The sequence below is a fragment of the Schistocerca piceifrons genome, chromosome 6 (assembly GCF_021461385.2).
Source record: "Schistocerca piceifrons isolate TAMUIC-IGC-003096 chromosome 6, iqSchPice1.1, whole genome shotgun sequence".
Taxonomy (NCBI): Eukaryota; Metazoa; Arthropoda; class Insecta; order Orthoptera; family Acrididae; genus Schistocerca; species Schistocerca piceifrons.
This window is the reverse complement of record NC_060143.1, coordinates 138,182,271-139,065,700: the sequence shown is the minus strand read 5'-3', so window position 1 is coordinate 139,065,700 and position 883,430 is coordinate 138,182,271. Positions and strand designations below refer to the sequence as shown.

The 883,430-nt window shown below is 42.6% G+C and overlaps 2 protein-coding genes and 1 non-coding gene across 9 annotated transcripts; 1 reads left to right on the top strand and 2 right to left on the bottom strand.

Moving 5' to 3' along the window:
• Positions 1–18,219: 18,219 nt before the first annotated feature.
• On the top strand, positions 18,220–622,967 carry LOC124802531 (dystrobrevin beta). Of its 7 annotated transcripts, none has more exons than XM_047263382.1 (20): positions 18,220–18,298; positions 107,216–107,314; positions 259,550–259,613; positions 491,194–491,352; positions 509,434–509,647; positions 515,283–515,368; positions 522,744–522,895; positions 522,981–523,089; positions 527,164–527,330; positions 527,422–527,546; positions 529,226–529,324; positions 529,399–529,519; positions 544,896–545,017; positions 554,900–555,092; positions 563,572–563,797; positions 573,808–573,951; positions 600,307–600,354; positions 618,277–618,428; positions 618,511–618,567; positions 620,073–622,967. In XM_047263382.1, exons 4-20 carry the CDS (start codon positions 491,211–491,213, stop codon positions 620,208–620,210), a joined length of 2,295 nt encoding a protein of 764 aa, XP_047119338.1. In that variant the 5' UTR covers positions 18,220–18,298; positions 107,216–107,314; positions 259,550–259,613; positions 491,194–491,210; the 3' UTR covers positions 620,211–622,967. The 7 variants fall into 7 exon arrangements, with proteins under 7 accessions (XP_047119338.1, XP_047119340.1, XP_047119339.1 ...); XM_047263384.1 differs by having other exon boundaries at positions 527,419–527,546; positions 529,417–529,519; XM_047263383.1 differs by having other exon boundaries at positions 527,419–527,546; positions 544,896–545,011.
• Positions 622,968–625,379: 2,412 nt separating this feature from the next.
• Positions 625,380–713,670, bottom strand: LOC124802882 (ATP-dependent RNA helicase DDX24). Its single transcript, XM_047263928.1, has 10 exons — positions 713,405–713,670; positions 693,600–693,911; positions 693,388–693,520; positions 643,211–643,368; positions 639,063–639,208; positions 638,470–638,741; positions 637,327–637,661; positions 631,095–631,212; positions 630,792–630,969; positions 625,380–625,774 (listed from the first exon to the last, which is right to left on the bottom strand). Exons 1-10 carry the CDS (start codon positions 713,555–713,557, stop codon positions 625,480–625,482), a joined length of 2,100 nt encoding a protein of 699 aa, XP_047119884.1. The 5' UTR covers positions 713,558–713,670; the 3' UTR covers positions 625,380–625,479.
• On the bottom strand, positions 702,872–702,946 carry Trnas-cga. Its single transcript has one exon. It is a non-coding gene; the product is annotated as a tRNA-Ser (tRNA).
• Positions 713,671–883,430: the final 169,760 nt, after the last annotated feature.

The following is an 883,430-nucleotide window of genomic DNA, read 5'->3' as shown; positions in this document are numbered from 1 at the left end:
TTTAACATTAGACTGTCACTTTTAATTTCTATTTTTTATTATCTGTACTTGGATTTCATTTATTAATTACTGTAGATTACTGGTCTTCCTCAGCACTATTTCATTGTTTTCATACTTTATAACATCTTGTGTCAAACTTTAATTTTAAAAGCTTTTTCAAGATGCACAGATAGCATTAAGGTATCCAGGTTCCTCGTCTGTGTTTCTTTTGTCACTGAGTACTGACCATTTACTCTTCTTGTAGTTTATCTTTTTTGAAATCAAGCCAATATCCACAAAGCACTTCTTTCCTTTTCTACTTTTAACTCTTTTTGCTTCTAGCCTAGATTTCACAAGCATGAGATGTTAAATAAATTGTTGGATGATTTTTTTCATTGAAACACATCAAAAAGAGAAATCACTTGGGAAAACTGTTAAATTACAAGAAGACAGAATGCCTGGCTGAAAGCTGGGAATAGAGTTTCAGTTTTAAATATACTGGAATTTTGGTTTATGTAGGTAAGCACTGGCCAGCCATTCTGTCTCTTTGCAATTTTCTCATGAGTACCTCAGTTGTCTAATGACAGTTTTCTTCTGGAAACCTGATAACAAGTGTCTCGTTATATGATGTTCCCATGAATTATAACACAGTTAGCACTTCTCTCATAGTGTATTGTGATGAATGATACCATCAGATGTAAAGCCAAAGATACAAAATCCAAACTCTGATTTAAGACGAACTGACTCCAGAGATAAGAATCCTCAGTACATCATTGATTCTCAACATAGTCCCCACCTTGGTCAGTCTCCAGGGATCACCAGCTGAATAAGGCTTGCCATCAGTTAACTGTCTTGGATGTGTAACATTATTGATCCTGTTGAACATCACAGTTCATTGAAACTAATATCAATGATTAACAAAAACTCCCACAGTTTTATTATTTAATAATTTATTGTGTCATGACCAGTTCTGTTATTAGATCATCATCATCAGATTGCTGAGTTCTGCCAATGTCATATGTAACACAAAGAGATAAAACCTGTAAACAGTTATCACAAACATTCTGTGAATCGCCTGGGGAAAGCATGGCATGCCATGTCAGCTCACTATGCTTTTGCCAGGCAGACAGAAGAATTTTTGTAGTCATTGTTTACAGGTCTTATCTCTAACATTACAGATGATGACAAGACCATTTACATGGTGATATTGGCATGACTTCGCAACAACATGATGATGTTCTAAGAATGGAAGTGGTCATGACACAATAAATTGTGGTGGTTTTAATTAATCATTGACATTATTATCATTTGCCATTTGTACTTTGTGATCTTTTCCTTCAGATAGTCTCTATACCCTACCCTTTGATCTGTAGGGACACAGTCATTTACATATAATATGCATACATGGGACTAACAGGGAAATAAACTCAATTTTACTGTACACAGCCACAAAATACATATATGTAAGCATTAGCAACAAAGAAAATGAGAAAATCAAGACATACTTCAATTGTCACATATTGATTAGTCAATTATGCCACTCCCATAGAGGACCCCCCACCCCCACCTAAAGTGTGGAGCACTGGGGAAAAAGGAGTGTTTAAATTTGACCTTTTGACTAGCCCATGTGTGGACAGCTGGGAGTAAAGGCCATGAAAATGAACTACACTTGGTGACACAGCTGGATCCGAGGCATGGAGGTTTAGGGAACTGCCAATGGCCAGAAACAGTGGATGATGGGTGTGAGGTCCCCTGGCGTCATTGTGCTTTCAGAAGGTGATGGTGAAACCCAAATGGGCTTAACACGCTCTTTGGAGACTTCGATGTACTTGCTGTTTTGGACTGTATCCATGGTGTGTTCATCTTGTCGTAAAACCAACTAGAGTCCTGAGCGGGGTAGTTATAATGGCATGTATACAATGCCCGTTTGAAGAATGAGTGAGAGCTGCCTGCTAGTGCCTTGTGTACAAAGGATGAGTGAAACCCATGGTGTGACACTGGAGGGAAACATATTCATGTTAAGTGTTTCTGCAGTTGCAACAGCTGCGGAAGCTGTTGCTCATCTCATAGTGGTGAGGGTGAGGAATTTTGATGGGATGTGCAAGGGGTTGCCCTTGTAGAGGCTGTGCATCATTGTGCAGTAAGGTGCAGAAGTGCATAAGTCACACAGTGATTACACTTAGACGTAATACCTTTGAAATCATTTATGCCTTGTTTTATACAATTATTCTGTTATTGTTTTTCACATTGATGTGTTTTCAGATTGCATTGTATGAACACTTTATACAGTAAATATTGCCTTAAAGTTAATTTCTCACAAGCTGCAACATTTTTGGTGAACCCAACGTGATTGTAGATAACAGACAATGTCAACTAATGTAGTATCCATGCTATGTCATTCCAAACATCAAGTGCAAATGAGCCACATACTGCACCACCAACAGACTTCAAATGTCAGCTGCACTGTACACAATACGTGTATTGAGATTTAGCAATGTCAGATCCAGCACCATCTGTCAACATGCCCATGAATGCTTCATTTAATTGAGTCACTGTCAAACCAACACCTTTTTGGCTGGAGAACCCCATTCTATGGTTCAAGCAACTCAAGAGTCAATTCGTGCTCGCCGACAACACAGCTGACAAACCGAAGTACATTTATGTTGTCACCACACGTAACAAAGAAATGGCTATCAAAGTGCAGGGTATTTTTGCCTTACCACTGAGCACTGACTCTGAAGAATGCCATGCAACATGTCTATTGCAGTCTGAGGCAAAATGGCTTGAGAAGTTGCCGGGAACAAAGGAGTTAGTAGACCAGACTCTTTCACAGTTGCTGCACCATTTACGAATACTAGCAAGCAGTGCTATTTACTAAGACATTTTAAGGAACATCTGGCTCTCATATCTCCCTCCAAGGGCACAGAAGATCTTTACAATCTGTGCCGGAGACCTTAATGTGCTAGCACAGACCATATCAAGGAGATGTATCTGCCTGCAGTGATAGCAACTGTCAGCTCATTGCCCAATACTGTCATAGCATCACTACAGATGCAGATCATGGAGCTCACTGTGCAAGTCACTGCACTGTGAATATGACATTCCAGTCACTGACATCAACAACATCACTCACTTGGAAAATGCAACCAATCGCCTTTGTCAAAGAAGATCTTCTGGTACCACAGAAGGCTTGGACCTCATGCATACAAAAGCAAGCTGTTATGTGAGAAGGGAAATGCGACAGGAAGTCAGTTATGATGACAACTGGCTTTCCAAACAGCAGCCAGTGACTGTTCGTCACCAACCTCTATACCAAACTCAAGTTCTTGGGGGTACCAGTCTGGATGTGGTTGTTTATCCATCCATTCATCTGCCTCACTCTAACTATGATGGTTGTCACTTCTTCATTGCCAACAGGTCTACATTAAAGATATATGGTCACATGACACATGCACTAAACCAAGGCCTACATTGTAAGTTCAAGAGCAATTTACTGTAGAGAATGTGACATCCCTGACTTTCTGTCATTTTATGGCCTGCTATCAAACATAAGACATTGTCAAGTACTTGATATGACTACCACTCTGGCCAGTCAAGAAACTGCACATTGTGTGAATGGTACAGCTTCTTGGACAATCGTTGGTGACTCTCCCTAAGCAGAACTTCTTGAACAGTTCCTGGAGGTCACTAGCCAACTACCAACCCTAGCACCAGTAAGCCATTTGACAATGAATATATTCGTACAACTCCCTGACCACCAATCCATGCTTGATCGTGTCACTTGGCACCTGAGAAACTGAAAATAGCTAAGCAAGAATTCTTTCTCATGCTTGTGCAGAGTGTCTGCCAGCCCTCAACCAGCAGCTAGGCCTCATTGTAACATGTAGTTCCCCAGAAGAACAAATGATGGCATCTGTACAGTGATTATCGACAGCTAAAGTCAAGGACAATTCCAGACGGTTACCTGGTACCGCACATTGAGGACTTCATCTTAAACATCTATGGCAAGCACATATTCTCCACCTTAGACTTGGTGTGTGCATATTATCAGGTACCAGTAGCTCCAGAACATATTGCTAAAACCACTGTCACCACTCTGTTTGGCCTCTTCAAGTTTACAAGAATGCCATTTGGGTTGTGCAATGTCACACAAACATTCCAGTGTTTCACGGTCGAAGTGATGAGAGATTTGGACTTCTGCTATGTGTACATTGATGACATATTAGTTATGTCCAGTTGAGAAGCCAAACATCTGTCCCAGATATTCACACATCTTTGTTCGCATCAATCTAAACACGTCTTCAGAGATTTGGAAGTCCGCTTTCTGAGCCACACAATCCGAGAAGGGATATTTCCAGATAAACTCAAATTACTTACAGTAGTACCTGCATACAAAAAGGGAAAGCACAACAACCCTAACAACTACAAACCAGTATCTTTAGTATCAGGCTTCTCCAAAATATTAAAAATTCTCATGCTAAACAGATTAACTGCTTATTTGGAAAAACATAACGTAATAACTCCAGCACAGCACAGATATCAGAAAGGGTTGGTTTGGGGGGAAGAGACCAAACAGCGAGGTCATCGGTCTCATCGGATTAGGGAAGGACGGAGAAGGAAGTCGGCTGTGCCCTTTCAAAGGAACCATCCCGGCATTTGCCTGGAGTGATTTAGGGAAATCACGGAAAACCTAAATCAGGATGGCCGGACGCGGGATTGAACCGTCGTCCTCCTGAATGCAAGTCCAGTGTGCTAGCCACTGCGCCACCTCGCTCAGTATCCGAAAGGGAAATCAATGGAAACAGCAGTTAAATCATTAACAGAATCAATTGTACAGGCCTTGGACAACAGGACAGTAGTGTCTGGAGTTTTTCTTGGTCTATCCAAGGCATTTGACACAGTTGAACATACAGTCCTAGTAAAGAAACTAGAGAATACTGGTATTCGTGGACATTCAGTAAACTGGATAACATCATATCTAAGTAACAGGGGTCAATATGTAGCCATTATTAACTTATACAGATCAGAAGTTGGAAGTATTAAGTATGATGTACCTCAAGGATCTGTAATGGGACCCATTCTCTTCAATTTATTTGTGAATAATATACAAACATGTGAAAATGAAATCAAAAAACGTTATGCAGATGATGTGACTGTGCTAAAAGTTTCCAACAATTTGGAGGCACTTGAGCAAAATACATTCATATCAGTCAGTAGAACAGCACAATGGTTCTCTGAAAATGAGTTAATTATTAATCTGAAAAAAAAACTATGTACATGGTCTTCAAAAATAAACAAAAAGAAGAACGTATGGATGTTTTCTTAGATGAAAAACGACTGGAAGAAGTAGCTTCAGTTAAGTTTTTGGGCATTACAATAGACAGTGAGCTAAATTGGAAACAGCAGATAAATACTGTTTCCAGTAAGCTAAGCTCAGTGATATTTATAATGAAACAACTGGCTCAGTATACTCACCGAGACCTCTTGTGCACTGTCTATCATGACTTTTTGAACCATACATGTGATATGGAATCACAGTGTGGAGGAACTCAACTATCACAAGAATTAAGAGAATATTCACATTACAGAAGCAAGCCATTCAAATTATATTTAAAAAGAAGCAAAAAGAATCATATAAAAGTTGTTTCAAAGAACTAAACATTCTAACATTTCCATCATTGTATATATTCAAGACCATTGTGAGTGCATTACGTGATCACACAAAACTGGAGACTAATGAGACTGTTCATACACACAACACAAGGAACAGAATACAACTGCAGTGCATTTCACATAAACTTAAGATTTTGGAAAAGGACCCAAATACTCTGGCATCAAGTTAATACAAGCAAAATGCCAAAGGAATCACAAGACCCCAAAACTGATAAAATGTTCCCCACAACTCTAAAAGTTTTTGATACAAGGAGAATTTTATATTTTAGCTGACTACATTAGCAAACGTTGATCAAAAGTTCATCCTGTGAGTGATAAATCTCATGTATTGTAAAAAGAACTAGCAAACAGAAATCAGTGTTAAAGAAATTAACTATAATTAGGAACCACTGATGTATAATATAAGCTAATTATATTTCACAATTTTTTTTGTATGTATCATGTATCATAAGTCATTTTGTGCCATGTAGTATTATGAATATACTGCATCATTAGTCATTGTGTACAATGTAATATTATATATATACTGTGAAAGCTCCTATGTATATTTAATGTGTAAGCTATTTTATATACTTTTATATTTCATATTATCTAGATTGTAAGCTTAATGACCAGTCCTATTTTAGAAGTACATATCTGTACAAAAGGTAATTTACAGGACCAATAAAAGCCACAATCACAATCACAATGACCATGGAATTCAGCAACCACAAGACAAGATAGCCTCAATAGTTATTTACCCATGACTGATGACTGTTCATGAACTGCAGAGATTACTAGGCATCACCGGCTTCTACCACTGTTGTTTGTGGAACTGTGCATTCTAAGCCACTCCTCTGAATGGTCTACTGTGCAGCTCTCACAGACCAACCAAGAGACTGATGTGGAGTAGTGAAGCTGAGACTGCTTTCAACAATTTAAAAACTGCTATCACCAAAGCTGCTTTGCTGATGCACCCTATTCTGCAAGCACCACTCAGCTTAATAAGTGATGAGTCAGCGACAGCAATAGGTGCCATGCTACAACAGCAGATAGATGATTAGTGGCAACCTTTGGCATTCTGTGATAAAAAGCTATCCCTTTACAGCAGAACTGGTTTAACTATGACAGCAAACTGTATATGGCATATGCTTCCATCAAGAAATTCTGAAACATGCTTGAAGTGAGACGCTTCTCTCTTGTCATGGACCACAAACTGCTGACATACGCATTTTGTTGATGCACAAACTACGCTTCACCATGCCAGCTTTGTCATTTGGGCTTCGTAGGACAATTTATGACCAACATTGTACACTTCAAGGGAGAACTTAATGTCTCAACAGATGCTCTCTCTTACGATGATATGATCTTGAGTGCAATCAATTATGGTGTATTAGCCTTTACACAACAGTTCGATGATAAACTGCGAGATGTATTGATACAGCCATCTAGTCTTCAGCTCCATCACATTCAAATGCCACCAGCAAACATGCTGTTATACTGTGAAATCTCCATGCCCATTTCACTTGAGCCACAACACCCTAAACCATCTCAGTAGATGTGCACCCTAGGTCAGTATTGAAAGCCATGCATAGTCCTCATTGTCCTAAGAGCACTATAATCAAGGCAGCGTAATATAATCCCTGAGAGCTCATAGTGCTGTTGCCAGCTTTCACCCAGAGACCACAAATGGCTACTGTGGCAAACAGTAGCCATCTACAGAGCTGTAACAACAATGAGGCATTGGCATAGAGACATTTACAGAATAATTGTATGTTTTTTGATGAGACAGGCTTGCAAAGTTGCTGCACCCTGCCCCTGCAGCTGTTAGAGATCAACTTACACTGACTCAACTATAGCGGTAATGTTCACATCCAGGTATAATTGTGGCACATTAGTGCAGCTTTTAAAGTGCAATGCCATCTCTCAACTATGCCGTTGCTTTCCATGTGGTAGCTTGTGGTCCAGTGGCACTGGAACCCTCACAGTTTTGACAGTTTATTGAAAATGCTGGAACCTGTCTTCTTTGGTCAGTGATGATGACAAGAGGGCAACTGAAATGTGACGAGATCTCAAACACCTTAGCAGTCATCTCAGTTATATGTCCTTGATTGGAACTGCTTTTGCCCACCTCGCGCATCTGTTCACCACCATAAAGATGTATATATAACATCAAGATTGGGGGGGGGGGGGGGGGCGGGGGAAGGGGGGCAGAAGGCAGTCTGAATAGGCCAATGTGGACGTGGTTGAAATTCCCTTTTGAAGCTGGAAAATGTCCCTCATTTGCATGTACATGACTTCCAATCTTGCAGTGTTGGCACCATACGCATGTGTGAGCCCAGGTGCATGTATCTTTTCTGATAAAAGGCCACACGAAATGATCAATACCTGTTTCACTGTGATGTTGGTTCTGGTGCTAGATTATGGACATTGTCAAAAACTATCTGTGAGACTGAGTGATGTAAGGCCTTGGATTGTTTGCAGGTACATCACACCATACTTTTTCCCTATCCCCTGGTGCAGCCACCTGTTGGAGACGTAGAAGTTGTTGATCAGGAAACTGAGCATGGGCAAGTTTATTGCTGGTGTTAAGCTGCTGATGCGAAAAAAAAGTTGTTGGCTATGATGATATTGGTGCCATGAATGTGGCAGACATTAATTGTAAACTGGCAGACATATTCAATGTACTCATATCTGAATTGGTGTAGAGCACTTGTCACTGATCTTTTGGAATGGCAATATGATAGGTTTCTGATACATGTAAATGGTGATAGGATGGGCCTTGACAAGAGGGCAGAAATGTCAGATGCTTTTGTAGATCACTAAAAGCTCCCTGTTGTAAGTGCTTCAACATGTTTGACTGGGCTGCAGATTTTGGGAGAAAAAAGTCAGTGGCTGTTACTATCAATTCACTCTCTGGTGTAGTGCTGCACTGATAGTGTGTTGGCTGGTATCAACAACCCAAAGCTAAGTGAGCCCCAGGGTGGGGTGGGCAAGCTCCACCATGGTGGCAAGGCTGTCCTGTAGTACCATGAAAGCAGTTTCCAGTTCCTGGTGTCCACTGGAGAGGGCACTTATGTGTTGTGTTGAGGGCTGCTAGTGTGTTTGTGAATGGAATTTGTATTTTTGCAGTTTCTGGCAGGTGGTGGTGGCAAAAATTTACCGATCTACATTATTACTCTAAATCATTACTCAGCAATTCACACTTGAGTGTCTGGCAGAGGGATCTTTGGACCACCTTCTGATTATTTCTCTACTATTCTACTTTTTAACGGCGCATGGGAAAAATAAACACTACCATTTGTGTGAGCACTGATTCTCTTACTTTATTATTGTGACCATTGCTCCCTATGTAGTTTGGGGACAATAAAATATCTTCAATTTCAAAGTAGAAATCTGGTGACTGAAATTTCATAAAAAGATCTCGCCACAATGAGATAAGCCTTTGCATTAATGACTGCCACACCAACTTGCTCATCATAATTGTGACACTTTCTCCTCTATTTTGTGATAATATGAAAGAAGCTGCCCTTTTTTTTCTTTTTTTTTCAGTGTCCTCCATAAATCCTCTCTGGTAAGGATCCCATACCACACAGAAACACTAGGAGAAGATGAAGACGCATAGTGCAGACAGTCTTTTTATAGACCTGTTGCATCTTCTAAGTGTTCTGCCAATAAAACACAGTCTTTGGCTTGCCTTCCTCACAAAATTATTTATGTGATTGTTCTATTTTAAGTTGTTTGTAATTGTAGTTCCTAGATATATAGCTGAATTGACAGCATTTAAATCTGAGTGATTTATTGTGTAACCAAAATTTACCAGATTTCTTTTCATGCTCATGTGAATGACTTTTCCTTAGTCAGAAAAAATTGCTACTTTTCTCACCATACAGGTATCATGTCGAAGTCTTTTTGCAATTGGCTTTGATCTTCCAATGATTTACTAGATGGTAAATGACAGCAGCATCTGCAAACAATCTAAAGGGACTGCTTAGATTGTATCCTAAATTGTTTACATAGATAAGGAACGTTTCCTTGGGGAATGCCAAATATCACTTCTGTCTGACTCAATAATTTTTTGTCTATTACTATGTACTGCAGCCTTTCCAAGAAAATGTCTAAGTTCTTGAAAATTTTAAGACCAACGGAAGGCATGGAAAGTGTCCAGTTTGTCAATTAAAAGCGTGATGCCATGTGCTGAAATTTTGTAGTGTAGTAAGGTCACAACAGGTTCATCAATGAAACATGTGTCTTTGCTCAGTGCAATTCTGTAGTCTGTAAATCTTTGTTGAACCATCCTAACTGCGGTTCAAATGACTGGGCATTTTCAAAAAGTATGAGAATGTCATCAAGGCTAGGCGCTACAGTCTGGAACTGCGCGACCGCTACTGTCGCAGGTTCGAATCCTGCCTCGGGCATGGATGTGTGTGATGTCCTTAGGTTAGTTAGGTTTAAGTACTTCTAAGTTCTAGGGGACTGATGACCTCAGCTGTTAAGTCCCATAGTGCTCAGAGCCATTTGAACCGTTTGTCATTAAGGTAAAACATCAAAAGGTAAGCAGAGCAAAATGAGAGGCCCATTGAAATACCCATTCAAAAAACATTGCCACATGTGGGCTGTGTTTTTAAGCCCAAAAGGCATAACCAAAAATTCGAAAAATCTAAATGGAGTTGTCATTGCACTTTTAGGTACACCCTTATCTGCACAGGAATTTGATTGTAAACCTTTCTGCAATCTAGCACAATGAAGCTGTTTGCACCGACAAAGAACTTGTGAAATCCTGAATGTTTGGTACTGGCTATCTATCCAGGAATACTCAGACATTCAATGCCTGATAACCACCACATGGGTGCCAGGTGGAGGGGTGAGAGCCAAGGGCTATCCAAACAACATCTCTTCAAAAATTGCTTTGGTGTCAAGTGGGCATTTCGGCGCAGTCCAGTGGATACATGACAAAACCACCCATGGGTGGGAATGGCCACACCCTGTGGCTTTATGGGGCACTGTTTTTTTTCTGAGGGCATTGTTCTGAGTGGAGCATGGTTGCATTTTGGAGGCATTCTAAGCTGCTCTAATGTTTTGCAGGTTCCAAGGAATGGAAGTCTGATATAAAGTTGCAGTGATAGAACTCCCAGTAATTTCATTCGTCATTTGAGGCAGTAACACTGTTACCGCAAGTTACCCACCCTGTGTGTGATGTATGTTATCAAGCAACACTTTACTTTAGGGTAGTATGATCATCAACATAGTGTATCAGGAAGTCATTTAGTAAATCCTTACTCAAACTAGCCTGTATGACGAAATCAGCACCAAGGTAAGCTGAGCATGTCGGTTAACACGAAAGTCCATTTGCAGCTATCGGCCAGACTGTTGTCAGAGTCCGAAGTCTTGTGAACATATATGCGTAAAACAGGATCATCAACTGCCATTAAGGGCCATACTGTGTTGCTTTGCCTCTGGGTAGTATGTAGCCCTCAGCGTGCTGTCATTCAATTTCGTGTTCACTGAAAATGCTAAGCACGAAGAGTGGTTAGTGATGACCAGTCATTGTGATTTGGTGGGGTGTGATCATGTAGTAGGTGGTAGCATCAGAGTTGTGTTGCAGCTGGTGATATGATGAGCACTGCTACTATGCCTATTTGACGTTGGACAACGATGTGCTTAAATGGTAGGCACTGTAGGTGTGTGCCACGATCTGTTGTGCCAAACCAGATCATGTTGGCACTTGGTTGCAAACATGGCTTTGTGCACTTTTTTGCCAAATGAATGAAATGTCTGGGGAACAACCAATCATTTGCCTGAGTTGTTTCACGACTACGAGACAGGCACTGGGCAGCATGGGAGGCACATGTGCTCTTAGCCGCCACGGTCCATAAGTGCAATGTTTGTAGCAGTTTGCTTCTCTACAATGGCATACAGAGTTCATAGGTCCTCAGGAATACTTGATGATATTCGGGTGGAGGTGGCATTGTGGCAAAGCAGTGGCGAATCAGGCTCTCTCAGGATGGCTCAGCTCAGCAATTTGAAACAGCTTGCACAATGACTGCTCTTCATGAGCAATTAAGTTTAACTGCACCCGGGGTAACACTTGTTGTTGCCAAATGTGTAGCAGCAAAACATCATTCTTCACAAATGTCTCCAGAATTCAGATGGTGTCTTGTCACCACAGCTCTCACAGTACAGGGTTTGTTGTGAATCTTTGGCCTATTGTTTTCGTGCAATGAGAAATCAGCACCATCTTTAGAGTGTTCTACGCATGCTGGAGAGAGGGCATAATATAATACCTGACACCACTGAAGTAGCTTGTTGATTGAGATTACTTACCACTGCAGGATGTCTACAGATTTTCAGAGGATTAAATTCATGAAATTTTCCTGACTTTTCTGTTACCTCTTTAGTTGTATTCATGACCTCTGAAAAATATCATGGTTCAACAACAAAAACACTTTTTTGTGAACTTGTAAGCTGGTTGAACGAAAGCTGAATGTAATAATTCTTTTATCACTTACACTGTATGTCAGCAGTTATAAAGTAACTACATATGATTTTTAGTATACCCTTCATCAAGTGCTATAAAAGCATTAAACTCTCACATAGGTGGGGGTATGACAATTTTCAGATATATTTATCATGACATTAACTAAAACACAAACTGTTTGAACATAATATTGTAATGAAAACTTACAATTTTCCTTAAGACAATACAACAACTTCGAAGGTACAAAATGTATGCAAAATGTCAAACTTCACAATTATGTATTCAATGCTTAAGTTTCTTAGCTAAATTTGAAATTTCAACATCTGAAATCACAACTTCTTCTTTTAGGTTTTCTATAAACATTCCTTTTTATTGTTGAACTGTTTTATTTCTTGACTGTTCTTCTTTTGGGATTGACCACTTCATTTTCAGCAGTTTTTCTTCTTTTTAAGGCTCCTACTACTTTTGATGAAGCATTCTTCACAGGTGTTGTTGTGGTCTTCAGTCTGAAGATTGGTTTGGCACAGCTATCCATGCAACTCTGTGCTGTGTGAGCCTCTTCAGCTTTGAGATGCGGTTTCTAGACCAAAAATTTTGAAAAATGAAAAACTTGCAATTTAAATACTTTTGGATTAAAGGAGAAGCAGAAGTATTGAGTCATGGGTATGCTTGGTTGTAGGGTACCATCTGTCTGCTTTGACCTGTGACGTAATTGCGCTGTCCCGCAATGTGTTGTGTGACGTTATCGAACCATGGTGTGTTTCTTTTCGAGTGGAAGTGAAATCCTGTTGTAGAGGGCATGTTGTGTGGAGAGGTGGCATGCTCTAGTGGTTTGATTATGTGGTGGGTTCAAATGGTTCAAATGGCTCTGAGCACTATGGGACTCAACTGCTGAGGTCATAAGTCCCCTAGAACTTAGAACTACTTAAACCTAACTAACCTAAGGACAACACACACATCCATGCCCGAGGCAGGATTCGAACCTGCGACCGTAGCGGTTCCAGACTGTAGCGCCAGAACCGCTCGGCCACCAGCAGCCGGCATTATGTGGTGGCAATGTGTTTGTGAGATACATTATTGTGTCATTTAGTGTGCTACAGTCGTCATGATGTGGGCTGAACAAAATTACATGGCAGCACAATGGAATATATTATGCAGAATGTTCTCATATAATATCGTACATATGATTCAATAGTCACATATTCGATATATAAACATTGAGCCACCTACCTACTCCCGTGATTTAATTAAAATACATTGATCCAATTACGATGTTTATTGAAAACTATTTTCTCATGGGTTCACCCATCTTGTCCTGCCTGACTCAGTATTCATCGTGCATACTGCAACACACAACAAAAAAGTTGTGGACACTGTAAGTGCAGTTTTACTCTAGGGTTGAGCTATACAGGAGATGTGGAGATTGGGATATTGGCTTTTGTATTTGGTTGGCGTTGGGCATTATTGGGATCTTGGTCTAAGGGTGAGCTATATAGGTGAACTGAAATTGTGGTACCAGCTTTTGTCGTTGTAGGGGGAAGGGGGAGGGGTGTTTTGGTATCCTGGTAAGGGACTGAGCCATACAGGTGAACTGGAGACTGGGATACCAGCCTTTGTAGTTGTGGGGGAGGGGGAGTTTATTGGTATCATGGCCTAGGGTTGAGTTATATTGATTAACTGGAGATTGGGATATTGTGATCTTATGATGTGTTTTGTGTGCTTTTGTCAGGTATTATTTTTTGCCAGTTTCAAGTGTTTTGGTTTTTTTTCACAGTGTTTTATCTTGAATGATGTTTTTTAATTGTATTTTAAGTTTATGCCTGCCAAAACCCCCTTTCCCCACAGTCGTCCTGATAATTGCATTGGGTTTAGTCAGTGTATTGGTTCACGTGGCATTTGTATTTCTTCAGGTGTTATGATCGATATTCTTGTCACTATATTTGATACACTTGAAATAGGAGTTCTCAGCATGGTGATGACATCACTGCTCAAAACAGATGGGTGGCATACCAGTTTCCAGTAATCCCGAGTCATCGATAGGCACACACAAAAAGGAAGAATATTCGCTAGGTTTCAGAGAAATCTCTTTTTGAACTAGAGTAATATACATATAAGCACATGCACACACATACTGATCAGAAGTCAGGCCACTGTGAAAGCAGCCATGTCATATACCAAATTTGCTGTAATGATTGCACAATTTTTATATGTCAGTATTAGTACCTAGCAACTGTCCACCACGACAAATGACCACCACCAAACTACTGTCAAGAGCAAAGAACAGCCAGTGGCACAACACGCATCAAAGCATAACATGCTCAGTTTCAATGGCTATTTCGGAACCTGGGCCATCTTGAACCTTCCCTCCATCACCAGATTCTCTGAGCTACACAGATGGGAGTTATCCTTACAACACATCCTTCTCCCTTTTAATTGCCCTGACTCTTGACCCAACAGTTTCCTCTTGCTTCGTCCTGTCATTCCCTCTCAATTCATGTCCTGATGTCACCTTTAGTATGCACCTTTCCACATTGGCCCCAATAACCATTCATCATATGCCTAGTCTGTGTACCTGCCACACCTCTCTCCCACAGTCCAAGCTGGCAAACCGACTGCCTCCCTCTGAGCTGCTAGCCACTTACCCCAATTCCTCTCCCTGTCTACTGCCTCTCTTTCCCTCTATCAACCATCTGCCAAAGTGCAACACTGGCACCATGTAGGGGCATAAGTGTGGGTGAGGGGGTGACTGTGTAGCTAGAAAGTTTTCTTTCTTTCAATGATTCAATGTTTCCACTTTTCGGTGAGTGGTTACCTTTAATCCAAAAGTATCTACATTCTACAAGAACTTCCGTACAATGTTTAAACCTAGAATTTACAAAGAAAACAAAGACAATAGGTCCTGTATTGCTTTTCTTTGTAAATGGGAATATAAAATACTAAAAAACAATGATATTATTTATGTCCATTGGGGACATATATTTGGAAAGGCAAGGAGATGTAAAGCACATTGCTAAAGAAAACTGTTAACTGACTGTTTTTTTTTTTCAAAATTGTTGTGCAAATAAAAAGTTGAAAAATTGTCACAAGAGTTGGGAATGTCTAAAGTTGTAGATTAGTGTTGCATACAACTGAGACAGAATGAAAGAATAGTAATTGTATCTTCTGCTAGTTATGATTTGTTTGCTATGTATTCATCTTTGGTGAAGGAGATTCTTTGACTTGTTCTGTACATTGAGTGCATTTGTTGCTGTAAATTGTGTCTAATATATTGTTCTTTTTTCATTGAATAAATTGATTAAAATGAAAGTTTCTTGCTTGCAACCTCACTCCTGCTGCTAGTTTTTATTCATCAATGCCTCCCCATCCCCAATATGGAACCATATTTAACAAAATTTCACTATAACAAACTTGTATAGATAGATGGTATGGTGTAAGACATTGAGACATAACTGCTGTTTTTTCCACAGTTCTTGGTGATATTGGAGGAAAGTGACGTTACACTGTACTGAATAATCTTATATCCAGCCTGTCAATGATACATGGAATAGCTGATCCATTTCTAATCTGTAGAAGACAGTGGAATTTCTGCTTGACAAGTGCACATCATAACAAAACATTCCATCAGCAGACCTGGTAGACTTAAAACATCTGAGAATATGAGATTACGTAAGTGTTCCTGGTGTATTATCATATTCTTGTTGGGTCTGCAGCCAGATCATGCAATCATATTGACACATCACTTTAGCAGTCCACTTGGTTCCCATCTTCAAATGAGAGTACTCTTTGCCACACGCCACCCGATAATGGCAGCCAGATAGAAATATTGAGTCACAGACAGACACAACAAAAAGACTTACACAAGTAAACTTTCAGTCAGGAAGCCTTACACACACACACACACACACACACACACACACACACACACACACACACACACACACACACACACACACACAAAAAGCACCCCTTACACATGGCTGGCCTTGGCAGCCTGAGACAGTGGTCATGGGTGTGAAAGTTGCATTTACATGAATGTTTGTTGTCTAGTTCGGAAGAAGGCCTTTTGGCCAAAAGCTTCCTTGTTTAGCAGTCTTTTTGTTGTTCTTTATGTGGTAAGTAGCAATCTATTCTTTTCATAATACTGTCATATTCCATCCTGGATTTTCCATTGTTTGATTTGGTCAGTACATGAAGCAGTCATAACTATGAAATACAATAAACTGACGACTGCAATTGTATCTTCCACTTTCTAATAGGTTCCTTATATGCATTATAATGAGCCATATTAATTGTGCAAGCATAGTTTTGCAAGGACTCGACATGACCTCAGCAAATACCTAGCCAGTGTTCTAGCTTAGTCATTCACTCTTTGATATTTGCCAAAAGGCTGGGAACTGATATTTCCCCACCGTGTCCCCACAGTCAACAGCATTTCATAACTAGAAATATAAGCTGAAGGATGACAACAGCTTTCGGATGCGGAACTGCAATGTGAGTTGGCTTCAGGGTGACAGTTTCCTAATCGGACATGACAGAAATTGCTTAACTCTTTGTGACATTGGTACGTCATGTTTTACAAAGAAATATTACTGTCTGAATTTCACTGTTAGGGAAATATCATGTTGAGTTGCAAGGTTTCGGAGGTGCGTTTCATGCACTTTGAAACGGCGTCATTGTTACTGTGATCAAACGAAAAAGAGGTCTGTATTAATGCTGAAACAGTGGAAAGTGACTAATGCAATGAATCAGCGATAATTATATTTCATAAAAGTAAATAAATGACCGCTAACATGTTTTTACGTATTATATACCCATTGAAGAATGGGAAAGGAATGTGAAGACAATAATTATATAAAATGTATCTCACGCATCTTATAGGGTGAAATTTTTCCATCTGTATTTTTTAATAATTCTTAACACATTCTCATGCATTTTTGTTTATTGTGCGATAGTATATTTTTATCTATTCCTCCCGGCTACCCCATATATTGATGCAGACACTCATCATGTCGCAATGGAAGTCAAACGAACAAGTACATACTATGGTAATCCTACTAGGAGCGTACATTATTGATGCAAAATATCCATAAGATCTGTTCGAAATGTTTGCAATATTTAGGCAGTTAGTTTAATATTTATTTATTTCTAAATGCACAAATGCGCATCAGAATAGCTACCCACTACAATCTCTGTAAGATACAAAAAATTTCGGGCACACTGATGCAGTTGCTACCTTAATTTTTTGAAAATCTTACAAGTTAAATAACTTTCCTTTACTTTACGTCTATGGTCACAAACTTTTTGTCAACATATTACCGGTTTCGGTCTTTAAAGACCATCTTCGCGACGATGTCGCAGGTTGTGAAACTAGTGCCATGTCTAGCTTACGACCGAGCTCTGTAAACTGACGCAGCTAACCAGTACCGAGGTAATGAATATTAAGATCAATATGCAGTGTCTCGCAGCTGGTGTCACCATCAGACCTGAAGATTGTCATTGTAGACCGAAACCGGTAATCTGTTTACAAAAAGTTTGTGACGATAGACGTAAAGTAAAGGAAATTTAATCTATATTCAGGTCACTGTTTTATTCGCGACAATGTCGCAGCTTGTGTTACAAGTTAAAGGTTGATACTTTTACTTTTTAAAAAGCTTAGAAGCTACAACGAATACCGTAAGAAACTATTTCATTTTGTTTTATATCATCTGAAGCAAGCATTTTCTGTAGTGTATATAAATTAGCCAACAGATTACGACTGACTTCGAAGAATATTTCTGTACACGTCATTAACAATTTAAATTGAGCGCATTTTAGCGTTGTCAACGAATAAAGCAAATACATGAGAAATCTCAAGAAAATAGTAATACTGACTGATGGTGTTCTTAGCTTTGGTATCATTATATACTAGCAGTAACTTGTCTGCTCATGGTCAAACTGAAGCTTTCTTCCAACTCGCCTGCATACCATCGCGTTGGATAGTTGGTGCACTTCCGTATGCGGTTCAAATATGGCGGGACGACGCCACCATTACCTCTATGCTCTGCTGCTGCACTCTACGGGCAGCTAGCTTAACTAACTTTGAAGTGCATCACAGTTTGTTTATCGACTTGTGGTTTCAGGAGCGCCGAAATGTTTGCCGCGAGAAATGTTAATTCACGTCTTGTGCTACACTGAAAATCTAGAAAATACGTAAGTTTGTTGCGTCCTGTGAAATTCATTTCTATAGTTCTCGGGTTAAAAACATCTGCTTTGCTGTGTAAGTTGTGAAGCTGTGGAAGCTCAGATAGCGGCATTTGACAGCTACACTTTGCACTATGAAATTTAATTATTTAGGATCCTGAAACAACGGTTAAAGTCATGACAGTTTAGCAAATTAATAGTATAACGACGCTGTCAGGTAAGAAGTTGTTTTGTCTATATCTATTACTGATAAAGCAGCACGGCGGCAGGTGGTATAAATTCGAAACTGTGTTCTGTAAAAATTGCTGCATTTGCTGAAAGTTTTGCTGTTGTGGCGGATGGAGAAAAACAGCTAGTTAAAATTGATAAAGTGTATTGTATTGTACCGATAATGTTGCCCGAATGCTTCTGCGTGTAGTTTGAATGACACCACATGTGGTACCTGTAATCGCGCGGTGATTTAACTTTAAAAGCTGTAATCCTCTTGCAATATTTTTTATTTGTAACAATCACAGTTCCATGCTTACATGTGTTTGAGAATTCCGTTTAAGGAATTCGTCAGCTATTACGGACTGCTTAAATTTGTAATTAGTATAGTGAAACGTGTAAGAAGCAAGTAGGTAGACTGGCAAGGGGTGAGACGTATTTCATGTATACCGAAAAGACTGCGGTTGTTTGCTTCATTGAGGAACTCTGCTCATAAAAGCCCCAGCACTAATATATGACTCATTTTTTTGTACTGTGTATTGAGAGTTAGTCTGTTTCACTTGATTTTTACCATTCGGTGAGACTGTAATCGCCGGCCTTTTCGTACATCTGTGCACGTACGTGACACGCGAGTAGAGTAAGATAAACACAGCTTATTTACGTACCTTTGTTTTAATCACCAGTCTTTTTTTAATATACTTTAAGACTTAGCCGTACGTAAAACGAAACAACCGTAGCCTTGTAAACTTGGTCTCTCATTTTAAGTCATTTGTAATTTGGTACGACTTGGCAATAGTTTACGACGGATTCGGTGAAGCACTGCGCTCAACTGTACACATTATCAGACAACTGTCATTGTTTGCATTTTTTATGCTCCTTTAAACATTAAGCCATACTTGAAGCTGATAGTTTTAGCTTTTTCCACTGTGTACTGTAGTTGCACAGTTGCATAAAGTTTTAGCATAATAAGGAAATCTGTTGTCACTGAAGGATAAGCCAGAATAATTTACGTACAACCAAAGTACCGCCCTAATAAGTGCACACCCCCTTCCCCCTCCTATTCCTGTTTCGAAACCGTATACACCAGTCTTTTCTCTGTGTCAGCGTAGTTTAGTTTCAATCCAGATGATTACGCATTTGACGCTGTCTTTCTTATTTTTAACTTGTAAGTTACTACGTAAACAATGTGATATTTTTTGCGTTTCACGTTTCTGTTCTCTTTTTTTGAAGAGACTTCCCCCAATTTTATTTTCTATATGTTTTATTGAAGTACCTTGTGTCGTCTTGAATTTTAGCGAAGGTCTTAACAAATTGCAAAAGCTTCCGCATTTTACAATATCGGCTGCTCCGCGGTGCATACGTTTCATTTATCATTCAGGTTCACGTTTGGTACCGTACGCTTCTCATTCATTACTATGGATACACGTCTGTAACTATACAGCGGCATCAAAAATCGCCCTGCAGTGTATGGAACGTGAATGTGATGTAAATACGCCAAAGAAAAAAAAGAAAAAAGAAACCTGTGACCATGGTGTTTAACATTTCTATTGCCGTTCATCTTTGCGTTATGAGACTTTCATAGAACTTTCAGCTTTGTACTAAAACAGTTTTTCATTTTCTGTCTTCTGATAAGGGACGGTGCTTTTGGTTACCCAGAAGTCGTACTGTCTACACAACGCATACATGTCTTACCAATTGACATAAATGTACATAATGCAGTTTTAAACGTCCGAAACGCTTAGGTTACGGCACGTAAACTTGTAGTTCCCATAAAAGATGTAGTTGTTGACATTATCATACTACCTTACAGGGTACGGATTTAATTATGCAATCATTCCTGGCCTTAACAAAACAAGGAGATGCGAAAAAGACTAAGTTTTGCGGTTATAATATTTGTCGTCTTAGAGGTAGTAAAAATGCATTAATAGTTGGGCGAAGGTCTGCACGTTTTTTGGCACATCAGATACAATGTTCTATTTGTTCGTGGTGCTGCTGCTTGATAGTGACATCGAAACCCTTGGCAGAGAATGAATTTGAATAAAATTAACAGCTGTAACTGGAAAATGATTACTTTTGAAATATTGTAGGCAAACCAAATTTTAAATTTTAAACACTATTAGTATTCGCTTCCTAATTCCCAGATTCTATAGTACTAACAAGCCCCTTTGTATTTTATCGAGCGCGAAGATGGTGCAGCCGCAAATAAGTGGACGTAGGTAAACTTTGTCTCTAGTTTTCACATACCGTTAAGATGGTAGTTAACCCAGAAAATATGGAAACTTGACAAGCACACGTGATCAAGTTTTTGTGTTCAAGCGTACAAAAGTTCCTTTCGCCTAAACACAACACAAGAGCGCATGAACAGTGATCAGTTTGTTCCTCAGTCGAGCTTTGTCGACGGAGGAAACTAGCGCTTGCATTAGCTGGCATTTGCCTTTTTGATGCGGAAAGCAAAGGAAAAATATCGTGTAAATGTTCTTTAATGATATTAGAACAAATAAGCCCTCGGTCACAAATATTAAGTTAAAATTGACCAGGTTTCGACGCTACTATGAGCGTCGAAACCTGATCAATTTTAACTTAATATTTGTGACAGGGCTTATTTGTTCTAATATAATTCTGACACGGTCACTGAAACTTAGCAGCTATGTTCAAAGTTCTTTAATGAAATGCAGAGCTTATTTCTGTATTTCCTTACTCTGCTAGTTGAAGATGTATGTGATTGGCATAATTGTCTTAAAATGAAAGCAGAAACGTTTTGCGACTTTCTTTCCTTCGAGTCTGCTGATAATTAAAAGCTGGATATCACAGTGATAGAAGTAAAAAATACCGCACGAAAGAATGACAACAACATTGCAATTTCTCGATTTAGAAAACCACAAACGCGTTACTGAATTCGTAATATAACGTCTTGTACTATGTATACCACGCTTTTAGGATCAAAATTATGAGACTGCTAGAGGATCCTAAACTGAGTTTGTCGAGATAAGGAACATAAGGTCGCAATTGAATGTTAAACTTTTTATTGACATAAAGAACGTACACCCTACATTAATAATTTCTTAGCAACTTTTCAGTGAAGACCTTCACTCAGTACAGGGTGTCCACGAAGTAACTATTTTCTTGAAAACGATTTATTTCAGACGACGTACGTTTTCTGTGCACTACAGACGTCTTTTACATTGTTTTCCGTTTACTACACTTCACTGATTCAACATGTCGTCGTTATGTCTGTGCACACTTCCCATCTGTAAACGGTTTCACGAAATACATTTCATAGGTGTTGCGGTGTGATTAGAGACACATCATCATGGACTGTATCCGACAGCTCATCAATGTTAGCCACTTTCCTTGTGTAGACTTTTAACAAATCCTCTTACAAAAATGTCTAAGGGGGTAAAGTCCGGGGACCTTGCTGCTCATGATCTGCGGCCGCCTCGTCCTATCCACCGGTAGGTATGGGGTACCATCATATTGGTAAACAGGTGTCTAAGATACCGTCTTGTTCCAATTGTGGCTTCAGAAATTCCGTCAGCATATCTAAGTAATAGGCACCATTAATGGCTTTCTCAAAGAAAGAGAATGGACTGTAGATCTCTGCCCGCGTAATTCTCATCCACACATTCGTCTTTGGACTCCCCAGATACACCCAATGAACTCAGTTGGAGGTGTGGGGCTCCAAATGCGACAGTTACGCTGGTTGACGTGTCCACTTACTTGGAAGGTTGCTTCATCACTAAACAACCCGTGTGGCATTGAATCACGAGTCTCCACACACTCCAACAAATCTATGCATATCGCCGTGCGTTCAGCTGAGTCCTCGTCATGGAGTTGGTGTAACACTTGCAAATGTTGTGCACGCTTCTTCAGTGTGAATTTCAGCGCTTAGAACACTGTTGATTTCGAAATTTGCAACTGACGTGAAAGATATCATACAGTTTTAGGATTCCCTTCAATTGACTCTCGTATGGCGTCAATGTTAGCTTTACTCGTGGTAGGCCGACCTGGTCGAGACTCGTCAGCAACAGTGCCTGTTTGTTGACACTTATTCAACAGTTTCCATGCGGTTTTATTCGTTGGTGTAACCTTCGAAAAACTGTCTTCGCAGCTCGTCGTACGGAACACTCTGTAGACGCCATGTGACAATGGCAGTACCTTCAGGAATCGTCAACAATACTCAGTGATCAGCCTGTAACAAGTCATTCGCAACTTACCGCAAACATGAAATGGTTATTCTATGGACACTCGGTGTATCCATTAAAACGTAATCCTTTGACAGAACTGGACGCACCATACAAGACTATGTGCTCCATTTTTTCGCCGGCCGCAGTGGCCGAGCGGTTCTCGGCGCTTCAGTCTGGAACCGCGCGACCGCTACGGTCGCAGGTTCGAATCCTGCTTCGGGCATGGATGTGTGTGATGTCCTTAGGCTAGTTAGGTTTAAGTAGTTCTAAGTTCTAGGGGACTGATGACCTCAAATGTCAAGTCCCATAGTGCTCAGAACCATTTGAACCATTTTCCATTTGTTTCGCTTGCTGTTTGATAGGTGTGTAATTTCTCTTCCAGTGTTACTGTTCAAGTGTGTTCACAATCCACGGAAAAGTTAACGGGTGCTTATTGGTGACTCTTTCTCACGCGATCGAACGCAAAAACCTCAGATTCTATTTCACGGACATTTCTTTATCGAGAACAGTTGCAAGTCTGTTTCTTGTGCATTTCAGCCGCATGTCGCGAAACTTTCCTCTGTACTTGCGTTCGAGTTTCCGGATGCCACATACTGCTGCTCCATACATTACGTATATGTCTGCAAGTACCTGTTAATGAGCTATGCTCTTATCTTCGGCTACCAGTCTGTTTGCAACGGTAAACGTCGTCGTGAACACATCGCAGGCGATTGCGTATTGTTTCAAGTTTAGCGCCGCCAGTTTCGATGCAGTAACTAGTGTTCGTTACGAAACATAAGCAGTTTGCAAGCACGTGCCTTCCACGCATCCAGGACCTCGTACGGTCTGCATATTCATTGCTGACCGTTGTTTCTTCATCCGGGAATACTTGCTTTAGGCTCCTCAGCCGCACCAAACAAAAAAGTGTGAGGTCTTCCACATGAATAGAAAAAAAATTCGTCAGTTGCTGTTGCAGGTTAAATAATACAAATTGAAAGATTGTAGATTCAACTAAATACGTAGGGATTGCAATCACAAGCAACTCCAACTGTAACCCCACCACATAGAAAATGTTATGGCGAAAGCAAACCAGTGACTGCGTTTTTTTTTGGCAGCATATCTACGTACATAATCTGCAAGCCACCGTACATTGCATGGAGAAGGGGAACCTTGTACCACTGCCAGTCATTCCCTTTCCTGCTCCAACCCCAAATAGAGTTAGGGAAAAACGACTGTCTATATGCCTCCATACGAGCCCTAATTTCTCTTACCTTGTCTTCGCGGTCTTTACGCGAAATGTACAGTGGCTGCGGTCAGCTGCAAATGCCGGTCCACTGAATTTTCTAAATAGTGTTTTGCGAAAAGAACGTCTCCAGCGATTCCTGTTTGAATTGACGAAGCATCTTCGTAATACTCGTGTTGATCGAATCTGCCGGTAACAAATGTATCAGCATGTCCCTAAATTGCTTCAATGTCTTTCTGTAATGGACCTGTTAGTGATCACAAACACTCTAACAGTACCTAAGAATGGGTCACAGTGCAGTTCTATACGCGGTCTCCTTTTATATCTGCGCTAAACTTTCCTAAAATTCTCCCAATAAAAACGAAGTTGACCATTCGCCTTCACCAGTACCGACCGTAAAGCGTCATCAGCAAATAACCGCAAATTGCTGCTAACACTATCCGCCAGATCATGTATGTATTATAGACCACAAGAGCGGTCATGTCACAGTTCCCTAGGGCACACTTTGAAGATGCAACAAATCTACTGGAGACATTACCTACACTACGCTTTTCGGCCCTTTTCTGGGATCATTACTAGATAGGGATGACTGAGGCAATGTAAACAGCTGAAAGGGCGGAGAGTACCACGGGTATGACAACGCGAGTGGGGTCGCAATCATTAAAGCAGCAACGTATTTCGTTCCAGAGAGGTTTTCACGACGTTTCTGACCAGCTTTATCCTACGAATGTCATATTTTGTTGACTCCCGGCTACATGGGAGATATGATCATCGCAATAAATCAAGAGAAATCAGAACTCGCACGGAAGGTTTTTCACATTTCCCCACATACTGTTCGAGAGTAGAATGTTCGCGAAACAGTCCGAAAGTGGTTCTCTGAACTCTTTGCCAAACACTTTTGTTAATTGGAGGGTATGTAGATCTATAGTTTTGACGTTACACGTTTTTATCATTTTGTATGTATGTGAAGCATACCCACATTTATGAATCCTTACAGTTTTTCTTTCCCGTTCCCGTACTTGTTCTTCAAGGAATTTATCATTTTTACGACATCTTTCCCTCTGGTAGGGTTAGTTGCTGCCTGTTATAATTTTAGATTTAACGCGCCAGAATAGATGCCGAGTTCGTAGGCTCGAATAAACTCTTCTAGCAATCAGCTAATTACTTGCTTCAGCTCTCTAGACAGGGTGTCCCTACAAGGTCCGCCTCAGGTATGAAGAATACAGGTACAAGCCCCAGAGTTGATACACACTTTCAAGTATGTGTATTTTGTTATTTTTATACAAGCTTGCATAATCGAATATTTATCAAGCCTCAAACAGCGTGTGCACATTTGAACATTGGCCCGCAAACCTGCTTGCAGCCGCGCGGGATTAGCCGAGCGGTCTCGCCGCTGCAGTCATGGACTGTGCGGCTGGTCCCGGCGGAGGTTCGAGTCCTCCCTCGGATATGGGTGTGTGTGTTTGTCCTTAGGATGATTTAGGTTAAGTAGTGTGTAAGCTTAGGGACTGATGACCTTAGCAGTCAGGTCCCGTAAGATTTCCCACACATTTGAATTTGAACCTGCTTGCACCAAATGCCAGCTAAGCCTATAGGTACAGGGGGTGGACAAAAATACGGAAACTTCACAAAAACTACACAGCACTATGCCTAATGCGGTGTGGGAAGACGTTGGCATTCAGAACACTTCCAGTCGTCTGGGGATGGAGAAATGCAGGTCTTTTACGGTTTTCGGGGGAACCTCTTGCCACTCGCGGCAAAATAGTGGCAAGTTCTGTTAACGAAAATGGAGGTGGATGGCGACACGCACCCCTCTCTCCAAAGTAGACCACAAAGGCGCAATGATGATGAAATCTGGTAACTGTGGTGGACAGGAAAGAAGCGAGAATTCATCCTTGAGGTCACAAAGCCACTCCTGGGCGATGTGAGCTTCTCAGAACACCATTGGGGAGCAAACACTGTACAGTGGGATAGACCTGATTGGCCAAAATGGTCACGTAATCTTAGGCAGTAATGCGAGCTTGGCAAGTAACTATGGGGCCCATGGAACATCACGATATGTCAACCCAAATCACAGAACACCGCCACGCTTCGCTCTTGGGGCGTAAATTCGACCAGAAGTTGGAAACCGTGTGAAATAAGACTCATCCGATCAAATGAGTATCTTCCATTGCTCCATAGTCCAGGTTTAATGGCTTCGACATCACGTTTTCCTGTTACGGGCATTTGCTTCATTGTTGAGTCTTTTTGGAATCCTCTCTCGCCTTGCAATTATCTGCTTCTGGAGTTCCCGACGTGTTTTTGATGCTGAAAGGGTTCTTGCAGCTGTCGTCATAATTATCGTCACAGTCCTCTTCAGTGTCCTTCCGTCACGATCATTCAACATACACTTTCGTCTGCGTTGTGACTTAGATGATCTTCTGCTTTCCCTGTATGCGTTATAAACCTTTGATACGGTGCCTCTTGAATCAACACACACTTCGGCTGTCTTGGTTACGAAGCACCCACCATACGAGAAGCAACAATTTGGCCACGTTCGAATTCACCTCGTGTAGCTCGTTGCACAGGTGACGTTCGTCGTCAAATGCAGAAGCGTAACCTGCAGGCTAGGCTGGCATCTATGTTCAAGCATGCATTTCTCTCTGTTTTTCTGCATTTTTCTTCAACCCTTGTCCTTCCGTAGCCCCTGCAATATTCAAGGCAGTAATTATGTGGTACAGCTCAATGGTTTGGTGCAAGTCTTTTAAGTGGACACCACTTCGGCGACTGGCTTGTCCCTGAACCAACGGCACTCGGTGTTTCCAGGCCGTCAGGCATACGAATATAGGGTGGCGCAGTTAAAAGTCGCCCGCCTCCCCTTTGAATGCCAATGCAATACTTATTTCGACTTCTGAAATAACACTAAAACAGTGGACGGTTTTATGCAATATTCGATTATTAGCATTCTTTTGTCAGCATTTCACTTTATTTCGTTTCTCTTTGCTCTGTGCAAAATGAATTTCTCGATAGAAGAAACAATTCAAATTGTGGAAGCATATGTGAAAAAGTTTCGATTAAGGAAACTCGCAAAATTTTCGGGGTCAAGTATCCGGGTAGAGAACTATCAGCAAAGAGAGCAATACAGAGTCTGTATAAAAATTGGCGCACCTACGATCTGTTCAAGAACGACAAAGAATTCTTTCAGTTCGCACCTAAAAAGTTATTCCATACATTCGCTGAAGAATTATTCATAGCCCAAACAAGTGTATACGTAAACTTATCCAACAGGCGCGTATGAATAGGAACAGTTACCAGTGCGTGTTGAAAAGTCTCCATTTCAAGCCATATCGTGTGACAGTTGTGCAGCGATTTCGGAAGGATGGCCGCCAGAAACGTGTAGTTTACTGCACGTGGCTCTTGAATAACATCAACGATGGTCTGTTAGACCCTTTACATTACATCATGAGTGATGAAGCATGGTTTCATCTTTCCGATCATCTGAATTCACAGAACACGAGGTACTGGGCAACGGAGAACACTAACAGTGTGTCAGAAACCACCCTATGATCAAAAATTGGCACTTGGTGCGGCGTTACAGGAAGGACCTATATTTTTTTACATCACCCTCAACACGGTTGCAGGTAAGGAAGTTTTTGATATATATTGTGCTCAACTATTAAAGCCGGTAGTGCTTCTTCCAGCATATTGGGGCAATATGTCACAATGTAAGGTATCTCTGGGATGAGTCCATGATGTCTTCACTGAGGAACGAACTGTCAGCGAACATGTCTCCGGATTTAACATCATGTGGTTTCTTTCCTGTGGAGACACTTGAAGAGCAAGGTCTATGAAACAAATCCACACACCATATAGGAACTCGACATAAACAATATGTCTACTCATGTATGCAGACGACATGGCATTAACCTCAGTTTCTGAGGATGCAGTTATTGTATTGGGCACGAAAAAACGACCAAACCTCGAATGAAGAGAAGACAGTCTCCATGACTTTCAGAAGAGGAAGACGACCTGACACTTTCTACGTTGGAGAGAGACTGCTAAAGTCAGTCACCAGTTTTACGTACCTAGGAGTTACCGTTCAGTCACAGGAACGGTATTCACACGCCACATAAACTACAGAGCCAGCGCCATAAATGATACCAAGTCTATAGGCAAACTCTCCCTGAAAACAGCCCTACGACTGTTTGAACTCAGAGTTGAACCTGTTGCAATTTACGGACTGGAAAACATAGAGATTCGTCTGAAGAAGACATGTCTCGAAAAAATAGAGGCTAAGGCTACTTACTTAAAAAGGGTACTGAACAAAAGAGGAATCAAAACACCCCCAAAGAGAAACAACATCAAACAAAGGAATAAGACAGTGTACGGGAACCTCTAAAGGAGAAGATGTAAAAGAAGTAATAAAAAAATGAACAAGAAAGCAGCAGGACCCGATAATACATATAATGAACATATAAAAGATGCGAAAGAGGCTCTCCAACACGTGTGGATCAAACTATTCAACAAATGCCTGGAACGTGGAAGAATTCCGACCCAATGGAGACACTCGATGATAAAAATTCCCTACAAAGGTAGAGGAGACCCAATGGACACAAATAAGTACAGAGGCATAGCCTGGAAAATACTCAGTTCAAGATGTTTTCAAAGATAATTACACAAAAAATCAAAGCCTGTGTAGACAGTCACCTCCTAGAACGACAAATGGGCTTCAGATCTGGAAGATAAACACTTACGGCAGTCGGGCTTCTTCTGAACATCATCTACGAAACGCTACAAAAGAAACAAATGTTCTACACAGTGTTCATAGACTTTACCAAAGTCTTTGACCTACTGAAAAGAGATCTCATAGTCCTAAAACTGGAAAACTCAGTGGGAGAAGATAGCGTATGGGCAAGAATAATAAAGCCAATCCTCCAATACGACGTAATCACAGTATCAGACAACCTCTCTTTTTCGAACCGCATTCTGCTATCGGAGTCTTACAAGGGGACCCAGTGAGCCCTTTGCTGTACATTCTTGCCACTGAAGAAGCACTGCGAACTGGAGAAAATGAAGATGTACATATATATGCATACGCTGACGACATAGCCGTAGGATCAACAGAAATACAGAAGCTGCAGAAAATCGTTGAGAAAATAGATAAGTGGTGTAGTGAATACAAACTGCGCATAAACATAACAAAGCCAGAAACAATGATTTTCAGAAAAGGAGGCAAAACACCCAAGAATGCGGAAATCAATATCAGACTTTAAATACCTAGGGGTGACACTGCAACCAACAGTCAAATGCTTCACAGAACATGCAACACAACGTGCAGCCCAAGCAATAATAGCAATACAGGACATCAAAAACATCCGCCTACTCAGTCTAGAAACGGCCATGAAATTATTCAACGCAAAAATCTTGCCAATCCTGGCCTATGGGATGGAGGTTATATGGGACCATCTGACAAAAAAAATCTAGAAACACTAGAAAAGGTAAAATGGACTTATCTAAAAAGAGCTCTAGGTCTCTCAAAGACAAGAGCTAGACTAGTGTACCTGCCTGCGAGAGAGACATTCCTAATTGAAGACATCAAACTTCGATATATGATGCCACACACCAGGGATTCTAGAAATCAACTGAAGATCATGGAGGATAAACGAGAAAAAGTATGGCCAGAGTTCTATGGCACCGAAGCAATGACGAACCGCTCATGGACAGCACCAAACTTCGAACTGCGACATATCGTAACTAGATTATCTATTCACGGCTTTCATCATCTAATTTGCAAAAACAAAACTTATCATGACCCAACCACAACGCGCGCGTGTGTGTGTGTGTGTGTGTGTGTGTGTGTGTGTGTGTGTGTGTGTGTGTGTGTGTGTGTGTGGGGGGGGGGGGGGGGGGGGGCACGGAGCCTGTGAACGATATCACATAGAACTGTGCAGTAAGAGTGAAATCTATAAATGAATATGCAAAAAGGTAAAATATAAATGCAAAATTTTAAGCAAAGTAACTGTATATGGCTATTTGGCTGCAATTTTTTAAATAATATTAAAAAGGGTGCTATGTCTCTCCAGCTACACACACTCGCGGCTTGTGTATGAATTGGCCACAGGGCCCTTCTTCATAGAAGAGCTGCGACTGAAGTACTTACTACCAGTGACGACAGCCTACCAATACTTATTGACGGAACTACATGAGAAGAACCGCAAGATATGGAAGGATTTCTATGTTACAGACGCCATGACAAACCGTGAATGGACGCAGGGAGGATACGAACTGCGCCACGAAGTGATAAGACTCTCCGTGCTGCATGGATTTCACCACCAACTGTGCAACACCCAGAGTTTTCACGAGCCCAGCACGAGCTGTGTATGTGCGAGGTGCTGCGGTGACCAGTGTGTGAGACATAATGTGTTGATCTGTAGGATGAGAACAGAATCGCTGGTGAAATTCTGTAGTGACTCAGTGGGAGAAGATAGCGTATGGGCAAGAATAATAAAGCCAATCCTCCAATACGACGTAATCACAGTATCAGACAACCTCTCTTTTTCGAACCGCATTCTGCTATCGGAGTCTTACAAGGGGACCCAGTGAGCCCTTTGCTGTACATTCTTGCCACTGAAGAAGCACTGCGAACTGGAGAAAATGAAGATGTACATATATATGCATACGCTGACGACATAGCCGTAGGATCAACAGAAATACAGAAGCTGCAGAAAATCGTTGAGAAAATAGATAAGTGGTGTAGTGAATACAAACTGCGCATAAACATAACAAAGCCAGAAACAATGATTTTCAGAAAAGGAGGCAAAACACCCAAGAATGCGGAAATCAATATCAGACTTTAAATACCTAGGGGTGACACTGCAACCAACAGTCAAATGCTTCACAGAACATGCAACACAACGTGCAGCCCAAGCAATAATAGCAATACAGGACATCAAAAACATCCGCCTACTCAGTCTAGAAACGGCCATGAAATTATTCAACGCAAAAATCTTGCCAATCCTGGCCTATGGGATGGAGGTTATATGGGACCATCTGACAAAAAAAATCTAGAAACACTAGAAAAGGTAAAATGGACTTATCTAAAAAGAGCTCTAGGTCTCTCAAAGACAAGAGCTAGACTAGTGTACCTGCCTGCGAGAGAGACATTCCTAATTGAAGACATCAAACTTCGATATATGATGCCACACACCAGGGATTCTAGAAATCAACTGAAGATCATGGAGGATAAACGAGAAAAAGTATGGCCAGAGTTCTATGGCACCGAAGCAATGACGAACCGCTCATGGACAGCACCAAACTTCGAACTGCGACATATCGTAACTAGATTATCTATTCACGGCTTTCATCATCTAATTTGCAAAAACAAAACTTATCATGACCCAACCACAACGCGCGCGCGCGTGTGTGTGTGTGTGTGTGTGTGTGTGTGTGTGTGTGTGGGGGGGGGGGGGGGGGGGGCACGGAGCCTGTGAACGATATCACATAGAACTGTGCAGTAAGAGTGAAATCTATAAATGAATATGCAAAAAGGTAAAATATAAATGCAAAATTTTAAGCAAAGTAACTGTATATGGCTATTTGGCTGCAATTTTTTAAATAATATTAAAAAGGGTGCTATGTCTCTCCAGCTACACACACTCGCGGCTTGTGTATGAATTGGCCACAGGGCCCTTCTTCATAGAAGAGCTGCGACTGAAGTACTTACTACCAGTGACGACAGCCTACCAATACTTATTGACGGAACTACATGAGAAGAACCGCAAGATATGGAAGGATTTCTATGTTACAGACGCCATGACAAACCGTGAATGGACGCAGGGAGGATACGAACTGCGCCACGAAGTGATAAGACTCTCCGTGCTGCATGGATTTCACCACCAACTGTGCAACACCCAGAGTTTTCACGAGCCCAGCACGAGCTGTGTATGTGCGAGGTGCTGCGGTGACCAGTGTGTGAGACATAATGTGTTGATCTGTAGGATGAGAACAGAATCGCTGGTGAAATTCTGTAGTGACTAAGAATAATAATAGTGAATAGAGATTGATTCCTGAAATTCACGCACTAAATGGCCAGTTTGGCTGCAGTAAATCTATTACAATATAGGAACTGGAAGACAACGTAAGCCGAGAAGTTGCCGCCATCGATATTCGAACAGTACGCCGGGCGTATCTGAATATGCTTAGAAGTGCTCAGCTGTGTGCTGATGTTCCAGTGTGTCATTTTCAGCATCTAGTATAAATGTATTTTTCATTGTAAATAAATGGTAAGGTCATTTCAGCTCTTCCTGTCTGTAATTTAATTGCATTTCCTGTATGCTTATTCTGTGCTACCCGGGCCGGACGTTGCTTAACTTCTGTGAATGGGAAAGCGCCAATGTATGCAATGTGGCAAGTCCAGGCAGAGGTATTTATTGTGACTGCCTCCTCTTTCCTGTACTCTTATCCGCTATATGTTCGTAAGATCTTTCGCTTCGGATTTGTTGATTACGTTTGGAAACTTTATCTCAAGTTGTTGTGTCTGTACACAGATATTTGTTGCTCTTCTAGCGGACTGCACGAGAAACATCCAGTGAAAGCAGTCGGTCATAGCGTTCGCGTTTTAAAGGAAGCCTTGTTTGTTTTCACTGTACTGATGTTTGAAAGTTTTGCTCCACGTGAATGTTCTGTGTACTTCCCGCAGCATGGAACGTGATAAGTTAGCATGTTTTTTGAACAAGTTAGCATATTGTCTGCAGTTCCAGAAACCACCGACAGGAAGGTTGTAATCACTAGTAAAGAAATAAAATCATCATTTGCGGAGTTTTCTTATGTACTCCTTTTGCGTACAGTTTGTGCTACTAATAAGTCGCTTCAAAGAGAGTAAAACAAATGTACATTTTACGCCATGTGATTATATAATGATATAACCTAGTTGTATGACGCTGCATTACTTTCAAAAGACTTAGTCCGCGTCCTTGAAATACATGAAATACAGTAAGGTGTCAGACTAGAGCCATTGGGTATAGGTTGGTACTGCGATCGAATTGTTTGACTCAGTCACCCATTGATACTGCAAGAACACTGATAGTTCACTCTCCTTGAGGTCTTATACGAGGGTAATCCCAAAACTAAGGTGTCTTATATTTTTTTTATAAGTACCTGTTTATTTCTACAATGGCTTACATCAGTTTACAGCTTGAACATTTAGCTATTTTTCGACATAATCACCTTTTCTGTCGATGTATTTTTGTAGACGCTGGGGCAGTTTTTGTATGCCCATGTCGTACCAGCTCGCCGCCATGCTGTTTAGAAAGTTATGAACCTCTTTTTTCACCTCGTCAATTATGTCGAAAAATAGCTAAATGTTCAAGCTGTAAACTGATATAAACCATTGTAGAAATAAACAGGTCTATGTACTTACAAAAAATAGACCTTACTTTTGGGATTACCCTCCTACTATTAATTTTCAATAACCCGTCCTTGAAAACGTGACACACGATGTTCCTTGCAGTAACTACGAAATTTTATTCGCAAATCACGAAGCCATACTGCTTCAGCTGTACTATTTACTAGCGACACATGAAAATTTGTATTGGATCGGGACTCGAACCAGGATTCCTGCTTATCGCTAGCAGTCGCCTCAACCACTTCGGCTATCAGTGCACACTTCCTGGGTCGACCCAAGCCTCCATATGCCACACTTGTCCACGTCATCTAATGCTCACAAACACGTTATTGTGATTCTCGCAATAGTGAGGGACATTGTGATCTTTGTTTTAAGATGGGGCGTGTCTGGCATAGGGAAGTTTGGGACTGTCGGGGAGGCTTCCATGGATAAGTGAATTGGTTAAGGCCATAGCTCGCGATAAGCGGGAAGTCGGGGGTTAGAATCCTGGTCTTGCACAAATTTTCATGTGTCATTAATAAGTAGTGCATCTGAAGTCAGTTTGGATTGGCAATTTGCTAATAAAATTTTGTAATATTTAAGGAGCAGCTGTGGATCGTTAGTGTCAGACAAGCATGTGTGTCAAAAGGTATAATGTGTAATACAATGTACAACAAAATAATAAGTTTCTTGCAATGTTGAACCGCTGTCGTGGACGGTCAGTCATATCCAAACAAGTTTCCAGAAAGTTGTAATGTTCTCAGGCTTTGCGTATTTTTCTGTCTTGTTGCCGGCCGGTGTGGCCGAGCGGTTCTAGGCGCTTCAGTCTGGAATCGCGCGACCGCTACGGTCGCAGGTTCGAATCCTGCCCTGGGCATGAATGTGTGTGATGTCCATAGGTTAGTTAGGTTAGGTTTAAGTAGTTCTAAGTTCTAGGGGACTGATGACCTCAGATGTTAAGTCACATAGTGCTCAGAGCCCTTTTCTGTCTTGTTGATAACTGCAAATTTGTCTACGAAGTTATTGAGTGAAGGTACTTTTCAAACGAAACTTTTTTTTTCTTCTTCTCCTTTCTTCTCTTTCCTCAAGAATACTCAACAGTTTCAGAAGAGTGCTGTACACAATGGGGGCTAAACCTTATCTAGCACTTGTTCTGCAATTTACAAAAGGTGAAGATCAAGATTGCCAGTAGTGCAGTTTCAACGTACGGCAGATTTTAATATATTTGCTCAAATTGCGGAAAAGTTGCATTGCATATAGAAGCAATTTTTATACACTGGTGTGCAAAGCTTAAGGACGAAAGTAACTTTCGCATTATGTGTCACTGCCGAGTAACATACCTCGAGGGAATGCAGAAAGGCTACATTACACAGAGGTGAAAAAAGTCGTGGGATTCCTCCTAATATCGTGTCGGAACACCACCTTTTGTCCGGAATAGTGCAGCAACTCGACGTGCCATGGGCTTGACAAGTCTTTGGAAGCCTCCTGCAGAAATACTGCTCTGTAACCGTACGTAATTACGAAAGTGTTACAGTGCAGGATTTTGTGGTCGAACTGACATCTCGATTATGTCCCATAAATGGTCGATGGAGTTCATGTCGGGCGATGTGGGTGGCACATCATTCGCTCGAATTGTCCACAGTGTTCTTCAAACCAGTCGCCAACAATTGTTGGGTCTGGTGACGTGGTGAATTGTCATATTTAAAAATTCCATCGTTTTTTGGGAACAGGAATGGCTGCAAGTAGTCTCCAGATAGCCTAACGTAACCATTCCAAGTCATTGATCGGTTCAGTTGGACAAGAGGCTCCAGTCCTTTCCATGGAAACACAGCCCACATCATTACGGAGCTAGTATCAGCTTGTGCAGGGCCTTCCTGATGACTGGCCCATGGTATTGTGGGCTTGCGCCACCCTCGAACTCCACCATCAGCTCTTACCAACTGAAGTCGGGATTGATCTGACTAGGCCACGGTTTTCCAGTCCTCTAGAATCCAACCAATATGGTCACGAGCCCGGAGAGTTAATGCAGGCGATGTTGTGCTGTTCAAAGGCACTCGCGCCGGCCGTCTGCTGCCGTAGTCTGTTAACACCAAATTTCACCGCTCTGTCCCCACTGATATGTTTGACGTACGTCCTACATTGATTTCAGTGGTTATTTTACCCAGTGTTGCTTGTCTGTTAGCACTGACAACGCAATGCAGACGGCGTTGCTCTCTGTCGTTAAGTGAAGGCTGGCCCCTGCGATGTCCTAGGTGAGAGTTAATGCCCGAAATGTGGTATTCTCAGCACGTTCTTGACACTGTGGTTCTCGGAATATTGAATTCCCTAACGATTTCGCGTCCAAAGTCTGTTAATTCCCGTCGCGCGGCCGTAATTTCGTTGGAAACCTTTTCACATGAATACAAAAGGTGGGACACGGTTGGGTAATCACCACGGCCAACAGTGCATGCTGTGGAATGTGCTCCCATGCTGGCCAGAATGTGATGGGTTCTCATGGTAGGGCGTTCTATTCCTCCTCCATCGCGGTTGACAACTGCTGGAAGGTCTAAAAACGTAGGCTTCCGCGGCCGGTGCCATAGTGATTAAAATTCTTCTGGGTATTATGCCGCGTCATTGCTAAAAGCTAACAATAATAAACTAAAACCGACGTTTCGGCCGAATTGCAACGACAGAGGAAGGCCGTTGCAATTCGGCCGAAACGTCGGTTTTAGTTTATTATTGTTGTTAGTTTTTAGCAATGACGCGGCATAATATCCAGAAGAATTTTAATCACTATGCAGGAAGGTCGTTGGCGCATGTGGGGAAGAGCTCTATTTCGTCTCCCTAACGCATCCCACACATGCGCTATAGGATTTAAACATGGGGAACGGGCAGGTGATTCCATTCGATGAATATCTTCTCCTTCCAAGAGCTTCTCCAACTGCACAGTTCGGTGCGTTCGCACGTTATCATCCATAAAAATGAAGTCGGTGCTGGATGGATACCTGAAAAGTCACACATGGGGGAAATACTGTGTCACAATAGCGTTTGCCGATGGGTGTACCGTGTTCAAAGATTTGGAGGTCAGTAAGCCCATGTAGTATTACGCATCTACACACCGAATCAACTGGACCACCAAAACGTTCATGTTCGACGATGTTGTTAAGTGCATTACGTGTTCCTACCTCTCGCCATACCAGGGTACATCCAGAATCTTTGCTCATACTGAATCTGCTGGCATCTGAGAAGAGCATGTGACCCTTCTTTGTTGGTTCAGCCCCTATGCTCTCTGCTATGCCTTCGACGTGCAGGCAGGGACAGATTTTGGGGTGTGGTGGGGCGGGGTGCAGGGGCACGTTTCTTCCCTCCCCCCCCCCCTCCCTCCTACCCCCTACCCCCCCTCCCTCACCCCTTCACTCCGACAATTAGAGAGAGAGAATGAAAAGAAATGATTTATTGCATTTATTGGCCAGGATATCACCTTCGGGGTTCGGCCGCCATATTGCAAGTCATTTTAGTCGACGCCACTTCGGCGACTTGCGTGTCAGTGTTGATGAAAATGGAAACACAACACACAGTCCCCTCCTGGGAATCGAACCCGGGCTCCCTTGCGTGGTAGGCAGTGACGCTACCGCTGCTCACGGAGGCGGACACACACACACACACACACACACACACACACACACACACAGAGAGAGAGAGAGAGAGAGAGAGAGAGAGAGAGAGAGAGAGAGTGTGTGTGTGTGTGTGTGTGTGTGTGTGTGTGTGTGTGTGTGTCTCGGGGCATACTCAAAATTTTTACTTACGGGCAGCACGTAATTGTGAGTTTAAAAATTGCAGAAAGCCTGGAATTAACGGAACGTAACTATGACTTCTTATGCCTTTATTTCATTGCTTCTTGTTTTTTTTGCGAGAATTTAAGATGAGAGGGCAATAAATATGACTTCGTTTGTCGTTCCGTGATTGCATAGTAGATGAACTTGCTATTGTGTAGGTATTACTCGGTATGCAAGTAAAGTTAAATCTTGTACTTTGTGAAACATTTGTAAATTTTTAGGGTTCTCTCCTCACACATTCGGATATTTCCGGTAAATATGTGATCTCTCTGAATTCTTTTCTTAGATAGAAAGAAATAGTACTGCCACCAGTTAATATAAACAGCTTTATTTAAAGCTACACGTTTCGATTTTGCATCGACGTCAGGCTTCTTACAGTCAGTACATTTGTTGTTCTATACTCCTTGACATTTTACCGAAGTCTTCTTGCTGGTGAATAGTACCTTGTGTCCGTTTGGTGTTCTTTTTTGCATCAGGAAACATCGTATTTCAGTCATGGTGTAGCACTTCTTGTTGAAAGGTATAGTGAGTAATCCATAAGGTCACCTTTTCACGGCTAAACAACTGAATCTAATTTGATGAAGTTTGTTGTGGATTTGTTGTTGTGGTCTTCAATCCTGATACTGGTTTGATGCAGCTCTCCATGCTACTCTATCCTGTGCAAGCTTCATCATCTCCCAGTACCTACTGCAGCCTACATCCTTCTGAATCTGCTAAGTGTATTCGTCTCTTGGTCTCCCTCTACGAGTTTTACCCTCCTCGCTGCCCTCCAATACTAAATTGGTGATCCCTTGATGCCTCAGAACATGTCCTACCAACTGATCCCTCCTTCTAGTTAAGTTGTGCCACAAGCTCCTCTTCTCCCCAATTCTATTCAGTACCTTCTCATTAGTTATGTGATCTACCCATCTAATCTTCAGCATTCTTCTGTAGCACCACATTTCGAAAGCTTCTATTATCTTCTTGTCTAAACTATTTATCGTCCACGTTTCACTTCCATACATGGCTACTCTCCATACAAATACTTTCAGAAACGACTTCCTGACATTTAAATCAATACTGGATGTTAACAAATTTCTCTTCTTCAGAAACGCTTTCCTTGCCGTTGCCAGCCTACATTTTATATCCTCTCTACTTCGACCATCATCAGTTATTTTGCTCCCCAAATAGCAAAACTCCTTTACTACTTCAAGTGTCTCATTTCCTAATCCAATTCCCTCAGCATCACCCAACTTAATTCGACTACATTCCATTATCCTTGTTTTGCTTTTGTTGTTGTTCATCTTATACCCTCCTTTCAAGACACTGTCCATTCCGTTCAACTGCTCTTCCAAGTCCTTTGCTGTCTCTGACAGAATTTCAAAGTCATTGGCGAACCTCAAAGTTTTTATTTCTTGTCCATGGATTTTAATACCTACTCCGAACTTTTCTTTTGTTTCCTTTATTGCTTGCTCAATATACAGATAGAATAACACCGGGGATAGGCTACAATCCTGTCTCACTCCCTTCCCAACCACTGCTTCCCTTTCATACCCCTAGACTCTTACAACTGCCATCTGCCTTCTGTGCAAATTATAAATAGCCTTTCGCTCCCGGTATTTTACCCCTGCCACCTTCAGAATTTGAAAGAGAAAATTCCAGTCAACATTGTCAAAAGCTTTCTCTAAGTCTACAAATGCTAGAAACGTAGGTTTGCCTTTCCTTAATCTTTCTTCTAAGATAAGTCGTAGGGTCTGTAGTGCCTCACGTGTTCCAACATTTCTACGGAATCCAAACTGATCTTCACCGAGGTCGGCTTCTATCAGTTTTTCCATTCGTCTGTAAAGAATTCGCCTTAGTATTTTGCAGCTGTGACTTATTAAACTGATAGTTGGGTAATTTTCACATCTGTCAACACCAGCTTTCTTTGGGACTGTAATTGTGGATACAGGCTACTTAAAAAGTAAAATTAGTAGGCAGAGGTGACGGTAGCCGATAATAATGAATCAAGGCAGCAGAAAATTTGTTGGCAATGGACTCCTTTTGCAATAGGTTGCGCAGGCGATAACAGCGATCTCAAAAAGATCTACAACAAAGTCCGCGAGAGCATATGTTTATCTTGCACGGTTCACTCTCACTGCTTTTGTCTTCTGACGCAGCCAATCCGAAGATAAAAATGGTGATTGTGGGTGAAAAATAAGAGAGAAACATATGTTCTCGCTGATTTCTGTAGATATTTTTGAGATTTGTATTTTCTTACGACATCAAAATAAGTACCACACTGATTAGGTAGCGCATTGCTTGTATGGCTTGTATAGTAAAATTGCCGGTGGCGGATCATGCAAGGTGTGTGCATTATGTTTGGACGGCGTGAGCCGCGCATAAATGATGTGAAACTCGGAAAGTTAGTGGCAAAACCGGAAATTATATAAGAAAGCCGTAGAAATTCTCACACCACGAGAATACCAAAACCACCAATTTAATATGATAGTGTCTCACAACTTTCTGATTATGATGGAGGGAAGCCTACGGATATTTTTGTCCAAATGAGATCCCACGAGAGCAGGTTATATAGAAGAGAATCATAAAAGATATATGCGCATTATAAAAATGATTGTATTATGAGGAATGTAAAACACTGCATTAAGAGGACACAGGGATCACGGTGATTCGGAATGGGAAAGTTATCCTGGAGAAAGCAATTTCAGAGCTTTGTCGAAGTTCCGAATAGCTGCTGGAGGTGAGATACTATTCGACAACGTGAAAACGTGTGCTATAAATGCTTTCTAATTCCTGCATTAGCAAATCGACGCAAAATCAGTTAGCTGAGAGCTGTGGCCAATTGATAAGACAAAGCAGTAGCCAAAATTAAAAATGTAAATATTTTTGTATAATAGCTGATGATACTACATATATTTCTCTTAGTGAGTAACTGTCCATTTGTATTCGCCATTTCGATGTGGATACCAATGAAATAAAGATGATTTCATCAAGTTTGTCGTGATTGTGGATCTTACAGGTGAAAACATAATTCAAAATAGTGCAGGAATAGCAACACCTGAACCTAGACGTTTCACTATGTTGGGGACAAGCATACCATGGAGAGGCCAGTAAGAATGGTAAAATAAAAAGTGTCAAAGTGTGCAGATCCAATATTCAACCTGTAGCGTTTTATGCTCATTGTGTAAGCCACCGACTTAACTGAGCCAACAGTATTGACTGCAGTGTACCTAGCCTAAGAAATGCTGTGGAAGTTGTTTCAGCAACTTTTCTCTGTGTGTCAGATGGAAGGATGCAGTCTTCAAAGAAGAAATTCAAATTCATCTCCCATGGAAAAACAAAATATACTAAAAAATGCGTGAGACAAGATGGATGGAAAGACATGAGGTGATTTTGACATATGTTGACTACTTCCCATGTCTCCCTCTTATTCCGCAAAAAATGGCTGATAAACTAGACGAACGTGCTACATCTGCATTTTCTGTGCTCAAAGCTATAATCTCGTCGCAATTCATAGTGAGGTTTGTCAACCTCGCTGACGTTTTGGGAATAACTTTTCCTTTATCTCAGTCGTTACAGGGGACCGAAACTGATATTTTCGGCAATAAGGCTTGTCAACATATCCATAAAAACCTCCAAAAGGAACGCGAAATTGACATAGATGCATTAAAATAATTTTCAATAGGTCTGAAAGTCAGATGAGACTGACACAGAAATCACAGTCCTTAGGTCAGCAACTGTCAAACCAGCAGGCACAATTTTGACACAGTCTGCAGAAGAGCATAACCGCTTGTCAGTGTTTATACCATCTCTCATTTATTGTTAAATGAAATGTCATTAAGGTTCCCTAAAACTCAGCTACAAAGAATCTGACAGCTACAAAAATTGCTGTCGCAGAACAAAAGTGATAAACATATGGAGCTCGTTTTGTAGAGTCGTCTTGAGGCATACAAAGACGATCTCCCTTGTTTTGTAGCTTTGAAGGGATAGCCACAAAATTGGCAACAAATGGACAAAAATATGCTAAAGTCTCCAGTGGAGGCACATAAAAGAGCAACAGTGCTGCCAAATATTAGTCTTGTCAGTTGTGCACATTTTCTGTACCAGACTGCACTGGAGAGAGATATTTATCAAACTTTTGTAGGAAAACAAGGTGAAACTTTCACTTCATCACGTCTAATGATGACTGCAATAAAATTTATTACAGTCATCATTAGATGTTATGCAGTGAAAGTTGCCCCCCTGTGTTACCTACAAAAGGTTGACAAGGATCTCTCCCCAGTGCTGTTTGTTACAGGAAATGTGCACAACTGACACAAGACTCTAATATTTCGCAGCACTGTTGCCCTTTTGTGTGCCTCTGCTGGAGACTTTGGCATATTTTTAGATGTATCCCTTCTGATCCTTGTGCCCCTCCCTCCAGAAAAAAACCGTGTAGCCGCCCTTGCGTACAGGTGTCAACGGTATACAACATACTAGTGATGGGACAAAGAGACCACCCCCACTTGGCAGTCGCCCTGCCACTTTGGAACGTAAGGTTGCGGTCACAGTGCCCCGATATAGGTGGATTCCCACGCTGGCCATCATCGGCCGGAGACGGCCGATCTTTTCAAATCAGTACACCACGAAGTGCGCGGTCACACTGTAGCCGATTTTATCGCCCGAACGTACATACTTCGGATGACAATCGGTGAAATTGAAATAAGTTTGTTTACTTCGGTCAAATAGAACAACGTTCTCGCACACGAAATATGGAGCATGAGGAACTGATAAGTTTAGTCCAAGAAAGAGAGAGTTTGTGGCATCCTGAGGATGAAAACATCATAATCGGGATATAGTTCGGAATCTATGGACTAAAATCGCAGATTTATTCGAAACCACAAATAGGCAAAAACTTTATTAAAAATTTTAGGCATAGATTACAACCTCAAAAAATGAAAGTTCAAGTGAATAGGGTGGCGTCTTCTATATGCTTATAGGTACTGTACCAAACTTTGAGGTTCGCCGATAACATTGTAATTCTGTCAGAGGCAGCAAAGGACCTGGAAGAGCAGCTGAACGGAATGGACAGTATCGTGAAAGGAGGATATAAGATGCACATCAACAAAAGCAAAACGAGGATAATGGAATGTAGTCTAATTAAGTCGGGTGATGCTGAGGTAATTAGATTAGGAAATGAGACAGTTATAGTAGTAAAGGAGTTTTGCTATTTGGGGAGCAAAATAACTGATGGTGGTCGAAGTAGAGAGGATATAAAATGTAGACTGGCAATGGCAAGCAGAGCGTTTCTGAAGAAGAGAAATTTGTTAACATCCAGTATAGATCTGTCAGGAAGTCGTTTCTGAAAGTATTTGCATGGAGTGTAGCCATGTATGGAAGTGAAACGTAGACTATAAATAGTTTAGACAAGCAGAGAATAGAAGCTTTCGAAATGTGGCGCTACAGAAGAATGCTGAAGATTAGATGGGTAGATCACATAACTATTGAGGAGGTATTGAATAGAATTGGAGAGAACAGAAATTTGTGGCACAACTTGACTAGAAAAAGGGACCGGTTGGTAGGGCATATTCTGAGGCATCAAGGGATCAGAAATTTAGTATTGGAGGGCAACGTGGAGGTTAATAGTCGTAGAGGGAGACCAAGAGATGAATACACTAAACAAATTCAGAAGGATGTAGGTTGCAGTAGGCACTGGGAGATGAAGCAGCTTGCACAGGATAGAGTAGCATGGAGAGCTGCATCACACCAGTCTCTGGACTGAAGACCGCAACAACACCGGATTTTTTTGCCGTAGGTTGTCATTAGTTGTCGACAAATTGTTACTGCTTACTGGCGTTTTATGGCAATAGGATGGTGATTCTGTTAATATGAAATGGCTTGTAATGTTGTGTACAGTACGTATTTCCACTTTTAAGTGTTTTGTTTTCAGAGTGTCTTATGCCACTCTTTATGCTTGTCTGTCACTCGAGTGCTAAATGACTGTCATTCAATGTTAATTGACGTACGTCTGCACAAGTTAAAATAAATACTGCGAAACAGTGTGTTTATAACTTGCTCTTGAAGGTCACCAGGGAATTACCTCCAGTTTCTCCCGTCATCTCATGTATTCGTAAAACTTGTCTGGTTATTCTGATAGCTGAGGGCAGAGTCTGTACTACTCGCTACGTTTTTTTGCGAGACAAGGAAGCTCATTCACATGTATTCGACGTCTCTCTAATTAGCAGAAGCAGCTAAGCGGCACTCGTGTCCGAGCACACAGCCGTCGTGGTATCCACACCACCCTTACGGGTTAAAAATCTAACCTACTTCATACATAGAATAAATTCTGACATAACCTAAATTTCTTGACCCTGCCAAAATATGACGGAGGAGATCGGATGCATCGTTCGATGTTATCAGGCGATGGTATCCGCCGACCGTTGTCGGTGCCACTTCGAACGCAGCCAAAGACGGCACCTTTTACATGTCCGCCAGTTGCACCGCTGTTTGACTTGGGTCCTTTCATGCCTGTTGCACGAAGTAGCGGTCATCTGCTGATATAGTTGACCGTGGTAGACCACCACCACCACCACCACCACCTGTCCATCGGGCAGCAGGCGTGGTTCGGAATCCCTTTCATGCGCGGGAACAACCCCGTGGGCCGTGAGCAATACTAAATTCCTGGTTTACAATCATCACGCTTCGACATTCTTCCAGGTTCCCGATGATTCTCCCTCCAAATGTTGCCTCCGAGCCAAGCTGTTATGAACACAACACCACAGCGCACCGCAGCTGCTTGCTGATTGACTCACACTGTCTTTTCCCGTTCCTCCAACTGCCTCGCGTTGCGAGGCCAGCGCCACTGAGCGCTGTAGTCACACCGACCTCACGCCATGTGACGCCCAGCTTTCTGTGCGACTGGGAGACGTCTGGCAACATGCTCCCGCACTTGTTCCCGCCCAATAGTTAGTGTGTGACTTCAGTTAGTTAGTCTTTAAGTTTTGCAGAGCAGTGTACGATTCAGCACGTAATCGAAAATGGTGCTTAACTATTTTCAGAAAGAAGCCGAATCCACTTTCGTTTGGCAATGTTTCTCGCGCACTATCACCTTAACAACATTTATTTACAGAATAGCGTATATTAATCAATCTTGCGTCTGAGTAATGCACGGAGGATGAGGCGGAGGAGATTAGAGTTTAGCGTCCCGTCGACAACGATGTCATTAGAGACGGATTAGGGAAGGATGGGGAACGAAGTCGGCCGTGCCCTGTTTTAAAGGAACCATCCAGGCATTTGCATGAAGCGATCAGGATGGCCAGACGCGGGTTTGAACTGTAGTCCTCCCGAATGCGAGTCCAGTGTGCTGACCACTGCGCCACCTCTTTCCGTGAGTTATGCAGGGGCAACTTTAATGCCTCATTTTTTCGTAAGAATACAGTGTTGAATAACTTCTTTTAAATTCTCTCACCCACTCAGGGATTGTTTGTTTTGACACCTCTTAAAATAAAATCCCATAATTTTTTTGAGCGTTTCGTTGTTGGCATTCAACTGAAGTTCCGTCTGACAAAAGCTGGGAAGTTTTCGCAGATTTGGTTATTCTTTTGATTGCTCATAATATTGCAGAAATTGCTGCCTAATAACAACTTTATTCGTATTGACAACTGATTATTAATTATGTGCTCTTTGCATCTTCTTCCTTGAGGGTCATAACAGAATCCTTCTGACGAGAGGCCCGTACGAACTTCCCCTCACAGATGTGATTCATATTGTCAGGGTGTGTAGGGCACTACTTGGAGTTAAGCATATGTAAATAGGAAGACGCAACTCTCAAACTTTTTCGAGAAAATGTGGTTTGAAACTTTCAGGCGCACTTGTATGCTGTGTGTGGCACTTGTATGTTGTGTGTGAACAGTAGTGTTCATGGGATCCGCAGCCGAGAGGTTGAGCTCTTAGTTTCATAAGCGCGAGGTCTCTGGATCGAGCCTTGCTGGAGGTACTACCTTTTTCTGTTTTTCATTCCCACGTAATTGTAACAACAGATTTGTGTGATCAGCGAGAACCGTGGATGACTGTTAACAGCTTGCTCTAAGGCAGGTGTCTCCGAACTACTGCCCGCGGGCAGAAACCGGCCCGCGTTAGCTGGCCGGTCATCGCCGGTATCCGGCGCGCCAAATATTAGAAGTGGTACCTATTCTGCCAACAACTGAGTTTCGAGGCATATCGCGACCAATACACCGCGACATTGTTGGAGCCTTATCTTTACAAAGCGGAAGGTCATGGTTAAACTTGTGGCTATCCAAAATAAACAGACCATTCTCTGTGCGATAGTGAAAAAAAACGGTTAACAGAGTATTTTGCCGAAAACATTTTAAGTAAAAAAATTCTTTGCATTTTATTCTACTCACGAGTCTGGTGCAAGTCTTTCAAATGGACGCCACTTCGGTGACTAGCCTTAGTAATCAATCATTATGGAAGATGCTTCTTAAGCGAGGTTTCACTTTCTTTTGATTACGTTGTAAAATACATATAGCAAGTAATCGTATAAGATATTTTTATGTAAAGGCAATTTAAAGAAAATACAATACCTAGTGTGCATAATGATATTGGATATTTTAGTTGTAACTCATGTATAAAAATAACTGTAATTAATTTATATCTTGAAAACACAGTGTTAGAGTATTCACGTAAAGAAATTTAACATCTTAGTGATAATTAGTGACTTTTATGTAGCTGTAAGTTTCCTTTCATAATTACCTCCAGTTGTGGTTCAAGTTTACTGGTAGAGATAGTCATCAGAGACTTCAAATGCTCATCACTTAATTTTGATCTGTAAATACTTTTTGTATGTTTCATTTTGGAGAAAGTTTTTCACACAAATAAGTAGTGCCAAAAGCGGAAAAAAATCCACTGGCAAATTTATGTAAATAAGTCGCTACATTGCAAATCAATAATTTCAAACTGAAGTTCTGCGGGTTACGCTTCTACATCGACGTCAAAGGAATTTTGAAATATCTTGATATCGTTTGAATTTGTATCGATATCTGAAAAACGTGATTCAAAATTAATTTTTAAAGCACCCAAAGCTTCAATTGCGAAAGTTACAGGAAACTCTCAGTTCGCTGACTGAATGTTTGGCATGTATTAAAATGCGTGAAGCATACTTTGTTCGTCGGAGATTGAAACAAAGGACGTAACATGCGTATAAATCAGGCAGAAACTGGTTTTTACCTTGCAATTTTAAATTGTCATTCATATGTTTAGTTAAGTCTGTATAAAATGCTAGTTCCGTAACCACTCACCGTTCCGCAACTCAGACAGAGGGCGATTCCTATCTTTCAAAAAAATTTCAATTACTGTTCGGAGTTCAAAAAAACAGGTCAGAACTTTACCGCAGCTAATCCAGCACTGCAGTATAATATGGCAAGTCGCTTTATGCTGTATTCTTTGCTTCATTGCAAAAATAGACATTGGTTTGTTGCTTGACTCCACAACGAAATATTGAGATCCCCACTGCTCTTTAAAAATTCTACATTAACTGTCAACCTTTCGTTTCTTTTCCATATTTGTACAAACTTCACAAAAAATTGTAACCTGAAAATAAAATTGTGGTATTGAATACTAATAAAACTAGGGAGAGTCTGCCTAAACAAAATGCAATGAATTTATTTTTAAGGTACTTTAATTACTAAATTAAGTACTCACAATTACACTGTAGTTCCACTAAAAAATACAGTGGTAAAATACTCAAGTCGTGCTATACGCATTTCGATTTTCATATTTTCCTTGTCTCTTCGAATTCAAACTTTGAATTGTCCCACACTTCGTCGTCTCACCTACTAGTGCAGCGAATAAAACACTAAAAACCTAGTGAGACACTCGCAACATACACAATCACGCAACAGAACAGAGCTCTGGCACTGCTACTCGCTACAAGACTACATAACTAAACTTATTGTTGCGTCGCTTGAAATAACAATGCGTTGACGTACTCCATCTCTGTTACGTCTTGCAGTAATAGTGTTGTTAACAATGATTTTGAGATTTCGTTAACTTTGCAGGACGCTTTCGTGAAGAATGTGCAGTGACATACTTTTTTCTAGGTGAAATTCGCCAGAATAAAATACGCCAGAATTTCGGTCAGGTGCGTCCACCAATCAAAATTATGTAATTAAATAAAAATCGTAGTTCGTTTCAATGCTAGCTATTCCCACAACCTCACATTTTTGCGATTTCATCTTTCCTTTAGTCTTACATTACGGTGATCATGGAGTGCTAGGGTGCCTTAATCCCACTAAGTAGATCTTGGCACTTATGACTTCGTGGAGGAGTCAATGTGGCCCGCGGACTAAAAAGTTTGGAGACCCCTGCTCTAAGGGATAACATCGCGCACTAATCTGAACGAAACGTGGCGGTAGTTATTGTTAGGTACGTGACCACGTTAATGTACATTGTGACCGGGTCCACGGTTCGCCTTGTCGACTGATACAGAAAACATGACTACTCAATTGTGTGGATTTGAAAAATGGCAGTCAAATGAACAGGGTGTCTTTGTCGTTACAGGATATACTATAATCTATAAATCAGAAACTATTAACAATCTAAATGTTTTGTTTTCTTGTCTAAGGCCTTTAATCAAATGTGAACGATTATATCTAATTGAAAAAGTTATAAAAAACTGTAAATGCTTGCAGCCGTGTAGATATTATTTTGTTTCTTTATTTGGTTGTATAGATGTGTTCCATGTTTGTTCTGTTGACACGTTCCACATCATAAGTTTATCGTGCATTTGACATATGGAACAAGTAACTGACAGTATACACCGAAGGTTCGTAGTTTTTATCTTATACATTGATCTTCCACTTTCATTGTCAGAAGATGAAAAGTTTGCCCTTTTGGAGATGATACAAGCATAGGAACAAAAAGTAGCACCGGTCTCTTACTGAAAAGGCAACGAGTGAAATATCAACATACGCTTCACTCAATTAGATTATGATTAAATGTTCACAAAAATCACTACAAGCAACTCAGTTGCTCTGTCTGCAAAAAGTGTTTATACGAACAATAAAATACACACGCACTGCTATGTTTCTGGGGATGCAAATGAATCACAAATTCAAATGTGTAACTCTGAGACTTTTCTCTGACTTATAACCACGTAGAGACACCTCAGCAGCTATGCAGTCAAAGAAGGAAGGAAGATTAGAGTTCAACGTCCCGTCAACAGCGAGGTCATTAGAGATAGAGCCCAAGCTCGGATTAAGGAATGATTGGTTAGGAAATCGGCCGTGTCCGTTCCAAAGGAACCATCTCGCCATTTGCCTGGAGCTGTTAACGGAAATCACCGAAACCAAAATCTGGATGGCCGGACGAGGATTTGTACCGTTGTCCCTCCGAATGCGAGTCCACTGTGCTAACCACTGCGCCACCTCGCTCGATGTTGTGCAGTCACGTCCCACATGCACAGACTGAGTTTGATTGCGTAATAATCATGTTTCCAATCGCAGATTCATACTGCATATGTAATCACGGGCCTATTGCTTGATTCATTAAAAAAAGGTCGATAAAATTAATCTGTCAATTTATGCATTAATATCCGTTTTCTCTGGCCAACGGAAATCACCTATGAGTTGCCTAAGTAGAGCACCGTCGAACGGTGGGGTAAGGGGCGGATCATTTTTCATGTTCACCGATCTGTCAAGGGCAGAGGGTACCTTCTATCTCCATGATATTAAATTGACTGTTTTACATTGTGCCTCTTCTGAAGAAGTATTAGCAACATAACAGTGACGTTTTTTCACGTGCATTTATTCTGTTTGCTAACAAGCTGACAATTTTTAAGGGCTAATACATTAAAATTGTAATTTTGAAAAATACAGTGAAAGTGGGGCCCATAGGGAAGAAGATCCAAGAGAGTAGGCTAAGATGGTAGGACATGTGCAGAGAAGACGGGAGTACTACGTGGGGAGAAGACTTAAAACCCTAAAAATCGAAGGATCAAGGAGAAGAGGAAGACCGAAACTGAGATGAAAAAACGTAGTAGGGGACCTACGGGAGGAAGGATGGCTCAGAGAAGCAGCAGTGGGTAGGCATTTATGGAAGAGAAGGATCCAGCAAAGCAACGCCGACCCAACATGACGTGGGAAAAGGCTGAGATGATGATGATGATGATGATGATGATGATTTATTCACCCGTCTTGGGCATTCTTTTTTTAAAAGTCCATAGATTCTTTTATAATTAAACTAGAAAACTAAAAAAATCAGTTCGTGCACTTGTACTAAGACAGTAGACTGTTAAAATTTCGTTGTTCTGGGGTAAATGGTTTCAGAGAAGAGGTACATTAGGCTAGAAAAAATAAGTTACGGGAAATTGAGTTTGAAGTTTTATTGAACTTAAGTGTCTTCAGTACATTCCTAATATCACTCTTAATTTGAATTCACAGCTTCTTTCACTGCATTTGTCGTAGAGTCCCCTGCTACTGATTTGGAAGTTGCATGCAATAAAGAATTATATTTGTGAATTTTTGTAGGAGATTATGGTAGGTTCATAATGGTGCATAAAGTTTTCCCTGCTGTTAACCTTTTCCAACAACACGTATGTCACACACACCGAATATTGTTTTAATATATGTGGCGTCTGTTCTTTCGGGTATGTCCGAAAGAACAGACACCATATACATAATTAATGGGGAGTTGGCCAATGACCCCTTCAATGCAGATGCACGCCATGCTCAAGCACTTACGGGAATCGGCGAAACACCTCGAGTAATGAGGATAATGGACTTAGTGTGTGGACATGTTGAGAATTTGGGTCTGACGGGAGGCGTGCTGGTGTAGTTCGTGCAGCGGCGATGATCGCTGTTCCCGGATGGCTTAGTGGTCAGAGCATCTGCCTAGTGAGCAAGAGACCCAGGTTCGAATCCTGATCGGCATAAATTTTCAATTTCACCATTGAAGAATTCCACTGTTTTATGCAAATGAGTTTATGTAACGATAACTGTAGTAATCTGTGTAATTTAAGTGCATCCACTGTTCGTCTGGGGCTGGGCTTACAGCCAGATGACATTTAGAACCATATATCGCGTCATGTACAACTTTACTGAAAACTTTCTGACGGCACCTTGCGGTACATAGCATGCGATAATGGCTGCTTTGTTGTGAGTCCAGTCTGCTCAGTAACACACTGCACGGATCCGCCAGTTTTGGATTATGGTAGGTAATCGGCTTCGAGATCAGGCTGTCGTGCTGACGAGAATTGGCACACGTTGGTAAGTCTGTACTGTGCGGACGTCCGGAACCCGCTTTATAGGTGTGAGGATGGTTCCACAGTCCACTGTTGAAAGCTGCGACACGTAACCGATACACGGTGCGGACTTCTGAACACTTGTCTAGAGTGACGAGGGCTCAATTATCAGAAATTCGCAGCTGCTCAAAGACGGCTTACCCACACATGGTACCTAACAACGATGATTATGACGTCATTTTACAAATGGTTTCATTACTTAGATGACATGTCGTGTCTTGTTAGAAAAATAATTGAACAGCCAGAAGCTGAATTGAGGACGGTTAAAAATGCCATGATGCATTGCTTACCATTAAAATTGCAGCACCATGAAAGCAGGATCACAGGATAGTGTGCTTACGAAAAGGAAAGGAGAGGGCGGCTCCTTTGATTTGTATGAAGTAAAGCGTTGCGCTCGACGCTATGTAGAAACGATAGCTGCTTACTACTACGGCTCGAAATGAACATTATTACGAGACAACTAATCTAACCGACTAATGGAAACTTTCACTGATGGAAGCGCTACTGCAACAAGTTGTGATAAATCTGTTGTTAAAAACTTACCACATGAGCTTTCGGATTCATTACCGCTCACGTGTGCAAGCAGTTACCTGCTATTAGCTTCAGTTGATAATGAAGCTACTTTGTTTTGTAAATATCGGTTTTTTCCTTGCAGCAGGTTTGTATTACTTAATTTTTTATTTTCTGGCATTGTTCGCTGATACATCGTCACTTCCACCAGAAACAGCGAAACAGCTGTTGAGAGACACTGTACAGGTGTTGGTGTTTGTACCAGTATTGGAATTTTTATTCCTGTTTTCAACCCAACTCACTGTATAGGTATCACTCTAAATGAAGACAGTAGGCTGCATTAAAATTTAATTTATACAAATGTTTTTAATTAGGCCCAGTTCTGTAAGTTGACTGTAACGCATTGTGAATCATTAATTTAAGTCGTGAAGAAACTGTTGTCAAGCTTTATCCCAAATACAAGATGTGTTTCAGCATTTTGATTTTGTAACTGTTGGTGCAGAATGTCATCATTTTCTTCCGGCAGTAAGTAGAACGGTAAATAGCGACCGTTAATGGGAGGAAAGTGCGTGTAGCGGCACAAACTGCTCTCGACTGAGCTGCAGCTTAATTGCACGTGGCGCACTTGGGCAGCGCGTTCTTGTGAAATACTTTAATTTTTATTTTCTCCATACTGTAGCAAAATACGGCTTTAGTTACAACTCTAAAACAATTTCGATATGTTGGCTCCATTTCGCACACAGCAATGTATAGCCAAAAATGAATCTAACATAAAGTAGACAGCGACCACAGTTTCCACTGCAAACCCTTAGAATTTTACGCTACCGAGTACTAGGAAATTATCACAGTACCTAGGCCCAATATTGAGAAAGACGGCACTTCATAATCAAACCGTGATACAGGATACGAAACAAATTAATTTTGTGTGGCAGTTACTTCCCTCAGAATCGACTGAGAAGTATTGTATACAATAGTGTAGAAAAAGCGCAAAAGCAAAACACGTTTTCAATTTTTTAAAGGTTTTCACAATGTAATGAGCTTTTATTGTTCACAGCTATCAGCCACCTCCTAGAAACCACTCGTTACTTTCCTGTGTGATCTTCTCTCTTACTATATTTCTAACTTCTGCAGTATATCAAACAATTGTTTACCTGTAGGTAAGCCCATCAGCTGAAATACACAATTAGTGAAATAAACAAAAAGTATCTGTTCAGCTTTGGCTGGCTTCAAACACAGCTATTTACTCTGTTTCAATATGACAGACTCAACGGATGCGCACTAAATTTTGGCGCATGAATTCCAGCCGAAGTTCCCTTTTGTATACTCCCTATTCCGTGGCAGCATGCAGAAACCTTCAAATTGCCTTAGTGTCCTACGCGCTTGAAATATGCAAATGATAAGCATTTCAGTGCAACTACACGAAGTAGGCGGGAATAACGCCATCTAAATTCTGTATAGAAGGAACGGCTGCAATTCGGGTTTCTAACCTAGAAATTGCATATGAATGCTGGTTGTTTGTGAGAAGAGCGTGTTACGTTTCATGAAAGCAGGAACGTCTTCCAGCACGTGGTGGAATTTGACAGCATCAGGGTCGTGGCCCATCGAGACTGCGATTTTATTGTACCGTGATACTGCTGGTCACGTTCTTCGGGATCTCACGACTGGCATGGGGATATGGAAGCTCGGATTCAGCAGGGCCATACTTATGCCACGCAGGATATCGGTGACCCCGAGTGACTAGCGCTTGAGAGAGTACAGACTCGTTTGTCACTCGGTCAGGCAGGATCATGTAGCTCTGTGACATACCTTTAACCAGGAAATTATCCTGCCTGCAGCAAAACAAGTCTCAACATAGACTGTGCAATGATGTCTGGAACACTATGGATTGTCAGCATTGCTGCAATTGCAGTTCACCTTGACGCACATGCCATTGGAGGGCCACCACATTTTTTCAGAGTCACGGTTGTGCGTACAATATAAGGCTGTACATATCCGTGCGTGGAGGCCCAGAGAAGACCATTTCCATATTGCATTTTTCATCATACGGGCTCAGTATTACAGTGAACGGTTTGGGATGCCTTTGCAGGGTGTCCAGCCGATCTTGAAAGCATGAAAAGCTGGAAAAAGCCGAAAAATTTCATAATCTGGGATAAATCGGGAAAAACCCTTGAATTTCATTTAAAACCTCAATTTTTTAAATTTTTTCGGTACCCTGCCCATATTGATATATTATCATTTAAACTGTCTGATATTTCAAATACACTCCTGGAAATTGAAATAAGAACACCGTGAATTCATTGTCCCAGGAAGGGGAAACTTTATTGACACATTCCTGGGGTCAGATACATCACATGATCACACTGACAGAACCACAGGCACATAGACACAGGCAAGAGAGCATGCACAATGTCGGCACTAGTACAGTGTATATCCACCTTTCGCAGCAATGCAGGCTGCTATTCTCCCATGGAGACGATCGTAGAGATGCTGGATGTAGTAGTCCTGTGGAACGGCTTGCCATGCCATTTCCACCTGGCGCCTCAGTTGGACCAGCGTTCGTGCTGGACGTGCAGACCGCGTGAGACAAACGCTTCATCCAGTCCCAAACATGCTCAATGGGGGACAGATCCGGAGATCTTGCTGGCCAGGGTAGTTGACTTACACCTTCTAGAGCACGTTGGGTGGCACGGGATACATGCGGACGTGCATTGTCCTGTTGGAACAGCAAGTTCCCTTGCCGGTCTAGGAATGGTAGAACGATGGGTTCGATGACGGTTTGGATGTACCGTGCACTATTCAGTGTCCCCTCGACGATCACCAGTGGTGTACGGCCAGTGTAGGAGATCGCTCCCCACACCATGATGCCGGGTGTTGGCCCTGTGTGCCTCGGTCGTATGCAGTCCTGATTGTGGCGCTCACCTGCACGGCGCCAAACACGCATACGACCATCATTGGCACCAACGCAGAAGCGACTCTCATCGCTGAAGACGACACGTCTCCATTCGTCCCTCCATTCACGCCTGTCGCGACACCGCTGGAGGCGGGCTGCACGATGTTGGGGCGTGAGCGGAAGACGGCCTAACGGTGTGCGGGACCGTAGCCCAGCTTCATGGAGACGGTTGCGAATGGTCCTCGCCGATACCCCAGAAGCAACAGTGTCCCTAATTTGCTGGGAAGTGGCGGTGCGGTCCCCTACGGCACTGCGTAGGATCCTACGGTCTTGGCGTGCATCCGTGCGTCGCTGCGGTCCGGTCCCAGGTCGACGGGCACGTGCACCTTCCGCCGACCACTGGCGACAACATCGATGTACTGTGGAGACCTCACGCCCCGTGTTGAGCAATTCGGCGGTACGTCCACCCGGCCTCCCACATGCCCACCATACGCCCTCGCTCAAAGTCCGTCAACTGCACATACGGTTCACGTCCACGCTGTCGCGGCATGCTACCAGTGTTAAAGACTGCGATGGAGCTCCGTATGCCACGGCAAACTGACTGACACTGACGGCGGTGGTGCACAAATGCTGCGCAGCTAGCGCCATTCGACGGCCAACACCGCGGTTCCTGGTGTGTCCGCTGTGCCGTGCGTGTGATCATTGCTTGTACAGCCCTCTCGCAGTGTCCGGAGCAAGTATGGTGGGTCTGACACACCGGTGTCAATGTGTTCTTTTTTCCATTTCCAGGAGTGTAGATTAGAATATTCAAAGGGGAATCTAATGTTGTACACATAATATCCGTTGGTTGTCAAATATTTCTCAATGATTCGTAAGTGTTTTATACTCGTCGAGCTGTCGCATGAGGCGGGGATCCGAGGAAGCGGATTGGTGCTACCGTGTGAGATGTGGGGAGAGACGGGAGAATTAATTGCCTCGAGGTCTAGCATAAAGTACAGATCAGCTACTATGGCAAAAAAAAACAAACAAACACGGAAGTAATAAGTTTTGTAAAAGCGTTGTATAGAGAAGTCCATACTCAGTTTACTACAATGTTCAAAATTATGTAATGCTGTAACGCTTACTATATCAACTCTTAGATCGTTATAGTTGGCAGCAGTCGAAAACAAGACATCATAGTTACAAAGAGTAATTATTGTACCAATATGTATCGAACAGATCTATGGGGCTGAACGAGTGCTCGACGTAGCAGACTGACATAATATTATGAACGAAGTAGTTAAAGCTAGCCGTCGGTTTTACCGTGGGATAATTATCTATCTGATGTTCATAGATTTGTAGCTTGTGAATGCTTGCTCGGCCATTTCGTCGAGCGGAGTGCAAAAACCTGTAGTAATATTGTTGCAACACAGTTACCGAAGGAGACGAATGAATTTTAGACATTTGTAATTGCCTCATGTTACAGCATTTATACAATTATCGGTATTAAGTAAATATTCACCCTTTTCTAAAATGTAGGCTTTTCTGTAAGCTCCGAACTTATAGTTGAAAATTAAACAGAAGAGAGACTTATTGCTCAAAGATACTTGCATGACGCAATGCAGGACGCAAATGGAGTTGACGATTTCAACATCGACAAAAGTCTTGTACACTGTTTTCCCAATGCACTTTCTTTGAACAAAGTCGATGTGAAACATAAAGTGAAGAAGGTGAAAGAGAAAAGGAACAAACGAATGCAAGCTGTAATCAAATAATTAGAAACAAAAAGAGCACATATGTCTAGAGTGAATCCTCAAAGAAGAGATAGAAAATTTAAATAAATGATTTATTCATTTTTATCATGACTTCGTTCTCTTGAATCGACAAGGTACAATTTATATATGTTTGTAAAACAGAATTTGTATTTTTTATTTTTGTATTGTTTATTGTCTGTAAATCAAAATATAGTATTTAATATTTTAAAAATATTTTAGTTCGTATCTTTGATTTGTACTAATAAAGAATTAATACGTAATTAATTATGCGTGTTCTAATAATTATCAATTTAAAGTTTGGAGAAAGGGTGTTTGTCTCAGATTTAAGTAAAAGGTAACAGAGAAAAAAAGTCTTGAAAATGCTGGATAAACCTTGAATTTGAAAATATCAATCGCTGGACGCCTTGCTTTGGATCCACAACATGATTGACTGTGATTCGCATAGTTACTAATTTTACTGTGTTGAGACTGTTGGTTATACACTGTCCTCAGGGTCTCCATGATATTATCATCTGACGAGATAACACGAGACCTGTTTTGATACGGAGGGTGTTAAGTGTTCCTCTGTCCTGTACGTGTACCAAACATCGCCCCCAATAGAAACATCAGGCTATTAGTTGCTGAGTGACTGGCACACCACCGCTATCCATTACGATCGACGTACTGTGGCATAGAGTTAAAGAAGCAAGGAATGACCTACCGACGTCTGTCCTCTAACCCAGGTTCGCCTCGACGCCCAGTCGGGTTAGAGCTATTTTTGCTGCTAGAGGTGACAGCTCTATGTGCTAAATTGCGCGTTTGTATTTACCATTATCCTTCCTACCACACTGTATATGAACAGTAAGTGAAATTTGGTTATTATTTGTCCGTCCTAATCTTGAAATTTTAATGACAGGTGGTGTATTTCGCATACCCCCTTACGAAATGTGTGGCAGCAGAAGAGACGTCTGAATAAAAACTGATGCCTTCAAATTTAAAATCTAGTAACATCTGTCGAGAATAATGTACATAGTTACAATTCTTGGCGAGCCTGTACATATTACGAGTATATTGTTTGGGCATGACCAATTAAAACTACTTCATTGACAAAAAAACGGAAGGTTGAAAGTAAGCAATATTCGGTATACAGATAAAGTCAAAAACCATATTATATAATAGCCGTAGAAAACAAAAATTTATAGCCTTTATAGAAAAATATCCAGAACGATCAGTGATATGTCAAAAACAATTTTTAGAACAAGTATCATGTAGTTCTTCTTCTTGAGTGTGATGTCCTCTGCGATCACAAAAAAGGGTTAACAGCAAACGACGTAAGTAGACGTTACGCGACACGGTAAACAGAGCATTTAGCAACAAAATTCTACAAAGCAAAGATACTCAAATATGGTCATACGACTGTAAATCGTGGACTATGTTGAAACAATGTAGGCAAGAAAAGTCAGTCGAGACGAATTTTTTTAAAGAGTGGAGCATATGTTTTTGATGACCAAATAGCAAATAACGGTATGAAGGATTGATAAAAAAAAAATTTGTCCGAAATGAGAAAGAAAACGTAATGAAAGTATGACTGAGAATAGATACAAATCAAGTTGTAACCTGCAAACGATGCGGTAGAAGCGCTGATGAGACTACGAAAAGATGGCTAAAATAAAGACGGAACAGGCTTTTACCTTAATCTCTAAAGCGAAGCCTCGTGTATCTGTGATAATATTTTTGTTGACTTTCATTATGTTGGCGTGTATGGTTTAGGTGAGTTTTTAAAATGTATCTTAAATGTCGCTTTGATGTATATCTTACAAAGTTTACACACACTCATAGCATTTCAGTACAGATTGTAGGACCCTGCTGTCGAGCGATTCCACATATCATCATCATCATCATCATCATCATTACATTATTATAAAATTGTCTTAACTTAAGGCTGCGAACGCATCATGTTGTCAATCTGAAGAGTAAAAAGGAATAAAAAAGAACCGTTCGCCGCAGTTTCAAAAATTGACGCGCAAGGCAGTCGTGAAACAAAAAATTCTCTGGAAGGGAGAAACATCGCATCATTCTCACTAAAATGCAAATTATTGAGAGCTTATTATCTCACGGTCATTGTCTATCGGCATACCAGCAGATACAAAAATTTTAGTATGCGGAGCATATTCCGTCAGCGACTAATTGAAATTTGGAATAGAAAGAAAAGTTTTATATTTTCCAGTGTACAATTCCTGGAAGCAGGCGGCTGAAGCCAAAATTCACTGTTCGATTTCCGGTGCGGAACGCAGTTTTTAATTATCCGCAGTCGGTCGGATGTTGCAGTTATTTCACGAGTTATTTCCGCATATCGCGTTGTGTGTAATGAATTTGCTGACTGTAATGCGACTGCTGGCGAATAATGTTTCAGCGCCTGAACGTAAACGCGTGTCTACACTTTGAAAGATTTGTGACTAGAAATACTATACTAGTTGGTAAAATACCTATTAAAGTTTGGTACGAAATGTAAACGGTTCCGATTCGTCCACATGGCACTCCTTTTCCACGACTCCACTCAGTGTCCTCAAATGACAAACTCAAATAGCAACAGTGAACTACAAATAAAAAATGACAATCGATAAATCGTCCCATGTTGTTGTTGTGGTCTTCAGTCCTGAGACTGGTTTGATGCAGCTCTCCATGCTACTCTATCCTGTGCAAGCTTTTTCATCTCCCAGTACCTACTGCAACCTACATCCTTCTGAATCTGCTTAGTGTATTCATCTCTTGGTCTCCCTCTACGATTTTTACCCTCCACACTGCCCTCCAATACTAAATTGGTGATCCCTTGATGCCTCAGAACATGTCCTACCAACCGATCCCTTCTTCTGGTCAAGTTGTGCCACAAACTTCTCTTCTCCCCAATCCTATTCAATACTTCCTCATTAGTTATGTGATCTACCCATCTAATCTTCAGCATTCTTCTGTAGCACCACATTTCGAAAGCTTCTATTCTCTTCTTGTCCAAACTATTTATCGTCCATGTTTCACTTCCATACATGGCTACACTCCATACGAATACTTTCAGAAATGACTTCCTGACACTTAAATCAATACTGGATGTTAACAAATTTCTCTTCTTCAGAAACGCTTTCCTTGCCGTTGCCAGCCTACATTTTATATCCTCTCTACTTCGACCATCATCAGTTATTTTGCTCCCCAAATAGCAAACCTCCTTTACTACTTTAAGTGCCTCATTTCCTAATCTAATTCCTTCAGCATCACCCAACTTAATTCGACTACATTCCATTATCCTTGTTTTGCTTTTGTTGATGTTCATCTTATATCCTCCTTTCAAGACACTGTCCATTCCATTCAACTGCTCTTCCAAGTCCTTTGCTGTCTCTGACAGAATTACAATGTCATCGGCGAACCTCAAAGTTTTTATTTCTTCTCCCTGAATTTTAATACCTACTCCGAATTTTTCTTTTGTTTCCTTTACTGCTTGCTCAATATACAGATTGAACAACATCGGGGAGAGGCTACAACCCTGTCTTACTCCCTTCCCAACCACTGCTTCCCTTTCATGTCCCTCGACTCTTATAACTGCCATCTGGTTTCTGTACAAATTGAAAATAGCCTTTCGCTCCCTGTATTTTACCCCTGCCACCTTTAGAATTTGAAAGAGAGTATTCCAGTCAACATTGTCAAAAGCTTTCTCTAAGTCTACAAATGCTAGAAACGTAGGTTTGCCTTTCCTTAATCTTTCTTCTAAGATAAGTCGTAAGGTCAGTATTGCCTCACGTGTTCCAGTGTTTCTACGGAATCCAAACTGATCTTCCGCGAGGTTGGCTTCTACTAGTTTTTCCATTCGTCTGTCAAGAATTCGTGTTCAACAGGAATACCAACATGCAAAACAAAAACGTTACGAAGTTGTGCACCAACCTGGTTCTACAAACCTAGGCGGGCATACCACCATAACATCGGTCCCGATTCCTGTGTCTCATTCTGTTTGCGGGATTCCAAGTAATGATGCGAGCATTAGGTGATGAATTTAGTGGACTGCGACGTAAGGATGTAAACAGGGTGTCACGTGAAGTTTGGGTCGGTTTGAGGAGCGTGCACGGATAGCCGAAGTGCTTAATCCGACTGCTCACGACAAGCGGGAAATCCGGGCTAGAGTCCGGATCTAGCACAGATTTTCATATGCCGCTATCGGAGAGTAGAAATACACTTACTACAGTTGCTGTCAATATTAACTTGACACACAATCAGTGTGTGTTCCACCTTTTCTTGGTGATGATCACGTTTACGCCCGTTGAATGGCTTCCGGTGCTGGCAAACATTGCTCCTGCTTCCATACGTAGAGAGAAAGCAACCCAGGACATAGTAGAAAAAATTGAAGCAAACCCAAGGCTACCCATACATGCCGACATGGGAGGACCCACGAGACTAAGTCCAGAAAACCTATCGTCTGGAGCAGAACCTTGGGCACAGAGGGTCTCGAAGCTGAATGGAAGAATGCATGGCAGGGTCTGAGAAGAGGCGTCGTGGACAAACCATCACATAATCCACGACCCAACCAAAAGGGTTGAAGGCTTCAATCTCAACAGGAAACACTGGTCGGCTCTAAACAGGTTTCGCACAGGAGTTGGACGATGCAGACAGTAAACAACCAAATGGGGCTATACAGACGATTCGTGTTGTGACTGGCGAGGTACAAACAATGGACCATCTTCTGGTTTGTGACATTCATGGTTTCAGAGATGGCTCTCTGATATCGCTCCACAAGTTAACGGACATTGCCAGGAAATGGCTCCATAATCTTAATGTTACTGTGTAACTAATTGTCTTAAATTTATGTGATTTGTGTTCTATTTAATGTAGTTTCCGTGACATAATTGTATTGTAATAACTGATATAATTTGTTTCCACGTTGTAAGTTCCAAACGTTTATCGAGATTAATATTAATCTTATCTGTTGTTTGTAAAATGTATCTGGCAGATCGAACGAGAAATAAATAAGTTGGTGTCAAGGAATTCACAGTCAGCGAATAAATTTCGAAGGATGACGTAATTGTAACATCGTCCGCCGACGTGCACGAGTTTGGGGGCGTTTTTTCGCGCGCTGGCTGACAGTAAGAGCGCTCCCGAGTGAAGCTCCGCAGACGCGACCGCAAGCAGTGCGGCGTGGATGGGCGTGCCCCGGCCGAGTGCTGGCAGCTCGCCACGGCGGCGCGCGCGCCGTCTGTCTGCGGTCTGCTCAGAGCTCCGCCACTCCCAGAATAAGCGAGGCGGCAGCCCCGGCACCACTCGTGCCTGTCTCCTTCCGCTGGCGTTGCCTGGCGCTTCAGATGGCGCTCCAGATACGTGCCGGCGCTAACCGTTGTGGACTGTCAGCTGGATGAAAGCAAGGCCAGGACGGAACGGCGCAGCTGTCTGCTGACCAGTGCACGTAAAATAGCACAAGACGAAAATAAAAAACTATACTCCGATTAAAATTACTTGGTAGTTGGCATTTCAGAGCGCTCGACGTCACAGCCGTTGCCGAACTGCCACAGCATTTGATCAGTTCACTTCCAATTTCTTGACCTGCTTCCCTTCGTGATGTGTTTACATCCCCAGTCCTGGGTTTGGCCCTGTTAATTTCGCGTTTCATCGCACATGATAACACCACACACACACACACACACACACACACACACACACACACACACACACACACACACGCGCGCGGCACTAACGAAATACACGTTTCCTACACAGCACTAACCAAACGCCACTGGATCCTCCCGCACAAGAAGCGATTCCGCGTCATATACAGGGTGGTCCATTGATCGTGACCGGGCCAAATATCTCACGAAATAAGCGTCAAACGAAAAAACTACAAAGAACGAAACTTGTCTAGCTGGAAAGGGAAACCAGATGGCGCTATGGTTCGTCCGCTGGATGGCGCTGCCATAGGTCCAACGGATATCAACTGCGTTTTTTTTTAAAAAATAGGAACCCCCATTTTTTATTACATATTCGTGTAGTACGTAAAGATGGTTGAAATGGCTCTAAGCACTATGGGACTTCACATCTGGGGTCATCAGTCCCCTAGACTTAGAACTACTTAAACAAACCTAACCTAAGGACATCACACACACCCATGCCCGAGGCAGCAGCGACCGAAGCTGCAGCGCGGTTCCGGACTGAAGCGCCTAGAACCGCTCGGCCACAGCGGCCGGCGTGCTAAATTGGTTAGTGGAGTATTCTGTTAACTCTGAGGCCAAACCCTATTTCTTGCATTTGTATACAGGGATTAACTAACTTAACTTCCAGTTCACTCTAGAGGGCAAACGGCTACCCACTTTGCTGAAGTTCACATTGCCGGCAGTACGTAAAGAAATATGAATGTTTTAGTTGGACCACTTTTTTCGCTTTGTGATAGATGGCGCTGTAATAGTCACAAACTTACGGCTCACAATTTTAGACGAACAGTTGGTAACAGGAAGGTTTTTTAAATTACAATACAGAACGTAGATACGTTTGAACATATTATTTCGGTTGTTTCAATGTGACACATGTACCTTTGTGAATTTATCAATTCTGAGAACGCATGCTGTTACAGCGTGATTACCTGTAAATACCACATTAATGCAGTAAATGCTCAAAATGATGTCCGTCAACCTCAGTGCATTTGGCAATACGTGCAACGACATTCCTCTCAACAGCGAGTAGTTCGCCTTTCGTAATGTTCGCACATGCATTGACAATGCGCTGACGCATGTTGTCAGGCGTTGTCGGTGCATCACGATAGCAAATATCCATCAATTTTCCCCACAGAAAGAAATCCGCGGACGTCAGATTTGGTGAACGTGCGGGCCATGGTATGGTGCTTCGACGACCAATCCACCTGCCATGAAATATGATATTCAATACCACTTCAACTGCACGCGAGCTATGTGCCAGACATCCATTATGTTCGAAGTACATCGCCATTCTGTCATGCAGTGAAACATCTTGTAGTAACATCGGTAGAACATTACGTAGGGAATCATCATACATTGCACCATTTGGATTGCCATCGATAAAATGGGGGCCAATTATCCTTCCTCCCATAATGCCGCACCATACATTAACCCGCCAAGGTCGCTGATGTTCCACTTTTCGCAGCCATCGTGGATTTTCCGTTGCCCAATAGTGCATATTATGCCGGTTTATGTTACCGCTGTTGGTTAATGACGCTTCGTCGCTAAATAGAACGCGTGCAAAAAATGTGTCATCGTCCCGTAATTTCTCTTGTGCCGAGTGTCAGAACTGTACACGACGTTCAAAGTCCTCGCTATGCAATTCCTGGCGCATAGAAGTATGGTACGGGTGCAATCGATGTTGATGTAGCATTCTCAACACCGACGTTTTTGAGATTCCCGATTCTCGCGCAATTTGTCTGCTACTGATGTGCGGAATAGCCGCGACAGCAGCTAAAACACCTACTTGGGCATCATTTGTTGCAGGTCGTGACTGACATTTCACATGTGGCTGAACACTTCCTGTTTCCTTAAATAACGTAACTATCTGGCGGACTGTCAGGACACTTGGATGATGTCGTCCAGGATACCGAGCAGCATACATAGCACACGCTCGTTGGGCATTTTGATCACAATTTCCATACACGATATCGACCTTTTCCGCAATTGGTGAACGGTCCATTTTAACACAGGTAATGTATCACGAAGCAAATTGCGCAGTGGCGGATGTTGCGTGATACCACGTACTTACGCGTTTGCGACTATTACAGCGCCATCTATCAGAAATCGAAAAAAATGGTCCGACTAAAACATTCATATTTCTTTACGTCCTACACGAATATGTAATAAAAAATGGCGGTTCACATAAAAAAAACGCAGTTGATATCCGTTTGACCTATGGCAGCGCCATCTAGCGTGCCAACCATAGCGCCATCTGGTTTCCCCCTTCAACCTAGACAAGTTTCGTTCTTTGTAGTTCTTTAATTTGTCGCTTATTTCGTGAGATATTTGGCCCGGTCACTATCAATGGACGACCCTGTATGCAGCTGTTATACACAGAGGCGACAAGTCATGGGATGCATCCAGATATCGTGTCGGACTTCCTCCGGTGTATATATACATGAAAATTACGTAAAAAATCTGTCTCGCTGGACTGTATTCACGCCGAGTGCATATTAATGATACCGACCAGTTCAAATAATTATATGCTCCCCGACGTGTGCGAGCACAGCTACCCGTAGTTGCACACCAGTGGCTATCCTTGTACGAATTATGGTTACAGTCCATGCGCAGCAATAGCTTCTCCGCTCAAGTTTCCAGTTTACGTAAGCTTATTAGTTCGAATCGGTACAATAACTGTCTACCGCGACAAAGAATATTTATGCATTATGCGCTCCGTTATTAATCTATGTCGCCGCACAAATAAATACTTCATAAACACACAATATTGAACGGTTTGAAAGAAATGTCACACAGCAAATCCCATGCTGGTTTATTCAATACTATTCACGTCCTATCATTGTATTAAGGAAGTAACGTTTCCCTAAGCTGGGGGGAATTAGTCACGTAAGTTTCAGTCAAAGAGTTTGTAACTAGATCCAAATTTCATTTGCTACTTTAACGAAACTTCAGTATTGTCTCTCAATTCAGTACCAATGTTCACTTCCTATGTCGGTAAATTGCTAACAGTCTATTACTTTGGGGCAAAGATCAGTCTTCCCTGTATAATAACCAATTAAGACAAGTTCGGGTCTGTTCCTCTCTTGGCTTTACGTAATGATATATCCAAGGTTGCTGATCTACCTATTTCAAGTTTGATTCCTAGCAGATCGCAAAATTTCCAAAAATGCACAAAAACAATCTCGTCGCGCCTACGTACAAGAGCATACGTTGAGATACGACCTGATCCAGCAAGCGCTAGCAGCACATTAACAATGTACGATTTTTTCCTTCTGTGTTACGCAGTGTCCTCAAAGAGTACTCACAAAGAGTATTCTTTGAGTTCACTCGTTTTATTCCGTGATCTATAAGTACACTACTTTGTGATCTATTATTTTAATTTGAAACTAATGGATTCTATTTCTTTTCTTTCCCTTTTCAAAACATTAAGTCACTTTATACTAGATTTCTTTTCTATGTACTTGCCACTATTCCAGTGGGCCTTGAAATGTGGATCTTTGATTTTGGGGCTTTTATTGGGTCTTGGGTACTATTTTATATTTTCAATTTTGCGTCCAAAGGAAGCGGCGTTACACTCTGTAGTCGTCCATAACAGCATGATTTTGTGCACAAACTGACCTCTCGACTACGTCCCAGAAATGTCCGATCGGATTCATGTCGGGCGACCTGGACTGCGAGATCATTCGCTAGAATTGTCCAAAATGTTCTTCAAACCAGCCGCCAACAATTGTGGGCCGGTGACGTATTTGGATTTGGGACATGAAGTCCTCTAATGACTGACCTCCAGGTAGCCGAACATAACTGTTCTCAGTTAATGATCAGCTGGACCAGAGGACCCAATCCTCTCCATGTGAACACAGCCCACACCGTTATCGAGGCACCATTAGCTTTCACAATGCCTTGGTGACAACTTGGGACCATGGCATCGTGGGGTCTGCGCCACACTCGAACCCCAGCATCAGCTGTTACCAACCGAAGCAGGGATTAATCTGACCAGGCCACGGGTTTCCAGACGTCTGGGGTCTAACCAATGTGGTCATGAGCCCCGGGAGAGACTTTGCAAACGATATCGTGCTGCTGACAAAGCCACTCGCATCGGCGGCATGCTGCCATAGTCCATTAACCCCGAATTTCCCCCCCCCACTGTCCTAACATACACATTCTTCGTTCATCCCACATTGATCTTTGCGGTTATTTCAGCCAGTGTTGTTTGCCTTTTAGCGCTGACAACTCTACACAAACGCCGCAGTTCAGTCATTTGTCACTTAAAATGAGCTGGTGACAGAGTATTTCGCATTTCCGTCATACTTCGCGGAGGCTCCTTCGATGATTGTTCCGCGTTACACATCAGTAGCATTTGGGAAGCGACCCGCCTTGTTTCTGCATCGCCTATAACCGAGCGATAGCCGGCAGCCGATGGGTCAACACTACAGCGGCAGGTGACAGGAGTCAATTGTCAAACAATTGTACTATAATAATAAAAGTGGTTATAATTAGGTGGGAATTAACAGTTGTAGACGTCTCGGTATAGACGAAATTATTACTGTAATTGCGGCTGGAAGTCTGCCTACATCTTTAATCTGCAAGCCACTATACAGTGCTTGGGGTAGATAGTGCTACTAATATTTTCCATTTACTTACCCGATCCATTCGCATATTTAGCGAGGGACTAATGACTAAGTACCCCCACGCAATCTGATTCAAAGTATTCGGACACCCCTATGTAATGCGGAATTGAGCGCTAGATGTCGCGAGAGACGGCGTAAAAGAAGGCGCCTGCTCTTTTCCTAAAGACAGCCCTAACTATCTGATTTTGTACAGGCTAAGTTTTGTGCAACTGTTCATGTATTCGCCCAAAGTGTGTGTTTATTTACCTAACTCTTGTGTTTGTCTTCTTTGCGTCGTGAGCATTGACGCGTTTATATTCTGCCTACCTGATTGCTGGAGCAGGTATAAAAGGAGGCGGGGGAAGTCTGTTGTCAGTAAAGGAACAGTAACAGCAGAATGGGCCGGCCAAGAGAGCTCAGTTACTTCGAACGTAGACTAGCCGTTGGACATAACTTGAGTAACAGACCAATCAGGACATCTCAACGCTTTTTGTAAAGACCGAGCGAGGGGGCGCAATCGTTAGCACACTGGACTCGCATTGGGGAGTATGACGGTTCAGACCCGCGTCCGGCCATATTGATTGAAGTTTCCGTGATTCTTCTAAATCGCTTCAGGGAAATGGCAGGATGGTTCCGTTGAAAGGGAACGGCCGATTTCATTCCTCATCCTTCCCTGACCCGTGCTTGTGCTCCGTGTCTAATGACCTCGTTGTTGGCGGGACACAGCCGGCCGCTGTGACCGAGCGGTTCTAGGCGCTTCAGCCGTAACCGCGCTGCTGCTACGTCGCAGGTTCGAATCCTGCCTCGGGCATGGATGTGTGTGATGTCCTTAGGTTAGTTAGGTTTAAGTAGTTCTAAGTCTAGGGGACTGATGACCTCAGATGTTCAGTCCCATAGTGCTTAGAGCCGTTTTTTTACTTTTTCTTTTTTTCGTTCTTTGGCGCGACATTAAACACTAATCTTCTCCTCGTACTCATCCTCCCATCCTCCTCCTCTAAAGCTGCCCAAGTCGACTGTTGCTGATGTGACTGTGAAATGGAAACACGAAGGAACAGCCGCAGCTAAGCCGAGACCACACAGACCTCGTCTACTGACTGACAGGAACCGTCCAACGTTGTGGAGAGTGGTTGTAGAAAAAATCGCATGAAATCAGCGTATGGAAACACTTTAAGCTCCGAAGTTCTACTAGCAGTCCAGTTAGCGTAGTGGCTGTGCACAGTGAAAAATGTGACACAGAGGTCGAGCAGCTCCCAATACCACACATTTCTGTAGTCACCACTAAGCCACGCTTGAACTGGCGTAAAGAACGACGTCACTCGACAACGGATGATTGGAACGAGTGTTTTGGAGCAATGAATCACGCTATACCCTGTAGCAATCGGAGGGAAGGGTTTGGTTTGAGGAATGCGTCGAGTACATTACCTGCCATCGTGTTAGTGCCAACAACGAAGTACGAAGGAGGTGGTTTTACAGTATGGGTGTGTTTCCCGTGATGGGGCTTGGTTCCCTTATTGCGCGTAAGAAAACGATAAATGCGCGAGTGTATGAACACATTCTACACCATTATGTACTGCTTACAATAGAACGAGCAGTGTTTCGTGAACTGAGGGCATCTGACACTGTTGGTGCTGATCCGTACGTTGGGTGGCGACTGTAATGCCAGAGTGTGAAGGGCCAGTAGGGTGGGTGGAGGAACTGAGTTGTTAGTGTCAGGAAGCCGCAGCGTCACACAGGCGGGAGAGTGATGATGGCACCGAGCCCGCTGGGGCGCTGACCGTACCAGTGGGCGGCAAGCAGTTTGCCCACACTGCACCGAACGAGCGCGCTGAGGCGCAACAAATTACGCCGTGGTCCCAGCGTGGACAGGCGGCTCGCAGCAGCGTCACTGTCTGCCCACACAGAGGCCGGCGGCACGAGTTTGCACGCACAAGCATTGGCGGCTGTGTGGCTTTCCCAGACTTGAGCTGGAACGGTCGACACCTAGCGTAGGAGGGCGGCAACAACTGATGAAAGCGCCCAGGTTGCCTGCAGCTTCGAGGGCACTACGTCCGCAGCATCGCACTTGCCGTAAACAGCGACGCCGCAGCAGCTAGTAGTGGCAGAATCCGAAGGTGACGACTTGTCGATTCGTGTAACCTCGTAGACCATTGTAGGTCCCATCTCGGGAAGGGTAGTTTCTTTGCTACATGATTTGGTTTGCTACATGTAATCTACAACAAACCGTGGCTCAGACGTGAAGCAACCAGGACACCCAGACCGCTGTGGCTCCGCCTTTCTGCTGCGTCATTGCTATTCTGCTTGGTGCCTCCGCTCGCAGCAAGTAGTAATTGACCCGACGCCTTGGAGCCGGTACTTGTCATACCGTCAGGTAACCCCTGTTTTAACTGCGTCTTGGCGGCTGCTATCTGACCCGCTTCCATGACCTTTTTCATTAGCTGCGGCAGCGGTATTTACTCACCGTGCCAAAAAATAGTGGAGTCCGTGAAGGTAGTTAAACTGTTAGTTTTGGATACGTCCTCATCTCTCGGCATACAACGCAGACATTACTGACAGTACACACACACACACACACACACGCACACACGCACACACACACACACACACACACACACACACACGACTGTATCAACAGAAACGGCCGGCCGCTGTGGCCGAGCGGTTCTAGCCGCTTCAGTCCGGAACAGCGCTGCTGCTGCTGTCGCAGGTTCGAATCCTGCCTCGGCCATGGCTGTTTGTGATGTCCTTAGGTTAGTTAGGTTTAGATCTAGGGGACTGATGGCCTCAGATGGTAACTCCCATACTGCTTAGAACCATTTGAATTTGAACCAACAGACACGCTCGCTCATGAACGGAGTGGATAGGGGCTATTATACTGGGTGCTTCAGAATGAATATACGGATTTTGAGGCTTTGTAGTATTTACATTCAACTTAGTATTACATCAAATCAGTTGTGTTTGCACACCTGCGCGCAAAGGGAAGATTATGGAACGACCAAGAGTGACATGTTAAACGAGTGAGTCTTTCAGGCGTAGCCCCAAGAAATCTGTTCGGAAGACTATTGAATTAGCAGTTCCAGTGACGTCTGCGCGGAGACTTTCAAGGAGACGCTTACAACGACGTCCTTCTCGTTTGCAGTTCTTCCGTTTACGTGCCTGCTTTGCAAACGAAATGTTGCTGCATGACGAAAATTTTCTGAATCGTGTCGTCTTCAGTCATGAAATGACATTTCATATAAGTGAAAATGTGAACACGTACAATGTGAGCATCTGGAGGTCAGAAAATCCGCACGAGAAGGTATAGTTGAAAAGAGAGTCCCTTAAACTGAATCTTTTTTTGTGCTTCATAACGGCGGAAAGTTCATGGGCCTTTCTTTTTCGGTGAAGCAAATGTAACGGTTGTTTCTTGTCTTGATGCGCTAGAACTAGGGTTCTCTTTTCAGTTGGAAGAAGCTGAACCACGGAACTTTTATTGGGAAGGAAGATAGTGCCCCGTCTCACTGGCGTAACTTAAGTACGCGATTGTTTGAACGACCTTGTGCCCCACCGCTCTATTGGCCGCAAGGGGCTGGATGTCAGAGCTTGTTTTGCATGTCCAGGTTCACACACGATCTGCCGCCATGCGATATTTACCTTTGAGGGCTCATAAAAGATCATGTGTATGTGCTTCTGCTATCAACTTATCTACCCGACACCAGAAACAGGATTGTAGCAACAATTAATCCCGATACACTGATCAAGGAGTGGAAAGAACCCGCCTGTCAACTCGACGTGTGACGATTGGTGCTCAGTTGAACCCTTTAAAGAAATACTGTTAGAGTTGCTGTTATTTGTAAGTTGAATGTAATGAATGCAACAAAGTCTTAAAACCCGCGTATTCATTTTGAATCTCCTGGTGTGTGGAGGAAGAAAATCCTTTATCGTTAAGTTTCCGGAATCTCCCAACAAACAGTGCTTCACGTCTATTTCTCCGTTTCCTTATAAAAACCTGTAATCAACCTAGCAATGAGCGTCCATGACCCTGTACAAAACAGTCATCTATACCGAGCGCTGTCAATACTGAAAGTCAATATAAAAAAGTGTCTCCTGTATTGTCAACTACCATTCCACGGCGTCTTATTTCCCTCCACAATGTCACACGTCGTCTATAATACAGAGTTCCATATCTTCAAAGGCAAGAATCTGTCATTGAAGGTTGTTTGCGGCAGCTCCTTAGCGCACCAGGCCCACGCTGAACGTAGTTTCAGAACTTTAGTAAGAAATGTTTAGCGTTTCTGCATTGCATTGTGGAATGTAAAGGCACACTTTTCATACTTAAACAGCCGGATAAGCAAGTATGATACACGGCGTGGTGATCTATTGATTACAAAGCTAAATTAGAAAAATGGTTCAAATGTCTCTGAGCACTATGGGACTTAAAATCTGAGGTCATCAGTCCCCTAGAACTTAGAACTACTTAAACCTAACTAACCTAAGGACATCACGCACATCCATGCCCGAGGCAGGATTCGAACCTGCGACCGTAGCGGTCGCCCGGTTCCAGACTGAAGCGCCTAGAACCGCTCGGCCACTCCGGCCGGCTAAATTAGAATCTTGAGAAATGAGCGAGCTAGGACACCAGGTGACCAAGGAACACAAAATTAAATATTTCTGTGTTGACTGTTATTTTCCTGTTGATTTAGACAGCCATGCAACTATGGAGGAGTGGCTAAGCCAGGGCAGGGGTGGGGGTGGGGGGGAAGGGGTGAGGGTTGGGGAAGGAGATATGTTAAGTTCCGGCTGGTGAAGCCAATTATCCGGTTGTGGCATACCTCGTACCGTAACCTCGGCAGGATCAAGTCACCCTTACCACATCCAGAGAGAATACAGTCTATCAACACACGGCGTCATATTTCAGTAGAACGACCCGTGTGTGTGACGCCTGTAGTATAAAAGAAGTCACGTACGCCACATTTGTAACTGAGTGCGTTTTATATTTTGAAGAGAAGACCAAAGCGAAATCAAGCGGGTCTCTCTCTCTCTCTCTCTCTCTCTCTCTCTCTCTCTCTCTCTCTCGTTCTCGTGTGTGTGTGTGTGTGTGTGTGTGTGTGTGTGTGTGTGTGTGTGTGTGTGTGTGGCTAGCATGAGGAAGAACTGGCCCTTTACTCTCTAAAAATTCATCGCATTTGAGAGGGGCTCTGGATATTTTAGAATGACCCTGCATGACTCAACTTCTTGTAACGAAGTACCTCTTCCATTGCATGTAGTAGTAAGGATGCCTAACGCTGAGGCTTCCCTTATGCAGGTGTTGACAAGCTATGGAAGGAGCGGGGGCGGGGGTTAAGGGAAGGGGAACGCCGATGTGCGATGTCAGCATGGAGTACGTGATTGCTCGGTTGGTTAGCAGCTTGCATAACTGGTTTCCCAGGCGGTCCGTGATCTGATCTCTCTCGCGCGTTTGCAGGCAAATTTGGGAGGGGTGGAGAACGGTGGTGGGGGGGGGGGGCGATAGGGGTGTAACTGTAGGCCGCGCTGTGGTATTCTGTGCCTTTGGGTTAACCTGTTGAAAGTGCTCACGGACAGCCATCTCTTTGGATAGCACTTCTTTACTAATTAGGAGATTTTACGGAAATCTTGAGCTGTGAAAGACATCCGACCACATCTCTTTTAATGAGACAGACAAGTAACAGTTCTTGCTATTATCAAGGTAAAAGTCTTAATTGAACTTCGTGTTCGGTTGCAGAACAGTACAGAACTCTCGACATGTCTACAAAGGAAACAACTTTTTCAAATTTGTGTGTGACATATATCTTTATGGCAGCACTTTCGAAATTCTGTCTTACAGTATAAGGTGGAATGATCTCTCTAAACAACGAATATATAATGTGACTGTCCAGTACAGCATTATTCATAAAATATGCATAAGTGTTGCCACAGCATCTCAACGGCACAGCTCCAGTACTGAAAAACTTATAAAAAAATATTTTCCTTTATGGTAGTAACTGCACTATTCCAATAAATTCAGTCAAATTGAAATGTCCAGTTAATTGTCGCATGTCCTTTCATGAATTTATATTGTGAATTTCCAGTATCATCGGAACAAATGTAATTCATGCCAAACAGCCAAAATTACAAAATGTGGGAGTTATCTGTTATAAAAAGGAATCTTCCGTTTTAAATAACATGGATTTTTTCCGCTTGTGGGCGCGCGCTCGCACACACACACACACACACACACACACACACACACACACACACACACACACACACACGAGCGCGCGCAGTTTAGTCTATTAGCTTTTGATTTACATAATCGTTAATATTATAAGTTATCTTTTTCTTGTATTCTTCCTTTTGTCCGCATAACATACTATTTTACATGTTTTTCTACAGCCCTCTCCGCCAGAAGTTTCTCAGAAAGACCTTAAAAAAGAAATCAGAGAAGAATCGGATTCCAATTTCAGTTCGGGTCTAATTATTATGAACAACAATTCCACTGTTCATTGTTACGCTATTCTTTTCACTCACGACCTTCGGCAATGAATTGCCTTTTCTTTGAAAACGGAAAGATCGCTGACGCAGCGATGGTGCTATCTGTAGCCCTGGCAATTACATTCGTCTCGCTGGTTTCTTTCCAATGTTAACTGATCGCGCTCCTGTCGATTAGTAACGTTTCTCAGCGGCTGTGTCACGTATTGTTACACAAAAAAGAAAATAGCTCGTTTCTTGGATATTTTCATGTCCCTTTTTATAATGTTTCATTAATTAATCTCACAATTTGTTCCCAAAATGGACACAATAATCATTACTTTAAAAAACGGTAGTAGTGCAGGATATTGGGACAAAGTGTTCCTCGATAATATCAGTGCTTGTAAATGTGTTCCAGTGGTCGTAATCATCTGGACCGTTGGCAATAAAAGGCTTCTGACGACCGGAATTGTGGTATTCTGAGATTTCAGATAGTACCCTATTTTCAAGGACGAAATGTGCCTTCTATACGTGACACTTATATGAAAAGTAGTTACATTCTATTAAGACGATCAGAGTTGTTTTCCATCAACCAGAACAACGTTCAGTAGCCTGTACGCTGTAATTTGTGACGTTCGACGGCCGCTACCTCTACTCGTTGAAACGTGGAGGTATTATTATGTATCCAGAGCAACTCAAGAGCCTGCTTTGTGTCAGTTTGTGAGACAATGTATGATTAAATTGTTTCCAGTGCGCGTGCTTGATATAAAATGTTATAATATTTTCTTTCTAATTTGTAGAAATTTTGTTGAAACTTGATTTCTTAGGTGTATGGGTGTATTCACAAATTAATTCAGTCCTTGTACGTAACAAAAGTTGCTTGTAAACACGTGTACGTGTAGTGTATAAAACTGCTTGAATTTAACAAAACTAATCTTCGCATGCTTCCCGGTTTCACCGCCAAATAATATCACTTCTTGATTTCTTTTTGTTTTAAAGACGGGAGACTAGACTCTCATTGGTTAAGATTCCACATTGTGCAGTAGGACCCCCATAATGATCATGGTCTCAGAATGAGGAAAGACCAAGCGCAGAGCGCCACTAGTCCTGTTTGGATTATGTCAGTGCTGTGGGTCCACAACTGTCTGTGTGTGTTATTACACAGGTATGTGACTTCTCTCTTTAACCACGTCTCACGTCCCCCTCCCCCGATCACCTCAATTACATCTTTCGTGTATAAGTATGAGAAGAGAGAGACTTAGCCCGCACAATGCAAATCTATATTTATTATGAAAAATAAAAAGGGAAAAGAATTATAAAAACTTCAGTTTTAAAAAAGCCCGTCAGGTAACCAAAGGCATGACCAAGAAAAGATAGGTAGCAATCTTCACACCGCGCTAACCAGACCTCAGCATCGGTTGGCCACAGACAGCACATAATTTCGGCAAAAGGCTCCAGCTACCAAGAGCATTGAGATCAGAAGCGAACATTTCAGTTACCGCGCCCGCGAAAAAGGCCTATCGACGTAATGTAAAACACGTCAATTACTTACACGTAAAGTCCCTAAAATCGTAATACGTCTTGTTGCTTATTAGATATTAGTTATTCTCTTATTCACACAAAATAAGATTTTAATAAATTTTGCCTTATTAGCGTATCTCAATTATAACGTAATTTTAACGTTCGGAAATTAATAAGAAATGTTCTCAGTGAGCCAATGACACCTTCAGAAACTTCGGTTTGTAGTCGTGAACGCCTTTTATTCTTGTCTCTTTTTTTGCATATAATTTTCTTTGACGCCTACATTTCTTTAACAAAATGTTTTACCACAAGGAACACAGTTTGACTGGGACGATAAAAAGTGAAGACAATGGACACAGGACTTGTAATTGGATGATACTTTTGCAGACCGCAAACCGTTCAGTGGTTAAAAACGTAATTTTTGCTTCGGATACGTAGTTGTTTCTCAACAGACGCAACGAGAGGCAAGTTGGTGTGCGAAACACTATGTTGAAAGTCACACATGCGCTTTTACTGGGCATTCAGCTGCAAGATCACTAAATTCTTAACAACAATCACGGCAGTCTGTGTATGTTCAGGCTGATACTCTAAATTGGGTATCGGGTACCCAGTAACGTGGCCTTCACCGCTTCTACCCCGAGTGAAATTCTTAGCGACGAGAATGATTAAAACGGGGGAACCTTTTTAAAAATTACTGATACTCTCTGTTTGTATTCAAACACAAACTTAAAATTTGATGTACTGACATACGTGCTCCCCAAACGGACCACTCCTCCCCAGGAGTCGAAAGTGGTGGATGAGGGGACAACCAGTATTAATATGGGACAAGCGGCAACAAAACGACTATTCAAGTTGGTGTGTGGTGTATGAGACTAGCGATATGCCGTCAGACTTTCACAAAAGCATCATACACGCAATTTCGAAGATGGCAACAGGCGACAGTGGTTAACAGCTCATGCGTCTAAGCTGCTAACAAGAATAACATACAGAAGAATGGAAAAGAAAATTGAGAAACTGTTAGATGACGATCAGTTTGGCTTTAAGAAAGGTAAAGGCACCAGAGAGGCAGCACTGCCTCTTCTATTGGCAATGGAAGCAAGACTGAAGAAAAGTCAAGACACGCTCATACGATTTGTCGACCTTGAAAAAGCGTTTGACAACGTAAAGTGTTGCAAGATACTCCAAATTCTGAGAATTATTGTGGTAAGATATAATGAAATATGGGTAATATACAATATGTGTAAGAACCTACAGCGAACAATAAGAGTGGAAGACTAAGAACGAAATGCACAGATGAAAAAGGGTGTAAGACAGGAATGTAGTCGTTCGTCCCTACTCTTCAATCTGTACACCGAAGAAGCAATGACGGAAATAAAAGATTCAAGAGAGGATTAAAATTCAGGGTGAAAAAATTTCAATGATAAGATTCGCTGATGACATTGCTATCGTCTGTAAAAAAAATTACAGGATGTGTTTGAATGCAATGAACAGTTCACTGAGTACAGAATATGGGCGTAGAGTAAATCGAAGAAAGACGAAAGCTTTGAGAAGTAGCAGAAATGACAACAGCGAGAAACTTAACATCAGAATTAGGGATCACGAAGCGGAAAAATTATGGAATTCTGCTTCCTAGGCAGCAAGAAACCCATTACAGACGGAGCAGGGAGGATGTAAAAAGCAGACTTTCTCTGGCAAAAAGGGCAGTACTCGTCAAGAGAAGTACGTCTTGATTTGAGGAAGATGTTTCTGAGAATGTGCGTTTGGAGCACAGCATTGTATGGTAGTGAGACATGGAATATGGGAATCCGGAACATGTGGTGCAACAAAAGAATGTTGAAAATTATTTGAACTGATAAGGTAAGAACAATATAATTATTCCAATCCCAAAGGAAGCAGGTGTTGACAGGTGTTCAGAATACTAACACGAATTGTTTACGGACGAATGGAAAAACTGATAGAAGCCGACATCAGGGAGGATCAGTATGGAAATGTTGGAACGCGTGAGGCAATACTGACCCTAAGAACCTTAGAAGAAAGATTAAGGAAAGAGAAACCTACATTTATAGCATTTGTAGACTTAGATAAGGCTTTTGACAATGTTGACTGAAATACTCTTAAACATTCTGAAGTGGCAGGGATAAAATACAGGGAGCAAAAGGCTATTTACAATTTGTACATAAACCAGAAGCCAATTACAAGAATAGAGGGGCGTGAAAGGGAAGCAGTGTTTGGGAAGGGAGACAGCGTTGTGGCCTATCCCCAATGTTATTCAGTCTTTAAATTGAGCAAGCAGTAAAGGAAACAAAAGAAAAATTTGGAGTAGGAATTAAAATCCAGGGAGAAGAAATAATCACTTTGAGGTTTGCCGATGACATTGTATTTGTCAGAGACAGCAAAGGAAGAGCAGTTGAACGGCATGGACAGTGTCTTGAAAGGAGGATATAAGATGAACATCAGCAAAAGCAAAACAAGGATAATGGAATGGCGATGCTGAGGGAGTTAGATTAGGAAATGAGACACTTCCAAAGTAGTAGATGAGTTTTGATATTTGGACAGGAAAATAACTGATGATTGTGGAAGTGTAGAGGATATAAAATGTAGACTGGCAATGGCAAGGAAAGTGTTTCTGAAGAAGAGAAATTTGTTTAACATCGAGTACAGATTTAAGTGTCAGGAAGTTGTTTCTGAAAGTATTTGTATGGAGTGTAGCCATGTATAGAAGTGAAATGGACGGTAAATAGTTGAGACAAGAAGAGAATAGAAGCTTTCGAAATGCGGTGCTACAGAAGAATGCTGAAGATTAGATGGATATATTACGTAACTAATCAGGCCGTACTGAATACAATTGAAGAGTAGAGGAAGTTGTGGCACAAGTTGACTAAAAGAAGGGATGGGTTGGTAGGCCATGTTCTGAGGCATCAAGTAATCACCGAGTTAATAATGTAGTGCAGCGTGGAGGGTAAAAATCGCAGAGGGAGACCAAGAGATGAATACACTAAGCAGATTCAGAAGGCTGTAGGTTACAGGAGTTACTCGGAGATGGCAGGTAGCGCAGAATAGAGCAGCATGGAGGGCTGCATCAAACCAGTCTCAGGACTGAAGACCACAACAGCAAGAACAAGGTAAGGAATGAGGAGGTTCTCCACAGAATCGGCAAGGAAAGGAATTCATGGAAAACATTGACAAGAAGAAGGGGCTGGATGATAGGCCATCTGTTAAGGCAACAGGGCATAACTTCTGTAGTGCTAGAGGCGGCTGCAGGGGTTAAAACCTTTCGGCGGAAGACAGAGATTGGAATATATGTAACAAATAATTGAGAACGTTGGTTGAAAGTGCTACTCAGAGATGGAGATGGTCACAGGAGAGGAATTTGTGCCGAGTCGCATCAGACCAGTCAGAAGATTGATGACTCAAAAAAAGACACTTCTGTCACAAGGGGTGACGGCGCAGACGAGTCATTGCTGTCACTGTTTGCACTTTTTCCTGCCCCCCTTCATGTCGAGCATTTTTTCCTCCTGATGCATCGCACCAAACAGAAATAGTGTCCAACTCGTGTTTAATCTCCCCCGCCTCCCTCCCCACTCCTTACAATCAACAGACTATGATACTTCATTGCAGGCGACAGTCTCATCAGCAGTCTCAGATTTCTACCTGCTCTTATCCGATAGCAAGAAGAGACGTGCACATGATAGACAGGTGTGGAGAGCTGCATCAAACAAGTGTTTGGACTGAAAACGACTGCTGCAACAACAAGCAGGAACATGACGTGAGAGTCATGGCGGGTTACGGAGTTCCCGGGAGGTGTTGTAGTTACGGCAGGCTGCAGGCTGCTCCGAGTGTTTTGCTGGCAGCTCTCCAGCCGCAGCGCCGGCTTCCGACAGCGGTTACAGCACAGCCGCTGCGCAATCCCTGCTGACTGCTGCAGGCTAGGCGAGCGCACGGCCGCAGCCTCAGCACACCGCAGTGGCCACGGCACCTCTGCGCTCTCTCTCTCTCTCTCTCTCTCTCTCTCTCTCTCTCTCTCTTTCTTTGGGATTGGCCTTTTTGGACCTCACCTCGCCCGCGCTGTCGATACTGCTTATCGTTGCGGGCTTGGAAATATTTAAGAGGAGTGAGGGCGCCTGTCGATAGTTTCGTGTGTATTTACAGACTTGCAGGGATGGAGAGAGTATAAACTTTGAGCTGCTGCGACCAAAGAGTTACTGGACCTGCTCAAACGTCTCATTACGGGGGCCATAAGTGAGCTAAATTAATAGCCGCTCGTAAGAATGTCGACAAAAAGGATGTAGACGTGGAAAGACGTGAAGACAACGAAAAATTTCAGATAGCTTTCGAAATCTGTCTTACACAGGGTGTTACAAAAAGGTACGGCCAAACTTTCAGGAAACATTCCTCACACACAAATAAAGAGAAGATGTTACGTGGACATGTGTCCGGAAACGCTTAATTTCCATGTTAGAGCTCATTTTAGTTTCGTCAGTATGTACTGTACTTTTTCGATTCACCGCCAGTTGGCCCAACTGAAGGAAGGTAATGTTGACTTCGGTGCTTGTGTTGACATGAGACTCATTGCTCTACAGTACTAGCATCAAGCACATCAGTACGTAGCATCAACAGGTTAGTGTTCATCACGAACGTGGTTTTGCAGGCAGTGCATGGTTTACAAATGCGGAGTTGGCAGATGCCCATTTGATGTATGACTTAGCACGGGGCAATAGCCGCGGCGGGGTACGCTTGTATCGAGACAGATTTCCAGAACGAAGGTGTCCCGACAGGAAGACGTTCGAAGCAATTGATCGGCGTCTTAGGGAGCACGGAACATTCCAGCCTATGACTCGCGACTGGGGAAGACCTAGAACGACGAGGACACCTGCAATGGACGAGGCAATTCTTCGTGAAGTTGACGATAACCCTAATGTCAGCGTCAGAGAAGTTGCTGCTGTACAGGGTAACGTTGACCACGTCACTGTCTGGAGAGCGCTGCGGGAGAGCAAGTTGTTTCCGTACCATGTAAAATTGTACAGCGTGTGCAGGCACTATCAGCAGCTGATTGGCCTCCACGGGTACACTTCTGCGAATGGTTCATCCAACAATGTGTCAATCCTCATTTCAGTGCAAATTCTCTCTTTACGGATGAGGCTTCATTCCAACGTGATCAAATTGTAAATTTTCACAATCAACATGTGTGGGCTGACGAGAATCCGCACGCAATTGTGCAATCACGTCATCAACACAGATTTTCTGTGAACGTTTGGGCAGGCATTGTTGGTGATGTCTTGATTGGGCCCCATATTCTTCCACCTACGCTCAATGGAGCACGTTATCATGATTTCATACGGGATACTCTACCTGCGCTGCTAGAACATGTGCCTGTACAAGTACGACACAACATGTGGTTCATGCACGATGGAGCTCCTGCACATTTCAGTCGAAGTGTTCGTACGCTTCTCAACAACAGATTCGGTGACCGATGGATTGGTAGAGGCGGGCCAATTCCATGGCCTCCACGCTCTCCTGACCTCAACCCTCTTGACTTTCGTTTACGGGGGCATTTGAAAGCTCTTGTCTACGCAACCCCGATACCAAATGTAGAGACTCTTCGTGCTCGTATTGTGGACGGCTGTGATACAATACGCCATTCTCCAGGGCTGCATCAGCGCATCAGGGATTCCATGCGACGGAGGGTGGATGCATGTATCCTCGCTAACGGAGGACATTTTGAACATTTCCTGTAACAAAGTGTTTGAAGTCACGCTGGTACGTTCTGTTGCTGTGTGTTTCCATTCCATGATTAATGTGATTTGAATAGAAGTAATAAAATGAGCTCTAGCATGGAAAGTAAGCGTTTCCGGACACATGTCCATATACCATATTTTCTTTCTTTGTGTGTGAGGAATGTTTCCTGAAAGTTTGGCCGTACCTTTTTGTAACACCCTGTATAACCTGACTTTACAGAACATTTCTAGGAGTGGATGGGGCCTGGGGCGATGGCTTATTGGTTGCGATGTGCGGGGTAAAATGGAAAAAAATCCAGAAAGATGGGAAGTAAAAGCGAGGCTTCGATAAGTTGAAAGAACCAGAGGATGTTGAGTTTCAGAGAGCTTTATGTAACGATTGACTGAAACGGGGGAAAGAAGTACCACAGAAGAAGAGTGGGTAGCCTTAAGAGATTAAATACTGAAGACAGCAGAGGATCGAATGGGCAAGAAAAATGAGGCTCAGTAGAAATCCTAGGGTAACATGAGATACCTGTATATTGAAAGTAACTGACGAAATGAACAACTATAGAAATGCAGCAAATGAAGCAGGCGAAAAGGTGATACATACATGTAAGGAACGAGATCGGCACAAATTTTAAATTGGCAAAGCTGGAATAGCTTGAGGAGAAACGCACAGTTGTACAACGGTTAAATGATAATGGCGTCGTCTTGCGTAAATATTCCAGAGGTAAAATAGTCCCCCATTCGTGTCTTCGGGCTGGGACTACACAGGAGGACGTAGTTATCAGGAAAAACAAAACTTGCGTTCTACGGATTGAAGCGTGGAATGTCAGATCCCTTATCGGGCAGGTACGTTAGAAAATTTAGAAAGGGAAATGGATACGTTAAGGTTACAGTGTGAAATAGTGAAGTTCAGTGGCAGGAGGAACAGGACTTCAGCTCAGCTGAATACAGGGTTGTAAATACAAAATCAAATAGGGGTAATGCACGAGTAGGTTTAATAATGAGTAAAAAATAGGAACGCGGATAATCTACAATGAACAGCATAGTTAACGCGTTATTGTAGCCAAGACAGACACACGTAGCCCACGCCTACCATAGTAGTACAAGTTATGTGCCAACTAGCTCTACAGATGATGAAGAGATTGAAGAAATGTATGACGAGATAAAAGAAATTATTCAGATAGTTAACTGAGATGAAAATTTAATAGTCGTGGGGGACTGGAATTAGATAGTAGGAAGAGAAGGAATAGTAGGTGAATATGAAAGGGGGGGGGGGCGGCAAGGAATGACAGAGGAAGCAGCCTGTAGAATTTTGCACAGAGCATATCGTAATCATCACTAACACTTGGTTTAAGAATCATGAAAGAAGGTTGTATTCGTGGAAGAGACCTGGAGACACCGGAAGGTTTCAGATTGATTATATAAAGGTAAGGCAGAGATTTAGGAACCAGGTTTTAAATTGTAGGAATTTTCCATGGGCAGAGGTGCACTCTGACCTCAATTTATTGGTTATGAACTGTAGATCAAAACTGAAGAAACTTCAAAAAGGTAGGAATTTATGGAGATGGGACCTGAATAAACTGAAAGAACTAGTGGCTGTAGAGAGTTTCTCTGGGGGCATTAGGAAATGATTGACAAGAGCAGGGAAAAGGAATTCGATAGAAGAAGAATGGGTAGCTTTGTGAGATGAAATAGTGAAGGCAGCAGAGTATCAAGTAGGTAAAAAGACGAGAGCTAGTAGAAATCCTTGGGTAACAGAAGATATATTGAATTTAATAGATGAAAGAAGAAAACATAAAAATGAAGTAAATGAAGCAGGCGTCAAGCATGATGTAGAAGCATATATCACTAGGGTTAAGACAGATGGCGCCTAGAGAAAAGTTAAAAAGACCTTTGGAGAAAAGAAATCCACCAGTATGAATAACAAGAGCTCATGGTAAACCAGTCCTAAGCAAAGAAGGGAAAGCAGAAATGTGGAAGGAGTATATAGTGGGTCTGTATAAGGGCAATGTGCGTGAGGGCAATATTATGGAAATGGAAGAGGAGGTAGATGAAGATTTTGCATCTCGTGGGTAAGATGTATGAGACAGGCGAAATACCCTCAGACTTCAAGAAGAATATAATAATTCCAATTCCAAGGAAAGCAGGTGCTGACAGATGTGAAAATTACCGAATATCAGTTTAATAAGTCACGGTTGCAAAATAGTAACACAAATTTATTTACAGGTGAATGGAAAAACTGGCAGAAGATCAGATTTGATCCCGTAGGGAATACTGACCCTACGACTTATTTTAGAAGATAGGTTAAGGAAAGGCAAACCTACGTTAATAGCGATATACTTAGAGAAAGCTTGTGACAATGTTGACTGGAATACGCTTTCAAATTCTGAAGGTGGCAGGGGTAAAATACAGGGAACAAAAGGCTATTTATAATTTGTGCGGAAACCAGATGGCAGTTATGAGAGTCGAGGGGCATGAAAGGGAAGCTGTGGTTGGGAAGGGAGTGAGACAGGGTTACAGCCTATCCCTGGTGTTATTCAATCTGCGCATTGAACAAGCAGTAAGGAAACCAAAGAAATATTTAGAGTAGGAATTAAAATCCATGGAGAAGAAACAAAAACCTTGAGGTTTGCCGATGACATTATAATTCTGTTGGAGACAGCAAAGGACTTGGAGGAACAGTTGAACGGAATGGACAGTGTCTTGAAAGGAGGTATAAGATGAATATCAACAAAAGCAAATCGAGGATAATGGAATGTAGTCGAATTAAATCAGACATTGCTGAGGGAATTAGATTAGGAAATGAGACACTTAAAGAGAGTAGTAAATCAGTTTTCTACTTGGGCAGCAAAATTACTAAGGATGGTCGAAGTAGAGATGTAAAATGTAGACTGGCGATGGCAAGGAAAGCGCTCCTGAAGAAGAGAAGTTTGTTAACATCTAGTATAGATTGTCAGGAAGACTTTTCTGCAAGTATTTATATGGAGTTTAGCCATGTATGAATGTGAAACATGGACAATAAACAATTTAAACAAGAAGAGAATAGAAGCTTTCGAAATGAGGTGCTACAGAAAAATGCTGAAGATTAGATGGGAAGATCACGTGACTAATCAGAAGGTACTGAATATCTTTGGGGAAAAGAGGAATTTGTGGCCCTACCTGACTAGAAGAAGGGATCAGTTGGTAGGACACGTTCTGAGGCATCAAGGGAGCATTATTTAGTACTGGAGGGAAGTGTGGAGGGTAAAAATCGTAGAGGGAGACCAAGAGATGAATACACCAAGCAGGTTCAGGAGGATGTAGGTTGCAGTAGTTACTCGGAGGTAAGAGGCTTGCAGAGGATAGAGTAGCTTGGAGAGCTGCATCGAACCAGTCTTTGGACTGAAAATAACAACAACAACTCAATCATGGCTACGTTAATGGGGCCACCTAGAGCAAGATAATAGGAGCACATTTAAGAATATTGAGAGCTCAGGTGGCAAACCATAACTTTGCAAACCGGGAAATGTGGAAGAAATATTAGGTTGCTGCATAAGTTAGTAACGTTTTTGTTTTTCGTGATGGTACTCCGGTTTCAGTGTGTTTATTTATCGATTTTAATTTTTTGTTGAAGTTCACTGTTGCTATCTGAGTTTGCATTTTGTCATTTGGAGATAGTGAGTGCCAAGTGGAGAAATCGGAACATTTCCCACATATTATGCTGTTGAGTTCTGTAGAAGGGTGACAGCAGTAGAGGCAGCCAGAAATATAGGCATTGTTTATTGGGATATTGCCATTGGACAGAGCACAGAAGGAAATGCCTTTCGCGTTTTAAGGAGGATCGTTTTGACCTGTAGTACTCTCCACTTTCAGGAAGACCTTCGGAGTTTGATGAAGAGCGTTTGAACGTATTGATTCACAATGATCCGCATCTCTGTACAAATGTGGTACGCCACACTCTAAGCCAAAGTCACAGAAACGGGCTGGTGGCCATATATGCATCTCTGCTCGCTCGTCATCAATTGGTTCATGAATGACACCGATCATTTATGTTCTGTATCGTTGCTGGTGACGAGAAATGAAATGGTGTCTTTACGCTAACATGAGGAAAGGCTAAGCAATGCAGAAATTCCCCATACAAAGACCTGGTGGAACAGTGACGGCGTGGTGTACTACGAATTTCTTCCTCTAGGTCTAACGATCACTGCTGACATTTATTGTCAACGTCTTGTAGACGCAGTCCAAGAGAAACTACCAGGAAGAGTGCGTGAAGTGATGTTACTCCGCGATAACGCCTGCCCGCGTTGTGCTAGACTGACAAATATGCTACACAGGAAGATTGGGAAGTCATTCTGCACCCACCATATTCACCAGATCTTGCGCCCTCAGACTTTCACCTTTCCCGTTCTCTGTCGAAATATTTTCTCAAGGTATTCGTCTGCATTGAACCCTTGTACGGAAGTTAAAAGTAGACAATAAGCAGCCCTGGCAGGGAGATAATAGAAAGGCGCGAAGATAATATATTACTATAAAGAACTGACTTCATTCACAATCTTGATTTTATTTCAATGCACGATGCATTTCGAGCCTTGTGGGGGCTCATCTATAGGTTCTCTGACAGTCTACAGCGACTTCTTTTTCTCCAGATTTAGGTTAACTCTGGTCCTGGTAATATTGCAATGGTGCATTACAAAATGATACACAGTGTATATGAGTTTGCAAAACTAATACAAATCGAAAAATAACTTACTGTTTCCAGTTGTGGCTACATGTACTTCAGAAACAAGTAGCCACTGCTGGAAACAGTTATTTTTCGACTTGTGTTAGTTTTGTAAATTTATACTCAAAGTGTGCCACTTTGTGATGCAGCATTATAATCTTACCAGGAACACAATTAACCTAAATCTGGAGAAAAAATCGCTGTAGACTGTCTGAGTACCTGAACATGAGCCCCTAGGGATCGAAATGCATCCTGCACTGAAGTAAAATCACGGTTGTGACTGAAGGCAGTTGTTCTTATTTTACGAAAGTAATACAGCCACGGAAAAACACTGGCAGCAATGGATAAAATTAAGATGAAAGAAGACTTCGAAATGTGATACTAAAGAAGAATGGTGAAGATTACATGGTAAGATAGAATAATTGAGAAGTTATTGGACCGAATTCCGAAAGAAAGAAACTTTACTAAGAAAGGGGTTCATTGATAGCACACATCCTAAGGCATGAAGGAATCGTTTTTGTAAGGAAAGTAAGGGGATAAAAACTGTAGAGGAAGACAAAAGAACTGAATACAATAAGCAGGTTCAAATGAATTTAGGCTGCAGTAGTTAAAGAATGTATTGCTTTCTCCTACAAATACCTGGCGAAAAGACCATGGGGTAAAAATAGAAAGGTTCTAGCTCACGGGGAGGCTTACCAACAGTCGTTCTTCCCGCAGACAATCTGGTAAGCCAAAGGAGGGAAAGGACAGTGGTACAGTAAGTATCGTCCGCCACACTCCATGAGATACATTTTCGTTTGTAGATGCAGACGTAGAATGTACATGCATATATTACATTCCCACTTTACGGGGGATGTTCAGTAAGTAATGCAACACATTTTTTTTTTCTGAAAACAGGTTCGTTTTATTCAGGATTCCAGCAAACTATATTATTCCCCACTCTCTTGGCTAGAAAACCCTATTTTTGAACGTAATCTCCGATCAATGCGACAGCCTTACGCCACTCTACTGGGAGGGGCCTGTCTGCTCGCATGATACCACTCCGCTGGTCTAGGTTGGAGCCTATGCCTTGCTGCATCAATAACTCCGCATCATCCATGTATTGCTTCCCGCGGAATGCGCACTTCATTGGGCCACACAAATGGAGGTTGGAAGCTACAAGATCCGGGCAGTTGGGTGGATGAGTGAGAACAGTCCAGTGAAGTTTTTTGACCACCTCTCGTGTGCGCAGACTTACATGAGGCCTTGAGTTGTCATGGACAAGGAGAAGTTCGTTTGCATTTCTTGTGGCGAGGAATACGCTAAAGATGATCTTTGCACTATCAGGGAGGACATTAAACATAATAACCCCATCAGAGTTCCAGAAGATCGTCGCTGTGACTTTACCGGTTTCGAACTTTCTCTTCCGCGGAGAGCACTGCAGGAGTCACAGCTCTGTGCGACCGGTCGGCAGGCGGGAGATCGAATAGTCTTGCGAAACCTTTTTGCGGTGATGATAGACGCCTCGCACAGCGACTTACCATGCTTTTGTTCACTGCCGAGTCTCCGTAGACATTTTGCAAGCGCCTGTTAATATCTGCGATGCTCTTCTTTTCCACCAATAGAAACTCAGTGACAGCTCTTTGCTTGGAACGCATCTCCGTTACCGACGCCAGTTTGGAGAGTACATATAGCGCTGCCATTTGTCGGAGCTTCATGAAACTATAGGTGCTGAAGCGGGAGTATTTCATGATGTCCCACAACAAAATCCGCATTTTTAAAACATGAATTGGCTGAGAAAAAAAGCGTTACATTACTTATTGATCGCCCCCTCGTAAGCAAGCAGCAGGCAAAAAACCTTATCATAGACAAAATTTTAACTGGACAAAACTACGTGTATCACGATGAAAAAACTCATTGAAGTAGTAGTTTACAGCATGAAACGTATCTTAGTAGCTCAGTAAATATGATTTTATGCTGTACCCAGACGTGCAACTGATGTGCAACATATAGTATGTCCATTAAGGAAAGGGAGGTATTATACTTTATTTTACTTATCTTTTGTTCGTCACCACGGAAGTTGATTCTAGCCTCCATGATGGTCCTATGGCGTTCGTAATTTGTGTAGCTTGCAAGTGGAACTGATGATTTTTGATTACCTCTTTGTCTTCCATTTTCGTCAGACGCATTTATTTGCTGTTAATTACTTTTGACTTCAGAAGTAAACTTCACAATGGGTTCAGGTTAAGTTCATTTTCGTTCTGAGTCAAAACTCTCGACACAAATGCGATCGCTGAAGATGGCGTACTGTCAGCGATATTTATATAACGCAAAGATATTATATCAAGTGTCCCGAAAAATAATCTTTCTGAATAACTGAATTACAATTTACATTTTTGCATATGTTTAGATGTATTTAAATAAAATTAACCTTCTCAGACGTGACACAAAAGCGTTTCACACAGCTGTTACCTGAAAATGAATTTTCAGTTATATAACTGAACCCCATGTTAAAATTACAAAAGAATTTATCGATAATTCCTCGCGATAACCAATGAAGAGAGCCGATACCCGACGGAACGAGATCCTGTAGCTTTGAAAACATTGCGATACGTAGTATAAATATAAACAATTTTTTTTACAGCAGCTACTGATACCGCGCGAACAGATGAACTATTCTGTATCAGCACGTTAAAGAAGTGAGATGATTTCTACATCTACACACATACTCCGCAATCCACCATACGGTGCGTGGCGGAGGGTACCTCGTACCACAACTGGCATCTTCTCTTCCTGTTCCACTCCCAAACAGAACGAGGGAAAAATGACTGCCTATATGCCTCTGTACGAGCCCTAATCTCTCTTATCTTATCTTTGTGGTCTTTCCGCGAAATAGAAGTTGGAGGCAGTAAAATTGTACTGCAGTCAGCCTCAAATGCTGGTTCTCTAAATTCCCTCAGTAGCGATTCACGAAAAGAACGCCTCCTTTCCTCCAGAGACTCCTGCCCGAGTTCCTCAAGCATTTCTGTAACACTCGCGTGATGATCAATCCTACCAGTAACAAATCTAGCACCCCGCCTCTGAATGGCTTCTATGTCCTCCCTCAATCCGACGTGATAGGGATCCCAAACGCTCGAGTAGTACTCAAGAATAGGTCGTATTAGTGTTTTATAAGCGGTCTCCTTTACAGATGAACCACATCTTCCCAAAATTCTACCAATGAACCGAAGACGACTATCCGCCTTCCCCACGACTGCCATTAGAATGCTTGTCCCACTTCATATCGCTCTGCAGTGTTACGCCCAAATATTTAATCGACGTGATTTGATGTGTTTAGATAGCTCTAACCTCGATAATTGCATACATGGCAACGTTTTTAGAATGACACGTACGCTTATCCTCTAGAACGCGTGACAGTGCGCGTCTTACTCCTTTGCCGTATTCCCGTCACGTACGTTGTGCGCAGCGGCTGACAGTAGAATGCGTGCCACGACGACTACAACTGTTTGCGTGCCAAAGCTGATCGAATGTGCAATGAGATTGGCTATCATAATATTCAGGTTAATCAGCGTGCAATGCAAGTATTGTACAGTCGTTGCTCAGAAATTACGCCAGTTCGTAATTTGTTCATGGTTCCGTTGCTGTCTACTGAGGTTGTGATCGTAGCAGGAAGGGAGCAGCACATAGCGGGGACAGCTTTGCCACGTAGCTGATACAGAGTGTGGTCTCCAGACACCCCGGTGGGTACCTCTCCGGTGGCCGGGCGGGATGCAGACGGGCAGGCCGGCGCTAGCTAGGCTAGCGGCGTGGAGCCATCGGACCGGAAAGTAACGGGCCGTCCGGACCGCGCGTACACAAGCCCGAGAGCTGGCCCGCTCATCTCTGTAGCTGGTCCAGTGGTAGAGAGCCATCGTGACTCTCTCGCTGTTTGCGGTTTTGACTCGTCTCGGCTCGTTTCGCTGAAGATAGCTCGTGCCCAAACAGGTCGACCGATGTGCCACAGGGGACACATTTTATTTTTATTTAAAATAAAAATGTTTGATTAAAATTATGATGCCGTCTTTGTGAACATTTCCGTCTGATAAAAATACCGTTTAAAAAGGGGCAAAAAAGTTGCTACTGTGGAGAATCACACCAGCGTCTTCGCAATTACTAGACTTTTCATGTTATCCGATCAGCCACAGGCCATTTTCTTAACATGCTTGAAATCTCTTGTGGCATTTGACGAATATTCGGGAGCAGCTGTACTCAAATCCCTAACCGTCCAAATGTACACTACTGGCCATTAAAATTGCTACACCTCGAAGGTGACGTGCTACAGACGTGAAATTATACCGACGGGAAGAAGATGCTGGGATATGCAAATGATTAGCTTTTCAGAGCATTCACACAATGTTGGCGCCGGTGGCTACACCTACAACGTATTGACATGAGGAAAGTTTCCAACCGATTTCTCATACACAAACAGCAGCTGACCGGCGTTGCCTGGTGAAACGTTGTTGTGATGCCTCGTGTAAGGAGGAGAAATGCGTACCATCACGACTTTGATAAAGGTCGGATTGTACCCTATCGCGACATTGCTGCTCGCGTTGGTTGAGATCCAATGACTGTTAGCAGAATATGGAATCGGTGGGTTCAGGAGGGTAATACGGAACGCCGTGTGGATCCCAACGGCCTCGTATCACTAGCAGTTGAGATGACAGGCATCTTATCCGCATGGCTGTAACGGATCGTGCAGCCACGTCTCGATCCCTGAGTCAACAGATGGGGACGTTTGCAAGACAACAACCATCTGCACGAACAGTTCGACGACGTTTCCAGCAACCTAGTCTATCAGCTCGGAGACCGTGGGTGCGGTTACCCTTGACGCTGCATCACAGACAAGAGCGCCCTAGATGGTGTACTCAACGACGAACCTGGGTGCACGAATGGCAAAACGTCCTTTACTGGGATGAATCCAGGTTCTGTTTACAGCATCATGATGGTCGTATCCGTGTTTGGCGACATCCGCGGTGAACGCACATTGGAAGCCTGTATTCGTCATCGCCATACTGGCGTATCGCACGGCGTGATAGAATGGGGTGCCATTGGTTACACGTCTCGGTCACCTCTTGTTCGCATTGACGGCACTTTGAACAGTGGACGTTACATTTCACATGTGTTATGACCCGTGGCTCTACCCTTCATTAGATCCCTGTGAAACCAAACTTTTCAGCAGGATAAAGCACGACCGCATGTTACAGGTCCTGTACAGGCATTTCTGGATACAGAAAATGTTCGACTGCTGCCCTGGCCAGCACATTCTCCAGATCTCTCACCAATTGAAAACGTCTGGTCAATGGTGGCCGAGCAACTGGCTCGTCATAATACGTCAGTCACTACTCTTGATGAACTGTGGTATCGTATTGAAGCTGCATGGGCAGCTGTACCTGTACACGCCATGCAAGCACTGTTTGACTCAAGCCCAGGCGTATCAAGGCCGTTATTACGGCCAGAGGTGGTTGTTCTTGGTACTGATTTCTCAGGATCTATGCATCCAAATTGGGTGAAAATGTAAATACATGTCAGTTCTAGTATAATAGATTTGTCCAACGAATAACCGTTGATCATGTGCATTTCTTCTCCGTGTAGCAATTTTAATGGCCAGCAGTGTACGTAGGATTCCCTAAATAAGTTCGGGCGAATGCTGGGATGATTGCTTAATAGAAACTACACCCACTTTTCTCCCCATATGTTTCCGTTTTCTTGTGCTCTTTAATTACTATATCGACGGGACGTGTAAACTGTAACCATCGTTCATAAGCACGAAAGTGTGACTCTATAGCGCTACAAGAGGTAGGCGCGAGGTATTAATTATCATTCCAAATAAATAAAAGTACCGCCATTAATTTTTAGTTTTTTGCAGGTACATGCTCGAAGTCCAGGTAAAGATTGTAATCCACACACCACACTGCTGTAGCACACTTCCAGAGAAGCCAAAATATAGTGCCGATGTCCATCTCCAATTTATCTATTAGCGGCGCCACTATGATTTGGCTCTTCTGGCCGCTGCTACGAGAGTCTGGCGTGCATAGTTCAGTCTGTACCAGGACTTCAGGCATGTACCTGCAAACAACTAAAAATTAGTGACGGTACTTTAATTATTGCCTTGAAAAATATAACTTACAGGGGGACCATACAGACTGAGGCTGTTTGGTTTTCTTGAAATTTAACAGATCTGAATACTAGAGCCTGTATATCAATCTCCTAAAGCATTATGTTGCCGTTCTAACAGGTATTAGAAATATTACCTTTTAAGATTAGAAGATTTCCGAGCGCAGTTAAGTACAAAAGATTTCAAGCATGTTACGAAAATGGCCTGTGGCTGATCGGATAACATGAAAAGTCTAGTAATCGCGAAGACGCTGGTGCGATTCTCCACACTAGCAACTTCTTTGCCCTTTTTTAAACGGTATTTTTATCAGACTGAAATGTTCACAAAGACGGGGTCATAATTTTAATCAAACACATTTTTATTTTAAATAAAATGCGTATAAAAAAGTACAGGTGGAGCGTGTAGCCCAAGCCTGTGTCCAGGCTATTGGCTTGACTGCAGGTGTAGCGCAGCCTTTGTAGGAAGGGAGGATGTCGATCCCATTGCCCCGACCACCTTTCAACCCGGGGAAAGATCCCCAGTGCTCATTTGACAGCAGGCTGAATGCATGTGGCCGTCCTGGAGGGACTGGAACGACGAAAAATCTTCTCCGTTATCAGAGATTGAACGTGCGATCTCCAGGGCTGCTATCTAGTGTACTTCCCGTAGTGTACTAGAATATCATGGCCACAATAAAGTGGGAATGTTCACAATAAATTAAAATTTGTTACAAAAACGCGAAACATAAAATAGGATTTTTTTTTAAAATTTGCAATGATTGAACAGTGTTATTGATATAATACGAGGGTCGGAACTTTAATAGTGGCAAATATTTATTTACAGCTCGTACAAAATAGATACGTGTTTCAAAGTTTTACTCACCTTCAAAGTAGTTACCAGCATTGTGTAAACCCTTTACCAGCGATGTGGAAGTCGTAGGATACTCTTAGCAGTGCCAGTTGTGTTGACTGTTCGAGCGGCGTGGTCTATTGCCCGATGAATTTGTAGCAGTTCTGAAGCGAATGCCGCGAAGTGTTTCCTTCAGTTTAGAAATCGAGTTGAACTCACGAGGGCTTAAGTCAGTGGAGTGCAGCAGGTGGTCTAGCACTTAGTAGCCCCATCAGTTAACAAATCAGTAACAGCTTGCACTGTATGTGCCTGAGCATTGTCCTGCAAAATGATAGTCAGATCCTGCAGAAAGCGTCATCACTTCTGTCTCGATGCTCTTCATTTTTGGAACACAACCTACGACCAGCAACGGGGTATACACAATGCTGGTGACTACTTCGAAGGTGAGTAAAACTTTGAAACACGTATCTATTTTGTACGAGCTGTAAATAAGTAGTTGCCACTATTAAAGTTCCAACCCTCATGTATTTCATTTAACAGTATGGGATTTTGTACCCTGAATCAAATTTTTTCATGTTATGAGCAGTTAAAAATAAAAAGTTGTTTTTATCTAATATTACAGTCCTGTATCGGTTGATTAACATTTTCATTTGATAGTAAATAGGCAATTTAAAAGAAAATAAAAAACGGTTGCTACTAGCGAAAATCGAACCAGCGAGTTAGTGATAACTAGATTTGACCCTACAGAATCAGCTGCGATCATTTTGTTTAAAAGCTAGAAATTGTTCTTACCAGAGTCTGGAAGTCATGTAATCTTCGAAGTCGATTTTTTACAATCATTTTGACTATTGATTTACTAAATTGGCATTGAAGTTGAAATGCTAAAATTATGAAGCAAATCGGAGAGGACCAGTCCGTAAGAAGGCTCCTTGTCAGACTACTCGTACAGAAACCTCGCTGTTTCCTTACCAGTGTTCTCCGTACAGATTCTGCCTCCGTAACGGAGCTCGTGAAATCGTAGTTTCGCTGGAGCTGGTGGTAGAAGCTGATGGCCAGAATTTATTCGACGAGGGACAGAATACGTGCCGGCGATCATTTGCTGACTTAGTGGATGTCATCTTCAAACATTTTTACACTTCCTTATTGCGTGACGTAAGACAAAATAGTTGACCAGTCCTCGAGTGAGCAAATTTACATCCACTTGGTGCTGTTCGGGAGTACTAGACAACGTCATCACACCGTATCTAACTTCCAGTAACAGCGAGAGCAGCACACGTATGAAGCACTAAGGTATCGTTTAATCTTGAACGCTTCTTGTACACCGTAAAACTGTTAACTCTTTGCATAACTATGTTGAGGCTATTTTTTGCTCTACTGTAAAGTGCATCACCTAGATATCAGATACTTCGTCAATTGTATAACTGCAGGAAGTTTAAGATCGCCTTCAGTCACAATTTTTTCGTGGTCGACTGAACCGCACGATGCATTTAGTACCCTGTGGGTCCATCGTTAGGCGCAAATAGTCTTAATATATCATTTACTCCTGTTCTTGGGTGGGGTGATGCGAAATGTGTGTCCACTTATCATAAGGTTAGATTTTAGGTTTTGTATTTCGCGCATCAAGTATGATGAGAAACAGTGAAGAACACTGAAAAAATTACCGAAAATTTCAAGGACCATTTTTAACGTTTTAATGCCAGCTGATGTTAGTTTATCCGTTCTGTAGTCACACATCACGTCACTCAAGGCGCATACTTGGTTACACTTTCCAGCACACTTCACAGAAGCGGTTTGACATGAGATGACTAAAAGAGGAAGTGAATATGTAGTGTCAGAGATCTGAGTTGTAAATAAATTTACGTATGCAAAGAAGTAAATCTGTTTGCTTTTTTCAACTTTGATACCGGCTTTTCGATTTTATAGAGGTATATTTCCAGTTGTTCTAAGTGATTTAGGGTGTTACCATTGGTTTATTGTTTAGTACTACCAAACTGTTTACATTGCTGTTGATAAAGCGTTGGTTTCCAGCATATTTCGTGCAATGACTGCTATTCCAGAGTGGTTGAGTTTGAAAGCATTCATGTGTTGTTAGAGGGTTTTTTTGAAATTTCTACCTGTTTTCCCTATGTAGTAGGCAGAGCAAATGGGGCATGTTACTTCACGCACTCCACTTGAATTTTTGGGTCTCTGTTTGTATGTTGTGGGCTGCTAGGCGTTTAATATGATAGTAATGTAGTAAGACAATTTGCATCTGACGATGGAACCACAAGGTTCGAAATGCGTCGTGTAATTCAATAAAACACGAAAATAGCTCCTATCATGGTCACAACTTCAAAATATGCATGAAATGAAATAGTTCATTTCGTGGGATGTAAATAACTTGTAATCGAACCAGTACTTGTGCGCTGCGGGATTGTTTAGAGCTATTTAGAAATTAATTTTCAGTGTGTTGTTCGTGATAAAAATTCTATTGCCAAGTAGCTTTTAATTCGTGAATAAATTCGGTTCTACGATTGTTACAGTGAAGAATCACTTAGCTTGCTATTGACTTTTGGAAAATTTCTCCAAAATGTATCCGTAGCAGCAATAATGAATAGAGAATGGATTGCGGGTAGGCATTGTCGAGCTCGTTTTAGTTCGTTATGGCTATCAACAGGATTCACGAGATTGGTCGTTTTATCTAAGCCATCGTATTCGCAATAAGAACGCTACACTTCAGTCAATAGAAGTAAGCGGTTGCTGTAACACCTGATGAAAATCCACATGCCACATCTCATAAAATACAAATTTATATATTTCATGATCAGGCCTGTGTATAAGAGTTTTCTTATACCGCATAATAAACATTTATATAGACATTGGGTCCACAATTCTTTCTTCAAATGTGTCGAAGACAATACACGACTCTCCTATCTCGGCTGAGTACTCGTCTGTGTAAGTACGGTATAAATGGGAAAAGTGGTAGAATCCGACTCTCAGAGAACTATTGGAATACAAGAGACAACACTGTCACTACGACCTACGTTAGAAGATAGCTTAAAGAAAGCCAAACTTAGGTTTATAGTATTTGCACACTTCCAGCGTTGACTGGAATATACTCTTGAAAATTCTGAAGATAGTGTGGGTAAAAAATGGGCACGAGAAAGCTTGTTTACGACTTTTACAGAAACCAGACGGCAGATGTAAGACTCGGAGGGTATGAATGGGAGGCAGTAGTTGAGAATGGAGTGAGTCAATGTTGAGCCTATCTAGATGTTACCCAGTCTGTACATTGAGCTAGCAGTGAGGGGAACCAAAGAAAAATTTGAAGAAGTTCGGGGAGAAGAAATAAAAACTGAGGTTTGTCGATGACATTTTAATTCTGTCAGAACAAAGGACTTGAAAGAGCAGTTGAACAGAATATGAACATCAACAGAGCGAAACAAGAATAGTGGGATGTAATCTAATTAAACCAGGTGATGTTCAGCGAATTAGATTGGGAAACAAGACATTAAAAGTAGTAGATGATTTCTGGCATTGGGAGAGCAAAAGTAACTGATGTTTTCCGAAATAGATAGGATGTAAAATGTAGACTGGTTGTAGCAAGGAAAGCATTTCCAAAAATGATGATTTTGTTTACGTCCCAGCTGAATTTAAGTGTTTAGAAAGTTTTTTCTGAACATATTGGCAGTCTAACATTGCACAAAAGTGAAATGTGGACTATAAACAGTTCAGACAAGAAGTTAATGGACGTTTTGAAAACGTGGTGCTACTAAAGAATGCCGCAGTTTAAATGGGTAGATCGGGTAACTAATGAGGAGATACTGAATAGAATGGGGGAGAAGAGAAATTTGTGGCAGAAATTTGGTAAACGAAGGGATTGTTCAGTAGGGCACATTATGAGACACAAAGAATCACCAGTTATTGGAGGCAAGTGAGCGAGTTAAAAATTGTAGAGGGAGGCGAAGATTAATACAGTTAGCAGGTTCAAATGAATGTAGTTTGCAATAGTTATATAGAGATGAAGAGGTCTGCATGGGATGGTCGTACGTTGCATCAAATCAATCTCTGGATGCAAGATGGCGACGACGATAACAGTATAAATGTGTAAGTAGCGTCATTCAGTCTGGTTTCACAATATCGAAGATGTATTGCTCGTAACTCTGAAGATATGCATTTCAGAGCACATGTTTGCTACACTTTCTTGCTGCGAAAGATCGTTCCGGTCATATCCTGAATACTGACCATTCCTCCTGGGACATCCTGTATAACAGCCTCGTCTGAGAGTGGCTTGAAGGAGCTTCTGACGTTCTCCACTTGGGAATTCCTAGGTATTGTGAACTCTAATACTCCTTTAAAACTCACTTGACGTGAGCAGATATTACTTTTACGTCTGGAGATTTCGCTCTGTTAAGAATGACTTGCTGGTTTGTCAGGATGTCTTCACTCACAAAGCTGCTCTGAAACATATACGCTAATATTTTGTTCATTAGAGGAGAAGTAAAGTCCACCATGACAGTTCGAGCGTAATGGGCGAGTAATTGCAATATACCACGTAGTTAGGGAGAAGAATGTGCGCCCTGTCGGATCTGGTTGAAAAAACAAGAAACGCTCAAGAGCCATGGATATCTGCTCAAATGCCGTCGCCACAGTCCCTTGCTGACCTCCAGAGGTTGTTCTCTTACCTACGGAAGATTTTAGCGCAAGCCATGCTTAACTGCCTGATGCAGAGTGTAAATTGTCTTAGTGAGGAATTCATCAAAGTATTTTACAAAGCTTGACAAAAATTATTTCTCCGGCCGATGGGGAAGTAGTAATCTCATTGAGTCGGTTGTGTATTATAGTCGACGATTGCTTGACGTAGAATAATTTTTATGCAACTTTCTTAAACGTTTCCTTTAATTTGTCTATGGTCACAAACGGTTTGTTAACAGATTACCGGTTTCGGTCTTTAATGACCAACATCAGATCTGCAGCAAAAATTGGAAAACATACACTCGCAAACTGTCTACAGCTTAAGAACAATACATAGACCATAATGAAAAGTAGTACTGACAAAATTTACATTTGTGCGCTTTAAATATGAAGAGGCATACCTGTTTCATAAAAACAAAGTCCTACTGTACGGCAGCTTGTTTTAAACAGTAGTACTACTGACAATATGACTCGTGCATATGATGTTATTTATATGTATTTGACGACGCTGATGCTGACTCGGCATTTAACATTTGACGATGCCAATATGGCTGCAGTGCATTAGGACTTTGGTTTTATGAAACAGGTATGCCTCTTCATATTTAAAGCGCACAAATGTAAATTTTGTCAGTACTACTTTTCATTATGGTCTATGTATTGTTCTTAAGCTGTAGACAGTTTGCGAGTGTATGTTTTTCCCATTTTTGCTACAGATCTGATGATGGTCATCTAAGACCGGAAACGGTAATCTGTTGACAAAAAGTTTGTGACCATAGACGTAAATTAAAGAAAACTTATTATACATATGGGTCACTGTTTTTTCGCCACGATGTCGCAGCTTGTTGTTTCTTAAACGTGTTTAGTTATCTGCCTGCGTGCCATTTTACTTCCGATCCAAAAGTGTAATTTTACACGAGATTTTTCTAGTTGTGTTTGCACCAAAAATACTCACCTCTGTTTTGTCATAACAGCACTGTAGTATTGAACGTTAAGTGTTATGAAGGATTCGTGTCGTGGTTCGAGTGGCAGAGTGACTGTCAACTTTCAGCGCTCACATACCGTCCGCGCGTCTGTAAAGCCACCTAGGTGTCGAAGAGTAAGCATGAGGTGTGTCTGTCGGGGAGTGAATCAGCGGTTACAGCGTAATGTGAAGTCTTAGCACGGCGCGTGCCTGTGCCTTGAGGGGCTCTAGCCGCATTCCTGCCGCACTGTGTCACTGGTACGTCCTGCTAAAGTGCAACGCCTGAGGCATACACAGCGGCGCATTCAGCGCGTGCCACGGCTGCCCGGCCTTCGTGCACCGATTGCTTGTTCTCGCCTCTGGTATAGCTGCTTCTGAATGAAAACTTGGAGCACTGTGTGTGTGTGTGTGTGTGTGTGTGTGTGTGTGTGTGTGTGTAAGTCCTTCCATGAACTCGTGATGTAAAAACTGCATGGTCCTCTCACATCGTTACGAGGATGAATTTCCACCTTCGCAACTCCAATGTCGATTCACTTTCTCATCTTCGCTACCAGCAGGAAGTGCTACGATGACGTAGTAAAAGGAACTAGAAAAGTTCTGTACCAATCAGCTCAGGCATTTCTGTTACCTCACTGAAAAGCTACTTGTTGTCCTCGCAAAACCCATCTTCCAATAATGAACCAAATCATTATGAGCACTGCTTGATACCCTGTTGGTCCACCTTTGGATTGCAACACAATTCCGATTCTGCGTGGCATTGATTCGAAAAGTAGTCGGTAGGTTTGCTGACGTCTACGCACAGGTCAGGCAATTTCCGTAAATTACGAACCGGTGCTTTGTGGATGCGAAGCTGGTGCCTAATACATCCCAGATGTATCCCATCCAGTTCAGATCAGTCCGATTTGGTGATCCCACTGCAGTCGTGGCTGGCGATGTCATTGGGCCAACACGGAAATACGTAGGGATCATCTGCTGTTGAGCACCATGTCCAGCGTTGTGGCACGAAACACTTGTGCCTGCATCAGCATTGCACTCTCCCGTCAGATCTGCCTAGGATCACCGTCTCTACTGCCTTACAGAGTGGACAAGCTTCCGATGTCCACGTACGAGGGTTGCCCAGTAAATAATGCCCCATATTTTTTTTCTCCAGAAGTATTTATTCCACAACAATCAAATTTACATATGTGAAAGACTGATGTTTTGTCTACTTGCTTTATTTTTCCACATAATCTCCTTCAAGTTCGACGGCCTTTTTCCAGCGAGACACAAGAGCGTGTATTCCCTGCCGGTAAAAATCTGTACTCTGCCTGCGGAGCCAGGTTGTCACTTCGTGAATCACTTCTTCGTCATCGGCAAAACGTCTTCCACGAATGAAATTCTTCATTGGCCCAAACAAGTGAAAGTCTGAAGGAGCCAAATCGGGGCTGTAGGGTGGATGGGGTAACACTATCCAACCCAGTTTCGCGATGTGTTCACAAGTCCTCAAACTTGTGTGAGGACGAGCGTTATCATGCTGAATCAAAACATCCTGTGGGTTAACATGACGCCCAAGGCGCCGGAAGCGCTGCTTAAGTTTGTCTAATGTTTTGACATAAGCCTCTGAATTAATGGTACTGCCTTTTGGCATCACATCAATGAGAATTACGCCCTCGCAATCCCAAAACACAGTCATCATGACTTTTCCGGCTGAAGGAACTGTTTTGAATTTTTTCTTCTGTGGAGAATAAGCATGACGCCATTCCATCGATTGTTTTTTTGTTTCGGGCTCAAAATGATGCACCCAAGTTTCATCACCTGTCACAATCCGTGACAAAAAGGCCTCCCCGTCAACGTGAAAGCGTCGCAACAAATCGAAAGAAATGTCTTTTCTTTGGGATTTGTGATCGACAGTAAGACACCGAGGAACCCATCTTGCACACACTTTTGAGTATCCAAGCTGATTGATAATCACATCCACACTTCCTTTGCTTACTGACAACTCCAGTGCCAATTGTCGAGTCGTAATGCGTCGATCCCGTCGAATGAGAACATCAGCCCGCTGCAACATGTCAGGCGTGACAGCCGTGGGAGGCCTTCCCGACCGCGGCAAATCTCGGAGCTCCGCAGCACCGCCCTCTGATGCTTTCACCCTCTGTGCCCAGCGACCAACAGTACTCCTATCGACTGCAGATGTTCCGTAGACTTTGCACAAGCGTTTATGAATATTGTCCACGGTTTCTTCCTCTGCTACGAGAAATTCAATCACTGCACGTTGTTTATGACGGATGTCACCTGCAGACGCCATTTTAGAACATTCCTACACCACCGCTCTCTGTCGGAGGAAATTGAAACTTTGCGTACACACGCGGGAAACTTCAAATAACTCGCACCTAAAGTGTCACATTTCTAATATTTTTTATTTCGGAGAAAAAAAATATGGGGCATTATTTACTGGGCAACCCTCGTACTTCGATAAGGCAAGGGCGTTGAACACCTTACCGTGGTTCCGCCGTCCTACAGGAACTTTCTGTTGATGGACATGGTAGTAGCACGCAAGAGCTGGCCAGTATCATCGTTTCCTAAATGCTAGTTCCCAGGCGGTGGATCATAACAATCTTTCCTTTGTGAAAACCACTTAGGTCCGTTGATTTCCCATCTGCGGCCTGTATTGTCTCTGTTCCACTTACCTACTTTCGTTGCCGCATCACCTGCTTGCAACGTCACTAGACGGCATTCAGCTCCCGGTGCGCAGAGTTCATTATTTTTTGCCACATTAGTGTATATCGTCTCCCCTCCCCCAACCACTTTCCTTCGACTACAACCTGATTCACCACCGAATGTGACAGAGTTAGTACGTTTTTATTATTTATTCATAAATTATTAATGTATGTTAAATCAGTAAATTTTTTTTACACTTCGAAGGTACAGGTTTCACGGGAGCTCGAAATGTAGTGCGGACGCCAATGCGAGATGCTTTTAATAGTTTCCACAATGAAACATCGTCTCAAAATATGGTAGAAAACCCAGAGAGATTCTGGTATGTAAAGTACACCAGTGGCAAAAAAAAAGAAAAAAAGTCAATACCGTCACTGCGCGATAGCGATGGAAATGTTACCGATGATGGTGCCACTAAAGCGGAGTTACTAAATACAGTTTCCCGTAATTCCTTCACGAAAGCAGACGAAGTAAATATCCCAGAACTCGAAACCAGAACAGCTGTTAGCATGAGTGACATAAAAGTAGATATCTTAGGTGTTGCGAAACAACTCAAATCACTTAAGAAAGACAAGTCTTCCGGTCCAGATGGTATACCAACCAGGTTCCTTTCAGAATATGCAGACACAATAGCGCCTTTCTTAGCAATCATATCCAACAGCTCACTTGACGAAAGGTCTGTTCATAAAGACAGGAAAGTAGCACAGATCACACCAATATTCAAGAAAGGAAATAGGAGTAACATATTGAATTACAGACCCACATCACTGACCTCAATTTGCAGCAGGATTTTGGAGCTTATACTGTAGTCGAACATTGTGAATCACCTTGAAGAAAATGACTTATTGATACATAACCAACTCGGATTCAGAAAATATCCTTCTTGTGCAACACAGATAGCTCTTTCTTCCCATGAAGTAATGAGTGCTGTCGACAAGGTATCTCAGATCGATTCCATATTCCTAGATTTCCAGAAGGCTTTTGATACCGTTCCTCACAAGCGACTGTGAATCAAATTGAGTGCATATGGAGTATCGTCTCAGTTGTGTGCCTGGATTCGTGATTTCCTCTGAGAGGTCACAGTTTGCAGTGATAGACGGTAAATCATTGAGTAGAACAGAAGTGATATCTGGTGTTCCGCAAGGTTGTGTCATAGGCCCTCTGCTGTCCCTGATTTGCATAAATGATCTAGGTGATAATCTGAGCAGCCCCCATAGTGTGTTTGCAGATGACGCTGTAATTTACCGTCTAGTAAAATCATCAGACGATCAATTCCAATTACAATATGATGTAGAGAGAATTTCTGTATGGTGCGAAAAGTGGCAATTGGCACTAAACAAAGAAAAGTGCAAGGTCATCCACATGGGTACTAAAAGAAATCCGATAAATTTTGGGTTTACGATAAATCTCACAAATCTAAGGGCTGTCAATTCGACTAAATACCTAGGAATTACAATTACGAGCAACTTAAATTGGAAACGCCACATAGATAATATTGTGGGGAAGGCGAAACAAAGACTGCGCTTTGTTGGCAGAACACTTAGAAGATGCGACAAACCCACCAAAGAGACTTCCTACATTACACTTGTCCATCCTCTGTTGGAATATTGGTGGGCAGTGTGGGATTCTTACCAGGTAGGATTGACGGGGACATTGAAAAACTGCAAAGAAAGGCCGCCAGTTTCGTGTTATCGCGCAATAGGGGTGAGAGTGTCACTGATAGGATACGCGAGTTGGGGTGGCAGTCACTGAAACAAAGGCGGTTTACTTTGCGGCGTGATCGACTTACGAAATTTTGACGACACCCACCTAAGTAGAGAGAAATGATCATCATAATAAAATAAGTGAAATCAGAGCTCGAACGGAAAGATTTAGGTGTTCCTTTTTCCCATGCGCCATTCGTGAGTGGAATGGTAGAGTAGTAGTATGAAAACGGTTCGATGAACCCTCTGCCTGGCACCTAAGTGTGAATTGCAGAGTAACCATGTAGATGTAGATATAATTCAGTATCAAGTATATTGAGCCGATTTGATATTCGGGACTCTCCATTGCATCTGAATCGCAACATTATCTCCAGTTCCATATTGCTGCGTCGGAGAATCTACTCATTTCCACACTCAATTTGGCAAACAATGAATTAGAGGCAAGAACGCAAGCAATGGTAATGTACGACCATTATATAGCCAAAAGATCAAATGTTATTCTTACAGCAAACCAACGTGAAAAATTACCAAGAAGCTTCATAAAAAACATATGCGGGAGATGATTAGTTTTACTCATCAAAAATTACATGGAAAACTTTGGAATACTTACCACGCCATACATAGGTAAGGAAAACAAATAGAAATGAGCGTAAAAACCAATGTTACAGAACATAAACGTCTGTCCTCACAGTAAAAAACACTAGAAGAAATACGAAACCAATTACTTTTTGTATAAAAGCGTTGAATTCTTCATAAATACACTTTCGCACCAGATTTTGAATTCAACAGGGGCCTTCTATTTTGTAACTTTAAGCTCCTTCGTTTTGATGTGCATAGCACCCACTTAGCCTCAAATCAGTGAAGAAAATGTACTTAGTTCTCGCCAAACTCTGCTGGGTAAGTGTAGAGAACTTGGTTGCAAAAAGACTGTACGACCATTATGCTGTTACTATCGTATATCTAACAGTAGGGATCGTGAAAAAAAGATTAAAATATTACAGTACGTAACAGAACCATGTAGTCAATTTCCCTCAGTCAGTTCGCAAATGAAATAGAGTTAATCGATATTATTGGATAACAAGTTTTGTTGTCCGTCTACATTAGTATAATTTTCTTTAATGATCGGTTTTGGTTTCTCATGAACCATCCTCAAATCTGATTTTATCGATTACAAGATTAAATCGTGCAACTTATCAACAACTTGGTGATACTTTTGACGCGTTACTCGTGTAACCTATACAATCAGATACGCCCATTGAAAAAAAAAAAAAACTGTATAGACGGGAAAAATAATCTGTTTTACAACAAGTGACTACAGTTGTCTGAAGACAATATGTTTGCATTTGGGATAATAATGGTACGATGTTCATTGCGTCATGGACTGTGTACTGGTTTGTGGAGTGTACGAGGCGTGTGAGAAAAGTAATGAGACTGCCAACATTGCGAGCGGTCTGACAACATCATGTTGTTCTACTTGTGTAGGCCGGTATTTTCATCCCTTCCGTATGCGCAGTCCGAGTTTCAGCTCCATGCAGCCATCAAGGTGGTTTTTTGATAGCGCCACTAGTGAAGGTGTGTTTTTGTCGTGTGTTACGAAAATGGATCAACCTAATTTATAGCAAAGTTATCCCATCAAGTTTTGTGTTAAACATGGGGAATCTGCCAGTCAGACCTTTGAAAAGTGGAAACGGGCCTGTAGGAAGCATAACTTATGGAGAGCACAAGTTTTTCTCTTGCACAACTCAGTTTTGGAAGGCCGAGAACACGTTGTAGATGTACCTTGCTTAGGGAGACCTTCAACTTCAAAAACAGACGAGAACGTCGAAGGGATGCGTGCTCTTGTGAGATCAGACTGACGTTTAACAATTACGGTGACGGATGACCTGTTCAACACTTCCACTGTACAGCAAATTTTGACCAAAGCAGCTATTCACATGCCACAGGTTTGTGCGAAAATGGTGCCGATAAACCTCGCAGTTGAGCAGGACGACAATCGAAGTAGTGTGCGCTGATCCCGAGAGGATTACCAATAAACAAGGATGGTTCAGTCTTGCGATGGATTTTTTAGTACGATCCTGAGACAAAGTTGCAAAGTGAGGAGTGGCGCACTGAGACATCTACTCGACCGAAAAAAGATCGAATTATACATAAATAATTTGTTCCTCCAGGGCAAACTGTCAACCAGGTGTTTTACAAAGATTGCCTCGAAAGGCTCAGGAAAAGGGTGACTCGAGTGAGACTAGAAATCGCGGCCAAGTGGAAGCTGCACCATGACAACATCCCAAGTCACACGGCCACTTCCATCACATAATTTCTGACCTCAAAAGATATTCCTGTTGTTCCACGACCCCCACCTGATTTGAGTCCTTGTGACTCTTTTTGTTTTCCCGATAATGAAAAAGTCTTAAAAGGGGTAATTTTGAGACTGGAGAACATTCAAAAAAGTGTAACTGACATGTTAAAGGCTCTACCAGTTGAGCCCTTTCAGTGCTGCTACCAAGACTGGGAACGACTCCGCCGGTGTGTAACTGCCGGTAGTAACCGCTTTAAAGGGTACAATACTGTTGCTTGAAGAAAAAAAATGGTAGATAAAAAGTCAGTATCATTTCTTTCCTCACATACTTCGTATATATGTTGATACGTCAGTATCTGCTACGCTTATAAATTCGAAATAAGGAGCTATAAGCTACAGCAGAAAAGGCTTCTACAGCGTATGAAGTGCTGTCGACGAAACCGTATTATTGTTAAATATAAGAATGTGTTAGGCCAGTGGAAGATAGATGAAAACACGAAACGCGTCCTGGCGTAAATGAAGCTAGACAAAATGTAGTCGTTAGCTGTATTTGATTAATTAATTTAATGCGCAACCAAGCAGCTCAGCTACAATTAACATCTACTAATTAATGCAAAACGGAAGAATTTGGAAGCAAAACCGCCACAGAGGTGAAAATGAAATTCCAAAATATTGTCATAGTTAAAAAATGAAAACAAATTAGAAACGATTGTAGCTGTTCAAATGAAGCATTGGATATACAGGGTGGACAAAATAAAGTGCCCCAAAAATACACTCGAAGACAAAAACAAAGTCGTACAGTGAAGGAATTATCCGAAAGGGACAGATACCGGATGATGTGATGTACAAACAAATGATTAGAGTTTCAGAAAAATTGGCTGATGTCTTCTAGAGAAAGACCTTCACAAATTGTGCATGTTAATAAGGCGTTGACCCACCGCTGGCCATTATGCTAGCGGTTATTTGGCTTGGCATTGACTGATAAAATTATTGGATGTTCTCCTGGGGATAACGTGCCAAATTCTGTCCAATTAGCGTCTTAGAACATCAAAGTCTCGAGCTGCTTGGGGGAGCCCTGCTCATAATACTCCAACCGTTCTCAATTGGGGAGAGATCTGACGACCTTGCCGGCCAAGATAGGGTTTCACAAGCACGAAGAGAAGCAGTAGAAACTCCCTAACCTTATCTTGCTGAAATGTAAGCCCAGGATGGCTTGCCATGAAGAGCAACAAATCGGAGCGTAGAATAGCGTCCAGGTACCGCTGTGTTTGAAGGATTCCTCGGATGGCAATCAAAGGGTCCTGCTGTGAGATGACATAGCACCCCACACGACCACTCCTGGTTGTCCGGCCATATAGGGGACAACAGTCAGGTTGGTTTCCGACCGCTGTCAGAGGCATCATCGGGATTACGTTCGAAGCGGGACTTAGCACTGAGGAGAATTATACTCTTGACAACGAGATCTGAGGCCACATAGGACAGAATTTGGCACGATATCCCTCAGGACAACCAATAACTCTGTCAATTAGTGCCAAGCCGAATAACTAATGCACTAGGGTCAAATGTGGACCAATTCGTTACTGACTTGCTGAATTTTCGAAGTTCTTTTTCTTGAATAAATCGTCCAATTGTTCTGTAACGGTAATCATTTGTTTGACTGTAAATGTACATTACATATAACGGTTTCCATCCCACTCGGGTAATTTCTTCGTAGTGTGTTTTCTCCTCCTCCTCATTTTCAGTGTGCGTTTCATTCGCCTCGAGATAGGAAGCCTAACTTACATCGCCTGTCCCGGCTGCAGATGACATAAATTGCGTAGCCTGTCCTGGGGTGCATCAAATATTTTCCCCATCCTGTACATGCAAAATAGAACACCAACGTAGGTATTCGTAGAGCAAGTGACATAGACTGCGCCTGCTATATTCGGTTCGTTTAGTTTTTTTCCCCATCTGCTTCCCATTGCTCTCCGTCCCTATAGGAAGTACAGATGCGGTGTTAACTGCAGAATTGTTGACTCATCGTCCCCCTTTCTGATGAAGATTAAAACAATTAATAGCATGCGTTAAAGGAAAATGAAAAAATATAAAGTGACAATGTATCTCCATCTTTCATCGACTTCTAACTGATGACTTTTAGTTGGATGTAAGTGAAACAGTTACTTCACACACCCTTAACAATGTGTTGTTGTTGTTGTTGTGGTCTTCAGTCCAGAGAACGGTTTGATGCAGCTCTCCATTCTACTCTATCCTGTCCAAGGTTCTTCATCTCCCAGTACCTACTGCAACATACATCCTTCTGAATCTGCTTAGTGTATTCATCTCTTGGTCTCCCTCTACGATTTTTACCCTCCACACTGACCTCCAATACTAAATTGGTGATCCCTTGATGCCTCAGAACATGTCCTACCAACCTATCCCTTTTTCTAGTCAAGTTGTGCCACAAACTCGTCTTCTCCCCAATCCTATTCAATACCTCATTAGTTATGTGATCTACCCATCTAATCTTCAGCATTCTTCTGTAGCACCACATTTCGAAAGCTTCTATTCTCTTCTTGTCCAAACTATTTATTGTCCATGTTTCACTCTGATACATGGCTACACTACATACAAATACTTTCAGAAACGACTTCCTGACACTTAAATCTATACTGAATGTTAACAAATTTTTCTTCTTCAGAAACGCTTTCCTTGCCACTGCCAGTCTACATTTTATATCCTCTCTACTTCGACCATCATCAGTTATTTTTGCTCCCCAAATAGCAATACTCATTTACTACTTTAAGCGTCTCATTTCCTAATCTAATTCCCGCAGCACCACCTGATTTAATTCGAATACATTCCATTATCTTCGTTTTGCTTTTGTTGATGTTCATCTGATACCCTCCTTTCATGACACTGTCCATTCCTTTCAAGTGCTCTTCAAGTCCTTTGCTGTCTGACAGAATTACAATGTCATCGGCGAACCTCAAAGTTTTTATTTCTTCTCCATGGATTTTAATACCTACTCCGAATTTTTCTTTTGTTTCCTTTACTGCTTGCTCAATATACAGATTGAATAACATCGGGGAGAGGCTACAACCCTGTCTCACTCCCTCCCCAACCACTGCTTCCCTTTCATGCCCCTCGCCTTTCGCTCCCTGTATTTTACCCTGGCCACCTTTAGAATTTGAAAGAGTATTCCAGTCAACATTCTCAAAAGCATTTCTGTAAGTCTACAAATGCTAGAAACGTAGCTTTGCCTTTCCTTCATCTTTCTTCTAAGATAAGCCGTAGGGTCAGTATTGCCACACGTGTTCCAACATTTCTACGGAATCCAAACTGATCTTCCACGAGGTTGGCTTATATCAGTTTTTCCATTCGTCTGTAAAGAATTCGCGTAGTATTTTGCAGCAGTGGCTTATTAAACTGATAATTCGGTAATTTTCACATCTGTCAACACCTGCTTTCTTTGGGATTGGAATTATTATATTCTTCTTGAAGTCTGAGGGTATTTCATCTGTCTCATACATCTTGCTCACCAGATGGTAAAGTTTTGTCAGGACTGGCTCTCCCAAGGCTGTCAGTAGTTCTAATGGAATGTTGTCTACTCCCGGGGCCTTGTTTCGACTAAGGTCTTTCAGTGCTCTGTCAAACTCTTAACAATGTGTATTTATTCGATATGTATTATGGTAGACTTTCAGAATGAGACAGTTTACAACCTCTGACTATATGTATACGTCGACTGCACAAAGAAAGTTAGACACGACGACGTCTGTGTGAACGTAATATGCACTTTGCTATCTTGTCCGCAGGTTGTTGCAGCGGCCGGCCAGTGCGGAGTCGACTTGCTCGTCGGGGCGACGCACGCTGTCGCCTGCCTGCGCGGCGAGGCGGTGTGGGGCGGCGCTAACGTAAGTACAGAGAAATGAGGGAGGTCGCGACGAGAAACTGCCGTGCCACGTTTTCCCTGTACAGATGCTCCGTGAATTATACGCACTTACCACACAAAGGTGTTGGCACAGCTGATAACTGACCGGACAAATTATGAGGGGGATTATTCAAAAGAAAATCTACGAAACATCACTGTGGGTGTGATTGAAGTCTGTATTCATAATTAACCACCAGAGGCCTGAGCACGACGACACCACTGTTTCACGAACCCAAGGATTCCCTCTTCCCAGAAGTCATGTGACTCTGACAGGTGTCAGTCCTCCACTGTGTTTCGCTAAAACGGCCGATACCACAGACGGCAAACCCGAGCGGGAACGTAAACAGTTAAAAATTGGCATTCCGCCAGGAAATGGCAGACAGTTAAAACTTGGGCGAATGTGCACAAAGTGTTGGGGGAGCGCCACTTAAATGGCGATGGCTAAAAAGGTAGTGCTCTGTACGCAACCTAGTTAAAATGAACTCCTCCCGGCGGTCGTCCAAGCCGCTGGAGAATCTTAATAACCTAGAGCTTATTCCCGTGAAGGAAAGACCAGTGGCGATGCCAAAGTGACACCACCCCCTGACAGATACTTATTAGGTACTTTAAAACAATTAAAATTGCACCTGTAATAAGATAATGTCAAAGGGGTGTCTCTTATTCCGGATTAATAAGTTAGCTTCGTAATATATAGCTATGAAGCTGGGCATTGTGTACCCTTTTGCCTATGTAATTAAGTCTCTTACACTACTGGCCATTAAAATTGCTACACCAAGAAAAAATGTAGATGATAAACGGGTATTCATTGGACAAATCTATTCTACTAGAACTGACATGTGATTACATTTTCACGCAATTTCGGTGCATAGATCCTGAGAAATCAGTACACAGAACAACCACCTCTGGCCGTAATAATGGCCTTGATGCGTCTGGGCATTGAGTCAAACAGAGCTTGGATGGCGTGTACAGGTACAGCTGCCCATGCAGCTTCAACACGATACCACAGTTCATCAAGAGTAGTGAATGGCGTATTGTGACGAACCAGTTGCTCGGCTACCATTGACCAAACGTTTTCAATTCGTGAGAGATCTGGAGAATGTGCTGGCCAGGGCAGCAGTCGAACATTTTCTGCATCCAGAAAGGCCCGCACAGGACCTGCAACTTGCGGTCGCGCATTATCCTCCTGAAATATAGGGTTTCGCAGGGATCGAATGAAGGGTAGAGAAACGGGTCGTAACGCATGTGAAATGTAACGTCCAATGTTCAGAGTGCCGTCAATGCGAACAAGAGGTGACCGAGACGTGTAACCAATGGCACGCCGAGTGGTACGCCAGTATGACGATGACGAATACACGCTTCCAATGCGCATTCACCGCGATGTCGCCAAACACGGATGCGACCGTCATAATGCTGTAAACAGAACCTGGATTCATCCGAAAAAATGACGTATTGCCGTTCGTGCACCCAGGTTCGTCGTAGAGTACACCATCGCAGGCGCTCCTGTCTGTGATGCAGCGTCAAGGGTAACCGCAGCCATGGTCTCAGAGCTGATAGTCCATGCTGCTGCAAACGTCTTCGAACTGTTCGTGCAGATGGTTGTTGTCTTGCAAACGTCTCCATCTGTTGACTCAGCGATCGAGACGTGGCTGCACGGTCCGTTACAACCATGCGGATAAGATGCCTGTCATCTCGACTGCTAGTGATACGAGGCTGTTACGATCCAACACGGCGTTCCGTATTACCCTCCTGAACCCTCGACCAACTCGAGCAGCAATGTCGCGATACTATAAACCGCAATCGCGATAGGCTACAATCCGACCTTTATCAAAGTCGGAAACGTGATGGTACACATTTCTCCCCCTTACACGAGGCACCACAACAACGTTTCACCAGGCAACGTCGGTCAACTGCTGTTTGTGTATGAGAAATCGGTTGGAAACTTTCCTCATGTCAGCACGTTGTAGGTGTGGCCACCGGCGCCAACCTTGTGTGAATGCTCTGAAAAGCTAATCATTTGCATATCACAGCATCTTCTTCCTGTCGGCTAAATTTCGCGTCTGTAGCACGTCATCTTCGTGGTGTAGCAATCGTAATGGCCAGTAGTATGTGTTACAATTTTCCATAAATGGTAAGTTTCAGCGCAAAATTATCGGTATGCAGTGTCAGAAGCCGGGTAAGAACCTTTCAAACGATACCTCATTCATTCCTGTACGATTAGTATTTGTTGAGAAAAGGGATACTGACTTGAGAATAATATTTATAATTATAAGAAATCAGGAGGTGGCATACTACATTATAATGGACTGGGTTACTGTTAGCAGCTAGTTACGGCAGTCTCAATCAGTCCATGTATTCCTGCTTCGTAGTGCCCTAACAGTTTGAACCATCATCATCATCATCTTGGACAGTTTCCAGCCACTGGCTGGGTCTGTCGGGAACACAAGCCTCTCCATCGTGTTCTGTCTTTCCACCATTCCCCCTCTTCCACCTTCGTCCAGTTCTCTCCTCTTCTCATCACACATTCCTTCACTCCCTTCACCCATCTATCTCTTGGTCTTCCTCTGGGCCTCTTCCCCTCCAGTTGCAGATCAAACATCCTCTTTGGAATTCTTCCCTCATCCATTCTCTTCATGTGTCCATACCACTGCAGTCTTGATTTTTCTATCCTGTCCTGTACTGGTTCCTCCTTTAGTCTTTCCCTCACATACAAATTTCGCAACCTGTCTCGTCTTGTTACACCCAACCTGCTCCTCTGGAACTTCATTTCACTAGCCTGTATTCTACTTTTGTCGCTTTTGTGCATTACCCATGTCTCACTTCCGTATGTCAATATGGGGACAAAGTAGGTTCGGTATATAATTCCCTTGGATTTCTGTGGCACCTCCTTGCTCCAAATAAGCCCCCTAATGCATTTGTAGAACTGCCCTGCTTTTCTGCACCTTTCATTTATTTCCATTGCGTTTCCCCCCTTACTTTCAATCACGCTTCCCAGGTACTTGAAGTTCTCTACCACTTGTAGTTTTTCCCCTCCACAAGTTATATCCACATTTGGCCTATTCTTCTTCCTTGTTGTGACGATTATTTCACTTTTCTTTGCAGAGAAATGCATTCCATATTGTGCTGCCGTTGCCTCCCATGCATCTAACTGCTCTTGCACCTCCTTCACGCAATTTCCCCATAACATCAGGTCATCGGCAAAAAGCACTGCTTTCATTTTATGATCTCCAATTGCATCTGATACTTGCTGTAGGATTTCATCCATAACAATAATAAACAATAAAGGCGAAAGTGCACTTCCCTGTCGCAGCCCATTTTCCAACTTGAACCATGCAGTACGTTCCCTCCCCACTTTCACACAACTCTCACTTCCCTCATACATTTTTCTGACTTTTCGTGTAATCTCTTCATCTATCCCTTTTGCGTTCAGCACATCCCAGAGCTTGTCCCTACAGATACTGTCATACGCCTTCTCAATATCCAAAAAGGCCATGATTAAGTCCTTCCCGTACTCATAGTGCCTTTCCTGCAGTTGCCTTACCGCAAATATGAGGTCCGTTGTTGATCTTCCCGGTCTGAAACCGTACTGCTCCTCTTGCAGTCTACTTTCAATACTGCTTCTTATTCTCTTCTCCAGCATCTTTTCATAGATTTTTCCACAGTGGCATAGCAGGGTGATTCCTCTGTAGTTCTCACATCTCCTTTTATCCCCTTTCTTGAAGATCGGGACTATAATTCCTTTCTTCCAATCCTCAGGAATTCTGTTCTCCTTCCACACCACCCTCAGCACTCTGTATAGCCACTGGGTTCCTACTTCTCCTGCTGCTCGTATCATATCCACTGTTACTTCGTCCCAACCTGGTGCCTTGCCCCCTTTCATCCTCTTTATGGCTTCTTCCACTTCATTCCAAGTTAGATCATCAATTTCCCCACTATTATAATCGTCTGCTGCCTTAGGCTCTCCATCGCTGTTAGTTACCTGCTTGGCAGCATTCAACAGATCTTCAAAGTACTCCTTCCAAATCTTTTTGAGCTCATGCATTTCCTCCACAACTCTTCCATTATTATCCATGATCCTCAGGCACTCGCTTCTGTCGTTCCTCTTATTTCTTACCATGGTGTAAAGTACTTTTTTGTTCCCTTCACTGTCCTCTTCTAACATTCTTGTCCATTTTTCCATCCACTTCTTCTTCTCCGCCCTTACTATGGTCTGTGCCGCTTTCTTGCTTTCCTTATATTTTACCCTAGCTTCCTCTGTTCGGGTCTGGAACCATTCTCTGAAGGCTTTGTTCTTTCGAAGTACTGCCTCTTTACATATGTTGTTCCACCATGGGGTTTCCCTACTTCTCCTCTTTGTGCTAGTTCTTCCGCACACAGTCTCAGCTGCCTCAACTAGAGCCCTCTTAAAATCGCCCCATTCTTCTTCCACTGTTCTCTGATCTTCCTTTGGCAGCTTCTTCCTGATCAGTGTCTGGTACTGGGTCCTCCGTTCATCCTCTTTCAGCATCCATGTCTTCAACCTTTTCTCCTGTATATCTGTTGCCCTCCTATCTTTTTTCTCTCTCAGGGTGGCTACCAACAGCCGATGGTCGCTGTCTAAGGCCTCAGATGGTATGACCTTAACATCTGTGAGGCTGCTCATCATCTGCCTATCCACTAGTACATAGTCTACTACTGAAGTTTGGGACCAGTCCCCACTGTACCAAGTTATTTTGTGACTACTCCTCTTCTTGTACCACGAATTTGCGATCGCCAGCCCATTCCTCTTGCAGAATTCCAGCAACAATTTTCCTTCTCTATTTCGGTTCCCCCAGCCCTCTGGTCCCATTATCTCCTCGAATCCTTTCCTGTCTGTGCCAACATGTGCATTGAGGTCCCCTATTATAATCTGATTTCCTCCATTTAGCTGCTTTTGCATGTCATCTTCAAATTCCTCCTTCTCCTTTTTTGTACACCCCACCTGTGGGGCATATGCTTGGATGATTTCAATGCTTTTTCCTTTCACCCGTACTCTGGCTTTTATCATTCGATCATTGATACCTTCCACCTCCTCCTGCAGACCCTCTCTGACCACTATTGCCACTCCGTTTCTTCCCCTCTCATTCCCTATCCAGTACAGTTTACATCCTTTACTTAGTGGTTTTTCACCAACTCCTCTCCACCTAGTCTCAGCAAGTCCCAAGATGTCCAATTTCCTCCTTTCCATCATTTCTACAATTTCTTCTAACTTCCCAGTTAGAGTCCTTACGTTTAAGGTGCCCAGCCGTAAACCATCTCGTAATCCTTTTCCATTGCTTGGTCGGTTTCCTTTAAATCCGTTCCGTGATCCGAGGCATGTTCCCTTTTTGAAAGCAGTTGATTTATCCACTACTGGCTTGCTAGGCCTATCGCAGCTTCACCAGAGCCCCGTTAGCCGTCACGTTTCAGGGTTCCCATAGGGCCTTCTCAGCTACCGTAGCGGTCCTGGGGCACACAAAGTCCCCGCTGTACATCGCCCCTAAAGGCAATCCCCTACTTTGTGCCGTTGCCCATCTCCCACGACTTGGACGAGGGGTTGGACTTATGGGAGACGCCCTAACAGTTTGAACCAAAAACTGTAAAAGTTTTAACCATGTTACACAGTTTTTATTAACATGCACAGCGTTTTTTGAGGGCTTGTTATATTTTAAAACTAACCAGAATAATAATAAATGTTTGGTATCAGATCGGATAAACGCACGAATACAATAATATGTATGTACCAACAAAGCAACTCTAACCTGACTCAATCCGTGCGACTGCTGTATCTCGTACTAATGATGTATGGAAGACGTTATAGTCAAACTATCATGTAAGAGATCATACGTTGCGGGCATGTGGGCCTATCTCTCTATGCTTGTTCCATTTTTCAGTTGTAATGACCCTCTAATACAGTTGATTGTGAACGTAGCGGATACTAGCCGGTAGCTGATTGTTCATGATAGCATTTTTTTCAGTTAGTACGGAACAGAACCATTTTGTTGGCAATGTGATAACATAACTGGTGGGATGGGGAGTTGTCCTTGTGAATATATTGATGTAAAGGATACAAGATCTGCGGTGGCTCGTCGCAGAGTATACAAGTATTCATTTCATTTGGGCACCAACGGGTTACTCGCAGTAGCAGTTCAGTCGCCAGATACGAAACCAGTGGACATCTTCTTTTGAAGGACGTGTGAAGAGCCCACTTAACGAGACTCCTGTCATTACTCTGCCGGCCGCCGTGGCCGAGCGGTTCTAAGCGCTTCAGTCTGGAACCGCGCTGCTGCTGCGGTCGCAGATTCGAATCCTGCCTCGGGCATGGATGTGTGTGATGTCCTTAGGTTAGTTAGGTCTAAGTAATTCTAAGTCTAGGGGACTGATGACCTCAGATGTTAAGTCCCATACTGCTCAGAGCCAATTTTTTGTCATTACTCTCATGGACCCGGTTGGTAAAATTTTCACAGCCGCGGAAGCACGTTAAACCACTGGGAATCTGAGCGTGCAAAGAACTGAGTGGTGCGGCGCTGTACTGTCTACCGTAATCATGGTGGTCGGCATTTTGTATAGTACAGATAAGACAACAGTTCTGCATATCTGCCGGCCGCGGTGGTCTAGCAGTTCTAGGCGCGCAGTCCGGAACCGCGCGACTGCTACGGTCGCAGGTTCGAATCCTGCCTCGGGCATGGATGTGTGTGATGTCCTTAGGTTAGTTAGGTTTAAGTAGTTCTAAGTTCTAGGGGACTGATGACCACAGATGTTAAGTCCCATAGTGCTCAGAGCTATCTGCATATCTTACGTACTGTACTGTACATTGACGGAATAGGTTGAACGCGCTGTGATAAAAATGTACATGTTTCCTTTACGGGTTGTTGCATTACTCTGTCTTCTGCCGCACATTTCAATCACTACATATTACAGGCGTTTGTTCTGTTGTGAGAGTGTTTTCACAGAAACACAGGTAATGCGGGTTCGAAACCGAATTAATCATAGTTACCTTATTACTGCTACTGATGAATCTCGAAAATTGTCTGTATTTTTGTTCGTCGTGTATAAATATACGGAAGCCTGCCCCCCCCCCCTCCCCTCCCAAACTTGCACCATGTATGCCTACTCTAGCACATCGTACCTCATGCTTACTTCTCACGGGGTATCGCTTCCCTTCCGGAAAAAAGCATCACCTGATTAAAATACTGTAATGCAAAAAAAGTACGAAACGGCGTTTGGGACAGCAATTTATTCCAGAGCGCACCAGAGCGCCGAAATATCCCTCGTGCATATAGGTTACCCCAAAACATTCAGAAAACCGTAAACTCTGTATAATAAACAGCGCGAGGGCCGTACATCTAGCTGACGAACTTGAACTGCGGCTTTCATTCCAGACGTGTTTGCGTTTCTGCTGCCAGACGGTACGGTAAACAAAGCTGTGGCGGCGGCAGCAGCTACCGGGCCAAGTGCACGCCTTGTTTACATTCCGCGCCGTGCCACGCTGCGGGGCGTGTGGAATAGTGCTGCGCGTGTTTGTGCAGCCACCCGTGGACAGTAATGGGAGCGTTGCGAATTACTGTAGTCAGATCTACGGACAAGTCGAAGACCTGTTACTGGTTTCCAACACACAGGTATCGTAAACGTTGCGTATATGCACTTTTTCTTATCGAACACTTAACCCTGCTACCGTCGAAGGTATCTGCGTTTACTTGTTACTGTAAATCGCACTGCACACCTCTAGAACTGTCAAAAAATGTTCTCCATAGTTGTTCCTGAAAATAAGCCAAAACTTAATATGTCAACATACAGAGAACGGTATGGGACAAAATTACTTTAATTTAAAAAACAACAAAGAGATAGCTCGCATTACCTGTGTGTGTTTTCTTTCCAAAATAGAATCAATCGTCAGCTGCACAGTTGGACTATTTTATTGCAATTAACCGGTTTCGACGCATTGATCTGTCATCTTTTGCCGTCCATCAATTTTAGGAAAATACAGATTATTAGAAAATGACCATATGTAGAGGTAAAGTACAAGAAGTGAGTAATGTGAAATTTGACGTCTGCATGTTGTTGTTGTGGTCTTCAGTCCTGAGACTGTTTGATGCAGCTCTCCATGCTACCCTATCCTGTGCAAGCTTCTTCATCTCCCAGTACTTACTGCAACCTACATCCTTCTGAATCTGCTTAGTGTATCACCCTCCACGCTGCCCTCCAATGCTAAATTTGTGATCCCTTGATGCCTCAGAACATGTCTTACTAACCGGTCTCTTCTTTTTGTCAAGTTGTGCCACAAACTCTTCTTCTCCCCAATTCTATTCAATACTTCATCATTAGTTATGTTATCTACCCATCTAATCTTCAGCATTCTTCTGTAGCACCACATTTCGAAAGCTTCTACTCTCTTCTTGTTCAAACTATTTATCGTCCACGTTTCACTTCCATACATGGCTACACTCAATACAAATACTTTCAGAAACGACTTCCTGACACTTAAATCTATACTATATATTAACAAATTTCTCTTCTTCAGAAACGCTTTCCGTGCCATTGCCAGTCTACATTTTATATCCTCTCTACTTCGACCATCATCAGTTATTTTGCTCCCCAAATAGCAAAACTCCTTTACTATTTTAAGTATCTAATTTCCTAATCTAATTCCCTCAGCATTAGCCGACTTAATTCGACTACATTCCATTATCCTCGTTTTGCTTTTGTTGATGTTCATCTTATATCCTCCTTTCAAGACACTGTCCATTCCATTCAACTGCTCTTCCAAGTCCTTTGCTGTCTCTGACAGAATTACAATGTCATCGGCGAACCTCAAAGTTTTTATTTCTCCTCCATGGATTTTAATACTTACTCCGAATTTTTCTTCTGTTTCCTTTACTGCTTGCTAGGTATTCATGTTATAAACTAATACTGAGTTAGCTTTTTTGCAATACGCTTCTTGTACTTTACGTACATGTATGGTCATGTTCTTATGATCTGTATTTTTCTAAATTTTGTAGGCGTCCGAAGATGACAGATTAACATGTCGAAACTGGTTAAGTGCTATAAAATTATCCGATTATGCAGCTGACGACTGATTTTATTTTGAAAAGAATATACCATTGTTGTTGGAATAGTGACAACTATGAACGAAATCATAAAAGTTCTACTCTCTTCTTAATGAATGCTCCGCAGAGAGATAGTAGGAGATGTTTGCGGACGTCATCTTGAGTTTCTTGAGATTAGGGTTACTCATCATATAAGTACCATAATGTTGAGTGATCACGACGAACAGCGGGTAAAGAGACCATCGCCTCGTCTGTCTTGCCATGGCGGCAAGAGGAGACACTTCACATCTCATGGAATCAGGGGTACAAAATAATCATTCAATGCAAAATTCTAATGCATGGTTTTCTGTCACTTTACTAAGCCGCGGGTTTAGCCTACGTTGTGTTGCTGCATCGGACGGGTCGTAAATGTGGTTTAAGTGAATGCTGCCTAACGTAAGTTTGTCGGCCGGTCATTCAGTTGACGGTAAATTATTCAGATTTCGATTAAGACTTACGCACACGTTTTCAGAACGGTGCCAAAATAGTCCCCAAACTGTGTTTTGTCACTTCCTCCTACTCTCTCTCTTATCGAGCTGCAGGAAAGGACCGGCCCAAAACCACAGTGCACGGACGTCCCAAGACAGCCTCCTCCTCCTCCTCCTCCTCACACGCGAGTCAGACATAATCACGTTTGTTGTATACCTAGCCGATATCCGTCGTCAGGTTCCCCAAGAACTTCTCGCTCCTTATCCGTCCCTTTACGACTTAATCACAACAGTAACTACTGTTCGTCCGTTCACGGCCTACACCTGTGGTGACGTGTTTGGAATAACTCTGTTCTTCGTGGCAGGGCTGTTGTAGCAGTCTCTCAATAACACAGTAATACAGCATAGGTGTTCATCTGTACACCAAACTATACATGTCGGAAGTATTACGTGCTATTTTCACAGCAGAATTGAAAAAAGCTGCGAAAATTTCATCACTTTCGATAAAATGTCGTGTACAAGCATTCGACACATTCTATAGCTAGTCAAGGTGAATATAGAAGTAACTTCGACATCCCACTGACATGGGTGCTGTATAAATCACTTGACTTAGGCGACCTCATAGGATAACATTTCAGAAGAGCGTCTTCGGAGCATCTGCCCGCCTAGAAACTGGTCCTATGTTAACAAGCCAGATGCGATCGTCCATCTCGTTTCTTACCATGTAAATGAAGTGTGGTGGAACCCAATCATTCATAAACCACTTGCTATATTTTGGTTTCAGTGACACGTCCTATAGCAAGTCTGGAACAGTGTTTTGAATGAAATCGTCGGGCCGGCCGGAGTGGCCGTGCGGTTCTAGGCGCCGAGCGACCGCTACGGTCGCAGGTTCGAATTCTGCCTCGGGCATGGGTGTGTGTGATGTCCTTAGGTTAGTTAGGTTTAATTAGTTCTAAGTTCTAGGCGACTGATGACCTCAGAAGTTAAGTCGCATAGTGCTCAGAGCCATTTTTTGAAATCGTCGGAACAGTATTTCGAATAAAATCGCTGTAGACGGCTACTGTATGACGTATTGGTAGAAGATATGAAGCTCGTGGGCAATCACGTACAATTCCGCCCACAAAGAAGCAGAAGCAAATACAAATAACTATAATTGTCGCATCATTTTCCGTGTAATTTTTGTTGCTTCATACTATTTTCAACATGGTCTCCATTCAATGTATGCTCGCATGGTGCCACTCTACTGGTCGACGTCGAAGCGAACGTATTACTGGATCAATAACTTCCCCGTACTACACTTACTGCTTCCCACGGAGTGCATCCTTCATTAGACCAAACAGATGGTCCTTGCTTGCTCTTTTTGGTGTGTTAGGCGGCGAGGACCCAAGCAGGCACACACATTTGAGTACGATTGGTGTAAGAGTATGTCAGCACTTCCAACAGAGACGTTCCAGTTTAGCAGCGAGGTGTTGGTGATCCGTCGATCACCTCGACTGAGAGTGTCCGCACGTTCCAGCATTGCAGGAGTCGCAGCTGTGTGCGGCCGGCCGGCACACGGGCATCGGAAAGGTTTGCGCGAACTTTTTGCCTTCAATGTAGGCACCTCCCCAAGGACTCACCGTGCTTTGTTCACTGCCACGTCTCCATAGACCTATTCATCTTCAGTGCTATGGTTTTGCGCCAAGAGAAACTCAATGACAGCTCTCTGCTTGGAACGCACCTCCATTACAGATGTCATTTTACAGACTCCCTATATCGCCGCTGCCTATCGGAACTTCATGGAACTATAGGGACTGAAGCGGAAATATTCCACTCTGTCCCACAAAAAATTCCGCATTTTATCGACCGAAATTAGCCAAGACTGTGATGTGTTACTTATTGAACGCCTCGTATAGTTCCACTTTTATGATTTTACTGTTTTACTGTTCCATATCTTTTACAGTTTCACGATTCTACACACCATATTTTTCTACTAAGAGAAAATCTGATACGCTCATGGCATCCTCTGCTCCCTGCCTTCTCTGTCCTATTCCAATCCTTGGTCCCTCTCCCCCTCTCCGCCCTCTCCGCCCTCTCCGCCCTCTCCGCCCTCTCCGCCCTCTCCGCCCTCTCCGCCCTCTCCGCCCTCTCCGCCCTCTCCGCCCTCTCCGCCCTCTCCGCCCTCTCCGCCCTCTCCGCCCTCTCCGCCCTCTCCGCCCTCTCCGCCCTCTCCGCCCTCTCCGCCCTCTCCGCCCTCTCCGCCCTCTCCGCCCTCTCCGCCCTCTCCGCCCTCTCCGCCCTCTCCGCCCTCTCCGCCCTCTCCGCCCTCTCCGCCCTCTCCGCCCTCTCCGCCCTCTCCGCCCTCTCCGCCCTCTCCGCCCTCTCCGCCCTCTCCGCCCTCTCCGCCCTCTCCGCCCTCTCCGCCCTCTCCGCCCTCTCCGCCCTCTCCGCCCTCTCCGCCCTCTCCGCCCTCTCCGCCCTCTCCGCCCTCTCCGCCCTCTCCGCCCTCTCCGCCCTCTCCGCCCTCTCCGCCCTCTCCGCCCTCTCCGCCCTCTCCGCCCTCTCCGCCCTCTCCGCCCTCTCCGCCCTCTCCGCCCTCTCCGCCCTCTCCGCCCTCTCCGCCCTCTCCGCCCTCTCCGCCCTCTCCGCCCTCTCCGCCCTCTCCGCCCTCTCCGCCCTCTCCGCCCTCTCCGCCCTCTCCGCCCTCTCCGCCCTCTCCGCCCTCTCCGCCCTCTCCGCCCTCTCCGCCCTCTCCGCCCTCTCCGCCCTCTCCGCCCTCTCCGCCCTCTCCGCCCTCTCCGCCCTCTCCGCCCTCTCCGCCCTCTCCGCCCTCTCCGCCCTCTCCGCCCTCTCCGCCCTCTCCGCCCTCTCCGCCCTCTCCGCCCTCTCCGCCCTCTCCGCCCTCTCCGCCCTCTCCGCCCTCTCCGCCCTCTCCGCCCTCTCCGCCCTCTCCGCCCTCTCCGCCCTCTCCGCCCTCTCCGCCCTCTCCGCCCTCTCCGCCCTCTCCGCCCTCTCCGCCCTCTCCGCCCTCTCCGCCCTCTCCGCCCTCTCCGCCCTCTCCGCCCTCTCCGCCCTCTCCGCCCTCTCCGCCCTCTCCGCCCTCTCCGCCCTCTCCGCCCTCTCCGCCCTCTCCGCCCTCTCCGCCCTCTCCGCCCTCTCCGCCCTCTCCGCCCTCTCCGCCCTCTCCGCCCTCTCCGCCCTCTCCGCCCTCTCCGCCCTCTCCGCCCTCTCCGCCCTCTCCGCCCTCTCCGCCCTCTCCGCCCTCTCCGCCCTCTCCGCCCTCTCCGCCCTCTCCGCCCTCTCCGCCCTCTCCGCCCTCTCCGCCCTCTCCGCCCTCTCCGCCCTCTCCGCCCTCTCCGCCCTCTCCGCCCTCTCCGCCCTCTCCGCCCTCTCCGCCCTCTCCGCCCTCTCCGCCCTCTCCGCCCTCTCCGCCCTCTCCGCCCTCTCCGCCCTCTCCGCCCTCTCCGCCCTCTCCGCCCTCTCCGCCCTCTCCGCCCTCTCCGCCCTCTCCGCCCTCTCCGCCCTCTCCGCCCTCTCCGCCCTCTCCGCCCTCTCCGCCCTCTCCGCCCTCTCCGCCCTCTCCGCCCTCTCCGCCCTCTCCGCCCTCTCCGCCCTCTCCGCCCTCTCCGCCCTCTCCGCCCTCTCCGCCCTCTCCGCCCTCTCCGCCCTCTCCGCCCTCTCCGCCCTCTCCGCCCTCTCCGCCCTCTCCGCCCTCTCCGCCCTCTCCGCCCTCTCCGCCCTCTCCGCCCTCTCCGCCCTCTCCGCCCTCTCCGCCCTCTCCGCCCTCTCCGCCCTCTCCGCCCTCTCCGCCCTCTCCGCCCTCTCCGCCCTCTCCGCCCTCTCCGCCCTCTCCGCCCTCTCCGCCCTCTCCGCCCTCTCCGCCCTCTCCGCCCTCTCCGCCCTCTCCGCCCTCTCCGCCCTCTCCGCCCTCTCGCCCTCTCCCCCTCTCCCCCTCTCCCCCTCTCCCCCTCTCCCCCTCTCCCCCTCTCCCCCTCTCCCCCTCTCCCCCTCTCCCCCTCTCCCCCTCTCCCCCTCTCCCCCTCTCCCCCTCTCCCCCTCTCCCCCTCTCCCCCTCTCCCCCTCTCCCCCTCTCCCCCTCTCCCCCTCTCCCCCTCTCCCCCTCTCCCCCTCTCCCCCTCTCCCCCTCTCCCCCTCTCCCCCTCTCCCCCTCTCCCCCTCTCCCCCTCTCCCCCTCTCCCCCTCTCCCCCTCTCCCCCTCTCCCCCTCTCCCTCTCTCCCTCTCCCCCCCTCTCCCCTCCTCTCCCCCCCTCTCCCCCCCTCTCTCCCCCCTCTCTCCCCCCTCTCTCCCCCCTCTCCCCCCCCTCTCCCCCCCTCTCCCCCCTCTCCCCCCTCCCCCCCCCCTCTCCCCCCTCTCCCCCCCTCTCCCCCCCTCTCCCCCCCTCTCCCCCCCTCTCCCCCTCTCCCCCCCCTCTCCCCCCTCTCGCCCCCCTCTCGCCCCCCTCTCGCCCCCCTCGCCCCTCGTCCCCCCTCTCCCCCCTCGCCCCTCGTCCCCCCTCGCCCCTCGTCCCCCCTCGCCCCTCGTCCCCCCTCGCCCCTCGTCCCCCCTCGTCCCCCCTCTCCCCCCTCGTCCCCCCTCTCCCCCCTCGTCCCCCCTCTCCCCCCTCGTCCCCCCTCGTCCCCCCTCGTCCCCCCTCTCCGCCCTCATCTCCCCCCCCCAGGGGGTCCACAACTCTTTCGTGGATACGTGCGTGGCGAGCACGGGGCCCCGAGCCATTGCAGCCTTCTTTCTCTCCCGGGCTGCATTTCCTTTCCCTTCCCCTCCTTTCCCCTCCATACCCCTTTCCCCTCGCCCTCTCCTCTCCCTCTATTGGTGTCCTTGCTTATGTTGGCCCCCGCTATCCTCCTGGTTCTGTTGGTTTTACACTCTGGCTTTGTTGCGTAATCATCTCCTCCTTTTGGCATTCCTTGGTCCCCCTCTGGGGTTTGACCTCCATTCCAAAATTTCTCTTCCGTAGTGTGAGCCATTTGGGGAAGAGCACCTTACCTAGTGTCTCCGACGTGTGCCCTCCTAGTATATTCCACCTTTCCTTCTACGTCGTTGTCTGATGCTAGGGTGCATAGCCAGCACGGTAGCCAGCCCGTGTAGTGGGGTCGCTATGTACCCTTTTGGTTGAGCCCCCTGAACACACAGGGATCACACTTCTGATACCTGAGCTGTGACCTCCTCATGCATGCCTTGGAGTGGTTGCTCGTCATCCTGGAGCATCGGAACTCCCGGCAATGGCCGCCGTGCCAGACGGCCCTTGCCGTGGCTGGGTGGCGCCCGTGAGGAGAGCCCCTGATCAGAGTGGGTGGTATCAGGGCGGATGCTATGCAGATGAAACGCATAAGGGTCCAAACCTCTGGCCGCTCTTCTGCGGCCGTCTCTCTGCATGGTACTGATTCCTCAAGTGCTGCTTCTCTTGCCCCTTCGGCCTTCCCTTCCGTGGCTACCCCCTGGGAGGAGGGTCAGGCCCGTCGTCTAGGGGCAAAACCTTTCCCCCGTTATCTAGTTTGCACCAGGACTGATGGAGATACTTTCACCAGTGTCAAACCTTTATTCTTTGTGGAACACATTGAAGACAAGTTCGGCGAAGTGGACTCCCTGAGCAAGATGCGGTCGGGTTCATTACTGATAAAAACTGCTTCGGCTGCCCAATCTGCGGCCCTTCGTGCCTGTACCCATCTTGGCACAATTCCCGTGTCCATTACCCCTCACCAGTCTCTAAATATGGTACAAGGTGTGATTTTTCACAGAGACCTCATCCTTCAAACTGATGAGGAACTTCGGGACAATCTCGGACGGCGGGGTGTTCACTTTGTTCGGCGTGTTCAGAAGGGTCCTAAAGATAATCGTATTGATACTGGTGCCTTTATCCTGGCCTTTGAAGGGGATACCCTTCCTGAGAAAGTTAAGATTATGGTCTATCGCTGTGATGTGAAGCCGTACATCCCACCTCCTATGCGGTGTTTTAAGTGCTTGCGTTTTGGCCACATGTCTTCTCGCTGTACCCAGGACCCTCTCTGTGGTGACTGTGGACGTCCACTCCATGAGGGGAGTCCCTGTGTTCCCCCTCCTGTATGTGTAAATTGTCATGGTAGTCATTCTCCACGTTCAGCAGATTGCCCAGTCTATAAGAAAGAAAAAAAGATACAGGAGTATAAGTCTCTTGATCGTTTAAGCTACACAGAGGCCCGTAAGAAATATGCACGATTGCACCCTGTGTCCATGACATCTAGTTACGCCTTGGTTACATCTTCATCCCTTCCTCCCCCTTCCTTACCCCCGTCCCGGACCCCTCTCCTTCCCCCCTCCCCTGCGGCTCCCACACCTTCTCCTCTGGGCGCCGCTCCCCCTCCCCAGCCGGAGAAGTGTCCCACTCCTTCGGCGTCTGCCGGTCAAGGGCGCCTCTCCCGGGATGCCCCTTCCCGGCACCTTCCAGGTCAAAGGTCTGCTGCAGCGCGGCGACCGCGAGAGCCGCGGTCTATCGGCCCCCAGGTCGCCCGATCTCTTTCTGTTCCTGATCTTGCTGCAGCTGGCTCCATTATACCACACAGCCCTCCTCGATCTCAGCCTGAAAAGAAGAAGAAACATAAGTCCCGGGACAAAGAGCCTCTGGTGTCACCGGAGGTCCCTTCCCCGGCTTCACAACCGGATTCTGACCTGTCGTTTATGGATGTCGCCCCCTCCTTGTCGGTGACGGGTGGGGACCCGGCGGTATGACTGGATTTAGCGTGTTCAGCCCTCATTTAAACCATCGTTCTGTGGTTCTCCAATGGAATTGTAATGGCTACTATCGTCACCTTCCGGAATTGAAATCCCTTCTTTCGTCCTACTCAGCAGCTTGTGTGGTTCTCCAGGAATCTCATTTTACTGATGCTCACTCACCGACCCTCCGTGGGTTCCGTGTTTTCTGTCGAAATCGGGTCGGACCCTTGCGGGCTTCTGGTGGCGTTTGTACGTTGGTCCGTACAGACATTGCTAGCACGTGGATTCCTCTCCAAACTACATTGGAAGCAGTTGCTGTTAGGGTCCACTTAGACTCTGCAGTCACAGTATGCAATCTTTATCTCCCTCCTGACAGGACTCTTACAGCTGCTGCCTTAACCACCCTTCTTCAGCAACTTCCTCCTCCCTTCCTCCTCCTTGGGGATTTTAATGCTCATCATCCTTTGTGGGGCAGTGCCTTTCCATCTAGACGAGGTCTTCTTATCGACCACTTTATTGCAGACCACGACCTGTGCCTTCTTAATGATGGCTCCCCTACTCATTTCAGTGCTGGTCATGGTACCTTTTCTGCCATTGATCTTTCTCTTTCTTCTCCTTCTCTCCTCCCTTCATTACACTGGTCGCCACACGACGACCTTTGTGATAGTGACCATTTCCCGTTGATTATCACGCTCCCTTCCCGCTCCCCGATGGAGAGGTTACCTCGTTGGTCTTTCCACCGCGCCGATTGGCCTCTATATACTGCACAGGTCGAGTTTTCTCCCTCTTTGTCGGGTTGTATTGATGACGTCCTACGTGACGTGTCTGACGCGATTGTTCGCGCTGCTAACCTTGCTGTCCCGCGCTCATCTGGACCATTTCGTCGTCGGCAAGTCCCGTGGTGGAGTACGGCCATTGCCATTGCCATCCGTGATCGCCGTAGAGCTTTGCAACAGTTTAAGAGGCACCCATCTGTAGCCAGCCTTTCTACCTTTAAGCGCCTTCGCGCTAAAGCCCGTTATTTAATCAAACAGAGCAAGCGGATATGTTGGGAACGATTCGTTTCTTCCCTTGGTTCCACTGTCCCTCTGTCACGGGTATGGGCTACACTTCGCTCTCTCCAAGGTTGCCATCGGCAGTCCACCCTCCCAGGCCTTCACCTCCCAGATGGCATTTGTACGGACCCATTAGTTCTCGCAGAACATCTTGCGACCCATTTTGCAGTGGCATCAGCGTCGGCCTCCTATCCAGCTGCTTTCCTTCATCAAAAACGGCAGGCTGAAGCTGTCACCTTATGTTTCACCACTTGTGAGTCAGAATCTTACAACGAACCTTTCACTGAATGGGAATTTCTTTCTGCTCTATCTGCTTCTCATGATACGGCTCCTGGCCCAGATTCCATTCATAACCAGCTGCTTCAACATCTCAGTGCTCCACAACGGCACCATCTTCTTCGGGTGTTTAACCGTATCTGGCTCCAGGGTGACTTCCCTTCTCAGTGGAGGGATAGCATTGTGGTTCCTGTCCTTAAGCCTGGTCAGAACCCCCTATCTGTTGACAGCTATCGGCCAATTAGTTTGACCAATGTTGGTTGTAAGTTACTTGAACGGCTGGTAGCCCGTCGGCTCACTTGGGTCCTCGAATCTCGGGATCTATTGTCCCCTTACCAGTGTGGCTTTCGAGAGGGACGATCTCCAATCGATCATTTGCTTCGCTTGGAATCCGCAGTTCGGCAGGCTTTTTCCCAGCGCCGCCATTTGGTTGCAGTGTTTTTTGACCTTCGCAAGGCCTATGACACGGCCTGGCGCCATCACATCTTACTAACCCTTCATCAGTGGGGTCTTCGGGGCCCACTCCCGATTTTTATCCGCCAGTTCCTGATCCATCGGTCATTCAGAGTTCGAGTTGGTACTGCTTTTAGTTCTCCACGGACCCAGGAGACGGGCATCCCACAGGGTTCTGTCTTGAGTGTCCTTCTTTTCCTCATTGCTATCGATGGACTTGTGGCCTCTGTCGGTCCCTTGGTCGCCCCTGCCCTGTATGTGGATGATTTCTGCATTTGGGTTAGTTCCTCCTCGATGCCATCTGCAGAACGGCAGCTCCAGGTGGCCATACGGCGTGCCTCTGCATGGACCCTCTCCCACGGGTTTCAATTCTCTCCTTTAAAATCGCGGGTGGTCCACTTCTGTCGCCGTACTACGGTCCACCCTGATCCAGAGCTCTATCTCGCTGCACAAAGATTGCCTGTGGTTCCACAGTTTCGTTTCCTAGGTCTTCTTTTCGACAACAAGCTCACTTGGCTGCCCCATATCAGACTCCTGAAGGTAGGATGTTTCCGTAAACTCAATGTCCTTCGCTTCCTTGCCCACTCCTCCTGGGGTGCGGACCGTTCCCTCCTCCTCCGTCTTTATCGTGCTCTAGTTCTGTCACGTTTGGACTATGGTTGTCAAGTTTATGGTTCAGCTGCTCCTTCCACGCTGCACGTGCTGGATCCAGTCCACCATCGTGGTATCCGTTTGGCCACCGGTGCCTTCCCTACTAGCCCTGTTGATAGTCTCCTGGTAGAAGCTGGGATCCCCCCCCCTTTCTGTTCGGCGGTCCCAGCTTCTGGTGTCTTATGCCCTTACTATCCGTTCTTCTCCCGCTCATCCTTCCTATTCTATCCTATTCCCAGACCATGGACGTCGCCCGCCTGACTCCCGCCCTCGGGCGGGTTTACCGGTTGGGCTGCGCCTTGCGTCTCTTACCCGTGATTTTCGGCTTCCTTCTTTGTCCTGTCTTCCTCGCTCCCTCCCCTCCACCCCTCCTTGGTTAGTTCCTCGGCCTCGAATTCGGATGGATCTCCGCCGCGGTCCGAAAGATTCCATCCCCCCGGTGGTGTTCCGTTCCTTTTTCCGCCAAATTTTATGGGAGTTTCGGGATGCTGTTGTTTTTTACACTGATGGCTCTAAATCTGCTGATCATGTTGGGTATGCCTTCACGTCCTTTGTTGGAACGGAAAATCATCTACTGCCACCCTCATGTGGGGTGTTTACTGCGGAATTGATGGCAATTTCCCGGGCCCTTACCTTTATTAAACAATCCCAACACAACCGCGTTTTGTTATGTACGGACTCGATGAGTGGCCTTCTTGCTATTGACCGGTGTTTTTCGCGCCATCCCTTGGTCTCTGCCATCCATGACCATCTCGCTGATCTTCACCGTGCTGCTTGTTCCATTGACTTCCTATGGGTCCCGGGCCATGTGGGTATCCCGGGTAATGAGCTCGCTGATCGTTTGGCTGGGGGAGCAGTTACTTACCCCCCCGTTTTCTGTAACCCCTCCTGCAGCGGATTTACGGCTTCACATCAAATCCCACTTTGCACAGTCATGGGCCAATTCTTGGGAGGCTACTCCACTGTCTAATAAACTTCGTGCCATTAAGGTGAATACAGGCCCATGGCGTTCTTCCTTTAGCCTCTCCCGCAAGGACTCGACCACACTGTGTCGTCTCCGCATTGGCCATACCAGGCTGACCCATGGTTTCCTTTTGCGTGATGAGCCACCCCCGCTATGTGGTTGTGGAGCCTTCCAGTCAGTGGCCCACATTTTGGTTGAATGCCCCCTTCTTTTGGCTCTGCGTGCTAAGTACAGACTCCCCCACACTTTACCTTTGATGTTGGCTGACGATTCCCGGATGGTCTCTCTGGTTCTAGGTTTCCTCCGGGAGAGTGGTTTTTATTCTCAGTTTTAAAGTTTTTAATCTCCCTCTGGTGTTGGGTCAGGGCGGTGAGTGTTTGGGTGTCTCCCACTGTAGGCAGTGTTCAGAGATTCCCGATTCACCTCCCTGATCGGAATCCTCTTTTCTTTCCCTTTTACTCTGTTTTTACCCCTTCTTTTTAAGGCTTGGTTAGTTTTTCTATTCCCATACGTACTTTCTGCATTATAGCAGTTGTACCTTTTAAGTCACAGGTGGTCTTGCCTATGCTGTTTCAGCATAGTGTTGGGTTCGTTCTCTTGCCAACTTCCCTCATTTATTTTTACTAATGACAACGTGACTGCCCTTTTACGTTTCCCCTTTATCCGTTTTATTTTTCTGACTATACTGAGATGTCCCGTTAGCAGAATGGAGTCTATTTGAAACAAGGGACTGATGACCTTGCTGTTTGGTCCCTTTAACCTCAAACAACCAACCAACCAACCAACCCATCATCTCCCCATCATCTCCCCATCATCTCCCCATCATCTTCCCCCCCATCTGCCCCCCCCCCATCTGCCCCCCCATCTCCCCCCCATCTCCCCCCCATCTCCCCCCCATCTCCCCCCCATCTCCCCCCCATCTCCCCCCCATCTCCCCCCCATCTCCCCCCCATCTCCCCCCATCTCCCCCCATCTCCCCCCATCTCCCCCCATCTCCCCCCATCTCCCCCCATCTCCCCCCATCTCCCCCCCATCTCCCCCCCATCTCCCCCCCATCTCCCCCCCATCTCCCCCCCATCTCCCCCCCATCTCCCCCCCATCTCCCCCCATCTCCCCCCCATCTCCCCCCCATCTCCCCCCCATCTCCCCCCCATCTCCCCCCCATCTCCCCCCCCATCTCTCCCCCCCCATCTCTCCCCCCCATCTCCCCCCCCCATCTCCCCCCCCCCATCTCCCCCCCATCTCCCCCCCCATCTCCCCCCCATCTCCCCCCCATCTCCCCCCCCATCTCCCCCCCATCTCCCCCCCATCTCCCCCCCATCTCCCCCCCATCTCCCCCCCCATCTCCCCCCCATCTCCCCCCCATCTCCCCCCCATCTCCCCCCCATCTCCCCCCCATCTCCCCCCCATCTCCCCCCCATCTCCCCCCCATCTCCCCCCCCATCTCCCCCCCCATCTCCCCCCCCATCTCCCCCCCCATCTCCCCCCCCATCTCCCCCCCCATCTCCCCCCCCATCTTCCCCCCCCATCTTCCCCCCCCATCTTCCCCCCCCATCTTCCCCCCCCCATCTTCCCCCCCCCATCTTCCCCCCCCATCTCCCCCCCCCATCTCCCCCCCCCATCTCCCCCCCCATCTCCCCCCCCCATCTCCCCCCCCATCTCCCCCCCCCATCTCCCCCCCCCATCTCCCCCCCCCATCTCTCCCCCCCATCTCTCACCCCCATCTCTCACCCCCATCTCTCACCCCCATCTACCTCCCCATCTACCCCCCCAACTACCCCCCAATCTACCCCCACCTACCCCCCCACCTACCCCCCCTCCCCCCCGCATCTACCCCCCACCTACCCCCCCATCTACCCCCCCCCATCTACCCCCCCATCTCCCCCTCCCCATCTCCCGCCCCTGCCCATCTCCTGCCCCCCATTGTGTGTTCCCATGTGCCGATGCTATTAGCGCCAGTTTTGTGTAGTGCCAGGTTGTGTGGCACCACATTCTGCAATTATCCTTAATTTATGGAGGGAGGGAGAGGGTGCGTGGGATGGATGGAGGGAGGGGGTAGGGAGGGGGGGAAGGAGGGAGAGGGTGTGGGGGAGGAATTAACGATAATTGCAGGATGTGGTGCCACACAACGTGGCACTACACAAAAGTGACGCTAATACCATAGGCACATAGGGAACACACGACACAGATCGGTAAGTCCACGGTATTGCTGGTAAGTTGAGAAAACCGTCCAGAAACTCATGTGCTACAAAACGCTGCTGTTTCCTGCGCATGTACCCCGACATAAATATGGGATATGATCACCGTGCACATATACACAGGCTGCACAACGGGTTGGCATACTCTGGATCAGGTGGTCGAGCAGCTGCTGGGGTATAGCCACCCATTCTTGCACCAGTGCCTGTCAGTGCTCCTGAAGTGTCGTAGGGGTTTGAAGACATGGAGCGATACGTCCACCGAGAGCATCCCAGACATGCTCGATGGGATTTAAGTCTGGAGAACAGGCAGGCCAATCCATTCGCCTGATATTTTCTATTTCAAGGTACTTCTCCACGTTGGCAGCTTGGTGGGGCCGTGCGTTATCATCCATCAGGAGGAAGGTGGGACCCACTGCATCCCTGAAAAGGTGGACATACTGGTGCAAAATGACGTCTCAATACACCTGACTTGTTACAGTTCCTCTGTCAAAGACATGCAGGGGTGTACGTGCACCAATCATAATCCCACCCCACACCAGCAAACCACGACCTCCATACAGGCCCCTTTCAAGGACATTAAGGGGTTGGTATCTGGTTCCTGGTTCACGCCAGATGAATGTACTGTGTTCTTGACACCAGGCTTTGCGGGCTCTCCTGTGACCAGGGGTCAGTGGAATGCACCTTGCAGGTCTCTGGGCAAATAAACCATGCCTGTTCAGTCGTCTATAGACTGTTTGTCTGGAGACAACTGTTACAGTGGCTGCGGTAAGGCCCCGAGCAAGGCTACCTGCAGTACTCTGTGGCCGTCTGCGGGCACTGATGGTGAGATATCGGTCTTCTTGCGGTGTTGTACGCTGTTGACGTCCCGTACTGTAGCGTCTGGACACGTTTCCTGTCTGCTGGAATCGTTGCCATAATCTTGAGATCACACTTTGTGGCACACGGAGGGCCTGTGCTACGACGTGCTGTTTTTTGACCAGCCTCCAGTCGCCCTAGTATTCTACCTCTCATAACGTCATCAATATGTGTTCTTTGAGCCATTTTCAACACACAGTCACCATTAGCACGTCTGAAAATTTCTGCACACTTACTCGCTGCACCGTACTCTGACATGCACCAACACACCTCTGCATATGTGGACTGCTGCCAATGCCACCGTCCCCCCTGCGGGTCTGGGGATTAGAATAGGCCCGAGGTATTCCTGCCTGTCGTGAGAGGCGACTACAAGGAGTCCCTCCCCCTCAAGGGGGTAGTTAGCGCCTGCGTCCGGAGACGGACGGTTCCACGACCTCTATTTGCGGTCATTTTGGTTTTTTCACTTCTCGTTTCTTCCTTCCTTTGGTTGGTTCCTTTCTTTGCTCTTCTCCATCTCACTGTCTTCCTTACTCTTTCCCTTGTCTTCTTCTCCTTGCCTTCTCTGGTCTCCACCTCGGCGTTTGAGACAGTCTGTCCTCTCTCTCTCTCCCTCTCTCTCTTCTTTTTCCTCTTCTTCCTTCCTCCCTGTGCGCGCCTGAAGGCCGACCCACGCGTTCGCACGCGTAGCCGGTGACGGGGTAACGCGTAATTCCCCGCCCTGGGTAGACAAGTAAGGCACGCACGTACCCCCTGGTAAAGGCCAGGACCAGGGAGGGGTGATTGCCTGAGCTGATACCTTCTGACCATGCCGATTGGTCCCTCCGTCTGTTTCTCGGGAGGTGTGACCTGAGGTGTAAACATTCACCTAAGGCGGGAGTGCCCTCTGAGAGGGTCCCCACAAGGAAGGAGCGCTCCATCGGAGACGCTGGCAATCATGGGAGATTCCTCCGCAATGGATTTCTCTTCTTCTCTCTCGACTTCTGCCCATAAACGGAAACTTGACCAGCCACCAGTGACACAAGTACTACCGCCTGCCCCACAGTTCCTCGTAGTTTCTCGATCTGAGGACGGCAAGGATTTTTCCTCTTTCAACCCTTTCGTTATCCAGAAGGGTGTAGATGCCATAGCCGGCTCTGTCAAGTCGTGTACCAGGTTGCGTAATGGTACCTTGTTACTAGAAACTGAGAGCGCCTTTCAGGCACAAAAACTGCTTCGGGCCACACTCCTGTACACGTTCCCTGTCCGGGTGGAGGCTCACCGCACTTTGAATTCGTCTCGTGGTGTGGTATATACTCGATCACTCGACGGATTGACTGACGAGGAGATTGTCTTTCCTCGCTGAGCAGGGCGTGACGGCTGTCCATAAGGTCATGAAAAAGGTCAACAATGACCTTGTACCGACCCGGACACTTTTCTTGACCTTTGCTAGTGTTCAGCTGCCGTCGCGTATCAAAGCGGGCTACGAGGTTATTTCTGTTCGCCCCTATGTCCCGACACCTACGCGCTGCTTCCAGTGTCAGCGTTTTAATCACACTCGCCAGTCTTGTTCCAATGCGGCTAAATGTGTCACTTGTGGCAGGGATGCCCATGAGGGTGACTGTCCACCTCCGTCTCCTCGTTGTGTGAACTGTCAGGGTGACCATGCAGCGTCCTCCCGCGACTGTCCCATCTACAAGGAAGAACGCTGTATCCAAGAAATTCGGGCCAAAGAGAAAGTGTCCACCTAGGCTGCTCGCAAGCTATTTGGTAGTAGGAAGCCCACGCTACTCCCAGCGGGAAAATACAGTGCTGTCCTCGCCTCTCCTCGGACTACCAGGGAGGTGGCGACGCAGACATGCGATCTTACCTTCAGCACCACGGTCGTCCGTTCGGCCAGTGCTAAGATCGCGCGGTCGACGTCTCCTCTTCCTCCCGCCACCCCTCCAACACAAGCACCTTAATCAGCTTCTGCCAAGACGAAGACCCAGAAGTCAGATGCGCGGGCCTTCAAAAAGGAACCGTCCCGTGCAGACTTCCTACGTACCTCGAATTCCCAGCCGTCGACCAGTACTTCCACTAAAAGACCTTCCAAGAAGGCTCATAGGAAGCACAGTTCCCCTTCTCCACCACGGCGCATTTCTTCTCCTGCGCCACCCAGCGGTTGCCGCCCCAGGCCGTCATCCGTTTCGCCTGGCCGCACCGCTGGTAGCCGAACATCTGGCCGTCCACTGGCGGAGGAAGCTCCTCCTCCCGGCCATCTTAACGAGATGGCCGATGAACCTATAGAACCAATGGACGATGACTGTCCGCCTACTGATAGCGGCGGCAGTACTCGCTCGAAGCCAGGCCCTCAGCGGCCTTCGAGGTGACCCCTTCTTTCATCTTCCTTTTCTTCTCACGATGGCACTTATTCACTGGAATATTCGCAGCATTCGCCCCAACCGAGAGGACTTGAAGTTGCTGCTCCGCTTGCACCGTCCGCTCGTCGTAGCCCTCCAGGAAACGAAGCTACACCCATGCGATCACATTGCCTTGGAACACTACACCTCTGTGCGTTTTGACCTACCCCCTGTGGTAGGTATTCCGGCTCATGGAGGGGATATGTTGTTGGTCCGGGATGATATTTACTACGATCCCGTCACATTTCACACCGGCCTGCAGGCAGTTGCCGTACGAATTACTCTCCCCACTTTTACATTTTGTATTTGTACCGTTTACACTCCATCGTCGTCTGCCGTTACCAGGGCAGACATGATGCAACTTATTGCTCAGCTACCTGCACCATTTTTGTTAACTGGAGACTTCAATGCCCACCATCCCTTTTGGGGCTCTCCAGCATCCTGCCCGAGGGGCTCCCTGTTAGCAGACCTTTTCAACCAGCTCAATCTTGTCTGCCTCAATACTGGCGCCCCTACTTTTCTTTCGGACACATCTCACACCTATTCCCATTTAGACCCCTCTATATGTACTACCCAACTTGCACGCCGGTTTGAGTGGTATGCCCTTTCTGATACATATTCGAGCGACCACTTCCCGAGTGTCATCCATCTCCTGCATCACACCCCCTCTCCGTGCTCAGCTAGTTGGAACATCTCCAAAGCAGACTGGGGGCTCTTCTTTTCCAGGGCGACCTTTCAGGATCAAACCTTCACAAGCTGCGATAGTCAAGTCGCACACCTCACGGTAGTCATTCTCACTGCTGCTGAATATTCCATCCCTCACACTACTTCTTCTCCACGTCGCGTACCGGTCCCCTGGTGGACCGCAGCATGTAGAGACGCTTTACGTGCTCGTCGACGTGCTTTACGCACCTTTAAACGCCACCCTACGGTGGCGAATTGTATCACTTATAAACGATTACGTGCGCAGTGCCGCCGTATTATTAAAGAAAGCAAGAAAGCCAGCTGGGCTGCTTTCACAAGCACCTTCAAGAGTTTTACTCCTTCTTCTGTTGTCTGGGGTAGCCAGCGCCGTCTATCTGGCACTAAGGTCCACTCACCAGTTTCTGGCTTGACGGTCGCGAATGACGTCCTTGTGGCCCCTGAGGATATCTCCAATGCCTTCGGCCGCTTTTTCGCAGAGGTTTCGAGTTCCGCTCATTACCACCCTGCCTTCCTCCCCCGAAAACAGGCAGAGGAGGCTAGGCCACCTAACTTCCGCTCCTCGAATCGTGAAAGTTATAATGCCCCTTTCACAATGCGGGAACTCGAAAATGCACTTGCCCGGTCACGGTCCTCCGCTTCAGGGCCTGATTCTATTCATATTCAGATGCTGAAGAACCTTTCTCCTGCGGATAAAGGTTTCTTCTTCGTACTTATAATCGCATCTGGATTGAGGGACATGTTCCCGCATGCTGGCGCGAGTCTATTGTTGCACCGATTCCTAAGCCGGGGAAGGACAAGCACTTGCCTTCCAGTTATCGCCCCATCTCCCTTACCAGCTGTGTCTGTAAGGTGATGGAACGAATGGTTAACTTTCGTTTGGTTTGGCTGCTCGAATCTCGACGCCTACTTACCAATGTACAATGTGGATTTCGTAGGCGCCGCTCTGCTGTTGACCATCTGGTTACCTTGTCGACCTTTATTATGAATAACTTCTTGCGGAAGCGCCCGACCGCGGCTGTGTTCTTTGATTTGGAGAAGGCTTACGACACGTGTTGGAGGGCGGGCATTCTCCGCACCATGCATACATGGGGCCTTCGCGGTCGCCTCCCTCTTTTTATTCGTTCCTTTTTAATGGATCGACAGTTCGGGGTACGTTTGGGTTCTGTCCTGTCGGACACCTTTCGCCAGGAGAATGGGGTGCCACAGGGCTCAGTTTTGAGCGTCGCTCTCTTCGCCATAGCGATCAATCCAATAATGGATTGCCTCCCAGCTGATGTATCAGGCTCCCTTTTCGTAGACGATTTTACCATCTATTGCAGCGCGCAGCGTACATGTTTCCTGGAGCGCTGTCTTCAGCGTTCTCTTGACCATCTTTACTCCTGGAGTGTCGCCAATGGCTTCCGTTTTTCTGCCGAGAAGACGGTCTGTATTAACTTCTGGCGCTACAAAGAGTTTCTCCCACTGTCCTTACGACTCGGTCCCGTTGCTCTCCCATTCGTGGAGACAACAAAATTTTTAGGTCTTACATTTGACAGGAAACTTAGCTGGTCTCCACATGTCTTATTTGCCTGCCCGTTGTACCCGTTCTCTAAATGTCCTCCGTGTTCTCAGTGGTATGTCGTGGGGAGCGGATCGAACCGTCCTACTTCGCCTATATCGGTCGATCGTCCGCTCAAAGCTGGATTATGGGAGCTTCGTATACTCCTCTGCACGGCCGTCCATCTTACGCCGCCTCAACTCCATACAACATCGAGGTTTACGTCTTGCGATCGGAGTATTTTATACTAGTCCCGTCGAGAGTCTTCATGCTGAAGCCGGTGAATTGCCACTGCCCTACCGGCGCGATATACTGCTTTGTCGGTATGCCTGTCGGCTACTGTCAATGCCCGACCACCCGTCTTATCGTTCCTTTTTTGACGACTCTCTCTATCGTCAATACGGGTTGTATGTCTCTGCCCTGCTACCCCCTGGAGTTCGCTTTCGTCGCCTCCTTCAACACCTTGATTTTTCACTCCCTGCAACCTTTAGAGTGGGCGAGAGCCACACACCACCTTGGCTCCAGGCTCAGGTTCGCGTTCACCTTGACCTCAGCTCGCTCCCAAAGGAGGTTACCCCCGGTTCGGTATACCGCTCCCGTTTTGTCGAACTTCGAACGAAGTTCATTAATATGACCTTCATTTATACAGATGGCTCTAAGACCAATGACGGGGTCGGTTGTTCTTTTATTGTCGGGGCACAAAGTTTCAAATACCGGCTCCATGGCCATTGTTCGGTCTTCACAGCTGAGCTCTTTGCCCTCTACCAGGCTGTTCTTTACATCTGTCGCCACCGACATTCTGCTTATGTCATCTGCTCCGATTCCCTGAGCGCCATCCAGAGCCTCAGTGATCCGTATCCGGTTCACCCTTTCGTGCACCGGATCCAACGCTCTCTTCAGCATCTGGTGGACGACGGTTCTCCAGTTAGCATTATGTGGGTTCCTGGCCATGTCGGTATCCCTGGGAACGAAGCTGCAGATGCCGCGGCCAAGGCTGCGGTCCTCCAGCCTCGGACAGCTTCTTGTTGTCCCCCTTCATCAGATTTTAGCACGGTCATTTGTCGGCACATTTTATCGCTGTGGCATGCCGATTGGGCTGCACTTACTGACAACAAGCTTCGGGCCTTGAAACCTCTTCCCGCGGCTTGGACGTCCTCCTCACGCCCCTCTCGGCGGGAGGAGGTAGTTTTAGCCCGGTTACGAATTGGACACTGCCGGTTCAGCCATCGCCATCTGCCGACGGCTGCGCCGGCGCCGTTCTGCCCATGTGGGCAATTGCTGACGGTCCGCCAGATTTTAACGTCCTGTCCGGATTTTACTACACTGCGTCTTGATCTTGGCCTGCCATGTACTCTCGATGCCATTTTAGCGGATGACCCAGGAGCAGCTGCTCGCGTTCTTCGTTTTATCAACTTGACCAACCTGTCTAAGGACATTTGATTATGCTGTTTTTTTAATCCTATGCCTGTCGATCTTTTATCGTGTTTTCCCTTTTAGTTGCTGTTTTAAACTTGTGCCTCGCGGTGCATTCCTAACGTAGTCCGGGCGCTAATGACCGTTGAAGTTGTGCGCCCTAAAACTACAAAAAAAAAAAAAAAAAAAAAAAATGCCACCGTGCGACTACCGCAGGTCAAACGCACCGCATGGTCATACTCCGAGGTGATTTAAACCCGCAAACCGCCCACCAGAGCGTTGTTTCACCATGTATCAGCATTATACTTGATTTATGAGTATGGGTGTGGTTTATACTACACTGTCCAGTCACATTGATGACACCACTTGCCGAAAGCCTGAATAACCACCTTTTGCAGCGCGGACCGCTACGAGACGTGCAGAAAACGTCAGTCAGGCTCTGGAAGGTACCAACAGGGGTATGGAGCCAAGCCGACTCCCTGCCGTGGCCAGCAGCGCTAATTTTCTCGCTTGAGGCTTCAGCGCGAATAACCCGATCGTCGTGGTCCCACAGATTGTCCGTTGGGTTTAAATCAGAGTTTGGTGGCCAGGGTAGTATGGTAAACCCAACCGGATGCTCTCCGAACCACGCACGTACACTGCACATCACGCCGAGGGAAAACGAACTGCATGTAGGGGTGGATATGGTCCCTAAGGTTAAATGCATACTTGTGTTGATCCACTATGCCGTCCAGAATGCCACGTAGACATTCCCCAGACCATAACGCTCCCTCCGGCCTTGGACCCTTTCGACGAGTGATGCAGTGTGTTAGTTTTCAGATACTTCGTGGCGATGGAGCATAAAATGTGATTCATGTGAAAATACCACCTGTCGCCACTCATACGAGGGTGAGTGAAATGAAAATCTTAAATATATTTTTAAATGTTATTTATTGTGCAGAAGTGGTACAAAGCTGTATCACTTTTCAACATAATCTCCCCCGCGTTCAATGCAAGTCCTCCAGCGCTTACAAAGTGCATAAATTCCTTTAGAAAAAAAAAAATTCTTTTGGTAGTCCGCGCAACCACTCATGTACCGCGTGGCGTACCTCTTCAGCAGAACGGAACTTCTTTCCTCTCATTGAGTCTTTGAGTGGTCCAAACATATGGAAATCACTTGGGGCAAGGTCTGGTGAGTATGGTGGATGAGGAACACACTCAAAATGCAGGTCTGTGATTGTTGCAACTGTTGTACGGGTAGTGTGGGGCCTTGCATTGCCATGTTGCAAAAGGACACCTGCTGGAAGCAATCCACGTCGCTTTGATTTGATTGCAGGCCGCAGATGATTTTTAAGGATATCTGTGTATGATGCACTGGTGACAGTGGTTCATCTAGCCATGTAATGCTCCAAAATGACGCCTTTTTCGTCCCAAACGAGTGTCAGCATAACCTTCCCTGCCGATGGTTCTGTTCGAAACTTCTTTGGTTTTGGTGATGAGGAATGGCGCCATTCCTTGCTCACTCTCTTCGTTTCCGGTTGGTGGAAGTGAACCCAGGCTTCGTCCCCAGTAACGATTCTTGCAAGGAAGCCATCACCTTCTCATTCAAAGCGCCAAAGAAGTGCTTCACAAGCATCAACACGTCGTTCTCTCATTTCAGGAGTCAGTTGCCGTGGCATCCATCTTGCAGACACTTTGTGAAACTGGAGCATATCATGCACAATGTGGTGTGCTGACCCATGACTAATCTGTAAACATGCTGCAATGTCATTCAGTGTCACTCGGCGGTTTTCCTTCACTGTGGCTTCAACTGCTGCAATGTTCTGTGGAGTCACAACTCGTTGTGCCTGACCTGGACGAGGAGCATCTTCCACTGAAGTCACACCATTTGCGAACTTCCTACTCCATTCGTAGACTTGCTGCTGTGACAAACATGCATCACCGTACTGAACCTTCATTCGTCGATGAATTTCAATGGGTTTCACACCTTCACTACGTTGTGAACCAGGTGCCTTCTGCGGAGGCCCGTAAGCAGCAATGTTCGCGGAATTGTCGTTGAGTAGTCTCTGTTGGTTTCCCCCTGGTTCACCTGGGCGGTCGCTTGCTGAACAGTTGCACGTCTCCGCAGCCGTCGTTCACCCCTGTCATCGTTGGTCCATGGTGCACCACAGTCGCCTCAGCGACGGTTTTGGATAGCGCCACTTTGCCATGAACGGTATACTTCAACGACGGCGGTCTGCGAACAGTGTACAGACATAGCCATTTCAGAAATGCTTCCACCCATAGCTCATGCCGTTATAGACTTCAGAAAAATCGCTCAGTTTCCTTATTACGACAAATACTGCACTGTTTGCCCCTCCCTCCCCCCGCCCCACCTCCACGTTTTATCTACCTTCCACTGCTGTTGTCACTTGCCGTCTGTGAGTCGTTATTGCACGTTGACGTCGAACATAGGTGGTGGTCACATTAATGATTGGACCTTGTATTGGGTTCCCGCGCAATGCTGCAGACAGCTGTTGCTCGTATGTCACACACCCTGTAGATGCAAAGCTACTTCGCTGTATGTTACACTGCCAACGTGCCTTGCGTATAGGACAGGCCATCAATATTCGTGCGGACACGGAACCCCTGGTCAGCTGACAGTCGTGAGTATCGACAACGTGCCACAGTACCCGTCAGTCGCCAGCCTGGTGAGACGATAGGCTTCTATAAGCGTGACCGTCACGGATCGGTCAGCGACATCCCGTGTGTTGCAGCAACCTATGCTACCAAAGGTCAGTGCCGTCTCTTTCAAATAAACTACTACTCCTGTTTCCTCGTTCCCACCCTACCACTGAACCTTGACCACTGACTGTGCATATGTCCGAACACAAGTGTGATGTTATGTTTTATATTTTGTCTTCAGCAAAATGCACTTCGCTTATTAAAATACCAAAAATGTTCAAATGCGTGTCATCAGTCCCTAAGCTTACACACTACATAACCTAAATTATCCTAAGGACAAACACACACACACCCGTGCCGGAGGGAGGACTCGAACCTCCGCCGGGACCAGCCGCACAGTCTATGACTGCAGCGCGTAAGACAGCTCGGCTAATCCCGCGCGGCTGTTAAAATACCGCTCGAATACTGTTACACTGTTGTTTGGGGAACGGCGTTTGCGTTTGTAAGTCAATCAGGCTCGTTCCAAACCGGTTTCGTGCCTCTGAAGTGTCGTGGGGTAACACTGTCACACCTCACTATACCGTGAAGGCTGTGTATAAACAGTGGTATATTTGTGCGAAACTGTCACCGCTCGATATTCAACGAGATAATAACCGACGTCATGTGTATCGGATTACAGATATTCAGTGAACGGCGGATGCCTGCAATGCAGCGTATGTGGAATTTTCTTATGTGGAGTCAAACGTATGTGATGGCTCTGCGCTCCTTACCAAAGTACTGTGTGCATCGATTGTACCTTACAATCCCTATGCCTGTTACTACTCCCTATGCCTGTCACTACTCCCTATGACTGTTAACTACTGTCTTAAACTTTCTACATATTTGTGAATTGGGTCGTTTTCCTTAAATGTTTTTCTTTTGTGCTATTAGAAGTGATTCTGAAACCGAAGACGTACACAGCTAGTGCCACATGCCACCCCTCCTCCTCAAAAAGGAAAATGTACGATCTTCTCACATCTAACTTACACCCTTCCCCTCACACAACCGTAACTATCAACGAAGTACTACTTTGAAGAGAGCCAGAACATGGATATCGAGTGGTAGCAAGTGTGGCTACAGAAATTTGTAGTTATATCTCAAAACTATGACGTCATTTACCACTGTTCTCCTTACAGCTCAAAGCGCCAAAGGGCTCTGGGGTCTGAAAGCTTACAGTACCATTATACCTTCAGTTTGCGATATTTTTTCTTGTTTTGCCAATCATGTCAAAAACTACAGAAATACGAATATTGAAAGTATTCTTAGGCGCCTGAACATTACCTACCGAACAGCGATATATAAGGTGCAGGTCACATACAAGCTATAGTCTCTGAAGTAAGTACATTTTACGCAGTAGTTACTTATTATGAAATGGTAGCATTTAAATGTTTGGAGATTAACAAGTAGATATTTATTATTGTGACTTTTATTGTGTTATATATTGGTTACTTCCCTCCGTTCTTCCCCCTGCACGCTCCGCTCCCCCCCCCCCCCCCCCCCCCAAAAGTCAAATTCAGGTATTGAGTATGTTAATGGTTGCGAATGTCATTAACTAGCGATGATAAGACACTCAAATGTGGTACAATCATGAATAAATTTCTCGTTTACGCTGTTTGTAGGAGTACTATTTTCTCAGGCCGTTTGGTCGTAGGGTAATTTCTTCAAGACACCCAGGAACACTCTTTTCTGAAAGACGGTATATTTCTTGGAAATGTTCCATGCTGTTGCGTTCGAGATTACCAATACTTCTGACGATGACTGACATGCGCTTCCTATTCCTCAATGGTAGTGCACAGCTTCACGATGCTGGTACAATTTCTCCACTTTCTGGGCGAAGACAATTTTCCCGACAAAAAACCAGTAACCACTGAATGAATGAGTCTACGTCTATACTCTGCAAGCCACCCTACGGTGTTAGGAGGAGGGTACTTCTGCTCTGGCTATCTTTTCCCCTCTTTCCGAATGGCGCGTGAGAAGAAAGACAGTCGATAAAGCTCCGTATGACATCTAATTTCCCTGACTGTTCGTTGTGATCATTTCGCAACATATATGGGAGTAAGTAATGGTTTTGCCCGCCTCTTCTTGAAACTTAGATCGAGAACTGAAATGTTGTTCAGTCTCTGAATGCGCTCTCGAAGGTAGTACAAAAAACAAATGGTTGCACCTCATTTGAAAATATATGAAATAATGCATTCGAGTTGAAAATAACTTTTCTAGTTATTCTCACGGTACGCAAAGTGCCGCAGATTCGTTGACGAAGTGTTGTTTTCTTCAATTTTATCGTTATGTCGCCTATTTGAGCGTTTTTATGGGCCATTAAAGGTAACACTGTGAGAAGTCTTCCATCAAGGAAACAACCGATGTTGTTCACCCGCCACGAGGGAACTGGCGGAAACTGAACCGAACGTTCATCCCATCAATTTGCGATTCTGGGTTAATGTGGTCGTTTAACATAGCCCGCGGATATATTGCTATCGTTACGAGCCGTCGTTTGACGTAAACCGGACGACGATGTACAAACTAACGGGCTTCAACACTGGTCTGGTCTGGTGCTTCTGCAGCATAGACGTGATGTATTCGATGAAACTCAGTAGCCTAGGTGGAACGAATATTCCAGTCCAGACAGAGTAAGCATACCTCAAACTCGTAATGTGAGAAACGGCACAGATGTCAGCACGTAGTATAGCGATGCTCGCCTCCCTCGAATACACACGTTCCATCTCTTCCAAAAACTACAGCCATTCTAGTAATTATTCCTATCTCAGTGTCCCGAAGCAATATCTCGTTGAACACTGCGAGTGCAAATTTTACAGTAGTACTACCATAACTGAGAATTTGCTTCGATTTGTTCCTCATATCAGAACAATAGTCAATGACGAATTCGAATGCTCCTTTCTTCTTTAGGCTTCGGTGTAAATACAAGCCGCCACATGTTTCGCTCTGCCAACGAGAAATCATCTTCAGATGTTGATCACCTGACTGCAACGTGTCGTGACGTTCAGTGCTACGCTCAGTACCTTCGTTAAACACCATGTTTTTCTTGTCTGTGTTCGGAGATCGGTATTCACCAGCCCAAAATTGGGCCACATCATATACTTCCTTGCTATTCTGCCGCAGTTCATTGAGGGAACATTTACTAGCCAGTTAGGACAGATTAGGAGATGCTTCACATCCTGATATTCGTCACCATCACACATATAATAATGTCTCACTTGTTCGGCTTTGCCTTCATAATGCTACGACTGTTCTGATGCGGTTCAGCTCCTTCCAAATCTTCTATCTAAAGTTCCCACCTTCGGTAGTGGAGAATAATCGTTTGGAGTAAGTTCTTTGTTGAAGACAGTCTTGCGAGATTTAAGTGTCCCGGGTCGACAGGGAAAGGCAAATAAGGGGTGTACCTTTCGTCAAAGGTATGCTTAAATTTCTCAGTGTGTTTCTGACCCGCTCTTCGGGAGTTCGGATCCGAAAATCAGATCACTTTGTGTAGTTTATCGAGCGGCGTGGGTTCCATGCAACCGGTGTTATTAGTTTCATTTAATATTAAGTTGACCTATACAAGTATAAATCTCGAACGCACTGCGCAAGCAAATTTTGTCGTGGAGAAACACAGTGCCTGGACTGTAACTGTCAGCACCTTTTCTCTAGCGCTGCATTTGTTGTTAGCCAATTTCCTCAGTATGTTATTTCTTGCTGTGACTGTGACGGATATTCTCTGTGACGGGTTCAGGTGTGTAGCTTTACCTTTGTGTTCCAGAAAGATGTAGTTCCAGGTTACCTCCAGCTTTGGGTATGCTTGTATTGGTTGAAATTGGAAGGCGCTAACTTGACAATAAGACCTTAGTTTAGGGGGATTTTCCTGATAGTATGTGACATAATGCTTAGAGCGCCTCCCAAGTTTTGGTCTGCCTTCTCAAAACCCTTATTTGAGCTGCGATGGCCAGATCATGGCGTATATGAAGCGGGTCGTGTAATTTGGTGTTGGTTGGACGCTGCTGTATAGGCTGAGTGGAAGGGGTGCCAAGATGCCACCTGAGCGAGCCCGGTTATAATCACTGTCTGTCAACGGGTCCAAAAGAAATAAAGTAGAGGGTGTTTCTTCACGAAACACACACAACTAATTCCACTAAATATTACACAATGGTGTCATTGAATAAATTGTAAATTAACTATATATATTTCGAGGTTTCTCTCCTTTGTTTTAGGAACCAAGCGACTGCCACAGCTCTATCTGCCATCTTAAAAGGGCGTGCTGCAGGGTTCGCGATCCGGCGCAGGTTCCACTGGTAGTAACGAAATTTTAATTTAGTTGCAGTGGTACGTGTTGTGCAACGTAACAGTAGTGTCAAGATGATCTTCAGAATCTTTTTCTTTATACTGCTTTCTAAAGTGGTCGTGCTGTGTGTGTGACGTTCAGATGAATCAGCTGAACATCGTGCCGCCATTAAAGGTTCTTTCTTTTTAGATTTATCATAAACGCAGCGTCATCCAAAACTGGAGGAGGTTTGCAACGAGGATGCTCCTTTGTTTTCAACATTTAGAAGTGGATGGCATAAATTCAGACATAACCGTGCTTGTTTTGAAGGTGATCAAAGTGAAAAGCATCCCAAAACTGCAATCGCAGAGGAAAACATCTAGAAAGTGGGCAGTATGGTATTAGATGGTAGGAGACTACAAGGTACGACACAGTAACCACATAAGATGGGAAACTAACATAAATTTTACGTAAGTAATTATCCGTGAAAGAGATTTGTACGAAGTGGGTGCTGCATTCGTTCAATTCCGACCAAAACCAAATAAGAAAGAGAATGTTCGAACAATTTTAAAACGAATCTGATTTAATGAGTCGGTTTGCTACTACGGATGAGACGTGGGCCCACCACTGAGCGGTAGAAATGAAGCAGCGAAGTCGTCGTAGAAGCCAGTGACCCTGCTCCAAAAAAGGCAAAGATAATTTCATTTGTCGAAGAGGTTATGGCAATGTTTTCCGAGGTGCAGAAGATTGGTTTATGATCTTGTTAAGTCAACAAGAAATGACTACTACGAGAGACGTCTCCTAAACCAGCAGAGTGGAAAAAATGAGACACTTGGCCTGGATTGCAGCAGGAAAAACCTAAGGATAGTGCACCTGCCCGCAGAGCTGCTTTGGCAGTGATAAAATTGAAAATTTGAAACTTTACAACTGTCAAAGCATCCGCCCTACGAAACAAGTTTGGCACTCTACCACTTCTACATATTACCACATGTCAAGAAATTAGTCTGGAAAACATTTACTTCGTAATTCTTGAGTAGGATAGATACATTACTGGACAATGCTGGGGAATTAGCTCGTAATAACATTTGTGCGTAAAACCATTTTCTTCCACCTGTAGTTCATCGCGTGTCATTGGGACGACGAAGCGTACTGAGCGATTTCAAAGAGGCGCTCGTCGTTCACATTGTCAAGAGTTTTGCGGCAGACCTTGCATAGCTTTTATATCGCTTACGCCAGTCTGTTGTAGAATTATGGAACACTTTCGTAGTATTATGACCTCTTTGGAGAAAGAAAACACTGTGTAGGATCAACATGGATCCTGCCGCGATCGTGGGAAACTTTGTTTCTCCATGACATTAGATGCAGTGCCCAGTTTGACGCTGCGTTCCCTCTGTTCCAGAATGCATTCGACATTGTTCCACACTGTCGCCTAGTGAACAAAATACGGGGTACGAAATATCAGACCAGCTTTACGAATAGCTTCAGGTTTTCGTAGTTTAAACTCGATGTACTGATCTTACAGGGAAATTCATCAGTTGTTGATGTAACTCCGGTTGTAGCCCAAGAGGCTACTATAGGATCGTAACTGTTACCGATAAATAACTTGATGGCTGTCGGAAGCTCCGCGAGGTTGACCTACACTATCGTGCAAAACGTAAGAAGAGAAAGTAACTTGCGCACGATATGTCACTACCTGGTAAAATAGCTAGATGATCTTGGACCATACGTGGAAATAACTGCTACAGAATAGTACAGAAGGTAACTGAAAGAAATACGCAATGAGACGAACAGAAATGACACTTCTGTTCAAAGTCAGTAATAACACTGAAGTGACCGCGATTGATGATATCCCCTGGGCATTACAAAAGCCGGGACATGATTCTAGGGTTGTGTAATGACCACGAACAGCAGTACATGCTCTGCAAAGTGCTCCCATACTGGCCAGAAGGTTGGTAAGATTTTTCTGGATAGGGCCTTCCATTCCTCCTCCAGCGCCGTTGACAACTGCTGAATGAATGATCGTTGGTGCATGATTGTTGGTCTCCCCAACGCACCCCACACGGCTTCGATGGGATATAAATCGCTGGAACGGGCCAAATATCCTTGGTTCCAAGAGCTCCTCCACGTGTGCTGTTCGGTGCAATTGCGCATTGTTGTCCATAAAAGTGAGACAGGGCCGCAAATACTCCTTGAAAGACGCACTTGAATTTGGTGATCCAGGTGTAATGATGTGGGGAGGCATATGTTGCTGGAGCGAACTGACCCTCAAATCTTTGAGCAGGATACACTCACCGCTCAACCTCGTGACTTTGCACTCCTTCGCCATGTGCGTCTTTTCAGGGGTACTTTCGGCCCTGACTTCATTTTTATGGATGACAATTCTCGACCGCATCGAATAGTGCAAGGGGAGGGCTCTTAGAACGAGAGGATGTGCGGCGAATGGACTTGTCAACCGCGCTAGTGGAGGAATGGAAAAACTATCACAAGAATTGTTTACCAACCTTGTGTCCAGCATGGGAGCATGTTCCAGAGCGTGCACTGCTGTCGTTGGCGATAACACACCCTACTAAGAACCATATCCCGCTGTTTGTCATGTCCAGGGTACCATCGTGAATCGCGGTGACTTCAGTGTATTACTGCCTTTGAATAAAAGTGTCATTTCTGTTCGTCTCATTGCGTATTTCTTTCGGTTACCGTCTGAACTGTACTGTAGCACTTCTTCCTGTGTATGGTCCAAATTTCATCCAGCTTTGTTACTTCGTAGTGGCACATCATGCGAGAGTTGGTTTCACCCTTAACTTTGGCACGCCAGTGTATGTTGGGAAGTTGCAGCTCTAGAAAACTGCAGCGAAATGCAGGAAGACCCTCAGAGCACCAACACTTTTGGTGCATCAACTGGCGATATATACTCAACGTAAGTAAAGATAATTTCACTGCACATATATACCGTGTGTTAAAAAACAAACGGAAATCTTGTATTTTCTCGTATTCTGTTGGTCTAATTCTGTACGGTGATAGCCTAATTAGGTATAATATTTAGTCTGTTGTTACCTGTCAGAAAGGGAACATGTGTTTTAGTAGTTCGGCTGTTGTTCATTTTTTGTAATAATGGCTCGGAGAATTTGTATTTTTTTTCCGTAGGAACAGAATGATGTGGCCCTAAGTATTACAAATGTGATCTATTACTTTCGGTGAGTCTGCAATGAGTAAAACAAGAGTTTACAAGTTACAAATAAGCTTTTCGGAGGAGACCGCGACGTCGTTGAAGATGGCGAGCGCCCTGGATTCACCGGCACACCATTGACCGATGAAATCGTGGAGTAAGTGAAAGAAATGATTATGGATGATCGCTGACTGTCAGAGAAGCCGATGTTGGTTCATACCAGTAAATTTTTTCCCGGATGATTTCTGTGTAACAGCATAATTTGTTCCAAAATCGTCAATTTTTAACAAAAACGGCTCAAGAGTTGCTAGATGGAGTAAACAACGATGCAGAATTACTAAAATTTGTCTTAACAGGGGACATGGTATTATGGATGTACGTCGAAAGAAGGGCTTGTACGGTAAGATCTGAAGGTTGTGGTCAATGTGTTAGGTTTTAACTGCGTTATGGACTACGAGTTCCTATCGCAAGGTCGAACGGTCAGTAACGAGTACTACCTACATTCCTCACCCCCGTCGCGAGGGTTAGCCGTGCGTCCTTAGACGCCTTGCTACGGTTCGCGCGGCTTCCCCCGTCGGAGGTTCAAGTCCTCCCTTGGGCATGGGTGTTTGTTTTGTCCGTAGCGTAAGTTAAAGTTAGATTAAGTAGTGTGTTAGCCTAGGGACTGATGACCTCAGCTGTTTGGAAATTTGTGGTAAGTTCTATGGGAGCAAGTTCCTCACTCCCGTTTGCTTGAAGCAATCCGAACGAAAATTACGGATTTGTGGCGAAACAACTCACGGCGTTTAAAACACTATAAGCATATGCTCACCCCTTCCAAGCATAATGAATTTTTGCCCAAAACAATGTTATGATAACCCAGTCTCCATACTAACCAGACTTGGCCCCATGTGATACTTTTTGTTCCCAAACATGAAGAATACCTTAAAAGGATACAGTTTTAAAAGTAGAAATGAGATTAAAATGCATCGCTGACAGAGCTAAAAGCTACCGCAAAACGAAGTTAAAATTGGAAAAAGTGCTGTCACAAATGTATAAAATCTAACGATGAAAATTTCGAAGGGGATGGATCTAGACGACTACAGAAAATCCCCTCCAGAAAACAAACATCTCCGTTATTTTTTGAACATACTTAATAAACAGGCGGTTACGCTGTGGGCTGAAAATAGCTGGAAAGAGTAACAAGCGTACCTAGGAGTGACCGCCTGGACTGAACTAAAGCGGAATAACATGAAACTACGAGTAATTGTGGGAACACCAGATGTCAGTCTAAGATTCATTGAAAAAAATACTAAACAAATGTAACTAATCCAAGAAAAAAGTTGCTTACAAAACACACGTTAGTTCGATTCTGGAGTACTGCTAGTCTGTCTGAGACCCTTTTCAGAAGCGCTTGATAGAGGAGATAGAGAAAATCCAAAGTAGAGAAGAGCGTTTCGTGGTAGGTTTGCTTAGTCAAAGGGAGAGCGTCGCAGAAGGGCTCATCAAACTCCGATGCGAGATGGGTTGTGCCTCGAGAAGAGTTTTAGTGTTCGAGAAGAGCCTAGCAACCTATTACTTGAAGCGAACTGACGATGGCGGAAAAAGTCGTACGAATTTGAGCCCATACGGAGGATTACCTGCAGTCATTCCACGCGGACACAATATCAAATGCAAAATGAAAGGGGAAAAAGATTTTGGTTCCCGATATATTTAAGATACCCGTGGTGTTGCCTAAGCGCCACAGAAGTAAAAAGCTCAAAATTTTTCGCCACTTACGTATGTACAAACGACTGGGAGATCTGATTCAGGGGTAAAGAGAGTGCAAGATAAAGCCTTGGAAAAAAAAACTTTACTGTGAAATAAAGAACGCAATAACGGAAATTAGGCATTTTGATGTAACTCTTCAGGCTTTCCCGGCGATCTAATGACATCTTGGGTTGTCGGGTGTTCTGCCAGATATCAGCGTCGTACTTGCACGATATTTCGGTAACGCAGCTCGTAACCTACATCAGGTGCGACCTGAGATTGCTCCTCGAGTGGACCTGGTTCATTATTTATGTCTGTGGCCATCCTCCCTCCACAGACATAAATACTGAACCAGGATGGCCACAGACATAAATACTGAACCAGGTCCACTCGAAAGTACACATACTTGCACATCTGTGAAATCAAATTCTGCCACTGGTCTGTGTTGCTTGGATCATTGTTGCCCAGCTGTCATCGAGGTGGTGATGCTGCTCAAGCCTGCACCAGTCTTCGACGGTTCGACAGCTGTGCTCCTTGGCGTTAGCCAGTGTGAGGAGAGCTCCTGCGACGAGGAACTGCAAGTTTCAGCTGGTCCCAAACGTGCTCAATCTCCTTCGTATGAGCAGATACGGCTTGCCATTCTATCCGATTGATTTCTGTCTTTCGGAGGAAGGTGTTCACGAGTATAGGGGTGGAGAGATGGGAATTGTCATGAGGGACAAGTCCATCGCCGAACTGTTGATCTAGGGCTGGAGGATCCTGTCGCAATTCTACACACTCCTCAGATTACCCTCGATGGCCATGAGCAGTATCAAGTAACCTTGCAAAGTACCAACCCAAAACATAAATGATTTATTTCCCTGTTGAACCCTTGGAACCGCATGTCTCCGACGCCCCCATGACGATCAAATCCCGCACACGTTGCTGCAGAGAACCCGAGACATTTTCCAAAGTTCCCTTCACTGTCTTACAGTGCACCCTCTCTTCGCGCACCACGCTGTTGGGTGTTTCCCACTACTGTTCGTAACGGGCGTCCAAAGACCAAATATGTTGTTTTTGTCTTCAGTCCTGAGACTGGTTTGATGCAGCTCTCCATGCTACTTTATCCTGTGCAAGCAGCTTCATCTCCCAGTAACAATTGCAACCTAAATCCTTCTGAATCAGCTTAGTGTATTCATCTCTTGGTCTCCCTCTACGATTTTTACCCTCCACGCTGCCCTCCAATACTAAATTGGTGATCCCTTGATGCCTCAGAACATGTCCTACCAACCGATCCCTTCTTCTGGTCAAGTTGAGCCACAAATTTCTCTTCTCCCCAATCCTATTCAATACCTCCTCATTAGTTATGTGATCTACCCATCTAATCTTCAGCATTCTTCTGTAGCACCACATTTCAAAAGCCTCTATTCTCTTCTTGTCCAAACTATTTATCGTCCATGTTTCACTTCCATACATGGCTACACTCCATGGCTACCAAACATACCACTAGAGAAAGTTGATGTCTGTCTGGATCGATCCAATCCTCCCAATAACCAGCAATGAGGCAGCGCGCAGTTCTGTTGCATTATTTTCGGAATACCCACGAGCTATACTTTGAAGGTAGTGGTCATCAGCTGGTGTTGACCGCGGACGATTACTACGTGGCAGATAGTCAATGTTTTGTGTCGTACGATAGCGGCGTTCAAATGACGCCGCTGAGATTTGCTCGAACTTCAGATGAGCATTCGAGGCGTGTTACTCGGAACAGATGCCTAGCCACATCGCTCTGTTCAAGACTGGTCACGCAGCGCCTCCACTGAACTTCACATGCTCACTACTACCCCCATTACTCAAGTGGTTGTACAGAATGAAATACCTTCAGACGTCAACAGGAATGTGATAACACCAATTCCAAAGAACGCAGGTGTTAACAGGTGTCAATATTACCGAACTGTAAGTTTAATAAGTCATGGCAGCAAAATACTAACACGAATTCATTACCGAAAAATGGAAAAAGTGGAAGAAGCTGACCTCTGCATGGATCAGTTTGGACTCTGGAGAAATGTAGGAATTTGTGAGGCTGTACTGACCCTACGACTTACCTTTGAACATAGGTTAAGGAAAGGCAAACCTACATTTGTAGACTTAGAGAAAGCTTTTGACAATGTTGACTGTAATACTCTCTTTGGAACTGTGAAGATAGCAGGGATGAAGTGCAGGGAACGAAAGGCTATTTACAATTTGTACAGAAACCAGACGCAGTTGAGAGAGTCGAGGGGCATGAAAGGGAAGCAGTGGTTGAGAAGGGAGTGAAACAATGTTGTAGCAAGTCCTCGATCTTATTCAGTGGGTACACTGAGCAAGCAGTAAAGGAAACAAAAGATAAAATTTGGAGTAGGAATTAAAATTCAGGTGGAAGAAATAAAAATTTTGAGGTTTGCCGATGACCTTGTAATTCTGCCAGAAAGCACTTAAACACCAGTTGAACGGAAAAGAGGGTATAAGATGAACATGAACAAAAGCAAAACTAGAATAATGGAATGCAGTCGAATTAAATCAGGTGATGTTGAGCGAATTATATTAGGAAACTAGACGCTTAAAGTAGTAGATGAGTTTTGCTGTTTGGATAGCAAAATAACTGGGATGGCCGAACTACAGAGAATATAAAATGTAGACTAGAAATGGCAAGAAAAGCATTTCTGAAGAAGAGAAATTTGTTAACGTCGAATATAGTGCTAGGAAGTGTTTTCTGAAGGTATTTGTCTGGAGAGTGTAACGATGCGTGGAAGCGAAACATGGACGATAAACAGTTGAGACAAGAAGAGAATAGAGGCTTTTGAAATAAGAAGCTGTAAAACAATGCTGAAGATTAGATAGGTAGATAGGGTAATTAATGTGGTGGTCCTGAATAGACTAAGGGAGAAAAGACGTTTGTAGCACAACGTGACGAAAGTGAAGGATTGATTGATACGACACATTGTGTGACATCAAGGGATCACCAATTTAGTGTTGTAGGGAAGTTTGGGAGGTAAAAATCGTTCAGGGAGACCAAGAGATGGATTTAGTAAGCAGATTCAGAAGGTTGTAGATTGCGATAGGTACTCGGAGACGAAGACGCGTGCCAGGATAGATTAGTGTGGAGAGTTGCGTCAAACCAGTCTTCGGACTGAAAACCACAACAGCAGCACCATCAACAAGAAGCTCTGTGTGTGGTACTCTGTTAACCTCTAATATTTAACATTCACGGAGCGTCCAATACATATTTCTGTTCAGATGTAGGCAGATCCGGAAATTATCTGTTACGGAGTTGTTTTCAATATGTACGGAAGTAGAGTCGGGTCGTCCGTGTTCCCTTGCTGCTTTATTCGTTGAACGAATTTCTACAAACTCGGCATTCCTCTAACGGGTTACATTGGTGAAAGTTGCTGTAAATCATAGTAATAACGTGAATGTCGCAGTTTCTATAGCAAAATGATTTCGAAAACTTATAAATTCTTGCATCACATATCACATATTACCTATGCCTTCATCGAAACGCACTGAGAACATACTTGAAATGCTGCCAACCTTAATAGAGTGGTTGGAATGAAGTACTTTTTTTAAAAAATTAGCCCTGAAGCATGAGAGGTGAGGATGATAGGGGACTGGAGGCGTCAGCATGTGTTGTGAGCTTGGAAGCCGCACATCGCCCGCCGGTGTCTTCCCGGAGCCGTCTGGCTCCTAATGTGATTTGGCCCGCGACGGCTTCCGTGGCGGACGGCACGCCGACCTTAGGTCATTCATTACTCTCTCTCTCTCTCTCTCTCTCTCTCTCTCCCTCCCTCCCCCCCCCCCCTCTCTCTCCCCCCCTCTCTCTGCCCTTTCGCATTCGCTTCCGAACCGAATTTACGGTTCTGGATGTAGAGTTGTAGGAGATGCTGAGGCCATGAGCATTGAAGGAAATATCTCGTTTGCCCTGTTTTCTCTACTGCCCTACATCACGAAAGATGTATTCAGTAGATAAGTGATTCTGGAAATTAGTGTTAACATGCATCATTGTCAGTGACTAAGAAGTCTAATCTGGTGGGCAGCAGGTTATGTTTCAGTTCAAGGGAAGGAAGAAGTTGGGGCAGTTTGCGGGGATGTTAGTGAATTCATTGTGGTAAAATACATTAACTTCTGTGCAAGCACCGTGCCTAGTAGTCCAATGAATAGCGGCCTCGCCTAATTTAGAAGCGCACTGCCAAATGGGCACGTAAAAATACAGATTTAAAAACGATTTCTAATGTAACGGGAAACAAGACGAGGCTTTCTGTTGTCAATGGGCGCCTCATGAAAGATGTGACGAGCAGTGATTGTTTGGGATGACTCCAGTTACGCAACGTAAAACTAAGTTGGAAATATCTGCTGGAACACCGGAGAAAATGCGCCTGATGACTCTTAGGTGAGACAGCCTGCATGAGTCATTTGAGGCATTTATGTATATTAAAGTACTGCGTCAAAAAAGCTGTAGAAATCTTCAGTCAGATCTTGATAAGGTATCGAAGTGGCGGAAAGATTAGCTACCCGCTTTAGATGTTCATAAATACAAAGTGCGCACTTCACCAGACGAAAAAACTTAGTATTCTATAACTATGGCTCTAAGCACTATAGGAGTTAACATCTAAGGTCATTAGTCCCCTAGACTTAGAACTACTTAAACCTAACTAACCTAAGGACGTCACACGCAGCCATGCCCGAGGCAGGATTCGAACCTGCGACCGTAGCAGCAGCGTGGTTCCAGACTGAAGCGCCTAGAACCGCTGGGCCACAGCGGCCGTCTATTTTATGACATTATCCGTGAGTCACCTTCGGAATCGGACAATTCATACAGATTACCTGGGTATAACAATTTTTAGGAATACGAAATGGCATGATCACAAAGGCTTATTCGTTGGTAAATCAGGTGGCTAACTTCAGTTCATTGATAGGAAACTGGGAAGATGTCTTACGTCTAGGAAGGAGATTGCTTGCAAGAAAGCCGTGCGAGTGTGGAAGACCCGTACCAAATAGGACTTCATGTAATATGAAACGTATACAAAGAAGACCCAGTACGTATGGTCACAGGTTCATCTGTCCCACGGGAGAGCGCCACCGAGACGTTGAAACACCTGAACAGGTCGACGCTTGAAGATAAACCCCCCACGACCCCGTGAAAGCCCACTTAAAAAGTTTCGAGAACCTGTAAGTAAGAAATCTAGGAGTATCCTACAACCGTCTACGTATCGCTGCCGTAGGAACCACGAAGTCACGATTAGATAATTACAGGGCACAAAGATGGGAGCGACTAAGCAGTCATTCTTACCGCACTCCCCACGTGAATCTAGTGAGAAGCAATACGTGGGGCAATGAGGAGTTGCCTGTACTCTCCGCCTCCCAGTGGTTTGTGTTATCATCATTCCATCGTCATTCGTGAAAGTGTCTAGATTGGACTGTGTACAGATTTGGGATTTGCATGAGCGCTGATGACCACGCAGTTGAGCGCCCACAAACCAATCATCATCATCCCACTGGTTTGCAGAGTATTAGATCTAGAGCGCGTATAGTCACCAATGCCGTCCATATTCAGCCTCAGCTCTTCTGCCAGAAACACAGACAGGAGCGCTCGAACGCCGTGCTAGCTGTTCGTCTACCAAATAAGCACGCACGTGCGTATTACGTAGGTACCTGGGACAGAATCATTTGCTCCATCGGAACATTTCTCTGATTCCCCTCCTCTCTCTCTCTCTCTCTCTCTCTCTCTCTCTCTCTCTCTCTCTCTCTCTCTCTCTGTGTGTCACACACACACACACACACACACACACACACACACACACACACACACACACAGTGAGAACATACAAATAATTGCGCACCTCGCCTGCAGTGTTAACGACAATTTCTTCGTTAGCCACAGTCAGCCGTCAGAGATAACATAAGGCCTCTTCCTCCATTAGCGTCCAGTACGTCCATTTTAAAAATATTTCGTACGTACAATTAAAAACTGTAGTGTCCACTTGCACCACAGTACGCACACCTCCAATAATTGCCTGGGACAGTTACAGTTACCTAGAGGTCGGAGTAAGGCAAGGCCATGTTACCTCCAATAGAAATCTGTGAAAAGTTGTCCGACGGTTCAGATTCCATCAAATTACTTTCAAACCAATTTTTGTCCATTTTATACAAAACTCTGTTGCTTACTCCAGAACAATCAGTAGTATATAGTACAATCATGGTACCCTCTAGCACAAACTTCATCGCGATTTGCAGAGTATAGACGCAGGCTTATACGTAAGAGGATGAAACCAGATGAGCTTCAGAATCATGTCCGGAACTGTGAGAGGCCCAAATAACGCTTTCAACGTATGCCTGCGGGCTATCAAAAGCACATGAAATTGTGGAAATATCTATGACAAGCGCCCGTTAATGACAACTAGTTGCTGGAAAAGCTATATTCACTGTGCTAACAGAATCACTCCTTCGACGACTTTTCCACTATTCACAACTGTGAGCGCAGTCAAACCAAATCAGGCGATGCTGAGAAGAAATTATATTAAATGTCGCAGATTAGTTTTGTTATCTGGACAGCAAAATTAGTCACGATAGCTGAAGTAGAGAGGGTATAAAATGCAGAAAACAGAAAAAATTTGGAAAGATAAATCTGTTAAAATAGAATACAAATTTAAATGTTCTAAACTATTTTCGGAAGGCATCTGACTGGAGTGTAGCCGTGTGCGGAAGTGAAAAGTGGATGACAAACAGCTCAGACACGAAGAGAATGGAAGCCTTCGAAATGTGGCGCTACAGAATGTTTAAGATTAAATTAGTAGACCATGTAACTAATGAAGAAGTACTGAGTCGGATTGGGAAGACGACAAATTTACGAAACAACTTGTGCAAAACAAAGCGTCGTTCATAGGACTTATTCTTTGGCATAAGTATTATCAATTTGGTAATGGAGGAGAGTTAGGTGGAGAGGGGGGGGGGGGGGGGGAAGGACACCAAGGCTCGAATAAAGTAAACATGTTCGAATTGATTTAAGTTGGAGAAGTTATACACAGATGACGAGACTCGCACAGGTAAACCTACTGAGTGAATAGCTGTGTCAACCAATGTTCGGACTGAACACAACAACAAAAAACGTAAGTTTTGCTTTGTTGAGCTGGTTCTAGTTACACTAACCGTCACTCATTCACACAGTTCGCACTAACGACCGACCTTGCGACAGCACTGCCCTGTCCAACGGTCACTGCTTCCGTCAAGCATCCAGCGCACCTGTTTATTCTCTGTGGTTTACTGTCCCTGTTAATACATATCGATAAAACGAATATCGGCCTAAATTAATTTCGGAGCGCACTGTCGAATGGGCACGTAAAATCCCGCTTTAAAAATCATTTTCTTTGTAATGGGAAACAAACTGAGACTTTCTGTTGTCACTGGGCTTCGCATGAAAGACATGACGAGCAGTAATTGTTTGGTATGACTCCTACGCAATTCAAAAAACGAAATTGCAAATACACCGGTGTCCAAAATTATAGCAACAAACGGAAATTTTGCAAGATTCCATTTATTTTGCCACAAAGCATTATAAACAAGCTATAGTAATGTAGGAACAATGTGTAGAATACAGAAGGTATACAACTGCAACAAGCATAACGATGGACAAAAATTTTCTTCTTTTTTCGGACTTAACGGATTTGCGCGCACGTTCCGACAACTGATTAATGTGATCAACACGGGGTGTGGCCACCTCTGGCAGAAATACAGGCTTGGCTTAGACGGGGCATGCTGTGAATGTTATCATCAGTCTCATGTTGAGGCAATAAGGAGTCTTCTTGCAGAACTGCTCGCAAGTCTTGGAGAGACGTTGGGATGCTGACGTGATGCTAGCCGTCCGTCTAGTGCAACCCAGACATGCCCTACGGGATTCAACTCGGGAGAGCGAGCAGGCCGCGCCAGACGTGGAATATATTCCGTTTCCAAGATAACATCAAGCACCCACGCATTATGAGGTCGAGCGTTTATCGTCCTTGAATACGAAGTCTGATCCCACAGCACCTCGCAACAACCGTACGCAAGATCTCGTCACCATACCTGACAGCAGTTAAACCTTGCCGACTCACCCGTACAATTTCATAAATAGGTGTCGGAGTGGCCAACATAATCCCTGCCCACGCCATCAGGGATCCTCCTCCATAACGTTTTGAGTCCCCCAAATGCGAATCCATTGAGGATCACGCTCCAGACCAAATCTGCACTCATCCGTAAAAATAACATTGGCCCTCTGTTCTGCCGTCCAAGTGGCATGCTGACGGCTCCAACCTTGACGTCCTCGTCTGTGAAGACGCATCGGAGGCAAACCTACAGCAGGTCTCCGACAATAAAGGTCACTCTGCCGAAGCCATCTGTACACCGTTTGCCTCGGTGCAGCATGTCCGATGAGTGCTGCGAGGTCAGATGCCAGTTGCAGTGCAGTACTAAGGCGGTACGTCGTGCCCCTACAGCAAAATAACTGTTCTCTCTTTCTGATATCACACGTGGTCGGCCCTGCCCTGATCTTCGGGATACAGTTTCGGTCTCTCTAAACTGTCGCGACATCCGAGAAGCAACAGAATGATTCACATTAAACCATCGGGCCGTATCAGTTTGCGGTTGTCCTGCTTCCATTCTTCCTACTCCCTCCTCTGCAGAGTCTTCTCTCTGTCATACTGCACCGTCTGTGGCAGTGCACGCTGTAATTGTGGCTGTGGGACTACCTGGCATACACAACACCTTTTGATATGTGCCCTGACTTCGTCGTTGGCGTGGTTGCCCGTTGACCGGAATGCCATCTTCCGTGCAGAACACGATCCTACGAACATCTGTTGACAGCTTTTATGACTATATCGCGAATTAGACGGAGATCGGGAAAATGGCGGTTTGTTGCTTTAATTTTAGATACCAGTGTATCTGGCGAAACACCAGAGAAAATATGCTGACGACTCTTAGGAGAGATACCCGGTTTATACAGATGTCTCTCCATCCAGTCACATACGCCAGAACTTGATTCTGAGTAAATGCGAGAAGTACAGTACCAAATACATACAGGAGTCTGCCAAATTTTATCAAGCAAAGTTACCAGAACTTTCGGCTGCAGATGTAGAATTTGCCGTTTAAAAACAAAAATAGCTTAAAGAAGAGGCAATTAAGAGACCAGAGAATGCTTTGGTGGCGTTAGATATGAAATTCAAAGTTTTCCTCCTATATTAGAACTCTGTTCCAAATTCTAGTCACGGTCCCAGTGTCTGCAGCAACGCCAGAAAGGAAATTGTTGACTTTAAAACCTTTAAAAACCTACCTAAGGAATATTACCACTCAAAATAGGATGATCTTGCTCTCTGTGCATGGCAGCATTCCACTTGATCCAAAAGAAGCAGCGACTCACTCTTCCACTCTACCTCGCCGGATAAATACATGGCAAAGTGAAATGCTAGCAGCTATTCTGTGTTCAACTGTTTTCTTAAAGTCGATAAATTTTTGGGGCCGACATTAAATAGTGAACATTGTGGGCCTACAAGATTCAGACATAATCCTTTCAGGAAAAGAAAATACTGAATACACACACGAAGGCCGGCATTGCGCAGCGGCACAATTTGTTGCAATGAGGAGCGCTGCTTGCAATGTACACAACCTGCCGCGGTGGACCGAGGCGAGTATGTTTACAAAACTGTATTCTGTGTTTGCGTTACGCGTTTCGTTAGGCTGTAAAGGCATCTAACTCAGGAGCACCTCATTCAGTCACTTCGGCCCGTAGTACCAGTTAACTGGATTCTTTCACAACAGACGGGTTTACACGCTAGTCTATCCTGCGCAAGTCTCTTCACCTGCGCGTAACAACTGCAACAAGCACACACACACTTCCTTTAATCACCAAAATGACGATTTCTTGATATCTCGGGATCTATTTTATCAGCTGAACCCTTCCTTTAGTCAAGTTTTGCAATAAGTTTCCTTTTTTTTCCAATTCTATAACCTCTTCATTACTTATTCGATCTACCCATCTAATCTTCAGCATTCTTCTGAGCAAGATATTTCAAAAGTTTCTATTCTCTTCGTGTTTGCACAGTTAATTGTGTACGTTTCACTTCCGTAGAAGGCTATACTCGAGACAAATACCATCAGAAATGTGTTTCTAACAGTTTTCATATATTTCATATATTTATGAAATTTACATCCGATGTTGAGAAACTTCCCTTTCTTATTGCGGGTTTACGTTTTATATCCTCTCTACTTCGACTGTCATCAGCTACTTTGCTGCCCAAATAGGAAAACTCAGCGACTAGTTCCTGATCTAATTCCCTCAGCATTACGTGATATAATTCGACAATATTCCATTGTTTTGTACATTTTTCTTGGCTTTCCATTCCGTTTTTCAACATCTCTCTTAACTATCCGTCCATTCAACAGATTTTCCAACTAATTTGCCGTCTCCGACCGGACTGCAGTGTTACCGGCAAGCCTCAAATTTTGTATTTCTTCTGCCTCAACTTTGTCCCTTTCCATATCTCTTCTTGGTTTCCTGCTTAGTGTACAGATTGAATGACATAGGGGAGAAACCGTGTCTCAATCCCTTTTCAACTACTCCTACCCTTTCGCATTTTTCGACTCTTGCAACTGCAGTGTGTTTTCTGCACAAGCTGTGCGTTAACCTTTCGCGCTCGCCATTTTATTCCTGCTACGTTTAGTATATAAGGGAGTGTATTCCTGTTAATGTCGTGACAAGCTTTCTGCAAATCTTAACATAAACGCAACGAGTTGTTCGTCACTTCGTTGATGGTCCCTCTTTTAAATCACTACATATTCATTACTTTTTATACACATTATAATGCGGTTGTAGTAGGAAAGTAGCTTTTATTACTTTCAGAAATGATTCATGCCTACGCTGGAAATCACCAATAATGGTAAAAAAAAAAAACGCCGCCACGTTGGCTTTACATTTTGAAGATCAATAAAAGTTATATAAAGACGGATAAGAGAAAGTCAGCAGTTTCAACAGTAGTCGGCGAAACGGCTATGTTTGGATAGCGTATTCAAACAAAGCTAGATGAAATAGCCTCGTTTAAGGCAAATGCTGGGATGGTTCCTTTGTGAAGCACGCACCCGAATCCGTCTATCCTTCCCGCATGCGAGCTAGTGCCCACCTCCTCGCCGATGGGACGTTAAACCCTCATCTTTCTCCCATCTTCGAAAGAAGCTTTCAGCATGAATGTTCGTTCGATTCCGACATAACCAGTAGCCGTCCTGGGAGACTTGAGCTCCTGTGTGCGAACCTTATCTGTGGTAGCACTTTCAATAAGATCGTGGTGGCACAGTGGAGGTGCACGCAGCGGCCCGTCCGTCCCGCTCTGTCCGCTCGCGCTAGTGGTATAGCGGAGAGCGCCTGGGCCCGCGTGCCTATTGATCTGAAGAACCGACAGTAGCAGCGGCGGACGTGCCGCCCCGACAAAGCCTCCTGAGGCCGCTCGCGGCCAACTGCTAAAAGCCAGAGTGCGAGTGCATTCGCTGCCGGACCAACTGATTTTTCAGTCTGTAGGTACGATCATACTAAAAAGAGCTTCGTCGTGTGGCTGTATCTGCATTGTCTGACAAAAGTATCCATACAGTCCTATGTAACGTGGAATTGTCCAAAGGATGTCACAAAAGGTGGACCGGTAAGGATAAAAAGAGGCTGGAAGTATTCTGTTGCCAGCAGAACGGTCCAGGAGAACTCGTTGAGTTCGTACGTGAACTAGCCATTGGATGTCACCAGAGTAACAAATCCATCGGGACATTTCAACCCTTATAGACTGTCCAAGCCGGCTGCTGATGTGGTCGTGACATGTAAACGCTAAGGAAGACCCACTGCTAAACAAAAACCAGGCACACCTCATATACTGACCGACAGAACCGTGGTGCATTGCGGTGGGTGCTTGTAACAAAAAAATGCGTGAAATTGCTGAGGGAATCACTCTTGAGTTCGAAAGTGGGGCCAGTAGTCCAGCCAGCACAATGAGTATACGTCGGCAGTTAGAAGGAATGCGGCGCAGTGGTCGAGCAGCCACTCATTTCTAAACTCAGTGCCAAGCGACGCTAGCGGTGGGGTCAAGAGCGATGCCGTTGGACGATAGACGCCTGGAAATGAGTGATTTGGAGTGACGAATCCGATGGAAGGGTTTGGCGAACGTTACCTGCCATCATGTGTAGTCCCAAGTGTGCAGTACGGAGGAAGTGGTATTAAGGTATGCGGGTGTTTTTCGTAGTTAGGGGAAGGTCCCCTTCATGCGGTTAAGAAAACGCTGATTGCGGTATGATATCAACACATTTACAGCACTGTGTACTCCGTACAGCAGACGAAACATTCGGAGACGATGAGTGATTGTACAGGGTGTCTGGAAAGTCTTTCCCTGATTACATAAATTGATAACTCAGGCTAGGTGTGTGATACAAATATGAAACTGGTGTCTAATTGTTTACAAACTATCAAAGTTTTTTTCACACAGCATAAAACTTCCACATGAGCACCCTTGGTAGCACTTAGCACATCCAGGCGATTTCAATTTCCGTCCACACATTAGCCAACATCACTGGAGGGATCGATTCAACGACTGTGGTTATCCGTTGCCGCAGGGTTTCAAGATCTGGTACACGTGTTCGGTAGACCACGTCCTTGACATAACCCCATAAAAAGAAGTCTAATGGGGTTGTGTCAGGAGAGCGTGGAGGCCAAACCGTTGACCCATTACGACCAATCCATCGCCCAGGAAAGGTTATATCGAGATAGGCACGGACGTTCAAACCCCAATGAGGCGGTGCACCGTCTTGCTGAAACAAGACATCGGGGTGATACTGAAGCAGCTGAGGAACAGCATACAGTTGCAACATGTCCAGATACACTGCAGATGTTATGGTAGCCTCAGCGAAGAAGAATGGTGTGGCGTTCGCTGTTTTATTCAGTGGTTTGGTATTTAACTAATTTGTAAATGGAAATGATAATCTTATTTTATTACATTGAGTAATTACTAAATAATTTTTCTCCCGGCTAAAGATTTGATCAAGTTGCTAAAGAACTCTAAGTTAACGTCGTGTTAAAGTGTTGTCTGTAAGTTGTGTGTCACTAAATCACAGTTCATACAACGGATTCTATACAATTATGGATTATGATGGAAATAGTTATCTTCAGCAAAATGATCATTAAAACCACCGAATATCAGCCGCGCACAACACTGACGTATGTTACCTGAAACAATATTCTTCGCAACTCGTGCGTAATTAATTTCGGCTCCATACATCAGCTACAAAAATTTCTTATAAGGATCGTGCTATGAGCACTGTTTTTAAAGAACCAATCTGATTCGAATCGTTTTCATTAAAATGAGTTCGGGACCACCGGCGCACATTTATTTTTACACATTTGTATTACGTTCGGCATTTATGTCTGCAGAGTTGCGTAATTTGAATTTGCCGCAGAGATAATTGTTAAGATGGCGGCAGACAATTTATAGAGACTTTCTATTGTTAGAGCAAATAAGTAAATATTTGAAATGCGTATTAAACGCTATAAAATATACTTTCGTATTGTGCACTATTTAGACTTCATCAAGCAAACAGTTGATTTGTTTCTGAGGAAAACACAGACAAAAATGCGATACAAATAGCTATCATCAATGGCTGCGCTCGTTGCAGCGGAAAGAAATACTTAACACACATAATGCTTACTGAGAGAGGAATTAAAGTTACAAATAATTATTGACTCATATTTATAATAATAATAATGAACTATTTTCAAGTAATAATCAACAAATAATTACAATTTCTTAACAGACCTCAGTTCGATATGCGTCCGCAACTTATAAAAGCCAACCAACAAAAGGTAAAAACAAAGGAAGACAAACGCAGATCATAAAAGGAATTTACAATTATCGTTGTCTTTGTACGACACACATCGATATGTCTAATTACATCATAGAATATTATATAAATAATTAATATTTATAAGTTTTCACTGTTTTTTCATACGTCGAATACATAATGTTATAACTGTTGGAGGCGTAATTTCCTCTCGTAGCCAAAAATTTATCACGTGGATGTTACAATGGCCCGATAATTCGATCGTGCAATAGCGCGCACCAAACATTCACGTTTGGACTGCCTCTGGTGCACTCCATGACCTCGCCAGGGGGTTGTGAACCCCAAATGCGCACATTATGGCGATTCACTACTCCACTGACAAAAAAGGTCGCTTCATCGGAAAAGGCAATTCGTCTGAGATAACCATCATCGTCCTCGATAGGTGATAGCATTTCGACCGCAAAGTCATATCGACGTCATTGGGCAATAAGGCCTGAACGATTTGCACTTTGTATGCACGATACAATAAACGTTTGTGTAAAATGTCATGGAGAGAGCTTTTTGGCATATGTAATTCACGTGAGGCCCTGCGCACCGATTTCTTCGGACTTCGCAGAAAAGAGTGCCTTACAGCTTCCACCCTGTCTGCTGAGGTTCTTGGTCGGCCAGACCTCGGAAGGTCAGAAACCGATCCTGTGTTCTTGAACCTCTCATACCAGGCTTTAATGCTCTTGACGTCAGTTGGATTCCTTCCAAATGTTGTCTGGAAGTCTCTCTGCACTGTGGTTGGTGATCGTGTCTCATGGTACCAAAGGACACACTGTGCCTTCTCCTGAGTGGATAACATGGCTTCTTGGGCACTGCATCTCATCCACTACTTACGTACTGCGAACGTAAAACAGAAAAAACTTTGATAGTTGTAAACAATTCGACACAAGTTTCATATTTGTATCTTACTTCTAGCCTGAGTTATCAGTTTATGTAATCAGGGAAAGGCTTTTCGGACAACCTGTACTTTGTCATGGCGCAGCATCTGTGAGTTAGTGCTATGTGGACAATAACATTCCTGAAATGGACTGGCCTGCACAAAGCCCCAACCTGAAGACCTTTGCGAAGTGTTAGAAAGTCGATTTCTCTCCAGACACCAGCGTCCAGCACCACTACGTTCTCCGATTGCGGCTCTTGGGGAAGATGGACATTTAGGCACCTTTCCGGCAGTGTCCAAGCAGTCATAAACGCGAAGGGTCTAATGTCCACTAACAGGTGTCTAGATACTTCTCATCAGTTAGTATACGTATGACAAACAGTAAGTCAAACAACACAACTGATAAAAGCAGCAAGGGGTTCTGATGTATACCTGCCACTTATCGATGCGGTGTAGTCGGTAAGCTATTTGTAACGAGTCACTCCCAGCCGCGCCTGTGTGCGTGTCTTGTTCGTTGTTGTGGACACCAGAGCCGCTATCTAGTATCCAGGGGAAATGACAGACATGCCTTGGGACAAGCCTTCTGAATGGGTGATAGTCAAGGCCTACAAGCTTGGTTCAAGAGCTTGTGAGTTTAACTTGACAACAGATATCTTCCAGCACCCTTAGGAAAAAAATAAAAATAAAGCTCTAACGGGAACAGCACTTCACAGAATTCTATATTAAGACATAATTGTCGTAAAGGAGTGTGACTATAATATAAGTTAATTGTTTATTTGGTACTACAATAGTGAAGCCATAGTCACAGTACATAAAATTTTCCTTTAAAAAAGAAAGGGTTTTACATTGTCGGTTTCAACGAACTACGTCGTCATTTTCAAGTGTAAAACAGCAGTTGGAGAATATGTAATGGGAATTGTGACCATACATATGACAACAGCTACGAAAAATGAGACCATGTAACCGAAGCAATGGTGGAACAACCAGTCACTACAGGTTATGCCCATGATGCCCACAGTTCCTTCCATGTCCTAATGCAGAATAGGTAAAACCTCACCGGGGTAAAAATTACCAAGGGTTCTTGTAATGTGTCCTGCAGCTACACACCGATCGTATGCCTGATATAAATTCACAAGTCGTAAATGTATCAAGCACGGTAAGCTTCCATGCTGACTTCAGCACATAAGTTTACTATGTCCCAAAAAAGGAATCTCAAACATGAGAGTGCATTGTCCAACACCTGCGAATCCGAGAAAAGCCATTTGGAACGATGGTAGTTCGCGGTTTCCGCTGTACGTGGTTGCCGGTAGATGGTGAAGAGGCGCAGGTGTCTTTAACGGCGTGTTCCCTTACGTAGGTGTGCACACTGCTGTTGCCGACAAACATTTAACGGCCGCGCTGGATTAACCGAGCGGTCTAGGCCGCTGCGGTCATGGACTGTGTGGCTGGTCCCAGCGGAGGTTCGAGGTTCGAGTTCTCCCTCGGGCGTGTGTGTGTGTGTGTGTGTGTGTGTGTGTGTGTGTGTCCGTAGGATATTTTAGGTTAAGTAGTGTGTAAGCTTAGGGACTGATGACCCTAGCAGTTAAGTCCCATAAGATTAAAAAAAAAAAAATTAACGCCTTATGGCAGAAGAAAATGTGGCATCTTATAGTTTCTCATAAATCGCGTATACTTATATATATGTAAGTTTGATGTGTGTGTTTAATGGAAATTATTGCGTCAGAGAGAGACCACAAACTGTTAACGGCTTATAAATACAATTATTTTATGTGAGTCTTATAAGTGGAGGTGGGAATTTTTATTTAACTTTGGCATACAGATTGTTACAAACTTAGCGTAATTTCGTCACTGCATGTGGACTTAACATAGTTGCTTTGGCTCGGCTAGGGTTTCATCGGTACTTTATAGTGCGACAAGGAACTGAATGTTTTGAAACTGTGTTACAAATTTCTTCTCTCCTGGAAACATTGCTATGTATGTGCTCCTAGTACTCAGCTCCAGACCTTCCTGGAACCACCATGTGTATACCGCAAGATGTACACCGTTGGGCCGAGCGGTTCTAGGCGCTTCAATCTGGAACCGCGCGACCGCTACGGTCGCAGGTTGGAAACCTGCCTCGGGCATGGATGTGTGTGATGTCCTTAGGTTAGTTAGGTTTAAGTAGTTCTAAGTTCTAGGGGACTGATGACCTCAGATGTTAAGTCCCATACTGCTCAGAGCCATTTGATCCATTTTTGAAATGCGACAACTCTTCAATAACTACGGTAAGGCAGGTGGAGAAAGAAAGAACAGCTTTCTGGAAACAGTGGCGTTCTAAGCTTAACGAACCGCAGCCAACCCATTACATAGTATCCTTGCAAAGCTAAGGGTTCCGGGCAGTAATCCAGTCGCCTGACAAATATGACATAATTCAAAGGTTCAAGGTATCCACAGATGATGGTGCAGTACAAGCTTGCACTGTACATTCTTGAGCATTGTCCTGCAAAATAATGGTCAGGTCATGCAGAAAGTGTCATCACTTCTGTTTTATGCCGTTCATTTTTGGAACACAACCTACGACCAGCCTAGAGACAGAAGTGATGACACTTTCTGCAGGATCTGACCATCATTTTGCAGGTCAATGCTCAAGCACTTACAGTGCAAGCTGTTACTGATTTGTTTGACTGATGGGGCTGCTAAATGCTATACCACCTACTGCACTCCCTTTACTTAAACCCTCATAAGTTCAACTCGATTTCTAAACTGAAGGAAACACTTCACGGCAATCGCTTCAGAATTCCTACAAATTCGTCGTGCAATAGACCACGCCGCTCTGTCAACACAACTGGCACTGCTAAGAGTGTCCTAATTCTACATCGCTGGCAACGGGTTATACACAATGCTGATGACTACTTTGAAGGTCAGTAAAACGTTGAAACACGTATCTATTTTGTACGAGCTTTAAATAAATAGTTGCCACGGTTAAAGTTCCAAGCCTCGTAATTTGGGACATTTCGTGCCTTTCGCAACTTCTGCCAGTGTATGCCATCACAACTTTTCAGCGTTGCAGTGAGCAGTCGCTCAGTGCGCTGTGAGCAGATATGTGTTTGTTTCTTTGTGTTTGTGGTGTGCTAAGAATGTGTACCACATATGGAGATAAACAGATGTAAATATGCGCTTTCTCTGCCGTGCGTCTTTTGCCCCACAACAAGCAGTCGGCACGAAGCGCAACCCGTGAGCGTTGCAAGTACTGCGAGACCTCTTCTTATCACATTGCAAACGTTTCGTTTCTACTTCACTGACTGGTTCCATATTAATGGCTTTGTTGCTGAAGATGGTTTCACGTCAGAAACACGTATGAGTAAGTCTGATGTGTGAAATACACGTCGTCATGGATGAAAAACATTATGAAAAGTGTTGACTTCTTCTGAAAATGTGTGGAAACGGCGCGGGGAGTTGACGGTGCCTGAAGTATTCAGAAAGGTTGGCAGAATCCCTGGAGCTGGCCCTGCTGTAAATCCAAACTGTGACGTTGGTGGTATACTGATTTCAGATGTTTAAGGAGCCATTTGCATACCATCTTCCCCGAAAGTGACAAGAATGCTGGCACAATTCGAATCGGACAGAAAGTGGACGGTATTTATTCATCCCCTTTCTACAGAGGCTTAATTTCAGCGCATGTTACGCAAATAAATTAATATTATACTAAACTCAGAAGAACGCTCTTTAATTAACTTTATTATCTTACAATAACCACTATAAGTTTTTGCTGGACCTGTGACTCAATAACAGGCCCTCACGACCTCGATGTTACTCGCTGCTGTAAAGATTAGATTTTTCTGTAAAGTTTTAAAGCGTGCATAATCGTTCCTCTGCGCAAGCGTACTTGCTGTCCATCGCGGAAGCCATGACACATTCACTACGTTTAGGTGCGACACATCTTCCGGAAGACGAAAACCAAATTTTTGGAAACCGTTTTTCGCTGTCGTATTTACATGTTACGGCCTGAAGCGGATTTGATAGCCCAGTTAAATATGGCGGCTGGAAAAATGCTGTTCCAGTTTTTGATTCAGTCAACACAGTCCTTATTTCCCTTCACTTAAATATTACAGGTAGACAGTTTCCCGCTCAGTCTAATATTTCTGCTCTCCTTCACTGCACGGAAGGTCCATATTAACCGAATATTCTGAAACCAGATGTAACTTGACAACCCAAGCACGTTTCAAAACCGGTTGCGTTTACATGGCAGCGAAAATAGTTTGTGGAATTGGAAAACCGGCAACCTAAGCTTCTACATCCTTACATTTGTCCTCTAGCCATCCTGCTTAGCCATTTTGCACTTCTTGTCGATCTCATTTTTGAGACGTTTGTATTCCTTTTTGCCTGCTTCACTTACTGCATTTCTGTATTTTCTCCTTTCATCAGTTAAATTCAGTATCTCTTCTGTTACCCAAGGATTTCTACTAGCCCTCGTCTTTTTACCTACTTGATCCTCTGCTGCCTTCACTATTTCATCCCTCAAAGCTACCCATTCTTCTTCTACTGTATTTCTTTCCCCCATTCGTGACAATTGTTCCCTTATGCTCTCCCTGAAACTCTGTACAACCTCTGGTTTAGTCAGTTAATCCAGGTCCCATCTCCTTAAATTCCCACCTTTTTGCAGTTTCTTCAGTTTTAATCTACAGTTCATAACCAATAGATTGTGGTCAGAGTCCACATCTGCCCCTGGAAATGTCTTAAAATTTAAAACCTGGTTCCTAAATCTGTCTTACCATTATATAATCTATCTGAAACCTTATAGTATCTCCAGGGTTCTTCCATGTATATAACCTTTTTTCATGATTCTTGAACCAAGTTTCGGCTATGATTAAGTTATGCTCTGTGCAAAATTCTTACAGGCGGCGTCCTCTTTCATTTCTTAGCCCCAATCCATATTCACCTACTACGTTTCCTTCTCTTCCTTTTCCTACTGTCGAATTCCAGTCACCCATGACTAGTAAATTTTCGTCTCCCTTCACTACCTGAATAATTTCTTTTATCTCATCATACATTTCATCAATTTCTTCATCTGCAGAGCTAGTTGGCATACAAACTTGTACTACTGTAGTAGGCGTGGGCTTCGTGTCTATCTTGGCCACAATAATGCGTTCACTGTGCTGTTTGTGGTAGCTTACCCGCAATCCTATTTTTTTTATTCATTGTTAAACCTACTCCTGCATTACCCCTATTTGATTTTGTATTTATAACCCTGTATTCACCTGACCAAAAGTCTTGTTCCTCCTGCATCCGAACTTTACTAATTCCCACTATGTCTAACTTTAACCTATCCATTTCCCTTTTTAAATTTTCTAACCTACCTGCCCGATTAAGGGATCTGACATTCCACGCTCCGATCCGTAGAACGCCAGTTTTCTTTCTCCTGATAACGACATCCTCTTGAGTAGTCCCCGCCCGGAGATCCGAATGGGGGACTATTTTACCTCCGGAATATTTTACCCAAGAGGACGCCATCATCATGTAATCATACAGTAAAGCTGCATGCCCTCGGGAAAAATTACGGCTGTAGTTTCCCCTTCTTTCAGCCGTTCGCAGTACCAGAACTGCAAGGCCATTTTGGTCAGTGTTACAAGGGTTGATCAGTCAATCATCCAGACTGTTGCCCTTGCAACTACTGAAAAGGCTGCTGCCCCTCTTCACGAACCACACGTTTGTCTGGCCTCTCAGCAGATAGCCCTCCGTTGTGGTTGCACCTACGGTACGGCTATATGTATCGTTGAGGCACGCAAGCCTCCCCACCAACGGCAAGGTCCATGGTTCATGGGGGGAAGCCGATATGTTCGAAGTAAATAATAAAAGGACTCTGAATAATATTAAGTGGATATAAACAACTTAATTATGAAAATGTGTTAAATTAGCTTCAAGTAAAGACTATATCGATTGCAATGTAATAAAAAAACATTATTTATAATAGATGAGATTGTAGTGTTAACGTTCTCGAAACTAACATTATGTATAAGAGAAGAATGATATTTAAAATCACTTCGAGTCAGATAATTTCTTCTGCTGTATGTAAGGTACGCTTACTATTGTAAAGCGGTAGCTTTTTTGCTCTCGTACGTAGCGAATAATTCAAGTGTGTATTCTGTGCTTAGTGGAAATATATTTAAAATAAGTGAGTACATTGTGTTACTTTAAGAACCCATGCAAACAATTCTTCCTGAATTAATAATTTCATTAAGTTATTTAGCATTTTTTCAGTCTCTGCGAAGCGAGCAGCGGTGATCTTTGACTGCAACAATTGACCACCATTACGCGGCGTATTTTTTTTTTTTTTTTTTTTGTAACATATCACCACAGCCGGAACAGAAAGAATAATTTCAAGTTATTCAATTAACTAAAGTGCAAAGCTTTACTAATTTTATTTCTTCAAAAAATACATACTGCCAAAGATACGATTTATTCTAGGTCAGTGAACTTAGCCTGCATTACATTTCGCCGAAAGCATTTGAAATAATTTGTAGGGAGCGTGGCGCTCATTTGAAACGTAATTTAATATTTATCTTTGGCCACCTAAAAATCAATATATATATTTCTTATATTATCACTTTCTTGTGTTTCACTTAATAATAATAATAATAATAAATAACCACAGAAAGGAAGGGATAATATAAGTCCTGTACTTGCTTATCATGCAAATGTGATACGCTACAGAATACACAAGTGTAAAGATTTTACGCCAGTACTAAAAAATTTGTGTTCGTGAATTCAGAAGCAATAACGCCCAAGGACCGACGGACACAGGTGGTGAACAGGAGAGCTGGAAACCCCCGGCACGATACAGATTGCTGCTGTCGGCGCGGCGCGCGTGTTTGCGCAGGGCTGCCAACGACAGCTGCCGCGCGCCGGCTGTCAGTGTCGCCAGTAGGCGGCGAGCACCCTCTTGGCTCGCGTGGGCCCTGTCTCGTCTACTGAGTGCTTCCACTTAGGCAGGCCGACGGCCTTGCGGAATGCGGCAGCGATGCGACTTACGAATCAGCTAAAAAAGAAATGTAATATTGTTTATTGTAGCGTGAAGGCAGATTGTAACGCATCGTTCTCGCTTGGGGGGCAGGTTGTGATTCCTAAATGCCGGAGAATGATTGGCGAATGCTCTTGTGCGACGAATTTATAGGTCTGTAATTCTGCCTGTACTGTATGATAAATAACATTAGGAGGAGGAGGAGATGAGTGTTTAACGTCCTGTTGACAACGAGGCCATCAGAGACGGAACACAAGCTCAGATTGGAGGAAGGACGGGGAAGGAAATCGGCCGTACCCTTTCGCGTTCCGGCTTTTGCCTTAAGCAGCTTAGGGGAATCACGCAAAACCTGTATCAGAATGGCCGGTCGCGGGTTTGAACCATCGCCCTCCCTAAGGCGAGTCCACTCTGCTAACCACTGCGTTACATCGCTCGTTAAATATTACCAATATAGGCTCGAAACGTATTCTGCTGATATTCGCTTAGTGGGTGTTTTAGCCTATTAGCCTATTTTCTCCATTTCACTACTCGTTTTCTCAAACTGTCATGCTACCGTCTTGCGATACATTTAACATGGGATTGGAACCGCGCAACCGCTAAGGTCGCAGGTTCGAATCCTGCCTCGGGCATGGATGTGTGTGATGTCCTTAGGTTAGTTAGGTTTAAGTAGTTCTAAGTTCTAGGGGACTGATGACCTAAGCAGTTAAGTCCCATAGTGCTCAGAGCCAATTGAATTGGAATAATTTTTCGAAGATTGCACTTCATTTCGATCACGCAATACAATGAAAGAATCTTTCAGTGCGCAACGGTGCATGCTTCGATTTGAGATTCCTGGTAGATTTTTAAAACCGATATTAGACCACGGAACCTTTGCCTTTCGCGGACAGATGTTCTACGACTGAGTTATTCGGGCTTGAGTCACGATTTACTCTGCCAAAATACGTCTCTCCTACCATCCAAAGTGCAAGTCAAGACACACTGTTCTGTATAGTGAAAATCCATTCTGGAATAAACCCCTACGCTTTGGTTAAGACATTTCTCCGCAACATCTTCCCAGGAGTAGTGGCCCGCCAGGTGTGCCGGAGAAGTTAGGTGAAGTTTGGCGGGCAGAAGAGGGGAGCTGGAGGAAGTAGAGTTGTGAGGGCGGCTGGGTGAGACGTGCCGGGATAGCTGTCAGTAGAGCACTTGCCCACGAAAGGCAAAAGTTCAGAGTTTGAGTCCCTTAGTGGTACACAGTCTCAATTTGCAAGGAAAGTTCCAGCCCGTACGCAGTTGATTCTGTGATACATCTCACACCGTAAATAGCTCTAGCCTGAGTAGACCATCTTGGTGCTGTTTTCTGAGGAAAAAAGGTCCGTAATTGCCAGGGTCTATATATGAAGAGAGGAAATGACAAAAAAATGTTCCATGTATCATTTTTTTCACAAAACGCGTTTTCAGTGCTACTGTGTTCTTGGTACTCTCTAGCATGTTCCTAGACTTGTTCCAAGTGTCAGATCAAGGAGAAAGTGATTCCGACTTTCAATACTAGATGGCGCATGGCCTTTGTGCCAGGCTGCGCTTCCGTCAAGAGTTCCCCAAGTGACTGCGCCAAGGTCTCCTACAGTTAGCCCGAGATGTTTTGAAGAGGTGACACCCAAGTTTTTGGTGAGTGGGCACAGCTTTTTGAGCGATGATAAAGTTTTTGCGATTATGGAGAAACGAAGAGAGGTAAACAAGGCCTTTGTACCGCAAGATTTACACAGGATTGTTCAGTCAGGTAAAGCTGGGAACCCATTTCGTGTAATTGCAGAGCATATAACTGACTTTTTTTGATTGTATTGTTCCTGATGAAGCGTTGCTGTCAGTGGATGCGTGTAACGTCGCCAAATGCAATATGGTGATCCATCTTAAATAGCTACTAAAAAAATCTTACCCTGAAACAAATGAATGGAAGAAGTCAATGTATTCAAAAGACGAAAGACCATGGCTGATGAATGCCATACTTGATCTGAAAGACCCCCCGTGTTTATCATTTGCAAAACAGGAAGACCTTTTGGCGATATTGCCATTCTTCCTCAACAGCACAGGTAAAACATGTGAACCCGAGAATAGAGTGAGACACTTTTTTCTTGAATTTAATTTTAACCTCTTATAAGAAATATAAAAGATATGAGAAATGATTTTTGTTGTTTACAGTTTTACTATTTAAAACTTGCGGCCTCATTATAAGGCATTTGAAACAAAAACACTCTTATTGGCACTTGGAACCAGTCAGTTTCCTGGTATGACACAACTTATTAAGGAGTTATTTTCTAATTTCTCATTTCTTACGGTGATGAGGTGAGCCGCATATTCTCTGATATGAGAATACCTTCTCAATTTTTTGGCTACAAATAAGTTATGTACAAAAGAGCTAAATTATTTTTTGACGATCCTGACAAATGTGAGATTTGACACTTAAACCGTTTGACATTCACAGGTTCATAAGTTTGTATACTTGACTGCATTTTGTTTGGTCCCCGGTAGAATATGATAAATTAAATTGACCGCTATGTTGTTGAATGAATTTCAGGATCAGCCTGAACGCGTCGCGGAAACTAAGTTCAAGGAAAATTAAAATGACCGGACGGGGATTTCAGCCAGTTATGTGGTTGTTTTTCGACGATCTGTAGTCGTGTTGTAACTTTTCGATTACTACATGTTACGTTTTTGCCACTGTTCACTCGTTAACACTCATCCTTGATTGCACTGCGAAATTCTGTTGCAGATACGACGTAACGTTAGGGAATGATGCAAACGTTTGCGAAGATGATGATTTTAGACATTTATATTCCAACAAACAAGTCTGATTGTGAAAAAATGAGACATTTATACTGCTCATACCCTGAACACTGTGACTGTGAAGACGGGATGATAGTGAACGAGCCCTATCAGTGTGAAGTCACTATGTAGGCGCAACTAGACAGAGCGGGACGGCCCCAGAAAGGTGAGCCTTACCACGTACAAAAAGAAAATATTCGCCAACATTTCAGACACATTAACATCGTATGTCAATTTGCTTGCTCGACATTTAAGTCGTGAAAGATGAATGGTCTTTTAATACGGCCAGTCGTCATCGACGGATCCCCAGATGCAAGTACTGACGCCTGGACAGTTTTATAAATATAGGAAACTGCAACGGGTCACATATTTGAAATGTTCACGTATTCCTGTTCGAACCTTTGCAGTCTCATCTTCAGACGGTGCGCATGTAAGTTACCTGTTCATTTCCGTAGCGTAGAGCTGGGATGGCACTGTGACAGAAAGATGGACAAAAAAAACAATGTATTGCCATAAGTAAAAAAAATGAATTCTGTTGTTGCGAACGTATAGGCGGCTTTGTAATTGATATTCACCTGGTAGCTTCCATTGTGATTGCAAATTGACCAAAGATAACTCACTTTTACTATGAATGTAAATATATACCGAACGTCTCGAGAAATCTGCCAGCATCCAGCGTTTGCTGTACAGCCTGTGCATGTTACAAAGATACTCACTCAAAGATACGACATACTTCACTCAAAGACAAGTATTTTGTTTCTTGTGCATGTAATACAGTCGACATGTAGGCGAATAGTTTGATCTGAACTGGTTTTGTTCCGTGCTGATGGCAGAATGACTGTTAGGCAAGATGATACGTCCAACTCGTGTTTGATAAGATTGTTAAGAAGATTGCATACATGTGTTTCTTGGATCTTGTTGTTACGCTTCTACTTGTTTCTACAACATAGAGGCTTGGACATGAGTTACAAATGAGTTTGTGTGCGCATTCCTTTTATATTGTTGCATAGTAATTTGGGTACTGCGGATGATTTTATTTTGTATTTTGTTGGTGGTGAAGCAGCTTGTTCTTATGTCGTTTACCTTAAAGAGGTTGGCAGTTTGATAAAAGGCCTTCGCTAGGAAAGATCGGCTTAACACGTGGTTTTTTTGTTCGTGAGTGGTTGTTCAGCAAAATGGTACTTTTAACTTTGTGGTATGAACTAATTTATCTATTACAGCATGACTGCTGGAGGCTACTGATTTTACAATTTTTGTTCCTTTGTGTTTCATTTCTTTCGTTGGGATATTAAGCTTGTGATAACCATCGATCTGAAGAATACTTTTTTATGTTGATCTTGACAGCAAGATGATTTATGACTGTTAATCTTGTTAGTTGTTGACTTACTGAAAATTTAAAATTATACTTTCCATTTTTGTTAAAGATATTTAAGTCAAGATAGTTAATGCCATCTGGTGTTTCATGTTCTACAGTGAATTGAATCGTGCAGTGTAAAATATATATTGCGTGTTAATAAGCGTGCAAGACTACTTCCCACTGCCAATATATCTTCCCAAATGTAAAACTTCTTATTGAACCGGTAGTAGCTGAGTGTGAATGTAGTGATAATGTTTCATGACAGTTAAAGTTCACATCTCTAATGACTTCCTTATTTCTGCTCTATGTTTTGTTCCATGTTTTAGTATGTTTCTTCTTAGTATAATGATTATTTCTTTGCGTATATATTGTTTATTGACACCAACAGGGCTACGTGTCGAAAATTGCAAATTTATGTGAGACTAGTATGGGGATATTTTTTATGTTGTTGATAGGCTCATAATTGTTACTGACAGAGAAATTGTTTTCAAATATGTATGTCTTATGGACCATGTTGTTAAGCTTCCCGGTGATTTTATAACTTGGACTTATGATGGAATTTACAATGAGAGATATGGGACAGTCTGGGTTGTGGATTTTGTCATCTTAATTTCAGTGTTGTAGATTGCAGGTAATAATGTTCTTTGCGACTTGGGTATCCATTATGGCTAAGCTTAATCAGTACCGGTACCTGTCTAGTATTTGCGGGGCACTTTTAGTACTTTACTTCAGCGACTTTCTGGTCAAAATCGACTACTCATGATTGGTGTGCGTCTCATGCCTGTGTGTAAATCACTGACCAACCACGTCATGACTGGGTCAGTGACTTAATTGATGAATTGATTGTGCTAACCTTACTGTTACAAAATCGTGGGTATGCTGCAGACTGCACATGCACGGAAACAGTTCACTGCTGTCACCTGTTATCTTGCCCTGCACACTCACGTTATGATAATGGGTTTTATGCTTTTCATTCTTCTTAATCCATATATTTTTTTGCTTTATTTTCGTGACACTTTGCAAAGGTAGCACGAGGACTCCCACAAGAAAGAGCGAATATCAAAACAAGTAGTTACTTGGGTGTACAAAACCTGAATAAAGAAAAAGTTTGCACTGTGTCTGAATTAGAACGTTAATAGATAAAACATTTTCCGATGAAAATTTTTCAACAGTGGGAACGTCGGAGCTATTGAATGAAAAAAAAAAGTTTCGTATGTCAATTGGCACTACGAAAAAAAAAACAAATACAAAGGATGAAGCAAATAGGCGCAAATTACTGCCGTATAGCTAAATGTTCTTGAGGACAATATTATGGAAATGGAAGAGGGTATAGATGAAGATGAAATGGGAGATACGATACTGCGTGAAGAGTTTGACAGAGCCCTGAAAGACCTAAATCGAAACTAGGCCCCGGGAGTAGACAACATTCCATTAGAACTACTGGCAGCCTTGAGAGAGCCAGTCCTGACAAAACTCTACCATCTGGTGAGCAAGATTATGAGACAGTCGAAATTCCTTCAGACTTCAAGAAGAATATAATAATTCCAATCCCAAAGAAAGCAGGTCCTGACAGATGTGAAAATTACCGAACTATCAGTTTAATAAGTCACAGCTGCAAAATACTAACGCGAATTCTTTACAGACGAATGGAAAAATTGGTAGAAGCCGACCTCGGGGAAGATCAGTTTGCACGAGACCAGGAGATGAATACACTAAAGCAGATTCAGAGGGATGTAGGCATGGAGAGCTGCATCAAACCAGTCTCAGGACTGAAGACCACAACAACAAAACATCTAAATATTGTTTGATATGATTGTATGTACACATTTTCTCAACAAATAAATGCTAACATTTTGAAATCTTTGGACAAAACTTTTCCTATTTCAGCATTGTGAAAAATTTACCACATAACCTTCATCAAGAACATCCACTACGGAGTTTGGTTTCGTCGTTAATAAACTCTTGTTATCATTGCTAGCTCCTCAATTCTGTTACCGTATTTCAACTTTTTGTGTGAAGCACGGTCCGTAACCTCACTGTCAAATAGCACAGCAGACATATCTCAGATTGCTGGGCTCCTGCCGTGTTATTTGTGTACTGTCTGTAGCAAACCATGTGCCAAGAGTGGTCGCTTACTGGCGTCAACCGACTTCAGTACGGCCTGCTGTCATGAGGAGGGCTGTTGCAAGCTGTAGGTACAGTGCTTGGTGGCACAATTGCTGAGCTAGGTCTCCAACTGGCTATGTAACTGTTCTGAAATGTTATGTTCAACTGGCTATTAGACATACATAAGATTCTAAACACCCACATAAGATTCTAAACACCCACCATAATAAGTTTTAATGTGAAATGTAAAACGTTTTTGTAGGAAGATCTTGATAAGTTGTTGCTGTTGCGTCTCCCATTAGAAAAACTTTCGGCCAACGTGGAAAACGGTCAACGGTAACGGGCCGATAATGTCTACGGGAACATGACCATGTGCTGGGTTTGGGGGAGTGAAGGTTACCCTGTGGATTTGCAATGTGGCGATGATCCTGTTATGTTCAGAAGAGTTGCATCTGCAAAAGAAAAAAGTGTTGCAGCCTCTCTCAATACCGGGCTAGAGGAATGCTGGCTTGACCAGGCTTACAGCAACCCATATCAGTGGTGCTAAAGGCATTGAAGTAATGAGATGGCTGGCCGACGAATTTCTGAATGGTCGTATACTTGACACGGAGACGTCACAGTACATCCCTGCGCTTGAGTTTGCTTGTGTGATACATCGAAACTGCAAAGGTGGTGGGTCAAAGAGGAATAGTACGATGCGAGTCACGTGCGTTTTTATGACAGCCACGTAACCCAGACATAGGCGTAATACCTTCGCCACGTAAAATCCGTCCTTGGCGATCATTCTGATGGATGCACTGAATACTGCCTCGGCTACAGTCATTACACTTTGGAATCAGTAGTTGCAAAAACAGCAAAAGTGCACGCTTTGGCCAAACTGAGTTATATGCAGGGTGGCCTTCGTGGAACATAGAGGCAGCTTCTGTACAAAAATCAAACGTATCCTACACATGTTAATGCTTTTACAGGCATACTTTTTTCAGTGTTCTTTGCAATAGCTACATGAGTCCTGAACACGCGAGGTATTATTGCAGAGAGTGAGAGAAACATCACTCCTGGATCCATGTGGTAAATGCAATTTCTATCAGTTGGCATTAATATTCGTGTATTAATACGTTTTAGATTTAAGAAACAGTGTTTCAAGAGAATTTCTGAACATGAACAAGTTGACATAGTAAATAAATTTCACGATTTGGGAATTAAGAACACACAAGATGGAATCTTGCAGGGCAGATCGAAAAGAGGACGTGGTCCTTTGACGACCACGGAAAAACGATGGCCCGCATAAATATGTGAAGAGCACTAAATTATTGATATCGCGTGTTGACTAGAGGTGCTTGGCGGGTCGAGGTGTGCAAACAGGCCGTTTAGGCATTACAGATGAACACATGCGACGAATTAAACTGTGTGGAAAATAGTGTTCGACCATATGACAGGAGAAAATGTGCTACTTCAAGCATTGCAACAGGCGAATCTATAATGTGCATGGCCATTCATTTTAGCGTGTGATCGTGCATGTGCTTGCGTAAAACGTGCGGTAAGAAAACAAGACAGAATATATTATTTGTATCAATCTATCAAATGTTCAAATAAAGCTTGTTAACACAGATTTTGGATTACAGGAAATGGTGGCCCAGTTTTTATAAGCGGTCATGTTTGACGATAGTTATGGAAGGTATGTGAACCGGAACACTAAAGTTAAATTCACAGTATCCTCACTTATGAACTTCCACCACAGCAACATGTTAATAGGGAAACGTGTCACTGTCATATTGATGGTCTCATTAAATACCGCTTTTCACTCGTTACAGACAGAACAAAAGTTGCCTGCGGAAATGGTATTTAACAACAAAGTTGCAATTAATGTCACAAAATTGAAAGATATAGGACAACTAATGCATTATACTCCTGAAGAAAATAAAGGCTATTTTGTGGAATGCCTTCCGTGGACATTCCTCCAGATGATTCATTGAGAAATCTGTTGTTCAAAATAACCCTTATGTATTTGTTGATAGATGGTCCTATCATTACTCTAGTGGTGAAATACGAAAATTAAGTTCCAATATCGCGATTTATATTGTTATATCTCCAGCTTTTTCATACACTGTGTGTGTTTATTAAGATTTTTGTCAATGTGTAAAGGCATCCTAGAAGTAATATTGTATGTTGAATTTACGTAATAAAGTAATTTTTGGTTACATAAACTTTGGTATTAGAATGTTAGCACAAAATTTTCATCCTGCAATAACGACGTTACGTCCATAAAATTTTTAAAAATAATACATGCAGCGTGGTAATTTTGAGTTCATTAATTTGTTGTTAAAATTTAACTATGAATTTGATCTTAAAATCAGTGAATGTATCCTACACTCCATCATATAATCTGTATACAGTTTCTCGCTTCTCTCGGAAAATTTACTTTTTTGGCTAACGTCGTTTCTGAAATTACCTGTTTGGTGCAAAACACTACCGAAAACGAGCACAAAGTACGATGCTTTGGTCGGAAAGTAAGTGGGTTTTTAATGCCCAGCTGGATTTTTTCATCGTGTACACGAAATTCAACGCGCTCTCAGTAGCACTTCTTCGAACAGATTTTCGGAGTACAAGAATGGATTCGGACGTGCTAAAGCGTACACCTTACAGGTGTGTTAGCAGAGATCCAGAACTGTTGGAAGACATGGTTACAGAATGTGAAAATAAACTACGCCTCTTTGCAGATGGATCGCATCCAGTTGAAATGTGGGTAGCAGGTACTACAATGAAAAGACGCTAGGGAGGAACTATAAAGATTTGACAGTTCTGTGTGAACAGCAGAACTAAGACGACTAACTCATGATGAAAGCGTGAATAACGACGCAATCATTATCATGACACTTGCGTTCTGAGTTGGTACCGTTAAATAACTGTAGACAATGACACCATCAATTACTTGGTATGCCAAATAGTAGAACGGGTTGCAGAATGACGTCGTCGTGATGAAGACTATACAGGATGAGGCAGCTAAGTCATAAAACCCTTTGTATCTCGTAGCCGGCCGCGGTGGTCTAGCGGTTCTAGGCGCGCAGTCCGGAACCGCGCGACTGCTACGGTCGCAGGTTCGAATCCTGCCTCGGGCATGGATGTGTGTGATGTCCTTAGGTTAGTTAGGTTTAAGTAGTTCTAAGTTCTACGGGACTGATGACCACAGATGTTAAGTCCCATAGTGCTCAGAGCCATTTGACCCATTTGAGCCTTCTATCTCCCCCGACCGTAATAGATACAAAGATGCCGTTTGGACAGTGAATTGCAGGGACAGGGGCTACTTGAATACATCACATTTCATGTTTGTGCTATTTTTTATTGCGGAGATATGAGGCCAACTTCGGTTTTTTAAATGGAACCCTGTGTTAAATTTTAGCGTAACATGATTGGCATAAAAAGACGGTTTCAAATATGTGTATATCATAATTTTTAAGCGAATAGTTTTTGAGACACATATATTCTCGTATCGTGTTCATCCTTCGAAGCGGCGTTGTCCAGTGCGACATTTCCTGTTGTGTAGAGTCCATGGTAAACGTCGCGAGTACGTCTTTACACAAACACGCCCATTTACCCGACAGTAGTAATACATAATGCGATATTTTGCGCAAAAATTAACTGATGATATCGCGCAAAAATTATTCAGTTATTTGACAACTGTGATAACAAAGTAGTAGACAACATACAGTATTAAAAAACTTCAAGATGTTAATACATTTTAAGTAACAGAAATACAAATGTAAATGAGGCGGCCTTTATTGGTCACAATTATTTCGTACGTATTTGTTTTATATTTGAAAATATTTTCTGTTGATTACAGTACGAAGCAAATACACACAAAGATGCAAAACACATACGGTACATGATACAAAACTTTACTGAAGCATATACTCAAAATGCTTCCCCTCTACTGCAATGCACATTTGTAGTTGCCGTTCGAATGATTTGTGAACGGCTGCGAGGGTGTCACGTGAGATATCAGCGCACGCTTCGATGATACGTTACTTCGTATCGTCTGGCGTAGTTGGTATTTGAGTGTACGCTTTGATTGCTCCCCACGGAAAAAAATCAAGAGGGGTCAAATCAGGAGACCTGGTTGGCCACTTCAGCACGTCGTCGTATCCAACAATCCGGGAACTTTTCATTTAACACCTCTGTAGCCACACGGGTAGAGTGAGCAGGACAGCCGTCATGTTGGAACCATATGCACTGACGCGTAGTAAGTGGTACCTCTTCCAGCAAAATGGGCAGAACGTTTCGCAGGAACTGTGCATAGTTATTGCCATTTAGTATACCCGGAATGACGTACGGCCCCACAATGACATTTCCGACCATGTCGCACCACACGTTAACACTCCACGGTTGCTGATGCTGTACCTGTCGAAGCCAATGGGTGTTCTCTACCATTACCATGGTTGGTGAAAGTCGCTTCATCAGTAAAAAGCACCCGTTGAAAAAACGTTGGATCATATTGTAGGCGCTGCAGAGCAAAGTGGCAAAATTCCTGGCGCCATTCGAAATCCGGAGAACGCTTGATGTAATGAGAGGTGAAACGGGTGAAATCTATGCGGATGCAATATGCGTAGAACACTTCTCTGACTTATACCGCATTCCGAGGCGATACGCCGCGACGAAACAGTAGAGTCGTTATGCGCCAACGCTAGAACGCCCTCTTCATGTACCTCACCAGTTGCAGTTTTCTGCCTTGTCCTCTGTATAGGGTTCCATGATCCCGATTCAAGTAGTTTCTTGCAAATACGTGCAAGAAGCTGGCGCGTAGGACGATCAGGATACGGATCTCCATATCGCTTTATTACTCTAACAGCATTTCTTCTGCTTTTGCCATACACTAGAAGCATATCTAACTTTTCTTCGTTGGTGTACGTGTCTGATCCAAGATAGTGCGACGGAAATGCGATGTCTCATTACCCCAGGAGCACATTTATACTTAGTGCACGGCTGAGAAGATTAGGGACTTACATTAAAATGTAGTTTTAAGAATCCACTGATTTTTATCTCCATGCATTAGAAGCTAGTCAAACTGAATAAAATATTTTAAAAAATCTTGTTTACGAAATGACTGCGAAACGTCGTCCGTCGTTTAGGCGTAATGTCCATGAGGTGCGTAAACTTGACAAAGCATCACACAATTTTGTGCGTCATTGCGCGGGTGAACAAACACGTGCAGAGGAATTAGGGCACTACTACTGCAGACCATACGGTAGTCCGTTCTCATGCGACCATATACAAGCTTCAGATAAGTTTGTATTTTCCGAGCCGGTCTCCCGACGTGGTGATAGATTGCGAGAAGCTAATCAGCGTAGTGCAAGCAAGCAGATGTTTATCGGACCAGAAATAGCCTCAGTACCACATGAGCAATTTTACTTGCAAGTTGTCGGAGGAGGTAGCAGTGGAATTTGAAAAAAAAACTAGTAATGTTCTTTGTTCTCGTGTGCTTAGTGACTAATGACGGTTTTATAAAATGTGATTCCCATTAGTTTGTTGCAAATTCATAAAAGCGTTTCGTGTTCTATTTAGAGAATTTTTATGATAACAACTCTTGCTGATGTTAAGAGAGTCGTGTAGTCTCAAGAGTTCTGTTCCCCCTCACCTGTAAACTCTCTCAAGTAAAAGTTAACCAAGGCAAAATTCTTTCTTAGACCGCCTCTGAAAGAATCTGAAAATGTTGTGTTAAATCCCATTTGTTTCTAGACTGTAAGACACCGGACGAATTTTCTAATAACAAAAATGAAGATACTTTAAAGTTTTATCTTTAGTTAGAAGATACGGTTATATAAGGAATCTTGTTGCGTAACCTAAGCTAATGGGACAATTAATTGTCTGGTGAAACACTGCTAATGTCTTCTGCAGTGTTCCACGGCAGTATTTTGTTTGACGTATCTACAAATAAGTTCCATTTTACAGTACGATACATATGTAAACGATTATTTAATTATAACAAATGATTATTTAATGTTTATCGAGTGCCTGATAATTGTGATTATAAATTTAGTGACTCGTTGTGTAGGTCCCTCGACAGAAAGTGTGGGAAACATTTCCCTCACGTCTGATGCCAAAGCAGTAATTCTACTATGCGATCTGCAAAGTGGTAAAACTCAGTACGGATTATTTGTTTTAGCTGACGCCGCTAAAAGTTTGCAGAGACTTCTCTGTATAACTCAGTGTTGAGTAACAAAGTAATATATTTTACAATGCAACAACAATACATAACGGGAATACGTCTAAACAGTGGGCGTTCATCACTCAGATGTTCTTGCTGACGGGCATCAATCTAAACAACGCTCAAAGCAGCGTTTACAATTAAACGCAAAGCTCTGCTTCTGATGACGAAGATGTGGAAAGTAATGAGATTAACTCGAATGTAACTTGTCGCAGTGAAGAGCGGTTTACCAGTAACTGAGGTCGTTTAGATGGTATAGATAATATTCAGAGAAATCTGTCGCACTCTGAAACCCAGGCAACGCCTACAGTACAAGAAAAAAGTTTCAAGTGTCCGTGCAGAAATAATATTCAGAAGATGAGTTATGATGAGGTACTGCTTAAAATTGAAAATAGGAATTTGCCTTTTTCAAATAAAGAAATCGGAGAGTAAAGATAGTTAATACCAAGTTTTGATGAATACCTTGCTACGTCTGCGTGGCCCTGGTGTGTTCAGTGCATACATAAAAAGTAAATCGGAAAAGACATCAGATCTCAATCGCCAAAAGGCCGACTGTACTGATACGGTCAGACAACATTGTCTGCGAAGGACGCGCGATAAGTGAGGCACAACAATGTGCGACGGTGGGTCGTACATTTACGCATCCAGAGGACTTGACAGTTTGCAAGTGAGCCTCCACATTCGAAAATAATTCGCGACTTGTATTTTATCAGTTTTCTTTGTAGAAAGAGCAGTTTATAAATAAACGTATTTTTTCAGCCAGAGGAATAAAACTTCTCCTGAACGTACTGTACTGATTTATATCTTCCTATCTGCCCATAGACGCACAGTAAAGCGCTCAGAAATACGTACGTAATTGTGTCCCCCAGAGGTTTGCTTCTTCGGGCAGTATTCAGTTCCCAAAGGAGACCTTCCTCCCGAAAGCCGCCTCAACGCTGCATTATACGCTGCAGACGGAAGGAAGGTCGTCTTGGGAATATGCTAGCCATTTCTTGCCGTTATCGCGACCCGCTGCGTCGGTAACCGGTAGTGGTGGCTCCATTTGCATATTTTGTTGGGCTTATCTGTGCCGGCAGTGCGGTGTTTTAGCCGGGCGTTGGGCGCTCATTAAGTTTTTAACCGCACGGCGGAGCATCCTCGTAAAAGACGAGCAAACGAGGCTGGCCGTGTTGAGCGTTGGCCCCGGACCTCCGGCGTCGTACGGTGCCTCGCCGGCCAGCTGAACAAGCAGCGCCGCTCACAGACACCCCTCTGCCACCGACGACTGCACTCTCTGCGCACGTTGCGTAAGCGCAGCATTCGACATCAGCTCTCTGTTCTTTGCAGTCTGCGCGCTAAAGAATTAGCTCATTTTTCTACCCAGAGTACGTGTAGCGAATGAGTGCGTGAAAACCATTGCCCTCAAGCTATAGTAGTTTCCCCCACTAAAGATCGCAGTACTCTCTTAACGCGACGGGAGTGAGGAGACGAAATAATTGAGACATGGTCACGTTCGTCCGACCAAATTTAGTTTCCGTGGCTTCCCTATATCAGTTAAGGTCTTCCGGCGTGGTTCGTCTGAATTACTTCTTCCTTCTTGTCCAATCCTGAATGTAATCAATAATTAGTATCGTCATTGTCGACAAGATCTAAATGTGGACCTCTCCTCCTTCCTTCTCCCCTCTCTTCCTTCCTTCCTTCCTTTCTTTCTTTCTTTCTTCCTCCTCTCTCTTCTCCCTTCCTTTCCCCTCTCTTTCTCCCTTCCTTTCCCCTCTCTTTCTCCCTTCCTTTCCCCTCTCTTTCTCCCTTCCTTTCCCCTCTCTTTCTCCCTTCCTTTCCCCTCTCTTTCTCCCTTCCTTTCCCCTCTCTTTCTCCCTCTCTTTCTCCCTTCCTTTCCCCTCTCTTTCTCCCTTCCTTTCCCCTCTCTTTCTCCCTTCCTTTCCCCTCTCTTTCCCCTCTCTTTCTCCCTTCCTTTCCCCTCTCTTTCTCCCTTCCTTTCCCCCTCTCTTTCTCCCTTCCTTTCCCCTCTCTTTCTCCCTTCCTTTCCCCTCTCTTTCTCTCCCTATCCTTTCACCGAGCGAGGTGGCGCAGTGGTTCGACACTGGACTCGCATTCGGGAGGGACGACGGTTTCAATCCCGCGTCCGGCCATCCTGATTTAGGTTTTCCGTGATTTCCCTAAATCACTCCAGGCAAATGCCGGGATGGTTCCTCTGAAAGGGCACGGCGCGACTTCCTTCCCCATCCTTCCCTTAATCCGATGAGACCGATGACCACGCTGTCTGGTCTCCTTCCCCAAAACCAACCAACCAATCTCCCTTCCCTCTTCCCCCTCCTCTTCCCTCCTTCAAACCTTCCAAACCAACAAATCCCACCTATCCCCCAATCCCCTCACACTTCCCCTCTCTTCTCCTCACTTCCCCCAACTCTTCTCACTTTCCCCCCTCTTTCTCACTTCCCCCCTCTTTCTCACTTTCCCCCCTCTTCTCACTCGCACTTCCCCCCTCTCACTTCACTCCACTTTCTCACTTCCCCCCCTCTTTCTCACTTTCCCCCCTCTTTCTCACTTTCCCCCCCTCTTCAACAGCTATCCCCCCTCGATCTCACTTCCCCCCCCTCTTTCTCACTTTCCCCCCTCTTACTCGCACTTTCCCCCCTCTTCTCACTTCCACTCTTTCCTTCCTCCCTTGACCCCCTCTCTTTCCCCCTTTCCCCTCTCTTTCCGCCTTCCCCTCTCTTTCCCCCTTTCCCCTCTCTATCCCCCTTTCCCCTCTCTTTCCCCCTTTCCCCTCTCTTGCCCCCTTTCCCCTCTCTTTCCCCCTTTCCCCTCTTCCTCTTACCCCTTCCCCTCTCTTTCCCCCCTTTCCCCCTCTTTCCCCTTTCCTCTTCCCCCCTTCTTTCCCCCTTTCCCTCCTTCTTTCCCCTCTCTTTCCCCCTTTCTTTCCCCTCTCTTCCCCCTTTCTTTCCCCTCTCTTTCCCCCTTTCTTTCCCCTTCTCTTTCCCCCTTCTTTCCCCTCTCTTTCCCCCTTTCTTTCCCCTCTCTTTCCCCCTTTCTTTCCCCTCTCTTTCCCCCTTTCTTTCCCTCTCTTTCCCCCTTTCTTTCCCCTCTCTTTCCCCCTTTCTTTCCCCTCTCTTTCCCCCCTTTCTTTCCCCTCTCTTTCCCCTTTCTTTCCCCTCTCTTCCCCCTTTCTTTCCCCTCTCTTTCCCCTTTCTTTCCCCTCTCTTCCCCCTTTCTTTCCCCCTCTCTCCCCCTTTCTTTCCCCTCTCTCCCCCTTTCTTTCCCCTCTCTCCTCCCCTCTCCCCCTTTCTTTCTCCCTCTCTTCTCCCCCTTCTTTCTCCCTCTCTTTCCCCCCTTCTTTCCCCTCTCTTTCCCCCTTCTTTCCCCCTCTTCCTTCCCCTTCCTTCCCCTCTCTTTCCCCCTTCCTTTCCCCTCTCTTTCCCCCTTCCTTTCCCCTCTCTTTCCCCCTTCCTTTCCCCTCTCTTTCCCCTTCCTTTCCCCTCTCTTTCCCCCTTCCTTTCCCCTCTCTTTCCCCCTTCCTTTCCCCTCTCTTTCCCCCCTCCTTTCCCCTCTCTTCCCCTTCTTTCCCTTCCCTCTTCTTTCCCCCTTCCTTTCCCCTCTCTTTCCCCCTTCCTTTCCCCTCTCTTTCCCCCTTCCTTTCCCCTCTCTTTCCCCCTTCCTTTCCCCTCTCTTTCCCCCTTCCTTTCCCCTCTCTTTCCCCCTTCCTTTCCCCTCTCTTTCCCCCTTCCTTTCCCCTACTCTTTCCCCCTTCCTTTCCCCTCTCTTTCCCCCTTCCTTCCCCTCGCTTTCCCCCTTCCTTTCCCTCTCTTTCCCCCTTCCTTTCCCCTCTCTTTCGTCCCTTCCTTTCCCGTCTCTTTCTCCCTTCCTTTCCCCTTCTTTCTTCTTTCTTTCTTCCTTCCTTTCCCTTCTTTCTTTCTTTCTTCTTCTTTCTTTCCTTCTTTCCCCTTCTTTCTTTCTTTCTTCTTCCTTCCTTCCTTTCCCCTTCTTCTTTCTTTCTTTCTTCCTCCTTCCTTCCTTCCTTCCTTCCTTCCTTTCTTTCCCCTTCTTTCTTCTTCTTTCTTTCTTCCTTCCTTCCTTCCTTCCTTTCCCCTTCTTTCTTTCTTCCTTCCTTCCTTCCTTCCTTCCTTCCTTCCTTTCCCCTTCTTTCTTTCCTTCCTTCCTTCCTCCTTCCTTCCTTCCTTCCTTTCCCCTTCTTTCTTCCTTCCTTCCTTCCTTCCTTCCTTCCTTTCCCCTTCTTTCTTCCTTCCTTCCTTCCTTCCTTTCCCCTTCTTTCTTTCTTTCTTTCTTCCTTCCTTCCTTCCTTCCTTTCCCCTTCTTTCTTTCTTTCTTTCTTCCTTCCTTCCTTCCTTCCTTCCTTCCTTCCTTCCTTCCTTTCCCCTTCTTTCTTCTTTCTTTCTTCCTTCCTTCCTTCCTTCCTTTCCCCTTCTTTCTTTCTTTCTTTCTTCCTTCCTTCCTTCCTTCCTTCCCTCCTTACCCCCTTCTTTCTTTCTTTCTTTCTTTCTTCCTTCCTTCCTTCCTTCCTTCCTTCCTTCCTTCTTCCTTCTTTCTTTCTTTCTTTCTTTCTTTCTTTCTTTCTTTCTTCCTTCCTTCCTTCCTTCCTTCCTTCCTTCCTTCCTTCCTTCCTTTCCCTTCTTTCTTTCTTTCTTTCTTTCTTCCTTCCTTCCTTCCTTCCTTCCTTCCTTCCTTCCTTCCTTCCTTCTTCTTTCCCCTTCTTTCTTTCTTTCTTTCTTTCTTTCTTTCTTTCTTTCTTTCTTCTTTCTTTCTTTCTTTCTTTCTTTCTTTCTTTCTTTCTTTCTTTCTTTCTTTCTTTCTTTCTTTCTTTCTTCCTTCCTTCCTTCCTTCCTTCCTTCCTTTCCCCTTCTTTCTTTCTTTCTTTCTTTCTTTCTTTCTTTCTTTCTTTCTTCCTTCCTTCCTTCCTTCCTTTCCCCTTCTTTCTTTCTTTTTTTCTTCCTTCCTTTCCCCTTCTTTCTTTCTTTCTTCCTTCCTTCCTTCCTTCCCCCTTCTTTCTTTCTTTCTTTCTTCCTTCCTTCCTTTCCCCTCTCTTTCTCCCTTCATTTCCCCCCCCTCTTTCTTCCTTCCCTCCCTCCCTTCCTTCCTTTCTTTTTTTACTCACCACATCCTTCTGTCAATTCTTGCCTTCCTCCCTTTCTTCAATTCTTGCCTTCCTCCCTTTCTTCAATTCTTGCCTTCCTCCCTTTCTTCAATTCTTGCCTTCCTCCCTTTCTTCAATTCTCCCCTCCCTGCTTTCCATCAATTCTTCTGCCTCTCCCTCCCTGCCTGCCTTCAGTCCTTCCTGCCTTCAGTCCGTCCTGCCTTCAGTCCATCCTGCCTTCAGTCCATCCTGCCTTCAGTCCGTCCTGCCTTCCCCACCTTTTCCTTCTGTCAATTCTTTCCCCTCTTCCTTGTGTCCTTCTCTATGTAATATCCCTTTCTAAGAAATTATTCATTTATGTAACATTTTGTGTAAAGGTTTGTGACCAAACAATATATACTCATAGGTATGTTATCTGTCCAAATAAAAGTAGGCACGCTCTTCATTTTTTTTTTTTTTTTCCAGAGAGCAACTAGCAGAAGCCTGGCTGTTCGCATTTGTCTTTCCTCTTCCAATTATCAGAATGTAAGCATCGTGGGCGCTAATTATTAACGATTTATAATGTATAAATTGATTTTGAGTTAACATGTTGTATTTTATTGATTCAGAAGATCGCATGCTTATGGTAATATTTAATGTCGTAAAAGTTTTTTAGCTTTTCTCGCGGAGAGGACGCAACGCTTCCTTGTGGCACCGATCCATCATTGGCGTGATTTCATTACTAATTCGCAAAATTCGTTTTTGCTTATCTCACGATCAGAGCCTGCACTCATTCAGAACAGTAGTCAGAGATTTTTTATTCCATAACGCAGGATAGAGCGGCCATGAAATTGTGATATGTGTTTTACATTTCCTAAAATTACATCGGTCCACATCCTCTGTTGCGCCGCTCCGAAAGCCACTCTTGCGACACAAACTCCATTCTGGTAAAATTTTAAACTGGCGGAGGTGGAGGGCAACTCTCACATTCCTTCCTCATTTCCTTCAGTTCTTCCATCTCTCCCTCCCTCCCGTCCTTCCCTTCCCTTCATTTCATCACTCCTTCCCCCCGTTCGTTCGTTCGTCCGCCCGCCCGTCCGTTCCGTCTACACGCGTCGCACGCGTGTACGGCCGCTGAAGTTAGAAGAGACATGCGAAGCCTCGGACTGTTGTCCTGTGCCAGCGCTCTTCCATTCCTCCTGTCTAGTATTCCATTAACTCACCTATTCATCTTGAAAGGGTTTTTTTCTTGCAGTATTTTGAGTACCTCGACGCTTCACTGGAACACAGTCAAAGTGTAACTGAGTTGTCCTCGTATTGACTGTGAGCCTTAATATTTACTTTTTGGGAACTGACGTTAGCATTTTTCCACCACTAAAAGTATCAGTTTCAGTCTTTTCTGAGATGTGTACAAATGTGACCAAAACTTTCATTTTTGAATTTCGTTTCCATTCAGTAATAGACTTTATGGACAACACTTGCCCAGAGTTTCATTTTCGAAATCATATGGGAAGTGATGGAAAAAAAATCTACATTGTTAGATGTTTTCCACCCATGCTCCCCTTCGCAACTGTCCGTGGAATAACAATTTCTACACCTACAAGAAGTGCATTTCTGAATGTGTAATGTATGTCATTAAGCCCACATTTAGTTCCTGGCAAATCCTGACCTACTAAGGAAGTGTGTTCAAGGCAAAACTTGAAATCCAAATGAGTCTGTAAGTGCGCTTATCTGGAAACATTGCAGCAAGACATCATTTGCATCACCTGCAGTTGTAAAACTTTCTACGTATGACGCTGTAACTGTTTTTAATCGTGGAAACAAATGTAAAGTGCTGCAGCGTTTGGGCTTCAGGGCTGGTACATTCATTCTGACAGTTCCTGAGGAAGTTGAATACCGTCGTGAGCCTAGACCTGAAATATCTGTCCACGACCTAGCAACGGAAACAAGGCAAAAAAAAACTTATAAGACGGGTCTTGAAGACAGAGATGATCAGGATTACAGTTCTGCAGCATTCTGAGAAGGTACGATTGAAGGAAATATAACTTTATCTTTAAATTCATTTTCCCGGAAACTACATTTTCTAACACGTAACTTTTTCTACATCTACGTGATTACTCAGCTATTGGCAATAAAGTGCCTGGCAGAGGGTTCAATGAACCACATCCAAGCTGTCTCTACCGTTCCACTCTCGAATGGCGCGTGAGAAAAACGAGCACTTAAATTTTTCTGTGCGAGCCCTATTTCTCTTATATTATCGTGATGATCATTTCTTCCTATGTAGTTGGGTGCCAAGAGAATGTTTTCGCCATTGGAGGAAAAACTGGTGATTCAAATTTCATGAGAAGATCCCGTCGCAACGAAAAACGCCTTATTTTAATTATTACCACTCCAAATCACGTATCATGTCTGTGGCACAAACTCCCCTATTTCGCGATAATACAAAATGAGCCGCCCTTCTTTGAACTTTTTCGATACCATCCGTCAATCCCACCTGATGCGGATCCCACATCGCATAGCAATACTCCAGGATAGGGCGGACAAGCGTGGTGTAAGCACAATCTTTAGTAGACCTGTTGCACCTTCTAAGTGCTCTATCGACAACATTATCTATGTGATCGTTACAATTTAGGTTAATTTTAACTATAATCCCTAAGTATTTAGTTGCGCGTAATCGAAATTTAGCTGATTTCTTTTAGTGCTCATGTGAATTAACTTAACACTTTTGTTTATTCAGGGTCAATTGCCACTTTCCGCAACATACAGATATCTTATCTAAATCCTTCTGCAATTCGTTTTTGTCATTTGATGACTTTACTCCAAGACGGTAAATGACAGCATCATCTGCAAACAATCTGAGGGCTACTCAGAGTGTCTCCTATGCCGTTGCTATAGATCAGGAACAATAGAGGGCCTATAACACTTCCATGGCGAACGCCGGATATTACTTCTGTTTTACTCGATGACTTTCCGTCTATTTCTACGAACTGTGACCTTTCAGATAGGAAATCACGAATCCAGTCGCACAACTGAGGCGATACTCCGTAGGCACGCAGTTTGGTTAGAAGACGCTTGTGAGGAACGGTGTTGAAAGCCTTCTGGAAATCTAAAAATATGGAATCAATTTGACATCTCCTGTCGATAGCGCTCATTACTTCATGAGTACAAAGAGGTAGTTTTGTTTCACAAGAACGATGTTTACTGAATCCGTGCTGACTACGCGTCAATAAATCGTTTTCTTCGAGCTTCTTCATTATGTTCGAATACAGTATATGTTCCAAAACCCTACTGCAAGCCGACGTAAGTGATATGGGCCTGTAATTCAGCGTATTACTCCTATTTTCCGTTTTGATTATTGGTGTGACTGAAGCAATTTTCCAGTCTTTAGGTATGGATCTTTCTGTGAGCGAGCGGTTGTATATAATTGCTGAATATGGAGCTATTGGATCAGCATACTCTGAAAGGAACCTGACTGGTATTCAATCTGGACCGGAGGCATTCCCTTTATTAAGTGTTTTAATCTGCTTTGCTACACTGAGAATATCTATTTCTTTCTCATCTTCGAAGTTGTTCTTGATTGGAATACAGGATATTTACTTCGTCTTCTTTGGTGAAGGAGTTTCGGAAAACTGGTTTTAATAATTCTGCTTTAGTGACACTGTCATCAGTGACTTCACCGTTGTTATCGCTGGTATGCTTTATGTATGACCAGGCTCTCTCTCGGTTTTCTGCCAGACTCCGAGACAGAGTTTCGTTATGGTTGCTAATCCCTGTATCCGTCACGGTACTCCCTATTTGTTCACGATTATTTGCTGCTAAGAGGTCAAGTATGCTTTCGCAACCATTTACGCTTCGAGTGGGCTCATGAACTAATTGTTCAAAATAATATTCTTAGAAAGCAATCAGTACAATTTCTGAGACGTTTTATGCCTGCTGCCGGCTTTAAACGTATAGTTTTTCCAATATATCGGGAGTAGATTGAAGTCACCACCGACTATAATTCTGTGAATGGAGTACCTATTTGAAATGAGACTAAAGTTTTCTTTGAACTGTTCAGCAACTATGTCTTCTGAGTCAGGGGGTCGGTAAAACGATCCAATTAATTGCTTAGTACGACTGTCAAGGAACTATCTACTGCAATTTCACAAGGTAAACTACTTCTGACAGCAGTAAATACTCCGTCACCAACTGTATTTAATCTTTCCTTTCTGATCAGTGTTAGGTCGTTTGAAAAAATTTCGGCTGAACTTATTTCCGGCTTTAGCTTGCTTTCTATACCTTCAGCTATTTGAGCTTCAGTACTTCCTCTTACGGCTTGGCGCTCTGGTTCTTTCCCAGCACAGGTACGACAATTTACAACTACAATACCGACTATTGCTAAAACTGCCTTACTTTATTTTATTTGCCCCCATTTAGACGAACGCTGTTTGTATGGTTTCCTGAGACCCATTAAGTAAAAAACCGCCCACTCCCTTCCATACAGCCCCCTCTACGCGTATAGCTGCTTTCTTTCTTCGAGCATCTGTATATAATGCCTTTATGTGTTTCTTGGAGTGTGTGGAATTTCCTATACCGATTCCTACCAAAAATATGTAAAAGTTGTTAGGTGTCTTTCTATCAAAGATGTTTAAAACTGCTTATACACTGATGAGCCACAAAGTCATGACCACCGTCCTAGCATCTATATAAACCGGTTCAAACGATAACAACGTCGCCTGGCGAGGAATGACTGCTAGTCAGATACACGCATGGTGCTTGTAGTACCAGTGAGCGTGCTGTCCGTGTATAGAACGGGGAAGGCGCGCGATCTAAGTTTGACGGAAGGCAGAGTGTGGTGGCCGGGAGGTCCGGAACGAACAGTTGGGAATCTGCTCACTTGTCGGGTGTTCGAGGATTGCTGCGGTGTCTTCAGCCCGTAGTGAAACCACACCCATACGTTGTGGGGCCGGGCGGCCACCCTTCATTATAGGTATCTGACGTATAAGGCTGGACAGACTGGTAAAACAGTAGAGGCGGCGAATAGTGGCGGAACTGTCATCAGAATTTAATGCTGGGCAGAGTGCAAATGTGTCTGAAAACGCAATGTACCAAACACTCCTAACGATGGGCCTCCTCAGCCGACGACCCATGCACGTGCCAATGTTAACACCACGACATCGACAGCTGCGACTAAAATGGGCACGTGAGCATCGGCACTGGACGTTGCATGGTCTCGTGAAAGCAGGTACCTTCATCGTGCCGGTGGAAGGATGCAAATCCGTCGTCTTCCGTGGAACAGCTCCTTGACACATTTCCAGTGGGAGGGAGACAAGCTGGCGGCGGCTCCGTTATGCTCTGGGCAATATTCACGTGGGAATCCATGGTTCCATTGGAGTCGTGCAAGGCGCCATGGCGGCCAAGGAGTATCGAACAGTGGCTGGTTCAAATGGCTCTGAGCACTATGGGACTTAACATCTGAGGTCATCTGTCCCCTAGAACTTAGAATTACTTAAACCGAACTAACCTAAGGACATCACACTCATCCATGCCCGAGGCAGGATTCGAACCTGCGACCGTAGCGGTCGCGCGGTTCCAGACTGAACAGTGGCTGGAGACCACGTACACCCTTTCATGACGAACGTGTTTCCTAACGGCAGTGGCATTTTTCAGCAACGCAATGCGCCATGTCACAAGGCCAGGAGTATGATGAGTGGTCCGAGGAACACCGTGACGAGTTCCAATCGATGTGCTGTCCCCCAGCTCGCCAGATCTGAAATAAGTCGAACACGTCTGGGATGTGATTGAACGTGGCGTCAGAGCTCATCGCCCTATCCCCCAGAATTCACGGAAATTAGGTGGGGTGTGTGTGTGTGTGTGTGTGTGTGTGTGTGTGTGTGTGTGTGTGTGTGTAGATGTAGTGCCAGCTCCCTCCAGCGACCTACCAAGGCCTCATTCTCCCATGTCACCGACGAGTCGCCGCTGTTTATCCGTGCAAAGATGCACATGTAGGCTGTGAGGAAGGTGGTCATGATGATCTGACTAATCAGTCATATAACTTGATCCTTCAACTTCTCCCGGCGTATTTCTTGCTCGAACAGTCCACGGGTGTACTGCCGGTTCATAGTGTCCAACGGGCACAATGTTTCGGCGATCAGACATGTCGCCATCGTCAGGTGCGCTGACGAACTGAGCTCCTTAGGACGGCCGCCTGCCCTCAGGAGCTCAGTTCGTCAGCTCACCTGACGATGGCGACATGTCTGATCGCCGAAACATTGTGCCCGTTGGACACTATGGACCGGCAGTACACCCGTGAACTATTCGAGCAGTTATATAATTGTTTATATGGAAGTAGACATGTGGAAGTTCAACTTCGGCAGTGATTGCTTTAACAGGTTATAAGGAGACAGGAACATCAATAATTACAAATGTATTAAAACTGATATTATTATTATTATAGTAATTTGTAAATTCGAAGAAAAATTTTGAAAGCTGAGTTTAAAGTTGAATTATGTGATTGCTAATGATCACATAAAATTCTACCTATTCATCTTTAAAATTCTAGACACGCTGTTTGATAACAAGAGAGTATGCGTTTTATGCAGCCCCCTCCCCTTTCCTGTTAACGGTGGACCAGTTCGGAAGATGGACGGCGGGTGTAGCCAGCAGCCAGGCTCTAGGTATGGGACGTGGCTGCGACTGCAGCCTGACCGCCGTAGCCGTCCCCTGGGAACGGGGCGCCAGTAGCCGGCTGGCCGCAGATAAGAGCGGGCGCTAACTCACGCTATCTGTGACAGCGCAGCCGCTAATAGGCGCAAAACAAGGCGCACCGCGCTCCTTATCTCGTCCGGCCAGCCGCCGAATCCCTCTGCTCCTGGCTCTGCGCATGCGCGTGCACCGACCAACAAACAAGGAGGCATCTGACGTCTTGCGAATACGCTTCGTGACATTCTTAAGAATGTTCGAAGCGTCGCGCGTCAGTGCTTTAACATTCTAGTGTCAGTAACACTAGTCTCGAAAATATGAATCAGTACAGCCGTAAATGGCATATAAACACAAAAACTTATATGCAGTTCTAATTAATTTTCTGTTTAACTCAAGATCGGTTTTATTGTAGTTATTTAAGACTTGCTGTTGTTGTTGTTTTGTATCGCGCCTGGAAGGCGGCGCGTGGGTCTGCTCCTGTAAACTGAAGGGTAGGCCGAATGTAGGAAGCCAGTAGGAGCAGGTGAGGTAAAAATCTCGTAACTGCTTATACAGTAAAAGAGGTTTTACTCTAGGGAAGACAGTAAATACAGGGTTACATTACTTTGGCCATGATGAGCACATAGATGCGAAGCCAGATGTATCAAAGCCAACAGGCAGAATCTGTAGTGGCTCGCCCACTATGAAAATGAAACAATGTTGGTTGGTCGTCAGCTCGGAATCGAATGGGCTGAATCCGGAGCGGCGCTGGTAGAGCTGCGCAGCGTCGGGCTAGGAGGGCGCTGTGGTCGACGTCGATCGTTCGCTCTCGTGGTGCCAACCTAAGAGAGCGCACCTACGTTGTGGCATCGTAGCTATCGATACCACAATTGTAAATACGAAGACTGGTTTGATGCAGCTCTCCATGCTAGTCTGTCCTGTACAAGCCCATTCATATCCGAATAATTACCGCAAGCTAGTCCATTTGTACCTCCTTAATGTATTCAAGCTGTGGTCACCCTGGGTCCATTTGTACCTCCTTAATGTATTCAAGCTGTGGTCACCCTGGAAAACTTTTATGCCCCCTCCCCCCTTCCCCGTCGTAATTTTCTCTTTTCCCATGAGATATTCGATCCACCCATCTAATCTTTATTATTCTTCTCTAACACCACATGTCAAAAGCTTCTATTTTCCACTTGTTTGAATTGCTTATCGTCCATGTTTCACTTCGACACACCGCCACACTCCAGAAAAAAACCTTCAGAAAATACCTTTTAGCACTCAAGCTTGTAAGAGTTCTGTTCGAAAAATTCCGGAACTTTGACCACAACATTTTTCTACGCTTACCTTTTATTTATTGTGCACGGTCTCCTTCGAAATACTGTCCTCCACAACTGATACACCACTTCAACGCCGTTTCCACTTCGAGAAACAGTCTTGGTACACCTCTTGCTGGATCGCGCGATGCGCCGTTTGCTAATTTTCTTTTATCTTTTTTTAAATTAAAAATGAAACTCCTCCAGCTGTACTTAAGATTTTATATTTGGCTACTAGTTTCGACGTTACGTCAACGCTGTCTTCAGGCCCGTACACTTTGACGAAAGCAATTGTGTGTGCCTGAGTACTAGAAGACCGCGGTGAGTCCAATACGTGCCCTTGTTTATCGTCGCAAATCTTCGTCCTTCCAACGGTGCTTTCAGCTGTATAAATAAAAAATGTCCGCAGGGGCCAGGTCTGGAGAGTTCGGAGGATAAGGCAGCACAGTGGTTTCGTTTTTTTTTTTTGTGCAGTTTTCACGCACCAACAGAGATGAATGTGCGGGTGCGATATCGTGATGCAAGAGCCATGAACTGTCTCGCCACATTTTAGGCCGTTTCCATCTCATATTTTGTCGCAGGTTTCACATGTCCCGATAGCACCATCGATTAACAGTTTCTCCCTATGGCACGAATTCATGATGAACTAATCGTTCAAAGTCAGAGAAGGGCGTCCTGAACGAGGATCATCTTTAACTTCCGTCGGGCATTTTTAAACCTTGTCAACGAGTCGTAACACCGAGTATGGCGTAAGCTCTAATAACCGTAGGCTTCGCGCATCATCTGGTGCGTCTCTGTAAAGGTTTTCTTGAGTTTCACGCAAAATTTAGTGCAGACGTTTTGCTCCTAGCTCTGCCATGTCGAAATTCGAAAATCGTGCGACACAACGCTCTACTCAATAAAGCACTGAACATTAAGAGACATACAACAATGAAACTTCCTGCAGTTATACGTTGAACATAGGCGTGTGCACGGATGCCAACCGTATTTCCTGCCAGCACACCATTGGCGCGAAATTACGAATATTCTAGAATTTTTTGAACAGACCTCGTATTAGATGTTAACACACTCCTCGTTTTCAGCCCTACGTTTCTAGCCATGGCCCTTCTGCATTTTGAATCTTCCCTCCTTCGGCCATTACCACTTATTTTGCTACCCAAATAGCAAAAGTCATTGTCTACTTTTAGTGCCCCATTTCCTAATCTAATTCCCCAGCATCGCCGTTATCCTCGTTTTATATTTGTGTATGTTCATCCGGATAGTCCCTGGCAGATTAAACCTGGGTGCCAGGCCGAGATTCGACCTTGGCGCCTTTGCCTTTCGCAGACAAGTGCTTTCGGTAATTTCGTATTTCGTATCAGTGTACACTCCGCTACAGAGAAAATTTTAATGGTCATCTCATAATTTCTTTTCAAAACACGATCCGTTCCATTCAACTGTGTTTCAAAGCCCCTAGCCGTTGCAGACAGAATAACAGTACCACCGGCAAAATGCAATGTTTTTATCTCTTCTCTCTGAACTTTAATTCAATTTCGAAATATCTCCTTGTTTTTCTTCATACCTTGCTCACTGTACAGATGAAATAGCATCATTCTCAATTACTGCTTCCCTTTCATGGCCTTCGACTCTGGTAACTAATCTGATACCTACACAAAGTGTAAATAACTTTGCGGTTCCTGTAATTCACCCCGGATATCTTCAACATTTCAAAGAGAGTAGCCCACACGCTCGAACGCTTTCTGTAAGTCTACAAATGCTATAAACATAGTTTTGGCTTTCTTCAGTCTGCAACTTAAGATAAATCGTAGGATTAGAGTTGCATCAAGTGTTCCAACATTTCTCCGGAACCCAAACTGATCTTTCCCAAGATCAGTCTCTAACAGTTATTCCGTTCTTCTAGACATCTAAATTTCTGGGTGTCATCCTCGATCGGATACTTATTATGTAAGAAGCACTGCTCGAAACTATCAAAGAGGCATGGCTAAAGAATCAGTCAGACTCTCCACAATAGCAGAGTATGACTGGAAAGCAAATGTAGATATGTAGCGGATAACTGTGTTCACTTCTATACTCAGCTGCTGACTGTTGTTCCCCAGGTTGGGGAAACAGCTCACCTATGTTTGAATGAAGCGATAAGGGCCATTAGCAGCACTGTCAGGTCTTCTACTGTTCAGCGATTAATTGTTCTGTCGAATATGACTCCTCCAGATCTCAGAATAACAGCTGCCGAGGTGCAAATTCTTAAGAAGACATAATTCCATAAGATCTCAATTCCAAAGTAGCACTTTCCAGAATTCGCGAACTATTTGCATGAAGTCACGCAAGTCATCTCTGGTCACAGACGTTTTCAACGTCACCGAGAAGTGGAGAGAACGCTGGCATGAACATACACTTCAGAACACTAGGTAATTAAAAACCCGACGAGGAAGGTTGCAGGGTTTGAGCTTCCCCTTCGCAACTCGCCACATGCGAACGGGACAACGGAGATGAGGCCACCTGTTGAAGTTGGGCTATTTTGAAAGTGCTGCGTATGACTGTGGTGCAGAGGAACAGACAATGTTGCAAACTATGGAGAAGTGCCCACTCCATGCTTTTAAAAGTGGTCTCAAAAACTTGGATGAAATGACACACAGTGCTGCGATGAGGGTGGCATCTTTAATTTGTAAATACATTGTGTACGAATAAGTTCTGTGATGCTATACGATTGATGATGATGATGATGATGATGATGATGATGATGATGATGATGATGATGATGATGATTTTTGTTGAGTGTAACTTTTTGCCCTGTGTTGGTATTAGTGTTGTTGTTGTTGCTGTTGTTCTTGTTGTTGTTCAGTCCGAAGATCGGTACGATGCCGTTTTCCGCACTAGGCTGTCCTATAGAAGTAACATCATCTGTGCCAAATACATCTACTTGAACCTGCTTACTGTGTTCAAACCTCTCTCTTCGTGTACAATTTCATTCACACTGCCTTCCACCGCCATTCCTTGATGTCCAAGAAGGCTATAATGTCTTTTTAAAGGACAGAGAAAAGTAACGTTATACCTGCTTATGTGTTGCAGTCAGTCTTCGTCATGAAAGTCCCTTCGCGTACAATATGCAAGCATGTTGTAGCGTTGTTCATTGAAGTGTTTGCGTTACAAATGAATGAAGATTCGTTTCTGAACACCGTCACCTCTTTTACAATTCGAAAAAATTTCATGCAGCTCAGCAATATTCCAGTGTGTGCTTTATGCTGATGCACGGGGAACCTCTAGTATGAATAACGAGGCTTTGAAGACTGCAGGGATAGTCTTCTAATGGACGAATGTAAGACAGGATATCTCGGTATTAACGAGGATCAAGTAGGCGAAAGAGGTCCGGTTTCGGCACTAGTTGGAAACATGTGTTGCGAAAATGTAAAAGGATTTTAAATTCATGGATCCAGTTTTCGCAGAGGATGTATCATATCAGGACAGCCAAGCCAGGAATCAATTGGAGGCAGAAATTGAGCTACACTGAGCTAATCCAATCCATAGTCGATTGTGCTATTTGGAGACCTTCAGTTAGTACGCAGAACCAACACTTCCACGATCTCCTCGCCTGTGAGAGAAATTTCTTCATTGAAGCGCATGATGCGTTAACTGAAGCGCATGATGCGTTAACTGACGCCAGTGGCGAACCCGGTAGTCAGGTGCTGAAGTGTAAAACATCCCAGAGAGAAATACCAAACAGTGTAGACTTGATGAGAACCAAACATCTGATGTGGTCTTGTCATGTCAGAATGGGAGTCCATTAACTGCCTGTGAAATATGGGAAATTTTATTCGCAGGGGAAGGAGGAGGGCAGGAAGCAAGTGGACCTGTTACGAACTGACTGCTGAAAAACTAGTGGAACTGGTGCCTTGGGTTTAGAACCAGCTAATGCGGACAGGACGCTGTTGGTTCGCACTTGCATTCCATTGGAACAGATTCGTAGCGGGAGGCTGGTCGAGGGAGGGAGGGATGGAGGGTAGGTGGGAGGGAAGGCCTCTGTCAAGGGCTTAGGTATAAAGGGGGTGCAATGACTGAGTAAAAGACGGTTTAAGAACTAATCGGGAGAGGTACGTGAATTGAGATGACCTACCCTCTCGTGTTCGATTCTTCTGCCTGCGAGAAGAACCATTTCCCTTGGCTCGCGATAGTAAACGCACGATATTGGCACAGTGTTCTTTCTACAGAGTTATTTCGTCCAAGTAGCATGATTAAGAATCGATCGTTGTCGCTAACATGGTTTTCCTGGCAACAGCGCGCGTGGTTCGCATGGTTGCCACATACACAGCTCGCTCCTGTTCAACAAAAGAGTTCTTGCAGCTACTTAATACGGTATTGTAGGCTCTCAAATGTCGACAAGCATCTGATGAAGAAAATAAGCGGTTCGACCCAAACCTTTAGATTTTTGTTGACTGAGGTCTGAAGGTGGAATCCTTCAAAGTATTTGATAGAATAATGATTGAAACGAAAACGGATCTTCCGTACATGACGCCATTTCAACTACCTCTAATTTCTGTCAGGAAACGCCTAAAATGAAAGCATTGGGATATTTATGGCAATATTGCAGCATCTTGTGAACGCAGTTTCAGCAAATTACAGATGGTAAAAAATGTGTAAGATCAAATATGGGGGAAAGCAGACTGTCAGATTTAGCTATCTTGTCCATAGAATATGTAACAACTGCTCAGCTTAACTTCAGTGATGTAATGAATTTGTTAGTTTCGCTCAAAACAACGAAATGCAAAGTAAAATTACAGTAAAAATGTAATTTTTTGTTAATTTTTAATTACAGTTCCTTTAATATATACAGGGTGAGTCACCTAACATTACCGCTGGATATATTTCGTAAACCACATCAAATACTGACGAATCGATTCCACAGACCGAACGTGAGGAGAGGGGCTAGCGTAATTGGTTACTACAAACCATAAAAAAATGCACGGAAGTATGTTTTTTAACACAAACCTACGTTTTTTTAAAATGGAACCCCGTTAGTTTTGTTAGCACATCTGAACATATAAACAAATACGTAATCAGTGCCGTTTGTTGCATTGTAAAATGTTAATTACATCCGGAGATATTGTAACGTAAAGTTGACGCTTGAGTACCACTCCTCCGCTGTTCGATCGTGTGTATCGGAGAGCACCGAATTACGTAGGGATCCAAAGGGAACGGTGATGGTCCTTAGGTACAGAAGAGACTGGAACAGCACATTACGTCCACGTGCTAACACCTTTTTATTGGTCTTTTTCACTGACGCACATGTACATTACCATGAGGGGTGAGGTACACGTACACACGTGGTTTCAGTTTTCAATTACGTAGTGGAATAGAGTGTATCCCGACATGTCAGGCCAATAGATGTTCAATGTGGTGGCCATCATTTGCTGCACACAATTGTAATCTGTGGCGTAATGAATGTCGCACACGCCGCAGTACATCTGGTGTAATGTCGCCGTAGGGTGCCACAATACGTTGTTTCATATCCTCTGGGGCTGTAGGCACATCACGGTACACATTCTCCTTTAACGTACCCCACAGAAAGAAGTCCAGAGGTGTAAGATCAGGAGAACGGGCTGGCCAATTTATGCGACCTCCACGTGCTATGAAACGCCCGTCGAACATCCTGTCAAGGGTCAGCCTAGTGTTAATTGCGGAGTGTGCAGGTGCACCATCATGCTGATACCACATACGTCGACGCGTTTCCAGTGGGACATTTTCGAGCAACGGTGGCAGATCATTCTGTAGAAACGCGATGTATGTTGCAGCTGTTTGGGCCCCTGCAATGAAGTGAGGACAGTGTTTCAAGCGTCAACTTTAGATTACAATATCTCCGGATGTAATTAACATTTTACAATGCAGCAAACGGCACTGATTACGTATTTGTTTATATGTTCAGATGTGCTAACAAAACTAACGTGGTTCCATTTTAAAAAAATAGGTTTGTGTTAAAAAACATACTTCCGTGCATTTTTGTATGGTTTGTATTAAACAATTACAATAGCCCCTCTCCTCACGTTCGGTCTGTGGAATCGGTTCGTCAGTATTTGATGTGGTTTACGAAATATATCCAGCGGTAACGTTAGGTGACTCACCCTGTATAAAGAAAAATGTAAATGTTCGCTTGTTCAAAATTGTATATATCAGAGTCCGCAGCTTGTGCTTTAGTGGCTAGCGTTACTGCCTCTGGATCACGGGGTCTCCCATTCGATTCCCGGCTGGGCTGGGATTTTCTCCGCACAGGGACTGGGTGTTTGTGCTGTCCTCGTCCTTTTATCATCATTCGCAAAAGTGGCGAGACTGGACAGTGAAAAGATTGGGAATTTGCACGGGCGCTGATAACCACGCAATTGAGCGCTCCATAAACCAAGTATCATCATCGTCATAGTCGTAATCATCATCATCATCACCACCACCCATCGTCATCATCATCTCCGAAAGTTTTTGACCGATTACTTTGAAATTTTGACACAATGATGAATTCTAATTCGGGCGTGTTTTTAGTTCAAGGGAAAATAATGTTACCTAAAATCTTAAAGTGTACCTTTCCGATTTACTTCAAATTTTTATACGTTGCTGTAATAAACTGTAATAAACATGTGAATCGTTGTTAGCAAACAGAAAAGCTGTATTTATAGCTTATGGGTTTATGATTAGAATGCGAATACAGAATCTGAATTTCAAATTTGAAGTAACTATAAACAAGGTCCAAGGACTTTTTGGGGGGGGGGGGGGAGGGGAGTGGAGATGAGCAGAGGTGTAGGAGGAAATAGACATTGAAACGGGAAACTGGACATTTACAGACAAAGGGTACAGGAGGAGCTGGAGAGAGGGAGAGGGGGAGGAGAAGATGGACAAAGAAAGGGGGGGCGAAGTGATGGACTGGGGGGGAGGGGGGGAGGAGACGGACAGAATTAGGGAAGAGGAGGAGATTAGGACGTATATCCAATTCCCATACATACAGTAAAACTTCACTTTTATCAAACGTACTTAAAACATTGTAATATTTTATTCATCTGTGTAGTAAAAAATTGCAGGAAGGTAGTTTTGTGGCATGGTGGGGTCGGATCATGGGTGGGTAGTTATGCCAGGAGCACAGGGTCAACTCGGTACGGCTATACCTATTAGAATGCTCTTTCGTGATGCTCGTTCCCTTGTGTTCGCTCCGATGAAAATCAGGCTTAACATCAGCACCTCTGCATAATCCGGCTCCTGTGTAGGAGTAACCTGGGCGAGTTGAAGTGACAGAAGATGGAGGCCGAGCGGCAGCCGCGCCGCTGTGCTGCAGCCGGGTAGGCAATACGCCGAGCTGCGCTGCGCTATGGCGTTTTGCGTCGGGCGCTGCGATAGCGCCAGCCGCCAGCCGCTAGCTGCAGCTGACAGCGCCTCCTTTCAGCCGTAAGCCGTGACGGCCTTTGTAAGGCGCTCGCTAAAGAACAAAGTGCGTGCGCCGCGGTGCCCGGCGGCCTGCCGAACAATAAAATGCGTACCTCACTGTGCGACGGGCTTTCGCACCGGACACGCTTCTGTTCGTCGCGTGGAGTTACCTACGTGGCGTTGCGATATGAGTTGATCCGGTAGCTGTACGAATCTTTTTGCTTTTATAGGAGGTCCTGTGTCCTAAAGAAACCGCTCCCACACTGGGAGGATCCTATCTGTCGTCCCTGCGCTCATTAATTTCCTCTATCAAAATTAACATGGATTCCGCAAACAGAGATCTAGCGAAACTTGTCTCACTCTGTCCTTCTATGAGAGCCATAGAGCTGTAGATAACTGCGCTCGGGTTGACAACGTGCTCCTTGACTCCAGGAAGGCATTTGACACAGTCCCGCACAGCCGGTTAGTGAAAAAAATACGAGCTTACCGAGTATCGGACCAGATTTGCGACTGGATTCTAGACTTCCTTGCAGGTACAAATCAACACGTCGCTCTTAACGGAACAAAATCGATTGTTGTGAAGGTAATTTCAGAAATACCCCTAAGGAAGTGTTATAGGACCGTTATATATAATCTAGTAGAAAGCGTCGGATGCTCTCTAAGGCTGTTTGCAGAGGTTGTCTACAACAAAGTAGCAACGCCAGAAGACAAAATCCATTTGCAGAACGATCTGCAGGAGATTGATGGTGGTACAGTCTCTGACAGTCGTCCGAGGACGGAAATAAGTGTCATACTTTGTGCATCATAGGAAAAGAAATCCACTACTGCGCAACTACGCTATTGATGATAAGCTGCTGGAAACAGTTTCTACCGTAAAACATCTTCGAGTAACCACTCAGAGCGACATAAAGTGGAATGAGCACTTAAAACAAGTAGTAGGAAAAACAGATGCCAGTTTCTCATTCATGGGAAGAACTTCAAGGAAATGTAACTCACTCGCGAAAGAAGCGACTTAGAGTATTGTTCATCAGTATGGGATCCTTGCCAGGTAGGAGTGATAGAAGACATAGAAAAGATCCAACGTAGAGCGGCGCGTGTCGTCACGTGATCCTTTAGTCGGCGAGAGAGCGCTACGGATATGTTCAACATACGCCATTGGCATAGGTTACGAGAGAGGCGTTGTGCATCATGGAGAAATTTACTATTGAAATTTCGAGAGAGCACTTTCGTGGAGCGGTCGGTTAACATATTACTTCGTCCCACATAATTCTCGCATAGTGACCATGACGAGAAAATTTGAGAAATTAGAACCAAACAGAAACTTGCCGGCAATCATTCTTCCCATGCGCCATTCGAGAGTGGAAGAGGGTAGGAGGGGATCAATTAGTGGTATCAAAAGTACTCTGCATCACACACCAGTAGCTGGCTTGCGGAGTATGATGCACATGTAGATGCAGGTTGATACCATCACGCGTTTGCGCTCTTTACACGTCGTTAAATCATACATCTACATCTACATGATTACTCTGCAATTCACATTTAAGTGCTTGGCAGAGGGTTCATCGAACCACAATCATACCATGTCTCTACCATTCCACTCCCGAACAGCGCGCGGGAACCTTTCTGTTCGAGCTCTGATTTCTCTTATTTTATTTTGATGATGATTCCTACCTATGTAGGTTGGGCTCAACAAAATATTTTCGCATTCGAAAGAGAAAGTTGGTGATTGAAATTTCGTAAATAGATCTCGCCTACTCGCGTATCATATCTGACACACTCTATCCCCTATTACGTGATAATACAAAACGAGCTGCCCTTTCTTGCACCCTTTCGATGTCCTCCGTCAATCCCACCTGGTAAGGATCCCACACCGCGCAGCAATATTCTAACAGAGGACGAACGAGTGTAGTGTAAGCTGTCTCTTTAGTGGACTTGTTGCATCTTCTAAGTGTCCTGCCAATGAAACGCAACCTTTGGCTCGCCTTCCCCACAATATTGTCTATGTGGTCTTTTCAACTGAAGTTGTTCGTATTTTTAACACCCAGGTAATTAGTTGAATTGACAGCCTTGAGAATTGTACTATTTATCGAGTAATCGAATTCCAACGGATTTCTTTTGGAACTCATGTGGATCACCTCACACTTTTCGTTATTTAGCGTCAACTGCCACCTGCCACACTATACAGCAATCTTTTCTAAATCGCTTTGCAACTGATACTGGTCTTCGGATGACCTTACTAGATGGTAAATTACAGCATCATCTGCGAACAACCTAAGAAAACTGCTCAGATTGTCACCCAGGTCATTCACATAGATCAGGAACAGCAGAGGTCCCAGGACGCTTCCCTGGGGAACACCAATCGCCATGAAATTTCTTGTAACCTTTCTGAATAACAAAACCTAACTGCTGCATTATACCTAAAATAATTTCTCAGGCATTTAAAATGCCCTAAAAGTTTATTTCTATAACTTCCCATTACAAGCAACCCCCCTATAAGTTTGTTTCAAGTAGTTATTAAGAGGTATTTTGTTCTTAAAATATAATTACTTTATGACTTCAGTTTCAGTAATTATTATTTAAGGTTTCTTGGCACTATTATTTTCGTCTGTTATGCTGTTACATTGACTCGGGGAATGAAGGCAGCTTGTATGTGACGTATTAATCTTAAAATTTGTTAACAATTTATTATTGATGAGCATGTGAATCACACTGTGCAGTCGTGCAGTGAGCAACATACGTGTAGTGAAATGCTTATTGCAAAGCAGCCGATTTAGGTATTCTGCCGGCCGTTGTGTCCGAGCCGTTCTAGGCGCTTCAGTCCGGAACCGCGCTGCTGCTACGGTCGCAGGTTCGAATCCTGCCTCGGGCATGGTTGTGTGTGATGTCCTTAGGTTAGTTAGGTTTAAGTAGTTCTAAGTCTAGCGGACTGATGACCTCAGATGTTAAGTCCCATAGTGCTCAGAGCCATTTGAACCATTTTTTGAAGTTAAGGTATTCTGATCAGAAGGTCTTTACGTAGGTTCTTAAGATACATAAAGATGGGCTTCTTTTGAGTTGAACTGCTTTTCGGAAAGCAGAAATTTGGGTGTATGATGAAAATTAAAATCGTTAATGAGGATTGAACAGAAGGGGAAGTACCATGTCGTCTGAGAAGAGCTATAAAGCTGCCCGGATCCAGTATGCTGCAAGCAGTGAGAGAGGAGAAAGATTACACGGTCTGGAAGCGGGACAGATCTGCGCGCACTCGTTGCGAGGAGTGCAGGTTCAGCTGTAGTAACGTGCTCTAGAGTTTTGTGGAAATGTTCTAATTTGCTTTTTGCTTAGAAGTTGAGTAGTTACGAAACTGATGAGACTTTAAATGAGATTGTAAATGACGTTTCTGGAAGATTTCGAAGTTATAGTTGAAATTGCGACATCATCCGGTGGGCTAAAATTCGGCATGGCGTAGTGTGCAACCGTATTTCAGAGACTTTAGGTGACTGAATAGTGGTGAATTCACAGCACTGAACGTGCATACTAAACTGAAGGAAATGTCAACTTTCAGTGTGTTCATTCACTCAAAGTTGCCGTTCTTAGGAGAGCAGGTCGCGAGTGTTGTGCGTAGGCTGGCTGCTAGTGGAGTGACCATGCTGTTTGAATTAACGGAATAATGATAAGGTTGGTTAAGTAACTGATTTTACATCAGGAACTGTGTATAAGAGCAGATCTAGTTGCATAATGTATACTACTGAAGTGATAGTAGAGCACATACATTTTATTGAAGAACGTGTTTTATTTAGTAGCCACAGGCGGACCTGATAAAGTGAACTCTCTTTTCAGTTATGAGAGGTATTTTTATCCTTGCTGCTGACACATATAATGCAGCTGTTTTCTAAATCAGCTTTTCCAGGTTGAACAACATTTTACGTCACTTAAGGGCAGGTAGCGGCTCTGGGGAGCTTACTGAGGTAATTCTCGGTGCCACAAGGCCAGACTGGCGCTGCTTTGTTTTGGACACTAAATTCGCCTGATACGAACCTTAACAGAAGACAGGTGGGACGCCATAGGGCGCCAGCCACCCGCCCTCAAACACCGACCCATAATTTACGGAAATTGTTTGACTTCTGCGTGAACATATGATGCCGCATAACTGTCAAATATTACGGATTGGCTGTAATTTTTTTAACAACAGAATTACGGAGTCATGGAAAGTTACTAAAAAATTGCGGAAATAGACATTCTAAAGTTTGATGTTCGTAAAAAATCGTAAAAAGTGCTGCTTTTTCGCTAATGACGTGCTACTAAAATGTTGTATAGATTGTAATGATTTCCTTTCTGAGAACTCAGTAAACCTGCATGTGAATGACTTCGTCAACACGGCTTACTAAAGCCGCATTTACACTGAGTTCAAAACATGGTATGCAACATTGTTCGCGATAGTACTGGACTACCGATTTTCGCACCATGCTGTCAACATCTGTGAACGCAACACCTGTGTTTCACGGCTGTGTCGGTACAGATCCCGGTCTACCACCACTAAATGCCGCTACACAGCGCGAGGGTTTTTGTTCTGTCTGTAGTGTTGTGTGTTGTTACGAGGTTGCTGTACGAAATGGAGTGGGCAAGAAGCAAAATTTACGAATTTTTCACTCGCTGTGAGCCAGAGTAGTGCCTCTGGACTGTTCGGAGTCGTGGTTACCGAAATATTAAACAGAAGCATGACTTTCAACCAAATAAAAGCTTCGTAGCTTCGCACCAGCAGCAGAGACGTAGGTAAAGATCATTAGTTTTCCCATTTCCCAATATCGCAGCAACAACAGAACAACAGGATTCGTTATCTGACTTCGGATCAATTTGTTGTCAACAAGTTACGTGAGCTGCCGCCATAGAAAAGAGCGATGAAAAACAAGAAATTACTTTTTGTTTAGGCTCAGAAAGTCAAAGTTTTCCGGCGGGGCGGGGTCGGACCTCCCCTCCGACATATTTGGAATTGATTACCAATAGCCTCTTCTCATGGTTGGAAGCTATGGTGCCGCTTACCTCCGGAAAGATACGAAGTACTTGTCCAATCCATGCCATGTAGAATAGCTGCTCCATTGCGATCCAAAGGTGGACCAACGTACTGTTAAGTAGACAGAATGTTTTGGCTCAACAGTGTAGGTAGTGAATGCTCAAATTTAAGAGCGACAGAGAGGGGGGAGAGTGCATGGAGTGAAGTAAATAGGTTAGGGTCCGTTTGCATTTTCCCAGAGTTACACACAGTTTGAGACAAGAGTCGGAGCCCAGTCTTGTGTCGTGCGGGGTGGCTGGAGTGTGGAGCGCGCGGTCCCACGGCCCCTGGCCCTGCTGCAGGTCCAGGTACCGCTCCGGCACGTTCCGCCCACGAGCGCCGCTGGAGCCCAGCTGGAGTCTGGAGTCAACAACCTCGGACTGGCTCGGCTCGGCGCTGCTCAGCTCCTCCACGCCGTGCCGTGCCTGCGCTCTGCCCGCGGGCCTGGCAGGGCCCTGGCGCGCGAACTGCTCGCCCGGAGGTTCCCGCTGCCAGCGCCAGCGGCGCGCTGCGACCGAGCGGCTCCGTTCCACGTGTCAAAGCGCTGACTGTTGGCAAACGGACAACCTTGTTAGTGTGGTAGTCAGTCCGGAGACTGGGCTCATGCAGTTCTCCTTGCCACTGTCTTCTGTGCGCCTTTTCATCTGTGCACAACTGTTGCAATCTACACACACTTGAACTTGTTTACTGTATTCATTTCTTGGTCTCTCTCTCTCTCTCTCTCTCTCTCTCTCTCTCTCTCTCTCTCTCTCTCGTGCGTGTGTGTGTGTGTGTGTGTGTGTGTGTGGGGGGGGGGGGGGTGCCCTATCAACCAATCCTTTCTTTTCGTCAAGTTGTGCAACAAATTCTGTTCAGTACCTCCTCATTCGTTACGTGATCTTACCCATCTAATCTTCAGCATTCATCTGTAGCACCACATTTCAAATCCTTCCATCCTCTCTTCTTGTCCGAACTGTTAATCGTCAACATTTCACTTCCATACAAGGCAACACTCCAGACAAATACCTTCAGAAAACACTTCCTGACACCCAAATCCGCAAAATTCTCTTTTTCAGGAGCGCTTACCTTTCCATTTCCAATCAACCATTTGTGTACCCCCTCCGTTTCGACCAGCACCTGTTATTTTACTGCCCAGATAGCATCTGATGAGACTGACGGAGGACATCGAAAAAGTTCAGAGAAGGGCAGTTCGTTTTGTATTATCGCGAAATAGGGAAGAGAGTGCAATGGACGTGATGTAGAGATGGGCAAATTTCTTCATCCTTGGGAACCAGTTCACTGGTGATCGCTCTTTTTTGGGAACCGTTCATTTTTACTCGTTCACCGTTCATTTGTGCTTGGTACACGGTTCTTATGAAAAATTGAAAATTAGTAGCATAGGTGACTGAAGATGGAAGGCGCCAAGAGGGGACACTTGTCTGCACCCTGAGTACAGAATTTTTATTCATAACAGAAATCTCTCACACTTGTAATTTTCTTGATTCTGCGCAAAACATCTCATTTAGCCAACTGTAGCGTTATGTGGCTGATCGCAGTGAAATAATATAAGGAGGCGCACGAAAAACCGGCCCCGAGCACAGACTGCTCGCCAATTACGCAGGATTTGTTGACTGCTACGAGCAGAATAGATAAACATGTAATAATTAGGCAGTTAAGAACTAACAAATAAGCTAATGCAGACTCAACTTCCAAACAATTGATGACAATTGGTAGGTGATAATGAGCAGTCCAGTACTCGGGGCCGATTTTTCGTTCGCCACCCTGTACCACTGAAATAATATTGTAGAAGTTGTTATATTCTGTTTACAAAATTTGACGCCAGACACTCGATTATGGAACGCGGACTTCATTCGGTTGTAAATCGGTCTGCCTTCGATAACAATGAACATACTCTTTTACCTTGGATAAAAAGAAGACGGAAAATGGCGACTCGTGTGTGGCGTGTCGACTTCCTTTGCATGTGTAATAAAAAAAATCTTGCCTTTTTACTAGTATTTCTTCTGCTGTTTATCGAAATAGTGAAGTAAGCTGATACGCCGTTTTGTTACCTGAAAAGGTGTATGTATTACATGCCATGTAATTTTATGTGATGTACATAATTATAAAATAAATTTTAATTACGGTCTTGGACGCTCGATAGAATAAGAAAAGAACTAGAAGTTCAGAGTTCAAAAACAGGTATGAAACATCTAGAAAGGGCGTGCGCATCGAACGAAACGGACAACTCGATACAAAACTATGAGCAGTCGGCAGTGGAACTGCGACGAGTGGCCACACGAAAGAGGACGAGTCCCTTCCAGCGAGGCCGAGGAAGATAGGATCGGGACCGAGGCTGGAACGAGACGGGCCGAAGTGCCGTTGCGGGAACGAGATCAACCGTTTCCCTTTCCCGGGAACTATAAGTAGAAAGTCGCGACCGAAGTCAACTGTGAAAGACCGTTCCTTAGAATTCGTTCATCGCTCGTTCCGTTCGTCTTGATGAACCGTTCCGTTGGACCCGTTAGTTCGCGAACGACCCATCTCTAACGTGATGCATTAATTAGGGTGGCAATCATTAAAACAAAGGCGTTTTTCGTTGCGGCATAATCCAACCGTGAAATTTCAGTCACCAACGTTCTACTCCGAATGCGAAAATATTCTGTTGGCTCCCACCTACATAGCGAGAAATGTGATCACAATTATAAAACAAGAGAAATCGGAGCTCTCACAGAAAGATTTGAGTGCTCGTTTTTTCCCGCGCGCTGTTGCATAGTGGAACCGTAGAGAAATAACTTGAAGGTGGTTCGATGAACCCTCTGCCACGCATTTAATTATGAACTGCAGAGTAATCATTTAGATGTAGATTTGTCGACTCCTTTTAGTGTGTCATTTTCTAATCTAATTCCCTCAGCATCGCCTAGTAATTCGACTACTTTCCATTCCATTGTCTTGCTTTTGTTGATGTTCATTCCATTGAGCTGCTCTTCCAAGTCCTTTGCCGTGTCTGACAGAATTACAGTGTCGTCAGTAAACCTCAAAGTTTTTTATTTCTTCTTCATGAACTTTAATTCCTTTTCCAAATTACTCCTTCGTTTCTTTACCTGCTTGTTCAGTGTACAGGTTGAATAACATGGGGGGATACTGTACAACCCTGTCTCACTTCGTCCTCATATCCCTTGACTCTTGTAACTCCCTTCTGGTTTCCGTACAGCTGTATTCGAGCCCCCTAGAATTCACTTACACTTCCCCTTCCCTCTCCCCTCTCCTACTTGCTTCCATTACCAAATTGACGTTTTTTTAATATAATTTTTTGATATCCTCCTGAGGAATATCGTGCCATGTTCTCTCCAACTGACGCGTCAGATCGTCAAAATCCCGAAAAGATTGGAGGATCCTGCCCATAAAGCTCCAAACTTTCTGAGTTGGAGAGAGATCAGGCGACGTTGCTGGCCAAGGTAGGTTTTGGTAAGCGGTAAGACAAGCAATGAAAACTATCGTCTTATTGGTTGGGTTGTTTTGGAGGAGGAGACCAGACAGCGAGGTCATCGGTCTCATCGGATTAGGAAAGGACGGGGAAGGAAGTCGGCCGTGCCCTGTTGAAGGAACCATACCGGCATTTGCCTGGAGCGATTGAGGGAAATGACGGAAAACCTAAATCGGGATGGCCGGACACGGGATTGAACCGCCGTCCTCCTGAATGCGAGTCCAGTGTGTTAGTCACTGCTCCACCTCGCTCGGTATGGCCTTACGCTTGCGGGCATTATCTTGTTGAAACGTAAGCCCAGTGTGGCTTGCCATGAAGCGCGACAAAGCAGGGTGTAAAATGGCGTCGCCCTACCTCTGTGCTGTAAGGGTGCCACGGATAACTACCAAAGGGGTCGTGCTGTGAAAAGAAACGCACCCTCAGATCGTTTCTTCCGATTGTCGGGCCGTATGGCGGGCGAGTCAGGTTGGTATCCCACTGCTGTCCAGGGCGTCACCAGATACATCTTCGCCCTGGATTCACTTTGACTGAAGTAGAATTGTCTTCGGTGAGGAGTCCCGTTTCGAATGGAGCCCCGACGATCAGCAAAGACTTTATTTTTCGTCTTAGAGTGCATATTCCTACCAGCTCTAGTTTCTCCTCGTAGTCTTACCATAACGTTGTTTTATTCATTCAATATTCACTGCTTTCACTACGTAGAGGATAACGTCGGAAGCATCACGAGGCTCTCCGCGGACGTGCGATTGCAGGAAGGTTGCTATTCGAATAGACGGTACCAAAACGTAGGATGACCTTGCATTGACACTTGGCGACTGGGAACAGAAAATGAATGTAATTTGATACGCGGTTGTTGTACGTGCAAATTTTGTCCATCACATGATTGGGCAAAATCACCACCCTGCCGACTTCCGGAGCCAACATGATCAAAAGACAAAACTCTGTATACTGGATGCCTCTTTCAACTGACTGTACATTCTGTAAATTTGTTTATCGTATGATACTCTTCCTCCTCTCTTCTTCTTCTTTCTTGCTTCTTCCCGTGTCTTTGCTGGATCGGCACTGTTATATGGCTTGTGCCAATGTTAGTGATAGCAGGTGGCCAGTTGTCCTTCCCGACGCAATATCGTATGATAACGATTAGTGAAGTTAATTTTAAGTTTAAAGATTCCACATTCTTGTAGCGTTCAGTTAGTAGTAAAACTGTACTGGTATTTACAACTGTGATGCCGTGTCCTGTGCTGTGCCACTCGCCGGTAAGAGCACTGCCTGCAAAAGGCAAAGGTTCTCGCGCTTGAAAACCGGCCTGTCACCTAGTTTCAATGTCAGGTACAGCAAGCTCGCGCTTATCCAGGTTAATGCAGGCTGTACGGATAACATAAAAACATGGTGTATTCGTTGTCTGCAAAATTCGCCTGTTCTTTAATATTTTTTCGTGCCTCCACTATTTGTATACTTATCACATATTCCTGCGAAAGTTTTACTGCACATTTGAGCTCTACTGATCTATAGCTTCTATTATTTTGTTTTGTCATCAGAACAACACTTCTGCATTTGTCATTTCCTAACTGATGTAAACAGTCCGCAAGTTCAATAACAAGAAATGCGATACAGGTTAACGCCCGTAATCCGTTTCAGAAATCTATAACGGGCTGCCAAAGTACGACCAGAAATCAATTCCTCCTATCGGTTTTTAACAGTATGCTTTCTTTTCGTATCAATAAAGAACAAGATTTGTAAAGGGGTCAGTCCAAAATGAAAAGTGAAATAAGTTCCTTTTACTATTGGCTTTGAGCTGGAAATTAACGCCTTTCAGCTGCTGGGGATAGGAAAAGACAGGAAACCACCTGCGGACATGGTGCAAGGGTCGCGTTCCCGGGTTTATCTGAAGATCGAATGAGAAACAACGGAAAAAAATTCAGATGTGTTCGACGGAGGGACTGAGGCCCACATCGTCGCCCGGCAGTAAGATATGAGTGTCTTATGAACGAAAATATTCGTTCTAATTTCACCAGCATACTTCAGGATTCGCTTCTGATTTTTCAAAAAATCACCACAAACCAGATAATCCGTACCATGATAAACTGGAGCTTGCTTTTGTTTTCACAGATAACTAGAGAGTGTAAAATTCTTCCCAGAATCATTCCTGATTCTTCTTCAATTTCGTCTTATGGCTGAATAATTTGTTTCTCGAAAGTGGAAATTTAATGTTTTTTCTCTTTTCATTCACATCCATTTTTTCATTGCTTAATATTAACTGCTGCGTGTCCGCTGATTTGAATAAGGTGCCCTTTCACGTTGTATATTGATGAACTAAAATAATTTTCGTAAGTTTAAACGACCGTCTTCTTCAGCGGTATGAGCCGCAGGTAAGCAAAACAGCGTGAAATTATACGTCTCTGAAATAATCTGCTATACATTGTTGATTACCTTGCTTTTAGCAAGTAATAGTAATTTAATTTCGTTCTTGTAATATGATACACATGAAAGACGTCCCACGGAGACCATATTTCTTGCGGTCGAAAGCAATATGTAGTAACTACTAGCAAGGTGACGGAGCCTGTCCGTGCCGGCCGCGGTGGTCTAGCGGTTCTAAGCGCCCAGTCCGGAACCGTGCGACTGCTACGGTCGCAGGTTCGATTCCTGCCTCGGGCATGGATGTGTGTGATGTCCTTAGGTTAGTTAGGTTTAAGTAGTTCTAAGTTCTAGGGGACTGATGACCACAGATGTTAAGTCCCATAGTGCTCAGAACCATTTGAACCATTTTTTGGAGCCTGTCCGTCAGCGCCGATTTCATCGAAATTTATGTTATATGCAATGCTTGGCCACAAATGAAAGTGGCAGAATTGGGTGGGTGCAGCAGGTGGCTAAGAGTTAAAAAGTGCCATTTTTCGCTCGATTCAAGCGACGCATAACCCACTTCGGACAGCGTAGTTTCCCCCGGCAGCGGTTCGCGACGGAAAGAGTACAGAATGATACGGAAAGAGTACAGAATCATAGTGCAAGATTCGAGGGATCCAGTCCCTTTCCAGAAACCTTATTTTCAATTTTTGCGTTACTTACAGTGGAAAGAAATCGATATAATGCTCATCAATATTTTTCATTTATTAATATTTCCATAACGCATATGAAAAGCAAATACAAAGGAAAATTTGGTGGATGAGCACATGGAAAAGTACAGGAATGTCGTCGTCATTTCATCAAAATCATTTTTACACCCATCTTGCACAAAAATTTTTTGTTTGATGTGGTGAAGCCTTACATGCAGGAGAACACATTTCTTATGTTGACTTGTGGGAAGGACTGACAGTTGCACAACTACACGACGAGATTTTTCAAGGCGCAGAAACATTGCCATCACGTACTATGAAAGTAATTCCCCTCCCAAAAGCAATTGTTAGTGCAACCCTACGTCGTCGATTATAAAAATAGACGTCGGGCAAAAAGTGATGAAAAAACTTCAAAATTGCTCTATTCGCACCGAGAGAGAGGAATAAATCACATCCCGAAAATACATTCCATTGCCAATATTTGGTGAAATTGTGCTTCACGCAGAACCGCGGGACTGCTACGGTCGCAGGTTCGAATCCTGCCTCGGGCATGGGTGTGTGTGATGTCCTTAGGTTAGTTAGGTTTAAGTAGTTCTAAGTTCTAGGGGACTTATGACCTAAGCTGTTGAGTCCCATAGTGCTCAGAGCCATTTTTTTTGTGCTTCACGCATGGTCTGCGTCCATACTGTGTGATAAGAGAGAACCTTTTATTAATGTAACCAATTTTTATTTTCTACTGAAAGTTTAAAACCGTCATGTAATTGTACAAATGCGGCGTTCGTGGCTTGTGCTGGCTGACAAGAAAATGAATGATTCCCCCGTTTTTACGATAAATAACACCCAGCATATCATGAACTGTAAAATAATAAAAGTAACTTTTTATACGCAGTTCTCTTGTAAGGCTCACAACCCCTTCTGGGTAATTTATTTGCAATCCCAGATTTTTGTTGACTTTTTCTGTCCATGCTGCGTATGAAAATATTGATAAATACGATACACAAGGTGAAAAAGTCATAGAATATCTCTTAATATCATGTCGTACCTCCTTTCGCCCGACACAGTGCAGCAACTCGAAGTAGAGTGCTCTCCACAAGTCGGAGGAGGTCCCGTGCAGAAATACTGATCCATGCTGCCTCAGTTGTCGCCCATAATCGCGAAACTGCTGTCCGTGCAGGATTTTTGTGCACGAACTGACCTCTTCATTACGTCCCGGTAAATGTTCGATAGGATTCATGTCGGGTGATCTGGGTGGCCAATTTATTCGCTGGAATCGTCCAGAATGTTCTCCAAACCAACCGCGAACAGTTGTGCCCTGGTAAGATGGCGCATTATCATCCATAAAAATTCCATCACTGTTTGGCAACATGAAGTCCATGAATGGCTGCAGATGAGTTCGAAGTGCCCGAATATAAGCATTTCAGATTAATGATCGGTTCGGTTGGACCACAGAACCCAGTCCATTCCATGTAAACACAGTTTAACATGTTAATGTTCGGATAATAAGTTGCCGTCTCTCTCTCTCTCTGGTTAGGTTAGGTTAGTAAGAATAGATGATGAATGCAGCTAGCTGTTACCTCTGTGTAATGTCTTGTCTGTATAGACGTGTATCTGTTGCTTTTAAGATACCTTCACACACAAATCTATACAGTAAAGTAAGGCCCTCCCAGTTCTTGGCTGATCCGTGAGAAGACAGGCGAAAAATTAGACTAATGGAGGATTATTAGTATTATCTCTATTTTCATTCGCTCTCTCTCTTTCTCTCCGTTATCTATGTACAGTTTTTAATATAATATTTCATTACGTGAAGTCAGCCAAATAGGATCTTAGGTGGAGTCCTTCGTCTTGGTAATCAGCGGCTGGCTTGCTGTAAGAGATCTTTACATTTATTATTACTGTCAAACACTGCAGTCAGTCGGGAGAATCAATCGTTTGGACAATTTTTTCCTTTTACGAAAGATTGCAAATTCCAGATGTGTACGAAGCCTTTTTGGACGATTTAACACAGACTCAGTGATTGCAGGCTCTCTTCGACACAGCTGAAACTTCCCCACTAATTACATGGCCAACGTGATCATCAAATGATTCAGAAAAAACTCATTCGTTCATTCACTCCAGAACAAAAAAGTCACAAACCTTATTTATGGAGGAAATTGTGCATTAAATCCATCTCCATTACACGTCCAGATCTCCGGTGATTCCACGCCTTAATTATTTTCCTTTTACAGTCTCTTTCTCTTCAAACAAACCGCTAGCGGCACAAATGTTAATTGGCTCGCTTTAGCGAGAAGAAAAGCAGAATATGTATCTCTCAGAAACGCGTCAATCCCTCAACAGATACTCCAGAAGCTGTTCTCGTTACCACTCTAACAACCATGGAGAATGCATATATGCATCTCTGTTATTTCAAAGAATAAACGCACTAGAAAATACTTTGGCGTCGTCGAGCTGTCGCCGCATATATTACGAGAAAATCAGATCAGATAACTTTTCCAAAGTGAGTGAATGTGGATGGTTTGATTGAAAATGCTTAATTGGTGCGTGGTAGAGTGTATTTGCTGTGGGGACATTACAACAGCTCACAGCATCATGGAGACTCCACCAGCTTGCACAGTGCCTTGTTGACAACTTGCGTCCATGGCTTCGTGGGTCTGCACCACACTCGAACCCTGTAATTAGCTCTTACAAACTGAAGTCGTGTATCATCTGACCAGCCCGCGGTTTTCCATTCGTCTCAGGTCCAACCGATGTGGGCACGAGTCCAGGAGAGGCGCTACAGGCGATATCGTGCTGTAAGCAAAGGCACTCGCGTCGGTCGTCCGCTGCCGTAGCCCATTAAAGCTACATTTCGCCTCACTGTCAGAGACGGATACGTTCGCCGCACATCCCACATTGATTTCTACGGATATTTCACGCGGTGTTGTCTGTCGGCACCGACAACTCTACGCGAACACCACTGCTCTCGGTCGTTAAGTGAAGGCCGTCGGCCACTGCGTTCTCCGTAGTGAGAGGTAATTCCTAAAATTTAGTATTCTCGGCACACTCTTGACACTGTGGATCTCGGAATTTAACTATTTCGGAAATGGAATGTACCATGCGTCTAGCTCCAACTACCATTCCGCATTCGAACTCTGTTAATTCTCGTCGTGCGGCCATAATAACGTGGGAAACCTTTTCACACGAATCACCTGAGTGCAAATGGCAGCTCTGCTGACGCTCTGCCCTTTCATACCTTGTGTACGTGAGACTACCGCCATTTGTATATGTCCATATCGGTATCCCGTGACTGTTGTCACCGCAGTGTTTATTGAAAATCATTTCGGTTTATTTGCATTATAAGTAACAAAAAAAAGTGAAAATAAAAAAAATTCTGCGTAGAGATTTGACCCTACGTCCCTGAGATTACTGTGACATACTCTTTCCGCTGCACCAACAGCTGCCTGGAAAATCCCGTCTGAGAAATGTTCTCTCTCTCTCTCTCTCTCTCTCTCTCTCTCTCTCTCTCTAAACGCCTGGCAACCTGGAGCTCCCACGTCTCACTTCTATATTTGGCCAAACCCTGCATACACCATAAATTTGGTCGAAATCTGTGATGACGAGTAGACGGCGTCTCCTTGTTAGTCGTATCACTAGTCATTATATCCTGTGGTAAACGGCATGTGTGTTACTCTTTCTTGATCATAATGTGTTATAGATTATCATCATTCGTTTCATTCTAATTTCATTTAGTTTCGTTTCAGGAGTTTTCAGTTTAGTATAACAAACTTCTGCAGAAAATATATTCCAGAACGTTTTTCTTAAACTGATTAAAACGGTTTGTTTTTAGACCTATTACAAATTATACCTTTCACCAGCATTAACACATTACAGTAAACGATCTGTGTCTCTTCACAAACAGACGATTAGTAACTTGTTCTGTACGTTACACTACAAAGCTCGTTTAGAGTGAATAATTACGTTTTCGTGTGGTTTTAATAATAATAATTGCGAGTGGCTCAAGGGCCTGGTGCAAATCCATCAGTGTGACCCCAATTCGGCGATTTTCGTGTATTTTAACAATAAAGTGCGTAGAATATGTTGACAAAGCAGTCTCTGACCGTAGTCTGAAACGTAGAGTTGTCCGGCATTTCGAGGGCCCGCCTCAGATGATAAAGACTATGCCACATTGTCACGATTCCCGTCAGTCTAAGATGAAATACAGAAGAAAAACATTTGAATGAATATAATAAACGTGAATATATTAAATACTCACTCAGGACTATAAAACAGGAGTGTCACCAGCTTTAGTTCGTGGCACAGCCGACAATAGAACTGCTTCAGAGACCTCTTGCCATTATAGCTTCTTCCCAAGATTTAAATGATTCACCCGCAGCACTTACTGTGAATTATACCGCTGGAGTGTGTTGAAGCTTGCGAGGGTAAACAAATACTGACTTGTCAACCCGTACCATATTGTAAACACGTACCATATTGTCAACCCGTACCATATTGTCGACTCGGGCTTTCGAACCACACGGCTGATGCAGCTACGCACAATTCTTCCCTGGCAGCGTATTTCCATTCCCCAACGGAGGCCCCATTTCGTGATCCGCACGTATCCTGGCGTAGCGTGCGCCCCGTAGATATATTACATATGCTGCGGCGGTGCGTGCAGGCCGGCCATGTTCCCGATGTTCCGCACGTGGCGGTCCCACTCCAGTCGATGGCTAGGAACCCGCAAGCCACGTGGCCCGCGCCGCCGTCTCTGTAGACCTACAGAGGTTTCCCACACTTTCTCATAACTTCCTACACCAAACGCTAAACTGTGCATACGTTTTGACGATGCTACTGCCACGTCTCCTGTACAGTTTCCAGTTAGTAACAGAAACATGGCTGACGTTTATGTCCGAACACTCTGTCTCTTGAGCACTTCTAATTGTACCATAACATATTACAGCTTGTCCTTGTTCCATACCGCGGCAGAGCCTGGAGAAAATAAAAGCTCGCAGGTGTGTCTGTCTACATCATACTCTGCAAGCCACCCTAACCGTGTGTGACGGAGGGTACTTGTAGTCTACTGATGCCCCCTCCCTCTCCCCTTCTGTTCCACTCGCGAATGGTGTGTGAATGATTATCGGTAGGCCTCTGTATTATCTCTAATTTCTTGTCGTGCTCAATTTGTCAGATGTATGTAGGAGGAAGTATTATTTGTACAACTCCTCCCAGAAGGTGCTCTCTCGAAATTTCAGTAGTGAGCCTCTCCGTGATTAGACAACGCATTTCCTGCAACGTCTGCCAACGGAGGTTGTTGAGAATCTCGGCAACGCACTAGCCCGACTAAGCGATCACGTGACGACGCGCGCCGCTCTTCGTTGGATATTCTCTATCTCTTGTATCAGTCCTACCTGGTTAAGGATCTCATACTGATTAACAATGCTCAAGAATCGGGCGAACACGTGCCTCGTAAGCCACTTCTTTCGTGAGTTAAATTTCCTTAAGATTCCTCCTATGAATCTGAGACTGGCATCTGTTTTTCCTAATATTTGTTTTATATGCTCACTCCACTTAAGGTCGCTCTGGATAGTTAATCCTAGATATTTTACGGCAGATACTGTTTCCAGTAATTTGTTTAAGCGAGCAGTTACTAGTCTTCCTTTTACTTCCATCCATAGTTCACAGATCAAAGGTTACCAACCTGAGAATAATCCTCCATGAGTGCTAAAGTGAAATTTTATGAGAGGTAGGTACACTATACTGATTTTGGGAGATAACAGAGGAACAGAATGAAGAGGAACATTCATATGGGAATTGCGGAAAGCAATTCAGGAGCTCCGTCGAAAGAAAGCATTAGGATGTGACAGAATACCACTGGGACACTGAATGTCTTAAGTACAGATTCAATAGCCAGATTCACTGATGCAGTAAAAAGAATTTGACACAGGATTGTGGACCAGAGATCTACTTGCGACCATTCTAGTTCCGTTACCTAAAAATTGCAACAGAAACAATGCAGAGACCATACAATTACTTTTATCTGTAACGTTGCAAAGGCTATAATGAGTGTCTAATAAGGAGAATTGGAAAAAAAATAGCGGAAAATATTGGAGAAAACCAGCTTGTGTTCATAGTTGGTAAAGGAACTGGAGATGTTACAGGTTGTCTGAGGATTACTGGTGGAAGGATGATAGAAGTGAACAAGGACGTGTATATTTGTTTTATCGACTGAGAGAAGGCATTCGGTAGAGCCAACTGGATCACAATACTTGGAATTTTAAAGCATGTTGGTACAGACTGGAAAGATATGTCAATAAAGGAAATTTACACACAGCAGGAAGTTATGAAGTAGGGAATGAGGAGACGGAAGAGAACAGTATTAGATGCGGTGTAACGTAAGAATGCTCAGTGTCAATGAAGCTGTTGAAGTGGCAGGTAAGGCAATAGAGCACGCAACAGGCATTGCATTTCCAGGAGAAAGGATAAAGGCTGTAAAATGCGCGGGTGGTCAGGCAGTGATAGCGGAATTTGAAGAGGAGCTACAGCACGTGCTGAACAGTATTGAAAGGAGGCGGCGAGGAGTATGGTATTGAGATACTCATAGGAAAGACAAAAATGATGAAAATAAAGAAGGAAGCGCCAGTACACAAATTCTTAGGTGGACGAAAGATAACACAGTTAAAGTACTTTATATGGAACGGAAGCTGCACAGAAGGAACCAGGAGAAGAATATCTAAGGGTAGAGACCATTTAGAAAAGACCGGGCAGTTACTAACAGCTAGAATAACTCCTTGGGGAGCAGGAAAAGATTTTATAAATGTTATATCTGAAGTCTGCTGTTACATAGCAGTGAATCGTGGACGGTTAAAAAGAAAGAAGAAAAAATTTAGCAAGTTTTGAAATGTGGCTGTGGATAAGAATGTGATGTGGACAGGCAAATTTAAGAATGAAGAAGTAATGAAAAAAATAGAGGAATGAAGAAGATAGTTGGAAGTGATCAGAAAGAGGGCCGGCCGAAGTGGCCGTGCGGTTAAAGGCGCTGCAGTCTGTAACCGCAAGACCGCTACGGTCGCAGGTTCGAATCCTGCCTCGGGCATCGATGTTTGTGATGTCCTTAGGTTAGTTAGGTTTAACTAGTTCTAAGTTCTAGGGGACTAATGACCTCAGCAGTTGAGTCCCATAGTGTTCAGAGCCATTTGAACCATCAGAAAGAGGAAAAGTCTTGACTGTGACGTACACTGCATAGGAGTTGTCTACAACAAGGAGTTGTAGAGGTGAGAGTGAAAGAAATGAGTTTGAAAGGTAGGAAGAGAATTGTAATGATGGATGGCATTAGAAATGGACGTATATGCTGGTACAAACAGATGTTTCCACGTGAAGACCGTCACCCACCGCTACAAATCAAAACTGGCAATATACAATGACACTGAAATTTCAGTTTCGCAAGGGGAACCCTCCATTGGTCACTCTTTGATACAGTCAGCGTGAAAGATGAAATGGACACAGCAGTTTGGATTAGGTGCCGATGCTCAAAAGCTGCCGAGAAAATAAGGATCGAAGTCGGATCAAGGCGTTTGTCGTTTCTACTTCTCTACTTACCTTCGTTGTGCGATGAGAACAGTGCACTTCTGTAACCGGTGAATGTAATGCTTCCTCTGTCGCTAAAGTATACGTCGCAGGGTTCATAGAACGGCATAGATTTTTGTTGAGTACTTTTTAAATGAACACCTCGGTATTCAGATTTATCGACGAACACCCACTCAGTGCGACAATAATGTATAAAAACGGCTCCGTTTTTGTTTAGCTCCAGGAAGCCAGTGGTGAATTTGATCCACAATCAATTAAAGGCCCTTTCGAGAAAAATGTTTAGATGTGCGTGATTTGCCGCGAAATTATCGCCATCACTGTGTACTAGTATTCAGGAACGTCAGGGAGGTTGCTTTTCTTAATCATACTCATATTAAAAAATGTGACTAGGCCATTTGTGCCCACGCACGTTACTAATGCTGCTCCGAATATTTGCAGCTACTTACTTAGCTACCTTTAATAGTATTTGATTTTTGAAGCATTTTTAATTTTTCTATTGTGTTAATTGACAAATGCTACCAAATTATCAATTAATTTTCTAATTTCATATATGACTCATTATTATGCCTCAATTAAAATTTTGTCTTTGAATTGAACAAACAGTTACAAAGGATAAAAAAACTAAAAATGTGTGTATTTATTATACATATCTGAAGATACACTCCTTTCAGCACATTTTAGATGGCGCGACATGTCTCTGGAATTATTTTGCCAAGAGCTTTGGGTGATATTATGGTGCAATATTTGAGAGATTCGTACGATCGACCCGTTGCTAGAAACCTCAGAGTAGCTGTCAGTCGTTTATGGGCAGAAATAGAAGGTCTCAACTGTATTTTTCCTTTGTACTAAGGGAGTCACAAGCGCCAATAGTTTTTGGACGACGTCTTCATTCATCCGCAAATAATAACGGTAATCTGAAGGATCTGAACCCAACACTCTTACTAATTTCGGATGTGTGGAAGGGGGACCGGCATTACGTGAAAATACCTGTCGCCCAGGAGTGCTTGGAGTTACCTCGCCGGAAGCAGTAATCGATTTGTTTTGGTGGTCACCTTGCGCATAAGTTGTATATATATATATATATATATATATATATATATATATATATATACTCCTGGAAATGGAAAAAAGAACACATTGACACCGGTGTGTCAGACCCACCATACTTGCTCCGGACACTGCGAGAGGGCTGTACAAGCAATGATCACACGCACGGCACAGCGGACACACCAGGAACCGCGGTGTTGGCCGTCGAATGGCGCTAGCTGCGCAGCATTTGTGCACCGCCGCCGTCAGTGTCAGCCAGTTTGCCGTGGCATACGGAGCTCCATCGCAGTCTTTAACACTGGTAGCATGCCGCGACAGCGGTGACGTGAACCGTATGTGCAGTTGACGGACTTTGAGCGAGGGCGTGTAGTGGGCATGCGGGAGGCCGGGTGCACGTACCGCCGAATTGCTCAACACGTGGGGCGTGAGGTCTCCACAGTACATCGATGTTGTCGCCAGTGGTCGGCGGAAGGTGCACGTGCCCGTCGACCTGGGACCGGACCGCAGCGACGCACGGATGCACGCCAAGACCGTAGGATCCTACGCAGTGCCGTAGGGGACCGCACCGCCACTTCCCAGCAAATTAGGGACACTGTTGCTCCTGGGGTATCGGCGAGGACCATTCGCAACCATCTCCATGAAGCTGGGCTACGGTCCCGCACACCGTTAGGCCGTCTTCCGCTCACGCCCCAACATCGTGCAGCCCGCCTCCAGTGGTGTCGCGACAGGCGTGAATGGAGGGACGAATGGAGACGTGTCGTCTTCAGCGATGAGAGTCGCTTCTGCCTTGGTGCCAATGATGGTCGTATGCGTGTTTGGCGCCGTGCAGGTGAGCGCCACAATCAGGACTGCATACGACCGAGGCACACAGGGCCATCACCCGGCATCATGGTGTGGGGAGCGATCTTCTACACTGGCCGTACACCACTGGTGGTCGTCGAGGGGACACTGAATAGTGCACGGTACATCCAAACCGTCATCGAACCCATCGTTCTACCATTCCTAGACCGGCAAGGGAACTTGCTGTTCCAACAGGACAATGCACGTCCGCATGTATCCCGTGCCACCCAACGTGCTCTAGAAGGTGTAAGTCAACTACCCTGGCCAGCAAGATCTCCGGATCTGTCCCCCATTGAGCATGTTTGGGACTGGATGAAACGTCGTCTCACGCGGTCTGCACGCCCAGCACGAACGCTGGTCCAACTGAGGCGCCAGGTGGAAATGGCATGGCAAGCCGTTCCACAGGACTACATCCAGCATCTCTACGATCGTCTCCATGGGAGAATAGCAGCCTGCATTGCTGCGAAAGGTGGATATACACTGTACTAGTGCCGACATTGTGCATGCTCTGTTGCCTGTGTCTATGTGCCTGTGGTTCTGTCAGTGTGATCATGTGATGTATCTGACCCCAGGAATGTGTCAATAAAGTTTCCCCTTCCTGGGACAATGAATTCACGGTGTTCTTATTTCAATTTCCAGGAGTATACATATATATATATATATATATATATATATATATATATTGTTGCTTAAAACGTCCCCCATGAACTATATATATATATATATATATATATATATATATATATAATTGTTGCTTAAAACGTCCCCCATGAACCATGGACCTTGCCGTTGGTGGGGAGGCTTGCGTGCCTCAGCGATACAGATGGCCGTACCGTAGGTGCAACCAAAACGGAGGGGTATCTGTTGAGAGGCCAGACAAACGTGTGATTCCTGAAGAGGGGCAGCAGCCTTTTCAGTAGTTGCAGGGGGCAAAAGTCTGGATGATTGATCTGGCCTTGCAACACTAACCAAAACGGCCTTGCTGTGCTGGTACTGCGAACGGCTGAAAGCAAGGGGAAAATTACAGCCGTAATTTTTCCCGAGGGCATGCAGCTTTACTGCTTAAAACGTACTGCAGGCCAGAAAGCTCTCGCGAAATGCGTTTTACGTTTATTGACAATACATATTTATTCAGTTTCTCTTCACCGTTTGAGATAACTATTTTATTTTTATTGGGAGATTTTGTATTAGACGTTGTATTGCACACATTCATTTGCTTAATTTCTTCTCGACTTTTGAGATCGATTTCTTTTCGCAAATTGCAATCATTTTCAAGAACATAAGTTACAACGTGAACAGAGATACGTAAATACGGGTACAATCTTTTGAACATGTATGTGAGTTTATCGGCAGAACTCAAAAAAAGGAAGAGATATAAGAGCCAACATTCATAAAACAATGGCAGTAACGATTCCGGCATATGAGATTAAGACAGATACTTGAACATTATCCGAACTGGTGACATGAGATTTGAAATAAGTCTAGGGGCACTCTTGGTTCTGGGATAAATGTTCACGAGATACAAACAGAATTAACGGTTATTATAATTGGAACAAAACTGTAAGAAAGTAGGAAGATATGGGAACACCAATAGAATTTGAGAGAGAAGAATTTCGAAACTAATACAAGGGTACAGATCTGAAGAGCAATCATATGTTAGAGACTTGGGATAAAGTTGGGAACAGTTCTGTGGATGAAGCTGGAACAGGCTGTTCTTTTCATGTCCGTATAGAGTTAAACAAGTTGTTTTCAGAAAATTGCTGGTGAAATGACATTGTTATTATCTTTATAAAAAAGATCTTCAGGTTTATCTTCATGGAACATCCACCACTGTTGACATTCATCATCAGTGATACGATTTGCTACAGTTGTAAAATTTTTATTTACTGAAAGGGAAGCATAACCCGATTTCTTGACCGTGCCCAGTCTTCACATGCATATAACATTTTACAATTGTAGCGGATCTTATCTTCAGGAATCTGGTGTGCATGGCTCATACTGCAGGGGCACTGCCTTAGGTGACTTGGATCGTCTACCTCGCCACTCTTGCTGAGAAAATTTGCCACATCAGGGACAAGGCCCACTTCTACATGCTGGTCTCGCAGCGCGGCACTCCCATCCTCATCGTGTTCAGATTTCTCTATGCACGGTATGGGAGCTCACTGCCAGAGCCTCTTTTGTTGTGAATATGTCCAGGTCTCCATTCCTATCCTCTCATCTTTCCACCGAGCATGGGCACCTACAAGGACATTTCATGAAGCTTTTTCTAAAAGCGGTTTAGGGCACCATGTCACGTACTGCGCGGCCCGTCCCGAGTCCTCCCTCCTGTGCGCGCTTGTGTGTGTGTGTGTGTGTGTGTTTTGTTCTTAACAAAAGTTGGTTTAAGTAGTGTATCAATTTAGGGATCGATGACCTCAGCGGTTTGGTACCTTAGGAACACACACACACACACACACACACACACACACACACACACACACACACACACACACAGTCTCTGTAGGATGGTTTCCACGCCAGAGATGTTGACTCTTTGATGTTTTACCTGCTCCTCTCCTACACTATGAAGGATATATTCGAATTTTTTGCATTTTGCATGTTAAAATTTCCTTATTACTAGATATTCTCACAATATTGATATCGTCACGAGGTCTGGAAGGGTCTGTTGTGGTTTATTCTGTTAATTCATCTTCATCATTTTAAATTCTTTGCTGGTTGTGGAAGGATCAGCTGCTGGCACGAGGACGATAAAAATCATACCTTTTGATAGAAGTGGTGTTATTGCCTTGTTGGCGCTAGCCTCTGAGTCTATGAAATTAAATGAAGGTACAAAAACACGAACACCTACAGATAAATGTCAAATCTTGAAAGTGCAGTTTTAAAAAAAATGAAAAGCCGAGATAAAATTAAACTAGTGTATACTTGTAGTCCAAGCTAGATTCCAGCTTCTTCTGACGGTGACAAAAATGAAACATTTGTCATTAGAACAAGAAGAAAGAGAGAGACAGTGCCCATAAACACAACGGATTTGTTCCCGATAAAGACCATATATCGTGAAGGTGCTTTCAAATCTGCAGGATATTTTAGTAAAAAACTGGTGATAATATATTAAAAAGGGTCCGCCTTGATGCAAAAACTCAATTTTTGTTTTGTTTAATCCCGAAACTTATTTCATGACAACTGCGGTGTCCCAGTGTTTTTTCCTCATGTTTCTTTCTTATTTTTTAAAAATTGTGCGTGCTCTGTGGTTTCCAACTGAAATCAGTTACAAATCTGAATTAATGGAGCATATTTGACTTGTCCTTGTTGCCTGCGAAATGTGTTGATGTTTTTATATCTAAAATGACATATTGTCGTGCTCGTTGGTGAATTGCAGATGATGTTACGGTGCTGTGGCTTAGACCACTTTCCATTGCACAATTTACATGATTGCAAGAAGGCATACCCTCTTTAATTGGTCATTGTTGTCTACAAGCGCAATAACGGAGCATAATATTTCATTACGATGAAAAACTGATAGCTGCCAGTAACAACAATCCGTTGCGGATCAGTAAATAATAAGAGGAGGGACGTAGACGTTAAACTGGACCAAATCAAATGCCGGTGCGTACCACGCGTACGTGCTGGTTGTGGGTCACAGTGCGGATAACAGGCGAGGTCGGATGCGACCCCCCCCCCCCCCCCCCCCTCCCCCCAGCGACACATTGTCTTAGTTGGCAGCCCGCGACCGGAGGCACGCGGAACAGCGATGAGGTCGTGACGAGAATGCTGTTTTGCTTCCACCCGCTTCCCCTCCCCGCTGTTGTGTAACGGGCCTTGGTGCCTCTCACCCAGCTCTCAGCGGAGTACTTGCGGTGTTCTCTTCCTTTTTTTTCCATCCATGTGGCCTTCAACTAACGCATACTATACGACGCTGCTCTCTGCAGCCTGCAGACTTTCCCGGTATTGTAGACCATAAAAGTTCGTGACGGTGCATTTCTGCTCCTCAAGACCAGTGGTTTTGAGGTCAGTATGTGAAGGAGCCGGCCGGAAGAACCCGTTGTACATGTGGCTGAGCTGCTTCGTGCTGCGTCATTCTAGTATGCATTTGGGCTGTACCGTTTTACATACAGCAAATCCCGCTCAGACAGCAGTCTTCTCTGAGATTGTATAACGGCACGACACGTAGACGTAACACCGTTCTAAATGCCATTCATAGGAGTGTAGCTCCCGTAACATAGATTTTTCTGTGCAGCCGACCTCGGAGAAAATCGGTTTGGGTTCTGGAGAATTGTAGGAGCACGCGAGTGACATTACAAATGCGTTCAACAAAAGACAAACTAGATCAATGTAATGTAATGGAATTAAATCAGGTGATGCACAGGAAATTAGATTATGCAATATGACACTAAAAAAGTAGTGGAAGAGTTTTGCTATTTGGGTCGCAAAGTAACTGATGGTCGTATTAGGGCATATAAAATACAGATTGCAAATGGCGACGAATATGCTTCTGAAAAGAGAGATGTTTGTTAATATAGAATAAATATTTCAAAGTTAGAAAGTATTTCACAAATACGTTTGTTTGAAGAATAGCCTTACATGCAGTAAGTAAACATGGGTGGTAAACAGTTCGGGCATGAATTGAACAGCAGGTTTTGAAATGTGGTGTTACGGAAGACTATTGAAGATTAAATGGGTGAATCGAGTAAGTATTGGAAGCGGTCTCGGACTGAATTAAGGAGAAAAGCAATTTATGACACCACTGGACTAAAAGAGGGTATCGGTTATGGAACACATTATAAGGCATCAAGAAATAGTTTGGTGTTAGAAGAAAGTGCGGGAGGAGTAGGAGAGGGTAAAAATTGTAGAAGTAGACCAAGGCTGGACTACAGTAGTTATGCAGCAGTTTGCACAGGAAAAACATGCGTGAAAAGCTGCATCAAACAGCAATGTGTCTCGTTCTGTTAGAGCAGTGTCAAACATGCGATGTTCACATACTGTAGAGTGTGGAAAGTGATTTAAAATTTTGGTAGCTCTTATGCTACTTTATACTTTCCTGTCGACTCGTCTGTGTTTACCTCCCACCCCCTTATGACCCGTCGCCCTGGTACTGCCTTACTGCGACGTCGATCGGTGCTACCGAGAACACTTCCTCAGTTTATTGTTAGTGCTCTGCCACGGATACTGGTTGTTCCAGTAACGTCGTAACAAATTAAAAAGGGTCCAGTTTAGCAGATATACAAAATAATACTTACACTCTGAATATTTGTGAGGGGGTATGCGGTTAAATTCTGTCACTCAACTAAACCGTCCTGATTCCTTCGTGTTCCGTCGATTCAAAGTATTATCACTTAAACTAAATACATAAAGGAGTACCTATTGAAACGTACAGCTGATTCATTTTGTGCAGGTGTTGCCCCACAGTTCGTAAGTATTTGGGAAAGAAAACACCTCCAAGCGCTGCTGATCAAATAAATCTTAATTAAATGCCAGCATCGATGATAGTCTGTTCAGGTATCATAAAACTGTATAGGGTAATCCTACCTAACTGCATGTCATACTTTATTTCGCGACAGCAGACACAGTCTTTGTCCTCAAGTAAAGTAGGCCTTCCACACACAGTTCCAATTTTCCTCAAAAAATGCCACGGGAGAGACATTCTTTGGCCGTGCGGTTCTAGGCGCTTCAGTCTGGAACCGCGTGACCGCTACCTCGGGCATGGATGTGTGTGATGTCCTTAGATTAGTTAGGTTTAAGTAGTTCTAAGTTCTAGGGGACTGATGACCACAGATGTTAAGTCCCATAATGCTCAGAGCCATTTGAACCATTTTTGAGAGATATTCTTGGTGGAAATGAACGCTGTGTGCGGTAGCTGACTGTTTGTTGTGTGGAGGGAAATACGTCTCCTGTTGCACTGATATTGTAATACAAGGTCATTGAGGTAAGTTGTTCACGTAACCAGACACACACTTATACGCAGTCGTATTACGATGGAACGTACTTATGATCTTCGTCGTCATAGTTTGATTTGATTTCCTCATTACTGAATCATTCGCTTAGGGGAAACGACAACAACTCTTGAGTTTTGTGTCCATTTCAGAAACAATGTCTCCATCTCTAAGCAAATATACGAAGGAGGACAAGCCAATAATGAGTTGTGTGTTCGGGAAAAGATAATGCTGTTCCACTGATGACATCCGTGGAAAACTGCAACTTTTTGAACATAAAATAGCTGTGCCTCGGATAAATGAACTTTTTGATACTTTATAAAGCCAGCAACAGTTGTCTGTGAAATATTTCAATATTTACTCAGATCATATTGTTTTTTGTTAATTACTCGTATTATTTTGAAGCAAATAAACGTTTTTCAAAACTAGAACTCACGCTGGTCAATTTGATATCCTTTCGTCCATTTCGCACTCTTCGTCTGGCTGTGAAAATTCGACCAAGAACCCATTGTGTAATTTATAGGGATCATGATTTATCTCCGCTCAAACATTTGACGAAACATTTAGATGTTCTACGGTATTAATTTATTTAGTTCCTTGATTTTCGGCTTACAAAGTCATCATCAAATTGTCATCAGAGAAGATGTGGTACTGATGAAAACCTTTAAAGGAAAAAAGAAATCACCACGCTCATAGTGACATACAGAAGCAGAGTAAATTTCATCTTTCAAATTTTAATTCCTCCCCTTCTTTCGATTACAGCGTCCTAAACTTTCTGGAGGCATTTTGTTAATTACAGATATAATGGGAATTGAATTATTGCTCGTTCTTGAACTACTGGGAATTTTGTCGAGTGTGTACATGTAGCACACATTTCGTATGCTGTGAAGCCAACGAAACAGACATCGACGCCCAAAAACTCTTAGCAAAACTGAACTGTGACAGCAGACGCGAGTCTCTGACGGAAGGCGCGACCTCAAAATCGCACCAGACGTTGCTCTCGACAGCGTGTCTGAAACGCCCCCGCCATGTCGTCGACCCCGTATCCAGCACTCCATTATCTGCTGGCGCGTCTCTTACTGTCTTCCGACAGATTTGATGCGACCCGCCACGACTTCGTCTCCTGTGCCAACCTCTTCATCTCTGAGTAGTGCTTAAACCCAACGTCCAAAGTTATTTCTTGTATGTATTCCAATATCTGTCTTCTACTACGGGTTTTAGCGTCTACATTTCCTTCCAGTATCATGAAAGTGTGGTATGTTAACAGATGTCCTATGATTCCGTCTCTTCTCGTTATTTTTTTATATGCTCCTTTCCTCCATGACTGTGCAGAGAACCACCTCACATCTCACCAGTCCACTTAATTTCCAAAATCCTAGTATAGCACTACATCTCAAGCGTTTCGAGTCTTCTCTGGTCCAGTTTCCCAACAGTCCATGTATAGCTTCTGTAATTTTTTTTTTTTTTTGCATCAAGTTGAGGTCGATGCTCGACACTAGTTAAATTCTTTCGCCAGGAATGCCTGCTTATTGTACCCATTACATCCATAATCCCCCCCCCCAACCGCCGTTTCATCTGTCGTACATTATTATGCTTCCAAGGTAACAGAATGGCTTCACCTCATCTATGTGGTCCCTCAGTTGGACAAGTTTATCGCTAATCTCATTATTTTCGTCTTTCTTTGGTTCACAGACAATCTGTGCTCACTAGATTGTTCATTCCATTGTCCATTGAACAGGCCCTGTATTACTTCCTCACTTTCACTCAGAATAATAATATCATAAGAGAATCTTAAAACACTGATATGCTTTCACCCTGACTTCGAATCCTACTCTCGGACATTTCTTTCATTTCCGTCGTTGCTTCTTCGTTGTACAGATTGAAAAGTCTTATATGCTTTCTAATCCGAGCATTACTTCTTCTGCGTCTTTTGCTGCCATACGCAGGATAGACATTTGTGGCAAGTTTCTTCCAATTTTCGTGGTTATGCGGGTCGTCCTCCATCAGTGGTTTTTCCCGCTAGTCCTCTCCAATGTAGTCCCCCACCTCTTTTTAGGCCTTCCTCTTTCCCTGGAGCCTTCGACTGCCATCTGAATTACTCTCCATCCAAAATTACTTCGGTCTCTTCTCATGATATGGCCATACCACTGGAGTTTCTCGCCTGCACATTGCCCTATGAAATCCAAGATAATCTGCGACGCTCCGAAGAGCTTTTAGTCTCGTTGAGTCACTCCTGCACTCCTGCGTAGTCCCAGCCTCCCACACTCCGCAGTAGCCGCAGAATCCCCCCCTCCCCCCCCCGACTCCCGCTCTCCCCCTTCCCCCTTCCCCCCCTCCTTCCTCTCTCTCTCTCTCTCTGCTCAGCAGGCGAGGCACGCATCTGCCTTCAAGCGCCTGAGCACCAGCGATGAGTTACGGCAGAGTACACGCTGTTGCGAAATCTCCGACAGAACAGCATTGGTCCTACAGGCGCCTGTCCAGCCAACTGCAGGTTACTGAACGCCACACTGCTGGCATCTTTCCCCCTCTCGCATGGTTTGTTCGACTTGTTCATGTTCTGTCTCTGTGTGCTTCTCTTACCCTGTACGTGTTGCTAGTCTTTCCCAGGTTGCTGGTCTTTCCTAGGCAGTCTGTGAGGGGCATTCTCTGGTAAGTGGCGGGGGCTGGGGGATGTATCTCCTCATTGCACTCTGCTTTCAGGGGTTTCTGGCTGCTTCCTAGATGGTGCACATTGAATCCCATTCTCTTCCTGCCTCCCATTCTCTTCCTGCCTCCCATTCTCTTCCTGCCTCCCATTCTCTTCCTGCCTCCCATTCTCTTCCTGCCTCCCATTCTCTTCCTGCCTCCCGCTCCTCTTCCTGCCTCCCGCTCCTCTTCCTGACTCCCGCTCCTCTTCCTGACTCCCGCTCCTCTTCCTGCCTCCCGCTCCTCTTCCTGCCTCCCGCTCCTCTTCCTGCCTCCCGCTCCTCTTCCTGCCTCCCGCTCCTCTTCCTGCCTCCCGCTCCTCTTCCTGCCTCCCGCTCCTCTTCCTGCCTCCCGCTCCTCTTCCTGCCTCCCGCTCCTCTTCCTGCCTCCCGCTCCTCTTCCTGCCTCCCGCTCCTCTTCCTGCCTCCCGCTCCTCTTCCTGCCTCCCGCTCCTCCGCCATCTCAACTTTGTTGGCTTTTCGTAGACCTTGTAGGTTTTCTTCCCCTCAGTTTTGCGCAGTAGGCTACCCCTGTTCTACAGTCATGTAGTCCTGTTCGTTCGAGGAAAAAGGGACTGAGGACCTAGTATCTTGATTCCTCTAATTGTCCAACCAACCACACTACTGATAGCAGCATGCACGCAGCAGGCCAACACAGCATCACTCCATTCTGTATTTCGTATAAACGTCACATCCTTCTGGTAGAAGGCTCTTGGAATTCATCCCCAAACCTCGACCAACGCTCTTTGTTGTTCACCATGAAATGTCACTACTGGCTATTAGTGCTGTAATTTGCGGCTGTGAGTCCTATTGTACCGCTTCAGACGTGCAGGAGGAGGGAAATCTGGAGGTAAATACGGTCATGGTTTCGAATACGCCAGATCGTAAGTCTATACAATAAACTCCTCCAGGACATAAGCTTTATAATGAGCACTCTTTGCGAAAGAGTGCTACAAGTAACACATTCGACGGGGCCAGGTTTGCTACGAGCATTAGGCACGGTACAACAATTGCAGGACAACCACTTTAAGATGAAAAACCAACAGCTAACCAGCAACGTCAAGGAATCGTCCACATCGTTCCACAGGTCTACAGGAACAGTAAAAGTGGCTTAAGCTCTGCCAGATCCAAACCAGGGCGTCGGCGCCATAATGTTTTTCCGATTTGGCTTCAGTGTCTCGTAATGTTTGCAGAATGTTTTTGTTACCTTTAATCGTCGTGAGTCTCACGCGCAGTCAAACACATTTCATCATAATGTACCGACTGTAGTCCTCAGGTAGTGCGAGCTATAAATTCTACAAAGTGATCCGGAAAAATGTACACTCTCTCAATATTAATGGAACAAAATTACATACCTTCCGATTTTTGCACGGGGGAAAAGTTAATCCTGTGTTCAAAGTGACCCTCACTAGCGGCCAAACAACGTCGATGGCGCAGAGCTGTTGACCGATCTACAGCTGTCAGCGTTGCCGGTGTTGTAGTCACACAGGACACCTCGATAATTTCTCCTAGCTCTTTCACTGTAGCTCGCTTCTGTTGATAAAATTCGTTTTTCAAGGTCCCCTGTAGATACAGGTCAAGAAGCGTAACTTCTGGAAACCGTTGTGCGTACTCAACAGCTCCTCTTCGACCTAGCCATCTACCACGTGGATTTTCATCCAAGCAGGCTCTGGCATCTCTGTGGTAATGCGGCGGAGCGCCGTCTTGTTGCAGGTAAAATATTTCGTTTCCAAACATCTCTCGGATGGCAGGTACAGTTGATGTTTGCAACATATGAAGATACACCTCACCAGTTGCGGTACTTTCAAAGAAGAATCGGCCAAGCAAACCGCGCGATGACAGACCAAACCACACGTTAACGCCCGGTAGATTAACATGTTTGTCCACGTGAACGTGAGGATTTCCAGGCGCCCATTACAGGCAGTTCTGGTGATTTACAGTATCGTTCAGTTTGAATTGCACCTCGTCAGACCAGATAATAATCCCTGCAAACCGTTCATCCTCGCAAGGTATGCCTTCAAACCGCTCGCAGTACTCCATCCTTCGATTCGGGTCGCTTTCGTTCATAGCGTGCAGCGATCTTGGAATGTACACCTTCCTCTTTGCTGCTTTCAGAATTCGTAGTACGCTTGATCGGCTTAGCTCGCTCTTACGTGCACCCTGCTTCACAGATTTTTGATGTGACGTAGTGAAATGTTGCAACACAGCGGCGCTGGAAGCTGCACTTTTTGATGTTTTTGGTCGGCCAGAGCTTTCCATAATCACACCCTGAACAATATCGTCGGCTTCAGATGTATCCTGAATATGATAAATTGTTGTACGTGTTGGTGGCTAAGTTCTGTTTAGATTACGCCTCTGCCGTTGTACTTCCATCATGTTTTCGTACTTCCAGTGCGACTTCAATACTGCCTTGCGTTGCTCAGACGACAATCTTGTTTCATTCACTGCTGCACTTTCATCTGCTGGAAAACGCGCCCCAAGATCTCTTGAGAAAACAATGGACTACGCTTCCGTGCAATATTCCAACGATATGTCATTTTGTTCCAATGATACTAAGTATCAAAAAGTATCCAAATCTTCGTGGACCCCTCTGTATATACACTACTGGCCATTAAAATTGCTACACCAAGAAGACATTTAGATGATAAACGGGTATTCATTGGACAGATATATTATACTATAACTGCCATCTGATTACATTTTCACGCAGTTTGGGTGCATAGATCCTGAGAAATCAGTACCCAGAACAACCACTTCTGGCCTTGATACGCCTGGGCATTGAGTCAAAGAGCTTGGGTGGCGTGTACAGGTACAGCTGCCCATTCAGCTTCAACACGATACCACAGTTCATCAAGAGCAGTGACTGGCGTATTGTGATGAGCCAGTTGTTCGGCCACCATTGACCAGACGTTTTCAATTGGTGAGAGATTTGGAGAATGTGCTGGGCAGGGCAGCAGTCGAACATTTTCTGTATCCAGAAAGGCCCGTACAGGGCCTGCAACATGCGGTCGTGCATTATCAAAAATGGCTCTGAGCACTATGGGACTTAACATCTCAGGTCATCAGTCCCCTAGATCTCAGAACTACTTAAACATAACTAACCTAAGGACATCACACACAACCATGCCCGAGGCAGGATTCGAACCTGCGGCCGTAGCGGTCGCGCGGTTCCAGCTGAAGCGCCTAGAACCGCTCGGCCACCAGTGGCCGGCCGTGCATTATCCTGCTGGAATGTAGGGTTTCGCAGGGATCGAAGGAAGGGTAGAGCCACGGGTCGTAACACATCTGAAATGTAACGTCCACTGTTCAAAGTGCCGTCAATGCGAACAAGAGTTGACCGAGACGTGTAAGCAATGGCACCCCATACCATCACGCCCGGTTAATACGCCAGTATGGCGATGAAGAATACACGCTTCCAATGTGCGTTCACCGCGATTTCGCCAAACACGATTGCGACCATCATGATGCTGTAAACAGAACCTGGATGCACCCGAAAAAGTGACGTTTTGCCATTCGTGCACCCAGGTTCGTCGTTGAGTACACCATCGTAGGCGCTCCTGTGTGTGATGCAGTGTCAAGGGTAACCACAGCCATGGTCTCCTAGCTGATAGTCCATGCTGCTGCAAACGTCGTCGAACTGTTCGTGCAGATGGTTGTTCTCTTGCAAACGTCCCCGTCTGTTGACTCAGGGATCGAGACGTGACTGCACGATCCGTTACAGACATGCGGATAAGATGCCTGTCATCTCGACTGCTAGTGATACGAGGCCGTTGGGATCCAGCACGGCGTTCCTTAATGCCCTCCTGAACCCACCGATTACATATTCTGCTAACAGTCATTGCATCTCAACCAACGGGAGCAGCAATGTCGCGATACGATAAACCGCAATCGCGATAGGCTACAATCCGACCGTTATCAAAGTCGGAAACGTGATGGTACGCATTTCTCCTCCTTACACGAGGCATCACAACAACGTTTCACCAGGCAACGTCGGTCAACTGCTGTTTGTGTATGAGAAATCGGTTGGAAACTTTCTTCATGTCAGCACGTTGTAGGTGTCGCCACCGGCGCCAACTTTGTGTGGATGCTCTGAAAAGCTAATCATTTGCTTATCATAGCATCATCTTCCTGCCGGTTAAATTTCGCGTCTGTAGCACGTCATCTTCGTGGTGTAGCAATTTTAATGGCCAGTAGTGTAATAAGCACATCGCACAAAAAAAATACATTCAGGAGACACCACACTAGTACCGCCTCTAGCCTTCATATATCGCCTCAGTTCTGCGAGGAAGCGAATCCAAAAGTTTTCTCAGGTACGCCACATCCAACTGAAGCCACCAGCAATTGCTGCGTTTCATCCAGTGTTACAGAGCCCATGAGTGATTGTGGTAGGATGATTTAGCGGACCAGTCGCGTCCCCTAGTGTTCATCAAACCAGGAGCATACGCATGCAGCCCTGTGAACGGAGCTGTTGTAGTACCCATCATCAAAATGCAGAAGGAAGGTCCACATCTGATCAGCGAGAAGTTGAGCTCAACATCCTTCATCCTTGTTCACGTTAACCATGTCGCTGCACGAACACCCCCCCTCTCCCAAAACATCACGGAGCCGCTACCTCCTTGAACTACGCGCTCCACACACTACGCCTAATTCAGCAGTCGGTGCACTCGAAGCCCTGCGTGATATAAAGAGACACAGTCACACTTTGTCAGCTGCTGCCCAACTTCTGTGATACAGAGGGTGCTTATTGTAACACGCTACTTGAATTTTGGTTGTTTTGTAAGGAAGTGCCGGACCTTAAGGGACTGAACATCGTAGGCAACTATTATACATATAAGCTTTCATTAATACCATAGGAGTTTTCTTATTACCATGCAGTTGACTTAATTAAAAAAATGATTAAGCAAAATTCTGAATATTAATTTTAACCAGTTAAGAAAGAAATTTTAGATTACAAGCAAATGAACGGCTCTCGCTTCCTTTCTTAAAAGAAACGTAGATAAAAGAAAGTGAAATCAACAAATTTTTCAACCTTTCGAAATATCAATGACGTAATCAAATTAATTCAAAATAGAATTTAGAAGAAACATGGCAATTTGAACCACAACAGCAAAACAAGAGGGAAATATTACAAATAAGGATATGCTCGGCACTAGTGGTATCGGCCAGACATCACCGGAAAATTTTGGGACGCCTTAAGCCTGGAAGAACTGGGAACTCCCGCTTCTGCAACACACAGTAAAATATCCTTTAAAGCGCATGCATGTTGATACAAAAGGCCATTGGAAATATAAGAAATACAAAGCACACATTAGTTACAAGCTTAAAGCATTCTTTAGTTCCTCATTAACTTTAACCCCACGGCTACAACTTAAGATAACTGGCACAAACCAATAGCCCATTTAAAATTTGCTTACCGAGGGGCCCAAAGAATCAAACCATTTCTCCCAAAATGAAAACAGCCTTTCAATCCACAACACACACAAGAAGTATATAAAAAATGATTAATGAAAGTAAGTTACTAGAGCAAAATGTCAGTTCGGCCCCAGCGGAAGAAAAAGATTCAGCAATTACCACATCGAACATAATCAGCAAGGACAAGCTATAAAAAATTAGCAGCTTTTTACTATTTAAACGATCCTAAAGGCCAAATTATGCAGGGTTATCAGTCGAGAGGCTGACAGTCAGCTTCACCGAGTAAAACGGCTAACATGACGCGTTGCCCAACATTTTGAGAAGATTAAGCGACTTGAAAATCGCCAAGCGGTATATTAAAATCCGCTCATCAAATAATCGGAGGCTGTGACGATGCTCAGACACAGGTCAGGGCAGAACCGTGCAGCGGGACATAGGCGCTACTAAGGCACAACTTATAGCAAGAAACCTCGGCGGAAGACGGCTGAAAACCCCAATAGGAAGGCTCGAAGTCCAAGCTCGGTCGAGGTAGCATTCCTCGCGTACCCATGGCGTGGCTGGCACGCCTCGACTCAGTAACGGACTCTGGACGCGCCGCAGAGCCAACTCCGCAAACAATCGTACTCGGGCCTGCCTCCGTCCTCCTTCAACCAAGGCCCCTCAGAAACAACCGAGAGCCACCGTCTTTGCTCGGTGCCCCAGAACACTTCCGCCTCGTTTAAGCGAAGATGTCATTTACGGCGTGACATGACAGTCGATGGTCGTGTCACGGCTGAGTTATAATTAAACTTTCGCTACTCTTAGCCAGTGTAGACGTAAAACTATTTACCGTATGGGTGCCCAACTTTATAGGAATAATGGTCAGGTTGTGCGCTGCAGGATTTGTGTTGTTAGTGGTGTCAGTGTCACGGCTTGCCAGTACTGCTACAGCGAGGTAGGGTCGCAACTCAAACATCAGTGCGCGTCACAGTTGCAGCCAGTCACCGTAGATCTGGACAAGGTGAGCAAGCTGTTTTATCAAAAGAACATCAGTAGTGCTGCTGATCTTCGCGAGGTTCCATCCATTAAAGGAATACGAAGAGTACCGAGCGAGGTGGCGCAGTGGTTAGCACACTGGACTCGCATTCGGGAGGACGACGGTTCAATCCCGCGTCCGGCCATCCTGATTTAGGTTTTCCGTGATTTCCCTAAATCGCTCCAGGCAAATGCCGGGATGGTTCCTTTGAAAGGGCACGGCCGACTTCCTTCCCCATCCTTCCCTAATCCGATGAGACCGATGACCTCGCTGTCTGGTCTCCTTCCCCAAAACAACCCAACCCAATACGAAGAGGTCCTCTTTCTGCACTGGGGTTGATGTACATGATTCGGAAGTTCGAATTAACTGGCGATTTGCGAATTCCTCCTGTGAAAGGCCGACGGCAAGTTGCGCCACAAATTGTTGAAGTTATGTTCCCTTGGCTGACATTGCTGGACGCTATGTGCGATCTTCAAGCAGTGGACGATCTGTGTCACGGCAGCTGAACATTCCATGGTCCACCGTTCGAAGCACGCTGCATACAATTCAGTATGCCAAATTAAACACCTATCAACCGTCTAGTATGCAAACTTGTTTTATTTGGCTACAAGATTCAGCGTTTTACTACCCCATCTTCAGGCCCTTGACCGACAGATGATGGTTGAAGTGATCGCTATAGCAAAAAATCTACTAATTCCAGTATTGCTGGCCCCTGCTTTGACCAGAACCGAGGTAGAATCTTCCTACACGTCGGTCAGCAGTCTGAGGATGACGTAGTAAAACACTGAAACTGGTAGCCAAATAAAACAAGTTACGAAACTAGACAGCTGAAAGGTGTTTAATCTGACATCCTGTATCGAACAACCGAGTCCCGCGACCATCTCTAAAAAGATGAACATTGTATTGTATTGTATGCTAACTGGGGGCCTAGAAACGCCGGAGAGACTCCGTCCCTCCACAACCCTACGACGACTACCGCAGTTCACTTCACACCTCCGCCGCCCCGCACCGAACCACTCTTTCAGGGTTATTGTGCGGTTCGGCCTCCGGTGGACCCCCCCAGGGAACGTCTCACACCAGACACGAGTGTAACCCGTATGTTTGCGTGGTAGAGTAATGGTGGTGTACGCATACGTGGAGAACTTGTTTGCGCAGCAATCGCCGGGGCATAGTGTAGCTGAGCCTGAATAAGCTGAAGCAGCCAGCATTCGCCGAAGCAGATGGAAAACCGCCTAAAAACCATCCACAGACTGACCGGCTCACCGGACCTCGACACAAGTACGCCGGGCGGATTCTGCCGGTGACCAGGCGCTCCTTCCCAATCCGGAAAGACGTACTTTAGACCGCACGGCCAACCGGGCGGGCAAGATGAACATACAGAGGCTGCATACAATTGTGCCGCAGTCTCTAATACTGTTCCCGGCTCTTGTGGATGCAGATGTCCGTCACTTTGAGCAAAGTTTGTAACCTGGGACTTATAGCACACAGTTAACAACTTTTACCCTCTCGTGTGGAAATTAAAATAAGGTTTATACGGTATTCCACTTCCGCATGACCTTACAAATGTTTCCACAAAGTTTCATTGTCCTACGATTATATGGTTTTCATGCTGGCCTTCTCAACCCTAGCGTTAGTTAAATTATAACCGCCCTGTATGTCCCCTTAAAGACGTGCAACTTACTGAACTGCTGACCTGCTGCGAGGTGCAAATGCTAATACACGCCGTTCGTTAGCAGTGTTCACTCGGAAAGAGATTGAGACGGACCTCATTCACTCTTAGGGCGTGACACACGTCCCTAGTCAGCATCGGTTAGGATCTCTCACACGGATGCGAGTGGTACATCAATCCTTGTAGATACGGTGGACGATGCGCGTTGATACACCAACAAATCGCGGTGCGCTCATCTGTAGCACGTCCAAGCAAGACAGCTCTTTTCTACACTGTGCTACGTTTCCACGTCAACCCATCTTTCTGCACTGATTCCGCACAACTGGCAGTCACACACGCACCGCTTCACTGCCACGGCTTGTGTCAGCGGTAAGAGGTCTCATGGCGGCCTGGCGCCAGCTGTATGCCAACTACAGCGACTCCAGAGCGGCCAGTGTGTTGTTTTTAGAGTAGCGTTTCTCAACCTTTCTGAGGCCATTATTACCCCTGAGAGCAGTGAGATATTAGCTAGTTCCCCGCACCTCCGTCAACAACATTAGTGCATAACTAACTTTTAGAATGAAAAAGAATTTTGTGTGGACTCTTTTATCTTTAGAATGACGAAAGGTAGTTCGTGTAAGTGTTTTATTATGTGACCAACTATTGGTTCTGTTTATTTCTAACAACCTTTTTTATAAAATGATGAAACACTTAGCAGTGCATCGCTAGTGCTGCCTGTAACTCCTTCCAGAAAGAAAAGTAACTATCCACGTTGAGGTTAGACATTTGTTACAAAATAATGCTTCCTCTGAACCACTCCTGTCCCTAGCGACTGTTGCTTCAGCCACACACTACACCACCATGTAAAAGCAGGCGAATTAAAATAGGTGTACTACACTTATTGTTTGTAAACTACTTCATTGCAGGACTCATTACGTCTGGACTGGTAAAAATTGGAAGACTGGTTGCCAAAGCTTTGTCTGACAACAACTACTACTACTACTACTACTACTACTACTAAATAATAATAGCCGGCCGCGGTGGCCGATCGGTTCTAGGCGCTACGGTCGCAGGTTCGAATCCTGCCTCGGGCATGGATGTGTGTGATGTCCTTAGGTTAGTTAGGTTTAAATAGTTCTGAGTTCTAGGGGACTGAGGACCTCAGAAGTTAAGTCCTATAGTGCTCAGAGCCATTTGAATAATAATAATAATAATAATAATAGTAATAATAATGTCACGCTTGATCAAGCTCCTCGTCACTTTCCATTTTTACCAGACATAACGTCTGAGAAAGGAAAGAAATAATAATAATAAATAATAAATAATAATTTGAAGGCCCTGCAGCAATTTAGTAACCATTAAGAAGTTACTGTGGTGTCGTGTCGTAAATTAGATGGATGATCTGTCACCAGATGAATAGTGAAGCAATTTGTGATCCATTGCGAGAACTAACAACAACTCAGAGAAGGCATTTTAATGAGATATTCGAACATATCTGATGCATGTCTCAATTCTACAGCCATAGATGCATGACGCAAAGTTTGTCTGTAAAAAGTGGACTATGTGGGAAGGTTATGTTCATAAATTTGTTTCATAAGCTTTAACCTCAACCAAATTGTGTCACGGGGTAATGGTCGTGTTTGAAAGAAAAATAAGGACTGGTAACTTAGTGATCACTATTACAGCTTACGAAATAGTGATAACACAATCGAATTCTTGTGTTTTTCTCCTTAGAAAATTTCATTTTACCCCTCACAGGATAATTACCTCCAGGGTGGGAACCACTGTTTCGGAGACTGTCTAAACTTTTGCGTACTGGGCTACTCGCTTTGACGTCATGGTCTCATTTTCACCTGATATAGATAGGTGTATAACTGACAATGACCTTAAGAAGAAACTTCTGAAAGGTTACTGATGATCAATAACAGTATACTGCTAAAAATGAGCAAGCATAATGTCTTTCTACGGGATGACGCTTATTGCTGAAACAACTGGTTTTCGGTTATCTATCTTTTCTCCACGTCAGTTTAACCTGTCTGTTAAAACCTCTCCAAATAACCGGTTTCTGAAATAACCGATATTCGATTTTGTATTTCTGTTATTTCCTGTGATAAACGTAGAAATAGATTGAAAAACTTTGACACTCTGTTTCAAGATACGTAGAATCAAAATATTAAATTAAATAGGCAAATTAAAGAAAACTTAGTTCGTCCAGATCCGCTGCTTTTGTGGAGAAGTGTGTGTAAGTGGTTGAATACTACTAAAAATGACGTGTATTCTCATGTTGTTTCTAATTTTTTGAAACTCTGCTCAAAAATCATGCAACCATAATACTATTTGGGCATTAGGAATAGTCAGTGCTAAAGGGTGAAAACTGAGGTGGGATAACACTGTTTTTCGTGTTAATTGATCCCTTTTCAAGGCCTACAAGCAGATAAAGGTATATTACAGGCAGCAGATCAGCTACGATCTCTTTTTATTGTATACTATGAATCAATTGCTAAGTTTTTAATTTATTACTATTGCCATAATTTCCTTCTTTTTCTGGCACGTCATGGAAATAGCAGACAAATCTTCGATCTTTTAAAGCAAATGAAGCATTTTACTTTCAATGCTACGTCACTTCGTTTCTAGACTAGACTAGGGTTGGTGCCATTCTCCAATACAACGGATATCTGACGACGACAGCGAGAAAATACCGTTCAGACCAGGTGGCGGCAAGTCATGGGTACTGCACCTTCACGCGTATCTTAGACCACGGCACTTGGCAACAGGGCCGTTAATGTCTCAGCAGTGCTGTACCAATTCTTATGCCGCTTGTTTGTTGCTCGTCTCTATCGGCGTTGTAATTAAAATAACACTGATCGCTGCTCCAAAAAAAAAATAAATAAATAAATAAAAAACATCTGTTACAACAATTACCAAAAGAATACCGAGAAGTACTGGTTATTCAGAACTAAAATACCCGTGTCGGTTTTAACGGGGCTGTTCTTTCCATCCCTAATACAAACCCCCCGTTATTCAGAATTTATCTACGAGGAAGAAATTGACGATAATGTGCAATCAGTCGCATCTAAATGATTGCTATATTGTGATCATTGTGGTAACTTTATCAAGTTTCTCTTCCCTGTCAACAGCGATTTACTTTTTTTTTTATATGGGTTTATTCTTGACAGCGTGTCCATAAAAGATGTGTACACAGCATGATGCCTCGGCTAACGAAGTATTGTAGCACTGTTGGAAAGATGTTCCACCAAAACTAATGAAAGCATATCTTGACGTAATACTGGTTGTAGCTCGTAGCCGAAACTAGAGGACTGTTTACGGAAGACTGACAACACCTAACCTCGTTCTTCAATGGCGTTTCCCTTCGTGTCCGATTTTGCCAGATATCCACTAATCTTCTTTTCCACGCAAGATAAATATTGGCTGGGTAGAACACGTCTGGCAAAAATAGGAGTTAAATGCTTAAACACAAAGAGTGTGATAAGAGTCGTGTATTTAGTTAGGTTGGCGCCGTTGGTGGCGTTTGCACGTTAATCAGCTGTGATTCTCTTGTGCACACGGAATTAGCACTCTCTTAAATTACTGGTGAAACAGACCGTTCTCGTACTGCGACCAAAAATAGCGCCGGATTTTCAGGAAAATCTTGTCTTCACACTGTTACTGAACAGATAGATGATTCGTCATGGCCCATTTACGTTTGCATATTACGGCTGCTGATGGTACGTTAGTAATATGGAGTAAAAGCTGTCAATGAGTTAGTATTTTTGAGCTCTTTGTTAGTTCACTGTAAAACACCGTCACACAGGGTGTTTCAAAAACATTTATCCGATTTCACAGCACTACTCGTTCTACATAAATGAAGACAGAAATTTGGATTGAATGTTAACGTACATTACGGGTATAAAGCTTTTTTTCAAAAAAATCGTTCAGTTTTACAAGGGAGTATCTTTTACATTCTTACAGGTACAAGCTTGTTACTTTTTACAGTTACTGGAATTCGCAGAAATGTTCACAACACTAGGCAGGCAAGATCTAAAAATTTGCCCTTTTTAATATGTTTCCGTGACACTGGAAACGAGTCGTGCCTCACAGGCTCAGGTTTTCCAGGAGTTACAGAAAATAGTGTATATCTCAAAGGAAAGATAACTGTCTACTCAGTTTTTCTCAAGATACTTACAGGAAAACAAATGCAATGTAGATCTTTTCATATCTTTAAATAATGATCTTAAATAACATTCTTATATCTGGATGAATGTAGTAAATCTCCAAAAACCACTCTCAGATTGGTATGTAGAAGCTGTTCTTAAGAGGCCAGTACTGAATCAAGACGGTCTTCGTCTCTTCAGTTTGACATGTGATAATAGCCATGCTGACAGAGCAACAGCACTTGTAACTTGCATGATGAATGGATCAATAAGTTTCCCCCGTAGAAATGAGGAAAAAACTAAGTTACGGAGAGGACATCGTTTCGATATTGAAATTGTACACATTTTCTTTCTTAAGAGACAGAAAATTGTGTTGCATTTGCATGCTGAAACATTGATGAGCCAAAACATTATGATCACCTGCTTAATAGTTTGTTTGTCCGTCTTTGGAACGAAATACATCACTGAGTCTGCATATCAGGGATCCGACAGTATGTTCGTAGGTTTGTGAAGGTTCAAAATCAAATGGCTCTGAGCATTATGGGACTTAACTTCTGAGGTCATCAATCCACTACAACTTAGAACTACTTAAACCTAACTAACCTAAGGACATCACACACATCCATGCCAAGGCAGGATTCGAACCTGCGACCGTAGCGGTCGCGCGGTTCCAGACTGAAGCGCCTAGAACCGCTCGGTCACTCCGTCCGGCGTTTGTGAAGGGATGTGGCATCAGACCTCTACGCACAAGTCATGCAATTCGCTTAAATAACGGGCTGCTGATTTACGTGTGAGTTGATGGCGACCGATAGAGATCCAGATGGATTCCGCAGGATTTACATCAGGAGAATTTGGTCGCCGAGACATCAACGTGCGCTCACTATAAGGGTCCTCAAATCGCTATAGCACTGTTTTGGCTACGAGTCGCAGACAATTGTACTGCTGAAAAATGACATCGCCCTCGGGGAAGACATCAAGCATGAAGGGAATGCACGTGGTTCGCATCTTTCAGCGTGTCTTCGATTAGTACCACAGGTCCTATGCAAGCGCAGAAGAATGTCCCCCATGGCATAACACTGCTCCCACCAGCCAGCGTCCGTGGTGCGCTGCACGTTTCGAGCCGCCGTTCACATCGATGAAGGCGTTTGTGGAGACGACCATCGTCGACCAGCATTGTGCTCTTTCGGGAGAGATGCCACAGATCACCATTTATCCCACTTTAAAGAGCAAACAAGCCTGCGAGCCCCACGTTCTGTGAAGAGTCGTGGACGTCCAACCATTTAGCGCCTAGTGGTAGTTTCACTGTCCTACATCTTTCCGCAGATGCTCAAGACAGGAACACGTGAACATTCGACCAGCTTCGCCGTTTTCGAGATACTCGTTCACAGGCTCTGCGTACTAATAAACTGCCCTTTGTCAGAGTCGCTTATCTCAATGGATTTCCCCATTTGCAGCGCATAGGGTGATCGCCCGTCCATGTGTGCTACGCTTACATACTTTTGTTACCGCGCCACGTGCCCGGAACGCCACCTGGCGGCATCCAATGTCGCGGTGGGCAGTGGTCATAATGTTTTGGTTTATCAGTGTATGAAACATAGATGACCATACAGACAGTATGACGCAGGCTCTATTTTTTTCAGGGTGTACTAGGATCGCTCTGTCAGGTAGAATTGAATATAGTCGCAGTAGTCCATCATGGATATGGTTTGTTGTACTATGGCAATCAAATTGTGCAGCAGGGGAAAGGGTTATCTTCGAGTGGGTCGGTGACGGATGTCGGGCAGATCCAACAACAATATTTAAGCACCGCTTGTGAGCCAGGAGAAGCTATTCTGGCTACTGGAGTCAAATGCCGCGTTGGGGATTGAACTGGTCTGCAGCTCGGTGAGGGTTGTACGAGAAACAGACAGAGAAGAGTTCCAGGACTTTATTTCGACTCTTCCGTAAAGCTTGGCGTCCTCATGGACTGCAGAATAGCGCAGAAACCGCCACCGCTCCCACAGAAATGTGTAACTTCTCGCGAACCAGCATGATAACCAGCCAAACCCAAATCATTAATAGATTTCAAAAAATGACAGTCTAGGGTGTTTATAAATGAATTGTGCGGCTTTAAAAATTATTAATAAATTGATTTATTGCTTTCTGCGGGCAAACTTCACAGTATAAGCAGCGGCAGGTGGCCAAGTTTTTGAAGCACTACCAGCTGTTTGCTTGCCACGATTACTGCGCAGATATAGCGCCTGTTTCCAAGATGGCGTCACAACAGGAAAAGCCTTTCCGTGTGCTCCGTTTTGAGGTTCCATATCTGTAATTACAGTGCAGTGTGAGTTTCGTACACGGTTTGGGGAAGAACCACCACACAAGAATAATATAGGTGTATGGTACCGACAGTTGGTGGGAACCGGTTTCTTGGTCGACCTCGTGTGTCTGATGCAAACGTCGCAAGGGTGCTGGGGGCGTTTCATCGAATTCTTCACAAGTCACCTAGAAAGCAAACAGGAAGTAGTTGATGCCAAACATTAAGGTATGGCAGGTGTCGCGTAAGCGCTATTTTTTAAAACAGTACAAAGTGGGATTAGTGCAGGCGCCTACACCGGCAGACAAAGTGAGAGGGCGTGACTTTTGTGAAGGACTTCAATTAAAAATGGAGGACGCTGGTTTTGTAAAAGACTCATCTTCTGCGGTGAAGCCACATTCCATGTAAGTGGCAAAATGAAGACACACAACGTCTGTATCTGGGGAAGCGAGAAACCACATCAACGTGACTCACCAAAAGTCAACATTTTCTGTGCAGTGTCGTGCGAGAAAGTGCACGGCCCATCTTCTTCGAAAAACGGACGGTTACGGGTAGCTCGTATTCACACTTGTTGGAAACCTTGTTGTTACCCCAACTGAACAACAGTTTTGGTGATTGCATTTTGCAACTGGACGGTGCTCTGTCCCATTTTCACAGGAATGTACGAGAACTACTTTATTGTGTTCTTCACCAACGCTGGATTGGACGTGGTGCAACACGAGACAACAGCCTTGTCCTCTGAGCTACCCCATTCGCCGGATTTAACACCCTGCGATTCCTTTCCGTGGTGGTTTGTGGAAGACTACTTTCATGTACCACCAGTGCCCGCGTTCCTCGAGGAAGTGTGTGATCGGGCAAGCGTGCACTGCAAACCATCACGGGCGACATACTACACCGACCATAGGAAGAATCAGATTCCCGTGTATATGTGTGTCGTTTGATCAAGGGTGCATGTATTGAAGTATTGAGATTAATGAATCGAAAACGGAGACAGTTGCCGCTGCTTATTCTGTAAGATTTGTCCATATAAACTAATAAATCGATTTATTATTAATTTTTAAGATCGCACCATTTATTTATAAACACTCTATTGTTCGTGGCGCTCAGTTGTGCTAAATCTGCGGTTTCGTATAATTTCAGTCGTTCATGGATATGCGTGATAATTCTAAAATGAACAGTATATCTATGCTTTCACTTATGGACGCCTGTGCCTCCACAGGATGTATGGCAAGTATCCAGATGATTGTCAAATTCGCCACATACTTTTGCTGCCATGTCTAGAGTTACTGAATTTACACTGATGTTGCTCTGTGGCGTCGCAGTTGGCCCAAATTTGCTGAATGGGGACAGACAGAGCCTTTCACAAGCCGACGATCCGACGTTCAGGTAATGAGATGGTGGAGTGCCGTACACTCTGCGAAAATCACGTCGCACTGTTGTAACTGAATTGCACCTGTTGAAACGCAAAACTGCTGTTGTTGATTTGTTACCGTCAGCTTTCAATAGTAGTGGTTTGATGGTACATAATGCATAGGTTGCTGAATCGGTAGGCTGTATTTTATTCGTTGTTTTTGCGATGATCGCTAACTAGCAACTGTGCTGACGCGCCTTTCCAAGCGTGGTGTAATGAAACGTTGCAGCAGATAAACATATGCAGGGGACACCTCGTAATTTTAGGCCTCCAGCCCCGGGGACTCAATCAACGGAATACTCACCTCTCGGTTGGCGCCCATCTGCCCCACCTTTTATTTCTGTGTTTCTTTTTTGCGTCATTTCGCGGGAGACACACTTTGTACGTGCCAAGACCCCTGCGGAGTGTCAGTTTGCTTTCATTACGTATAATACCAGACTCCCCTGAAATTACAGGTCCAAGCAGATAGCGTGGACTGTAAGCTGTTTGGACGCCGCCCGTTCTGTCAGCGAAAAACTGCCAGTATACTGAGACACCAAATCGACACGTTAACCTCTTGACACGGGCTTACGAAAGTGACTGAAGTACCGTTGTGCCAGTGAAAACATCTGCTTTTTGCTGCTCGGTTTCCTGGGACGCTTATTACCGTTATAAAGAAAGACATTAGCGGGACTCAAGATGCTTTAAGCGCATGGAATAAAACCTCAACATTTTCGCTTCACTTTTTGAAAAAAAATTGGACTACATATGTGTTTCGTTTTGAGATGCTACTGGTCTACTCTTTCACAAGTATTTATTCGTTTTGTTTCAGCTAAAGTTAGCAAAAGGCAACAAGTGTGTAATTGTTCGAATAGGCCTTCTTACAAACGCTTGCCAGATTCGCGAATGTCATTTCTTACGTTCTGTGGACTGTGATTAGGCTTTACATTCTTGTTTAACTTTTACGCACCATTAAAATATAGCTTTCTACAATAGAATATAAATTGTGTAAGACCATAAAACATATGGACGATGTCAGACTTAAAATTATGTTGATATACAAACATCAAAAATAGTTTTTCATGACCCCGGTTTTCAGAACTCCTGAAGACAGATGTTGACTGTGCATATTGTATCACAGACACAGTCCGTTTGGCTGAAGACAGACGTTGACTGTGTATATTGTATCACAGACACAGTCCCTTTGGCTGTTCAGAGATGTCACTAAACCCGCCCAAAGATGTAAATGACCATGCATGAGAAGCGCCTATTAGACGGATGGGGTCCGACAGCCGATAAGTTCCAGTCATTCCACCAGGAAGTAAGTACACGGCTCGTGTTGTTTGTAGTTCAACTATGCCCAGACGGTCAATATCGCGGTTCGATCGCGTCCGCATTGTTACTTTGTGCCAGGAAGGTCTGAAGTGTCCAGGTGTCTCGTAGTGAACGAAAGAGATGTTGTTCGGACATGGAGGAGATAGAGAGAGACAGGAACTGTCGATGACATGCCTCACTCAGGCCGCCCAAGGACTACTACTGCAGTAGATGACCGCTACCTACGGATTATGGCTCGGAGGAACCCTGACAGCAACGCCACCATGTTGAATAATGCTTTTCGTGCAGCCACAGGACGTCGTGTTACGACTCAAACTGTACGCAATAGGCTGCATGATGCGCAACTTCACTCCCGGTGTCCATGGCGAGCTCCATCTTTGCAACCACGACACCATATACCACGGTACAGATGGGTCCAAACACATGCCGAATGGACCGTTGAGGATTGGCATCACGTTCTCTTCACCGATGAGTGTCACACGTTCCTTCAACCAGACAATCGTCGCAGACGTGTCTGAAGGCAACCCGGTCAGGCTGAAACCCTTAGACACACTGTCCAGCGAGTGAAGCAAGGTGGAGGTTCCCTCCTCTTTCGGGATGGCATTATAAGGGGCGACGAACGCCGCTGGTGGTCATGGAAGGCATGATAGTGCAAACATATCGGCAGCATACTGGCGAGGCATTCGTCTTCATGGACGGCAATTCGCGCCCCCCATCGTGCACATCTTGTGAATGACTTATTTCAGGATAACGACATCGCACGACTAGAGTGGCCAGCATGTTCTCCAGATATGATCCCTATCGAACATGCCTGGGATGGATTGAAAAGGGCTGTTTATGGATGACGTGACCCACCAAGCACTCTGAGGGATTTACGCTGAATCGCGTTTAGAAGTGGGACAATCTGGACCAACAGTGCCTTGATGAACTTGTGGGTAGTATGCCACAGCGAAAACGGCCAAGCATCACTGCAAGAGGACGTGCTACTGGGTAATTAGAGGTACTGGTGTGTGCAGCAATCTGGACCACCACCTCTGAAGATCTCTCTGCATGGTGGTACAACATGCAATGTGTGGTTTTCATGAGCCATTAAAAGGGTGGAAATGATGTTTATGTCGATATCTGTCCTAATTTTCTGTACATGTTGCGGAACTCGCGCAACCGAGGTGATGCAACACTTTTTTTGATGTGTGTATTTAATCATTTAGTTCATTATGCAATTTGTCAAAATTGAGAAGCTGTCACACATTCTCATTTTTCATTGCAAATGATGACGTGCGAGTTTTAAAACAACAAAATATATAAGGCACAGTTTCATCCAGTGAAAATAGATATTTCTCTCAGAAAATTGCGTGCTGGGGCCATCTATAAATTTATGCAGGTTATTCGTACGGCATTTCGGAGTTATGTGCGCCGAGTTAGTTTATAGTCTAATTAATATAATTCAAACTAAAAATAGCTACTTGTTAAGTATTTATTTCCGGTGTTATTTGATAACAGAAGTGTTTTGTTTGGTAAGTGCTTGGTTAGATAATTTGTTGCAGTGGTGCTGGGCGTCAACTCACTCATCTTCTTAACTTCGTCATAAGTCTTTTCTGTTCTGTTTGCTTGCATATTCAGTACATTTTGTTTTTATTATTAATAGGAAATTTATTTCCTTGTATGAATGTTACTTATTCAGTAACTTCGCTTTTATATTAACATAATTCTAGTTAGTGTCCAGTAGTTTCAAACTGATGCTAAATAATTGTACTGCTCTAAATGCTAAGTTATTTATTTTAGATGGATAATAAAACTGTCACATGGCATCATAATGTTGCATTATCTCTGTCACTTTCACTTACTGCCGTAACTAAGAAAACAGGTCTGTTATAAACAGTGTTGAGGCATAGAAGCGGGTTGGGGGCCGTTTGAAGATCGCAGAATCATAACTTGCACGATGACCATTAGTAGCACAAGACAAAGTAATTATTTATAGACGTGTTGGATATCGGAAGAAGTCTTGAACGGTTTTGCGTAAAAGAACTAAGTAACTAAAATATTCTGAACGCGAACTGGATCAAACAATCTGACTTCTTTGGTGAAGCAGGATGAACGATATTGCTATAAGAGAGACTGATCAATGCCCATAAAGTTGTATATGAAATAAAACTGTTTTCAGATAGTAATATTTATAATTTCGGAACTGAACCTAAGTGTAGATGCCATGAGTATAGGATACAGTGCACGGGTCAGTTTACATGCAGCTCGATTTAATAGCCAATTACTTGTCTGCTGTAACGAACCCTCTTTCGTTCGATTATAATTCTAAAATACGTTGGGAGAGGAGGGGGTTGCAAGTGGGGAAAAAGGTCAAAATGCCCCCTCCCTTCACATTTAGGTTATTACGTTTCATGTGGGGACCCAAAGACAATTGAACCACTGTCGTAGAGGCGAGAGCGAGTGCGGGTGTACCGGCTGGTGTCGGACACTTGTCAATCTGCGTGTGTCGCCGACCTGGTACAGCACGTGGTTGGTCTCGTGTGTATGTGACCGCATAATTAATGCCTTATACTACTACACTGGCCGAGTAAGCAATCATTTCTTTAAAAAAATAAACGGGCGTAAACTGGTAACGCGTTTGCACCGACCAGTTGGTGCTTCTTGGGTTTCGGCTTAATAAGCGGCTGCATGTGTGTTGTTAACGGCCCTGACTATGGCACACGCAACTGTGCTTCTGGTTAACACTTTGAGGATCGGCAGCTTAGACACGCTCGTGGTCCAGTGGACCGGCCATTTTTAGCCGTTTTTGAAATGTCACTGGCACGTTTCTATTTAAGATATCTTGAAACAGAATACATATTATGAAAGAGCAGTCTCTAAGGTGTATTTTTAACGTTTATTGCCGGCCGGAGTGGCCGAGCAGTTCTAGGCGCTTCAGTCTGGAAGCGCGCGACAGCTACGGTAGCAGGTTCGAATCCTGCCTCGGTCATGGATGTGTGTGATGTCCTTAGGTTAGTTAGGTTTAAGTAGTTCTAAGTTCTAGGGGACTGATGACCTCATATGTTGAGTCCCATAGTGCTCAGAGCCATTTGAACCATTTGAGCCAAACGTTTATTTTAATTATGTTGGTTTATGACAAAATTAATAGCAACAAAGATGAAATGTGTAACTTTGGTTTCACAAAAAATGCGTTTTTTAATTTTGTGTAAATTCACTGGTAATTAGCTTCAGTGTGGAAGACTTTGAAGCATTCTGGCATGCGGAGTGGTACATGGCAGTCTTGACACCACCAGATGGTTTCCTTCCTACCTGCTTTACCACTAGATGTTTTTTTTTTTTTGTTTTCTCAGAGGAAACTTTACACACTCTAGTTGGACGCTCTTTCTTCTCAGTGGCTGGAATTTTTTGTGCGAAGTGTCGTTCTAGAAGTCTGTTGCTGTGAATTTCACTAGGAGCATTGTCTAGTGCCAAATTTGTACCTTTGTGAATGAGTCCTTCACTAATTTGCCGTAGAAGAGTGGAAAGATGGCGGGTCTTTCTTTTAGCAGGAGTCCTGGTTTCCCTGTATAAGACAAATGCATTTTTTGCAGCCATTATAAGCATATGGAAGAACAATTTCTTACACCGTTTCATCTGTTTCCTCCTAAGAGCATGGTAAGAAATCATTTGATCACTCGTATCTTCCCCCGTTTTGTAAATATTATAGCCAAGAATGGCATCTGGTTTTGATTTTACTTTGATACCTTCCTTTGTATGAGTAGACATGTCAGAGCTGGTCATTTTGTGCACAGTGGACAGGCATGGTACATCTGTGTTTTTCCACTTCAAACAAAGCAGATGTTCCTTCCTCATTGACACAGACTCATACCTTTTCAGTTTTTTGGAAACAATTTGGTTTGGTAGTTCTTTCCGGTTAGTCATGCATGTGCCTACTGCTTTCGTTTTACGTTGCCACAAATACTGTTGGTGAACTATAAAATCTGTCCATGTAAACAGTCTGGTCTTTTCACAGTTAATCTGCTAGCAACCTCGCAGATAATGGTATTATGGAGTTGTCTTGTGTTCTTTTCCCAGCATATACCTCTAACCTAAGAACATAACCAGTTTTGGAATCGCACACAATAAACATATTGATTCCATACTTGTCAGGTTTATTTTTTATATAAACCCGAAATACCACTCGTCCACGAAAACCACACATGCCTTCGTGAATAGTGAGGTCTTCTGATGGGTAGAATGATTTTTATGATTCTAATAAGAAATGATCCAGGATTGAACTGATTTTATGCATGGGGTCATGCCATTTCGTGCAGCTTTACACCCGCCCACGAATTACAAAAACTGTGAGGCTTTACGCTGTAAGCTGCTTTGAGTTTGTCATAAACAGACTTCGGATTTTCTGTGTTTCATTGTGGAATCGTGGGAAAAAGCTCGAAAACTAATCGGGAGGAGTGGAGTTCTTATGAACTGCTGCCATTACTACACTTTTCTCTACAAATTGTGGCACAGTAGGCTGATCATCAGCAAATTTCCAGCCTAATTCGGCGTCAGTGATTTTTTCCGCGAAATTCGTTGCTTCTTTGTTGGAGTTACAGACAGCTGTGTTGCAGCCGACGCCTGTGTTGCAATGGCAGAGGATGGACTTTGTTCAGTAACACCGGCTGCGCAGATGCAGGCTCATCAGATTCCTCTGCGAGATAGACGAGACGAACAGAAATAAATTTTCTGCTAACTGAAGCAATTCGAGCAATATAAGTCGTCATAATAATACTGAAGAAAAACTGCACTAGACACTTGTATGTGAATCCTCTTCATTCTCTTCACATTCAGATAGTTCCCACTCAGAACCAGGAACTTCCAATTCTTCTTCTAACGCATCTAAAAAAAATTTCTCACTCAGAAAACGTGACATATTTGAGAGAAAAATTAACAAGAAACGGCAAACAGTAACGAGAACGTTTGAAACTCGCGGCTACACGTTTGTTTTGACGTAGTTCTAAAACCAGAACAAGGGAGCAGCAGTCAAGGGACGTATAGGCAGGCAGGTATTCCACGCAGCACCACCACAGTAGGCGGCCTGCTTCCTGACGGCTAATAGGCTGAGCGGCGTGTAACAGCCGCCCGACCCATACTCGGGTGCGGTCGTTTCGAAGCAGTTCCGTGGCCCGACCTGTGCTCGGGCTCGATCGCCAAAGTGTTAACTTTGATGTTCTTAATGTGGTGGTTTTCGCTCAAATCATTCATCTCCACATAACAACGAAGCTTGAGCAACATCGGAATCGGGCCCAGTGGTCTAGCGGTAAAGCGCGTGCCTGAAAACTGTAAGTTTACGGGATCGTTTCCCGGTCAGACAACGAATTTGTCATTCTCATTTAACCTAGCATTCACCCCTCTGTGATGTGGACATTCGCGAGAAGCGAAACGTGGTTTGGATTCCATTTTAAAATGTGTGTGTCTCTTTTCTCGAAGGAGCATCGCAGACGGACTAGGTGATTTTGCTAAAATTTTGACTAATGGATACATTTATTCACGTGGAAGGTTCGTATGTGTAATTTACAATGATTTATTTCAAAGTAGCTGAAGTATGGTAAGTTAAATCTCCGCCGCGTTTTTTTGTCGTTATATGAAGACTGTTTTAGGAGCAGCTTTGGAAGACCTAAGATCAAATAAGACAGAAGGGATGGACAACATTCAGTTAGAATTTATAAAATTATTGGGGAAGTGGCAACAAAACGACTATCTACGTTGATATCAAGAATGTATGAGTGTGGCGACATACCATCTGACTTTCGGGAAAATATCATCCACACAATTCCGAAGACTGCAAGAGCTGACAAGTGCGAGGAATATCGCACAATCAGCTTAACTCGTGCATCTAAGTTGCAGACAATAATAATTTACAGAAGAATGGAAAAGAAAATTGAGGATGTGTAAGATGACCATCAGTCAGGCTTCAGGACAGGTAAAGGCACCAGAGAGGCAGTTCTGACGTTGTGGTTGGTAATGGAAGCAAGACACGTTCACAGGATTTACCGACCTGAAAAAGTGAAATACTGAGGAAAATAGGGTAAGCTATAGGGAGAGACGGGTAATATGTACAAGAGGCAGGAGGGAATAATAAGAGTGGACGACCAAGAACGAAGTGCTCGGATTAAAAAGGATGTAATACAGGGATGAAGTGTTTCACTCCTACTGCACAATCTGTATATCGAAGCAGCAATAACGGAAATAAAAGAAAGGAACAAGAGTGAAATTAAAGTTCGACGTGAAAAGGATCTCAGTGATAAGATTCGCTGATGACATCGCTATCCTCAGTGAAAGCGAGGAAGAATTACATGATCTGCTAAATGGAATGAGCGGTCTAATTAGTAGAGAGTATGGATTGAGAGTAAATTGAAGAAAGACGAAAGTAATGAGAAGCAGCAGAAACGAGAACAGCGAGAAACTTAACATGAGGCCTGATGGTCACGAAGTAGATGAAGTTAAATAATTCTGATACCTAGGCAGCAAAATAACCCATGACGGACGGAGCAAGGAGGACATCAAAAGAAGACTATTACTGGCAAAAAAGCGCATTACTTGTCTAGAGAAGTCTACTGGTATCAAACAAAGACCGTAATTTGACGAAGGAATTTCTGTGAATGTACGTTTAGAGCACAGCATTGTATGGAGGCGTGGACTGTGGGAAAACCGGAACAGAAGGGAAAGCATGTGATATGTGATGTTACAGACGAATGTTGAAAATTTGGTGGACTGATCAGCTAAGGAATTGAGGACGATCTCCGCAGAATTGGCGAAGAAAGGATCGTATAGAAAACAATGAAGGGAAGAAGGGGCAGCAGGATAGACATGGCTTAACGCCTCCATGATACTAGTGGGAGCTGTACAGAGTAAACGCTATAGGGGAACACAGAGATAGGACTACATGCAACAAGCAATTGAGAACATAGGTTGCAAGTGGTACTCTGAGATGAAGAGTTTGGCACAGCAGAGGAATTCGTGGCGGGCCGCATCAAACCAGTCAAAAAACTGACGATCCAAACAGGGAAAAAAACTTAAGAATTTCGATACTCGCGGCGGACTGCCGCTGGAGTCGGCAAGTTCTCAGGAGCCACGATTGTTATCTGTTCCATATTTAATTAAAAGTTTTGAGTGAATTCTCGTGGCAGCTTTGGCGACCGTGGAGGCGCGACCCCGTTGATGCATGGCTCGCGTTGTTATCGGGATGGGGTCGGGCAGTCGGATGACATCTTCAGACGCTGTGGTACGCCGGCAAACGGCGTGTGCTGCTTTAGTCGTTTAATTTACATGAAAACGATGATATTTGGTTATGCAGCGCTCCGTAGACTCTAAATTAACGCTACAGCAGACAAGTCGTTCGGTCTAAAATACTTACCGTCGTTAGTGTTATCCGTGCGAAGCCGGGATGGGTCGCTGGCAGATGTCAGAAAAGAGCTCCGTATACTCGCCAGCAAGTCCTGTGACGTCATCTCCGAACTCGCCGTCTCTGTTCCAGTAGACTCGACTCGAGTACACCACAGCCCACTCGTCAACTGAGTCTGCTGTCGGGAGCAAGTCGACTCGACTCTCTCAGTAGGGAGAGCGAGTACACGAGTTAGCAACTGTAACCGCGGGTAAGCGGCATTCCCGCTACACACACACACACACACACACACACACACACACACACACACACCTTTTTTTCTTCAAGAAATTTCCGCCACTAAACTATAAATTACTAATCATTTATTTCATACAGCCATAATTTCGGCTTTATATCCATTTTTAAGTGCAAGTTGAAACGTCACAGAATTTTCGTCCTGCCTAAATGACATAAGCAAATACTTGACATGACTATTACACTCATGCTCATAAATTAAGGATAATGCTGATACATGGTGAAACAACGCTCTGGTGGGCGGTTTGCGGGTTTAAATCATCTCAGGATATGACCATGCGGTAGATTTGACCTGTGGTTGTTGCACAGTGGCGCTGGCAGCATTCCACGTACGCAGAGGTGTGTTGGTGCATGTCAGAGTATGGTGCAGCGAGTAAGTGTGCAGACGTTTTCAGACTTGCTAATGGTGACTGTGTGTTGAAAATGGTTCGAAGAACACATACTGATGATGTTAGCCGCGCGGGATTAGTCGAGCGGTCTAAGGCGCTGCAGACATGGACTGTGCTGCCGGTCCCGGCGGAGGCTCGAGTCCTCCCTCGGGCATGGGTGTGTGAGTGTTTGTCCTTCGAATAATTTAGGTTAAGTAGTGTGTAAACTTAGGGACTGATGACCTTAGCAGTTAAATCCCATAGGATTTCACACACATTTGAACATTTGATGATGTTATGAGGGGTAGAATACTAGGGCGACTGGAGGCTGGTCAAACACAGCAACTCATAGCACGGGCCCTCCGTGTGCCACAAAGTGTGATCTCAAGATTATGGCAACGATTCCAGCAGACAGGAAACGTGTCCAGGCGCTACAGTGTACAACACCACAAGAAGACCGATATCTCACCATCAGTGCCCGCAGACAGCCATGGATTACTGCAGGTAGCCTTGCTCGGGACCTTACCGCAGCCACTGGAACAGTTGTCTCCAGACACACAGTCTACAGACGACTGAACAGACATGGTTTATTCGTCTGGAGACCTGCAAGGTGCATTCCACTGACCCCTGGTCACAGGAGAGCCCGTAAAGCCTGGTGTCCAGAACACAGTACATGGCCATTGGAACAGTAATCCCATGTTATGTTCACGGAAGAGTCCAGGTATAGTCTGAACAGTGATTCTCGGCGGGTTTTCGTCTGGCGCGAACCAGGAACCAGATACCAGCCCCTTAATGTCCTTGAAATGAAATGGACCTGTATGGATGTCATGGTTTGATGGTGTGGGGTGGGATTATGATTGGTGCGCGTACACCCCTGCATGTCTTTGATAGAGGAACTGTAACAGGTTAGGTATATCGGGACGTCATTTCGCACCAGTATGTCCGCCTTTTCAGTAGTGCAGTGGGTCCCATCTTCCTCCTGATGGATGATAACGCACGGCCACACCGAGCTGCCATCGTGGAGGAGTACCTTGAAACAGAAGATATCAGGCGAATGGAGTGGCCTGCCTGTTCTCCAGACCTAAACCCCATCGAGCACGTCTGGGATGCTCTCGGTCGGCGTATCGCTGCACGTCTTCAAACCCCTTGGACACTTCAGGAGCACCGACAGGCACTGGTGCAAGAATGGGAGCTATACCCCAGCAGGTGCTCGACCACCTGATCCGGAGTATGCCAACCCGTTTTGCGGCCTGTGTACGTGTGCATGTCGGGGTACATGCGCAGGAAACAGTGGCGTTTTGTAACACACGTGTTTCTGGACGGTTTTCTCAACTTATCACCAATACTGTGGACGTACAGATCTGTGTCGTGTGTGTTCCCTACATGCCTATGCTGTTAGCGCCAGTTTTGTGTAGTGCCACGTTGTGTGGCCCCACATTCTGCAATCATCCTTAATTTATGAGCATTAGTGTATTATATACTAATAAAATGGCTGATCGGCTCGCAGTGAATATAGTTCTGTTTGCACGTACATTGATTCAGATAAACCTTTTTGGAAGACTGCTGTAAATTTATTTTAATATTTAATATCTATTCAGAGAATGTCGAACAATTACGTTGACATATACACACTTCCGAGGCGTTACCTAGATTGTAAGGACAGTACCAGAAAACATGCCATGAGAATGAAGTAGAATCTCTAAATGGTAATTAATTATTGAAATAAATTGCAGAAATAAATGGTAAGCTATACGGCTCGCTGTTAACTCATAAATGCAAAGTGCCATGACCAAATGAATACTGAAACAGCGCGCATTTTTGTCGCAGGGATATAGTCATATTAAACATGTAATTACGTGTTTGAGCTGAATTTTGCCCTCCACAGGATTGCATTACTTGGCATGTCGTTTAGTTTCTGGTAGGCTATTTGCCCCCTTACATCTGTTAGTTTGATATATCTTCTTCTGCATCTGCTTATTTTTCCTTTATTTTTCTTCTCGGTTCTGTGTTATGTTTTCTTGCAATATCTGTACTGACATTCCTCTACTCTTTCGTAGCAGTTACTTTTTCTGTCATCTCCTGTGTGACCGATTCCTTCTTAGCTTCCCAACGTCATCGTCTAAAAGTTCCGGCAGTTACTTAAGGTGTCTTGTATTAATTTGCGTTCCTCTTTTCGCAGGCGCTGACAGGGCCCGGAGGTTCACCGATGCTGTGACGTCACACCGCAACCACGGCGCTACCTCGTGAGTAACCACCTGATGTTTCTTGTCTCGAAATGTTTTGTCTGAGACGAGCAGTAAAATATAAGTTATTGCTATGTCTTGTAAGGCTTCGTGATGTACCTGGCGTACTAAAAATTTAATGGTTCAAGATGTAGTTTTTCCTATCGTTTGTCTCTTCTTTCTGCCTTGGAAATGATATATATATGTGTGTGTGTGTGCGAAAAACGCCTATTTGTATCGTATTCCGGAGTCTACGTTAAACTAAATTTACTCCTAAAAGTGGTTGTGTTCAAAGGTCGGTGGAAGTGGAGGCGTAGTGAGAAGCACTGTGATATTCGAAGTACACTTGGAGTTGAGGGAATGTGTACAGACGGAACGTATACAACGTAATGGTACATATTCAAAATACAGACTTATTTCTGCCGTACATGGATGTAATCACACACTGTCGTAATGAAGTTTCGCAGCCTTAATGGCAGACGCACAATTCGTGTGCTTAGTTGCCTGTGTTTATAGACCCGAATAACTGAAGGTAAAGGAATGTAAGAGATGTTCACTCTTTAAGACGAACAGTAAGGACGAGAGGTGCGCACATCCTTGGGTGTTTGAGACTGTCCCTGATAAGAACTGGAACACGAGTCTCGCTACTTGGTGGCACTGCCCTCGCTATCTGAGCATCTGGAGCTCATCGGGCACACCGACTGAGAGCATCGACCTGCCGTTGCCTCTCTGTTCTTCATTCTGAGAAAATCCCTTGTTTAGAGCTTCAAACACTCTCCACCTCATACCCTAGCTCTAGTATACAGTTCGGATCGCGCGAGGAATATAGTGGCTTTCATTTTAGAGTAGGCATGTTGGTGCTATTTAGCGCGTGTAGGGTTCATTATGGGCTACACACCAAGTAATAGGATACCAAGCTATAGTGAATATAAAATTTTTAGCAATAGCAAAGCTTTGCCAGCCGACGAACAGACAGTGTGAATAACAGCTGACCTGTGGTGTAGGGCAGAGACAGGGGAATCTCTCTCTCTCTCTCTCTCTCTCTCTCTCTCTCTCTCTCTCTCTCTCTGTCTCAGTTCCGGGTTCCAGTCAATGATTACAGACAAACTGCCGTCAGAACAAACGGTTTCGGTCCAAACTGACCATCCTACATGTCAGGAAAAGGGAAACTGAATATAATTGTTGAACAGTGTACATGTTGCAAACAGTAATTATAAAACAATGAAAAGGAACTAATTTCATATAATTATTTAAAAAGCGAGTTGAAAAGTGTGAAGAAGCACGCCCGATTAAGTCAAAGTGACGGGCTTAAGATCTAAACAGAATAATTTGGCAACGTAGAACGGCGAACTATGGCGCAGTTGCGACACGAAAAGCATGTTTGTGAGCCAAGCTCGTCAGGCATCGCTACTGCACACGTAGTTGACAAATATACACACAAAATTAAGTAATATCTTTCTGGAACTAAAATTTGGCGTTAGTTATTACAGTAATAAATGATTCACGCCAAAATAGGTAAATGAAACTGATTTTTAGAACAATTCTAAAGGAAATGGAGGAGTGACAATATGTAATGCCGAAAAATTATGACAGTAATTTTGTGTAACAGTAAGAATAGAACTATGTATGAAGTTAAAAGAAATAACAAAATAATTATTCTCAAGAAGGCAAACGAACAAAACGTATGACTTAAGTAATCAGCGACCTCAATGCCGCAGCGGTCAGAATTTTTGGACCATTGCCTTTCTTCAACATTGTCGCCCCCCTTACAAAGTCAGTTTCTCTCTCTCTCTCTGCGCAAAGAACGCATCACGCACCCGCCTTATACTCTGCACATTATTTCAGCTCTCGATCTAGATGCCGAATTAATCACGTGTTTTCCGAGCACGTCACTCTTTCTGTCGTTTGGTTAAAATCAAGCTATGTGGACAAAGAAATCACACTGCCTTAAGTAGTTGAGCTTTAATTTTTACACAATTTGGCTGACTCACAATTATGCAATTACATCACTTCAGGAATATAGGGGATGTTAGACGTTTAGTGACAGATCTTTTATCCGGATTAACACTGTATCCCCTGTAAACATAATGGTCATTAAAATACGTGTTTCAATGCAAAATCCTCTAGCCACGCACTCTGCCTTCGCTTTTGCTTGGATGCTCAGCTGCCTACTTCTCAATCCGTCGGAGTCTTAAGACTTTACGAGGCTGGTATTCACAGTTGTCTGTGTGGAAATTCTGTCAGATAAAAATTGTATTATAAAGTTCGATGGGGATAAAATATCATACTGATGCAAAGACTGACAACAGGCTCCTAGGGAAATGTTTAGTTGTACACTTTATCAAACTTAAAAGAGTCTCAGTCTTTGAATAAAGAACTGAGTAACAACGGAAATCAGTTACGTCGTCTAGATTTTTGGAAGTAATTGTTTAGACTGCCGAGCAGGGATTCCCAAACGTTTTCTCTGACTGAACACTGTGAGAATCCTGGTACTTCGATGGAATAGCTTGTTTATTTTTTAAGATTGATAACATTTTTAAAAATGAGAAAAACTTGTTGTATTCAGTGAGTACTTCAATTTTAAATCATAACTATTAAAACAGAAATCATAAAATTTTAAAAAATAATTATCGTCAAAATGTATAGAAAATTCCATGTTGTTAAAATTTTTTGCAGAGCACTTACTTCCGATGGAACACCAGTGTTCCGCAGAACGCAGTTCGGGAAACACTGCTGTAAAGCTATGAACTGAAACTGTCATCTTGGTACAGTTACAGGAAATTCCAGTCGCAGTCTTATTGGTTGGGTATTGTGATGCTGCAATTTGTTCACAAACGAGGTTACAGACGAAACATGTATAGTAGTCATATTAGGTCGGGCTGACGAGAGAGATGGTTTATATACTCAGAAAGGCAGGGCGAATGGTCAGAAGCTTGTTTCACTGGCGAGAGAGCCTAACAGAAATGTTGAAAAACTCTTAACCGGCAGATAATCCAAGGAAGACGCAGCGTGTCGTGCGAGAATCTGCTTAGAAAACGGAACGGTCGAACTGTCAGGGAGGTAACTACGAATATTGTTGGGCCACCAACGCGGACATCGTGCAGGTAAAATGAGATTGAAAACAGGTCGTACACAGACGTACAGGCAGTCGTCCTTCACATGCCTCTCCCCCTTGAATGGAACGCCAATAAATTTTACTATATAGTAAAACAAACACCCTTTATAGGGATTCGCATGTGAGGATTTACGAGGGTAGTCACAAACTTCAAGTTATTTCCTCGCAAAAAGAAATCAAGCTGTGGCCACGAAAATTGGTGATGGTGTTAATTATCTGTAGATATTAATCCTTAAAAATGGCACAGTTTTCTTAACAATGGCTGACTGAGCGGAGACCTTGATTGTAGAAGTCTGCATTTTGGCTGTTCGCGGAAAGATCTCCACTTCTAAAATCACCTTGTCATCGTTCTGAATATGACTGCCATGGTTCTCATCCAAGGAAAGCGGAACAAGACTGCATTGCGTGTCAAGAGTATACGGTGGGTGAGGCAACACCTGACAGCACAAAGGAGCCCTGTTCGGAATGCGCTCGAGCGTTGTTGTGGAGCAAATACATCGCCTCGCAACACTTCTTATTGCAACAGCCTCGCCTAACCACCTCAGGAGTTTTCGGTGGAATGGTCCTGTGACACTTTGCATCTTACGTGCTGAATCTGTTAGCACCAATCCGACCGGGGTGGCCGAGCGGTTCTAGGCACTACAGTCTGGAACCGCGCGACCGCTACGGTCGCAGGTTCGAATCCTGCCTCGGGCATGGTTGTGTGTGATGTCCTTAGGTTAGTTAGATTTAAGTAGTTCTAAGTTCTAGGGGAGTGATGACCTTAGAAGTTAAGTCCCATAGTACTCAGAGCCATTCGTTAGCACCAAACCATGGCCGTTCCAAAATACACTCATCATCATCTTTTCCTATAATGGTTGTGTGTTGGCACTTTTCGGCTTTGATGAATCCACATGTTTTTGCTGCTTACTTTGCTCCCTTGTTTCGGTGCCGTAGTGATGTACTCAGCACTTTCCATTGTGATTACACGGCTAAAGAAATCTGGCTTCGCCTGACACAGCCGCAAGATTTCCGATGCTCCTTTAGTTAGGATGGTTCTTGACTGGGTGTGACCAGTCGCGGGACCGACGGGTACGAACTTTGTCATGTTACAAATGTAGACTGAGATGATAAAAACTGATCAGTGACGTACTTTCACTTTGCCCACTGCTGCCTGTCTTGTCATACGCCAGTCTTCGAGCACTAGGGCCTTAACATCGCTTGCGATTTGGGTTCTTGACAGAGAGGTGGTCGGCCAATTTGTTCTCTGTCATTGAGACTCACCTCAGCATACTCCACTTTGTCAATGGGGTGCACAACTTTGTTTTGGATCCTGTAACACCGTGCTACGGTTCTGTGGCGCGGGGATTACAGTGTGTACCAGGACTGCAGATTTCTACCTACAAATAAAGAAAAATTAATAAGGAAGGTTTATTTTTATGGGTGACAAAATTAAAATTTTTGTTACCCGTTGAAGATGCATTGTGAAGATTGTGTCCTTGTCGATGACAGGTGTGATAGAGAAGATAATGCTCTATTTAGGAAACGTCAGAAATTAAAAGTTAACAGATGGCTTGTATGAAATACGAGGCACCGGCGTAGCGTCTGCACTGCAAGACTGGAAAGCTGGGTTTGTTCCCTTCTCAGCCCTTGGCATTCGTGTACTTTGTCCGCTAAAGAAGCAATGAAGTTGACTATTTTCGTGAAATGTAATAAAGTTTATTACATATATTGTTTGTGTGTTCGACTCCGTGGTAGAAGTGAATCAGAAGAACGTAGAAGGGAATCCTGAGACACGGGTAGCACATTACACGCGTTCGTTTAAATGGACAAAGTGTCGAGTCTGTCGGAGAGAGAAACGTGGTTAGAAAAGGTGGCAGCCAAGGCGCTCTGGCAGGAAGTGAAATCCGCTGTGACTCATGTTGGCATTAGCCTGCAGGTTTCACAGTGAAGGCACGGTTCACCTCCTCCCGCACCTGGCATCCGAACAGCTCACAAGTGCACGAGTAACTTGCAATTCTGAGACATTGCATAAAATATGGCGTTTTTTTTGTCCTGTTGTGCTACGTAGTCCTTACCCTTACTTCGGTCCATAAGCGTTCATATTATACCAAGGCTCACCGTTCGCTCTCAGACATTGACCGTCTTTTCCAGTTTTATTTTAGGGCCCAAGATTGCAAGGTGTATGTGGTATACGATAAAACGTAAACGTTTTCGTTTTGAGACAGAGGCGGGGTACTGTTATTCATTCCTTAGGCTGCGCTGTTTCTTTTCTAACTAACGCTCAGCTATACCAGGTAGTGACCAGTGTTAAAGGAAAACGCTTGTCAAGGTACTTCAGTTTCATGTGTTCACATTGGTCTACAGCTCAAAATTTTTTCATCTAATTATGGTATTTGTCCTGGCTATTTCTCCGTTTACTGGTACAATACAGTGATATCTTCATTGTTTACAAAACCACTTGTCTCAACGTAGACGCCTACAAATTGATAGTAAAAATTATCTTACGTATCTCTTTTACATTTTATTTTCAGTTCCCACTCGTTCGAGACAGGTGCAGTGCGGAATTCGTACGCCAAAGTCCAAGGGCCGTACGGATCCCACACTAAGCCGCAACTTTCCCCTGCATTGTTGCAGTAATCAATCAGGCGGCATTACGCTTTCACGGAGCCACTTGTGAATCTGGCTCTCTTGTGTTTAGCATCTCCTACAGGGCAGACGTCATTAGGCCGCCTGCCCTTGTAATTTAGCTTCGCTCCAGGGCAGCTCAATTAGGCCGTCTGCCACTAGCTCTCTTTTAATTTGACTTCGCTTCGGATTCTCCTGTATTTGAGTTTGGTCTAGAGCAGACGACCTCTGCCGCTCTGTCATTCCACATTCGCCCAGAAGTGTCACTGTTTCGTCACCCACCCTTGTTACGAAAGAAAACGGAATTCGGTATAGCTTCATCTTTCCGAAAGCGTCATTTGTAAACCGAAACTTCGATAAACTTGGACATTTTTCATTTTACTTTCGTCTGAATAGTCCCTTGACAAACTCACCTACTCCATTTTGCCATCATTCCCCTCGACGTTCTATACAATTGTATCCATCTCTTGTACAACATTAAATGTGTATATTCGTTACACATTAACAATTGTGTTAATTCCTCGCCCAAAAGATAAATATTCGGTCGCTAAGGAATTTGCAATTTAGTGCATCGACATCGAAATATCACCACACCCACAACCATCAATCAAAAGCTACAAATAACTCTGTATCGTCTTTGCATTAGTCTATTCTTTGTTAGGCTCTACTTTAACTGCCATATTGACTGGGATTTCTGTTTCCAACGTCCACTGCTGGTCATCTAGGACGTACTGTGACGGGAGGATAGCGCTGGTTAATTTCTTTCTGACCATACACAAGCAAACTACGAAATTTTTTTTTTGAAGAAACTGGCTTATTCTTGAGATTTTTGAGAGTCCTGATTCCTGATACGATCAAAACAGCTGTATAACCCATTTTTTGACAGTTGGCTCTCAATATTTTTAAGAAATGCGTTTAACGATTTTAATTGTATGATATTTATTTCATATACTGTTTCAATTTATGGTAATACGAAGTTGAAATTTAGGTGACACTGGCTGCATTGGTTCGTATATACAGGGTGTTACAAAAAGGTATGGACAAACTTTCAGGAAACATCGCTCACACTCAAATAAAGAAAAGATGTTATGTGGACATGTGTCCGGAAACGCTTAATTTCCATGTTAGAGCTCATTTTAGTTTCGTCGGTATGTACTGTACTTCCTCGATTGACCGCCATGATTTCATACGGGATATTCTACCTGTGCTGCTAGAACATGTGCCTTTACAAGTACGACACAACATGTGGTTCATGCACGACGGAGCTCCTGCACATTTCAGTCGAAGTGTTCGTACACTTCTCAACAACAGATTCGGTGACCGATGGATTGGTAGAGGCGGACCAATTCCATGGCCTCCGCGCTCTCCTGACCTCAACCCTCTTGACTTTCGTTTATGGGGGCATTTGAAACCTCTTGTCTACGCAACCCCGGTACCAAATATAGAGACTCTTCGTGCTCGTATTGTGGACGGCTGTGATACAATACGCCATTCTCCAGCGCTGCATCAGCGCATCAGGGATTGCATGCGACGGAGGTTAGATGCATGTATCCTCGCTAACGGAAGACCTTTTGAACATTTCCTGTAACAAAATGTCTGAAGTCACGCTGGTACGTTCTGTTGCTGTGTGTTTCCATTCCATGATTAATGTGATTTGAAGAGAAGTAATAAAATGAGGTCTAACATGGAAAATAAGCGTTTCCGGACACATGTCCACATAACATATTTTCTTTCTTTGTGTGTGAGGAATGTTTCCTGAAAGTGTGACCGTACCTTTTTGTAACACCCTGTATATCACAACACACTTCTTTTCTCACAGATGTGTTGTACAACCATCTCTACACAGTACATCTCTACACAGCACATTCCTCAAACTGGGGAAGTATCAAGAATGGGGTTCCACAAGCGTCAGTCGTGGGTTCTTTGTTGTTCTTAATATATATTAATGACTTGCCATTCTATGTTCATGAAGAGGCAAAGTTAGTTCTCTTTGCTGATGATACAAGTATAGTAATCACACCTGACAAACATGAATTAACTGATGAAATTGTCAATACTGTCTTTCAGAAAATTACTAAGTGGTTCCTTGTAAACGGACTCTCACTGAATTTTTATAAGACACAGTACATACAGTTCCGTACAGTAAATGGTATGACACCATTAATAAATATAGACCTTAATCAGAAGCATATAGCTAAGGTAGAATATTCCAAATTTTTAGGTGTGTCCATTGATGAGAGATTAAATTGGAAGAAACACATTGATGATCTGCTGAAACGTTTGAGTTCAGCTACTTATGCAATAAGGGTCATTGCAAATTTTGGTGATAAACATCGTAGTAAATTAGCTTACTACGCCTATTTTCACTCATTGCTTTCATATGGTATATTTTGGGGTAATTCATCACTGAGGAATAAAGTATTTATTGCACAAAAGCGTGTAATCAGAATAATAGCTGGAGTCCACCCAAGATCATCCTGCAGACATTTATTTAAGGATCTAGGGATATTCACAGTAGCTTCTCAGTATATATACTCTCTTATGAAATTTGTTATTAACAACCAAACCCAATTCAAAAGTAATAGCAGTGTGCGTAACTACAATACTAGGAGAAAGGATGATCTTCACTATTCAAGATTAAATCTAACTTTGGGACAGAAAGGGGTGAATTATACTGCCACTAAAGTCTTTTGTCACTTACCAGATGGTATCAAAAGTCCGGCAGATAACCAACAAGTATTTAAGAAGAAATTAAAAGAATTTCTGAATGACAACTCCTACTCCATAGAGGAATTTTTAGATATAAATTAAGAAAAAAAAAACAAAAAAAAATTATTAAAAAATTAAAAAAATAAAAAATACAAAAAATAAAAAGTTGTTATATTAACTTAAGTATGTTGTTAAATTAACTTAATTATGTCATGTATTGGAAAATTTGACTCGTTCCACGTCATTACGAAATATCGTATTCATGATCCATGGCACTAGTATTAATCTAATCTAAGTTGTGCCCAATAAAACTGTCAGTGAAAGGTTCACCTGAGGATAAAGAATGTTTATGGTATCTCTGCTAGAGGTTTTCCCACCTGTTAGAACAGAAATCGAAAGAAAGCGTGCTTCTTGGTCCTGATACTCGAAAAATAACAGATTCCAAATTTTCAGTCAAACGTGACAGTGGGTGAAAGTGAGGTTTGGTATCTAGGGATGGGACATAGAAGTATTAATATCGATATAAACCAACATCGTCATACTAAGCATGACACGAAAAACTATCGGGTGAAAAGTAACGATATTTCAGTGTATCAATGCCAAAAATTTAGTTTAAATTCAAGTTAATTATGATAGCACTTTCTTTCAAAACTGTGAAGAGTAGCTTTTAAGAATCAACTACCGAGCCCGGCAGTGCTTCGAAGTTCCTAAATAAGTGTGGGGACTGTATATACGTCATAATCTCCACCCACCCATCTATTTGTCCGTCTCCCCCACCTCCGTCCTCTCTTTGTCCATCTCTTCCTCCTCCCAGTTCTCACTGTCCATCCCCTCCTCACCCCCGAACACTCTCCATTTTCTCCACGCCCCTCTCTCTGTAGATCTTTTCCCCGTCTCTCTCTCTCTCTCTCTCTCTCTCTCTCTCTCTCTCTCTCTGACCTTGAGCCTTGTTTATTGTAGTTGCAAACCAAACCTCAGTTCAGTAAGTAATGCAACACATTTTTTCCCGGCCAGTTTCGGTTTCAAAAATGCGGAATTTGTTTTGGGAAAACTTGGAACAGTCCCACTTCAGCCCGTTAGTTTCATGTCGTTCAGATAGGTGGCGGCGCTATACGCTACCCTCTAAAAGGCGTCCATGGCAGAGATGCGTTCCAAGCGCGTAGCTGTCATTGAGTTTCTTTTGGCGGAAAACAAGAGCGTCGCAGATACTCATAGGCGCTTGCAGAATGTCTGCGGAGACCTGGCAGCAAACAAAAATACGGTGAATCGCTCGTGAGCACCCGTGTGCCGCGCGGCCGCACACAGCTGTAACTCCTGCTATGTTGGAACTTGTGGACATTCTGATTCGAGATGATCGACCGATCACAAACAAACAGCTTGCTGCACGGCTAGACTTCTCTATTAGTTGTACTGACGCACTTGTCCACAAGTTGGCGTACTTAAAGGTATGTGCCCGCAGTGTTCCTCACAGACTAACAGAAGACCTTAAAGAGCAGCGAAGGACCATGTGTGCGGATTTGCTTGCGCGGTGCGAGGCTTATCCAGGCAGTTTTTTTGTCGAACATCGTCACAGGTGATGAAACATGGGTTCGTCAATTCGAATCGGAAACAAAACGGCAACCCATGGACTGGCGCCACCCCACCTTGAACCTTCCGACCTCCATTTGTGTGGACCGATGAAGAATGCACTCCGCGGGAAGCAGTACGTGGCTGATAAGGAAGTTACTGATGCAGCAAGATGTTGGCTCCGACATCGACCAGTAAAGCGGTGTCACACGGAAGTAAAGGCGCTCCCAGTAAGATGGCAAAAGGCCGTCGAATTGATCGGAAATTGTGTTGAAAAACAGAACTGTGTAGCCGAAAAGTGGGGAATAATATGGTGTATTGGAATCATGAATAAAACCTACCTGCTATCAGAAAAAAAGTGTTGCGTTACTGGATGGCCCTTGTAATAACGTTACAAAAAAAAAAATTGCATCTACAGTGATGTTACCAAACCGTATACAGTATTACACATGGTACAGTGCAACACTGACTTCAGTACACAGAAAATTTTGATAAACTGTAATCGCGTGTCACTTGGCGATTTCATTCCGCACTGGGTCGTCGTACATTGTAGAATACACGAAGAGAGAAATCTGTAGTCCAGGGCTAAGCAAATCCAAAACATAGTCCAGTTGAAATCCAGTAAACAGCCACATTGCGAACGTATGGTGCAAGCGCGGTAAACACCTGAGCAGAGCATGATTCGAAGTGTCTTGCAGTGGCCCAATTGCTGGGTTTTATCCCCGCCTTGACGTCAGCGACCAGGCCTGTGTGACGACATGCTAGCGGCTCTTACCGGCTGCCGGAGGACTCGTTGGTAGCGGACATCGCAGGGTATCGACCTCGCCATCAAATGGCACGGATATACGAAGGATGTCTACACCCGCCAGGTTAGCCGAGAGCGCTAATGCGCTGCTTCCTGGACTCGGGTGGGCGCGCTGGCCCCGGATCGTATCCGCCCGGCGGCTTAACGATGGAGGCCGGTGTGCTGGCCAGCCTGGATGTGGTTTTTAGGCGATTTTCCACATCCCACTACATGAATACTGGGCTGGTCCCCACGTCCCGCCTCAGTTACACGGCTCGCAGACATCTGAACACATTCGCACTATTCCATGCATTACATTAGACACAGACAGTTGGGGTACACTAATTCCGTCCCAGGGGGTATAGGGGGGCGGCAGGACGGGCATCCAGCCACCCCTTCAGTTAACCTTGCCAAATTCGATTAACCGTGCCGACCCTGCGTCATTGCAGGAAAAGGCACAAGCGAAAGAAAGAAAGAATAGGAAGGATATCTACGGTTTCATCTGTGATGGTTAAACAGTCACAGTCAGTAGCCTTTGGTGTAACAGTGTTGATCGACATCATCCCAATTTCAGTCATCAGCATTAAAATGAAGTTCCTTTTTTGTGTCTGATAAAAATTTCTTGTGGCACTATAACAGCTGATTTTGTGGAGAATACTAATTTTGTGGGCGGATGCAGTGAAACCTGCTGATTTGTTGCTTTGTAACGGATATCGCTAGGATTCCAGTCAAAAAATGCTATGGCATTATTTCCGAAATGTTTTCGCACATTTTCCACGTAGATCTTACAAAAATGGTTCAAATGCCTCTGAGCACTATGGGACTTAACATCTATGGTCATCAGTCCCCTAGAACTTAGAACTACTTAAACCTAACTAACCTAAGGACATCACACAACACAGTCATCACGAGACAGAGAAAATCCCTGACCCTGCCGGGAATCGAACCCGGGAACCCGGGTGCGGGAAGCGATAACGCTACCGCACGACCACGAGCTACGGACAGATCTTACACAATGACTCGAATTCAGCTCTTCTACTCCACACAACTGTGTGTGAAAGATATCCACTGCTAATTACTGCACATCTGCGCATTGCAAGGTGCACTGCTGCGTGTTTCGGAGTTAATGCTGCAAGTAACGCTGATTTTGTGCCCTTGCTAATCCTTCCTAATTAGAAAGACGCATTGGATAAGGTGCAAGCTCAAATTTGAATACTTTTCTCAGGTTATCATATGATGGCTTGGCAATGAAAACTGGGTGCAACAAAGTTCAGAGGATCGACTGTACCTTTTGTACGCATTTTTCAGGACACACACACAACTGAGGCTAAACTAACAACCTTATTCTTTCGTTTGAACGCACCTTCAAACTTCTCTCACACCATTTTCTTCTTTCAGTTGATTCTTATCTCTTGAGCTAAATAACGTTTCACCTCTTTGTGAACAAGGTCTCCGTAGCCTTCAAGGGACAGTGCCCGTTTGGAGAATCCTGGTTACGCGGGAAAGTCTCATATATATTTGTTGCTCAGCTGTTCTTTGTTTTTTCTTGGTAAACATCTCTCTTTGTTTACAAAGGGGTATAGGCATAGCATACCCAGAGTTCGTTTTGAGGCGACCGTGAGGTAGTCCTCCATAACTCATCGCCTGCTCTATGGTCACGTCTGATCAGATATCCGACTAGAACTTTTCAGTATAACGAATACTGAAGTAGCTTCAGTCATGAATTCGTGGTATTCCTGAACATCCATTGTGTCTTTTAGGCTGGTCATGTACTTGTACCACAGATGACCATACTCAGCGTAGTCCAAATGAACTATCCGAAGAATATAGGGAATCACTTCTTTGACCCATTCAGCCTGCAGGTTTCAATCCACATCCGTTCGGTTTCAGTCAAATTTTTCATTAGGATACGCATGTGGAAGGGCTGAATCCATAGCCAAGCAGTAGGACTACAGTAGTACGCAAAGTAGTCCTGTTTCAAACAACAGCTCAAGGCGTCAAGAAGGGTGGAAGGTACCGACCTCTTTGGGTCTCCATCCGGCCGCCCTACTCTTAAACCCAAGAGGAAACGAACACCCCATTGATAGTGAGGGGTGGAGGAGGACTCTTCTTGGGGTTGATAAACGTTGACCGTTAGACATACTTAGCATTTTATTAAAGATGTTATAAAATTGTTATAATGCGTTCTTGTTGCAGTTTTTTATTTGAGAAATTTGTCGTTCAGTGAAGCTCTGTATCTTGACAAGCATCTGATGTAAAAAGACGTTTAACCAATGGGAAATGCAGGAAATTTAACGCACTATAAGAAAAACCTTAGTGCTTTTGTCCTGGATGCCAAGGAGAAAATACCAAATTAGTGCAGAGTTTTCGAGATCGAAATATTAGATTGTTCGCTACAATCTACCTGGGTACAACATAGTTAAAGTTCAGAAAATTTTAACCTTTCGTAATGTAACTTCACCCCCCACTTTCGAGTACAGACACCTGTCGATCGGACTGCAATAACGTAGGAAGAAGCGTTTAGCAGGTTTCTCCTGAGTAAGAAGAGAGAACTGTCTGGTTGAAATCTAAGGTGGTCACATCATCATGGATATGGAATGGCAGGCTATTTCCATGTACGTTACAGAGCAATCAGAAATCCGTGTATCAAACGACACATTTTAAAAAGAAATTTATGCAGAAATTAAAATGTTGTCTGAAGACTAGCTTCAGAAACAAATGGAGATTTGCTTTATTTTCATAAAAATACTTGTTTCGAGGGCGTAACCCACTTTATGGAGCAGGCAAGCGAGAGGCACTACCAGAACTTCACGCAGGAGTTTAGCCGGCAGCATGGCACAGAGTACGGTGCCCTAGACGGCAGACTGCACCCAACACTCGTTTCCTTTCGGCTCTCCGTTTCTTGACGTTGTATGTTCTGCCTATCACTAGTCGGTCGTAGGGAACATCCCCACCCTGATCCCTTCCCGCACCCCTCAGCCCACGGCCGCCACCACCACTGAGTGAATGTGTTTACGACCGACTGCGGCAAGCATGACGACGTCGAAGAGCGGAACGTTCTGCCGACAGCCTACTTCCGCTCGGCTAATGTGCCTGCTGTTAGGGAAATAGCCAGACACCCAGGGCTGTTGTACGGTAGTTAGTGGAGTCGTCCCATTTACTTGCTACTTATGGTTTACAATCCGGTACCTACAAAGTGAAGCGGCGGTTAAGACGTTCCACTCGTATCCAGGAGGATAGGGATCAAATCCAGGTCCAGTCATCCTGGCTGAGGTTTTCAGTACTAACCTGAAATATTTGAAGCGAAAGCTGGCATAGTTCCTTAATCAATACATCGGCCAATTCTATACCATATCAGCCACTGCTCAGTCTGTGCTGGCCTTCATATCGAGGGGATGTGTAATTTTCTTCTTCAGTAGCTACTTTCAAGTATAAGAGACTCGAACTCTGGCGAATGCCTTAAAAAAAAAAAAAACTAAAAAAGAATCATATGCTTCTTAGTGTAAGGTCTCTCGATTTATGGGCACGATTGTGTATTAGTCTTGGAGACCAGGTTCTCAAAAGTCCGGAATGCAGCTTTTACTGCCCAGTGGAGTGGCAGTTGTTTCAGAAGTTCCTGGCCGATTAAAATTACTGACGAAGCCGCCTCTCGTGTGCAAGCTCTTACCAACTAAGCTGTCCGGTAACATACAACCCGCCCTCAGAGTTCAGTTGTGACGTTTGTCGTATCTTCCAAACGTCACTAGTACTCCTGGAAGAAAGAGTTTTGCGGATAAATAGGTTATCCACACTCTGCGCTTGATTTTAGAATAAATGTTACCTCTGTAATGGTTTTGAAATTTCCCGTGCAGGTTAAAACTGTGTTCAAAACTGGCACTAGTTTGTTGGTATACGATAGCTGTTTCAACAGATCATATCCTGTAGTTCCAGCTTATTCACTTACCATGTGTTTCGAGACTGCAACTGTTGTTTTTGGTTGGCAGAAAACAAATCTGTGAGACTATAACACTTTGAAGTAAGCGCACTCATACTTAAGTTGCAGACGAATAGCATGAAGAGTGTCTTGTACCATTTGACAGTCAACCAGTTAAGCCAGGGGCACCCACTGCCATTTCCACTGGACACCGGGGAAACTAACCCAGGATTGCCGTGTTCTTAAAGTATCGTAAGCCACGCGGGGTAGCTGTGTGGTCTCAGGCCTCTTGTGACGGTTCGCGCGGCTCCCCCCGTCGGAGGTTCGAGTCATCTCTCGGGCGTGTGTGTGTGTGTGTGTGTGTGTGTGTGTGTGTGTGTGTGTGTGTGTGTGTGCGCGCGCGTGCGCGTGAGTGAGTTAGTTTAAGTTACTTTAAGTAGTTAGTAATCCTAGGGACCGATGACCTCAGCAGTTTGGTCCCATAGTTTAAAAAAATAAAAAAGGATTGTACCTTCCTAATTGGACCACTTTAACACTGGCCAACAGTGAGAACCGCCGATCAGTATTCACGGGAATCACATAGGGGCAGTGCTACGAAGCATCTTTACAATGAGTGTGAACGTAGTGTTCGTGTCGACCAGGTTACCCCAGTTCCACAGCCACTCCTTACGATACTCGTAAAGAATTGTGCTGTTGGCGAGATCGCCTTCTTCGATGAATCGCCGTAAGGACACTTGCGCCTTACCTCCAGCATATGTTTATGTTCATAGAGTACGCTCGCAACCCTCATACGAGGATAGTCTGTAATCTACAGACATCTTTAGTGGTAAACGTGGGCAGGATGAGAGATTACTATGCACTGTGCCCTGCCGACACAAAAGGACGTCGTATCACCGTATAACAGCGCATCTTCGACTTTACTCATTGTAGTTGTCATATCGCGTCATCAAACTGTTGCACTTATGACTGTAAGAGAACGTCAGTGAAACGTGTGAAGTGGATACATTACTGGTCATTACACATATGCAACAGGAGGAACGGAATGAACTAACGCAGTTTTACTCACAAGGGGAGGGGAAGACATTTGGATCACGGATTTACTTCAAACCTTGTACGCTTTTAGTAGTCCATTAGGACAACGAAAGGAGAACTACTTCGGCGATTTCGAGAAATCACAGAAGTGATTTCACGCGTCGGTGATGTACTGATGCGTCCGACCCTGAGCAGCAGCTGTCGGCGGTCAGGTGGTTAGCATTCATTCAAGCTTCGTTGAATCGAGGCCCGCTCATCTTTTAAGGACAGGTGTATTTGCATGAACTTGCATTGAATTTCCAATATTATTTCGCTGTTTACTTATTTTCATTATTACAGTAAATATTACGCAACTTTTATTTCTATAGGCAAGTAAAAACAGTCGCCATCAAACTGGTTCGAATTTGATTGATGACGAACGAGAAATTTCTCCTCGTGAAGATGTTATTAAAATACATTCAGGCTCGGAAGATACCCTTCTCTTCTCAGAATCCTCAGAATCGTGAATGCTACACTGCTGCCTGTACTATGAGCGACCTTAGATCATGCTCTCAGTTCATCCCGATCCTCCACCCCAGGGCCAGACGCCATCCGCATTCATATGTTGCAGGACCTTTCTCTTGCGGTCAAGCACTTCCTGCTTGACACGTACAACTGCATATGGGCAAAGGACACATTTCCCAGACGTTGGCGTGAAGCCACCGTCATACCCATGCCCGGTAAGGACAAAAAACCCTCCTCCTAGCTACCACCCCATCTCTCTCACCAGCTGCGTTTGCAAGGTGACGGAACGTATGGTTCATGCCCGGCTGGTATGGTGGCTCGAGTCTTGCAATTTACTAACGACTGCATAGTGTGATTTCGATCGCGGCGTTCTGCAGTTGACCATCTCGTTACTTTGTCCACCCATGCCATGAATGGTTTTCTGCGGAAATCCCAGATTGTAGCCGTGTTTTTCGATTTGTAGAAGGCCTACGACACCTGCTGGAGAACTGGTATCCTCCGTGCCCTACACACGTGTGGCATCCGTGGCCGCATACCCTGTTTCCTTCAGAAATTTTTGAAAGACCGAGTTTTCAAGGTGCGTGTGTGTTCTGCCTTGTTGGACACCTTTATCCAGGAAAACGGTGTGCCTCAGGATTCCGTCCTGAGCGGCATCCTCTTTGCTATCGCCCTTAACCTTATAATGGCCTGTCTCCCGCCAGGCATCTCTGGCTTCCTTTTTGCTGACGATTTTGCCATCTGTTGCAGTTCTCCACGGACCTTTCCCACTGAGCGGCGCCTTGAACATTGTCTTGATCGTCTTTACTGGAGCATCGACAATGGCTTTCGTTTTTCCACTGACAAAACCGTCTATATGAGTTTCTGTCTGCGAAATTGATTTCTCCCACCATCTTTACATCTTGGGCCTGTTGCCCTTACGTTCGTTGAAATTACGAAATTCCTGGGACTCATGCTCGATGGGAAACACTCTTGGTTCTCCCATGTGTCTTACCTGGCAGCCCACTATATGCGGTCCGTATTTACGTGTCCTCGGTGATACTTTCTGAGGTGCCGATCGAACCGCCCTCCTACGTTTGTACCGGTTCCTTGTCCCTTTGAAACTCTACTATGGGTGCTTCGTTTATGCTTCTGCACGTCCATCCCTTTTACGCCGTCTCAACACTATCCATCATCGTGGCATCCGTTTGGCCACTGGCACCTTTTACACTAGCCCGGTTGAGAGTCTGTGTGCCGAAGCTGCTGAACTCCCACTGTCCTACCGCCGTGACTTTCTTCTCAGCAGGTATGCATGCCATTTGTCTGCCATGTGTGGCCACCCATTCTATGCCTAACTTCTATTATTCCTTTGATCGCCAGTATGGGGCGCGTCCCTCTTATCTGTTACCTCCTAGAGTCTGCTTTCGGGCTTGCTTCGGCAGCTTAACTACACACTACCTGCAACTTACCCGCTGGGTGTGAACACTTCACCACCTTGGCATCGTGAAGTGACCCGTATTAACTTTGGCCTTCATTCGCTTCCTAAGGACATTACTCCAGCGTCGCCATGTCACCTTCAGTTTCACGACCGTCGCCTGATATTTTGCAATAGAGCCTTTGTGTACACTGATGGCTCTCGGACTGACCATGGTGTCGAGTATGCCCTCGTCATTGGCGTCCACGTCTTTAGATATCGGCTTCCGGCACACTTCTCAGTATTTACAGCCGAGCTCTTCGCCATGTTTCCGACCACGGAATACATTCGGTGACACAGTCTTTTCAGCTGTGTTCTCTGCTCAGACACTCTCATCGACCTTCAAAGTCTATGTGCTTTGTACACCGCCCATCCCTTAGTGCAACGGGTCTAGTAAAACTGTTACTTGCTCACTCTTGGTGGAGCCACTGTGATGTTTATATGGGTTCGTGGTCACGTCGGTCTGCCAGGAAACGAGGCTGCTGACGCTGCTGCCAAGGCTGCAGTCCTCATTCCTCAGCCCACTATTTCCTATAGTCCCTCCAGTGATCTCTGTGTTGCCGTCTATCAGGAGGTGGTGTCTCTTTGGCAGCGCCATTGGTCCTCCCTTCGGGGGAATACGCTCAGGATTATTAAGCCTCCCCCAGCGGCTTGTAGGATTTCCTCTCGGCCGTTCCTTCTTAACCAGCTTCATATGATAATTGGCGCTCCCCCACCACTTTGTACACACAGCACCCAAGTTTTAGCTTCCTGACTGAATGTCCATTTTTTTTAGCCGTTTACGTTCCCGCTTGGGTTTGCCGTCTGAGTTATCGGCCGTTTTAGCAAGTGACGCGCGGGCTGTCGACCGCGTTTTAGTTTTTATCCGTCAAAGCATTATGACGCTGGCCATTTAATTTTTAGTTTCGGACCTCCGTTTCTGTATGGTGTCCATTCTCCACGTCCCTGTTTGTGGCTGTCTTCTCTTACGTCAGTTGGGCTTGATGTTTAGTCGTTTTTTAACACCTCTGTTTTCGTGTTCTATAGTTTTGACGTGGGCGCGGATGACCCCCCGTTGTTTTTGCGCCCTAAAACAAAAGAAAACACACAATCAAAGATATCGTGTTTTACCTCCTGTGCCGGCTTCTCTACCTAAACTCACAGCAAGAAATTACGCCGCCACTGAACAAGTTACATCCGCAATGCTACAGCGAGTTAGCGAAGAAATTGACTTCTGATTTTATGTGTGCAGGATAACCTATGAAGCCATATATAACTTCTTTAGTTTAAGGTAAAAAAACTTGATGTTTCCCTACAGAACTACACTAAACCCAGCTCTGTATCTTTTTGAAGCACCCTGTATAATGATATAAAATGACTAGCGTTGAAGAAAATATAAATTTTAAAAAAAGTGACCGGGACTCGATCCAGCAATCCATTGATTACGGAGTTTGAACGCTAACTACACGACCGCCGCCATTGCGCCACGGGTACGTCACTGGCAAGGAAAAGTTTCCTTGCTGGTCTGTCGAGTCATCTAAGTTAGTACGCCTTACTGCTTGCACCGCATGTTGTCCTAGTGGACTAGTAAAAAGTGTACAAAGTTTGAATGAAAGCGTGATCCGTACGTCATGACCTCCCCTTGTTAGTATAGGAGGAAGAACAAATGATTAAAGTTATAGCTATGTGAACCAGAGGTGGTGTGTACTCAGTGGCATCACATACCTTAAACCTGTAAGACTTAACAAGTTGGCAGCGTTTTTTCTCCTCGAAGCCTCCGCATACGGACACGTCCATGGTGAGGCGGTACACAGAACGGGGAGTCGTCTGAAAGTACAACTAGTTTGTGCATTGTTGTTGGGTGCACCAGTGTGCCTGCGCCTTACCCTGTTGACGTGGGCGAAGGGAAGACGCGACAGTGGCTGCCGTACTTCACAGTCCGCGGTGATGAAAATCGTGGGATCCCGACCGACGAGAGCAGCAACACAGCGGAACGAGAAACTGCAGCCTCGATGCACCGCGATCCTGCTGTTGCATTCAAATGCATGCTGGTAGAGGAGTTCCCTTCTCACACGAGACACAACACCATCTTCTCACGAACAAAACTACTTTCAAATGCAATTTATGAATGACAAAGCCATTTCATAATCTTTCCTTATATGCATGCTGAAAGTTGGTTGCATTACTCGCATTCAAGCCACTTCGTCGTTTGGCATATGCTGCCTTAATAGCCTTTATGCATTAAGCAGTTAAGACAATCGTATGAAGAGTTAAACGCTCGCGAAATGTGAAACCAGCGCGCCATGGCAAAGTCATCGTCCCTGCAAATTCACCCCGAAGTCTCTACTTGAATTCTCAAATGCTTCATGTACTACAGTCTAATTAATTGTAAAAGTTTTTGTTATCCTTTTACGCTTTGACTTAAAACGCCGTACGCGTTATGACACCAAAACTATAATTAACGCGTTTTCCATTAACAATGTCATCATATAATACTAGGTATTCTGAAAGAATGCGAACACTCAGAGTGCGTATCCATGTTCAGGACCCATTAAGAATTCACCAGTTGGTTCAATTTCTGTTAAAATGTTATCATGCTGTATGTATCTATTTATTTTGAGGCCGAAATAGGCAAACGCCATTGCTACATTTTATTATTGTAATTAGTACCGCACCATAAATTGGTTGTTTTGTTCCGTGAAGTACCTGTGAAAATACCTTGTCGTACAGATATTCAGTATCATCGAGGACTACCCGGAAACGATACTCCAGGGTTGCCTGCAAGCATTCCATGCAGGTGTAGATCGGAGGTAAGGAAGAAAGGGAGGAAGATTGGTGTGCAGCAACCCGTTGACGAAGGCGTTATTGGACATAAAACTCAACCTCGAACTACGGAAAGACAGGGCCCGAAATCGTCCTCGTCTTTCTCAAACTACGGTTCCCTAAAGCGATTTCTGGCAAATACGAAAAATTTGAGCCTCGGTCATCCCGTGTCTCACTATTGTGCCATTTCCTGCAGTACCGACGATAATCATTGGATCAAGTGTAGCAGAATTTCCTTCCAATAACGAAGTGCGCTAGTCGTTAGGTACAAATTCTTCTGCTTGTAATATTGTATAGTTAATTAACAGTAGTACTTACAATATACGCAGTAACACTTTTAAAAGAACTGAAATTAATACTGTTCTTGTTCGTCGAGGTACATCATCATTGGAGTGTCAATCAGTTTAAGAAAACAAGTTGCGTTAACCCTGTTATGTCTTACCTTAACGGTGTGAAACTAAAACTTTGCGCCTGCCACACATCCAACAGATGACCCCTGTCTCTGATTGCTCAGCTTTCGTGTTTGAGGTTGTATCCTACATACAGCACGCCTGGACCGAACGTGATAGCTTTGCGAAGTGCTGTCTTTGATAACCACGTTCTCAATTCTTATTTTCATAGTTTGTCTCAAGTCCGTATTTTTTTCCCCTCATTTATGAAAATCAGTGTGTTTTGACTTCGAATTGAACATAAAATAGCTCCGACAACAGAAATAACAGCGAACCACTCTGTTAACATTTGTTCGTTTCTTCAGCGTAAAGGAACACCTTCTGATAGAAGTATCCTCGTTTTATACACCTTTAGCGATTCAGGGTATTCATTTCCATGCCTCTGCCCGGGGACTGGCTATTTGTGTTTTCGTCATCATATCATCATCATCATAATCATTCGTGACAATGGCTGGATTGGACTGTGTAAAAAAAATTGGACTGTGTAAAGATTGGGACATTGTACGGGCGCTGATGGCCGCGCAGTTGAGCGCCCCACAAACCAAACATCATCATTATTTCCATGCTTCACGCCTTGCAGCGTGTTATATCTGAACTTTCCTACATTTTAATAGTATCTCTATGCTGATATAGAAGAGCTATGATTTTAGCAGTTAATTTGGTACATACACGTATGTTACAACAATATTGTATTGTCTTACTGCTTTGCACTGCTTTTTATACTGCGTTACTAAACTAGCTATTTCAAAAAGTACAGCTAACGTGGCCGCTAATCAAAAAATCGTAAAGATGATCCAGAGTGGCATCTGTAGAACTCCCGGACTTTATCAAAATGTTGACGCTTCAACAGAAGCAGTTTAAAGAACAACAAGAAGCGTCAAAACAACAACGCGAGTTATTAAAGCAGGTAACAAGAAACTGCGCTTCATCACTAGATCAAAAGTTACATTTCATTGCATTTCCTCCGTTTGAAAGAATAAAAGAACGATGGGACACGTACTTCAGCCGCCTAGATCAACATTTGAGGCACACCAAGTGGTAGACGACGACGACCAGAAACGGGCGTATTTCCTGTCAAGGATCGGCACTGACACACGTGTTCTGCTGAGGTACTGTAGCTCTTTGGACGAAAGGACGTCAATAAGGAAAGATATTCCAACCTGGTTAAGAACTGTAGCAAAGCAGTGTGCTGGCGGCAACGTACAAAATTTTTAAGCGCAAGACAGAAACCTGGGCAGAGATATTCAGAATTGGTTGTTGATTTATATGATATTGCAAGGGATTGCAATTTCATAGGCGAACATTATGTCCATCAAGTTGCGCGTACTGACAGATCAGAGATTCCATTATACTGCGTAATCTGTTTGATGCAGTTCGGCCTTGCATTACAGCAGACCTTCACTGGATGCAATTTTAAAAATTGGCGAAGCATACGAAACTATTCAACGAAGTGTGAATGCAGTCAAGGGTGAAAATACGATAACTGGCTACATTATCACAGGGACGTCACTATAGACATGGAACAGTTTATTTTTACTCTATTATATGAAAGTACGTTTTTTCACGTTATGTGGTTAAATGTATCCGAGTATCGCTTTGGAAGAGAACTGTAGCCGCACTGCCTTTTCTTATCGCTTGATATATACGAATATCGCTACAAGTACAAAACCCTAGAAACCCAACTGGATTGATCAGCTGAAGATGACAGTTCCTGAAACTTGCAATCGTTGGAACGGATCTTTCAGATGTAAGGTATCTGTGTTTCAAAGGCTGCTAAATGTGGTGGCAAGGTGAAGTGGAAACGTGGAAGGATTTTAACGACCCAAAAATTGTCAAGCAGGTAGCACACAGAGGACACTGCACTTCCTAAAAGAATTTTTTGACGGTACCAGCAATATTGCAGCGTGAAGACCTTGCAACAATATTTCAGGAGTTACTCTTGATACCTTAACTGTTCCACGCTATGAAAGGAAACCACGTTTCGTCCGACAAGACACGTTGAGAATGGCCACTTGTTGTTGTACCTTCCTATGGGTACCGCATGTTCATATTGTGGATCTTCTCAGAAAAGTCACAAGTGGTCACAGTCCGATTCTCACAGATCAGCTGCGCCTGATGGCAAAAATCGTGTGGCGGATGAGCGTCGTTTCTATCGACATGGCAGAACACTCGTTGATGCGACATGTCTGTCGAGTATTGATTCATCAACAGGAATGTGTCGGTACTGAGCTGACCTACTCGGAAGTCTAGAAAAGAAGTCGATCAGACTTTTATGCGAAGCGACGGGAACCACAATCGATACCTAAATTCTTTGCAGCTCTGTAATGAATGAGATATCATCACTAAAGTACTTTTGCCGCCTAAAAGCAACTGTGTCTGTTTTCCCAAATTTCAAATTTTTTGTATACATCCGAAAAGGTAGTTAACTTTAATTTTCATCCAACACAAGTCATCTTTGAGAGCGCTTATAGAAAACAAGTGCAACTCATTCTTGAGTACTGTTCGCATGTTTGGGATCCCCACCAGGTTAGATTAAAGGAAGACATCGAAGGAATGCAGAGGCGAGCCGCTAGATTTGTTACCGGTAAGTTCGATCAATACACAAGAATTACTGAGATGCTTTGTGAACTCAAATGGGAATCTGTAGAGGGAAGAAACTTTCTTTTCGCAAAACAGTATTGAGAAAATTTAGAGAATCGGCATTCGAGGCAGTGTGTAGAACGATTCTGTTGCCACCACCGTACATTTAGCATAAGGACGACGAAGATACGGTAAGATTTTATGGCTCTTAAGGATAGTCGTTTTTTCCTCACTCTGTTTATAACATGAAAGGAAACGAGTAGTGGTGGTACAAGGTAACCTCCGCCACGCACCATACGGTGTCTTGCGGGTTTTTATGTAGATGTAGACAACAGTGTTTTGGACAGTCCACCAAGAAAGTTTCCTTAGTGTCTTTCAGATTCTGCTACCCGCCGCTGGTTGCTTGATTCTCCGCCTCCGAGGCATATAGTGACTGCTCATTTTCCATTTTGTGACAGTTATACACTTCTTATTTAGTGTTACTCTTTCTGTGAACAACCTCGTTGTCTACGCGACGTTAAACACTAATCTTACGCTCTGTACGTTCAGTTATATCAAAATTTCTGGAATGGATTGGGCACTCTCAACGAGTGATATCATCAGCTTATAGGTACTCATCCCTTGCGATGTCAGACATCAGTCAGGTGCAGAAGGAAGAGAACTGGCAGATCTGAAGGTGTGAGGGCGGTTCGCAAGACGTGTCTAGCTTATTACCCTTACAGGCGCACGACACACACACACACACACACACACACACACACACACACACACACACACACACACACAGAGAGAGAGAGAGAGAGAGAGAGAGAGAGAGAGAGAGAGAGAGAGAGAGAGACGGTCCATCATCATGTTGCACGTACACTGGAAGGCTCTCTGGCTGTTGATGTTACTGTCTGGATTACCGCTGGCGCCGCCTCCACCCCCCCCCCCCCCCACCGCCACCACCACCTCCCCTCTCTGCCACCCACACCAGCACAGCTTCCATCTGCAGTGCAGGCCGATGTTCCTGCTAGCTACAGCCCTGCTCCGTGCGCGCGTTCTCGCGAAATTACGGCCACTCGCAAAGGGCCCACCGCGGCCGTAACGCTAAGCGCATAATTAGCCGACCCCTCCCCTCCACTCCAGTCTAGTCTAGATTGTGTCGCTCATTTTCCGTGAGCCACTGTTCCCCTGCCGCCCAGTGAATTAGTTTTCTCCGCCCTGTTGGTACACGTTGGCCGTTACGGAGCTCTCTTGTGACTCGTACAATAGTCCGCCCCTCAGCGCCACACGGAGAGAGAGGATATTACTCAAATAACTAGAGCAAACTGTGACGAAGCGAGTGTGGGCAGAAAGCTGCGTGACTCTCCATTCACACCCTTCCAGGCTTGAAATTGTGAGCAAATAGGTATACAGAGTTGGCCTCCTTTTCCCTGGCACACATTCAGATCCCCGCGGCCCAGCAACGTAGCTCTCCTCTGGCGGAGCCACCATAAAATTCCGCAGCCCGTTGATATTGGGGTAGCGTGCAGTAATTAGCTTTTTTACATTAGAAGGAGAATCAAGCTGCAACAATTCGTACTGAGCTGGTGGATCAAAGTGCTAACTTACCATCGTGTGTCATCCATCACATGGTGAAATGGATCGCATTGAATGATTAATGTGTAGAGAAAGAATATTAACACCACCACCAAGTTTTACGGTCACTGATTTTTTTCGAGGTGATAATTAAAACTTAACGAGTACGCCTCGTACTTACCGCTGCGGATTTCCTGGAAAACTATGAATTATATCTAGTAAAAGAAGCGTAGTTGACACAGCGCGTGGTAACGCTACCTGCCTATTCCTGAGGCGACGGACTTACGTGATAACGAAAGCTTTGTGCTTTATTTGCTTACATGAAGTGCACAAGAACACTTCTAATGAATTCCTTAGAAGGATACCGAGCATTACGTCAGAAATAAAAACATAATGGTAAAAGATGTCTCTGTAGTGCTTCACCTGGTTTGCACGATCTGTTCGTACAGTGAGAGAACCACAGCAATGCGTTTCTACGGGTGACCTCTCCACATTTGGGAGACTTACTTTCCTTTACTGTCGAATGACAGGTCCCCAAGGCTGGGAAGTACATTTTGAAACTACCTTGGTCACTGGCAAGTGCTCGTTTGCAAGTAATCGACTTAACAAAATTCAGAATTTCTTGTTACTGAGGCCTTGAAATTATTATTTCAAAATGGCGCCGTACCATAGCGGTTAATTTATTTGCCTTATACGAAAGATTATCGGTTCGAATTCCGTTGGGTGCAATCTACTATTTTTCTTCTTTTTGACTGCGATCGTGATTTTAAATCAGTCACTTGGTTGAAATGTAACTTATTTCATTCATAATCTTTCGGCTTATTAACTTCTTAATTTGCTCTCATTTTTACTTTTATTTTTTCTCACTTATATGCATGTTCATGCGATTTTAAGTATTTTTATTTATCCATCGTAATATTTAAATGTTTGAAAATACCGATCTATCGGATAAAAACAAAAGACGAAATAACCTATTTATAATGCATGCAATGGTGTGAAATTTGTTTTTTATTGCAAGATGTACATCTTTCTGGAATTTAATCGTCATGCCAACATCTAAAACATAAATCCTTCTCACATGCTCAAAATAAGATTGTTGAAGATTTAAATGATTCGATGTTCAACGAAATTCAAGCTGAAGAAGTAACAGAAATAACGATTACAATAACATGGAGGAAAATACAAGGCTTCAACAACGAAGAAATTATTTCGAAGTAAATGTACAAAAATATGTAAAATCACGTGGCTTAACATTCCAAATGAAAAACGAAGAAAGGGAAGTGCTAAATGAGAGCAATTAAAATTGTGCGGCAAAAGATTTGAAATGAAGCATTACATTTAAACCAATTGAGTGATTTAAAATAGCGATCGCAGTCGTCTCGATAAAGACGAAAAAAGTAGTAATTGCTCCTGACGGAAATCGAACCTCTTACGTTACCTCGCGTCTCTCAATGAGATATTCACTAGAAAAGTTTCTCAGAGGGACGAAATTAATTAGCAGCTAACATACATGTGATTTTGCATAAACCAGCAGTCGCAACAAGGAGGCAACCCACAAATAATGGTAGACAATCCCTTTAGATAGCACCATGTAGTGCAGCTCATTAAAACTTACCTTACTTTGAATAACAGATTTCCTTATTAGGATCCATCGTCAGAACGTTTCTTGTGATTGGCCTTGCATCAGGCTAGTCAGCAGGCTGGCGTCATTGTATGAAAGCGATAACTGAACGTATCCACGTAATTCTCACAATAAAATGTTACGTACAGCAGGGGACACAATAGGAATAAAGTCCTCAGGGGTTTTTGACTTTATAATGTAAAGCAGCTAACGGAAGAATTCGGTTAGCGTTCGGTCGTCCGCCACCGAACAATGAGCCGTCGGCCTCTCCAAATTTTTCACTGAAACAAATTTTAAAAAGTAAAATATACATTGAGTAAATTAGCTGGAGACAGAATGGTTATCCTTGCGAAATAATGACGTCTACTAATCGTAATGAAACAGCAAAATTACATTCAAGTTACCTTACATCTGTTCCGTAAACCTACCATCAAGAAAAGACAAAATTAAAGTGCGAAGAGAAGTGAAAGCGTCCGTATCTTTTTTCCTCAGCGACGTTGCTGTCACTCATGTTACAGATCTCGAAAGTTCTACCAGTGTAAATGTACATTGGAGATACAAAAGTATTCACCGATACATAGATAATGGCACCATTTATCAGATACATTTAACTGTTCTGTATCCATCTTTTAAAATGCATCACTACGGATATGTTGGATAATAAGAAAGTAATCAGAATAAAAGGAAACGCTTCAAATCCACGACGTTCAGCATATCGGCCAAATTGCGTGATCAGTACGCTACAGCACCGCCTTCAAGTTATTAATAATTTCTAGGCTCTAGTAAGTCACAAGAAATTCTGAAATTTTATTTTGCCTATCACTCGCAAACGAGTGCCATCTGTGATGAATGGCTGCAGGGTGTAATGCCTGGAACTCTGACCTACAACCCCCTATAAGTAATTCCCCAATTCTTTCCTCCCTGAGGACCTGTTCTTAGAGATAAATCTACTGTCCACTCGCGCTCACGTCTGCACAGCTCCTGCACTGAGTGCTTTTGTTTTACCCAAGGGAATCATTATTTATATTGACACGGCCACACGTATTTCGCAAGCTGAAAACTTAATTACCATTGTAGCACGGCAGTGATTGACGTCACCGGTGACATTGTGTCAGTCGTTTCGGTTAGGCAGATCAGGTGTTAACCAAGAATGACGCAACAGACATACCACGCCTGAAGAAAGAGGTGCTCAGCAGCTGCTAAACACGCAGTGCGTCGCCTTGAACTTTGAGCGAGACCGTGATCCGGTGCTTGCTTTCGTTAAGGCCACAGTTCTGTTCTCAACACCGTCGACAGTGTAACTACGATTCTCTTATGATCCTCGTCATTCATCGAACTTCTCTTTACTTGGCAGTGCCTACAGATGTGATGTTATACAAAATGCCCACGTGGTGTAATGAATGACAATTCGTTTTAAATGTGGATAAAAGGAAGATAATGTCTAAACAAAGACAGATCCCGATTGTATCTAATTGCAAAATTAGTGGTGAACATCTTCAGCACGTCCATCGTACAGGTATTTAAGGATAATACTAAGAAGCCCTATGGAATAGGACGATCACGTAAAATCGGACTTAGGAAAGGCGAGTGGAAGACACGCATTTGTTATAAGGGTCCTCAATTCAATTCAGTTTATTAGCGTCCTTGTAGTAATCATCAAAATGACATAAGACTTGTCAATAAACATTTCAATTTAAAATACATGTACATGAAAATTTATAATTGAATTTACTTGTCACTTAGACATTACAATTTTAATAGAACTATAAGAACATTAACATAAAAATATACAAGTAGGATAATAACATACAAAAAAAGTTTGTGATTCTCACATCAAAGATTATTTCCATTCTTACATTAACACGGTTTCACACTTTCATAGAAACAGCAAGTATTTAAATGTGAGCAATTACACACATTTATTACGTCAGGGAAATACAGTGCGTCTGTAAAAAGAGAATCGGCACAAGGCGCTAGTGCGACCTACTCCAGGGTGTTGTTCCAGTGTTTGGAGTACGAATGAGAGCAGACGTAGAACGAATTCAGACATGTGCTGCTAGGATCGTAATAGGTCAATATAACTGCTGTGTACGTAATTCTAACAAAAATGCTCGTGTATCTTAAGTGGCAACTGTTGGGGCAATGACGACATAGTTTTCGCGAAGCACTTTTTGGAAAGTGTACAGAATCCTTAAAATCTTGAGTGGTGATTTTGCTGTCACTATCGTGCACTGACGATCGAAAACATTACAATTCCCCTGCCTGAAATTGGACGCCGCGTGGTGACACTGTGGACACGTAACGTGCTTAGGAAAGTATGTAAGTGGACCAGAGACAAAGGGGGAGTAATTTCAGCGACGATTCACCCGCAAATGGGAAATACAGTGGCATATGCGACTTCGACAGACAGCAGATCGTTATGGCACGGCGTATGGGGATCAGCCTCTCGGGAGAAGCGAAGCTGTTCGCTTGCTGGTGTCGTGTAAACGTGTGGAAATTGGTTGAGGGACGGTGAAACCATGAGTAGGCGGCTAGGTGCCGGAAGTTAATACACCTCATCAGTCTCATCTGTGATGGGGACTATAGTGATTTTTTTACAGAAATTAATAAGAGACATAGCATTATAAAAAAGTAGGTGAAAGTATAACGGTGTTGTTTACGTGTAGAGGACGGTTGAGCATTGCCAGATGAGAACTCGCTGTATAGTTTTCCCCACTGGCGTTTGTCTCGCAACGTAACAGGGTTCGCCCGTTTGGTTCTCTATCTCCACTTGGCGCGGTTTTTTGCTTGGTCAGGATGGAGACACGCTATGTTGAGTTGTACATAGAGGGTATCTAGCCAACGTTGCCTCTGTCTCATAGTAAATCGTTCACCGTCGTCTTACAACAAAAGCTCGCGTTTTTCTATTGTTTCTTCATGTGCTCTAAGTATGCACCCATATCACCAAAGACGGCTTTCGCTTTGTCAATGATGGGTGCCATTCCTTACCGCCTCCGAATTCCGCCATAGTCCAAAAGCTCATGACGTTTATGGCCAGATAACCGTCGAAGCATATTGGGTTCCATTACAGCAATTCGTTGCTCTCCTTTTGTTGCCGGCAAACATTCTGTAACGTGTGCGGCAACTGGGCGGGTTTCAGAGTGGAATACTTTCGACTTAAATCGGTTCGAGAGCTTCTTATCACAAAGCACGCCAGTCATTGCCCGCCATTTAACCTCTGTACTGCTAAAGCAATTTGTGATTTCGGGAGAGCTGTTGGGAGCAAAAATAGTGCACACGTGAAATGGCAACCGTGTTGTTTTATTACTAGGATCCCTATTCGGAACTCACTTCTCGGCTGACTATCGTGGGGTCGCTGTAGGGCGTAATATAAAGGAGGGGTCAAATGATTTACTGGCGTGTGCAAATAAACGCCAGTTTCCTGTTTTATGTCCGAAGACAAAGAATATGAAAATTAGTGACCTATATCATATTCTGGCTCTAAATATACAGTCAGCTTTTTGTGCCATTCGCTCAGTCCCTAAAACAAAAACACTAAAAATGTATGTTTTGGGTTCCATGCTGTTGCGACGTGTTGAAAATCGCGCACATTAGTCGGCGCAACGTTCTGCCTATAATTTAGGACGGCTTTAATGGGATGGGCTGACACTCGAATTAATGGCTTTCTGAGCTTAGCTATGCCGTAAATTGCAGATAGCGCACACGACTACAAACAGCATATAATAGCCCTTTATATCGGTGATAAAAGGAATTTATGTATGTGATTTTGTTAAACGTTGACGGACGACTGGTTGGGCCATTCGCACAGTGGCAGTTTTTTCTCGTGTATGTGGAATCGCCGAACACGGACACACATTTGTTCTCTGTGATGTCCACTCTTAACATTTTTCCTCTAACTGTTATTAAACGTAATCTGAGTGTATTCTGTTCTTTATCGGACAAACGTAAAGGGAAATAACGAAGCTACATTTCGCAGATGCAAGGAGGGAAGCAGTTGTAGTGTCTCGTTTCTTAGGTAAGCCATGCTGCAATGAACAGGCGTAGTGTAGCTTCTCAATAATTACGTTATGAATCACGACTCAAGCAGCGGTGCCATGTCTAAACAATGGTACTGTTGAACATTATTATATATGCGTTTTCATTACGATACCAGCCATGAAATACAGTTCTTGTCGTTTACATGACAATCGACCACAGTCTGCGTAACATTAGCCACCGATGAGTAGAGGGGCAGGTCTGTGCCAACCGTAGGCACTTCTCCAAAGTTGTACACGCACCGCTCCTACTAGACATGAGCCGGCAGCTAGCTTTGCAGTGACCATTCCCCGACATACTTTTTCAGCTGATCGCTTCAGTTCGTTGTGCTTTCTCCATTCATTGTCCTTTAACAGCTTCTAAGCTTCCTGCCGTCTCGACAGCGGCGAAACTCACGCAGAAGACGGGGTGTAGTGTTATTTTTTTGTCATCGGAAATCGTCAGATCATGAAATCTTCAGGCGTAGTCAAGATTTTTTTCTTCGTATTCATTATTCTTTCTCACTGTTAGAAACTCCAACATCACTCTAATGGAAATGAGCGTTGGCGTCATTGGCAGCCTTGGTGCAGGTCTTACTACATTTGACGCAACATTGGGCGACCTGCGCGCCGGATGGGGATGAAATGATGATGAAGACAACCCAACACCCAGTCCCTGAGGGGAGAATATCCCAGACCCAGCTGGGAATCGAACCCGGGACCGTAGGACGGCAACCCGTCACGCTGACCACTCAGCTATTGGGGCGGTCACATTACTCTAATCATCGATAATGATAGAAGCTGAAGAAATGAATTTATATCACCATTGCAGTATGGCTAACACAGCTGCATGGACTGCCCAATGCCCTGCCTAACACAAACTTCGGTTCATGTCTTCAGCCCATAATGTCTCAAGAAAAATGTAATTCAATCAGATCAACAGATGACCTACGCCTGAGGTATGGGCAGGATTTCCCCATTATGTACAAAGCTGGAGTGCTATTCCAATACCGGAGAACCTCGCCAATACTGACGGCGTGACTGAAGGCACGAATTGAAGTTTGTGTTCGGTAGGCCACTGAACTGGGGTAGTCCCTGCAGCTGTTAGCCGTACTGCTACCGTGATTTAACGGTTGGCACATCTGCCTCGTAAGCAGGTGATCTGAGTTGACACTCCGCAAGCCACCCAACGGTGTGTGGCGGAGGGCACTTTACGTGCCACTGTCATTACCTCCCTTTCCTGTTCCAGTCGCGTATGCTCGTTTGCTGACTTAGTAGATAGTGTCGGAAGTTCCATGCGGCTTTTCGCGGATGATGCTGTAGTATACAGAGAAGTTGCTGCATTAGAAAATTGTAGCGAAATACAGGAAGATCTGCAGCGGATAGGCACTTGGTGCAGGGAGTGGCAACTGACCCTGAACATAGACAAATGTAATGTATTGCGAATACATAGAAAGAAGGATCCTTTATTGTATGATTATATGATAGCGGAACAAACACTGGTAGCAGTTACTTCTGTAAAATATCTGGGAGTATGCGTACGGAACGATTTGAAGTGGAATGATCATATAAAACTAATTGTTGGTAAGGCGGGTACCAGGTTGAGATTCATTGGGAGAGTGCTTAGAAAATGTAGTCCATCAACAAAGGAGGTGGCTTACAAAACACTCGTTCGACCTATACTTGAGTATTGCTCATCAGTGTGGGATCCGTACCAGGTCGGGTTGACGGAGGAGATAGAGAAGATCCAAAGAAGAGCGGCGCGTTTCGTCACTGGGTTATTTGGTAACCGTGATAGCGTTACGGAGATGTTTAATAGACTCAAGTGGCAGACTCTGCAAGAGAGGCGCTCTGCATCGCGGTGTAGCTTGCTCGCCAGGTTTCGAGAGGGTGCGTTTCTGGATGAGGTATCGAATATATTGCTTCCCCCTACTTATACTTCCCGAGGAGATCACGAATGTAAAATTAGAGAGATTAGAGCGCGCACGGAGGCTTTCAGACAGTCGTTCTTCCCGCGAAGCATACGCGACTGGAACAGGAAAGGGAGGTAATGACAGTGGCACGTAAAGTGCCCTCCGCCACACACCGTTGGGTGGCTTGCGGAGTGTCAATGTAGATGTAGATGTATGGCATAAATTTTAATTCATTTCTTCAGCTTTTGTCATTATCGAAAATAAGGTGGGACTCATATGCCTCATGAAAAATGTAAAATCCATCAGATGAGTAATTATTCGTACCATGTGCCACGTCTTCTGCTGAGTTGTCACTAAGCTGTTACAATGTAAATCTCCAGAATTTTAATAGTTTTTTTACTCTCAGAATTCACGGTGGAGGCTGCAGGCGTCTGCCACACATCGTGACCAGTCACGAAGTGTGTGATGATACTCGTTTGCTGAGGGCTCTGGATTACTATTCTGCATGAAGCATTCGGACTTTGGTGCAAATTGTCATCGCTTTCTCCTTGGCAGAAAACATCTGGTCATGCTCTGCTCTCGGGTGTTGCTGAGGTATTAAACTAGAAAAATATATTTTGTTCGTGATCCGTCGTAGCTGTCCTTAATGAATAAAAACTTTAACACAATCACGTTATTTACTTCAAGGACGAAAACTACTATTTCAGAGTGTTAATATGTCACCTGACGCTAGAACATGGAGATGCGTAGGTCTACTACAATCAGAACAGCTAAGTGAGCAATTCTGAAAAATCTTTGCAAAATATTAATGTCGCAAAGGAAAGCTGCCCTCTTCACGTCTTTGCTTAGTATCGCCGAATACACGTTTATTAATTAAAAAAGATTCGCTGCGTGGGGACGTTACAAGTTTACGTTTCACTTACTGACGAGTTTACATTGTTTAGCACGGGGACGATGTATTAACAGTACTGCTGAGCTATTTGAAATTTAATTTATAGCAGCCGCTGTATTATTTTATGAGAGCAGATGACTACGGCATTCTCAAAAGCTGCTTATAATTTAGTCATGGCCGTCCATTGCTGTTTCTTTCCCTCCTACAAATTCCGACAAATACGTAAAATATTCGACAGGTCGGCTTCTGCTTCTAATAGTCATTTCTGTTTCGTGCTCAATCTCTCGGCCATGTTATTGTGAACTTATTCCGGTAACACAATATATGAAGGGCTTATTACAGTAGTGGTACAAGTCCATTTTTGTTCATTCTGAGATACAGGATCCTGAAGTTAAAAGAGCGCTGAAAAATCTGCAGTTGAGATACCAGAAATCTTCAAGTATATATACTTGAAATATATATACTTGAAGATTTCTGGTATCTCAACTGCAGTTGAGATACCAGAAATCTTCAAGTATATATACTTGAAATATATATACTTGAAGATTTCTGGTATCTCAACTGCAGATTTTACAGCGCTCTTTTAACTTTAGGTTTCTGTATCTCAGAATGAACAAAAATGTACTTGTACCACTATTGAAATAAGCCCTTTATGTAAACGCTGTAGTTCTTTGTCTCCCACAAACTATTCACTTTCCGATTCCATGTATCATAATGCTAAATACGAAAATCTTCGAAAGTTTCATTTTTATATCGACTCTTAACATTTCTCGAAACATTGTTTCCCCTGCCTGCAGATAGTAAGCCAGACAAATTTAACTTTCAGCTACTAATTCTAACCTTGCCAAATTAGTTTCTTTTCTGTATTTTGCAAGCCCTTGTGCTGGAATTTTATTTTTTGCGTACAGTAAATCTCTTAGCTTTAAGCTAACGATATTTTAGGTATCATCAGATTTTCCTCGGCGAGCGTTCCTCACCTTTTTGCGTAGTCTGTTACATCGTCTGTGATACTAGCATTTGTTTTCTCTTCCTTAAATACAGCTTACACTAAGGTTTTGTTTGTTAATCATAACAATTATCACTCTTGGCTTAGTCCCCTATGACCATATTTTTCGCGCCGTCCGGTAGAGCTGTTCCTGTATATGTTGTATATACTGCGCGGAACTCTATTGTATTCCTGAGAACTCTGTAAGCAACTAATTCTACCACATTTGACATCGAAAGAGTGTAATGTCGTGTATAATTTTTCTGATACGGTTATCAAATCGGTAATTTTTAGATGCGCTAAAAGGTAACTCTTGAATGAATGTTGCGATGGTATCAGAGTCGTGCAAGGCCAGTCAACAAGTCCCCCGGACGTAGTCAACCCGCAACACTCTCACGTCATCCTGGTTGCCGCCTCACGCACGCCACCATGCTCCGTTCAGACCGGGTGGTTACGCTACTGTTAGCGTGCAGACGAATCTCCCCAAACTGGCTGGTTTACTAGGTGCGCCCGCGGAAGGGTATAGTTTGGAACCAACTCAGGGCGATGAAAGAGACATTAACGTTGTAGACAAAGTGAATTCTGCTCAGACTGCCACTCTTTGTGTCAAATATTCTACAAGATCCAGGCAGTATTTATACTTCACGGTTACCCATAAAATGCACACCTTTTTACTTGTGGCAACGGAAATAGCTGTAATCAATATTTCTTGTGAATGCTATTTTTCAGCCACAACAAATAGTGTGAGCCTTCAGAGCTAGATCTTTATTTTATTTTATTACCGCTGCCGGTCTCCAGCGATGGATCATACCCAAGCAATAGTGAGGTACTGTCAAGCTATTGTGAGCATAATTCTTAATTGTACCTAGTTATTGCTTGAGAATGAGCCGTCTCTAGAAATCGATAGCAAGTAAAATATAAAAATCAACTCTGGTAGATATTATTACAGTAGTAAGCATTGGGGAAATAGTTTTAGTTCTTCGTGGAATAGATGCTGAAAGTCCTGGGCCCGTGTGCTGGTGCAAATGTCTCTGAGCGCTATGGGACTTAACTTCTGAGGTCATCAGTCCCCTAGAACATAGAACTACTTAAACCTAAGTAACCTAAAGACATCACACACATCCATGCCCGAGGCAGGATTAGAACTTGCGACGTAGCAGTAGCGCGGTTCCGGACTGAAGTGTGTAGAACCGCTCGGCCACCACGGCCGGCGCTGTCGTCAAATACCATGTTCAATGGTGCTGTGTAGTAACATATCCGGAGAGAAGACATTAGTCTTAGTCATGAAAAGTGTCATGTGATAAACACCATTTATCTTAAACTTAGTTTTATGACGTCTGGAAATCCAGGGGAATCTGACTTCATATCGGATCGAGCGAGGTGGTGCAGTGGTTAGCACACTGGACTCGCGTTCGGGAGGACGACGGTTCAATCCCGCGTCCGGCCATCCTGATTTAGGTTTTCCGTGATTTCCCTAAATCGCTCCAGGCAAATGCCGGGATGGTTCCTTTGAAAGGGCACGGCCGACTTCCTTCCCCATCTTTACCTAATCCGACGAGACCGATGACCTCGCTGTTTGGTCTCTTCCCCCAAACAACCCAACCCCAACCCTCATATCCGGCCTGTGTGCATCCAGTAATGCGTGTGTGTTGACCGTTTCCTATAAAACGATGAATTCGAACTCTCGCGTGCGTGATCCATCAGATTAGACAATCGTCATTGTTCTGTGATCCAGTCGTTTGTTCCAGTGCCAACAATAGTCATAACAGATGATGCTTTTAGGCCAAGAATTACAGGCCTACGGCGGCGCCATGTATTTGCAACAGTATGCAATGAACTGTGCGTGCCAAAACACTGCCTGGTTGAGCATTACATTTCAGTGTTAGGAGCGAGAAAAACCGCCTGCTATTCTGGTTTACATTGCGGACAATCCTCCTTCGCCGATGTTTTTACGTCAGAGATGGAAATTCGGCGTGTATGTTTGTAGTTCATACTCATTCGTCCACTTTGAACAGGTAATAATGACGACAACACGTCAACTCCGCGAGAAAACTTGACGTTTCCGTGTCACTCGTTCAGATCAGCATTGCTCTCACAATATCCTCTTTGTCAGGGCCGCAAAAATCGCATCCATCAGTCGAACGCTGAATACACACGATACAAAATACCATCTCAGTATCCCATATACAGGCTGTATCGTAACAGCGAAAAGTGACAACGGTGAAAGTAAGCGATTTCATGATAGAAGAAAATGCATGTCCACAAACGAGCCGTTTGCGAGACAGTTGCAAATGTGGTACTGCAAGGCGTCACTTACCTTAGTTCGAAGTATTGTCCTAGTTAGTGCGAGGGGCGTTCAATAAGCAATGCAACAGTTTTCTCTCAAAGCAGGTTGGTTTTATTCAGGATTCCAATACACCATATTATTCCCCACTCTTTTGTTACAAAACTCTATTTTTCAATACGAAGGCCTTACGGCACCACACTGGCAGGGCTTGTATTCCCGCAGGGAACCACCTTATTGGTCGACGTCGGATCTAACATCCTTCCATAAATAACCTCCCCATAATCCAAGTACTGCTTTCCGCGGAGTGCATCCTTCATTGGGCCAAACAGATGTTCTTTATTATCTTCTGTTAGGCGGCGAGGGAGCCAGCGGGTGCACGCGTTTAAATACCCCAACTGGTGGAAGTGTGTGTCAGCACTACCAACAGACACATCAAGATGTGCAGCGAGACGTTTGATTGTGAGCCGTCGGTCACCTCGAATGAGTGTGTCCGCACCTTCCAAAACTACTGGAGTATCAGCTGTGTGCTGCCGACCAGCACGCGGAAGATCGGAGAGGTTTGTTGCGATGACGACAGACGTCTTGCTCAACGACCCGCCGTGCTTTTGTTCGCTGCCTGCTCTCTGTAGACATTCTGCTAGCGCCGATGAATACATGCGATACTCTGGTTTTCTACCAAAAGAAACTCAATGACACCTACGATACAGGTACAGTTTTGAAGCCTACGTATGCGCCGATAACCTTCGGAACTTCATGAAAGTATAGGAGCTGCAGCTGGAATATTTCACGATGTCTCACTTGCATTTTTCAATGGAAAATGGCCGAAAAAATTGATGTATTACTTGTTGGACGCCCCTCGTATAAACGTACTTTACATGTAAACGTTTCGATAAGTCTCCTCATAACTGTGCACAAGTTTCTCCCACGGCCATCTTTAACAAGAAATACAGTACTACTAAAGTTACATAAGGACATTAAGTGTACACTCGCATCTGTGTAGGGTGGTGTTCCAACTGCCGTCCCCGGATTTTGATGCAGTGCTGCACTCTTCTCTAGTGAGTTATGAATTGTTTCAAACACCCACAGATAAACTCGTAAAAAACCGTACAATTCACTGACTCAGTTCTTGAACCATATAAACACGACTGCTGTACGTTTCACTTCTGAGACGATCTCAGACAGAAAATTCAGTGGATTGAGAGGTCAGTTGAACTTGGAGGCCAAGATACAGGCTGTGCTTGGTCTGTTCATCTTAGACCGTATTAGCGCCTTAGATGTCGTCTTACATTTGCAAAAAAAGTGCCTGCGCCCCGTCGTGCATCTTCCACATTCCACAACCATGGCCACAGGTATAATTCGAACGCAATTAGATGAGGACTCAATCGAATAGTTTTTCCTGTATTTTGTACCAAACAGGAGGATACAGGTGTGGTGGGGGTTCATGATCACACATCCGCAGTTATGTCGCAAAAGGGTTTTTCGCGGGACCGTTTTCATTGGGACGTTTTTGCTTTTATTATCGTATAATTTACCCATATCTGTTTTCGCTATTAATTATTTTACACCATGTATTCATTTCGTTCCGCGTCCTGTACTCCACTTATTCGTAATAATTCCCTCGTTATAGGAATGGTCGTATTGTTCTGACCGATCGTAGTATTCTCTGAGAAATTATAAATCTGTCACAGTATAGTTTTGCTCCTTTGGACACAAGTAAGCAACAGTCTACGCAAAATTATTTTCTCCGTGAGCCTTAGTTACGTTTATTCTCCTGTGACCGGGCTAAAAGGGAACACCATTCACAGGGGCTTGCACTTTTGTGCTGCAAGTTTAACAAACGGTACATGAGGTACGATAACAACACGGCAATCAGATAAGAGTCGTATGCCAAACACGCTGACGCAAAAGGAGTCGTTTCTTTCAGTCGGACACAAATACCCGTATTGCACGTAATACCTCTTCTCAGAAACGCGAGGCGGGTTTGTTTCTGGTATACGCCATATTTCTTTACATAAAATGGCATTTATTGACGTTTAGATAGATAGCAAATATATTTTATATGTTTTGTAATTCCAACCGAGCAGTTTGCTCTCAGTTTTATGCAACTGTGTAAAGCCAGGTCATAAGATCTGAAGCACAGAGCTAAAATAAAAATTCAAGGATAACGAACACTGGTCTAAACTTGCACCTGAATTTCATCTGCAGTTCTATAGTTAGCTTGGTTCAGTATGTGTTAAGTAAGGCTCTTAACTAAAGAAGTAATACAGGAAGTGAATTTTTCTGTACAGGAATTAAGATAATGGAAGGCTACCGAAGAAAGTAAGGTATCAGAAGGAGTCGAACACAGGTGTGAGAGATTTCTTCAATGAGAGAGGTATACTGGTGTTGGATACTGATATGGGAACCAGGAAGAAGCTGTAGGTAGTGGAACATTTGATACGGTGATGAGGAATAGTTAACTTCTCACTGAAACTATCTGTAGGCAACAACAAGTAATAGGAACAGAGAAACACTAGAATAAGCAAAACAGATTATACAGGATGTTCGCGCAGAGATGAGAAGATTAGCACGAAATTTCGGGAACTGTTTATCTACTGTACGCAGCACACAAAGTCGTAACTGTGTCCATATTCTTCGGCATTCAGCGTTTCCTTACGTACGATAAGATCATCACATGCTAACCACCAAAAATAGCCCCATGACGGAACACTACCTCCTCCGTTCTTCACAATTAGCGTTACAAATGATGGCAGGTGACGTTCTCCGGGCATTCGCCAAACCCAGACCCATCGAATTCCTACAGGGTATAGCCTGATTCATCACACCAAATGAGTAGTTTCCACTCGAGCACCCCATTCGCTTTAAGACTCTACGCACTGTCATTGTGTTAGCTGGACTTCTGGTAGCACTTTGGAACTGGAGAGTGATTTCTTACACCGTCCTCCACAGTGCTCGACTGTCCCTCTTCGTTAGTACAAGAAATCCGGCTGGTATTGGATCTTTGGTTGTTTCTTCGCGTTTCCACTTCAGTTACATCACCAACAGTCGATCTGTGCAGCTTTGGAAGGGTCCAAATGTCCCTTAATGGCTTTGTTACTCAGGTGACATCCAGTGATAGTTACTGAGCTCTACTGACAGCACAATAGTGTCTCCACCTCCTTTTATACTGGTGGGTCCGTCTTTCATTAAAATCTAGTGATCAATTCTGCATTAACATACTGGTGGCCAAACACATTTGATCAGATAGTGTGGGTACTGCGTACACTAGTCTTTGCATCGATGGAAGTGCAGCCGCGCAGGATTAGCCGAGCGGTCTAGGGCGTTGCGGTCATGGACCGTGGTCCCGGCGGAGGTTCGAGTCCTCTCTCGGGCATGGGTATGTGTGTGTTTTTCCTTAGGATAATTTAGGCTAAGTAGTGTGTAAGCTTAGGGACTGATGATCTCAGCAGTTAAGTCCCATAAGATTTCACACACATTTGAACGGAAGTGCACGTCTTCTGATTTTGCAAGAAAAGATGAAATGTACTGGGAGATTACAGACTGAAAATCTTTGAGAAAGTGTTTTACTACTTCCCCGGAGCAGAAGCCCGTTCCAACAAAGAGAATACGTAAGCTTTAAAACTTGCTTGTATTTAAACACAGTGAGGCAGTGAAGGACATTAAAGCAACTGGCATATGCTAAACAATGAGCTGCGACGTATTGTGTTCCCCGTTAAAATTGCTAATGAATTCGGTGTCAACATGCCTTTCTCATTAACTAGATGACCCCCCTACCCCTCCCTCCTTACGCTGTTACTAACGGAGTTAACGCGTCTGTCTGGAATGCGTACTTCATTGGGCCAAACAGACGGAACTCGGAAGGTGCGAGAACCGTGTTGTAGGGTGGATGAGGAAAACAATCCAATGAAGTTCTGTAAACTCCCCTCTAATAAATGCAAGAATAGGATCTAAATGTTCATTAGAAGAAGCAAGGCAGTTAATGGAAGAGGCCTTACCCACACCATTTGATACACTTGAAATTCCACCCACCTCTCCTTCTGAAATTAAGAAGATGATAAACTCTCTCAAGAATAAAAGCTCACATGGAATTGATGGCATTTCCAGCAGGATAATAAAAGCTTGTTCCCAAGAGATAAGTGGGATCCTTAGCCATATATGTAATAGTTCTCTGAAGCAGGGTATTTTCTCAGATAGACTGAAGTATGCCATTGTCAAACCACTGCATAAAAAAGGGGATACGTCTGATGACAACAACTACCGCCCAATCTCTCTTCTGACTGCCTTGTCCAAAATTCTTGAAAAAGTAATGTATTGTAGAGTAGCTTCACACATTTGTAAAAATGAAGTTTTAACAAAATGTCAGTTTGGTTTCCAGAAGGGTTTTTCATCGGAAAATGCTATATATACTTTCACTAATGAAATATTAAATGCTCTGAGTAACCGGAAGTCACCCGTTGGGATTTTTTGTGATATTTCAAATGCTTTTGATTGTGTAAATCATGGAATACTTCTAGATAAGCTCAAGTACTGTGGTATCAATGGGACAGCGCTCTAATGGTTTAAATTATACCTAACTGGAAGAGTGCAGAAAGTTGAAATATTGCAGTTCACATAATATGCAAAAAACTGGTGATTTCTCAAACTGGGGAACAATCAAGAATGGGGTGCCGCAAGGTTCAGTCTCGGGTCCTCTGCTGTTCGTAATATATATTAACGCCTTGCCATTCTATATTCACGAAGATGCAAAGCTGGTACTTTTTGCCGATGATCCAAGTATAGCTATCACACCCAACAGACAAGAATTAACTGGTGAAATTGTAAACGATGCTTTTTCAGAAAATCATTAAGTGGTTATCTGCAAATGGGCTCTCATTAAACTTTGACAAAACACAGTGCATACAGTTCCACACAGTAAATAGAATGACACCATTAATAAATATAGACTTCGATCAGAAATCGGTAGCTAAGGTAGAATATTCAAAATTTCTAGTTGTATGCGTATATGAGGGGTTGAACTGGAAAAAACAAACTGAAGATCTGCTGTAACGGTTGAGTTCAGCTACTTACGCTATTAGGGTCATTGCAAATTCTGGCAATATACATCTCAGTAAATTAGCTTACCACGCCTATTTTCATTCTCTGCTTTCGTATGGCATCATATTCTAGGGTAACTCATGATTGAGTAAAACAGTGCTCATTGCACAAAAGCGTATAATCCGAATAATTGCTGGAGCTCATGCAAGATCATCCTGCGGACACTTATTTAAAGAGCTAGAGATCTTCACTGTAGCCTCACAATATATATATTCACGTATGAAATTTGTTATTAACAATCCGAATGAATTCAAAAGTAATAGCAGTGCACATGGTTACAACGCTAGGAGAAAGGATGATCACTACTCAAAGTTAAATCTAACTTTGGCTCAGAAGGGGGTATATTATGCTGCCACAAAAGTCTTTGGTCACTTACCTAATATCATCAAAAGTCTGACAGATAGCCATATAGCATTTAAAAGGAAATTAAAAGAATTTCTTAATGACAACTCCTTCTCCTCATTAGATGAATTTTTGGATACAGTTAGTGGGTAATTTCCCCAACCCCCACAAAAATAAAAATAAAAATTAAAAAAAAGATTAAAAACATTGTCATGTAATATTTTGTGTAATGTAATATCTGGTATAGATACCTTCTATTAACCTGACACGTTCCACATCATTACGAAGTGTCGTATTGATGATCTGGGGAACAAGTACTAATCTAATCTAGTGCGCAGACTTGGGTGAGGCATTACGTTGTCGTGGAAAAGGAGACCTTTGTTTCCATTTTCGTGGCGATGTACGCTGAAGTCGTTTCTTTGATTTCCTGAGGGTGTGTGCAGCCGGCCGACAAGCGGGATGTTGGAGAGGTTTGTACGATCTTGTTGCGATGATGACAGACGCCTCGCCCTACGACTCAGCGTGCTTTTGTTCTCTGCCAGGTCTCCGTAGACATTGTGCAAGCGGTTATGAATGTCTGCTGTACTCTGGTTTTCCGCCAAAAGAAACTCAATGAGACGTCACTGTTTCGAACGCTCCTTCGTTACAGGCTAGGCATAGCGCCGCCACCTATCGAAGCATCAGGAAACTATAGGGGCTGAAGCGGAAGTACTCCATTATGTTGTAGTTGTTGTGGTTTTCAGTCCAGAAACTGGTTTGATGCAGCTCTCCATGCTACTCTATCCTCTGCAAGCTTGTTCATGTCCCAGTACCTACTGTAACCTACATCCTTCTGAACCTGCTTAGTGTATTCATCTCTTGGTCTCCCTCTACGATTTTTACCCTCCACGCTGCCCTCCAATACTAAATTGGTGATCCCTTGATGCCTCAGAACATGTCCTACCAACCGATCCCTTCTTCTGGTCAAGTTGTGCCACAAACTTCTCTTCTCCCCAATCCTATTCAATACTTCCTCATTAGTTATGTGGTCTACCCATCTAATCTTCAGCATTCTTCTGTACCACCACATTTCGAAAGCTTCTACTCTCTTCTTGTCCAAACTATTTATCGTCCATGTTTCACTTCCGTACATGGCTACACTCCATACAAATACTTTCAGAAACGACTTCCTGACACTTAAATCTATACTCGATGTTAACAAATTTCTCTTCTTCAGAAACGCTTTCCTTGCCATTGCCAGTCTACATTTTATATCCTCTCTACTTCGACCGTCATCAGTTATTTTGCTCCCCAAATAGCAAAACTCCTTTACTACTTTAAGTGTTTCATTTCCTAATCTAATTCCCTCAGCATCACCCGACTTAATTCGACTACATTCCATGCTTTTGTTGATGTTCATCTTATATCCTCCTTTCAAGACACTGTCCATTCCGTTCAACTGCTCTTCCAAGTCCTTTGCTGTCTCAGACAGAATTACAATGTAATCGGCGAACCTCAAAGTTTTTATTTCTTCTCCGTGGATTTTAATACCTACTCCGAACTTTTCTTTTGTTTCCTTGACTGCTTGCTCAATATACAGATAGAATAACATCGGGAAGAGACTACAACCCTGTCTTACTCCCTTCCCAACCACAGCTTCCCTTTCAAGTCCCTCGACTCTTATAACTGCCATCTGGTTTCTGTACAAATTGTAAATAGCCTGGCGCTCCCTGTATTTTGCCCCTGCGACCTTTAGAGTTTGAAAGAGAGTATTCCAGTCAACATTGTCAAAAGTTTTCTCTAAGTCTACAAATGCTAGAAACGTAGGTTTGCCTTTCCTTAATCTTTCTTCTAAGGTAAGTCGTAAGGTCAGTATTGCCTCACGTGTTCCAGTGTTTCTACGGAATCCAAACTGATCTTCCCCGATGTCGGCTTCTACTAGTTTTTCCATTCGTCTGTAAAGAATTCGTGTTAGTATTTTGCAGCTGTGGCTTATTAAACTGACTGTTCGGTAATTTTCACATCTGTCAACACCTGCTTTCTTTGGGATTGAAATTATTATATTCTTCTTGAAGTCTGAGGGTATTTCGCCTGTTTCATACATCTTGCTCACCAGATGGTAGAGTTTTGTCAGGACTGGCTCTCCCAACGCCGTCAGTAGTTCCAATGGAATGTTGTCTACACCCGGGGCCTTGTTTCGACTCATGTCTTTCAGAGCTCTGTCAAACTCTTCACGCAGTATCGTATCTCCCATTTCATCTTCATCTACATCCTCTTCCATTTCCATGGTATTGTCCTCAAGTACATCGCCCTTGTATAGACCCTGGGTTTCCATCTGAGCTCTTGATATTCATACAAGTCATTCTCTTATCTCCAAAGGTGTCTCTAATTTTCCTGTAGGCAGTATCTATCTTACCCCTAGTGAGATAAGTCTCTACATCCTTACATTTGTCCGCTAGCCATCCCTGCTTAGCCATTTTGCACTTCCTGTCGATCTCATTTTTGAGACGTTTGTATTCCTTTTTGCCTGCTTCATTTACTGCATTTTTAAATTTTCTCCTTTCATCAATTAAATTCAATATTTCTTCTGTTACCCAAGGAGTTCTACTAGCCCTTGTCTTTTTACCTACTTGATCCTCTGCTGCCTTCACTACTTCATCCCTCAAAGCTACCCATTCTTCTTCTACTGTATTTCTTTCCCCCATTCCTGTCAATTGTTCCCATATGCTCTCCCTGAAACTCTGTACAACCTCTGGTTCTTTCAGTTTATCCAGGTCCCATCTCCTTAAATTCCCACCTTTTCGCAGTTTCTTCAGTTTTAATCTACAGGTCATAACCAATAGATTGTGGTCAGAATCCACATCTGCCCCTGGAAATGTCTTACAATTTAAAACCTGGTTCCTAAATCTCTGTCTTACCATTATATAACCTCATACCTTTTAGTATCTCCAGGGTTCTTCCATGTATACAACCTTCTTTCATGGTTCTTAAACCAAGTGTTAGCTATGATTCTACCAGGCGGCTTCCTCTTTCATTTCTTAGCCCCAATCCATATTCACCTACTACGTTTCCTTCTCTCCCTTTTCCTACACTCGAATTCCAGTCACCCATGACTATTAAATTTTCGTCTCCCTTCACTATCTGAATAATTTCTTTTATTTCATCATACATTTCTTCAATTTCTTCGTCATCTGCAGAGCTAGTTGGCATATAAACTTGTACTACTGTAGTAGGTGTGGGCTTCGTATCTATCTTGGCCACAATAATGCGTTCACTATGCTGTTTGTAGTAGCTTACCCGCATTCCTATTTTCCTATTCATTATTAAACCTACTCCTGCATTACCCCTATTTGATTTTGTGTTTATAACCCTGTATTCACCTGACCAGAAGTCTTGTTCCTCCTGCCACCGAACTTCACTAATTCCCACTATATCTAACTTCAACCTATCCATTTCCCTTTTTAAATTTTCTAACCTACCTGCCCGATTAAGGGATCTGACATTCCACGCTCCGATCCGTAGAACGCCAGTTTTCTTTCTCCTGATAACGACATCCTCTTGAGTAGTCCCCGCCCGGAGATCCGAATGGGGGACTATTTTACCTCCGGAATATTTTACCCAAGAGGACGCCATCATCATGTAATCATACAGTAAAGCTGCATACCCTCGGGAAAAATTACGGCTGTAGTTTCCCCTTGTTTTCAGCCGTTCGCAGTACCAGCACAGCAAGGCCGTTTTGGTTATTGTTACAAGGCCAGATCAGTCAATCATCCAGACTGTTGCCCTTGCAACTACTGAAAAGGCTGCTGCCCCTCTTCAGGAACCACATGTTTGTCTGGCCTCTCAACAGATACCCCTCCGTTGTGGTTGCACCTACGGTACGGCTATCTGTATCGCTGAGGCACGCAAGCCTCCCGACCAACGGCAAGGTCCATGGTTCATGGGGGGCACAGAAATATTATGAGATCCGATTACTGGACTCGAAAATGTTCACACCTAACAGTTCGCACACCGCCTCTGACTGCTCCCCACCAACTCCCTCAGATAACTTCTGCACAGCATAACAGAAATATAGTCGAGTGTCAAGGAAGGAAAAAAGCCTCACCAAAAGAAAATACTGAAATTTCTGCAGAAACAAATATAATGTATGTGCTTGCATTAAACTTCACAAAGTTTGTCTCGTTCACTGAAACACCACCTTCCAGCTGACTATTGGCACCACGATCGTACATAATGGCTCTATGTACCGAACTTGTCGACGCTAACTTAATGGCAGCACTCGGCTAGATAATCGGAAAGCGCTTTGGCAGGTTCCACGCAACTTTCGATTCTTGCAGACTTGCAGTACTGCGAAAATGACGTGGATGATCACTCACAATCGCCAGCTGTAGTTTTCAGAAACACGCTTCAGAACACTACCTCCTCCGCAGAGGGCGCACTGCTCTACCTAGAATCGCGAGGGCTGTCGGCCACTCCTCGATATCCTGAGCTCCACAGCGCTTCACAAAATTCTCCAACATTTCAGAATTTTGCTTCCTACGGAGACTTTAGATGTTCTAGAAAACAGTGGCTGTCACTGAAAAAATACTCGCCATTTAAATCAGCCTAGTGGCTCCTACCAACACTCATTCAGGAGGATTAGTTAAACACCTGTCCTCCTGCAAACGGAAACTGGTCGTGGCGCCGCCGACTGCCATCGAGGTCAGACACGAAAACGATACGTTACGCTTAGCAAGGAAAGTACATCAGGACTAATAGCTAAATGGGAATGAAAATCATTTTAAAATACTAAGTGTGTTTATCCCCCCCTCTCCTTCCCTCAATGAAAGCCATTTATTTTTGAAATTTGGCATTTGCGTGCAATCGATGCCAGAAGGTTAATGGTTTAAAACATTACAGAAGCACAACTCCCTGAAGAAACGACACCACTTAATAGACGATAACGAGCAACACATGGTCAACAGTATTATTTGGGACTAAGATTAACATTTGCTTCAAACAACACAAATTCAACCTGCTACCATTTTTAAGGGTGCGTATTGTTACATTTTGCTGTGCTTTTTTACCCATTCATTTTACCTCTGTATCTACGTCTACATGGATACTCTGCGAATGACATTAAGTGCCTGGCAGAGGGTTCATCGAACCACCTTCACAATTCTTTATTATTTCAATTTCGTATAGCGCGGAAAGAACCTGAACTTAAACACTCCAACGATGAATAAGCGAATCATACACCGATAAGCCAAAACATTATGATCAGTGCCCACGGCGACGTTGGATGCCACCTGATGGCGCTGCGGGCACGTGACGCGGTAGCAAAAGTGGAGCAGACAGGGACGGGGTCACCCTAGCGAAGACATGGGCTGTAAAGTGGGAAATTCATTGAGATAAGCGACTTTGACAACGGTCAGATTATTACGCAGAGCCTGTGAACGAGTTTGTCGAAAACGGCGAAGCTGGTAGATTGCTCACGTACTGCTGCCGTGAGCATCCAAGCATCTACGAAAAGAGATAGGACAGTGAAACTACCACTAGGCGCTAAATGTTTGGACGTTGACGACTCTTCACAGAACGTGGGTTTCGGAGGCTTGGCTGCTCTGTAAAGTAGGATAGATGGTGATCTGTGGCATCTCTTTCGAAAGAGCACAGTGCTCCAGCAAGCACAATTGTTTCGGAGAACACCGTTCATCGTACATTGTTGAACATGGAGCTCCACAGCAGACCACCCTTCTGTATTCACTGTTCACCCAACGACATCGTCATTTACGATTGCAGTAAGCATGGGAGCATCAGGGTTCGACCGTCAATCATTGGAAACGTATCGGCTCTTCGGGTGGTCTCCCTTTCTTGCTACACTACGTCGATGTTCGTCAACACAAACGCCGTCATCGAGGTGAACGGCGGCTCGAAACGTGCAGCGTGCCACGGACGAAGGATGGTTGTACCAACATTATACCATGGGAGGCATTCTCCTGCGCTTGCATGGAACCTGTGGTAGTAATCGAAGACACGCAGAGAGAAGTGAACCATCTGCATCCCTTCATGCTCGATGCCTTCCCCGACGGCGATGTAATCTTTTAGCAGTGTAATGGTCCGTGTCTCGGAGCCAGAAGCGTGCTACAGTCGTTTGAGGAGCACTATAGTGAGCGCACGTTGATGTCTCGGCCACCAAATTCTCCGGATGTAAACCCTATGGGGGTCGCTATTGTGCGCATCACCGCGTACGCAAATCAGCAGCCCGTTATTTACACGAATTGCATGACATGTGCTTAGACATCTACTGCCACATCCCTGCACAAACTTATCAACAAACTGTCGGATCCCTCATACGCAGAATCAGTAATGTATTTCGTTCTAAATATGGACATACAAGATAATAAGCAGGTGGTCATAATGTTTTGGCTCATCAGTGTATAGAAGCAAGCAGTTCCCGTTTTTGGAAATGTGAGTGTAAGTACTACATTTGTTGTATATTGTACAAATGTGCCCCTTTTGTCAAATGATATCATGTTTATGACTTGTGAATCTGCTGATTTTAATTGTTCGTTGCGCGATTCCGTTTCTTCAGCGACTTGTGTTCCTGTTGTATTTGCGTTCTTTAACCTTCAAATATTGATTGTGTACAAATGTAAAGCTTAACAGGCAAATGATGCTGACGGGCGGTTAAACACACAACTTCTCTGTCCTTTAAATTGATTTTTTATTCGGTTTCAGCCGTACTAGCTGCCGTACACCACCTTGTGAACATACCTGTATTAATACTACGTTAAATATGTATCGTGTAATTTCGTTTTTTTTTCTGACATGTTCCACATCTTCGAGGATCTATGGACTCATGGACTAGGCAGTGAATATAATGCAGTGAAAAAGCGACATGATGACCGAAAGCACTACGGATCAACCATTTCATTTCTGTACGTTTTTATAACGACCTACAGCCACGTTTACGCACCACAAGACTCACTATACACTGTACACATCGCTTCTGAACAGCGCCACCAAAAAGTGCACAGAATCGTAGCGGCGTACACTTTAGGACTAGCAGGATCGTTCCACGATCTTCAGTGAAACTCCTAGCAACCTATCTCAACGGAAGAACCTTTGCTGTGCTTGTGGGAAAAGACACGTCAACGAGAAGATAAGTAAGGCGGGAGTACCTCAGGGGACCCTAAAAAGAGAGAGAGAGAGAGAGAGAGAGAGAGAGAGAGAGAGAGAGAGAGAGAGAGAGAGAGAGTACAGTACATTACAATATACGCTATGTGATCAAAAGTATCCGCGCACCCCCAAAAACATACGTTTTTCGTATTAGGTGCATTGTGCTGTCACCTACTACCAGGTACCCCATATCAACGACCTCAGTAGTCGTTATACATAGTGAGAAAGCAGAATGGGGCGCTCCGCGGAACTCACGGACTTCGAACGTGGTCGGGTGATTGGGTGTCACTTGTGTCATATCTGTACGCGAGATTTACACACTCCTGTCCACTGTTTCCGATGTGATAGTGAAGTGTAAATGGGAAGGGACATGTACAGCACAAAAGCGTACAGGCCGACCTCTTCTGTTGTCTGACAGAGACCGCCGACAGTTGAAGAGGGTCGTAATCTGTAATAGGCAGACATCTATCCAGACCATCACACAGGAATTCCAAACCTCATCAGGATTCACTGCAAGTACTATGACAGTTAGGCGGAAGTTGAGAAAACTTGGATTTTATGGTCGAGCGGCTTCTCATAAGCCACACATGACGCCAGTAAATGCCAAACGACGCCTTGCTTGATGGAAAGAGCGTTGAACATTGGGCGATTGAACAGTGGAAAACGTTGTGGAATGACGAGTCACGGTACACAATGTGGCGATCCAGTGGCTGGGTGTGGGTATGGCGAATGCCCAGTGAATGTCCTCTGCCAGTGTGTGTAATGCCAACAGTAAAATTCAGAGGCGGTTGTGTTATGGTGTGGTCGTGTTTTTCATGGAGGGGGCTTGCATCCCTTATTTTTTTGCGTAACACTATCACAGCACAGGCCTACATTGATGTTTTAAGCACGTTCTTGCTTCCCACTGTTGAAGACCAATTCGGGGATGGCGATTACATCTTTCAACACGATCCAGCACCTGTTCATAATGCACGGCCTGTAGCGTAGTGGTTACAAGACAATAACATCCCTGTAATGGACTGGCCTGCACGAAGTCTTGACCTGAATCCTATAGAACACCTTCAGGATGTTTTAGAACGCCGACTTGGTGCCAGGCCTCACCGACTAACATCGATACCTCTCCTCAGTGCAGCACTCCGTGAAGTATGGACTGTCATTCCCCACGAAACCTTCCACCACCTAATTGAACGTACGCCTGCGAGAGTGGAAGCTGTCATCAAGGCTAAGGGTGGACCAACACCATGTTGAATTCCAGAATTACCAATGACGGGCGCCACGAACTTTTAAGTCATTTTCAGCCAGGTGTCCCGTTACTTTTGATCACATAGATTATATACATCTGACCTCGCTACTTCAGCAAAAGCCAGCAAGTGTATATATATTACCACGCTTAGAGCAAAAAGTGACCAACAGCATTCCACAGAAGACTTCAACATGTCTGCCACGACCGGGAGAGATAGATAAATAACAGGCGCATTGGCTTTAATGCAGAAAAGGACGAATAGTAAACGTGGACTGCCAATTGCATAAGCTGTTTTTAACCGATAATCAATTATGCTAGTCCATTATGGAGTCTGTCAGCGAAAACTCACATACAGAGACTCCAGAAGCAACAAAATATGGCACTACGATGCCTTTTTCATACACATATAGATTTTCCGCCCAAGCACATGCATGGATTAGCCGAGGGTAATCTCGTGATGACGAGAATTATAGACCAGAAGTTGTACCACCACAGAAGAAGATCGAAGAACGCACTAATTTTCCACCTTAGACGCCGGAATGCCGGCTGGAGTGGCCGTGCGGTTCTAGGCGCCACAGTCTGGAACCGAGCGACCGCTACGGTCGCAGGTTCGAATCCTGACTCGGGCATGGATGTGTGTGATGTCCTTAGGTTCGTTAGATTTAATTAATTCTAAGTTCTAGGTGACTGATGACCTCAGAAGTTAAGTCGCATAGTGCTCAGAGCCATTTGAACCATTTTTGAACCCCGGAATGAAGACACTGACGCTACTTAAGAGCAGTGGCTCTACTAAACAAATGGTAGAGCTACCCGTTTGGAGTACACGTATGTCCTAAAAGTTAGAATACCTTCAAGACGCCATAATGAAGTGAACGAAGGGCCCTCTCAATCCGTACGATGGGAATAGCAGGCAGTACCAGTATGTAACAAACTGCACAACAAAAACCTCGAGTAACCACTTCACATAGGAGAGCATAGCTAGAACGAACATCGAATGATGACGACGATCGTTCCAGTCAGCCATCAACCACCACCATACTAGAAAATGTTCAAAAAGTGAGGGATCTCATTCTGGGAGATCGTAAACAGACTATTCGTAACCTCTGCGACACCTTGGGAATAAGTTTCGCCATACGTAAACAGAGTCTGCCAGAATAATTGAATATGAGGAGCATTTCAGCGAAGTTCATGCTAGGCTGTTTCAAGACGATCTGAAGCAATCTCACGGGGAAGTCAGCAGGGAATCTTAACTGTGTCAGGACGACCCAAACTTTCTTTCAAAGTTTGTCAGCGTTGGTGGAAATAGTTTATAGCAATGATCCTGAAACTAATTAGCAACCGTCGCCATGGAAGAGGTGGCGTTCATCTCGTGGAAAGGTGAGGGGGTGGGATGGGCTTTTGTACGTCAAGACTGATAATATTAACTTTTCTTTTCATTTTGACTGGATGGTATATGGAGAATTCGTCCCTTCTTGTCAGTCGGTCAATAGAGTTCTGTGGCAATGATCTAAGACGTTTGAAGGAGGACGCGAAGAGAAACCGTTCACAGAAGTGGTGTACGAACAACTGGATAGTTGTCTGTGTTTGCACGGTTGTAAAGGACCTACTCTGATCAAGAACCTTTGACTATGAACAAGACAAGAGTAGTTGGTTGTGTTCCACCCACCCCTCTATTGTGCTTATCACATTCAGCACAGCTAGAATTCTCCTCCTCCTCCTCCTTCTTTTTCTCCTCCTCCTTATTCTTCTTACCCAAGATGAAACTTGAAGTGGGGCGAAATTCAAGCGGAAAGTACTGGACACCCTAACAAGGAGTTTCGAGAGGCGTTTCAAACGCCAGAAACGTTGAGATCGGTGTACTCATTAGGAGGGGGCTGCTTCGGAGGTGGTTTTGCAGAATAGGATCTAACTAAGACGTTCTAATTAGTATGTTTCGGAAACATTTTTACACCCTCACGTAATCGTGTGTTTAACGAGACCATGTTGTTGTTGTTGTTGTTGTTGTTGTTGTGGTCTTCAGTGCCGGCCGAAGTGGCCGTGCGGTTAAAGGCGCTGCAGTCTGGAACCGCAAGACCGCTACGGTTGCAGGTTCGAATCCTGCCTCGGGCATGGATGTTTGTGATGTCCTTAGGTTAGTTAGGTTTAACTAGTTCTAAGTTCTAGGGGACTAATGACCTCAGCAGTTCAGTCCCATAGTGCTCAGAGCCATTTGAACCATTTTGTAGTCTTCAGTCCTGAGACTGGTTTGATGCAGCTCTCAATGCTACTCTATCCTGTGCAAGCTTCTTCATCTCCCAGTACTTACTGCAGCCTACTTCCTTCTGAATCTGCTTAGTGTATTCATATCTTGGTCTCCCTCTACGATTTTTACCCTCCACGCTGCCCTTCAGTGCTAAATTTGTGATCCCTTGATGCCTCAGAACGTGTCCTACCAACTGGTCCCTTCTTCTTGTCAAGTTGTGCCACAAACCCCTCTTCTCCCCAATTCTATTCAATACCTCCTCATTATTTATGTGATCTACCCATCTAATCTTCAGCATTCTTCTGTAGCACCACATTTCGAAAGCTTCAATTCTCTTCTTGTCCAAACTATTTATTGTCCATGTTTCACTACCATACATGGCTACACTCCATACAAATACTTTCAGAAACGACTTCCTGGCACTTAAATCTATACTCGATGTTAACAAATTTCTCCTCTTCAGAAACGCTTTCCTTGCCATTGCCAGTCTACATTTTATATCCTCTCTACTTCAACCATCATTAGTTATTTTGCTCCCCAAATAGCAAAACTCCTTTACTACTTTAAGTGTCTCATTTCCTAATCTAATTCCCTCAGCATCACCAGATTTAAATGGACTACATTCCATTATCCTCGTTTTGCTTTTGTTGATGTTCATCTTATACCCTCCTTTCAAGACACTGCCGGCCGGAGTGGCCGAGCGGTTCTAGGCACTACAGTCTGGAACCGCGCAACCGCTGCGGTCGCAGGTTCGAATCCTGCCTCGGTCATGGATGTGTGTGATGTCGTTAGGTTTAAGTAGTTCTGAGTTCTAGGGGACTGATGACCTCAAATGTTAATTCCCATAGTGCTCAGAGCCATTTGAACCATTTCAAGACACTGTCCATTCCGTTCAACTGCTCTTCCAAGTCCTTTGCTGTCTCTGAGAGAAATACAATGTCATCGGCGAACCTCAAAGTTTTTATTTCTGCTCCATCGATTTTAATACCTTCTGCGAACTTTTCTTTTGTTTCCTTTACTGGTTGCTCAATATACAGATTGAATAACATCAGGGACAGGCTACATCCCTGTCTCACTTCCTTCCCAACCACTGCTTCCCTTTCATGCCCCTCGAGTCTTATTACTGCCATCTGGTTTCTGTACAAATTGTAAATAACTTTTCTCTCCCTGTATTTGACCCCTGCCACCTTCAGAATTGGAAAGAGTATTCCAGTCAGCATTGTCAAAAGCTTCCTCTAAGTCTACAAATGCTAGGAACGTAGGTTTACCTTTCCTTAATCTATTTTCTAAGATAAGTCGTAGGGTCAGTATTGCCTCACGTGTTCCAACATTTCTACGGAATCCAAACTGATCTTCCCCGATGTCGGCTTCTAAAAGTTTTTCCATTCGTCTGTAAATAAATCGCATTAGTATTTTGCAGCTGTGACTTATTAAACTGATAGTTCGGTAATTTTCACATCTGTCAACACCTGCTTTCTTTGGGATTGGACTTATTATATTCTTCTTGAAGTCTGAGGGTATTTTTCCTGTCTCATACACCTTGCTCACCAGATGGTAGAGTTTTGTCAGGACTGGCTCTCCCAAGGCTGTCAGTAGTTCTAATGGAATGTTGTCTCCTCCCGGGGCCTTGTTTCGACTCAGGTCTTTCAGTGCTCTGTCAAACTCTTCACGCAGTATCATATCTCCCATTTCATCTTCATCTACCTCCTCTACCATTTCCATAATATTGTCCTCAAGAACATCGCCCCTGTATAGATCCTCTATATACTCCTTCCACCTTTCTACTTTCCCTTCTTTGGTTAGAACTGGGTTTCCATCTGAGCTCTTGATATTCATGCAAGTAAACATTTTTACACCATCACGTAATCGTGTATTTAACGAGACCATGTTATAAAGCCTTAATGGAGAAAAGTGTCGCCTGCGTTGAAACCAAACATCCAGTTGAAGACAGCTTTATCTTGTTTCAATTATGTATTATGGGTCGAGTGCTGAAGTGTCCGTAGAGTCAGCGTAAAGCTCTCCCTAGAAACAGAGGCGCGGGCGATCGGCCGGAGGCGCCACATGGTCGCCGGGGGTTCGGTTACCGGCCGGAGCAGCGCAGGCTCCCCCGGAACCTGGAGGCGGACCTGCAGACCGCAGCGTGCTGTGACTCACGCCGCTGGGGATCGCCTTACGTCCACATTACCGGCAGGACCGGGACCGGGAACCAGCCACAGGTCGGGTAGCAGGGGGGCGCTCCTGTAGCCAGAGCAAACGCCGCGTACCTCAACGGGCCGGGGTTGTGGTCCCAGCGAAACCCAGTTCAGCGTAATTGTGGTACTGGACACCAGTTTCTCTGGAGGGATGAACGCCATTTTACTGAGCACAAAAATGCTGTATCTATCATATATTGCTCGTTATTAAAATTGCAACACGGTCAAGGCGGCATGCAACAAACATAAAATCGGCATGAAGTGTGCCACATGCAAGGATACGCAAGTGATAAGCATGTCAGGCCTCCGCACAAATTAGGTAACAATGATTCGATCTAAAATATGTCTGTGAGGAAATATTACGCAACGTGTTTCTTATAAAGAAACCTCACTGGAGTAGGCTTTGCTACTTCACCATACAGGATGTCTCTGGAGGAATTGCCAGTATCCAGGAATATGACGGGGACGATCGTTTGAAGCAAACAACTTCAGATAGACGTATGCTCTATTCTGAATGTGGATACAACACATTGTATCTACATTATTGTTTATAGAACTGGAGAAAGGTTGCGTTGATAATTAAGAAAATTTGGAAAGGTACAAAATTTTAGTGACTAGGGAGAAATCATAAATCGAGACCTGCAGGTCCCACTCTGTTCCAATTGCAGAAAGACCTCACGAGCAAAGAGATTGGAAGCAACGACGTAGGTTGCGCTAGAATGAAACTTCAAAGAGGTCGTGTGGGTAAGACACACACGGGCGCGCCACCAGCCCAAAAACAAATGTGCATTAAATGTGTTCTATCTCTGGAACAATTTTGAATAGACGTGTGTCCGTATGAAGTTTTTCCTCCAGATGACATTTCCTGTTGTGTCCCTGAAAACTGTCAGGGATACCTTGTATACATCATTATTTGCGAACAGTGCCACGAAGCTTCCTGTATTACACACGGAGGCCCAGAAATTAGTCACAAAACAGGTCCGATATACCTGAAGCCTTTCAGTGCCAGTGGATTCTCCCTAAAACCACCATTTTATTTTTTTTTTTTAATTTTTGTTTTTTAAGTACCACTGCCTTTCGCATGGATGGTTGGCCCGCTAGAGGGCGCTGCCACAGGTCAAACGGATATCAACTGCGTTTTTTAAAATAGGAACCCCCATTTTTATTACATATTCGTGTAGTACGTAAAGAACTATGAATGAATGTTTTAGTCGGACCACTTTCTTCGCTTTGTGACAGATGGCGCTATAATAGTCACAAACATATGGCTCACAATTTTAGACGAAGAATTGGCAATAGGTAGGTTTATTAAATTAAAATACAGAACGTAGGTATATTTGAACATTTTATTTCGGTTGTTACAATGTGATACATGTACCTTTTTGAATTTATTTCTGAGGTGCATGCTCTTACGGCGTGATTACCTGTAAATACCACATTAATGCAATAAATGCTCAAAATGATATCCGTCAACCTCAATGCATTTGACATTCCTCTCAACAGCGAGTAGTTCGCCTTCCGTAATGTTCGCACATGCATTGACAATGCACTGAAGCGTGTTGTCAGGCGTTGTCGGTGGATCACGATAGCAAATATCCTTCAACTTTCCCCACAGAAAGAAATCTGGGGACGTCAGATCCGGAGAACGTGCGGGCCATGGTATGGTGCTTCGACGACCAATCCACCTGTCATGAAATATGCTATTCAATACGGCTTCAACCGCATGCGAGCTGTATGCCGGACAGCCATCATGTTGGAAGTACATCGTCATTCTGTGATGCAGTGAACCATCTTGTAGTAACATCGGTAGAACATTACGTAGGAAATCAGCATCCATTGCACCACTTAGATTGCCATCGATAAAATGGGGGCCAATTGTCCTTCCTCCCATAATGCCACACCATACATTAACCCTCCAAGGTCGCTGACGTTCCACTTGTCGCAGCCATCGTGGATTTTCCGTTGCCCAATAGTGCATATTATGCCGGTTTACGTTACCGCTGTTGGTTGATGACGCTTCGTCGCTAAATAGAACGCGTGCAAAAAATGTGTCATCGTCCCGTAATTCCCCTTGTGCACAGTGGCAGAACTGTACACGACGTTCAGAGTCGTCGCCATGCAATGCCTGGTGCAAAGAAATATGGTACGGGTGCAATCGATGTTGATGAAGCATTCTCAACCCCGACGTTTTTGAGATTCCCGATTCTCGCGCAATTTGTCTGCTGCTGATGTGCGGATTAGCCGCGACAGCAGCTAAAACACCTACTTGGGCATCACCATTTGTTGCAGGTCGTGACTGACGTTTCACATGTGGCTGAACACTTGATGTCGTCCAGCATACATAGCACACGGCCGTTGGGCGTTTTGATCACAATAGCCATACATCAACACGATATCGACCTTTTCCGCATTTGGTAAACGGTCCATTTTAACACGGTTAATGTATCACGAAGCAAATACCGTCCGCACTGGCGGAATGTTACGTGATACCACGTACTTATATGTTTTTGACTATTACAGCGCCATCTATCACAAAGCGAAAAAAGTGGTCCAATTAAAACATTCATATTTCTTTACGTACTACACGAATATGTAATTAAAAATGGGGTTCCTATTTTAAAAAACGCATTTGATATCCGTTTGACCTATGGCAGCTCCACGTAGCGGCCCAACCATAGCGCCATCTGGTTTCCCCCTTCAAGCTAGACGAGTTTCGTTCTTTGTAGTTTTTTCGTTTGTTGCTTATTTCCTGAGAAATTTGGCCCGGTCACATCAGTGGACCACCCTGTATATACTTTTTAATGATCATATTGAGGAGCTCTACATCTACATATATACTCCGCTAGCCACCAAGCGGTGTGTAGCGGAGGGCGCTATTCGCGCCAAGGTCATATTTCCCCCCCCCCCCCCCTTTCTCCCCCACTGTTACACTCGCGGATCGCGCCGAGGGAAAAACGACTGTCTGAACGCCTCAGTACGAGTTCCAATTTCCGTTACCTTGACTGATAATTATTGCGCGACATGAAAGTTAGTGGTAATAATATAAGCTCCACATTCTCGGCGAAGATCGGATTTTGGAATTTAGTGAGCAGCCTCTTCGGTTTAGCAAGTGCAAGTGTGTCCCACTTCAAATATTCTATGAGATTTGTAACACTCTAGCGATGGCTAATGTACCAGTCACGAATCTTGCCGCTCTTCTTTGGACTTTCTCAATCTCTTGAATCAGAACTGACTGGTACGGATCTCATACAGACGAACAATACTCTAAGACTGGACGAACTAACGTATTGTAAGCAATTTCCTTTGTTGAAGGACTGCATCGCTTCATGATTCTACCAATAAACCGCAATCTAGAGTTCGCCTTACTTGTTACTTGTGTAGTGTAATCTGATCGTTCCACTTGAGATCGTTTCTAGTAGTCACATCCAGATACTTGACGGATGTTACCACTTCTAAAGACTGGGTATTTATTTTGTACTCGTACATCAATGGGGATTTTCGCTTTGTTATACGCAATAGGTTATACTTGGTACTATTGAGAAATTACTGCCAGTCATTGCGCCACGCATTTAATTTCTGCAAATCCTCATTGGCATGGAAAGTACACTCCTGGAAATGGAAAAAAGAACACATTGACACCGGTGTGTCAGACCCACCATACTTGCTCCGGACACTGCGAGAGGGCTGTACAAGCAATGATCACACGCACGGCACAGCGGACACACCAGGAACCGCGGTGTTGGCCGTCGAATGGCGCTAGCTGCGCAGCATTTGTGCACCGCCGCCGTCAGTGTCAGTCAGTTTGCCGTGGCATACGGAGCTCCATCGCAGTCTTTAACACTGGTAGCATGCCGCGACAGCGTGGACGTGAACCGTATGTGCAGTTGACGGACTTTGAGCGAGGGCGTATAGTGGGCATGCGGGAGGCCGAGTGGACGTACCGCCGAATTGCTCAACACGTGGGGCGTGAGGTCTCCACAGTACATCGATGTTGTCGCCAGTGGTCGGCGGAAGGTGCACGTGCCCGTCGACCTGGGACCGGACCGCAGCGACGCACGGATGCACGCCAAGACCGTAGGATTCTACGCAGTGCCGTAGGGGACCGCACCGTTAGGCCGTCTTCCGCTCACGCCCCAACATCGTGCAGCCCGCCTCCAGTGGTGTCGCGACAGGCGTGAATGGAGGGACGAATGGAGACGTGTCGTCTTCAGCGATGAGAGTCGCTTCTGCCTTGGTGCCAATGATGGTCGTATGCGTGTTTGGCGCCGTGCAGGTGAGCGCCACAATCAGGACTGCATACGACCGAGGCACACAGGGCCAACACCCGGCATCATGTTGTGGGGAGCGATCTCCTACACTGGCCGTACACCACTGGTGATCGTCGAGGGGACACTGAATGGTGCACGGTACATCCAAACCGTCATCGAACCCATCGTTCTACCATTCCTAGACCGGCAAGGGAACTTGCTGTTCCAACAGGACAATGCACGTCCGCATGTATCCCGTGCCATCCAACGTGCTCTAGAAGGTGTAAGTCAACTACCCTGGCCAGCAAGATCTCCGGATCTGTCCCCCATTGAGCATGTTTGGGACTGGATGAAGCGTCGTCTCACGCGGTCTGCACGTCCAGCACTAACGCTGGTCCAACTGAGGCGCCAGGTGGAAATGGCAAGGCAAGCCGTTCCACAGGACTACATCCAGCATCTCTACGATCGTCTCCATGGGAGAATAGCAGCCTGCATTGCTGCGAAAGGCGGCTATACACTGTACTAGTGCCGACATTGTGCATGCTCTGATGCCTGTGTCTATGTGCCTGTGGTTCTGTCAGTGTGATCATGTGATGTATCTGACCCCAGGAATGTGTCAATAAAGTTTCCCCTTCCTGGGACAATGAATTCACGGTGTTCTTATTTCAATTTCCAGGAGTGTATATTTAAAGTTAATGTAAAGTAAATTTGAATTTGTAGTACTGCTGTTACGAGTGGTTTCGAGATGAAACAGCTGGAGCGGTATGTACTTCATGATACAAATTTATTAAATTTTAGGCCCATTTCTGCAGGTTACTTAGGACTATAACTTGTTTTAGGCATTATGAGTTCATGGATGTTTCGAGATGTGAGATTGTGTCAAGGAAATATTCGAAATTGCTTTCAAATACATCTCATGAAATTATTGGTGTTTGAAAACTATACATCCCAGCCGTTCCTAAGTTAGACCAAACCTGTAAAACAATTTGTTACTTTTTGCCAGTTTCTTCTTGTACCCATTGGCTACTGTGATGATAAAGGCTAATTTTGTGAAACGTTTTAAAATTATTTTTTTATGTTGTTGCAACGCAAAGGGTTAAGTTACTATTTTGTTGACTAGACGACAGTGCAGAACTATATCGAATGCCTTCCAAAAGTCAGGCAATCTGGACACAATTACGTGTAGTCTTCTGAACTTCATAGCCGTTATGTTTCACTGTCCATTTCATTCATCACCTGAGCGCCACACAATTTTTTAATGGTTTATAGTGCAGTGGTGTCGACACGGGGTAGTCAGACTCTAGGTCAACTTTCCTTCATGTGCAGGAATAACACACCTACATGGTGGTTATAACTTACATTATATCCGTGTATGGTGCGTTTACGTTGGCAAGTAATTACACACTGAAGAGCCAAAGAAACTGGTACACCTGCCTAATATCGTGTAGGTCCCCCGCGAGCACGCAGAAGAGCCGCAACACGACGTGGCATAGACTCTGCTAATGTCTGAAGTAGCGCTGGAGGGAATTTACATCATGAATCCTGCAGGACTGTCCGTAAATCCGTAAGAGTACGAGGGGGTGGAGATCTCTTCTGAACAGCACGTTGCAAGGCATCCCAGATATGCTCATCAATGTTCATGTTTGGGGAGTTTGGTGGCCAGCGCAAGTGTCTAAACTCAGAAGAGTATTGCTGGAGACTTTCTGTAGCAGTTCTGGATGTGTTGGGTGTCGCATTGTCCTGCTGGAATTGCCCAAGTCCGTCGGAATGCACAATGGGCATGAATGGGCGCAGGTGATCAGACAGGATGCTTACATTTCTGTCACTTGTCAGAGTCGTATCTAGACGTATCATGTGTCCCATATCAATCCAACTTCAAATGCCCCACACCATTACAGGACTTCCACCAGCTTGAACAGCCCCACTGCTGACATGCAAGGCCCATGGGTTCATGAGGTTTCCTCCATACCCGTACACGTCCATCCGGTCTGTACAATCTGAAACGTGACTCGTCCGACTAGGCGACATGTTTTCAGTCATCAACAGTCCAATGTCGGTGTTGACGGGCCCAGACGAGGCTTAAATCTTTGTGTCGTGCGGTCATCAAGGGTACACGAGTGGACCTTCGGCTCCTAAAGCTCATATCGATGAGGTTTCGTTGAATGGTTCGCACGCTGACACTTATTGATGTCCCAGCATTGAAATCTGCAGCAATCTTCGGAAGGGCTGCACTTCTGTCACGTTGAACGATTCTCTTCAGTCTTCGTTTTTCCGGCCGCAGCGATGTTGGAGATTTGATATTTTACCCAATTCCTGACATTCACGGTACACTCTTGAAATGGCCGTACGGAAAAATCCCCACTTCATCGCTACATCGGAGATGCTGTGTGCTATCCCTCGTGCACCAGGTAATAACACCACGTCAAACTCACTTAAATTTTTATAACCTGCCACTGCAGCAGCAGTAAACGATCTAACAACTGCGCCTGACACATGCCTTACATAGACGTTGCCGACCGCAGCGCTTTATTATGCCTATTTACATATCTCTGTATTTGAATACGCATGCCTATATCAGTTACTTTGGCGCTTCAGCGTATCACGTGATAGTATTTTTTCTAGCGTGGTGGAGAGTGGGACAAAAAATGGTGAAAGGGGTAACGGAGGTTACAAACTGGATCCTGCGGAAACTACTGCAGCGATAATTTCCATGTTTGCTGAACTGCCAGTACTTAACAGATATAATCTTTGTGGTAGAAGGGGGGGCGAACTGTTGACGAATTTTCTGAAAACTTCATCGACGACATGGACACTACCTAGCAGAACGGGCGTCTGGCAAAGTTTTGTAAACAGCGAACAGTCACGATAGCTACTGCCGGCCGCTGTGGCGGAGCGGTTCTAGGCGCTTTAGTCCGGAACCGCGCGACTGCTACGGTCGCAGGCTCGAATCCTGTCTCTGGCATGGATGTGTGTGACGTCCTTAGGATAGTTAGGTTAAAGTAGTTCTAAGTTCTAGTGGACTGATGACCTCAGATGTTACGTCTCATACTGCTCAGAGCCATTTGAACCACGATAGCTACTGCCATTTTTCTGCCTTCTTTGAAATCCTTCATCATTGAAGGCATGTAAGCAATCGGTTTGTAACATTAAAAGACGATTTTGGCAAAGTAAGTACAGTCTAGACAGGTTCCCGACTCCTCTTGTAGCGTAAGCGCTTCTGAGAATTATTCAGTCGAAAACTGTACGGACCTAAGGTGAATTCTCGGACTGTTCTTAATAAATATCCACGCCAACAGCTGCCATTTGTTACTACATTATTATTGAGCATTATTTTCTGAACCAGTTAGAAGACAGTTTAAAGTGCGTATTGACTCAACAGGTGAACGGAAGACGTCGGTAAATATACTGGGGTGACAGATAGTAGTATACCTCATAACATAGTGACGGATCTCCTTTTGCCAGTGGTAGTGTGCACCACATCGACGTGGCATGGACTCGACCAGTCGTCAAAATTCCCCTGCAGAAATATTGAGGCTTGCTGCCTCTATAGCCGTCCATAATTGCGAAAGTGTTGCCTGTGCAGGATTTGGTGCACCTCTCAGTTTTTTCCCATAAATATTAGATGGGACTCATGACGGGCGATCTGGGAGGCCAAATCATTCGCTAGAATTAGGCATAATGTTATTCAAACGAATCTTGAACAACTGGGAACCGGTGACATGGAACTTTGTCATCCATAAAAATTCAATAGTTGCTTGGAAACATAAAGTCCATGAATGACTGCCAGTGGTCTCCGAGTAGTTCAGTTGGTTCAGAGGCTGCAGTCCAGTCCATGCAAACACAGCCACCACCAGCTTTCACAATGCCTTATTGACAGCTTGAGTTCATGGCTTCGTGGAGTCTGCGCCACACTGGAACCATCATCTCTCACCAACTGAAATCGGGACTCATCTGACCGGGCCACAGTTCTACAGTCGTCTACGGTGCAACCGACATGGTCACGAGCCCAGGGGACGCGTTGCAGACGATATCGTGCTGTTAGCAAAGGCACTCGCATCGGTCGTCCGCTGCCATAGCCTATTAACGCCACCGTGCGAGGTGGCGCAGTGGTTAGCACACTGGACTCGCATTCGGGAGGACGACGGTTCAATCCCTCGTCCGGCCATCCTGATTGAGGTTTTCCGTGATTTCCCTGAATTGCTGCAGGAAAATCCGATGATACTCATGATCTCGCTGTTTGGTCTCTTCGACCAAATCAACCCCAATCCCATTAACGCCAAATTTCACAACTCTGCCCTAACGGATACTTTCGTGTATGTCCCACAATGATTTATGCGGTTATTTCATGTAGCTTTGCTTCCCTGTTAGCATTGACAACTTTACGCAAACGACGCTACTGTCGGTCGTTAAGTGAAGATCGTCGGGCACTGTGTTGTCTGTGGTGAGAGATGGTGCCTGAAATTTGATATTCTCGGCACACTCTTGACACCGTGGATCACGTAATGTGGAATTCGCTAACGATTTTCGAAATGGAATGTCCTATGCGTCTAGCTCCGTCGTACGTCCATAATCATATCGGACACAAATTCACATGAATCACATGTATACAAATGACCACTCCGTTAGTGCATTGCCTTTTTATACCTTGTGTACGCGATACTCAAAAAAGTGGTTCAAATGGCTATGAGCACTATGGGACTTAACTTCTGAGGTCATTAGTCCCCTAGAACTTAGAACTAGTTAAACCTAACTAACCTAAGGACATCACACACATCCATGCCCGAGGCAGGATTCGAACCTGCGACCGTAGCGGTCTCGCGGTTCCAGACTGCAGCGCCTAGAACCGCACGGCCACTTCGGCCGGCTACGCGACACTACTGCTATCTGTATATGTGCATATCGCTATCCCATGACTTCTGTCTCCTCAGTGTACTAAGCCATGCTGTTTCAAGAAGTGCATTTTTGAGTTATTCCCAAGCCCTTACATAAACTTCAGACATTCACATATACTGCACACTAATGGGCCAGAACTTCATAATGACCTTCTTAATTACGTTTTGCGCACCTCTGAACCGAAATACAGCAGCAGCTCCACGTGGCCTGTATTCGGCAACTCCTTGGTACGTTTTTGTAGATACGTGGCACTAGATATCTCGCCACATGTCACTCATCTCACCTGTAAGACGGGCTAGTGGTTTCTGGGCACGATAGCGTTCCGGATATGTTCTATCGGGTTCACATGAGGCGAATATAATGGCTAAGACCTCAACGTGAGTTCACTGCAATGCTCTAGGACAGTTCTGGCCGTGTAACGCGTACAGTTATCCTGTGGAAGATGCTATCGCCGTCGAGGAAGATACCGAGCACGAAGGGATGCAGGTGATCCGCATTAATTTTAACCTAGTCCACTGCCGTCATGGTGCATTCTGTTACTATTACAGATCCCATGGAAACCCAGTTTAATGTCCCTCATAGCGTAATTCTTTTTCAGTCTGGAACCGCGCGACCGCTAAGGTTGCAGGTTCGAATCCTACCTCGGGCATGGATGTGTGTGATGTCGTTAAGTTAGTTAGGTTTAAACAGTTCTAAGTTCTAGGGGACTGATGACCTCAGAAGTTAAGTCCCATAGTGCTCAGAGCCATTTGAATCATAATTCTTTCCCCATCGGTCCACGCTCGTGGCGCGTTGCGTGTTTTGAGCAACCTCTCTGCACACGGCCGTCGACGGGGTGTAACAAGAAACGTGATTCAGCCGATCGGGCACAATCTCGATGTCCGCAGCTCGTGGTCTTGCGGTAGCGTTGTCGCTTCTCGCGCACGGGGTCCCGGGTTCGATTCCCGGTGGGGTCAGGGATTTTCCCTACCACGAGATGACTGGGTGTTGTTGTGTCGTCATTCATCCCCATTCCGTTTGGAGGAAGGCAATGGCAAACCACCTCCGCTAGGACCTTGCCTAGTGGGCGGTGCTGGTCTCCCGCATCGTCCCCTACGCTCCTCAGAGTATGGAACCCCATCATCATCATCATCATCGTCACCATCATCATAATCTCGATGATCGCGTACCCCATGTAACCGTAACTGACACGTCGTTGTGTTAACATGGGGACACACAAGGGTCGTCTGCTGGGAGCCCCTTGTTCCAAAATGTTCGCTTGACGGTGTAGCCCAGAACACTTGTACCTGCACCTGCATTGTACTCTGTCGTCACATCTGTGACAGGTCGCCGCCTATCCTACTTTAGTGAGCAGGCAAGCGCCACACACACGTACTTTCATTTGGCGTGGGCGTCCAGCTCCTTGTAGTCGTCCTCCGATCACTTTCCACAGATGCTCGCGAAAGTAACACACGAACAGCCAACCAGCGCCACCGTTTTCGAGGTGCTTGTCCCCAAGAGCCAGGAAACAAGAACTTCCCTTTTTAAAGTCGCATATCTTAATGGATTTCCCTATTTGTTGTCCGCGTTGTCGCCTGAAAGATTCCCTATTCGTCTCTGCTCCGCTTATCATTTTCTTGCCGCGTAACATGTCCGCGGGCAGTCGTCATATTCACACTCATCAGTATGTGCCGTTCCACAAGCAGTGTAGGCTCTATGGATCTTCTGCTCCAGCCATAGGACGGACAGATATTTAGACGAAGTTAGATCGTTATAATTTCATGCATTTAATCTCGTCTCATTTTTCGAAAGGGGGCTTATTTTTCCTTCTGTGTATTTTTGAGTACTCTGTAGAATAATACTAGACAGGAAGAAGAACAAAAATGATATATAGGTCATTAAATTTAATTATTTATCAAATACTGGTGGTGATTTTTTTTTTCTCCCTAGTGGTAGGACTACCCGCACGAACTGTGAGTGACACGTAAGATACGTAATTTGTGTCCTATGGGTCACGGGTGAGTGAGGGTTCAGTTTAGCAATGTCTTGTCATGAGAAAAGTCCACCAGCGTCCCATCTCCTAGTCACCGAAATATGGCTGGTCAGAGTTCCAGCTACCAGCATGATTCGAACTGGCAGTTGCACGAGTACCCTAGCACTGACTTGTGATAGTGGTCTGAGCAACAGAGACGGTTTTCATATGTCTATCACAGTTTATAGAGGAAAGAATACTTCGATGAAACGTTCATGAGTTAAGGAATCGTCCGCGCAAACGCGCTTCGCTGTTCAAGGAAATATCTCTTAGGGAGTGCGTCATATGACGGGCCTCGTGGTTAAAGGGTGAAGGACCGCAGTCTTATAGCCGAGTTCGTCTAGCCGCATGGTGGATGCATAACTGGTGGCACCGCGTTTTTAACGTGACTGATACCTGGTTCATATACTTCTTCCACTTAGTCCGTCGTGATTTATGTGTACTTATAAGATACTTGTTCTTGTCGTGCCTCACAGACAGTGGCATTACTGGGATAACCGGCGCCCTGGGCTAACTTCCAATTTGTGGCGCCGTCCCCTTTCTCCCTCGACCTCCAATGACTTCTTCCCATTTTTTGTTAATGCTTTAGCTGTTTATTCCTTTATTGAGACCAACACAACAACGATGTAAAAGATTCTCGTACGCAGTCGCAATGCTGGCAACAGTAAAGCGATTCCTTTATCATTGTTTCGTTGATGTTCAATTCAAAGCCATAAAAATTAAAAAAAAAAACAAAATCTGCTCTTTACACTTCGGTTGCATTAGCTTAGCTGATAGGATGAAATTGCCTCAACCTAGTAGCTGGAAACAATGAACAAGCGTCTCCGTTCCTGGGGATGTCAGGTCTTACCAAAAGATTGCTCCACAGTGCCAGCGTCTCCTCGTTTTTACCTTCCACACATCACAGCCAGCTTCTCTTCCCCCTTTAGTGCCATCCATTCCCCCATACTACTACTACTACCACCACCACCGCCGCCGCCGCCGCCGCCGCCGCCGCCGCCACTACTGCTTCGCCCTTTCTTTTCCCGTTTCCTTTTCCCATTAATGTTTTCCCGTTTCCTTTTCCCATTAATGTTTTCGTGCATCACAAAATTGCGCCCCTGGCTGCCATAACCTACGTACACCACTGGTCGTAGGCGAGAAACATTTGGTGTTTCGTCGAATACTGAACTAGAATGAAAGCTACATCAAATTCACCATGGAGGCGGTGCTAAATGACTCATCTGCAAAAATCAACGATGTTACTGTTAATATAGTCCACCAGATTGTGAATACACAACATAAATATCAAGGATCCCAACGCTTTTTCTGGGACACAACTGAAGTTACTTCTACGCCTGCCGATGACCACCATCCGAAATAAACATGCTGCGACCTCCCTACCAAAAAAATCCTCAGTCCAGTCACATATTTGGTTTGAGACGCCATATGATCAGACTTTCTTTAAAAAGTGTTGTGTAGAACTGAGGCAGATCCTTTCCGGAAGTCACTAAATACTGGATCTACCTGATTGTCTTGATCCTTGGCTTTCAGATTGTCGTATGAGAAACGTGCCAATGGGATTTGCAACTCTGTTGCAACCCTGTTGTATTCCCTGTATACCTCAGATATACGTATTGGCTCTTCAGGTGGACGATACCGCACTGAGTGCGGATCATGGGAAGCTCGATCTCATGACCACACTGTGAAATATTTCGAGCTGGCACTGGATATAGATACCTCACCTGGGGACCGCATATCAGAGAGGTTAGGGCAAAGCGCCTTTCTCCTTACTAAATCGTCAATCCAGGCTGCGCTATCACGCCACGTCTGGCATTGATCCTGCCAGAGCTAGACTACATACACGGTTGTGGTGGTGAGGTGGGGATAAGATGGGGGGGGATGCATCAGATAGTCACATGCTCCTGTTATAAAGAGTGGAAGGCAGGGTAATCCGACCCGCCACCTCCTAAGGGATTTCTGAACTGGAGAGTTGCACAGAATTAATGGGATATCACTTACACGGGACTTGTTTAAAGTGACTGTTCGGCATTTTAAGGAATCGCCGCAGCAGTCAGAAAATCTCGGCAACGAGATACCAGGAAGGGGACCACTTGATAGCCCGACCTGCTACGGTAGTGAACACCCTCGTAGCTATCATAGGATAAAAAATTTTCACCAAAAACTGCTCTAATTGGAGAGAGCACAAACAAGAAACGTTAGACCAATTAAAAACCAATATTTCGGAAATTCAAGAATAGTGCCAGATATTTAACCTGCGCAATCAGAGACGGTAAGTGCTGTGTATTTAGGTCAAGAGCGAGAGAGAGATGGACACGATAAAAACGTACCCTGATGTACATGGGGCGTTAGAGGAAAATGAACTAAAAAAGACGTCCTGTACGTGTCCCGCGCGGCTAATGGGCCGGGAGGTGTCTACGTGCTTGACCGTCGGCCGCTTCTCGCCGTTGATGGGTTCCGCAGCGTTGATTAGTCGGCCGTAGATTACCTCGCCGCTTTATTGGAGCAATTTCGCGACGACAGCGCTCAGTCGTTGGTGGCACAATAACTGTCTGATTGGATATTTACGTTGATGAGTTCCTACCAAATAACATCAACCATGAGAAAGCGGTTAGGTACTGCGTAATCTTGGCATGTGGCCTTCCTGCAGCGAATATTTTAAAAGATATAGCTGTCGTACGAGATGTTATCCAAAAGTTCGCGAAATTTGAAGTTCGTGCGCAAATGGTTACGAGTAAACTGAAATGCCTCTAGGTATCTCCCAGTACGTCCTTCTTGAATAAGCGTCTGAAGCAGCTGATAGATGAGTGGTTTGGTCAGTTTGTGAACATATTTCCACTGCCGCGCGTCAGTCAGTTTTCGATTTTGCGAAGGATGACCCGAAAGAACAGCCAGCCTTTATAAGGCCTGTTTTTAACTTGGAAAAACCACTGTAGAAACAGACCAGATGAAGTAAGCTGTAGGAGACAACATTTTGGGTCAGATACAGATTTGCGACTGGTACAAGCATTTCAAAAACGGACGAGCATCGTCTGTAGATGACGACCGTCCAGTCGGCCGTCAATTGCTTTAACAGCAGGAAACGTCCAGACAGCTAGGGATCAGATTTTGAAAGATCGTTGATAGACCATTCAAGGCCGCTACAACACGTTGGAAATAAATCATGTTAAGTGCGAACTTATTCTGTCAGAAGAATTGAAGACACAGAGGATAGTAGTGACAGTAGCAACGTTGCGTGAAAGTCAGCAAGAAACATAAATGAAACTTCCTGGCAGATTAAAACAGTGTGCCGGACCGAGACTCGAACTCGGGACCTTTGCATTTCGTGGGCAAGTGAACATAAATGACTGCCCCCAACCGATACAGACTTCCCTTCAAAGGTTGGCACTGGTGACGAAATTTGAGATTATAACTATAACCCTAGACTAAGCAACAATCGTCGCTTCATTTAACGGAAAAAGCGACGAGAGATGCATAATCACAGGATGAGGTTTTGGTAATACAGGAAGAACCTATTGGAGCTGTGCGCTCTTTCAAGGGCTATACGAGATAATATTGCCTATTAAAAGATTTTGTAGATTGTTATGCCAATTGCGACACGGGTGTAATACGTGCAATGAAAGCAGCTCTGGCAACATTGTGACCCGTGACACGGACACAGTTATAAAGTATACGGGATAACTGGCTCTGGGTAGTGAGGCGCCCTTGCCGTTTATGGTGTCCCCTCACGGTGGCTCACGGGACTGCAGTAGAAGCAGTGATGATGTTGACGCATGACAATACAGGATGCCCAATATGCTCAGGCCGTCCAACACAGCTTGCAGTGTCTCCTCCCATGTTATCAACAAACACCCTCTGTACGTCACAAATACTTTTTACTGGCCTAGAGCGTCCCAATAACGTTGGGTGCATTTAAGTTAAAAGAGCGAGGTGACCATTCTGGACGTATGAAATCTTCAACTTTCAGCTACTCGTCCACCGCCTGATCCATGGTCAATCATCACCGCTGTCGATGTGATGCAAAGGGCGCATATACATTGGCGGAATAACATCTCTGTAGGCAGCAGCCGTCACTGTACCACTTGGGAACATGTGGACTGGCGTACCTGATCCTAACTATATTTCGCCTCAGCCGATAACACTGCTCGATATCTTTCCACACCGAGCGAAGTGGCGCAATGGTTAGCACACTGGACTCGCACTTGGGAGCACCAGATTTAGGATTTCCATGATTTCCCTAAATCGCTTGCTTCAGGGAAGTGCCGAGATGGTTCCTGTGAATGAGCACGGCCGCCTTCCTTTCCCGTCTTTCCCTAATCCGATAGGACCGATGACTTTGCTGTTTGGTCCCCTCCACAAATCTATCAACTAACGAATCTTTCCACAACACTCGCAGCGTTGTGTCATGTCCCATAGTCACGGAAGATGAACACACAGCGATGGTCAGTCTCCATGCTCACCCCTGACTGATCCTTGAGCAGGACAACATTATACCGTTCCTGCATTGACGTACGGAGAACGAGAGACCACGTCTGTTTTCTATACTCCCTACCTCTTCCGACTAGGAGTGTTGCAGGCACACTAAGCTATGTCGTAATGGTCTATGATATATTGTGAATATACTGTTCTCCACGGTACGACAGCAGTAGTAATTTGCATGGTCACTCTCACGGACGGTGCAGGCAGTTTTGAGTCTCAATTCCGTAATGAAACACAACCGGATTGGAATGATAAACGTGCTACACGGGATTTATCGACTAATGCAAATATCGACGTAGCGTTGGAATCCACCGTGTTGTTCGACGTTACTATCCGTTGGTAGATCCGCTGCAGACTGTGTGAGAATGAAGACATGGAGCGGACTTGTGCAGAAAAACAAGGTCCTATGTTATCAGAGCTGCGATCGAGAAACCGGCTCTAGTTAAGAGGATACCCGGACACGTCCAACGTTCTCACAAGTGAGAGAGCCTCATCATAATTCATGTATTCCTTGGCCTGATCCTTATACGGGTACAAGCAAATAAGACGGGAATTAGCAGTCGTAAAACATTCATATGACACGCAAATAGTTGTGCGCTTGCCTCCGCTTTACAATTTTTTTTCTTAGTTTTAATACGTATTAGGAATAGTAAGTGGTGGTGTGGACAACAGTAACGACTTCTTTTTATTCACGACAGTCAATTATTGACATTTAGTAACGATTTAGGACACAGCAATTCAATAATGAAATATCAACATGCATTCAGATTCCACAGTTTTCAGAGCATAATTTTGTATGTATTCGAAACTTCTTTCTGCACGTTTCTACCATTATAGGAGTACTAACTATCTATTTTTCTCGAAATTATAATTACGAAAATGACACCGAAGTAGACATAATTATTTCCTTACAACAGATTTGAAGTTGACTCTTGAAATTTTCTCTGAGTAATGAGCGTTCCATGAAGTTTAGGAATTGCAGCCGGACAACACCGACGTTTTGCCACGATATTTCGACTGTCACCGTTCAGCCATCTTCAGATGAGTGTTTTGCATTGGAGATTTCTGGTTCGCATCGTTGCCTTCATTCCAAATACTGGAGCGGAGACGCGTGCGCAAAGACAGCCGCTACTTGAGCGACCTCTGTCGATTTCCGTGCCCTCTTCGAATACTGCTTACGGTAAACGGAATGCCCCATCTAGCGGCTGCCTTTGTGCATGAGTTTCCGCGCCAATATGTGGTTTAAAGAAGCGATGCGAACTAGAAATCTCTAATGGAAAACACTCACCTGAAGAAGAGTTAATGATTGTCAGTCAGAATATCGTGGCCAGAAGTTGACGTTATCCGGCTGTAATACCGAAACTTCGTGTATAAACTTGAAGTTTCACATCATGTTACAAAATTAAACAGTACTCACGGGTTTGGTCATAGGTCTATTCCAAATGGCCGACTGCTGCTTATAAAGCAGTAAGAGGATCGAAAAGATCGCGGGACATGTCATGACAACGTTGCTAATCCCTTCGCCCGTTATAGCCAGTAGATGAATCCTGATGATGCCGCTGCTCCTTTACTCAAGTAACTCCGTATTTGGCCCGCTGAGGCTGTTTGGAACCCTTTCCAGACCTCCTTTCCTCAGAAAAATCCGAGCACGTACCGGGAATCGAACCTGGATTCTTTCGCACCAAACGTAGCGACGCCAACCATTCGGCGAAGGAGGCAGTCGTGTTACTAAATTATTGGTCAATAAACCATGAGTTGCTGCACAAATGGGTATGGGCATGTGTTTCATTATTTAATCAAGTATTTTACGAAATTCGTATATTATCAGTTATTAATTACGTCTTAATATACGAATTTCGTATATTATCAGTTATTAATTACGTCTTCCCCCCCATGAACCATGGACTTTGCCGTTGGTGGGGAGGCTTGCGTGCCTCAGCGATACAGATAGCCGTACCGTAGGTGCAACCACAACGGAGGGGTATCTGTTGAGAGGCCAGACAAACGGGTGGTTCCTGAAGAGGGGCAGCAGCCTTTTCAGTAGTTGCAGGGGCAACAGTCTGGATGATGGACTGATCTGGCCTTGTAACATTAACCAAAACGGCCTTGCTGTGCTGGTACTGCGAACGGCTGAAAGCAAGGGGAAACTACAGCCGTAATTTTTCTCGAGGAAATGCAGCTTTACTGTATGATTAAATGATGATGGCGTCCTCTCGGGTAAAATATTCCGGAGGTAAAATAGTCCCCCATTCGGATCTCCGGGCGGGGACTACTCAAGAGGACGTCGTTATCAGGAGAAAGAAAACTGGCGTTCTACGGATCGGAGCGTGGAATGTCAGATCCCTTAATCGGGCAGGTAGGTTAGAAAATTTAAAAAGGGAAATGGATAGGTTGAAGTTAGATATAGTGGGAATTAGTGAAGTTCGGTGGCAGGAGGAACAAGACTTCTGGTCAGGTGACTACAGGGTTATAAACACAAAATCAAATAGGGGTAATGCAGGAGTAGGTTTAATAATGAATAAAAAAATAGGAGTGCGTGTTAGCTACTACAAACAGCATAGTGAACGCATTATTGTGGCCAAGATAGATACGAAGCCCACACCTACTACGGTAGTACAAGTTTATATGCCAACTAGCTCTGCAGATGATGGAGAAATTGATGAAATGTATGACGAGATAAAAGAAACTATTCAGGTAGTGAAGGGAGACGAAAATTTAATAGTCATGGGTGACTGGAATTCGTCAGTAGGAAAAGGGAGAGAAGGAAACGTAGTAGGTGAATATGGATTGGGGGGAAGAAATGAAAGAGGAAGCCGCCTTGTAGAATTTTGCACAGAGCATAACTTAATCATAGCTAACACTTGGTTCAAGAATCATAAAAGAAGGTTGTATACCTGGAAGAATCCTGGAGATACTAAAAGGTATCAGATAGATTATATAATGGTAAGACAGAGATTTAGGAACCAGGTTTTAAATTGTAAGACATTTCCAGGGGCAGATGAGGATTCTGACCACAATCTATTGGTTATGAACTGCACATTGAAACTGAAGAAACTGCAAAAAGGTGGGAATTTAAGGGGTTGGGACCTGGATAAACTGAAAGAACCAGAGGTTGTACAGAGTTTCAGGGAGAGCATAAGGGAACAATTGACAGGAATGGGGGAAAGAAATACAGTAGAAGAAGAATGGGTAGCTCTGAGGGATGAAGTAGTGAAGGCAGCAGACGATCAAGTAGGTAAAAAGACGAGGGCTAATAGAAATCCTTGGGTAACAGAAGAAATATTGAATTTAATTGATGAAAGGAGAAAGTATAAAAATGCAGTAAATGAAGCAGGCAAAAAGGAATACAAACGTCTCAAAAATGAGATCGACAGGAAGTGCAAAATGGCTAAGCAGGGATGGGTAGAGGACAAATGTAAGGATGTAGAGGCTTGTCTCACTAGGGGTAAGATAGATACTGCCTACAGGAAAATTAAAGAGACCTTTGGAGAGAAGAGAACCACTTGTATGAATATCAAGAACTCAGATGGAAACCCAGTTCCAAGCAAATAAGGGAAGGCAGAAAGGTGGAAGGAGTATATAGAGGGTTTATACAAGGGCGATGTGCTTGAGGACAATATTATGGAAATGGAAGAGGAAGTAGATGAAGACGAAATGGGAGATAAGATACTGCGTGAAGAGTTTGACAGAGCACTGAAAGACCTGAGTCGAAACAAGGCCCCGGGAGTAGACAACATTCCATTAGAACTACTGATGGCCTTGGGAGAGCCAGTCATGACAAAACTCTACCATCTGGTGAGCAAGGTGTATGAGACAGGCGAAATAACCTCAGACTTCAAGAATAATATAATAATTCCAATCCCAAAGAAAGCAGGTGTTGACAGATGTGAAAACTACCGAACTATCAGTTTAATAAGTCACAGCTGCAAAATACTAACGCGAATTCTTTACAGACGAATGGAAAAACTGGTAGAAGCGGACCTCGGGGAAGATCAGTTTGGATTCCGCAGAAATGTTGGAACACGTGAGGCAATACTAACCTTACGACTTATCTTAGAAGAAAGGTTAAGGAAAGGCAAACCTACGTTTCTAGCATTTGTAGACTTAGAGAAAGCTTTTGACAATGTTAACTGGAATACTCTCTTTCAAATTCTGAAGGTGGTAGGGGTAAAATACAGGGAGTGAAAGGCTATTTACAATTTGTACAGAAACCAGATGGCAGTTATAAGAGTCGAGGGACATGAAAGGGAAGCAGTGGTTGGGAAAGGAGTGAGACAGGGTTGTAGCCTCTCCCCGATGTTATTCAATCTGTATATTGAGCAAGCAGTAAAGGAAGCAAAAGAAAAATTCGGAGTAGGTATTAAAATTCATGGAGAAGTAGTAAAAACTTTGAGGTTCGCCGATGACATTGTAATTCTCTCAGAGACAGCAAAGGACTTGGAAGAGCAGTTGAACGGAATGGACAGTGACTTGAAAGGAGGATATAAGATGAACATCAACAAAAGCAAAACGAGGATAATGGAATGTAGTCAAATTAAATCGGGTGATGCTGAGGGAATTGGATTAGGAAATGAGACACTTAAAGTAGTAAAGGAGTTTTGCTATTTAGGGAGTAAAATAACTGATGATGGTCGAAGTAGAGAGGATATGAAATGTAGACTGGCAATGGCAAGGAAATCGTTTCTGAAGAAGAGAAATTTGTTAACATCGAGTATAGATTTAAGTGTCAGGAAGTCGTTTCTGAAAGTATTTGTATGGAGTGTAGCCATGTATGGAAGTGAAACATGGACGATAACTAGTTTGGACAAGAAGAGAATAGAAGCTTTCGAAATGTGGTGCTACAGAAGAATGCTGAAGATTATATGGGTAGATCACTAACGAGGAGGTGTTGAATAGGATTGGGGAGAAGAGAAGTTTGTGGCACAACTTGACTAGAAGAAGGGATCGGTTGGTAGGACATGTTTTGAGGCATCAAGGGATCACAAATTTAGCATTGGAGGGCAGCGTGGAGGGTAAAAATCGTAGAGGGAGACCAAGAGATGAATACACTAAGCAGATTCAGAAGGATGTAGGTTGCAGTAGGTACTGGGAGATGAAAAAGCTTGCACAGGATAGAGTAGCATGGAGAGCTGCATCAAACCAGTCTCAGGACTGAAGACCACAACAATTACGTCTTCTCGTGAATCATGATCGTCGGCGCAATGGCCTTATGTGTATGTTGGCGTTCTGTAGATGATGTTCCATTATTCTCTGTCTAGTGTCGAGCTCTTCAAATTTTGAATTCCAATTTTCCTTATGTCCTCTCTGACACCTTTCCCATACCTTAGCTTAGGTTTTCCTACTTTCCTGGTTCCACAGGCACTGCACTTATTATCCTTTTAATCATTCGGTAGTTTGTTAATCTTAAAGTATCTGACAATGTCTGGTTCAGTATACAGATAAAATAATTCATAGTTGGGCCGCCGCCTCCAGACTTCCAGGGGGATATCACACAGATTGTACAGACTTAGAATCAGAGGAAAAAATTTCAGTTATAGTCTTGTATGTATTCTTTCTCCAACTAAAGAGAAGAGTAAAGAAGAGAAGGGCGCTTTTTATGAGGAGTTAGATGAAGTGTACACTGAATATACGAGAACAGATGGTAAGATAATTTTTGAAGACATGAATGCTAAAACAGGAAAAGGAGATGAATATCAGTCTTGTATTGGAAAATACAACTTACATGATTGCTCAAATGACAATTGTATCAGACTTGTAGACTGTGCTGCTTCAAGAAATATGACAGTGGGCACCACAACTTTTAACCACAAAGATATAAATCAAATCTCCAGATGAAAATAGTTTTAAACAAATTCATCATTTCCTAAGAGATGGAAGAAATCTGTCCAGTCAGATGAATGTTAGAAGGTAAAAGGGCGCTAATGCAACAATCAGACGCCGAATATCTAATGCAAGGAAGGTACGTGGTGCAAGGAAGTTACCTGAATCTCGTACGAAGAAATTCCTTATTGATAAGCTCAAGTAGCCTGAGTCTGGTCAAAGATTCCGTGACTTACTCAAAGAAGACCTGGGGCACACTTTCCTGACAGTGAGAGTATCGAGGTAATATGGAAGAAAGTAAAAGACACACGAAAACTGATGATGATCTAGGAGTAGTAGATCGAGTCATATACAATGGCTGGCTTGATGAAGAATGTACACTAGTAAGAGGAATTAAAAATGAAGCCAAGCAAGATCGTAAGAGATGGAAAAGAGCCACCGTGGTACAACACCCGAGTTAGAAAACTGCTGCGGAAGCAAAGGGAACTTCACAGTAAACATAAATATAGCCAAAGCCTTGCAGACAAACAAAAATTACGCGAAACCAAATGTAGTGTGAGGAGGGCTATGCGAGAGGCGTTCAATGAATTCGAAAGTAAAGTTCTATGTACTGACTTGGCAGGAAATCGTAAGAAATTTTGGTCTTGTGTCAAAGCGGTAGGTGGATCAAAACAAAATGTCCAGACACTCTGTGACCAAAATGGTACTGAAGCAGAAGACGACAGACTAAATGCCGAAATACTAAATGTCTTTTTCCAAAGCTGTTTCACAGAGGAAGACTGCACTGTAGTTCCTTCTCTAGATTGTCGCACAGATGACAAAGTGGTAGATATCGAAATAGACGACAGAGGGATAGAGAAACAATTAAAATCGCTCAAAAGAGGAAAGGCCACTGGACCTGATGGGATACCAGTTCGATTTTACACAGAGTACGCGAAGGAACTTACCCCCTTCTTGCAGCGGTGTACCGTAGGTCTCTAGAAGAGCGTAGCGTTGCAAAGAATTCGAAAAGGGCACAGGTCATCCCCGTTTTCAAGAAGGGACGTCGAACAGGTGTGCAGAACTATAGACCTATATCACTAACGTCGATCAGTTGTAGAATTTTGAAACACGTATTATGTTCGAGTATAATGACTTTGCTGGAGACTAGAAATCTACTCTGTAGGAATCAGCATGGGTCTCGAAAAAGACGATCGTGTGAAACCCACCTCGCGCTATTCGTCCACGAGACTCAAGAGGGCCGTAGACACGGGTTCCCAAGTAGATGCCGTGTTTCTTGACTTCCGCAAGGCGTTCGATACAGTTCCCTACAGTCCTTTAATGAATGAAGTAAGAGCATATGAACTATCAGACCAATTGTGTGATTGGATTGAAGAGTTCCTAGATAACAGAACGCAGCATGTCATTCTCAATGGAGAGAAGTCTTCCGAAGTAAGAGTGATTTCAGGTCTGCCGCAGGGGAGTTTCGTCGGACCGTTGCTACTCACAATATACACATAAATGACGTTGTGGATGACATCGGAAGTTCACTGAGGCTTTTTGCGGATGATGCTGTGGTATATCGAGAGAGTGTAACAATGGAAAACTGTATTGAAATGCGGGAGGATCTGCAGAGAATTGACGCATGGTGCAGGGAATAGCAATTGAATCTCAATGTAGACAAGTGTAATGTGCTGCGAATACATAGATAGAAAGATCATTTATCACTTACCTACATTATAGCAGGTCAGCAACTGAAAGCAGTTAATTCCATAAATTATCTCGGAGTAGGCATTAGGAGTGATTTAAAATGGAATGATCATATAAATTTGATCGTCGGTAAAGCAGATGCCAGACTGAGATTCATTGGAAGAATCCTAAGGAAATGCAATCAGAAAACAAAGGAAGTAGGTTACAGTACACTTGTTCGTCCACTGCTTGAATACTGCTCACCAGTGTGGGGTTCATACCAGATAGGGTTGGTAGAAGAGAGAGAGAAGATCCAACGGAGAGCAGCGTGCTTCGTTACAGGATCATTTAGTAATCGCGAAAGCGTTACGGAGATGATAGATAAACTCCAGTGGAAGACTCTGCAGGAGAGACGCTCAGTAGCTCGGTACGGGCTTCTGTTGAAGTTTCGAGAAAATATCTTCACCGAGGAGTCAAGCAGTATATTGCTCCCTCCTACGTATATCTTGCGAAGAGACCATGAGGACAAAATCACAGAGATTAGAGTCCACACAGAGGCATACCGACAATCCTTCTTTCCACGAACAATACGAGACTGGAATAAAGGGAGAACCGATAGAGGTACTCACGGTACCCTCCGCCACACACAGTCAGGTGGCTTGCGGAGTATAGATGTAGATGTAGGAGGATGCATCAAGTAATCCATACCCGGAGGTCTTTAGAAGATTATAGAAGAGCAAGAAGAGAAGAAAAGAGGCTGCACAGAAAGAGAGAGAGCGAACATGAAAGGGAAAAAACTGGAAGAAATGGAACAGCCGAAAGGGATGAACGCAGTGAGAGCTTTTTATCAGAAGTTAAATAAGAGCCGGAAGGATTTCCAGCCATGGATGATTTTATATATAAATCCAGATGATTCATTTTTGAAGAATGATGAAGCAATATGTAGAAGATGTGCTCAATACTTCGATAATCTGTTGAATGATGTTACAGCTGAGAACTAAGGAATCTCACGCCTTGTAAATGCAGGGAATTCTGAAACAGAGAAACCAGTAACGACTGCTGAGGACGCTGCCATCAAGGTGATGAAGAATATCTAGACCCCAGGGATGGGTGTAATACAAGCAGGACTCCTTAAAAATGCAAACGTTTCTCATGAAACACTGTTTACATATTGTGGAATCAAAAGCCATAGCAAATGTCATATCGCGCAATTAACGTAGTTACTGTAACCGGCAGAAGCGACTGTATACACTGTTTAGCAGTCCTAATACCAGTCACTTGTTTTATTATTGGATTATATCAATAATTATTTCTTGAATTGTGGCTTGTAGGTAATAAATCGCTGACTCAGAGAGGCCACACTATCAAATATTGATTGACTGAAGAAGAAGAAGAAGAAGAAGAAGAAGGTGATGCTGATGATGGTTACCAAGAATATTTGAGTACGGATGTGAGACTGAGCTATCATAAAATAGTCTTTTGCGAGCGCTACCTGAGTCATTCAGTTAACTGACACTCCTCCGAAAGTGAGAAGTGGGAAAACTAGACTGAATAGTCGGACATCTCTTTCAGAATTTGTATTCCACAGGTAACTGGGCGAGAATGCAGATGCTCCGTTGCCTACAGTACGCTTGTTCGTCCTCTTCTAGAGTATTGTTGAGCAATATGGTATCCTTATCAAATAGGACTGGTGCAGGACATCGAAGAAGTTCAAGGAAGGTCAGCTCATTTCGTATTATCTCCAAATAAGTGTCACGAATATGTTTTTCCCTGCGGCGAGACTTTTCAGTGCCCACCGAGCGGGGTGGCGCAGTGGTTAGCACACTGACTCGCATTCGGGAGGACCTCGGTTCAAACCCGTCTCCGGCCATCCAGATTTAGCTTTTCCGTGATTTCCCTAAATCGCTTCCGGCAAATGACGGGATGGTTCCCTTGAAAGGGAACGGCCGATTGCCTTTCCCATCGTTCTCTAATCTCAGCTTGTAGCTAATGACCTCGTTGTCGACGGGACGTTAAGCACTAATCTCCTCCTCCTCCTCCTCCTCCTCCTCCTCCTCCTCTTCCGTGCCATTTTAGTCACCTTCTCTCTCCTCCTAATGCGAAAATATTTTTTTGTTGACTACCGTCTATGTAGGGAGAAATGAATACTGAAATAAAATTATAGAAATGAGCGCTCGCACGGAAATACTTGTGCGTACATGTTTCCCGTTCGCTACTCAAGAGTTGGAACAATCAAGAAATGGCCTGAAAGCGTGTCTATGTACTGCACTTAAGCGTGAATTGCTGAGTAGTCATACATATGTAGATTTAGACGGTATCTGCCACTGGGACGAGATGACGAGCCAGTGCAGTCTTTCCTATCAGCAAGCTAATACGAGTACTTGCAGCAACAACTACCGTTCTTATCCGAAGGTTTTTGAAATGTTGGAAAATTTAGTATTACAGTGTTTCTAGAGCTGCAGAGGGTGATGGCCATCTTTAGATCAGTTAAGACATTTGACACGTGACATATAATAAAATTTTAATATAGTTTAATATGCTAGTGCATAAAGAAACGTAAAATTACCTAAGTCACTTCATAAAACAGAGTCTTACAAAGTTCACAGCGACACCTTTCAAACAATAATATAGTGTGTGTTCTTATATAAATAAGGCGAGGACGGCCAATGATATCTTCAGTGCAGCCGCACACAAGGCTCTAACTCATACCGGAATCGCCGAGATGCCGCAAGTAATGACGACAATGAACAAGGGCACTGCATTAGCAGTGTCTGGCTAAGTTGAGAATTTGGGTCTGACGGGTGGCGTGGTAAGGCAGTCCGTAACGTTCGAATGACCATTGTGTCTGGATGGCGCAGTGGTCAGCGCATCACCTTAGTAAGCAGGAGAACTGGGTTCGAATCCGGGTCTGGCACAAATTTTCAGCTTTCCCTATTGATTTAAATCAGTGCACACTGCCCACTTACAGCCAATATCTCCAGTTCCTATGTGTCTTAATGGTAGATACATTTCGGTGAACCAGGGACTGAAATAGATGAGTCTTTTGCCATCTCTACCAGTAAATTATGCTATATTTTTGTGTAACTGCAACATTCAACTATGGAAATTTCTTGCATACAATGTAACTTTCAGGACTGTAGTAGTTAACGTAAGATCAGGAGAATGTGGGAATGTTTCTTTCAAAACAACTGATTTGTTCCTTCATGTTCCTTCATATTTAATTACTTCAAATAAGATTTCTTTAATGACGTAGACGTCGACGAAACATCAAACTGAATTTTTCTCACTCATTTCTAGAATTTTGAGACTTACTTCTGATCTTCTCTGAAATCTTACTTAATAAAATTGAGGTGAAAAGGTATTTCTAAAAAACGAGTAGGTGTAGTGGGGATATAGGCCTATTTACGACAAATAATGCCCATAGATACAAGCCACAGATTACAAGATTTACTGAACCCATCGGCGCAGAATTTATTCTGAAAACTACTACAGCAGTGCATACGAATCTCGTAACGGTCTTATTGGTTTCTACATGTCGCAATAGATATTTTTGTATTCTTAACATTGACTGATTGATAAACAAAATTTAATCATTTCGTGCATCATTGATCGTCTTCTCCACTAACACAAAATGATCACTGTTGCTGCTGACTTCCATTGAGCTGTATAAAGTATGCTCGTGCAGTCCACACACTTGTAATAGTAACAATGTTTGACTGTATTACAGTACAAATTACAGACCAACATATTTCATATTACGCATATGCGTTCAGATAGAGTTGTATAATAGTTTATGTATAGTGGGAAAAAAACGGAAAAAGTATCTGCAAACATTGTTAAATGGTAGTGGACTTCTACAGTTTCTCTTGTTATATGTGCGACACTGAAAGACAGTTAAATGCAAATACTATTTTAAAATATCAAAAGGAAACCAATTTGAACAGGATAGATAGAATGAAGACGAGCATTTTTTTGATGTGGTTGGAGTATTTGTGTTTCTGCCGTTCAGTTGGTTGGTTGGTTGTTTGGGAAGGAGACCAGACAGCGAGGTCATCGGTCTCATCGGATTAGGGAAGGACGGGGAAGGAAGTTGGCCGTGCCCTTTGAAAGGAACCATCCCGGCATTTGCCTGGAGCGATTTAGGGAAATCACGGAAAACCTACATCAGGATGGCCGGACGCGGGATTGAACCGTCGTCCTCCCGAATGCGAGTCCAGTGTCTAACCACTGCGCCACCTCGCTCGGTTGCCGTTCAGTAAAGCAGTCGTCATCACATATTTTCGATGTGAATTTCCGTGAAATCCACTAATGTCCAGAACAGGTAACTTCCGAGATTTGACCCTAAAGATATTAGAGGCCTATTGATTTTCGTATACTCTATGCGACGTTTTGTCCGCTTACATAGCTTGTCTGTTTCAGACTTCTAAAAGGTAAAACTCAGTCACAGGCAAAATGTGTCTACCTATTAATGAAATTGTGATCATAACGTTACAGAAATATTAAAATAAAATCTGTCCATCCAGATATTCACGTAGGTGTACTAATTAGTGCATAAGGCAAGAGTGACACTGCACGGTGCTCGGCGGAGGGTACTACGGTATTGCTGTTCTGTTTTTAGGTATTTTGCTCCTGTGCAGTTCGCGAAAGAGGCGTGAATGGCATGGGAGAAAGAGGGGGAGAGGGGAGTTCACCTTCATTAACGCATACCTCTTATCAACATTACGATGGCTTAAATAAGATATGTATACACTATATCTGAAGCGCTGATCCTCTAAATTTCTCCAGAAAAATTTCCGCTAAAGAAAGTCTTATGTGCACTCGTGGAAATGGAAAAAGAACACATTGACACCGGTGTGTCAGACCCACCATACTTGCTCCGGACACTGCGAGAGGGCTGTACAAGCAATGATCACACGCACGGCACAGCGGACACACCAGGAACCGCGGTGTTGGCCGTCGAATGGCGCTAGCTGCGCAGCATTTGTGCACCGCCGCCGCCAGTGTCAGCCAGTTTGCCGTGGCATACGGAGCTCCATCGCAGTCTTTAACACTGGTAGCATGCCGCGACAGCGTGGACGTGAACCGTATGTGCAGTTGACGGACTTTGAGCGAGGGCGTATAGTGGGCATGCGGGAGGCCGGGTGGACGTACCGCCGAATTGCTCAACGCGTGGGGCGTGAGGTCTCCACAGTACATCGATGTTGTCGCCAGTGGTCGGCGGAAGGTGCACGTGCCCGTCGACCTGGGACCAGACCGCAGCGACGCACGGATGCACGCCAAGACCGTAGGATCCTACGCAGTGCCGTAGGGGACCGCACCGCCACTTCCCAGCAAATTAGGGACACTGTTGCTCCTGGGGTATCGGCGAGGACCATTCGCAACCGTCTCCATGAAGCTGGGCTACGGTCCCGCACACCGTTAGGCCGTCTTCCGCTCACGCCCCAACATCGTGCAGCCCGCCTCCAGTGGTGTCGCGACAGGCGTGAATGGAGGGACGAATGGAGACGTGTCGTCTTCAGCGATGAGAGTCGCTTCTGCCTTGGTGCCAATGATGGTCGTATGCGTGTTTGGCGCCGTGTAGGTGAGCGCCACAATCAGGACTGCATACGACCGAGGCACACAGGGCCAACACCCGGCATCATGCTGTGGGGAGCGATCTCCTACACTGGCCGTACACCACTGGTGATCGTCGAGGGGACACTGAATAGCGCACAGTACATCCAAACCGTCATCGAACCCATCGTTCTACCATTCCTAGACCGGCAAGGGAACTTGCTGTTCCAACAGGACAATGCACGTCCGCATGTATCCCGTGCCACCCAACGTGCTCTAGAAGGTGTAAGTCAACTACCCTGGCCAGCAAGATCTCCGGATCTGTCCCCCATTGAGCATGTTTGGGACTGGATGAAGCGTCGTCTCACGCGGTCTGCACGTCCAGCACTAACGCTGGTCCAACTGAGGCGCCAGGTGGAAATGGCATGGCAAGCCGTTCCACAGGACTACATCCAGCATCTCTACGATCGTCTCCATGGGAGAATAGCAGCCTGCATTGCTGCGAAAGGTGGATATACACTGTACTAGTGCCGACATTGTGCATGCTCTGTTGCCTGTGTCTATGTGCCTGTGGTTCTGTCAGTGTGATCATGTGATGTATCTGATCCCAGGAATGTGTCAATAAAGTTTCCCCTTCCTGGGACAATGAATTCACGGTGTTCTTATTTCAATTTACAAGAGTGTATTTCAACGTTTCCCATTTGTTTCCTGAGCATTTCGTAATACTCGTACATCACCACATTCCCCATGTTTTTCGGTTTCTTGCTTGAGAATGAATTGTTTGGGATACAGTCGAGCAGTTCTCAGATTAAGTCGCACAGCGTTCTTGTTTGCGTTTATCATTTGCAGATGTCCAACACGTGCGCAGAAGTATCCCAATAGATAAAAATCTTTATCTGTTGATTTCTCCTCGTACCACTTCCTGGCCTTACCGCTATTTAAGTAGGGTGTGTGGCAAAATGGAGAGGTATTCAAATAACACGCAAGAATTCTACAAAGTCGTGGGATGTCTCTTAATATGGTGGGATCTCCTTTTGGCCAGCGTGGTGCAACAACGCGACGTGGCATGGACTCCACAAATCATTGGAAGTCGCCTGCAGAGATATTGAGCCGGCCGTTGTGGCCGAGGTTTCTAGGCACTTCAGTCAGGAACCACGCGGCTGCTACGGTCGCAGGTTCGAATCCTGCCTCGGGCATGGATGTGTGTGATGTCCTTAGGTTTAAGTAGTTCTAAGTCTAGAAGACTGATGATCTCAGATGTTAAGTCCCATAGTGCTTGGAGCCATTTGAACCAGAGATATTGAGCCATGTTGCCTCTATAGCCATCCCTAAACACGAAAGTGTTGCCGGTGCATGATTTTGTTCACGAAATGACCTCTCGATTATATCACATAAATGCTCGATGGAATTCATGTCTGGCGATCTAGGTGGTGAAATCATTCGCTCAAATCGCTAAAAACTGTGGCCCGGCGACACGGTGCATTGTCGTCCATATAACTTTCATCCTTGTTTGGAAATAGTAGCCGAACGTAACCATTTACAGTCAATGATCGGTTCAGTTGGACCGGAGCACCCAGTCCATTCCATGTAAACGCAGCCCACACCATTCTGAAATCACCACCAGCTTGCACAATGCCTTGTTGATAACTTGGGTCCATGGCTTCGTGCGGTTTGCGCCACACTCAAGCCTTACCGTGATCTCTGACCAACTGAAATCGGGACTTATCTGATCAGGCTACGGTTTTCCAGTCGTCTAAGGGTCCAGTCGCTAAGGTCACGAACCGAGGAGAGGCGCTGCAGGCGATGTGCTGTTACCAGAGGCATTCGCGTCGGTCGTCTGCTGCCATAGCCCATTAACGCCAAATTTCACCGCACTGTCGTAAAGGATACGTTCGTCATAAGTCCAACATTGCTTTCTGTGGTTATTTCACACAGTGTTGCTTCTCTATGAGCACTGGCAACCGATAATATTCTGTTCACGGTGATAAGTCATTTGCACATGTGAAGGAAATAATTTGACCCGACATATCTTCGTAGGGACTCAGTCTATCTCTTTTTTTTTTCGTAATTCCTACTCTCCGTCAAACAGTTTTCGATCCAGTCACACGTTTATTGATGACTTAGACGAAACGAAGATAATTTTGCTGTTTTATTAACCTACTTTGTTTTTTTCGTCGGAGCCTCTCGTCTCATTTCACAGGAAGCTGTCGAAATGTCCCAAGGGCAGAGCGGAGAAGAGTAAGCTGTAAGTAAGGTGAGGTGAGTCAGAATCCGGAAAGCAATTAGGCCGCCTGCAGCGCAGCAACTAGTCTGCGTGTCCGCCACTCTTGTTTCCACAGCGCAACGCCTGGGGCGCAGACAGCGCTCGCAAAAATGAACGTCTTCCCGTCTCGGCTGTCGCAATCCACACTGCGGAAAAACTACAGCACCTTCAAGGACTATACTCAGTGGTACCAGCGTAATAGGTGTACACTGAGCGTTGATAAATTTGTCACGCTCATCGGCCATCAGATGGCGCTCAAGAGGCCAGTGTGTGCACTTTCTGTTTCAAAGCTGCAGGCATTAACCTTGTTGAGTTTCATGGTGACCAGTGCTTGCAACTCTGATTCTTGGGTACAACCACGCCCCACCGACGAGTACGTACTCCTGTTGAACAGCTGTGGTCACTTTAGCGGGATCGCATTGTGAACCTACGGCAAGATGGGTGGACGTATCGAGAGACTGTTGCGCTTGTTAGACGCGATGCATCGGTGCTGTGCCGCTGTTTTCGGACGTCCGCGTGATATAGATGCACATCGAGGTCGACGCATTGTCCGAGCAGCTGTGGCCGACCGAACGTTATCCGGGAACGAAATCCAGGCAAATGTTGCACCTGCCGTGTCATCAGCGACCTGAGTGCAGCAGGATTAAGATCACTTGTGCCTCCGGCCAGGTTACCACTCACACCACGACACCGCCAAGCATGGTTACTCTCGTCTCGTGAAAGAATTGACTGGATGAAGGAATGATGCTCTGTTGTCTTCAGCGACGAGAGTAGGTTCTGTAAGTAAGCGATTGATAGACTTCGAAGTGTATGGTGTAGACTGCCGAGCTGCTTATTCCAAAGTGCATTCGCCTGCGACATACACGTCCCCCTCCCAGGCTTAATGGTGCGCGAGGTCCATCAGTTACTACTTACAGTCCCATTTGGCGTTTCTGCGGGTTAAAGTAACCAGTGCTCGCTACACTGCACAGGCTGTCATCCCTGTATTGTTGCCATTTCTTCGACAGGTAGGTTATGTACGTTTTCAGCAAGACAATGCACGTCGACATACGGCCGTTGTGACGCAACAAGCCCTGGCCAGCAAGATGACCAGATTCGTCGCCTATTGTACACGTATGGGACATTGCGTGCCTGAACTTGCTCATGCTTCGGGGTCTGCAAGAACCATTGCCGAATTGCAATAAAAGGCGCAAGATGGTTGGGACAATCTACCGCAGGATGCCATTCGGAACGTTTTTGATCGTTTGCAACCGGAAATACGCACTTGGCGGTGCCGTGCCGCAAGAGGGGTACACTGTGTATTGATGTGACTCTTCGATGGCGTCTGTTTCATTTGGTCTGAGTTTATTATATACTCCTACAATGATGATCTACCTGTCACCTCACTTGCCAGTAAAATGTTGCTTTTTTACAGCAGTATATAAACACTAAACGGGTAACGTGGGTCACTCTCATAGTTGCAGGTTGCCCATATAATCGCTTCCAGGGTCTACAGAAATTTGATTTTCATTATTTCGTACAATTAGTAGTGTAGAATTTTATGTACACATAAGATAGAACGGTTCGAATAATAAATAACAAGTGGTGTAGCGGCGACTGCGTAGCGGTGCTGCATTACCGTAGCAGCAACCCGATTTCGGAATCGCATAAAGCAGTCCTTGTTCAGGCTGACTTCATAAAAAGAACTGCAGAAACTGTATTTCAGATATCACCCGAAAAACCTGAGAAAAACCGCCTGAGGATTCTTACAATAGACATCTTCGTGTAACGACTGCTTAGGCAACTACCCAGCAGCACAATTAGTGCTACCAGAACTGCTGCATGGATGCCTTTGCAATCAGGCTGTTGTGCAAAATTTACATTCCGTCAAAGACGGTACTTGTAGTTCACGAGTATTTAGACCCACTGGCTCCTGCGTTGTTTTATATAGTCCAACATAATGCGCATTATGAACTCTTCGATAAAGGTGGATGTCGATGTTTTCATTTGTAAAACCGTAACCTAATTCAAAACTATTTACGCGTAAATGGCAGATTTTCTGCGTTCTTTCTATCATTCGATGTGGATATAAATATAATTATATAAATTTTATAAAGTTATTTACAATATGCCCTATAAATTTTATTAAATGTTAAGTAAAGAATATTTATCAGGCTATATAAATACTGTCTTTGCCAGCGACGTAAATAATTAGATCCTTTGGCTCCAAGTGTAATCTCTCTGTCCTTTTTCGTTTGGCGGCAAGAGTACTTGAAAGAAATGGTCTGGTGGATTCAGTTGGAAAAGTCGGACATGTTTTCTGCAGACGCAGCGGAAAATTGGAATATTGTAGCTCATGTGAGCATGTGAAAACCATATTGAATGTGGACGTTTTAAAATTATTGTGAACCAGTCCTTTGAGTATTTCTAAAATACAGAAGCAAAAAGAAATTAACTATCACTGTTCTGTAGTTAAAATGACCTAACAAATATTACAATTCTGGAAGGTTTAAGAGTTCTTCGCGCAGGAAACAAAGTAGGCATGTTACAGTGCCCATTGTAACTACCTCTTTTAGTCGATTCCGATTCTGTGTTTGCACTCACTAATCCACCGTTCGGTATATGGTGAAGGTACCTGCTGTAAACGCAACGTTTCATTGCAAAATTATTATTCCAAAAGTAGACGTTCCCATATTTTTGTTTCACACATCGATAGTCCGCGAGAAGAAAGAGTGTGTGCACGCCATTATTGACGGCCGAAATTCAAAATGGTTCAAATGGCTCTGAGCACTATGGGACTTAACTTCTTTGGTCATCAGTCCCCTAGAACTTAGAACTACTTAAACCTAACTAACCTAAGGACATCACACACATCCATGCCCGAGGCAGGATTCGAACCTGCGACTGAAGGGCCTAGAATCGCTCGGCCACTGTGGCTGGCTGAAGGCCGAAATTATTTTACTTACTCGTTCGTGTGTGAGACGAAGTAACGTTTCGTGTCTGGTTCTGAAACATATTTTTTCGTAATTTTGAGTTCCAGTGAGGTTTGTTGGACATTTCTCTGAAGCTCCTTCATTGACTGAAAAATACGCCATGAATTTCAGAACTCAATAGCCATTGATTTTTCTTTGTTCCAGTAATCCAAATTTGATGAGGATTCAGATTGGCGAAAAACGCTAAAAAATATGTAATATCATTCGTGATTTTTTTTTCCAACCTCAATGTGATATACTTTCCCTCCTAGAGGTTTCTGATGGGCATTTGAGGTCAACACACTACAAATTGCTGCTCATAGGTATTCGAAGCCGCAACTGACGTGAAGAATATTATTTGGTATCGTGTACAGTTTAAATTTAAACACTTTGTGCATCCTCCCAGGAATATATGGGGTCAAAAACGAGACGAAACGTTACTCACAGAACAAAATTAAGTTCGTATAACTTAACCGTTTTGTATGTTGTTTTTCTGTATTATTCGATATAAAGTGGCGCTAACTGCTCAGATAGTTTTATGCAGAGCAGGAACTGACGAGATGCTGCTGACTAATGTAATACGGTCAGGAAACAAGTGTAGTCATCTGAAGATAACCGGTCATGGCAACAAAATACAGCTTTTAAAAGTGTTTGTGGTTGGTTGCATTATTCATTAGATATCATTATTTCGAAACACGTCGTTTCAATTGCAAGCTATCGATTCGCCTGAAATCCAGGTTTAGGTTTCCCGCAATTTCCCTCAATCGCTCCACGCCCGATTTCCTTCCCCACTCTTCAAATATTCCGAGTTTGTACTGCGTCTCGAATGACCCCCATGTCAAAGCGACGTTAAACAATAATCTTCCTTCCTTTTTAGTCGTCGGAAGCTCAGGAACAGGGAGAGGGGTGGTGCGAGGGGGAGATTTTTTTTGTGGGAGAGTCATCAGCCTTCTGATTGGTTTAATGTGTCCCGCCACGTATTACTCTCTTCTGTCAACCTTATCATCTCAGAGTAGCGCTTGCATCCTACGTCTTCATTGGATGTATTCTAATCTCATCATCCTCATCCTCCTCCTGCTCCTCCTACAGTTTTTACTCTCCACAGGTCCTCCTAGTACCGTGGAAGCTATTCCCTGGTATGTTAACTCATGTCCTGTCACTCTCTCCATTCGTATTGTTAGTCTTTGTTGCTTATTTGTCTTCGTGCTGCTTCTGCAGAGAACGACCTCATTTAATATCTTTTCAGTCTACCAAATTCGACTTTCTTCAATAACACCACATGTGAAACGCTTAGGTTGTCTTCTTTTACTATTTAATCACGGTCAGTCGTTCACTTTCTTACAATGTCACGTACGTCCTCAGAAATTTCTTCCTCAAAATAATGCCGGTGTTCGATATTAGTAGACTTTTTTTTTAGACAGGAAAGCCTTAGCCTATGCTAGTCTGCTTCTTAGGTCTATCGACGTGTTGTTTTGCTTCCAAGGTAGCGCAAGTTCACTTCGGAGTCCCCAATTTTTATTTTAAGCTTATCGGAAACTTGATTTCTGCTACTCCTCATTAGTTTCGTCTTGATTCGGCGTACTTTCAATCCTGTTCGTTCCGTTTAACGGATCCTGCAATTGTTCTTCACTTCCACTAAGAATAGCAATGACTTCAGCGTATCGCTGTGATATCCTTCCACCGTGAAATTTAATCGCACTACTGAACCCTTCTTTAATTTCTGTCATTGTTTCTTCGATGTATGGGTTGAGCAGTCGGGCCGAAGTAACACCCTTTTCGATGCGAACCCACTTTACACGACGGTTATACATGGTTTCTCACGGCCACCTCAGGGAAATTCCGGCGGTGCTTGGTCGGCGTGGTTAGACCAGAGAATGTTTCAGCCTCGTCTTCAACCAAACAAGTGCTACGCTTTCAATGCCCTCGCCACGGACGAGACGTCTTATCTCCGCTCCTCCTAAGGTACAGAACAAGACAGCCGCAACATTTGCACCGCTCTCCATTGGGGTTAGGTGCTGTGTCCCAGGCTGTGGGCTGTGTGTTAATTAGGCGGAGTGTCTTCGAGGTTTGCGGGTCCGGGACCGGCCGCAGGTGTTCCGGCCGCAAACAAAGCGCCTCCCTCGCCTGCTGCTCGCCATACCTCCTCGCCCCACCTCGCCGGCAAACAAGAGATTACGGCCTCCACGGTCCACACGCAGCGTCTGCGCCGTACACGAAGAGCGACACAGCTGCGCGCCCACCTGATGAACGCGCCCCTGGCTGCCTTCAGCCAGAAGAATGCCGGGCTACAGTTTTCGTTTCGACGTCCCGTAGGCGCCACTAGACATTGGCTTTTCCAAATAATACTGTCTACATGGCATAATAGTTTGTTTTGAATATTCAAACAGTAGTTGACAGTCAAGACACTATTCAGAAAGCCATTTATAAGATAAATTTAACTGACAAGGGCTGGAACGTAACAATCTGGACCGAAAACGGACCAAAGACCAAAACTGAGATAACCAACTAGAAAATAGATTTTCTTTCTTGTTTCACCTGGCCTATTCCGTGACTTCAGGGGGTCGACATGTTATTCTAGATTTGGTTCAAATGGCTCTAAGCACTATGAAACTTAACGTCTGAGGTCATCAGTCCCCTAGACGTAGAACTACTTAAACCTAACGAACCTAAGGACATCACACACATCCAAGCCCGAGGCAGGATTCGAACCTGCGACCGGAACAGCAGCGCGGTTCCGGACTGAAGCGCCTGGAACCGCTCGGTCACAGCGGCCAGCTCTGGATTTGGCAATGCTAGTGATAGAGGATGGCCGGATGCCTTTCCTGCTGCCACTCTCAATATCACGACGCAAACGTAATATTTAACATATGTCTGCCTCACGTGAAGATGAGCTTGAGAATCCTCTAAGTATTATTGCTTTCATCGTATATTACAGGTTAGACGTTAGAGCAATGAAGACAATGTCAGAGGGCAAGGATTCTACATCGCATACATTTTTTGCCACACCAAATGTGCAGATGAAGCAAGACACTGAGAAACAGAGACACTAGTAATGATGATATCATCAGAAATCCACTGAACTTTGAATTGAGAAGTATAGGGTGTTCCACATAAAACCAGTAGGCCTCACGCGCTAAATTCAAGTAACAATAAACTAACTAAAAAGAATACATAATAGCAACGTTAAAAAACATGTATTATCCTCTTTATAAGAGATGTTGTTGCCATGGGCATCCAGACATCGCTCACCTCTTGTGATGATGTTACCAGCAACACGCTGTAATTCTGCAGGCGCAATATTCTTAATTTCTCTAGTAATGTTCCGCTTAAGATCGTCTGTTGTGCGAAGATTATTAGCATACATTTTGCTTTTTAGTGTGGCCCATAAATAAAAACCATACGATGTTGAGTCCGGGGACATGGCTGCTGTTATCTGGCACTGTTCAAGGTGTAATTAAGAAATATGGGGCCAATAATGAACGTACTGAACAATGCACATCAAACACCCATCTTCTCTGAGTGGAGAGTTGCTTCATGCAGAATTTGTGGGTTGGCCTGCTACCAGTACCTGCAATTTTTGGAGTTTACATAACGTGACACACGAAACCAGGCCTCAGCTGACCAGAAGCAAAGCAAGGGGTCCAATTAATCACTAGTAATTGAAGTTAACAGCCAGTTACAGTAATGGACTCTCCTTTTTTCCTGATCCTCAAATTCCAACTCTTGCACCACACTCAGGGGGATCACAGTTCTTTCGTGAAATCTTGCATGGCGCCCACGGAACTCTCAGCTATTGCAACACATTCTTCCTTCCCAGGCTGCATTTCCCTCCCCATGCCCCTCCCTCCCTATCCTCGCTCCTTTCCCATTGCCTCTTCCTTCACCTCTCTTGGTGCTCTTGCTTATGTCTGCCTGGCTATCCCCTTGGTTTTCTGTATTCCTTGCGGTTTTGTTCCCCTTGCCTTTTCTTTTCCATCCTTCCGTTTTGGCGTTTTCGGCCCCCCTTTGGGGTTTGACATACACGTCTATAGTATGTAGTATGAGCCATTGGGGAAGAACTCCCTCCACAGCGTCTATAGCGTGGATTTATCTCCTCCCTTTCTTCTTCTCTTTCTTCCCTGCCACAGCCCGGCTGTTCTGTACCCATCTGGCTGAACCCCCGGACAACACAGGGATTACACTTCTGATACCTGCACTGTTGTCCCCCACGTACATATAAGAGTGGTTGCTTGTAATTCTGGAGCATTGGAATTCCCGGCAACGACCACCACACCAGACGGCCCCTGCTGTGGCTGGATGGAGCCCCTGGTCAGAGTGGGTGGTACTGGGGCAGGTGCTTTGTTATGAAATTTATCAAGCTCCAAAAATCTGGCAGTTCTTCTACGGCCATCTCTTTAGTTGGTAACGGATCATTGAATGTTGCTTCTTATGATCCCATGGCCTTCTGTTCCCTCGCTTCACCCTGGAAGGAGGGGCAGGCTCACTGGCTTCGGGTGAAACACGTTCGCGGCTACCTGATCTCTACTAGGACGGATGGGAAGACATTCACTGCCACAAAGCCATTGCTTTTTGTGGAAAATATTGGAGGCAGATGTGGCAGAGTGGACTCACTCAGTAAGATGCCGTCAGGTTCCCTGTTGATTAAAGCTACTACTGCCACCCGACCTGCAGCCCTTCATGCATACGATTATCTTGCCAATGTCCAAGTGTCAATCAGATCTCATGAGTCTTTGAATATGGTTCAGGGAGTCATTTTCCATAGGGGCCTCATCCTTCAAACTGATAAACTCTGAGACAGTCTGTAATGATGGGGCATTAATTTTGTTCAGTGTGTGCAGAAAGGTCGTAAGGACAATTCTATCAATATCGGCGCCTTTATTCTGGCTATTAAGGGAGATACCCTTCCAGAGAAGCTCAAGGATATGTCTTACTGGTATGATGTGAAACCGGTACATTGCATCAGCCATGAGGTGCTTCTGGTGCTTGCATTACGGTCATATGTCTTCCCGACATATGGTGGACCCTCTAACAAGAGGAGGACACGACGTTTGCAAGGCGGATTTACTGCCAACTTGGTACGCTTGTAGTACTCAATTACAGCAAAATATGTAAGCAGCAGCGCGTACTTCTCAAGCGTTATTGAGAAAATGGCAAGATAATTTCGGTCCTCAAATATATACCTGTGCGTGGCCGTTTTTACCATGAAGCGCCGACAGCCGAGCGTTCAAACCCCGTAATCGCTGGGTCGCTGGATCGAGTCCCGTTCGTCAGTTTTTTTAATTTCTAACACAGTCATTTTCTTTACAATTTATATTACAATTGATGTAACGGGAAAAATAAGTGTAATCGGATAAACTTTTATTAAATTTACAATGTTATTTGACAGTCTACAAATTTTTAAAAATCACAAATAGTATAATATTCATAACTACCGACTAGTAAACGACCAAACGCATAAAGTGATGCTGAAAATGTATGCTTGTTCGTGTCTTCAAAATTATTCGTATTTAATCGAAAGAGGACGTGAAATCTCTTCTCGTGAAGAGCTATTAAAATACACTCGATACTGCATGACCTGTGATCAGCGCCGATATTTAAGGAAATGCTGCGTTATGCGTGGGTCGCTTCCAAATTATCGGCTAAAAGAGAGGTTTTTGAAAATGTTAACGAGGTTTGTTTTTCCGCAGAAAACCTCAAAAGACCTTGCATGTGCGGAAACACAGCATTTATTCAATGCAGCTGCTGCCGTTTAACTTTGTTTTTCATGTTTTTACGAAAATACCATCCCGCAACTTGTACTCCTAATGTCGAAAGCGACGATTAATAGTACATCTTTCGAAAGCGGTCTGTGCCGATCAAAACTTGGAGGCAACAAGTCGTTTCGGGCTCCTTCTAGGTATGGTAAAAATGGCCACACACAGGTGTATATTTGAGGACCGAAATTATCTTGCGATTTTCTCAATGACGCTTGATAAGTACGCGCTACTGCTTACACATTTTGTTGTCCTCGTGGAGTACTACTAGTGTACGAAGTTTTCAGTAAACCCGCGTTCCAAACGTCGTGGCCTCCCCTTGTAAGTGGTTAATGTGGACAGCCACTCCATGAGGGGAGCCCCTATGTTCCCTCACCTATGTGTGTTAATTGCCACTTCCGTCACTCTTCACACTCACCGGATTGCTCGACTTATAAGAAAAAAGAAGAGCGTTAAGTCCCTTGTTGTTTATCCTACAGTGGGGCTTGTCTGAAATATGACCAACTTCAACCTGTGTTAAAGACTTCTACTTTGCCTCTGTTACGTTGCCTCGTTTCAAGCGACGGAGGAGTGGTGGTATACAGGTTGGATATTATTTAAACCGACGAACTCTGAAAGGCTGCACGGGACCCCAAAAACGAACAATTTTCAATAATGTCATAATTAACCCGCGACCTTTTTTTTTATCCGATAGAGGGCCGTAGTCGCTCTTAGCGCTCGTGCAGTTGCGCGTAACATGGCGACGAATCAGATGAATATAACAAACATCTTTCTTCATGAGGAATTGTTAATTCATTTCACTTACAGCGCGCGCACGACATGGACCAGATGAATATCCGCTCACAGCACAGTCCCCGCAGTCGCACCTGGAACAATGCCAAAAGCATCACACGTTTCCGCCGCTGTGCCATTTGCAGGTGAAGCAACGTTCGAATGTGAAGGCGTCTTCAACATCCAGAATTCGCATGTTTTGAGTCAAGTTAATCCACATGTCACACTTACTCGCGCTAATAAACTGCTGTTCTACGAGGGTTGCCCAGAAGGTAATGCACCACATTTTTTTTCTTCATCAATTCTTTATTGAACATAACGAGAATTAAACACACGAAGGAAAAGTGTTTTATCTGCACATCCTATTTTTCCACGTAATCTCCATCCCGTTCCATGGCGTTCATCCAGCGTGAAACAAGGGCGTGTATGCCCTGTCGGTGCCAATCCTTGTCCTGGTGGCGGAGCCAGTGTTTCAACGTGTGAACCACGTCCTCAGAATGTCTTCCACGAATGGCATCCTTCAATCGCCCAAACAAGTGGAAGTCCGAAGGGGGCTAGGTCTGGGCTGTCAGTTGTGACAGCCGTCGATGGTCTCCTCGACCGCTGCAAATCGTGGAGCTCCGCCGAACTGCTTTCTGATGATCTCGCCCTCCGTGCCCAGGGACTAACTGTACTTCTGTCGACGGCAGATGCTCCATAGACTTTGCACAAGCGTTTGTGAATATTCCCCGCAGTTTTTTTCTTTGCAGTGAGAAATTCAATGACGGCACGTTAGTTGTAACCTGCATCACCCACAGACACCATTTTGAAACTGTCCTGCAGCTACACTATCTGTCGAAGAGACGGAAATATGGCGCACTTACTCCGGAGACTTCAATAATACATACGTAGCGTTTTGCATATGTAGTATTGTTTTCGGATGAGAAAAGAAATGCGGTGCATTTCTTTATGGGCGTACGTGAATGTGTGGGCAGATGTTGATGGCGACTGTTTAATTGGGTCATATATGCTACCTGAGCCATTAAGTGACGGGCATTATTACAATTTTTTTGCCAGAGTTGCTGGATGGCATGCCACTCGCTACGAGACATCGCCTGTGGTTCCAGCATGACGGGGCGCCGGAACATTTCAGTCGTCTTGTGCGTCGATTCTTGAACCGACAGTTCCCAGAAGTGTCGATTTGTAGTTATTATGCTGTATCATGGTCTACTCGATTCCCTGGTTTGACCCCTCTGGACCTTTTTGTGAGACTAGAGGTGTGCAACCTTGTTTACGAAACCCCTGTTGTAACAGAAGAGGAAACTGTAGTCTTTGGCCGTGTTAGACAGAACTTTATCCACCGGTGTAACCTCTGTTTACCGGTCAGTGGAGGGATTTTCGAATCTTTACTGAAACTGAATGTTGAAAAGCAGTAAAGGAAACCAAAGAAAAATTTGGAATAGGAATTAAAGTTCAAGAGGAGAAAATAAAAACTTGGGGAGGTTGGCCGATGACATTGCAATTCTATCAGAGACAGCAAAGGGCTTAGAAGAGCAGTTGAACGGAATGGTCAGTGTCCTGAAAGGAGGATATAAGATGAACATCGACAGAAGCAAAACAAGGATAATAGAATGTTGTCGAATTAAATCGGGTGATCCTAAGGCATTCAGATTAGGAAAGAAGACAAAGTAGTAGACGAGTTTTGCTATTTGGGCAGCGAAATAACAGATGATAGCCTAAGTGGAGAGCATATAAAATGTAGACTGTCAATGGCCAGAAGAGCATTTCTGAAGAAGTGAAATTCGTTAACATCGAATATAGATTTAAGTGTTAGGAAATATTTTCTGAAGGTATTTTTCTGGAGTATAGCCGTGTACGAAAGTGAAACATGGATGATAACCAGTTTAGACAAGATGAAATAGAAGCTTTCGAAATGTGGTGCTACAGGAGAGTGCTGAAGATTAGATGAGTCGATCACGTGATTAATAAGGAAATACTGAACAGAGTTGGGGAGACAAGAATTTTGTGGCACAACTTGACGAAAAGAAGGGACAGTTTGATAGGACACTTTCTCAGACATTAAGAGATCACCATTTTAGTACAAGAGTGAAGTGTGTTGGGAGGGGGGGGGGTGGGTTAAAAATCGTAGGGGAAGACGAAGAGATGAAATCAGTAAGAAGGTTCAGAAAGATGTATGTTGCAATAGTTATTTGGAAAGGGTAGAGTAGCATGAAAAGCTGCAGCACAGCAGTCTTTGGACGGAAGACCACACAACAACAACAACAACAACAACAACAACAACAGTAACTGAAGTAATTGTGTTGTCTTGAAGTTGTTGTCTCTTTCATAAAACTTGTTTCCGTTACTTTTTGTCCTCGCAAAAAAATACAGTAGAAAAAGTGTTTACATTGTCCCATGCAAGCTCCCAGAGTTTTTTAGATTAATTAAGTTTCATCCGTAGAAAACTTCCTCTACCGGTTTAAAAAATTCTCACAGGAAAATTTGATATTAGAGAAAAATATTTGTATCGGTGGCCCGTGCATCTTCCCAAACTTGTAGGCTTAAATAATTTTCAACCTATGTTTGGTTCATGTGGAGTAATTCTCGGCATCGAATACACAGTGTTTCACACACGGCCCGCAATCGATTTACGCCGGTATTTATCAGTACCAAAAATATGTTAATTTACTTCGCACAGCCTCATCAGGAACTCAGATTAAATACCAAAACAACAGTATCTCGTAATATACGGTTGTCTTTCCGCTTGCTTGTCTTTCAGCTTCGAAACTAACAGATTACTGGACTTCGATAGGTCTCAACAATAAGTGATTCATATCCATGTTAGGAAAACATGGACATGGAACGAGCTGTGGAGAAAAAAGTGTACCCAGCGACGGAGATTCATGCGTGTACTACTGCAGACGTCGGGCACAGCAGGCATGCAGGGATGAAAACGCTGGTGTACACAATGGAGTGATACAGCGATCGTAGAGCCAGCGCAGAAATGTCGCACAACGGAACCACAGCGCCCTTTCAAAATGTTTCTACTACCACCCTCCTCTTCTCGAATTTTTTCGCATCTCTCTTAGTCTACCATGTGATCTCAGAACTTCCTGGCAGATTAAAGCTGTCCGCGAAAGGCAAAGTATCGCGTTAGAGTTCCGGTTTTGCACGCAGTTTTAATCTGCCGCAAAGTTTCAAATTAGAACACACTCCGCTGTAGAGTGAAAGGTTCGTTCTGGAAACACGTGATTCCTTCTTCGAAGTGTTTTTTTTTATTTTTAACGTTGGTCACTTTTCTAGAATTTTTGTTCTGTTGGTCCTCATTCTGAACACTTCGAGCAGCTTAAAAACGGGTAGGTGTTTCAACATAACAAAAAGATAAAATGCCGGTTATTAGATCGTAGCAGAAATTTCAGTACCAAACATGTAAAAGTGGAGTGGGGGGGGGGGGGGGTAGTATTCCATTGTGTTACTCTCTCCAGTATTTCCCTCTTTGCATTTCCATTGTTTTTTTCCGAGGAATTAGATATTGCTGAGAGTGTAATGACTGAGCCATCTGGCACATCAGACACTGAAGTAATACACGGAACGGTTGTAACACTGCTTTGAGTCCTTTATATTGTTACAGTTGCGTAAAATGATTTTTTTTTTCGTTATGGTAATACCTTGTTTCTTCGAGACTCGGCACTTGATTCAGTTTTCTGCCTTGTTTCTACTCATGTTTTTCTCTAAATTTATCGCTGCAGTAGTAGATAATACTCAAAGCAACAAAAAATTGCTTCTGATGTAGAAACAAGGGGAGCGGAAGAGAGGGCGGCATTCATCGTAAAGTGGTGCTCCGAGATGTGGACGCATTTCAAAGCAGTGCGACGACATCGGATACGATGGAGGGAGACGGGAAGATAGGACCCGCCTATATCTTTCTATTTACTTTCTCTTCGGTGCTGAGTATATAACGCTCGATCATGGCGATTCGTGATTGTGGCAAAGACAACTTCATATCGGCGAACTATTCTGGCTAATATGACATTCCCACAAAATGCATGAACTACCATGCTACGCGTTACGAAAGTGGGTACATCCACTAAGATACCATCGTGAAGGCAACAGAAGTCGGCCTGTGTTCTTGAAATCTGCCAGTGTACTTTGAATAATGGTAAACGCACAGATTGGCAAGCCAAGGTAAGGGGCCCCTGATTGTTTCATGATAATGATCGTATTCATATATTTCATAGACTTTCTTGCGCTTCCACACACTTGAAAATAATTTTCGTGTAGTGTCGGATATTTGTCATTATGCAAGCTATTTTGAAGTCAATTTGGACCCCTTAATAGATAACATAAATTATGAATGCGTATGTACAGGGTGGGACAAATAAAAGTGGCCCAAAGAAAAGAGTTTCATTGCTGAAGGCGGATCGAAGCAGGGCTGGTGGAATTGGTGCAGTCTCGTCCGAAATGTTCTGCTGTATTTTTTGGAGACTACGAGGGTTGTTGCGATACAACTCAGACTTTTGGTCTCTCCACACAAAGTAATCGCACACTGACAGATGAAGTGGCTAGCTAGAGCCGCGACCAGACTGACATCTGTTGACAACTCTGTTAATGCTTACCGGCAATCGTTCTTACCTCGCACCATTCGTGACCAGGACAGGAAATGGGGTGAGGGGGGGGGGGCAGCGACAATGAAACCCAAATATCTTCTGCCACACACCATAAGGTTGATTCTGGAATATACAGGGTGTTTAGGGAGGAGTGGTCAATATTGACAGATATGACAGAAACGATCGTTCGAAATAAAAAAGTCCAGTAAGTATGGGTTCTAAAATACGTACCTTTAGACCTACGAGCAGTTGCACAAGAAAAGATACGTTTCGCAGTAGCGAAGATGAAAAAGTTCTCATAGCTCTTGAAGTATGCACTTTAAATCCAATGTTTACTAGACACCTATACTTCCGAATGATGGTTCCTGTCATATCCCTCAATGTTGACCATTCTTCCAGGGACACCGATGTAATGTAGATCTATATGTTTTTCTGACTAGCAGAATGACACAGAGTGGTTTAGGCCGTACAACTACTTAAACTCAACTTCGTCCTGCGGATCAATTGAAATCCTCCTCAGAACTATCGCGGGTAGAAAGCTAATGCAGGTACACCAGTTAGTGTTTCCTTCGTAGACGGTGTAATAATTGCGTCGCTTAACTAATTCTCGCCCGGCGTTCATCACATGGAACACATACACAGTAGCAGTGAACGCTAGCTTTCCTTCCTCCACTATGAAAGGACATTTCAGTCGGCATGTAACTGTAACAAATAAGAGAACAAAGAAAACAATACAAACTTACTTTGAATAGAAACCACATTTCAGCAGTCAGCATGGCAGACAGATCAGTGACAAAAGAGAATTGTTTGGGCATTCGAAATTTTTTTGAGAGAGATCTGAATCGGGAATAGTAATTGATATATCTTCTTAGACATGCCAAATGACGTGTGCAGAACAATTCAACATAAGAAGAAAGTGAAATCGCCAGGAAATGATGATTATTCAGTAGGAATGATTGTAGTTGTAGACAAAGAAATACAAAATGCATGGCAAAATAAAGTGTGTGTAAGAAAATTAGTTAAACTGGACTAAACCTTAATTTGCGGACATTTCAGTCCGACTACAGATGCACTGTAATTTTTTGTTTTGAAAGTAATTTATTGTCCGTCACAATCCCACTAATTAAAAAAAATAATACCGGCTTCGGTGGTCTTCAGATTATAATAGAGATGCCGTACTTCGCTCCCAACACTGGAGAAACTACGTTTTCAATTGGCAGTGATGGCCAAAGCCTATAATTTCGTTTTGAAGTTAGAGTGATTGTTCCGGACAGTAAATTAATTTCAATGCTGTGATTGTCTTAGATCATAAGAAAGGAGATACAGTAGCGTTTATCCCTCATTAAGAGGTTCACTGTTTTCGTAATCTGGGAAAGCCTTACACTTCTGCACGCATCAGTAAGAGAGCAAGTCGAATACTACTAAGGCAAGTAGGCGGTATAGCGCTGACGTAAGACTGGCGCGTCCGTTTGTAAGGTATGCAACCCGCTACATTAGTGTCGTATTCGCCCAGTGTTTGGTATCCAGGTTGCAAATCCCCTGTATGACCAGTATAGACTCAACAAGTGTTGTACCGAAGGTCCCAGTTAGTCTGAGGAGTACACACCTCTGCACTTGTGTAACCCGATGAATCGGTTGTTTTCAGTTGTTGAGTCGGTTGTGGGAATATAGGTAGTGGCAAGCCTGCTACATCGCCTTTTAGCTGAACGTTTAACCGCCGACGCCGTCGGTGTTAATTCAGTGCGGCGAAGTAAGGTTCCAGGCGCCCGCTCGTTGCGACGCCGACGCCGGGCTGTCGCAAATTGCTTTCCCGATGGGCGGCGGCCGACGGAAGGCTGGGTCGATGTCGGCCATCACGAGTGGAAGTGGAAGAGGCCCGTTCTTTGGCCGGCTCTCGAAACAGCTGCTGAGGCGGCGGCGGCGCTGCCAGCAACGTGCGCAATCTGCGCCCGCTACGCGCTCTAAAGAGCCGCCGCAGGGAGGGAGGAGAGCTCACCGAGAAACAAATCTGTTCGTCTTTCTCCTGCGGTCCCTCGCCAAGAACGTAAGAAGTAGCGTAGGATATGTATTACTATATCGCTAACCTTCGTGATCGAGAGAGACTTTCGGATTGTTTGGAGACCCGTTAAAGGCGTTCGTCTAAGTTAAATGATGCAAGATGATTGAAATCCCGAGAAAAATAGGCTTAAGCTATAGGGAAAGGCGGGTGATCAAAAAGTCAGTATAAATTTAAAAAACTCAATAAATCACGGAATAATGTACATAGAGAGGTACAAATTGACACACATGTTTGGAATGACATGGGGTTTTATTAGAACCACAAAAAATACAAAAGTTCAAAAAATGTCCGACAGATGGCGCTTCATCTGATCAGAATAGCAATAATTAGCATCACAAAGTAAGACAAAGCAAAGATGATGATCTTTATAGGAAATGCTCAATATGTCCACCATCACTCCTCAAAAATAGCTGTAGTCGAGGAATAATGTTGTGAACAGCACTGTAAAGCACGTCCGGAGTCATGGTGAGGCATTGGCGTCGGATGTTGTCTTTCAGCATCGCTAGAGATGTCGGTCGATCACGATACACTTGCGATTCAGGTAACGGCAAAGCCAATAATCGCACGGACTGAGGTCTGGGGACCTGGGAGGCCAAGCATGACGAAAGTGGCGGCTGAGCGCACGATCATCACCAAACAACGCGCGCAAGAGGTCTTTCACGCATCTAGCAATATGGGGTGGAGCGCCATCCTGCATAAACATCGTACGTTCCAGCAGGTGTTTATCATCCAGGCTTGGGATGATGCGATTCTGTAACATATCGGCGTACCTCTCACCCGTCACTGTAGCAGTTTTGCTGTCCAGCGCCTTCTATCGGACATTTTGTGAACTTTGTTTTTTTTTCTTCTAATAAAACCCCATGTCATTCCAAGCATGTGTGTCAATTTTTACCGCCCTATCTACGTAATTCCGTGGTTTAGTAAGTTTTCAAATTTATACTGACTTTTTGATCACCGGGTACAATAGTATGAAAGCAGGCGATGTTTCGCAGTTGCTATGTATGTTTGGGAATTGGATATACACTGCCAGAAAAAAAATAGTACTCCCATCTAGAGGTTCCCATTTCACTGAAGATTTATTGTTGCAACAGTGCATATGGAGGACATGAAATGTTTACATCTGTAGATCAATAACACACGCGGTTCTGAGGGACCAAGTATCGACCCATGCTGAAACATCCAATTAGTAGGCAGTGTAGCCACTAGCATCCGGTCGATCGTACAGATTGTGAGTACTGTCCTGTGGTATGTTACCCCACAACACCTCGTCGTGTTCACGTAGTTCTGTGAATTTTTGATTGACATGTCGCATGAATCACTTCTCGTTCCATCAATTCCCTCATGTTCTCCGTTGGAGACAAGTCCGGAGATCGTGTTGGCCAGGGAAGTTGTTGCACGTCTTGCAGAGCGCGTCGAGTTTCACGGGCATTGTGTGGGCGAGCATTGTCCTATCAGAACAACAAATCACCTTCTTATTGGGAGAGTGGCAGAAGAAGTGGTCTAACAATATTCTACACGTACTGAGCGCTGGTTAGCGTCCCCTCCAGGAACACCAAACGTGAACGAGAGTTGTAGCTTATCGGACCCCTGACCATAATGCCTGCGGTGGGCCATTGTGTCTTGGACGAATGCATTCTATGAGACAGTGCCCACCAGGTCTACGTCGTATGCGCAAACGGCCATCAGTGCATCCAGGCAGAATCGACTTTCATCGCTGAAGACCAGGGCGCGCCATTGCATCTTTCAACTGATCCTCTGATGGCATCGGTCGAGCCGTGCACGTCATTGCTGTGGCTTGAGTGGAAGACGGGCTACAGGTGTTCGTGCCCATAGTCCCACTGCTAAAGCCCGTATTACACGATGTGCCTAAACCGTACACCTATGCACCGACGCCCCTAACGTGTATACCTGTAACTACAGACTGGTTCACTTCCTGCCGGCCGTGGTGGCCGTGCGGTTCTAGGCGCTTCAGTCTGGAACCGCGTGTCTGCTACGGTCGCAGCTTCGAATCCTGCTTCGGGCATGGATGTGTGTGATGTGCTTAGGTTAGTTAGGTTTAAGTAGTTCTAAGTTCTAGGGGACTGATGACCTAAGATGTTAAGTCTCATAGTGCTCAGAGCCATTTGAACCATTAGGTTCACTTCCGACGTATTACACCATCCACGCGGGATATACCTAGCGCGCATGCGCAGCAGCAGACCGTTCGCGCGAAAAGAAAATAGATGTCTTATGTCCTGATGTCTTGTAAAGTCGTTCGTTCTACCGCGCGCAACTCAAGGGCGACTGTATGATATACTGAAGCGTCATACGTTCAAATTATTTGTGAACTCAACGTTCCTATTTAAAAAGAAATTGTTTTTTACCATTATGTACTAAGTAATAGTTTTTCTCTAATGTAGGTTAGTACTGTTCTGAATTACAGACGCAACAGTTTTATATTACTACACTTGATTACACACGTATATGTACATCGAAATTCACATTTATACAGCATATTGCACATGGAGGATCCACTTGTTTTTGGTGCTATTGCCCTGGAAGTGACAGTAAATCTTCCAATTAGGGCAGAACGGCGACGAAACCGAAAAGTCAAACGTTGTTGGGTTCGACCCTGGCTGACAAGAAGGGTGGAAGGCAGGGAAATATATTCACTGTTAATGAAACAACTGAGGCCCGAAGATCCGCAAGAATTTCGGAACTTCCTTAGGATGGACATGGCCTGTTTCGAGAAGCTGCTGTCTATGATAGAAGATGGAAACAGAAAGTGTGACGCAGTCATGAAGGAGGCTGTCTCACCTTCTAGAGAGTAAGAATTATATGGGTATGTTTCGTGATCATACCAGCCTAGATCACTAATAAAATACCGGTGAACGCCCTGTTATGTTGCTGGCTGGTTGTAACATCACGTTTCCTGGCGAATGGGGAATCTTTTAAAAGTCTGGCTTTTAGCCACAGAATAGCACAGCCCACCATTTCAAAAGTTGTTGTGGATGTATGCACTGCAATTTGCAACACATAAAATGACCAATACTTAAGTGACCTTGTGTTATTTTTCCAAGTTTGGACTATACTCAGAATTTTGCAGTCCTCGTCTGTCGCACTGGGGCAAACTGCAAGGACTTTCTCCCTTTCACTGCCAGTTTCTCTTTCCTGGCATGTTGAAATCAAGCAAGAGGTGCAATTAAATCAAACTTTCGTAAACTAACGCATTACGATACAAATCGAAAATCACCGTATAACATTATATGCATACTCCTCAGAAAGAAACGATTTCCGACTACCTTATTATGATACAGTGGGTCATACATACGCCTTTCCTCGCTGTATGCCTGCTTAATTCCTCTCTGCTCCATTTCATTTCTAGAATACGAAGCTATCAATAGAAAAAATCCTTTCACAAACAGCTAGTATATAAGAGTACTGCAAAAAAAGTTTCTTTTCTGCATTTGTGAACCCTGTTTACTGAAAAAAATGCAGAAGATCCCCAACGCGAAAAATCCCCAACTCGAACGTCTGAAATTAGCCACTAGACGCCCAACAACAACCAAACAACAAGCAGAAAAAACCGTGGTACATCCTTCTGCGCATGCGCGAATTATCGCTGCCTACTGCGCATGCGCGGATTGACGGCAGTATAGAACTGCTCTCTCTTCCTGCGTGCAGATAAAGTCTGCTAGTTTTCGTAGTTTCACCCGTTGTACCGCTATATGGCTGTCGCGATAGACCAGTACCGTTCGCGGCGGATCGTCGTGTAATACCGGCTCAATAACCGATCTGCAACAGTTCGTGTTGAGACTTCTGACTCAAAATCCCTCTTACCTGTGCTGTGATAGCTATACGATCTGCCCCCTGCTGCCCTCACACTTCGACGATCCGAGCGGGTTCTGCGCTGCGTGGATGCCCAGAACCTCGTCAGCAGGTGTGACGATGTTCACGTGGCCACTGTACGCAGCACGACTAACTTGTGTGGCAGTTCTCCGAAAGGACCATCCTGCCACTCGGAAGGCCACCTTTTGACCCCTTTCAAACTCACTGCGTTGGCTGTAGTAGACACGAGTGTATCACCGTGGCATAGTTGCCTACTTGCTTCACACGTCTGCACCACAATGAGCCTTCTGGCTGTGAGCATTCCCTATTAAACGGTAGACACAGATGTCATCTAGCATGTCGTCTTTTCAGGTGTACATTTTTTCCCCGACAGTGTGCCTCCTAATCTCCTCCCTCCTCTCTCTTTCCATTTCTCCTTCTCCCACACTCTGTGTAAATTCCCCCCCCCCTCCATTTCTCTATTTGTCCATTTCCTACCCCTCTCTGACCTCGATCTTATTTATTGTTGTTGCAGTCGAATCCTTGATACGGAATGAAAGTCGCTTAAGATGAATAAATAAATTTGATGGGACCATTGGCATATGGGGTGTGAGAGAGACCTGTCCAGCTCCTGGATCTATGACAGTATTTCACGTAGTTTTAATCTGCCAACCGGTAGGGTTGCAGAGTTTCGGATGATTCAGATTCCGTAGTATTTTTCAAATAGGGTGTACATAAAGTCCGTGAAAACTTTCAATTATTTATTGCACAAGAACTAAACATTGTACAGATGTCATACATATTGCATTTTGAAGAGAAACTCTGAAAGTGTTGTTTTTTGTTTTTGTTTTTTACAAACATTCGATATGCGAACCTTGAGAGTCCCGGCAGACGTCAATACGGGAATCGAATTCTTGCCATACCCGTCCCAGCATGGCATCGTCGACTGTGGCAGTCGCTTCCCGTATTCTCTCCCAGAGCTCTGCTACATCACGTGGTAGAGGCGGTGCATACACCAGATCTTTAATGTGTCCCCACAGAAAAAACTCAAACGGAGTGAGATCGGGTGACCGTTGAGGCCATTTCATGAAACAGCTATCCCGTCTGTAGCACGGCCGATCCATCGATGCGGCAGCTCCGTGTTCAGGTACCCACGAACTTCACAGTGCGAACCGGGTGGAGCTCCATCCAGCTCAAAGATGAACGGAGAGTCCGACTGCATTTTAGGTATCATACATAGCTGCAACACGTCCAAGTAGGAATATCCAGTTACAGAGCCCTCGGCGAAGAAGAATGGCCCATACAGTTTTCGACGTGACAAGGTACAAAAAACATTTACCTTCTGGGAACCATGCTCAAATTCATTTCATTCGTGTGGATGCTTTGTACCCCAGATTCGACAATTATGCCTGTTACCTTTCCCATTAGTGTGAAAAGTGGCTTCGTCGCTAAAAATTGAGCGATCAACAATGCCACCCTCATTCAATTGTCGCAACTGCAAACAAAACTCAAAACGCTTGTCTTTCTCTTTGTCGTTGCCATTGAGCTTCTGCACTAGCTCCAATTTGAGTGGTTTCATAGACAGCTTCTGTCGCAGGACTTTCCACACTGTCATTGTAGCCATTTCAAGTTCATGGTATGCACTACCCACCGCTTTCTTTGGACTCCTTATGAGTGTGTCTCGTACGTGCTCCACATTCACTTCACTCACACTGGGACGGTCTGCAGCTTGTGGTCGTGCGGTAGCGTTCTCGCTTCCCGCGCCCGGGTTCCCGGGTTAGATTCCCGGCGGGGTCAGGAATTTTCTCTGCCTCGTGATGACTGGGTGTTGTGTGATGTCCTTAGGTTAGTTAGGTTTAAGTAGTTCTAAGTTCTAGGAGACTGATGACCATAGATGTTAAGTCCCATAGTGCTTAGAGCCATTTGAACCATCACAGTGGGACGCCCGCTCCTCTTTGCCGAGCCTAAGCAACTCGTCGTAAAGAATTTGTTGTGCCAGTGGTAAATGGCCTTCCTTCTTGGTGGCTTCTTACCGTACTTGGTTATTTTTGTCGAACTACAACACACAGAAAGCTCACTCTGCACCTGAACGCGCCACGTTTGCGACTAGCGTTGATTATCGACAAATTACCAAACTACGCTGTGGCGGTATACATAAAAAAAAGAAAAAAAACTTTCAGGGTTTTTCATCAAAATGACACATGTATGATATCTGTACAATGTTTGGTTCTTGTACAATAAATAATTGAAAGTGTTCCCGGACTTCATGTACGCCCTGTATAAGCTGATAAGTCATAAATATACTTTCCTGTTTCTGTGAAAACTGGCTGCCCCGAAGAAAACAAAACAACATCAACACATTATTCTGTATACAATTTTTGTTTATAATTTTACAGGTGTGTAAGGGGAGGGGGGAGAATATATATGGGGGAAACAATTATTTTGTGGAATAATTTATACTGCTGCAGTCACTTTTTACTAATATTTTACTAGCACAATGTATTTCAGCAGCATGCTGCCATCATCAGGTACATTATACAGTTACTTATACATCAGCTGATAGGTTATGTACATTAGCTGTGTGTGCCAGTGGGGTTAAAAACGGAAAAATAAACCTAAATTTCTGTTGGCGATTTCATTTTCTGGCACACAGAGCACACTAACAGGTAAATCCCAACTTTACGTTTTCACAAACTTCTGTTTACGTCTTTATATAGTTTTAAAATCTGAGGTAAACTACTCACAATTTCAAACACAGTAATATATACGTCTAGTGAAAATGAAGGCTTTTATGTAGATGTATTGGCAATATTGAGAATGTTACGTGGATACTTAATGAAAACTATTCTGTCAATGAAATAAACATTTAATGTTGGAGAAGTTTTAGAAGTTGTTAACATTATTACTGTCAAGCTTATCATTTAATAATACATCTCCATGTGCTGTGCCATAAATGAAGGTTTCCAGTTCTTCATATAAGTCCATTTGGTGCCCCTTTTTCTTTTTATGTAATATATGATCATTCGCAATATCCTGGAATGGGTGGCCTGTGTCTTTTGTATGGGTGGCTATTGCTGATCTATTGTAATTTTAGTGTGGTAAGCATTTATGTGTTCATTATATCTTGTTTGGAAGTCTCTCCCAGTTTGACCTATATAGAGGGGTCTACAGGTATTACATACTATTTTGTAGATGCCTGATAGTGAGTGTATATCCGTCTGTGTATATATATTGTGTCTCAGTGTGTGTTGCAGATCGTTGTGTGTTGTAAAGGCAATGTTAATGTTGTGTGGTCTGAGAATGTTTGCTATTTTGTAGGAGAGTTTGCCTATGAAGGTATGCAAGCCGTGGGTTTCTTTTTCATTTCATGTGTAGCAGGTGGTTTATTATTGTTTTTTTCCTTTTATTCCATGCAATCTTATAATACAGTCGCAGACCTCAAATAGCATCCATAAAACGTGGATAAATTTAAAATTAAACAATTAGCTGGTCTGCCTATCTAATACCGTGCTATCGTAGTTAAAACTGACTTCAAGAAAGAAATCGAAATCGCTCATTTTCACAGCTGAGCACAGAGTTCTCTTTATCGCAGCCGGTTTTTACCGAAAATCTGAACATTGCCATATATACACATCATCAGAAATGAAACTAAATTATTTTGAAGATTATCTTCGGTATCACCATTTTAAGGCTATTACTCATTACATAAGCAATCAGTAATTAGATAAAATTTTCAAATATGATATTAGCATCTGCGGCGGAAGGCATCTCTTGTGAAACGAGTTGTGCGTGAATGATGATACTTGAAATTCTTGTGTGGTGAAGCAACGGAGAAATTTGGCGCTCTGGTAAGACTCGGGAGGACAACGATTCACATTCCCGTCCCGCCATCCAGATTTAGGTTTTTCATATTTTCCTTAAACTACCTAACGCAACTACCAGGATGGTTCCTTTGAAATGTTGCGGGCGATTTCCTTGCCCATCATTCCCTAATCTGAGTTTGTGCTTCGTCTCTAATGGTCAAACCAGGCGGCTTTTATGTCTTGCAGGGACACTGGCGAATGTATTAGTAAACCACTTCAGATAAGAGTTTTTTTTTAAATACAAGCAAACTTGTGATTGTATGCTACCACAGTTACGTGGATGACACTCTCGTACCTTTGGATGGAACGCAAAAGCGTGCACGCCTAGTGTAATAGCTTATATGATGGAATGAAATTTACCATAGAAAATGGGACCTACAAAGAAGTCATCTTCCTAGATGTTAAAATTATCCTAGATGTTAAAATCACGAATGTTAGGCTGCAGCATAAGTTCGAGATTAACCGTAAAGATGTCGTAATCCATAAGCAGTTTTACAAAAGCATGCATAAAAAAGCTTATTTTCACTCCATGCTGCATCGTGTTGTTTGCATTCCTTTAGAAAACATGAGATAGGGAATTGGGAATTTTGCGAAAGGTATCTCAAAACAATGGTTTCAATCCACGTATCGTAGACAGTATGTCCGCGGGACGTAGAGCAGCAATCGACATGCAAACTACCATGGCTGGAGAGGACGAAGTACTGAGTAAAACTGCATACGCTTCATATAATGGATTTTAAACAAAAAAAAGTAAATTTCGCATTCTGTACTGAGTATATATTGAGTAAATTGATGCACCACACAAACAAACCGGAACCCTTGCTGCCGTCAGGGATTTTCAACATTAACTGTGACGGCCGCCCAAAAATTTTACGTACGGCAGTGACGAAGTAATTTTACCGGATTTAAAGAACACACTAAGCTGACTGAAAGCAATATTCCACAACAGCCACACATTTTAGACACACCATCCACACTGTTTCAGAAATCGATGAAGCCCTACTAATAGCCTACCAGAGAAAGTAAAGAAGGAAGAGTTGCGGATGTGCTTGAGGAAATGAAAATATAAATGCGTGATAAAAGAGCGCGGCAATATGTTGAACGAGCGGACAGAATTACGCACCATAAGCTTGCTACAGAATTTTAAGAGTATTTCAAGAAATGGAGCGGTAACAAATAAATGTCCAGATATTTTGCAGTCACTTGTGTATCGGTATATTTTAGCTTAAAACTTTGATAAGCTTGTTACAGTTTTTATACTTCAGTGTTTGAAAATGTTTTTTTAAGTTTTGATTTCTGTGCACTGGCGGAAGAAAAACTTTGAGGACGGATCGTGAGTCGTGCACGATTAGGTCAAACTGTTACAACATTACCCGCAAAACAAAAAGGTCCCAGGTTCGAGTCCCAGTCAGGTACAGAGCTTTATCGAGAAAGATTAAGAGTTTAACGTCCGGTCTAGAACGTGGTCGTTGAAGGCGGATCACATACTCAATGTGGCGGGGGGGGGGGGGGGGGGGAGGGACTAAGGAAAGTGTTCGTGTTCTTTGAAAGAAATCGTCCCGGCATTCAGCTCAAGTTATCGAGGCGGTAAGCAGAGTGAGAATTACTAATTTTGCATGTCATTAGTCTTCAGCTGCCATAGCTATCGATTTGTAATCAAGATTAAAGCAGCAGCTGGGTCGAACCCAGGACGCAACAATTTTGGATTGACACTACCACTATTCCACAGTATTACATGACTGTATTTCTCAGGGTCGTGATTCAAATCCACGTCCTGATACATGATTCCTACAATCACTTTTGGCCTCGTGTTATATGGCATCCTCACACTGAACTCCAGCCTTATTTCCTTTTTACACTGTTAGAATTTCAGATACACAATTGCTGTGTTGGATCCAATGTGGTTCGATGTTGTCCGGACAATACTTTACAACGTCTTACAAATCTGCTGTTCAGTTGCAGTGCATGGATGTAAAACAACCACACAGCCGCTGTAGCAGCCGCCGCCGCCGCCGCCGCCACCACCACCACCACCACCACCACCAATAACAACAACAACAGCAACAGCAACACCATGCGGCCGCTAGTAGTTACGCAATTTATTTCGATTGTCACTCGTGGATTATGTTTAGTGACTTCTCACGTAAACAGAAGAGCGTTACATAAGCACACACATTAAACGTAGCTATTGTTGACAAGTTTAATAAAGTATTACTAATAGCATTGTCAAATACTAATGTGCTAATTTTCGTGGGAGACGAACACTAACACATCATTATTCTGTAAATGTACAGGACATAAGCATACGTAAAAGCTGACTCGTTCCACAATATTTCGTCTGAAATTGTGTAGATAGGATGTTCAAAATGGTTCAAATGGCTCTGAGCACTATGGGACTTTACATCTGAGGTCATCAGTCCCCTAGAACTTAGAACTACTTAAACCTAACTAACCTAAGGACATCACACACATCCATGCCCGAGGCAGGATTCGAACCTGCGACCTTAGCTTAGACTGAAGCGCTTAGAACCGCCCGGCCACATCGGCCGGCTAGATAGGGTGTGACATGTGGGTTTAACTGAGGGGCTTGGAACCCTCATCCACCCAAATACGATTGCAACCTGTCAGCAATTGAACAGTTAACTTGTGATCGGCTTAAATTTCGTTTCCATAGTTTGAGCTTGCCATCGCTTACGGTAGTTCAGTTGAGACATGTTGGCGTCAATTTCGCCATGTGCAGTAGGTCACTTCATATGCGCATATTACGTCAGAGAATCCGCGCCGCCCCCGGAATTTTCATTTCATCTGGAATTCGTTTCATCAGTTCGCAGCAATGCCATTCGCACGGCCTGTAGCAGAGGTATTTCTAAAATTTCCTCTTGTTAATCAATCACTGTTTTCCAACAATCGTGCAGTAGCAGGCTCTGTTTATTGTTGAATTAGTACCAGTGGTCCAGTCAGCCACTCCTGAAATGACAAAATATATGTCCTGACACAAATGTGGCGGTATGGACGATCGATATCGTAACTTTTGACGATAGAAAGGAAAGGGAGATCGTTGAACAAGTTTCAGAACTGTATCTGTTCATTTTCATTTTTCAAAATAAATTTCCAGCATACTTTTTTCTACTGTGTGGACAAAAATATTCATTGAAATTACAGATTAAAAGAAAATTAGTCCTAATTTCATGCCTAAACCTTCATACATTGTTTGACACTAAATGCACAGCTCCAGAGCAACTCTGAAGTTTCGGAACATTAGCAACAGCCCCAAAGTGTCAGCACTTTTTAATTATTTTCCTTGTATTTGGGTTAATTCTGAAAAATCCAACAAGAAGCTAGCCGAGGAATGTAAAGGTTCAGTTGTACGTTATGTATTTATCATTCAGTTTAACTGTTCTTGCCGGCCGGAGTGGCCGAGCGGTTCTAGGCGCTTCAGTCTGGAACCGCGCGACCGCTACGGTCGCAGGTTCGAATCCTGCCTCGGGCATGGATGTGTGTGGTGTTCTTAGGTTAGTTAGGTTTAAGTAGTTCTAAGTTCTAGGTGACTGATGACCTCAGATGTTAAGTCCCATAGTGCTCAGAGCCATTTGAACCATTTTTGAACCACTTTTCTTGACTACCATACAGATATCTTGCAACTACGAATCAGAACAAATAAAGTGCTGTAACACTCTATATTAATATTATTTGCAGATATGGAGGTGGGCATTTGCTTGCCTTTGTGCCCGTATGTCTTTCATTCTCTTCCTGTGGGTCTTCTTACTCTCTTCACATCATGTTGTTCAAGTCTTCTTTGGTTTCCCCTCTTGGTCAACTTGACATTCGTGTATTTTGGACCTGGAGGTCTTGTGGTTTTGTACATACGTCGGAGAAATTCTTGCCCGTTTCAGACTAGTTTTGATCTCGTCAACCGAATCATTGTGTCGGTTCTGGCTTCGCTCCTGCCGTCAAAAAATTGATAATTTGTTTTGTAAGTGTGCCTTCATTCGCTCAGTGGGTTTATAGAATCTTAACCTTCGTCTTCTGTCTATAGAATCTTAACCTTCGTCTTCTAATGTCACTGTGGATATTTGTGTATTGTTTGATTTCGTGTTTATTTCAAAGTTGTATTGTTAGTGTAAAATATTTGGACCTAGAATTTTTCTCATTATTTTGTGTTCCTTTACCGCAGTGTGTTCGATGTCTTTTTTCCTGTTCAAAATCAGTGTTTCTGACCTCTAGAGGCATTCTGATTGAATTACTGCATTGTACTGACTTAGTTGTTCGTGTCTGGAGATACCCGGAATATCGGCAACAAGAAATGTAAGTCGATAAGCAGATCCCAGTTTTCGATATCTGATTTCGTTTGCTTTTATTCCGATTTCATTTAAGTGAATGGTTTCACCGAAATATTTAAACTGTGGAACTCGTTTAATTTTGCCATATTGCGTCTCCATGAATTTTGCTATTTTTTTTTTGTTGCATGTTACTCCGTCTTTCCAAAATATATCTGGAGACCGACTTTAGAAAAAGTTTCTTTCAAGAATTCTATCTGATTCTGGGCTTATGAAATGCCGCCAGTTCATATTGCTAAATGGTCTGCAACTGATAGGCAACCTATAGATTACTTGCCTCTGCCTAAAGTAATTGGTTGGTCAATTTTAAGGATTGGTTTCTGTTTGCGTCATTCTCGTATCACTTCCTCAAAGACGCAGTTGCAAAGTAACGGAGACGGCCCGTATCCTTGTCTTAGTCCCGTTTCGCTTTCGAAAGGATCTGGGATTTCTCACATAAATTAAACCTTGGAATTTTTTTTTGTCTCTTTCATGAGTGCAAGTGTTTCCCAGTCTTGGTGATTCGGAGTCAGTTGAGTCATAGGCTGTTTTGAAATCAACACACACTTTAAATACATTTTCCAAAAAATATCAGCGTCTTGTATTGTTCCTTAACCATCTTACCAAATATAAAAAACGGTAAGAGTTTCTTTTAAAACACTCTGGCCTGGCGCAATGTAGAGCATTTCGTCAGTAATCCAAATATACAAAGCAAAGACTGACGGATTTGTCCAACCTCACAATATTTTGAATGGCGCCAGTGACGTCCCGACGCTGCATGGCGGTCTGTGCATTGCAGCTCTGCTGTCGCCGCAAACGCAGTTCTAACCTGGTCTACCTATCCAAGTTCTTTCGGCAACTTTTTCTGAACACATTTCAAATCACATTAACTCTAGGTATGTTACCCATTTGTGATGCCGTCTGGTCGCTCAGCAATGTTTGTCTCAATTTCCTGTCTTTATTACTTACAGGTGTAGCGCCCACTGCTCCGCTCACGTTTGCGCAGTACTTACATCAAAAACAATTCTATAAACATATGTTAAGTCTACTGAATAAATAACGTATTAACGAGCTGTTTCTTTTTCTATGCAATTCTGAAAAAGCTGATTTGCCGTTGTGGCTTTTAAATAGCTTTATTTGATTTAGTTTACTACATCTACATGATTACTCTGCAATTCACATTTAAGTGCTTGGCAGAGGGTTCATCGAGCCACAATCGTACTATCTTTCTACCATTGCACTCCAGAACAGCGCGCGGGAAAAACGAACACCTAAACTTTTCTGTTGAGCTCTGATTTCTCTTATTTTATTTTGATGATCATTCCTACCTATGTAGGTTGGGCTCAACAAAATATTTTCGCATTCGGAAGAGAAAGTTGGTGACTGAAATTTCGTAAATAGATCTCGCCGCAACGAAAAACGTCTTTGCTTTAATGACTTCCATCCCAACTCGCGTATCATATCTGCCACACTCTCTCCCTTTTACGTGATAATACAAAACGAGCTGCCCTTTTTTGCAACCTTTCGATGTCCTCCGTCAATCCCACCTGGTAAGGATCCCACACCGCGCAGCAATATTCTAACAGAGGACGAACGAGTGTAGTGTAAGCTGTCTCTTTAGTGGACTTGTTGCATCTTCTAAGTGTCCTGCCAATGAAACGCAACCTTTGGCTCGCCTTCCCCACAATATTGTCTATGTGGTCTTTCCAACTGAAGTTTTCGTAATTTTAACACACAGGTACTTAGTTGAATTGACAGCCTTGCGAATTGTACTATTTATCGAGTAATCGAATTCCAACGGATTTCTTTTGGAACTCATGTGGATCACCTCACACTTTTCGTTATTTAGCGTCAACTGCCACCTGCCACACCATACAGCAATCTTTTCTAAATCGCTTTGCAACTGCTTTTGTACTAATTGCAAAACTTTCTACACTCTTGACTCTTCACGCTAATTCAGGTCATAGAGGCATGGTTTTTACGAATGTACTTCTGACCAAAAGGCAGTGCTGGTAGCTGGAGTCCAAGGTTTTTGTTAATTCTGCCTTTTGAGCCCTTGTGGTGCTATTTCCGTAGAAACTTTCATCCGCTAACATATATCCCTTTATTTGTGACTAAGAAGTCAAATACCAGTTTTCATAGATGTAGCTTTAAAAATGCTTTCGTAGTCTTTCAATGATGATTTATTTTCATTGATAAATTATTTTCAAAAAAAATTTTCGCTTTCTGTTTCACCCCCTTAGCGGTTAGATTTCCAAAAACGCGAAAGAAGGACTTTATTTCCGACCGAGAAATCAAATACCAATTTTCGTAGCTCTGGCTTCAAAATTGCCTTTTCAAAAAATCTTTCATTCCCTATTTCACCCCATTAGGAGTGGAATTTCGAAAAATCCGTTCTTAAACGTTGTCTACAGTACAAAATCAACACCCTCTCCAAATTTCAAGTTTCTATCCTTAGCAGTTCGGGCTGGGCAATGGTGCGTCACGGAATCAGCCAGGACATTTCCTTTTATAGTCGTATAATAAAGACTAGATTGCTAAAGCATGCGTATGAAGGGGTCGCCAAGGGTGAACCGTTACAGACTCTTTCATAACATAGTCATCCGTCGACGATTTAAATAACTGTGTGCCCCACGGGACGCCTCGTCGGATTATTGCTAAGGAATCGCAGATGAAGTGTGGAACTCACAAAGAAACAAGAGCGACTGCACAAATAAAGTTACTCTCAATCCATATGCCGTACTCATTAGACTTCATTCCATTCAATGGATACTGTAATTCTTCTTCACTTCCACCGTAGATAGCAATGTCAACTGCGAATGTTACCACTGATAACCTTTCACTTTGAATTTTAATTCCACTTTCGAACCCTTCTTTTCTTTCCGTCATTGCTTCTACGATGTGTAGATTGAACAGTAGGGGCGAAAGGCTATATCCCTCTCTCGCACCCTTCTTAATCCAAGCGCTTCGCTCTTGGTCTCCCACTAATGTTGTATGTTACCCGATTTTTTCTATACTTTAACCCAGTTGTTCTCACAATTTCGAACATCTTTCACCATTTGACGTTGTCGAACGCTTTTTCCAGATAGATAAATCGCATGAACGTACCTTGATTTTTCCTTACCCGTGCATCCATTATCAACCGCAACGTCAGAAGTGCCTCTCTGGTGCCTTCACCTATCCTAATGTCAGACTGATCGTCATCTACCAGATTCTCCATTTTCTTTTCCGTTCTGATGTATATTGCTCTTGGTAGCAACTTAGATGCATGAGCCGCTAAGCTGATTGTGCGATAGTTGTCGCACTCGTCAACTCTCGCAGCGTTCGGAATTGTGTGGATGATATATTTTCGAAAATCAGTTGGTATATCACCAGTCTCATATATTCTACACACCAACATGAATAGTCGTTTTGTTGCCACTTCCCCCAATGGTTTTAGAAATTCTGATGGAGTATTATCTATCTCATCTGCCTTGTTTGATCTTAAGTCTTCCAAAACTCTTAAATTTTGATTATATTACTGGACCACCTATATCTTCTAAATCTACTCCAGTTTCTTCTCCTACCACATCACACAAGTCCTGCCCCTCGTAGAGGCGTTCAGTGTACTCTTCCCATTTACCTGCTCTCTCCTTCGCATTTAACAACGGAATTTCCATTGCAGTCTTAATGTTGCCCCTCTTAATTTCGCCGAAGGTTGTTTTGACTTCTCTTACGCTCAGTCAGTCCTTCCGACAATCGATTCTTTTTCGATTTCTTCACAGACGTCACTTCTAATGTAAAAAGAGTATCAGTCTGTGTTGTATTACAATATGGTGATAATCAGGTCTCAGCGTACTTAGTTTTAGAATGTTAATTACGAGATCCGATCGAGCGAGGTGGCGCAGTGGTTAGCATACTGGACTCGCATTCGGGAGGACGACGGTCCAATCCCGCGTCCGGCCATCCTGATTTAGGTTTTGCATGATTTCCCTAAATCGCTTCTGGCAAATGCCGGGATGGTTGCTTTGAAAGGGGACGGCCGACGCCGGGATGGTTCCTTCCCCGTCCTTCCCCAATCCGATGACCTCGCTGCCTGGTCTCTTCCCCCAAAACAACCCAACGAAATCCGACTTCACCTAACAGAAATTCAGCGTAGGCGCCAGCTTACCGCCAGAGCCGCGGCGAATCGAAAAGTTAAGTGGTTTCATAAATTTCAGTATCCACAGATAGATATGGTAGTCTTTTGCATATGGATTCGAGTGCACGTAAGGTATTTGTGGATGCGAATAGAATTTTTGTTATCGGCTTAAACCTGTATACGTCGTATGCAATCCATTGGACGGACGCATACTCGGGCGAAATAACGAGAACTACAACCGTTGCTAGCTGGAGCGGCTAGCGAGTACTGCCCTTGATGACCGACGTAGTGGATCTCTCGTGCTCCAGTTGCGCTGACAGGGAGGCGGGCCGAAAGAATGCCTGGACCGAGCGGAGGTCACTGGGGGCCAGCGGAGGTCGGCCGCAGGCAGACGCTATCGATTTCCGGCGTCGCTGTCGGCGTCAGCTTCTGGCTGGGTGACCCCGTTCTCTGTGGCCACGTGGGCCCCACCTCCCCGGCGCAAGGTCGCGCCGGGGTGCGCAACTCCCCACCCAGTTATCCCCTCATCAACAGTCGCGAGATATACGTGTCCAAGTCAGGTGTGTCTATCTTAACTGAGTAAGGCAAATAGTGTACGAAATGAAAGATCGAATGGTGCAACCAAATTCACTACCACCACCACCACTCATTATCCAACTGTTCCTGGTTTCCGAGTATTGTGTACAAGCCTCCTCAAATATTATGAAAATAAATAGCATTCTTCATGACATTTTCCACTGTTCCTCCCCTCGCCGCAGTGTACATCTTCAGAATATCCATTCAGCGAGTTCTTAGTCTTCCCACCTTCTGACACCTTTCAACTTCTCTTTCGAGGGTCACTCCAGCGTTAATTTCGTCCGTAACCAATGAAGCCTAGTTATCACGACGTTTTCCAATAGTGCTGTGCAGCCATCTCTCTCTCCCTCCCCCCCCCCCCCGCCCCCCCCACACACACCTCTTCATTTCTTAATTTGTCCAGTTTTGTTTCCCTTGACGTGGACCTCAGTTCCAAGATAGGCTGATTTTCCCAGTTTTCGGCGTCTAACAACCTAGCTTGGTGCTTGTTGGGCGGCCTTTCCTAGTCACTGTCCTTGCTACTTCTATGGGGTCCCTTACTTTGAGATTGTACACCCTAAGACGAAGAAAAAAAGAGGCACCACGAAGAACTTATGCAAACTGTTTACAAACTGGTATTCAGAGAAGTATCGGAAAGTGCAGAATTATAAACGTTAGCGCCCGATGGATGGACGTGTGACGCTGCAGCGCAATTTCATCGCGCAACTGGCAACAGGGGACATGTTGATACCAAGACGTAAAGTCTTTGCGAATTTCTTAGCGTGTTGGACAGTAACTATACATCGCAGACAGGCGCGCGAACAATATACACAGATGTCAGCATTTGAGAGAAGACGTGTAATTGGGCTCAAAGTAGCCAGTCTGAGTAATTTGCGAATCGGCGGTGTTGGCAGGAATGGGTCAACCGTGGTCGAACACAGCGCCAAGAAGGAAGCAGTCGTCTTAGAGAGACGACAGAACGTGAGGACCGGGCAAACGTCAGAGAGGCATTCAGAGCCCCCATGCACCATTATCATTGATCCGACGTGCAAACTGCTGCTTCATTGAGCACAAGTGTCATTAATAGGCGGCTCGCAGAGTGGGGACTGAGCTCACGGCGTTCCTTCGGCTGACTATCATGACCTCTGTACACCAATAAGCCCGTTTGCAGTTGTGTCGAGCGCATTCGACCTTATGGATTAGAATTGCCTTCAGTGCTGTGTCTCATTTCGAACTGAACCCTATGACCAGCAAAGACGTGTCTGCAGACGTCCCGGACAGCCAAGGGATAGCAGCCTGGCTTTCACCCACCGTAGGGCCCCACAACCAGGAACTATTGTCTGGGGAGCCGTTTAATTTCATAGCAGGACCCCTTTGGTTGTCATCCACGGCACCCTTACAGCATCGCGATACCTCTACGATATTCTACACCCTGTTTTGTTGCCCTTTATAAATTATCATTGTCGCGTTGGAAGTCAGAACTGGAAGCTAGAGAGATCTGTAGATTGCCACTAACCTGTCGTCTTCTAAAGTTGTATCCCCAGCGCAGAAGATAGCGCGTCGATCGTGGGATCTTCTTCGGCGGAGGCTACTACGTTGTCATCTCGAACTTGAAGCTGGTTTTATGTGGGATCCCACTTTCCCAGGTTAGTCTCTGTGTCTACAGAGAGCAAATTCTCTAGTGCTGACTATGATGGTAGGCGTCACCACTCATTAATGTATCTTTTAGTTTTTACACTGTATCTTACTACACTCGACATAGCTTTCTTAGTACGGTAACTTTTCTGACAACTTCCGATATAGAGTAAGACATGTCCCGTCCGAAACAGAGATACACGTCCGGCTGTGAAGAACACCCAAAACAGAGTTGCGTGACCGGACCTTCAGAACGCCCGAAACAGTCTGACTAGCGCAGCCGAAGTACTTCGTCTCCCAGCCGTGCCAAAACGACCCGAACGTGTCCGAAGTGCTTCGGTTGTAATATCATTACTCTTATGTTTCTCAAAATTAGCGAAATTTAATAAACAATTAATAAACAAAAACTGTAGACTCGTTGAGTAACTATGGGAGATTGTCATACTGAAAACTGGGTTAAATACAGTGAAAAGTATATAAATACTTAATAAGAGAAGTTAGGCATTTTGGCGCCTAACACCCTAATTTGCCGACCAATCGGAAGAAAGTTCAGTACAATCAGCGGACTCTCCCACAGGAATCATACATACTGTACCATCTGCTGCTTGTGCCTCACTCCACTTTTGTACCATATGCTACTTCACGTGTATCAAGCTGCACCAAGGCGAGCTTCTGCAAGATAAAATACTGGCGGCCACAGCCAGGAATACCACACCTTCACGGTAAACCATCCTGGGCTCAAGATGAGGCTCAAGATGATGCCCGTCCGCACACACGGCGAGAATTTCTGCTGCTTCTCTTCGTGCTTTCCAAACCCTAAGTTGGCCAGGAAGATCGTCGGATCTCTCCCCAGTTGAGAACGTTCGGAGTATTATGGGCAGGGCCCTCCAAACAGCTCGGGATTTCGACGATCTAAGGCGCCAGTTGGACAGAATCTCTCGCGATATCCCTCAGGAGGATATCGAACGACTCCAGCAATCAGTGCCAAGCCGAATAACTGCTTCGATACGGGCCAGAGGTGGACCAACGCATCATTGACTTGTTCAGTTTGGAAGCACCAGCAAAAACCAAAGCATTAAAGAACCAGATTAGCAGCGTTAAGTAGCAGGGAAGGTGTCAATGAGAGAGAGAGAGAGAGAGAGAGAGAGAGAGAGAGAGAGAAACAAGTGTAAGTGATATGGTGAACACACAACAGGGGAAATGGAAAATGGACGCAGCGAAATATGTTTCTGCATGAAGTTTTATTCACGCAAACACGATGATGCTTTATCAGGACAAGAATTTTAGAACCCTTTATAGCCTCACTAAGCAGAAACTGCTCCAGCCTATCCTTCGCCACAATGCGAGAACTACGTTGGCGTCCCGAGCGCTCGATCAAACATGTAAGCCACAAATGTTCAGAAGCCTGACACATAAAATGAACTTGTTGTCACTGTTTATGTGTAAAATGACAATAATGTAGTAGCTCTGAGTGCAAGTTAATTCTGATCTTAGTAATCTATCGTGTGCTCAAGTTTCGGACCCCACTACCATCCTCTCCGCTGCAGTCGGCACCACTTGATCCCATAAGCTTCTGCCCTGTAGCTGTAATGGTTCAAATGGCTCTGAGCACTATGCGACTTAACTTCTGAGGTCATCAGTCGCCTAGAACTTAGAACTAATTAAACCTAACTAACCTAAGGAATTAAACCTAACTAACCTAAGGACATCACACACATCCATGCCCTAGGCAGGATTCTAACCTGCGACCGTAGCGCCGTAGCTGTAATACTGTTCTGTAATTTTCCATAGAAACAATGACCGTCCTGTTCTTAGACAATGCTCCCCGCTAGTCCCACAAGTTGTATTAATTGGCCAAGGGATTTTGCTGGTAATGCAGAGGGGGCAAAAATTCCAACAGGGATTGGGCATCATATAAACACAAAGATCTTTATTTATTGGCTGTGGGTCCTTCTTTTGCATAAATTATACTTTGTATCCGTCTTGGGATAATTATACTCCCTTAAAAATATGTTTGACAATAATGTCACATGCGCACGGTTTTTCCGCTAGGAGTTCACAACGGTTTTGACGATAGTAATGTTCAGAGGCGGTGTTCAAACTGCCATTTAATGAATACTATGTTAGAGATGTTTCTGAAAATGTCCGTTTACGTAAACACACAGTTGGCATGTTTGTGCTGATAGTTGTCTAACACGCTCAAAACAACCAGATATTTCACGACTAATGGCTTCAGCCAAACGGGCAACCAGCTCTTTTGGAGTGTCTGTCGGTATCACGAACGCCAAACGCTTAACCCCTCCCACACCTCCCCACAACCCCCCAGGGGATCCACATCTCTTTTGTGGATACGTGCGTAGCGAGCACGGGGCCCCGAGCTAATGTGGCCTTCCTTCCTTTCCGGGCTGCATACCTTCCCTTTCCGCATCCTTCCCCATCCCCTGTCTTCACCCCCCCCCCCTCACCTCTTGCTCTTTCCTTTACTTTCTCCCCCTCTGGGAGCATGGTTTGCGCCTACGTCCGGAGACGGACGCTTGTAAATGTACCGCATTCTTCTTCTTCTTTGCTTGTCTGTCTTCTTCCTTCCTTTGTCCTTCTCCTTTCCTTACCTCTTCTCTTTACCCTTTTCTCCGCTGCGGCGTTTGAGACCCCCTCTTCTTTCCTTTCCATTTCTCTTTCTTCCTCCCTGTGCGTGTCTGAAGGCCGACCCACGCACTTCCATGCGTAGCCGGTGACGGGGTAACGCGTAATTCCCCGCCCCGGGTAGACAGGTAGGACACGTACGTACCCCCTGGTAAAGGCCAGGCCCAGGGAGGGGTGATTACCCGAGCTGATACCTTCCGAAAGTGCCGATTGGTCCCTCCGTCCGTATGTCGGGAGGTGTGACCTGAGGTGTGAACAATCACCTAAGGCGGGTGTGCCCTCGGTGAGGGCCCCCACAAGGGAGGAGCGCGCCATCGGAGACGCCGGTAATCATGGGGGATTCTTCCGCAATGGTTTCCTCACCTTCCACTATGTCTGCTCACAAACGTAAGTTCACTGAGTCTCAGCCACAGACGGTTCTTCCATCGTTGCCACAGTTCCTTGTTGTTTCTCGGTCTGACGAAGGTCACGACTTTTCCACGGTCAACCCTTTCATTATTCAGAAAGGTGTCGACGCAATTGCGGGTCCTGTAAAGTCTTGTTCCAGATTACGGAATGGTACCCTGTTGTTAGAAACACACAGTGCCCTCCAGGCTCAAAAATTGCTGCGTACTTCTCTGCTCCACACCTTCCCTGTCCGGGTGGAACCGCACCGTACCTTAAATTCCTCGCGTGGAGTCGTTTATACACGCTCCCTCGATGGATTGTCTGACGAAGAAATTCAGCACTACCTGTCTGACCAGGGCGTCACCGCTGTTCATCGGGTTATGAAAAGGGTTGACTCGAACATCATTCCAACCCGCACTGTCTTCTTGACTTTTGACAAAGTTCAACTCCCATCAAAAATCAAAGCAGGCTATGAGATAATTTCCGTTCGCCCGTATGTCCCAAACCCTACGCGTTGCTATCGATGTCAGCGGTTCAATCACACCAGCCAGTCCTGTTCCAATCCGGCCAAATGTGTTACGTGTGGCAGGGATGCCCATGAGGGTGCTTGTCCACCTCCATCCCCTCGCTGCATCAACTGTATGGGTGACCACGCTGCTTCCTCTCGAGATTGCCCTGTTTTTAAGGACGAAAAGCTGATCCAGGAAATAAGAGTGAAGGAAAAGGTGTCGACCTTTGCTGCTCGAAAGTTACTCGCCAGTCGACAGCCCACCGTGCCTCAGAAAGGAAAATACAGCGCTGTCCTTGCTTCTCCTCGGCCAACAAAGGAGGCGGCCACGCAGACTTGCGACCTCACATTTAGTACCACGGTCGTCAGATCGGCCAGCGCAAAGATCGCCCGTTCAACCTCACCTCTTTCGCCTGCCCACTCTATGGCTCACCCTTCGTCGGGTTCTGCTAAATCTCGAGCCCAAAAGTCAGACGCCAAGTCTACAAAAAAAGAGCATTCTCGTGAAGAGTTTTTACGTACTGCAACTTCACAACCATCGGTTCCTCCTTCATCTAAACATACCTCCAAGAAGGCTACGAAGAAACACAGTTCCTCTCCTTCTCCGCCAAGGCGTGTCCCATCTACAGCACCACCTGGCGGAAATCGCCCTCGGCCATCTTCCGTGTCGCCGAGGCGCACTGTTGGTGGCCGGTCAACTGGCCGATCGTTGGTGGCAGGAGCTGCTCCTGACCAACCTATGGATCAGGATCTTCTGCCTTCGACTGAATGCCATTCCATGCTGTCGGTCGCAAGCTCTGAGCAGTCGTTGAGTTGACAGCACCCTTGGTGCCGTTCCTCCATTTTCTGTTCACCCTATGTCCATTATCCACTGGAATATCCGCGGCATTCGCGCCAATCGGGAGGAATTGTCGATCCTCTTACGATCCTACTCGCCGGTCATCTTCTGTCTTCAGGAAACAAAGCTGCGTCCCCATGACCGCTTTGTTCTCCCTCATTTTCAGTCCGTCCGATATGACCTCCCCTCAGTTGAAGGCACTCCAGCCCATGGAGGACTCATGATTCTGCTCCATGATACTCTCCATTATCACCCAATCCCCTTAAACACTTCCTTCCAAGCTGTCGCCGTCCGTCTTTCCCTTTCTGGATACACGTTCTCTCTTTGTACGGTATACATTCCATCGTCTACACCAATGGCACGAGCTGATCTCCTTCATCTTCTTGATCAGCTTCCACCCCCCTATTTGCTGGTTGGGGACTTCAATGCCCACCACCCGCTTTGGGGATCTCCACATCCTTGTCCACGTGGCTCACTATTGCTAGACGTCTTCCACCAAGCGGATCTAGTCTGCCTCAACACTGGGGTCCCTACATTTTTGTCTGCCTCCACGGCAAATTTATCCCATTTGGACCTTGCGGTCGGTACTGTTCCGCTAGCTCGGCGCTTCGAATGGTTCGCCCTTGATGATACACACTCGAGTGACCACTTTCCATGTGTTCTTCGACTGCAGCCTCAACTGCCATATATGCGCTGGCGACGCTGGAAGTTTGCCCAAGCCGATTGGACACTTTTTTCGTCTCTAGCGACATTCGATGACCGTCGCTTTCCCAGCGTCGACGATGAGGTCACACATTTTACCGACGTTATTCTCACAGCTGCGGAACGTTCAATACCACGCACCTCCGAATTGCCCCGGCGCCCTCCAGTTCCGTGGTGGAACGAGGCCTGCCGTGACGCACTACGTGAGCGGCGACGTGCTCTTCGCATTTTCCGTCACCATCCAACTTTGTCCAACTGTATCCGATATAAGCAGCTCCGTGCGCGATGCCGTCGCGTCATCCGCGATAGCAAGAAGGCAAGCTGGAAATTCTTTACTAGCTCCTTTAACAACTTCACTCCCTCGTCGGAAGTTTGGAGTCGGCTTCGACGGTTCTCAGGCGCGCCTAGTTTCTCCCCGGTCTCTGGGCTCACTGTCGCGCATGTTACCTTAGTGGACCCCGTCGCAATTTCTAACTCATTGGGTCAGCACTTTGCTGAGATTTCGAGCTCTTCAAACTACCCGCCAGCGTTTCTCCCGAAGAAACGTGCAGCGGAAGTGCGACATCTTGCTTTCTCCTCTCAAAATCGCGAAAGCTACAATACTGTTTTCTCCATGCGCGAACTCCAACATGCACTCTCTACTTCTCGCTCCTCCGCCCCAGGACCGGATGGTATCCATGTCCAAATGTTGCTGCATTTATCAACCCATAGCCTGCGTCACCTCCTTCGCCTTTATAATCGAATTTGGACCGACAGTACCTTTCCCAGGCGATGGCGGGAAGCTATTGTCGTTCCCGTTCCGAAACCTGGAAAGGACAAACATCTCCCCTCTAGCTATCGCCCCATTTCTCTCACGAGTAGTGTCTGTAAGGTTTTGGAGCGTATGGTGAATTACCGTTTAGCTTGGTGGCTGGAGTCCCGCAGTCTTTTAACACCAGCCCAATGCGGATTCCGAAAGCATCGTTCTGCTGTTGACCATCTTGTTGCTCTCTCCACTTATATCATGAACAATTTTCTCCGGAAACGCCAAACGGTAGCAATATTTTTTGATCTGGAGAGAGCGTACGATACCTGTTGGAGGACAGGCATCCTCCGCACACTGTTCTCTTGGGGCTTTCGAGGCCGGCTGCCCCTTTTTCTTCGCGAATTTATGGCAGAGCGCACATTTAGGGTGCGGGTGAACACTACTCTCTCCCGTACCTTCTCCCAAGAAAACGGGGTACCCCAGGGCTCCGTGCTGAGTGTTGTACTGTTTGCCATCGCCATTAATCCAATTATGGATTGTCTCCTTCCTGATGTCTCGGGCTCCCTCTTTGTGGACGATTTTGCGATCTACTACAGTTCTCAAAGGACCAGCCTTCTTGAAAGACGTCTTCAAGGATGTCTCGATCGCCTCCACTCGTGGAGCATCGAAACCGGCTTCCGTTTCTCACCCAGTAAGACCGTTTGTGTTAATTTTTGGCGACGTAAGGAGTTTCTTCCGCCCTCCTTACATCTAGGTCCTGTCAACCTTCCGTTTTCCGACGTCGTTAAATTCTTGGGTCTTATGTTTGACAGAAAACTGTGCTGGTCCTCCCACGTTTCCTATCTTTCGGCTCGCTGTCTGCGTTCCCTTAACACCCTCCGTGTCCTGAATGGTACCTCTTGGGGAGCGGACCGGGTGGTCCTTCTCCGCCTCTATCGCGCCTTAGTGCGCTCGAAATTGGATTATGGAAGCATAGTCTACTCCTCTGCTCGGCCGTCTATTCTTCGGCGTCTCGACTCTATCCACCACCGTGGATTACGTTTAGTGTCTGGAGCTTTTTACACCAGCCCTGTGGAAAGCCTTTATGCTGAGACTGCTGAACCTCCGCTGTCCAATCGGCGGGCAGTCCTTCTGAGTCGTTATGCTAGCCATCTGTCTTCCATGCCTGCTAATCCAGCCCATAACCTTTTTTTCGACGCCTCCTTTGATGTCGGGTATGCAGGCCGCTCCTCCTCCCTACTACCCCCGGGAGTCCGCTTCCGTCAACTGCTCCATTCTCTTTCCTTCCGCTTTCCTAAAACCTTCTTGACAACTTGGGGTACAGCACCGCCTTGGCACCGTCCCCGGATCGACTTGCTCAGAGACCTATGTCAATTTCCCAAGGATGGTACCCCTACACTTGTTTACCGTCGGGCATTTGCTGCTCTATGTGCACAAATGACGGAAGCCACATTTATTTACACCGATGGCTCGAAAACATCGTTAGGTGTAGGGAGTGCCTATATTGTTGGCGACACCCCAAATCACTTTCGGCTTCCCGACCAGTGTTCGGTTTATACTGCGGAGCTTTACGCTGTTCTCCAGGCTGTCCACTACATCCGCCGCCATCAGCGGATACAGTACGTAATCTGCTCAGATTCTCTCAGCTCTCTCCTAAGTCTCCAAGCTCTTTACCCTGTGCACCCTCTGGTCCACCGGATTCAGGACTGTCTGCGCTTGCTCCACCTGGGGGGCGTCTCAGTGGCGTTCCTCTGGCTCCCGGGACACGCTGGTATCTGTGGAAATGAGGCGGCCGATATAGCGGCCAAGGCTGCAGTTTCTCTTCCTCGGCCAGCTCTTCAGTCTCTTCCGTTTAGCGATCTACGGAGCGGTTTATGTCGCCAAGTTACTCATTTATGGCATGCGCATTGGTCAACACTTCCCCACAATAAATTGCGGGAAGTGAAAGCCGTTCCTTGCGCTTGGACCTCTTCCTCCCGAACGCGTCGTCGGGAGGAGGTAATTTTAGCTAGACTCCGGATAGGGCACTGTCTTTTTAGTCATCGACATCTTTTAAGCGGTGATCCTCCCCCACTCTGTCCCCACTGCTCTCAGCTGTGGACGGTCAGACACCTTTTAATTGAATGCCCCTATTTTAATCCGTTACGCTCCCGTCTACAGCTATCGCCTGATCTATCGTTGATTTTAGCAGATGACACGCGCTCAGCTGACCGCGTTCTACAGTTTATTAGTGACAGTGAAATGACGTCAGTCATTTGAAACTTTTTTTTTTTTTTTTTTTTTTTTTTTTTTTTTTTTTTTTTTTTTTTTGGGGACAACCAACCCCTTTCTATAGTGGACTTTTAAGCATTCCTTCTGCCTTTAGTTTCTCAAATTTTCTGACTTTGTTTCCATTGCTGCTGATTTTAAATTTCGTTTTTTTCCTGTTTTCTACGTCACGGGCTGGGCGCTAATGACCATAGAAGTTTTGCGCCCTAAAACCACAAACAAAAAAAAAAAAAAAAAAAAAAAACCTCCCCACAAAAAGAAGTCAATAGGAGCGAGACCGGGAGAACGTGGTGGCCATGGTACAGTTCGAGAAAACATCTGATGTTCCGTGGCATCGACGGCGAATTGTGGTGGAGCCCGGTCATTGTGGAACCATAATCGTTGCCTGGATATTTTCTAACATTTTCGTTAGAACCTCAAGGGAAACAGTACAGTAATTTCCTCTACCGAACGTGTCAGGCAGATGGTACAGCCCTGTCAGATGGTCGTGAACAGTAAGAGCCTATACATTCGCGGTAAATCTCTGTTGATGCCTTAGGATTTTTTTCCGTCGCCCAGACTGGCTATTGTGACGGCGAAATATTCCTTCCCTTGTGAAGGCAGCCTCTTCAGTAAATAAAACACACGTTTGGAAGTCACGTATGTTAATAATTTAGTGTAAATACTATTGGCAGGATTCCACGCTTTGGAGAAAGCCATCAGCCGGTATAGGTAGCATAATAAGCTTTATTTAGTCAAACATAATGAAAGTTTCTTGGTGCGTACTACCCGACCGCTATATTATTGCACTTGGATTCTCGTGGCTATTATTCTGAAAACGTGGTGACGTTGCAGTAAATATATAGAGCGGCGACAAGGAAAGCGCATTACACTGTGAATAATTTGAAGACAGTGGTGCATATCAAGTGATTCATCGTGTCTTCGCCAAATGTCACGATAAAAACTCACGATATGCCGACCGAAGCGCCCTCACTCGCAGGTGAAATAATATTGTGCTCGACTAATAACTTGATGCACAATGAACAAACGATAGTCTCGAGGTACCTTACTCTAGTCCGTCACTCTGCACTGGAATATCGTAGTAATGGTAGTATCTGGCCGCAATCAGTCGCAGGATGAAGTCCCGCAAGGCAGAGAGCTTGGAGATCGTGAGGGATGCCGTAGGCGTTGTTCCAGAGACAATGATGTGCTCGGCGAAGGGAGCTGCTATTGTGGGGCGGGCGGTCGGCGCTTGGCCACGGAGCGACTTGGGTTGTACAGTGCCGTTGGTCGGCTGAGCGGCAAACTATACACCCGAGTCGTGGATGAATAGAGGGGCTAGCACTTGGAGGCAGTGACTGGCTGTAGCGATGTAGTGGCAGCGCCACCTGTGGCGAGGTTCGCACCACCAGGAACCGTGGCGACCGCTGGAAATTGGAGGGAAAGCAATCCCACATGAGTCTGTGTACGGAATGTTTTCCTGTGATTGCTGAAGTGTGTAGCGTGCGGGCGAGCATGCGGCCACTCGCGAGACACGGCTGTATTGGGGGTCGTTGGAGCGTAGGCGCTAGACGTACGATACTACAGCGTTCATAAATTTTTACGTTTTCGCAGGTCAATGTGAGGCTTGCGACCCATATGTAGACCGATGTATTACAGTGAATCAGTATGTGGTTCCGTCAGTAAACGTTCCTGAGGAAATAGGTGGAATAGTACGTCGTTTAATTTGTCTCGCGCGCCGCTCGGCCGCGCGTAGACTCTGGGCGCGACCACCAGAAAAAACTTAGCGCGACGCCACGGAATCCCCGACGGCTGCCAAAAGGAACGTTTCAACTCATGTGCAAAAGATATGAGGGCAGGATTTGATTGCTCCCTCCCGAAGAAGTAACCCCAACGTTTACTTTGAGTGTTTGCGAAACCATGGAAAATGTAGAGCGGGACAGGTATAGGGAGATGTGATTATGTTACAGGTAGACGAGACTCAACAAATGGTCAGGTGGGCTGTCAAAATATTGTCAGTTTTATTTCAAGATAGGGTTGCAAGCCCGAGAAGAGTATCACATGATCATGATACAGTTAGAATGTTACTGTTTCAGACTGCCTTTTTTTAACTGTAATATTGGGACAACAAAGTCTTGAGCAGTAGCTGAAATTCTTGTCACTCCCGTTTACGTTCCTACAGCACATGACCCACGATGATAAAATTAGCGAAAACAACATGCGTGTGCGCAAAAATGAGTCATTCCTCCGGTCATCATTCATGAACGGAATGACGAGAAGGTGCAGCGAATAAAAATAGTACGCTGTATTCTAAGCCGTCAATCTTATTTCTTTTGTCAATTGAAGACATAATGTCTGAAAATGAGTCCGTAATCATATTGTGGCATTTTATTTTACAGTCCGTCTGGATCACACAAGCTTGTATACTTTCCTTTTACCGCTTTCGGCTACTGCCATCTTCAGATCATAAAATATTCTGGTGTATGTATCAACGTCAAATTATACATGAAGGTACAAAGTAAGTGAGACATCATCTACCCGTTCTTCAGCGTGATATCTGAACAAAAGGGGAAAAAAAAGTTCCAACACCTGTCGAACATCGAACCTTTGAATTTGTAGTCTGACAACAACTGAGCTATCCAGCCGCCCACATGACATGAATAACGTATATCACGTGTCACGTCGCTTAAATCGCTCAATCAGATATTCCGGACCAGGTGCAGGAGAGTACAGAGGTTTTGTTCTCGCTCCGCCGGTGTATTCTTCCGTTTGCGCGTGTGCTGCTTCATTAGCACGTTTAGTACGCTGTCAATAACAACCGATCCGTTGGATCGCGGTTCGCTTAGCATTGTAGAGCATTCTGCAACAGAACCAGTGCTTCACATACAAAAGTACCTCACGTCAAGAGCGACGGATGCTGTCTGCAGTAAAGTATAGACTAGCATGAGCAAATACCTGTAATTAACAAAAAGGGAAGGAAGAACCAATAATTAGTTACAGATTCATAATTGTAGAAGAAAGGAGGAACTGTGTGAGTTCGTACAGTTCCTTGTAGTGCACTTTATAGTCCTCTTTTTTTGTCGCCATTATGATTGATGTGAAGAAGGCAATAGTACGTTTTGAAGAACGTAAATAATGTGATTTCTAGCCATGAAGCCCCCACAGGGACATTGGAGTGGGACATTGCTTGGCAGTACATTTGAATGTTGAACTTCGAATCGTCTCCTTCCACTATAAATTCTGAATCTCGGTGTTGTTCTCGAAAAAATTGTACACGACTTTAGACATTAATTATATATTTTAATGATCGACAACGTGCCTCATTCGAAAGGGTGACTCGTTTTTTTTTTTAATACAGCATTGTGCCTCAGAAGTACATACTCGGAAATTCCGTACATTTCATCCTCAAACCTATGTGTGGTACGAGTAGACTTAGACTTCTTTTTGCCTGGAACGCCCTCTTTGCCCGAGCCTTTCTGCTTCTCTTGTCCTCTATGCTTCGTCCGTCAAGCGTAATTTTGCTTTCGAGTTACAAAATTCCTTCATTTTGTCTACTTCGTGTTCCCCAGTTTTAGCCCTTGTAACTGATATCATTTCAGCAATCCTTTTTTATTTTGCTTTCGGCTGGCTTACTCTCAATCCTTATCCTGCGCACATTACATAGTTCATTTCATTCAACAAGGCCTGTAATTCTTCTTCACTTTCACTCAGGATAGAAATGTTCTCAGCCAGTCTCACCATTGACATCCTTGTACATTGAGTTTTAACCCCTCTTGAACCTCTCTTTTATTTCCGTCATTGCTTTTTCAATGTATTAGTTGAACTGTAACAGCTAAAGACCGCATCCCTTTCTTAGACCCATTTTAATCCGAGCTATTCGTTCTTCGTCTTCCACTCTTATTGTTTCCTCTTGGTTCGTGCACGTATTGTATAATACCCGTCGTTCCCCATAGGTTGCGACTTTTTATATCAGAATGTCGAGTGTCATGCACCATTTTACATTGTCGAACTCTTTTCAAAGATCAAGGAATCTTATGGATTCCCTTATCTCCATTAGCTAGCGTGAAGTCAGAACTGCATCTCTGGTGCCTTATCTTTCGTAAGGCCAAACTCATCTTCATCTAACAGATCCTCATCTCACAGTTCTCTATATTATTTCTTGTCAGCAATATAGATGCACGAGCTGTTAAGCTGGTAGTGGAGTAGTTATCGAATTTATCTGGCTTTGATATCTTGGAGATTGTATGGATATTCTTGCTGAAATGCGACGGTATGTCTCCATCCTCATGGATTCTGCACGTTAACTTGAATAGTTTACAAACTAAAACCGAATTTTTCGAATTCCTGAGAGTGAATTATATTAAAGCCAATCCTCCACAAGATTACAACGATGTTTCGCTGTGTGGTTTTTCGGTCGTCCTCGGTACCGGATTCGCATTGCTCGCATGCCCTGGTAACACATTTTACGTTATTTCTCGCGTAAGTAATCAACATTCATTGCTATCAATTTAAGCGACATTGCAGATAATGTATTTCCTCACTCGTGATACAGCCAAGCCACTTGAAATTTAGTGTTGATCCTCTATTAATTATAGTTAGTGTAACTGTTAAAAGTTGATTAGGATGGAACAGCGCTTACACACCTGGACTCTGATTCGGTGCTCGTGGACGTCCAAATTCTGTCCAGCCATAAAGCCGTCCTCTCACTCGACGTGAAAATGCACGTGGACGAGCGGCAGGTGTCGTCACAACTTGGAATTCCACGATTCTCTACACTGCGGACCGTGAAATAAAGAACCTGGCTTCTTAGATTTTTGCTTCGTGGAGAGAAATGTGACCAATGAGATGCGACGTCATTGTACATCACAAGTGGACATAGGAGCCCCATATTGTATGGCGCTAAACATCGTATCATAGAGTAACTTCTGTGAATATAATCTGTTTTAAAGCGTCAGCAATTTCGGGATCTCTCGAGAATGCGTCGTTTTAGGTACGATTTGTTAATAAAATGACAGAAAACTGCGTATCGGTAGGGAAAGACTTCCTGTAGTTAATATTTTAGTGTTCTAACTTGTGTGCTACGAGAGTAGACTGTTTCAGTGCTACAGAATGTTATCAAAAGCCCATCTTCTTGGTACAATTTGCTTATTGAATATCAAATAATGACATTTGTAGATAAGTCTTTAGACAGTGCATTTTATATACGAAGGCCAACTCGGCGTGTGGAAGCTACAGCGTAGTGGCAGCGTTGTCGGCTACGAGTGTAGGTTCGCGTCAACCTCCATCCTATTTTTTTTTTTTTTGACCTACTGTTTTCTATAAGGTTCTGATCTTGTTATACATTTAACAGAAGCACTATGTATCTCAAAGTGGAAGTTATTTAGGGTAACAATGTATTTGTTGCAACCCTTGTTGCAAAGGCCAACGACAGGAGCTTCGCCAATGGACATAAACCTTTACGTGACTGCCAGTCTGTTTCTGAGAGGAAACACAAGTTACGCGATGGAAGTTTTTTTTTCGTTATGAAACTTTCTGTAAAATAATCATACCTCTCTCTGGTTTTATGGATTGGCTCATATTTGTATGTTAGCGGTAAATATCTTTTTCAGTAATGGTGAACAGATTCGAAAAAATCTCCCATTCCATTCAAATGAAATTACAAAACGAATCTCGATCTTGAAACCTATGTGATGTACGAGTTCAGAATCTTCTTCGCAATTTTCCCCGGTCTTCTTCGACAGTCGCTAACAGAGTTAATGCAGCAATTTTATGCGCGTCCATTTTCGTAAAGAAACTGCGTGGTTTGCGAGTCAATATAGCCGGCAGCAGCCGCTGAAGAGCGCTGAGAGCGCAAATCACGTCAACAACTCGTCCCGCGTGCCGACGGTGCGGTCTCTAGCGAGGTCGGATGTCCCATCCCCGTCCACGTCAAGGTTACCTGCCTAGTCCCTTATGGACACGACTATAAAGGTTTTGGTGTCCTGAACCATTCAGAATTTGTAGTCCGTTTTTAATGATCTCGTCGTTGGCGATACCTTAAATCCTTCAAGCTTTAGTGACTTCTTGTCGTTACACACCACACATCAAAAAAAGTTTTGCATCATCCCAGTTCCCAGAGTCCCTGAAGATAGACGTTGTCTGTATAATAGACACAATCCCTTTGACTGTTCAGAGATGTCACTAAACCCGCCCAAAGATGTAAACAACTGTGCATGATCAGCGCCTATTAGACGGATGGGGTCCACACGCCGGTAATTTACAGTCATTCCATCAAGAAAGAAGTACAAGGCTCGTGCTTGTAGTTCAACATGCCTAGACGGTCAATACAACGGTTCGATCACGTCCGCATTGTTACTTTGTGCCAGGAAGGGCTCTCAACAAGGGAAGTGTCCAGGCGTCTCGGAGTGAACCAAAGCGATTTTGTTCGGACATGGAGGAGACACGGAGAGACAGGGACCGTCAATGACATGCTTCGCTCAGGCCGCCCAAGGGCTACTACTGCAGTGGATGACCGCTACCTACGGATTATGGCTCGGAGGAAGCCTGACAGCAACGCCACCATGTTGAATAATGCTTTTCGTGCAGCCACAGGACGTCGTGTTACGACTCAGACTGTATGCAATAGGCTGCATGATGCGCAACGTCACTCCCGACGTCAATGGCAAGGTCCATCTCTGCAACCACGGCACCATGCAGCGTGATACAGATGGGCCCAACAAAATGCTTTATGGACCGCTCAGGATTGGCATCGCGTTCTCTTCTCTGATGAGTGTCGCATATGCCTTCAAGCAGACAATCGTCGGAGACGTGTTTAAAGGCAACTCGGTCAGGCTGAACGCCTTAGACACTGTCCAGCGAGTGCAGCAAGTTGGAGGTTCCCTGATGTTCTGGGGTGGCATTATGTGGGGCCGACGTACGCCGCTGGTGGTCATGGAAGGCGCCGTAACGGCTGTACGATACGTGAATGAAATCCTCCGACTGGTAGTGCAACCATGATAGGCAGCATATTGGCGAGGCATTAGTCTTCATGGATGACAATTCGCCCCCCCCCTCCCCCCCTGGTGCACATCTTGTGAATGACTTCCTTCAGCATAACGACATCGCTCGACTAGAGTGGCCAGCATGTTCTCCAGACATGAATCCTATCGAATAAGCGTGGGATAGATTGAAAAGGGCTGTTTATGGACGACGTGACCAACCAACCACTCTGAGGGATCTACGCCGAATCGTCGTTGAGGAGTGGGACAATCTGGACCAACAGTGCCTTGATGCACTTGTGGATAGTATTCCACGACGAATACAGGAATGCATCAATGCAAGAGGACGTGCTAATGGGTATTTGAGGTACCGGTGTGTACAGCAATCTGGACCACCACCTCTGAAGGTCTCGCTGTATGGTGGTACAACATGCAATGTGTGGTTTTCAGGAGCAATATAAAGTTCGGAAATGATGTTCATGTTGATCTTTATTCCAATTTTCTGTACAGGTTCCGGAATTCTCGGAACCGAGGTGATGCTAAACTTTTTTTGATGTATTTGAAATATATTTTATGTACAATATGTTTCAACCGCAACGTCACAGATTTCACAAAGCATTTGTAAGTAATGTAACAGCAACTGTGATCTGTAAAGTGTAACGATGATTTAAAAAATGTTTTACCTTGTATTGAGTAGTTGATATACGATACTGCAGGAATTTGAAAATTGGCTACAGGATGAAAGTGGCCAGTAGTGTACTAAATTGTGTAATAAAGTTCATCTTTGTAAAAAGGTACTGACGGCCTGTATTGCAATAAGAATGGTTGTAGCATTCAGGAAAAGGATGGAATTTTTTGTTTCACTGATTTTGCAGATGTGGATTATGTTGGACGATCAAAAACTCCTGCCTTTAGTTTTACCACTGTAACTTCAGCTAACTTACGCTCTACGTATTCTGTTCTTCAACCATTTATTATTCAAAGATGGTAAGCTGCTTCGTAGGATCTCGTTGCATGTGTAATACTGTCCGAATGACTCCCGTGCTAAGAAAGCTTTTTGCGTGGTATTCTGTCCTTCGACCACCTCGTTTTGTGATTTGTCGAATGATGGGAAGGAAGTCGGCCATGTCATTTCCAAATGAATAGTCTCAGCATTTGTTTTAAGCAATTTAGGGATCCCATGGAACACCTGAATATGCGTGACTGGGCGGAGATTTGAAGTAAGTTCCTCTCAAGTAAGAGTCCAGTGGATTAACTGCTGCACTATCTCACTCGACACCAACTATTAGAAACATCATGTTGTGGGAAGATAGGCTAGATTCTCCTGTAGGTACTAACCATGGCGCTACAATTCATTGCTACAACGTATTCTTACTATATTACGGTGTGCAGTTTCTCCTTGTTTTCTAATTTTTTTTATTTTTCTGCTTGTCTATCCATACCACAATTCTTATAGATGTGGTGCTAATTAAAATTACATGATCTCTTGTCTGATAGACTGCTACTGCGTCTTTGGTTTCGGAAACAGCAGGTGACACATTGCGTCAGATAACATCCACCCACACTGGCAATGTAAAGACAGCATCAGCTAGCAAAAGCGATGGTTGAAAATCCATACTAAGTTGGCGGATTCGCCGATGGTTGAAAAGAAGCTATTTAAAGAACTCTCAGTGTACTGCATCAAAAGTAACAATAAAACTCAATGAACAACCCGAAGAACCTTTTTGTACAAAAGCAGTGTACAAAAGATGAGTGACCTCGTCGTATGTGACAAGTTTTATTTGCTGTAATCCGTTAATATTACTGTCTACAACAAGTAAGGCGCGTCAAACTTAACAAGCAGCACTCATCATTAGTTCACTAGTCAAGTGATGTTGTTCTATTGTTTTTAATAAAATTCTCAATAACAGTGACTACCGATGAATGTGTAAACATAACAGACGGCCAATTCCCGCTCTTTCGTTGCCATCCGAAATTAGTAGTATCGACATATTGCAGTCTTCTCCAGCGAGTTAAGAAACAAAACAAATTTCCAGATCCTCGGTGCTCCAGCATCTAATGGGTGTACCTCTAGAAGCACGCTATGAAGTTACTACTGAGACATTTGATAATTTATATCAATCTTAGTGGAGCTGCTACCATTACTTTTTTCCTCTTTCTGTGCGGGTACAGCGAATAGAGCAAGTCGATGGTGCCAATTCAACGAGCATGGGTTATGCAATTTGTCTTAGCTTATGAGTGTGACTTTGACGTCTAATTAGTTAGTAGCTGCCAATACGTGAAAACCACCTGCAAACGAGTAATATCAACATCCTGAGCGTCGTGAGTCATCTTGGACTGTGTTTTGCACTTGGCTTGCCTCACTTAGTGCGGAGCTGCGAGCAATTCATATTCTACGTTCGCTTTCGCGTGTCACCTACGGGGACATGAACGGCATACATCTGACTCACGGAAGGATTTGCTGTGAGAAGAACACTTCTGAAGGCTTGGTTGATACTGTTCTCGACTGTTTTCTACCATGTGATATCTTCATTTCTACACATGTGCTACGACAATGTTCTCTATAACCCGTGCAACATATGAAAATCTTCGTCACTTCCTACATTATTCCTCCATTACAGACTACAGCACGTTCATCTTTCTCCGAGCCTTTACTGCACATTTCTTTATCCATCTTTTTAAACTAACATTTGATCCGCCTGCCTGATTGAAAGTAATCTTTTTTTATGGCCGGTTTTTTGTAATCGTGTAAGGTTCGCTGTTTACATTTCTTCTTGTACTGCAGAGTGAAAGAGGCATATTGGTCAGCTAATATCCCACACAGACAACAGAAAGGAAGTATAATGTAGGAGTGTCCATGTGGAAGTTCTTCAGCAGTCATTCACTGCTGTCCTATAAGAGGGTGCATCTCGTCTCATCTCATCTCACACTGAAAATTTTAGAGAATATTTGGGTTCCGGAGCAATGTGGCAACATGCGAGATAGTACTGACACTAGAATCACCTTGAAAGATATAGTGAAGAAAGGCAAAGCTGCATTTATAGCATTTGTAGATTTAGAGAAAACTTTTAATAATGTTGACCGGAATACACTCTTTGAAATTCTGAAGCAAGTAGGTATAAAGTACTAGGAGCGAAAAGTTATCTGGAACCTGTACAGAAACCGGACTGCAAATATGGAAGAGTCTAAGGACATGAATAGAAGTAGTGAAGGAAACAAAGGAGAAATTAGGAAAGGGAATTAAAGTTCAGGGAAAAACAATTCATTAAGATTTGCCCATGGCAATGTTGGAAGATCAGTTGAACGGAATAGAGAATCTTGAAAAGAGTTTATAAGAGGAACCAACAAAAGTAAAACAGGGGTACTGGAATGTAGTCGAATTAAATCAGGCATTGCTGAGGGAATTAAATCAGGAAATGGGACACGAAACGTAGTAGGTCAGTTTTGTTGTTTACACAGAAAAATGACGGATTGTTGCTGAAATAGGGAAGATATAAAATGCAGACTGGCAGTAGCGAGGAAAGCGTTTCTGAAGGAGTGGAATTTGTTAATATAGAATATAGATATTAGGAATTGTTTTCTGTAGGTTTTGGGTTTTGTGTGGAGTGTAGACTTGTGTGGAAGTGAAACGTGGTCGATAAACAGTCCAGACAAAAAAGAATAGAAGCTTTTGAAATGTGATGCTACAGAAGAATGCCGAAGGTTAGATGGATGGATCGAATAACTGATGAGGTACTGACGCGTACTGGGGAAATACAATTTGAGGCATAACTTGACTAAAATGAGAGATCGATTGATATGACACATCCTGAAGCATCAAGGACTCATCAGTTTGATAGTGTTGATAGTGGAAAGTAGTGCGTGCGCGCGCGCTAGTGTGTGTGTGGGGGGGGGGGGGGGGGCGTTAAAATTATTGAGCAAGCCCAAGGCTTCGCTACAATACGGAGGATCAAGTAGATGTAGGCTGCAGTAGTTACACTTATATGAAGAGGCTGGCACACGTTAGATTAGCGTGGAGAGCTGCGTCTTCGCACTGAAGACAAAAAAACAGAAGAATGAAAAAGGAATATGGGAAGGAAAGATGAAAGTCGACCATGAGTGTTCTCAGTTGCTGTTGCGTGCTTGGTTCGCGGTGAAGATAAATTTGTTTGGAGACTAGATTATGTGTACTTTCGCTCCAATAAGTCCTTAGTCAGGGAGCCCTCAAGTATGTATAAAACAGTTGTTTGACTCTTCAAGCGGTGCGACTGGTAGACGAAACATTTTTATTTTTAATACTGACCGAGAATGTAACGCAGGAAAATTCTGAAATCTTAAAACAAAAAGAAAATACAGAATAATGCTCTGACGGCCTGAAATTATTGTATAAATTATTCATTTAGCATTACGCTGCCGATTGTATATGTTGCTTGCATGAAGATTGAAAGAGGGAACCTGTAAGTTAAGCATATTCAGTTTGTAAAACACAGGGCGATTTTTCTGATTATTTTATCATCACAGTTATATCTTAAGACGAATCCCTATGTCATACACTATATTCCCTATTCGTGAATAATATGGTTTTATTGTGGATTTTTCTGTAAGTAAAAAAGTAAATAATCCTGTTAAACGGTGATACATGAGAGCTGTTTCATTCCCACTCATAAGCCTGGGATTTTAGCAGTGCCTTTCACTGTGAATAGAAGAGAAAGGAGGACATTATTTTCCGCAATATGGAAGGGAGACATGACACATTACTTCGCCCAGCTATTTCACTTTGATATCGATAAAAGATTGATGACTGATACCAGGTGCTATTTGCATCCAGAAACGGGTTCATTTTGTAATCAGCCATTGAAGTCGCCCATATTTCAGAAAATGGTTTGTGTTCGTCTCCTGCGTTGAAGTCACCAGTGCGACAAATCAGCTCCTCTCCTCTCTCTGCCGAAAGCGATAGTAGTAGACTCCGTACTGCTTTCAGCTGGAAAGTGTCCACTATGTGGCTACAGTTGTTTTTACTGTTGTTGAAGATCAGTAATTAAAATCAAAAGTAGTGACTACAGTTGTTCCATCGTTATAGGAGGTGCATCAGTTCCCAGCCCATAAACCTGGGCATTCAATTGATTTCTTTTTCCTTAAAGAGTTAATTGCTTTTCATGGTTTACGAAAGCAAAGACGAGCTGCAGTATAACATTTTTGTTCTTAGCTGGAAGTAAATATCCATTGTGCGTTATCTTACCTAAGTTTTCAAAAGTTCTGTATCCCACTCTCGTTTGGTGCCAAGACTTTGTCTTCAAAAGTTCGGAAATTGAATTAAAAGCCATGGCGAAAGGATATAAGTGAAAAAATTCGTTTATGACATTACCGTATTCTGTAAAAACGACTAGGGGTTACAAGGACTTTTAAGTGACATGAGAATCTACTCGGCACAGAAGATGGATGGAGAGTAAACCAAAGAAAGACGAAGGCGCTGAGGAGCACCAGAAATGAAATTAGCGATGAACTTGGGACGAAAATTGGGGAGGCAGTGAAGATTTTGGCTCCCATGGAAGGAAAATAATCAGTCGCGAACAAAACAATGAGGACATAAAAGACAGACTACCAGAGACAAAGAGAGCATTCCTCGCCACAAGAAGTATATTAGTGTCAAATAGCGGCCTTAATTTTAGGAAGAAATTTCTGAAACTAGGAGAATGTACGTTTGGTGCATAGAATTGAATGAAAATGGATCAAAGACTGTGGAAAAACTGAAGGGAAAGAAGAATCGAAGTGTTTGTGATGTGGTTCTTGAAAACTCCTCCCTCCTTCCTTCCTTCCTTCCTTCCTTCCGTCTTCCAACTATTGCCCACATTAAACTATGCGCAGTCCAAGAAATTAATAAGCAAAGTTTTTTTTATGAAGATTTTGAGAGGAGCGGAGATTACAATAAACTTTCAAGTTTACTTAGCTTGTCATGTTGAGATGGCTCCAGTTCTTCATGTCTAGGGGTCTGATTCATGAAGCAGAAAATTTAACATCAGGTCCTCACGGTTAGTTTGAACTAAATAAATTTGAAGATTGTTGCTGCAGAATTTTTTAAGGAAATATATTTTTCACAGATTTTCTCTCATTTTAGTATGTCACACAGTACTTGGTTTTTCACATTAACAAAGCCAAAATTACATTGTTCGCACCTATTACACAAAAATACGTAGGATAATATGAGAGGCACGTTTACGACTCCCACTCTGCGGAAATAACCATTCCAAAAGGTTTACAATTCTTCTTAACAAATGCATTCCTACTAGTTTTATTTACATTATTAATTTCGATTATTATTTCATATATCAATGCAGAAATAAAACACAGTAAACAGTACAGGATTGCGCAATTAGAAATTTTAAGTGTGCAAATAATTCGTAATTTCAAAGTTTCTTTAAAAAATCATTTTAACTGTACATTCAGAATTAGTACTTATCAATTACAACATCGCAACTAAAATATTTCCTTTTCATAAATTTTAGCTTGAAATATAACATACCGTGTATAAAATTATAAGAAAGTTTTCAGAAAAGCAACTGAGATAATATTGACCTGTCAAGAATTCGAAAAATAATACTGTTATCGACAACTACTGTTGAGGAAAAGTAATGCTAGAGGAGGATATCCCGTTACGTGCTACTGAAGGACACCGAAAGTTAAGTGAATATAAAAGAAAGGGACTCTCCACAGAACTGGTGAGGAGAGAAGAGTGTGGGAAACGCTAACTACTAGAAGAAGAGAGACGGCGTGAATGATTTGATCATCACGAAATAGACGACATTAAGGAATTCTGCTCCCTTGAAAGCAAAATAACCCATGACGGACGAAGCAAGGAGGACATAAGAAGCAAACTAGCACAGGCAATGAGGGCATTGTTACCTAAGAGAGGTTCACTGGTATAAACTGTAGGGCTTAATCTGATGAAGGAATTTCTTATAAAGTACATCTGGAGCTGAGCTTTGTACGGTAGTGAGACACGGACTGTAATACCGGGAAAACAGGTAATCGGAGCGTTTGCGATGTGATGCTATAGAAGGATGTTGAAAATTAGGTGGACAGGTAAGATAAGGAATGAGGTGGTTCCCTACAGACTCTGCTAAGAAAATAATATGTGGAAAACACTGACAAGAAGACGACACAGGATAACAGAACAGGTATTCAAATCTTCGAGTAGTACTAGAGGAATATGTAGAGGGTAAAAAATGCCAAGGAATGAAATATATCGAACGAATAATTGAGGACGTAGATATGCACGGGATACTCTGGGGTGAAGTAGTTGGCACACAAGAGGAATTCATGACGGGTGGCATCGGACCAGGCAGAAGACTGAGGACTCGAGGAAAGAAAGAGAGACCTATCTCAGTCTGCCGTTTCAGCTTTCGTTCGATGATTGAAACAAGGAACCGTAGTAAGATCTTTTCCACAGAAACTTTTTCGAAGCATCGAATTCAGTATTTCAGTCTTGTGTGTATCCTCCACTCTGATGGCAGTATGGCCGCTGAGAGTATCTCAAGCTTGGACACCTTCAAAGATTTCTCCGGATCGGCAGCCGTGGTGATATGTTGACATCACGTCCAATCGAACTTCACATATGTTGATTAGTGTCAGGTGTGAAGACGCCGACCGTCGTGGTATTATGTCGGTATCTCGAGCTCGTAGCAATATATAAACGTGTTGTGTTGTATTATCTATGAGTTCCGTGCAGAAGAGGAAGAGTTGTCGTGACTCATTAACATGTCGCTAGGCTTTTGTGTTTGCTAATATCATTAACTGGATCACCTCGCTTTCTTACGTTCGTAAATTTAAGAGACAAGACACCTATTTGGGGGAGCAGGATGGAAATCTTCATCCTGCTAGCCTTTATTTGGTTTCTCCAAAAAGGCTTATTTCCTGCTCATCCAATCCGATCCAATACTACGTGTCTGAATGGTCGAAGTTCGTGAAACGTTAACTTTAATCTTCTTTCCTCTCAGGGTTTCGGGGTGTGTGTCGACCATACTACCTCCTCATTAACTTCGTTTATCTTCTCATGAGGAGGAAGAGAATCTCATCACTGTTGTTAGCCTACATCGAAAAGTTGAGTGATGCCACTAACCGTCAAATGTCTACATCCCTGCGTCTCGTAGTCTGCTTGTTCCACAAGGAACAGTTCGTTTCATATCACGTGCTAGGCTGCGGCTGAGCAGCACACGTAATTGCAGCTGAACAATAGGCGAAGTCTACAGAATTACATAAAGTCCGCATGTATACTGCGCAAGCACTTGTGCAGTGCGTGGCGGAGGATAATAATTCTATTACGAATCAAAGCAGTGGACAGGTTTAGCTGTGCTAACAAGCAAAGGAAGTTTGATTACAAGTTCGATATGCCTCTTGATTACAAGTTCGATATGCCTCCTGGAACTACGTCCTGTCGGGGGAAGTACATGCAAGAGGTTTGTCTTCTGGACCTAACGAAGAACATGCTACTTAACTACGTCCTGTCGGGGGAAGTACATGCAAGAGGTTTATCTTCTGGACCTAACGAAGAACATGCTACTTACGATATTAGCGATGGTCTAATTAATCGTATTAGTAGCGCAAATAAACCGTAAGGGATTTGTATGCTTTGACGCTGATAGTAGTTAATAAATTAATGTGTAAGATTAATAATCCTAAACATTGTGATCGGCTGTGGTGCGTACGTATTTCCTTTGTTACAACACAATCGGGGATAACTAGTCAGGCAATGTAGCTAATGATTCTACAGAGGGGTCCAAAAAAATGTATCCACTGTTTAAAAACCCATAGCTTGCAGACTAATTGACGGAGTTGTCTCATTTTTGGTGAAAGTGTAGATTAACGTCCAACTTAAAGATATCACTGTAGGTGTTCGAAATGATCAACATTAACATCCACACACAAACGATGCCGCCAAACTGCAGCACGAACTACTGACTGCAACGTGTTCAGTTGGATATTTGACATGAATGTACGATGGGTTCTCGAAGTTCATCCAATGTGCGTGGCTTTTGTCGATAAACGACGTCCTCTAGTGTTCTCCACAGGTAAAAGTCCAGAGGAGTTAGGTCTGGGGAACGTGGTGGATACTCCACAGCACCTCTACGGCCTGTCCATCTTCTTGGTAGATTTTCGTCGAGATACGCCCTAACACGATTCTGGTAGCGGGCTGGGGCAGCATCTTGTTGAAAGTAAACTCTTCCGTCTCCATACAAGTCTCGGATGGCAGGTAAAATGGGTGTCTGAAGCTTCTGAAGGTACACCTCACCGGTAACTGTGCCGTCCAAGAAGAATGGCCCAATCAAGCCCCGGGAAGACAACCCACACCACACATTTACTCCTGGCAAATTCACAGCTTTGTCTACATGGACGTTCGTATTTTCGGCGGCCCAGTAGATGCAATTGTTGCGATTTACTGTACCATTGAGTTTGAACTGTGCCTCATCAGACCACACAATCATCTCTGCAAACTCTTCATCGTTGCGCACCATGTTAGTAAACCACTCACACTACTCCATTGTACGATCTGGGTCGTCCTCGTTCATTGCGTGGAGCAATCGTGGGATGTAGCACTTCCAATTTGCTGTCTTCAAAATTCGCCGAACACTTGAGCGACTCACTCCAGTTGCACGGGCACACTGTCTCTCAGACTTCTGTGGTGAGCGAGTTAATTGTCATAACACACGACGGGAGTTAGCTGGACTTCTTACTGTTACAGGTCGTCCAGATCGTTGTTTGTGTGCATCTTTAACACAGCCTTCGGCTTCAAATTTGTCTCGAATGCGACGAATCGTTAAACGTGTCGGTGGCTTTGTGTGATACTCATTTCGCCATTGCCGTTAAATCTCATTCATGTCTTCGTACTTAAAATACCAATTAAAAACTTACTTTCTTTCATCGAATGTAAGCCTCGCGCCAGCCATGCTTACTCGAGTAACTAGGTGCAACTAAGAACAAAACACTATCTGGCGACTGTCATCTGACAAAACAAAACAGCGCATTACAACGCTTGTGTGGCGATTGCTGGAACTACAAACTATTACACTGCCAAAGATGAGACAACTTCGTCAATTAGTTTGCCAGTTATGGACTTTTAAACAGTGGATACGGTTTTTTGGACCCCTCTGTATATGATAAGGTGTAAGGAGCGAAATAAAAAAAAGTTAATGCAGTATCTTTGTTTTGTTTTAGAGCGAACATGACATACAAAACGCCCCTCATATGTTCATAATAAGACGCGGTTTTTTTAAGTTTGCCCTTGGTGTCCGTTAGTGCCATGGTTGTTAGATTCCCGGTGAATGTCGGCCTGTAGCTCAGCTGTGTACGTCGCATGTTGGACCTGGGCAAAGGCGACAGTATTGTTGTAGCGGATGAATTCCGGTTCGCGGCTGCGTTTGTGTGTTTCCCGCGTGCCCTAATTCGCGGAGAATGGCGCAGCGAGCAACCCTTTTGCCAGGGTGGGGTGGCGGAGGGTGGTAGGGGGTGCGGAGGAGAATCGGCGTTTCTCTTCATTAGTGGCGACGGTCGGGGGCGGTGGTATTGGGCCCGCCATCCATCACGTGGCATCGCGCGCCCTAATGAAGGCGCTTTCCCACTTCGCGGCGGCGGCGGCGGCGGCGGCGGCGGCGGCGGGTGTCGCTCTCAAACTGCCCCCCCCCCCCTCTCTCTCTCACTCTCACTCTCTCTCTCTCTCTCTCTCTCTCTCTCTCTCTCTCTCTGTCTCTCTACAGGGGACGCCGTTACTGCGACGTGCGTCCGCTCCAGTTGTCGCAGCAGAGGTGTGTCTGCATTCCGGTTCCGCGCAACGAATCTGGCAATAAACATAAAACCAAGTTAGATGCGAGGTTCTCACTGCTACCCAATAAACATGGGTCACCGTGATAACATAACGAAACAAAAGTCAAATTCGCGTGAAGTGTTGTGCATGCTTCCGCATGCAACAGCTTAGCATTTCAGCGCAACCGCACAAAGACGCTAGGCGTAATGCCATCTATATTCTCTTTATAAGAAAAGATTATGCAGCTGGTTTCTCATTCACAAATTGTATTTCACTATCGTTTGTTTAACCCATTCATAGTTAAAATTTATTTTGCGTATATTTGAAAAATAAAAGGTCAAAAACTGTCTTCCTTATTGATTAATTTATTTTCACTACAAAAAAAAAAAAAATCTAAAGTGGGTCACACGTTTCCCACGAACTTAACTAGATCCATGTTTTCATGTGAACCTAAAATTTTCAGCGTTAAACTTTTAATTTTAGAATGATTTTATCGTAATGGCTATTATGGAAAAAAAGTATAACACAGGCTGTGTCAAAAGGAGTCATCCAGTTTCGCACGTCTATCCTTCTGAAACTGATAAACATATACAGTGAATTTTATTTGTTAATGAACGGGAAACTCAAAAAGTTTTTTCATACCTTTTCATATGTGTTCAGTATGCTCCCTTGAGATACTCGGCATATGACAAGCGATATTCAAATCGTTCTCACACTGCAGCGAGCATGTATTTAGTTACAGCTTCCACAGCTGCTGTTATGCGATGCCTCAGTTCATTCATTGTTCTTGGTAACGCAGGCACATAAGCAGAGTCTTTTATAGACCCCACAATAAATAGTCACATACAGTCAGTCCGGTGACCTTGGAGGGCAGTAATCATTTGGCCCATTGCGACCGATTCGTCGTTCAGTAATCTTTTCATTTAATAATTCCCGCACTTCCAGATGCCAGTGTGGCGGTGCCCCATTCTGTTGGTAAATGAAATCAATCGAATCAGTCTCCAACCGTGGGAAACGAAAGTCTTCAAGCATATAGAAATATGTGCTTCCTGTAACAGTGTTCTCGGCAAAGAAAAATCGACCATACACCTTTTCCCGTGAAACTGCACAAAATACATTAAATGTTGTTGTACAACTTAGTGTGATTGTTCTGTATCTCATATTCCTACATTATGACGGTTCTCCTTTCCGTTGAAATGGAATGTGGCCTGGTCACAAAACACTAAGCGTAGAAGAAGACTGTCATCCTCCATCTTGCCAAGAACGAAACTACAGAACTCCACACGTTGTTGTTTGACACCTTCACAAAGAGCTTGCAGTAGCTGAATTTTGTATGGTTTCATGTGTAAACTTCAGCGCAACATACGCCAGACGCCCAGCCTGTTTCTGGGAATTGTTCATACCATCGTCAACTGCTGTGTGCTGTAGGATGATCCACACTATACCTGAAACTTCCTGGCAGATTAAAACTGTATGCCGGGCCGAGACTCGAACTCGGGACCTTTGCCTTTCGCGTGCAGTGCTCTACCATCTGAGCTATCCAAGCACGACGCACGACCCACGACCCGTCCTCACAGCTTCAATTCTGCCAATACCTCGTCTCCTACCTCCGCTGCAGAGTGAAAATCTCGTTCTGGACACACTATACCTGGTTACGAATGTCACACTCAACAGCTATTACTTATTGGCAGTGCGCAAAACGTAGAACACAAAGCGCTTTCTGCGTCCCGACACCATTTTTACTAGAACTGAAGTGATAGTACACTGCTGCTACGTAGCGGGAACCATGTAAAACTTGAGAGTTCGCTCTATCCAACAGTACGTTGTTCACGTAAATATCTCAAGTAGTTATGATTTTTTAAAAAATCGGATGACTGTTTTCGATACACTCTGTAGATCAGCACCAAAACACATTGCTCTCCTGACAATAAAAATATGAAATCTCGCGCACACGTTTTCAACGTAACATTTGAAGATGGCTTTGACATACAACATACCAATGTTTTCTACATTCTGTGAAGTTTCTTGTGGCATATACGTTCCACTACATACAAATGGTGTACAACCAACAGTTACTGATGTGTGTAGTAATGTTTCGAAAAAAAAAAATAATTCTATGATGTATGATAAAACCCAGTTACCTCATACATTGCTGGAATGGAGATGGTGGTTCGATCCGATTTTCGTGAAACGAACGCAGTGTCCAGCCTATAAACACACGCCGCATCATTTGATTCCTCACAGCCTTCTATATATATCCACCCCCGTGGTCCGCTGTGTACGAGGGTTGGAACTTAAATAGTGGCAACTATTTATTCACAACCGATACGAAAGAGTTACATGGCTCAAATGGCTCTGAGCACTATGGGACTTAACATCTGTGGTCATCAGTCCCCTAGAGCTTAGAACTACTTAAACCTAACTAACCTAAGGACATCACACACATCCATGCCCGAGGCAGGATTCGAACCTGCGACCGTAGCAGTCGCGCGGTTCCGGACTGCGCGCCTAGAACCGCTAGACCACCGCGGCCGGCAAAGAGTTACATGTTTGCTCGGTTCGCACCACCAACGGAACGGACTCTACTAACATTATACTACGCCTTCCACGTCGCTGGCAACGGGTTCTGCACAACGCTGGTGGCTACTTTGAAGGACAGTTAACAGGTGCAAACATGTAACTCTTTTGTATCGGTTGTGAATAAATAGTTGCCACTATTTAAGTTCCAGCCCTCGTATTTCTCCAGTTACGAAGGGATCTCGTTACATGTTAGCATTAGACAGATACGAGATATAGACGTCCCAACGCTGAAAACTGTATATTACTTTAGTGGTACGTATGTAGGGGTTAAAAGAACGTTTTATGAATCGTCTGAGGACAAACGTCTACCAGCTCGTGTCGTAATTTGACAGCAGCAGTGTCGCATCCTTTCTAGGCTGTGGTTTATCGTTCCGCAATACTGCTGCTCGTGTTAGTCCCACGAATGTCGTACGAATGTGGGACCGATGGGTCCAGCAGGACCACACTGCACGCAGTGCAAGTTCACTGTGGCCCCACGCGGCTGCATTCGAGAGGACAGACACTGTTTCTCGACTACGCAGTATGGAACAGCCACATCTCCTACAATGAGTGCGAAAATGAGGTTGTTTGCAACAAAAAAGTATCCCCACGGACGTCGCAACGACCTCTCAAGTGCCACGGACTGTCTGCACGGAGACCGTCGTTGCGACTTTCCTTCCCTTGAGGCGACACGGCAGAGATAACTCCAGCTGCACGCAGGAGTGCCATTACGTTGCCCTTTGAGACAAGTATAGCATCTCGTTGGACGTACACGCGTGCGGAGACTCCGAAGTGGACAAACGTTGCCAGAATTCATTCGTCATCGTTAGACAGTCCCAGCACTTCGAGCGATGAAAACTAAAACTTACTTTCCGGAGTGCTGATCCAAGAAACCGTGAAAGCAGGAAGGAGTAGACTACCATATCAAGTTATAGATGAGGCCAAACTCAATTCCATGATCAGCTCCAGAGGTCTGTATGATGCCAACCTGCCATCGTTTCGTCATCTGCCAACAGCCTCATTCGGATACGGTATGCAGAGGCATCGGATCAGCATACTGCCCTCTCAACTATTGTAAGCTTCCCAGACCTAGGAGTCGCTATTTCTCTCTCAAGTAGCTCATATTTAGGATCACGTGCTGAGTGCACCTGATGCCGGCCCTAACATCAAGGAAAAATACCTGACAGTACTGCTAACCGAACAGAGTCCGCGTATTAGTAAGGTCGGCTGACCACTTACTACAGTTCGTGCACCCAGAATAGGGAGCTTATCCTGCGGCCGGCTGCGGTGGCCGAGCGGTTCTAGGCGCTTCAATGCGGAACCACGCGGCTTCTACGGTCGCAGGTTCGAATCCTGCCTCAGGCATGTGTGATGTCCTTAGGTTAGTTACATTTAAGTAGTTCTAAGTTCTAGGGGACTGATGACCTCAGATGTTAAGTCCCATAGTGCTTAGAGCCATTTGAACCATTTGAGCTTAACCTGCCTGTTTTCTGTGCTACATCCACGTATTACAGAAATGGATTGTGTGTGTGTGTGTGTGTGTGTGTGTGTGTGTGTGTGTGTGTGTGTGCGTGCGTGCGTGTTCCACATCTCCTCATAAACTAGTGGACCCAGTTCGACCGAACTTCGTACATATATATCCCTTACTGTCAGGCAACAATCCTTGTGAGGGTAAGAGCCACGTACCTATCATAGTTCAGAAGATATGAGGTCGTAAACAGTAAGATACGTGAAAAAGAGCCGCGTCATGCATGACGTTTAAATGTACTACTTCTGTGTTGCTAACTGCATTTATAATAAATTTCGCAGCCAGTATAAGCAACTACGAAAGTACATAATGGCAGAACACACAGCACAGGCGATATGTGATAGGGGAAGAAATGTCGCATCATGCATGAAGCTCTAATAGATTTATTCTTTATTACTAAGACACTCCTACAGTCAGCTTGAGAAAATCCCTGACACCTGGCAACGATTTTGATAGCTTCCAAGTGCGAAGGGGAAACGGTTGTAGCCGAAAACCAGAGCCATCCTTAGAGCTATGAGGAGACGACTACGAAATCGCTTCGTAGACGCGCGAAGCAGCTGCGCCCAGGGTACAGAAACTGCCTGGGATCTTGAATGATTGTTTCATAATTTCGAAGATATTTCCGTGAATATATAGAAATGAAATTTTGTCGATACTTCACTACAAACACAGTTCTTTTGTTTTCGTTTCTAATAGAAAGTCGGCAAAGTAAATACCCGCGCAATGCCGGGTTTGTCAGCTAGTAAGTTCATAAAACCAAGGTGGACATTCGGAAGGGATGTCCTAATGCGTGCTGACATGTTGTTCTCGCGTCTCTTCGCTACTTCATGCACTTGTTACACCTGCCAAGAATAATTTTTCGGATCCGAAATAGAGATGGACAGCTGCCTTCTCGAGACGTAATCTACCAGTCGGACGGAGAGGGGTAGCGCAGTGGTTAGTACAATGTACTCGCATTCGGGAGGACGTCGGTTCAGATCCTTGTCCTGCCATCCATCATTACGTTTTTCGTTATTTTGCTGAATCGCTCTGGGCTAATGACGGGTGGTTCCGTAAAAAAATGGTACGGCCGAATTCCTTACCTATCCTTTCGTAATTCAGTACCGATATATGCCGGTAAAAGCACCTACAAAAGTATATAATGGCACAACACACAGTACAGGAGATACGACGCCATAAACTCTGTGATACGTGAAAAAATGTCACATCAACATGAAGTTTTAATAGATGACCGCGCTGTCGACGCCGATGTTAATCCTCCTCCTTTCTACCAATCGGACGATTCGAACGAGTACCGCGCACGTACTCAACAAATCTTTATCTCACCACTCTCCAGTACTATCTGCCTTAGTGAGTTCTAAAATTGTTGATGTAACAAACATAGAGTAAAATATTCCCATCGATTTAAATCTCAAGAGTTCCGAATATTGCTAACTGGTTGGTCTGCGGATCAAGTACAAACACGAGAGGCGTTCAAAAAGTAATTCAAAACACACATGTTTTCTGGAAAAATGTTGGTTTTGTTGACAGTTTCAATACGACATACTATTCCCCACTCCTTTGGCTACAAAACCTTATTTTTCAACATAACCGCCGTTCAATGCGATGTCCTTATGCTACCGCTTTGCTGGTCAACGTCGGAGCAGTCTCGCTGCATCAGTAACCTCCCCATCTTCCACGTACTGCTTTCTGCTGAGTGCATCCTTCATGGTGCGAAACGGCGGAAGTTGGAAGGTGCGAGATCCGGGCTGTTGGGTGTGTGAGGAAGAACAGGCGAATGAAGTTTTCCCGAGCTGCTCTCGGGTGGGCACATTTGTATGAGGTCTTGTGCTGTCATGGAGAAATTCGTTTGCATTTTTGTGGCGACCAAGGCGCTGATATCGTTTCTTCAGTTTTTTCAGGCTACCACAATAAACTTTAGAGTTGGTCGTTGCATCATGGGGGAGGACATCAGACAGAATAACCGTCGCCATACCGTTATCGTCTGAGAGTGCGGCTTTGAACTTTTTCTTCTTTGGAGGCGTTGTGTGGCCCAAATCTGTGTTTCCGATTCGAAGTCACGAGCAAACGTATCATCGCCTGTGTCGATTTTCGACAAAAATTTGTAACGAACAGCTTCGTAACGCGCATACAGTTCCGCACAGATGGTACTGCCTTGTTCTTTACCGTCTTCTTTTTTTTTGTTTTGGTTTTAGGGCGCAAAACTTCTATGGTCATTAGCGCCCGGTCCGTGACTTAGGAAACATTAAAAAACCGAAATTGAAAACCAGCAGCAATGGTAACGAAAGTCATAAAATTGGAGAAACTAAAAGCAGAAGGAAGGCTTAAAAATCCACTACAGAAAGGGGTTGGTTGTCCCCAAAAAAAGCTTCAAATGACTGACGTCATTTCACTGGCACTAATAAACTTGAGAACGCGGTCGGCTGAGCGCGTGTCATCTGCTAAAATCGACGATATATCAGGCGATAGCTGTAGACGGGAGCGTAACGGATTAAAATAGGGGCACTCAATTAAAAGGTGTCTTACCGTCCACAGCTGAGAGCAGTGGGGACAGAGTGAGGGAGGATCGCCGCTTAAAAGATGTCGATGGCTAAAAAGACAGTGCCCTATCCGGAGTCTAGTTAAAATTACCTCCTCCCGACGACGCGTTCGGGAGGAAGAGGTCCAAGCACAAGGAAGAGCTTTCATGTCCCGCAATTTATTATGGGTAAGTGTCGAGCAATGCGTGTGCCATAAATGAACAACACGTCGACATAGAACGCTCCGTAGATCGGCGAAGGGAATCGATTGAATAGCTGGCCGAGGAAGAAGACTGCAGCCTTGGCTGCAATATCGGCCGCCTCATTTCCACAGATACCAACGTGTCCTGGGAGCCAGAGGAACGCCACCGAGACGCCCCCCAGGTGGAGCAAGCGCAGTCAGTCCTGAATCCGGTGGACCAGAGGGTGCACGGGATAAAGAGCTTGGAGACTGAAAAGAGAGCTGAGAGAATCTGAGCAGATAACGTATTGTATCCGTTGATGGCGGCGGATGTAGTGGACAGCCTGGAAAACAGCGTAAAGCTCCGCAGTATAAACCGAACACTGGTCGGGAAGCCGAAAGTGATTTGGGGTGTCGCCAACAATATAGGCACTCCCTACACCTAACGATATTTTCGAGCCGTCGGTGAAAATAAATGTGGCGTCCGTCATTTGTGCACATAGACCAGCAAATGCCCGACGATAAACAATTGAAGGGGTACCATCCTTGGGAAATCGACAAAGGTCACGGAGCAGGCAGATCCGGGGACGGAGCCAAGGCGGTGCTGTACCCCAAGTTGTCAAGAAGGTTTTAGGAAAGCGGAAGGAAAGAGAATGGAGCAGTTGACGGAAGCGGACTCCCGGTGGTAGTAGGGAGGAGGGGCGGCCTGCGTACCCTAAATCAAAGGAGGCGTCGAAAAAAATGTCATGGGCTGGATTAGCAGGCATGGAAGACAGATGGCTAGCATAACGCCGATTGGACAGCGGAGGTTCAGCAGTCTCAGCATAAAGGCTTTCCACAGGGCTGGTGTAAAAAGCTCCAGACACTAAGCGTAATCCACGGTGGTGGATAGTCGAGACGCCGAAGAATAGACGGCCGAGCAGAGGAGTAGACTATGCTTCCATAATCCAATTTCGAGCGCACTAAGGCGCGATAGAGGCGGAGAAGGACCACTCGGTCCGCTCCCCAGGAGGTACCATTCAGGACACGGAGGGTGTTGAGGGATCGCAGACAGCGAGCCGAAAGATAGGAAACGTGGGAGGACCAGCACAGTTTTCTGTCAAACATAAGACCCAAGAATTTAGCGACGTTTGAAAATGGAAGGTTGAGAGGACCGAGACGTAAGGAGGGCGGAAGAAACTCCTTACGTCGCCAAAAATTAACACAAACTGTCTTTCTGGGAGAAAAACGGAAGCCGGTTTCGATGCTCCAAGAGTGGAGGCGATCGAGACATCCTTGAAGACGTCGTTCAAGAAGGCTGGTCCGTTGAGAGCTGTAGTAGATCGCAAAATCGTCCACAAAGAGGGAGCCCGAGACATCAGGAAGGAGACAATCCATAATTGGATTGATGGCAATGGCAAACAGTACAACACTCAGCACGGAGCCCTGGGGTACCCCGTTTTCTTGGGAGAAAGTACGGGAGAGAGTAGTGTTCACCCGTACCCTAAATGTGCGCTCTGCCATAAATTCGCGAAGAAAAAGGGGCAGCCGACCTCGAAAGCCCCAAGAGAACAGTGTGCGGAGGATGCCTGTCCTCCAACAGGTATCTTATGCTCTCTCCAGATCAAAAAATATTGCTACTGTTTGGCGTTTCCGGAGAAAATTGTTCATGATATAAGTGGAAAGAGCAACAAGATGGTCAACTGCAGAACGATGCTTTCGGAATCCGCATTGGGCAGGTGTTAAAAGACTGCGGGATTCCAGCCACCACGCTAAACGGTAATTCACCATACGCTCCAAAACCTTACAGACACTACTCGTGAGAGAAATGGGGCGATGGCTAGAGGGGAGATGTTTGTCCTTTCCAGGTTTCGGAACAGGAACGACGATAGCTTCCCGCCATCGTCTGGGAAAAGTACTGTCGGTCCAAATTCGATTATAAAGGCGAAGGAGGTAACGCAGACTATGGGTTGATAAATGCAGCAACATTTGGACGTGGATACCATCTGGTCCTGGGGCGGAGGAGCGAGAAGTAGAGAGTGCATGTTGGAATTCCCGCAAGGAGAAAACAGTATTGTAGCTTTCGCGATTTTGAGAGGAGAAAGCAAGAGGTCGCACTTCCGCTGCACGTTTCTTCGGGAGAAACGCTGGCGGGTAATTTGAAGAGCTCGAAATCTCAGCAAAGTGCTGACCCAACGAGTTAGAAATTGCGACGGGTCCACTAACGTGTCACGCGCGACGGTGAGCCCAGAGACCGGGGAGAAACTAGGCGCGCCTGAGAACCGTCGAAGCCGACTCCAAACTTCCGAGGAGGGAGTGAAGGTGTTAAATGAGCTAATAAAGAATTTCCAGCTTGCCTTCTTGCTATCGCGGATGACACGACGGCATCGCGCTCGGAACTGCTTATAGCGGATACAGTTGGCCAAAGTAGGATGGTGGCGGAAAACGCGGAGAGCACGTCGCCGCTCACGTATCGCATCACGGCATGCCTCGTTCCACCAAGGAACTGGGGGGCGCCGGGGCAATTCGGAGGTGCGTGGTATTGAATGTTCCGCAGCTGTAAGAATAACGTCGGTAATATGTGTGACCTCATCGTCGACGCTGGGAAAGTGACGGTTATCGAATGTCGCTAGAGACCAAAAAAGTGTCCAATCGGCTTGGGCAAACTTCCAGCGTCGCGGGCGCATGTAGGGCAGTTGAGGCTGCAGTCTAAGGACACAGGGAAAGTGGTCACTCGAGTGTGTATCATCAAGGGCGAACCATTCGAAGCGCCGAGCTAGCGGAACAGTACCGACCGCAAGGTCCAAATGAGATAAATTTGTCGTGGAGGCAGACAAAAATGTAGGGACCCCAGTGTTGAGGCAAACTAGATCTGCTTGGTGGAAGACGTCTAGCAATAGTGAGCCACGTGGACAAGGATGTGGAGATCCCCAAAGCGGGTGGTGGGCATTGAAGTCCCCAACCAGCAAATATGGGGGTGGAAGCTGACCAAGAAGATGAAGGAGATCAGCTCGTGCCATTGGTGTGGACGATGGAATGTATACAGTACAAAGAGAGAACGTGTATCCGGAAAGGGAAAGACGGACGGCGACAGCTTGGAAGGAAGTGTTTAAATGGATTGGGTGATAATGGAGAGTTTCATGGAGAAGAATCATGAGTCCTCCATGTGCTGGAGTGCCTTCAACAGAGGGGAGGTCATATCGGACGGACTGAAAATGAGGGAGAACAAAGTGGTCATGGGGACGCAGCTTTGTTTCCTGAAGACAGAAGATGACCGGCGAGTAGGATCGTAAGAGGATCGACAATTCATCCCGATTGGCTCGAATACCGCGGATATTCCAGTGGATAATGGACATAGGGTGAACAGAAAATGGAGGAATGTGACCAAGGTCGCTGTCAACTCAACGACTGCTCTGAGCTTGCGACCGACAGCATGGAATGGCATTCAGCCGAAGGCAGAAGATCCTGATCCATAGGTTGGTCTGGAGCAGCTCCTGCCACCAGCGATCGGCCGGTTGATCGGCCGCCAGCAGTGCGCCTCGGCGACACAGAAGACGGCCGAGGGCGATTTCCGCCAGGTGGTGCTGTAGATGGGACACGCCTTGGCGGAGGAGGAGAGGAACTGGGTTTCTTTGTAGCCTTCTTGGAAGTATGATGTTTAGAGGAAAGAGGAACCGATGGTTGGGAAGTTGCCGTACGTAAAAACTCTTCACGAGTATGCTCTTTTTTCGAAGTCTTGGTGTCTGACTTTTGGGCTCGAGATTTAGCAGAACTTGACATAGGGTGAGCCAGAGAGTGGGCAGGCGAAAGTGGTGAGGTTGAACGGGCGATCTTTGCGCTCGCCGATCTGACGACCGTGGCACTAAAGGTGACGTCGCAAGTCTGCGTGGCCGCCTCCTTTGTTGGCCGAGGAGATGCAAGGACAGTGCTGTATTTTCCTTTCTGAGGCACGGTGGGCTGTCGACTGGCGAATAATTTTCTAGCAGCAAAGGTCGACACCTTTTCCTTTACTCTAATTTCCTGGATGAGCCTTTCGTCCTTAAAAACGGGACAATCTCGAGAGGAAGCAGCGTGGTCACCCATACAGTTGATGCAGCGAGGGGATGGAGGTGGACAAGCACCCTCATGGGCATCCTTGCCACACGTAACACATTTGGCCGGATTGGAACAGGACTGGCTGGTGTGATTGAACCGCTGACACCGATAGCAACGCGTAGGGTTTGGGACGTAAGGGCGAACGGAAATTATCTCATAGCCTGCTTTGATTTTCGATGGGAGTTGAACTTTGTCAAATGTCAAGAAGACTGTGCGGGTTGGAATGATGTTCGTGTCAACCCTTTTCATAACCCTATGAACAGCCGTTACGCCCTGGTCAGACAGGTAGTGCTGAATTTCTTTGTCAGACAATCCATCGAGGGAGCGTGTATAGACGACTCCACGCGAGGAATTTAAAGTACGGTGCGGTTCCACCCGGACAGGGAAGGTGTGTAGTAGTGACGTAAGCAGCAATTTTTGTGCCTGGAGGGCACTGACGGTTTCTAACAACAGGGTGCCATTTCGTAATCTGGAACAAGACTTTACAGGACCTGCAATTGCGTCGACACCTTTCTGAATAATGAAAGGGTTGACCGTGGATAAGTCGTGACCGTCGTCAGACCGAGAAACAACAAGGAACTATGGCAACGATGGAAGAACTGACTGTGGCTAGGACTCAGTGAACTTACGTTTGTGAGCAGACATAGTGGAAGGTGAGGAAACCATTGCGGAAGAATCGCCCATGATTATCGGCGTCTCCGATGGCGCGCTCCTCCCTTGTGGGGGCCCCTCTCTGAGGGCACTCCCGCCTTAGGTGATTGCTCACACCTCAGGTCACACCTCCCAACAAACGGACGGAGGGACCAATCGGCACTTTCGGAAGGTATCAGCTCGGGTAATCACCCCTCCCTGGGCCTGGCCGTTACCAGGGGGTACGTACGTGTCCTACCTGTCGACCCGGGGCGGGGAATTACGCGTTACCCCGTCGGGTCGGCCTTCAGACACGCACAGGGAGGAAGAAAGAGAAAGGGAAGGGAAAGAAGAGAGGTCTCAAACGCCGCAGCGGAGAAAAGGGTAAAGAGAAGAAGTAAGGAAAAGAGAAGGAAAAAGGAAGGATGAAGACATACAAGCAAGGAAGGAAGGCGAAGAATGCGGTACATTTACAAGCGTCCGTCTCCGGACGTAGGCACAAACCATACTCCCAGAGGGGGAGAAAGGGAAGGAAAGAGCCAGAGGTGAGGGGGGGGGGCGAAGATGGGGGACGGGGAAGGATGCGGAAAGGGAAGGTATGCAGCCCGGAAAGGAAGGAGGGCCACATTAGCTTGGGGTCCCGTGCTCGCTACACACGTGTCCACAAAAGAGTTATGGACCCCCTGGGGGGTTTACCATCTTCTGTTAGGCGGCGAAGAACCCAACGGGCACACACTTTTGAGTACCCGAAATGGCAGTTCAGCGTGTCAGCACTACCAGTAGACACTCCCAGTTGAACAGCGAGGTGTCTGTGATCCGTCGACCACCTCGCAGGAAACTATCCGCACGTTCCAACATTGCAGCAGTCACAACCGTGCGCGCGCGGCCGTCACGCGGGACATTGGACAGGTTTGCACGACCTTGTTGTAGTGATGACAGACCGCCCAACGACTCATCGAGCTTTTGTTCACTACCAGATCTCCTTAGAAATTCTGCAAGCCCCTACGAATATCTGCGGTGCTCTGCTGTTCCGCCAGAAGAAACTAAATGACAACAGTCTGCTTGAAATGCACGCCCATTACATACGCTATTTTCAAAAATATGTTAGGCGCCGCCACCTATCGGAACATCATTAAACCTTAGCAGCTGAAACGGCAATTTTCCACAATGCCCCAAACAAAGTCGGCATTTTTCTTCAAAAAATAAGTGTTGCATCACTTTAAATCCCGTTACGTAAGATATGAAAAGAAAAGGACACACAGAAGGGCGGACCAACGATAATTGCATCATTTTTCCGATGTCAGTTCAGATTTATTTACAAAACGCGTTACACTGACAATCTGAATACAATATAAACCATGCCAAAGAACGAGCAACAGAACTTACACTACATATATATACACACACACACACACACAGGGTGTTACAAAAAGGTATGGCCAAACTTTCAGGAAACATTCCTCACACACATGTTATGTGGACATGTGTCCGGAAACGCTTACTTTCCATGTTAGAGCTCATTTTATTACTTCTCTTCAAATCACATTAATCATGGAATGGAAACACACAGCAACAGAACGTACCAGCGTGACTTCAAACACTTCGTTACAGGAAATGTTCAAAATGTCCTCCGTTAGCGAGGATACATGCATCCACTCTCCGTCGCATGCAATCCCTGATGCGCTGATGCAGCCCTGGAGAATGGCGTGTTGTAATTCACCCGTCCACAATACGAGCACGAAGAGTCTCTACATTCGGTACCGGGGTTGCGTAGACAAGAGCTTTCAAATGCCCCCATAAATGAAAGTCAAGAGGGTTGAGGTCAGGAGAGCGGGAAGGCATGGAATTGGTCCGCCTCTACCAATCCATCGGTCACCGAATCTGTTGTTGAGAAGCGTACGAACACTTCGAATGAAATTTGCAGGAGCTCTATCGTGCATGAACCACATGTTGTGTCGTACTTGTAAAGGCACATGTTCTAGCAGCACAGGTAGAGTATCCCGTATGAAATCATAAAGTGCTCCATTGAGCGTAGGTGGAAGAACATGGGGCTCAATCAAGACATCACCAACAATACCTGCCCAAACGATCACAGCAAATCTGTGTTAATGACGTGATTGCACAATTGCGTTCGGATTCTCGTCAGCTCACACATGTTGATGTGAAAATTTACAATTTGATCACGTTGGAATGAAGCCTCATCCGTAAAGAGAGCATTTGCACTGAAATGAGGATTGACACATTGTTGGATGAACCATTCGCAGAAGTGTACCCGTGGAGGCCAATCAGCTGCTGATAGTGCCTGCACACGCTGTACATGGTACGGAAACAACTGGTTCTCCTGTAGCACTCCATACAGTGACGTGATCAACGTTACCTTGTACAGCAGCAACTTCCCTGACGCTGACATTAGGGTTGTCGTCAACTGCACGAAGAATTTCCTCGTCCATTGCAGGTGTCCTCGTCGTTCTAGGTCTTCCCCAGTCGCGAGTCATAGGCTGGAATGTTCCGTGCTCCCTAAGACGCCGATCAATTGCTTCGAACGTCTTCCTGTCGAGACACCTTCGTTCTGGAAATCTGTCTCGATACAAACGTACCGCGCCACGGCTATTGCCCCGTGCTAATCCATACACAGTCCACAGCTCGTGGTCGTGCGGTAGCGTTCTCGCTTTCCACGCCCGAGTTCCCGGGTTCGATTCCCGGCGGGGTCAGGGATTTTCTCTGCCTCGTGATGACTGGGTGTTGTGTGCTGTCCTTAGGTTAGTTAGGTTTAAGTAGTTCTAAGCTCTAGGGGACTGATGACCATAGATGTTAAGTCCCGTAGTGCTCAGAGCCATTTGAACCATTTTTAATCCATAGACAAATGGGCATCTGCCAACTCCGCATTTGTAAACATTGCACTGACTGCAAAACCACGTTCGTGATGAACACTAACCTGTTGATGCTTGTACTGATGTTCTTGATACCAGTACTGTAGAGCAATGAGTCGCGTGTCAACACAATCACCGAAGTCAACATCACCTTCCTTCAATTGGGCCAACTGGTGGTGAATCGAGGAAGTACAGTACATACTGACGAAACTAAAATTAGCTGTAACATGGAAATTAAGCGTTTCCGGACACATAACATCTTTTCTTTATTTGTGTGTGAGGAATGTTTCCTGAAAGTTTGGCCGTACCTTTTTGTAACACCCTGTATATATATATATAGTGTGTGTGTATAATCGGTTTAAGTGATTGATCAAAGGCCGTAAGCTACAAGGAATAAATCAGCAATAAATAAAAAATGGCAACATAAGAAGTTAAAGATATTTCGAATTAAAGCAATTAGGCCTTGAAATTACTCTCCCAAAACTTTAGCCACTTACGGCTCTTAAAAGGGTTTAAAAAAACTTTAATTTCCGTATTAATCAGACTAGTCTTTAAAAGGAATATCAGCAGCTGCGATTACAGATTACCAAATCACAAGTCCAAAGATTCAATTTTCAGAACAGACCAATCGTGAAAGTTAAGTGCTAACAGTTATGTCTGATCCAGCAAGATTTTGTTTTATATGCATGGAATGAATGCAATACGAAAGTGATGGCAAAACAATTAGAACAACATTGACCACTAGAGAAAGTAAGCTCAAAATTTTCAAATAATCGCACGATAAGTACAGGCTGAAGTAATCTGATTTAGGAAATCTGAAGGTTAATCATAAATCGGATAATACCCATTTCAGGAGAGACGTAAAATATTAGCATAAGAGCTTGTAAATAAGAGCGTGAGCTAAACAAAATTAACTTAAGTGCGGTGCTAGCGTGAACAGCTCTACTAAGGTTGTCTGGTAGCCACAAACACATCCGAAAAACACCATGCCAGTGCGTAACATCATCAGGTCCCCCTCGCCAAGTGCTGCCCCAAACAGCGTACCTCACAACTCGTAAAATCAGAGCTGTTAACAAACACCACTCAGGTGAAACGTGAGCTAAGAGATACAAGACAAGAAATGTAATTCGCCCATGCCTTAATAACTTGATGGCATAAAACCTTCAAATCTGCCATAATGATCAAACAATAACGTTACTCAAAACTGCATAAAGAAAAAACCGCTTAACAACTTAAAGCGGTAAAATGATAGCATAATAAATATCTCCCCCAAAACAACTTAACTGAATTGGATGAAAAATCATTAATCTCAGAAAGTTACTTTAAATAGAAAAACAGTCAATAAGTCACCTAGGCCACACAGCCAAACACTTCGTTGCGCCAAACTGAAATTCCAGAGGGAAACACAATTTGAACAGCGTACATAGGTTCGACAAGTTTCCTTAACATAATTAAAAGACTGAAATAGCAAATCCAAGAAAATATCCCAAAGCATTAAATACACTCCTGGAAATTGAAATAAGAACACCGTGAATTCATTGTCCCAGGAAGGGGAAACTTTATTGACACATTCCTGGGGTCAGATACATCACATGATCACACCGACAGAACCACAGGCACATAGACACAGGCAACAGAGCATGCACAATGTCGGCACTAGTACAGTGTATATCCACCTTTCGCAGCAATGCAGGCTGCTATTCTCCCATGGAGACGATCGTAGAGATGCTGGATGTAGTCCTGTGGAACGGCTTGCCATGCCATTTCCACCTGGCGCCTCAGTTGGACCAGCGTTCGTGCTGGACGTGCAGACAGCGTGAGACGACGCTTCATCCAGTCCCAAACATGCTCAATGGGGGACAGATCCGGAGATCTTGCTGGCCAGGGTAGTTGACTTACACCTTCTAGAGCACGTTGGGTGGCACAGGATACATGCGGACGTGCATTGTCCTGTTGGAACAGCAAGTTCCCTTGCTGGTCTAGGAATGGTAGAACTATGGGTTCGATGACGGTTTGGATGTACCGTGCACTATTCAGTGTCCCCTCGACGATCACCAGTGGTGTACGGCCAGTGTAGGAGATCGCTCCCCACACCATGATGCCAGGTGTTGGCCCTGTGTGCCTCGGTCGTATGCAGTCCTGATTGTGGCGCTCACCTGCACGGCGCCAAACACGCATACGACCATCATTGGCACCAAGGCAGAAGCGACTCTCATCGCTGAAGACGACACGTCTCCATTCGTCCCTCCATTCACGCCTGTCGCGACACCACTGGAGGCGGGCTGCACGATGTTGGGAAGACGGCCTAACGGTGTGCGGGACCGTAGCCCAGCTTCATGGAGACGGTTGCGAATGGTCCTCGCCGATACCCCAGGAGTAACAGTGTCCCTAATTTGCTGGGAAGTGGCGGTGCGGTCCCCTACGGCACTGCGTAGGATCCTACGGTCTTGGCGTGCATCCGTGCGTCGCTGCGGTCCGGTCCCAGGTCGATGGGCACGTGCACCTTCCGCCGACCACTGGCGACAACATCGATGTACTGTGGAGACCTCACGCCCTACGTGTTGAGCAATTCGGCGGTACGTCCACCCGGCCTCCCGCATGCCCACTATACGCCCTCGCTCAAAGTCCGTCAACTGCACATACGGTTCACGTCCACGCTGTCGCGGCATGCTACCAGTGTTAAAGACTGCGATGGAGCTCCGTATGCCACGGCAAACTGGCTGACACTGACGGCGGCGGTGCACAAATGCTGCGCAGCTAGCGCCATTCGACGGCCAACACCGCGGTTCCTGGTGTGTCCGCTGTGCCGTGCGTGTGATCATTGCTTGTACAGCCCTCTCGCAGTGTCCGGAGCAAGTATGGTGGGTCTGACACACCGGTGTCAATGTGTTCTTTTTTCCATTTCCAGGAGTGTACAACCACTTAATAAATCAGATTTACCACATAGCTTATGTGCAATTTAACTTCGCTAAATAACCAATTTCGTTAAACACTAGGTAACAATGAACGCCCTGACGGCTCACAGGAAAAAACACTGATTCGAAAGTCACTAGATTGAAAGTACCAGATAGCTTGTGGCATAAACAAGTGAACAGTAAGGCAAAACTTCAAGGAGCACTTATAATGGAAAGCAGCCACCTTTGCACGTGCAGAACAAGCTCTAACCACTAAATGGATGAAACTCACAGACCAGTTGTGGTTAACAATAATTACACAGGGTGAAAAATTTTTCGAGCTCCACAAAGCGAGAGTCACGGAGGCGGGCGTGTCACAGTGCGAGCGATACCAACCATTGCTACACCAAGAAGTCATTATTCCATCATTTCAGCTCATTGCAGAAGTGCAGCATCCAAAACCACACTGCATGGACGTACGGGAAGACAATTCAGCTAAAGCACACTGAAGGGCGTGGTGAACTCTTCGATGCAGCCACTAACGGTACACTGGTAACTAGTCAGTCTTCGCCCAAATAGAGCCAACGGCCCACACACCCGACGGGCCAACCCCCACTGTCCGTATTGCCCTCTCGCCACGTACCCACAGACTTCCAAGCTCCACACGCTCCAATGTGGTTACAAGACTCCGTGCCAGCGATAACACACAGGAAGCTAAGGCCAGTATTACACTATCAAATTTCTTTGTAAAAGATACGATCAAAGATATGATCAAATATTCGTCAAATTTATTTGACAAAGATCTTTGACGTGGCGCTAAAAAGTGGTATTACACTGTCATAATATTTTGCGTCAAAGTTCAAGATGGCTGACAACAACATGTTATTAACCGCAGCAGTTGCATATACCACAATTGCACTGTGTGCACATGTGGTGGTGGTGGGGGGGGGGGGGGGGACAAAAGGAAAGGTGCCTGAGTGAAGCCGTGGGTTTTACGAGACGATAAAAGCATTCTACAGAACTTGTTACGTGGGCTTGTAGTGGAGGACGTAAAGTCGTACATAAATTACTTAAGAATGGATGAGCATACATTTCAGTATGTGATCAGTGAAGTGCATCCTCATATCACAAAGCACAATACTCACTTAAGAACTGCTATATCTGCAGAAGACAGGCTCACTGTAAAACTCCGATTCCTTGCTATAGGAGAAAGTTACTGTAGCTCACAGTGCAGGACTCGAATACCACAGTGCACATTAACGAAAATAATACCTGAAACGTGTGCAGCAATTTATAAAGCACTAAAGGGCCAGTGTCTGAAGGTAAATAAATGTTCAATACACTTTATCTGCATTAAGAACTATTTTTATTTTATAAACAAATCAATTGCATTTTGTGTCCGAAAACCACATCTCGCGGCTAATGACGTCCGCAATATTTTTTATAGCTCTCCAATCTTCTTAACCTATTTTTGTATTCACGGTGCCAGATGCTATCGTTTAAAAAGGAGGACAAACAGCTTCAAAAAGGACAAAGGAAGTAAAAAAGAGGACACATCAAACGGGTCAACTGCAGATGAGGATACTACCGGTCAGCTTTGGACAAGTCACGTGACTGCCGGGCATTGCCGGTAAGACTAGTAGTTCATTGTTACTGATGGTCAGGAGGTGGTTAACTGAGCTGTATTAAAAAAATTAAAAACGTTCATTGTGGTGACAGTGTGGCGTCAATTGTTTTGTTATGTCAACAACATGGAATTGTTTACAAAGCGTAAAACGTTAAGACCATTCACCTCCCACCATTCGACGCACCGCTGCTAACATCTAAAATTCAAGCAGCAGCTGACGACATGTAAACTGCACTTTAACTTTCCGAAAACAAATAAATTGAATGACTATGAAACAATGATATAAAACCATGACAGTCTGTCGAGTTATTTCTTACCTTTACTGGCCACTGAGGTGTACGTTCCAGCTCCACATATCTTACATTCTGTTTCAAATTCATTTCTCCCTTTCTTAAAGCCGGATATTTGCAGGAAAGGACATCAGAAAAAGTACACTTTCGTTTAGGCATAGCCAAATATTTTACATAACTCACTCGGTTAAAAATTACACTCACAAATCACACTTGCACTACAGGAAGCCAAGCCAATACAAAGCGAAGATAAGAAATGGAAATTTTCAACACTCGATATTTGCATTCGCTTATAGGTAGATCAACGATAGCATCGACGATCCTGGTGCCACCCACGAAGAGCGCCTTCGTGCGTGTTTATCGCGAAGGCTGTGCCAATAGTTAAAGTATTTAAGAAAATAGCAATAGAACGGACGAATTGCAAATTTAACTGTGTTACGCCAACTTTGCGAAGAAGCCGGACACAACAACAATCCGCCCGGACCCCGGGCAAAGAGCTAAAAAGGAGGACATGTCCGGATTAATCCGGACGTCTGGTCATCCTACTTACATCTGCATTAATTTTGTAGTTGGCGGTACACACCAATTGTATTTACCGGCCATGTTTATTAACACACTACAGATGACAGAACGCTGCAGCGATGCTAGCGCTCCACTTGGTAACATGTCACATTGCAGTGAACAGAAGACAAGCGACTTCTATGATCAAATCTGCATCGACGCCCTAGATTTGATCAAATTTACTTGACGACAGACGAGATTTGACAAAGTGCTCTATTACACCATCAAACTTCTTTGGCATAAATATTTGGCATATCAACTTTGACAAAGAAAGTTTGTAGTGCAATACCGGCCTAAGGTTAATTCATGCCACCTAGCGGGATGCCAGCAAATGAAGGGGGAAGTAGAGAAGAAATGAAGCTGCCACGGTACATGCTTACAAACGACAAACTGGAAAAAATGTTCTCATGACTGATCGTCTACCTTATCTAGTGCATCTGGCACCACAAGAGAGGAGCAGAGAGAACTGTCGGTGCAGATAGCGACGTGCGTTGCACGATAAACAGCCGTGATGCAGATGAGCGCCATATGAACGTGTTTGTGTTTGGAGTGGCTCCCCTGGCTGTTTGTGCAGTCCGGTGGTCGGCGACAGGTGTTTGCAGGCGCGGCAGAGCCGGCGGCGTGATTTATCGTTCCTGGCTATCTGCCCGCTTATCTGCGCGCTAACAAGTGGCCCTGCCTCCCTGCGCCGCACCTGTTCTGGCCAGCCATCAAGTACACCGCTGCATCGAACAATCTAGTGTGCGTGTGCCAGGACGTCAACCGCAAAACTGGTCTCGCAGTTCAGCGAGATATTACTGCCATAGAAGTGCATGACCTAAACGGGATAAAGTCGGGAGGCTGCGTTTTTGCGAATCACACACGTTGGTGACGAATAGACTGTGCTTTAGCTCAGGATCACCTCCACGTATACCTTTTCTTGCAGAGCGTCAGAAACGAGCGAGGTGGCGCAGTGGTTAGCACACTGGACTCGCATTCGGGGGGACGACGGTTCAATCCCGCGTCCGGCCATCCTGATTTAGGTTTTCCGTGATTTCCCTAAATCACTCCAGACAAATGCCGGGATGGTTCATTTGAAAGGGCGCGGCCGACTTCCTTCTCCGTCCTTCCCTAATCCGATGAGACCGATGACCTCGCTGTTTGGTCTCTTCCCCCAAACAACCCAACCCACAGCGTCAGAAACTTCAAAAGTTGTTCGGTGTAGTGCGAACTGATGTCTAGAAGTGTGTGTATATTCATCTCTGCCGTTACAAAAGTGACGTACGATGATGGAACTTCCTGGCAAATAAAATTCATGTTGTTATTTCTGGTCAATTTTTGATTTCACAATAGGGAAGATTCCATGTTACCTATTCTGCTGGGTAAGGCACCTCGCGTTTGACTAATTATTTTGCAGCAGTGGGAAGAGACGTATCGACAGCAGAATTCTAAAGCAGAGTGAAAGTCTCTTTGTATTAACACAATGTCAGACCAGAAGTTTCCAATTCTCCCTCCCCACAAAGTTGTGAATAAAGCGATTCCCTGACGTCACCAACGTGCACACCACATCCTTTCCCATTTCAGACTAATTGGTCATTATGTTTAGCCGTGGCAATCAAAAGCTTTTTTCTAAAATTTCATTGTGCCAGGGAACTTTCATTGACTGGCTGATTGTTACATCCGAACGAGGTGACGCTGTGGTTAGCCACTGTACTCGTAGTCGAAAGACCATGATTCATATCTCTTTTGGACCCTTCCATCCTGAGGTTCCCTGAATCATTTAGGCAAAAAGCGGGACGGTTCCTCAGCAAAGGACACACCCGATTTCCGTCCTTGTCCTTCCCCAATCAAAATTTGAGCTCCGTCTCTGTTGGCCTTGTCACACAACATTAAACCATAATACACTCTAAGACAAAAAAAAAAGACTCACGACGAAGGAATTATCCGAATGAGACGGATATGATGTATACGTGCAGAAAAACAAATATTTACAATTTCAGAAAGGCTGAATGATTTATTCAAGAAAAAAGCTTCACAAATTTAGCAAGTCAATAATGCGTTGGTTCACCTCTGACCTTCATGCAATCAGTTAGCTACGGTCGCAGGTTCGAATCCTGCCTCGGGTATGGATGTGTGTGATGTCCTTAGGTTGGTTAGGTTTAATTAGTTCTAAGTTCTAGGCGACTGATGACCTCAGAAGTTAAGTCGCATAGTGCTCAGAGCCATTTGAACCATTTGCAATCAGTTTTTAGGGTTAGCATTGATTGACGAAGTTGTTTAATGTCCAATTGATGGATATCGTGCGAAGTTCTTTCCAACTGGCGCGTTAGCTCGTCAAAATCTCAAGCTGGCTGGAGGAGCCTGCCTATAATATTCCAAACTTTCTCAATTTCGGAGGCATCCGGCGACCTTGCTGGCCATGGTGGGGTTTGATAAGCACGAAGACAAGCAGAAGAAATTCTGGACGAATGCGAGCGGGCATTATCTTGCTGAAATGTAAGCACAGGATGCCTTGCTTTGAAGGGCAACAAAACGGGGCCAGAATATCTTCGACGTACCGCTGTGCTGTAAGGGTGCTGCGGATGAGAACCAAAGGGGTCGTGCTATAAAAAGAAATGGGGACACCAGACCACCACTCCTGGTGATATCCCACAGCTTTCCGGAGCGTTTCCCTGGCTGAAGACATGTTTGGTGACGCCTCGGACAGCGGTGGGACACCAGTCTGACTGTCCACAGCCATACGGTCCGGCCTCCAGGAGGGATGGTCTGGAGTTCCATTTAATTTTACAGCACTACCCTTTTGGTTGTGCCGTCCGCTGTGACCGAGCGGTTCTAGGCGCTTCAGTCCGGAACCGCGCTGTTGCTACGGTCGCAGGTTCGAATCCTGCCTCAGGCATGGATGTGTGTGATGTCCTTAGGTTAGTTGGGTCCAAGTAGTTCTAAGTATAGGGGACTGATGACCTCAGATGTTAAGTCCCATAGTGTTTCGAGCCATTTAAATCATTTTGAACCTTTTGGTTGTCATCCGCGGTACCGTTACAACACAGCGGTTCGTCGACGATATTCTACGCCCCGTTCTGTTGCCCTTCATGGCAAACCATCCCGAGCTTACACGCCCACCTGCACGCGACGAGAGTTTCTACTGCTTGTCTTCCTGCTTACCACACCCTACATTGGTCAGCAAGGTTGCCGGATCTCTCCCCCATTCAGAAACTTTTGGAGCATAACGGGCAGGGCCTTCCAACCGGTTCGGTATTTTGACGCTCTGACCCGCCAATTGGACAGAAATGGGCACGATATCCCTCAACATTACGTTAACAAACATTTGTCAGTCACTGCTGAAACGAAATACTGGCTGCATAAGAGCCAGAGGTGGGCCAACGCATTATTGACTTGCTCAGTTTCTGAAGTTCTTTCTTTTGAATAAATCATCAAATTTTTCTCTGAAGTTTAAATCGTTTGTTTGTCTGTACATGTACATCACATCTACTGATTTCCGTCCCATTCGGATAAATCCTTCGTGGCCCGTCGGTTTCTTTTGGCTTAGTGTATTTCTTCCTTTTAACTACTGGGCAAATATTTTCATCATGTTTTATTAATTATTCACTTGAGAGGGACAGTGGTTTGAGGCGCCGTTATCTTGTTACTATTTGATGAAATTGCACACATGTAAGGTCGATGAAGTCTTCTTCAAACGCTCTTTTCCAAGCCACAAAAAAGTAGTGTTTTTCATCAACATTACAAGTCAGTTTCATAATTACAGTCTCATATTACTTCCGTAGGTCAGAAAATTCGTTATATTGTTGGTTCTAACTTAGTGAAAACCGCTCCTCTATATACACTTTGTGATCAAAGGTAACCGGACACCGCCAAAAACATGTTTTTCGTGGCATGTGCGTTGTGCTGCCACCTACTGCCACGTACTCCATATCAGTGACGTCAGTAGTCAGACATCGTGAGAGAGCAGAATGGGGCGTTCCGCGGGGCTCACGGACCTCGAACGTGGTCAGATGATTGGGTGTCACTTGTGTCATACGTCTGTACGCGAGATTGCCACACTTCTAAACATACCTAGCGCCACTGTTTCCGACGTAATACTGTAGTGGAAACGTGAAGGGACACGTACAGCACAAAAGCATACAGGCTGACCTCGTCTGTTGACTGTCAGGAGACAGCCAACAGTTGAAAAGGGTTGTAAGGTGTAAGAGGCAGACATCATTCCAGACCATCAACAGTAATTCGAAACTGCATCAGGATCCACTGCAAGTACTATGACAGTTAGGCGGGAGGTCAGAAAACTTGGATTTCATGGTCGAGCGGCTGCTCATAAGCCACACATTAAACCGGTAAATGCCAGACGACGGCTCGCTTGGTGTAAGGAGCGTAAACATTGGATGATTGAACAGTGGAAAAACGTTGTGTGGAGTGACAAATCACGGTACACAATGTGGCGATCGGATGGCAGGGTGTGGGTGTGGCGAATGCTCGTGAACGTCATCTGCCAGCGTGTGGTGACAACAGTAAAATTCGGGGCGGCGGTGTTATGGTGTGGTCGTGTTTTTCATGGAGGGGGCTTGCACCTCTTGTTGTTTTGCGTATCACAGGTCTACACTGATGTTTTAAGCACCTTCTTGCTTCCCACTGTTGAAGAGCAATTCGAGAATGGCTATTGCATCTTTCATCACGAACGAGCACCTGTTCATAATTCGCGGCCTGTGGCGGAGTGGTTACACAACAATAACATCCCTGCACAGAGTCCTGACCTGAATCCTATAGAACACCTATGGGATGTTTCGGAACGCCGGCTTCGTGCCAGGCCTCTTCTACCAATATCGATACATCTCCTCAGCGCAGCACTCTGTGAAGAATGGGCTGCCATTCCCGAAGAAACCTTCCAGCAACTGATTGAACGTATGGCTGCGAGAGTAGAAGCTGTCATCAAGCCTAAGGGTGGGCCAACAGCATATTGAATTCCAGCATTACCGATTGAGGGGGCCACAAACTTGTAAGTCATTTCAGTCAGGTGTCCGGATACTTTTGATCACATAGTGTATATTCACTCATTGTGGATGTGTGTGGAGTGGTTCATCTCAGCCGCCGCACGATGTGGTGGCCTTGTTTCTACAACTATTTCCTTGCACCATCTCATAGTTCTGTTCCCTTCAGCGACCAGTAATATGTCATTAGCAAAAATGTGATGCGGCTTTTCTGCCCGTGACAAACAAGTCCCAAACTGATATTCTTTTCTCTTCGTCATTGCTTCTTCAGTGTTCAAATTTGTTACTGGCCATTAAAATTATAACAACAGAAAGATAGTAAACAACGAAATTTTACTTACTACCCGTATACTGAAAGTAGCGACTGAATTTGTAGGAGATTTGGGCGTGTACAGGGTGCTAAATTTATCACACGGAGCTACCATCACCAATAGCCCTAACGCGGCTGGACACGGAATTGAAGTAAACTTGGATTAATGGTAAATGGTACGTCATTCCATGTGGCGTCAACTCTGTGCCATAGTTCATAAATCGGAGTGACTGGAGAGTGGTGGCGTGACAGTTTGTCAGCAACCGACGACCAGGTGTGTTCAGTGGGTGTGTGATCTGCAGAACTTGCTGGCTACAGGATCCATTGAGGCAGCTCAGGACAGCGCGAGGAACGTGCGGTCTTTCGTTGTCTTAAAACAAAGATGTCACGGAAAACTCGAAGATGGGTTACAGTTACCCCTCTTCACACGTCAGACGTGCAGTAACTGCTGTCAAAGCTATCGACTGTGGAAACCAGAGATTCTCGTGCCGTGTACCGAACTGCACTCCATACCATCACACCAGCTGTGTCCTTATGAGGAAGAAGAACACAATCTTGTAAGTCTGCAGGCTTTCGTGGGTTGTTAGGCTGCGTCATATTTGTTCCAAACGATCTACATTTCGACCCCCCGCTGGGAGCTCCTGCAGGATCTTGCGGTATCACTGCAGAATGAGCACTGTCAGAGAACACTGTCGCCTTATCTTATGAAGGTGAGTTTCCCCGCGCTTGTGCTGGAGAAGTGGGGTTATCTGGTAAAAAGTCTCGTGGCTGCTTTTCGTGAGCCATCGTCAATGGTTAGAAAGAGATTTTTTTCTACGCTAGATATGATTTATTGGTTAAAATTCCTCCTGCTACTAATGGTTGGCCAACATCGTTAGCTAGAAGCGAAACGGGCGCACCAAGAGCCGGAACGGGAGCGGGGGGGGGGGGGGGGGTGGAGGGGGGAGGGGGGGGGGGATGTTTATGACGGCCCACTAGTAACTAGTAGCAGCAGGAGGTATTTTAAGCAACAACTATTCTACAGCGAAAGTGCAGAAAAAAAATCCCTTTATAACCAACGATAACCTACAGGAGCTTCAGCCAATAACCCCCTTCTTCGTCATTAGCGCCGAATACTTACCTTACTACCCGATGACGCTGGCCCTCCAATGGCAGCCACAAGATTTTTACCCGATATTCCCTCTTCTCCAGCGTAAGCGCAGGAAAACTAATCTTTTACGAGAGAAGACGACGCTGGTCTCTGACAGGTTGGTTCAAATGGCTCTGAGCACTATGGGACTTAACTTCTGAGGTCATCTCTGACAGGGCTCAATCTACAGTGGACACCACAAGATCCTGAAGATGATCCCAGCAGCGGGGCGAAACGTCGATCGTTTTGAAGAAATACGACGCGACCTAACAACCCACAGTCTGGCAATGTTCGTTCGCTTCGTTACCTCCAGACGCGGGTTCGTCCTTCGTGATTACGTATGCAAGATCGATACTCGTCCGAAAAGGTGACGTGCTGCTATTCCTGTGCCAAGTATTGTCGTTAGACGCAGCATATCAGCGTCCCTCTGTCTGCTGCCGCAACAAGTGAAGCCGCATCGCAATTGTAGTCGTCGTGCTGATTATCCTCGGCGGTCCAGACGTCTTTGTACTATACGTGCCAGTTCCTGATTCAAGGCACATGGCGTGGCTTCACGTCCACGTGAAAAATATGACTGAACTTTCACATGATAGACTCGCAGGGCCGTTTAGATATTGCATGCCGTTGAGTATCAGTCACTTGAACCCATCGATTTCATATCCGCAGTATTGGGATCCCGAACAACGTCAAACGTAATCTCCGCCCACATGCCCTAGCGGTCCCATCAGTACCGACTGACCGCCGTATCGTCTTCCGTCAGTGGAGTCACTGAGTGCGGCATGGATGGCCGTTCTTCAGACCGTTTTCAGTTTCGTTGACCAGAAGCCACTACTACTCCGTCAAGTAGCTCCTCAATTGCCCTCACCAGGCTGAGTGCACCCCGTTCCAGACCGCTCACCAAAGAAAAATCTCTGGCAGTAATGGAAAACGAACGTGGGTCCTCAGCATGACAGTGAGCTGCGCTGACCACTGAGCTGTGGAGGACGACATTCCAAACAACGCGAGCAGCAATATCACACATATCGATAGGCCGCGATTCTGCTGCTGTCCAATTTCGACACGTGCTATTACATGTTTTTCCGTCTTACACGAAGCATGACACACTCTTCTTACAAAGAACCAACAGTGAATTCCATTTCTGACTGTGAAACCCGCTGCGGAATCTTTCGTTTGATACAGGATGTAAATGACATCAGTGCTAGGTACTTCGCGCTCTTGCGCTGAAATGTTGATAATTTGCACATCCAACCACGTACGAGAGGCGTTCAATAACTAATGCATCACTGTTATTTAAGCAGATTGCTTTTTCTCGGGATTCTAGTGCACCATACTATACCTCACTCTTTTGGCTACAAAACCCTGTTCTTCAACATAATCTCTGTTCTGCGCAACAGCCGTTAGTCAACTTACTGGAAGGGACTGTATGCCCGCATGGTACCACTCTACTGGTCGACGTCGCAACCACCGTCTTGCTGCCTCAACAACATCCCCATCACCCAAGTACTGCTCCTCGCGGAATGCCTCCTTCATTGGGCCAAACTGATGGAAATCGAAAGGTGCGAGATATGGCCTCTAGGAAGGATGAGGAAAAACAATCCAGTGATGTTTTGTGAGGTCCTCTTGGGTGCGCAGACTGTGCGAGGCTTCGCGTTCTCATGGAGAATGAGAAGCTCGGTTGCATTTATGTGGCGACGAACACGCTGAAGTCGTTTCTTCGATTTCCTGAGGATAGCATAATACACTTGCAAAGTTGGTCGTTGCACCATGACGGAAGATATCAGACAGAATAACCGGCGCCATGCCTTTACAGGCAGAGGATGCGGCTTTGAACGTTTTCTTCGGTTGAGAGGTGATGTGGCTCCATTGTTTCCGGTTCGAAGTTGTGAGCCGATGATTCATCGCCCGTGACAATGTTCGACAAGAAACTGTGACGATGAGCCTCGTAACGCTCAAGCTATTCTCTGCAGATGGTCATTCGTTGCTCTTTATGGTTTTCAGTTAGACAGCGAGGGACCCAGCGGGCATACACCTTTGCGTACCCCAGTTGGTGGACGAATGTGTCAGCACTAGAAATCCAATTGAGCAGCGAGGTGTTTGTTTCTGATCCGCCCATCACCTTAAATGAGAGTGTCCGCACACTCCACCACTGCAGGATTCACGGCTGGTTGCAGCCAGCAGGTACGCGGGAGTTGGGACGGGTTTATGCGACCTTGTTGCGATGATGACAGACGCCTCGCCCAAAGACTCACCGTGGTTTTGTTTACTGTTCGGTCTCCGTAGACATTCTTCAAGCGCCTATGAATGTCTGCGTTGTTCTGGTTTTCCGCCAAAAGAAACTCACTGACAGCTCTCTATTTGAAACGCACCTACGTTACAGAAACCATTGGAAAGGCTGCGTATAATTCTGCCACCTGCTGGAACTTCATGATACTATAGGGGATGAAGCGGGAATATTCCTCATGTCTGACAACAAATTCCGTATTTTTTCAGCCGAAATGGGCCGAGAAAAAAAGTGTTGAATTGCAGATTGAATTCCCCTAGTAGTACCCGTTACTTTGTGCCAGTTTGACGTTTGTTCCACGCTGCCTTCACGGTGTTCACTAATTTAATTATCAGCAGTGTGAAGGTCAGTGGTGACGATGAGCAACACTGCGTCAGATGTTACCGGCTTCTGTGTAGCTGTAGCATTCAGCTATTGTTGATCCCCCCCCCCCCCCCTCCTCCCAGCTATCTTCGCGTAAAGAGACTGGAAACTACGTAACATTATGTCAGTTTGATCATCTGTGTACGGTCTTCACATTTTCCCCAGGTTTTCGGCTGTGTTCGATGGCAGGTGCTGTGGAGCCTGCCTCTGAGAGAGACGGACGTGGCGGGGCAGAGACAGGCGCAGGTAGAGCATTGTGCAGAGGCGGCGACCTTTGCAGACGGGACGAATGGAGGCTGCGGAGCGTGCCGTCCGCTTAAAAGTATCGATCTGTGGCCGCGCCTGGCCGGGACCGCGCCATTCCTCCGACACTGAGAGGTTCGCTTCTCGTGTCGGGACGCCGTGCCGCCGCCGTCCCCGGCTCGCAGCCACGAGAGCCTTAATGGCGGAGTTCAGCGGGCTGGCCTGCAGCCAGCACGGTACGCGCTCCTTAGTGTCCTTACTGCTGTGTCGGACCGATGTTGGTTACCTGCTAGGCGGCTGGCAACGACTTCTGCTTCTATTGCCGAGGTCCTGAAGTCGCCGCGTCACGTCTTCTCGTCTTGAACGTTCTGTATTGCTTTTTGTATTGCTCAGGGCTTGCAGCGTAGGAGATATCTTGTAACGACGCACACTAAATTATTTTTCAAGTATGGTTCAAGAGTTGCACATTCCTACGATAGGCTTATTTCCGCAGCATTGTCATTTTCAAGCGATTTCCGTATGTCACAGTTGACCTTGAAGCTGACAGATATATATGCGTATTATATTCGTAGCGCGAATTGAGTTGTTTTCGTTTCTATGTACATTTTTTTTTTCAACAGTAGACGTTGTTGTAGAGTAATTTTTGTTGAAATTTTCGTTTCCTGCCGGTAGTTTCACAATTCGTGCTACACACTTCTAGAGGTTGTAAAGGGGACGCAGTAGATCTAGTGTTACATAGGAACCCATGTCCGGAAACGGTCATCCAACGACGCTGCAGAGCGTCAGAGCAACATGCGCCGGCATGTCTAAAAATACGTATACAGAACATGATTCCTTGATAACGAGAAAGACGTTCTAGAACGATGGAGAAGGATAAGTGTATCATTCTGAGGTAAGAATCCTTCTACCGAAAACGAACGAGTCGAAAGTTGTAAGCGAAAACCGTTCTGGTTCCTCTGACAGTGGATTACCTGCACCGTTACTGTTATTGGTAAGAATGTAGGGTATGCAACTTTCAGAGAGGGCAGTAAGGACCAAAACAAAAGAAAGTCTAGTAAACATGGGCTCTAAAATGCATATCTGAGGAACTGTGAGAACTTGATCATCCTCGTCGGTGTGAAACACATCAGCTCTATTGAGCAAGCGCTTATGGGTTTTAGAGTCCATTCCACCATCTCACCATCTTAGCCGCGACACTACCGGTACATATATTCCATCGTCAGAGGTATGAGAACGATTTTTGCTTCTAACCTTAGACTCGTTCCTTTCTGGTACAAGGACCCTTACCTCAAAATCGATACACTTATCCATCCCCACCATCCTTGACAGTTTATAGTGTCATCTCGGAATCACCCTGAGTATACATACGTTTACAGGTCCCGGCACCTATAACTTTGGCTCTGTAGCGTCGTAAAATTCGATCTACCAAAGTCCCCTATACAACCTCTAGAAGTGTGTGGCATGAGTTGTGAAACATCCTGAATAAATCTGACGACAGCTTCACTCCATAGAAGTCAACGATGTTGTATAAACATCATCATATATATAAAGCAACTAGATCTGCGCCACAAATACAATAAGCAGAAATGTATGATAGCTACAGCGTGACTGATGAGATATGGAAATAGCTTGAAAATGGCAGTGCAGCCGAAATAGGCTTTTCGCATAAATGTACAACTCTTGAATAAAACGTAAAAAATAGCAGAATCTTGGCATAATAATATATACAATATGTTGTGCATTAGTGTTATTATTCTTCCTTCTTCGCGACACCCAGTTAAAGAACGCGTCTGAGTTTGCTAGCTTGGTCTGGCGGCTTCCTTTTCTTCTTCTCTTCCGAAAATCCCTTCAAGAATTCGCGGTGTTGTTTCTTGTGGTTTCCCTGCCAACTACTTTCCAGTGGTCTTTATATCCCTGGCAAGGTGTGATCTGCAGCTAAGGTTCCAAAGCCTTTGGTTTCTTTGCTGATATGTTCTGAGGCTTTCATTTCTCGTAAGCCCTACTTAATTTCTTCTAATCAAGCGAATTTCACCTTTGGAATGTATTATATTATTTTCTTTAGCTAATCTAATGGTGTCCATTTTGCAAATGTGACTATAGAATTTTTGAGCATCTTAGATGTATTGCATGATATACCAGATGTTTGAGAAAAATAATGAGAATGACTTTTTTAAGTACTAAAGTTTTTATTTTATTTTTTCAAATATTGTCCTGTCCCCTTCAAAGTAGTTCTCTTTGGCAGCTACACGCCGGGAAGTCATTGTTCACAGTCTTGGCGGCAGCGCTGAAAAGCCTCAACTGGTAGGACCTTTAAAAAGTCGTCCTTCTAAGACATTTTACAATTTCGGGAAACGAAAAAAGTTACGAGGACTCAGATCATGTGACTAGGGAGGCTGTGGAACAACAGAAATGCTTTTTGAGGTCAAAAGCACCGCGAGTGAAGTGGCCGTGTGAAGAGGCAGCATCGCCTTGTCTGCAATTTCCGGTCTCACACGATTCACTTCATCTTTGATTTGCTCATTCTAGCTTTTTTCGGTCGAGGAGACGTCTCAGTGTGCCACTCCTCACTTTGCCGCTCTGCCTCAGGATCGTACTCAAAAGGCCAGACTTCATCACGTGTGATCAAACGAGTGAACCGTTCGTCGTCATTGGCAATCGTCTCAAAAATATCAACGTACGCGTTTCTTCGATTGTCCTACTCAGTTCCGAGGTTTTTCGGCACCATTTTCGCAAGAGTTTCATTTGTGCAAAACTTCGGTCGTAATTTGATCCTTGTTAAACGTCGGTCTGATCTCACAAGAGCAAGCACACAAGCGCCGTTTCCGACGATTTTCGAAGTTGAAGGTCTCCGGGAGGGATGTTCATATTAAACGTGTTCTCGGTCTTCCGAAAATGATCTGTGCCAGCGAAAAGCTTGTGTTCTTGATAAATTTTCCCCATAGGCCTGTTTCAACTTCCGAATGGTCACACTCGCGGGTTTCCAAACTTTAACACAAAACTTGAAGGCCTGCCGTTACTGTAAATTCTGCTGTTCCAGTTTCGTAACACACAGCGGAAATACAACTTCACTAATAGCGCTCTCTAAATTAAAGCGATGGCTCTTTGGAGCTGAAGTTCTGACTGAGCAGCTGGAAGGGATGAACACACCGGTGTACACAAGTAGAACAACACAGAGTTGTCACGTCGTTCGCAGTCTTGTCAGTCTCGTTAATTTCCTCACACACCTCGATGGTGTCTTGCTATTCAGATTAAACGGACCATAAATCATATATGATGAGATAATAAGAAGGCGCTTTATCATCATTTATTGTTATAATTAACCCCAATATGCGACATTGCTGCGCAGTAATACGACCAGAGGTCCTGTGTACCGCAGGATGCCTTACTGTGAAGGGGGAAAGCCTCGTCTAGAAATTAGAAAATATACATTGGACAGACAGGACCAAATTTCAAAACAAGATTCAGAGAATATCTGACACTCGCGCCGCTTCCGCGGTCGGGAGGTGCGCAGGCCCCGGACCGAACACATCCGGATGATTAACGATGCGGGCCGGAGTGCTGGCCAGCCTGGATGTGGTTTTTAGGCGGCTTCCCACATTCCACTAGTTGAATATCGGGCTGGTATCCAAGTCCCGCCTCAATTACACGAGTTGCAGACATTTGGAAACTATTTGCCCACTTTCCCACTAGAAACGCTACACACGGACAGTTGGGGTACACTGATTCCTTCCCGGTGGGGGGGGGGGGGGAGTGGGGTTGTAACGAGGTGGTGAAGGGTAGGGCATCCGATCACCCCTTAAACAGGGTGACTGTTATTGAACTTACGAAATAAAATCGTCATAACTTCTGAACGGTTTGCATTAGGACGTTCAAACTGCACGGTTGGACGCGGGGCATGGTGGGAATTAGTATACGCACTATGTTTTGGTTTAGCGACGAAGTCCACTTTCCTTTGGATGGGTTCGTCAATAAGGAAAATTGGCGCGTTTGGGGGACTGAGAATCCGCATTTCGCGATCGAGGAGTCTCTTCACCTTCAACGGGTGATTGGGTGGTGTGCAAGGTGCAGTCACGGAATAATCGATGCGATATTCCTGGATGGCGCAGTGACTACCGAACAGTTCGTGAAGACTTTGGAAGATGATTTCATCCCCATTATCCAAAGTGACCCTGATTCCGAAAAGATGTCGTTAATGCAAGACGGAGCTCGACCCGTTGAAGCAGGAGTGTGTTTATGTCCTGGAGGAGCAGTTTGGGGGCCGCATTCCGGCTCTGGGGTACACAGAGGCAGTGGCATGGGCCTCGATTGGCCGCCATATTCTCCGAATCTGAACACATGCGACTCCTTTTTGTGTGGCTGTATTATAGACAAGGTGTACAGCGATAACACCAAAACCATTGCTGAACTGAAAACAGCCAGTCAGGAGGTCATCGACAGCGTCGATGTTGCGACACTTCAGCGGGTCATGCAGAATTTCGCTATTCGTTTGCGCCACATCATCGCCAATATGGCAGGCATTTCGAACATGGCACAAGCTAGATCCGAATACCTGCAGTGACGTTTACATGTTGAATAAAGTGTGTGGACGTCGTACTTTGTAACTAATTTACGTTTTTTTTCACATAATTCAATAATTGTCACCTTGTACGTAAATACTCATATACCCCTGCGACCCTGCGCCGATGGGGTACAGACGCACAAGAAGAAGAACGAGATTCAGTGAACATTTGAATCTCACTACCATGAACCTATTTGCATTTAGCTTCATCTAAAAGAACAAAAACACACAGCCTGCGTCGTACTAGAACGCCTGACAATCCTACATACCTCCGGAAAAGGTAACTTGCTAAATATTTTAAAAGAAATAGAAATTTTCACCTATTTCAGGAAATACCCTGACATTATTTTTAAAGGAAGAGATCGACCAAAAAAATCACCAGTATTCTCGTATACCTTTAGTGTGGAAATACTATTCTTTGTTTAGATATTTGGTTACACAAATATTACAATTTAGAAATGAAATTATGGAAGACTTGATGTAAACAACTCAATCATTAAATCAAATTTATTCGTAGTTGCGAAGACGGTGTGTTTGGAAAGTTAAATTATTTGAAAAAATTGCGGCAACATTACGTAATAAAAAATACTAAATTTCTTTCGGAAAAATATATTGTTTTGTTATGTAGAAGGGAGAACCGATAGAGGTACTCAAAGTACCCTCCGCCACGCACCGTGGGGTGGCTTGCGGAGTATGGATGTAGATGTAGACGAACAACCATGAGCAGTGTAAGGGAAAGACAATGGAAATTTGCACCGGATCGGGACTCGAACCCGGATTTCTTGCTTTACTCGAGCGGTCGCTTAACCACTTTGACTATCCGCAGTTGTATGCATGTCCGAAGGAATATGGTATCGTTCATCTTAACAACACAGGCACTGCAATATCGTATATCTTTTGATGTAAGGTGCATCGCCATTGACACCTACACAAATCCAAGCTAATGTGTTGATTAAAACAGTCATATAATTAGATTATTAGCAAACACCTTTGGCATGAACTAATAAACGGTGTGTTTGGAAAGTTAAATTATTTGAAAAACATTGCGGCAACATTTACTAATAAAAAATACTATACACTAAAAATAAATTCGTTTCGGAAAAATATATTGTATTTTGTAATGTAGCTGCTGCTGTGATTGGAAAGTGCGCGCGGTATTAGTCCATCAATAAATAAACAAATAAAAGAAATCTCTGTTGGACAGTTTATGTCAGTATATAAAAATGACGTATTACCATGAAAGACAAATCTTGAGGAAAATTTTAGGCCCTGTCAAAGGCAATGGTGAGGCAACCACGAATTTTGAAACACATTTACGATTGATTATAGATACCATTCGCAGCAAGAGGATTGTTTTCTATGGCGACAGTGGCCATATGAGTCCTAGAAGGTAGACCAATCGGTTCTTCCATTACTTTCTGAACAAGAAAACCAAGGAGGCGTGGTTCACCGAGGTACAAAAAGGCCTACAAGAAGGCGAGATAACACTGGAGCATTATCAGTAAACGCGTTCCGTTAAAGAAGAGAGAGAACCCAAAACTGAAAACCGGCAGGACATGAACTGAAACGAGGAAGGAACATAATGGAAACCGAATGCTGTACCGTAATACCTGGCTACAGTTAAGGCACGGGTGCTAGGAGAAGGCGAAGGAGAAGTCTAGTTGAAATACCTTCGTCCGGAGAAGAGAGTATTATTATTATTATTATTATTATTATTATTGATGTTGTTGTTGTTGTTGTTGTATAGCGTTCCAGAACGTAGAACTCTACATACATGATGGTGAATTTTCGGGTTATGTTTAATTTTGATAATCAGATGGGTGCGCACCTATTGACACTTTATGTAAGTGTTTCAGACCATTTCTCTACAATACAGCAAGCTCTCGATTATCCGAGTTAATACAGACGCTAGACTGTACGGTTAATTCACAGTTACCGGAAACTGTTATTTAATATATTTACAAAAACTGGTAGATAATAAAATTAAAGTGTTATCGGCAATCCGCGAGGTTCTTACTTTCCCCCCCCCCCCCCCCAAAACTTTAATTCCCTTTTCATATCTCTACTTCATGTCCTTTACTGTTTGCTCAGTGTACAGACTGAATAACATCGGGAGGGTAGCCTACAAACCGGTCTCTCTCTCTTCTCAACTACTGCTTCCCATCCATGTGTACAAACAGTATTCAAGCTTTTGGCCCCTTTGTTTTATCGCTGCCGCCTTCAGAATTTCAAACAGTGAATTCTGGCCAACAGTTTCGGAACATTTGTATAAATCTAAACATTATACAAATGTAGATTTTAACCTATCTAGAAGATAGGAAATCTAGGAACGTCCTAGGGTCAGTACTGCTTCGCGTCTTGCTTTATTTCTCCGGGACCAGACTAATCTTCACCGAGACTGGCCTCTACCAGTTAGCCATTCGTCCGTAAATGATTCGTGAATGACAAGTTACCCAAAGGAGAGATACCGAAAAAATGATCCTAGCAGCTTGGTTATTCAGTACAGAAAAGCGGTGATAGTGATGTCGCGAGGAGATAGCGAGTTAGCCATAACAATGTCGCACTGCCAGGGCGGGAGAGAGAGAGAGGGATGGGACGGCGAGGGGGGGGGGGGGGGAGCGAGCCTCTCATTAGTCGGGACTGCGTGGCCGATGCCGAGTGCTGTCCGGCGCGGCGCGCGCCGTCGAGAGCGGCTTCATTAGCGACAGCCAGAGTGTGGCTAACAAGCGGCCGGGCCTACCGGCCTCTGCTCTGTCATTGGTCCGCGACGGGAAGGGGGCGCTGTACAAACAGTAATTTTTATTTACTGCTATTTCATCAACACCTGCCCCTCCCCCCCCCCCCCCCCCCCCTTACTTCTATTGCAGGCTGTTAAACACGCACAATCCATTATTGTAAAAGTTGGAATCATAAAGTTACACGAAGCAAAAGAAAATGCTTAACATAAAACACTGTGTACGATGAAGTGAAATCAATACACACACAACACGAGCTAAAGAAAGGAAACAAAACTGACCTACAGTCGACTCACCGCAGTTCCAAGTTCAAGGGACCTAACAAGAAGTACAGATAATTGAGAGTTGGATTTAAAAATGTTTGAATGACAAGGCTGAAATGAGGAGCAAGTCGAAGGGAGAATATACCTTCAAAAATGGTGTGTAGATTCAATAACATTCGTAATTTTTGCAAAAGTAAGGAGAAATTAACAACACGAACTCAAATTAAAAGATAGTTGGCCTTTTTACCTGTTTTTTCTTTATTTAAAAAATCAAGAGGCACACACAAATTTCCGAGACGTATAACTTAAATTTCATTCATTTTTCGACGCTGAACAAACTGTCATCAACGTTAACATTTTCTCCACAAATGTTCGTAAAAACGAAGTATTTCCCCACTCTCCCTCACTAGCGGTGAACCATTCAGTGCCCAGACTAACAGCGGAGGACATAATCTTTCCTTTACGCATATAACGTCCGAAAGGTGTACTTCATCCTCTACGTAGAGCATAAAGGCATTTCAGTAAGCCTTCTTCAATATGTGGAAACTCACGTCACCGGGTCCGTTTGCGCCATCACTGTCATAGGTCTTCAGCAGTTACGTATTTCTGCGACAGTATTGTCGACAGAATGGATGACTAAATCCCGAAAGTTTTCGCTACATGTTGTACCGTTTTTTCCTTTCCATATTCTGTAGACTCGATAACTTTCTCCTTTCTCAAACAAGTCAAACACTTGTACTTCCTTGAGTGTTTTCTGAATCTACACATCGTTCAGAAAACATGAAGTGTGGCGAAGAGTTGAATGACGAAATTATTGACGAAACAGTTCAAATTACCGAGTGTTACATGGTTGCTAGTTTCGAATTATAGCGTGTGTCTGGAGCAGGGGGTGGGGTGGGAGCAGCGGTCGATCGGGACAATCGTTTTGGTTTATTCAGTGTGCCAAAAAAAACAAGAGATTTCTTCGATTTATCGAGGATTTTTCCAGCGTGCTTGAAAACCAGGTCGAATTATCGAGAAATGAAATGTCCTGAGGTTAAAAAAAAAAGGTTCAATTGGCTCTGAGCACTATAGGACTTAACATCTGAGGTCATCAGTCCCCTAGAACGTAGAACTACTTAAACCTAATTAACCTAAGGACATCACACACATCCATGCCTGAGGCAGGATTCGAACATGCGACCGTAGCAGTCGCGGGGTTCCGGACTGAAGCGCCTAGAACCGCACGGCCACCACGGCTGGCTCCTGAGGTTCGAATTACCGGGACTCGATTATATGTATTGCTAATTAATTTCTACTTTAGACCCTTTCAAGGTTATATGACTGTCCCGGAGAGAGTGTTATTGCCAGTCCCTTAGCGCACATCCTAACGTAGGTGACTACAGTATGTCCATGGCATTTGGTACCCTCGGGGTGTTACGTGTCGCGGAGCTCCTAGTATTCCTAACCCCATGCTGTTGCTTATTTGAGACATTTTCACAATGCTTTGCACACACATACAAAAACTCAAAAAGTTTTTTTACGCATTCACAAATGTTCGATATGTGCCCCTTTAGTGATTCAGCAGACATCAAGCCGATAATCAAGTTCCTCCCACACTCGGCGCAGCATGTCCCCATCAATGAGTTCGCGAAAGCATCGTTGATGCGAGCTCGCAGTTCTGGCACGTTTCTTGGTAGAGGAGGTTTAAACACTGAATCTTTCACATAACCCCACAGAAAGAAATAGCATGGGGTTAAGTCGGGAGAGCGTGGAGGCCATGACATGAATTGCTGATCATGATCTCCACCACCACCGATCCATCGGTTTTCCAATCTCCTGTTTAAGAAATGCCGAACATCATGATGGAAGTGCGGTGGAGCACCATCCTGTTGAAAGATGAAGTCGGCGCTGTCGGTCTCCAGTTGTGGCATGAGCCAATTTTCTAGCATGTCCAGATACATGTGTCCTGTAAAGTTTTTTTCGCAGAAGAAAAAGGGGCCGTAAACTTTAAACCGTAAGATTGCACAAAACACGTTAACTTTTGGTGAATTGCGAATTTGCTGCACGAATGCGTGAGGATTCTCTACCGCCCAGATTCGCACATTGTGTCTGTTCACTTCACCATTAAGAAAAAATGTTGCTTCATCACTGAAAACAAGTTTCGCACTGAACGCAGCCTCTTCCATGAGCTGTTGCAACCGCGCCGAAAATTCAAAGCGTTTGACTTTGTCATCGGGTGTCAGGGCTTGTAGCAATTGTAAACGGTAAGGCTTCTGCTTTAGCCTTTTCCGTAAGATTTTCCAAACCGTCGGCTGTGGTACGTTTAGCTCCCTGCTTGCTTTATTCGTCGACTTCCGCGGGCTACGCGTGAAACTTGCCCGCACGCGTTCAACCGTTTCTTCGCTCACTGCAGGCCGACCCGTTGATTTCCCCTTACAGAGGCATCCAGAAGCTTTAAACTGTGCATACCATCGTCGAATGGAGTTAGCAGTTGGTGGATCTTTGTTGAACTTCGTCCTGAAGTGTCGTTGCACTGTTATGACTGACTGATGTGAGTGCATTTCAAGCACGACATACGCTTTCTCGGCTCCTGTCGCCATTTTGTCTCACTGCGCTCTCGAGCGCTCTGGCGACAGAAACCTGAAGTGCTGCATAAGCCGAACAAAACTTTGAGTTTTTCTACGTATCTGTAGTGTGTCGTGACCATATGTCAATGAATGGAGCTACAGTGAATTTATGAAATCGCTTCAATCATTTGTAATAGCCCTATACATACTAATAAGAATGTTCAAATGTATGTGAAAACCTATGGGACTTAACTGCTAAGGTCATAAGTCCCCAAGCTTACACACTACTTGACCTAAATTATCGTAAGGCCAAACACACGCACCCATGCCCGAGGGAGGACTCGAACCTCCGCCAGGACCAGCCGCATAGTCCAAGACTGCAGCGTCCTAGACCGCTCGGCTAATCCCGCGGGGCACATACTAATAAAATTTAAATATAAATTAAAATATATTGTATGTCTTCCAATTAAAGTGAATAAATGCCAGTTAATTAGAACTCAATGCTCAGTGTAGTTCAGTTCATGTCAGATGCCTCCTCCAAATTCGCCATAAGATCCGCGGATTGTGTGCGTAGGACATAGTGCACATTTTGACCCATTCAACTGCAGCAGCGGCAGTAGGTCTCGCAAGGGTGTTGCGGAGATCTACACTGTTCAGCCACAGTAATGCGACCACCTGTCGAAAGCCTGAATAACAACCTTCAGCGGCGGGAGACACAGGCACGAGGAGAGTCAGTGAGGTTCAGGAACGTGGAGCCATGTCGACTCCAGCTCAAGCTCCAGTGCCGTGGCCAGTTGCGCTGCGTTCCTTGGCTGAAGATACACGATATGTACAGCCCGATCGAGGTGATCCCACAGGTTCAGGATTGGGTTTAAATCTTGGGAGTCTGGTGGCCAGGAAAGTACGGTAAACTCGTCCTGTTGCTCTTCGGATCACGCCCGTACACTGCGAGCTTTGTGACGTGTTGCATTGTCCTGCTGGTAGATACCATCGTGCTGGGGAAAAAGAAACAGCGTGTAGGGATGGACACGATCTCTAAGGATAGATGAAAGCTTGTGTTGATCTGCTGAGTTTTCCAGAATGACGAGACCACCCAGCACCCTTCCGATGATTGTTGCAGGGTGTTTGCTTTCAGACGTCTCACGCCGTGGACGCCAAAGGCCATCCGTCCGATGGAGCACAGAACGCGCTTCATCTGAAAAGTCCAACTGCCGCCACTCAGTGGCGCCGATGAACACCATTCAGCGTGGGAGCATGAACCAAGCGTTTATTGCGAAGGCCCAGCTGGATGTTCGTTGAGGTGATACTGTTGGTAGCCCCTTGTGCTTCATCTGGGCGGCCAGTTGCTGTAGCCGCCGTTCGCCCCTGTCATCTACGACCCGTGGTGCAACACAGTTGCCTCGCTGTCGCTTTTGGATAGCGCCATTTTGCCATGCACGGTGTACTTTAATAACGGCGGCAAGCGAACAGTTTACAAACTTAGCCGTTTCTGAAATGCTTCCACCCTTGATCCGAAAGCCAATAATCATGCTCCTTTTTTTCTTTTTTTACGTCAGGTAGATGGCTCGGGTTCCGCGTCACGGCAGCGACCGCACTGTTTTACACGTCTCCCCGACATGCTTCCTAAGACCCTCCATTGCTAGTGCTGCCACATGCCGTCTGTGAATGGTTACTGGACGCTGACGTCGAACATAGACCCTAGTCACATTAATGTGACAGGGGTGTGTGTATTCTAAATCGTACGTCCAGTTGTGTTCACTGTGGACCATACTTCCGAGTCTCTTAGAATACGACCAGTAACCCCACTCCACCTCACCCCTGATTCTTTAAAGAATCCAAGTCCCATGTGCGAAACAGCCTCAAACGTCTGATTAGTTTATATGTGATCATTGTGTTAAGTATTTGACATTTAGCGTGTGACCGAGCAAAAGATTAGATAATGTTTGAAATGATGTTCTCATTACGAAACACTGGATGTATAGTTCGGGTATTTTGCGTTCCGTCGTAACAAAACGCTACGTTTTCACGCATTTCACTGTTTCAAACAAGCACACGCGCGCTCGCGCGCGCGCCCTGTTTCTAAGCGTAAGACATGTATTACTCTTAAATCTTTAACTTAACGAGTGGATTGTGACAGCATTCTAAATTCTTTAATTCAGTCAATAATTGCATGCAATACGGAAAATCAACTTTTTATTGCCCGTGGGAGCCGTTAGAGAGGCAACCTGCCACTGAAACCCTGCATCACGGACCAGATTAGCCGTTTAGTGATATAGGTACAAATTTACAGATTGAGTATGCTTCTTAACGTGTACCATAAGTGGAAAAGGTGTGTACGGCTGTCCCGACTTGTCCATTGTCACACGTTTATGAGTACCGTTTCTCAGTGTGACCCAATATTACGGTTAGGGATGATTCCCTTTGATTTAATAAACCATGGCCTGAATTGGTTAAATTTGGAAATTTATGGTAAGATCCTAACCCTAAGGATAAAACACACACACACACACACACACACACACACACACACACACACACACACACACGACTCGAATCTCCGACGGGGGCAGCCGCGCGAACCATGACAAGGTGCCTTCACACCGCACGGGGCGAACTGGTTGAAACTGATCCAGTTTTCTTCTTTCCATTATATTGCGGGACTATGCCTTACACTCTTTCGCTCGTAAGTTTATCGCACTCGTGTTACCACTAGTAATTTTCCGGTGTTCTAGGCTATCTATTCTTGGTTCTGGATATATAATTTCATCGACAGTGGCTAGATCTTGTCACATAGCTTGGGCATTTCTTCAAGAACAACAAACGGGGCTACAGCCCGTATTTATCAAGAAAGCTTCGGAGAGTCTTAGGAGTACTTTCAGTTGCGCCCGCTAGAGAACTGTACCAATCGGCGTGCCTATTCACTATTTCCGATCCTATATTGTTTTATTCTGTTAAATCACTCGTGTAAGAGTATGGTGTCTTCTGCTGATGTAGATTTTTAGACGTCTAGACATTACCCCTCACTGGCGGCAAATAAATGCCTGGGTTGCAGGTGGTGGTGGTGGTGGTGGTGGTGTGCCATTTCGCCTCAGATGTTTCGCCCAGGCTTACTGTGCGACCTGCAGCTGCGGCACATCATCACTGTTCTTTGAAGAAAGTAAAAATGAAAGATGATTTTCGTTTTAACATCCTATTCACGACGAGTTCTTTAAAGACGGAGCACAGCCTCGGAACAGATAAGGATCGAGAAAGAAATCGCCGCTGTGCATTTTCAGAGGAACTATCCGGACGTTTAGAAAAACCAGGGCAAACGCTAATAAAGGTGCCAAGACGAGAATTTGAACTTTGTTCTACAGAATGCAGGCGTAGTTTACGTCACATCGCATGGTTTTCCATTGAAGAGTGCTGCTTCTTGATTAGTATTTCTTGTTTAGATTGGCCAGTGAAGGGCGCATGTTTCTCAATTGTCAGTAATGACCAGATGTTGAAAATACCGCTTCAGTTGTAAAGTTTCGGGCTCCTATAAGCCCATCTTCAGGTGTCGTAATTGGTGCTGTGACCCCCGAGCGCCGCGGTGGACGTGTACTAGGCGCAGTGTGCTACCTACGAGCGCAGAACAGGAGTCGTGTGATAATAAAGGATTTTACAACTGAAGCGTTATTTTCAACCTCTGGTATAATGCTCAGTTGCGGATGTTCTACCGACAGGGTTGTTTGTCAGTAATGACATTAAATTTCCCATTGAGGCTGCCTTTACACATCATATTTAGATGATCAACATGGCGACTACATTCTGTAAGTTGAGTGTGCAATATACACTTTGCGATGCGTTGTAGGGGCAACAGATCGCATGTCCAATCCTTGTTCCTTCAGGCTGAGCTTGCACAGTTACTCTACCTGTATTACTTGCTTTTCCGTAACGCCAGTGTTCCTGTGTCTTTCCTGCTAAATTTCAAGAAATTTGTTAGCCATCCTGGATGGAATTTTCCGAGTATTTTAAATGGTTGTTGTAAATTTTCAATTTCTAGAAACAATAACCCATCCTTAAACGCACATCCGATGCGATTTCTTATGTCATTAAATAGGCTTATGTTCCTACATACTCCAGACAATGCTGGATCTCAACCTTTTTTTTCCGCAGAGCGGTGAACCTGGTACGGATTCAGTTTTCTACGAATTCTTCGTTTACTAGTAGTTTGGCGGTCTGTTGTGTGGAAGTCCTGTGGTTTCTTGGTCTTCACAACTTCTATATTACGTCCCAGCCTCTTCTGCATCTCAGTGAAAGCATTTAGAATTATTGTCTACAGTTCTTCGTCCGATTGTGCAAATTTGACGTTGTCGTCAGCATCCTGGAGCCCCAATGACCGGTGTTAGACCGCTTTGTTTCTGGTCCGAAGCCAGAGAGAGAGAGAGAGAGAGAGAGAGAGAGAGAGAGAGAGAGAGAGAGGAGAGGCCTTGTTTATTGTTCTCTGCCGATCACTGATGGACGAGCAGTACAGAACTGAGGAACTTCAGTAAGAACCTGTTGAAAGCGTAAGCCATTAAGCCGATCTGATGCAGCAATAAACTCACTGTGGTTTATAAGCCCATGTCATCGCGAGAGTAGCAGTTTGTAAATGCATTTTATTTGTTTTTAAAACTGCACACAGTGTAAATAAAACAACTGGTAGCTTTGAAACACTTAAGAGGCTAATGTAGTTGTAGAAGGATTGTGTTTCGATAATGCGAACAACGGGAGAAAATGATTTAGGAAAAGCAATCGTAGTTTTCAGTGACAAGGCCAAACAGGAAATACTGCGTAAACCGTACATGTTTTTGAGAAGTGCCATTTCCAGCTGCTTCTGTCGGAAAGATGGCAAAGTATTTAACCGATTATCGTTAAGTTTATTAAGATGTGTTAGTGAAACCAAGCAAAATGTATAACTGGAAGAACAATAGCGCATAGTGGAGCTGCTGTATGGTGTTCTCTGTGCTAAGTGTTTTCGTTCATTGATATTTCGTTCTATAACAGGAAAAAAGACGGACTATAAATAAGCACACTGTTCAAGAAAATTAGTTATTTCTAGCAGACGTCAGGTTGATGTCGTTTAACACCGCCTCAGGCCTTGAGAATAGCCTCAAGGAACATGATACACAACTTCTTTCATGTAATTAATGTGTCAGATCTAACGGACAAAATATTACTCATGCCTGAAAAGAGCATACAGGTCGCATCGAAGTGGTGATGTAAAAGGCAGAAGTAATATAACTTCGCACCGTAAACTCGTCATGATAGTATAGTGCGTGTGCGCGTGCGTATTTGTTCGTTTGTTCGTTTGTTTTCCAGTCGGCTGTGTGGTATCAACACAGTAATACAGGCAACAGCGACATTGTGATATGACACAGTGTCGGACATGAGCTGTTGTGTTTGAATGTGAGTGAAGCTGTTCGATTTGTTGATGTATCAGCGAAGCACTGTGTCATGGCTGGATCCAGTAGCAATACCACATTGCATGACAGTTGCCTGCTGCATCTCACCCTGGGTTCCAAGCAGTGCCAGACTTTTCTGTGGGTTTAGTCCCGGAAGACTTGGGACCAGCAAGGGTGCGACACAGTTCCTGAGTGTTAGTCACGGATGCAAAATACTAACGCGAATTCTTTACAGACGAATGGAAAAACTGGTAGAAGCCGACCTCGGGGAAGATCAGTTTGGATTCCGTAGAAATATTGGAACACGTGAGACAATACTGACCCTACGACTTACCTTAGAAGCTAGATTAAGGAAAGGCAAACCTACGTTTCTAGCATTTGTAGACCTAGAGAAAGCTTTTGACAATGTTGGCTGGAATACTCCTTCAAATTCTGAAGGTGGCAGGGGTAAAATACAGGGAGCGAAAGGCTATTTACAATTTGTACAGAAACCAGATGGCAGTTATAAGAGTCGAGGGGCATGAAAGGGAAGCAGTGGTTGGGAAAGGAGTGAGACAGGGTTGTAGCCTATACCCGATGTTATTCAATCTGTATATTGAGCAAGCAGTAAAGGAAACAAAAGAAAAATTCGGAGTAGGTATTAAAATTCATGGAGAAGAAATAAAAACTCTGAGGTTCGCCGATGACATTGTAATTCTGTCAGACAGCAAAGGACTTGGAAGAGCAGTTGAACAGAATGGACAGTGTCATGAAAGGAGAGTATAAGATGAACATCAACAAAAGCAAAACGAGGATAATGGAATGTAGTCGAATTAAGTCGGGTGATGCTGAGGGAATTAGATTAGGAAATGAGACCCTTAAAGTAGTAAAGGAGTTTTGCTATTTGGGGAGCAAAATAACTGATGGTGGTCGAAGTAGAGGGGATATAAAATGCACACTGGCAATGGCAAGGAAAGCGTTTCTGAAGAAGAGAACTTTGTTAACGTCGAGTATAGATTTGTCAGGAAGTCGTTTCTGAAAGTATTTGTATTGAGCGTAGCCGTGTAGGGAAGTGAAATACGAACGATAACCAGTTTGGACAATAAGAGAATAGAAGCTTTCGAAATGTGGTGCTACAGAAGAATGCTGAAGATTAGATGGGTAGATCATATAACTAATGAGGAAGTATTGAATAGGATTGGGGAGAAGAGAAGTTTGTGGCACAACTTGACCAGAAGAAGGGATCGGTTGGTAAGACATGTTCTGAGGCATCAAGGGATCACCGATTTAGTACTGAGGGCAGCGTGGCGGGTAAAAATCATAGAGGGAGACCAAGAGATGAATACACTAAGCTGTTCAGAAGGATGTAGGCTGCAGTAGGTACTGGGAGATGCAGAAGCTTGCATAGGATAGAGTAGCATGGAGAACTGAATCAAACCAGTCTCAGGACTGAAGACAACAAGAAGTCAGACCAGGAACATAAGCATGCTGCCCCAGAGTGTGAACAGCATATTTCTGAAAATATTGCACTGTGGGTGACACCTGCTCACCGAGAATGTTGAAATAAGTATCCTGGCTTATGTTCACGATAACATGAACGGCGGCTTCCAACTCATCGTACGAAAAGCACTCCCAAAACTTCACGTACCATTTATGGCCTACTAAACTACACCCTCCACACGGTGCGCCTTAAACGTCCCTGTTGATCGTCGGTACACTCAACGCCTTCCTTCATTTAAAAATACGCAAAATCGCGACCCATCTGACGAGAATACAAGGCTCCAGGTGACTACTACCCAATTTCTATGTTGGTGGGCCCATTGAAGACGTGCATCAGCATGTTCCACCGAGATAGATGGTACCCCATTACCTTACTCGCTAATTATGGGGAGATACGCAGTATTTATTGCACCCGTGGTCTTAGAGCTAGCCCCTTTGATTAACAATAAAAACATCCTCGGTCCCGGGTTCGAACACCACCACCGCTTAAATTTTGAATAATAATCGCCATTGGTGGCCGAAGACTTCAGCCATAAGAAGTCGCCATCATTCTGTCAATGGCCTTGTCAAAGAGGACGGAGGAAGGGACAGACGTTCAGAGCATTCTGTCCCCTTGGGTTGGGAAACTGCCCCTAAAGGCGAAAGAACCAGCAATGATCAAGAGCATGATGATGCAGAAGGCAATGGAAACCACCGCATTAAAAACGTTCTACTAGTCGGGGCGTGGTATTTCAGAAGCATGAAAGTGGTAGGGAAGCTACAAAATTTGGAAAGGGAAGTGGAAAGGCTCAATCTAGATGTAGTGCGAGTCAGTGAAGTGAATTGGGCATAAGACAAGGATTTCTTGTCATATTAGTATAGGGTAAAATTAATAGCAGCAAAAAACGGTATAACTGGAGTAGGATTCGTTAGGAATAGGAAGGTAGGGCAGAGGGTGTGTTGCTGTGAACAGTTCACTGATCGGATTGTTCTCGGCAGAATCGACAGCAAACCAAACCGACAACCATAGTTGAGGTATACATGTCGACGTCGAAAGTCGAAGATGAAGTGGTAGAGAAAGTATATGAGGACACTGAACGCGTAATCCATTAGGTGAAGAGAGGTGAAAATCTAACATTCATGGCGGATGAGAATGCGGTTATAGTGGAAGGAGTAGAAGAAAGGGTTCAAATGGCTCTGAGCACTATGGGACTTAACATCTGAGGTCATCAGTCCCCTAGAACTTAGAACTACTTAAACCTAACTAACCTAAGGACATCACACACATCCATGCTCGAGGCAGGATTCGAACCTGCGACCGTACCGGTCGCGCGGTTCCAGACTGAAGCGCCTAGAACCGCTCGGCCACTCCGGCCGGCGTAGAAGAAAGGGCTACTGGATAATATGGGTTTGGGACAAGGAATGAGAGAGGAAAACGACTGAGTTCTGCAATAAATTTCGGCTAGTAGAGCGAATAATTTGTTCAATAATCACAAGAGGAGGGGGTATACTTGGAAAAGGTCGGGAGATACGGGAAGATTTCAGATAGATTACACCATTTCAAGAATCAGAAGAGGAGACGGTATACTTGGAAAAGGCCAGGAGGTAGGGGAAGATTTCAGATGGATTACACCATGGTCAAGCAGAGATTCATAAATCAGATACTGCATTGTAAGACGTACCCAGGAACAGATACACACACAGATCACAATTTAATCAGGAAGAATCAGTGTACAAAGAAGTGGGATACGTAAGTACTAAGGAATGAAGAGGTACACTTGAAGTTCTCTAACGCTGTAGATACTGCGATAAAGAATAGCTCAGTAGGCAGTACAGTTGAAAAGAAATGGACATCTGTAAAAAGGGCAATCACAGAAGTTGGAAGGAAAAATCAGGTACAAAGAAGATAACTTCGAAGAAACAAGAAATACTTCAGTTGTTGTTGAAAGACGGAAGTACAAAAATGTTCAGAGAAATTCAAGAATACAGAAATATAAGTTGCTGAGGAATGAAATAAATAGGAAGTGCAGGAAAGCTAAGACGAAATGACTGCATGAAAAATGTGAAGAAATCGAAAAGGAAATGATTGTCGGAAGGACTGACTCACCATATAGGAAAGTCAAACCAACTTTCGATGAAATTAAAAGAAAGGTTAGTAAGATTTAAGAGTGCAACGGAAATTTCACTGTTGAATGCAGAGAATAGAGCGGATAGGTGGAGAGATTACATCGAAGGCAGCGGTTACGGGGAGGATTTGTCTAATGTGACAGAATAAGGAACGGTAGTGATTTAGTAGAGAGAAGGGATCCAGAATGAGTGTCAGGATTTAAACGAGCTTTGGATGACTTAAGATGAAATAAGGCAGAAGAGACAGCTAACATTCCGTTAAATTTCTCAACTCATTGGGGGAAGTGGCGACAAAACGGATTTTTACGTTGGTGTGTAGTGTGTATGAGTCTGGCGATGTACATCTGACTTTCGGAAAAATTACATCCACAGTATTCCGAAGGTTGCAAGAGCTGACAACTGCGAGAAATATCGCGGAATCAGCTTAACAGCTCATGCATCCAACTTACTTACAAGAATAAAACACTAAAGATTGGAAAAGAAAATTGAGGATGTGTTAGATGACGGTCAGTTTGGATTTAGGAAAGGTAAAGGCACCAGAGAGGCAATTCTGACGTTGCGGTTTGTGGCGTTTGCTGTGTTATTCAGTGGTTTGGTATTTAACTAATTTGTAAATGGAAATGATAATCTTATTTTATTACATTGAGTAATTACTAAATAATTTTTCTCCCGGCTAAAGATTTGATCAAGTTGCTAAAGAACTCTAAGTTAACGTCGTGTTAAAGTGTTGTCTGTAAGTTGTGTGTCACTAAATCACAGTTCATACAGCAGATTCAATACAACTATTGATTAAGATGGAAGCAGTTATCTTCAGCAAAATGATCATTAAAACCACCGAATATCAGCCGCGCACAACATTGACGTATGTTACCTGAAACAATATTCTTCGCAACTCGTGCGTAATTAATTTCGGCTCCATACCTCAGCTAGAAAAGTTTCTTATAAGGATCGTGCTATGAGCACTGTTTTTAAAGAACCAATCTGATTTGAATCATTTTCATTAAAATGAGTTCGGGACCACCACATTTATTTTTACACGTTTGTATTACCTTCGGCATTTATTCTGCAGAGTTGCATAATTTAAATTTGAATTTGTCGCTGAGGTAATTGTTAAGATGGCGGCAGACAATTGATAGAGGCTTTCTATTGTTAGAGCAAATAAGTAAATATTTAAAAAGCTTATTAAACGCTATAAAATCTACTTTCGTATTGTGCACTATTTAGACTTCATCAAGCAAACATTTGATTTGTTTCTAAGGAAAACACAGACAAAAACGCGATACAAATCTCTCTCATAAATGGCTGCGCTCTTTGCAGTGGAAAGAAATAATTAACACAGATAATGCTTACTGAGAGAGGAATTAAAGTTACAAATAATTATTCACTCATGTGTATAATATTAATGATGGTTCAAATGGCTCTGAGCACTATGGGACTTAACATCTTAGGTCATCAGTCCCCTAGAACTTAGAACTACTTAAACCTAACTAACCTAAGGACATCACACACATCCATGCCCGAGGCAGGATTCGAACCTGCGACCGTAGCAGTCCCGCAGTTCGGGACTGTAACGCCTAGAACCGCACGGCCACCACGGCCGGCAATAATAATGAACTCTATTTTCAAGTAATAATTAACAAATAATTACAATTTCTTAACAGACCTCAGTTCGACATGCGTCCGCAACCTACAAAAGCCAACCAACAAAAGGTAAAAACAAAGGAAGACAAACGCAGATCATAAATGGAATTTACAATTATCATTGTCTTTGTATGATACACATCGATATGTCCAATTACATCATAGAATATTATATAAATAATTAATATTTATCATCGTATTCACTGTTTTTCCATACGTCGAACAGATAATGTCTATAACTGTTAGAGGCATAATTTCCTCTCGTCGCATTGTAGCCAAAAATTTATCACGTGGATGTTACAGGTTGATAATATAAGCAAGACTAAAGAAAACTCAAAATATTTCCATGTGATATACCGATCTTTAAAAAGACTTCGACAATGTTAAATGGTACAGGGTGTTCGAAATATTGAGGAAAATAGGGATAAGCTATAGGGAGAGACCGGTAATGTAGAACAAGTACAAGAGCCAAGAGGGAGTAATAAGAGTGGACGAGGAAGAACGCAGTGCTTGGATTAAAAAGATTTAAGGCAGGTATGTAATCTTTCGGTCCTTCTGTTGAATTTTGTACTTAAGAGAAGCAATGATGGAAATAAAAGAAAGGTTCAGGAGTGAAATTAAAGTTCAAGGTGAAAGGATATCAATGATACGATTCGTTGATGACATACCTCTCCCGTGCGAAAGTGGTGAAGAATTACAGGATCTGCTGAGTGGATTGAACAGTCTAATGAGTACAGAATACGGATTGGGAATAAATCGAAGAAAGACTGAAGTAATGAGAATTAGGAGAAATGAGAACAACGAGAAACGTTACATTTGAATTGGTGGTCACGAAACAGATGGAGTTAAGGAATTCTGCTACCTAGGCAGAAAAATAAGCAATGACAGACAGAGCAACTAGGACTCCAAAAGCAGACTAGCACTGGCACTAATAGTATCAAAGTATCAAACATATGCCTTAATTTGCGGATGAAATTTTTGAGAACGTACATTTGGAGTACAGCATTGTATGGTACTGAAACATGGACTGTGGGAAAACCGGAACAGAAGAGAACAGAAGTATTTTAGATGTGATTTTGCATATAAATGTTAAAAACTATGTGGACTGATAAAGTAAGGAATGAGAAGGTTCTTCGCAGAATCAGAGAGGAAAGGAACGTATGGAAACCACTTACAGGGAAAGGGGGGGGGGGGGGGGGAGGAAACAAGACGCCTGTTAAGACATCAGGGACTAACTTCCAAGGTACTAGAGGAAGCTGTACAGGGTAAAAACTGTAGAGGAAGACAAGGACTGGAATACATCCAGCAAATAATTGAGGACGTATGTTGCATGTGTTGCTCTGAGATGAAGAGGTTGGCACAGGAGATGAATTCGTGGCGGGTCGCATTAAATCAGTCAGAAGACTGGTGACTCAAAAAGTATTCCTGGCGTCACACATTACTATGTCGCACGTGCTAGCAGCACAAGTTGTTCCTCGCGAATTATTATCTGTGGAGGGTGTCGTTGAGCAACTCGTGTGCAGCACACCTATAAGTTCCGTAATTCACAACGAAGAGGTTTGCTTACGTCGTGGCTTGATTTTCGTATTGCTGAAATATGGTTAACAAGTTGTCAGTGTGGATAATGTCGTCAGTCTAGTTGGAGTCATATATAAACGTTTAGACAGTTAAAATTAATAAATTTATGCGTTTTCCTTCAAACCACGCAGTGTAAATCGCCTTCTTCTCTGTCTACTCCAGAACGACACGGTTTCTGCTCGCCTCTGCGTTCTCACGCTCCGTAACCATCTGTCCTTTCATGGGACGTGAATTGCTATCTGTCCTAAGAGCTTGCAGTGCTAGCCTTTTTACACTGTATGATGAAATATAGTAAAATGTGGGTTAACATGGGACATACATGCCACAGCCCAACTCCAAATATCGATTTTTTGCACATCCCTTCCCTATATTAGCTCGGAAAACTTACGACTACTATTCTTATACCGTGTTACGTGATTTCGACTGCTACACCATTCCTTGCATAGACGTTGGACTGTCCGCGTTGATACACTGACAAATTGGGGAACTACACTACTGGCCATTAAAATGTTCGACTGCTGCCCTGGTCAGCACATTTTCCAGATCTCTCACCAATTGAAAACGTCTGGTCAATTATGGCCGAACAACTGGCTCGTCACAATACGCCAATCACTATTCTTGATGAACTGTGGTATCGTTTTGAAGCTGAATGGGCAGCTGTACCTGTACACGCCATCCATGCTCTGTTTGACTCAATACCCAGGCGTATCAAGGCCGTTATTACGGCTTGAGGTAGTTGTTCTGGGTACTGATTTCTCAGGATCCATGCACCCAAATTGCGTGAAAATGTAATCACATGTCAGTTCTAGTATAATATATTTGTCCAATGAATACCTGTTTATCATCTGCATTTCTTCTTGATGTAGCAATTTTAATGGCCAGTAGCGTACAGTTATGGATGGCTGTGGGCACGTTTAAACGCGTGGGTCCTTTCTTCACTCTGCTACGTCTCCACGTCGACCCATCTTAATGTCTTATTTCCATACAAGTGACAGGTACATACACACCACTACACCGCCGTGACTTACTGTAGAAGTGAGGGCTCACACTACTACCCGTTACCAGGTCTACACCACAGCGACCAGTCTGCTCTTTTAAGCAGGTGGCTGCTGTTTTGTCTACTTTCCACTGTTGTCTGCCCAGAGTGTTTTGGTTCATTATTCTTTCGTACTCAAACAGGAAGAATAATACGGAGTGTCAGAAGCTCGGTTTTCCTGCGTAATGCGGAGTTGCGAGGCGTGTTTTCGGCTCTGAGACGCCCTCCCGCGGAGTGTTCGGGTGTGCGCCGTTCTACTTGGCGTAGTCATCTGAGGGCGCACGCAATAGGCGCCCCGCGCCGCGCCGGCTGTGCGTCGGTGTAAATATTTGCGTGCCGCCTGCCAGCGGCTCTGACTACGGTCTCCTGCTGCCGGCAGTTTCGCAATCCGTCTTCCGCTCGACCGACACAGCTGCTCCTCTGGAAATACTTGTCGGCAAAAGTGAACAGTTTTTCCTCTTTTTTTCTCATGTGCTTCCGTTACCTAATGTAACTATAATATTTCACACAACAGTAGTCTAGTTTTTACGAACCAAAATCAAATGATTTTCGTTGAATGACGTTTCTGTATTTGGTCCACTGAACAAAACACACGTAAGTTCAGATAAAACAGAACACCTTGAACTACTAGAGATATGACGTTCATATTCACAGGACATGTACATTAGCATGTTCTGTAGAAATGGTTAGCGTTGGAACCATGTCGGCCAGCGGGTTCAAGATCAACATCGATATCGCGGCGCAATACCACCTACCAGTAAGACGAGCCTGCGACTCTCGTTGTCGCTATAAAGTAAAGATAATAGATCGGTGTGACTTGACCAGACGTGCAGGACACCTCGCAGACGTATGCGCGAAGCGTACCGTCATATCAGTGAGTCTGAAAGAGGCAGCATTGCTAGCGTGAGAGAGAGTGATGCATCTACATCTACATCTACATGATTACTCTGCAATTCACATTTAAGTGCTTGGCAGAGGGTTCATCGAACCACAATCATACTATCTCTCTACCATTGCGCTCCCGAATAACGCGCGGGAAAAACGAACACTTAAACCTTTCTGTTCGAGCTCTGATTTCTCTTATTTTATTTTGATGATCATTCCTACCTATGTAGGTTGGGCTCAACAAAATATTTTCGCATTCGGAAGAGAAAGTTGTTGACTGAAATTTCGTAAATAGATCTCGCCGCGACAAAAAACGTCTTTGCTTTAATGACTTCCATTCCAACTCGCGTATCATATCTGCCACACTCTCTCCCCTATTACGTGATAATACAAAACGAGCTGCCCTTTTTTCCACCCTTTCGATGTCCTCCGTCAATCCCACCTGGTAAGGATCCCACACCGCGAAGCAATATTCTAACAGAGGACGAACGAGTGTAGTGTAAGCTGTCTCTTTAGTGGACTTGTTGCATCTTCTAAGTGTCCTGCCAATGAAACGAAACCTTTGGCTCGCCTTCCCCAAAATATTATCTATGTGGTCTTTCCAACTGAAGTTGTTCGTAATTTTAACACCCAGGTACTTAGTTGAATTGACAGCCTTGAGAATTGTACTATTTATCGAGTAATCGAATTCCAACTGATTTCTTTTGGAACTCATGTGGATCACCTCACACTTTTCGTTATTTAGCGTCAACTGCCACCTGCCACACCATACATCAATCTTTTCTAAATCGCTTTGCAACTGATACTGGTCTTCGGATGACCTTACTAGATGGTAAATTACAGCATCATCTGCGAACAACCTAAAAGAACTGCTCAGATTGTCACTCAGGTCATTTATATACATCAGGAACAGCAGAGGTCCCAGGACGCTTCCCTAGGGAACACCTGATATCACTTCAGTTTTACTCGATGATTTGCCGTTCTTTTACTACGAACTGCGACCTTCCTGACAGGAAATCACGAATCCAGTCGCACAACTGAGACGATACCCCATAGGCATCGTGCGAATAAAGAGCTAGCTGCGTTGCACAAGAATGATGTTTTCTGAAACCATGCTGATTACGTATCAATAGATCGTTCCCTTCGACGTGATTCATAATGTTTGAATACAGTATATGCTCTAAATCCCTATTGCAAACCGACGTCAATGATATAAGTCTGTAGTTCGATGGATTACTCCTACTACCCTTCTTAAACACTGGTGCGACCTGCGCAATTTTCCAATCTGTAGGTACAGATCTCTCGGTGAGCGAGCGGTTGTATATGCATCCATCCGGGAAACTGCTGCTCGTGTGGGAGTAAGGGTTTCGGCAGTACAACCGGTGTGTGCGGAATGGTTCACGGAAACCATAGAACATGACGAGATGGGTCAGTTCGCACCACCCAGACCATCTCCCGAGAAGATCGATACCTCATCCGAATGGCATTGCTGCACAGATCTGCGTCCTCCTCAGCTCCGGCACAACAGCGGCAGAGTGTAACATATCGTGCATTATCAGGGGTGTCAGTCCGTCACCGTTTACTACGGCATAGGCTTTGTGCGCGTCGTCCACTTCTCCGCCTACATTTGACGAATGTGCAGAAACATGCTAGATGGCAATGGTGTATGGAACGATGTCACTGGGGCCAGGAATGGTATCAGACAGTGTTTTCGGACGAATCAGGGTTCAGTTTGTTTGAAAATGATGGCCGCATTTTAGTTTGCCGCAGACGGGGGGCGCAGCATCACCGTGACTGCATTCGCACAAGACATACTGTGCCAGCTCAAGGTCGTATGGCGTGGGGTGCTATTGGGTACAACCACAAATCACAGATGATGTGTGTCCAGAGCTCTGTGATCAGTGTGACCTACGTGAATGACATCCTGTGTTTGTGCACGACATCCCGGACGCCATTTTTCGGCACGACCACATGCTGCACGATTACAAGCCTTCTTGGTGTCACGGGATGTCAGCCTTTTGCTTTGGCCCGCCAGATCACCAGACTTTTCGCCAGTCGAAAATGTGTGGAATATAGTGAAACGACGGGTGCAGCGCTTTGAGCCAGTGCCAACAACCACAAATGAACTTTGGAACCAAGTAAACGCAGCATGGATGGCTATGCCACAGCATGCCATTCCCGCCTCTTACGCGTCCATGCCATCGCTCATAGAGCAAGTTATCAGGGCCTATGGCGAACCCTTTTGGCTACAAGGCAGCAGAACACGTGCTGAATAGAGGTGACTGAAATGCTACTTCTGCAGAAGATGCTAACGTAAATGTCCGGCGAATATGAACGTCCCCTACTAGTTCAAAGTGTTCTGCGACTTTTCATCAGATGCACAGACATCTTAGTGAGACATTTAAACTGTAGTGTGTGGAGGATGTAGTTCATCCGGAGGTGGTTCTGTGAGGTTCTGGTGCCGTGTTTCGTATCGTGACTCGAGCCCATTCATTCAGCTTACCGTGGACATAAACAGGAAATTATTTCAACACTGTCGGTCTCCAAACGTTGCTCTTTCTTCTACGTCTACGTGATGAGTTCGTTGCGAATAGAAGGCGTGTCCACAGGTCTGCAGGCACGTGTTTCTGGCTTAACGAGCCCTCTGGCACCCTGTCACAATTGGCGTGCCCAGCTGAATCGCTCGACCCTAATCACACACAAAATGTCTGGGACTACTCAAAACAGCGGATGAAATATAGCAGTCAGCATCCTCACAATTCGATAGCTGTGCGGGATCTAATTATTATCAGTGCGTCGTCTTAGTTGAATATGGCGCATCTCTTCATCGTCGAATTGAGGCTACAGGCGGTTTCATACGGGTTGGCGTGATGTTTCGTGGCGGTGACTGATTTAATTGTCCGGTTTGCTTATGTAATCCCTCCCACGAATTTAGGACCTCGCTGCGGCATAGGTATCTTCTTTGTCTGAACGATACAGATGGCTGAACAGTAGGTGCAACCACATCGGAGGGGTAGGATATCTGTGGAGAGGCCGAACAGAAATAGGGTTCGTTCTAGGATCGGCAGCTTTCAGTAGTTACAGGAGAAAGAGTCTGGGTGATTGACTTGTCCTCTTACTCGTAACCTTAGCGGCTGAAAGATGCGGGAACCTGCAACCATTATATTTCCTGAGTACATGCTGGTCAGCCACATTGTGTAAAAGATTGGCAGCATCATCTTTGGTAAAATATTCTGAAAGTAAAATAGCCGCTCATATGGATCTCTGAGCGGAGATTGCTCAAGGGGAAGTTGTCCGAAGAACAAACTTTTGTGACGTTCTGTGGGCGGTATTTTGGAATTCTTAATCGCATATTCAGGTCGTGGAACTTCAAAGGTGTTTTTATGATTCATCCTGTAGCCTTAGAACAATGTCTTCGAAACTTGGAGATAAGGAAATTTGAGTGAAGTGAAGCGATTTATATTTTGAAAGCTCTGTCCGTACTGTTACGATGGTGAAGCTTGCTAGATCAAAAAAGTCGCGTTACTTAGTCAAAGTGATTTAAACTACTTTTCATTTTGCGAACTGATATTATCCTGGCGTATCTGCAGTTGTAGAATTGTCGGATGTCCTGAGTCACGTCTAAGTTCTACATGATATTTCGGCAAAAAGACTTGTTACCATTTTCAGGTCGTTGTTAAACGCTGCTCTGCTCGGGTCAGCGTCGTAATTACTAGGGTTGGAAATTTAATTACATTAAATTCCATTAAATTCCATTAAATTATTTATTTACAACTTACAGAATATATATGCTCGTTTCAGAGTTTTACTGTGCTTCAGAGTTCTCCCCAGCAACGTGTATAACCCGTTGCAAACGATGTGGAAGTCGAGCGATACCCTTAGCAGCGCCAGTTGAGTACATAGTTCGAGTCTCTTTAACAGTTATAAAGTGAATGCCATGAAGTGCTTCATTAAATTTAGGATTCAAGTTGAATCAAAAGGGTTAAGTCCGGGGAGCCGTATGTGTCCGAATATCGTCTTGCAAAACAGTGGTAGGGTCCGTCAGAAAGTGTCATCGCTTCTTTTTCTAACCTAGTCGCAGGCTGCCTTCCAAAATCGAACACCTTAGAGAAAGGAGCGGCGCTGTTTACTTCAAGACCTGCCCATCAGTTTGCAGAGCAATACTCGGGCGCATATGGCACAAGATGTGACGGATTTGTTCGAACGATGAGGCTGCGAAGTGCTGTGCTACCCACCACACATCCCAGACTTCAGCTCTTGTGACCTCGCCGGCCGAGTGGCCGAGCGGTTCTAGGCGCTACAGTCTGGAGCCGCGCGACCGCTACGGTCGCAGGTTCGAATCCTGCCTCGGGCAGGGATGTGTGTGATGTCCTTGGGTTAGTTAGGTTTAAGTAGTTCTAAGTTCTAGGGGACTGATGAGCTCAGAAGTTAAGTCCCATAGTGCTCAGAGCCATTTGAACTATTTTTCTTCTGACCTCAGCTTGAATCATAAACTGAATGAAGTACTTCATGGCATTCGCTTCGGAACTGTTAGAGTCGTGGATAACAGGCCACTCCACCACGAACTATCAATACAACTGGCGCTACTAGGGATAGCATACGACTTCCACATCGCTGGCAACGGTTACACACTATGCTTGGGACTACTTCGAAGCTCAGTAAAACTTTGAATTATGTATCTATTTTGTATAAGTTGTAAATAAATGGTAGCCAATATGAAAGTTCTGAGCCCTCTACTACTCCTCACCTGTCGCTATCCACGCACACCGCGGTGGGGGAGTATCGTTGGTGGGCTGCGAACTACGGTCTCCAGTCTCCGCGCAATCGGGTCTCGATGTATGGGAGCACTTTGTTTTTCCTCGGCTCGGTGCAGGGTTCCACGCGTGACTCATTTGTAGGCCGCCTTTCTTCTTAGCTTGACTGTCTGGGAGCCGAATTTTAGTGGCTTTTTAAAGCACGCAGCCCTAGGAAGAGAAAGATTGCCTAAGGATCCTGATTTTGTTGTAATCTGTACTATGGCCGGCTTTAATGCTATGGCCGGTTTTAATACTACGGTCGAGCATGGCTGTTGTGGAGGTATGGGAAGATTCATTGTGGCGCCTATGTTCAAGACACCTCTCTTCTATCGTGTGTACATTTTCCCCATAGCTTGCTTTGCTGCACTGATGCGGGATTTGGTACACTCGTAGTGTGGGAATGTCTAGATCATGTCTTACTGAAACTCGTAGTGTCAATGTTTCAGAGGGTGGGCGAAATACGCTTTCAACGTTGTCGCACCACAATTCTGATGGCTTTCCTGGAACTAATGCCGACAAACGGCAGCGGCTACTGCTGCTGCTGCTGCTGCTGACTAGGCACAAACTGCCTAAACGCGCGCCATAACTATTTTCGCCTTACCCATTCCTTTTAAATGTTGTCTCCAGATGCTTCAATTCAGTTAGGAGGCTTTCTTAGTCGAAGATACATCGCGCCCTGTGAATAAATGTGTGTAGAATGCCATAATCTTGGTTGCTGTGGGACTACTGTAGGCATGTCGATAGAGATCTCTGTGTGTAGGTTTCCTGTACATACTGTGTCCCAGTTTGCGATCTGGTTTCCGTTTCATCAGCGCTTCAAGAAACGTGCGAACTCCGTTCTGTTCCACCTTATAGTAATTTGTGTGTTGGGGTGGGACGAGTTGACGTGATAGCGAAATTAACCAACACTGTTCTGCCCACGTTGTTAAACGATGAACGTGTCATTCACGTAACGGTGGAATCATGTTAGTTTTAGTTGGCCTTGCTCCAGGGGCTTCTCTTCGAAACCACCCGTGAATGATAGAGGACAGCCTATAACGATGCCGTCCGTCTGATGGTAGTATTTTCTATCGAACAAGAAGTAAGCTGAGATAACACAAACTCAGAAAGTCTCATTAGATTTCTTGTTTATCAATTCCATGGATTCCTTTAGTGCTACCGTGGTGAAAAAGGAAACTGCGTCGAAACTCACCAGCCGGTCGCTATTATTGAGGCTAAGTTTCTGCAGATGTCTTACAAAAGAAATGGAATTACGAATATGATGTTGGCATTGTCCCACAGACGGACTCTGGAGAGCAGCGAGGTGTTCGGCCAAACCGTATGTATGTTTCTGCTCCTATACCGATGACTGTATGCCACGATGGGCTACCCCTTTGTTGACTTTTGGCAGCCCTTACGCACAGGGTGAAGCAGCACTTTTTGATTGGAGCTTCTTGACATTTTCCGCAATGAAAGTACAGAGAAAAATCTTCAGGCGTACTTTCCCTTCGATGGAAATTTTTATGAAGAAATGCATGGGGTCGACATGCATCAGCGATTGTGTACAATTTGTTCTTGGAAGATTTCGATCAGAAGGCCATGGAGCAAATCCTACTAAAACCAACCTGTTTCCACCATTACTTGGATGATATGTTCAATATTCGATCACGTGAACAGGGCAGTGCAGTGAAATTTCTCCCTCATCTCAATTCGCTCCACCCAAACATAGACTGCTTGACGCTTGGGAAGGAACAACTGGCACTTCGTAAGGAACAACTGGCAGTTGTTTCAGAATAATCGGCAATTGCTACGAACACCCAGCCACCGATAGTGACAGTGAATGTTGAGGGCGGACTGTCTTTACAGCGAAGGCTTTACACAAATGCTCTTTATGTATTTGACATTTCATTCAGTATGGTATTTCTCAAAGACTGTTGTGACACCGATTAGCGTGACATTCCGTGTGGTATGGCACCATGTCTGGAAGACATCATTTGAGTGCTTCCGATCGAGGGCGAAGTCAATCATATTGTCTCTCTGTACCCATGTCTCTGCCAGAAACATTTCGTGGCGATTAAAACAGGCTGTTACATCGATCCCACTTCATCCACCCTGTCGTAGGGAGAGTGAGATATCGTTGGTGTAGGGAACATGTTGGTTGGGGTCAGAAGAGTGGTCCAGGTGATTGGTATGGCCGAAGCGTTGTGATCTGGGCATGTACTCGTATTATGCTGAATAGGTGAACACCGTTGCAATTGTTTTTGCAGGTACCGTTACAGCACAGTAGTATTGGAGGGAGACTGTTGTGGACCAAGTCCGTCTGTTTAGGGTTGCGATAGGTCCTGGCTAGGAACCGCAATGGTGTCGAACACACTGGACAGTGAAGATATTGAACTTACAGAATGGCCTGTGTACTTCGCAGACCTAAAAGCTTTCGAACATGCCTGGGACTAGTATTGGTAGTCGTGTTTCTCAGCGAAAACCTCCTCCCTCCCCTCCTCCCCAGACCGTGCAAGAAGTGAAAACCGTCTTGAAAGAGGAGTGGGTCAGTATCCTCAAGACTCCTCAACAGTTTGGTTGCCAGCATGAATAACAGGTGCAAAATGTGCATTAATGGCCGAGATAGACCTATTCCTTACTGACAGTCCAATATCGACCTTTATGGTGAGTCTGACCTGTGCCAAACATAAACATTACTTACATCTGTTACCTTCCTTTCCCATGTGGTAAAATCTGTACCATTTTCATTATAAATATACGAATCCACCTGTTTTACGTATGTACTGTTTTTCGTGTCGTACATGATTGCCTGCGATATTCCTGTCCAACAGTGTCTCTGTTCCTTAGCAATTGTCAAGCAGTGTACGAATAACATTATCATTGAGATGCAACAGGACGGCGTTCTCTCGTTTCTTGATGTCCTTGTAAAATGGAACTCAGATTGCAAGCAGGGACATATTGTGTACAGAAAAGCTACACACATTGATCTGTATCTGTAGCTACACGCCTCCAGTAGTCACAGTTCGCAGAGTGAGGGCATTTTACGCATAATTGCCCATAGCATGCGATGTATAAGCAGGTATGGGCCGGAAGCAATTCAGGCAAACCATTTAAAACTTGAATCAGGATTGCTGGATGGAGAGACTTCAATTCTCCCGAATACAAGACAAGTTTTTAAAACGGTGCAGCTTCATTCGGTTTATCCCTAGTCTACGATACTATTTTGCAAGGAAGTTCAATATAAAAAGCTGGTGCTTTACTGTTCACTCATTTCCCTGTACCGATAACCGTACACACTAAACACAGTATTTCATAAAGGGGAAACTATACACGCTATCAGCTGACATCAGGACCGTGGAGAGGGTGTTTGATTTCCGTTTAGTGTACCGAAGTCCCTAAAAAATTGCGTGGCCATAATGAGTGACGTATGGCACATAGAAAAAAGATATTATTATGTATTGCAGAGCTTTGGAGCACGGTTTTCAACAAAGAAAAGGAAAAAGCGTATAGTGTGTAAGTGTGGTGTGAAGTGGCAGATTTTTATTACTAAGTACTTGTGTTATCTAAGTAATCCTTCACTGTATAAATTGTAATGCTTAACCGTTACTTAAGCGCCATTTTAAATGAGTTGGTTTTCTCAATGTGGCTAACTTCCTAGGGCAATTATTTGTAGAAATTTATTACTTGGTAGAAAATTCTGTTTTGGGTTTTAAGTTTATTATTTCCGGGTAATCGTATGTTCAGTTTAGATTTCGTTCCATGGTCATAGACTGAACTGTTTCTGCAGCGTTTATTGAGGTTATTTTTCATGTACACAGCTGGTTGGTAAATATATTCACACGGTGTAGGTAAAGCCCCTAGTGTTTTGAAAAGATCATCATAATGAACTCCATTATTATTCTTAGTTATTATTCTCGTGGCCCTCTTATGTAGTTTGTAAACAGAGTTTATATTTTGTGCATTTGTTCCCCAGGAAAGATACTGTAACTAAGAGTTGAGTAAAATGTGAATAATATGTAAATAAAATGTGCTGGATGTTATTCAAGGAAAGGTTAGGAACATAACATTTTTATGACTTTTTCTTCGAAAGTTTCTTTGTGTGTTCACTTAAAGTGAGAATCAATATTCATTCCTAGAAATGTTATGTTTGTTATGCAGTCTACAGACGTAGCATTTACATTTGAGCGTCATTTTGAACTCTTCAAATTAAAATTCACAGCATTTGTTTTCATAATGTTAAATGTAACTTGATTGCATATTGACCAGTTGGTACATTTGCAAAATCCTCAAAGACCAAAGTAAAAACAGATTTCGCTGCAGTACGATCCTACATACGGTCACATCAATAAAATATCTGGGGATAACGGTGCGTATTGATAGGGAGGGGATGACCACACGTAATTGATTGTAAAGAAAGTGTGCTACAGTGAATGATTCACGGGACTCATTGTAGAGGGATGTAATTACATGTATCAAGGAAGACATTCACAATCGTATGTCGTGTACTGGACTGTAGTTCGTGTGGAGACTCTTGATTTATTATTATTATTTATTTCTTCTGTCGCTAGGCACTATTCCTGTCCACAGACACTCACACAATATGTTCACAGAGAGGGTAGGAAGAATGAGGTAAGAGATACTGAAATACATCTGTGCATTGCCTGTTTTTTTTTTTTTTTTTTTTTTTTTTTTTTAATCTTTCCGAGGGTAGGCTACTGTATAAAGGGAACATAAATAACACTGGTGCGCGTTGCTTTTCACCATTCATCGTGCTGACGTTTCGCAGTTTCGGCAGGTAGGTCGACCCCGCTTCTTGTTTATGGCCGTAGTCGTGGCGTCGTAAATCTATTTTCGCGGCTGTCGTTGTCGGCTCAGAATTGCCTCGCCGGCCCTACAAGACCCCGCCCCTCTGCCGTCACTCCGAGCAACGCATTCCCCGTTCATATCGCCGTGTGTTGATGTTAGGCTGCCATGCGCTAAACTTGTTAGTGGCACTCGGTGGAGTGCTTCGGGCTAACATTACGGAGCTCTTTAGCTTTGTGACGCACTGGATCTCTCCCGCTCTCTCTCCCTCTCTGCGCCATAAATTGTCTTAAATTACCATTGAATAATAATTTTTTTCTGAAACACTGCGTCAGTCAGTGTTAGATTTACACAAATGCACTTGACATTTTTAGATTTTTGCGCTGTTGTAAAGAAGAGTTATTTTTGGATTCTAAAGCACAAGTCGTAAATGAAAAATGATTATCTCCAAAGAAAGTCATCGGACTTTCAATTAGTTTGACGCCGTCCCCCATCTTTCCCCGTCTTGTGCTTACCTTACTTCTACATAACTTTTACACACAATGTCATCTGCAATCTGTGTAGCTTTCCATGGACTTATTGCCTCACTTACACTGGTGTGAAAAACGTAAGGAAGAAAGTAATTTTCTCATGATATACCATTGCCAAGTAACATAGCTCGAAGAAACTTAGATCATCCATAGAAAGAATTGCTGCAGTATAGTACAGAAGGTATACTGGACGTATCCTTGAACGGCGGGAAGTGGGAGCACGTAATCCATCCAGGAACACTGTCAAACATGATCATTTTGGTGGTCCGTGTATTATGGCGCACTGACCTCCAAATCTTTGAACAGTACACTCACAAGTAACATTTTTTGCGACAGTGTACTCCTTCCCCAAGTGCGTCTTTACAGAGGTGCATTCGACCCTGACTTCATTTTTATGGTTGGGAGTGCCGACAGCATGGAAAGACACAGTTGAAGCAGCCCTTGGGACAAGAGACCTGCCCGTTCCCCCGACTTAAATCCCATCGAACATGTGTGGGATGCGTTGGGGAGACGTTCACATGCATCAACAACCATCCGGCAATCGTGATCGAGTGGGATGTTGTTTCAAGGCGTGGCAGGCAGCAGAAGACTTTCCGAAGGGCCGATAGAAGAGCCTTCTCCGTTCATTTGACGAACAGGTTTCGGGCGCTGTCTGTGGCTCACAAAGATCCCGAACCAGATGCAGTAGCTCACCCTGTTCCAAGAGAAGCCTCTCGGCCTGCAAGATTTGGCCGTTTATAAAGGGCCGGTGTGTTAGTAGTTGGGAGGTTCCAAGGACAGTTGCGTAATGGGACCCCTTAGGTATATGGCTCCCAAGGATGCACTCCGTGTGCTTACCAGGAGGAGACGTTCCGGATGTGAAACGGTTGCTTTCGGATGCCATGAGGACCACAGGGTAAAGTCAACTGCAGCTGGTGGAACATGTCGGTACCAACGATGTGTGTCGCTTTGAGTCAGAGGAGATTCTCTATGGTTTTGGGCGGATAGCTCAAGTGGTAAAGACGGTCAGTCTCTGGAAAGTGTAGAAAGGGCTTCAGAAACAAAGGATGCGGACGAACCCAGGAAGACATAGCAACAACTGATGTTGCAGTCGTATACTGTTGTATGTACAGAAAGAACCAGCGCGCCAAGCGTTAACAGAAAGCAGTGAAACGCAATTAGTTATACGTACTGAAAGCTGGCTAAAGCCAGAAATAACTTCAGCCGAAATTTTTACTAGGGACATAACTGTTTAGAAAGGATAGATTAAGCGCACTTCATTCAAACCGTGCGCGGTGTGGTAGAGCAACCAGCGGTGATAGTACGAAAGAACAAACAGACCTTGTTGCAAAACCGGGATTTTTTTATTTAATTTACCCTCCAATGACGCGTTTCGCCTTATACAAGGCATCTTCAGATTCTAGCCAATCTAAATATGCCTTGTATAAGGCGAAACACGTCATTGAGTGGTAAATAAAATGAAAAATCCAGTTTTGCAACCAAGACTGTTATTTCATACAGATTAAATGTTGTTGGTGGCGGCGTCTTTATTGCTGTTAAAATAGTTTATCTTGTAGCGAAATTAAAGCAGATAGTTCCTGCGATTTTGTATGGGCAGAGGCTATACTTGATAACCAGAATAAATTGCTAATTGCCGGCCGGTGTGGCCGAGCGGTTCTAGGCGCTTCAGTCTCGAACCGCGCGACCGCTACGGTCGCAGGTTCGAATCCTGCCTCGGCCATGGCTGTGTGTGATGTCCTTAGGTTAGTTGGGTTTAAGTAGTTCAAAGTTCTAGGGGACTGATGACCTCAGATGTTAAGTCCCATAGTGCTCAGAGCCATTTGAACCAAATTGATAATTGTTTCCTTTTACCGACCTCCCGACACAGTTGCTGAACAATTAGCTATAATCGCAAATTGGTATCTCACTCATACAATTACAATTGGTGGTGACTTCAATATATCCTCGATTTGTGGGTGAAAATACGGTTCCAGAGGCGGTGCTAAGTATAAAACATCGTCAGAAATTGTACTAATTGCTTTCTCCGAAAAATATCTTGAGCAATGACCTTGTTTATAAATAACTTTTTTGTATCCAGTAACGATTTTCTTTTATTTGTACTTTGCACGGCGTGTTTCGGGCAATGATTCCAGTTTTCAAGTGCGTTTTTCTTTGTGTACTATGCTATTTTTTTGTAATGTTTTTTCATGTGTGAGGTTCTGCTTTGTTCTCTTGACTTCACTGCAATATATGAAAAAAGGCGCAATTTTTAATTGGTTATCGATCTTTACATATACTTAGTGGCGAAATTTGGAACGAACTTATACTTAGTTTTCTTATGGTCCATTTGTGTAGACACATGTTAAATACCACACACAGTTTTCCTCAAAAATAACTTATAAAAACAAACTGTTGCAAAGATGTTTTTAGAGATAATTGACGGAGATAATGTTACAAGTCATCAACAGAGTATGATATGCTTTTGTACAGAGTGTATTTATATTAACAATCTGAATCATAATTTACTTAAATCTATTTTACAGTTATGCTTATTTTTGTGTGCTATTATTTTTATTTAGGTGTATTGTCGAAGCATCTGATGGAATTCACTGATACACTTTCAAGTTCTTAGTTTGATATTTTAGCCTCATATTTTCTGTGACTTGAATATATCTCATCCAAAGTTAATCAGCCGGTACTTTCGCGAAACAGTCTCTCAAATACTCCTCAATGGTACCCAACTACCATACCAAAAAACAGTAAAAGACCTTGGAATAATCTTGGATGAACACCTAAACTCGGAAGAACAGTCACAGCTTGCCGGAAATCGCTCTCCTCCGTACATGCAATTCAAAAATTTAGAAAAATATTTCCAACCCATGTTAAACAAAAATTAGTCCAAACACTAGTCTTGCCTAATCTTTACTACTGTGATATAGTTCAACACGGCACAAATAGTGAAAATTCTAGATGCCTCGAGCTGGTGATGAATGCTTGCGTTAGATACGTGTGCAATATTCGGTTGTATGATCATATCAATCCTTCATACTCCCAGCTAGGGTGGATACGCCCACATAAGGCACGCGATCTCCACACGATGTGCTTACTTCATCGATTTCTTAGCAACTGGTGCCCCCAATACTTATCTTCTCACATTAAACACCTATCATCATTCCACAACCGCAATACCAGATCGGATACGTCTAGCATCTTGGCTGTACCTTTACATAACACAAAATCTTTCTCAGTGTCATTCTCCATCTCAGCCATACGATTATGGAACGCGCTCCCCTGTGATCTGCGTCTTATCCAGAACCACTCAACATTCAAGAGGGAACTCAAAACTTACGTATTAGGGACGGTATAGCCACCATTGTTGTGCCCCTCTCATCTCTTTTTTTCTCCTCTCCATCACAGCTTCGAATTTTACCATTCTATTTCTCTTCCTCTAACCTATCTACCTCTTCTATATCTCTTTCACCCCATTCTATCGTCTTATGTCTCTGCTCGATGAGAATAACTCACAAGCTGCAAGAACATAACGAGAAAATTCCCTACTAACAATAGGACTGACATTCATAAAAGAAAAGTATGTTTACTTTCATATACATAGTCATTACTATTATTATTATTATTATTATTATTATTATTATTATTATTATTATTATCATTATTATTCTTGATTGTTGTAATTATTTTTTATTGTTATAATTATCATTGTACTTCTGTTATAATCTCTATTTTTTTCTTTAACATCAATACTGTGTAATACGTTATATGTCCTTAATGTTCTGTAGAAACTGTAACTCGTTCAATCTGAGTATGCCTGGTTAGGTGTAAGAGAGGGCCTGAGGGCCCTAATCTTGCCAGGTAAAATAAATGCATAAACAAATAAATAAATAAATATATCTCCAGTTCTTATAACAGATTTTATATGTTGCAGTAAAGTCAACAGAACAAAGCAGAACTTCACATATCAAAAATATTATGTAATAATAGGACACCGAGAAAAACGCACTTGAAAATGGAAATCATTTCCAGAAACGCGTCGTGCAAAATATTTATAAAAGGAAATCGTGACTCGTAGTAGAAAAGTTATTTGTAAACAGACTCGTAGTTTTCGTAGTCGTAGGCCTTTACAAACCGTTCACAACGCATCAAATCAGATAGTTTGAACAATTAGTTCAGGAGCTCAGGCCAAGTGTAAATGATTGTGAAAATACACTTTACCTTTTAGCAACAAATAATACTGAGCATCAAGATGGATACAGGGATTAGTGACCATAAAATCGTTGTAATGACACTGACCAACTCGATATCCAAGTCTACCAAAAGCAAACAAATAAAAAAATAAAAAACACAAAAGGCAGATAAAAATTCGCTTGTCGACTTCCTAAGAGGCAGACTCAACTCCTTCCCAACTAAGTATGTAATCATGGAACTGATGTGGCTTAAATTCAAAGCAAAACAGTAGTATTTGAGGCAATTCACAGATTTATACCAAATAAATTACTAGAAGATGTTGCTGACCCCCATGGTACAAAAAATAGGTCAGAACACTGTTGCAGGAGCAACAAAAAAGAGTGCCAAATTTTAAAAAAAGTCTCCAAGATTGGCGGTATTTTACTGAAGCTCGAAATTTAGCACTAACTTCAGTGCGACATACTTTTAATAGTTTCCACGACGAAACTCTGTCTCGAAATGTCTTAGAAGAACCAAAGAGATTTTTGTCATGTGTGAAGTACACCATTTGCAAGACGAAATGGTTACTTTCAGCGATGACAATGGTGATGTCACTGATGACAGTGTCACTAAAGCAGAGTGACTAAACATAGTTTTGCGAAGCTTATTCACCAAAGAAGATGATGTAAATATTCCTGAATTCGAACTGCGAGCAACTACCGGCATGAGGAACTTAGAGGTAGCTATCCATGGTGTAGCGCAGCAGCTTAAAGCAATTAAAAAGGCGAGTCTTCCGGTCCAGATAGCATACTAGTGAGGTTCCGCTCAGAGTATGCTGATACAATAGCCCCATAGTTAGCTTGTCGAAAGATCTGGATCAAAAGACTGGAAAGTGACACCAGTACTCAAGAAAGGAAATATGAGTAATCCGCTGAATTACAGGCCCATATCACTAACAGTGGTTTGTAGTAGGATTCTGGAACAAATACTGTGTTCGAACGTAGTAAAGTACGTCGAAGGCAACGCTCTGTTGACCCATAGCACGGAGTCAGAAAATATCATTCTTGTGAAACACAACTAGCTCTTTATTCGCATGAAATAATGAACGCTGTCGACAGAGGATCTCAAATTGATTCCACATTTTTAGGTATCCACAGCGTTTTGACACCGTTCCTCACAAGAGATTTCTAATCAGATTGCGTGCCTATGGAGTATCACTTCAGTTGTGCGACTGCATCCGTGATTTCCTCTCAGAAACGTCACAGTGCTTAGTAATCGACGGAAAATCACCGACTAATGGAGAAGCAACAACTGCCATTCCCCAAGGAGGTATTATAGGCCCTCTGCTGTTCCTAATGTACATAAATGATTTAGGAGATTATCTGAGCACCCCCTTAAATTGTTTGCAAAGTTATCAGAAGAGTGAAAACCAATTGCAGTATGACACGATATCTGAATGGTGCTAAAAGTGACAATTGTCCATCAATAAAGAAAAGTGTGACGTCATCCACAGAATACAAAAACAGATCTGTTAAATTTGGATTACTCGATAAATCACACAAATTTAAAGGCTGTCAATTGGACTAAATACGTAGAACTTACAATTATGAATAACTTAAACTGGAACGATGACATAGATAATCTTGTGGGGGAAGGCAAACCAAAGATTGTTTTATTGGCGGAACACTTGGAGGATGCAACAGGTTTTCAAAGAGAATGCCAACACGACGCTCGTTCGTCCTCTTGGGGGTATTGCTGTGCTGTACGGGATACTTACCAGATAGGATTGACGAATGACATCAGAAAAGTTCAAAGAAGAGCAGTTTGTTTTGTATTAACGCGAAATAGGTGGGGGGGGGGGAGGGGGGAGGAGGGTCGCGGATATGAGAAGCGAGTCGGGAAGTCAGCCATTAAAACAAAGGCGACTTTCATTGAGACGAGATCTTCTTATGAAATTTCGATCACCAATTTTCTCTTCTGAATCTGAGAATATTTTACTGTCGCAACCTACATAGGGAGAAATGATCATCATACAAAAGTAAAGTGTTCATTTTTCCCACGCGCTTTTAGAGGGTGGAACGCTAGAGAAATAGTGTGAAAGTGGTGCGATGAACCTTCTGCCAGGCACTTTAACTGCAGGGTGATCATATAGCTGGAGATGTAGTTGTCAAAAACACTGGTAAAGGAATGGAACGCCGTAACGCGAGAACTCCTTACCAATCGTTGGCCGGCATGGGAGCACGTTGCAGGGCAAGCACTACCATCCTATTAAAACCATGTCCCTTTTTTAATGTCCATAAAACCGTCATGAAACGCAGTGACTTCAGTGTAATAGTGAATAAAGGTGTCATTGTGTTCTTCTCGTTGTGTATTTCTTTTAGTTGCCTTGTGCAGGAGCAGTTTCACAGAGTTGTGTAACTTAGCAGTGACACATTACACGAAATTTACTTTCGTCCTTCAGCTTTGCACAGCAGCGTATTTTTAGTAGTTCATTTCTTACTTTTCTCTTCTCTTTCCACTGTTTGTAACATTTTTCGATTGCGCTAAATTTCAAATGCTTCCAGTTTCTTCTAGTCGTAATTTCCAATGGTCCACTGCTCTCTTTGATACATTGCTGTGCTCCAGGCGTACACTTTCCTCACCTACATATCAGTAGAGCTCATTTACAGAAGTAAGGTTGCCCAGCCTGTCCCGATCTAATTGTGATACGTTCATTGCTTCGGCCATCCTATGCTTTCGTGCTTGTTAGATACGAGAATTCTTCCACTACAGCGTCTTCTCAGTTTGGATGTTAGGTAAATCATGAATCTCTCTTCTACCACTCTCCATCACCTTCGTCTTTACTATATTTAGCCTTAAGCAGTGTGTTGTGCTAATATGAGAAAGGGTCGACGGAAGAAAGTCCTAACCCTCAATTTAGTAAAGATTAGATTGATCGCATTATCTATTTTGTGTTTTCGAACGCACTGCGTGCTGGTAACAAGTAGTTCATCTGTATCGCTAGAAAATACTGTCTACTATATAAATTGCTTTGTCCGATTTTATTTATGTTCTTATTTTTGAATTTATCCTTCCGCCTACGCCTTAACATCGTTCCTTACATCACGTCTTCTTACAACTGGCCAGACCGGCTATGCCGTCCATGAACCTTAACACTGGATTCCGTTCCCCGTACTTTCATTCCTCTTCCCAAGTTTTGTTCCACTTTCTTCGTTGCTTCTTCGACGTACAAGTTACGCGACCATGCCATAGACTTTCCTGACATTAACTTACCTTTGTGAACCTTTCATAACGCGCACATGGGTTTTGTAGATAGTTGGTCTGCCTTGCCAGTTAGCTCCAGTCGTCTTCGGAATAGTATTCTTGTGCTCGTCAGTACGAAGACTGCTTTGATGTAGCTCTCCACGCTAGTTAGTCCTGTACAGTGCTTTTCAACAATGAATACGAGTAAGCACTGCAACCTATTTCCATTTGAACATGCTTACTGTATTCAGCCTAGATCTACATCCACATGGATACTCTGCAAACACATTTAAGTGCTGGCAGAGGGTTCATCGAACCACCGTCACACTTATTCTCTATTATTCCAATCCCATACAGCGCTCAGAAAAAACGAACTCTTATGTCTTTCCGTGCGAACTCTGATTTCCCTTATTTTGTTATAATGATCGTTTCTCCCTATGTAGGTCGGCGTCAACAAAATATTGTTGGTGATTGCCGCAACGAAAAACGCCTTTGTTTTAATGATGTCCAGCCCAAATCCTGTAACATTTCGTAACACTCTCTCCCCTATTTCGCTATAATACAAAACGTGCTGCCCTTCTTTTAACTTTTTCGATGTACTCCGTCAGTCCTATCTGGTAAGAATCCCACACCGCGCAGCAGTATTCTAAACGAGGACGGTCAAACGTTGTGTAGGCAGTCTCGTTAGTACATCTGTTACATTTCTTAAGTGGCGTGCCATGAAACGCAGTCTTTGGTTAGCCTTCCCCACAACATTTTCTGTGTGTTTCTTCCAATTTAAGTTGTTCATAATTGTAATTCCTACGTATTTAGTTGAATTTACGGCTTTAGATTTGACTGATTTATCCTGCAATCGAAGTTTAACCGATTTCTTTTACCACTCATGTGGACGACGTCACACTTTTTGTTATTTAGTGTCAATTGCACATTTTTGCACCATACGGATATCTTTTCCAAATCGTTTTGCGTTTTGTTTTGATGTTCTGATGATATTACTAGTTGATAAACGACGGCTTCATCTGCAAACTGACTAAGATGGCTGCTCACTCCTACACTTTTAACCTCCTACTGTTTTTTTTTCCATTACCAAAAGGACGATTCCGTGATGCTTCAGGATGTGTTCTATCAAGTGACCCATTTTTCTAATCAAGTTGTACCATAAATTGCTTTTTTACTTAGTTACTCGATCTACAAACACCTAATCTTCAGCACTCATCTATAGCAAGCACCCCATTTCGAAAGATTCTATCTTGTTGTCTGAACTGCTTATCGTCCACGTTTCACTTTCGTAAGACGCTACACACCAGACAAATACCTTCCGAAAAATCTTCATAGTATCTCAATTTACACTCCTGGAAATGGAAAAAAGAACACATTGACACCGGTGTGTCAGACCCACCATACTTGCTCCGGACACTGCGAGAGGGCTGTACAAGCAATGATCACACGCACGGCACAGCGGACACACCAGGAACCGCGGTGTTGGCCGTCGAATGGCGCTAGCTGCGCAGCATTTGTGCACCGCCGCCGTCAGTGTCAGCCAGTTTGCCGTGGCATACGGAGCTCCATCGCAGTCTTTAACACTGGTAGCATGCCGCGACAGCGTGGACGTGAACCGTATGTGCAGTTGACGGACTTTGAGCGAGGGCGTATAGTGGGCATGCGGGAGGCCGGGTGGACGTACCGCCGAATTGCTCAACACGTGGGGCGTGAGGTCTCCACAGTACATCGATGTTGTCGCCAGTGGTCGGCGGAAGGTGCACGTGCCCGTCGACCTGGGACCGGACCGCAGCGACGCACGGATGCACGCCAAGACCGTAGGATTCTACGCAGTGCCGTAGGGGACCGCACCGCCACTTCCCAGCAAATTAAGGACACTGTTGCTCCTGGGGTATCGGCGAGGACCATTCGCAACCGTCTCCATGAAGCTGGGCTACGGTCCCGCACACCGTTAGGCCGTCTTCCGCTCACGCCCCAACATCGTGCAGCCCGCCGCCTCCAGTGGTGTCGCGACAGGCGTGAATGGAGGGACGAATGGAGACGTGTCGTCTTCAGCGATGAGAGTCGCTTCTGCCTTGGTGCCAATGATGGTCGTATGCGTGTTTGGCGCCGTGCAGGTGAGCGCCACAATCAGGACTGCTTACGACCGAGGCACACAGGGCCAACACCCGGCATCATGGTGTGGGGAGCGATATCCTACACTGGCCGTACACCACTGGTGATCGTCGAGGGGACACTGAATAGTGCACGGTACATCCAAACCGTCATCGAACCCATCTTCTACCATTCCTAGACCGGAAAGGGAACTTGCTGTTCCAACAGGACAATGCACGTCCGCATGTATCCCGTGCCACCCAACGTGCTCTAGAAGGTGTAAGTCAACTACCCTGGCCAGCAAGATCTCCGGATCTGTCCCGCATTGAGCATGAGCATGTTTGGGACTGGATGAAGCGTCGTCTCACGCGGTCTGCACGTCCAGCACGAACGCTGGTCCAACTGAGGCGCCAGGTGGAAATGGCATGGCAAGCCGTTCCACAGGACTACATCCAGCATCTCTACGATCGTCTCCATGGGAGAATAGCAGCCTGCATTGCTGCGAAAGGTGGATATACACTGTAATAGTGCCGACATTGTACATGCTCTGTTGCCTGTGTCTATGTGCCTGTGGTTCTGTCAGTGTGATCATGTGATGTATCTGACCCCAGAAATGTGTCAATAAAGTTTCCCCTTCCTGGGACAATGAATTCACGGTGTTCTTATTTCAATTTCCAGGAGTGTATATTACGTGCAGATGTAAACGATTTCCTCTTCTTCAGTAATACTTTCCGTGCTGTAGTCAGTCTGCATTATATATTCTCTCTACTTCTACCGTCATCAGTTATTTTGGTGTCCAAACATAAAAACTCACTAAATACTTTCACTTTCGAATTTGGTTTGCTAACTGCCTCAGCATCGTTTAGTTTAATTCGACTGCATTCCGGTACGCTTGTTTTACTTCTGTTCGCTGTTTATCTTATAACCTCTTTTCATTTAGTATAACTGCTCTCCCAAGACCTTTACTGTCTCTGATAGAATTACAACGTCATTGGCAAACCTCAGAGTTTTTATTTCTTCTCATTTAACTTCTATTCACTTTCCTAATTTTTCCTGGTTTTCCTGTATTGCTTGGTCAGTGTACAGATGAAGCAACACCGAGGATAGCCTACAACCTCGTCTAACCCCTTTCTGAATAACAGCTTCGTTTGCTTGTCTTGAGAACCTCATAACTGCAATATTATATCTGAACAAGTTGTAAATTAAATTTCGCTCCCAATATTTTATCCTTGAAACCTTCAGTTTTAAAAGAGTGTAGTCCAGTCAACAGCGTCAAAAGCTTCCTCTGAATATACAGATGACATAAACGTAGGTTTGCCATTCTTCAACCCAAAAAAGTATTAGGCTGAGTTCTGCCTCACCTCTTCCTACATTTTTCCGGAACCCAAGTTGTTCTTTCCCGTGTTCTGCGTCGTCTAGTCTCCAATGTTCTGTAAATACACTAGAGGTAGGACGTTCATATTCACAGGACTTGCACGTTAACATTTGAACCACGTCGGCCTGTGTGTTCAAGGTCAACATCGATATCTCGGCGCAACACCACCTACCGGTAAAATGTGCTTACGGCTCTTGTTGTCGCTGTAAACTGAAGGTAATGGAACAGTGTGACTGGAGCAGACGTGCAGGATGCCTCACAGACGTATGCGCGAACAGTAGCATCAAATCAGCAATTTTGAAAGAAGGTGTACTATTGACGTGAGAGAATTTGATGCATCCATCAGGAAAATTGCTGCTCTTGTGGGACAAGACATACAGCGCAAACTCAAGGCCTTATACTGTGGAGTGCTATTGGGTACAACCACGAATCACTGTTGGTGCGTGTCCAGGGCACTGTGACCAGTGTGACCTACGTCAATGGCATCCTGTGACCAGTAGCCATACCCTTTTTGCACAACATCCCAGACGCCATTTTCAACACGACAATTCACGACCAAATGTTGCTTCACGAACAAGAGCCTTCTTGGTGTCACAGGATGTCATCCTTTTGCCCTGTCCCGCCATATCACAAATTTGTCGCCAACCGAAAATGTGTGGACAATCGTGAAACGACGGGTGCAGCGCTGTGACCTATTGACAACCATCACAGATGAACTTTGGATCCAGTTGAATGCAGCATGGTGGGCATTATACGCGTTGATGCCATCATGCATGGAACAAGTTGTCAATGCCTATGGTGGACCCTGTGCTATCTAGCGAACAGGACACATGGTGAACTGGGGTGACTGAAATACTAATCATTTCTGCAGGACATATTACTGTACGTGTCCTGTGAATGTGGACGTCCAATATCTAATCGTTCAAAGTGTTCCGGTTTCTTTTTTAACATGAGTGCAATTTGTGTAAGTACTTTTAACCATGACTTACAAGGGAACCTCCCCATCGCACCCCTCTCAGATTTAGTTATAAGTTGGCACAGTGGATAGGCCTTGAAAAACTGAACACAGATCAATCGAGAAAACAGGATAAGTTGTGTGAACTATGAAAAAATAAGCAAAATATACAAACTGAGCAGTCCATGTGCAAGATAGGCAACATCAAGGACAGTGTGAGCTTAGGAGCGCTGTGGTCCCGTGGTTAGCGTGAGAACCTGCCGAACGAGAGGCCATCGGTTCAAGTCTTCCCTCGAGTAAAAAGTTAATTTTTTTTCAGAAGTTATCAAAGTTCAGGCACTCTCACATAATCAACTTCGCTCTCCAAAATTCCAGGACATTTTCAGATTTGCTTGGACGTATGGAGGATTTGACGGTTTACACACGGAAAAATTTGAAAACGTTAAAAACATATGTTTTGATAGAGCACAGGGAAAACTGTGCGACTGTGAAACTGTTGCATTCATTTGTTGCAGTTTATGTGACAAACTCTTATGTTTTCATCACTTTTTTGGGAGTGATTATCACATCCACAAGAAAACCTAAATCGGGCAAGGTAGAAGAATCTTTTTACCCATTCGCCAAGTGTACAAGTTAGGTGGGTCGACAATATATTCCTGTCACGTGACGCACATGCCGTCACCAGTGTCGTATAGAATATATCAGACGTGTTTTCCTGTGGAGGAATCGGTTGACCTATGACTTTGCGATCAAATGTTTTCGGTTCCCATTGGGGAGCCACGTCCTTTCGTCTGCTAATCGCATGGTTTTGCGGTGCGGTCGCAAAAAACACACACTAAACTTATCACAGTGAACACAGACGTCAATGAACGAACGGACGGATCATAACTTGGCGAAAAAAAAGAAAATAAACTTTTCACTCGAGGGAAGACTTGAACCAAGAACCTCTCGTTCCGCAGCTCTTGAGTTCACATTAACCTTGATGTTGCCTATCTTGCGCATGGACTACTCAGTTTGTATATTTTGCTTATTTTTTTCGTAGTTCCACACAACTTCTTCCTGTTTTCTCGATTGATCTGTGTTCAGTTCTTCAAGGCCTATCCACTGTGCCAACTTATAACTAAATCTGAGGGGGGTGCGATGGGGAGGTTCTCTTGTTAGTAAACTGTCAGTTCGATAATGTTCTCTTCGCAACTCTCAACAACCTCTGTAAAATTAATCCAGGTTCCATCTCCTTACTGCCATACCCTTTCGCAATTTCTTCACCTTCAATTTGCCGTTCAAACCCAATGAACTATGGTCAAAGTTCACATCTGCTTCTGTAAATGTCTTTCACTTTAAAGTCTGATTTCGAAATCGTTATCTTGCCGTTATATCACAAATGTGAACCCTTCCAGTGTTTTCAGGTCTATACAATGTACAAGAATACAGTCTTCTTCCCTGACTTTTAAATCGAGTATTAACAATGACATAATTATGCTCTGTACAAATTTCTATCAGGCAACTTCTCTTTTCATTCTTTTCCTCCAGTCCAAGTTTTCCTACTATTTTTTCTTCTCTTCCTTTTCCTAGTATTGGATTCCAGTACTACACTACAGTTAAATTTTCATCTCCTTTAAAGATCCGAATAATTTGTTTTATCGTACCATACATTCTGTCGATCGCTATATGATCTACGGAGTTGATGGGCATATAAAGTTCTGCTGTGGTCAGTTTTGGCTTCTCGTCTATCTTTGCTACGATAATGCATTAGCTCTGCTGTTCATAGTATCTTACTTGGATTTCTAGTTTCTTATTTATTTGACCTAATCCTATACTCACCTGAGCAGAAGTCCTGTTCTTCCTGCCGCTGCACTTCGCCGTTTCCCACTATACCTAACTTCATCCCACCCATTTCCTCCTTACATTTTCGAACCTACCTACCTGATTAAGGGACCTAACATTCCACCCTCCAACACGTAGAATGCTAATTTTGTATTTCTTGATAACATCTTCCAGAACTGTCCACGTCTGGAGATCCGAATTGGGCACTATTTTACCCCCTGAATATTTTACCCACGAGCATGCTATCAGCATTAAGCCATACCGTAGAATGGTATGCCTCAGGAAAAGTAACGACTGTAGTTACCCCTTGCTTTCATCCGTTCGCAATACGGCCCTGTTAGCCAATGTTATAAGGCCGTGTATCAGTCAGTAATCCAGGCTGTGGCCCCTGCAACGATTGAAAAGGCTGCTGCCCCTCTTCAGGAACCAGAGGTTTGTTTAGCCTATCTATAGAAACCACTCCGTTACGGCCGGCCGTTGTGGCCGAGCGGTTCTAGGCGCTTCAGTCTGGAACCGCGCGACCGCTACGGTCGCAGGTTCGAATCCTGCCTCGGGCTTGGATGTGTGTGATGTTTTTAGGTTTAAGTAGTTCTAACTTCTAGGGGACTGATGACCTCAGATGTTAAGTCCCATAGTGCTCAGAACCATTTTTGAATTCCGTGGCGGTATTGTATCGTTGAGGCACGCAAGCCACCGCAACTCTGCGAGGCCCGTGAGGGGTCTGTAAATCTTCAAAAGCCTTTCTTTGAACTATCTTCTAGGATAAGTCATAGGGCGAATATCCTTTCGTACTTTTACAATTCTCCGGAACCATAACTGATCTTCTCCGAGTTCGACTTCAACCAGTTTTTCCGTTCTTTTGCCAATAAATAATCTCAGTAATTTGCAAATATGACTTTACTAAACTGATGATTCCGTAATATTCACACCTGTCAGCAGTTGCTTTCTTTGGAATTTGAATTTGAATTGGGTATTAAATTCTTGGATTCCGTAGAAATGTTGGAACACGTGAGGCAATACTAACCTTACGACTTATCTTAGAAGAAAGATTAAGAAAAGGCAAACCTACGTTTCTAGCATTTGTAGACTTAGAGAAAGCTTTTGACAATGTTAACTGGAATACTCTCTTTCAAATTCTGAAGGTGGCAGGTATAAAATACAGAGAGCGAAAGGCTATTTACAATTTGTACAGAAATCAGATGGCAGTTATAAGAGTCGAGGGGCATGAAAGGGAAGCAGTGGTTGGGAAAGGAGTGAGACAGGGTTGTAGCCTATACCCGATGTTATTCAATCTGTATATTGAGCAAGCAGTAAAGGAAACAAAAGAAAAATTCGGAGTAGGTATTAAAATTCATGGAGAAGTAGTAAAAACTTTGAGGTTCGCCAATGACATTGTAATTTTGTCAGAGACAGCAAAGGACCTGGAAGAGCAGTTGAACGGAATGGATAGTGTCTTGAAAGGAGGATATGAGATGTTCATCAACAAAAGCAAAACGAGGATAATGGAATGTAGTCAAATTAAATCGGGTGATGCTGAGGGGATTAGATTAGGAAATGAGACACTTAAAGTAGTAAAGGAGTTTTGCTATTTAGGGAGTAAAATAACTGATGGTGGTCGAAGTAGAGAGGATATAAAATGTACACTGGCAATGGCAAGGAAATCGTTTCTGAAGAAGAGCAATTTGTTAACATCGAGTATAGATTTAAGTGTCAGGAAGTCGTTTCTGAAAGTATTTGTATGGAGTGTAGCCATGTATGGAAGTGAAACATGGACGATAACTAGTTTGGACAAGAAGAGAGTAGAAGCTTTCGAAATGTGGTGCTACAGAAGAATGCTGAAGATAAGGTGGGTAGATCACGTAACTAATGAGGAGGTATTGAATAGGATTGGGGAGAAGAGAAGTTTGTGGCACAACTTGACTAGAAGAAGGGATCGGTTGGTAGGACATGTTTTGAGGCATCAAGGGATCACAAATTTAGCATTGGAGGGCAGCATGGAGGGTAAAAATCGTAGAGGGAGACCAAGACATGAATACACTAAGCAGATTCAGAAGGATGTAGGTTGCAGTAGGTACTGGGAGATGAAGAAGCTTGCACAGGATAGAGTAGCGTGGAGAGCTGCATCAAACCAGTCTCAGGACTGAAGACCACAACAACAACAACATTATATTCTTCTTAAAGCCTTGTTTCACCTTCCATTGTCGAGGGCTTACTCTGGACCCACTGATGGTAGGAAGGCATCATGATTTTTGTTAAGCCTGCTTTCCATTAATAAGCGCAATGTCATAATTGCCCCTCTAGCACCTTTTTTTCTCCTGCAAAGTAACTACCTTCTTCAAGTACGTCTTCAGTTATTCCTTCCATTCTTCTGTGTAATTTGTGGTCGACAGTTGATTAGCAGGCTCTAATCGTCCAATGACTTTTAGATCCACACGTGCTTTCTTTTAATGGGCATGATAATGCTTTTCTGGAAATCTGATGGTAATTCACCCGTCTCATATTTTTTATTTGCACCACCTTACACACCTACGTTACGTAGAATCATTTTTCCCGAGGACATTAAAGCGGTGTATTGGAAATTGTGATTATTAGATGCTTAAAAACACTGAGCGCGTCTAACTGCTTTATCTTTCTTGTAAGAGTGCGTTGCTGTTTCAAGGGTCGTACTGGACTGGTAAACATTGTAGATACGTGAGGTCGGCGCCGACGAGCACAGTGCGTGCTATTAACTGGATTTGAGCGGCATGGGCTTGAGTGAAACTGCATGATACACTGGACGGGAAGCGTCAGGCTTGAATCACTGTTGATGCCGCTGGCCTAGGAAGGAAAAAAAGCTCTTCGTCCTGTTTTCCGCTGTCAGAGGTGCACATGTTAATAGCTGGATTGACGCATCATATGAGCAGCTAACACTGATCGCATTTCGACCTCCCCTCAAATTGTCACCCGTGTTACACTAAATATTCCAAACATAAGGAAATAATTTCTGACATCTCGGCTACAAGAAAGAATGCTGCTCGTAAGGCCGGCCGGAGTGGCCGAGCGGTTCTATACGCTACAGTGTGGAACCGCGCAACCGCTACGGTCACAGGTTCGAATCCTGCCTCGGGTATGGATGTGTGTGATGTCATCAGTAGTCCCATAGTGCTCAGAGCCATTTGAACCATATTTTTTGTTGGTGGAACGGGATGTAGAACATCAATGCAAGAAGAACCACGAACTTTGTGTCATTTGAAGATCTTAAGTTTCTTGTGTGTGAGTTAGCATTGGGCAGGGCTAACGCCTTAGATAATTCCAGATGTGATGATTACACGTCACAATAAATAACGGCCGTACTTTCACCTAGCAGACGCGGCAGAATGTAACACACTGTCTTACAGGTTTGCTACTTAACACAGAAATGGGCGTGTTCGAACGGGCACACCTGCTTAAATCTTTATCTACACGGCACTCTCGTTATGTCCAAAAAAATTACAAGGAGATTTCCGAAATACCACTGTATGAAGACAAGAGGGACTACGTTCGGACCTCGCTGGGCATATCTATTATTTTGTGCCAAGTCAAAAAAAACTCTCTCCTAGCATTATTTACTTCGGTTATCTGTCGCAACAGTCATTTCGTAAACTGTTAATTTAATAATGGTAGTATGATTAATAATAATTCGATAATCAAAAAACGTTCATTCGACTTCACAAGACTTTATCTTCTACGTGAATGAAGGTAACCAAAACCCTCAGTAGGCCGCTCTCTTATAAATATAGACCAGAATCCGGTCTATCATAAAAGTTGAAGACAGGACATCTAAAAATCACATTCTTTTACTATAAAACATGGTTACTTGGGTATTTAGTTGGGCTATGAAGGACGAGCTTCTGCTTAATTTTAGACGATTCTGAATTCTAGTTCACAAAACCAAAGCAAATATAGTAACATTACTTTGTTAGCTTTGTAGTAGACATTATTGTATGTAGTAAAGAGATTGGTATGCTGTCGAGATTCATTGTGGGGCTAACAAAAGACTAGCGACGCGAAGTTTTCCGACTACAGTGCTGAAGATTAGTTGGGTAGACCGGATACCAAGTGTGTAGGTATTGAATCGAATGAGAGGAAAAAGAAATTTATGCCACAACAAGATTAAAAGAAGTCATCAAGGAATTGTCGGTGAGGTCGTAGAGGGAAGTGTGGGGGTAAAACAGGTCCAGATGGATGTAGTTTGCGGTAATTAAGCTGAGATGAACAGGCCTGCACTGAGTAGTCCAACATGGAGAGCTGGATCAAACGAGTCTTCGGACTGAAGACCACAACGACGACGACGTGACTTCTGCTTATGAAGAACTAGGGAGTGTGTGTCACAAGCCGGCCGGAGTGGCCGAGCGGTTCTAGGCGTTACAGTCTGGAACCGCGCGACCGCTACGGTCGCAGGTTCGAATCCTGCCTCGGGCATGGATGTGTGTGATGTTCTTAGGTTAGATAGGTTTAAGTAGTTCTAAGTTCTAGGGGACTGACGACCTCAGATGTTAAGTCCCATAGTGCTCAGAGCCATTTGAACCATTTTTGTGTGTCACAAGGAAAGCTTACCAGTAGTACTGCTACAGAGTTCGTGACTATCTGTGTTCTTGATGCCTTAGTTTACGTTAAAATTATCATCTAAATTAGGATCGTGGGTTACTTTGGGCGACACTTTCACTACAGATGGAGAGATTGCTTTACGTGAGCGTATAGTAATCAGATCGGATGCACTGTGTAGCCCCAACTTTTGCAGCATATAATTATGTTGTGATGCGCTCACAAAGAACAAAGCAGTCAGTCATCTAAGAAGCAATATAGTTGACGCATACGCAAAATACTCCAAATTCCACTAATGAATTTTTACATGATATGTCCTCTATAGCTGCTGTGAACTTTCCATGGTAGAAACTTCAAGTACTTCAATACTGCTTGTTTTTACAAAAGTACTACGGGCAACAGATTCCTGATGAACCGACACAATTGAAGTATTTATGTTTTCGTTACCAGGAGAAACTGAAAAGCATGCTGCGGTGTGTAAGTAAACACCCATATGAAGAGCGGTCGACGAAAGAACGAATGCATGTGGACGTTTTATTGCCAGACCCATTTTGGCAAACTCGGCGGAGAAGACGCGTGAAAACCATTATCCATTTCCTGCAAAATATTGGATTGCAGAAACATTTAACTGTGGCTCGTTTTATGAACGACAGTTAATGCGGGTGCTGTGGCCTGTATGCTGAAGGAAGCAACTGCTCTACGCGTATTCTCTCCGCAGAATTACTAACGCAGTATAGATTTTCTAAATAAAGAAATAAGTAATGTAAAATCTACTTTCTTGATGTACTTGTCATATTATTGGTACGTTTAAGTGCATATTAGGATAATATAGTAGTCTAAATGTATGATGTTCAGAAGTTAATTTCAGTTGACATTATTTTTTCTGTTAAAATGTTTATTATTTTCGTGATATTCGTTATTTTCTTACATATTCATTTTCATTACATAGATATGCACGTATTTTGCGTGTTGATGTTACATAAAAATTCGGGCTTGAGTGATAACTGAATCAGACCTGTTGAAACGAAGATCGCAAAACGCATTTTATTGTTGTATTCCTTTTGGTTTAGGTAAATCAAGCTATTATTATGAACAACACATACTATGATTAGAAGATTCATAGTCAGATATTTTATAGCGGAACGATGTACGCATACATAGCAACTTAGATGTGTTATCGTGCCTTTAATGCTTAATTACTATGGAGATTGTTTAATTTATCATGTTTTAATATGTGTAATTTACATTCCACGTTTTATGCGATTTTTATTTTTAGGTATCTTTTGCATTCTCACTCTTTTTTGTGGGAAATAAAAACCTATTCACGAAGGAAGCACTCGTAACACTTCTGGCCAAAATTTGCATCAGTTTAAAGCATAGCGTAGACCTTCCCTCTTAGTGTACGGCGGCACACCTACTTCAGTAAGCATGTTTGACAACCGCGCGCCAGGGATAAAGATCTGCCTATATTTTAAGGTTGCACCCTGTATCGTACCTTAGCTATTATAGAGAAAAAAATTGTAAATGTTTCTTAAATAATATTTTAACTATGTATTGCGATTTTTTTGATTGTTTTCAGGATTCCGTACCATAATAGGTAAAACCGGAACCCTTATAGAACCACTTCGTTGTCCGCTTGTAGAACCACTTCGTTGTCTGTCTGTTCATAACACTTTTTCCCTGGAACTACGTGTTAAAATGAAATTTGTGTCAGAAAGTAAGATTTGTAATCCTTTGGCGGTGTGAAAAATTTAAGCTTCCAAGTCAGTGCAGTCAAAAGATATGGCTATTTGTCACATATTTTGATACTCGCAAACTGACTCGTAAAAACCTATGGGGTCCTTCCCGTTGACCTAGAGAAATGAACTTTGGCAAGAAGCAAAGTTTACATTTCAAATAAAGAAAAAATTTGAAAATTGTTATTTTTATCATGGCAGCAACACCACCAACCGTTACGGAATTGTCTCGAATGGAAAACAGCCAACAGTTGCACTAATTATGTTTATTCTAAACCTTGACCATGGTTTCTGCTATAATAATATAGCCTTCTTCAGAAGTCCTAAAAAGTGATCAAAATAACATCTAAACTAATAGTACAATCTATGCAGAAACTTCTAAAATTACGTATGTGATAATATATTACTTACATAAGCTTTTAAAAATGAAAAACGTCTTAGCCCAGCGGCTGCGTCAAGATCAATAAAATAAAATAACTGCAACAGACGTAAGCCTGTTTCGATCATAAGTAAAACTACATATGGCACCGTGTGTCCTCTGTCACTACATCTCTTATACTAGGCGCACAGTGATGTGCTACATCCTGCGCGCAATATTAGGCGCTCCCCACATTGAGCTACAACGCGCCGTTTATCAGGACACTAGCTGATATCTACGATAAAATATTAATAACAAGCACTACAAGTGCAACTGAAGGACCATATACTTATTAATACGACTGTCCAAAAGTTAAAATGCTGTTGCATACGATCATTAAAGTGGTCAAACATTAACAAATTCAAAGTTTGCATCACTATTTGAAGCATCAGCAGAAACCATGGTCAAGGTTTAGAATAAACATAATCAGTGCAACTGTGGGCTGTTTTTCATTCGTGAAAATTGTTAATTTATTTCCTGAATGAAGTTTGGAAGGTAGGAGTCAGGTACTGGCAGAAGTAAAGCTGTGAGGACGGGCCGTGAGTCTTGCTTGGGTAGCTCAGTTGGTAGAGTACTTGCCCACGAAAGGCAAAGATCCCGACTTCGAGTCTCGGTCCGACACGCAGTTTTAATCTGCCAGGAAATTTCTGTTAATTTGTTGTTATATCACACGAAAAAAATATTTTGTCATTTGCTACCCGACTGTCGATCTGTCCGTCTGTTAGCTATCGATATCAGGCAAAAATCCTCGAGACTCTAGATTGCCAGGTTGGCTGAACTATATATAAGCATAATTAAGTTTGTACGGTACTCTCAAAGCACGAGTGCTACTCGCAATTGGCGAGCTTTTTCTTTTTTTCCTTTCCAAATTTCGTCTTGGTTTCCTTTACTGCTCGCTGAATACATACAACGAAAACCGTCGGGAGTAGGCTACAACTCTTTCTTACTCGCTTCTCAACTACAGTTTCCCTTTCATGCTCTTTGAATCTTGTTACTGCAGTTCGGTTTATGTTGTAGATAACCTTTCACTATCTTCATTTTATCCGTACTACCTTCAAAATTTCAAAGCTGTTCGAAGCTTTCTCGAAATCTACTAATGCTGTAAGTGTAGGTTTGCCTTTCCTTGCCCTATCTTCTTAGGTAAGACGTTGCTACATTCCTCTGGAACTCCAGAATGAGATTTTCACTCTGCAGCGGAGTGTGCGCTCTGGAACTCAATCTCATATTTCCCGAGGTCAGCTTCTACCGGTTTCTATTCATCGGTAAATAACTCGTGTCACTATTTTGCAACCGTGACTTATTAAACGGATGTTTTGGTAGTATTCGCACCTGTCGGCGCCTGCTGTCTTTGGACATGGAATTATTACAGTCTGCTTTAAGTCTGAGAGTATTTCCACTGCCCCATGCGTCGTGCACGCAAGGTGCAATACTTTAGTTGTCGCTGGCACTCGTAGTGACATCGGTGGTTCTGAGGGAATGTCGTCTATTTTAGACGGCTCGTTTCAACTTAGGTCTTTCAGTGCTGTCAAATTCTTCTCGCAGTGTCGTATCTCCCGTCTTCGCAGTATATCGGGCACATGTGTCTGTTTGTACTTGGGGAAAATATCCGTGTAGTTGTGAGAGTGAGGTGGTGTGTGCCGTGTTGCAGACGGACCGGGCGTCAGGATGTCTGCGGAGGAGGCGCGCGCGGCGGCCGACCCGCGCCTGCAGCTGCTGCAGGAGATGCGGCCGCACAACCTCGACATGATCCGCTTCGCCTCCTACCGCACCGCCTGCAAGCTGCGCTACGTCCAGAAGAGGGCCAACCGTGAGTATCCGCATTGACTGCCTGCTCTCTGCTGCTCTACAGAGAGAACCGTAGACTACCGTAGTCTATCGTAAATCAGCGTACACTACGTATACTACTGGCCATTAAAATTGCTACACCACGAAGATGACGTGCTACAGACGCGAAATTTAACCGACAGGAAGAAGATGATGCGATATGCAAATGATTAGCTTTTCAGAGCATTCACACAAGATTGGCGCCGGTGCCGACACTTACAACGTGCTGACATGAGGAAAGTTTCCAATCGATTTCTCATACACAAACAGCAGTTGACCGGCGTTGCCTGGTGAAACGTTGTTGTGATGCCTCGTGTAAGGAGGAGAAATGCCTACCATCACGTTTCCGCCTTCGATAAAGGTCGGATTGTCTCCTACCGCGATTGCGGTTTATCGTATCGCGACATTGCTGCTCGCGTTGATCGAGATCAAATGACTGTTAGCAGAATATGGAATCGGTGGGTTCAGGAGGGTAATACGGAACGCCGTGCTGGATCCCAACGGCCTCGTATCACTAGCAGTCGAGATGACAGGCGTGTGTGGGGGGGACACAGTTCGTTGGCTCCCAGTTTCTCTCACACACATTCAGTTGTATTTCTTTCCCTGCCAATAATCCTACCATTTACTGCGCCATTTATATAGTGTACCAAAACTACCAAACCATAGTTTTGGTAGACCGCAACTCTACAGTCCAAACCAGTGCTTGTTGTTACCTTGCAGAATAAGCGTAGTAACTGATCGTAGAGAAAGGCTTTGCAGGCAGTCGTGATGACCTTCTGTTAACATAATTAAATTTAAAAGTTCTTGTCACATTAAACTGTGTGCTGGACTGAGGCTCCAACCCAGGATCTTAACCTTTCGCAGGCAAGTGCTCGGCAGGTCGTGAGTCGTGGTTTGGCAGCCCAGTTGGTAGAGCACTTGCCCGTAAAAGGCTAGGTTCCAGGATTCGAATCCGGCTCTGGCAAATAGTTTTAATCTCCCAGGAAGTGTCTTATGAGTGCACACTCCGCTGGAGAGCGAAAATTTCATTCTGGAATCGTTAAAGTGAGAAGGAAAGAGTGTCAGTGCTGAAGGGAAAGGTGATCGTTTACAAATTGCCGAAGAAAGGACATGATGGTGCCAAGCGGAATAGGATTAAAGTATGTACCCCAAAGAAAAAATAGTAGCAGGAGGAAAGTGCACACTGTAAATATACCATTGGCGATATGAATAAATGTCTTATAATAAGTTCTGAACAGTTTTATCATGTTTTAATACCATACAGATCACTGTAGATATCGCATTAAAATTATGCAGTTTCGTTTCAAATGCATTTCGGAAACTACTCTAAAATAACCCCATTTATCTTCGAATGCGTGCTGGTATGCAAATAAAACGGAAGAAAAATTTTTGTAACGTTCACCTCATGATAACTAGGAACCAGTATCGAGTGCTGAAATTATGGTCAGTCGAACTACGACACAGTTGTCTGCTTCGAGGCACACGAGAAAGACAAGCTGCGGCGCATAGATCACGAAGGTAGCCTGAACCCGCTCGCTTAGCTAAGCAGACAAAATGCGTTTCTACACCTGTTAGCTCGCTGCTGGGCGTGTACGTACTAACGAGAATTGCATCTTATATTGGAATGTGCTTTTATGAAGTCTTACTGATTAACAGTACTACAACAAAATTTAATTTAAGATCAGTACTAGATTTACATGGTATAATGGCTTGTTTATAGCATTAGTCTTTTCTGCTTAACAGTCCTCATTTCACACAAGAGGTGGCGTCTTATGCAACTGATAATCATTTTGGCGTGATTTTAATTTTATTGTACCCTAGATAAGCCGTAACAAATTGTAAGTTGGCCTGTAGACTTCCGACCATTGTAGGACTGATAACAGTAAGACTCCATATTAGTGTATTCCAGTGGAAGATGCAATTCTCGTTTGTACGTACACACATAGTTAAGAGTTAACATATGTAGAAATGCAGTTTGTCTGCTGAGTCGAGCGATCGCAGGCCAACCTTCGTGACGTAGGCGCCGCGGCCTGTCTTTCTCGTGGGCCTCGGTCTGCTTCCTACTGTGCACCCCCTAATGTGACGTCATTCATTCTAGCACTGCAGGTGATGAGCTGTTCACAGCGCCAGATCAGTATTCTTCTTTGAAACCTTAGGTAGCTATTGTGAATGTGTTAGTGTCGGGTGTTTTGAAAGAGACGTTGTCATTACAGCGCCGTGGCCGAGTGGTCCAAAGCACACACTGGTAATTAACTCACCAACATGCATTCGCTTTCCACAGACAACAATTTCTTTATTTTCTCATTTATTTCATTTTACTCCTCGCAATATTACTCATTATAAAATTAAAATATATTAAACAGTTCAGTTTATATATGTAAAATTAACATATTCAATTTAGTTACGATTGTTATGAATGCCATAAAGAAACATGAATTTTTGCAAAAATATCACAGCTTGTGTTAGCAGAATAGAACGCCAAAGGTAGCCGGGAAATTATGAGAAAAATTGTACTGTCTATTGTATTTGGTTGTAAGAGATGTCCAAATAAATGAGTAGTTATGTGTGTGAACAATGTACTTAACATTTCGTTGGGCATCTACGTGAGCGTTCCCGCACTTATTCAACGAACCTTTGCCGAAATTCTCTCCTCTTCGTTTGTATCTAGCCTGTTTCGTATACCTATCCTCTCTGGGAAGGGTCCCATAGTGAAGTGAAAAACGCAAGTATCGGTCGAACGAGGGTTTTGTAAGCTACCTCATTCGTGGTTGGACTACGCTTCCTGAGGATTCTTCCACGGAATCTGTCTCTGGCATCTGTCTTTCCTGCCATTACATTTCTTTGGTTGTTCCGTTTTGAATCGCTTCTTATGGATACTTCCAGGTATTTAATATGTGTGATCGTCTATATTAGTGTAATCAAAAGGCAATGGGTGTTTCTTCATGTTTGGGTGCAATACGCTAAATTTTTTAATATTAAGAATCCACTTCAAATCCAGAAGCATTGATTCTCTGTAGGTCTTTCTAATTTTGTGACTTCACTATATACGACAGCCTCACGGGGCTTCCGGGGTTATCCACTAGGTCAGTTATACAGGGTGTTACAAAAAGGTACGGCCAAACTTTCAGGAAACATTCCTCACACACAAAGAAAGAAAATATGTTGTGTGGACATGTGTCCGGAAACGCTTACTTTCCATGTTAGAGCTCATTTTATTACTTCTCTTCAAATCACATTAATCATGGAATGGAAACACAGCAACAGAACGTAGCAGCGTGACTTCAAACACTTTGTTACAGGAAATGTTCAAAATGTCCTCCGTTAGCGAGGATACATGCATCCACCCTCCGTCGCATGGAATCCCTGAAGCGCTGATGCAGCCCTGGAGAATGGCGTATTGTATCACAGCCGTCCACAATATGGGCACGAAGAGTTTCTACATCTGGTACCGGGGTTGCATAGACAAGAGCTTTCAAATGCCCCCATAAACGAAAGTCAAGAGGGTTGAGGTCAGGAGAGCGTGGAGACCATCGAATTGGTCCGCCTCTACCAATCCATCGGTCACCGAATCTGCTGTTGAGAAGCGTACGAACACTTCGACTGAAATGTGCAGGAGCTCCATCGTGCATGAACCACATGTTGTGTCGTACTTGTAAAGGCACATGTTCTAGCAGCACAGGTAGAGTATCCCGTATGAAATCATGATAACGTGCTCCATTGAGCGTAGGTGGAAGAATATGGGGCCCAATCAAGACATCACCAACAATGCCTGCCCAAAGGTTCACAGAAAATATGTGTTGATGACGTGATTGCACAATTGCGTGCGGATTCTCGTCAGCCCACACATGTTGATTGTGAAAATTTACAATTTGATCACGTTGGAATGAAGCCTCATCCGTAAAGAGAGAATTTGTACTGAAATGAAGATTGACATATTGTTGGATGAACCATTCGCAGAAGTGTACCCGTGGAGGCCAATCAGCTGCTGATAGTGCCTGCACACGCTGTACATGGTTCGGAAACAACTGGTTCTCCCGTAGCACTCTCCATACAGTGATGTGGTCAACTTTACCTTGTACAGCAGCAACTTCCCTGACGCTGACATTAGGGTTGTCGTCAACTGCACGAAGAATTTCCTCGTCCATTGCAGGTGTCCTCGTCGTTCTAGGTCTTCCCCAGTCGCGAGTCATAGGCTGGAATGTTCCGTGCTCCCTAAGACGCCGATCAATTGCTTCGAACGTCTTCCCTTCGGGACACCTTCGTTCTGGAAATCTGTCTCGATACAAACGTACCGCGCCACGGCTATTGCCCCGTGCTAATCCATACATCAAATGGGCATCTGCCAACTCCGCATTTGTAAACATTGCACTGACTGCAAAACCACGTTCGTGATGATGAACACTAACCTGTTGATGCTACGTACTGATGTGCTTGATGCTAGTACTATAGAGCAATGAGTCGCATGTCAACACAAGCACCGAAGTCAACATTACCTTCCTTCAATTGGGCTAGCTGTCGGTGAATCGAGGAAGTACAGTACATACTGACGAAACTAAAACATGGAAAGTAAGCGTTTCCGGACACATGTCCACATAACGTCTTTTCTTTATTTGTGTGTGAGGAATGTTTCCTGAAAGTTTGGCCGTACTTTTTTTGTAACATCCTGTATACAGGGTGGTCCATTGATAGTGACCGGGCCAAATATCTCACGAAATAAGCGTCAAATGAAAAAACTACAAAGAAGGAAACTCGTCTAGCTTGAAGGGGGAAACCAGATGGCGCTATGGTTGGCCCGCTAGATGGCGCTGCCATAGGTCAAACGGATATCAACTGCGTTTTTTAAAAAAATAGGAACACCCATTTTTATTACATATTCGTGTAGTACGTAAATAAATATGAATGTTTCAGTTGGATCACTTCTTTCGCTTTGTGATAGATGGCGCTGTAATAGTCACAAACATATGGCTAATAGTCACAAACATATGGCTCACAATTTTAGACGAACAGTTGGTAACATGTCCTGATGCAGTTTGGAATTCCTGTGTGATGGTCTGGATAGATGTCTCTCTATTACACTTTCCGACCCTCTTCAACTGTCGGTGGTCTGTCAGTCAACAGACGAGGTCGGCCTGTACACTTTTGTGCTGTACGTGTCCCTTCACGTTTCCACTCCACTATCACACCAGAAACAGTGGACCAAGGGATGTTTAGAAGTGTGGAAATCTCGTGTACAGAAGTATGACACAAGTGACACCCAATCACCTGACTACGTTTGAAGTCCGTGAGTTCCGCACAGCGCCCCATTCTGCTCTCTCACGATGTCTAATGACTACTGAGGTCGCTGATAAGGAGTACCTGGCAGTAGGTGGCAGCACAATGCACATAATACGGAAAACGTATTTTTTTGGGGTGTCTGGATACTTTTGATCACATAGTGTATATACATAAATTCCATATATTCGATTTAGTTACTCTTTAGATTTCAAAAGGCTTTAGGCCACCATATTGCAGCACACTAGTAAATGTGCACAAGCTGCCACAGTTTCTGTTTCTTCAAGCACATAAAACGGTAACTTAGTTCGTATCACCCTGACTCTGACAAAGGAATTGCTCTCACAGGCTGCCTGCATTCTCAGGTGGCAGTACTTTACGTAGAGATAATTTGTCAACTTGTTAAAAGATATGATAAATACTTGAATCTAAATGGTGATTATACAGAGAAGTAATACAAAGGTGCAGGTTAAAAATCTTCTGATTAATTTTATTTATTTATTCCAGTATTTTTATATAACCCAACGAACATTATTTTCTGCATAGACGTTGCTGTTGTGGTCTCCAGTCTGAGAACTGGTTTGATGCAGCTCGTCACACTAGTCTATGTTTTGCAAACCTTTAATCTCTGCATAGCTACAACAGACATCCATTTGAACCTGCTAACTATAGTCAAACTATGGTCTCTCTGTACAAGTTTTGTCCCCCACACTTCCCTCCAGTACCAAACTGATGATTCCTTGATGCTTCATGATGTGTCTCATAAAGTTTGAGCAACTGAGGTCAACGGACTGTTCCGCACATCAACTTCAGCTGACGATGCTGTCTGAAAATGGCCTAAGCATAGGCCGAAATCGTTCATTTTAATAAAGTACCCATCCTGATGTAGACTGTTGTTTCACTGATTTTATATCCTATTAATTCAAAATGTTTACCAGGTATTAGGTTGGAAGTCTCGTAACACTTCTCTCTCTCTCTCTCTCTCTCTCTCTCTCTCTCTCTCTCTCTCACACACACACACACACACACACACACACACACACACACACACACACCATTCCATACCTTAGTCATTACTCGAATGACGAAGTCACATTGATTATATTTAATACTGAAGCAATAATCGGTACAATCCCACCTTGTGCCTTTTGTTTCTGAAAAACTTACTATTAGCTAGACAAATCATTCGCCAATTCTGATGGGACAAAAAATTGTTTTTGTGTTTGGAATCAAAATCATTAACAAGATTTTTTTCTTGAAATTTACAACTTGACTTTTGAAAAAATTAACCAAGTGAGCGCAAATTTCAACATCATGGCAGCACACGCTTGTTTCCTCTACTTTCGCCGCTAACAATACTGAACTTAATCAAAGAAAGAGGATGTATTTCATTAATCTTGTTGTTGATCTTAGTATCAGTAATGAGTGTTACTGCTCAGACCTAAATAATAGATTTTGTGTTAGAAATCAACTAACCGATTTTGATGTGTGCTGAAGGCATTACATTTGTACTTCTAGTTCTTATTTCATTTATTGACCTGGCATTTGCTGGAATTGCTCTGTGAGCAACTTCACCATGGAATTAACCTAAAAAATTGTTCCATCCAAGGCAGTTATACTTGGGACAAAGGAATACTGTAAACACATTAACATTCAGCATTGTAAGGAACAGGTCATGAGTCCAACAGTGATGGGTGGATTGAGCCACTTATAAATCAGGGTGAAAAACAGTTGACCCACTGGGATGTGGTCCAAAGTAGTGGTGATGGTGGCTGGAATCGACCAGTAGTTCATCAGTAAAACATCCCTGATTAAGAAAAGTCTTTGATTCACAACAGTTACAGTGACAGGGTCGAGGTTGGAGGGTCACCTATTGTCCTCTTGTGATATATTCAGCCACAATCACAGCAGCAAGCCAGAGTTAGCTGTTGCCAACCAGAAAGGCGGGGTATGTGTTATGGTGGCTGGCGGCAGTGTGGTGCCTCAGCACATCAGCAGGGAGCTGATGCAAGGCAGATCAGCTGCTGGTGAAGGTCTAAAAAGGAAGCTCTGGCTGCTATCCTGCTACCATAGTGGCAGCTTAAAGCCCACCAGAGTGAGAAGGGCTATATACCATGGCCTCCAACACGGTTGATGAAGATGACATGCGTCCACTCTGGGTAGGGGACAGCAACAATCTAGGCCCACCCATGATGGTGGAGAGTGACAGTGTGGCTGGGTGGCTAGGTGGCCCAGGCTCGAACCCATGGCTCACTAGGGACTTGGGAGAGCTGGCCGTTAAACAGAAGGTGGTCACTCTGTGGGTGACCTATCAGTGTGAAAGTGCCAAGTTGACTGCATATAGCCTCAGATCAGGCGCAAGCCTGCAGATACTGGTAAAAACAGTCGGCAGTGGCTAGCTGCTTCATCTCAGACTGCAAGTAATATTATTCTCTTGTTTATCTGCTGGCTTTGACTGTTTCATGGTATACTGAGCACAACATAGCACTACTGAGAATGAGGGTCTACGTTTGGCAGGATATATGTGAACTGGGCTTCCAGAAGCCCTGTCGGTGCTGTATGGTGACACAATTTAGACTTTTAGAGACACTGGCTGTAGTCTTCTGCATCATCAGTTTACTGAATGGGTCTTCTTGTGTACTGAATACTCACTCTTGGTCCATAGCACATATTTATCAACCTGATGGGTGTTTCTCTCCACATTCTGCTGAATATATGTAGGAGCAGCTCACTACTCCAGGCAAAGCCAATGTGCAGTGCTCCTCTCCGCTTTGAGAAATCTAGTCTCCAGACTGTGACCTCTTTACATTTCTTAATACATGTTTTGTGGGTTGACATAGAATATACAGTTTTTCTCTAATGTGTTGTAAACCTCATGGTTCACTGGCTACTTAGTAATTTAAGTGCTATTTCATAAAGTTAACCCAGTCTGCTGGTAGCTGATGTACTAGGAGCTCAACTGTTCAGGCAATCCTGACGCCTAAAGTAGATACAAGTTACACATAGTAGAGTCAGAGCCACAATGGTAGCAGAAATAAAGACACTCTCTGTCATGATTGTACTGTGCACCTAATTATGGTCTTCCTCAATGATAATATCATTGAGGAAGTTGAACCCACATTAATCTCCCACCCCTTTTTGAAAGACTGCATAACAACACAACTCATTCTGTTATGATTACATACACCTGCTGAACTTATTCATTATATTACATATGAAGCTTAGAAACATATCAAAGTGAAACCACATACCTTACCACACTGTGAAAAATAATAAACCGAGCAAAATAAGAAACTATATGAACACAGCATAATTTACCATAAAATTTCACCATTCATTCCATATCTATTACATAATTGATCATAAACAATAAATATTCTCAGGCCATACTGTAAGCTTCGTGAATTGTTCACATGATGGGGCTGTATAAGGTATCTCATGAGCTTTTCATTCCTTTCTTTCCCTCATGCCACTATCTTCTTTCCAAGTAGTGGCACTGCCATTTGTGGTAAGACATCTGGAGCTTTTAAAAGGCCGAAGATGTCCTACATGGACAGTGGCTGTCCCTGTCAGTAGCTGTAACTTAGCATTTACTGGTGACATGATTTCCATAACTTGATACAGTCCTTGAAATAGCATAATAAATTTCTGTGTTTTACACTTCGGCATATAGGGTCTATTTAACATTGCCCATTGTCCAGTCCTTTAGTATGGCAACCTGTTAGTATACCACCCCATTTTCTGCTGCCACTCGAGTGCCTTAGTATTTACCATTTCCACTTGTTTCCATATGTCTTTCAACTTTTCTGCAAAATTCCATTATGATTCTGTGTTCTTCCATATTTTAGGTGTAATGAATTCAGGTGGTGATAGTGCCTGCCTTCCTTCCTTCCTTCCTTCCATACAACACTTCATACGGGAAGAACCCAATGCTATCGTGCACCTTTGAATTGTAACTGATCACGACATAGGATAGTTAAATATCCCATTTGTTATGGTGCTATTTATGTGATAACTTACCATTTTATTTATAGTCTAGTGTATGTGCTCAATCCTCCCATTTACTTGTGGGTGTAAAAGATTAGTTCTTAGTTTCCAGATTCTTGGCAGGTGGCGGAATTGTTTCATTGGGTCTAACATGTAGTTGGTGCCCTGGTCAGTAATTAGTGGGTTGGGGACGCAAAACAATAACAAGTTATTTGGAAATTGGAAATTTGTAGTGAGGACTATGGGACCAAAGTGATCAGGTCATCAGTTCCTAGGCTTACACATCATTTAATCTAACTTATACTAACTTAAGCTAAGGACAAAAAACACACACACACACACACACACACACACACACACACACACACACACACACACACACACACACACACACACACACACACACACACATCTATGCCTGAGGGAGGACCCAAACCTCCAAAGGTGGGACCCCACGAGCCATGACAAGGCACCTCAGACCGCACAGCTACCCCACACAGCAACAATTTATTCATCATTGCTTCTGCTACTATACTCACACACTGATTTGGGATTGCAATCATTGTGATGCAACACAAAAAATGGTATGTAGTATCAACATCCAGTAGTTGCCAAATAGCGTTTGACTAACTGGACCAGAGATGTCCACCCAGTCATTTCAAATGGCTTGGGTGCCTCTGGTAATCTTTGAAGCGTTATTTGTTGATGGCTTAAAGTGGCCTGTTATGCACATGGCATGCAATTCCTTATGTACTAGTCAGTGTCATGTCTTTGCATTCACCACCAGTATCTCTTATCTACCCTACGGTTTATTCTGCATCCTTTATGTCCCAATAATACGTGACTGTGTGCTTCCTTTACCACTTCCTCATGCACTGCTGCAGGCACCACAATCCATGGTTGTACGTAGCAATCCATTGTGCAGTGCCAACTCTTGCAGTGCCTTGATTACCTCTCAGTACACGTTAGTTTTTTGCCATTCTTCAAGGCTTCGACCAAGCACTTATACGATACCAATTTTTCTGGTTAGTCCATCTGTGTAACTTTGCTTTTTGCCTGGTTCGTAGACCACATCAAAATTGAACTCGCTTAATTTCAGTGCCCACAGAGTCAACCTGCTTGAAGGATCTTTTAAACCCAATTGCCATTTTGATGTCATGCAATTGGTTAAGACATAATGTTTCCTGCCCCATAGGTAATACCTGAGATATGTTTCACTGTATATTAAACACAGTATGTCCTTTTCTGTGGTCAAGTAATTTTTTTGACATTTTAAAAATTGTCTTGATGTGTACAGTATGGGGGTTCTCTGTCTTGATCACTTCGTGGCATAAAATGCATCCTGTTGCCAGACTGCTTGCATCACAGAATTGAATAAATTCCTGTTCATAATTTGTAAATACTAATCAAGGCTACTCATCACAACATCCTTTAATTTCTGGAATGTAGCTTGGCATAAAGCCACCCACTGCCGTTTTGCACCTAAATGCGTCAACTGTCTGGCAACGTCAGCAAATCCCTTGTCACCTTTCTATAATAATTGGCTGATCCTAGCAATGACTGTAACTATTTAATAGTATGTGGTAGCTGTTAATTGTTTACTGCACTTATTAACCTTAGGCTGGTTTTTCTGCCATCCTGGCTAATCACATGTGCTGGGTGGTTCAACTCTGTTAACACAGAGTGGCATTTCCCGATACTCAGTGTTGAGCATGCTTAACACAACGACTTCTAGCCTTTGCATGTGCGCCTTCATGTCTGGAAAAAGTGCTAGACCTCTCAGCACTCTATCTAGAAATCACTGAAATGCTACTGGTGCATTCTTTAGTCCAACTCTCCTGCCAAAACCACTTCATAGGTGCTGAAATTGTCACTGCTAATAGGTACCACATAGTGGCTCTCTACGACACACAAGATATTATTCGGTAGATCAGCAGCTTGATGTAAACTGAGTCTTTATGACTGTGTACGTACTTTACTTGATGCTACCCTCATGACAGGAGAACTCTGCAACAGTGTGTCATTGACAGCCATGTTTTCCAGTCAGAACAACATTCCACTGAGTTTGATAGCGGGCTGCAAAAGATAAGTTTTTGCATGATGTCTTTTTAAGAAACCCAACCTCAAGATTGCACAGTATCCCTCACCTACATGGAGCAAAACTTCTGTATTCTCTTGTAAATGCTTCACCTCAGTGCAAAATCTGAGCATTTCTGAACCAGTAGTTGGAGCTACGAATGATGGCAGTTGAGTTTAGGCTTGTTCTGTGCATATATATTAAACATTCTCTGACAGCCAGTGGGCATTCTGTACTGATCTTAGTGCTCTCCCATGAATGTTGTAGCCAATGTGAGCATTAAACGTGATCATAGTGAGTTACTTAGTGAATTTTTATTCTGTTTGTTGCTAGTTGTCACTGCTGATGGTGGAGGTAAGCAACACATTCTGCACAAGCAAGTGAGAGATGTAAATTGCAAATCACACGTTTTCTTCAGGTGCAGAGCCTGGGTGTGTGCTTGCCACATTTGTTGCTTGGAACTGTCAACAATACAGTTCCCATCAATGTCCCGAGCTGTGCAGACTGCCATCATTTGTGGATTGGACTATAGTGATGGCACATCACTATTTTCTGCTGCACATAACATATAATGTGAAAAGTTTAGTCTCAGCTTACCCAAGAGGTCCAGACTTGTCACAGACATGCGCGTCCCAGTCTCTGAGAACTTATGTCCTGTACTGTTTGTAGTACTAAATACACAATATTTTGTCTCTGCGCCACACATCTTCGTATCATTGCATTTTATCAGGAGTGCTGTCCAGCAGATTTGGAATCCCCCCCCAATTGGTGTTGAATGACAATTTACTACATTTGTGCCCATTTTGTTCCTTATTCCTACAGTCTTGCCCACAGTGTCCAACTGCTCCTCAGTTATTGCATTGTTGTTGGTGACACTGCTTCTGGATATGGCATGTGTGCCCACATCTGTAACCTCTTATGTCTGTAGAAAAACCACTTTGTTGGACCTTCACTCACCTCACCACACCTACCTCTTGTAGCTGCATAGCCACCCTAATGGTGGCAGACAAATCCTTTGGGTTTTCTCTTCACACTCCCCTAGACATGTCAGGCAGAAGCCCCTTTAAAAAGGCATCCAGTGTTACATGCTAAGCCTCTTGCAGGATAATTCTGTTTCCCTCTTCACTTCCCATTAAAGGGTAAGTTTGAGCATTTGTCTTTCTGTCCCTGTCTAGAAAAGTCTCTATGTACTCGTTTTGCTTTTGGTGTACTCCTCTAAGTTGCTTCTGTAAGAACCTGGTACTGTTTTGTTTCCAATAGTGATGTGAAAGCCCTTCCTTCAGCTGCTGAAATGTACGTGCTTTTTTCCCCAGTATCTTGCGATAACATCATCTACATTTTCGCCTAGCATACAAAGCATAACCTGGCCATCTGCAACAGTATCTCATTTGTCCAGATGCCTAGTCGTGCGATAGCTTCAAAGTCACCTGTAAATGCAAACACATCCTCAGCTGTCTTGCTTGAAAATGAGGGCACTGTGAAACAAAATATATACAATAAGGAAAGAAGCAGGGAACTATAGACACTCTAAAATAGCAACAAACATGTTTTCAATCTTTGAATCGACTCATTAACCATCTTGACTCTGAACACAGCTGTGCGTAATGGCCATATTGCCAGCACATACTGTATTTAAAGATGCTGATTGAGTACAAAGCATGCTGTGACCTAACAAACTGCATTGCAGTGAATCTTACTGGCCATATGTCAGCATAGTTTTCCCTCCGAACTGAGGAAGGTCATCATATCTCCCAGGCTTTGCATTTTGCACTTTTCAATTTCTATGGTGATCCCATATTTCCCAACCATGCCCATGCACAAAAACAGAGGGAGGCAACAAAATGGTAGGTCCACTCACCATGTAGTTCTGGTGAAAACATCAATGATTTTATTGTCCATAGCAGTTGAAATGTCCAATCCACAGATAGCAGCCATTTACACCACAGTAACAACTGCTGTCGCCATAATCTTCTGACACCAGAAAGTAGTGCTTGGATCGTGACCTCTACAGTGGCGGGTGGATTGGGCTTCTGATAGGTCAACATTAAATACAGTTCCATGTTGTGGCATGGTCTGCAGTGGCGACGGCGACTGGAGTTGAATGATGACACATCAGTAAAACATCCCTCAATAAAGTCTCTTACAAGGGAACCTCCCCATCGCACCCCCCTCAGATTTAGTTATAAGTTGGCACAATGGATAGGCCTTGAAAAACTGAACACAGATCAATCGAGAAAACAGGAAGAAGTTGTGTGGAACTATGAAAAAAATAATCAAAATATACAAACTGATTAGTCCATGTGCAAGATAGTCAACATCGAGGATAGCTTGAGCTCAGGAGCACCGTGGTCCCGTGGTTAGCGTGAGCACCTGCCGAATGAGAGGCCATTGGTTCAAGTCTTCCCTCGAGTGAAAAGTTTATTTTTTTTTTATTTTCAGGCAATTATTATTTGTCCGTCTGTCCGATGCGAGGTAACTGCGCCGTAGTATGAGGACGTTGTATGAAAACGTTAAAAACATATGTTTTGACAGAGCACAGGGAAAACTGTGTGACTGTGAAACTGTTGCATTCATTTGTTGCAGTTTATGTGACAAACTCTTACGTTTTCATCACTTTTTTGGGAGTGATTATCACATTAACAAGAAAATCTAAATCGGTCTAGGTAGAAGAATCTTCTTACCCATTCGCCAAGTGTACAAGTTAGGAGGGTCGACAACATATTCCTGTCATGTCAAGCACATGTCGTCACAATTGTCGTATAGAATGTATCAGACGTGTTTTCCTGTGGAGGAATCGGTTGACCTATGACCTTGTGATCAAATGTTTTCCATTCGCATTGGAGAGGCACGTCCTTTCGTCTACTAATCGCATGGTTTTGCGGTGCGGTTGCAAAACACAGACACTAAACTTATTACAGTGGACAGAGACATCAATGAACGAATGGACAGATCATAACTTTTCGAAAATAAAGTAAGTAAAATTTTCACTCGAGGGAAGACTAGAACCTAGGATCTGTCGTTCCGCTGTTGCTCACGCTAACCACGGGCCCACTGCGCTCCTGAGGTCGTATTGTCCTTGATGTTGCCTATCTTGCGCATGGACCACTCAGTTTGTATATTTTGCTTATTTTTTTCATAGTTCCACACAACTACTTCCTGTTTTCTTGATTGATCTGTGTTAAGTTTTTCAAGGCCTATCCACTGTGCCAACTTATAACTAAATCTGGTGGGGGGGGGGGGGGGGGGGGGGGGTTGCGATGGGGAGGTTTCCTTGTTAGTCATTATAGTTACAGTGACTCGGTACCTTCTTGTGATGACATTGACCATGGTCACTGCAGCATGCTGGTGGCACCAGTTGCACACCAGGAAGGCAGTTGGTCGTGGCATGCTGCTTCAGCACAGCAAAAGAGCTCTGATGCAAGGCAGTACAGCTACTGGCAACAGACAGCAGAAAGCAACCATAGGTGCTGGCCTGCTTCTGCATGAAGCCCACCGGAATGAGTCGGTCTAAACCATGGCCTCCAACATGGCTGCTGCTGATGGTGCGAGCCCACTCTGGTAGATGGACAGCTACAATGCAGCGCCACCCAAAGCACTGGACAGGGTAGGTGCGGGTGGGCAGCTAGGTGGCCCAGGCTCGAACCCACAACTCATCAGGGAAGTACTGTCAGCAAAAGATAGCCACCCCGTAGGTGATCCAACAGTGTAAAGGTACCAATACGACTTCATACAGACTTATCTCAGGGAGAGGTCTGCCACTACTCACAGTAAAGACTGTCAGTGCGGCTGGCTGCTTCTTCTAGTACTGCAAATGATCTTCTTGTTGTGGATATTAACTAGCATTGACTGCGTCACTCTGCATACTGAGACTGAGGGTCTAAGTTAGGTGGTGCAATGAGTGTATCTCCTATGGGTTGTCAGGTGCATTTTCTCTGACGTTTCAGTACATACTTGCAAGTTTGTTTTTCCAACATTAAGCTGGAGGCAGCCCAAGTAAATCCTGCTCATTACGTCTCTCACTTGACACCCAGTAACTACAGAAAGCGTCGGTTTGTTTCTCATTACAAACATGATGATTTGTAAATAGATATTTTACATGCCAATTAAGTAGAGAAGTCCCAAATTAGTCTAGTGCTTTATTCAATTTATCAGTATTTATTAACATGAACAGCAAAACATGAAGAATAGTCAGTACTCCAGGCGTGACTGACCGGAATACTGTTTATTTTTTTTGTTTCACTGTTCTGTTAAGATACATTGTGATGTTCACCTGCTTTATTTCTTTGTTGATTCTCCTCGATGTTGACGTACTGTGTTGCTACACTGGCTGAAAAATGGGATATGTAATTTAGACACTGACTACTGTAAATAATGGAGTCGATAGGTGCACAGTTGCATTTCACAGTTCTTTACTTTCACAGTTCTTTACTTTCACAGTTCTTTACTTTCACAGTTCTTTACTTTCACAGTTCTTTACTTTCACAGTTCTTTACTTTCGCAGTTCTTTACTTTCACAGTTCTTTACTTTCACAGTTCTTTACTTTCACAGTTCTTTACTTTCACAGTTCTTTACTTTCACAGTTCTTTACTTTCACAGTTCTTTACTTTCACAGTTCTTTACTTTCACAGTTCTTTACTTTCACAGTTCTTTACTTTCACAGTTCTTTACTTTCACAGTTCTTTACTTTCACAGTTCTTTACTTTCACAGTTCTTTACTTTCACTGTTCACAACCCCCCCCCCCCCCCCCCCCAAATACACAGTTACGTGGCCAGGGCACTATTGATTAACTTTCGATAAGCCTGATTAATAGTTTGCAGGCAAACTTCCACATACTGCTACAATAGTTTTCTGTTGAACATCTATGAGCAGTAGCAACCTAACCAAACAGTTCAGTCTTTCAGATAAATTTAACAGACACTGTCACTGCTTTAACACACGGCCTATTGGTGTAACACTTTTTTCATCGTTAAGTAGATGCATTGTTGTTGTTCTAACCAACACAGCTTTCTTGTCTGAAACTCAGCCATTGACTGACTGTCTCGGAACCTAAAATGGGTTCCTTATATGGCCTCACAAAAATAGGTGCTGAAACTACACGTTGTTTGATGATTAATTTACAGAAATTTCAATTAAAACTTAACTCATTAAATTAACTGAACACAGTTTCTTCTACGACAAGAGTTAGGCTGAATTATTTGTTTAAATCTTGAAATTAACGTATGTTGTTATGCAAACAATACTTTGGACAAAACTGTTAATTACTTTAGAATTAATTAAGGGCTGGCTTTGCTAACATGTTTTCAAATAGAGCCAAATCGGTTCTTTAAGAGTACTATTATACTATTAGTTGTTCTTCCAAATGTTTACAATTAGTACATAATTTATATTTGTATTTAAGTTACAAAACAATTACTAATTTCACCCTATAATGAAATATACTAACTAGTAACAGTCAAAATAAATTAGAAAATCAGTTGCTTACATAAAACTGAGCACAAAATTAGACCTGGTGTCATATTCTTTAAAACTGAGGGCCAACCTTTGTCTTTCATGAAAATGCAGTTATACTCACATATGTTAATGGTAATCAGTTAAAAGTGGAAGAATGTATTGTAAGGATGCAGATGGCAAAACAAGAAGGGAAGTAAAAATGTCCCAGCTTGCTTCATCACAACATCTCTAAAACAATTATCAAACTATATTAATTTGGGACTACTCTATCAAATTGTCTCATAAAATTCCACTTTAAAAATCATTTTGTTCATAACAGAAAACGGACCAACGCTTCTCATAACCTCTGGGCACCACGTGAAAGACATGATGAGAAGTATTTGTTTGGACCGACTTGAGCTACATGTTGCAAAAATGAAATTGCAAATATCTGCTGAAATACTAGAGAAAATGTGCCTGAATGCTCTTAGGAGATACATCCTGTCAATATTTGAACCAGTCTGCCAAGTGTTTTCCCAAATAGCGCCACTCTTGGCCTATAAATCACAACAGTTGCTTTGCCCATATGTAATTGTTAGCAATAATGACTTCACTCCACATTGTTGAAATATCAAATCAATGTTCTTCGATACTGAATACTTATTCTTGCTCTGTAGCACGTATTTATGAAGCTGACAAGTGTTTCCCTCCACGTGAAGTCATTCTACTGAACTGATGCAGGAGCAGTTTGTTAACCTGGGCCAGGGTACAACAACATTATGCAAAATTAACTGTCAGCGACATTCTAAATATGACTGACTGCAGTCTCACTGTTTGAGTCTCTCTACACACAGTTCACTAAGGCAGAAAAAGGCACCAAAATGAAAGATGTAGTACATCCCCTACTTTTGGGACTAAAGGCCATGTTCAGAATTTGCTAGAAAATTGTTCCTGCTGTATGAGATCAATTACTTCCAAACATTGGTAACTAAAATAATTTGATGTACAACATACTATCAGAATAGCAAGTTATTAAATATATTTTGCATGATTATCAGTTGTCATTGTTTTCATAGTCACTGTGTACAAAATATAATTATTAGTAACTGATGATGGCAAATAGATGAGACAATAAGCAAAATGTCATGAGATTACATTACAAGGCCATAATCTGTTTACTTCCATTGATACACAACTATACTGACAAATGTTTCAAAGTGAGTGGTTGGCGATTTCCTTTAAAAAAATGTAATTGTATTCAGATTGATACAGAACTTCGCTTTCTCTATTTTTACAGTGCATGCAGTGGACATCTGGAATGTGATTGAGGCTTTCCGTGAGAATGGCCTCAACACACTGGAGCCACAAACAGAAGTAAATGTGTCACGGCTGGAGACACTTGTCTCAAGTCTGTACCACAATCTCAACAAACGGTTGCCAGTAGCACAACAGGTGCATGTTGAGGCATGCTCCAGCTTGTTGCTCAACTGGTTGTTGGCTGCTTATGCTGTGTAAGTTGCACTTCTGCATTTTGGATTTAATTAATTGAAGATGTTGCCACTCATGGTGTCTTGTATGATTATATTCTGGGTCCATTGGAATTTATCATGTGCTTACATTGGTCTCCCTTGTAAATGGTGGAAATTCAGGAGCAGAAGTAACTAGTCTATTGACTGAAGTGATACTGGAAATGACTTAACACTTAATGCAAAAGATGGAACTGGTAAAATTTGAGTAGCTTGTGAAGAACAAACTAACCATAAACTTTTAAATAATTCTCCACAAACTTCCACACATCCAGTTGAATCAGCCATATCAATAAAGAAATAATGTTGTTGAAACCAGATTTCATGGAATTCAAATTCAAAACAACTTTAAATAGACTTCTTACATTGTGCCTCTAAATTTAAAACACTGAAGAATTTCACTGTATGTAACAACATAAGTGTCAAAACAGAGCTGTGTACTTAACGTACATGCATTTATTACCTGCATGTAGTTTAATATTCTTGCAGGGCAGATTATAGAAATTATAGAAATTATGACTTGCAAAAGCAACAGCAAATTGTGGTGACAATTTTGTAAATTTCTTTAAACTGTGTTACTTCTTAGTGTATATACACTGAACTAATTGCATGTATCAAAGAACAACATGTTGAGAAAGGGCAGTTTTCCTCATCCCTTATAAAACTGTATGTGATGGCAAGCAATGTTAAATGATGGCACATACTAAGCAGTGTAATATTACTGTTAGCAAGAAAGGCACATACCAGCCGAGGAACAAGACTGTACATTCAATTACCCCTTTTGCTCCAACTGATTGATGTTCTGCCAGAATTTTCTCTCTCGTGCCAATATTTTCATGTCAGGATGGCTCCTTCACATAATGCCCCCAATTACCTGTTACACATTTGCTAATTTCTGTAACCACCTACAATTTTTCTCTTTGTGATTCCCTGTTGTTGAATCTCTCCTTCTAGTTAGTATATCCCACATAATCCTTCACTTGTAGATTCTACAGAGAACTACTCCTTTATAACATTGTCAGTCCATAAATTATTTGTTTTTGTTACACAGATTTCTGTTACACATCATCTCAAATGCTTCAATTCCATTTTTTGTTTGTTTGTTACAGTCTTTGGGAATTTCACCCTCCAAGTGACAACTTACTGTGTATAAACATAGCCTGTAATTATGAAAGGTCCCGAGTTCGAGTCTCGGTCTGGCGCACAGTTTTAATCTGCCAGGAAGTTTCATATCGGCGCACACTCCACTGTTGAGTAAAAATTTCATTCTAGAAACATCCCCCAGGCTGTGGCTAAGCCATGTCTCCACAATATCCTTTCTTCCAAGAGTGCTAGTTCTGCAAGGTTTGCAGGAGAGTTTCTGTGAAGTTTGGAAGGTAGGAGACGAGGTACTGGCAGAATTAGAGCTGTGAGGACGGGGCATGAGTGCTGCTTTGGTAGCTCAGTTGGTAGAGCACTTGCCCGCGAAAGGCAAAGCTCCCGAGTTCCAAGTCTCGGTCCGGCACACAGTTTTAATCTGCCAGGAAGTTTCATATCAGCGCACACTCCGCTGTAGAGTGAAAATTTAATTCTGTAGCCTGTAATTATCTTTGTCAGACATTCTTTGAGTTTAGTGATGTTTTTGAAGTGTTTGGTTTGTTCTTAGCTGTTTGACAGTGTGAATGTCTTGTAAATTTGCTCTGCTATTCTATGAATAACTGCTGTTAATAATTTACAAGCAATCTGTGTCTCTCTCTCTCTCTCTCTCTCTCTCTCTCTCTCTCTCTCTCTCTCTCTCTGTGTGTGTGTGTGTGTGTGTGTGTGTGTGTGTGTGTGTGTGTGTGTGTGTGTGTGTCACATTCATGATTTCTACCTACCTACCTGGAACCTACAAATCCATGAGTCACTTCCTATAATGCTGCGCTCCAGATGCACATTCACAGAAATTTCTTCTTTGAATTAAGGCCTATTTTTGATAATTACAGTCCTCTTTTGGTGAGCAGTTCTCTGTTTACCTGTGTTAGTCTTCCCCCAATGTCTTCCTTACCTAAACTGTCCCACATTATTTTTATTGCAATGTAGCAGAATACCTTGACTTTGTTTATCGTATGGTCCCCAGTTTTTATGTTGTGTTTATTTATGATCTCAATTCTGCCATAAATCAATACTTTCATCATCCTTCAGTTCATTCTCAATCTATATTCTGTGCTCAGTTCTCTGTTCATTCCATTTAACATATACTGTAATTCTTTTCATGTTCAGTGAGGACAGCAATGTGATCAGTGAATCTTATCACTGATATTTCAATTTTAATCCTACTTGTGAACTTTTATTTTCTTTCATTCATTGGCCCTTCAATACACAGGGTGAACCATGTACATGGTGTGAACTTTTTGTATTTCCCCATAGCTTACACATATTTTTCTTTTAATTTCAAACATCTTGCACCACTTTATGCTGTCTAACAATTTCTCTACATTGACATATCCTATGAAGGTGATGTGATGTGATGTTAAGTCTTGCTTTCCTCTGCTTTCATTACCTTTCTTAAAATCAAATTGACTTGGGAGATAACAGAGCCACAGTTTTCTTTTCGATTTTTCTGTATATTATTCTGGTCGGTACCTTGGTTGCATAAACTGTTAAGTTATCTGTGCAATAGTTCTCACTTTCATCTGTGTTCCTCTGCATTCATACTCTGTAAGCCACCATACGGTGCATGGCAGAGGGCACGAAGTACCAATGTTCCTCTTGCAAATAGACTAAGGGAAAAACAACTTTCTAAAAGCCTCCGTATGAACCCTAATTTCTCGTACGTTATCCTCATGGTCTTTAAGCATTAAGTGTGCATTGCTGGCAGTAAAATTGTTTTGCAGCTGACCTCTAATGCTGACTCTCCAAATTTATGCAATAGTACCTTTTTAGCAGCTGCTTTTTAGCATCCTGCCTGTGAATTGCTTCAGTGTGTTCCTTTAATCTGACTCGGTAGGGACCTTAAACAGTACTGCAGAATAGGTCTCACTAGCATTCTATATCATCTCTTCTTTTGAGACAAGATACATTTTCTTAAAATTTCTCCCAATAAAAAAAGGTCGAGCATTCACCTTCCCTACTGGCAACCAGATGTGCTCATGCCATTTCATATTGCTTTGCAATGTTAAGTCTAGATATTTGATCAGTGTGACTGTGTCAACCAGCAATCTACTAATGCTGTATTGAATGTTACAGGTTGTTTCCTGCACTCATTCACATTAACTTATATTTTTGTACATTTAGAGCAAGTGCCGTTTGTCACACCAACTAGAAATTCTAAGTCGTCTTTTTATACTCCTACAGTCACTCAGTGATGACAACTTCCTGTACATGACAGTGTCATCAGTAAACAGCTGTAAACTGCTGCTCACCCTGTGCATTAGATCATTTAAGTATATAGAGAACAAGAGCCGTACTATCACACTTCCCTGGAGCACTGCTGACAATGCCCTTGTCTCTTACGAACACTCACCATCGAGGGCAACGTACTGGGTTCTATTACTTAAGAAGTCTTCAAGCCACGTGGACATATGGGAATCTAAACCATATGCTTGGAACTTTGTCAACAGTTTGTAGTGGGGCACATGTCAAATGCTTTCTGGAAATCTAGGGATCCAGAATCTATTGTCCTCCACCCGTGGTTTGTAGGATATAGTGTGAGAAAAGGACAATCTGAGTTTTGCATGAGCAATGTTTTCTGAATCTGTGCTGATTTGTGGACAGAAGCTTTTATGTCTCAAGGAAATTTATTATATTTGAACTTGAATATCTTCAAGAATACTGCGCAAATTGACGTTAAGGATATTGGTCTGTAGTTACGTGGATCTATTATTTTGCCTTTCTCATATACAGAAGTCACATGAACTTTTTTCCAGTCACTTGGAATTTTGCACTGGGTGAGACATTTGTGATAAATGCAATCCAAGTAAGAGGCCAATGCCACAGAGTAATCTCTGCAAAACCACATTTCAGTCCCTTCTGGACCAGGTGACTTCTTTATTTTCACCTGTTTCATTTGCTTCTCTATGTCACTGATGCCTATTACTAAATCTTCCATGTGGGAGTCTGTATGACAGTCAAGTGACGGTTTGTTTGTATGAGCTTCATATGTGAATGCTTTATTAAACACGAAATTTAAAACTTAACCTTTTCTTTTGCTGTCTTCTATTGTCATCCTAGACTGATCAACAAATGACTGGATAGCAGCCAGGGTGCTACTGAGATACTGTGTTCCTTGGAGTCCTTCAACACTCTCCTTAGTCCGCTACTATTTGTCATATACATAAATATGTACTTTTGTCATATGAAACATGCAAGTTCACTATGTTTGCTGATGATATTAGTATTGTGATAAGCAGCAAACATCCCACCAGTTTAGAGGGTTATGGTAACAGATTACTCTCAGAACTCTTAACCTTGTTCTTTATGAACTCACTGTCAGTAAACCTAGACCATAAAAAGGTTGTCCTTGGCTACTTTTGCCTTAGGACAATTTCGTATGTTGGAGACATCAGTGTCACAAAGTCCACTTACCGTGGGTTCTCACACTCTTGTTATGTGCTATGGAATTATCTTTCTGCAAAAAAAGGTGTTCTGAATAATGTGTACAATTCCCCCAAAATCATCTTATGTTATTTTTTTCTAAGAAATTTGTGATTTTTTTTTTCCATGACTTCACAATGTACACTGGTGTGCAAAGCCTAAAGACAAAAGTAACTTTTACATAATGTGTCACTGCCAAGTAAAATAGGTCATTGAAACTTAAATCATACATAGAAAGAAATGTTTCTGAACAGTATAGAAGGTAACTGAAAGAAATACAGAATGAGACAAACAGTAATGACACCTTCATTCGAAGACAATAGTTACACTACAGTTCTCACAGTTTATGATGGTCCCCTGGATATTACAAATGGCAGTATGTGGTTCTTAATAGGGTATGTGATCACAATGAATGGTAATGCATGCATTGTGCCTCCATGAAGGCCACAAGGTTGGTTAGGAGTTGTTGCGGTGGGTCATTTCATTCCTTTACCAGAGCAGTTGGCAACTGCTAGATGGTCCTTGGTGAATGTGGATGTGCTACAGTACATCTCCCCATTGCATCCCACATGTGCTCACTGGGATTTAAGTCAGGGGAACAGGCAGGCCAGGCCATTTGCCAAATATTCCAGGTGCTCCTGTAGCTGCACTGTTCGATGTAATCGTGCGTTGTCATCCATAAAAATGAAGTGAGGGCTGAACGCATCCCTGAAAAAATGCAAATGGGGAAGGGTTACAGTGTCACAGTAACATTGACCAGTGAGTGTACCGTGTTCAAATATTTGGAGGTCAGTACACCCATGAAACATTGTGCCTCCTCATAACCTAGCACCTAGACCACCAACTGCCAAAATGATCCTGTTTGACAATGCTGTATCTACCCTCATGTGGCAAGAGGTGGAAACGTATAATCTGTGTTTGAAATATTTATCTGATTTTCTTAAAAACTAGGAATAGTTTTCACCATGATTTTGGTAGGTAGTTTGCAATGCATTTATCCCCAGTAAGCAAATATTTAGCAAAAATGTGATTGCTGTTTAATCTAATCACTATGTTCTATTTTCAGTGAGAATGTTGGAAAGATAAGAGTCTTCTCAATAAAAGTGGCTCTTGCTACCATGTGTGCTGGTAAACTTATGGACAAATTGAGATGTAAGTTTCTCTACTTTCTCTCCTTTTTGTAATTTGTTACCCATGGTACATTCAAATGACTTACTTTTGTTCCTTGATCTCTAAAGAATCTGACTACAAGAGGCTAGTTCAAATAGCAATGAAGTTTTGCTAACACTATCTGTAACTTTAGTTTGTTTTATGTATCTAGGTATGTATATGAGTATTTATATGTTTGGGATTTTGGCACCTTTGTATTTACAGATGCATATTAAATTAATGCGAAAATGCTTGTCCAGCAACAAAAAAAGTGCCTTGATGGAAGAAATTCAGAAAGATTTTTCCAATAAATGGATTATGTGATTGTAGAATACATGCTCAACGAGTGACAGGAACAAGTGTACTTACAAGATGTTGCATATCACAATGTTTTAGAGCTTCAACACTAGAAATAAATGTGACATTTACTGGTCAAACAGTCCAAAGATACTGCCAGTTCATAGTGTCAGATGAGCATGGTATTTTGGCAATAAAACATGTTGCAGTCATCAGGTGTGCTGGGCGAACTGGCCCTTTGAAGGCATACAGCCAACATACATACCGTTCCCTCACAAGCTGTTCTGTACACAGGTTCATGGTCGAGGGTGGACGTTGGCATCTGAGAAGGCGACTGAGTCAGTGTCTGTGACCAGCGACACCCGGCAGGCCCCCCTGGATGTGGTAATGGGGGTGTAGCTACTCTGTCTGTCCACCCTGATCCCCAGAATGTTGTTTTTGCTGAATGTGTTCTGAATTAGTCTCAATGGTAGTTCCCAATTATTGCTGAGATTACAGCCACAGTTCTGGTTGGTGAAATTGTTGCTGGTGCATATTTCAATGGCCTCTCTGACAACACTGTCCCGGTATTTGGAAGTTACTGCCAAAATCCTGATATGTTTGTGTTCCATCATAGGATTCATTAGTCGAATATGCCGCTGGTGTTCCCACCAGTGATCTTCAATGGTGTTCACTGTTTATCCAATAAGTGTCTTGCCACATTGGTGCAGAATCTGGTATACACCTACTTGCTGCAAACTGAGGTCATCTTTGACACTCCCCAATCATACATGTGGTTTCTTGGCTGGGTGAAAAACAGCTCTTACGCAGTGCTTATTGAGCATGCACCCAATATTTGCTAATACCACATCCATGTAAAAAGACAGTGGCTGCCTCTTTCTCCATGATTTTGTCCCTCTCCACATTGATCTCCATAGGTTGTATTATAGTGGAGAGGTGAGAGCATGCCTAATCTGCCATCGTGAGTAACCTTTTTTTTTCTGTGTGCTAGTGTTTTTAGTACACATTTCCTCTGTGCAGGGCAATAGCTAGGGATGTCAGGTTGAACATCAGGCAATCCAGAGACCAGCCCATGGGCCACGGACATTTGTGTAATTGAGGATAGTATTATTACAGTCACAATTTTTACTACGGTAATAAAATTAACTCCTCCTCCTACTACTACTACTACTACTACTACTACCACTACTATTACTATTACTACTAATCACCTACTAATTCTGCCATCACACTAACAGACCTACACCAAACCAAATAAAAATAATAGTAGTAAAAAGATATTGTTATAAATTTGTACCTTATTATTCATATTTTGTTGAGTCTCACTGCATTCAGAGGAGTCTCGTTTTTAAGAACCATGCCGGAGAAATCTTCACATGTCATTCTTCAAATTCATATGAACACAAATCTTGGCTTTCACAAGTTTCTAAGATGACCAACTATTGATTTTATTTGCACACTTTTTTTGTGAAGAAAGTGGTTATGTGACAGTAAGCAAGGAGACTATGGTGAATTTTACCATCTTTGTAAGGAATTGTGTTCTTGTGAAGTCCATTGCTTCAGCTATTTTAACATGTCTTGGAAACAATTTGAAATAATAGCAGTGAAAACAATCAATTTTTGAAAATAGAATGTGACAGGATACATTAAAAAAATCTACTCACCAAGCAGTGGCAGGAGCAAACTTGTAAAAGGTTAAGAAAATTTGCCAGCCTTCAAAGCCAGTGACTGAGCAAGATGGTGCAGTGTTAGAACACTGGACTCGTATTTGGAAGGATGACAGTTGAAACCTGTGTCCGGCCATGCTGATTTAGGTTTCTATGATTTCCCTAAATTGCTTCAGGCACATGCCAAGATGATTCCTTTGAAAGGGCAAGGCTTATTTCCTTCTCCATCCTTCCATAATCAGAGCTTGTGCTCTGTATCTAATTACCTTGTTTTCAACGGGAGCCAGTGGCTTTCCCTTCTGGCAGAAGGGTCGAAGAGAAAGGAAGAGGGATAAGTAACAGGACTGGCTAGGTTTAGGAAATGGGTAGAGTTTGAGAAAGTTGCCCTGAATCCCGTGTCAGGGGAGACTTGCCAGACAGACTGTGAAGGAAAGATTGACTATTGGGGACTGCATTGAATTAAATTTTGAAACCGAAAGCTTAAAGATGAAAGATGGGTAATTATCAAGACAGAGATTACTGACAAAACATCATGCAAAAGTTAATAAGAGGAGAAAGCTAAGTGCAGTTTATGTTGTAGAGGTGGGGGCGGGGTGGGGCAAGACACACCAGGAAATAAAGTATATAGAAATCTCCAGAGAGCAGAGTCAAGTGAGCTTATGAACAGATCATAACAGTATAAGGGATTAAATTGTGTAGGTAGATAGTCAGTTTCTCAAGGTGTCACTGTCCACCAGCTGCACACGCCAGCCTTGACACAATTCTGCCTTCAATGTTTAATCGTGCAGCCGCCTGGCACTGGTGCAGGTGAGTTGAATCATAGTGATGTGGGCTGGCACCTCACTTTCTTTTATGGTAATGGCTGGTGAGATATCTGTGCAAGCGGAGTGGTAACACATGGGTTGACTGTGAGATGGTGCAACTCTGGTCTCTCTCTCTCCTGCTGTGTGGGATGCCATGTGGCACCCAGGAAAACACAGTCCATGTGCTCCAGAGCACTGTCAATTAGCATTCTCAGCATATTGACAACTTACTGCCAACTGCCATAGGAGAGTAGGCCAAAAATGGCCATGGCACTGATGGCTCCAATGCAGGTGGATGCCCGTGGGTGTGAGGACAGCTGCTGAGGACACCAAGACTGGAGCTAGATATGTGGAAACATTCTGGGCGTAAGGCACGGGAACAGGAGCTGGCTGGTACAGCTGGTGCCAACATTTGCTGCTGGAGTTCGCAACCCCCTGACACCTGACGTTCATGAATAGGACTGGAAAAACATGGAGGAAGGATGAAGTAGGTGATATTGCATTGAGTTTAGGAGGTGGGGACGTAATCAATGAAGGTGCCCCCAAAGATGGAGAAGAAGGTGAGGACCCAGGCTCCTGGAGGGAGGAGGGCTCAGGACTTGGGTATGGGAGTGGCAGAGGCTGGTCCCCCAACTGCAGGTGGAGTTGGTTTTGATGGCAGGCCAGCAACCTGTCCTCTATCTGCTGTGTGAAGATTCTCCAACCCCCAGAACCCAGTGCTCACAGTGACCAAAAGTGATAGCAATAGAGGTGCTGTAGGAGGGTGCAGGGCAGACAGCAGGAAGCTCGGTATCATGTGAAGCTGCCACCCTAGTTCTATTTCAGCTGGGCTCTTCTCACCAATTGGCATGGATGTGTAAGAACTGAGAAAACATGTGAGAGTATCTTCTGCTGGGACATCTCTGATGTACTTCTTCAGCTGCATCTTGAAAGTCCATGTGAGGCATTCTTTCTTCTCATTTGACTGAGGTTGGAAAGGGGGCACACTGATGTTGTGGAGCTACCATGTTGTGTCCCAATATCTTGCAAAATCTGTGACATAAGTTGCGGACATTGTCAATCACCAGGGTGTGTGGGGGGCCTTCAGTGGAGATGATCTGAATGAGGACTCACACCAGTGATCCCGCAATGTAGAGCAGCAGTCTTCGATGTATGGAAATCAATAAATGCCCAAAAAGGAGTCCGCAAAATCTAAGTGGATGTGCTGCCATGACTGAAGGCTCTGGCCACAGAGAATAACATTGCTGTAGGAGGAAGGGCCTCAATAGTCACAGTATGTTGTTTATTGGCAGGTTCTCCTAATAAGAAATGCCATGTCTCAGGTATCCGATAGAGGGCTGGAGGAAATGTGGCTCACACAGATTGCACTTGAGATGTACATCCTGCAATGTCTGAAACAGAAGCCAGTGGTTGCAGAGGTGGTTCTTAGTGGTATCACCAATGACAACAGTGTCATCAAGGTAGTTGATGCAACAAGGAACGTGTATGTTGCTCAGATAATGTTGTAAAGTTATCAGAGCACTTGCGACGCCAAAAACCAGTTGGTTGTACCTCTAGAGACCGTATGGCATGTTGATGACAAGGACCTGTCATGACTCTTCATCTAGTGGCAGCTGTAAATATGCTTGTGACAAATCCAACTTAGAAAAATATTGTCCTCCCACCAGTTTTGTCATCAGTTCTTCTGGTCATTGTATGAGATACATGTAATACACAGTCTGTGTTTAATCATCATGTTGAAACCACTCAGAGCCGGAGCATGGTGGTTGGTTTCTTGATAATCACTAACAGTATAGACTATTGACTGGACAATATGGGTTCATTGAGTCTAAAGCCATTAGCCTTTAGAGCTGTCCCAGACTTGATCATGAAGCACCAACAGCATAGGCCTGGCATGAGAAAAAACAGGATTGTGCCATGGGTTTAAGAGTAACATGCACCAATAAAACTGTGACCTTGCCTAACCTGGCCGAGCGGTTCTAGGCGCTTCAGTCTGGAACTGCGCGACCACTACAGTCGCGGGTTCGAATCCTGCCTTGGGCATGGATGTGTGTGATGTCCTTAGGTTAGTTAGGTTTAAGTAGTTCTAAGTTCTAGGGGACTGATGACCTCAGATGTTAAGTCCCATAGTGCTCAGAGCCATTTGAACCATTTTGAGTCTTGCCTAACCCAGGTGAAAAAAGGACCGAATATACCTTGCACAGATCACCCAATTCTTGATAGGGCACGAGATCAGAAACCAGTAAATCAAATCATCAACTCTTGAGTCCAAATACCATAAAAGCATTCACGTCAAATAAATTTTTCATAAAAGTACTGTCCACCACTGGGAATGTCAATAAACCCACTACTACCTTGTATTTTGTCTCTGCCATGAACTGCCCAAGAATAGAAATTGTTGCCAGTTATAAATGACAAGGTAGCACAGAGTAGAAGACATAAGAGGGGAACCGAGATGCAGATACGTGTTAAAATTAAGAAGAGATTTCATCATGCCCTTATTCACTTGTGATTGTGGGGGTGTCACATTGATGAATAGTTTGTTAGAAACATTTGCAAGATTGTCACAGGTGGAACTGACAACGTTAATGTACAAGGCTTGAGAGTTTGAAGATGCAACCAGAGCTAACAGAGTGCGGTACGCAACTATAATGTAGCCTTTCTTCCTACATTGATGACAAGAAGACCAACACTGAAAGCTGGCCAACCAGTCATGGTAAACAAAACAAGTGGGGCAGGAATATGGGAGCTTGTGGAAACTCGTCTATTGGGGATGTGTTTGTTTGTGACAAGTTGACCAAATGTGCTGCACTGCCATGACTTCTGCCTCCAAAGTTCATACTGGAAAGAGAATGCATATTTTCTTCTAAGTTGACAGTCGTCATGTCCATCCAGGAATCTAATTTATTACCCACCACATGAGAAATTTCAGATATTTGTGCAACAGAAAGGACTTCTTCTGAGGTGGAGTCCACATATTGCAGTACCCATTGGCAGCCCTCTATTGGGAGCCAACCTAATGGTAGTGTCCTGAACCATAGTGTCAGTGTAAGATTCCGTAGACTGATCAATAACAAAATGACACTTTCAACTTACAACTTGCAACTCTGCAGCCCAAGTCTGATTTTGTAGAAATAACATGAGTGTGCTGGAGACAGTATGATGTCAACAAATGGCACATTTTGTCAGATGGGATGGACTCTGTGTCCTGAAAGGAGCTAACTTCCCTAACAAGCAGTACATTTGGGGAGAGATCTAAAACTGAAAGAAGGCTTTAATGAAATTAGTTCCATTACCTTGATGGGTGTGAAGTGTTGTAGACATTTCTTGTATGACTCTCACTTTTGCAGCTTCATCATAGGTGGAGAAAGGTGACTGGTTAGTCAGCAAGTGTTGAGGTTGTGCTGACACACCAGTCAGTACTTTATCCAACATGGCCATGTGGGGCTGTTGCTGCATTTCCAAACACTTTTGGCTTTTCAGTTGCCACTACAGTAAGTTCTGAATCACTAACTCAAAGAGGCACCTGTCAACCTCATCACTTCACTAAGAAACACATATCGATGGTCAACTGCACTCGTTGCCACTTGTGCAGTAACAACACACACAAGTAAGTATGTGCAGAATATCGAAATCACTTTAATGAGTACATAATTTAGAAGTTACATATAAACTCAAAGTACAATGTCAGGTTGAGCCCAATTAGGTACCGAGAGTCCCGAGAAAGGAGCCAAGTGAGTGTGTGAACAAAATATATTGGAATGAAGGTGACTGCACTCTATCTTAGGATTATATCAAGGAGGTTTCTAGTCAGTTTTTTAAAGTGGCATTGTCTGTTGGCTGTACGTACCAACCTTGATGTGATGCTGCCTCCAGCGTTTGATTGTGCCCCTATGTAACGGTTAGACCCAAGTTGCCTGCCATTGGCATGGGCAAGTCTAATTGTAACAAGGTGAGCAGGCACCTTGCCTGTTGTGGTAATGCCCAATGAGGTGCCTGAGCAACTAGAGTGGTAATTAAGGGTTACCACAATTTGTGCTAAAATCCAAGCCATAGTAATGGTGATTGTGTTATAACATCTTGATGACTATCGGTCCTCTTTCAGTTAGTTGTATGAAAAGTTTTGTAACCTTCAGTGTTTAGCTATGAATGCCTGTTTAATATAATGAACTGTTTCTATTTGTGTATATCTAAATTTCTGACATAATTTAATGTCACATCATTGGTCCACATCTTCTTTTCCATTACCTTCAGTGAAGGCATGTTTGCAATTATCAACACAACACATTGGGTGTCTACCAGACACTGAAGCAGGTGGTAGTCACACAACACATTAGGCTTTCAATGAGATTATTCTTTCATCACAACACACATAATTAGAATCAGTTTCCCCAAGTAAAGAACTCCTCTAAGGAGGCTCTACATATTTTGTTCCTGTTAATACACTGTTTTGTGATTGTTTCAGGTAACTGCTTAACTTAGTTTTTCTAATATAAAGGATCTTAGAGAACAATTATGGTTCATAAAATTTCTTACAACAAAATAATTTTTGTTTTAGCAGATACGTGACTTGATGTAAATTACTGTAATGTGATATTTTGCTTTTTGCAGATATATTCTCTCAAATATCAGACGGTAATGGCCACATGATAGTCTGGAGGTTTTCAGAATACTTGCAAGAGGTGCTGGCATTACCCGCTGCTGTATACGAGTCACCTTCATTCAGTTATTCAGATGGGCTAGCAAATTCCATCTTTCCTGGGGTACTGTAAGATTATTTTGATGCACTACAGAGTTTTCTTATACTTACAACTGGATGATGTGTGTTCAAATTTTCTTTGTTCATAGAGTGGCAAAGTGACTGTTAATGATTTCATGGACACAATGATGTCTGATCCTGGCCCTCCCTGCTTGGTTTGGCTGCCATTACTGCACAGGCTAGCAAGTGTGGAAACAGGTAATTCTTACAGAATCACATTGTGTTGTAGAAAGCTAGGGATGTTACGCCTGCAATTATAGGAAGTAAGTCCATGCAAGATAAGTTTGCCTCTTCCCTCTACACCTTTATAGTAGACCATATTGTAATATAAAGGTAACTGGGAGAATCAGCATAGTTTCTGGACCTGATAACTGTAAATGTATGAACCATAATTTAATACTTTTAAATACGAGTATTCCAGTTTCACCAAGTTACTTTTAAATCACAACTGTGTGGGTTTAAATTAGCAAGTACCAACATCAAATGTAAACATTATTTGAAGTACAGTACATACATAACTGTAGTGGAATTACCAATGGTATCAGATGTGTGTGTTGTTTTTAACATTACTATCCAATTGTCAAGTGTAATAAAAATCATTATGTGACAAAAGTACAAATCATAATTGTAATTTGCTGGTGATTAAATAACAACAAGCCAATACTTATCACCAAGAGTCTAAAGTTCATTGAATAGACATCAGAAAGTAAGTAATTTTAAAATATTTAACTTCATATGTTGAGTAAGTAAGTCCAGAGTTCATAAATACGTGACAACTTCTGCACGTTGCAAGAAGTCTGTTCCCATGATCCAATAAGTGTGAAGATAATTAATTAATTCAGCTCAAATTAGTTTTTTGACATCTCCATTGGAATCAATAGACATAGAAATGTATGCTATTACAATTTGGGAATCAAATTCTAGATAGGTAGTGCCTGTGCTGTTTGTTGCAATAAACAGAAATAAAAAAAGTATACTTACCTTGAATCACATTGTTGTAGATGTTGGCTCTGGTTGTAGTTCTGTAAAAATTCAGGGTTTGATCTATATGGGGGGGATAAGTTCTTATGTGTTTAAAAACAAAATATTTTCCTGGTAATGATGGTTTGTTATAGTATATTGATTAAATCCACTCTGTCAGTAATGTAACTTTGTACAATTACATAAAAATGAGGCAGGAAGACTTGTAAACTTTTGAAACAAACTCCAAGATCCACTTTTTGTGTATTTTGCCATGAACAAATGCTAAATGTATCTTCAATATAAACATCTATACACATCACAGAATTTCAGTAAGTACATTTTACATAGTTACAGTGGAGATCAGTCCCTGACTTGGCTCCCCATGTATGGTATCCTCCACCACTTCATACTCTCTCTCGCCAACTCTCTCCAGTAATTGTAAAATAAACAAAGACATTACATTTTGACAGTACAGAGAGTTTACTAGATAGCATTGCAGTAAGACTGCTATAATCTTTATATAGGAAATGTTATTCAAAATAGAAACATTATTTAAGAAAAGGATGAGTATGTAATCTTAAATGCAATTTCTGTAATGGATTTTTAATAATTTGTGTAGTGCCAAAAGTAAGTTTAATTGCTGAGAACTGGCAAAGGAAACAAAACTGGCTTTTTGTTGCCACCACTTGTTGATTGTTCTTATTTCATTATGACATTTCATCTTGAGCTACTGAAAACTTGTTTTCTTTTCTGTTGATGATGGATCTCGAGCAAGAGATAGATAAGAATACTGTTTAGCACTTGTGAGGTTCTTAATCAGTTTATTATTGTAAATAAGCCTTTATGGGTTTGCCGCCAGATCATGGTGTGCAAATTCCACAATATTTCCTCAGAGCAACTGTCCAACATCTTCAGGTGGTTCAACCTCGGTGATGGCTAGGTACGACTGACGGTATCCACACGTCAACACTCCATTTCTACAACATGTGCGTGAAGAATGCGCAGGCACGGAAATCACGCATGAGCAATGATTTGCAGTTAGATGGTGTCATAGTAAACTCCCTCTGCTGAAAATCGCAGAGCAGCTCTCCCGCGTGTGCACTGTATGCTGCGTTTGCCAACAGTGGGGTCAGATGTTACTCACCAATGGCTGTACTAGACCAATGCAGGATTCCAGGCTGTGCTCAGTTGAAATCCCGGGATGTAGCGAGTGTTCTAGAAACAGGGAATCGATATGAGGATACCGTCAGTTGTACCTAGCCACCAGCAAGGTTGAAGAGTCACAGTTTATTATTGTCATCAGACCAGCCATTTTTCTTCTTTGCATCAAAGCCAATGACTTCCACTGCAGACTTTTTGATGTTTTTTTTTTTTTAAAGCAGTCCATTCCTGTTCAACGCGTGTTGTTTTAGCTGATATTTTGCTAAATCTGTCCAAAAGTGCATCTTACAGGAGATAATGAACAGTCTTATTTGCTGGTCATTAATATTGAATTTTCTCCTGGGAGGATTTGAGAAGTAGGATTGTGGTTTGGAATCTATGAGAATCCTCAGATGGCTAACTAGCAGTTGGTGATCAGTTTAGCAATCGTCAATGTTCTGAACTGTATTTGTGATCAGAACTTTGTCATTGAGATGCTAATGTTTTGTGTGTTGATGCATCCTTGTAGTCTTATGATGGTTACGTAAACAGATTTATGTATTGGTGTTAAAAATCTTGTGATCAACATTGAGAGAAATAAGCACAGTTCATTTGCATTGCAGTTTCAAATGCCTTGATTTATCCCCGAATATGATTCTCTTCCCACTCTTAGCACTGAAGTTGCCACATAACAAGACTTTAGCTTTAGTAGGAAACTTGATGATAACCTCGTCCAGTTGATGTTACAATTGATTATTATCACATTATAGAATAGACTATTAAACAAAACTAACTTGTCATTTTTCTGGAGTTTTTGAAACATTAATGTTATTGAAAGTTAGCTGTATTGCAACATTAAAAATAATATATTTTTTAAGTTTGACGGCTTTTATGTCCCCATACAACATTAATTAATAAAGCATAAAATGTGAAATGTAGTTACAAGATGTTACAGTACCCATGACTTTGTACCATTTTATATGTTAAATGTGTGTACCATTTTCTATACTATGTGCTCCTCATTCTATTACTTTACATGTTCCATTAGTTTTTTCCACGCATGCAAGAATGTAGTAAAGTCAGTAAACTGTATGTACAAATGCCCTGTGAGCTCAAGAACAACATGTCCACTAATGATAGTTGAACTAGGAATATCTGAAGCAGCTCCAAGGGACACACATGGAAGATTGGACGTATGGTCTCCTCTTGTAGAATTTCTGTCTCTTTATATGGGAACTGGTTTGAAAATGTGAAAGCTATAGCTTTGATGTCATATCTTCCATTTATGTCCATTGGCCTAGTTACAGTGGTTTTTGTTTCAGCAGTTGACCAGTAGACATTATTTTTGTTTCAATGTTCACTTTTTAATTATTGTTTTGAAAGAAAAAATAACTGCATTCTAAAACACACATTTCATTGAATGAGATTATGTTGACTGATGACATTTTTCAGTAATCATTCTGAAAACTGATGACAAAACAGTGAATATTAAGAAGTGTTGTAATGTTGAACGAAGTGTGTCAAAGTTAAGCATAAGTGTTCCACAACAAGAGCTCTTGTGTTTTCTTAGCATGATTGATTAATGGTGTCCAACTGGGTTTACAGTTGGAATGGAATCAAAAATAGATTGTACAACTCAAAACCATATCATTAGTTCCATAATCACTTGATGCTTGCACTGCAGAATTAAACACATATGGGACCCTTACAAAATCTGTCTAGTTGAAACCCAGTTTTTAGGCTTTCAGATATTGCTTGGTATCAAAAGCATTCACTGACAAAGTACCTCTCAGTGTTACCCACAGGACTTTGCCAGCACTCCCGTTAATACCATAGAACTTCTTTGAGAAAACTGTACGATTCAAATGAAAGCTGTTCTGTTGAACATTACATTCCACAGAGTTTCTAACACTTCATTTTCTATTAAAACATGACCTATAATGTGCAGCATGCTAATATATCACATAACAGATCAACTGCATGTTGGTCATGACTGTTGTGGATCATTTTCGTATGCAGATATGAATATGACCCTGTAGCTTTTAAAGACTGTAGTGATGTGCCAGACTCTTATTGATTCTCACCTGGGTTCTAGCTGTTGTCAATAGGAAATCTGAACAATTTAGTAATATCTGAGCTGTTTTAAATGAGAAACTGTTTGTCTTTCAGTTGTCCATCCCATGGCATGTGATGCATGTCAGAGAGAAGGATTTGCTGGGTTTCGGTATCGCTGTCAGAAATGTCACAGCTATCAGCTGTGCCAGGATTGTTTCTGGCGTGGAAGAGTATCTGGTCCTCATACCAATGACCATGAAGTGAAAGAGTACACAACTTACGTAAGATAAATATATACATGGTAGTTTTAGTAATTGTGTGTGATACACTTGTTTTGTTTAATGACTATATTTTCTTATGTTCTGTCAGAAGTCGCCTAGCAAGCAAATAGGACATTCCCTTCGTAAATCTTTCCGTTGTGTTCCTGAAAAGGGAAGACCAAACATCCCTCGTTTCCCAGAAGAACCAGAAAAGACGTTAAATTTGTCACATATAGTGTAAGTGAAGGCTGTTGCATCAGTGATTTTTAAACATTTATTAATTAGTGGTATATTTTATGTTACAATTTCCTGTAAACTGCTCTCATGTTTTTAATAGTCATATTCATGGCTGTTAATGAATATTGGTAAAGCACTTGATCAAACCAAATTTTTGTTGCTGTATTATGTCCCTTACACAGTCACAAAGTTTATGTTGTAAGTGACTCATCAGTTAGAAGGTTATAGCCAACAAAATTATCCTTGAGGTTGTAATATATGTGAACGCAATTACAGATATTTAAAATTACACACTTCAGTTACTTGCAGCATTCTGTGAAGTATCTTATATTCATAAACCCACAGTTTTACTTTACCATGAGAACCACATACATTCACTACATTGGTCCAGAAATATTTCTGTGGTTTCAGCCTCTTTCATCAGACACCTAGTGCATTATTTGGTGAGAGCCAGTTGTGTTGATGATGGTGCCTCTGACCATTTTTGTGGAACTACTAGAACAGTAAGTCCCCATAAGAAACACAAGCTCTTCCTTAGATTACCCAGACATTTCAGTTGGTGCTATTCAGGGGTTTCATGCATCATACAAGAAGTATGTGCCACGCAGCTACAGTCCTCGACAAGACTGCAGCTGCGTAAATCGCCCCAAAGTAATGATATTCCAGACAAACAGTCAGATAATAATTCATTATATAGGAGCAGAGGGAATATTATTGCCTTGCTTTCTCTTAGATTGTAGAAGATGGTGTCAAGATGTAAATGTGCTTCTTAGAGAATCGGTGATAATGGATGGAGGTTAATGTTACTGCTAAGGTGAAAAGTGCTGTACAGGGTGAACTCGATCTCTACCAACAAAATTTTGGAGTTTATTTAGAGATGCTTTCTTAGTAATATTATGTAATGGACTTGTGGTCTCTGGTGCCTCATTACAGTGTAATTGCATGTACTTTGATTTCTTACCTCCATTGACCTTGATATTCTGTGTAGCACTGAAAATATCTGCACAACAGTCAAAGTTAACAGTATGAATTGCGCATCATATTTGGAAACAAATGTGTTCTGTTCACTAATGGTACTTGCTGTAGACAACAGAAATACAGCAATGCTACTTTACTCTTCATCTTCTAGCTTGCATTCAGTAACTGCTCAGTTCTGTCTTGGGTTTGTTTAACTGGTGATGTTAGTTGTTCATGAACAGTAATTTACAACTGTATGGTTAGGTTTACTCATTAAAGTTGGCTATTATGTGCATTGTGTAAATGGAAGAACAGCACAACAAAACTATTCTGAACCGTTCCTGCCTCAACAGTAACCACATCACAGTACTTTTGCATCTGTTTTACATTTTAGTGAAAGCATGTTACAGGGTTTTGCATTGTTGTGGAGGTATTTTCACAGAAGCAGAGGTAACTGGTTAATAAACTGAAGAAATTGTTCTTACATTATTACTCTGTAATGAGTCAGTGGAGGCCATGATTCTCTTATACCAAATTATTCAAAAAATATCCCTGAACAACCTCCAAATTTTGGTACACTCTGTATTCTTAATGACCATCAGCTACAGATAAATTTGTAAGCTACTGTACATTCTTCATGGTGAAGTACTTTTTTTTATTAATTTATTGATTATGGATCTAAGATCATGCCCTCAACTAACAATACTATGTTCTTATTTTAGTCCTCCCTCTCCTCTGCCATCTCATAATGGGTTTCCTGAGAGTTCATTCACATCCCCTTTTGATGGTGGTTCAATGGACAGCCGTTCAACAGTCCGAAGGTAGGCCAGCAATACGTTCTCTCTAATCACACATGTGATACAGATGAAATTTCCTGAATTTGTGTTAATTTCAGTGCTTTCTGCACAAGCAGCCCCGGAAAATACACATCTAGTCTTGACTCCACTCGTCTTGATGATGAACATAGGCTCATCGCAAGGTACGCTGCAAGATTAGCTGCAGAAGCTAGAACAGTGGTGAGTTTTTTAAGTAGTTATAGCTGTATATAGGAGGAAATAAGTGCCAGCTTGCATAACTATATGTATACTAACTGTTAGGTAAGCAGGATATCAAATGATAGTCATATCACCATAGTTTTTGCTGGGTTTCAGCTTTTTAGCTATTAGATGACAATATCATAATACATAATTAACACCTTTATTGACGAAAGGAATGGCCAACCCTTTGTTGCCACTGATGACATAATTCAGAAAGTAAACATCAGATTAGATTCCCCACCCCCGAAAAAAAAAATCACAAAATAAACACTGAAAAATTGTTCTCCCCCCCCCCCCCTCCCCCTCCTCCAGTGATCAGGTCAGAACTGCTTTCTCTCTCTAGAATGAAGTAGCTCTTTTTCATGACTCACCACTCATCACACACTCACAATAATAAATATAAGGGAGGCATCTTACCTTTGTAATTCAGGTCACTATGCCTTTTATTTATCAGATTTGGCCCTGTTTTGAAAGAAGGTAGAAAGAAGAGCTACGCCTATGTTATGTCATTAGCAGTTTTGAGGTTTAAAAATTTTACATTTCGTCTGCTGTAAAAAATTAAAAACGTTACAACACAATATTTTTAATCAAGTGGGAAAATTTGAAAAACAAAACTGCTTATTGTTATGTTTGCATACATTTAGGTGGAAACAATATATGGTGTAAGAGTTACAGCATAACTATAATTAATTTAAGTATCTGTAGTCATCATATGCAATAAATATGACAGTACATTTAACCAAGCAGGAAAAATTAATCTACATTATGTTTTAAAAATGAAATTTGACTTATTTTACTTGAAGTGAGTTGGTTTCTTTTTGTAGTGTGTATTTGTTCTGCCTTTGAAAAGATAGGCTGAAAGTGCACTGAGGTTGCTGGGATGCACAATATTTTCATAAACACTTGGTATAGCATGGGTTACAGCAATTTTCTGGTTTCTCACCAGTTTAAAGGATCACTGTTTTTAGGCAAATGTGCCTCAGACAAATATTTGTCTAGTTCGATAATCATTGCATGTCCCAAGTCATGAATTCCTGGGAGCTGACTGATAGGTCATCAAACTCCTACTAGACTGAACAATTCTCATGCATTGCCATCTTAACTGGTTGAGAAATTAAGTGTGTTTGTTCTTCTGGAACAACGAGTGCTATCATTTTTGCAGTAACCTTTTCATAGCACTTTCAGAATTTAACGTCTACAAATTTTATTTGAATGAAATCTGTCCCAACTAGAGTTCTGTTTCATTGGGACATATTTTTCAGTTTAAATCAATCTTCTTTTAAATTTTATTGCATTTCAGCAAGTTGTCTTAAGGCAGAGAGACTTTTCTTGAAAAACATAACTGTTGGTTTTACCTCGTCAGCAGCTTTCCATGTAGTCATCTGAATTGTGTGTTGCATAACAATGTTCAAAGAATGTGCAAAGCATGGGGTGTGTTGAAGTTTCAGGAGCACGGCAGATGATTTCATATTTGAAACACTTTCTCTTGATATGACAATGATTTTAAAATTGATATTATATTTGGCAGTAAGAGCCTTTATCCAATTTGAAATTTTTTCTGATATGTGTTTCTTTCAATTGTAAACAGTCCAAAAGTTATGGCTTTAGTTGACATTTCTCATGTATGGAATGTGCCATGAGTACATGGAGACTAATATTACTTATACTTGTCCACCTGTCAGATAAAAGGCAAACTGCCTTTGGAGTGGCTAAATGATTTTCAATTTTATTAAATAACTTGCGATACAAACAGAGTGTCAGAAAATTTGATAATGTTTTTGAACTTGGTAAATGACAACTGAAGAGAATCGTTCAGCATGACAGAAATGCAACCCTTCTGCAAATTGCTGCAGATTTCATTGCTGAGACATCAAAAAGTGTCAGCGTGCGAACCATTCAACAAAACGTCATTGATATGAGCTTTCAGAGCCAGAGGCCCACTCATGTTCCCTTGATGACTGCACGACGCAAAGCTTTATGCCTCATCTTGGCCCACCAACACCAACATTGGGCTGTTGATGACTGGAAACATGTTGTCTGATCAGACGAGTGGATGGATGTGTATGGGTATGGAGACAACCTCATGAATCCATGTACCCTGCATGTCAGCAGGGGACTGTTCAAGCTGGTGGAGGCTCTGTAATGGTGTGGGGCATGTGCAGTTGGAGTGATGTGGGACCCTTGATATGTCTAGGTACAACTCTGACAAGTGACACATACGTAAGCATCCTGTCTGATCACCAGCATCCATTCATGTCCACAGTGCAAGGGACTTGGGCAATTCCAGCAGGACAATGCATCACCCCATACATCCAGAGTTGCTACAGAGGGGCTCCAGGAACACTTTTCTGAGTTTAAACACTTCCGCTGGCCACCAAACTGGATAGACATGAACATTATTGAGCATATCTGGGATGCCTTGCAACATTCTGTTCGGAAGAGATCTCCACCCCCCTTGAACTCTTACGGATTTATGGACAGCCTGGTAGGATTCATGTTTCAATTCCCCCCAGCACTGGTACAGACACGAGTTGAGTCCATGACACATCGTATTGTGGCAAACTTTAGAGAAGTGGTAGCATTCTTGGGAAATCATTAGTGCAAGCTGCATATACAGGGTGTTACAAAAAGGTACAGCCAAACTTTCAGGAAACATTCCTCACACACAAATAAAGAAAAGATGTTATGTGGACATGTGTCCAGAAACGCTTAATTTCCATGTTAGAGCTCATTTTAGGTTTGTCGGTATGTACTATACTTCCTCGATTCACTGCCAGTTGGCCCAATTGAAGGAAGGTAATGTTGAACATGTGCCTTTACAAGTACGACACAACATGTGGTTCATGCACGATGGAGCTCCTGCACATTTCAGTCGAAGTGTTCGTACGCTTCTCAACAACAGATTCGGTGACCGATGGATTGGTAGTGGCGGACCAATTCCATGGCCTCCACGCTCTCCTGACCTCAACCCTCTTGACTTTCGTTTATGGGGGCATTTGAAAGCTCTTGTCTACGCAACTCCGGTACCAAATGTAGAGACTCTTTGTGCTCATATTGTGGATGGCTGTGATACAATACGCCATTCTCCAGGGCTGCATCAGCGCTTCAGGGATTCCATGCAATGGAGGGTGGATGCATGTATCCTCGCTACTGGAGGACATTTTGAACATTTCCTGTAACAAAGTGTTTGAAGACACGTTGGTATGTTCTGTTGCTGAGTGTTTCCATTCCATGATTAATGTGATTTGAAGAGAAGTAATAAAATGAGCTCTAACATGGATAGTAGGCGTTTCCGGACACGTGTCCACATAACATATTTTCTTTCTTTGTGTGTGAGGAATGTTTCCTGAAAGTTTGGCCGTACCTTTTTGTAACACCCTGTATAATTCCGTACTTTTATGTAATGTAGTCAGCTGTATAATATTAACAGGTTTACTTTTTGGTTATTGTAAATGAAAAGCAGTTGAGTGAGAGGGCGTCACAAAAGAAAGCTCAAAACCAGACGGCATTGTGAAAGGCTACCAACTTTTAATTCTATTCTCCACTCTGTGTCTCATCCAAGGCAGTTCATTGGTTTGTTGTGAAATGGCTTTATGAGAAATATGCCAGCCAGTAATGTACATCATACAGTTCTTAACTAATGTGATTTATCACACATATATTGTCACTATTAGCAATACGATAAATAGTTTCAGCCCCCTAATAAAATGTTTTTCACTGGCAGGCACTGTCAAAACACACACACACACACACACACACACACACACACACACACACACACACACACACACACACACACACACAGACCACAGTCTCTGACTGCTGAGGCCACCATCACCACTATACACTCATGCAAACAAACTTGCACACATGACCACAATCTCTGGCTGCTGAAGCCATGATCATCATCATTACAATAATTTTAATTTATGTTTTGTTAACACACTTGATTTCCAGGTGTGTAATGCTGATCAACAGACGTTCATGGTGTCTACAGAAAGATTCAACCAGAATGGATTTTATCCACAGAATGACTAAAAGTTCATGCAAGTTACTATAAAGTTGTTGACTGTATGAATGCTAGTGGCAAATGTTCGTCATGTACAAGCTCACCGGGGCTTTAACGTAGGCATTGCTTGTGTGATTCCAGGGTGCCAACTGAAGATTTTTGGGTATTTATAAACTGGGGTAAAACGTTTTAGTATTTTAAAAACTACATTTTTGTTTATAAAACTGGTAGGTTTTAGAGTTTATTAATTTGGACAAGCTGTATGTACACCATAGAATTGGTTTACAAAACATGTTGTGAAATAACAAAATAAAAAACATCACAGAACTCTTTTGTTTGTCTGCCCAGGGAACTACCAGTTTACATGTACTTTTGCCATATTGGAAACAATTACAATTTATGCACATTCTTAATTAGTAGCTTAATCAGTTAATTAATGAAGGGTATCATCCAATGCAGGAAAATTAGGGCAACAAGAGTATAGTGACAAACCTGGGAATCAAACAGGTGTAAGGTAAGAAAAGGCACCAGCAATTTTTGTTGGCTGCAGGCTTCAATAATAATAATACTCTTAAGTTAATTAATTTTAGGAAAATTGAAACATTTTACTGTAAAGTTTGGATTCTGATCTTTCCAGAAAGACTAAATATACCATTGCAGCCAGTGGATCAAAAATTGTGGATAGCTAGATTTAAAACGGAAAAATTAAACAAAAAAATGTAATTATTAATAGAAGTCCAATCATAACAAATGGGGTGGTTGCAGCTTCCTAATTAAGTGATGGGCTGGAAATAGTTTGAGATTCAATTTGACTTTGTGTGTGCAGGAGATTCCTTCATTTGAGAAGGAAGTAGGTATCAGTGAAAATGGTTCATGAGAAATGATTTCTCAAGTTTTTTCATCAACCGATGGCAATCTCGATCAGCTTCCTGACCCACACCATTCCAGAGGCACTGCTGAATGATTCAATTTGAGATGCATCCTCAGGTTTGGCCAGGACCCAGAAGATGAGGAAACTATTTGCTGACAGTAATGGCACTTTCCTTTTTTTTTCATTTTGGTAAAATGGTACCCTATATTGCTGAAATTTCTTCTAGATGAAGGTGGTGTGGTTGACATATTATCGTGCAGCACTACAAATTATATTGGAAAAAATTAAAATATTTCTCTTAAGATAGACCTTTTAAATAGAAAAAAAATTAAAATGACAATAAATGTACATGCAATGAATTTTATAAGCATAATTTATAGAGTGGAATGTAGGTCATTGTGATCTGCAAAACCTAGACTCAGTTAGGAACTTTATATCATATAGGAAAAGGTCTGAAACCTTCATAGTAAAGGGGAAACCTGCAAAGACAAGTTTGACAATATGCGAGGATCTAACTTTTGGAAGATTAAAGTTTTTGAGCAGTGTGATATCCAAATTTGTGCTAGGCATCATGTGGGCAAGTAATGGCAGGATCTTGGCAGGGATAAAAGACAGAGAAATAATCAGTTAGCAGTGCAAATTAACTTGAAAACCTAGACTTTAGGAGCTAAGAACTTGTCAACTCATGCAGCTACTGGTTCTACTAGTGTCTCTGTATTGTTACTTTATACGCTACTGTCCATTAAAATTGCTACGCCAAGAAGAAATGCAGATGATAAACGGGTATTCACTGGACAGATATATTATACTAGAACTGACATGTGATTATATTTTCACGCAATTTGGGTGCATAGATCCTGAGAAATCAGTACCCAGAACAACCACCTCTGGCCGTAATAACGGTCTTGATATGCCTGGGCATTGAGTCAAACAGAGCTAGGATGGCGTGTACAGGTACAGCTGCCCATGCAGCTTCAGCATGATACCACAGTTCATCAAGAGTAGTGACTGGCGTATTGTGATGAGGCAGTTGCTCGGCCACCATTGACCAGACGTTTTCAGTTGGTGAGAGATCTGGAGAATGTGCTGGCCAGGGCAGCAATCGATCATTGTATCCAGAAAGGCCCGTACAGGACCTGCAACATGCGGTCGTGCATTATCCTGCTGAAATGTAGGGTTTCACAGGGATCGAATGAAGGGTAGAGCCACGGGCCGTAACACATCTGAAATGTAACGTCCATTGTTCAAAGTACCGTCAATGCGAACATCAGGTGACAGAGACATGTAACCAGTGGCACCCCATACCATCACGCCGGGTGATACGCCAGTATGGCGATGATGAATACGCGCTTCCAATGTGCGTTCACCGCGATGTTGCCAAACACGGATGCGACCATCATGGTGCTGTAAACAGAACCTGGATTCCTCTGAAAAAATGACGTTTTGCCATTCGTGCACCCAGGTTCACCATTGAGTACACCATCGCAGGTGCTCCTGTCCGTGATGCAGCGTCAAGGGTAACTGCAGTCATTGTCTCCGAGCTGATAGTCCATGCTGCTGCAAACGTCGTCGAACTGTTCGTGCAGATGGTTGTTGTCTTGCAAACGTCCCCATCTGTTGACTCAGGGATTGAGACGTGGGTGCACGATCTGTTACAGCCATGCGGATAAGATGCCTGTCATCTCGGCTGCTAGTGATATGAGGCCGTTGCGATCCAGCACGGCATTCCGTATTACCCTCCTGAACCCACCGATTCCATATTCTGCTAACAGTCATTGGATCTCGACCAACGCGAGCAGCAATGTCGCGATACGATAAACCGCAATCGCGATAGGCTACAATCCGACCTTTATGAAACTCGGAAACATGATGGTACACTTTTCTCCTCCTTACACGAGGCATCACAACAACATTTCACCAGGTAACACCGGTCAACTGCTTTTTGTGTATGAGAAATCAGTTGGAAACTTTGTAGGTGTTGCCACCGGCGCCAACCTTGTGTGAATGCTCTGAAAAGCTAATCATTTGCGTATCACAGAATCTTCTTCCTGTCGATTAAATGTCGCGTCTGTAGCACATCATCTTCGTGCTGTAGCAATTTTAATGGCCAGTAGTGTAACATAGTTGGCCACAATGTACTTAAGTATTTATTGATTAACTGATTTCATGTCTCATATCATTACTTTTTATTTGCATTAGCAATTAGTATGTTAATTTAGTCATACTTCCATACACTATTTAGCAACTGTATCATATCTTTGGTGTTAATTGTCATTGTCATAACCAACATTAATAATACTTCCTGTTGCCATTCTTATTAATTTGCTTATGTTACTTTTATGTATGTACATTATTTTTGTTCTTATTGAGACTTATTTTCCTGCCTCTACTTTCCACAGCTGACCTTGGTCGCACCATTGCCCTTCCATTCCTACCTGCTCCTCTCTTCTCTCCTACTTCTGTCTCCCACATCCTTTCAGTGCATTCCTCGTGCTGGGCAGCTGGGCATTCAGCCACAGCTAGGCATCATATCTGCCAGCAATATCCTTGTGCTTTGTACAACTACACACACACACACACACACACACACACACACACACACACACACACACACACACACACACACACACTACTCCCTGTTGCACATGTAATGTTCAGTCACTTCCAACTAATCTCATTAAACTTTGCCATATATTTCAACATTGCATACATGTATACTTCTACTGGATATCTGTCTCTGTAAATGTAGGCCGCATTGTCATAAGACACCACAGAAGTGATGGAGAAACAGCATACTTACGACCACGATACAGACATCCAACAGTAAGAAGACAAATAAGTTGAATACATGTTTGTAGCTATCAAATCCCTTGGCCCTCTGGAAGTAGGCAGGATGGCCTATTTCCAAACTGCCCTTTCGAGATTCGAATCAACATGCTAGTTTGATGCAGCTCTCCATGCTACTCTATCCTGTGCAAACTTCTTCATCTCCCAGTACCTACTGCAACCTACATCCTTCTGAATCTGCTTAGTGTATTCATCTCTTGGTCTCCCTCTACGATTTTTACCCTCCATGCTGCCGTCCAATACTAAAGTGGTGATCCCTTGATGCCTCACAATATGTCCTACCAACTGATCCATTCTTCTTGTCAAGTTGTGCCACAAACTCCTCCCCAATTCTATTCGATACCTCTTCCTTAGTTATGTGATCTACCCATCTAATCTTCAGCAGTCTTCTGTACCACCACATTTCAAAAGCTTCTATTCTCTTCCTGTCCAAACTATTTATTGTCCACGTTTCACTTCCATACATGGCTACACTCCATACAAATACTTTCAGAAACGACTTCCTGACACTTAAATCTATGCTCTATATTAACAAATTTCTCTTCTTCAGAAATGCTTTCCTTGCCATTGCCAGTCTACATTTTATATCCTCTCTACTTCGAGCATCGTCACTTAGTTTGCTCCCCAAATAACAAAACTTCTTTACTACTTTAAACGTCTCATTTCCTAATCTAATTCCCATAGCATGACCCGATTTAATTCGACTACATTCCATTATCCCCGTTTTGCTTTTGTTGGTGTTCATCTTATATCCTCCTTTCAACACACTATCCATTCTGTTCAGCTGCTCTTCCATGTCCTTTGCTGTCTCCGACAGGATTACAATGTCATCGGCAAAACCTCAAAGTTTTTATTTCTTCTCCATGGATTTTAAGTCCTACTCCAAATTTTCCTCTTGTTTCCTTTACTGCTTGCAGATTTACAGATTGAATAATGTCAGGGATAGGCTACATCCCTGTCTCACTCCCTTCCCAACCATTGCTTCCTTTTCATGCCCCTCGACTCTTGTAACTGCCATCTGGTTTCTGTACATATTGTAAATAGCCTTTTGCTCCCTGTATTTTACCCCTGCCACCTTCAGTATTTGAAAGAGAGTATTCCAGTCGACATTGTCTATACACGTAGCTTTGCCTTTCCTTAATCTATTTTCTAAGATAAGCCATAGGGTCAGTATTGCTTCACGTGTTACAACATTTCTGCGGAATCCAAACTGATATTCCCCAAGGTCGGCCTCTACCAGTTTTTGTATTCGTCTATGAAGAATTAGTGTTAGTATTTTGCATCTGTGACTTATTAAACTCATAGTTTGGTAATTTTCACATCTGTCAACACTTGCTTTCTTTGGGATTGGAATTATTATATTCTTCTCGAAGTCTGAGGGTATTTTTCCTGTCTCGTACATCTTGCTCACCAGATGGTAGCGTTTTGTCAGGGCTGGCTCTCCCAAGGCTGTAAGTAGTTCTAATGGAATTGTATCTACTCCTGGGGCCTTGTTTCGACTCATGTCTTTCAGTGCTCTGTCAAACTCTTCACACAGTATCATATCTCCCATTTCATCTTCATCTACATCCTCTTCCATTTCCATAAGATTGTCTTCAAGTACATCGCCCTTGTACAGACCCTCTATATACTCTTTCCACCTTTCTGCTTTCCCATGTTTGCTTAGAACTGGGTTTCCATTTGAGCCCTTGATATTCATACAAATGTTTCTCTTTTCTCCAAAGGTCTCTTTAATTTTCCCATAGGCAGTATCTATCTTACCCTTGGTGAGATATGCCTCTACATCCTTACATTTGACCTCTAGCCATCCTTGCTTAGCCATTTTGCACTTACTGTCGATCTCATTTTTGTTCCTTTTTGCTTGCTTCATTATTACGTTTTTATATTTTCTCCTTTCATCAATTAAATTCTATATATCTTCTGTTACCCAGTGATTTATACTAGCCCTTGTCTTTTTACCTACTTGATCCTCTGCTGCCTTCACTATTTCATCCTCAAAGCTGCGCATTCTTCTTCTACTGTATTTCTTTCCCCCATTCCTTTCAATCCTTCCCTAGTTCTCTCCCCAAAACACTCTACAACCTTTTGTTCTGTTGGTGTATCCAGGTCCCATCTCATTTAATTTCCACCTTTTTACAGTTTCTTCAGTTTTAATCTACAGTTCATAACCAATAGTTTGTGGTCAGGGTCCACATCTGCCCCTGGAAATGTCTTACAATTTAAAACCTGGTTCCTAAATCTCTGTCTTACCATTAGATAATCTATCTATAACCTTCCAGTATTTCCAGGCCTCTTCCATGTATACAGCCTTCTTTCATGATTCTTGAATCAAGTGTTAACTATGATTAAGTTATGCTCTGTGCAAAATTCTACCAGGTGGCTTCCTCTTTCATTTCTTAACCCCATTCCATATTCACCTACTACGATTCATTCTCTTCCTTTTCCTACTGTCGAATTCCAGTCACCCATGACTATTAAATTTTTGTCTCCTTTCACTATTTGAATAACCCTATTTGATTTTGTATTTATGACCCTTTATTCACCTGACCAGAAGTCTTGTTCCTCCTGCCACTGAAATTCACTAATTCCCACTATATCTAACTTTAACCTATCCATTTCCCTTTTTAAATTTTCTAACCTACCTTCCTGATTAAGGGATCTGACATTCCAATGCTCCGATCCATAGAACGCCAGTTTTCTTTCTCCTGATAATGATGTTCTCCTTAGTAGTCCCTGCCCGGAGATCTGAAAGGAGGACTATTCTACCTCTGGAATATTTTACCCAAGAGGAGGCCATCATTTCACCATACAGTAAAGCTGCATGCCCTCAGGAAAAATTATGGCTTTAGTTTCCCCTTGCTTTCAGCCGTTCGCAGTACCAGCACAGCAAAGCCATTTTGGTTAGTGTTACAAGGACCATAGTAGCATACAATTAATGCTGGTGATATTGACATTAATTCTTTGTCTCTTCACTGTGAAATTTAAGCACTTACCTTCTTCTTCAAATTTCATGCTACTTCTGCTTGCACCCACTTGTAACAAAGCAAACAGCCACATTTTTCATACATGGATTTGCAACAAAATCCACAGATTAGTTTGTACTGCTCAAAGATGTGAACTTGTAGTATCTGCCTGCATCATCATTTTCACAATGTACTCCCTAAAATATCAAAGAGATAAGCAGCAACTGACAACATACAGAGACTCTATGTACATTGTATTATCTGTTCTTGCAGTGGAGGCAGAAGAAAGAATTTGAGAGATGCCTTACAGTCCATCCCTGGAGATAAAAGACAAACTTCATGTATTTATTAACAAACTAACTCATCTATATGATAAATATGCTCTCTCAGAGACTGGAAACCTGAAAGGGGAACCTGCACTTATCAATGAGCTAAAATGGCTCGTGAATCTCAGAGATGCTGCGCATCAGACTCAAAAATAACCACGTACTCCTGAAAATCAAATTGATTACAAGCTGAAAGGGAGCAGAGGCAATCCATCTGAGAGAAATAAGAACACAGTCTTGCCAATACATTAATCTAAGACAGGCAGATCGGACATTGTATGGAAAAATCTGTGAGATCTAAGTATAGGCAAAGTACAAGCTGCAGCTTGATCTCATTGTCCCAGTTGAGGAACTAAATGAGCACTTTGCTTTCGTGAGAACCGTTATTGAACCATAAATAAATGCAGACTTATTTCTTGTTTCACTTCTGTTCATAGACTATATTTATAAATGTGTTAAGCCATTTACTGTATACAATTGTATAAACTGTGTTTCCTCAATATTTAGTGAAAGACCATTTGCAGAGAACCACGTAATAATTTCCTGAAAGACATTATGTACAATTACCTCACCTTATTCTTGCTTACTGGGTGTGATTACTGGTATCATCAGCAAAATGAACTAGCTTTGCATCTTACTGAATATAGAGTGGCAAGTCGTTAATATATATTAAGAATGATAAGGGACACAAGACTGAACGCTATCATTCTTGATACCTCCCCAGTTAAGGACTCTGCTAATTTTTGCAGACTATCTGTACTGTTAATTTCAGACTTATGCATTCTTCCAGTTAAGTATGAATTAAGTCATTTGTGCACTGTCCCACTCATACCACAATACTTAAGCTTATCGAGAAGAATTTTATGATTCACACAATCAAAAGCCTTTGAGAGATCACAAAATATCCCAATGGGTGATGTTCGGTTATTCAATGCATTTAATATTTGATCAGTGAAACCGTATACAGCATTTTCTGTTGAAATTCTTTCTGAAAACCAAACTGACATTTTGTTAATACTTCATTTTTATATTGATGCTACTCTTAAATACATTACTTTTTCAAGAATTTTAGATAAAGCTGTCAGAAGTGAGATTGGCAGGTATTTGTTAGCATCAGATCTATCCCCTTTTTTATGCAGTGGTTTAACATTAACATATTTCAGTCTGTCTGCAGAAATGCCCTGTTTCAGTGAGCTACTATGTATGTGGCTGAGAAACCTACTTATTTGTTGGGAACAAGCTTTTAGTACTCTGTTGGAAATGTGATCAATTCCATGTGACCTTTTAGTTATGAGTGAATTTATTATTTTTCTAATTTCAACAGGAGGGGTGGGTTGAATTTCAATTAATCAGATTGCATAGGTACTGCCTCTTCCATATACTGCCTTGCATTTTGTAATGAATACCTGGATACTATTTTCTCTACAACATTTAAAAAGATTATTAAAAATGTTATGTACTTCTTACTTCTTGTTAAAAGACTTTCCATTGCGTTGCCCTGTTTCCCTTTTAACAATATTCCAAATTGTTTTAACTTTATTATCAGATGTGCTAATCTCAGACATAATGCACATACTTCTGGACTTTTTCATAACTTATTAAATACAGTGCAGTAGTTGGCAGCATGTTCAGCAACAGGGTGGTCCACTTGTTTCTTGGCCACATTTTGTTGGTGGCCATTCATGCAGACAGACAGCTTGTTGAAACTTCCTGGCAGATTAAAACTGTGTGCCCGACCGAGACTCGAACTCGGGACCTTTGCCTTTCGCGGGCAAGTGCTCTACCAACTGAGCTACCGAAGCACGACTCACGCCCGGTACTCACAGCTTTACTTCTGCCAGTACCTCGTCTCCTACCTTCCAAACTTTACAGAAGCTCTCCTGCGAAACTTGCAGAACTAGCACTCCTGAAAGAAAGGATATTGCGGAGACATGGCTTAGCCACAGCCTGGGGGATGTTTCCAGAATGTTTCCAGAAGGTCCTGAGTTCGAGTCTCGGTCGGGCACACAGTTTTAATCTGCCAGGAAGTTTCATATCAGCGCACACTCCGCTGCAGAGTGAAAATCTCATTCTGGAGACAGCTTGTTGATTGTCATACCTACATAGAATGTAGCACAGGCCTTATCTTTCCAGTCTCCCGCCACCTCTCAAAGCCCCACTGTCCGGCAACAGAGGAGCACTCCCCTCATAACTCAGCACCACCCAGGACTAGAGCAACTGAATTATATTCTCCGTCAGGGTTTCGATTACCTCTCGTCATGCCCTGAAATGAGAAATGCCCTGCCCACACTCATTCTCACCCCTCCCACAGTGGTATTCCGCCATCCACCAAACGTACACAATATATTCGTCCATCCTTACACAACCCTTGCTCCCAATCCCTTACATCATACCCCGGTGACAGACCTAGGTGCAAGACCTGTCTCATACATTTTCCCACCACCACCTACTCCAGTCTGGTCACCAACATCAAGTATCCCATCAGAGGCAGGGCTACTTGTGAAACCAGTCATGTGGTCTACGAGCTAAGCTGCAACCACTGTGCTGCATTCTATGTAGGCATGACAACCAACAAGCTGTCTGTCCACATGAATGGCCACCGACAAACTGTGACCAAGAAAAAAGTGGACCAACCTGTTGCTAAACACGCTGCCAAACATGATATCCTTCATTTCAATGACTGCTTAACAGCCTGTGCCATATGGATCGTTCCCACCAACACCAGCTTTTCTGAATTGTACAGGTGGGAACTTTCCCTGTAATATATCCTTCATTTCCGTAACCCTCCTGGCCTCAACCTATGTTAGCCACTGTCCTCACTGATCCAGGCCCCTTCCCTGCTCCGTTCCAACACTATACACCCATCATTCCACCACCACACCCAGTCTTATTTTTTATTTTTGTATTTCTTCTTTCTATTTCTCCCCTTTTCCACTACTCCCCCCCCCCCCCCCCCCCTCCCCGCCACTACTCCCCGGCCTGCCATCCAACAAACAGCACTTCACTGTCCATCATCCCCACCATACTATCCCTCACCCTCCCCGCCCCAGGCTCCTCTTTTCCCCCACCCACCCAGTCACCACACCCATCATCCACTGGAGCAGCTACTCAGTGTGGTTTCAGTTGGCTGAGACTGCAGTTGTGTGTGTGTGTGTGTGTGTGTGTGTGTGTGTGTGTGTGTGTGTGTGTACTGTTGACAAAGGTCATTGGCTGAAAGCTTTAAGTGTGAAAATCTTTCTGTTGTGCCTATCTTCGACTCAGCATATCCGCTATATGGTGATTAGCAACTTTCCTTCTCACAAAATTGTAAAGTGATAAATTTAAAATACAAAGGCTTGCTGAAAGGTAATGCCTCCAAATTTTTAATTTGTTCACAAAATCAGTTGATGTATTATATTTTATGCATAATTACTCAGTTAATTTTCCCACTTCACTGAAACAAGTTGCAATCTTCTGTCGCCACAGGGATCTGGATCGTCACATGTAACATGCTGGTGTGTAAAATAACTACGCCAGGGTACTGCAAGACCATTAGATCACTGAAAGCATAGATTCAGTGAGTTCCTGGCTGGGTTGGAGATTTTCTCCTCTCAAGGATTGGGTATTGTGTTATATTTACATTTGTATCATTGTAACTGATGAGAAAATCGTCTACAGTATGTCATCATATCATTTATCATAACTGAGGTGGTTGAATGGGCATGGACCAAAAGCCAATAAATGGCAATAAAAAAGTGAATAAATAAATTTGAGAAGTTTGTCCACACATGAAGCATCATCTCTTCAGCATGACAATGCCAGAACACACACAAGTGCTGCAACATCTTCAGCAGTCTGCCACTGTCATCAATCATCCTCTGTAAATGCTGACTTGGTAACATCTAATTTTCATCTGTTCCTAAAACTTAAAGAACACCTCCGAGGACCTCGTTTGATAGTGAAGCAGTGCAAGCAGAGGTGAGGTTGTGGCTCCATTAACAAATTCAAACATTCTGCAGTGACAGTAGCAACAAATTGGTCTCTTGTTGGGAGGAATGTGGTGACTATGTTGAGAAATTAATATGTAGACATGAAGAATAAAGATGTAGAATGTTAAGTCTATTTTATTTAAAAAGCTTTCAGAGTTTTCACAAAAAATTTGGAAACATTACTTTCCAGAATGCCCTGACCTGATGCTTGATTGTGATTTTTTTTCAGGTGATTCATCACCACAAGAGATATCCAATTTGCTTACTATTTATGTGCAGCTGCACTTTGTATTGCTTGTAATCACAAATTCTAATCAATAGGAAGAGAAAATAAAAATTTAATTAATTAGTGTGTAATATTTTTCCCATAGCAACAAGGACGAGCAACTTCAGAAGGTAGCTTGAGTCTGGATACATCACAGGCACAGAGAGAGTTGATCAGTCAGCTGGAAGCCAAGAACCGCGAGATCATGCGCGAGATTGCAAGGTTAAGGTATTGCTTGTCAATGTTGTGTCCAGTAGCTAGTTTGCATGAATGACCATCCAACTTACCCCTCCTCTTCATACCATGTGGAAGTTGATGTTATTTAAGAAGGAAATATAAAATTTAAACTTAATTTGTGGAGAGCACTATTTTGATGAGTTTTACAATAATAAAATATCTAAGAAATAAAAAAATTACCAATTATTTTTACATGTTGCCACAAACTGGAAAGTCTCACTGGATATTTATGCATATAACTACAAAACCTAATTCAGAGAAATCTTACTGAAGATAATTTTCAGCTTGACAAAGTGCATTATGTGAGATATAAGTAAATTTAATAAAAGTATTTTTTTAACCAGTTCTTTAAAAGTTCAGTTTGCACTACCTCACACTTCCAAGAACAGCTTACCAGACACCCACAGTTTGAAATCTGTTAAAGGCATGTGAATAATCAAAATGTGATGGAAGGTTTAAGATCATTTGCTTCCATTTGTATGACCTGTGAAGTACATAAGTTAATTTTATTTCCAGAGCAGTGACTGACATTGTCTACTTTCATTTTAATGAAGTAGGGGTGACTGTGCAGAAGGTAAATAAAAGACACTTCATTTGTTTCAAGAAGAAAATTTCTTTCTTGCTTCTAGTACATTTGGTGGGCAGAAAATTTCTGAGATGATAAAATTTGATGTAGGCACAGAGTTAAAGCACAGGCGCTTCCTTTCATGGACGTAGTTCCTCCAGGTTACCAGAGTACACTTTGAGGGTCGACATAAAGTCTTAACTTGCCTGTGGTTCACCCTGTTCCAGCTTCCAAACTCCACATCTGTGTGTCACACACTGCCATGCCATACAGTGTGTCACACTAGGTACTTTACTTATCACTGACAAATTTCTCTGTTTTCCTGTTCTGTTGGCATGTTGTGTGGGGAGAATGATATTTGGTAAGTCTCTTGGTATCTTGAATTTCTCTTATTTTCCTGTTTTGGATATTTTGTGATGTACAGAGGGATGTAATATATTCTTAAATCTTTTTGCATTGCTAGTTCTTGAAATTGTGGTGGTAAACCAACCACTCATGCACTACTACTCTTGTAGAATTCATACTCTGTTTTGATGAGCATCCCCAAATCACTTGTGGGTGTAGCAAACAAATCTGTTCTGAAACATGCTTTTGTTAGGGTCTTCTTTATCTCTTCTGTTAATGCTATCTGGGAAATGTCGCAGACTGATAAAGTACTCGAGAACCAATTTTATAAGCTGTTTCTTTCATGGACAATTACATTTCCATATTATCTTTGCAATGTAGGTGTGTTGCACAGCTAGTTATGTTCAGTCATTGTACTTTAAATGACTTCATATGTATACTCATAGATATATTTTGATAGTGACTGCTTCCAGTGATTTCCACTGGTTAAGTTTAAGGAAAACTTGGATATTTCGAGTAATTGAACTTTGGCAACAGATGGCAGTTTTATCCTCTCAGAAATTTTCAGATCTGCAAACCACTAATGTAAAACAATTTGCATCTTTAAAACTTCCCTTATGTTGCAATAAAACCATTTTCTTCATGGTACCCTTTTTTTTCACCATGGGTGCTGGCCCTACTTGATTAACAAGAGAGCTTCAGAGGAAATAGGAGGAAGAAGAGGAGAGAGGTAGTGTTGGGCTGAAGCTGTGAGCCACTCTGAGAGACGAGTTCAGGCTACATAACTGGAAGTTTTCTGCTTATTAAAGGCAGCAAACTGAGTTAAAGCCCTGGTCTGAAACACAGTTTTAACCTTGCAGGAATGTTTGTTTATTAATTTTCCCTCTATCGAACAAAGTAGTTTGTGGATTATATCATTTTAGTTCTGATAGTATTTTGAGCTCTTGATCCACGGTGTAAACCACCTGATTTAAAACTTTATATTGGAATATCACATACATTCTTCCAGTTAACTAAAATGCTTGGTTTAGCTATTTCTAGAAATGTAAGTAGTTACATGTAGATGGAAAAGTAGCTGACACTGTCTTATGTTTGGAATATACCATGAATACTTTTCATTTTTTCACATTTTGGTAGGTAGCAGATATTCCTTTGAATTGATATTACATGTAGTTTTTTAGCATGCCATCATGTACATCCATTTATTCACCTTTCCTTTAAACAGATGCTTCTAGTAACCAGTTTCAGATCTTTTTACTCCCATGAGAACAGCTTTTTGGTTAAATTGCCTCATATGTGGTACACAATTTCCTAAGTATCAGTTGTAGTGTTACATTGGTAGAACTAACAGTCAGAGCAGCAATGGATAAGTTTTGTGAAATCTGCTATATTTTTTTCATCTTTTATTGAATTACGCTTTACACTATATTTTGTAGCATGACAGAATGATCATATTTTGCATCTGCTTAAAATATTAGATCTGCCACAGTTCTTACATTTCAGAGAACTGTATTGTAGAAAAGAGATACTGATACTTATCTGGCATGTGAATATTGGTTTAAAAACATACTCAATCTGTGTTTCAGTTTTGCTGTTCCATGTATTTATGTGGTAAGTGGTAGGACACAGACATTATACTTAATTGTAAGAGGGCAGTTTCAGCTGTCATAAGAAATAATTTCATCATTCTTATTATTATGTTCTTTCCCCAGTGATTTTTGAGATCGTAATTGTTAAGAGCTATATAAAAGTTTAAGAAAAATGGAAGACAAACAAAGAATCATATTAGAAAATATGACCACTCATCATACAGAGAAATGTGGAGTGATCAATGCAAAAGGTCAGGCAAGTGGTTATTTTGGTGTGTGTGTGTGTGTGTGTGTGTGTGTGTGTGTGTGTGTGTGTGTGTGTGTGTTATATATATATTTTATACATATAGATATATATATATCAAAAAACAAAGATGATGTGACTTACCAAACGAGAGCGCTGGCAGGTTGAAAGACACACAAACATACACACAAAATTCAAGCTTTCGCAGCAAACTGTTGCCTCATCAGGAAAGACGAAAGGATGTGGGTTTTAAGGGAGAGGGTAAGGAGTCACTCCAATCCCGGGAGCGGAATGACCTACCTTAGGGGGAAAAAAGGACGGGTATACACGCGCGCACGCGCACACACACACACACACACACACACACACACACACACACACACACACACACACACAAGCAGACATATTTAAAGACAAAGAGTTTGGGCCAGGTGTTGATCTACGTAGGCAGAGATACGTTCTGTGGGGGCTTGGTAACCAGCTACAATTGGGCAGCCTGGATGATTGGGTTTGTGAATTTGTCTTTGTCTTTGTCTTTGTCTTTAAATATGTCTGCTTGTGTCTGTATATGTGTGGATGGATGTGTGTGTGTGTGTACGCGAGTGTATACCCGTCCTTTTTTCCCCCTAAGGTAAGTCTTTCCGCTCCCGGGATTGGAAAGAATTAAGGAGAGGGTGCGATAGTTGGAGAAAAGGATTTGAATTTGGGGACAGACAGGGCTGTTGTTATGTAGCATGTTGTTGTTGTTGTTGTTGTTGTTGTGGTGGTGGTGGTGGTGGTGGTGGTGGTGGTGGTGGTGGTCTTCAGTCCTGAGACTGGTTTGATGCAGCTCTCCATGCTACTCTATCCTGTGCAAGCTTCTTCATCTCCCAGTACCTACTGCAACCTACATCCTTCTGAATCTGCTTAGTGTAATCATCTCTTGGTCTCCCTCTACGATTTTTACCCTCCACACTGCCTTTCAATGGTAAATTTGTGATCCCTTGATGCCTCAGAACATGCCCTACCAACCGGTCCCTTCTTCTTGTCAAGTTGTGCCACAAACTCCTCTTCTCCCCAATTCTATTCAATACCTCCTCATTAGTTATGTGCTCTACCCATCTAATCTTCAGCATTCTTCTGTAGCAGCACATTTCGAAAGCTTCTATTCTCTTCTTGTCCAAACTAGTTATCGTCCATGTTTCACTTCCATACGTGGTTACGCTCCATACAAACACTTTCAGAAACGACTTCCTGACACTTAAATCTGTACTCGATATTAACAAATTTCTCTTCTTCAGAAATGCTTTCCATGCCATTGCCAGTCTACATTTTATATCCTCTGTACTTCGACCATCATCAGTTATTTTGCTCCCCAGATAGCAAAACTCCTTTACTACTTTAAGTGTCTCATTTCCTAATCTAATTCCCTCAGCATCACCCGACTTAATTTGACTACATTCCATTATCCTCGTTTTGCTTTTGTTGATGTTCATCTTATATCCTCCTTTCAAAACACTGTCCATTCCGTTCAACTGCTCTTCCAAGTCCTTTACTGTTTCTAACAGAATTACAATGTCATCGACGAACCTCGACGTTTTTATTTCTTCTCCATGGATTTTAATACCTACTGCGAATACATGGAAGAATCCTGGAGATACTAGAAGGTATCAGATAGATTATATAATGGTAAGACAGAGATTTAGGAACTAGGTTTTAAATTGTAAGACATTTCCAGGGGCAGATGTGGACTCTGACCACAATCTATTGGTTATGAACTGTAGATTAAAACAGAAGAAACTGCAAAAAGGTGGGAATTTAAGGAGATGGGACCTGGATAAACTGACTAAATCAGAGGTTGTACACAGTTTCAGGGAGAGCATAAGGGAATGGGGGAAAGAAATACAGTAGAAGAAGAATGGGTAGCTTTGGGGGATGAAGTAGTGAAGGCAGCAGAGGATCAAGTAGGTAAAAAGACAAGGGCTAGTATAAATCACTGGGTAACAGAAGATATATAGAATTTAATTGATGAAAGGAGAAAATATAAAAACGTAATAATGAAGCAAGCAAAAAGGAACAAAAATGAGATCGACAGTAAGTGCAAAATGGCTAAGCAAGGATGGCTAGAGGACAAATGTAAGGATGTAGAGGCATATCTCACCAAGGGTAAGATAGATACTGCCTATGGGAAAATTAAAGAGACCTTTGGAGAAAAGAGAAACATTTGTATGAATATCAAGGGCTCAGATGGAAACCCAGTTCTAAGCAAAGAAGGGAAAGCAGAAAGGTGGAAGGAGTATATAGAGGGTCTATACAAGAGCAATGTACTTGAAGACAATATTATGAAAATGGAAGAGGATGTAGATGAAGATGAAATGGGAGATATGATACTGTGTGAAGAGTTTGACAGAGCACTGAAAGACATGAGTCGAAACAAGGCCCCGGGAGTAGATACAATTCCATTAGAACTACTGACAGCCTTGGGAGAGCCAGCCCTGACAAAACTCTACCATCTGGTGAGGAAGATGTATGAGACAGGCAAAATACCCTCAGACTTCAAGAAGAATATAATAATTCTGATCCCAAAGAAGCAGGTGTTGACAGATGTGAAAATTACCGCACTATCAGTTTAATAAATAACAGCTGCAAAATACTAACGTGAATTCTTTACAGACGAATGGAAAAACTAGTAGAAGCTGACCTCGGGGATGATCAGTTTGGTTTCCATAGAAATATTGGAACACGTGAGGCAGTACTGACCCTACGACTTATCTTAGAAGCTAGATTAAGGAAAGGCAAAGCTATGTTTCTAGCATTTGTAGACTTAAAGAAAGCTTTTGAAATTGTTGACTGGAATACTCTCTCTCAAATTCTGAAGGTGGCAGGGGTCAAATGCAGGGAGCAAAAGGCTATTTACAATTTGTACAGAAACCAGATGGCAATTACGAGAGTCGAGGGACACAAAAGGGAAGCAGTGGTTGGGAAGGGAGGGAGACAGGGTTGTAGCTTCTCCCCAATGTTATTCAATCTGTATTTTGAGCAAGCAGTGAAGGAAACAAAAGAAAAATTTGGAGTAGGTATTAAAATCCATGGAGAAGAAATAAAAACTTTGAGGTTCGCCGATGATATTGTAATTCTGTCAGAAACAGCAAAGGACCTGGAAGAGCAGGTGAACAGAATGGACAGTCTCTTAAAAGTAGGAAATAAGATGAACATCAACAGAAGCAAAATGAGGATAATGGAATGTAGTCAAATTAAATCGGGTGAAGCTGCGGTAATTAGATTAGGAAATGAATTGCTTAAAGTAGTAAATGAGTTTTGCTGTTTGGGGAGCAAAATAACTGATGATGCTCAAAGTAGAGGGGATATAAAATGTAGACTGGCAATGGCAAGGAAAGCGTTTCTGAAGAAGAGAAATTTGTTAATATAGAGTATAGATTTAAGTGTCAGGAAGTCGTTTCTGAAAGTATTTGTGTGGAATGTAGCCATGTATGGAAGTGAAACGTGGACGATAAATAGTTTGGACAAGAAGAGAATAGAAGCTTTCAAAATGCGGTGCTACGGAAGAATGCTGAAGATTAGATGGGTAGATCACATAAGCAATGAGGAGGTATTGAGTAGGATTGGGGAGAAGAGAAGTTTGTGGCAAAACTTGACTAGAAGGAGGAATCGGTTGGTAGGACATGTTCTGAGGCATTAAGGGATCACCAATTTAGTATTGGAGGGCAGCATGGAGGGTAAAAATCGTATAGAGAGACTAAGAGATGAATACACTAAGCAGATTCAGAAGGATGTAGGTTGTGGTAGGTACTGGGAGATGAAGAAGCTTGCACAGGATAGGGTAGCATGGAGAGCTGCCTCAACCCAGTCTCCGGGCTGAAGATCACCATCACCATCACCATCACCACCACCACAACAACAACAACAACAACAACAACAACCACCACCACCACCACCACCCCCACCCCCCTTTATTCACCTGACCAAAAGTCTTGTTCTTCCTGCCACCGAACTTCACTAATTCCCACTATCTCTAACTTTAACCTATCCATTTCCCTTTCTAAATTTTCTAACATACCTGTCCAATTAAGGGATCTGACATTCCACACTCCAATCCGTAGAACGCCAGTTTTCTTTCTCCTGATAATGACATTCCCTTGAGTGGTCCCCACCTGGAGATCCGAATGGGGGACTATTTTACCTCCGGAATATTTTACCCAAGGGGACGCCATCATCATTTAACCATACAGTAAAGCTGCATGCCCTTGGGAAAAATTACGGTTGTAGTTTCCCCTTGCTTTCAGCCATTCGCAGTACCAGCACAGCAAGGCCCTTTTGGTTAGTGTTACAAGGCCAGATCAGTCAATCATCCAGACTGTTGCCCCTGCAACTACTGAAAAGGCTGCTGCCCCTCTTCAGGAACCACGTGTTTGTCTGGCCTTTCAACAGATACCCCTCCATTGAGGTTGCACCTTCGGTACGGCCATCTGTATCGCTGAGGCTCGCAAGTTTCCCCGCCAATGGCAAGGTCCATGGTTCATGGGGGGGGGGGGGGGGGGGGGGGGATTATGTAGCATAGGAATACAGGCAAAATGGGAGTGTGTGAGAGGGACAGGGTTTAAAATGGAGTAGACAACTATAAAAATCTGTGTGGAGGAGGTTTAGACTCCTGTATCATGGCTCATTTTCACTTTTGTCAGCTTACAGATCTGTAGCCCAACTTCCATGCAGCTTTCGCCTCTGAAGTCCTCAATACGGTCTGGAGCACCATGTCCTACATCCAGTTGTACATTATTGAGCTGTCTGTGTCACACTATTTTTATCATTTTTCCTGTCTCTCCCTTCCTACCCTTCTTATTACTTTCTACTTTTGCATTTGTCTCGCATCTGTGCCAAGAGTGCAGCTCAACTGGTGCTATTCAGCTGTCAAACAGCTGTCTTGCATAGGCGGGGTAGAGTTACCTGCTTAAGGGTGTGTGTGTGTGTGTGTGTGTGTGTGTGTGTGTGTGTGGGGGGGGGGGGGGGGGCATTCCCACACGTGTACATACAATTGTTTGTATTTGTTTCTTGCATGACAATAATTTCTTCACCAAATCTCACTTATGACAGTGTGAGACTGAATTTAATAAGCAGCATTGATTCCGTGTACTTAATGTGCCTGCTGTGAGTTAGCAAATAAAAAAGTTCTGAACTGTATGGTAATAGCTGATGAAACTTGAGTAGCTCACCACATCTCTGAATAAGCAAGGGCAAGTTTACTGTCAAAAAACAACGAGAATGCCAATAAGGGAAACAGTAATAGATAATCTCTTGGGTCATATACCTTGTATGGATGAGCTATACAGCATACTAATTTTCCATGGAGTGTAGTGGTAGTTGGGGTGGATGATTTAGTGTACTAATCATTGAGTGGCAGATCAGATCTTCACTTATTTTCAAATCTGAAAAAATATTTTGGTGAAAAAAAGTATTTATGAAGGGTAGTTATGTTAAAAATACTACTATGTTTTTGTAATAAAAAGAGGGATTGTGTTTAGTCTCACAACTTGTATGGATTCTGAAAGTGACTACAGGAAAAATTACTATGTTCATATAAAAATATAGTCTTGCAGAAGTATTTACAGTGCGTCATATTTTTACATCCTGGACAACTCGTATAGCCGGCCGAAGTGGCCGTGCGGTTAAAGGCGCTGCAGTCTGGAACCGCAAGACCGCTACGGTCGCAGGTTCGAATCCTGCCTTGGGCATGGATGTTTGTGATGTCCTTAGGTTAGTTAGGTTTAACTAGTTCTAAGTTCTAGGGGACTAATGACCTCAGCAGTTGAGTCCCATAGTGCTCAGAGCCAACTCGTATACATATTTGTTCACCTGTAATTTCATTAAGTTTTGTAATTCTTCCTAATTTGATATTCACACTGAAATTTGTCTTTAATGATCCCATTGTTGATCTGTCATTACACCATTACCTTCCATCCTTTTTCTTCTTTGTTTTGAAGCAATGGAGTGGTTGTATAGGATTCTCATGTGTGAGGGCAGTCACAATGGTTTGCGGTTTTACAAGTTGCAAGTGTCTCCTTAAAAGTCTTCACACAAGTGTCACTGGAATCACTAATTCACAGCTACCCTTTTGCTACACATTAAAAGACTCTCTCTCTCGTTCAGCATGTTCTTTAGTCAGCCATTGGCATCCTGTACTCTTCCCCTTGCAAAGACAGCTGGTGCCTTCAAACTGATGTTACCATCTACAGATATTATCATTGCCTGGAGGATTACAATGTAACTTTATAAGGAATGTACATTGTAATGTAACAACAGATTCAGTCCTAGCAAACTATCAAACATCAAAAGCTTTCTGTTCAGTAGTACTACCTTTGCTATTAGAGCTTTCTAAAGAAAGATGCAGGGAACAGTGCATTTGTATGCACACTGGTACACAAACAAAACTGTTTGAGGTTCTCTTTCATTTGATGTATTATTTGTAATTTCAAGTTGAATGTAATGAATGCTACAAAGCTTTAAAACTCCAATGTTCATTTTGAAATACTTGGTATAACAATTTATTTAATTGGATAGATAAAAAACCTAGTCACCAAGCAGTGGCAGAACACACACATAAAAGACTGTTGTAATTGGCAAGCTTTCAGAACCAGTGGCTACTTCTTCAGGCAGAAGGGTTGAAGGGGAAGGAAGAAGGGTGAAGGAAAAGGACTGGAGAGGTCTATGAAAGTGCGTAGATTTTGGGAAAGTCACCCAGAACTGTGGATCTGGGGAGACTATCGTATGGGATGAGAAGGAAATGTTGGTATAATGCTTTTCATACTAATTCCATAGGTATGTTATCTACAAATGAACTAACGGTTTTGTTGATAAGGTATGCTGTGCACAACGTACCTTATGACATGGTACAAAATGTGACATACGGCGACTCAAAGTAATTGAATAAAATGGTACCCATGAAATGCCTCTGTGGTTTTTATTTGGAAGAACTGCTTCATTGTATGAAATGCAGAACCCTCTTGCAAATTATTACTCTGTTAGTATGCAGATTATACTACATTTTACTGTTCACATATCACACCCAGACAAATAAATGGGTCACTGCTGAAGAGACCAATGTGATTTTCACTGATACTGAGTGGTGACTTTTGCAGGCGGCAGCAAGAACTGGAGGCTGCTGGTGGTGGCAGTTCAAATAGTGCTGCAGGTGAGGAGAACCCCGCACTTGTGGCAGAGCTGAGGGCACTACGGCAGCGCAAGGAAGAACTAGAAACACATCTTGGTGTGCTCCAGGACTCACGCAGGCAACTTATGGTTCAACTGGAGGGTCTTATGAAACTACTGAAGGTGTGCATCTTCAACTCATTTCTTTAGAATATTTGGAAACTACTGCTGATCATTTATTCAGGAACAGAAAAGAAACAGTTGCATGGTTGCAATGTTAAATGCAGCATTAAATACCAAACACATTCTTCTTACACTTTGTAAAAGTTGAAGTCAATGCCCTTCCTTTTGTAAACTATTTTCATGCAACTGCATTTCAGTCATTTTGCCATATACACTCCTGGAAATTGAAATAAGAACACCGTGAATTCATTGTCCCAGGAAGGGGAAACTTTATTGACACATTCCTGGGGTCAGATACATCACATGATCACACTGACAGAACCACAGGCACATAGACACAGGCAACAGAGCATGCACAATGTCGGCACTAGTACAGTGTATATCCACCTTTCGCAGCAATGCAGGCTGCTATTCTCCCATGGAGACGATCGTAGAGATGCTGGATGTAGTCCTGTGGAACGGCTTGCCATGCCATTTCCACCTGGCGCCTCAGTTGGACCAGCGTTTGTACTGGACGTGCAGACCGCGTGAGACGACGCTTCATCCAGTCCCAAACATGCTCAATGGGGGACAGATCCGGAGATCTTGCTGGCCAGGGTAGTTGACTTACACCTTCTAGAGCACGTTGGGTGGCACAGGATACATGCGGATGTGCATTGTCCTGTTGGAACAGCAAGTTCCCTTGCCGGTCTAGGAATGGTAGAACGATGGGTTCGATGACGGTTTGGATGTGCCGTGCACTATTCAGTGTCCCCTCGACGATCACCAGTGGTGTACGGCCAGTGTAGGAGATCGCTCCCCACAGCATGATGCCGGGTGTTGGCCCTGTGTGCCTCGGTCGTATGCAGTCCTGATTGTGGCGCTCACCTGTACGGCGCCAAACACGCATACGACCATCATTGGCACCAAGGCAGAAGCGACTCTCATCGCTGAAGACGACACATCTCCATTCGTCCCTCCATTCACGCCTGTCGCGACACCACTGGAGGCGGGCTGCACGATGTTGGGGCGTGAGCGGAAGACGGCCTAACGGTGTGCGGGACCGTAGCCCAGCTTCATGGAGACGGTTGCGAATGGTCCTCGCCGATACCCCAGGAGCAACAGTGTCCCTAATTTGCTGGGAAGTGGCGATGCGGTCCCCTACAGCACTGCGTAGGATCCTACGGTCTTTGCGTGCATCCGTGCGTCGCTGCGGTCCGGTCCCAGGTCGACGGGCACGTGCACCTTCTGCCGACCACTGGCGACAACATCGATGTACTGTGGAGACCTCACGCCCCACGTGTTGAGCAATTCGGCGGTACGTCCACCCGGCCTCCCGCATGCCCACAATATGCCCTCGCTCAAAGTCCGTCAACTGCACATACGGTTCACGTCCACGCTGTCGCGGCATGCTACCAGTGTTAAAGACTGCGGTGGAGCTCCGTATGCCACGGCAAACTGGCTGACACTGACGGCGGCGGTGCACAAATGCTGCGCAGCTAGCGCCATTCGACGGCCAACACCGCGGTTCCTGGTGTGTCCGCTGTGCCGTGCGTATGATCATTGCTTGTACAGCCCTCTCGCAGTGTCCGGAGCAAGTATGGTGGGTCTGACACACCAGTGTCAATGTGTTCTTTTTTCCATTTCCAGGAGTGTATTTGCTCCCACATAGTCTAAATCTAATTGGTTAATAGATCAGAAGAGGGAGGCTGCAAGGACGTGTTGAAATTCTGATTAATTTGAGAGGAGGATAATAATTACACTGAAAAAGACTTCTAACAAAACCGAGGAATCTGGGTTTGAGTTGTGGTCCATTATATGTTAATGCTTTTGAAAACTGTAGCATGTGTGATCAAAATGAATATTACACATGACAATTTGCAAATGATTGGAATTACAGAACTGAATGTGACTTTCAGAATATGGGATACTGTGAAGCCCATAAATGCTGCAGTCAGAGCCTCTAAACCCCATGGCAACAAATGAAAGAAGGTTGTAATATGTGAAGTATCTCCCTTCATGTGTTTTCTGTGCATGTCCAAAAAACATCACTTGTGGTTGTTGATGGACCAAGATGAACAATTTGGTGGCCTTCTATGTCAAGTCATTTTCAATATGAGATATGTCAGGCAAAAGTGCAAACAGTGTGCCTCTTATTCTTTGATGGAAGTTCTTGTGTCTCTCTCCATGTGTGGCAGGGCATTTCTATGTTGAAATATAGTGTGTATAATTGCCTAAAGAAGGAATAAGACCCCAATGTCTAAATTAGGGACAGCTAAGAACTTTACTTACACGCAGTGCTTGTACACGCATGCCAGTCTCTCTCATCTGAGTGCACACTTCCCCCTCTGCCATGCCACACTGTCTGAGTGGGAAAACGGGGAAGGGGGGAACTGTGAAACTGCAGCATATGGCTGTGTTTTGTATTTCTCAACAACATAGATCACAAACAAAACAAATTTTTAGTATTATTTAAATATTTTTGATGCACTGAAGACATAAGGAAACAACAGAAAATCAAGGATGGAATGTAGCAGTATTATGAAAAGCATAGTTCCTTCCTCCCCCCGTGAACCATGGACCTTGCTGTTGGTGGGGAGGCTTGCTTGCCTCAGCAATACAGATAGCCGTACCGTAGGTGCAACCACAATGGAGGGGTATCTGTTGAGAGGCCAGACAAATGCGTGGTTCCTGAAGAGGGGCAACAGCATTTTCAGTAGTTGCAGGGGCAACAGTCTGGATGAATGACTGATCTGGCCTTGTAAACCTAACCAAAACGGCCTTGCTGTGCTGGTACTGCGAACAGCTGAAAGCAAGGGGAAACTACAGCCGTAATTTTTCCAAGGGCATGCAGCTTTACTGTATGGTTAAATGATGATGGTGTCCTCTTGGGTAAAATATTCCGGAGGTAAAATAGTCCCCCATTCGGATCTCCGGGCAGGGACTACTCAAGAGGACGTCGTTATCAGGAGAAAGAAAACTGGCGTTCTACGGATCGGAGCGTGGAATGTCAGATCCCTTAATCGGGCAGGTATGTTAGAAAATTTAAAAAGGGAAATGGATAGGTTAAAATTAGATATAGTGGGAATTAGTGAAGTTCGGTGGCAGGAGGAACAAGACTTTTGGTCAGGCGAATACAGGACATAAATACAAAATCAAATAGGGGTAATGCAGGACTAGCTTCAATAATGAATAGCAAAATAGGAGTGCGGGTAAGCTACTACAAACAGCATAGTGAACACATAATTGTGGTCAAGATAGACAAGAAGCCCACACCTACTACAGTAGTACAAGTTTATATGCCATCTAGCTATGCGGATCAGGAAGAAATTGATGAAATGCATGATGAAATCAAAGAAATTATTCAGATAGTGAAGGGAGACGGAGATTTAATAGTGATGGGTGACTGGAATTCGGTAGTAGGAAAAGGGAGAGAAGGAAACATAATAGGTGAATATGGATTGGGGCTAAGAAATGAAATAGGAAGCCACTTGGTAGAATTCTGCACAGAGCACAACTTAATCATAGCTAACACTTCGTTCAGGAATCATGAAAGAAGGTTGTATACATGGAAGAATCCTGGAGATACTGACAGGTTTCAGATAGATTATATAATGGTAAGACAGAGATTAGGGAATCAGGTTTTAAATTGTAAGACATTTCCAGGGGCAGATGAGGATTCTGATCACAATCTATTGGTTATGAACTGCACATTGAAACTGAAGAAACTGCAAAAAGGTGGGAATTTAAGGGGTTGGGACCTGGATAAACTGACTAAACCAGAGGTTATACAGAGTTTCAGAGAGAGCATAGTGGAACAATTGACAGGAATGGGGGAAAGAAACACAGTAGAAGAAGAATGGGTAGCTTTGAGGGATGAAGTAGTGAAGGCAGCAGAGGATCAAGTAGGTAAAAAGACAAGGGCTAGTAGAACTCCTTGGGTAACAGAAGAAATATTGAATTTAATTGATGAAAGGAGAAAATTTAAAAATGCAGTAAATGAAGCAGGCAAAAAGGAATACAAACGTCTCAAAAATGAGATTGACAGGAAGTGCAAAATGGCTAAGCAGGGATAGCTGGAGGACAAATGTAAAGTTGTAGAGGCTTATCTCACTAGGGGTAAGATAGATACTGCCTACAGGAAAATTAAAGAGACCTTTGGAGAAAAGAGAACCACTTGTATGAATATCAAGAGCTCAGATGGAAACCCAGTTCTAAGCAAAGAAGGGAAAGCAGAAAGGTGGATGGAGTATATAGAGGGTCTATACAAGGGCGATGTAATTGAGGACAATCTTATGGAAATGGAAGAGAATGTAGATGAAGATGAAATGGGAGATATGATACTGTGTGAGGAGTTTGACAGAGCACTGAAAGACCTAAGTCGAAACAAGGCCCCGGGAGTAGACAACATTCCATTAGAACTACTGACAGCCTTGGGGGAGCCAGTCCTGACAAAACTCTACCATCTGGTGAGCAAGATGTATGAGACAGGTGAAGTACCCTCAGACTTCGAGAAGAATATAATAATTCCAATCCCAAAGAAAGCAGGTGTTGACAGATGTGAAAATTACCGAACAATCAGTTTAATAAGCCACAGCTGCAAAATACTAATGCGAATTCTTTACAGACGAATGGAAAAACTAGCAGAAGCCGACCTCGGGGAAGATCAGTTTGGATTCCGTAGAAATATCGGAACATGTGAGGCAATACTGACCCTACGACTTATCTTAGAAGCTAGATTAAGGAAAGGCAAACCTATGTTTCTAGCATTTGTAGACTTAGAGAAAGCGTTTGACAATGTTGACTGGAATACGCTCTTTCAAAATTCTGAAGGCGGCAGGGGTAAAATACAGGGAGCTACAGGCTATTTACAATTTGTACAGAAACCAGATGGCAGTTACAAGAGTTGAGGGACACGAAAGGGAAGCAGTTGTTGGGAAGGGAGTAAGACAGGGTTGTAGCCTATCCCCGATGTTATTCAATCTGTATATTGAGCAAGCAGTGAAGGAAACAAAAGAAAAATTCGGATTATGTATTAAAATCCATGGAGAAGTAATAAAAACTTTGAGGTTTGCCGATGACATTGTAATTCTGTCAGAGACAGCAAAGGACTTTGAAGAGCAGTTCAACGGAATGGATAGTGTTTTAAAAGGAGGATATAAGATGAACATCAACAGAAGCAAAACGAGGATAATGGAATGTAGTCGAATTAAGTCGGGTGATGCTGAGGAAATTAGAGTAGGAAATGAGATGCTTAAAGTAGTAAAGGAGTTTTGCTATTTGGGGAGCAAAATAACTGATGATGGTTGAAGTAGAGAGGATATAAAATGTAGACTGGCAATGACAAGGAAAGCGTTTCTGAAGAAGAGAGATTTGTTAACATCGAATATAGATTTAAGTTTCAGGAAGTCATTTCTGAAAGTATTTGTATGGAGTGTAGCCATGTATGGAAGTGAAACAGGGACGATAAATGGTTTGGACAGGAAGAGAATAGAAGCTTTTGAAATGTGGTGCTACAGAAGAATGCTAGAGATTAGATGGGTAGATCACGTAACTAATGAGGAGGTATTGAATAGGATTGGGGAGAAGAGGAGTTTGTGGCACAACTTGACCAGAAGAAGGGATCGGTTGGTAGGACATGTTATGAGGCATCAAGGGATCACCAATTTAGTATTGGAGGGCAGTGTGGAAGGTAAATATCGTAGAGGGAGACCAAGAGATGGATACACTAAGAAGATTCAAAAGGATGTAGGTTGCAGTAGGTACTGGGAGATGAAGAAGCTTGCACAGGATAGAGTAGCATGGAGAGCTGCATCAAACCAGTCTCAGGACTGTAGACCACAACAACAACATTGTCACATTCATGATATTTGAGTTGTCTTCATTCAGTTCTGTCAAAAACTGTTACAGCTAATAATGTGTGCAACCTCAGAAAATTTAATGGTTGCACCACCAGTTCCAGCATGTGTTCCGTGCCTGCATATTTAATACAAAGTTCTTCTTGATGTGCAGAACGTTGATTCCCATACAAATCATCTGTCGCTTGTTATAATTCTTAGCTGTTTCATTACCAGCTGAATCTTTAAATTGTGTACATATGGTGATTTAATGCTGCTTCATAGCAAATTTGCATTACCTATCGACTTGTGACTACGTAATAGAAATTGAGAGTTATCATCCTTCTCCTCTGTGATTCCCATTCATTTTTAAAGGACTGCAACAAAAGATTGCTAGATGGCCTCTTTTTGTTGAAACAGCCACTTGACCTGTAAACTCCTCTGATTCTATGAGCAAATAGTGAAGGATAAAAAGCACTTACACCATGAGTATGCTGAACTGGAGAAAGACATGCTGACCAAAATAAGGTGCACCAAATGCTGGTAGAAAACATTGCAGCACACTGCTAAACGAAATTTCACACCATACCAAGGAGGACCGAGCAAAACCAAGCTGGACCAAGTAGTGCTGCGAGAGGCCGAGTCTCAGACCGCACACAGGCAACTGATTGTGCACAAATGAAATTTTTGACACTGTCTCTGACCTGCTCTAAACTGTCCTTGATGTAGTGATTACTGTTAGTGATGCCATCATAATGTGCAAGTCAATGTTACATGTTGTATACAGTGGCATCTCAAACTCTCTCATCTGTAAGCATATCATTTTGCCACTAAGAGTGTCATTAACAGTGTCTGTGAGGCCCCTTGTTTATGGCTTCTGGGATGAAAGCCAATGTTGCAGCCCACATGCTACCAGGTCGGACTGCAGAAGATGGCATCAAATCATCCCAGCAGACAGGTCCACACATACCGCAGTTGATGAGACACTGTGGTTCTTCATGACTATGCTGACAATAGGGATGATGTCTAAGTTGTGGTTATATTGTGTTGCCCTGTAGCTGCTTGCTGAATTGCTTCAATTCACTATTTCCAGTCACAGCTCACTGTCATGGCTTCACATCCTGTATGAGATAAAATGTCACTGTTTTGATGACAGTTTCCCAGAAACCAATGATGTTGTCAGATTCTGGTTTCAGTTGTACTGTTTGTGAAAACTGTGTACGTTAATCTCATTGTGCTGAGCAGCCAGCTTTGTACTGGATGTTCAGGATTGTCCTTGGCTACAGTTTTCTGATGCCCCCCCCCCCACACACACACAGGCAGGTGCTAATGCTCACATAGAATGCTGTGCTGTAGTTGCAGCAATGTTGTTATACTTACATTGCTGTTAGTAAGTGACAACAGAGGGATCTTGAAAGAGTTTCCAGTTGTTTCCTACCATGTACCTTAACCCCAAAATTGCCATTATTAATTGTGGTGCAGGTCCTAATTGTCTTTATAAAAATAGATCCCATAAACACTGTTTGAAGTGGACACATTTCACTGTTCATGGTTTTCACTCACTGTGTCATATTTTCAGTTCACAGACCACTAGCACAGCAGTACATCATCTGCAATGTTTTAATGGACAAGAACATGGAGGGAGTGCATGACTGTAACAATTAATCCAAAATCCAGTTCAAATTCACTGTGCAGTATTCCATAAATGAGTACATACACATATAATAATACTTTTGAAATGATTGTCTGGGACAATATTTTTATTACAAGGAATCTGAAAAATTCATGGTTTGTGATAAATGCAAATACACATCTAAATTCCACCCAAAAATGCAGAATTACCTAATACGTGCTATTTCATGGCAAATTGTGTTCTGATGAACTATTTCATCAGAGATAGTTTGAAATAGCTTTATTTTCTGCATATAAATACTGAAAATGTACTCAGTTTTGGTTACTGGTATTGCAGATCCTCTAGTGAAGCCCAGTTTCTAAAGATAATGTGTGTAAGAACATGTTTGCAAAATAAAAAGTGCATGAACACAATAATGTATCAGTGTGCTCAATGGTCTGATGTCATACCACTTGTGGGCCATTGTGAGATTATCACCATGTAATCCAATGTGGAACTCAACTGTGGGGTCTGGTATCTTAGAACAAAGAAACGCTTACAGTTTTTGGCTAGCTTAAGTTCAAAAGTGGGTCCAATTCAAACACTTTAATGTGGCAGTTTTAGGTGACAGGTGTTTTGAATTGTGGTTGCTCAGATACTGGTAGATGTCTGGCCTGAAATACTTAGTATAGCCAGAAGAGTGTACATGGTTGCTAGATGTTATTGTGCCACTTGAGGGAATATAGTGTTATATTAAAATGTTAGACAATAAAACTTTTTGCCTGTTTCAATTATTTGTGTGAACTGATATTAAGTGACTATCCATTTAGTGCAAAACATCCAGTCCATGTATATTAATAAGGAGTCCTGGAAGAGTGTTCTGCTGTAGCTCGTGTTTTGATGGTAGAATATACAATTTTTGTTGGTGTTATGGACAGCTTCTCCATCCTGCCTGCCTTTCCTTAGCAGGTTCCCACTCACCACCCCGTTCCGCATGCGCAAAATTACTACATCCATTTTTGTATACTAATGTTTGGAATGTTATGTACAGAATCACCAAGCTTCACCACGCTCTACCCCAAATTCATCTCCACGTTCAACAAAATCACCCCCGCTACCACCTGGTGCTGGTGCTCCATCATCAAGGTCAGCCCCTCCAACTCCTGGTGGCCAGCTTCAGCCTACCATGATGTCCTCACTTGGTTCAGGAGCTGATTCTCTCACAGGTGTTGGGGGAGATGTAAGATCAGCTTTTGGAGCATCCTCAGGTATTGTAGGTAAATATTCATTTTCAGTCATTATTATGAATATATGTGGTTTCATCTTTTCTGTGGAATATAGTCGTACTTTTTTTTTTTTTTTTTTTTTTTTTTTAAATCCCTGGATAACTTGAATTTTAACTTTCAATTGACATGGCATGTGTACTGAGCAGTCTTTCACTCTTCAGAAGGGTGTGTGTGTGTGTGTGTGTGTGTGTGTGTGTGTGTGTGTGTGTGTGTGTTTGTAAATGTACTCAGTTTCTGGCAGTTTAAAATTGTGTGCTGGACAGGGTTCAAGTCTTAGTTCAGTACATGTTTTTAATCTGCCAGTAGGTTCATACCAGATGTATTTCAACCTGCTGATTTCTAAAGTAAAATTTTGAAGAACAGGTGTAAAAGCAGTATCTCAGTTGACTACACAGAGGTGGCAAAAGTCGTGGGGTAGCTATATGCACATATGCAGATGGTGGTGGTATCATATACAAAAGATATAAAATGGCAGTGGATTGGCAGAGCAATCATTTGTACTCAGATGATTCATGTGAAAATATTCCCAACGTCATTATGGCCACACAATTAGAATCAGCAGCCTTTCAGTGTGGAATGACAGTTGGAGCTAGATGCTCGGGACATTCCATTTCGGAAATCATTAGGGAATCCAATGTTTTGAGATCCATAGTGTCAAGAGTGTGCCAAGAATACCATATTTCAGCCATTATCTCTCATCATGGAGAATGCAATAACCAATGGCCTTCACTTAATCCTTAAAGTGGGCATGACAGACATGTCCATCCATACTCTGCTAATTCTGTGGCTAGTAGCTAATGGGAATGACGAGTTATCAGTCTGCCATTGAAACTGTGGTATTGGTTGAGCTTCATCCACTAGACGACAGCTCTTTTCAGGCAATGCAGCATATCTGGGCTAGTATAACATCTTCCACCCAAGTGAACATCGATAATATGCATCCTGTAAAGCATCTGCAAAAGCACATGATTTTTGTTTGTTTGTGTTCGCTGCTGCATTAGTGAGCTGAATAGAAGTCTTTTTTCTTTCAAATTTTAAAATAAAGCAGCTGCTTTTAGCAAGTGATGATAATTTCAGTAACAGTTCTGAAATACACTCCTGGAAATTGAAATAAGAACACCGTGAATTCATTGTCCCAGGAAGGGGAAACTTTATTGACACATTCCTGGGGTCACATACATCACATGATCACACTGACAGAACCACAGGCACATAGACACAGGCAACAGAGCATGCACAATGTCGGCACTAGTACAGCGTATATCCACCTTTCGCAGCAATGCAGGCTGCTATTCTCCCATGGAGACGATCGTAGAGATGCTGGATGTAGTCCTGTGGAACGGCTTGCCATGCCATTTCCACCTGGCGCCTCAGTTGGACCAGCGTTCGTGCTGGATGTGCAGACCGCGTGAGACGACGCTTCATCCAGTCCCAAATATGCCCAATGGGGGACAGATCCGGAGATCTTGCTGGCCAGGGTAGTTGACATACACCTTCTAGAGCACGTTGGGTGGCACGGGATACATGCGGACGTGCATTGTCCTGTTGGAACAGCAAGTTCCCTTGCCGGTCTAGGAATGGTAGAACGATGGGTTCGATGACGGTTTGGATGTACCGTGCACTATTCAGTGTCCCCTCGACGATCACCAGTGTTGTACGGCCAGTGTAGGAGATCGCTCCCCACACCATGATGCCGGGTGTTGGCCCTGTGTGCCTCGGTCGTATGTAGTCCTGATTGTGGCGCTCACCTGCACGGCACCAAACATGCATACGACCATCATTGGCACCAAGGCAGAAGCGACTCTCATCGCTGAAGACGACACGTCTCCATTCGTCCCTCCATTCACGCCTGTCGCGACACCACTGGAGGCGGGCTGCACGATGTTGGGGCGTGAGCGGAAGACGGCCTAACGGTGTGCGGGACCGTAGCCCAGCTTCATGGAGACGGTTGAGAATGGTCCTCGCCGATACCCCAGAAGCAACAGTGTCCCTAATTTGCTGGGAAGTGGCGGTGCGGTCCCCTACGGCACTGCGTAGGATCCTACGGTCTTGGCGTGCATCCGTGCGTCGCTGCGGTCCGGTCCCAGGTCGACGGGCACGTGCACCTTCCGCCAACCACTGGCGACAACATCGATGTACTGTGGAGACCTCACGCCCCACGTGTTGAGCAATTCGGTGGTACGTCCACCCGGCCTCCCGCATGCCCACTATATGCCCTCGCTCAAAGTCCGTCAACTGCACATACGGTTCACGTCCACGCTGTCGCGGCATGCTACCAGTGTTAAAGACTGCGATGGAGCTCCGTATGCCACGGCAAACTGGCTGACACTGACGGCGGCGGTGCACAAATGCTGCGCAGCTAGCGCCATTCGACGGCCAACACCGCGGTTCCTGGTGTGTCCGCTGTGCCGTGCGTGTGATCATTGCTTGTACAGCCCTCTCGCAGTGTCCGGAGTAAGTATGGTGGGTCTGACACACCGGTGTCAATGTGTTCTTTTTTCCATTTCCAGGAGTGTATTTCAAGATACGGATTTTGAGTCTAGTGAAAGTGATTTCAATTCAGAAACAACTGATGACTAGACACTAATGCAGCAAATGGTGCCTAGTGCATTTGTGTGTCCTAGTTCAGTTCATGATCAGTATTTGTTCAGTAGTAGCATCAGTACAGTTATGCCTCTAAAACAGTATAATGTGTTAGGTTGTTTTATGTGTTTTGTGAATGATGCTTTGTGAAAAATAATAGCTGAACAGAAGGACTTCCATTCACGACCACCATAGCTTCTCGTCACAATTCAGCAGCATGTTCCACAGTTCACAGTTGTCAGAATACTACAAGGATGAGGTAAAAATACTTTTTGGAATGCTCTTACTTCAAAGAATTCTTTCCAAACCAGCACACAAGATGTATTTTTCAAAGAAAGAATCAGTGGACACACCTTTCTTCAGGAAACTGATGAGTGAAAAGTGGTTTCATCTTTTATTGGAATTCCTCCACTTTGCTGACAATACCTCATATGATGCACTAGGCACTATCAGCAGAAAAGCATCCAATTATGGAGCATCTGCAAGGTAGATTCAGATCAATATACGTGCCAGAAAGGAACGTCACAGTTGAGGAATCGTTGTTGTTCTGGAAAGGATGGCTTGGATGAAGCCAATTTACGCCATCAAAGTGCAGCAGATTCAGCATCTAATTTTACGAACTTGGTACAACCCGCTGTAGGTATGTATGGTACTTCATTATTTACCCTGGAAAGGACACTAATTATGTTAGCCATCAGGAGAAACAATAACCTCTCAAATTGTTTTGGAGCTTGCTCATGATCTCCTTGGGAAAGGTCACTGTATTTACCTTGATACATGGTACACCACTCCAGATTTGGTGGACAAATTAACCAGCAATAATACCAACCTTTTCAGCACAATGCAGCAAGATGGGAAGGGGTTCTCTGACTTCATAAAAAAAATAAAAAATAAAGGAAGAAGAGTACATAACAGGTTACAGAGGTAAGCATATGGTAATGAAATGGAAGGACCTTCCGTAACAATACATTTTTAAATGTAAACTCAAAGAAGGGAATCATTCAAAAGCCATGTGCTGTCATTGATTACAACAAGAATATGTGAGGTATAGGTAGATGCAGTGGTCAGGAGCAAGCTGAAAAAATACTATCAGAAGCTTTTCTGCCACTTGTTGGACATTGCATGCTTCGTGCATATGTTCTGTACAAGAAGCATGATGGTAAACAAAGTAGAATGAGCTTCATGATTAGTGCTGATGAACAGTTGGCCATATCTTCACCACAACAAGGGACATAATTGGGACGCACACCTAGAACACCAAAAGCGACACACCTTACAGCCAGGCAGTTTCCAGACTTTTTTCTGCCCACAGTGATGAAATGACCAGCAAAGAGTTGTGTGGCATCCGTGAGAAATGGCTTTCACAATGAGACTTCATACCGGTGTGCATCATGCTAAGTTTCCATGTGTGCAGCTCCTTGCTTTAAAATGTTTCACACTGAAGAAGACAAGCAATACCATAAAAATAAATTTTTGTTAACTTCTGCAGTATATCTTATCCATTCCCACCCAATATCAATTTAAATTTAAAAATAAAATATGAAGGAAACTATTATATATGAGAGAAGCACCGCCATGCCAGGACGTACTGGCACATATTACACACTGAGGAAGAGACACGCACATGCAAGCTACCCGCTTAACAGGTTAATGACCAAGAGCAGCAGCATTTGTGTAGGGTTGTCAGTTCTGACAAGCAACACTGTGTGAAATAACCCCAGAAATCAATGTGGGACATACGACAAACACATCTGTTAGAACATTGTGGTAAAATTTGGCATTAATGGGCTATAACAGCAGAAAACTGGTGCAAGTACCTTCAGTAACAACATGACAGGATCTGCAGTTCTTCTAATGGGCTTGTGGCAATATTTGTTGGACCTTAGGAAATGGAAAACAATGGCCTGGTACAATGAGTCCTGATTTCAGTTGGTAAAAGCTGACTGTGGGATTAGTGTGTGGTGTAAACCCTATGAAGCCATGGATCTGTGTTGTCAACAAGGCACTGTGCAAGCTGGTGATGGCTCCATAATGTAGTGGGCTATGTTTACATGGAATGGATTGGGTCCTCTGGTCCAACTGAAATGATTTTAGACTGGAAGTGGTTTTGTTTGGCAACTTGGAGACCATTTGCAGCCATCATGAACTTCATGTTCCCAAACAATGATGCATATTATCACTAGCCCACACCCTGTTCATGATTGGTTTGAAGAATGGCCAAACAGATCATCCAACATGAATCCCATTGAACATTTATGAAATATAATCCAGAGCTCACATCATACACAACATCTTGCACTGACAACACTTTTGCAATTATGGATGGCTATAGAGGCAGCATGGCTCATTATTTCTGCAGAGGAGTTCCAGCGACTTCTTGAGCCCACGCCATGTTGAGCTGCTAAACTTTGCTGGCCAGGAGATGGTCCAACACAATATTTTGATATATCCCATGACTTTCATCATCTCAGGGTAAAGCGTTTGTAAGTTTTCTTTGCATTTTTCTGTACCCGTAATTTGCTTTTTAAAAGAAAGGAAAAAAAAGAAAACGAAAGAAAAAGAAAAAAAATTAGTCAAGTAATTATTGTTTTTCTCCATATTCAAATTTGTACATAAAACAACACAGTGACTCTGAGGTTAAGACAGTGGACATGCATTCAGGAGGAGCAGGGTTCTATACCCATCCTGGCTATCCCAGTTTAGGTTCTCTGTTGTTTCCTTAATATTCCTTTAGGCAAATGCTGAGGTATTTAATTTGAAAAAGATGTGTCCAGTCATCCCAACCCCAGCCCAATTATCTCCACCAGGATATTAAACCTAATTTTACTTGCTTTCTTCTCTTCTGCACAGAGAAACTTCTTGTCTTTATGCTCTTAAATCTTTTCAGTTTCAGTAACACACAATATTTCATGTTGTGTATGGCTCTAGTTACAGTAAGGAAATCTTCCCATCTCTGACTTCCCTAAATAGCTTTAACACAGTGAGATAATCGAGGTAAATCAACCAAAAATTAAGATAAAGACACTAGTTTATTATGCTTACTTTCTCTCTCTTTGTTGTAACATTATACAGCTAACTTATTTATCCATCAGAAGTCAGAAGTATTAATATTATGTAAAGTAGATAACTATACACCTCACAGAGGACTCCTTAAAAATACACAATTATATTTGCTACTATTAATGCAAACCAGTTTCAGATAAATTTCACAACTGCAATATAAGACAAAAAATTTCAATGCTGTCTTTGCATTCTTCTCTAGTAATCAGAGTGCAGTTATGTATTTTGTTCTACAAGTCATCATCAACTCCCCATTAGACTCAAACCTCTGTAAGTTAAAGAACATGTATATATGCTGTATCTTACTGGCCACTCCTTCTAAAAATTATCTGATAATCTAGATTAAAGGACTGAACAATGAAGAAATTAAAGGACTGAACAATGGAGAGATTACAGGACTGAACAATGTTGGAAAAAGGTTGGATTACTAGTCACCACAAAGACCATTAAAACACACGCACACGCACACGCAAACGCGCGCGCGCAAAAATCAAGCACCCCTCACACATACGTGCCTGCTCTCTACCCACTGGTGTCCTGTCGAGAAGAAGCTGTGAGGAAGAGGGGGGGGGGGATATCAGGGTTATGTGGGGAGGAGAAGATCCAGCACTGCCTGATGTAGCATACAGAGACTAGATGGTGGCCAGACAAGGCTGCATGGCAGTCTGGAGGCTGGGGGGGGGGGGGGGGGAGGATAGGGAGTGAAAAAGGAGGGCAGCAGAGAGGGGAAAAGACCCATGGTGTTGGCTCCAGGTACACAGAATAGATATTCAAGAGCGAGAGGCAGCAGGTGCAAGCTATAGGAATGTGATAGGCACCGGAGCCAATAAGTTCATACAGCACATGATGGCAATGACATGGAAGAATGCATTGAGAGGGGCTGACGTGACAGAGGTTGTTGGGTAGAAGGTATGGGTGCAGTGGTTAGCGGAGATTGAGACCAGGACTATTACAGGACCCAAGAAAATGTTGCACCCACTCAGTGCAGATAAATTGATGACTGGGTGAATCCACATGGCACTGGCTGCAAAGCAGGCATTGAACTCAAGTTTGTTTTGCCTGGTAGAGTATTCCACCTCTGGATGGGCAATTCTGCTCTTGGCCACAGGTCATTTGTTCTGGTGGACAGCTGGTTAGTTTTCATACCCATATGAAATGCTGTGCAAAAATCGCAGTAAAGCTTGTATATGACATGGCTGCTTTCACAATGATTTTCAATTTTCTTAGAGTCTGCCAGTGTCTGTTCCTCACAAATTTGGTACTACAGAAACAAACCTCGATGGTGCAGTCATTCCTGAACCACCTCTGCTCCCTCTGCAAGATACTGTTAGCGTATACTCCACAATATCTGTCAAATTGAAATCTTTGCCTTTGAACACCTGGAAGAGCACTTCAGAAACCACTACAGACACCACCTCCAAAAATCCTACTCCCACCTTGGAGTACCACTACCCATCAACACCTATCCTAACCCCAGTGAACCCCTTCATCAACCCATCATGGTCCTCAGACCCTGCCTTTCTGACCTTTTCCATGAGCCACATTCTCGAAAACTTAAAAAATCCTACAGAAGTTTCAGTCCTTTCTAAAGAGCTCAGCTTCAGCCACACACCCAAAAGTTCAGCCACACTGGACTTCCAGGTCTTACCATGGAAACACTTCATTACCAGTCCCTCCAAACAAAGCCAACTTCATTCCAACATAGACATTTGCTCTTCAGTTAATACCACCTAACCAGCCTATGGATACCTTCCAGGAATTTACCACCTTCAACTTGGCCTTACCATCCTTCCCATGGTCTCTTCCCAAGAACACAAACGCGTCAATAGAAGAAAGAACAGCCATCTGCAACCTCAAGACAGACCCGGATTTGATGACCCTCACTGCAGACAAAGGTTCCACCATTGTCATAATGAATCACAGTGGCTACCTGACAGAAGGCATCTGCCAACTGTCTGTCTCCTGCAACTACAATCTCTGCCATAGTGATTCTATCCCTGAAGTCCTGCAAAATCTCTAGTCCTTACTCAAATCCATTGGCCCATCCCAAAATCTCTCCATGAAATCTCTCCCCCCTCCTCACCCCAGTGAGACCCTGCACATTCACCTTGTACAAGCTTCCCAAATATGTCAACTCAACAATCTTGGATGCCCCCAGTGCTCCCAGTGAAACAATCTCTACCTTTGCCAATAAATATCTCCAACCAGATGCTCGTAGCCTAGCATCTCATATTAATGATTCAGACCACTTCCCTCACTCACTCTCAACCATCCAAACCCTATCACCACCTTGATCCACACTCAACACTGTTGATGCCACCCCCCCTATATACCAACATCCCTCATGGCCGTGGCCTTACTGCTATCAAAAACTTCCTCTCCCAGCATCCTTCAGATTCCAAACCCACTACACCATTCCCAATTCGTCTACCCAATTACATCCTCACACATAATGACTTCTCCTTTGAGGGAAAGATATATAAATAAATATGTGGCACAATCACGTGCGAAAACATAGTGCCCTCCTATGCCATTGTGTTCTCATCTATAGTAGGCCTCCCTAGCCTCCCAAAACTCTAAACCCCTGGTCAGGTTCATTGATGATACCTCCATGATATGGACCCAGGTCAAACCAACCTACCCTAATTCATCCACAGATTCTCCCACTTGTCTCACCTGGTTGTCCATAATCAACATGCCACCTTCATGGATGTCGACCTCCACCTCCCTGATGGCTCCATCACACCTCTGTCCACATCAAGCCCACTAACCATCAACTGTACCTGCATTTTGATGAATGTCATCCCTTACACACCAGAAAATTGCTTCTATATAGCCTGGCCAAGGCATATCTGCAGTAACAAGAATTCCCTTGCCCAGTATGCTGAAGATATCACTGTGGCCTTCACAGGTAGTCTGCAAACAGATTTCCGATGTCACATCTTCACACAGCCATCTTCCAACCATTAACCAAAAGAACCAGCCACAAAATAACCACCCCTTCATCATTCAGTATGAAGATATCATCTTCATATCATCTAAGTTGTGCTCAGTAGGAGTGAGGTCAGGTACCCTCATGTCCATGTAATGTTTATAATATTGCTTTGAGTAATGGGTTGATGGATTTCCGTTGTGAGTGGAACAGTGTACAGCATGTTGCTATAGGTAAGCAGATGATACAGGTGTTGGGTGGTGTCGTTTGCTATCCACGTCAGGAGTGATAGCTGATGTAGTACGGGTCTCAGTTCATCCATTGCAAACATTAACCATGTTGAGATGCTGTAATAGGCCTAAACTTCATGTTTCTGTTAAGACAGATTCATTACTTCATGTGGATTTTTAGTTTGTAAATATTCTGCCATCAGCATGACCCATTATGTTTAATTACTTCCAGGTCAGATGATGATTTGCTGTACTTTGAGCATCCAGCTGTAGTATTACTGGGAATCTGTTACTAGTGCAGACAAATATAGTATCTGGACAACTTCAGAGATTTTGTGCCCCTCACATCTGGTTCCAATAGTCTGGTCTCAATCACATCCACTGACAAATTCTCTTTTGTACATTATGCGACTTCTGTTAACAATTCAGCTCAATGTCTGAGTGAATTACAGTGGCACACTATACTGATTCGATCCATTTCTTGCAGTAATTAAATTATTCTTCTGCAACATGGCAGCTATTGCTAATTAAGTTGATCATCAATGTTTTTTGTTAGTTGTTTGAATTGTTCCATTTATTGGACTTCTGACTATCCATTGTCAGTCTTACCAAGTTGGAATAATGAAAGAGATACAGAAAATTAATAAAAGAACTATGCTGATCATCAAAAGTTTTTTTAGTAAGAGTGAGACTATCTCAGAAATGCTCAACACAATGATCTTAAAGGTTAAATTGGAAACATTATGACAGACAGTGAATTCTACTGTTAGTAAGGCTTCCTGCACATTGTCCACAAATAGAAAGGAAAGGGGGACAGGGCAATGATGATGTCAATGCAGTGCTTGTTCTCTATTGCACACCATACTATGACTTGCAGAAAACAAATGTATATATTGGCCTAGACACTTTATCCAGATGACTACTATGACATTTTGACATGGGACATAATATACAGCCTAGTATTTTTTTATATATATATATTTTTTATTTTTTGAGTTGGGAGGGGAGGAGGAATTATTAAAAGGTAAAAATCTGTGCTTTTAATTTGTTTATAGAAGATCTGTTTGTAAATAAACAAAACAGTATGTCTATTGTCTTTTGTTTCTTTAATATTCAGACATCACATATTTGTGTCTGGAAAATTTTTTTTTTCCTGGTTATATCTGAAAATTTACAGTAGTACCTCATTTCACTAGGATCATCTACATCATCTTTGGCTGGGTCAACAAACAATTCTGGAACAACAAACAGCAGTAGTCGAAGCCTTCGCAATGACTTGCTAGTAGCAGCTGATTCTGTTACAAATGCCATGTCCACACTTGTCAGGGAACTAAACTCCGGTGAGTTCCAGTTCATATCTCATTTTAATTACATTGTATTCCCAAACTTCAGCTAGAATTTGTTTGGAGATAAAATAATTTAAAAGATTAACAAAATAATTAATGCTTTAATAAACAAGCCCCTTGATATGAAAGTAATTATTTCACATCTGAATGTTTCTTTTATTGCTTAATTTTGGGGGATTTCACAGTGATTTGCATCACCAGTGCAAAATTTTGTGTGGAAGAGATGCTTTTGGGAATACAGTGTATTAATTTTTATTTTAATAAATGTGAAAAAAGACAGATTCCATCAGGTTTATTAAGGAGTATTAATAAATTCTGTCTGAACATTGTTTGAGTATCACTAATTGTTCCCTAAAATATAAGTCATAAGTAAGAACTTTTGGTTAGCGAGTTCTTAACACACCAAATATAAAGGTGAGATTCTTTAGCTACTTACTTCTGCATACACTGATGATGCCAGCTTCACGTATGTTACATCATGATTGTCTTTGCCTTTTATTTAGTTCCCATTAGTCATTTTAACTGCATTTTTCTCTTTTCTCTTTCTCTTCTGCATTACATTACTACTCTGTCTGCCACAAGCCTATTTTCCTTTTTTAAAAAAGATCTTGTTGCATAATACTGCTTACTCTTTACTAAAAAAGGGCAAATAATTTAAGGCTGGAGTTGAAATTGTGAAGGGATAGTAAAGTGAAAAACGAAGGAGAAGAGCTGACAAAAGTAAAAAGGCGAAAATGATGGGGGAACTATAACACACAAGAAACAAATTGAACTCAGAATATGCAACAAAAACTATGATTTTTTTTATGCACATAATTTATTTACAGATGAATGAAAACCATGAATATATGACCAAAGCAGTGAAATAATTCGTACCTCACATGTTTACTATAGGGGGACAGGGTTGCCAAGGTCAGCATCCACCATATTGCTGATTACTTCATTTCTCAGATACTGTCATTGGCTGTTACACTGTTTTGTAAGCCGGTTATTTTCTCCCTCTTCTTGTACAAACTGTCTAACATAATGATTGAAGATGTCATAAATATCTTTCATAGAGCCATGATTGGAGACCTTCTGTATTGGTCTCTTTGTAATATTCTCAAGTGGATGGTAGTATCACTTTGTGCCTCCATTCATTATTGCACATCCTATTGCAAAATTAATTATTTCTAGAAGTTTTAGATACTCCAGTAATATGTCTCATCTTGTGGCAAGTGCTTTCCTTACCATTTCTTCTGCTCATTGTGACTCCTTCTTTGTTTAATCTGAGTAACATGAGTATCTTTCTTTCCTTCCCTCTTGGTCTCACAGATTACCTCCCACTAAAGTTGCATCTAATGTTATATGTTGAAGTTTCAGTCGCTGTCACATGCACCTTTTTTGTAACTGTGTGGTGATACATTTTGTGTTAACTGTAAATACTTTCACAACTTACATATCACCAAAGGATAAAGACTGGATCGTGGATCTGTATTACATAGTCCTTCTATTCATATAATCATTTACTGCTACAGTTTATTATACAAGTATTACCTGGTGGACAAGTGAATCATGACCAGAGCACATAAACTGTTCAGTTACTTTGAGCCAATAGTTTCAAGTACCAGTAGTGCAGATTCTGTAGTGCAACTATACTGTCTAAAATACTGGCATGGGCTTTTGGAATTATGATGTTGTACAATTTTTTATAATACTGTCTACAGTAACTGATTTCTCTTTTCCAAATGTTCTTATCACTACACATGTTTAACTTTTTTGCCTTAATTAATCATGGATAGCATGTTTGTGGTGATAACTTCATGACCCATCCATATTATTAATAAGAGCGATATAAGATGTAAACAGAAATCGAAGAGGAATTCATTGTTTACCAGGGTTAACAAACATCATAGGTGGAAAACACAGGGATTCTTTTTTGCAGACAGCTGCATATATACTACTACATAAAGACAATACATTGTTTAACATTGTTACTGAAGATCTCAAAGTTCTTTACCAATTTACTTCAGATTTTTAAACAATGCTGTAACAAACACTGAGATGCACATGGGCTATAAAGTTTTTTGAACAACAATGTACTGGTTTTGTGTGAAAGCAAGCTGCAAGAAAGAAAACACTGTGCTGTGAAGATGTGTGGTCGAGTTTACTTTCTCGCAGTCAGTTTTAAGTATGATAGCAGGGCATATATACTATTAGACAAATTTTTCTCCCATATTATTTCTCCTTATATATAACTTTAAACAAAAATTTTATGCTGTTTTTGTTTCCTTCCTCACAGTTGGTTTTAACAGAAAACAGGGAATTTGTATTTAAGGCTGATTAGCTTATGGTTTGTATACTGTTACAGAATTCGAATTGTCCAAATCTTTGTAATCCTACCCATTCACAGATTAAAACTATGCAAAATGCTGTTATTGGAGCCACTTTCCTCACAGCTCCAGCAGCTGGGATCTCTCTTACATCCCATATACCAATAATCCCTCCACTCATTTTAACCAACTTTATTTCTCAGTCAAGGTTTTGATTGCAATACGAACAAACAAGACTCAAGGTTAGAAAAAGGGGATGATCATAAGGCGAAAGATACGGTTGGAGAGATGGGAAGGAAGTGGAGATGGAGAGAGGGGGGATTAGGAGACCAGGTTGTATATCCGATTCCAATACATGTTTAGCAATTGCAAAACATTGCTGCTTTCACTAGTAAGATTATATTGCTTTGGACATTTGACATATAAAATGACAAAGATCATAACAGTGGTGAATGTTAATAAAATCATTTGGAAAACTGGTGTATATCTCGAATTTGGAATGGAACTAGTTATTTATTTAAGGATAATGACTTTTAAGTTTACTGTCAGCAGTTTATCCACAGCTGTAAACAAACTGAGGGCACAAGTTTACTCTACAATCACAGCAATTCCATTGTAGACTCATATGTGTTATTGATCTGTAAAACTATATTATCTGAAAAAACATCCACATAGTTGATATTAACTTACCAAAAGACAAACAAGAAAAGGTTAGTTAACATTTGCAGAGGAGATAAAAATACAGCAAAGGGAAAGAGATATAAGGGGCCATGAGCCATATAAGTAATGAAGGGTATCTCAAAGCCTTGTAATGCTCTGAACTAAATACCACTTTGACAGCTTTAAAGTCCGACCTGTGAATCGTGTAAGTTTTTGTTTCTTGAGACTCAGTTTGATTTTATTTTATTTTGAAGTTTGCTGTCATCAATAATGTTACTACATTCACATTGTTTCTGTTATTCTGCCAGTACACAATGCACAACCAATTTTAAGAGAATCTTTATGTTTACAGAAATAGCATTTTTTTCTTCATTTCGAACAGAGCTGCCTTCAGATCATCTTGCAACTTAGTCATCAGTTTACATAATTATGTTAAACATTCTCTATTTTATGAAGATATCAATTCTAATGCACCTGAACAGACACTGAAAAAGCATTTTACTAACATCTTGTATTGTAAGTTTTTCTTCTCTTCGCACGAATAAAATTTATTTTCTGTATTCCTGTCACTGCATTCTCTTCCCATGTTAGTCTTCCACAATGTTCATCTGCTCAGTAATAAGAACTCTTCACTCTATCTAACTGCTCTAGATAGTCCAAAATATTATTAATTCGCCTACAGTGCTTACCAGTGAGCTTCACTTTGATTGTGACTGGCTGGTGACCAATCAAAATTTTGATGAAAAGACTTTCTTTAGTTCCCTTTTCCAAATACGTTGCATGATTGAGATGCCATCTAAAGAAAATACTAGCTACCGCAACTCTTGTATTATTTATCAGGACCCAGTAATTGACTTTCTTATGGCACCTTCAGAATTCTTTAAAATTCTGGAAACCTTAACAGTGCTGAAAAACTTCCACTCCGAGGCACCAAGTCGCTTCCCCTTCTAGATTTATCACCAGTCTGGAATTTCTTTTTCTTACGATTAAAGGGTTTTAGAAGGGTGGCTGGCACCTTTGGATTTAAAGGTAAGGAACCTGCTATCCCAGTTTTCCTCTCTTCTTGAATTTCAGTTGTTCCAGTATTCTTTGAAGTGCACAAAGTTGCACTTTGTTGTGGTCTTTAGTCCAGAGACTAGTTTGATGCAGCTCTCCATGCTACTCTATTCTGTGCAAGCTTTTTCACCTGTGAGTAACTACTGCAATCTACATCCTTCTGAACCTGCTTGGTGTATTCATCTCTTGGTCCCCGTTTACGATTTTTACCCTCCACAATTCCCTCCAGTACTAATCTGGTGATGCCTCAGAACATGTCCTCCCAACCGATCCCTTCTTCTAGTCAAGTTGTGTCACAAATTCCTCTTCTCACCAATTCTATTCAGTATCTCTTCATTAGTTACATGATCTACCCATCTAATCTTCAGCATTCTTCAGTAGCAAAGCATTTCGAAAGCTTCTGTTCTCTTCATGTCTAAAATATTTATTGTCCATGTTTCACTTCCACACATGGCTACACTGCATACAAATATTTTCAGAAAAGACATCCTGACACTTAAATCTGTACCCGATGTTAACAAATTTCTCTTCTTCAGAAATTCTCTCACAGAATTACAATGTCATTTTTATTTCTTCTACATGGATTTTAATTCCTATTCAAAATTTTTCTTTTGTTTCCTAGAATACAAGGTCTACCTGTCAGGAGTCAAAGCAGGAACAGCACAATGGGGTGTAGGGCTTTACATCAGGAAAGAAATTAAACCCAGCGTAGTTGCAATAAGGTATGTAAACGAACGACTGATGTGGATAGATTTGACAGTGTCTAGCAAGAACATTAGGATTGTGTCAGTATATTCGCATTGTGAAGGGACAGATCAAGATAAGATGGATAGTTTTTATGAGGCACTCAGTGATGTAGTTGTTAGAGTAAAGGACAAGGACAGTGTTCTGCTCATGGGTGATTTTAACGCCAGGATTGGAAATCGAACAGAAGGGTATGAAAAGGTTATGGGTAAATTTGGAGAGGATATGGAGGCCAACAGGAACGGGCAGCAACTCTTGGATTTCTGTGCCAGTATGGGCTTAGTAATCACAAACTCCTTTTTTAAACATAAGAACATTCACCGGTATACTTGGGAAGGCAGGGGAACCAGATCTGTCATTGACTATATAACAACAGATCAGGAGTTCCGGAAGGCTGTGAGGGACACACGTGTGTTCTGGGGATTCTTTGATGACACTGATCATTATTTAATCTGCAGTGAAATTGGGATTGTGAGGCCGAAAGTGCAGGAGGTCAGGTCCATATGTAGGAGGATAAGAGTGGAGAAACTTCAGGATAAGGAAATCAGGCCCAAGTACATAACAACGATCTCAGAAAGGTACCAGTTAGTTGAATGTAGTCAATTACAGTCATTGGAAAAGGAATGGACAAGGTACAGGGACACAGTACTAGAAGTGGCTAAAGAATGTCTTGGAACAGTAGTGTGTAAAAGTAGGATGAAGCAAACAGCTTGGTGAAATGATACAGTCAAGGCAGCCTGTAAAAGGAAAAATAAGGCGTATCAAAAATGGCTACATACCAGAACCCAGGTAGGTAGAGAAAGTTATGTTGAAGAAAGAAACAAAGCCAAACAGATAATTGCAGCATCGAAGAAGAAATCGTGGGAAGACTTTGGAAACAGGTTGGAGACTATGGGTCAAGCTGCTGGAAAACCATTCTGGAGTGTAATTAGCAGTCTTCGAAAGGGAGGTAAGAAGGAAATGACAAGTATTTTGGACAGGTCAGGAAGACTGCTGGTGAATCCTGTGGATGCCTTGGGCAGATGGAGGGAATATTTTGAAGAGTTGCTCAATGTAGGTGAAAATGCGATCAGTAATGTTTCAGATTTCGAGGTAGAATGGGATAGGAATGATGATGGAAATAGGATCACATTTGAGGAAGTGGAAAAAATGGTCAATAGATTGCAGTGCAATAAAGCAGCTGGGGTGGATGAAATTAAGTCGGAACTCATCAAATACAGTGGAATGTCAGGTCTTAAATGGCTACATAGAATAATTGAAATGGCCTGGGAGTCGGGACAGGTTCCATCAGACTGGACAAAAGCAGTAATCACACCAATCTTTAAACATGGAAACAGAAAAGATTGTAACAACTACAGAGGTATCTCTTTAATCAGCGTTGTGGGTAAAATCTTCGCAGGTATTGTTGAAAGGAAAGTGCGAGTATTAGTTAAGGACCAATTGGATGAAAATCAGTGTGGGTTTAGGCCTCCTAGAGGTTGTCAGGACCAGATCTTTAGCTTACGGCAAATAATGGAGAAGTGTTATGAGTGGAACAGGGAATTGTATCTATGCTTTATAGATCTAGAAAAGGCATATGACCGGGTTCCTAGGAGGAAGTTGTTGTCTGTTCTACAAGATTATGGAATAGGAGGCAAACTTTTGCAAGCAATTAAAGGTCTTTACATGGATAGTCAGGCAGCAGTTAGAGTTGACAGTAAATTGAGTTCATGGTTCAGAGTAGTTTCAGGGGTAAGACAAGGCTGCAACCTGTCTCCACTGTTGTTCATATTATTTATGGATCATATGTTGAAAACAATAGACTGGCTGGGTGAGATTAAGATATGTGAACACAAAATAAGCAGTCTTGCATATGCGGATGACTTAGTTGTGATGGCAGATTTGATTGAAAGTTTGCAAAGTAATATTTCAGAGCTAGATCAGAAATGTAAGGACTATGGTATGAAGATTAGCATCGCCAAAACGAAAGTAATGTCAGTGGGAAAGAAATGTAAACGGATTGAGTGCCAAATAGGAGGAACAAAGTTAGAACAGGTGGACGGTTTCAAGTACTTAGGATGCATATTCTCACAGGATGGCAACATAGTGAAAGAACTGGAAGCGAGGTGTAGCAAAGCTAATGCAGTGAGCGCTCAGCTACGATCTACTCTCTTCTGCAAGAAGGAAGTCAGTACCAAGACTAAGTTATCTGTGCACCGTTCAATCTTTCGACCAACTTTGTTGTATGGGAGCGAAAGCTAGGTGGATTCAGGTTACCTTATCGACAAGGTTGAGGTTACGGATATGAAAGTAGCTAGGATGATTGCAGGTACTAGTAGATGGGAACAATGGCAGGAGGGTGTCCACAATGAGGAAATCAAAGAAAAACTGGGAATGAACTCTATAGATGTAGCAGTCAGGGGAACAGGCTTAGATGGTGGGGTCATGTTACACGCATGAGAGAAGCAAGGTTACCCAAGAGACTCATGGATTCAGCAGTAGAGGGTAGGAGGAGTCGGGGCAGACCGAGGAGAAGGTACCTGGATTCGGTTAAGAATGATTTTGAAGTAATAGGTTTAACATCAGAAGAGGCACCAATGTTAGCACTGAATAGGGGATCATGGAGGAACTGTATAAGGGGGGCTATGCTCCAGACTGAACGCTGAAAGGCATAATCAGTCTTAAATGATGATGATGATGTTTCCTAGGGGTTAGGCTACAACCCTGCCTCACTCTCTTCCCAACCACTGCTTCCCTTTTGTGCCCCTCAACTCTTACAACTGCCATCTGCTTTCTGTACAAATTGTAAATAGCCTTTCACTCCATGCATTTTACCCTTGCCACCTTCAGAATTTGAAAGAGAGTATTCCAGTCAGCACTGTCAAAAGCTTCCTCTAAGTCTACAAATGCTAGAAATGAAGGTTTGCCTTTCATTAATCTATCTTGTAAGATAAGGTGTAGGGCCAGTATCGCCTCGTCTGTTACGACATTTCTACGGAATCCAAACTGATCTTCTCCGAGATCAGTTTCTACCAGGTTTTCCATTCTTTTGTAAAGAATTTGTGTTAGTATTTTGCAGTCATGATTTATTAAACTCATAGTTCAGTAATTTTCACACCTGTTGACACCTCCTTTCTTTGGGATTGGAATTATTATATTTTTCTTGAAATCTAAGGGTATTTCGCCTATCTCATACATCTTTCTCACCAGATGGTATAGTTCAGTCATGGTTGGCTCTCCCAAGGCTATCAGTAGGTCTTATGGAATGGTGTCTGCTCCTGGGGCCTTGTTTCGACTTAGATCTTTCAGTGCTTTGTCAAATTCTTCATCCAGTTTCATGTCTCCCATTTCATCTTCAGCTATATCCTCTTCCATTTCCATAATACTGTCTTAAAGTGCATCACCCTTGTATAGACCCTTTATATATTCCTTCCAACTTTCTGCTTTCCCTTCTTTGCTTAGAACTGGGTTTCCATCTGAGCTCTTTATATTCATACAAGTGGTTCTCTTTTCTCCAAAGATCTCTTTAATTTTCCTGTAGGCAGTATCTATTTTACCTGTAGTGATATACGATTCTAAATCCTTACATTTGTCCTCTAGCCATCCTTTCTTATCCATTTTACACTTCCTGATGATCTCATTTTCAAGACATTCGTATTCCTTTTGCCTGCTTCATTTACTGCATTTTAAAATTTTCTCCTGTCATCAGTTAAATTCAGTATCTCTTCTGTTACCTAATGACATGCTGGCTCACTGTCTGAATAATTTCTTTTCTCACCTCAAACATTTCTTCATTCACTTCATCATCGGCAGAGTGTTGGCATATAAGCTTGTGGCATGCATGGGCTTTGCGTCTATCTTGTTACAACAACGCATTCACTGTGCTGTTTGTAGCAGCTTATCCATGCTCCTATTTTTATATTCATTATTATATCTTCTCCAGCATTACCCCTATTTTGTATTCACCTGACCAGAAGTCTTGTTCCTCCTGCCAACAAACTTCACTAATTGTCACTATATGTAACTTTAACTTATCCCTTTCCCTTTTTAAATTTTCTAACCTACCTGCCCCATTAAGGGATATGACATTCCATGCTCTGATCCATAGAACTCCAGTTTTCATTCTCTTGATAACGACTACCTCCAGAGTATTCCCCACCCAGAGGTCCGAATGGGGACTATTTTACCTCCAGAATATTTTACCCAAGAAGACGCCATCATCATTTAACCATACAATAAATCTGCATGCCCTCGGGAGAAATTACGGCTGTAGTTTCCCCTCGCTTTCAGCCATTCGCAGCACCAGCACACCAATGCCGTTTTGGTTAATGTTACAAGGCCAGATCAGTCAATCATTGAGACTGTTGCCCCTGCAACTACTGAAAAGGCTGCTGCCTCTCTTCAGGGACCACATGTTTGTCTGGCCTCTCAACAGACACCCTTCGTTGTGGTCGCACCTATGGTATGGCTATCTGTATCGCTGAAGCACGCGCAAGCCTCACCACCACCGCAAGGTCTATGGTTCATCAGGGGGATTTCACCTTACAGTGTTGTTATTCCCTTGCCATTATTATCCAGTTCTTGCTTATTTCAGAAATTTTGATACTTCCTTCAGTATTTCAGATTTGAGAGTTCCAGTTTTGCGTATTGGTTTGTTGCACGTTCTACCAAAATGCTTCAACTTACTGTTAGCCTATTTAAATTTCTTCCCTAAGCACTTGAACGCTATTTCCATAGCTTGTGTGTATGTTCAGGGACTGCTGGTTATTCGACACATTGCTTGTCTAAATTGTCCTTCAAGTTTGTCTATTCTCACATTCATTGTCCTTGCATTCAGATTTTTTTCCATGCTCTGGAACAGATTCTGAATCAAGAAGGCTACCCTACTCTCCACATCTGATCAGTTTTCATCTGTATCCATGAGCATATTGCAGATCTGTATACAATAACATCCATCCAGTAGGTCCTTCAGGATTTTTCAATAGTTATTCACATTCAACTGGTCTATTTTTATTTTCAATCAACACTCTGTAGTGTACTGTATGGTTTACTGAGTATGCAAAACTTGTTTATTTTGAATGGAAATGAATGCAAGTAGCAGTTGTTGTAAGATATTTTCTTCTGTAACTTTCGTAAAGTGTTTTGAGCTACATTAGTATTCCAGCTCAAGTAACTGAAGCTGTCGGCAAACAGATAAAAAAAAAAAAAAAAAAAAAAAGTTCAACTGATCAACAAAATATGAGTTTAGTAAAGAATACATCTTTAATGATCGAGCGGAGCAAATAAAAATATGCTTGTAGTATTGTTTAATCAGTGTGTGTACTGGTACAAGAGCAATTTCTACAAGGTTTAAGTCAGAACCTTCCTACAAAATCTTATGTACTTTGATGCCATCCAAGCATGAAATGAATTGTAATACACGAAACAAATCAATTTGACTCATGAAATAAAATAATGGAGGAACCAAATTCTAAGTACTGAAAAAGCATTATTTATGTTCATCAAATAGATAATCGCCAAAAGTTTGGTAATATTAAGAGATGCAATTCCATGGGAATTGGAGAACAACTGAAATGAGAGCCACAGTATCAACATTATGATAATCTTGGCCTACAAATGCACAGTTGTTTTACATCCTAGGAATTACAAATTGTGGGAACTATTCACACTCCTTTCAGATATTGCTTTTCTTATATCATCATGTAGTGTCACTAAGGAAGATCATTTCTGCATGAAGTGAGGGAGTTAGTATGCCTGAGCATTGTCCATGAAAAATCAGTTGCCTTACACATGACGGAACAGAAGGATATGCGTGCAGATGCTGTATCTTCTATACCTTAAAAATCATCTCACAACATGTGACAGACTTCCTTCCGAGAAAGAGACAGTGTACCACTGAATCTCCATTGTGAATGGCAAATCATTCACTGGCAAGAACACAATTGGTAAGTTTGCAAAGTAAATAAAATTCAAGTGTTGATTTGTTGTGACTATATCCCAGTGATAAGAAAGTATTCAATCACATCTAAATTTTTTGCCATTTTTTTTATTTTGTATTTCAAAGGACTGGTTGAGGAGGATGAATAAGACTTTAGAGGTTAAGTTCTTTGAGAAAGCTCATCAAGCATAATACTGAAAGAATCATGACCAATGAGTGGAAGGTTGCGCTGAAATGGAAACAGTACTTCAGTAGAATGAATTATCACTCTACAGTGGAGTGTGCACTGATTTGAAACTTCCGGGCAGATTAAAACTGTGTACTGGACTGGGACTAAAAACCTGAGACCTTTGCCTTTCATGGGCATGTGCTCTACTAACTGAGCTGTGGAAGCAAGAGTCAAAACCCACTCCACAGCTTCACTTCTGCCAGTATTTCATCTTGTGTAAGGTTGAAGATGAGCAGTTTTAATCTGCTAGGAAGTTTCAGTACTTTGGTAATCTTCTCAACTGTGGTCATTCCAACAATTTGAGTTTCAGTATCAAGTCAACCTACACTCAAAGTATTTTCCATTCACACTGGAGGAAACAAATAAGAAAGTTGAAGAAAAACAAAAATGCAGGTGAGGATGGGATCCAGGCAGATTTCTTGAAGAGGGAGGATGGAAATTCCAAGAGAGACCTTCACTAACTAGTCAAGATGATATGGACTGTGGAAGAAATTCCAGAAGAATGGAAAACAGTTATCAGCTTTTTGATTTAGAAGGAGGATGTCACTATTGTTACATTTCTCTGTAATATGCTATACAAATGTGTAGTGGATAGAATCCAGCTGCTAGTAGGAGAAATAATTGTTGAATACCAAGGGTCACTCCACAGTTGATGACATCAATGTGCTCCGACAACTCATGAAGATGATGTGAGAACATTGAGGTGGTCTGTGTTATGTTTTGTGGATGTCACATGCCTTTATTCACCAAGAATTCGTAATGAAGTGCCTGATCATTCATTCACTCACTCACCCACTCACTCACTGTGTTCCTCAGATCTCTTCAAAGAGAAAGATCTTCAGGGATGTGAGGAGGGTCAAGCTATACATTAACATGAGACAAAGATATCATAGAAACTTAATATGTGTCCTGTATCAGCTCAACTAGTTTTGCTTAATTATTGGGCCCTAATTTCCCAGACAATTTTGTAAAATTTGACTACCTGTGCAGTTAGAAAATACTGCACATTTTAACACCTTTTCATAATCTTTTGACTTTTGTTTTGATATTTCAAAATACAAAAAATTGTGAGGTTTTCAAAACATTTTGGGGAGTAAATTAAAGTATAACTCCAAAACTATTAAATCTATAGAAATTATTCTGATGGAATTTTAAATGTCTTAATTGCACTTTAATCTGATATGCAACATAATAGTATTGACTTTTCAAAGTTTCAAACACATGTTTCACATTTTCTCAGAAAATTGTGTTCTGTGTTTGCAACAATGGAAATAAAGGAAAGGCAAAACCTGGACAGGTGGAAGTGGGGAGGGGGCAGGGAGGATGCACGAGGATGGATAGGGTAGCGGGATAGTTCGAGGCAGGTCTTTTGACAGATGGCTCAGCAATGGCACAAAAAGACAAAAGGAGTAGACGGGCTAGAGCATATAAGAGGACAGTGTGGGAGGGGAGGGGGGGAATGGAAAGGAAAGTGGAGATGGAGAGAGAAGCAGGGGGTAGTGAGGGAAAGGGATCTGAGTGGAACGGAGGGATGAGAGGAAAGTGTTGTAATCTGGATGGTGAAGGAGTGGCGGAGGGTGTGGACAGAAGAGGTAAGGCAATGGGAAACATTTTAATGTAGGTTTAGGCCAGGGGGGAGTGCAGTAGTGTTGAATATGCTATTGCAACAATTCCCACATGCACAATTCATTGGAACTAGTGATGGAAGTGAATATCCAAAAGGCTATGTAGTGAAGCAACTGTTGAAGCCATTTATGTTGTGGTGCACAACATGTTACAAACTGGATGGTCAGATCTCCAATTTGCCAAAGTTTGGTGGTGGCCATTCATGTGAGTATACAGTGATTTACTTGTCATGGCCACATAGAATGCCTCATTGTAATTAATTACAGCATTACTGGTATATAAAATGGCTGCTTTCACATGTGGCCCTGCCTTTTATAACCTTACCAGAGGCTTTATTGACGGACCATATTCTATCCAGCTCATCCATCAACAGATCTCTCATACTGTCTCCTCCTCTGACATCAGTAAAAATGTTTACTGCACACCAACCAGCACTCCTCTAATCACCTAGTATTGCACTGTCCTTGAGAAGCTTATCTACATCCTTCACCAAGGCTTTGACTATCTCTTGTTGTGCCCTGAGATGAGGGATATCCTACCCAGAATCCTACCTACATCACCTACAGTTATGTTCCACCACCCACTCAGCCCACAGAATATACTTATTCCAACCTTGCTCCCAATCCTGCAGTAGGTCTTTCCATTATTGTCAACTCAGGTGTAAGACCTATCCCATACACCCACCAACCACTTCATACCGCAGTTCAATTGCAGGCATTTCCTAACCTTAAAAGACAGGGCCACATGTGAAAGCAGCTATGTTATATGTTAGCTACTATGCAATTACTGTGCAGCATTCTACGTGGGAATGGCAAGTAACCAACAGACTACTCGCAAAAATGGCCCACAGCCAAACTGTGACAAACAGTATACTTGACCATCTAGTTACCTAACATGCTACACACAACAACACAGATGGCATCAACAGATGATTCACTATGCAAGCGAGTTGAATACTCCTTCCCAGCATTAGTTTTCTGAACTAGAAAGTTGAGAATTGTTTATACAGCATATTCCACACTCTCGCAATCCCACTAGTCTAAAACTACACTAACCTGTTTCCCATTGCATTGCCTTAAATTTTCCCTTGACTCTTCTGTCCACATGGCTCCTGCTCTGTACAGATTGTGTACTGCCTGCAACAATCACTCTTTCTACCTCCAATGTGGGCCCTCCCTCCAACCCTCTCCCCCTCCCTCCAACCCTCTCCCCCTCCCTCCAACCCTCTCCCCCTCCCTCCAACCCTCTCCCCCTCCCTCCAACCCTCTCCCCCTCCCTCCAACCCTCTCCCCCTCCCTCCAACCCTCTCCCCCTCCCACCAACCCTCTCCCCCTCCCTCCAACCCTCTTCCCCTCCCTCCAACCCTCTCCCCCTCCCTCCAACCCTCTCCCCCTCCCTCCGACCCTCTCCCCCTCCCTCCGACCCTCTCCCCCTCCCTCCGACCCTCTCCCCCTCCCTCCGACCCTCTCCCCCTCCCTCCGACCCTCTCCCCCTCCCTCCGACCCTCTCCCCCTCCCTCCGACCCTCTCCCCCTCCCTCCGACCCTCTCCCCCTCCCTCCGACCCTCTCCCCCTCCCTCCGACCCTCTCCCCCTCCCTCCAACCCTCTCCCCCTCCCTCCAACCCTCTCCCCCTCTCTCCAACCCTCTCCCCCTCCCTCCCTCCCCGATCCCAACCTTCTCCCTATCTTCCTCCCCCCTTCTACCACTCCTCATCTCCTTTCCCTGCCCTAAATCCACACCACCCCTACCATCTCTCCGTCCCCTCCCAGTTCCTCCCCCCTCCACCTCTGCCCCCCTCCACCTCTACTTCTGCCCCCCCCTCCACCTCTACCTATGCCCCCCCTCCCCCTATGCCCCCCTCCCCCCCACCTCCGTCCCCCTCCATCTCCACCTCCGCCCCCCCCTCCATCTCCACCTCCGCCCCCCTCCATCTCCACCTCCGCCCCCCTCCGCCACCACCTCCGCCACCACCTCCGCCCCCCTCCGCCCCCCTCCGCCACCACCTCCGCCCCCCTCCGCCACCACCTCCGCCCCCCTCCGCCACCACCTCCGCCCCCCTCCGCCACCACCTCCGCCCCCCTCCGCCACCACCTCCGCCCCCCTCCGCCACCACCTCCGCCCCCTTCTCCGCCCCCTCCTCCGCCCCCCCTCCGCCCCCTCCTCCGCCCCCCCTCCGCCCCCACCTCCGCCCCTCCGCGCCCACCTCCACCCCCTCTGCCTCCACCTCCGCCCCCTCCGCCTCCACCTCCGCCCCCTCTGCCTCCACCTCCGCCCCCTCCGCCTCACCTCCGCCCCCCCGCCTCCACCTCCGCCCCCCCCCCGCCTCCACCTCCGCCACCCCCACCCCCGCCTCACCTCCGCCCCCCTCCGCCTCCGCCCCCTCCGCCGCCTCCACCTCCGCCCCCCTCCGCCGCCTCCACCTCCGCCCCCCTCCGCCGCCTCCACCTCCGCCCCCCTCCGCCGCCTCCACCTCCACCCCCCCCTCCGCCTCCACCTCCGCCCCCCCTCCGCCTCCACCTCCGCCCCCCCTCCGCCTCCACCTCCGCCCCCCCTCCGCCTCCACCTCCGCCCCCCCTCCCCCTCCACCTCCGCCCCTCCTCCACCTCCGCCCCTCCTCCCCCTCCACCTCCGCCCCTCCTCCACCTCTGCCCCTCCTCCCCCTCCACCTCCGCCCCTCCTCCCCCTCCACCTCCGCCCCTCCACCTCCGCCCCTCCTCCCCCTCCACCTCCGCCCCTCCTCCCCCTCCACCTCCGCCCCTCCTCCCCCTCCACCTCCGCCCCCCTCCGCCTCCACCTCCCTCCGCCCCCCTCCGCCTCCACCTCCCTCCGCCCCCTCCGCCTCCACCTCCCTCCGCCCCCCCTCCGCCTCCACCTCCCTCCACCCCCCCTCCGCCTCCACCTCCCTCCGCCCCCCCTCTGCCTCCACCTCCCTCCGCCCCCCCTCTGCCTCCACCTCCCTCCGCCCCCCTCCGCCTCCACCTCCCTCCGCCTCCACCTCCCTCCGCCCCCCCCTCCGCCTCCACCTCCCTCCGCCTCCGCCTCCACCTCCCTCCGCCCCCCCTCCGCCTCCACCTCCCTCCGCCCCCTCTCCGCCTCCACCTCCCTCCGCGCCCCCCTCCGCCTCCAACTCTGCGCCCCCCTCCGCCTCCAACTCTGCGCCCCCCTCCGCCTCCAACTCCGCGCCCCCCTCCGCCTCCAACTCCGCGCCCCCCTCCGCCTCCAACTCCGCGCCCCCCTCCGCCTCCAACTCCGCGCCCCCCTCCGCCTCCAACTCCGCGCCCCCCTCCGCCTCCAACTCCGCGCCCCCCTCCGCCTCCAACTCCGCGCCCCCCTCCGCCTCCAACTCTGCCCCCCCTCCGCCTCCAACTCTGCCCCCCCTCCGCCCCTACCCCTGCCCGCCCCCCCCCCTCCGCCCCTACCCCTGCCTGCCCTCCCCCTCCGCCCCTACCCCTGCCCGCCCCCCCCTCCGCCTCTACCCCTGCCCGCCCCCCCCCTCCGCCTCTACCCGTGGCTCCCCCCTATCTCGTCTCACTTCTTCTCCCCCCCTGTCTCTTTTCATCTCCGTCTTTCTCTCCTTTCCTCCCCTCTGCCTCCCATGTGCTCTATTCCTGATCAGCTTTCCTATGCTGAACGACCTGCCTTGCACTATGCTACTACCACTCCTGTTGCCTCTTGTGTCCTTCATTATCCCCTCCCCACTTCCATCTACTACATTCAGTCTCCCTGCGGGTGTGTTCGTTTGGGTGCTCGTGTGATTGTGTGAGAATCTGCTGTAGTTTCACTAGAGAAAGAGCAAGAGCTTGAAAGCTAGTGTAAATATGGTTTTCTGTTGCATGTTTCTATATGTCACACATCAGAGACCTGTAGGTGAGTGGTTGCCTTTCTTTTTTTTTACATACACTTCTTTTTGCTTTTGATAAAATTTGAAGATGGGGCAAGGATGGATTGAAAGTGTAACCAATTTCTGAATATAGTATTTCAACATACTGTTTAAAAAAACAGTTCAATTGCAAGAAATAGTCAACAGTTAAAGAGCATGTAGCTTATGTTACAGCTTCTGTTCTACTGTTAGATGATAGTCATTCCACTGCAGTGTTTACAGATATTATTGCATGTACCATGTACGAGCTATACTATTAACTTCACAAGTGTGAAATAATGGTGTTAGATGCTTACTGACAACATTAAATTGGTCATCTCTGAAGCTGCTTTTAAAAAGTTGTTAGCTGATGTTTTGTGTACAGAGTGAAGTTCCTTGTCATAGAAAATAACTTTATAAAGTTGTCATAACCTATGATTTTGTTGACAATCACTGCATCTTTTGTTGTATACCACAAGTAAGGTAATATGGAGCTCAAACATAACAGGTTTCTTTTGGAGGTCATTTTCATAGCAGTTGTGTACAAATTATAGGAGTTTAAAAGAAAGCTGCCTTTTGCTTGCTGCCCATTAAGTCTTTTATTTAACCTGCACACCTACATAATTTTGCTTTATTTACGAGGAATCTTAAGTGGATGTCCAGAAATATTACACTTTTTTTTCATTTGCACGTATACATTATTGTTTGCACATATACATTATTGTTTGCACATATACATTATTGTTTGCACATATACATTATTGTTTGCACATATACATTATTGTTTGCACATATACATTATTGTTTGCACATATACATTATTGTTTGCACATATACATTATTGTTTGCACATATACATTATTGTTTGCACATATAGGTTATAGACTTAAAACAGTTCATTGAAGTTTTTATAATAAAATGGAAAAGTACTTACAGATCAGTGCCTAATTCATTGTTTGTGAGCCAAACAGCTCTCTTTCATGTGGCAAACTGGTTGAAACCATGCAGCTTTCTTTGTGGTCACTCTGTTTTTGACATATAGCACTATGGCTTTCAGTTCCATGTCCAGAGTGTAATTTGTTTCTGTAAGTGTTGCCACCTTCCTCAACTTTTGCTTTCAGTTGTTTCTTGTTCATATGTGTGTGTGTGTGTGTGTGTGTGTGTGTGTGTGTAGGGGAGGGAGTTGGCATGCATGTGTATTCTCTTTATTTTTATTTGTTTATCAATATTTTTTCCTTTTTCGTTAGGTTCAAAGCATGGTCAGAAAGTAAGTGTACTAGATTTTAGAAAAAGTGTGTTTTTGAAAAAGGTTACAGGATATTGTAGATACACTTGTTGACATAACTGCCATCCTGTTCACTGCATGTGATGAGCTGTGCCCAAGCTTCTTTATGCTCTGCTGCCAGCACCTTCCCCCACTTCAGAACCTACTTTTGCTCTTGCTCATCAATTGAAAGTTTAATTCCATTCATGCATGCTATTGGGGAGATTCAAAGATGATGATATGAAGGTTTCAAATCAAGGGAGTACAGGCGGCTTTAAAACATCACACTCTAAAGAGTCAAAGAACAGCCTTGGTGCCTAAGGCTGTTTGAGGACAGGCATTGTCAAGCAACAAGCACACTCTTCTCATCAGTAATCCAACAGTAATCCCCTCCTTGTGTTTTGGATGCTCCCTTTGAGTTTCTTTAGGCTCTCTCAGTATCATCGTATTTTGATGGTCTCGCCTGGAGGCACAAACTAGACCAAAATGATGCCAACACAGAGGCCATGATTTTTTTGCATGAAATTGTGGTTTTGAATTTTTTGGCAGATTGGGAATTGGTTTGACATCACTGTAATGACAATTCCACCCCCTCCTTCTCTCTCAGGTGTGTAATGAGCCACCAATGTCTCATCTCCAGTCACAATAGTGCTCAGAAAATGCTCACCTATCAATTCAAGTCACTCGAGAAACTTGGTCGCTTTTGACCCAGCTCTTGTGCTACTCTGTCAGCTGTTTTGGGACCCATCTTATGCACAGTTTCTGGTATCCCAACATTTCTGTTTGTGTCTCATATAAGAGTGTTCTGGGGACATCACACAAATTTCATTCACTGTCAATCAACAGTCTACCGGAACAGTTATCTCGATGTTTAGCACCAACTCATCAGGCAATATGGACAGGTCTTTCACTTGTGTGTTTGTCATGAACATTTGTTCTACTAAACTCCCTACAGCACTTAAACATATACCTTCTGTTCATAATGCCTTTGCCATAAATGGTTTTGATTAAAAAAAAAAAGGTGAGTGTTTCTCCTTTCACAAGTAGGAAGCGATTCACAGCACGTGGCTCACACTTGGCAGGATTTCTTACTGACAGCTTTCATGCAAATGGACACCATAATGCAAGTTTTATATATTACCATGTTCCTGGGTTGCTCACTTTGGTCAGGGGATTCCCTCCCTCTCTATGACTCAGTGTTGCCAACCACAGCCTGTTATGGTCACCGTACACTTACTTCCTGAACATGCATCATACTTAGGAGAGGAATGGGATTTGTGATCGTCTATTGTGATTTCTGTCTGTTATGTGATCAGTCAGAGAAAATAGAGTGGTTAGTCATACTGACTTGTTCATTCAGTAGTAGCTTATTTTCAGCCTTTGCTTTTGTATATTTGACAATTTTCTTGTAAGGTTAAGAGGTGCCTTTCATTATTCATTCAGACTATTTTTTTGTCTTTCTCTCTTGTAGTAGGTTTGCGATTATCTCACTCTCTTTCTTACACATGCACCCCCCCCCCCCCCCCCACACACACACACACACACACTTACTTGCTTACACATAACCATTGAAGCAAAAGCTGAGAAAGTTGGCAACACTTATAGAAATAAATGGCACTCTAGACACACAAAATGGCAGTTACAGTGCTATATGTTGAACACAGTGTGATGACAAAACTGCGAACTTTAAACCAGTTAGCAACATGAGAGAAAGCTTCAATGAACTGGATTAGTTCTATAACCTACAAGTGCAAACAGAAAAATCATGTAATGTTTGAGGACATCCACTGAAAATGTGTTGTAAATAAGGCGAAACCCATCTGTGTGCAGGAGTTAAATAAAAAACGTAATGTGTAGCAAGCAAATTGAGTTTTCTTTTAAACTACTGCAATCTTCATTCTTTACTGTTTACATCCACTTTTCTGATGGCAGACCTGCACAATATAAAACAAAAAACAATGTAATATGCTTTCATAAGACTGATTACAACATTGGTGCACAAGGCTCTCTTTTAATCACACAGCATGATAAAAGTGCTTGCATCTAAGACAAGTGTACAAAATCTATTTGAAAATAAAATCATGATACACAAGTAGCATATGATTTTGCTCAAGAAACTGTTCCTAGCATCAATTTTGAAATTTGTCTAACAAAAGAATACTAGTGAAATAAAATAAAGTTACTCTCTAGATTCAGTAATCCATAAACAATCCCAGGGACTCGTACTACACTCTCACATTTGATTGCCTGATTTTCAGGTTGCAGTTATGCCATACTTCCTGAATGGTAATAAAAGTAGGCAAACTATTTCTAAACAACATACGTCCTCAGAATATCTGAGTGCCATTGAAGCTGGATTGGTTGCAATTGCATTAACCAATAGTGCCAGTTTTCAAAGCTGGTGTCAGGTTGCTTGTATTCTTCAAAGGGACCACCAATCTAAGAAATTCAAAGCTAATTTTCTGCATTGAAAGGGTCGTGCTGCTTCATTTTTATAGCTCTGTACCTCAGTCAGTAAAAATGATACCCTTGTAGCATCATTTTGTTGTCTGTCTGTCCTTCTTTTAATGCCCCTTTTTCTTAGTAATGTGTTGAGGTATCATCATGAAACTTATGTCAAATACTAAGGTCTACAGCCCTCAGCAGTGTAAAAAATTTAAGCTCTTTTGGGGATGCAATCACAAGATACAACCACTTACATAAAATATTTCAGTATTACAAACAGACTTATCAGAACCTATAGACGAATTATCTACATTCACAATTAAGATTGTACAGAACCCTCAGAGTGAGAGTCCTACTTTGTCTAAACCTAGAAATTTTAAACATGCTGGCTGACAGTATCCTAAATAAGATGAAGCCCAGGGTGCCTACTGAAGAGTGTATACATTGCTTTTGAAAATAATCTAAATGAAAAATATCATATGAGTGAGACCTTAAGTAACGCTGATAAAGTGATTGCTTTGCATTGTTTACTTCATTTATTTTAATCACCTGCACCAGAAAAAAAGATTATTTGAAACTCTTCTAGCTTTCTACTACTGAAATATCCAGGTTTATACTATAGGGTTAATGAAGTGTGATTCAATATTTAGTAAGCCTAATACCTCACTGCAGTTTTTAAAGAAAACCACTGATATCCCCATTTGTTTCTAAAATCTCTTAGTCCTTTTATGTAACACATTGTTTTTAATGTTATATCTTAACAACCCATTCTTACTCCACATTGAAATTGAAATCACTGTTTGTGAACACACACATGGAAAACATAATCTCTATTAGAAAAAATACAAAAGGGGTGTTTTTTTATAACAGGTGCAGCAGTGAAAAGGACAATTTTGATATGTCCAACATTTGTTCAGATTTATTTATGGTGATGCAGAACAAATACAACATGATTTTACAATTATTGTAACTTAACATGCCCATCACTTGAAAATGATATCACGTAGGTGGCCTCTATTTTCCTTCATACACATTTCAAGTTTCCTTTACACACATTTCAAGTCTTTATGGAAGTTAGACATCACATCTTGCATGACTGGCACTGGAATTCGATTAACTTCATCCAAAATTTGATCCTTCAGTTCTGTGATGGTGTGTGCAGAGTCACACCAGAAGATCTGAGGTTTCAAATGACTCTAAAGGAAGAAATCGTGTGCTGAAAGGTCAGGGGATCTAGGAGGCCAGAAAATGTTCCCATTCTCTCTTATGAGATGACCAGGAAAGTTGTTCTGTAGTGTGTTAATGGAATCCCCTGAAGTATAGCATGTGGCCACAACTTTTTGGAACACTGTGTTTGCAATTACGGGAAGAAAGAGAGAGAGAGAGAGAGAGAGAGAGAGAGAGAGAGAGAGAGAGAGAGAGAAATGGATTCCATAAGGTCCTGTTAAAGACTGGTATATGAGATGACTGATAACAGAAACTAATAAATAGGAGAGAGTAGGGAAGAAGCTTTCTAGATCAATGTGCTCTCTAGCTGCTGAATATGATTTGACGGTTGTGACCTCATCTTAACTTCTTTTGTTCAATGTGCAAAAAGTGCTTAGAATGATTTCACATTTGGATACCTTATTGTGTTATTGCACTACTAAATTTATCTCAGTCTGCCCTTAGCAGATGATTGTCTTATTACTAAAAAATTTCACCCAAATTATTATAAATGGAAAATATTGCATCTCGCCCACCTTCAAAGAACATCATTTTAGTGTAGCCTTACATAGCCAGTATCAATTCAACTAAAACCCTTTTGGGCATTAGGCTGCATCATTATAAAACACTGATTAAGCATTATTAAATGGACATTGTGACTGTCTTTACAGCAGTTTTGGGGACTGTCTTCCCTTCAAACCATACTATTTCAGTTGTCAGTGGAATGTCAGTACACATTTCAAACACTAGGCACCTTTGCTTGGGATGGCATATGAAAGGCTATTGCCTTTACTATGCTGACACATGATAGGCAGGCAACAGAAAAGTGCCATCTTGTACTTAGGGGGCAGTTGATGCTGCAGTATGGTGTCAATACCACACAGCAGTTATCTTGTGACTGCTTGTTTATAAAGGAAGTTGAACCTAGGACCCAATGAACTGCTGACTGGCAAACACTCATAGCCTGGTGAATTGGGATTGCTGGCAGTCAGGCTCCCTGTTTGTGCTGTTATGGCCTTCAGTTATCTCAACACCCTTTATTATTTTTTGCTGCTGCATCCACAGCTGCCTAGTAAATACATAGAGTTTGTGATAGCTTGGCGATCCTTCCAAAGCAACTTGACTTTGGACTGTCCAGTGATGTTCCAGAATGTGACATCAATTTTCAGTCATAACCAAAACAATATAATGTATAGGGAACACTTACTCCAGAATCCAGCAATTTAGTCCCCCTGAAGAGCACTGCTGTCAGATGGTCAAAAAGTCTTTTTTATATGTTTATTGTGTTTCATAATGATGTGGCTAATTGCTCAAAAGGATTTTATTCAAACTACTGTATTGTCTAAAAGCTTAGTATGATCAAGAAATGACTTATTTCCTGGATTGGATATTTGGTGGGTTGCAAAACACAGTAAGACCAAATCAAACAATGGAGAGTCCAGACCGGAATATGAACGACTGTAAAAATGACAGACTGCTTCTCATCATAAAGATGACACTTTGAGTTGTAGACTGACCTAGTGAAAAGATTGTTACACTCTAAGCTTTTGGCCAAATCCTCCTTCAGAAAATAAAGGGATGGACACACACACACACACACACACACACACACACACACACACACACACACACACACACCATATTTACACAAGCAGGAACACCTCAAACACACAGGACTGCCATCTTTGGCCTCTTCAGCCGAACCAGCAGAATGAAGCAGGCGGTTTCTGTGGTTACTCACAACAGAAATCATGAATGCATAGTCAAGTGATCTAAGCACATACCACAATCCAGTGAAAATTCCAAATGATAAAATATTTGTCAGGCAAGGTTGAAATACACTGCTATCCAATGGTGCATACATAAGGCTTCAGTGACTAGCGGGATACTGGCCACAATCCTGGGTTGCAGTATATTGGGAAGCCCCTACCAAAAGGTGGGACCACCTTGCCATGGTGGCTGTGCCCCACAAGCCATGGCTGTCTCCTGGAGCCCTAATATCTGTGACATACTCTCTCTATCGATACTCAGGCTCGGCGGCAAAAATCAGAATTGCCCTTGGATACTAGAGAAACAATGTCCAAAATGTGGAATTCTAAAACTGGAGATGGATATTTAAAAAAATATTACAACTACAAAATCCTTATTGCCACATGTGGTGTATATGCCCTCTATTGGTAGTTGATTCAATTCCTAAAAAGTAACTGTAGAGATGTGGAAGAGACATTGGTGGCAGCTGATGGCACTTGTGAATTCTAGAAATACCTGTGCGATTCACACCCAGAGATCTTGGTGTGTAGGGAATATCCAAACATTAATCCGATATAATTTCAACACATGCTAAGACCATCCTTCCACCTCTAATCTCGCCTCATTTTATTATGTTCCTCTGATTTTACTTGCCAGTTCTACAGGATCTGCCACTATTCAGTGTCCACATCTTGCACTGCATCAAAGATTTTCCATAAAACTTGTTCAAAAATAAGGAGGTTATGAAAGTTTCCAGATATTCAAATTCTGTTAATACTATATCATTAGCTGGATTGATTTTCTGTACATAGCGAATTTACACTGCATGACTTGAGTGGATGACTGACTCTAGTGAAAACAATTGATCAGTGTGTGGCAAGATGCATCCGCTGTAAAAATTGTCTCCCTAATAGTTTAACCTTACTCCAGACAAGCATGTGATACATAAATAGAGTAATGTGTGCTTCATGGGCTATTTCCAATCTAATTTTCAAAATAATTTTCATGGTCCAGTACCAAAGTACTTTTTTTCCAATAGAAGAAAGCCCCTTTGCCTTGTCATGTGTGAGATGGCCCAACTGCACTGAACCTACTTAAGTTCCTGAGGTACCTGCTGTGGAACGTTTTGTGACCCAGTCAGCTCTTCTGAGACTATGGTCTGTATTTTACGTGTATCAGTGTATCTGAGGATTCTGCTTTCTATGGACAGCTCCATTGAGTCATGAATGGGTGCAGAAGAGCATGATTATGCACAGTTTATCTTCGTTTAATTTATGAATTAATGTGTTCACTAGTGTCATGTTGAACTATCTTCGGGATGGCTGTAGTACTTCCAAAAAATGTAGTCCCTCATATTTTGTTGCCCGATTTTGTTTGTGAAGGACAAATGCTGTGTACTGACTGTGTTCACAGTAAGTTTATCATTAACTGGTGCTAACACATGCAAAATCTTCAACTTCATGTTGCAGGAATTCTGTAGCCTAAAACTTCAGTATTTTTTATTCTTCACTCATGTTCATTGGACAAGTACTTTGCTGTTAGCAAGTGCCATCAACAACATACTTTCTGCCAAGTGCAGCAGCTGGATTGTTCATGTAGAGTTTTCTGTGATTATGGACATTATCTGGCTCATTGAACAAGTGTATGATTAATTTTTTCCAAATCTAACTCTTAGCTATTACAGCCTCTCTAGTGATGACAACATTAAACCACTCAAAAGAGAGAGATTGTTTCCATACTGTATAATTACTGAGACACTGAGCTTCAATTATAAAAGTGTGCTGTTGTGGTTATAACCTCTCTCTCTTCTTGTTCTACAATCTAGCTTACTGTAACTTCCTTACTTCATTGCTTTCTAACCAGCTGTAATAAATTGCTTGTGGTTTTTTATGTATATGTTGACCCATTCATCATTATTGTCATTTTCTTGCATATAAAAGTCTTGTTGGTGCTCTGTGGATTTTTTGTTGACATTAATAATTACAATAATAACAGTGTAAGATTTATTTTAGTGTCATATTGGAGGAGCTTTACTGTGACTTGTCCCATTTTCAGTAAAGAGTGACCTAGTTCTCTTTAAATTGCCTACACACTTAGGTCGCCAGTCCCTAGACTTACACAGTACTTAAACTAATGGACGCTAAGGACCCCACACACACACACACACACACACACACACACACACACACACACACACACACACACACACACGCGCGCCCACGAGAGGACTCGAGCCTCCAGAGAAAGGGGTCGTGCAGTCCATGACATGGCGCCTCAAACTGCATGGCCACTCGACGTGGCTACTGAGATTATTGGGAAAGACCTATTGATGGCTGCTATAGATAATTTAAGTACATGGTTGACAAAGCAGAAAGAAAGTTAGTAATTACACTAATAGGGGTGAAATAGCGTGTGTTTCAGTTTTTACATTTAGCTGTTTTTTGCAGAACAGGTAATACAATAGTATTAAAATACATTAATTATTTCGGAAGGTTATGGAGCCTCACCACACAATTTATTTTGCATATTCCATTGCTGCCGGATCAAAGTTAAACTACTTGTCAAATGACAGAGTGATGTTAGATTGATTGTACTTTTGTTGCTTATATTGAGCAGTTGTGCAAGTGCTACAGTTCTACACATATATTTATTGAATAGAAATTAAAGGAAAAAAGTGATAGGTTTTTATTTCCTAAGTAGTAATCTTTCTGTCTTTATTCCACACACTGGTTCGTAATATCACATTTTATTGTCTTAGCTTTTAACACCTTTTTCAATGAATGTGATTCACACAAGTCATGCTTCTGAGTGAATGTGTATTTCAGTTTTGTTCCATAAGTGGAAAACATTTTGTTTGTTACAATTACAGCCCTAAAAAAATCCTTGAATGCTGCAAATCAAAGAATGGAACTTAGCTATCTTAGTTAATTTAGAATCCTTGACTTTAAAGTCTTTTCAAAATTTTATTATGTTATTCTTTTAAATAATCTTCATTTTCTTTATCATAAACTTATTATAACTTCTGTAACAGCAAAATAAAAAAAAAAAAAGAAACTGTATCTTCATTGTCTGATATGCTGGCTAATACTTCACTATGAATGTACATAACTGAAAAGACCATTTATAGTTTGTGTATGCAACCTCTTCTTTTTATGTACATACTCTGACTGTTACAGTTCTAGATGTGCACATCCCTTTAGTGTGATGGTTTGGGAATGTGATGTGTAGCTAGCTTAGGATTAGTTATTTGTTCCTACAACCGTGACTGGATCTTATTTCAGAAGGCTCAGACCAAGAGGATGGAGATGACAACATCAGAAAACCTTTAGGTATGGTTTGTTTCTTTTCTTCTTTATATTTTATGCATCTTATTCTAATAGTGTGAGGACAAATCAAAAAGTAAATTCCCTTCTGTACTGCTCAGAAACAAATGAACAGAACTCATTGGAACGAGTGTCTCGTGATTTGTTCCTGCCAGATAGCATATAAGGCCATCAGGTGCCAAAACATATCAGCATACCATAACAATATACACTAAAAAACTATTTGCACTCCATGAGTTGGTTTAGTAAAATGTGCAGAGTTCTTGCACCACAGATGTAGGCCTAAAGTGGCATATAGCAAGAAATTTTCTTTTAATGTGCTGTACGTAATGTAATGTGTTCCACAGTGTAGCTTACAGCCCACACATGCCTCATAAAGGCAAAATAGAAGAAAATAATTTTTTATTTTGTTTCTTGTTTGACCAACCTTCATAATTATGTCAACAAATAAAACTAAAGTTAAAAAAGGATAGTGCCTTAGATGTTCAATCTGTCTACCAATATGCCTGCAGATATTATGGAAGATACTTTTTGATGTATCCTCATATAATACTTTGTATTTATTTGAAGCACTAAATGTTTGATTTTTATTTTTGTAAAAGCACTTTCTCTTCAAGTAATTTGGTAGCTTTTTAAGTAGAAATTATTTTAATGTCATAAGCCATTAATAATTATTTGTTTTCCAACCCTACAAGTACTTCTTAGTCATGATTATTACTAGTTTTTCTCTCATCTCACTCTTCTGAAGTAGATTAGGCACTTCACCATATTTCCCACTCCTCAGCCCCTTCCTCCTGAACTCAGATAAAGGATGAATGACCCAAGTATTTCACTCCCAATATCTTCTGACCAGGTGTAGATATTACTATGCTTCCATCCAGAAAAAAATTGAGCAAAGCTCTCACTAAATGAAAACTTTTTTCTTTTTTCACATGATCGTATAGTGAGTTCAACTGAGAAGTTACAACTTTCTCCAAATATTAAAAAGTGATTCTGTGTGAAGAATGCTACACACAAATTGAAAAAACCATTGCCTTCTTAACACCCTCAATTTAACCCTGTCCTCCAGAAAGGTCATGTGTTGAAGGGAAAAAATTTCCTGTCAGATAAATTACTTTTGAACAGACTTTGCATGCTGTCTAAGCAGAACACATTCATTGTATTGGAACAAATTTTTATTGCATTTTTTAGTCCTGAGTCACACAAATATTTGTGTAAGCTGAGGCTGAAAAATACAATAAAATAACTAAATTAAATTTGACTTCCAGAAGGCAAATACTATTTACTGAAAGAACCAATGAAAAGAAAATTGATTCAAATGACCTAGATTATCTGCAGAAATGTTTGGTGGTTTACAATAAAACCAATGTAAAACATGTTCAGTGTGTCCATACGGCATAGTTGTATCTTTCAGCAACAAACTTCCACTTTGATCAAAGATTTTATGCCATCCTTTCAAGGAAAAGAATCACCAGTTCGGATAAGGCAAGAATGAGAAAGCAAACTGGCTGTGTGTGTTTGGAGGCATTCTACAAAAATAAAAGAGACTAACACAGTGACACTTTATCATTTTGTAGAAATCATGAAAAAGCTAAATTAGGATTGACAGGCAAGGATTTTAACCCTGTTGCTCTAGAGGATAACATCAGTAAATAAATTCAGGTAAATCATAGGGTATTTGGTGACTTTCCTGTCATTTCCTTGTAAAGCCCAGTGTCTTCTATTTCCAATTTCCGGTCAGAGATAAAGATAATTTAGCTTCCAAAGGTTTTCGATTTTGCCTGTCAAGTCTGCTGTTCCATTGTGGTTTACTTCATTTGGTTGTTTGTAATTCTGAACTATTCTTTTTTTTTCTTCACTGTGAGGAGAAATATTCCACTAGCATCCCACTAGGCAAAGTGATTAACATTGAATAATGCCTTCTAATGTTTTCAGTACATTAAGTAAACTTTTTTGGTTGGATCTGTAACAAATAGTTGTGCTATAAGAGAATAGAAAGCTACTAAAAAAGCTCTAATTTAAGATTGATAATTTGTAATTATTTCTCCATAATGATAGAGACATGGAAATGATGTTAGTTGTATTTGCAGAACAGCTAGACGTCAAGAACATCTGGTTTAAAAGGCAGCTGAAACATAAAATTGGAAGATTGAGTTTGAACAATAATACATAAAGGATAGATTGCTATTCACCACATAGAGGAGCCACTGCACTGCAGACAGGCACATGAGGAAGGAGGCTAGAAGTATGTTAACTTTCGGACAAAGCCCATCTTCAGAACTAGAAAACTTGCACCCACCCACATATGGCCACTGTCTCTGGTAGCTAAGGCCTGACTGTGGCTGCATCTGATGCAAGCAGCTGTCTAGCTGGGGTGGGCAGTGGGAGGGAGGGGAGGGGAGGGAAGGGAGGAGGTGGGATAGCAGCACAGAGGTAGGAGAAGTCACTAAGCTGCCTGCGGGAGCATACAGGGATGTGGTGGGTGCAGTATTTGGAGGTTGTAGTGGGTAGGGAAATGGGGGTGGAAGGAGAGAAGTAGACAAGAGGAAAGTAATATTTAGGTGTATTGGTGGAACAGAAGCCATGCATAGTACTGAAAAGGGAGCAGAGAAGGGGATACACAGGTAAAGAACAGGGCTATTGAAGGTTAAGGCTTGGGGGGGGGGGGTTGCAGGCACTTAGTGATTCACTGTAGAGACAAGGGCAGCTCATTTTGTATTATCGCGAAGTAGGGGAGATAGTGCCACAGACATGATATGTGAATTGGAGTGGCAATCATTAAAACAAAGGTGTTTTTCGCTGCAGCAGGATCTTCTCATGAAATTTCAATCACCAGTTTTCTCCTCCGATTGTGAAAACATTGTGTTGGCACCCACCTACTTAGAGAGAAATGATCATCACGATAAAATAAGAAAAATCAGGGCTCGCACAGAAAAATTTAAGTGCTTGTTTTTTCCACATGCTGTTCGAGAGTGGAATGGTAGGGAGGCAGTTTGAAGGTGGTTCATTGAACCCTCTGCCAGGCACTTTATTGTGAATAGCAGTGTAATCATGTAGACATAGATGTAGAGGTCCCACATTTGCAATCTAGAAAAGCTGGTGTTGATAGGAAGAATCCAGATGACACAAACTGTGAAGTAGTCATTAAGAAGAAGCACATAACGTTAGGAGGCATGTGCAGTAAGTGGGTGGTCCAGATGTCTTTTGGCCACAATTTGTTGGTGTGTTGTTGGTTGTCATGCCCAAGTCGTAGTGGCACAATGGTTGCAGTTAGTTGGTAGATCACATGGCTGCTTTCACAGGTAGCCCTGCCTTTGATGTGGTAGGAGAGGCCAGCAGTAGTGGGAGGATGTAAGGGACTGGTCTTGATCTACAAGTGTTGCAGGAATAGGAGCTATGAGGCAAGGGGTTAGGAGAAGGGGTGGGATAGGTACAGTCGGAGGAGGACATTTTGTAGGTCGTGTTGGTGACTGAATATGACTGTTAGAGGGCTGAAGAGGATATTTATAACTTTCATTGCACAATGAGAGGTATTTGAAACACTGGTGGAGAATGTGATTCAGTTGTTCCAATGCTGAGTGGTACTGAGTGATAAAAGAAGTGCTCATTTGCAGCTGGACAGTGGGTACAGGGGGGTGGTGGGTAACTGATGAGGCAAGTATGGGTGATACATTTCTGCACAAAGTTGGGAGGGTAATTATGATCTGTGAAGGCCTCACTGAGACCTGCGGCATATTTGGAGAGAGACTGCTCATCACTACAGGGGCCGATGAACATGAGTGGCTAGGTGTATGGAAGACACTGTGGTGTGGAATGGATGGCAGCTGTTGAAGTGGAGGTATTGTTGGTGCTTAATAGGTCTGATGAGATGTAGGGTCTTATTTAGCCATCCTTAAGGTGGAGATCAATATCGGGAAAGGTGGCTTGTTAAGCTAAGAAGGACCAGGTGATACGAATGTGGGAGAAGGCGGTGTGGATCAAGAAGAATGTGTATAGGGTGTCCACACCCTTGGTCAGATTATAAAGATGTAATAAGTGGATCTGAATGAGGTGAGGGTTTGGATTCAGGGTGGTTAGGAAGGATTCTTCTAGATGACACGTGAATAGATCAGCATAGGATGGTGCTGTGCAGGTGTCCATTGCTTTTATATATGATGGTAGGTTATGGGCAATAGGCTAAAGGTGTTGGCCCACAAGAACATATTCTCTTTGTGGGGGCACAGTAATGGGTCACACTGGAGCAGCCTCGTTTGTCACGTTTAGGAACTTAATGAAGCATGTAGAAGGCAGGACTGTGTGAAATGTTGGGATGGACCTAAGGATTTGAGAAGGGACTGAAGATCCTAATAGATTTCTGGAGTAGGGTCACTGTTGCAAGGCTTTGTAGGTAGACATATCTGATAGCTGGTGGAGTCCTTCCACCAAGTAATCCCTGTAGTTCGTAACCCCAGTCATGGAGCTTCTGTCAGTACATAGGATTATAAGGTCAATGCCAGTTTCGAAGATGGTGGATTGAAGTTTTTTCTGCAGATGCGAGGTTGGTTTCCATGTTTTAAAGTGAAATACATGTTTATTTCTCACATACACAAAGTACTGTTAGAAGTAAATGTCATGTTAATGACAGGCAAAAAACCCCACTCATCCGAATTGGCTGTTCAATCTTACCTGCACAGTAAAGAAGGCATCATGGATAAAAGTGCAGGAACTTGAAAATCTAGAGATGAGATCTGAACAGCTGGTAGAGATTGGAAAAAAGATACCAAAATGTGATGTAGGAACTACAAAATACAAGTAGCACAGAATCAAGGAAGCCTTCGAAGGCCACCACAACAAGTATTGTTCATAAAATCAACTGCAGTAAGAGAGTTATGCCATGGTAAAAGGAAAATTTTCAAACAGCAACCAAAGAGACCAATTGTTGAAGAGAAGATATGTAGAAATTAGAGGTGTAGAAATCCAGAATGGTCATGGAAGAAATGGGAGGAAAATGATCAGATCAACTTTAAACTGTTGGAGATCAAAGCAGAGAGAACTTTTTCTTCTGTTGAAGAAAAAATACTAACAGACTTCCTAAAAAAACTAAAAGAGAACACCAAAAAGCCATTATATCAAATGATCAGTGTTACTGAAGTGTGACAACTCCAGTGTTTTTTGGAAAGGAGACAGAGTTTAAAAAGACTAGATTTAAAGTCATCTTAACTTTGTAATACAGGGTGATTCAAAAAGAATACCACAACTTTAGGAATTTAAAACTCTGCAACGATAAAAGGCAGAGCTAAGCACTATCTGTCAGCGAATTAAGGGAGCTATAAAGTTTCATTTAGTTGTACATTTGTTCGCTTGAGGCGCTGTTGACTAGGCTGAAAACCAAACTACCCGAGGCAGCCCGTGACAGAGCACTTCATCCCTGGCCTCCAAGAAGCCCTGATCTTACCCCCTGCAATTTTTTCTTATGGGGGTATGTTAAGGATATGGTGTTTCGGTCACCTCTCCCAGCCACCATTGATGATTTGAAACGAGAAATAACAGCAGCTATCCAAACTGTTACGCCTGATATGCTACAGAGAGTGTGGAACGAGTTGGAGTATCGGGTTGATATTGCTCGTGTGTCTGGAGAGGGCCATATTGAACATCTCTGAACTTGTTTTTGAGTGAAAAAAACCTTTTTAAATACTCTTTGTAATTATGTATAACAGAAGGTTATATTATGTTTCTTTCATTAAATACACATTTTTAAAGTTGTGGTATTCTTTTTGAATCACCCTGTATAACACTGGAAAATTCTGGATGGAATACAAATAATGCAATTATGACATTAACAATCCACCACATACTGGATGTATTGAGTGGACACTGAATGTAAGCTTACAAAATTTTGTTCTTCTTCACACTCACTTCTATACACCATACTTATATTGATGTGGCACTGCAGTCTGATTTGGGTGTCTGGTTGTGTTGCATGCAACAGCTGCAATGAAAGAGGATTAGGGAGGGCAGAAAGGGAAGAGTGATGAGAAGAGCTGTGAGGTGGAGAAACTCTAAAGATAAAAAAATGGAATGGAAGTGAACTGCCAGAACCATGGGTCCATTACACTTCTGAGTGATAGATTTAAAATAATGGCATTTGCCATGGAACATACCAAGGAGTTTTTGTTGAACCTCAGCCTAAGAAATAATATAATGATTTCAGAAGAAAGAGGGAAACTACAAATTTAATATTTATGTATGAAGATGGTATCTGTGCTTTCAGAGTTAAGGCTCACCAGCCATTTGACCATCTTCTTTTGTGCAGATGCGCAAACAGTGCCCGAACTCTTAAAGGAATCGGCAGTAAAGCCGCGAGTAATGAGTATAATGGGCAGGGGCACTATGAACATAGTGCGGGACAATAAGTTGCGAATGTGGGTCTCATGGGAAGCATGCCAGAGATAAGTCCCTGCAGTCGCACTATCCTCTGTCCTCAGTGGCTCATATGGATACAGTGTCTGCCATGTAAGCAGGAGATCCCGGGTTTGAGTACCGGTTGGGACACACATTTTCAACTGTCCCCATTGACTTGTATCAATGCCTGAATGCAGTTCAGGGTATTCATATCATTGTAAATTTAATATTTGCTGTAAGGATGAGACAGTGATAAATTGAGAGAAAAGAAAAAGAAAACTTATTTGTTTCGAAATAGAAACATCTCAAATGAAAAATTGTGGCATTCATCTTAATAAGTTTAAGGAAATTAATGAAAACATAAATCTGATGAGGACTAGAAAGTCTACAGTTTTCCTGTATCCAGTGTTACAATCAGTGTGCCACTTTGCTTGGTTATGTGGTATAGAAAAAATCTACGACAGTGTACAAAGGGGGGGGGGGGGGGGGCAGTGACACAGTTTTGCCTAACTAGATTATGGGTACTTGAATGATGATGATGGCTGAAATAATGGTAGTTGAGAGCATCAGAAACTGCTCTGATGGGTTTAAACTCTTGCCTTCACAGATGATGCAGTGACATGAGCTGACATGGAAGCAGAAGTGTAACAGAAACAAAGTGACTGCAATGACATATTCAAAACTTTTGCTCTCCAGATATGTCACGCAAAAAGGAAGGCATTTACAATCAGATGATCACTTTAAATAGAGAGAAAAATGGGTGGAACAAATTCACTAATTCCATTATCTGTATAGTGCAGTAGTAAACCATAGGCAATCCATAGAATAGCACTAGAAACAGTATAGAAAAGATCATTCTTATGAGAAAGCCAATTCTGGATGAGTAAAAGGAGCCCATTAAAATTTGTGAAACCGCTCTAGAAAAAATTTTATAAATGTATTACCACAAATGATCCCGAATCACATTTAAACTGGCAGACACAGCACTGAAACTGAAGCTGAGGAAATGAAATTTTCAATAATAAAGGGAACGAGGTGCAAGTGATAATGCATCTGGTGGCGTAGGGTCATAACGAAAAGGCACTCTGAGAGATCTACGAGTGGAGAGCCCTCATTTACTGGACTAGTCAGACTCATGTTGCTAATTAACAATAACTTATGTCATCTTTCTGGAAATGGCTCTGAGCACTATGGGACTAAACTTCTGAGGTCATTAGTCCCCTAGAACTTAGAACTAGTTAAACCTAACTAACATCACACACATCCATGCCCGAGGCAGGATTCGAACCTGCAACCGTAGCGGTCTCGCTGTTCCAGACTGCAGCACCTAGAACCGCACAGCCAATTCGGCCGGCTTTCTGTAAATACTTAAGACATAGATATCTGGGCATGAATTTTAATCAGACACTACTGTATGTCAGATCTGAATTTACTAGTATTAATATGACTAGTATTAATACACTCCTGGAAATGGAAAAAAGAACACATTGACACCGGTGTGTCAGACCCACCATACTTGCTCCGGACACTGCGAGAGGGCTGTACAAGCAATGATCACACGCACGGCACAGCGGACACACCAGGAACCGCGGTGTCGACCGTCGAATGGCGCTAACTGCGCAGCATTTGTGCCCGCCGCCGTCAGTGTCAGCCAGTTTGCCGTGGCATACGGAGCTCCATCGCAGTCTTTAACACTGGTAGCATGCCGCGACAGCGTGGACGTGAACCGTATGTGCAGTTGACGGACTTTGAGCGAGGGCGTATAGTGGGCATGCGGGAGGCCGGGTGGACGTACCGCCGAATTGCTCAACACGTGGGGCGTGAGGTCTCCACAGTACATCGATGTTGTCGCCAGTGGTCGGCGGAAGGTGCACGTGCCCGTCGACCTGGGACCGGACCGCAGCGACGCACGGATGCACGCCAAGACCGTAGGATCCTACGCAGTGCCGTAGGGGACCGCACCGCCACTTCCCAGCAAATTAGGGACTCTGTTGCTCCTGGGGTATCGGCGAGGACCATTCGCAACCGTCTCCATGAAGCTGGGCTACGGTCCCGCACACCGTTAGGCCGTCTTCCGCTCACGCCCCAACATCGTGCAGCCCGCCTCCAGTGGTGTCGCGACAGGCGTGAATGGAGGGACGAATGGAGACGTGTCGTCTTCAGCGATGAGAGTCGCTTCTGCCTTGGTGCCAATGATGGTCGTATGCGTGTTTGGCGCCGTGCAGGTGAGCGCCACAATCAGGACTGCATACGACCGAGGCACACAGGGCCAACACCCGGCATCATGGTGTGGGGAGCGATCTCCTACACTGGCCGTACACCACTGGTGATCGTCGAGGGGACACTGAATAGTGCACGGTACATCCAAACCGTCATCGAACCCATCGTTCTACCATTCCTAGACCGGCAAGGGAACTTGCTGTTCCAACAGGACAATGCACGTCCGCATGTATCCCGTGCCACCCAACGTGCTCTAGAAGGTGTAAGTCAACTACCCTGGCCAGCAAGATCTCCGGATGTGTCTCCCATTGAGCATGTTTGGGACTGGATGAAGCGTCGTCTCACGCGGTCTGCACGTCCAGCACGAACGCTGGTCCAACTGAGGCGCCAGGTGGAAATGGCATGGCAAGCCGTTCCACAGGACTACATCCAGCATCTCTACGATCGTCTCCATGGGAGAATAGCAGCTTGCATTGCTGGGAAAGGTGGATATACACTGTACTAGTGCCGACATTGTGGATGCTCTGTTGCCTGTGTCTATGTGCCTGTGGTTCTGTCAGTGTGATCATGTGATGTATCTGACCCCAGGAATGTGCCAATAAAGTTTCCCCTTCCTGGGACAATGAATTCATGGTGTTCTTATTTCAATTTCCAGAAGTGTATGTTAATGTGCCTAGCAAAAGTATAGGGGAGGGAAAGGATCCACCTTGGTACAACAAACATATTAGGAAGTTGCTGAGAAAGCAGAGAATTTTGCACAGTCGTTTTAAACGTAGTCACTGCCCCGCTGACAAACAGAAATTATGCGAAATGAAAGCAGCTGTCAGAAGGACAATGAGAGACTCTTTTTAACGAATTTGAAAGCAATATTTTATCTGCAGATTCTAAAAATAACACCAAAAAATGTTGTACGTATGTAAAATCTATGAACGCTACAAATAATTCAATACCTTCTCTTGCTGACAGTACAGGTAATGTAACTGATGATGATAAACAGAAAGCCAAAATTCTAAACCTAGCTTTCAAAAACTCTTTTACGATAGAGGACTGCAGCACCATTCCCCCTTGCAATTATCGAACAAATGAAAGGATGGCTGACATAGTGTTTAGTGTATCTGGGATTGTAAAACAGTTAAGATCCTTAGATGCCAGAAAGGCATCTGGCCCAGATGGTATCCCCGTAAGATTTTATGTAGACTACGCTACAAATATAGCTCCATTCTTATCCGTCATCTATCAGAGATCATTGGAACGGCAGAAAGTTTCACGGGACTGGAAGAAGGCCCAGGTCATAGCAATCTATAAAAAGGGTAGACATTCGGATGCACATCATTACTGGCCAATTTCACTGACATCGATTTGTTGTAGAATCATGGAACATATTTTGTGTTCAGACTTAATGACCTTTCTAGACTCTGAGAAGCTCATCTGCAGAAGCCAGCACGGTTTTAGGAAACAGCGGTTATGCGAGATACAGCAGGCCCTCTTTGTATATGATATACCGGCTCCCAGGTTGATGCCATATTTCTCGACTTTCGAAAGGCGTTGGACTCAGTTCTGCACTGTCCCTTGCTACAAAAAGTGTGCGCTTACTGTCTATCCAATGACATATGCGATTGGATAGAAAGTTTTCTAACAGACAGCAGTATGTCATCCTGAACGGGGTAACTTCAACAAAAACAAGAGTAACTTCAGGTGTGCCCCAGGGCAGCGTAATAGGTCCTCTGCTTTTTATGATTTACATAAACGATCTGGTTGATGGTATTGACAGCGGTCTTAGACTGTTTGCCAATAATGCTTGTAGAATTTTAGAACATGTTTTTTGCTCGCGTATCATGTCATTTCTGGAAACCCAGAATCTACTATGTAGGAATCAACATGGATTCCGGAAACAGCGATCGTGTGAGACCCAACTCGCCTTATTTGTTCATGAGACCCAGAAAATATTAGATACAGGCTCCCAGGTAGATGCTATTTTTCTTGACTTCCGGAAGGCGTTCGATACAGTTCCGCACTGTCGCCTGATAAACAAAGTAAGAGCCTACGGAATATCAGACCAGCTGTGTGGCTGGATTGAAGAGTTTTTAGCAAACAGAACACAGCATGTTGTTATCAATGGAGAGACGGCTACAGACGTTAAAGTAACCTCTGGCGTGCCACAGGGGAGTGTTATGGGACCATTGCTTTTCACAATATATATAAATGACTTAGTAGATAGTGTCGGAAGTTCCATGCGGCTTTTCGCGGATGATGCTGTAGTATACAGAGAAGTTGCTGCATTAGAAAATTGTAGCGAAATACAGGAAGATCTGCAGCGGATAGGCACTTGGTGCAGGGAGTGGCAACTGACCCTTAACATAGACAAATGTAATGTATTGCGAATACATAGAAAGAAGGATCCTTTATTGTATGATTATATGATAGCGGAACAAACACTGGTAGCAGTTACTTCTGTAAAATATCTGGGAGTATGCGTACGGAACGATTTGAAGTGGAATGATCATATAAAACTAATTGTTGGTAAGGCGGGTACCAGGTTGAGATTCATTGGGAGAGTGCTTAGAAAATGTAGTCCATCAACAAAGGAGGTGGCTTACAAAACACTCGTTCGACCTATACTTGAGTATTGCTCATCAGTGTGGGATCCGTACCAGGTCGGGTTGACGGAGGAGATAGAGAAGATCCAAAGAAGAGCGGCGCGTTTCGTCACTGGGTTATTTGGTAACCGTGATAGCGTTACGGAGATGCTTAATAAACTCAAGTGGCAGACTCTGCAAGAGAGGCGCTCTGCATCGCGGTGTAGCTTGCTCGCCAGGTTTCGAGAGGGTGCGTTTCTGGATGAGGTATCGAATATATTGCTTCCCCCTACTTATACTTCCCGAGGAGATCACGAATGTAAAATTAGAGAGATTAGAGCGCGCACGGAGGCTTTCAGACAGTCGTTCTTCCCGCGAACCATACGCGACTGGAACAGGAAAGGGAGGTAATGACAGTGGCACGTAAAGTGCCCTCCGCCACACACCGTTGGGTGGCTTGCGGAGTATCAATGTAGATGTAGATGTAGAAAGTAGTATCACACGAAAGTTGTGAACAAATCAATGAGGATTTGCAGAAAATAAATGTATGGTGTAATGACTGGCAGTTATCTCTCAATATTAGAAGTGTAACCTACTGCGTATAACAAGGCGAAAATCCCCATTAATGTATGAGTACAAAATAAATGATCAGTCTTTGGAAGTGGTAACATCCGTCAAGTATCTGGGTGTGACTATTCGAAATGATCTCAAATGGAATGATCAGATTACAGAAGTAACGGGCAAGGCGAACTCTAGATTGCAGTTTATTGGTAGAATCCTGAAGCGATGCAGTCCTTCAACAAAGGAAATAGCTGACAATATGTTAGTTCATGCAATCTTAGAGTACTGTTCATCTGTATGGGACCCTTACCAGTTGGGTCTGGTTCAAGAGTTAGAGAAGGTCCAAAGAAGAGAGGCAAGATTCGTGACTGGTACATTTAGCCATCATGAGAGCATTACAAATCTCATAGGGAGGTTGAAGTGGGACACACTTGCAGATAGACGGCACGCTAAACGGAAGGCGCTACTCACTAAATTCCGAAATCCGATCTTCACCGAGGATGTAGAGTATATTACCACCAACTTTCAAATCGTGTAATGATCATCATTCAAAGATAAGGGAAATAAGAGCTCATACTGAGGTGTACAGACAGTCATTTTTCCCTCGTGCGATCCGCGAGTGGAACGGGGGAGGATGACTTAGGTGCGAATTGTGCCCTCTGCCATACACCGCTTGGTGGCTAGGGGAGTATAGATGTAGATGTAGAATACACTTGTATTGAAGCAAATATTTTATACGTAAGGGACATGAGGGCTGCGACTGTTGATAAATACAAATAAAAAAGTTTCTGCATCATCTGGATAAATGTGTTACAACTGAAAAAATTGGTTGTAGCTGTTCATTGCTTTTCTGATAGCATCAAGGATGCAGCTTCTGTGCAGGTATAACTAATGTTGTAGTCTGAATGTAAAATGTCTGTGATATTGTAATTGTGTTTATTTAGTAAATATTTTAGAACAAAATGAACAAACCTTGCAATGAAATATGAAATTTATCATTTATTTGTCAGTTAACTTTCAAATAAGCTTCTACATTTGCCTAGAAATACAGTAACATATTTTTAAGAAAAATTACTCCCAATATGAATCTTACATGCAGATAAAGATAGATAAAAATATGTTCTGCTAACAAATCCATAAGAAGAGGAGCCAAATGGACAATAACATGAATATTACCCATTCTTTATAGAGCAAAGCAAAAGAAAAGATAGGAAGGAACAAAATTACTTAGAAGTAATATTGGCAATTCATCTGTTGACCCCCTCAGGCACTGGAAATGCACCAAATTAATAAAATTTTATTTCTCTCTCTCTCTCTCTCTCTCTCTCTTTCCAGGAGCGTATGCTACTTATGTATTCTAATACTAAATAACCCCATTTTCTCCAGGACTTTCCCCTTTTTTACTGGAGGAAAGAACGACTTCTTATAAATTGTCTTTTTTGTAATTCTCTTAGTTTGCACATATACCTGCTATTGATAAATACACTGACCGAAATAAAAGTGAAGCACCCAGAAGATAGGTTGAATGCCAGTGTAATTTAATACATGTACACACCATTGGTGAGTACGTAAACGATTAGTTGGAGTTGTTTATGACTGGTAGATGGCCATCAGAGTGCATTAGTGTAGTTTGTGTTTATTATTGTTACCAGGTTTGGTAAGATATATAAGGGGTGTTAACAAAGTTAGATATTGAGTGATCACAGTGAAGGACATGGAAATGTTGCATACTCGCATGAGACAGCATTATCAGTACCTGACAAGAGTCCAAAAAGGGCCTCTTTGTGGATCTCTGTTTTGTTGAAAGGTTGAATATCCATATTTGTGGGGCATTCGGAAGTGAAAGTGGCCCTGCTGTAGGGATGTCAGAGCAGGCATAGTAGTCCACCAGGTCTGACCACCACAAGGGAGGAACACTGTGTTGTGGGAGGTCAAGCACATCACAATCCTTTCACACTTGGGTGCCTGCCATCTGGAAACCCGTAGTTGACTCCCTGCAACATTCTGTGTCATCCTGCACGATTGCTCGGAGACTAGCAGCAGCTGGACTAGGGAATTATTGTCCCACACATAGGTTGCCGTGAATCCCACAACACAAAAGGCTGCATTTGGAGTGGTGCCTTAATTGGGGAGCATGGACTGTTGATGAATAGTATCATATTATGCTCAACAAAGATTTGCAGTATGTATTACCTCAAATGACCATCGTCAGTAAGCACGGCGGCGACCTGAGGATAGATCCTATTCTTCCAATGTTTTGGAGAGGTGTAGTGTGTTACTACTGGTGTGATGGTGTGGGTAGCCATCAGTTAAGACTTCAGTTCACAGCTGGTAGTGACTGGGATAACTCTGACAGCACGTTGTCACAGACATCCAGCATCCTCGTGTTAACTCTCATGCAACACTATCGAAGTGCGATTTTTTGACTTAACAATAATCATCCACACGTGTTACATGTCTATGTGATACTGAGGTACTCCTGCGGCAGGAAGATCTCCAGATCTGTCTGCAATAGAACACAGGTGGGACCAGTTTGGACGTCAACTCTATCTTGGAGCCAAGATATCGAGGATCAGTTGTGGGCCAACTTGCCTCAGGTGAGGAGAAAATGGCTTAGACACTCTTCCCAACCAAATTTGTCTGTGCATCCAGGCCAGAGAGGGTGCAGTGTGGTACTGATAAGTGCTCATACTGCCCAGTTATTTGTAAATTGCACTTGATCTTGTAATCATTGAAATAACATCACAAACTCTCTCAGTCAATGAAGCTTCATTTTGTTTCCTTCCACACTTCCAGGTGTTTCACATTCCTAGTCAGGTAGTATGTAACATTTGATATAACATCTACCTTTCTCTTGTTTAAAGTGCTTCTGCTACTTACATCTGTAGTATGTGTTTTGTTACTTTTGAAAGAGAGAATAATATTGAATGAATACTTTAAGATACCAGTTGAAATGGAGACTAGATAAAAAAACTAAGAATGTTGTATAAAATGGAATGGAGCTTGTAAATAGTAGTTCTTAATTCTCAAGAATCACAAAATATACCATAACTTAAATGTTATTCTTACTATCATTTCCTCCACATGCAGGTTTGCTTGTAGATTTCTTTCAGCTGCATCTCTCATATGTACTAATTCACCGTGTTCTTTCTTTCTTCCTTCCCTTGCCAGAACTTCCTTGGTTTCCCCACTAAATATTCATCAAACACTATTAAAATAATAATTTAATGTATAATGAGAAAACTTAGCAAATATAATTAATCTTTTAAATACATTTTAGGTAAAAACCATCAACAGTTCCCAGCTATTTTTTTCACTCTAATACATACCTTATTGTTACATGCTAACGCCACTGATAAAACCGGCAGTACGCAAGACGTGTTGAAAAGGAAAAATTGCTCAATCCCAGTGACATTTTAAATATATGGACACGTCTTTCAAATTCGCTCACAAATTTCTGTGCAAAGGTCCTAAAAGTGTCCTTCATGGAGAACATGTAAATACAATCTCTTTCAACAAAACCAGTTTAAAATATAATGAATGTAAATGAAAGTTAAACGGGTAGATCACAAACCTATTTGAGACAACATAGGGAAATACTCAAAACGTCAAAGCATGAAAGTGAAGTTGAAAAGGAGAGGAAGTAGTTTGATAAAAAGTGACTATCTTTTCAAGATTTTACTTCATTTAAACTTGCCTTTACTGTGATGCTTTTGAATCCATTAAGTGATATCTGCTAAATACTCACTGCCGCCGACTTTGAAGCAAAGCTTGAAAATTATTGATGAAACATACAACTTCTAAGCTGTGAATTACTTAAATTTATAAAAGTAGACCCTGCTTACATTGTGTGAAGTCATACAGGCGTAACAAGTGGAAATGAATTATACGTTTGGGTATACAGAGATCATAGTCACAAGTAGCTGTTGTTGGCAGAGTAGACTGTTCATACTAGGCATGTTTGGTAGGTTGATGTAAAGACATACAGTTGTAATAGTGCACAAAACTATTAAGGTTTCAAGAATTTTGAATCACTGCAGCTATAGCTTGGTAGTTGCTTTACTGCCATAAATTTTAAAAAAAATTGCTGTTGTTGTTTTTTATCAACATTTATTTTGTAGCATCATTCACAGCAAACGCCAACTTTGCGTTAAGTGTCAATTGACAAAATAGAAATCCAGCAGTTGTTGGAATGGATGACTTTGTATCCCTGAAACCATAAACAAGAAAGATTTTCAAGATGTTGAATGGGGAAAAGAAGGCAGCTGGGCTTAAGAAATAGCCTTTATCTATAGCATAAAATAACTCGTGTTTGTGTGTTCTGGAAAATTTTGTGCATGCACTCATTTGCTGCAAGGAAGTGGAATGGTTTAGTCAGACAATACTAAGTTGAACAACAAACTGAAATTAATATCCCACTAATTCAACACACACAGTCCCATCACGATGAATCAGTGCAGCTTTATATCTATCACTGATACAAAAAAAGTTGTACTGATTCTATTGACAGAGGATTCACTGTTGGTCTACCTATGCTGTATTGTACATAAGTAGGCACTTGCTATAATTCAGTAACTTTATCGTACATATTGTAATCTTACTAAAACTAGTGAATACCAACAAAGGAAATGGGTAACTGAGGGTAAAAAAAAAAAAAATATTAGTTCTTGTGCACTTTATGATTTGACAGCAATTTCAAATGATGCACAGTCAGAAATAAAAACAAGACCCATAGATAATGATGCATAAGAGGCAAAATATGTAATAGTAAGGGAAATGGGTTTTGCACAAGATTCTTTTAAAAACTAATAAACATACTGACATGTAAAAATTATAAGAAGTATATAGACATTCCATTCTACCTCCTCCACTTTAAATTACTCTTAATGGATATCTTTCACATAGTTGATTCATCCGTGTGAATTATGACTGCCTGCAGGATTGGAGTCATAGTTGCAATGAAATGACAAGATTACATGTGGTAGCCCATTCATTTTAGTGAGTTGCCATGATAGGAGGCACCTATGTCTCCCTTTGTAGTCTCATTCAGAGTGCAACTGAGAAAAGCATACTTTAAAAAGGGGCTAAACAGATTTGAGACAGCATTGTGTAGGCCCATCCATTACTAGTTCACACTACTTTCGTGTGAAACAAATGAATTTAGTTCAAAGTTTTGCTGGTTGCTTAAGCATTTAATTTGGTTTCACATTTACATAGTTTTACAGCTTCATTTAAGGAACTAACAAAGATGACAATACTACATGCACACATGTGAGAAATAGATCAGTAAGTGGCATTACCAGTTCTCTAAACTTCATTTTAAAAAAATCAAAACGCTACACTTCATGGTGTAAGCCGTAACAGAACAGTAGTCCTCCTCTATATTCCATATTATGTTGATGCCTTTTGGTACACTTGGTGTGACGAGGTGCAAAGTTTGTTCAGTGTGATAATACAAAGTTCTTGGGGGTGAACATTAAGTTTTTTTGCCTCATATGGAGAATGTAGACCAGATACAGTGTCAAATGGACCAGATACAGTGTCAAATGCTTTGACTTTGGTGACAGCGAATGACTACATTTCTCTGAATGACCACCTGTCAGCACACTATGAGGGTCAAAATTGGAGACTTGGGTGTTCATCATCCAAAAGTGAGCTCACCATTAACATTTTTACTTTGTCCTACCTGGAAGGTTTAAAATTTTCCTTGTCATGCAAACTTTGCAGAATGGTCATTCTGCTTTCTCCTGTACTCTCTTATCGTAGTTGCAAACTATCTGTGTTCCATCTTGGGTAATGTCATTTTATTCACAATACTATTTCATGTTGTCTATAATCTCATGTAAATTTTCTTTACAACATACCTTATGAACCAATCATCTCAGTTCTTGCTTACATACGGAAGGTTCATATTTCTTCTTGTTTGGTATTAGGATAGTGTTTTGAAATACTGACACTGCAGTACATTTTATTTGGGTCTTGAAAATGACAGCCTCAACAAAATACAGTAGTTAATATCATCTTTACAAAAAGAAAATAATGTAACATAAATTTATCGCTGTCTGGAAGCTGCCCATAAATGACATTCACCAACATATTTTAATGTTCCTTTGGTGTGGACGCCATTGGAGTGCAATTGGAGAAGGTAATGTACAAAACTTTTTACTATCCATTGTGCCTTTGTTGATAGATTTTGAAACTGAAGATGGTGAGTCAGATGGAACAAGCAACACAGCTGCTTTGTGGAGGGAGGAAATACGGAAGAGATATGAGCAGGAATCCCAGTTCATTGCTGAGCTCCGAGCCAGGAATCTGGGAAATGGTCAAGAATTTGAGGAGAAGGTTTGTTCTGTTAGTTACCACTGAATGTGAAATCGCTTTCACTACTTCATGTCCTTATTCTTCTTTATTTTATATGTGCCAGGCATCAAATGAAGCAAAAGGTGCGGGTGATGAGTCTGACTATGAACAACGACAAAATGTAAGTGTATCATAAAAACATGTCTAAATTCTTATTGTAGAGATTTAGCTTTAATTGTGGAACATTAGCAAGATAAGAAGTGCTACGGTATAATTAATTCTAGATTGGCTCTTTTCTAACAGATGATAGGTTTTTAAGAAAACCTATCAAATGTTTTTGGGATACTTAGGAGTTAAAAAAGCCACAATCTAAGTTTTGATAAATCTTTTTAATGTCTTTAGCAATCTGATGCATTTCCCTGTGCCATCACAGAGGTGGAGGCAATCACAGTTACATAACATTCCTCAGTAACAGAAAAATATAAATTTTATAAAAGTTCCTAATTACAGAAAAATTACTGTAGTTAAGGTCGAATACAGCATGCATACATGCATATGAATGTAAATCAGCTGCATTTAACTTTTTATTTTAGGCTTGCAAATGACTGAAGTTACCAGCAAAATGAAAAGAAGCTCCTTAATCATCTCAGTGACAACCTACTGCACCCCAGTCATCAGCAACCTTATAACACATTGAAAAATGAAATAAGAAATGTTGCTGTTGAATATTATGCATGCCACAATATGAACACCTGACTGTCACCACTTGCACAACAGATTTGTGAAATCCAGTTGCTGTTCTTCACACTGGAAGCAATGATCAATTAAAAGATTAAATACTAATCAAAGTTGTGGCATATAATTACAAATGACTACAGTTCAAACACATGTTTTATTAATATTGAGAAAGAGTGAAAAACAAAACTTGTACTTACTGTTGGAGTGAGTGGCACATCAGTTTCCTCATGTATTAAAAATAATTGATACCACTGAAGTTGGCAAACTTACATCAAACCACCATGGGGTGCATACATCCTTTAGACTCTCAGTTGCTAATGATTCCATTGTACCTTTGAAGTGACATTACTAATTTCACTTTATTAAGTTGTATTTAGAAATACAATACCAATGAACATATAAAACTTGTAGCAGTACCCCAGTTGTATTAAAGATATCTCTATAAATCAAGCTGACTGTACCACATGCTACTCTCCCAAAAATACCAAAGTGCTGAATCAAAACCAAGGTACCTATCTAACTTCAGGAAATCCTTAGCAAATCTGACACCTGCCCCTTCCCCTCTATACAAAAGGCATTCACAACAAGATAAGAACTAGGAGTTGTCACACAAAGTGCTGCCCTTCAGCCACTTACAGTTCCAAAATTAGCCTTGTGTCCTTTAATATCACAAAATATGTATCTTGAACACTTTCCAGTATTCTGTTTTTATTGTGAAACACAAAACTTCATTTTCAAAAGCTCATGCATGTGTGTGATTTATTGTGGGGTACAGTAATAGAATTCTCAGTCACCATAATACTGATTTTTCACATCTCAGTTTAGTTTACTATTTTCAGAGTTTATGAAATGAAGAATTATTAGATGGGTAATGTAATGACTGATACTTCATTGCATTAATATTTCCTCCAGGCCAATAGAGTTTTAATTGATACGGTAAATTTCCAGGCCTTGCGCAGGAGAGCAAGCGGCCTTACAGACGATGACAGCTATAAGGAAGATGATGACTCATACATTCGTACAGATGACGATGATGGTGGTTCAACAGATTGGGAAGAAGCCATGAAACGTTGGGTCAATCGATAAGAGTTCAGTTTTTAGAAATATTCTTTCGAATTGTTCAGTTACACTCTTGGAACAAAAATGTGTGTACATCATATTGATAATGACTGCTGTTAAACTGGTATATTGCAGATACAAAGTAAGCTTCTGAGATTACATATCCACTGCTGAAAGCACAATGCGTCAACAGTGGTATAAAAAAAAGTTCTTTCAGCTGTAATGTAATATGACACATTCTGGAAAGGCACAACACTTTTAATTGGTCTGTTCAGTGAGGATATTAATAAGACGTTTTGAGTTTATTCATAATTTTGTGCCTCACTGAAATTAATTTTTTTGCAAGTTAATGATGCTGTCTGAGACGAGATAAGGCATTAACTTTCACACATGCATATCAGTATACACCTATCATTTATTTTAGTTACAGTAAAAGAGGGAGCAATGTAAAGGGCACCAATAGTGAACTCTCTGCAGTTAGTACTTTTGGCAAGAAAACTGAGGGTTCTGCCAGTCTGAATAGATTAAAATAGAAATAATAGACACAAAATACATTCTCTGAAATATTTTCTAAAGAACATGTCCATTTAGTCAGCACTGTGTGCTAGGAATAATGGTTTGATATTATTAGGTGCTAGTAATCTCACTTTCCTATACTGAATATTTGTTTAGTTAAAAGATGATCACAACAGATCATTATTAATTATTTCAAAAATGTTATATGACACTCAACTAATGTGGGCATTGCTGATGCTTGCATTTTTTTTTGGATATATTTGAGCAACACATTGATCACACAAATAGTGTTATATAATATAAATGATATGAAGCATGACCTTTTCATATCTTAATGAGTGACAAATCGTCATAGTTAAGTTACCTCCTGATTCATGTATATGAAAGTGATTTAAACTGGTTAATAAAAATCAAATAAAATAGGAAGGAAGACCAATTACACATTCACGACTGCACCTATTTCCTTCCAGTAACAGAGCAAGAAATACATACCTTTTATTCTAAATTCTCGGTACATGAATTCTACATTAGAAGAAGCTAGTGTCACCATGGTGTGGGGAAGTACTCACACAATTGCGAACATCGATGTGCTTACTCTCCAAGGTGCAGTCAAAAAACTGTGAAATGTCTCAAAAAAGACTTGCGTGCCTCAACCTGATGCATACAGGTTACTGCCAAGTGAAACATACAGAGATGATCGTTATATAATTTCAGGTGATACTGTTGAAGCACAGTAGTTAAATTGTAAATATTTTGCTGTGCGATTAGAAATGCCATACAAACGAGAGAAGCTTTAGTGGATACAAATCCAGTTCCTAAGACATTTCATTATTTAAACTATATGATGGATTCACCACTAAAATCAAATACTGCGAAAAAAATCAATTCTTGGGAATATCCTTGTCCACATTACAAACTTGGAGCAATGAAAGCTATTATGGGCATGTTTCATACTCTTCTCCATTATTGAAAGAAAATTTTATTTTTCGATCCATAGCTATCACTACCAGAAAAGTATTATGGGCAGTTTTCCACTTCTTCTTACAAGACACTCTTCATTCAGATAGATCAGTATTTCATCACTGCTTCCTTCCTGCTCGAACTGAAACACTCTAATAACTTATTTCATAAATCGTTCTAGTCTGACTGCACTATCCTCAATCGTGTGTGGGGAACCTAGCACCAATAATGGATCTAGGGGAATGGACAATGTAGAATGGACTTCATATAACACTCTATTTTTTGTATAAATGAGGTAAAACACAATGGAAATTAACACGTGAGTTTGGGACATGACAGAAACAAAAATGTGTAAGTGAACGGAAGACACACACAAAGGCAACATAATTAACAGCCTGTACATAATGAAGGTGAATTTTGAAATAAGTTAATCTGCAGTTTTGCCTCTGAAAATTGAAATATGAATAAAGGTCAATTGGCACAAAATACTGATCAGATTTGTGCACCTGTCTATTTAAGTAAATTTCATATTGCTAGAGTCTGCGAAGTGTACAGATATCTACATGAAATTGTTCTTTTGGGTAAAAATTTATTCACTTTTTTTTTTTGCTATTAATCATTTAGTTCAAAAAATGTTCTCTAGGTGTCAGCTATCATGTACACAAATACTTCTAATTATGTGGAAGTTGTTTACATCTCAATTTATGGCTTAGTTCAATAACTAGGACATTAATGAATTTGGGCCTAATTGTTGAATTTCAGTGTCTATAGTGTGTAATGCACCTTTATTTTTAAAAAAAGTTGTACAGAGAATTTTTTTTTTACTTTTGGCCAATTCAGTGCTCTTCTGCCGTATGAATGGCCTTCAAAACTGATTTTAATATTTCTATGTTCTACAAAGAGCCAGATGTTTAATTCCTGTTTCTGCTAAAGCAGCTGATTACACATAACAGGAAAGGCACAATGGGTATTCTCCAACATCGACATATATGTTACAGGTTTTGTTTGCTTTGTATAATACTTTTCAAAACACTTCTCCTCTTAGTAGTATGTGGCACACTAAGGTTGGGTAGTTCCTGATTTCATGGCTTACAGTAAAAATAAATTTACAGCTGCAAGGCAGTCCAGGAGAGGGACCTTTCAATTTATTCATGTGCACCAACCTGATTTACTACAGGGAAGGCAATATAGGTGTACACGAGAAGAAAGAATGAATTAAAACTATGAACTGTGAAGCTTTGTATAGTTTGTCAGTCAATCATACTGGCATGTAGATCTATGAAAATGTAAATATATATATAAATGTAAGATCTGTGTAATTGCTTTGTAGATTGTCTGCACATGATGAACTATTATATGTAACAAACCTCTACACTGTTACCAGTCCAATTTATTGTAAGTGTAAACTGTATTATATAATGGCACTATTTTATTGTGGATGGTGTAAAATATATTTTAAAATGGAAAAAACTGTGGTGGACTACTTTTTAAAAAATCTCCTATGGCAGATGTAAGTATGAGCAGCTTGTAATAAGTTCATATGTTGGTAAAAGGATGAGAGGGGGAATCACTTGTGTTTCTCATCAAACAATACTATTCATGGAATGTATGCTTGTGTAGGCTTTACTTATGCATATTCTTTTACACAGTTTTGAGCTATAACAACAAATCTCGAACATTTTTAAGATTGCTTACCTATGTGTTTCAGAGCTAACAGACAATTAAAACACAAGAATGTACCTCAAATTAGAAATTCGAGGTTGGAATATCAACAATATTATGAAAAGTATAGGCTGCTACACATTGTAAAGATGACATGTCAAGTTGCAGACAGGTACAATGAAAAAACTGTTATACACTGAGCTTTCGGCCACAACCTTATTCAGAAAGAAAACACACACACACACACACACACACACACACACACACACACACACACACACACTGCTATTTCTGCCCAACCAGAGTGCAAGTACAGTGCAGTGCAGTGCAGTGGATAGCAGGGAGTGGGGGGGGGGGGGGGGGGGTAGAGAAGTGAGTGAGTGTTGCCTGGCAGAGTATGCAGAGACAAGACTGGGAGGCTGTGGGAAAGGAGCAGAGAAGGGGTAAAGACCAGTAGTTGCATTGGCGGAGAGTGACACACAATGAGGATGAGGGACATGAATTGGCTAGACGGAGGGGGGGGGGGGGGGGGGGGGCGGGCGGCGCAGGAACTGTTGAGTGGAGCGTGTGGGGACAGGGGGTTGTCGTAGGTTTAGGCCAGGATGATTTCGTGAACTGAAAATGTGTTGTAAGGATAACCCCCATCTGAAGCAGAGGATCGAAACTGCCCAGGTTGTGAAGCAGCCATTGGAATCAAGCATATTATGTTCAGCTGCATGTTGTGACACAGGGTGATGCACTTCATTCTTAGCCACAGTTTGGCAGTGACCTTCCATCCTGCTAGACAGCTGGTTGGTAGTACAACAAATATAAAAAGCTGTGCAATGATTGCAGCAGTGCTGGTATATGACATGGCCTCTTCACACATCCCCAATTCTTCCACCACCCCCAGACTGAAACAACTGAACTACTTCCTTCATCAGGGCTTTGATTATCACAATCATTCCCTGAAATGAAGGTCATCCTACCAATAGCCTTCCTATCCCTCCTCAAGTGGTGTTCCATCACCCAACCAACCTTCACTACTTCCTAGTCCATCCCCATGCCACTCAGTCTCAACCCCTTGCCAAAGGGAGCATATCCATATGGAAGACCCAAATGTAAGACCTGCCCAATCCACCTGTGAAACCATCCATGTCATTTGCCACCAGTCCACCAGGATAAATGGCTACCACCAAACTGTGGTCAAGAGCAAAGTAGACCACCCAGCAGCACAACAAACAGCTGCTTTACAACCCAGGACATCTGGATCCTCCCCTCCACCACCAGCTTTTCTGAACTGCACAGATGGGAGTTATCTTTAATATACATTCTCCACTCCCAAAATCATCCCAGCATCAACCTATAGTAACTCACGGTCCTCACATCCTCCACCCAACAGTTTTTGTCCCCCCCCCCCCCCCCCCTGCTGCTCCTCCTGGCAACCTTGTCTTGCCATTATCTAGTCCCTGCACACACCACCAGGCAGCATCCACTCCCCCTCCAGATTGCTGCTTCCATTTGACACAGCTGCATTGAGACTGGAAAGAGCAGTCGCACATGATTTTGTGTGTATGTGGTTTCTTAAGAAGGCTTTAGCTGAAAGTTAAATGTGTAACAGTCTTTTCGTTGGGTACCAATCTATCCTTTTACAATAACATATCTGACATTTAATGTAAATTACTATGTAAAGTGTGTGTTTATCTGAGGTAATTGCAGTCAAAATCCAGAGTAAAAATTTAAGAATAAGTTTGTCGTTGTTGTGTATCTTTTTCCTCATTCCACTGTTCATTTTACAAACCACTGTGATGGATATTCACAGGAACAGTTACCTAGAATAAGTCTGGCAGTTAAAAGTTTGCTGGGATTTGCAGAGGCGTAAATTTCATTCAATCTTGTGCGCATTCAACCTGAGTTAACAACTGACTTCTGTACTTGCCTTTGGAAAAATAGTGTAGCTCTCTGCCAGATCAAATTCATACATTATTTTTGTTTCCTAGTAGCTGTTGGCTGTTGTATTTTGGGATGCAAAACAGTTATGGTCAAGTAATATTCAACAGAAATCTAGAAACACCACCATTATTGTTGGTTATGATTTACTTTCTCTCTCTTTCTTAAAATACAAATTTATGTACAACATTTTTTAAACAATATGTATTTACAGCACCATACTTCACAATTATTTTTTCTTTGAATAATTTCTTCCCTTGTTCTTCAACAGCACAAACATTCCAGGTTTTCTAACAGTTATGTGTTTTTTGCTCTTCTGCACTTCCTGGAAAACTTTCACTGCAGCAACCTCTGGGACCGTTGCCTTAACAAATGGTACCTGTAACTGCCCAGTCTTTGTTGGATACTTGCCTGAGAATCCTCTTGGGAAAATTGGTTTTGACAGAAGTGTGTTTAACTGTTTTCTTTTAAGTGATGCTACTCTCTTTATTTCTACTGCTGTCTCTCTGCTCAGTCCAGATGGCCTAAATGTGTGTTAAGGAACTGTAAAATTATCAGTAATTTAATGCTCAACAACGTGTTAGTACAAATTTACACCTTATTTAGGTTATTTTGATGACTGAGTGACACACACACACACTTTTAAGGAACAATTCATGGACAGCTGTTTACTACAGAAATGTTCTTGCCCAATGGAAAAAGAATGCAACAACTGAGCTGCAGCACAGCTTAATGAGACTCAAAACGCACAAGTGTTAAGTGTGCATGCTTTCCAGCATAAGCCAAGATTTTGTGACCTTTTCAAAAAGCCTGTTTGTTTCTGGTAACATTCATAACCATTTAACCATAAAATCTTCATGATTACATTGCCTGAAGAGAGACCACATAAACTGATCTAATGTTCTTATTTCTCTTAAAGATATGAATCAGAATCCTTATGATTGTCACAGTGTCCCGAAGGGAGGGCCCTGTTATCTGTCATTACAATATGTGCAGTAGAGAATCTATTACTTCATAGTACTCTGATGAAATAACAAGAAACAAACTACCATCAGTCACACAAATGTTACAAGTTTTCTTTTACGATTTGTGGGTCTGTAAATTAACTGACTATGCATCAGAGTGGCACACTAGCTGTGAGAGAAGCAATGATTTATCAACAGTAGCGGTAATTACAAAAACTTTGTGGAAGATGGTTGGGTTCATAAGCAAAAAGGAAGAGGCTTTGTTCAAAAACTTGATGACATTTTCTGACATGCTAGAAAGGACTATCAGGGTTCACACGTCAAATCGATCACCAGCTACTTGAGAAAGATAAGAGCAGCTGGAGAGAAGTGAGAGCAAGCCAAGTATGAAGTCAGCAGTTCATTACATAATTTATTTATGAATTTAAAACATATTCACGTGGAAATAAAATAAATCACTTATTCAGTCAACACTGATAGGTGCACTCAGACTTCCTATCATTCAGACCTTTCTTGTTATTACTGTTGGCAAGTCCATGTACCGCTTAATTAAAGATATTTGAGTTCTGTGAACATTAAGTGGCAACACAGTCTCAAAATCCCATTGCCACTAGTAGGAAAAAAAAAGTAACAGTAATGATTCCCAACTTGCAGCTGTGTCTGACAAACACAGGATCAGTGACAGAGAAGCAGTTTACATCCTGGTAGCTAAAAGTTTGTTGGACACCCTTTAAGAGAATTCAACCTAGAGAAAATTATAGAGCATTTTCAGAGTTAGCTGCACTGAACCCACGAAGAAACTGGTACAGACGTGCGTATTCAATTACAGAGATATGTAAACAGGCAGAATACGGTGATGTGGTCGGCAATGCCTACGTAATAAGTGTCTGGCTTGGTTGTAAGATCAGTTATTACTGCTGCAACAGCACATTATTACGATTTAAGTGAGTCTGAATGTGGTGTTACATTTGGTGGCATGAGTAATGGGACACACAATCTCTGAGGTAGTGATGAAATGGGTATTTTCCTGTACGACCATTTCACGAGTGTACCGTGAATATCAGGAATTCAGTAAAACATAAAATCTCTGACATCACTGTGGCTGGGAAAATATCTTGCAAGAATGGGACCAACGACAACTGAAGAGAATCGTTCAACGTGACAGAAGTGCAATCCTTCTGCAAATTGCTGCAGATTCCAATGCTGGGCCAGCATGCATGCGCACCATTCAAGCTTTACCTCTCACCTGGGCCCATCAACACCGACATTGGACTGTTGATAACTGGAAACATGTTGCATGGTCGGACGAGTCTCTTTTCAAATTGTATTGAGCAGATGGACGTTTACAGGTACAGAGACAACCTCACAAATCCATCAATTCTGCATGTCAGCCGGGGACTGTTCAATCTGGTGGAGGCTCTGTAATGGTGTGAGGCATGTGCAGTTGGAGTGATATGAGACCCCTGATACTTCTAGGCATCCATTCATGTCCATTGTGCATACCGATGGACTTGGGCAATTCCATCAGGACAATGTGACACATCCGGAAATACTAGAGAGAAGCTCCAGCAACACTCTTCTAAGTTTAAACACTTCTGCTGGCCACCAAACTCCCAAGACATGAACATTACTGAGCATATCTGGATGCCTTGCAACGTGCTGTTCAGAAGAGATCTCCACCCAGTTGTACTCTTACGGATTTATGGACAGCCCTGCAGGATTCATGGTGTCAATTACCTCCAGCACTGCTTCAGACACAGTCAAGTCCATGCCACATTGTGTTGCGGCACTTCTGTGTGCTTGCAAGGGCCCTACACAATATTAGGCAGGTGTACTAGTTTCTTTGCTCTTCAGTTTACGAACTTCTTATTCTTGAAGTACTCCTGGTACAATGAGTATTCCATGAAGTTTCGGGACTGCATCCAGATTATGTCAATATACCTTGTTGCATGCTCCACAGGGCCTATCCATCATGCAGTGTAGATGGCCATTTATTACTTGAAAAATATTTGTCCCCCTTGGTGAATCAATTTAAATATATCTGTATTTTTCTTGTCACTGAGTACAATGAAGTGTGGTTCTCTGCCTCTGCTGCAGCCAGAACACATTTTCATTTGTGGTTTATGTTTCCTGAATCATTCACCTTTGCATTCATTGTTCCTAATCTGTTATTTGACAAAGACAAAAATATTAAAAGGTTTGCATGTAGGACTCAATAAAATCCCAGAAATCATCAATAATGAGATATAACAATTTGTTTCTAATAAAACAAGTCTATTCCTTAGCAAATTCGACTTGAGTCACGAATTCATTGTGATAGATCCTCCAGCGCTGCACGAAAATGAAAATTTCACCAACTGTCCACACCTAGCCAATAAACTGAAAGCTATAAATGATATGGCTGCAAAGGGTGTCAAACTCATGGATGACTACAACAAATTATTAACAAATGAAATGACTGTATGGCATTATTGGCTGGAAGACCTCATCTGGGGCTGTTTGACCACCTGTTGCAAGTCTGTCTATATGATGCCACTTCAGCAACTTGCATGTCTTTGTGCTGAAAATGAGATGAAATTATTAGGACAACACAAACACCCACTCTTTGAGAGAAGAAAATCTCTGACCTGGCCAGAAATAACTAGCAGAACCAGTGGATGTCTTAAGTATCAAAGAAAATTTGATTTCTCACTTTATTTGCGTCACAAATATTATATGTAGAACTGTTGTATATTTAATAATGGACTGAAAGTAAATCAGCTACGTCAATGTAAAGTTTTCAGAGATAAAAAGTAACTGAAATTTCTACATTTTTCATTGTTTTAGGAACTTAGGGTCACAGATTTCCATTTTTCTATAGATCACAAAACGTACGTACGTACGAGTGTGTGCGTGTGCAATGGAATCAAACCAGGAGGTTGCACAAAGAAAAACATAAAACAAGTCAAGTACACGCACACAAAGTTAATTTTTGGCATATGCATACGGCTCTTAGCAAACATGAAAGCAGTTGAACTATTACTTAAGTTCACTACAGATGGTGTCCCAGGAGGAATGGATGTGACAGAAACCTTAAGAGCTATGAGCACTTTTTCAGTAGAAGAGATGTGTTTTACAGTAGCAAAGATGATTAAGTGCTCATAGTTCTTAATGCATGGATTTTTAGAGTCTGTTTATTAGAAAATTTTGTTTCAAATGATTGTTCCTGTTATATCCCTGAATACTGACCATTTCTCCTGGGCCATCCATGATTATGGCAGTGTAGGACAATGGGGACAGCAGAATGAGCAAAATAAAGTGTGGCACAAAAATTGTGTATGCTGTTTAATTGTCCACTCTTCCAAATTGATGGAAACGTTCAATTTTTTGTAGTTTAATAGCTTACTGTTCTGCCAGTCTCCAAACAGGCATTGTAGTGTTTTGTTTTGTTATGTTTATTCACGTAACTGAAAACAAAAGTGCAAAGCTGACATTCTATGAAAGAAACACAGTTTTAAAGTAGTACATTAAGTACAAAATATAAGTGAGGTTCCACTCCAATGGTGAAATGAGCTTCAAATAAAGCATTGTGACACATGTCAAAAGCTGTGCTACAGGTGTACACAAACAACAATCCTGATGACCTGTAACAGCATCAAGTCCAGTGAACTCCTGTGCTGTGTGACAACAATTTGCTTGCTCACCACAGACGACTGTGACACAGTGTGCCTGTGAAACCAGGGTAAGTTGTTCATGTTCAGTGCATTTTGAAGACTGCAGAGCTTAAGTGCTACATCCCTCGACTGCAATGAATGAGGACGACTCATACGGAGTGCTGTGGGTGGTTGAATGGCATGGTGAACAACAAAGAAGTGTCTGTAGAGATGACTGTGAGATCTGATGAGAAGAAAGTTAAACTCAGTGGTACAATAAACCCCATAACTGTGCCTACTGGGCTGCTGCAAATACACATGTCTCCATGAATTACCGTGAGTGAATGTGTGCACTGTGTGTTATCTTATTCGGGATTGACTAAGCTATTCTTCTATGAGGGTGCAGTAACTGTGAGGTGTACCTAGAGAAGCTTGAGACATCTATTCCAACTGTGAGCTGTATGGGGACAAAGTTTTACTTTCAACAAGATGGTGGCTTCAGCCCACTACCGTAATCACATCTGGGAGTATTTTAACAAAAATATGGACAGGCCGAAGAGATTTTGTCGAATATCCACCATGTTTTCCAGACCTAATGGCTCTGAACTTCTACATAAGGGGAACAAAAAAAGACTTTTTTCATCAACAAAAACCAAGCACACTGTATGAGCTTACAGAATGCATTGAACATGCATGTGCAGATGTTAATGGTGATGAAACCTACATTGGTTGCAATAACTCGAACTTTGAAAACATACTTTCACATAAAATGAGACATTTCCATTGCTTAATTTAGACATTATTAAACAGTGTACACATTTTTTGGACCACTTTGTATGTAATCTAAAGTTATACAGCCCAAGTTACACTCATCCATTCCCTTTGTTTTCCTTCTTGAGAGGAGTCCAAATGATCTGTATGGAGTTAAATTTAGTAAAGGATACATTTCATTTTCATCCAAAACCAAATCCATATCTTTTATTGCCTTATGAAACCAGTTATTTTTTGCATGGTGACGCCGGCAAGTCAATTCTAGCTTATCCAATTCTCTTGCAAGATGAACACGTTCCTTTACTCCTTTGAATAATGAGTCATCTACAGGAAATAAAGGCAGATCCTTGTCTGAAAGAATACGCAAAGGATATAAATTATAAGTGGCTCTAAAATTCACAGAAATAAAATTATTACCCTTGTAAAAAATCAACAATGTTATGAAATGTCACTATGTGGGTATCTTAACACTGTACCTCGCCCAAGTGTTCTACATAGTCGTGCATAATAAGAGACTTCACTTGGATCAATCAGAAGAATTGTTAGGCCTTCTTTTTCCACACGAGCTGTTCTGCCACTACGGTGTATGTAGCCCTGAAATTAAGTGACATTAGCATATGGCATATATATTGTATAATTTCAATACAACTATAAACGACAGACTCTGTGGTGTACCCTGAATGTGTGTTTCATTAATTTGAAAGCCAACCTAATACTCCCCGTGGCCATTCCAAGACCCAATAAGTGTTTTTAAGTGTTTATATAAATAGGAGGGTATCAGGAGGTAGATATTTGGCAGTCAGTCAATGTGAAACTAAAATATGGTTGGTAGGTTATAATTTCATGATGCTGGTGTGGCCATCACAGCACGTTATCTATATCAAGATGAAATCCCACCTCTTAAGCAGTACTAGGATCAGCTATAGTAAAATGCTTTTACAATGGTTTAAGTCTTTACGGCAATGTGTACATAATTTGGACTTGGTCTTATGAATCTACAAGCTGCAGATAACTATCAAAGTATTCAAAGATTATAAAAATCTTGTGTAAGAGGTATATGCTGAGCAGATACCCTGCAACATTGTGTCAAAAAGAGAACCATATATGGTGCAAACAGCTAATGAGGGCTTTTGTTCATTGTATACTTATACCTTGAAATCTGTACGGTACCTTCATTCACACAATAAAACCCGCAGATTGTTTCAAAACAACTATTTTTTCTTAATTACACACACATATGGCAGGTTTCAGAAAATATCTAGTTGTCAGTGCTAAGGAAGGTTAGGAGAGTTGTTCCTCTCAATGACCACCTAAGCCACCGTGTCTAGTCTTGCTGCTGACTGACACAGTTTGGTTTATTTCATAACATTCCAGGTCATTTCTGGAGAACTTGAGCGGGACAAATGATGTTAATAGTGCAACAAGATGATAAAGTAAAATAAATTACAATCCTAACAACAACAAAATAATGTGCATTCATTTACAATGAATAAACATGTTTTGGTAAAAGAACATACATATTGATAAACAGTAACCCAACTATGGTGCTAAACAAAGATTCAATCAAAGACCACATGACAACTAAGACAGTTATGTTCCAGGTCTGGAACAGGCAGTGATTCGGTGACAACATTGTGGATATTTCACTACTGCATATAATTCCAATACATCTGCTTCTATAATGGGGTGAATGTATGTTACAGTGCAAAACTGGATTCAGAGGTGTGTGAGGAGATCAGTCCTATGATACATGAAGATGGTATCTGTTCTTTCAGACGTGTCTAAAACACTGGTGATCTTGCAGCTCTTGAAGAATGAAATTACAATAAAATCCAGACCTTTAGCTGCTTACAGGTGTTGATAAATTTCAACAGGGACAGTTGAAAATGTGTGACCTGAGCAGGGCTTGAACCCGGGATCTCCCACTTACATTGCAGACATGTCCAAAAGAAAAGGTACCATCTTCATATAGATAAGGCTAACTGGCCAATGATCTTCAGTGGGGATGCACTCACATTGCCAGAACTCTTACAGGATTCGGTAGACTGACTGCCACAAGTAATGAGTATGGTGGCAGGGGCACTACAAATGTAGTGTGTGGGCAGTAAGTTGGGAACATGGGTCTCACAGGGAGCGTGCCAGAGATAATGCCTATAATCAGCTAAAGGTCTGGATTTCATTGTAATTTCATTCAGTCCTATGAGGTTAAAATGAAGTGCTCCATTCTTGAACTGCAAATTCACAAACACTAACTCATTATCCCTTGTTTGTTACTTACTGTCTCAGTAATTTGCTAAAACATTGAAGGTGATCATATGTGAAGAGACAAATGAAAATCTTTACTAAGGACGGGATTCATACCTGCATCTCCTGCTCACTAGGCAGATATGCTGACCACTACACCATCCTGTCACAGTGACTTTGTACAACTGCACGGAGTATCCTAGCACAACCCCCTCCTCAATCCAAATTCCTATTCACACCTCAGCCCAGTTGGTATTCCCCCTAAACTCTAACAGCACTGCAGAGGCTCTCCAACTGTACTGGAATAGTACATCAGCATCGGGAAAAAATGGGAGATCCTTCCTGAAATCCAGCTGCCAAGGTCCAGGCATTCACAGAGGGAGGGATTATTTGCATCTAGGAACTTCAATGTCAGGCATGTGATGGAGCTCTTTAGTGGTATGGCTGTCAAGAAGAAGAATTCACACATTGTGTACGTAGTACCAGGGGGAATTGTGATGCCACAGGAGGAACAGGTTTTCCCATATGCCATGAAAAGCACAGGGTACACCCTACAGTTGGTGGTTGCTTATGTCAATACAAACACTGTGTGTTGCTTTGGATCAGAACAGATTATCCCTGGTTTCTAACAGCTACATAAAGTTGTAAAGACAGCCAGTATTGCTTGTAAGATGAAGGTAGAACTCACTGCTTGCTGCAATGTTGACAGGACCACCTGTGGATCTGTGGTACAGATCTGTGTGGAGAGTCTGGATCAGAGGCTCTGACAGTTCTGTGACTGTGTAGGCTGTAGATCCTTAACTAACGTCATAGAGTAGAAAAATGTCAGTCTCGGGAAAGTACAGACAGAGGTACAGTCTAAGAGGGAGCAGATCAACCAAGGAAACATTGGTAGTGTAGCTGTAAACTGGCATAGCTGTGTTGACAAAGAAGCAGAGTTCCAAGCACTCATAGAAAGTACAGAATTCTAGCTAAAGCCAGAGAGAAGTTCAGAATTTTTTCACTAAAGATGTTGTTCAAAAGGATAGACTAAATTCAACTGGTGATGGGGAGTTTGTTGCTGTTAGTGTGTGTAGATGTTATACTTAACAACAGGAATAAATTAATAATTCGTTCATTTCACTGAACAGCCCCCCCCCCCTCCCACACACACTCACACACACACACACACACACACACACACACACACACACACACACACACACGGATAATATAATGAGAACTCGAGTCTTATTTCGAACAGGTACTTGAGTCACAGTTACTAGCGACTTCAGTCTACACTCAATACTTGGTAAAAATAGATGTTAAAAGATGTATCATCCAACTTTGTACTAATGCTTTCTCTAAAAATTATTTTCAGCATGTAGTTCAGGAGCCCATAGGAAGTGTGAATGGTTCTGACAACATACTAGACTTCGTAGTAACAATCAAACAGAAAGCGTCATGGCAGGCACATGAATTAGTGACCATAAGGACATTATAGTGACTTGAATACTGTAAAATCCAAATCCACCAAAAATAAATGCAAAATATATCTATTTAATAAAACAGCTACAAATCTGCTTGACACTTTCCTAAGGGACAGTCTACATTCCTTCCATACTAATTATGTAAGCATTGTGCAAATGTGGTTTAAATTCAGTGAAATAGTTGTGATGGCAATTGAGAGTTTTATAACAGAAGGAATATATCTCCCACGGCACACGAAATCAGGTCAGTGCACTGTTCCAGACGCAATGAAAATAAGAATGTTCAATTTAAAAGAACACAAAATCTCCAAAATTGTGAACAATTTTGAGATGCTCAAAAGTTAGTGCGTATTTGAATGCAAGATGCTTTTAATAGTTTCTACAGCAAGACCCTATCTCAAACACTGGTAGAAAATCCAGATTCTGGTTGTACGTAAAATATACTAGTGACAATGCACAATCAATATCTCCACTGGTTGATAACAATGGTACTGTTAATAATGACAGCGCCACAAAAGTGGAACTACTTAACACAATTTTCTGAAATTCCTTCACCACAGAATAGGCAGTAAATATTCCTGGATTTGAATCAACTGCCAACATGAGTAATTTGGAAGTACATACTCTCAGTGTAGTAAAGCACCTTAAATCAATTAAGGAATGTCATTCAGCCCTTATTATATACTAGTTAGGTTCTCCGATGAAACAGCTCCTATTTTAGCAATCATATACAACCACTTGCTAAATAAAATATCCACACCTAAAGACACAAGACAGGAAGGAGAAGTAAACTGCTGAATTAAAGGCCCATATCATTGACATTGATCTGAAGCAGGATTTTGTAATATGCTGTATTCGAACATTACGAAATAACTTGATGAAAATGATCTACTGACACACAACCAGCAATGATTCAGAGAATACTGTTCTTGTGAAACACAAGTGGTTCTTTATTCACACAGAGTAATGAGTGCAATCAATGGGGAGCTCAAGTTGATTCCTTAAGACTTTTGACATTGTTCCTTGCAAGTGGCTACTAATCAAACTGTGTGCCTGTCTCAGTTGTGCAACTGGACTCATGATTTCCTGTCAGAAAGGGCACAGGACTCTAAACAGTAAGTGTGAGGTCGTCCACACAACTACTAAAATGTTTTTTGCCAAACTTCAGTTTTTCAATAAATAACACAAATTTAAATGTTGTAGATTCAATTAAACACCTAGGGATTACAATTGGAATCATCAGATACAAAACATTGTGCACAATGTGAAACAAAGACTGCGTTTTATTGGCACAACACTTAGGAGATGCAACAAATCAACCAATGGGATTGATTACACTATACTTGTCCATCCTTTTCTGGAGTATTGCAGTGTGGTACAGGATCCTTCCCAGATAGGACAGAAGACATTGAAAACATTCAAAGATGGGCAACTTGTTTTGTATTATCAAGAAACTGAGGGGAGAGAGTCATGGATATAATAAGCAAATTAGGATGAGACTCATTACAACAAAGGCACTTTTTTGTTGTGGCAAGATCTTTGCACTAAATCTCTATCACCAACTTCCTCCTCTGAATGGCGATGTATTTTGTTGACTCCCGCTTACATCGGGTGAAATGAACACCACAATAAAATAAGGAAAATCAAAGCTTGCACAGGAAGATTCAGGTGTTCATTTTTACCATGCACTAATCGAGAATGAATAGGTTAAGAAATATTCTAAAAGTGATTCTATGAACTCTTCACCAAACACTCAAATGTGAACTGCAGAGTAATCAAGTACGTGTAGATAGAGAGGATGATGTCAGCCTTCTGGATGACCAGAGATGTGTACAATAAAAATAATATATCTACAGATGCCAAGATCAAACATTACATGCAAATTGAGGAATGCAGTACTATAAGTGGCTGAAATGATAACACTTGAAAGACATAGCATAGAACTGCAAAATACTACATCACAAAAATGATAGTGGGACATGGATGCAAGGACCTACAGTAGAACTCTTCCAGAGTATGAGGAAAACATTAGGAGAAATCAGAATGAAAAGGACAAGATTTGCAGGACAGGACATCAGGGTGAATATGGACAGAATGACCAAAATATGGGAAAAAATGGCAGGACAAGCGGAAAAAAGACAGGAACTAAGTGGTTGATGGACTCTGAAGGAAAACTAGAAGAGCAAGAACACAGTGACCATTACACCACACATCAATGATAGGCGAGGATAAAGGAAAAGGATAGTAAGTCACCAATTGAGCAGATAAGACTACAGAGTTTGGAAGAGTACTAGCAGACAAGAGAAAGGAGAAGAAAATGTTATCCATGAAGGGGCTTATCCATGGTCCTAGAAAGGCTGTAGTGGAAGAAATAAGTACCTTTGCCACAAGAAGAGAGATTATCAACAGCAGTCTATAGATATGTGGCTAATCAGTTTGTGCGTGAAAATGTAATGTTTAATTTCACTAAGATACCAGACAATGATAAAAGTGAGAATCAGCAACAAGTTCTGAATCCACAAATAACAGAAGCAACTGACAGAAATAAGTACTCTGTCTAGACTCCTAAGAACTGTTATTTGTTTTCTCATTTTTGGGATGTCAAACCCAACAATAACATAGGCTGTCTTGTGTTCACATTTGGTCATAGATTTTTCAGAACCACTATGGAAGTTGAAAACCAATAACCAAACTACATGTCCAGATTTGAGAGTGTTCAGCGCCAAGCCTTGAGACATAAAACTGACTAAAATTGTAGTTGTACCCTCCCATTCCTTGATTTTCTTTCATTTTCATTCTCTCTCCCACTCCTCCCTCCCTTCCTTTTCCCTTCCCTTATCTGTATTTGAAACACTACGATTCCAAAGCTTGATTTTTTTGTCGTCTTTCTTTATGTGCTAGAGAGGTATATTTCAGTGTTTCTCAGGGATGTATAACTTTATCTATTTATCTTTACTAGTTTACACAGTACTGATATTTAGAAGCAAAACATTACCTCAGATGTGCGAGGTACTTGATAATGTATGACATGTTCCACACCAGGAATGTCAAGTCCGCGAGCTGCAACATCAGTAGCCAACAAGACACTATTTGGATCATTGCGAAAGCGATCCAGGTTTTTGAGCCGCTGACGTTGTACCATATTGGCATGGAGAGGAAGGGGGTTACATTGTAGCAGCTGCAGCAACTGTGTGAGGCGCCGCACACAGCTGATACTGTTGCAAAACACCAGAGTGCGACCAGGATGTCGCTGTAATAAGTAATACAGGTACTCATCTTTCTCCTCCAGGGTACAGCAAATGCGTGACTCGAGCAATGTTCCTGCTGTACCTAAAAACCAGAAAAGAAAGCCTGATTTACTGACAATTCAGATGCAACAAAATTATGTACAAGAGATACTTAACACTAAAATCACAGCAAACATGGCAAGCAAAATTTAACTGAAAGTTTTCCTTGTATTACATTTAAGTAGGTATTCAAAGTAGTCACAACAAGTGTCCAAGCACTATTTATGTAAATGTCATGCACGTGGTGTGTGAAAAGATATTGGTGCAAGTAAGGGAAAAAAGTATTGATTATACAAAAGTGAGCAGTAAGAATAATTATGGTGTTTACCGACGGACTTCATGTAGGTACCTCTTCAAGGAGCTAGGTATTTTAACTGCGCTGTCACAATATATTTGCACAAATTCATCATCATAAATAATCCATCACAATTTGAAAAGAACAGTGATGTGCATATCTACAACACTAGAGGGAAAAAGAGCTTTATTACCAATTATTAAAGCTGCCAGTGGCTCAGAAAGAAGTTCAAAATGCAGCAACAAAAATTTTTTATAATTTGCTCGATAACGTAAAATGTCTGACTGTAGCAAGGCAAGTTTTAAATTTAACTTAAAATCATTTCTCCTGGACAACTTCTTCTCCACTGATAAATTTCTATTTATAACAAAGCGTTATTTTTAAGTGTAGTTGCATGAGACTGACTAAAAGAAAACTGTATCCATTAATGTTAACACTAATCATGTACACTTGAGTTACTGTGTGTGTGTGTGTGGGGGGGGGGGGGGGCGGGAGGGGGGGGGGGAGGGGGGGAGGAGGAGCAAGGAAAAAATTATGATTTATTCACAGTATTTACCTTTTTCCTGGGTGATATCTACAACCTTTGGATTTGTTATTCCCAGTAATGAGATGATGCCCTGCAATTTTTGGCCAGGTGTCAGACGTTTCCTTGCCTGACCCTTTAAATGTCTTGGCGGTTCATGCACAAGTGTAAGTGTTGCAGAAAAAACAAAGTTCTGCCGACTACTTTTCCTACCCTCATCAAGATTGATACGTTCCAAAAGTTTCTGCAGTTCTTCATAATGGCCCCTCTCAAGCATTCGATCCGTTTCATCAATTGCAAGATACCTAAGACAGGAAATAATTTTGATTTTTAGATTTCTCTCTCTTCCTTACATTATGACAGAAAATTAGTCTGCATATTTCCAAAAACTAGTGTCACCACTAGAGCAATATGATTTGAATATTTCAAGTCAGTTTCCCATACAAATTACATTTTCCAGGAAAAATGCATTTAAAGCCAAGATTTCCCATCTTTGTGTATTCCATTTAGAATTTTTGATCAATGAATAAATACATGGAAAGCTACAACATCCATAGTTTTTATGTACTGTCCACATGATAAACATACATACACTGAAAAAGATAGAAATTCATTTTTAACATTACCTTATATCATCAACTTGAGACAGGTGAGGGTTCCCTTCTTGAATGAGCTCCCAAAGCCTTCCAGGAGTTGCTACAACAATGTCTGGACACTTGCGAAGCAGTCTCTCCTGCTTTTCTGCAGAGAGGCCTCCCACCACAACTGAAACCTGACAAAGAATTTATACTATTATCAATGTGAATAATATGGGCCAAACAATATGACATCAGCCTGACAACAACTAACTTGCTTTTAGGCAGAGACAAACATTTAAACATACACATGTGTACTGTTGAACGATTCAATTTTTATTAAACAGGCATAGTTATCTGTTGATACATAAGAATATTTTAGCCGTATAAGGTGAATAGCAAAAGAAAAGGCAGATTGGTTATGCAGGAGTCACATTTCAAAAATGAAAATTTTGCGACTATCCACAACAATGGAAACTGTTATATACAATTTTCAGCCATCATTAATCTTTCAGAAAATCCCCCACATAAAATTCACCCACACACAGCTAGCAAGGTAGTCCAGATGCCAAGCCTGCAACTCCTCTTACCACTATAAAAATTGGAAGTGCCTTCCCTAAAGCCTCATTTTCCTTCCTTCAGTGAAGTGGGTCCACACATTTATAAAGAATGAATAAAATGGCATGCATCATCATCTCCAATGCTGAGAAATCTAATCACTTATTAGACCTCATAAATTGTAAGGCTGTTTATTGTCACATCCATTGTTAATTGCAGTACATAAGTAATAATGACAGTTCACAACCCGTATCGAAATTTTGTTAACAGACCACTTAAAGTTACAGCTGTGTGGAATGTGTAGCTACTTAGTCTCTAGCAACAACCACTTTTTTTTCTTTTTCTTTTCTTTCCTTTTCTTTCTAACTGCAAATCATATTTATCATGTACAGAGGCATCACCAATGGACATATACAGCCTGAAGTGCAAAATAAGAAAAATAATCCAATGAAATATATGTGCACACAACTCACAGCCAAAAAGTGAATCATCTTATTAGTGATTGTACAATGGTTTATCATTCTGCACACATTTCGCCTCACAAATTTAGTAGTCAAAATCTCTAACAAAAAAAGGTATTGCAAAATTACTTCTAATATTTACAAACTTCTCACTAGGAACACCATCACTGTCATCATCACAAGTCATTCTATTCATTACTGAGTTCACAATCCTATGATCCAAGCATCTCCATCCCAGATGGTTACCAGCTTCTCTTGTAGCCCGCTGAAGATGCAGACCAAAGATCATCTTGATTTAGTTAATCTACCCAGACGCAGTTCTCTCCCTCAGTCTTGTGTCCTCAATACATACTTCCTTGATTATTTTTTCTATATTTACTCCGTATCTTCTCACAATATAGTCAAAGAACTGGACAACTTTTTGTGGCAGTGAGAAGAAAGGCACCTGGAGATACTCAGTTACTCAATAATCGACAAATTAGTTGTTCTTTCCGTCCATTTTACATGCAGTATCTTGCACCAGCATCAAAGCTCAATACGTTGCTTGTCTCTGGCCTTAAGGGTCCATGTTTCACAACTGTAAAAGAAGACAGAAAACATGAGTATTTCAACAAGCCAGATCTTTGTATGGCTCACATTTGTTCTTTTTTGCAAGATCTTGCTGAGCTGCTTGATAGCCTCCTGCACTACTGTAATCTGTCTTCTTATCTTACTCTCAAAATTTCTCGTGCCACAAATGGTTGACCCGACATAGCTGAAAGAAAGCATGACTTCCAGTTCCTTTGATGGACCTGCGAATTGAATGTGTGCTCGTCAATCAGTTATATTGACTCTGGACTTGCTAATATTGACTTCTAATCCACATTCTACACTAATATTATTTACTTTTGTTAGTAGCTCAGCAAGTTGTTCTTTGCTGCTGGCTAAAAGTGCAGTGTCATTGACAAATCGGAGGTTGTTAACAGTTTTTCCAATAATTAAGACACCATCACAAGCTTTCCTGATGACATGTCCAACATATATGTCATACAGTTGTGGGGGATAGGGCACAGCTCTGTCTGAGAAAATAATGCTTGGATGGGATATGAGCACTTCCTAATTAATCCTTTCTTGTACCCCTTGTGCTATTTCTCTGATCAACTCCCCAGATACACTGTCTACACCGTGGGATTTATAATTCTTCAGACACTGATGTGCATTATCTATTTTGCTGTGTAAGACTGTTGGTTCCAATGTAAGTTGCGTAACTGCTCCATTGCCCATACTGTGTTAATTCCAGAAGAAAGCTTCTCATGGTACTGTTTCCAACTCACAATAACGGCCTCCTTGTCTCTGACGTGGTTGTCATTCTCATCGTCTGCCACCCACGTATAAGGATTACATTTACCATGATGCTGCTGAGTTTTGTTTTAAGTGATCATGTACTTGATTACGATTGTTCTATCTAATAACAGACATCTTTAATGAACTGTGATCTGTCCCTTCTACAATTATCAATTCCGTTATATTCTATGCACATACAAGATACTAAAAAAAATCATAATGTGCTAGGAGTATATGAGCAGTTGTTAAACTCAGGTCCAATCTTCATATTGGATAATTCTGCACTCTCTGAGCACCATAGGACAACTGATATTAGAAAAATGCAAGAACAATGCTAAATGCATCATCAAATTATTAGAGGAATGATGCTCAATCGTTCCTCCCTAGGTTATTGTTTGCGTTACTAGTAACTGTTTTTATTACACATACAAATATTTTAAAGTATGATCCACCTTGGTACAATTAAGTTATACATATTTTTTTAAAAATGGATGAGCTACATATCTTAAAACACTTTAAATCTTCAGACCTAATACTATAGGTTTGGTTTCATTCGTCACATTAGATTTTGGATATAGACCAGATGTGTCTTATCCTTGCCTACAATGAGAGGATGTACCATAGTAAGCATTACTCTCCCATAACAAATGAAAAGCAATCAATTAAAATTCAGTCCCTGCAAAATAGTGAGTCCTCTTGTTGGAGCATAATTCATCCAAAGATGAATTAGGACAACTTTGTCTCTTACACTGGCAAAACACAAAGCTTTAACACAGAACACATCTGGCTGTACAACAAGAGTGATGCTTGCTCCACAACATGAGTTTACAAGGAACTGGAGATTTTCTTATGCTCCCACTGAGATGTGAAGTACTGATTTGAAATCGATACTACATCTATTGTTTACAATTATTTTAAGGATTTTGTTACATACTGAAAAACTCTCAAATACTTCTTTGTAATTAATCGATAAATCCAATACTACAAAAAAAGAAAAGATGAACAACTGCTGCTGCTGCTGCTGCAAAGGGTGGGTGAGCGGGAAGACGGATGTACTGATGAACAAACAGTCAGTCAGACAGACAGACAGACAGACAGACGGACGGACAGACAGCGACACCCATGCGCACAACTGCTAAGCTTTTAGTTACAAGAAGACAAAATGACTCGCCGTAATTTACCTTCACGAGGCGCAATTCTGAGTACTGCCAACAGATACACTGAAGTTCTCTTAACAGGTAGGTCCCTCACATCCTAAGGCCTGAGTGACCTGTCCCTCCCTTCAAATCTCCCCCAATCTATGCCTCTCTCCTCCCTGAGAAAGGATTTAATAGTTCCAAAAGCTAGAAGTCTTTTTTTTTTCATTTTTATATGAATCTATCAACAGTATTCAGAAATTTGCCTCTTGAAGTTAACTACTGGACAGCCATTGTGTGTCCCCATAATTTTACACTTTTCTTAATAGCTTTACTTTTGATTAATGTTTAACTAACCCAAACCCTTCTATTCTGTATGTCTGAGTATTCTGCAAATAAAGTGTTCAGTCTTCAATTCCCTTAATGTAAGTCCCCCTTCCCCTATCTTTTCTCTTTCCTCTCTCTTTGCTGTATTAGTCTGCATCATACCTTGTCAGTATTTGTAACATTTAAATTTTACATGGTAAAAATTCCAATTCACTTTCTTTACACTGCTCATTGTCGTTTTTGCAGTCTCCCCCTCCTGATCATAGGCAGACATGGACAGACAACAGATATGCCTGCTTCTTCTCTAACATAACAATTTTAGATTCTTCTCTATCCATTTTTTGTGCTTAATACCATAAATACCAAATTATCATATAAATCAATAAAAACAAACCTTTATGCCAGTATATTTTGCAACTGCAACCAAATGATTTCGTACTTGTATGGCTAATTCCCTGGTTGGTGTCAGTACAAGAGCATAAAGTTTTCCTCCAGATTTCTCTTGGCTTATTGAGTCACATTTACTGATGTCACCATTACTTTCTTGAGCCTCTGAAACAAGCCACACATGTTATTGTGTATCACCCTCAAAATTTAAAAAAAAATCAATGATGTTAAATTTTGAGTGCATAAAAATTATTGCTTCTTTTGGCAATCAAGTTTTGGTAGCGACATGATGATTTTCTTTACCTTGCTTGCCCCATGTTCTTCACCATATTAGTCAATAATAAAAGACAATCAAGCTTCCTAAAATGTGATATTTCAACAGCTATAGATTACGGATGATGAACACACTGAATTGCCATGTTCCTCATCTGACCTCATAATTTCTAAATATATCCTATTTAATATTTATTTTATTGCTTTCTTTAGACCCGCTCTCCCTATTTACATAATAGACAATGTTTTAACATTTTTTGATTGTTATATGTTTTAACTGATTGCAATGTTATGTCACAGCTTAGTAATAGCAATAATAAAGACCCCACAAACACTTTGATATGTTTTGACCACAGCATTTATTCACTTATTTTGGCTTATTCATTTCAGCTTTCACCATTTTCAACAGCAAACAATGTATCAACTAGTATCAGTGAAGGAACGTTATGGTAATATATGGCATGTCAATAGTAGATCTAGGCATCCCGTATGGGGTGGACAGGGACCATGGACAACTCAGGGTGTTGCACCAATCCCCCCAACTAACAAGTCTGAGGTGCTGTGTTTCACTGAAACTGGGCCAGTCGGTCTCACTTCAGCTGTTTTGGGGAAACCTGTTTTGTGCAGTGTTAGGAGGAGGCAAACACAAAAGGGTAGGGGTCTATTAACCGTCAGCAGTTCAAATGTATCGTGAATGATGGTACCCCTTACAGATATGACAGCAAGGGACAGGAAAGTACACCAGGTGCACTCAGTGTGTATGCCTGGGGATCTCATTCAACATGCTGAAAAGGCTGTTCCAGCAGCCACCGAGGGAACAGGGTAAAACCAACTGCAGATTGTGGTGCACATTGGAACACATGATACCTGTCATCTAGGCTCCGAGGTCTTTCTTGGATCATTCCAGCAACTGGCAAAGAAGATTGAAGAGGCTAGCCTCGTGCATGGAGTTTCAACAAAGCTCAGAATTTGCAACATTGTCCCCAGAACTGATCGTGGCTCTTCGGTTTTGAGTCAAGTGGAAGGACTTAACCAGAGACTTCGAAAGTCCTGTGACAAGCTAAGCTGTGACTTCCTGGACTTGTGCCATAGAGTTGAGAACAGTAGGGTCTCCTTAAATACATCATGTGTGCACAACACATCATAGGCTGCTACTCAGGTAGCTGACACTGTATGGGGTGCACAGAACGGTTTTTTAGACCAGGCGACACTCTGTACAATCCAGATAACAGTAGCAGTACGAAATCCAGAAGTATCAGTGTAAGATTGTAAGAAAGCCTCCCACAGGAGAGAGCATTAAAATCCTAATGGTAAACTGCTGAAGCATTTGCAACAGAGTGTGAAGGGTTGATGAAAAGCATTGGGCTCATATAATACTAGGTACAGAAAGCTGGTTGAAACATGAAATTCATAGCAGTGAGATTTTTGAGAAAAATTTAAGTGTTTTGAGAAAAATTTAAGTGTATTTCGAAAGGATACGCAACTGGAAAATGGAGGTGGTGTATTTGTTGCTGTTCTGGTGTAACATCAAGCGCCGGCACGTCGGCCTGAATGAAACAGCAGAGAAGACTGTGAGACAACGTCAGCCAATAGAATGCCGACTAAGACGACACCACTACAGGGGCGGCACCTATACAAAGAGAATATAAACACCGCTCCAGCTAGCCTCAGCCACACTAGAAGACGAGCTGTGATATGAATTCTACAGCAGTGACTTATGATCTTGTGTGACTGTTTGCAAGGAAATTGTAACTATCAAAGGACACTGATTATTTGCATGTTGCCAATTGCTTGTGACACCTTTTTGTAAAAAGGTAAAGTTAAGCACTGTCAATTCAATTTCCTCTAATAAACTTCATGAATAAGAACTTGAATGTTGTCTAGCTATCCGAGAAAACAGCTTCCTGAGCACCCTATATTAGACGAGTGAGCACGATCCCACAGTTGCTGTAGACAAGAAACTTAAATCCACCAAGATAGAAACTGAAGCTCCATGTGAGACTGTTCGGGCAGGACCCAAAATCATGGGTGGGCATAAAATGATAATTGGATACTTCTACCGCTCACCAGACTCGTCTCCTGGCGTAACCAAAAACTTTATTCACTTATATGTAAATTCCCCAATCATTCGGTAATCATCGGTGGAGTCTTTAATCATCCAACAAATAATTGGGAAAATTATGGTTTTGCTAATGGTGGGCATGATAAGACATCCTGTGAAATTTTACTAAATGCCTGTTCAGAAAACTACCTAGAACAGATGGTTAGGAACTCTACTCACGATGGAAATATATTGGGTCGGAAACAAATTGACCTGACCTCTTTTAGGATGTCCACACTGAAATTGGTATCAGTGACCAAGACGCGGTTGTGGAAACAATGATTACCAAAGTACAAAGGACAACTAAACCAAGCAGAAAGACATATATGTTCAGCAAACTAGATAAAAAATCAGTAGTGCCATACCTTAATGAGGATCTTGAAACTTTTAGCAAAGAGCAGGAGCATATAGAGGAACTCTGGCTAAGTTTAAAAGAAGAAATAGTGACAGAGTAACAAAAAGTACACAAGGATATGAACTTACGGAAATATACATACATATATATTTATTCCTGCTCACAATAAGCAGTGAAAATAAACATCTACACTAAAACAGTGAATTTCATAAAATTTAATTTCTTTTGAAGAAACTGCTGAAACATTTGTTCACAATTAAGGATTAAAAAGATAAAAATCTTGGATTACATGTATGTGGTGACATGTACATATCAGCAAATTGTATAAAGTCTATAATATAACCTTCAGTGATAAGTTCTGAACATCACTATTTGCTCTCTTGTGTACTCTTACAGGATGAGGATATATTAATTACTTTTGGGCTTAAAATATAAACAATGAAGGCAGAGACAATAACAGGTTAAAAATAAGACAAATTAAAGTCAAGAATGTTGTTGTTGTTGTTGTTGTTGTTGTTGTCGTCTTCAGTCCTGAGACTGGTTTGATGTTACTCTATCCTGTGCAAGCTTCTTCCATTTCCCAGTACTTACTGCAACCTACATCCTTCTGAATCTGCTTAGTGTATTCATCTCTTGGTCTCCCTCTACGATTTTTACCCTCCACGCTGCCCTCCAATGCTAAATTTGTGATCCCTTGATGCCTCAGAACATGTCCTACCAAACGGTTCCTTCTTCTTGTCAAGTTGTGCCACAAACTCCTCTTCTCCCTAATTCTATTAAATACCTCCTAATTAGTTACGTGATCTACCCATCTAAGCTTCAGCATTCTTCTGTAGCACCACATTTCAAAAGCTTCTATTCTCTTCTTGTCCAAACTATTTATCGTCCATGTTTCACTTCCATACATGGCTACACTCCATACAAATACTTTCAGAAACGACTTCCTGACACTTGAATCTATACTCGATGTTAACAAATTTCTCTTCTTCAGAAACGCTTTCCTTGCCATTGCCAGTCTACATTTTATATCCTCTCTACTTCGACCATCATCAGTTGTTTCGCTCCCCAAATAGCAAAACTCCTTTACTATTTTAAGTGTCTCATTTCCTACTCTAATTCCCTCAGCATCACCCAACTTAATTCGACTACATTCCATTATTCTCGTTTTGCTTTTGTTGATGTTCATCTTATATCCTCCTTTCAAGACACTGTCCATACCGTTCAACTGCTCTTGCAAGTCCTTTGCTGTCTCTGACAGAATTACAATGTCATCGGCAAACCTCAAAGTTTTTATTTCTTCTCCATCGATTTTAATACCTACTCCGAACTTTTCTTTTGTTTTCTTTACTGCTTGCTCAATATACAGATTGAATAGCATCGGGGAGAGGCTACAACCCTGTCTCACTCCCTACCCCAACCACTGCTACCCTTTCATGTCCCTCAACTCTTATAACTGCCATCTGGTTTCTGTACAAATTGTAAATAGCCTTTCGCTCCCTGTATTTTACCCCTTCCACCTTTAGAATTTGAAAGAGAGTATTCCAGTCAACATTGTCAAAAGCTTTTTCTAAGTCTACAAATGCTAGAAATGTAGGTTTGCCTTTCCTTAATCTATTTTCTAAGATAAGTCGTACGGTCAGTATTGCCTCACGTGTTCCAACATTCCTGCGGAATCCAAATTGATCTTCGCTGAGGTCGGCTTCTACCAGTTTTTCCATTCGTCTGTAAAGAATTTGCGTTAGCATTTTGCAGCTGTGACTTATTAAACTGATGGTTCGGTAATTTTCACATCTGTCAACACCTGCTTCCTTTGGGATTGGAATTATTATATTCTTCTTGAAGTCTGATGGAATTTCGCCTGTCTCATACATCTTGCTCACCAGATGGTAGAGTTTTGTCAGGACTGGCTCTCCCAAGGCTGTCAGCAGTTCTAATGGTATGTTTGGCTCTGAGCACTATGGGACTTAACATCTATGGTCATCAGTCCCCTAGAACTTAGAACTACTTAAACCTAACTAACCTAAGGACAGCACACAACACCCAGCCACTAATGGTATGTTGTCTACTCCCAGGGCCTTGTTTCGACTTAGGTCTTTCAGTGCTCTGTCAAACTCTTCACGCAGTATCGTATCTCCTATTTGATCTTCATCTACCTCCTCTTCCATTTCCATAATACTGTCCTCAAGAACATCGCCCCTGTATAGACCCTCTATATACTCCTTCCACCTTTCTGCTTTCCCGTGTTTGCTTAGAACTGGGTTTCCATCTGAGCTCTTGATATTCATGCAAGTGGTTCTCTTTTCTCTCCTGTAGGCAGTATCTATCTTACCCCTCATGAGATAAGCCTCTACATCCTTACATTTGTCCTCTAGCCATCCCTGCTTTAGCCATTTTGCACTTCCTGTCAATCTCATTTTTGAGACATTTGTATTCCTTTTTGCGTGCTTCATTTACTGCATTTTTATATTTTCTCCTTTCATCAGTTAAGTTCAATATCTCTTCTGTTACCCAAGGATTTCTACCAGCCTTTGATTTTTTACCTACTTGATCCTCTGCTGCCTTCACTACTTCACCCCTCAAAGCTACCCATTCTTCTTCTACTGTATTTCTTTCCCCCATTCCTGTCAATTGTTCCCTTACACTCTCCCTGAAACTCTGCACAACCTCTGGTTTAGTCAGTTTATCCAGGTCCCATCTCCTTAAATTCCCACCTTTTTGCAGTTTCTTCAGTTTTAATCTACAGTTCATAACCAATAAATTGTGGTCAGAGTCCACATCTGCCCCTGGAAATGTCTTACAATTTAAAACATGGTTCCTAAATCTCTGTCTTACCATTATATAATCTATCTGAAACCTTCTAGTATCTGCAGGGTTCTTCCATGTATACAACCTTCTTTTATGATTCTTGAACCATGTGTTAGCTATGATTAAGTTGTGCTCTGTGCAAAATTCTACCAAGTGGCTTCCTATTTCATTTCTTAGTTTGTAGAGCACATGACCGCTTTCACAGGTAGCCCTATTTTTGATGGGGTAGGAGCTGCCTTGAATGGACTGGAGTAGGTGCTGGTAAGAGGTCATATGGGAAAGATCTTGCATCTAGGTCTGTTGCAGGGATATGAGCTGTGAGGTAAGGGGTTGGGAGCAGTGGTGGAGAAGGGAAGGACAAGGATGTTGCTTAGTTTCACTGGGCAAAGGAATACCACTCGGGGAAGGATGCAAAGAATAGTGGGTACAATATTCCTCATTTCAGGCCTTAACGAGAGGTAGTCAGGATAATATTCTGGCTGAGAATATGATTCAATTGCTCACCCCCTTTTAACATTCCAGAATTTCTTAACCTCAAACATTGTGTCATCACCATTCCTCAAATCACTCCACATGGAACCTAACTTTTTTTTGAGGTCATCAGTCTTCTGACTGGTTTGATGCGGCCCGCCACAAATTCCTCTCCTGTGCCAACCTCTTCCTCTCAGAGTAGCACTTGCAACCTACGTCATCAATAATTTGCTGGATGTATTCCAATCTCTGTCTTCCTCTACAGTTTTTGCACTCTACAGCTCCCTCTAGTACCATGAAGTCATTCCCTAATGTCTTTAACAGATGTCCTATCATCCTGTCCCTTCTCCTTCTCAGTGATTTCCACATATTCCTTTCCTCTACAATTCTGGTCCTCATTCCTTACCTTATCAGTCCACCTAATTTTCAACATTCACCTGTAGCACCACATATCAAATGCTTCGATTATCTTCTGTTCCGGTTTTCCCACAGTTCATGTTTCACTAGCAAACAATGCTGTGCTCCAGACGTACATTAGCAGAATTTTCTTCCTCAAATTATGGTCTGTGTTGGATATTAGTAGACTTCTCTTGGCCAGGAACGCCCTTTTTACCAGTGCTAATCTGCTTTCAATGTTCTCCTTGCTCTGCCCATCATTGGTTATTTTGCTGCCTAGGTAACAGAATTCCTTAACTTCATCTACCTTGTGACCATCAATACCAATGTTAAGTTTCTTGCTGTTCTCATTTCTGCTACTTATTACTCTTGTCTTTCTTCGATGTACTCTTAGTCTGTATTCTGTACCCATTAGATTGTTCATTTCATTCAGCACATCATGTAATTCGTCTTCACTTTCACTCAGAATAGCAATGCAATCAGGGAATCATATCACTGATATTCTTCCACCTTGAATTTTAATTCCACTCCTGAACCTTTCTTTTACTTCCATCATTGCTTCTTCAGTGTACACACTGAATGGTAGGGGTGAAAGACCCTTGCCTTACACGCTTTTTAATCAGAGCACTTTGTTCTTGGTCATTAACTCTTATTATTACCTCTTGGTACTTGTACATATTGTACTGTACATTACCCGTCTCTCCCTATAGCTCACCCCTATTTTTCTCCGAATTTCGAACATCTTGCACCATTTTACATTGTTGAACACTTTTTCCAGGTTGACAAATCCAATGAATGTGTGTTGAGTTTTCTTTAGTCTTGCTTCCATTATCAACCGCAATATCAGAATTGCCTCTCAGTTGCCTTTCCCTTTTCTAAAGCCAAACTGATCGTCATCTAGCACATCCTAAATTTTCTTTTCCATTCTTCTGTATATTATCCTTGTTAGCAATTTTGATGCATGAGATGTTACGCTGATTGTGCGACTGCAGTCTTCTGAATTGCGTAGCTGAAATTTTTCCAAAAGTCAGATGGTATATCACCAGACTGGTACATTCTACACATCAATTAGAAGGGTCATTTTGTTGCCATTTCCTCCAATGATTTTAGAAATTGTTGCGTTTTCCCACAGTGATTTTAGAAATTCTGATGGAATGTTATCTTCTCCTCCTGCCTTATTTGATCATAAATCTTCCAAAGCTCTCTTAAATTCTGATTCTAATACTGGATCCCCTCACTCTTCTAAATCGACTCCTGTATCTTCTTCTATCACATCACACAAATCTTCCCCTTCATAGAGGCTTTCAATGTATTCTTTCCTCTTATCCGCTCTCTCCTCTGCATTTAACAGTGGAATTCCCGTTGCACTTTTAATGTTACCACCCTTGCTTTTAATGTCACCAAAGGTTGTTTTGACTCTCCTCTGCCCTCTTTCCTGAGTCAGTCCTTTCGACAATCATTTCTTTTTCGATTTATTCACTTTTTTCAAGCAGCCATTTTGTAGCGGTTCCCTGCACTTTCTATTTATTTCATTCCTTGGCAACTTGTATTTCTGTATTCCTGAATTTCCCTGAACATTTCTGTACTTCCATTGATCAACTGACGTATTTCTTCTGTTACCCATGGTTTCGTCACAGTTACCTTCTTTGTACCTATGTTTTTCTTTCCAACTTCTGTGATTGCTCTTTTTATAGATATCCATTATTGTACTGCCTACTGAGCTATTCCTTAGTGCTGTATCTATAGCCTTAGAGAACTTCAAGCATGTGTTGTCATCCCATCCGACTTCTTTGCATATTGATTCTTCTTTACTAAGCTCTTGAACTTCAGCCTGGTCTTCACTACTATATTGTGATCTGAGTCTATAACTGCTCCTGGGTATGCCTTACAATCCAGTATCTGATTTCAAAATCTCTGTCTGACCATGATGTAATCTAGCTGAAATCTTCCCATATCATCCAGTGTTTCCCAAGTATACTGCCTCCTCTTTTTCTTCTTGAACAAAGTATTCACTATTACTAGGTGAAATTTATTACAGAGCTCATTAGTCTTTCCCCTCTCTCATTCCTTGACCCAAGCCCATATTCTCCTGTAACCTTTTCTTCTGCTCCTTCCCCTACAGTTTCATTCCCATCCCCCATTACTATTGGATTTTCATATTCCTTTATGTACTGTATTACCCTTCAATATCCTCACATACTTTCTCTATCTCTTCATCTTCAGCTTCGCGATGTCGGTGTGGATACCTGAACTATCATTGTAGGTATTGGTTTGCTGTCAATTCTGATGAGAACAACCCTATCACTGAACTGTTTACTGTAATACAATCTTTGCCCTCCCTTTCTATTCATAACGAATTCTATTCCCATTATACCATTTTCTGCTGCTGTTGATATTACTCTATACTTATCTGACCAAAAACCCTTGTCTTCTTTCCATTTCAATTCACTCACTCCTACTATACCTAGATTGAGCCTTTGCATTTCCCTTTTCAGATTCTCTAGCTCCCCTACCATATCCAAGCTACTGACATTCCATGTCCCAATTAGTAGAACATTATCCTTAAGTCGATGATTCAATCTTATTCTCATGGTCACCTCCCCCTTGGCTGTCCCCTCCTTGAGATCCGAATGGGGGCTATTCTGGAATCTTTTGCCAATGGAGAGATTATCATGACACTTTTTCAATTACAGGCCACATGTGCTGTGGATACACATTACATGTCCTTAATGCAGTGGTTTCCTTTGCTTGCTGATTCTTCCGCCTTTAGGGGCAGTTTCCCAGCCCACGGACAAGAGGGTGCCCTGAGCCTCTTGTCCCCCTTACTCCGCCCTCGATGACAAGGCCGTTGACAGAATGAGTTTGACTTCTTATGCCAGTGCTGATTATTAATCAAAATTTAAGCAGTGGCAGGTTTCAGACCTGAGACCAAGGACGTTTTGATTACTAATCAAATACGCTACCCCTAAACCTAACCTAACATCCGCAGAAAGAACTGCAATCTATGACCTAAAAACTGATCCTGACCTCATTATCCTAACCTGCCAACAAAGGCTCCACCACTGTGCTTTGAAAGACATGTGGACGGTCTCAGCCAGCTATCAGATTCGTCAACCTACGAACCCTGTCACAGGGTTTCCATTCCGGAAATAAGGTGGGATGTCCAGTCTCTCCTCAAATGCTAAGGCCCACCCCAGAACTTCTCCCCTGAGTCTCTCTCCTCACCCCTACCATCTCCACACTCCTATCTTACAGAGGCTTCCGGAAGTTCATAAACCCAACCACCCAGGACACCCAATTGTTGCTGGTTACTGTGGCCCACTGAGAGAATCTATGCTCTTGTGGCGAACACCTTCAGTCTATTACTCATAAACTAACCTCCTGTATAAAAGACACCAACCATTTCCTCCACCGATTCTCCACAAGTTCCTGTTCTTTTACCACATGCCACCCTCCTCACCACTACTGATGGCACCATTATTGAACAATGCCCGTCCCAATGCTCAACTGACTCCAAACCTACAACCTCCTTCCTGGTCACCATGACCAAATCTGTCCTCACCCACAATTACTTCACCTTTGAATGCATTACCAACTAACAAATGCATGGTACGGCAATAGGCGTACATATGGCACCATCCTATGCCACCTATTCATGGGCCATCCAGAAGAATCCTTCCTAACCACTTAGAATCCCAAACTGCTCACCTAGTTCAGATTCACTGATGACATCTTCGTGATATGAACTGAGAGTTAGGACACCATAACATTTCTCTAGAACCTCAACACATTCTCCCCCATTCACTTCACCAGGTCCTCCTCAAACTAACGAGTCATCTTCTTCGATGTAGACCACCACTTCAAGCATGGCTAGAACTGTACTTCTGTCCTTATCAAACCTAGCATCCACTAGCAATACCTCCACTTCAACAGCTGCCACCATTCCATACCAAGAAGTCCTTTCTATACAGCCTAATCACTGATGGTGTTGCATCCGCAGTGAAAAACATCCCTCTCCAAATATAGTAATCTCACTAGACCTTCACAGACCAAAGTTTCCCTCCCAATCTTGTACAGAAACAGATCTCCAGTGTTTTGGCACTCCAGTCACCTTCCACCTCCCACATACCTGCCATCCAGCCACCCCTCATTAAAACCAATGCCCCCTTGTGACCTAGTACCACCAAGGACTAGAACAACTGAATCACATTCTGCATCAGCATTTCTACCACCTGTTGTTGTACTCTGAGATGAGGAAAATCCTATCCATTATCCTTCCCACCCCTCTCACAGTGGTATTCTGCCGCCCACATAACCTAGACAATACCCTTGTTCATCCCTACTCCACCCCTGTTCCGGACCTCTTCCCTAATGGCTCATATCCCTGCAATAGACCTAGATGCAAGACCTGTTCCATACATCCTCCAACCACCATGTAGTCCAGTCCAGTCACAGATCTCCTATGCTACTTCTGAAATCAGCCATGTGATTTACAAACTAAACTGCAACCACTGTGCTGCTTTCTACAATGAAAGCTGTCTGTCTGCATGAATGCCCACTGATAAACTGTGCCTAAGAGGCAGCTGGACCATCCAGCTGCTGAACATGCTGCCCCCCACAATGTACTTCAGTTTAATGACAGCTTCACAGCTGGCACCATCTGGATCCTAAGACTAGCTTTTCTTAATTACACACACGGGAACTTTCCCTGCAATATATCCTACATTCCTGTAAACCCCCCCGGGCCTCAATCTTCACTAGTCCCTATCCTTCACCTAACTATTCCCATCTCTGCTCCCACTTCAGCTCCACATAGCCTTCTATTTCACCAACATACCTATTAGTCTTTTTTCTATCCTCTACTTCTTTCCCTTCCACTCTCCTCCTGCCCTCCATCCCAAACCAACTGTACCCTCCCACAAGCAGTACTACACCTTTTCACACCCCTACCCTACTATCCCTTCCCCCATCGCCAACAGATTGCTTCTCCCCTCAGATGCAGTTGTTGTATGCAGTCCAGTCATAATACTGCCATTATTCCATCCTGGAATTTTCAGCAATAATATTAGTTGAGAGAATATATACACATGAATTCTCTAGAAATAGAGAAAATGTAAGTTTACAAAGAAGAAAGAATACCAGACAAAGAGCCATTTTACATTAGGTTCTAAGTAAGAGGGCTACGGGCGGATAGAAACACTTTATAAAAACATGAGTGCATTTGTATATAAATGTGTACAAGCCCTGGAATGGTGTCAGACCAAGTTACCATTCTATCTCTGCTGTAAAAATAATTTTTTTCTTGCATTCGAAAACAGTTTTATAAAAACATCAGTATTTTTTACAGCAATGTATTAAATTTCATGCATTATACATCTTCTTCCAACATGCAGCTCCTCAACACTGACACTGAGGTGGAGCCAATGCAGTTTGTGCCTTGAGTGATGCTGTAATCCTGGTTGCATGCAGACATTCTGCACATCTTCAACAATACTAGTTGCTCTGACTAGCATTTTGTTGTTCACATTTCTATGGTGATACTGTATGGCATGCCGTACCCTGGTGAATTTGTCTTTTTCAGCTTTTTCAAGCTGATAAATGGTGTTAGTGATGTGTTTACAATTGCCCACCATTCACAGTTTCTTAAAAAGGTCATATAGAAGTTGTAACAATATTATGGAAAGGAATGTTGCTACTCACCATACTGCGGAGATTCTGAGTCACAGATAGGCACAACAAAAAAACTGTCACAAATATAGTTTTTGGCCAGTAAGGACTTAATCAAAAATACAGGAGACACACACACACACACACACACACACACACACACACACACACACACAACTACAGTTGCCTGAGACTGCAGTTGTGCATGTGAGTTGCGTTTGCATTTGTGCGCGCATGTGTGTGTGTGTGTGTGTGTGTGTGTGTGTGTGTGTGTGTGTGTCTCATCTACTTTTGACAAAGGCCTTACTGGCTGAAAGCTTCATTTTTGACAGTCTTTTTGTTGTGCCTATCTGTGACTCATCATCTCCACTGTTCGGTGAGTAGCAACTTTCCTTTTCATAATACTGTTACATTCCATTCTGGATTTTCCATGCAGTAGTTGGTTAGTCTCTATTAGTTCTACAATTCCATTATAGATGTCACAGTGAAAGATAAAACGCTTGGGTGTTCCGGGTGTTCCTTATGACCACACTAAACAGATGTTATTGTCCTTCCTACTGAACCAGTACAGGTAAGGGGTATATAGGCCTTGTCCTGTTAAGTGGGATACCCTGACTGGGGTTTGCATAGCAAATGCAGAGGAATAATTGGTGGCCTCTTTGGCCCTTTTCACTGTTGTCCTAGGAGTTCTGCCCTGTATTCGCTTTCTAGTTCAGTAATTGGGTCTCAGTTGTTATCCTTTGGGCTAAGTTTCGATGGACATCTGTCAACTACCATTTACATAACCAGTAGAAGGCTGCACAACAACATGCCATAATGTCAACTGGATATTTCTGAAAATCACCAGTGATGCATGGGTTGATGTGGTGCACCATGAGTCTAAAGAACGCATGCCTTAGAGAACATCGCATGATTTGCTTGTTCTGTGTGCACAGAAGTGTGTGCACCAAGAAACTTACTGTGAACTGTGACTGGTCATCATCACATGCAGCAGTAGCTTGAAGTTAGCTGTTGAGGCACAGACAATTTTTTGCATGGCGTTGCTCACTTTGTGTGCAATTAGCTGAATGTGTTGTGTTAAGTTACACTTTTGTGCAAATGGACACTAAGGTACTGAGTGATTATTTTTCTGGTGATGGAGATGTTTCCTCAGTAAACTGTAGCATTTCTACACAGAACCATTCCATGTCAAATGGTCTAATCTCGGAAAATGTTCCCAATGACCATCAACGATTTTGCTGGAATTTTGTGTGAACATTTTGCGGAGATAAGTCATTTGATTTACCCCATAGCACAGCTTTCAACAGTGCACCACTGAGTTTTCAGCAACTTTGACACATAATATCTCCAGCAACATTTCCTTGAAAGAAACATAACTTGGCCATCAACAATTTTCATATGGGTGATTTGAAGCAAAATTGGATGAAAATATATATGCTTGAAAAAAGTGTGATGCTTAGCTATGTTTATCTGTGGAAGTAACTGCAGGGATAAACTTGAAACTTAACATTAATAACTTACCAATAATAGTCCTTAGAATGAACAATTTCATTCTCCTACTGCTTTCCATTAGTTTATAACGTGAGTGTACATTTAACAATTTTTTTAAATGTCAGAAATGGGTCTCTTTAGTCCACTTTTACAAAAAACCATTTTCATTAGAAATATCACATTCTAAACCACCTAAGAAACTAGATTTGGTTTTGCAATGTGAGGAAAAAAAAAGTTACGGAAGTGCATTTAAAATACCCCTGTAATCCACTGGTAGTCACATTAAATCTAACATCTTTGACTGTTATACAGGTGTTGAATACTCTCTGGAGGAGCTAATAACAAAGGTCTTGATGACTAGAAAGTGAGATCAAATCTGATGGACTCGAAAAACTTCAATAAAGGGATGTCTTTCCACTCATTGCATAAAAAGCTTCACTTCACATTTTTTTCCAAGCATGTATTTTTTTGGCTGACTTTAATTCAAATTATCTGTACAAAAATTGCTCAAGAGTTCTTTTTTTCATTATTTCACTTAAGAGAGTGCAAAAAGTTGTAAAAGTGGCCAAGTTTTGCTTCTTTCAAGAAAATATTGCCAAAGATACTCAAAGTTGTCAAAAACTCAGTGGTGCACTGTTGAAAGCTGTGCTATGGGATCAAACAAATAACTATATCACTGCAAGTATTAAACTGGTGATCATGAACCTTTACTGAAGTTTTTTTGGGAACATGTACAAACGTTCATGCAAATTTTTATCAAAATCCATGACAATCATGTGGAAACCTCCAGACCACTTGGTGTGGAATGACCCCACGGAAGCTGACATTTTAGGAATGTTTTGTTTGCTTTGTTTTGTTTTAGCACTCAAAAACAACTAGGGCCATACGCACCCATGTCAAAATTGTAGAACACGAAGACAAAGAGACAAGTTAAAAATGACTACATGTCAATCGCAAACAATGAAAGACAAGACAGCTAAAAACAGGGATATGGAGCAAAGTCTGTAAAGTACGCTGTAGAGAAACAGAGGTCCAAAACCAAATATTAAATGGCCTTCACCATATTACTACGACGGATAAAAAGTAAAACACGGTCGACAGCCCGTGCGTCATTCGCTAAAACATCCAGTAACTCAGACGGCAAACACAAATGGGAATGTAAGCGGTTAAAAAAAAGGGCATTCCACCAGGAAATGGTGGACAGTAAAAAATTGGGTACAATGGGCACAAAGCAGTGGGGGAGCACCACTTAACAAATGGCGATGGCTAATGAGACAGTGCCCAATAGGCAACCTAGTTACCGTATTTACTCGAATCTAAGCCACACTTTTCTACTGGTTTCTGTAATCCAAAAAACAGCCTGCGGCTTAGAATCGAGTGCAAAGTAAGCGGAAGTTCTGAAAAATGTTGGTAGGTGCCGCCACAACTAACTTCTGCCGTTGAATATATATAGCGCTACACAGGCATGCTTTGCAGGCACAAAGATAAATACTGGCCCCAAAACCTCTGCGTCAGTAAATAAATTAAAAGAAAGGGTAGAAGATGAGCTTTTTTCTCCGCCCCAAGTTTCAACCACTGCATTTTTCATATTGTATCCAACAAAGTACATAGAAATTCCGTATTGTTCCTCTTCGAATGTAGCAGTCTTTCAAATATTCGTAGCAACAAAAATAAATTTCTTTACACAAAAATACCAACAATGCACAAGGCTTTAGGATTGCTGCACGAGTTGATATGCTGGGGCTCATTAAGATTTCACGTAGCGGCAGCTATTGCTTCGTGGAATTTTGTGAAGTGCTTGTTGGTGTTCGTTAACCAAAATGAAGCGCTTTCATTATAGTGCCAAATTCAAGAGGGGAGTTATTTCTTTTGCGGAACAAAGTTCTAACCGTGCTGCAGGTCTGCAGTGTGTGGCCGATATCATGCACTAGAAGTGATTTTAAATGAATTTGTTAAGGGACAGCGTCAGAAATTACTGCCTGTGAATGCTGAGATTTTAAAAATTAAGCCACATGAAATTGCTAGAGAGCAAAAAATCGAAAATTTTGAGGCTAGTCGCAGCTGGATTGATCTGTTTATGAAGTGCTGGGTTTTTTCTCTTCGGAGGTGAACTTAGTTGCACAGAAGCTGCCGAAAAATCATGAAGAAAAACTTGTGGAATTTCAGTGCTTCATAATTAGGTGGCACACAGAAAAGTAATACCTTCTTGGTTAGATAGGAAATGCTGACCAAACTCCTATATGTTTTTACATGCCGTCAAATTATATGGTTGATGCCAAGGGAGTGGAAAAACAGCAGATGGACATAAATTACCCCCATTCGTAGTTTTCAAGCGAAAGACTTCACCAAAAACAGAAGTGTTTCCAAAAACTGTAATTGTACAAGCAAACAAAACTGTGTGGTTTTCGGGGGACATGGTCCTGGAATGGATTAGGCGTGTGTGGAATCACCATCCTGCTGCAATGCTTGGTTTACACAGTCTGTTGGTATTAGATGCTTACGCAGGACATAAAACAGCTGCAGTAAAACGAAAATCAGAGGAAAGCAAAACGGACTTGGCAGTAATTCCAGGCGGGATGACGTCAATTCTGCAACCACTTGACGTCTGTTTGAATAAACCATTTAAGGACAAGCTTAAACACATGTACACAGACCGGCTTTTGAAAAGCGACTGACAACTGACACCAACAGGACGTGTAAAACACGCAAGTTTGTCGCAAGTGTGCCAATGGATTTATGATGCATGGAAGTGTGTTCCAAATCAGACTGTGCAACAAGCATTTAAAAAATGTTCGATATCCAATACACTAGATGGTACGGAGGACGATGCTCTGTATGAAGAAATGAACAACAAAGAATCGAGTGATAGTGATTCAGTATCATGACTGATATTTTAAACATTTCGTATAAGATGTATTACAAGCCTAATAAAATTTTGTTTTAAATTTCAGCGTTTTATTTCTAAGTAATGGTCATTCTTGTTTTATAAGCGCTGGTACTCTGCATTGCACACGACAGAAAGCGTGGAGAGCTGCATCAAACCAGTCTACGGACTGAAGGCAACAACAATAACAACAACAACACACTTTGCATTTGAAGTCATGACTAAAAATCTACTACGAAAATCCAACTGGCAAGACTGTTTGGGATGTATGTCAACATGGCCAACTCTATGTTCTGAATTTTTTCCTACCTGTGACAAGAGATGGTTTCTAACAGGAACTTTTATGAATTGTGAATCACAAGCAGTATTCTCTTCACCATAAGAATCATGTGAATGTAAACACTATGCTATGTATTCTTTCATGTTTGCTGCCATCTCGTTTCAATCCTGACTGCCTCATAAACTACAAAACTAGAGTGAGATAACAGCAAACGTGGAAGAATATATATATCATGTCATGTTTATATTCGTATTATTCTTATGCTGAATAGTGATACAGTCAGAAATGAGGCACGGCAACTGACTAGATTTTTAAATTTAAGATGACTAATTTCTGTGCAGAATGTAATGTACTAAAAAGGCATCTGCAAAGATTTTCAAACAGAGAAAAATTTTTGCAAAACTCTCGTTCAGAACATTTTCTATCGTACGCAGTTTATTATTTGGTTCTTGTTGATCATTATCAAAGAAAAACAGCAGTGTAAGTAACAACAAATAGCAGTCTCTTGCCATTGTTTCGCTAATGATACAATTCCTCTCTCTCTCTCTCTCTCTCTCTCTCTCTCTCTCTCTCTCTCACTCATTACAAACAATGCGTGACACAGCACAATAACGCCTTTTCAGCTTAAGAGTGACGTAAGCACCTATAACAAAGAGAACGGCACTTATCAGATCAAAGCAAAATAAGCAATCCATTCAAACCAGACGAAGCAAGTGAAAAAGGAAGGGTACCTGTATAAATACGGACAGAGTGCCTGATGCATAGCAATGGCTACCTAGTAAAGCTTAACTGCTAAGCTTACAACTCAAACTGTATCTTCATCCATTCAACCTAAATTGTGTCTCATGTTACAAAGGACCAACTTTATTCCGATTTGGAAGTGCAGTCTAAAACTTTTCTCTCCACAAGAACTTCAAGTTTCAAATTTCAGGTGCAGCTTAGATTCAGGAAAATTCTTTTTCCTTGATTCTGAGTCTCATTTTTCAGGTGTGGCTCAGATTTGAGAGCGGCTTAGATTCGAGTAAATACAGTAAAATGATCTCCTCATGGTGAGAGGGCCAAGAGGAGGTCGTCTAAGCTGCTGGGAGAGGCTTAATAGCCTGGATTTTGTTCCCATGAAGGGATGAACAGTGGTGTTGCCAAAATTACACACCTGCTGACAGACAGCAACACAGAGATTGGAGGGAATATAAGAACTAGCGGGTTGATGCTTTTAGGAGTATGTATATAGTTTTTTGTAGTGATGTGGTTAATTTGTCACTTACACACCATAACTGGTGTCCAGGAGAGGACCTCATTTGCCATTTCCTCTAGCTAAGCTCTTTAGTTCACTGATGCCACAGCAAGATGTCATCGGCATATGCCACTACCCCATTAACTTCATCTTCTTCCAGCTGGCACAAGAAATATTCAATTGCCGACCCCTGAGTGCACCCTTTAGCAGTTCTTTTTAGTACTTTTTCTATGTCACCTGACAAGTTCAAAACTCAACATCTATAGTAATCAATAAAGCTGTAGCATAGATATGGAGGTACCTCTAATTCATGCTTCCAGGCAAACAATTTGGGCCACCACAAATAATTGGATGTTGCCGCAATGGCAGTTAAAGTAGCATTTGTAATTTACTATCAGAAACAGAACTTGGACAAATCAGATCCTTAACCGAATTAGTACACCTTTAGAACAGAAATGTGATGTACAGTAATGTTGGGGCCATACATCACACATAACAGTCATTTACTTAATCTAAAAGTTGCTACGGAATCTCAGAAATTGTGGTACCCACCGTTCCCTAACATATGACAAATTTTAATCCTTACGCAACACACCACTGTGAACTGTTTTCAAATGGAATAGTCCAGGTGGGAATAACAAAATATTGCACACATCACATCTCATATCCCTATTCCCCAACTGGGATACAAAAATTGAAAACTGCTATCATTGCAAAAAAAAGTTTTAACATCAAAATGAAGGGAGTCTATAACTTTAAAAATGCCTAACCGAGGGATTGCAGATGTGCAACACAATGTCAGAAATCCTGAACTACGACCTGTACAATTTTTAAGATCCTGGAGTGAATGATATTAACTGCCATCAAAGAAAACAAGGATTTTTCCCAAGCAGTATAGTGAAATTATTTCTTTACATAAATGGTGCATTGAAGTTTAAGGTGTCCAGTTTTCTTTTCCACATTACAGTCTCACAAAATATTTGGAATTTATGTCATTTCTCAACACAGTCTCTATTGTAGACATACACCGTACTCTCTGGAAACTCGGCTGTAGCTCAATACAATCAGATTGTCGGTAATGGTCTCGACACAACTTGACTGCCGGTAATAGACACAGGATCAGTGGAAGTCTCTGTGTTCACTGCCCACAAAAATAAATATATTTACCAGCAGGCTTATAGAAAGCTCTGCACATCACCGAGGCTCTAACATAGCCCCAGGCAGCCCTACAATCAAAGAACTATTTTCCTACAAGGTCATGTGCTGCCTGGAAACTTAAGTTGTGCATCTATATAAACAGTTGTCTGACATATAGCTGGCCTGTTCCAGTTGAGCTCCAGCCTGAACACCAGCCATCTTTACAAGCAGTGAAGCCATTACTGGATGCAATTAGCACTGCCAACCACAGCCTCGTAGAACTTACCTGCAGTACGTTTCCCAAGTTGCCTTGTTGTCACCTCATGAAGTTGCCACCTGCCATCAACCAGAACCCCATTAGCTTCAGCTTTCCTGCATGCTGCACGAACTGCTACACCGTCACCGTATGAATCGCTGACCACTACCTCACTGAGACTTGGCATTTATTTACACTGTGACAATTTCCTATACCAGTGATCAAACTTGACACTCTTTGAAAGCTCCCTATTTATGGAATGCAGTGTTAACCTCAAATTTGGACCTTGTCATCAAGAAATGACTCCTATTTTCTATATGGACAGGTTTCCCCTTTACCTGTGGCTCATATTCAGTGTTCAGTGAAATAATAAATGCGTTGTTCATCACTACTGGAAGAATGTCAATTAAAGTCTGTTGTTCACTTGTGGGCACACACACAAAAGTCTCCTTGCTGTTGTACACACTTTTCACACCACCAATGCCATGATTTTATGACATCCAAAAACTTCTTTAGGAATCTGTTTTGACCATCAGAAAATTTCTGACACAACAGTGGCACGATTGGAGAATGTGTATCTACACAGTGTGTCTTTTGTTGTTGTAGGAGTCAGGATGAATTAGGTGGGGTCTAGTACGAAATGAAACAGCCTCACAAAACTGAAACTGCATCACCCCTATGAGCTGTGTGATGAAGGTTATACACATTACTGAATAGCAATCAATGTTTCCCATGATATCAATGTCCTCAGACTTGGTCCTAACGAAGTGAGAAAAAAATTACACTGTGAAAGGTCAGACCACAAACAATATCCTATTTTACTTTTTTAATACAAGCAATGGGGGGGGGGGGATTTCTTCTGGTAAGTATTCTGGTTCCATTGCTGTTCATGAAGTTACCCCATGAAGTTACCCAGCTCTAACGATATCTTCAGCAGATATATTGCAGAACAAGTTGCTAATTAGTCTGTTGAGGATAGGTGGGAGAAAGTTCAATCTTTAAAGGATTTTTTTGTGTTTTTTTTTTGTTTTTTTTTTTTTGTTTGTTTTTTACTCGGCTCTTACTTGCAGACTAAATTAATGCTTACTCAGTAGCTTTATAAATCAGCTGAATCTTTAACGTTTAGTACATAGAGGACTGATTTGAAAAAGTCACATTGCTTATAAATGCAGCGTTCTTTGTAAGTTGCAAATATGCCCATGGCACTTAATGTGACTGACACAAGATTGGCTAATTCTCCTCCCATATACCTGTATATCAATAGAAGGCACAAAGTCAGTAAAAGAGACTGCAATCACATTTGTCATTTTATTCATAAACCTCCATCTTGATCAAATATAAATTGAAGTGCCAAAGAAACTGATATAGGCATGTGTATTCAAATACAGAGATTTGTAAACAGGTAGAATACGGTGCTGTTGTTGGCAATGCCTATATAAGACACCAATATTATGAAAAGGAAAGTTGCTACTCACCATAGAGTGGAGAAGCTGAGTCGCAGATAGGCCAGTAACCAGTCTTCATCAAAAATAGACACCACACACACACACACACACACACATACACACACACACACACACACACACACACACACACACACACACACAAATGCAACTCACACACATGACTGCAGTCTCAGGCAACTGAAGCCACACTGTGAGCAGCAGAACCAGTGCATGATGGGAGTGGTGACTGGGTGGGGGTGATGAGGACGCTGGGGCAGGGAAGGATTTAGGGTAGGGGTGGCAGGCAGTGAAGTGCTGCAGGTTAGACAGAGGGCAGGTGAGAGGTGGGGGAAGGGGGGGGGGGGGCACTAGCGGAAAAGGAGAGATGTAAAAACACTGGATGCAACGGTGGAATGAGGGCTGTGTAGTGCTGGAATGACAATAGGGAAGGGGCTGGATGGGAGAGAACAATGATTAACGAAGGTTGAGGTGAGGAGAGTTACGGGAACATAGGATACATTGCAGGGAAAATTCAGAAAAGCTGGTGTTTGTGGGAAGGATCCATATGTCACAGACTGTGAAGCAGGTATTGAAATGAAGTATGTCATGTTTGGCAGCTTACTCAGCAACAGGGTGGTCCAATTGTTTCTTGGTCACAGTTTGTTTGCTGATGGCCATTCATGCAGACAGACAGCTTGTTGGTTGTCTTGCCCATATAGAATGCAGCACAGTGATTGCAGCTTAGCTTGTAGATTACATGGCTAGTTTCACAGATTATAGGGGTATGAGCCATGGGTTAAGGGGTTGGGAAGGATAGTAGGCAGGACATTTCTCATTTCAGGGCACAACGAGAGGTAGTCAAAACCATGGCACAGAATGTAATTCAGTTGCTCCAGACCTGGCTGGTATTAAGTTATGAGGGGAATGTTCTTCTATGGCTGGACAGGGGGGACTTTGGTAGGTGGTGGGAGACCTGAAGGATAAGGCATGGGAGATTTGTCTTTGTACAAGGTTGGTAGGATAATTACGATCTGTGAAGGCTTCACTGAGACTCTAGGTATATTTCAAGAGGGACTGCTCGTCACTGCAGATGCGACGACCACAGGTGGCTAGGCTGTATGGAAGGGACTTCTTGGTATGGAAAGAGTGGCAGCTGTCGGTGGAAGTATTGCTGGTGGTTGGAAGGTTTGATATGGGAGCAGGTACTGATGTAGCCTGAGGTGGAGGCCAACATCTAAGAAGGTATCTTGTTGGGTTGAGTAAGACCAGGTGAAGCAAATGGCAGAGAAGTTGTTGAGGTTCTGGAAGAATGTGCATAGGGTGTCTTCATCATTGATCCAGATCGCAAAGATGTCATCAATGAATCTGAACCAGGTGAGGGGTTTAGGACTCTAGGCATCTGGGAAGGGTTCCTCTAGATGGCACATGAATAGGTTGGCACAGGATGGTGCCATGCAGGTGCCCATAGCCATGCCCCGCTGTGGGTGAGGATATAGTTGGTCATGGCAACTAGGAAGGAGGTTGTCTGTTTGGAATCCGTTGGATATTGGGAAAGGTAGTGTTCATTAGAGGTGAGGCCATTGGCATTAGGGATGATAGTGTAAAGAGAGGTGGCATCAATAGTGATGAAGGGACTGGAACTGTGGAGAGCCAGTGGAGGAAATGGTTGGTATCTTTTATATGGGATGAAGGTGTTTGTCTACGACAGCAGAGATTCTCTCAGTGGGGCACAGTAACTGGCCACAATGGGGTGTCCTAGGAGGTTGGGTTTATAGACTTTAGGAATCATGTAGAAGGTGGGAGTGCAGGGAGTAGTAGGGGTGAGCAGAGAGATGGGCACTGGGGAGAGGTTCTGGGATGGAGGAGGAGGAGATTAGTGTTTAACGTCCCGTCGACAATGAGGTCATTAGAGACGGAGCGCAAGCTCGGGTTAGGGAAGGATGGGGAAGGAAATCGGCCGTGCCCTTTCAAAGGAACCATCCCGGCATTTGCCTGAAGCGATTTAGGGAAATCACGGAAAACCTAAATCAGGATGGCCGGAGACGGGATTGAACCGTCGTCCTGCCGAATGCGAGTCCAGTGTGCTAACCACTGCGCCACCTCGCTCGGTTTCTGGGATGGGCCTAAGGATTTGAGGAGTGACTGGAGATCCTGCTGGATTTCTGGAATGGGGTCTCTGTGACAAGGTTTGTGGGTGGAAGTATCTGACAGGGTCAGTTTTTAGATGGTGGACTGACGTTCTTTCTGCAAATGGAAGGTTTGTTTACACATTGAGGGATTTGGGGGAGGATAGCAATGTAAGGTTTGAGGTTAAGAAATTCTGAACATGGGGTGTTTTGAGGGCAGTGGATCACAGTTGGATGGCAGAGTGAACTGAGGTGGCAGAGTTCAACATTGGTCTTTGGTTGAGTCTGATTGGTAGGGTTGGTGGTGAGAAAGTGTTCCCACTGTAAGGATCAGGCAAAGGAGAGAAGGTCTGTAACAAGTCCAGCATGATTTAAATTGGGAGTGGGGCAAGAGGTGAGGCCTTTGGAAAGGGCTAATATTTCTGTGGGGCTAAGGCTTCTGGAGGATAGGTTCATGACTTTGTTACGGGTCTGTTTAGGTTGTGGATTGTGTGTGGTGGTGGGAGGGAGTTTTGGAGGGTGTGATAAGCATAGTAGGTCTACAAGACAGAGTTTGACAGCAGTGAGCGGATGTGGGGGAGGTTTGGAGGTTGTTGTAGAGGTTGTGTACAGTGGTGCTTCAAGGCGGGAGTAGGAAGCGAGCAGGGTGGAGAGCTTTTTGGGTTGGGATTGTGCATGTTGCTCTAGTTCCTGGAGTGCAAGAGTTTCAATGTGTGTTATGGGTTCCAGCAATTTGGGATTGCATAGCAGGAGAATTTTGCAGATGGACAGAAGTTACTGCAAGGAGATTTGGGCTTGGTTGATATGGTTTTGCAGGACTATGTTGGTGAGGGATAAGGACTGGTGGAATCTGGACAGGTGGAGGTCATTGTGGAGTGAAGGGTGGCAGCTGGAGATCGGTAATTCAATGGTAAGGCCATTTGGAGCAATTCTATGGGCCAAACAACAATGCAAGAACAGTGTGTGGAACTGGACTCTGGCTAGGGATAAGGAAACTTTTTTGTATTGACATATATGGAAACAGCAAGGATCCATGGTGGTTGAAAAAATGCGAAAGATTGCGTAAATATTGTGGAATTGGGTCCGAAAAAATTCACAAAAATACATCCAAATATGTGTGAAAAATCACGAGAAGGATGAAATGGATGCAAAAGGGGGAAACAAGACGAAACCTGAGGGAGACAATGATATCGAAAGGTGAAAACTCAATACCTACACAACTCCTGCTCCCAAACCCTTACCTCATGGCTCATAACCCTGTAATAAACCTAGATGCAAGACCTGTCCCATACATCCTCCCATCACCACCTACTCCAGTCTGGTCACAAACATCACCTATCCCATCAAAGGCAGGGCTATCTGTGAAAACAGTTATGTGATCTACAAGCTAAGCTGCAACCACTGTGCTGCATTCTACGTGGGTAAGACAACCGACACCCTGTCAGTCCACATGAGTGGCCACCAACAAACTGTGGCCAAGAAACAAGTGGATCACCCTGTTGCTGAGTATGTTGTCAAACATGACATCCTTCATTTCAATGACTGCTTTACAGCCTGTCATACGGATCCTTCCCATCAATACCAGCTTTTCTGAATTGTGTTGTGGGAATTTTCCCTGCAGTATATCCTATATTTTCGTAACCCTCCTGGCCTCAACCCTTGTCAGTAATTGTCCTCTCCCATCCAGCCTCTTCTCTGTTCCCTTTCCTTTCCATCACTACACAGCTCTCACTTCACCATCGCACCCAGTCTTTTTACTTCTCTCCTTCTCCACTACCCCGCCCCCCCACATCTCACCTGCCTTCTGTCTCACCTGTAGCACTTCACTGTCTGCCACCACTACCCTACCATCCCTCCCCCTCCCCACCCTAGCCTCCGAGTGTGTGTGTGTGTGTGTGTGTGTGTGTGTGTGTGTGTGTGTGTGTGTGTGTGTGTGTGTGTATTTTCGATGAAGACCTTACTGGTTGAAATCTTTATCTGTGACAGCTTTTACGTTGTGTCTATCTGCGACTCAGCATCTCAGCTATAAGGTGAGTAGCAACTTTCCTTTTCATAATATTGATACATCCCGTGCATGATTTTCCATTGTTTGATATATAAGACAGCAGGCATCTGGCACAGTTGTTAGCTCAGTTACTGCTGCTACAATGGCAGGTTATCAAGATTTAAGTTAGTTTGAATGTGGTGTTATAGTCGGTGCACGAGTGATGGGACACAGCCTCTCTGATGTAGCAATGAAGTGGGGATTTTCCCATACAACCATTTCACGAGTGTACTTTGAATATCAGGAATCCAGTAAAACATCAAATTTCCAACATCGCTGCAGCCGGAAAAAGATCGTGCAAGAACGGGATCTCAGCGCTGAGCCATCAAAAATTGCCAGCGTGCAAACCATTCAACAAAACATCATCGATATGGACTTTTGGAGCCGAAGGCCCAATCGTGCCTGCATGACACAAAGGTTTATGCCTCGCCTGGGACTGTCAACACCAACATTGGACTGTTGATGACTGCAAACATTTTGCCTGGTTAGATGAGTCTCATTTCAAATAGTATCAAATGGATGGACGTGTACAGGTATGGAGACAATCTCATGAATACATGGAACCTGCATGTCAGCAGGGGACTGTGCAATCTGGTGGAGGCTCTATAATGGTGTGGGGCATGCGCAGCTGAAGTGATATGGGATCCCTGATACGTCTAAATAAGACTCTGACAGGTGACATGCACAAAAGCAACCTGTCTGATCACCTGCATCCATTCATGTCTGTTGTGTATTCCAACAGACTTGGGCAATTCCAGGACAATGTGGTACCTCACACGTCCATAACTACTACAGAGTGGCTCCGGGAACATTTTTCTGAATTTAAGCACTTCCATTGGCCACCAAACTCTCCAGACATAAACATTACTGTGCATATCTCGGATGCCTTACAACGTGCTGTTCAGAAGGGATCTCCAATCCCTCATACTCTTAAGGATTTGTGGAGAGCCCTTTATGATTTATGGTGTCAGTTCCCTCCAGCACTTCTTCAGACATTAGTAGAGTCCATGCCATGTCGCGCTGCGTGCTCGCAAGGGCCCTAAACGTTATTAGGCAGATGTACTGGTTTCTTTGGCTCTTCAGTGTATTATACTATTTAAATCAACTGGTTACGGCTTGCTGCCAGCATCAAACAGAAACAGAAAAAACACTAACGGTGACAAAAATAAATTCAATTGGCTGAGGGTTAAATATACAGCAAATCTAGGAATACATAAAAAAAGATAGCTTGGCCAACAGCCATAAATACCATTAAAAGTATTTTGATACAAGTACCTAAATCTTCATCTACATGAATACTCTGCAAATCACACTTAAGTGCCTAGCAGAGGGTTCATCGAACCACCATCACAATAATTCTCCATTATTCCACTCTCAAACAGCACATGGAAAAAATGAACACCTATATCTTTCAGTGTGAGCTCTGATTTCCCTTATTTTATTATGATGATCATTTGTTGGTTGGTGTCAACAGGATATTTTCACATTCGAAGGAGAAAGTTTGTGATTGAAATTTTGTGAGAAGATCCCACTGCAATGAGAAACGCCTTTGTTTTAATGATGCCCACCCCAAATCCTGTGTCATGTCTGGGTCACTCTCTCCACTAGTTCTCAATAATAAAAAAATTGCTGCCTGCTCTTCTTTGAACTTTTTCGACGTACTCCATTAATCCTACCTGGTAAGGATCCCTCACCATGTAGTAGTACTCCAAAAGAGGATAGACAAGCATAACATAGGCAGTCTCCTTAGTAGAACTTTTGCATCTTCTGAGTGTTCAGCCAATAAATCACAGTCTTAGCTTCGACTTCTCCACAATATTTTCTGTGTGTTCTTTCCAAGTTGAGTTGTTTGTATTCGTAATTCCTGGTTATTTAGTCGCGTTTACGGCCATTACATTTGATTGATTTATTGCGTAACCAAAGTTTAATGGATTCCTTTTAGCACTCACATGAATGGCCTCAAACTTTTCATTATTTAGGGTCAACTGCCATTTTTTTCAGCATACAGGTATCTTTTCCAAGTTGCTTTGGGATTTGTTTTGAATTTCTGATGAGTTTACCAGATGATAAACAACGGCATCATCTGGAAATGACCTAAAATGATTGCTCAGACTGTCTCTTAAATTGTTTATACAAATAAGGAACAGCAGAGGACCTATAACATTACCCTGAGAAATGCCAGAAATCACTTCTGTTTCACTCGGTGACATTCTTTCAGTTACTAAGAACTGTGACCTCTCTGACAGGAAATCATTAATCCAGTTGCGTAATTGAGATGATATTCCATAAGTACACAATTTGATTACAAGCCACTAGTGAGGTACAGTGTCAAAAGCCTTCTGGAAATCTAGAAATACAGAATCAATTCGAAATCCCTTGTCAGTAACACTCGACACTTTGTGTGAATAAACAGCTAGTTGTATTTGACAAGAAGGATGTTTTCTAAATCCGTGTTGACTGTGTTTCAGAACACTATTCTCTTAAAGGTAATTTATAATGTTCGAAGACAATATACATTCCACAATCCTGCTGCAAGTCGGTGTTGATGATATGTGCCTGTAATTTAGTGGATTACTCCTATTGTCTTTCTTAAATATTGGTGTGATCTGTGCAACTTTTCAGTCTTTGGGAATGAATCTTCCGTCAAGCAAGCAATTGTATATGATTGTTAATTATGGAGCTACTGAATCGGCATACTCTGAAAGGAACCTAATTTTTATACAGTCTGAACCAGAAGACGTGCATTTATTAAGTGATTTAAGTTACTTCACTGCTCCATTGATATCTATTTCTAAGCTACTCATGCTGGTAGCTGTTCTTGATTCAAATTCAGGAATTTTTACTTCATCTTGTTTGGTGAAGGAACTTCAGAAGGCTGTGGTTAGTAACTCTTCTTTAGCAGTACTGCCATCTATAGTATTTCCATGGCTATTGTGCAAATAAGTCATTGATTGTGTCTTGCCGCTCATATAATTTACATACAATCAAAATCTCTTTGGATTTATGTTAGGTTTCAAGACGAAGTTTCATAGTGGAAACTATTATACGCATCTCGTATTGAAGTTTGTACTAAATTTCGAGGTTCTGTAAAAGATCGCCTGTCTTGGGGATTCTGCATTCATTTAAAATTGGTATGCTTTTTTTTGTTGTTGTTGTTTCTGCAACAATGTTCTAACCTGATTTGAGTACCAAGGGAGATCAGCTCCATCATTTGTTAATTTATTTGGTATAAATCTATCAAACTTCCTGGCACACAGTTTTAATCTGCCAGGAAGTTTCACACCAGCGCACACTCCGCTGCAGAGTGAAATATCTCATTCTGGAAACATCCCCCAGGCTGTGCTAAGCCATGTCTCCGCAATATCCTTTCTTTCAGGAGTACTAGTTCGGCAAGGTTCGAAGGAGAGCTTCTGTGAAGCTTGGAAGGTAGGAGACAAGGTACTGGCAGAAGTAAAGCTATGAGGATGGGGCATGAGTCGTGCTTGGGTAGCTCAGTTAGTAGAGCACTTGCCCGCGAAAGGCAAAGGTCCCAAGTTCGAGTCTCGATCTGGCACACAGTTTTAATCTGCCAGGAAGTTTCATACCAGTGCACACTCCGCTGCAGAGTGAAAATCGCATTCTATAAATCTATCAATTGCTGTCGACACTATTTCTCTGAATTCAAGTCACATCTCGTCTACACTTCCTGGTACAGTCTTAATTGGAAGGAATGGAGATTCTCTTTCAGGAAGGTGCCAAGACAATTTTTACCTGCTTTTTTGAATAGGTATATTTTTCTTTCATTCTTGGAGGATTTGGGAGTTACGGTATTCAATCTCACTATGACAACCGTGTGTTCACTAATCCCTGTACCCATTTTGATGCTCATTATTAGACCAGGATTATTTGGCGCTAAGAGTTCAAGTGTGTTTTACAGTCATTTATTACTTGAGTGGGCTCATGAACTAATTGCTCGAAATAATTTTACAGAATGCATTTAGCGCAATTTTGGATTACCTTTTATGTGTACCTCCAGATTTAAAATGTATTTTCATCAACATATAAAACATAAATTGAAGTGACCAGCAACGATAATTGTATGAGTCAGGTACGTGTCTGAAATAGTCAACTGTGTTTACTCTACCCTTTCTGAACACCGTTAGGTTCTTCGCAAAAGTTTCAGCTGAACTTATCTCTGGATTTAGCCAGCTTTCAGTGCCTGTAATGATTTGAGCATAGTGCTTCCTATTAGCACTTGGAGCTTTGGTACCTTCCCAACATGGCTACTACAATTTACAACCATCGTACCGATGGTTCCTGGATCTACGTTCTTCTTGTGTTTGACATGCACCCTTTTTGTGTTTCCCTGAGACCCTCTAACCTAAAAAAAACATCCAGTCCACACCATACAGCCCATGTTACCCCTGTAGCTGCCTGATGCGTGTAATGGACTCCTGATCTATTAAGCAGAACACAAAACCCCACCACTTTATGGTTCAAGTCGAGGAATCTGCAGCCAACACAGTCGCAGAGCTGTCTGAGCATCTTCTACAGATTCTCCACTCAGCTCTGTACCAGAGGTCCGCAATTGGTCCTGTCAACTATGATGCAAATGGTGAGCTCTGCTTTCATCCTGCAAGCAAGACTGGCAGCCTTTACCACTTCTGATAGCTGCTCAAAGTCAGAGAGATTCTCTTCCAATCCAAAACTACATGAGTCACCACCTACAGCTGGCTGCACCCTGTGTTCTTCACGAAATCTGGAAGGACCTGCTCCACGTCAGGAATGACTCCATCCAGGATGCACACAGACTTCACACTGACTTTCTTCCCCTCCTTGGCAGCCGTGTCCTTAAGGCACCCCATACCGTGTCTAACATTGGAGCTCCCAACAACCAATAATCCCATCCCCCATGACTTCCCGGATCTTGCGTGGCAAGAGGATTCCTCTGAAACAGGACAAGTGACTGCATCTGGCTGAGGGTCAGTGTCAGCCACAGACAGCACCTGGGAATTGTTTGTCAGACTAACTGGGGATGCCTTGCATTCGGCCCCCTGGGAAGCCTTTTGCCATCTGCCCTGCATCGAGGTGACATCCCACTCGACCACAGGTGAGGGATCAACCTCAATGTGAGCAGTAACTGGGATTGCCACTGGTGCAGGCCGATCAGAGGACTCATTGGTCAAGTTGGATGTCTGTTGGATCCCCATGGCCGGCAAACAACAGTAATGCCCATCCACTGCAGCCTCAAGCTATGTAACCAAAGCCATCACAGTTTGGAGCTGTGACTGAAGTGTCACCAACTCGGCTCACATCTGCACACAGCAATTCATGTTAAAGACCATGGAAAATTACATTACACAGACAAACAAAGGACTATAGACACGCACTATGGAACTCTACTGTTGAACTGATGAAAACAGAAGAACTGTGTCTAATAAATTAGATTAAGTTGCAGAGATTCAAAAATTAAACTACTAAAGCACTCATGTGAGACTAAATAATTCGCTCCTGGTCAGGAACTTTTAATGTGTCACTAAAGCAGTCTACTTTCCGGCACAAATGTACATGCGAGAACTGTTTCTATTGAGTACTAAAATTAACATGCAGAAATTTGAGAAACTAAAGTTCCAAAGCACACAGATGAACTGATGTAACTTGCTCCACATTAGGAACTCATAAAATGTCACAAAATCAGTTACTTCCCCAGTTGTTGCTTGTGTCTGGGCCAACTGCTGCTGTCTGCAAGTACACAAGAAGTGGGTAATGGTGTGGGACATCCTACACTTTTACACACATAGCCACTAGTGCCAAGGTATATAAATGACAAGTATCATAAATTCAGCAGCTTAAAATAGAATATTCATAGTCATAATTAACATGATTTCACATGGCAACATGTGTGTCTAACAATAATACATAAAATGCAATAAAATACATAAAAATAAAGTCCATGTTCATAGCCTGAATTAAACATGTGGGCGGTAATAAAGACTTCATTAGTAGAAAACCTTTCAGCATGACAAAGTAATTGGAACATTACATACTATGCAAGTCAGAATAAACGGTGTAAAAAGATACAGAATCTATTCACAGAGAACCTTTTTGCTGTGCTGAAGTAAATAAAACATGATATTGTGTGGAAGATGGTTAACGAAACAATAATTATGGTTTCGATGGTCGATAGTGAATCCAGAGAACAATCCAGATGGCACCACCTTGTGGCCTGTGTGAGGAGAATTTTTGTATTCCTGTAGTGGTGTTTGCAGGGGAAGGGCCAATGTTAATGGCTACTAGGTGTACTCAGCCACATGCCGAGGTGATGCGGTGTGCGACACTGTTCATACTAGTAAGTTCCTGAAAACATCGAAGTAGGCATTTAAGTTTAACTCAATCTGTTCATTATGCAATAACCCTGATTGCCATTTTCTATGTACATACATCTCCTTTTACTCCAATATATTCAATAATTGTCCTATCAGTGCATTGCACAACACTTTTAAATTATCCTGTGCACTTCCTCCTACATATTTTTCCTCCCCAGAAATGAACCGAATGAACACACTAATTCGACTATATAGATACAAGTGTTCACTGAAGTGAGTCTCACTATTCCTTCTCATCCAACCAATATAAAACCTTCCTCCAGGGTCCTGGCAATTGTTCTTGCCTTCTGCTGCAAGCGCCACCAGAGGAAAACAAAAGCATTCCACAGAGGCCATGAAATAGCACCAGTTGAATTGTTCTCTAAATGCACTATCAAGCATCATGACTTTTAATTAAATAATTATATTTTCAAAAACCATCTTGCACACAATACTGTGTTTTACTTACTTTAGTATACTGAAAGGTTTTCCTGTAAATAGATTCTGTATTACTTTTTATACATTTTATTCTGACTTTCACACTATAGTCATGCTAAAAGTTTTTCTATTAATGGAGTCTTTACTGCCTTTTACCTGTTGTATTTGGACTGTACGTACGGATTTTATTTCTACAAATTTGACTGCATTTTATGTTTCATTGTTACACACATTTTGCCAAGTGAAACCATCTTAATTAATGACTATGCAAATAAGCTATTCAATTTATGATACTGATCACTTACGTAACTCAGCCCTACCCTACTGGCTATGGCTACATTTGTGTAAGTATAGGACACCGCCACAAGCGCTTCTTACGTAACTGTGTGTACAGATTGTTTGACATTGATACTTGTATCAGAATACTTGTTTTTTTATGTATGGCTGTCAGCCATGTTATCTTCAGATTTCCTGTATATTTAGCTTTCAGCCAACTGAATTTATTTTTGTCACACTATTGCTTTTCTCCATTTTATGACAGACTTGGTAATGGCAGCAATCTCAAACCAGTCACTATGAACTGTCTATTATATGTGGTCAAGATGGATCTCCCTTGAGGTTGAAGCTCTTCTACCTGTGTTTGTTTACAAATAAATTTATTTTTGGAGGGACTCTGCTTTGAGCAAAACACTTTTTTTTTCTCTTCTTCCATTACCCAGACATGTTTCGCTGAAATTCTAGCATCATAAGTAGGCTTTTAGATTCTTTCTATCAAGCAGGGAAAATGCTCTTTACTACTTATACACATATAAATTTGTGTTTTTAATAAAGTATTCAGAAATTTGAGAAACAGATAAATTTTTGTATATATACTAAGGTCATTTAGAAAGTAAAGCACGTTTAATTTTTGACGTGCCCACATCCTCCCCCTCCTCCACCTCCACCTCCACCACCACCAACACCAACTGACCTCTGACCTTGGTACTCAGTGTGGTGGCAGCTTCAATCCAGTACAGTTAATTACTGCTTAGCTGTGTGACTTTAAATGTATGACACAACTGACGAACTTGCGAAGAGTGAGGTGCGCAATGTTATCCGCTTTTTTAATGTGCAAAACATACGACCATCAGTATAGGCAGATGAGTGAGGTGTACAGTAATGTGATAAACAAAGCATCATTTCAGAGGTGGTGTATCACGTTTAGTGGGGGATGGAATACTGTTCACAGTGAAGATCGCTCGGATCAGCGCTCAGTGGTGACTGACAGGCTGAAAGCAAGGGCTGAAACAAAAATAAAAGAAGATAAGCATTTCACAATTACTGGACTGCAGCGGCCTACTGTCAAATGCTTCAACAAGTTCACTGTGCCATTAAAAACAAGCGGTGTGGAATGCTAACCAGTGGAATCATCCTCCTTCATGATAATGTACATGCATGTGCAATGGGACTGACACAGAACTTGCTTCAGCGGTTTCAGTTTGAAATGTTTGGGGATCTGCCATACAGTCTGGAATTAGCCTCAAGTGATTATCACTTATTCCCCAATTGAAAGATTTTTGGTTGGACAACACTATGGAAGTGATGAATTTAAAGAAGCCTATAACCAGTGGTTCAACAATCTGGGACAACTGAGCACACACAATGCATAAAAAAGCTGCTGGAATGGTATGACAACTACCTAAATTTGAACAGTAACTATGTAGAAAAGTAGCTTGGGTATCAAACTGCATGTAAAACACAGTTTCTTTTAATTATACCAAATAAAAATTTCTGTAGAAAAACATAATGTTCTTCAGATTCCGAATGACACTCTTAACTCATAACACAATCTGTGGTGTTCCAAATTTTTTATGTGATGCATGACACTTGTTTTCCTTTCACAGTTTGTCATCAGCAACTATGTAGCACTTAATGTAGAAAGTTGCTTGCTTCAAAATTTTACAAGTGGGAATGTTGTGGTTAGGCCTAACATTAATTAATTCTATGCGGAAAACTGTGTATGTATGGCGGAGGGGGGTGGGGGGTGGGGGGGGGGGGGGGGTTCGCAATATATAATAATGCACTGCACTCAAGGTGAATTCCCCCCCCCCCCCCCCCCTCCAAAAACAAATTTAAAGTTTCTCTCTCATGTCAAGTAGTCACTTCTTGTAATCAGATGATGAAAGATTGCTTGTGAAATAATGGAACATTCCTTGCAGAAAATTGTAAACAGAGTAAGTACCAATATAAACCTTAGAAAGATGATCATATATATGTTTGAAAGGTTTCACATCTGAATGTAAGACAAGAATTCTTTAATCACTACAGTTCTAAAATTTCTCTCCACGGAGTATACAGTAGAAATGAGATTTCTCTGAGCTGTGGTGCCATATCACATCCATGCACACACTGTGGGTGTTAAGACATCCCTGCCACCCTTATTTGTGGGGTGGGGCTGAGAAACTGAGAACATGTAAGAATAGCTCTGGAATGCAAGGAGCAATTTTAACTTACTATGTTGAAAAATTCTGTTGGGTTATCATACCACTAGCACTCCTATCAGTGCAATTGGATACATGTGGAAAGGTTGTGTAAAAATAATAAAAAATGAACAATAGCAGTGCCAAAGTCATAGCTTCTGAGGTTTAGAACTGCAGGTTGATTGGCTATGATGGATGTCAGCCAATGAGAAGAGAGGGCCTTCATGCGCATTTTGTTGGCTAGCTAGAGGGATTGCTTTCTGCAGGGGGAAAAACATTTGGGGTTTGGACATCATAACGATTGGCTGTGTCAGCATTGAGCTCTGGAAAGATGTTTTAATTTTGAGCAATTGTCATCATTGAAAGATCATGGAAAATGTTCACAGACAAACAAAAAAGGTGATTGTGGAATTCTGGATTTCTTGTGTGGACTGTGACCAGTTTGAATAACTTATATTTGAATGGTATATTGTACAAATCGTAACATCGAACTGATATTTCAAAGTGAACAAACTGTAGAATACTGAGCAAGCATTCTACCCACAGAAAATCCATCTGCAATTTTTCCAGTAACACCTCACAGTGTATACCATAAACTGGCTATTGAGAGTATTGGTGCTTACATACAAATGTCACAATTTTAACTCCAAAGTACATTATTTGTTTTCTTCAAGCCAAGTGCATGTGCCACAGAAGAATATCACTGAAAGGTGAGTGGAACATTCTTGTGGAGAAACAGTGTGGGCCACTGCACATTGTGTATATCCGACTGTGCGGTAGAAAACCTGTAGTAAGTCCAAAGTGTGGTAGGGAATGATTCTGCAAAGTGACAGTGTTGTATGGTGGGTGGAAGATATCAAGACAGTGTATAAAGAAGACTGATGCTGTGAAAACTGGATCGTTACAATGGGATGCGGATGGGAAACATCATCCCCCAATGGAGAAGGCAGCATTGTATTACACGAGAAAGTGGCAGGTCTTGCAGTTAGCAGCTGACGAAGCAAAGCAGTACTGACAGCATATGCAGTGGACCAGAAACTGATTTAGCAGTAGGTGGAGAACAAACCCCACAGATATGACACACTGCAGCTACACCAGTAAAGTTAAGTTTGTTTGCTCTAGTATTTGAAAGGCGTCAAAAGACTTGCCATGATAGAAGAGTGTGACAGTTTTGTATTTGGAAAAGAACATTCTTATGTAGGAAACAGACTGCGCCGACACAATTCCTAGAGATGGAGGTGGTGGTTGGGGAGGGAACAGGGTGATGGAAAAATATGTATACTGTCCAGGCAAAACGACACTCGGTAGGATTCAAGGATGCTAATGTAATGGATCTGGGAGATGTGTTATTTTCTACCGGATCCGACGATACCAAATTGTAAATGTTTTCTTATATTTTTTGTCAGAATTTTTTTTTATTATAATTTGCCTTATTATACACTCTCGGAAATGGAAAAAAGAACACATTGACACCGGTGTGTCAGACCCACCATACTTGCTCCGGACACTGCGAGAGGGCTGTACAAGCAATGATCACACGCACGGCACAGCGGACACACCAGGAACCGCGGTGTTGGCCGTCGAATGGCGCTAGCTGCGCAGCATTTGTGCACCGCCGCCGTCAGTGTCAGCCAGTTTTCCGTGGCATACGGAGCTCCATCGCAGTCTTTAACACTGGTAGCATGCCGCGACAGCGTGGACGTGAACCGTATGTGCAGTTGACGGACTTTGAGCAAGGGCGTATAGTGGGCATGCGGGAGGCCGGGTGGACGTACCGCCGAATTGCTCAACACGTGGAGCGTGAGGTTTCCACAGTACATCGATGTTGTCGCCAGTGGTCGGCGGAAGGTGCACGTGCCCGTCGACCTGGGACCGGACCGCAGCGACGCACGGATGCACGCAAAGACCATAGGATCCTACGCAGTGCCGTAGGGGACCGCACCGCCACTTCCCAGCAAATTAGGGACACTGTTGCTCCTGGGGTATCGGCGAGGACCATTCGCAACCGTCTCCATGAAGCTGGGCTACGGTCCCGCACACCGTTAGGCCGTCTTCCGCTCACGCCCCAACATCGTGCAGCCCGCCTCCAGTGGTGTCGCGACAGGCGTGAATGGAGGGACGAATGGAGACGTGTCGTCTTCAGCGATGAGAGTCGCTTCTGCCTTGGTGCCAATGATGGTCGTATGCGTGTTTGGCGCCGTGCAGGTGAGCGCCACAATTAGGACTGCATACGACCGAGGCACACAGGGCCAACACCTGGCATCATGGTGTGGGGAGCGATCTCCTACACTGGCCGGACACCACTGGTGATGGTCGAGGGGACACTGAATAGTGCACGGTACATCCAAACCGTCATCGAACCCATCGTTCTACCATTCCTAGACCGGCAAGGGAACTTGCTGTTCCAACAGGACAATGCACGTCCGCATGTATCCCGTGCCACCCAACGTGCTCTAGAAGGTGTAAGTCAACTACCCTGGCCAGCAAGATCTCCGGATCTGTCCCCCATTGAGCATGTTTGGGACTGGATGAAGCGTCGTCTCACGCGGTCTGCACGTCCAGCACGAACACTGGTCCAACTGAGGCGCCAGGTGGAAATGGCATGGCAAGCCGTTCCACAGGACTACATCCAGCATCTCTACGATCGTCTCCATGGGAGAATAGCAGCCTGCATTGCTGCGAAAGGTGGATATACACTGTACTAGTGCCGACATTGTGCATGCTCTGTTGCCTGTGTCTATGTGCCTGTGGTTCTGTCAGTGTGATCATGTGATGTATCTGACCCCAGGAATGTGTCAATAAAGTTTCCCCTTCCTGGGACAATGAATTCACGGTGTTCTTATTTCAATTTCCAGGAGTGTATGTTAATTTACTTATATTTTTGTGAGTGAAAGCGTATTGATTACTATTAGTAAATGCGTCAAAGAATAGCAAAGAGACTGATTGCAAGTGGAAGCTTGTGTGTTGTGTAAAATGTCTTTGACGCTGGAGTCGTCTTTGACTATAGTCAGTCGGCAGTTAACTCTTGGTGCGCGTTGACGGTAGAACAATGTGCAGGTCGCCGTCATAAATAATTTTGAATTATGTTACTATTTTTTTAATATAAACTTTAAGAAGAAACTACATTCGAAGAAATGGTATTTGAAGCACCAAAAATGAGGCAAACACATCGAACCAGGTCATTTCTGCAGCCGACAAAGATACATTGTGGAATCATACTTCCACTAGACAACTGAAGCCAAGACCAATATCGCCTTGTAAACATCTAACGGAAAAGGTACTGTCATGAAATATGCCAAATTTAAGTAAATTAAAAATAGTGAACATATTTCAACTTTGTGTCTCAACCGGGAGACCATATTTCACGAAGCACACTAATAGCAGTCCCAAAGGGATTTCACTCCTGGATCTGTTAGTGCTGATGCAAAAGTGGCAAAATTTAAAAATAGTATAAAAGAACTGACACAACTCTCAAATCCACAGTTTATGGAGTGGGTAGGCTGATTGGTGACAGTTTCTATGACATTTCATGTCTAGAAATGCAGTGGAAGTGGGAAGGGGCATTGGAAAATATTGAATACAACCAAGTTTTGTGTTAATTTGAATTAATTTTATAATCTGAACACTGTATTTATACATTTAACACTGTATATATACATTTAACATTAAGTTTGTGTTTACACTATAGATAAATTTCATTCCTTATACACTCCTGGAAATTGAAATAAGAACACCGTGAATTCATTGTCCCAGGAAGGGGAAACTTTATTGACACATTCCTGGGGTCAGATACATCACATGATCACACTGACAGAACCACAGGCACATAGACACAGGCAACAGAGCATCCACAATGTCGGCACTAGTACAGTGTATATCCACCTTTCCCAGCAATGCAAGCTGCTATTCTCCCATGGAGACGATCGTAGAGATGCTGGATGTAGTCCTGTGGAACGGCTTGCCATGCCATTTCCACCTGGCGCCTCAGTTGGACCAGCGTTCGTGCTGGACGTGCAGACCGCGTGAGACGACGCTTCATCCAGTCCCAAACATGCTCAATGGGAGACACATCCGGAGATCTTGCTGGCCAGGGTAGTTGACTTACACCTTCTAGAGCACGTTGGGTGGCACGGGATACATGCGGACGTGCATTGTCCTGTTGGAACAGCAAGTTCCCTTGCCGGTCTAGGAATGGTAGAACGATGGGTTCGATGACGGTTTGGATGTACCGTGCACTATTCAGTGTCCCCTCGACGATCACCAGTGGTGTACGGCCAGTGTAGGAGATCGCTCCCCACACCATGATGCCGGGTGTTGGCCCTGTGTGCCTCGGTCGTATGCAGTCCTGATTGTGGCGCTCACCTGCACGGCGCCAAACACGCATACGACCATCATTGGCACCAAGGCAGAAGCGACTCTCATCGCTGAAGACGACACGTCTCCATTCGTCCCTCCATACACGCCTGTCGCGACACCACTGGAGGCGGGCTGCACGATGTTGGGGCGTGAGCGGAAGACGGCCTAACGGTGTGCGGGACCGTAGCCCAGCGTCATGGAGACGGTTGCGAATGGTCCTCGACGATACCCCAGGAGCAACAGTGTCCCTAATTTGCTGGGAAGTGGCGGTGCGGTCCCCTACGGCACTGCGTAGGATCCTACGGTCTTGGCGTGCATCCGTGCGTCGCTGTGGTCCGGTCCCAGGTCGACGGGCACGTGCACCTTCCGCCGACCACTGGCGACAACATCGATGTCCTGTGGAGACCTCACGCCCCACGTGTTGAGCAATTCGGCGGTACGTCCACCCGGCCTCCCGCATGCCCACTATACGCCCTTGCTCAAAGTCCGTCAACTGCACATACGGTTCACGTCCACGCTGTCGCGGCATGCTACCAGTGTTAAAGACTGCGATGGAGCTCCGTATGCCACGGCAAACTGGCTGACACTGACGGCGGCGGTGCACAAATGCTGCGCAGCTAGCGCCATTCGACGGCCAACACCGCGGTTCCTGGTGTGTCCGCTGTGCCGTGCGTGTGATCATTGCTTGTACAGCCCTCTCGCAGTGTCCGGAGCAAGTATGGTGGGTCTGACACACCGGTGTCAATATGTTCTTTTTTCCATTTCCGTGAGTGTATGTACATGAAGGTTTTCACAAGTTCAGTCCCCTAAAATCTTTTTGGGTTTACGGACACGAAAATTTGTTGTATGCCTGCGAAATTTTGGAAGGCATTAGCGTCCTTGCATCATCTGGCAAAGTTCTGGTGTCTCACTGTCCGTCTACTTATTCAGTCATTGGCATACAATTTTTTTGACTGACATTGTGACAGCAATACACTTATTTTTCAGTGATTTCCCTTATTTTTACAGCTATATACTATAAGCTATATTAGAGTAGCCTATTTATTGTATTTCTCTATTACACTGTGAAATATAATCAAACATAGTTTTGTCTGAGTGTGATAAAGTGTAAAACACTTATCCATATGTAGGCAACTCTTGTACTCTTTGCACTCAAAGCAGGGTACTCCACAACGACCTTTGTCATAACAGACCTTACATCTTATAGACGGCACTGCTCTTTTGTCAGTTGGGGGCATTTTTGTGGGAAAATGGAAGTCTAAGGTTTTTTAGAATTTGTTCTGCCAGGTTGAGACAAAAATCTGTGAATCTCATTCTTCTTTTATTGTAGTTCAAATCTTCTTTGTCAACACAACCGCTGTTGTCAATCACTTCTGATTCTGTGCTTTCACTATTTTCAGAATCTAGTTCACCATATCACTCAAATAACTTACTTCAAGAAATCGACATATTCTTTCAGAGGGGATTTCATATGTATCATCCATGTTCACTCCTGAAACTATGAAAACGCGCAAACTTTGTATCGTAATATACCTGCACTGAGAAATGCCATGTATAACATACAAAAATATATATTTATACCCCTTCACATATATCCACAAAAGCGGATATGATGCTAAGCATTGCTAAGTGCATCGACTTCGCTCATTCCTTTGTTACAATCAATGATGCAACTACGTTTCTCCCTTGTCTTTCCATTTTTGCTGTTCATCATAGTCAGGTCAATCATGAACAGTTAACAGGATGTGCATTGGTTTTTTGTCAATCCATCCACTTCACAGCAAGAACTTTATTCGATGGTTCAAAAGTCAGTTGGCATTGTTTTAGCACTGAGTTCTTGAATTGTCGTGGCATGCTCTTTCTGTTTGGTCTTACAGTTCCAACCACATAGGTCTTCCTCTCCAATATCTTTAGAAACAAGGTGGTAGAACCATACCTGTTCTCCATTCATCCAGTAAAGTCTCACACAGATCAAAAACAATTTGCTAGGGTGCTGAATAGTTGTTCTGCCTCAAGACCTATGTAAATTTTAAAACTGTTACAGTATCTACTGTCAGATGAGCAGACTTTATATATTTTCAAACCAAATCTTTCCATCTTGTGTTGTACTTACGACAATCTGCCCTCAACTTCATCAGGCTTTCATTGATACAAAAAAAAAATTTCCAGGCTTGTACACCCTCTGAAATCTGTCAACAGGGAGAATAATAACTGGTCTGACCTTCCTCGGTTTGTCATGCTGCTTTTCTGCTGAATCAGTAGCAAAATGAAGATACCTTGAGATGGCTATGAGGGATAGTTTCACCAAAAATAGGAGTCTGTATTATTTTTCTCTTAAACCAGTCAACTAGTACAGACGTTTCTTTGCTTGTGACATAAGTGTACAGAATGCAAAATGGGCTTTCATCTCATCTATTGTCAGAAGAAACCAGTGTGCTTTCTCAATCATTCTTCTCTGTTCCACATTTGCAGTTGTTTCCACATGTTTTAGCTGCAAACGAATTTGCTTCCTTGGTCACTGTCTCCCACAACTGTGGCATCAAAAACACATCAGTTACATGCAATTTTCATGGGTTTTGGCCTAAGGATCTGCAAATAGTAAGGTCTATCTCACCTTCTATGCTGCTTTTGATAATGCAAGGATTATTGCAAACATTATCCGAGTTCCACTCATCAATAATTATCAATGTATCTGTTGCCAACTCCGCTATGGCATCTCAAATGTCGAGAGAAAAAATCTTCTTTGTCAACACAACCACTGCTTTCACTAGCTTCTGATTCAGTGCTTTCACGACCAGTATAACTCAAACCGCTTTCTTCAAGAAAGCAATGCAATGTTTCGGCTTGGATTTCATATGGATCAGCCACATTGCGATACTGAACCTACAAAAAACGCACTGACTTTGCATTGTAATATTTAGCTGCAGTTGAGCATTTCTGGTTGATTTAAAGGCAGACACCATTGCTGCCAACTATTAACATGCTGCCTGAACTAAAAATAGGACCATCAGTAGTGTATTACATACCAAAGCATCACACAACAAGATGACTGCACGGTGGTGGCTGTAGCCATCATTGTACGTAAATGCACGCAAGTGCGATGAAAGGTATACCCTTCGCTGTATGCCAGTGGGTTAAATGACCACAGCGGCACACACTTAAATTCCAGACCTGGGGATTTAATTGCCTGCTACCACGAGTGATTATACAAGGACATGGACAGTGAGACATGGCACTTTGCCAGAAGATTGAAGGAGAGTACCTGCCTTCCAATATATCACGGGTACACCTAGTGATACGTGGCTGGCGACCACGGGGCCCCGAGCTGAGTCCTGGCATTGCTTCCACTTACTTATGCCAGGCTCCTCACTCTTATCTTTCCTATGTGGCCACCCTAGGCCAGCTCTTGTTCTTTTCCGACCCTGACGCTATTAGGTTTCGAGGGCTAGGGGTCTTTCATTTTCCAACCTATACTTCTCATGCAGCGTCTGACCCGGAGCGGGCGGCTGCAAAAGGCGTCTGTATCCCATGTTAGGGGCGGCCTCCAGAACTGCGGAAGGCAACGGAATACCACCGCAGATTATCTTCCCTGCATAATGCAGTCTCCATTTTATGCACAAAAAATGGCTTCCTCTCATGTTAAATCAGTGTCCGGAGGTAAAATAGTCCCCCATTCGGATCTCCGGGGGGGACAACTTGAAAGGAGGCAAAAAATCAAAACGAGAATTGGTACCTGGAATGTCAGAACTCTGCTACAAGCAGGAAAACTTGAAAACCTTAAAAGAGAGATGGAAAAGAATCATATGGACCTCGTAGGAGTTGCTGAAGTAAGATGGAATGGACATGGAGAGTTGCAGTCAGATAAATATGTATTCTACTACTCAGGAGGAGAAGTAAAAGGAATTAATGGAGTAGGAATGATTATGACAAAGGAATTGGCTAAATGTGTGGAATATGTAGACTATGCAAATGACCGGGTTATTGGTGTAAGGCTGAAAGGAGCACAAAAAGATTTACTGATTGTCCAGGTGTATATGCCAACTTCAGAACATGATGACCAAATTGTAGAGGAAACATACAATGTAATAGAGAGAATAATGGACGAAAATAAAAAATGCTGCAAAATAGTAATGGGAGACTGGAACGCCATTGTGGGAGAAGGGAAAGAGGGAAACATAGTAGGCAGTCATGGTATTGGAAAGAGAAATGACAGAGGTGAATGGTTAATTGACTTCTGCAGGGAAAGGCAGCTGATAGTGGCAAACACATGGTTCAAGAACCATAAGAGGAGGCTCTACACTTGGAAATCACCAGGGGATAAATATAGAAACCAAATCGATTTTATACTGGTAGAAGAAAGATACAGGAATGGAATCAAGAAGGTGCACACATTACCAGGTGCAGATATTAATAGTGACCACAACTTACTTATGGCAGAAATAGAAATAAGAATGAAAAAACTGAAAAAGGCGACAATGGTGAAGAAATGGGATCTAGAGAAGATAAGGTCCAACAAAGAACAAATTACAGAAATGCTGTCTCGGGACTTTCTGTGGTGTCACCGCCAGACACCACACTTGCTAGGTGGTAGTTTAAATCGGCCGCGGTCCATGTAGTACATGTCGGACCCGCGTGTCGCCACTGTGATCGCAGACCTAGCGCCACCACCAAGGCAGGTCTCGTGATACGAGAGTGGACTCGACCCCAGTTGTACGAGAACCAAGCTACCGCCCCAGTTGTACGCGAACCTAGCTATCGCCCAGTTGTACGAAGCCTTTCTCTCTCATTAGCCGAGAGACAGAATAGCCATCAGCTAAGTTAATGGCTACGAACTAGCAAGGAGCCATTTGTATCTGTGCCTATAGCTTACGAGTATTCAAGAGAGATGTATTCCAAGGAATTATTAAAAGTTAAGTAAAAAGCATCTACATACTTTTCTTCTTATTCATTCATAAGTTTTCATGTTCCAGACTTCACGCCCGTATGCTTATTGCCGTGCGTGCACTATCGGCTACAGCTTTAGTTTAGCATTCCTTTTCAGCAAGCAACATCACGGTGTCGGTCCAGCTACCGACACTACACTTTCTAATCACATTACGAGACAAAGAAGCACCTGATAATGCCAATGAGTACTGGAATATGCTGAAAGAAGGAATCATTAAAGCAGGACAGCAAAATATAGGATATGTAAAAGGGAAAAGGTCAAAAAAACCATGGGTCACACAAGAAATGATTTCCAAGATGGAGGAGAGAAGAAAATTGAAAAACAAGAACACTTAAGATGCAAGAAAGATATACCGAAGGTTAAATAATGAACTGCGAAGAGAAACAGAGCAGGCTAGGAAAAAATGGCTAAAAGAGGAATGTCATGAAATTGAAGAACTGGACAGGAAAGGAAGATACGACTTACTATACAACAGAGTAAAGACTATGACATGGGAACAAAACAGAGCAGGAAGTGCTACTATGGAAATTTTGAGTAAAGACGAAGAGGTAGTGTATAAAGATCGTGACGATGTCCTCCAGAGATGGGAAGAATATATAAAAGAGCTATATGACACAAATAGCAAACCAGAAACTCTAGAACTTGAACCACACAACAGTGTAAGTGATGAAGAGAAAGGACCGACCATCATAATGCAAGAAGTGAAGTCTGCCATTGATGCAATGAAAAATGGCAAAGCAGTAGGTACAGATACAATACCGGGAGAAATACTAAAATGCTTGAACCACAATGGAATAAGAGAAATATTGAGGTTATGTAATAAAATATATGACAGTGGTGAATGGCCTGAGGACTTTTTGACAACAGTAATGATTCCATTGCCGAAAAAACAAGGAACCAAGAAATGCAGCGAGCACAGGACAATCAGCCTCATTTCACATGCAGCCAAAGTGATGTTAAGAATAATTAATAAAAGACTTGAAAAAGTAATAGAGGAGAATCTCGGCGAGGAGCAGTTTGGCTTTAGACGAAATACGGGCACCAGAGATGCAATAGGGCTCCTACGAATCTTGGGAGAACGGTTTATTGAAAAAGGAAGAGACCTATATATGTGCTTCATCGATTTAGAAAAGGCATTTGACAATGTGGTTTGGGACAAGCTGGCGACTATTATGAGGGAAAAGAGAGTGGACTGGAAAACCAGAAGACTTATAAACTCATTGTACCTTAATCAAAAAGTTTCAGTTAAAGTGAGAGGAGGAAGTACAAACTGGATCAGACTAGGGAAAGGAGTAAGACAAGGATGCTGTTTATCACCTACTCTTTTCAACCTGTACTTGGAAAATATGATTGACCAATGCTCATTAGATGACAAAGGAGTAGAAATTGGAGGAAGAAGAGTAGGGTGCTTGAGATTTGCTGATGACATGGTCCTTCTAGCCACAGGGGAAAAAGAATTACAGGATTTAGTGGACACCATTGCAACTAACGGAAAAAAATATGGAATGAAAATTAACACAAATAAAACAAAAGTATTGGCAATAGGAGGAAATAAGGAAATAAAAATTGTGCTGAATGGAGAAACACTAGAACAGGTGCAAAATTTTAAGTATCTTGGAAGCAGGATAGACACCGACTGGAAGTGCACCACAGAAATTAAAACAAGGATAGCAATGGCAAAAGAGGCGTTTTATAAGAAAAGGAGAATCTTCTGCAGCGGTATGGACAGAGAACTCGGAAAGAGACTCATAAAATGTCTTGTATGGAGTGTTCTTCTATATGGCGCTGAAACATGGACTATGAGGAAAAAAGAGAGAAAGGCTGGAGGCTTTTGAGATCTGGACATGGCGGAAGATGGAAGGAATAAGTTGGATGGACAGAGTAAAAAATGAAGAGGTACTGAGAAGAGTGGGAGAGAAAAGGCAGTTACTAGATGTAATAAAGAGAAGAAAAAGAAATTGGATTGGGCATATATTAAGAAAGAATGACGGACTGATAAAAACAGTTTTAGAAGGTTATGTAGAAGGGAAAAGGAAGCGAGGAAGGAAGAGATTCCAGATACTGGATGACATGATGGACGGTACAACATACAGCAGCCTTAAGAAGGAAGCAATGGATCGCAGAAAATGGAGAGGCAAAGGACCTGCTAATATAGCAGATAACTGATGATGATGACAATGAGTAATGACGTGACAAGATAATTTTCTTCCATTCTTTTTCTTATTTAACCCTTTCCATTCCAATGTCGAGTGCCACTCGACATCGCGAAATTTGTTTTCTGCTCCAATGTCGAGCCTCATTCGACACGACTTTTCGAAGCTCTCAGACGTATTTTGAGTCTACTAAAAAAAAGGCATTATTACTGCAGTGTGCTGCCATCTAGGAGAAGTACTGTTAACTCGGTGTCGAACAGTAGCAGCTATGTTAAGTCAAAGATTCTAATTATTACATTCAAGTCCACGCGCTCGAAATGGCTAGTTCTTCACGTACAGTCCTTTCTGAGGAGGAGATTTTAGATCTTTTAGAGCAATCTCTAAGTGAAAATGATTTTGATTATGATAGTGACTCATTTCAAAACAATTCGAGTGACAATGATGAAGAAAACAGTGACAATGTGCATGTTTCTAGTGATTCAGCAGAGGATTCGTGGCGAATGTGGAGCGACACTGACACTGACTTCACAGATTTTCCTTTTGACGAATCAAAGTGTGGTTTTATAACAGAAAGTAGTTCTGTTCCATCATCGCCCGTCGGATTCTTTCAATTAATTTTTACAGATAACCTTTTTCAACAAATAGCAGATGAAACGAATAGGTATGCTACATCAAAAATACGTAAAGTGACACCACTTCCACAACATTCTGCATGGTGGGAGTGGTGAAATGTTACCATGGAAGAAACGAAACGTTTCCATGGTGTGCTACTGAATATGGCATTACAAAAGTGTAAGAACTTGCAGGACTATTTTTCAAGAGAATGGTTACAATCATCCAACTTCTTTCCAGACTGTTTTAGTCGCCGACAATTTATGCAAATTTTCTGGGCAGTTCATGTTTCTAATCCGACGAGTGCTACACATGTCAACAGTCAGGTTCAGTCACGTCTGAGTAAAGTGACAAATGTACTGAATTACTTGTCTGGCATGTTCCTCGAAATTTATCGACCATATCAGTATTTAGCTGCTGATGAATCTACAGTATCATTCAAGGGTCGTGTATGATTCAAAATGTACAATCCTCAAAAACCAAGAAAATGGGGACTCAGAGTTTATGTAATTTCGGATTCATCAAATGGCTATATCTGCAGTTTGATACCCTATTTTGGCGCTGTAACAACTGAGTCATTGATTTGCCCACACTTGAATTTTTCTGAGAGAATAGTTCTTCAGCTCCTAGCTAATGCCAGAAATGCTACAGAGCAATCAGGGTATCATTTGTACACTGACCGTTTTTATGCAAGTGTTGCATTAGCTGATGAGCTGTTGAAACAGAACATGCATCTCACAGGAACGATTCAGGCCAATCGCAAAAACCTTCCAGCTGCAATCAAGAAAGGAGCTCTGCGTCTAAGGAAGCACGAAATAAAATGCCTCCGCAACAACAAAATGATGGTTCTGGCATGGCAAGATAAACGAACAGTTCTCATGCTTTCTACAAAAGCCAATAACCCAGTGTCACTTAAAGAAAGCAGATTATTGATTATACTTCAAAGATGGGTGGAGTTGATCAATCTGACCATTTTATTTCCAGTTACGGTTTTCTAATGAAAAGTCTCAAGTGGTGGCGAAAACTATACATCTGGCCGTTGGAGGTAGGACTTGTAAACAGCTATTTACTATACAAGAACCACTGTGAGTAAAACAACTTGACAATACCGTCTCACAAAGCATTCCGTAAAAGTGTTGTAAGAGGATTAGTTGCCGAAGAAAGAACTCAAGGACAGAAACGATGACGTCGTTCAACTTCTGATGACGAGGAACGCTTGAATGGAAAGTTGCACATTATCAACAAGCTTCCTGGGAACAAGCATAAGGATTGCGCAATGTGCTCAGACAGAAAAAAGAAAGGTGGCAGGCGTGAAACTGTGTATTACTGCGAAACATGCTCACGAAACCCAGCTCTCCACCCTGAAGAGTGTTTCAAAAAATACCACACAATGGAAAGTTTTGTACTGTAAAAGCTTACGTAAATATATGAATGAAAGCACACATTTTGTTTTAATGTATACCCCAATTGTTGGCCAGCGGCCACATTGTTTCCACAAAGAGATCCGCGCAAATCTCTGCGGTGCACTGCCGCCCAGGCGGCGGCGATGTAAATAAGAGCGCACGGAGCTGCCCTGTGTCTGCCTTACAGAGTGCAAAGGGTTAATATACGACTCAGATAAAACAGGTAATGGGGCACTGCCAGACAGTCAGCTAGTATGACAAACAAGACAATTGAGACCTCCCTAAACTGTACTTATTCTTCATACGTGCAAATGAAATATGAACTGTACATCACTGCTGCACATCATCTCCATTAGAAATAACTGCTATTATATATGGAAGCATTATCATAGTTCTAATACTCAAGATCTATCAATAAGTCTCAAACAAGTGCATACAGTCAACTTCTAAATGGATGAACAACTCTACCAGTCGTAAGAAAAGGGGAATATCACACTACTACATGTATGAGCAGTTCATGGGACTGCAAAACTTTGTGTAATTTGTCAAAACGTCACTTTTGGAAAATGCGAGAGATTTTGTCTGCTCTTTATGCTTTCACATTCTTTAAGAGATTGGGTACATTTGAGAGATTTAAAAAAACACTAGCAATTACATAAAATATTAATGTGCAAACAACAAATATTTCAGCAGGAAGTTTCAAAATCATGCCGAGTCCTGTCAACTGTATTTGATTTAAGTTATTAGTAAATAAATTTGTTATTGTTACAGGTCAAATGACCAATAAAAATGTGTACTGTTACAGGTCAAATGACCAATAAAAATGTGTACTTCAAAAGCTGAAAGAACAACAAAGCAATTAAAACTTGGTTTGATGCAGCTCTCCATGCTAGTCTACCTCTCCATCTCTGAATAACTATTTAAACCTACGTCTATTTGAACCTGATTACTGTAGTCAAGCCTGGGCCACCTCCCACAATTTTTAACTACTACACTTTCCTCCATTATCAAATTGATTGTCCCTCGATGCCTCAAAATGTTCTTTATCAAACAACCTTTCTTTCAGTCAAGTTTTGCCTTAAATTTCTTTCCACCCGAATTTGACTCAGTATCTCTTCATAAGTTATCTGATCCACCCATGGATATCGTAAGACAGTTAAAATGACATTACAGTATATGCAATTTTTAGGTACTAAACCCATCACTTTTCCTTTTGCTTTCTGGGTATTCCATTAATCATACTGATAAGAAATAACTTTAAGGCACGAGAAAATCCACATGCAAATACTTTTCCAAATGAAAAATTTCAATACTGTACACGAAAGTGGCTGTTCAGTTTTGCTACATTACTAACAGATATAAAATACTTAAATTCCTTCATAATTCAGTGCTCATTTTATCAAGATTAGCAACTGCAGAGGGTACTATCTTGCTAAACATAACAGCACAGCAGTATACAAAGTCTCTGTAAGCAGTCCAAGAGCTGGGAGCAAACAATTACCAGCCACAGTCAGAGAAAAACAGCTAAAATTCCACATCAGTCATGACAAGGTATGTGAAATTAACAATGACATACCAGGTTCCACTGTCTTCGACTAAGCAGATTCAGAAGGATGTAGGTTGCAGTAGGTACTGGGAGATGAAAAAGCTTGCACAGGATAGAGTAGCATGGAGAGCTGCATCAAACCAGTCTCAGGACTGAAGACCACAACAACAACAACCAGGCCACGGTATCTGCCTGTCATAGGCTGTGCTCTACTGTTTGCACCATCCGCATGAGCAGCTTCAGAATTTAAGATTTGCCACCAGCCCATTTACATTCTTTCCAAACTTCAATTACACAGCACATACTGCACGAATTGAAAAGAACGTCACCTCTGTAACAGTCATGAGTCTGTGAAGAAGTCACAGTATCTAGTATGTCTATTCAATTAGACAGGCTAGAGCCGGAGCATTGTAGGGCAGCTTCTGTGAAGTTCAAAAGAATGGAGAGAAGCTATTAAAAATTTTCATTTAGTCCATCAAAAAAGTTATGATGGGTCAAACAGTAGAACACTGCAAGCAAAAGAAATGTATACAGGTACTAAATTGAACTCTGGTGTGGTGTTCACTTTCAATCTGTCACATGTAACACAGTCCATACAGAGTGAAACCATTCTCTCCCATCAATAAATGTGTGCTACGAAAAACATATCATCCTGAAAAATAGCAAATATTAAAACTTATCTAATTGCTACTATAAAATTGTCAGGAATGTACTGCGACAGGAATCAACAAACATTCACCACTACCTCGAGGAATGTTTCTTCCTTCCTGAATATTTGACAAGGGAAAGTTTACGTGAGACAGTTATGCAGTTTGCCTCTTTACAGTACAACTACTCAATTTTTCAAAACAATGGTATTTAAAAGCTAACATAAAGCTGAAACTGTGTTTTAGCATGAGATACACATATGTCCTGTTAAACTACTGTTCAATTAACTTTTATTTTTATATGTTTGTTTCTCACCTGAATCCCTTCTCTTACACTCCAAAATGCCACTTATTATCGGAATTCCAAATGCAAGAGTTTTTCCGCTTCCTGTTTCAGCAGCACCCAGTATGTCTCGTTTCCCTAGGATTGCTGGTGGTAATGCCATGGACTATAACAATGCCAGACATGTAGCATTAGAAACAATACAGAAAATCAAAATGACAATGGTTATTACACAATTACAATACCTGTATTGTAGTTGGTTTTGTAAATTTCAGTTCAGATAAAGCTTGTATTATTTGAGTGGGTACATTTAATCCATGCCATGCTTCCATTCCCTCCATTATACCTTCATAAATATCTCCTCCATCTTTAATCGCTATCTTTTCACTACTGCCAGCATCAGAACATGATTGTTGTGTTGCTTCATACTTAATTTTTTTTGAAGATGCTAGCTGACTTAGATCGCCATCCCTGTCTTTCCTCTTGCTTGTTTTAGCAATATTGTCACTGTTGTCTGTCTGAACTGGTTTCTTCTTCTTCCTCCTCTTCTTCTTTTTCTACACAAATGTACAAAAAAAAAGTATATAAAAGGGCAAAAATAATAAACAGGGCTACACCTAAATGTTAAAATCTTCCACACTTAGACAAAACTAATCCAAAAACTTATTTCTTGATAGATAAATATCACATAACATCAACATTTCCAGAAATTAAAATGAATAAGTTCTGTAAAGTGTATTGCAAAAATGGGAAAACGCAATATCACCTCCACTGTATGATCAAATTTTACAAAACAAAATAACTCAATAAATATTCAATAACCATAAGCTGCTTACAATCATATTATCATCATCATCTCTGAATTACAGCAAGACTTTTTTGATGAATACGACACAACTGGATCAGAAGCCTGATTGTAAAACAGAAAGCAGAACAATTGGTGGACTTTACTTCAGCCCTTAACACTAATTTGACTGCCATGACACATAAGAAACAGACAAGCAACCACCTCTTAACCACAGTATGGCAGTGCCAGAGTTATTGCAGTTTTGAATAAATGTAACATATGCTTAGTTCAGAACACCACTCCTAATAAGTTTGATTAGTATGTGATAGTTTAAATTACTTAAAACAGCTATTACTAATTTTATTTAACTGGACAGACAAAAAAATCTACTCACCAAGCGGCGGCAGAATACACGCACAAAAAACTTTTGTCTTCAGTCTTCACTACAGTCAACAGTTCTTCACTGTAAATACTCTTTGATTCACTCCGTTTTAGTTTTCTACATCTTTTATCGTCTTTCCCATCTATTTTCATTGCCCCCCTCCCACCGCTGTTACGTACAATGCACTTAGATTTTCAGTCTTATTAACCCATGGAAGATGTAAGCAGTAATCTCTGTTTGCTTATTACCCTGTCTTCCACCTTTTAAGATCTCAGGTTTTCAAATCTCATCCGATACAGTCCCCAACAATCAGCCTTTCCTTCTCATCCCATACGGTAAGTCTCCCCTGACCCACGGTTCTGGGTGACTTTTCTGAAATCTATCCCTTTTCCTAGACCTCTCAAGTCCTTTTCCTTCACCTTTCTTCCTTCCCCTTCGACCCTTCTGTCTGAAGAAGGAACCACGGGCTCCGAAAGCTTGCCAATTACAACAGTCTTTCATGTGTGTTCTGCCACCGCTTGGTGAGTAGATTTTTTTTATCCATCCAATTAAGTAATTTTGTCAATAATTGATTGTTTTTGCTATTACTAACTTTGTTATGCATGCAGCAGATTTCTTTCTAGGTGGATTACTAAAATAAAATATTTTGATTTTTTGATGATTTGTTACAACATTGCAGAACTCTCTAAATGAGTGTATTTGTGAAAATGTCGTAATGTAAGGGAAAATGAAAAAATTAATAAAAAAAACTACTAGTGATAGAGATCTGAAATTATTTTTAATAAAAACCTTGTTTATAACACTATCTGATTTGATTAACACATACACACTTCTGAGCTTTTTTTCATCTTTAATTTGGAAAAAAAGACTATGAAAATTTTTAACTTTAGCAAACTTCAAATTTATCTTTTGAAAATATGAAGTCATAGGATGTTAACTATCTTGAGAAATGATAAAAGCGGAAAGACTGCTAATTGTTCTTTTTTAACGGGTTTTAGAATTATTTTACGGTAGGTATGTGACTTTAAACTTGTAGCATGTCACTGACGGAGTTGCGAGAGGTTAACGATGGCAGACCATTGCAATAAGGAAATAAGGCGCCCAATAGCACAGCGTTACCGTCAAGCACACAGCTGTAACCACGCCACAACACCTAGGCACGTCAGTCCACAACAGCTCCCGAGCCGGCACAGTGCAACAGCATACTTGGTAGCTATGGGACGGCCATCGACTTGTGTCAACAACTTCAATGTAAGACGAGGACCCACAGTCCAATATACTTTTAATTCTGTTTTACTCTATGGACTTCCCAACTATTTGTGATGGTATTTTGTCTTTTTAGTCCGTTTAATTTCATGACATAGACTTTACAACCTGATGATGAGAGCATTGTCTCTTGAAATGCGTTGTTAAAATATATGTACAAGAATCGCAGTTGAATGTTAACAGTGATAACCAGTATAACGACAACTGCTACCTCAACTCCATAATGGATTATATTAAAATTTAAACTGATTGCTGATGTTGAGCAAATGTAATGCAAAACTGGTATACCTTAGTCAGAATAATTATTTTACAGTCTGGTAAGTGTGTGGGAAAATAACTGTTTGTTTAGTTCCAGCATTTTATTTAAAAAATTGGATATAGAAATTAACTTTGTATATACATTTTTAAGTTTCTGTCATGATTCTACTTCTTTATAACATTCCATGAATTAAAATTGCCTACAATGTACTGTTGAAAAGAGCTTAAATGGAATTTTCCTAATGTACTTTCATTTAGAAGTAATAGTTCCGTGTTTCTTAGTAATTTGATATGGTTTGTACAAATCCAATAGCACCCCTTATACAGGGTGTGGCAGGGAACTTCCTTACTAAAAAAAAATATCATAAATCAGAAAGTATTATAGACTTCAGTTTAATTCTTTTTAATTTACAAACAGCAATATCCAAAGTTTTGTTCCATTATGTTTTGAAAATGATATCTTGAAGGTGGCCTCCGTTCTGCTCAATGCATTTGGAGAATCGAAATTGGAAGTTTCAGTCCATTTTTTGCAACATGTCTGTGTTGATGTTGGCAATAGCAACAAGAATATTGTTCCGTAGCTCAGCCAGGGTCTGCAGATGATGAGTATACACAGAGGATTTGACTTAGTGCCATAAGAAAAAAATCACATGGCACTAAATCTGGTGAGCGTGCTGGCCACTGGAGATCACCCCTCAAAGAGATGAGACGATCAGGGAAGTGTTCGCGCAACATGGTCATCGATGTTCATGCCTTGTGAGCTGTGGCGCCATCTTGTTGGAACCAGACATCACCCACATCCATTTCTTCAAGTTCTGGAAGAAGAAACTGTTCAATCATCTAAACAGAACTCTTCAAAGTGACCATCACTGCCTTATCGTTCTCTTCGAAAAACCATGGGCCAATAATGCCAACTTTAGACAGTGCACACCAAACAGTCACACATTCTGTGTGCAGGGGCTGCTTATGAAGTTCTCGAGGGCTTGTCCCACTCCAATACCACATATTTTGTTTATTCACGCAGCCACACAAATGAAAATGTGTCTCATCGTTGAAGAACACTAAGGTGTCATGAGGCAGCTAATCGATCAAGGCATCACACACATTTTTTCGTAAAACAAAATCACATGGATGAAGTGTGTGCACCACTGACAGTTTCTACAGATGAAATTTCACCTCTTCATGAAGAATTTGTCTCACTGTGAGTTCAGAAATTGTAAGGACTGCTGCATCTTTAAGTGCAGATCGCTGGGGAGAATTCAAAATCGACATCCTTAGCCTCTCAATGTTTTCAGGCATTCTGGTGGTTCTTGAAGGTCCTGTTTCTTTTTCTGCATGCTTCCAGTATCCATAAAAGTGTCTACATACATAACAATTGACTTCCCATCAGAAACACGACCTGCAGGCATGATGTCAAACTGTTTCCTGAATGCGCGCTGAGTTCTGATGTGACCAAATGTCCATCCGAAAATAGACCATAACGGCGAACGCGCGCTCCTCTCTTGCCCACTGCATGGTCGCTCGTGCATTTCAAATAAGGAAGTTCCCACGCCGCACCCTGTAACATCATCAACTTCAAGTTGGAGATTAAATCTTGTTGCATTTTTTCCATGACCTGTTGCTCAAAATATCTTTTTTTTTTTTTTTTTGTCTCAATTTCTGCATTGTGTTTTCCAAGCTCATAAAGCTGAAAATAGTTTTTAAAATGAGATGCTGCCCCATCAGTCTCACACACACACATTTAGGAAATGTACGGCCCCTATATGCTATGTCACCAATTATCGTGCTGCCACGAATGAGATCATCACTGACCATAGCAAAACAGTGTGAAGTTCCACGGAAGTGAGCAACATATATGAATATTGACACTTGTGATTTGTGTCAGTGGCAACTTGGAACTTCGTTCTGCAAAGCAACAGACCAGTTCTCAGCAAAGTCGAAATGAAGAACTAATGTGTCTGTAGTCTGGGATAAGGCTGATTTTACTTCTGTCTCTGAACCCTGCAGATATAATGACAAGCTTCTCCTTTTATGACAACACCTAATCTCTGTAACACACTTCCCTAGCTCCACTGTCTTCCACACCACCTCTCCTCCCTCCCACTATGCATATGTTACATCATTGTCAGTGTCCTGAAGGCGTGATGCTTCAACAATCATCCATTCAGCAGCACGACACACTGCACACTACTGCCATCAGCATTAATCTTCTGGCTCTTGACATGTAAACATAAGCATCAGGTCCATCTCTGTGTTGTTTTTCCCTGTCACACTACTTATGGTGAAACACATAAGTTTCGAATTAGTGCAGTAAATGCATGTGCATACTTCCTTCATTGGCTCACATATTACCCATTTTGGTTAGAAGGAGAAGAATTCTGTGAGCCTAATTTTTAAATTCAGATTCTCCTTTTTGGTAATTTCCATGAAACGGTGCACATTAACATCAAGCCCTCACTGCAAGCAATATATATCAAATGGTCAACTCTCAGGATGTTGACAAGATAGATGACAAAAGACAAATGCATCGAAAACAAAGTCTTTAAAAAATTGGCAGTAACAGCACCTTTTTCATTGGTAGGACTTTATTGAAGAAATGAATAATATCACTTGCATTACTCATGAAGTATATAATCATCATGCATATCATGTGTGGTGTAGGCAAAAGGCACCATTCCTTTTTTTCTTGTACCCAGGATACTCTTCTGACACATCTTTAAAAAAAGTAGTGGAGTCTTACAAGAGAGATGTGCCACATAGTTCTAAGCTGTGAAAATATAAAAACTGAAATATGTACATTTCATCTCCTCTTCCTTAACAGATGATTTACGTGACTTCCAGAGATGCTCAATGTTATGTCTGCGCACAGATGGGTTATTGGACAGTACAAATTCTACTGAATGTTTGACATGATCAACTCCCTCATTTTTCCATGTTTTGTATGATTCCTTACAATCAGTGATCAATTTTGTGCCTGGGAAAACGAAATGTCTAATGACAGTTGCTACCATTTTCTTTCTCCTGGAATATACACATAAAATGAAGCACTTTCTTGACGCCAGCTCAATTTCCACAGAAAACCAAACGCATTCTATTTCGTTCTTAAGTAATCGTCCTCTTCCAAACCCACGGGTGGCAATGTGAGATCCACTGCTTCTACAATTTTGTCTTGACCACTAGTGGCGACAGTAACTTTAGTAACAATAACATAACACACCTCCCTACAAAAACCGTGATAGTCAGAAACCACATTAACTGAAAGATGTAAAATTACTTATCCAGCATGCAACAAGTATGATGCTCTGGTCAATACTTAATTTTGAACTGCCAAACCATGTGTTCTTTGTTATACTACTTCTCTCCCTACATTTCTTACATTTGAGCTAGAAAGGAAAATTAACTTTCACTGTCGTCTTCAAAGCATCATAAAATTTCCAGAGCCACAGTGAGCGCAATTTCTCATGTCGTGATCTGGAAGCAATTCATATTGCCAACAGAATTCTTCACATTTTTCAGTAGGCCTATCACTCAAATTGGGAATGAACTGGCACCACATAAGAGAATTCAACACGGAAATTGAACTAGATTCACTCATGACTTCTACTACTCTCATGTGACATTCTACTACTCTCACGCGACGTTCTGTTGTCAAAGAAGAACACAGTATCATATTTCCCACTCTGAATGTTGAGTGTTTGCTATAATATATTGCTTGCAGTGAGGCTGCGAGTTAACTGTGCACCTTTCTTGGAAATCATCTCCTCCTTCATTATGAGAATGCTTCTCTTGTTTATTTTGTTACATATCTACCTTTAAACTTTTTGACCATTTTCACTAATAACATCAGCCTGTTAGGACTTTGCCGGCTGTAATCTTTGTCATCAAAACTAGTTCAAATGGTTCTGAGCACTATGGGACTTAACATTTGAGGTCATCAGTCCCCTAGAGCTTAGAACTACTTAAACTTAACTAACCATAGCGGTCGCAAGGTTCCGGACTGAAGTGCCTAGAACTGCTCAGCCACTGCAGCCGGCAGATAGTATACCACAGCAACATTAAGCTTATCGTCTTGCAATGGATACACAATAAAAATCTGGACATGTCTAAATACTGTTTTCATTCTTTATTTTACGAGCTTTTGAAATAAAGTAATGTGAAGAAGTGCGCATGTATTTTTGTAGTAGGGTTTAGGTTTCAAAACCACACATCACGTTGTGTGCGCATGTCACCATCTTCAGGTTCTGTACCAAGTCCATCTACATTACACACTTCACAAAATTTTGAAAATGTTACTTGTGTTAATCTTCTTTCTAGTTCCTCCACTTTTCTGTATACATGCTGTTTTCTTCTTGTGCTTCTTATCTTGCCTGGGTGTTTAAGGGGGGATATATTATGCGTTACAACAGAAATGATAACATTCAATGCATCAAAAACTTCACACACAGGAATATAAACATCTGCACTGTCTTCACCAGTTTAACTTTCTGGGGACAGCTATCATTCACGTGGGTTTTCACTAAATATCTTGTTGTAGTGAGTATAGCAATTCCTGCACAACAGACGTTCATAATGAGAGGGACCCTCTATAGTATACAGTCGCTATGAAGAAACTTATTACGAAAAAGGTACTACTGCATCACAGTTTTATAGAAAACCAGAGAGTTATAGGTCAAAAGATGCTGAATGAAATGTGTTTGTATGTCAAAAGGACAATATGTGAATCATCAATTACTATTGTAGCAGAATCTCACAAAACTCAGAGAAATTCTGATAATAAGTAAAGACTGTCAGTGGCTCCAAAGTTTGTAAAAAGTCATGGTAGATAACACAAAAGCTGGAACAGAGGGTAGCAAAGGAAACACAGAAATGCTGGACTCAGTTTCCCAATCTTCCTTTACACAGGAAGCTTCAGGAGTCATGACCAGGTTAACTCTCTTACCAATGAAAAAAAGATACAGATGTCAGTGGCACTGAGCGACAGCTGAACTAAGTAAAATTAAACAAGGCCTCAGGGTCCAATGGAAGAATTTGCAGCCGAATTATCCCCTCTCAAACAGAAGAGCTATGACACAAAAAAGGTTATACCAGTCTACAAGAAGGGCAGAAGAAAACTGAACAACCAAATTATTATCCAATACAGTTGACATCCATGAGGAGTAAATTTTACAGAGTATTCTGAGCTCAAACATCACAAAGTGCCTTGAACAGAATGACCGCCTCCATGCTAATCAGCAGGGATGGCGTACATATCAGTAATGTAAAACCCAACTCATGCTTTTCTCCCACGAAACCCTGGAAGATGCAGTAAATACTGACTTTCACAAAACATTTGACTTAGTTACCCTGTCAACAGTTACTAACAAAAACAAAATCACAAGTGTATCAAATGAAATTTGTGAGTGAATTAAGGATTTACTGGTAGGAAGGACACAGCACGTTATCTCGGACTAAGAGTCATTGACAGATGTATGAGTTAATGGCAATGGGAAGGAGGATAAACTAGAAACTATTTGAGCATCAGAGCTATTTGCTAGGGCATGTTACTGCAGTCCATTACTTGACAAAAGAAATAACACGCAGGGCAGGAATGCACCAAATACTAGGAAACCACTCTTCTTTTATGGAAGCAAAAAGAAAAGTAATATATTTAAGACAGCCGGGACTAATTAGTACAATGCATGGTGTGCACCCACGTGACTGCCATCAACACCATGTCACAGAGGATGCACATAACACAGACTATTTTATGCAACCATCATAAATCACTCAAACAGATCTTAAATGGGTATCCATCCACCAAATGCAGATATACGCAGGCAAACAGACCCAGTATCCGGAATATCAACAGTACATCAAGACAGCATCAGGACTATGTCTACAACAGCCAAGAGGAGCTGAACTGGATATTCTATAAGTAATCATAGTTACTGTTCACTGGATTCAGGTCTAAACCAGAGTTAAAGGAAATTCAGTGCAAATGAAATTTAAACAATAGTCACGCACCAGCTTCACACTTAAGTTCAGTCATGCAATATTTCTTTCAGTAAATTATTGTAAACTGTTGCCAGCCCACATTGTCATATATTTTTGTTTAATCATTGCCGAACCACATTAGGCCCTGTGACAGGGGTGTACAGTTGCTGCATGAAAGCAAGTCACCACACAACAGCAATTAATTTTGGTGATGGAGGCTTCTCTTCCTGCCACACTATTATGTTTGACACTAAGCATATTTTATGAATAAAAAACAATGTCTAGTAACTGTAGTCGTTTCCTTAGCTATTTGGTCATTTCCTGGCATGCCATCATAGTTTGGTGTCCAGATGAATGTTATAGTAGCACCAACATCATGGAGTCCAGACAGCAGACCTTCAATGATCAAAACTACTGTGCTCTGCACATAGCTTGAAGGTTAACCTTTTAAGTGGGCACGACGGATATATCCGTCCATGCTCTGCTATGGCACACTGGGTTCGACAGATATATCTGTCCACTGCGTTCTGTGGCTAGTAGCTAGTGGGAACGACAAGTTATCGGCCTGCCGTTTGACACTGTGGTATTAGTTGAGCTTTGTCCAGTAGATGGCAGCTCTTTTCATGCAACACAGCATGTTCTAGGCTAGTTATAACATTGTCCACACGAGCACGCGTCGAGAAAATGCGTCCTGTGAAGCAACCACAAAAGCGCACCTTTTTCGTCTGTGTTTACAGCAGCGTTAGTGAGTAATCTTTTGCAATGGCGAAAAGAAGTCGTTTCCAGAATGAGATTTTCACTCTGCAGCGGAGTGTGCGCTGATATGAAACTTCCTGGCAGATTAAAACTGTGTGCCCGACCGAGACTCGAACTCGGGACCTTTGCCTTTCGCGGGCAAGTGCTCTACCAACTGAGCTATCGAAGCACGACTCACGCCCGGTACCCACAGCTTTACTTCTGCCAGTATCTCGTCTCCTACCTTCCAAACTTTACAGAAAGTCGTTTATCAGATTCGGAGATTGAGAAGCTGCTTTTAGAAAGTGACGATAATTTCAGTGACAGTTCTGAAAGTTTTCAAGATACAGATGTTGAGGCTAGTGAAAGTGACTTTGATTCAGAAACATCTGACGATGAGACACTACTGCAGCAGACGGCACCTAGTGAATTTGTGCGTGCTAGTTCAGTTCGTATTCAATATTTGTTCAGTGGTAATAGTGGTACAGTTGTGCCTCTAAAACAAAATGATGTGAGCAGTTGTTTTATGTGTTTTGTGGATGATGCTTTGTGCACAATGATAGCTGAACAGACGAACTTATGTGCAGAATAGTTCATAGCGTCTCATCCCAATTTAGCAGCACACTCCAGGGTTCACAGTTGGCAGAATACTACATGCGACGAGGTAAAAATACTTATTGGAATGCTTGTACTTCAAGGAATTCTTCACAAACCAGACCACAAAATGTACTTTTCAAAGAGGGAATCAGTTGACACACCTTTCTTCAGGAAAGTGACGAGTGAAAAGCGGTTTCATCTTCTATTGAAATTCCTCCACTTTGCTGACAATACCTCATATGACCCACTAGGCACTATCAACAGAAAACTATTCAAAATTCACCCCATTATGGAGCATCTGCGGCGTAAATTCAGATCAGTGTACCTGCTAGAAAGGAACATCATCGTTGACGAATCGTTGTTGCTCTGGAAAGGACAGCTTGGATGGAAGCAATATATTCCATCAAAGCATAGCAGATTTGGCATCAAATTGTACGAACTCTGTGAAAGCAGTTCCGGGTATGTATGGGACTTTACTGTTTATTAGATTGGTAGCCACTATCCAGACGAAAAAATAACCTCTCGAATTGTTTTGGAGCTTGCACACGATCTACTCGGGAAAGGCCACTGTATTTATCTTGACAACAACACCGATGTTGTCGGCACAATGTGGCAAGACAGAAAGGGGTTCCCTGACTTCGTAAAAAAGGAAAAACTGAAGAAAGGGGAGTACATAACAGGGTACAAAGGCAAGCAGATGGTAATGAAATGGAAAGACAAAAGAGACGTTGTTATGGTCAGCACCTTCCATGATGATACATTTGTAAATGTGAACTCGAAGAAGGGAATCATTCAAAAGCCACTCGTTGACTACTACAAGAATATGAGGGGGGAGGGGGGATAGGTGCGATTCTCAGTTACAAAGCTACCAGATGGCCAGAAGCAGGCTGAAAAAATACTATCGGAAGCTTTTCCGCCACTTGTTGGACATTGCATGCTACAATGCATACATTCTGTACAAGAAGCATGGTGGCAAACAAAGTGGAATGAGCTTCCTGATTAATCTTGGTGAACAGTTGACCATATCTTCACCACATCAAGGGACATCAGTAGGACGCCCACATCCAACACCAAAAGCAACACGTCTTACAGCCAGGCATTTTCCATTCCTTCTGCCACCCACGACGAAGAAAAGACCAACAAGGAGATGTGTGGTGTGTACGAGAAAAGGCCTTTGCAAAGAGACTTCATACTGGTGCGCAGAATGCGAAGTTTCCTTGTGTGCAGCACCTTGTCTTAAAATGTTTCACACTGAAACTGATATGTAACATTGTGAAAATACAGTTTTGTTAACTTCTGCAATATATTTTATTCATTTCCACCAAATATCAATTTAAATTCAACAATGAAAACGTGAAGGAAAACATGAGAACAGTGCGCAGTACCACTGCGAAAGGGCGCGCTGGCGTATATTACCCACTGTGGAAGAGGCGCGCGCGCGCGCAAACTACCCACTTAACAGGTTAATAGCTTAAAGACAGCTCAATGAGTCACAACACAATAGAACATTTTACTGCCTTGGGTTCCAATGTGTCACAAGGTATGGGTGATAGAGTGTCAGCTCTGCAAGAAAATGCTGTATACATTTGGCAGCGATTGTAGTTCTTAGTCACCACTAAACACAGGCATACCCAACGCTACCAATAATTTTAGAAGTCTGTGCAGATGTTCTCTGAATTATGATATCCATGAAGGACTCAAAGAAAACATGTTAAAGTCTGTGTTCCATTCAGGTGCAGAGAACAGGTCAACATGTATTTTCTGATACACAGAGAGGAGCCCGAGGACAAGATCTGTGCATGAAATCAAAAAGGGGAAGCAGCAATTCAAAAACTCCATGCGCTAAAGTTAAAATGTGTGTTTTCAGAAGTGATAAATTTAAGCTAGGTGAGCAAAAGCTACGTTTGTTCAGTTTGAAGAAAATAACAAAGAACAGTCACAGTGACACTTCCTCTGCCATGCTTCTTGGATCTGTGAGCACGACAAATTGACTGGCTAACTTCAAAGTTAAATAATTCAGAAACAGTGCAAAGTATTGAATTTTTTTTCTTAATAATTATTTCTCAGCACAACTTCCCCACCAACAGCCTTACAAGTTTTTCACGCTGTGTATTAAAATCCTGTATTTGGTGTGATAAATGGTAGTGAAAATTTGGGAAAAAACTTAATTATTGCAGAACATTACGAAAAATAGTTCTGTAATGTTAAAATACAGTACTGTTGATATGGCTGCTTGGTCACACACATCTATTAAAAATCTTACAAAGTGTAATGTTGCAAAGCGACGTGAAATGCAACATGCACATAAAGCTGGTTGCAAGCATGGTCAGTGTTTGACTTTGGTTTATAGGGAGAATTCCATGAAGGTGTAGCTCATCTGCAAAAGAGATGCATACAGAACACTTGTGCAATTTGTTCTTGAGTTCTACTTGAGTCTTTGGGATTTTCTGTAAAAGGAAAACACTGAAGCAATTCAGAGCATGCTGCTAGATTTGTTACCTGTAGGTTTCATTAACATGCAAATACTATAGACATATTTTGTGAACTCAAGTTGGAATCCCTGGATGGAAGACGTTCTTTTCGCGATGCACTACTGAGGAAGTTTACATGGATGGATGGAGAGGGTTCTAAGGGCGCACGATGGCAAGGTCTTCAGCATCCGCTCAGTAACGATTAGACAGGTGTCAAGAAAAGACTCAGAACAATAAGATAAAACAGAACGTAAGACACAGGAAACAAGCTTGGAAAAGTATGTGCCTAGCCACACTGAAGTGTGGGATGAAGCATGCCGCCAGCAGTACAACATGGACAACCCAGGAAGAAAGTGGTAGAGGGAGCTATAACAATATAGCAGATGGTAGTGGCTGACTGACCGCAAGGAAAAAGTGAGGAGCCAGCTACTGTGCAATACACTAAAACCTCCAGCCTAAAAGTTTAGGCCAGAGTCCAGACACATCACAAAACTTTAAAATCCTAGACACACGTCTCATCATTAGCTAAATCAAAGGACAGATCCCCATCAACTTATGCTTCTGCCCTCATATCACAGTATAAAATGCAGTCTGTTAAAATGTGCCAGGCAGAGATGTGCACAACACAAGCATCACAAAACGGGGGATCCTCCCGCCGTAATAGAAAGCTATGTGTGAGAGGACAGTGCCCAATCCGAAGACACGTGAGGGTCACTTCTTCTCGGCTGAGCACCCGGCAGGAGGTACGCCACGGCTGAGTTGTTGACTTCACCAACCGCAGTTTATTGGCCGTCACCCGCCAGCCATTCTTCCTCCCACAACTCCATGCACTTCTTGTGGAGTGAAAATGACACATTGCAAAGGAATAGGACACTGGACCACATCCTGCTCTCTGCAGGCCTCCTCGGCAGCTCAATCGGCCTGTTCATTGCCACATATTCCTACATGACCAGGCACCCAGCAGAAGGACACCACCTTACCCTGCCATTGGAGCAAGTACAGTTGGTCATATATCAGCTGGACAATCTCCACAGTTGGGTACAGATTTTGCAATGATAGTAAGGCACTAAGAGAATCGGAGCAGAGGAGAAACCGAATGCGCCGAACACGATTCATTCGCTTCACTGCCTTCAGGACTGCGTGGAGCTCTGCTGCGAAAATGGTATATTCACCAGGGAGGCGAATCCGGGTAACATGATCAGGGATCACTACAGAACAGCCAAGGAAATTTTCCTGTTTGGAGCCATCAGTGTAAACGACGGTAAAACCGTGATGCGCATCTAAAATGTTAAAAAACTGAGATTGGAATGTAAAATCTGGTGTACTATCTTTCTTAAAATTAGTCAAATCTAAAATAAGTCTGGGTCTCTGGAGGAGCCAAGGTGGAAATCTGCTCCAACTGCAACAGAAAACGTTAAGACCAGCGCCATATCCATAACAGAGAGGCAATCCTGTGCGCGAATCCCATAGGGCCGCGTAGCTCGTTGCCGGTTATGAAATAGCAGTGCCAGAGTAAGCTGAGCAACGGTATGGTATGCAGGTGTGTATGGTGTGAACAAAGTTTTATAAGCCTGGCGCACCGTAAGTAACCGCCGCTGCATTTGAAGTGGCGGTTCACCAGCCTCTGCACAGAGGCTTGGTATGGGGCTAGTTCTGAATGCCCCAGTGGCCAACCGAAGCCCTTCATGGTGCACAATGTCCCACATCTTTAAGTAAGAAGGCCTCGCAGACCCATACACAGTGCACCCATAATCGAGCCAAGATCGCACAAATGCCCTGTAAAACTGGAGCAGATAAGTCCTGTCGGCTCCCCATGTACTGTGGCTAAGACATTTTAAAATACTTAAAGCCTTAAGTGACCGTCATTTCAGGTCTTTAAGATGAGGTAACCACGTAAGCTTCGAGTCAAAAATGAGCCCCAGAAATCTCACCGTGTCTTTAAAAGCAAGGACAGTGTCCCAAATCACATTTGCAACAGATTGTAAATGATCCTACTACCAGCAACAAACATTTTGCGAAAAGACCACGAAGACAACATAAGAGGAATCACGATTCCTACAGAAGAATATGGACTGTAGTCTTTCCCACATTCCATCTGTGAGTGGCACAAGGAAGGGACCGACTAGCAGTGCACAAGGTATCCTCCACCACATACTGCATGGAGACTTGCACAGTATGTATGTAGATGCAGATAAGTAAAAACCCCAGTTTAACAGCAAAACTGATAGTATTTCACATAATATTGTCTGTTCATTATGTAAATGTTTAAATTATGAGGAAATCTTGTAAAAGTAACTGAAATTAAAAATCCAGTGTATTGTCCAAAGAGAGCTAAGTTGAGAAATCTGCACTTACAACAGCTGTTACATTGAGCTTAGACACATTTAGCAGCAAGTTAAAAGTCAATGAAAGCAACTAGTTGTTACTGTATTACCATATAGTGAAGATGCTGAGTCGCAGATAGACAAATCAGCATCTCTGCTATATGGTGACTAGCAACTATCCTTTCCATAGTATTGTTACATTCCATCCTGGATTTTCCATTGTTTGGTTGTTGTCACTACGTATTTTACAGTTCATGGAGCATTTTTACAAATGGTTTTGCTGTAGGACAGTGAAACTAACATTGCTAAAAAAGAAGCGAAAGTTGAAACTGAAAATGCGGTATGATGACATCCCGCTCTTCCTTTGTTCGGTGTTCTCCAATGGGTAGCACCGTTCATACATGCCACCGGAGGACAGAAGCTGACACGACCTAATTGTCCACAACTCTGATTGGCCATTGCATCCTTAGACTTACTTACAGACAGCTTAACCTTAGTTGGTTCAAATGGCTCTGAGCACTATGGGGCTTAACATCAGAGGTCATCAGTCCCCTAGAACTTAGAACTATTTAAACCTAAATAACCTAAGGACATCACACACATCCATGCCCGAGGCAGGATTCGAACCTGCGACCGTAGCGGTCGCGCAGTTCCAAACTGAAGTGCCTAGAACCGCTCGGCCACTCCGGCCGGCGCTTAATCTTAGTGTGGAAGACTGCAGTGATGTAGAATGACATTACTAATATTCAGAAACACACCTAACCATATCAGCATTCATGATTATTTGTTAGGATCAAGAGCTTTACTCTCTTCATGTATAGCTCAGCACCACAGAAAAACCTACAGCATTAAAAGTTATGTATAAATTAATTACTCTGTGTACACATTGTAAATAAGCTTATTAATGTGTTGCCTTTTTGCAGATGTCTGTCTGGCCACCTCCATTACTGACACAACAAAAAACAAAGTTTAATAATACATGGTGCAAAATTCACTTGTGCATTAACCGAGGTAAAGGTGATTATAATGCTCTACATGGCATATTCTTGACATTTTTGAGTGTGTTATGGAAAAGAAAATAATCTTAACAAAACAACAGCACTCAAATATCTCAACATTCCTTACGAAAAACCTACAAATCCTGGTGTCACTCATGTAACAAGGGGCTGGGAACGGTGTGAAAGAAGAATCACATCAACGAAAGCACTGCATACCCCAATATGTCATGCAGGTGTGTTGCTACCTGACTGTTTCTATACCAATTGGAAGGTCAATGCTGACATTGTTTGTAAACATACACACAGTAACCATGGGTGTCACCTACACATGTACATCTACAATGTATTATCATGTGAGGAGAAGAAAAATGATTGGTTGTCATCCGATGAGGCTTTGGAGGCACCATATGAATATTGAGCCAATGTTTCTGATTTTTGGTCAGATGTGTAAATGGGGGATGCACTTCACTAGTACAATTAACATGGAATTTACGGGAAGGATAATCCAGAGGGCTGTTTTGATACATGTGCTAAAGAATTGTAACATGTAGTATGACATAGTCCATATCAATTCAGGCAGGCTAGGAAAAAAATCTTAGATTCATAGTCTCGGATGTTATTGAATTTAGCATATGTTAAAATGAAGGACCAAGTAAGGAACATGTATTTTTTTGTTTTCTCCAAAAAAAAATTCTGCTCCGAGATACTGCCCTCCAAAGATGACGCTGCACATACGATTGGAAGATGCCAATTCTGGGAAAAATTTTAAAATGCTGTATCTCTGGAACAGTTCTAGATGTTCTTTGGTGTTTTTTAAATTTGAAAGATAATTGCTTTACGATTACAAAGAAATCCTCCATTTGGACTTAACTGTCAAAGTTCTTTTACGATAGCACTCTGAACTTCTTTTCTAATTTACAGAAAAACAATACAATTGAAATTTTTGCCATACATAAAACCTATTTTATCACCATATTATCACACAACAGGCTCATAAAAATCAAAATCTAGCCTTATTTAACATAATTTTAGTTTTGAAAAATGAGTAAGAGACTTATTTTTCAAGCATTGTAAGTGATTCCAAAATGAATGTGAAAGGTCCAAAGACTTAAAGGTTTCAACTTATACAACTACTGTGCACTCTGTTTTGTACTAAAATTCCTCAGTCAATGAACTAACAATTTTTTCCACTGCCTCAGTATCTTCCTTTGATAGAGTGACGCCTTCCTGTTGAACCAATAGGAACTGGAGTACTTACAATCTGCAAAACATTGTGAACACGGAGTGAGTACAGATGGCATATGAATATTATCCCGGTGTTTCCGAGGTGTTGGCCAAGCGAACAAAATTTCTTGTTTCTTGTTCTTTAAAGTGCATGCAATATGAGTTCGCCCATCACTCTGAACCCAAAAATGTGTCTTCTGAATTCTTTTCACAGGAGTAGTTTGTTTGGACCATTCTTCTTTTTTCTGCTCATGAAATTCTTCGATTTCCTCTTTGGATAAAAGAATGAGGGCTGCTGATGTGTAAGATTTCACGACACTCATATAACTCTCAGCATTCTGAATCACAGCTGTATTTTGTCTGGAAATATTATATTTTGTAGCATCATGATTCAGCAGGCCGCCTACACCCTCACAAGGCCCCTTGCCATAACCAGTAGCACTGTATACCCAGTCAGTTGGCACAAGCAACTTACTCCATTCAAACAGATGGTAATTATTTATAAAATGACGAGGAGCACCATCAGAAATAATGATCTTCTCTGCCCCTGTTTGCAGCTGAAGAATTTTGCGAATTGCTGGCAAAGCATGTGCTGAGTCAATTCCTGTGTCATCATTTATAACTGCAACATTTGTGGTCTTGTTTTAAAAACATGTCACTCCTGTAAAAATTGAAACATGGTCATTACTCCAATGATACCCTTGTACTTCTTGTGGGAGAATTACAGACCAGTTCTCAGCAAAATCACAGTGAAGCACTAAACATCTTGAGGCTGCACACACCCTTTCACTTCTGCAATGTGGTGGTGGTGTTGTTTCTCCACATGCTGGTGTGTTGCTGCTTTCACTGACCATTTACCAAGTTCATCAATGAAACTGTCAAGGGCAAAAGTTTTCTTAATTAGTTTAGTTTCCTCCCATGTCACATATGTAATTTCTGCAGAGTTATGTGCTATGTCTTCTAGGCCAGAGCAAACACCACATTGTTGAAAGAAACAAGTCTCTCCTTTTACATCACCGACTACTAATGACTTCACACACCTAACCAGGTGTCATATGTCACGTGTTTCAGTAAGTTCTTCAAAGTTACCACACAAAGTTCAACATTCATGCAGTACACACATAAACAAGACATCTCCAGCTGGGTGTGGAACTACCCACTTAGGTCACAGTGCATACAATTTTCATCTTCGAGTATGTGAAGTTGTTTAGTTGTTCTTATAAATTGTAAAAGTTTCTTTAATACCGTGAGTCCTGTACCTCTTCACTTTCACAACTTTTTGACCTTCAACTGTCACAGTTGTAGTGTCCTTTTTGATGTCACTCTCACAAGAACAGTCCCATTTCTCTTCCAGATAAAATGACTGCACTGTTTCACATGAGCTGCTTTTACGGGACGACCATAATAGGGATCTGGTCTTCCAAAGACTCCTTTTACAGACCTCACATGCCTTGATTTGTCTGCCATGTACTTTGATACTGATGGAACGTGGTTCAAAATTGTTTTCTTTGAAAATGTCTCTGGAACAATAATTAAAACTTGCACCTTTTCACTGTAGGATGCACAATATTTAACAGCTGAATTTATATTTGTGAAAAATTCCTGGCAAGAGGTACAAAAGTGCTTTGGTTCATTTTTGTCTGAAGATGGAATTACTACTATGAAGAGTGTGGTCAGTTTTGCTGTAGCGTATTCATCCATAGCTTTAGTAATTTCTCTGTGCTATGGTATTTTATCCAAGGAAGTAAGAAGAAGAGGGAACTTCACTGACCACAGTTTCTTAAACGAACTAACACCTACCTCTGTAGTTGACTTACTCAGGGTATTTAATTTTTCCTCTATTGATGCAAAATCTGCACCATGGGAGGCTTCACCTTGCTCAGATACTAACATTGTTGTTATTCTGTCAAAACATTTAGAACACAAAAAGTCGCCACTGGAAACATCTTCACTTTTTGAAACAGAGTCTTCAAATGAGAACACCTATTCCTGACCTGAACAAAGTCTTTTTTTTTTGTTTGTCTTATATATCACTCTTTTATGGCTATGCAAATAGTCAGCACACTTCACTCTCCTGTGGCCCCAGTCAGAAGACATTCAAACAGTCTTTTTCACAAAACACGCTGCAACTGTGTCAACTGGTAAATTCCTCACGAAAACACAGAACTCACTGGATGGTCTCACATTTCTTAGAAGCCTCTTCAGTAAACAAATTAGCACTGAACAAATACAATACAGAATCCTGCAATGAACAACCAGGGCAACGAAACTGACAAGAAACTACAAGAAAGTGTAAGAATTATGTGCAACAATGAAAGTGAAAAGAAATAACTGCAACAAAGAAAATGATCAGAAATAACTGCAAGAAAGGCAATAGAAATATACATTGTAACAGACAAATTAGTAAGAAACAACTTCAGTGGAGACATATCTTACTCTTGAAAGTTAAAAAAATGAGTTTTTCTAAAATAAAACCTGTCCAACTTAAAAGTGGAATCTCTTCTTATCAGGGAATGGAGAACTACATGGTACTAATCAACAGAAAAAAAATCAAAATTTTCAGTTTGGCATTTATGGAAAAAAAAATTCAAAAGGTGACACTATAAGAACTTTGACAGATATGTCCAAACGGAGGATACCGTTGTAATCATAAAGCAATTATTCTTCAAATAAAAAAACTCTAACAAATTATGTAGAACTGTTAAAGAGATACAGCATTTAAAAAAAATTCCGAGATTCGCATCTTCCAAATGGTGTTCACAGTGTCCTCTTTGGAGGCCTGTATCTCGGGTCAGGAATTTTTTTTTTTTTTTTTTTTTTTTTTGAGAAAACAAAAAAATATGTTTCTTACTTACTCCTGAATTTTAACAGATGCTAAATTCAATAACATCTTACACTAAGAAAGTAACCCCCTGCCTGAAGTGATACGGTTTATGCCATATTAACACCCTGATTCTGAATTGCTTTCCATTTGTATTTATGAAAATTGACTATGTCACCATAAAGATTGTCCTACAGAAAGCATTCCGGCTTACCTTTAGGTTTCTGTCATTGTTTGCATACGACGCTGTTTGAATTATGTTACCATCATACTCCGTAAGCTCCTCAAATCCGGCTAATCCCAATGTCTGTAAGTCCTCTCCAATACTCACGGCATTCCAATTGAGATCCGGTTTCTGATTCTTCATTATACCAAAAAAATATTAAAGGAGAGTCAACGTCTTCGTTCACAAGCACTACTTAGCAGCACACGCATATCCAAACAAACAGACCACGCGTTTCATATCGTGTAAACTCACCAAAGTTCGTTATTCAAAGACACGGCAGTATGATGTATTTGACGTTCGATAGTCATCTTTCTTTACTGCGCTACGTTTACCGGAGTATCTCGCGCTAGTAAGCCTCCTGGCTCCGTTGACATTTCGGACCGGAAACCGGTGTAATGTGACTAGCTGCTATACACACCCGGCTGAAACAACAGATGAACAACTGACACGGAACTCTATGCTCGAGTGGAATTTGATTGTATATTCGTACCTATAAAATTCGTGTAATTTTCCTCATTCTAATCGCTCAATTATCTGTATGCGCTAAACAGATTAGCGAGTAATCGAGTATATAAAAGTGGCTGAGTGCTATTAAAGGGAAATTATGGTGCTAATTACTTTTCGGTTGTGCTTAAGAGCGTTCACTCATCTAAAAGAGAGACATTTGGGCTGTAATTTACTTGGTCAAGTTAATTACCATTGTGCATTAAGTATCAAGACATGTGTTATAGTACTGAAGCTTTCCTCGCAAAATTAATACAGCAAGACCACACACATTGCAACTGGCACATTGGGAATTATTTTAAATACCCTTATACAGAAAATTTAAATGCAATTATTACTCTATGTCCATAAATTACTTTTCTTCTTCTTCTTTTTATTATTATTATTCTCGTGTCAGAAACATACAGGTACATCTACATACATTTTACACAGTTATGATTAAATTACTTTCGACCAAAACTTGGTCACTTCCAGTGCTTGTTGAAGATTATCTTCTGTACAGGAGACTGGGCACAATCGACACCAAAGCATGTGCTGTACTGTCTGTTCTTCTCCACAGTCACGCTGAATAACATTTTTATCTTTGTATCCCCATCTTGCCAAATTAACTTTTGATCTTCCAACCCCAGATCTCAGTCTATTCAGGGACTTCCAAATTGTCCATTCCCTATCATGGTCTGGATGTAAAGCTTCAACAACTCTTTTCCAACCAGGGGAAGGTAGGTCGAAGCCCTCCATAGTTGTAACCTAGCTTTTTCAGCAGTGGTTATAAGTTTCTTTGATGTCCTAAGTAAACTCTTCCTTGACTTCAGTCGTTGCGGATGCGGTTCATGCCCATACAGAGAGTGGGTAGTTTCCTGCTCCACTGCTTCTTTCCTTTTTCGCAGCTACCTCTCTTCGAATAGGTGGTGGTGTTATTCCTGCGAGGTGGTAAAGCCATTCGACTGGAGTGGATTTTATGCAGTCTGTTATAATTCTGTAGGTTTCGTTGAGAGCTACATGCACCTGTTTGGCATGAGTTAAATTATACCGAACAAGACATTACAGGAAATTACTTTAATGCTGTATAATAGTTTGTCTAAATCAAGTACAAAACCATCAGAATGTTTTCGTGACTTTTCTCTGTCAGTACCTGGTGTATGATACGAAACCCTCATCTTTTTCTAAGCATCTGTATCATTAGTAAAGATAGTTCATAGACATCTTCATCCCAGCATAGGTAAAACTGTTGTGACTTATTCAGCACAAAAGCGAAATCTAGATTACTACCATATGTCGAGTCATATATGTGTACACACGTCTTTGTGATAATAACTCATCCAACTTCTGCTTACTTTTGGAATAATGCCTGTTTAGACCATAATAGTAATGTAATTAATGTTCTAAATCATTGAGAAGGGTGTTCCCATATGATTCAGTCACATGTTCAATATTCCTTTGATAGCTATGGTTGTTTTCTTTTCACACAGGAATACTGTTAGTGTGCAGTGTAGTTTTCACAGCCACTAACACAAAGAAGAAAATGTTAACAGAAGAAAGTGTAGCGTTAAGCAGCTCTGTTTCACTTACAGTGGTTCCTAATTTGTGAATGATATAACCACTTTTAATAGCTTGCTATTTAGCAGTCTCACTACATCACTAAGTTTGTCATGCAAAATGTGAACAGATCAGCTTCATTGTTATTTAAAGTGTGAATGTGCTGTGAAAAAACACTCAAGATTACCAATTATGATTACTTTCTTTCCCACCTTAAATTTGGGGTTGTAGCGACAAATGGACTATGTGTCGCCTCTAACTGAGCAAATAAACGTCACTACCCTGTGCAATAGAGTAATCGGTAATCTCTGTGATAAATTAGTATATGTCGAACCTCTGACCAATGTAGACCACAATGTAATTCTGTCCAGTAAATAAAGTAAGGGCTTGTCTACCACACTCTATGTACCGTTTATTACGTATGCACTCTCGCTGGTACTGCATTTTCTACAGTGGTGACTCCGTCTACAGCGCCGCGTCGTGATTTTGTGGAGATCTTCCACATCGGTTGGATACTCGACTAAGCTGCCATTGTTCGCCGCGTCGTCTCGTCGTATCAACGACGGCGCTGAGGATATTTTGCAAACAGTGCCACGATGTAATGTGAACATTCCATGTGGCAGTTTACAAAGTAACACTCGACCTGGACTAGAGGAGCTTCGGTGCAGTGATATAGACGGAAACAATCCCAAGTAAAGAACGATGGCGCCCTGTTTACCCTGCAACTGTTACATCGTGGGCTCCTTAGTGTTCCTCCGTTCTGGCTCTCATGCCTACCAGGAGATTTCCGAAACTGTCTGGTGACGTTTCGAGTGATATTCTCCAGCCCCAATGCAATACGGACACTCTTAATGGCGCATTTCGAAAGCATCAGCAATGGACTCTATTAAATAATCCTATGATCATCTCATCTATTGCTTCGATTTATGGACAGCAAATTACAAAGGCCAATCCCTCTATGGTGTCTGGCTCTCTTGTCGCAACTATCTCTGCACCACTCGTTCAGCTCATAAGTGATCTTGGTGCATCTTAGAGTGATGTCATACTAGTTCAAGCCGACCCTGGCCCACTGCCTACCATGTTTAACCTAACCACCGCCACACATCTCGCGTCTCACTCCTCTTAGGTGCATTCTGCATACAGTGCTAAATTGCTCTGCAGTCCTGAACTTTTGCAGCATTCACCACTTCAGGTTACATCTACACTGCGCCAACCCATGTGTGACATCACCTCTGCATCATCTGCATTTTGCACCTTTGACGTCTCATACTCTGCTCATGGAGATGGAACGCATCCGTTCGTTCGACCGAGCATTATACATCCCAAGCCTGCCATGCCGGTTTTCGAGCCATGCAACACAACATTTCTGCAACTGCCTCAACAGTACGGTATGTTGCCCAAAGCTTATTCTCCATACAATGTGAAGTCCATGCCATTTGCGTCGTGGATTTTCGCGTTGCCGCCAGACAGGTACTTCCAAGAGGTGCAACAATGAATGCTACATGTGTCGTCGCTCCCACACTGGGCGCATTGGTCAATGCCATGCTCTGGCTGGTCCTACTTGTACAACCCACAGACATTCTCCGCACCACCCGGCCTCATTTTAAACTGCCCACTTTCTGTACTGATCTGTTGACAGTATGGTTCACTCTGTGTGAGTGCTTGATGTCCGCCCACAGGATCGTCGATGATGACGCAAGCTTTATGACCTATTTCTGGCAGCACCCACTCACAAGTAGGAGTCTACTAAGGCTTTGCTGCTCCAGCACCTCTCATGCCCTCTGGAATAGCAACTACACATAGTTACGCAAAAAAAAGTCCTTGGAGACAACCCGCCAACCTTTCTCTGGCGATATCTATGGATGCAGATTGATCCTATCCTGATGCCTGACCATATGCTCTGAACACTGTGGCTATTGAAACTTCCCAAACACATCCAGACCGCAATACTGTCAGATGAGGATGACACCCTCGACACCTGACTTCCACTCTCAGACTCAATTCATACTCTGGTGCAGCGTCGTACTTTCATCAATAGTTACTCTGACATCAGAGAGGCCCCCCCCCCCTCCTCCAGTTGGCTATGTCACTGGGCGTCCCCTATAAATCTCGTTTAAAGAAAGGCAAATTGTGGCGCCTGTGTCGTGACTACTGGTAGCTCAATGATCGAACTATTATAGATAGTTATCCAGTCCCTAACTTGCCTGCATAAACGACATCCTTAAATTCTCACCATCAACAGAAGGGTAGAAAGCTCACTTACAACAAGCTGCCCATGGAGTCATTATAAATGAAGACAAATGTTAGTCATGGCAAGCCCGTGTGACCTTCGCTGGCCACCATGTAGACGCCTCAGACATTCACCCCACACCAGGGAAGACCAACAAGATACGACTCTTGCCACCTTCCTCCACCTACCAAGAGTTACACAGATAGGCGTCATAAATTTCTACAGGAGACAATCCCACACAGCTGAGACTCTCTTTGAGCAAAGTCCCGTGTGGGAAAAATACTGTAGGAAAACACCACGTCGAGTGGACACATCCAATGCAATCTGCCTTTGATAAAATCAAGGATAACTTATTGCACGTGACCACACTGGCTCATACGTCTCCTCATGCCCACCTTACTATGAGAGCAGGCGCGAGTGACCTCACTGTCAGTGACATTTTACAACAGGAGATAGCTGGCCTTCCCCAGTCTCTGTGGATTTTTCTCGTAAACTTTCAGACATGCTGCCTAAGCGATCAACCTTTGAAAGTGAGCTACTCGATATCTACGAGGCCATTTGTTACTTTCGAGAAGAGATAGTGGACTGTTTACACAGATTACCATCCCCTGGCTGATGCATTATGCAACCTGCCTGAGAACCCTTCCCCCACACCCAACGCGTTTTTGATATCTCGATCTCATTTCACGTTCAAGACTGATTATGTCAAAGATGCTGACAACATTGTCATGGACCATTTGTCGCGCATTGCCTCTTCCTCCACCCAGCTCGATTACAATGGATTGCCGAAGTGCAAGACTCGAATTAAGACTTACAGAATCCCCTTCATGGCCCAGACACAAGCCTCAAACTTGAGCAATATAACTTTCCTAGCTTCAACAAATCAGCTTGGTGCACAAGTGCCACAACAGGGTCTGATTAGTCGTCCCAAAACCTTTTCATAAACAAATCTTCAGTCTCGCACATCCTGGGGTATGGTAGTACAAGGGCAAAGCAGACGTCACCCCACGCTCCATTGTTGCCAGATGTATCAAATTTGGTGGCAATGAGGTCATCCAATATGGCGGCCTGTAGACTTGGCAACAGTTCATGACGCCATCTAAGTTGGCGACCATGGCGTCAGCTGTTGACAGAAGTACTGTTATCCAAGTTTGCAGCTTTTGACAGAAAAGTGTCACGTCCCCCTACCATGCCCCACTGGTGGAAAGTTCAAATTCCATCAGGACAATGCAACCTCTACCAACCTAAGAAAATGGCGAGAAGATAGGTCACTTGGGCTACCTCCAGTAAGCTAAGTCTTCCTATCACCACCTCTTCCTAGGAAATGGCGGGAAGAGCTGTGCTGGACATAAGTCTATAATTTGCATGCACTATTTTTTTTTTAACAATTAGAGGCAGTAGACACGCAAACAACCCCTAAATTACCGAAATAATTTCAGTACACAGCACACAGACATGCAAACTCCTCCTAAATAATGCAGTACACTGACGTGCAGACAACGAAATCAACTCGTAAACTGTCCAAACAATGCATAGCACAGCCTACAGACCTGCTCACAAAATAATGTAACAGATACACAAACAACCAGCAACGCCATGAAGTGACGTGGCCGTCAGCTGTCAAGCCATGCACAGTTGCCCATTTGGGTCCCTCAAGCATGAGGTGGGGGCATCCCTTTCATAGTTGACACCTGAGATATTCCTCTCGAAATACGTGACCAGATGGGAGCGGAGACATATTTGCAGAGCACTGACACTCCAAGGACACGCGAGCATCGACACTTCACAAGCCACCACCGGGCACAAGCCATCACTCTCATGCTACTGCATGTCAAAGTCACCTCTACAGTTAAAGCTCTTCGAGTGTTATACTGACATCACATATCTATCTAAATAAGTACCAAGTCATCCTCTTGGCCATGTGTGAGTGTATTTTCCACTGCTGGTGTGATCCCTCTCTCTGTCTGCGATCCAGCAAAGACCTAATTGCCGAGCGGCTCACCCTCACATACGCTGCAGAAATCCATTCCAGAATAGCACAGGCTGCTTTCTCCTTAGCGATTCTAATGGGACATGCATGACGTGTGGCTAACGCATCGCTGCATGTAGCTACATACCATTACAAGCGCATCTAGCAACGTTCTTAATGTTATACTGAAACCACATGGTGATCTAAAATAAGAACCAAGTCTAACTCTCAAAAATTCTTAAGTGTCCCAGAAATACTTAATGTGCCCTTTTGTAGGAGCTTTCATGATGTCTCGGCTTGTATGCACGGAAATTCTTGCCCTAACAGAACCTGTTTACGAAAATAGTGCAGAATAACGTCGAATACATTCTTCCTCGCGATTCTAACGTGGCATCCCGTCCATCACGTGTTACCCTTCCTGCTTTCAATACATGCATACGTTCTCACCACTATGTAGAGACTCCTATATCCCAGCACAAAGGATGCCTAGTAAATGAATGCGCATTATGATTGACTCTTATCAAATTTACCCGCCGATGCAGCCGGTGTGGAAGTTGTGTCCGCCTTTTTTTTCTTTCTGCAGATGATGCTTTCAACAGCAAAAAAACTATTTTACACATATCGCCATATTGCACTGACAATTAAACCTTGCAAAGTGCCCCTACATATCGTCAACTACTGAGAAACTTTTACTCAATTACACTGCTCTCCCAATGAGGACAGGAGCTTGGATATTAGAGCCAAAACAGATCTCCAACCCAGAAATATATTACTGCGTACCGTATTGATGTAGTAAACATACAATTCGTATCCTGTGCCATACAAAATCAGCCCTTTTACATAATTCGTACATATACCGCAAAGACAGACAGCACCGTATACACTCCTCGCAGCACTAGATATTTCCCTGCAAGGTCAGTGGTCATCCACACCTGATGGGTGACCAGAGCGCCCTCAATGGACTGAAGCCACTCTTACAACTGTTCTACAAATTTGGGCTCCTTCCCCCTTGGCAAAAACGCGTTACTGTTTCTGGTCCTAACCCGCTTCCTTGCTTGCTTTTCTACACCCATCTCTAGACTCTGGGGTTACACGAACACATGTATTTTCACATGGTTTGCCATAATATTATACTATTTTCGCGGTACTTCTCGATATCAAGCACACAGCAGTATCCTAACAAGCGCTCGTGCAACATAATTCCGAAGATATAGACTGAAAATTGTCTCTCTCCTTTAGCGAAGTGGAGCGTTCTGTAGACCACTCAGTAACTATAAATTTGTCCCGTCTGTAAAGACCTTTATGTGAGAACATGAAACAATATCGCTGATGTAACAGATTCCAAATCATCCCTATAATTTACAAAGCCAACTAAGGTGTTTCTCATGTCTAGAGAACCAGCAAACGTGTCTTTCACCTACTAGATGCACACACTGCAATCGATATTCCCTGAACTAAATAAAGGCGCAAAATGTGCAGAAGCAGTCATCCAAGGGGTTTGCAGGGAAGGGGATAACAGCCCAGCGCAAACACACGTCCATATTCGATCTTCTCAAATTTCCACGCGATCACGAAAGCTATCCAACACATATTATCTATTAGCTCGCTATGCGGTCGTCTAGAGGACAATATGGTTAAGGCAGCTACATTCTTACACTCCAGCAGGCCTCTCCATTCAGATGGCTCCTAACGTTAATGGGAAACGTGAATCATTCCCGCACAGATCACCAGCACTGCAAGCCAAGCACTCATAGATAGAATCGTCCTAGAAAAAAACCCAGCCTCATATATATTTTATCCCTGTACGTAACAACTAAATTTTACGATTGTGGTCTCAGTTGAACGACATTCGACAATGATCAAAGTATCAGAAATACACCCTGCTGATGGATGTGGCTCAGGAAATAGAAATGTTGATACCATTCTTATGACCTGGCATTCTCTTCGTTTGCTATCACAGTACTCCACGTCAAATCCATACCTTCCTTACTACTAGACATAGTCATTCCCTTTGCAAATATTGGAACACAAACTGTAATGACACATTCCTATGCAGAGACATACAATATCTTAAAAGCTGCGCCAAAGATAAATTGAGAGGCATGTATATTATAATCTTTGTAAAGTTCACATTGGATTCTCTTTTGTTTGATACTCCAAGGAGCTAAGGGACACTTTCGATTGTTGCCTTGTGGAGGATGGACGTGATTTTTGGACTGTGTGGAAAGGCAGCCATATGTTTGGTAATTATGGTTTGTGCGACGAGCACAGCAAGTCTTATTGTGTTGTGAATAAAAAATAGTGAAAAGTATCGAAGTGTTACGAAAATTATTTAAAGCAACGTAGCATTGTATTCCTTGGTTTCCACCGTCTTCGTGAAGTGAACCGATGCCGACTCATGATGGTACACACGGTCAACAAAGAGAAGAACATCGATGGCGACTAATGAATTAATATTGTGGCAGAAGGACTAATTCTACGTCTAAGGTGAGAATTCTGATTAAATCAACAATGACGTGGAATTTAAAATGTAAAATGTTTTTTATTTATTTCGCCACACTGGCGACCGCTGACAGGGACACTGCTGCTGGAACAAAGAGTAAGTACTTCATTGTTGTGCTACAAATGTACTTGTACTAATTACTGTTTCTCTGTTACATGACGCACATGGAAAATGACGAATAAGGTGAAACAATATTAACTGTATAAACGGATGGCACAATAACCAGGAGGAACAAGGACAAGGATTTACAAACCTAACGTAATCGTGAGTGACGCAGCTCAGCCGTAATTAAGGTAGGAAAGCGCAAACGCATGCAGTGGCTGCACCTTGGCTTAGCTCCACTTAAAGCAGAACCTTTTCCATCCATATTAAAATCCTGGTAGTGTTTGTGGCAACACACAATTACACTTTGATAATTACTTTTTTATGTTCAACAATCGCAGAATTAGAAGACGTAGTGCGCCATCTTGTAAATTTCCGACGCGCAACAAATAACAATCGCGAGATATTTTTATTAATTCAACTGCGAGAGAATTTAAAGATTTAGATTAACAGTAAAGTACAGATAAAAATAATATCTTCACAATGGAATCGGAGAACTTTAATTTAACAAATGTTCATGGACACGTCACCGATTCTGACAATAGTGATGTAAATGATGACGCAATTAGTTTTTCAGCACAACATAATGTAGAAGTAAATACAATTCAATTGCACTCCACAGGGATTAACAATAACGAACCACTTGCAAATGAAACCTTGTGCACAGTCGATGAAGCATCGATTACCAGATCAGATGAAAATATTTCGCGTGAAATCAGTGAACCTAGCCCGGTTTCGATTCAATCAGACCGTGGCAGAGAAACAATGGCAACAAATAATGGCATAAATACAAACACACAAGCTTCGTCAGTTACGCTTGAGGCATTATATAGTCTGATGTCAAACGTGAGCGAGCAATTATCTGATTTAAAGATCAGTCACAACACAACGAACACAAAACTGGCGAACATGCACAGACATTTCGATCAACGCTTAAATAAACTCACCAATGAAATCGATCAAAAGATCGAAGACAAAGTCATCAAAACCGTCAATAGTGTATACAATGTATTGGCAAATGATTTAGAAAAGAAATTGTCAGATCTTACAAACAAACAGGAACAGGAACTGTCAGAAATAGTAGAAACACACAATCAAACACAAACCGTACAAAAAGAAATACATGAAAACGTACAGGCTATTCAATTAAATTTAACAAGAGTACAGTCCGCATGTGAAGAAATACCTGACCAAGTTAATAAAGTTAACGAAGAAGTCGGTTTTCTGAAACAGGAGACTCGACGTATCAACGCCGACATTATCAAAATAAATGAAACTTTAGAAAACGGTAATGTAAATGAATCAATAACTGACCGGGAAACAAAACTTTTTGAAAAATTAGGTAATGAAATCAAAGTAGCCGAGGACAGAATACGCAAGGAAATTGCTGGTAGACTGAATGTTTCAAATGACTTGCCTACGTCAAGCAACAAGCAGCGCGACACTTATTCGCCCGTGCCAGATTACGATGTAAATAACGCAGAACATCACGCGCCCTGTCCGGCGTATGTGCACGCACCGGCACAGGCAAACAATGGCTATTCGCCAAACGCTGTGCTGCAACAGGCAGCAGGTGTGTCGCCTTGCATCTCGACGATTCTAGTCGATGAGAGCCTGTTGAAACATAGACAGTTTCCAGTTTTCTCCACAGAATCCAGAAAAACTCATCCAGTCGTATTCGTAAGAGCATTTAAAAATGTCTTACCAAGAAACTGGACTGAGGCACAGAAGATTAGATATGTAGTAGGCTTCACACAAGGCGACGCACTTTTGTGGGCCACAGACATGGCTGAACAGTGCGTCACCTACGAACAATTTGAACGGGCTTTCTTGGAGAAATATTGGTCTGCTGGGGTTCAAGAAAGACTGCGCCGTGAAGTATTTAACCCACAACCGTTCAACCTCAAAAACGGCGGGTTGAGAAAGTATTTCGAAAAGTACTTGAATAAGACGCGCTATTGGAACAATCCAATACCGCACGTAGATGTTCTCAAAATTCTGAAAAACAGACTACCCGCGAACTTACGCGAAAAATTGGTAACCATACCGGAGAACGACCTTGAATACTTTCTTTCCGTGCTTGACTCAATTGATCTAATATACGAAGAAGAGTCGAGCACAAGTAATCGGAATGAATATTCCGGAACCAATCAAAACAACGGTAACGGATATCATTTTAATGGCAGTGGACAAAACCCACACAGTTGGCATCCGTATGCGACAAGGCCAAATAATGGAACCTGGAATTACGGAAATCGGAGGAATTCGGCGCCACAGACACGTGAAGACCGAAGGTATAGTACAGATTACGGTCCACGCCGGTATGGAAATGATAGAAATCACGTGAATGATTGGTCAAGCCCGCGTGATGAAAGGTGGCACACAAATGAAAATTACAATAGTTACAGTAATAGGAATGATAGACCAAGGAGGAATAGCGACGGCCGGTCGCAAGAAAATGTTGCACGCAGCGGTCCGGAAACTAATTGGCGACAGAATAACCACTCAGTACACTTTGTAGAGGTAACGGACAGTACTGAAGCAACGCCTTTGTCTCCCCCGGTAAACAACAATCGGTCGTAATGAGCCCCCACCGGCCGACCGATTTGACAACAGGGGGCACAAACAAGCACACATTACATCTTAGACAATTATTTTTAAGATATGATCAGGATGCGACTGTAGAAGATGATCTATGTGAAGAAGAGACGAAAGCACCGGACAAGGTAAGTGACCTCGTGCAGGCTGTAATAACAACAAAAAGATAGGAAACGTTACAGAATTTAACATTGGACAGGAAGTACTATTACGTACCCACCCAAAATCCTCTAAAATTAAGGCATTAAACAAAAAGTGGCAGTTGTTGTATGATGGCCCTTTCATTATAATAGACAAACCTCACCCAGGATGTTATCTGTTAGGTAACACACGAACGGGCAAGGTGAAAGGGTTATACCCCCACAAGGACATCAAGGAATTTTTTCATTAAAGGTTATATGTTATTTTAGCAAAATTGAAATTGTACAACCTTGGATCACATAGTAAAATTGCTGTCATTAACCTAAGAAACTTGCGAACAACTGGGGGCATATGCCAGCTTAAAAACGCACAGTTAACCACACCTAATGAAACATGTGTTACTGTGAGTCTTAACACTATAAAATAAACCATACAGTACTTTTGTAGTCTAACTCAGTTATTTAAGAGAGGGGAACAAAGACAAATTAGAGCGAAGGTCAGAGTTTGTTCGCTTGAGACGAGCAACAAACCACACGTCGAAGTTGCAATCCAACGCTCAGCTCATGAGCACGCGATAGCTGCATGTCAAGACGAGGTCATTGGCCGCGCTGTAGGCAGCGAGGCGGGGAGAAATCTTCCCCCCTTCCATGTCCGATCAGCTGAGCGTATACAAAGCGCGAAGGCGCATGCGCAGTCGAGTCCAGGCGTCAAGTGACTATTACACGATGGTGGCTATCACGAATAATGTTCACCAACAATGCAGAGTTTTCCCCGCACCTACAGTCCAGTCGTGGTACGTAAGCGCGCATGCGCGGAAAGTTTAAAAGTTTTGAGACCACTCTTACTATGAGACACAGAGACGAAAGTTATTCAAAAACAAGAAAGGAAAGGGTACACAAGTCTTGTAAATAGTAACTTAGAAAATTTAATTATAAGCTGGTATTACGTAATAAAAGTGAACATACAAGTACATACTGGTCATGGACGGTATTGTAATATTATATTATACTGAGTAAAAATCTTAGCTTGTACGGAAGGAGAAACAATAAATAAATAAATAAATAATGCAGATATATAACCGGAAGAAAGGCTATGTACACGAGAACAGCACACAATTACATATAGGGAAAAAGCAGCAAAGAGGAAATCAAAGAGATAACGCATACATTTACGTTACACAGTAGCTAGCGATCTTCAGAATGAACAACAAGGTAAACTCGGGAATTTTTGTGACTAAGGAAAAGAGTGACACAAGCTTTAAAATAGGGTAATAATAAACAGATCTATGCAGCGTGAGTAACGAACTGAATCGCTCTCAAAACAAATACCTAGGGTTTGTTTATAGAGAGAGAGAGAGACGCATTAACGTTAGGAAACACCTGAAGCACTCAGCAAACAACTTTGTAGAATATATAAGCTATACACGAGGGTACATGTACGAAAGCTAAAGTGTAAAGGAGGAAAATAGGGAATGTTGCGCATTAATGGACTGTAAGGCAGTTATGTATGTAAGAAGAAATATTTAGTTGTAAGTATTATTAGTATAAGGGACGATGCTCAGCACACCCTGAATTATTTTGGAATATTGAAGGAATGGTGCAGGGTACCGAAAAAGGGCCCCACCAGCAAAGTGTATATTATAGTGGTAGATATTTTTTTGTGTATAAACGTATGTATGAATGTGTGAAAGGCGAAAGAAGCTCTGTACATGTACGGAACTTAAACAACGTAGAAGTGTATAAGGAAAATTAAACTCTAAGACAACCTCTTATAAACATGTATACCTAACATCAAGAAACAACTTAATTAAAACCGTAAGACTCTACGAGTTTACGAGAAAATACGAAAAACCTGATACAAAGTGCAACATTAGCGATGCTTCACTCATGTATGCAGAAGGAAGGTATGAATTACTTTACCCACTTGAAACATGAAAGGATAAATCATGTTAAAATTATATCTTTCATACATATAACGATTTACGGTCACGAAGAATGAAAATGACATCGCCGCTATACGAGAAACAGGTAAGTAGTGTGATCGACGACCTGTAAGCAAAGGAATCGTCTATAAAATAAACTATGAAAAAAAAAGGTCATAAAGAATTTCATGCTGCACTGAAGCTATGAAAGTGTGATTATTCGTGTACATAGATTTTCATGACAACCAATGCATTAAAATGTCTATTTTTTCTCCAATGATAACACAAGACGCCTATAAGCGCACTTTAATTGAAAATGATACACGTACACAAGGGCGTGCCGCTATTATGAAACACTGTACATATTAATAGTAGCTAGACCCTGAACTTCAAGATTGTATGTTTATATGTCTATGTTAATGTAGGAAATTTTATTAGAGGTAATGATTTACAAGCACACCAGAACGTGCTTAAGCACAAAACACTGTACATATTAGGGTTATGCTGCATATAAATGATTATTTCGTGCGTTTTCAGATTTTATACGCAAAAAACCGTAGCATACACGTAGTCGTTGCCACTACCCTAAGTAGAAGGTAGAAAATTCCCTTCCCAAGCTTCAGTGGAGCGGCTACAGGTGTATTCTCTGCATGCTGATGCATGTCGTTGCGTATGAAGAATACGTAGCGGAGGTAAACCTTAACTTATACTCGAGTTCAAGAAGGAAAACAAAGGACTTGTTCCTTCTAACAGATTAATGGAAAAAGGCGAGTGTGTGTGTGTCAGTAAAATCCAAGACGAAGAAGCCACTATGAGTGGTCAAAAATTTTTTCAATTTTAGTCGATAGTTTTTTCCTGTAGTTAATGTAAACAATGTATTGGATGTATTATATGTTATTCCATTGTATGTGATGTATTTTGTATTTCATGCCAAGTCCCGTGACTTACAAATTATGTGCATTGACCAGAAGTATTGAGGGGAATGAATCTCAGTACAATAGGTAAAAGGGGTTAATGCGAAGAAAAAAAAAAGTGTAGTGAAAAGGAAGTTTCGATCGCAATACTCGCGGTTAAAGTGGTGTGTGTAGAAATTAAAATTGTGCAAAGTAGTGCTACGTTGCAAGTGTCAGCGAGCCTAAACAAGTGACATCGAAAATTGAAGCTTGTATCGTCAAACGACCCATGGCGTCACAGTAGGAAAGGACAATGCCAAACAAGTTTGACATGGTACGCTTCTTACCAGGAGCTGAATCGACGGGATCGTCCTCCGCCTCGCACATAGTGTGGTGTGTTCTTCGGGGCACATATTCCAATGTACCTCGTCGTATCCAGTCTAAGTACTGGAAGGAACTACAAAAAGCACACGCATACTGAGGTTCGGAAGTCTCGACGGTACCCGCACGTCGGTGTATATTCAGTGCACTGGCGCGCGTATTCAACCAACGTCGCCCGCTAACGGACGACCAAACAATCAGGCGCGCGTATCACCCGCCCATATTCAACACGGGCTAGCGAACAAAGCTCGTCGCCCCAGAATAAATACAGAAAGCAATACAAGGACTTAATTTTCACCTCTGATGAGGAAGGAAACATTTGTATGTAACGTTGTATTCAGTGTATATTTTATTGTACAAACTTTACTACATGATGTCATTTTCTCAGTATTAACCAGAACTTTGTATATTAGGATTAAGGTTTGTAAATATTAGCATAAGTATACCAAAAAACTGACACACACTCAGAAATACCAAAGAATTCACAGTGCCATGAAAATGAGACAATAAAAATGAAGTGTGTAAATAAAAGACCCCCAAACCTATTAATTGCAAGGTCGGCTACTGTATCCTGTCAATCAAATAAAATTTTCTAGTGACAGTATACAGTAGGGGGGCAGTTGTAATGACACATTCCTATGCAGAGACATACAATATCTTAAAAGCTGCGCCAAAGATAAATTGAGAGGCATGTATATTATAATCTTTGTAAAGTTCACATTGGATTCTCTTTTGTTTGATACTCCAAGGAGCTAAGGGACACTTTCGATTGTTGCCTTGTGGAGGATGGACGTGATTTTTGGACTGTGCGGAAAGGCAGCCATATGGTTGGTAATTATGGTTTGTGCGACGAGCACAGCAAGTCTTATTGTGTTGTGAATAAAAAATAGTGAAAAGTATCGAAGTGTTACGAAAATTATTTAAAGCAACGTAGCATTGTATTCCTTGGTTTCCACCGTCTTCGTGAAGTGAACCGATGCCGACTCATGATGGTACACACGGTCAACAAAGAGAAGAACATCGATGGCGACTAATGAATTAATATTGTGGCAGAAGGACTAATTCTACGTCTAAGGTGAGAACTCTGATTAAATCAACAATGACGTGGAATTTAAAATGTAAAATGTTTTTTATTTATTTCGCCACAAAACACATACCTGTACTTTATAAACCCCTGCAGCTTTGCGCATGTGATCGTTCCAATGTAAGTCGGAATTGTGTAGAAGTCAGAGGAAACTATATCTACCACATTCTGCATACCGTGTAGAAACAGGCTAAGCTGCGAAAGGGCTGTGTTTTGACCATTCGATGGAAATTGGAACTGAGAGAAAGACAAGGATTTTTGCTACTGCACTGAGGTGCACCCTCAAACTACATACAAGTACTACAGATCCACGTCCATTCACATCTAACTACCCAACATGCTATCTTCGTTATTCTGTACCATCCATGAGAGAAAAATTACGAACTGTAAAAGCTGAACTGAATTCATTGCATGTAGAAATAGGTAAGATTTTTACCGCATCTCCCTCCTCCCATACATCGAAAACAAAGACCACATGCATGCAGGCATTGAGCACATGTGATGATTTTATTAAATATACAGGTGTTGATCATTGCACAGACGAGTTTAAAGTTCCATCACCTGTACTCTAGGAGGATGACCGTATCCCGTGGACTATACTGTAAGTCGCAAGAGACGAGCCCTGTGGCCCTGTCTCGTTGTTTGAAACATTATTACTCTTTTCTGCTCTAACACGCCAAACATTTTGTTTTTCTGCCACGACTTCGAGGTCTGTGTCAGGTTCTAAACTGACATTAAGACTTTCTGATCCACTGTCTCTCACAGACAACAAGGACATCACCCCAAAGTACCATTATCGAAGATATCGTACTGTGACGTGATTGACCTCACTCAAGATGGCTGCTGTGATAAGACCTGAAGAACTTTAACTGTAGAGGGGACTTTGCCATGCCGTCAGCAGCAGCATGAGAGTGATGGCTTGTGCCGGGTGGTGGCTTGTGGTGGTGTCGATGCTCGCGCGTCCCTGGAGTGACAGTGCTCTGCAAATATGTCGCCGCTCCTATCTGGTCACGTATTTCGAGAGGAAAGGGATGCCGCACCTCATGCTTGAGCGAGCCGAACGGACACCTGTGCATGCAGCTGACGACCGCATCACTTAATGGAGTTGTTGGTTGTTTGTGTGTCTGGTACATTATTTTGCAAGCAGGTCTGTAGCCTGTGCTATGCGTTGCTTGGACATTTTACGAGTTGGTTTCGTGTCTGCCCATCAGTGTACTGCATTATTTAGGAGGAGTTTGCATGTCTGTGTGCTGTGTACTGAAATTATTTCGGTAGTTTAGGAGTTGTTTACGTGTCTGCAGAGCGTTATTTCGGTAATTTACGAGTAGTTTACAGGTATGTAGGCTGTGTGGCATGGTCCCAAGCATGTCAGAGTGTCTGTTTTGTATCAGTGTGATAAACATACTATCTCAAATCCATCCATAAATAAATTGTTCCAAAATAAATAAAGTACACTCCTTCCTCTCTCCAGCAGCCCAGCAAAGGCTGAGTCATTTTCCCCCCCAGACAGCCATCTTGGGTTATGACACAGAACGGATGACAGCGCCCTCTGGTGGCAGTACTGTGTACCAGTTCAGTTGGACTCTGGACGCCATGGCGACTACACTTGATGGTGGTACTGCCTCTAATTATGTAAATAAATAGTGCATGCAAAATATAGACTTAATGTCCAGCTCAGCTCTTCCCGCCATTTCCTAGGACGAGGTGGCGGTCAGATGACTTAGGTTAGTGGAGGTAGCGAAAGTGACCAATCTTACCTCCAACATTGAAACTTCCTGCCAGTTCCTAGGAAGAGGTGGCGATAGGAAGACTTAGGTCTCTGTAGGTAGCCCAAGTGACATATCTTCCTGCCATTTTCTTAGGTTAGTAGAGGTTGCATTGTCCTGATGGAATTTGAACTTCCCACCAGTGGGGCATGGTAGGGGGGCGTTGCACTTTCCTGTCAACAGCCGCATCCTTGGATAATGGTATTTTTGTCAACAAAAAATGGTTCAAATGGCTCTGAGGACTATGGGACTTAACTTCTGAGGTCATCAGTCTCCTAGAACTTAGAACTACTTAAACCAAACTAACCTAAGGACATCACACACATCCATGCCCGAGGCAGGATTCGAACCTGCGACTGTAGGGGTCGCGTGGTTCCAGACTGTAGCGACTAGAACTGCTCGACCACTCCGGCTGGCTTTGCATCAACAGCTGACGTCCATGCCGCCACCTCGGATGACGTCATGCACTGTTGCCAAGTCTACAGGCCGCCATACCAGATGACATCATCGCCACCAAATTGGATACATCTGGCAACAATGGTGAGTGGTGTGATGCCTGCTTTGCTGTTGTACTACCATACCTCAAAATGTGCGAGACTGAAGATGAGATTGAAGATTTGTATATGAAAAAGTTTTGGGACGACTGATCATACCCCATTGTGGGACACGTCGCACCAAGCTGATTTGTTGAAGCCAGGAAAAATATAGCCCAAGTTTGGGGCTTGTGTCTGGGACTGAAGGAGATTCTGTAAGTCTTAATCTGAGTCTTGCACTTTGGCAATCCGTCGTAATCGAGCTGGGTGGAGGAAGAGGCAAAGCGCGACAAATAGTCCATGACAACGTTGTCAGCGTCTTTGACATAGTCGGTCGTGGACGTGAAATGAAATCGAGGTATCGAAAATGCGTGGGGGGGGAAGGGTTCTCAGACAGGTTGCATAATGTGTTAGCCGTGGGATGGTAATCTGTGTACAAAGTCCTCTATCACTTCTCAAAAGTAGCTACGGCGTCGTCTATATACACAGATTGATCTTTACCTAATACCCCACCACACACTATGGACCTTGTGGACTCCAAAGTTAACCCCACAACTCCAACTGGCCACAGTCATCCATGGATCCACGCCTTAAACTCGCTGATCGAATATACTCTATGATAAAGCGTAGAAAATACATTAATAATGCCAACAACAATGGCAGCAAGGGTGACTTGCAACTACAATGGCTCCACAACTGACCACTGGCCAATAGCGAGTTGAGCTGACCTCACCTGACTTCCGTCAACTCTGATGTCACCACGCTCAGCTGCAGCGATGACCTCAGCACAGCCACTACGAATCTCCTCTCACCTGCCATCTGCGCCACACCTGCCCCTATAAAGAACACTGTCAACTATGTCAGGCCTGCACCTGTGCAGAACTCCACTGACTGTGCCCCACCAAGTCACTTTTACTGGTACCAAGAACGATACAGCGATTCTGCTCACAACTTTCGTCCATCATGCAACATCTCAAAGTTCACACAGTTTGCAGAAGATGCACTGGACAGTGCAGGATATCTAAGTCACCAGGACAATCAAAACTATGACAACAGACTGCATCCACCCAACCTTTCCAAGTCAACAGGCTCTTTGTACACAACCACATCAGTGGCCCACTATACCTCATTAACACTTGTTCGAATGCCAGTACTTCGCCAACCTCTTCACCATGTCAAACGTCAGTGTATGCGCCGTCCAGGTCTGTGCAGCAGATGATCTGGCAATCTGAGTCAATGGCTCGCAGGTTTGCTCACTAGACCTCAGCCTCAATGATGTATTCATTTGGACATTTATCATGGCGAATGTGGACAAACCAGTATTCGGTGCAGACTTTCTCTATCACTTCCGTCTGGTTATGGACATGTCTGTCAGAGTACTGACTCAGACAACTTGCTTTCCCTCCGCCACAGGTGTCGTTGGCCACCCCCCCCCCCCCCCCAGGGCCCAACATAATGGCATAGCCTGCATCACGCCCCAACCCCTACTTCCGTCAGATGTACCAGATGGTCATTGGTTCATTCACGAGTGCCTCCACACCATCGATCGTATTCTATATGGTCAATAACTCTACTTCGACATGCATGACATTAACTTTCACTTAGAACATGACAAGAATTTCATCCAATACAGAATTCAAGACTTTGAGCGGGAACTCTACATGACACAACAACACCTCTACCATGTACATCAACCACCCACACCCATAACTATCACCGCACTGACATTTCTACACCATGCCAACTCAGCAACTCTACCGTCATCCATGGAGAGGCCCAGAACACCACATCCATCTACTACTACAAAGGTCAGTACTGCACCACTTGTGTTCCCACTCTCTACCATGTATCCAAGCATTACCCCACAAGAACATTTCATACACTGTGCAGTTAAGACTGAAACATTTCATAAGACAATCACCGTGCCTAGTACCCTGGTATGAGGCTCTGAGCACTATGGGACTTAACTTCTAAGGTCATCAGTCCCCTAGAACTTAGAACTATTTAAACCTAACTAACCTAAAGACATCAAACACATCCATGCCCGAGGCAGGATTCGAACCTGCGACCGTAGCGGTCGCGCGGTTCCAGACTGTAGCGCCTAAACCGTTCGGCCATCGCGGCCCCCTGGTATGTCACAGATCACGTCAACTACCTCCAAAGTGACAGTGGACAAACTCTTACAAACTGGGATTGTTCGTCCCTCTGACAGCTCCTGGCCTTCAGTCATAAAATAGGTATCAACAAAAAAACGGATCTCTCAGGCTGCGCTGTGATTGCAGAATTCTTAATGCTCGTTTCATTATGGACAGCTACCTGGTACCAGACAGCCAGGACTGCACCCATTATTTAGTAAAAGCCATTGTTTTGATGTATTGTATTTTGTACCTACAAATACCTATGTGTCCAGAAGACATTCACAAAATGGCCATTATGATGCCTTTCGTTTTGTTCAAGTTTATGTTTATGCTGTACAGACTGAAGAATGTAGCATAAACATGGCAATGCTTCATTGATGGTTTACTATTAAAGTTCCCATTCTGTTACTCTTATTTTGATGACACCTTAATTTTGTCACTGGCTGATACCTCCCATAAAATACACCTCAGAAAAGTGCTCGACATCGTCTTTCACAACAGCACCACGAACCACGAAGACAAATGCCTAGTTTAGCTCAAAGAAGTCATCTCCTTTGGATGTACTGTGTATGCTTTGGGCATCTAACCTACACCTTAATATGTAGAACTAGTCAGCAACTGCCACCAACACAAAACTATCAAGAGCTACTTTGGCTCTTAGCCATGACAACTTTCAACAGAAGATACCTTACACAGGCAGCATCCTTGCAAGCACTGCTCAAGCAGGCCCTCACCAGCAAGAATACCAGTGGCAGACGCAAACTCACAGGGATTTTCAAGATGCTGTCCGCTTTTGAACATGTTAAATACTGACTTGCCCAGGACAGCACCTGGGCACATCCATTCCCTGATGCTTGCCTGATCAGTAGATGTGAGTGACTCGTCCATCAGTGCTTTGCTGGCGCCATCATGAAGCAAGTTATCTGCCTGTGACAGGGACTTACTGGCACTATACAAAGCAGTGCGCTACTTCTGGCAAGATGTGGGACACCCCCTGATTATGTACATTAATCATCATCTGCTCACTGACTGTATTCGAAACCCTCCCGAGGACACTTTCCCCTAACGGTTTTCGAACCTAGACTATATTTCTCAGTTTACCACGGATATCTGCTACCTGAAAAGCGTGGAGAAGCTTGTGGCAGTCTATTTCTCACACGTCAGCGCCTTGTCATCTCATCCCAAACACGAACAGTTTGCTGAGGCACAACAAGACCAACAGTTACAAGTCCTCATTCATGTCCCATCCATAAAACATACTGATTGAACTTCGACCTATCCCTAGCGTGACCCACCTGATCCTCTGTGATGTTTCACAAAATCAGACACGACCCCTTGCACTACAACAATTTTGCTGACTTGTCTTCGAAGAACTCCATTATTTGGCGCACACCAACATATCCAACCACTCACCTGGTGATGGACAGGTTCATGTGGCCTAACATGAAGAAAGATTGTAAATATCGGGCACACATGTCAAAAGAGCAAAATTTCATGTTCTATGCAACTGCCTCTACGTCGCTTCAAAATCCCAAAAGGGTGCTTAAACATGTGCGTATCGAGCTCATCAGCCACTACCTGATTCCGATGGCAACTGCCGCATTCTCTCGGTGATTGATCATGTCACATGATGGGTTGAAACAATACCATTAAAAGAGATAGTAGCTAAATCTATTGTCAAAACATTTAATGTGTATCTTACACTTTGGCTGCCCCATGTCAATAAACAACTGACCTGGGTTGGCAGTACAAATCCACTCTCTTCCTAGAACTATGGAATATGACAGGAACTAGATGATTCCAAGACACAGAGCAGAATCCACAAAGCAATCCTCATGTCAAGCAGTGGCATCGCACATTAAAGGCAGTCCTCATGTTCCATGGTGGACTATGGACTAAGGCACTATTGTGAGTAGTTCTGGGAGTCCACACAGCGCAAAAATACCTCAGAGCCTCATTGGATGAAATCCTATATGGTGAAACGCTATCCCTGCTAATGTACTTTATGCTCCAAGAACTATCAATTACGCTGTCAGACCCATCTGACGTGGTCTCTCCTGTCAAGTGACACATTGCTCATTTCTGCATACCTCCACATCTTCTGCACTTGGTGCCTAAAGTCTTACTACATAAAAGATTTTGACTTCTTTATATTACGAGGTGACACGGTACAACCTGCCCTACAGCCCCCCCTCCCCCCCCCCCCCAATACTCAGGCCTCCACAAGGTAATTTAAAGACACTATCGTACTTTCCACATATTACTAAATGGGAAACCTACAACAGTGTTCATCAACTCAAACCTGCATGGACACTACAAGATACCTCACCAGATGACAACACTTGCCGAGCTCTCCCCTCTGCTACATGTATCGACACTCCCTCTACTGGAGCTGTACTGTCAGCCCTCTAACTGTTACAGAACGTCGATGACTTCGTCCCTGAACAACTCAATATTAAGCTCACAGAAGTGAGCTCCTCACCGGAGGTCAGCACACAGCAGACTGCCAAATTGCAGACTGCTCCATTACACAGCACTTCTGCAAGACCATCAAATTACCACACAGCATTGGCACTGCTGCTCTCACATCTCACCTTTTTAGCAATAGTATCCTCACAATCATGGCCCCGTGTTTGCCTCCAATGGATCTCACACCATCATTGGCACCATATGGTCCTGGCGAAACACCCACCACTCTGCCAACCTCCAGCCTCGAATGCCCCCCCCCCCACACACACACACACTACAGCTGCCCCTACCGCATGGTGGGCAGCCTCCATGACTACCACCCGAATACCACCAAGTGCACATCACTTCCTGATGACTGCTGGCACTCGGCCAGGACGTGGCGCAAAACTCTCTCACTGTTAGTCAGCCTTATGACTTCGTTGAGTTCAGATACTTCTGACATGCATGCTGCTTTCGTTAATAAATGTGTGTTATACTGTATTTGTGATTTTTCATTGTCATCACTGCCTGTACACTGAAGCACTACAACAGTAAATATTACCAGTCTTTTGCAACTCAATTCACTAATCTACAATACAAAAAGCATACCAGTGACAATTGAGGGAGATGGCTTCAGATATTAACACAGACTTTTACCTTCCTCTGTCAGATGCTACTGATAGAAATCATTTCACTAAGCTGAAGTGACACTAGCAAGTAGATATCGTAAACAAAATTCTCAGTTCTACTTGCTTCCTACTTAGAAATCTCGCTCATTACTTTGACCCACAGAAGGGACTGCTACCACACTTTCACTCAGTACTGTCCTGTGCCAGAACTTCATGTGAAAGTGCAGAAAAAAGTAGTCCTTATTTATTCTGTAGCAGAATGCAGTCTGAATATAATGTTAAGCTGATAATAGGAGAGCTTGGAACAGTGCCTTAAGGGTCATTGGGATTCTTACACTTCTTTTACCTTCTAACATAACATGTGGTTCATAACAAAAGTGAATTAGAGGTGAACTGTAGAATTCACTACCACAACACTAGAAGTTAAACTTTAAAGGGAGACTATGTTTCCTTGTCTAGAGTTTAGAAAGGAGTTTTATTTCTGGTCCAAATGTCTATAACAGATTGCTGATAGGCTTCAGGCAAGGAATTGAAAATCCCAACTCAGAAACAATCTGAACTATAGCTTACTGGTCACATCTATAATTTCTAAAAATATTCTGAATTTCAGACACTTCTAAGACCTTTACAAATGTTACCTGTAACTTTTAAGAATTGATATATTACAAACCTGAGGTACTTTACTTGCCTTGATGAAATCCCCATTCAGGACAGCGTAAATAGCCTAACATATGTGATATGATTCCACTCAATGTTTATTTAGAAGTAGCACCAGGAAATCCTAGATCCCTGTAGCTTCTTCCTTTTCCAAGGAATATTAATGTCACCATCAGCTGTTCAAGTGAAGAAATTTCTGTCTTTACAAAAATATTTTTGTGCTATATGAGGAGTTATAACCGTGAAAATATAATTGTATGTATCGAAATACATCGACAAACAATTGCGCCAGTCGTCGGGTTCGCCATGCAACTCATGAAACAAATTTATGTGCAGAAACTGTCTTCACTTAAGCAGCCATCGTTTAGAACATTTTGATCTGTCTTTTTATTTATTGCATTTGGTTTGCATTTTTTGCAATGCAAGTTGCAAACACGCACCATAATAGAATTTTCTCCATTACTAATTTCTGAATTAATGAAATAAACTGAGGTTGCGAGAGGGTAGTCGCTAGCCATTGAAAGTTCTTTCCTGGACCGACAGATGGTGGGTGGACACTAGATTGAAACTTGTGTCACATGAACCACGTTCATATCTCTCTGCAACATCACCATGACGTGTAAGTCACAGTTTCGACTATAGGAATGTCTATCGACTTTTGTGGTCGTAACGAATTCTGAGAATTTAGAACGTGGTAAATGTCTCCTGCTGAAGGAATGTTTCACTTGGCAGTTCATACCGTAAGTGTGATAATACAATGCCACCACTCAGGGAATGTTTTAATAATAGCAGTTTACTGATTTGTAGGACATGTAGTACAAAGGTAACGTGGCTCAGTGCATCTGGTATACTTCGCCACCATGACTATTTCATGATTCTTAGAAGCAATGTGACTGGCTGTAGTACACAATATCTAACGATTTTTTTGAACATGAAAATTTGCCCACGTTATGATCAATGCAGAAATGCTGTCTGGAAATGTACAATACTATTGTATGCCTAATTAATATTTAAAAAAATGGATACATTTTTATAGGTTGTGTCTCAGTGGATAAGACATATATTATCTCATGTTATTCGATTTTACCTGTTCATTGACTTTGTTTTCATTGATCTCTTTATTCATTTTATAAGGTGTACACGTCATTTTGATTTTTGTAAGTTATCGATGTACATGGGAGAGCAAGTTATGTTACTGTTAAACAATCTTTCGTCTTGTTGCAGCACAGTCTTTGCCTGTGCACAGTCTGATACATTCTTAGTTGAAGTGTGATACGTGATGGACATATTCAGTAGTGCTGTATTGATTTATGATTGTATCTATTAGATAAATAAAGATTTATTGTAAAGGCTTGCAAGCACGAATATGCTGTATACTCTGAAAGTCGAAAAGAATACAAATTTTGAATAATATTATGTTTTGAAGATAATGCATTTTAGGTAAGACTGCAGCACCACACAGCTAGTTGGCAGAATGATTATTGTCAACTAGTTAACTCTGTTCACTTGCTCAGAGCTGAGAGAAAGACCATGCCACTTCCCTGAATCATGCATTAATGTATCAACTGATTAAGCTGTTTCGTTTTTATAGAAATTCTCTTTAAGATTCTACCCTTTTTAAATCATTATTTACTTTGTTAAGCATACTATTGTTCAGACCAATGTTATATGTGACCTGATTCTAAAATCGTTGTTTTGGATTATCATTTCATAGGAGTTGTTTATTTCCTGCTTATTCCATAGTACCACATCGCCCCAACAGTTTGAATATTCTTTGGAAATTTTACTTAAAATTAGAAATCTTATTTGGCTTCTGCCTCCTTGCTGTTTGATATTGTACTTTCGATAAATCTGCAACAATTTTGTCAAAATGCAAGGTAAGTGGGAATTTTTGTTAGGACCAGATAATTGTTTTACTTCAGTTGCGCATTTAATAGAAAGACAAGTTATGTTGAGACCAGTTACAGTTCAGTTCAAATTAGGTTCTGTTTACTGAAAGGTTAGATACAAATTTAAGTTGGATGACAGTTTGCGGGTACTTAATTTTGGCAATACGTAGATCTTTTATAGAATGGGAGGTAAATTTGAGACAAATTTCACACAGAAACACATAGTGGGGTGCTTAGATATGTCGACCATTTCAGTCATGATAGTTCATTGGTTTTTTTGGTAATACATAGTCAGTGCTGGATTTCTCGAACGCAAAAAATACTGCTTTACTAAAACTTCCTGGCAGATTAAAACTGTGTGCCCGACCGAGACTCGAACTTGGGACCTTTGCCTTTTGCGGGCAAGTGCTCTACCATCTGAGCTACCGAAGCACGACTCACGCCTGGTACTCACAGCTTTACTTCTGCCAGTATCCCGTCTGTGAGTACCGGGCGTGAGTCCTGCTTTGGTAGCTCAGATGGTAGAGCACTTGCCCGCGAAAGGCAAAGGACCTGAGTTTGAGTCTCGGTCAGGCACACAGTTTTAATCTGCCAGGAAGTTTCATATCAGCGCCCACTCTGCTGCAGAGTGAAAATCTCATTCTGGACTGCTTTACTAATTTTACTAATGTTGTATATCTTTCTCAGGTAATTCATTTAAAATTTTGTGTTCAATTTGTGATATTTTGTGTCATGTGCCAATTACGAATTAGTTTATTATGCAAACAATTGGCATAATAGTACAAGTTCTATGTGGATCGCATTCATTGTTGAATTATTTGTGGTCATGATAGAATGGTTTTTTTGTTTGAGCAGTCATTGCAGCAATTTTGTTTTTCCAAGAAATAGATTTTCATCATGTCTGCCACAACAGAAAACAATATGAAAGTCCATAATAGCGCAAGACCACAGAGGGTATTACAAAATAATGATTAGGTACAGGATGAAATAAACCAGCTTCACTAGTTAGCAACTACCAGTAGTTTACATGAGACTGCAGGAAACTGCATGGGTCCATAATTATTAACGAGCTTAGCGAGCAATAATGAAACAGAACAAACGATAGGTAATGAACATGCAAATTCTGAAGTTGAGTCGGTCGGCGATAAGTCGCCACAAGCTAGCGAAAACTTACAAAACTCGCCACAGTCGTGCGAAATTTTACGATAACTAGTAGAAGATACATCAGAATCAGGTTTTACATCAATTTCTTTTCAACAGACAGTACACATAGCACCTTCAGTGAGTAATAGTACGGTATCACATGATGTAAGTCTGGTAAATTTGTTAGAATCAATTTGTCAAAGGTCTGAAAAATCACAGAATGAAATAGGTAAAAGATTCGAAAAATTTCAGGCAGACAATAGAAAAACACAGGAAGTAATGGAATTGATAGTGCAAAATTTATCATTCGAGATTAGGGAAGAAATTAAAAATGACCTTCACCCAATCATTGGCAGTTTTGAATCTAGGTTACGTAATCTTGAAGCAGGTCAGAAAAACATGAAAATGAATCAGGGTAAAGACAAAGACCAACTGTTAGCTAAAATCAACACTATAGTTACCGAGTCTGATAATTACACAGATAAAGGAACAGAACGAACAGCTTAACATGACAGTAAAAGAAATAAGCGAACAAGTGGACACTTTGACTTTAAATTCTGAAGAACAAAAGGAACAGTTCAGCACAATTAAAGAAAAAATTGATGACCTGACAACAAAATTGCAGATTTGTCAATCAGTGTATATAGAGATTGAAATGACCCACAACATGTACAGTTTTCAGACATAGCAGAGTATCAGTCATTAATAAATTTTAAAGACAACAAGCAGAAAATTAATTGAGAAATCAAGAATAGTAGGAACATTATGAATGAAAAAGTCGAGCATGTTGAAAGAAAGCCTAACCGCAAAGGCGAAAAGGACGAATTTGACTGTTTATTGAAAAAACTTTGGTGACCATAAAAATTTATGGTATTCAGATTATTTCGTCGAGAACAGCACCATACATCCAGACACGACAATGAATCACCAATGTGGTGGAGTAGAGAACAATCTATTTCATATAAAAACGGTAACTTTGATTGCAGACACTTATTGACAGTATGTAAATTCAAAGTTTTTAGGAATTACAGTAACGAAAATAAACATCAAGCTTGTATTGATCATTTCCAATATTCTTGATCATCAAACTGGCGGCCTGTACACAAGTTAAAATTTCAGTGCGGTTCTTTAGCAAATGAACCTGCATTGGGAATGCACTCTGTACTAAGAGGTTGCCAAAGGGTAAATGATTTTCGCTGAGGGTTTTTGTCAGCCTACTTGTTCACATTGCACAATATTGGGTAAATTATAGCATTTTAATGTTATGAAACTTTGAACAGTCTGTCTTCTTTAGCCCAACAAAATACTTCTTTGAAGATATGGTATGCAGAAATCCTTACTTATCAAACTCATACAGTCTGTCAGAGCTAATTCGCATTTGTTAACAAAGTTACCGACAATTTGAGACTTGTAATTTTGGCCAATAGATGTAAAGATAATTTAGGAGAATTTCAGATATTACTTCAGGAATTAGAATTGGACAGTGACAACAACTTAAAGAGAAAACACAAAAACTAAGGGAACTAGCATAAATAAGACAACCATGGAAACAGTTGCACAAGGGATAATCGACATTGTCCATTCGAAATAAGTTCTCACAGTTGAATAATGATTGTTCTGACACAAGTAATTTCCAGAGCTCCGACTATGAGCTTAATAACAGATATGACAGGAATTACAGTATTGAGAATAGGCGTAATCATAATTGTCATAACAATCATAATTATCATAGACAATACTCTAACTCAGATGGCAATCATGAAAATTCTCAGGAGCACAATTAAGATAGATCAACTCCGCAAAATATATGTCACAACAATAATTATGCAAATAGCAACCTACACAGTCAAAACTAACACAGTGACAATACTCTGGAACAACATCAAGAAGACTGCAGAAAGAAGGAAGAAATATCAACAAGGACAGGTAAACGTCTAAAAGCTACGGGTTCGACAGAAAATTCTGGTTAACTCTCAGCCTTTATCCTGTGAAAGCAGTGTAGATGGGACCTTATGGGATTCGTGGAATTGTACCCGACAATGTTGTGGAAACTAAAACTATTCATACACGCAAGAACAATTGACATCATTATATATTGCATATCAAACAATATATAGAATAATTCTATTTACCAAAGTTGAACCCAGGTCATAGAACTACATCTCATCTGTTTCTAAAATATTTCTTCTCTTACAGTGTACAGCAACAGTCAGCATTAAACGATGCTATTGCACTGTATGCCAGAGCGACTCCCATCGCGCCGCAGGCAAGTTTTGACAAGAATCGAGCTAATTTTGTTGCACAGTGAACTTCTTTTTTCACACAACAAATCAAGCGTTTCACTGCCACGACACATATGCTAAACAAACTGCTATAAACTTCGAAATTTCATTTAGAGCCTCAATAAGAACAAATAATATCTATCGAAATTAACATTGAGAGTGTTTTTAAATGAGTTCTGAGAGTATACACAAGTTGTTAGGAATGTGTTGTTCACTTCAGAAATTTTATTTCTTTGCTATACCAGTCATGAAAACAAGGAGATATATAACATTTACTACCACTTTTGATGAGCTATTCGGGTTGTTAGGATGGTAATTGTGTTGTCTGGCAAGAAGACTAATAGGTATTTTGATGTAAGAAGTTTTTCTGGATCTATTGTGAGGTAGTGAAACTGTGTTAATTGAAGTGAAATATTTACAATTATAGCTATGAGGTGTTGTTTATGTAGAAATAAGCGGACGCAAACAGAGCAAGGAATTGTTATTTGAAGTGTATATTGGGGCGAAGATAGTGAAGGCTGTAATAGAGTAATAATAGAGTAATAAGATTTAGGTTAGTTAGATACACAAGATGACAACTGAGATTTCTGATGCATACTGTAATAGAATGATGCAATGATTATGATGATTAAAGAAGAGAAAGAGTAATTGAGTAATGTTTAGGATATAGGGACCCTATTTATTGTTGTAGTCAATTTTTATGCCATGTGGGTACATTTCGCGTTTATAAGCGTAAAGCTGGATTCACCCACACAAGTAATGTGGCGCCACGCCTTTCTCTAGTTGCATCGTCAGAAATTCGACATAGTTGGAGAGCTTTCAATATGGCGCCAGTTGAAATCGTATGGGCAGGTAAGAATGTTATAGTGCAGGTTGTGGCATTAGAGCTGTGACAGGAGTTAAAATACAAGAAAGACGAAACCCAAACGTTGGATCCAAAAAGATATTTCGCACAGGGATGAACCAGAGGCCACAAACACATTTATAAAAGAAATATCACTTGGAGACGAAATTGCTTTCTGTAGTTTATTTATTTATTTGATTAGCCATCCGTAGACATTTTGCAATGTATGGATGTTGTCAATTTGGATACAGTGATTTTTGCAGATACATTGACACTTTTATATGCATTTACAGAGTATACAAATACAATGACATTTATCACTTAAATTACATTCAAACAATTAAAAATTCACTTATTGTTTAGAAACAGTGTTCCTGAAAATATAGTTTAAGGGTTTTCTGTAACAGTACATGTTGTTAATTTCTTTGATGTCCTGTGCAGCTTGTTATACATTTACAGAATATACAATACAATGTCATTATGTCACTTAAATTACATTCAAACATTTAAATATTCACTTACTGTGTAAAAACAGTGTTCCTGAAAATACAGTTTAAGAGTTTTTCTGAAACAGTACATGCTGTTAATTTCTTTGATTTCCTGTGGCAGCTTGTTATACAATTTTACACCTTGATACAAGAAACTTTTTTGTGTCTTATGCTTGTTTCTCCTATCTAGATGAAGGCAGTGGCTTGTTCTTGTGCTATAGCTGTGTAAAATGCTGTTTGTACTATAATTCACTATATTTTTCTTTATATATACTATAGTGTGGAACATAAATAAACAGGGAACAGTTAGAATACCAAGTATTTTGAATAGTTCTCTGCAGTGAGCCCACTTACTGCTTTTAGTTATAATTCTCACTGCTCTCTTCTGCACTTTAAAAACTGTTTGTAAGTTGAGTACATTATTTCCCCAGAAAATTATCCCATAGCTTATGACTGAATGTACATAGCTAAAATATACAGTTCTTAGACATTCATCGCTGCATACTGAGGAGAGAACTCTAAGTGCGTAACACGTTGTAGATATCTTTTTTGTGAGTTTTTTAACATGTTCACTCCACCTGAGCTGGCTGTCAATATGCAACCCTAGGAATTTTGTGGTGGGCACTTCGTCTACAGAGGTGTTATGTAGCTTTAACTTTAGGGGACTGTTTTTTCTGTTTATTCTAAAGCGTATGCTATTTGTTTTCTTAATATTTAAGGTCACTTTATTCTCTGTAGACCATTTGTAGACATCTTTCAGTGATTCATTACAATTTTCCAACATTTGTGCTGATGTCTCACTGGTGATTATAATATTGCTGTCATTGGCAAACAATATCTTCTCTCCATGTCGGATATATTGTGGAAAGTCATTTATATAAATCAAGAACAACACCGGACCCAGCACACTTCCCTGAGGGACCCCAATATTAATATGCTGTGGATCTGACAGGTGTTTTTCTATGAACTTTGATCTACTGGAGACATGCGAGATCTCTACCCACTGTACTCTATTTTTAAGGTATGAATGGAACCATTTGTTGATTACCCCTCTTACTCCTAGTGCTTCTAACTTAAGTAATAGATTCTGGTGGTCAACTGTATCAAAGGCCTTTGACAGGTCAAGGAATATGCCAGATACATAGTTGCCTTCATCCAGTGCTTCTAGAACCACTTTAGTGAAATGTGCTATTGCCATTTCTGTATCTCTGCCTGGTCTGAAACCAAATTGGTCATTTGAAAGAAGGTTGTATTTGTTTAGATAGCTCATAAGTCTGTTCTTCATTATGGACTCTATTATTTTGGAAAATGATGACAGTAGGGCAATTGGCCTGTAGTTCTCAATGTTTTCTACATCATCTTTTTTGTGTAGAGGTAAAATTTTTGCATGTTTCAGATAATCAGGGAAACAACCAGCTTTGAAAGATTCATTTATGATATTGGTTAGGGGGGCTTTGATACTATTTATGCATTTTTTCAGCACAGACATTGGAATTTCATCTAAACCTGCTGAATTTTTGCTCTTTAATTTCCTTACCACATTACATACTTCTTCCTCAGTAGTGGGTAGCAATACCATTGAATTTGATGTATATTCCCGTGTTCGTGGATTATGAGATTTTGAAAAATTTTCCTGTAACTTTGTAGCTATACTACTAAAGTAAGAATTAACAAAGTTTGCTAGTTCTTTTGGGGTACTTGTTAGGTTTTCTTTGTTCCTGATTTGGGTGTTTATTTGCCTTTGTGTTGCTGTTCCTTTCTCTTGTTTCACTATAGTCCATGTAGCTTTACTTTTATTTTTAGCTAGATTTATTAGTCTATCATTGGCCTTTTTTTTTGCAACATTGAGCACCTTCCTATAGATTTTTTTTGTAGTTTCTGTAGTAATGAAGAAAATCTGGATCACTGTTGTTGTTTTTTATAGAGTTTAGGTATTTAAAAGTTTGGGCAGATTTTCTAATTCCTGTGGATGTTCCAGTAGAACTTAGTGCTTTGGGGAAGGCTTCTTCGAATATTATCTTAAACTCCGACATGAATTTGGAGAATTTCTGATTCACATTATTTTCTGAATATACTTCTTCCCATCTTTCATGTCTTAATTGTAAGCAAAATTTTTGTATTGCTGCGTCTGAGTAGACTCTTTTAAACATGTGGAGGTTTACTGGTTTTTCTACAGAAGCTTTTACTTTTATGATTTGGCATAAATGATCTGACAGTCCAAGATTTTTGACAGTTATGACACAGTTTTCCCCACCTATATCTGTAGCTACATGGTCAATGGTAGATGTTGAGTGTTTGGTTATTCTTGTTGCACAATTAACTAAAGAGGACATGCCAAAACTATTCAGAATATTCAGAAAAGTGTTACTGGTTTCATCTGCCTTAGCTGTGTTAATGTTTAAGTCACCACACAAGAGTATATTACTTTTCAGGGATGACACTTGTTCTAGGCTTTGCATAAGTTTTGAAAAGAATGTTTCTAAATCACCACTGGGAGAACGGTATACACATAGTACAATTAGTTTTTTGGGCACATCTACAGCTGGTATCTCTACTGCTGACACTTCAAAATGCTTGTCTACACTTAGTAGGATAATATCATTCCTGACCTTAAATGAAATACCACTCTTAACAAAAATACATGATCCTCCACCTTTCATTGAGTTTCTGCAATAAGAACAAGCTAGTACATATGAGGGCAAATTTATGTATTGAATTTCATTGACTTTGCACCAGTGCTCTGTGATGCAGATAACTGGACTGTCTAAGGATTGTAACTCAACTTCTAGCTGTTGCACTTTGCTTTTTATACTCTGAATGTTTTGGTGAAGCACTGTTAGAGATTTAATGTTACTTATCTTGGAGGTTTCTTTTTCATCATGCTTGTGACTAAAAAATCTTGCAGATGGGAGGGAGGCACTCTCTTCCGTCTGCTTGTTGCTCCATGTGAGGTTGTGTACTTTTCTGCCACTGCTGATGTTGGAACTGCTGCTGCTCCTGTTGTCTGTACTGCTTCTGTTGATTGTGCTGCTGCTGACGGTGCTGTGTCTGCTGTTTCTGGTACTGCTGCTTTTAGTGACACTGGTGGCAGTTGTGCTGGTGTTTCTGCCTCTATTTTTGTTGATGTTACTCTTACTTCTACTAGTGTTGAGTTTTCATCGTTTTTGCTATTGGGATAGCCTGGGATGGCGGCTAATTCTGCTGTAACCTCCTTTGAATGTGTGTTTTGGTCATCATTGCTTTCTGCATGAAAGTCCAGTGGCATAACAGTTTTAGTTAAATAGTCGTCTTGCATGTTGAGTTTGTCTAAAGTTTCACTGATTTTTTCACTGAGCAGTCTTTTGCCTCTTCTGTTTAGGTGCATTCCATGATTTGTGTAGCTGCATCTCTGAAGAAAATTCACACTGAGAAAATAGGCATTTGAGTAGGCTTTACAGATTTTCTGGAATTGCCTGTTTGCTTTTTTAATTTCTAAATTTGCGCAAGAATTAGGTATGAGATCATGCCTATGAGGTATTCCTGTTACTATCACTGTGTCCTTTTCGGTAGCATGAAGAGTTTTCTTTAGGTTGCGGACTGCAGTTGCCAGTTCATTCCTATACACATCGTTTGCGCCCGCAATCAGTACAATGCGCCGATTTTTGTTTTGTAATCTGTCTTGCTCAATGTTTTTAGCTACTTCCTGTATAGGAGCCCCTGGTTTAACATATCCACACGCTATCACATTGTGTTCAGCACGCAATATTTCTGCAAGATTTCGTCCATGGTTATCAGAGTAAACTGTTACTTTTGTACGTTTATAACACTTTTTCGTCTTCGTTCTTCCGATAATGCATTTATCAATTTTGAATTTGTTCACTTCACACGTTTCTTCCGCTAGGCCTACTGTGTTTACATCAGTCTGTACAGTTGTGTAACAGTCTTGTGTTTCATTGCACTCAGAAATTGTGTTTATGCACTTTTCTTGTGAATGTTTGTTTAGTTCACACGTTTCGCGGCCTATCGTGTTTGTGCCTGGATACAAGGCATCAAAACGATTCTGCAACGGTACTTTGTACACTGTTTCACCAGATTTGGAGCGGAACTTTTTAGGTATTTCAAAGTCACGGCTAGTTTCTGTTAGTATGCCGTTACAATGAGAACTGCTTGAGATATACTTAAGCATGTTGAGAAGCACTGATGCGTATTTTTTGCTAAGTTCAAGATCACGCTGCAATGCACTCGCTACACAATCTTCAACACCAGAATATACCATTTCTGTTGCGGCTCGGCGTCCGTTACAAGTCACTACGCCGCAATTACAGTCCGACTTTTCCAAATTTACTTCTGCAATACATTTCGTATGACACCAAATTTGTCTCACAGAACAAAGTCTGACTGTATGGCAGACCTCAGCTTTTCAAATTGTTCCGTTTGCCTCGCAAAATTACAGCAACTTAGCATGAACCTTTGTTGCTCATTGTCTCAATTGCATTGCCAAGCAGGGTCCCTTCCTTTTCCGAAATGAACCCGAGTGTCGTTGAAATTCAAACGCCAGCATTAAAATAATATAATTAGATTTCACTGCTTTAATTTCAAAGTTCAGTAGCTGGCTACAATATTTAGGTTACACGAGCACAAATTTAGAGTGCGAGTTTTGTTAGCATATTTTAGCTTACCTGTGACTGCAGCTCAGCTTGGTACGTACTAAATTTTACTATTGTTAATAGTTCAGAATCATTTAATTCAAGTTCAAAGTTAAATCTCTTGTTTCTAAATTGCGTAGAGTCAAGTTGCTTTTGAAATGATTGTTGAGGTAGTCCAAGACTAACCGTATTTCACTGGATTTCGATGTGCTTCAGAAAGAAAGCTCACTATTAACTTCAGTCACTAAATTAACTTTCGATTTTCCGGTTTTATTAATTCTTTTGCTAAATTAAGTCAGAGTGTAGCGAAATTTATTACTTCTCACAAACTTTCAGTTTTCACACTACACGTGTCAACCTTCAGTTGCCACGCTTCTAGTGTTAATTATATGTGTAATAACCTTTCTTTTTCAGTTACTATAGTAATTGTCCTTAGGACTGGCGACCGTGATTTCCCCCAAATCTCAAATATCTAATTACCGCTAGTTGATTGTTAACGTAACGGCCGCACATTTACTTTCTTTATTAACTTTATCCCTATTTCAAAATTAATTTCCACCAGTTTCACTGGCATTTTTCCGTTCATTTAGATGTAACCCTTTCCTCCCTCTTTACCGACAGGTTAACTTCGGTGACGATTGCTTTTCCAAAATTCCCATTAGGTACACGCGGTTTAATTTTTCACTGTCATTAAGGTCGATAAGTGAGGGGGGAGGTTACAGGTGGATGAAATTAAGTCGGAACTCATCAAATACAGTGGAATGTCAGGTCTTAAATGGCTACACAGGATAATTGAAATGGCCTGGGAGTCGGGACAGGTTCCATCAGACTGGACAAAAGCAGTAATCACACCAATCTTTAGACATGGAAACAGAAAAGATTGTAACAACTACAGAGGTATCTCTTTAATCAGCGTTGTGGGTAAAATCTTCACAGGTATTGTTGAAAGGAAAGTGCGAGTATTAGTTGAGGACCAATTGGATGAAAATCAGTGTGGGTTTAGGCCTCTTAGAGGCTGTCAGGACCAGATCTTTAGCTCACGGCAAATAATGGAGAAGTGTTATGAGTGGAACAGGGAATTGTATCTATGCTTTATAGATCTAGAAAAGGCATATGACCGGGTTCCTAGGGGGAAGTTATTGTCTGTTCTACAAGATTATGGAATAGGAGGCAAACTTTTGCAAGCAATTAAAGGTCTTTACATGGATAGTCAGGCAGCAGTTAGAGTTGACGGTAAATTGAGTTCATGGTTCAGAGTAGTTTCAGGGGTAAGACAAGGCTGCAACCTGTCTCCACTGTTGTTCATATTATTTATGGATCATATGTTGAAAACAATAGACTGGCTGGGTGAGATTAAGATATGTGAACACAAAATAAGCAGTCTTGCATATGCGGATGACTTAGTTGTGATGGCAGATTCAATTGAAAGTTTGCAAAGTAATATTTCAGAGCTAGATCAGAAATGTAAGGACTATGGTATGAAGATTAGCATCTCCAAAACGAAAGTAATGTCAGTGGGAAAGAAATATAAACGGATTGAGTTCCAAATAGGAGGAACAAAGTTAGAACAGGTGGACGGTTTCAAGTACTTAGGATGCATATTCTCACAGGATGGCAACATAGTGAAGGAACTGGAAGAGAGGTGTAGCAAAGCTAATGCAGTGAGCGCTCAGCTACGATCTACTCTCTTCTGCAAGAAGGAAGTCAGTACCAAGACTAAGTTATCTGTGCACCGTTCAATCTTTCGACCAACTTTGTTGTATGGGAGCGAAAGCTGGGTGGATTCAGGTTACCTTATCAACAAGGTTGAGGTTACGGATATGAAAGTAGCTAGGATGATTGTAGGTACTAGTAGATGGGAACAATGGCAGGAGGGTGTCCACAATGAGGAAATCAAAGAAAAACTGGGAATGAACTCTATAGATGTAGCAGTCAGGGCGAACAGGCTTAGATGGTGGGGTCATGTTACACGCATGGGAGAAGCAAGGTTACCCAAGAGACTCATGGATTCAGCAGTAGAGGGTAAGAGGAGTCGGGGCAGACCGAGGAGAAGGTACCTGGATTCGGTTAAGAATGATTTTGAAGTAATAGGTTTAACATCAGAAGAGGCACCAATGTTAGCACTGAATAGGGGATCATGGAGGAACTGTATAAGGGGGGCTATGCTCCAGACTGAACGCTGAAAGGCATAATCAGTTTTAAATGATGATGATGATGATGATGATGATGATGATAAGTATCTTATCCTATGCCAGGACAAAAAGAATAAAGCTGAAAAAAAATCATGATTAGTATCTCACATACTCCCTGTGTTTCATTTGTCTTGTTACTTTTTTTTCCCACTCTAAGTACATTGTCTATTCATGTCAAACATCGTGAGCCTTGTATTTCATGTTCACTTCCAAAATTTCCCAAACACCTGATTTCATACATACATAAAGTTTACCTGTTATACAAGGAAGAGGCAGATTGGTTCCATAGAATTCAGCTGAAGCTCAATTTTGCTTGAATTTAGCTGTATACATGTCAGGTAAATGTCATTCATCAGTATAAATAAAAAAATAGACATTACCACAAAGATAAGTCACAAAAAGTTCATTGAGGTACTTAAAAGGTCATGTCACAGCGCTGGCTAGCGATCAATGCTGTGCCAAATCTTTGCAGAACATTTTTCACACACAAATGGAGACAAAAACGCCACCACTCTTTTTGATGGCAGTATTTTGAAACACAAGCATGCTGTCGCAGTTTTTGAGGAGTAAATACTGCTATACTCCATTCGATTCCAGTGTATTATCATGTTATTACTGAAAAAACTGAAAACAGTGGTGGACGGGTGCACTTTTGCAGCTTCTGGATCTACAAGGACAACAACCTATGTTTGACTATTGTAGCAGCGGTTTTTGTATGTGTGTGTGTGCGTGTGTGTGTGTGTGTGTGTGTGTGTGTGTGTGTGTGTGCAGATCAATGACGTATTCCACAATTTTCAATGTTTTTGGATGAATAAATAAATAAATTTAATGTGTTGTTGTTATAATCTTCAGTCCAGAGACTGGTTTGATGCAGCTTTCCATGCTACTCTCTGAGTAACTACTGCAATCTACGTCCTTCTGAATCTGCTTAGTGTATTCATCTCTCGGTCTCCTTCTACGATTTTTACTCTTCACGTTTCTTCCAATACTAAACTGGTGATCCACTGATGTCTCAGAATGTGTCCTTAATGTATGTAATTAAAGTAGCGAGCCGTTTAACTCTCTGATTTGGGGCACGAAATATTGTATAAATTGTGGATTATATGCAGGGAATAACTCCATAGTGTGAAGTGGCAGCTGTTAAACTAAAAATTAGTTCTTTGGAATGCCTGTATAAAGGAATAAAACCGAGATCCTAAAATCTTGGAAGAGTGGTATGTCTGCAGGCAACGAGTTAAAATTTCATAGAGTGGCTGAGATACTAGTTACAGCGCTCCTAGCGGCAACCAACGTTAACTCGGCCGCCATGTTCTCCTTAGTCAAAACATTAGGAAAGCGTTACTGTTGTTTGTGTTGGAAGTGTGTCAGCTGTTGTGATATTACTGCAATATTTAACTTTTCTAGTTGACACTTTTGTTACAAAATATAAAGTCAACATGCCTGCAGTTGTTCAGCGTTCAACTGCACAAATCGCAGCGATAAAACAACAAATATTTCATATTATAAGTAAGTATATTAGTACCGAAATACGACACACGTTTTTTAATGTTTATTAAAGAGTCATTTGCATTGGAACTGTAATTATGCTTAAAACAAATGCAGGAAGTAATTTATTTATCGTTGATTACAGATTTCCTTTAAAAGATAAGGAAATTACAAAAAGATGGGTTATAAATATGAAGCGAGAAAACTAGTTTCCTACTACAGCCAGTTACCTCTGATCAGCTCATTTTGAAGAGAAATATATGTACCACACAAATGTCCAGAGGCGCCTTTTGTCAAAACCAGTACCTACTATCTTTAACTTTCCACCACATTTACAAAAGCAAGATAAAGTATTACGACCACACGGTCACCAGGCGAAACGGGCTCTTGATGTGCGCCAGCTAATGCTTCCCGTCCGCGACACCATGTCAGAAACTATCATCGCGAGTCGAGCGCAATTACATGCTGCCAAACCCCGAAAGCGCGGCAACTCGCGGGAGCGTCACACAACACACCTGCTCCACTCGCTACTCCCGCCAGACTCTCCCTTACCCTGCCCGCGCTCCACGCGGCAGCGTTAACACTACCAAAGATCCTACACACTTTGATTCTTCACACGACCTATCGATGTAATCGTTCGATAGCAGTTTTCCCTAGGCAAGACCCAGCGTAAAAATACAAATAATATTTACGAAACAAACCAATTATACATCGACATAAGTGCATAAATATATATATCCAAACAGTAAAGCAATTACAATATATAAAGAGACAGAAATGTCATATCTTGAGGTAACAAAACAAGGAAAAAAAATAATAGTACAATAGATGGAAATAGGAGGATATGCATTTCCGGCGTTACACGTGCCCCACATTGTCTGAGGATGTTCGTGTAACGTAAACAGACTCAGAAAATGTCCCAAAAAAGAAACAGCGGAAATGCATATGCTCAAAACATCAACAAAATTTAGCATTCGTCTAATTAAGCATAAATAAATTTTTTTAGACCATAATAATTGAGTGGAGACACTCCTAATCTTATTCCACTCTGTCATCTTGCACAAAATAAAACAGGTTGACAACATATTAAAATTCATAGAAAACATAGAAAATGGTTTAGCTATTCTAAAATTGTCAAAATTCCCAACAGTATCAAGAAATGGAATACTATTTACAAAATTAATCAGAGTACATGGTCATAAAAACAGGTAGATCAAAATACGCAAATTAATAATTAATTACATAGAATACACATTTTTACATAACCCTTTCATAATTAATATTCTCGTCATGGGAGTCCATTAAACGCTAAACAAGAAAATAACACACATCAGATCGAAAAAAACATAAATATTGACAGTAGAATTCTTTCAGCTGTCCAGGAAGAAAAACAATTCCGCCTTCCGTACTCGCAAGTACAAAGAATGCCGACAGCGGCCCAAGAGCCAACAGCGGCACAAGAGCCGACAGCGGCTCGCCTCGCCAGTATTGTTGCGCCCGCGTGTGCGGCACGCTTGATCTCACTCGCCCTTGTGACGGCGTTTCCAGAACGTCCGTTTCACTGAATTCTTTAGGAAAAACTCACTCCCGAGTAATCTCAAGGAGTCCCTTAATACTATCACAGTGGATAACTCAACACTGTCCATCATCACACGCATGTACTAGCCTGAAACTTAAAACAGCGTCTAAGTACATCGGCAATGACTAGTAAAACACATATTTATGGAATCTTACAGCTATTTACAAAATCATATTTACATTCCTTAATCTACTGTGACTCAGCTGAAAACTTAAACTAGCAGCTTGGATTTTTCAGTTGATTAGATCATGATTAAATTGATTAAAATTAAATTGATTAATCAAAACGCGCTTTAGTGTCATGACGACATATGCGAGCATCGGCTTTTAGCTTCGTTACTTCTCGCAAACGATCTTTTTTCACACCAATACTAATGTCAATCCGTGGAGGGAATTTGATTATCACTTCCACTAAACTTTTACTTCTGTCATCCAACAGGATTTCCTCTGGAGAAAATCCCGTAGATTCATGTCTCAAGGTGTTCATAATTCTCTTAAATACTGCTACATATTTGCCCCATGCCCTATGGTTGTGATGGCAGTAGGTACGGGAAAGTCGGCCTCGTCTTTGTTCGTGTGTTACGTTTGACACACCTTCTACAATACTTTCCAATTCACTTTCTACATTATTGTCAATGCCGAGATTCTTCACATTACAGTAGTTCAGATTCATACCTACGTCAATACCATCCGGCCAGTTAACAATGTGTATAGGCTGGTATTGCCTATGCACACCGTCTCCTGCCTCGTCAAAACCAACTACCATTGTTTTATCTAGTGACATACATGTCAAAGTTTTGCTTTCGCAGTTAATCACTGCACGGTACTTTAATAGCCAATCTAACCCGATAATTACTTCCGTAGTTAAGTCTGGCACGACGACAAACTCTTGTTCAAATCGTGCCCCACATATCTCGAAGTTGACAAAAATCTGTTTTATGACCGGTTTACTGGCCTTCCCAGTAGCACCGATAATTTTCACTCCTGTTACTGGCATAACTACGATGCCAGGTCTGTCTTTCAGTAACTCAAATATTTTCCCAGATACAGCACTCAATTCTGCACCGGTGTCAATCAACACGTTTAGTTGTAGGTCGTGCATATTAACAGACACTACTATCTGTCTACACTTGTCCTCGACTGTTTCTTTATTTTCCCACAGTAAATCCTCGTCTATATCCCGGTCATTCCAGAAAAAAACCATCCGGCTTTGATCCCAAATCCGGTTTATCTGGCGGCTTTTTCAGCCTCTGTTCACATACAGTTTTAATTTCAACACGTCTGTCCTGAGGCTTAGTCTGTAGCTTCGCCTCCAATACCGAAACCTTTTCCTGTAACTCGTCAACTAGTGAGTGTTGCTTTGCTATCAATTCACTAATTGTCACCTTCGTTGATTCCTCTTTAATCAGATTGATCTCATCTGCCAATCTACCTGGAGACATGTGCCCAGTAGTATCTGCAATTACTTCCTCTAGATCTGCGCAACCCACACTGCTACCGTCTGACCGCATAACGTCAGCTCTAACCTCATACACACTGTAATCTATGTGGTTTTCTACCAATCGTGTCCGGCTATCACTAAAATTTTCGTAATCTTTCTCCTTAATACTCTCGCAATGTTTAAACTGGATGTTCGCGTCGGATGGGTCGGCTACTTCTACCATTACAACTTTCGGTAAAGTCTGCCGGTTAGGGCCAGAACTTTCCGTTACTACTTCAACATTCAACTCCTGCGGGACGAAACACGACGCATCTTGCTCGTGCTCCCCATTAACATCAACTATTTCTAGTAAAGTCTGCCGGTTAGGGCCAGAACTTTCTATCACTTCACAATCACTATCTTCCTGCGGGACGAGACGCGGCAAATCCTGCCCGCGCTCCCCATAAACACTTCTCCCGTACAGGCCCCTATAATCTCTTAGTTCGTCGTATAAGCGACCGAACTGCCTTAACCAGACCTCATCCCTCTCTGCATCTCCTCGCTCGATGACGGACTTTTTATCCGACATCTGATCTTCTTTCAACACTTGCGAATCATTCTTAAACTCAATCTCCAGTTCCGCTGTGGGTATTACAGCTGCCACTTTATAATCGATTTCCGGAACACTACTTAAATTGTTCTCACTGACAGTGAATGTACTTCCTACTGCCGTATCTACAGCTGATCTACTACTTGTGGGCGCACTCCTTTCTCCTAACACTGGCACACTCTCCCGCCGTTGATTATTCCATACGGAATTTTCATAACGACGACACCTGGGTTTTCTCCTGTTATTGGGCCGCCAAAATTTCTCCACGCCCGGTCGGCCCCTCACCGGCGCGGCTAATGGTTTCCCTGTCTCGTCCCAGCAGATACGCTCCCCGGATACTGCTGAGGCGGCTGGTCACACCCTCTGGCGTTATTACTATTCTGCGCAGCCCGTATCACGCTAGTATGATACTGGTATCCGTCATTCCGGTTATTATTTGCATTGTACCGATTGTTATTACGGTCCGAACCATTATTGTTATTGCTGCCATGGTTGCGGTATGCATTATTCCCATGGTTATTGTTGGTGTGGTTGCTGTGGTACCCGTTGTTGTTACCACGGCCTCTACCACTGTCGCGATTATTGCGCCAATTGTCCTCGTCCTCCACTCTTTCCAGGAAATCATTTATTGTCCTGTAATTGCTTCCTATGTAGCGTTTTGTATCATCTGGAAGCTTTTTGTAGAGTTCCCAGACTATTTCGGATTCCGTGCGGCGATCACGCAAATATTCCAACTTGCGGATCCAGCCCTCACAAAACTCCTTCATCGAGCCGCGCGAATTCGCATCGAAGGGCCTCGATACGACAAATTCGCGCCAGACACTTTGCTGTTTTTGCTCTGACCAGTATTCAGCCAGAAACAAATTTTTAAACTCGTCAAAAGTCAGGTTCGTAATGTTGAGGTTTAGGCCCCAACGCTTGGCATCACCAGCCAACACATCAATAACCGCATTAATTTTTCTCTCATTAGTCCATGATCTGGGTAAAACTCTTTCACAATTTTTAATGAAATCCGTCGGGTGTATACCGCCTTTTTTCAAGGGGTCGAACCGCTCCTCTTTCGTCAACAACTCCGAACTATGTGCACAGATTGGCACATAGCTCCGTTTTTCGTCAAGTTTCCTTTCTAATTCCGACACCCTCGTAATCACTTGGCAAGTGGTTGTCGCAAGCGTTTCCACTTCCCTCTTTTTCTCTTCGCAGGTGTTAGCCTGCTTCGTCACTTTGGTATCTACTTCGGATACTAAAGCCTTTAAAGTTTCCACCTTCTGTTGATCCTCTTTTCTCACTAATTGAATTTGTTCCGTCACCTTATTCTCGATGATCGGAGCAACTGCGTCTCCTACACTTTTCTCGATTCTGCTAATTTCGGAATCAAAACGAGTATTTATGCTCGCAATTTCCGCCTGAACGCCTATCATTTCCTGTTTAAGGTTACCGATTTCGGTATTAATCACGACAATATCGTCTTTGATTTTATCAACTTTTGTGTTAACAACTTCAACATTGTTGTTAACAACATTAATAGCTTTGTTCTGATTGTCTAGCATTCGTTCAATTTTTTTCAGACAGAGCTACTTGCTTGGCAGCCTGAGCTGCTTGCTCGGCAGCCTGAGCTTCTTGCTTGGCAGCCTGATCTTTAATTTCTGCCGATTGACTCTTGATTTCGTTAATCAAAACATTCAATAAATCAGTTAAATTCCCGGAAACCACCGGTTTTACTTCCGTAGCGGCTTCCTCTTTCATTGTCCCCCCGTATTCGTCATCAAGGGATTCAGATTTGATTTTCACTTCCGATTCCGAAACATTTTCTGAACTCTGGAATTCCATTTCTGCTCTTTGTTGCGTTTCGGCGGTCGCATCTTTCATGCTAGCCGCCTGCTCCGGAACAATGGCTAACGCTGTGCGCGTTTCCCACTGTTCGACCGATTGTTCCGTATCCAAGTCTACCAAATTTTGGTAATTGTTGCCTTCACTCATTTTAATAATTTTCAATATAAATGCAAAATCTCAACTCTAATTAGGATTCCTCACACGAATATTCTCGCTGACGTATCGACCATTTCGTAACCAGTACTTTGTTACGAGATTTGCACAATGCAAAATTCGTGTCCAGAACAACCTCAAATTTGAAGATTGTCCTGTCGCGAGGTCGCCACGTGTAACCTCCCCCCTCACTTATCGACCTTAATGACAGTGAAAAATTAAACCGCGTGTACCTAATGGGAATTTTGGAAAAGCAATCGTCACCGAAGTTAACCTGTCGGTAAAGAGGGAGGAAAGGGTTACATCTAAATGAACGGAAAAATGCCAGTGAAACTGGTGGAAATTAATTTTGAAATAGGGATAAAGTTAATAAAGAAAGTAAATGTGCGGCCATTACGTTAACAATCAACTAGCGGTAATTAGATATTTGAGATTTGGGGGAAATCACGGTCGCCAGTCCTAAGGACAATTACTATAGTAACTGAAAAAGAAAGGTTATTACACATATAATTAACACTAGAAGCGTGGCAACTGAAGGTTGACACGTGTAGTGTGAAAACTGAAAGTTTGTGAGAAGTAATAAATTTCGCTACACTCTGACTTAATTTAGCAAAAGAATTAATAAAACCGGAAAATCGAAAGTTAATTTAGTGACTGAAGTTAATAGTGAGCTTTCTTTCTGAAGCACATCGAAATCCAGTGAAATACGGTTAGTCTTGGACTACCTCAACAATCATTTCAAAAGCAACTTGACTCTACGCAATTTAGAAACAAGAGATTTAACTTTGAACTTGAATTAAATGATTCTGAACTATTAACAATAGTAAAATTTAGTACGTACCAAGCTGAGCTGCAGTCACAGGTAAGCTAAAATATGCTAACAAAACTCGCACTCTAAATTTGTGCTCGTGTAACCTAAATATTGTAGCCAGCTACTGAACTTTGAAATTAAAGCAGTGAAATCTAATTATATTATTTTAATGCTGGCGTTTGAATTTCAACGACACTCGGGTTCATTTCGGAAAAGGAAGGGACCCTGCTTGGCAATGCAATTGGGACAATGAGCAACAAAGGTTCATGCTAAGTTGCTGTAATTTTGCGAGGCAAACGGAACAATTTGAAAAGCTGAGGTCTGCCATACAGTTCTGAAACTTTACGTGCTTTTAGTCTTCCTTGTTGGTTGATTGAAGGTTTGAAGCCGTCGATCGAGGAGGTGGCGACAGTCACTCATTGTCGGCCGTCGCTGTTGCAGAAGCTGGATGTTGGCGCGCCTTCTTCTCGACACGGTCACCAGGCGAAACGGGCTCTTGATGTGCGCCAGCTAATGCTTCCCGTCCGCGACACCATGTCAGAAACTATCATCGCGAGTCGAGCGCAATTACATGCTGCCAAACCCCGAAAGCGCGGACACTCGCGGGAGCGTCACACAACACCTGCTCCACTCGCTACTCCCGCCAGACTCTCACTGCCCGCGCTCCACGCGGCAGAGTTAACACTACCAAAGATCCTACACACTTTGATTCTTCACACGACCTATCGATGTAATCGTTCGATAGCAGTTTTCCCTAGGCAAGACCCAGCGTAAAAATACAAATAATATTTACGAAACAAACCAATTATACATCGACATAAGTGCATAAATATATATATCCAAACAGTAAAGCAATTACAATATATAAAGAGACAGAAATGTCATATCTTGAGGTAACAAAACAAGGAAAAAAAATAATAGTACAATAGATGGAAATAGGAGGATATGCATTTCCGGCGTTACACACCCCAGTCGCTTTATTGCACTGCAATCTATTGATCATTTTTTCCACTTCCTCAAATGTGATCCTATTTCCATCATCATTCCTACCCCATTCTACCTCGAAATCTGAAACATTACTGATCGCATTTTCACCTACATTGAGCAACTCTTCAAAATATTCCCTCCATCTGCCCAAGGCATCCACAGGATTCACCAGCAGTTTCCTGACCTGTCCAAAATACTTGTCATTTCCTTCTTACCTCCCTTTCGAAGACTGCTAATTACACTCCAGAATGGTTTTCCAGGAGCTTGACCCATAGTCTCCAACCTGTTTCCAAAGTCTTCCCACGATTTCTTCTTGGGTGCTGCAATTATCTGTTTGGCTTTGTTTCTTTCTTCAACATAACTTTCTCTGTCTACCTGGGTTCTGGTATGTAGCCATTTTTGATATGCCTGCTTTTTCCTTTTACAGGCTGCCTTGACTGTATCATTCCACCAAGCTGTTTGCTTCATCCTACTTTTACACACTACTGTTCCAAGACATTCTTTAGCCACTTCTAGTACTGTGTCCCTGTACCTTGTCAATTTCTTTTCCAATGACTGTAATTGACTACACTCAACTAACTGGTACCTTTCTGAGATCGCTGTTATGTACTTGTGCCTGATTTCCTTATCCTGAAGTTTCTCCACTCTTATCCTCCTACATATGGACCTGACCTCCTGCACTTTCGGCCTCACAATCCCAATTTCACTGCAGATTAAATAATGATCAGTGTCATCAAAGAATCCCCAGAATACACGTGTGTCCCTCACAGCCTTCCGGAACTCCTGATCTGTTGTTATATAGTCAATGACAGATCTGGTTCCCCTGCCTTCCCAAGTATACCGGTGAATGTTCTTATGTTTAAAAAAGGAGTTTGTGATTACTAAGCCCATACTGGCACAGAAATCCAAGAGTTGTTTCCCGTTCCTGTTGGCCTCCATATCCTCTCCAAATTTACCCATAACCTTTTCATACCCTTCTGTTCGATTTCCAATCCTGGCATTAAAATCACCCATGAGCAGAACACTGTCCTTATTCTTTACTCTAACAACTACATCACTGAGTGCCTCATAAACACTATCCATCTTATTTTGATCTGCCCCTTCACAATGCGAATATACTGACACAATCCTAATTTTCTTGCTAGACACTGTCAAATCTATCCACATCAGTCGTTCGTTTACATACCTTATTGCAACTACGCTGGGTTCCATTTCTTTCCTGATGTAAAGCCCTACACCCGATTGTGCTATTCCTGCTTTGACTCCTGACAGGTAGACCTTGTATTCTCCCACTACCTCTTCTTTCTCACCCCTTACCCGAATGTCACTAACAGCTAAAACGTCCAGCCCCATCTTACTTGCAGCCTCTGCCAGCTCTACCTTCTTCCCAGAGTAGCCCCCATTGATATTGATAGCTCCCCATCTCATTACCATTTGTTTGCCAAGTCGTATCTTAGGAGTCCCTGGTTTGTCAGTTAGAGGTGGGACTCCGTCACCTCCAAAGGTCCGAGGCATTTTGCTCTGATTGTTGCCAGCATCATATTTAAAGTACCAGGGAAGCAGGTTGCTAGCCTTACTTGCCCCGAGTCCCATTGGGTTTTACCCCTAACGGTTGAGGGACTAACTGGCGGATTTGGTAGTCTTTGCCATATGAGCACAAAGGTGACCATGCCTCAGAATATGTCCGAGATGCCCAGCCTTATTCAAAAGTAACTGGTATCCCGACTGTCGGGACCACTTACTTGGCCACTCATACGTTGCCCATGGTTCATGAACTAGGACATGACTACAGGAACCCACACCATAAGATACTTATATATATATATATATATATATATATATATATATATATATATATATATATATATATATATATATATATTAACATGTGTGATGTTACAGACTAACTGTCTTCTTGTATTTACATATGATGTGACATATTAACATGTATTGCTTTACCTTATTTAATGTCTTATCAATGCATTTTCTCTGTATAAATTGTTGCTAAAGGTGGTTGCGATATTAGCATAATAGGTACGTTAAATGTAGTACTGTAGTGAGCTCTCATAAGTCATGAAAGGTGTTTAAGAATTCAAGAAAGAAGTGTAAGGAGGAGGCAAAGAAAAAAGGTAAGAATGGAAGTTGTACAACATATAAATGAATAAAGAAATGGTTACAAAGATGAATTTGACATGAAATGATTAGGTAGGGTAAATATCAGATCAAATATGATTAGGTGGGGCAAAAATGACAAATGGTTAGGTAGTACAATGGATCTAAATAATATGAACTTATAAAAATGTATGAAATATATGACAAAAGAAGCAAGACATAGAGTAAACAGATGTGTTTATTGGAAGTTTGATGAAATTATAGGTAAAATGATTAAGAGGTACACAAGCTAAAGGATGAAATATAATTAGATAGTATGCTAATTACTGACCATATAAGATATAATAATAGACTGACATTTGACTTACTGCATAAAGTATTCTTTGATGTGAACCTTGGTTACTAATTCATATTTTGCCTAATTATGTATTTCTGTTCTTCTTATCTGTGTGTTTGACCACTGACCTCATGTATTTGTTTCTTGTGTGTGATCACTATACTTATGTGTCTCTTTCTACCTTACTCCTTATCAGTTCATGTATTTTACTGATGGAATGCATACATATTTATTTGAATAGATTTTCTGTACACTGTTTCAAATGATTTATTTGTCTGATGCCTCTGTAATTCATTATTGTAAAACCATGATGTCATTCTTTTCTTACTTTTATTACAGACATGGAAATTTGTTGCTATCATTACACTAAATGCACAGTACATATGTACAGCTATGTAAAATCTTATTACTCCTTTCTTAATATAGGTAACTGTATATTGTAGATGTAACAAATTGTAACAGATTGACCATTCTTCACAAATGATTGAGACTTGCCAGGGCAGAAGAAATATGTATATTGATTTTATATTGAAATGTTCTCTGCCAAATGTTGGGATACTTCACCGATACAAGCTGCAGCTGACTTTTATAAGGAACTCTTCAATACTACAACATGGTTGTGGGGTTATAAATGGATCTAAAGTCTGCTTCAAGCAGACACCACTATGTATTTTACTGTTTGTGAATGTGTGGGTTGTCAGCAGAGAACCACACTTTTAGTCTCACTGTGTCTGCTTCCACATAACTTCCCACAACAGTGACATAATTGCAAAGAGTAAGAGAAACTTTGGTCGTTAGTGACAAGGACACTCGTCTACTTCATTTCATCATGTAAATTACTACTGCCATAGGTGGCTGTGCTCAGAAATGTAGGCATTGTGTGATATAGACACTTTCTAACCCACTTCCTGTATATCACATAAAACATCGTAGATCACCAATACTATTCACTACAATGCCAAATGTGACATATAAACTTTCAAAATAGCCCTGTGCAGAGTGTTTTCATAGAATCATAAAATATGATAACCTATTTATGGTAAAGTCTGTTGATTATTTCATTCATATGTTCTTGAATTTTGTAAATTTTCTTTTACTTATAGGTCTCTATCTCATATTCTTGTAAAGCTTTTTTCTCTTTACATTTGTAACATGTTTTAGAAGTTCCTATCTGTAATGTTTAGAATTTTGTCCTTATCCCATTCCTGTCTGAAATGACCCTCATACAAAATTCTACTCAGGGAAGACTGAGGATATGTAAGGTGGTCATGTCTTTTTGATTTTTGTAAGTTATCGATGCACAAGTTAAGTTGCTGTTAAATAATCTTTCGTCTTCTTGTGAGGCAGTCTTTGCCTCTGTGCAGTCTGATACATTCTGAGTTGAAGTTAAGTGATGGACATATTCAGTAGTGCTGTGTTGAATTGTGACATTATCCGTTAGATAATGAAAGATTTATTGTAAAGAGTTGCAAACACAAATATGATGTATACTCTGAAAGCTGAACAGAATATAAATTTTGAATAATATTTTTTTTAAGATAATACATTTTAGGTAAGAGTGCAGCAGTACATAGCTAGTTTGTCAAAATGATTATTGTCAACTAGTTAACTCCGTTCACAAACTCAGAGCTGAGAGAAAGACCATGCTGCTTCCCTGAATCATGCATTAACATGTCAACTGACTGAGCTGCGAGGTTTTTATAGAAATTATCTTTAACACTGTAGCCCTTTTAAATCATTGTTTCCTTTGGTAAGCGTATTATTGTTCAGACCAATGTTATGTGTGGCTTTTTGAATACGTACATCCTTCTAAAATCGTTCTCTTGGAATATCATTTTATGGGGATAGTTACTCTTCCTATCTTGATGTTTATTCTACATTACCAAGCCGCACCATATGGTATGCAATAGTTTGAATATTGTTTGGAAATTTTATTTAAAAATGGATATATAATTTAGCTGCTGCCTGCTTGCTGTTTGCTGCTGTGCTTTCAAGAAATCTACAAAAATGTTGTTTAGGTGCAACATAAGTGGAAATTTTTAATAGGACCAGATAACTGTTTTACTTCAGTTGTGCATTTAATATAAAAACAAGGTGTATTCAGACCAGTTACAGTTCGACCAAATTAGGTTCTGTTATGTCAAAGGTTAACATACGAGTTTAAGTTGGATAACATCTTGTGGGTACATAACTTTTACAATATGTAGATGTTTTATAGGGTGGGAGGTAGATTTGAGCTAAATTTCATACAGAAACAAGTAGACGGGAACTTACAATTTAAGAACCATACACATAACGTAAAGTTGTCTAGTACACACTTTGTACACCAGAATAATGTACACTGACACGCCAGAGAAACTGGTGTAGATATGCATATTCAAATACACAGATATGTAAACAGGCAGAATATGGCGCTGCGATGGGCAACGCCTATATAAGTGTTTGGCGCAGTAGTTAGATCGGTTACCACTGCTACAAAGCCATGATTCAGGGAAGCAGCATGGTCTTTCTCTCAGCTCTGAGTTTGTGAACAGAGTTAACTAGTTGACAACAATCATTTTGACAAACTAGCTACGTAGTGCTGCAGTCTTACCTAAAATGTATTATCTTAAAAAAAATATTATTCAAAATTTATATTCTGTTCAGCTTTGAGGGTATACATCATATTTGTCATTGCAACTCTTTACAATAAATCTTTCATCATCTAACAGATACTGCCACAATTCAACACAGCACTGTTGAATATGTCCATCACTTAACTTCAACTCAGAATGTATCAGACTGCGCAGAGGCAAAGATGAGTTTGAACACAGTGTTATTGTCGGCACCCAAGTGATGGGACACAGCATCCCTGAGGTGGCGATGATGTGCTGATTTTCCCATACCACCATTTCACGAGTGTGCAGTGAATATCAGGAATCCGATATAATGTCAAATCTCCGACATCACTATGGCTGGAAAAAGACCCTGCAAGAACAGGACCAACGACGACTAAAGAGAATCGTTCAACCTGATAGAAGCGCAAACCTTCCGCAGATTGCTGCAGTTTTCAATGCTGGACCTTCAAAAGGTGTCAGCATGCGAACCATTCGACGAAACATCATTGATATGGGGGCTTTCAGAGAGGAAAGCCCACTCATGTACTCTGGATAACTGGACGACACAAAGTTTTACGCCTCGCCCAGGCCCGTCAACATCATCATTGGGCCGTTGGTGACTGGAAACAGGTTGCCTGGTTGGATGAGTCTCGTTTCAAATTGTATCGACGGAATGGACAGTGCGAGTATGGAGGCAATCTTATGAATCCATGGACCCTGCATGTCAGCAGGGGAGTGTTCAAGCTGGTGGAGGTTCTGTAATGGTGTGGTGCATGTGCATTTGGAGTGATATGGAACCCCTGACACATCTAGACACGACTCTGACAGGTGACAAGTACATAATCATCCTGTCTGATCACTTGCATTCATTCATGTCCATTGTTCATTCCGACGAACATGGGCAATTCCATCAGGACAATGCGACACCCCACACGTCCATAATTGCTGCAGAGTGCCTTCAGGAACACTCTTCTGAGTTAAAATTCTTCTGCAGGCCACCAAACTGCCCAGACATGAACAGTGTTGGGATTCCTTGCATCGTGCTGTTTAGAAGAGATCTCCAGCCCCTCGTACTCTTTCGGATTTGTGGACAACCCTGGGGGATTCGTGGTGTCAGATCCCTCCAGCACTACTTCAGACATTAGCTGAGTCCATGCCACCTTGTGTTGCGGGACTTTTGCGTGCTCTTGGGGGTACTACACGATGTTAGGCAAGTGTACCAGTTTCTTTGGCTCTTCAGTTCAAATGGTTCAAATGGTTCTGAGCACTATGGGACTTAACTTCTGAGGTCATCAGTCCCCTAGAACTTAGAACTACTTAAACCTAACTAACCTAAGGACATCACACACATCCATGCCCGAGGCAGGATTCGAACCTGCGACCGTAGCGGTCGCGCGGTTCAAGACTATAGCGCCTAGAACCGCTCGGCCACCCCGTCCGGTGGCTCTTCAGTGTGTATAGTCTTACCATAACACTGTTCTGAAACTGTAAAAAGATTGTATGTATGGAGTATCATCATGTCTGTGGTAGCTATTTATTCTTGTACACAAATTAAAGCAGCCGCTCATTATATCCTAAGTTGGTACATTCATTGCAATTTTGGAAACTATTGCTGCCTCTTCTTTCTTTGAATGTGCTAACAACGAACTTCATACTTGCTATTTTCATATCTATTACGAAAACTACTGAACAATAAGCGCCCCCAGTAGCAAATGAAATTGCTGTTTGTATGAGGTATGATATAATTCGTATAAAAATTTACAATATACTGTGAGAAAAATAAACTCTCTCCTTTGCACTTGAAAGTAACTGAAACAACGACAAAAACAGCAGCAGGAACATTACTGGGGTGGTACTGTAACACATTTCAACTGGATATGTACTTTACTTTAGACGAATCCTAAAATAACTAGTTTGTACATTTTCTTTAGTACTTCATACGCAGCTGAGACTAAGTTACCCTTTAATTCTTTATATTCTGAATTGTAATTTGTTTTACTAAAAGATCAACATATTTTGAATATTTACTCACATTTGTGTGTTCCATGTTTAATTTGCCACAGACTGTGACAACTCACTCATGGACAGAGCGCTATTATATGTACAATTACATCGAATCTTACAGAATATACGTTTATTAAATTAAAAATGAAGCCCCAGAATCTCTCAGACAAGCGAGGATGAATACAAAAATAATATTTGGAAGTAACAGGATGTGTACCACCCACTTCTGACTTCTAATCTCAATGCCTCTACCCAGTATGTCGCAGTGTACACTCGCAACTTTGATTGTGGCATTTATCTTAGATTTCCTTAGCCTTAGCTGCTGATATGTATTTTAATTTGTTTTATTGTTTGGAAAATAAATCACCTAAAATAACTAATCTGTAAATTTACTTTTATACCTTATGGGTGGAGGAGATGTTTCAAATTGGTTGTGCATCAAAATCAGAAGGGGTCGCAAAAAGGGGAGTATTATGGTCTGATCAATCTCACTATATAGAAGAAATATTAAATAAATATAACATTGAGGGTTGTAATCCAGTGTCGACACCTTTCGACAAGAATCGATAAATTAGACATCAGCCCCAAGATAGAAGGAGAGAGAAAAGCAGTAAGAAATATTCCCTACTGAGAAGCTGCAGGCAAACTGGCGTATGCACAGTTGGGAACCAGACCTGCACACATTTGCAGTTGCAGTTATAGGCTGATCCAATAATTATCCAGTCATGCTTCACTGACAGGCAGTCAAAAGAATTCTGGGATACTGTAAAGGGCCTAAGAACTTGAGGCTGCAATTTTCTAGGAGAGAGAACCAAAACATCACAGGATATAGTGATACAGACTGTGCACGAAACAAAGAGGACATGAAGTCAGTCACGGGTTTTCTGTTTAAATCAGAAGGATCTGTTATTTTCTGGAGTAGCAGAGAAGAATCCATAGCAGCTTTATCAACTACTCGAGCTAAATACATGGCTCTTGCCTCAACTTGCCAAGAGGTACTCTGCGTACAGAGGTAAAAAGTGGAGACCCTTCCATTCTCTGAGAGTGACCCAATTAAAAATTTTTGTGGTAGCGAGGTGTGGTCAGTGTGTACAAAACCAGAGGCCGCAGTGGAGGAACAAAATATATTGATACAAGAAATCATTTTATTAGAGAAAATATAGACTCGCCCCTAGCTATAGTGGGACAAATCTCGACAGAGTAGCTGCTTGCAGATATATTAACTAAGTCACTTCTTAGGACAAAATATCATCAAATCTACATCTATAGCTAAGTCTACAGACATACTCTGCAAGCCATTGTATGGTGCAGGGCGGAGGATAGCTTGTACCACTACCAGTCATTTCCTCACCTGAGCATCTCAGTAATACCCACATGTTGATTGAATCTACTGGTAACGAATCTAGTAACCCACCTCTGAATTCCTTCAATGTCTTTCTTTAATTTAACCTGATGGGAATTTGAAACACTTGAGCAGTACTCAAGAATATGTCGCATAGTGTTCTATATGAGGTCTACTTTACAACTTAATCACATTTTTCTAAAACCCTCCTCATAATCCGATGTCATGTATTCGCCTTCCCTACTACCATCCTTAAGTGGTCGTTCTATTTCACACTCCTTTGCAGTGTTGCGCCTAGATATTTAATAAACGTGACTGCATCAAGCAGTAGACTACTAATTCTCTATTCGAAGATCATGGGATTGTTTTTCCAACTCATCTGTATTAACTTACATTTTTCTGGATTTAGAGCAAGCTACCATTGTTCAAGGAAAGTGAAAGTTTTTTCTAAGTCATCTTGTATTCTTCTACAGTCACTCAATAACAACACCCTCATGTACACCACAGCATCATCGTAAAAAGACACAGAACGAACAACAGTACTATCACACTTCCCCGGGGCACTCCTGATGATACCCTTGTCTCTGATGAACACTCGATGTCGAGTACAACGTACGGAGTTATATTATCTAAGAAGCTTTCGAGCCACTCATATACCTGGGAACCTATTTCATTTGCTCGATCTTCATTAACAGTGTGCAGTGCGGCACACTGTCAAATGCTTTCTGGACATCTAGGAGTTAGGGAACTGCCTGTTATCCTTCAGTCACGATTCGCAGGATATCATGTGAGTAAAGAGCTAGTTGAGTTTCGTACAAGTAATGCTTTCTAAAGCCATGCTGATTTGTGGACAGAATTTCTTCTGCATCAAGGAAATTCATTGTATTCGAACTCAGAATGTGGTCAAGAATTCCGCTGCAAACTAAAATTAACAACATTGGACTGTCGTTTTGCAGGTCCATTCTTTTACCCTTCTTACATACAGTAGTCTGCACTTCCTTCCAGCCGCTTGGGTCTTTGCACTGGGCGGGATGCTGTGGAGTACTTTCTCTCTGTAAAACCGAATTTGGTTCCTTGCGGACCAGGCGACTTTCTTCTTTTCAACTCTTTCAGTTATTTCTCTAGGCGAGGGATGCCTGTTACGTACTTTGCCGTTCACATGGCAGTCTGTACAACAAACAGAAGGCGGCACATTTGTACGATTCTACTGCGTGAAAGAGATCTTAAACACGAGATTTAAAACTCCCGTTTTCTTTTTGCTGTCTTCTGTTGCCACACTAGAGTGGTCAACAAGTAACTGGATACGAGCCTTTGACCCTCTTAGCGATTTTATGTAGTACCACAATTCTCAGTTTTTCAGCAAAATCTTTTACTAAGGTATGTCTGTGGGAGTGCTGTACACTTCGCGCAGGATTCTTTCTACACACTCACAAATTTCTCATAAGTTTAGGCTGTAGTCATTTGCGTGTTCTTGTTTGAAGCGAGAGTGCAACAATCGCCGCTACTTCATCAATTTCCGATATTTTTTTTTTTTTTTTTTTTTTTTTGTTAAAGCACGATGGGCCACTTCCATCTTCAATCCACTTACTCAGCTTATAATTCCCCAGGTCTCGATTTACAATCTGTTTAAACTTCGTCTGTAATTCCGCTACGTCCACCATACTGAATCTAAATCATGCTCATTCATTTTCTAAATGGATGCTAACAGCTGCTTATCTGCTCTTTTTAACAAGAATACTCTACTAGCCTCCTTGATGGATTTATTAACTTTAGTAACTATTGCCGCTATGGTCACTAATTCCTGTCCCTATACAGACATTGTCGATAAAATCAGGCTTGTCTGAAGCTACAAGTGCTAAAATACTTCCATTGCATGTGGGCTCTCTAACTATCTGTTCAAAATAGTCTTCGGGAAACATGTTCAAAAGAACTTCACAAGACTGGCTGTCCATACCACATGCAGTGAATCCTATAGATGTCCCAGTCTATAATTGAGAAGTTAAAGTGGCCTCCAACTAATATTGTATGATCTGGGTGTTTCCAGGCTACTGAGCATAGATATCTTTTGAATGTTTTCAAAACTGTTATTGTGGAAAATGGAATGCCAGTAATAAATGCGACGATTAGCTTGAGCTCGTCTAGATCTGTTACATGTGTCCAGATAACTTCACAATTAGATTCCATTTCGATCTTGACAGATACAAAATTTTTGTCGACTGCAATGAACACTACCATTTCTATGGTGTCTAATCTGTCTTTTCGATCTATATTGTATGCTTTGCTAAATCTTGTTACTGATATGGATAAGGTAAATGTAAGTGGTTATAAGCTCTCTGCACATGTAATGAGAGAAAATATGGAGAAAGGAGGAGTTGCCATATATGTCAAAAGTTATCATTGTGCAAAAAGTATAGAAACAAAAAAGTTTTGTGTAGAGAAACATATAGAAGCATGTGCCTGTGAGCTTAAATTAAATAAAGGCACATTTATAATTGTAACTGTATATAGGTCCCCATCAGGAAATTTTCATCTATTTCTGAAAAATTTGGACTCCTTGTTGTGCTATCTGTCAGACAGGGGGAAGCAAATTATTATTTGTGGGGACTTCAATGTAGATTCTCTGAAAGAGGGTAATAGGAAAAATGACCTTGAAGTATTACTCGGTTCTTTCAATTTGACACCCGTTATCGATTTTCCTACTCGGGTGGTAAAGGATAGCAGCTCACTGATAGATAACTTCTTTATAGACCAAGATAAGTTTAACCAGATAAATGCTCAGCCTGTTGAGAACGGTCTTTCTGATCATGGTGCACAGCTAGTTACAATATATGACATAGCTCCATTCAGCAATACTAAACAGTCCTCCAAAGTAGTACGTTCAGTCAACGATTTAACAATTGCAAATTTCAGGGAAAGCCTACAGCAGTTAGACTGGGATGAGGTGTACCGTGAACCTGATGCCAATTTAAAATATAATTTATTTCATGACATTTTTGTAAATGCATTTGAAAACTGCTTCCCCAAGAAAATAGTTAAATATACTCGTAAGAAACCTTGTAACAAACCATGGCTTACTAAGGGTATAAAAATATCTTGTAACCGGAAAAGGGAAATGTATCTGACAGCAAGAAAGAGTAGTGACCCAGAAACTATCAAAAATTATAAAAACTACTGTGTTATATTAAGAAAAGTTATTAAAAAATCCAGGAGTATGTGTATCATGTCTGAAATCAGCAACTCTGATAATAAAATTAAAACAATTTGGAATATTATTAAAAGAGAAACAGGTCAACCAAGAGCAGAGGAAGACAGTATTACCATCAAATTGAATGAAAACTTTACGAACAAAAAGTCAGAAGTTGAAAATATTTTTAATAATCATTTTCTAAATGTTGTGGATATAGTAGGATCCAGGTGTTCATTAGAAGATGCTAGGCTGTTAATGGAAGAGGCCATACCTATGCAATTTGATACAATTGAAATCTCACCCACTTCTCCCTCTGAAATTAGGAAAATAATAAACTTGCTTAAAAGCAAAAACTCACATGGAATTGATGGCATTTCCAGCAAAATACTAAAAGCTTGTTCTCAACAGATAAGTAAGATTCTCAGCCACCTGTGTAATAGCTCTCTGGAACAGGGCATTTTCCCTGATAGACTGAAATATGCTATTGTTATACCTTTGCATAAAAAGGGGGATAGATCTGATGTCAACAATTACCGTCCAATCTCCCTTCTAACAGCTTTATCCAAAATTTTTGAGAAAGTAATGTATTCAAGAGTAGCTTCACATATCTGTAAAAATGAAGTACTAACAAAATGTCAGTTTGGTTTCCAGAAAGGTTTTTCAACAGAAAATGCCATATATGCTTTCACCAGTCAAATTTTGAATGATCTGAATAACCGAACACCACCCATTGGGATTTTTTGTGATCTCTCAAAGGCTTTTGATTGTGTAAATCATGAAATTCTGCTAGACAAGCTCAAGTATTGTGGCATGAGTGGGACAGTGCACAAATGGTTGAATTCGTACCTAACTGGAAGAGTGCAGAAAGTTGAAATAAGTAGTTCTCGTAAAATGCATAGATCAGCACATTCCTCAAACTGGGGAACTATCAAGAATGGGGTTCCACAAGGGTCAGTCTTGGGTCCTTTGTTGTTCTTATTATATATTAATGACTTGCCATTCTATATTCATGAAGAGGCAAAGTTAGTTCTCTTTGCTGATGATACAAGTATAGTAATCACACCTGAGAAACAAGAATTAACTGATGAAATTGTCAATACTGTCTTTCAGAAAATTACTAAGTGGTTCCTTGTAAACGGACTCTCACTGAATTTTGATAAGACACAGTACATACAGTTCCGTACAGTGAATGGTATGACGCCATTAATAAATATAGACCTTAATCAGAAGCATATAGCTAAGGTAGAATATTCCAAATTTTTAGGCATGTCCATTGATGAGAGATTAAATTGGAAGAAACACATTGATGATCTGCTGAAACGTTTGAGTTCAGCTACTTATGCAATAAGGGTCATTGCAAATTTTGGTGATAAACATCTTAGTAAATTAGCTTACTACGCCTATTTTCACTCATTGCTTTCATATGGCATCATATTTTGGGGTAATTCATCACTGAGGAATAAAGTATTCATTGCACAGAAGCGTGTAATCAGAATAATAGCTGGAGTCCACCCAAGATCATCCTGCAGACATTTATTTAAGGATCTAGGAATATTCACAGTAGCTTCTCAGTATATATACTCTCTTATGAAATTTGTTATTAACAACCAAACCCAATTCAAAAGTAATAGCAGTGTGCATAACTACAATACTAGGAGAAAGGACGATCTTCACTATTCAAGATTGAATCTAACTTTGGCACAGAAAGGGGTGAATTATACTGGCACTAAAGTCTTTGGTCACTTACCAAATAGTATCAAAAGTCTGACAGATAACCAACAAGTATTTAAGAAGAAATTAAAAGAATTTCTGAATGACAACTCCTTCTACTCCATAGAGGAATTTTTAGATATAAATTAAAAAAAAATAAAATAAAATAAAATAAATAAAAATAAAAAAACACAAAAAAATAAAGTTGTTATATTAACTTAAGTATGTTGTTAAATTAACCTAATTATGTCATGTATTGGAAAATTTGACTCGTTCCACATCATTACGAAATATCGTATTCATGATCCATGGAACTAGTATTAATCTAATCTAATCTAATCTAATCTTGCATAGCTTTCTACTTTGGGTTTCAGCCAGCTCTCGTTTCTGAAAATAATTTGAGTATGAGAACTCTCTTGGAGGGTAGTAAATTCAAGAACTTTGCTACGAATGCTTCAATAATATTTACTGTTAAAATTTTAACAGTGGAAGCGTCTTTACTTTGTATGCGATCTGATTTCACTCTCTGTGTATTGACTGGCGAGCGTTCACAGAGGACCTAGCCTAAAAACCCTAATGTGCACTCCACAAGTACTCTGTTCCTCAAGTAGCTGCTTCCAGTGTGTAGTGTGACCCTGACTATCTAGGGGAGTCGTGCAATTCTCCACCCCATAACTCAAATCCAGAAACCTGCACCCAGGACTGTCAACGAATCAACAGAGCCTTTGGTTGAGATTCTGCACTTGGTACCAAATCCCAATCAGTTCTGGGAATGATGCTGCATATTGTGAGCTCTGCTTGTACCATGTACATAAGGACATAAGGCTGGTACTGTTCACCACTGTTGTCAGCCACCCATATAAACTGAGAATGGCCTCAGAAGCCAAGTGACGGATATGAGCTACAACTTATAGATCACTACACCCCGCATCCTCGATAGTTGCAGGCAGTGTCTCTTCCACGACTTGGGTGGGTCCTCTGACAGACATACTGAGTGGAAATTAGATTTCTTTCCAGCCTGGGGTCCTATTTTCCCAAGGGGCTCCATGAAATGCCTAACTATAGAAACCCCAATAACTAGTGAATAACTCCCCCTGTGTGCTTGCTTCAACCATGCTGTAGGAGCAGTCACCTCTTCATCCACAGAGTGGGTGCTTTTGCTTCACACGGACTCTCCACGTCCAGAAATGTGAATTTGATAGCACCCACCACTCAACCTGCAGTGAATTCAGACCCGCTGCATTGGGTACACTGCAAGGTGCCTTGTCAGCAGAACCTGTGAGTGCAACAAGTGGCACATGGGGTGTCCAATGTGACATGCCAGATTCTCTGCCACCACTACACCCTGAGGCAGCAACCTGCAGACAGCTGACAGTGGCCATAATGATTTAGCAACGTGGACTAATAGTATGAAGTTTTATTAGTAGGCATTCATTATAGTGGGAGTGTTAGAAATTAGAATCTATGCCACTGCTGTTATATAAGTTCTTTGCCATTTATTTCCACGTAAGCTGTTAATTTTCATTCAAATGTGTGTTCTGAATATTATGTGGGCATATTAGTACAATAAAAAGTTCTTGTGTGATACTTTAAACTGTCATCACTTTACTTAATGACATTATTGAATATTTAAAAAAAAATAAAGCAATGTTTCTATTTGCGTTTGATGCACTACACTAATACTTTTGAATGCTTCAGGAAGATAATTTAATCAATCACTTATGAGATGTGATCTAGTGATTCTCCAAATCCGTTATTCAAACACTTTTTTATAATAAATATAAACTGAAGCGTCAAAGACACTGGTATAGGCATGCATATTCAAATACAGAGATATGTAAACAGGCATAATATGGCGCTACGGCTGACAGCGCCTTTATAAGACAACAAATGTATGGCACAGTTGTTAGATTGCTTACTGCTGCTACAATGGCAGGTCATCAACATTTAAGTGAGTTTGAACATTGTGTCATTGTCGGCACCTGAGCGATGGGACACAGCATCCCTGAAGTGGCGATGAAGTGGGAATTTCCCATACAACCATTACACGAGTTTACCGTGAATATCAATTCGGTAAAACATCTAATCTCTGACATCGCTACGGCCAGAAAAAGATCTTGCAAGAACAGGACCAACGACGACTGAAGAGACAGAAGTGCAACCCGTCTGCAGATTGCTGCAGATTTCAGTGCTGGACCGTCAACAAGTGTCAACGTGTGAACCATTCAACGAAACATCGATACGTTCTTTCAGAGCACCCTTTATGACTGCATGACACAAAGCTCTAAACCTCGCCTGGGCCTGTCAACACCATTATCGGACTGTTGATGACTGGAAACATGTTGCCTGGTCGGACGAGTTTCGTTTCACATTGTATCGAGCGAATGGACATGTATAGATATGGAGACAACCCTATGCATGTCAGCAGAGGAGCGTTCAAGCTGGTGGAGGTTCTGTAATGATGTTGGGCGTGTGTAGTTGGAGTAATATGGACCCCTGATGCGTCTAGATACTACTCTGACAGGTGGCACGTACATGGACATCCTGTCTGATCACCTGCACCCGTTCATGTCCATTGTGCATTCCAACAGACTAGGGCAATTCCAGTAGGACAAAGCTACACCCTACACTTCCAGAATTGCTGCCGATTGGCTCCAGAAACACTCTTCTGACTTCAGACACTTCTGCTGGCCACCAAACTCCCCAAACATGAACATTACTGAGCATATCCAGGATGCCGTGCAATGTGCTGTTCAGAAGACATCTCCACCCCCTCATACTGTTACGGTTTTGTGGACAGCCCTGCAGGATTCATGGTGTCAGTTCCATCCAGCACTACTTCAGACATTAGTTGAGCCCATGCCACCTCGTGTTGCGGCCCTGCTGCATGCTTACGGGGACCCTACATGATATTAGGCAGGTTTAACAGTTTCTTTGTCTCTTCAGTGTAAATGCTGATCAACAATCAAAACGTTATTGATTTTTTAATTCTATATGTGTAAGTATTGGGTATTTAAACCTCCTTCTTTTTCTCTAATTTCTTCTCTTCCCCCTCATCAGCTGCTTGTTTTACATATTCTGTATGCCAAGTCTGTCTTTACTTCATTTGATTTAAAATATCACAGAGAATAAAACTACAGCCAGCAAATCTGTTGATGAAAGTGTGTTACGTTCTCATAGTTAATCTGCAGCTGGAGCAGCCTTTGATCTGCAGTCTTGTGGTTTTCATTGAATTTCATCAACTATAAAACCACCTCTGGAATTCTTAAATTTTAATTGTTTTTGCAAATTTTTCAATATCAAAATTACTTAAAGGATGAATATACATTCCAATAACTATTTTAATTTATTTCACACCTGACCTTTTCAGTTTCTCTGTTTATGAATTATATCTCCTTTGTTTAGCTAATTAGGCAGCTTGCAACTTTTTCTGTTTTTTATTATCCAAGCTTGTGATGGTTGCTGCATCACCTACTAAAGATCATAAAGCTCCAAACGCAGCAATGAGGAATTGAAGGAATCTCCCTTCATGCTGATTAAATCTAGAGCCTTCTTTTTTCCATCATAAGTGCTCTAAAATCTTTTTACTGACTGAATTCGATAATGTTAGTGGTAAGAATCTACAATTTAAAATTTGTATTAGATTATTGTCTTTTCTGTGTGTCAGTTAAGTAATTATCAAGAAAATAATAATTTCCAACTCATTCTTTGATAGTTACTTATTTACCAATTTGCTTTCTGTTTTTCCCATGGAAGTAATATTATAATAAAACAGAATTATATCATTTGTAGAAATAAAAAATAATATAAATACATAATATGAACAAAAATTTTCCCAGCTCTCTGGGCCAACTCTAATACCAATAACTTACCTTCTTTTAGCATGCATAATTTCTCTGACAGTAATTGCTGCAATTTTCTCTTTCAAATTGACATCTGGAGTGTACAGTTTTTTTGTTCACTTTATGTTCTAAAATTTTATCTGCTTCATATTTAGACTCTAAATGCTTGTTATCCCTATTTTAGATGTCATACTATCTACATTTGTTATTGAACCGATTAATTCCTTCATTTCCTGTAACTAATTTTTCTTCTAATGTCTTTCCTAACTGCAATTATTATGTCCAGGAAAATGCATCAAAAAGTAATCTGTTAATTAACATATTAACACATCCTTTACCATCTTCACTTAAAACTTCCGGGCTGATAGGCCGTGGTCGAAGTATAAAACTCTCTCCTGACGTTTCGTCTCCGACTGCGGGAGACATCCTCGGAGGTGAAGCGCCACTTTACCTCCGAGGATGTCTCTCGCAGTCAGAGACGAAACGTCAGGAGAGAGTTTTATACTTCGACCACGGCCTATCAGCCCGGAAGTTTTAAGTGAAGACAATACCGGCCGTGAAAGCTTACATTCTATGAACATCCTTTACCATGTTTCTTAAATTTCTGAAACCTGTATGATAAATTATACAAAAATGTTTACGCTATAATATTTCTTTAGGATTATTAATGAAAAAAATTATTGAACTTTTTGTTAACATTTTTGTTAATTCATGTTTTTTTTTTCGTTCTTATAATTATTGTCTTCAGTGGCTTCTTTCCCATGAATAGCCATCAATCCACCCATTAACTGCCTAATGTCATACACTCTAATATACTCCACTTACACTTAAGAATCTTTCATCTATTTTTGCTGTCAACATCAGATCATAAAGATACCACATTAAGTCTACTTGCTTGTGAGAAATATTTCTCATTAGTATCTTTCGTCAAAAATGTGTATTTGTCACATCCACTGGACATAATTTTGTTTAGGTTGTATACAGAACATACTGCATGTGAAATGAGTAACTTATTTGAATATTATCATAAATAGAAAAGACAAATTTTCCATTCCAGCACCCCATAGTAATATGTTTATCTGATAAATGTTTCACTAATCCATAAATACCTTCATAGCTTACTTCATTAACTGTTAATTTATCTTCATTGAATTCTCCTCATAAATTAGTAATATACTTAACACACCAACTGGTCTTAGCCTAAACATCTCATTACTGTTATTTATGTATCTTAAAATTTGTGCTCTCATGCTTGTAAAAGTGTCTCTATTTTAATATATCGTCTTCTTATTTTTAATCTCTTCTTAACACTTACTCATCTCATACTGTATTTATGATCTACTTAAAGTATAATCATTTGGTTTTTACACTGACAGAAAAAAATATCACAACACCGGGAAAGAGTTGTATGCACGTTTCTACATCTGAAACACGATGTCTATTAAAATTCGGAGCCAGTCGCATAAGAGAGCTCTAGTAGCGTCACCATGAGGATGAAAATCAGGTTTGCTGTAAGTGCGCACTCTAATAAACATGAGCGTTAGTTAGCTTTGAGACTGGACGAGGTGAGGTGATGTTAGTCAAGAATGCCTTTAGGGTGACAAACACACCATTACCAATACCTGACTGAGTTTGAACAGGTCGTGTAATAGGACTATGATGAGCTGGATGTTCCTTCTGTGATATTAATGAAACTCTTTGCAGGAATATAGCCACTGTACATAATTCCTGGCAGCTGTGGTCATAGTCGCAGGAAGCTAGGGCTCTGGGTAGCCAAGTGGCACTATTAAGAGGGAAGACTGTTGTGTTCAGTGCACGGTTCTGGCACATCATACTGCATTGGCTGCAGCAATTTCAGCAGCAGTTGGCACCATAATGACACAAAAAACTGTTACAGCTCTGAATCACAGGCTCTGTAGCGACCCCAAACCACTATCATTTGCAACTTCAATGACATCGAGAGAGGGCTCATTGGAGGTTAGGTTGGAGGTCAATTGTGTTTTCTGATGAAAGCTGGTTGTGCCTCGGTGCAAGTGATGGTGTGTGTTGGTTAGAAGGAGGCAAGTTGATTGCCTGCAACCAACCTGTCTATGTGCTATACACACTCGACTTACACCTGGAGTCATGGTCTGGGTGCGACTTAGTAAGATTGCAGGAGCACTCTCGTGGCTGTCCCATGAACCCCGTCTGCAAATTTGTAAACGAGTCTGATTATTCCATTTGTTGTGCCACCATTCATGAACAGGATGTGTTTTCTAAAAGGATAACGCTCGCCCACATACAGCTGCAGTAGCACAGCATGTTCTATAGGTACGGCTGTAGTTGCACAGCATGTTCTGCAGGCTGTCGAAATGTTGCCTTGGCCTGCTCGATCACAGATCTGTCGCCAGTCGTGTACATATGTAACATCATTGGACGACAACTCAAGTGCCATCCACAAACAACATTAGCTGTATCTGTATTGACCGACAAAGTGCAGCAGACATGGAACTCCATCGCACAAGCTGACATCTGGTACCTGTACAACACAATGCATGCACGTTTACATGCTTGCATTTAACACTGACAATTGCAGCCATTTTTAATGTACCAGCATTTCACGTCTGACAAGGGTTATATCGCACTTATATTAATCTGTGATCTTGCAGTGTTAATCACTTAAATATGTTACACTGACAAACGTATTCTCGAAATTTCATTATTGTGTATTAACTATTTTTTGATGTTGCGACTTTTTTCCATCAGTGTGTTATGGAGCAGAAGAAATTGAAAACATGTTGGTCAATATTATATCACACAGAGAATACTATGCCACACCAGAGTTGGCAACATGACTCAATACCACAGACATAAGCGAGGGCTTGCTGCAATCCGCAACGAGATATGGGAGGCACTTCAGAAGATCATGCCTCCCTCTCAGCAACAGCAATGCCCTCATACTGAGGTATAGGGCTGAGCATGCGAGGGTTCACCCCTGTTCTAGAGCATAGCTCAGGTGCGGATTAAATGGGGGGCAGAGAAAGTGAGTTGAATCTACATTAAAATGAAATGGTAATTTTTGCAATTTGCATCAAAGTTAAAATAGAGTCTTGGTCAGCGGAATTAGTCATTTAATTCAGTATTCCCCACCACCTTACTTTGTGTGCCCATGAGAATGTACTACCTGTACCAGTGACTTGCACTCTCCCTCCTGTTCGAACTGTGGGCACAAAATATTAGCAGAGCCGCATGATTTGCCGCAGCAGCTCGCGCTTTGCGTTTCCCTTAGGACACTATCTGCTTTGCCCGTTTGTTTTCATTGCTACTTTTGTTAGACTGCTTGCCCAGAAATCAGGGGCATATTCAAACAGTTTGGACGCCTTCACATGACGCCACAGTGAAGAAATCTGTGGAAACAAATACCCAAAGTTCACAACAAAATTAAAATAAACAAAGATTTCTCTTCAGTTTCTGAAAGTCACAGCAATCAACAGGGGTTTTTGAAGATGTCAAATATGCCAATATTAGTGACAAAGATAAAGTGGATGAAGAGAACAAAAATTCCCAAATGACTGGACCAAAATTAGATAAAACTGTGCTGAACACGATGAAAAGCCTTAATCTTGATCTTAGTAAATGCATTGGTATCCCAACAGATGAATGCTCTGTCATGAGTTCTGAGGTTGTGGGAGCAGTCACTACACTAAAGGAAGCACTTAATAACGCTGGACGAGCCCCCTGTTCTAGCCATTCTTTGAATTTGTCTATTTCAAAGTGCTCTGACGTGCAATTAGTGCGAAACTCAGTTGGTGTCATTAGAGAGGTTGTCTCTTTTTTCTACAGTTTCGCCAAAAAGAAATTCTGTGCTCATAAAGCGTGTGGGTACCAGCTATTCACTATGTGTGAAACGTTGTGGATAGAAAGGCATATTTCTTAACGTCCTTTCTAAAGAAGAAAAAACATTAAAAAAATCGTGTCATACCTTGAGGAAATTTTGCAATGCTCACATTTTTCAAGTGATATTTCCGGCCTGATTGCTAGGACCCTTTTATATGTGATCAGCAATGGAGAGTTTATCGAAATTCTAGTGTATCTTGCTCCTAGCAATAATGCTGGTGGTGTCACTTGAAAAATGTGACCATTACCAAATTTTCTCAATGGATGACATGATTCTTTCAATGTTCTTTAGAAAAAAACGCTACAGGTAGATGCCTCTCTATTCACCATGTTTCACACATAGATAGTAGCACATGCTTTATGTGCACAGCATTTCTTTTTGGCGAAGCTGTAAAAAAAGACACAACCTCTCTAATGATACGAACTGAGTTTCACACTAACTGCATGACAGAGCATTTCAAAATGGACAAGTTCAAAGAATAGAAAAGACTATAACCTAACACAAATTTTGAAAAGTTGATTTTTACCGTTAACATTATCGAATTCAGTTAGTAAAAAGATTGTAAAGTGCTTAAGATGGAAAAAAGGAAGCTCTAGATTTAATCATCATTAAGAGAGATTCCTTCAATTCCTGCTTGCTGCATTAGGAGCCTTAGGATCTTTATTAGGTGATGCAGCCACCATCACAAGCATGGCTCATGAAAAATAGAAAAAAGTTGCAAGCTGCCTAATTAGCTAAACAAAAGAGATATTATTTACAAATCGAGAAACAGAAAACCTCAAATGTTATATAAAATAGTTACTGGAACACATATAGATCCTCTAAGTATTCAAAGACATCTACATTTACATCTACATCCATACTCCGCAAGCCACCTGACGGTGTGTGGCGGAGGGTACCTTGAGTACCTCTATCGGTTCTCCCTTCTATTCCAGTCTCGTATTGTTCGTGGAAAGAAGGATTGTCGGTATGCCTCTGTGTGGGCTCTAATCCTGATTTTATCCTCATGGTCTCTTCGCGAGATATACATAGGTGGGAGCAATACACTGCTTGATTCCTCGGTGAAGGTATGTTCTCGAAACTTCAACAAAAGCCCGTACTGAGCTACTGAGCGTCTCTCCTGCAGAGTCTTCCACTGGAGTTTATCTATCATCTCCATAATGCTTTCGCGATTACTAAATGATCCTGTAATGAAGCCTGCTGCTCTCCGTTGGATCTCCTCTATCTCTTCTATCAACCCTATCTGGTATGGATCCCACACTGCTGAGCAGTATTCAAGCAGTGGGTGAACAAGGATACTGTAACCTACTTCCTTTGTTCTCGGATTGCATTTCCTTAGGATTCTTCCATTGCAGATTAACTACGAGAATTTAATACAGTTAAATTGATATCTTACAATTTTTGGTAAAGAAACTCTGGTATTGACTGATACTTTCTAAGTTTCCAAAACTAAGCGAAAAAATGTGGTTGTAGAATTCAGCCTGCTGTATGATCAAGCAGAAAAGCTGGAAAATGGTATAAGAAGCATCATTCAAACACCCAGGATCACATCTTGACAAATTAACAGGCCTAACGCTGCTCCATCAATTATGGAAAGCTATTTTAGTGTGAATGCCGTTATTCCTATTCTTGACACAATAAACACTGACTTAGAACAGAGTTTCTCTAAAGATGTTCTCAGTATCTATAACCCCAACACACTTCTACCAAAATCTGCTCATCTTCAACAATGTCCTTGGAGTTATTTATCATGGATGCAAAATCTCTGGCTACAAAGTACTACAAGTAACTGGAGAGGATGAAAGTGGCTACATTTCTAACCTGAAGGCAGAAATCAAGCTATGAGTGACAAAAAGGAGAAGGGAAGACGCAAACAAAACACTTATGCCAGGCTACATAGTTGAGTGTTCGCAGTTTTGCAATACAGAAATTTTTCCTACAGTTAGATCTTTGATGTTGATCCTTTCTTCTCTTCCCATGCCGACTGCAAAAGCAGTAAGATCTTTATCGATTCTCAAACTTATTAAGAATTGGTTGGGAAATCATTGTGGGCAAACAGGGCCTGCTTTGTTGTATGTCCATAGGGACATCATTATTAACAAAGGAAAAATTATGGATAGGTATATTAAGCAGAGTGGAAGAACAGAAAATATACGTTTTTTTAAATACAGATAATATTTAATATAACAACAATTGCTCTTCTGTGAAAGACTGATTAATTATCATTCACACCTGTAGATTATAATTGTGTGAATCAGAAGTTAATACGCATGAAGTATGACAAAAATACCCTGTATGTGTAGAGAACTAAAATGAAAAATATAAACACGATTTTTCTGTAAAAAGATCTTTGCCAGATTTTAACCACTCAGTGTATCAAAGAAACACAATAGTACATTCAAAAGTATGGCATCATGTACCTGCAAGTAAGCTTTGAGCTATTGTGATTATGTACTATCATTCTCGCTGTTTGCATAGTATTTCTTTGACAGTATTAGTCTCAAATATATTGTTTTGATAACATAATTAATATGTTTATTGCATTTCTACTCCTGGTGTGTTTGTTTAAAAACGAATATCATTGTGAATTAGAAAAAAATTGAGTATTTACTCAAGATTTTAAAATTTTTATTTTCAAAACACACACACACACACACACACATATGGCAACTGGCAAAAATATATCTGTCAACAAATTGAGAACTGAAGTTTTAAAAGTATTTTATTGTAATTTCAGTTGTTGTTGTTGTTGTGGTCTTCATCTCCCAGTACCTACTGCAACCTACATCCTTCTGCATCTGCTTAGTGTATTCATCTCTTGGTCTCCCTCTACGATTTTTACCCTCCAGTAATTTCAGTTAATTTGCTTTTTAAATTACCTATCAAGTGTATGTTAACAAAAGGCTTATGAGCTTCTTGCTGTGTGTTAGCATTTATATAAAAGAAATGACTCAGAAAAAGGTTGTGAATGATACACATTTCGAGCAATTTAAAACTTTTTGTCTAAAATAAAACACATTTTTTCAATTGTTGATTTTTTAAAGTATCAGAGCAGTTTAAAACAGTAGAAAAAGGTTTATTGGTTAACTTTCAAGGGAAGGCCCCTGGGTCTTCTTTCTCTTCTAGGAAACTGCCTCCATTCACAAAACTTCATTAATCTGCCCCTGCCCCAGTTTCAGCAGTCAACATCTACGACTAGGACCAATGAGTAGTTAAAGTTTCTGATGAATAGATCTTTTTTAAATCTTATATTAGCTACTGCATGAGAACAGTTTGTTACTTAGTGCATCAAGTATGCTCTCTAATCCATGACATTTGTAAATTACTCAGTACTCCTGTGACAAAGAAATATGTCAAAGTTAAGTAAATCTTTTATACATTTATGTGATAAAGTGAACTAATATTTCATATGTTCTAGTATGATAAGCCTTCATCCAGAGCAATCAAAGAACCCACAACTGTGGTCAGATGAAAGTAGTTTCACCTGATCACAACAGTAAGAAACCATTTGTTTTTCTGCTTCTCTGTTTTCTTCAATTACTTTCAGCACATTATCAATCGAATTAGATTCATCATTTAACTTGTTCAATGTATACTAGTAAATTGCTACAGTCACTCAGATTTAACTATAGTTTGACTATGTAAGGGCTTTCAGGAGCAAATACATTTTGATTTCCAGTATTTCATACGGTGATTGACCAAATTTAAATATTTAAAGTGCCGTAATAGTCTATTCAGTATGAGAAAATATTTTACGCTAAAAATTTCAGACAGTATGCCAAATATTAAACTTAGAAACTGTGTATATATCTTGAGACAGTCTATCTTGTTATAGAAAAATACCTAGAATACATTCATCTAATATTTTAAAATGAGTACATGTAGCGACTTCCAACAAACTTTATGCATAATTTCAAACTTTGTCAAAATTTTTATTGCTGACATTACACACAAAATAACGAAGGGAAAAGAGTTTATCATTTAATACATTTTTGTTTTTGCTATTCATACTGTAAACACTTAACGTCAATCATGACGTTTTCATTTATTACTTCTTTACTACTAACTCTTTTTTCCAAGATGTCTTGTTGAGAGTACCCACATGTGTCATTCAATGTATCTACAAAATTATATCATTCTGTGACTTATAACGCAGGAGATATAACGTCATAAACATCGAGGTGCATGAAAAATTAATTTTTCTTAAAATGGGTTTCGATCCCTTAAAGAATCTGGGGGAGGGGAGCTGCTGATTTCATCTATCACAGGTTGATCTTCAATTTTGTATTCCTTGTACTACGTTCTTGAAAGTTCATCCCATTTTCACATACCTTCTTTTAACTCTTCGTTTTCTTTCTTCTTTTTCTATCTAATTCACTTTGCTGCTTTCACAATCCCTACATCGTAGTTAGCTAGCCTTTATGTAGGATAAAAAGTAAGTAGTTAAAAACTGCTGACTGGACGATTACTCAGTATGTTCCTTTTATTACACGCACACAAGTAAACACAAAGAATATCTAACAAAACTGTCTATGATAGTCAAGACTCTCTGTCAGGCCAGCGACTCATCTTCTATCTACTATGTCAGCTACTTGCACAGGAACTGAGGAAATGATTGGCCAAACCAGTAACCCCACCCTGTACAGGATGGCAGCCAGTCAAGGAATATTTTAGGGAATTGGTTTGTTGTTGTTGTTGTTGTGGTCTTCAGTCCTGAGACTGGTTTCATGCAGCTCTCCATGCTACTCTATCCTGTGCAAGCTTCTTCATCTCCCAGTACCTACCGCAATCTACATCCTTCTGAATCTGCTTAGTGTATTCATCTCTTGGTCTCCCTCTACGATTTTTACCCTCCACGCTGCCCTCCAATACTAAACTGGTGATCCCTTGATGCCTCAGAACATCTCCTACCAACCGATCCCTTCTTCTTGTCAAGTTGTGCCACAAACTTCTCTTCTCCCCAAGCCTATTCAATACTCCCTCATTAGTTATGTGATCTACCCATCTAATCTTCAGCATTCTTCTGTAGCACCACATTTCGAATGCTTCTATTCTCTTCTTGTCTAAACTATTTATCGTCCATGTTTCACTTCCATACATGGCTACACTCCATACAAATACTTTCAGAAACGACTTCCTGACACTTAAATCTATACTCGATGTTAACAAATTTCTCTTCTTCAGAAACGCTTTCCTTGCCATTGCCAGCCTACATTTTATATCCTCTCTACTTCGACCATCATCACTTATTTTGCTCCCCAAATAGCAAAACTCCTTTACTACTTTAAGCATCTCATTTCCTACTCTAATTCCCTCAGCATCACCCGACTTAATTCGACTACATTCCATTATCCTAGTTTTGCTTTTGTTGATGTTCAACTTATGGCCTCCTTTGAAGACCCTGTCCATTCCGTTCAACTGCTCTTCCAAGTCCTTTGCTGTCTCTGACAGAATTACAATGTCATCGGCGAACCTCAAAGTTTTTATTTCTCCTCCATCGATTTTAATACCTACTCCAAATTTTTCTTTTGTTTCCTTCACTGCTTGCTCAATATAGAGATTGCATAACACTGGGGAGAGTCTACATCCCTGTCTCACTCCCTTCCTAACCACTGCTTCCCTTTCATGTCCCTTGACTCTTATAACTGCCATCTGGTTCCTGTGCACATTGAAATAGCTTTTCGCTCCCTGTATTTTAACCCTGCCACCTTCAGAATTTGAAAGATAGTATTCCAGTCAACATTGTCAAAAGCTTTCTCTAAGTCTACAAATGCTAAGAACGAAGGTTTGCCTTTCCTTAATCTTTCTTCTAAGATAAGTCGTAGGGTCACTATTGCCTCACGTGTTCCGATATTTCTACGGAATCCAAACTGATCTTCCCCGAGGTCGGCTTCTACCAGTTTTTCCATTCGTCTGTAAATAATTCGCGTTAGTATTTTGCAGCTGTGACTTATTAAACTGATAGTTCGGTAAATTTCACATCTGTCAACACCTGCTTTCTTTGGGATTGGAATGATTATATTCTTCTTGAAGTCTGAGGGTATTTCGTCTGTCTCATACACCTTGCTCACCAGATGGTAGAGTTTTGTCAGGACTGGCTCTCCCAAGGCCGTCAGTAGTTCTAATGGAATGTTGTCTACTCCTGGGCCCTTCTTTCGACTCAGGTCTTTCAGTGCTCTGTCAAACTCTTCACACAGTATCATATTACCCATTTCATCTTCATCTACATCCTCTTCCATTTCCATAATACTGTCCTCAAGTACATTGCCCTTGTATAGACCCTCTATATACTCCTTCCACCTTTCTGCTTTCCCTCCTTTGCTTAGAACTGGGTTTCCATCTGAGCTCTTGATATTCATACAATTGGTTCTCTTTTCTCCAAAGGTCTCTTTAATTTTACTGTAGGCAGTATCTATCTTACCCCTAGTGAGATGAGCCTCTACATCCTTACATTTGTCTTCTAGCCATCCCTGCTTAGCCATTTTGCACTTCCTGTCGATCTCATTTTTGAGACGTTTGTATTCCTTTTTGCCTGCTTCATTTACTGCATTTTTATATTTTCTCCTTTCATCAATTAAATTCAATATTTCTTCTGTTACCCAAGAATTTCTACTAGTCCTCGTCTTTTTACCTACTTGATCCTCTGCTGCCTTCACTACTTCATCCCTCAAAGCTACCCATTCTTCTTCAACTGTATTTCTTTCCCCCATTCCTGTCAATTGTTCCCTTATGCTCTCCCTGAAACTCTGTACAACCTCTGGTTTAGTCAGTTTATCCAGGTCCCATCTCCTTAAATTCCCACCTTTTTGCAGTTTCTTCAGTTTTAATCTACAGTTCGTAACCAATAGATTGTGGTCAGAGTCCACATCTGCCCCTGGAAATGTCTTACAATTTAAAACCTGGTTCCTAAATCTCTGTCTTACCATTATATAATCTATCTGAAACCTGTCAGTATCTCCAGGCTTCTTCCATGTATACAATCTTCTTATATGATTCTTGAACCAAGTGTTAGCTATGATTAGGTTGTGCTCTGTGCAAAATTCTACCAGGTGGCTTCCTCTTTCGTTTCTTACCCCCAATCCATATATCACCTACTACGTTTCCTTCTCTCCCTTTTCCTATTGACGAATTCCAGTCACCCATGACTATTAAATTTTCGTCTCCCTTCACTATCTGAATAATTTCTTTTATTTCATCGTACATTTCTTCAATTTCTTCGTCATCTGCTGAGCTAGTAGGGATATAAACTTGTACTACTGTGGTAGGCGTGGGCTTCGTATCTATCTTGGCCACAATAATGCTTTCACTATGCTGTTTGTAGTAGCTTAGCCACATTCCTATTTTCCTATTCATTATTAAACCTACTCCTGCATTACCCCTATTTGATTTTGTGTTTATAACTCTGTAGTCACCTGACCAGAAGTCTTGTTCCTCCTGCCACCGAACTTCACTAATTCCCACTATATCTAACTTCAACCTATCCATATCCCTTTTTAAATTTTCTAACCTATCTGCCCGATTAAGGGATCTGTCATTCCACGCTCCGATCCGTAGAACACCAGTTTTCTTTCTCCTTATAACGACATCCTCTTGAGTAGTCCACGCCCGGAGGGGGACTATTTTACCTCTGGAATGTTTTACCCAAGAGGACGCCATCATCATTTAACCATACAGTAAAGCTGCATGCCCTCGGGAAAAATTACGGCCGTAGTTTTCCCTTGCTTTCAGCTGTTCGCAGTGCCAGCACAGCAAGGCCGTTTTGGTTAGTGTTACAAGTCCAGATCAGTCAACCACCCAGACTATTGCCCCTGCAACTACTGAAAAGGCTGCTGCCCCTCTTTAGGAACCACACATTTGTCTGGCCTGTCAACAGATACCCCTCCATTGTGGTTGGACCTAGGGTACGGCTATCTGTATTGCTGAGGCACGCAAGCCTTCCCACCAACGGCCAGGTCCATGGTTCATGGCGGGGGGGGGGGGGGGGGGGGGGGGGCGAATTGGTTTAAGAAATTTATTTCAAATGCCCAGTGGGATCTTTACAAGTTTTCTCCCAGAGTAATTCACGCCATGTCTACGTGACACAAGTAGCTTGTCTTTCAAAACCGAGGCAGTTTTGTTCAGTTAAAGCTGCTGACAGGAGACGCCCTGAGCCCTCTGCGAAACTGCTAGTGAATTCACGCCATTGATTTTAGCCAACAGCGTGCGCGGGATACCGATCACGTGTGGCGACGCTGGAGCGTCCTGCAGGACAGAACACAGTTGCCTCGCTCTCTTGTAATCCAGACCTCGAGCAGAACAGACGTCTTTTTGGAAGGTAGAGCCTCTGGCTCTGCTTTTCACGATCGGCCACCAACGTAAGTTAACATGAACCGCTTCCCCTTCCGTTGCCCATTTTAATTAATTGTTCGACCTCCTAGACTGACCTAAACCTCCTAACTTCCGACCCTAGGCGCGCCCTTTGTACTCCCTATATTGAAATATATCCTCTTTATTGTACTTAATTTCCTGTTTTGTCATTTAACGGCAGCGCTGGATGCTCACTATCAAATCCTGACCGCTCGACCTCCTGCACACTGCCGCCACGAGGCATATTTAACAATCTTCTTCCCCCTTCCCTGCCACTTTATACATTAACATTGGTGTAAGTTTCTCTCCCCATCCCCAAACCACGTACTCTTTTACAATTGTCTCAGAAGTGACATGTAACAATTGTATCCCCCTTTCCCGGCACGAACTCTTTTACAGTCCTGTTTTAAAGGCAGGTGCACCCAGAATACTGAGATACTGGTGCTTAACATGTTGGCTAGCCCTCGTGAGGTTTGTCAGGGGAGGAGGGGATGACGTCGTAGCAGAACAGCATGGGCCTCTGGAGCCTTCAGGCCGACTGCAATGTCACTTGGCATTGCAAGCTCAGGGCAGGTTGGTTGAAAACTGACAGGACGGTCCTATGGAGGGCCCTCCTCGTGTAGGTTGGCAGGTCTTGCTTGTTAGACGCTCTGTGGAGACTGTGACGTGCCTGGCATTCTGTTAAATCTTGAAAACGTTCTCATCTTTCGAAAGCACCCTGTAGAGATTAGTATACGGGGGGGGGGGGGGGCATTTAATGGTGAGAACACTGTATCATCTTTGAGCCAGACTATTATGCTATAAGCAGATCTTTTATGTTTGAAAACCCTTCTGGAAGCTGAAGTTCCATGTTTCTGGAGCGGTTGGCTGAAGTGGTGTTAGTATAATGGGTTTACTTGGCACATGCAACTACTTGCAATAGTAGCCAGACTGGCAAACGTTGCAGATACTCCTTTATTGATGTGCACAGGCCTAATAATACCAGCGGCAAGGCGTCCATCCATGCTGATGAGTAACACCTCAGTGCTACCATTAACGTGCGACACAGCCTCTTCACCATTCCGTTACTGGTGGAATGGTAGCTAGTGGTGTGAAAATGGTGCAATTTGCATTCATTAAACATCTGAGACTTGAAATGGCGGCCAAGATCAGCCGTAATGGTTAGATGAAGACGAAACATCAAAAACCATGTAAGCAATAACGTCTTCGCAATTCTCCTCGGAAATGTCTAGAAAGAAAGTAGTTTTGGGCCGTCTCGTAAAACAATTACCATAATTATCTAGTGGTGACCATGTATGTGCGAAAACCTTTCTTTTGGCGTTGGAAAACGCGTAACCAGTGCAATGCATGTCAGCTGACTTTGCTGCGCTAGAAATTGTACCATCTTGCCTGCCATTAACGTTGCTGTTGTCTGAATGCCTGGATGAGCCAGAGTACGAATCGCTCGGAAAACTATCTGCCGAAATTTTGCCGGAATGTACAGGCGATTTTTTGACCCATGATGTGTCGCAACATATAACTGCGGCACAATATGGAACAGAAATATGTCACAGCCGCAGGGCTGTGTATTTACTTTGGAGCATGTCGTGCAGAACTGTTTTCTCGTTCCCTAGCAGCATTCTCAGTCCATGGCACCACCTGTAGGCTGGCGCAATTTCCTGGCAGACGATTTGCAACAATGTTGTTTCTACCTAAAATGTGAGCACATTGGTCGTAAATTAGGCTGTACATTTCGCCTGTCTACACTGACATGGTGAGTCATGAGCCATTGCGTGTTGGAATAAACAAGTTAGTGGTTTGTGGGAAGTAAAAAACGTAAAATGTCTTCCTTCCACAGACGATAAAAAATATTTAATGGCTGATTAGATCGCCAGCAGTTTGAGACTGACAGCACTCCATTCGTTCTGTTGCAGCATAGGTTCTACGAGAAAATGGTGAGAGTGGTCGCCATCGACGATCCACGATCTGTTGCTGTACTGAGCCGATTGTGTTTTGGTTCACGGTCACCATGGCAGACAATGAGGCACTAACGCTTGGGTGAGCCAGCCTTGCTACTTATGCCAAACATTGATCGACTTTATGAAATGCCATTTCATTTGTTGGGGTCCTAGGTATCTTCCGACTTCCGGCTGTATGCTTGTCTGAGAGTAGCATAGCAAGTGTTCCTGCTGACTTGCCAGCCCTAGAAGATATTGCCAGTAGTAGTTTAACATACCTAAATGTCTGTGCAATCGTCTGTATGTTGTCGACAAAGGTATATCTTGCACTGCTGCCACATATCTGGGTAGCGGTGACAGGCGAGCTAATGAGACTACATAGCCTAAAAATTACACCTATTATTTGCCAAAAACGCTCTTTGCATTATTAATGACGATACCATACTCCTGTAGAAACTTACAAAGCTGCCACAAGTGGGTCACATGCATCGTAACTGTAGGTGAAAATATGAGGATATCGTCGATTAACACCATAGGAATGGTAACCCACAAAATATCAGGCGTAAAACGCTGCCTTGTATGCAAAATATTTCCCAATCCAAAAGATGTGGATCTGTACTGCAAAAGACCAAAAGACGGAGTCAAAAGGAGTTTTTTTGTACATCCTCCGGTGCCAAACGCGTTTATAAAAATGCCTTAGCACAAATGACCACACTAAACACCTGAGCATGAGCGATCAGGCTGTTGAAGTCAGTCATGTTACGTTTAGGGTAACGATCGCAAATTATGCAAGCATTGATTGCCCTCTAACCCCTGCACAGTTGCCAGGAATCCTCTTTTTTGAACACCATGTGTAGTTCAGATGACCAAGAACTATGTGATCTAGTTGTAACACCTGCTTTCAACAGCTTCTCTAATCCCACTTTCGCTGCCAGGAGCTTGGCTAGTGGTAGACTCCTCGCACCAGTTACAACTGTTTGGCCTGGTGATCTGTGGATTTGATGTTCTGTGGAGTGGGAACACATTGCTTAGGTGGCGCTGAAAATACTCGCAGTGTGCGTTCGAGATGATTGACGTAATTTGCTTTTATAATGGTTTCCATCAGCCAAATAAGGAGCCCATGGACAATACTGCAACGATGACTCTCCATGTCTTGCTATGACTCTGCAAATACCAACTGGTAACTTGCAAACCATAGCGACTGTTCGGACAGCAGATCAGGGCCACCTAAAGCACTTATAGTTCACAACATCTGAGATAGGGATCTGTTGCCTAACTGTTCATTGTTAAAAGCTTTCTGCAGCTGAAGCTCTGGTGACAATGTGTAGCACTGTATGAGTGCCTCATTTAGTGATGTATGTTATGGCGTAAAGGCAAGTGCCGGCAAGCCAGTTGGGAACGAGAGAGCAGAAAGGTCTGTGAAGAAGACGTCGTCTAATTGTATGCTGACTGACCCCTCTCCAGGACCACAATGCGACAGCAGCGCCCTCTATATGAAGAGGACATAAGCGCCGCGCCCGACTGGTCGCGACCCAGTCAAAGAGAAGCTTCAAGACTAGCAGCCTGAATAGGAGAGTCAACTGTATTATTTCGCTTGTATTAGAATTGTTATACTGAAGAAGCTTGTTTATTTGGGATGCTGCCCTTTGCTTGCAACATAATGACAATACTTAACTTCGAGAATTACCTATGTAATTCACAAAGTTAAGTATTCTCATTTAATTTTCGTAATAAAACTCATTGATACGATTTGTTTGAATTGTTTGTCTAGCGATCCGAGAAAGCAAGTTTCCTAGACACCCCAAAATTGATGACTAGGCAGAATTTAAAAATGTATAGCAACGTTTCAGTAGAACATCTTCTATTTCTTTCATCACTGACCCATTTAAATGTGCAACCACAATTACATAATTGTCATCGTTAGTGTGCACACTGTGTTGTTGAAAGATGCACTCTACATACATACATGTACCTTGTCAGTGGCAGAAGTTTGGCATGACCAAAACAGGTGGTTGCATGTTGTGGCACAGCTGGCTATGTGGTATGTTACATTTTGAATTCAGTCTCTGGAATCTGCAATGATATATCCATCATTATTGCAAAAAAATGTACGCAGTTCCGAAGTCCTGTCTTCAGGGAGTCACATCAGGGTCACCACTATATATAGTTAGTCAACAAAAGATCGTTTCCATATAAGAACCGTGGACATGACGATTACTCAGTATGTTCCTTTTACTGCACACACATTAAGTCATGAAAAACAAATAAATGCAAAGAATATCTAACAAAACTCTCTATTGATAATAAAGACTCTGCCAAACGAGTGGTTCATCTTCTGTCTCTTCCATTAGTTATTTGGATGGGAACTAAAGTCACCACAAAGGTTTACGATTACCATTTTAGGTTTATAATTAATGTTTCATATTTAGAATTAATGTTTAACATTTGTATTCATGTGAAATCTTTTATTGTATTTCTAACTTTTGCATCATTAGCTGTCCTTGTGAAATTTACTGCAGTAAATCCGAAAGCTTCATTTCAAAATTTTCGATATATTTCTTTAAATTTATCAAATTATAAATCTCTGTCCACAAAATACAGTAAACAAGATTTAAATTTGTGTTGTGTTGCCAAAAGTTACAAAAAATTAGATTATCTCTGACTAATTGTTTAGAAACCTTTGAATATGTTTAACATAAATAAAAAGAAGTCCACCACTTCACATCTACCTTCAGAGAAATATGCTCTGAATATATCCTAGTTTTCAAAAATGAAATCATGAAGAACAGCACTTGCGTTCTCTTCATATTCACATAGAGGAACATTTCCAACATTATTTTCGATAAAAATATGAATTTGGACCTTAATTTTCTTACATTTCTTTAGAAATCTTTGATGGTTCAAAAATGGCTCTGAGCACTATGGGACTTAACTTCTGAGGTCATCTGTCCCCTAGAACTTAGAACTACTTACACCTAACTAACCTAAGGACGTCACACACATCCATGCCCGAGGCAGAATTCGAACCTGCGACTGTAGAGGTCGCACGGTCCCAGACTGAAGCGCCTAGAACCGCTCGGCCACTCCGGCCAGAAATCTTTGATATTAAGGTTGATCGAAACTTTAAGAATAAACATGTAAATGACTAAAATTATTCGAATTTAGCCAGCTAACAGTTAAAATATATGTGGGGCCATCAATAAGTAATGCAACAATTTTTTTTCTAGATGCAAATTCATTTTAATTCAAGATTTTATTCCTAATACTCTTGGCTATAGAACCCAAGTTTTCAACGTAATCTCCGTTCCATGACACGACCACATGGCACCACTCTACTGGTCGACGTAGGAGCTAAGGTCTTACTACATCAACAACCTCCCCATCACCCTTGTGATGCTGCTGTGGAGTGCCAGACAGATGGAAGTCATAAGGTACGAGTTCTGGGCTGCAGGGTAGATGAGGAAGAACTGTCCAATGAAGTTTTCTGAACTCTCTTGGGTGCACAGATTTGCGTGAGGCCTTGCGATGTCATGGAGAAGTTCTTTTGCGTTTTTGTGGAGATGAAAACATTGCAGAAATCACAGCTGTGTGCAGCTGTCTGACACATGGGAGATCGGTCAGGTGTGTGTGAGCTTGTTTAGATAATGACAGGTATTTTCTCCCAACGACTCACTGTGATTTTGTTCACTGAAAGGTTTCTGTAGACATTCTGCAAGCTCCTATGAATATCAGCATTGCTCTGGTTTTGTGCGAAAAGGAACTCAATAACGTTCCCTTCTTGGAGCACACCTCTACATCTACATCTACATGTATACTCTGAAAATCACATTTAAGTGCCTGGCAAAGGGCATTTTGAAGGTTATGTATAACACCAGTATCTATGAGAACTTAATGAAACAATAAGGGCTGAAATGGGAATATTCCATGATGTCCCATAACAAACTCTGCATTTTTAACCGAATTTGATCGAGAAAAAAGTGTTACATTTCTCATTGAACCTCCCTTGTTGTTCTTTTTCCACACCTAATTGGTGCTATCATTCTGCATCTTTATAGACTAGCTAATAATGTCATACATTTTTGTTCTTTTACTTTTCTTTTCATCCTATGTTTGAGTCACAATATGCTTTTATTTAATTAGAATTTTTACAAATAAGTGAGTAGATTATTTCCTTTGAATGACAAAAGTTCTGTTTATTCATACAAATAACCCAGTATAAGAAAAAAAGTAGAGTGGTGATAAGTGTATACTGAAATACAGCATAGTATCTAATTTATTAGATATTAGTAAGCAAATTACTGAATAAAATAAAATGGCTGCTGCTAATGGTGTTCCTAAGATTATTCCTCTTGAATTAATGAATGTAAGTTTTAGTTTAACTGAAGGAATGTTTGTTGAAAATGATGGTCATTATCACAGAGAAGAAAATATTGTTGCAACTTTTAATCCAAATGTTTACAAATCAAATCATCCTCCTTTTTACCAATATACGATAAAGTTTTGGTAGTTATTATAATTGATGAAAATTAAAGCTTATGGAACTGATTATTAACATATAATAGAAAATCTAATAACAAGTTGATAGGTAACTATGCTGCAAAATGTTTTGAGTGTGTAATCACAAATAAAGGAGACAATGTAAATGATGAAAATGATGGATTAATTGTTTTTAAAGGACATGACATGACCGCTGTATATCAATTAGAGTATTATTGACACTTTGGAGACCAAGTCTGTGTATAGCTCAGGTCGCTGATTTGTGTTAGGAGTCATGGTATGTCTCTGTTAGCAACTTATTTCTGGTAAAATAATCACTGAGTTGTGTCAGCGATAAAGCTTCAAATATTTTACTGACTATGACTTTTAGTGGTACAGGACTAAAGTTTGAAACCTCTTCCTTGGATTCTATTTCATGCAATGGTTTAAGTGTGCTTCACTTTAATACGTTTGGAAAGTTGTGTTCAGTGATGCAACAGTTAATCAGATAAGTAAGTATTTCAATTAACTTGTTATTACGTTTTTTTTAATAATGACACTATACAAACCATCCCAACCTGATGAGTACTTATTCTTTAGATCATTTATTGCCCTACCTATTTCCTGTTAACTCACTCCTATGGGGACCAATGACCTCAGCAGTTTGGCCCCTTAGAAATTAACATACACACAAAACTCACTCATTTGAATTCAAAAGTTAGCTCTTCAGTGGGGCAGAGTATCATTTTGCAACTCATGTTTGAGGGAATAAATGGACTGACAGATGTAGATATGAAATATTTATTAAAAATGTTGCAGATTTCATTGGGATTTTTAGCTATGTTTCTCAATATCTCATGTTAACATGCCAGCTGGGGTGGCCGAGCGGTTCTAGGCGCTACAGTCTGGAACCGCGCGACCGCTACGCTCCCAGGTTCGAATCCTGCCTCAGGCATGGATATGTGTGATGTCCTTAGGTTAGTTAGGTTTAAGTAGTTCTAATTTCTAGGGGACTGATGACCACTGCAATTGAGTCCCATAGTGCTCAGAGCCATTTGAACTATGTTAACAATTTTAGTTTTTGGCACTGGAGTAATTCTGTGAAATTCATTTATTATTTACCGTGAAGTCATGGCTGCATTATCTGATTGAGGTATTTCACTGCTGTATGCTCTTTCTGAAAGATTTTCTTGACTTCATTACACTTATTCCTGAAAATCAGTAGTTTTGATAACTTGTGTAGCACATCCAGGTTTTGGATCTGTTGCCTGACTTCGACCATATTTGTTGGAAGCGTTAGTCTGGTATTTTTTGCACTTTGATTATGGCTTAGTACTCTCTGCATTTCCTTAACAGGGCAGCAAAAGTTATAATGTCTTAGTATTATACCATACAATTTGTCCCATTTGCTTTCTGATCCTTCAGTCTGTTAAACCAGTTCTCAATGCTCTGTAGCTAATTTATTTTTTTAGGGCATAGATGTTACACTCAATTAGGACTTGTTTATTTTCAACAACTTTTGTTATTTTTCAGATGCTTGTGTTAACATACTCTGCCTCCTGACATTTAGAGTCAGCGTAGGGGAAATCCACATTCTTGCACCTAACATTTGTTTACTATGTATAATAGTAGTAGTAGTAGCTTTATTCATCTGTAGATCTCTTTTTACAAGTATATAGGACATATCATAGTATTTACAAGTTTAGATCAATTTAAAATAAGCTAATTCGTATACACATATATTTACAGACTTTTAGTTAGAGACGATCGTTAGATTTACTCTTGGTATACAATACTTTTTTCAAATAACTTATTAAATAATGTAATGCCACACTGTTCATTCATATCTAACTATCAGTCACTGATAATGAGACTATACACACATTGTTTTGGAACACTTCACTCACTACACACACACACACACACACACACACACACACACACACACAACACACACACACAAACAAACACACACAGGATTCGAACCTGCGGCCGTATCGGTCGCGCGGTTCCAGACTGTAGAACCTAGAACCGCTTGGCCACACCAGCCGGCTGACTGCGGGTGGAACAGTGAACTAGTTGGATTTGTATGCCATTGCATTCTCAGAATGTTTTAAATTCATTTGGCGTGAACTGAGGGCCATTGTCCGAATCTATGACTTCAGCCAAAGCTTTGAGGCAAAAACTAGAGGACGACTCCTGAAGTGTGCTATGTGACGTTGTCAAGCACAGCAAAAGGAAACTTACTGTAAGAGCCTACCACATTCAACCAACGAATGTTCGACAAAGGACCCGCAAAGTCTATGTGCACACATTGCCATTGTGATTGTGACTTAGGCCACACATAGAATTTTTGTCACGGAGCGGACTGATTTCCCACACATGCATGACACTGTGATGTCATCTGTTTGGGTGTCCATACCCTGCCAAGTATAGTGTATTCGCGCTAGTTGTTTCTTGTGAACAATTCTTTATGCTGTGCAATGAGAGAGGCCTGGATGTGCGAATTTATTTTAGCAAAATGTTCAAATCTGAATCAGCTTCCGTGGCCTGTGCAGTTTTCCTATAGTTCAGAGGAAAGGACTGAAGCAATTCAGTATCGTGAGCATCGACGTGACAACAAGGTGCAACAGGAGCGTCGAAGTCTGTATCATGGCCAATCGAAAGACATTACCATGTTGAGCTGTCGGACGATACACAATCTCGTACTTGTATTGAGACAACAGCAAAGCTCATCTTTGCAATTTTAGTACATTTCATACAGGAATAGGCTTCATTGGATAAAACAAGGACTGCAATGGCTTATGATCCGTTACTAAGCAGAATTTTCTGCCATTCAAATAGTGGTGGAATTTGGTCACACCATACACAATAGCCAATGCCTCTTTCTCTATTTGTGACTAGTTACATTGAGCTCTGGACAAGGCTTTTGATGCGAAAGCAATAGGCCTGTCTTCTTCACTAATTTTGTGTGAAAGCACTGCACCGATTCCGTAAGAAGAAGCAACACCTTTCAACACAACTGGTTTGTCAGGATCAAAGTGAACCAAGCATCGATCACTGAGCAATGCATCTTCAAGTTTTTGAAATGCTTCTTGGCACTCATCTGTCGAAACAAAGGGGACGTCCTTGCTACACAAGCGATGGAATGCAGCTGCGATCTATGCCAGCATTCGGTATGAACCGAATATAATACTTCATTTTCCCTAAGAATGACAGCAATTCTGTGACACTGCGAGGAACTGACAGGTCACGTATGGCTAACAAATGTGACTGAAGAGGATGTACACCTTGACTGTTTATGGTATGACCAAGATACTGCAGTTCAAGTTTAAAAAATCACACTTGTCTAGGCTACAGTTTAGTCCTGCATCAGATAACATACGAAACAAAGCAAGCAAATTTGCAGTGTATTCTTCAGGCGCACCATCTGCTACGGCAATACGGTCAAAATAAGTAGTTTGAACAGTTCGGTACTTGAGCAGTCAGCTGTTCCAAATACCGTTGTAAAATGGCGGGTGCGGAAACACTGCCTAAAGGCAAACGCAAATACTTAAAAAGTCCAAATGAGTGTTCACAGCCGGCCGAAGTGGCCGTGCGGTTAAAGGCGCTGCAGTCTGGAACCGCAAGACCGCTACGGTCGCAGGTTCGAATCCTGCCTCGGGCATGGATGTTTGTGATGTCCTTAGGTTTAACTAGTTCTAAGTTCTAGGGGACTAATGACCTCAGCAGTTGAGTCCCATAGTGCTCAGAGCCATTTGAACCATTTTGAGTGTTCACAACACACGCGGTATGGGATTCTTTATCTAGTGGTATTTGAAGATACGCGCCGCGTAAGTAATGACCGGCACCTAATCTGTCCATTAGATCCTCTGGGAGTGACAATGGAAAAGTATTAATTACAGTTTGTGGGTTGACTCTAGACAAAGTTAACACAGAGACGAGTGCGACCTAAAGGATTGGGGAACAAAACCAGTGGACTTGCCCATTGACTAGTTTGTATGGGCGCAACAGCTCCGCTATCTTGCAATTCTTTAAGTTCAACAGGGGCTTTTTCCTATAATGCAATGGGAACAGTTCTGACCCCGCAAAATTTCGGTTGGGCATTGTCTTTCATGGTAATATGTGCAACAAAATTGTTAGCCTTGCCTAAACCTTCAGAAAAGGGTTCAGGGAATTCATTCAGCAAGCTAGCTACACTGTCTTTGGCATTGAATGCAGTCACTGACAACACATTGTCCTGAATTTGAAAGCCAAGCAAGTGAAACGAATCAAAGCCAAAAATGTTCTCACAATCGAGTGATTGGAGCACAGCGAAAGTTACAGTTCGCGTATGCGAGCGATACATGGCAGGCAAAGTACATTTTCGGAGAACTGGAATGTCTTGACATTAAAAGCCGTCAGGTGCATGCTAGCTTTAGAAAGGCATGGTGAGGTGGGGGGGGGGGTCTAACAGTTCATATGTGTTACGATTCAGCAACGTAACAGAGGCACCCGTGCCCAACTGAAATTTCACACATTTGCCACTGATATGCAAATGAACAAAAAGTTTGTTGGACTGGCGTAGCACTGAAGAAACTGTTTGCTTATTAGTTTGATAACGCCTGCAGCAGGCTTTGAATACACTGCATTGATTACATGGCCCTTGTGACTAGATTTCTGTGAGTGGGTGCAATTCTTACTTTTGTTGCGTTGCAAACATATGGATTGTACGTGACCAGTCTTGCCAAAAGCATAACACTGTGCATGTCTGGACGGGAAATCTTGGCATTTGTGCCGTGAATAGCACTTAAGGCATGACTTAATTCTATTCACTGATGTAGCCGCCTGTTTAGGGAACTGTTTACGCGGCTTGGCGAGCGTGTGCTGTTGCTGCCTTATGGAACGGTCGTGAGTAAGGGACGACTCAACCTGACAAATTGGTCCCTGCCTGAGGTTGTCATCCGCTTCGGGACTTGAATCATACTGATCTAGAATTTGTACTACGTGGTGAATAATGTATCGGACTGTTTCAAAATCTGTTCTCTAAGCTTTGACATCAACTACATGTACATGATCGCATCACACAACATAACATCTGAATATAAAGCGCCAAGGACACCTTTGAATTTGCATTTCCTCATCATATCCTAACCTGTTACCCACTCGCGATAAGTTTGTTCTGATAAAGCGCCAAGGACACCTTTGAATTTGCATTTCCTCATCATATCCTAACCTGTTACCCACTCGCGATAAGTTTGTTCTGACCTTTCCTTGCAATGAAAGAACTGATACCTAGTTGCCACCACATTCACTTGTGGGTCATAATAGTTAGTTAGAGAACCTACAACCCGACCATAGGAGAGTTCACTCGGAGTGGCGTTAGGGAGCAATTTCTGAATGAGGTGAAAGACCGCTGACAAAACGTATTGTAGTTTCACAGTACCTGATACTTTGTGAGCAATGATGTGGGCTTCATACTGCTGCAACCACTCGAGCCATTTCTCTTGTTTTCCGTTAAACAGGCGAAAAGGCCTTATGGCGCTTGGAGGTACAGGTGTTGCATGTTGGTCTGTTGGTCGCACAGTGTTAGTTGCTTGCTTGACAAGTACCGTGTTTAGAAGAGTTGCAATCTGCTGCGTCTGAAACTCAAACATCTGCGTTAGCTGCACTGCATCTATTGCTTGCAGCTGAGACACCTGAGCGGGGGGGGGGGGGTGGGAGAGCTGGATTGCTCATTTTGGAATAGGCAAATGCAATAAATAGCCAATGCAAGGAATAAAAATAAATACACAAGCAAAAAAATTTCTGCAACGCCCACCTGAAAACATTGAATAGAAAAACACTATAAGAGACACTGTTAAAACATGTAAACAAACCCCTGCAAAGAAAAGACAAGGTAGAATTAAGGCACCAGCAAAACACAAAAGCCCACGACAAAACAAAACAGAGACAATCTGTGGCAGCTTGTGTCTCTGGTTTGTAGCGTGAACAGGTTGTCGCTATGTTATTCGGACATCTTCGTTGCCATGTTATTCGTCCACCCTCATCACCATGTTGTTGTGTCTAGGAATCCTGCATACACAGTTCACTAGGCAAACAATGAAACAAATCGTATTAGGGGGGAGTTAGAACGGAAAAAATTGTCACATTTTCGGATTTTTATCTCATTATAAAATTTAAAATTTTCCGAATAAAATATATCAACTCACATAGGAAGGATTTTATTTTATTTTTACGTGCATTACTTCAAGATCCAATAAAATCGGTAATTTTTAGTATAGAATGCTTTGGATTGCTGTTTTATAAAGGTTAAATTAAGTGTTTGTGTCGGTAGCACTGTCAAAAACAGCATCGTATTGTTTCATACTATAAACACGCGTTGCATGTCAAAGTGCTAACATTTTTCTGAAGGAAAGTGACGAATAGATTGGTAAAGCTCTCAAAAAGTAAAATCTGAAGAAGAAACGAGGTGTTCTTAAGAAATGTGGGTTTCATGGTTATAGATTTTCGAATAATGGGAAACATTGTGTAAACATGTGATGCGTGAAGTTACAGTCAATGAAACACAGGCAAACTCGTCAGTATCTAGAGAAACAGCCATTAGTGCTCCTAAGATTAAAATAAAACGTTGTGATACACAGTTTTTCTCAAAACGAAAGTGACATAAATCGTAAGTTAGGATATATTCTGATAGATTTACACATCCTAACAAGGGTGTGAGGTGAATGTGTGTATTGTAAAATATATGTTTGAAGCTCATTATTTTGAAGTAAATATTAGCTGGTTTTATGGATTGAGAACTACTGGCAAAGGACACACTGCAGCAGAAACAATGGGTGCCATGATGAATATGCCACGCCCACCTTGTAAAATCGACAAGTATGCAGGATTTCTTGGACCTGCTGTGGAATCTGTTGCATATGAGTCAATGAAGGGTGCTACAAACGAAGCTGTTGAAATAAATAATGGTATGACCGACATACCAGTAGCTTTTGATGGCACTTGGCAGAACTGCTACTACAGCTCTAAGAATTCTGTTGCTATGATGACCAGTGTGGATACTGAAACGGTAATAGATTTCCAGATTTTAATCAAACATTGTTATAAGTGTAAATCAGGGAATGGTTCAAATGGCTCTGAGCACTATGGGACTTAACTGCTAAGGTCATCAGTGCCCTAGAACTTAGAACTACTTAAACCTAACTAACCTAAGGACGTCACACACATCCATGCCCGAGGCAGGATTCGAACCTGCGACTGTAGTGGTCACGTGGTTCCATACTGTAGCGCCAGAACCGCTCGGCCACCCCGGCCGGCAATCAGGGAATGAAGAAGGGCATATCTGTGACAGAAATTATGAAGGAACAAGTGGTCGTATGGAGGCCTCTGCAGCTATTGAAATTTTTAGTCGATCTGTGAATGAAAGGGGAGTGTGTTACACTAAGTTCTTAGGTGATGGAGACTCAAAAGCGTATAAGAGTGTGGTAGCCACTCAGCCTTACGGTGAGAAGATTATCACAAAACTGGAATATGTTGGTTATGCCCAGAAGAGGATGGGCACCGGGCTGGGTAAGGTGAAACAAAGTTTGAGAGACAAGAAACTGTCTGATGATAAAACCATAAGAGGTAGCTGACAGACAAAATAATTGATGAACTGCAGCAGTATTATGGGATGGCCATTAGAAATAATACTGACGATTTGTTGAAAATGAAGCAGGCAGTATGTTCTACCTTCTTCCACAAACTGTCAACTGATGAAAAACCAGTACACCACCTTTGCCTTCCTGGACCTGATTCATAGTTCAATTACTGCAATACCCAGTACTCAAACAGTTCATACAGCCATAAACATTCCATCTCAACAGCAGTCATGGATACCATAAACCCTGAATGAGATTTTCACTCTGCAGCAGAGTGTACGCTGATATGAAACTTCCTGGCAGATTAAAACTGTGTGCCCGACCGAGACTCTAACTCGGGACCTTTACCTTTCATGGGCATGTGCTCTACCACTGAGCTACTGAAGCATGACTCACGCCTGGTCTCACAGCCTTACTTCTGCCAGTATCTCGTCTCCTACCTTCCAAACTTTACAGAAGCTCTCCTGCGAACCTTGCAGAACTAGCACTCCTGAAAGAAAGGATACGGCAGAGACATGGCTCAGCCACAGCCTGGGGGATGTTTCCAGAAGGAGATTTTCACTCTGCAGCAGATTGTGCGCTGATATGAAACTTCCTGGTAGATTAAAACTGTGTGCCCAACCGAGACTCGAACTCGGGACCTTTGCCTTTCGCGGGCATGTGCTCTACCACTGAGCTACCAAAGCATGACTCACGCCCGGTCTCACAGCCTTACTTCTGCCAGTATCTCTTCTCATACCTTCCAACCGAGTGTGAGTCGTGCTTTGGTAGCTCAGTGGTAGAGCACATGCCCGCGAAAGGCAAAGGCAGTTTTAATCTGCCAGGAAGTTTCACCATAAACCCTATTTACAGAGACCTGGCAAATCCTGAATTACTGAAGAAGTGTCTGCATGGTCACACTCAAAATCCCAATGGGTTGTTCAGTAATCTTATATGGACTCACTTACCAAAAAATGTTTTTGTTGGAATGAAGGCAGTAAAGTGGGGGTCAGTGATGATGTTTTTGCTTTTAATGATGGCAACATTGGTAGTGTGAAAGTGCTACAGCATATGGGAATTAATCCTGCAGCAAACTGCATAAGAGAACTTGAACGGATGGACAAGGTTCGCATTGATAAAGCGAAGTATGCAGCACAGTTGGCCAATAAGGAGTCCAGAAAGAAGAAAAGAAGGAAAAAACTTGGAAAAAGATCAAGAGGATGCTGTACAGTATGGTGCAGGGTGCTTCTGAGTGACTAAAAATAAAAAATTAAGCATATACTAAGTGAGTTACAGTCTTTTGAAACTTCAGAAGCCCTTCCTGAAAATTTACATTTCCTGTTGCATTTTTCCTAAATCTCAGAAACTAATTTGAGTAGAGTATTCAAATTTTCAGGGAGTAATGACATATATATCCTGAGTCTACTGAACTAAAAGAATATAATGTTATGTATAATTTAAGTTATTTAGGATGACATACAAAAAAGTACACATAATTTTAACCATGTAATTAAAAAAATTGTATTTCCGAAATCTGTGGCTGAAATGCAATTATTGTAGTTCAGTAAACTCAGAACATACAGGTTAATGTCTTGTAAAAGTTTCATGTCAAAGGCTACAGTGGTTCCTGAAATACAGGGAAGCCAAGTCACTAAATTTAACATTGTCGGGATAGGGCGTTCCAAGTCCTCTTAAGGATACAGCGTACTTTTCCAGCTCAATATTATGTGAAAATCAACACCTATTTCTTTCAGCCACTGTTTTTAATGCATATGTTTTACAGATTTTTTGTTGATATCAGGTATTGCAGCACACGTTCTAAGCAAATTAGATGTATTTTCAATATTTTTGAACCTGCATAGGGTTATTAAAAAAATTACAAAGAAATTGATGCCATTTTTTTACAAAATGCTTCCTCAAATTGATGTACCATTTAATCCAATGCTATATGTTTGAAGGAGACCAAATTTTTACCAGATATGCATGACATTATAGCTGAGGTACTAGACCTATTTACTTCCACCTGTTATGTATATTACAAGGATAAAGAATATCACACATTACATTTTAATTTTTATAATTTTTTCCCTATAGAAATGCTATTTTTTCTGTAATTTAGTTGATTCTGCGATAAAGCTTAGGTCTACTGCAAAAGTATGGACTATAGCAAATTACAGAAAAAATAGAGCAATGCTTTATAAACTTTAGGAAATATTTGTACTTGAATACTGAAAAATACAACTTGTGGGATATTGCAAATGACGATATGAGTCCAATTAAACTGTGCCTCAGACGTTCCTGAAGCATAGTCTTCATCCTGCAGCGTTTCTTCATCTTCAAGCTCCCTCTTGGCATTCCTTTTAGCACTTCTTGCTTCTTTGGTAGCTTGAAGAGAGAGTCTTTCAGCTTCATGCACCCATTGTCTGTCATATGCAAGCAATTGAGCTTCCATATTAGAGCCACATTTTATGCCTAAATTTCTCAGGACTTCCAACCTTCCTATCACTCCATCATTGAAACATATAACTGCATCTAGTACACCTATTTTTAATGTATTTAGTCCTACAAAAAATTCTTGGGTAATCTTTACCATATGCAATGGTTGATACCTTCATTTGTATTCTGAGTGCCCCCATGAAGAAATTTACTAAGCAAAACAGGGTCACTCCGGTCTCTAAAAATTGGTTTTATTTCATTCATAACAGGCTCAGGAAGAGAATGCTTATGATGGTATATTTGACCACTTTCTTTTGCTTTTTGGCAACCACACCAAGAATCTGTTCCTGTAGGGCAATGTCCATTAACAGAATGGTCATCTATGGACAACTTATGAAAGAAGGTGGTCCATACAGCTTTTCTCATTGCTGTAACGTCATTCAGAGGTGCAGTTCGTCTCATGACCAGTCCATAATAACTCTGAAGAAGGTATTTTCAGTTTCTGTCAATCTGCCTCGGCCAGACAGAGATTTACCATCAGATAGCAACTTTCTTTTCATTTCTCTTCATAGCTTCGTCGATCTAGCACCCATCCTCTTTTGCGCATGTCCACAATGCTCCAGCTTTGTTACCACGGTATCACCTTAACAATTGAACTCATGAATTTTATTGAAAGCTTTAGAGTCTCCATCACCTAAGTACTTCGTATATCTAACGTTATAAACGGGCACCGACCTCTGAAATATTTTAGAGCTCCATCACACTCCATACCTCCACTGTAGCCATCATAATTCTTAAACACTGCTGTTCAGTACATCCTTCAGTGTTACCATGGCAGTTGTGCCAGCACTCAGATAACTCAAATAACCCTTCCTGCTACTTTGTCGTTCAGTTATTTCCAGACAGCCTACACTATCACATTGTTTACATTTCACCATTTCCTTTATCAAAGAAGATAAGATGCCCACATCAACAACAACAGATCCCCTACAAACAGCATCATTGTTAACACAAAAATTTGGATCACCATGAGGCGTGCCTTGTGGAAGTTTCTTCCCTGAAGAACTGATACATAGGTTACTTTCAACAGTGTGGCTTACTTTGTCTGTGAACTGATTACCACGGAATTTCCTTTTATTAAATTTCTTGATGTGTGGCATAGTTTGTACTTATTGCACACCAAATGATGTGTACTTCCACAAATATATTTAGCTCTTGGGCAACAAACATTCGGTAACACATGAACAAACTAATTCAGCGAAACAAAAGAAAATACTAGCAAAGATAATCATTTACAGACACTAGAAACCTGCAGTGTTACCAACATATACAATGTATTATACATATAATCGCTGGAAACATAAAGTTTAGTTCTTTTCGAAATAATACTGGTTTCTGTAACAGAAATAAAGGTGGTGAGGTGGCATACATGACCATGACTTTAAAACTCGGTATATACAGGTCATTTTTCATTTGAAACCTTATAACATATATATCAATGTAACCGGGAAAAACTATAGAATTTAATAAAGTCATAAAAAATTTCGATTTTTCCACCATTTATAAATACCCTGTGTCCTTAATGAGTTTTATTACAACAAGACTATTACAATTATTTAACTTTCATAGACTTGTCGCAAGCATAGGGCACCATACAAAATTATCTATTTTCATCAGAATAGACAAACGCAAGTCTGTGGTACATAGAGACTTCTAATTATAGAGACTATGACGTGTAACTAATAAAATGGCTAATTTTGAAGTTGCTATCGAAGTGTTCTGCCACCAGTCGGGAGTGGCTCTTGTGTCGTTTTCACCTAGGGCTGCTGTAGTCGCGTTGTCGTCCCAAAGGGAGGTCGATCAGTGTGCAATTGGCTGATTTCTTCTCACAGCCTTTCTTTCCCTGTCGTTCCCGACTGCCGTGCCAGCGCTGACTCTACGCTGTAACATTTACTACATTTATAAGATTATACCAATTAAGAGTATCTGTTAACCTCATATTAGACATATTGCAAGATTTTGGCTTAGTATTCAGATCAGGAAGTATAGTGAGATCACTAGGACCACAACTCCCCACTATAATTGAGCTGTGGCGTGCTGGCGCCAATCTTATTTTGTTCATATATCGTTGAGATCGATTGTGGTTGAGATAGGAAGCGAAGCGAGTGGGTTGTTAGCCTTCGACTGGTAACCCTCGAGATCACGTGACATTTGTGGGGAGACGAGTGTCAACGGCTGCCAAAAGAGCGTAATGACCGTTACACATTGTGGTGTGAAATTGGTTGGACGTTTTGTCGACATGGGCAGCTTGGAGATACAAGTTCTGTGACTTCGCTGGGAACAGAATTTGAAGGGAAGCAGTGAAGCTGTTAAACCCGCTCCCTCGTATTGTGTACCTGATGTGGAGTAAGTGGTCGTAATTGTTTGTTCACCGACGCACTCAGACATTTTAAACTTTATTATTATGGTGAGACTTTCATAGTCGAACCTTAAGATGGTGTGGGAGAGTTCAGTTGGCCAAGTTAAATGGTGGCCATTATTTTTAAAAAAATTTTCAGATGTTTTACTAGTGCTTTGTGTCTCTTGTAATCAAACGATTTTATGTTGCCGTTTTTAAAGCCTGCATTCTATTAATACAGTTGTCCATGTGTAAGTTAGTCAAAGGTTCTGCCAAGTGTTTCTATGTTTCCGAGTTATTAGAATGTCTTTATGATACAGACAGAAACTTTTGACTGTGCCAGCGCCTTGGTAGGGAGTGAAATGTCATCTGAGGTCTAGGCCTGGCAGTGTTAAAGAACCTGGCCACTACCGGAGTTGTTCACATATCGTCTTCCAAAGTTTAGTATTTATCTTCCTTCTGTCAAGGCGAGTTAAGCTGATAGATATATATATTGTATGTAACCTGTTTGCATATGAAATCGTTTTCTTAAATATTAGGGACTGGCAACTGGCTAAACCTTAAACTGCAAAGCAGCTGTCGAGTTCCTTGTGCTGCTTTTTCTGATATTCTTTTAACACACCTGAGCATGTGAACATTCGTTTTAAGATCAGTTAGTCTGTTGTTGTTTTTTCATTTAATTGGTTCTATCATGTTATGTAATGGTATCTTAGTTTGGCACTATAGTTGAATTCTTTTATCTTGGCGGCTCGCGCATGCCCGCCCAGACGCGGGAGAGTGCTGTGTTGCCAGTTGCACACGATGCACGCGCCAATAGAAGCAGCGCCATAGTATAGCTAGTTTGCAAGCTTACGTGTAGGGGGGAGCGCACAGTTCATGAAGTAAAGCCACCACGGCAGCATTAACCCTTTCGCTGTTACAAAGACGTGCTCCCTGCATTCCGCGCTGTGCGTGATTTTGTCACTACACCGCTCGCCTGTGCAGACACGTGGTGTTCCCACTGCTTTGACACACTTATCATTCGATTCCACAAAAACTATTTGGCCCAAAAATTTGATTTTTACATGTCTTCTTGACTGATACCTTCCCCCCCTAAATGACCTAATTTTGTTTCGATGTTCAACGCAGTTATTATGCAGCATTAAATGTAGTAAACCATTGCACGAAATTTTGAAGAGTTTGCAGAGGTAGAAGTCCATAGCGTATATTTCCGTATGGTCGATTTTAGTTGCCACAATGTTGAGAATGAAATGTGGACTAGATACCTAAATTTCATATAAAATTTACTGTATAACAATATCTCATTTAATTTAAGTACCACATAGGTGTCATATTTAATATTGAGAAATATTCCATCTTTCGCGACTGTAACAAAAGTTTTATTTACACTGAGCACGTTTGGTTTTATTTTAAAGCACTTCAGTGAATCAAAAGGAAGTAGACAAAATACATTAAACAAAACTGTGGACTTACAAAAACATTAGGACTTGAATATACCGTCTATCAGTGAAGTGCTCTGAGCTATGTCAAATATAATTTTTGTGTGTGGCACACACAAACATCATTTATTTGCTAAAACACTGATCTGCCAACACAAACGTTGAATATTGTGTTACCGCAGCACAAAACTACGAAAGGTGACTTGGCAATGGAGGAGACAAAATACTGTCCACTGAAGATGCTTCAAAAGAGAGAAACGTGTCTGGTCTAAATAAGTCGCTTATTACAGTTACGGAAGAGGAATATATTTCAGTACCATAGGTGAAACTGCGACTGTGGACCAAAAACAAGAAAGAGAACATGAGTACCATTGTGTATGTGCCATACCTTTCATTGATTGAAGTGCTTTAAAATAAAGCCAAACGCGTCCGGTGTAAATAAAACTTTTATTACAGTCGCGAAAGACGGAATATTTCTCAATATTACATACGACACCTATGTGGTACTTAAATTAAATGAGATATTGTTATACAGTAAATTTTATATGAAATTTAGGTATCTTGTCCACATTTCATTCTCAAGATTGTGGCAACTAAAATCGACCATACGGAAAGTATACGCTATGGACTTCTACCTCCGCAAACTCTTCAAAATTTCGTGCAGTGGTTTACTACATTTAATGCTGCATAATAACTGCGTTGAACATCGAAACAAAATTAAGTCATTTATGGGGGTAAGGCATCAGTCAAGAAGACATGTAAAAATCAAATTTTTGGGCCAAATAGTTTTTGTGAAATCGAATGATAAGTGTGTCAAAGTGGTGGGAACACCATGTGTCTGCACAGGCGAGCAGTGCAGTGATGACAAAATTGCGCACAGCGCGGAATGTGGGGAGCACGTGTCTGCAGCAGCGAAAGGGTTAATGAAGAGACAAAGCACTAGAAATTTCAAAAAATTGCATTCAAACGAATATAATTCATGAAAAAGGCACTCCGATATTGTTTTTAAATAATTAAAATATTAAGTTCCACACAAGGTTTGAACTCATAATCTTTCACGTAGAAGTCCAACACCTTAACAATTACGCTAACGCAGATTGTCTGCCTACAGAGCACAGTGAGGAGTCTAACACGTTACGCAAAATACTGACAAACACTTTTGGTATGACTATGAATTACTCACGCTTCGTCGAAGTACAATAGGAAATAAACAATTACCGCTCTTCTTTAGTGCGAAAAAGCGGTTCGTGAGATTGATACAAACACCTTTCCTTCCTATCACCTGAATTAGGAGTCTTATTGCTTGTTTGGTTTAATTAATTAATAGAATATGAAGCAATTGGTATAAAGAACGCTTTTTCCAAACTTTCTATAAAAGAAAGTCTGCTATCAAGACATTGCTTTTGTTCTATTACTTTATTTATGACTGAACGTTTCTAATACTGAAGACACTTGTCCATGCTATGCACTGCAGTCGAAATCTGGCAACATCGTTCTCTGTTCATTGGCTGACTGTGTTTTGTGACGTCAGATGCGCAGAACGAACCTAAACTCGGCCGCCAACATAAATGACGCGCACTTTAGTGTTCAAATGTTATTAAGTTACCCTTTACCTGTAATTGTTTCATTATATCTATTTCGAGGGAAGTCCTATATGGGAGTTTGAAGTTCTCAAGATTGTCAGTAACCCCCTTTTTTTTAATTTGGAATTGTTTGTTAGAGTATTGAGTACATTGGGTTTTTAACTGTATTTGCAAAGTTTTAGCTAGTGACTCATCCACAATTTATAATTGTCAATTTTTTTAAAGGGGCAATGTCAGTAAACTGTCTTAATTATAAATTGTGACTACCAACCGCTTCCTCTTTTATCGTATTTAAGATATGGTGTGTAGGTGTGGTACGATTAAGGAATCACATCTCAATCATACTAAATATGTCTATGTAATGTCCTGCCTCAACTTTTGGTGGATGATAAATCCTAATAACTTCATTTTTCGCATAATCTTTCTGCAACATCTGGTGTGGAGTTCAATGCCTTCTGCTTCGATCAACATTTCTTTGCTGCACTGATCTAAACTGTTGATTCTCTTAAACTCGACATTCTCACCAACATAAACTGCCACACCACCACACTTATGTTGCTGTCTACAAAAACTGTTTGATAAGAATTAACTCCCTAGTTTACAGTAAGTAATTTCATGGGATTTTAATCCATGCAAACACTAATACATGAGATGTGTGTTTATTTACAAAAGCCTGTAGCAAGTTAAACTTATTTCGTTCGTTGGTTGGATTGGAGAAGGGACCAAACTATGCAGTCAGCAGTCCCTCTGACCTTGGAATAACTAAAACTGATAAAACCTCACACTATAAGAGGGAACTACAATGGCCATAAAATTACAAACAATTGACAGAAAACGAAGGAAGAAGGCAGAAGAAGAGAGGAGGGAAAGAAAGTGACCAATGACAGAAGCATGAAAGAAGAAGCACAGGTAGACAAGATAGACACTCAATATAAAACAGATCCCATAAGGAAAGGAGTGGGAAGGAAGAGGGTAGTGTGGAACCACCTATCCCAGTCGAAGCCAGTCCAATCGGGGCGAAGGGGTAAGCAAGAGGGCCTGCCATCCCCTCCACCCACTGATAAGGCTGAAGGTCCCACACTTAAATAAAGTGATGAAAAACCCCATCATGAAGAAACCTTAAAACGAGATCAGCTGCCGAGGCACTGTCAGCTAACACCAGGGGTAGCGATTCAGGAAAGCTAAGAGTACATCACAGGGTAGATAAGTTGGGACAGTCCAGTAAGAGGTGAACCATAGTCGACATCGATCCACAACGACAGAGGGTGGGATCCTCATGACGGAGGAGATAACTATCAGTCAGCCAAGTATGGCTGATGTGGAGCCGGCAAAGGATGACAGGCCTTATGAGAGGCTCGTAAGGAGAACCGCCACATAGTTGTAGTATCGTTTATTGTACTGAGCTTGTTCAGCGAAGAAAGAGTGTGCCATTCTGCATTCCAAAGTCCCAAAACCTGACGACATAATGCCAAGTGAAGGTCTATTTCCGGAATGCCAATAGCAAGAGATGCCTTGTTAGTAGCCAATTTAGCCAGTCGATCGTCATGTTCATTGCCAGGGATCTCAACATGGCCTGGGGTCCAAATGAAAACCGCTGGGCATCCACATTGATCAAGGAGAGAATGGGAGTCCTGTATAGCTATGACCAATGGGTGGTGAGGGAAGCACTGGCTGATAGCTTGCAAACTGCTCAAGGAGTCACTACAGATAGTGAAGGACAGTCCTGAGCAGAAGTGGACATGGTCCAGTGCGCACAAGATGGCTACCAATTCTGCAGTAAAAACACTACAGCCTTCTGGCAAGGAATGAAGTTCCGTGTGTCTCGCATAGGTGTAAGCATAACCAGTTCGACCAGCAACCATGGAGCCATCAGTATAAATCACCTCTGGACCCTGGAATGAACTGAGGAGCCAGTAGAATTAGTAGTGAAGGGCTTCTGCAGGGATAGAATCCTTTGAATTGACGGAGACATCAAGACAGAGGTGTGACCAAGAGATGCACCACGGAGGGTACTTGCATGAGCGGAGAAAAGAGGCGGTAAAGGGCAGTGCTGGAACTCAGAAAAGAGTGACTGAATGTGGGCAGACATGGTAAACTCACATCGTGGCTGCCACTGCGGGAAATTGATCTCTGTGTCTGGATAAACGAGACCATAATTAGGGTGCTTTGGGGAGCAGTGAATGCAGAGAGCATAAGATATCATCTGTTGTTGGCGCAAAACTCGCAGCAGTGGAATCCCCACCTCTGCAAGAAGGCTAATGACGAGGCTAGTCTGGAAGGCATCAGTCGCAAGTCGTACCCCACAATGGCGGATGGGGTCTAGTATCTGCAATGTCGACGGTGACACAGAACCATAGACAGGACTCATGTATTCTAAATGAGACTGGACCAGTGCTTTGTACAATTGCAGTAGAATAGAGTGGTCTGAACTTTAGGTGGTATTGCACAGACATCTAAGAACATTGAGATGTAACCAGCACATCCTCTTCAGCTGGCGAAGATGAGGGAGCCATGTCAACCAGACATCGAAGACCAGACCCAAGAAGCGATGGGAGTCCACCATCTCAAGGGATTGGCCATCGAGTAACAGGTCTAGGTGGGGATGGACTGTATGGCGATGGCAGAAATGCATGGCACACAACTTGGTCACAGAAAACTGAAAACTATGGGAGAGAGCCCCCAAGACTACGCCAGGGAGACTGCCCCCGGAAGACAGCGTTCTGCAGCGCCCATGATGGAGGAAGTGAAGTAGATACAAAAATCGTCAGCATACAAAGAGGGCGACACTGTCAGCCCAGCAGCACCACTAGTCCATTAATCGCTATGAGGAAGAGAAGGACGCTCAGCACAGAACTCTGTGGAATCCCATATTCTCGCTGATGGGAAGTGATGTAGGACGAACCAACTTGGACCCAGAAAGAGCGACAAGAAAGAAAGTTACGGATAAAAATAGGCAGAGCGCCACAAAAGCCTCATTTGTGAAGGCTGGTGAGGATGTGGTGGCACCAGGTGGTGTTGTTGGCTTTATGCAGGTCAAAGAGGTGTTGCCCATGAGCAAAAGCCAACCAGATAGCAGACTCCAGGTGGACCAAGTTATCCACTGTAGAGTGGCCACAGCAAAAACCACCTTGAGTCGATGACGAAAGGTCCCGGGATTCAAGGATCCAAAACAGCCGCTGACTCACCAGGCGTTCAAGGAGCTTGCAGAGGGTGTTGCTAAGGCTAATTGGACGGTAGCTATCCAACTGAAGAGGTGGCTTCCCAGGCTTCAACACTAGGATAACAATGCTTTCCTGCCACTGGGTAGGAAATACCCCCTCACTCAACAGACATTTGAAAAGGGTCAGTATATGACGGTGACCAGCCACCAATAAGAGTTGGAGCGTTTGGTTATGTATCTGATCTGGTCCAGGAGCCATGTCAGAAGAAAGGGCGAGGACGCTGGCGAATTCCCACTCGCTACATGGGGCATTATAAGGCTCCAAGCAGCGAGAAACGAAAGACTAAGGCAGTCGTTCCAAGCGCTCTTTCTGGAGGAGGAACGTGGGCGGATACTGAGTCGATGGAGAGGCTTGGGCAAAGAGTTGAGCGAAATGCTCTACGAAAAAGTCCGGATGGGTAAGGACAACACCATGCACAGCAATTCCTGCAACGCCGGTGGGAGGACTATGGCCAAAAATTCGCCTGAGTTTCGCCCAGACTTGTGAAAACGGAGTGTGCAGTCCTATGGCAGCCACATGTCGTTCCCAGCATATCCGTTTCTGAAATTTGATTAGGTAACAGTCCTGGGCATGGAATCATTTAAAGACCAGGAGAGCAGCAGAAGGGTGCCACTTGAAGTGTTGAAGAGAAGGGCGGCGGTCTTTTATGGCCGCAGTAACTTCCGGAGCCCGCCAAGAGACCATCTTTCGATGGGCGGAACCCAAGGAAGAAGGGATGGCTGAAGCAGCTGTGGAACGAATGGCGGCAGTCAAAGTCTGTGTAGATTCATCAATACTGCTGTGCGGTAGTGCAGCGGAGGAGAAGGCACCCCAATCAGCTTTAAAGAAGGCACACCTGGGAGGGTGACGGAGTGAGATACACTGAAGGGAGGTCAAAACAATCGGGTAATGATCGCTGTCACAAAAGTCATCGTGGACACCCCACTGAATGGAGGGAAGAAGGCCGGGACTGCAGATGGAGAGGTCAATGGCAGAGAAAGTGCCATGTGCCGCACTAAAGTGTGTGGGAGCGCTGGTGTTTAGTAGTCGGAGGTCAAGCCCTGCCAGAACAGCTTCAACTGTCCTACTCAGGGCAGTAGTCGTGTGACTACCCCAAGGAGGGTTGTGGGCATTTAAGTCCCCAAGAAGCAGGCAGTGAGAAGGGAGTTGTTGAAGAAGGGTGGTTTGGGCAAGGGATGTGGGTGGCCTGTCAGGCGGGAGGTAGAGATCACAGATTGTGATTGGAGTGGCCATATGGGCCCTGACAGCAATTGCTTCCAGAGTGGTGTGGAGGGGAATCCATTTACTAACAATGTCCTTGCGGACCAAGGAGCAAACACCACCAGATGCCCCCAAGGGGACAATTCGGTTCTGACAGAAAGGGTGGAAACCACAAAGGGTGGGTGAGTAAGAATTGACAAAATGGGTCTCCTGGAGAGCAATGCAAGCAGCAGAGTAGGAGGAAAGAAGGGGATGCAACTCTGGGAGGTGGCCCAAATATCCATTACAGTTCCACTGGAGAGTTCTCAAGCTGGAGTCCAAATGGGAAGCAAATGGACTGGAGCCGGTCACGCCGCCAAGTTGCCATCGTCACCGATAAGGATGGGGTAATGTCCATATAGGTGGGGTCATACTCTGTTGGTGCATTGGCTGGAGGAGGGGAAGGAGGCACCTAAGGGGTACCGGAGAGGCCTTGCCCTTTTTCTTGTATTTCTGCTTCTTCTGTTGTGAAGGAAGAGAAGGGCAGACAGCAGTGAGGTCGGGCACAGAATTACACCTGGCAATCTTGGCGCCCACTGGCCGCAGATCGCGTGGCTTATGTAGAGCTGCAGATCACCTTTCAGGGGGGTGCCGGGAAGAGGAATCCAGGGAGGGAGCTCCAGCACTGGCACTGCCAAAGAAGGGGAGCTCTTCTTTGGCGGGGGAGGGGGAGCAGCCACCCAAAGGGGTTGGTACGGGCACTGATGGGGAGGGGTAAGGGAAGTGGGAGAGCGAGGGTGAGGAGGAAGGAGTGGGGCGAATGGGATGGGGCTGGGAACAAGAGGGGGTGGGAGGGGGTATGGACTTAATTCAAGGAAAAGTAGAAGTTATAGGCACGGGATGGAGCTGGTCATACTTTCGACAAGCCTTGGTGTAGGTAAGTCGATCTAAGGTCTTGAATATGTCGTTCTTTCATATACACTGGGCATGCTGGCGAGCATAGAGGATGCTGCACATTACAATTTATGCACACTGGTGGGGGAGCACAGGCCATCCCCTCATGGAGGGGGCGCCCACAGTCACAGCAGAGGGGATCATGGATGCAGTGGGAAGACATGTGTCCAAACAGTAAGCATTTAAGGCATCTCATCGGTGGTGGAATGCAAGGTTTTACATCACACCGATACACCATCACCTTGACCTTCTCTGGGAGGGTATCCCCCTCGAAGGTCAGTATAAAGGCACCTGTATCGGTGCAATTGTTTTTAGGGCCTCGCTGTACATGGCGGATAAATCGAACTCCCTACTGCTTGCGGTCTGCACAGAGCTCCTCATCAGTTTGGAGAAGAAGATCCCAGTGGAAAATGATGCCCTGTACGAAGTTCAAAGATTGGTGGGTTGCGATGGAGACTGGGATGTCACTGAGATGGTCACAAGACCGCAGGGCTTCAGATTGGGCAGCAGAAGATGTCTTTATGAGCAAAGAACCGGACCGCATTTTACTCAAGGATTCCACTTCGCCATACTTATCTTCAATCGTCTCCACGAAAAACCAAAGGCTTGGTCGTGGCAAAACTTTCGCCATCTGTCCTGGTACAAACCAGGTACCGAGGGAAAGGTTTCAACCCAAGCTGGCGAGCTTGACCCTCTTCCCAGGGGGTGGCCAGGGAGGGGAAGGCCAAAGGATCAGAAGAAGGAGAGTCATGTCTTCTGTCACTCTTAGAGACGGCCACAAAATGGCCAGGATGTTAATGCTTTTGTCGCTTCATGTGAAAGGTGTCCGCCCTAGTACCACCACTGCGACCAGGGGCTCGCCCCGTGAGCGCCACCCAGCCACAGCAAGGGCCGTCTGGCACAGCGGCCATTGCTGGGAGTTCTGACGTCCCAAAGTGATGAGCATCGACTCATTGGCATACATGAGGCGTTAACAGCTCAGGTACTAGCAGTGTGATCCCTGTGTTGTCAGGGGGCTCAGCCAAGTGGGTACTTAACAGCCCAATCACATGGACTGGCCACTGTGCTGGTGACCAGGGGAGGGGGAGAGGAGCCTGCGCCATGGAACCTAGCTTGGGAGTTCATCCCCAAATGGCTCACATTGAACAGAAAACGTTGGAAATGGAGGTCAAACCCCAAGGTGACCAAAAACGCCGAAAAGGGGATGGAAACAGCAAACTAAACAATAGCACATACCAAAACCAAAGCTGGGAGAATAGCCAGGACGATATAAAGAAATCCACCAAGAGGGAAGGGAGGGGGCATGGAGAAAGGAGCAAGGACAAGGAAGGTGAGGAACAGGGACAGTAATGCAGTCTGAAAAAAGGAAGAAGACTGCAATACCTCGAGGTATAAAGGCACATTTGCATGCTGAGCGTGAGTTTCCTCGGAAACGCGAGATATTAATTAAATAAATAATCAGTGACAAATAAATAAAGCCTATGGCACACAACTGCAGCGCTGTGTCGCTGATAAAACAAAAGCACAATTACGTTACTCGTATGTTTGATTAAGAAAGGAGAGCTCTGGTTGAAGTGGTGCGAGAAGCACGTATTTTAGTTTATTGTCTGGCACACCGCCATATTTCATGTTATAGAAAATTACTGCGAGTTGCAACCATACTAGGCACTCGATTCTGAAAAGAATTTATATTTATAAAAGTAAGTAGGATTATGAACTGTAGGCTTATTCATTGAATATATCTGATTTAACTAACTGTGTAATTTTTTTGTTTAGTAGACAATCACCTCTGTACGACGTTTTGGCATGGCTGGCAAATTATTGTAATATTGAGATTTAGATTATGAGTCCGCACCTACCGCAGCAGTCTTTGGAAACGATTTAATTACGAAGTCCGATTATTTCAGTTTTATTTCACGGTCAACTACGAGTAACATTGCCTTTACGAAAAAGCCATTGTCAAGCGTCTGATACCGAATAATTAAAACCTGACGACTCATAGGAGAGACAATCATACAGATAAAATAATTAATATTTTTATTTAATTTATTTTATTAATTTTATATTGGCGACTGCGTGTCGGACTTGTTATTTTGTCATTTGTTACATTGTTCTCTTTGTTTCATGTGAAAAATCAACTTTCTGGACCTGGACTTGACTATATGAGAAATAACAAAAATCAGAAGATATTTGCCAATTATAAAATTTTGCGGGAAGACGCAAAGAAGCTTCCAGCAAAATAAGGTAAGACGCAGCATCTTTGCATTAGCAGGCTTGACCAGACGTATAATTCAGTGTATTAGCTTTTCAGTAAAATTCTGTAGTGTTTCTTTCGCGCATAACAGTTTTCAGTGATAAATTTCATTCTCAGTACTTTTCCTTAAACAATAACGTATGCAACAATACCAATACACGAGTGTACAATATGGCCGACTTCTGTACGATATCATGTAACATGGCAGCAGCCATTACCAATAATCTCAAATTCAGTTTATATTTTTAAATTAACAGACAGCCATTGTTGCTACGAGCGATTCATGCTCAACTGCATTTTATTTTAAAATCAGTGTCAAATATTTTCTTGAAACATATATCACGTGTGGCATGGTAATAACTAGAAAACAATACGCAAAAATGGAACAGCAAAGACGTACTATTCAGACGCAATCCGACTCGGACGAGAGACAAATGTTAGAAAATGACTTTACGACAGCAACCGGTAGTGACGATTCATCAAACATTGACGCGAGTGTTGACGAAAATTTTGACAATAGGCCCTCCACCACAAAAATTTCGTAGTCTCAATCAGAGCCCATGTTAATGCATGACGTCACGTCTAATGACGCGGCGGGGGCAGAGACCTTGCAAACGGTAAACATTGCCGACATGTTACAAATGCTAAAGAAACAGAACGCCGAAAACATGGCAACCTTAAAGACACAAAATGAACAGTTAAAGACACAAAATGACGGAATCAAATCTGATCTCATAGCACTCAAGACAGGTAATGACACTTTATGTAAGCGTGTGGAACTTATAGACGCCACACTGACCAAACAGATGACTGAACTCAGTGCTAAATTTTCCCAGCTTAATACGAGACAAGAAAAGACTACAACTGACGTAGCACTTTTACAGACACAAGTAAAAAACCTTAATGTCACGTGTGAAGTTCTTACTGAACAAATTCAAACATATCCTTCAGTACATGACAACCTTGAAAAACGAATTACTGACGTACAGAATAAATTTGACAATGATGAACAACACCTGATTGACATCTTACAATCTGATGCCACAGCTCATTTTCAAAATATTAATAAAGAATTTCATGATTGGGTAGTCAACAAAGACAAACATTTTGATAGATGCTTACGTGAAAATTTACCAACAATTGTGCACGACTCCGTAACGCAATACATTACTAATAACAAACAGCTGATCAGTGACGCAGTACAATCCGTCACTGCACCCATGAGACAATTCACCGATCGACCACAGTCTGAATGTAACGAAAATATCAGTCAAAATGCTCAGTTCAGGAACCAATATACATCCGAGTATGACACACACATACCGCACACGACAAACACACAGGAGCAAAACACACCACGACTACAACACATACCACGATGTGCAAACACAAACACAAGCTATTATCATGGTAAACCACAGCAACATTATCGTAATTACTCGCCAGCTGGACATAGCAGTAATTACAGTGGGACAAATCCATATCATAATGCAAAGGAAGACGAAAGCTTAATGAAACACAGGCAATTTCAGATTTTTATCCCAGAAAAACGAACCATTCATCCGGTGATTTTTCTCAAATCTTTTAGTAACGCATTTCCACGCACTTGGAGTGACCGGAAAAAGATTTCATATATTGTCGGTTACATCCAAGGCGATGCAGCTGTCTGGGCATACAGTCAAGCTGACGTATGTACCACGTACAGTGAGTTTGAGCGTGCTTTTCTGAACAAATTCTGGTCGCAATCCGTCCAGGAGCGACTCAGAAGACAAATTTTAGAACCTGAAACTTTTAACAGTAAAAATGGTAACTTACGCAGATATTTTGAAAAATACTTGAACATGGGACACTTTTTAGACGAACCAGTCGCAACGCGAGATATACTCCGTGCGTTGAAGGCCAAATTGCCTTTCAACATTAAGGAAAAACTCCTACATATCCCGGATGACGATTCAGATTATTTTTTAACAGCTTTAGATTCGGTTGACATGTTACTTGAAGATCAGCGCTTCGCGCGGCAAAACAGCAGCCACAATGTTTACACTAGTGGTATGCAAAACATGCAGGCTTGCCAACACAATTCTGGCGCGCCCACAGTTGGATACGCGGTACAACAAAAACAGCAAACTCACATGCCGTCTCAGTACGGAAATCAAAATCAACACGCGTATTCCAATACAAACAATAGTTACAACAGTAATAACATTTCATGCGGCAATCCATACAAAAGGCACCGCGGTAATAACTACAACGGTAACAACGGATACAAAGGTAATAACAAAAACACAAACAGAAATAGAAATAATAACTACGAGCCAAGACAGCATCAAGGTTGGACTCGTAACGATCAGTACTTTCATTCAAACTCTGCTTTACCACAACAGCCACCAGGTCAAAATTGGAGCATACCTTACGACCGACAGGTAAGTTATAATGCGCAACAGCAACAACAACCGCAAAAGTTTGGAGGTCATAATAGGCAATATCCGAATGTGAATATAATAGAAATGACACCTGATGCACAACCTCAATCTGTGTCAGTACCTAGTACAAATGCTAATCCAACAAACTAGAAACAGTCACTACTTTGCCCCAGGTCGTGGCTGAAGAATCCTTGGGGGGGCGGCTTCAATGTTAATCAGTTATTTGACACCACGCTTGAACAACAGAATAATGATATGCCGAGTAATTCTAAACAAAAACTACCTGTTTTATTTATAAGATACAACCACAATAACAATATATCAGATGAACTTTTACAAGACAGTACACAATGTCGTTTAAACACAAATGAAATTGTTTTAGCATCCACTACTGGTGTAGTAGGTGGGATTCCAACTACTATTATCCTAGATACAGGTGCAGCTGTGAGCGTTTTATCTTTTAATTTTTATAAAAAGATGTGTGAATTGGAACCTGTGCCTGAGTTTCCTGCCCAAAACTGTAAAATAACTACTGCACTAGGTAATAAGTCATGTAGGGTTACGAAGCAAGTTTTTGTAAACGTTAAAATAGGTAATGGAACCGTACAATGGCCATTCCTGGTTGTACAAAACCTTGTGACTAATTGCATATTAGGAATAGATATTATGAGCGAGAAGGACTGCATTATAGACTTCTCCAAAGGTAAATGTATTTTAAATGATAAAAGCAGGGTAATTATTATTGATTTGGACAGGAGAACTCTAAAGCATGACAAACACTGTACAGGGTACAAGGTTCAGTTAGTACTTGACAAAGACATTCAAGACATGCAAACACACTCATCTGACGCAGAGCTAATGGACTTGAAAACATTGCTTGATCATAAGATAAGTGAAGCTACAGCTCTCAGTGTACATGAACGTATAAAACTACAGGAAGTGTTATCCAAATATTTACAAGTTTTTACCAAACGATTAGGTGTTATCAACACGTATGTGTACAAGATTGAAGTGAAGCCTCACAAGATCTTCTACCATAAGACATATAACGTACCGTTATCTCAACGACCTGCTGTGTGGCAAGAATTAAAACAAATGTTAGACTGGAAGGTCATTGAACCATCCACCTCACCTTATTGTAGTCCTCTACTTGTTGTCAAAAAATCAAATGGAAGCATTAGGTTAGTGTTAGACGCACGAGCTATTAATGAAATAATTTTACCGGTTCACACAAAACCTGAAAATTTAGAAGAGCAATTACAGAAATTTCTAGATGCAAAATATTTTTCCACAATAGATCTCGCTAATTCGTTTTGGCAGGTGGGTATCACTCCTGATTCTCGGAAATATACTGCATTTATGTTCGGGGGGCGAACCTATCAGTTTTGTGTTCTACCCTTCGGACTGAATGTCAGCTCTGGGGTATTCATTACAGCCCTGGATACCGTGCTTGGCGACGATTTAGTTGAGACAGTCACACACTATGTAGATGATATACTGATAGCTACACAATCCTGGAACGAACACGTTGACACACTTCAAAGAATTTTAGAAAAATTTGCACAAGCTGGAGTCACAGCCAATCTTAGAAAATCGAAGTTTGGTTGCAGTGAGATAAAGTATTTAGGACATATCATTAATTCACAGGGCATACGTCCGGATCCCAGTAAATTAGATGCTATCAGAAACTTTCCTAGCCCTCGAACTAAAAAGCAGTTAAAATCATTCCTTGGGCTATGTTCATTTTTCAGACGTTTTTTGCCACAACCACTTTTGAACAGTAAACATCTGCTAAATCTACTCAGAAAGAATCAAGTTTGGATCTGGTCGGAACAGTGCCAGAATGACTTTAATACAATTAAACATGCTTTAGTGAATGCTAACATATTGAGCCATCCAGATTTCAATTTAGATTTTTGTATGACTTGTGACGCTTCACGTACTGGCTTGGGCTGTTGCTTATTTCAAGTTGTAAAGAATAAAGAGGAGGAACAGATAAGAATTATTGGGTTTGCGAGTCGCACTCTAACTGAATGTGAGCGTACATACTCCACTACTGAGTTAGAAACACTTTCCATAGTATGGGCATTCAAGAAATTCAATTATTATTTATTTGGAAAACATACGGTGATTTACACCGATCACCAGGCCCTGACATTTTTGTTAACTTGTAAACTTGTACATCCTAGACTATCACGATGGGCAGTTACACTTCAGAACTACTCTTTTGAAATTAAGTACATAAGAGGTAAGGACAACACCATTGCAGACACTTTGTCTAGACTTCCACAAGGTATGAATGATACCAACAGTGACTTAGAAAATATAAATGACTACAGGATTCTCTTAATGCAGGACAAGCAGTATCACCAATATTATATTGATATGTGCAGAAACATGGCTGAATTACAAAAATCTGATCCTCACTGGTATAAAATAATAACATTACTGGTAGAAAAACACAATCATCCTTTGACTAAGTATTACAAGTTACACAATGATGTGCTATTTTACCGCCGACATCCAAATGCTACTAACTGGTGTGTATGCATTCCCAAAGAGTCTGAACGTAATTTAATTTGGCACACACACTTAGTTTGGGGTCATTATGGGACAAAAAAGTGTTTAGCGAAGCTCAGTACATACTGTTATTTTAGCAATATGAGAAGAAAAATTTACAGGGAACTGAAAACATGTGTCATATGTCAAAAATCAAAACCTCAGAATTTATCCACAAAAACAGATTTACATTCTATTTTACCTAGTAAACCCCTGGAAATTCTGTGTACTGACATCAGTGGACCGTATCCAGCAAGCTCTGGAGGCGTCAAATATATCTTAGCTTTTTACGATATATTTTCTAAACATGTTAAACTTTATGCTTTAAAATCCGCCACTGCAAGTGCTATAATACGAAGATTCTCAAGTGATTACCTGACGCACGTGGGAAAACCTAAAGCAATTCTATCAGATAATGCAGCATACTACTCTGGGTACAAATGGAGAAATTTCTTGAAGGACAATAACATTAAAAGTATATTTATTTCGAGGTTTAGTCCACAATGTAACGCGACTGAGAGACTTTTCCGAGAATTAAATCGTTTCATGAGGACCTATATTTCATCAAAACATACTAATTGGGTGTCCTACCTAAGTCTTTTCGAAGACATACACAATAACTTAAATATTTACGATACAAATTACACACCTAACGAGATCATGTTCAATTGCAAACAGAACGATCAGTGGATAGAACCATTACCTAAGTTGTCAGACAAGGAAATCACACCTGAACAGAAAATAAAAGAAGTGTTGACTACATTGACACATCACGCACAAATACGAAACAAACATCACAGAAACATAATAAAAAGAAAACAAAAATTCGAGGTAGGAATGCTTGTACTACTTCGTACTCATCATAAATCTGTTGCACTCAAACGACGCAACGCTAAGTGGCGTCTGCTATATGAAGGACCTTATATAATTGTTAACATACCGCACCCTGGTGCGTATCTGTTACAACATCGTAGAACTAACAAAATTATTGGGCTATACGCACACCGAGATCTTAGAGCATTTCATGCTGAATAATGTCAAAGTCATACCCATCATAACATTACTAAGCAACTTAAAAAAAAAAAAAACTCTGTTGCTACAACACAGATGATAAGTAGTATAGAAATTTTCATTTCAGCTTTCCAGAGTCGCAGTTGAAGACAGAAGAACTTTTCTTTCAACGCTGCGGCTCCACCGAGAAGACTGAATATTAAAGTAAAATTTATGATTACGTAGCAGTGAATGACATATTAATTTTTCACGGAACATTTGTTATTGTAGGTACCACTGACTTGGTATGACACCTGACGAACTGACAGACGTCATCTGTGAAGCGATCTTTTACTTTGAGAAATAGATTAGACGCACATCTCTCAACACGAAAAGCATCTATCAGTAGTCAAGGCCACACAGACACTCTACACACACGCACAAAACGCGAGGAATCGAACATTTTCTCTCTCTTACTATTTTGAATATTTATTGAGTAGTGAAAACGCCTGGTCTTGCCTACTGATGTAATGAATGTTGTGTCTAACCTATCTTAATTTCAGATGACATCACAAAAAACATCGATAATATCCCAGCAAAACCGCTAAAGAGGATGTAAATATCTGCAATTCATGTAATCAAATGTGACACAATGTAATAACCTATAGCGATGTAATGATGATGTAAACATGTTTATGTGCAACTGTATTATGTTTATACTAAGAAAATATGTGACGTGTGTATGTATAATTACTTTTTTTTTTTTAACTGATGTATCATGTAAAAATTTGAACAAAACGAGTGCCAAAAAGACATTGCATAGTGAACCTCTGTTCACGGACATTAACGAACATTACTAACTCTGCAACTACGCAGAAACCTATGTGAAGGAAACGGTTAATGCCATTCATTATGCATCGTACCTATGTAAACGCGATGAACGATTTCCTTGATTAATAACTACGAACATTTAGGTGAGCTATATTCAGCAAAAAACTGAAAATGTGAAGTGCATAATTCGTGCATCGTCTAGTGACATTACTACAGTACCCAACTTCAAGATGCTAACTGGATTAAATGGACACAAAGTGCCTGTCCAGAAAACAACACGACGGGTGGAAGAATTTTGGTTGGAACTTCAGGGAATGAAATGTTCTCGAAATGTGACGGACACTCTTACCTGGACTGTCCAAGGATCGACGCCAGCTATGTGCCGTCCGAGGTTCTGCAACCAAGCTTCCACGGAATGTAAAAAACGAACTGCACGTGGACCAATTACTCGACGGGTCACGTCTGATCTGTAATAAGCAATGCTTTTACTCACAACGAACTGCATCACAACGACTATAATGGAAATAGGAAATGGACACGCTTATGTATTAATCACATTGTTATACAACGATGTTACTCTGATCAAAAAAAAAACTTTACCACGACGATACTAACCCGTAAAAAATTATTGTGCAGCAGATGAATATGAACTGTGATAACGACACGATGTGTATAGGTCAACGCACCTGAAACATACGGACATTTTTCTTTGAAGTATTTCAAAACAATACTATGTAACTAAGAACATTCAACAATCTAAGTTGTATTGTGTTATAACGAATATTGTAAATTTAAAACTAAGTTACCTGTCATAGAATGTAGTCTTCATATGTAATCTTGGTTGAATATTTTCTTTGTGCAACGACTGAGAAACGCGCGCACATGAACAATATGAACTGCAATACTGTGCCGCGTGATCTAACTGTACGACATAACGGCAGTCACACAGACGCTTCTGCGCATGCGCGCACTCTATCTGCCAACATAAGAACTTTTACGGCGCACCCGCGTCATTCAAAGTTTGTATATAATGTGTATAATGTAGGTCATGTAAATAGTTGTAGATAACTTAGATTTTCTTGTGCCTTTAGGTGAATTGCTCGCCTGCAGGTGTGTCCTTTCGCCTCGCAATTCAGGGGACAATATAAAGGCACATTTGCATGCCGAGCGTGAGTTTCCTCGGAAACGCGAGATATTAATTAAATAAATAATCAGTGACAAATAAATAAAGCCTATGGCACACAACTGCAGCGCTGTGTCGCTGATAAAACAAAAGCACAATTACGTTACTCGTATGTTTGATTAGGAAAGGAGAGCTCTGGTTGAAGTGGTGCGAGAAGCACGTATTTTAGTTTATTGTCTGGCACACCGCCATATTTCATGTTATAGAAAATTACTGCGAGTTGCAACCATACTAGGCACTCGATTCTGAAAAGAATTTATATTTATAAAAGTAAGTAGGATTATGAACTGTAGGCTTATTCATTGAATATATCTGATTTAACTAACTGTGTAATTTTTTTGTTTAGTAGACAATCACCTCTGTACGACGTTTTGGCATGGCTGGCAAATTATTGTAATATTGAGATTTAGATTATGAGTCCGCACCTACCGCAGCAGTCTTTGGAAACGATTTAATTACGAAGTCCGATTATTTCAGTTTTATTTCACGGTCAACTACGAGTAACATTGCCTTTACGAAAAAGCCATTGTCAAGCGTCTGATACCGAATAATTAAAACCTGACGACTCATAGGAGAGACAATCATACAGATAAAATAATTAATATTTTATTTTATTTTATTTTATTAATTTTATAGAGGCCCTGTGTGTGCTACACACATACCCACAAAAGGGACTGTGGGCCCCCTGGGGGATTAAGCTTATTTCTAAGGGACTTTATATTTAAGTACATTAAGCACATTAAGCTTATTTCTATGGGACTATATATTTAAGTACATGAGTTTTAGTGGTCGTTTTAACTGATCACTGATTATCTTCCTTTAAAAATCATCGACTTTGTACACTGATGTAAGTATTGGGTCCAGGCATCAGATTGAGTTTGTTCATGTTTTTTAAGATACATTTCAGGAGCTACTACCCATCTTGTCTTATGTCCATCTAGTTGTCATGGAAGGTACTGAGATGCTGTTGTTCTCCATCTGGGGCAAGAAGCTGCAGAAGTGCTTGGTGTTGCAGGCACTCGAGCTGTGTGTTCTACAACATTTGACTGGATATGTGAGGCTGAAGAGTCAGCACTTGTTGATGCTACTGCTTCTGTTGATCCCACGACTGACTTGGCAAGCTCTCTACTGGGAATCTGTAACGAGCTTGACTTTGCCACAAAAAAATGACGCTTTGAGCTCTGGGTTTTATTGGTTTTCATGTTTTTCTAGGGGCACACCTTGTGTCTGGCCTTTTGGGTACAGACTTACTGTTGCTGCAGACTCATCTTCCTACTCCATTGCTCATTACTGCCCTCTTGACGTCATTGTGGTTAGTTACAGGTACTATTGTTGGTTGTTGCTGTGATACCATTTTCATAGTTTCATCTGGATCCTTCCATCTGAGTGATATTGCAGCCTTTAGTTGGTTCTTTGCAGAGATGACTGCAAGTAAAGTTCTGGCCAGTACTTCTTTTCCTTTAGCGTTTAGGAGCAGTCCATGAGAAGTATACCAGTCTCTGTTCTTAGGGACTGTTACAAACTGAGTATTTTGTAAATTTTGCACTATTTTGACTATTTTCCTATTTGTTCATCTGTTTCAGCATTCACACAAGGTCAGTTTTCAATAACATATTTAAGTGGTATTCTATTTTGGCTTTAGTGTCCTATCAGTTTCGTTTTTGGCTACAACATTTGTGCCACCCCAGATGAATCTGTATCATTCATTGAGAGATTCTGTAAGTTGTTACAGTTCTCTAGTACTGTGGTTAATAGTGCACCTTGTATAACATTCCCTTGAATTATATAATTATTGTGAGTTTGATACATTAAATTCGCAACGACTGACCAGCAATGGCTATCTGCAAACACTTTATTCTTTTCTTGTGTTGAGGTGTGCTGCTTATGCAATTGGTCTTTCTGTTGAGTGAATATTTCCTATTATTTATTTTGTTTGCTTCAATTGTTAAATCACTTTCCTCAGCACTTTTTTAAATGATTTTCTGCTTTTCATGGCACCTTAAAACTGTTGCTTGACATAATAAGTAACTTTGAATTGTTCTCAATTTGTAGCACAGCTTTAAATGTTTTTAGACATAAAATACTGCTTAGTTCTCAGAAAGGTTTCCTTTGCAAGGTATTAGCTGTTACACGATTTAGCACTAAATTTTTTGTCTCTGAGTGTTTCGCCATCATTTTGTAGCTTCTGTCGTGAGGGCTCTTTAAATTTACTTTTTACATCTTTAACTTCATCAATGAGCACATTGATTATATCATAAGTACAGTCTTTGTTATTCAGATTTAGTCCTAGCTCGTCTTCCATGCACAATCATATCTTCCGTATCGAATTCACATATGTGCAAGAGAAATGAGACATTGCTTTTTATTTGGTGCTCATAATTTCTTTAAAGACACGATTTCCACAGGGCAAAGGTCTGAAACTTTCTGGCTTAACATTGCACTTTGCTTGTATGATGAAATTTCTACATTCGCGAATTTCTCCAGTTCTGTGTCTCTTTTTCGTAACTTTTGATATTATATACAAACTAAACACATCCTGTCACTAAATGTTTTGATTTTTTTCCACATGGAACACATTATACCTTTATTTATTGAGTAATTCTACTGATTATTTACATTTGACGATAAGTTGAGGGGGATTTGCAACAGCTCAGAGTTTTCATTTCTTAAATGTGTAATATAATGTCTTAGAATGTCCACATTTTTTTGTAAACACCTAATACGTTCTTTCAGTTTCACTATTTCACTATTACAATTCCCATAAATACCCTTTTTACGAGAGATCGGAAACTTTTACTTGCTTGATCATTATACACACCTGAACAACACGCCATCTTAATGGAAAATCTAATAAAAGTTGATAGATATCTCGGCTCAAAAACTTTTTAAGTGTGTAACCGTAAATAAAGGAAGCAATATTCTTTCTAGAATCAAACATCCGTTTTTGTTACATTTAAATTTGAATTTTTCTGATAAGAATCTGTGGAAGGCCATATTTTAAACACTGCTACAGCAATGAAAAGGAGAAGGAGTACATTCTCTGTTAGAATTGCTTGGTGGATTAATTAGAGATTATGATGAAATGAAGGAGGAAGGTGATTGAATTGTTTGTTTTAGATGAAGTTCAAGTTCTGGCGGTTTCCTTGAGAGAGAGGCAAATATTAATAATAGTAATGAATACATAGCAACTCTTCCAGCAGAAGGACAAATTGTTGCTGAAATTATGTAAATTCGAGTTCCTATTGTAAAATATGAAACTGAGTTAGAGGAAAATTGGCTTCAGAATCCTAAAATATCAATCTCGTTTTGTTATTTACAAACTCAAGACGATACTGGATTCAGTGGGGAAAACAATTTCCAATTTGGTGGAATTTTATATGTCTTACTTTCCTCTTACTTCAAATTTGTAGTATTTCAGACAGATAGAAAAAATAAACAAGGGGATTCCTTACTACTTGAACATTATTTATTCAAACAGTGAAATAAATTGAGAAATGTAGAATTTGGAGCCTACAGAACAATTCCTAAGAGCTTACAGTTTGTTTCAAGATTTGAACTATTAAGCAGTTGAAAAGAAATATTGATATCAGTCCAAAATTTTTTATTACATATTGACATATTTGTGTTATAAATATGTTCATACAAAGAATATTTGACAATACACAAAACAGCTATGAAATTTTATGCTATCTTTAATGATATGAGACTTGATAATTCACAGAGTGGCACATAAAACCAGCTCATAAAGTCAACATATGAAAGTAACATAACTGACCATCCTCTTCTATCAAGTTTGAATAAAACTACTCCAGGATTCCCAAATACAGGTCGCTGTTCACAATCATCTCAAAGAATGTGGGCCCCATAATGCGTATGGGGGAAATGGCACACCAAACACCAATCTTCTCATCATGCAAGGGTACCTGCTGGATTGTGTGTGGATTTTCTGTCGACCAGTACCGCTTGTTCTAGGATTTTATGTATGCAGATAGGTGAACCACGCCTAGTCTCTCATAATGGGCCTTAGTGGGTCCATGACACCACTGGCAACATTTCTCAGCAGCCATGAACAGAAATGCATTCTCGTCTGCAGGTCAGACTCCTTCAGTTCTTGTCCAACACTTATCTGGTATAGTTTTAACTTCAGTCCCACAAAAACGCATTGCAACTTCTTTCATTCACATGATCCTATTGCCTCAATCTCCTGGCTGACTTACGAGGACTTTGTGTCATTATCTCCTGTACCTGTCTCCTTAATTCAGATTGGCATACAGGTCGTGGTCTGTTCCAGGGAACATTTTGAACTGATCCTGTACGCCATCATTTTGCAATCAATTCTGTATGGTGCTTTTTACTGGCACAGAACGTCCTGGAAATTTCTCCTGAAACAAATTCCAAACAGTCACGCATGAACTAACCATTTCCTCTGATGTACTGACACTCTGCAGAACTCTGTTGTAGTGTAAGGCAGCTGCAGCCACAACCAGTGCAACTCGTCGAAACCAGTTGAGAAAAAGGCCTTGTCGTGTGAAGCTGGGTTAGTGTGTGTGTATGATAATGCAAAACATTTCTCTTTTTCCATTATTATTGACACATGCACTGGAACATTATCACTGCATGTGAAAGGCCGGTTTCACATGCCACACCCTGTACGTTAAGGTGGTTCTGATATTGCTGTCTTCTGGGGACGGGGAGGGGGGTCATTTTTTTAAATTTAGAAATCTTAAATCGTTACTTTAACGCTCTTTCTGTCAGAATTATGGGTGCAGCATACCAGCACATACTGTCACAATTCAAGTACTGCTTTAGGGTATACATTAATGTTTGTGAAAATGAATATGACATATGACTCATAACATAAAGTACTTACTGAAAATTTTTGATTTAAAAATTTGTTATCTATTATTAGATATTATTTTTTCACACATAAATAAAAGTGAATAAGACTGAGTCAAGTGAGATTAATAAAAAGTAACATTAAAGAGAAAACAGTAAAGGAAAAACTTCAAGAATAAATGAATCATAAAAGAGAAATATTAAAAAATATGGAGAAATTAGTATGTGTTTTTACTTACTGACTGTCAACTATGTGAAGTTATTGAATCTTAAGTTTAATCTCATAACAATTGGTTTTATAAATGTGAATCGATCTTCAGAGAAATATTGATTAAAATCTTCATTAAACTGCCGACTTTGAGCGGAAAAATAGTGATTTTTGTGTTAAGAATGTAGAATTTTAAGAACATTTGGAATATGAGAAATATGATACTTACAGCAAGAATCTCTCAAATTTAAGCTAAAGTCGTTGAATTTCGACAGAAATTTCGCTTATTTGCCTTAATTATTCGATTTTGAGTTGTTGAGCTAATAATGGACTAGGTTCCCGACCTTCCATCTACTTATAGAGAGTCTGTGTACTGATTGTGTCTCTATTACATCTGTCATGTATTGGAACAGGGAGTTGTAACTAGTATCACCTCAGCTGGTAATGTCTATCAATATGAGTAAATACTCTTGGCAGGACTATTCCTGTTTCTGCTTTCATGAAGACAGCAGTTTGTGAATCTTCACAATATTGGTCTTTGCATCAAATTCGTCTTGCAAAGCTGTTTTCAGTATGCCATAATGTAAAAGTCTTCATGCCCTGAATATATGCTTTGCAAAGCTTCAAGCTGTTGTCTTGCAAAAATAAGTACTTGCAATTAGTTCTTGCCAATTAAAAAAGCTGTCTTCTAGACGTTCAAGCTCCACTTTTTAACAGAATATTCGTCACTGTCACTAAATAATGCAATAGCTCTTTCACTATCACGAAACAACAATGAAAATTTGCACTGATTAGATGACCTTGGTGAGAACTGAAAATCTATTTATCGTTTGTTTTTTAATCAGACGTTTTAAATTTTTTTCTTCAGTGCCTTCAAAATATTCCTGCTGTTATTTTTTCTCATTGTTTCGATTACTTTCAAGATCGATTATAGAATTTACACAGCAGTGAAATGTAATTTTTGGCGCAAATTAGAACATATTTCTCGCAACCAGCACATTTATTTAGCAAGGAGGAGCTTCTTTTTAAGAATTTTTGTGATAGGCATACAACTATGCAAATAACTAGTATGTAGCTGACAGGTTCTCACTTTCAAAGACAGAAAATACAGCAATAGTTGTAATTTTTAGCACAAATTAGAACACACATCACACAACCATAATATCTATTTAGCATTTTGGGAGCTTCTTGCTTTCGTACTATATATCAAAAATGGTTCAAATGGCTCTAAGCACTATGGGACTTAACATCTGAGGTCATCAGTCCCCTAGACTTAGAACTACCTAAACCTAACCTAAGGACATCACACATGTCCATGCCCGAGGCAGGATTCGAACCTGTGGTCGTAGCAGTCGCGTGGTTCCGGACTGAAGCGCCTAGAACCGCTCGGCCACAATTGACAGCCTACTATATATCGCTATGTAAATAACAAGTATGAAGTGGATAGCTTCTCACTTTCAAAGAAAGAAAAGACCAAATCTATAGTGAAAGAACCAGCTGAAAATATAAACAGCTTCTGCTTTAATTCGTCTGTTGGAATGGCTGCTGCAGTCACGACGATATCTTGACAACAGAGACATCAATCGATGCTTTTGAGAAAGTCGAAGTATAACTTTGAAAGGAGCGCAGCCCATGGATGTAAAAATATTCTTACCTCCAGGGGCAGCCATAGTACCTCTCGTGAAGTATGTATAAATAAAGGCACGTATCACATTGTAGTTTAGAATACCCTTTGCTCATACACTCAATATGCATAGCATTCCCTGTGAATTCCCTCTGGAATTTTTATAACAGACCTATAAATTATGTTAAACGCAGTAAGGGGCATAGCCAATTTTTTCTTCTGGTGGGGTTGGGGTAAGGTAGTTCAATTGTGTTTAAGTACGACAGGGGTGACCAAGAATTTGGCTCGCATAGCATAGTCCTCACTCCTCAGCCTGGATGCACACTCCCCACACTGCATTACGTTGTCTGAGTGGGATGAGGGGGGAAAGCGATAAACTGCAAACGTATCGTATGTGTAGTCTGTCGGTGAACTGAAGAGCCAGCGAGCGAGTCCCCACTCTGCCTAGCCAGCTACGTCAGAAGGCGCTTCTACAGGCTGTTTCACAATGTAGTACCGCCCCTGCCGGGGCACGCGCTTTACATCTGTGGCGACGCGGTGAACAGATACGTCTGCGCAGCGTTTATTTTTAGAAAAATGCGTTAAGACCATAAGGAATACAAAAGATGATAGCTTCTTATAAACACAACGTTATAGAATAAATAATTTTCACATGGGAATGGAAGTCAGGATTCTACTACAAACATAGGACTGAATGACTGTTCATGTGAAAGTATGTTCCGGTACTGTTACCCCATAAAGTGCAACCAATCTGTAGACTCTAAGAATTGTTCTTACTTTGTGTTTCTACTAAAAGGTAGAAGTTTTATTCGAACGTTACAGTTCTTGCAGCATGAAGATTGTTTACAAAGTAAAGAGAAATTTATAATTTAGAGTTTTCTATTAGTCTGATTCACACTACTTTTTTGTCACTGTCTTCGAAAACATGTCTGAAAAGTATCTGTACAATGTTATGCATATTGTGTGTTTAATCTCTTGCCAGCTCTCAAAAAGGTTACTGTACATGTGTTTCAGTAGAATCAGCGATTATGTGTTTTGTGTATAACCTGATTGAGAATCTTTGTTAAACTTTGTTATAAGAATGAAATAAAGTGCATCAGATTTTTAGAAATGTTAAATATTGCTTTTGGAGAGCTTGCTATGAGTAAAATAAGGGTATACAAGTGGTATAAAAATTTCAAAGCTGACCTTAAATTATAGCGTTTTACAAGCATGGCTGAGATTAAAAATATATAGTTAAGAGAGCTGTAAACTATCCCTGAAAAAGCAGTTCCAAAAGTGTTTTGGGAATTGGAAAAAGCACTGGCATAAACGTATGGCATGTCATGGGGAATATTTTGAAGAGGTTAACAAATAAGTTCTCACCAAAAAATAAAAATTAATGTGTGAACGGACCTCGTACGTAAAGCTTTTTACATAGAAGTCCAGAATCAGTGTAAATGTTTCAAAGGAAATTTCAGCAATGCGAAGCATAGCTATTGCGTGCATGTTTTAAGCGATATGTCTTAGAATCAGGTGAACAGTAACTGAGATAGAGGTGTTGTGGCAAAATACATTCAAAGGCAGCTGTTCCAAAAGCATCAAAGATTTTATGTGATTGAATTACATTATATTAGCGAAAAATTAATTAATTGTACTATGAAGCTTTTAAATTATTGCTGATTTTGTACAACTCGTGACAAAGGATCTATTTCTTCGCACCGCATTGGACTGCACTTATCTTGGAAAGCTGTTTAACACTTATACTACCATGTAGTACATTTCTACCAAAAGAAACTTTATATTGTATGAGTATAGTCAGGTTTGAAAGCATACACAAGTTATTTTTTAGAAAATTATTCCTTGCCCAATTTGTGTAAATCGTATTTTAGAGAATACCATCAACAGTGTCACTGTCATTATCATCATCACTATCAAAATTAATAACTATGGCATCTTGTACATTTTCAATAATCCCGTCTTTAACCCAGTACTCCTGTTCAAGTTTCTCTACGTACAGGCAATATTTTCATCTGGAGTTATCATTGCAAAATCTGTAACAATTGGGACAAGTGTTTGTATACCCTTCTTTTCGGTTACTGCTAAATTTAGTTTGGAAAACAAAAACAAAAACTCAAGAAACTGCTACATACCTTCTTTCACCAACTGCAGTAACTTTGTCATGCAAATTTCCACAAATCTCCTAACCATCTCCTCAAATACTGTTCACTATCCTCCCACAAATCTTCTGACTAACTCTCCAAACACTGCACACTCTTGTCTCAAAAATAATACTCCTCTGAACTCCTTTTTCCTATCTCCTACAACACCATATGAAATTGAAGATATTATTAAAAAAAGAGTCAAAAAGATTTATTCTGCAGGGCATGATCTGATACCCTGCTTCTTACTTCATAAGTGTTCAAATTACATCAGTGGACCCCTGTCAAATATCATAAATACCTAATTTCTAGATGGAACATTTCCAAACCAGCTAAAACTTGCTAAAATTATACCTCTCCACAAGAAGGGAGAGAAAACAGACATGACAAACTATAGGCCAATTGCTATACTATCTGCCTTCTCAAAAATATTTGAATACTGTATGTTAACTAGATTGGAAATATATTTAAATTCTAACAACATAATCACATTTTCCCAATACGGATTTTGGAAGAATAGGTCCACCACACCTGCTCTGTATGCATTTGTAGAAAAGTGCTCAAGTTTCGTTGACCATAAACAACCTGCTGTCGGTATATTTCTTGATCAGCCCAAGGCCTTTGACATGGTTGACCACAAGCTGCTGATTATGAAACTCCATAAGTATGGGATTAGAGGTGTAGCCCACAGTTGGTTCCATAGCTACCTCAGTCAAAGAAAGCAAAATGTAGAAATAAGAAAATCAGAGACATTCAGGCACTGCAGGTCAGATATACTACATACAACAAATGGCGTCCCTCAGGGATCTGTCCTTGGCCCTGTTCTTTTCATACTGTTCATAAATGATCTCCCAGAACACATACCAAATGCCAGCTCCTTTCTGTATGCAGACGACACAAATATCCTGATAACCAGTAGAAGTGACACATTGCAAGATGCAGTTAATGAAACTATTTGTCATTTACAATCGTGGTTTGAAGCAAATAAACTAATCATAAATACTCAAAAAACTGGAAGTGTGAACTTCTACACTAGACAAAATCTAACCCTCTTCAATGAAGTTATAGTTATCGGCAAAGATGACATTACGAACAGGCAGGACACCAAATTTCTTGGACTTACCATCAGTAACACACTGAATTGGAAACGACATATTGAGGCATTGTCACAAAAGCTTATTAAAATCCGCTATCTATTACGATCATTAAAAGACACAGCTAGTGTAGATACCTTGAAGCTGGTGTACCATGCCCTGTTTGAGTCTGTTTTGAACTATGGCCTAATTGTCTGGGGAAAGAGCTCTGATTCTCTCACAATTTTGAAGTTACAAAAACAAGTAGTAAGAATGATGAAATGTAAAAAAAGAACTGAATACTGTAAACCACTATTTCAACAGGTAAAAACCCTGCCACTGCCATGCCTCTATATACTGGAACTAGCTTGTTTTATAGTACAGCACTTGGACGCCCTCGACAGAAATGCAGACCGCCACACACGACACCAGAAACAAAACACAGTTACAAATTATAGCCCACAACACAAAATTATATGCGAATGGGGTTAAACGTACGGGCATTAAAAAACCACCTCCCAACAGACATAAAAAGTAGCAAAAACCCAAAAATAATAAGAATTAAATTAAAGGAATTGCTACTAAATCACTTTTCTATTCTGTACATGAATTTCTTGAAACAAAATTTTAATTACTTGCAATAAGCTGTTTATTGAGTTGTAGATGTTTCTACTTAGTAAGATAATTTAATTATTGTATCTTATCTATATTCTGTTTGTATCTCATATATGTATTCTGCTATGTGAACTATGTACCACAATATTTTAATTACCTGTAATAAGCTGTAATATTCACTTGTAGATATTCCTACTTAGTAAGATAACTTTAATTATTGTTTGTTATTCATATTCTGTCTGTATCTCTTATATGTATTCTGCTGCGAGCAGTATGCACCACCGTCATCTATCATCACACACCCTTTTTTATATTTTGTCTATATATCCTATATGTATTCTGCTGTGTGAGTTATGTGCCACTACTGTCATCTCTCATCATATACCAACTTAGTATAATTTTTCAAACTGACTTGTCCTGTATCATGATGTGCTTTGCTGTACAAATTGTATGAGCTACAGGACCAATAATAAATCAAATCAAATCAAATCTCCAAGAATATTTCTTTTTTGAGTTTTGCCCTTGCCAGTTCAGTTGGATTTTAGTCAAAGTTGTTTGTTTAATTAAATGAAATAATTTTGTTTTTCTCATTGACAAATCAGCTTCAACCTTATTTTTTAATACCCAGTCAATCATTTCCCCTTTACTCGAGGACCTAGTTGAAGCTTTGTTATGCTCCTTCTTGTGATATAAAGCATTGCCCATAACAATAACACAGTTGGGTGGCAGATTCAGAATTACTTTAGTCGACATCCAAGTTCAAAAATTCTCTTAGTTCATTTGCCCATGGTAGTCCCCTGTCACACATTCAACTTTATAAATTAACTGTGCATTGGGTAAAAACCAATCATTTGATGTAATGTTGACCACAATAATCCTATTGCTTCCACTAACTTAGTCCATAATATCATCAACGCCAGGACCCTGCCAACATTTTCTGTAAATAATGTTGTTATCCACCCATGCTTCAACAATATAAAAGACGTTTCTGCCTAGTCCCCTTAATTTCCTCACTTGGATCAGGTACTTACATCGCCAATCAATTATACCCATTCTCTTTACCAGAACCTTTCGTTTACTTGCAGATCTTTTCCAGGTAAATTCCATTTCTTGCAGTGTCTTGTATAAAACATCTTTCTTCCAAGGAAAATTGATTTTTTTGTTTTGTGGGAGTAAAAATTTCCATAACGTCGTCACTATTTTTTGATTTATGTAAAAGTCCTCCATCATTTGTCGAATGAGCCATTTTGAGAAACTATTTATAGCGATAGCATTCTTGCCAAAATATTTAGTTTTCCTTCGTGACCATTCCAGTGAACCATGTGGTCTATTTTCGCGTTCCTTCCTTGTGGCGAGGCTGACTTTGCAAAGCTTGCAGCCCTTTGATTGGGTCTGGTAATATAAGCGAACAGCCCTTTTTGTGTTGCCTCTTTAATAGACACTGAAATAACATTAGAGATGATCGAATGCTCCTTACTCCCCAAATGCCTTCTCTTCTTAGTATTCTGCACTTTTTCTTGCAATGCAGTGCGATTATTCATCGCTTCTGAATGCCGAAGTATGTCAATAAGTATACAAAGTTAACTAAGTGACGCCGGCAATTGAGAACAGAAACGAGGTATATCACTGCACGCCGATCTACACCGTTAGACAGGTATCGCCCAAATAATTTTGTGAGCCCCTGTAGGCCAGTGGCAGGGTTCTTCTGGGAAAGTCCACTTCCCCCACCGAAAGCGCTTTTCGCTCTTGAGTTTACAGACAGAGTAAAGATGGCAATGTAGTCGCAGTGCATGTGTGTTGAGAAGCGTCTCGCGGGCCCCGAGGAATCATGACGTCATATCATGGCATGACGTCGTCTCTCATGCAAGCCAATATCGCTGGTAGTTTTCGAAACGCGCACATTCTTTGAACATGGCATGCTGATGCCTTGTGGATTTGTGTATGATGGCGTGATTTGTGTGCGTTAAAGCTTTTCAATCACGGAAAAAAATTGATAATACTTGCTGCAAAAGCACATGTTTGCAGAGGAGAAAGGATAGTTTATATTCCAGACAATGGACGGTAAGTAACTTCCGTTAGTAACCTTATCATGCGCATGAAAAGTAAAATGTATTACAAATCTACAGAAATTTCATTCTTTGTGCCTATAGTATTTGATGCATTATGTTACTCAGTAAAGTTTCTTTCAATGCATCTATGTGGATTACTTGTGGTAACAGCGTATTCTCATAACAAATGGCTTCGGTATTTAAATTGCAATCATCGTAACTTTTTCCTGATCAAAAATTGTGTAGTAACTGTATTCTAACAGTAACCTGCACATTTGAAAACTTTTGAATGTTCACAATTAATCATTGATCATAGTCAGTATTTTTGACAGTAAAATAGATATGAATTGCAGTGACTGAGTCCAGATTTGTGAGTGGTGTAATGTGTTTTTGTAATGGATGTTTCAGAGTTTCTAAAGTGAAAGTCCAAGGAAGAGAAGACAACGAGAAGTAGCTTTTTTGTCTGTTTCATGGTTTATAGGCCTACTGGGGAAACTCGCCATGTAAAAAAAAACGAGTAACGCATCCAGCTTGGTACCTCTGTGGTGATGAGGAAATCCGAGCATTGTTAATAAAGAAATTAATTTTATGTGTGTCTTTCTTTTGATTCCTTTATCATGTTGCTTATAGTAGACCAAATTTAATTAAAATACCCAGGTGATAATTTCAACATAAATTGGACTATGTGCATAGCTGCTTCTCACAGGCAAAGTATAAATATTCACCATACTCTGGTATGCGTGTTCACTAGTCAGTTATGGCAAAAGAAATCACTGACTCAAAGCGTAATTTGCTTGGTAGACATAATTGGAAATGGCCTTTTTCGTTATAAGTTTACATTATTAGATTATAGTACTCCCTGAGAGATTATCTTCTGCATTTCTTGGCCCTGACATGATTAGATCTGGAATACAGCATTAAGTGTACTGCTCTGCTGTCAGCAGCATGGTAGTCAATGTGTTAAGCAGTCGTTTAGGAACTAGTGTGAAGTATATGCATCTGTACAGCCTTGGCTAAAAAGATACAGCTAGAATGCTAATTACTGTTTCAGGAATTATCCTTTACACAGTTAAATATGTATCTAAAACTGAATTCATGAATAACTTTGTAGTCATTTAAATAAAAATACCGCAAACCGAAAAATCGTCTTGAAATGGTAAGGGATGTCAAATATAAGTAAATATTTTTCCTCGGTAAGATTAAAGTGTAAAATTGCTGATACCTGGTTGTTACCATGAGATCAGTGCTGGCCCCAGCAGAGCAAGCTGCTGTGACCACCGGCACCTTCATGCCAGCCAACGGGTTAATACACAAAACAGGGCAGTGCAAGACTTGGTCCGTAATTGTCATTGATTGAAGCAACTAAAATTAAATTTCTGAGGTATACTGGAACTGTGTTATTGGTATATTCCCCAGCATGATTTAAAATCTTTGCATTGAAATGGCACTGACAGTGTGTAATATATTTTGCAACCGAGAATAGATACTTCAAAATTTATGTGGGAATATATTTCAAGAAACCCTTTCAAACCAAACCTGACAATTATATTGACACACCAGTAAACCCACCTGAATGGCACACTGGGTTACACAAGCATTAGCTGTAGGTGTAGAATAGGTAATTTATACAGAAAACTTTTCATACAAATTTTATTGTAAAGCGCACTGAAGTTAAGGGAAAGATGCAATGCCTAGATGAGATAAACATGGACACACAATAACTTGTTTTGCTTAGATATATGGAAAATTAACTGTAGTATTATATGATGTATAACATATATATGACATATAACACATCTGAGGTGCAAATTTGTGGAGAGGAGAGATTGCATTGAACCTGTTGTGTATGGTGCATATTTTGTTGCAGTGCTGGGATGATGTCATCCAGATTTCAAAATTAGGGGTCTTGTAATGAAACTCTCATCAGTTTTAATATTTAAAAATAAACACGCCTGAAAAAGGAAGCTGAATAGGACTTTAAATTAAATTGCAAAAATTTTCTTGTTTTGCACATTCACTGCAGCTGACACTTAAAAGCTCGTGGCTAGTAGCTCTTATTGACCTTTGTGTCAGCCACAGTGAACATGTTGAAGATTTTAAAGTAACAAAGTAGTTGTTGACATTCTGGTATTAATGGATGGCAGCAGGAAACACAGCAATGAAATAATGTGAATGACTTAAACCAGGAATTAAACAAGTCTACATAGCTTTGAACACAGTCATTTCACACTTCTTAGTCACTGCATATTTGTGTGCTATAACTAATACAGCAACCTTTCATTTTCTCATCTTTGATCTGGGACACGTGTCACATCTTACTTATTTTCCTAGAGCAACTCTAGGTTTACTAGATTCACATTTCAGAATTCTGGTAATTGTAGTCCTACTTCATGCTGAAAGTGTGGGTTGATAGCTGTCTCTTCAGATATGATCTCATCAACTGCCATTTCAGAAACTTGAAGCAAAAATGTGATTTTTAAATTTTCTGTCAGTGATGAATATATCACTAATGTATATACCACACAAGTATTCATGATTCTATAGAATAGTGCAGGGCCATCTTCGGGAACACCTGCTGGGTAGACTAAACAGTGCATTTCACATCCAGTGCATCAATTTCTTCATAGATAGATTGTTGTGATGCTCAATGAAACAGCATTATGTCTTGAAGACACTAAACTAACAGCCTTCTTAAGTTTTTGGATGAAGGATATAAGTAAGTAATATATCCAAAACCAATTAAGTTTTACATTTTGCTGTAAGAAACTCGTTTGGTATCTCTCCTTTTATTATTATTTTGTACATGTGTGACCTTTTTGTGTCCTCTTCCCAGTTTGACAAGTACATCTGATTTACTTAATGAGGATATTTATGGTTACAAAAAAAAAAAGAAAAAAGAGAAAACGTGTGGTGACAATGCAACCTGCGAACAAAGATCATCCTCCAAAACTTTACGAGCCTAGGAAGTAAGCACAATGATTTGGACATAATAGCATGTTTTAATAAACCAGATGTTTCAGTTATTACTGAGCACTGGTATACCAAAAAAGAACCTTATTATGCACCAATTAACAAAAAATTTCTGCTCGTCTTTCAGTAGGGATGTTGCAAAAAGTGCCAATAGTTGGTGCTCAATTCCTTACGTGTTGAAGGTGTTACTGAACTTTCTGCAATAAGCTATAGATGGGAAAGCTAATCTCTATCAATTGCTTGTAGAGAGAGATAGTAAATACTCTGGGAAAACGGCTGGGTAATAATGCTGATAATTGTTCACAGTTTAATAAAACCTTATCTCACACAAATCAATTTTCACTCTTAAGAATGGCGAGTGGCACACACAGATCTAACATTACCGATATGTAATACAGGGTACCCAGGACTTTGTACTGGGATACTTTCTTTTGTTGATTTATGTAAATGACAAAATATTGCTCCCCAAATTCAAGGATAATTCTGTATGCTGATGCTACATCCATTGCATGCAAGTGTAAAGGTCATGAGCAACTACAAAAACTATGAAACTGTATTACAAATGAAATAATTCAGTATTTCTAAGAAAGTCATCTCATTGTCAGCACAAGATAGCAGCAGTAATGGATTTTCACCCCACAAGACAGATTTTGAAATTCAGTTGTGCACTGGAACTGATATTGTCATCAAAGAAAACTACTGCTTGGTTACAGTTAAACTTTCTATATTTAACATGTTATAACATGGAAACTAATTACTGTACAAGAACACAACTTGGTAGCATTAATGCCAAGGACATGAGGAAGAGAAATAATGCAGAATCAATTCAATTGAAAGACTTTTAATGTTTCCAGAATGAGAAACATCCCCCAGGCTGTGGCTAAGCCATGTCTCCGCTATATCCTTTCTTTCAGGAGTGCTAGTTCTGCAAGGTTCGCAGGAGAGCTTCTGTAAAGTTTGGAAGGTAGGAGACGAGATACTGGCAGAAGTAAAGCTGTGAGTACCGAGCGTGAGTCGTGCTTCGGTAGCTCAGATGGCAGAGCACTTGCTCGCGAAAGGCAGAGGTCCCGAGTTCGAGTCTCGGTCGGGCACACAGTTTTAATCTGCCAGGAAGTTTCACTTTTAATGTGCTGCTACAGTACACCACACCAGTACCATTATTGGTGACGGTGATGGAGGCTGCTATGAAAAGCTTGCGATTTTATTCAAATCTGATGTGGCAAGTTAACAAAACTTTTTATCCATGTGAGTAAAATTATTGTGTAAAATTGATAGCGCAGCGAGTCTTTTCAGGGCCCTTCGAAGTCTTTCACTTACATGTCAACATATTTACTCCCTAATAGTATTTGTTGTTCATAATAGGGGTAATTTTACTCTGTTCAGTGAAATGAACTTGCAAAATACTGGAAGTAAAAACAATGTCCATGTAGACTATATATCCCTGCCTACGATTCAGAATGGAATATCACATTCTGGCCGAAAGTCTTTAACAGGTTGCTGCTAGAGATCAGACAGAAAACTGAAAATCCTAAGGTAATAAAAAAATACAAAGTAAAAAAAAAAATTTATTAGCTTCTCCTTCTATAATTATAATTAAACATAATATTTAGACTCACGAATGCAATTGCTAGTTAATGTTAACACTAAGGTTCAAATTAAAAGGATTTTAATGTTACCATTATATGTACAGCTGACAATACTCATTGTAAAATTATGAAATGACTTGTACAAAGTATGAGAGAAAAACAGCACTTGAATTAAAAAAAACACAACCTTTCTAGCTTTCAGGGTTGTTACTTCCTTCCTCTGGGAAGATGAATATAGTTTGTTACTGGAAATGAGGGGAAGATCACTTACACCACCCATATAGAACAATTATGTGACACATTCATGAGTACTGCTCCAGTGTTTGAGATCCAGGTCAGATTTAAGCAACACATTGAAGCAACTCAGAGTGTGGATGCTATATAGGTTACCAGTAGTTTCAAAATATGTGCGAGTATAATGAAGATGCTTGGCAAACACATGTGAGAATCCCTGGAGGGAAAATAATGTTCTTTTTGTACAACGCTATTGAGAAAATTTAGAAGGCATGAGAAATTTGGGCTCGGATGGTAGATAGCCTTTCTTCCCTCTCTCTGTTTGCGAGTGGAACAGGAAAGAAAATGATTTGTAGTGGTACAAGGTACCCCTCCACCAGGTACCATTTGGTTGCTTGTGTAGTATGTATGTACATCAAAATATGGAAGACAATTGTGACTGCCTACTACATTAAGAAGTAATAGTTGAACTAACCTAAGCTTTGTGATTTACTTCAAATGTTTTGTCACACTGACACACTCTGACAATCAGTGACTTGCATCTATAGCAGTCTTACAATTTGGAGATGTCAGTAGGCTTACTGCTTAGATCTATTAATATTCCCTCATTGAGCTCTTTTTATCTTAAGATCACATAAACTGGATTTTTGAGAAACTATATACAGGGAGATGTGATTGGCATATAGCTGTTTGTTTACAGAAAAACAGCGATCAAAATTTAAGCATATCGGTAACGCACACTGGGCAAGAGCACATATCTGGGCTAGAGCACTATACTGGATTTCGCCCCCTTCCCCCCCTTTCCCTAGAAACCTTGGCTGGAGTAATAACTATTTGTAGCATAGTCTGAGGTCTACATTAGGTTGAAAAGCGATAATTTCGTCGACAGTTGTGGAACACAGCGAATGAGAAATAACGGTTGTGATAACAGACAGACGTGTGGCTTTCCCTAATATTCGTTTGCGGCGTATTTAAATGCACTTTCCCACATTTAATGCATTTCTCATAATAAAAAAATAAAACTACTGGGTCATCCTCAAAAAACATATATTAGAAAATGGGAAATACAGAAGCGTCCGATCTTACCCGTCGGCTTTGACCCATGACGTCACAAATACCGCGGAAACGACTATAAACAATTCCAATATGGCGGATATAAAAACATCGCATACGTATTGTAAACACTGAAATACACAAGTTTCACAAAAAGCCTAATGACTGTAACGGGACAAGCGTGGGAAATTAGGGGTTTTTGGGTGCGGAGAAACTAAATATACAGAAATATAGCCACCGACCGCCATTCAAAACCACGCAAAACAACGAAATAAATCAACATCACAAAACTGACCAAATACCAAAAAACACATTCCTATCCATAATCGGACACTTCCCTTAACCTATATAGCTCAACAGAACCTACCGATCACATCCCCCAATAGAAAACTAAGAAACGAAAGCTTCCCTTACACCTACATACATCGGCACTTATGCAGTTTAGCAGGTACGGAAAAAAATTTTTCATTTTTTTTCAAAATTTGATCATCATGTGTCGTTATGCGGTGGGGGGAGTCTGCAGTGCCCCCCCATCCCCCCACAGGCTTCATTAGTGTCAAATCAATATTTTCGAATCATAGGCGGCCGCTGCCGCGGCCGCATTCCAAAAAAAAACTCCCAACCTAACCTCAAGTGGGCTACGCTACAGATCAATATGTTCATCAAATTGCTTCATATTACGTATACATGTTCATTAGTGTCAAATCAATACTTTCGAATCATAGGCGGCCGCTGCCGCGGCCGCATTCCAAAAAAGAAACTCCCAACCTAACCTCAAGTGGGCTACGCTACAGATCAATATGTTCATCAAATTGCTTCATATTACGTATACATGTTCATTAGTGTCAAATCAATATTTTCGAATCATAGGCGGCCGCTGCCGCGGCCGCATTCCAAAAAAAAACTCCCAACCTAACCTCGTATTCAGGGCTACGCTACAGATCAATGTGTAGGTCCCTTACGTCACGGGTCAAAGCCGACGCGTGAGATCGGATGTTTCCAACCTATACCCAATACACAAAACATACATAAATAACCAAAAAAAAAAAACGGAACTTACCTCAAAAAAGTTCCAGCTCCACAAACTAGATTGGCCACCACAATCACACACAAATGCACACACACACGCACGAACGCACACACACACACACACACACACACACACACACATACAAAAACACACACACACACACACACCAACGAAAAAATACTGAACTAAAATAAAAACCCAACCCACCCAAACGTCAACCCCCTCCCCCACAACTCCAAAATACAACACACAAACACTATACAACAAAATAAACCACCCACCCACCTACCCAGCCCACCCTAACTAACCACTTTCGGTCTATACATTTTACCCACAGCCCTTAAAAAAACCCGAAGAATGCAATAGCCCTCTGGGACACTCTTCCGCCAACAGTACTCATCTAAATGAGACTGAAGGTTGGAAGAGCGCCTCTTCCCCCTCCCAAGAACTGACTTAACCGCTCCCCACATCCCCTCAATTGTGTTAGTGCAAGCCCCAGTATCATAATTCTTAAACTCTAGACTGTGGTTCACTACTAAATGATTAAATCCCCTCTCACCCAACCCCCTATATGAAGAAAACGCATCTGAAACTACTGTGGACCCCGCCTCTACATACTCCTCAATTAACCCCACTAATTCAGGCTTCGACCTCCCCTCCACAACCCTAAAAACACATTCAGTACCCCCACCCCCCTGAACAACAGCCCCCCACACCCAAAGACCAGCCACAGACTTCCCCCTCCCATACTTCCTTTTACCAAACTGCGACTCATCCACCTCCACAAGCACCCCATGCCCACCCAACTTACCCCTGTACTTAATAAATTCGGAACACACCTCACGACAAAAGGAATACCAGTCTAAAACAGTCCTCTCACTCACACCAGTCTCAAACGCGCAAAAACTCTGCCCGCAACTATAACAAAAATAATACGTAATAAGCACAATCTCACGCATGGCCAATCTAGACTTCTCGAACCAGGTACCACACCTTACAGAACGCCATACGCCATCTTTCCGGCAACACCACATGTATCCGTCCCTGGTCCGAGAGTCCGGAACTTTAACCAATTTCATAGGTTCACGGCACACACCGCACTTCACGACCTCGGCAATTAAGCCAAATAGCTGAAGAAATTTAATCAGCTCTAAAGCTGTCTCCCCCATCATCGCCCTCAACCGAACACTGTTAAGGCGGTCTTTCATATCCATTCCTGAACAAAAAACCACAACCAAATACAGTCAATAACAAACTCACCCGACGTACAGCAATGAGCATTAAATTAACCATTAACTCACTAATAGAAATTCCGCTTCAAATCCAACACCTGAGCAACAGAAAACTGACCCCACCACACGAAACAAACGAAACAAACGAAAACCATGAACACACCACCAGAGAGCACGACAAACAAAAACAAGACATCTACAAACACGCCACAATCGCAAATCAAACTCCGCGCCGTAATGACGTCACACACCACAACACGCTTACGTCACGGGTCAAAGCCGACGGGTAAGATCGGACGCTTCTGTTGACCCAAATGAACAATCATCCGACGTGTTTTGATGCATATTACTTACAGATATCGTACACAAACTGGAAAAATGCAATGGGCGTTCGACTACGTATCCTTTACCATATTGGATTTGTTTTTCCGCATTTGCTACTGCTGGTATGGGTTCAAAGACAAATTCGTGCTGCAAATGTCTCAGTGGTAGTTAGCCTACATTGGTAAGCTGCAGTTAATGCGTTAAAAACATTTATACACATTGTCCTCAACGCGTAATATGTGTTATGCTATAAATCACTCTGCCTTTCGACCAATAATTTGTTATCAGTTGGCTTCAATCAATCACGTAAGACTCTAATGTGTAACTTTGACTTGGCTGCGGATTATTATGTCACCATAATCCAGATTATTCGCATTCAAACTTTCTTTCTACATTTAATTCTGTTAATGGAAGCTTCATTCAAACAATCTGGATTGATTTGACGTTCCAAAACAATAGCTGATCGCAAGTCTGTATAAACGCTGTGGCCAACGTGTGACGTCACGTACGTCAACAGAGTTGTTTACAGGTCTAGTCACCAGGCAGCGCTGTCACGCTTTCAGCCTTACTGATGACGTCATGAAGCGATTCCTCGGGGCCCGCGAGACGCACGTATATGTGTTGTCTCCCTCTTTTATAATTCTTAATAACATTTATCACAAACAAAGCAAATTTTTAGTATTATTTTTGGCGCCCTTAAGACATAATATAATTTTTATCTGATAGAAACAGTCGACATACGGACAGATGCAGATTATTTCACATATTTCGCAATAATGTTGCCACATAATTGTGACTTACATACCGTACTTTCATATTTGAAAAAAATACTTCGCACACATATGTTGATCGAAATATTGTAGTACTTTTGCAACCTCGTTAAGGACTCATGGAAAATCTGCCTGATGAAAACTGTAGGCGTCCTGGACAGTTTTAACGTAAAAGGATTTCTCTTTAAAACTGGAATTACACTGCAGAATAATCAGTTACATCTGCACACGTCATGGGCACTCTCAATTGAAATGGCAAACGTCCTCGAAAACAAGGTGGCATTGTGCTCACAACGTTCAGAAAACTATTCTTATAATTCCTTCAAGGCACCAATAAATTCTTCACACCTCACGTTTTCTTTGTCGCCAGTGAGATTAGGGACCTCAGCTGTGTTTGTTAGAACCCGCCACTTGTACAATGCGATTTTATTTTTAAATGCATCCCCATCATATCAGAAAAAAGTTGTTTCTCACTTTTCCATGTCTTACTGTGGGCAGTGGGCAGTGAAGTCCATTTAAAATGAGTCCCTTTCGTATGCTCTAATTTTCGTTCTTGCTCCTGTTTTTCCTTCGTAAATTCAACAATAGCGGTTTTAACCAACATGCCTTACAGTAATACAGAAAGTCTCCGTTCTCCTACGTTCAGTTCCATCGAAAAATGCACCAACTGACAGTGGAATAGTGCGTGAGACTTCAGAAATTTCACTATTCGTACCACAACTTTCTTCATGTGATCGAAGCCTGCAAATTAAGCACAAAATGCTACTTGACGTACCTTACCGAACAGTGCATCACATATGTTGTTATTTGTAATTTTTTGCTCTTAAAATGTCATATAAAACTTTACATTCTTTGTACATGATGTTGAAACGACATTTCATACCAAATTTGCGGTATCCGTCGATTCTGTGACTGTATAATAGATACTGAAAATTCTTGTCCATCCCTTCCATCATTTACATTTAATTTTTAAAGAATTGTTATGGTAGATCACTAGACTGCTTCTTTTTGTGCCAACAGCCATCGGACATGTGAACGTCCTCCATGTTGTTGTTGTGGTCTTCAGTCCTGAGGCGGGTTTGATGCAGCTCTCCAAGCACTCTATCCTGTGCAAGCTTCTTCATCTCCCAGTACCTACTGCAGCCTATATCCTTCTGAATCTGCTTAGTGTATTCATCTCTTGGTCTCCCTCTACGATTTTTACCCTCCACGCTGCCCTCCAGTACCAAATTGGTGATCCCTTTATGCCTCAGAACATGTCCTACCAACTGGTCCCTTCTTCTTGTTAAGTTGTGCCACAAACTCCGCTTCTCCCCAATCCTATTCAATACCTCCTCATTAGTTATGTGATCTACCCATCTAATCTTCAGCATTCTTCTGTAGTACCACATTTCGAAAGCTTCTATTCTCTTCTTGTCCAAACTATTTATCGTCCATGTTTCACTTCCATACATGGCTACACTCCATACAAATACTTTCAGAAACGGCTTCCTGACACTTAAATCAATACTCGATGTTAACAAATTTCTCTTCTTCAGAAACGCTTTCCTTGCCATTGCCAGTCTATATTTTACATCCTCTCTACTTCGACCATCATCAGTTATTTTGCTCCCCAAATAGCAAAACTCCTTTACTACTTTAAGTGTCTCATTTCCCAATCTAATTCCCTCAGCATCACCCGATTTAATTCGACTACATTCCATTATCCTCGTTTTGATTTTGTTGATGTTCATCTTGTACTCTCCTTTCAAGACACTGTCCATTCCGTTCAACTGCTCTTCCAAGTCCTTTGCTGTCTCTGACAGAATTACAATGTCGTCGGCGAACCTCGAAGTTTTTATTTCTTCTCCATGGGTTTTAATACCTACTCCGAACTTTTCTTTTGTTTCCTTTACTGCTTGCTCAATATACAGATTGAATAGCATCATGGAGAGGCTACAACCCTCTCTCACTCCCTTCCCAACCACTGCTTCCATTTCATGTCCCTCGACTCTTAGAACTGCCATCTGGTTTCTGTACAAATTGTAAATAGCCTTTCGCTCCCTGTATTTTATCCCTGCCACCTTCAGAATTTGAAAGATAGTATTCCAGTCAACATTGTCAAAAGCTTTCTCTAAGTCTACAAATGCTAGAAACGTAGGTTTGCCTTTCCTTAATCTTTCTTCTAAGATAAGTCGCAGGGTCAGTATTGCCTCACGTGGTCCAACATTTCTACGGAATCCAAACTGATCTTCCCCGAGGTCGGCTTCTACCAGTTTTTCCATTCGTCTGTAAAGAATTCGCGTTAGTATTTTGCAGCTGTGACTTATTAAACTGATAGTTCGGTAATTTTCACATCTGTGAACACCTGCTTTCTTTGGGATTGGAATTACTATATTCTTCTTGAAGTCTGAGGGAATTTGACCTGTCTCATACATCTTGCTCACCAGATGGTAGAGTTTTGTTAGGCCTGCCTCTCCCAAGGCTGTCAGTAGTTCTAATGGAATGTTGTCTACTCCCAGGGCCTTGTTTCGACTTAGGTCTTTCAGTGCTCTGTCAAACTCTTCACGCAGTATCATATCTCCCATTTCATCTTCATCTACCTCCTCTTCCATTTCCATAATATTGTCCTCAAGAACATCGCCCCTGTATATACCCTCTATATACTCCTTCCACCTTTCTGCTTTCCCTTCTTTGCTTAGAACTGGGTTTCCATCTGAGCTCTTGATATTAATGCAAGTGGTTCTCTTTTCTCCAAAGGTCTCTTTAATTTTCCTATAGGCAGTATCTATCTTACCCCTCATGAGATAAGCCTCTACATCCTTACATTTGTCCTCTAGCCATCCCTGCTTAGCAATTTCGCACTTCCTGTCGATCTCATGTTTGAGACGTTTGTATTCCTTTTTGCCTGCTTCACTTACTGCATTTTTGTATTTTCTCCTTTCATCAATTAAGTTCAATATCTCTTCTGTTACCCAAGGATTTCTACTAGCTCTCGTCTTTTTACCTACTTGATCCTCTGCTGCCTTCACTATTTCATTCCTCAAAGCTAACGATTCTTCTTCTACTGTATGTCTTTCCCCCATTCCTGTCAATTGTTCCGTTATGCTCTCCCTGAAATTCTGTGCAACCTCTGGTTCTTTCAGTTTATCCAGGTTCCATCTCCTTAAATTCCCACCTCATGAATTAATAGGGTAAGCAGCACTGATACCATGATTCTGCTGAACTAAAGAGAATTGTGTCGACAGAAAACTGCTACAACACAATGCTAAACGAAGTGTCACTCTGTACAGAGTACTTCCGAAAAGGAATGCGCAAAGCCATGAGAAGAGAGGCTGGACCTTGGCCCACATATCCGGCTCACTTGCAGTTTGCCATGCCGTGGCTACTCCAGAAGTACAAGATGTTCAACAAGATCAGTATCGCAAAACATCAGCAGTTGAACTATTATCAACTGCTTCAATGTTTATAATTGGAATACAGTTTGCATGTATTGATAATTCTGATGCTATGATGGTCGTTAAGAGTGCCAGGTTGAGATGTGCACAACAGCTTTCAGGAAACACTTATATTAAGCTCATGAAATTATAAGTGAAATTAAAATCATGAGCCCCCCTCCCCTCCCGTGCGCCATGCACCAGTTGACCACACAATACAACACATAGCCTATAGTGACCTCAAACACAGCCATTAAAAGAATATACAGAACTGAATGGCATTTACAATAAACTATGATATTTAATTCTCACATTAGCCATTTTGGAATAACAAAATTAAAATACACCAGAAAAGTCAGATCTATGGCACCATTTACATTAGTGTTTATAAAAGTTACATAACATGCGTTATAATAATAAGCATTATAACACCCACTATGATTTCGAACCTAGATAAATCCTTCCAAAGAAAATCTGCCTCAAACAGTAATCACCAGGGGTTTTAAGAGGTCATTCTGCAAATTGTTACTCCCTTGAAGAGCTTCTGATGCATTGTACTCTTATCGCACTTCATTGGGATACCCCCTAAATTACCTAAATCTGTCGATTTTGTTCTATTAAGAGTGACATGTTGAGTTCTATCTGCAAGAAAGTCTTGAATATGTCACAAATCTGGTCTGATACTCCATAAGCCCTTTTTTTTTCACTGAATGGCAGGGCAGTACACTGTGAAAAGCCCTCCTGAAGTAAAGAACATGGCATCAACCTAAGTGCGTATGTCTACAGTGCTGTGGATCTCATGGAGAGACAGAGAAAACTGAGTTCACAGAACTCAAGCTGATTTTTATAGAGGAGTTTTTTGTCCTCTAAAAATGTCATAAAACATGAGTCTAAGACATATCCCACAATTCCACAACAGATTGATATCAGCGACAGTGAAATAGACCTGTAATTATGTGTATCTGTCCTATGAACCTTCTTGAAATTGGGAATGCCCTGCACTTTTTTCCAGTTGCTAGGTACTCTTTGTTGCTTCAGTGACCAATGATAAACTACTACTAGATGGGAAGCATGTTCTTTCACATAATCACCGTGGAATCTTACAGGCATTTCATCTGGTCCTGATGCCTTTCCACTACAAAGCAATTGTAGTTGTTTTATTATTCCATGATCAGCTATCTCAGTATCTGCCAGTTTTGTGATGATTGAAAGGAGGCATGTATTATGATCCTCTTTGGTGAAACAATTCTGGAGAACAGAATTCAGCATTTCATCCTTTTTTCTGCCATTCCTGCTTTGGTGCCATTATGGCCACTGAGTGACTGAATAGACGAATTTGAACCCCTTACTGACTTTATGTAACACCAAATCCTCTTAGGGTGTTTAGTTGGATTGGTTGACAAATTTTTACTTTCAGGCGTTGAATACTTCTCTCATGGCTCTTCTTATGCTCATTTTTCACTTCAACCAGCTTTTGTGTGCCAGATAGGTCTTGACTTCTGTTTAATCTGTGACAAAGCTCTCTTTGTTTATGTAGACATTTTCCAACATGGTTAGTAACCCATGAGGGGTCTTTCCTATCCTGTAAGATCTTACCAGGATCATACTGCTCTAAGGCAGTTGAATGATGCTTTTAAATTTTTTCCATTTGTTCTTGACATCATTGCCCTCAGCACTCAATATTTGATGTGATTACTCAGATACTGTGTAATGCGTGGCCTGTCATTCTTGCAAAGCAAAATTATTAAAATTATTTCCCTACCTTTCTTAACATTCCTTGTAATATCTGTATAGTCACAGATGCTACCACAGCCTTGCGACTACTGATACCCTCCTCTACATTGACTGATTCAAGAAGTTCCAGTTTGTTTGTTGTTAGGGAGTCAAAGATGTTTCTTTTGTGAGTTGTTTTCCATCTGCTTGAAGTAATTTTCAGACAAGACATTCAGAATAATGTCACATGAATCCTTGTCTCTGGCAGCAGTTTTGTTAGTATCACTCTTCCAACCTATATCTGACATGTTCAAGCCAACTTTCATAGAACAGCAAGATCAAGAAACATATTCATGAAATTCTGCAAATTCTCTGTGAAGTGCCCTGCCACTACAGCTCCTGGCACAGGTGGTCAATAAAAGCATATGGTTTCCATTTTTGACCCATCTTTGATGCTTAACTTCACCTATGTTAATTCACATGCAGAACCTGTGATAACTTCACTCAATATTATTGAATATTTTACTGCAAGAATCCTTACAATAAATATCCGAATCTGAATTTACGATTTTGTTGCTATTCATTTCTGGTTTCAACCAGCTTTCTGTTTCTAATGCTATCTGGGAATTATAACCTTCGATAAGTGATACTAATTCTGAGGCATTACCAAGGATGCTCTTGCAGTTAAGTAATATAATATTAACCTCATAGATTTCCTTCTACATAAATGTAATTCAGCAAGAGCATCTTCAGTTCCATATCTTCAATGTAGAATTCAATTAAGGCATTGCACTCTTCTCATTCTTCACTGTTTAAGAATAATTCACTAGCTGAAATCGGAAACAGTGAAGAAAATCCTGACAGCTGTTTCTTGTGATATGTAAACTTTGTTATAAAACTACTCTTCAAGACCTTCAGTACTACTCTTCAAGACCCCCTCATGGTTGCCATCTTCTTGTTACCACCCTTCAGCTTCATTGTCTTATTCTCTGAATTTCGAATATACTTTATGTATACCATCAGTAACCTGATTCTTGTTGCATTTTTATCTTTTTACTGTCATGTGTTTTGGCATATTGACTTCCCAAAAACTTGTGTTTATGTATTATTACATTTAGTATCTTAAAGGCAACATTCCCATGCATCTTAGTTAGTTCACATTATTTCATTTCAACAACTGTCGTTTGCTTTATTCCTATTGTATCCCAAGGGGGATCCCATCCGCTACACATAGGCTTACTCTCTTAACTCACTTTCCCTAGTCCTAGTTTATATCCTGTTTCATTCTTTGCTTATTTTTATTACATCTGGCACTGTGTGGATGCAAAATGCTGACATACATGTGCACATTGTTGTTCTCTTGCATTTATCATTTTAATAATACGTTTTTTACAATAATATGTTTTGCTCTGTAAAACTAGTCTATATATGGGTGCTGATCCTAAGAGTTAGCACCATTCTCCTACCCCATCTCACCACTCATTGTCTTATTGCTCAATTTTTAGATATATTTTTATATATCATCCGTACCCACAGTTTTAGTTGTATTTTTATCTTATATCTCTTTAGTCTGATGTACTCTTATCACACTGGCCTTTAGACATTTTTGCCAATTCCCCATATTTGTATGCTATTATATATGTGTTACTAGAAGTAAATCTTGTGTTTGTGTAATGATATGTCCCATGTAGTTGCATGATTTATGTTTGACTGTTTTTGCTATGGTGTGTTGTTATGTTTTCAGACACACTTGAGAATGGGCAGTGCCTAAAACTGGTGGAAAAATATGATTCTTCAACTGTTATTATATTGATTGAACAGTCTATGAGTGTACTGTCGGTTCACAGTGTCCAGTGGACACAATATTTCAGTGATTAGACATGTTGCCTTCCTCAGGTGTGCACCTGACAATGGCAATTATCTGAACTCCAAAATTTTGCACCCTTTTGATACTATGAACTGGCAGCATACTTGTGGATTGTTCAATCAACAAATATGCCTGGATAAACTGAAGAACAACGTTACTTTATTGTTCTTATTATTTATAGTTGTATATTTTAGCAATCTTTGTAAACCACACTTTTGTAAGTGGACGGTCCAGTCAACCCCTCATTCCCACTCTTTTGTGGCTATTTGCTTTGGTTCCTCACTTCATTGGATCCTACATTAGTCACTTCTGATGCTGTGGTCAGCTGGCTTCTGGGCAGTCTTCAATAGTCACTTTTATGCTGTGCTGTTCAGAAGGGCACTGTGGTTGCTGGTCCTACATGCGAGTTGAGTTACTTATTTATTTACATTATTGATGAGTTCATTTCTGTCTAGAATGCTCCACAAGGTTAGCGTTTTTGGTGCAGCCCAATGCGTTTGTCTGACTTGGGTGTGAGCCCCCATGACTGATTGGTTGGTTGATTGATTTAGAGCAGGGGACCAAACAGCGAGGTCAGCAGTCCCATCAGATAAGAGAAGTATGGGAAAGGAAATTGGCCGTGCCCTTTCAAAGGAACCACCCCAGCATTTTCCTGAAGCAATTTAGGGAAATCACGAAAAATATAAATCAGGATGGCCGGACATGGATTTGTACAGTCGTCCTCCCGAATGTGTGCTAACCACTGCACCACATCGCTTGGTCCCCCATGCCACACATTTAAGTTCCCATAACTATGTGAGTGCAGCACTTCCACAACTGCAGCTTTTACTTTAGTATGTCAGCCCCATAGTAGTCAAACATTAGTAGTCATTCCTCTTGTTCACAGTTGGTGGCACCTGAAGCTTTAAGCTTCGAAACCATTCGTGGACTAAATTAAGGAAATTACTGGCAACTGAAGTGGATTTTTATGCTATAAATATGCTACTCAATTGCATATGTTCACCTGATCAAATATTTTGTATATTACCGTGTTGATTGGGCTCTTAACAAAGAGTATACAGAATGAAATTTTCACTCTGCAGTGGAGTGTGCACTGATATGAAACTTCCTGGCAGATTAGAACTGTGTGCCGGACTGAAACTTGTACTCGAGACCTTTGCCTTTTGTGGGCAAGTGCTCCACCATCTGAGCTACCCAAGCATGACAGTCATGCTTGGGTAGCTCAGATGGTAAAATAATTGCTCGCGAAAGGCAAAGCTCCCGAGTTCGAGTCTCAATCCAGCACACAGTTTTAACCCACCAGGAAGTTTCAAATTAGCCCATACTCTGCTGCAGAGTGAAAATTTCATTCTGGAAACACCCCCAGGCTGTGGCTAAGCCACATCTCTGCAATATCCTTTCTTCCAGGAGTGCTAGTTCTGCAAGATCTGTAGAAAACCTTCTGTGAAGTTTGGAAGGTAGGAGATGAGTTACTGGCAGTACTGAAGCTGAGAGGACTGGTCGTGAGTAGTGTTTGGGTGTCCATGAAAGCAAATGTCCCGAGTTCGAGTCTCAGTCTGGCACACAGTTTTAATCTGTCAGGAAGTTTCAATGGTATATACGCGTGTACAACAGTCAGGCAGTTTTGTTCCATGTGTGAGTTTGTAAAAGATGATGTGACTTACCAAACGAAAGTGCTGGCAGGTCGATAGACACACAAACAAACACAAACATACACACAAAATTCAAGCTTTCGCAACCAACGGTTGCTTCATCAGGAAAGAGGGAAGGAGAGGGAAAGACGAAAGGATGTGGGTTTTAAGGGAGAGGGTAAGGAGTCATTCCAATCCCGGGAGCGGAAAGACTTACCTTAGGGGGAAAAAAGGACAGGTATACACTCACACACACACACATATCCATCTGCACATACACAGACACAAGCAGACATTTGTAAAGGCAAAGAGTTTGGGCAGAGATGTCAGTCGAGGCGGAAGTACAGAGGCAAAGATGTTGTTGAAAGACAGGTAAGGTATGAGCAGCGGCAAATTGAAATTAGCGGAGATTGGGGTCTGGCAGATAACGAGAAGAGAGGATATACTGAAGGGCAAGTTCCCATCTCCGGAGTTCTGACAGGTTGGTGTTAGTGGGAAGTATCCAGATAACCTGGACGGTGTAACACTGTGCCAAGATGTGCTGGCCATGCACCAAGGCATGTTTAGCCACAGGGTGATCCTCATTACCAACAAACACTGTCTGCCTGTGTCCATTCATGCGAATGGACAGTTTGTTGCTGGTCATTCCCACACAGAAAGCTTCACAGTGTAGGCAGGTCAGTTGGTAAATCACGTGGGTGCTTTCACACGCGGCTCTGCCTTTGATCGTGTACACCTTCCGGGTTACAGGATTGGAGTAGGTGGTGGTGGGAGGGTGCATGGGACAGGTTTTACACCGGGGACGGTTACAAGGGTAGGAGCCAAAGGGTAGGGAAGGTGGTTTGGGGATTTCATAGGGATGAACTAAGAGGCTACGAAGGTTAGGTGGACGGTGGAAAGACACTCTTGGTGTAGTGGGGAGGATTTCATGAAGGATGGATCTCATTTCAGGGCAGGATTTGAGGAAGTCGTATCCCTGCTGGAGAGCCACATTCAGAGTCTGATCCAGTCCCGGAAAGTATCCTGTCACAAGTGGGGCACTTTTGGGGTTCTTCTGTGGGAGGTTCTGGGTTTGAGGAGATGAGGAAGTGGCTCTGGTTATTTGCTTCTGTACCAGGTCGGGAGGGTAGTTGCGGGATGCGAAAGCTGTTTTCAGGTTGTTGGTGTGATGGTTCAGGGATTCCGGACTGGAGCAGATTCGTTTGCCACGAAGACCTAGGCTGTAGAGAAGGGACAGTTTGATGTGGAATGGGTGGCAGCTGTCATAATGGAGGTAATGTTGCTTGTTGGTGGGTTTGATGTGGACGGACGTGTGAAGCTGGCCATTGGACAGGTGGAGGTCATCTTCAAGGAAAGTGACATGGGATTTGGAGTAGGACCAGGTGAATCTGATAGAACCAAAGGAGTTGAGGTTGGAGAGGAAATTCTTGAGTTCTTCTTCACTGTGAGTCCAGATCATGAAGATGTCATCAATAAATCTGTACCAAACTTTGGGTTGGCAGGCCTGGGTAACCAAGAAGGCTTCCTCTAAGCGACCTATGAATAGGTTGGCATACGAGGGGGCCATCCTGGTACCCATGGCTGTTCGCTTTAATTGTTGGTATGTCTGGCCTTCGAAAGTGAAGAAGTTGTGGGTCAGGATGAAGCTGGCTAAGGTAATGAGGAAAGAGGTTTTAGGTAGGGTGGCAGGTGATCGGCGTGAAAGGAAGTGCTCCATCGCAGCGAGGCCCTGGACGTGCGGAATATTTGTGTGTAAGGAAGTGGCATCAATGGTTACAAGGATGGTTTCCGGGGGTAACAGACTGGGTAAGGATTCCAGGCATTCGAGAAAGTGGTTGGTGTCTTTGATGAAGGATGGGAGACTGCATGTAATGGGTTGAAGGTGTTGATCTACGTAGGCAGTCAGGTGAAAGGTTTTGTAGGGGGCCTAAGGTTCTGAGGATTCCTTGAAGCTCCGCCTGGACATCAGGAATGGGATTACCTTGGCAAACTTTGTATGTAGTGTTGTCTGAAAGCTGACGCAGTCCCTCAGCCACATACTCCCGACGATCAAGTACCACGGTTGTGGAACCCTTGTCCGCCGGAAGAATGACGATGGATCGGTCAGCCTTCAGATCACGGATAGCCTGGGCTTCAGCAGTGGTGATGCTGGGAGTAGGATTAAGGTTTTTTAAGAAGGATTGAGAGGCAAGGCTGGAAGTCAGAAATTCCTGGAAGGTTTGGAGAGGGTGATTTTGAGGAAGAGGAGGTGTGTCCCACTGTGGCAGAGGACGGAACTGTTCCAGGCAGGGTTCAATTTGGATAGTGTCTTGGGGAATTGGATCATTAGGAGTAGGATTAGGATCATTTTTCTTTGTGGCAAAGTGATATTTCCAGCAGAGAGTACGGGTGTAGGACAGGAAATCTTTGACAAGGGCTGTTTGGTTGGATCTGGGAGTGGGGCTGAAGGTGAGGCCTTTGGATAGGACAGACGTTTCGGATTGGGAGAGAGGTTTGGAGGAAAGGTTAACTACTGAATTAGGGTGTTGTGGTTCCAGATTGTGTTGATTGGAATTTTGAGGTTTAGGGGGGAGTGAAGCTGAAAGTGGGAGATTGAGTAGATGCGAGAGACTGGGTCTGTGTGCAATGAGAGGAGGTTGAGGTTTGCTGGAAAGGTTGTGAAGGGTGAGTGAGTTGCCTTTCCGGAGGTGGGAAACCAGGAGATTGGATAGTTTTTTGAGGTGGAGGTTGGCATGCTGTTCTAATTTGCGATTGGCCTGTGGGAGGATGCTCTGAACAGCCAGTGTGGATGTGGGAGAGGAAAGATTGAGGACTTTTATTAAGGATAGGAGTTGACGGGTGTGTTCATTGGCTGGCCACGTGATTTACCAACTGACCTGCCTACACTGTGAAGCTTTCTATGTGGGAATGACCAGCAACAAACTGTCCATTCGCATGAATTGACACAGGCAGACAGTGTTTGTTGGTAATGAGGATCACCCTATGGCTAAACATGCCTTGGTGCATGGCCAGCACATCTTGGCACAGTGTTACACCGTCCGGGTTATCTGGATACTTCCCACTAACACCAACCTGTCAGAACTCCGGAGATGGGAACTTGCCCTTCAGTATGTCCTCTCTTCTCGTTATCCGCCAGGCCTCAATCTCTGCTAATTTCAATTTGCCGCTGCTCATACCTCACCTGTCTTTCAACAACATCTTTGCCTCTGTACTTCCGCCTCGACTGACATCTCTGCCCAAACTCTTTGCCTTTACAAATGTCTGCTTGTGTCTGTGTATGTGCGGATGGATATGTGTGTGTGTGTGCGAGTGTATACCTGTCCTTTTTTCCCCCTAAGGTAAGTCTTTCCACTCCCGGGATTGGAATGACTCCTTACCCTCTCCCTTAAAACCCACATCCTTTCATCTTTCCCTCTCCTTCCCTCTTTCCTGATGAAGCAACCGTTGGTTGCGAAAGCTTGAATTTTGTGTGTATGTTTGTGTTTGTTTGTGTGTCTATCGACCTGCCAGCACTTTCGTTTGGTAAGTCACATCATCTTTGTTTTTAGATATATTTTTCCCACGTGGAATGTTTCCCTCATTTATGTTGATGTATAATTGGTTTGTTTTGTAAATATTATTTGTATTTTTATGCTTGGCCTGGCGTAGGTAAAACTATGCTATCGAATGACTACATTGATAGGTCGTGTGGAGAACCATAGTGTTTAGGATCTTTGGTAGTGTTAACTCTGCTGCATGTAGCACGGGCAGAGGGAGTCTGGCTGGAGTAGGGCGGTGGAGCAGGTGTGTTGTGTGATGCTCCCGCGAGTTGCCGCGCTTTTGGGGTTTGGCAGCATGTAATTGTGCTCGACTTGCTATGATAGCTTCTGACACGGTGTCGCGGATGGGAAGCATTAGCTGTCATACATCAAGAGCCCGTTTTGCCTGGTGACCGTGTCGAGAAGAAGGTGCGCCAACATCCAGCTTCTGCAACAGCGACAGCCGACAATGAGTGACTGTCGCCACCTCCTCGACCGATGACTTCAAACCTTCAATCAACCAACAAGGAAGACTGCAAGCACGTAAAATTTTAGAACTGTATGGCAGACCTCAGCTTTTCAAACTGTTCAAATCACAAAATTAAAGCAATGTAACATGAACCTTTGTTGCCCATTGTCCCAAATGCATTAACAAGCAGGGTCCCTTCCTTTTCCGGAATGAACCCGAGTGTTGTTGAAATTCAAACGCCAGCATTAAAGTAATATCATTCCATTTCACTGCTTTAATTTTAAAGTTCAGTTGAAGTATTCATAGCTGGCTACAATATTTAGATTACACAAGCACAAATTAAGAGTGCGAGTTTTGTTACCATATTTTAGCTTACCTGTGACTGCAGCTCGGCTTGGTATGTACTAAATTTTACTATTCTTAATTGTTCAGAATCATTTAATTCAAGTTCAGAGTTAAAATCTCTTATTTCTAAATTGCGTAGACTCAAGTAGCTTTTGAAATTATTGTTGAGGTAGCCCAAGACTAACCTTATTTTATTGAATTTCGTAATGCTTTAGAAACAAATGTCACTATTAATTTCAGTCACTAAATTAACTTTCAATTTTCCGGTTTTATTAAGTCTTTTGCTAAATTAAGTCAGAGTGTAGCGAAATTTATTACTTCTGACAAACATTCAGTTTTCACACAACACGTGTCACCTTCAGTTGCCACGCTTTTAGTGCTAATAATATGTGCAATAACCCTTCTTTTTCAGTTCTTATAGTAATTGTCCATAGGACTGGCGACCGTAATTTTCCCCAAATCTCAAATATCTAATTAACGCCAGTTAACTGTTAACATAACGACCGCACATTTACTTTCTTTATTAACTGTACCCCTTTTCCAAGTTAATTTCCACCAATTTCATTTGCATTTTTCCTTTCATTTAGATGTAACCCTTTCCACCCTCTTTACTGACAGATTAACTTCGGTAATGATTGCTTTTCCCAAATTTCCATTAGGTACAAGCGGTTTAATTTTTACTGTCATTAAGGTCGATAAGTGAGGTGGAGGTTACAAGTTCACTGTGTAAGGATAGACTTGTAGTTTTGAAAGAAGAAGATCAGTCAAATATGTTAAAAGTACAATTCAAATGATGGATAAAGACATGGATGGAAATGAATATGCAATATCCTATGTATTTCATGCTGATAGAGAACCTGTATGAGCTGCCAGTAGCATTAATGTTAAGGATGTGGCAAACTAAGACGTTTTGGGAAGGACTGTCACCAGCGAGGATTAAGCAGACGTACACAGACACATCATCAAAGAGATAGTCATGGTAGTTGACATCATGGGCAAAGTCAACAGCACTGGGGGGTTAACAATAGGTGGTCATCAAAGACAATGAGGCTCTCAACAGAACGGAAATGGCATGAGCAGCTTTATAATTGCAGGCTACAAAAATAGGAAATATATATTACTTATTTTTCCAGTTTATGATGACATGATTCCAACTGCAACAAAAAATGTAAGATAGGGATAAAAATTTGATTAGCTGTGCTAAAGTAACAGAAAAACATAAAATTGCATCTCTAGGCAATATCTGAAAAGTTTTTGATAAAGACAACAACTTACTTGTGATTGATTTGAAAGAGGATAGACTGTACAAACTGACAAGTAGAATTTATAAGAAAGAGATTAACATAAATAGTGTGAACTGTAAGGGCAGTATATCAGTACAGGCAAAATGGCATCACACACTTGGACAATTAAATTTTGACAATTTGAATAAGTAGTGTAAACATTATTTAGCAGATACATTACCAACAGATTTCGAATAAGAGTTTATGAAGTGTAAAGTTCGTATTGAAAATAAAATGCAGAATTTACCTTTTGAAAACAATAAAAGCAAAGCAGATGAAACAAAAGAGATTATTCATACTGATTTAAATGGGCCTCACAACTCACAGTCTGCATAGATAAAGATATTTTCTCACATCTATTGATAACTAGCCTTTTCCCTGTGTTTCCTTTGTGAAAGTGTTTGGCATATATATTGCACCCCCTCTCTATATCCACCTTCTCCTCTTCCCCCTATCTCTCTGTCTACCTCATCCTCCCTCCTCTATCTGTCCAGCTCCTCCTCATACTCTCTGTATCTCCATCTCTTCCTTCCTCCCTCTCTTTGTCCACCACCTCTGTTATCACTATCTGACCATACTTTCCTCCCTCTGTCCCCATCATCATTCTACTCTCTCTGTCTATCTCCCTCTTTTCCACTCTTTCTTTCCCACCTGCCCACTATTCCTCTATACTTTCTACCTGCCCTCCTGCATCTCCCCCTCCTCCCCCTTCTCTCTGTCCATCTCCTCCTCCCACTCTCTGTCTGTCCTTTCCTCACCCCTCTCTCTGCCCATCTCCTCTGCTCCTTCCTCTCTGTCCACCTCAACGTTCCTTTCACTCCCTCTGTCCACCCCTCCTTCCCTTTCTCTCTGCCCATCTGGTAATCACACTCTCTCCTTATCCACCTCCTCCTCCCCCTCTCCCTGTCCTACATCACCTCCTCCATATTTTCGCTGTCCACCTCATACTCCCCCTCTCTCATTATCCAACTGCTCCCCTTTCCCTCTTCACCTCCTGATTCCCACTTCTCTTTTTTTCATCTTCTCCTGCCCCCTTCTCTCTGTCCATCCCCTTCTACTCCCTCTTCCTGTCCATCTCCTCCTTCCTCCATCTTGCTGCCTATCTCTTCCCCCCCCCCCCCCCCCTCTACTCTCCATCTCCACCTCTTACTTCTCTCTTTGTCTGTCTTATGAGCAATATAGCTATAATGATTTGTACAACACAATACACCTTTTGCTGTTACAATATTTTGTAACAATGGTTATGCAAATTTTTTGAATATGAGATTTTCGGTTTATTGCAATGTTTAGGGACCCAGTTATTATTTTATGTAAGCTATTCCAAATATTACCGTATATACTACACTGGGGTGTGCGGATTATTCGAAACATTGTTGGTACTGCTCTGCCTCCAACAATACATCCCATTATACTATTGCATTGTTGTGGCCTCAGTCTGTGACGCATCAGTAGCATGTTACGAGTGAAGTATTAACGTCTCAAAACTTATTAATTATGGCTACAAGTTCTCGTTATTGCTCGTACACTGCTAAAGAAAAAGCGAAAATTATTGAAGAAGCCGAGAATATTGGAAACCTTGCAGCAGGAAGAAAGTACAACGTGAGTGAGAGTTGTATTTGTGACTGGCGAAAAAATAAAACGCAGCTTCAAGAAACTAATAGTAATCGCCGGGCATTTCGCGGCCAAAAAGCGAAGCATCCGGACCTCGAGAAAAGGCTCTGTGATTATGTAGATGAGAAGCGACAATATGGATGCGCGGTGACGAGTGAAATGTGCCAACTTAAAGCATTGTCTTTAGCCAAAGAACTAGGCATTACCAGTTTCAAAGCTAGCCGGGGCTGGCTATCAAGATTTTTCAATCAAAATGGTTTAGGATTCCGGAGGAAAACTACTATCGGTTAGCGGCTTCCAGGCAATTATGAGGAAAAAATAGTGAATTTTCATCATTATGTGATAAATCTGCACCGTAAACAGTCCTATATATTATCACAAATTGGTAATGCAGATCAAACACCAGTGTATTTTGAGATGCTGTTCAACAACGCAGTGAAAGGAGAATCCAGCATCATGATACGAACTGGCGGCAGTGAGAAACAAAGATGTACAGTGATGTTGTGTGTAACTGGCGATGGACGAAAGCTACCACCTTATGTGATATTTAAAAGGAAATATCAGTAAAAGGCATACCGGTATTAGTGAGAGCGAATCCGAAAGGGTGGATGGACAATGAACTTATAATTGACTGGGTAACACATATTTGGCAACGTCATCCTGGTGCGTTGCTGAATTTATACAACATGTTGGTCCTGGACAGCTTCCGCGGACATACAACTAAGGAAGTGCGAGACAGATTACAAAAAGAGAAAACTGACTTGGTCATTATCCCTGGAGGCCTAACATCCATCCTACAACCACTAGATGTGTGTATAAATTGGCCATTCAAAGCTGCACTTAAACAGCAATGGATGGCAGATGAAAACCATAAGTTCACACCTAGTGGAAAAATCAAACTGCCGGATTTGTCCCAGATTTGTGAATGGATGAAAAGTGCATGGGACTCCATTAAGCAACCACTGGTGGAAAAATCCTTCAAAAAATGTGGAACCACAAATTCACAGGATGGAACAGATGATGATGCTCTATGGGAAGATGGTGAAGATGACAATGATTCTCCCGCTAGTGATGATGATGAAAGTGATGAATAGAGTGGTAAGAGAAAAAAAATACCGGTATTGACTAAAATATTTTATTGCACATACTATATTAACAAATTCTTAAACAAGATCATTCACATTTCTTTTCTTTGCTATTGTAGGTACACGTAGAGTCCCGGCTATCGGTGATAATGTTTCCCGTCTAATGGGCCAGCCAGGCAGCTGCATGCCGCTGGCCACCCGCCCACCAGCTGGCCAGCTGCATGCCGCTTCAAACCAGTAGTTATTATACGTACTTTTGAACACATCATAACGTTGGAACAATTATTTTTTTTTTTTTTTTTTTTTTTTTTTTTTTTTTTTTTTTTTTTTTTTTTTGTAAATAAAACAAATTAAAGCAAAACATAATTTTTTTTCCTCTTCCTCAAAATTGGGATGCGCGGATTATTCGAGGGCGTGATTACAGATGTAAAGCTTTTGCACTTTTTATTTATGTTTTTCTCTGGCTAACAGTAGCTGAGAGTTGGATGTGAGCTGTGATGCAGAGAAGTCAAAACGTAACTTGTCACTGTTTCATGAAACATGAAAAAACTGTTTTGTGGTTATCTGAAAGTGAAGAATACTGGTACATATGAAAGTGACTTAAACTGGTATTTAATTTATGGGTACAGGATATGAATAGCGGTATATGGAATAAACTGTCCCCACTAATACCTGCACATAACCGAGCGAGGTGGCGCGGTGGCTAGCACACTGGACTCGCATTCGGGAGGACGACGGTTCAATCCCGCGCCCGGCCATCCTGATTTAGGTTTTCCGTGATTTCCCTAAATCACTCCAGGCAAATACCGGGATGGTTCCTTTGAAAGGGCACGGCCGACTTCCTTCCCCATCCTTCCCTAATCCGTTGAGACCGATGACCTTGCTGTCTGGTCTCCTCCCGCAAAACAACAACAACCTGCACATACATATATTTCGACAATTATCATACACGTGCACACAGTACGAGGTATAAGAACAGACTTACTTAACATGGCACCTCGGATGAGCGACCTGAGTCCCAAAGATTAATGTTGTCTATGACCTATCAACGCCCCACAGCCCCCTCCCCCCCTCCCCTCCTCCCCCCTCCCCCACACCCTCCCCCCCCGCTTCCCAAAGTATGGAGTACCTCATGTGAGTCTTGAGGGAAGGCCATGTGGGCATCGACGCTGTTGGTGGTCGTACAAACTGGTAGACGCACGTCCGGGACCTCCACCCTGACCGAGGCGGCGTGCGGAGGCAGAGTGATGGGAGGCAGGTCCACCTTGAAGTCGTTAAGCCAGCGAGGACGGACGATGCAGCAGCCAGCCTGAGAGCAGGCGGGATGAACAGCGGATGGCGGGGTGTAGGTGTGGCAAGCCCGGAAACTAATCAAACCGTCTGGCGAGATGAAGGCACGAATTGTCATCGGGTCACAATCACGAGGGAGGGTGAGGCTATGCGCAGCACTGACGTTTGACTGGTCATTGGGTGGTGAGGCCGTGGTGTCTGTGAGTAGAATGAGAACTTGGTCGTCGAGAGTGACAATTGAAATGTCATCCATGTGGTGTGGGGGTACATTACAGAGCAGGGTGACTATGGGAGAGGGCGTTTCTGTAGTCAATGAGGAAGCAGTGAAACCCGCACACAGGATGGAGGGTGATGTGTCTGAGAAACCCGCAAAAGGTGACAGTGAGGCGTCGGGTGAACAAAACGGCATGGTGGCCTGAGGAGAAACATTGTCGGACTCTATGGTGAGAGGGAGACTGGCGGGAGAGTCGTTAGGAGAATCAGACTGAGCCAGCAGAGGGACGTTGGGGTCCACGAATGCTGGTTTGAGTCGGTGTAACGAAACAGTTCACATACTGTCTTTGATGATGATGTCAGAAGTTGTATTGCCCCACCGGAGGACTTTAAAATGGCCGAGATAAGGTGTTTACAGAGGTTGTTGGACTGAATCACCTCTCAGCATTACAAGGGACCAAGTGTTTAGAGCGGTTGGCACGTAAGGGTCTGGTGGGGAGTGGCTGATAGGTGGGTGCAGGCATGCAAGTTTGAAGTGGGTGCGCATGCGACTTACAAAATCCGTGGAGGGGGGGAAGTCTTCTGGTACTTGAGGCTGAATGAGTTCCCTGTAAGTTGGGCTTGAAAGTTGAACGGAGGCCGAGCAGTACCCATGGAAGTGCTTCGGACCAGAGGCAGTTGTGGCACCTGAGTGCCATTTTTAGAGTGCGATGCCACCGTTCCACTGAATCGTTGCTTTGTGGGTGGTAGGCTGTGGTGTTAATTTTCTTTATGCCATAGACGTTACATAAAATGGTGAAAAGGGAAGACTCAAACTGCCAACCCTAGTTGGTGGTGATGGTGGTCAGACAACCGAACCTAGCGATCCATGAGGAGATAAACCCCTTCGCCACGGTGTCAGCAGTGATGTTAGGTAAGGGGACTGCCTCTACCCAGAAGGACGTGTGGTTAGTTGTGGATAGAATGTATCTGTGGCCCTCCGACTGGAAAAGGACTGATAAGATCGATATGTACATGACAAAATCGTCGTGGAGGGATGTTGAACTTGCCCAGTGGTGGGGTGAGGTGGCACCCAATTTTGCTGCGTTCGCAGGGGACGCAGCTGCATACCCAGGTCTGACAAACCCGTTTTATATTTTTTCAAATGAAATGCTTGGAGATGAACCGTTTAGTGGCACAGATGCCAGGGTGAGCAAGGTTATGCAGGGCGTTGAAGGCCTGCCGGTGCAGGGGGGTTGGGAATAAGGGGCGTAAGATACCGGTAGGAGAGTCGCACCATACCTCATCCACAATGCCGGGGAATTTAGCATTAGTAAACACAAGGGATGTTTGAGGGTCCATGAGGAGAGTTTGATATTCCTCGTCGGAGGCATGTAGGGTGGCCAGGTTGGATAAGTCAATGATGTGTGAAATAGCATTGATCCGAAAAAAAAAGAAAAAAAATCTGTGGTGATGTTGTCCATGCCTTTGATGTAGCTAATGTCAATTGTGAATTGGGAGACTAGATCAAAGTGACGGAAATGCTGAGGGGGTGGGTCCTCGGGGGGGGGGGGGGGGGGGGGGGGGGGGGGGGGGGGGGGGGGGGGGGGGGGGGGGGGGGGGGGGGGGGGGGGGGGGGGGGTTGCAGAAAGTGTCTGCGAGTGGTTTGTGATCCATGAGGATGAAGAACGAGCAACCCTCCACTCGGGGGCGGAAGTGTTTGACGGCCTTGTAGACCACAAGGAGTTCTCTATCAAAAGCAGAGTATTTCTTCTGAGCTGTTGATAGTTTTTTAGAGAAGAAATGAAGACTGTGTCTGCCTTGCATTGCTGTAGTACCGCTCCCACTGCGATGTCACTGGCATCTGTAGTGATGAACAACTCGGCCAAGAGGTCAGGGTGGGCGAGTGTCACAGCATGAGCTAAAGAACACTGAAAGCCTCCAGCATAGGTGCAGTTCAGCGAACGGATTTGAGTCCTGAAGTCTGTTTACCTGACAGTGAGTCTGTCAGCGGGGCCTGCATGGCAGCGGCAGAAGGCAGGTGACGATGGTAGTAATTTATTGTGCCCAAGAAATGTCGGAGTTTTTTGTAAGTAGCTGGGGGCTGCAGTGAAGTGATGGTGTGCACACAAGATTTGGGAGGCTGTATACCATCAGTGGGGACTGTGTAACCCAAGAAAGTGACAGAAGGCTGATGCAACTGGAATTTTTTTTTGGGAGTTCAAGGTCTGGAGGACCATGGATAAATGATTTTCATGTTCCTCAGCTGACTTACTGAAAATGAGTATGTTATCCAGATATGCGAAGCAAAACTCAAACTGTCATAAGATGGAGTCAATGAATCACTGCCACATTTGTGTCCCGTTTTTTAGGCCAAATGGCATGAAGTTGTATTGGAACAAACCAAGCGGCATGATAATAGCTGTTTTAGGGATGTCATCTGGCGCTACAGGAATCTGGTGGTAGGCACGTTTACAGTCAATAACGCTGAAGATTATAGTGTCCGATAACATATGAGTGAAATCATTTATGTTAGGCATGGGGTAATTGTCCATGACAGTACAAGCGTTTAAACATCAGTAGTTGCCGCACATTCAGGAAGAACCGTCATATTTGAGGACGAGGTGGATCGGTGAAAGCCAGCCGGAGTGGCTGTGCGGTTCTAGGTGCTACAGTCTGGAAACGAGCGACCGCTACAGTCGCAGGTTTGAATCCTTCCTCGGGCATGGATGTGTGTGATGTCCTTAGGTTAGTTAGGTTTAATTAGTTCTAAGTTCTAGGCGACTGATGACCGCAGAAGTTAAGTCGCATAGTGCTCAGAGCCATTTGAACCATTTGCATTGGTGAAGACCAGTTGCTGTCTGATGGTTGCAGGATACCTGCCTCGAAAAGTTCGTTAATTTGCTGCCGGAAGGCCGGCGTGGCAGACAAAAATGGAGCTGTGGGAGAGGCGAGCAGCTGAGCGGTCAGAACCAGGGCCACCTGAGAGTGGGCGGGCAGGGAGGGGGGTTTGTAACTCGTGTGACAAAAGTGTGAGTTCTCTGCACATGTTGAAAACATGCCCCATGGGGTCAGACTATAAATTACCGGTGGAATTGTGGAAGATCACTACAGTGTGGTAAGACACCCCTGGAAGGCGAAACGCTGAAAGATGTACTCAAACCCAAGTGGTCGAGAAGTTGAGCAACTGGTCTGGCCGGGTGCGTTTTGCGGCATTGCACACGGCACAACATAACTGTTGTTGCAGCCTGTTGAAAGTCAAAGTACGTGCGTGAATGTAGATCACTTTGAACATTATACGATCAATTGATAGATACACAGTTCTGAATATTATCCACTTCATACTTCACATGTTGGCGAGCACAGTCCGGCGACACGTCGGCGTTTGGGTGCTGGCAAGGTAATTGGCACTTCTTGGCATTATCGCCGAAAATCTTGTGGTACCAGCAGTATGGATGAGCCCGATGCGGTTGTGGTGGTGACTGCGGCAGCAGAGGAGGCTTGTCGTCATTGATTTGTTATGGCATCTATACTGGCACGTATGGTGCGTGGGTGATCCCGGAGTGCTCGGACAGTGGAGAGAGTGAGCAGATACTATCAGGGGATGTAGAAGGCGTGGAGGCGGAGCAAGCCCTCCCTCTGCCAGCAGACGGCCGGTAAGCAGGAGCAGTTGTGCCAACTAGTGTTTGAGTTAACAGTGTAGCACTCGACCGTTGTGGAACAAGAAAGTTTGAGGTTAACGTGGTTGGAGGCTGCGAATCACTATGGAGTAACGGAGAGCCAGCCGTTGGCAAAGGGTTGAAGGGGCCCGACGGTCATACTTGGGCTTCCAAATCTTTGAACAAAGCATTGTTTGAGGTGGTCATGGTGGCGTGTGCGTAACCTGTTGATTTACAACATCCGGCGCGGAAGTCACGGAAGACATAGAAACTTCAGGGTCACTAGTATGGGAACAGCATAAGAATAGCAGTATATGGAATAAACTTCCCCACTAATATCTGCACATACATATATTTGACAATTATCATACACTTGCACACAGTACAAGGTATAAGAACAGACCGACTTAACGTGGCGGCTCGGATGAGAGACTTGAGTCCCAAAGATTAATGTAGTCTATGGTCGATATGACCTATTGATGCCACAAATTTTAAAGGAGCTGTATTTATACCTGAAATATGTCATTTTGAGAGCACAACTCATCTACATTATTGACAACTCTACTGAATGAAGGAATTGCACCATAACATTGAGACCAGGAGGAAGATAACTCATTATTCTTAAACTCTTCCTAAGTCCAGGAACCTTATCGATGAAATCATAATCCATTTATTTTCAATATAATGAGCAACAATATAATAACCAACAACAACAATATCCATAGAGACAAACAGAAAGATGAGTATTGTTTTCAACTACTGACTTTTCACAATAAGCAGATTTAATGAATTAGATCTTGGACCCATGTCTTGTAATTGATCTTAATCAATTCTATATCTGGCAAGCAGTAACGAATTGTGACTGTATTTTTGTTATGTCAGTTATTTAACAATTTTTCATTTATAGGCAGGACAGGGTTCCATTACAATCTCTTCCTCCCCTCCTCTCTCCCTGTGTATTCACTTCTGCCCCCTCTCTTTGCCCATCCCCTCTTCTATCCATCTCACTCTTCCCCCCAGCCTAGCTCATTCACACATGTATCCCCTACAAGGCAATCGTCCACTACTCTATAAATCATTTTCTTGCCCCTGATGTGTAGGCTGTCCTGCAAAGCAGATCAATAAGGCAGGCTGATATTACTTTAACACAACAGTGCTCTCATGTAGGGCAGCCTACACGTCAGAGGCTGGAAAACCATTTATTGCCCCTGATATTTAGGCTTCCCTTCCAAGCAAGTTGATAAGGCAGGCCAAAACTATTCCCAGACAACACTCCTGTTCTTAAGGGCAGCCTGTAGAGCAGGGGCTGAAAAAAACACTTTTACACTGTATCTCCACTCCAATTAGAGCTACGAGGTTGATAATACTCATTAAGTTCGCCAAATTTGGCTGAAATAGGTCCAAAAGTTTAGGAGGAGGACATTTATACATACTGCTGCTTTATATATATACTTGCCTTTTCCCCTGGCTTTTCCTGCATATGTGTTGGTCACAATATGTCGCATAGCTCCTCTCTCCTCCCTGTTTCCACCTCTTCCTCCATCACTCTGTCCGCCTCATCCTCCCACCTCTGTCCATCACCTCCTCCCTGCTGTCTCTGTCTCTTCATCAACTGTTTCTCCCTCTCTGACCATCTCCTCTTCCCCTTCTTTCTGTACATCTCCTTCTCCCCCCTCTCTGTCCATCTCCTCCTCACCCCACTCGTTGTCCGTTTCCTCTGCCCCTTCTCCATAGTGTCCAAATTCTCCTCCTCCACTCTCTCTGTCTGTCTCTTCCTCCCTCACCTTCTATCCCACTCCTCACCCTGCCTCTGTCCTTACCCTCCTTCCCCCTTCTCTCCATCCATTCCCTCCTGCCTGCCTCCCTCTCTCCCTAGCCATCCTTCCAACCAGGCTGATACTACTCCAACACAACACACCTGTCACACTGGCAGACTACATGTTGGAGGCTGGAAAACTGTTTCTTGCCCCCGACGAATCAGCTGCCTTGCAAAAGAGATCAGACAGGCAGCTGATACTTTTTATGTTTGTCATGCAGGGCACGCTATACGCCCGGCAATGGTGGTGGGGTGGGGGGGGGGGGGGGGGGGGGGGGGAATTGCCATTATCTCCCAAGTGCTGATACTTGTAAGGCTTACTGTTTCTGGCCAGATTTGGTTGAAATTGGGAGATCTCTCTCTCTCTCTCTCTCTCTCTCTCTCTCTCACACACACACACACACACACACACACACACACACAAACACCACCCCATGGCTTTGTTCATGGAAATGTTCGACACATATGAGAAATGGCCATGAAAATAAAGTCTGCCGGAGCCATGAGGGACGTTTTTACATGAGATCTGGCAACACTAGTGTGTAGCTTGGCTACCTCCTCAATCCCCACCAAGCCCACTGCAATGCTCAGTCTTCACTGGGCAGCCAGTCATGATGGAACACCCCTTCACTTCTGCTGCCAGGTGCAGCTTGTGTGCAGTGATCCGTTTTTTAAGTCCAAAGAGCACAACTGCCACTGACATTCATCTTCAGTTATGTGAAGTCCATGGGCCATAGTATATGGACGTCAAAAACATGCGAAAGTGCGTCAGGGGATTCAAGGACAAATATCCATGATGAACGGCGATTTGGTCGGCCTTCGGTTTTGGCCAAAGCAATTGCAAAAGTGGAGAGAAACATGCATCAAGATCAGCTTGTGATAGTTCATGAGTAGTGCGAACAAATCCATGAAGTCAGTAAGAGTATGGTTGACAAGATTTTGACCAAACACTTAAATTATTGCAAGGCTTGTGCAAGGTGGGTACCCAAAATGCTTACCAAAAACTACAAATGGTAATGTGTTGAAGCAGCCCGCAGAGTCCTGAGGCACTATGCAGAATAGGGCGAGGAATTCTTGGATCAAATTTTCACTGGTGATGAAACCTGGGTACACCACATGAGACCTGAAACTAAGGAAAAGTCTTGTCAGTGGTGGCATTCGGATTCGCCAAAGCCGTGGAAGTCCAAACAAACATTGTTTACTAGCAAAGTACTGCCAATGTTTTCTGGGAAAGAAAAGACGTTTTGTTGTGCAAGTTTATTCCTACCAGCACAACAATAAATGTTGCTTGCTACCGAGAGACTTTAAAACAACTTTTTCGTGCTGTTCAAAATTGAAGGAGGGGAATGCTCACAAAGGGATGCATTTTCATCATGACAATGTTGGTCCCCCTACTGCACATGCAACATCCATTCTCTTGGCCCAGTTTGGATGAGGTATCCTCACTCATCCCCCCCCCCCCCCCCCCCCTGCTGCCCAGACTTAGCACCTAGTGATTTTAATCTGTTTCCTGAGTTGAAGTCACACCACGATGGAACGCATGCCCAGGTAATGAGTAGAGAAATGAGGTCATGTGATACCTGTGCACTGTGATGGGAGAGTTCAGTCATAAGGGATATAAAAATTGCCATAGCAAATGCAAATGAGCCTTGATCACAATGGTGGTTACATTGAAAAACAGTTGAAAGTCCAGCCTTCCCATCAATGTAACATACATTGTCAATAAACGTATTTTCTTTGTGGGAAAAAATTGGAGACTTTATTTTATGGACTCACCTCATATATTGCACACATCTCCTTCCCTCTCTGTGTTCACCACAACCTGCCCCACCTCTGTCCACCTTACGCTCCTACATCTACTTGTCCATCATCTTCTCCTCCATAACCTCTCCCTTTCTCCATATCCTTTACACCTCCTCCCCTCTTTCCACCCACCATCTCCTCCCCCCCCCCCTCTCTCTCTCTCTCTCTCTCTCTCTCTCTCTCTCTCTCTCTCTCTCTTCCTCCCCACCTCCCTGCCCTTCTCCTCCTGCCTCCTCTCTCTGTCCATCTCCTCTTCCCTCCCCTGTTTCTCTGTCCATCTCCTCTTCCCTCCCCTGTTTCTCTGTTCATCTCCTTTTCCCTCCTCTCTCTATCCATCAATGCTTCTTCCCCATCACTCTCTGTCCATCTCCTCCTCCTCCTCCTCCTTCTCCTCCTCACCTCTTTGTCTGTCCTGTTCTCCCCTGCTCTCTATCCATCTCCTCCTGCTCCCCTCTCCCTACACCACCTCCTCCCCATCTCACCCTATTCATCTCTTCCATCTCTTCCTCCCACTGATATCCTCTTCCCCCTCTAACAATTTACTCCTCCTCCTATTCTCTCTGTCCCCTTTTTGACACATTTCTCTCTGTTCCTCCCCTGTTTCTCTCCTCTCTCTGTCCCTCCCCTTCTTCTCCCTGTGCAATATCCCTCCACTTGTGCCCTCTCTCTGTTCATCCTCCCCTGCCCCTATTGTCATGATCCATTCCCTTTTGTCCCCTCTCCATGTACCTCCCCACCTCTATCCATCTCAAACTTTCCCTGGGCATGCCCAGCCACACATATAGCGCCTGCAGAAAAGTCTATAGAACAGGCCAATACTACCGCCACAACATGTCCTTCATGCTGGGCAGCCAACATGTCAGGGATATGAAAACAGTTTCTTGATCCTGATGTGTCAGCTGCACTGCAAACCAGGTCAGTGAGGCAGGTCATACTGTTCCCACAGCAGCCTATATGCCAGGGACTGGAAAAAAACCCGTTTTTACCTATATCTCTGCACCTATTGGAATTAGGAGGTTTTACAGTCCACAGTGCTGATATTTGTGAGGCCTGCTGTTTCTGTGCTAAAATTGCTTAAATTGACCCTGGGGTTTGGGAGGAGAGCCTGGACACACATACACATGCATGCATGCATGCGCACACACATGCATGCGCTCTCTCTCTGTCTCTCTCTCTCTCTCTCTGCCATGTATGTATAACACGTTTGTGTGTGTTCCTTTGCACATGCCTGAAAGAATAGACACCATATATATAATTGTACAGATATGCCTCAACGGGCAATATGACTGTTTCAGTGTAGATGCATACAACTGTTTATCCCCTTGAGGGAATATGATGAGGCTGCAAGTAACAGATAAAATGAACAAGTGGTGAGCAGCACTTGGGACTTTGGTTTGGGTGGGAAGCATGTCCAGATGGTTCCAGTAGTCAATGCAGCTGTTCAAGAAGAGAGGATCCAGGTTCAAGGCCTGGTCCAGTTACAAATTTTCAGCTGCATTTGTGGAATTATTTCAACAGCCATATCAGCTAAGTCATACATATTTCCCTTTAGTTATGAATATGAAAAAAGCTTCTTAAGTCAATCAAGGGTATCTGTTCTTTCAGACATGTCTGAAAGAGAAGACACCACATGTGTATATGTACAGGTGTGCCTTGAGAGGCAGGATGACTATTTCAGTGTGGATGAATCCTATTGTTTGTCCTCTTGTTGGAATACAATGAGGCTGTGACTTATTGGCAAAATGAATGGGGCCATGTCATCAGTGGTGAGTGGCACTTGGGGATTTAAATTGGATGGGGAGCGTGTCCAGATGGCGGAGGCAGACAAGTTCAATGTTCACAAGAAGTGGAGAATCCAGGTTCAAGTCTTGGTCCAGTGTGTGAGTGTGTGTGTGTGTGTGTGTGGACGGGGGGTGTACACCATCAAATCTAAAAATCAAGTTCATGATTGTTTTATGGAATATATCAATGAAACTAAAAAATTTACTTGGTAAAACTGTTAAAGGAATTGAGCTATGAAATGGGAAGGAATATTTAAATTCAGGTTTTTATCAATTTAAACACTAAAAAGGAATCATTTTAAATGCCTATCATCCCTGTGTACATGAATTAAATGGCACACCTGAAAGATACAACAGGCTGATTATGGATATGTGTTAATGCCTGTTAGCTGAAGCAAGGGTAGATAGAAGATTCTGACCAGAAATAGTTTGTGCAGCTGCATACTACTGAAATGAAAACTCCTTATGAAATGTTGTTTGGTCAAACTTAATGTTAAACATGTAAAGTTGTATGGAAGTAGAATTTCTATACTTGTACCAAAACAATTGAGAAAGTCAAGATGGGATTGTAAAGCAGACTTGGGAATTTTAATAAGCTACAGTGGAGCTGGATACAGAGTATTGATTAACAGTAAAGTTATCATTGCCAAACATGTTGATATTTTGGAAGCAGAGATCAGGTGCCTTGATCTGCAGGACTCTGATTCAGAGAGAGAACATTTGAGTGATTGTGAGTGCAAAAGTGTAGACAATGAATCTGTAAATGAGCAGATGGAAAGAAAGGGTATTGAAGGGTGGTGAAGCAATCATAAAAAAGGACAAGAATATGAGTTTAGAAGGTCAACTACAGCACATTGAGGGCCTAATAGATTCAATGATTAAGCCATAATAACTTCATTTATGTAAACTTTTGTAGTGCTGACAGTTCACAAAAATTTGAAGAGGTGATGGATAATAATGAGTCAAAAGTTTGCATACAAACAATGGAGAAGGGAAGTGAACACTTAAATAAAAATAAAACTTGAGATCTAGTAATTAAACCAGTGAATGTAAATGTCCCTGTTGTAAAGTGAGTTTTTACAAGAAAATAATGTAACATTTATAGAGCAAGATTAGTTCTATGGGTTTTCAACAAAATGAAATTGTGGATGATATTTGTTCACCAGTTGTTATGATGCAAACATTCAAACTTTTATTGTATACTGTTGTCAAAAAGTTTCATTGTAGACCAAATGGATGTACAGACAGCATTTCCAGGTGGTAAAGTTTTCTCAGAAATTTATGTAAAGCAACCTCTAGGATACATGGATGAAATAGAGTTTGTAAGTTATTTAAGGGTTACATGTTCCAAAAGAAAGTCCTAGCGCATGGTATGTTTGCTGGATGTTTTTAAAAGTCTATGTTTTAAAAGAAGTAAATATAATTATTGGCTTTATACTGAACACTGATGATTATTTGGTCTATATAACGGTGTTTGTTGATGATTTGCTAATTTGTGGGAAAAGTGAAGGTAAAGTACAAAAAATCAAGAATCTGTAATTCAATCAATTTCAAATGAAATGCTTAGGTGAAATAAACATTCATCTTAGGGTAAATACCTTCTCTCTATATGTAAATTGAAGTTGCCTGCTCACTTCTGTCTGTATAGGCTACTCTCGGGAATTACTCTAGATATTTTGATACTGTTGTGGCTAATAAAGACAATGATTCTCCAGAGAGTAATAAATCTTGAGCAGAATCCAGTGATCTAGCATGTGCTTCAAAAGTGAAAGGTCACTGGATCAAAACCTAGGCAGACCACTGATTTTTTTACTGTTTTTGAAGATGGTATTCACCTGTCAATGATATGGACATTTGCCACAAGCGAAACATGGTTCGGATTCCATGTTAAACACCCACTCTAATTTTCCTGCACCTAAATCAAAGTCTAGTTTGATGCTCTAGATGTAAAGTATGGGCCTGGTAACCAAAAGGTTGCAGGGTCCAATCTCTATCATATCATGGATTTTTATCTCTGTTTTCTAATCCAACAGTCATCTCCCAATTAAGTGCAGGTTTGCCAGAAACGAAATGTGTTTTGAATTACACGTTGTGGATCACCTTTTCTTAGTTAGACAACTGTCTAAGGGGATGCATGTTGCTGAAGTATCGTTCATTTGAAAGACTTGCACCAGGACATTGAGTAACATGAAATTATTATTATCAGAATCTATACATGAACACATACATTCTCTTTTTGAACATGTTATAATTTAAAGTCCTCCACTGCCTTTTTCTGTCTATGTATGAAAGCTAACCTCAGGAACTACTGTAGGGATTTGATAACATTTTCAATAATAGATACATTGATGCATAAGGAAGATTTATAGGCATAATTTATAAATATCTGGTGCAAATTGGCTGAATTATAATTAATTACAGTTCCCCGCCATGGTTTTTTTTTTTTTTTTTTTTCTATCTGCATGTTGAGGCTCTTCTTAGGAACTACTGTATGGATTTTTATACTCACGGCAGACTGGTGCAATCACAGAGGTGACTGATGTACAGTTTTCACTGTTTACATGTTGTAATCGGGCAGTTCGTTCACACCTTTAGATGCTGCAGTACACCAGCAAGTGGCATGTGCTGCCTAAATTGTTCAATTAGTATGAAAGTGATGATGTTCAGTTACCTCAAATTTTTCTCTAATTTTTAATCATAAGTCTATGAAGTGCCCTGTAAACAAAATTACTGCTGTTCCAGACAAGTCATCCACCTGTAGACACTTTTAGTGCTACCAATGTGAAGTTAACTATAATTATGCAAAGAATGTAATGACTTTTAGTCAAGGAAGCTATACTGAATCTCTATCTAAGAAATATCAGATTGAACATTCAAAGTTGTACAGTACATCTATGGACGTTAATTTGAAATTACAACCAGTACAAAATGTAAGTCATGACATTAAGTACAGGAACTTGATATGTCCTCACCTGTTTATATAACTCAGGAACATGGCCAGATATGAGTTACAGAGTGAACTATATGGTTATATTTCAAAATTGTTACAATGGTACTCATATGAGCACTTACTGGTGCTGGTCTTGTAGGCAGCTTCCATTACATGTGGACTGGCACTTTTTTTATATATATAAGTCATATGTACAAACTTTCAGGTTTATTAAAATTTCTGCTTTAAATAAACATACTTCGGTAATGTTTACGTTGAATCTTGAATATGTAGATGAAACTTCAAATACAGTAATCATCACAGAAAAAAATTGAAAGGGAATTCTAGTATTTAAGTTTTTAAGTAAACATGTGATCTTCCTGTTTATAATTCTTTTACAGTCAAATTACATCTAAAGAAACACGTGAAACTCAAGATCAAAGCAAAATCGAGCGTTCATAGTGGTGTACAATGTGATGTAAATTGAAACGTGGAAAAGTACACAGTCCAACAACATGTTCATTGGCCTCTTATGCTCATTTACATTTACTGATGTACCTGAAGGAGAATCCATCATAATAACACAATCTGTGAAAACACTATGATAAACATGTGTAGCAACTCTTCAAAATATATAGAATTACTACAATTTTCAGATGATCTGTAATCTCAATCGTCATGAGATACTTCATTTTCATCATCTGTAGACACATGAAGGACTTTGTAAATCATTTTCTCCAAATGTTTCTCCTCTTCCCTGCATATTTTGAATACAAAATCAACAGAAAAGCACACAAAACAGAAATAACTGGAATGACAACTAATGCATACAAAGCAAGAGACAACAATAAAGTTTTAAAAAATGATGAATCAAAAAATGATACCACTACTGTCATCTAAGAAGGCTGTGGATCTAACAGATAATCTGAGAGCCATAAAAATATGTTAAAAACTGTGGAAACTCATTGTAACTGGTGTGATGTAATATTATGTCCGCTGCACATATTCATTTCCTGCAAGTGCTGTAGTATTATGTCAGCTGCTCACTAACTGTGAAGTATGGTGAGTACTGAAATATTTGTAACAAACAAAAGGTTTGAAGTTAAAATATGGAAGGACTGAAAATGCTGATTCTTTGATAGTTTTGTACATGCAGATTGGGCAGGTGATAATATAGATTGTAAGTTCACGTCAGGTTATATAATTAAATTATTTGGAAATGTAATAGTTTAGAAATCTAAGAAAGACAATATTATGAAAAGGATAGATTGCTACTCGCCATATAGTGGAGACATTGAGTTGTGGCCTCGGCAGTCCGAGACAGTGGTCATGTGTGTGTGAATCGTGATTGCATGAATGTGTGTCGTGTGTGTGTGTGTGTGTGTGTGTGTGTGTGTGTGTGTGTGTGTGTTTTGTGCACTGTCTACTTTATAGGGAAGGCCTTTTGGCTGAAAGCACACTTGTTTAACAGTCTGTTTGTTGTGCCTGTCTGCGACTTAACATTTCCACTATATGGTGACTGGCAGTCTAACCTTTTCATAATGCTGTCATTACTCCATCCTGGATTTTCCATTGTTGTAAAGCTAAGAAACAATGAAGTGTTAAAAAATCTTCTATGTAAATGTAAATTAATGTAATACTTTTGTTAGTATGTTGCATTTTCAGAAGTTGTCACTGAGATTAAATTCATTCTAGATATTTTGAATATTTTTTGTGCAAAGTGTGATGAACCCATTGTGAAAACAACTCAGGGGCAGTCAGTATTTCTGGATTTACATTACATTAATCCTTGTTCCAAAGATAATGCATACGACATTTTGTAATGATATGGAATGTGTCACTTTAAAATAAGTTTTCTTTACACAAAATAATTAATTACATTATTTTTTTACAGTTACTACATCATGTTACTAATTCATGTACTGAGTAGAAGGAGTTGTCATTCAAAAATTCTTTTAATTTGCTTTTAAATGTTGGTTGGCTATCTGTCAGACTTTTAATACTATTTAGCAAATTGATCAAAGATTTTTGAGGTAGGATAATTCACCCCATTCTGTGCCAAGTGAGTTTTAATCCAGAATAGTGAATATCATCCTTTCTTCTAGTGTTGTAGATGTGCACTTCGCTGTTATTTTTGAATTGGTATGGATTATTAATGACAAATTTCGTAAGTGAATATATGTATCGCAAAGGTAATGTGAATATCCCAAGTTCCTTCAATAAATGAAGCAAGGTGATCTTGGTGGGCTCCAGCTATTATTCTGATTACACCCTTTTGTGCAATGAATGCTATCTCTCTTAATGACAAATTGCCCCAAAATGTGATGGCACATGAAAGTAATGAGGCACATGAAAGTAATGAATGAAAATAGGCATAGTAGGCTAATTTACTGATACACTTATCACCAAAATTTGCACTAATCCTAATAGCATAAGTAGCTGAACCTAACCATTTCAGCAGATCATCGATGTGTTTCTTCCAATTCGCTTTTTCTCTTCAATGCACACACCCAGAAATTTTGAGTGTTCTACCTTAGCAATAGACTTCCACTCATAGTCTATATTTATCAATAGTGTTATGCCATTTACTGTACGGTATTGTATAAACTGCGTTTTCTCAAAATTTAGTGATAGTCCATTTGCAGAGAACCACTTAATAATTTTCTGGAAGACATAATTTGCAATTTGCTCAGCTGACTCTTGCTTCTTGGGTGTGATTACTATACTTGTATCACCAGCAAAATGAACTAACTTTGCATCTTCATGAATATAGAGTGGCAAGCCGTTAATATACACTCCTGGAAACTGAAATAAGAACACCGTGAATTCATTGTCCCAGGAAGGGGAAACTTTATTGACACATTCCTGGGGTCAGATACATCACATGATCACACTGACAGAACCACAGGCACATAGACACAGGCAACAGAGCATGCACAATGTCGGCACTAGTACAGTGTATATCCACCTTTCGCAGCAATGCAGGCTGCTATTCTCCCATGGAGACGATCGTAGAGATGCTGGATGTAGTCCTGTGGAACGGCTTGCCATGCCATTTCCACCTGGCGCCTCAGTTGGACCAGCGTTTGTGCTGGACGTGCAGACCGCGTGAGACGATGCTTCATCCAGTCCCAAACATGCTCAATGGGGGACAGATCCGGAGATCTTGCTGGCTAGGGGAGTTGACTTACACCTTCTAGAGCACGTTGGGTGGCACGGGATACATGCGGACGTGAATTGTCCTGTTGGAACAGCAAGTTCCCTTGCCGGTCTAGGAATGGTAGAACGATGGGTTCGATGACGGTTTGGATGTACCGTGCACTATTCAGTGTCCCCTCGACGATCACCAGTGGTGTACGGCCAGTGTAGGAGATCGCTCCCCACACCATGATGCCGGGTGTTGGCCCTGTGTGCCTCGGTCGTATGCAGTCCTGATTGTGGCGCTCACCTGCACGGCGCCAAACACGCATACGACCATCATTGGCACCAAGGCAGAAGCGACTCTCATCGCTGAAGACGACACGTCTCCATTCGTCCCTCCATTCACGCCTGTCGCGACACCACTGGAGGCGGGCTGCACGATGTTGGGGCGTGAGTGGAAGACGGCCTAACGGTGTGCGGGACCGTAGCCCAGCTTCATGGAGACGGTTGCGAATGGTCCTCGCCGATACCCCAGGAGCAACAGTGTCCCTAATTTGCTGGGAAGTGGCGGTGCGGTCCCCTACGGCACTGCGTAGGATCCTACGGTCTTGGCGTGCATCCGTGCGTCACTACGGTCCGGTCCCAGGTCGTCGGGCACGTGCACCTTCCGCCGACCACTGGCGACAACATCGATGTACTGTGGAGACCTCACGCCCCACGTGTTGAACAATTCGGCGGTACGTCCACCCGGCCTCCCGCATGCCCACTATACGCCCTCGCTCAAAGTCCGTCAACTGCACATACGGTTCAGGTCCACGCTGTCGCGGCATGCTACCAGTGTTAAAGACTGCGATGGAGCTCCGTATGCCACGGCAAACTGGCTGACACTGACGGCGGCGGTGCACAAATGCTGCGCAGCTAGCGCCATTCGACGGCCAACACCGCGGTTCCTGGTGTGTCCGCTGTGCCGTGCGTGTGATCATTGCTTGTACAGCCCTCTCGCAGTGTCCGGAGCAAGTAAGGTGGGTCTGACACACCGGTGTCAATGTGTTCTTTTTTCCATTTCCAGGAGTGTATATTAAGAACTATAAGGGACCCAAGACTGAACCTTGTGGGACACCATTCTTGATACCTCCCCAGTTAGAGAACTCTGTTGATTTTTGAAGACTATCTGTACTGTTAATTTCAACCTTCTGAAGTCTTCCAGTTAAGTATGAATTAAACCATTTGTGCACTGTCCCACTCGTATCACATTACTTAAGCTTATCTAGAAGAATTTCATGATTCACAAAATCAAAAGCTGTTGAGAGATCACAAAATATCCCAATGGGTGATGTTTGGTTATTCAATGTATTTAATATTTGATCATTGAAAGCATATATAGCATTTTCTGTTGAAAAGCCTTTCTGAAAACCAAATTGACACATTGTTAGTACTTCATTTTTACAAATATATGATGCTATTCTTGAATGTATTACTTTTTCAAGAATTTTGGATAAAGCTGTGAGAAGTGAGACTGGGCAGTAGTTG

Excerpts from the sequence above, each read along its gene's own strand:
- LOC124802531 (XM_047263378.1), top strand. The coding sequence starts at position 491,211 with ATGTCTGCGGAGGAGGCGCGCGCGGCGGCCGACCCGCGCCTGCAGCTG. Across the intron at positions 527,547-529,225 it reads TTAAATTTGTCACATATAGT|TCCTCCCTCTCCTCTGCCAT; the intron begins GTAAGTGAAGGC and ends TTCTTATTTTAG. Across the intron at positions 573,952-600,306 it reads TGTCAGGGAACTAAACTCCG|AAGGCTCAGACCAAGAGGAT; the intron begins GTGAGTTCCAGT and ends ATCTTATTTCAG.
- LOC124802882 (XM_047263928.1), bottom strand. The coding sequence starts at position 713,557 with ATGAAGAATCAGAAACCGGATCTCAATTGGAATGCCGTGAGTATTGGA. Across the intron at positions 693,521-693,599 it reads CAAAACCAACTACAATACAG|TCCATGGCATTACCACCAGC; the intron begins GTATTGTAATTG and ends GCATTGTTATAG. Across the intron at positions 637,662-638,469 it reads AGATATCACCCAGGAAAAAG|GTACAGCAGGAACATTGCTC; the intron begins GTAAATACTGTG and ends TCTGGTTTTTAG.